The sequence below is a fragment of the Anabrus simplex genome, chromosome 7 (assembly GCF_040414725.1).
Source record: "Anabrus simplex isolate iqAnaSimp1 chromosome 7, ASM4041472v1, whole genome shotgun sequence".
Lineage (NCBI taxonomy): Eukaryota > Metazoa > Arthropoda > Insecta > Orthoptera > Tettigoniidae > Anabrus > Anabrus simplex.
This window is the reverse complement of record NC_090271.1, coordinates 138,640,513-139,793,945: the sequence shown is the minus strand read 5'-3', so window position 1 is coordinate 139,793,945 and position 1,153,433 is coordinate 138,640,513. Positions and strand designations below refer to the sequence as shown.

The window sequence follows — 1,153,433 nt, the reverse complement described above, 5'->3', positions numbered from 1 at the left end:
TGGTACGGTGTGAGGACCAAATCAAAAGAAAGAACAAAATACTTCCAAACTTATTTTTATATATAGCTCATGAACTTTGCTATATATTTAAGTATATCCTTATATCTTCTTAAGCTGGCGATTTATCCATTGAGGGATGAAACATTCTTTTAATTTAGAATAGAAAAAAGTATTTCTTCTAAAAGATAATGCAGTATTATGGTATTGAATAACGGACTAAATTTTATTTGAGAATTATGTCAATACAGATGTTTAATAATGAAGTTCATTACATGGAAAACCGTGTGGTGGTGTTCTCAGTGTACCATGAAACATTAGAAGTGGGCTCTCTTTGCAGTCTCATTAGCAAGATATAGGAGATTTCAAGGCTTGTGCTAGTGATGGGCAGTCTGAGACGAGGTCTCGAGATTTCTCGAGACTAGCGCAGGCATTATTTCTCGCGAGAAATTTCGAGAAATCTCGAGAGCGTTGTCCCCACAATGTGCGGCGAGCAGCGTGTCGTAGGCCTGCAGGTAGTCGGAGCTGAATGTTGTTTGTTCCGAATATGCGAATAGCCCACGGGCCTTCTCATTTTCGTAAATACGTGTCAACAAGCGACTAGGGCGCTGGTTTATACCGAGGTCTATTTTGACGAAGTATAACATAATTATAAAGGATACGCATTCGGGCATTGTATGCACTGGTAGGTACACGAATGAGTGGTTTAAGTACAGAACCTGACGGCTACTGTAGGTACACGTAACTGGATACTAGAGGCGTGCATTATTCGAACTCGAGACGAGGCAAGACGCGCCTTGCTGCATATGCAACCACCATTACGCACGAGTGGAATCTGCAATCTAAATTGCTATAGAGTATTCGCGTCATAATTAGGTAGGTACTTCGATATATGACGGTGCAATGTGAACTGTGTCGAACTGTACGCGACAACTTGAAGACGATGTCCGAAACGCAACCTAAGTCGTGGATGTCGGTTATTTTTAAGAGATGTCACATGGCACAGCCCACTGTGTTGCTTATTCAAAAGAAGTAAAATATATCGGCAGAAATACTTCTGGGATGATCCGGCACTTACAAACGCATAATATCAATAAAGGCCGGGCGAGTTGGCCGTGCGCGTAGAGGCGCGCGGCTGTGAGCTTGCATCCGGGAGATAGTAGGTTGAATCCCACTATCGGCAGCCCTGAAGATGGTTTTCCATGGTTTCCCATTTTCACACCAGGCAAATGCTGGGGCTGTACCTTAAGGCCACGGCCGCTTCCTTCCAACTCCTAGGCCTTTCCTATCCCATCGTCGCCATAAGACCTATCTGTGTCGGTGCGACGTAAAGCCCCTAGCAAAAAAAAACAAATCAATGAAGAGGAATCGTCACAGAACACCTCCGGCCCGGTCTGAATCACAAGAAACTACCCTGCCGACAACGATTGTGAGGCATCCAGGTAGGATTACATCCTAATAACTATTATTAACAAATTATAGGGGCTATTCACCTAAGATGTCCACCTGACATAACTCGTGAACAGTTTAAGATACCGGCATTCTGTATTCACTTTTGTTAATGGTCAGGAGCTCATAGTTCAACATGCAGTGCTTTCATAGGATTTTGACAAAATTTATCGTCACACACGTTTCCATGTGAGAACTGCTGATGATAATTATCAAGCTTACATTCGTAGTTACTGGGACGTCGCACAGCTCGCAGCACTCGAGAATCGGTCTCGAGAGCGTTGCCCATCACCCCTGTTACACGTTCCACTCCCGTGTAATGGGGGTTGCATATGTAGCAAAGCACATCTTCCCCGTCTCAGGTTCGAATAATGCACGCCCCTAGTATCCAAGTAGGTGTACATCCTATCTACAGTTATTCACGAAGTATGCATTGTTATTCACCTAAAGATGTCCACCCCAAATAAGTCGTGAACAGTTTAAGATACTGACATTCTGTTTCCACTTTAGTTAATGGTATTAAGGGGTTCATAGTTGAACATGCAGTACTTTTCCAGGCGTTTGACAAAATGTATTGGCTCACACGTTTTCATAAGAGAACGTTATTTCACGCAATAACTGCCAATGATGTACTGTCAAGTTTACAGTCGTACTTACTGGTACGTCGCACAGCTTGCGCTACAGGAGGATCGGTCTCGGGATTCTCGCGAGAGCGTTGCCCATCACTAGCTTGTGCATGTTTCTTCATCTCTGGTCTAGAACAAGAAATATACATGCAACCAGGTCGCTGCTTAGTATGAACCCTGGAGACTACCTATTTCTGTATTTTCCCTAATAATTATTTAATTATCTGATTTTCCCGGCCACTAAATACCACGCAACTTGAGAAATAATGTTCTGCAAGATACACCATAATAAAAACATGCAGCACAATCACATACAGTAGGGGAGGGTGGTCAACAATGAGACAAAAAATACATTTCAGTTTCTACAAATTACGTATTGCGAAAAAAATATGGTGTTACACTAGGAAAACATGAGCCCATATTTATTCTAGAAAGTAAACCCTTGAAAATACATTGTTCTTTCTTCTTATGAGAACAACATCCTTTTTCCTAAACCATGACATTTGTCTCATTGTACCCCACGTATGGTACACAGTGAGACACCTGCATGTACACAATGAGACAAATATATAAACATCGTTCACACGTACTTTAAGTTTACGTATTATCCTCATTACATTAAATTCTGAAGAGAGTGATATATTTAAAATATTTTATGTTGTAAGAGAGCGATATATCTTATGTTGTAGGATAAGGAAAATAAACATTAAGTAAATTGTTGAAAAGTAGATGTTTCCTTGTATATTTTTTAACAAATAGGCTACAACTCTGAAACATTATAAAAAAACAGCATAATTTAGTGGTAACGAACCACACTATATTCATAGTTATGCAAAAAAGGAAAAAGTATAGACCTAATCACTGAATATTCAAGAGTCTCAAATCAATTTCAAACGAAATAAATGCTTGCTGCCTCTTTGTAGTTCCAGCAACGAAGGGCTTGGGCAAAATCATCTTGATGTCATTTGACGAAACAGATGCCACATCAGGGTTATGAGGATACACAAATTTCGTCCCTACACTCTTTTGACATTTTCTCAAGAAGCTCACCTCATAATCACCTTCATCTTTTGGTGCAGTCACCTCTCCAATGTAAAATACACTCTTCTTACTAGGAAACTCAACGAGAACATAATCACCATGAGCTGGTTCTCGGTCAAGTTCCTCAAATGCTGTAGGATCTAATGAAAGAAGATCGCCAATATCAAGATCATCATCTGTGTCATATAAATGAAGTTGTATCAACGTTTATCTCATCTTCATCACTTGTAGAGCCAAAATAAATTTTTCTCTTAGTTTTTTGTTTTTTCTCTTTTAATGCCTCACATGTTTTCTTCGCTTTCTGTGACCTCTCAGCTAGAGCAAGTTTCTCCGGTGTATCAGTCGCAATAATGCTTTTGTATTTTCTGCGTCCCTTCCGTTGATTTGTTCTTGCTTTAGCCCTTGGATAACCTAAGGCATTGCTAGGACTCAGTAAAAATCCATTTTCCGTCTTCTCAGAAGCTGGTGATTCGTTAAAAGACTCTTCTGCTGTCACAGCACTAGTTTCAGGAGTTGAAGATGCTGCTGTTTCTTGAGAAGGACTTCCAAGGTTAGCGTCGGGTCGATCCATGGCCGAATTCATTAGAAAGTCTTGTTCTGTGAAAACAAGTCTATTCAGTGGGAATATGCCTGTCTTTCGAAAACCAGAGAGGATGTTAGCAGGTGTCATGGCATTTTCGTGAGCAAATTTGACAAAGGAGGCTATCTCATAGATGGTGACAGGACATCCTGGATGGTGAAGCATCCATGAATCCATTGCTGAATTAATTTGTGCTTTGAAAGGATAATACACAGACACATCTAACGGCTGCATACGGTGGCTGCAATGAGGCGGGAGTGTAACTACGGTAACACCGTTATCTTTTGCAATATCAAGGGCTCGGAGAGAAAGGTGGCTTTCATGATTGTCCATGATGAGAACTGTTGGATCATCCTTACTAGAACGGGAATGCTGTACGAAATGCATCATTACACTCGCGAAGAGTTCTGCTGTCATCCAACCCGATGGGGTGGTAAGACCTAAGGTGCCTGGCACTCCACCATTAACCATATGTTGCTTGAAGTTCTTCCTGGGAAACACCATAACAGGAGGAATTGAATTTCCTGCTGCATTCACCGTGCAGCATACAGTGACAAGTGTTCCACGTTCCCCACTGACAATCTTCCCTACTTGCTTAGATCCCTTTTCTGCAATGACTTTTTTCGGCTGATGGACAGTTGTAACAGCCGTTTCATCCAAATTGTAGGTTCTGCTTCTATCAGCAACATTTGGAGAACGCCTCAGGGCCTCTTCATAATTGTCAAAAAATATGTTGACCCTGTGTGGATTGAATGCAGTGGCTCTGGATATACTGCAGCTCTCGGGCTGTCTGATGCTGACATTCGGATTTCTTTTTAGGAATCCACATAACCAATCCACTCCAGCTCTCTGTCTTTCAGTCCAAGTTGTAGGAACGGTAATTGAGTTTGTAGTTGCCATTTCATATGCTATCTTGCGTAAATCTCTAGTGGATTTTCCGTAACACATCCTTGAACAGGTAATGATATAATCAGCTAATTCTTTTTCCTGCTCTGTTGTGAAAATTTTCCTTACGTCATACTTAGGTGTCATAGATCTGTGAGCAAATGAACCTGCAATCTTTCTTTCTGCAGCCACGTATCTATATAATGTTTGGAAACTAATTTTGTGAAGTGAGCCAGCTTCACGCAAGGATAGTTTATCTATTAATACTGCATTTACTGCGGCTCGCATGTCTTCGTCTTTAAATAGTCCCCTGTCTGTTTTCCTTGTCGATTTCCTTGGCATGATGAACCTAAAATTTAAAAACAATGCGTGTAAGGAGGGTGTGTGTGTGTGCACCTACAACAGCACAAGTCCTAAATAAACCAAAGACAAACAGAGAAAATTCGCATAGAAGTGTTCCATTCTGTAACATTTCATAACCTATATGGGATTTATTAAAAAACTGTACGCACACTACTCACACAAATCTTATACTCATTACTCTTCAAGAATTAATGGACTACAATTAATTGTATTCGAACCACAGCGTAAAATGCATGACCTAATATCGTGTATTTATGGTACACAATGAGACATCTCAAATGTGATTAATGGAGCTGTGTCTCATTGTGTACCAGCAGACATCTCTACAATATTTCTCTTACAGAACAACTATTTTGACAATAACTAATAATCTAAATATACTCACAGTAAGAGAGAAGCATACAGTTTCAGACACAACAGCAACAAAACAATTTCGTGAAGTTACTGCACACGAAGACCACAACTGCATAACAAAATCACAACTTTTGCGCCATAAAAACACACATGCAAGGAATACTCAATAACCAGTGGAGCCAACCTTATAATTTATGCAGTACAGAATTATAGTTGTTTGTACATCTTCCACAAGAAAGCAGCACCCGCTAACCTAAATATGGCACTGGCCAGAGGACTTGTCTCATTGTGTACACTGTCTCATTGTTGACCACCCTCCCCTAAATCATGGCTTAAACATCAATAAAATACACCATTATAAAAATGGCTTAACTGACTTTCAAACAGTTTGACTTAATGCAAAACTTGGTCCAAACTAACTAAAGAAGGACAACTAACAAGGTGTTGTCTACTGATCTTGCTGTATTTTTGATACTGATATGTATCAGATATTTTTATTTGCAGAGAAGCAACTTAAAGAGTGAAATCAAACCACCTTCCCAGACAACAATGCCCAACAAGTAGTGTATATTTTCATATATTTATGCAATTTTACATAGAAACTGTTAGATTTGAATGATATAAACATTAATATATTATGATTCATGAGAAAAATTTACCTATGGTTCTCAAATTTGTAGCCAAAAGCTATGTTCATAACATGTAAGCGGGCCAAGAAATTCATTTAGTTCACCAAATTTTCAAAAGAATGTTGTACAGAATGTCAAAGCTTAGTTTACATGATTTTGCATCTTCTTTGACAACCATATTGTGGGAGTATTTAATCCATTTAATCCCTTATTGATCTGATATTACAAAATTGTACAGAAGTGAATCTTTTTACAAATAAAAACTCACTTCACAACAACATTTTGTAATTCAAAACATTTAAGACTACACAGCTAATGTACACCACAGTACTTATTTATGTCTTGCTGATAAATTCTGACCCCACCAGCAATTTAATCATCACTGGATATCACAATGTATATTGTACTACTAGACATACAAGGTTAATGCAGGATAATTTCATCTTGAATATGCTAATATCACAATAAAACAGCAACAACAGAAAACATTTTCCATGGGAGATGCATTGATAACAGTGGTTCCTCTGTCTAGTAAAAATATAATTTATTTCTGTTCAGGTGAAAAAATGCAGTAAAATGTTATTTAAAAAATATTTCTACCTACAAGAAATAGAAGGAAAAATACAGCATTACAGCTAACTTAAGGTGGCACAAACAACCACAGATCAGGTTGCACCTGTTGGAATATTTATGCTCCTACCATCAGAATCTGTTATTCAATTGTCATGAAAATTTACACATACAGATAATTAAGCTACGAGTCAGCTGATGGAAAAGCTATGGGAATGTGAAAGAGGAATGGTGATGACACTATTTAGAAAAGGCATACACGATAGCTTCCCCACAGCAAAGGTATGGAAAGTCATGAAGCAGAAAGGATTTTGGAAACAAATGATTGAATACATGCAAGCAAAATTCAATAACTTTTGCAGTAATGCCCAGACCTTTGTGGGTAGGACAGAATGAGTCTGGAATGTAAATGGACTAAGACAGAAGTATGCAATTGCTGTTCATAATGGTATGCTGCGAGGACCGAATGGAAAGGAAGAACAAAGTCAACCAGACTTGTTCAGCAGGTATATTGGTAATCTAAATAAATAAAATGACCCTGTGTTCGTACATTCATTATTTTGGTGAAATTTTCTGATAGTTATCTGTTTCAGGTGTAATAATGACCCTCTACATAATTTTTATCTTTTGTGTCCGAGTTCTTATAACTGAAAAACTACTGGATATACAGGGTCTCTCATATAAACTAAGACCATCGAAGCGGCGTTTTTACTCTCCGATCCATAAGATACAAATGGGAGGCACACGCATAGTTCTTGACCCTGCAAGCAGCCTGCACGTGTTCGATTTGGCAAGCATCAGTCGCCAGTCTGAATCTCAGCTGTTAACATGGCGAGACAGTCATCATTACACCGTATTTTCGTATGTAAAAGTTCTGGTTTCATCTTGATGGTCGTGTGAAAAATCATAACTCTCGCTACTGGTATGCAGAAAATCCTAATGATGTTTATGAAGTCCCTCATTATGATGAGAAGATTGGTGTTTGTGTGCTGTTAGGGCAAGATGAATAATTGAGTCTATTTCTTTCAAGACGGCAGTAAATGCAGAGATGTATCAAGATTACATTTTGAGACCATTTTTCCATCAGTTAATGGAAGAAGAAAAAAAGCATGGGTGGTTTCAACAAGATTCAGCCCTTGCTCACAGAACAGAAGATTCCCTTCTTACAATCTTGGAAGTGTTTGTAGACAGCGATCAGTGCTGGCCTATTTCCCCCTCGTTCTCCAGATCTAAGAATGTGTGATTTTTACTTGTGGGGTAAACTGAAAGAAAAAGTATTGAACAAATCCTCACACATTGGAACTGAAAGAAAACATTACGAATGAAATTAGAAATATGGCAGAACTCACTCGTGTCAGCCAGAATGGGGTTACCAGATACGATGTCTGTATAGCTCAGGAAGGAAGACACATTCAGCATCTTTTATAAGGTAAGATTTCATATAAAATTGTATGCACACTTAAAGTAGAGTGGCCGCACGACATAAGTTCGGCTGAGGCAGCTGCCGTAGCGCAGCGTACAAACACCGTGCGTTCGGTCTTAGTTTATATGAGAGACCCTGTATTTCAATCAAACTTCATATTTAGTATCCCCCAACCAAAAGTAGGTTTTAGGGTCCATAACATTTCATTAGCTTGCTGGGTCAACAAATTTAAGGAATGTAAGTTAACTGTGAGCAAGAAGAAAACAGTAGCAATGGAACTGAGTAGAACACCCAGCAGATGTGACCTCAAACTTCATGAAGAGAGAACTGAATGTGTAGAAAGCTTCAGCTCTCTGGAAGTACTGTATTGAACCAGGGGAGTGCTAAATTGGAAATCCAGAACAGAGTGACAAAAGGTTCCACGTTCTTCTATCAGGTACGAAATCTAGTGTGGGATAAAGCAGTTCCTGTAAAAGCCAAATAAACAATGTTCAAATCTTACCTCCTGTCAATCATGACATATAGGTTGGAGACCTGTATGTTATTGAAAAGAAACATTAGCAAAATGCAAGCATGTGAAATGAAATTTTTATGATCTGCTATGCAAAAAACAAGAAGAGACAGAATCAGAAATGAGTGCATTAGAAATGACATGCAAGTGACCTGTACGATGGAAGAAAGACTATGCATTGCACGGTTGAAATGGTTTGGGCATGTGCAAAGGATGGAAGAGACTAGAACCCCCAGACAATACTTAGAAATGGCACTACCTTTGAGACCTGTTGGACGTCCCAGAAGAAGGTGGCTGGACCAAATAACTGCAAACCTTATTGAGAAAGGAACAACACTGCAGGATGTGAAAGGAGAGGAACTCTATAATGACAGGAACCGATGGAGGCATATTGTCCACTAAAGTCCTACCCGGCTCGCTGGAAGGATACCCAGATGATTATGAACATTTCCAAATCCCTTTACTGACTGGGGGTTTATACAAAGACTCTCCCACACAATATATATGACCAACATTAATGGAAATCTACTAACTTTAATGGAAATCTATTTCTGAAATATTTTTCTCATGTACACTTTTTCGATAGGAGGATTATTGCAAGAAACATGTATCACATTAAACCCTTATTATAAATCTTTTTAGTGAAAAGTTCCACCTTTACAATACAAAAGTTAGTTTATTCATTTCAAAATAACACTTATTAAAATAGGACATGCTTCATCCATATTTGAGATATCATCAGCTAATCAGCGAAAGACAATTTTTTTTTCTTTTTCTATTTGCTTTACGTCGCACCGACACGTATGTCTTATGGCAACGATGGGGTAGGAAATAGTGTTGGCTACTGAATGCATGATTCGAAGCAGTGTATCGATTCATTCAAGTGTCCGAGTGAATCGATTCACAGGAACGGCGAGCTCACGGCACACGATTCAGCTTACTCCCAGTGGACAGTGCTGAGTGGCGCACTCACTGGACGTTGACGGGGAGCCGAGCTTCCGCTGCAGCGAGACAGTGAATCATGGCACATCGAAAGAATCGTGAACGAACGCGGCTCAGTGAGACACATGATACACACGGCTCCTTATCGGCTCGCTGGACACGCGGAGAGCCGAGCTTCCGCTGCAGCGAGACAGTGAATCATGGCACACCGAAAGAATCGTGAACGAGCCGGCTCAGTGAGACACAAGATACACACGGCTCCTTATCGGCTCACTGCAGCGAGACATACAGTGAGCCATGCTACACTGAAAGAATCGTATGCTATAATGGATTCTCGAGCTCAGCTCATTTGAAAATAATACCCATTTGCATTCACTGTCCTCTTCTTACAGGGAGGTTTAAATAATAGATGGATTTATTTGCAGTGTTGAAAAGGTAGTCACAACATAATTCTGAAGTAGCTAGTAAGTATGTAGGCTATTAGGTTATACTATTTATTAGTTTAATGAATCTTAGTATTATAACTTAGTTGACAATTGACAATTAAACTCTACTCTAGCCTGCCCTATGACTATGATTCATGCTCATGACCACTCAAAAGTACCTCTTTTATATTGGGAAGAACGGCTCAGTATTCTCTCAGTTCATATGTCACATCGTTGCACAAGACTTCAATCATATGTGGACAGACGCAATAACAGTATGTTGAATCAGAAAACCAGCGGGCTACTGTACATCTCGGGTAGCCTATACAAAATATGACGATTTAAAAAAATCCTCAGCTGATAGAAAAATACATATTTTCAAAAATGACTGAGCGAGTTGTCGTGCGGTGAATATCGCGTGGCTATGCGCTTGCATTCGGGGGATGGTGGGTTCGAATCCCACCGTCGGCAGCCGTTAAGATGGTTTTCCGTAGTTTCCCCATTTTCACACCAGGAAATGCTGGGACTGTACCTTAATTCAGGCCATGGCTACTACCTACCTAATCCTAACCTTTCCCGCCTTGCGTCGCCGGAAACCTTCGATGTATTAGAGTAACTAGCATTTTTTCTAAGAAAGGAGTTCATAGTATGAAGACCAGATGGCAGTTGCGAGCACCGAATGCTGTTGCTGCTCTCTTACCAGCACATACTACACAGATGCAGTAGGAGCGGTGACCAATGAGCCGTGATTCGGATCACTGTATCGATTCAGTAACGTGAACGGAATCAAATGAATCGATTCAGTAAAATGAATTGAATGTCCCATCACTAGTAGGAAAGGCCTGGGAATTTGAAGAAAACGGCCGTGGCCTTAACTAAGGTACAGCCCTGGCATTTGCCTGGTGTGAAAATGGGAAATCACGGAAAATCATCTTCAGGGCTGCCGACAGTGGGGCTCGAACCCACTATCTCCCGATTACTGGATACTGGCCGCACTTAAGCGACTGCAGCTATCGAGCTCGGAGAAAGACAAAATGATTGGAACAATTATAATATAAAGCAAAAAAATTACTCTTGAAATGTAAAGGTGCAACTTGTCACTAAAGATTTATAACATTTATAGGAGGATTAATAACGGAGCTATCATTAACGAAATGTTTTATAATCAAAGTCCTAGGGGACATTGCCCAAAAGCGGTTGCACATAGCAGACTTCTTAAATATATAAAATTGTAATGCCCGTGTGTCTGTACATTGATTATTTTAGCAAAATTTTCTGATAGGATTTCAGGTATAATAATGTCCATCTACATACTTTTTAGCTTTGGTGTCTGTTTATCCCAGTTCTTCTTACTGAAAAACTAGTGGACGTATTTCAACCAAACTTGGATAAGTTTTAGGGTCAATATTATTTCAAAATCCCTGAATGGACTAGGGGTTTATAGGAAGATTGAAACAGTGATTTTACTCTCCCACAAAATACACTTGGAAATCTACCTGCCTTAATGGCAATCATTTTCTAAAACTTTTTTCCCATGTACACCTTTTCGATAGGACAATTTAATAAGGAGGATATCATTAATGGACTATTTTACAGTCTAAATTCCAGTGAACTTAGTCCAAAAGCAGATGCACCTACAGCAGTTTTCTTGTAACTGGAAAACTACTGCAAATACTTTACCCAAACTTATATTTAGTACCCCCCTAACCATAGGTAGGTTTTAGGGTTCATACCATTTCAAAATCCCCAAACTGACAGGTGGTTTATACAAAGACGAAAACACTGGTTCTATCCACCCACAAATTCTACATGAACAACCTTAATAAAAATCTAGTTCTAAATTTTTTTTTCTCATGTACACTTTTTTCCATAGGAGGATTAATAAGGGAACTTTTTTTTTGCTAGTTGCTTTTTTGTCGCACCGACATAAATAGGTCTTATGGCGATGATGGGATAGGAAGGGCCTAGGAGCTGGAAGGAAGCGGCCAAGGCCTTCATTAAGGTACAGCCCCAGCATTTGCCTGGTGTGAAAATGGGAAACCACAGAAAACCATCTTCAGGGCTACCAACAGTGGGATTCGAACCCATCGTCTCCCAGATGCAAGCTTACAGCCATGTGCCCCTGACCGCATGGCCAACTCGCCTGGTGGAACTATCATTAACGGAATGTTTTACAGTCTAAGGTTAGGGGATATAGCCCAAAAGTCATTGCACATAAAGCAGATTTCTTATCTATATAAATAAAATCGTAATGACCATGTGTCTGTACAATGATTATTTTGGCAAAATATTCTTATATTTACCAATTTCAGGTGTAATAATTACCAAAATTTCCTGATAAAATTATCTCATACGTTATACTGATCATCTAAAGGATTCTTCCCTTTCGTGTCAGCCCTTCTGGTTATTTATCTGTGTGTGTTCCTAAAACTGGAAAACTGCTGGACATATTTCAGCCAAACTATGTATTTGGAATCTACTCATTCAGGATTGTTTCATCAGATGCATATTAAGAACTGACACTTGGAGTTAGGGTTTATAGGAAGATTATTCCCAAATATATTCGTTAAATTTAAGTCTATCAAAAGACTATATAACAAGCACTTAAGAATATGGTATGTTATTTCCGTTGGTTTATGCTGTATACGTATTTATTGTATGACTGATAATGGAGATGCTTACGAAAAATTTGACTTTTAGTCCGTCATGAGGAACACTTTCTGCAAGTCACGTCAAGGTGGGTTAATGTGAAAAACTAAAGAGCCATTTTACTCTTTTCGACATAACAGATAAGGGAGGTATCATCAAGTATGAGTTTCACGAGTCCTCAGTCACAGCACCACGCTAGTGGTCAGAGAAACAACAATATGTACCTGAGAAGCAGGGAGAATTTCAATCAACTTCGGTCCAAGAAGTGTACTGTACAATAAATTCTAAAATCATCCTCATTCTGTCTCAGATTTGTTCAGTTTTATTGCACTTCGCGTTACTTCCACGTGCTTTCGGAGAAAAAACAGTTTAACATGCCAAATTAAACGTGTGAATAGGGGCATGTAACTTTGCATAAATTCATGAAGGAAACATGTAATCCATTGCAAATTCCCGTACAAAGAACAGGTACAAATTACTGCTAGTTATGGAATAAGAGTAAACGTGGAGAAAATCAAGAGTATGGAGTTGACTGGAGAAGAAAGAGAAGGAAATACGGTAAAAATTGGAGGACAAGATCTTGAAATTGTGGAAAATGTCAAGAACTTGGGAAGCAAACTGATGCAGGATTGGACATAAGGAACAGTAAAATGGATACAACAGGAAAATGCATTTTAGCAAAAGCGAGAGAACTTTATCTGGAAGAAGGCAGAACCAAGGAAGGGCTTTATGTCGCACCAACACAGAAATGTCTTATGGCGACGAAGGGACAGCAAAAGGTCTATGACTGGGAAGGAAGCGGCTGTGGCTTTAAGGTACAGCCCCAGCATTTGGAAGGGTAAAGAGGTGTTGTATAAGATGTATTATTGCCCCACACTAACATATGCAGCAGAGAACTGGATACTGACAAACAGACACCAGAATAAAATCCAGGCCTGAAATTATTAAGCTGACAGGAAGACAAGAGAGGAGAGAAAATAAAGGATGATAGGAAAAAAAATCAGAGTGGAACAACTTTCCAACGAAACTGAGATAGTTCTGACATGTAAAGAGAGAAGGGGAGGATATTAAAGTGGAGAATGGAGGCCAAGAATAAAGGAAGGAGACCAAGATATAAACTCAAGAATACGGCTCCTGGGCATGACCAAGAACAGCATAATTAAGAAGAAAGCTGAAATGGAATGCAGTTGAGGGCAGCATTGATGGTTAGATAGAGGAAGAGGGAAAGGTGCCAATAATATCTGGACCCAGCTGGAGAAGGGAAACTGAGATTTGTATTATTACTACTATGCACACACAGAGTGTACACATTACAACCCTATAAAATATTCTTGGTCCAGTGTTTCAAGTTTCTCTTCAATTCTTTTGGCAAAAAATGTCATGATCAAGAAAGATATCTGAAACAATTCAAAGTCATTATTTTTCTTTCAATGAAGAATACAATTACACTGCCAACCAAAAAAAAAAAAGAAATGTAATACTTTCATGTTTTTAAATACACTGGCAGAAAATTAAATCCTTAACACGAAGAAGACAATTTAGAGGAATGCAATTTAGGCTAAGCAATTGCCTAGGTAATATATTTGATTAAAGTTTCCAGGTCACAAATTAAAGTATGCACGAAAAGAAGTGACATGGTGGTATATTAATAACCAGGGTCAGATTTTTAGGAGTTAAAAATCACAAAATTATTTTTTTTGTTTTAAAAATACTTTTCATATTTGTTGTCACATATTTCATTATAATTCAGTTTATGTAAATATAAACAATAAGCAGTACTCACAAATGCAATTTATGCTATGCCTCACTGATTGGAGAAGAATTACAATACACAAGATTCATCCTTAAGTAGTCCATCACAAATAACCGATGATTATCGCGAAATTCTGACTTACTAGAGCAAAAATGCATGCTCCACATCAAAAAATGTCAGTCTGGCAAATTTATAGCAGGGCACATCGCTCACATTCGCATTGCTTCTTGATGGCCATCTAACACATCTGAAATTTTGCACATAGTTTGAAACCCACTATAGTTTTCATTGATTATGAGAAAGCTTTTGATAGAGTGCAACATGAAAAATTGATAGAGATTCTCCAACGAAAACATCTCGATGGAAAAGACATACACATCATACAGAATCTCTACTGGGGCCAACAAGCAACAGTCAAAATCAACCAAACCAAAACATCAGATGTGAAAATCAGGAGAGGGGTACGCCAAGGTTGTATTCTCTCGCCGCTTCTTTTTAATATGTATTCTGACATCATTTTTAAAGAAGCTTTGCATGATGTTGAACTGGGGGTGAAAGTAAATGGTGTTTTGATCAATAATATTAGATATGCAGATGACACTCTGATTCTGTGCAACACTATAGAAGGCCTTCAAGAACTCCTGAACAGAATCCATGTCAGAGGTTTACAGTATGGTCTCAATATAAATGTAGATAAAACTAAGTTAATGGTATTTAGCAGAAATAGTAATGCAAATGTCACCTTGTCATTAAACAACCGTAAAATAGAACAAGTCCACCAGTTCAAGTACCTCGGCAGCATAATAACAGAGAGTATGGATCCAGATAAGGAAATCAGATGCAGAATTGAGAACGCTAGAGCTGCATTTCGCAGGATGAGCTCTTTGTTCTGTAATAATCATCTAAATCTGAAGCTCAGACAGAGATTAATGAAGTGCTACATCTGGTCAGTACTGTTATATGGAGCAGAAACATGGACCTTAAAAGCCGCAAGTATCAAACGACTTGCCGCCTTTGAAATGTGGTTGCACAGAAGAATGCTTAGAATACCCTGGACAGATATGATAACAAACGATGAAGTCCTAAGGAGAGCTAGGACAAAGCAAGAACTAATAACTATAAAAGTTCGCAAAACAGCTTATCTAGGCCACATATTAAGAGCAAACAAATATGGCCTCATAAAACTCATTCTCCAAGGTAAAATAGAGGGCAAACGGCGAGTTGGTAGACCAGAGATAACATGGTTACACAACATCAAGCAGTGGACCGGTATTGAGACAACTGAGAGACTCTTCCGACTAGCAGAAGAAAGAAAAATTTTCTCCAGAGTAATCGCCGATGTCTGGGCAACCGGATATGGCACTTGAAGAAGAAGAAGAAGAAGATAGTTTTCAAACACACACCTGAATTTATTTTTTAACATTTGTGCTGTAGATCCACTAAGACTTAAGTTTTCTTTCAGCATCACGAACATGTTTAACTGTTTCTGACAGAAGGATCCCTCTCTTTTCAAGTTTGTAAATTGTGCTGTTATGGAAACACAAGTTAGCAGATATATATGCCATGTCATTTTTTTTAACACTATCACACTTAACATTTCCTGAAGGATTCCAATTGAAGTATCATCATCTTTGTCCAGTACATTAACTACCGAGGCAAAACCATCAACATTTTCTGCAAAATACTGGACTGCAGTGAGCCAGTACCCCACCGCATTACTACTGGGATGGGTGGCAGTGGTATGTTGGGATTTTTAGTCTTCTTTAATACATAAATTCTTCTCGGCAACTTAATGAAAGTTTTTTTTTTCCAATTAGAAATCAATTTATCTACATTAGGATATACTGCTCTAATTTCTTCACAATGTCTGCATAAACCGTGCATAATGCATGTAACATGGATCATTTCAGGATAACTAAAGACCTGCTGCTGCCTTCATATATGCTGCAGCATCTGTCAAGAACAGGTAAAACATAGTCAAACTTCACACCATCTGGCCACAAAATTTGCATGCCTTCATTAAATAATCTTGCAACTGTCAAGGTTTGCAGTGGTCATTTCTTGGATTGTTAGCAGAAAACATTTCTTCAAAATCACTATATGGTTTTTTTTAATACCCCAACAATGACATTCAACATTCCTGCCAGTAAAGTCTGAAGTTTCGTCTAACGCAACTCAGATTTTCTAATTTTCACACACTGAATGAATTTGTTGCAGAGTTTGTTCGTAACACTTTGGAAGATACTTTATCAACGTCGACTCTTCAAGAGTGATAAGTTTTGAATATTTGGAGAGAAACTTCCTTAACATTGGATTATTTACCTTAGAAAGAAGCTGACACAAATGCTCTAAAAAAATCTTCACAAACTGAAAATGTATCAGGTGGTGCAGACGAACCTGCAACTGCAACACTAATTAGAGGTTGTCTCATCAGGCGCGAAACTGCAGCGATATGTTTCTTGCCCTCCAGGTGTAATGTAACTTGAGATTGTTGTTCAGCCTTTGTTTTTCCACATGGTTAGCAGAACAAGACATCCATCTGAGCTAAAATTATCCTTAAATTCTGCAACATATTACAGCAGACGATAATTTATTGCTTTTACTTTAGGAAGTGTAGTATTGCCTTGCACTTCAAAGCACCAGAAATGAACTGTATGTGAGTGATACTGATCTGGTCTCATGCAGTTGGGAGGAAGGTCAAACACATGGTGCAATATGGCTATGGACAAGGAAACCTGGCTTCTACAGTGAGTGTGACTAATAAGATAAACACAAAGCTGCAAGCTGATATGCAGAAATAGAACAGTATACACTCTGCATTTAGGGCAGCGGATGTTTACATTAAGATTAGATAGCTCACGGGTTCTTCCCCATTCAAGTAGCACAAAACAGAAATGCAATAAAGTGAAAAATCTAGCATATGGATTAAAAAATGTAAATATGTGCTAATACCTGAAAAACATACATTTTAGAAAAAAGTTTAAAATATGTATTTACATTTAAAATATTTATTTATCTAAAAATCTGAGCCCTATTAATAACCACTGTAGTCACCACATTTTGAATGCAAACACGGAAATGTGTATGCATTGTGTCGTATAGGTGCCGTATTATTTTGTGGGATGGAGTTCCACACCTGTTGCACTTGGTCAGTCAAATCAGCTACGGTTAGTGCTGGATTTGTCATCCCATACAGTGTTGCCAACTTATATTTTCAATATCCGCTAAATACTACTTAAAATCTGCTAAAATTCCGCCAAGAAATCCGGTATCAAATAATGAGTAATAAAAGTAAATTTATGCACTCACCTGATCTGTGAGTTTCACTGGGATTAACCCCCTGCGTGCAAGCCAGCGCACTAAAACTTGTAGGTGTTTTAGTGCTGGATGCAAACTAGGTGAATCCCTACCTCAAGGGCCACACACAGAACAGGCCAGTTCAAACGGTCTTCCTTCATAGCATAACTATAAATCCTACTTTCTCACAGTTTCATTATCTGTCGTCATTCGTCAACTACACTTTAGAAGTTTATGATACCATGATCTCATAACATCAAATCCAAATAATATGTTTTCCTCATGCGACTGCTAGCTCCTGACAAGAAAAATGCGGAATAGCTCGGAGACAGACTGGAGTACAAATTAACAAAGAACGTAAAATGGATAAAACACAAAAATTCCGCTATAATAAATCTAGAATTCCGCCAAAAATTCTGCTGTTTATGAGTTTCATTTCCGTATTGATAGATATTACTTTACAAAAACAATATAAATATGTCGCCACCTTATCAATACAAAATTTATTCACATTCAGCTAGTAAATATGGTCAAGACTGGTTTCGATCCCTAGCGGGTCATCTTCAGTTGACATGCATGAAAGATATATTTTACAAAAACATCACATATAATGATTAAAACTTAAATTAAGTCCAACTGATCATAAATGTTGGTATGTATGTCTTGGTACATTTGAGCTATTGTATGTGTCCATCCTAAGTTTCCCAGCATACAGTGTCAAGATAAGTAGTTAACTAATATACATCATCCATGAAATTACATGCTATTTTTCATGTTATCACTATCTAATTTGGGTTGTATAATGTGGAATGAGATATACATACATTTGTGTAAATTAATAGTAGTAAGTTCAGTAATATACATTAAAAATTGGTTCTTAAATTACATTAATTGATTATTGATCAGTCATATGAAAATGTAGAATTATTGATTTGGACACTTGTGATTAAGATATTAGTATGCAATACCTTGTTGGCATATATCTTAAATACTAAAGTATCAGTATCAGTAAGTAAAGTATCAGTTTAAAATATATGCCAACAAGGTATTGCATACTAATATCTTAATCACAAGTGTCCAAACCAATAATTCTACATTTTCATATGACTGATCAATAATCAATTAATGTAATTTAAGAACCAATTTTTAATGTATATTACTGAACTTACTACTATTAATTTACACAAATGTATGTATATCTCATTCCACATTGTACAACCCAAATTAGATAGTGATAACATGAAAAATAGCATGTAATTTCATGGATGATATATATTAGTTAACTACTTATCTTGACACTGTATGCTGGGAAACTTAGGATTGACACATACAATAGCTCAAATGTACCAAGACATACATACCAACATTTTGATCAGTTGGACTTAATTTAAGTTTTAATCATTATATGTGATGTTTTTGTAAAATATATCTTTTATGCATGTCAACTGAAGATGACCCCCTAGGGGTCGAAACTGGTCTTGACCATATTTACTAACTGAATGTGAATAAATTTTGTATTGATAAGGTGGTGACTTATATTTATATTGTTTTTGTAAAAAAAAAAAAATCCGCTGTCTGCTAAATGAATATTTCTCCGCCGACAGTCTTCTAATTCCGCCAAATCCGCTAAGTTGGCAACACTGATCCCATAATGTCCCATACATCCTAAATGGGCAAAAGGGAGCACGTTGCGTGACAGCAGTGGTATGAGGGTGAGCGTTGTCCTGTATGAAAACACCTCCCTGAATACTGCAAACGAATGGCAACACAACCGGTTCAATCACCAGTCTGAGAACAAATCTGCTGTCAAGGTTCTTGGGATAACAACAAGAGTGCTCCTGCTTTAAAAGGAAATCGCTCCCCAGACCATAACTCTTGGTGTGGGTCTAGTGTGTCAACGCCGCAGACAGCTTGGTTCCAAGCGCTCACCTGGCCTCACCCTTACCAAACAATTACCATCAATGGCACCTAAACAGAAACGGCTCTCATCTGAGAATACAACAGATCTCCACTCTGTTCTCCAATGAGCCCAAGCTCGACATCTCTGAAGTACTTGCCCCTGTGGGTGGGGGCAGTAGAATAACACCTACATTATCTCCTGCCTGTCGTAAGGGGAGACTAAAAGGGGCCCCAGGGACTTCACACCACGATGCTATTAGAGTACTCGAGGGTTAGGGAGTCTTTCTTTGGCCAATATCTTCATTTTTCAAAGTATTGGATCCCTTCCATTTTTTATCTGATTAGTGTTATGTAGAGGATGGTTGCCTAGTGGTACGTCCTTAAAACAATCCCCACTACCACCACCACATTGCAGTAATTCAGAATTAGTGGCATGAACGCTACAGGATGTCTGGCTCAAAGCTGTCCCTCACGTAATTGATTTGTTACAGTTCGCTACGTCACTCTGGTGCCAACTGAAGATCTAATGGCTGATGCAGTAAGATCCACCACAGCCATCTAGCAAATACAGTCTTCCCTCTCCATAGAGGATCATGTGCGGCTGGAGGCCAGTCTTCTTCAGACAATGTCTTACTGTGACCATTGTTGCCAATACCAATGCTCTGTGGATACAGCCCTGCAAAGTCTTTCTGCAATATTGTGGAGAGAACATCCACTATCTCGTAGCCCTATTACACAACCTCATTCAAACTCTGTAAGCTGCTTATACTGCCTTCTTCATCTCCTTAAAGGCATGTTTGATTCATTCTCACCACACAATGTCAACACAGGACAAAGACTAACACTCCTAAGTGCACAGCGCATATATTCAGCAAACTTGCTTTGCAAGGTCATAGTGGTGCTACTAGCACCACTCTTCGTTAACTAGCATGAAAATTTAAACAGGAGTCATCTTTCAGATGAGCAAACATGCCTCCTGAATTTTATTTATCTAGCGTAACTTCTTCTTGGTGTTGGGATTCTATTTTCCACCAGAGTAATATGAATTTAACGAACCCAGAATTAAGTTACAAAATACAATAAATCATCAACATCATCATCCACCACTACTTTTCTTACACCCTGATAGGGTCATGGGTGCAAACTGTGTTATACAAGTGCTCTTGGCTTTATTTTACAGCCAGATGCCCTTCCTAATACCAACTGTATGTAGAGGGATGAATTCCAGTGATGGTTAGTCTCGGTGGGCCGATGACCTTCAATGTTAGGCCCCTTAAAACGACAAGCATCATCATCATCATCATCATGGCTAGTCTGAGATGGGGTCTCGAGATTTCCCGAGAATAGCACAAACACCTGTTTCTCACGAGAAATGTCAAGAGATCTCAAGAGCGTTGTCCCCACATTGTGCAGTGAGCAGCGTGTTGTAGGCCTACAGGTAGACAGAGCTGAATGTTGTTTGTGCTGAGTATGCGAATAGCCAATCACGAGCCTTCTCCATTCTGTAAACACGTGTCAACAAACGACTATAGGTCATTCCATGTTAAGAAAACAGTACTGTTCTTATGGACCTACAAGGAGTGAAGACACCCACTCTTCCGACACCCATAATTCCTCGTGATTAAGGAATATTATAATGTATTTTATATTGTATTATGAAAGAAAGAAAAAGGATAAAACATTTTTTTTTGCCGTGAGTTATTTTCATAACTACTTAACATCCTCTTTCATAAATACATTCGCAGGGAGGAAGCACAATGGCAGGCACGGACATCTCTTTGTTGCCTTCCTTCATTTTCTTTCCGAGTTGCTCTGGGTACATGTAACTAGTAATCCATTGCGCTGTAAATCACCGGCAAATTATCACTGTCGAATAGAAGCCATCTATTTATTTATTTGTGTATGTGTGTTCTAATTTTCTCATACTGTACAGCAGTTGTTAATGAAGATTTTGATGCTGTGATATGCAATGATACATCAGGTGATTACACCGGCCACTGGCCCAGTCTGCATCACAAGAAGCTACTTTGTCTACAACAACTGCGAGGTATATAGGTAGGTGTACAACATTATTAACATGTCCACCTCAAATCACTTGTAAACTGTTTAAGATACTGACATTCTGGTTTCATTTTCGTTAATGGTATTAAGGGGCTCATAGTTGCTAGTTATTTTACGTCGCACCGACACAGATAGGTCTTACGGCGACGATGGGACAGGAAAGGGCTAGGAGTGGGAAGGAAGCGGCCGTGGCCTTTGCCTGGTGTGAAAATGGGAAACCACGGAAAACCATTTTCAGGGCTGCCGACAGTGGGGTTCGAACCTACTATCTCCCGAATACTGGATACTGGCCGCACTTAAGCGACTGCAGCTATCGAGCTCGGTGGCTCATAGTTGAACATGCAGTATTTTTCCAGGCTTTTGACAAAATTTATCAGCACACACATTTCCATATGAGAATATTATTTCACATAATAACTGCTGATGATATACTATCACGCTTACACTCTTAGTTATAATACCAATATAATGGTCCGTTATTGGACATTATAAATCTTCCAGCTAACTCATTCTTGGTTGCCTGCGCCTCGCCCTCGTGTGCTAAGTTAGGCTCGTCAGTTGGGACTTAGCACACCACCCAAGACGCAAGGCTAGTGCATACCGTGGAGGCCACTTCATAGGCTATTTGAAGCCACCAGCAATGCCAATGCACTATGAGAGCTATGTCTCATTTCCAAAAATAGATGCCTGCCTGGCCATCAAATGATGTAGATGTTGATTCCCATAGGGAACCTAAACACTCTTAGTTACCGAGACATCGCACAGATCGCAACAGAAGAATCTGTCTCAAGCGAGAGCACTGCCCTTCATTAATGTATTCAGTATTGCTTGTTCCTGTACGACTGGTAGTGTGGTGTGTTGTGTGTATATGGACAAACACAATTACCCAGTCCCAAAGTCTGAGGAGTTAGCCAAGGGTGGTTGAAATGCCTCACCCAGCCACGAATCAAAACCCATACTTTCTAAACTGAAGGCATCAATGCTCACCATTTTGGCCAAGGAGCCAGACATAAATTAAAATCAATTTAAAAATTAAGTTATATTGGACATAATTGTAAAATACATTTCAGAAACTTAATTTTTCTAAGTGTTATGTCTGGGTTCTTTTTTTTGGCCGACAGTGTACTATTGTGAATCAGATTACTGAGTAAGAACCTTATACATAATCCAATAATTCCTAATCAACTAATGCACTAGTTTTCTACATTAATGTATCTTCTGTTAAAAGTTGATGGCTTAGGGATTCACTGATGTATAATGTAAAGATGTTTTCTTTCAGAATTTTAACCACTGTCTGTTGTAAAGTGAGATTAATTATCTAATGATGATGCTTGTTTAAAGGGGCTTAACATCTAGGTCAACAGCCCCATTAATTATATAAATACATATAAAATTTCATTACAAGTGAAAAAGTGTTTCCAGTGATAGAAGTGTTATGTTGGAACAGGTCAATGTGATACGTAGGTCAATTAGTGCCACCTTAATATCACAAGAAACTGATGGTTTCAACTTATATATTTTTAACATATGGCATTTTACCATATTACACATACTGTATTTTGAAACATTATCTCAAAATATTTGTACAAAAAAATCACTTTCATTTGGTTTCACAACTTAAGGTAAAGAATGAGTTAACAAATAACCTCCCCTAATGGTTTGCTGAAAAAAAAATTCAAAAACACGCAAACAATCTTGATCTACCTGTGTGAATTTTTAATTTAATACTTACAATTTTATTAAGGTAGTTCACTCTCGTAAATCTATTGAGAAGAGTGGCAAATATACATTATTTAAATGAAAATTATGTAAGTAGTACACAAGAGAAGTAACATTTGCTGCCATCTCTTGGTAAAATTGTATGGGTGCATGCACTGAATGAAGTTTATATTCATGACTGCTTAGTGAGTGAGTTTTAACAGGAGCAATGCAAACAGCATTCAAAATAGCGCTCAAATGAAATGTCACTCCAAGCTCGATGTCATAGGAACTTTTCAGTGGACAAAAAGTTGAAATTGTACGTACATTCTTCCCTGAAATAATGTAACACATAGTGCAACTACAATGTCACATCCAACCCAGATGAAGGTGTCAGCAGCTTTTTTGCCATTTCACTTCTTTGACAAATGATGATCTGAATAAGCATTTAGGGCAATAAAAGCTCTGCAACAATAAACAGGTGAGAGATTTCTATCGTGAGAGAATTAAATATTCAGTTTCACAATCTAACAGGTATTTGCAGAAATTAAATGACTGAGGAAAATTAGCACCAGGGATCTGCTTCCTTTTGTATTACAATGTATATTAAAATAAAATTTTCTTGATCTACAGTAATCGGACACAATTTACTTTTCTGAATCACCGTTGTAATATATTTACATTGATTTCACTGAAATCTACAACAGCTTCTATGTGACATTGCATAATAGTACAACATGCACTAATTAGAAGATTGATTTTACCCCATAAACATGTCTTTTTTCAAAAATCAAAACCAATTTTTTAAAAATGTATCTTTCTTAATTTAAACATACTGAAAATTCTGCAAAATGTTAAGACAAATATGCCAATACCTTTCCCTGTAAGCAAACTGTTTTCTCAAACATGAAAAACCAATAAGGTAAGTGAAATTATTTCATTAACATGAGGAAACTGAGGATGGAATAAATGAGTACTACAGAGTAATAAGGAATTTTCCACAAAAAATATACAAAGGGGTAACAGTCATCTGTATTTTCTTTTGCATATTGAAGCATCACTGTTCCAGTGAATTAAGCGACATAAACAAAACTTAGTGTCATTTCATTAACAATATCTTAGCCAATTATTTCATGTAAAGTTCCTAAAATATATGTCATCACATGTTTCTTTTAAAAAACGTGCTTAAAGAGTTTCTAAAGATGAGACACTTGATGGTGGATACCAATTACCAGCTTATGTAACAACAACAAAAACAGAAGGCAAACAGAAGATAATATATTGTGTAGAAAATTGGAACCCCAGGTCCAGACTTCTGGGAGCACAGAGATGTAAGTATTTTGTACTTTAATATATTTCAGACCATCACATCAGCAAAATTTAGTCTCAGTATCTTAGATACTGCAGTCCTTTTCCAATTTTTGTTACTACAATGAAGGGTGCATCTTTTACGTGAGAAAAAAATGTGCAACCAAAATATACACATACAGATAGCAGACAGCATTCTGCAACTTGTAATATTATTAGTGTAACAAAATATTACTAATATTTTATTGCTATTAACATACGGATACCTCATTCCTGACTATTGCAGACATTCTAACAAATACTGGTTATTAGTTGTGAAGTGTATTTTGTGCACGTTAAAAGGAAACAATTGTAATTTACAGTTTTCATGCACTGTTAATAAATTGAATCTGAACACGACTACTCCAATTTTCATTTCCTCTCATCGCCAATAAATACGATACACACACTAAAAATATTGCATACTGTCATTCCCTTTACATTCATGCTATGGAAATAATTGCTATCCTTCACAGAAAGTGTGCAGCTGTTAATTCCTGTTCACTAGTTTTATTGCATACTGCAGCCCATCCAGTTTTAAGATTTTAAATATTAAGACAATGTCTGTAGAAAATGAAATGTGTCCACTAAGCAGAGTTTTCTTTTTCTGAAATTTTATGGGGACAATTAGGGTGTGTCCATTATGAGAATAAATATGATAATTTAATATTAAGTAAATTGCACAACCTAACTTAGTTATACCATTACCTCACATAAGTGCATACTGTCAGGAGCATGGCAATAAAATTAACTTTATATCATCAAAAATTTAGTCCATAAAACATAAAAACATTTAGAAATAGACCAAAAATTTCAACAATGTATTCACGTCATGACAGTTAATAATAATATGCAATGAATGAGATTCATTCTAAGACAGCCGCATGTACATTGTCTTGGCAGTAACATCTAGGAATGTTTTCAGTGACATGCAGGCAAACTAGAATACATTTACACAATTAGTTATAACAAGCCTTCAATTTGATGTTCTAGACTAAGGAATATATTACTAGCTGGTAATTATTTGAGGGGAGCAAACAAAAGGACACACAATGTACATAGCTGTACTACTATGTAACAGGTCAGCATACATTTCCTTCTGACATTTGGGAGTCTTTGTACCAGTCACTGATTTCTTTATGTAATTCTGCAATGAAAAAAAATATTTTCAGTGGCTCAAGACTCTGTACTTAACCCATCAGATGTCTCATCTTAAGAGTTCCTTACAGAAAAACGTGCCTTTCACGCAACACATTCAGATCAACTCACTGTAAAAATTCAAGTATTGCTATTAAAGCTAACTTCAGGCCAAATGCATCCACAAACAAATGCAGGTATTACGTTGAGAGCAGCAGTAAAAATAAAAAATTCATTAACAGGAAAGCAAAATATCTCTGTACCAAATTTTGAATGTGTTCTAAAATTCTTAAAATAAACTGCTCCCTCTTATATTTAGAATATATATATATTACATTATCATTAACCTCAAACTTTTGCTGCATTTGATTTAAGAAGTACATTTCCCTGTAAATTCTTCATCAAAGACATTTATGTCTAGCATCACACATTTTTCCAGTAGTCAACAACTCTCACAGAGAAAACAAGCTCAGCAGTATTTTGGTTGCAATAACTTATATTTACAAATAATTTGCTTGTTAGCAAGATTTCTCTAGTGAATATAAAAAATTGGACAGATTTGTTCATACATTAACACTGATTGTATTGTGAGGGTTTCATTGCACTATCATATACGATGCAACGTTAAGTCACAACCAGCATAATAATCTATCACAAAATGGCAAAACATAGTGTATTACATTTGTATACTGTAAGTAGGTCAGTCACCCCATCATTACGCCCAGTCCAAAGTGTAAGGCAGTTTCTGAGCCCCAGAATGAGATGATCATTAAAGCCTTTCTCTACCAAGCAAGAGTAAAATACATTTTAAAACAAATCCAAGATGATAACAGTATAAAATTATCTTTGGATACAGCCTCTAAACAACTTTATATATACTGTACAAATAAGCAGGCAAAGTAGAAAAGGTTATTCATGCAAAATGCAGAAATTTGTCAACAACCACAATTCAAAACAAACTTCACAATCCACTAATGTCTTTTCCTTTCATGGCAATATCAAACAAAATATTTAAATAAATTAGAAAAAATCTGAATTGATCTTTGCAAATAACTAGGGCTCCTCTCATGAGTCACTTTACATCAATACAAAATCCAGGTAGTACGAAATGTGTATAAAAAAGCTTAAGATTGTACGTGTAACTTGTTTTATGTCTATGAATTAGACAATTACAAGGTGCATCATTTCAGGATTCTCTCTCTGCTCCTTTCAGCTTCTCCAAGGCCCACAAGCACCAATAAGAAATGTAAAAATATGCCCAGTAAGAAAAATCTCTAAGTTCACACTAAGGATTTGTTTCGTTTCAAGTTTCACCCTTTGGTCCCTGAAGGTAAAAAAAATAAAGCCCTACTGCCTCCCCCTCAATTCCTGCATTGCACACTTGGTAACATTAAATATAACTATGATATAGTTACACTCAATCCTCAGTCGACTAGAAGACTAACATTATCATACTCTTACTAAAAAAATATTAGGAAGGGGTTACCAGTATAGTGAACTGTTGTAAATCGTTGTTCTTAGGCAATAAATATTCAGGGAGGAAAGGGTCACAGTCTTTCTCCATGTTCACATTCAAAAATAGATCCTACATTTCAACACGATTCTACTACCGGTAACATTCTTTGTTTGAAATGCAAGTTACATGCAAACGACATGCTGAATGTTGCAACATGTGATGTGCCAAAAATTCTCCTGAAACCATGGTGTTCATCTCACGTACGCTTCTGTGCCCACTTGAAATCGTCAGCTCGGGGCTTGCAACCAGTTAGAAGTTCTATCAACCACTCCAAAGCTTGCCAGAAACAAATCTTTTCTAGAGGCCAATTCAACCACCCAGTTGTGATGCAGAAATAGGTCTCATGTGGGGCGACATGGTGGATACGGTGATGTCGACGGGGCAAAATAATGTGGTATTCCTGGAGAAATACCACCCACGAAGGCAACCCAAAATAGGTGTGGGACCACTTATGAATCTGAAATAACAAAGATTAATAAGTACATAAATTACAGTTAACTAGTTAATGCTACTAGTACTACTACTACTACTACAGAAGATTATTTACTGGGGACAGAGTAGGTGGTGGTGGTGGTGATTATTGTTTTAAGAGGAAGTACAACTAGGCAACCATCCTCTATATAACACTAATCAGAAAGAAAAAATGGAAGGGGTCCGATACTTCGAAAAATGAAGATATCAACCAAAGGAAGACAAGGGCCACGAAGGGCGTGAAAATGAAAGACTCCCTAGCCCTCGCAAACCTAATAGCGTCGGGGTCGGAAAAGAACAAGGGTTGACCAAGGGAGGTCGGACAGGATAGATAAAAGTGAGGAGCCTGGCACAAGTAAGTGGAAGCAATGCCAGGACTCAGCTAAGAGCCCCGTGGTCGCCAACCCACGCTCCAAAGTTCAGAGCCCCTGAGGCCCCTTTTAGTCGCCTCTTAAGACAGGCAGGGAATACCGTGGGTGTTATTCTACCGCCCCCACCCACAGGGGGAGGGGACAGAGTATAAATACAATGTAAATATTCTTACATAGAAAGCAATTAGTGTCTTATGAGAGACTTTATTTAGCTATCAAATATCACTGTTAGTTTATAATCACAAGCTCATTCCTCTTCTGCCAGTATAATACAGAGATTCTGCAATGCTAAGAGAACTTGCTGGATTGTAAAGGCATACCAGTGCTTTCCTTCAGATTTCCATTAAATGCTAGGAACAGCTAAGCTAGTTCCTGAACACAGTGAGTGGTATGAAAAACAAAGTTTATACTTATGAATATGAACTCTTAGGAGTACGTTATCTCTCCAACTATTACCATAGGCCTACGTTCTCAATTTCTTAAGAATAACTAGTTAATACCTGAGCAAACTGCCACGTCGAACATTGGAAACTGAGTAGATGCTCATGTAGTGAACAATCATATTGTTTATATTTCATTACACGCAATAAACCTCAACGTCAACAAGACATGACGTCTGGAGAAGACGCAGCCCACTCAGAGGGACTGAAGAGCAGGGAACTCCAAAAGGAATAAGAATGATAGGTCTGAACATGTGATTTCTTCCATGTTGACACTTTATTACATAAGCTCCGTTCTACCCAGTCAAATAAGGTCCATCATAATTAATTTAAAAGGAGTTTCCATAGTCAACCCTACATAAACAGCCCAAATTCACAAATTGAATGCAACAATTTTTCATAATGCTGTCAAGATGCTAACAAGATGACTTAATCTAACGTGGTGTATTGAGTCTAACGTGGTGTATCATTATATTTTGTGTTGTGCGTGATTGAACCTGATGGTATTGTTTTAAATTCACAACATACTGAAGATATTTTATGTGTTATAGTTTACACACTATTTGATATTCAAGATGGCGACTACTGTGTGTGAGTCTGTGATATCCGTAGTAGATAATGGTGTAAGATGCAGTGAAAAATGTGGCAAATGCAGAAGAGTAGTTAAAAATGGGATTCTGTGTCGTAAGTGTGATGAATGGTACCATTTTCGTTGTGCAAATATTGTAAATAGGACTGATATTGAAGAAAGTGAGTGGCTGTGTCCCGAGTGTAAACAAACTGATAGTGAGGCAAAACAACAAGAAAGAGAGACTTACAAAACTATAATTAAGATTTTAGGAGTGCTACAAAAGGACTTATGCGCTCTGAAACATGAAAATGAAAGCTTAAAGGACAGAATAAAGAAACTGGAAGATAAAGACATTGGAGAAGAAAGATCGCCGTGGACGGAAGTGACGCGTGGCCATTTTAGGCCTAATGTTAAACATATGGGAGAAACTACGTACAACTTAAATTCGGGAAAAAACTCTTTGCAGTGCCAAAATAGATTTCAGTTATTGCAGCAAGTTCCAGAAGACACACCAAGTTTTCCAAATAATTTTAAATCCAGTGGAGGTAAGCCACAGAAGAAGAAAACCAACCGAAAGTCAAGATCGCCAAAGATTCATCTCTACGCAGACAGTCAAGGGCGGGGTATGGCAGAAGGCATCAAGGATGAGCTGCAGAATCCAGAGACTGAGGTTTTAGGACTAATAAAACCAGGTGCCAAAACTGAAGACGTCCTTTCAAGTTGTGATCCTGTGTTAGAGAAGGACAATTATGTGGTGATGGTGAGTGGTACAAATGACATTGCTGCAAATGAAGGTGAGGAATTAATTACGACTCTCAGAGGTAAGATTTCCAAACTACCTGACTCAAAAGTAATTGTAGTAAATGTGCCACCCAGGTATGACCTTTTAGAGGACTCATGTGTGAACAAAGCGGTACATGATGTAAATATAAAAATCAAGAGATTAAGTAAGAGTTTTAGAAATGTCTATGTAGTAGATAGTTTAGGTCTTGGCAGGCAAATGTTTACTAGACATGGTTACATCTAAATGGTAATGGAAAAGCAACTCTCTGTAGACAAATTGCTACAATTATCAACAGAGATTTGCAAACTAATCTGTACTTAAGAAAACCCATACCACTAAACTGGCACATACAGGGAAACTTGCCAGAAAACCCAGACCCTTAAATCAAGATTTATGTACAAGGATCTGGGTTCCAGGGAAGTTCTCAACTCATGAGTCAAACGTTACGCAATTGCAACAGTCAAGTTTTAGGGAGGAAGGAGGTCTGAGATTGCTCTTGGTAAACTGTCAGAGTGTAGTAAATAAACAATTAAAATTCGGTACATTGATGGAATCTTATGAGACGGATGTGGTGATAGGAGTGGAATCGTGGTTGAGAGAAGGGGTGGGTAATACAGAAGTATTTCCATAAGGGTATACAGTCTATCGTAGAGACCGAGGAGATAAAAAGGGAGGAGGGGTATTTATTCTGGTGACGGAAACTTATTGTTCGCATGAATGGTTTACTGATGAAAGGGATGAAATATTAGGGATAAAATTAGTTTGTGATAATATGAAGGAGGTGGGAATTATAGGAACATATAGGCCTGGAAGAGAGGAAAGAGACATGGAAATATTTGAGAAAATAATAGATTATACTCATAAAAACAATAATGATACGGTAATAATTGGTGGAGATCTAAACTTGCCTGAAGTTGAATGGAATGGAGCTGCAAGTGAAGCTCATGAACAGAAACTGGCAAATAAGTTAATTTGGGAGGGAGGATTTACACAAGTAGTACAAAAACCAACTCGTCTCAATAACTTGCTAGATGTATTCTTGGTTAAACCATGGGAAATTGTTGATAAAACTGAGGTAATTGAAGGAATAGGTGACCATAAGGCTGTAATAATGGATGTAGGACTTGTACCAAAAATGCTTAATAAGAGGGTCACAAAAGACAAGAAATTATACAGAAAAACTAAAGTTGATGAATTTGGGACTTACCTTAAATCACAATTCAGTTGTTGGATAAGTGAAGGGAATAATGTGGATACACTTTGGGCTAAATTTAAAGGAATCATTTGGGAAGGAGAGAAGAGATTTGTACCTATTAAGAAGGGTAAAATGACCTCAGACCCTGTTTATTACACAAGGGAAATAAGAAAATTAAAAAGAAAATGTAGAATAGTAAACAGGAAAATCAAAAAAGGTAGGGAGAATAGAGAAACTAGAAAACAGCTAATGAGGGAACTGAATAGAGTGAAAAAGGAAGCAAAAGAGAATTATATGAACGGCATTCTTCAAGAGGGTAATGACCACAAAGAGAAATGGAAAAAGCTGTATTCATATATTAGGAATCAAAAAGGAAAAGGAATCCAAATTCCTACAATGGTGGGAGAAGGGGGTGAACACTATTTAACAGATACTGAGAAAGCAAACCTCTTTAGTAGGGAATTCCGAGATTCAGTAGAAGATTGTCAGGACTTGGAAACTGTAACAGAAGATAGATAGGGAGAGACACAGAGGGAAACAAGAAGCTTCTCATTCACAAATGAAGATATTTTCAGAGAAATCCAACTGCTTCAGCAAGGAAAAGCAGCAGGAAGTGATCAAATTACTGGGGAGGTACTAAAGACAATGGGGTGGTATATAGTGCCTTATTTAAAATTTCTCTTTGACTATGTCATAAATAATAGTGTGATACCAAAGGAATGGAAGGAATCTATAATAATACCAATTTATAAAGGAAAGGGTGATAAAAGGAAACCAGAGAACTACAGACCAATCAGCCTGACCAGTATAGTTTGTAAAATACTGGAGAGTTTAATATCAAAGTACATCAGAGGGATATGTGATGATAAAAATTGGTTCATGAGGAGCCAGTATGGATTTAGAAAGAAATTTTCTTGCGAGGCACAACTGGTGGGATTTCAGCAGGACATATCAGATCAGTTAGATTCAGGAGGCCAGTTAGATTGCATAGCCATAGATCTTTCCAAAGCCTTTGATAGAGTGGAACATGGAATATTATTAAAGAAATTGGAGGGAATAGGATTGGACGTAAGGGTTATACGTTGGATAAGAACATTTCTAAATTCAAGGGTTCAGAAAGTCAAAGTAGGAAATAATATATCACAGGAAGAGAAAGTCTGGAAGGGAATTGCACAGGGTAGTATAATCGGTCCGTTACTTTTCTTAATATACGCAAATGATTTAGGGAACAATATAACATCAAAAATAAGATTGTATGCAGATGACATAATTGTTTATAGGGAAATAAATAACATTGAGGATTGTTCAGAATTACAAAGGGACCTTGACAGTATCCAAGAATGGGTTGAAGAAAATAATATGAAGATTAATGGAGGCAAATCAACTGTTACAACATTTACAAACAGGAGCTTTAAAACTGAATTTGAATATATTTTGGATGAGGTAGTTATCCCAAAAGATGGCAAATGCAAATACTTAGGTGTGAGATTTGAAAGTAATTTGCACTGGAAGGGTCATGTTGATGACATTGTTGGGAAAGCATACAGATCGTTACATGTCATAATGAGACTACTTAAAGGATGCAACAAAGAATTAAAAGAAAAAAGTTACTTAAGTATGGTTCGTCCATTATTGGAATATGCAAACAGTGTTTGGGATCCTCACCAAGAATACCTAATAAAAGAACTAGATGGTGTGCAGAGGAAAGCAGCAAGGTTTGTAACGGGATTTCAGGAGAAAGAGTAGTGTATCAGAAATGTTAAAGGAACTTGGGTGGGAAACTTTAAGTAAGAGAAGGGAGAAAACTAGACTTATAGGATTATATAGAGCCTATACAGGAGAAGAAGCATGGGGAGATATCCGTGAGAGGCTTCGGTTGGAAAATAATTATATTGGTAGAACTGACCACAAGTACAAAATTAGAAGGAATTTTAGCAGAAGCGATTGGGGTAAATTTTCTTTCATTGGGAAGGGCGTGAAGGAGTGGAACAGTTTCCCAGGGGTAGTGTTTGATCCTTTTCCAAAATCTGTACAGATATTCAAGAAGAGAATAAACAACAGAGATAATAAATTAAATGTTAGAGGGCATTCGACCAGTGCAGGATATTGTAAATAATAAATGTGTGTGATTAAATTAATTCCATCCCCTGGTCTAAGGAGTTTGGACAGCCCAAGTAGGGGACTGCCTGTAGGGGTGAAGTACAGTGGGGACTTCGAGGGCCCTGGGACCGCTACGGTAGCTGTGAAGGCCCTTCAGGAACTCTGAAAAGTGGTGGCAAAAGGGGCTCTGGTTAAGACGCAGCAGGTCGTTATGCTACTTAGGTTCCAGAATGGGTAAAATATAAATATGTAAATAAATTCAGTGTTAACTTTAATCTTATACCAGTTGTATAGTATTATTAGAAGTAATTTCACATACCGTACTGTATATGAGTTGACTATGTTTGCAAGATATTATAAGTAGAATTTTGTAAACAATATAAATTTATTAAGGATGATGTGTGTGTTTAATAGAAAAAATTATTAGCATAAATTGTATAATATTGTATTCTAGGAAAATTTTCTGCGTCTCCTGTTAATTTAAAATTTAGTGCTTGACAATAATGTATTTTAGTGTACCATTTGCCACCGAGGTAGACACCTCATTTGCAAATAAAGAGATTTTGATTTGATTTTTTGATTTAATCATGTTATATGTATATTAGAACAGTGTGACTTAACATCCATGTTATACATTTTTTGAAGACTTAATTTTTAACACATTTCATGTACCATCATTTTTAGCTTTCCAGTAGCATTTAAAGATGTCTTGTCAAACTTTCTAACTAGCCAGCTGAATATGGTCTAAAAATACTGAAACATATACTCGTGAAAAATAATGCTTTTTAAAATTGTAATTATAGTGTAAAGGTTTAAACATTGTATTGTAAGTTGGGCACAACATAATTTTCTCATAAGAGAGAATTTTGAGATGTTTATATTTCAACATAGGATCAACTGCTGAGTTTGATTTATATCTGCACCCAAATTTTTATTTTGATTGGCATATTGGAAAATATGCCGTCAGTAATGATCATGAACATTTAATGGGAAAATTCTGTGCCATAAAATTTCTTCGCTCCACATTAAGGAATTATTTTCATATTCTGCCTACAATGGTAGCCACATTGTCAAAGGAAATGATCTGTTTTACATCATAAATGTACAAAGGATATTTTTAAAATTAAGGACTGGTTGTCCATGTTGTAACCAAGGTTGAAGTTTACAGAACACAACTTTATTTGCTTCACTTTATAATATTTACACAAATAACTGAAATTTATTTTGAAGCAAAAAGGAATATTGAATCTTGAGAAAAGTCTGTCTTTATACAATATGTACAGGTTTGCAGTCTTTATATACACTTCTATCTTGAAAAGATAGTCTTTGTGAATTGACACGTTGATAGTCGAGAACTATCTGGCACACTAACATAAATGTTTATGAGAGTCCTTGTTTGTTGAAGTGCCTGAATTCCTAAAAAGCAAGTTCAATTGATTGAAGAAATTCCACCTAGCGAAACTAAGGGAGCTTGCATAACTTTAGGGAATGAAAATGGCTTGTAAAAGAATTACGGGACATAGGCAGCGGAAACAGGTAAGGGAGCGGTGACCAGAGGTGAAACCTCGTACTGCCAGAAATTCAGTCCACCTGGTCGAAGCACATTTTCAAGAGGAGTAGCCTCCGTGCTCGACGTAGGGTGTATTCTGGAGCTGGACACCGGGGCAAGTGGGCAAGTGAGCAGACAGGGAGCTCCTATTTATAGTACACTCGATGGTCAGGCACGCGCACTGAGGGCTGCGCGTCGAAGCTAGCAGAATGATACACAGGCGCGCGTGCAGCTGGCTGACGGAGCGAGAAGGGAGCGCCGGACATACAACAGTCCACATCTTTTAAAATCCTTTATGTTCATTCTTTCACGCATGAGCACTGGCTTCCCGCATCCATTCCACACCAACACGTGCTTCTTGCTTCGTAGTGCGCAATAGAACTCTAGATGATCAAGCACCCTGTGTGAGAGATATGTCAGTTATCCAGTTCTTGACAGCAACCAGGCCTGGGTTGCACGATTTCTTCAGAGTTGCAAAATTCTCCGACAGCAACTCGCTGCCACCAGCAGAGATTCATCACCAAATCCGTGAAGTATACGAGTGATGGAAAAGTCCGTAAGGGGGTGAAGTTATTACGTCAAGAGAGCGTTCATGGTGATCCACGCTCTGGTTGGCCTTTTCTGATCAGCGAAGATACTGTGTGGATCCAACTGGTGTCCAGTTGGTCATTTTTGTTCTGGACTTAACTCCTTGATATATACTGAAAATGACATAAGTTGAAAGTGTATTTCAAGGTACATATGCATCACAGGGTAGGAAGCACAATAGAAACTCTTATCTGGAATTTAGTTATTTGGATTCTCAATTATTTGGACATGAAGAACCCTTTTTTAAGATCAAGGACACCAAAATTATCAGTTTTATCCTATTTTTTTTAGATGCATACAGCATATAAGATGTTTTATATATGTCAATGTGTTTTATTTTTAATTTGTCTTTGTACTATGTTAATTCTACCTTTTGGACACAAACTGAAATATTTTATACTTTCAAATGCATTTTATTTTTGATCTTAATGTCTTTGTAATGCCTTTGCAGGCAGGATGTAGTGTTTACAGTGAACTATGTCTTCTGGTAAGGGCTAGAATAAATTTGTTACTTTCACTGACGTGTCTTAGTCACATCCTTGGCGTTGACAACATGAAAGTGACTGAGGTATGAGCGATTCTAATAATACCATTCCTTAAGCAGTCAGTCCCTGTTATGAATGGTGTGAAAATGTTGTTCATAGGGTCAGTTGGTGCACGCATTTCAGAGGGCTTGGCAGACTGATATGCAATAGCAACTTCTGGCTCAGTGAGGAAAGCAACAAGAAACTACCACACTCATGTCCCTAATATGCCTCTTCAGTGACACCTATGTTCTCTAGGACAGCTGTTGGTGAAGCTGTAGAGGATCAAACCAGCCTTCGGGCTGAATACCCAGCATACACATACATGCATGTTTTTCTACTCTTACCTTTGATGTTAGCTGAAGGTGGTCCATACAAGGATCAAAACATGTTCTAATATATGATCAAACTGACCATTATTATAACTGAATAGTTGTACAGTATTGAATAGGTGGACATGTATTCAAACAAAGTTTCCTTGTGAAAATTTCTTGATCTTAAAATTGTAATTCAATATAGAACAAAAATAAAATTAATGTTGTAATGAAGAGCCCTTAGCGATTTCCTAAAAAACCATGCCAGATCACAAGCTTTGGGGCTTCATAATTAATCATAAATGTTTTACATATTGTACTGTATGTTTTATTACTCTCCATGTGGGTATCTTAAAGGTTTAATTCATTATTGTTCATAAATGTTTCATTTGAATGAGATCAATTCATATGAGATGTGGTGCTGGAGAAGAATGCTTCAGATTCCTTGGACAGCATTTCGAACCAACAAATCCATCCTCAAGGAGCTGAACATCAGTACCAGGTTATCGGCAAAATGTCAACAGAGGATTCTCCAATTCTTTGGTCATATTGTGCGTCGTGTAGAAGGAAGCCTTGAAAAGCACATAATCTGGGGAAACATGCCTGGAAAGAGGGAGCGTGGGCGAGCACCTATACGCTGGACAGATGGCATAAAACATGCAACAAAGACCTCGTTCATACAATTTTCCCGTACAGCGGAAGACCGTGGAGGATGGAAATAGATACAAAGAAATATCTTCAGAGATCACGATCCTCAGGATTGAGGGACTGATATAGACAGACAAATGTTTCATATACCTATACTACTGTACCTATTGTATGTTTATTTTATTACATGAACATTTTGAATATGATTATTCAGATTTTTCTTATCTGGACGAATCCTACTACCAATTAGTCCTGATCATCTAGTTTCTACTGTACTTACAAGCATTAAACATATTTTAATTAGAATAATGTTATTGATTACATCCCACTAAACTACTTTTTAAAGTTTTCGGAGACACTGATGTGCTGGAATTTTGTCCCACAGGAGTTCCTTTATGTGTCAGTAAATCTACCAACTCCATGCTGAAGTATTTGAGTACCTTCAAATACAACCGGACTGAGCCAGGATCGAACCTGTCAAATTGGGGTCTGAAGGCCAGTATACACCTAGAGATTAAGCTAGATTATGTCGTGTAAACAATAAAACTGTTATAAGAAACTGACAAGTATTTGAAGGTGGGAATCTCCTTATAACTTAACCTTAGTTAAAATTGTGAAACGCGAGCAATAAAGAAGACTACTGAAACAAAGCCATGAACATCCTAATCGTGATGAAGGAGAAAACAAAGGTGTAGCAGAAATATTACTAGTAGTGTGTGCAACAACAGTGATGCAATGGATCAGGACGACGTAGGGGTACTGTCAAAAACAGACAGTAGTGTCCAAACTGATTGTCCAATTCTATTGTATCATTAAAATAATCATCAGTACAACTGAAGAATACAGAGTAAGCTTCAGCTTCCTGCAGGACCTACCTCCAGGCTTCCCTATCCTTGGCAACTGTCCACCTGCATTTCACTCCCAACTGCTTCACAACCTCCAAGACTCCCATCAATGCAATGGAGTTTAGGTCTTCCACATTCTGTTTTCCCTTCAGGATTGTACATATTTCATAATTCTCTCCATTATTTCCTTAGTTTTCAGTCTCTGCAAAATGCCCTATTAACTAATTTTAAACCGATGTCACAATATCAGAATATTACGTTGCTGATCAACATCATCATTCATTCCCCTTTTCCAGCTGACACCAGGTGGGTGCAAATATGGGTTCCTCTCCACTTTGCCCTGTCTCCACCATTTCTCATCAAACAGTGTTCCAGTCCAGGTTCCACTGTCCTATGCTATTCTTCACACTATCCATCTATCGTAATATTGGTCTCCCTCGTCCTCTATTCCCCGTCTTCTGTCTTTCCAGTGCGTGTCTTAGAAGTCTTTCTTCTTTTATTCTCTTGATATGTGAAAACCACCTCAAACTGTTCTGTTCCAGTTTGTCATTTAGTTTTTGCACATTTAGCTCTTTTCATATGTCTTCATATCTCACTATCCCTCCTTGTCTTCTGTAGCATAGTCCTCAGGAATTTCGTTTCAGCTGTCTGTATTCTACTCTCTTCTTTGAGCCATTGTCTAGGTTTCTGCTGTATGTCATTATAGACATTACTTATTTAGCCTTCACTGGTAAATCCTTATTCCATATTAATCTCCACACCTGGTGGTAAAAGGCACTCCCCAGTTGCATCCTCCTACTAATTTCCATATCTGGCCTTCCATTTTCTGTCAGTTCACTTCCCAAATATTTGAAGTGTTCTATTTCCAGTTCCTTGTCTCCAATTTTGATAGCTCATTTACTTTCTTTACTTCCTCTACTTATCACCATTATCTTGCTCTTCTCCGCGTTGATCTTCAATCCCCATTGTTTAATTCTTCTATTCAGTACATTCAGCTGTAGTACCGCCTAATATTCTCCCCAGAGCAATTCATCATCCACAAACATCATTACATTCATTCTTTTCCCTCTATAATCTTCCCTTTCTGCCTTTACAATGTCATCCATCACCATTATGAACAGTAAAAGTGACAAACTCCCTTGTTTGAGTCCATTGTCAATTCCAAACCATTCTGCTCTATCCACTGTTAACAGTTGCAGCGTAACAGTTTTGCTTTTATCATTGTTATTACTTTGTTGCTAATGTCCGTGTGTGTCAGGCTTTCCCAAAATGTTTAATTTGGGGATGCTGTCGAATGCCTTTTCTAAGTCTATAAAAGTCATTACTAAATCCTTCCATATTCCCAGCTCTTTTCCATCATCTGTCTCATAATGAAAATTGGTTCTACTGTTTATCTTCCACTTCTGAATCTCAATTGTTCCTGTTGTAACTGACTTTCCAACTTTTCTCTAATTCTTCTTTCCACTATTTTGGCAACATGGAAGAGGATGGTGATTCATTAGTAGTTACTACATATCTTATCGCCTTTGTTTAAAAATATTATAACCCCCTTTTCCCAACCCTTGGGCACTTTTTTCCTCTCTCTCCATACACACTTTAATATTCTGTACGTCCACTGGAGTCCTGCTGGTCCTGCAGCCTTGATCATTTTTATGGCTACTTCATCTATTCCCATCTTTATCTTTTTAACTACCCACTCCACCTCTGTCATGTTTTTTATTACTACTATTCCTGCTGCTTGGATACCTTCTCCACATGTCTGGTTTCTCACATGTTCAACAGTTCACTGTCATTCTCTCTTCCGGTTTTGTCAGTTTTACTCCTTTATTCTCCACAAATCCTGTGTTCAATGTTTCATTGCTAGTTTCTTCTTTTTCTTATTTCCCCCCCCCCCCCCACAGTTTCAAATCTTCCTTTACTTCCTGGGTGAATGTTTCCCAACTTTTCTTCAGTTACTACATTTTTGAAAACTCTCTTCGCTTCCATGTATCTGGCTCTATTCTCTTCAGTCTTTGGTGTTTTCCATTCCTCCTAAGTTTTCTTCTTTTCCTTTACTTTATCTTTGACTGTCAGTACACCATGTTCTCTCTTTCTCTTACCTTTCCTGATGTTCTACCACTTGTTTTCTCTGCTCACTCTTAAAATTGTTTCATTCCTGTTCAACATGACTAATCTCTGTCCTTGGTATAATATTTTGTAATTCTTTCCTAAACTCTTCCTGAACCTCCTTTTCCTCTGATCTCCGGACTCTAATCTTTCTCTTTTTTATTGTAGTTTTGTGACCTTGCCTAATTTCAACTTTGCTATCAATGTTCTGTGGTCACCCCTAAGGTTTCTTCAGGCATAGTTGTAACATCACAAGATCTTTTCTTTTTTCACTAAAGTAAACTCGTGTCCTCATCCCGAGGTGGTGCAGCTCTTTTCAGACACATCCCCAACGGAGGTGAGCTGCATGTGCCATTTTAACCACCTACCAGCCCTCCTGCCAGTTTTAAATCTCTGGCAGTACCGGGAATTGAACCAGAGACCCGGAGGATGGCAGATAACACTAACCGTTATGCTACAGAGGGGGACCTTTCTTCCACTCAGATGCAATCAAAGTTTTTGTTCTTCTGGCTACTTCTTCTTGAACCATGTGTTTCCTGTTATTAGTTGGTACCTCTGGCAGAAGTCCATTAATATATCAGTTTCTTGATTTTTATTGCCACTTTAGTATGATCCCAGTATCTCTTCTCTTCCCAGTCTCTCTCTCTCTCTCTCTTCCCACTTGTGCATTCAGATCTCCCATTATAATTACTTCCTTGTCTTCTATGTATTTCCACTTCTTCAAGGAATTGTTCTATATTCTCTTTGTTTCCAGTTTGTGAAGCATATTCTTAGAGCAGATCTCGTGTTCCTGCCTCAAATTGCTTCCTTGCTATGATAATTTTGTTATTGAATTTCACCTCCTCCACATATTCCAGGACATTCTTTCTAATGATCATTCCTACCCCATTTACTGCATCCTGTCCTCCACTGTAACAGCCTATACCTTTTCTTCAGTTTTCTTTCCCCTCTACCTCTTCACTTTGTTTCACTACGACCAAGGATGGCTATGCCCTTCTCTTCCAGGAAGTACACCAGCTCTTCGGTCTTGTCCATCAGGGTTAGGATGCAGACTGTCCCAATTTGGATATATTGTAGTACTGGTCGCCTACTTGTCACACAGCTACCAGTACTTGAAGAACTGCTGTTATTACGATGGGTTTCCCACTCCCAAAGCCATTTTTGAGCTGCTGCCAGCAGGTGATGAGGCCGCTCTTAACATGGAGTACAAATGCCTTCAGTAGCCACCCCTAACCTGAGGACGTGGTGCTTGACGAGTTCCAGTTTCTTTTACTACACTGAGGGGACCAGCTAAGTGAACTCATGCACCCAAAGCCAGTGGTCCTCTTAGGAGGTAGAGTTATTTCTCACCACCAGACACTTGGCGCAGAGTCACTGGCTGTACGGTGTATTCTATTACCATAGTGGACTGGACCGGCCTGAGGGGCCTTTTGCTACTAAATTTTTTTTCTTTTCTTTTTTAATTGTCCCACAGCAAAAATTTGGTTCTTTGTAGATTTTCCAACCTGGCATCCACATGGACAGTTAGCTATATTATTTTCTGTGTACTGTAACAGTCTGAAGTATAAAATTAAAAAAATATTTTATATGCTGCTGCAAGTAATGTAATGCCCCTGTAGTTTTTGCATTACATCAGATCTACCTTTTTATGTAACAGGCAGATTAGTCTAGTTTTCCATTCATCAGGAATTTTCTCTTTATTGCAAATTAAGCCAAAAAACTGTTTCAGAAGGTTGGCCTGTATGTTTATCAATTCCAGGAGACTTATTATTGATAAGTTCTTTAATCACCTTTTTTCTTTTTACTTTCTTGTATTGGTAGCACTTCGTTCTTGGAATCTGAAAATATGATCATATCCATTCTCATTGAAATTTCCATTCGTAAGGGAGCTGAAATGTTCATTCCATCATCTTTTTAGAATATTGGCCTTTGTAGTTGAAATATTACGGTCTATATCTTTACAGATAGAAGTTCTTAGTTTGAAAAATTTTGCTCCATTAGTAACAGATATGCTCTGATTTCTAAGTCTGCTCTGTTCTATCTCCTTGAGTAATTCATTCTCATGCTGTCTTTTCATCATGTGCAGTTCTTTTCTGTTCTCCTTTTGTTCTTGTATTCTTCCACTGACTTCCTTCTACAGTTCCCCTGAAACACACTGTATGCTGATAAGCAAATTTTCCTCCCGAGGGGTTGCTGTTTTACACTTTTTCTCAAACCATTCTTTAATTTCTCTTATCTTTGACTCCTACAGGGCACCCAACTGCAGTGATAACAGATAATTTAATTGTGCCTCACAGTACACTAATCCTCTCTGTCATCAATTAGCTCTTAGCTTCTTCCTAGTTCATCTGACTTTTCCTTGTACTGTGATGATATTTCAGGCGTGTTTAGGGATTCTACGATTGACCCCTATTCATCCTCCGTGTTCTTTCTTGATGTATGATATTCTTGCACGACTTCTAGTTGCAACACAGAAGTCATCGAAGCCAATATTTGCCCCTCTAATGTATACATCCAATAATATTGATTTATGTCTCATATCCATCAGGATAGGGTCAATCTGGCAATGCCCGTCAATGAAGCAAGAAGACAAAATTTACAACAAAAATGGTCTTATGACACTTTGGCAATTGATGACAGAGTGCGTGCGTGCTTGCTTGCTTTCATTCATTCATTCATTATTTACCATAAACCTTTACAGTATCTATGGAAGGCCAGGGGAAAAGGACAAGCCCCCCTACACGTAGTGCCCCCTGACGTTGCTTAGGAATACGGGCCTCCGCTTTATCACTCATGTCATTTATGTTCGCTCTCCCATCCCCACCCTCCAACTTTTACTTCAAAACTTTCCTCCGCCTTCTTCTCGCCCCCTCCTTTTCAGCATATGGAAGTTCCTGGCCCGCTACCTCTTCCATAAAATGATCCAAGAGAGAGGGGCAGGAGTACTTTCCACTTTAAGATTTTTAGTCGAAGTTAATGGTTGAAAGTTTGAAACTGATGATCGAAGAAAATATACATGCAATAACGTTACAACGCAGTTGAAACATAATAGTACACAGCCTAGCATTTTGCTTAAGTCTAGCCGAAAAGAAGAGAAAAGGTGAACAGAGATGCATTTGTTGTTCATATTACAGGATTTTATTTTTTATTTAAATTCATTTATTGAAAAATACAAGGCAATTACAATTTATTTTTACACATAGTTTCCAGCTTTGAAAATGCATTCATCCCAGCGTAAGGGCAGAATTTTGATGCCCTCATTGTAAAAAGAACAGGGTCGTGTCACCACCCAGTTGCGCATGAAGTCTTCTACACTCTCGTCATCTTCAGATTGTTGCCTTCCTAGAGCTTCTTTAAGCGGTTCGAACAAATGGAAATGCATCACCTTCTTCCGCAAACCTTGCTGTAAGCCTCTGACAGACCTCCAAACGTCTCAACTTCAGATTTTCGGTCAAAAGGCGAGGCACCCACCTGGAACCACTTTACGGAACTGTAGGTTGTTTGCAATGATTGCTTGACAGCTAACATAACCGATTCAGACTTGGTCTACAATTTCCGATACTCTTGCCCGTCGATCGTCGTCAATGTCTTTAATCGCACAAATGTTTTCGTCTGTAATGCTGGTCTGAGGACGGCGATCGCGTTGATTTTCCACATGTTCTCATCCATCCTTGAACTTTTATTGCCAGGCAAACACATGTGTCCTTGACAGTGTTTCATCACCGAACTGTGCAGCCAATCTCTGGCAAATTTCCGCCGCTGTAACTCCTTCACGAGCAAGACATTTTATAATTATGTGTTGCTCAGTGGAGGGGTGCACCTGTTGCTCCGACATCATGAGCGTTACTGACAAAATGGCGGGAAAATATAACAACACGCTCTCCCCACTCCTAACAGTCTCACCTAAGCATAGCAGGAGCGCAGGGCCAGTCCTACCAACTGTTGATCTTCAGGAACAAAAATCCCATTTATGTTTGATCGACCTTCGTATTTATTTCATTTGTACAGGTCAGGACCCCGTTCGTTGAAACTGAAAACTTTTCTCTTAAAATTAGGTACACACAACATTATTGTGATGTACTGGAAAAAATAAACTTTCCCCTTACTAATGAAACGTTTTTGAAAAAGAAAAAAATAGTCAATTTATTACAAATCTGAGTGTTTTTTCAGGATAAGTTTAAAGAGAAGCTGGTCGAAATGTCCCGTCACGTGCCTCAAGTGCAAAAATTCATGCGAGAATATTCTTGAAGATATTATCGAGGAACTGAATGCTGATGGAACTAACTACTGACTGAGAACACTGATCAAGGTGATGAGAACACTTTGGAGAAATCATGTGACTCTGAAGATTCAGCTTGTAGAGACCCCACCTCCCCCAAAAAACGCTAGGTTAGTCTTCTACTTTTTTTTTTTCGCCTATATCAAACAAACCAATTAACTGCTCAAACTAAATTTGCCAGGGTTGGTCGAAAAGTAAATATTTTCCAAAAATAATTAAACTAATTTGAGCTTTTTACAGAAGATTTGGCAACTATGTGATCATTAAAACAGATAGTTTTATCAACTGATTAATGGATCAATCAATCTGTTTTGAGACAGGACTTTAAACAAATTACATCTTTGTCATGCATGAAATTAATATTCAGCTTGACTGGCAAATAATCAAATTGACATAGATGAACCTGGGTCCTCTGCTGCAGTCAAGCGGAGAAGAATAATTTAAACTTATCCCAGAAAACAGATTCGGATTTTTAATAATTTTACAATTTTTTCCTTCAAAAACCTTTCATTAGTATGGGAAAGTTTATTTTTTCCAATTCATCACGTAATGTTGTATGTTCCCCTAATTTTAAGAGAAGAAGTTTTCAATTTCCATAAAAATAGGGGTCCCGACCTGTACAAATGAAATGTATTTTTTAATTCAAACATATTCACTGTGTAACTTTGGTTTTTAGAGATTATTTCCACCTTCCATACTGTTTAATAGCTATTCTATAATTACATAAACTTTGTTTAATGTCTAATTAGTACATGTTTAGTCTCAAATTTGTGAGACATCTTCAGCTAAAAAAGTGAGCATGCAAAAACTGACACAAACAATGACAACATTAGGGAAGTTAAAATTGTTTAAAATGAGTTCAATACTGGTAAAATGTTTGATGACACTTAAAAGAACATGGCAACATTTTTATCTTTGGAGAATAACATGCACTGGTGAAAAGTTTGGCTGTATATTGCTTTCCTTTCTTCCTCTTCTGGGAACAAGTTATCTTTAACACTGTGTTGTGATTTGATGATTTGTAATTGATTGGATGTTTTTATGTAAAATTGGTGTTTATTTAAGTTCTTTCTTATGGGGCTTAGTTTCTGGACAGCAGGGGAAACTTCTCTATACCATAGTTGAAGTTTTGTAGGAACACAGTGTTCTTTTGATAATGATGGGTTGTGAGGAGTCTGAAATGAGAAGAGAAGAAAAAGATGGTTGTAGAAATTAAGAAAATCTTGTTGTGGTGTTGGAAATAGTGGAGAATGTCAAATTACTCACCTCCCCACTGGTCCCGTTGGGCTTGCTACACATGTGCTGTCTACTGACTGAATCATTATCATCATCATCATCATCATCATCGAACCCCTCCAACGTGCCAGGTACGATGGTGTTGAACAAGCCTTCGCCATCACTGTCTGTTGAGAAATGCCTTCTCTTTCACCACTGATTCCCAGTTCCCTCCTCTTCTCTCCACACATCGTCTCTCAATTGGTGTAGCCATCTCTTCCTAGGTCTTCCTACTACTGGTCTTCCACCTTCAACCATTCTTTCTAGGCATGCATGTGGTGTTCTTGTGCCAGGCATTCGCTTTACATGTCCAAACCATGTTAGTCTCTAAGTCCTTAGCTTCTCTTGTATAGTGTCCACTTCCAGTTCCATTCTGATGTCATCATTCCTTAAATGGTCCTTGCATGATGAATGTTCATGTAAATTTGATGTTTGGGTTTAAATTATTAATTTGTTTCAGGAAGTTGGTAGTATTATTGATTTGATCATTTTTTTTAGGTATACTGTATTGTTAAATGAGAAATAGTTATTAAGAGTGAAGTCTAGAATGGTCATGAATTCCTCTATTTCTTGAACACTCAGTTCCTTATTCTGCATTAAGTTTTTCTTGATTAAATTGAGTGTTTCTTTAACTGGAATTTTAGAACACACATTGGTAACATCGAACAAATTTTAGGGAAAAGAAGAATTGAGTTACGATGTTAAGAAGAAACGCCCGGAACTCTATAAAAACCACAAGTCTAATACATCCCATTTTCCTATTCAAGTAATTAAAAACTTAAAACAAAAAATTAAAGACAATCTTATAATCACCAATGCAGACAAAGGAAATGTCTCGGTCATGTTGCAAAAAGATAGAAGAAACAATCATTATTTTCAGACAACACTTTCATTAAAGTCAAAAAAGACTTCACCAACTCCATACAAAAGAAACTCAAACGATCAGCTGTTCGACACGAACATTCAGTCAGCAGACATGCGTAGCAAGCCCAACGGGACCAGTGGGGAGGTGAGTAATTTGACACTTTCCAACATTCCTAAGACCACAATAAGGTTTTCTTTATTTCTACAACCATCCTTTTCTTCTCTTCTCATTTCATTTCGGACTCCTCACAACAAATCATTATTAAAAGATAACGTTACTACAAAACTTCAACTATGATAAAGAGGAATTTCCTCCCATCCAATCAGAAACTAAGCCACAAAAGAACTTAAATAAACAGCACCAATTTTACATAAGCATACAATCAATTGCAAATCTTCATCAAATCACAACACAGTTTTTAAGAACTTGTTCCCAGAAGAGGAAGAAAGGAAGACAACACACAGTCAAACTTTTCACCACTGCAAGTTATCTTCCAAAGACTGAAATGCTACCATGCTCTTTTAAGAGTCAAACATTTTACCAGTGTTGAACTCATTTTGAACAGTTTTAATTCACCTAATGTTTTCATTGCTTGTGTCAGTTTTTGCATGGACACTTTTTAGCTGAAGATATGTCACAAACTGAGACAAAACATGTATTAATTAGACGTTAAGCTAAGTCTAAAATAGACATTAAGCCAAGTTTGTGTAATTATAGAATAGCTGTTAAAAAGTATTGGAAGGTGGAAATTCTCTAAAAACCAAAGTTGCGATTGACGGGCAAGAGTATCGGAAATTGTAGACCAAGTCTGAATCGGTTATGTTAGCTGTCAAGCAATCATTGCAAACAACCTACAGTTCCGTAAAGTGGTTCCAGGTGGGTGCCTCGCCTTTTGACCGAAAATCTGAAGTTGGGACGTTTGGAGGTCTGTCAGAGGCTTACAGCAAGGTTTGCGGAAGAAGGTGATGCATTTCCATTTGTTCGAACCGCTTAAAGAAGCTCTAGGAAGGCAACAATCTGAAGATGACGAGAGTGTAGAAGACTTCATGCGCAACTGGGTGGTGACACGACCCTGTTCTTTTTACAATGAGGGCATCAAAATTCTGCCCTTACGCTGGGACGAATGCATTTTTTAAGCTGGAAACTATGTGTAAAAATAAATTGTAATTGCCTTGTATTTTTCAATAAATGAATTTAAATAAAAAATAAAATCCTGTAATATGAACAACAAATGCATCTCTGTTCACCTTTTCTCTTCTTTTCGGCTAGACTTAAGCAAAATGCTAGGCTGTGTACTATTATGTTTCAACTGTGTATATTTTCTTCGATCATCAGTTTCAAACTTTCAACCATTAACTTCGACTAAAAAGCTTAAAGTGGAAAGTACTCCTGCCCCTCTCTCTTGTATCATTTTATGGAAGAGGTAGCGGGCCAGGAACTTCCATATGCTGAAAAGGAGGGGGCGAGAAGAAGGCGGAGGAAAGTTTTGAAGTAAAAGTTGGAGGGTGGGGATGGGAGAGCGAACATAAATGACATGAGTGATAAAGCGGAGGCCCGTATCCCTAAGCAACGTCAGGGGGCACTACGTGTAGGGGGGCTTGTCCTATTCCCCTGGCCTTCCATAGATACTGTAAAGGTTTATGGTAAATAAATAATGAATGAATGAATGAAAGCAAGCAAGCATGCACGCACTCTGTCATCAATTGGCGAAGTGTCATAAGACCATTTTTGTTGTAAATTTTGTCTTCTTGCTTCATTGACGGGCATTGCCAGATTGACCCTATCCTGATGGATATGAGACATAAATCAATATTATTGGATTACATGCACCTGGCTGCATGAATTGTGTTCAGTGTATAATAACTTGTGTACTGATTGTGGATGAGAGAGAGTAAGGAAAAACATACCCTAAAAGGAGTGAGGGATAAATCTTGAAAGTTGAAATAATTGATTCATTAATGACCAAGAAATAATAAGACAAGTGAATGTAAATAAGATAAATGAATGTATTAAACCTGTAATCATAGTTTACTTCTTAATTTCTTCCCTCCTTAGCATATCAAGTACATAACACCATCTCACCCGGACACTACGGGAGAGATGGCGCAGGTGACACTTTCAAATAAACGATCTCTTTCTGTAATCTACTTACACTAAGACCATTTCCTTCAAAATGCAGTGAGGAGAGATAAAAGGAATGGCGTCTAGCATAAAAATAAGCTAATCGAAATATTGGTGAAGACTTGCTGCACGATCATTACAAAATGTGCACCATCTCTCCCCGACTTACTCTATGTAAAATGTTTCTACCTAATCGATACCTTTCTTTTTATTCAGCCTTTGGCTACTTATAAAAACATTAATAATATCAGGACGTTTCAACCGCTTTGCTATCATCAGCTGCTTACATAAAAGCCATAAAAGCTTAGATAAAAACATCATACAACAATCACATAGTTGACCCGTAATTACGGGAAGTAAAGGAAGTAAATTGGACATGGGTAAGTTCAAAATTTCTCAATTAATATCCACTATTCTAAACAGCTTCCTTAGGCAACACATCCCCAAGCGATTTTAACTAATAGACGCATATTTCTTTCTGCTGGTTACAGATCGTACAACAAGCTATCTGACCTGACGAGTTTATGAATACAAAAATTGTTTATTTCAACCAAGAGCAGACACACCCTTTCCACTTAAAAAAGGATAAGCAAGAGAATCACGCTTCATAGTACAGTACAAAGTGACATGGAAGAAACAAGAAGTCAAGTAAAGAAGAAACAGACTCTAGCAAAAAAAACTTTTCTTCAGGATCATAATACCAACATTTTTTTTAGTTTTAATTTTAAACAAGTGATTTTTATTAAACCTTCAGGACTTAAAATGATACCAAAGACATTTTAGATCACAGATAGTTTTTTTAATTTATTTTAAGTTTAACGTCCTAGTAACAACCGCCCCCCTTTGCACACTACCTCCCCCCCACCAACCCATACGTCCCTTACTAACACCAGTTTTTTAATGTCAACTGTGTGATTGTTGCATGCTGTTTTTATCTAAGCTTTTATGTAAGCAGCTGATGATGATCGCAAAGCGATCGAAACATGTCCTGATATTATTAATGTTTTCATAAGTAGCCAAAGGCTGAATAAAAAGAAAGGTATCAATTAGGTGGAAACATTTTTCATATATTGATCAGATTACATTATCGATAAGGCAATGAAGTGGATAGTTTGTAATACTTTGTTCAACATGCGATATGGCTGAAACTGACCTTTAAACAGGTCGAAATTAATCCCATTAAATGTTTATTTAATAAACACTATTTAATTTGTATTGAAAAGGTGGAATAACTCACTTATTATTTTATTTAGTTTAATCAAAGTTCAATACGGACCCATAAAATGAAATTAATTTCTCTAGTCTGTGGGTGTCGAAGTGACTGGAGAACTGGCTATGCCAATAGTCCTGCACAATGTCCTGAATAGAAAATGCTGTACCCTCGTGCTTTTAGTGTCCATGATGCTAATAAGATTTATGTGCAGTGGCTCACAATCTTAGAGTAAAATTTATTTTGTTAAAGGATTCGTGTATAGTGATTTACTGTACAGTTTAGTATACAGTATTTTAGATTAATTATCTAGGTAATAAAAATAATATAAAGCAGTTAATATGTTAGTAAAAAGATCGAAAGCAAAAGCAGCACATATTGAAGCAAGAAATTTGATAGTTAATATTATAAAGAGATGATGAAAAAGCTGCAAAGAAGTTTCCTCAGTATGGCAATAATAAACCAGATGACAGCTGCAAAGTATTGTAATGGGTCTACAAAAACAATTCAGCACATCATAAAGGAGAATGCTAATTGTGCAGAACGCAAAATATTGTCAACTCCACGGAAAGAACGGAACCAACTGTCCTAACCATAATGTTGACAGATTATTTTGTTAGAGTAATTTCAGCTATACAATTGACTATTGGATTCATTTCTATTACATAGTTGAAGAAATAAAACAATATTATTTGGCAAAAGACTGTGGTATGAAAGACACATTACTTTCTTTCATCATTGACCTTTTCCGGTCCAACATCGAAAGTGACGTCGATATCGTGGTTTATTGTAACTGGTCCAACATCAAGGTAACCTCGACATTATGTTTAGTTCTATTTAAGAAGTTATTTACTGAAGTTATTTGACCTGATTGAGGTCGATCGATATCTCTGAAGTTTCTAGAGCAAATCTTTGTGCATAAAGGAAGCCGTTCTGTTATCTCCATGGGAATAATACGAGATATATGTAGCCGTGTATCATCGTTATCCGTGGCCTGTCAGCTGTGTTTTGTTTACATTGAGTAATGTGCACACGTGTTTTACTAGGCGTGTTTATCTGTGAATGTGAATTGTCTCAGTTGAATTTGTGATATAAAAGCGCCAAATATGAATGAAGGAGAAATATGTATGCACGTTTATTTAGACAGCAGTGATGATGATTATTTATTTGAATTAGACGGAGAGTTTAGAGAACTGTCAAGTGAAGATGAAGCATTGCAAGTGAAACTTCAGCGACTGGACCTGTGAGTAAAAATTCACGGAATGATCCCGGACCATCATGTGCTGTTTTGGAAGATTCAGAAGAGGTTCCAGTGACTGCTACAAAAGCAAGAAGACGCACGAAGGTAATGGACCGGGATGGAGGAGGGGATATGGCACACGGGAATGACGACGCTTCTCAGGTCAGTGTTGATCATTTGAGTAACAATAATGCTGAAAATACTTCTGCACATACAAATGGGAATGCAAACAACAATAGTGTTTACTGGAATGTAACATTTCATGATGTTGAACCTCCTAGGCTAAGTTATTCATCAGGTTAGGAAACTAGAGGACCGTAGGTTCCTCCTAGGTCCATCACCCCACTTCAGTGGATTTTATTTTTCACTCCTGCACTGATGACTTTTGTGTAAACCTGTAAGATACTTACTGGACTCATGTTTATGTAATACAATATCATAATAATATTATAATTATAGTTACTAATATAAGTTCTGGGATTACTCTGACTAGGTAAAAATGTGCAAAATTAATTTGGACCAGACTGTTGGAACATGTGAGAGAAAATTGGACTGCAAAGGGTTAATCAAGAAGATGAAAGCAGTGAAGACGAAATTTATAAATGTGACAATAATACAAGTGACTGACTCCAAAAATATGGAAATCTTCACGTCTTTTGTCCCTTTGTACAGTAAGCCAAGCAATATTTTGAACATTACAGAGTAGCATAAACCTTTCTTTCCCTGCCCATCTACTCGCTGTGACTTCTCCTGGCACGAGGATAACACTTACTCAAAACTTAATACACACTCAAGTGTGCAAAATAACACAGCGGGATGTTAGTAAATAATACAGTACAATTAAAAATTCATAGATAATGTGAATAGCTCACAGTGCAAGATACACTCTAGTTATGGGCACAGTCCCAGTGGTGAAATAACAGCTGCTTCGGTTTCGTAAACTCTTGGTGTTGCAATTATTTGTCACACGTTTACCCAAGGCCAACTATTGTATCCTACAGTGCCCTTCTTTAATTATTGTTCTTGTGATCAATGCCAACTTTACTTTTATCACAACATCTGATTTAAAAGCTTGTTTTCCTTACGCCTATTTAAATTATTAGTGAATATTGTTGAGAGTATATGATGTGCTTTACAAACGTTAGTCTGTGTAGAGTAGGTCAGTCCATGTAAAGGGTAATATTTCAATACCCAGTGTTCTCCCTAGGACCTTTTTAATGGGCGCACCGCCCTGCCGTTTTTACAGATCGCCTGGCTAACATAACCTAGACATACAGTTTGCTATTTCACACGATATTATTACATACTGTATTTGAGTCGTTGAGTGCTCCAAATTACAATGTGAATGCCGTAAAACTGTTTATGTAATCATCTTCAGTATTGTCAGCAAAATTGCATCAATTACACCCGAGTTTAAATGTTTAGCTTGACTATCGCGTAGTGTCATGCGCGAGCAGTGTATGGATTAGCGTGGAATCGCATACGTGCACTATTCCGCACGACATTACAAACCCAAATGGCACTTCACAGCGACCGAGTGATAAGCCGCGGAGTTATATGATTGTGAACGAGCAGTAAAGCACTAGTTCAAATACTCTATGTTTTGTTCATGATAATAACATTAAAATAGTAAATTTTGTGGTTGATGTTTACCTGTCTGATATTACTGTTAATGCCCTGAGGGGTATAAATTGAGATTGTATCATTCATTTTTTGATTAGAATTCCCCGCCCGGCTACTCATTCCTGCCACCCGGCTGATGAAAATGTCTGACACACACACACACACACACACACACACACACACACACACACACACACACACACACACACACACTGAATACCATTTCACTGTAAGCAATAATGCTCCTGACACTTCAGGCACACAACTTCCGCAATGATTAAAAAAACTGAATAAGCAGCAAATATAAAAATTGTCCAACAACCTAACGATTTGTGAGAACAGTTTACAGAAAATTGTATTAATACCATTAGATGAGAGCAAATTAAGATACTTTCGAACCAGTATAATACTCTGATGGGCATAAGTGTTGAAATATTTCAGAACAAAGGCAATTTTGAATTCTCTTTCATCCTGGACAGTGTTGTTTAACATGAATACATTGAACAATGACTATCATAAAGAAGTGATGTTGCCTTTGAAGGAGGCAATTTGAAATAAGAGAAATGAAGTGTGGGCAAATATTCTGGGTTGCTTATTGGTAACATCCAGTGGTCCTTATTCAAGAGCTTTTGGCAAAGAATAATGTAATTAATAAACCTTAGCCCCTTCCTGATTTCACCTGACCTGGCCTCTGTGGATTTCACTCTTCTAAGTCCAAAGCAATCTTGAAAGGATGTAATTTCCAGTAGATAGAAGAAAGTAAAGAATATCTGCTAGAGGAACACCAAGCCATTCTAAAAAGATGTTTAATCAGTATATAACACATCCAATCTCTAAACAAACTTTCTATATTCAGTTTCTTAATTCTCTCTTTTCTGACGTTTAACCTGACAAAATGGGATCTGCTGATTTTGTTATTTAACAAAAATAAAATACTGTCTACCAAGGTTAAGGAAATTAAAGTACCTGATTGGTCATTGCTACAAAAATGGCCAGTAGAAATAAATAGCATGTCCAGGAGAACTTCCTCTGAACCTCTTCCTCGGTGAGCGTAAGGAAATCCCAAGTCATCAGTCCCAAGAAAGGGATGGTCAACATGAAATTGTCTCCATTGGTTTCAATGAAGTCATGGCGTGTGATAGATGTAGGATCAATATGATGTTCTCGAAATGGTCGAAGGAAGTTCTGTAAGCACAAGAGAAACCTGTTCATACCTTATGAAATAATAAGAAAATCAAGAATGAAATTAGAAAGAGAAAGTTTAAGTGAGATATCTGACTATTTCTTGGTCACAGGAATGGAGTCCGTGTCATAAAAAACTACAAGTCCAATATTTCTTTACAGCTGCTCTAGTCGACCGAGAAAAAACCGTGCAATTTCTAAAGCCACAAATCAAATCCCTTAAAGAACAATAAATTATGATTTTACATCAAAATGTGAAGCATAGTCATATGAAGACTAACAATTCTAAAAGAGCACTTGTTTTGTGATGTTAGCCTCAGTTTTGTATGAGAACAATTTAGAATTTGTGGAGATAAGCCTTTTAAGATTTCCTAGTAGATAACATTGTTTTCTTCCTGATGCATGTACATAAGATCAGGGTGACATTTTTTCAAGATTCTTTCGGCCACCTGCCTGTTAGCTTGTTCCTTTTACTTTACGCAATATTTAAACCGCTTCTGTGCATTCCCTAAAACAGCACCACCACCGAAATTATTCATGTAAATTATATACTGTAAAAAATATTTTTATTGTAATAACATAAATGACATCTAAAACATTGTGTCCTGGAGTGGGAATGAAGTGGACTCAGGAAAGGAAAGCAACCTACAGCACAAAGATGACGGAATACTGGGCTAAGAAGAAAGCTCACCTGTTAGGAACCACGTGGTCCAAGGGGCCTCAATGAAATAAGAATGGAGGTGAATAAATAATTCACTTTAATAAGGATTGTGTGATTGATCTCTTCCAAAAAATTGCCACTGCTTGGCTCCCTTCTGTTGTAGATTAACAAGTCACACCTCAACCTTCTTTGGTAAATGCTCTATACAATGGTGAAAACCACAAAATCTACTCAATGGTCACAGAGGGCCACCCACCAAGGATTTTTATATGTATAGATTAAAAATAATATTGTTGCCATTGATTCTTTCATGGCCCGTACTTATAGACATGATATAGGTTTTTGGGCTTATGCCGTGTCAAGAAAATAAGGTGAAATTCTTTACGTTTCGCAGAGAACTTTGCTCTGTGTCTTCAGAAGAAAATCTCGACTGTCCACGAGAAAGGCTTCTCAAACAATGAGGTTTGAATTGAGACATTATAATATAAGTGGAAGAGGTATGTTCATTCGTCACCAGATGGCTCCCCGGACACAGTACAGCGCTAGCGTTCGAAACGGAAGCTGACGGGACCATGAGAATCGGTGTGAGAGGGTCACATAACATAACAGGTGAATGCTGACATTGACAAAAGTCCGGAATGAAACATATGGCGATGAGGAACGTATGAATTTGGAAAACACCGAAACGAAATAACAATAGTGAACGGACAGGGAAGGGAACTACCTATGCAAATCCTTAATGGCTGGCAACCACATAGTATTTAATTGATAGCCAGTGTCCCTGTTGAAATTGTTAGGATTTCTACATATTTCCACAGCTTCCTGTATAATCTTATGACAAGCTAAGCTGGTGGCTTCAGTCTTTGCCTCTTGCATAATCGATACAATAAGCAAGCAGTTGGAAAAGCCACGAGTTTGTATCATCTTGTATTCTGGCTGATGCACCTACCAAAATCGGAATGCTTTGTTGAAGCTGGCCAAGAAAACTGGGGTCGCAATTTTCCAGAAATTCCTAGAAAAGGGTTACACCCAAATGGCATGTGACCCAATCCATAGCAAGAGTAAAGAACTGTTAAATCACAGCCAATATTCATCAATGTTGAAAGAAGCACGAGGAAAACCCCAACCATACAATGCAAGTTTATCTCTACTCATTCTTCACCAATTATGGTGTAAAAGATTTAAGACTCCATTTCTCCCGGACGAAAAGCTTATGACCCAACTGTTATGGACCATAGAGTTATTAAATACGACAGGAGTCATTTTCTACAAATTGGATTTTAAGGATGATTTTGTGCAGGTATCCAGGAGACCGAGACCAGTAAGTAAACAATAGGTACCGAAACTTTACGAAGAGCGCTTGAAGATCAAGAATACAAAATGGGATCATCTTCAGCAACTCAAAAATGTAATTCCTCAAGACTATCTCTCCTATTATGACAACACTTCACACTCATAAGAAAGAATATAGGCTATTAATTGTGTATAATGATCATAGTTAATGACTCATTTCATTGATCCGATTTGGGCACTATTAAAAAATCAAGGATGTTGGACTTTTGTTTTTTTAAGGTTATATTTTAAATTTAAAGGTAAATTTGTCATCAAAATTGGAATAAAAATAATTTTAAAAACTGGGTTTTCAATTTTATTATAGAATCCAATAACTCATCTTCTGAATATTTAACTGATCCAATACCACGTAACTTTTTTTCTATTTGTTTTACGTCACACCGACACAGATATGTCTTATGGCGATGATGGGATAAGAAAGGCCTAGGAGTTGGAAGGAAGCGGCCGTGGCCTTAATTAAGGTACTGCCCCGGCATTTGCCTGGTGTGAAAATGGGAAACGACGGAAAACCATCTTCAGGGCTGCCGACAGTGGGGTTGGAACCCACTATCTCCCGATTACTGGATACTGGCCACACTTAAGCGACTGCAGCTATCGAGCTCGATGTACCACGTAACTGACGCTACGGATTTGAAAAATAAAAATTAATTTAAGAGCAATATCTGAGTATTCAGTGATGCATTTACATCATAATATTAAAAAACTTAATTCTTCTGTATTTTGAAAAAAAAAAAAGTATTTTTCTCTCCTGTAAACTTTGAGTATAGTCAGTTACGCGGTGTTAATTCTTACAGGATGATATGCATGCAATTAATAGTAAAATAGAAATGCATATAATAGAAGTGAAATTTTATTTTTAATTGATACAGATTAAAGCACAACAGAAAAACAATTGATGCAAAATCATAACAAAAAGAAAATACACAAAATTAACTTTTACCATGTTCGGGAATCAGAGACACTGTTGAAGGAAATCTTAGAACATACTTGAACATTCTGTTCTCGTATCGCTCACAATTAAATTTTATTTACTGAAATATTTTAGCATTTTACAAAGGTGAAAAATGAGAGTATCCTCCTAATTCAATACAATAAATATTCCGTCATTAGACGGAGTAAACAAATTCTTTCACCTTTGTAAAGTGAAAACCGTCAAATGGAATGATTCAATATCTTGTAATGTTTTAGCATCATCGCAAATACAGTACAGAGCTTCCTGGGCACTCTGGGTATGAGCTTAGCCAGCAGCATTTGCAGGCAGTCTAAAGGGTGCACTAACTCCTCTGTTTAAGTTTCCAGAAGAAGATTAAATGACTGAAATGAAGTTTTATTTGTAAAATCGGTTTTGCTTTTACATTGCATTTTAGTGTAAATGTTGCATTTTGATTAAATATGGCATTTTACTGCATTTTCAAAACTCATCAGAAAGTGGTTTACAATTTATGAAAAATTAAAATACAAAAGTAAAAGTCTTTATAAGCATTTTGCATAATATCGCTATTGAAAAGATCACTCCTAAAACTGTCCATATAAAGATAGTAAAGTTATGATTCTCTGACATCCACACATGCATCAGTATTCAATACAAACTGTTACAACAGCTAGCACTGCATTTCACAGGGAATTTAAGGTCAATGAAATTTGCAGACACTTTCTTTTTTAATTTTAAAGGGTTAGGACATTGTGGTCAACAACTGTGTGTTTACAATAAAAGTGAATTCTCATAACATGTGTTCCTATTGCAATTTTGACAGGCTTCATTCGTGCATACCTGTTGGCAATTTGCATACTGATATCTGCAACACTTGTGGTCTTGTGATCAGCATCCCGACTTCCAGACGGGCCGCTCATTTTTCCCTTTACTTTTGTTCCTCTTTATTTCTATGTAAAATTGAGATGCCTGCATGGAAGTCACCACCACTGCACCAGTGGTGCTCTAGATACTCGTACCCAAACTGTCAAGAGGTATGAGGTCTGTTAAATTTAAATGGCTATCTTCTTCTTTCCTAGCGTTTAGTCCTGAATTGGTACATGGGCCAATGGCACAAACCCTCAATCTGTTATATGTTTATTTTTTACGTAGATCGACCTCGTGAACTTTGAATGAAACCTGTGACCCCATAGCTCCAGCCTCTCCTCGTTAGCTTTAAATTAGCTTAATAATAATAATAATAATAATAATAATAATAATAATAATAATAATAATAATAATAATAATAATAATAATGTCCCACTAACTACTTCTATGGTTTTTGGAGAAGCCTAAATGCCAGAATTTTGCCCCACAGGAGTCCTTTTACGTGCCAGTAACTCTACCGACATGAGGTTGACGTATCTGAGCACCTTCAAATACCACCGGACTGAGCCAGGATCGAACCTGCCAAGTTGGGGTCAGAAGTCCAACGCCTCAACCGCCTGAGCCACTCAGCCCGGCTGTACAAATATATATATATAACATAACACTTTCTTTTAAGCCCAAAATTTAAAGAATTACCCTATTATATCATAATTGACCATATCAATCAATAAACAAACATTGGTGGTATATTAGGAAAATGATTACATAAAATTTTAATATTTAGATGATGTTGAATGAGAATTACTTCCTAAATAAATTTAAGATCTTCAAGTTTTATCATTTTTTTCCTTTTCTTCCTAAATGCTAGTTTATACAACAGGTTCTCATTTGTAATTATTTCATTCAAACTTGATTCAAAGTGATTTTTTGAGATATATATATTTCTAAACTTCCTAAGACATTCATGAATTTTCCCAAATGTATTAATCCCATGTCATTATAAATGTCTGTAAATTTATGATTCTGTGTCGGTGTGACGTAAAGCAACTTGTTTAAAAAAAGAAGTCAGGAAAGAGGAAAAATATCACTGGATCAAATAATTAATGCCAACCAATCAAGTTTTTATGAAGAGTTATGATCTGGACGAACCCTCTCAGTGAATAGAAGCAAGCACATCTTTGGTGCAGTTGGATTTGTAGTAGCAATCACAGCATGGATTGTGATGGATGGTATGCTGCTACCCCATTTGTACATCAGTATCTGAGCCTACTGACCATTTTCCTGCAAGTATGACTATCAATTTACCAAACATCAAGGTGCTTGCAAGCAAATCTGCTAATATGATTAAGAGGGGTTGAAAGGTTTCTTACAACAAGTAATGTGGCCAGATATACAGGCACAAATTGAAGTTCTTTTGTTCAACTCCTGGGTAGCCAATAGAGATAACTATACAGCTCTACATTTCCCGAAAGGATTGAATTCATCAAGAAGTTAATTTCTGTGAAGTGTATAGGCACTACACAGCCTGCCAACATTTTGTTCCTTTATCCATACAAAAATGTTTTGAAATTGTATCTGTGATAAACGGACATTAACATATGGCACAGAGACCACTTCTTATGCCTTTACCAGTAATTGTTAATGTATTTCCAGTTCTTGGCAGCAAGATTCTCTGAATTTTTTCTTTTCAATGCGGCTACACCAAAGACTTTTCTGGTGTATTTCAAACACCCTTGGAGTACTGTTTCGAAGGAAGATTAACAGAAGTGTGTTTCGGTGAGAAATGTAATCAACCAGCTTACATCAAATGTGCATACTGCAAGACACATGCATGAATGGACCAGGCTTTTATTACCGACTTGCACGTTTGTCTTTGATCGTCTACTCAGGTCAGTAAATACGTCATCAAGTTGATGTCATTACTGTTCATTGCAAATAATCCCTTCATTTCATAATAATTTATAGGACGTCTCCATAATCATAGTATTTTCACTGTCACTGTGATCACATATCTTTAGATCATTCCATGTTAAGAAAACAGTATTGCTCTTATGGACCTATGAGCGAACACAACCCTTTTAGACGCCCGTAATTACTTGTGATTAAGGAATATAATAATGTATTTTATATCGTATTACGAAAGAAGGCCGAGGCTTTATTAAAATAATTAACATTTCTATTTCATAAATAGATTTGCTGGGAGGTAGCAAAATGGCAGGAACAGCCATCGCTTTGTTGTCTTTTTCTTCTGTGTCACTCTGGTACATGCAATTTGTAATCCATTACTCTGAATTGCTGGCAGCTTATCACTGTTGTAGAGAAGCTATGCGTTACGTATGTTTTTTTTGTCTTTATATCAGAGCATGTATGTCTTGTGTTGAGTGAGTGTTATGTGATTAATTAGCCTAAATGTGCAATTTCATTCTTTAAAATTAATATAGTGATGACCAAAATATGGCTTCTGATTGAGTTTAACGATTGAGTTTCCTGAATTTTATTTTTAATATAGTGATATTTACTTCATGGATGAGGCTGAGTTAGAAACAAAAGTAAACTGTTCTTAATGTAAGTAATTATCTTCTCGAAAGAAACCAGATAAAGGTCTCAGCTGGGTGATTAAAAAAACTACTGAAGCAACAAAAATTTCTGAAAGAACTGTCCATAAAGTGCGATCAGCAGCCACTACAGGACCTTTGGCTTCTCCGGCTAAAACACAGAACGTGAAGCACCATGGACAGACAGCAGAACAGTCAACTTGAATTATTTTTTTTTCCCCCCCGCAGTGGTGTAAGGCGTAAAGTGCACGAGTTTTTCCTTAAAAACCAACCTCCAACCATCGAGCAGCAAATGCTACTGCCTGTGAATAATGATAAAGACCTTCCTGATTCCACAATAACAACCTTGTATCAATTGTTTGTTGAAAGGCATGGGTTTCAAGTATAAAAAGAAAGCAAATTCAGCTTGTATGACGGAGAGGACATAACATCTTGGCATCATAAGTATCTGACTACAATTAAGAAATACCGAGATGAGGTAAAGAACATTTTGCACTTATGAATCGTGAATTAAAACAAAGCAAACTGTTGGGAAAGAGCGGGGAAAGTAAGATCATTTCAACTCCACGGGATGCTTTTCTGTTAGGACTCTCATGTGGTCTGAAGTCGCCTACAGGCCATTGTCTACAGTTCGCCTTAGTGCACCCTGGTAAAAAGCATGGGTTCGTGCCACGGGCAAAGTACATGTTTCAGTGGAGGAAGAATACTGCAGATACTCATGACGAGATGGACAGTGATTTATGAGGAATATTTTACGAGCATGTCAGCTACTGAGCAAGTCACCAAAATGTACCATTGTTCTTGACACCCCCCCCCCATGATAGCCTACGAAGGCATAGAAGGAGAACTGGCGGTAATGGCTTTGAGAACGTGGTCGTGTGTATGATGAGAGCATGCTGAAAACAGACTTGATGGTCCTTGTAAACAGTGTGTGAAGGAAATACGATCACAACAGAATCAATGTACTGGCAAGAGAAAGTGGAGTCATGGTTCTTTGTTTATCACCATACCATTGCGAGCTGATCACTATTAAACTTGTTTGGACATAAGTGAAGCACTATGTTGTTATGAACACCACTACTTTCAAAATAAAGGAGATGGAAACATTAACAAGGTTTCTTATGTGTATTTGCTGAAAACTGGGAAAACTATGTGAAACATGTGAAAGATATTGAAGCGAACATGTGAAAATCTGATTTAATCCAGGATGAAATGGAGCCCTTTATCACTGCTGTCGGCAGTGAATGTTAGATTCCTGCAGCGGTGAGGAAGTAACATTCAATGAACACCAAAAAAGTGGTTGCCTAATGAGATATTTTGTTTTGGTTGTATCCTGCATAGTATTTGGGCATGTGCATTCTAATATTCTTGTTATGTACAGCGATAAGTCATGGCATGACTTGTACTGATACAGAAATTTGCTATGAAGTTTATCTGGATTTTTTTTTTTTTTTTTTGCTGTTAATTTGCAGCTTAGTTTCTTCCTTCGTTTATCATGAACTTAGATACTGAGTTTCACAAACTTATGTGTTACAGTTTTCCAGTTATGCAGTGAAAACCAAAATTAGCCCCCTCTAAACACCATGTTGTAACAGCAACTTCTGGCTCTGTGAGGGAAGCAACGGGAAACTACCTCACTCCTCATTTTCCTAGTATGCCTCTTCAGTGTTGCCTAGGCCATATATGACAGCTGTTGGCAGTGCTGTTAAGGATCAAACCTGCCTTCGGGCTGAATACTCAACATACATACATACATACATACAAACACCATGTCCCCTTGAGTAAATGGAAATAATTTGCACCTTATTTTTTTCCCCATTTTATCTTGAACTTAAAAACTAAGTTTCATAAATTTTAGTGCCACCAGTTTCTATTACGAAGTGAACATAAAAATGAGTCCCCTATAAACCCCCATCCTCTAGAGTTCATAAATATAATTTTCAGCTTAGTTTCTTCTACCTTTTATCATCATCATCATCATCATCATCATCATCATCATCATCATCATCATCATCATCATCATCATCATAATTTCCCAACTCCAGTTTCCCGGGGGTGGTGTACATGCGCTCGCCATCTCCTTCTGTCTTCATACATCTTCTGTTCCAGGACATCCTCCCATTTGTGTCCTCTCCTCCACATCTGATCTTACAGTCTCTATCCAGCATTTTCTTGGTCTTCCCTGAAGTCTTCTTCCTATGAGATTAAGGTCAAAATATTTTCCTGCCTAACAGTGTTGTCTTTTGAGATGGTGCTTCTAAGGTACTTGAAGTGGGAAGCTGATTCAATTTTCACTCCTTCCAGAAATATGTTTGAGCTTGTTCCTTCCCTGTTGATGGTCATTTCCACTGTCTTTGTTTTGCTCATCCTCAGTCCAAAATTTTTGAATCTAGTGTTCCATTTATTAAGTTTCTTCTGAACTTCAGCTTCTGTCTCTCCCCATTAAAGCACATCATCAGCAAATACCAGAGCGTCTGGTTCACTATCCCATTTTCTTGATAGATTTTATGACCTTTTCCATTACTATTACGAACAGGAGTGGTGATAGGGCACTTCCTTGTTGGACACCTTTTATCATGAACTTAAATACCGAGTTTCACCTATGTATGTGCTGCCATTTTCCCGTTGTGCTGTGAAAACCAAAATAAGCCACTTCTACCTCCCCCTCCTCCAATTTCCTACAGTTCATAAATATAAATTTTCAGCTTAACTACTTCTACCTTTTATCTTGAATTTAAATACTGAGTTTCACCAATGTATGTGCCACCATTTTCCTGTTGTGCTGTGAAAACCAAAACAAGTCCCTATCTAAACCCTCAGTTCCCTTGAGTTCATAAAAATAATTTTCAGCTTAGTTTCTTTACCCCCCTCTTATACTGAACTTAAATACCGAGTTTCACACATTTTGATGTGGCAAACCTGTTGTCATAAGAGCAATACACGTTTTTAACATGGAATGATCTGTAATTGTAAGAGACTATAGCAGTTAAAACTGATATGGTGTATATAAGTATTCTGTTTCACTATTAACATGTTCGATGCCACTATTTTCTAAAATATTTTTCTCGGGAGCTGTTTTGGCCGTATCAGTCAATCCTAACAGATGGCTCAAAGAAGTGATCCAAAAAATGTCCATCGAGTTAAAAAAGTAAATATTATGCATTAAAAACAATATTTATTTATTGACGCTTTAAAGCGTCAGTGGTTCTTCAGGCCGTGTTTCGGATGTGAGTGCCATCTGACGCTTTAAAGCGTCAAGCAATACTTTTCATTTGTACTAATTATTTGTATAACAATGCACAGCGTGATGGATCGGAGAGCACATTATTGTAAATTAACATGTGTTTGTCCCAAATTGTGATGAAATCCAGTTTTATTGTTAAACAAATTGTTAAACAAATAATAGAAACACAAACATGCTAATTAATTATGTCCATATAATGTTTACAAATGCCACAAGTGCTGAGAGCTTTGATTGTATATCTATTTGTGACAGATGACACTGCACCGTAGAAGGTATCCTGGTTGACCTGGACATGTTGGGCATTCACAAATTATGTCTGTTCATCTTCCTTCTTAAGTACGGAGTGTACATTCGAGGGTTCAGAAAGTCAAAGTAGGAAATAATGTATCACAGGAAGAGAAAGTTTGGAAGGGAATTGCACTGGGTAGTATAATTGGTCCATTACTTTTCTTAATATGTATACGCAAATGATTTAGGGAACAATATAACATCAAAAATAAGATTGTATGCAGATGACAATTGTTAGGGAAATAAATAACACAGGATTGTTCAGATTACAAAGGAACTTGACAGTATCCAACAATGGGTTGAAAAGAATAATATGAAGATTAATCGAGGCAAATCAACTGTTACATCATTTACAAACAGGAGCTTTAAAACTGAATTTAAATATACTTTGGATGAGGTTATTATCCCAGAAGATGGCAAGTGCAAATACTTAGGTGTGAGATTTGAAAGTAATTTGCAGTGGAAGGGTCATGTTGATGACATTGTTAGGAAATCATACAGATCGTTACATGTCATAATGAGGCTACTTAAAGGATGCAACAAAGAATTAAAAGAGCGGTACTTAAGTATGGTTCGTCCGTTATTGGAATATGCAAACAGTGTTTGGGATCCTCGCCAACAATACCTAATTAAAGAAACAGATGACGTGCAGAGGAAAGCAGCAAGATTTGTAACAGGGGATTTCAGGAGAAAAAGTAATGTATCAGAAATGTTAGAGAAACTTGGGTGGGAAACTAGGTAACAGAAGAGAGAAAACTAGACTTACAGGATTATGTAGAGCCTATACAGGAGAGGAAGCATGGGGAGAAATCCGTGAGAGGCTTCAACTGGAAAATAATTATATCGGCAGGTCTGACCACAAGTATAAAATTAGAAGGTATTTTAGCAGAAGTGACTGGGGTAAATTATCATTCATTGGGAAGGGTGTGAAGGAATGGAACAGTTTACCAGGGGGAGTGTTTGATCCTTTTCCAAAATCTGTACAGATATTCAAGAAGAGAAAAAACAGCAATAGAGGAAAGAAATGAAATGTTAGAGAGTATTTAACCAGTGCAGGTCATTGTAAATAAAAAAATTTTGTGACTAAATTCATTCCATCCACTGGTCTATGGAGACTGAACAGCCAAAGTAGGGGACTGCCTGTAGGGATGAAGTACAGTGGGAATTTTGAGGGCCCTGGGACCGCTACGGTAGCTGTGAAGGATGAGTTGATTATGTTCGTAAGTACAGGAGATATAAGTAGAATTTTGTAAACAATATAAATTTATTAAGAATGAGCTGTATGTTTAATAGAAAAAATTGTTAGTGTAAATTGTATATTACTGTATTCTAGGAAAATGTCTTCTTCCTTTGTTAATTTAAAATTTAGGGTTTGATAACACTGTATTTTAGTGTATGATTTGCCACCGAGGTAGACACCTCATTTGCAAATAAAGTGATTTTGATTTGATTTTACATCTCTTCGTCATAATCTGTTTCTTCCCTGGTGTTGGTTTGTGCTTTAAGAGAACGTGCTGCTGTGGCACATCACGTGATGGGCGTTCTTTTTACTCACTGAAGGTAACAGTGCTTGATGACGTTCAGTCTGAAATCAGAAAGTGGCATAGTGCCACCAGAGTATTTATTGAACAAGTAATGTAAAATCAGTAGAATCATTTCAACAAAGTGTATGAAAAGTTTCTTAGGCCAACAAACTGTTTTCCTTTGGGATGGATAACAGGATAGCATCTGAACTTGTTTATCCACTCCTGGCATGAATTTGTTGTAACTAAAAACTGGCAAAGGCTTTTTTACCATTTCTTTCAGTCTGTTTTCCAGTTCAATAAGTCTATTCTCATACTCTGTTGAGTTGTAACTTACATCTCTGTCTTTCCACTTGCCTTCATAACTCCATTAGCATATCTAGCAACTGTCCCCCCTTTTTTCAGTTTTGCAACTCTCACTTCCTTAGGCGAGTTTCTTAGCCAAATCAAAATTGTTGTAGTTGTCCATAAAAATGTGGTGACCAACATTTAATTTATCTGCTAATAAAAGGATAACTACCTTCTGTGCATAACCTTTACCACCACACTCATTTAAAGAACCAATATATATCACAACTTTCTGGGTGAATCCTTTCGGTGTTGTCAACGTGTAAAATTTCACTCCATATTTATGCCACTTGTTCTGCATGTATTGACGAAATGACAAATGACCTTGCCAAAGAACCATGCTTTCATCCAGTGATAGTTCACAATCTGGATAGTACACTTCTGACATCCTTTTGTTGAAATATGTGATCACTGGTCTTATTTTGTACAAGCAGTCACTTCGTTTCAGTTCTTCACCACGATTTCTTGAAAAATGAAGGGCACGCAATATCAGAAAAATCCTATTGTGACTCATACTCACTGAAATGCCTTTATTATGGAATAAAGCATTTTTCTTCCAATAATCCTGCAACCTATTCATTTTCACGTTACACATGTGGAGAAACACACCAAAAATAGCAGCAGCACTTCGTAAGTTATGTCTTTCTACTGACAGATTTGCGATTTGTCTTTAGTTTACGTACCCAGAAATATTTGTATGGCACTGTAATTAGTTTAGTCTACAACTTCTTGGAGAAATAATCTTCCAATAAAATAGGCTGGTTATCGTCCAGGCAAATAAGAAGGCTTTCCTTCTTAGTAAATGGGAAACAAGTCATTCCTATTGGATCACCTACCCAATTAATTCCCTCTTTATTTGTGGATGTTGATTGCACATTTTCATGAACACTGTCGTCTTCATTCAGCGCACTGTTGTCACTTTCACTCTCAGAATTCTTCCACTCATTGTCCTCACTACGTGACAATATATCATCAGATTTGCTGTCAGAATCCTCTGTCATATTTTAATCAAATCTTCATTAGTAAAAAATTGTCTCCCATACTTCTTAGGATGAGACGGACCAGGATCTGACCTGCTCTTCTCCATTTTGAAGCAATACCAATTGTCACCTAACTGCTCAACAATGGAACCGCATGTGGCAAATTGTTCTAAAGGTAACCTTCCTGCAGTGCCGGCATAACCACAAGCAACAATCGTCAAGCCGGCGCATTTCTATGTAGCGTTAGAAACATAGGACTGTGGACACTTTAAAGCAGCAGTTGCATTGCTGCATGTATCACCTTGATGCTTTGAAGTATTCGTGGCAGTGAACGTGTTAACTGCACTAACATATCATGACCTCCCTTATAAGTTATAACAACATACAGTACTGTATATCAGTTTTCTGTAAATATGCATCAAGAATGAACTATTACCCTACAATATACCACAAATGCACAGCTTACAAACATAACTGTATTAAAAAAAGATAGAGAAACAAATAGGAACACACAATAGACTAGAGACAATGATAGGTTGGTGTGGGAAAGGAGAATATCAAAACAAGGAGACCAAGGACAACCAAGAAAACACAAAAAAGACACTCCATATCTTCACAAATGGCTGCCTTTTCATGGATGGACACACTCAGCAACACTGATAGTTGTTATACACCTATTCTACTCAGCCCCTGATGAGCTTCATCAGGAAGGAGGGCGTCAATATTTCATTCAGGAGTCATTCTGACAGATCTTCAGTCTTGATGTGGAAGGAGTGTAGGATAAGAAGAAATCCAGATAAACACATGAAACATGGTAATAATACGTAATAATAAATAATATTGATATTATGTCTCATTAACTACCTGTTTTTACTGTTTTCGGAGACGCCGAGGTACCGGGATTTAATATTTTATGTGCTAGTAAATCTACCAACACGAGGCCAACGTATTTAAGCACATTTAAATACCACCGGACTGGGCCAGAATCAAACCTGCCAAGTTGGGGTTAAAAGGCCAGCACCTCAATCGTCAGCCACGTAGCCCGGCGAAAGAGGAAGAACAAAAGATAAAGATGAATACAGGTGTTAAATAACATAGGTCAAAAAACACAGGGAGCCCCATGGGTCAATGCAAGTTCATAACTATAACTACTTATAATTTCAGTAATATATAAATACTATCCTCTTCCTTAATTGCACCTTATGGCAACATTTCTTGTGCTCCCATAAACAGATTCTCGTCAATAGTGTGCTTATAGTCAGAAGTAATCCTGAAAATGGTTTTAAAATTTCCACAGTGTTTGATGCATTAAATCACCATTCATTCCCCTAAAAAAATTAGTCCTGAAGAGACACGTTCTTTGAACAATAAATAAAATATAGAAATTATTTATAATATTTAATTCATGTAACAAACACAGTATTATAGACTGAACAGAGGGGGCTTCTCTCCTTACATTAACTGCAAAACAAAAACATACTGCATTCATATTGGCTATATTATCATACCATGATACATAGTACTATGTTTTTGTTTGCCAGCTTCCAGTTCAACTGATGCCTGTTTCAGGCACTTGTATTGTCAGGTAGCTCTGACACTTACCATACCCTTCATAATCTTTGTTGAAGCCCCCTGAAGATGTTATGATACAAGACTGTTTACTGTAGTTCTCTGGTGAAGCCTGCAGCACATCCTGTATTCCAGAGGAGCATGGCAATCTGCAAACCAAAAAAGGGATTTGCCCAAATATCTTCAGCAGAGGACTTCTTGTCATGCTTCCAATGAACAGCCTGTATCTTTGAAAGCACCTGTGTTTGTCCAACTATGATGTCATTCTCACAAAATTTATTTCAAGGCAGTTGAGAGTGAAGAGCAACAATTTACATGCACTGCCCAGTTTCACATGCCATTAAAAATTGCCTCGACACACGATTCCAATTCCTACCTTGATCATTTCCAGTGTTGCCAACTTATATTTTCAAGATCCGCTAAATACTACTAAAAATCCGCTAAAATTCCTCCACGAAATCCGATCTCAAATAATGGTAATGGGCAATAATAATAATAATAATAATAATAATAATAATAATAATAATAATAATAATAATAATAATAATAATCTGAGGAAAATTCTCGGCCCCCGAAAAACAGAAGATGGATATAGACTGAAGTGACGCAAAGTGACAGAAGAGCTTTCCAACATTGCAGCAGACATCCGCAAAAGACATCTGAAATGTTAAGGGCATGCCCGCAGGCTGCCGGCAAGTAGATCGACAAACAAGATTCTCACCTACATAGAACATCCAAAAATATTCCATGGGTACTGGAAGTGAAGAAGGATCTGCAAAAAGCCCAGATGAACTCAAATAACACCGCAGACAAACCTCTATAAGAAAAAAATTAATGGATGGAAAGTGCAACCAGAGAATGAAGTGAAAAAGAAGACTGGGCAAAGTGGACAGAAGAATAAAAAGGATCCACGGAAAAAGGATGAGAGCTGTTTGGCAACTCAGAAAACAGAATCGTTAGAGCCATGCGTTGGGTCCATACGCACATAATAATAATAATAATAATAATAATAATAATAATAATAATAATAATAATAATAATAATAAACCAAACCCCATGGCACTACAGCCCTTGAAGGGCCTTGGCCTAACAAGCGACCGCTGCTCAGCCCGAAGGCCTGCAGATTACGAGGTGTCGTGTGGTCAGCATGACGAATCCTCTCGGCCGTTATTCTTGGTTTCCTAGACCGGGGCCGCTATCTCACCGTCAAATAGCTCCCCAATTCTAATCACGTAGGCTGAGTGGACCTCGAACCAGCCCTTAGGTCCAGGTAAAAATCCCTGACCTGGCCAGGAATCAAACCCAGGGCCTCCGGGTAAGAGGCAGGCACGCTACCCCCACACCACAGGGCCGGCGAATAATAATAATAATAATAATAATAATAATAATAATAATAATAATAATAATAATAATAATAATAATAATAATAGTCTGTACTCACCTGATCTGTGAGTTCCACTGGGATTAACCCCTGCCTGCGAGCCGGCGCGCTAGAACTTTTAGGCGTTTTAGTGCTGGGTGCTAACTAGGTGAATCCCCTACCTCAAGGGACACACACGGAACAGGCCAGTTCATTAAACGGTCTTCCTTCATAGCATAAATATAAATGCTACTCCCTCACAGTTTCATTATCTGTCGTAATTCGTCAACTAAGAGATAAGTAACCTTTCCCCACACATTTTAAATTTATGATACCGTGATCTCATAACATCAAATCCGAATAACATGTTTTCCTCGTGTGACTGCTAGCTCCTGACAAGAAATATGGAATAGCTCAGAGACAGACTGGAGTATAATTTTTTTTTAAAGTAAAATGGATAAAATGCTAAATTCCGCTATAATAAATCTAGAAATCCTCCAAAAAATCCGCTGTCCGCTAAATGGTATATTTCTCCGCCGACAGTCTTCTAATTCCGCCAAATTTAGCAGAAAATCCGCCAAGTTGGCAACACTGATCCCTTCGAACTGTCACCTTTGAAAAGAAGCCACTAGCATTCTGTTAAAACTCTAGTGCCCAAGCAAGTCACTACATGCAATCACCATAAAATAATCTGTCAAAAAAATTATATCAGCAACATTGGTCCAGGAAATTAAATAGATATACAGTATTAAGAAAATGACAAATATTAAGAAAATAATCAAATATCACAAAGTCATATACAACTTATATGAAACACATCACAATTATCTTAGCTAGTGACATTTCAGAAGAATATAGACTTCATGCAAGTATTGTAAAAATTCAAATACACACACAGTCAGATGTAAAGTAACTACAACCATTGCAAACATTATCATTACTGATTAAGACTGAAGTCAAGAACTATCTTTAAAACTACCAGAATATGAAGGTGAACAATTGCACGATCTAGCAAAGATCGAAGATTCAGGACAACTGCAGTTAGACATCTTAGAAACATCTGATAAGTATTCTTACTTGAAAATTGAGATGTGTGTATGGCTGTTGCAATATTAGCTCAATACTTCACATGAGATTTCTTCTCACACCACTAGCATTTAATACAGCAAATTGAACAACTGGACCAGCAAGCAATTTCTTCAAAACGTAATAGTTCATCCTACGGTACTCCATGTAAAAAGTAAATTTAAACTGATTTTCACATTCCCCAATTTCTTACTTTCTTTTTTTTTACCTTTATAAAGCTATTGTCCTAATACCTTTCTAACAATTGCTAGGATTTTGCTTTTCTGTCAGCTCTGCAGGCTTACCATCAGATTTTCCGAGAAATAAAAAAAAATTTTTTTGGGTACACAACTTGGAATAGCCCTACATGTTCCTACTAGTTCTTTCTATGCCTACAAAGCAGATGGTGCTTGCTCACTACCCATAAACTCAATAGCTTCATGTTTTGTGACTAGATTTTCTAATTACCAAAGACATTCCACTGCATTTAAACCCATACAGGAGATGACTTTTCAGACAATCATTTTTTCTATTCTATGTGATCAAAAATCATGACTCATTAAGGCATCAGATGGAAGGAAAAGAAAAGGAAATTAATCCGAATTCCTGAGAAAGTCCTAAATTAAAATAAATTACACATTTATACCAATTTTTGTGTGTGTATAATGTTTACAGATTTTCAGTGACCCTGGGATAGGAAAGGGCTAGGAATGAAATGGTAGCCTACTAGTCATAGCCTTTTACATACGGTATACCACTGGTGTGTGAGAAATATAAGTGAAGTACTGGCAATTCTGAAGCTTCTGGATTAGGCCAGCACCAATTTCAGACAGAATAGTCCCTCCAACAGAGTACAGCAGACAAGTATCTTAAAGAAATATTTATTCCTGAACCTTCAAAGAGTTTTAATAATAGCTATACATTTCATCTGCATGCCCAACCCTTGTCTCAGTTTTCATGGGGTCGGGTATGAAGCGAGATGGATCTTCGTAGCACGATTTTACAACCGGATGCCCTTCCTGACGTCAACCTCAGAGAGTTAATGAGATGAAATTAATGATTTGAAATATGATAGTAGGAAGGGAGAGGGTGAAACCGAGTGCCAGCACATATCCTGCTCCTGTCAAATAGCACCAAGGAGTCTGCTCCAGGCTTAATGTCTCCATCCGATGGACAAATCAACAGAGTCATATGCCCTCACTCCTTATGAACACTGAAGAGGTTTGAAATTTAATCCAGGCTTCTGGCATGCAATCTAGTGATTAGAAATTGTATACCACCACCTCTCCTACTCTTCTGGCAAACATTCTGATTGTGAAACTTTTTGACCAACAGGACTTAAACCAGCTAATCACAGTGTAAGAACATACAGACTCGAAGCCTCAACAATCATGGCCACCACGCAGGCTAACAGTACAAATCTTTTAAATAATGTACATGTTTGCTACTATAACAGTTGGTTCTTTCAACAAGTCTCAAGACTCCTTGTGACACACATTCATGGTGATTTCACTGTTTCAATCTGAGAACTAACAGAATCTCAACTTCTTAAAAGAGAATTGAGAAATGACCGGCACATTTTCCTTACTGGAGGAAATTTCTGCATGGCTTTACTTGAACCTACACTGATGTCTATCCTCTTGTGCTAGCTTTGACAACATTCATCATGTAGTATAAGGGAAACAGGTTGAAACTGAGTCCATCTTCAGTATCGTCATTATCTTCTGGGTGCTTCAATTTTTTTGTCAGGCAGTGTAGGTAACAGATTGTTATGTTTCATATATGGCGGGTGGGTGTGTAAAGTGTGTGAAGTCAAGGAATGGTGTGAACTGAGTTAATAGTGGCATCGAAGAAAGGAGTTAGAGCTGCTTGCGCGTGTATAGTGCGTTATGTCATATTGTGGAAGGGCTACGAAGCTATCAAGTTGTGTATTATGCGTTAAATTGACTTCAGCCAGACTTCGTGTGTGCAAAGTGCATTATGTAAATTGGTAGTGACTAGGCATATTTTATTCATGCTGTTCGTGAAATTGTCCAAAAATAAAGAATGACTTCTTACACTATGCACCACTCATTATCACCAAAAGAGTACTGTTCTAAATTCCCGCCAACCGGATGGTCACACAGTCCACTGTCAATCGTTATTTCCCAGCTGTTCTGCTTGTTGGCTAGTCACAGGCCTTGTTGCGGTACTATTGCTTTGCCCACAGAAGCTCAATCTCAGTGTGCATTATGTGAGCTTAATTAAAGAGCATTATGACTTCCCGAATGGAAAATATTTTTATTAGCATTAAAACAAAGCAAGGATCAATCTACCGAAAACAATGGAGAATCCGGAAAGTAAAATTGCTTCAATTGTCATTCTTATTACTTAAGCCAGAATTATTACAAGTTGTGTTATCAGAGAATGCTCTCATCAGTTAGGTTACCGATTCATGATCAGTTCTGATGAATCAATTCTGTCTTGGAACTAAAGACGAGAAGCACAAAATTTTAAAACTTTTGAAAATTATAATTGGGGAATAGATGTAGTGATTCTTATAGCATGCTGTAAAACTGATGGTAATGTAGTTCTCTCTAATTCATAGATTCAATTTATGCACCTTCTATTCCTAAAGAACTTTAGTACATTTTGAACTTCGACAATTCCCAGGAGGACCTAGACTTCAGTATTATTGACTTCTCGTTTGATTCATCTTGTTTTGATGTTATTGAAGGTACACTCAAGAACAAGGAAGGTGGGAGTCGTTCTTTTTTAAATCCTTCACAGAGTTAACCTACTACTGAGAGGAAAGTCAGTGACGTTGCATTAATTGAAAAACTCCACACAGTTGAAGTGTCAGTGCACGAACATGATTTTGAAGAAACTGGATCTGTCCGTAACACAAGCGGAAAAGTGTCAGTGGGCGAAACAGAAACAGTTGCATCTCAGCGATGTGTACGATGGCTTTGCAAGATTCTGAAACTCTGCAGACCATTTATCATAAATTCCTAGTCCCTGGCCACACCCATATGGAACGTGATTGTGATCACAGTATGACACAAAAAAAGAAGAGGTTAACTGGAAACATTGCTCACCCTCACAACTGGGCCCAACTGATTAAGCAGTCCACCAAGTATAAGACTTATCGTAAAAGAAATGAACTGGGAAGAATTTTTGGATTTGTCAGCGCTTTTGCAAGGTACTCTCCAATACAGGAAAGTAAACAAAAACTGAGGTCATCTCAACTGGAGGGAAGTGAAATGGTTGCATTCTGATAAAAGTGACAAGGGCACCATTCATTATCAAACAAAACTTGATGCCAGTGAATTTGAAGAGGTCTTTTTTGAGGTGGGGTTAAGCATGCCACCTAAACCCATCTGCAGCTTACAATGGTCCAGTTCCCCTCTCTGACAAAAAAAAGATTTAATGGATCTCCAATTTATCTCACCAGTTTTCCACAACTTCTACAAGGAGATTCCCTCAGCAAGCACAGCAACGGGTAGATTTGCACCCCAACACCCTCAATGATAGTACAATTTACGAACTTCATCATATAGGTCCATAGTGATACAGTTTAAAATAAGAAACATTTTTTTTTTTTTTTTTTTTTTTGCTAGGGGCTTTACGTCGCACCGACACAGATAGGTCTTATGGCGACGATGGGATAGGAAAGGCCTAGGAGTTGGAAGGAAGCAGCCGTGGCCTTAATTAAGGTACAGCCCCAGAGAAACAATGTTAGGTTCAATGGTCCACCCAATCAATACATCTCACTTTACAAGTGAAAACTATTTTATATAAAAACATATTAAACATATCCTGGAACATGTTTTGTCTCATTTGAGACTTCATCAGCGATAACTTCTCATAGCAGATTACAAAGCTCATTGTTGCTGTCTAGTAATTGGAAAAAAAAAAAAGAAAAAAAAAGGAAGAACCCATGTCCTTTAAAAACTATTTGAGAATACACTAAAGATAAAATACACGCATTATTTATAAAAAATTGTCCTCACTTCTTGCAAAACATTTTTTATCTTCATTGTTAAAATTTGAAACACTTCTTGAAACATGACATGCCAGCCATAACGTCTCATAACAGAATACAATGCTCATTGTTGCTGTCTAGTAATTTAAAAATGGAAGAACCCATGTCCTTTGTGAACTGTTGAGAATAACTAAAGACAAATATACACATTATTTACAATAAAATAGTTCACACTTCTTGCAAAAATTCTTTCTTCAATGTTAAATTTTGAATGATCTTTCTTGAACATATTACCTGCAGTGTAGGTAGCTGGTAGTTTCAGTGTGCTGACTGAGGGAGATTGAAATTCTGGCCTCGGAATAGGAATGGGACCAAATCCACATCGGAATATTTAAAAGCTTTAATTCATATGGAAATTTCTTTCTAAAAATAAGCTATATCTGGTAGAAGGAATTTGAAGCTTTTGAGATCAGCACTGCATGACCACCATATTGATTTGTTATTTGCTTTACGTCGCATCGACACGGATAGGTCTTATGGCAACAATGAGGGAGGAAGGGGCTAGGAGTGGGAAGGAAGCGGCCGTGGCCTTAAGGTAGAGCCCCAGCATTTGCCTGGTGTGAAAATGGGAAACCACAGAAAACCATCTTCAGGGCAGCCGACAGTGGGGTTCGAACCCACGATCTCCCGAATACTGGATACTGGCTGCACTTAAGCGACTGCAGCTATCGAGCTCGGTACCATATTTATGGCTTAATTCTTATGAATATTCTTTTTTTTTTTTTTTTTTTTTAAGGCAAGGTGTGGAAAGAAAGAGACATAAAAATTAATAGGTTTAAAACCCTTGGAAATTTAAGAAATGAGTTTCTTTTACGAATGCGTGATGTAAAAAGCGTACCATCACATTTAGTGAAACTCCCTATAGCTGGTTCACAACTGAACCTTGCTCTGACTTGTTTCTCGTCACGCTACTGCATGTGTTATAATTATGTTTCCTCTCGCCTGGCAGAACTTGGCTAGGGACCGTAGAGGGGGGGGGGGGGAGCAGTGCTATTATAGGGGAAGGGGAAATAGCTCTGCCTATAGGTGGAGCGGGAGGGTGGGATAATTGTTTTAAAGTAGGTGTCTTCCAATTATTAATTTTTTGTGATGATAAAAGCGACGGTATCTGTTCAGATAATAGATTTTTTGTTCCCTTGTATGTCATTCAAATTTTTGTTTGCATTAATACTCTGGGTCAGAATTATATAAATATTCTCGTAATTGCTCAACAGTTCATCAGGTTCCCTTTGCTCACATTTTTTTAAATGGTCAAGTCTCTATGTCAGTATATTGGTGACCAGTATCTCCCATATGTACACTCATAGTAGAATACTTGTGTTTGTTGGCACTGACGTGTCGAAATATCTAGTCTGAAAACTCCTACCTGTTTGCACCAAGTACGTGACAAAACATTGATCGCACTTATGTTTATAGATTCCTGAATTTAAGAAATTGTCTTATTGTAATTTACACTGCTGTGGTTATAAAATATATGACCATTATTGTTCTTTGTTGAAAATGAGACTTGACAGTCGTGTTTCTTAAATAATTTTGTGATTTGAAAAATCCCCGGGTTTGTAAATGTTAAGTCGCATACTTGAACTCTTGCGATTCTCTTTTTACTTATAATTTTACTAATGGTATTAACACTGAACCCATTCATAATGGCTATCTTCTGTATGTACCGTAATTCTCTTTCTGCATGAGATAAAGGTAAACTGACTGCTCCATAAACCATATTTGAAAAAAGCAGCCCTCTTACGACCATTAAAAATTATTCTTTATATCCTGGGAGTCACGCATTCGTGACAAACTCATTTCTTAAATTTCCGAGGGTGAAAAATGTTGTATGGCTTTTAGTGCCAGGATATCCCAGGACGGGTTCGGCTATTAAACCCATTAATTTTTATCTCTCTTTCGTTCCAGACCTTGTCTTAAAAAAAAAAAAAAAGAATATTCATAAGCATTAAGCCATCAATATGGTGGTCATGCAGCAATGATCTTTGCCATACGACAGGCTATCTCAGAAGCTTCAGATTCCTTCTACCAGATATAGCTTTTTTTTTTGAAAGAAATTTCCATACGAATTAAAGCTTTTAAATATTCTGACGTGAAATTGGTCCCATTCCTATTCCGAGGCCAGAATTTCAATCTCCCTCAGTCAGCACACTGAAACTACCAGCTGCCTACACTGCATGTAATATTTTCAAGAAAGATCATTCAAAATTTAACATTGAAGAAAGATTTTTTGCAAGAAGTGTGAACTATTTTATTGTAAACACTGTGTATATTTGTCTTTAGTTATTCTCAACAGTTCACAAGGGACATGGGTTCTTCCATTTTTAAATTACTAGATAGCAACAATGAGTACTGTATTCTGTTACGAGACGTTATGACTGGCATGTCATGTTTCAAGAAGTGTTTCAAATTTTAACAATGAAGATAAACTATTTTTTTTTGCAAGAAGTGAGGACAATTTTTTTGTAAATAATGTGTATATGTATCTTTAGTGTATTCTCAAATAGTTTTTAAAGGACATGGGTTCTTCCCTACAATTACTAGACAGCAACAATGAGATTTGTAATCTACTACGAGAAGTTATGGCCGATGAAATCTCAAATTAGCCAAAACATGTTCCAGGATATGTTTAATGTTAAATAGTTTTCACTTATAAAGTGAGGTGTATTGATTGGGTGGACCATTGAACCGAACACTGTTTCTTATTTTTACGCTCAATGATGGCAATGAACAACACAATGTCGTGTGAACATAATGTTTCTTTCAACAAAATGTGATATTTTGTGAGAAGAACTATCACTCACGAACATAATACAGGTAGGTTATGTAAATAATATCTATATTAATACTGGATGTGATATTGTTCATTGATAATAAAGCTAATTTATATCCACAGTACCGTGCAGCATTGTATTATATTGCTAAATGTGGGTGTGCAAAGTGTGTTAAGTCATAATTTATTCGACAACTCGCGTTGTTTGGCTCCCTATTACGTAAATTTACATGGAATATATTATGAAGAGTTACTCCATTGTTGTGAACAGTATTAGGTTCCTGAAGATATAATTCAAATTACTTATATTCCATGTTCAATTCAATTTTGGGTTTCGAATTGAACTTTTAAAAAATGATTTTCTCAAAACTTGCAAACTGTTACCAAGCACTTTACACATGCACTCGTCATATGTATGTGAAAGATCCCCTTAAGTTATGAAACTTAACTAACCATGCTTGTGAGCCAGCATTATGGAAACAAATAACCAAAACTATTTGTAACCTGATCATTCTTACTGAAATAAATACAATAGTTAATTCCAAAGACACATAATAGAAGTTGAATAATAAATTTGTAGGTTGACATTTAATAAAATTAAATACTGAATTGCCTGGGATAGTTCTCAATGGTGAGCATGAAGAACATCGTATTAAGTCACCAGACTGGAATACCGACGTAATATTTAAGTAGTAGTTTTCCTAATTGCTTTTTGTGACATCACAAGCACACAATCGAAATCCTACTTTTGGGAATTTAAGTCTTCTGAAAAGAGAATTCATCAATGAAATAAGTTTTTGACATATACATACAGTGCAACCAAACCCTGGAACAGGTGTTTCTACAACCAGTGAAGAAAACCATTATGATGAAATAAACAAGAAAACAAGGTATGTCAAACCTACGTAATTGAGAAGAGACTGAATGTTGATGGATTGTTCCGAGAAATTAGCAACATGTTTATTAGAAACTACTCCAGAGAAAGATATTTGCTTAACTCCAGACCTGGTCATAAACAGGCATGAAACTAACTGGAATCTATAAAAGAAAGAGACCTTCGACTAGAAAACTATATGCGACACAAGTTGTCAAGAACACACAGGCACGGTGACATTAAAGTTCAGATCTGTAACAGATCAAATCAAGATGTTTTTCTTAGTGGAAGTGAAAATCTATTCACCAAATACACTGACTGACAGAGCAAATGCAACACCAAGAAGGAGTGGTTCGAAAGGGATGAAAGTTGGGGAAAAAACAGAGACGGCACGGACGAATAATTGATGTTTATTTCAAACCGATATGCAGGTTACACAATGCGCACGGCATTGACTCAGTAGGATATAGGACCACCGCGAGCGGCGATGCACGCAGAAACACGTCAAGGTACAGAGTCAATAAGAGTGCGGATGGTGTCCTGAGGGATGGTTCTCCATTCTCTGTCAACCATTTGCCACAGTTGGTCGTCCGTATGAGGCTGGGGCAGAGTTTGCAAACGGCGTCCAATGAGATCCCACACGTGTTCGAATGGTGAGAGATCCGGAGAGTACGCTGGCCACGGAAGCATCTGTACACCTCGTAGAGCCTGTTGGGAGATGCGAGCAGTGTGTGGGCGGGCATTATCCTGCTGAAACAGAGCAATGGGCAGCCCCTGAAGGTACGGGAGTGCCACCGGCCGCAGCACATGCGGCACGTAGCGGTGGGCATTTAACGTGCCTTGAATACGCACTAGAGGTGACGTGGAATCATACGCAATAGCGCCCCAAACCATGATGCCGCGTTGTCTAGCGGTAGGGCGCTCCACAGTTACTGCCGGATTTGACCTTTCTCCACGCCGACGCCACACTCGTCTGCGGTGACTATCACTGACAGAACAGAAGCGTGACTCATCGGAGAACACGACGTTCCGCCATTCCCTCATCCAAGTCGCTCTAGCCCGGCACCATGCCAGGCGTGCACGTCTATGCTGTGGAGTCAATGGTAGTCTTCTGAGCGGACGCCGGGAGTGCAGGCCTCCTTCAACCAATCGACGGGAAATTGTTCTGGTCGATATTGGAACAGCCAGGGTGTCTTGCACATGCTGAAGAATGGCGGTTGACGTGGCATGCGGGGCTGCCACCGCTTGGCGGCGGATGCGCCGATCCTCGCGTGCTGACGTCACTCGGGCTGCGCCTGGACCCCTCGCACGTGCCACATGTCCCTGCGCCAACCATCTTTGCCACAGGCGCTGCACCGTGGACACATCCCTATGGGTATCGGCTGCAATTTGACGAAGCGACCAACCTGCCCTTCTCAGCCCGATCGCCATACCCCTCGTAAAGTCGTCTGTCTGCTGGAAATGCCTCCGTTGACGGCGGCCTGGCATTCTTAGCTATACACGTGTCCTGTGGCACACGACAACACGTTCTACAATGACTGTCGGCTGAGAAATCACGGTACGAAGTGGGCCATTCGCCAACGCCGTGTCCCATTTATCGTTCGCTACGTGCGCAGCACAGCGGCGCATTTCACATCATGAGCATACCTCAGTGACGTCAGTCTACCCTGCAATTGGCATAAAGTTCTGACCACTCCTTCTTGGTGTTGCATTTGCTCTGTCAGTCAGTGTATATAATGTACAAAGAAATGATACAGGAAAACACTGATCCACCATAGTTTAGAATATGCTTCAAGTTGCTTTCACAACTTACTGACTGGAGAGCCTACTTCAAACTACAGTATTCTAGGCATTAATTCACCAAGGGGTTAATATGGTCCCAATCCTTGGCAGAATCAGCACTGGATGCATGTTCCCTGTCAGACAGGCTTAGAGCTAGCATATACAGAAATTGATATTTTAAAATAGTTTTCATGATAGTTTAAGCAAAACCAGGTCTGAATTGCTGTGTATTGCAATCTGGTTAGCAGATTTGATGACTCAGTTAGGGACCCTTTATTTTTACAATTCTTGTAAGGTAGATGCAATGTAGGCGTTTTTCAATGTCAACTGCATGATTTGTGAGCATTCTACAATCGCAACCTATCATGTATTTAGTCATTTTACATCCCTCCTCCCCTTATGATGTCTTTTTACAAGGCATCACCAAAGAGGCATACTAATTTCTTTTCTCTGTTTTACTAGCTTTTGATAGGATATTTCTGATTTTTTTGGGACTGATGTAATAGCCATGCTCAATGTCTTTTCTCCACTGTTTCATCACATTCTCTGTTCCACCATTGGTGTTTTTTACGTGGTTCAATTGGAGCCAGGTCTTCTGCAATTTGTTTAAGGTTGTGTACTAAGTCTTCAAGTTTATCTGTGATTTTTATTTTTTCAGTTGCTTTCTGGTAATTTTTGTTGTTGATTAGCTGGGTAGGATCTAATTTTCTTTTAGCTTCTCTGAGGAGAGTGTTTAATTTTAATTTTAACGACGTAGTGATCTGAACCTGTGTCTATTCCTCGGAGGACTGACGTTATAGATCTCTTTGTGGTAGTCTTTGTCCATGCAGATGTGATCCAGTTGCCATTCTCCTTTATTGTAGTCAGGGTGTTTCCATGTTTTTGAATTTTTGAGTTTTTGAGGTTTCCTCTTAAAACATGTAGATTTTTAGATTAAATTATGGTTTCTACACAGATCAACTAGTCTCTCTCTCCATTTTTTATTTGTTTTCTTGTGTGCTGGCCATTTTCCGATGATGTCACTGGTATTTTCTTTCTCTGCCTAGCTGAGCGTTTAAGTCACCTATTAATAATTTTACATGGTGTTTGGGTCCTAAAATTCTTCTGTTTCCTCATGGTCTTTTGAGGAGTTGTTTTCATCATTAGTGGGAGCATGGGCATTTATTATAGTATAGATTTTATTAGATGCCTTTAAGGTGAGCGTTGAGAGTCGTGGAGACTGATTTGAATTCTTGAACTGAGTTTATTATTTTAAGGGTGGCCAAAAATCCTGTTCCAAATTGTGGGACATTCTTCATCACTCTCTTCCCGGGCATTATCGAAGAGTCTAGGTCACGATCTAATGATTATATCTCTTATGGTCTTGTTATTTATTACCTATGTCTAGTCATGATCAAATGATTAAGTCTCTTATAGTCTTCCTTTTGTATTATCAAAGTGAATACTGTAAAAACTAGTCACAATCTAATGATCAAATTTTTTTATGATCTCCTTATGTTTTTAAAATTCTATTTTCATGTTTAAAAACATAAGTATCGCAAAACCCTGGTGTCGATATTTGTGAGTCTCTCTTACTGTAATAATTTTTCTTTCTTTTAGTGCTGTTACAAATACATCTTGCATTTTAACTGTTGTTATGAACTCTCCTGACTGTCCTAACTTTCCGCATTTTTTTCCCCCCTTGTTTACTTCGTACTTACCACGCGATATCTTCTGGAATTGGTCCAGCAAAGCTCTGCATTAACTCTGCTAACTTGTTGAGGTTCGATCTTTAATTATATACCGTTTATTGTTCCCATTTTTGCCTTCGATAAGTGCCACACGATACTTTATTCTTTTCTTGTAAGAACTTTCTTTGTGGCCTTTACTGCATACGTCTTTTGGCCCAGTCACCTATCTTTTATTCAACAGTTAGTCAGATCCGTATTTAATTTAGCATACATTTACCAGAATCCATATTGTTAACTATATCAACCATTGTCAACGTATATTGCTCACCATAACTACTACATCCTGTTATCCTTTGCACCCCCACGTTAGAAATGGTAGCAGATTATTTTCTTCTCACTATTTCATATTGCTATCTGATTGTCTATGCACTGTAGCCAATCATCTCTATTTCTTCTTGAATACATCTCTTTTTTCCTTCCTTTCTTTCCTTTTTATGATGGCATGTTTTTCTGATAATTTTCCGTTGGGGGAAGATTCTGCCTCATTACCAGCTCCATCCTACCGTAATTTCTCTCTGCCTAACCCTCCCGTTGGTGACGTAATTTCCTTCTCTAGTTCTCCGCTTTCATCAACACACCTTCCTGTTTCTATTCCTACATCTGAATTATTGACCGAAGATAGGGATCTGCGCTCAGATGGCCTTCATTTAAACTGCAGTGGTATGTATAAGTTAGGAAATTTGTTTGGAAGGGTAATAGAGAGGTACATTCAGGGAAACCGGATGGCCTAGGGAGTGGTGATAAGGGAACAGGGAACTGGAAATCAAGTAGGGATGACATAAAATTGTTAGTGTTGAACTGTAGAAGTATTGTAAGGAAAGGAATAGAATTAAGTAATTTAATAGATATATATTTACCAGATATTGTAATAGGAGTTGAGAAATGATAATGGATGCAGAAATTTTCTCATGGCACTGGAGTGTGTATCGTAGAGATAGGATAGGAAGGGTGGGAGGGGGAGTGTTCATTCTGGTGAAAGAAGAATTTGTAAGCTACGGAAAAGTTAAAGATGAGATACATGAAATTCTAGGTGTAAGGCTCATTTCTAAAGATAATAGGCAACTTGATATATTTGGAGTGTACAGATCGGGAAAGGTTAGCACTGACGCGGATTCGGAATTATTTGATAGGATAGTCAGCTATGTGGGAAACGACATGGAAAGAAATGTGATTGTAGTGGGAGATCTGAATTTGCCAGATGTCAATTGGGAAGGAAATGCGAACAACAGGAAGCATGACCAACAAATGGCAAATAAGTTAATATGGGAAGGACAGCTGATTCAGAAAGTGATGGAACCAACCAGAGGGAAAAATATCCTGGATGTCGTGCTGATAAAACCAGATGAGCTCTATACGGAAACTGAAGTAATAGATGGTATTAGTGATCATGAAGCTGTTTTTGTGGTAGTTAAAAATAAATGTGATAGAAAGGAAGGTCTTAAAAGTAGGACTGTTAGGCAGTACCATATGGCTGATAAAGCAGGCATGAGGCAGTTTCTAAAAAGTAATTATGATCGGTGGAAAACGGTAAATAAAAATGTAAACAGACTCTGGGATGGGTTTAAAGAAATTGTTGAGGAATGCGAAAACAGGTTTGTACCATTAAGGGTGGTAAGGAATGGTAAAGACCCACCTTATTATAATAGAGAAATAAAGAGACTAAGGAGGTGCAGACTGGAAAGAAAGAGAGTTAGAAATGGCTGTGGAAGTAAGGAGAAATTGAAGGAACTTACTAGAAAATTGAATCTAGCAAAGAAGGCAGCTAAGGATAACATGATGGCAAGCATAATTGGCAGTCATACGAATTTTAGTGAAAAATGGAAGGGTATGTATAGGTATTTTAAGGCAGAAACAGGTTCCAAGAAGGACATTCCAGGAATAATTAATGAACAAGGGGAGTGTGTATGTGGGTGTCACCGGTCGGTGGGACGGAGAATTGGAAATACAGTGTATTTAGAAATATAAATTTTAAAGTTTTTGTGTAACTGAAATATGTTTGTATTTTTTTTTTAAATATGGAAACATCACAATAATATGGAACTGTATAAACATTGCAACATGCGAAAGTGTTTTGAAGTGATTTTTTTTTTAAAATGTAGTTTTTATGTAATCTGATGTAAAATTTGTAAGGTGATTTATTTTGGAGCATCCTGTACCTGTACCACACGTGTGGTTTCCTATGATGAAATTTTGGTGTTGTAATCGTAATGTTCCAGAACTTGTGCAATTGCTAACGATGTTAAAATGACCATATATGGACACGAGAGTTCCTATTGGCAAAAAGCTCCAGGAATCTAGGGTAAGTTTGATCTTATTGGTTGATTGTAATCGGGCCATATCCGGTCTTCTTGCCGGCTTTGGAAAAATGATGCGTGAGCTCGGCGTCATTTTCCATCCGACCGCCCTCGCGAGCGTTCGCTCACGAGGGCTACCCTCGGGAACTCCTGCCTTTCCGAAGTAAGTGTTATTTCAGTGTTTTTGCAATGTTATTCTCAATGTTTTCCGGTTTCGTTTCATTTAGTTTAATTCCTTTTGAGTTTCATTATTTCTTCGCTTAATGTCATCTTAAAAGTTTAATTTGATGAGTCCGAGTTTACCCTAGGTTCCAATTGCCGTAGTTTCTATTCTTTCATCCATTAAATACTTTCGGTTTAAACTATACCTTTAATGTAGCATCACCTTCTTTGTTAAATCAAATTGTATGTTAAGTTACTTAAGTATGTCTTGTTTCCGTGTCGTGGAACTGTATTCTGTAAAACTTTGTCATTTTTAATATAGTTGAGCTAGAGGGTGTTTGTTATAAGTCTTTTCTCCCCCATAACGTCATACGTTTCCATGGACCTCAGTAGGGCTTCCCAGCACGTTCCACATCCTGTCTTAGTTGTCATTTTTAGGCCTGTAAGTGTTCCCTGTATTTGGTTTATATGAATTCTCCGCCACTGCGTCATATTTCTACCTCCTTATTCAGATTATTAAGTATTATCTTATTTACTACTGGTATTATTTTCCTATCTTATTATTATTTATGTACGCGCTCGAAGTCCCGTACTTTCTATTATTATTCTTATTTTATCATTATTTTTTTTCTATGTTATATTATTATTTATGTGTAACTGTAGTTGTCCCGAAATCGCGGTTACAGTGGGGATCTTCAAAAGGCAGAAGTATTCAGTCAGCAGTACGTAAAGATTGTTGGTTACAAGGAAAATGTCGAGATAGAGGAGGAGACTAAGGCCAAAGAAGTAATAAAATTTACATATGATAACAATGACATTTACAATAAGATACAAAAGTTGAAAACTAGAAATGCAGCTGGAATTGATCAGATTTCTGGGGATATACTAAAGACAATGGGTTGGGATGTAGTACCATATCTGAAGTACTTATTTGATTATTGTTTGGTTGGAGGAGCTATACCAGATGAATGGAGAGTTGCTATAGTAGCCCCTGTGTATAAAGGAAAGGGTGATAGACATAAAGCTGAAAATTACAGGCCAGTAAGTTTGACATGCATTGTATGTAAGCTTTGGGAAGGCATTCTTTCTGATTATATTAGACATGTTTGCGAAATTAATAACTGGTTCGATAGAAGGCAATTCGGTTTTAGGAAAGGTTATTCCACTGAAGCTCAACTTGTAGGATTCCAGCAAGATATAGCAGATATCTTGGATTCTGGAGGTCAAATGGACTGTATCGCGATTGACCTGTCTAAAGCATTTGATAGGGTGGATCATGGGAGACTGCAATTGGACTAGACAAAAGAGTGACTGAATGGGTTGCTATATTTCTAGAAAATAGATCTCAGAGAATTAGGGTAGGTGAAGCTTTATCTGACCCTGTAATAATTAAGAGGGGAATTCCTCAAGGCAGTATTATCGGACCTTTATGTTTTCTTATATATATATAAATGATATGAGTAAAGGAGTGGAATCGGAGATAAGGCTTTTTGCGGATGATGTTATTCTCTATAGAGTGATAAATAAGTTACAAGATTGTGAGCAACTGCAGCGTGACCTCGAAAATGTTGGGAGATGGACAGCAGGCAATGGTATGATGATAAACGGGGTTAAAAGTCAGGTTGTGAGTTTCACAAATAGGAAAAGTCCTCTCAGTTTTAATTACTGCGTTGATGGGGTGAAAGTTCCCTTTGGGGATCATTGTAAGTATCTAGGTGTTAACCCATATATGCCCGCAACTTTTGTTTTTGAATGAAGTGCTCATTTTCACATTTGTTGCTTCTTTTAGTAATATTAGGTTAATGTCAACACTGATTTTTTTGTTTCTATTAGCGTTACTGTCTGATTGGCCATGGGTCGAAAACGACCCTGTGGGCATATAAACTACCTTTTCCTAAATTGTTGCCATAACATATCTTACAGTTATTTACTAATACAGACAACCATTATTGTGTGAAATGTTATTGTTTTGTTTATTACAATTATACACAAATATTATTACACAGATAATTATGAGTTCAAGTACAATGGTGAATTACAACACATTCACAAAAATATTGCAGCACTAGAAAGTTACAAGCACTGTGTGCATCTTACACTGAAGTCTCAGTCTTCATGAAAAGCTATGCATGAAACTTTAAGGAACATTTATCATGCAACGCGACATTGTATCTCTTGCATGCTTTCATGGTTTTACTTTTGCACGAAACACATCTTTTACGTTTCTGACCTACAATAATCATATGACCATCACTTTTGCGTGCAATTTCTGGGACATTCTTTATGACATTCCTTGATCGGGTAGATGGGCCAGGTTGTGTTCGCGCAACTCCATATTTCAGAAGAAGCGTTTTAGCTAGTTCCCTACGAAATGATAAAAGATCATTGGCTCTTCCAAGGGTACGAGCTAGAAGGTAGGCATTGTTCACATAAACATCTAGCAGCCGAAATACAATCTGTGTGTACCATTTCTTTCCCCTAATTCCAACCCAGTACAAAACAACATTGCTATCCATTTGATCCACTCCGCGCATATAACCATTGTACTGATGAAAACCGAATGTCTGAGGAATGGCAATTCCTTTCTTCTGTGCTGAAGAGTACCTTTGCGTGGGTCGAATAGGATGAACTCCGTACTCACTTGACAGGAGAGTAACAATGTTGTTATCATGCCACCTAATTGCATTGATACCGTGTTTCTTGTTTATCATGGTGTCAAATGCTCCTCTAGGCTCCTTGCCCATAACATCAATTCCCTTTAGTGGACAGTGTCCTGTACGGTACTTTCTAACAGTTCCTGTTGCCTTTACACCTTTTGTCTGAAGCAATGACCTTCATCAGCGGGAGGTTGCATAGCCACATCAATAGTTGAAACCTTTTGTTTGGAAGATAACCTTTCAAGCTCTTCTAAAATCTCAAAAGTTATAAGACTATTTGGGAAACTGGGAAACATGAGAAGAAGAACTCTTAAGTTTTAGTACCGAGTCGGTAATAGATTCCCGTGATAATTCCCTCTCCCCAAATATAAAAATGTTGCAATAATAACGGAAAGAAACTAAGCTATATCTTATCATTGAGCAATAATGCAATTATGATCATATTTGATGAAATGCATGAAAGGTTCCTTATATGCCCACAGGGTCGAAAACGACCCATACCAAATATCTCGTTTTATTACATGACCATATAGAAAAATTTAAAAACTTGTGACATGTAGTCGTAAACTATATTCTTTACTCTAAGGAACAGCACAAGAACCAAGCTAAAATAATAAACAGCAAAATTGTCAACTTACATTTTCTGCTTCACTGTATCAATACTATGCTGAAGGATGTAACAGAGCAATCTGTTTGCAGTTGCAAGGCAAACAATACAGCTTCAAATCAACAATCACACATTCACAATAATAGCCAACATGCTGACAAATACATAATCATGATTTTAAGTCGAAAACGAATGCATGGGGATAAATAAATGATGGCAAATGACTATTGTGGGTCGTTTTCGACCCTGTGGGCATATATGGGTTAATATAAGGAAAGATCTTCATTGGGGTAATCACATAAATATGATTGTAAATAAAGGGTACAGATCTCTGCACATGGTTATGAGGGTGTTTAGGGGTTGTAGTAAGGTTGTAAAGGAGAGGGCATATAAGTCTCTGGTAAGACCCCAACTAGAGTATGGTTCCAGTGTATGGGACCCTCACCAGGATTACCTGAGTCAAGAACTGGAGAAAATCCAAAGAAAAGCAGCTCGATTTGTTCTGGGTGATTTCCGACAAAAGAGTAGCGTTACAAAAATGTTGCAATGTTTGGGTTGGGAAGAATTGAGAGAAAGAAGAAGAGCTGCTCGACTAAGTGGTATGTTCCGAGCTGTCAGCGGAGAGTTGGCGTGGAATGACATTAATAGACGAATAAGTTTGAATGGCGTTTATAAAAGTAGGAAAGATCACAATATGAAGATAAAGTTGGAATTTAAGAGGACAAACTGGGGCAAATATTCATTTATAGGAAGGGGAGTTAGGGATTGGAATAACTTACCAAGGGAGGTGTTCAATAAATTTCCAATTTCTTTGAAATCATTTAAGAAAAGACTAGGAAAGCAACAGATAGGGAATCTGCCACCTGGGCGACTGCCCTAAATGCAGATCAGTATTGATTGATTGATTGATTGATTGATTGATTGACCTTCTTCGCCTTTTCGACAGTATCCAATGCCAAGTAACTATTCTCTATTCTATGCCTCCGTCTCCACATGTTCATTCTTCTCCTTCCATACCTCAACTTACTTCAAAGTTAAAATTGAAATAATTGATAAAGAGATTCAACCTATTCAATACAAAAGAATAAGAAATGTAGTGAATTACATTCCCATTTAATAATTGGTAGAAATGGTACCGGTTTCGACCCTAGTCCAGGTCATCATCAGCCGATTAAGACGAAAAACAACGCATAGGATCAGTAGAAGAGGCGATGTAAAAATGAAATGGGGGTAGACACTGTAAAACTTAGAAGTAAAATGCAAATCACTCAAAAGAAAACAGTGCTGTGCTACAGCTCAGAGAACCGTAAAAAACTTCACCGCCCATATTGACCTTAAAAGGAAATCAAAGTTTTATTGTTCTCCTGTTAACAGACTTTCAATACGGAAAAATTGAGGATAGTCTCTTGCAACACACTGACGTTACCAATACCACTCCAGTGCGTTCCTCCCCATATTTTCTAAGCCCTCCCAGAATGAAGGTTTTATACCAATTAGTCAACAAAATGCTCAAAGATTACACCCGATGGATGATCTAGATTTTTGATTATAGAAAATTGGACACACTGATATTATATGATGCCTACCATATGCCCAAATTACAATATGCTTTCCAGCACTTTTCCGGTTCTCAATATTTCACCATTTTTGATCTTAACTCTGCTCATAACCAAATTCCTTTAGATGAGATTAGTTCTAGTTACACTGCTTTCATTACTCCTAATGGCTTATACCAGTTCAAAAAGGTTTCCTTTGGTTTCAATCTTGGCTCACAAATCATGCAACGTTTTGCTGATTCTTTGTTTTCCGATATTAAGTACAAGTATTTATTTCCCTTTATTGACGATATCCTTATTTATTCTCCAGACTTTCACACCCATTTATTGCACTTCGTGAAGTTCTTACCTGTCTTCGTGCTGTTGGCTTGACTTAAGCCTTCTAAGGTCCTTATTGCCCAATCATCTATTAAGTTTCTTGGACATACCTCGAGTTCTCAGGGTGTCACTGTTGATCCCGATAGAGTTTCCGCTATTTATAACACAGCTCCTCCAAAAAACTTAAAACAACTACGTTCCTTTCTTGGTATGGTTGGTTTCTATGCGAAGTACATTCCAAAATTTTCCCTAATTCCGAACCTTTAAATCTTCTAAAAAGGAAAGGCATCAAATTTCGCAGGGCTCCTTCCCAACAAGCTGTGTTTGATATGTTGAAATCTAAATTATCTCAGGCTCCTCTTTTGCAAATTCCCAACTTTAATTTGACCTTTGAACTCTACTGACACCTATGACGTAGCTATCGGCGCCGTATTACAAACTTATAATTGTCACACATTACCTATTGCTTATTTCAGTCGTCTTCTATCTCCGGTTGAACGTAAATATTCTATCTATGAAAAATAAGGCTCCGCTCTTATTCTTTCTATTGAGCATTTTGCTGACTATCTTGATCACCGCAAATTCATAGTAAGTACAGATCATCAAGCTCTTTCCTGGTTGCTTAATAACGCCCCAAAACAGGTCGCACTGGCCGTTGGTTGCTTCGCTGATCCCACTTCAAATTCCCTCTAAAGTTTATATCCGGTTATCACAATTCTGTTGCTGACGCCTTATCTCGTCTCTTTGAAGACCATCAATCTCATGATTCCAAAATAAATCTACTTCCTATTAATTCCATTACTTCTATTTCTTCCCTTACAAATTTTCCCCTCTCTTTTCAGTCATGTTTGCAACACCAAAACTTGACCCATATTGCCAACAATTTACTCATGATCTTTCTTCCCCTGATTACTCTGGTCCTTTTCACTTAGAGAATCAACTTCTTGTCTTTAAACCTACCCCCACGGCTACCCCTCGTCTCGTCCTTCCGTCTGTTTTACACTCTGTGATATTTTAGTATTTTCACGGTTCCCCCGTCGGGGGACATTCTGGCATAGCCAAGACTTGCGCACATCTCGTTTCTCAATTTTTTTGGCCCCAAATGTGCAAAGATGTTTTTCCTTGGGTATGCTTACATGATTTATGTCAGAAACATAAGCCCCTTAATCATCAACCCTATGGCACTTATGTTGCTTCTCCTGCTGAAAAATTTTATATTGATATTGTTGGCCCACTTGTTAAATCCTCTAAATCAAATTCATATACTTTTACGTTGCTTGATGGCTTCTCTAAATTTCTCATTGTTTGCCCCTTACAAAATATTTCCTCACAGATCATTAATTTGCTATTCAACCAAATTTTTCTGATTACTGGTCTTCCAAAGGTACTCGTTTTTGATAACGCAACTATTTTCACTTCTAATGTCTTTTACAGTTTTTGTTTTTCTCATGGCATTAAAAAGATCCACAAGCCAATACTGTTGAACGCTAACACCGTAATTTAACCCTCGGTTGGTCGCGCCTCATTTCTTAACACCGCTGGTCGCAGGTGAGCAGAGCGCTCACCAGAAATGTAATATGATTTTCGAGGCTTTCATTGTTATTATTTTTGGTGTTATTGTTTTAATTTTGATACTTGTTTATTCTTTAATTATTTTTTGTTGATAGGTTAATTTAAGTACAATATTCATTTAAACAGAAAACACATAGTTATTGCAAACACCATGGGAAAGTACTTAATGCTACACATGCCATTTATAAATAAATTTTTCTTACTATTCTACATGTGAAATATTTTACATATTTTACAACATATAAATAGGAATCTAACACTGCACAATGGATAACTACAAATTATAATAAAAATTATTGTTATGAAATGCATAATGAACATTCCAATAATTATCAAATTAACCTTATTATGTCACTGATAAATGCTGGTTTTTTTTCGACCATGCATGCTATGTTGTAGACTTGGGGTACATTTAGTCACTGTCTTCCATGCCTATCTCGACACTCCCAGGGCACCTCTGACAAATACAGACAGTTTGTTGACCACATATTGGGAGCTGACATTTACCGCATCTCGTCATTGTTTTTCAATTCTTCTTCTTCGGGCAGTAGGCACATTTCGCTCTAGCTTGGTCTGGTTGTGGCAGAGTTGTCAGCTCTTCTTGTGGTAGCCCAAGGTTTTGTTGCATTCCCATTCAAAGATCTGAATGAATGCCACTAGTAGAAGCTCTCCTTGCTGTGTGATTCTTGGTCAGATCTAAAGCCAATGTTTTCAAGAACTTTCTTCGCGTCATTTCTTCATTCGTGTTGCTTCGGAAAATGATCTGGGCGTTGATTCCTTCTATATCCAGTAATGTGAAAAATATACGAAGAGGCCATCGATAGCATACCCTTGCTATGGTGTACAGAGTTCTCAGCTTGTCTACTATGTCCACCCCTCCCTTGGGAATGTTGTAAAACGTAATGACTGTAGGCTTCCTCAAGTCACCAGAAGATTAATCGATCTCGTCAGAATCGTGCATACTTGATATTATTATCACGTTCCTGTATTTTCGTGGCACGTAGGATACTAACAACGCATCCTCACCGAATGCAAAGAGACTAGAGTTCACTTCCCTTTGCCTAGTGTTCAAATTTCTGGTGGGATTGCAGTCTTGTTCTTTCTGATGGTAGCGACAACAGTAAGATCGTCATTTCTCACTAGCTCATTCACCAGCTCCACTGAAGAGAACCAGTTGTCCATCGTTATATTACGCTCAGCGTTTTTTATGGGTTCTGTCAATCTTTTCACAATGGCACTTGTCTTATCGGTAACAAATGGCCCATCCAGTTGAACTCCAGGGTAGATCTCCCTATTTGAGGTGTAAAACATCCGTGAATCCACCATGGCGAAAATCCTGAGACCATACTTTGCTGGCTTCTTTCTCGTATACTGCCTGAAACTGCAGCGCCCTCGAAAAGACTCAAGCATCTCGTCAACTCTGATGTACTCTCCTAGGGAATAGCAAACTTTACAGCGCTGTACAAAGCCCTCAAATATTTCTCACATCACTGCCAATTTATTGACGGATTTCCTTTCATTTCTCGTCTGAGCATCATCAAATCGGAGACATCCCAAAAGTAAGTAAAATCTCCAGTATGACATCACCAGACGAAATATTTCTGGAGCTGTCCCATCCATCGCCCATAAATCTTCATTTTGATGAGAGGACTTCATCACACCAGATAGGTAAAGTAGGTAATCCTATAAGAGCCCTGATTTCATCAATGTTGGTATCCACAGCATCCCTCTCCCGAGCATAATTAGCTCTCTTAATGCGTAAGCGAACATTCGTATGAAACAATTTTCTCCAACACACTGTCTGGGAAGTAGAGAGCCCACGATTCACGTACTGTCTTCGCATTCTGTGCAACACGTGTGACACCTGGTGGATGAATTAAGATGTTTCCTTTCTTCCTACGTTTGTTGGGGCGAGGGGGATGAATATTCCATAGAGTAATGTTGTCACGACCAATATACTGAGGAGCAGGCTGGACTGGCTGACCAGGAACGGCTTCGTCCCCAGGGAGATGCGCTGTCGTGATCGCTGTTGGCGGGTTGCTCTGTATCCGAGTACTCAGAATCTTCATTATTGTCTTCAGCTAAGAGAACTGCTTGATCATCCGACACCTCTAATAACCAATTACAAAGCATGGACAAAATTGACAACGAATTCGAAAACATTCTCTTTTGGGCCAGATATGTCGACGATGTCTTTGTAATCATGAATGAGAAATCAATTAACGCACCCACCACCCTCTTAAGACTCAACAATATTGATCCTCATATCAAATTCACACTAGAATCCGAATCAAATCAAAAAATCAACTTTCTAGATTTAACCATCACTAGAAACTCAGATTCTTTCAGTTATAAAATTTTCAGAAAACCCACTCAAACAGCCTCCACCATTCGCCAAGATTCAGTGCACCCCCAATCCCACAAACGAGCCACATACAACAGCCTAGTTCACCGAGCCTTCAGCATACCTATGTCCAATAAAGATCTAAAAAACGAACTCAACACAATCCGCGGAATCGCAAAATTCAACGGCTTCAGCAATCATTTTATAGAAAGGATAATCAATAAACACAAACATCGCCCAAAAACTACCCTCAAAAAAGAAATAACCAAACCTCTAACATTTTCCACCTTCACGTTCAACAATGATATCTACAAGTTAACCAACATCTTTAAGAAACAAGGCGTTAAAATAGCCTTCAAAACCAACAATAAGAACATGAACGTTTTATACAATACTTCACACATCAACAAGACCAGCAGTTTTTTAAAATCAGGAGTTTATAGGATCAAATGTACCACCCGTAAAAAAACCTACATCGGGCAAACCGGGAGAAACTTCATTATCAGATACCACGAGCACACTAACGCAATAAAATACAACAGGTTTTCAGCCATCGGCCAACACATGCAAGATTATAACCATAATTTCACCAATATTGAACAAGATATGGACATCCTCGTATTAGCAAACAAGGGCCCTTTACTCAACATAATGGAAAATTACTACATACACCTAGACCAATACTTTAATGCCAGTCACAATTTCAATGAAATCTCAGAGAAACCCAACATACTCTTCGATCTATTTATCACTTTCCTCAGAAACAATAATGCAGCCAACCTAAACTCAATCCTAAATTTAATAAAAGGTACTTTTCCAAGACAATTACACTTTCTCCCGCACCCTTCAGCCCCACCTTAAGCCCTCTTCCTAAGCCATATATAATTTTATATATGTCATTTCAATACAAGAACTTACTGATTTCCATGATTATAATTTTTACAACACCCCATTTATACTTTATTCTTTGTTAAAAACCTCTTAGTATGTATATTCCTTGTATTATTAACTATTACCATAATAACAACTCATTTCACTTGTTATTCTTTAAAATAACATTTTCTTAGGATTTCGCCAAAAGTGATCTTTGCTCCAATACGGCTGATGATGACCCCTAGATGGGTCGAAACTAGTACCGTGTAATTTATAATTTTGTGAATATATTTTAGTATTGAAAAGGTGGAAACGTTTACGTTGTTATTATTATTACTTATATATTATTGTAGGCTGATATCATAAAAATAATGTGGAAGTTGGAAAAATGCAACGCCAATGGTCACGGGTGAGCGACTCGCTCACTTATAATGCACTGTGGTCATTAACAGTGCCTGGCTGCTAATGAAAGTCGAACCACACCCTGCAACATTGTTGGACTTACTCAGAACATTCTAAAAGTCAGCTACTCAGTGATTAAGATGTATAGTGCTACTTAGCTTCGCACGGCACATCTTTAAAAACGAAAGTGAGCGCCGCGCTCACCCCGCGACCATGGGAGGGTTAAAATCCTGTTTTTCTATTTTCCATTCCCATGATCATAAATCATGGGACACTGAACTGCTATATTTTGTTTTAGCCCTAAATGTTACTGTCAACAGCTGACTTCTTGTACTCCTGCTAAGCTATTTTTAGGTAGAGAACTACCCACGCCTCTTTCGTTAAGATGGAATTTATCCTCTTTGTTGGCTACTCCCCTTCACCTTCTTAGTCAGTCCCAATTGCAACATGCCTTTCAAAACCTGCTTCATGCTAGGGATCTTCATAAAAAAGTTTGTAATTCTTGGGCTCGAACCCCAACCTTTAAACTTTTTGATCTTGTGTTACTTAAAAACCACCCTATTAATTCTACACCACAGAATCTCTCTACCAAACTTTCTTCTCGTTGGCTTGGCCTTTTCGAAATTCTTTCGTTTTCTTCTCCCACTACTGCCCAATTGCAATCAATAGAGTCTCCCAATGGTATCAAAAAGGCCCATTTTTTTTTTGCAATAAAAAATTGTCTACCAAGTCTTTGGCGGTGGTAAGAAAAGGTGATCAGTCTGATTTTTAGTTCTATTCTTTATTTTTTCCATTCATTTTTCTTCTGACGTTTGTCCAGGTATAAGCATTTTTTTGTTATGCAAGATTCTTTTCTTTCTCTTTTGCTCACCCAGTCCTGCTCCCTCCACTCGAATCGCCTCCTGTCTGACTCTCCCAATGACTAGTACTTTCCCCTTAAGGGATTTGTTTTCTTTCCTTTTCATGGGAAAATACTAATTGTTAATATTATACTTTATTCCTATATATATCTTAGTTTGAATACTGTAATAATTTAGCAAGGCCACTTCTATCTTTCTGTTAATTGACTTTGTATACGATCCTGATCCTTCGTTCCTCCCACTTCCCCTTGTCCCTCCCCTCTCCTTCCTTTTCTTTATATCCTATCTCACTTTTTCTGTCCCTCCTCTTTTTCTTTTCTCCTTGCTGCTCATGTTTATTCATTTTGTTCCCGTTTTGGGTGTTATCCGCGGCATCCATCTGCGAGTTCCTGAGATGGCGCCTCTCCAGGATATCGTTGGACTTTCGTCGCATCTCTGTCACCCATCCTTCGGATTTCTCTGGGTGGTAGGAGTATGTTACGTGCTCCCTAATAATATCTACTACGTCGGTGTTCTATCTTACCTTCTGCCTACTTCGCCGGCCTGCTACTGTGTTTATTGCAACTTCTGATTCATCCTGCACCGTCCACTCCGTCTGCTTACCCGGCTGACTAGCGACAGTACTGCTGCTCCTGCTTCTTGGTCTCCCTTCTATCACGTCACGCTTACGTTATGCTCTGTTCTCGTATGTTCTCGGCTTTGCTACTCTCGCCTGTAAACGTCGCCGCTGCCTTGTAACCTGTAGTCGGGCATTGTGTGTTAAGTTGTGTGGAGGGAGCAGAAATTGTTTTCACAGACGGCTGGTCCGTTGCGATCTATGATTTTAAACTTCGTCATTGTCATGCTGAGTGAGCAAAGTTCATTATGCTGTTCTTGATACTTTGACTTAAATTTCCTTTATTTTGCCTTTTAGGCTTCATCTGTTATGTGGACCTAAGCCCTTTTGTAGGGCACTTCTCTCTGCATAATATTATGAGCTTCCTTCTTCTGGACTTGCATACTTATGCCGCAAAGACTCTTAGCTTGGGCGAAAGTTTGAGGGCTAATCAAATGGAAGACTGCCAGATACGGAACTGTTTAATACGACTTATGTGCGTGTGTTGGAATAACCTTTAAAATTGAAGTGCCTGATTTTCGCCCTCTCTCACCCTTGCCAATTCTCTACGCTTTCTTTTTTTTTTTTTTCATGTCTTTATTAAAACTTCTTCCCGTTCTCATTCATTTCCTTTCCTATCCCTCTAATCTCTTGTGATAATTCTCGTAACTTTAATCTTGTAAAAGTGGCCTTTGCATTTCATTCCCGTGATTACTAGTGTTTGACTAGCATCCATATTTTTTTTAAGGTGTTAAATTGTTATCTTTGACCACTTTCTTTGGGTCGATTAAATCTTGTATTACCGAAGAATCTAACTCACGATCTAATGCTTATATCTCTTGTAGTCTTGTTGTTTATTATCTATGTCTAGTCATGATCAAATTATGGTCTTCCTTATCTATTATCAAAGTGAATACTGTAAAAACTCTAGTCACAATCTAATGATCAAATTTTTTGATGATCTTATGAATTTAAAATTCTATTTTCATGTTTAAAAACAAAAGTATCGCAAAACCCTGATGTTGATTTTTGAGCCTCATTTACTGTGATAATTTTTCATTCTCTTAACGCTGTTACTAATACATCTTGCATTTTAACTCTGTTATGAACTTTCCTGACTGTCCTAACTCTCCCCATTTTTCCCTTGTTTACTTTGTACTTACCATGCGATACCTTCTGGAATTGGCCCAGCAAAGCTCTGCGTTAACTCTAACTTGTTGAGGTATGATCTTTAATTATATGTCTTATTGTTCCCGTTTTTGCCCTGGATAAGTACCACACGATACTTTATTCTTATCTTGTAAGAACTTGCTTTGTGGCCTTTACTGCGTACATCTTTTGGCCCAGTTGTCTATCTTTTATTCAACGGCTAGTCAGCTCCATATTGAATTCAGCATACATTTACCATTATCCATATTGTTAACTATATCAACCATTGTCAAAGTACAATGCCCCACCATACCTACCACATCCTGTTATCCTTTACACCCCCACGTTACAGCAACTGTTCAGGCTCTGGTCCATTTTCTTCTTACCATCGTAGGTTATTTCAGTCAACACAGTGTTACAACAGTCAAATATAGGTAGTATCAGAGAGTGAATTAGTTGTACTTTCAGTCGAACAGAGAATACATTACAGAACAGTTTATATGGGTATAGCTGGGCTGAGTGGCTCAGACAGTTGAGGTACTGGCCTTCTGACCCCAACTTAGCAGGTTCAGTCCTGGCTTAGTCCAGTGGTATTTGAAGGTGCTCAAATACGCCAGCCTTGTGTCGGTAGATTTACTGGCACGTAAAAGAACTCCTGAGGAACCAAATCCGGCACCTCGGCATCTCCGAATACAAGTTCTGCCTGGTTCTTTAAACCAGTCTTTGAATTTTCATACTTCTTAATTTTTTTGCTTAGATGTACAAGATCTTTTACTCCAGTTTTTGACCATAAGGGATCACCACCAAATAAAACACATGGAAAGCAGAACAGAGCATTGATACTGTTACAGCCACAAATCCATTTATTTCTCTGATGTACTGGGTGGTCCACCAGCCCCTTGCGATCCAGTTTTAAGTATCCTTTCACATTTACTACAATTCTGAAGGTCATTGGTCCCTCTCCCTAAACCAGGGGTAATATAACGAGATGTGTGTTTATGGGCTAGAAGACTGCAGGAATCGTGAGTGCCGCTATTAATTCATTATGGGTACCTCGAATGACCCGTAAAACGAGTACAGATATGCAGAATAGTACTTTAAAACAGGAGGTGGACGCACAAACCGGGAGCACGGTACTGCATAGGCTGGGAAGTGGGTGCTGTAGGTCAAGTGTCGCAGTACCTCACATGGCAAACGGGTTGGGAGATATGTGATAGTGGACAGTGCTCAAGGTAGGATGTTCGAATCCCACATAAGATTTTTTTTTAACAGCCAGTTGCCTGGGATGTGGTAAGGTTGCATACTTGATAGCTTCCAAGGACTGATTTGTTTATTTGACCCTGTAAAAGACCGTATATATCGTTGCACTGGGTATGGTGCTGGGTTGGACGAGGATGAGGAGATGGTGGTCCGTGACCAGTTAGCTATGTCGTACATGTTCCAAGCTTCGCAGACCACAGGTAGGGCAAAGTATGGCCCATTGGAACAACATGCAATGGCAGGTAAGTATATAGCTGCATGAAATCCCCTCCTTCGAAGCAATTCACAACACAAAGTTTATTCACTGCGTCGAGATATATTCCAGGGACGAGTATGTGGATATGTTACTTATCTATGGACAAACTAGACAGAATGCATACCAGGCACAATGCCTGTACCAAGAACACTATCCGGTTAGGTGACAACTGACGGGCATGCCATTTCGAAGCGTGGAAAGACGCATGCGGGATACTGCATCCCTGGGAAGGACACAGCCTGCTAGAGATCATCCCATGACGTCTACTGACAATGAAGAGGTCATGTTTGACGCTATCTTGTGTAACCCTCACACTAGCACACGGGCCATTGCACAGGAGACTAACATCAGCCGAGCGTCGGTTATGCGGATACTGCATACCCACCGGTTTCACCCGTACCATCTGCACTTACACCAGGAGCTCCATGGTCATGATTTCGATGCCCGGGTGGCGTTCTGTCAATGGATCCTACAGCATGTGGACACTGATCCTGCTTTTCTAGTGACTCTCTTATTTACGAACGAAGCACGATTACACAACAATGGAACCGTTAATCGCCATAATATGCATTACTGGAGTGTGGATAATCCCCATTGGGTGCGACAGACAGCTTTTCAGGTAGAGTGTGGCGTAAATGTATGGTGCGGAATCATGGGTGATCACCTCTTCGGACCCCATTTCTTTGAGGGCCATCTGACCAGCCAATGCTATCTGTGGTTTCTCCAAGATGAACTACCACTGTTTTTGGAACAAGTGCCATTCCTTGACCACTGCAGGATGTGGTTTCAACATGACGGAGCTCCACTGGACACGGCGGTGGTCGTCCGGAACCATTTCCATGCGATATATCCTGATATATGGATAGGAAGTGGAGGACCTCTTCCCTGGCTCGCCAGATCTTACGCCCTTGGATTTTTTCTGTGGGGCCATGTAAAACAACTGGTGTATGCACAGGAGCCGGCCAGTCCTTGTCACCTTAGACAGTTCATCACCGAGGCACGCCGATCCGTTTCGCCAGAAATGTTACAACTGGCCAGACTGTCCTTACAACATCACACGCAGCTCTGTATCAACTAATGAGGTCGTCAGATCGAGCAGGTGTTGCGTTAAACGACGTGAATAACTGAAATCCTGTCACATGTTTCCTAGCCTCTATCAACACTGCTCCATACCAACGGCCCTTTTCAGGGCCAAATAAATCAGTGTGAAAATTACCGGTATTAAGTATACAACCTTGCTACATCCCAGGCAAATAGCTAAAAAAAAAAAAAAAAATAGTTGCATGGAACTTCTATCCCTCAAGCACTGTCAACTATCACACATCCTACCGCGCGCTAGCCATGTGAGCTACTGCGGCACTTGACCTACGGCTCCCACTTCCCAGCCTCTACTGGCCACAGATCATCTCCACATCCTCATCCAACCCAGCACCATACCCAATGCAACGATACATACAGTTTTTTTACAGGGTCAAATAAACAAACCAGTCTTTGGAAGCTATCAAGTATGCAACCTTACCACAACCCAGGCAACTGGCTGTTAAAAATAATCTTATGTAGGATTTGAACCTCCTACCTTGAGCAATGTCCACTAACACATCTCACCGCCCGCTTGCCATGTGAGCTACTGCGACACTTGGCCTTGGCGCCCACTTCCCAGCCTATACAGTACCGTGTTCCTGGTCTGTGCGTCCACCTCCTGTTTTAAAGTATATGTTTTGTGTATCTGTACTTGTTTTACGGGTTCATTCAAGGTACCCATAATGAATTAATAGAGGCGCTCACGAGTCCTATCTTCTAGCCCGTAAACACACATCTTGTTATATTATCCCGGTTTAGGGACCAATTTCTTTCAGAATTTTAGTAAATGTGAAGGGATGCATAAAACTGGATTGCAAGGGGCTGGTGGACCACCCAGTATATCTTTATTAAAATGCCTCGTGTACATTTTGCCTCGGCTGGAAACTGACACTTCTGTTCTTAAATCCGGAAGGGGTCTCCCTTGTTGTTTAATTAGTAGTCTCTGCAGTGCACTTGCACAAAACTAACTTTGGTATAAATCTGCACTCACACGCTTTCTTAACAAAACTGCTCTGGAAACTGGCTGAGAAATTACGATCTGCAACATCTAATACACACAAATAGGCCGGCTGTGCTGCAAGGGATGCAGTTCATATAGAACTTTATGGGTGACTCATAACTACAACTTTCCTCAAGAAATGGCTGAAAGTGTGCCCCCATGCTTTCTGCTCACTGAGCTGGCATTCACATTTCCGAACAAGGTTGCCAGATCGCCAGTAACTGAATGGGCTTAATAACACAGCATGAAGGATAGGATAACTTATCACTATATATTATAGCTTTAATTATGGTGGTTTTGCAGCTCTGCAGATCATATTATGAAGCTGCACCTGGGCAAAAGTCAATAATATGATCAGGGACAGCATATAGAAAAGGTATACAGATCATGTCTTTTCTGATGTTAATATCAACTCTTTGGAGCTAGAAATGTACCTCTGCTGAAACAGATATTGTTGAAACCATTTAGAAAAAGGTTATGTAAACAATTTTTATGGAAATTGCCATCTGGGCGACAGCCCTAACTGCAGATCGTTGATTGACTGACGACTGAACTGAACATAGGTAATTCATTGATACTTTACTAAATGTAAAGGACCTCATTCTCAAATGTCATTGCACACTGAAATTTAAATTAAGAATAATGCGTAAATGCAGTAGTTACTCCCCAATAAGTATAATTTTCTTTCTTTTAGGAAGTCCAATATATTTCCTGTCCCAACAAAGAAATCTTACTTACCTTTCCTATGATGGGAAGTTCCACCGAGCCCCATGTATCTGCTCCCCAATGAACAATGCCAGATCCTAGGTCAGCAGTGATGATACCGCATAATGCTGCCACAACAATAGTGTTCAAGTTCTCCATATGAAAGTGAAGAACAATGAAATAAAAGTTTACTACCATGAGGGTAATACAAATTCCCACACAGATACATTCTTGTGTTCTTTTCCCTGTAAACAAACAAATCGACAATAAGCAAAAGTAGCTTTTAAGAACACACAAGCAACAATGCATATATACTGGAAGGGTACGTTTATGCCGCAGCTTCACTGCTGGCACATGGATGCTTGCCTTAGCACCTTGCTGCTGGCAATAGCCAGGCTGCTCACCATGGAGCTTTTATCTTGCACCAGTCCCGCGCGCACGCTGCTGGCAGCTCACATTTGTAGTCGAAATTTCAAAACAGCAGAACTGAGAGTTAAGGCTGTTTGTATTTTGCATAATTTGATTATATAGATATAGAGGGGCTGAACACAGACTACGAAGATGTACTTCAAAGAGCTACCTCGTCAAGGAGAAACACAGCTCCAGCTGAAGCTTTTGAAGTGCAGAATAAATTCAGAGATTTTCTTAATGAGTGAGTCACAGTTCTGTTGGCGAGTGTATCTTACAATAATTTGGTGTACTGAATGTGTAATAAAAAGTATAAAATGCCTCGCCTGGATTTTTCAGTGCATTTCTACAGCGGGAGTTGATTGAAGAATGAAGTTACAAATGCTTCATTTCGTAATTTAATAGTACTTTAGAATAATGTAAAATAAGGGGTTATGGAATATCTCATTTTGACTTTAGTCAAGTCTCCTAGACAAAATGTATTTATAGTTTGAAAAAATAACTGTCGGACTTTCCATGAAAACCTAGGTACTTCATATAAATCACCTGCTTGTAATGACAAGAGGTCCTCTAAATAGTAAGAATAAGAGAAAGTTGACGTAACCGTTCCGCATTCTTTTGCCACTTCATTCCATAGTTTGATGATTATGCTTGTTTAAAGCGGGCTAACATCTAGGTCATCGGCCCCTGACGATACGAGAAGAAACTAAATGGATTAAAAGTTATAATTAACCCACTGACTAGGATTAGAAAAATGATAATGATGAGGAAAATTATAATGATTTTAAAATAATCAGTGGATCTAATTCGCAATGCCTTATTTTCCTCTAAAATTAAAATGAGTAAAATGTAATAAAATTGAAGAAGGCACTGACATAGAAGGAAAATAATATATTTAATTCAAATTAAAAATACACAAAGATAAACACATAGTCAATAGAATAAAATAGTAGTTAACAATAAAAAAATAAAAACAAATAGAAACTTCACTTTTAAACACTATAATAAAACAGGCCACTATCCCTCATAAGACGGAGAATGAGTCTACTGGCCACTCGTCATCTCGTCACTCCTTTGATATCATATGAACCTCTTACTATGGTCCGCATGCCGCTGGTTCCAAATCGCATTGCATTCGAAGAGAGGTTCAGATAGCAAGTGAGCAAGTGATCACTGAACATGTGTATAGGGTGCGAAGAGAGGAAGAGTCGGGGAGCAGGTGACCTTGAAAGAACCAATCACAGCCCAAGTTACAGGACAGCTGGCAATGTGCCAGGCTCAAAAATCAAACGTGCTTGAGACCATGGATGTGGCGAGGATAGCAGCCAGCAGCGCAGCTATGAGCCGGGCTCCAGGCTAAAAAGCACCGACTGAGATCCATTGGTTCGTTTCATCATCGCCTAACATCGAGCAGCGAGGCTTGGCGATGTGTCAGCAGCGAAGCTGCAGCTTAAACATACCCTTAGTCACAATCATACAACAATTTTTCTTGGACAAATGTAATGCATAACATTCACTTAAAAAGTTAAGTGTGCGTTTTGGATATTCATCGGTATAACAAATACTCCATTTAGCTGAGAGGAAGAAATTCCTATAATGTGCGAGATCATAATGTCTACAACAGTTAAGGTAATCTTCATGCAAAGCTTGGGGGACATAAATGCAAAATAAAAAACAGAAGAATGATGAAGATGGCAAAGAGAGCAGAACATGAAGATGTTTTTAAACTATTATGTGAGAATTTCAAAAGAGCGATGCCAAACCCAGATAAACTTTGCATGTGAAACTGTACTATTAATCTAAACAATTATGTTATTGTTTTTTGTCCCACTAACTACTTCTGAAGGTTTTTGGAGACGCAAAGATGCGGCAATTTTTTCATGCAGAAGTTCTTTTATATACCAGTAAATCTACAAATACGAGGCTGATGTATTTCAGCACCTACAAATACCACCGGACTGAGCCAGGATTGAACCTGCCAAATTGGGGTCAGAAGGCCAGCGCCTCAACCATCAGAGCCACTGAGCCCGGCGGTACTAGAAAGCAGAAGTCGTGTTTTTGTGAAACAGTTATCGTTCACTAGCTATTAGTTTGAGAGAGAGAGAGAGAGAGAGAGAGAGAGAGAGAGAGAGAGAGAGAGAGAGAGTAGTATGCCAGATTGTCTAGAGGTCTGAATATATCATAAGCAGCATTTCAGCATTAACTTCTGCTTCAAACTGGGGAAAACTTTATGAAGAGACTCTCAGTGGTGAAGAAGAAATTCTCCAGCAGGTTGGTTTGAATGTGAAAATGATGCTGATGGTCTACTTTGACTTCAAGTGTTGTCCACTATGAATTCTTACCTGAAGGTAAACTGTTTTTTTTTTTTTTTTTTTTTTTTTTTTGCTAGGGGCTTTACGTCGCACCGACACAGATAGGTCTTATGGCGACGATGGGATAGGAAAGGTCTAGGATTTGGAAGGAAGCGGCCGTGGCCTTAATTAAGGTACAGCCCCAGCATTTGCCTGGTGTGAAAATGGGAAACCACGGAAACCCATCTTCAGGGCTGCCGATAGTGGGATTCGAACCTACTATCTCCCGGATGCAAGCTCACAGCCGCGCGCCTCTACGCGCATGGCCAACTCGCCCGGTAAGGTAAACTGTGAACCACTGGTTATTACCCAAAAATTTTGAGACGTTTGAAGAAAATTTGTCAGGAGAAAAAAAAAAAAAAACAGGCTTGTGGAGATACAATTCCTGGTGCCTTCAGCATTATAACATGCCAATTCATGCACTGCTGTTGATTAATGAATTTCTAACGAATACAAAAAGACAATTTCACTTCCTCATACACCCTACTCATCCAACCAAGCCTCAGCAGATGTTTTTCAATTCCCCAACTGAAATTCGCCCTAAACGTATAATAATATAAGTCAATTGAAGAGATGAAACTGAAATCATAGGCAGAACTCAGTTCAGTCCCCAAACTGCCCATCACAACAGCATTGAGAGAACTGTTAAGCGGAGCAGCAAAAAATATTGGAAAGGATACTAAAATAAAGAATTCTGGAGGAGAAACACTAATTGTGTTTATGGACCTTGAAAAGGCACATGATAATGTTCCTAGATCAACTATTTGGAATAGCCTTAAAAACTTGGTGTACCGGAGTACCTTATTAGAAAGATCCAAATGCTATATACTGTCCCCTTCAAATTTGGCCTACAATAAGCATTTATTGTATTTGTGTGAGTGAGATTTTATTTCATTAGCGCGAGTGATATTCTTCAGCCCTGCATAACGGGGACAGCTCCCACAGTTCAAAAACGGGTCTCATCGGCAGAGGAGAAATGTATTGATTTTTCTCTACGGAGCGATCAGCTGGCCACGTGACACACTGAAGGAACTGGCCAAGGTCACCTCGACACGCAGCCTGCACATATGAAATCTCAAGCCGAAGTACTTTCTGGAAATGAACGCTAGACATTGACCAATTATGGACAATTATAGTGCCACACCCCTTTCCCTGGATATGCATAAAAACCCGTGTTTCCGGAAGAAACTCTCTCTGCTGCTCTGCAACTCTGCTGTTCATCTCTCTGCCACGCCGTTCTGCTGCGAACTTAGACGTGCTGCGAACTTTGACGTGATATCTGCTGTCTACTTCAAGATGGTTCTTTCTTAAAGCAATTATCTGACAGTAAAACCAGCCACCCCTCGTTTATAGTTAGATCAACGAGCTTGGCAGATTTTCTTCACCACAAGTTACGTATTTTTTCCATCATTAATTTCATCGCGTGTGTGTGTGGAGCATATTTTAAAACTGTTTGTTAGTTTCAGCCTCTACTCCACTCTACTCTACTCTTGGAACGAGTGTCTCAAGTTGCAGTTATATTGTGAAGAGGAAGCCTGCCACAACTTTATTTGGAATACCAGTGCTACGATGACCTGCTAAAATGTAGGCGATTTTCGTCATGGGGAGATAGCGACCCCAGGCAGATAACTGACCACATGTTCCAGACCATCGGCGAAGATCCAGTTCCATCATTCATTTAAGTACACTTTAATAATGTTTCTCTGTTCATCTTTGTAGAAATAATGCTTTCTTATTCATTAGTGGTAATATTTCTTCTAGTCTTGCAGTGGATTTGAATATTTTCACTCTTCTTTCATATGGGAGATGGTAGTTTTGTCATTTGTGTGTGGATGATTATTGACCTCTATTAGTTTAGCTAGAACATGTGTGTGTCTTCTACGATTATTCTAGCTGTCCCATTTGATAGCGTAGTGTGTTTAAAAATCATTGTCCTCACCGATAATTAACAATTTAATTTTTGGAAGACGTGTGGGACAGATTAACGGCATGTTGTGTTACGCCGGATTTCTGTGTAAGTTTCTTCATGTGTAATTTTAGGCGTGTTAGTGTCATCTGATATATTGTCGAAATCCAGTTTCCGCGAATTTTAGATCTCGCACATATAATAATAATAATAATAATAACAATAATAATAACAATAACAATAATAATAATAATAATAATAATAATAATAATAATAATAATAATAATAATAATAATGGATTTTCATCTCGGGTCATGAGTTTAAATATTGCTTGATCTTGTGTCATGATGTTAATGTGCGTGCTCGATTAGGATAAATATGGGCCTGGAACATGGCAGATTCTCGTCGGATCATTTATTATATTTTGTGACTTGATGGATTATTTACTGTGTGTTTATGACTTGTGAATCCATTTATTGAGTCTTATTTTTTGAGAATTTTTCTTCAAGTGGAGCATGTGTTAATTAATAGACGTGGAGTTGAGTAATAGTAATGTCGTGACTTATGAACCATGAAGGCGAATGCTTATATTTGACCTGTTCTATGTGCATTTCTGTAATCGACAAATTTCTTCAGACATCAACCGCCGATATTATCATGATCAACGTTGTTAAATTCATCTTCTTTAATTAAGTGATTATCTTGACTTCATCACATTCCTGAGGGACGTAAAAAAATATTTCTTTGCCCGATACTGTCAGAGAGATTTTAAATATTAGAACTAAAAATCAAAAATTAATATTCAAAGGATAGAATTCGTTGTAAATAGTGTAAATAATTCTCGTGTGCCTTAGTGTGAATGCTGTGTGTGTGATTAATGTTATTTCGATGCATTGTAATATTTCTTTGACCATGATTTTGACCAGACCACGTGTTCGTCACGTTGTGACCTGATAGCGTCGTTTATGTTGGCATAACTTTTTGAAATTCAGATCTTTAGTGGATTTTATTTGGTATTTAAGTAAAGTGAGATTCAAAGTGTCACACAATAATGAATAAGGAAGGATCATTTCCGTGGACTTGGTTCACTATTTAATTTTGCAAGACTTACGATGTTAATTTTTTTTTTTTTTTTTTTTTTTTTTTTTAAGTGTCAGATACCAAAGAGTGACTTTACGTTTGTCAGACGAAATATTAGAGGAAGATTAAGAGGAATAATTATTGTACAGGCACTGTAGTGCAAAATTTAAGTCTAACGGAGACATTTGAGTAATATTTTTGATAAGAATTTGGTTGAATTTTTTAATTTTATTGAGATAGCACGTTTATTCAGCATATTAGAGAAAGAAAGATTTAGTTGAGATAAATATTTGAATAAGTAAATCAAATAATTCAATGTTCAAGATAAATAGGAATCTGACAATTTTCACTTTCTTTTAATTTGTAAAGAATTACATCATTATTGAGAGGAGGTCCTCCGACAAAGATTTTGTTATTATTTCATTAAGCCAGAAGTAGGCTAATTAAGTCCTGTATACTTACAGAAACGTTGTCAGCCGAGAATAATGGAGATTATATGCAGTTAAGAGGAACTGGCAGAGAAGGAAAATTTAATTTCTTATCAAGATTATTAATTAAATTTTTTTTTGTTATAAGTGCTAGTTATAATAAATGTCAGAACCTGTTGTTTTATATCCTTGTGTTATTGTCGCTAGTCCTTGTCTCTTTCCCTGCCTTCGAAAATGAGTAAAGCCAGACAATGAACGGTCCACCCTTGGGACTCTCGTTCTCCGGCTGAGCTATGCCCTGTAAGAAAGGGGCAATACTAATTGCAAAAGCTGTGTCTGTATTGCAGCTGGTCACTCTGAATGGTTCTATACAACCAAGGGAGTACAACAGGGAAGTGCCTTATCACCTCTTCTATCCATAGCAGTTATGGATACCATTTTAAAGGAACTAAAAGGAAAAGGTAATATATTCAGGCTCTGGTGTTTGCAGACGATGTGGCAATATGGGATGAAATGGAGGAGAGTGTGCAAAATAATCTGAATGCATGGTGTAAGAAGTTTGATGATTATGGAATGCAATTGAACCCATCAAAAACAGTAGCAATGAAAATCAGCAGATATAATACAGAATGCAACACAGAACTACAGGGCCACCAAGTTGAAGTAGTACACCAATTCAGATATTTAGGGAGTGTAATGGCGAGTAATAACAGAGCTGAGATAGAAATAACAGAGTAACCAAAGGCTCTAACTTTTACAGTATCGTTAGACACCTACTATGGGATGAGAAGGTCCCATAAAAAATAAAAATAAAATGATCCTGAACAAGTCATATTTCATTCTCATCCTTACATATTCTCTGGAAACTTGCAATTGTAGTAGGATTCAAGCCTGTGAAACGAAATTTCTTAGAACTGCCATCCAAAAGACAAGACTTGATCATGTGAAAAATTATGAGATCCATCTAACCTAGGTCTAAATGAATCTTACTTCGTCTAGGCTTAAATGGTTTGGGCATGTTAAACAAATGAATAAAACAAGGTTACCATGTGCTTATTTGGAAAAGATTATCTGTCATGGATAATAAAACCTCTTTGAATAGGCAACTTTATAAGACACTCGTTTTCCAACACCCTACCTGGCTCGCTGGAAGGGCAAACTGATGACTACAAGAAAGAATGAAAAGAAAGGTGGAAAAACATTTACATGAGAAATATGGCTTTCGAAATGGAAGATCATCAATAATAATAATAATAGTAAGTCGTATGGTCCTTGGATCAATCATCAGCTTTATCCCTATCACGAATAGGTTATCCACTCTTTCAGTTAAATGTGCTAATAAAGCATACACCTTGGTAAATGCTCACGCTCCACTCAATGCTGACAATAAGTACAATCCAGAAACTGACATTTTCTGGTACAAATTAGATGATTTCTCCAAAATTCCAAAGGCTCACAATACAATTCTCTTGGGTGATTTCAATGCCCAAATTGGCAAAGAACGGAAATATCAGAACACAGTTGGTGATTACCCAGCACATCTGAGCATGAACAAAAATGGAGAGCATTTAACTGAACTCTGTGGGAGAAATAAACTACTGAAATCCAAGTTTTTAAACACCTTCCACGGAAGCAGGAGACCTGGATATCTCCATACCCATTACTCGGAGAATTCCAACTTGATCATGTCGCCATCTCTGCAGAGTCCTCCCAAGAAATTCAGAATGTCAAAGTCCTGCGAGGTGTTAACTTCAATTCTGACCATTACCTCTCCAAAGTAAAGATAAAGTTCATCCCGAAAAAACACATGGAAAAACTGGCCTCAACGAATCCTTCAATTTGACACAAAGAAACTGAAAGTACTTTAAACCATATTCTTAGAACAACTCTCCTCCCTTTCATCACCAGATCCCGAACAATTGGAATGTTCTCTTGTTGATACGGCTCTTAAAATCGAACCTCAAACTAGGAAATCCAGACACCCTTGGTGGAAGTCGCAATGCGATGTAACCCTCAATGACAGACAGCAAGCCTGGCTACTTTAGAAATCGTGTAAGACACAGCAGACACATCAGAAGTTCCTCAAAACCCGCAAGAATATTGCCCGAATCATTAGGAACACCAATATAAATGGTCCGTTATTGGACATTATAAATTTTCCAGCTATCTCATTCCTTGTTGCCAGCGTTTCACCCCAGTGATTGCAGAATACTGGAAATTACTGGACGACAATATGCTACACCCCTCCTACAAACTATCCAACAGATTTGGAGGACGACTCAGATACCATCCAAACGGCTCACAGCCCTTATTCATCCCCTTCATAAAAAGGGTGATAAATAGGATGTAAAACAATTACCGCAGCATCTCTCTTCCTCCTGTTACTTATAAAATCCTCTCCAAAGCCTTACTCACTAGAGCCGAAGAACTTAACTCATAAATGGGTGAATACCAAGCTGGCTTCTGAAAATCCAGATCCTGCACAGAACAGATCCAGAATCTAGAAATGACTATCGTCTACCTGAAACTCAAAGCCAGACTATTTGTGATCACTTTTGTAGATTTCCAGAAGGCATATGACTCGACTGACCGCACCAGCCCTTTTCCAAGTACTCCAAGAATTTGGCCTAGACAACAAGACCTGACAGATCATTCAAAACACACTCATTGGTACGTCTACAAAAGTGAAATTCTGATCTGAGATTTCTGAAGCCTTTCAAATCCAAACAGGAGTTCGGCACGGAGATTGGCTATCACCACTACTTTTCAACTGTGCTCTTGACAGGGTCATCCGGGAATTGAGACATTCTCCAATCTAAAGGAATTCCTAATGGAGTTCAAATACGCCGAACACTTAATGGTATCAATATTGACTGCCTTGCTTTTGCAGATTACCTCGCTCTCCTTATTTCCTCTCCTGAACTAGCTCCTCAACAAATCAATTACCTGCATAAATGTGCAGTTAAGATTGGCCTCAAAATCTTCTATACCAAAACCCACTTCATTTCTAACATCATACATGCTCCACCACATATGACTACCCACAGCAGAATCTTGAAAGTGGAAAGATTCAGGTACCTTTGTGAATGGGTTAAATCCAATAATTGATAAGTTCATCATCTTAACACGTGTCAACAAGTTTGAAACAGCCTTCCGACTAACTCAAAACATATATAACAAAAAGTCCATCTCTCGAAATGCAAAAATTTGACATTATCAAACCATAATTAGACCTGAAGCATTATAAGCAGCAGAATGTTTAACATTTCAAATGAATAGCTGCTTGAAAACCCAGCAATTAAGGAAAGGAGGATTATCCGAAAAATTCTTGGTCCCAATCTCAAAGGTGGTGTTTACAGACTTTGGAGCAACTTAGAAATATACAACCACACTGAAAAGATATCAAGCGTAATCCGGAAAAAAAAAAGGATAACATTTTACGCTCACCTCTTCAGATTGTCAGTTGAAACAATTTGTTAATGTTTGTTATCCTTCTTCATAAATCTCAAAATGATCCCTCTATGGTTGGTGGAGATCGATAAAGATCTTTTAAAATAGGAAATTTTAGAAAGAGGCATTCAACTGCAAGCACCATTGAAACACAAACTTAGACAGGTTCACCAAGAAGAAGTCCCAACTGAATTGAAGCATGTCCATTCTGATGCAAGGAAGAAAGCACACTCCAAAAGAATGAAAACCTGGTGGGCCTGCAAGAAGACAAACTGTTGAGTTCTTGCGGTCCTTAGCGGCCCCTAAATATGTATAATAATAATAATAATAATAATAATAATAATAATAATAATAATAATAATAATAATAATAATAATAATATCCCAATAACTACTTTTATGGTTTTTGGAGACACCGACTTGCCAGAATTCAGTCCCACAGGAATACTTTAATCTACCAACATGAGGCTGACGTATTTGAGCCCCTTCAAATACCACCAGGCTGAGCCAGGATCAAACCAAGATCAACATTAGACCCCATCTTCAGTATGAGGCAATTAATAAAAAATGTTAAAAAACCATTGGGAATTCAGAAGAGATATTGTGATGATATTCCCTGATTTAGAAAAGGCTTACAATAGTGTTGGAAAGAACATTTCACCACTCTTCCCAATCCGAGTTCAAATGCAGCTGAAGACTATTTCGATGATGTGCCTCTATATTCCCAACAACCATGGTTGGCTCTCCCAACAACATTCAAGGAATTCAATGCTGTTCTCAGTAAACTGAAACCTGGCAAGGCTCCTGGCTCAGATAAGGAACTGATACAATGCGGAAGCCTACTTAAGCTTACCCTCTTAATATGGGAAACCTGCAAAATACTTGGTGACCTTAAAAATGCCACTATCATTACTTTTCAAAAAAAAACGTGACCATGGTGTTTGTGGCAACTATTGGGGTATATCATTGCTATCTGTAGCAGGTAAAATTTTTGCTAGAATTTTGCTCAATCACCTGCAGATTATTTCTGTAAGGATCCTACCCGAGTCGCAGTGCGGTTTCCGAATGTCCAGAGGCACAACAGACATGATCTTTTGTGCAAGGCAAATCCAGAAAAAATGCAGAGACCAACAGACTCCATTATATCTAGTGTTCTATGACCTGGAAAAAGCTTTCGACTCAGTCCCAAGACCAGCTATGTGGACAGTACTGAAACACTTTGGCTGTCCACAGCCTTCTGTAGATCTGGTCAAGGCTCTTAATGATAACACGCCTGGGAAAATCATTCATCAAAATCTTATCTCTGATTCATTTCCAATCACTCGTGGATTGAAACAAGGATGTGTGCTTGCTCCAACTCTTCACTCTTTATCTAGCTGCCATGCTATATGGAACATCTACAGACAACCAAGGTGTAAAGGTCATATATCGCTTCGATGGGGGACTGTTCAATCTGGCTAGGCTTCGCTCCCAAAAGCTTACTAAGATTTCCTCCATTGCAGAACTGCAATATGCAGATGACACTGCTGCACCTGCTCTCACACCTGAGGAGCTACAACAGTCAGTCAGTTGTTTTAAGAGTGCTTGCGATTGTTTTGGTCTTCGTTTTTCTATAAGGCCAACTGTTTAGCCATTACTTTAGTTACTTCGCCATGGACCACAGCCAAAACACAAGAATCATTTGAGATACGAGGAAAATGCATACGATGTTTCTTGTAGAAAATTTAATTTTAAGGCCTCACTATGCACTTCAATTTTCAAGAGAGCCAACCGTTTACCCATTATTTTAGTTGATGTAAGGTAAAATTGCCAAAATTTAGGACAAACCCCTGTAGACGGTGAAATATACCAAAATCAGAAGTATCTCTTATGTGACCACTAAATTTCAGCACAATCGGTCCAGGAAAAAACAGACAGACACCATCTCATTGTTATTAAATGTATATAATATAATTCTCCAGTCCACTTTAATCCAGATAACTGGAAGTCTATGTACTTTTTAAGTATTCTTCCATATAGTCCAAACAACCCAACACTGCATGAAGGCTGGGGAGGTATCTTCCACTGCTCAACGATTTCTTCCATCCACGAACTGCTGAACATAAAAGTATCATTCCAGCTTAAGTATCCATGTCCACACTTCCTTTCCTTCTTGAGAGTTGTGAGCCTCCTCACAGTGCTGAACTTCTGCAGTTTGATCTTGTCAAACTGCTCTCTGTGAGTCTATGTAAGCCATGCAGAGGTCTCAGTCTTGAATATCAAAGCACAGGAATGGTCATGGTGGGGATATGGGAAAATGAAAGATCTAGGCTTTGCAAACCTAACACTGTTAGGATCAGAAAAGAATATGAATTTAGCAAAGAAGTATAGAGAAGAAAAGCGGAAGCTGCCTGGCACAAGCAAAGTGATGTCTCCGAGTCAACTTGGGTCCTGTAGTCAAGAGTTCAAATTCAAATTGTGAGCAAATGGAAGAGAGGGGCTGGAAGTATACAAGAATATTATACCAGGTAAAAATACAGTTAACACAGTATGGGATACACATATACTGTATTCCTTTAACATCAGCTTATCAATCATTCCACACACCACCTCAGGAGTGATACAATGGTTTTGGGAAGTAGGCCTAATCACAGGATCAATCTCACTGACCAATAGTTCAATCAAATTATCTTAAGCTATATACTACTACTACTACTACTACTACTACTACTAAGATAATTCACAAGTAGTTATAAGAAATCGTTGTCTTAATCTGGAATAGGATTGGGATAATGTAGCTGTTTGGCAAGGTATAAGGTGCAAAATATTTTGTTTCTTCCTTTCTTTTTATTTTTCCAAACGAACAGAATTCTATAAATTGTTCATTTTCTGAGTCTCATTTCTATTATTAGGGTTAAGCTATAACATTTCAGAAACTATGCTATGCAAACCAAATTTGTGGATAAGGACCTTCCAGTCAGAATGCCAGGAACTTAGTACAGTAGAACCCCACTTAACCAAAATGCTCTGGCAAAATTGTATTTTAATATTTTGTTTTTACCCTCTTGTTCTTAGCCGTCGATATTAGTAATTATCTTGCTATATGTGCTGAGAGCTACTAGGCAAACCCTATTTTTATATCATGACTTATACCAGAATGCACGTGTAGCATAAAACAAAACAGTTTCTTACCATTCAGTTTGTTCCATGACACTTTTTTTTCTTCTTGAACAAGCAGGGATATTATTATTACTGCATTATTATTATTATTATTATGATTACTAAATTATTTGTCATGAAGATCATGTAGACTGTGGTTAACGTTGCTTCAGTTTCAGGAGTTACATCTTGTTTACTGCTCGGACTATACTGCAGCTTCTGTTAGGAAACTAGTAAGTCCAGCGACCCTTCTCCAATCATATTTTTCTTTCACTCAAAGTCGTTCCACTGGCCTTGCGGTTTTATACTGTAGATCCAATGCTTTTCTTACCCCATTGCAAAGAAATTGTTTCATTATTTCAGATTGCTTTGCGCTTTGTTGAACAAACCAATGAATCTACACCAGCTGATGTATTGTTGATTGAACGGTGGTGCGATATAGCTGCACGACAGTTCTGCACCAAAAAAATTCAGAAGAAAATTACCGATTTTATACAATGAGTGACTTTATGTAAACATGTTAATGTTAATATACAGTAGGCGCATTTGCTTAACAGAGTTTATGCATTTTTATTTCAACATTTAACTTCCGAAAATATTTCCCATGTGTCATCCGAAAAAATGCATCAACCGAAGTGGCTCCGCCCCCTTTATTTTGGAGAAATGGGGTGCTACTGTACTTTATTTTTCTTACTCGTGCAAATTATCTCAGAACTGTCACAGTTTGTTACCTGTGGGATTACCAGGATTAAATCACTACTAATACTACTATTATTATTATTATTATTATTATTATTATTATTATTATTATTATTATTATTATTATTTATTTCAGGATTTGTTGGGTTGTTCTATTACTAGTGATGCTATTCATTCACTAAAATAATGCTTGTTATAATTAGCAAGCAGAGTTCCAAAGGTATAAAATTCCCCTCTACTTAATTTTACCGCATGTAATGATGTAGATTCTCACGGATTTTTAGGCAATATTCCCTATCCAAGCAAGACTCAAGTATGCCCATTCCATCTGCATAATATGGAGGCAAGAAGAGTGCTTGACATCCAGTGGAGAGCTAAGAGACTGCAGCATTGCCGAATGCCCAAACATTTAGGGGTAACACTCAACTGCACTTTGTCTTAAGAAGAGCACTGTTTGAAATACAAAAGGTAAAGTCTGTGCAAGAAACATCAAACAAAATCTTGGGGAGCAAAACCAGCAATACTGCAAACATCAGCTCTAAGACTCTGCACACCACTGGCAGAGTACTCAGCTCCTGCCTGGGAAGGATAAGCTTGCACAAACCCCACACATATTGTCATAAATGACTTGACTTACTTGACTTAATTCCTGTTGTTCCTCGTGGAGCATAGGGTATCAAAGAATCTCCATCTGGTCCTGTTGACAGCCACCCTCTTTACCTCACTCCAGGTCTTGCCTTCTTCCATCGCTTCCATGTGAACAGATCTTCGCCACGTTTGCTTGGGTCTCCCTCTCTGCCTTTTAACCAGCAGGTTCCAGTCCAGCACCTCTCTCTCAACTGCTTCACTCCTCTTCCTCAGTGTATGCCCAATCCATCTCCATTTCCGCTGCTTTATCTGTAAGGTCATCTCATTCTCTCCCGTCCTACTCCTGAGTTCATGGTTGGAGATTACTTCCAATCAGTATATTTTAAGAATCCTTCGCAAACAGTGGTTAACAAAGGTCTGCAACTTCGATGTAATTACTTCAGTCACTTTCCAAGTCTCAGACCTATACAATAGAACAGACTTGACATTATTTCGGACGATGCGGAGTTTGGTCCTGATATTCTCTTGTTCTTCCACACCAGACAGTGCCGAACAAAGGCACCATTTGCTTTTTGAATGCACTGCGATACATGCTGTGCAACTCCATCTTTGGCAACTACACTGCCCAAGTAAGTGAAGCTATCCACATCCTCGATAGATTCACCATTGAAGACAAATCGGTCTGACTTGTTGGTGTTAATCCTTAGGGCCTTTGTCTTCTTTGAGTTGATCATTAGTCCAACCTTTTTCCCTTCCTCTACCAAATCTTCAAGCTGTGCTTACATTTCCCCATGTGCCTCAGACAGGAGAGACAAATTGTCAGCAAATTCCAGATCTTCAAGTCTATGGACTAATCCCCATTAGATACCATGTTTCACATTTTGAGTCATGTTCCGCATTACCGCGTCAATCACAGCCAAGAACATAGTTGGCAACAGGTGGACTTATAATATTGTAATAATATTTGAGACATAAGGATACACCCTTCACAAACTCCTGAACGTACAGATATAGGCTCAGATATACGGCCCCCAAGAATGACTCTGTATGTATAATCACCGTAAGTTTCCTGAATGGGATCAACAATTTGTGCTAGCACTCCATAAAGCTTCATTTCCTTCCACATGGCTTTTCTGTTGATTGAGCCAAAAGCTTTCTCAAAGTCAATGAACACTGCGTAGAGGCGAGATGACCATTTGGCACACTGCTCCAGAATTATCCTCAAGGTGTTTATTTGGTCGATGCACGAGCGATTCAGACGAAAGCCTGCCTGTTCCCGTAGGAGCTGTAAGCTAACATACTCTAATTATGTTCAGCAGAATCCTGGTGAAGATTTTGCTAGGGATTGAGAGAAGTGTAATGCCCCTCCAATTGTTACAATTAGACGTATCCCACTTTTTGGCAACTTCAACAACAACCCACATTTTCAGTCTGCTGGCATTTCTCCAGTAACCTATACCTTCTTGAATAGAGGCTGCAATCTATTGGCAGTGGTGTCCATATCAATCTTCATGACTTCTGATTGAATGTTGTCAACTCCTGCTGCCTTACCAATATGCAACTCTCTCAATGCCTTCTTGATTTCTTCTATTGTTGGAATGCAGGTTTTAATCCTCGAGTCAGACTGAATCTCTTCTTCTGCTTCTTCCCCCCACATCTGACTGATCTTCTATGGAGAAGTTTAGAACTGCAGAAAAATGTTCCTACCATAATTTCAGTTGATCCTCAGGGTTAGTTAAGAGGGTTCCATCTATGTTCCTGACTGGACAGTTTTTCTGCATCTGCTTCCTTGCCAGAATTCTGATTATGGTATAGAGTTCTTTGAGATTTCCCTTGTTGGCTGCCTTTTCTGCCTGTTGAGACAGATCATCTGTCCAGTTCCTTTGATCCCTCCTCACACTCCTCTTTACTTCCCTATCCTTTGCATCATATTTTGATTTCAGTTCTGCCTTTCTTGCTTGTCTTACATGCATTCATTGACTACATCTCTCTCCTCTCTCTAATGATTTCCCCATGTCTGTTCGGTCATCCAGTCTTTTTCCTCCTATCCTTAAAACGCAGGATATTTCCACTTACTTCCGTAAAGGCAGATTTAATCTTCACCCACTTTCCCTGAACAGTTTCATCCTCCACTTCAGTGAGTGCTTGAAATTGATTCTTTAGTTCTATCCTGAAGACGTCCTTCACCTTACTGTCATCCTTTAGCTTCCCAACATCATACCACGTCCTTATCTGTTCTGTCCTCTTTTTCTGTGAATGGACCTTCGTCCTAAAGGTAGCCACAACAAGATTATCACTACCGACGTCTGTACATCTTATTCCTCACATCCAATAGTGAACGCCTCCACCTAAGTCCAAACGCCACATGATCTATCCAATTGTCCTATGATCTGGTGATACCCAGGTCACTTTATGGCAATCTTTAAGTGGAAATACAATACCGCCAATAACCAGATCATGGCTGGAACAGAAGTTCACAAAGAGCTGTCCATTCTCATTTCGTTCTCCTAGGCCATGCCTTCCCATGATGTGCTCAAGTCCTTCATTATCCTGGCCCACTTTTGCATTAAAATCTCCAACTATAATAATATCCTTCCTCTTCTGTTTCTTAATCGTGCTATTTAGATGCATATAAAATGCCTCTGTCTTCTTCCTTTGCTATCTCAGTGGGTGCATACACTATCATAACATTTCTTATATTGGTCTTGAAATTTGCCACAATTATCCTTGCCAACACTGGATATCACTTCATAAGGCTCCTCTTAGCCTCCTTGTCCATCAATATACCCACACTTTCACAACTCACTCCATTACCCTCAGGTCTTCCAGAATATATAAATGTAGCTCCAACATGGGTGGTCAATTCCCCTAACTCACCTCACTTAATCCCAAGATGTTCAGACCATAACTCTTCATACATGCCACTGCCTGTCGTAGTCTTCTACTTTCCCACAGAGTTCTCACATTCCAAAATCCAATTTTTGTTACCTCTTTCATGCCAAAAGTCGTCATCTTTGGATCAACCGTTTTCTCTTTGTTGCTGTTTCTGTAATGGTTTAATTTAAGGTTGTGCGAGTTATTGGCCCACAGCACCCGAGCCTGGTGGTGGGGCTCCCACCTGAAGCCTCCAGACATGCTGTTTTCTGTTGGGGTTGTTTCCCTTAGCCTTTGAAGATCCCTCTTCACCACAAGGCAGTGGTCTCCCAAGCTTCATTTAAGCCAAGAGGGAGGGTTGCCTCCTCCGCCAACTTTGCCGTACCAAAGGTCTCCTTCTCCGGCTCAGCTGCCATTAAGGACTTCACCAGAGCCCTGTTAGCCGTTACTTTTGAGGGTTACTGTAAGACCTTCACAGCTACCGCAGAGATCCTGGGGCACACAAGGTCCCCACTGTAGTTCGCCCTTACAGGCTATCCCCTACTTCATACCTTTGCCCGACCCCCACAATGTGGACGAGGGGTTGGACTTTAGGGGGACGCTACAAATGGAAATGCCCACATTATCACAGGATGCCTTAACTGACAACTATTCAGAAACTCTTATCCACTTATTGGAATTGCACCTGTTGGCATACAAAGGAAAGGGATGACTTATGCTGAACAAAAGAAGCACATGGAAGATCCACATCACCCTCTACACGACCACCATCCTCCAGAAAGAGGTTCACTAGAACTGTAAATGACCTACCTCTCTCACCCGAAGAGAACTGAAGCTCTCTATTGATCCCAAGAAACTAACCAATTTAATAGGTGGAGGGATGAACTGAATATCCTAGGCATGGAAACTAAGAAAGAGCTAGCTCCTGGAGATCACCCTTACAACATGTGGAGAACCCTAACCAGACTTACAACTGACTTTTACAGGTGCAAGACAAACCTTCAGAAGTGGGGACTCCTTCCAGCAGGAAGTGGTACTCAGTGTGAATGTGGGGGCATCTAGAATCAAGCACATCTTCTGGTCTGCGGGAGACTCCGTAAACACTGCACAAATCAGCATCTCTTGGAAGCAAATGAAAAGGCTATTTCAATTGCTGCATTTTGGAAATACTGCATTTTTCCTGGACATGAAAAATAAAAAGGCAATATTTAAAATCTACCACCACCTCCTGAAATTTTTGAAGATTTAGAATCACTAACATTTGACTTTTTACCCTGTATATCTTCCTGGACAAAAAGTGACTAGTTAATCAATTACCATACCACATTGTCTGTCGTCCTCTTTCTAGAATCTCTACTAACTTAAGTACGTAGAAAGGCCAGCAATGAGCATTTCATCTGAAAATATTATTTGTACTAAGTTACAAAATAATTTAAAATTTGCTGTTATGCTCTCAGTAGAAGTATGTTAATTTCATTAATTTAAAATACGAGTTCACACACAAAAATGTCACCCTTCAGAGATGTTTCCTTAAAAATTAAAAAAAAATTAAAATCTAATCCCTTGATTGACAGTTCTCTGAAAGTTGGAAGAAGTGTCGTCATGCAGGTTGGTACTCTGAGATAAATAATATGACTGCTACACACGAGTGCTTCGGGATAAAAGTAATGTGTGCTCCCAATTTTTTCCACGGTAAGAATATTCGATGCGAGTGACAAAATTAAGGATTAGAGTGAAAAGCCATTTTTGGTGTAGTAATAGTTGTTCTAATGGGGCAAATCATCAGGAGTATCTGTCTTCCTTAACAATAATTACAGGAGAAAGATGAAGATTTCTCACCCTGCAATGAACTAAGGCACGGTATGAAATTATTGGTAGCCTGAACAGGTTATAAATCTCATTTTTGGTCCGTACTGAAAATTTATAGTTCAAAAACAAAGGCGATCTTTAATCCACCTATTCAATACATTAATTTCCACTTATAGTGGTTACATAAACATACTATCAGTTAAATGGGACATGTTTCGCCCTCAATTCAGGGCATCTTCAGCCTAAAAACAATCTTCAAGAGTACACCTTATATTAATATCGAAGCTAAAAGTTTAGCCAGTTACTAAATTTTTTTTTTTGCTAGTTGCTTTACGTCTCACCGACACAGATAGGTCTTATGGCGACGATGGGACAGGAAAGGACTAGGAGTGGGAAGGAAGCGGCCGTGGCCTTAATTAAGGTACAGCCCCAGCATTTGCCTGGTGTGAAAATGGGAAACCACGGAAAACCATTTTCAGGGCTGCCGACAGTGGGGTTCGAACATACTATCTCCCGAATACTGGATACTGGCCGCACTTAAGCGACTGCAGCTATCGAGCTCGGTAGACTAAAATTCAGTATATAAAAATGTGAGAAATGATACATTATACAAACATGTTGATGGAAACACTTAATGATTAAACCATTAAAATATTTTGTCCGAGACTAAAACTTATTCTGTTACAAAATTTATAATTAAAACTGTTCATTAAAAAAATTTTTAGTGGAAAAACAGTGTGAGAATGATATAATGCCAACAACACGAGGGCGTGTAAAACAAGCACTAAAATGAATGTCGAAAAAACATCTTCAAGACCACTGATGAAATCATGAGCATAATGTGAAACTGAAGCATCAGTTGAATTATTGCAGAAGGGGCCTTTAGCACCGGTAGGCAATAAAATTGACTGAGACCCTGTCAGGAAGTGTCAGTAGATATTGGAAAATGTTCTCTGTACGAGAAGGAAAGGAAAGATTAAGATGTTGTACGCAAGGCGAGAATTCTGTTTACGATGTTAGGAACAGATGAAGACTTACGTGTTTGTTGGAAGCTGTTACTTGCTATCTACTGTTGCGTTGGTAGCCGCCTGTGGAGAATTATCTAATTGAGCGTACCTGTTCGCTACACAGCTAAGGAGTTTGAGCCTCCATGGACGTTAACATACTCTTGCTATTTACTTAATATGGACTCCATGAAAGTATAGTACAGTAGTCGTGGTGAGGTTTTGATGATGTTGTAGCAGATTATGATTATTTTGTAAGAATAAATCAGCAACCTATGACATTTCAGTGTTCTTATGAAGTAAAACATTACGTAATGGTGCCGAAACCCGTTTATGGAACGATCAGCGGCAAGAAAGACGCGGACGGACAACAGTAAGCAGCATCACGCAACATCGCCGTATCAACAAGAAACCAGCTAACGCAAGTAAGATCTCTACTTACATTCAATTTCTGAAGCAACGGATATACATTTGAAGGAATATACGTAATTATGTACATTACGAACAGACTCACTTGAAGTGTTACGAAACATCAGTGTACGTTTTGAAGTGCGTCGCAAAAACAGTGAATATTACAAGTGTGTAAAGCCTCTGTTGACAGGATCAGCACTATACGAAACCAACGCTTAAGATTTAACCGTCGTAAAAACATAATACGGAAACCCGGACCGTTTACGAAAGCAGTGTAACTTCAGGTTGCAGTAAAATACCAATTACATTACAGATATAGGTTAAATACAGGAATATGGTTATGTCCATGTACGTAGTGCGTGTTATTTTTGTTAACGGTATTCGTGCATAATTCAGTTCAGTGAAACATGGAAAATACGAATATTAACGCACCTACTGCTCAGTTTAGAGTTTCAAATACAAACATTTTACAGACTGAAAGACACATTCGAACAGCAACCAGATCGTCGGGAACTAGACTTATTCAAAGACTACGAACAGCGATCGAAGATGGATATGACATCAAAATGGAAATATTAGCGCAAAGATTACACGAAATACTACTAGATTTGATCGAAATTCAGAAATGGATACAGGCGTTGCAGGAAGACAATGCGAACGAACGGGATGCAGAAGAGTGTGAAAACCGTCAAATAGAAGGCCGAAAACTAATTGTAATAGCAAAGAAGAAGATCACAGAAATTAGGTTTCCCCAGCAGCAATCAAACGCAAAGAATGAAACAACTATTCTTCAGTCTGCAATCGTGAGACCACGCTTACCTAAGCTTGAAATTAAACCTTTCATGGGCACCTTTTCAGACTGGCCAAGATTTTATCAGCAATTTGAATCAGCAATTCATAATAATTCGGCAATTACGCCAGTTGACAAACATCTGTATCTATGGAACTTGGTAGAAGGAGAAGCCAGACATCTCATCAGTGGGCTGAAAATGTCAGAGGAAAATTACAAGATCGCACTTCAGAAGCTGAAGGAACGCTTCGACAACATTAAATTACAGCAACAAGAACATATCGATTTCTTCCGTATCTTGAGAAAATTCAGATCCAACTACTACCGAGTTGAGAAGCATATATAACAGTTGCCAGATGAATATTGCAGCTCTTAAAGGACTTGGGTTTGATGCCTGCATGCTTGGTTCCTTTTTATCTGCAGATATTTTACGCACCTTTCCAGATGAAACAAAATTCGCCTGGTACACTATGCAGGGCGATGATGGTAACTTCGATGCCGTGATGAATTTCCTGGACAAATGGGTACTCAGCAAAGAAAAATCAGAGAAGTTGAACGAGTTGAGTGACAGTTTAGGAGAGCAGTTCTCTACAACAATGAATCTACACACCAGTCAATACAAGAAAGAAATAAAAAAGAGTAAGCATACTGAACAGCAAAATAATCCACCTAAACTAACGTACAGCGATGAAATAAAAACAAACCCAATCGCATGCGCTTTTTGCGATAGAAGAGGCCACTGGAGTAACGAATGCCATAAAATAGTCTCAGTTGCAGCCAGATCAGAAAAATTAAAGAAAGATGGACGTTGCTTCATCTGTTTAGGCAAAAACCACAAAATGAAAGACTGTAGAAAGAAAGATCAGAAATGTCGAGTTTGTAATGACACAGGGCATCATAAATCCATTCGCAAGTCACCCTTGAATACAATAACGGCAGTAACCACAGAGGAGTCACTTACGAAAGAAACAACTGTTACAGCTGTCCATACTGCAGAGACAAGGAATACACAATTGCACGAGATGTTTTTGAACACAGCATTAGTGTGGATTTCTGATCGCAACGGCAATCAGCATACGACAAAAATACTACTTGATGCCGGAAGTGAACGCAGTTATATCGTCAAAGATCTGACAGATAAACTAAACTTGGAAAACATTCGAAAAGAGTCCTTAATTATTTCAACGCTTGAACATCACAGTAAAGCAACAATACGCAACCGAGTACGATTTCAACTTACAGGAGCAGCCACGGGAACTGCAATCAAGATAGAAGCTTCAGAAGCTACACATACTTTTCAAGCTCTGAGACCAGTCCCAATAGATATTAGGCAACAATTCAGCAGTTTAAAATTTGCAGATGCGGATGAAATATCGAAAAACATCTCTATTCGAATATTAGTTGGCGCTAATTACCATGAACGTATCTTCCAAGATGACATCATCTGCTTATCAGACTCACTCACCATTCACAGAAGTATTTTTGGTTGGATTCTATTTGGAAGTCGCACTGGGATTTCGATAAGAGAAACAACTTCATACTTCATTCACTCAGAAACAGACAACCTATTGAGGAAATTCTGGGAGCTAGAGAGCATCGGAATCAGGGATGACGAAACTCGCAAATTCACAGCCAAGGAACAGAAGATCTTGACAACAACCAATGAACAATTTGCGATAACTGGAAGATGGTGCACAGTATTCCTACCTTGGAAAAAGGATGAACCTAATCTACATGACAACAGGAATATTGCGTTAAAGCGTTTCGATAGTTTGAAGAAGCGATTTGCAAGAGATAAGAAATACGAAGAGCGCTATGTACAAGCAATGCAGAAACACATTGAGAACGAACAAGTTGAATTATGTAGTGAGGAATCACAAAGGGGCAAAACATTCTTCATGCCACATCATGCAGTAATTTGAGATGATCATGAAACAACCAAAGTGAGGGTCGTATTCGACACTTCTTTACATGAGAAAGGTGAGTTGTCTTTGTTGAACAGCAACTTAGAATCTGGCCCCAATCTGAATCCAGATTCAACAGCAACCTTACTTCGGTTACGAACGTTCAACAAATACATTGCAGCAGACGGGAATCAGAGCTTTTTACAGTTGATTCTGAATGAGAAAGACAGAGATTCCACTCGTTTTTTCTGGTTTAAAATGATTCGTTCAGAAGAAGGGTGGCTGAGAACCAACGAGACCACAATATACCGTTTCTGTCGACTTCCATTTGGGCTGACATGCAACCCGTATCTGCTGGCAGCAACTTTAAGACAACTAGCAACGGTAATGAAAGACATATTCAAACGCATTACGAATTTTAGAAGACAACGTGTATGTTGACGATCTAGCAGCAGGCGGAGACACAAATGAAGAATTGATAGACATTTATACAGAGATGAAAAATTGTTTCAACGAGATCGGCATTCCACTTTCCAAATGGTTATCAAACTCAATAACAATGAACCAGATGTGGCGAGAAACGAAAGAAGTGGTCCGCCAAAATACATCTATTTTAGGCATTCCAACCGATACAGATACAGATGAATTCTACTTCTCGTTCGAGAATACCGTAAGTACAGCAGCACTCATGCCCAGTACTAAAAGAGTTGTCCTGAAGACTGCAGCAAGAATTTATGATCCATTAGGCCTCCTATCACCAGCAACAATTACAGGAAAGATTATTTTCCAAGAAACTTGGCTGAGAAACCTCGACTGGGATGAGCTTTTGCCACATGATTTAGTTCAGATGTGGAACCACTGGCTAGAAGGTTTAAAAAGCCTACACACAGTTAAAATTCCATGATGGATAGGATCTTGGATCAAGCAAGACCAGACCAGAGAATTGCACATTTTCAGTGATGCCAGCGAACGAATATATGGCGCAGCAGTTTACATCAAGACGACCATAAACGAAGATATCAGGATCGAATTAATCACAGCCAAAAATCGACTTGCACCAGTTCAGAAAATATCCTTACCACGACTAGAACTCATGGGAGCTATCATAGCAGTTCGTCTTTCGGAGTATGTCAAACGTGAACTACACTTGGAATTGCACCACGTCCAATTTTGGACCGATTCAACCATTGTATTACACTGGATAAGAGGAAACGCATCGGAATGGAAGGTGTTCGTCTTGAACAGAATACATGAAATTCATCGAAGGTCACACCCAACACAGTGGCGTCATTGCCCCAGCAAGGAAAACCCTGCAGATCATATAACAAGAGGGCTAACAGCAAATCAACTGTGTGAAAGTAACACATGGTGGCATGGTCCAGACTGGCTTGTAAAACCAGAAGACTATTGGCCGAAATCAGTTGAAATATCAAAAACAGAACTTGATAAAACAGGAATAGAACGAAAGAAAACAGTTTCCCATGCTACCGCAGCTAAACAGACAGAAGCAGTTTTCGATATTACAAGATATAGTAGATTAACCAAAGTTCTCAGGATCACAGCATGGATTTGGCGATTTACACGAAATACACGCTATCAAGAAAAAACGTTAGGCCCACTCCAATTAGACGAAATCCAAACTGCAAAGCTGTTTTGGATTAAACATTCACAGAGAGAATCGTTCTCAGAAGAAATAGAAGCACTACAGAAAAGGTCAGAACTACCCAAGCAGTCCAAAATTAGAAAGTTTTCTCCCTTCATCAAACGTGGCATCCTAAGAGTTCGTGAACGTTTACAATTTGCCAGTTTAGATAAAAACGAGCAACATCCCATTATTTTAAATGGTGACCACCATTTCACAAAACTGTTAGTAGAAGAAGAATATAAAACCCAATTTCATGTAGGAACTCTAATTTTGTTGGGTATTTTAAGGACAGACTTTTGGATACTTCGAGGACGACAGATCATCAAGAAAATCATTAGACAGTGCTTACCGTGCAAAAAACCGAAAGCAAAGGCAGCTTCGGAAGTTGAACCCCTTCTTCCGGCAGAACGCGTAACTCCTAGCAAACCATTTGAGACCACTGGTGTGGACTTCGCAGGTCCGTTATATTCCAAGAATGGAGGCATATTACGGAAAACATACATTGCATTGTTCACATGCGCTGTCACACGTGCTGTACACTTGGAGCTTGTGACATATGAGTACGGAGAAATTATTTCATGCCTTACAGCGATTTATTAGACGAACAGGTTTATGTCGAACAATTTGGTCCAATAACGCACGAACATTTAAGAAAGCTGAAAGAGAATTTAGCACATTATGGAAAAATCTGAAAACAGAAGACATTGTGCATTTTTTGAATGGTAAAAATATTCATTGGCAATATATAGTCGAATGCGCTGCTTGGTGGGGAGAATTCTGGGAGAGAATGGTACAGACAGTGAAAAGCTGTTTGAAGAAAGCCTTAGGAAGCAGGCGGTTCGATGATGAAGAAATTTACATAGTTCTCGTCGGAATTGAAGCAACAATCAACAGTAGACCCTTGACGTATGTGGAAAACAATCCTCAGCATCGTGCGCTAAGACCAGCACATTTTCTTATTGGTGATAACACAACAAGGCTACCAGACAGAAAGACCAATATTGAGGATAGTAACAAAACAAAAGAAATGAATCAGATGTGGATAGAAAAACAGTCTGCACTGAACACATTTTGGAAGCAGTGGAGGAACGAGTATCTATTGGACCTAAATTGTTTCCATGAAGTTTAGCAACGGAACCAGAATCATCCACTTCTTCAACATGGAGATCTGGCGCTATTAAGCGACGATAAACTACCAAGGCAAATTTGGAAGCTAGCTAGAATCTCCAAACTCATCAAAGGAGAGATGGGAAGATCAGGTCCTGTGAGCTGACTGACAAAGAGGGAAGTGTGTTTCGAAGACCCATTTAAATGTTACATCCATTGGAGTTGAGCAACGGTGATACGGCTCAAGGTGGGGAGTGTGGAGAATTATCTAACTGACCGTACCTGTCCGCTACACAGCTAAGGAGTATGAGCCTCCATGGACATTAACATACTCTTGCTATCTACTAATATGGACTCCATGAAAGTATAGTATAGTAGTCATGGTGAGGTTTTGATAATGTAGCAGATTATGATTATTTTGTAAGAATAAATCTGCAACCTATGACATTTCAGTGTTCTTATGAAGTAAAACATTACACCGCCCTTCGTTGGCTCTGAGTCTCGTGTTACAACTGTGCTGCAGAGGCGGCAGCGAACTCTGAGGGTAAGGAATAGGGGAGCGTGGAAGGGAGGAGAGGATGGGTGGAGTCAGCTGTGATGAGGCTGACAAAGGGGCGGAGTTATCTGTTTTGCTGGAAGTAGGCTTAATATCCGTAGGTATGGGTGGAGCACTAGAGTATGTAGAATTAAATTATTAGGTATCCTAAATTTATTTGAACTAACTGTCTTTATTAATTTCAGCGTTAATTCATGCAACATGCTTTTGCTGTCCGTGATGTCATTAAGATTCTGTTCCTTATTATATGTCTGGTCTAAATAGATATATAAACTTTCTAATTCATTCAACATTCTACCTTTTTCTGTGTTTCTAATTATCGCTAGGTCTTTCTCTATGGATTCGAATCGGTGACCAGTTTACCTCATTTTCTATGTTTTTCCGCGTTAACATGTTCCATGTATCTTGTCGTAAAACTTCTGCCAGTCTGTCCAACATATGAAAAATTACACTGTGTACACTTGAGTCTGTATACTCCTCATCCCAAATAACGATTTCTGTCATGATGAACTTTTTTATAATTAAAGAATATGGATTGGTTAGTACTAGTAGTTCCAAAAGATATATTAAAATTATGTCTTTAATACATTAGTAATCTGGTGTATAGCTGGATTATTAAAAGTAAATGTAGCATACTCAGTTTTGTTTTTGTTTTTTTCTGGCATCAGATTCATGGATAACTTGTACTGAATATGTTCCCGAATATTTCAACAAAAAAAACTGTTAAAAAAAAAAAATTGTATGGCCTCAGCTACCGTGTGCAGACATTTCGATTTGTCTGCTCGTCAATTTCGACGTTCCGTTCTACTCTAGGCCCACTAGATGGCAGACAGAGTAATCCGGATCTCTCTTGGGCGTCTATGGCTGAGATTTAATGAATTTAGTCGGGTAAACACCAAATGTGTCACCAGAGATCTTTTAAATGCCAACATCGTACGACATGGAGTATCGAATGGACTTTTTTTCCGCCCTTCAAAAATCCGACTACCTCTGCCGGGTTTGAACCCGCTATCTTGGGATCCGGAGGCCGACACTCTACCACGGATCCGAAAAAAACTTAATATTATTCATGACAACATTTGTAAACACAGTAATCTTAGTAAAATGGAAGTAGAAGAATTCACTAGATTATTAAATTTCGTATTAGACAATAATTACTTCTCATTTAACAATAAAATTCATAAACAGAATGGATTAGCAATGGGTGACCCAATATCGGGCATCCTTGCCGACATATTCATGGATTCAATCGAACACAATGAAATATTAGCAAAAATGAAAGGAATTGATTTATGGTTGAGATATGTAGATGATACATTCGTAATTATAAACAAAGATGTCACTAATAGTCAAGAAATCTTGAACAAGTTAAATGAAATCGAACCCTAATTTGAAATTCACAAAAGAGGACGAAGTTGATAACTCATTGAATTTTCTAGATGTAACTGTTACACTTAAGGATAACACTTTTGATTTCCAAATATTTAGAAAACCGATACAATTATCTACAACTATAAACAATTTTTCATTACACCTGAATTCACATGAACAAGCATCTTTTCACAGTAATTTACAGAGCACTTAGAATCCCTCTATCTCCCAAAAATTTGAAGAAAGAATTGAATTATATTAGGCACCTGGCTAAACAGAATGGTTTCAAAATAGAAATGATCAATAAATTGATCAATAAAATTAAGATCAAGTTATCCATGAATCTGATGCCAGAAAAAAAAAAAAAAAAAAAAAAATGAGTATGCTACATTTACTTTTAATAATCCAGCTATACACCAAATTATTAACGTATTCAAGAAACATAATTTTAATATAGCTTCTAGAACTACTAATACTAACCAATCCATATTCTTTAATCATAAAAAAGTTAATCATGACAGAAATCGTTATTTGGGATCAGGAGTATACAGACTCAAATGTACACAGTGTAATTTTTCATATGTTGGACAGACTGGCAAAGGTTTTATGACAAGAAACATGGAACATATTAACATGAAAAAACACAGAAAATACTCAGCGATGAGCTTGCATACAAGGGAAACTGGTCACCGATTCAAATCCATAGAGAAAGACCTAGCGATAATTAGAAACATAGAAAAGGGTAGAATGTTGAACGAATTAGAAAGTTTATATATCTATTTAGACTAGACATATAATAAGGAACAGAATCTTAATGACATCATGGACAGAAAAAGCATGTTACATGAATTAACACCGAAATTAATAAAGACAGTTAGTTCAAAAAATTTAGGATACCTAATAGATTTAATTCTACATACTCTAGTGCTCCACCCATACCTACAGATATTAGGCCTACTTCCAGCAAAACAGATAACTCTGCCCCTTTGTCAGCCTCATCACAGCTGACTCCACCCATCCTCTCCTCCCTTCCACGCTCCCCTATTCCTTCCCCTCCGAGTTCGCTGCCGCCTCTGCAGCACAGTTATAACACGAGACTCAGAGCCAACAGAAGGGCGGCTACCTACGTAACAGTAGATAGCAAATAACAGCTTTCAGCAAACATGCAAGTCCTCATCTGTTCCTAACATCGTAAACAGAATTCTCGCCTTGCGTACAACATCTTAATCTTTCCTTTCCTTCTCTTACAGAGAACATTTTCCAATATCTACTGACACTTCCTGACAGGGTCTCAGTCAATTTTATTGCCTACCGGTGCTAAAGGCCCCTTCTGCAATAATTCAACTGATGCTTCAGTTTCACATTATGCTCATGATTTCATCAGTGGCCTTGAAGATGTTTTTATGACATTCATTTTAGTGCTTGTTTTACACGCCCTCGTGTTTTGGCATTATATCATTCTCACACTGTTTTTCCACTAAAAATTTTTTTTAATGAAGAGTTTTAATTAGAAAATTTGTAACAGAATAAGTTTTAGTCTCTGACAAAATATTTCTATGGTTTAATCATTAAGTGTTTCCATCAACATGTTTGTATAATGTATCATTTCTCACATTTTTATATACTGAATTTTAGTAACTGGCTAAACTTTTAGCTTCGATATTAATATAAGGTGTACTCTTGAAGATTGTTTTTAGGCTGAAGATTCCCTGAATTGAGGGCGAAACATGTCCCATTTAACTGGTAGTACGTTTATGTAACCACTATACGTGGAAATTAATGTATTGAATAGGTGGATTAAAGATCGCCTTTATTGTTTTTGAGCGTGAACAGGTGTTCGTAATCCCGGGAAGAAGTTTGCTTTACATTATAGGCGGAGAATCGTGCATTGGCACTGCCAGTGGCTCCAAGTAGCCTACACAGTGACCTCCACGGTATGCACTAGCCAAGCGTCTTGGTAGGTATGCTATTTTCCAACTGAAGAGCCCAACTTAGCACACTGGGGCAAAACGCTGGCAACCAGGGATGAGTCAGCTGGAAAATTTATAATGTCCAATAACAGACCGACTATATTGGTATTATAAATTTACTCATTCGGAACAAATATTTCAGGTTCCCTATGGGAATCAACATCTTTATCATGATTCAATCAGGTCTAAACAAACAAAACAATTTTGAATTATCCATGAATACATGAATATGCATTTAGTATTGGGTGTTCACGTGCTCCTGAGAGCCCACTGCCACTGAAACAAACATGTCCTTGATCCTATGCTTGCTGCCAATGAACTTACAAGGCGATCCGCCACTTGTCGCTATGCTGCCGGTTACGCAATGTAGGGGAGTGGAGGGGAGCATGTCAATGACCGGAACTATTTCTTTCGCTCTCTCTTTCTCTCCTTTTTCCTCATACGACTGTACGCTAATTTGTACATCACATTTTCTTCATTCAGCAGTTCATTTAAATTATTCTCATTATTGCTTCTCTGGTCTACATATATACATATTTTCTCTAGAGCGTCCATTAATTTTCCTTTCATAGTTGTGTGCAGGACTTCCATATCTTTACCTATTTTCGTAAAATCATGACTGTACTCCTCCATGTGTTCACCTGTTGCTGAGAACTTTTTGTGTCTTACTGCATTCACATGGTCCTTGTATCTCATCTCCAAACTCCTACCTGATTGTCCTATATATTTCTTTCCACAACTTTGGCACTTGATGCAATATACTCTCAATTTGTTGAACCTACTGAACCTATTAACCTTATGTGAATTGAATAAAATTCTCTTATTATTGTCTGTATTAAATGCAATGTCAATGCCCTTTTTGTTAAAAATCATTCCATACGAGTGTCTGTTGTGGAGTGTTTTTACTGCCACATTCTTCCTTTCTTTCTCTAAAGTTGATTGTGTTTATTTACTAACTTGCTCTTTATTTTGTCTACATATTTCTTTGAATATCCATTTCTATTGTATCCATTTCTTTTTTGAAAGTTTGTCCTTTTATTGGAAATTTAAGGGCCCTACTGATCATACTGTAAAATGTTGCCTTCTGCTGCCTTGGATGGTTGGAGTCCTTCCTAATAATAGTACTAGCAGCCGTTTCTGTTCTAAAAACCTCATACTCTAATTCCCTACTATTTGTCATTATTTTGATGTCTAAATAGTTCAGCGATCCTCTTTCCTCTGACTCCATTGTAAATTTTATATCTCTCTATTTCATTCACCCTTCTTAATACTTCTACCAGACCTATTTCTTGTTCATCTATAATAATGAAAACGTCATCCTCACCTCGCCCATTTGATTAATCCTGTAATTTTCTCATTTTATTTAATTCCAAATAGTCCATGTAAATACTCGCCAGAGTACCCGATGCTGGGGAACCCATAGCCAACCCCTTCTCCTGTTTGTATATTTTGTTATTAAATCCGAAATAATTGTTCTCTAATGTGTATGCTAACAACTTGATAAATGCTTCAATCTCCATTTTACTTAACAGGCTATGTTCTGTTAAATTCCTTCTAACAATATTCATAGTTTTAGAGTTGAGTTGCTGGAGTACATCTTTAATATCAAGACTACGAATGATGTAAGCTAATGGGAATGGGAAGCGTTTGCTGGACTTCTGTGCGGGTATGGATTTAATAATGTTATATTGGCTTTACATCCCACTAACTACTCTTACAGTTTTCGGAGACACCAAGGTGCCGGAATTTAATCCCGCAGGAGATCTTTTATGTGCCAGTAAATCTACCAACATGAGCCTGAAGTATCTGGGCACCTTCAAATACCACCGGACTGAGCCAGGATCAAACCTGGCAAATTGGAGTCAGAAGGCCAGCACCTCAACTGTCTGAGCCACTCAGCCCAGCAGGGTATGGATTTAGCAGTTACAAATATATTCTTCAAGTATAAGGCTATTCACCGCTACAAATGGGAGGCTAGGGGTACCAGATCCACAATAGACTATGTTAACCGATTTCAAATTAAAGAAGCCTGTTAGGAATGTATGGGTTTTTCGGGAATTTTTCGATGATACAGACCACTTATCTGATCTGTAGTAAACTAAGTATCTCTGGGCCTAGGATAGATACAGTGAAATCTGTCTGCAAACAGAATAAGGGTAGAAAATCTACAGGACGGGGAAATTAGAAGTACATAGATATGATTAGCGATAAGTTTCGAAAAGTGGACAGTATGCGGGTTCAGGATATAGAAAGAGAATGGGTGGCATACAGCGATGCTGTAGTAGAAACAGCAAGGGAATGCCTAGAAACAACTGTGTGTAAAGATGGTAAAAAGCGAACATCTTGGTGAAATGATGAGAGAGCAGCTTGTAAACGTAAAAAGAAGGCTTATCAGAAATGGCTCCAAACAACGGCTGATGCAGACAGGGAATTGAATGTGGATGAAAGTAACAGAGCCAAACAAATAGTTGTTGAATCCAAAAAGAAGTTATGGAAAGCTGAAAAGGCTAGGTCAAGCAGCAGGTAAACCTTTCTGGATAGTAATAATGGATCTTAGGAAGGGAGGGAAAAAAGTAATGAACAGTGGGTTTTTTTGTTTTTGCTAGTTGTTTTTACGTCGCACCGACATAGATAGGTCTTACGGCGACGATGGGACAGGAAAGGGCTAGGAGTGGGATGGAAGCGGCCGTGGCCTTAATTAAGGTACAGCCCCTGGCATTTGCCTGGTGTGAAAATGGGAAACCACAGAAAACCATTTTCAGGTCTGCCGACAGTGCGAGCTCGGTTTTGGGGTAATTCAGGTGAACTCATAATAGATCCTAGGGAATCACTGGACATGTGGAGGAAATATTTTGAAAATCTCAATGTAAAAGGAAATCTTCCTGGTGGTGTAGCGAACAACTGAGCTCATGGGGAGGCGGAAAATGATGGTGAAATTACGCTTGAGGAAGTGGAAATGATGGTAAATAAACTCCATTGTCATAAAGCAGCAGGAATAGATGAAATTAGACCTGAAATGGGGAAGTATAGTGGGAAGGCAGGGATGAAATAGCTTCACAGAGAAATAAGATTAGCATGGAGTGTTGGTAAGGTACCTTCAGATTGGACAAAAGCAGTAATTGCACCTATCTATAAGCAAGGGAACAGGAATGATTGCAACAACTATAGAGGTATCTCACTGATTAGTATACCAGGCAAAGTATTCACTGGCATCTTGGAAGGGAGAGCGAGATCAGTCGTTGAGAGAAAGTTGGATGAAAACCAGTGTGGTTTCAGACCAGAGAGGCTGTCAGGATCAGATTTTCAGTATGCGCCAGGTAATTGAAAACTGCTACAAGAGGAATAGTCAGTTGTGTTTATGTTTCATAGATGTAGAGAAAACATATGACAGGGTACCGAGGGAAAAGATGTTCGCTATACTGGGGGACTATGGAATTAAAGGTAGATTATTAAAATCGATTTAAGGCATTTATGTTGACAATTGGGCTTCAGTGAGAATTGATGATAGAATGAGTTCTTGGTTCAGGGTACTTACAGGGGTTAGACAAGGCTGTAATCCTTCACCGTTACTGTTTGTAGTTTACATGGATCATCTGCTGAAAGGAATAAAGTGGCACGGAGGGATTCAGTTAGGTGGAAATGTATTAAGCAGTTTGGCCTATACTGATGACTTGGTCTTAATAGCAGATTATGCCGAAAGAATGCAGTCTAATATCTAACGACTAAATTGATGACAGTAGGTAAGAAATTCAACAGAATTGAATGTCAGATTGGCGACACAAAGCTGGAACTAGTAGGTCATTTTGAAGTATTTAGGCTGTGATTTCTCCCAGGATGGTGATATAGTATGCAAGATTGAACCAAGGTGTAGTCAAGCTAATGCAACGAGCTCGCAGGTGCGATCAACAGTGTTCTGTAAGACTGAAGTCAGCTCCCGGATGAAACTACCTTTACATCGGTCTGTTTTCAGACCAACTTTGCTTTAGGGGAGCGAAAGCTGGGTAGACTCAGGTTATCTTATTCATAAACTAGAAGTAAGAGACATGAAAGTAGCAAGAATAATTTCTGGTACAAACAGGTGGGAACAATGGCAGGAGGGTACTCGTAATGAGGAGATAAAGGCTGTTAAGAATGTTTTTTTTTTTTTTTTGCTAGTGGTTTTACGTCGCACCGACACAGATAGGTCTTATGCGACGATAGGAGAGGAAAGGGTTAGGAGTTGGAAGGAAGCGGCCGTGACCTTAAGGTACAGCCCCAGCATTTGCCTGGTGTGAAAATGGGAAGCCACGGAAAACGCAAGCTCACAGCCGCGCGCTCCTAACCACACGGCCAACTCGCCCGGTAAGTTAGGAATGAAAAGTTATGAAACTGTATGCATAAACTGGCTTCGGTGATGGGGTCATGTGAGGCGGATGGAGGAGGATAGGTTACTTTGGAGAATAATGGACTCTTATGGAGGGTAAGAGAAGTAGAGGGAGACCAAGACAACGATGGTTAGACTCTGTTTCTAACGGTTTAAAGAGGTATAGAACTAAATGAGGCCACAGCTCTTGTTGCAAATAGAGGATTGTGGTGACGTTTAGTAAATTCAGCAGTAATATTTTTTTAAATTCCTTGGTTTCTGGTGAAGATAAAAAACTGAAATTTTGTGATTAATACAGTTAGGTTAAAGTGCACAACAAAAAGGGTAAAATACAGCTGTGTTACTTTTTTGGATTAAAAAATATATACATAAAAAAACATTCTCATGTGACACCCAGAACTGTAGAATGTCCTAATGACCCTGCCTAGAGCGAGTATGGTAAGTGTGCTTATTTAATATAAAACTTATTTATAGCAGCAAAATCTCAAACTTCCTTTAGCTTATCCCAAATATTTTAGGGGTCCCGGGAACCACCAAAGTTCATTTTACTTTTGGCTAAGACAGCAGCTAAGCCACTGAACTTCTTTCAGTAATGAAGCAAAAATAATACATCAACAGAAGAAAAAATGGCAACAGTTTAATTCAGAAAAATTGAATGACACCAGGTGTTGTGTTGTGGTGATTCACAAGTAAGCTAAAGGGGTTGAAGACAGAAAATACAGAAGTAAACTGGAGAGGAGTAGTAACGAACTTCATTTCAAGCAGTTGGTCATCACCTACATCTCACTAACAGCTTCAGAGATTTTTCTATGCTGAAAAAAAAAAAAAAAAAAAAAAAAAAAAAAAATGCAAAGCAACAGTCAACTACAAGCTCGTACGAAGGACTGTAACTAGGCAATTCTTGAAAACAGTTGCCACATTATTCCAAACCTTACAAGAACACTTTCCAACAGACTCTGTAACATCTCTGTACGGTTCTAAATGTGTTACAAGTGCTTTGTGCATGAATTTATTACAAAAGAATTCAACTCATCCAACTAAGTATGTTTAACTTAAAGTTTTCCAGTCTGTCAAAACTAATTTAGGATTGGTTAATTACATAATTAACAAATGAATCGTCTTTTTCAGGTATAATCTGTTAAAAGTTTTCTTCCTTCAGGTATTTTCTAAATTTTGTTTAATCGTACATTACGAGTAGTATAGACAGACTGAAGAACCAAATCATTACAGATTAACTAAGCCAAAACTGAAAAGAAACAGCTTCTGCTATAACAAACAACTAAGTAGGTTTGTGTCAACTTCTGTACAAGAAAAATTAATGTGTGCTTGTTCCAACTAATAATCGTAAAAGTCACGAATAACTTTTTTTTTTTTTTTTTTTTTAAACAAGTTGCTTTACGTGGCACAAACACAGATAGGTCTTATGGCGACGATGGGAGAGGAAAGGGCTAAGAGTGGGAAGGAAGCAGCCGTGGCCTTAAGGTACAGCCCCAGCATTTGCCTGGTGTGAAAATGAGAAACCACGGAAAACCATCTTCATGGCTGCCGACCGTGGGGCTCAAGCCCACCATCTCCCGAATACTGGATACTGGCCGCACTTAAGCTACTGGAGCTATCGAGCTCGGTCAATAATAACTTTATACTACGTCCTAGCCACCTTGCTCATTAACTCGTCTATTTGTGTAGTCCTATTGCTATGATTGGTTTGAACTGCTTGGGTTGGAGCAGAGAGATTTCAATGCAACTTCAGTGAATGATCAACGAACATATCCTAAATATAATGGAAATAATCATTTTGCCATAAAATCAACACTAGTAACTTAGGCCTATTAAAATGTATTCTTAAAAAATAGCTGGGTGGCTAGAAACAGCTATGACTTTGTAATATGCCCATTTCATTTCACCGTAGGTCCGACTCGTTGGCTGCATGGTCAGCGTACTGGCCTTCGGTTCAGAGGGTCCCGGGTTCGATTCCCGGCCGGGTTGGGGATTTTAACCTTAATTGGTTAATTCCAATGGCCCGGGGGCTGGGTGTTTGTGCTGTCCCCAACATTCCTGCAACTTACACACCACACATAACACTATCCTCCACCACAATAACACGCAGTTACCTACACATGGCAGAAGCCGCCCACCCTCATCGGACGGTCTGCCTTACAAGGGCTGCACTCGGCTAGAAATAGCCACATGAAATTATTATTATATTTCACCATAGAAACCTTATTGATAGTTCTATTTTAAAGTTACATAAAACAATTTACACTGAAAATGAAATTCTGACAATACAAACAGAATTCCATGCTCTATAAACCCATTATACTACATCAGGTCCAACTGAAACAGTCACACGGATAGTTCCATTAACTTACGCACAGTGATCATAGGTATTAAGTGCTGAAAAATTGATCAGTATCATTCAACACTGTTTTACATACTGAAAGACTGGGTAATAACCTTCAGGTCAGTAATATACTAACATGATGTTCATAATGTGGTAAGCAGTGAACACTATTCAACACGTACAAAATATCAGTTTAAAATGCTTTAAAGCATGAATCGCTATTCATTAGATGCAAGTCATTAATGCTGCTGCTTCTCAATCCAATGGCAATGTCTTTAAATTCCAAGAAAGCACACGCTCATTAAGAACTTGCTTAACCTACTGGGGATCGTTTTAGAAAGTATATCCTATGAGAAAGAAATAAGCACATCAGTAAAACAGTTGGGTCCAGTGTTCTTCAGATGACAAAGTAATATTAACATAAGGACTTTTACAACAGGAAGGACAAGGAGGGTCTCACTAAAAATGACAATCTGTAACATAGGGGCAGGCATTTAAATAAAATTCATGTACCTAGCTACTGGTTACTTGAAGGTGTATAAAAGCATTAATTAAATTAGTCAACAGCATGAAATAAGACTTGATTTACTGTCGACCTGGTATTTCAGATAAATCATAGTTATTGAATATTTTAAACAGTAACAGGCCTAACAAAAAAAGTATCAAAACATTCAAACATTTTCTGGCTCACGGTAGACCTACACTGCTCAGAAATGATCTTAGGTTCCTTAACTATACAACAGTGCCTGACAAATTATTAAGAATTTAGAGATAAAACTCGAGGTATTATTGCAATTGTTCGGTAACTGCACACATTCACTACAACTGAACATATCGTCTACTGATCATTATGTCATGTAGTAATGATTTAAATCACAGAAGTCTGAGCAACTACATTTAACTTCAAGAACTGTCATACCAAACCGAAGAGAATAATCCTCTGATATTATGAAGTTATTCTCTTACGGATAAATGTATTAATGTAAGGAATAAAATAAAATCTAGTTCAACAGTACAATAATCCTACTAACAGAAAACGAACTAAACAACGACCAGTCATAATGGGCGGGCTAACATCCTTAACCGGCAACAAAAGTGGGCGTGTTATCACTATGACGGAAACCCCAAATGTGAAATAATCAACTATATATAATGTCTTAAAAACTCCTAAATAATACACGAGATAAATGGTTAACTTATTCTACAAACAAGCAAGTCTATAATACACCGTTGAAATAAAATATAACGAAGAAATTAGATATTCAATCCACTACCTCTCACCTGTACTATATAGATTGGCAAGTTCCTGAGCCCCTTTGTGATGCGGCCCCCATCTAGGCTTTATTTTTTCTTCGTGTGTCACAGCAGAATTAGCGTTGGGGTCATCTTCTAACATAGAATTTTCAAATATTTGTTGTTCAGTCTTAACAGGCGCTAAGAAATTTGTCGCCATACTACTTCGAATCACTGCCCTAGTCAAACCATTACCCGTGCATTCCAATTCGCACTTATCCTTTCTGTTGTGAAACAATGGGGCTTGCATATTTGCGAAACGTTAAACATAAACAGACGGAGGTACACAACACAAAATTTATCCAAAACACGACTGCCTAGACTGTGTCCATCCATAAAATAACGCTAAATCTTTGACAGCCATAGCCCCAACACACGACGAGCAGATAAGCAGGGAGCATCGAAGCAAATGTGCGCTGTCGACTGTCGACTCAACCTGCTGTCGACCGTCTTCGATTTGAAAAGAATTTGGCGCACGCCAACACCATCGCCCTCTACTATGACTGCGCTAGTACGCCTTCCCAATGTGAGCGATATCACGGCCGACGGCGATATGGACCTAGTTCCCATTTTTACCGCTGAGCGTTGCATCGCTGGCATTGAAACACGTTTTTTTCATTACAGCACACGTATAATAGATATATTTTTTAAATTTATGTTTAAATATATCGCCAGTCACTCGATAAGCATATTTAAATCACACCTTAATAAAGAAATGCAGTGAAAAGCGTGTCCCTCCGAAGTGGACAAATCCGAGCAATATAATGTTAACGGTACCGTAGTAAATACTAGCCTATAGAAAATAAATAATTTCACATATCGGTACGGTACCGGTACCTCTCTATTTTGGAGCTACTTACACGTTCTCGCGTTCAGATATTTATGTCTTTCAAAGATCTATGTTGTTGATGTGTCTTTGTTATTTAGGAATTCAAGAATGGCGCACTTGCAAATAACTTCACTCAATAACTGTTAATGTCTGATTTCAGGACAACTGAAGTGAAGAGAATTCTATAACACAGGCACTAAATAGTCACACTAGGTTTTTCATGCACACATGGTTGTGCTTTCAATACACAATGAATAACTTTCAAAATTCCCGACAGTAAATCAGGTGGGTACTACAGCTTGCTGTTTTCATCTCCTTTACTAATTAAGTCCATTAGCCCTGATGACCATCTTCGTCTTGTCAAAAGAATTACACTTGGTTTACAGGAATGTTTTCCGAACAACAAAACCTCGTATATACGACAGATAATTCATAGAGACGAAGCACAGAGCAGAAAGAGAGAACTGTGGAATTTAAAATCGTGCCTCAGACTCATAATGAGAAATAGTTATTTTACAATATATTTCATCATTAGCTACCGTGGGCAAAGAAGTAACTTACCAGGGACTTGTGCATATCCTCGAGGATACGCGTGATATGATCTTGTAAATATGCTGCATTTCGCTGACCTTGGGGCGTGTTTGGAAGATTCACTCAAGCATTTCCGATCACAGAAGTACCATACTCCACCTCCAAGTTACTGCCTGCAGGAATAGCCAGATTTTCAACTTCAAAAAGTGGCTGAGATTGAGGATGAAAGCTCTATCTACGCAGATGACATCGCATTGGTCGCCCAACACCAACGCTTCGATGAGTCTGAGTCGATGCTTACATTAGACTTAAAGATTCTAGACTGTTACATTCGTCAGAAAAACCTTACACCAAACCCTCAGAAAACTGTTGTGTCTACTTCCCACTTGCGGAATATAAATGCTGGGTACAAACCAACCATACCATCCAGAGGAGAGAATCTACAGTATTGTAGTAACCCAAAATACCCTGGACAGGTCCTTGACCTACAAACACACCTCTGTAATATGTCAGCCAAGATCACGACCAGGAATAACATCCTTCAAAAGCTGGCGGGTACATCCTGGGGTACTAATGCTCAAATCCTGAGATCCACTGCTCTTGCACTTTCTTATTCTGTCGCTGAATATTGCTGCTCAACCCTGCTTATCAGTGCTCATACTGCACTAATAGACACCCAGCTGAACCAAGCAATGCGTATCATCACAGGGTGCATCCGACCAACTCACATTGGCTTCCCACCCTAAGCCACATACCACCATCCCTAAGAAGATCACAGTCACTACTTAACATATGGAAGGAAATAGAAAACAATCCTCAGCTACCTATTCATTCTGACATAGCAGCTTCTCCAGCTAATCGACTGAAACGCAGACACCCTTCTTGGCGTACTGCAATGAACCTACAGCATGTATGTTGGGTATTCAGCCCGAAGGCTGGTTTGATCCTCCACAGTTCCACTGAAAGCTATCAATAGATAGCCTAGGCGTCACTAAGGAGGTGTCACCTTTAATGTATCGGGCGCCTGGAAAGAACAATGGCAACAGCAATCCTTGTTACCAGAACCCCTGCAAGTGCCCAGATGGATTTTTCCTTCCCAGACGGCAGTGGAGGACGCTAAACTGAATTAGGACCGGCCAAGGTAGATGCGGAGCCACTCTATTCACATGGGGATGGAAGACATCACCGCAATGTGACTGCGGAGAAGAGGAGCAGACAGTTGAGTCTCTATAGAGGACTTAGACTGTGTCTCAAGTGAAGCTCTTTTCTGGTTCTCAAATTTTGATATGGAACTTTAGTTATGAACTTGAGATGCTTGTTGTACATATTGTATACAATATTATATTCATCATACGGTAAATAAATAATAAATTATGTTGATGGCATAGCGACGTATGCATAAGTTTATACCGGTAAATCTAAGTTTACTCACGTTCATAAAAACCAGAACACCTTGAAAGGCTAGAGATAGGTAGTTCGTATTCTAAGGACCTGGGCATTAGTATATTCTGAATAAATGATTGGCATTTGAATCATGTCGACCCTCCGGTTCAAGGTCCACATCGATATCTCGGCTAACCACCAACGACTGGTAAAATGTGCCTTCGGCTCTCGTTGTCGCTATAAACCGAAGGTAATGGATCAGTTTGACTTGAGTAGAGGTGCAGGGTGCCTCGCAGACGTATGCGAGAAATGTACCGCCAAATGAGTGAGTTTGAAATAGGGCGCATTATTGGCATACTGTACATCCCTCCGGGAAATTGCTGCTCGTATGGGACGAAGTGTGTCAGAATTGCAAAGAGTGTGTGCAGAGTGGTTCACAGAAGACCGTAGAACACGACGAGGTGTGTCTGATCGCACTACCTAGACCAAGCCCCGAGAAGATCGATAACTCATCCGAATGCCATTACAGGACAGATCTGCGTCCTCCTCGGCTCTGGCGCGACAGTGGAACAGTGTAACAAATCGTACACTATCAGGAGTGAGAGTCCGTCGCCGTTTATTACGGTCTTGGTTACCGGCGCGTCGTCCACTTCTCCGCCTACCTTTGACTAATGTGCTTAAACATGCTAGACTGCAATGGTGTATGGAACAGGAATGGCAGCAAATAGTGTTTTCGGACGAATCCAGGTTCTGTTTGTTTGAAAATGATGGTCGCATTTTGGTCCGCCGCATACAGAGGGAGAGGCATCACACTGACTGCATTCGCACAAGATATACAGCGCCAACTCAAGGCCTTATGGCGTGGGGTGCTATTGGGTACAACCACAAATCACAGTTGGTACGTGTCCAGGACACTGTGACCAGTTGGAACTATGTGGATGACATCCTGCGACCCGTAGCCATACCTTTTTTGCCCGACACCCCAGACGCCATATTTCAGCAGGACAATGCGCGACCACATGTTGCTGCAAGATCACGTGCCTTCTTGTTGTCACAGGATGTCAGACTGTTGCCCTGGCCCGCCCTATCACCGGACTTGTCGCCAATCGAAAATGTGTGGGATATGGTGAAACGACGGGTGCGGCGCTGTGACCCCATGCCGACCACCAAAGATGAAGTATGGAACCAGGTGAAAGCAGCATGGATGGCTATACCCCAGGACGCCATTCACGCCTTATATGCGTCGATGCCATCGCGAATGGAACAAGTTATGAGTGCCCATGGAGGACCCAGTGCCTACTAGGCAACAGGACACATGCTGAACCTAGGTGACTGAAATGCTAATCGTAAGTTAGATAAAGATTTGGAAGAAGAAAAAAAATCGTGACTTTTCAGCTGTAAACGAGCTGGCCAAACTTCTCACAGTAGAAAACTCGGTCTTTGCTAGTAGTGTCCCTGATTTGTGTACAGTGCTGCAACTTTATCTCACTTAACCGGCCAAAGCAGCATCCACCGAGAGACCGTTCAGCAAACTAAAACTTATAAAAGCATACCTGCGCAGTAGTTAAGTTCATTGGCCTTACTTTCTCTATTGAAGGTTACGAAACCAGCAGTATTAATGTGGAAAGTGTGGTTAACGAGTTTCTGTCATCGAAACAACGACGCTTCGAAAAATTATGATGGATGGATTCTGGTGGGTTTCAATTCATTATAATATCTCTAGTATGTAAGGATGCGGTGATTAATGTAGGAAAAATCATTCTAGCAGAATGAGAGGAATGTGAGAAGATGGATGGGGGTGGGGGGAGGAATCCTATTATGTTTTGGGTGGACCCGTCCTTTCTTAGTAACACCACTGTAAACAAGGGCATATGCAACTAGTGAGTTGTCCCCTCATGCACCAACGGGTGGTGACCACGAGTCCTTAGCTGAGCCTGGCATTATTGCCACTTGCTTGTACCCTGCTTCTTTCATATCTGCACTCTGACCTCCGTTATTCAACTCTTGTTCTCTTTCGATCCCAGTCTTATAAAATTTGTGAAGTAATTTGCAAGCCCTTCCCTTTCTTTCACTGATACTGTCATTCATCTGCTCTTAAATCCTTTATGGAGAGGAGCTCGTTAGTTATCGCGTAATGTTTCACCTTAAAAGCTGCCTCTGTGGATCAGTGGTAGAGTGACGGCCTCCGGATCCCAAGATAGTGGGTTCAAACCCGGCAGAGGTAGTCGGATTTTTGATAGGCGGGAAAAAGTCCATTCGACACTCCATGTCGTACGATGTCGGCATGTAAAAGATCTCTGGTGACACATTTGGTGTTTACCCGACAAAATGAATTAAATCTCAGCCATAGACGCCCAAGAGAGTTTCGGTTTACTCGGTCTGCCATCTAGTGGGCTTAGAGTAAAACGGAACGTCGAAATTGGCGAGCAGACAGCCAGATGGCGTCAAAATGTCTGCACACGGTAGCTGAGGCCATACGATTATTATTATTATTATTATTATTATTATTATTATTATTATTATTATTATTATTATTATTATTATTATTATTATTATTATTACCCTTAAAACAATGCTAACCAGTGGTGACGATTGGGAATTAGAAGCGGGAGGAATGTGGCACACAAATTTATAGACAACAAAAAGTGCCGGGGGTTCTGGAGGGATATTGGGAGTAGGGGGACCGGTACACAACAAAACTGACCAAAAAGAAAAGGCTACAAAATGTTAAGATTTTGATGCTCTCTGAGCGAATCGAAAGGGAGTAAAAGTTGACAGCTCACCAACTTATCTGCGGTATGGTAATACAAGTTTTTTTTTTCTTTTCCTTTTGATTCAATATTATACAATAACACTTTCAGCAAATGAACGATTACATTATGTGTTAAAATAAAATAGAAGCACCGGGCGAGTTGGCCATGCAGTTAGGCTCGCGCAGCTGTGAGATTGAATCCGGTAGACAGTGGGTTCGAACCCCACTGTCGGCAGTCTTGAAGATGGTTTTTCGTGGTTTCCCATTTCCACACCAGGCAAATGCTGGGGCCGTACCGTAACTAAGGCTACGGCCGGTTCCTTCCCATGCGTAAGCCTTTCCTATCCCATCGTAGCCGTAAGACCCATCTGTGTCGGTGCGACGTAAAGCCAATTGAAAAAAAAAAATATAGAAGCACGGCGTTATTAGTATTTGTCTGCACACTAACAAAGTGCTATAACATACACTATAGATAGAACTGCACAGACACACATTGGCTGAGTTCGACTGCCAGACTAAGGAATGCGCGCGGCAAGCGGGTAAATCATACCTCAAGGTCTATGACCTTGGCAAAAATATACCCCCGCTGCTCTTCTTCCCAGCACGTGCTACAACACTGCTGCGCGAGTGTACTTGTGGCGCTGTGCTCGAATCAGTTAGCCACGACGAATATTTTGTGCGTATTTTCCCTAAGGAAATAATTGTGTGATACGACAACGGAGTTTGTATATTTTTCATCATTCTTATCATTCTTAATTTAAGGAGGTTAAAATGGAATATTTTTTCCACAAAGTGTGTGTGTGTGTGTGTGTGTGTGTGTGTGTGTGTGTGTGTGTGTGTGTGTGTGTGTGTGTGTGTGTGTGTGTGTGCGGGGAGGTAATCGCTCACCGCTCCGCTCTCTATAACCCTCGTCCGGCGATGTTGTCACTCTATTCCACCGTATTTATCTTGTTGCGGGAACGTGTAGGTGCGCTTGACAACAGTGATCTTCTTTAAGTTTGTTTTCTACTAGTGTAATTCTGACCGTGAAAAGTTCCAGACAACAGACAGTAATAAGGTTCAGGATATAGAAAGAGAATGGTTGGCACACAGCGATGCTGCAGAAGAAATATCAAGGGATTGCCTAGGAATAACTGTGTGTAAAGATGGCAGCTTGTAAACGTAAAGGGAAGGCCTGTCAGAAATGGCCTCAAACAAGGAATGATGCGGACAGGGAACTGTACGTAGAGGAAAGAAACAAAAGTTTGTTTAAAAATGCAATTTTAATCCAAGAAGAAGTCATGGGAAGATTTTGGTCATAACCTGGAAAGTCTAGGTTAATCCCCTGGAAAACCTCTCTAGACAGTAGAAAATAGTCTTCGAAAGGGAGAGAAAAATGATATGAATAGTGTTCTGCGTAAATAAGGTGAACTCATAGTAGATCCTAGGGAAGAACAGGACAGGTGAAAGTAATATTTTGAAAATTTTCTTAACGTAAAAGGAAATAATTTTGTTGATGTCGCGAACAACCAAGCTTATGGGGAGGAAGACAATGATGTCAGTGGAACTACGCTTGAGGAAATAAAAATGATGAGTATGATGTGAACATTAGCCTTTCCAACACTAAAGTGATGTCAGTAGGGAAGAAACCTAAGAAAACCGAATGTCACTTTGGGAATACACAACTGGAACAGGTAGACCATTTCAAGTATCTAGGAATGTCTTCTCCCAAGATGGTAGTATAGTGAGATTGAATCAAGATCAGCAAAGCTAATGCAGCGAGTTTTCAGTTGTGATCAAGTCATGTCCCGGACAAAACTATCTTTACACTGATCTGTTTTCAGAACAGTTTTGCTTTATATCATGAAAACTGGGTGGACTCAGGATATCTTATTCATAAGTTAGAAGTAACAGAAACGAAAGTGGTAAGAATGATGGTTGGTTCAAACAGGTGGGAACAATGGTAGGAGGGCACTCTGAATGAGGATATAGGAATGAACTCCATGGATTAAGCTGTCCACATAAACCGGCTTCGGAGGTGGGGTCTTGTGAGGCGAATGGAAGAGGATAGGTTACCAAGGGGAATAATGGACTCTGTCATGGAGGATAAGAGAAGTAGGCAGAGACCAAGACGAAGATGGTTAGACTCAGTTTATAATGATTTAAAGATAAGAAGTGTAGAACTAAATGAGGTCACAGAGCTAGTTATAATTATAGGATTTTGGAGTCGTTTAGTAAATTCATAGAGGCTTGTAGAGTAAATGCCGAAAGGCATAACAGACAACAGTCTATGTGAAGATGTATGTATCGAGCAAGTTGGTCGTGCGGTTAGAGGCACGCAGCTGTGAACTTGCATTCGGGAGATAGTTTGTTCGAACCTCACCGTCGGCAGCCCTAAACATGGTTTTCTGAGGTTTCCCATGTTCACACCAGGCAAATGCTGGAGCTGTTCCTTAACTGGGGCCACGGCCACTTTCTTCCCACTCCTAGCCCTTTCCTACCCCATCGTCGCCTTATGACCTATCTATGTCAATGTGACGTACAGCAACTTGTAAAAGAATGTACCGGTATGTACGATTGACTATGAATGACATTTAATAAATGAAATTTCGTTTCAACACATCCATAAAATGAATTACTGAGTAAGTTGGCCACACGGTTTAAGCCATTAGCTGTGGGTTTGCATTCGGGAAATGTTGGGTTCGACCCCTACCGTCCGTAGTTTTCTGAAGATGGTTTTCCGTAGTTTCCCATTTCCTCAGCAGGCAAATGCTGGGCCTGCAGGCCAACCCTAAATTAAGGCCTCGGTCGCTTCCTTCCCAGTCCTAGTCGCTTCCTATCCCATCGTCCCCATAAAACCTGTCTGTATCGGTGGGACGTATAACAAACAGCATAATAATAATAATAATAATAATAATAATAATAATAATAATAATAATAATAATAATAATAATAATAATAATACTCCGAAAACCGTTAAAGTTAAAGGAAAGTAAAGCCAATAACATTAAGAAGAAGAAAAAGAAGAATTCTACGGCTTTTCCCAGAGCTCTGGGGTTGGGGATGCAAACTGCGGTGCACATTTGGATTTGGTCCTGTTTTAAGGCCGGATGCTCTTACTGCTCTTCCTATGTGGACGGATATAATCACTATAATGGGTTTATGTGATGTTTGGCACTGTGGTGTGTTGTCTGAATGTTAAAAGGAGAGTGTTGGGACTGACACAAACACCCAGTCCCCGAACCAGAAGAATTAATCAGAAGTGATTTACATCTCCGACCCGACAGGGAATCGACCGCGGGGCCATCGGAACCGAAGGACAGTACGCTGACTATTCAGCCAAGGAGTCGGATAATAATAATAATAATAATAATAATAATAATAATAATAATAATATATATATATATATATATATATACACTGACTGACAGAGCAAATGCAACACCAAGAAGGAGTGGTCAGAACTTTATGCCAATTGCAGGGTAGACTTACGTCACTGAGGTATGCTCATGATGTGAAATGCGCCGCTGTGCTGCGCACGCAGCGAACGATAAATGGGACACGGCGTTGGCGAATGGCCCACTTCGTACCGTGATTTCTCAGCCGACAGTCATTGTAGAACGTGTTGTCGTGTGCCACAGGACACGTGTATAGCTAATAATGTCAGGCCGCCGTCAACGGAGGCATTTCCAGCAGACAGACGACTTTACGAGGGGTATGGTGATCGGGCTGAGAAGGGCAGGTTGGTCGCTTCGTCAAATCGCAGCCGATACCCATAGGGATGTGTCCACGGTGCAGCGCCTGTGGCGAAGATGGTTGGCGCAGGGACATGTGGCACGTGCGAGGGGTCCAGGCGCAGCCCGAGTGACGTCAGCACGCGAGGATCGGCGCATCCGCCGCCAAGCGGTGGCAGCCCCGCACGCCACGTCAACCGCCATTCTTCAGCATGTGCAAGACACCCTGGCTGTTCCAATATCGACCAGAACAATTTCCCGTCGATTGCTTGAAGGAGGCCTGCACTCCCGGCGTCCGCTCAGAAGACTACCATTGACTCCACAGCATAGACGTGCACGCCTGGCATGGTGCCGGGCTAGAGCGACTTGGATGAGGGAATGGCGGAACGTCGTGTTCTCCGATGAGTCACGCTTCTGTTCTGTCAGTGATAGTCACCGCAGACGAGTGTGGCGTCGGCGTGGAGAAAGGTCAAATCCGGCAGTAACTGTGGAGCGCCCTACCGCTAGACAACGCGGCATCATGGTTTGGGGCGCTATTGCGTATGATTCCACGTCACCTCTAGTGCGTATTCAAGGTACGTTAAATGCCCACCGCTACGTGCAGCATGTGCTGCGGCCGGTGGCACTCCCGTACCTTCAGGGGCTTCCCAATGCTCTGTTTCAGCAGGATAATGCCCGCCCACACACTGCTCGCATCTCCCAACAGGCTCTACGAGGTGTACAGATGCTTCTGTGGCCAGCGTACTCTCCGGATCTCTCACCAATCGAACACGTGTGGGATCTCATTGGACGCCGTTTGCAAACTCTGCCCCAGCCTCGTACGGACGACCAACTGTGGCAAATGGTTGACAGAGAATGGAGAACCATCCCTCAGGACACCATCCGCACTCTTATTGACTCTGTACCTCGACGTGTTTCTGCGTGCATCGCCGCTCGCGGTGGTCCTACATCCTACTGAGTCGATGCCATGCGCATTGTGTAACCTGCATATCGGTTTGAAATAAACATCAGTTATTCGTCCGTGCCGTCTCTGTTTTTTCCCCAACTTTCATCCCTTTCGAACTACTCCGTCTTGGTGTTGCATTTGCTCTGTCAGTCAGTGTATATATATTTTGCAAGTTGCTTTACGTCGCACCGACACAGACAGGTCTTATGGCGACGATGGGACAGGAAGGAGCTAGGAGTGGGAAGGAAGCGGCCGTGACCTTAATTAGGTACAGTCCCAGCATTTGCCTGGTGTGAAAATGGGAAACCACGGAAAACCATCTTCAGAGCTGCCGACAGTGGGGCTCGAACCCACTATCTCCCGAATACTGGATACTGGCCGCAATTAAGCGACTGCAGCTATCGAGCTCGGTAATAATAATAATAATAATAATAATAATAATAATAATAATAATAATAATAATAATAATCTCTCAGAATGATCTGCTTTTACTTTATAAGCGACGCTCCCTAAAAACCAGCTTTGATATGGCTGTCTTACGTCGATGAAAGTTGACTGGAATAATACGAATTCTATCGAATTCTGCCGATTAGAACAGCGTGTTGTAAAGTGATGGGAAGATTCCTACATGGTACCGTATGCTTTATGATATTTGAAATTATCCTGAAAAATGCTTCTTCTTCTGCTGCTTCTTTCTGGGTTGCACCCAATTACCTGGGTAGCCACTACATTTTGATTAAGCCCAGTTCTCCGGTAGGATGCCTTTCCTGACGGTGGCAAATGTTAATTTATAATAGAGGAATTAGGGATTGCAATGAGTTATCAAATGAGAGCCCTAAATGCAGTTGATTGATTGATTGATTGATTGATTGATTGATTGATTGATTGATTGATTGATTGATTGATTGATTGATTGATTGATTGATTGATTGATTGATTGATTGATTGATTGATTGAAGCCGATTTGGAACACTATATTTACTATTGTGTGTCTCTAGTAATAGGTAGTGTGATGTGTTGTGTGTATCTGAAGCGGTGTGTACTGAGACCACAAGTCAGAAGAAGTAATCAGACGCGGCTAAAATCCTCCATCTGTCCGGAAATCAAACCTGGGTCCCTCTCAACCGAAGGCTTCCATGTTATTTGTGTTCCTGTAAATACACATATCTTCATATTCATACACACAATACATCACACTTCTGCGAACCATCACAGAAACATGCAATAGTGGATATATCCTTTCACATAACGTTGGCATCTGAGAAGGCATCCGGCCGTAAAACAAGACCAAACCCACAATGTTTTAAAAAATTTACACAAGAGGAACTTCTTTCGCAATTGGATTTACGTCGCATCGACTCAGGCAGGTCTGCTGGCGACGATGGGGTAGGATAGGGCTACGACAGGGAAGGAAGCGACGGTGGCCTTGAGGAAGGTATACCGCCCAAGATTTGCCTGTTGTGAAAATGGGAATCCACGGAAAAACATCTTATGGACTGCCGACAGTGGAATTTGAATCCATTGACTTCCGAGTGCAAGCTCACGGCTACGTGATCCGAACCGCGTAGCCAACTCACTCGATAAACAAGGAACATTTTATCATTTCCTCCCTCACGTTCTTCTCAATAAATTGGGTTTCAGCCGTTGGGATAGGCTAAAGCAAAATCTACATTTAGATTGGTTGTGACTATTTCAAGGTCACAAATAAAGCGTACAGTACTTGTGTTTCTGCAACCCCCGCCATCATTGTTATTAAGATCCACATCCTCGTTAACAAAGCACGCTACAGAATAGGCGTCCTCGATGTTATCTTTGTCAACTAGTCGTGTCATCAGTAGAGATGCTAATTGTCGGGATGTAGGCCAACAGTAATTTGTTTTATTTAAAGGCACTCGAAAAAGAGTTCCTCGAATGATTGTATTACTGAATGAGTGATAGAAAGAAAATTAAATAAATAATTAATTAATAAATTAATCTCCTTTTCCAATAAAGGATGATTCTTTTTTAGAATTTGCTTTACGTCGCACCGACACAGATAGGTCTTATGGCATTGATGGGATAGGAAAGGCCTAGGAGTGGGAAGGAAGTGCCGAAGCCTTAATTAAGGTACAGTCCCAGCATTTACCTGGTGTGAAAAGGGGAATCCACGGAAAACCATCTTCAGGGCTGCAGACAGTGAGGTTCGAACCCACTATCTCCCGGATGCAAGCTCACAGCTGCGCGCTCCTAATAGGACGGCCAACTCACCCGGTATCATGGGTGGCTAGCAAATGTGGAGAGAATATTCGTTTACGAGTATTATAAACATGTGACATTGCCGCGGAGGGGAGGCTTGTGTGTGTCATATCATAATGAAGCAGATAGCCGAGCCGCAGGCGCAAACATATCGAATGGGTATCTGTCGAGAGACCAGACTAACGAATAGTTCGTCGAAAAGGAGAGAGAGAGAGAGAGAGGGGGGGGGGGCAGGCTTTCTGAAGTTGCAAAGGCATCAGTCTAGTTATTGACTGATAGGGCCTTGGAATAATATAACATGACTTGGCTGTGTAGATACTATTACAGGACTGAAAGCAACGGAAAACTACAGCCGTAACTAACTCCTGAGGACATGCAGCTCAAACTTTATGAATGATGTACTGATGATGGCTTCCTCCCAGGTAAAATATTCCAGAGGTAAAATAGTCCCCCATTCGGATCTCCGGTTGGGGACTACACGAAGAGGGCGCTATCACCAGGAAGATGGACACAGACATATTGCGAGTCGGAGAGTGGAATGTTAGAAGTTTGCATCGTTATGGTAGGTTAGAGAATCTGAGAAGAGAGATGGATAGACTAACGTTAGAGGTTAGACGTAGTTGGTAGAAGTGAAGTAAGTTGCAGGAAGAGCAGGATTTTTGGTCAGGCGACTACAGAATATTATCAACACAAAATCAAACGGGGGATATGCAGGAGTTGGTTTAATAATGAATAAGAAAATTGAGCAGTCGGTACGTAAACTACTACGACCAGCATAGAGAAAGGATTATTGTCAAGATAGACACCAAGCCAATGTCCACTACAACAGTGCAGCGGATGATGATGAAATCAAAAGAATTATGAAGAGATAGAAGATTTAATACAATATGTAAGAGGTGACGAGTATTTAATTGCGATGAGAGACTGGAATGCAGTGGTAGGCCAAGAAGGAGAAGGTAATAGGAGGGACTGGGACAAAGGAATTAAAGTCGGCCGGTTGAATTCTGCACCGGTCATAATTTAGTCCTTGCTAGTACTTGGTTGAAACACTACAAACGACGACTCTATACGCGGACAAGACCTGAAGACACTGGAAGGTATCAAATAGACTTCATTATGATTAGGCAGAGATTCAGAAACCAGTTGTATTGCAAAACTTTCCCAGGAGCAGACGTGGACTCTGGCCACAACTTGTTGGTCATGAAATGCCATCTGAAACTGAAGAAAGGAAGGAATGCAAAGAGATGGTATCTAGATAAATTGAAAGAAGAGAGTGTGGGGGACTGTTTTAAGGACGTGTTACACAAGGACTAAATGAAAAGGCTGTAGGAAGCACAATAGAGTTAGAATAGACAGTCGTAAAGAATTAGATCAATAGGGCTGATGAAGAAAGGTTAGGAAGAAAGGAAAGACCAACTAAGAATCAATGGATAACTATAACTCAGGAGATACTAGAAGTGATTGACGAACGACGAAAGTACAATAAGCAAAAAATGAAGAGGGTAGAAAAGAATATACCGTAGGCGGTTAAATAATGAAGTGGATAGACAGTACAGGACAGCTATGGAAGAATGGCTGAAAGAGAAGTGCAATGATATTGAAGGTCGTATGGTCCTAGGAAAGGTAGATGCTGCATACTGGATAATCAAGGGAACCTCTGGAGAAAGGAAAACTAGGTGTATAAATATTAAGAGCTCAGATGGAAAGCCACTTCTTGGGAAAGAACAAAGATGGCAGGAACATATCAAACAGTTGAGTGAAATGCCAACCCAAAACTGTTATGTATGTGGAGTTACACCTAAAACCATGAACGATATTCAGTCAAGATCAAAAAGAGTTAATGTCAGCCATTTTGCATTTGGTCTTTCACCCCTGCATGCATACATTAGATCTTTTTGAATGCCTTCTGTATATTGCCGATTGACTTGATGTAAAAGCATGGCAGATTAGAAAACCCGAAGACAAGGTCAAAGTTGCTATGAGGAAGCAGCAGATAGTAGCACGATTTCATTATGAAATGGGTCCAAGCGTTGATCAGCCTTGATGTGGAGGAATAGGGAATTCCAATGACGGGAATACTGCTCGAAGATTATTTCGTGACTCAGTCAAATCAACTAGAATTACCGGAATCATTGAAGAAATAATCAAGAGATTTGCTGTGATTCTGCATGCCATATCAATTGGACTTCCTGTTGATATTGATAAATTTGATAACTTTACTGCAAAACACGACACGTCTGTATCTTGAGTTATATCCGTGGTATTTCCTTCCATCTACCGTGCACAAAATCCTTATACATGAAGGAAATATAATCGAATCCGCTATCCTGCCATTAGATATGCTGAGTGAAAAAGCGCGGGAGGCAAGACATAAGCACATTAGGCGATACAGGGAGGGCCATGCAAGAAAGTCATCTCGAGAATACAACATTCAAGATGTGTTTAACAGGCTTTTGTTAAGTTCTGACCCGGCAATAACAAGTGCTTCTTCTTTCTTGCATAAGAAGAACGAGCCTTGCCATTTGAAGTGCGGCAGTTGCTACGGGAACCGACAATTTTCGGCGGAACTCAAAACCTTGCGTGTTGCGGACGAAGAGGATGAGGATTAGGACAATGAGAGTGCCGATGATGACGACGAGGATGATTTCTAGGAGCAGCGAGTAAAGATAAAGACGTATTGTGTTACTATAAAACAGACTATTTTCGAATCAAAGGAGTAATTATTATATATATAGTGCATATAATGAAAATGAAATTGCGTATGGCTTTTAGTGCCGGGAGTGCCCAAGGACAAGTTCGGCTCACCAGATGCAGGTCTTTTGATTTGACGCCCGTAGGCGACCCGCGCGTCGTGATGAGGATGAAATGATGATGAAGACGACACATACAGCCAGCCCCCGTGCCAGCGAAATTAACCAATTATGGTTAAAATTCCCGACCCTGCCGGGAATCGAACCCGGGACCCCTCTGGCCAAAGATCAGCACGCTAACCATTTAGCCATGGAGCCGGACAGTGCATATAATATAAGCCTAGTATATAACAGTGCCAGTACATGTCTAACAATAAATGTCAAACGTAAAGCATTCCAGATAAAAACTACTTTTGTCCAGCTAGATTTATGATTCCTGGCCCACTGTGCGGTGTTTCTCTGTATTCGGGAGACGCGTGGGTTCGGAACCCACTATCGGCTGTCCTCAATCAATCAATCAATCAATCAATCAATCAATCAATCAATCAATCAATCAATCAATCAATCAATCAATCAATCAATCAATCAATCAATCAATCAATCAATCAATACTGATCTGCTGTTAGGGCAGTCGCCCAGGTGGCAGATTTTCGCGTAAAGACGCGTTAGGGTGGTTCGCAACCTACCTCACAGTGCATGGACTCGTCCATCTATAGCTCTGAGCATGCGCTGTGTTGCGAAGTATAGCGTCATCTGTGACAGATCGGTTGAACTTCTAGTTGCCATGAAAGTCAAAAGTTCGTCAGAAGGAAACGGTGATTCTGGTGTACGACTGTGATGGCGTTATCTTAACGCATACCACACCCTAAGGACAGACCGTGAATGCGCAGATTATTGTTTATTTTTGGAACATCACCTGCGACAAGCGTTGCGCAAGGAGAGAAAACACTTTCTGTAGACGTCTCCCATCATTTTGCAGGTGACACACTCGATGGGGCTTGGAATTGCTTAATCATCCCCCATACTACCCAGACTTAAGCCACTGTCATTTAAGTACCAAAGATGAAGGAACCACTGTTCCTTAAGTTCTACAGGCAATGGGCCGCTCCATTCGCACAATCCAGAGAACAATCGCTGCTACAAGAGCACTACGACCCAGTGAATAGCTACGGGACTGAGTCACGTAGCTGTCAGTCTGTATTCGGAACATAGTGGGTTCGAACACCACTGGCAGCAACACTGAACATGGCCTTGCGCGGTTTCCCATTTTTACATTAGGCGAATGCTGGGACTGTACTCCTCTTTCCCACAACTTGTAAAAGAAAATTTCTGGCTCCGGTAAACTTATATTTAGAAACAAAAAGAGCCCTGACTATAATAATGATATGACCAGACACGTAAAACAGCGAACTTGCCTTTCTTTTGTAAATATCGGGTGATTAATAACGAATCATATCTCGTCTCATTAAATGTATAGTTCTCGTAATTTCCTCAATAACGACCAGCCCATATTTCCTATCTCACAATCGCAGAAAATTTGAGTTAGACTGACCTTATACCGCTAGAAAAAACCAACATATCTGTCTTATCTATGGGGGATGTTCCATTAGTTATCAGACAGAGAATGAGGTCTCAGCTAGAAGAAATGCAGTTCATTCCGATAATCGAGCAGTTCGCGTTCTTATAGGAAGTTTCGAAATATATGGCTCGGTGAGAGAGGCCCTCATGATTTGCCGTCAAGATCGCCGGACTTCATTCGCATGGGTTATTTTTATGAGAGTATCTGAAAGACTGTGTATACGCTTTAGATCCGAATATGGATCAGTGTATCAGAGGAGTATGCCGTTCTATTGAAGGCTATCGCGGATAGCTAGGGTATATAGTAAGGAGATCGTTTTGAAGACGTGTCGGGGCATGTTTAGATAACAGCTTTTGAATATTTGATTTGGAAAATGGAATGTCTAGTGAAACACTAAAAGGTAAATTCAAGAGCTCTCTCTACACAGCAGTAGCAATTGTTTAGTTAGTATAGTGGCGTCATTATACCCATACCCTTCCACATCTACGTCATAAGAATGAACTCTGAGGATTCTGGTGATTAAATAAACTTCTTGCAATTAAATGTCTTCTAGTTTCCAGCAGAAACTAACTAATTCAGTTCATATTATCAAAACGAGCTTAGTAAAATTTAAATGCGTAGGCTGCACTTCGTTTAACGTTTTTAAATTTTGTTTGTCTCATTGTCAGTAGGGCAGTTGACTGGAGAGAGAAACAACGTGTATATTAAGTTTCTGCAGGGTGAAGTGTCAGTAACCCGCAAAAAACGTCTTTAAAAACTATTATTAATTTATTTGTTCTTCTTCCTCTCAATCTGTTTACCCTCCAGGACTCAGAGAGGGATCCCACCTCTACCGCCCCAAGGGCAGTGTCCTGGATCTTCAGACTCTAGATCGGGGGATAAAATTGGGGAGGATGATCAGTACCTCGCCCAGGCGGCCTCACCTGCTATATTGAACAGGGGCCTTGGTGGGGGATGGGATGTTTGGATGGGAGAGACAAGGATGAGGGAAGGAAGCGGCCGTGGCCTTAAGTTAGGTACCATCCCGGCATTTGCCCGGAGGAGAAGTGGGAAACCACGGAAAACCACTTCCAGGATGGCTGAGGTGGGAATCAAACCCACCTCTACTCAGTTGACCTCCCGAGGCTGAGTGGACCCCGTTCCAGTCCTCGTACCACATTTCAAATTTCGTGGCAGAGCCGGGAATCGAACCCGGGCCTCCGCGGGTGGCAGCTAATCACACTAACCACTACACCACAGAGGCGGACAATTTATTTGTTGACTAACCTTATTCTATTGTATATTTTCATCGGCAAGCGTCTGATACACGCTGCCATAGGGTACAGTAGCCTGGAAGAGTGAGACGAAGTTGCTTACCGCTAAACTACACATGAATACGCGGAACGTTTGCAAAGGGGGCTACGTCTTCTCATAATTTTCATCACTTCAGAAACCAAACTGAACAAAACCAAACCAAACCCCATGGCGCAACAGCCCCGAAGGGCCATGGTCTACCAAGCGACCGCTGCTCAGCCCGAAGGCCTGCAGATACAAGGTGTCGAGTGGTCGTCACGACGAATCCTCTCGGCCGTTATTCTTGGCTTTCCAGATCGGGGCCACCATCTCGCCGTCAGATAGCTCCTAAATTGTAATCATGTAGGCTGAGTGGACCTCGCACAGTCCTCAGATCCAGGTAAAATTATCTGACCTGGGCAGGAATCGAACACGGCACCTCCGCGTAAGATGCAGACACGCTACTCCTACACCATGGTGCCGGCTTCAACACTTCATTGCAACAGTAAAATTAACGATGAGTGATTCAAAATGAATTATAAATCATTCAATGAGTTCATTTAATCTGTAACAAATAAAGCCTAATGTTCCGTTTAATAAAATGTTATCGGTTTGCAATAATACGCAACCTTCCAACATTCCGTGTTATTTTTTGATGGATGCAGTATTTTCAGGGGCGTAGCCAGGCAGGTGTTACTGGGAGTTAGGATCCCCCCCCCCCCTCCATTGAATTTTTACTGAAAGAAACTAACAATAAACTAAACAAATATTCAGAGACATAATTGTAAAACAACAGATCTATTGAAAACATTTTCTAAGAAGCGTCGAATATTGGATTTTATATTATAAACTCAACATACATATATCTGTAAAACTGTTGACCTTGATGGCATTGTTCTTATTCTGTATTTTATTGTAAGATTTTGTAGTGTACTGCAAGAAATACCTGCAGAAAGAATTTATAAAGGGGTAAAAATAATGTATATATAATGAAACCTTCTGTACATAACATACATTTCTACTGTGTGAATGTTCAGTAAGCGTGGGAGGACGGACGAGTGTTTACATGATCCCGAGTGAGAATGTACGTGGGTATGAGTAAGCCGGCCTAGCTGAAGTATATGTGGGAATTCTATTGTATGTGTGTGTTTATGTGTCGAATCACTTGAATGCTGAACAGATCTTGTGGACATTATGTAAATATATGTTTATGTAAATACGGTAACTGTATTGTACCCGTGTGGGAAGGGCCATCTCACCATGATTTGATACAATTGATATGAATTGATAGGATATTGGATTAATGAGGTACGTACTGGGTAGCTGGCGCTTGCTTGTGAAATATCACCACACACCTGCAAGAATATTCAGACAGACTTGGAGCCAGGGAGATCAAACGTACAATAGCAGTGGATATTCCCGTGGCGCAAAGCCTGGCTAATTAAAATTATCTCGGCGGAAAGTACATGAGATGTCCGCTCCCTTTCTTACAATAGTGGAAAGGGAAGAGCGTTAACAAAGACGCTAATTGTCACCAGGAAGAGAAGACTGTCATTCCTCCACAAAGCGAGTTCGAACAACAACAAATTCTTGGAAATGTTGAAACAAACTTCCCATGACTTACGGGCATATAGTCGTCAGGCTGGCAACGGGAACATTTAAAAGACCCGCTTTAGTTTTTGGCCAATGACAAAATTCTGGAACTTTCCCAGGTGTGCCAGCTTTGAATCAGTAAATATGAAATCCGGCTATCTTTCCAATTAATAATAAACAAAATGTTAAAACCACAGAATTCCATATGTGGGAAATTTAGAAGAACGTCCCCATGATGATTGACAATAAATTTGATAAATTAAGGTATCCATTTCTAGGAATTGACCCCAGCTGGTCTGCTATTGGCCAGAGCTACACCACGCCATATTGACGCTCAAAAATGCGCGAAACGTACAGGACGGAAATCCATTGATATCTTATTAATCTATGATCAAATTTGGATAATATTACGGCGTGTGAGAGCATTCGGACCGTTCTGTGGTAAAATTTAGAACAAACATGTCGGCTTCCAAACACCGATTTAAGAAACCACCCTCCTCCCTCTCTCGGGGTTGAACTTTGATGAACCGGAAGAAGAGGACAAGCAAGTAGGCCTATAAATGAGACTGACTTGAGCGACTAGACACACATCAGGTGGACAGAGTTGAAGGTCGAACCTCTGCCACTCCGAGCACATTTATCCGCGCCGTACTTAAGCTGGTTATAATACAATCAAATACGATCAGTCATTTTGGTGATATAAACAGCGATCAGTTCAGTTTAACTTTACGAGGATTCTCTTTAAAAAGTAATAATATTGTATACTAGTAGAAATGACCATACTGAACTTCGACATTATAAACAGGTTAATAATAATAATAATAATAATAATAATAATAATAATAATAATAATAATAATAATAATAATAATCGTCATCATCATAATAATAGTAATATTTAACACCGGTCATAGTAATTGTAATGTTGTTTTGACGGTCATAATAATAAGAAGAAGAATAAGATTTTTTTGCTAGGGGCTTTACGTCGCGCCGACACAGATAGGTCTTATGGCGACGATGGGATAGGAAAGGCCTAGGAGTTGGAAGGAAGCGGCCGTGGCCTTAATTAAGGTACAGCCCCAGCATTTGCCTGGTGTGAAAATGGGAAACCACGGAAAACCATTTTCAGGGCTGCCGATAGTGGGATTCGAACCTACTATCTCCCGGATGCAAGCTCACAGCCGCGCGCCTCTACGCGCACGGCCAACTCGCCCGGTAAGAATAAGAATAATAAGAATATTTAAAGATTGGTGCCAGTAATCATGACCATTATATTGATACGTCGACGATCATAAGCAAATAATCAACCAGCTTCAAACACAAGCTGCAAGGGCGGGCCTCCAAATTTCCTTTGAGAAAACGAAATTCATTACAAACATCAAACGGGCGCGAAGTGAGGTAGAAGGGACTCACGGAAAAGTCAAGCGGGTTGAAAAATTTAGGTATTTTGGTGAATGGATAGAACCTAACATGTCCGAAAAAGAAGCCTTTGCATCCCGCATGAATAAAATTGAAATGGCTTACCATCTGACCAAAAATGTCTGTAACAAAAGATCTATATCTCTGAATGCAAAACTCAAACTCTATTGCACTGTCATCCTGCCAGAGGCTCTATATGCAGCGGAATGTCTCGCCATGAACCAAAAAGGCATGATGGAGAAATTGGAGGCTAAGGAAAGGAAGATTTTGAGGAAAATCATAAGTCCATTCAAAGACAATGGCGAGTTTAGGAGACGGCACAACCTCGAGCTGTACTCGCATGTGGAGAAAATAACCGACGTGATGCGGAAAAGGGGTAGTTTTATGGACATATGGCCCGAATGAAGTCAACACGGTTAACCAACTGCATTTTCCCTTTCCTCCAAGAGAAAAAGGCAAAGGGGGCATGGTTCAGTGAAGTACAGGAAGATCTGAAAGAGATTGGGATCTCATTTGAAGATATCCAGGAGCGTGACCGACTTAAGGAAAAACTTCAAGAACATTAGAGTTTCCAACCAAAGCCGAAGATGAAAACTGGAAAGGCATGGACAAAAGAGCGAGAGGAACAACACCGTCTACGAATGAAAGAATACCGGTACTAGACCAACATTAAAGCTCAAAGGAAACAGTTGAAATGACGTGGTCCTTAGTTGGCCGAAACGAAATAATAATAATAATAATAATAATAATAATAATAATAATAATAATAATAATAATAATAATAATAATAATAATAATCTGAATAGCAACGTAATTCACTTGTATCAGTGACCTTATAACGACAAGTCAGACATGCGCACACCACACACGCACCTTCAGTATGTTCTACCAGTATTTTGTAACTATAACCTCCTCCCCCCACCCCTACACACACACTGCCGCCGCCACCGGTTAATCGTGGCTACGCTACTGAGTATTTTGTCACCTGCCCCCTGCTTCAGCAAAATGTAGCTTCCACGGAAGTCTTAGTCGCATTTATTGCTGTTATAGTATGGAAGTTGCTGAGGTATGAGTGGGTGCTGATGAATTATTCAGAGACCGAGTGGTGTGTTTGTACTCGTATGTTACGAAAGGTGCTACTCATACGCTAGTGGTGCTGCAATAGCACTCCCTGAAATTTTTCCAGTTATCTTTGTATACTTCTCTCTTCCGACCGTAATTTCCATTATTTCTGTAATGCGTGTAGAACAGATCCATTTCAATTCCTTCCAGCGTTCCCAGTAACAATGAAAACTGAGAAACAGGAATGCTTACCAGTAATGGTACAATTGTATTTTTTTTAAGATACATTATTATTTTGAAATAACATTGCGGTATTGATACAACGGAAATATAATGTCGAAATATAAAAGGTAAGTTAACTAATAACACTGCTTAGAAAGGTGCACCACTGAAATATTTCCATTACTGCGGATAGGGCAAATTTTGAAGAAGATATGCCAGAGTTGCATACAAGCACAAATTTGTTCAGAATTAGACCAGTTTCAATTCGTAAAGAAGAGCTCGGATAAGACGCTATTTGGAAGATTAAAAGGATTAAATTCGGTTGATTTTGGTTCATTACAGCATTTTAAAACAATTAGATAGGAGAAGGCGAGATTTGATAAATATACTATACAAGAAAAGATGCGTGTTTAAAAGGAGAAACCAACTAAACCTGTAACTCATTTTTTAAATAAAATGTTGATAAGGCGAGTTTTGGAGATGCCTGCCTAGCATACCCTTTTACGCAGTTTAATAAAATCGTAGTCAGAGAATTTAACTTTCGCCTTACACTGACACAGGGCGTGGTCCTTTATTCCAACAAACGCGATGACCTATTTAAGTTAAAATACATATTCAAAGAGGAAATGTTAGCATTCAAGTCTACTGAACTCAATTCAACGTACGGTTATTAATAATGTAGTTTCCTGTTAGACCTTCGGACATCAAGATCAATATTCCTACATTCACCGACAGTGTAAAAGGTTCGTGTATGGTCCGTTGTTTAACTGTAAACAGAAAGCCACAGGGTCCCTAGCTGATTCCACTTAACTTTTAGCAGGCTGGTGACGTTCATCTTTCCTATCAGATGTCCGCTGGTCAACTCTTGTTACCATCCTATCCTGATGGTATTAGGTTTGCGACGTTTAGGCAGTCTTTCTTTAGCCGAGCTGAATAGCTATGCCCAGGTTGGCAGGTCTGATCCCGTCTCAGTCCATTGGTATTTGAAGGTGCTCACATGCGAGAGTTTCGTGTCGGTAGACTTGCTGACACGTAAAATAACTCATGTGGGACAACACTGCGGTACCTCGGCGTGTCCCAAAACCGTAGAAGTAGTTAGTCAGTGGTAGTATTGGCCTCCGAATTCCAGGTTCGCGGATTCAAACCCGGCAGAGGTAGTTCGGTTTTAAAGGGCGGAAAACAGTCCATTCGACACTTCATGTCGTACGATGTCGGCATGTAAACGATCTCTGGTGACACATTTGGTTTTTACCCTATACCACCACTGAAGAATGCACCCGGTGCATATCGTAATTTGTAAATGAAACGATGTAAAATTCTGTTATAATTGCAAAAGACCTAAGTTAGTAATAAAGCACACAACCAGAGAAAAATTCCTACCACCTCCTTCACCATGCCAAATCACCCTAGCCCATCCTCCTACTCCTACTCCATTAAACCCACAACCCCGCCGAATCTCCTGGCCAGAGAGAAGGCGTTACCTTCTAGGTGGCCCGCCCCTCCCCCTCAGGGAGGGAACGAAAACTTTTCATGCTGATGGTGTTTACCTGACAAAATCAAAAGCACTTATCCATAGACGACCAGGAGAGATTCGGTTTACTCTGCCGTCTAGCAGGCCAGAACATCGAAATATTCGAGCAAGCAGCCAGATGGCGTCAAATTGAAATGCTTGCACATGGTAGCTGAGGCCATATTATTATTATTATTATTATTATTATTATTATTATTATTATTATTATTATTATTATTATTATTATTATTATTATTATTATTATGCTTCGTTTCGGCCGGCTGTGGACCACCGTTTGCAACCTGAGCTTCAATTCTTTCCCAGTATTCCTGAATTCGCTTTCTGTGAGCCTCCTTTCTTTCATCAGTCCACTTCTTGCCTCTTGTCATCTTCGGCCTTGATTGGAATCGTTGGTACGCTCGAAATTTCTTCTGGAGAGGAACACGTTCCTCGATGACTGCATGTGTGGTGATCCCTATTTCTTGAAGGGCTTTTTCAACTTTGGTGAACCAGGGTCCCATGGTTTTCTTAAAAAGTAGGGAAAGATCGAGTTGGTTAATCTCTGCGAGCTCAAACGTGTTATGTGGCCATAAAAATGAATCCTTCGTTTCCGAACGGTGTCCGTTATCCTTTCCACGCAGAAGTACAGTTCATCGTTATGCCGTCCACTGTACTCACCATTTTCTCTGATTGGTCCTAGAATCTTTCACGAGATTTTCTTTTTTTCCCTTCTAACTTTTCAATTAGGGCCGGGCTGAGTGGTTTACATACGTTTAAGGTGCTGGCCTTCTGACCCCACTTTGGCAAATTCGATCCTGTCTCATTTCGGTGGTAGTTGACGGTGCCTCGTGTCGATAGATTCACTGGCATGTAAAAAGAACTGTCCGCCTCTGTGGTGTAGTGGTTAGCGTGATTAGCTGCCACCCCCGGAGGCCCGGGTTCGATTCCCGGCTCTGCCACGAAATTTGAAAAGTGGTACGAGGGCTGGAACGGGGTCCACTCAGCCTCGGGAGGTCAACTGAGTAGAGGTGGGTTCGATTCCCACCTCAGCCATCCTGGAAGTGGTTTTCCGTGGTTTCCCACTTCTCCTCCAGGCGAATGCCGGGATGGTACCTAACTTCAGGCCACGGCCGCTTCCTTCCCTCTTCCTTGCCTATCCCTTCCAATCTTCCCATCCCTCCACAAGGCCCCTGTTCAGCATAGCAGGTGAGGCCGCCTGGGCAAGGTACTGGCCATACTCCCCAGTTGTATCCCCCGACCAAGAGTCTGAAGTTCCAGGACACTGCCCTTGAGGCGGTAGAGGTGGGATCCCTCGCTAAGTCCGAGGGAAAAACCGAACCTGGAGGGTAAACAGATGATGATGATGATGTAAAAAGAACTGCGGAACAAAATTCCGGCACCTCGGCGTCTCCCAAAACCATGAAAGTATTGGGACGTAGATTAAATAACATTATTAATTCACTTTTCAATATGTAAACCTTTCCTGTTCAATACAAGGCATACTGCTGCATACAGGGCCTCTGGACGAATGCCTGAACAGTAATGCCTAAGCTTAGTGTTGATGGAAACTGAGCTTTGGCTGTAGATATATCTAGTTAGCTGGTATGCCGCTTCTATCTTATTGATCCTAGATGTGAATGTTACTTTCTCAGAGTTGTTAGCTAATATTCACTCGCCTCGTAGTACAAATTTTCTGCTCGTTTGATTTTACCCTGACCGAGCTCGATAGCTGCAGTCGCTTAAGTGCGGCCAGTATCCAGTATTCGGGAGATAGTAGGTTCGAACCCCACTGTCGGCAGCCCTGAAAATAGTTTCCCGTGGTTTCCCGTGGTTTCCCATTTTCACACCAGGCAAATGCTGGGGCTGTACCTTAATTAAGGCCACGGTCGCTTCCGCCCCACTCCTGGCCCTTTCCTCTCCCATCGTCGCCATAAGACATATCTGTGTCGGTGCGACGTAAAGCAACTTGCCAAAGAAAGAAAAAAAAAGATTTTATCCTGTTCACCATTCATTCTCTAGGTGCTGACTTGATATTGGTTATAAACTCCTTTTTTTTCTTCAAAGTAGATCTGCAGGTCAGCCTTTGCTGCTTAGGTTTTAAGTTGGTTGATTTGTTTTGCAGCGGTATCAGAGAATATCGCAAGATCATCTGCAAAAGCGTCCGACTCGTTGGCTGAATTGTCAGCGTACTGGCCTTCGGTTCAGAGGGTCCCAGGTACGATTCCCGGCCGGGTCGGTGATTTTAACCTTCATTGGTTAATTCCAATGACCCGGGAGCTGGGTATTTGTGCTGTCCGCAAGGTCCCTGCAACTCACACACCACACATAACACTATCCTCCACCACAATAACACGCAGTTACCTACACATGGCAGATGCCGCCCACCCTCATCGGAGGGTCTACCTTACAAGCGCTGCACTCAGCTAGAAATAAACACACGAAATTATTATTAATGAAGTGCTGCCACCTTTGAAATTTTTGCCCTGACAATGTTTTATCGCAGCAAATGCTCGATATGATGACCGTTTTGGTTTATGCACAAACGGACCCGTTGTCCAATAGAACGTCTTGCGTGCTGAAGCATTCCAGGTGTAATTGCTCGGTAGGCGTCCGTGATGAGTTGCCGAAGCTGGTCAGGGTTTTCCGGCGATTGAGTATAAACGACGTTCTTCAAATGTCCCACAAGAAGAAGTCTAACGGCGTTAAAACCGGTGATCTGGCGGGCCAAGAAACAGGGCCTCCTCGTCCTGTTCTTTTCCCTGGAAGTTCCTCGTTCAGATGGTTACGAACGTGCGAAGTCGAATGTGATGGAGCTCATTCCTGTTGCAACCACATCGTCAAACGATCGTGCAAGGGCACATTCTCCAGTAGCAGTGGGAATTCCTGACGCAGAAAGTGCAGGTAGCGTGGGCCCGTCCAATGACCCTCAAGGAAATAAGGTCTAATCAGGTGATTCCCCAAGATTCCACACCAAACATTCACTCCTCATCGTACTTGATGGGCCACCTGTCGCACCCAGTGGGGATTGTCCGGACTCCAATAGTGCATGTTGTGGCAATTGACGTTCCCATTATTGTGGAAGCGCGATTCGTCCGCGAACAAGATATGTGATACGAATGCTGCATGAATGCCCAGCCTGTCTAATAGCCACCGACAGAACTCCATTCGAGCTTCGAAATCTCGCCCGTGGAGCTCTTGGTGTAGCTCAAGATGGTATGGGTGAAATTTATGTTCATGCAGTATTCGCCAGACGGACGGCTGGTTGGTGTTCACCTGTCGTGCAATCCCTTTGTACTGACGCGTGTATTATTACGAGCTGCCTCCAGAATGACCTCTTCTGTTTCGCCCGATTTAACGGGCCTATCGCGGACTGGTGGCTGGTTGGGAATCACGACTGTTGTCCTTAGGCGTCTTTCAGCATGGCGGAATGTCGTAGCAGCCGGGTGTCGCCTGTCGTGATACCGTTCCTGGTACATACGTAGTGCCTCGCAAGCGTTTTGTCTTGCTTCCCCATAAATGAGGAGCATATCAACATATTCCTCTGTGGAAAACATGCCGAATGGCAGCAGAGATTACAGTACATTCAAGCCCTAACCAGCAGAGTATGCGCAGGGCACAAGATGAATAACAGCGTCATTCAACTGTTTGAATGTGGCGAACGTGGGCCTGTGTTTACGTATACAAACAAAATACCGATGCAAAAATATTCAAACGATGCAGGATTCGAACCGCCGCTGTCACATTCCGTCGATTGCTAGGCGAACGCCTAATCACATCTGCTACGCTACACTGCTCGAAACACGCTGGTAGTACGACGAGAGCAGAGTGCATACGTCAACCGGTTCGGTGTTGAAGACATTAATTACTTCACTATAATAATTATAATTTCGTGTGGCTATGTCTAGCCGAGTGCAGCCCTTGTAAGGCAGACCCTCCGATGAGGGTGGGCGGCATCGGCCGTGGGTAGGTAACTGCGTGTTATTGTGGTGGAGGTTAGTGTTGTGTGTAGTGTGTGAGTTGCAGGGATGTTGGGGACAGCACAAACACCCAGCCCCCGGGCCATTGGAATTAACCAATGAAGGTTAAAATCCCCGACCCGGCCGGGAATCGAACCAGGGACCTTCTGAACCGAAGGCCAGTACGCTGACCATTCAGCCAACGAGTCGGACAATTACTTCACTGTTACCGGTACCTAGTTTTATACATTGATTCCCCTCTTCGTTCCACCCGGTCACGAGGCACGACACATTAACATAGTTACATGGTAAAAGGACGTTCCTACATGTTTCCAAAGCGTCATTATTTGCAAACGGATGATATAACATTTCGCTAGGGTTCAGAATCGCGTGCAAAATGTGCTCACTGAACTTTAGTACCATACAGTACGCCTGCAGGGGAATAGAGTAGTATAAGTTACGGGTTCGGCAGCCACCGCCACCACGGGTCCCACCATAAAAGCCTCCACAGCCACCGCCACCGCCACCGCCACCGCAGGTCCCTCCGCAGAGGCCTCCACCGCATTGCTATGCTGGCTAACAGCGAGCCTAACCTCACATCCGCCATCTTGGAGGGGCTTAACCTAACTTTTAACGTGTAAGAGAGCTAGCCTAACCTCATGGAGGGGCCTAACCTCAGTTTTACAGCCGGATGCCCTTCCTTGCGCCTAAGAAGGGGAGCCCAACCACACATCCGCTATCCTGGAGGGGCTTAACCTTACTTTTTACGGACAAGACAGCAAGCCTAGCCTCATAGAGGAGCCTAACCTCATTTTTACGGACGGATGCCCTTCCCGACGCCATCTTGAGTAGTAGGGCAATGGGTATTCTCGAGACGTTATTTTGAGTAGTAGGGCAATGGAGATTAGCATAAGAGAGAACACCTAACCTTGCACCGCCATCTTGCATCGCAAACCTCAGTGCTACCATATTTAGCTACTACCTTTGAAATGTGGTGGCGGGGAATTTGAAACATTTCTATGTGCTATTGTTTGGAAACAAACCCACGTGCTTTTTGACAGCTGACAAGCTGACAGCGGCCATCTTTAATCAACAGAGCACCGTGCTGCTATTTTTACGGCTACTAGCTTTAGCATGTGGTAGCGGGCAATTTGAAAAATTCCGTTAGCTATCATCATTAAACGGTAAAACTTTAGTGCATTCGCGAACCTAACCCCTCATCTACCATCATGAAGGGGGCTATCCTTAGTTTACGCCAAGATGACCTTCCCGACGCTAATTATACAAGATAGCGCTTAGAGGCTACTACACAAGATGGCGGCCGCTGCTATGGCCTCCCCCTCCCCCTCCTCCTCCTCCTCGTCCTCCTCCTCCTCTGTCAATGCATAGTTCTATCGAACATGCATCGCGAAAGCAAGAGTGTGCACGTGTTGCAGCGATTACGTCATCATAGTTGTGCATGTTTAGACTTGATCGTTGACTGAAAGCTTTAGTCTTCGAGATACAGTGATAGAGAGTAGAGCGCAAATATGACGAGAGCATTAATAGTTGATGTACAGGGCTTTAAAGTAAACGGCAACTAATTTGTATTTAAAGAGGTGGCTGTGTTAGATTGCAGTGTGTTGTGGGCACCAAAACTTGTTAGTTTAGTATTTAGCCCACCTTTCGCTTACTGTTTGCAAACAGATGAAGATAAAAAGCAGACTCAATGGATTGAAAAAAATTAGGTTTGCAGTGGGAGGAAAAAGGAATACCTTATCGTTTTCTATCTTTAATGATGAACGCACATATTTCAGGAGCAGATCTTGTTTTTTTAAGGGTTGTGAAAAGAAGGAATGGTTGCGTAAGTATCTACCATCATCGTGTGAAATTATCGACATGCATGAATTAGGGTGTCCATCGTTTAAAACTCTTCCGAAGGAGCATAGTGAAGAAACCAGTAAACAGTCTTTACCTCATGTGTGTATGCTCTATGATTGGTTGTGTTGCAGTGCATGCCGGGAGGTGAACAACATATGTAAACTGCAGTGTCGAAGTAACGTTAGTGTAAAAGAAACATTTGTAGAGTAAATACATCATGTCATTTCTAACAGATACTAAGTGTAACGCAGTTGAAAAGGCAATCGTAAAGTTTTATGTATGCAAAAAGAAACTAAACACTTTTACTGAAGAAGAGTTAAATGCATTACCAAAGGCATTTTTGGTTAATGTAGCTGCGAATGCTGTAAAGAAGATTTGGGATAAGGTGCCTCGTGAGCGGACTCAAGATGTTGTTTTGTCAGAGCTTCAAACGTGTAGTTTACATCATAAACACGTGAGTTTAGGTAGGAGACCTTCTGTAAGACAGTGTCGTACATGTCAACTGATTAAACTCTATCACGGACAAAAAACTAACGAGTTGTCTTCGCTTATAAACACTTATCATGGCTGCGAAGAGAGTAATCAAGAAAAAGGTGAAGAAACGTGCTTGGAGAAAAGTGAGGAAGCATACTGGGCATGGGCTCATCAATAAAGTGATTGATCTTCTTCCCTTCGAGCTTCATCTTCCCTGCGGCCCTAGAACACGACTTGACGTTCGCCTGGCACATGATGTTCCTGGTATTAATATATTAGATGCTACTTGCAAAGAGCATGACCTTGTTTATTGACAAAACAATCCTAAACTAAGACGCGTAGCTGATAAAAATTTGCTTCGTAAAGCTATGCTGCGTGTGTTATTACCTAGTGCTTTAGTTGCTGAGAAGATAGCAGCACTTGTTTTTGTTGGTACAATAAAAGGAAAACTGAGTGGCAAAGACAGTAAAATAAAGAAAGGATAAAACAGATAAAAATGTACATATATTCTAAAATAAATATGAATTGTCAAATCATATTACAGATGTTTCTTTAATATTAATCGTACAGCATGTCCTAGTAACAATGTTAACTTAGAAGAAAGGAGAGGTAGAGGATCGAGAATTAAAAAAACACACAAGATTTAAAGTATATACTTTTTATTAATCCATGAATCAAAGCTGTTATTAAAACCAAGCCATTTAACAGACAGTTTATTCCCACGACGTCGAATAACACGTTCAACCAAATAGTGATCAGGTTATTTTGTTTTTTGCAGTTCTTCGATGTAGAATCCTCCTTCAATAGGCTGTCTCTGAGATCGCGAAGTAAATACGTAACTGGATTAGTAAGCTTAACACCCCTGATTTGAAAAATTTCAGTGCTCCAGTTTGGTGTGTATTCTTTTGCAAAGACAGACTTGTGTTTGCTGATGCAAACAAAATCACCTTCTTTAAAGTGATGGCGACGTGGATCAGCTGTTTTAATTACAAGACGAATAGCATCTAGGCTAGGTGTATTCCTTGTAACAAGACGTGGCTTTGTTCCGATAGTGCGATGAGGTGTATCGTTGTAGGTAGGTACAAGACTAGGTAGCAGATCAATCCAACGATATGAACCTTGTGCTGTAAATTCTCGCCATATCATTGTTTTCAGCGTACGATTAAAGCGTTCTACAATATTTGCCTTGAGATTGCTGAACGTAGAGTAGTGCTGAATGCCAAGTAACTTCAGGTAAGAAGAAAAATCCCTGTTGTAAAACTCATTACATTGATCAGTTTGAAGAAGCCTTGGGCAGCGTTTCGATTCTTCAACAATATGTTTAAATGCTTATTTGACTTGAGCTGCTGTCTTAGAACGTACAGGCTGTGCAAAAGCAAACTTCGAGTACACATCGATAACAGTAAGTAGATACTTATACCCCTTATTACTAAAGACATATGGAATCTTTTCTACTGAGTCTGCTTGCCAGAGATCATTTTTTCCTCTTGTAATAACGTGTCTGCGATAGTAGGTGTGACGTGTTGGTTTATGTAACTCATGTGCGATGTTTACCTTTACAGGTGAGATCTTCTCTTGACGGGTCATTACAAAATAATACCGGCATGTCGTATTTCTTTCTCTATTTCTAGAATTTCTGATTCGTGACCTGTGTGACCAACATCTTGAGATGCTCTTAAAAGTTGTAATCGTTGAACGAGTAAGTTTGGGTCATTCCAGTATCTTACGTTCACATACGGCAACAAAGGCTTGTAGATAACAGCAATATCACGTGCAGTCGGAAACAGCTAGAAATAAACTCATGATACTTGTAACTCTTATTTGCATTTACAGCTTCTGTTCTCTTGTAATTACATCATGTTGCGTCAGTAGCAAAAGTATTGTTTTATATTTTTAAGATCATCTTGTAAAATTGTATCGTTTAGGGGTATTCGTGAGAAAAGAAGTTCTAAGCGTCTTTTCGTAGGTTTATAGGTAACACCTTTTACAATAAGTTTGTTGCTATTAATCTTACATTTGAATTTCCTATCCAGAAACAGTCGTCGAATACCGTACGTAGTGTCAGTTTGTCCTGTAAAAAGTTTTTCTATATAAGGCGCAAAGAGAGATCCATAGGTATCTTGAATAAAAGTTCTAAACTGATTACGATTCTCTGGCGTGATCATAACCTCAGACAAAGATGGTAGATTTTGCGTCGATGTGGTAGGTGTTTCAGCAATAACATCTGTAGTTAAAAACTCAACACGCTTAGATGGTGAAGTATCGTTACGATTGTCTTCCTTATCCTCCTCTTCTTGATCTACATCTTGCTTCTCTTCTTCCTCGTCTTGCTTCTTTTGTTTATGCGTCTCTTCTTCTTCTTCTTCTTCTTCTTCTTCTTCATGCTTCCCTTTAACATATGATGTGTGCGTAGAAGCAAAACTTGAAGTAGACTGCGGCAATGAAGTTGAATTAAAAATTTATTTGAGTGGTGTACTTAGTTGCGTTTTAAAAAATAAATCCGTATCTGCTTGAATACGTTTAAGCTCTTTAAATTTCCGTCGAATATTGTTTCGAGCTTGGATGATATGTTTTGTAATATCCTTGCTAGATGTTAACATGATGATGGTTTTTGATCAAGTAGTTACTGTAACTCTGTGTTAATACATTAAAATGATCGAAACCCATGCGATATCATCCATGCTGAACATCACTTTCTTTATCAATAACTAAAAAGCTGTAACGATGTGATGACCAACATGTAGCACACATACGTTTAAAGTTATTAAATGTCATATCAGTGTTAACATGATCGTCATACACATGTCGCATGTTGCGCTCATCTTGCCGAAAAAGTACAATAACATTTGCGTTGTCGTGTATCAACTGCTTAGGTACAAGATAATAGGTTTGGCATAGATGTAATCAACATATTTATGTCGTCCCATAGTAAAGAATGCATGAATAACGTTTTGCTGTTCTGTTGCGACATCGTCAAAGATCATAAGAGAATTAGGAAACACATCGTCCGGTGATGGTACTAGCTCATGCGAATTAAATTCAAAATATGTTATTCCATCTTTAACTAGATCGTGCATTACAGTTTGTAGAATAGTATATAGCGGTTGATAGAGTGACTTTGCGAAAACGTAAATATTCTCGAAGCGTATGCCATTTAAAGAAGTAATGAGTGTAAGTAATAGATTTGTTTTCCCGCATCCGACGGGCCTGATATAGGACATCGAACATAAAGAAACAACGTTCCATGACGTTTACTTGTAGTTGTACTAGAACTAGGTAAGAGATGTGGCACAATGTAGCTAACAGGTAGTGTGTCTTGCTGCTTTATAATCTTCATGATAACTGAATCATAAAATAGGTAATAGTAATATATATATTAAACGAAACAAGAGGTAACGGTTAGTTTATGATTTGCTCTTGACGAGTAAAGTCGTGCACAGAATGGTGAAACAACGATATCCAAAAACATAAAGAAGAAAGAAAAACTGTCGGATGGAAAGATGTTATAAAGGATGCCTCGTGTAGCTATTACTAAGGCACTACGCGCAGAAAGAGCGAGAATTTCTCCAAACTGCAGAGCAATGTTTAGTAAACGTGCACGAATTATTCCTGTACCAAAACGAGGAGTATTTCTTCCTGCGCTGTTTGCTGGCCTAGCAGCTTTACGGTCACTGTTGGGCGGTGCTAGTGCTGTAGCAAGTACTGTTAAGGCTGTAGAAGAAGCGAAACAACAGTTGAAAGAAAGTGAACGTCGTAACAAGACGATGGAGGCAATTGCATTACGAGGCAAATGTGTACACATGAACCCAGCACCATATAAAACGGGCTTGGCATCTACATTTCTCCAAAAAACGTCTACTGAATGCACTGCCACATCGAGCTCTGACGCATGAAGAAGTTTTTACGTTTGCTACACAATTAGGAATTCGTTTATTTTCGAGGTGTGTATATGCGCGATCAACTACCAGCGCGCTCACGTGAACGTGAAAGTGCCGTGATTAACTTGGACAACAGTCGCGGACCTGGGACTCATTGCGTTGCTTATGTGAAACGTAAATCTAAAGTATGGTATTTCGATAGCTATGGTGACTTACCACCTCCCTTTGAGCTTATAAGTTATTTTGGAAGCAGTGCAGACATTGTTTATAACAAGAACCGTGTGCAAAAGTTGAATACACGCATGTGCAGACGATTATGTCTTATTTTCTTATATAAAACCCAGACAGTAGATAAAGAGCATTAGTGTGCACGTGATGAGTAACAGAGAAAGAACGTTTGCTGTACGTGGAGAAGGACCTGAAACAACCGTCTATTTTAATCCACCGATCGAACTTGGCTATCAGCCACATAGTCTTGGACTAGTATCGTTTGAAAGCTACAATAAAATCTATAGTGTACGTGATAGTGTAAACAAGTTCTATTACGATGAGTATGTGCTAACGCTACCTTCAGGCAGTTATTCAGTAAACGATATTCATGAATATATTGAAAGTACGTTAATTGATCAGTTTGGAGAAGATAGTTTTAGTAATCATAATTACAAGTTCTCAATCACTGTAAGCAACATTACACATAAATGTGTTATTGAATCATCATTTAAGATTGACTTCAAATCACAACCTGATTCGACTGGACCATTGCTTGGATTTTCATCAAGGGAGCTCCTACCGAACGTACGTTACGAATCTGATCAACCTATAACCCTCTTCGATGATTATCATGTGAACATGACTTGTAATATTATTACAGACTTGAATAGTAATCTACAACCTTCGCCCGTCCTCCACGACTTTATTATTACAGAGGAACGTGGATATACTATTCGTGAGAAACCAGTAGTAGTTCTTTATCATCCTGTGTCTGTAAAACACATTAGTAACATTACACTTAGGCTTGTAAATATACATAATCAGCTTATTCATTTGGATTGGCACGCGTACGTAGCTTACAAACTTCATCTCAAACCAGTATGAAAATCATCTAAAACACGGTGTACATTCCGAAGACATACTACATGTGTGCGAAGACTCATCGAATTAACAGTTAACCATAAGCAGATACTCCAAGATTTAGGTTATACGCTACTACAACAGAATGGAGGAAATGCTAGACATTACGAATACAGTAGAAACTCGTGAAGGTGTAGTACGAAGTGAGCCTCATTCCTATCAACCTTTTACGTTTGGATTAAATAACAATGATGAAATTCATTTTATTATTAATCAGTAAGATGTATAATCCTTACCACATGAAAGCTACCTCTATAATGAATGACGACTAGATAAGTCGGATGGAAGTGGACCAAGCACATCACTAAATAACCATGTTCTAGCTTTTCTCTTTTCTGAAGAGCGATATGAAGTAAATAATGTTGAAATAGATAGAACGAAGAATGTTGGTATTACAAGTGCAATGGAACTCTACCCTTCTTTCTGTGATGAAGAAATTTATCTTTTGCGGATGGCGGAATGGTGTCCAAAAGCTACTAACAACTGGATGATTAATGAGGATGGAACTTTTACGGGTATGTTATCACTACAACATATTTTTAGCTTCGCAGAAGACTTTACACGTGTTATAATCAACGCAAAACAAGAGCTTATTCTGATCCGTGATCGAAGTGATTACAATTCTCTTAAAGCAGCAGAAACACCAGTGGAATCGAAAATTACACTTCATCGTTTATTGTGGAGGATTCCACATGTAACCTTATCTGATCGTGAAAAACTTCGATTGCTCAAGATTGTAGAAAATGATACACCATTACCTATACGTTTTCGAAGATGGGAACTGCATGCATATCCTGTTTTACCACCTACAAACAAGCATGGCTGGGCTGTTAAAACATCACGTTTTACTGAGAAGCCCTTGTATATTATTTTTGGATTTCAAAAAATCGTAAATTCAATCACGGAAAAGATAGCTCACTGTTTAATCACTGTAAATTAAGACATGGTAGATTATATCTCAACGGAATTACGTATCCCTACGAAAACACAGACATTAAGAATAATAAATTTGGGATGCTCTATGATATGTTTTGTAAATTTCAATCATCATATTATCATAAAGAAGATCGTCCGCTATTTTCACCTCAAGAATTTAAAAATGATGCACCGATTGTAGTTATAGACTGCTCTTATCATGAAGAATCTATAAAAGAATCTCCTGTTGATATTCGTAAAGAATTTAAAACATCTGAAATAATTCCTGCTAACACAGCAGCCTATTGTCTTATTATTCATATGAGTGATGTTACTTACTATCCGCTAACGAATATTGTTACTAGACTATAAATAAATATAGCCCTTTATAGTCAACATTAGTGTGTGCTTCGATACCGTACGCTATGGAACAGAAATATTACAACATGCAAAACTATAAATGTGCATGCTGTTTGCATGCTCATACGCAACATCTTATTTATCTCACACGAGTAAGTGAGGATATTAAGGTGTTCTATAAACATAGAACCTCGATGCCAAAACATCTTATTCAATACTTACCGCCAGGATTTTTATCTACGTATGCTGCCCCTCGCGTACATGATTTTTGGGACATCCTTCCTCTACAAAGTAAGATGTCAATCGATGTAGCTTTATGCAGAACCTGGCAGCGTCATTACAAGCATCGAGGGGAAAATGGTGATGATGATTGGGATGGACCAAATTCGAGGATTGAACACTACACAGTGTATGAATGAATTTTTTCCAGTAGCTCATGATGATGATTCAGAAAAGGAATAACAACAAGGTAAGAATTGCATTATCTTTTTTGTAAAGCATAACATACTTAGTATAATATATTTCTAAATGTTTTGTTTAATTTGAATGTTGCAGGAGGTATTTCAGAAGCATGCTACCTCTTCGTAAAACGTTGTTAAGAAGCATACCAACCTTGTCAGCAGCAAAACGAACACTGTTGTAGTACATTGTAAATAAATATTTTATTGCATTCAAAATGTTGTACTTATTGCATTCCTTTGCCTCCTTACACCTACTCACTCTTGAGAAAACGATCAAGTCTAAACATGCACAACTATGATGACTTCATCGCTGCAGCACGTGCTCACTCTAGCTTTCACGATGCATGTTTAAACTTGTTCGATAGAGAGATATGCCTTAACAGAAGAGAAGGCCATTAACAGCCTATGTATAGCCGCCATCTTGTGTAGTAGCCTCTGAGCTAGCTTTCTTCATAACAGCAGCCACCATCTTGCGCAGTAGCCTCTGTGCAATCACCCATAGCTAGCATCTCTAACAGGATATTGGTTTAAAAAACTAAGATAATAGTATGTTTTAAGGGCAGCTCGCTAAGTATGTTGAGAAGGGCAGCTTGCTATAAGATCGTAAGAACGGCAGCTTGCTTGCTTGCGGCGTGGCTAAGTCCCGCGCTATAATGTTTTACTTCCGTCAAGATAGTAGTAGTAAGCCATGTGCATGTATTTAAAGATGGCGACTAACTGCTGTCAAAAATCACGTAGAAATTGCCCGCCACGACATTTCGAAGGTAGTAGTTAAAGATGGCAGCGCGGTTAAAGATGGCCGCTTGTCAAAAAAGCACGTAAACATTACCGCCACCACATTTCGAAGGTAGTAGCTAAAGATGGTAGCACGATGCTCTGTTGATTAAAGATGGCCGCTGTCAGCTGTCAAAAAGCATGTGGGTTTGTTTCCAACCAAGAGCATGTGGAATTTTTCAAATTGCCTGCCACCACATTTCAAAGGTAGTAGATAAAGATGGCAGCACTGAGGTTAGCGATGCAAGATGGCGGATGACAGCTGTCAAAAAAGCACATGGAATTTGTCTGCCACCACGTGATTAAGGTAGTAGCCGTAAAGATAGCAGCACGATGCTCTGTTAATTAAAGATGGCGGATGTCAGATGTCAAAAGAAGCACGTGGATTTTTTTCAAATTGCCCGCAGTGCCGTAAATATAGCAGTACGGTGCTCTGTTGATTAAATATGGCGGATTACAGCTGTCAAAACGCATGTGGAATTTTTCAAATTGCCGCCACCACGTGCCTAAGTTAGCAACTATCAGGTTTAGCCCCGTCAAGATAGCGGCACTGAGGTTAGCGATGCAAGATGGCGGGTGAAATCTGTCAGGCTGTCAAAAAAGCACGTGGATTTGTTTACAAACAAGAGCAAGTGGCTTGTGGTGGAGCCCTCACCCGAGAGCCGGAGGGGGAGTTGGTGGTGGAGCTCTCTGCCGTGGGGCCTGCGGTGGTGGTGGCTATGGAAGCCTCTGTAGTTAGCCCGAGGTGGAGGTGGCTGCAGAATCCCTGACTTATACTACTGAATAGCATCCATATAACCATGCGCACATTAGTTGGGCTGCAGCAAACGATATTGTAAGGGGCTGCTTTAATACACTGTATACACGCTCATAACAGGAACTGCGAGTCTGCCTCACGTATTGTTCTCCGTTTGGCTGCTAGTGCGACTCGCACGGTGCCTATAGTGTATTGTGTGTAAGTGAAGAGCCTGGCACAAGACAATGGAAGCAAGGACTCAGCTAAGGGCCGCGTGGTCGCCAATCTACGCTCCCAAGTTAAGAGCCCCTCGGCTCCTTTTAGTCACTTCTTTCGACAGGCAGAGGATACCGTGAGTGTTATTCTACGCCCCTCCCCACAGGGGGTATTCAGCCAAGTGGCCGGGCATTATTATTATTATTATTATTATTATTATTATTATTATTATTATTATTATTATTATTATTATTATTATTATTATTATTATTATTATTATTACGGAGTTTCCATCGTTCACAGTGGAATATGAAGAGCCTGGGTTGAATGGCTGGACTAGGGATTACTTAGAGCAACTTTTAGTATAACAAATTTGTAAATTGTATTGCTTCCCTTTATTAAAATTGACAGATGGAACATCTAATAGAATGACAGGGAACAATTGTAAGGTTAATAACGAGCTCGTCAGCTCTAACAATATCTTGGACTTAGAAGTCCTAAATCAGGTACAAGAACTTGAGATAAATACCTAGTCGTTACATCACATAGAGAGGAGCATTATTGCTCCTGACAGGTACAATATTTTGAATGAGCAAGATTTGCTCCGAGCAGGTACACCTCACCGGCGTCTGAGAAGTACAAGAGTATAGCCCCTAAGACGTGATCAGTTTCTTTTGACACACTAAAATTACACAAGGCAACCTATCGGGTGACCCCACTTTAAAGTGTTCATACACAGTTGCCCATGGTGGGGCTATCCATTGCTCAACAATCATATAAGACACCGTTCCCAAAGGGAACTCAAACGAATAAACAGTTACCCTATGAATACAGAATAAACAGGTGCATAATTGCCCATACTGATGGCCTAAAGAGTAAAAAGAAAAGGTTGGATAACCGGCCATTAACAAAAGGCAAGGAGGCAAAACACATGCACTCCTCATAGAAATGTCTGGAAACCTATGTGGGCTTAAAGGACCAATGATAAAGAGGGTAATCCCACACTATAAAAAGGCGACTGAAAGAGGAACATTTAAATCCGAGACAAGATTTTCCAAATTTAGAGGTTGAAAACTTTAGTCACCCAATTGAAAGGTTGAATGGGAGACGACAGAGGGTCACCACTCTCGTTCCCTTACATTACCTATTTCCTAGTAGCGAATAGAATTAGAGTCCTCAGACTTCGCCAAAAATTTAAACCAACAGATTACAAAATTACATGAAAAGAAAACGGCTGAAAGCTTATCCTCAAACTATCCGAAGGCGCTATCACATGTTGAGGTAAATTCTGCCATTACCTTGTAATGCTAGATCTTCTTCAAGCAGGCCGCGCCCCTGCCTCCCTAGGCCTCCGTCAAGTCGCACTCCCCAATATCGTTTATTTATTTCTTAGTTACTGAGTACAACATATGACATGTAGCCTTTATCCCAAAGTTTCATAAACTAAACATCATATTTTCTTCTTTCTTAATCTGTTTACCCTCCAGGGTTGGCTTTTCCCTCGGACTCAGCGAGGGATCCCAGCTCTACAGCCTCAAGGGCAGTGTCCTGCAGCTTCAGTGAGTCGGGGGATACGACTGGGGAGGATGACCAGTACCTCGCCCAGGCGGCCTCACCTGCTATGTTGAACAGGGGCCTTGTGGGGGATGGGAAGATTGGAAGGGATAGACAAGGAAGAGGGAAGGAAGCAGCCATGAACTTAAGTAAGGTACCATCCCGGCATTTGCCTGGAGGAGAAGTGGAAAACCACGGAAAACCACTTCCAGGATATCTGAGGTGGGAATCGAACCCACCTCTACTCAGTTGACCTCCCGAGGCTGAGTGGACCCGTTCCAGCCCTCGTACCACTTTTCAAATTTCGTGGCAGAGCCGGGAAGCAAACCCGGGCTTCCGGGGGTGGCAGCTAATCACACTAACCACTACACCACAGAGGCGGACATCATATTTTACCGTAAAAAAATGCCCAGCGCATCCATCTTGCTACGTCAGTTTTTGAAGTAACAAGTCAGTATTTAGTTGGTTCTCCGACGTTTTGTACATTTTCTGACATCCTTAAGGTAACATCCAGATTCCAAATGAGTCTTAGATTGCACTTTTATGCAAATGTTGCCCTGAAGAAAGATTTGTACGTGCTACAGTTGCTAAAATTGCAACTTATGAAGCCGTTTTATTTAATGATGGTAACAACAGAGGGAGAATCAAGAGAATGAGCTTCAAGACTGGTGAATTCATTCAAGATTTCTTGAAGAAAATCGATATACAACGCCTTTACGCAGCTGAAAAGTCTATTGAAGGTCTGATAAAGGACACAAGAAAGAAGAGAAGAAGCGAGGATAATGAGTACACTGAGTACAGGTCTGGAGCCTTCAGATGTAAGAAAATGTTACATTCTGCAATGTAAGAATAGTGTATGTTCTACTTAAAAGTAATTTTTCAACTTTTGTGTACTTTTCTCTCAGAAACTGTACACACTAGGACAGTGAATATTTCGCACCCAAGTGTCCTTATGTATAGTTATCAAAGAAAAAAATAGCTCATGGTTTTTTATGCTCTTCACATTTAATATTTTATTAGACTTAATTTAAATTTTTATCAAAATACAATTCACCCCCCCCCCCCGCTCCTTTTTAGATACAAACCCTGTAATTGCCAACCACAAACATTATATCTGTAAGTTCAGTTGTCTCTGAGAAAAGTGTACCTTCGAAGAACTTTAACGATAACATGTACTCATGAATTTGTTTTAAGTGACTGTACATAAAATTTTATCACAAGAGCGAATGGAAAAATTACTTTTGTCATTTATTACACTAATATCTAGAAAAAAAAAAATATTTGCACGAAGGGTACTTCAAAATGGCAATAGGCGGACTGAGTGGCTCAGACGGTTGAGAGGCTGGCCTTTTGACCCCAATTTGATACGTTCGATCCTGGTTCAGTCCGATGGTATTGAAGGTGCTCAAATACGTCAGCCTCGTGTCGGTAGATTTATTATTATTATTATTATTATTATTATTATTATTATTATTATCATTATTATTATTATTATTATTATTATTATTATCATCATCATCATCATCATCTGTTTACCCTCCAGGTTCGGTTTTTCCCTCGTGCTTAGCGAGGGATCCCACCTCTACCGCCTCAAGGGCAGTGTCCTGGAGCTTCAGACTCTTGGTCGGGGGACTCAACTGGGGAGTATGACCATTACCTCGCCCAGGCGGCCTCACCTGCTATGCTGAACAGGGGCCTTGTGTAGGGATGGAAAGATTGGAAGGGATATGCAAGGAAGAGGGAAGGAAGCGGCCGTGGCCTTAAGTTAGGTACCATCCCGGCATTCGCCTAGAGGAGAAGTGGGAAACCACGGAAAACCACTTCCAGGATGGCTGAGGTGGGAATCGAACCCACCTCTACTCAGTTGACCTCCCGAGGCTGAGTGGACCCCGTTCCAGCCTTCGTACCACTTTTCAAATTTCGTGACAGAGCCGGGAATCGAACCCGGGCCTCCGGGGATGGCAGCTAATCACGCTAACCACTACACCACAGAGGCGGACTATTATTATTATTATTATTATTATTATTATTATTATTATTATTATTATTATTATTATTCACGTGACAATGTTTAAATATTGATAAAGATTAAACTTGTAAATTTATTACAAAATTTGATGACTAGTTTATGAGAAAAAGGAATATTTATGAATCACAGGAAATAAAAAATAAGAATGTAAGCCTCTGCTAATACAGTGCTTGAGACTCTGAAATATATAAGGCACTAATAATGTTATTGTTTGTACGTCCCACTAACTACTTTTTGACGGTTTTCGGAAACGCCGAGGTGCCGGAATTTTGTTTCGCATGATTCTCTTACGTGTCAGTAAATCTACCTTCACGAGATTTGTGAGCACCTTCAAATACCACCAGACTGAGACAGGATCGAAACTGCCAAGTTGGGGTCAGAAGGCCAGCCATTCAACCGTCTGAGCCACTCATCCCGCCAAATATTAACCAAGTGTGGTCCTCTTGTAACATTCACTGTAAAAAATGTGAGTTATCTAGAAAAGTGTTTATTTGTAGTTCACTTATTCTAATGCGTGGGTTTCATAAACGTCTTCCCTTAAAAATATTCTCGAAGCAGACATAGACCTGGAAATAATACTTATTACACTCTGCACTTTAATGGTTTCAGGACGTAAGGTGTGAATGTGGACACTAAAAGTGGTCTTCGTGTCAGCTGCGCAGATTTTTCTGAAGTAACAAACTTCATTCAGAGATATCGAGCGAGTGGCTGCTCGGTTTGAATCACGTAGCTGTCAACTTGCATTCGTGAGATAGTGGGTTCGAACCCCACTGTCAGCAGCCCTGGAGATAGTTTTCCGTATTTTCTCATTTTAACACCAAGCAAATGGGGCTGTACTTTAATTAAGTCACGGCCGATTATTTCCCACTCCCAGCTCTTTCTTATCCTATCGTTACCATAACACCTACCTATGTCAGCGCGACGTCAAGCAAATTATTAAAAAAATTATCCGGACGCCCCGGGTTTGATTCCCGGGCAGGACTGGGGTGTATAACCTGGATCAAAAAGCTGGTTCGAAATCCACTCAGCCTACGTTATTGCAATTGAGGAGGCCCCGGGTTTGATTCCCGGGCAGGACTGGGATATATAACCTGGATCTGAAGGCTGGTTCGATATCCACTCAGCCTATGTTATTGCAATTGAGGAGCTGTCTGACGATGAGATAACGGCCCCGGACTAGAAAACTAAGAATAAGGACCGAAAGAACTCGTCGTGCCCACCACACTACCCTTCGTAATCTGCAGGTCTTCGGGCTGAGCAGCGGTCACTTGGTAAGCCATGGCCCTTCGGGGCTGATTCATAGTGTTTGCAGAATGGTGCATTCCTCTCACGCAGGGCTGGTGGCCATTATGGAGTGGTTTGTTTCCTATTGATCGCTCCCCGTATCAAAGTTGTATCGTGGATGTCGAACCTCTGTCTGAGACTCTGTGCCCAGGATAACTTTCTCCACGAACGTCCTCATTTCCCTTCTGTCTTGCATTCTAGGATTACTTGTATCAGGCTGTGTTTGTCATTTCAAAAAATATGGCCAAAATAGGCTGCTTTTCTGTGTTTTGCGAGTATTAAGATTTCCTGGCATCCGTTGCTGACGTGGTCTACCTATGGGATTTTCAGCATTCTGCGACACGTCCACATTTCAACAGCTTGCAGACAGTTCACTGACGAAGCCTTTAGTGTCCACAGAGTAAAGCAGCGCTGGCGATACACAACACTTCATGACAAGTCAACGAGTTTCGAATCGGAAATCATGGTTGCACACAAAATGTCTTAGTTTCAGCAACACACTTCTTGTAATGCTATTCTGTTTTAGATTTCTTTATCCAGATCATATTCTTGTGTTAGCCAGGATGCTAGGTACTTTAAATGTCACATCCTTTCATTGGTGTTTCCGTGCTGGGTGACGACAATGTCGGTCATTTCCGTTTGCTGACTTCCATGGATTTTGTTTCCTGACGCTCATATTTTTAAGAGAAAGCTCCTTACTTCCTTCTATGGTGCTGTTCATAAGAAGTTAAAGATCTTCTGAATTGTAATGCAATGAATAAACTAACCAACAAATTAAATTGTTTACAAAAATACCCCTGGGTGATAAAAATTGGCTAAATATAAAAGAAGGCGTAGAACAAAAATGAAAAGGTTTAAGCTAAGAGGTTCTAAACTGATTCATTCCCTCCTAAATTGCCCCGTTCGTGTTTCCATTCTCCTCCAACAAATTTTGAGCGCAGTAAAGCTTCTTCGTTACAATAAAATATGCCTGAGCTGGGCATAGGCTATATATGCACTATCAACACAAACATAGATCAGTGGAAGAAAATAGGTACACTTCCCTTGCCCAATACAAAGTAGGCTTACGTATTCAAATGATTTATTAATGATGTCTTCTATAAATCTCTTCAAGGATTCGATTTAGTAATTAATGTCCAACATTTCTGACGTGACTATACTATGAAAGCGGCAGCCTACATTAAGGGTCAATCGATTTCCGTGTCCAAAGGTATTTCTTCTTTTGAGACACAGAGGCTTGTATGTCTTACTTGAGTTATCAATACAAATTTCCATGACAATTCGACATACATCATTTGTAGATTGTAAAACGCGTACCGCTCACTGTTCGACACTTACACAAGTGTGCATCATTACCTAAAGCGGAGTAGATATTCTCATAAAACATTTTCAACAGTCAGTGTCTAGCTCTTTGGCTGAATGGTCAGCGTCAAGCCTTCGGTTCAGAGGGTCCCGGGTTCGATTATCGGCAACGTCGGGGATTTGAATTGCGTAGGTATAGTTAATTCCTCCATCTCAGGGACGGGATGTTTGTTCCAATATACTCCTTTTCATACACTCACAACCATTACATTACGAACCACTACAGAAAACACGCTATAATGAATACATCCCTCCACTTTTTGCTGGCGTCAGGAAAACATCCAGCCGTAGAACTGGTAATTACATGTTGAAATAAGGCTAGGCAAGAGAAGAGGAGGAAGGTTAAGGAGAAGAAGAAGAAGAAAGAAAGAAAGAAAGAAAGAAAGAAAGAAAGAAAGAAAGAAAGAACTTCAATCGCAACATATTTTAAAAGACTCCAAGTTATCGGAATTTTGTCCCGCAGGAGCTTTTTAACGTCCAGGGAAGCATCGACACCTAGTTATTGCATTCGTACGCTCTTTAATGCTGGGATTCTCAACCATTGTTTTTACGATTTCGAGGACTACCACACACATGTTATATTATGCGAGAACCATGAAATACAACAACTTCAGTAAATAAATAAATAAATAAATAAATAAATAAATAAATAAATAAATAAATAAATAAATAAATAAATATTTAAAAAAAACATTCACGAGATTAACGTGATCCTTGAGTATGAGTATTACTAAGGATTTCAGTCATGTTCAGAGAGAAGTTCACACCAGGCAAATGCTGGGGCTGTACCTTAATTAAGGCCACGGCCGCTTCCTTCCCACTCCTAGTCTTTTCCTGTCCCATCATCGCCATAAGACCTATCTGTGTCGGTGCGACGTAAAGCAACTAGCAGAGAGAAGTCGTTTGTAGATAAACTTAACCCTTTAAGCTCGTATGTTGGTAGTGTTCCGACATCGCGATTTTCTGTTGTGCTCAGGGCCGAATTTAACTGCTGCAACGCCTCTGGGCCTAAAACATTTTGCGCCCCCTCCCTTAAACTTGATAAGACAAAGTTGAAAACACTATTATAAATAAACTAATGCAGTAGAATGCCTCCAAGGTAAAATGTTCTTAAGGCTAAAACAATTTGTTCATTAGAATATGATTGCTCTGACCTAGAAGCCTACCCACGCTGATTTTAGGAAGTTCCCCGTAAAATTTAACAAGTGAATACGCACAGAGACATTTGGAAAATCTGCATATTAAGTGTTTGTATAAGAATGTAAAGTCATTTATTCCAGCTTAAAAAATAGCCATACATGTCTATAAAAATAAATACGAGTAGAGGTATGAGACCAGCAAAACAAATTCGGGTGCTAGGGGGTTAAACATTCCTATAGACGTGAATCAGTTAATAGTAATCGTGCTTTGTTCTTTAGGAACTTCCTAAGCGACAAATGTGGACGTCGCTAAATGCCAAAATATTATAATAGATGGGTGGTAGATCATTATTCCGATTTGTACAACAAAGTTTGAAATTAGAAAGGACCTCAGGAGCGATCGTGCTTGGGAGCACTCTTGTTTGCATGACGATAGCTTAAAAATTTGCAGACCACCAGGCTGAGAATGCCTGCTCTGTTGACACGTAAATTCGGTCGAAAACCGAAGCACGCATCCTATTTCAAAAGTAAGGTACCTGTTTATAACATGCAAACTCGTCCGCCAAGTGAATGTCATTCACTACCTAACCTTTCTTGTGACCGGATGAATAGCAACATCCCCCTGTGGGTGGGGGTGGTAGAACAACACCCACGATATCCCCTGCCTGTCGTAAGATGCGACTAAAAGGGGCCCCAGGGCTCTATACATTGGAGCGTGGGATGGCGACCACGGGGCCCTTAGCTGAGTCCTAGCATTGCTTCCACTTATGCCAAGGTCTTCATTTTCATATATGCTATCCGACCTGCCTTGGCCAACTCTTGTTCATTTCCGACCCCGACTGTATTGGAGCATTCGAGGCATAGGGAGTCTTTCATTTTTACGCCAGTAGTTACTTTTGGACAGTTCTGAAGCAATCTCCACCTCCGGCCCCCTGGACGAGGCCTCCACCTCAGTGACTGTGCTGACTAAGAGTACATGCTTAACCTTACATGACCTCACTAGAGCGGTTGGTTAAGAGTGCGCTCGTAACCTTCAGGACCTTAACGCTGGCTACATGTCCAGGTTTAACTTTACAGACCTCGGGCTCTACCCTAGGTTTAAGGGCCTAAAGACCCAAGTTCGATGCCAAAATGTGAAAGCTTACCCTAACAGGAAACGTGATTATGGCAAAGAGGGTAAGCTTAACCTAACAAGCATGACGTGTCTAGAGTTAACCTCGCAGACCCCGGGTTCGACCCCAGGCCGAAGGGCGTTAACCTTACAGACCTACGTTCGATGCCGAGGCTAACCGCATATCAGTGTAGGCTTAACCTTATATGATGTTAAAGGACGTTAACCGTAGAGACCCTAGTTCGAAGCAAGTGTCCAAGCTTAACCTTACAGTTCACGGCTTCAACCCTAGACCTAAGGGCGTTAACCTTGCCGATCTAAGTTCGATGCCGAGGCTTAAGCTCACGTTGACCAGGCGTTAACCTAACTGGTTGCTCTTCCTTACACCAGCTAGGGCATAACATTACACCATAGCTAATTGTATAGGCTTAGGCTGACACTGACCAGGCGTTAACCTAACCGGTTTCCCTTCCTTACACCAGCTCGGACGTAACATTACACCCTATGTAATAGTACAGGCTTAAGCTCACGCTGACCAGGCGTTAACCTAACTTAACTTCCCAGGACTTCGAGCTGAACCTGGAAAAAGACGGCGGCTATAAGGCTTAATACGTATGCTTTATTCATAGGGACGTAACATTGGAAATGCAACTTAAGGGAGCTTGGAGCTGAACTTGGAACAAGATGGTGGCTATATGGCTCAATACGTATGTTATATTCTTGGATATACACACAGCTAAAGCTCTATTTTTTAATTCGAAACACCTAACGTTTGAACTGTGGGAAATTCCCCCCCCCCCCCGACTAGGATCCGAACCTGGAGCTTACTTGGACTGAGAACTAAAGAGCTTAAGTGTATAAGAGAAAAAATCCGTGGCAAGCTTTTTCTTTCCCCTCCCTGACTGTTAGTACGGAGTGAGATTGCTGCTAAATTCAAGTCATGACAGGAAATGCATTTCAGCAAAAAATTGACTGCATGAGCAAGATGATTATTCTAAGAAGTACTTGCTGAGACATGTAATAACAAGTTCATTGTTTTAGGATTTAGCTTAGTATGCACATATCAGCAAAAATTTACCGCACGCGCAAGTTGATTAGACTTGGAAGTATTTGCTGAGACATGAAATACCAAGTTCATTGTTTTCGCATTTAGACTAGCATGCATATATCAGCAAAGAGATGACTGCACGAGCAAGTTGACTAGCCTTGGAAGTAACTTATTTGCTGAGACAGGGAATACAAAGTTCATTGTTTCCACAAGTTCGCGACTTAGGTACAATCACGCACCCTAATAATAATTTAGAGAACCCAACATATCTTCGTACTGAATACTCAATATATACATGCACAATAAGAAAAATCATGTGGTGCCGGAATTTAGCTCCGCAGGATTTCGCGTATTACCAAAATTCTCCAATAAAGAATAAAATCCCCGACCAACACTTCAAGGTTCATAGCCGGGCTAACTTCAGCCCTAACGTTACGCTGACCACGCGTTAACCTAACTTAACCTCCCAGGACTTAGAACTGAACTTGGAACTAGATAGCAGCTATAAGGCTTAATGCGTATGCTTCTCGACTCCAAGTTCGATACCCCGGGCTAACTGCCAGCATAACGTTATGCTGACCACGAGTTAACGTAACTTAACCTTCAAGGACTTGGAGTGGAACTTGGAACAAAATAGCGGCTATACATCTTAATACGTATGCTTTTTGATTTCAGGTTCGATACCCGGGCCAACTGCAGGCTTAACGTTACGCTGACCACGCGTTACCTCTCAGGTCTTGGAGCTGAACTCTGGAACATGATGGCGGCTATAAGGCTTAATAGTATGCTTTTAGACTTTAAGTTCGTTACTTTCAGATCGAACTCATGAGCTGTTGACAGAAGTATTTTATGCTGCACGTTTCTTGTCGTCGTATGTCGTGGCACGTACTATTGTACTTTTTATTTTGTATGCTGGTCTCTATGTGTGTGCGTGAGTGTAGTGTGATTACCGGGCCTATGCTACTTTTCAGTATCTGGCTATTATTTATTATTATCATTGTTCCCATTTTGTCTTACTTTAATGTCTAGCCTTCCTAACCGAAACATCTGTTTGTTTTGGATTTTAACCTCATTTTTACGCCTTTCTGCCGCCTGTTCATTTATTTGTTGTTACTTTTTTGCTAAGGGCTTTACGTCGCACCGACACAGATAGGTCTTATGGCGACGATGGGATAGCAAAGGCCTAGGAATGGGAAGGAAGCGGCCGTGGCGTTAATTAAGGTACAGCTCCAGCATTTGCCTGGTGTGAAAATGGGAAACCACGGAAAACCATCTTCAGGGCTGCCGACAGTGGGATTCGAACTCACTATCTCCCGGATGCAAGCTCACAGCCGCGCGCCTCTACCCGCACGGCCAACTCGCCCAGTTTTCTTGTTACTATGGCAACCCTTTTCTTTATTCTTGTGTGTTCCATTACCGTTCCTTTCAGTTGGCCTTGATTTCGCTGGCATCTCGATTTTAATTGGGGATTTAATCTCCGTGGGGACAGTTATATAAAAAGGATGAGTGATGCACCTCGGGACGATTATTTTTCCATTTCGAGAGGGAAATACTTTGGAATCTGATCTTAAGCGCTGTGGTCACTGTGTGTTGAGGGGAATATTTTACCACAAAACACATTCCTCTACCGTGCTTTCTAGTAGTATATTAAAGAAATATGAGAATTTGTAACACTCCCTTTGGATGGATCGTTGTTGAACATCATGCATATGAGTAACTGACTTCCCATATCCTTATTTATTTGTTCTTTTATGCCAGTCTTGGACTGATTTCTTTCCTATTTGTGATAATAAATGTTTCATTTAAATTAAACCTAGACCAGCGTTATTTTGTTATTAGTTTTGGGACGTGCCTCTTTCACTCTGTTTATAAGTCTAAGTTACCCGGATTCAGCTCCTGGCGATTTTCTTAGCCAGTTTCGACCGATTCAATGAAAATATTGTAGTGGTAAGAAAATTTGTTGATGGTAAGCAGAGCGTGGTTGGTCTAAATGTTTCAACAAAAGGTTGAATTTTGGTGAAGCAGAGCTGAATTCGTTCGTAACCCAGAATTCTCTCCCGTTGTATCTGCGCGTCGTCATCTGAAATTCACATACTTCCAACTGATATCGTCTCTCTGTTGGTATTTTGTTACGTCCTGGACGTAACCTTCGTGCCCTTACTTTTAGTTTCCTTTATTGTTTTGTCATACTTCCCTTGTGTTGACACGCATATTTTAACTGTGAATTATGGAGAATGAAAGTGGAACTGTACCCAATACTCCTCCGAGTGTTGAATCACGTAAGAATAATGATATGTCAAACGATTGTAGTTCCCCTCAATCCAGTATAAATCGCAGTGATGCTGATATTAGAGTTAACTATGATTGCAATTAACTCATCCCCGATTCGGTTAATAAGGCAATGGACCAGATTTCCCGTCCGGTTGCGGCAAAGTCGTCCCATTTAAATCCTACTCTAGACGCTGTACGCAAGTGGAACTTGAAATTCTCTGGCGAGGGAAAAGGTCTTACAATAATCGAGTTCTTGGAAAAAATAGAAGACATCGCGGCGTGTACCTCGATGTCTTTAGATCTGTCTGTTCCTGTTATTCCTGGTATGCTAGAAGGTTGGCCAGAAAGTGCTTTCGGTTAAGTAAATATAAGATTCGGTGTCGGTCTGATTTTGCCAAGGAACTGAAAGTAAGACTCGGTTTATCCGACATGGATTTCATTCTCAAACAGGAAATACTTAGGACGACTCAAGGTCGAGAAGAGTCCATTGATGAATATACCACTGGTATATTAACCTTGTTCAATCACCTCGGTATCAGGGTACATGAGTCCGAAATTTTCGACACATTCTACAGGAATCTAGCTCCTCAGTATAAATTATGTATAAAAAGGTCTGAAGTGTAGATGGCAGTATCAGTCTTGGCCATGAATTTGAGTCGACGTTGCAGTTAAACAATTCGTACCAGCCTCCACCTCCTCCTAGTGACTGTTCCTTTCACGATACCGCTTGCTACGTTGCTCCTAAAGCTATCTCTTTCGCTAGATCACCCACCCGTGACCGGTATCCTAGATGATCTGTAGATTATTTAGAATCGCTCCGTTCCTCTGATCGCGTAGCCAGTACGCTTCTAAGTCAAGATGTGTCTCGTCGTAGGGTGGTGAATTCTGTTAAGTGTTGAAATTGCGGAAAAGAGGGACACGTTTCTAGAAACTGTATGTCTAAATCTTCCGTAAAGTGTTGTCAGTGTGGACTGATAGCTGTGAATCGTACCATCTGCCCGAGGTGCAACGGTAATCAGGTAAACTAGTTTCGGAACAACGTAATGGCCCGTCGTTGGTGCCAGGTTGTAATTCAAACCGCAAAATTTTCGAACTCCGTTCGCCTTCACCCTCGGCCAAGGTTTCTTGTGGTTCGCGCGTCATGTATGCACTTTTAGACACCGGGTCTTGTAGTTCCTTCGTCGACCAGTCTTTTGTCGAGGGGATGGTGTTGAAAGACCTCCGTAATTATAGTTGTCCCGAAGCTTATGTGTCCGCGGATGGTTTTCGTGTACTTCCGGTAACATATTACGGAGCTCATTTAAAGGTTCCCAATTTCTCTTGTAATTGGAACTTTAATGTCGTCCGAGGTTCAAACGTTTCACTCATCTTAGTCTCTGATTTCATGCTAGCCAGCGGGTTGTCTATCGATTTCATTAGTCGATCCTTCGCTTTCCGTTTGAGATCCAATGAAAGTTTCCCTTTTGAAAATCCTTCCGGAAACAAACTCTTATGCGTTCTATCCCCTTGTAATCCCCTTGTCAATCAATGTGATCTGTCTGAAAGTCAGACTCTCGTACTGGACAGTCTTCTTGAAGTATTTCCTGATGTACTTACCGCAAAACTAGAGTACGCAAAAGAGATCTCTTATTGCATCGAATTGAAAAATCACACGCCTGTCAGACATCCTCCCGTCAGTTGTTATCCTTCCAAACTCACCACCATGTGGAAATGTGTCAATGAATTGTTAGAGAATTGTTAATCACCTTTTAACAGCCACGATTTTCTAATTCCCAAGAAAGACGGTCAAGCTCGTCTTGTGATAGATTATAGAACTCTAAGTCGCAATATTGTATTCGACAGCTTCCCTCTTCCCACTACTGAGTGCTCCCTTCAGTCGTTTGGGAAGGCTAAATTTTATTCCGTTTTCGACTACATTTCGGCATACTTTCAAATACCCCTTGATCATAGTTGCCGGTAATTCACTGCTTTTGCTACCCCTTTTGGCCTATATCAGTTTAATAAAGTGCTCATGGGTATTTCCATTGGTGGTCAGGAACTGAGCCGCATATTCGACTCAGTCTTTGGAGATCTAAAGCGTACGTCTTTGTTTTCATACCTAGACATCGTCGTATTGTTTTCTGACAACTTTGAAGAACACGTAGCCCATCTTCGTGAGTTCCTCACTAAAGAAACATGGTTTCACAATCAACCCTGAGAAAGTATCAACTTCTTAGGGCATATCATCGCCAGTGCTGGTATCTCGGTAAATCCAGAGAGAGTGAAGAGTGTTCGCGAGTTTCCCAGACCTAAGAATCTCCGTGGTGTCCGCAGGTGTCTTGGCATGGTTGGGTTTTACAGCAGATTAATCCCCAATATTTCTAATATTTCAGCTCCTTTGAACTCTTTAAAGAAGAACACTCGTTTTTGTTGGAGTGATGCTCAAGAACATGCCTTTTGCAAATTTAAAATCCTCTTTGCCAAGCTCCCGTACTACACAGTCCTGATTTCAACCGTGATTTCGTTCTTCAGTGCAATGCTAGCGACATTTCTGTCTCAGCTGTGATAAACCAGAGATTGGAGAACGTTGCCTTGGCTCCTACTGCGTATTTTAGCAAGATGTTGCACGGATCAGAAATTAATTATTCCACTCATAAGAAGGAATGTTTGGCCGTTGTCCTCGGCGTTGAGAAATCCCATTATTACCTCGAACACTGCCATTTCTGGGTACACACCGACAATCAAGCGCTGTCCTGGATGAACGCAAATGTGAAAAGGTTTGAGAGAACGGCTCGTTGGATTCTTCGTCTGTCTTCTTATAAATTTACCGTCGTGCATGTGAGGGGCAAAGACAAAGTTGTGGCTGACTGTCTGTCGCGCATATTTGAGGGTGTGGAGAAACCCGACTATAGTTCTGAATGTAGTCCTGGGTGTAGTTTTCCCGTCAACGTTCTTCAGAGATATCCTTTGAATTTTTCTGATTTAGGGGTACTTCAAAACAACGACCGTGAATGTGCCGAGATAATCGACGGAGTTGCTGAAAATGATCAAAAATGGGCATCCTTCGAGATAAAAAAAAGGTCTCTTGTGTCACAAGTGTCCCCGGAATAAGTCTTCTAAGGTCTTTGTTCCCCGCGACTTGAGGGCTATGATCTTAAATTGCTACCATGATTCATGTCTAGGTGCACATCGTGGGCAACTGAAAACCAACCACAAGATTGCTCGAAACTTGGCCAAACTTGAAAAGGGATATCTTCGAATACGTCAGGAGCTGTGACATTTGCCAAAAATGCAAACCTGCTCGAAACAGTCAAGTCGGTTTCCACTCCGCTGACATTGCGAAATCTCATGGGGAGAAATTGTTCATTGATATCTTCGGTCCTCTGTTAAAATCCAGAAACGGAAATATTGGCATTCTATCTGTCATTGACGGTTTTTCTAAGTTTGTTTGGCTGTTCCCTGTTCTTAAAATTAATTCCGCTGTCACCGTTAAATTCCTATCAAATCATATCTTTGCTATTTTCGGTCCTCCCAAGACTTTGGTGTCGGACAACTTCTCTGTTTTCACCTGTACCCACTTCCGGAACGTGTGCTTCTCATGGGTTATAAGACACCTTCGTCTTAGTCCACACCACCCTGAACCATCTCATATCGAGAGATTCCATCGTAACATTAAGCCATGTCTATCTGCCTTTCACCATAACAATCAAACACGTTGGGATTCCTGCTTGTCTTTTTTCAGCTTAGTTTTCAACACCGCCGTCCATGAATCCTGCCATTTTACCCCTGCCGAGTCCGACTCGTTGGCTGAATGGTCAGCGTACTGGCCTTCGGTTCAGAGTGTCCCGGGTTCGATTCCCGGCCGGGTCGGGGATTTTAACCTTCATTGGTTAATTCAATTGCTCGGGAGCTGGGTGTTTGTGCTGTCCCCAACATCCCTGCAACTCACACACCACACATAACACTATCCTCCACCACAATAACACGCAGTTACTTACACATGGCAGATGCCGCCCACCCTCATCGGAGGGTCTGACATACAAGGGCTGCACCCGGCTAAAAATAGCCACACGAAATTATAAATTATTATACCCCTGCCGAACTATTTTTTGGGAAGAATTCCTGATGATCCGTTAATGTTGCAGTGGAATACATAGGTAGAATATCCGTCCGCTCCTTTTCGCCACATGACTGTCCACGATAAATGGAAAATTGCTTCTGAACATCTAATCAAGGCAAAAAAACAAGGTGGCTCAGAGATACTACAAGGTAAGGAAGCCTGTTCCTTTTCGACTGGGAGACCTTGTTTTGGTTAAAAGATTCCCCGTCAGTTCTGCTGTTGGCCACGTCAGAGGGAAACTGTGTCAAAAGTGGTCAGAACCAAAGAAGATCGCCGAATTTCTGGGACCGGTAACCGCCAGACTGGAAGACGTCGCTAACCAGGTTTCATCCAAGGCTCATGTTTCGCTATAATCATACTATCCGAGGAGCACGTGATGTTTGACTTTATTTCTTTCCTAATGTAGTATTTTCTTTTTCTTCCTATATTTATTAGAAAGTTTTAGAATAAACCTATGATAAGAGAACCGTACGCTCACACCTTTTCTGTTTCAGGTATGGAATCATTTCCCCTTCCTTCTAAGAATATGTATGACAAAATGGCCGAAAACTGGGTTTAAATGCAAATTGATTATTAAAAAAAAGAAAAAGGAATGAGCGAAACGAAGTTAGACCGTACCGGTACTCGACATATTCAAGTCTTCATGATTTTGATGGACCGCAACTGTATACAGTAATTGTCTGAAGATACCACTTTTCTTTGACGTGTTGTGTTGGCCTTAGTGAAAGAACGCTTGTACCAACATATTCCTTCAAAATTCGTTTATATTTGTGTAAACATGTGTGTAATTACCTCTATAAAATGTTAGCTGTAGTCACGCGCGCGCGTTTAGCTGTAAGCCTTTGTACTTGTAAAAAATGAGCCCCCCCCCCTTGATCGACAAGGGAGACTCATTTTGGATAGGAGGTGGGAATATTGATCCACACCTCGTAACCTGCTTATCTTGTTTTCATATTCTTCAGATACCGCATTCTATGCGATGTCTTATGTCTGCCTGTCATGGCACTTCGCATCACGTATGCCGGGCCCGATGTATAATTTATCCCTATTTAGACAGATGGCAGCTCATGCCATGAGGATCGCCAAAGCATTTCTTTTTTTTTTAAATCTCATCGGCATGTTGTGTGATCTTTGACAGTCTGACGTTGAAAAAGAATAATAAAATGGAGACGGTATTTTGTGATGTAGCCTTCGTCTCTTACAGAAGATATTATAAAAGTTTTAAAACGTTGTCTTATACGACTCTCAGAGTTTGGTTTCGGAACTATGACTACTTCTTCTCGAGGTAATGTTCGTTCCTAGCAAGACCGACTACAATATATCAGACCGTAATATCAAAACCAAGATGGTGGACGTCGTGGGCGCAGTAGCTGCCGACTGATGAAGGTTAGGGTAACACGCAATAACTTCATTTCGACGATAAACCAACACGATTTTCGGAGATGTCGGAATTTAGTGCCGCAAGAGTTGTTTTACCTGCCAGTAAATTTACCGACACGAGGCTGACGTTTTTGAGCACCTTCAAATACTACCGGACTGAGCCGGAATCAAACCCACCAAGTTGGGGTCAGAAGGCCAGAGCTTCAATCGTCTGAGCCACTCAGCCCGGCGTCACATTAAATTATTGTGTTGATACCACTGAAAGAGCTACGCAATATCTGGTTCAATCAGCCAGAAATTACGAAAAGATCACGTATATATTTTGCAAACGGTGGTAGGTAATTTAACATGATAAATGTAATATCATAGGGAAAATCACTGTTGCACCGATGAAAACGCTTCGCGAACAAGTACTCATCACATATAAACAACTAGAATCACACATGTTGTGCTAGAATAGATGGACAACCCCACAGCAAAAGAGAACAACAAGCTGATTATTTCGAAATTTCACTTTGTCAAATAACGTTTTCTCTTAGATTACACTTCGCTGGATAGATGGAAATACATTATAAAACTGTTAAAATGATATTTATAACATAATTTGGAATGTTTAAAAATAATTTAAGGTTCGAAATTCCTCAATTTATTCACTCTCATAAGAACTATGAAACATAACGTGTTGCCTTAGTTTCGAAGTGGTGGACAATTTCTAATGTTCAGCACTCGATGAAAATGAAGTACACCCGAAATGATTACGCCAACTCAATGAAAAGCCCCGATGATGTTAAGCCTTCCTTACTGGAAACTCTTAAATCGTATGTTGACATATGATATAGTAGCACTTTCAACCATGATGGTAAACTTAGAAATGAAGCATTCAAACACTAAAGATATAATAGGATTTTCCCCATTGAAGAACATGAGTAAAACAACTCTATTGACTCTAAACAATGATGTCTTTAAGCTACATGGACGAGCTACAATTTGGTGTAGACTGCTTGATAGCAGATATCCACAGCATGAATCGAAAGGTATTGGTACAATAAAACCCCTGAGTTACAAACAAAGCTAATCCTGCAAATCCCCGCTGTGGGTGGGGGCGGTAGAATAACACCCACGGTATTCCCTGCCTGTTTTAAGAGGCGACTAAAAGGGGACCCAGGGTCTCTGAACTTTGGAGCGTGGGTTGGCGACCACGGGGCCCTCAGCCGAGTCCTGGCATTGCTTCCACTTGTGCCAGGTTCCTCACTTTCATCTATCCTATCCGACCTCCCTTGGTCAACACTTGTTCTTTTCAGACCCCAACGGTATTACGTATGGATCCTAGGGAGTCTTTCATTTTCGTGCCCCTTGTCTTCCTTCGGCCGATACCTTCATTTTTCGAAGTGTCGGACCCCTTCCATTCTTTCTCTGTGATTACTGTTATATAAACTGATGGTTGCCTAGTTGTACTTCCTCTTAAAACAATAATCACCACCACCACCACCACCACCATCATCCCTGCAAGTCACTATTTCTTCTGTGTAACAGTGTACAGATTGCTCCCTCTGTCACACTATAAGTTTTGTTATACACCAAGATCTAGCCAAATGTTCCCGCAGGCAAGCACAGATTATTTGAAAATTGCATCTAAATCACACGACACTTTGAAGCACATAGACGCCATATCAATTATCACTATCTAAATGATTTTTTTAGAAGTATACGAATAGGTCCATCATTTAGAATTAGAAAAATAGTTTTCCCTAATCTCAGACTTAATGTCAGATGTCATATGCACACTACTGTTTTGTAGAAATATTCACGATGTATGTTCCTGATCCACTTCTCTCTTAATGTTTAATTCCTTAGCGAACTTAAGAATAGATGTATGAGAGGCATTGCCATAGTTCGATTTAAATCCGGTTCACAACACGATCAAAACAAACATATTCTCACATGACTGCATATAATTACAGATCTTAGTGACCACTGACCCATATAAATACATTCACACACTTATATTCTACATATAAACTAATACTTATCGTCAACTTACATGAAATTACTCCGACTGAATAAGAAAACAAAAACGAATAGGCTCACCATTATCGGTTGGAAAAAGATCTTCCCTAACCACAAATTTTGGTTACACACATAGCCTACGATAGTTTGGTCTTTGACTTCCACATTTTCCCGGTGAATATTCCTTATCCATTTCTCCTGTAGAGATCTATCTTCAGGGAATTTAAAAGCTTCAGCAACGGTATAATTAGAACGCAGCAGGAACGACCCATTTTGTGCTATGTTACAGCACGGCAATATAAACACTATTATACATTAAAAATACCATCAAATAAACTTCTAACAAAACACCATACTGATAAACCGTTATAGATTACTATTTTACCAAACATTTACTTTATACTTCAATAACTCGATTAAAATAACACTCTTTAACAGAATGTAAACACAGATATGAACCAACCACATGTCTCAAAAGTTCGCCCACGAAGTCGCCATTTTCCTCCCAATCGATAGTAACATTAAGGTCTGATATATTGTAGTCGGTCTTGGTTCCTAGAGATGGGCACTATCGACTGAAAACCGCTATCCACTAGTCGGGCGATAGTCCCTTCGAACTATCGACTAAATAGTCGAATGTTTTCAGTCGAACAAAAGTATTCATTACTTCCTGTCGAGAAGACTGAACAGTCGAATGAAAGTATTCATATAACGCAACTAGTAAGTCCATGAAAAACATTCGAATGTTTCCAGTCGAAACTCTCCGTATCAAAAGTGGGGAGTCGTGGTTTTACGAATTCGGCTCATTTTAACGCAATTTACCAATAATTAGAAATCACTTGTATAGACACGCATTAAAATCCGATTTACGCACTCGTTCGTACACGGGGCTAATAGATAGAAAGATGCCCTTAATACGAACCAACATCATACGAATGGCCTTTCTTGGTGCTAAATGGACAGTGAAACGTAGAAAGGCGACAATGAGGCTCTATTCCCGAACAATGTTAACAATAATAATATGTAAAACGCGTTGCTGTAGTACACAATCAAGATATACTGTAGATGAGAACAGCCAAACACAATACTACCGTATTTTCTAGATTATTATTATAGTTATTCAGATTATTATTATTATTATTATTATTATTATTATAATTATTATTATTATTATTAATATTATAGTTATACCATAGTGATACGCTATGGTTATACCTTATATACGAATAGGGCTTAACGTAATTAACGTAAACAAATATGCAACAAAATAAAGAGCATATAAACGACAAGAGAAAATCGCCATATATCATAGGTACATATGAAGTTAACATAATTATATATTACATATCCGAAGTGACCATAAACCGATAGTTCCATTCGCTTCCATGTCGCTGTGACTTGAGTGCGACTGAATTCAGTCGACTTGTTTTGTGCTGACTGGACAGTGAAACGTGGAGAGATGCGTGGCGGGAATGCGACTGAATTCAGACGACTTGTTTTTTAAAGTAGTCGACTGTTACGATAGTTTAAACTATCGACTAGTTCGATAGTGCCCATCTCTATTCGTTCCTATCATTCTCGGTTTGAGATGTTTGTTCCTACCATTCTACCAGGTGAATCGAGCACGCTTTTACCACCTCAGCCTAGTGATGGCAACACTTTTCAAAATATCGATATATCGGTTTTTCGATACATCGGTGTTAAAATATCGATGTCATTGAAATATCGGTCTTCAAAATATCGATATATCGCCGATATATCGCTCTTCAAAATATTGGTGCTATTATCCGTTATTGTAAGTCTAGTTTTACATTTTTACATTTAATACAATGATTAAAGGATTCACTAAGTTTAATACGTCTTGACACAGATCAGGAAACAAGCTTAAAACAATGACAAGTAACATGACTTTTTCACTACAATGACAGATTATAAAAACATTTTCAGCCGAAAGATGTTATGATACATAGGAAAACAGTATATACAAGTTGTTAGTAACGAGCTAATAACTTTCACTGAAAAAAACATATGAAAAAACTACAAACGTATAATTTGTGTAGGATGTACATCTGATGACGATCAGAGTTCTATAAAATAATAAAACATTCTCTTCCCAACTTCTTCCTCAGCAATGCATTTCCATTTGTTCGTGAAAATAAACATGATGATAATCTTAGGTCATTTTCCAATGCCTCTTCGGTAAGTAATTTAGAAAAAGCAGCTTGGATAACATTTTGCCATTTAATCGGTTTCCGTATTCTGCGATGGTGTTACCTGCTGGAACAGGTCGCTATAATGCTCAAGTATTGTCTGGCTAACGTGTAAAGCTGTGCATACTAGGGACGCACGATGAATGAGTTGTGATATTGTCATCGTATTTACCGAAGTGAATTGAGAAATGAAAATTCAATTTTTGTAACTGTAGCATGCAAATATTGAAAGGGCCTGAAAAAGAATCAAATCGTAGCCAAAAGTATTAAATTAGACATAAATATCGATTTATTGGGCACAAAATATCGATATCGACAATATATCGGACCTCAAAATATCGATGTCGATATATCGATATTTCTATCTCAAAATATCGATATTTCCGATATATCGATATTCGTTTGCCATCTCTACCTCAGCCAAGCAGCCCCTTGAATTTCTTACCTACTGACTTGTCTTCGAAAGGCTAATTTTCATACCATACTCATTGCACCTATTTTCAAGTTGCAAGATATTAGACTGCAGGCTTTAAGCACAATCTGCCATTAAGACCAAGTCGTCAGCATAGGTCAGGCTGCTTTCTACATTTCCCCCTAACTGAATCCCTCCCTGCCGCTGTATATCTTTCAGCACATGATCCATGTAAACTACGAACAACAAAGGTGAAATATTACAGCCTCGTCTAACCCCAGTAAGTACCCTGAAACAAGAACTCATTCTACCATCAATTATCACTGCAGCCCAATTGTCAATATGCATGCCTTTGATTGATTTTAATAATCAACACTTAATTCCATAGTCCCCCAATATGGTGAATACCTTTCCCTCGGCACCCTGTCAATGCTTTCTCCAGATCTACGAAACATAAACACAACTGTCTGAAACCACACTGGTTTTCATCCAACTCCCTCTCAACCACTGATCGAACCCTCCCTTCCAAGAAGTCAGTGAATACTTTGCCTGGTATACTAATCAATAAGGCACCTCGATAGTTGTTGTCATCGTTCCTCTTCCCTAGCTTATAGATAGGTGCAATTACTGCTTTTGTTCAATCTGAAGGCATCTTACCAACACTCCTTGCTAACCTTACTACTCCATGAAGCCATTTCATCCCTGCCTTCCCACTGTACGTCACCATTTCAGGTCTAATTTAATCTATTCCTGATGCTTTATGACAATGGGGTTTATTTATCATCCTTTCCACTTCCTCAAGCGTAATTTCACCAACATCACTTTCCTCCTTCCCATGAGCTCGGTTCGCGGCACCACCAGGAATATTTCCTTTAACCTTGAGAAGATTTTCAAAATAATCCCTCCACCTGTCCAGTTTTTCTCTGGGATCTGTTATGAGTTCACATGAATTAACCAAAACACTGTTCATTTCCTGTTTCCCTCCCGTACTAAGATTCTTTATTACTGTCTAGAAAGATTTCCCTACTGCTTGACCTAGCCTTTCCAAGTTATTACCAAAATCATCCTAAGACTTCTTTTTGAATTCAACAGCTACCGGTATTAGTTTCGCTCTGTTTCTTGGTGGAATGATGAATTGAGAGCAGTATGTAAACTAAAAAGAAGACTTATCACAAATGGCTTCAAACAAGGGCTGATGCAGATAGGGAATTGTACGTAGATAAAAGAAACAGCCACTCAGCTGTTGTCCATGGTCCACGAACTAGGACGTGACTACAGTAGCCCACACCGTGACATTGCTCCATGGCTAAATGGTTAGCGTGCTGGCCTTTGGTCACAGGGGTCCCGGGTTCGATTCCCGGCAGGGTCGTGAATTTTAACCATCATTGGTTAATTTCACTGGCACTGGGGCTGGGTGTATGTGTCTTCATCATCATGTCATCCTCATCACGACGCGCAGGTCACCTACGGGTGTCAAATCGAAAGACCTGCACCTGGTGAGCCGAACATGTCCTCGGACACTCCCGGCACTAAAAGCCATACGCCATTTCATTTTACCGTGACATTTCAGAGAAATTTAAAGAACATGAGAGAACACCTCTTAAGATGGTTTGTTCACCTTCAACGACTACCAGAGCAATATGTGGCTCATAGAGAAGACAGATAGGTATCTCGGACATATTCTGAGTCATGACCCTCCTTGTGCTCAGACGGCTAGGAATATACAATCCTCCGTGGTCCCTAGCCCGTTAGGGGAGAAATCCTCACTCGGACTATAGATGGCCAGTGATGGGAGGACCACAAGAAAAATGTAATTGGGCTGTAAATACAGTTAACTGTAATGAAGTAATCTTCTTTTATTAGTGGCTTTACATCGCACTGACACTGATAGGTCTTATAGCGACGATGGGATAAGAAAGGCCTAGGAGTTAGAAGGAAGCGGCCGTGGCCTTAATTTAGGTACAGGCCAGCATTTGCCTGGTGTGAAAATGGGCTGTCGGCAGTGGGATTCGAACCCACTATCTCCCGGATGCAAGCTCACAGCCGCGCGCCTCTAACCGCACGGCCAGCTCGCCCGGTCAACAAGTAATCAGTAAAGTTATAATTACAAGTACAATTACTTTACAGAACACCGAGCGAGTAGGTCGTGCAGCTAGGGCGCGCAGCTGCGAGCTTGCATTCGGGAAGTAGTGGGTTTGAACCCCACAGTTGGCAGCTCTGAGATGGTTTTCCGTGGTTTTCCATTTCCATACCAGGCTGTACCTTAATGATGGTCACGACCGCTTCCTTACCTCTCCTAGCCCTTTCCTAACCCATCGTTGCCATGGTACCTGTCTGTATCCGTGTGACGTAAAACAAACTATATTGTACAAATTTTACAGAATACCAGACTTAAGGAAATCACTGACTCTTATTTTTGCAGGGGGCTGGAATAATACGACGTTTGCTACGAACAAATAATACTTCAGTTTTGTTGTGTGTTTTATTTTAGTTTAGAGACATTAAGTGTCTATCATCACTAGGTAGGACTAAACATGATACCTTGGAGCTTTCGAAATTATATTTTCCCACTATTATTATTTTACAGTAGTTAGTGACTTTTAGCGTTTCGAATAACTTGCCATATACTTTGCAAATAAATTAATTTGTTCTTACGCTTTTCATCGCTAAGCCTCGACGTCTTTGGAGGAAAGTACATCTTTGCATTTACTCTAAAGACGCTCTAAAGGAGCACTTAAAAGAATGCAGTTCTTTAATTTTACGAATATCGCTGGTATAATATGATGTCTTTGGAACTACTGAAGATGTAAGAAATTACCTCATCCAGAACTGGTGAAGTTACTTGTTCTGCTGCACTAGAATTGAAAAACAATTCTTCATCATCGTTTTTTTTTTTTTTTTTTCGCTTCTGCTTCCGTGCGATGTATATGAATTATTAGAATATAACGATTACAAGAATGTACCGGTTACAATTTTAATTGAAGAAGTAATTTTCTTTCTTTCTTAATCTGTTAACCCTCCAGGGTCGGTTATCCCTTCGGATTCACCGAGGGATTCCACCTCTACCAACTCAAGGGCAGTGTCCTGAAGCGCAAGACATTGGGTCGGGGATACAACTGGGGAGAATAACCAGTACCTCACCCAGGCGGCCTTACCTGCTATGCTGAACAGGGGCCTTGTGAAGGGATGGGAAGATTGGAAAGGACAAACAAGGAAGAGGGAAGGAAGCGGCCGTGGCCTTTAGGTGCCATCCCGGCATTTGCCTGGAGAAGTGGAAAACCACTTCGAGGATGACTGAGGTGGGAATCGAACCCACCTCTACTCAGTTGACTCCCCGAGGCTGAGTGAACCTCGTTCCAGCCCTCGTACCACTTTTCAAATTTCGTGGTAGAGCCGGAAATCGAACCCGGTCCTCCGGGCGTGGCAGCTAATCACACTAACCACTACACCACAGAGGCGGACAAGAAGTATCTTACGAGTAAAAATTACATTTGTAAAAAACGACTACAAGTAAAAATTACTAAAAATGTAATAGTCACAAGTAATTTGATTACTTTTACTCAATTCCAACTATGTAGATGTCCGGCCCCATGGCTAAATGGTTTGCGTGTTGGCCTTGGTCACAGGGGTCCCGGGTTCGATTCCCGGCAGATTCGGGAATTTTAACCATCATTGGTTAATTTTGCTGGCACGGGGGCTGGGTCTATGTGTTGTCTTCATCATAATTTCGGTCCGAATCGTTGGCTGAATGGTCAGCGTACTGGCCTTCGGTTCAGAGGGTCCCGGGTTCGATTCCCGGCCACGTCAGGGATTTTAACCTTCATTGGTTAATTCCAATGGCTCGGGGGCTGGGTGTTTGTACTGTCCCCAACATCCCTGCAACTCACACACCACACATAACACTATCCTCCACCACAATAACACACAGTTACCTACACATGGCAGATGCCGCCCACCCTCATCGGAGGGTCTGCCTTACAAGGGCTGCACTCGGCTAGAAATAGCCACACGAAATTATATATCATCATTTCATCCTCATCACGACACGCAGGTCGCCTACGGGAGTCAAATCGAAAGACCTGCATTTGGAGAACCGAACATGTCCTCGGACACTCCCGGCACTAAAAGCCATACGCCATTTCAACTCTGTAGACCCATGACCTTTGTGCCCTAAGAACATTATGCATAAATTGACAATTTAATTAGAAGTTCGATTCTTGATAGCATGGATTTGACACGTGACGAGGGGGTGATTACCTTCGGTCCTACGCTCTGGGATACGTGACGTCAGCCGCACGTGTCAACGGCGGAAGAATCTTAAGTCAGTTTTGCGAAGTATTTCAAAGCGCGTGTATATGGCGTGACCCAAGCCAAGTCAAAAAAATATAGTGCCTATCAAAGGATGTCATTTATCCCACAAATCGAACACGTATAAATTTTAAATGTCCATGAACACTACCGCCAGAAATGTAGCGAGTATGTAGTCACCTTCAAAACTCGTGTAATTACAGTTTAATTAAGTCAGAAAATTTATAACTTAGAAATTTTCTTGGCGACAAAGGGAGATGCCCGAAGAGAGGGGGTAACTGCTATAAATATGAAGGGACGCCATGACGAAGTCTCCTTCTCCGGCATTTATGGTACAAAGCGGACGAAAAAAGTGTTGAGCTGCTCTGTGAAATCAAACAACAAAGTAGACTAAGTTCAGCCGCAGATTTTAGCCATTGTGGCTGGGGTCTTGACTCCATGTGGAGATAGTTTCTTGAGTGGAAATAATTGTACCAGATAGGACGGTCAAAGTACTAAATAAATTCTCCTATGATCAAGTAATTCGTGTGCGGAAGTAATTACAATCCATCGTGTGCGATCAAAAAAAAGTGAAGGGCATTTCTTTTTGTATATGCTTTATTCCAGGAAACCTGAAGAAATATCATAATGATCTGTAAAGCCATGAATGTAAAAATGGCTAAATAAAAATGCCAGGGTCGCAGGTGAGCCCTATGACGAACACTGGTGTGACTACATGAGGTAGGTGACTTTCCATCTTACTACCTATTATATCTTGTTTCATGATCTCTAAAAATGTATTTGAATGGGGATATACGACGCAGTGGTCACCCCTATTAAGTTTTGTAAATGTGAGAATACGGCTAAAAGAGTCATTTGTTTTATTTTTCACTTGGATAAAATTTTGAAGTCTTGCGAGTGCCGTATAATGTTGTAAAAGGTTATTGAATAGGGTTTCGAAGTGATATCACGTCCAATGTAGATCGCCATTTTCGTGTGTGTGTGTACTGCCTATATTTTGTGATGTCAAATTAAGATGTTCATTCGACGTAAAAATTTTCTGTCTGTAATTTTGACGTAAATAATTTAGAAATCCATGGTTACTCATTTTCAATCGAGTGGAAGCGCGCTGTCGGGTGAGAATCTAGGGTGATGAATTTGGTTACGGAGAGAAACGTTTTTCTAGGCCCATTTTAAACTGTGTTTGACTGACAATAAAAAGATCGAGTAGAATGTTTCAGTCATTTTTTGTGAAAATTAAGTGATTAAAAATACGATATCATGTTATGCGAAGCTGTTCATTATTAATGCATTTGCGTATTAGACGTCATGAATTCTAGTAAGAATTTGATTCCAGTTCTTTGTCGATGGTAGTTGCGAGTAGGGAACAGAGGTTAGTTGTCGTGTGAGTCGAAATGAGATTTGTGAATCAGGTTAGAGTCCTGTCATTGAAGTCGCGACAGGGAAGCCCGAGGAATATTTTATAATGTTGGGAATGGAAAGAAATATATAGAAATCCATAGCGGTATTAATTTGCGACGCGTATATTTATTGTGGGTATCTTGAAGCATAATCTGTGCATTTGGTTGATTAGAATATCGTATTTGTTTAATTATATCGGCAGAGTTTAAAAGGGAGCATTTTGAGAAGCCAGTCAAGTAGAACAAACCAGGTGTTACATGTTACTGCCAAGCGAACTTGGGGACGAGAGGCCTCAGCTGAGAGGGTTTCACCGTAAGATAACGGGACACACGTGGAATTGAGATTGTATTTCTCGGCCGGGGAGAACGTTAATGTTGGATTTAGTTGAAATTTTCATCCGGTAATAACCTGAGTGTTGTGGAATACTGTGAATTTGTTTAATTGGGGACGTAATGAACATTTGAAACCACGAACTTAGAGTATAAAGAGTACTAATAACCAAATTCAGGGTTGTCCAAAATATAGAGCGATGATCGTGATAATTGTTTGTCTGAAGGGGTGCGCAAACGTTTTAAAAATGTTATGACAAGATATGGCATCGTACAGTAATTATATGGCGAGTTGCTTTTGGTTTGTACGTAGATTATTAGGATACCCAAGTGTTAATAATGGCTAGGATTAGATTAGATTTAAAGTGTGAGATCATGAGACAAGATATATAACTGGACATGAATTATGTAACAATTCTTTTCCAGCCAGATAAACATCACATGATTGAATTTACATCACAGCTGCGTAGGAATTTGTGAAGAAACCAGAGTCCGCGGAGATAGAAATTGTTGTTCTTTAAGATTTCATTAAATCACTTAAATTTATTTAATTATTAAATTAAGTGAAACCGCATTTTGGAATAACTTTAATCAAGCGAATAACTTGGAGATGCGTTATGGAAATCTTTGTTTGTTTTCTGGGGAACATTTAAATGGTAAAGTAACGATTAAGGGGACAGATCCGAAGGAAATGGATTTTACCACCACAAAGTTTGTGAGCATTGCTATTGTTGTAATTATTTAACTTTGATTGATTGAGCAGTGAATGTGCTGGGGATAGTAAAGTGGAAACGTTGGTCATCAACCGATGTAACTTAATTATGTTTAGCCTTCAGCTTAGAAACTTGGATGGTCAAGGGGTCATCAACCTCAATGACTTAGATTAGGGCCATATGCCACTGTAGCATCACTTTCCTTACGGTCATCATCCACAATGACTTTAAAGTAACTTAGAAGTTTAGATGTCGGTCCATGACATAGACGCAGGTCACATCGATTCAATTAAGGGTCCATGTTGTATAACCACTGTGTGGCACACACCGATTGGACTACCTTAATTATACCCAGAGTCCAGAGTTCGTGTTACGAGGGCTGGGCCATAACGAATCACTATGATGGTACATGTGGTCTCATATGGAAGCTGAATTTAAGGATTTCCAGACTTTCTTTTCTTTAATAAAAAATGAGACAATGGTTTCTAATAAGAATGCCCATCAGGCAGACACGTCAAAGGCTCACCAGTGTTCTAACCTTATATGTAATATAATGATTGTGGTGTCCAGTGGACACGTGTAATTTCAGTAATACCGTTGACATATCAGAATGCTTCAGAATTTCCTGAATAAAATTAGAATCTTTTAAACAGACCTTTCATTCAAAGTAGATAGATTAGAATTACTGAGCCCTACCTTTACCTCAGCAAGTGACGAAGAGCCCGATACGACCCAAGAGACAGATCTCATGAACTTTGCTGATAGGTAAGGAAGGTAGGTATCCATAAATATGGACCTAAAGGGTTCAATATTAAGCTTATGTACCGAGGACAGTGTTAACACTTTGACCCCTGTGACCAAAGGCCAGCACGCCAACCATTTAGCCTTGGAGCCGGACATCTACAGAGTAGGAAATAATTGAGTAAAAGTAATCAAATTACGTGTGACTATTACATTTTTTAGTATTTTTTACTTGTAGTCGTTGTTTTTTACAAATGTAATTTTTACTCGTAAGTTACTTCTTGTCCGCCTCTATGGTGTAGTGGTTAGTGTGAGTTCTGCGGGAATCAATAAGAGACCATCATCTTACTTGGATCGATTTGCCTAGTTGTATTGTACTTCCGTTAAAACGACAATTACCAATCATCCATCGGAATCGATTTACCTCTGCGAATGAAAATTTAACGCTTAAGTGGCCGACAGGTGAGCTGATGAGCCGGAAAACGACTAGAAATTACTAACATTCCAATAAAACGTTGATCGACTTCACTGAAGCAATAATCTGACTCCGTGGCGTAATGGTCATTATTCGGGTCTTCGGAATGCATGATTTTGGTTTCAATACCTGGCCGTGTTTCCTGCTTTCCTTTGGGTCTTTTCCAGTTCTCGTATCATGTATTCCGGAGGTGGGCCGCACACACTGGAACCATGTCCGCGACGATGGGATAGGAAAAGGCAAGGAGTGGGAAGGAAGCGGCCGCGGCCTTAATTAAGGTACATCCCCAGCATTTGCCTGGTGTGAAATTGGGAAACCACAGAAAACCAACTTTGGGGCTGACGAAAGTGGGATTCGAACCCACTATCTCCCGAATACTGTATTTTGGCCGCAGTGTGACGTAAAGCAACTTAAAAAAACTTTTAAAAGCTCCGTTCAAACCTATTCTTCTACTGAAATGGAAATGGCGTATGGCTTTTACTGCCGGGAGTGTCCGAGGACAAGTTCGGCTCGCCAGATGCAGGTCTTTTGATTTGCACCCGTAGGTGACCTGCGCGTCGTGATGAGGATGAAATGATGATGAAGACGACACATACACCCAGCCCCCGTGCCGGCGAAATTAACCAATGATGGTTAAAATTTCCGACCCTGCCGGGAATCGAACCCGGGACTTCTGTGATCAAAGGCCAGCACGCTAACCATTCTACTAATGACATTCCATGCCATCTCTACATTGACAGCTCGAAACACACCACACAGTCGAGCATCTCGTCTTCTTACTCCCTGGCCGTGTAGCGCTAATTCCTGTAGGTGTTTGTTCTGTTCCTGATGTTGCCATGACAGTTTTTTTCAAATGCAGGATATTTTTTTAGATAATGCAGGACTTTCGATTAAAGAATTGCAGGACCATCATTTAGGCTAATATTTAAAATTTGACTTGATTTATTTTAGATATGCAGTCATAAAATTATAGCATTTGATGATGACACAGTGTATGAAATACTAATGTTGCCGGAACTTTCTTGTCTACAAAAGAACATATAGGGGAAAACCAAATTAGTGCTGTGTGATTCAGCACTGGGCGTGTTCATTAAAATTGTTTTACGCTATTGACATGCCTTCCAACATCACCACCAACATCATGTCCAACTGCCACAAAACTATGCCGCGCTTTGCCTCGCTATCATTGCGTCTAGTGGACTGTATCGCTATTGACCTATCCAAGGCTTTTGATAAAGTAGGTCGTGGGAGATTACTAAGGAAAATAAGGGTATTGGACGAGTCAAAAGAGTGGTTGAATGAGTGGCTGAAGTTCTAGAAAATAAAATTCAGAGAATTAGATTAAGTGACGTGTTATCTGATCCTGTAATAATTAAGAAGGGAGTCCCACAGCGCAGTATTACTGGACCTTTATGTTTTCTGGTACATATATGAGTAAAGGACTGGAATTACAGATAAGTCTACTTGCGGATTATGATATCATGAATAGAACAGTAAATAAGTTGCAGGATTGTGAGCGACTGCAGAGGGACCTAGACAGTAACGGGATATGTACAGCGGACAATGATATGGTGGTAAACGGTTTGATAAGTCAAGTTGTAAAGAGGAAAACTCCTCTCAGTTTTAATTACTGTGTTGATGGTGTGATAGTACCTCATGGCGAACTCTGCAAGTACCTACAATTTCCCTGAACAAATCGAGCTGCTTTCCTTTGGATCCTTTCCAGTTCTTGTATCAAGTATTCCGGTTGTAGACCCCATACACTGGAACCATGTCCGGTTCTATGGCTAAATGATTTTCATTGGAATAATCATATTAACTCTTTACATAGTTATGAGAGTATTTAGTGATTGTAGTAAGGATGTAAACGAGAGGGCGCATAAGTGTCCGGTAAGGCCCGAATTAGAGCATGGTTCCAGTGAAACGAAATGGCGTATGGCTTTCAGTGCCGGGAGTGTCAGAGGACAAGTTCCGCTCGCCAGATGCAAGTCTTTTGATTGACGCCCGTTGGTGACCTGCGCGTCGTGATGAGGATGAAATGATGATGAAAACGACACATACACCCATCCACTGTGCCAAAGGATAACCAATTATGGTTAAGATGCCCGACCCTGCTGGAAATCGAACCCGGGGCCCCTGTGACCAAAGGCCAGCACGCTAACCATTTAGCCATGGAGACGGACATAGTTCCAGTGTATGGGGCTCACACCCGGAATACTTGATACGAGAACTGGTAAAGATCCAAAGGAAAGCAGCTCGATTTGTTCAGGGACATTTCCGACAAAGAAGGAGCGTTACGAAAATGTTGCAAACTTTGGGCTGGGAAGACTTGGGAGTCAGGAGACGAGCTGCTCGACTATGTGGTGTGTTTCGAGCTGTCAGTGGAAAGATGGCATGGAATGACATTAGTAGAAGAATAAGTTTGAAAGGAGCTTTCAAAAGTAGGAAAGATGAAAGTATGAAGATAAATTTGGAATTCAAGAGGAAAAATTGGGGTAAATATTCATTTATAGGACGAGGAGTAAATGGTTGGAATAATTTATCGAGGAAAATGCTCGCTAAATTTCCACGTTCTTTGAAAATATGTAAGAATAAAATTAGGTAAACAATTGATAGGTAATCTGCTACGTGGGTGACAGTCCTAAATGCAGCTCATTGATGATTGAAGACGACTAGTAGGTTTCTAACTACTAGGACTAATTCCTGTATATGTCCTGTTCCTGACGTTGCCTTGGCAAATGTTTCAAATGTAGGTTATTCTTTTAGATAATGTTAGACTTTCGATTAAGAAACGCAGGGTAAAACATTTAGGCTATTATTTAAAATTAAATTGATTCATTTTATATACACATTCACAGAATTGTAGGATTTGGTGATGACACAGTGTATGAAATGCTAATGTTGCCGGAACTTTCTTGTCTATGGAAGAATATTTAGGGACATCACCAAATCAGCGTTGTGTGATTCAGTCCTGGACGGGTTTATTAAAATTGTCGCTATTGACATATCCTCCAAGATCACCAACAACTTCATATCCAACTGCCAGAAAACTACGACGTGCTTTGCCTCGCTATCATTACGTCTAACTGTAAGACACGGATACTTTTGCCTCAGTTGTCAGAAAATATCTGTTTTCTTTTCCGAGTTTCATATTCACCATTTATATAAGGGGCGATCAAAACGTTTCCATTCGATGGCCGTCCAGTCCTGAATCGGGATGCCTGGTGCACATCTTCGTCCGACAGGAAGCGTCCACCCTTCAAGGCCTTTTTGTGGGGACCGAAGGCGTGATAATCGCATGGAGAGATCCGTAATGGATGAGGCTGGCCTCGCAGATCGACCGGCGTTTTGTAGCAAAACGCGACCCGCACGGAACTTGGTGCACCATTCCAAAACGGTGATTTTCGACAGACATGCTGCCCCATACACGGTCTTCATTCTCCGATGTTTGTCCTTCGGCAGCCAAGAACAGAATAGCAGCACGTTGGTCCTGTTTGGACGCATTTGGTAATAACGTCGCCATAGCTCACGTGGGCGCATTTAACGCACGCACCTCGGCACGACACGACTGCCACACTCACCCCTTTGCCTATATGTCCGTGCTTATTTACCCGCATCGGAGTCGCGCTACGTTGCATGTTCGCTGCAGCATCGCCCTCAAACGGAAACGTTTTGATCACGCCTTATACCTTATTACCTTATATGAATATATTACGAGATATTTGAAATGTAGGTGGTAACACAAAACAGTACCGTGCATGGAACGAACATAGGTGCAAATCAGCGAGGGATGTGAATCATAAACCAAGAAGTCGAGATGACGATTAATCCCTGAGCTGGAAATGACACACAGTTGGGCGAAGCGTCGCATATCACGACCCGTTTAATAATGCTTTTATTTTAAATGTTTTTAACGTTTTATCTTCAGAACGCACCGTAAACATGAGTATTACCGACTATTTAATGCCAGACATTTTAAAAGAAGTTTAAATTCCAAGTCACCTTGATAAATAATATTAAATACTGCAAATATACTTTACTATTTAAGCCTATAAAATCTATACTCACAAAAATTCACATGTAAAACATATAAAAAGTAAACAATTAAGCAAGAATAAAACTTTTTAAATCTATTATTAAACAATGGATCAAATAATAATGCTACTAATATTAACATAACATCACATAATGTTTGAAAACATTACCATGAGTTCGAATTATAGAAACCAACACAGATAATCCTAAAGCCCCTTCACAAACAGAAAATGTTTAGAAAACCATACTAAAATATAATTCATAATCAAAAAAATTCAAATATAAATAAAGTAACCCAAATAAACTCAATACAATAAATTCTAAACTCAACAATATAGACAGTAAATGTTTACGCTTGGAACAAAAAGTTCACACTTCTATTAAAAATACTAGAATCAAGACAACTCAACTTATACTTATTACCATTGTTTTAGTAGTTTAATAAAAAAATTGGTCTTGTAAACAAATATTAAGATATATCTTCTAAAACTCAGAGGAGAGAAAACTCTTCTCACTAATCCCCAAAATTAATATTTTAGATTAAACTACCCTCTGAATCATAAATTTAAGAATCCTTGTTTTTAATCTTCTTAATAGCCTAATTTTTATACAAGCTAATCACCCTCTTGCTATAACCCTTTTTATCATTGTACAAACATGCATTATCTCTATAACCGTTGGGTTAATATCCTCCTCCTTCTGATTTTCCTACATCCTATTTTTGATTTTCTTAGGGGGAATACTAGTCCTTTTTATTTACATTACTAGTTTGGCTTCTAATGAACTATGCGGACAAATGATAAAACATAGGATATATCCGACAAGTGCTGGACGAATGTCAACCATAGACATTTGTGCAACTCTCGCACCACACACTATGCATCTCTCCATTAGGCCTACATTCATAAGCGGTTTAGTTTCCACGCCGGTTTAGTTTCTTATCTGAGGGTTTGCCTTACTATTGCTACACTAGGCTGTTATAGGGGATGATGATGATGATGATGATGATTTCTGTTCCTCCCTGGCCCAGAAAGATTTCATTTTCTCTCTGTGTGCCAGCTTCCTCTTCTCTGTCCACTCCAGTCTGGTGGTCCCTGTGTTCTTCTTGATGGCGGTGGACAATGGGAAAACACTCTGCATAGTAATCTGTCGTAATTGGGATCGGCCCAGTATGGTGTTTGGTGAAATTTTTAATTTTTCAAGGTCCGATTTTACTACGGGAATCCATTTGTTCTTGGAGGCTTTTCCTCTACCTGTTGTATTGAAGGGCTTGTCGGGGAACCTGTAAGCGTCCATACGAGTCAAGTGGCCGTAGAAGGCTAGTCGCCTTTTCCTCATGGAATTATTATTATTATTATTATTATTATTATTATTATTGTTATCATCAACAACAAAATTGAAGCAGTGTTTACTCATGCTGACGAAAGAATTAACAGGTTGAAACGGGAGATTAACTGAAGTCATCATCCAAAACACCATACATTACCAAAAATGTATTTACATTTTTTTATTTCCTTAATCATTCTATGGCCTGTTTGCGGTCAAGGTTGAGTTGTAGACCTACCTACAGTTATTCCATTCCTGGTATTTTACGTGATAGTGCGACTGTCAACTCACTTGAAGCCAGGAACGGTTGAGTGAGTCAGACATTATTATTTTGGCCGCACCTAGAAGATACTGGAACTTCATCACCAGGTAAATAAAAGCAAGCTCGTTTCGAAGACAGATTGTTGTGGTTGTGTAGGGTTCAATGTTTATAGTCATTTGGAATTCGTGAGCTGAGAGTTCTGCGTGTGAAGCGATCACGTGAGTTATTTGTGCGAGTTATCGATCTTATCTGGAGTCGAACCAAATGTACAGTCGTCGTGCCTTGTGATACCCAACGGACATGCTTTCGAACCTATCTACGTGGAGCTGTTGCAACCTAATTCAGTCTATAGTCTAGAGCTGGTCCGAGTAATAGAAACGTACTTGCCTCCATCTAGTGAACCGACTGTGGTGCGTGTGCAGCGAAGTGAAAGTGAAAGGCGAAACCTTTCAGTCGAAATTTCGGAAGATCGCCCGTTCCAGGCAAAGACTACCAGCCGAAGACCCGCTGAAAGGACAAGAGACTTTTCTAAATACCTAGTAATTGAAGACTTCCTCGGAATAAGGATATAACAGACAGATCAGTAATTTTTCAGAAGAGAGGAAAATTATTTTTGGGGTTTATTTCATTGTATACACTAATTGAACCAACTGCACATGTAATTGTAAATATGAATTCATCTATTCAAACTTAAGATTTTACTGTTATAACTCAAGGTTTAAAAAATAACGTATGAATTGGAAGTGATCTGCAAGTATGTCTCACATGTGTATATAACAGAAGAGAAATCCTGTACATGCAACTGGAACACAAATTATAGCAAATAATATTAGTGTAATAATAAAAATAATAACAATAAAAATGTCTACAAATATTTCAAAATATAGATGTGATTTTGTTTACGGCCTTTATTTAAAGGATCTACGAAGGGCGTACTATAATGTTTTACACTTTATTTTTTCTACCCAAATGAAGAACATTACAGATCAGTTATTACGTCCACCTTCTCAACATAATCTCCTTGTAACTGTACAGTATGCACTTTTGCCATCGATATGTCAGTCTCTCCAGACCCTCCTGAAACCATTACTTCGGAGTGCTGCGTAGCCATGCCTTGACAGCTGTGTCCAGTTCTGCAAAATCAACAAAACGGTTTCTTCTTGTTCCCGAACAGGTGATAATCACTAGGTGCCAAGTCGGGAGAATATGGTGGGTGTGGAAGCACCGTGAATCCCATTTGATCAATGGCAGCGGTGGTCTCTCGGCTAGTGTGGGGCCGGACATTGTCATATTGCAGAAGTACACCTGTAGCCCATTTTTCTAGCCGCTTAGTTTGGATGGCACGACGTAAGCGCTTAAGGGGAGATGTAGGCCAAAATTTGAAAAAAATCGAAATTTTTTCTGTACTAATTTAAAAAAGCACAGTTTAAATAACATACTACGAAAATTTCATTTACGAATTCCACGGGAAAGTGCGTTAAAATATTTTCCAAATATTTGTACGTGCCATGCCCACATATCTGCATGCACGAAGCGAGTATGATCCTATTTTAAACTCATTCGTCGGTCGTAACAGGAATGCAAAGATGGTCCAGGCATTTCCGGTACTTTAAGCCCACATTTAGATTTTTAGCACATCCAGATCTCCTTCAGAAGTGCACACATGGAAAAATGCACAATCCAAATGAGAGTTACAATAGCCACATTTTGAAACATTGTCATAAGACAGTATTTTTATCCTCAAATATCGTGAAGATTGCTGCCTGTGATGCTTGTTTAGTGTTTAATAGTGGAAATGCAGGCAGAATCAGGACAATTCAGAGGCTAGGAATCAAATCTGGGGTATTCAACTCTCAGAATACTCAGGGAAAATTGATGAAATGGCACTTGCCAAAGCTGACAGGGCAGTGCAAAATTTGCAAAAGACGGTTAGGCAGAGGAAGTAGATGAAGAGGAAGCAGCAGCAGCAGGAGGAGGAAGAGTAAAACTATGGATATGGCCACCATTAAGGAGCAGAGGTAAGAAAATCGTGATTTAAAGCATAAGAGAAACTTCATCGCAGTTTTCTGGCAGTTTACATTTTTGTACAATCATAGCACATTATCTCTGGAACTATTAAACCTATATCATTCAAAATCAGTAGTATGTTTCACAATACTATAATACAAAATTTTGTGGAGTAGCTTTTTATATTTGAGGTATTCTGACATTTATCACCGGATATGTAGGTAAATTTGGAGGATTTCTTAAATAAAAAATTAAAATTCACATAGAAAAAAAGTTAAGAACATAATTACATTTTTCTTCCACAGAACTTATTATCACTGGTCAAAGAGGTCAGCATAAAATTTTAATCACTATTGAAATGGCCAATAATGGAAAAGGTGCATATAGTATTTGTAAGTGATTGAGAAATTTATTTTCTGTGGAGGTCTTATTTTTTAGTAAAATTCAATAAAATGAACTACACATGTGCACAATTTTGTTATACACATTGGTGCAAAATTTCAATATTATAAATTAGGACTTTGTCTTAAACCATGCGTTCTGCCGCACGTCTCCCCTTAAGGGTTGCCACATATGCCGAACTGTTAATCGGGCCCCAAATTCCAGCCAGTCAATGAGGATGATGCCCTTTGTGTCCCAGAACACTGTCGCCATTCGCTTGCCAACTGATGGCACTGCTCTACATTTCTTTGGCGGTGGACTGCCCCTATGCTTCCATTGCATCGATTGTTGTTTCGTTTGTGGCTCATGGTAATGGTGCCATGTCTCATCACCAGTCACAAGTCTAGCCATAAAGTCGGCTGGATGGCGTTTGCAAAAGTTTTCTGTACACGTTCACACGCCTCTGCTGTTCGTCTGCAGACAAGAGTCTAGGCACCCACGTGGATGACACTTTCCCCAACTGTAAGTGGCCGTGCACGATGTTTTGGCTAATTCCCGTAGCTGCCTCCATTTCCGTAAATGTAATGCATTTGTTTCCGTGGATTGCCTGTTCGACCCGGGCAATGTTGGCTGGTGTTGACGTACCCACTTGGCCCACAGATGTATGATAAAATTATAACGTGGCGGGTCACTTTAATATTAAAATAAATAAATGATATGTCATTGTTTCTCCATAAACAGTATCCCAAGGGCGCCAGTCTTCAAGCTTAAGGCTTGAAAACAAAAGTTGAAAATTAATAATAATAATAATAATAATAAATAAAAATACGTAATGAGACTCAAAAACTCCCAGGGGTGAGGTGAACGGAACACAAATCATTAAGTACACTAACTTGGAATTTAAGGATCATTAATAATCATTTCATAAAATACAAATTAAAACAGCTATTTATTAAGATGAAAAACGTGACGTAACGGCGTTTAAACGAAATCTGAACTTACGGAAGCAAAAGAAAAATTGAATGAGATTAATTTTTAAAATGAACTGTTGCGCGAAGACTTGCAGTAACTTATGCCTTTAGCTCACCAATTGTAGACTGTTGTCTTGAAGCTGAAGATGGGTGGATCTCTCGTGCCGGCTGCTTCATCTGTTGTTGGATTCCAGTCCTACTTCCTGTCTTTAACACATCCTACTGTACTCCTTACATAAAGTCGTAATGAGTCCTAATTTTAAATGCAAAACCACCAAGGGTTATGTTCATGGAGAGAATACACTCGTATTCTTCCGTATTACGGAACAGTAGTGTAGCAAAATTCATAATAAAAGCTCTCCTCCCCTAACCAGTCAAAACTGGTCTCCCGTTGACTACCTCTCGTCATTGAGATAACAAGTCCCAATGAGAGTAACTTTTGAGTAGAATATACTCAGATGCGAAGTGAACTAAGTTAAAATCTTCTCCGACGTGCAGACGTAGAATCGTAGTAAGAGTCTCTTCCAAGAGTGAGAATCAGAATGTCCAATAAGAATGTGAATGTGAATCTGAATGTGAATAAGAATGCTAATGTCCTCTCCAGCTCTTGTCGGTGGTATATATCGGTTCAAAAGTCTCCTTCCATCAGCCATATCACATGGTCCAGTAAGATTCGAGGTCTCATCCCTTCTCCGATGTATTGCTGTGAATCCATCACGTTGCTTCATTACGTTCATTCACATAGGCTGAACTTTCCCGCTGAAATAAAGCGTCCCGAAGCGGAGTTTGAAAAGTGGGTTGTTAATAATGTATCAACTGTCTCTTCATGAGGTGGAGAGGGTAATATCTCTCGTAACCTCTATGACGTACTTTTCCTGGAACTGGGCTGAAATTAGCCTGCTGACACTGGTCACCTCATAACGGCTATTGGAAAATTTACTGCAAGTTATAAATATGCATGATGTTGAAATACTTTACCCAATAATTTGTTCGTTCAGAATACGTTATAGCCGCGATACAAAGAAATGAAATGATGATTGAAATGGATGATAAAAACCCTATATATATATATATACATTAATTTAAACATGACCTATCAGTGATTAAATATACACATCTTATCAATTAATTACATAGTTCAATAATTAAAAACATGCAGTGATGTCTCAAACATCACATTCGCCCCTCTGAGCCTGAAACAAGTAGTATTTTCGTTGAGGGCTCACACTTACACTTTGCCACTTACGTTTCACTTGTTTTCAAAACAACTGCACATTCATTCATTACTGTATACAACATAACACTATTTTACAAAATTACAACTTGATGATTCCACCTACAACTTAATAACAAATAATATATAACACTTCAAAATTTCCATTAAAACACAATATTACAACTTAGCGAGTTTCTGATGTCTCACTTTCTCAAATGTTCGTCATCTCTTGCTGATTTCATGTATCCAGTGTATGCAACACTTGACAATTCAATTTATATCTGTACAAAATTTACGCAATCAAAATATATCGTATTACTCTATCAAGTGTTTAATACGTTCTTGCTGTATGACTATCACTTCACACACGCCCACATTCACGTGGTTTTAGCCTAGGGTAAAATTATTGCAAATCTTTATGATGACTTCATATATTCTACGGGGAATTTACAAATATTAAACTGCAATATTAATGATCCTCGTTATATTAGATCCAATTACCAGATAACCCATACATGGCATTACAAAAAGTGAACAGACGTAACCTTGGTAATGAACTCGTGTCAATCGAATACACACACATCCTGTAGCAAGCAAAACAAAACTTGGGAAACTCCAATTTCCAGAGAGCGGTCAACTCCACGCTGCGACAGGTGTATATTATATAAGAGATAAGCGTGGCCTGGCTCACTGACCTATATTCCAGCACTATGGAAAATCCACTGGACTCGTAATATATTTACGTAAACTTCTGATGTTGTACGTACCCATTAAAATGCAATCGCCGTCAGATAATTTATAAGCACAAGGTCCTAGTTTCTTATGTATACGATAAGGTCATTGATATAAAAGGAAAAACTTTTTTGTGACTTTATCTTCGCTGTTAGATAACATGGGAACTCTCAAAAGAACAAGGTCACCTACCTCAAATTCATCCAGTACCTTCCGTTTTTGCTGCTTCTTTCGTAGGTTGCCAGCTTTTACTAGGTTTTCTCTGGCCAATCTAACATAAAATTCAGCATTACGCTGCGGCACCTCAGTAATACCCAATACTCTCACCAGTTCATTTTTTATTTCAGATTTACTATCCTCTATCTTACTTAACATTAACTGCATCATTTCAAGTAACTGATTATTATTACTCTCAATGTTAGGACTAACCTCCGCCTCGCCCCCATCGTACTCTCGTCTGAATCTAACGTAACTTCGTCATTCCTACTCTTATTTCCTTCGCTATCTTCGCTCCTAATATCAGTTTCCTCCTCTACACATTTATCTACCTCTTCCTTAGAATTACTTAAAGTACTACCCTTCAGCACGTGTCCACTACGCAGCGTCATGTCTTTCTCCTCTTGCTCAGCCATGTTACCCCCAAAATCAAACACATAAGAAAAATATACTGTGGATACACAACAGATACCCCCAAACTACTGAATTTATCCTTCTATACCAGTACTTAATGATTTACGAGCCCCAATATGTGACGTACCCACTTGGCCCACAGATGTATGATAAAATTATAACGTGGCGGGTCACTTTAATATTAAAATAAATAAATAATATGTCATTGTTTCTCCATAAACAGTATCCCAAGGGCGCCAGTCTTCAAGCTTAAGCTTGAAAACAAAAGTTGAAAATTAATAATAATAATAATAATAATAATAAATAAAAATACGTAATGAGACTCAAAAACTCCCAGGGGTGAGGTGAACGGAACACAAACCATTAAGTACACTAACTTGGAATTTAAGGATCATTAATAATCATTTCATAAAATACAAATTAAAACAGCTATTTATTAAGATGAAAAACGTGACGTAACGGCGTTTTAACGAAATCTGAACTTACGGAAGCAAAAGAAAAATTGAATGAGATTAATTTAAAAAATGAACTGTTGCGCGAAGACTTGCAGTAACTTATGCTTTTAGCTCACTAATTGTAGACTGTTGTCTTGAAGCTGAAGATGGGTGGATCTCTCGTGCCGGCTGCTTCATTTGTTGTTGGATTCCAGTCCTACTTCCTGTCTTTAACACATCCTACTGTACTCCTTACATAAAGTCGTAATGAGTCCTAATTTCAAATGCAAAACCACCATGGGTTATGTTCATGGAGAGAATACACTCGTATTCTTCCGTATTACGGAACAGTAGCGTAGCTAAATTCATAATAAAAGCTCTCCTCCCCTAACTAGTCAAAACCGGTCTCCCGTTGACTACCTCTCGTCATTGAGATAACAAGTCCCAATGAGAGTAACTTTTGAGTAGAATATACTCAGATGCGAAGTGAGCTAAGTTAAAATCTTCTCCGACGTGCAGACGTAGAATCGTAGTAAGAGTCTCTTCCAAGAGTGAGAATCAGAATGTCCAATAAGAATGTGAATGTGAATCTGAATGTGAATAAGAATGCTAATGTCCTCTCCAACTCTTGTCGGTGGTATATATCGGTTCAAAAGTCTCCTTCCATCAGCCATATCACATGGTCCAGTAAGATTCAAGGTCTCATCCCTTCTCCGATGTATTGCTGTGAATCCATCACGTTGCTTCATTACGTTCATTCACATAGGCTGAACTTTCCCGCTGAAATAAAGCGTCCCGAAGCGGAGTTTGAAAAGTGGGTTGTTAATAATGTATCAACTGTCTCTTCATGAGGTGGAGAGGGTAATATCTCTCGTAACCTCTATGACGTACTTTTCCTGGAACTGGGCTGAAATTAGCCTGCTGACACTGGTCACCTCATAACGGCTATTGGAAAATTTACTGCAAGTTATAAATATGCATGATGTTGAAATACTTTACCCAATAATTTGATCGTTCAGAATACGTTATAGCCGCGATACAAAGAAATGAAATGATGATTGAAATGGATGATAAAAACCCTATATATATTAATTTAAACATGATCTATCAGTGATTAAATATACACATCTTATCAATTAATTACATAGTTCAATAATTAAAAACATGCAGTGATGTCTCAAACATCACAACATTCCTTCCAGAACTGGTTCCCTTGTCTACCGATGTGCTCCCTGTTTTCCTACATTCCACCTAGTTGTAAATTATTTTCCGTGACGGCGCATGTTCTCCACAGACTGCCACCAACCGCCGATGAATTTCTGCAGTGGCCACGCCTTCTTTTCCTAGGAACCAAGTCGTATAGCGCTGTCCCTGACGGTTGCTTTCCATGTTGTCTGCTCCTACGCTGACAGTGTTGTTATGAAATGGCTATGACGAGTGCGTTCGTTGGCCCCTGTGCGTGTGCTGCTACCAAACGGTGGAACACGACACTAGTTGCACGTCACCACCTTGAAAAGAGAAATGTGAACCATACCCGGACGTACAAAAAACAAAGTGTAAAACAATATAGTACGTCCCTCGTATTACACTTGGTAATGAACCAACACAAGCACTGCCCACCATCTTGACGTAATGTTCCATCCTTACACCACGAAGGGCAAAGTTCTGCTGGCTGTAAATCAGTTTGAAGTTCAAATGTAAGACATAGGATGACACCATTGCACAGAGGCGTGATGATACACCCTTTTTCGACTGAAATCACACTGTTTAAAAATGTGTTGATTACATCTTTATTCCGGGGAGGTCTTCAATTAGTGAAGTGTTGTCATTCATTGTCAAATATAATTGTGTGTGTGTACTGACTGGGTCATGCAAGATTCAGTTAGTTCAATAAACCAGTCAGCGTTTCATTCCTAACACTATCGTAATGTAGCGGTGCTGTTAGGTACCAATGGAGAGACAAATGCGAAAGTGACTTTTGACTACATAATAGAGTACAGTACAGTGCATGACGTGGGAATAAAAGTTCATTCATTTCCATGTCAATATAAATGATAGATCGGTAGGTCTACATCAGCCATGGCCGACAAAATATAAAAAGGAAATGTGTCTTTTTATGAGAAAAAGTGATATCATAAGTAATCATAAGTAAGGTTTGAACTGTGTATGTTTAAGAAGTGGTGCACACTGTACTAGGTACCATGTTTTAAATTGTAAACAGCGATCAGAATCACTGGTGAAATTTTGCAACGAAGACTAATGATTTATATGGTAATTCTTTGCACATTGTGCACGTTAAATAAAATTATAAAATAATGATATCATAAGTAAACTGGTATTGTGTGTCTTATTGTGTATTTACTTTGGTGACTATTTATTAGTTGCGTTTGCATACCTTGTATTGAATTAAGTACTCTTTAAATAAATATTCCAGCTAAATTAGTATCGGAGTGAAAAAAGAGAAAGGTCCATTGTTTTCTCCCGAGTTGTGAACGTATGTTCAAAATTTACATTGAAGTAAACATTTTGCAAGAAATTTTTCACGTGCAAAACTTTGTAAACCACAAACAATTAACTTTTTTGAGTTATCTATACACTAGGCTGATTGTTGTGACCGCGAGTTTAATAATAACAATAATTGTATCGGGAGGTACACCTCTACGCCGCACATTTAAATCTTGCGCCAATAAAACCTCCTCTACAGGAGAAGCACTGAACTTGAAACTAGACCTACTTAAACTTTTACTCAGAAGATGTCACCCCCTTAATTTTATGATTGTGAAGTTTCCAGTACTGTATGCAATTCTACGTGTTTCGTTTACCATTTATCAAGAAGTTTGGACTTTCTGCAACAGATGTCACTACAAAAACTATGATCATGCACAATGGTGCGAACAGAAATAACTTTATTTGAAGAAATTTTGTATTCATAAGTTTGTTCTTTACTAAATTATGTTCATTCATTTTTGGGTTGACAATATTGATCTTTTCTTTCCGTCAGTTATGAATTCAGCCAATCCCTAATTTCTGTAATTAATTTTCGGCCTATCACAAGCTTCTTCTTCGATTTGGTGTGTAACTTTACGCTAGCCAATAAAAGTAAGAGGGTATCAATCAATCAATCAATCAATACTGATCTGCATTTAGGGCAGTCGCCCAGGTGGCAGATTCCCTATCTGTTGCTTTCCTAGCCTTTTCCGAAATGATTTCAAAGAAATTGGAAATTTATTGAACATCTCCCTTGGTAAGTTATTCCAATCCCTAACTCCCCTTCCTATAAATGAATATTTGCCCCAGTTTGTCCTCTTGAATTCCAACTTTATCTTCATATCGTGATCTTTCCTACTTTTATAAACGCCATTCAAACCTATTCGTCTACTAATGTCATTCCACGCCATCTCTCCGCTGACAGCTCGGAACATACCACTTAGTCTAGAAGCTCTTCTTCTTTCTCTCAATTCTTCCCAACCCAAACATTGCAACATTTTTGTAACGCTACTCTTTTGTCGGAAATCACCCAGAACAAATCGAGCTGCTTTTCTTTGGATTTTTTCCAGTTCTTGAATCAGGTAATCCTGGTGAGGGTCCCATACACTGGAACCATACTCTAGTTGGGGTCTTACCAGAGACTTATATGCACTCTCCTTTACATCCTTACTACAACCCCTAAACACCCTCATAACCATGTGTAGAGATCGGTACCCTTTATTTACAATCCCATTTATGTGATTACCCCAGTGAAGATCTTTCCTTATATTAACACCTAGATACTTACAATGATCCCCAAAAGGAACTTTCACCCCATCAACGCAGTAATTAAAACTGAGAGGACTTTTCCTATTTGTGAAACTCACAACCTGACTTTTAGCCCCGTTTATCAACATACCATTGCCTGCTGTCCATCTCACAACATTTTCGAGGTCACATTGCAGTTGCTCACAATCTTGTAACTTATTTATCACTCTATAGAGAATAACATCATCCGCAAAAAGCCTTACCTCCGATTCCACTCCTTTACTCATATCATTTATATATATAAGAAAACATAAAGGTCCGATAACACTGCCCTGAGGAACTCCCCTCTCAACTATTACAGGGTCAGACAAAGCTTCACCTACTCTAACTCTCTGAGATCTATTTTCTAGAAATATAGCAACCCATTCAGTCACTCTTTTGTCTAGTCCAATTGCACTCATTTTTGCCAGTAGTCTCCCATGATCCACCCTATCAAATGCTTTAGACAAGTCAATCGCGATACAGTCCATTTGACCTCCAGAATCCAAGATATCTGCTATATCTTGCTGGAATCCTACAAGTTGAGCTTCAGTGGAATAACCTTTCCTAAAACCGAATTGCCTTCTATCGAACCAGTTATTCATTTCACAAACATGTCTAATATAATCAGAAAGAATGCCTTCCCAAAGCTTACATACAATGCATGTCAAACTTACTGGCCTGTAATTTTCAGCTTTATGTCTATCACCCTTTCCTTTATACACAGGGGCTACTATAGCAACTCTCCATTCATCTGGTATAGCTCCTTCGACCAAACAATAATCAAATAAGTACTTCAGATATGGTACTACATTCCAACCCATTGTCTTTAGTATATCCCCAGAAATCTTATCAATTCCAGCCGCTTTTCTAGTTTTCAACTTTTGTATCTTATTGTAAATGTCATTGTTATCATATGTAAATTTTATTACTTCTTTGGCCTTAGTCTCTTCCTCTATCTCGACATTATCCTTGTAACCAACAATCTTTACATAATAAATTTACATTGTGTACAAAATTCTACTTATAATATCTCCTGTACTACTTACAAATATAGTCAACTGATATACAGTATGTGGAATTACTTCAAATGATACTGTATAACTGGTATAAGATTAAAATTTACATTGCATTTATTTACCTTTTCTTTTCATGAAAGGTCTCGAACTTTCCCCGAGGGTTTATAAACTGCGGATTTTCACGGCTCTTGCCCACTTGATCAAATGTGAAGCAGGAGGCGGGAGGTGCCTCTTTCATCAGGCAGCAGTTCTTCAGCAAGGTAATGGCCGTTTAACATCCTTATTTCTTGCAAGCTCCGCAGTTTAACCCGAGGGATAGGTCCGAAACTGCAATATGTGACCTTCTTCTCTAAAATGTAAGTTCTGCCGGTTAATGTGAAAATTTCATAAAATCTGCAACTGTAATTCGGGGATAGAGAGTGATTTACCCTCTCGATCTCCCCTTCATATTGGTTTGAGGTGACTACGTTTTGTAACTGGTTTTCTTCCTTTCTATAATGTCTTAAATTATTCTTATACGAGTCACCTCCATAGTTTGGGAATAGCCCCTGTTTCATTGGCCTAGTGCCTTTTAGGTTTTAAGAATGCATATTTAGGAGTGCAAGTACACGCCTCCATTCCACTTGGTGTTTCGGGCTATTTACTTAACCTGTTCGTTTTCTGCTAAGGCCCAGTAGGTTGGGTACGAGATACCCCCGTTTCATTTGTGTAAGTTGTGCCCTGATGGCAAGTAATTGTAAAGTCTGATATTGCCTTGAAAAAGTGAGAGCGTGTCAGTTCTTTTCAAGTGTTGTAAAAGTGCCTCTGGGAGGCTTGATGTTAAAAACTGGGAGCAAGTGCTCCAGGTATTGAAGGGTGTTCTCCCCTTACATAAATGGTGACCTTTGTAATTTTGAGCGTGTAGCTCAGGAATTGTGTAGTAGGGCTTGAAGCCTAAGACCTGTCTATACCACCAATCTTGTCTTTACTAGACCTGTTTTTTGCTACTGGTACCTGTTACTTTGTTATTTGTTAATTTTGAAAAAGAAAAGAAAATATAACCCTTGTTGAAATTTTAAATTAACTTTGACTTTGTAGTTAGACCCATTCATCCCGGCACCTTCTTTCACCTCTGCGTTCCATAGATACCCCGGAATAATAATAATAATAATAATAATAATAATAATAATAATAATAATAATAATAATAATAATAATAATAATAATAATAATAATAATAATAATTGCTTTACGTCCCACCAACTAGTTTTACGGTTTTCGGAGACGCCGAAGTGCTGGAATTTTGTCCCAGAGGATTTCTTTTACGTGCCAGTAAATCTACCGACACGAGGCTGACGTATTTTAGCACCTTCAAATACCGCCGGACTGAGCCAGGATCGAATCTACCAAGCTGGGGTCAGAAGCCCAGCGCCTCAACCTCTGGGTCACTCAGTCCGGCACCGCAATTTTGAGAGGATGGCTGAACCGATTGACAACGCAAAACATTCTAACGAAAGCCCTTGGCCTGTAGATTTGCAGAGTGTCTTTAAAGCATAAACATTTCCTTCGGTATACTTTTTAAATTATTAAAAAATGCAGCATTCTGATTGGCCAAAGCGCTCGTCAGTACTTGAAGGCCACCTGCTAGTCCCCTGACGGCCATGTGCTTGTCTGGAATTCTAATGTGCGCACACGCATGCGCCCTCTGGTATGACGTCTCCTCGCTATGGTCTACATAACTGAGCGGTCAGTCGTGGACTCGTGGTTTATCGACAGTGTTTCACGTACAGTTTTTGGGTTCGCTTACCTGACTGGTGACAGTCGCAATGGCAGCTAGAATCGTGTACATAATATTTCTTTATTTATTTTTTCGCAATTTGCTTTACGTCGCGCCGGCACAGATAGGTCTTATAGCGATTATTGGATAGGCCTAGGAGTGGGAAGGAGGCGGCCATGACCTTAATTAAGGGACATCTCCAGCATTTGCCTGGTGTGAAAATGGGAAACCACGGAAAATTATATTCAGAGCTGCCGACAGTGGGGTTCGTACTCACTATCTCCCGGATGCGAGCTCACAGCTACGCGCCCCTAACCGCACGGCCAACTCGCCCGGTATATCATATCTACAGTGTAGCGCAACGTGTATATACATACAATTATCACAAACTTTTATTATTTGGAAGGATCAACTACTTCCCAGGCAATCTGGGCTGCCAAAAGGGCAGAGTTCCACGCGAAACGAAATCATCTAAAACTTTAAATTAAACACAACAATAACTCTAAAGCTACACAATATTTCGTAAAAACCAAGCGCGTGGCTGCACGGTTGGTCACGTAGCTGTCAGCTGGTATTCGGGAGAGAGTTGGTTCGGGCCCCACTGTCAGCAGCTCTGAAGGTGATTTTCTGTGGTTTCCCATTTTCACACCAGGCAAATGCTGGGGGCTGTACCTTAATCAAGGCCACTGCTAGCCGCTTTCTATCCCATCGTCGCCATAGACCTGTCTGTGTCGGTGTGACATAAAACAAATTGGAAAACAAACAAAAAGTTCATAAAATATAATTTATCGTCACAATAAAGACATCTACAAAAATTAACTGCACACATAATTAAAAGGTAATACAAATCCTAAAACCAAATGTTCATCAAGTACCTAGGCAGCACATGGAGCAATTTTATATTAAGACACGTTATCTGACCTTTCTATAACGAATGTTGCGTTAAAATCGTTCCCCTTGTATTGCATGTAAACCAGTTACAGCAGTATTGCTGTTCAAAATGACTTCCGATTATCTCTTCGGATAGTTGTGAATTAATGATATACGAAGAGAGAAAAATTTTGTTTCAGTTCACAGAAGGAGGCTAAACAATCTCAATAACGTTTTACAGACAACCCTTGAGAAATGTCCTAGATTAGATAGCAAGTCTCTTTCGTCACTATTCAACGATGGTGACCTGACCTTGACATTTACCTCAGACCACTCCCTTCATTGCTAGCACCTCAAATCGCTCATATCGACTCATCGCTCATGCACCGCTTGAGAGCAGTGTCAGAGGTCAGCTTTATGACGGAAAGGGACTTGATGTAACAAATGAAAATTATCTTTACTAACATCATTTTTCTTCGTGATCGGATTTTCGGATATTATTCCTGATTATATCGTCTGTCGTAGACAAGATCATGGATAAATATAAGCCGCCGATATGGAGCCAAAACTCTCACATCTGTGTCCATAACATGTGCCGACAATGCTGAAAATAAAGATAGAGTCACGATGTTGCTAAACATCGAGACTACCGAGCTCGATAGCTGCAGTCGCTTAAGTGCGGCCAGTATCCAGTAATCGGGAGATAGTAGGTTCAAGCCCCACTGTCGGCAGCTCTGAAGATGGTTTTCCGTGATTTCCCATTTTCACACCAGGCAAATGCTGGAGATGTCCCTTAATTAAGGTCACGGCCGCTTGCTTCCACTTCCTTGGCCTTACCTATCCCATCGTCGCCATAAGATATCTGTGTCGCTGCGACGTAAAGCAAATAGCAAAAAAAGAAAAAAAAATGAGACTCGTTTGACTACCGTCAAATACATTGTAACTTCTCTTTCATATGTACCAGCACAGCCGTTGGTTCACAATTTATCTATCAACTTCTAAAATTTGTTAAATGAATTAAATTCTAACACATCATCGTTTGTCAAACCCTTGTCCCGTTTCCCTACGGGGTCGAGTATGAGGTGAAATGAATCTGTCGTGGCGGGTTTTTATGATCGGGTGCCCTTCCTGACGTCAATCTCATCAGAGGAGTTAATGAGATGAAATGAATGAGGTGATATATGATATTAGGAAGGGAGAGGGTGAAACTCGGTGCCGGCACATAGCCTACTCCTGTCGAAAAGCTCCAAGGGGTTTACTCAAGGATTAAAGTACACATCAGACGAACGAATCACCGTCAATAGCGTATATGCCTTCGCTCAATATAAGTACCGCCATCGTCAATATAATTAACAAATGAATATAAGTTCTTCTTTTTCTTCTTCTCCTTCTTCTTCTTCTTCTTCTCCTTTGTCTGTTTACCCTCCAGGGTCGGTTTTTCCCTCGGACTCTGCGAGGGATCCCACCTCTACCGCCTCAAGGGCAGTGTCCTGGAGCTTCAGGCTATGGGTCGGGGGATACAACTGGGGAGAATGATCAGTACCTCACCCAGGTGGCCTCACTTGCTATGCTGAACAGGGGCCTTGCGGGGGATGGGAAGATTGGAAGAGATAGACAAGGAAGAGGGAAGAAAACGGCCATGGCCTTAAGTTAGGTACCATCCCAGCATTTGCCTGGAGAAGTGGGGAAACCATGGAAAACCACTTCCAGGATGACTGAGGTGGGATTAGAACCCACCTCTACTCAGTTGACCTCCCGAGGCTGAGTGGACCTCGTTGCAGCCCTCTTACCACTTTTCAAAGTTCGTAGCAGAGCCGGGAATCGAACCCGGTCTCCGGGGGTGGCAGCTAATCACGCTAACCACTACACCACAGAGGCGGACATTAATATAAGCTGCCAATTAATATGGTACTACGAAAATAAACATGCCCACTAGGGAATCAATTGGTAATAATAATAATAATAATAATAATAATAATAATAATAATAATAATAATAAGCAGAAGAAGGTTAAGAAGAAGAAGAAATGGCTGTCCAAAAAGGAGTGAGGTAGGGCTGCCGTTTGTCTCCTCCTTTGCAGTTTTCGTAGGGAACTATCAGTAGTACACGTCATTGACGAGATAATCACTTAACATGTGCACGATGATAATTTGTCTACCCCTTATGTCGTTCCCCAGATTCTGAAGCACATACGTGGACATGTCTCTCCCTGTCCGCGGCTTGTCGTGACGTACTCTCTTCCTTGCTCTCTGTGGCCCCTACCAGTTTCATGTTTTGCATTTTTGCTGATCTTAAATTGATCTCTTCCTTCTGGTGAAAAAGGGCACCTAGTATCGGGTTAATTTTTTAAAAAATACCGACACGTGTACAAAGTGTTTTAAACATTGCCGGAACGATCTCCATAGCAACTCTCTTTATAGTCTAAAGAGATAGTTACGAACTCTTGAACTTTAAACTTTCACATGGCTCCCACTAATATTTCCCTTATCTATCATTGTATTGAAAAAAAAAATCAATCAATCCAAAACAAAATTAATGGAACGCAGTCGGATGAACTCAGTTGATGCAGGAAATTAGAAAATAGTCTTAAGATAAACATTGTTACTTACGTAATACGATAACGAACGATGGCAGAAGTAAGGTGGGCATAAAATGCAGACTAGTACAAGCAAGGAAGGCCTGTCTTAAGAATGTATCTCACTTCAAACGTGGATACACATACGTGTATTAGACAGAGGCGTTGTCAAGGAGGGGTTGCTGCAGGAATTTTTACACAAGAAAGTAAACAGAAACTGCCAATAAACAAGTGAAAGTCGAGTCAAGGGGTTGACTCTTTCGAACATTCACAAAGACATAACTGAAGGGCTCGGTAAAATATAGTAATAAGCCACCATTTTGTTGTTTTTGAGATGTTCATGCCATCGTATTCTTTAAATTTCCCTCTTTAATATCACACTAAAAAGTTTCTTGCATTTATAAAAGATGGCAACATATGAGAGGTGGAAGTTCTTTACTTTGCCATCTAGTGACAATTTCAGAACTAACACAGTCATAAACCACACCAAAATGGCGTCGAATTCAAGAGTGAATGAAGATTTATCTCCTGTTCAGAGGACGTTTGAGAATAATGAAACTGAAAGTGAAGAGTCAGATCCTTTTGATACAGATGGTGATGATTCTTGGCACCCATCAAGCAGCAGTTCCAGCTCTAATGAGAACTTGGTAAGAGTATAGACATATTTTATCATGGATAACCTCTAGTTTGTGGCTTGTGACTGTATTTTACTCATTCTACTTACTTTACAAATAACTCGCGTCTTATGGAAATGCATGAACTATAGCGTTAGATTTGATAACCATAGAATAATTATTTAGTAGAACTATTAATATTAACAATAATATTTACATAGGATATCATGTGAAAGCAATTAGCAGTTAAATATCTATTGGTGTGGCTTATAACTTTGTTCATCTGAAATTGTCTGAATTTGTAACTCCTAATTTTACAGCTTGAAGTTAGTAGAATGCCTTAAGAATCGCCAAGAAAACAAAACGCATCAAGGAAAAGGTGGCGTAATAGTAACCAACGGAAAGTGGTGAAGGCCAAACAAAGACGTAATACTGGTCGTCAATATGTGTCCATTAGAACAAATAAAACCGTTGATGTAGCTTCAATGGGACTTCCTTGCAGCTGTTCCGATAGATGCTTCACTAAACTTGCTGGAGAGGAAGAGAATATTTTTCACTTTTTCTGGGACTTTCTGAGCCATTCGGAGCTGTCTGCAGACGAGTTAGCACAAAAGACACTTCGATATGAATTACACCTTAGAAGGGCAGAGAGTGGGCAAAATATGATTTCATCTTTAACAGCTTTAGCTAAAGAGAATCCCCAAGAATATCATGTGATAGCAATGGGCATGCAGCAAACATTGCCCACCCCTAAGCTGACAGCAGGACCAGAATTTTATAAGCGTAAACTGTGGACGTACAGCTATGGAATATATGACTGTGGGGTTACACGTTTCTGTGCAGTGAAAACGAAGGAGGAAGAGGATCGGATCTGATGAAGTTGGTAGCTGCTTGATAAAGTATCTAGAAATAGCCAAATCACATGCTAAGGAACTCCTTATAATAACTGATAACTGCAAGGCAAAGAATTGGGCTCTAATTGCTTTGGAAAGATCTCTTGTGGCAACCAAGAGGTTTGAAATTGTGCAGCATTCCTATCCTGTGGTGGGTCACACTAGACTCCCTTGTGATCGCGATTTTGGTCGCATTGAACTATTTGCTAGAAACAGACGTCGAATAGTATATACCCCAGATGAATGGGTGGATGTTGTGAAGTCAGCAAGTCCAAAAATACTTCATTGTGACAAAAATGAAAAGAGATGACTTCAAAACTTTAGATGATCTCAATTCATTGCTATTAATACCCACTAAATTCGCAACTGGAGATTCAGTTCACTTCAGTGAAGCTACACAATTTCAATTGAATTTCAAGGACCCTTTTCAGCTAGGTGTTAAACACTGCTATACTACATTAGGGCCAGTTCAGTATGCAAACATTCGCACCAAGAAGAAAGGAAGACTTGTGGAACATGATCCATTTCAGCTCAGAGTGAAACACAGAAATCATCTCCCTGTCAACCCGAAGAAATTGACTGATTATATGTTTCTCATGCGTCGAATCAAAAGACCTGCATCTGGCGAGCCGAACTTGTCCTTGGGCACTCTCGGCACGAAAAGCGATACGCCATTTCATTTTCATTTCATGTCTCTCATGACATTCATTCCTGTAGCCAATGAACACTTCTTCTTGTCCCTCACAGGAAATACTGTGGAAGAATTCCCTTGAGATACACATTGCTTTTCTTAAAGTACGTGTATTCATTCTCAAATATTGTGCTTTCTTAAATTAAGTATGTTCATTCTCAAATATTGTGTCTTTATAATTTAGGCTTATTCATTCTCTAATATTGTGCTTTTCTTGATAAATAAAAATGTATTCGTCCTCAAGTATTTAAATTTATTTCCGGGAAATAAAGTCATAAGCCCATGTTAGTTACCTCATTCATTAAAAATGCTCTTAAATCATATACTAGGGCAAAGTGTTGTTTCACTGTCTCCCACATGTTTTATAACACATACAAGTGTTCATTGATACAAGGAAAGTTATTACAAATGTAGTGAATGATTTACAGATTTGAGCTGAACTTTAATTTGCCATTTACTCAGAACTAAGTTATTGTGGCTTATGACTATATTCCACCTACCCCTTCAATTGTAAAACCAACACGTTTCTTGAGTCTATTTTCTAAAAAAAACTTCGAAAGTTCGATTTTATATTATAATCTGAATATACCATTTGCCGTAAAACTATTCGCGTTGATCGTATTGTTTTTTTCTGTATTTTAATGTAAGATTTTGTAGAGCACTGCAATCTGAATATCAACATAATTTGCTTGTATCATTATCCTTATAATGACAAGTCTTGCATGCGCGCACCGCACACGCATAAGTGCCTTCATTGAATTCTATCATAATTTTGCGACTATTGGTCGATCCTGGCTACGCTACTGATATTAGAATTGAAAAAGAATTGTGTAGAGCATGGCATTGTACGGAAGCGAAACATGGACAATAACATGGGTAGAAATAAAGAGAATAAAGGCTTTTGAAATGTGGTGTTACAGAGAAACACTGTAAGTGAGATGGGTCGATCAGATCGCAAGAATACAGATATACTGATCCGAGTTTGTCAGTGGAATACTTCAGCGAAATTTGACCAAAAGGAGAGATGGATTGATAGAACAAATCTTGAGACACTCAGGACTTGTTTTAGTTTCTTTCTCAGCGAAGTGTAGGGTTGGGGGGTAAAATCTGTACAGGATGTCCTGGGTAAGGTCCAGGGAGCTTTCTTTTCAAGCAATTTCACCGGAGGACCTCGATATACAGGGTGTTTCCAAACAGGAGAGAAGTAATTGGGGCGGGGTGGGTGGGTGGGGGGGGGGGCTGAATGGTACTCCCAAAAAACAACACACAAATCCACTTTCTCCCAATGTATTGGGGTCGGCACTTGATAGATTTTAAGCTCAGTTTCACGGCCTGCTGACGTCAACCCTATTCACTATTTCGTGTTTCTCTGGTGATTGGGTTGGGTGGTGTGTTGTGTCGTATGTAGATGAAGAGACGTGTATTAAGAAGAACGTTAACACCCATTCGTCGAGAGAGATGAATTAACTATACGCACTTTAAACCATCGATCTGAGGGAAAACTAAACCCGCGACCATCTTAACCGAAGGCCAGTATGCTGACCATTCAGCCACGAAGTTGGACTACCATTCGGTGATTCACTGTTATTTTCAATGCCTGTGTTTCATTCAGGGTTGGTGTAAAAAAAAATAATCCTTCAGGTCCTGCAAAACAGAGCAGTTAGTTAAGTGTAACTTTAGAGCCTACATTATTTTTAAGGATCTTGCATCCTCAAAATTGACCATATTATGCAGTACAATGCTATCCCCTTCATTTGAAAGTGCTACAGAGGTAGAACCTACATCAGTTTTAATTAACCAGTAATGCTGATGCTCATAGCTACAATGCCTCCAATGGAATATACAGTACTTTCAGCTCGAATTGCCATTCAAATACGGATTTAATAACTTTTCAAATTATATAATGAATAAAAATGTGCCGCAATTCCTCCACAGACATTCTGACACCTCATTCAAAGTGTCCCCAGCAGAGTTAAAGCCGTCATACAGGCGAAGGGTGGACTCACTCCATTTTAATGTCCAATAACAGGGAACGTGACATCAGTAAAGTCTAAGTACACTTTTAGATAGGTGAACTCAAATAAAACACCCATAGGAATAAAGGAGGTTGTGATAAGAAAGTATTTGTTAAATAACGAGTTGTTAAATTACGAAATTAACTTAGTTCTATACATTGATTTGCTTTGTTCTCATATTGTCACCAATAATGATTTTCATTTTTAATATTGTAATTATGTAAACCGATGTCACTTACGTATCACATGTATATTTTTCTCTTCATTGAGCATTAAATGCTAGTGGGAGTCCATCTTCAGAAGAAGTAATTAATACCTTAAAAACACTAGGCAGCTGTTCATTCCCGATTAAGTAACCATTCCAACACTAAAAAATGCGACCTGTTTCCTTCTGAACCAGCACACTTTAGAAGTATCATCTCAGAATATTTCCTTTCCGAGTGGTGAGGATGGTTTTCCGTGGTTTCTCATTTTCACACCAGGCAAATGCCGGGGCTGTACCTTAATTAAGGAGACTCATGCTTCTTTCTCACTCCTAGCCCTTCCCTGTCCCATCGTCGTCATAAGACCTATCTGTGTCGGTGCGACGTAAAGCAAATAGCAAATAGAAGAAACTGAGAGGTATTTACTTCTTGATGAAACTTTCAACCTTAAAGCCTGAAGGAAACGGTGCAGTTTTATTATGTTGCAGAAATATTGTGCTTTTTTAATTACTGATTTAAAATTCAAATAAATATGAGTGAAAAGAAGAAACATACGGATGAATCAAGGAGTCACGTATGCATCGTAACGAAAAAATACTGACTGTTTTATTGAATTACCGCAACTTAATCGAGGATGACCCACTCAGCACATGAATATGCATGCATCAGAATCGACATTGAATGATAACACTTCATTCACTAATTACTGGCAGCTACAAAAGTCTATTATTCTCACAGTGGGTCTTCGGCTGACAGCCATCAGGAACGGCAATTCTACGTAATACTGATTGACAGGTTTCAACTTCAACTTTCACTTCAATTCGCACGCAACACAGTCATTTAATACCCCTAGTTCCATGCTGTTTGATTTGAACATACGCCCATTGGCTATCACAACATAAAAATGTAAACCTGGCTCGACTCCAGACAAGACAGATAACTCGCACAATCAACTCGCGTGATCGCTCCACACTGTAGTCTCAGCTCGCGACTCGTAATTGACTACTCAACACACAGCAGTCAACAAGACAACAACGCAACAGCTACTCTTCAAGACGAGCATCCATAAATACTACCTGATCAAAAGTATCCGGACAACCCTATATATTGCGAAATTGAACTCTACATGTCACGAGATGCGGACCCGTCAGTATAAAAGGAGGCAGGAGTATTGCGTTGTCAGTAGAGAAGCGGAAACAGCAGAATTGGTCAATTGAGAGAGCTCATTGACTTCGAACGTGGCCTAGTCATTGATTGTCACCTGAGTAGCCTAACAAATCCATCAGGGACATTTCAACCCTTCTAAAGCTGCCCAAGTCGACTGCTGGTGATGTCATTGGGAAGTGGAAACGCGAAGGAATAACCATAAGAAAACTTAATATTGCAGAAGGATATGAATACATTTTAAAACCATTGCGTACTCCATACAGTAGAGGACCAGTTCGGAGACTATGATTGTGCTTATCAGCAAGACAATACAACCTGTCGTAAAGCTGCATCAGTGAGGCAATATTTTGTGAACAATAACATTCCTGAAATGGACTGGCCTGCTCAGAGTTCCTACCTGAACCCTGGTATGAGAACGTCGACTTCACTCCAGACCCCAGCGTCCAACACCACCTTCTCTGGTTTCGGCTCTTGAAGAAGAATGGGCCGTAATTCCTCCACAGACATTCTGACACCTCATTCAAAGTGTCCCCAGCAGAGATAAAGTCATCATACCGGCGAAGAGTGGACCCACTCCATATTAATGTTCAATAATAGGGAACATGAGATGGATAAAGTGCAATTTCAGATGGGTAACCGAATACTTTTGATCAGGTAGTGCATATTAGGTGATGAAGTTCTAGTATGTTCAAGGTACGGCCAGATTATGAGTGTTCTAGAGTTGCCTTCCAGAAAAATCACGGAGACACCAAACGAATGGTGTGTGGCCTCCGAAGAGACTTGGTGCAGGTCTTTCGAGTTGACACCTACAGGCGACCTGCGTGTCTGTGAGGATGGGGCCCTGTCTATGATGAATTCTAATGATGAAGACGCTAAACCATCGGAATTAACCCATGAAAGTTAAAATCCCTGACCCGACCGGGAATCGAACCCGGGACCCCGTGGACCAAAGACCAGCACGCTAACCATTTAGCCATAGAGCTGGACACAACAATACTTAGTTTACATCTGCTCATTAATTTAATTTATTGTGGCTATTTCTAGGCGAGTGCAGCCCTTGTAACGCAGACCTTCCGATGAGTGTGGGTGGCATCAGCCATGTGTAAGTAACTGCGTGTTACTGTGGTGGAGGGTAGTGTTATGTGCGGTGTGTGAGTTGCAGGGATGTTGGGAACAGCACAAACAAAGAGCCCCCGGGCCACTGGAATTAACCAATGAAGGTGAAAATCTCCGACCCGGCCGGGAATCGAACTCGGGGCCCTCTGAACCGAAGGCCAGTACGCTGACCATTCAGCCAACGAGTCGGACAATTTGCTCATTAACACTTGTTGGTTAGCTCTTAATTTAATTACATTTTCCGGTAGGACTGATGATATCTAATTATGTAGAAGGCAGAGACCACCTACATCGGACTTACTCGTTCATGTATGCAGATGAACTGACAAGAGAGCCTTCAAACATACGGGTTACGGATTATTTTCTATGCATACACTGTGATACGTGAATGTCTCCCCTCGAATACGAATGTCCAAAGCCATTGGGCTACATACCAGGCCCTTCTCGAAAAAATCGGCTTTGTTAAACTTTAAGTGCCTTAGATCAACTAAATGTTAACAAGTGACAAGCGAGCACGTAGCTCAGTGGGTAGCGACGGAATCTACGCATAGAGGGACCGCCGGTTCAAGTCCAGTTGCGTGCAGGGGATTCCTTTCTGTCCTTAGGTTTCGTCGTCACGCACATTTTGTCTGGTGTTTCGGAAGATATTTTCAATTTTGCTTTTGATAAGTGTATAGGTTGAGTCAGCCCAAACAAGGAATATTCATGAGGCACGTCATGCAACATCCAGTGTCAACGAAACACGGCTCTTTGGTTCTCACTAAAAATGAAATGTTGTTTAAAGTGTAATACTATGTGCCCAATCGATAGAGCGGCCTCCGATTAGTCTAATGCGATATTCTGTTTAAGGATATTTATTGACGGTGAGAGTACGAGAGAAATAGTCAGCATTTCCAGTAACGACTGAGGGAGACTGCTGCAGGGGCGTAACATTAGGGCCTGAAATGCAAGCGAGCCCGGGCCTTTAAGGGGCCCCACAAACTCCTCGGGAAAACATTACAAATAAAGTATATAATAATGGGCTAATGTCTCTCTGCACAGGAATGGTCAGGGCGGTTTTGTAGAATTAATGGAAATAGGTTGTTGTTTTACAATTTCTATGTTCACGCCAGGCAATTAATTACGGCCACGGCCACTCCCTTCCCACTCCTAGGCCTTTCCTATCTCGGCGTGTAAACCGCGACACGTTCTTCAGAAGAGACCAGCACCAATTCATTTAGAAATAATTGCAATAATGAAAATGATTACTACAGTATCATATTAGTGTTAGAAAATGGCACTTTCTTATTGTATGGTGCACTTGCGAGAGTATTATGTATACGGTACATTATGCACAACATTTAACTGTTGTCAAACCGGGCGAGCTGGCCGTGCGATTAGGGGCGCGCAGCTGTGAGCTTGCATCCGGGAGATAGTGGCTTCGCACCCCACTGTCGGCAGCGCCGAAGGTTTTCCGTTGTTTCCCATTTTCACAACAGTCAAATGCTAGGGCTGTACCTTAATATTAAGGCCACGGCCGCTTCCTTCCCATCGTCCTTCCCATGTCGGTGCGACGTAAAGCAAATTGCAAGACTCTTGTCACACATTTATTCGACAATAATATATATTTATTTATGTATGTGTCCGGCTCCATGGCTAAATGGTTAGCGTGCTGGCCTTTGGCCACAGGGGTCCCGGGTTCGATTCCCGGCAGGGTCGGGAATTTTAACCTTAATTGGTTAATTTCGCTGGCACGGGGGCTGGGTGTATGTGTAGTCTTCATCATCATTTCATCCTCATCACGACGCGCAGGTCGCCTACGGGGGTTAAATCTAAAGACCTACATCTGGCGAGCCGAACTTGTCCTCGGACACTCCCGGCACTAAAAGCCATACGCCACTTCACTTCATTTATGTATGTATTTATTTATTTAATTAATTAATTATTTATTTGCCAGCCGCGCGGTGTAGGGGTGGCGCACCTGTCTGTTACACGGAGGCCCCGAGTTTGATTCCCAGGCAGGTCAGAGATTTTTACCTGGATCTGAGGCTAATTTGAGGTTCACTCAGCCTACGCGATTACAGTCAAGGAGCTGTCTGACGGTGAGATAGCGATCCCGGTCTAGGAAGCCATTAATAACGGCCAAGAGAATCCGTCGTGCCGACCACATGGCACCTCATAATCTGTATGACCTCGGGCTGAGCAGCGGTCGCTTGGTAGACCATGGCCCTTCGGGGCTATTGCGTCGTGGGGGAGTATTTATTTATTTATTTATTTATTTATTTATTTATTTATTTATTTATTTATTTATTTATTTATTTATTTATTTATTTATTTATTTATTTATTTTTAAACCAAAACAGCGAGAAGCCGAACTACAGAGTTCCGCAATGTACTGTAGTATCACAATGCAAACATAAAAAAAGAAAGTGAAAGAACAATGAGGAAAAGTCATCTAATGATGTCCGGCTCCATGACTAAATGGTTAGCGTGCTGGCCTTTGGTCACAGGGGTCCCGGGTTCGATTCCAGGCAGAGTCGGGAATTTTAACCATCATTGGTTAATTTCGCTGGCACGGGGGCTGGGTGTATTTGTCGTCTTCATCATCATTTCATCCTCATCATGACATGCAGGTCGCCTACGGGAGTCAAATCAAAAGACCTGCACCTGCGAGCCGAACTTGTCCTCGGACACTCCCAGCACTAAAAGCCATACGCCATTTCATTTCATTTCATTTCATCTAATGATAAAAGTAGCGGAAGAAAATTACAAACTAAGAAAATAACTGTAGAGACACAACGATTAACAATAAAACATATCCGCATCTGTGGTGTAGTGGTTAGTGTGATTAGCTGCCACCCCCGGAGGCCCGGGTTCGATTCCGGTTCTGCCACGAACTTTGAAAAGTGGTACGAGGGCTGGAACGGGGTCTACTCTGCCTCGGGAGGTCAACTGAGTAGAGGTGGGTTCAATTCCCACCTCAGCCATCCTCGAATTGGTTTTCCGTGGTTTCCCACTTCTCCTCCAGGCAAATGCCGGGATGGTACCTAATTTAAGCCCACGGCCGCTTCCTTCCCTCTTCCTTGTATATCCCTTCCTATCTTCCCATCCCCCCACAAGGCCCCTGTTCAGTATAGCAGGTGCGGCCGCCTGGGCAAGGTACTGGTCCTCCTCCCCAGTTATATCCCCCGATGCAGAGTCTGAAGCTCCAGGGCACTACCCTTGAGGCGGTAGAGGTGGAATCCCTCGCTGAGTCCGAGGGAGGGTAAACAGATGAAGAAGAAAAATAACAATAAAACATAAAGGCAAAAGAAAAGAACGAAGAAAATTATTGAAAGTAAAACAAAGAGAAGTACTTATAGCTAGGTACAGTAAGATAAATACAGATATGACACATCAGTAACGGTATAGTACAGAAAATTATGTACAATAGACGGGACAGCAATGAAAATAGAAAAAAGGAATATGAAGGAAATGAGCTAGGTTAAGTAAAAATTGATTACAGGAGGCATACGAAGGAAAAACGTCGAAGTTCCTGGAATGAGGATAAATAAAGTTCTTTGAAGAAGAGTGAGGCGGGGATACGGAATATGAAGGGGTGGATTTATCCTGGTTTTGCGAGTTGGGACATGTAGGGAAAAGAAGGATGCAGTCAATGTGATTCAGATTAGTGGGTGAAGAGGTAGACCAAGTAGGAGACGCGAATTAAATAAAATTGGTAGGCTCTGAGGACGTGGATATCGGTGATGTCACAAAACCCATACAACAAACCGAGAAGTGACATTGCTCGTGAGGTTATCTTTTGTACTCGTATCTTCTTCTTTTCCTACCGCGGGTGCAAACTGCGTCGCACATGTGGATTTAGCCCTGTTTTACGGCCGAATGCCGTTCCTGATGCCAACCCTATATGGAGGGATGTAATCACTATTTCGTGTTTCTGTGGTGGTTGGTAGTATGGTATGTTGTCTGAATATGAAGAGGAGAGTCCCCGGGCCAGAAGAATTAATCAAAAGACATTAAAATCCCCGATCGACCGGGAATCGAACCCGAGACCCTCTGAACCAAAGACCAGTACGCTGACCATTTAGCCAACGAGTCGGACATCTTTTGTACTCGTATATGGGGGAAAATAACAATTTACTCTCAAGCAACACTCCTAAGTCATTTTGTTCTGTTAGAGTTCGGGACGGGTTACCGAGGAAGAAGAATTTACTAAGAGTAGGGGATTTACGAAGCGAGATCGAAATAGAGGAACAGTTGGCAGGATTAGGTGTAGTAACAAGCAGTCAACTCAGTTTCAAACGAACTCTTTTTTTTTTTTTTTTGCTAGGGGCTTTACGTCGCACCGACTCAGATAGGTCTTATGGCGACGATGGGATGGGAAAGGCCTAGGAGTTGGAAGGAAGCGGCCGTGGCCTTAATTAAGGTACAGCCCCAGCATTTGCCTGGTGTGAAAATGGGAAACCACGGAAAACCATCTTCAGGGCTGCCGATAGTGGGATTCGAACCTACTATCGCCCGGATGCAAGCTCACAGCCGCGCGCCTCTACGCGCACGGCCAACTCGCCCGGTCAAACGAACTCACTTAGCGTGGAGTTCATAATAGGCTTATCTGTTGTGCGGTTTCATATTTTTCACACTTTATTTGAACAGTTTTTTATTTAATTTTGTTCACATTTTTATGTGTTTTAATCGAATAAATTATTATAACTGAGACTTCGGTATCGGCCACAGAGCGTCGTTCTGTAGTTACTGAAAAATGAAACCAATTAAAGTTAAGTACGAACATCTAAGTGGTACATGGTTGGCATTTGAGCAACTTAGCCGTTAAGCCACGGAGTCAGTAAAGAGAACCTGGATATTCCCTTTGTTCATATAACTTGGCAATATATTGCATTATTTCTGTCTGCTGTAATTACATTTATATTAAGTTATTCATAGGTTTAGCATTTTATTTTAGGGGGCCCGCGTTTTTATTTTGGCAGGTGGGCCCATTTATTTGTTACGGCCCTGGGCTGCAGTGTGGAGACAGCGCGATCAGACAAGTCAAGCGAGGATTACGCAAGTAGGACGTGTACCAGTAGATGGTTAAACATGTCACATAGCATTGCGCATTACTTTAGAAAGAGTCGAAAATGCATCCATACCGCATGCACTATGCACCAAGAGTTTTCGGAGGAGACAAGGCTAATCGGCTAGGCTTTTTTGAATGGCGATTGATCCAATCCTACTTTTTAAACATTTTAAAAGCAATTTGTTGTCCGCCTCTGTAGTGTTCGTGGTTATTGTGATTAGCTGCCACCCCCGGAGGCCGGGGTTCGATTGCCGGCTCTGCCACGAAATTTGAAAAAAGGTACGAGGGCTGGAACGGGGTCCACTCAGCCTCGGGAGGTCAACTGAGTACAGGTGGGTTCGATTCCCACCTCAGCCATCCTGGAAGTGGTTTTCCGTAATTTCCCACTTCTCCTCTAGGCAAATGCCGGGACGGTACCTAACTTAAGGCAACGGCCGTTTTCTTCCCTCTTCCTTGTCTATCCCTTCCAATCCCCCCCCCCCCCCGCCCCGCAAGGCTCCTCTTCAGCATAGCAGGTGAGGCCGCCTACTGGTTATCCTCCCCAGTTGTATCCCCGACCCAGAGTCTGAAACTACAGGACACTGCTCTTGAGGCGGTAGAGGTGGGATCCCTCGCTGAGTCCGAGGGTAAAACCGGCCCTGGACAGTAAACAGATGAAGAATAAGAATACGAAGAAGAAAAAAATCACTTTGTTTACGGACGAGTCAACGTTTTACAGAACAGGCATGCCGAATGGTTAACGCCAGCACTACTGGGCCTCCGTCAAGCCCCACTGGCTGCGTGAGCCAGACAATCAACACCGATGGACCGTGAATTGCCGGCGTAGTCTCATTAGAAAGCGTGTTATCGGTCCTCATTTCTTTGAAGACAGACTAAACGGAAAACGCACCACTGAATTCATTTGACTGATCTACCCATTCTGCTTGAGGATATCGACTTAAGAACGAGGCGAATGCTGAGGATGCAACAGGATGCTGTACCCTACCATTGCACAGTAACTGCGCGCCAAGCAGCGAAAGATCTCCTTCCTAGCAAAACAATGGACTTTTGTTCTAACTGTTCTTGACTTTTCCTTTTACGTGACAATAAGGGATTATGGTCTACACAGTACCATGGGAAACGCATGGGGAAATGAGGCAGGCTTTCTCTGTAGGTTAAGACATGCCTCAGCTAACATGTATTCTAAGAAAGGGGTGTTTTTTTTCGAACGCCTAATGAACTAACAAACACGGTTTAACGTCCCACTAACTACTTTAACTACTTAAACGGCTTTTGAAGATGCTTATATGCCGGAATTTTGTCTCGCAGGAGTTTTTTACGTACCAGTAAATCTACTGACACGAGGCTGACATATTTTAACAGCTTCAAATGCCATTGAACTGAGCCGGGATCGAATTCGCCAACTTGAGCACAAAAGACCAGTGCTCTACCGTCTGTGCAACTCGCGAGGGGAACCCGCCAAGTGTAACAATCCGATTTCCCAGAAACTTCGCTCAGTGAAGGAGGGGCTAAAATAAGCGAAAATACATACTATTTCGGCTTATCCGTAGACACTCAACCGTTTCCGAGAAAATGACGGTCGAAGTTTCCGACGTGCTTTACGAGCCTTTTAGAGCGTAAAAAGTTAAACGTCGTCGCCATAAGACCTATCTGTGTCGGTGCGACGTAAAAAAAAAAAAGAAAGTTAAACTGTCCCGGTGGCGCAGCCGCTATCGCTGACGATTTTTTGTTGTTTCATTTATCTACTTATGTCCATTGACGATCACTACACAAATGTTTCTTATCAAGTTAGTGGATACAAGGGCGTTATGCTGATTGCAAAATTACAACTGGGTTTCACAATACATGTTATGTATTTAGGATGGTACTTTTCAGGGATGCACGCCTCCGTAGTATAGATGTTAGAGTGATTAGCTACCATCCCTGGAGGCCCGAGTTCGATTCCCGGCTCTGCCACGAAATTTGAAAAGTGGAACGAGGGCTGAAACGGGGTGCACTCAGCCTCGAGAAGTCAACAGAGTAGAGGGGGGTTCGATTCTCTCCTTAGGTATCCTCGAGTCCGCCTCTGTGGTGTAGTGGTTAGCGTGATTAGCTGCCACCGCCGGAGGTCCGGGTTCGATTCCCGCTCTGCCACAAAATTTGAAAAGTGGTACGAGGGCTGGAACGGGGTCCACTCAGCCTCGGGAGGTCAACTGAGTAGAGGGGGGTTCGATTCTCTCCTTAGGTATCCTCGAGTCCGCCTCTGTGGTGTAGTGGTTAGCGTGATTAGCTGCCACCGCCAGAGGTCCGGGTTCGATTCCCTCTCTGCCACGAAATTTGAAAAGTGGTACGAGGGCTGGAACGGGGTCCACTCTGCCTCGGGAGGTCAACTGAGTAGACGTGGGTTCGATTCCCACCTCAGCCATCCTGGAAGTGGTTTTCCGTGGTTTCCCACTTCTCCTCCAGGCAAATACCGGGATGGTACCTAACTTAAGGCCACGGCCGCTTCCTTCCCTCTTCCTTGCCTGTCCCACCTAATCGCCCCATCCCTCCACAAGGCCCCTGTTCAGTATAGCAGGTGAGGCCGCCTGATCGAGGTACTGGTCATTCTCCCCAGTTGTATCCCCCGACCCAAGGTCTGAAACTCCAGGACACTGCCCTTGAGGCGGTAGAGGTGGGATCCCTCGCTTAGTCCGAGGGAAAAACCGAACCTGGAGGATAAACAGATTAAGAAGAAGCAGAAGAAGAAGAAGAAGGTATCCTCGTAGTGCTTTTCTGTTTCCCCATTTCTCCTCCAGGCAAATGTCAGGGTGGTATCTAACTTAAGGTCACGGCCGATTCCTTCCCTCTTCCTTGTCTAACCCTTCCAATCTTCCCATTCCCCTACAAGGGCCCTGTTCAGCATAGCAGGTGAGGCCGCCCGGGCGAGCTACTTGTCCTTCTCTCCAGTCCCATTCCCCCGACCCAAAGTCTCACGCTCCAGGATACTTCCCATGAGGGGCTAGAGGTGGGAACCCTCGCTGAGTCCGAGGGAAAAACCAACCCTGGAGCGTAAACGGATTAAGAAAGAAAGTAAGAAAGAAAGAAAGAAAGAAAGAAAGAAAGAAAGAAAGAAAGAAAGAAAGAAAGAAAGAACGAAAGAAAGAAATAAACATTAGAAACATAGAAATTTGGCACACCACGAGCATCGCGCAAAGGCAGGATTGCCACAGTTACATTTCTGGGTGGGAATGTCCCTCCGGAAAGCCTCCGTGGCTCAGACGGCAGCGCGTCGGCCTCTCACCGCTGGATACCGTGGTTCAAATCCTGGTCACTCCATGTGAGATTTGTGCTGGACAAAGCGGAGGCGGGGCAGGTTTTTCTCCGGGTACTCCGGTTTTCCCTGTCATCTTTCATTCCAGCAACACTCTCCATTCTCATTTCATAGCATCTCTCACTCATTAATATAAATCACTTTGGGAGTGGCGACCCCATCGTAATAACAGCCTATATATACGATTCATTCATCACATCCCTGACCCGGTCAAAGACTGGAAAACAGGTTGTAGGTTTTCATTTTCATTTTCATTCTCAATGTCCCTCGGGAAGGAAACGTCGTTAACATTGCAGAATATTTCTCGTGTTGGCAATAAGTTCGCGACAAACGACGCATAGCGGATTATTTATCGGCAAACTGGCGTTTCAATTGATTATGAATCAATGCGTGGATTTTTATTGCATTCAGTCTAATCGTGATAGTCCTTTGCCGTGCAATGAGTGTAGAACAATTGATGTTTTAAAATTAATTTACGTCCACCGCTGTAGTGTAGTGGTTAGCGTGATTAGTTGCCAGCCCTGGAGGTTCGGGTTCGATTCCCGGCTCTGCCACGAACTTTTGAAAAGTGGTACGAGGGCTGGAACGGGGTGCACTCAGCTTCGGAAGGTCAACTGAGTATACGGGGTTCGATTCCACCTCAGCCATCCTGGAAGTGGTTTTCCGTGGTTTCTCACTTCTCCAGGCAAATGCCGGGATGGTACCTAACTTAAGGCCAAGGACACTTCCTTCCCTCTTCCTTGTCTATCCCTTCAGATCATTCCATTCCCCACAAGACCCCTGTTCAACATAGCAGGTGAGGTCACCTGGGCGAGGTACTGGTTCTCCTTCCCAGTACTATCCCCGACCCAAAGTCTCACGCTCCGGGACACTGCCCTTGAGGTGGTAGAGGTCGGATCCCTCGCTGAGTCCGAGGGAAAAACCAACCCCCGAGGGTAAACGAATTAAGAAAGAAGAAAATTAATTTACCAGACAGATTAATAGACGGAAAAGGACAACGATATTTCAAAATACATTGAACAAAGTCATTCGTGTAGTAATCATCAATTGACAAAAGTAAATAAATGAAAAAATCAATTCATCGGAATTTGAACACGGGTTGCAAAAGTGTGCCATTGCGGCACCGCGTCGATTTTTATTTCTTTAATTTTAAAAACGCTATTTGTTCGGGGCGTCGACCTATAGAGATCTTTTGCCCCTACTGCACCATATGATATGAACCTGCGTGTAATTGGAATTGCGGAAGTGTAGAGTGTTGAATGTGAGGAAAGGAATATTAAGGATGACGCAAACACCCAGTCCCAAGGCCAGTGATATTAATCATTTACAATTAAAAACCCCTGACCCGGCCGAGAATCGAACCCGGGGCCGCCGGGTGACAGGCGAACGCGTTGCCCCCTACACCGCAGGGCCAGACACCGCGTCGATTCCACTACCTACGCGCTGAGAGGCACGCGAAGCAAGTCGGAAACTTCATTTTTTCGGAAACAGTCGAGTGTCTATGGATAAGCCGAAACATGTGTTCGCTTATTTCGACCTCTGTTTCTTCATCATCATCATCATCATCTGTTTACCCTCCAGGTTCGGTTGTTCCCTCGGACTGAGCGAGGGATCCCACCTCTACCGCCTCAAGGGCAGTGTCCTGGAGCTTCAGACTCTTGGTCGGGGGATACAACTGGGGAGTATGACCAGTACCTCGCCCAGGCGGCCTCACCTGCTATGCTGAACAGGGGCCTTGTGGAGGGATGGGAAGATTGGAAGGGATAGGCAAGGAAGCGGGAAGGAAGCGGCCGTGACCTTAAGTTAGGTACCATCCCGGCATTCGCCTGGAGGAGAAGTGGGAAACCACGGAAAACCACTTCCAGGATGGCTGAGGTGGGAATCGAACCCACCTCTACTCAGTTGACCTCCCGAGGCTGAGTGGACCCCGTTCCAGCCCTCGTACCACTTTTCAAATTTCGTGGCAGAGCCGGGAATCGAACCCGGACCTCCGGGGGTGGCAGCTAATCACGCTAACCACTACACCACAGAGGCGGCGACCTCTGTTTCACTGGGCGAATTTCTGGCAAATCGGGTTGTTACACTTGGCGAGTTCCTCACATCAGTCTGACGTCAAACACACTACAACACAACACAAGCAGGTAGTGCCATGGACTTCGATACAATCTGTATTGATGACGTAAATTTGTTACAGCGAATGTGCTTAGATAATGATCTTTTCTTCAATTTGCTTTACGTCGCACCGACACAGATAGGTTTTACAGCGATGATGGGATAGGAAAAGGCTACGAGTAGGAAGGAAGCGACCGTGGCCTTAATTAAGGTACAGCCCCAGCATTTTCCTGGTGTGAAAATGGGAAACCACGGAAAACTCTCTTCAGGACTGACGACAGTGCGGTTCGAACCCACTATCTCCCGATTGCAAGTTTATAGCTACATGAGGTAATGATTAAGTATTTGTTAATTGTTTTGTTTTGTTTGAGACTTAGAGTGTAAATGTTTTGTTTTGTCACTCATTAAATACCGTAAATGATTTCAATTAAAGGTTCTTTCCCCATTTTCCCATTCCTGCCTCATGACTATCCAAAGTAAACAGTTGTTGCGCCTGCGAAAACCGCTATGAGATAATACTTTTGGAGAAATACTGACCCGCAGCACGTATATAATGAAGAACGAGAAGTCCTTGACAAAATTCGCACAATTAGATCTTTCTTAATCTGCTTACCCTCCAGGGTTGGCTTTCCCTCGGACTCAGCGAGGGATCCCACATCTACTGCCTCAAGGGTAGTGTCCTGAAGCGTGAGACATTGGGTCGGGGGATACAACTGAGGAAAAGGACCAGCACCTCGCCCAGGCGGCCTCACCTGCTATGTTGTACAGGGGCCTTGCGGGGGGATGGGAAGATTGGAAGGAATAGACAAGGAAGAGGGAAGGAAGCGGCCGTGGCCGTAAGTTAGGTACCATCCCAACATTTGCCTGGAGGAGAAGTAGGAAACCAAGGAAAACCACTTCCAGATGGCTGAGGTGGGAATCGAACCCACCTTCACTCAGTTGACCTCCCTAGGCTGAGTGGACCCCGTTCCAGCACTCGTACCACTTTTCAAATTTCGTGGCAGAGCCGGAAATCGAACCCGGGCCTCCGGGGGTGGCAGCTAACTACTACACCACAGAGGCGGACTGACAAAACCTTACCAGGCAAAGTTCTAAGCTAAAATATTTCTCATAGTGGTTTTGGCAGGCGCAACGACGAAATATGGTAGGTGTTATTGTGTTACTGATAAGGAAACTAAAACATGAAGCCGTCTGTGCAAACATCTGACTGCTATTCCGTGTAGCTACGAGGTTTCCTCGTATCAGTGTTGGATTCAGTCGAAAACAACAACAGGCACACCGAATGAGCCAAACCAACTTGCCTTCCCCCATCTCCCGCAGTTCCACGTATCGCTACATTTCCTTGCTACGTCATCCTTGCCTGATTTGCCTGGGCCTTATTTCATAAACCTCAACAGGTGCGAAAAATCTGATAATTATATCACATTTGACAAAATTGTCAATATGTAATGACAATTTTCTATTTCATAAAAGTTACACATGTTTCTTTCGTGGCAGGAAAAATATTGTAACTTCTAGAGCATAAAGAACTTGTTTCCTAAACGCGACAATTTTATGTCAGATCTAAAATTTACTGCATTACCATGTAGATGGCTCTGAAGAGCGATATCGATCATTGAATGCGATGCACAAATGATCGACTGTTACTACGAAACGGTAAAATCCAAGCCTGAAAATTATCTACTTTCTATTCCTACTGCCAACGGCTGTAGCCGTGTTGAAACACCGCATCCCGTGAGGTCTCTGAAGCTAAGCAACATTGGGCGTGGTCAAGATTTGGATAGGTTGCTACGCGCTGTTGGTGGGGGGGTAAGGGAATGGAGGAGCGGAAAAGAACTGGCCACCCTACCGCACGTAAACTCCGGCTCAGGCACACCTCTGCGGAGGCTCGGACCTGCCTTCGAGCAGAATACACCCTATTCCTACTCACACAGGCAGAATGACAAGTAATTTTGATATGATTACAATATCAAACGACCAATGCAGAAGAAACAAAGTTTGCTCTTAAGTTGTGAATGAAAAACTTTTTTGTTTTTGACTCCAAATGTTGTCCTATAGAATATATAATGTATTCAGCTGATGTCTTGCTAATACGACATTTATCTTTGACAACAAAGTCACTGAAATTGAAGGTTAGGTTAATCCGTTGTCTAAAAATCCGTCATTGCCTCGTTTCAGTTTCTTCATTACTTCACTGCTGCCGTTACTAGAGTTCATTATCCTAAAGAGATTATAAATTAGAAAATATTCAGAAATAAAATCTCAAGTTACACATTACAGGGTACATATTGAAACGGGAATGTCACCGCGACATTCACTATCAAAGTATTTCTAACGCATCTCGTAAGAACACCTGTACAATAAGTTTGAAAAGACGGCTGTGCGCGCGGGTGATGGATGTAGCAGCTAGGCACGCAACCCGCTGCTGCAGGAGAGCCAGCCGAGGACAGATGACGTAGCCATCGAACATTCCATTCCTTCCATCTCATTATCTCCAATACCGAATGTGATATAAAAATTCTGATCACATAATCGTGTAGCCCCTAATAACAAAGGGTAGTATGCCAAATTTTATCAAAATCGGCGGTGGATAGCCGAGTAATTGAAGGTACGAGATTGTCGAATTTGAAACCACACTGCCCGGTCTACGGATATAAAAGGAGCTCGTTGAATTAGCATAAGTCCATATCAGTGTGTATTCCCAGCTGCCACTGTGTGCGGGTCAGCTGTGGAGATATCTCGAGGCCGTTACTCTATCCGACAGACTGCCGACGATAGTTGTGTTAAAAAGTACAAGTGTTCGTGTCTAAAATTCTGAGCGTCGGAGGTGAAAACTTTGGACTATATTTTTGTGTGAGATCGGAGGTGATAGACTATCTCGAGTCGTCAATAGTTAATAGACTTGTGTATTGAACTGGAAAACTCGAGTCATTAACATTCTTTCTTCAAGCGAATAATCGTGAATTGTTATTGACTTGCATCAACTGTAACATAATAGTAACAGTATTTATTCCGTAAAAACCGTGCTTTAATTCATTTTCGTAAGACTGTGCCTTAGTAACAGTATTTATTTCGTAAAAACTTTACGTTAATTTATTTCACAAGACTGTGCCTCAGTGTCAGAATTTACTCCGTAAAACTCTGCTTTAATTTATTTCACAAGACTGTGCCTCAATGACAGAATTTGTTTCGCAAAAACTGTGCTTTCATTTATTTTCGTAAAACTGTGCGCTAGTGTCAGAAAAGATTCAAGATTTTGTGAACTGTGATGCTCTATTTGAGTTACGTCGACAAGTGTATCGAACGACCATTGCTTCATTTTTTGAACTTTGTTAATCCTCTTTTTTATTACAAACTGTGATACTGTGTTAATTTGAGTTACGTCGACAAGTGCATCGAATTACTATGATATTATTTACGTTGAACTTCGTTAATGTCTTTCTTTCATGGTGAATTGTGGAGTTTGTAGACTCTACGAACTGTGTTGTGTAATAATAGTGTAGTGCGGTAGAGAAGTGTCGTATCAGATCTCAATGACATTCTGTGCAATGCCTATACACTTCTTTAATCCCTTCATGGGATCTCAGTGGAATTCAATTCTAAATTAAATATTCCACGTTGCACGCAAACATTCATCAGGTGTCAGACTCTCGGGTTCGATCCCGATCCTCACCGGTACTTCAAGATCCGTCAACCGCCGGAAGATAACGTGGTGCCAGGGTGCTGAAAGGTGATCCATGGTGAGGGGGAAGGAGTCCGACGACGCCGGACATCGCCGACGCCGAGGGACAGCGTCTCTTCCAACCACTGCTTCGACTTTCTAAAATCCATCCTTCACGTCTGTAAAAGGTGATATATTTTTGTCTAACTTGAATAAACAAGAAGTGTAATTTAAAAGGAAGTTATTCAAATACCCTTCTCTCTGTAGTTCCTTGCATGGACCGTACACGCCCTGGCGTCAACCCATACTCTCCACTGAAGTTAATGCACGGGCGTTCCGTTTACAATATGAAAGATTACCTGTCAGTTCCACAGTGACAATTCTATAAATGTGTAACCTATATCTGTTTCATAATATTATTTGTAGTCTACAATATGAAAAACTTGTCAGCATTTTTACCTGCAGTTCGAACGGTTTATGAAACAGACATTTGTAAAATTGTCGTAAAATCTACAAACTTGTCATGACAATTTCGTAAACTTGTAAAAATTGTCAATATTTAAAACTGTCTGACAATTTCCTGTCACGTGTTACCTGTAAGTTGTAACTTTTATGAAAAAGGTCCCTTGTCGCGCTGTGCTGTCTCCACACTGCTGTCATACAGCAGCATCACTCACGCTACTAGAAATACTACTTCTCTCTTTGTACTGTCATCGTCAATAAATACCCTTGAACAGAACATCACACTAGACTAATCTGAGACCGCTCTATCGGCTGGCCACATAAAATTACATTTTAAACAACATTTCGTTTATAGTGGGAACCAAACTGACGTTTTTCCTTGACGCTAAGTGTGGCATTACGTACCTAATGAGTACTGTATTCCTTGCTTGGGCTGACACCACCTAACATTATAAAAGCGAAATTGAAATAACTTCCAAAAAACTAGAGAAAAATCGTCTGACGGCACTTGGTGTATCATACGATACCACTCGTTGATAAAACTCTTATTAAAGTAAAAAAAAACCGTCGGGGATATATTAATATGTAGCCTATTTGGTAGCATTGAGACCCGCCTCTGTGGTGTAGTGGTTAGTGTGATTAGCTGCCACCAGTGGAGGCCGGGTTCGATTCCCGGCTCCGCCACGCAATTTGAAAAGAGGTACGAGGGCTGGAACGGGATCCACTCAGCTTCGGGTGGTCACTGAGTAGAGGGGGTTCCAGTCCCACCTCAGCCATCCATGAAGTGGTTTTCCGTGGTTTCCCACTTCTCCTCCAGTCAAATGCTGAGATGGTACCTAACTTAAGGCCACGGCCACTTCCTTCCCTCTTTCGCTCTTCCTTGCCTATCCTTTCCAATCTTCCCATCCTGCAAAAGGCCCCTGTTCAGCTTAGAAGGTGAGGTCACCTGGGCTAGGTACTGGTCCTTCTCCCTAGTTTTAAACCCCGACCCAAGGTATCTGGCTCCGGGACACTGCTCTTGAGGCGGTAGAGTTGGGATTGTTCGCTGAGTCCGAGGGAAAATCCATCGCTGGAGGGCAAGCAGATTAAAAAAGAAAGAAAGAAAGAAAGAAAGAAAGAAAAAGGATTGTGACCAGGACTTGAGAAAACCATCGTGTTAAACGGGAAAACGTGGTAACCGATAACGTGCTAGCAAGATTTCACTGTATACGGACTGTACCTATGCCAGAAATAATGCTATATTTTATTTCAACTCAGCCCTGGCCAAACAGCGTTCCTCGGATGCGAGCGTTTCGGTCGCGCTCGTGCTTGGCGCGTCGAGCGCAGATGTGGCGCGGTTTCGAGGGGTGAGTAGGAGGGAATAATAACAACCTGGCCGCGCGACAGCAGCACAATCGCCTGCTAGTTTGTTAGCTGGTCAGTTTATATGAGGTTTCAAGACTTCCAAAGGCTCAAAACTGACTTTGATTTATCAAATCCTTCTCGTTTCTGGTTGAGAATGTGCCCCATTACATCCAGCTTGAGCTGATAGATCTGATATGATAGACTCAGTTCAAGGACATATTTCTGCAATCCCAAAATGAGCATGACTTTTATAAACTATTTCCTCAACAGCAGCAGCATCGATTGTACAGGAAAACTGCTCAAATATTTTCGATGTTCAGTTCCTTTTCTGTTTGTGAGTGCTTCATTTTTACCTGCTCTATTCCATGTTCCAAACATAGAATACATTGTGCAGTTCAATCATAAATAACCTAGGACACGTCCCATTTCAGGTCACAGTATACTTTGTTTTACTGAAAAGAGTGAATGTATATACCTTTATGTAAATTGATATTATAAAGTGCATAATTTTATTTATATCATATTATATGTACGACTAGGAAGGCTGTAAACGTGGTCCTTGCTTCATTAGTCCGAATACACCACAAACCTACCTTCTACCTACTCCCACCCACCGCGACTGCGAGCAGACATCCGTCCCTCTCGCACACATTCACCGAAAATCGCAGTGGTGGGAGATGGTGTGCCTGCCAGACGTGGTTGTGCTCTGGGGCGCAAGTCTTGGCCTCCATTGTTTGAACTTCTCTAATCTATACATCGTTGTTGCGCCTAGAGAAACAGCTATTTTGCAATATTTCAGTTTAGAACCCTGACCAGAAAAGTTATGTCATCCAAGGATCAATATTGCAAGAACCATATCAACGAATTTTTGTTCTAGGCGATATATGTGCTGCGGGTCAGTCTGTGCCGCCAACTTTGTCACATAACGTTATATCGAGGCGCAATGATATCTGGTTCGCCTCTGTGGTACAGTGGTTAATGTGATTAACTGCTACCTCCGGAGGCCCGGGTACCATTCCCGGCTGCCAAGAAATTTGAAACATGGTAGGACGACTGGAAAGGGGTCTACTCAGCCTCGGGAGGTCAACTGAGTAGAGGGGTTTCGATTTTCACCTCAGCCATCCTCGAAGTGGTTTTCCGTGGTTTCCCACTTCTCCTCCGAGCAAATGCCGGGATGGTAATTAAATTATGGCCACAAACGCTTCATTCCCTCTTCCTTGTCTATCCCTTCCAACCTTCCCATCCCCCATAAGGCCCCTGTTCAGCATAGCAGGTGAGGCCGCCTGGGCGAGGTACTGGTCCTCCTTCCCAATTTTAACCCCGACCGAAAGTATCACGCTCCAGGACACTGCCCTTGAGGCGGTACAGTTGGGATCCTTTGTTGAGTCCGAGGAAAAAGCCAACCCTCGAGGGTAAACGGATTAAGAAAGAAAGACAGAAAGAAAGAACGACGATATCTAAGTTTCAAAATAACAAACCAAAATTTGTTGTACCTGGACCAATATCACAATTTCGGAAATATTTGCTTCATTCCGGTATTTTAAAAATTAAAGGCATAGTAATAAGCTACAAAACATTTGTATAAATCGGACTAAAGTTACAGAAAATACGAATTTCAGTAAAGTCTCCCCTTATTCGTGACAGGATTGGCATCGTAGTGTTCACATGGAGATTCATACTGCAGTCCAGGAAAATCATGACGTCACTCAGTATAATATATATAATGAGAGACAAACACGCGAGTTGCTGAGTCATTGTGAGAAACACCCACACTTTGTGGTGAGAAAGTCTCTGGACTGCACTATCCTTCAGCCTAGTACACATGCTCCAGGCGACATATCCATCCATTACAAACATTCACCCTGCTATTATTCGCTGATAGAGTGAAAATATTGCCAATCACACGCCCTGGTCGTGTTTTTATTGTTTTATGGCTGTCAAGTATAACACCTCTTACATTAAAATATATAATTCAACTCAATTATTACTTTCATGTGTACGAATATACTACCATCGCCTTAGCCCACTTGTGGCCATGATATTTTTTGCTAGCGGCTTTACATCGCACCAAAACAGGTAGGTCTTATGGCGACGATGAGATAGGAAAGGCCTAGGAGTTGGAAGGAAGCGGCCGTGGCCTTAAGGCACAGCCCCGGCATTTTCCTGTGTGAAAATGGGAAACCACGGAAAACCATCTTCAGGGCTGCCGATAGTGGGATTTCAACCCATGTGGCCATGATCGTTAAGGCGTCAAGTCTATATGATCTGACACCATTGTTAGCTGGTTCGAGTCCCGTTTGTCGAATTTACCATCAGAATGTTGGTGGTATACAAATTCTAAACAATAGATTGCGCGCCAAAAGCCTGGATTCGATTCCAAACTCTCTGTAGTGTTCATATAGAATGAGGGCAAATTACGCTGTTGATCGTGATTGCTCCATCGGATGGGGACGAAAAGCTCTGAGCATATCCCTTGGTGATATTCGACAGAAGTAGGCTACGTGCCAGCACCGGATTTCATCCTCTCCCTGGCTCATTATAATAATCACCATCATCATCATCATCATCATTATCATCCCACAACAACATGGGCGTCAAATAGAAAGATCCTGCACCAGGCGAGTTGAACATGTCTTCGGACACTCCCGGCACTAAAAGCCATACGATAAATAAATACTTAATAAATCATCCCCATACTTGCGGATGTGAAAGTTTCTGAAGTAGGTAGGGCTAACGATAAATAATCTGTAAATTTGTGGAATAATGTGAGGCTAACATATTCACAATTGTTCAATTATAACTTAGATCTAGCAAAAAAGTAAAGTACAATGCATAAAAATGGAAGTTTCACTTTTTGTAGCTGCAGCTGCTGCAAGATCGAGATGCAACCACATTATTTACCCGGAGTGACTCCTTCCGAAACGAATCTATTAATGATGAACTGTTTTTATCATAATCTCCCGTACGTAAAGAGCAGTGAGCGCGGAAACGAGAAAAGTGAGGTTGGTAAAGGTCGTAGTGAATATTGTTTTAGGCCTATAGGGAAGTGCAAATAGATGAGATAACCATACCTTCATCGGAAGAGAAAGAGTAATAGACACGACCCTTCGAAGGTATCGACAAAAGAAAGGGAAGGGTTACAAAGGGCGTGAAAATAAAAAAATACGCCGTGGGCCTCGCAAACAAAACACTGTCGGGGTCGGAAGAGAACAAATGTTGATCAAGGGAAGTCGGATAAGATAGACGAAAGTGAGGAGTCAGGCACAAGTACGTGAAAGCAATGACAGGACTCATTAAGAATACCGTGATCGCCAACCCATGCTCCCAAGTTGAGAGTAATTGACGTCCCTTTTAGTCGCCTTTTAGGACAGGCAGAGGATACCCGAGATAGCCAACCTACACTCTCAAATCGAGAGTCCCTCAGAATTCTTTTAGATGGTTCTTACGACAAACGATACAGAGGATCAGTGGATGTATGTTCCCGTCGACAACAGATAATACTCGTAATAATAATAATAATAATAATAATAATAATAATAATAATAATATGGCCTCAGCTACTAAACTGCAGAACTTCTGAAGTGATGCCATTTATTCGCACAACCTACCAATTTCAAAACTGAGATTATGCTGTTGTCTATACTGCTAATAATAAGAGATGGCTTGTGACATTTCGTAGAGGGAGGTCCGTTTACTGCCTGCCGAGGCGGGATAAAGGGAGTGGCTGTGTGGTTGCCATGGAAACGAGGGTGGGGCGACTGCGGTTGCCATGGAGATAAAACTTCAGGGAGGCTCGTCTTGCTGGGAGTTGCCAAACCTCTCACTTCACTTGTGAGCTAGATCTTGTTGCAAGCATTTCAGTGTGAGTGGCCGTTAGTAAGTTTCTAATTGTATTTTAAATACTATGTACGTACGTACGCACGTGCAATCATTGTATTTATATTTTGAGTACGATGAATACTCCTCGAGGGAGAGGGAGGCCCAGGACTCGTCCACCTCGTGAAAAAAATACCGCCAGCCATGGTGTGACAATTCATCACCAAGGAAGAGAAATGATATGCGCTGCAAGAGAATTCTTTGAAGAGGAGGCTACGAGTTTATCGGAAAGGAATGTTCCCTTAATTCCATTCCAGAGCAAAATTTGTTCTATTTGCGACCAGTTCCATTACAGTGGAAAACAAGAATGTGAAGAAAGACCAGTTCTTGTCTCATTTGCGATCACTGTAAAATTTTCAGCAGCTGTCAGGGTTTCCCAACTTTAACGCAGCAAGGGGACTGCTAATTAAGGCGTAGCTTTATATAATGGATACTCTTACAGAAATTTACGGAAAAGTGAGGATGTTTGGTGACAAGGGTTTGTTTTACCGCTGGATTTACGTCGCAGCGACACAGATAGGTCTTACGGCGACAATGGGATAGGAAAGGCCTTGGAGTGGGAAGGAAACGACCCTGGCTTGTTGTGTTTGTTGTGAAAATAGGAAACCACGGAAATCCATCTACAGGGCTACCGACAATGGGATTCGAACCCACTATTTTCCGAACGCAATATATTCTCTTCGCGCTATCATTATAGAATCGTCATTTTTTCAACTTATTGTAATCTAAACATTTTCTTAACATTAAGTTCTGGAATCTTGTACATCTAATCGAAGCGTACAGACAAAAATTATAATTTTATTTATATAGATGAAAGTAGACCGAGTGGCCGCGCGTTTTAACGCTCTGTGGCTATGGAGCCAAGCTCTGCATTCGGGAAACGCGTGGGTTCGAATCCCACCGTCGGCTCTTCTCAGAATAGTTTTCTGTGGGTTAATATCTTCACTTCCAGGCAAATGCCGGTACAGTTCCTATCCATAGGCACCCCTAACCCAATTTTATTCACCATAACACATTTCGTCTTCATTAGCCAGGAAGGGCATCCGGCAGTAGAAACATACTGTGTAAATTAATTAGGAAACCACGGAAAACCATCTTCAGGGCTGCCGACAGTGGGGTTCGAACCCACTATCTCCCGAATACTGAATACTGGCCGCACTTAAGCGACTGCAGCTATCCAGCTCGGTAAATAAAAGGTTTATTTGAGTCCTGTTTATTCCCTGTCAATCCCGACATAAACGCATCAGTCTCAAACGGTAAATATAAGTAATTTAATGACTTTCAACATACGATTCGTAAGATTCCCAGTTTCGCCAGTTACTTGAGGGATGTGTTCCTGTACTAATCCTTCAGTAAGGATTTTCCTCACAGCAACCTGACTGTTTGTATGTCACTGATAAGAACCTGATTGTATAAGAGTGATCGCAAATGGGACGACACCGCCTGGCCAGGCAGTCTACAACAGATCACAGTGGTCAGAATGACGGAGAGAACAAGTGAGCCGGAAGCGAGGGGTAAGAGCATGTACAGAAAGGAATGCTGGAATGTGGCAACATCGTGAAATGCCACGTGCAGTGCTCCTCCCTCCAACCTTACCTGTCAGACGCCATCTCTTCTTATTAGCAGTATAGTAACGAAAGCGGAATTATACTGGACAGTTCCTATGAATTGATTTAATTTTGTCGGGTGCCAGTGAGTGCGCCTCCAGAGATATTTAATATGCCAACAACAATGACATGGAGTGCCGATATTTTCGACTGTCCCTCAAAAGTCGACTACTTCAGTCGGGATCAAATACGCGAACATGGAGTCATGAGTCGGGCACTCTACCACTGATCCACTGGTCTTATTTTGACCTTAATGACCTTAATTTGTATTAGATTTCTTTGTTATGGATTTTTTAATCAATTTCAGTAAATACAAAGAACGCAATAATAAGAAAATGAATAATTATAAAAGTCATGACAAATAGTTACGCCCAACCAACCAAAACCCAATGGCACTACAGCACTTGAAGGGCCTTGGCCTACCAAGCGACCGCTGCTCAGCCCGAAGGTCTGCAGATTACGAGGTGTCGTGTGGTCAGCACGACGAATTCTCTCAGCCGTTATTCTTGGCTTTCTAGACAGGGGCCGCTATCTCACCGTCAGATAGCTCCTCAATTCTAATCACGTAGGCTGAGTGGACCTCGGACCAGCCCTCAAGTCCTGGTCAAAATCCCTGACCTGGCCGGGAATCGAACCCGGGGCCTCCGGGTAAGAGGCAGGCACGCTAACCTTACACCACGGGACCGGCTCATATAGTTACAGGTATGCAAATGCCCACTTCTGTGTTTGCAAACCTAGTAAATAATAAATGTAACCCATGTTCATGGCCACACAATAATACTAGTAGGAGTCTCCTAAAATGGCTTCCTAGTTTCACATCTTTCCCATATGTGCCTTCATGAGATCTTATCCGGCTCCATGACTAAATAGTTAGCGTGCTGGCCTTTGATCACAGGCGTCCCGGGTTCGATTCCCTGCTGGGTCGGAAATTTTAACCATCATTGGTTAATTTCCCTGGCATGGGGGCTGGGTGTATGTGTTCTCTTCATCATCATTTCGTCATCATCACGACGCGCAGGTTGTCTACGGGCGTCAAATCAGATGACCTGCACCTGGTGTACCGAACCTGTCCTGGGATCTCCCAGCACTAAAATCCATACACCATTTCATTGTTCATGGGATCCTTATTGGTTTGTTGGTTAAACAGCCCAAATATCCTCGTCATGACATATCCCTCATGAATGAGGATGGTAGAATAACACCCACGGTATACCCTGTCTGTCATAAAAGGCGACTAAGAGGGGCTCCATTGGCTCTGAACTCGCGAGTGTGGGTTGGCGACCATTAAGCCCTTAGCTGAGTCCTGGCATTGCTTCCACTTACTTGTGTCAGGCTTCTTACTTTCATCCATCCTATCCGATCTCCCTTCGTCAACTCCTGATCTTTTCCGACCCCGACGGTATTAGAGTTTTCGAGATCTAGTGTGTCTTTCATTTTCACGCCCTTCGTGACCCTTGTCTTTCTTTGTCCGATATCTTCATTTTTCGAAGAGTCAAATCCCTTCAATTTTGCTCTTGATTAGTGTTGTACAGAGAATTTTTTTTTTTTTGCTAGTTGTTTTACGTCGCACCGACACAGATAGGTCTTACGGCGACGATGGGACAGGAAAGGGCTAGGAGTGGGAAGGAAGCAGCCGTGGCCTTAATTAAGGTACAGCCCCAGCACGGAAAACCATTTTCAGGGCTGCCGACAGTGGGGTTCGAACCTACTATCTCCCGAATACTGGATACTGGCCGCACTTAAGCGACTGCAGCTATCGAGCTCGGTGTACAGAGAATGGTTGCTTAATTGTACTTCCTCTTAAAACAATAAGCACCACCACCTCATCACTCGTCATGACAAGCACGGCAGAGCTCAGTTTGCAGCGGCACGAACCAGTTCGAATAAAGCATGACCTTCCTCTCGAACATAGAGATCTGTTATTTCTGGTTAAGACTCGTCTGTTGTTCTGAAATGTTTCCAGGCACAACGATCGTTAACAGTTCTCTTCATCGCCACTCAGCTTTGTGGGGCCCTTTTCTCTAATGTTTGTTTTGTGATATATATATATTTTTTCTGTGTTCCTGTCCTAAGAAAATATTAACCCTCCTCGCGTGAAATTAGCTGCACGAGGATTGCTGAACAACTTACGAACCGCCGGTTTTCTTAGTTACCACTCGTGTGGATCTCGGTCAATAGGACGACGACGCGTTTTTGCATCGTATGATATAAGTCACGACAACGACCACCAGGGTCGCTGTGTTTGATGATCTTCCTCCATTTTTCTCTGTCCAGTGAAATGTCGTATGGCTTTTAGTGCCGGGATATCCCAGGACGGGTTCGGCTCGCCATATACAGGTCTTTCTATTTGACACCCGTAGGTGACCTGCGCGTCGTGATGAGGATGAAATGATGATGAAGACAACACATACACCCAGCCCCCATGCCATTGGAATTAACCAATTAAGGTTAAAATCCCCGACCCGGCCGGGAATCGAACCCGGGACCCTCTGAACCGAAGGCCAGTACGCTGACCGTTCAGCCAACGTGTCGGACTCGCTGTGCAGTGCCCACTGCTCACGCAAGTTCTCGTCCTTCAGGTCTTCAGAGATTGGTTCCCTCGACCTTCTTCTGGGTTTCCCTCTCTTCCGTTTGTCCTCGATCTCCTTCACCACCCCTTACGCCACATACACCTCTTCTATTTTTACATCACATGGTCAAACCAAACACTGCAATCTTGCTTCTTGAATTTTTCCTCCCCTGTGGGTTAGAATATAACCACAGGGTCCCCTGCCCAGGGCTGTAGTCGAGAGTATACGCCGTATGCCCTCTGCTTAACTCTACTCTCTAGAGTAGTATGCCTTCTGATTTCTTGCGTATACCTTCTACTTTCGCCTCTTTTCTTTCTAATTTCGCCATTCTGTCAGTGACTTTTAACTCTCCAGTTACGTATTAGCCTATTAAATATGGTTAAAAACGGAATAAGCACTAACTACGACGATATCATTCGGTTACGCATTATTAACACATTGCTAGATGTGTCGTAAATGAAAAACGAACATGAAAACCTACGACCTGTTTTTCCGTCAGTGACCGGGTTAGGGATGGAATGAATGAGGCCCCCTTCTTGCGGCGAGGACACGAATTGTGCCGGCTGCCGAGGGCTGTCGCACTCCTCTGGGGCAATGATTTATGACTGACAAATAATAATATATTTAATGCAGCCAGATAGCCATAACAGAGAATATAGATTACATTGATGGGTTACATATTTGCATAATCACTTATAGACATTGTTCTTCTTGTACAGAATTCAGTGTGGTACTGTTCACACGTTTTTCCACATAGTTTGCACTCACAGTCTATACTTGGGTCATGGAAGTGTTTTGATTTGCAGAGTAGGTGATGGAAACCGTGAACTGCTAATCTTGTAATGACATGTCTTAATTCAAAATTAGCTTTTGTCCACGAGCGATCTGAAATGAAATGATTATTTTTGCTATTGGCTTTACGTCGCACCGACACAGATATGTCTTATGGCGACGATGGGACAGGAAAGAGCTAGGACTGGGAAGGAAGTGGCCTCAGCATTTGCCTAGTGTGAAAATGGGAAACCACGGAAGACCCTCTTCAGGGCTGCCGACAGTGGGGTTCGAACCCACTATCTCCCGAATACTGGATACTGACCGCACTTAAGCGACTGCAGCTATCGAGCTCGGTGAAATGAAATGATATTGGAGAGTGTTGCTGGAATGAAAGATGACAGGGAAAACCGAAGTACCCGGAGAAAAACCTGTCCCGCCTCCGCTTTGTCAAGCACAAATTCCACATGGATTCACCGGGATTTGAACCACGGAACCCAGCGGTGAGAGGCCGACGCGCTGCCGCCTGAGCCATGAAGGCACAAGATCGTAAATGATTATTTTAAATAACCTAAAACCTGAAATGTCCATATACAGAGTGTCTGAAAATAAGTTACGGAAAAGTTATGGGCATAATAAATCCAATAATATAAGAGAGGATCTGACATCAATTTTTTCAACTGTTTGGTTAATCGCGAGGGATAATTGATTCATATCTCTTATGTCCGGTCCGCCTCTGTGGTGTAGTGGTTAGTGTGATTAGCTGCCACCCCCAGAGGTCCGGGTTCGATTCCCGGCTCTGCCACGAAATTTGAAAAGTGGTACGAGGGCTGGAACGGGGTCCACTCAGCCTCGGGAGGTCAACTGAGTAGAGGGGGGTTCGATTCCCTCCTCAGCCATCCTGGAAGTGGTTTTCCGTGGTTTCCCACTTCTCCTCCAGGCAAATGCTGGGATGGTACCTAACTCAAGGCCACGACCGCTTCCTTCGCTCTTCCTTGTCTATCCCTTCCAAACTTCCCATCCCCCACATGGCCCCTGTTCAGCATAGCAGGTGAGGCCGCCTGGGCGAGTTACTGGTCATCCTCCCCAGTTGTATCCCCGACCCAGAGTCTGAAGCTCCAACACTGCCCTTGAGGCGGTAGAGGTGGGATCCCTCGCTGAGTCCGAGGGAAAAACCGAACCTGGAGGGTAAACAGATTACGAACGAACGAACGAACGAACGATCTCTTATGTCCTGCGACGAAGTGCACTGAATTCGTACACAACGTTAGCGGTGAAGAGTGTTAATATTAGCATTCAAAATTCCCAAGGAAAATGCATGGGGGTACACAGAAATGATCAGAATCCCTACTAGCGAACGGAGTACAGACATGAGGGCGTGACTGAGAAACGCGCGGTATCTGCTGTTTACATGTGCTGTGCCGTTGGCAACCATACAGTGGTGTGCATTGCGTGATTCAACACATGTAGGGGAGGTGAGTGGACAAGCGAGGCATGGGGGAAGTAGAACTTTAAAGCATCATTTCCTGTAAGTTTACGCGTTTGTGCCCTGTGCCGCGTGAAACGCAGTACAAAAATGAAATTAAAAATTATTAATCTTCACAGTACGTACGATACTCAAACAATGAACAGCAATCAATTATCACTCAACATAGCTCCTCAATGACCTAAGGTCACTGAAGTCGAGCTGCAAAGGTCCAGCCTGTTACGTCAGGGAATCTAAATAACGTAAAAAAAAGTATTAAGCATTAACAATGGTGTATATTTCTGATTAACACATATCAAAACACAGTAATAACGTACGGACCTATTTTAGACTTAATTTTATTAGCCGATATCACTGTCCTACTTTTACCTTTAAATACCTGTCAATACCATAGAACGTGCTTACATTGTTTACTTGTATTACACAACTTATGTTACGTGGGTATGTCATTTCAGTAATTATTTTGTAGTGTGGAGCACTTTGACATGCACGAAATGGACTGTGTTTACCGGTATGCTTCATAAAACAAATGCACTGTGATCACCCCGAACCGGGAGGATATTACTACTAGGATTTCATTTTTCTACGCCAGTCGGTTCAGGACACCTTAGCGCATGATAATTAGAATACAAACGCTACATTATCCGGGCATGCTGCTCTGTGATAAGCCGCTATTACAAGCAAGGTTGCATGTGGGCGAGCAACATGTCAGTACACTATACGTTAGCGCATCGCCCAAGGTTATCGAGCAAGACAGCTTGGCAGGCTACACGCTGCATAGGCTGACACAGAAGTTGCTCACCACTGAACTTACATTTCTTTGTCGATTTTCCGGTGAGCTTTCATTAGAAGGAAATTTGCAAGAGATCAATTTTTTGTTTCCGAACACTGTGCCCTCTTACAATTTCCGTAACTTATTTTCAGACAACCTGTATAAGAATAATTTGTAGTAACGGTAAGTTAAGTTTAAATCACTCTGTTTAGTTTCAGGACAATGACATTGTAAATGTAAGCAATGAGCTAGCCGTCCGTCTCTCCAACAGAATTTCTCTTCATTTGGCAAAACGATTACGAAGTTCATCAGACTAAGATTTGATCAAAGATTGTTTTTAAAGTGAGGGCGGAAGAATTTTGTCCAAATCGGATCAAATAATTTGAATCAGTAAAACTATCAAGATGAACTGTGAATCGACGAATTCAAGATCTTAGCGAGGAAGTACGGATTGTTACTGCCAGCCCGCAGGTCACTGCCAGCGCACTGGCAAGTAGCTACTCGGGGGTTCTAGCGAGCCAAGTCTGCACATGCCTGTGTTAAACCTTGCCCGCGCTAGAAATATCTATGCAATCGGACGTCTCTTCCCCTCAGTCGGCTTGTACTTCCCCACGTTGCTGACTCAGGACGCGTTTTGGTCTGCAAGTAATGGTTGAAACATACAGCTATATAGGTTGTGGCAAAAGGAATGACACAGTAATTTGTTAGTGTGTGTTTGTTTTTGTGTACATTTGTATGAATACGGTTGCTTGAGAAGATGCTACTTTAATCGAAGCTTAGTTTTCTTTGTTTAAGTTTTCTTACAGAAGCGATATGGAAGCGGCATAGTATTGAGCATTATCCTGCTTCATAATTGTCCATAGGAGAGTTGAGTATGACACACTCCTACTTCATACTTTTTACTTTATGCCAACCTTTGAAGTAACAACTTAATTATTTATTTTCCTAATATACGGTGATTACAAATCATGGTGTTTCGCACATTTTATGCAAACGCCGTGTTGAACGTATTTAATTATGCACGTCCTTATGAAAGAATATGTACATGTATTGCACGGAGCACCGTAGTTATGAACGTGTAATGTAAACCGCTCCAGGCTTGCGCTGTCTGACAACGTCCTGGGCTAGCGCTCGTAACAGCTCTTTCTCGTGCACACAGAACTGTCGTTAGCTCGTGACATTGGCATGCCCGTTATAGACCTAAGGGCTACTTTACACGATGGCACTAGGTTTCGCAACTAAATTTCGCAACTGGCTTTTATTTGAATGTGCATGCGTGAATTGCAGTTGCGATACTATATAACGAAACTAACAACTTCCGGCTACTTCCAATCTTTCTTGAAACTAAACTGGTAATTTTGAAATGATTCATGTTTTGATCCGTTACTTTGTTTGTAAAATGAAGCGCGGCTGTTAGTAAATAGTGAAATACCTCGACTTGGACGCCGTCCATACGTGTTTACGGGATTTTATCGATTTTTAAAAAATAAAGTCGAATGCACTACTGGTGTTGAATCTATTCCGAAAGGTAGTAATAGGGATGGACTGTTGGTGAACTCAAAAACAAATCCATTCTCTTAGCAATATTTACACGAATGAATTCACAATCAGGAAGATGGAGAATAGTGAGGAGTCTAGTAGTGACACCGAATAAATTTATAAGTCAAGAATTCTCTAGTTTAACATTGCTGATTCCCTTCTGATGAAAATAGTTGGCAAAATAAGTTATTTAAATCGATTACACATGATTTATTAAAGTTTACAAAATATTACATTAAGACAGATATTTTCTTTCAGGTTCTTAAATTTTCTACAATTATATTTTTCAGTAAAGTTGAAGGACATCTCAAATGCCGTCTTCTATTTATCTATTCGATATTCCATATTTGTCGGTTTCTTTTCTCAGCCTTTAGTCACTAAAAACATCTCTGCCACGGCTGTAGTTGCTGCAAGAAGGCGAGCATCGATGATAATTAGATAATACTGAAGTCAAATGCAGAAGATATAACGAAACTACAGTATACACTAGTATCACCATGTGAACAACCATCAATGCCATTACTTCTTCTTCTTCCTCTTCTGCAAATGGGTCACTTACGACCACGCGGAATCAACATTTGTTGAGCTTTCCTCCTTGCCTATGTTACTGGCGGCTGACTTCCAACTCAGAAGTGGAACTCTGGAGTTTAACTGACTGACATGATGTCAACTTCAAAACTTCAAATAAATCAACATGGACAGTGCAAATACTTTCATGAAATATGTTTCATAAAATTAATTGCGAAACCTAGTGTCGTCGTGTAAACTAGTCTTAAGGAAACTAGCTAAAACCTCGATTACACTGGGAGAGTTTACTAGTTACTCGCTTGAAAATGTATTCAATATCTGGCTAGCAACCTCGTCCTGTGTAATATACCTTATCTTGTGAAATCGCTGCGTGTTTTCAGTGGTTGCAAAATGTGGATGGTAGTAGCTCGTGCGGGATTTATTGTTGTTGTCTTTGTATTTCGAAAGGAGTTGGAAGAAAGGAAAAAGAAGAAATCTAGAACAATGCAGGTAAAGAAATAAGTAAGAAGATAAGGAAAATATGGTGCACCCGACATTTTCTTGAAAGATCGAAAGGAATATTTTGAGATCAGACGGAGTCGAGTTTGATGCTTTATTGCAGATAATTCATGTAATGGCCAGAAAAGTACAATGTAAACAGTAATCCTGAAAGCCAAAAAATAGCAAGGACGAGTTCAAAGCATTTTTTTTTTACAAGTTGCTTTACGTCTTATGGCGACGATGGGATAGGAGTATAAAGGAAGCGGCCGTGGCCTTAATTAATGTACAGTCCCAGCATTTTCCTGGTGTGAAAATGGGAAACCACAGAAAGCCATTTTCAGGACTGGCTACAGTGGGGTTTGAGGTTATATCTCAAAACTCAGGAGTCTCAAAACTCACGGGTTAAAATTAGTATCAAAACTCACGACGACAAACTAGTAGCTAAATTAACATTCTAATGAGCCTCAAAATTCACGACTCCGGACATCAGGTGCCTGGGATGACCGTAGGACGGAAGAGGTGCGCGGCGACTCATACTGCCCTTCAACCGATGTTTGTCCACCCACTTTTAGGATAGGATATTCCATTTATTGTTAATAGGAATTATCACCCTACTACAAACCAAATTCTCCAAGTATGACACTGATCTGCCGGCCCCGTGGTGTAGGGGTAGCGTGCCTGCCTGCCTCTTACCCGGGTTCGATTCCCGGCCAGGATAGGGATTTTCGCCTGGACCTGAGGGCTGGTTCGAGGACCACTCAGCCTACGTGATTAGAATTGAGGAGCTACTTGACGGTGAGATAGCGGCCTCCTGTCTCGAAAGCCAAGAATAACGGCCACACGACACCTCGCAATCTGCAGGCCTTCGGGCTGAGCAGCGGTCGCTTGGTAGGCCAAGGCCCTTCAAGGGCTGTAGTGCCATGGGGGGGGGGGGGAGGGGGTTATGACACTTATCTTTACTTAGTTATTCTGCTTGTGCTTGGTGTCATCGAGCAGTGCACAACATGGATTTCATTACGTCGCAAAAGGGTGAACTAAATTTAGTGTACAACAGTTATAGGTTTTATAAGCAGCGAGAAAACAAGACGGGCGAAACAGTACGTTCTTTTCATAAAAAAACTGTCATCCGCGTATGACAGTAAAATTATAACTGCAAGTGATAATAGCATTTTAAGTGAAACAGCCCACCAGTGTGTACCTGATGTCCCTGGGTTTCTCAACCTCCTGTCGCGTATATTTTGTGCGAGGCTACACGACAGGCCCGCCTCTTGGTTAGAAAGGGGACAATAATTACAAGAGCGCACGCAGCTCGGCTGGCGCTAACAATGGACCTTTTCGCACACTTCCGATTACATTTTCAAATATCTACAGCCGTTGTATGGATAGGGTGGGCATTTATCCATTCAAAGGACAACTGGCCCGGCTCGTGAGTTTTGAGACTGACCCAGGTAAAGAAACCTACTCTTACTTATCCCCTGTCCGACTCCATGGCTAAATGGTTAGCGTACTGGCCTTTAGTCACAGGGGCCCGGGTTCGATTCCCGGCAGGGTCAGGAATTTTAACCTTAATTGGTTAATTTCCCTGGCACGGGGGCTGGGTGTATGTGCCGTCTTCATCATCATTTCATACTCATCACGACGCGCAGGTCGCCTACGGGTGTCAAATCACAACACCTGCATCTGGCAAGCAAAACTTGTCCTCGGATACTCCCGGCACTGAAAGTCATACGCCATTTTATTTATTTTTCACTAATCCCCTTCTTGGAATTCGTGAATTTTGATACTTGTGAGTTTTGATGATGCTTGTTGTTTAAAGGGGCCTAACATCGAAGGTCATCGGCCCTCTTGTGAGTTTTATGACTCGTGAGTTCTGAGACGATATGGGGTTCGAACCCACTATCTCCCGAATGCAAGCTCACAACTGCGCACCTCGTTCGGTATAGCTACTCAAAGCAAGTGCCCACGAGAACACAAGGGAAACTTCAGTTTCTCCACGATAGCATATAGAGTTTAAGGGTTATATCTATAATAATTGGGAAACTCAAAGAAAAAGAAAACGTGATTTGCTGGCAACGTCTCAAGTACAATTTTTCCAGTCTCCGCCCTGAGGGTAAGGGCGGTAGAATAACACCCACTGTATCCCCTGCCTGTCGTAAGAGGTGACTAAAAGGGACCCCAGGGGCTCATAACTTGGAAGCGTGGGGGTGGCGAACACGAGGCCCTTAGCTGAGTCCTGGCATTGCTTCCTCTAACTTGTGCCAGGCACCTTACGTTCATCTATCCTATCCAACCTCCCTTGGTCAACTCTTGATCTTTTCCGACCCTGACGGTATTAGAGCATTCTAGGCCTAAGGGATCTTTCATTTTCACGCCCTTCGTGGCCCTTGTATTTCTTTGGCCGCTACCTTCATTTTTCGAAATGTCGGATCCCTTCCATTTTTTTCTCTATGATAAGCGTTATATAGAGGGTAGTTACCTAGTTGTACTTCCTATTAAAACAATAATCACCACCACCACTTTATCCAGTCACAATATGTTGAAATAATAATATTATTTGCTTTAGTTCCACTAACTACTTTAACGGTTTTCGGAGACGCCGAGGTGCCGGAATTTAGTCCCGCAGGAGTTCTTCCACGTGCTAGTAAATGTATCGACAAGAGGCTGACGTATTTCAGCACCTTCAGACACCACCGGACTGAGTCAGGATCGAACCTGCCAAGTTGGGGTCAGGAGGCCAGCGCCTCAACCGTCTGAGCCACTCAGCACGACACGGCATGTTGTAAACCAGTTTAGTAGTCACTCAGTTGCTCGTTTTGTTTCGTATGAGAAATAAGCTTTAAAAAGCTAACATTTGGTTGTTCTGAACCACTGGATTTACCAAATTTAAAAGACGATCACGAGTACCTTTCATCATTCGATAATAGGTTTTAAAAATTGTATCATTTCCGAGGTATTGTAATGCAAAAAACAAAAACATGGTACTACAGCCTTTTGAAGGGTCTTGACCTACCAAGCGTCCGCTGCTCAACCCGAAGGCCTGCAGATTACGAGGTGTCGTGTGGTCAGCACGACGATTCCTCTCGGCCGTTATTCTTGGCTTTCGAGACCGGTGCCGCTATCTCGCTTTCAGATAGCTCCTCAATTCTAATCACGTAGGCTGAGTGGACCTCGAACCAGCCCTCAGGTCCAGGTAAAAATCCCTGACCTGGGCGGGAATCGAACCCGGGGCCTCCGGGTAAGAGGCAGGCACGCTATCCCTTCACCACGGGGCCGGCATTGCAATGCATGCCACTGATTATTGTATTGAAAGGATGAACTCTGAAACGTCTGTTTTCTTTGCCTTCTTTGTCAGACGACGACATATTGAAGATAAGGTTATACTGTTTAAACAGCTTGTAAGTTCGTGACTAAACGCAGCCATAGTAACACTACGGTATTTAGCAGCTGGTGATTCATTCAAGTCTCTAGAACACTTGCTCAAGTTCCTGAATGCACATGTTAAATATTTTCTTCTTCTTCGTCTTAATGTGTTTACCCTCCAGGGTCGGTTTTTCCCTCGGACTCAGCGAGGGATCCCATCTCTACCGCCTCAAGGGCAGTGTCCTGGAGCTTCAAACTCTGGGTATGGGGATACAACTGGGGAGGATGACCAGTACCTCACCCAGGCGGCATCGGCCTTGCGGCGGGATGGGAAGATTGGAAGGGATGGACAAGGAAGAAGGAAGGAAGCGGCCGTGGCCTTAAGTTAGGTACCATCCCGGCATTTGCCTGGAGGAGAAGTGGAAAACCACGGAAAACCACTTCCAGGATGGCTGAGGTGGGAATCGAACCCACCTCTACTCAGTTGACTTCCCGAGGCAGTGTGGACCCCGTTCCAGCCCTCGTACCACTTTTCAAATTTCCTGGCTTGTTATATATTTATTTAGCGTATTGCTTTTAGTGCCAAGACTGTCGGATGGCACGTTCCGCTCGCCAGCCCCGTAACTGCTTTACCCGGTACATCCCATGGGGTGAGCTTCTGTACGTACACCGCTGTGTTCTAACTGTACGGTCTAGAATGGGAAAGGAAGTGACCGTGGCCTTCCTGAATGTACAATTATTTAATATGTGAGCATTAAGTGTTCTTGGTGAGTTTACTAGCTGTTTGTAATCGACACACTCTGCGTCAGCAGCAACGTGCTGTTAGCATACGGTGCAACGTTCCTGTACTGCAATTTACATACAGTCATGGGAAAAAGTACACGTACACCTTAAACGTTAAGCAATATCGTCGTTTGTAATTGACGCATTGTCCACAGGCCGCTAGAAATGTCATCACTTTCCTGTATTTCGGTATTTCACGAAACATGACTATGAATACGTACCGGAAATAACAATAGTACTTTGGAAATGTTTGTTTTAACAAGCATGTCATCCAATAATTTCGAAATATAGGCGCATAAAAAGTATTCGTACTGTGTAAAATCTTCAGATCAAAAACCTTGATGACATCACTTGCAACACAGGTAACCAGTAAAGGTCACGTCTTTTACCAAGTCAGTTGAGCTTCAATCGTTGTAAACAACAAGTGATACAGTCTATCAGTAAGATGGGCCGAAAAATGAAAGAAACAACAGAAGAAGGGAGAATGATTATAATTCTGGCTCATAATTCCTGTAAATCTCTCTCGGAAATATCTGAATTTGTGAAGAGACCAAGATCTACAATTCAGGGAATTATTGACAGGTATGGTGAGAGAAAATCTTTCAAAAATGCACGTAGATGTAGACGTCCATGCACACTAGACGAACAAACTAAAAGACTAAACTTCAGGAAACTTAAGAAAAATCCTAGAATCACTGCTGCAAAACTGAGGTCTGAACTAGGAAATGATTTAAAACTTCATATCTGTGCTTCCATAATTCAAAAGGTTTTATATACGAATGACTATCATTGTAGAAATGCCAAGCGAAAATCTTTAATTACCCTAGCAAACAGGAAAAAAAGACTACAATATGCTACAGACTACAAACATGCTTCTCTAGAATTATGGTATCCAGTTATATTTACAGATGAAAGAATAATTCACTACTTTTCAAGAACATTGTAAAAAGGGGCGGAGGAAAAAGAACACAGAACTCGAAGAAAAAATCTGCTTCCTTCAGTGAAGCATGGTGGAGGTTGTTTAATGGTTTGGGGGTGCATGAGCTCAGCTGAAGTAGGTTCCTTAGAATTCATAGATGGAAAGGTGGACCGTAAATATTATATTGAAGTTTTGAAGAAGCATCTAGTATCTAGTGCCGAAAAAATGGGATTTCTGGGTCATTATGTAGTCATGCAGGATAATGATCCTAACCACACGGCCCTGGATACACGACTGTGGATTTTATAAAACACGCCCACAAATATGATAACACCCACCCCACCCCCCAATCCCCGAATCTGAATCCGATTGAAGATGTGCGAGGTTATCGTAAAGAGAGACTGGGCACAAGAAATATTTCATCAAAGCCAGCTTTGAAAATGGCTCTCTTGGAAGAATGGGGTAAGATTGACCCCCACCTTCACCCCCAAGCTAGTTCATTCAATGCCTAGGCCATTGAAAATCAAAAGAATTGCCAACAAATACTAAATATGCACTAAAATCAGTCGGGAATGAAAGTAAAACCGGACTGTACGAATACTTTTTATGAGTATGAAATCAAGACATTTTCATTTATTTATGTATTAATGGCAGGGACGTCCATCAATTGTATGTTTTATGGTGTATATGTCTTTACATAGTGTACAGAAAGCTAACCTATTTATGGTATACAACGTACATGGCAATAAGTGTACTAAATAAAGTATTTTTTGTTTCAGTATTAAGTGTACGAATACTTTTTTCTATGACTGTACATATACACATCTTCATTATAGGCTGTTATGCCATTCAACGTTCACTCCACTAGCCCCTGTGAATTTGTTAAACGCCGCCACAACCCTCTATTTGTAACTAGTTCTGCGGTCTCGTTTAGTTCTATACCACTTATCTTTAAATGATTAGAAACTGACTCTAACCATCATTATTAGCTCAATTTTTTGTCAGTCTGACCGTCTCAAACTGAAATGAACGGCTTCCTCGCAAATTATTATGAACGCTTGCCGAAATTATCTTGCAAATTGCAGCACGATTCCTGAGGACTCGATTCCCTCAATAACCTGCGCAGAACTTTCTCAGCTAGTTCTGTGGAAACCGAGCTCGATAGCTGCAGTCGCTTAAGTGCGGCCAGTATCCAGTAATCGGGAGATAGTGTGTTCGAACCCCACTGTCGGCAGGCCTGAAGATGGTTTTCCGTGGTTTCCCATTTTCACACCAGGCAAATGCTGGGGCTGTACCTTAATTAAGGCCACGGCCGCTTTCTTCCCATTCCTAGGCCTTTCTATCCCATCGTCGCCATAAGAGCTATATATGTGTCGGTTCGACGTAAAGCAAATAGCAAAAAAAAAAAAAAAAAAAAAAAGTTCTGTATAATGTGAACGTGGAATCAGTTACAGGAATTTGATTGTATCTCCAACCAGGACACGGCATTTGATTTCACACATCATTTCTCTTGCGTTTTGAAACTTTATGAGACATTTTTAAGAGACTGGTATCCTCAAATGCCATTTGTAACATCTTGGTAAACCGAGTGAGTTGGCCGTGCTGTTAGGGGCGCGCAGCTGTGACCTCACATTCCGGAGATAGTGGGTTCGAAAAAACTGTCGGCAGCCCGGAAGATGGTTTTCCGTGGTTTCCCGTTTTCTCACCAGGAAAATGTACCTTAATTAAGGCCACGACAGCTTCCTTACCACACTTAGCCCTTTCCTGTTCCATCATCGACATAAGACCTATTTGTGTCGGTGCGACGTAAAACCAACTGTAAAACAACATCTTGGTAAGGATACATTGTTCAGCAGAAGACTCAATAGCCGGGGTAGCAAGTGAGAACAAGAACTGCAAGTGATGTGAGGACAAGCGGAGAGCGAAAAACTGAACTCTAAACTCATTGTGACCGGGCAAGTTGGCCGTGCGGTCCGGGGCACACAGCTGTGAGCTTGCATCCGGGAGATAGTGGGTTCGAATCCCACTGTCGGCAGCCCTGAATATGGTTTTTTCGTGGTTTCCCATTTTCACACCAGGCTGTACCGTAAATAAGGCCACGGCCGCTTCCTTCCCACTCCTACGCCTTTCCTATCCCGTCGTCGCCATAAGACCTATCTGTGTAGGTGCGACGTAAAGCCCTAGCAAAAAAAAAAACTCATTGGGACAGATTAAACTTGAAATTCATAAGAATAAGAAACAAATTAAAATAAGTAGGTAATGAATTAGAGTAGGTCGGACCCCATTCGTCTTCATTTTCTCATCCATACGCTTCTATACTACACAGACTGTGTAATATATAAATTAAGAGTTTTGTATGTACATTACTCTGAATTTTTAAAAATTGATGTTTCTGTGCCGGTCATGTACATATTTGTAGTAAGAAGGAAATGCATTTATAATTTTCTGTCATCTCAGTCTGTCGTACAGTATGTATGTATGTATGCATGTATGTATGCATGTATGTAGGCCTACACTGACTTAGCAAATGTCATGGGATAGTCACCTAATAGCGTGTGGGGCCTCCTCTGGCCCTGCGAACTCCAGTGAGACGCCGTGGAAGTGAGTCGACAAGTCCCTGGTAGTCCTCTGGACGCAGCTGACACCAAATCGTTTGCAGAGCGGCCGCCAATGCTGGTCTGTTCATGGGTGCACAATCCATGGCACGGAGCCTGCGTTCCAGGACATCCCAGATATGCTCGATAGGGTTCATATCGGGGCTCCTGGGTGGCCATGGCAGTCGTTGGACCTCCACTGCATGTTCCTGGAACCATTCCCGGCCGACGTGGGGGCGATGTGGCGGCGCGTTATCATCTTCAAACACCGCAGAACCGTCTGGGCGCTGGAAGGCCAAAAATGGGTGGAGATCGTCTCCGAGCTGCTCAACGTACCGCGTACCATTCAACGTTTCTTCCAGAACAACTAGGGGGCCCATTCCATACCAGGAAAATGCACCCCAGACCATAACACAGACATCAGCGCCCTGGACCACACCTTCGAGGCAGGCGTGATCCATCTCTTCATGTGGTCTGCGCCATACACGGTGCCTCCCATCGGCATGGTGCAGTTGAAATCGTGATTCGTCCGACCATATCACGTTACGCCATTGTTCTAGTGTCCATCCCTGGTGACTGGCGACAAATGCGCGTCTTTGTGTCCGATGACGTTGGGTTGACAGTGGCACCCGTGTGCGGCGCCGGCTCCCATACCCCATAGAACCCATGTTCCTACGGATTGTCCACTGGGAGACGTGTCTAGCACGGCCTGCGTTGAACTGAGCCGTGATTTGTTGCACAGTTGCCCGTCTGTCACTATTGACAATCCGTCTCAGATGTCGCCGGTCACGGTCATCGAGGGTGGCTGGACGGCCGGTCGTTCATCTGTTGTGGACAGTGACACCCGCATTCAAAAATTCACGATACACCCTGGACACGGTTGATCGTGTGAAGCCGAATTCCTGCACCACTTCCGAAATCGCACTTCCCATCCATCGGGCACCGACCACCATATCCGTTCGAACGGTGTCAGCTCACGACGACGTTCCATGTTACACCTGTCACATGCACAGCGACTGCTCACAAGGTCTCCTATACAACTGCCGCTGGCACAGGGGGCGTGTGGTGCGCAGACAACACACCTGCGCATCAGTGTTTCGCTATCCCATGACATTTGCTCAGTCAGTGTATGTATGTATGTATGTATGTATGTATGTATGTATGTATGTATGTATGTATGTATGTATTATGACCGTCCAATGGCAAGTGAGTCAGCTGTTGAGCCATTGAAGGTCATGCTAAAGGAATGGTTAACAGGAATTACTCGGAAATACATCCAGCTGGGTCAAATATCTAGAATAACTCGCCCATTCAGACAAGAAATGGGATGGATATAAGATGAGGAATGAAATTCCTAAGCTCAAAACCCCGTGGTCACCGCACGCTTACAGTCACGAAATATTATCTTATAGGTGAGCAGAGAGTAGCAAAATAATTTCACATTCTCAACAGTATTAAGAAGTAAGTCGACTATATGATATTCAGGTCCAGCGGTGTCATGAAGGAGGCCATGAATTGATGCCATATGTGACAGGATCAAGGCGGCGCTGAAGAGGTTAGGTCGATTACATACGTCATAAAGACAATGGTGAAGTGTTCCTTTGTACATCTTTCCAGTCAGATGGGATCACGTTATCTTGGAATTCGCATTCGAACTGTCATAAACAGATGGAAGAGAGGTTACAAGTCAGTGAGTTGAGCCTAACGTATGGAATGCAGACCGATATTATTAGTATAACAATGGTAATGAACTTTTGTTATGAGTAATGTATGGCAGATAAAAACGGAGATTGAAGGTTGAACTGACAGTAATTAGCACGTCTTTAAAGGGAACGTCTACGTTCGCAGAACCTAAAAGAAATATTAGAGAACGTGATATATAAAATAATATTACTGTGTCGAATAGCGATCTGAAGTTTTAATACTGAACAAGGGAAGTTTCGGAAATAACTGTGAGATAGTGTAAAACGCCTGTGTCACTGTGTTAATTTTGTTTTCCTAAGTTTCAGGTCCATGGACTCAAAAATGTATGAAGATTTTCACAATGATGTAATGATGGAAATGATTATGAGGGCTTAAACATTCCGATATCCTGACAGGCCCGGGAGATAATGCCGAAGTGAGGGCCAAAACTATGACCAATGGAGCAAAGGACTGAGAGCGGTATCACCTAATCTTCACTGATAAGTACCAAGATTTCGTTTTCTTTACCCTATTTTCTTGTAGTTGCATAGCTGTAGAGTAGAATGTATTTTTCCTTTCATAATGAAGTGACGTAAATTTAAACAACTTGAGTGACCTAATGCGACTATCATTTAGTGCCCGGTTACTTGTGATTACGGTTATGTCCGAGGTGGTAATATTAAGATCATCTATTACACGCAAGATTTAGCTTGTAAATACGTGCCTTACCGCGAGTTACTCGGAATCTTCTTCACGTTTACGGTGAATGGAGGAATGCGGTGTCTTCATTAGTGAACCATACTTGTGTTGCACGAATACTTCGTGAGGTGACTTTATTTTAATATTTATTTGTAGAAGGTCTTCTGCATGATAATACAATACGTGTTTATTGCGTAGTGGCGAATGTTTCGTGAAATTAGTGTTGCGTTGATTGCGATTTGGTAATGATAAAAGAGATTCTTCGGGAATGCTTGTGAATTCTCTTGGGTAAGTAATGTGTGAATATGTATGATGTGCTTGAACATGGTGAATAATAAGGACAGGGTCGTCCATAAAGTGTTTTATGATGAATTAATATTGTTATGGGAAGTGTCTCGTTGGAAAATAGATAATGGGAGTGTGATAAATAATTGTTTGAGAGTTAGAGATGGATTTAAGCGCTCGTCATCCAATTAAGAACCCAGAATAGGCAAGCATTTGTGTCGTTGTTATTTTGGTGATGTAAGATGTCCGAAGGTCGAGCGTAGGGATTGTTATATGATCATCGAAACACTGTTTCGCGACGGGATACGATGCAGATACCAGTTAATTTGAGGAAATGGTCACTAATTAGACGTTTTCAACATTTAATAAGCATATGTGTGAAGTAGAAGGTCGTATTTATCGAATTGTTGTCACCTGGTAGTAGATTGTAGTCTTGCGTAGTTGCTTATAGTCTGTTTCCCGTAGATAGTGTGCCTTCAAGATTTTCTTTCAGGAGGGCAGTGCCGGTGGAAGCAGTTACTGTTAATCATTCTTTTGGATTATTTATGATTTGTAGCGGCTAGATATTGTGTTCTATTTAGGTGGCTGATACGGATTCCTGGGACATGCTGTTGTTGAGTTATATCGATATGAGATCCAATTATTATGTGGGTTTTCCTACACTGTGTGCACTTTATGGATGTTGATATTGAAACTGGTCACCATTAGAGAACTCAAGTTGGTTAGCAATTAGGTAATTTCTGAGATAATGGATAAAATGTAGGGTACTTTAAAATGAAATCTTGGATAAGTGAAGATAAAAGCAAGTGTAGTTTATAAAAAAAAAAAAAATTTGAATAAAATTTTATTCGATCCTATTATTCATTGCGGGCGGACAATTAATGATAAATAATGATGATTTGCCTTCAGCAAGTTCCATATTCGTTTCCATCAAGTTAGTATTTTCAATCAAGGTTTGAATAATGATGTTTTTAAGTATTTAGCCAACAGAGATTTTCGTTCGTCTATCTAGCTATTATCCAATCATCATACAATGTATTATTATTGTACTGAGTTAAGTTTTGATTTCATTAAATTGGAAAAAGGTCCTTCCAAGAAACTAATATTCGTTTCCTTATTTAAATGAGATATATTTAGCCTTGCGAAGTTTAGTGGATACTATTATTACCATAATCATGAACGTCTTGCGTCAAATGCTAGTCCAACTGCATAAACAGTTGTTGGATGTCCATGCCCTGGGTGGGGAATTATGCGTCACGACTGACTTTAGCTGAGGCATATCACAAGAACCTACGAACCTTCGATATCCCCGGGCAATGGACGGGTGTATTCTGGCGCCCATACGTGAAGCCAAATTAAGAGAAGGTTTTCTTGACAACCAACAGCAGAATTCGAAATAGAGGATGACTGAGTAATTCAATGCTCATACGTGCAGGCAAGAGCACACTTATTGTCCACCGTGGGAGATTTATGTTATGCAGAGTTTGGACGGGGGTAATGGATATGATTAATACTTACATTTATTACAGAGCTACGCAAAATATTAAAAGGCAGGAGACGTTTCGAGCAAGGCATAATTATAGGTTGGTAGATTGGAAGGATAATCTGTAGGCAAACTCTGTTGGCTAAGAGTTATTAATTTACTTAAACTGAAGTGTCCGCAATTAACTCACTTGCATTTATCGTATTATTGGTCGTTCACTTTGGCATTGATTCCGGGTCTGGAAGGATTTAAGCATTCAAATAGTTGAAGTATATTCACGTAGGATTAGGTGTTAGTGTTAGGTAACTTGAGTGATAGGGAACTTAGAGACTGTTAGTACTATATTTAACTTGCGACAACACTTTTTAAAAATGGCATCGTTGGCCCAAGTAAAAGCGTTGTTGGAAGAGTTGGCAGGAAAGATGACAAAGATGCAAGAGACACAGGAAGCCACGACAAAGGAAAATCAATCAATGCAAGAAAGTATTAAAAAGATTCATGATGCCCAGGAAGCTATAACAAAAGAGATCCATGATGCACAAGAAACTTCGACTAGAGAGATTCATGAAGCACAAGAAAGGATAAAAGAAGTCACCATAAAGGAAATTCATGACGCACGGGAAGCTTCAAGAAGAGAAATTCAGGAGAGCCATGAGCTTATTCAAAACAGATTATTGGAGACACAAAGTAGGCTCAGAGTGGAAATGCAGGAAGGAATTAAGAATGAGATTCAAGGTAATTTGCGTGAGATCACCGAGGTGGTCCAACAGAATTTCAGGACCATGCAGGAAGAGGTGACGTCACTAGGAGACGACATGAAGAACTTGAGAGAGGAAGTCGCTATGGCAATTAATGAAAATAAGAAGGATATTCAGGAAAAATTCACTGAGTTGAAAGCTGAATTAAGACTGAATGTCAGTGACCTTCAAACCCAGGTTGATCGAGAAATAAAAGAACTTAAAGAGGAAGTAGTCACGGTGCAAGGAAGGATGACAGAGAAAAGTGCCAGCTGGGAAGAGAAATTCAAGAAGATTACGGAAGAAATGGAAAATGCTAACCAAACGGTGCTTAATGATGTAACATTGGCAAGGGAACAGATCAATAATAAATTTGACTTGATCATGAAAGAATCAGACGAAAATAAAACCTTAATAGATCAACAAATTAAGAAGCTGAGTGATAATCTTAATACGATCCAGAAGGACATGCAATGTCTGAAGATTGAAAATGAGGCAACGAAGAAGTTGGTATCATCTTTCACAGATCGACAGGTATCGATGGAGACTGGGAAGAATACAGAATCAGAATGTCAGTCCGAAATGCCAGCATTCAATATTGAAACCAGCGAAAGTGGCATTACTCATGTAGGAAACGGTATGCAAATAATTAATGTTATCCGCACACATGAAGATAGGCCTAAGAAATTCTCAGGCAATATCGGATCAGGAATGACACCCCGTGGATTTGTGCGTGAGATGGATGAATACTTTCGTGAAGCCAAAATACCGATGGAGAGACGACTTAAGACTGTAGAGCGACATTTGGAAGGAACACCGTTGGTGTGGTTCAAAGCGTTCCGCTATATATTTGAAGATTATGACGGATTCAAGCAGGCGTTCTTGGAAAAATTTTGGAATATTGATACGCAACAAAATATCCGGCTAGAATTGTACTCAAAGAAGTATTCACTGGGTGGACCGAGTCGCTTCTCAGACTACTTTACAATGCAATTCCATCGCCTTAAAGAACTGGACTCACCACCAACAGAGTTAGAGATGGTCAGGGCGATAGTAAAGCAATTCCCTCCAGACGTTCAACGATTATTGACAGCGGCGAATGTACAGTCTGCAGTACATGCTGAGTCTGTTCTAAGACAGCTTGATAGCACGTCATCGCAAACCGGTAACCGAATGATAAGGCATGCTGATCCGGTTGTTAATGTTGCGACACCGGTAGAATCAGAAGAAGCAGGGAGAGATAATAATTCATACCGCCATGCCCAAGAAAGAAGGCAAGCGAGGTACAAAAATCTCAAGGAGGACCGGCAATATCAGAGATGGGCACCACCCCAGAATGGGAATAGGAGATACCCACGATATCGAAGGAACTCAAGATGGGTCAACCATAGAAGCAGATGGCCATATCAAAGAAATAGAGATAATGAGGACATGAGACAGCGAGATGGAAGTCAAGAAGAAGAGATAAACCACGAGAAGAAGAAATACATTGAAGAGCTAAAGAAACAACAAGAAAAGAAGCAATGGGAAAATGCAATCCAGAGTCAGGATATTAATGCTGATTGCATAGGTGCAACGAGTTTGGAATATCAGCAGCAGCTAAAGAAAAACAGAACAAATGCAAAACTCAATCCTGGAGCGATACCATTTGATGACGGCAATAAAGAGAGGAACGGTGTGAAAAAAAAAACTTCGTTCTGGGATCAACAGAGAACGATGTAGTTAAAATAAGACATAATTATAAGGGAGATGATTGGAGTATAGCTACCATAGAGTCATGGGCATTTGAACCCGAAGAACTGCTGGAGGATAATCAGCCCAAAACGATAGATTTAAAAAGAGGACTTCCGATAATTACAGTAACGGTATTTGGTATTCACGTGTCATCATTATTGGATACAGGGGCAAGTATCAGCATAATCTCGAAAATACTGTTCTTAGGATTGCAGGACAGACTTAAGATTCCTGTAATTCCAGTTTCAGGTGTAAAAATCAGAGGAATTATCCCAGATAAAATCACTAAATGCAAGATACAAACCTATTTGCCTATTGAGATCGGGGAAATAGTGTTTGAACACCCATTTGTGGTCATGGACAGAATTCAATACAACTTAATTATCGGCTCAGATTTCATACGTGAAAATGGCATTATCATTGACCTGAATAAGGAGGAAATCAGACTAAGAAGGAACGATGAAGAACAGTCACACGTCGCAGCAAAAGTAGAAAATAAGAGGATGAGCGAACTTCAGAAAACCATAAGTGTTTCGGCGGAGGAAATACTACACTTGACAGAGAAAGTCATGGAGAAGCACGAGTTCGAGGACATGTCACAAAACGATGTGATCGACAAGGGAATTGGAGGTAGCGTTGAGCAAAAGAGAATGGTTATAAACTTGATAATGAAATATGGCAATGCTTTCAAAACCCAACCAGGAGCGATTAAAAATTTTGAATACAAATTATTGGTAAAGGATTGGAGACCGTTCAAGGCCAAACCATATCCAGTACCAGACAAATTTATGCCTGAGGCCATGAAGGCAATCCAAGAGATGGTTGACAATGGTATAATTTCGAAATCCCATTCTCCTTATACTAGCCCCCTGGTAATCGTAAAAAAAAGTAATGGATCCATCCGGGTGTGTTTGGACGCGAGGGTATTAAACTCGAGAATAATACCTGAATATGATAAGGCCCCTATAATTAAGGAGATTATCAGAAAATTTAAAGGGATGAGGTACTTCACAATACTGGATTTAACATCGTCATATTTTCATATAGTGTTGGAAGGTAAATCCAAGCTGTTGACTGGATTCCTCTTTAATAACCAAACCTATATATTTGAAAGGCTTCCCTTTGGCACTCGCAACTCAGGAGCCGCATTAATCCGAGCATTGGATCGAAATTTATGGCCAGAAGTCAAGGAGTCTGTCACCATTTATGTTGACGACATTGTGCTAGCAACGGTCACGTTTGAAGATCACATGACCAAGTTAGAACGATTATTGGCTAATTTAGAGGAAGCAGGGTTCAAAATTAACAGATCTAAATCAAAATTCTGCCAGCCAGAAATTCTTTTCGTTGGGCATATAATTGATGGAACGGGGATCAAACCGAATCCTCTTAAAATCCAGGCCATATGTGAATTTCCCAGACCGAGAAGGATAAAGCATATCCGGCAATTTTTAGGAATGACGGGATTCTTCTCTAATCACTGCCCAGATTATACTGAAACAGTAGCACCTCTACAAGAGCTCCTGAAGACTAACAATCGATGGCACTGGACTGAACGTCATGATCGAGCTTTCAGGAAAACAAAGGAATTGATGGCGAATAATGTTAAGTTGGGCTATCCAAATTTTGATTTAAAATTTATTATACAGTCAGATGCTTCGTTAATAGGAGTTGGAGCTGTATTATATCAGGAATATGACGACGTAGAGAAGAGAAAGACTTACTTGGCATTTATAAGTCGGAAGTTACGCGGTCATGAAACGAAATATACGACGACGGAGCTAGAGATGTTAGCGATCGTGTATGCGCTCCAGCAGTGGAGGAAAATGATTTATGGGTACCCTATAGTGGTCCGAACTGATCACAAGGCTCTGACATTTGTATTAAAATCATCTTTGACAAGCGAGAGAGTGTCAAGGTGGGCCCTCTACGCACAGCAATTTGATCTTCAAATCGAGTTCTGTGCCGGTAAGTCAAATATCTTGGCAGACAGTTTGAGTCGAAATCCGGTGGAGGACATACCAGAGGTTAACATGGTGGAAATGACCAAAGAAGACGAAGAATGTCTTGAGGATTTGAAATGTCTATCAAAGTTGCAACTTAATGATTCGTCCTTAAAACCCATAATAGAAGAGTGTCGAAGAAGAACTACCGATGATGGTCATGGAAACCAGGAAGCAAATATGCTAACGGCCAACTATGTTTATGACAATAACCTCCTATATAAATTTGTGGATAAGGAAAAGGAAAGGTTACGAGTTGTAGTTCCACGCAGTTTAAGGTGTAAACTGGTCTGGTACATACATCGAATGATCGGCCATGGAGGAGTAGACAAGCTGATAGCAACTATAGGAGAAACATTTACCTGGGTTGGATTTCGAAGAACAATAAGGAAAGTTATCAGAACTTGTGATACGTGCCAGCGTGTAAAGTATAATTCCACTTCACTGTACCAGCAACCGATCTCTGTAATACCAGAAAAGCCCCGTGACATATTTGCGATGGATCTATACGGAGGATTACCAGTTAGCAAACGCGGGAATCGTTTCATTCTAGTTGTCCTTGATATCATGTCCAAGTTCGTGTCGTTGCAACCTATCAGGAAAGCAAATTCCAAAGCCATCATTAGGAGTTTGGAGAGGTATGTCATACCTCAGATGGGCAAGCCGAACTGTGTCTTAACCGACCACGGAACTCAATTTACGTCAGTAGAATTTTCAGAGGCCTTAAAAAGAATGGGAATAGAGCACAAGTTCAGTTCCATACGTCATCCAGAATCAAATGCGGCTGAGAGGATAATGCGAGAGCTGTCGAAATATTGCAGAGTATTTTGTTCTGAACGTCACTGGACATGGGCCACATTCTTACCGACGATCACTGAATGCTTAAACAACACATGGCATGAATCGATCGACAATATCCCTAGCGTTGTCCACCTGAATAAGTATCCTAATCGTCCTTGGAACGAGGTTATAAGTAAGCCTACAGAAGACCTACCTAACGAGGAGGAGATCATTCAGCAAGCCCGACTGCGCATGGAAAAACAGGCGGAAAAAAGGCTCAAGAAATTACGGCACAGAAGATTTCGGAAACCACTAGAAATTGGAACTTTCGTGTTAGTGAAGAAACCGGCCACGTCAAACCCTGCTGCTAAATTTTATTCAAAATTCGCTCATCTGTTTATTGGGCCATTCAAAATCATCGAGGTTTTGGATAATAATTCATACAAAATTCAGAGCTTAGATTCTGGAAATGTTTCCATATTTAATGCCTCAAACTTGAGAAAATATTATTTTCCGATCACTGTTGAAGAAGAAGTAAACGTTATTTTTGAAGATAGTAAAACAGAGGATGAATTTAACGAATATACATCTACGGAGGAATAGGGTCAAGCCCGTTGGATATGTTACGAGGAATATCAAAGACTAAGAGGGACGATAGAACGTGTAACAGGACGTGTTGTAACGAAGAACAACTATTCAATTAATATGAATTGCGAGTTTTCCGGACATATTATATTGATTCCTCAAATGGAATATGACATTGAGAACGAATTATAATTTTGGTACACATGAGGAGAAATTTCCTACTGACGTCCGAAATTTCTTTCAAGTAAGGGGGGAAATATGACCGTCCAATGGCAAGTGAGTCAGCTGTTGAGCCATTGAAGGTCATGCTAAAGGAATGGTTAACAGGAATTACTCGGAAATACATCCAGCTGGGTCAAATATCTAGAATAACTCGCCCATTCAGACAAGAAATGGGATGGATATAAGATGAGGAATGAAATTCCTAAGCTCAAAACCCCGTGGTCACCGCACGCTTACAGTCACGAAATATTATCTTATAGGTGAGCAGAGAGTAGCAAAATAATTTCACATTCTCAACAGTATTAAGAAGTAAGTCGACTATATGATATTCAGGTCCAGCGGTGTCATGAAGGAGGCCATGAATTGATGCCATATGTGACAGGATCAAGGCGGCGCTGAAGAGGTTAGGTCGATTACATACGTCATAAAGACAATGGTGAAGTGTTCCTTTGTACATCTTTCCAGTCAGATGGGATCACGTTATCTTGGAATTCGCATTCGAACTGTCATAAACAGATGGAAGAGAGGTTACAAGTCAGTGAGTTGAGCCTAACGTATGGAATGCAGACCGATATTATTAGTATAACAATGGTAATGAACTTTTGTTATGAGTAATGTATGGCAGATAAAAACGGAGATTGAAGGTTGAACTGACAGTAATTAGCACGTCTTTAAAGGGAACGTCTACGTTCGCAGAACCTAAAAGAAATATTAGAGAACGTGATATATAAAATAATATTACTGTGTCGAATAGCGATCTGAAGTTTTAATACTGAACAAGGGAAGTTTCGGAAATAACTGTGAGATAGTGTAAAACGCCTGTGTCACTGTGTTAATTTTGTTTTCCTAAGTTTCAGGTCCATGGACTCAAAAATGTATGAAGATTTTCACAATGATGTAATGATGGAAATGATTATGAGGGCTTAAACATTCCGATATCCTGACAGGCCCGGGAGATAATGCCGAAGTGAGGGCCAAAACTATGACCAATGGAGCAAAGGACTGAGAGCGGTATCACCTAATCTTCACTGATAAGTACCAAGATTTCGTTTTCTTTACCCTATTTTCTTGTAGTTGCATAGCTGTAGAGTAGAATGTATTTTTCCTTTCATAATGAAGTGACGTAAATTTAAACAACTTGAGTGACCTAATGCGACTATCATTTAGTGCCCGGTTACTTGTGATTACGGTTATGTCCGAGGTGGTAATATTAAGATCATCTATTACACGCAAGATTTAGCTTGTAAATACGTGCCTTACCGCGAGTTACTCGGAATCTTCTTCACGTTTACGGTGAATGGAGGAATGCGGTGTCTTCATTAGTGAACCATACTTGTGTTGCACGAATACTTCGTGAGGTGACTTTATTTTAATATTTATTTGTAGAAGGTCTTCTGCATGATAATACAATACGTGTTTATTGCGTAGTGGCGAATGTTTCGTGAAATTAGTGTTGCGTTGATTGCGATTTGGTAATGATAAAAGAGATTCTTCGGGAATGCTTGTGAATTCTCTTGGGTAAGTAATGTGTGAATATGTATGATGTGCTTGAACATGGTGAATAATAAGGACAGGGTCGTCCATAAAGTGTTTTATGATGAATTAATATTGTTATGGGAAGTGTCTCGTTGGAAAATAGATAATGGGAGTGTGATAAATAATTGTTTGAGAGTTAGAGATGGATTTAAGCGCTCGTCATCCAATTAAGAACCCAGAATAGGCAAGCATTTGTGTCGTTGTTATTTTGGTGATGTAAGATGTCCGAAGGTCGAGCGTAGGGATTGTTATATGATCATCGAAACACTGTTTCGCGACGGGATACGATGCAGATACCAGTTAATTTGAGGAAATGGTCACTAATTAGACGTTTTCAACATTTAATAAGCATATGTGTGAAGTAGAAGGTCGTATTTATCGAATTGTTGTCACCTGGTAGTAGATTGTAGTCTTGCGTAGTTGCTTATAGTCTGTTTCCCGTAGATAGTGTGCCTTCAAGATTTTCTTTCAGGAGGGCAGTGCCGGTGGAAGCAGTTACTGTTAATCATTCTTTTGGATTATTTATGATTTGTAGCGGCTAGATATTGTGTTCTATTTAGGTGGCTGATACGGATTCCTGGGACATGCTGTTGTTGAGTTATATCGATATGAGATCCAATTATTATGTGGGTTTTCCTACACTGTGTGCACTTTATGGATGTTGATATTGAAACTGGTCACCATTAGAGAACTCAAGTTGGTTAGCAATTAGGTAATTTCTGAGATAATGGATAAAATGTAGGGTACTTTAAAATGAAATCTTGGATAAGTGAAGATAAAAGCAAGTGTAGTTTATAAAAAAAAAAAAAATTTGAATAAAATTTTATTCGATCCTATTATTCATTGCGGGCGGACAATTAATGATAAATAATGATGATTTGCCTTCAGCAAGTTCCATATTCGTTTCCATCAAGTTAGTATTTTCAATCAAGGTTTGAATAATGATGTTTTTAAGTATTTAGCCAACAGAGATTTTCGTTCGTCTATCTAGCTATTATCCAATCATCATACAATGTATTATTATTGTACTGAGTTAAGTTTTGATTTCATTAAATTGGAAAAAGGTCCTTCCAAGAAACTAATATTCGTTTCCTTATTTAAATGAGATATATTTAGCCTTGCGAAGTTTAGTGGATACTATTATTACCATAATCATGAACGTCTTGCGTCAAATGCTAGTCCAACTGCATAAACAGTTGTTGGATGTCCATGCCCTGGGTGGGGAATTATGCGTCACGACTGACTTTAGCTGAGGCATATCACAAGAACCTACGAACCTTCGATATCCCCGGGCAATGGACGGGTGTAGTATGTATGTATGTATGTATGTATGTATGTATGTATGTATGTACACGCATCATGAGAAGATGGCTGAACAGAATTTAATGAAAATCGGTATGTAAGCCCAAAGTCGGGGAATAAGACACTACACTTTAGGCTGTAAATATTTTTATTCACGCTGAGTAAAATGATAGTTTAGGAGATGGCCTGAAATTTAGTCTCAAATATCTACGTTATTAGTGGTCTTATTGATAAATACTGCTTAACAAAAGTTATTTAGAATACATTTTCGATCATTTATGTCCTGTATAGTTTTACCACAGTCTAATATATACAGTCACGAATCGCTAATAAGAGGAAGGTTCATCCACTTGACAGCTGGAGCTACACTAGCACCTCTAACGGCGAGGTAGAGGCAACTTGCTAGCAGACAACAGGGAACCAATTACCACTACAGTCTAAAATGGTCATAACTTCTGAACCATTCATGCAAATAATGTCCTGACAAGGATATTGTAATCCTTATGAAATAGTGGAGGAGGTCAAACAATTTATTTCGATGAGGAGTTAGAGGATAATATCGAAATATTTATTTAATCTTAAGTAGTTATGCTTTTTTCACCGCGGACTGTAACAAAAAATCGCTTCTAGAGGGCAACCGGTTCGAAATAGGTATATACCATGGTAGAGCGCTGGCCTTTTTAGCCCAACGTGGCAGGTTCAATGTCGGTCGGTCAGTCACTTGCTTTCTTGGCTTACGCTGCGTAAACCATCAACTATAGACCCAAAGTGTAAGCGTACGAACTGTAGAGCATAGAAACCTCTACAAAACAAAGTCCGCGATGGTATATACCTATTTCGAACCGGTTGCCCTCTAGAAGCGATTTTATGTTATAGCCCACGGTAAAGAAAAATAACTCCTAAGATTAAATAAATATTTCGATATTATCCTCGAATACCTCATCGAAACAAATTGTTTGACCTCCTCCACTATTTCTTAAGGATTACAATAACCTTGTCAGGACATTACTTGCATGAATGGTTCAGAAGTTATGACCATTTTAGACTGTAGTTGTAATTCGTTCCCTGTTGCCTGCTGGCAAGTTGCCTCTACCTCGCCGCTTGGAGCGCTGTAGCCGCCTCGGATGAAAAATATCATCAGAGCTTCGCGACTGTATATGTTAGACTGTGGTTTTACTGTACCGACTGTGATAACAGAATTCATGAATTCAGACTTTTTGTTTAGTCCGTATCAACGCCGAGCATCGCTAACATGGAGGATGGTTCAATTGTGTTAACTGGCATTGGTGATGGTTTTTGTCGTGATTGTCTTAAGGTGAAAGACCACGTATTTACCAGTCCATACTGACAAGGAAAATTGTGAAGATAATTATCAAAATGGGAAAGAATAGTAAAGGATCGATCGCTTAAAGAATAAGACAAGAAGGAGCCATGAAAGGAGGAAGACAGGCTTCCTTGGCATTACAGTAGATGCTCTAATATCACAGAGTAAGAAAAAAACTAAATGTGAAAGACTCCAATATCTTTTTTTTTTTTTTTTTTTTTTTTTTTTTTTTTTTTTTTTTTGCTAGGGGTTTTACGTCGCACCGACACAGATAGGTCTTATGGCGACGATGGGATAGGAAAGGCCTAGGAGTTGGAAGGAAGCGGCCGTGGCCTTAATTAAGGTACAGCCCCAGCATTTGCCTGGTGTGAAAATGGGAAACCACGGAAAACCATCTTCAGGGCTGCCGATAGTGGGATTCGAACCTACTATCTCCCGGATGCAAGCTCACAGCCGCGCGCCTCTACGCGCACGGCCAACTCGCCCGGTACTCCAATATCGAAAGCCATAAAACTGATCAACAATAACATTACATTGACTACTGTTTGTTGTGACGTGCTTTGTCCCTTCTGCTGCCACTATCTCCGATAGATGGAATAGGGATGTATAGAACTAGCACCGATAGAGCGCACTGCTGTTATACTGGGTAAGCGCAATGCGCTCTTCATTTGTCTCCTCTTTTATTTATTGCTGAATTAGTTTAGATTTATCAACAAAAAAAAAATGTGGTGTGGGAGAAGTGTTGGTATAGGCGAAGATGGTTTGGTAATGAGATGGTTTAATTTATTGCTGAAACTTTTGGAGTTGGAGAGATGATTGTATTAAGTGCGGGTTGGTAAATGTAGTGTATGATGGATTGAAGGGCAATTGCGGAATGTTGGTTGTTATGGTTTGGACAGAGAGTAAGTTAGAGGACAATGAAGATGACGTATGTGCTGAATCCACAAGGACACGGAATGAGTGGTGGTTGCGATAGCAAATGTAATGCTGAGCATGGCTTGGGTTTTAAAATGAGATCAAGCATGGCTAAATAATGGTCAAGTTGCAACATGAGAGGTAGTAATGCATTGAAATAAAAGTGGTATTTAAGGTAAGTGTGGAGGGAGACCAGTGTTGAAATTTGATTGTAAGTTATTATGATTTTCTGCTGGGTTAGGATTGTGTTATTTATTGTTGTGAACGTGGAGGACTTTTGTTTGTGTTATGGCTGGTTAGAATGTAAGTGCTGACTGTCGATGTTTTGGTATTGATCGGGAGTAGGTCAGGGAAAAGGAATGTGACGAAAGTTGCTGTAGGCATAAGAACAAGTGATGAGTTTGCTGGATCCTCGAGCCGAGGACTGCTACAGAATTGTTATCATTTTTGTTATTATTTATTCCTATTATCTCTATTATCATTATTTTATTTTTATGTATTATATTATTATTATCATTATTTTATTATTATTTTTATTATTATTATTATTTTTTTTATTATAATTATTAATATTGTGTCTTATTGCTTTGTGAACATGTAATGGGGCGGAAAGCCTGTTTGTTCATAAATAAATACTAAATACATTTGTCTCCTCTGTACTCATGCTGCTAAATATCCACGAATTTAAGTTGCTTAAATTGTTATTTTTGTGACTATACCAAGCTGTTGCAGTGTTCCTCTTTGAAAAAAAATCAGGGAAGCCCATTCTTTTTCGTTTCACCAGTTTCCACAAAATAAAGAAATGAGGACGAGATGGTTACATGCTATTAGAAGGAAAAATTTCGGTGAGAAGAATCTGACCGAAAATATTAAAGTGTGTTCCCATTATTTTAAACCCGGTGATTTCACGAAAACTTTGTTGGGTAAGTGCGATTTACGAAGGGAAATAATTCCTATTTTCAACCCATAAACTGATTAGGCATTTCGATAACCAGCGAATTTATGCGTTTGTATTTAAAGGTGAGAGAGCAAGATTAAAACCGGGCGCTGTTCCATCGCTTTTTCCGTGGATCACGAACACAACAAAAACAAGGAAGAGGCCATATACCAGAAAATTGCCGGATTACCACGATAAGCCTAAACTATCGGAATATGCAGAAATGACCTCCTTTGAAGTACGGGAAGAAATCGTGAATATACCCGAAGAAGTGAATGTTACATTTGTGACTCCCATTTTCAAAGACATCAGCAATCAAAAACTATTACAGGTAATTTGTTTTTTTGAGCAAACAATGTTAATCGTGATGCCATATTGCTTTATACAGGGTTTGTAGACGTCCAATATTGTACGCTGGCGTTTGCTGTTCTGGGAGAAAACAGATACAATTTACTGATATTCCCTCTTGAACCCAGACTTTGTTTTTTCTTGACAGTTATGAAGCTAAGGACCAACAAATCTGACAAGGAACCAGACCTTAACTTCGGAATCCATAAAAATACTGTTGGGAGAATACTTAATGTTTGGATTAATTTCATGTACTGCCAATTTAAAGAGTTGCTTTTAGACAGAAATACCCCTCGACTAGAGTTAAAACTGGTGCAACTGAGATTACACATAGCAAAACTTGTTCCAAGGGCATACATTCCACTTTCATAGGGATAACTGGCCTCAACCGTTTGGTAGAGGGATGCTGAAAAGTTTATACATTTTGGCTGCATGTTTCTGAACACTGAATAATACCAGTCTTGGGGAAGTGTTCTAATGCGTAGCTTACAGCAGCAATATGCTTACAACATGCCTTGGGGCCTGCTCCAGCAAAACGTTCACATTCCCCTCCTATAATGTCACCAGGTAATCCTAAAATAAGCTTCACATTATAGGTCTTATGTTTTGTGTACTCGGATTTCACAGCACTGCATTGTAGAATTTCACCCGAGTGAAATTAACCTTTTATAAACAAAACACTTTTCACTGAAAAGTCTGTATCTAGCATAACACAATGATTTGTAGTTGGAAACAGGTGCTCCATCTATTTCCGATTTTCTAAATACGAAGTAATCCATCAGGTGCAAATTTGTGATAGTGATCTTCACCTTATGGCTGATGGCCAAATATTCAAAGGAACCGGCACTGGGAAACTCAAGAATATTCACATACCTTTGGTGGTGGACAAAGGCTGTATCTTCAGTTTCATGTAAGCCATCAACCTAAAAAGAATACATGAATCGAAGTCTATAAGCAAGGGGAGCAAGTGCGTGTTTAAATATATATTTATGATTTAAGTCTTGTGGAGGTACATTTATATCTTTATCAATGTACAATACTCAAGTAATTGTAATCTTCAGGAAAAGGCATGCTGAATCCTATTCATTATTTGGATAATAAAGCGTGTTATAATTTTCTAATTACCGCTGTACTAATTCTTCCTTCCTCTCGCTAGTTTTAGCGTTTCTGGTCCGTAGCTCATTTTGCAGCTGTTTAAGGCTTAAACGCTGAAAATCATCCGTAATATTCTAGGGGATATACCTATACAATTAATTAATATAGTCTTGGAGTAAAATTAGAGAAGATACAATCAGCTTTAGCTCAGAAAACTCGGTCACATTCTATACATTACTCGCAGCCAACGAGCACAGAATAACATAGAGATGGCAATGTGCGTCTGAGTTGAAGTCAATGGACATAAGCGGCCGCCATGTTGTTTGTACCAAAACATTGGAGACCAGTTAGTGTAAGTAAGTGAACAGTGCGCCACATGTGAAGTAAATAAAGGAAGTTTGTGTTATGATTTTAAAATGCCGACTTGTGTAGCGTATGGATGTGCAAACAGAGCTTCAAAGAAAATACCAGGGATAACTTTTCACAGGTAAGCAATATGTTTTTGCGAATATTCAGTGCCGAATTGTTTTCCCCTTGCACATGCAGTATAGGTTAAGAAGCCCCTTTATCATTTACAGTTTTCCTAAAGATAATGAACGACGGAAGAAATGGATAAGAGCTATACGAAGGGAAAATTGGTACCCCACACCTTTCAGTACCATATGTTCAGCTCACTTTACTGAACGTGATTTTGATCGTACTTCATGGGAATGGACTGTGACATCTATGTTTGCTGCTTTCCCAAAGTACCTACAAATACAATCAAAGGTTAGTTTCTCTTCATTTTAGCCTCTGATGTGAGAAATATGTCGAAATACATATTTTTTAGTGTAAGCCTACTATTTCTTAAATTTATTTTACAGGAGAGGAGGGTCCATAAAATCATAAAGACTGTGGAAATGCCTTCATTAGATTCCTCTACAGCAGTCCAGGAAGTACCTGTTGTGGAAAAATCTATATGTAATAAAAGTGCAGAAACATGTTTTAGTGCTCAAATAGATCACATGAAAACCAAAGAAATTGCGAAAACCAAAGAAATTGCGTACAGAAAGAATGGCAGGAGGGTACTCGGAATGAGGAGATAAAGGCTAATTTAGGAATGAACTCGATGGATGAAGCTGTACGTATAAACCGGCTTCGGTGGTGGGGGCATGTGAGGCGAATGGAGGAGGATAGGTTACCTAGGAGATTAATGGACTCTGGTATGGAGGGTAAGAGAAGTAGAGGGAGACCAAGACGACGATAGTTAGACTCAGTTTGGATTTAAAGATAAGAGATATAGAACTAAATGAGGCCACAGCACTAGTTGCAAATAGAGGATTGTGACGACATTTAGTAAATTCACAGAGGCTTGCAGACTGAACGCTGAAAGGCATAAGTCTATAATGATTATGTATGTATACATTACAAAATAATCCTTGAGATGAATTAATTAATTTCATCAAGTGTACTAATGTAAAAATATTTCTCTATTTTTTATATGATTTACTTGGCTCAACAATTCTATAATAATTAGGCCTATTTACCTCATACTTACTGGTCTTCCAGGATATCTTTATTATTGACCGTGTACTATTTCATTTATAGGCCTACAGACTGTGTATATTTTTATTGTGTATGATATTTTGTGTGGATGTGTACTGTATATGGTATCTATATAAATATTCATGGTCCATAATCTGTCTTATTCTTTCTCTAAAATAGGTCTTTATGAAACTGTTCCATTATTTTTAGCTGCACCTTGCAAATCGGCAATTCGTTTGGGCTAAATACGATCTGATATAATAACAGGCTATTTGAGCTCATATTTCCGAATTTTAAACTACCGGTATTGCGATTAAAACAGTGTTCTGGACTGCCCCGTGCTTATCATTATGACTAAGGCACTTTTCTATTGCGTTACATACGTTCACCAATGAAATAATTTTACAGAAACCTTTTAAAATGACAGATTCTGATAGGAATTAACGTGACTCGGATAGGAATTAACTAGCACTGCTGGTAATGCCAACATGGCGATGCGCGCAAAACTCGGCTTCAGCGAGCCAATTCATTGCGGTAGGCATTGCCATCTCTATGTTATTCTGTGCTCGGTGCTCGCAGCTGACTGGGGGAAACATAGGACGATCGCCTTGCGCTTACCCAGTAGTACACGAGCGCTATCTGGCGCGAACTTTCTCTGCCTACATCCCAACGAGCTAGAATAACATAGAGAGGCGGAAGCGCTGCCTGGGTGAACCTAATAGAACGAACGTCCGCCATGTTTCCTGTTGTCACACAAGCAAGGGGGCATGGCCTTCAAATGACGAAAAGTGTAGAAAATGCGCAATTTAGAATCGCTGGGGGAGAATTGAAGTCCGTTGCCGAAAGCTTGAAGCATGAAAGCGAATACCGCCACTTCATCATATTGCGGCACGAGGCCAACATCACGATCAGTTGATTGTAGGGTAGTTCGAAATCATCGCACAGTGACATACGAATAGGCCTCGAAATCGGAACAAGAGCGTTACCCTGCTTGGCTGTTGTGGTTAAGCGTAAATTAGAATAAAAACGATGGACATAAATATTTATGACAGGAAACCTTAAAATCATAGGGACCTATAATAGGTTACAACCTCATTCTGTTAATATTTTAAAAATTATTGCATTCTCATGAGTACTGTGTTCCTTTCTTAATCTGTTTACCCTCCCGGGTTGGTTTTTCCCACGGACTCAGCGACGGATCCCACCTCTACCACCTCAAGGACAGTGTTCTGGAGCGTGGGTCGGGGGATACAACTGTGAGGGAGGGCTGCACCTGCTATGCTGAACAGGGGCCTTATGGGGGGGAGAAGGAAGCGGCCGTGGCCTTAAGTTAGGTACCTGGAGGAGAAGTGGGAAACCACGGAAAATCACTTCGAGGATGGCTGAGGTGGGAGTCGAACCCACTTCTATTCAGTTGACCTCCCCAGGCTGATAGAATCCCGTTACAGCCCTCGTGCCCCTTTTCAAATTTCGTGGCGGAGCTGGGAATCGAACCCGGGCTTCCAGGGGTGGCAGCTGCTCACGCTAACCAGTGCACCACAGAGGCGGCCCATGAATATTTTACTACAATAATCGTTTAGTGTAATTATTTATTATAATATAGTGGAGATATCATGTTTCTCCCATTACCATATCATACTGGGATTACTAGCTTGAAAGTTGTCCATTATGAAGTGTGGCGTAGTTTTAAAAACCAAGGCAACAGGCATCTACAATAAAGGCTGTATACATTTCAAAAATAGCAGTAAAATGCTGTATTTATCATACTTGGTGTACGTTTGAACGAAATAAGTGATTTTTTGTGGTTACGTTTTCTTGGTGGTGGGCGTTCCATTTCCTTTATTTGTAAATGTGAATGAAAATTAAATAGGGCTGGAAATGTACAGAGCATAAGCAACTGAATTGAGTGGGATACCATTTATCTCTTTTCGCCCTCACAACGTATTGTTCAGTTGTTGAGTGGGATACCATTTATCTCTTTTCGCCCTCACAACGTATTGTTCAGTTAATTCCTTGTTCTTTAAACGAAATCTGAAATAAAATTCGACAAATAATTACCGCGGCTATCCGTACTTTCGCTAAGTAAACAATAAAATGGATTTAATTACAAACAGAAATTACAAAAAGGAATCTCGGCTATAATTCAGTAATACTTACTTAAAGTACGATATATCCTTGGTTTTATTACTCCGATTAGTACAACCATACGCTGAGCTTACGGCTGGCATTCTTGAAAGCGAGAATCTATCTTTTCACTTCTTAAAACTTAGGGAATTGGCATGCACGATCTCCCTGTCACCTCAACATATGCTCTCGCGCCAATTCTCTTTGTTTTGACAACCGTTAACATGGCTGCTCCTTATCAACTTGCTTCAAGCAGGGAGCGCTGATGTCAGGTATACAGCCCCTCTATGTTATTCTAGCTCGTTGCTACATCCCTATTGCTGCTGTGTCCCGAGCAGAACAACCTGCTTGAATATTGACGAGAAGTAGCTGGGCTGTTAGATAATTTCCCTTTTTTAGCATGGCATTCTTCTGGTTCATACTTATTCTGATAACCACTGGTACGGTGACACACTGGCTCATCATAGTATTCCATCTATTCAATTCCTGCTCTGAGGCGCTGATACGAATGAGGAGTGTGTACACTTTTTTCATGGAAAACGGCAGAGCAGTGTTCAGCGTTGTCTGTGGCTGGGTCATTCCAGCTCTGGGAGTTGGCACTGTTAGACCACCAGCGTAGTACTCTTCGTGAAAAGTGAAACGGTGCCGTTTTCCATCTGATCGAGAATTGTATACGACAGCATTGCTTTCAACCGCGACATTCCACTCGGTTAATATTCTATTCTGACAAAAATACGGACGTCATTGTAATGACCTCTGTCGATTTCAGTCATGGTCTCGCCCACTCTATGGAGCAACGTCGCAGAGATAGATAGTTGCCATCCTTTAACTAGACACAAATTGGAATAAAATCAAGTCCCAGCTACTCGTATTTCAAAACAATGATGAATCACTGTAGACTTACATCACTGTGAACATTGTCTTGTAAGCTTGAACTTAAAATTTAAGAGGCAACAACAAAACAAATACATACAACGTCATTAAATACGTCTTTATTTACAACATAATGACCTTATGACGATGACATTTTTTGTAATTTCCTTTTATTTTACACGTTTCCAAGAAGTATTTCCTAGTTAATGTTTCTGAATACGTTCAGACTGTCGCAGGGAACAAAAGTTTTTATCATGCTATTTCATGAAGCAATACACGATTCATCCTGTTACTCTCAGTTATCACACACAATGTTTTCAAACCACATAAATGTGTTTCTCGTAAGACATCTTTATACATTGTTGTTAAATCTGATCCTATAAGTTTTCTAACCATAATAAGTTTTAATACCTATTTGAAATGGCCAAAGCCAGGAGAAACTAATATGCTGTTTTATTCCCGGCAAACCCAGACAATCGTCCACCTTTACCGTCTACCGATCCTTTTACACGAATGTCATCAAAATGAAGATTCACAACATTTTCGCTCTCAGAAAGTTGAACAACATGCTTAAAGAAATAAGAAATATATATTCCGCTTCTTGAAGAAGTAGGTACTTCAAAAGAAGTCGATGATTTGTTCAAATATGGAGGGCGTGTAAATAATAAAATATTACTTAAGACATCATAGCACTTCGCACTTCTGCATTAATTAAATAACTTAAAATTCTTGACAAACCAACTTCGGTTTATCATACATATGGGACCAAACTTGATCATGCAAATTTAACTTCTTTAGGAAACCACCAATACAATTCTCGGAGTCTTCTAATAATAATTATATTTTTGTTTAGAAGCATCAATTTGGGATACAAAAGAGCGTCTTTTATTCATATCATCCGGGAAATCGCTATCACAATAATCTACAATAATCCCGTGGCACCACCGAGAGGGAGAACCACCGTATTCGGCGTATGGCTGTGGCGCAGTGGACTGCGTCTGCATCAGCAATTCGAGCGGCAGTTGACACCACCGTGACACAACGAACTGTTCGAAATCGGTTACTTGAAGGTCACCTCCGAGCCAGACGCTCTGCGGCGTGCATTCCACTTACCCCAAACCACCGCCGTCTGCGACTTCAGTGGTGTCAAGTGAGAGCTCAATGGAGGATGGAGTGGAGGTCCATTGTGTTTTCCGATGAAAGTCGTTTCTGCATTGAAGCCATTGATGGCTGTGTGTTGGTTAGAAGGAGGCCAGGTGAGCGCCTGCATTCCACCTGTCCCCGGCCTTGACACACTGGACTTGCACTAGGAGTTGTGGGTTGGGGAGTAATTTCTTATGAAAGCAGGAACACTCTCGCGGTTATTCCACGCACCCTGACTGCAGATTTGTACGTCCGTCTGGTGATTCGACCTGTAGTGCTGCCATTCATGAACAGCATTCCCAGGGGTGTCTTCCAACAGGATGATGCACGCCCTCATGCCGCTGTTGTAACTCAACGCGCTCTACAGAGTGTCGACATGTTGCCTTGACCTGCTCCATCCCCGATCTGTCCCCAATCGAGCACGTATGGGACATCATTGGACGACAACTTCAGCGTCATCCACAACCGGCATTAACCGTCCCTGTATTGACCGACCAAGTGTAACAGGCATGGAACTCCATCCCACAAGCCGACATCCGGCACCTGTACGTAACATTGCATGCACGTTTTGCAAGCCTTCTTTCAACAGTCAGGCGATTACACCGGTTATTAATGGATCAGCATGGCACATTTGCGATGGCTTTTCTCGCATTGATATTAACCTGTAGTCTTGTACCTTTAATCAATTAAACATGTTACCTCGAAAAATACATTGCCAAAATTTTCGTATTCTACATTCCTTATTTCATGGTGTTTGGATATTTTTTCCGCCAGTGTATTATCAAGTTAGAAATTTTATCTCGTAAAATCGTCAGTCGGTAGGCAGTCACAGTTCACATGCATTTACACGTTTAATTCACTGTTTCTTCTATTTCTCGCAAAATGGGTGATCGTGTTTATGGATATTTTTCAATAAAGCTCAAGATACTGTCTTTAAAATGCTTTATACACACCGCCGATCTGTTCGTTGAAATCAGTCTGTGCGTGGAACCGAATGAATCCATTTATTACGAAGATGAGAATCGTTAGGCAGTCCTTCTAATTTTACTAGCATATCGCAGTTGCTTACGTACCCTATCACTGCACATCTATCTGGCATGATTATAAAATGTTCACATTAACACAGACACCATAATAAAGTGGGCTATTGCATTCCCTATTGCGTGTTCTTGTGGTGATAGGAAATTGTTGAGTGAAGGAAAAAGGGTATAGGCCTATATAAAAGCAAACACAAACACCCAGGCCCCAAGCTAGGGAAATTAACCAGAGGCGGCTAAAATCCATGGTCCGGCTGAGAACCGAACCCGAAGCCGAAGGCCGTACATCGACAATTCCGTCAAGGGGCCGGACCAGCGAGAATATAATTAATGTGCCAGAGTTCTCGAAAATATACAATTGTTTGGGGCATCTATCCGATAGAGACATCTACCTGTTGTCTCAGCAAAGGAGACACCCAATGTATCGTATCTCGAATAGAGCTGTGCTTCTCGGTGGAGGAGTAAGATTAAAGGATCTGCACGTTGAAGACATTCTTATCATGCTGTCGGCTGATAAAGATAATACCACTGCTGTTATGTGTACAAGTGTTAAGTTACTTAGATGTCTTTTATAGTTCTAGAAGAGTCTTACGGCAAATACCACATAATCCTACTAGTCATATTGAAAGACACACTGCCAAACTTTGGTTAATATCACAATTAGACTCTGACGTTATAAAGGAGTTGTTTGTCTCCTTAAGGATTCTAGACATCCCCAAATGAACGGTATTCCAAAATTTGCAAACAATTATACATCCATAAAACCTATAGGGGCCGCAATGTTAGCAATAGATTACTGAATAGGAATGCAAACTGTCCACAATTTTTCAGAAAAGAAACTTCGTAGAGGCTCCAGTGTATAATATCTCCTAACAATGCAAGATGGCTTTTGTATTTCGAGAATGCAAGCTGATCATTTACAAATATAAACATATTTTAAAGTTACTTACTAAGTATGCCTCTGTGGTGTATTGGTTAGTGTGATTATCAGCCATCCCCGCAGGACCGGGTTCGATTCCCAGCTCTGCCACGAAATTTGAAAAGTGGTACAAGGGCTTGAACGGGGTCCACTTAGCCTCGGGAGATCAACTGAGTATAGGGGGTTCGATTCCCACCTCATCCATCCTCGAAGTGCTTTTCCGTGGTTTCCCACCTCTCCTCCAAGCAAATGCCGGGATGGTACCTAACTTAAGGCCATGGCCGCTTCCTTCCCTCTTCCTTGTCTACCACCTCCAGTCTTCCCATCCCCCTACAAGACCCCTGTTCAGCATAGCAGGTGAGGCCACCTGGGCGAGGTACTGGTCCTTTTCCCCAGTTGTATCCTCCGACCCAAAGTCTCAAGCTCCAGAACACTGCCCTTGAGGCGGTAGAGATGGGATCCCTCGTTGAGTCCGATGGAAAAACGAACCCTGGAGCGTAAACAGATTAAGAAAGAAAGAAAGAAAGAAAGAAAGAAAGAAAGAAAGAAAGAAAGTATTTTAAAATGCAAGCAAGCTTGTAGTATTACGTGACTGTTGATATCGTGATCAACTGGCCTGCAAATCAACTGCAAATTTACGTGGAATCTAAGCCAAATTTCAAAAAAAAGAAAACCCGCCTGCATTGGTCGGGATTCGCAAGGTGTTCCTCTTGATGAGAAATTTCTCGACCCCCATCTATCAGTATACTAAAATAAAACTGTAAAATGAAATGGCGTATGGCTTTTAAGTGCCAAGAGTGTCCGAGGACAAGTTCGGCTCGCCAGATGCAGGTCTTTTGATTTGACTCCCTTTGGCGACACATACACCCAGCCCCCGTGCCAGTGAAATTAACCAATTATGGTTAAAATTCCCGACCCTGCCGGGAATCGAACCCGGGACCAAAGGCTAGCATGCTAACCATTTAGCCATGGAGTCGACAATGAAACTGTAAGTGGGAGCGTTGTTTGTCTGTGGGTTCGTTTCACCGTAATTCGGAAACGTCAGGAGATACTCAATAACATTTGAGGAACGTTTAGGCGTATACTTACCTGAAATAATTGGTTATACCGGGTGTTTCAAAAGGTTGCACTGAAGCTTAATTAGCCCATAGAGGGTTTGAAGCACAGCTACTTTCGAACAGGAATGTATACTGCAGTTTATCATGAAACCTTGTCGCCCACTACATTCCGTTTTTTGTAAACAGCATTTAGTGTCCAGTTTCTGACTTCATTATGTGCACAAACTACTGCATCCCTTCATTGCTCGCCAGTTCTGAACTGATTAGGAATGTAGAACGTTTTGAAAAATAAGCGCTTTAGTTGGAAAACAACAACAGTCGGTACTCGCCTAATGTTTCAGCTTCTTTTCCCACGAGGATTCATAGGGGTGAAGTTCTGTTGTCATTTTTTCTTCTCCAGGAGTTGTGGGCATCTGATCGTCTTACATACGATGGCCAAGTTTTCACATATTACAGTGGATCAAACTGCTGGAGTATGGGCCCCTTAACATAATACTTTTTTTACAATCTGTTTACGTCGCACTGACACAGATATGTCTTACGGCAACGATGTGACAGGAAAGGGCTAGGAGTAGGAAGGCAGCGGTCGTGGTCTGAATTAAATTGTATGGCCAGCGTTTGCCTGGTGTGAAAATGGGAAACCACGGAAAACCATTTTCAGGGAATGCCGACAGTGGGGTTCGAACCTCCTATCTCCCGAATACTGGATACTGGCCGCACTTAAGCGACTGCAGCTATCGAGCTCGGTGTGTACTTGATCTGAGTGACTCAGACGGCTAAGGCGCTGGCCTTCTGATCCCAAGTTGGTAGATTCGATCCTGGCTCAGTCCGGTGGTATTTGAAGGTGCTCAAATACGTCAGTCTCGTGTCGGTAGATTTACTGGCACGTAAAGCAACTACTGCAGGACTAAATTTCGGCATTTCGACGTTTCCGAAACCCATAAAAAATGTAGTTAGTGGGACGTAAAGCCAATAACATTATTATTTCGGGTGTACTTCCCATTCATTGGGTAGTGAATTTAAGAAATTGTCCACCACTTCAAAACTAAGGCAACAAGTTATGTTTCACAGTTCTCATGAGAGCGAATAAATCGAGGAATTTCGCACCGTAATTTATTTTGAAACATTCAGAATGATGTTAGAAATATCATGTTAACAGTTTTATCATGTATTTTCATCTATCCAGCGAAGTGAAAACTAAGAGAAAACGTTACTTGACGAATTGAAATGTCTAAATAATCAGCTTGTTGGTCTCTTTTCTAGTAGAATATATATGATTCTAGTTGATTATATGTGGTGCGTACGTGTTGGCGAACCGTTTTCATACGTGTAAAAGTGATTTTCCCTACCATGTTACATTTATCATATTAAATTACCGCCGTTTGTATAATATGTACGTGATATTTTCGTGTTAGCTAATACCAGCAATCCGGCTACTTCGGCCGCCATGTTTTTTTAATATTACGGTCTGAGGATTGGAGTCAGTCTTGATTGAAGTTTGGCCTCGTTTTGTTCTGGGACCTGTTTCATAAAATTAACTAATATTATTACCTAATAATATTAGAACTCATAACAATAATTATTAGTTAACCAAATTCTGTTTCATAAAGATATGCACAAGACTAATAACATATCTTCACTCATAATATTAGTTCATTTGTCAGTTGATACAAATGGAGGTCATAATCGATCTGTTGCATATGTTCTTGGTTTGTGTTTGTTCCTAGCAATAGGCTAGTACTTGACTACAACCGGCTATTAATCCATATGTTCGATATGTTCGCTTGATGTTTTCGTTGTTGTGACTTTGACATATATGAGAATAGATAGTTGCCTGCTGCCATTTCTTGATGGATACAGTACTTTTGTATCCATCTCTTGGCACAGGCCAGAATAAAGTGTAGCATTCACCAAAGTCCCAGTCTCATCCATGGCTGTGACAATATGGAAGCTGCTGGGGTATGGGTGGTGCTAAGTAATGACATTCAGAGCACGGCTAGTGCATCTGAGTGTTATGAAAGGTGTTGCTCATAGGGTCAGTCGTGCTGCAATAGCACTTTCTGACCCAGTGAGGAAAGCAATGGCAAACTACCTCACTCCTCGGCTTGCCTAGTACGCCTCATTTTGGTGCTGCCATTGGTTTTTGCGGTTTCCTTATAACCGCATAACCTTTGGTGGTGCTATTTGAGGATCCAACCAGCCTTGGGCTGATGACCTAACAGACAGACAGAGAATAGATAAAAGAAGTGATAATAATGTGAGAGAAGAAAGTTTCTTTGCGGAAAGTGATTGAGTTAAAGCGTCAATTATTCGCACACTATAACCCTCCTTGCTCTTTTTAATTTTGTATTTTATGTGCTCTCAAAAATCTCTGTTGAGATGGACTAGCAAGATTCTTGGTTTACTACCCACCATGGGCGCCCATATGACAGTTTGGAGGTGGGGGGGGGGGCTAGATCTGGGATATGTAGTATTTTTTTAAATTTTGGAAGGTGAATGGCGGTAGAATAACACCACGGTATCCCCTGCCTGTTGGTGGGGGGCGGTACTACTACTTCTAGGTAATACCGACTTTTAAACCATTTTCTTGAAAGAAAAACACCTGACTACATTAGATTTTTGTATTTCCCAGAGAGCTAAGGGGGGGGGGGCGGCCCCCTTGCCCCTGGGCATGGGCGCCCTTGCTACCCACTGTGGGTGGGGGCGGTAAAATAACATCCACGGTATCCTCTGTCGAAAGGGGGCTCTCAACTTGGGAGCGTGGGTTGGCAACCACGGGGCCCTGAGCTGAGTCCGGGCATTGTTTCCACGTGTGGTAGGCTCCTCACTTTCATCTATCCTATCCGATTTCTCTTGTTCCATGCTTGTTCTTGCCCGACCCTGACGGCAATAGGTTGTGACGCCTAGAGTCTTTCATTTTCACGCCCTTCGTGGCCCTTGTTTTTGTTTGGCCGATACCTTCATTTTTCGAAGTGTCGAATCCCTTCTTTTTTTCTATATATTAGTGATTAGTATTATACCGAATGGTACATCAGCCCCTATTCACTCAGTTTTATGCAACCCGCAGATTATAGCCTTAAAAACATTGACCTTGGCTACTCACAGCGATGTCTGATCTTACTACGCTTTCTTTAATCCGTTTATTCGAGTCAACGAAATCAGCGTTAACGATAAAAAAAAACCGAATGATTGTACAGAATCGTGAAAATTCTGTATCACAGAAACGTCATGTACAGAGAATATGATGGCGAATGGCTAGAGGTAGTGTTGATATAACGTTGGCAAGCGACAGCTCGTAATGGCCGAGCATGCTTGAAGTTAGAGGAGGAAAGCGGTGCTCGTTAGTCGGAGGTTCGAGTCTTACACCGGACAATTTTTTATTTCGTTGTTAAATGTTCGTGTGGGTCGCGTTGTTGAAGACAAATCTAATTGGTGATCAGTTCTCATATTGCAGGTACTCTGTTATGTTACATTTCTAAGTAGCTCTTAAAAGAGCTATTTGCAGTAAAATAAGCTATTACCAACAGAGGTGCACCGGCCTTGTGCATGGCCATTCGATTAATGACGGAAATGTTCAAAATGCTAGTTGCTTTACGTCGCACCGACACAGATAGGTCTTATGGCGACGATAGGACAGGAAAGGCCTAGGAATGGGAAGGAAGCGACCGTGGCACTAATTAAGGTACAGCCCCAGCATTTGCCTGATGTGAAAATGGGAAACCACGGAAAACCATCTTCAGGGCTGCCGACAGTGGGGTTCGAACCTACTATCTCCCGAATACTGGATACTGGCCGCACTTAAGCGACTGCAGCTATCGAGCTCGGTAAATGTTCAAAATGACCACCTCCTTCGTTACTGAATATCTGAGTACGGTAGAGGTGAGTAATTCTTGCTTGCTGCAGCATAAGTGATGGAACCTGACTGCACTTTGCTGTAAAGATGACCATGTGTTGTTTCATGTGCTCTACGTATGAAGTCCAGTCGTTCTTCGAGTCGAACGTACGCAGTTGTTAGGTTGAATTGGTGTGTCATAATGCTGACAGTAATTGCTATGCACTTCGTTCGTTGTAGCCGTTTGCCACATAAAAGTCGCAAGTCATTATTCCTTTCTGATGTATGCTTTCTTTCTAAAGGTGAAAAGTGACTTTTGAGACTTAAGGAAGTTAAACCTTAACTACGAATGCCTTAAGAGTATAAAAATGAAAAGCTCGTTGCTAGATTCGAACTCTGAATCCATCGGAAAAATCACATAGTGGCGGAGATTAGTACCATGTAGCCCCCCCTGGCAACAAATAGTAGGTCTCACATCTCTGTACTAATGGAATAATGTTCGCTAACGCTTCGAAACTGATCTTGCATGTTACAAGTTCTGAACTCAAATATGCAGACAGATTTACTTTGCTGCAAACACCACAGCGTGCTATAGAATCATGTTTCTCTTAAGCCCAGATAGTTACAACCATTCCCTACGAGTAGAATATACCTATTTCTTTCTTTCTTAATCTGTTTACCCTTCAAGGTTGGTTTTTCCCTCGGACTCAGCGAGGGATCCCACCTCTACTGCCTCAAGGGCAGTGTCCTGGAGCTTCAGACTTTGGGCCGGAGGATACAACTGGGGAGGATGACCAGTACCTCGCCCAGGCGTCCTCACCTGCTATGCTGAACAGGGGACTTGCGGGGGGATGGGAAGATTGGAAGAGATGGACAAGGAAGAGGAAAGGAAGCGTCCGTGGCCTTTAGTTAGGTACCATCCCGGCATTTGCCTGGAGGAGAAGTGGGAAACCACAGAAAACCGCTTCCAGGATGGCTGAGGTGGGAATCGAACCCACCTCTACTCAGTTGACCTCCCGAGGCTCAGTGCACCCCATTCCAGCCCTCGTACAACTTTTAAAATTTAATGGCAAAGCCGGGAATCGAACCCGGGCTTCTGGGGGTGACAGCTAATCATACTAACCACTACACCGGAGAGGCGGACATACATACCTATTACTTTGTTAAATGAGTCCAGCATTATGTTTCAAATGGTATTCACAATTGATTTGTCCGTAGTCGGTGTTTGCGAGGCTATAACTGTTATGTCTGTTTATTATAACATCCTGAGAAGAATATCTAAGACTTAAGAAAAGTCAAGTCTTCGTAAAGGATTCCTAGAAGAGTACGAAATTAAAATTTAAAAAAGGCATGGCTCAATAAGGTTTCGAACCCTCACTGCCCCCTGCAGCTTATCCACGTACATCTAAGATTTTTTATTTATTTATTTATTTATTTATTTATTTATTTATTTTCATTTGCCTAATTCCACGCATCTACATCTTGCTGGAACGTCTTGCTCTAACAACTCTGTATTCACGAGAGTGAAAGTTCTCGCTTCGTAAAGTTACAGGTGTATTACAGTCTTATAGTCCAGTTTTATAACTTTATTGAACACTGGAACGGTAGTGATTACATGGCGTAAGCTATCACATCTACTGTACAGCAATTGCGTGCCACAGATTATAAAATACTGTAAAAAACGCGTTTCTATCAATTTCGATGTGATGAGACTATACAAAATGGCGGTGAATTGACATGTCTATAATTGGTCCTAACCTATCATGTTTTTTATGATAGCGTGATCACCGTTTTCTGTCAAAAAAATGGCCTCTTGAACCAATCAGGTGCGTAATTCTCTACCGACCGCTAAAGGAGTGCCGATGGTTTGAGAGTACAGTAACATTTCGTAAAAATGACTGGAGTATTGGACTCCGTTCTACATAAAATGGTACAGTGTTTTGAGATGGGCCTCACTGCCTCTTGTACCGATTTTGTATTGTGCGGGGAACTCTGTATCGGACTAACTGCACATAAAACTGCTGTAAGATTTTGCGCAAGATAGGACTAAGAGCCATTTAATTCCTAGCTGGTTGCATATGTTTGGGGAAAAATAGGGGCAGCTGTACCACCCGGTTGCCTAGTTGTACTTCCTCTTAAAACAATGACCATCACCACCGCCATCTTGGTTTACTGGTGGTATAAGCCAAGATTTGAAAGTATAGCTGGAGTCTCCGAGCAAAACTGCACTAGGGAAACACACTGATACTGTGTATGACTCCCAACACGTGGAGTGCAATGTGAAGCTGCTGTTTTGAGGTTATGATTCATTCCTTGCAGTGGAACATTCTATTACCAATTCTATCAAGCAAATCTCAAAAGTTCTGTAATTTAACTTAAATCTCTCATTGTATTCGTATGTTTGTTACATACCAGGACAGGCTGATTTTGACCTAACATTTATCGAACGGTGAATACCTATACTCCTTCCTCTTCACTGTTTGAATCATGGATAATTGTTTCTTTGGAAGTATTAGTCACCAGCAGTACCTAATTTTTCGACACTGGGATTCAGATCAGAGTCCTGCAGAGAGGCCCACCGCGCAGCACTTAAAACGCACGGGCTCCGGCAGCCCAGCCCGTGCAATGTTGTTCCTTCTGACGCAGCCGCTTACTGGCCCATAGCTCGGCTCCATGGCTAAACGGTTAGCGTGCTGGCCTTTGGCCATAGTGCTCCCGGGTTCGATTCCCGGCAGTGTAGGGAATTTTAACCATAATTGGTTAATTTCGCTGGTACGGGGGCTGGATGTATGTGTCGTCTTCATCATAATTTCATCCTCATCACGACGCGCAGGTTGCCTACAGGTGTCAAATCAAAAGACCTGCACCTGGAGAGCCGAACATGTCCTCGGACACTCCCGACACTAAAGCCATACGCCATTTCATTTCACCATCATTTCATTCCCATCACGACGCGTAGGTCGCCTACGGGAGTGAAATCAAAAGTCTGGCGAGCCGAACATGTCCTCGGATTCTACCGGCACAAAAGCCATATGTCATTTCATTTCATTTACTGGCCCATAGCACTGGTCTCATACAGCCCACCGCAGTCCACCACACTGGGCGGACTCAGCAGAATAACCTTGATTACTTCCCCTCAATAACGCGTGCGGCGTGTACAATGAAATATTCACTTCACGCTTCTATTCGGATCACTCAATATACGAATTCCCGTACGCTAATAACGTATTCCAAAGTAGGCTAATCGTATTTTGAAATAAAACGACAGAAATCTCTCCTGCACGTAATAATAATAATAATAATAATAATAATAATAATAATAATAACAATAATAATAATATTAATAATAATCCGCCTCTGTGGTGTAGTGGTTAGTGTGATTAGCTGCCACCCCCGGAGGTCCGGGTTCGATTCACGGCTCTGCCACGAAATTTGAAAAGTGGTACGAGGGCTGGAACGGGGTCCACTCAGCCTCGGGAGGTCAGATGAGTAGAGGTGGGTTCGATTCCCACCTCAGCCATCCTGGAAGTAGTTTTCCGTGGTTTCCCACTTCTCCTCCAGGCGAATGCCGGGATGGTACCTAACTAAAGGCCACGGCCGCTTCCTTCCCTCTTCCTTGCCTATCCCTTCCAATCTTCCCATCCCTCCACAAGGCCCCTGTTCAGCATAGCAGGTGAGGCCGCCTGGGCGAGGTACTGGTCAGTCTCCCGAGTTGTATCCCCGACCAAGAGTCTGAAGCTCTAGGACACTGCCCTTGAGGCGGTAGAGGTGGGATCCCTCACTGAGTCCGAGGGAAAAGCCGAACCTAGAGGGTAAACAGATGATGATGATGATGATGATGATGATGATGATAATAATAATAATAATAATAATAATAATAATAATAATAATAATAATAATAATAATAATAATAATAATTGTTCCGGGGTTACCCGTGGAACAGAAAGAGGTTAAAGAAGGTGCCGGGGTGAATGGGTCTAACTACAATGACAAGAATTGAATTAAAACTTTAACAAAGGTTATATTTCTTTTAGGACTTCAAACTTAACAATTTTTCATAACAATGAAAGAACAGGTACAATGACAAATTTTACACAAGGGAAGGAAAATCCAAAATTTAGTGATTTTAACAAGTCCTGGCCTTCACGCCCCTCGCCTTACAATTCCTGAGCTCCTAGCTCAAATTTACAAATTTATTCAAGGGCAGAAATCCCCTAATTCATGGAGCAGTTGCTCCCAAAATCGAATATCTAAGCCTTCCAGAGGCACTCTTTACAATTACAAAATTTGGAAAAGAGCTAACAGGCTCTCAATTTCTTACTGCCTACTCAAGGCAACATTACATTAATCTCGGGTCTCTCAAACCACCCATTACAAATGGAACTTTATTTTTACAGGGGTATTAAATAACCAACCTACTGGGCCTTCGTGGAATAAGAAACACAGGTTAAATTAATGGCCCGAACACAAAATGAATGGAGGCGAATACTTGCACTCCTTGATATGCTAGTTGCTTTACGTCGCACCGACACAGATAGGTCTTATGGCGACGATGGGACAGGAAAGGGCTAGGAGTGGGAAGGAAGCGGCCGTGGCCTTAATTAAGGTACAGCCCCAGCATTTGCCTGGTGTGAAAATGGGAAACCATTTTCAGGGCTGCCGACAGTGGGGTTCGAACCTACTATCTCCCGAATACTGGATACTGGCCGCACTAAAGCGACTGCAGCTATCGAGCTCGGTACTCCTGGATATGAACACTAAACAAAACCTAAGGGGCCCCAGGCCGGTGAAACAGGGACTATTCCCAAACTACTGAGGTGACTCGTATAGAAATTACGTGAACATATTACAGGCAAAAACCGTTACAAAACGAAGTCACCCCAAACCAAGATGAAGGGGAGCTCGAGAGGGTAATACACTCTCTATCCACGATTTACAGTTAAAGATTTAATGAAGGTTTTACATTAGCCGGAAGAAAGTTACATTTTAGAAAAGCTGGTTACATAACTATAGAGTCGGACCTTTCCCGCGGGTTAAACTGCGGAGGTAGCAAGAAAGAAAGAAGTTATGTGGCCATTACCTTGTAGATGTTCTGTTGACCGATGAAAGAGGCCGACCTCCTCCCGCTTTGACACACACACTCAGTGAGATGACAATCAATTGGCCAAGAAACGAGAAAAGCCGCAGTTTATAAACCCTCAGGGAAGGTTCGATATCATTCAAGAATAAACTAGCCACACCCTCTCAATTTTATTGGTAGATTTCAAAAGTAACACTCAGAATCGAACAAGAAGCCTGTGATAGGTGGAAAATTAATTACAGTAATTAGGGATTGGCTAGATTCAAAACTGGCGGAAAGAAAAGGAAATATTGCCAACCCAAAAATAAATTAACATCAATCAGTTACAAAAACCTAGAAATACAAAACTTCTTTGAATTATAACTTCTTACACCTCGCACCAGGGTGCATGATCATAGTTTTTATAGTGTCATCTATGAGAGAATGTCCAAACTTCTTGATGAATGGCAAACAAAACAAGGATAAATTCACTCAGTTTAGGCAACTGCACAATAACAAAATTACATCATATTTCTGTAGTGATATCTTCAGAGTAAAGTTCTAAGTTGGTGTAGTTTCAGTTTCACTGTTTTACCAATAGAGGGGAATCGTTTAGGCGCTGCATTTGAATGCGCGGCGTTGGGTTGTACCTCCCGGTACAATAATAATAATAATAATAATAATAATAATAATAATAATAATAATAATAATAATAATAATAATAATAATAATAATAAAGAAGAGGAAGAATAATAATTACAAAACAAAAACAGAAACTTTGTTATAGACTAATATTCAACTGATATTGATATCAAGCTAACTGAAAATGAATCTAAATAACACGAAGCATATTTATAGGACTTCATTCGCGTTTACCTCAAAATAAAATACAAAGCAGTGGCGGCTCGTGACAACATTTTCAGGGGGTTCACAATAACATTTTTGTTCATGTCGTAAATCAGTAACATAGTAAATCAGTAAAAAAAAAAGTAACATAGGTACATAAATCATTTCACTAAAAGCTCCTTGTATGGTTCCTTTTTCACAAATAATATGGTTGAACCCCTGTAACCGAGGATAGATTTTACACTAGCGTAATCTCTTAGTGTAGAACACAAGTAAAAAATCCATAATAACTTTACTGCACTGCAAAAATTGAAGGTTGCGAACACATGGTTTTTAAATAGTACGAAGTTCACCTGGGTGTTAGTGTAGAACAGAACCAAACCCCATGGCCTACCAAGCGACCGCTGGTCAGCCCGGTGGTCTGAAAATTATGAGGTGTCGTGTGGTCATCACGACGAATCCTCTCGCCCGCTCAATTGTAATCACGTGGGTTGAGTGGACCTCGAACAAGCCCTCATATCCAGGTAAAATATCCCTGGCCTGGCCGGGAATCGAACCCGGGGAATGCGAGTAAGATGCAAACGCGCTACTCCTACACCGCGGGGCCGGCTATGTTGGTGTAGAACAAAAGTAAAATTCATAATAACTTTACTGCACTGCGAACATTGAAGGATGCGAGCACTATTCTTGGTTTTTAAATAGCACGAAGTTCGCCTGGATATGACGAGAAACAGAAATAATGTGTACCGCATTTACCGGTCGATTTTTTAAAATAATTGTTTCCGAATTGACCCCAATAGTCTCCACATTATCTCGGTTAATCAGGGTTCTACCGTATCACGTGTTAATTATTCTCATCTTGGAAATTATAGACAACATTAGCACAGAGAATTCAATATTCACGTTTTTGTGTGCATGAGAATTTTCATGTTTATTAATTTTTACTCAAATGAGCAAGGTCTTTGCACCCAGCTGAATTCCATACACTTCTCCCTTTGTTGAACAATCAGCAGGGCAAACAAAAAAGCGCATTCCTAGATCTACATCCACAGAGCCACATGCGTGTTTCGTATACTTCTCTCTTAAACTTACGCCTATACTCGCGTTTGTCAGTTTTTGTAAGTTTTTCGATAATCAGATCTGGTCTGTACGGTCCAAGCGTTTTAATTTATAACGTATCCTGATAGGTTAATATTTCGCTGTTTGAAATTACATGAACTGAATTCAGTTTCTCTTGCATAAAGAATACCATGGTTACAAACCATACAAACAGAGAACCAAACACAACACAACAGATTTTCCAATCATAAGGTAAAGCAAACTTCTTCCCGTGATTACGAACACCTGTTCACAAAGAGCCAGAAAATGCCTGTTCAGAATCACTAGCGAAATCTGCCGGTAATGTAAATGCAATAGCAGTTCCTGGGAGGCTGTGGCTAACCGTAATAGGGGAGGTGGCGCGCCCTTGTGGTCAACTGTAATACTGCCACTGGTTTGAGAGTGGCTCTAGACGGCAAGGCACGTACCTTACCGTGCTCCTCGCTAATGGGAATATCAGTGCATAAAGCATGACGTCATCTGATTTGCGCATGCGTGTAGTCTTCAGCACAATAGCGCATTATCCAGTGTGCTCGCTGCACTGTCAGTCAAAACGAACAACTGTCGGTGTAACGGAGCTTCGATATAAATCGAATGCTTTCGATCGATTGTTGAAATCAGGTCGAAAGAAAGGAAAGTTTTAAATCATTCATGAATGCGTAAAGATGTATTAAAACTGGGTGTTCACATGCTCATGTGCTCCTGAGAGCCCACCGTCACTGATACAAACTGAAATGACGTGCAGTATGCCAACAACAAAAACAAACCTGAACATAGCTTTTACTGTGAATGAAAAGAAGACATCAACATTGTCTGGGTGTAGAAAAGACCGTCGTGCGTTGAGAATTAAGCCCGCTGAACTGAAATTTCTTTCTGGAGCTGAACTTGATGCTTGCATACATAATACTTTTTTAGCAATCTGGTGAAAATTTGGATAGTTTTTTCCACTTGTTCTCCAATTTTCTTCTCTATTTTCTTCCATTCCACAAGTTTACTTTAAATATCTTTCCAGCTCATCTGTTGGAATAGGAGCATCATGAACGTCAGCCCACGGAGCAAACTTCATTACTTTGGCAGGTTGTGGCATAGTCGTGGAGTCTGATTACACGAGAACATTAGCATGTTCGTCATTCATGCACACCTCGCTCATCATAAGTTTTTTTTATATAATCAGAAAAAGACAAAATCTGTCCGACTCCTTTCTCCTTCTTCTCCTACTTCTCCTTCTTCTTAATTCTCAATCCTAAGATTGGTTGGCAGCAATTCGTCTTCTCCAACCTTCTCCGTAATCCGCTAATCTCTTCATTTCCACATTTAAGCCTGTTCCTACTTCATCTCTGATCTGTCTTGAATATTGCAGTCTAGATCTTCCTCTTCCTCTTTTACCTTGAATTATTCCTTCCATGACATTAACTATGTAACCATTGTGCCTATAGAGATGGCCAATTAATTGGTCTCTTCTCTTTCTTATTGTTGCTAAAATCTTTCTTCACCTATTCGTCGAAGAACTTCTTCATTGGTGACTTTTGCTGTCCATGAGATCTTTTCCATCTTCCTCAAGCACCACATCTGAAGTGCTTCCAGACGTTTCTTATCACATGAACTAATAGTCCACGTTTCTGAACCATACAAGGCCACACTCCAGACATAGCACTTAATAAATCTCTTCTTAGTCTCCACATTTAAATTCCTTGATGTAATTCCTTTAATCTATACCAATATAAAAAGAGAGTGCGAATTTTTTTAGTTTGTGTATATCTAGAGGGTAATCACAGAAACTACTGGAACGATTCTAAGAATCATTTTACTAATGTAAATATACATTATCCCTAAGGGATATGGGCTATATTTTATTTTCAAATCAATTCGAGGTGGGGGCGACGGGGGAGATATAAAAATATAGGCTAACTAGCAGTTACCAGTGGCTTCGCTCGCGTGGATTTCGTAATTTGATAAAAGTAATCATTCTTCGGAATTGTACTAAGGCATGATCTGAAAATCCCTAAAGTATAAAAACTCACCGAAAAACTGAGTTTCATTTACCCTAGAAACACTTTGTAAACAATGTTTGTTGTGTTACCTTTCCGGGGTAAGACGACCATGCGACATGTGAGAATCAGTCTTCTATCAAGTCGAAAAGAAAGTAAATACATATTCCTTTTTTTAAAGGAGATTACAAATAGCTATTTCCACATCTGTAACATCTTCACTTTTTGAGATATAAGTATCCCCATAAAAAGAATTCAACCCATTTATCAGTCCTTCCCCACCCACACCCTCATCTAAGTGGACTTTCCAAAAACAAAAATTACATGTTTCTTTATTTTTTAAAGGAGATTTTTAAGACCAATATCCACGTCTGTAACATATTCAGTTATTGAAATATAAGTTCCTCATAAAAAAGCATTCAACTCTTTTTTCACCCGTTAAGTGCCTTTTCCGAAAATAAATAGGTACACGTTCCTGTACTTTTAAAGGACTTTCCAAATACCAAGTTTTTTTGCCTGCAACATGTTAAATATTTGACGTATACTGTAGATATACCGGTACTCATTTCAATTCTTTTCAGCCCTTTATGTGGATTTTCCAAAACATATATACGTGTTTCATTATCTCTAAAGGAGATTCCAAATACCAGTTTACATGTCTGTACGTATTTAACACCTTCAGTTCTTAAGATCTACGTAACCTCATAAAAATAATTCAACTTCTTCTTCACTTCTTTCCACCCTCCCCTCCCCCGAGGGGACTTTCCGAAGACAAAAAAAATATGTTTTTCTTTATATTTAAAGGAAATTCAAAATATCAACTTTCACGTCTGTAACAGCTTCAGTTTTAAGATATAAGTATCTTCATTAACATAATTCAACTCCTGCTTTACTTATTTTCAACCCCCTTAAGTCGATTTTCCGAAAACAACAGAATGCGCGTTTCTTTACTTTAAAAATCGATTCCTAACACAAATGTTCATGCCTGTAACAACTGCAGTTTTTGAGATATAAGTATCCTCATAAAAATAATTCCACTCCTTTTTCACCCCACGCCCGCCCGTTAAGTTGATTCCTCTCCCCTCCAAAAATGCATGTTTCTTTAGTTTTGAATGAGATTCCAAATACAAATTTTTCACGACTGTAACTTTCAGTTTTTGAGCTATAAGTTTCTCCATAAAAGTACTTCAATATTTTCACTTCCTTTCACTCTCGTCCTTAAGTGAATTTTTCGAAAAAAATTACGTGTTTCTTTATTTATAAAGGAGCTTCTAAATACCAATTATCACGACTGTAACATCTTCAGTTTTGAGGTACATGTAACCTCATAAAAGGAAGTAAACTCCTTTTTCACCCCCCGCCACCAAGCATATTTCCCCGAAAAGTGCAAGTTTATGTTTTTTTAAAAGGAGATTCCAAATACCAATTTTGAAGTTTGTAACATCTTTAGTTTTTCAGATATAAGTATTCTCAAACAAATAATTCAACTATTTTTACAATTCTTTCACCCCCTCCCCCTTAAGTGAATTTTCCGGAAACAAAAGAATACATGTTTCTATCTTTTCAAAGGAGATTCCAAATACCAATTTTCACGTCTGCAAATGCCTTTGCTGGCGAGATGTAGTGTTTACAGTGCACTATGTCTTCTGGTATGGGCTATATCAATTTTTTTACTTTCATTGACCTGTCTCAGTCTCATCCTTGGCTTTGACAGTATGAAAGTGACTGAGGTATGAGAGATGCTAGTAATATCATTCCTTATGCAGCCAGTCCCTGTTATGAATAGTGTGAAAATGTCGCTCATAGGGTCGGTTGGTGCATGCATTTCAGTGGGCTTGGCAGACTGATATGTAATAGCAGCGGCTGGCTCGGCGAGGAAAGCAACGGGAAACTACCTCACTCCTCATTTCCCTAGTACGCCTCTTCAGTGACGCCTAGGCTATTTATGGTAGCTGTTGTCGGAGCTGCAGAGGATCAAACCTGCCTTCTGAGTACCCAACATACATACGTCTGCAACATCTTTAGTTTTTGACATATAAGTATCCGCATTCAAAGAATTCAACTAATTTTTCAACTCTTTCATCCCCCCTCCCCCCCCCCCTCAAGTAGATTTTCCGAAACCTAAAAATATGTATTTCTCTACTTTTACAGGAGATTACAAATACCAATTGTTAAGTACCGTATGTAATAAGTTACGTGTCTGAGATAATTTGCAGATATAGTCTTTTTTAAAATTCACCCCGCTTGTCACTCCTGTTCACCCCCTATTTATTGGATTTCCCAAAAACATAAAAGCACGTGTTTCTTTATTTTCAAAGGAGATTCAAAATACCAATTTTCATGCCTGTAACATCTCCATTTTTTGAGATATAAGCATCCTCATAAAAGGTATTCAACCCCTTTTCCCCTTTTTCACCTCCTTTAGGGGTATTTTCCGAAAACTGTAGTGATTATTTGGACTTGGAAGACTGTGGGGAATTTTATATGTTCATGCGTTAATTTTGTATATCCATGCGTTCATTTATTTATTTGTTTTTGTGTCTCCTGTGTGTGGGAATATGTGGAAATGTTTGGTTAAGAAACCGCTTCAAAAATTATTTTATTATTTTTCCGGTTAGATCATTTGGCATCAGTTTCGAAATTTCTCGATGCTACTCGAGGTACTTTATCAGCATAAATTGCTGAGTCCTTATTGGACATAATAAAATTATTTGTGATTGGCGGACGAAGGAAAACAACGGACGCTCATTGGTCATTTCTCTATGTCACCATTTCTGGTAGAGGAGCTCTTGGCGAGAGCCGAGCTCTTTTAAGCCGTCTTGTAATTTTGACCGCTGAAGGAAGAGGTTGCCTTCACCAGGTGACGGGTCTTCTTGGTCCCTCCAACAGGTAAGCACTTAGCTTTTTCATCTTTCTGGTAATTATCTTCAAATGCAGTGTTCCGTTTTATTTCCTTTTGCCGGAGCTTACCCGTTTTTCCTTCAGTCCCCAATTTTTTCTTAATATGACTTACCCTTTACGGCAAGTCACGTAATATTTGGTAAGAGACAGTTCCCATTTGTTTTGTTTTCGTAAATTGTGTGTTGCAACGACTTTCGATGTAATTGTAAATTGTAATTTTCCCCCTTTGGGGCTGTCTCATAGTTCTGCGTCATCTCAGAGTATTCACATTTAGGACGGGCACCCTTTCTCAGAAGTGTTTTTGATGGAGCGGCCTCCTAAAGGTGCTCTGCACTAGAATAATAATTGTAAATGTTGTGTTTTCCTTTCTTCCGTGTATATTCCTTCTGACTGTATCATGTTACTTAAATTTTATTCTTTCCGACAGTATTATGTGTCTTAAATATAGCGCCATGAAATTTGAACATTCTGTGAGGTGTTCCTTCCTAAAGTTATATAATGTAGCATAACTGAATTCGAACCTTCTGGGTAAATTTGTAATTATTGTTTGAATTATTTCCCGTTTTAAAAGTGTAATTTGTTTTACCACATTTGCGTGTTAATTCCATTTAAATTATTTATTCAAATTGAATCACCATTGATTTCGCTTCTTCAGCATTACCAATACCTTTCACCGTCTGGATATGGTCCCTCCCTTTTCCACTAATCCTTCCTTAGCCGTCATCTTGTTTAACCTGACCGTTTCTGTTTGTTGTTTTCTTGTGATAACGTGCGTGTGTCTTAATATATTTAACTTTAAGTCTGCCATTATTATTACCTTTTTTATTATCATTTACCTTTCTTCTAATTTGTGTTTGTGTGTAACAACGAGGTTACATATTGTGCTGTTAGATGCTTGTCACTCCTGTTCACCCCCTATTTATTGGATTTTCCAAAAACACAAAAACACATGTTTCTTTATTTTTCAAAGGAGATTCAAATACCAATTTTCATGCCTGTAACATCTCTAGTTTTTGAGATATATACATCCTCATAAAAGGTATTCAACCCCTTTTCCCCTTTTTCACCCCCCCCCCTTAGTGGTATTTTCCGAACACAAAAAAAATACGTATTACTTTATTTTTAAAGGAGATTCCAAATACCAGTTTTACGTCTGTAAACTTTTTCGTTTTTGAGATATAGATATCCTCATTTAAAATATTCATCCCCCTTTTCACCCCCTTAGCGACAGAATATCCAAAAATCCTCCTTTAGTGAGCACCTGCACCCTAAAATAAATGTATTCCCAAAATTTCATTTCTTTAAGTCCAGTAGTTTTGGCTCGGCGATGATGAGTCAGTCAGTCAGTCAGTCAGTCGGTCGGTCAGTCAGTCAGTCAGTCAGTCAGTCAGTCAGTCAGTCAGTCAGTCAGTCAGTCAGTCAGTCAGTCAGTCAGTCAGTCAGTCAGGACGTTATTTTATATATATAGGCCTACAGGCGAAATATCGAAATTGTCGTGCAAGGACGAGACCAAGCTCATTTTAAGCCCCTTGACGCAAAGAACAAAACTTGGTAAGCTGGCCCGAAAACCATGTTTTAAGTCCCTAAAACTAACCGTTATGGAGATATTGGCACCACACTACCCCTCCTCTTGGAATCGGATAAAGAAATGAAGTGCTGTAACCATAGCAACGTCAGCTCCAGGATTCTACAGCAGCGAGATTATGCGTGTACGTTTCGGCATTGGTACGCATAATCCTGAGCACACTGGCCCAGGGTGAGCCTAGGGGGCCGGACCCCCTACCAAAATGTTTCCTGAAATTAGAGTGAGGAACAGCCGTTGTTTTACGTAAAATAGGAACAACTTACGCCGAAATGTTAAATTAACGCAGCGTCAAAGAATCTGCTAGCAAGGCTCATATTTGTACTGCTTGAATGAAAGGAAAACATTTAGGATTGTAATGCGCAGGGATATTTCCCTGTAGAGGCCTCAGTATTGGGAATATAACCGTGGAACGTGACAACCTAGATACCGGGGGCCACGGCCAGAAACAGTTGCAAGCTTAACAACATCGTGTCAGCTTTTGCACATCGGTTCCAGGAAACAACAATGTCGTAGGGATCCTGGGGTTGTACCGTGGTTGAGAGATGTACTGTGTTAAAGTTCCAGCGTTGGGAAGATTGTGACAGAATTGTGAGCTGCACGTTAGTTTCTCACTTTGTGCCATATAAGTAACTTTTTTGAAGATGGACCGTTTTTTTCATAAAGAAGCCAAAACTATATGCATTCTTTGTAAGTTGTGAAAACGTTATTTTTTAAATTCTAACAAAATCAAGATAGATCGCGAATGCGTGCCTAAGTTCTATAGGTATGCCTATATATTTTGTCAAATGCCCGGGGACTTATTGAAACCTCAAATGGCCAGTGGCGGTGGGACTTTAGGGGCACAGGGACACGTGCCCTGTCAAGTTTTTGCACTCAGAATTTCAATAAATAATTTATAATTTAGTTGGGCTACAGTCGAACAACAGAATTATTTCTACAAATATTATCACGACAAAATGTTATATTCTTAACTAGATTACGGATTTTGGTAGGTATTTAAACCCACCATGTCTTTAAGCACGAAGAGAGGATACCTTTTGTATTTAAAGAGACAAGCTGTTGCTGTCAGCGCGAATATGACTGCAGGAGCCTTGGCGAGGCGAGTGGCAGGCGAACCGTGGAGCTCTGGGCACTATACCGTCTTGTGCCCAAACGACGCGCCTGCGCATTAGAACACAGTATTTGAAAATGGTGAACGTCCATTGCAGCCGTGGGCTTGTGTGGGTGAGCGGGCGACGGGGAGGGCTTCTGGTTGGGCACTCACATCGTTGAGGCCTTCTGCAGCGCATGCGCATAGAGCAAATAACAGATCACGAGAAGTATCCACTCTTTACAAACATCAGTGTGGCCAATTCACCAATTCTGTAACTAAAGTAAATCTAATCATATTTTAGTATTGTTTATTTTAAAAATGCGTTCATATCGCTCCTGCAGGGATTTAGTTGTTTTCAGATTTTGAATTATTAAAATAAGTAATCTTACATGAGTTTACCGTGTTTCTGTATCTGATATGTTATATCGGATAACCAAGTGACCAATAATTAGCAACAGTAACATTTTGTTCCTGCACTTACACGCGTTCTCTTTTGCTTGAGGTGCTACTGATAAGTTAGTTACAATAACACTGGGTGTGACGTGAATTCTCTTCAGTGTTATATTTTGTGTATTTGTGTGCTTGTTTATTTCAAAATGAATAAAGTCAGTGAGTTAATTGGAAAGCAATTACATTTTGAGACCAGAGTTCATGGCAAGAGTTTAGGACCACCGCGACCTGATATGATTATTGTGTAGCAGACGGAAGGAAAAAACTGGAATTTCAACAGAAAATTTAATAGTGGTATGTATGCTAAAGCGAAATGGTTATGTGGATGCGAAGAGAGAAATTCATTTTTTTGCTTTCCTTGCATTCTATTCGGTGGTGACGATGCGTGGAGCACAACAGGTGTCAAAGATTTAAAGCATTTGAACGAAAAATTGAAGAAAAAAAAACACAGTGAATCGATAAAACATTTAAACAACGAAATGGATCTCGCACTTCTAGGTGAGCTGGACACAAGGATGCAACTCGATAGTGGGTACAGACTTTCACTTCGTAAACAGCATGAACTGGTCGACAAAAATAGATATGTTTTATCTCGTCTGATTGACTGTGTGAAATTCTACGGTGTATTTGAACTTGCGCTCCGCGGCCATGATGAATCAACCGATTCAAACAATCCTGGAATATTTCGCGGTTTAGTTGACTTTGTAGCTAGCTTGGATATCGCAATGAAAGAACATTTAGAATCTACAACAGTTTTTAAGGGTACGTCGAAGACGATACAGAACGATATACTAGATGCTATGCTCGAAGTATGTCATACTTTTATAATGAAAGAAATTAGTGCTGCTAATTACTTAGCCATCCAAGCAGATGAAACAACCGACAATGCAACGAAAATGCTGGCAGTGCTTATATTTCGCTATCATATAAATGGCGAAATACATGAGCGGTTTGGGGGTTTCTTTCTGGCATCCAGTCATACAAATGCTTACAATATAGTGATTATTTTAATCCGCCTATTCAATACAAATTGGTTTTGTGTTGCTAGTTCATAATACTACAACACGAATTTACAGGGACATGTTTCGCTTTATTTACAAGCATCTTCAGCCTACATAATTGTCTCAAGGTTAAGACCTGTCATAATTGGATTGTTTTTACACATTTTTTGCTTGAGTATAAATCCATGTTTAGTAATAATATGTAAAAAAAACATAGGAATTGTGTACACATTAAAAGTATGACAATATGAATTACAATGTTGAATTGAAGTAACCCTTAATACTAAAATACATTGACGTCCAAAACATAGCAAGTACAATTTAAAAATTTGGTTAAAATTGTTTTCACAATTACAATGTTGAATTGGAGTAACCCTTAATTCTAAAATACATTGACGTCCAAAACATAGTAACTACAATTTAAAAATTTGGCTAAAATTGTTTTCACAATGCTGTGGTTGATTGAATCAACTGGAATATGGCTTTAAATTTGAGTCATAAATATAAACTGAAGGTTAAAATATAGGAGCCATTTTTTCTAAAATCCATTGATTTCTGGAACACAGTAACTTTGCGATATTGAGAATTTGGTTAATAATTGTGATCTCCGATGCAATTATTTAAAACAACTATGATTTGACTCCATGTGTAATTTGAGTCGAAATGATATTCTAAAAATTAAAATCTTGGAATCGTTGGAGACCAGCTTCTAGAATTTCCAAAGCTTGCTGCAGTTTGGTGATTTGATCAGTGAAAGTATTAGAATAATTAGTTCTTGTTTATTGCGACTTGAATATCCATTGGTAGCAGATTGTATTAATGTAGTTGTAGTTAAAAGGGGGGAGAGGGGGCTTCTATCCAAATCTTGAGTAGCTGTTTATGTTTCTTTCGAGGTAATAGAATGAGTGAAACTTCCCTTTGACTGCTGCTACAAAGTCTTGTGGTCTTTCTTACATTACTGTGACTAATGTCTGTTGTGGTTCTACTCCTTTTGGGGTTTCTTTCTGGCATCCAGTCATACAAATGCTTACAATATAGTGATTATTTTAATGTCCCTGTAAATTTGTGTTGTAGTGTTATGAACTAGCAACACAAAACCAATTTGTATTGAATAGGTGGATTAAAATAATCACTATATTGTAAGCATTTATAGCAAATTTCAATACGGGTCTAATCATGAGATTAGTTACATGTAATCCAGTCATACAGCTGAAGGTATAAGCTCTGTGATTTTTAGTGAACTAAGTAAGTTGGGTATTGACAAAACCCCTGAAAAACTAATTTGTCAAACATTTGATGGGGCTAGTGTAATGAGCGGTGCGCAGACTGGTGTACAAGCACGCATAAAGGAAGTATATAATGAAGCTAATTTTGTTAATTGTTATGCTCATGTAGGAAATTTGATTATGCAGAAAGCCACATCCGATATAAAAGAAGTGAAGATGTTTTTCAGTGATGTTAAGGGAATTTCCTCCTTTTTCAGTCGCTCTAGTAAACGCACCGAACTACTAGATACAGTTGTAATGCGCCGTTTGCCGAAAGCAAATCCAACGCGTTGGAACTTTCAGACCCGCATTTTTAATACCGTGTTTGAAAACAGAGACGTCCTGATTGAATGCTTCCAAACAATATGCAAAATAGAGACAGATCAAAATACTGTAGGACAAGTTTCTGGATTTATCAGATTACTGAAAGACGCTGACTTCATATATTGGCTGAATTTATTTCATAGAGTGATGCCTCATGTTGATACACTGTTCTCCCAAATTCAGATGCGTAATATTGACACTGATTGGTATCTGAATTCCTAGCGAACTTTGTTCGTAACATCAGAAGCATTCGCTCTGATTTAGAGGAAACTGATGACTACGAACCTCCAGTTCCTCCTAAGCGGCAGCGAACGTTCCAGCAACGAAAACGAATCGCTGCTTTGGAAACATGCGATACTATTTTACTACATGCAGAAGAAAGATTTAGTTTCACAGGCCATTTAGCAGCTGCCAACCTTTTTCGGGTATCAAGTTTTGGAGAATTTTGTACTCGCTTTCCGTAAAAAGATTTCGCGTCAACCGTGAACACGTACCCGAAAGTGAACAAAGCCAGGCTCAGGACTGAACTTGAAGTGTTATATTCCAGGGTAGACGTACGTGCGACAGATGGTGCTGCGGCGCTTTTGCAACTTTTCCTGCGCAACAATATGCAAGACACGTTCAATGAATGCGTTAGGTTACTGAGCATCATTGTTACAATCCCGATGTAGACAGTGGAAAGTGAAATGTCTTTCTCTACTCTAAATCGAATAAAGACCTTCTTGAGGAATACGATGAGCCAAGACAGACTAACGGCCCTGGCGATGCTTTCAATTGAAAGTAAAATGGTACGTTCGATTCCCGACTTCAACCAGTGAGTTATCGAAGTATTTGCTCAAGCAAAGGATCGAAGAATGGACTTCATCTATAAATAAGAAGTTTAGTGTATTCATTATTATTTGACTTGTAGGGGAACAGGTTATAAATGAAATGTGGATCAGCTTATCCCTGGCCATTTAGCTCAGTGAAATAACACTTGACCGGAAATGGAGAGGTCACGGGTTCGTGTCCCGCTTCCTTTGACCCCACTTTTTACTGTCTTTTTCCTTGGTGTTAATATCTAACGGGCACCAACTGTAAACAGGATAAGCTGATCTACAAGTCAGTTATTAGTGTATTTATTCACATGCGAATTAGTGTTGTACTTTGCAACCGATACCTTAAGTTTCTACTTGACTGTCCATATTATTTTATAAGTTGTGCCCCGCCGGATAATTTGGCTACCTTAATTAAGGCCACGGCCGCTTCCTTCCCATTCCTAGGCCTTTCCTGTCCCATCGTCGCCATAAGACCTATCTGTGTCGGTGCGACGTAAAGCAACTAGCAAATAAAGTGGGAAACCACGGAAAACCATCTATAGAGCTGCCGACAGTGGGGTTCGAACCCACTGTCTCCTGAATGCAAGACCACAGCTGTGCGCCACTACTCGCACGGCCAACTCACCCAGTGGATATGAAAAGAAAGTCGGTCCTACCGAGTGCGGGGACGGATCTTCAGTAGATATTGATGGTTTTGATTGTTACCATGTTATACACAACAATCGAAATCATAGCTTCTATACTCTTAACATAAACCGGCTGCACTATTGAAACTGTTCGTAAAATTGATAATATCGTTCTTCGTTTGTGAGGAAGTAGAATCTTCATTTAATTTGTTTTCTTAAAAAAGGAACCACTTCGGTACTACGCCCCGTGAAGGTGACTGACTACCTTTGAGGTCGTAGATATTTCGATTACGAGAGACTTAAGGCCAACTATACTGCACCCACAAATAAGGCTGTATCTTCCTCATTCCATGCCTTTCTTAACTCAGTCACTGCCGGAAATCGAATGCTGGATGCCTTAAGTCACATTCTAAAATAAGGAGACCTAAAAGCAAACAGCCGGCCCCGCGGTGTAGGGGTAAGCGTGCCTGCCTCTTACCGGAGGCCCTGGGTCCAGGCCAAGTCAGGGATTTTTATCTGGATCCGAGGGCTGGTTCGAGGTATACTCAGCCCACGTGCTTATAATTGAGGAGCTATGAGATGGCGGCCCCGGTTTAGAAAGCCAAAAATATCGATGGAGAGGATTCGTGGTGCTGACCACACGACACCTCGTAATCTGCAGGCCTTCGGGCTGAACAGCGGTCGCTTGGTAGGCGATGGCCCGTCGGGACTGTTACGCCATGGAGTTTGACTTGAAAAATTAAATAGAGACGGAAGTGACATCCCTGCAAGGCTCTTTAGCTTCCAGCTAGTTCTTCCGTCCGGTCTCGTGCATTTAGGACAGTTGGAAAAAGTACGCCTTAATAAATGCTCCTCATAAAACCTTTGTAAAATACTAACTGCATCTATTTATAACAATAAATAATCACAAACGCCTCTTTTTCATGTGGTGCAGTTGGTTGAGTCGATAATCACAAACGCCACTTTTTCATGTGGTGTAGTTGGTTGAGTTGCTGTCCTGAGTCTGACTTCGCAGGTTCAAATCCCGGCTTCGGTCGGTGGCCCTTTAAACGGTGTTGAAATGGCAATAGTTCCATGTCGTTGGTTTTTGACATATTAATAAAAATCTTCAGTGTAATACGAATATTAGCTTATCACATGACCATTATTACAATAAAATTACCATATTTATTCTAAACCAGAATGTTGCATCTTTACTCAAACTGTTTATTCTTGCATTCATTTCACTTGTTGGCCTACTCGGAATATATGAAATGCTGCAGTTATGTTGGGATGGGAATAACAGAGGTTGCCGGGGAGGTGAAATGTTGTCCAAGGAGTCCAGACGCCCCAGGAGTTTTAACGAATGTACTTGTATTAAGCATTTTATATACACTTAAGAAAATGGAAATTGCAACACCATGAAGGCATTGGTCGTTTGTGTTGATTTTCAAGATATGGAACGATGCCATGTAGGTATGTAAACGATCAATTTTCAGACCCATTGGATTGTTGTTACAGGCCTCACCACGTGATTGGTCGCGGAAGAATCAACTCCAGTATATGTACTCTGGTGTAGCGTAGTTGACTTGCAGTCTATGCAGTGAGGTGTTCCCCGTCAAACATTCGAAGACAGAGAAGAGGACGCTATCAACAACTGTCGCCGTTTGAGAGGGTTCCGATAATTGGGCTGAGTGAGGCTGGATCATCGCTAAGGACTGTCGCTGCATGTGTTGGCCGACAGGCATCTACGGTACAACGTGTATGGCAGCAGTGGTCAAATGAAGGTACCCACACTCGTAGACCTGGCACAGGCCCAGCGCGACAGACAACTGTGAGAGAGGATCGCCGCATCATTCGGATGGCCCGGATGGAACCCCATGCAACAGCAGCGCAAATTCGAGCAGCTGTGGCACCCCACGTTACACAACAAACAGTTGGCAATCGCCTGCGTGCAGCTGGCTTACGAGGCCGTGTCCCTGAAGAAGGTGTTCCATTGACCCCACAACAGCGACGTGTTAAGGCTGGCCTGGTGTCGAGAAAGATCGACGTGGGTCGACGAATGGCGTAGGGTCGTCTTTAGTGATGAATCGCGCTTCTGTCTTGCCCGCAGTGATCGCCGGAATCGTGTGCGCCGACGTACCGGGGAGAGGGGCCGCCCAGATCTTATTGTCGAGAGGCACACAGGGCCAACACCACGCATTATGGTCTGGGGAGCTATTGGCTTTAATGTGAAATCACAATTAGTGCTTGTTGATGGCACTATGACTGCTCGACAGTACGTTAATAGGGTACTCAATCCAGTGGTTATCCCTATGATGGCGAACATTGCTAATGGGATGTTTCAGCAGGGCAATGCCCGGGTTCACACTGCAAGCTTCTCCAGAGAAGCTCTCCACGACATCACAACCTTAGAATAGCCAGCCAGATCCCCGGACCTCAGTCCTATTGAGCATGTGTGGGACATAATGGGTCGACAACCGGCCAACCGTCCTCAGCCAGCCACAACTCTGGAACAACTGGCCCGTGCAGTGCAGCAAGCATGGCCCACAATTCCTCAGGAAGCGATCTAGGGCCTTATTGACTCCATGCCTCGACGAATTCATCAATGTATTGCAGCTCGTGTTGGGCACATCCTATATTGATTGTTGTCCAAATTTGCGGTCAGAGGGACCTGAAAGTGTAATCATCGAATCACAACCGGGGATACTCATTTCATTTTTAGGAATTCTTTACCACCTAAACTCTAGTAGTTTGTACACCTATCAAAATAAAATTCTGGATGAAGAACTACCTTAATGCCCACCCCCACCGAACTGAAATCCTGGCTACGCTACTGCCTGAGCATATCTACAGTATATCTCAAAAACACAACATGTTACAGACGTGAAATAGTATTTACAATCTCTTTTAAAAATAAAGAAACATGTATTTTTTCGGAAAAAACACTTAAGGGGGGTAAAAGGGACTGAAAAGGAGGTTGAATCATTTTTATTAGGGTGCTGATATCTCAAAAACTAAAAATTGTACAGACGTAAAAATTGGTTTTTGGAGTCACCTTCAAAAATAAAGAAATACGCACGATTTTGTTTTCGGAAAATCCACTGAAGGTGGATGAAAGGATTGAAACATTAGTTGAATTTTTTGTATGAGGATACTTATATCTAAACTAACTAAAAAACTAAAGATGTTGCAGACGTGAAAATGGGTATTTGAAATCTCCTTTAAAAATAAAAAACACGCGTTTTTGGGGTGAAATCAACTTGGGGGGGGGGGTTAATAGGAGTTGAATTCTTTTCATGAGGATACAAATGTCTCAAAAACTGAAGATGTTACAGACGTGATAATTGGTATTTCGAGGCTCCTTCATAAATAAAAACATATTTTTTGTTTCCGGAAAACCACTTGAGGGACTGAAAAGAATTGAAAAAGCAGGTGAATTTTTAAAATAAGTACCGGAATATCTACAGTGTATTTCAAAATATTACATGTTACAGACATGAAACTTGGTACTTGGAAAGTTCTTTAAAAATAAAGAAACATTTTTTTGTTTTGTTTTCGGAAAATCCACCTAAATGGGGTTGGGGGAAGGGCTGATAAAGGTGTTGAATTCTTTTTATGGGGATACTTATACCTCAAAACCTGAAGATGTTACATATGTGGAAATAGGTATTTGGAATCTCCTTTAAAAATAAAGAAACTTTTTTTTACTTGAGAAAAGACGTGTACATTTCTATGTCACATGGTCATCTTAGCCCCAAAAGGCAATACCATAAACGTGGTTTACAAAGAGTTTCTGGGGTGAATGAAACTAAATTTTTCAGTGAGGTTTTACACTTTAGGGATTTTCAGACAATGTCTTAGTACAGTACCTACCGATGAACGATTACTTTTATCAAATTACTAAGTCCACGCGAGAGAAGCCGCGGGTAATTGCTAATGGGTACATAAAGTTCACCGCAGATCGTACAGCGCACAAAATTAACGTCTTTCCCATCACCGTCAACTACAGGCTTGAATACCAACCAAATACGACTTTTAAGTTCAGGATCCGGTTCAGAAGTGCTGTATTGTGCGGTTTCTAGTTCGTTTGTTTCTTCTTTTTTTTACTTAACGTTTTTTGGCACTGTTTCTTTTCTTTTGGAACTACAGTCCACATTCGTTTCCGATAGCAGGATAGACGGGGAAGTCAAACTGAAAATCAGAGCAAACTTGATCGTCTCCACTCGACCGTAATGCAACGCACTCCGCTGACACGCAGTACACTGTACCCTACACTAGTGATGGGCAGTCTGAGACGAGGTCTCGAGATTTCTCGAGACTAGCGCAGGCATTATTTCTCGCGAGAAATTTCGAGAAATCTCGAGAGCGTTGTCCCCACAATGTGCCGCGAGCAGCGTGTCGTAGGCCTGCAGGTAGTCGGAGCTGAATGTTGTTTGTTCCGAATATGCGAATAGCCAACCACGGGCCTTCTCATTTTCGTAAATACGTGTCAACAAGCGACTAGGGCGTTCATTTATACCGAGGTTTATTTTGACGAAGTATAACAAAATAAAGGATACGCATTCGGGCATTGTATGCACTGGTAGGTACACGGATGAGTGGTGTAAGTACAGAACCTGACGGCTACTGTACGTACACGTAACTGGATACTAGAGGCGTGCATTATTCGAACTCGAGACGAGGCAAGATGCGCCTTGCTGCATATGCAACCACCATTACGCATGAGTGGAATGTGCAATCTAAATTGCTATAGAGTATTCGCGTCATAATTAGGTAGGTACTTCGATATATGACGGTGCAATGTGAACTGTGTCGAATTGTACGCGACAACTTGAAGACTATGTCCGAAACGCAACGTAAGTCGTGGATGTCGGTTATTTTTAAGAGATGTCACATAGCACAGCGAACTGTGTTGCCTATCCAAAAGAAGTAAAATACATCGGCAGAAATACTTCGTGGATGATCCGGCACTTACAAACGCAATGAAGAGGAATCGTCACAGAACACCTCCGGCCCGGTCTGAATCACAAGAAACTACCCTGCCGACAACGATTGTGAGGCATCTAGGTAGGATTACATCCTAATAACAATTATTAACAAACTATACGGGTTATTCAGCTAAGAAGTCCACCTGACATAACTCGTGAACAGTTTAAGATACTGGTATTCTGTATTCACTTTCGTTAATGGTAAGGAGCTCATAGTTCAACATGCAGTGCTTTCATAGCATTTTGACCAAATTTATCGTCACACATGTTTCCATGTGAGAACTGCTGATGATAACTATCAAGCTTACACTCGTAGTTACTGGGACGTCGCACAGCTCGCAGCACACGAGAATCGGTCTCGAGAGCGTTGCCCATCACCCCTGTTTACACGTTCCACTCATGTGTAATGGGGGTTGCGTATGTAGCAAAGCACAGCTTCCCCGTCTCAGGTTCGAACAATGCACGCCTCTAGTATCCAAGTAGGTCTACATCCTATCTACAGTTATTCAGAAATTATGCATTGTTATTCACCTAAGATGTCCACCCCAAATAAGTCGTGAACAGTTTAAGATACTGACATTCTGTCTCCACTTTAGTTAATGGTATTAAGGGGTTCATAGTTGAACATGCAGTACTTTTCCAGGCTTTTGACAAAATGTATTGGCTCACACGTTTTCATAAGAGAACGTTATTTCACGCAATAACTGCCAATGCTATACTATCAAGTTTACAGTCGTAGTTACTGGTACGTCGCACAGCTTGCGCTACAGGAGGATCGGTCTCGGGATTCTCGCGAGAGTCTCGAGATCTGCAACGTCAGTCTCGAGAGTCTCGAGCGAGAGCGTTGCCCATCACTACCCTGCATATTGAAGTAGTCAGCCCATAGAACTACCACAGCGCTGCCCTTGGCTCACCGCGTACGAATGACATAGCGCTGCCCAGACCGGACCATGCGATAACGTCACGGGCTTCGTATATTCGAGCCTTTCAAAGCCCATTGTAGTCTATTGCCGAAGCAGTCATGGGCTGGGCCGCCTGTGCAGGACCCTGTTTCAGATACTGCTTTAAAATGTCCAAAGACACCACCCTATCCATTATTGCAAGAAGTATGTAGAAGTTGCTTACACCAGTCTCTGAAATACACCCCATATCAAGATAGATCCACCCCCATGTTTAACTACCTATAGGCTGAAGGTTTTTACTGTGGATTTCCTAGATCTTCTTCCTCCACACCCGGCGCTTTGCGGACATATCAAATAAGCTGAATTTACATTCATCCGTTAATAACACACGTTTCCAGAATGAAAGAGGCTTGCTAACATATTATTTTGCAAACTCCAACCTCCTCCGTCTGTTTACCTTACTTGTTCAGGGTCTTTTTTTTTTTTTTTTGTTTTGTTTATACGACCTTTTAAACCAGCTCTGTGTCGACGGCTGCGGCTCTCTTCACACTGTGTGAGTTTTCTACGGCGTCCTGTTCTGGTTTAATTTATAATAGTTGAAGTGGTTTTGAACCTTTGATCGTGGTATTCCTGTTTCCTCAGCAATTTGCCGTTGCTTATATGTTCTTTATGGAGTTCAACAATTCGCACCCGTTTAAAGAGTGTCTTCCCTTGTCTTACCCTTTCTAACTCTCAGCGTGATGTTTACGTACTGCACCGTCAGCATCTACTGCTCGCAAGAACCCTGACGCATGTATTACTACACGTTATGATGTTAGAACTCATACTTTTGCGTTACCGTTTATTACGCAACGTTTGTACCTAATGGATTAATAACAGAAACGGATGTACCGGTACACATAATATATTACGATACCATTATATTCCTCCCCTGAGAACCACTCATTAGGGTAATCACATAAATATGATTGTAAATAAAGGGCACATATCTCTCCACATGGTTATGGGTATTTAGGGGTTGTAGTAAGGATTAAAGAAGAGGGCATATAAGACTCTGGTAAGACCCCAACTAGAGTATGGTTCCAGTGTATGGGATCTTCGCCAGGATTACTTGATTCAAGAACTGAAAAAAAAAACAAAAAACAAAGAAAAGCAGCTCGATTTGCTCTGGGTGATTTGCGACAAAAGAGTAGCGTTACAAAAATGTTGCAAGGTCTGGATTGGGAAGACTTGGGAGAAAGGAGACGAGCTGCTCGACTAAGTGGTATGTTCCGAGCTGTCAGTAGACGAACACGTTTGAGTGGCGTCTTTAAAAGTAAGAAAGATCACAATATGAAGATAAAGTTGGAATTCAGGAGGAAAAATTGGGGCAAATATTCACTTATAGGAAGGGGAGTTAGGGACTGGAATAACTTACCAAGGGCGATATTCAATAAATTTCCAATTTCTTTGCAATAATTTAAGAAAAGGCTAGGACAACAACAGATAGGAAATCTGCCACCTGTGCGACTGCCCTAAATGCAGATTAGTAGTGATTGATTGACTGATTGATTGATTGATTGATTGATTGATTGATTGATTGATTGATTGATTGATTGATTGATTGATTGATTGATTGATTGATTGATTGATTGATGTGACCTCGCGCCCCAATGGAGCAGATAGCCGAGCCGCAGGTGCAACAATATCGGATGGGTATCTGTTGAGAGACCAGACTAACGAATGGTTCATCGAAATGTGAGCCTTTCGGAAGTTGCAAGGGCGGCAGCCTAGATGATTGACTGATATGGCCTTGTAATAATACTTAACATGGCTTAGCTGTGTTGATACTGCCACACGACTGAAAGCAACGGGAAACTATAGCCTTAACTAACTCCCGAGGACATGCAGCTCAATCTGTATGAACGATGTACGGATGATGCCTTCCTCTCGTGTAAAATATTCCGGAGGTAAAATAGTCCTCCATTCGGATATCCGGGTGGGAACTACACGAGACGGGGCGATTATCAGGAAGATGGATACTGACATTCTGCGAGTTGGAGCGTGGAATGTTAGAAGTTTGAATCGTTGTGGTAGGTTAGAAAATCTGAAAAGGGAGATGGATAGACTAAAGTTAGATGTAGTTGGTATAAATGAAATACATTGGCAGGAAGAACAGAATTTTTGGTCAGGCGACTACATAATTTTCAACACAAAATCAAACCGGGGAAATGCAGGAGTTGGTTTATTGATGAATAAGAAAATAGGGCATCGGGTAAGCTACTACGACCAGCATAATGAAAGAATTATTGTCGTCAAGATAGACACCAAACCAATGCCCACTACAATAGTGCAGGTCTATATGCCTACTAGTTCAGCGGATGATAAGGAAGTCGAAAGAATATATGAAGAAATAGAAGATTTAATACAACATGTAAAATATGACGAGAATTTAATTGTGATGGGAGACTGGAATGCAGTGGTAGGCCAAGGAAAAGGAGGTAATACAGTAGGAGAATTATGATTGGGACAAAGGAACGAAAGAGGAAGTCGGCTGGTGGAATTCTGCACTGATCATAATTTGGTCCTTGCTAATACTTGGTTCAAACACTACTAACGATGGCTGTATATGTGGACGAGACCCGGAGACACTGGAAGGTATCAAATAGACTTCATTATGATTAGGCACAGATTCAGAAACTAGGCGCTGGATTGCAAAACTTTCCCACGAGCAGACATGGACTCTGAAAACAACTTGTTTGTTGGTCATGAAATGCCATCTGAAGTTGAATAAATTGAAGAAAGGAAGGAATGCAAGGAGATGTGATCTAGACAAGTTGAAAGAAAAGAGAGTGAGGGATTGTTTCAAGGAACATGTTGCACAAGGACTAAATGATTTTTGCTATTTGCTTTACGTCGCACCGACACAGATATGTCTTACGACGACGATGGGATAGGAAAGGCCTGGGAAGTGGAAGGAAGCGGCCGTGGCCTTAATTAAGGTACAGCCCCAGCATTTGCCTGGTGTGAAAATGGGAAACTACGGAAAACCATCTTCAGGGCTGCCGACAGTTGGGCTCGAACCCACTATCTCCCGATTACTGGATACTGGCCGCACTTAAGCGACTGGAGCTATCGAGCTCGGTGGACTAAATGAAAAGACTGAAGGAAACATAATAGATTAAAAGTGGATAGTCATGAAAAATTAGGTCAGTAGGGCTGTTGAAGAAATATTAGGAAGGAAGAAAATATCAACTAAGAATCAGTGGATAACTCAGGAGATAATAGACCTGATTGATGAACGACGAAAATACAAGAATGCTAGAAATGAAGAAGGCATAAAAGAATAAGGGCTATTAAAGAATGAAGTGGATAGAAAGTGCAAGGTAGCTAACAAAGAATGGCTGATGGAGAAGTGCAAAATTGTTGAAGGTTTTATGGTCCTAGCAAAGGTAGATGCTGCATACATGAAAATCGACGAAACTTTTGGAGAAAGGAAATCTATGTGTATGAATATTAAGAGCTCATATGGAAAGCCACTTCTAGGGAAAGAAGACAAAGCAGAAAGATGGCAGGAACATATTCAACATTTGTACCAAGGTAGAAACGTAGATGATTTGGTTCTAGAACAAGAAGAGGCTGTTGATGCTGATGAAATGGGAGATCCAATTTTGAGGCCAGAGCTTGACAAGAGATATGAGGGATCTAAATAGGAACAAGGCACCTGGAATTGATGACATTCCCTCTGAATTACTGACTGCCTTAGGAGAAACTAGCATGGCAAGGCTATTACATCTAGTGTGTAAGATGTATGAGACAGGAGAAGTGCTATCCGATTTTCGGCAGAATGTTGTTATACCCATTCCCAAGAAAACTGGTGCTGACAAGTATGAAAACTACCACACCATTAGTTTAGTATCTCATGCCTGCAAAATTTCAACACGTATTATTTACAGAAGAATGGAAAGACAAGTGGAAGCTTAGTTGCGAGAAGATCAATTTGGGTTCAGAAAAATTGAGAAGGACAAGCCCACATACATGGCGTTTGTAGATCTAGAAAAGGCATTCGATGATGTGGATTGGACTAAACTATTTTAGATTCTGAAGGTGATTGGGATCAGATACCGAGAACGAAGAATTATCTACAATCTGTATAAATATCAGTCTTCTGATGATAAGAATAGAGGGCTTTGAGAAAGAAGCAGTATCCAGAAAGGAGTGAGGCAAGCCTGGCAGTCTGTCCCCCTCCTTTTCAATGTTTACACAGAACAGGCAGTAAAGGGAATCACAATCCAAGGAGAGGAAATCAAAACCTCGGGATTTGCCGATGATATTGTTATTTTATATGAGACTGCAGAAGATCTCGAGAAGTTGCTGAATGGTATGGGCGAAGTCTTGGGACCGAGCTCGATAGCTCCAGTCGCTTAAGTGCGGCCAGTATCCAGTATTCGGGAGATAGTAGGTTCGAACCCCACTGTCGGCAGCCCTGAAAATGGTTTTCCGTGGTTTCCCATTTTCACACCAGGCAAATGCTGGGGCTGTACCTTAATTAAGGCCACGGCGGCTTCCTTCCCACTCTTAGCCCTTCCCTGTCCCATCGTCGCCAAAAGACATATCTGTGTCGGTGCGACGTAAAGCAACTAGCAGTTCTGTTCAGAAGTCTTGGGTAAGGAGTACAAGATGAAAATTAATAAACAGGTAATATTAGATTAGGAAACGAAGTCTTAAAGCAGCAGATGAATATGGTTACTTGGGTAGTAAAATAACGAATGCAGACCAGTACACGCAAGGAAGAGCTTTCTTAAGAAAAGAAATTTGCTCACTTCAAACATTGATATAGGAATTAGAAAGATGTTTCTGAAGACTTTCATCTAGAACATGGCATTGTATGGAAGTGAAGCATGGACAATAACCAGCTCAGAATGAAAGAGAATAGAAGCTTTTGAAATGTGGTGTTACAGAAGAATACCAGTGGCGGCTCGTAACAACATTTTCAAGGTGTTCACAACAAAATGTTTCTTCAAATATACCAAAGTAGAATGCAAATCAGTCCAAAATAACTTACTTAATTCAGTTGTGTTGTAACCAAGGTTGAATTTTACAAACACAACTTTTATTTGCTTCACTTTATGATTTTTACACAAATAACAGAAATTTATTTTGAAGCAAAAAGGAATATTGAATCTTGAGAAAAGTTTGTCTTTATACAATATGTACAGGTTTACAGTCTTTATATACACTTCTATCTTGAAAAGATAGTCTTTGTGAATTGACACGTTGATAGTCGAGAACTATCTGGCACACTAACATAAATGTCTTTGAGAGTCCTTGTTTGTTGAAGTGCCTGAATTCCTAAAAAGCAAGTTCAATTGATTGAAGAAATTCCACCTAGCGAAACTAAGGGAGCTTGCGTAAATTAGGGAATGAAAATGGCTTGTAAAAGAATTACGGAACATAGGCAGCGGAAACAGGTAAGGGAGCGGTGACCGGAGGTGAAACCTCGTACTGCCAGAAATTCAGTCCACCTGGTCGAAGCACATTTTCAAGAGGAGTAGCCTCCGTGCTCGACGTAGGGTGTATTCTGGAGCTGGACACCGGGGCAAGTGGGCAAGTGAGCAGGCAGGGAGCTCCTATTTATAGTACACTCGATGGTCAGGCACGCGCACTGAGGGCTGCGCGTCGAAGCTAGCAGAATGATATACAGGCGCGCGTGCAGCTGGCTGGCGGAGCGAGAAAGGAGCGCCGGACATACAACACCCTCCCCTCCTAAATACGCCGGTACGGCGTGAAACGGCGGCGGCGCTGGCGGCGACTGCGATGCTGGGGCGGAGCTGCTGATGTTTCTGTTGTATTGTCCGGAGCTGGAACTGGGCGGAGTGGCGCTGTCTCGTCCTGAAAGGAACCCATTGTTATTAAATGATCTAAAGCTCGTTCAGCAATAGATTTATCTGGGTTAGCAATAGCATCAATAGCTGGACAGGGGCGGTAGCGCAGACGTATCTGATCTTGATGGCGGCAGATACGTTTCTCCGTAGTCTGTATCTCGTATAGACGATGACCCAAAGATCTGCAGATGACTCCAGGTATCCAGAGTGGGTTGGATTTGAATGTCCTGGTGTAGACCTTGTCGTTGAGGGAGAACTTCGTTGGTGAGGTCTTATGCTGGGTCGGAAGAGGCTGTAACAGAGAAAGTAAAGTTCTGTGAGGTCGTCCATGGAGCTTCTGTGCAGGAGTGATATTATCAGCGCCTGGTAGGGTTCTGTAGTTGTTTAAGAGTTGGAGCAAGGCTTGGTCTTTAGTTAAGCCTGAAGAGACAGCTTTCTTCATACTTCTTTTAAATGTTTGTACGAAGCGTTCAGCTTCACCATTAGATTGAGGGTGAAAAGGTGGTGCTAGGATATGACGAATGCCATTATGTGTACAAAAGTTCTGAAAAGCAGTAGCTGTAAATTGAGGTCCGTTGTCCGAAATGAGTACTTGCGGTAAACCTTCTGTAGTAAAGATTTTCTGGAGAGCACGAATGGTAGCTTCGGTGGTAGTAGTCGAATGCATATCCACGACATATGGAAAGTTTGATAGTGAATCGATGACTATTAACCACATGGAATTGAGGAAAGGACCTGCGAAATCGATGTGAACTCGTTCCCATGGAGTAGTAGCAGGAGGCCATGAAGCAAGATCAGAAGACGGGGCGTTCTGATTCGTTTGACAGTGCTCACAATGACGTATTAGCTTTTCGATGGCGGCATCAATACCGGGCCAGTAGCAGTGTTGACGGGCGAGTTGCTTTGTTCTGGAGATACCCCAATGGCTTTGGTGTAATAATTCGAGAACTTGTTTCTGTAGGCTAAGTGGGATAACCACTCGGAAGATGGTGCCTGCTTCTAGTAATACAACTCCGGCACGAGTCGTGAGACGATGCTGCATACGATGATAAGGTGCCAGGTGGGCAGGAAGTGTGCTCTGAAGAGGCCAACCGTTGCGGATGTAAGTACGTACAGTAGCAAGTGTACTGTCCTTATCCGTAGCTTTAGCTATGCAGGTAGCATCAATAGGAAAACTGGATACAGTATCTTCAAGTTCTATGTCCAACTGAAGACATGCAGATTCTTGAGAATCGAAGGCAGTATCAGGACCAACGGGTAAGCGGGAGAGGGCATCAGCATTACAATGCTGGGATGTGGCTCGATATACAATCTGATGGGAATAATCAGAAAGGAACGTGGACCATCTTTGAAGCTTTCTGAGGGAATTCTCTGGGATCTTATTACCAGGATGGAATAAGTGTACGAGAGGCTTATGATCGGTAATGATCAGGAAATGGTTGCCATAGAGATATTCATTGAAACGGCGAATACCAAAGATGATGGCTAAAGCTTCTTTCTCTATCTGTGAGTATCGACGTTGATGGTCATTAAGTGTTTTCGAAGCGAAGGCGATGGGGCGTTCTTGTCCATGACGATCCTTCTGGGAGAGAACGGCACCGACACCATAGTCTGAAGCGTCAGTAGCTAGCGTGATGATCTTGTCGGGCTGAAAATGAGTGAGTTGTATAGCTTGAATTAAGGCGTTGTTGATTGTTTTCCATGCCTGGTGGCATTGCGGAGTCCACTGAAATTTAACACCTTTTTTACGTAGAGCGTTTAATGGAGCTGCCACTGTAGCGAAGCGTGGAATGAACTTATTATAATAGTTCGCTTTGCCTATGAAGGACTGAAGCTGCTTGAGGTTTTGAGGTGCTGGCATGTTTACTATCGCTGAGACATTCTGTGAACTAGGACGAATTCCATTCTTATCAAGGATATGTCCTAGGTAGTGAACTTGAGGCTGAAAGAAGGTACATTTAGCGAGATTCGCTCGTAGGCCATTGTCTTTCAATTTCTGGAGAAGGAGGCGTATATTGGTTAGATGGTCCTGATGATCTTTTCCAGTAACAATAATATCATCCAGGTAGTTAGCACAACCGGGAATGGAGGCGGTGAGTTGAGCCAAATAGCGCTGAAAAATAGCCGCTGAGGATGAAACACCGAATGGGAGCCGCTGGAGCTGGAGCAGTCCGAGAGGAGTGTTGAGTGTGAGACATTTCTTAGATTCTTCGTCTAAAAGTAGCTGGAGATATGCTTCTTTAAGATCAACTCGAGAGAAGAATTGTCCACCAGAGAGACGACGGAATAAGTCTTCTGGACGTGGAATAGGAAAGATATCTGTGTCGAGTTGTGCGTTGACTGTAGATCGAAAATCGCCACAAAGTCGAACATTACCATCAGGTTTCTTGATTACCACTAGTGGAGTAGCCCATTGACTAGAAGTAACTGGTACAACAATTCCAGTTTGTATCCATCTTTCTAATTCTTTCGTGACCTGGTCTTGAAGTGCTAGGGGTACTGGGCGTGATTTGAGGAAGCGAGGCTTAGCTCCGGATTTCAGCTGTATGTGAGCTGTATAGTCTTTTGCTGTTCCGAGCTGAGAGTCGAAGACTTCAGGAAACTGCGCTAGGAGAGCGGTAACGTCAGAAGTAGGATGCAATGTAGATACGACATTAATGTTGTCATGTATCTGGAAACCAAATAAGTTAAATAGATCCATGCCCATAATGTTTGATGCAGTGTAGTTGTTAACTACGAGAAGAGGAATGGCCTTCTGAATTCCTTTATAACTAGCTTGAAGCTTGATTTGACCTTTGATGTCAATTTTCTTCTTGTTAAATGTCACGAGCTGGATGTCAGCTGGAGAGCATGAAGGTGAACCTAAGTCGTGGTAGGTAGTCAGGTTAATAATAGAGACAGGTGATCCAGTGTCTAATTGAAAATCGACAGATCGATCAGAGAATGAGAGAGGAATGATGATTTTGTGAGAATCCTTTGTGGGAAGAATAAGATTGATTTGATCAACTTCCATGTCTTGGCGGGGCTGTATATGCTTCCGGCGTGCTGCAGTAGTCTTAGCAGGGCGGAGCGAACTTTGACAGACAGTCTTAATATGTCCAAGTTTATTACATCGTTCACAAGTAGCTTTGAAAAAACGACAGTCACGACGTTCATGATGCTTGAAACAGCCTCGGCAGGAAGGCAGGAGTTTCGAGGTGCTTTTAGCATTGGGCTTCCGTGTAGCATTACGAGAGGGAACCTGGCGAGAATGCTTGGTGGAGAGCGCCTTATCCGTACGGTTCACTGTAGCAGAGGACTTGCGGGCCTGAGGCGAGACTTGTGCAACTTCGTGTGGAGAAGCTATGGCTGCGGCAGTCTTGGTAGTAAGCTCATAAACCGTAGCAATACGCTGGACGTCTTCTAAAGAAGGGTTACTCTGCTTGACAGCGTCAAAACGTATTTTGTCTTCAGGAGTATGTAATATTATCATGTCCCGAATGAGAGAATCAGTGTAGGATGAACCACAACCGTCCTTGGAGCAGATGAACTGGCAGGGTTTAGCTAGACCACGCAATTCAGTTATCCATTCAGTATGTGTCTGATGGGGTTGCTTTCTGCTCTGAAAAAATTTATAGCGAGCAGCCACTATGTGAGGAGCTTTGGCATAGTGTTCCGTGAGACGGGCCAAGAGCTGCGTGAAGGGTACCTCAGATAAGTGTTCTTCCGGACTTAATTTACGTAGTAATTCACACGTAGCATTGCCAACCGAACTAAGAAATAGTGCGCGGCGGCGTTGATCATCTGTGACAGAATGGCAGATGAAATGCTGTTGTAAACGGGCTAAATAAACTGACCATTCTTCCGTAGCCGGGTCAAAAGCAGAGAACGGAGGAATAGCTGATGGCTGTGTAGAGACAGAAATAGCTTGAATAGCCTGAAGTAATGCTGCCTGTTGTTGTTGCATAAACTGTTGTTGTTGCTGCTGTAAGGCTTGGAAGACCGTAGCGAGTTGTTCCGCAGTAGCCATGGCGAGATGCGTGCAAGAATGAGTAAGGTAAGCTGTGTGTCAGAACTGGTTGGAGTGTCGTTGTTGTTTAGCACGTCGCCGTAGAGTTGACAACTGGGCCTGTTGAATTGTATTGTCGTGCTTACCTCGTTGCTATAGAGTTGGCGATTGGGGTCGATGACGTGTAGGTTGTTGCTTTTTTACCTCGTCGCCATAGAGTTGGCAACTGGGGTCGAAGAATTGTAGGTTGTTGCGTTTTTACCTCGTCGCCATAGAGTTGGCAACTGGGGTCGAAGAATTGTAGGTTGGTGCGTTTTTACCTCGTCGCCATAGAGTTGTGTTGTAACCAAGGTTGAATTTTACAAACACAACTTTTATTTGCTTCACTTTATGATTTTTACACAAATAACAGAAATTTATTTTGAAGCAAAAAGGAATATTGAATCTTGAGAAAAGTTTGTCTTTATACAATATGTACAGGTTTACAGTCTTTATATACACTTCTATCTTGAAAAGATAGTCTTTGTGAATTGACACGTTGATAGTCGAGAACTATCTGGCACACTAACATAAATGTCTTTGAGAGTCCTTGTTTGTTGAAGTGCCTGAATTCCTAAAAAGCAAGTTCAATTGATTGAAGAAATTCCACCTAGCGAAACTAAGGGAGCTTGCGTAAATTAGGGAATGAAAATGGCTTGTAAAAGAATTACGGAACATAGGCAGCGGAAACAGGTAAGGGAGCGGTGACCGGAGGTGAAACCTCGTACTGCCAGAAATTCAGTCCACCTGGTCGAAGCACATTTTCAAGAGGAGTAGCCTCCGTGCTCGACGTAGGGTGTATTCTGGAGCTGGACACCGGGGCAAGTGGGCAAGTGAGCAGGCAGGGAGCTCCTATTTATAGTACACTCGATGGTCAGGCACGCGCACTGAGGGCTGCGCGTCGAAGCTAGCAGAATGATATACAGGCGCGCGTGCAGCTGGCTGGCGGAGCGAGAAAGGAGCGCCGGACATACAACAATTTCACTAAAAGTTTCTTGTATGGTTGCTTCTCCACTCATAATTTGGTAGAACCCCTATAACTGTTGGTTTCTCATGGGTGACGAACGTGCGTAAGACCGGCTCCTCAGTTTCAGTGAATTAGAAGGTGCTATTCTAAAGGGAGCTATATAACAAGTGGTACACGAGTGTGTGATACAGTGTTGAATCAAACCAGCGAGTATCAGTCATTGTAACAATAAGTTCACCAATATTAAGTAGTGATTTCTCAGGCAATATGGGCCGTAGCAAGCGCAACACAAGTGACCCGAGCAGTAGTGCCAACCGCAGCAGTGCCAACCCTGTTGAAGGGGCAGTCACCAGGATACTAAACGAAACCATCAGCTCTGGTAAGTTCCTTGAAAAGATAGTAGCCGCCATATCGGAGCGTGTGACAGAACTCGTCATAAAGGAATTAGAAAAATCTCTCCAGTTCAATTCTGAAATTGTGGCAGAATTGAACGCAGAACTCGAGAGCAGGGATAAAGAAATCCGCGAGATGAGGGAAGACTTTGCTGCAAGATGTGACTCACTGGAACAACACGGTAGAAGAGCTAACGTTAGAATTTTGGGGGTACAGAAAAGTGTAAGTGAAAATACGGACGAACTTGCGATAAATGTTTTTAGGGAGATAGGTGTGAATGTGAATTTGCAAGACATTGATAGGAGTCACCGAGTCGGACCTAAATCTCCAGGGAAACCTCGGCCAATCATTGTCAAATTCACATCATATCGAACAAGGCAGGAAGTGTTTCGCAATAAGCGAAAATTGAAAGGTACCCCAGTAACTATTCGCGAGGATCTAACCACCACCAGGTTGTCAATTCTTAAGGCAGCTATTCTCCGCTTTAATCAGAGCAATTGTTGGACGTCGAGTGGAGACATCATTATTAAGAAACCAGATGGCAGTAAAATTAGAATTAACCGGCTGAGTGACATTCCTAAGGACAGTGACAGCAGTTAAATGTAACAATTCACTGAACTGAGTGCACCGAACTGAGTGTTTATATTCCTAGATTAGTCCATATTTATTTCTCTCAAGATCGTTAAATTTTATCTTAGAATAGGTTAGTGAATTATCATTTATTTTCGTTTAGCTCAGTTAAAATTTCCTTTTTGCAACTATTTATCCATATATTTTACTAAATAATTGCTTTTACTTTCTTATTTCCTTATGATTAATTTAATAACTTTCAATTTTAAATACTTTTAATTTTTATTTTATTAATTTAGACACAACACCCTTAATTTAGTCGCGCTTTAAAATAATAGGTACCGAGCTCGATAGCTGCAGTCGCTTAAGTGCGGCCAGTGTCCAGTAATCGGGAGATAGTGGGTTCGAGCCCCATTGTCGGCAGCCCTGAAGATGGTTTTCCGTGGTTTCCCATTTTCACACCAGGCAAATGCCGGGGCTGTACCTTAATTAAGGCCACGGCCGCTTCCTTCCACTTCCTAGGCCTTTCCTCTCCCATCGTCGCCATAAGACCTATTTGTGTCGGTGCGACGTAAAGCAAAATAGCAAAATAATAATAATAATAATAATAATAATAATAATAATAATAATAATAATAATAATAATAGGTAATTCTAGGCACAGTAGATTATATTCCTGCACCTCACTACTTCAATTAACGTTAAATTCCTATAGCTCTTTGTGTTTATCTGTACATTTTGTTAACTTTCATCGTTCCAAGTTGGCAAGAATTACAAGTGACAAAACAAATTCCTCTGACGTCAGTAGTAGATTTCAACAGCCACCGCATGTCGCCTCAGATCAGCTACCCTCTCCCGTCCTTCCGCCGTCCCCACTCCCCTCACCATCTAGCGCAAACCTTGACCAAAGTACCGCTAGCATCCTCAAGAATTTTGTCTCACAACACCCCAGAGCCTTACACGTCTGTCATATAAACGCGCAAAGTATATTAGCAGCCAACCGAATGGACGAGATTGTAGAAATATTCACTCCACCTGTTTTCCATGTTCTGCTAGTGTCTGAGTCATGGTTAACAGATAATAGCCATTCTTCTTTGTGTCATCTTGAAGGCTACTCGCTTCTGAGAAATAACCGCACTCACAAACGGGGTGGAGGGGTATGTGGCTATTTCCTAACTAGCCTCAAACCTAAGCTGGTCGCTCATTCACCAGGCAGGTATGAGAGAAAACCAGAATACATGCTCGTAGAAATAACAACGAACGGGATTAAAGCGCTTGTAGGAGTAGTTTACAAACATCCGAATACAGGTCACTTAGAGGATTTTGAAGCTGACTTAACTAAATTACTGCCGGACTACCCTCACACAATAATTGTGGGAGATTTCAATACGGATTTAACTGACGCAACTTCTTCCGAATCCACACGACTCAAAACATTTTTTCAAGCCTATAACATGGAAATCTTACCTCTATCTCCGTCTCACCATACATCTCATTCGCACACACTATTAGATCTTATAGTTACCAGCAACTCAGACAGAGTTCTCAATGTTGGTCAAACCTCCGTACCTGGTATATCTGCACATGACGCAATATACATCTCGTATAACATCCGGCCACCGAAACCCTCCCAGAAATTTATCACCTATCGACCATTGAAAAATATAAATAAAGATAGACTCTTAGAGGACGCAGGCAAAATACCCTGGCATGACATAACGAACTATAACAATCTAGATGACAAAGTTGACTTCTTTAATAGCAAAGTAACGGAACTATTTGACAAGCATGCCCCAAAGCGGCGAGCGAGAATATCGAAAGGCCCCTCCCCGTGGTTAGACAACTTATGAAACAAAGAGACTGCGCTCACAGACAGTACAAAAATGACCCTACCGTACAAAACTTGGACGAATATAGGAAGTTACGAAATAAGACAACACAACAAATACGAAATGCTAAACTGCGACACGCTTACAGTTTAATTACACCTGACGGTAGAACAGCTACGACATTTTGTAAATCTATTAATAAGCTTGGACTTACGAAGAACAAGACTAGAGAAGAAATTACAGTACCTTTCGAGACTCTTAACGAGTACTTTACTGCTAACTGCTCCGTAGTACGACATGACGACAAACAGAGACTTATGAATTATTATGGTACACACCCTACTCCTGACAGAGAGAAATTCTATTTCAGTCACGTGACGCCCCTCTAAGTCAGAAAAGCAGTCCTCAGAATAAGCACGAAAGCAAAAGGAATTGATGACATTGGGACTGATATGGTCAAACTAATTCTTGATTGTATATTACCAACCTTAACTCATATAATCAATTTCTCTCTTTTATACTCCACATATCCAACTCTCTGGAAGAAGGCTATTGTGCTACCTCTTCCGAAAAGTCAAACGCCTTCGAACGAGGGAGACTATCGTCCAATATGTATTTTATCAGCTTTATCAAAAATCTTAGAATATGTAGTCCATACACAAATGTCTGAGTACCTTCGAACGCACAATCTCCTTAATCCTCTCCAGTCCGGTTTCCGACAAGGACATAGTACAACTACAGCCTTACTTAAAGTGACTGAGGATGTTAGACAAGCAATAGACAGAGGACGATTCACAGTTCTGGTACTACTAGATTATAGTAAAGCTTTCGACAGCGTAGACATTGACATTTTATTTGTAAAGATGAGGGCTCTACATTTTTCTCAGAGTACGATTGCTTGGATGCATTCTTATCTTCACGGACGTCAACAATGTGTGAAAGGTAATAATGGAATCGTTTCCTCGTGGCGCCACGTGAAGAGAGGAGTCCCTCAAGGCTCTGTACTTGGTCCTCTTCTTTTCGCACTCTTTGTGAATGACATATCATCCAATTTAAGACACTGCAAATACCATATGTACGTTGACGATTTTCAACTCTACACCGACTCTACAGCACGAAACCTCCAGGAAAATATCGACTCCGGCTCCGTGGCTAAATGGTTAGCGTGCTGGCCTTTGGTCACAGAGGTCCCGGGTTCGATTCCCGGCAGGGTCGGGAATTTTAACCATCATTGGTTAATTTCACTGGCACTGGGGCTGGGTGTATGTGTCGTCTTCATCATCATTTCATCCTCATCACGACGCGCGGGTCAACTACGGATGTCAAATCGAAAGACCTGCACCTGGCGAGCCGAACATGTCCTCGGACACTCCCGGCACTAAAAGCCATACGCCATTTCATTTTTTCATCGACTTACTAAATATGGACTTACAATCTGTTAGTGATTGGTCTGCTACGCACGGCCTGAAATTGAACCCTACAAAGTCGCAAGTAATCCTTCTTGGCCATCAAAGTCAAATAACCAGTATAACTAAACGTCCGTTGCCAAGAGTAATCCTGCAGGATGTTCCAATTCATTTTGTAACACAAGTGAAGAATCTCGGTGTTATCACGTACGAACGCATGACTTGGTCTGCACATGTCTTACATATCTGTCAAAAAGTTTACTCAGCTTTGCATTCTTTATATAAATATAAACATATATTCCCAATAAAGCTTAAAAAGAAATTAATTGAAGCCCTTGTAATGCCACATTTTGACTATTGTGATGTTGTTTTCAATGACGTCAGGCCGCAATTTTCCATAAGGCTACAGCGCGCTCAAAATGCACGTGTGAGATATATATGCAATTTAAGAAAATTTGACCACGTGTCACCATCTTTCCTAAAATTAGAGTGGTCGCGACTCCATGTTCGTCGTAACCATCATACTTTGTCTCTCCTCCATCGAGTTCTTACTACATCTTCCCCATCTTACCTTTCTTCACGTTTCCATTACTTCTCGAATGTTCATGACAGACATACAAGGGCTCAAACATCCAACCTGCTCATCATCCCTCACCATCGAACTGCCGCATATAACAGCTCCTTCTCAGTGTCTGCCGCACGAGAATGGAATCGTTTACCGGACGACGTCAGAGGAATACCAACTACAGTGTCATTTAAAAGAGCGTTAAGAGGTATAACAGGATGCGAGTGACCTGTGAATTTCTGGCCTTTCAGTGATCGTGCTACTACATTATTATTATTATTATTATTATTATTATAATTATTATTATTGCTGTTGTATGTATGCCTTACTGGTGGAATTTTATTTCAGTTGTATTTTGATTGTGTTTTAATTGTGTCTTCTAGTATTAATTACTGTAGTATTACTTATGACTTTAAATTATACTAATTGGTTTAGTGTAAGAGAAGGCCCAATGGCCTTAACTACGCCAATAAAGACATTTATCTATCTATCTATCTATCTATCTATAACCGAGGATGCATTTTTCCGAGACTTATCAGTGAGTGTACAACAAAACTACGACTGCCGGGCTGAGTAGCTCCGACGGATTTCTGACTCCAAGTTGGCAGATTCAATACTTAGCTCGGTAAAAGTGAAATTCACAGCAACTTTGCTACAATGCTGTATTGTAGCGGATATTAAAAGATGCGAACAATATTCTTGGATTTACATAGCACGAAGTCCACCTAAGTATGACAACAAGCATAAACAAAGTGCATGCAATTACTACATTTACCAGTATTCAAAGCAAATATTTGCCCGTGGTTACGAACCCTGTTGAGAATTACCTACTAGCGAAATCTTCCGGCATTGTAATGCAAATATAACTTCTGGGAACTGTGGCCAACAGTAACAGGTAAGGTGGCGGACCCTTGTGGTCAACTTTAATACTTTCACTTGTTTGAGGGTAGTTGTAGGCTGAAAGGCACATACTTTACCGTTGCCTCTGTGGATCAGTGGTAGATTGTCGGCCTCTGGATCCCAAGATAGCGGGTTCAAACCCGGCAGAGGTAGTCGGATTTTTGAAGGGCGGAAACAAAGCCCATTCGACACACCATGTCGTACGATGTCGGCATGTAAAAGATCTCTGGTGACACATTTGGTGCTTACCCTACAAAATTCATTAAAAATCTCAGCCACAAACGCCCAAGAGAGATCCAGTTTACTCTGTCTGCCATCTAGTGGGCCTAGAGTAAAACGAAACGTCGAAATTGACGAGCAGACAGCCAGACGGCGTCAAATTGAAATGTCTGCACACGGTAGCTGAGGCCATACGATAATAATAAGCCTCGCTTATGGAGATATCTGTGGATAAACCATGACGTCATCTCCATGCGCATGCATATAATCTTCAGGCTCGTAGCAAAATCTCCAGTGTGCTCCCTGCATTGTCAGTCGAAACGAACAGCTGTCAGTGTAACGGAGCTTCGATATACGTCGAATACTTTCGATCGATTGATGAAATCAGGTAGAGACAAAGGAAACAATTTTGAATCATCCATGAATGCGTGAATATGCATTTGAACTGGGTGTTCACGTGCTGATGTGCTCCTGAGAGCTCACCGCCACTGAATAATACTGAAGGTGGGGAGATGGATAGATCGAATCACGAATGAAGAGATACTAAATCGAATTGGTGAGAGGAGATCGATTTGGCTAAATTTAAAGAGAAAAAGAGATATAATGATAGGACACATCTTAAGACACCCAGGACTGGTTCAGTTGGTGTTTGAAGGAAGTGTAGGCGGTAGGAACGGTACGGGTAGACTAAGGTATGAATATGACAAGCAGATTAGAGCAGATGTAGAATGCAATAGTTACGTAGAAACGAAAATGTTAGCACAGGATAGGGTGGCATGGAGAGTTGCATCAAACCAGTCTATGGACCGATGACTCAAACAACCCACCTTAATGTTACTTTGCTAGATACTGTCTTCGGAGCTTCGTGAAGGCATTTGGATGCCCTTTTACCAAAGTTTTCAACGTACCAGCAGGTGGACGGATACTTTTGCGACTACCCTACCTGTATAAATCTAGCACTTCGAAGACTCTCCATAAGAAAAATGAGATTAATTGTGAAGAAAAGTCAGGTCACAGTTCACTATGACATAAATAAGTTTGAGTATGAAGGGTCAGTGAAGAGCGTACAAAGAAAACCCAAACAAAAGAGCTAAGTCCACAAGAAGAACGAATATCGTAATTTTAGGCGAGCGAAATCCAACCGCGCATAAATGCTCCTAAGCTGCGGGTAGAACTGGAAGTTACTACTGGGAAGAAAGTGTGCACTGAGACGCTCCGCCGTGTATTACACAGACATGGCACAATGGCCGAGTACTAAGGGAGAATAACTGTGCTGCAAGATTGCTCTTCGCAAACGAACACTTGTATAAGGGCCAGGAGTTTTGGACCAATGTTATCAGGTCCAATAAAACTAAAATCAACCTTTTTGGATCGACGGTGCCCATAAGATATGGAGGAAGGCAATACGGACAACGATGTGGCCAATAAAGTTCTTACAGTGAAATATGGAGGTGGCTCAATTATGTTTTGGAGGTGTATGTCAACTAAAGGTGTAGATAATATTCTATTTATTGAAGGCACGATGGACAAAGTAGTGTATAACGACATACTTAAGATCAATGTTAATGTAGTACTGAAAAATTGAGAATGCTACCAAACTGCATGTGTCAACATAACGGTCCGAAACATACCGCTACTCTAAACAAAGAGTGGTTAATTTGAAACGTTCCAAAATAATTGAAAACGCCTCCCCAGTCTGCTGACCTCAACCCTATTGAATATTTATGGGCAGTTTTGAAATCTGAGATCCACAGTAGAAATGTTTCATTCAAAGCATAGTTAAAAAGAGTGGTTTAATATCAGCCGTGAAAAGTGTGAGAGACTTGAAAATTCCATGCAGCGTAGGTATCAAGCTGTCATTAAAGCCAAGGTTTACTCCAAAAAGCATTAGGACTGATGCTATAGTACACTTTATTTGTATGTTTATTTAAAGTAGTGGCATCCGTATGCATAACAATGTGACATAGAAAAGAACAACTTTTGTTATATTGCGTATTATACTTTGTAGAAAATTACCGACAGCGTCTGTTCCCCATATTAGGGCGGCTGAATCACAACTTACCAACATGTCTGGCAAGCACCTTCCATAAACTATGATTTCAAATTTTCAAACGAAACTACCCCAGGTGAGTGGAATGAAAGACTCAAAATCTCACACTGATAATACATCAGTCTGCCTGAAGGATTCTGGGGGAGCCACAAATTCGAGAAGAACGACTAAAAACGTCAGAATAGCCACATACAACATAAGAACTACGAGACTAGCTGAAGACCTGGAAAGACTAGAACAAGAACTGCATGACATAAAATGGGATATTCTGGGTATTTGTGAGGCTCGTCTTCAAGGAGAAAAGGCTGAGACCCTTCCATCAGGTCATGTCACATTACGTAATAACGGGGATGCTTCTACACATGGGGTTGCTATTCCAATTTTTGCATGACATTGTAAAGAATGTAGGAACCGGTACCTGAAATATTAAAAAGAAATTGCAATGAAATTAAATTAATTTGGCTGTCAAAAACATACTGTACCGGTAGTTCATTTTACATGATAGTGTACATATGAATAAGAAAGTGACATTCTGTATGTATGTATGTATACCCTTAGTCCCGATTCCGATTTAAGACTAAATTGTATAAAATTTTGGCCTAAAGCTTGTGTGCTAGTTTTCATGTTTTCTGTTCGGCCTCTCCTGGTCAGTTTTTATTATTTTCTGAAGCTGGCAGTGGCAGCTCGTGGATATCAGCAGTGGGGGGCGCGCCTTAGTTTCATAATTCCATAATATATCTCAAGTTCTTCAAACCATGTTATCAAGATACACACTTCGAACACTATACGGTGCAATGCATATGCAATTATTATTATTATTATTATTATTATTATTATTAACAACATTTTCCTGGTCTTGTCCACGATCGAATTATGTTTACGAATAGTTTCACTGTAGTGATCACTCAAACAAGACACGACATTGACTTTACCAAGCATTTCAGGGTCCATGGTACTACTGATATTACCCCTGTGGTGATCCATTTATATCCTTTCCTAGAACGGGAGAATAGCAGGCAAGGAATGCAGAAAAGGTTTCTGAGATATCACTTCCACATATCCGCGCGTTCTTGTTATATACGTCAGGAGAATTAATTTGTCTTTGAAAAGCCCTATTTTCATTTTCCTTGGTCTCCGGTTTTTTCAACGAGAAGTCTGGTGTCGGCCTACCACACTCCTTCAGTTCGACTTTCTTTTCGATAGAAAGAGAAGAAAACGTTAGTTCTTTAATATGTTCGACAGTAATCATACTATACGAAGTGCAAACATAACACTACGCCTACATATAAATCACAACCTTTCTCCTAATTTCACCTTAACACGGTCACTTCACGAGATCATTCATCAACACAAAGCTAAACATCACGCTCTCCAGTGAGTATAGCCAATATGAGTCAAGTGCGAGGAGACAGTAGTTAAAGTCGTTACTCGTTTCGTTAATTAATAATCCTAAAAATTACAAGACTAATTTAAATATATACCGGCACATTTAACTCAGGTAAGTGCCTCAGTAAAATAGTTCCTAGTTTTAGGAGAGAAATGGCACAAACTGACCCCTGTTAAATAGAAATCAAATCAGCAATGTTTCGGGTAGGTTGGCTGCAACGATAGGCCGCGGCAGAAACGCGCCGGAATCTCCGTTAGAACAGCACATCTCTACTGTGCCTCTGATTGGCTCCCTCAAGGCCAGTCGAGCGAGACTCGGAGTATTTGGTCCGCTATGAGAGAGCGCCCTCCTGCGCAGGGCCAGCAGCGCATCGGGCCGCAGTATAGTACAACTCGCGCCCTAGATAATAATAGTAAAATATTTCCCTTGTTAACATTTAAGATTAACATTCCCTAATTTAACGGAACCCCGTGGAGGGCGCGCGCCTTAGCGCCTCCCAAACGAGCCGCCACTGGAAGCTGTTGATATCAGGGTTTACAAGGCCGAAGGAATCTCTTATTTTCCATCCTTTCATGGCCTTTCTCACGCACTACCTTCTGCCCACATTCTTCGTGCCATCAGAATCATTTCTAATTCTTCTCTCTCAGTAATGGGATGGATGTCAGTACGGTATTGCTGGCCGAGAGATCTTGCATTAGTCAGAAAAGCTAAGATTTTATTCTCTTAGGTATCGCAAATGACAAAATGGTTTTGTTTTCAAAATTGTCGTAGTTGAGACAATGTGAATTCTTTTTCCTTATTGATGGGCATGTCTGTGAACTATTCATGTCCTGACCTAAAAGACGACAGACCTACCTACTGACCTCAGTTAGATATTTAAACACGTACTTTACTGCCACGAATTATGAATTATTACTACCGTATGTTAAGTTAGTACAGTAGTTAGGGATGCTATGTTATAAAATTCAAAGAGAACTCATTTCTGTTGTGTCCAACAGAGAACTTACTAAAATCAATATCACATGTCTTAGTCATCGTACAGCACAACACACTAACTGAACGAGGTCAACGAACGTGCTCGTCACGCATACGGGAAACACGTCTGCATTGTGCGTGATCTATTGAAAGAAAGAAAGAAAGAAAGAAAGAAAGAAAGAAAGAAAGAAAGAAAGAAAGAAAGAAAGAAACTATTGCTCTGAACTCCTGCCCCACCCACACTCATTTTTGCGGACCTATCTGCAATTACCAATCAATTTTATAGAGGTGAAAACGGTTAAGTTCTACTGTTTCTAACGGGTTGTGTTGGGCTTCCTATTGTTCGTGTTGAGAGACCGAATGTCCATACAGTCATTCGACATTTTCAGGTCTTGCCATGTAGTCGATACACACGTTAGTATATTAATACCGAAGCCCTTGTAATAGAACAAGACAGGACAGGACAGGACAGGACAGGACAGTGCTATGTTATAGCACCAGTGTTTGTGCTGTAATAAAATGGAAGGCTGATGGTGCTGCCATCTAGCAGATGTGGAGTGATGAAAATTTCTGAAGGTTTTCTATAATGGTACAGGATTTACAGGCGTTAATTTCAAAATATTTCATTGTAAGGGACTCAGGGATATGGCAGAAGGGGATCCGACACTATTACATATTTTAACAGGTCTAGGCAGAGCGTGCTTGTTTCTCACCCCGAAGCCCCGGGTTCAATTCAAACAAAATCAATCAGTCACTACTGATCTGCATTTAGGGCAGTCGCCCAGGTGGCAGATTCCCTATCTGTCATTTTCCTAGCCTTTTCTTAAATGATTGCAAAGAAATTGGAAATTTATTGAACATCTCCCTTGGTAAGTTATTCCAATCCCTAACTCACCTTCCTATAAACAAATATTTGCCCCAATTTGTCCTCTTGAATTCCAACTTTATTTTCATATTGTGATCTTTCCTACTTTTAATGACACCAGTCAAACTTATTCATCAATTGATGTCATTCCACGCCATCTCTCCACATCTCACCACTGACAGCTCAGAACGTACCAATAATGGACCCACTATATTGGTATTATAAATTTACTCATTCGAAACAAATATTTCAGCTTCCCTATGGGAATCAATTTTATCACGTACCACTCAGTCAAGCAGCTCGTCTCCTTTCCCCCAAGTCTTCCCAACTCAAAATTTGCAACATTTTTGTAACGTTACTCTTTTGTCGGAAATCACCCAGAACAAATCGAGCTGCTTTTCTTTGGATTTTTTCCAGTTCTTGAATCAAGTAATCCTGGTGAGGGTCCCACACACTAGAACCATACTCTAGTTGGGGTCTTACCAGAGACTTATATGCCCTCTCCTTTACATCCTTACAACCCCTAAATACCCTCAATCATGTGCAGAGATCTGTACCCTATATTTACAATCATATTTATGTGAGTATTAACAATCAGCTACTTACAATGAACCCCAAAAGGAACTTTCACCCCATCAACAATTAGTAATTAAAACTGAGAGGACTTTTCCTATTTGTGAAACTCACAACCTAACTTTTAACCCCATACCATGCCTGATGTCCATCTCACACCATTATCGAGGTCATTTTGCAGTTGCATAGTCTTGTAACTTACTTATTAGGCCTACTCTGTACAGAATAACATCATCTGCAAAAAGCCTTATCTCTGATTCCATTTCTTTACACATATCATTGATATATATAAGAAAACATAAAGGTCCAATAATATTGCCTTGAGGAATTCCCCTCTTAATTATTACAGGGACAAATAAACCTTCGCCTACTCTAATTCTCCGAGTTCTATTTTCTAGAAATATAGCCACCCATTCAGTCACTCTTTTGTCAAGTCCAATTGCACTCATTTTGGCCATTAGTCTCCCATGATCTATCCTATCAAATGCCTTAGATAGGTCAATTTGACCTTTCGAATTCAGGATATCTGCTATATCTTGCTGGAATCCTACAAGTTGAGCTTCAGTGGAATAACCTTTCCTAAAACCAAACTGCCTTCCATCAAACCAGTTGTTTATTTCGCAAACATGTCTAATATATAATCAGAAAGAATGCTTTCCCAAAGCTTACATGCAATGCATGTCAAACTGACTGGCCTGTAATTTTTAGCATATGTCTATCACCCTTTCCTTTATACACAGGGGCTACTATAGCAACTCTCCATTCATTTGGTATAGATCCTTCATTCAAACAATACTCAAATAAGTACTTCAGATATGGTACTATATCCCAACCCATTGTCTTTAGCATATCCCCCAAAACCATATCAATTCCAGTTGCTTTTCTTGTTTTCAACTTTTGTATCCTTCTACTGTAAATGTCATTGTTGTCATAGGTAAATTTTAATACTTATTTAGTATTAGTCACCTCCTCTATCTGGACATTATCCTTGTAACCAACAATCTTTACATACTGCTGACTGAATACTTCTGCCTTTTGAAGATCCTCACATACACACTACCCTTGTTCACTTATGATTCCTGGAATGTCCTTCTTGGAACCTGTTTCTGCCTTAAAGTACCTATAGATACTCTTCCATTTTTCACTAAAATCTGCACGACTGCCAATTATTATGCTTGCCATCATGTTATCTTTAGCTGACTTCTTTGCTAGATTCATTTTCCTAGTAAGCTCCTTCAATTTCTCCTTACTTCCACAGCCATTTCTAACTCTATTTCTTTCCAATCTGCACCTCCTTCTTAGTCTCTTTACTTCCCTGATACAATATAGTGGATCTTTAACATTCCTTCATCATCATCATCATTTCCCAACTCCAGTTTCCCGGGTGTGGTGTACAAGCACTCGCCATCTCCTTCTGTCTTCGTACAACTTCTGATCCAGTACATCCTCCCATTTGTATCCTCTCCCCTCCACATCTGATCTTACAGTCTCTATCCAACGTTTTCTTGGTCTTCCCTGTGGTCTTCTTCCTACGAGATTAAGGTCGAAATATTTTCTGGCAGGTCTTTCCCTGTTCATTCCCATTATGTGCCCATACCACTGAAGTCTGCGTTTCTTTATGACACTGATAATAGGAACCTCAATACCAGCTACTTTCCTATTCACTTCATTTCTGATCTTGTCCTTTCTGGTTGTTTGGTTCATGGTTCTAATGAATCTCATTTCAGTTGCTTGGATTCTACTGAAGTCTTTGTTTAGTAGGGTACATGTCTCTAAACCGTACGTGAGGATTGGTACGAAGTAAGTGTGGTACATGATTGTTTTCGCTTTCTGTGGTATTTTGCAGTCCCAGAGGAGATTTCTGACTTGACTGTAGAAGTTCGATGCTTTCTGTGTCTTGCTGAGTATTTCCTGCCTAACATTCCTTACCACCGTTAAAGGTACAACGCTATTTTCAAATTCCTCAACAATTGCTTTAAACCCATCCCAGGGTCTGTTTACATGTTTGTTTACTGTTTTCCACCCATCATAGTTACTTTTTTTTAAACTCCTTCATGCCTGTTTTATCAGACATACAGTAGGCCTACTGCCTAACAGTCCTAATTTTAATACCTTCCTTTTTTTCACATTTATGTTTAACTACCACAAAAAGAGCTTCGTGATCACTAACACCATCTATTACTTCAGTTTCTCTAGAGAGCTCATCTGGTTTTACCAGCACCACATCTAGAATATTCTTCCCTCTAGTTGTTTCTATCACTTTCTGAATCAGATGCCCTTCCCATATTAACTTATTTGTCATTTGTTGGTCATGCTTCCTGTTTTTTGCATTAATTTCCCAATTGACATTTGGTAAATTGAGGTCACCCGCTACTATCATGTTCCTTTCCATATTGTTTCCACATAGCTGATTATCTTATCAAAATATTCTGAATCAGCGTCAGCGCTACCCTTTCCTGGTCTGTACACTCCAAAGACATCAAGTTGCCTCTTACTTTTAGAGATAAGCCTTACACCTAGAATTTCATATTTGTCATCTTTAACTTTTTCATGGCTTACAAATTCTTCTTTCACAAGAATGAATACTTCCCTTCCCACCATTCCTATCTTATCTCTACGATACACACTCCAGTTGTGTGAGAAAATTTCTGTAGCCATTATATCATTTCTCAACCATGATTCAATTCCTATTGCAATATCTGGTAGGTATATATCCATTAAATTACTTAATTCTATTCCTATTTTTTTTTTTTTTTACAATACTTCTACAGTTCAGCACTAACATTTTAATGTCATCCCTATTTGATTTCCATATCCCTGTACCCTTATCACCTCTCGCTAGACCACCCCGTTTCCCTGCATGTACCTCCCTACAACCCTTCTAAACAAATTTCCTAACTTATATGTACCACTGCAGTTTAAGTGAAGGCCATCTGAGCACAGATCCTTATCTCCCACCCACCCATCCATTAGGATCCAGAAATCTCACTCCCAGTTCCTCACATACCCACTCCATAGTCTCATTTAAATCCCCAATCACCTTCCAGTCAGTATCCCTCCTACACAGCATTCCAATGATAATCTCCGCTTCCTTAAACTTCACCCGTGCTGCATTTACCAGATCCCACATATCCCCAACTATGTTGGTACTTATACCTGCTTGTCTTACATTGTTAGTACCAACGTGAAACACTACCACCTTCTCCTTTCCCTCCTCCTCTTCTACTTTCCTCAACATCTGCCTTAATCTAATTCTTGGATAACACTCTACCCTTGTTCCCTTTCCTCCACACACTTTCACCACATGTCTAACAATGGAATCCCCCATGAACAGAGCCTCAACCCTACCCACTTCATTTGATCCCCTCCCCACCGGGTCAGTCCTATCTTTCCTGACAGCTGCAGTAGCTATTTCCTCCTCCCTTTTCTCCATCTCATGACCCTGTTTTACCTGTCTTTTCCTATCCACTACTCCACATTTCTCTTTCCTACCTTTTCTCTTCCTCCTACTTCCACACTTCTCAACAGTTCCCTGTTCCTCATCTTCCCTCGGTTGTTCTACCTGCAGCGACTCGTACCGATTTCTCACAGACACCTGTCCTGAATTCTGATCCTGAATGGAGCCCTTAGCTTGCAATCTCCTTCACCTTAAAACATTAGACCACCTGTCTTCTACAATCCCCCCCCCCCCCCTTTTCTTCCCATCCCTCTTTTACACTTACTTTATCCTGTGCATTGTTTGAGGGAGGCCTACTTTCCTTCATGTCCTCTGAGAGAATCCTAATTATCTCCCTCAAACTCTCCAACTCCTCCCCCATACTCCTTAATGTCTGGTCACACCCACAGTTCCTATACTTGCACTCCTTAGCCATTCTTTAATGAATAATGAAAAGAAAAGGAAAAATAATATACCTTATTCTGTGCAAAATAAAAACGAAAGGAAAGAAATATTGTCTAGGATAATTCACAAAGATCACACAACAATAAGTTAATTAATATAGGCTACTACTACACTATAATACTACTTAGTTGTACGAGTATTTTCTTTCCTACAACACCCTAACAGGATGAAAATTGCTGTTAATTACTGAAAACAGAAAATAATACACAAGAATTACATAACTGCGGTTAAGTCTACCCTAATTACTACAACAGAATTCTAGTAAGAGAGTTACTACAGATACCACAGATACAACGCAAATATTTCACAGTAATAGAATAAGCACACTAATTTCTAATAAGATACTATAATACATTACAATAATTTTAAACTATGTTCACTGGGCGAGTTGGCTGTGCGGTTCGGGGCGTGTAGCTGTGAGCTCGCACCTCGGGAGACAGTGGGTTTAAATCCCACTGTCAGCAGCCCTGAAAAGGGTTTTCTGTGGTTTCCCATTTTCACACCAGGCAAATGCTAGGGCTGTACCTTAATTAAGGGCACATCCGCTTCCTTCCCATTCCTGTCCCATTGTCGTCATAAGACCTATCTGTGTCGGTGCGACATAAAGCAAATAGAAAAGAAAAAAACTCGTTCATATGTATCCTAATTACAACAGGTTATTACTAAGCACAAACAGAAATGGAAATTCGCAAGACTACTCAAAATAATAGAATAAGCGCTCTTAATTTTTAATAAGTTACTGCAATACACTACAATTATTTTTAAACTACATTCAGATGTATCCTAATTACAATAGGTTATTACTAAGCACAAATAGAAATGAAAATTCCCATTAGGCCTGAAGTTAGAAATTCATAAGGACTACTCAAGGATTACCAACAAAGTTAAACGCGTAGACAGATTAATATTAGTACTACTAATATTAGTATTATTCCCAGCTAGGTCAGCGATTTTTACATGGGCACGAGGGTTGGTTTGAGGTCCACTCAGCCTACACGACTATTATTGAGGTGATGGCGACTACGATCTAGAAAGCCAAGAATAACGGCTGAGAGGATTCATCGCACTGACCATGCATCACCTCATAATCTGCAGCTTGAGAAGAGTTACTCATAAGCAATGAAAAAGTGCTTTCTCACAGAGGTACGTTGTCCCAAACATAGCCAAATATTTGAGAGATACACACTGGAGTATTTGAAACCTGGTATCTTTTGCTCCCAAGAAACTATAAATGTCTCCTTTTCGAAAAAATACTTCAGCACTAATGAGGACTAAAGACCAATCAATTCAAGTTTTGCATAACAACCATATCATTCTCTTGATAACCTGATTTTTTCTGATGAAGTCCACAGTGAATTGAAGGGCTTAGATACCATGTTAGACGTTTTCCCATTTTGGAAGGAAAACAGCTATCAGGTTCATTAGAAGTATCTCGACTGCCTAGCTGAAGAATTTTAGGACATTCAGACTGCACTTGACCAGGACTTGGGAGTGTGTATGCAAGTTACAAGATATGTTGCAGCTCATTGCTACTTGCTATAGAAAGGAATCTTCCTAATTCTAATCAAAATGAAAATGTAATTTCTTTCATTTCACATAATTTTTTTGGTTCATATTGAACAAGAACCTCAGGAGCTTTTGTATTTGCAAGCACTTTTTCATTCACATGATGAGGCACCAAATGTCATTTAGGTATATAGGCACTAGGTTCAGAATGCCCGTTCTAAGGTCTTCTCACAATCAGCTGTCAACCTTGTCTCATAAACTAGAGCCAAGCAATCAGTGTAGTCGAAAATCTATTTGTGTTAAGGATACTTAGTACAACCAACACATTAAGGCTGAAGACAATAAGTGTTAGACACTGTCTTGTAATAAGCCATCATTCAACATCCAGTAACTATTTGTTCCATCAATAAAAACTTGAAAGATAAAACTGGATAATCTGTCAAGCAGGCTGCATACTCTGGTACATGGCATCACTTGCAGAAATGTTAGCATCAGTCAACCTGGCAATGTTATACACCACACCAAGCCTACAACACCAGTTTTGTGTTGATTAGCTTCCTCTATAGATTAGTGGCAGAGTGCCAGCCTCCAGATCACAGGTCAAAACCAGCAGAGGTAGGTAGATTTTTTAAGGGCAGAATGAAATCCGTTTGGTATTACATGTTATACAATGTCAATATGTAAGAGATATCTGGTGACACATTTGGAGTTTTGACTGACAAAATTAATTTTTAAAAGAAATCAGTCATAGGTCTCCCATTAGAGCTCCAGATTATCTGCCACCTGGTAGAGTGAAATGGAAATCTAAAATTAACGTGCAGGCAGCCTACATTACACAAATCAAAATGTCTGCAACAACATAGCTGAAACCATAATTATTAATTTTTTTTGCTAGGGGCTTTACGTCGCACCGACACAGATAGGTCTTATGGCGACGATAGGATAGGAAAGGCCTAGGAGTTGGAAGGAAACGGCTGTGGCCTTAATTAAGGTACAGCCCCAGCATTTGCCTGGTGTGAAAATGGGAAACCACGGAAAACCATCTTCAGGGCTGCCGATAGTGGGATTCGAACCTACTATCTCCCGGATGCAAGCTCACAGCCGCGCGCCTCTACGCGCACGGCCAACTCGCCCGGTAATATTATTATTAGTGCAGCATTATACCTAGTTTCAAAACAACAATTTTGGCTGGCTTAAAGGGTGTTTGGAGAGCTCTGTATTGACGCGAGGACAGCCAAGGGTCTGGATTCTGAAGACCAGCGACCGCGTGGTCAACTGAATGCAACTGTGGATGTTTCGCATCAAGGACATGGCAGTATGTGAATGTCACCCCAGAAGATGCCTTGGATTGGTCTAAATGGAGACAAGCGGACCCTGCCACTCTGCGAGAATAACACTAGGAAGATGAAAGGGTGTCTGGACATAAGTAGATTCAAGGATATTGTTAAAAGTTTGACCAATCACTGTTAAACTTTGGATATGGGTATGTCTGATAAACTCAAAAGTAGATTCCATGACGAACAGCAGGCTTCCTCTCCTTGACGTTTCTTAAGCTTCTAATTTCCCCATAAAAGTGGTCCAGAAAAAGAACATAGTTTTAAGTTCCCTTTTCTCCATCAGCTGGGTTTCTAGTGCTATTTTGAAATACATTGCTATATGAGGTAACATTGTTTGTGTGATTTTGGAGTTTCTCAGTGCAGAAAAGGAGGTATAATCATATAATCGATTAAAGACTTTAATAATGGATCTCTAACCAAAAGGAGCATTCTGGGAGCAGGCTGGACGGTAAGCACAGTGGTGACATAAGCCATCCCAATGAGCACGGTGGTTGCTACGTAGGTTACACAGCAACTCTGAAAATGGCAGCTAATGGAACTTATGTTAGGTATACCTGGTCAGTGGTGGATTGACGGATATTTATGCTTATCCATAAATACCAATATAAAAGGAATTACAAAATCTAATCATGTATTTACAATAAAAACTACAATAATATTTGTTTTATGTCCCATTAACTGTGTGCTTAGTTTTTGGAGATACCAAGGTGCTGGAATTTTGTCCCAATGAAGTTCATGTGCCAGTAAATCTACTGACACAAGGCTGGCATATCTGAACTTTAAATACCACTAGACTAAGCCGAGATATAACATGTCAACTTGAGCTCAGAAAACCACCACTACACTGTCCGAGCCACTCAATCCAGTATGATACAAATTATAATTTTGTATTTTAAATTACAGTCAACTCTCAACTAAATAGACTCTATTAGGGGCTAAAAATCACAAATCTTAGTAATATTACTAAAAAGAGACTGTATTTATATACTTTAATAGGAACAATTTTGTAAACACATAATTTTACAGTGAATGAAAAACAGCATCAGGGTTTCTTGATATTATTGATTAAAAAAACCTGCCAAAAATGATTGTAATAAACAGTCACCTCTGATTTTGTTAAGGCACCTATGAATGCGATAATGTTGTCCATATGCTCCCTAATGCCTGACTACTGAAAATTTCGGACCAGCTGGAACTGCTTTGTTGTCATTGTTAGCTTTCTGATCACCCTGTATAATATCTTCAGCAATATTCTTCTTGCTCAGAATTTAGTAGTATAGGTCACTTGCGTCAATGTCTAGCTACTGTTCAATGTCATTCTCAAGGACATTATCACCAGCCTACTTCAAAGTTTCATGAAAGTCGTGGGTTTCTAAACCTCTAAAACCATATTCCAATTCATTTTTGTTCAATAACTCTGTCCAATCATTAGCTTTATGTTATCATTTTCTTCCATGTAGCCGCTAAATTAAAGATGCTGCATGCAAACTGCTACTTGCATGAAATATAATGAATATTAGCTAACATATCCTAAGTTCCATATTATTTACACTACCTATTGCTACTGATAGTTATCCAACATATTATTTTATTCAATCAATTTCATGACCTGCATTAAATTGTGTCAAATTATAGCAGTTAAATTTAAAGTTTGTAGAATCAGAAGATTATTGTAACTGCATTTTCCAGATTTTATGCCTTCATGATTATTGTGTTATCAATTATCATTAGCTAAAGGACAAAGGAGAACTAAAATAATATAGAGGAATTAAATTTAATCATGGAGAGGGAAGACTACTCTTTCAAGGGGATATATAAAATGATATACAGTCCCTAATGGAGAGGATTAAGGTATGAAAGAAACAGAAGGGCATGACTGGAAAAGGTGACAATCTATATATTTTCAGCTCAAGCAAAGATTTCTGCAAATGAATCCATACATTTCTTTTTCATGCTTTAAATAGAATCAGTTTCATACATCAAAATAAGAAACAAAGAATTGCTAAAATGAAGGAAAATGGAAACCTATTATGAAAATAAATTAAATTGTTTGGTACTCCATTATGTTTCTATTTTCCTTCGGATTCCTTTACAATATAACGTAACCAGAAGAAAATAAAAATGTACTGTACAAAATATCTTCATGGAAATCTGAATGTGATTCTATAAAATAAGGTGACCTCCCTTCTGCAAGTGAAATAAGAATGTTCCTCCCCAAAATGGGGACAAACTTATTGTAAGAGAGACATCAAACAGCAGAATATTCGAATTTTAAGGCACAAACTAAGAATAAATATTGAAGTGCATTTCCCTCAGATTATATAGTAATTCGAGTGGTATAATGTGTGTGCTTATAAACTAGACGGTATCACAAATGCAGTTAATCTATGAATACACCCAACAATATTACAACTGATGTTAGAATAATAACTGCAGATCTCTACTGCCACACAAGAATACGACACATTGCTGTAAATATCACACTTGAGTTTTTTTTTTTTCTAATTTAATGTTTCTCTTACAACACAAGCTAGTTCATTACTATACATTTTCAGGAGTATCTTAATATATGTCATGTTCTGATAACTGAACAAGTAATATACAATAACAAACAGGACATTGTACAATAAAAAAGAAAATATATACACAATCTATACATAATATATATTTAAAACAAATTCAGATAGATACGAGATTCAAGCCTGTGCAAATATTGAGGAAATATCAGTTATTCTTACTCCCTTATTAAGCAGTAAGTTGTATTCCAGTAATAAGCCATTATTCTCAGTTCAACACAAAGCATTATTTCTGAGGTAGTTCAACTCTCACATAACAATACTTAAAGAACAAATACATGACAAATGTTGCCAAGAGAATAAACAGTGTGGCTGTATTGAATTCACTTGAAAAACATCTATATTAAAAGCATATTACAACTGTAACATATCACTGTTCTGTTATGAATAGTTACTAATCTTCAGAATTATTTTCCTTCACATGAGCCATGTAAATTACAAAATACACCAAGCATGTCCCCATGCATTACTTACTTCTCATACCATTGCTATATACTATATTGGTCGACAGAACAACATTTTATGAAGCACAAAGATTTCATTATATGACAATTAAGAGATGAATGAGCACACAAGACTCAACTATATGGCTATCAGCTTCATAAAAACTCTATTTGTTAAAGAAATGAAGAAGTCATAAAATCCATAGGAAGAATGTAGCAATTAGGCAAAATAACAGAGCCATCCTCGTACACATGTGTTATTCCAAAAAACAGACTAGTATAACTTCTCATGATGACTATTCTGAATATGGCAATACTGAAGCTACAATACTGCTATTCATAAAATAGTATTTACTACATCATACAGCTATGTTTTTATCAGTTCACACGCACTTCATGCACACAAAACAAATTAAAGTAAGTATATTTCAAGTAAATATTCATGTGGCTTGTGATAGTAAATAATGTATTAACACCCAACGTCCCTGCTATTGAGTTAGTCACTACAATCAAAGGGTGAAGTAGACATTAGATGCGTATTTTGTATTGCCAATGATCCAGTTACATTTACTTATTTATTCTGTTGTAATTCTTTGAGGAGTAGAATTCCCTTTTCTCTTATCTTTTTTGTAACACTGTGACCAGTTCCAACCACTTTCAGTCCACTCTGTTTCCTATGGTGAAAGTACAGTAAAGCACGATCAGTTCAATACATGCACATGAAATGTTCACCAGAAAAATGGATGAAGAACTCTGAACTGATATCAAATGTGAGTGGAATATAACAGCATAGAAGGATGCATTTTAAATCTTTAAATCTTAAAAAATAAAAACACTGACAAATTAAGATAGAAGATAGGCGATAGGTAGATATAAAAAAAAAAACACTACTCTTTGGTCATAGCTTGAAAGTTCTCAAATATTGACTCATTTTGAACAGTATTGCCAAAAGAACTGTTTATACAAGTATCATACATTTAAAATATTCATGGAACTATTATGTTTGGAAATAAAACTTCAAAAGATGAATACATTTTAAAATATGTACTATTTTCTTTTATCCTAAAAATAACTCCAAAAATATAACAGAGCTACTAATGCACTAAATTTTATAAAACATCTTCTAGATTTTCACATAAAATTTGCATTTAAGTCTCCTAAAATTTTCAAAAATAATAGAATGTGTGTGCAAAAAAAGTTTGAAAAAGTAACTTCTTTGGTTCATAAAAATAACATCCATAACAATTTATAACATTCAAATTTGAATACTGACTCATTTTGGACAGTATTACCAAAATAACTGTTTATACAAATATCATGTGTTTAAAATGTTCATGGAACTATTATGTTCGGAAATAAAAAAAAAATAATGGAAATGTGTGTTTCCAACCCGTTCCATTCCTCTGCAGGGTTGGGTATGTCTTTGTAGCGAGTTGTTACGACAATGTCCCCTTCCTGATGTCAACCTCCTCAGACATGTTAAGGAGATGAAATGAACATGATACATGTTAGTAGGAAGGGAAAGGGTGAAACTTGGTGCCGGCCCATAGCCTACCCCAGTCAAATAGCATCAAGGCCCCTGCTCAAGGTTTCATGTATCCATTCGAAGACACCATCAACAGAGTCATATCCCAAGAGTAAGTATAAAAATGTTTAACCACAATATACTACAATACAGTAAATTGTATTCATGAAATAATGAATTATTTTTTTTGGGTCTTAAAATAGGACAAGCACTTCTTGGGCATTTTTCACCATCCTGATCCCTGAAACGAGAACTACGTTGTTCAATGTTGTACACATGTTGTTTCTACTGGAACATTAGGTGTACATCTCAAAATGGCTTGCTTTACTTGGCCAATGGTAATTCTAGAAAGAATTATGCACTACTATGGATCCATAAAAGAAACAACTGAAATATCGTATTCACAAGAAGGGAAAGTTTAGAACTTACGAAAATCCAAGTTAGAAGGGAGGAAAAATGCAAGTGATTTTTCACCAATTTATGTCAATATATCACTGATAAGTCTAAAAATGATAAACTTCTGATAACTAATCAAGTTAAATACTTTTCTTCATAAAGAAGATGCCTACAGTATAATTGGAGAAATCAAATTCATGACTGTTTAAAGGCATAAGTAACATAGCAAATACCATTCTGGACTCATCTTGAAATTCCCCATTTTCTTCTTTAATGAATAATGAATTGAATTCCAATGACAATGGATCAGAAAATATCTTCACTAACATATCCATGAAAGCATCACTTCAAAAATGAGCATAAATTCAAAACAAATATACAATATTTAAAAATAAATTATTTGCTTATCAAATTCTGCTGTTTGTGTTCCCATGGTAGCATCACCTTAAAAATGGATATTCTGTACATTCAAAATAAATATACAATATTTTAAAACAAATTATTACCTATCTGAATTCTGCCAAAGATGAAATTTAAAATTAGCTACAAAATAGGTTCTATAAGCATTTTACTTGTCTTGACTCTATGAACTTCAAAACTTAATCATAAACTGAAAGACAATTTTAAAAAATTCATGAGAGGTATAGTACATATCCCAGTGAGGTATAGTATAGTACATCTCCCAATATGTGGAAGTTATGGGCTGATTCTTTATTGTTGACGGAAGAAAAAAAAAAGTGTAAAAATCTTAGAATTGAAGCTTCCATGGTCTTTTGTACTACTATTACATTCTTCGTCTGGGTTGGATTGTTCTATGTACATTATGTTCCAAGTTGCCAGGGTAACGTGGACACTAGCGGAGAAGTTTATTCCGGATGTGGAACCTACGACAGCATTCCAAAATATACAATTGAGCAACTCTGATAGGGAAGCACAAAAGAGCAAAAATTACTCCATGATGGTCACCAACCTTCTGTGAGGAGAAAGTATCACAAGATAAAGTAGTACCGGTTGCCAGCATTTAAAAAAAATTACAGCAGCACTAACCAAACAGTGCTCCATGAAGAGACTGGAGAGCAAATTTTAAAATTGTGTATTTTAAGCAACTATGAACTGTGTGTTGTTATCGTTGTGTATAGATTATTGAGCTTCTGAAATTGTATTACTACTATGCTCTGATGGTTACTGATAGGTAGCTAGCTTCGTGCATTCTTGACCTTCTGCAGGTTGGATATCAGACAATGCTGCAAGACAATAGTCATTCAATACCTTTTGATGCAAACTTTCATTCATCAGATTGAAGTAACAATGGCTATAAAAGGCTAGTCAGCATTTATTGCAGCCATCTTATTGGCCTGTTAACACTGAAGTGCAATCTTGATGGTCTCTCACTGGTAAAAGAATTTAGAGAAAAACTAAATGTAGACATACCTGGGGATATCGGAGAGTTTCGAGTCCACCTACTATGTTTGCTTCATAGCCTCAACAGTTATTTCCCCTGAAAGTACTTCATGAAAAAAAATGTTGAAGGTTGTAAACCCATTCTGTACTGTATCAGAAAAGCCAGCCTATCTGACAACAGAGTAATATCAATGGTTTGGCATCAGATTCTATGACAAAAGATAATGTTTAAACTGAATTTTCAGTGTCAATTAAAAGATTAATTTTAATAAATAATGTTATTTGCTTTACATCCCACTAACTACTTTTACAGTTTTCAGAGAAGCCGAGGTGCTGGAATTTAGTCCCGCAGGAGTTCTTTTATGTGCCAGTAAATCTACCGACATGAGGCTGACGTATTTGAGTACCTTCAAAGATTAGTAACACCAATACATATCCAACCAGAGTGATATTTTCTCTTTGCTTATGCCATTTTACGGTCACCGGACTGAGCCAGGATCGAACCTGCCAAGTTGGAAAGATGAATTTTAAGGATTGCCAGATAAAGCTAAAATCCTCTTCCCGCCATTTGTCACAACCTACTTGTGTGAATCAGGATTCTTCTGCTTATGCAAGTATTAAAATAAAATTCATATCCCAGCTAAACGCAGAACCGGATATTTGGTTGCAGCTGTCCAAAATTCAACCGGATATACAGTAGCTATGTTAAGTAAATTAAAACAATAACATCAACAATCATTGAATGGCCTCAACTACTGCATAGCAGACTTTCTGAAATGGTACCATCTAGGTAGCCTGCTTATAAATTTTGACTTTACAATTGTAGTGCTGCCTTGCAACAAAAGCAGAATTCTACTGGATGGATACCTAAGGCTGAATTCATTAAATTTTGTCAGTTGAAACCTAGTGAACCAATATATATATATAAAACATGCCAACAAGGATATGGAATGCAAGATTTTTGACTGCTCTTCAAAAATAAGTTTACCTCAGTCGGGATCAAACCCACAAACTTAGGAACATGAGGCTGATACTCTACCACTGATCCTCCGAGGTAGGTAAGAGTATGGTCTTAAATGTGGTATGTAAAAATTGTGCTCTGTGATGAAAAGTGCTCCATAATCTAAAAAGTTTGGGAATCACTGCAATACAGTATTCTTCATCTAGGTGACTAGTGCACCCCACTTTATGCGAGGTAATCATGGGGTACATAGTCCTATTAAATGCTAAGTACTGCCTTAGATAAAATGTGAGTTGAAACAATTGTTTTATCTAAGCATATATGCTCAATTCTACATCTCATCACGATTATAAATAAGTGTATCTACGCCTCGCAGTGATACGAAGAATATCAAAGGACTTCTTCTCCTGTACTACAACAACATTATGCACACAAGCCCAATTCCACATCTCATCAAGACTGTGAATTTCGATTTGTATCTACGTTCTTGAATATGAAAAGAATATTGAATTTTCATGACTGCATTGTAATCAAAACCAACTTTCAACCTATTAGGTCATGTTACGTACATTCAGTACATGTTGAAGAGATGTTAAGTACAGAACAAAAATGGCCAATCAGACACCAGTGGGATCCGAACCCACAGAGTAACCAACGCAAAATCGGGAGGTTGGTTTAATCAAAGTTCAATACGCACCCATAAAATGAAATTCATTTCTCTAGATGTAAAAACTTGCAACGAAGATTCATCTTACTTCATACCCGACCCCGCAGAGAAATGGTACAAGGCTTGGACACACACTGTAGCTATCTGATTATGAAAGGAGCAACCCAGAAAATGACAGTCATCTTTGGACTAGATAACCTAACTTATCTACATGTGCTTTCAGCAATTAAAGGAACATTATGTACGTAATTTATTACAAGGATAAAGAGCTGACAAGAAATGTACATGAATATGAACAAACTGTAGTCACTGACTAACATCAGTCTCTTCTACACTTTCTATGAAGCAAACTCACTTTTGAAAATATTACAGAATATAGCCATACACTGATTCAGTGAGGTGAATTTCTTGTCAAAGAAGTAGCTCAACAGCTTCATCGTGTAAAATACCTGATTCTTAATGTTAAATATTAATATAACATATAAAAATCAGGGCACATTAAACCTTCATGATTTGCCTTTCTAAACAATTTTAAAATGAGTAGTTTTCTATCATACTGAAACAGGCAGCATTATTTTATGCAACATTTTCCAATTAATGCTCATAAATACGTTAAGTTTCTTCATCTGTTGAGAGTTTTTCCCAATAAAATGTGACAATTTCTAGCAGTTAAAGGAACAATCTTCAGAGAGATTAATTAAGGCATTACACATTTGGTACTACAATAATATCTGAACAATCACTACCAATAACACACATAGAATCACAAATCTGCTAACATTCAATTTCTTTCTCTTTTAAATTTCTATCCTGTTCCAATCACCACACAAAAATAGAAGTTCTTCATTACTGAACATTAAAGTAAAGGAAAACCCTCTTCAAATCGCTTACCTCCTTAACTTACCAAATATTTTCTAAATATTAAAGATTCACCTGAACTATTTACACAATAGAATTTGATACACAATGGGTCCTTAAGGTTCTATGTTCCTGAAAGTTCTGATGATACAAATAAAAAGCTCAGATTTTAGTCTTATAATTAACATTAGCATTTTGGACTGTTTTTGGAGTAATTAAATATTAATTGACTGGATGTCAAATAATATATTTATTGGAACAATATGTTTAAGTTCAACCCCCTTAACAAATGGAAGCTCTAAGATGCCTTATAAAGGAAAAGGAGTAACAATAAAAAATAATATCAGATCTATTACAAAATTTTAACCTGTACAAATTAAAAGATACTGAAGTATACACTCCTGTTTTGTTATCACCACTCGTAACTATAAATAAATTAATTTTATCATAATGAGAAATATTCAAGTGAATTCAATACAGGATGAAATTATCTTGATATACAAGCTATTCTGGAAATAGCAAACGATATAGAAACAAATTTCTCACAGCAAAAGACAGTCAGTCATTCACACCACAGAAATGATTGTCACATCTTGACATCAATGGTGTTCTGAAATTGAAATGTAATACAGCTCATCAATTCAGGTATCATAAGTAGTACTACATGGCAAATGCACTTCCCAATAGAAGCACAGGGCTATAAGTAAGAGGAAGAAAAATGTGGAAGACAACACAATCTTCATTATTTGCATATTTCACAGTGGAATATTATACAAGTTCAGTAAGGAATATCTACAGAAGAGGGCTTGTTTTGTACGCATATTTTGCACAAAATAAGTACTATACACAAATCAGTCGCAAGAAAATTTTATCAAATGCCAACCATTTTTCTGCAATTTATCAAGTACCATGAAGGCAAACGGTAACAAATCTGCAATTCAAGTGAATAATACTCATCTAACATGCTTATACAGTTCTGATCGGCTAGAACTAACACAAATCAAGTTTGTTATATTGCTACACAAATCTGATTGGGAGATACGGTTCACCGAATAAGACAAGTGACACACAGACGAGAAGGTCCGATACAGTCATCATGACAGAAAGCGCCACATTTCTTGCACACTATCATTGCTTTGAGGTTACAAGCGCACTGAGAAGAGTCACTCCTTGCTACTGACACATGATTATTGTGTGTTTGTCTTGTTGGACCTGTTCTGGCCCCACCTTGCACTACCACCTGAGGAATGGGATAAGTCTGCTCCATCAATGCAATGTTTTCACCATTACCACCAACAATGGTATAACCTTGTAGAGTTCCATCAGAGCCCATGTCTGTGCATGCAACACCCCCATTTTCACCAGGCCTGTCTCTTCGAGTGACTGCCTGTGTCCCTGGGTTTGGACCCTGAACTGCAAAGTGCTCACCATATCCACTAGTGATGTACTCTATACCAGGCTGATGGACTGAACGCTCAACATCAACGCTTGCTGGGCGCCCTCGACCAGTCCCCGGACCAGCATTTAACATCGGTCTACTCCCTCCACTGATCTGATTGTTACAGTTATTAGTATTGTTGTTGGCAGGGGGTGCACTAGAAGCTCGAGGAGGTGCTCCTTTCCTGCTGTTCAACACAACCTGCATGGAATCGGGCTGGTCCCCAACTCCTGTACGTTGTACCAAGATGTATTGCCCAACATGGCCCATTTGAGATCCTGGATTTTCCACAACCTGCAAACACTACAAATACAAAATATATTTCTTCATGTGATTATGGCAAGTGCAGTCAGATTCATAATATAAAACCTACTTCATTACATTTATCATACATACAAACATGCAATTCATTGTAAGTCTACACTGGATGAGATTCTTAGACCCAACCTGCTTCGATCTGAACTGCACCTGAGCTTGATCCAAGCCTGCGGATAGGTTTTAGTTTATAACCTGCCCTGACCCATTTGTCTGAAATTTTATATACAACATGTTTTCTAGGAAAAAATAAAAAAAAGTAATTGGAAAATATGGTTATTATTATTATTATTATTATTGTTATTATTATTATTATTATTATTGTTACTGTAATTCATTATTTCCACTTATCCAGCTCCTGCTGGGTTGGGGTATTTATGGCACTTCATTTTCCTCTCCTACCATTCTTCTTCCATCATTTTGTCCCAGTCCAGGTTTCTTCTTCTTGCACTCCTCTTTATTGAATTAATCCACCTTGTTCTAGGTCTCCCCCTCGCTCTCTTCCACTCTAACTTCATCTCCATGCTCTGTTTTGGTATTCTTTCTTCCTCTTCCATCCTCTTTACATGTCCAAACCATCTTAGTTTACTCCTATCAATTCTCTCATTTAGGTTTTCCATTCTGACTTCTGTTCTCACCTCTTTGTTTCTCAATCTGACTTTCCTATCATATTTCTTACATATTTCATTTCACTGGCTTGAATTCTACTCTCCTCCCTACTTGTCACTGTCGAGTTCCCAGCTGCATAGATCAATGTCGGTGCATAATACATTTTGTACATTATCGCTTTACACTTCCTTGGTACTTCCTTATTCCAGACAAGGTTTCTTACACTCTGGTAGAATGCATTGCCCTGTTACTCTCTCCTGCTAATCTCCATGTCCAGCCTTGTATTCTGCATTAAATCACTCCCTAGGTATTTGAAACTGTCAACAATTTCAAGGCTTTGACCACCAATTTTCACAATGCCTATCCCTTGTCTTTCTCCTCTTGATATCACCATGGTCTTGCTGTTCTCTGCGCTGATTTTCATACCATACTTTTCAATGTTCTTGTTCAGTGCATCAATTTGTTCTTGTTCTTCTATGCTGTTTCTCAGACCTCAATATCGTCTGCAAGCAGTACTAACTTCATCTCCATATTCTCACTATGCAGTTCCCATATATTATTATTATTCATCATTTTCATTTCCTGTTTCCAGCTTCCCAGGTCGGGCTCTGAATCAAGCACCTCCATCAGCCTGTCTCTCCACCACTCTTCTCCTTTTTTAAGTACATCTGGTTTTCCTCCCCTCTTCTCTATGCACTCCCACACTGAATCTGTCCCCCTTTTTTGGGGTCTTCCTCGTGGTCTCTTTCCTGTTAACTTCTCTGAAAAATCTATTTTTTTTTTTGAAAAAGCTTTCTTTGGCACTCTCTCTTCTCCCATTCTCATCATATGCCTATACCACGTTAACTTTGTGGTTTCTATCCTGTCTTGAAGTTTCAAGATTCCTGTCCTTTTCCTTATCTCTTCATTTCTAATTCTATCCTTACTGGTCTTGCCCTCGATACCTCTTAGGAATTTCATCTCCGCTACCTGTATTCTACTCTTCTCTCGTTTTGTTGTAGTCCACGATCCAGCTGCATAGGTTAGTATGGGTTCATAATAGGTTGAATATAATACTTTCTTACATTTCTTTGGGACATCTTGGTTCCACAAAATACCCCTTAAACTCTGGTAGAAGCTGTTTTCTTGTTGTATTCTTTTTCCAATTTCCTCGGTAATCTTTCCATCTTCTGTGATCACACATATTATTATTATTATTATTATTATTATTGAAGTTAATTATAATTCATGGATTGAATAATGACATAAATTACTCTGTTTTTCCCTTTATCAAGCTGAAGTCCAACAAGCATTTGCCAATTTAAGCCCAAACCCATGCAGACATCACACACACATACTGCACACTATGGACCTGAGTATTAGGGATATTTTGTACAGACAGAACGTTATACCAGCGATTTAATATGGGATTTAAAGATCAAATTAACTGTATAGTAAAAGGGGTCATCAAAACTCAGCAGGTGAAGTTCTTCTATTGATATAAACCTTTCTTTTTTGCTTTTGTTCAGCAGACCAGAGAGCACCAGAGGTAACTGCTCATTTATTTGTAAAACCAGTCTATCATCAGCTGACTGGCAGACACCCTTATTACAAGTTATAAATTTCATTTTGGTCTGTGGTGAATATATAGTATGTATAATTACATTTTAGTAAATACAAATTCCACCTTTCCACCACAATAATATTATTTTCATTATTTGTTCTACATTAAGTTATATATTAACACAGAACACGTTTCATCCTGTTTTAGAAAATCCTGAGACGTGTTTTTCTGTTATAGATTAAAACTGAAACAAAGAACAAAAGGACCCATAAAACACCACATAATCAACAACACAAATTAAAATGTCTTGTCCATGACAAGGAGAGTAGTAAACATTCCAATAGGTGTTGTGAATCTTATCTTCTAGTTATGTATGACATATATTGTTTGTTAGAACTCTATTTATACATCACACCTGTGCTCTTGTTTTGAAATCTTCAATGGTCTAGTACATTAAAAATCTTCTTTTGACCAGAATTGTAACATAAATAAGCACTATCAAAACAAGGAAAACATATGTAGTCTACTTGTTATGAGGTGGAAAAGGAATTTTTTATTGTTGGACAAAAATAGACAATTTTTTACTTGATGAAAATGAAATAAATCCGTAAAAAATCTTTTACAGCCAAATCCCACAACTTCCCACATCTGACACACTCGCAGCCACCTACTGTGCTAACAGTTGCTCTCCGTCAGGCCTAGTTCCGTGCCAAACATGGTTTTTATATTGTGTTTGCGGGGGACCTTCACAAAACAGATCAGATGTAAGGCTTTTCAGGCGTTTGCTCTATTAACCAGCGTTTTGTCTTAGGTCTGACACTAGACTCATCAGAGTGGGATGTGTCAGACCCTACCCACTGACACTGGGATGTATGGCATATGAAACAGTGTCAATGTCATACATCCCAGTGTCAGTGGGTAGGGTCTGACACTTCCCACTCTGATGAGTCTAGTGTAAGACCTCAGACGAAACCCTTACATCTCTGTTTTTTGACATGCTCTATTGGTGGAAAAATATCTAATTCCCTCCATGAGAACTTAGAATTTCCATTCGGACCTTCACAATTCGATCTGTGGTGTTCTGAATGTAAGGCAAGTAGGCAGTTCCCTTCACTTCTTCCTTCTGTGAGCTTTGCTTGGACATTTCTCTGGGATGCAGGGCTTTATGAACCTGCAAATCGCTGTAACCATTACCCTTGAACGTGACTCTGAGCGTGTCCATCTCCACCTGGATATTTGATGGCTCACAAATTCGTCTCGCCCTCTTGGCAAGTCACAACTAAGTAATTTTTTTTTTCCCACCTTGTCGATACATTAATTGCTTAAGGCAACTTATTGGTTAAAAGTGGTACATGTTTCGTAAATTACTAACATCTTCAGCCACACAACACTGTTTAGATGAAAAAATTCATATACTGAAAAAGTATCAATGCTTGAATGTGTCATGAGAATGCCTTGTTTTTATGCTGGATGGTGGTGAGAATCTGCATGAAGATAGAGATTTGTGTGGGTAGGCTTACGATAGACAGTATGTCCTAAGGAGCCGTCCGGTTTCTTTCTTATTAGAACATATCTCCATAGTGAATTCAATTGAAGGATGTTGCTGATTCAGGTGGTTTAGAAATAGATGAAGTTTCTCAGGACCTTCTCTTCAGACCACAAAAACATCATCGTCTCGGTTTTCCAAATTCGTACGTTCCTCATTGCCAGATGTTTCATTCCAGGCTTGTGTCAATGTCATACACCTGTCAATGTCACATGTTACGTACACAAGTTATGCGACCCTCTTAGAACGATTCCGATGGTTCCGCCAGCTTCCGCTTTGAACGCAAGTGACGTCCGGTGAGCCATCTGGTGATGAATGAACGTACAATTTCCACTTCTATTATAATGTCTAAATTTCAAAAAATCATTGTTTAAGGTCAAGATTTTCTTCTGATGACACAGAGCACAGTTCTCTGCGAAACTTAATGAATATCACCTTATTTTCTTGACACAGCATAAGCCCAAAAGCCTATACAGTATCATGTCTATAAGTACGGGCCGTGAAAGCATCAATGGCAACAATGTATAACTTAATGTAGAATAAATAATCAAAAGATTATTACTGTGGTGGAAAGGAGGATTTTTTTATTTACTAAGCTGCTATTATACAGACACCCTTATTCCATGTTATAAGCACACTGGCCCAAATATTAAATATAACAGCTGACTGCAAGCAAGTGCATGATAAAACTTTTCAAGTAATAACTTATTAAACAATATCCTACTTCAGTTGTAAGATATGTGTATAAGCAGCACCAAGCGAAAATTAATGTGCCTCTGAGAACAACGAAGTGCGTGTGCAAGTGAAATAGTGTAACCTGGATAATACATGATATTACTGAAAAGAAATATTTTGTGTGTTTAAACAACAATGCAGAGACATGGTTCTAAAATTATTAAATTACGTACTATAATAATATTTTTGAGTGCAACTAAGAAAATGTATATATCTCGAAAAATATGACAATACATCATGTTATCTTGCGCTTTGTGCAGCACGACTATAAAAGCAGTGTCTAGTATAGCCCAGTTTGATCAGTAAGTTCTAGTGTACAACATAAATACTGTGGTGATTGACAGTACATATTTTTCAGCACATAGAGCCATCTTGTAAATTTATTTGTAAAAAATTTCAGGGCAATCATTGAGTTTTGACATTGCCCAGAACTTAAAAAAGGATGTTTATAAGAAGATGAGAGATACTCTATCCAACTTTGCGCAAAGTTTCTGAGATGAAGTGGATTTCTATTGATGGGATCCAACCTATCTTCAAGAAGACTGCCTAAACCCCAAGCAACGTCCGGAGCAAGAACTCGAAAGATGTATACATCCGATCTTGTAAATCTGTGGGTAACAAGGCTTAGCATACTTTCTACCAGATTAGAAATATAGCTAGAATCTTAAGATATTTTCTCTGATGTGGTATTTGCATTGATTCCAGCAAGTTAGCTGAAGTATAAGAAAGTGTATTCAACATGCATATTTCCAAGCATTTTGTCGATTTAAAAGTCAAGGACTTAATAATGATAATAACATACATACATACATACATCATCATTATAGACCGTTATGCCTTTCAGCATTTAGTCTGCAAAACTCTGTGAATTTACTAAACGTTGCTACAATCCACTATTTGCAACTAGTGCTGTGGTCTCATTTACTTCTATACCTCTTATCTTTAAATCGTTAGAAATTGAGTCTAACCATCGTCGTCTTGGTTTTCCTCTACTTCTCTTACCCTCCAAAACAGAGTCCATTATTCTCCTACGTAACCTATCTTTCTCCACTCACCTTACGACCCCACCACCGAAGTCAGTTTATGTGAACAGCTTCGTTCATCGAGTTCATTCCTAACTTATAATTTATCTCCTCATTCTGAGTACCCTCCTGCTATTGTTCCCACCTGTTTGTACCAGCAATAATTCTCGCTACTTTCATATCTGTTATTTCTAAATATAAGATATCCTGAGTCTACCCAGCTGTCACTCCCGTAAAGCAAAGTTGGTCTGAAAACAGACCGATGTAAAGATAGTTTAGTCCAGGAGCTGACTTCCTTCTTACAGAATACTGATGGTCGCAACTGCAACCTTACTGCATTAGTTTTACGACACCTTGATTCAATCTCGCTTACTATACTACCATCCTGGGAAAACACACATCCTAAATACTTGAAATTATCTACCTGTTCCAGCTTTGTATCACCAATCTGACATTCAATTCTCTTGGATTTCTTACCTACTGACATCAATTTAGTCTTTGAAAGGCTAATTTTCATACCATACTCATTGCACCTACTTTCAAGTTCCAAGATATTAAACCACAGGCATTCAGCACAATCTGCAATTAAGACCAAGCTGTCAGCATAGACCAGACTGCTTACTACCTTTCCACCTAAATGAATCCCTCCCCGCCACTTTATACCTTTCAGCAGCTGATCCATGTAAACTACGAACAACAAAGGTGAAAGATTACAGCCTTGTCTAAACCCTGTAAATACCCTGAACCAAGAAATCATTCCACCATCAATTCTTACTGCAGCCTAATTGTCAACATAAATGCCTTTAATTGATTGTAATAATCTACCCTTAATACCATAGTCCCCCAGTATGGCAAACATATTTTCCCTCGGTACTCTGTCATATGCTTTCTCTAGATCTACGAAACATAAACATAACCAACCGTCTATTCCTCTCGCAGCATTTTTCAATTACCTGGCGCATACCGAAAATCATATCCTGACAGCCCCTCTGTGGTCTGAAACCACACTGGTTTTCATCCAACTTCTTCTCAACCACTGATTGCACCTTCCCTTCCAAGATGCCAGCAAATACTTTGCCTGGTATACTAATCAATGACATACCTCGATAGTTGTTGCAAACCTTCCTGTTCCCTTGCTTATAGATAGGGGCATTTAGTGCTTTTGTCCAATCTGAAGGTACCTTACCAATACTCAGTGCTAATGTTATTATTCTATGAAGCCATTTCATCCCTGCCTTCCTACTATACTTCACAATTTCAGGTCTAATTTCATCTATTCCTGCTGCTTTATGACAATGGAGTGTATTTACCATCCTTTCCACTTCCTTAAGCGTAATTTCACCAACATCATTTTACTCCTCCCCATGAGCTCAGTTGTTCATGACACCACCAGGGAGATTTCCTATTACGTTGAAAAGATTTTCAAAATATTTCAGAGATTCTCTGGGATCTATTATGAGTTCACTTGAATTACTCAAAACACTGTTCATTTCCTTCCTCCCTCCCTTCCTTCCTAAGATCCTTTATTACTGTCCAGAAAGGTTTCCCTGCAGCTTTCCCTAGCCTTTCCAGGTTATCACCAAAATCTTCCCAGGACAACTATTTGTTTACTTCTGTTTCTTTCAAAACTTGACAATTTCATCCTCATACATACAATTCCCCCTGCATCAGCGTTTATAAGCTGCTCTAACTTCATCATTCCACCAAGATGTTCACTTTTCCCCATCTTTACAAACAGTTGTTCCTAGGCATTCCCTTGCTGTTTCTACTATAGCATCATCGCATGCCACCCATTCTCTTTCTATATTCTGAAGCTGTTTACTGTCCACTGTTCGAAACTTCTCACTAATCATATCCAGGCACTTCTGTCTAATTTCCTCGTCCTGGAGATTTTTTTACCCTTATTTGTTTGCAGACAGATTTCATTTTCTTATCCTAGGCCTAGAGATACTTAGTTCACTACAGAGGATATAACGGTCTGTATCATCCAAAAATCCCTGGAAAATCCTAACAGATTTCCTGAATTTGAATCGGTTAAGATGTAGTCTATTATGGATATGGTACCCCTACCCTCTCATGTGTAGCCTTATGCTTGAAGAAAGTATTCGTAACTGCTAAACCCATACTAGCGCAGAAGTCCAGCAAATGCTTCCCGTTCCTATTAGCTTCCATATCTCCCCCACATTTACCAATCACCCTTCCGAATCCTTCAGTTCGATTTCCAACCCTCACATTGAAATCGCCCATTAGCACTATCCTATCCTTGCTGTTGACCCTGACTACGATGTCACTCAATGCTTCAAAACACTTGACAATTTCATCCTCATCTGCCCCTCACATGGTGAATACAGGGAGACAATTCTCGTCCTGATTCCTCCAACTGCCAAATCTACCAACATCATTCACTCATTTATGTGCCTAACAGAAACTATGTCACGTGCAAAGGAATTCCTGATGAACAGCCCTACCCCACACTCTGCCCTTCCCTTTTTAACACCCATCAAGTACACTTTATAACCTCCTATCTTTTCCTCGTTATCTCCCCTTACCTGAATATCATTTACTCCTAGCACAACCAGATGCATCCTCACTGCTGACTCGGGCAGTTCTACTTTCTTTCTTCCATAAGCCCTATTAATATTAATAGCTCCTCGTCAAATTCCATTTAGTTCGCCAAGTTGTTTCCAAGGAGTCCCTCGCATGTCAAATGGGAGTGGGACTCAGTTACTCCCATAGGTCCAAGGCTTGCTTAAAATGTTCTGAGCTCAGTAAATTCTGTGAAGCAGGATGCTACCCTACTAAGCCATAGTCCAAGTGAGGATCTCTCCTCTAATGAGTTAGGGAACACTGGTGGATTGTATAGTCCTAGCCGCCTGAGCACAAAAGGGCCATGACTCAAAATTATGTCCAAGATGCCCACTCCCATTCCGTAGAAACTGGTATCCCAACTCTCAGGACCACTTACTAGGCCACTCAGCCGTTGCTCATGGTTCACGAACTAGGATGTACAGTAACCCACACCATTAACCATGGGAAAATTACAATACAAATAATAAAGTAAATGTTTTTAAATTCCCAGAAAATAACATTCTGAAGAACCGGTGTTTATGTGCCATAGACTATATTCGCAGGCGAGATTTTATTCCAATACATTTTCAAATGTACAAATACATTAAAAATAGGGTACTTGACAGATGGGTGAGGAAAGCCCTATCAATGTTGTATTTATTGCCATAGTCCCTAACAAATGTGAGAGCTGTAGCAGGTATTTCTTCTGTAGGCTTTCCGTGAAGCAGGTTAAAACATTTATAACATTCTGTGACCTGGGATGTGTACTATATACCCTCCTAGATAATAAATCTAACATTTCTTACAAGGGAACTGACCATACTGCGATAACAAAATCGACAATGAAATTTCGCAGAGACCATGAGGAGACCCATAAAACAGCGATGTTCAAAAATTTAGCTGCCATTTCGAACTGGTAGGTTTTGATATCTTTATAGAAAATCTGTGTGACAATGGAGCTTACTGGAAAACCCTTGATTCTTGCTAGCCTACTCGGCACACAGGAGAGAGAGAGAATGAATGAATGAATGAATGAATGAATGAACTGCCAGACTGCCATGCACCAAGGTCACTTTATTGTTACAGAACAAATATGAAATATAAATGAGATGCATTAATCTCATGATAAAAACAAATATTTTTAGTTCCATGCACAACGAATATGCACTTTGAGGCCACATTGTTCTTCAGTTTTCTTTACTTGTATGAAGACAATATTTCACAGGCACTTTGAACTCGGGAGGTCTCACTGTTGTACGAATATTTAACCACAAATATTTAATTATGTCGTTGAACCATGAGGAAGAAAACTGAAAATGAATGAAGGATTGCATTTTCAGTATGCTGTCTCTCTGAAAGTCTTCACAAGTCGGCACTATGTCTGTTAAGCGGTGATACAAGGCCTTCCACTGCCGGAAGAAAAACTTCTCCAGGGGTTGTACTTTCCCTGTAGCGCCGGGAGGAATCTGGATAATTTCTATACTGTTGCCTGGAGGAATGTCTTCCACACAGCTCTTAACACTGTAAGTAGTCCAGAAATCTAGCAGTAACAAACACTTCTCTTCTGCAAATGGGAAGGATTCTTTAAACCAATACTTCAATTCATTTTTCCCCATTTTTCCTGATTTTGTAACTCTTACAATTATATTTCTGGCATGAAACATTTCTTTGGAAACTCTCAGACCGAAAGTCCCAGTTGCCTCCTGCAATACAATGAATAATTTCGGGAAAAGAGTACCGGCCATATTAATTTTAGGCATAATTGTGTATAAATGGGTGAGTGCACTAACTGATTGAGCAACTGTTTCTGTATGTTTCTCACCAACAAATGGCAAAGAGTCCTTTTCACTTTCATTTCGCACATGAAACCACTCTGATCAGTATTGTATATTGAAGAAGGGGTGTAGTCTAAAAATCGCTCTATAGCTGCTTCCACAAATTTCTTTAAGACTTTATCTTTTTCGTCATCTTCTTGCAGATACATACCGGATACCAATTTCATCATTTTTCTACTTTTTATTCTGTATTTTGTCTGAAAACGATTCAACCAACTAGCTCATGCGCTGAAATTAGTTCGCCCCATTGAAATCCCTCTTGAAATTTTCAAGACCCACAGTCACAGGTCTTCATCGCATAGATTCCGCTTCAGTCTTCTTGCTTCTGTAAAGCAAGACAATTTTGTATGCATCAATTTCCTGTGTTCAATGGGGCTTACTGATGTAGATTCTAATTGGTTCTTCCACCTGTACAGTTATCATTGTGACGTCACCTTACGACAACTTTTGCGAACAGTGGTTAATGAAAGTCGTTTCTTATCCCCCTTATTTAACCATAGATTTACAGCTTTTCTTTTGTATGCAAGATCTACAGTTTGTTTCACTTTCTTCTGTGGACTGGAAGCATAGCTTGAACTAGTAGATTTGCTAGGTGACTGCCGTGTCTCTTCACTGGATTGACAGGAATCAGACTTGGGGCTCAAAATTGGATCCGTAACACATATTGTTCCTGGCAATGGTGTGCTGCCTTCTCTTTCAGATAATGCAGATGATGTGTTGCTGCTTCCACTATCACTTTCACTGTCACTATTTCTCTCCAGACACGACTCCGAGACGAAGCTGGTACCCACGGGATGATTTTCAATTAGTTTGATCACATGTCAACCCATCTGCCTTTCTTCCGAAGCTATTTCACGGGAAGAGGAGAAACCTTTTTTCACGGAAATAACGTAAAGCATACTCGAGAACATTAGTCGGATTCATGACTGTTCTTTCAAAGGAACCTGTGTCAACTGGCTAGCGCATAAAGCTCCAAGGTAATCCGGTCGCTTCAGCTGGTCACCAGGGCTGTCCATGTCGAGCTATACGCTAATGTGTGCAATTCTATTAGACATTTCCGTATCGATTTCAAGACCTTATGGATCGAAATGGCAGCTGAATTTTTGTACATTGCTTTCTTACGGACCTGTCATCCTCTCTACCAAATTTAATTGTTGATTTCGATATGTCAGTAGGGACAGTTCCCTTGCTAGCAAGACTGTGGCTGTATTTCTTCATTTAAGAAAGGTTCAGTGCCCTATTGAATCTTTATAGTGCATCTCTGCAGGTGCAAAAGTACTGAATACGTCTATTAGGTAGTTTAATTCCCTAGTGAAAGTTTGTCAGTTCATTGTCATCAAATCCCTCTGAGTTTATCTAAGAAACTTTATACCATACATCATCAACAAACACCAAGGTGTTTCGTTTATTGTCTAATTCCTTGAAGATTTTATAATATGACCCATTACTATAACGAACAAGAGCGATAAGGCACTTCCTTGCTAGACTCCTCTCGCTATCTCAAACCATTAATTCCACTGGCTATCTGGACACAGCTGAAACTATTCTGGTAAAGAATCTTTGTCAATCATGAATTTTATTCTGAGGTTCACTGTTGTAGGCATTTCCAATGTCCAAAAAAGCAAATACAAGGTTCCTTCCATGTTCCCAATAATTTTCTGTCTCAGCATTCTCACTGCAAAAATGAGATGCAACGAGCTTTTCTGAAGCCATATTGCTGTTCTTCCAATAAAGGTTCAACTATCTTCATTAGTTTCTTTTTTATGATCTTTTCTAACAGCTTCAGAGTATGTAGCAGAAGAGTGATGTCCTGTAGTTTCTAAATTTCCTTCTAAAACAGCAGGATGATGAGTACTTTTGTTCAATCTTCTGGAATCTTATGCTTAGTAGACCAATTTATGGCAAAATGCCTTTTTTTCCTAGAAAAGATCCAAGTGTTCACAAAAAAAATTGGTGATCTACGTAGCATTATGGGAAGGTTTTGTTTTTGCCCCTATGTTTTTTTTCCACTTTGCTTCTTATTTTGTACCATTCTGCCTTTCTTTGTAGGTAATTAAAACTTTCTTCTTTTGTTGTTACCCTTTTTCTTTTTTTGTAGTGGAGTGCTTCACAGGCAGAAATAAGAAGCGATTTGTTCCAATGTAGCTGTACTGCCTCTCAACAATGCTTAGAAATGTTTAGACAGTCAGAAGTCTTATCGGCTCACTGCTGTAGTACGCCATCGATTCCAGCACTTGAGCAAGACAACTATCAAGAATCCCTTCCAAAAGAGGAAGACCTACAAGTTTAAGTCAGGAAAATAGGCCTCTATCGCAAACTAAGTTTTCATACAGAATGCAGCCTTACAACATTATTGGAACTTCCAGTAGCATCCTGTTTGACTCAACAAGGAATAGGCTCTCCTTTCACACAGTGTGCACACTGATAATACAAAAATGGTGTCATATTTCCCTATCGGAAAATCAAATTACCATAAAAGTGTCTTATGTGCCTCTCGGTAATTGCCATCCATCAATGGTTGCCAATTTCAGACGACTGCCAGGCATAGTCTGCAAGGTTGCTACGTAACATTGTCTGAGCATCCATCCATACTTTACATCACAGCCTGCACGGTTGCTATGTTACATTTCGGTCACATATTTTGTTACATAAACTATTTCGTTACATACATTTTTTGGATGAACCTCCCTCCCCAATTCTAAGACATATTTATGTCAAAATATTGAGGAGAAATTTTGGTAAATGTCTTGTAGGCAGACAAACTCATAAATGTAACTATTCCATGGACAAGTGAGCAATTACGTATGGAACAGAACAAATTTGTAAAAGAGTTCGGAAGTCATACTTTTTTTATAACTGAAAAACTTTGTGTGAAAATCTGTAAACCACAAGAAGTATTATTTTATGACAGAGCGCTGGAACAGCCAAACATGTTTTGTGCTTTAGCAGAATTAAAGAAATGTGTAGTCTACCGACGCTTTTTTTTTTCAAATAAGCAGTTGGTTTTTCAATAGAGGCAAGGATCCCTTTATGACAACTGAAATTGGAGAAATAACAACAAAGATTGTAACTGTCCAGGCTTGTAACTCTCCAGCCAGACTAATTTTATATACTATTACGCAATATCATTTGATATCAAGTTTATCCGCCATCGGTAATTATTCGTAATAACATATTTATTCTACGTCAATCATTTGTAAACAAGAAATCATATTATATAATTATAACATCATTTATTATTTAAATTATTATATTAGGTAGAATTGGAATTCATTATGTACTGTAAATATGGTCAATATGTTGAGACATAGTTGTTGTCATTTCATCTCATATTTGTGTATACGGAAAAGGTTATTCTTATAGCGGGGGAAAAATACATGAGTCATTGGGTTAAACTCATGAGCCAAGGCAGTAAACAGCGACCCGCGCGCGAGACTTGCATACCAGCAGTCTACATCATTGCCACGCCTAGTGGACTCATCAAGAAAGAAGAGAAGGGGAGATGATAATGCAATCTACGAATCAGATGCTTCGTTATAAAGAGAATTGATATTGAGCTATTATCAAGAGTGGGGAGAGCCTGGTGATATATTATGTAGCGCGGAGCAACCCTCGAGATACAATACGGAGTTATGGACTCACGGAGTCTCGGATACTCAGTTACATCGCTACTTCTACTGTGAACATCTACTTTGAACGACGTTATTGATTTTGAGACAGTGTGTGGTCTCTCCAAGACATAGTTATTTTTGTACAGTGTGTTGTCGCTTCAACACTTAACTTAGCTGCGGTAATGTTATCGGATCTACGTGAGACGAAACAAGCTTACGACTTGTGTTATATTCAGTAAATCTTCTGGACGAAGAACTATGTTTAGTTCAAGTCCATGGAATTTGGTAGAAGTCTGCGCCGTATAGATAGTATAGCTCAGTTGGATTGAGATTTCTACTAACATGGAAAAATTCATATCTCTGAATTTTCTCCTCATACGATCAACGCTGATCAGTTTTTACAAATATAGGGCCAATGTCTAATTTAAAGACTAGGCAATTACGGAGTGCTAGTCCAGATAGCCTATACCACATCAGAGAAGGAAGGATGTCCATGGAGCCAATTCTACATCGAGAAGAAGAGAACGAGTAACCACGGAAACCAGATGACTTCAACGGAAACTGCAATTGGTGAGCTTCAATTAGATAAAGCAAGCAATTAGTAATTTCAGTAACGTAAATTCTAAATCCCTCCACACTTTAAGGAACTTTTCCGATTCATCTCATTTTTTTGTATAATAAATTCATTTGTATTTTATATTGCGTTAATTTTCTTTATCAAACAATACTTAATGGTTAATTATTTAAAATCCTACCCCTGTGATTTACGTATAAGTCTCTATGCTAGTAAATATAAATTTTGCTTTACAGTTTTGTTTGAAACTGTAACGCTGGCGCCCATACATCACAGAGAAATGAGAAACCATGGAATGTTAATTGTTTCTATTTGCGTGGCAATTTGCGGGCAAGCCACATATAGTTTATTTGATATTCATATGTCCCAAGGTATTAACTTTTGTCTCCTCTAGTGAGGAGCTTAGGGTAGAACAGTTACATTTGTTGCACCAACGTGGAGCTCAAAAACCATTAAGTATTCGTGGAAAGAAAGCAGTAAATTAGAGTCTGTGTTTGTGGGGGGTTAAGTGAGTGTCCGTATAATTTATATGTGTGATTTTGGGGGAATCATGGCTGCACAAGGTGAAAAGGACATGAAATTATGTAGCGGAAACTTAGTAAAGGGAGGCGAGACGCTGAATTCTAGGAATGATGTAGATGAAAGCATTGAAGTAGATAAAACGGTAGAGAGTGGTGGGAACATGGAAAATAGCACAGAATCTGATGTAGCTAGGATGGAGGGCGAGAAAGAAGGTAATACGAATAGTGAAATGAATATTCAACAACTGTTTGTGATAATGCAAGGTATATTAGAGCAAACGAAAGGGATAGATGAAATCAGGAAGGAAACGAAAGGGATAGATGAAATCAGGAAGGAAACGAAAGGGATAGATGAAATCAGGAAGGAAGTAGAGAGAACGCAGACAGAGATTAAAGAAAATAGAAAGGAGATAGAACAGACAAAAACCGAAATTAGCAGAGAAATAGAAGAGACGAAAACCGAAATTAGCAGAGAAGTGAATGCTAGGATGGATGCTTTAAATCATAGATTAGATGAAGCACTAGAGCAGCAGAAACTTTTTGAGAATCAGTTAGCAGAACAGGGGGTGAGATGTAGCCAACATGAGAAAGTGGTAGAAAGAAAGTTAACTGAACACAGAAGCGAAGTCTTGGAGTTGGTAGAGAAAGAAAATTGTAAAGTTAGGAGCGAAGTAGACCAGCAGATCACAGGAGAAGTTACTAAAGGTAGAGAACAAGTACAACAACAATACGATGATCTGTATGGTAAGGTAGAGATTAATGCCAAAATATGTAATGAAAAGTTTAAGAAAGCGGAGGAATATGCGGTTGAAATTAAAGCCACCAAGGAAAGACAGGAACACATTGGGAATGACGTGAAAAGAATAAATGAACGTATTGATAGGTCAGAGGCACAAATACGTAAAGAAATCAGAGAAAAGCAAGGTAATATAGGAAGTCAGTGCCAATGGTACAAATTTCATATATGAAACAGAACTACCTAAATTTAATGGGAGGCAGACAAACCCTTTAGATTTTTTAAACACTGTTACGAAACGGTTTGAAAAGCGAATAGAAGAACGAATCATTGAATGGGAAGAAGCGTTAGAAATAATTGGTAAAGCTTTTTTTGGGGAAACAAAATCATGGTTTGCAGTGTATAAGAGCAGCATGACCAGTATGGTAGAATTCCAGAAATATTTCACGGAGAAATTTTGGAGTGAAGCTATACAAAGCAGGGAAAGAGAACGCATTGTCTTTGGGAAATTTAGGCCACATGAAGGAGTTTCTATGACTGAATATTTTTTGGCCCACGTTATGATTTGTAAAAATGTAGATGGGATGTCAGCGGAGAGAGATATTGTTAAGTTATTACTCAGACATTTTCCCAACAAAATCCGCGAAGCTAGCTGTGTGCAACAGATAGAGTCTATTCAGGGAATGGAAAGATTGCTAGCAAGTTTCGATGCGTTAGGAAATAGTAATAGTACACGAGAGCACACAAACTATCAAACACCACCCAGAAGACAAGAACACAATCACCGTGGTCAGTTTCAACCGAGACAACAACCTAATCAGTCACACCAGCAAAATAGGAATGTTCAGAGGGAATGTAATGTTGAGGAAGGCACTAGCCAAAATCAGGATACAAGGAGACAAAGTAATTTAAACTGATAGTAGACGGTAATGAGAGATCAGATTATCAGTCTTCAGTACATGTTGCGAGAAATTGTGTAATGACGCACATGAATTATGATCTCGATGTTAGAGATGAGTTATTAAGGGAGGTGGAAGTGGATCAAGTCGTAGTTGCTAGTAAAAGTGATAACCCCGTCGTTACGATCGTTATATGGAGGGCGCAGTATCAGGCTTTATTGGATTCAGGCAGTCAAAGATCATGTGTAAGTTTGAAGTGGTATGAGGACTGAAAAAAGGAGAATATTGAGATTGAGGAAATGCCTATGAAATCTACATATATCGTCACTGCTGTCGGTAAACGATCCAAGCAAATATGTAAACAAGCTGCAATACCTATTTGTATTAACGGGAAGTCGAAAATTCAGATCTGTCTTGTTATTCCGAACCTTATATTTGATGTTATCTTGGGATCTGACTGGCTAAGTTTATACTCAGCTCGGTTAGATTACAATGAGGCGATAGTATATTTAAGGTGGGATAATGAGGATGTTAAAGTCACGTGGGATGCCGAAGTTCAGACGAAAGTGGAGGTTTGTAACATGTGGTGTGTTAATGAGGTTTCAAAAGATGAAGAAGAGAGAGCGGATTTTAAGTTGTGTGAAGTGTGGTTAGAGGAGAACCACGATGAGGCTTTGAGAGAAGCGGTAGATAGTAGCAATTTGGAAGAAGGTCAGAGGGACCAATTGTTGTATGTGCTGAGAAAACACAAGGAAATATTTTCATTGAAATCTGGTAAAACACATGTGTATTAACACACATTTTCAGTGCTGGATCAAAGTATATTCGCTGGACCGAGATATCTGATACCACATAAGTATGCTAAAGCAGTAGACAATGAAATAGAAGCCATGTTAGAGGATGGTATTATTGAAGTTTCGAGTAGTCAGTGTGTCAATCTTTTATTGATCGTGAGAAAAGCGACAGAGTTGTAGTAAGATTATTAGTGACAAGTATGTTCAGGAATTAGGTATGCCTAGGAGATTATTATCGGATAGCGGATCTCAATTTACATCGAAGTAGTGGAAGGCTGTGATGACAGAGTTAGGTATCACACATGTTTTTTCCTCAATTAGGAACCCACAAGGGAATATGTGTGAACGCACAATGAAGGAATTAGGTAGGATGTTTAGATCTTTAGTTCATGACAAGCACACTGCGTGGGTTGGTTCTTTAGCGTTGATTGTGAAATGGTTTAACATGGTTCAGCATGATAGTACGAAATTCACTCCATTAGAGGTTCATTTTGGCAGCAATCCTAGGAATGAGCTGACAAAAGTACTAGGTATTACACAGGAACCTCAGCGGGACTCTCAGATATATGCCAGATTAGCGAGAGAGAATTTGATTAAAGTGGCTGAGAAGCGTAGCAAACAGCAGAAATGTCAGGTGTTAGACGAATTTCAGGTAGGAGATTCTGTTCTGTTATGTGTTCCCATGCTCTCGTCCAGTGAAGAGAAGGTGACGAAGAAATTCTTTTTGTTGTATCAGGGTCCATTCCAGATTCATTGTCGGGTTGGTCCTTGTGCATACAGATTGAAAGATGGTAATCGTGTCATGTTGGGCACTTATAATATTCGTTCTCTGAGACGATATATTTCTGCGAATTAAGTGTAATGTCTCCCAGGTGTTGTTTTGATAACATTAAATGTACTTGAGTTAGAAAACGTGAATTCATGTATAGGTTGTGAACCTAAACCTGACACTATTGTAGAAGCCATGAGTAACTTGGGATTTTTTTTGAAACTGCAGAAGGAAATTAATGCAATAATTTTCTAAGTAGTAATATTTTTTGCAATGAAAACAAGAAATTGCTTGTGGCCATCTAAGAGAGGTAAGCCACGTGTGATTACGTGTGTGTGTGGTGTATATATTATGATAACCTGGAACTGCCGAACACTTTGATGGTGAAGTGCAAAGATAGAGTTATTTACCTGTTGTTATGTTGTAAATATTATGAGTGTTGCTGACAAACTTTCGGAAGAAAATCGGCAGGAATTATGTAATATGGTATCATTGAAGAAAATCGGCAGGAATTATGTAATATGGTATCATTGAAACAGACACTCTACAGTGAGATACAAGTTTTGATTATGTATGTTTTTTAGTAAGTGTTTGTAAGATGTAATATTGTATATATCAGCCGTATTGGTGTAGTGTGTTATTTTCATATATGTTGTATCTGTAAATAACAGGAGGGCGTATGTAACCGTTCAGGCTTCTCCAGCCAGACTAATTTTATATACTATCATTTTACGCGATATCATTTGATATCAAGTTTATCCGCCATCGGCAATTATTCGTAATAACATATTTATTCTACGTCAATCATTTGTAAACAAGGAATCATATTATATAATTATAACATCATTTATTATTTAAATTATTATATTAGGTAGGATTGGAATTCATTATGTACTGTAAATATGGTCAATATGTTGAGACATAGTTGTTATTTCATCTCATATTGTGTAAACGGAAAAGGTTATTCTTATAGCAGGGGAAAATTACATGAGTCATTGGGTTAAACTCATAAGCCATGGCAGTAAACAGCGACCCGCGCGCGAGGCTTGCATACCAGCAGACTACATCATCGCCACGCCTAGTGGACTCGTCAAGAAAGAAGAGAAGGGGAGATGATAATGCGATCTACGAATCAGATGCTTCGTTATAAAGAGAATTGATATTGAGCTATTATCAAGAGTGGGGAGAGCCCGGTGATATATTATGTAGCGCGGAGCAATCCTCGAGATACGGAGTTATGAACTCACGGAGTCTCGGATACTCAGTTACATCGCTACTTCTACTGTGAACATCTACTTTGAACGACGTTATTGATTTTGAGACAGTGTGTGGTCTCTCCGAGACATAGTTATTTTTGTACAGTGTGTTGTCGCTTCAACATTTTACTCAGCTGCGGTAATGTTATCGGATCTACGTGAGACGAAACAAGCTTATGACTTGTGTTATATTCAGTAAATCTTCTGGACGAAGAACTATGTTTAGTTCAAGTCCATGGAATTTGGTAGAAGTCTGTACCGTATAAATAGTATAGCTCAGTTGGATTGAGATTTCTACTAACATGGAAAAATTCATATCTCTGAATTTTCGCCTCATACGAACAACGCTGATCAGTTTTTACAAGTATAGGGCCAATGTCTAATTTAAAGACTAGGCAATTACGGAGTGCTAGTCCAGATAGCCCGTACCACATCAGAGAAGGATGTCCATGGAGCCAATTCTACATCGAGAAGAAGAGAACGAGTAACCACGGAAACCAGATGACTTCAACGGAAACTGCAATTGGTGAGCTTCAATTAGATAAAGCAAGCAATTAGTAATTTCAGTAACGTAAATTCTAAATCCCTCCACACTTTAAGGAACTTTTCCGATTCATCTCATTTTTTTTGTATAATAAATTCATTTGTATTTTATATTGCGTTAATTTTCTTTCTCAAACGATACTTAATGGTTAATTATTTAAAATCCTACCCCTGTTATTTAAGTATAAGTCTCTATGCTACTAAATAAAAATTTTGCTTTACAGTTTTGTTTGAAACTGTAACGCTGGCGCCCATACATCACATAGAGAAATGGGAAACCATGGAATGTTAATTGTTTCTATTTACGTGGCAATTTGCGGGCAAGCCACATATAATTTTCTGATATTCATATGTCCTAAGGTATTAACTTTCGTCTCCTCTAGTGAGGAGCTTAGGGTAGAACAGTTACAACATTCCAAATTCGAGGTAATCCACACTTAGGAAAATGTATGAATGATTGTTATGAAGACATGATAAATACATTCAAAATGGGGTTAGGGAAAAGAAAATCAGAATTTTCATTGATGAGACAAAAGATGAAGGCATATAGCAAACAATCTTCAGAACCTTGGACTTTACATATGGTTCAAGAGAACATATGTTCAAGAGAAGCCTTTGTCTCCCATATGAAGTTATCAGACTGTGCCTCTTAAACAGGCTTCTGATAAGTTCACCTGCATACACCCCAGCGTCAGTGGGTAGGGTCTGACACATCCCACTCTGAAGAGTCTAGTGTCAGACCTAAGACGAAGCGCTGGTTAATAGAGCAAATGCCTGAAAACCCATACATCTAATTTTTTATCTGATTTTTGATATGCTCTATTGGTGGAAAAATATTTCCCTCCATGGGAGCTTAGAATTTCCACTAGCCATGAATATGCCAATCATGATGGTCACTTTCTTCCGTCAGACAGCTCAACTATAAACTGGTATAAATATATAAAAAACCTCCAGCAATGTGCCATATACAGTAATTAGTATTGCAAATGTTGCCATTGATGCTTTCACGGCCCGTGCTTATAGACATGTTATAGGCTCTTGGGCTTATGCCGTATCAAGAAAATAAGATGAAATTCTTTGCGTTTCACCGACAACTTTGCTCTGCTTCTTCAGAAGAAAATTTTGACTGTCCAAGAGAAAGGCTTCTCAAACAACGAGGTTTGAATGCAGACATTAGAAGTAAAGTGGTACGTTCATTCATCACCAGATAGCTCACTGGACGCAGTACAGCGCTAGCGTTCAAAGCGGAAGTTGACTGAACTATCAGAATCAGTCTGAGAGTGTCACATAACATAACAGGTATACACACATGTGAAAGTATAACATTGACACAAGCCTGGAATGAAACATCTGGCGATGAGGAACGTACAAATTTGAAAAACACTGAAACAAAATAACAATAGTGAACGTATAAGGGAAGGGAACTACCTACGTAAATCCTTAATGGCTGGCACCCATGTATTAATTGATAGCCAGTGTCCCTGTTGAAAATGTTAGGATTTCTATGTATTTCCACAGCTTCCCATACAATCCTGGAAATTTAGTGTCTAGTGTGGGTAAGAGCTCGAGCATCTTGGAACACGACATCGTGACCAGACGACAGAGCATGCTCAGCTATTGCCGATTTGTCTGGCTGGTTGAAACTAATATTTTGTTCATGTTCCTTGATACAAGTACCAATGGACCGGCATGTTTGGCCAATGTATACCTTAGCGCAAGTACATGGAATTTCGTATACCCCAGGATGTAAAAGTGGGAACAATTTGTCCTTGATTTTACCTAGACTGCGGGTAATTTTAGTGACTGTGCCAAACATGGTTTTTATATTGTATTTGCAGAGGACATTGGCAATTTGATCTGTGGTGTTGTGAATGTAAGGCAGGTAGGCAGTTCCCTTCACTTCTTTCTTCTGTGAGCTTTGCTTGGTCGTTTCTTGGGATGCAGGGCTCTATGAATCTGCAAATCCCTGTAACCATTACCCTTGAACGTGACTCTGAGTGTGTCCATCTCCACCTGGATATTTGATGGTTCACAAATTCGTCTCGCCCTCTTGGTGAGTGATATACTAACAATTTGTTGGTTGTTTTGATCCACCTTTACAATACAAAACAACCAACAAATTGTTAGTATATCATGGCATAGTTCAATACAGGTCTAATAATGAGATTAGTTACTCTTGGTGAGTGTCGTGAGAATGCCTTGCTTTTGTACTGGATGGTGGTGAGAATATGCATGAAGATAGCGATTTGTGGGGGTGGGCTTACGACAGACAGTATGCTCTAAGGAGCTGTCCAGTTTCTTTCTTACTAGAACATCCAAGAAAGGAAGGCGCATCCACCCGATTCCATCTCCATAGTTAATTGAAGGATGTTGCTGATTTAAGTGGTTTAGAAAAAAATGTTCTCAGGACCTTCTGTCCAAACCACAAATGTATCATCAATAGTGTAATGGTTATAGTGTCCGCCATGCCAACTTGCTACGGGCCCACCTCGTCACCGTATTCGGCCCACCCCCTTACTTCAGCCGCGCCAATCACGTGCAGCACTTTAGTGCTAGGCCAGCCACTCTCGCCTCCGCCCGGGGTCCCGCAGCAGAGGACTACGGAAACAACTGGAAGATTAATCTGGAGTCTTCTATTTCGAGAGGTTCCTGCATCCGTCAAACATCCGGACTATTCCAGAAGGGCTGGCGCAGGTATATAAGAGCAGTTACTTGCCTGCAGCGAGTCAGTGAGAGTTAGACGGAGTTAGTGAGTAAGAGTGGGTGAGAGCGAGATTGAGTTCGCTGGAGCGCAGTCAGCGATGGTCTGGGAGAGTGCAGCCTGATGGATTATCTGCCTGTTGGAGCAGAGGTCTCGTTCCTGTTTCCCTGATGTCGTGTGCGTGTGTCCCTTGAGGCTGGCTGTTGGAGGAGAACCTGGAGTGTTCTGGAGCAGCGTGAAAGGAACACTGGGTGCCGACGTGTGCAGACTGCGAACAGGGTTCGATGGATGGAGTGAACAGCGGATATATCCCGACTGGCGAGACTGACGTGTAGGCTGTGGACCGTGACAGCGCTAACGAGTGCGTACTGTAAATATCAATGACTGTGTGTGTGTGTCATTGTAGATAGGACATGAGAAACTAAGAGAGAGAGAGCGAGAACAGTGTAAGTGTGTAACCGTGTACTTGTGTAACTTGTAATCTCGGCTATCGTCTGTGTGTGTGTGTGTAAATGTGCAATTGTAGTGCTTAGCTAATAAATCTTAGAAATAGGTTGCTACCAGGTTCTGTACTCATTTATTTACTTATTTACCCCGCCAACACGCTACAATAGGTTTGATGGGCACTGAAGCAATAGCCTCCTCCTCCTCCTCCTCCTGAAGACGCAGAGCAAAGTTCTCTGTGAAACGTAAAGAATTTCAACTTAGTTTCTTGACATGGCATAAAGCCCAAAAGCCTATACCATGTTTCACTAGCATCAATCCTATCTAAACAAAACCACTAAGGACCGAGGAAAGAAAATGTTCACTTTTCGAATGTCGATTCATTATGTTCTCAAGGAAGTGCACAGTTTCTTTCCGCAAGTCCATCGTTTGATCTTGATACCAAGATTATTTTCCTTAAAGTTCCACTCCATGTGCAGAAATTCTAATGATATTGGGAATGTGGATTACTGCTGTCTGCAATGAGATAGTGAGCCAAGTCATCAATTCATTTTCTAAAGATGATGTTTCTATTTGTTTCAGAGTAGCGGAAATTCAATATGACTGCCTTCATTGCTAGCTATTGATTGCACAAATTTACGTGAGTTATTACCAGACTATCTTTGGTTATATCTTTCAAGAATGTGTAAGAGGTAGTTAATCCATGCAGTTGCAGGCAAGCTGCAGTGACTAATAAATGCATTAGAGTAATGTGTGCCAATCCAGACCTAGTAAAAATAAAGTGTACTTTTACAAACTGAAATCCAATGTCTAATGCAAATAAACAGTAATAATGGAAGTTTACAAATTTAAAAAAATCTTTTTTTTAAGGTGAAGGTTGTCTCTTCACTCTGCCTTAGTACCATGTATGACCTCCTCTGGCATTGTTCAGGTCTCTGACATACTGTGGAATGCTTGCGATTAGTACATTGACGTCATCTTGAGGAAGAAGGTCCCATTCCATCTGGGCAACTCTAATGAGGTCAGAGAGTGTCTGTGGAGATTGTGAGCGATCAAAATCAGCTGTTTTCAACCTGTCCTATGCTCAACACAGTTCATGTCTGATGAATTAGTTGGCCAATTCATATGGTTGATAGCTGCCTCTCTCATGAAGTTCTTCACTGAAGCAGTGATTGTTGACAAAAATGAATTCAGTACCACATTCATTCCTATAAAAGGTCAAAGAATTTCACTGGACAGATAATGTTTCTTGAATTGGTATCAAAGGTGTACAACGGCCATTCGTAATCCCAGCCTGAAATGTTTACTACCACCTCCAAATCTATGCACCTCTTAAATTCTTCCACTGTGTCCTTTATGTCTCCACATGCTTCGTTGCCTTTGATCTGGCTCCAATTAAGATCTCCTCTCAACAGGATGATGACTCTCTAGTGGAACATGTCGAATCAGTCACGATAGCTTTAATTGGGCACTATGCAGCCAACTGCGTACAGTTTGTGCAGATACACAGACCGTGGTTACTCTCAAAAATTCATCTCGTAATTGTTGGTCTCATCCGCCCTGTCACTCTCAGTTGACCTTCTCTTGGTCTGTCAGTCACATAACAGGTCTCCCAGTAAATTTTTCATTTTTTTGACACCACACTTTGGGTAACTCCTACGATGTGTGACACTGCTGCTTGTCAATGTACACCCTGAATCAATGCCACAATTCTGGCTTCGTCAAACTGGGAAATACACATTGCACATGAAACTTAAACACTATCTAGAGCTCGTACTGCACTATATACAATTTTAAGGACTGGGAAATACCTATCAAAGTCAAGATGACCACTGACTTTCATAAAATTCATGGCATCAAAACCATAGGTACAGAAATCAATACAATATAGCCACTTAAAAAAGAAAGAAAAAAGAAAAAGAAAGCAAGCAAAGAACGCTTGGATTAGGACAACGAACACTCATTTGAACAGATAACTTTATTGTTCAGATGGCACTGAGTAACAGTCACGCTTAACGTTAGCTCCTTGGTTTTAATGAATCTGCAGGTGTAATAGAAAGAAGTGAGTGGTAAAATATTAGCAGACAGGTTCCTTTAAGTGCATTATTTAATAGTGTTAACTAAGTTTTAAAGTATAATTCCATGTGCTAAGTAACTGATTATTTAATCAGCATGGGATGAAGCAAGCAGACCAGCAAATGCAGTGAGTGCAGTAGTGCCAACAGCTTTGAGGAGGCAGTACTAAAGGTACTGACGGACCCTACAAACTCCGGTAAGTTCCTAGAAAGAATTATTGAGACCATATCTGAGCAGCTGACTCAACTTGTGACGAAAGAACTGGAAAATTCATTGCAGTTCAACCCAGGTATTATAGAGGAGCTTAACACCAGATGAGACAGGCAGGAAAAGGAAATATAATCCTTTAAAAATGATCTTAATGTAAAATGCGAAGCCCTAGAACAGGGATGCCGAACCTATGCCACGCGTGTCACTAGGTGACACGCGAACACGATTTTGGTGTCACGCCACATGAACATAATAATATTTTATATATACGTCTTGTACTACAGACAATGCATATCTTATAGTGTTTGTAAGAAATAAATATCGAAAATCTAAATCCTAGTTCCATTCAGACGTGCAAAATGGCAACACGGCTACATTGATAGGTCTGAAAGTCAAGTGAGATAGTGTCGTTTTCTGGTGGTTTTGTATACGGACATCCTAAACACGTTTTCAGTGCCGAAAAGAACAGAAACTTAACAAAGGTGGTGACCGTATGTTTCAAGAACTCTGGCCAAGGGAATTCGGCCTGTTAAAGAGATGTGTTGCCTGTGTTCGAAAACAATAATTGTATCCCCCACATTTTATGTAAAGCGCAATTTCGAGACTGGTCATTCATATGTTTGTTGCATTTCAAATGAAGAAAGAAGAGAGTTCGTTTCACAAAATATCGAACATTACACAAAACAAACTAGTTCTTTTGTATCATCTTTCCGGCCAAGGAATAATATCAGTGCGGCTGTTTCTATCTGTCTCACTGCATAGTACAGCATGCATGGGAAACCGATTTCTGATGGTGAGTTGTTGAAAGAAAGTTTCTTATTGACGTTCGACACATTATTTGAAAACTTCCCTTACAAACAACTAATACTTAACAGAAATAAAGGAATGTCAGCTAGCTGAACTGCTGTCAAAGATAGAAAAATAAAAATGAGTGAAGAAGTTTTGGAGCAGTTGAAAGCTAATTTGGTTAACTCCCACATGTATGCAGTATGTTTTGATGAAATCATGAATGTGACCTTACAAACAAGGATAGCCGTTTTTTTTTTTTTTTAAATAGATATCCTCATGGAAATGTGATGAGGGAGAAATTAGTTTAATTGTGAACGTACAAACTACAACCTGGAATGGAGAAAGTGAAGTCCATTCGCAATATTAGTAATTTTGATTTTTATATCTGATAATTTTTTTTTTTTACAATTTTTTTTTTACGTCACATCAACACAGATACGTCTTGTGGCGACGATGGGACCGGCTTACGAGTGGGAAGGAAACCGCCGTGGCCATAATTGAGATACAGCCCCACGGAACATGCAATCAAATGTATTTACAAGATATATGTATAATAAATAAATAAATAAATAAATAAATAAATGAATCATTGAATGAATGAATGAATAAATAAATAAATAAAATAAATAAATAAATAAATAAATAAATAAATAAATAAATAAATAAATAAATAAATAAATAAATAAATAAATAAATAAATAAATAACATATTATGAAACATAATCGGGAATTTATAAAGGAAGTCGCCGGGGGAGGGGGGTTTGTAGGTTGTAGACATCCCTTAGTGGAAAACAAGTGGCACAGTCAACAGATGAGAATAATAAACCAGACTTAAAATGGCACACTAGTTGGAAAAGGTTCGCCATTCCTGCCCTAGAACAATACAGCCGAAGGAACTGTGTCAGAAATTTTTGGTATTAGTGAGACAGCGTAAGAAAATAATGATCAACTGGCAGTTAGTGTTTTCAGGGACATTGGCGTAGGTTTCGAAGATGTTCTTTACGAATCGGTTAGTGAAAATAATAGTTCGTGAATCAAATATATATGATGAGCTTGTTACCAATTTGTTCCAGGATGCGAGATTGGAAACCAGTCACGAAGGACGAAATAAATGTTGTGATTGCACTTTTGTATGCTAATGGATATAATACAAAAGCCTACACTACAAAACTATTTTTCTAAAAGCTCTATTTTGTCTATGCCAATTTTGGGGTCTGTCATTTCAATGGATAGATTTGAATCATTTAGTAATTTTATGCATTTCAACAACGAGGCAGTTGATACATATCAGGGACCTTCCAAACTTTTTAAAAATAAGTTTCAGACTTTGTACTTAACAGAACAGAACATCGCAGTTGACAAGTCACTAATCCTAGTTTAAAAACTTCATAATATATCTGTATTGAACCGAGAATACAATAGGAACATTGACACAATCTCTTTTGTACATTGAACTTCGTCCATGCGAATGTGAACCCAGAACATCAAGTTACTATCAGGACTAAGCAGTGATTTAAAGAATGGTGTTATTTTTGTTAATTTTAAACTAGTGTTATAAGAAGTGGTTTCAGATCACACTTAATCATTTAAATCTTAATTCAATCATTCACATGATTTTATATTTTCATGTGTACTGTCCATCTTTCTGGCATTTTTTGTTGATGTAGTTCCTTCCAATCCTCCAATGTCTGTTTTTTTTAAGTTTTTTGGGGGGCTGAAGATTACGCGGAATAAGTGTTGAAACCGGTCCCAGTTAATAATTAAATGTTGTAATTAATAATAATTTTGTGTGGCTATTTCTAGCCGAGTACAGCCCTTCTAAGGCAGACCCTCTGATGAGGGTGGGCAGCATCTGCCATGTGTAGGTAACAGTGTTATTGTGGTGGAGGATAGTGTTGTGTGTGGTGTGCGAGTTGCAGGGATGCTGGAGACAGCACAAACACCCAGCCCCCGGGCCATTGGAATTAACCAATTAACGTTAAAATCCCCGACCCGGCCAGGAATCGAACCTGGGACCCTCTGAACCGAACGCCAGTACGCCGACCATTCAGCCAATGAGTCGGACAATGTTGTAATTAATATTATAGCATTGTTTTGTATTGAATAAGTGGAGCCATTATTTTGTTCCTATTTCACAAATTATATGAAAAAAAAAGAAGAAAAAAAAAAAGAAATGGTGTACAGCTTTTAGTGCCGGGAGTGTCCAAGTACAAGTTTGGCTCGCCAGATGCAGGTCTTTGAACTGACTCCCGTAGACGACCTGCGCGTCATGATAAGGATGAAATGATTATGAAGATGCCACATACACCCAGCCCCTGTGCCAGCATAATTAACCAATTATGGTTAAAATTCCCGAACATGCCAGGAATCGAATCCGGGACCTCTGTGACCAAAGGGCAGCACGCTTACCATTTAGCCATGAAGCCGGACACTAATCCTATGGCGGGGTAAGTTGTCTTAAGCAATATATACACCTCTAAAATCTGCAAAATTTGTCATAAAATCATACGAATTATGCGAGTTATCTTTGATCATTTATAATATACGCAGGCAAAGACACCGTATTTGAAACAACACATACATCAACAGATACAACAAAAACTGTTACTGTTTTATCGCTTGTGGAATCACTTCTCAAAAAAGGATACACACTGTGGATGGATAATTTTTCAGGCTGAGCAGCGGTCACTTGGTAGACCATGGCCTTTCAGGCTTCTTGTGCCATGGGGTTTGGTTTGGATATGAAATAACATAATTGGATGAGTAGAAGTTAAATGATCATTTCTGTGTGATGTGGATTTAGGCTGTTTTGACTTGTAAGTTAAAATCATTGAAAGCTTACTGTGCAGGAACTTCGCACGTCAACAGAAAGGACATCCCGAAAGATGTGATCAACACGAAACTAAACAAAAGGGAACTTATATCTTGGCATTCCAACCAGGTTTCTGTCCTAAAATGGCACGATAAGAAAGATGTCACAATGATTTCTACATTCCATTGGGTAGAAGCCATCACAAAGAAAACAAAGTGTGATCATGAAAAAAAAAAAAAAAAAAAACCAACCCTGTTTCTGTTGCCGACTATAATGATCACATTTGAAATTTAGAGTGGATGTCGTCCAGGCACTGCTTGTGGAACATTCAGGTTTATTTGAAAGAAAGTGCCTGGACGTCATTCTTCAGACAAAAATGTGCTCAATCTAACTGAAAGGCATTTCCCTGAGAGAATCCCACCAACTGAGGGAAAGAGTAGGCCAACCAAATGATGTGTCGTGTGCTACAAAAAGAAAATTTGGAGAGAGACAGTGTTTTGATGCCTAGAATGCAAAGTAGGTCTCTGCGTTAAGGGATGTTTCACGACATTCCACACTAAACTACTATTAAAAGGTAAGATAGTATCATATTTTCTAAAAGAATGTAGTTTTCTAAACATGCACGTGAAAGTATTGATGAAATCTATATATAGTACCAAAGTTATGTTGCTTTGAAAAGCCTTGCACGAATCTGAGAAAGTTTAAATGCCACACTCAGAACCCACCACGTTGAGGAGTTAAGTTACTCTGATCTTTTGCCTCATCTATTAATTGAAACATTTATCTCATGTGATCCGTATGCTATTCCATTATCGAAAATGTGGTTGAAGCAATCTCTTCCTAGTTCATTGCTAATTTAAATGGATGTTCACTTGAAAGATGTGACAGGGAAAATATGGGGAAGGTGTATATATAAGTAATGATTTAAAGTATAAAATAGTTTACCGAACACGGAAGATCTACTCTGCAAAACCCGAGTTCATGTTTGTTGAAAGTGAAGTGTCTGGTATGAGATTCCTTTGGGTATGGTGTACATAACCCCACGAATTGGTCACACTGCAGATCTAGAGGATGTATTGGTGGATCGAGCCCCCAGATATGAACATATTTTAGTACTAGGAGATGTTAACCCAAACATTCTAAAATGCACCAATGAGACCACACAAATGACCAACATTTTTACATCTTGCAAATGACAATACTGCCCTTAGGACTGATGTATCACACCAATACTTCTCACAGTTTATTTGATTTGATAATAACAAACAATTCCGACAAGATCATAGCACATGGGCAACTTACCTGTTCCTGGAATTTCCCATCGTGATGCTCACTGCATATGTTGTACATTCACTCAAAATCCGCAAATATAAACAAAAAACAGTCACTTTCAGAGATTTTTAAAACATTAAGATGGATCCCTTCATTGAAGGTGCTCTTTCTATGCCACAGCACACTGCTCAGCATCTGAATGATGTTGATAAAGCTTTTCACTTTAGTTACCTTTCATTTTCACTGTACAACAGACACGCCCCACAGAAAACAGCACGACACACTCGTCCAGCAGCTCCTTGGCTAGACCAATAGAGTCGTGAACAGATGACAAATAGAGATAAGGCCTATAAAATCTACCATAAAGATAGTTCCAGTGTAATCCTTCCTTCGCACTACTTGCATTTTGGACAAAAAGGACCCTGGCTCACAAGATCTCTTTGGGCCAAACTAATGAACCTTTTCACTCTGGCCAAGCAAGAGTGGAGGTGTGGCCTTGAGGACAGCTGCTTGGGGCAGCTGGACCTTGCCCACTGCAAGGGATATTTTCCACCCTCCGCTTTCTCGCTTATATTCGTTCACGTAGTTAAGGTCCGACAGGTTGTCTGTTGTTCTAATTTATAGTTCAGTTAAATACCACTGTGTATATTTTACCTGTTTTCATACATGCAACGCTTCCGATTCTCCTTTTAGGTCAGTGGGTTTGGATACAACACTGGCAGAGTAAAATCTTTCCTTCTTCAAAGTATGTAATTTCTCCTACATTATGAAATACAGAACCAGAATGCTTTGAAGTTACCTACAGAGGAGCTACCATGTTGGCAGTGAACAGAAACTACGCAGCATGTGACGAGAAGGTCACTCGAACCATTACCTTTTAAATGATTGCCTTTAACACCTGGTGATCCTACTAGTAACTACAGACTCACATGGCAACCCATAAATATCTCGAAGGTTAACTTCGCCAACAATCTACAATAGTAAAGCACAGAAAAGCTGAACAACACACGACTGCTACAGAAGTCAATAGGCCGTGTGTCATCGCTCCCACCCAACTGCTGAAGTAGTCCACCAGCTACCCAGCAAGGCTCTCCATGACTGCTACAGCAGTCCACTAAAGTGAAAAGATTATTATAATAATGGGAGGCATAATACGTTGTGGTTATGTTGCTGGGATTCCGAGTACCACAAAGCGAGTCAGAACCTATCAATTTTTTATGTTCTCTGTTTTTAAAATACATATATTAATATGAATTTGAATGTTTGAAAATTTGTTTTTTAAATATAATCTTTCATCTAATAAACTATGTATATAGGAAATATTTAGCACTTAAAATTACGAGATTTTGAATTTTGATTGGTTTTATTTTCTATGCGGGGTAAAACCAATCTGGCATATATTATGCCTGAACAATAGTTGTCTCTCTGTTTCCTAATCCAATCAGTAGTTGTGTTAATCCTAACATTCCCCTTTGGCCCCAATTAATAAACTTTGGAATTTTTCATTTGTATACATCTTTTCTAAGAGAATGTTTTCTCTCTTCTCTTTTATTCAGAATGACATTGCCTACTTAAGTTTAAAGAACTGATCACAAACTTTACTAGGAAAAAAAAAAAAAAAAAAATAAAAAAAAAAAAAAAACTCTCTACAAGCTGCACTCTTCTTCAAATAGTGAATTTATACCATCCCTAGGTGCCATTCATCATTGTGTAAGGAACATATTTCTTGAAGGCCACCCAAATGCTTTACCTTCCTGCTTTTACATCTTGGACTGCATTTTCGAGGTATACTTGAATGTACCTTTTCCTTCCTCCTGCCTTTATAACGTTGCATCATGATCAGCTTTACCCCTTAAAATGTTTACTTCTCTCGAAAAAGATTACTTACAAATATGTATCATATATATTATTTCAGTAGTATAGATCACTTTTGCTGAACTCGCAAGTAACCAATCATGACAAATGAGCATTCAAAAGAAAGAGAATAGATGTTAGCAATGATGAATTGCACTCCCATTTGATAAATATTGATAATTTCTTCAAAAAATGAGTTTAAAAACATTGTACGAAGTGTACGATTTGCAAATACTGTTGCTGTAGGAAAATAAGCGCCATCATCGCTGTCCACTTCACATTTTGGCCGCTGGGACACCTGTTTTATGTCATTATACTATGCTGTAATTATTGGTTAAGAAAAGTATTACAGTAAAACCAAAAATTACTTCTGGAATATTCGTCAGTATAATAATGCACTTGCATTTGCTTCCATTCAAGTGGATACCATAAATGTTAAAAAATAAAAAATTACATTAAGCGGTAAGTAAGACTGTCTAATATTGTACTGATTTGTGTATTCCTTAGTCCACCAGTAGTTCACTACTGGGCTACTCCAACACATATTTTATGAACATGCAAGATTTCTCGCACAGGTCCCCTAGTTATTTTATAATATAGTAATGATAGTCCTACTCGTGTACTGTACTAAGATCAAGATAACCACCAAATCACACTCGCTAATAGCACACACCCTGTTTCTTTCCCACCTCAGTCATTCAACTGGAATTGTTATCCCAATAATAATGCTTCTGTTAGCTTTGAATGGGACACTGGGGCTGCTTGTTCTTCCAGTATTGCTGGCCCAAGAGTGCATGCCACAAATGTATCAATGAGAGCTTTCACAAATTTGTGTTGCTCGGAAATGCAGAAAATTTTTAAATGTGCAACGATCAGTTTTACTAGAAGACCCTGCTGCTCTGCAGCATTCATTATAAATAGGTCAGATGACATGTCTTGATTTACATTAGTCCTGGTACTTTTTTTTAACGTTTACTTTTTACAATTTTATTTAGAATTTCAGTTACGTCGTACCAACACAGACAGGACTTATGGCAACGATGGGATAGGAAAGGGCTAGGAGTGGGAAGGAAGCAACCATGGCCTTAATTAAGGTACAGCCCCAGCATTTGGCTGGTGTGAAAATGGAAAACCATGGAAAAGCATCTTCAGGGCTGCCAACAGTGGGATTCGAACCCACTATCTCGTGAATGCAAGTTGATAGCTACATGACCCCAGCCATGCAGCCACTTGCTCTGTTTAATGTTTACTTTTAGGATTTGTACTATCTCTTAAATATGTGTCAAGTGACTTTTGTAGAATTTTTTACCATGATGTTGACTGATATTTACAAACTATTTTGTAGTTTTAGAGTTATTGTTGTGTGTTTAATTAAAAGTTAAAGTTATTTTAATGTTAACATTGATACTTTCAAGCCCCGTATCAAAACAAGGTGAAACTATCTATGTTCTGCAGAGAACTTTGCTCCGCGTCTTGAGAAGAAAATCTCGACTGTTCACGAGGAAGGCTTCTACGATATCGAGAGTTTGAATTTAAGAATGCTTAACCGTTGGAGCTGTAGTGGTATGCTCATTCGTCACCAGGTGGCTTGCTGTATGCTGGCACAGCACTCTAAGTGGGAGCTGACGAATATTAAGCTCCAATTAAGATGTTCTATCACACCTTGTGTGTGTGCGCGTGCACGCGCGCATGTGTAAAATAACAGAGAGGACATCAGACAAATCAGGGACAAATGTGGCAGAATAAATAATTAGAAACTAATGAAATAAATAAAATGCACCAAAAGACACCAGGATAGAATAGAACAGAGCTGAAGAATGGAAAGAAGTATGTGGATAAAACCAGAGGATGATAATATGATGTGAGATGGTGTGGAAAGGGGGCATAACCGTTGTACACATGTTACAAAAGTATGACACTTAACAAATAACAGATAGCTTGGAATGAACCATCTGGTGATGACGAACGTATGAATTTGGAAAACATCAAAACGGAATAACAATATAGGAAGGATGGGGACGAGAACTACCTACGTAAATCCTTGATGGCTGGCAACCACGTATTACTTAATTGATAGCCAGTGTCCCTATTGAAATTGTTAGGATTTTTACATATTTTCACAGCTTCCCGTATAATCCTAGAACTGTAGTGTTTAGTGTGGGTAAGAGCTCAAACATCTGTTCCCTGAGGACATTGCTATTTCACCACTGCATGACTTCAAGCTCTTTCTTGTGGAGTGGGAAGTTCTACGAACAGACAGATGGGGTGGGTATGGGAAGTTCACTCTTGCCGGTAGTGGCTAATTTCTTTATGGATCATTTTGAGGAGGTTATTACTTTGGTGCCAGTCAAACCTATGATTTGGTGGAGGTATGTTGACACATCTGTGGTATGGACAGAAGGTCCTGAGAAACGTCATGTATTTTTAAACCACTTAAATCAGCAACATCCTTCAATTAAATTCACTATGGGGATGGAGTCGGACAGATGCCTTCCTTTCTTGGATGGTGGTGGTGATTGTTTTAAGAGGAAGTACAACTATGCTCCTTAGGACATACCATCTATCATAAGTCTACCCACACAAATCACTATCTCCATGCAGATTCTCACCACCATTCAGCACAAAAAGGGCATTCTCATGACATTCAACACAAGAGCGAAATAAATTTGTGAGCCATCAAATATCCAGGAGGAGATGGACACACACAGTCACGTTCAAGGGTAATGGTTACAACGATGTACAGATTCATAGAGCCCTACATACCAGAGGGACAACTAAGCAAAGCTCACAGAAAGAAGTGAAGGGAACTGCCTATCTAACTTACATTCATAATATCACAGACCAAAGTGCCAAGGTCCTCCGCAAGCACAACATAAAAACAGTATTTGGCACCATCACTAATACTGCTTACAATTTAGGTAAAAGCAAGGGCAAATTGTCCCCGCTATCACACCCTGGGGTGTACAAAATGTCTTGTATTTGCGACAAGGTATACATTGGCCAAAACATGCCGGTTCATTGGGACTTGCATCAAAAACACCAAAGAAATATCCATGCCAACCAGGCAGACAAGTCAGCAATAGCTGAGTACACCCTTCTTACAAAATTGTACAAAAACTATTTTTCATTCTCCTAGTCAATACTATATACAGTAGAACCTCGATAATTCGAAATCGGTTAATTCAAAATCCCGCCTAATTCGAAGAAGGTCTCATTCCCCGAAATGTAAGATACAGTTTTGCGTGTTATTTAAATTGTTTAATTCGAAATGCGGATAATTCGTAATTCAAAGTACAATGTCGGCCCCATTACCAAAATTCAGACTTTTAATTCGAAACTGCCTTTACATTTTAAAACAATAGTACCGGTATGTTATAGAGTAATTTCAACTCAAAATTTATCCGCGTCATAATAGAACGCGTGTTCAGGAACGTGGAGGGGTACCATAGCTTTCCGCATTTACACTCACTTCGGTGGGTCTACAGTGCACTTCATGATCACCAAGTTGAATGAATTCGGAATTCTTTTGTATTTAACCTTTTAAGGAATGCCGTAATATCACGCAACAGGCAGTGTGTGGAAAAACAGGATCCGCGAACACTGGCGATGCCGACAGTTGACGAAAAAACGTGGCTCATATAATAAATTCATAGGCACCAAACAATATTGTCATTGCCGATGATACTGCATAACTGCATTGCTTTATTTTAATGCAAACCCAAACGGTCTTATGGTTTTAAAGGAGAAAGTGCCAGCCGGAGAATCGTACAAGAGTGGGGGATGGGGCTCATTGTAGTGCGTTGCAATGCATGTGGAAGCGAGAAACTTTATCCCCTCGTCATAGGGAAGTTCGATAAGCCACAATGTTTTAAGGGCGTCTTGCACTTTCCATGCCAGTACAAAGCATCTAAAAATGCAAACAGTACAGAAATCCAAAAAATAATGCATTTGCACAGGGGAACCAGCATAATTTATCCTCGTCTTTGAATTGTGTGATTTTTTCTTTCGTTGCGTGAGGTTATGTTTGTCAGTGATTTATCCAAGTGCATTATTTGAACATTGTAAATGCACCTTGTTGGATACATGTCGGAAATAGTTTCTTTCCCATGGCATTTGAAAGGTTTAAACCGTGAATCGAGGTGATTGCATGTATTAATGAGTCTTAGAATACTTTACAACGCGGCAAGTGTTTACATTTCTGAAGTACGAGAGAAGTGCCATAGCGGAAAATCGTACAAGGATAGTCATAGGAAACTTCGATTTTAAGGGCATCGGGTACTTTCTGTGTAAATACAAGGCATCTAAAATGCATACAGTATAGTAATCCAATGAATAAAGCACTTGCACATGGGAGCCAGCATAGATTTCTTCTCGTCTTTGAATCATGCTTTTTTTTTCTTCCTTTCTTTCGTTGCGTGAGGTTATGTTTGCCAGTGAAATATTCAAGTGCATTATTTGAATACTGTAAAAGCACCTTTTTGTTACATTTTGGAAATAGTTCTTTTTTCGTGGCATTTGAAAGGTATAAACTGTGAATCAAGGTTAACTGCACGCAGTAACGGGCCTTAGAATATTTTGTAACGTAGCAAGGGTTGGTACTTCTGGATTGCGAATTGGCAGTTAATTCGAAATAACGTAATTCGAATCCAATTTTTTGAGTCCCAACAACTTTGAATTAACGAGGTTTTACTGTGTATATATATATATATATATATATATATAGTTTTTAAACGCCCAATTAAGACAAAAATTCACACATAAATAAACATGTTTCAACCCGGCATTGGGTCATCCTCAGTAAGACGTGTATAATGTATTAAAAGCATAGGAGACACACAAAATGAAATGTTATTTAAAAAGTTTTTCTTTAAACATGATGAAAGTTAAAAAATTGTGAAATGTTGATCATTAAAAACAGTCTTGAATTGGAAATCTTTCTGTTTCAGTGCTCTTTGTTGTCCTTTGGTGTGGATCGACTGCTATCTGTATACTGCTGGCTTAGTTTTTGTGTTCCGACTAGGCTGATGTACATAAGCATTACTGAAGTTTAACCGTCTGATTTTAGTCTGTAAAATGAATAATACAAATTGAATTAAGGTTGAAAAGTGGTGACTAACAGGAACAACATTTAGATTAAGTTATGAACAAAAATTAACTTACGTTACGTGGCCCATTTGTACCACCCGTGTTCTCTGATTGTGTAGTCCAGTTCTTGACTGATTTGCTCCCGCAGTCGAGACACAGGACATGTTGCTGCAAGGAAGTGGAGTGGGGAAATGGGGTAGGGTTGGCGGGAGAATGGGAGTATGCGGAATAATGGGGGTGGTGACTGAAACCAAGTGTAATAACTGTGAGTTCTTATGTTCCTGTTTTTTTACTACAATTGGAATAAAAGTTTCCCATATTACATTCTTTTTTAAAAATTTGTCTCATTTAAGTTGAAGGCTGGGTTCCTATACTGATCCATACTGATGTAAAAATTCTCTAAAATGTTGAGTAGTGGACCTTTTAGTTCACGTTGTAGAATTTTTAGATCTTGATCTATTGCAGTATAATTGTGATTATAGTCTTTGTGAAGGTTACTCATGGCAGAGAAACAATTATATTTTAAAGCGTTGTGATATTCTGTATATCTTATGAAGAAATTCCTACCAATTGTCCAACATAACTTGACCTGCATCCCTGACATTCCAGTTTATATACCCCAGAGTTTGTGTATTTATTGTTAGTATTTACAGTGTGAAAGTCAAATAATATTCTTTCATTAATGTTGCTGGTTTCGAAAGCAATTTTTAGGTTCTGTTTTCTTAGGACGTTGGTGATTATGTGTACATTATTATTACTAAATGTGAATGTAGCATATTTTTCTTTAGTTTTTGATTCTTTCGTTAAACTAGTTGTGGGCTTGTTAGTATGTTTATTGATTAGCTTATATATAAATGTTGTGCTGAATCCGTTGTTCAAAGCTATTTTGTGGATGATCTTGATTTATTTTTTCAAATTTTTGTTCGAGAGCGTGATTTTTAAAACTCTTCATAAGATATACAGAACATTGCAACACTTTAAAATATAATCGTTTATCTGCCATGAGTAACCATCACAAAGACTACAATCACAATTATACAACAATAGATCAAGATCTAAAAATTCTACAACGTGAACTAAAAGGTCCACTACTCAACATTTTAGAGAATTTTTACATCAATATGGATCAATATAAGAACCCAGCCCTCAACTTAAATGAGACAAATGAAAAAAGAACATAATATGGGAAACTTTTATTGCGATCATTTGTAGTAAACAACAGGAACATAAGAACTCACAATTATTACACTCTGTTTCAGTCACCGGCCCCATTATTTCGCATACTCCCATACACCATTTCCCCACTCCACTTTCTTGCAGCTACATGTCTTGCGTCTACTCCACAATCAGAGAAAACGGATGATACAAGCGGGCCACGTAACATAAGTTCATTATTGTTCTTCATAACTTAATCTAAATGTTGTTCCTGTTAGTCACTACTTTTCAATCTTAATTCGATTTGTATTAACCATTTTACAGACTAAAATCAGACAGTTAAACTTCGGTAATGCTTATGTTCATCAGCCCAGTCGGAACACAAAACTAAGCCAGCAGTATACAGATAGCAGTTGATCCACACCAAAGGACAACAAAAAGCATTGAAACAGAAAGACTTCCAGTTCAAGACTGTTTTTAGCAATCATCATTTCACAATTTTTTGACTTTCATCATGTTTTCAAAAAAATTTTAAATAACATTTCATTTTGTGTCTCTCCTATGTTTTTAATACATCATACTAGTCTTACTGAGGATGACCCAATGCCAGGTCGAAACATGTCTAGATGACAAGATGAAAGTGGAGGATGTTCTTGTCAGAATCAATCAGCACGATACCAAACTTCTAATGCACGAGTGCTGAATGCCACTTCAATCGACACAACAGGAAGGGCAGTCATTTTGGCCCTTGGTGAAAGAAACTTTATGTGTGAACTTTAGTCTTAATTGGACATAACAAAAAAAGAAAAAAAAGAAAACAAAAATTACAGTATTGACTAGGAGGATTAAAATAGCTTTTGTACAATTTTGTAAGAAGTTCAACCGCCAATACAGATTCAACAATGAAATTCATAGTCTGTAATGAGCAAATCCTATCATCGGGTCATGATGTCATGTTCCAAGATGTTCAAGCTCTTATCCCACTAAACACTACAGGTCTAGGATTATACGGGAAGCTGTGGAAGTTACAAGTAATGACATTTTTTTTTCTGTATTGAAAGAACATTAATTTATAATAGTATAAGAAATTAATTTTTACTCAACCTATTCAATACAGTACAAGATGTTAACATATTAGTTAAACATCGTTAAAAATCGTTGAGACATGTTTCACCCCTTCTGTGGGGCATCATCAGTCATATCAAATACCTCAAAATTCTACCAGACATCTGGTTGGAAATTATAAAAATATGTCACCTGAGTGAAAACATTAAAAAACATTTACAAAATCTTATCATTAACAAAATATCAAAATTAATTTAAAAATGTTACACTAGTGAACATGTTGGTGAATTTTCACTCAAAACAAGGCCGTCCTATGTACAGTATTGACAATAATGGTAGTTAAAGTCTTATTTGGTGCTAAGTCCGAAGACAGTTTAAAATTTATGTACAAATGTTGAGAATGAATGCAGAATACATATAATTGCAATTTACTGTACGTGTATTTTACATTGTAAGATAATGTGGAAAAAACATTCCAAATTTGTATTAATTTCCATGGGAAAAATTTTTTTTTTACTCGGACCTCAATATTACGGTCCTGGTGCAGTCTAATTAGAAATGGCTTCAAGAAGTGAAATTTTGTATGTGATTTATGATCAGTCCATGTAAAAATGTTGCATTACGTCGTAATTCAACTTGGATGTTTATGTTGACTAATTATATTTTAGACTCAAACAAAATAGTTCATCGAAGTATCCATGGGCTAATCACCTCCGTTGGGCACTCTCTATGAAGATGGAGTGCCTAGTGCATGTAAACAACAGTTGATATTTGATTCAAAACGAACCATATTGAAAACAGTAAAAATAAAGGCTTGAATGAGGGCTGTTGAAATGTCGTTAAATCTTCCCTATTGACTAGTGTTTTTAAGTTTCTCCGTGTGTTTATGTTGTTGAAGTATGGGGTTTTAGTTTTATTGGTTGAATGGGCGACAGAATGGACCAAAAATACAATAGTAATAAAAACTTAAATGATCCAATAGACAACCGAAGCCCTCTTTATGAACAATTAATAATTTCGTTCAACAAGTTAAATCTGAAAGACAAAAGATTAGTTGACGTCCTCAAAACAACCTCTTCAAGCACACCCACTAAGCCGTTCAATTTATCACGCCCCTGTTCTCCCTCCAATACACACAACTCCTTCCCATGCGCCAATCACAGGCCCACAGCCCCGCCTTCTCAGGCCCACTCCCCTCCATCAAGACGTCACACGCACAATACGAGGAGCAAGACGTTAGTGACAGCCAGTGCTTCAAAAACCTCTTAACAATAAGGTAACAGCCCAACAACACTTAAGGTAAGTTTTTAACTTCACAGTCTCAATTCTCCAACGCATTCATTCTTTCTCTTTTTTCCGTCATTTCACTCAACTAATTAAGGACTTATCCTTCCTTTCAGATTTTCACATACGTAAGACAGCTCAACATTAATTATATCGGACAATGTTTTGACTGTCAGCCATTCAACCAATAAAACTGAAACCCCATACTTCAACAAAATAAACACATGGAGAAACTTAAAAACAGTAGTCAATAGGGAAGATTTAACGACATTTCAACCGCCCTCATTCAAGCCATTATTTTTACTGTTTTCAACATGGTTCGTTTTGAATCAAATATCAACTGTTGTTTACATGCACTAGGCACTCCGTCTCCATAGAGTGCCCAACGGAGGTGATTAGCCCATGGATACTTCAACAAACTATTTTGTGTCTAAAATATAATTGAATCGGTCATTGTTAGAAGGCACTAAGTCAATTCTTGTCAAAATTGAGATTTCCATGGAAACGTATAGTATGAATGTAGACGCATCTAGCTATGTTAAAAGGAACTAAGTCTGCCCGTCCAGTATGCTGTAAAACTACTAGCTGAATTTAACGTTCAGTGTTAAAGAGAACTAAGTCATTGACTTAGTTCCATTTAACAGTGAAGCAGATTATGTTGGCAGCAAGCAGTGTTGTTCTTCTGTCACAGAAGAATGCGGAAGTGTGTTGTACAAGCTTGTTTGCCCAACGTAATAATGGAAGGAATAAAGAAAGGCAAGAAACGTTGCATAAATACTGGTAATTACCATAGAAATACGGTTAAGAAGGCAAGAGTGAAAGGTTCGGAATATGTTGCAGCTACAGGAAAAATAATGCCAGCCAGGAAAACTGGAGAAGATTGCCGGTAAGTAGTAAGGTGAAGCTTAATTTTACTGATAGGTTATGAGCAGGGAAAGCATCATATTATAATATCAAGATACTAGGTGTGGTGGAAATTTTAGTCTCCAATATTAATTTTCCTCGTTCGCGTATTGTTACAGGTGCCGAAAGAGATGTTTCCTCCGTATCAAGGGTGTAACCAAATCAATATTCTTACAGCATTTCATGACCTTGAGACTAAAAACGAACAAGATCTTCATTTGCAGCGTCTAATAGAAGCAAAACAGGTGAAACATCGCAGACCACGCAAAGTAGATGTCAATGGGAAAGCAAATGAAAGGCAAGCTGCATTCAAATATCATGTGCTTGTTGGAAGTGAGAAAACTGAGGTATGTAGGCGAGCATTCTTGAGTCTTCATGCGGTGTCACAAAAGAGAATATACCTAATTAACAGTCTGCTGCTTAGAGGGGAAACACCAAGGAGTAGGCGTGGGTTCCAACCAAGTACCCATAAAACACCATTGGAAGTGGAGCAACTCATACACAATCACATTGAAGCATTTCCGGTAAAATCAACTCACTATTCTGGTTCTGAGATAAAATATTTGGATGCTAGGTTAGATGTGAAGCAGATGTACCATCTTTTCAGAGAGAAACATCCAAACTTGAACGTGAAATATAAATTCTACCTGAAATATTATAATGAAAACTTCGCTCTCCGCTTTGGAAGGCCACAGATAGACGTATGTAGTACATGTGAAGAGCTACAGGTAAAAATGAAATCTCCACACTTGGTTGAGAATGTTAAGCGCGCAGCCGCCTCCGAGTTAGCCATTCATAAACGTCGAAGTGCCAAGTTTTATAGAGCTTTAAAGAAAACACAGGAAGCTTGCAAAATGAACGCTCATATTGGTGGGCTTGTTTTTGATTTCATGCAGAACTTACCGCTCCCGCATCTTCCAGTGCAGGAGATTTTCTATCTGCGTCAGCTATGGGTTTATTGCTTCTGTGTGCATGATTTGAAATCTGAAACCAGTTTCCTCCTGTTATACCACGAAGGCATTGCAAACAAAGGTGCGAATGAGGTTTATTCTTTTCTAATGCACTACATTAATGCTTACTTGACTCCAGAAATCACGGAACTTCATCTTTACTCAGACGGTTGCGTAGCTCAAAATAAGAACAACGCTGCCATTCGCATGTGCCTGAGTTTAACACAGTCTGGGAGATTTAAGGATATAATTCACCGGTATCCTGTGAGAGGCCATTCCTTCCTCCCTTGTGATAGGAATTTTGGAATCTTTGGAAGAAAAATCAAGAAGACTGATAGGATATATACCCCACAAGAATACTGTTGTCTGCTGGCAAACAGTAAATCAAATGTACTTGTGCACATGGTGGAATCGTCTGAAATCCTAAATTTCAGTGCCTGGTGGCCTTCCTTCTACAAGAAAACCTGCATCGCTAATGGAGCTCAAACTGCTCCTCGTTGTGAAAAGGTCACCTTGGCCCCCATGTCATTCAAGGAATTCAGGTATTCAGTTGAGAAACCAGGTGTTATAGAAGCATATCCATTCATTGACGGACTTGTTAAATACACATTTCCCGTTGCGAAGCCTCACGTATATGATACCTTCAGCATGAATATTCCTCAGGCTTATGTTTTGGAGAAAGTCCCCATTAACAAGAAAAAGATTGTGGATATCCAAAAAGTGTACAAGTATGTTGAAGTTGATGAGGAAGCCGTTTCGTTTTATAAGGACATATTGGTGAGGCCAACAACGGAATACGATAATGATAAATAAAGTGTTTAACACATATCACAGCGTCATCATCAGAAGGTTATTAGGCAATTACCTACCTAAGCATTACAAACTGTAACTTCCTTTCTGCACGTTTTGGTTCTATTTGCCCACTACTGTATTACTAGCATTGAAAATATAGTAATATGCTATAATGGTAAAAATAAATCTGTATATTTGTCATAAAAGTGAACTAACTACTGTTTAAAGATCTGATTCATTGTTAAAGGGAACTAAGTCATAAATTTCTTTTTCTATTTTCTCACTTTTTAAAAGGATAAATCTGTTCAAATAGACCTCTCTAGAACAGCATTATTGCAGGCGATGATACTTACACGTGACAGCAACTATGCTTTACAAATAAGTGAGAGAAACAGTTTTTGTCAATTATCTCAATTCTTACAAAAATGACTTAGTGCCTTCTAACAATGACCGATTCAATTAGTCAACATACACATCCAAGTTGAATTACGAAGTAAAGCAACATTTTTACATGGACTGATCATAAATCACATACAAAATTTCACTTCTTGAAGCCATTTCTGATTAGACTGCACCAGGACCGTAATATTGAGGTCCGAGTAAAAAAAAAAAAATTCCCATGGAAATTAATACAAATTTGGAATGTTTTTTCCACATTATCTTACAATGTAAAATACACGTACAGTAAATTGCAATTATATGTATTCTGCATTCATTCTCAACATTTGTACATAAATTTTAAACTGTCTTCGAACTTAGCACCAAATAAGACTTTAACTACCATTATTGTCAATACTGTACATAGGACGGCCTTGTTTTGAGTGAAAATTCACCAAAGTGTTCACTAGTGTAACATTTTTAAATTAATTTTGATATTTTGTTAATGATAAGATCTTTTAAATGTTTTTTAATGTATTCACTCAGGTAACATATTTTTATAATTTCCAACCAGACATCTGGTAGAATTTTGAGGTATTTGATATGACTGATGATGCCCCACAGAAGGGGCGAAACATGTCTCAACGATTTTTAACGATGTTTCACTAATATGTTAACATCTTGTACTGTACTGAATAGGTTAAATTTCTTATTATTATAAATTAAGCTGTGAAAGTACGTAAAAATCCTAACAATTTCAACAGGGACACTGGCTATAAATTAAGTGATCGTGGTTGCCAGCCATTAAGGATTTAGGTAAGTACGTAAGTGGATCAAAAGGTTAGTTGCACTAACGCGCCGCAGCAGCGCGCTGTGTGTCGCAAATGTGGGCACAGCGGAGAAAGGGACAGACACTGCCCACACGTCTGTTAGGCAGGTCGCTGTGGTGTCTCGTCTAGTATTGTGTGAATAGCGGCCAAATGCAATGGCACGTCAACTGGACGTTCACTCCAAATATGAGGTGCGTGCGGTAATCCGATTCCTATAGGCCAAAAGGAAGAATTGCACGGGCATTCATCGTGAAATTAGTGCTGTGTATGGGGAGCGGGCCATTTCCCCGCAAGGTATCGTAAAGTGGTGCCAGCAATTCGAAGTCGGACGCACGGATATCACAGACAACCATCGCGAAGGCAGGCCCGCAACGTCCAGGACCCGTGCAAAAGTCAACAGTGTGACTGTAATCATTAGACAGAACTGGCGCATTAAACTTAGAGAAATCGAGACGCAGGTGAACATGTCGTATGGCAGTGTGTTCGCCATTGTTCATGAGGACCTTGAATATCGTAAGCTGTGTCAAAGACGGGTCCCACATCTTCTCGCCGATGAGCACAAGGGACAACGTTTCCAACTCTCCCTGGCATTTTTGCAACGCTATGCCGCAGACGGCAACGGGCTTCTGCGGCAAATCGTCACAGGCGACGAAATGTGGGTCCACCACTTCACCCCTGAAACGAAGAGAACATCAATGGAATGGGCGCACCCCTCATCATCATAATGAAAGAAGGCCAAGGTTCAACCTTCAGCTGGTAAGGTTATGGTGACAGTGTTCTTTTGACATGGAGGGTTTGCTGCACGTGGAATTCATGCCGAAAGGAACGACGATCAACGCGGCGTCGTATTGTCAAACGTTGCACAGGTTGCGTAAAGCGATTAAAGAGAAGTGCCGGGGGAAATTGAGCACTGGTGTGATTTTGTTGCACGACAACGCAACACCTCACAAGGTCCACCAAACGAGAGAACTGCTGCGCGTTTCAAGTGGGAGGTCTGGCAACATCCACCCTACAGTCCCGACCTAGCGCCATGTGACTTTCATCTGTTCTGTAAGCTCAGAACGGAGCTCGGTGGTAGATGTTTCCAGACCGATGAGGAGGTGACTGCTGTCTCCGAGTGGTTCAGAATGCTGGAGGAAATTTCTATGCATCCGGCATCGACAAGTTGGTTGTGCGTTCGCAGAAATGTTTGGAGCCTCTTGGAAACTATGTGGAAAAGTGACGTTACAGTGTATGTCGTTATAGTCATGTTGCTGTTGTATAGGTGGTGTAATAAATGGCCATAACTGGGAAGTGCAACTTATTTTTTGATCTGCCCTCGTAGTTCTCTTCTCTGTCCTTTCTATATTGTTATTTCATGTTGGTCTTTTCTAAATTTGTAGGTTCGTCATCACCAGATGATTCATTTCAAGCTGTGTGTTGTGTGTTGAATGTAATACTTTCATAACATCATAACGTGTGTACAACGGTTATGCCCCCCCTCCTCTCCCACACAGTCGAACATCATTATAATCCTCTGGTCTTCTCCACATACTTTCTTTACATTTCTCACCTCTGTTCTCTTCTATCCTGGTTTCTTTCGTTGCATTTTATTTCATTTTATTAGTTTCTATTTATTTCTTCAACCACATTCATCCCTGATTCGTCTGATATCCTCTCTGTTACTTCTCATGCACACAGGGTGTGATAGAACATCTTAACCCAGCTAAATGTTTGTCAGCTCTGCTTGGAGTGCTGTGCCAGCATACACTGAGCCACCTGACAACGAATGAGAGTACCACTACAGCTCGAGGGGTAAAGCATTCTTAAATTCAAACTCTGATTAATACAGATGGAAAACTCAAGGAGGAGGACGTGACTGAATTGTCATCTGCTCTGATAGCACAAATGAAGCCGCTGTCGGATGTCTGCCAGGCTTCCTTGAGTCACCAAGGCTGGAAAGTGGAGCTATGGTACTGTTCTGTGCAAACCCAGAAACAAAAAGTTGGCTTGAACAGACAGTATCAAACAGTAACCCATGGAAAGGGGAGACCCTAGAGGTGGCGGACGCAAAAAAAAGTGCTGAACACGACGAAGGTCATCACCAAGTTCCCACCTCCTTTTGACAAGCTGAAAGTGGAGGATGTTCTTGCCTGAAATAATCAGCACAATACCAAACTTCTAACGCAAGCATGGAGAGTGCTGAATGCCACTTCAATCGACAAAACAGGAAGAACAGTCGTTTTGGCCCTTGCTGAAAGAGATTTTAAAGAGCTAAGAAAAGAAAAAAGCCTTAAGGCTAAGCTCGGACTTGGGCAGATCAAGTTTCAGGTCATCAAGGGAAAAACGAAACCCAATGTCGATAAAGATGGTGCTGAAGGTCCTTCAGGCCAATCTTAAGCATAAAAAAGCAGCTGTGGCCAATTTCACCAGGAAGTTCATGTCCAGGGCTATTGATGTGGCCCATATTCAAGAGCCTTGGGTAGTCAAGGACAGAGTAGCAGGACTGGTGGAATCTGGAGGTAAGCTGATGTACGATACATCAGAAATACCCAGAACATGTCTTTTTGTGAACAGGAAACTAAAATGTCTTATGTTGCAGGAACACTGTTCACGGGACTTAACCGTGGCCAAGATTAAACTTAGAAATTGGAAGGGACTCAGAGAAATAACCATAGGCACTGCGTACCTCCCATATGACTCAACTAATCTGCCCCATCAGAAGAAGATGAGAACCTTCTTTGCAACGCAAAGAGGAAAGGCGAACACCTAGTCCTTGGAGCAGATGCAAATTCACACCACACGGCATGGAGCAGAATGATACTAAACCTAGGAAACAAGCCTACATATATAATTAAAAATCGTACAGAGGTAATAGACATTACACTAAGCAATACGCATATTGCAAACTTTATTAAAGACTAGAAGGTGCTGGAGGAACCATCACTGGCAGACAACCAGCACATCCAATTTGCAATAGATGTGAGACTATGTGGGATTGAGATGTACAGAGATCCAAAAAGAACTAACGGGGTAGATACAGAGAAGTTCTAGGGAAGGCTGTACAAAAAATTCCAACTAATGTGAGAGGACAGAAAGAATTGGATGAGGCAGTGGAACTATTAGAAGAGGCCATTATAGACTCAATCCATGACAACTGTCCTCTCAAAGAAAAGAAAAACACCAAAAAAGTAAGATGGTGGAACAACAAACTAGCCAAAATGAAAAAAGAGGTTAGGATGTTGTATAGAATATCATCTAGAAATGATATGTGGGACGTATATCATAGGAAACTCGCTGAGTATAACCTACTGTAGAGATACGGAAAGCAAAAAGAAAATCTTGGAGACTGTTCTGTGAGAAAGTGTAATCACACACTGAAACAGCAAGGCTCCAGAAGGTTCTGAAAGCAACCCACGTAAATCAAGTGGGGACACTGGAGAAACCAGATGGGTCATTTACTCAGGTGGGGAAGGACACGCTGGAGATACTAATGGCGTGTCACTTTCCTGAGGCTGAAGAGATGAGAGAAGAAGAAGCGGTTGGAACAGACACCAGAGCTCGAAGAGCAGACTGGAACTGTGGCAACAAAATAATAAAACATAACCACATAAAATGAGCAATCGACACATTTTATCCTATCAAGGCTCTGGGGCCAGATGAGATACTTCCAATACTCCTACAGGAAGGACGGGAGATACTCGTCAATGCCCTGACGGACCTCTTCAGAGCTACCTAGCTTTAGGGTACATGCAGAAATCATGGTCTGAAGCTAAAGCAGTATTCATATCTAAGCCTGTAAGGGCAAATTATGCCCAAGCCAAAGCATACAGACCATTATGTTTAACCAACTTAATGCTGAAAGCAATGGAGAAAATTTTGGATAAATATATCAGAAGAACGGTGCAACTGAACTCAACGTTGCATGAAAATCAGTTTGCATATAGACCAGGCAGATCCACTGAAGTAGCACTCCACCAGTTGGTTTGTAAACTAGAGGAAAGCCCAGAATATAAAGAAATTGTACTGGCAGCATTTCTAGATATACAGTAGAAGGAGACTTCAGCAACACAACTTATGACTCTATGATCAGAACACTGGAAAAAGAGCAAGGTGAGTAAAACTGGCGTCAAATGGATTAAATCCATGTTAGACGGAAGGAAGCTAAAAGCAACCCTGTTTGAAGAAACACTGACGGTTAGGGCCACCCGAGACTGTGCTCAGGGAGGAGTTCTTTCTCCTTTGCTGTGGAATCTCGTGGTGAACAAAATCACAGCCATGCTCAACAAACAGGGTTTTTATACACAAGGATATGCAGATAACCTAGTGATTGTGGTATGAGGTAAGGTAATGAGTGTTATCCAGGACCTCATGCAAAGATCACTTAACCCCTCAGCGTTGCAGCCATTTAAAGAGCATCCTACCCCGCGGCCGGATGAGATTTCAACTACGCGCGACTGAAATACATTGATTCACTTCAAGCGTTACTACAAGTATAAGAGTAGCCCGATATTCACGAAATTTGGAATTCCGTATGATAGAACAATGTACATGCAGATAATTATGTAATTGTTTCACATTTCCTTAGTAATTTAGTTTCATGTGATAGAGTTCGAAGCACTCTTTGAGACAGAGACTCAAGTCACACTCCTGGCAGCAGTACACCAACGTCTTCTTTTCGCCGTGTTTTGAACATACGATGCAACGTCTCTGAGGTTTGGATTTCTTACTCTTGGGTGCTAATTTCCTAATAAAATGTATTTCCTGTAACCTTGGAAACTGTATTATCTCATGCGCGCCAGCCTTGAATATTTCGTTCCCCGCCTGAGAGAGCGTATTTTGTAAACAAACCTTCCATCAGCTGAACCCGATAAGATAACTGCTCAATGTTTGTCCCTGTGACTTGTCTGAATATTATTAGAGATTTCAGGAATCAGAATTCACTGTTGTAAACTTCCTTTTGACCTGTATAATTATCCATAGCCTCCCACACGAAATTTCCAAGTATTGGTTCCTCCTTATCGTCACTCTCATCATTTACCACTGCATCCGCTACAGCCACGTCATCTATTTCATTATCACTGCTGGTAATACTGTCACTACTACTTCCGACTAAGATTTCATCTGAATTATACAAAACTTCAAGCACGTTACTGTCAGTCAAATCACGCTTGGAGCTAGCCATTGAGAGCAGCACATCACACCGACTGATGAAGCTGCAGCGAGACCGAAAAGAGCAGGATGAAACTGAATGAGGGGAATAACATTTATGACGAAAAAACCCATTCTATACATATTTCAGATAAAAGGTCGAGACATTGTCTTTCAAACGAGATATATATACCATGAAAAACTGGTTCTCGTATCGTATGACAGAAAGCAGCACTAACTCATGCCTACACAGTGCGCTCGTGGAGAGTTACGAAAATATTACAAGCTGAAAAATAAAAACAAATATAATAAATAAACCGCACTCTTAATGTAAAATTAGAGCAAAGAACATCACGCGAATAGACAAACTTCTCAGAATATCACTTCTTTATTTTATTCTGTAGGAAAGAATGAAGCAAACAGACTTAAAAAAAAAAAAAAAGCAGAGATCAGTGTTCAGACTTACTCGACAAATACTTATCCTTGCAAAAACAACTTCATTTTAACGATTTTCAATTCTTATTTTCAACACTGATAAACCCGAAAATGTCTTCTTGGAAACAAAACAATTTGCATATCCATAACTCGAAAACTCTTCACGCTATAGACGTAAATGCGAAACCATGTATGGGTCTATACCACGTATAGAGGTCGGCGGCTACGGAAGAAAAGAGGGTCTATACGACGTATAGAGGTCGGCGCTGAGGGGTGTTGGGAAGAACAACTATCAGTCAACCTGAACAAGATAACTCTGGTCCCTTTTACAAGAAGGAGAAAATCAGAGGGAAAGAGATTACTGAAGCTCTTTGGGCAAGAAATATATATGGAAGAACAGGCACTGCACCTAGGGTGTAGTGTTAGATAAAAATGTAACCTGGAATCCACATATAGAAAGGACCATAACCCGGGCCAAGAACTTGCTGTATGCATGTAAGAGAGCCGTTGGGAATACATGGGGCCTAAAACCATCAATGGTAATGTGGATATACACAACGATCATTAGACCGTTGATGGGCTATGCTGCAATCATCTGGTGGCAGATGTAAGTCAAGGAAAAGTCAGCAGTAGATTAAATAGCCTACACAGAATGGCATGCATAGCCATAACTGGAGCGATGAGAACTACGCCGACAGAAGCCTTGAATGCTTTACTAGACCTCCCATCACTATGCAATTTCATCAAAGGACAGGCTAGAATGAATTCATATAGATTGGCACAATCAAAGTGCTGGAATGCACGAAGACATAATCTAGGACACTGTAAAATTAACAGAGTAATAACAGAAGAAGTTCTACACGTGCCTTCTGATTATATGATACCAAAGTACAGACGTGCACATTAATGGTGTCCCGACATAAACAATCAACACTGCCCCACTCTAGTACTGAAAAGGAGGGGAGAGAGTGAAGGGGTACTGCTGAAGGCCACTCCAGTACAAAACAAGAGGAAAGGGAGTGAAGGGATAGTGCCGAAGGCACAATGACCCACCTTCTCGCTTAACGCATTGATGCAAGTAGACAGTCCGCTACAAGACTTTGTTATGATTGAAATGGGCACAGTGGCGGATGTACTGAAGTACAGCATTTACTCTGATAATAACAGTATCAAGAGGTAAACGAGGTTTTTAACCGAAAAGTATTTTATACTAGATAGGAATATTTTGTAGTTGCGTTATATCGGGTCGTAATTTGAAAATACCTTTTTACTGGTTCGTAACTTTGTTCTGGCTTTTACTGAAGTTATATTATCATCATTTACCACCTCGGATATAGAATTACGATAAATTCTATAAACAGAAAATTAATATGCTAAAATAAGATATTGAAGTATAACTGTGTAAACATTTCTTTATAAAAATAACTGAAGATACATTTTACTTCTTGAACAATAAGAAAATACATCAAAAAATAATTTAATAACATTCAAATTCAATTTCTATAAAATAAGTCGTGTCTTTACAACAAAAATGCTATTGTTGCAACATCTCAACATAATTAATTGTTATAAAATTAACACATTTTTACAGAAATATCTTATAAAAAATTTGAACGTATCGCATCTTCCTCGAAAATATATAAATAAAATAAACGTACGGTAAAATAATAAATATAATGCACTGTCTATAGATACATAATTTAAAGAAAAGAAAAATGTTAATTAACTCAAAACTGTGAAATGGGTATTAAATAACTAAAGAGTGGTGTCAAATACTGACTTTACAACAAGTGTAAGTGACAGATTCCTCCTCCCTCCCAGAATCAATAATCTGTCCATGCCCCGTCTCTGTTTATCACTTGCTCTAGCCGCTTGGGAGTGGAATCTATTATATGTTGGAAAAAATGTGGTTCATTCCTTAGATTCACCCAAACTCGATGGCAGTGCATTAACATAGCCGCTCTAGACCTCTCCTGACCTGGAACCCACATGTGTTTACCATTCGTGCCAAAACATGTTCTTTATATTTAAGTCAGCCGACTTGGGAGGCCAGTCAGTCAAGCACGTGAACGTCAGAATGCTGTTTGAAGAAAGCTTCGGTTACATCTGCAGTGTGAACAGAGCAGTTATCTAGCACAAACCTGATAACGGGAACTTCTTCTATCGGGTAAATAGCTCGAACACTAGGAAGAACGGCACCTTTTAAAATATCTACATATTTACAAGCAGTCATATGTGGAGTGACCTCTATCAACTCTCCTGGACCAGCACCACTTAACCACCCCAATACGTCACATGTGATGCAACCTAACTGATTAGTTACCTGGAAAAAGGGCTTCCAACTGGACGCCAGCACTTCAGCTGTTTACCTGGTTTGGAGCAAAATTCCTTTTCATCGAACCAAATTGTAATTCCCCATTCCTGTCGTGGAGTAACACTTTATTGTAGTGCAAAGACTACGCGAAGTTCTCTGTGGATAAGAAGAAGTCGCCCCTTTTTTCGCAGCTCGGCGATTGTAAATACCTGTCGTGTGGAGTCGGCGACTCATGGTAGTCCGGCTTACTGGCAATTCCAATGCGGCAATCGCATTATTGATAGTTGCAAACGGAGAATTGTCCATAGTTTGAAAGATATCGGCATCCTGTTCTGGAGTAGTTCTTCTGTGAGCCTTGTTATGTGTCCTATGATCTACCAATCCTTCTTCACCTCGTTCTTGCCATATTTCTACCCATCTCCAAACTGTCTTAAGACTGCATGATATTGCTTGAGCTATTGCTTGGGGACCATGTGAGCCTCACACATGCTGATAACACGGCCTCGATTCACCTGTGATAAGATAGGAGCCATCTTACAATGTTACAGTATAACGAAATGTAGGCCAGAATACACACACTGTATTCAGCACTACCTGTTCACTCCCTTCTCCTCCTTTTCAGTACCGGAGTGGCCTTCAACACTATCCCTACACTCTCTCCCCTCCTTTTCAATACTGGAGTGGGGCAGAGTTGATTGTTTATGTTGGGGCACCATTAAAATGTGCGTGCGTGTACAACTTTGAAAAACAATTTGAGACCACATAAAAAAAAAAGAAGACTGGGATATCTATTTGCTTTATGTCGCACCGACACAGATATGTCTTATGGCGACGATGGGATAGGAAAGGCCTAGGAATTGGAAGGAAGCGGCCGTGGCCTTAATTAAGGTACAGTCCCGGCATTTGCCTGGTGTGAAAATGGGAAACCACGGAAAACCATCTTCAGGGCTGCCGACAGTGGGGCTCGAACCCACTATCTCCCGATTACTGGATACTGGCCGCACTTAAGCGACTGTAGCTATCGAGCTCGGTGACTGGGATATCAGCAAGTGGAATACTGATAGAGAAGATAAAGTGTGGTGAACTGATGGCTCAAAGACTGTGGATGGCCCAGGAGGAGGGATCAATGGGGGAAGACCTGAGAGATCAATCCAGATGAGCCTGGGCAGACACATTACAGTCTTTCAAGCTGAAGTGATCATTTTTACGGACAGCCAAGTGGCCATTAAGGCACTAGAGGCAGTCCGGATAATATCCAGAATTGTCTGGTATTACCACTCACTTCTCCTGAAGCTCTCAAAGTACAACACTGTCAAAACAATATGGGTACCAGAGCATGCAGGTATAGAAGGAAATGAAAAGGCACATAAACTGGCCAGGAAAGGGGCAGAAACACCTTTGTAGGCCTAGAACCTGTATGCGGGATTTCCTATGGAAAATAGAAAAATGGGTACAAAAAAACAAATGGAAAACTGGAAAAATACTCCCAGATGCAGGCTTGCAAAGGAACTGATAAAAGGACCAAACAAGAAGCTTACTAAAGAACTGCTGAAAATATAAGATGGGTAGTAGGACTATTGACAGGACACTGCCATCTGAAAAAACACCTACACAATTGGAGTAATAAGAGAGAATATATGTAGGAAATGCAATGAAGCAGAGGAATCAGCTGAACACATACTTTTCAAATGTGAGGCGCTGGTTAGAATCAGACTCTCCATTCTAAGACTGCCGGGTGAAGAGAGAGAGAAAATCCAAGAAGACCCAATAAGAACAACCTGCAGCTTTGTGAAGGGAGAAGTCTATCTAGGTGGGATGAAGGAAAAACATGGTAGCAGAGATCTTAGAGGTCGACACTAATTAGGAACTAATATTTAGAGGCCCCATGAAGAAAAGAAGAAGAATATAGAAGTCTTTCTTGTGAACAGTCGAGATGTTCTTCTGAAGACGCAGAGCAAAGTTCTCTGCGAAATGTAAAGAGATTCACCTTGTTTTCTTTGTTATTTTAGTTATTTTGTTTTGCAGGGAGATTTGTCCTTGTTGCAGCCCATCTTCTCTGGCAAGTAATTGATCCCCTCAAATAAATAATTAAAAATAGGTGTAACTGTATGTATTTACATGTTGCCCTATAGATATGTACACGATTCCAACTGTCTTTGAGACTGTCACCAATCAGCCTGGCAAACCCAAAAGCTATGGATACAACACCAATTTTGGACATTTACTTTGTCACCCCTTTTCATGGGTGAACTAATGAGAATACAATGTGAGTACATTAAGAACCATCTCTTGTCTGTCACACAAATTATGAACCTTTGAATTATCAGATGGAACCATTTCGCATGTCGGCTTTCAGTCCAAACGGCGGCATACGGAACTGTTCCGTAAGTCAACGCCAGTGGGTTAATGGGAGCTGTGCGAGTACGACTTAGTTCCTACAGTAAAGATTTACAGGTGGCCTGCTCAAACAAGAAGATTAAATGTCAAGGATTTCCACTGTTCTTCATTACAGGTGTACCAGAACTTAATCATACGTGATTCACTAGAATGGAAATGAAACTGCCTAATTTTGAGCAAGTGAATGCTCTTCCTACCTACTGATTCCTTACAAATCAGGAAGTTACTTGAGGGCTCCTTACTGTTCACAAAATCTTTCTGCTCCATTTCATTCATATGAAAGGGCCCATTCCATCTAAATTCTTCAACTAAGGTCATATAATCTTCTACCATGAACAGTTATTTTGACTTACATTTGGAGGTTTCAATGGTACAGAAGAAGTCTGCTATAGCAAGTACAGAATATAGCAAGAACCCCGTTGTAATGACAGCTTTTTTATGTCCCTCGAAAATTCTTATATTAAACCGTGCAATATCTTTCAGTTACAATGAGAACCCTTTCAATGATTTACCCGCTATTGCGAGTGATTTAACATGCGTTGTTTTTTCCATTATCAATATTTATACACTCCAGCATTTATTCTGAATATGTATTGATTTTTTTACTATGTGGACTAGCGAGCTCTATAACTGTTATGTTCTTCAGTCAGTCAAAAGTAATTCATGACTAAATAAAATTTAGAAATTACCTGAAAACATTTAACAAGAGATTATAAAAATAAAAACATAAAAAAAATTTAAAAAACCCGTAAAAATAGAATAAAATGTTTTGTTCTTGAAACATCATCAGAATTATGAACTGGTTATAAGAACAATAAAACCATTTATGTTAAAACCTGTGTCCACTGTTATAATAATTGTTGAAGTATTCTAACTTACATTAATGAAGTATTGCTCATGTGGTTCTTCTCTCCTAACCAGTCCACCTAGGAGAGGGATGTTGTGCAAGAAGCATATTTTTGTAATAAGTGATGTTAAATATCAGAAAGGCTACTGCCACAAATTTATAGTGAAAAGGTTTATTGTTGCTCTTCTGGGGCTTGAAATACAGTAAAAGTCTGTTATAGTAAGTACGGCTAGTGAGAACTCCATTGCAATGACAGCTTTTTCTGTCCCTTGAAAATTCCTGTACTATACTGTGTATTATCCTTCTGTTACAGTGAAAACCCTATCACTGATGCATCCATTATTACAAGTGATTAAGCGTGTTCTTTTTTCCGTTATCAATATTTATGCACTCCAAGGATTATATTGAATGCAATCGACCACCTTCGGTATAGTTTTCATGCTATGTGCACTACAAGCTCTCTCGTCAACGTTTCAACTTGAAGGCAAAGTCGGAGTCGATTAGCAATACTACATTAAAAAAAGCAAAATGAAAGAGAATGTTTCTGTAATAAATGCGGAAATAAATGAATGCTTAATTTTAATGCTATGTACTGAAATTAAGTATGAATGTGATACACCTCAAAATACGGTGCAGAGTGGATGACTGATTTCGGAGGTTAGTTTATTCAGTAAAACCTCGTCAGGACATATTTGCAGGGGACGAGGAAAGAAAATGTGTTAAGCGAGAAAATGCACTATTGGATACACAAATAAAAACTATCCAAACACTTGATATGTCTTTTTCAGACAAGTGTGCAGTTTACGTCATGTGTGTACAGGTACAGTGAATGATATAGGGTATCTACAGTTTCTAAAGATTATTAAAAGGCATGGAAAAGATATTGTTTTCAGGTTACACTCTTCGAGCCTGAATTATTTTAAGGCTAACCTCGCCAATGTGTGAGAGAATGAATTTGACTGTGATCTTGAAATAAGTTACATAGTGTGGTGGTCTTTAAGAATAAGACAATACTTCAAACGACCCGAAACTCGAAGGTGCGAATTTCAACATTCGCGCCACCATTAAAAGATGCAGATGCCTGTCCACTTCCTGGATTTTGTCTTCATTATTAAGTGATTTATTGACTTTTTTTTTTTTTAGTATCCATAACTGAGCTACCACAAGGCAAAATGCACCATGCTAGTCAATTTGACACTATTATTTTCCTAATCCGTAGCTTGTCTGTCACTGTATCACTCAACATTAAATTTTAACTTCCAAACGGAATGTGAAATACAAGCACAATTAGGCTTACTGGGTTATTTAGCAATATCAATGAAATCTGGAGAACAAAATTGAATTTTCCTGGGGCTACAGGCTTGCTCCTCAAAAGTGTAATTTACTCTCTAAAGTTCAGAAATGCAAGGCCACTTCCCTTTTTTGCACTACATTTTCCGACCTGTCTCCTGTGGCGAGGACTCTAATCTGCGTTGGAAATCATGTTGCTTTAACAAGGATGACAAAGAACATTTTTCCGGGCTGGGAAAAATATGATTGTACTAAGCGGTAATAGTGAAAATTTGTGACGCGGTAAGTGAGGTATTTTTAAATGGATTTAATACAACATGAATCGGGACTTCAAATTTACGATGTATTAGTCATAAAATAGTCATAATGAGCAACGCACTAATGAGGTTTCACTGCACTTTCACGCATCTGGTTAAATTTCAGAAAGGCTATTCCCAAGTAAATTTATAGCAAAAAGGCTATCATTACTGTACTGGCGCTTGAAATATCTTTTCATCACACATATAAATATAATGTTTGCCTCAAAAGCCACTGGAGTGATACTACACAAATTTTTTCAAAATTAAATATACGCCATTGTAAACGAAACTGACTTTCAATCTATTAGGTCGTGTTACGTACTAATAGGTTGAAAGTCACCGAGCTCGACAGCTGCAGTCGCTTAAGTGCGGCCAGTATCCAGTATTCAGGAGATAGTAGGTTCGAACCCCACTGTCGGCAGCCCTGAAAATGGTTTTCCGTGGTTTCCCATTTTCACACCAGGCAAATGCTGGGGCTGTACCTTAATTAAGGCCACGGCCGCTTTCTTCTCACTCCTAGCCCTTCCCTGTCCCATCGTCGCCACAAGACCTATCTGTGTCGGTGCGACGTAAAGCAACTAGCAAAAAAAATTAGGTTGAAAGTCTGTTTTGATTAAATATACGCATTCACGTTGTCCCAGAATTTAAAAAATAACCAGTAAGCCATAGTGTAGAAATCTGCAAAAACGTAAGTTTTGGTAAACTGATTGCCATTGCATACCAACTTTAATGTGTGTGCAGTTCTTCCCAACTTTTACAAAAAATCGGATATAACGACAATCCACAATATTGAGCAAATTTTTTGCCATTATGAATTCCTGCTATAAAGGACATCTACTGGATATTTTTACGGCATATACATCTTTCAGTAAGAAAACAAACTAACCTCAGAAGCCTCTGGAGTGATACTAGAATTTTTTAAAATGAAATTGAACATTAACATTCACAATAGTACCACAGTTAGAAAGTTACTAATAAGTAAGCCATAGTAAAGAAAATGTCTGCAAAAACTAAGTTTTGAATAAACTGATTACAGTTTCATGTCAATTTTAATGGGCTTATTTTGGTATCTTTTCTGACTTTTACAAAAATCTTATATAACAACAACCTGCTATAGCCAGTAAATTTTTGCTATTAAGAATTCTTGCTATAAGAGACCTCTGCTGTACTAAAATCTTTTTCCTAAGGCAAATACAAATGTGTCTACCACGATACCATGCATATTATATAACTCAAAGAAAGTGAAAGATTGATCATGAGAACTTGGACCACTATGGTACCTCCTCTAGCAGTTAGGTTATTTTGGTTGATAGTTTGTGATCTTGTAACACACAACAGGAAGACGTGGAGAAAGCCCAGTTGAAGAGGTAATACCTGAGGCAGAAATGAATGTTAAAACTGCATAACTCAGTTTTGATGATTAGTCGATTTATCTCCCCTAGGGTTCTCAGCCCAACGATTGTGAGACTATTCAGTTACATACTTTTCAGATACAGTATCTGAATCTTAACAATTTTTATCAATGGGCTGCTTGAGAAACACTGGAGATTTTTCAGAACACCATAACAGCTATGATTGCTCATTAAATAGTCAGGAAAACAAACTGGCAACTGTACACAATGATGGACTATGACAGATCACAAAATTCTTCCCTGGTTCAATGGGAAAAGCAAGTAAAAGAAAACTGGAAATAAAGTACGCAGCATTCAGTCAAATATTACTTTATAGGACTACAGACAACGTAAAATATGTTGCTAAAAGAAAGTCCATCCATCATGAACATGTTTACATATGTTCAACTGTTCAATATGCACAAAGCATACACATTTCACCCGCAAGGTTAAGAAAGCAATCAATGTTACTACAGAACATACTACAGTACGTAAAATATCTGATGAGGACTGGAAGCTATGCTCATCACTACCCAATAAATTACGAAAATATACAAAAGAGGATTGACAAGAATACCAGTCATTCAGAGATTAACATATCAGTTTAACCTTGAGTCATTAACTTTGATGGTTCACAGCCCATTCTAACAATAACATTAGGCAAATTGTAATCTCATCTCCCACACACTTGGAATTAGCATATGCAAGAAATTTAGGTGATGGAGAGTTAAAAACCAGCCTGCAGCACATTGCAACCATTCCCTTAAGGATAGTGTTCGGCAAATAATGTACATGTTTAAATTTCTCTACTTTATGAATGAGAACAGTCACTAATGTGGACATACCGTCCTTAAATGTATGATGATGATTATAATACTACACCATTACAAGAAGTATTCTACTAATTACAGTAATCACTATTCTTTCATCTTTACTATTTGCAATAGTGATGGATGAATCCATGTGAGTAGCAAAAACAACATATGGAAGTACAAGAATGGGCACAATGCTATTTGCTGATATTGTGATTTAGGGAAAAGGATGGGTCAGAGATTTAATAATGGCAAGATGGAGGAAATTGGAAGACTGAAGGGAGAGGAATGAGAATCAGAATGGAAAGGAGTAAGACAATGGTGATAACAAGAAGAGAGAGGGTAAAGGAGCAAAAATAAAATCTGACAAAGATCTTGAAATAGTGATGAATTTCAAGTACTTTGGAAGTGAATTAATAGACAATTCAAGACTGGATATGAAAATCAACACAAGAATATGACTCAGAATTTTTTTATAACAGAGTAATGAATGCTTAATAAATAATGTTCAACAGCCGAGACCTGACCAACAATGAACGAGGACATTTCTATTACACACTTTTACCTGATACTGTAAGTATACTATGTTTTTTAGGCAGCCTCTAAATTGAGGAAGTGTTACTATGTAAAGTATATACGAGAAGTATATTATAGAGCACAAGAAGGAGAGTGAGGTATGAAGAAATGGAAATAAAGAAAGGTGGTAAAGTTATACAATGGAGAAAGATAGATTAAGATAGCTGGGACATAATGTATAAATTAAGAAATAATGCTATGGAGTTCAAATTAAACGAAAGGAAGTCTGAAGAAGGCCCAGATTGCATGGGATGGACTTTATTAAAAACAGTATAAGACGACAGGAACTGGACTGGAGCAAGTAAGGGACAAGGAGTAGTGAAGGAAAAGTGGACTAAAAGAGAAAGGAACTATATTTGTCCTAACCCTGCTCCAAAAGGGCATAGGATGACGATTACTATTCTCTCCAAAGGACCATCGAGGAAATAGACCTACCTCTGGAATAGGTGGTGCCTGAGACTGTGGTAAGACTGCCATTGTAACAGGAATACCCTGCGATGACGTGAAGACATGGTGGCGGACCACAACAGGTGGTGATTGCTGCCGCTGAAGGAAGGCACCTCCTCGTGAGCTGCTCACTTTACCTTGGCCAGTCATACCCATTCCTTTGACAACACCATTATTACCTGGCATTGCAGGTAGAGGTGGAGTGAATGGCTTCGAAGCCTGACCACCTCCATTACGTGAAGATGTGACTACGCTATACTGAGTAGCAGCTCGTGAGGCAGAGGATCCTTCTGCCTTTTTTGATACTCCAGAAGTTGCTGCAAGCAATGCAGGTGGTGGTTTCAGCTGACATCGCAACTGGTCTCTATTTGGACTATTTTGTATAACAGCTTGACAAATTTGGTAACTCCGTTCCAAATTTACTTCTCCTGGGGGAGGCTTATTTGAGGTACCGCGGGAACTTCTACCACTAGACCCACCAGAGCTTACCTGAAAACAATGACAATGCATAATTCTTCAATAAGTTCTTCATATACACAACAATTCAGTGTTGGCTTTTAAAATAAAATTGCAGCATTTTTCCAACAATGCTCAAGTCTACAAAATGTCATAACAATTCAGTACTATGACTAACCTCATTTAATGAAGAGAGCAATATATGCAATAAACAAACTGACCAAGACAGTTAATGATTCAAGCAACTGATATCAGAAATGATAAAATAATAAGCTTTTTTAAAATATTTCCACAAACTTATAATGAAGTCTTGCTAACCTTCACCTTGCGGTATTGTCATATGCAACTACCATCTTGCACTTCAGCAGCTGAAGATCATGAAATACTTTTCTCAGGTCAATAAAGATCAAAACAGATTCTCAGAATTAACTATTGATAAACCTATTTGTATATTCCAGTTTTAAATTAGTCAGGGAAACACTTGATGTTAACGTACAGCTTAATTCCAGGTATGCACCCTTTAGCTTTCGCTGGATGCAGGGGAACTCACAACTATATGTTGAAAATGATCTGAATTCATCTATTTAAAGGCAATGTTCTTGTACATACTTTGTATTTAGGCTTCTCCTATGATTAGCTGAAATCTCAGGTACTCACCCATTCTTACTCCAGGGAAATAACATTTGAATATATGGTTTACTGTACTATGAATATGACAACACAACATCTCATAACAGATGAAAGAAAACTGTGTTAACCTGGGATGAATCTCGGTTCGACTTCACTTTGCTTTGTGTCTTGGGCACTTGTGTTGGTAGTGCACGAACAGGAGTGTTGCTGCTCAATGCCAAGTACGGCACAGCACTTGAACTGGCAATAGTAGCTGTCTTCAACACGTTACTAGATGGAACACTCACACACCCACCTAGCTGGCTCACATGGTGGTTCATCAAGTTGGGAGTCGATACTGCAGAAGGCAAACACACAATTGTAGTTGGAGGAATCACTGTAGCAACATTCGTCTTTGATACAGTGGCAGGAGCAGAAGACGCCAGAGTGTTATTTAGAGATCCACCAACAGTGCTTGTCACGAGACTATCGGTGCTTGTAACAACCTCTGGTGTGAGGGTCACTAAAACAGAAAGAGTACACATTTTAGAACTCCACAAACATAAAGCTGGGAAAAAATTTAAAAAAGAAAAAGAAAAGTAAAGTGAAGAGGTATCCAATATTAGCCCAAACTAGCAGTTCTTGCAGCTCTCTACACGTTGACATCTGGATTGAATTACACTTTAACTTTTTTTTTTACAAGTTGGTTTACATCGCACTGGCACAGATAGGTCTTATGGCGACGATGGGATAGGAAAGGGGTAAGAGTCTGAAGGAAGCGGCCGGGCCTTAATTAAGGTACAGACCCAGCATTTGCCTGGTGTGAAAATGGGAAACAATAGAAAAACCACCTTCAGGGCTGCCGACAGTGAGGTTCGAACCCACTATCTCCCGAATACTGGATACTGGCTGCACTTAAAGCGACTGCAGCTATCAAGCTCAGTATTATTATTTTTCCATACACTGTTGATACAATTCAGGGATGATGAATGGAAAGAGCATGGCTCAATTTACACCAAGATGCCTCCATCCCACTATTGATAACAATAGCAAACTGATCTATAATAACTTATCCTTGATCACCCTTTCTGTCAAATTCATTTCATCACTCGGCTTCTACATCACTTAACATATCTAAGGATATAGCCAGGAAACATTAGTTATTCCAGAACCTGTTCTTCTAACAAATTAGGCAGAGTATTCTCTTTCAACGGTCCCAGACATACATTTTCTTTAGCATGGTCCACAGTTTCTTTCATTGCAATCTGCCTTAAACATACCTCACAGAGTGAAAAAGTATAAAAACTGATGGACTTAACCCACTAATGAATACAATTAATGATTTTCACCCTAAACCACTCAGCTGTACCATAAAAGCACCCTGGGCCACATGCTCAAAGTGCTCCTTTAACACACAAAAGTACAATTTTCTGGCAAGCCATTAGAGTTAAGAAGAAAATGCATACAAATATTTGTATATAATATTTGATTCTAAATCCTGCATGTATGCTCCTTTTATGATAAGACTAACAATTTACTCATTATTTTGGATTTTAACATATAGAGCATGCATCAAAACATAAAAAACATATTTTTGTAGAAATCTGCTACATAATTATAAATAGCCTATCCTATAATAATCTGAAGGGAAAGAAAGCCTTCTAATGATGAACGAATTACTGAAATTGGTCGAATGGTTTCAGGGATTAACCTCCCCATCAACCACAACATCGAATAGCGATCATAGCTGGTGAACTGAAAAGATTTGACAGTGATAAAGCTGTTCTCAATGAAACTAGATGAGCAGGAGAAGGTCAGCTCAAAGTGCAAGATGGAGGATACATTTTCTGTAAAATGTACAAAAGAAACCACATATTCATCAAGTAGAATCAGAAGAAAGAAAAAATGTTCATTTCACTGACAAAATTATTTCCAGAATAGGTAAAAGATGCTTCAACTTTAACATTAGATGATGATCAAAAAAGAAGACTTCTACCACCAACTTGGAGACTTATCAAATATACCTAGCTTGGATATAATTATCCTTTTATGATACTTAAATGCACAGGTTGGCAGAGACTCTCAACTCTAGGCAGGATCCATATTGGCAAACAAGCTATGAGGAAGAATATTTGTAATGGAATCCTCTTACTTACAGAGCACAAATTTATAACTACAAATACATTCTTTCATTGTGTGAACAAGTTCAAAATTTCGTGACAATACCCTAGGACAAAATACTGGCATCTAAGAATTACAGAGTACTGAGAGCCAGAGATCCGTGTGATGTACAGATTCTTGAAAACAATGGAAGCAAAACAAATGGATAAAACACAAACTGAATACTGAATGTCTTAAAGATGAAACTAAATCAAATTTCAGATTCACCTGAATGAAACTCTATTATCTGAATATCCAGACAACACTGAACAGCAGGGTTAGTAAAATCAGCAGTTCGCTCAGCCTGTGAGGAGTATGTAGCATTTGTCAGGGAAACGGGGCGGTCTAGGGAACAGTGCTGAGAGTGTAGGGAGCTAGAAGTCAAGTAAGGATGACAAAGTTGCTAATATTCAACTATAGAAGAAGCTACCTAGCTACGATTGCCGAGGTGGCTGTGCGTGGGTCTGTGCTTCTTGTAAGGAACCATTTATATTCCAAAACATAAAACTATACTCCATTGTTGGAATTGCCCCACTCAAGATCCGGAGGGCCACTGCTGCAGGCGCTGAGAGAACAAAGCAGCAGAATGACCATCAACATCAACTCCATGGTCACCAAGCAGCAAGATCTCGCCTCAGATCCTGCAAGAGCTTCCTTGCTAGGACCCTGCCGCTGGAGGGGACAACAGAAACAATTCGCCCACAGACGTGTCACCAAAGGAAGAACTAGCTCCTGGCGCCGACCTACCTTACCCTGTATGGAGGTCCCTCAACCGCTTAAGAGTGGGCGTCCCTTGGTGCAAGACTGACCTGAAGAAATGGGGCATCCTTCCCGTGAACACAGACACCTTGTGTGAATGTGGTGCTGAAAAGACCCAAGCCACCTATTTATCTGTCCCTTCCTGGACAACCCATGCATATCACAAGATTTTTTAGAAGGAACAACAAGACCATTGCAGCTGCAGTTTTTTGGAAATGCTGACTGGACACGGAAATGAAATGAATGAACATAAAAATCGTACAATACTGTGTTATAGCAAACCCACTGAGGGTCAGTTTCCTAAATAATGAATTGTATATATACTGTAAAGATGGGAATAGAATTAAGTAATTTAATAAATACAGTGAAACCTCTTATTTCACTCCTTTGTTTACATTGCCTGCTTCCTACAAGTCAGTGCTTGCTCCCTACCCACTCCTTTGTTACATGGCCTTCCTGCTTTCTCCAGCAAGTCAATGCTTCTACATCAGACATTAGAGGCGAGTCTCATAAATAATTTTTCTTTTTTTAAATTTCTTTTCTGTATATTTATTCACCTAATTCTGGCTATCATTTCCAGATTTACTTCTTTGCTAGAGGTCCTAAGTGAACTTAAAGACATCACATCAGGACAAGAAGATCATAACCATATATTTTGTTAAGTTATTATAATTTATTTCTTATAACTGTGAAGTGTAGCCAGTGGCGTATACTGAGGGCTACCAAGGCTATCAGTGAGGCCCAAACCTCAACTGAGGATGATGAAAGTCTAAAGCACATTATAATGTAAGCATCTGACACATTGCTCCTATTACCAAACTTGAAAGCAGTGAGAAAAAACGTTGCACATATTTCTGAGAGCAAGGCATCAGAGACCGATATCGCAGCTCAGACTCTCGTCCCTCTCCCTTAGTTGTGAACCTCTCCCCTCTACTCGCTCCGCGCGGCTTGCTGTTGTATATCGGTTAAGAGCGGCAACTGGGAGTACAGGTGTGCTAGGCTTCAGTCCGTCAGATCGCCACTGCTAACTATCAACAATGTGTTACTCATCGTATATACTTCCTCACCTCATACTTCTGACTTAATCTTGTACATAACAGAGTGCTGGTATTTCATTTCTGTTTACTTCTACATCCTTGTAGGAAGACAATACAGGGCTCCTGTTATAGGAGTAATATAGTTTTCTTTTATAGGTAGATTTGCTAAAATGGAATGCAATCTTTCAGGTTCTCTTTTGTTGGTTAGAATCGAACTCGTGATCATGGGTCGGACACAACTACTGATTTCCCGAGGAAGCTAATTAACCAGTGAAGATGGGTACGACCACTGTAAAATTCAACATTTGTATTTAATAATAATAATAGTAATAATAATAATAATAATAATAATAATAATAATAATAATAATAATAATAGCAACAACAACAACAACAACAGCAACAACAATAATAATAATAATAATAATGCATGGCAACTGCATAGGCTTGATGGTGTCCTAACAAGGATAAAATGAATGGCGAAGACGTCCAACACCCAGTCCCCAAGCCAGGGGAATTAACAGTGTGAGGGGGTTGATTCTGAAAATTAATCCGGGGTCATCAGACCAAAGGCAAGCATTCTATTCATTTAGCCCCAAAACCGGACTTTAATTTGCTAAATCATAGGCTACCATCTCCACTGATCAGGGGTTGAGCATTGGCAGTAGCAGAGACCAGGGCAGTAGATTGTGAAGCAACCTTCACAACACAACATGCTTCTCCGTTGGCTATTGGCTGCAGCTCGAAACGCTGAAGGCTTGACGTTCACTAAACCAACCATCGAAACCTAAGTCTAGCGGTAGCCCACGTCTTGATCCCAGCATACGCCACTGTGTGTAGCGAATATTTGTCAAGTGATATGGTATGCTGCATCTGGATTAGGAACATAATCATGTTAAACTGACTAGTGTGGGGCTTTCTCTTGTGATAGCCTAGTTGTGGATACAGACAAAGTCGTGAAATTCCTTACTAATGAACATAAAATTAAAGTGGACTGGTGTCAGCATCTTTAAGTGCGCAGAGGTCGCGAATGTTGAACTCGCACCTTCGAATTTCGTCTCGATCGCTTGAGTTGGTTGAAGTTTTGTCGACTTCAAAATGGTGGCCAAAGCCATTCCTCCCGGTCATGCATGGCTGAGTGTAACCTCCAGTTAACTGAGTAACAGTATGACTAGAAAATAATGCTTAACCACCAGTGGCGTAGCGTAAACTTTTGAACTGGGGAGGCCGAAGTTTATAACAACAGTTAAACTAAGGAACAAATCAAAAAGCTGTAGTGCATTACAAATATGAACGATATTGACATATCCTCACACAGTCTTGTACATCAGCTCCATCCGATCCATATTTTCTTCTTTTCAGCAAAAATGTCTATGATATGTTCAAGAAATGAGGGCTCTGATGTAAGCTCATCTAACACTGTTTTCCAATAGCGAAAAAATATAAACACAACAAGAGACTATTGCTCATAGAATTTCTAATGTATGTTTTAATTCTTTCCAGCGTGCTTATGCTGTGTTCACTGCTTGCTGTAGTAGTTGGAATAGTCAGTACTAAGCATAGTAGTTTAGTTACTTCCTGATAGATAAAGTCAAGACCGTTCATAACAAATTACTTTAATAGATCTTTTGGAACTAAATGCTTTGGTCTGCATATATAATGTGAAGTTCATTTAGTAATTGATTAACATTAAAGAATGCATACTGTTTTACCAAAGTATCTAATTTGCTCTGGGGGAATGTTTCAGTGTAATCTTGAAACTTATTTTCTTGTACTAACTCAATGAAATTTACATGAGTTTGTTTCTCTACAGGGTTGGGTATGAGGCGACATGAATCTGTTGTGGCGGGTTTTTATGACTAGATGCCCTTCCCAACGTCAACCTCATCAGAGGAGTTAATGAGATGAAATGAATGACGTGATATATGACAGTAGAAAGGGAGAGGGTGAAACCCGGTGCCAGCATATAGCCTACTCCTGTCGAATAGCATCAAGGGGTCTGCTCAAGGATTAACATCTCCATCCGACGGACGAATCACCATCAACAGCATCATGAGCACTGCGGAGAGGTCTGGAATTAAATTCAGGCTTTTGGCAATCTAGTTATTAGAAATTGTATACCACCACCTCCCCCTACCCTGCCGGCCAACATTCTGATGGTGAAAATGTTTTCGACCAACGGGACTCGAACCGGCTAACCACGGTGTCAGACCGTTTAGACTTCAATGCCTTAATGATCATGGCCACCAGGCAAGATCTTCAAATCTACTTTTCATTTGAGCTGTTAATTAATCTATTTCAAAAATCAGCACTCTCAAAGTGTCCTTTTTCTTAGTATCATACATTATGTTTTCTTGAATGCATTTATCAGTGAAATATTCATTTCTTAAGTTTTCTATATTTTTGACGACCGCCTCTATCTCATTATGGAAGGTTATAATACTTACTGTCTATGACTGTAACAGTTTAAAGATGATCTGTGTAAATGAAACAAGCTTCCTATACACAGAGCATATATACAGAAGTCGGGTCATCCGTAGGTCTTTTGAGACCAATGGCACAGTTTAGAGTCATCGTCCCATTTGCTATTTTCACTAAAAATAATTTAATCAAAAATACAGTACAATGCTTTGAAATGTTTCATAATGGTGAAAACTGCCCTCGATTGAAAATTCTATCTGATATTGCAAGCTTATGGAAGAAAGAAAGCCCTTCGGACTGAGACTGAGCTCTGCAAGGCAGCATTATTGGACCTTTATGTTTTGTTATGTTTATAAATAATATGAGTAAAGAAATGGAATCAAAGATAAGGCTTTCTTTGCAAATGACGTTACACTGTATAGAGTAATAAAAAAGTGACAGCAAAAAGACCCCAACAATATTGTGACTTGGACAGCAGACAATTGCATGATAGTAAAAGAATGTAAATAAGTGTCCTCAACCAGACGTGGTGCAGCTCTTTACAGGCACACTCCCAATGGAGGTAAGCTGTATGTACCTTTTTAACCACAAACCAGCCATCTTGCCAATCTTAACTGTTGGTAGTACCAAGAATTGAACTGGGGTCCCTGAGGATGGAAACTAATAGTTCTAAACGTTAGGTACATACTGTGAGTACTCTGGAGTTAATACAGTGAAATGCGTTTCTCATTAACACGTTTTCCCGCTTAGCACATCGTAAATTCAAAGTCCCAATTCTCTTCGTATCCATATCACTTATTGCATCACAAATTTTTGCTATCACTGCTTAGTATGATCACATTTTTTCTAGACCTAAAAATGTTACTGTATTTGTCATCCTTGTGAAAGAAACGTCATTTCCAACTTGGGTAAGGGCCGTCGCCACAGCTACGTGATTACACGGAAAGGCCTTCCTGAACTTCTAAGGATAAGCTGCTCAGGAATGTTCAGTTTTACTTGCCGGTTAGCAGTGAATTTGCTGAATAGCAGAGTGAGCCTGTTTGTTCTTGTATTTTGCATTCCATTCAGAAGGTTATGTATTTTGTGTTGAGTGGTACAGTGAAGTGTGGTTAATATTTGTCGCAGGATACAATAGCCTATATCTTGATGAGGAACAAAACTGTGTGAAATTGACTAGCGTGGTGCATATTTGTCTTGTGATAGCCCAGTTATGGATATGGAAAATATTGTGACATTCCTTAATAATAAAGGCAAAATTAAAATCTGTCAAAGCAGACTGACATAAGCGTGCAGAGGTCACAAATGTTGAAACTCGCACCTTCCAGTTTCGACTCGATCACTAAGGTTGGTCGAAGATTTGTTCTATTCAAAATAATGGCCAAAATTTCCTCGCAGTTGCACATGGTTGAATGTAACCTCCAATTCAGTGTCTATGTGTGTGACCAGAAAATAATGTTAAATAAACCACTGCTCCGAAATAACAGGCTTCTACTAACATTTGTTTTAAAGAAGAGTGTGATCTGCAATAATACTTTGATAGTTTTGTTGGCCCCTGTGTACATGTTTTCATATTTGCTGTCTGGTGTTTTTCATACCTTTCAGTGTACTTGTTATTTTACAATCACCACCAGAAAAAGGTTTTCACATTTATTCTTGCATGTTCTTCACACCTTTTAATATTTACCTCTTATCTTTAGAAATGGTAGATAGGCCTATAGTTTTCACTGTACCCGTGGACACAAGACGTAAAATGCCCTCATATCGGAAAAAATCATATCTAGTGTTTCCATATCCCTGTTGGATAGCTTTTATTTGTATATTCGTTAGTACATTTTCTCGCTTAACGCGTTCTTCTTCCTTTGTCCCCTGCAGAAACATATTAACGAGGTTTCAGTGTATAAGGAAAGATCTTCACTGGTATAATCATATTATTGGGATTGTAAATAAAGGTTACAGACCTCTTCATATGGAGCACATGGAGTATTTAGGGGTAGTAGTAAGGATGTGATGTTTTGAACATCACATCATGCATATAAAATTATCAAACTGTGGAATTAATTGGAAAGATGCATCTATATAATTTATTGTAGGCCATTCTAAATTATTATGCTTATATACAGGGTTTTTAGCCATCTATTTCACATTATCATCTCATTTCTTTGTATCACGGCAATAATGGAATATGAATGAGTTAAGTCTTGAGTAAGGTATTACAACATCACCCGTATTAATAGCTTGCAGTAAATTTCCAGTATCCCAAGGTCAGGCGACCGGACACACTATGCTAATTTTAGCCCTTTACCAGGAAAAGGACATCATCAAGATTGCAGAATTACACCGTCCTCTCCACATTCTGAAGAGACAGAACTTGTTAATTCTACTTTTCGAACTTTGCTACATGAAGCTTATGAAGCGCGTGAACTTTCAACCTATGGGAATGAAACAAGATGAAGGATATACAGCGATGAAAAGAAGGGATAGAACATCATATCTTACTGGACCATGTAATATGGTGGATGGAGGGAGATTTTTGAGCCTATATACATCAACGACAAGAGCTCGAGAGCACCTTAATAGCTGAAGAGCTTAAGGTCTTAACGTCGGAAGGTCTTAACATCTTAATACAAGAACACTGAAACATCTTAACGTCTCAGCTACCGAACATCTTAGCATCTGATGGGCATGATGATAGAGGAAGAAGGTCTTTCTCATCGTTCTTATGATACGAGAGAAGACAGGGCAGATAACAAGAGGAGATTTTCCGTTTAGTTTACACGTTCACTTCACATCCGAGTAGAGCACTACCCGAAGTTACTCTCATTGAGAACTGGCTATCTCAACGACAAAAGATAAAGTTAGCAAGAGACCGGTTTTTGACTTGTCTGGAATAGGAGATAATTTAGTTATATATTTAGTTATGTTACATTTCTGTAATACGGAAGAATACAAGTGTATTCTCTCCATGAACGCAATCCAGGCTGGTTTTGATATTGAAATTAGGGCTCATTACCCCATTATGTAATTAGTATTATAGGAAGTGTTAAGGTCAGGAAAGTCATTGTCCAATTAGCAGGCAATGCACAAATCAGAAATAGAGATAGACAACTGTGGAGGTTGTTGATTCACAACCCAATCCGGAAGATTGGAAAGGGGAAGTGAAGAAGATGAGGAAGAAGAAGAAGCAAGCAAGCAAGCAATGGTTCCAGTATGGGACCCTTACCAGGATTGATTCGAGAATCCAGAGGAAAGCAGTACGATTTGTTCTGGGCAAATTCCGACAAAAAAGGAGTGTTACAAAAAAAATCTGCAAAATTTGGCCTGGAAAGACTTAGGAGTAAGGAGACAAGCTGCTTGGCTACGCGATATGTTCCGAGCTGTCAGTGGAGAGATGGCATGGAATGACATTATTAGATGAATAACATAGAACAGAGTTTTTTTAAATAGAAAACATAGTAATATGAAGGTATAGTTGGAATTCAAGATGTCAATTTGGGACAACTATTAATTTATAGCAAGAGGAATTTATTAATGATTGGAATAATTGACCAGAGATGTTAGATAAATTTCCAACTTCTTCGAAATTATTTATGAAAAGACTACATAAGTAAATGGTAAGAATCATCCACCTGGACAACAGCCCTAAATACAGACCAGTGGTGATTGACTGACTTGATGAGGAAGCATCAGGACTGCTTTGACTAAAATGAAAGAGGAATTGGGCAAACTGTCAAACACACAGCCAACCAATGCAAAATCGTGAAAAGCTGTGGAACTACAGATGCTATTCATGCTGCTCTCTTACTTATCAAAAATAAAGTGAGAAGAAAAAGCACCTACACCTCACTTTCCTTGACCTGGAGGAAGCCTTTGACCTAGTGCCAACATGAGTTGATTTGGGTTGCCCTTCGCAAGCAAGGAGTACCTGAAGAGCTAATAGAACAGGTTAAACTGCTCTACCATGATCCAAAGAGTCTGATGCATTCAGCTGCTGGATTAATGGATGATTTTCCAGTTTCCATTAAAGCCCACCATGAATCTGCTCTTTCCTCTTCATCACAGAAATGAATACTGCATCAAGAGATCTCAAGAAAATTATACACTTTGGACTATACTTCAGACTAACAATGTACTGTTTGCCTCTGAAGATAAGGATAACCATCAAATCCAAGTGTAGGCATAGACTAACCACCTTTCAAAAGTAGGCCTATGACTCAACATAAAGAAAACAGAATATCTAACCAAAATCTACCTACCAATTATAAGGACATGGAAGTACCTTGATTCAACAATTGCTGCTGATCTAACTTTCACTGCTGTCTGTCACCGACAGGATGATTCCAAACTGGCTAAAATAAAAAGTATATAATTCTGTAGTCTGCCCAGTTGCCCTGTTCAAAAGAAATGAAATAAAAAACTTGCCATTATCAAAACAAAGATGCTCAGATAGACATCTGGCCTGACATTGCACGATCATGTCATAAGTAACAAAGTTCACATGCGATATAGAGTGGCACAATTCACTGAAAAGGTGAGGAAAAAGCCATCTACAAGCATACTTAGAGTTGAAGGAAAAATAGTGGCAATGAATAGTTTTGCTTAGCAAATAGACTGGAATTAACAGGTCGTATGACCAAGCCAACAATGGCTTGATACACTGGAGAAATAAAATCCAGACACACAATTGTCTGAAGCGGAGACAGCCAGCCAAAACAGCAGACCCAGCCAGCATGCAGGAGAAGTGTTTAAGGATGAGGAGGGAGGAGCAGAAGAAGACAAAGGAATTTAAAGCTTTTTAGACCAAAACGTAAAAACATACAACTGGCAAAATGATCCCAAATTGGCTAAAAGATGAATAAAAAATAACAATATGAAGGACAACGCTACTTCTTATGTTTTATGAACAATTTACTCAGGTAAGGGAACCTCGATTAATTAACGTTGCTTCATTGAAGTTAGTTTGTTTGGGCAATGTTTGGTGATTTAATTAATATGTAACTACAGTAAAATCTCATTAATTCGAAGTCGTTGGGATGCAAAAATCAGACTTCGAATTACATGATTTTGAATTAACCTTCAACTCGTAATTCAGAAATGCCAACCCTTGCCACGTCACAAAATATTATAAGACCCATTACTGCATGCAAATAAACTTTGTTCACAGTTTAAACCTTTCAAATGCCATGAAAAAAATAAAAACACTACAGTTTGTCCAAAACATATCCTACAAGGTGCATTTACACTATTCAAATAATGCACTTCAATAACTCAATGGCAAACATAACCATACACAATTAAAGGGTGGGGTGGGGGGGAAGCATGATTTAAACATGAGGAGAAATCTATGCTGGGTCCCCTGTGCAAGTGCTTTACTCATTGGATTACTGTACTGTATGCATTTTAGATGCCTTGTAGGAGGATGAGTCAATAAATAAGTCGCAAAAATGAACTGAGGCAAAAATAATCAGAGTAAATTTCTGACATTTATTTCACTTTTCCACACATTCACCCTGTACATTCAGGTACTTATCCCATCTCTTTGCAAGTCCTTGAAAGCCAGCAGCAAAAAAGTCCTTTGGTTGCTGTTGCAGCCAACGTGTAACCTCATACATTACGGCATCATCTGTATCAAAATGACGGCCACCCAAATGATCTTTTAGGTGCCCAAACATATGAAAATAAATCGTCACACGCCGGTCATTACGGATGAGTTGATCCACACGCTCCCCATCTCTGATGCTTTTCCTTCCATGGTTTAACTTCTGGATACAATTAAACACAGCTTTCCATGAGAAACAGTTTCACCATAGACGGGATGCATTTCGTGATGCACTTCTTTTGTGGACAGTCCTTTAGCCCACAAAAAACGCACAACTGCATGCTGTTCTTCTCATGTACAGTCATGCAACACACGTGCCATTGTGCACTAACAGCGTCCACAGAGTGCCTGCGAGATGTCGTACGACAAGCATACATATGCTGCCATCTGCTGGCAAAACTTGCGCACGTAATTTCAAATGGTATAAGGCACACACGTTTGCGACTTATTTATTGATTCACCCTCGTACTTGCACAGAAAGTACCCGATGCCTTTAAGCATCGTGGGTTATCGAACTCTCCTATGACGAGTGGAGGAAGTCTCTCGCTATCCTTGGATGATTTCCCACCATGGCACGTCTCTCGTAATTCAGAAATGCCAACCCTTTCTGCATCATAAAGTATTCTAAGACCCACTAATGCATGCAATCGCCTTGATTCACAGTTTAAACCTTTCAAATGCCATGGCAAAAAGCTATTTTCAAAATGTATCCAACAAGGTGCATTTACAGTATTCAAATAATGCACTTGGATAAATCACTGGCAAACATAACCTCACCCAAAAAAAGCACGATTCAAAGACAAGGACAAATTATGCTAGGTCCCCTGTGCGAGTGCTTTATTGTTTGGATTACTATATTGTTTGCAGTTTTAGATGCCTTGTACTTGCACGGAAAGTGCTTGACGCCCTTAAAACATCATGGTTTTTCGAACTTTCCTACGACGAGGGAAGGAAGTTTCTCGCTTCTGTCTGCAGTGCAACACAGTACAGTGAAACCATCCTTGTACGATTTTCTGGCCTGTCACTTCTCTCTTTTAAAACCATAAGTCTGTTTTGGCTTGTCATTAAGAAAAAAAGAAAAAACAATTTTCATCAGCATTGCCAGTGTTCAGTGTTCGTGGATTATTCTTCTTTTCCTCCCCACATTGCCTGCTACGTGATATTGGGGAGTTCCTTAAAACGATGAATACAAAAGAATTAAGATTTCACTCAAACTTGGCAAATAAGAAGCACAATGTAGATACACGGAAGTGAATGAAAGTATGGAAAGCTATTCCTGCACATTCCGGAAGACACATTCCATCATGATGCAGAGAAATTTTGAATTTAAATTACTCCATAAAATACTATATTTAAAAAAAAAAATAAAGGCAGTTTTGAATTACGAATTATCCATATTTCGAATTAAACAATTTAAACAACATGCAAAACTGTACCTGATATTTCTGGGAATGAGAGCTTCTTTGAATTAGGCAGGATTTTGAATTAATCGATTTTGAATTATCGAGGTTCTACTGTAGTTAAGTTGGCAGCAGCGATAAGCCATAAAAAAAAAAAAGAGAGAATGGGATGGAGATATATATATATATTTTTTTAGTGACTAACCTTAGAGATTCCAAGTATACAAGTGGAAACTAGCCGTAGTCAAAAGCACCCACATCAGACCCAATAGTGTCAAGATATCTATTGGAAGATTTCGTCATGCAGTACACAAACTGTGCTCTCTTCCTATAACCGATCAACATGTGTTCTGCAGTGCTTATTATTTTGTGTTTTCTCTTTTTTTTAAAGGTACATTCTAGTTTATGACATTAAAATTTTATTGGTGTATTTTGACTGGTTTAGTGACTTCAGTATTGTGTGTCCCGTTACCTCAACTCAGGCGATTGTACATTGTTTTAAAACTAGCGATTTAGAGGTGGGCATCATGTTCAATACTTGTTCCTTCGTGCCAGCATTTATGTTATGTTATTCATCAGTAGGCTCACATGTTCTCTCTCGTGTCACAGAGCACTAAATCGTCTCTGCTGATGGTCAGTATCTGCCCAAGCAGCACATTATCTCTTACGAACCGTTAGGTATTCCTCGTATAAAATTGAAACTCTTATGCCTTGGATGCATTACTTTACTCGTAACTGCCTCGTAACTCAGCTTTTAAACATGCCTGTGTCCAAACGCTTAGAAAACATGAATAAATCATCTAGTTGCGACCTCATAACACCTCCTCCTACTTCATCATCATCATCATCATCACACGTAAATATAGATGACCTTATCATTAGTCGCTGGGATCCTTGGCCATGCAGAGGCAAACACAGCTGATGACGAGCATGTAACACGCTATGGTGACAGTGTGGTACTGCCCAAACAGAAAACATAGCCCTAGTGTTCACAAGCAACACACCGCATACACCTGACTTAATTCCCAACACGATGACTACCAAACTAAATGTAGTCACGCTGACGCTGACTGCTGCTCTCTCCCTATGGAACATGGTAAGACTCTTCTAGCATGGCTGCAGAATCCAGCAACTGACAGAACAAACCGTTATGCCCATGAAAGTATCATATGTTATTCCCGTAGTCACATATACCCTTCCTTTTTATTGATTAAGAGACCTTAATAAACTACAGGTTTGTAAAATGAAAGTTCTTAGAAGTGCCCAGGAAGAAAAAACAGCAATATCATGTAATGAATGAGATTATTAGATAGTCATTAGCTCAAGACTTCAATGGTTCAGACATATAAAGAGAATACCAGACACTCAAACATTATTTGCATACATGGTATGAACAGTACGTGGAAGGAGACCCATTGGATGACCAAGGAAGCAATAGCAGGACCAAATGACATTAGATATGGAGAGCAGAGGAGGGGGACAGATAACTGATTATACTTTATGGTTTATGGGACTTACTGGGACCAAAAACGCTGGTGAGTGCTTGTTCGTATCACCCTACCTGGAAAGCTAGAAGGGCTAAATCATTATTCTAGTTTAAAATTTAAACTAATTAAAAATCAGCACCTTTCATTTAACACATTGAGTTCTTGCTCACTTTCACATATTTTAATCCTCTGGACTGCCCATTTTTCACCAATTTCTGATTTTAAAATTAAATACTAGTTTTGAACTTAAAGATAATTTTTTATTTCAATGTATTTGAGTTTATACTTTCTACTTCATATCTGTGAAAACTTTAATACAATTGATAGATCCCTTACCAAGGAAATAGCGGATCGATATTAGTGGTTTTTCATTTTGTTAAAAAGTTCAATGTATAACCTTAATTAATAAAATATGGCTGATATTGTGTTTATTTGGCTTTGAGGCCATTCACAATTGTTTGTACAAGAGATAAATCTACGTAATAATTAGTACATAAATATTGTGTGTGATCTGGTACGTCTGTTCAGTTGGTATAAATCACTGTTCAGTCTATGTTCGCGCGTGGCTGCTGTTACGTGCACACTACTGTTGAGTTGACACAGCTCAGACATGATTTGAAAGGAAGAATATGTGTAAAGCTGTAGTTTGCTGCCACCAATGTTTTTTCGAAAACTATATGAACCAAATCTTCCAAAGTAGTGCCAATCAATGCACATAAAATGCTTGTTCTGTAGTAACAACGATGAAAACCTGAGAACATATGCCTCAATGTGTTAATATTCAGATTTTTCAGATCGTTTTGTAATTCATAAAATATTACAAATTTTTATTCATTTTATTAATTATGTACAATAGACTCAAAATATGCCTGACCCAGTTTTCTAAATGGACCATCATTATATCCTGCCATGTTATTTCTTAGTGCAAAATCAAACTTGACCTTTCTATAAAACATTTATGCAAAGAAGAAATTGATTTTTAATAGTTATATTAAAATATTTTATGAAAGTAAGTTGGTATCAGAACCATATATTTTGAATTTCTGGCAATTGCATCATGACGACATTGTAACGCTGCACAGCCTTGAACTCTGCCTGTGGCACGGCACTTAGTCATACGATGAGTCAATTGTGTAATGTAGGAGGGGGCTGATACAAAACGGTTTAAACGTGGAAATACAATAAAATCTTGTAAAGAAGTTTCTGCTGGGGAGTCCAGCTCCATGGCTAAATGGTTAGCGTGCTGGCCTTTGGTCACAGGGGTCCCGGGTTCGATTCCCGGCAGGGTCGAGAATTTTAACCATTGGTTAATTTTGCTGGCACGGGGGCTGGGTGTGTGTGTCGTTTTCATCATCATTTCATCCTCACGACACGCAGGTCGCCTACGGGTGTCAAATCAAAAGACCTGCACCTGGCGAGCCAAACAAGTCCTCGGACTCTCCCGGCACTAAAGGCCATATGCCATTTCATTTTTGCTGGGGACAAGGAAAAAGAACGTGTTAAGCGAAAAAACGTACTACTAAATATACAAATAAAAACTATCAAACAGGGATATGGTAACACTAGATACTATTTTTTCCGACATGAGGGCATTTTACATCGTGTATCCGCGGGTACAGTGAAAACTATATCCACCCTTTCTGAAGATGAAGGAAAAGTATTAGAAGGTGTGAAAAACCTGAGAGAACAAATATGAAAACCTTTTCTGCTGGTGCTTATAAAATAACAGTGCACTGAAAGGTGTGAAAAACACCAGACAACAAATGAAAAAAAATGCATGGAGGTTGAATAAAAATACAGTATTATTGCAGAGCACACTCTTTCTGAAACAAATGTTAGTAAATGTCTTATTTTGGAGCAGTGGGTTATTTAACATTATTTTCAGGTCACACTCTTGAACAATGAATTGGAGGTTACTCTCAACCCTGTGTGATTGCGAAAAATTACTTTGGCCGCCATTTTGAATCTGAAAAACTTCGACCAACTTGAGTATTCGAGTAGAAATTCGAAGGTACGAGTTTTAACATTTGCGATCTCTGCTGCTTAAAGATATAGACACCGGTCCACTTTCTGACAGATTTTAATTTTGTCTTCATTAATGAGGAATTTCTTGACTCTTTCCATATCCGCAACTAGGCTAACACAAGACAAATATGCATCACACTAGTCAACTTCACACGATTATGTTCCTAAACCAGACATAGGCTATCACACAACAAATATTCGCTTCACTCCACTCAACATTCCTGAGGCTAACGGCTTGCTCCACGAAGGCGCAACTTATCCTGTGAAGTTCATGAATTCAAAGCCTTTTCCCGTAATCATGCATCTGTGGGGACGGCTCTTATCCAAGTTGGAAATCATGTTTCTTTCAAGGCGGATGACAACATTTTCAGGGCTAGGAAATATGTGATCATACTAAGCAGTAAATGCAAAAATTTGTGATGTGATAAGCGAGGTAGGATCAGGAGTTCAAATTTACGACATGCTAAGCAGGAAAACATATTAATCAGGAATGCACTAACAAGGTTTCACAATTTTTTACACAAATAATGCAAAGATTTAAATAATTATTTTGTGTGATGATTTAAAGATGTTAGATGTTCCTTCTTATGCCTTTAAACCATTCCAACCTAACCTACATTGGTTAGAAAAATTTGTTATTTACCCTCCCAAATTTATGTTTAAAATTAGGGGGAAAAAACGTACGTGTGTGTGTGTTTTTTATTTTTTTATTTTTTATACAAGAATAAATATTGTATTTAAGGAACTTACCTTCTAGCTCCAGTTTAACAGCTTGACTGGTGGAGAATTCGGGGTACTGTGGCTGAGTAGATTTATTGGCACCAGATGGATCATCCTCGGCAACAGCTGCAACACTGCTAGCATCCATGTTCATAGCATATGGCCAGTCAAGAGCAAGGGCATCTGCTGTGGCTACAGGGAATGTACCCTCCTCCAGACGCACCTCTAACTCTTCCTGCATAGGTATCACTTCCACTTCATCTGTAGGTGTCCTTCCATCGTCCATAACAGTCAAGGCAATAGGTACTGCCATGGGGACAGCATCCATGGCAACAGGAACCTCCTCTAGTACTTTCTCTGTACTTGAGTCAACCACATCCCAGCAATAAGAATCATCCCCACCTGCCACTGCAGCAGCAAAAAGTGCTGCCTGCACCTCTTCAGCATCCTCCTCTTCTTCCTCCTCTTCCTCTTCATCATCATCTTCCTCTTCTTCTTCTTCCTCCTCTACATCTTCATCCTCTTCTTCTTCTTCCTCCTCATCTTCTGGCTTTCCATCTTCCATTTCCAGAGGTAAATCACCTTGAGAAACAGTTTCAGGTAAAGTTTTGAGATCATCGTTGACAATATTGTCTGAAGTCTCTTGAGTTACTGTTGTATCACTTTCCAGAACAAAATCAGAATGATTTTCGGTTGCATGATCAACTTTACTCTCAAGAACATCAGATTCATAGGATATCTGATCTATTTCTTTTGTTATTTGCACTTCCCCTTCGCCAGCTTGTGTAACAGAATTCACTGTCTCACATTCAACATTAATATTTACAGTATCAATTCCCATTTCACTTTCATTCATTTCTTTCTGGATAGTTTCAGACTCAGGTTCTTCCACATCATTTACTTCACTCTCTTGATCACATCTTGTTTCTATTTCCTCTATATTCTCAGTCTCCATTTCCTCTTCTACTTTTGCCTCCTTCACATCAACATTCTCAGCCCCCACAAAATCCCCTTCCTTTTCTGTCACCTCCTCCTCCCTTCCCACTATGTCTTTCTCTCCATCCTGTGTGTCCTGTTTCCTATCCACGGTGTCCTCTCTTTCCACTACATTCTTCTCCATCTCCACATTTTCTTCCCTTATATGCACATCATTGTCTGTTAACACTACATGCTCTGATACACTTCTCGAGTTTCTTTCCTCAGTCTTATCTGCTGCTCCTAGCACTTCTTCCTTGCTTTCAGTTTTGTCTTCTGCTACTCCATGGTCTACCTGTCCCACAACCACCTCATCTTCATCAACATCCATTTTACATTCTGTAACACTGCACTGTACATCATTGGGAACATTAACTTTGATATCACTACTGTCGCACTTCGAATTACTGTCATCAGTCCCAACAGGGCTGTTCAGTTTATCAGATCTACTATCTAAAACATTGTGCTGTGGCTCTACCGATGATCCCAGCTTGTCAGTCTCAGTCTCAATATTGTCTAGTACGACTCCATCTTCAACTTCTTCCCCTGCAACTATAAGAACACTTTATTTCAGAAGCTCACAGTGTAAAAGCATAAAATTTATGGACTATCATCTGATTTTACTCGCTCCTCTTCAGAGGAACTTTTACTTATCCCAAGTATCCACTACCAGGGGATTAAGCTTGGATGTTACTATTTTATTAAATTTTACATAACTCTTTACAATGTGTTTGTAAGTATTAGGCTACTACTACTTTATTATAATAGACAATTTATTATTAATTGCCCTAAAAGTGCTAAAAACGCACAAATAGTATAGGCTTTTTTTTTTTAGACTCCTAAGTTATGCTTAACAATGGTTTATGGAACTATGAGCCTGGCAGAGTACATGAATGTGCTATACCACTGTTGATAACAATGTTTGTGTGTTGCTTTTGACCAAGTAGGCTCTCAACAAAAATGATTCTACATTAAAAATCTGAATAAAAGATAAACAAATCTCACTTTTTAGAGCAGAATTGTCTTCAACACCTCCAGGCCTCAGCTTCTTAACATCTTCCTCTACCCTAAGGGTATCTTGCATGGGCCTCTTACCGCCACTAGCTACACTATTCTCAACAGACTCCGAAAGGGCAGTTCCTTTTTCAAGGTTGAAAACTTCCTCCCGATAACTTGCAACAGCTCTAGTCACAGCTCCAACAGTCCGAAGTCGTCGAGAGAATGAAGGAACAGGTTTGCTATGCCTCCTACCGACAGACCTTGACGGTCTCAATTTGATTGTCGTCTTGAGTGATGGGCGGGTTGGACTTGGCAACAAAAGAGGTGTAGTGTCAGGAGCAGGCTCTGGTTTCTCACCCCAGATAGGTTCAAAATGCTTCAACTGTAAAAAAGAACAGAGATTTTTTCAGTTTTATTGATAAATATGGGGTAATAATAATAATAATAATAATAATAATAATAATAATAATAATAATAATAATAATAATAATGATGATGATGATGATGATGTAACCTCGCTTAAAAACTCAATAACTTAACGAACTTTGAAATGACCTCAAAAATGAAAACATAAGTTCAACAGACATCCCAGAAAGAGACATCTTTAGGCACAAACTAGACAATTAGGAAGCAACATCAGAGCAACCACAACAAAAACAGTACCGACCAAAGTCGTCGGCAGAATGTAAACATGGATGTTGATGAACATGAGGTGGTTGTGGGACAGGTAGACCATGGACTAGCAGAAGACAAAACTGAAAGCAAGGAAAAAGTGCTAGGAGCAGCAGATAAGACTGAGGAAACAAACTCGAGAAGTGTATCAGAGCATGTAGTGTTGACAGACAATGATGTGCATGTAAGGGAAGAAAATGTGGAGATGGAGAAAGAATGAAAACTTATTGGAAAAACAAGAAGAACCCACAGAGGAATTGAGTTATTTGATGATGTTTGTTGTTTAAAAGGGCCTAACAGCTAGGTCATCGGCCCCTAATAGTACGAGATGAAATGAAAAGATATGATAAATAAAATGTTAAAATATATCCACTGACTAGAATTTAAAACAAATGCTGATAAAAAATGATTATGAAATTAAAATAATCAGTGGATCTAATTTGCAATTCCCTATTTTCTGTTAAAATTATACAAAATACAGATTACAATGGGATAAGGCATTACCTTGAAGTACAGAGATATATAACCTGTGACAATAAAGTTTGGTGAATGAAGTCAGAACGGTCGATCCAGCAACACTGACGACACGCAACGCTGCACCTGCGTAGCAGCAGGTTTTGACCACCTGCTCCCAACGTTGTTAAGTTGAGCATTGTATGTGTGCCGTGTAAGGCCTGTTTGACACAGTGCATGTTTAGTGCATTGGTTCTGAACTGCGAACAGGAACGTGAACGACCAAACGATCAATGTACAGTTTTGTTTTAAGCTTGGAAGACACCGAAAGAAACACATGCAATGCTGGTACGTATTCATGAAGACCAAGTACTGTCCTTGAAGTGTGTGTACGAGTGGTTCGCCCATTTCGAGGAGGCCGGGAAAGTGTTTCTGACAACCCCCGTAGTGGAAGACCGGCGACCGCCATTAGTGACGAAAACGTTGAGAAGGTGAGGACATTACTCATGAATGATCGACGATTAACTGTGCGCATGATAGCGGATGAACTGCAAATTAACCGTGTATCCGAGCGACAAATCGTTACCCAGAAGTCAGGGAAGAGGAAAACGTGTTCTCGTCTTGTGCCACATCACTTGATTGACGATCAGAAGCAGGCACGTTTAGAGGCTTCACAGGATTTTGTCGAAACGGCGGATGGAACACCAAATTTCTTGAACTGTGTTGTCACCGAGGATGGAACCTGGTGTCTAAGGTACGACCCTGAAATGAAACGGAAAAGTATGGAATGGCGTTCTCCGGGATCGCCTCGTCGGAAAAAGGTCAGAGCCGAAAAGTCATGCATCAAAACGATGCTCATCACCTTTTTCGATAGTCAAGGCATTATCCACAAGGAATTTCTACCTGAGCTAACGATGTTGAATGCAGCACGGCACATTGAAATTTTGACTCGTTTCATGAAATGTCTACGCAGGGTATGACCCCAGTACGCACAACAAGGTTCATGGTTTTTTGTCCATGACAACACTCGCCCATACACAGCCAATATCGTCAAACAGTTCATGGCACAAAAAGGGGTGGTGCAACTTGGAACATCTCCCATACTCGCCAGATCTCAATCCTCCAGACTTCTTCCTGTTCTCAAGACTCAAACTCGCTTTGAAAGGAAAGAGACTTGACGATATTCCTGACATCCAACGAAACGTGATGAGGCTTTTGAACACCATCTCAAAGGAAGCCTTCTTGTTAAGTTTCCAGGACATGTATCGCCGATCTCAGCAGTGCATAGTTATGGGAGGGGACTATTTAGAAGGACAGTAAGGTCACTGTCGTGCATTGTTCATCTATTCTGATAGTACAGGACTATTCACCAGACTTTGTCACAGGTTGTATATCATTCAAGTCAAAATAACATTAAAATACATAAACACGAACTAAAATAGAGTCAATAGGATAAAAGAGTAATTAACAAAAATAAACTAATAGAAAATACATTTACACACAATAAAAAAAGGACACTAATCCTCATAACATGGGTGACGAGGTCTGCTGACTGCTCGTCATCTCGTAGGATGGGAGTTTTAGACTTTGGCACAGATCGGCCAGGTACACGCACGCCGTAAGGATGTGAACAACGGATAGATAACCGCCTTAAGTACAAACAGGCGGGTGTTCACCCTTCAGTAGGTAGGAGTAAGTTACTATGCCATGACCGATCTGAAGATGACATAATACCACTGCTTCTCTCCAAGAAGCCCAAAGCGAAGTCTTCCATACCTTCGTAGTTCCTTTTATCGCTCTCAGCTTATTCGGGAGAGGGGTGGCCTGCCACTCCATCTTCCAATGGGACAGCCAAATGTCTCTGCTGAGAGCAAATATCACTGGTTGGTACCGTGTAAGGCAATGGGCGTAATGTAACAGCCTCCTTTGGCAGCCTTATCACCTAACACGTATCCCCTCTACACCTATGTGGCTTCAGAGGCACATAAACGTAATTCTGGTGCCAGCATCCGAACACCCGGCCAGCAGGTCCTGGATCTGCTGCACCACAGGGTGCCAAGGGAAACATGTATTTATAGATTGTAGTGCCCTCAAGGAGTCTGTACACAGCAGAAATTGCCGGCGCTTGTCGGACAGTGTGTACTCCAGAGCTTCATAGATAGCATAGAGCTCTGCCGAGTACACACTATAAATTTCCGGTAGAGGAAAATGAAACCTGTTATTGCCAACAACAAATGCACAGCCTACACCCCCTTCTACCCTCAAACCATCCATGAAAACAACGACCAAATCGGGGTACCGGCCAACAACGGACAGGAAGAGTCTCCAATAATCGGAGGGGTCTGTGTTCTCCTTCGGGCCGGTGTGCAAATCTAGAATGATTTCAGGTCATCATATTATCCAAGGAGGTACCCTACTTGGACATCTGACATGGCAAGGAAGCGAAGGTACATCAAATTATCTGTGGCCGCTGTCCAAGCGTGTTCCAACCAGCTGCATTGCTCAATGCTAAGTAGCATACAGCCGACGGTTTCCATTGTGGAATACGCAAGGATAGCTTGGGTGAAGTGGCATCTGTTGCAAAATTGCAGCATAGGACAGAAGCATCTACTGGCGCCTCAGGTGTAAAGGCAGCACATCAGATTCAGCAAGCAGGCTAGCAATGGGGCTGGTATGCAAAGCTCCCATTGCCAACCTAACTTTGCTGTAGTGAATGCTATTCAGTTTGGCTAGGACGCATTGCCTTGCTGATCCATATGCTGCACTGCCTAGTCTAATCTGGATAAAATACGTGCCCTACAAAATCTTAGGAGCACTGTGCGGTCTGCCCCCCATCTCGTGCTGCTAAGAAACTTGAAGATATTAAGCTTTTTAGCGCATTTCGCTTTTAACTGTCGCACATGTGGCTCCCACAGTAATTTGCTATCGAAATGGAGCCCAAGAAATTGGAAAGTGTCAACTACGGGAAGAGCGATATTCCCTAAATAACACTCAGGATGGGAGTGCAAAAGTGCACAACAGAGGCCTTTGCGGTTGAAAACTGAAAGCCATGTTCTAAGGCAGTCTGTTCCACTCTCCTAACTGCTTGCTGTAAGTGTCGCTCGGCGACGGTCATATTCTGAGAGCTATAATGCAGCAAAAAATCGTCTACATATAGTTTCTGTATTACTACTGAACCAGTAGCAGTGACAATACCGTTTATAGCAATCACGAACAGAGTGACACTGAGAACCGATCCCTGTGGGACTCGATTTTCCTGAATGTGGTATTGCGAATATACCCTCCCTATTCGGACACTGAATACATGGAGGTACAAAAAACTCTCAATAAATACCGGGAAGTTACCTCGGAAATTCCACTGATGCAGGACTGATAAGATGCCGTATCGCCATGTGGTGTCATAGACCTTTTCTAAGTCAAAGAAAACAGCTACCAAATGCTGTTTGCAGAGAAAAGCGTCCTGGATAGAACTCTCCCGGCGTACCAAGTTGTCAGTACTCGAGCGAGTGGCTCGAAAACCACATTGGTACTTGGACAGAAGTCTCCTGTTCTCCAAGCACCACACAAGTCGACGATTCACCATCCTCTCAAACAGCTTACACAGAAAATTAGTTAGGCAAATAGGTTTGTAACTTCTTGCATATTTAGGATTTTTATCAAGGCTCTAGGACAGAAGTTACTGTACTGTGACGGAAACTTGCCCTCTATCCAGATTCAGTTGAACACTCCAAGGAGATAGATAAGACTATCCTCACTCAGGTGTTTCAACATCTGGTGAAATAGCGTATGGCTTTTAGTGCCGGGAGTGTCCGAGGACACGTTCGGCTCGCCAGATGCAGGTATTTTTGATTTGACACCCGTAGGCGACCTGTGCATCAGATGAGGATGAATGATGATGAAGACGACACATACACCCAGCCTCCGTGCCAGCGAAATTAACCAATGATGGTTAAAATTCCTGACCCTGCCGGGAATCGAACCCGGGACCCCTTGACCAAAGGCCAGCACACTAACCATTTACCCATGGAGCCGGACAAGATCTGGTTATGGACATTATCTGGTCTGGGAGACGTGTCCCTACAAAGTGCCAAAGCACTGCAGAGTTCCCACTCCGTAAAGGAGCACGTTATAGTCCTCTGTAGCTTGAGTGGCAAAACTCAGATGATGATGTTCTGCTTCCTGCTTCAGAGGTAAGAAATCACGACGGTAATTCCCGAAACCAGATACATCCACCGAATGGCTTGCAAGATGGTTAGCAATCGAGGGTGCATCAGTCACGATGCGGCCTGCAATGGAATATCCCAGTACTGAGGATGGTCTTTGTACTCCGGAAACACGTCGAAGTTTAGTCCACACTTGAGATGGCCGTGTATGTGACGTCATAGATGACACCGACCTTTCCCAGGAAGTTTTTATTACTCTAACGAATAATAACTCGCGCCTTAGCGCAGAGTTTTTTTTTTTAATGTTACCAAGTTGGCCAGAGTAGGCTGCCTATTGTACAGTTTACGAGTGTGACATTGTTCTCTTATAGCTGCTGCAATTTCTTTATTACACCAAGGAATGAGTTTTTGTCAAGGAGTTCCTGAAAAGAATGGAATGAACTCCTCAACAGCAGCAAGAATAACTTGTGTTATACCATCGCCTACACTTCGATTACCTGCATCATTAAAGACAGCTAATGATGTAAACTTTGGCCAATCGTTTAAGAATCCATCGGGGAGAAACCTCAATGGATTTCTGTTTCATCAAAGTAAGAATAATAAGGAAATGGTATTACTGTCACGGAGATCATCAAGTGTATTCCACTGAATCAGGGGAACGAGCGCTCGGCTGCAGAGACTAACGTCAATGCGCAAGCGCTATACGCCGTGCTGAAATGCGTTGCTTCCCCTGTATTCAAAATGCATAAATCCAGCTCTTGTTAAATCTCTCCAACTCGCTTTCTCTGGGGCACGGTATTGTAGAGCCCCATAAAGGATTGTGGGCATTAAAGTTACCCAAGAGGAGAAATGGAGGTGGGAGCTGATCTATAAGATTAATTACATTATTGACGTTATGCGGCTGACCTGGTGGAAAATACACATTACACACCATTGCCATGACAGGCAACGGTACTTTTTTTTTTTTTTTTTTTTTTTTTGCTAGGGGCTTTATGTCGCACCGACACAGATAGGTCTTATGGCGACGATGGGATAGGAAAGGCCTAGGAGTTGGAAGGAAGCGGCCGTGGCCTTAATTAAGGTACAGCCCCAGCATTTGCCTGGTGTGAAAATGGGAAACCACGGAAAACCATCTTCAGGGCTGCCGATAGTGGGATTCGAACCTACTATCTCCCAGATGCAAGCTCACAGCCGCGCGCCTCTACGCGCACGGCCAACTCGCCCGGTAACGGTACTTTTACTGCAACTGCTTCCAGTGGGGTTCTTAGGGGAACCTCTTCACTGTAGGTGTCAGAGTAAACAAAAATACAAACTCCACCGGAAGTCCGGTGGGAATAATGTCGTTCTGTTGAGTATAGTCGAAAAAATTTATCAAGACCATATGATGACCTGGTCTGAGATTGGTTTCTTGAATACAGACTATACTCGCCGCAAACTGACTATTTACCTGGCGCAGCTCACTAAGATGCCTGTCATAACCATTAAAATTCCACTGCAACACAGCCATAGTATGGACTTCTGAGCTTTTGGTTAGAAGCAGCGAGATGCTACTTAACCCCGCAGCGCCGACCTCTATACGTGGTATAGACCCTCTTTTCTTCCGTAGCCGCCGACCTCTATATGTGGTATAGACCCATACATGGTTTCGCATTCACGGCTATAGCGTGAAGAGTTTCGGTGTTACGGATATGCAAAGTGCTTTGTTTCCGAGAAGACATTTTCTGGTTTATCAGTGCTGTAAAAAAGAATTGAAAATTGTTAAAATGTAGTTGATTTTACAAGGATAAATATTTGTCAAGCAAGTCTGATCACTAATCTCTGCTTTTTTAAAAGTCTGTTTGATTCATTCTATCCCACGTAATAAAATAAAGAAATGATGATCTGAGAAGTTTTTCCTTTTCGCGTGATGTTCTTTGCTCTATTTGTGCATTGAGAATGCGAACTATTTATTATGTTTGTCTTTATTTCTCGGCTTGTAATATTTTCGTAACTCTCCACGAGCGCTCCGTGTAGACATGAGTTAGTGCTGCTGTCGTATGATACGAGAGCCAGTTGTTCATGGTATATATCTCGTTTGAAAGACGATGTTTCGACCTTTTATCTCAAATACGTACAGAGTTGGTTTATTTCGTCATAAATGTTATTCCCCCTCATTCAGTTTCGTCCTGCTGCTTTCGGTCTCACTGCAGCTTCATGAGTCCGTGTGACGCGCCGCACTCAGCCGTGGTTTGACTGACAGTAACGTGCTTGAAATATTGTATAATTCAGATGAGAGTTTAGTCGGAAGTAATAGTGACAGTACTAGCAGCAATGATAATGAAATAGATGATGTGGCTGTAGCGGATGCAGTGGTAAATGATGAGAGTGACGATGAGGAGGATCTAGTACTTGGAAATTTCGTGTGGGAGGCTATTGATAATTATACAGGTCAAAGGGACATTTCCAACAGTGAGTTCGGATTCCTAAATTCTCTAATAATATTCAGGTAAGTCACAGGGACAAACATTGAGCAGTTATCTTATCGGGTTTAGCTGATGGAAGGTTTGTTTACGAAATACGATCGCACGAGCGGGCAACGAAATATTCAAGGCCGGCTCTCATCAGATAATACAGTTCCAAGGTCGCACGAAACACATTTTATCAGGAAATTAGCACCCAAGAGTGAAAAACCAATCCTCAGAGACGTTGTATCGCGTGTTCAAAACACGGCGAAAAGAAGACATCGGTGTTCTGCTGCCAGGAGTGTGACTTGGGTCTCTGTCTCGAAGAGTGCTTCGACCTCTGTCATACGAAATTAAATTATTAAGGAAATGTGAAACAATTATGTAATTATAAATGTACATCGTTCTATCATAATGAATTCCACATTTCGTGAATATCGGGCTACTCTTATACTCGTAGTAACGCTTTAAGTGAATCAATGTATTTCAGTCGCGCGTAGTTGAAATCTCATCCGGCCGCGGGGTAAGAAGCTATTTAAATGGCTGCGACGCTGAGGGGTTAACCTACACTCACATCCCCATCTGAAGATGGAGATAAATGCTCCATGCGCATCACCTCATCACCAGACGAGGTGATGCACGCCTTGAACTTCGACATTACGTCATGGAGTGGAGTGGAGGTGAAGTTTCTTCTTACGAGGGGAGACGCAGGTTTTCCAAGAGGGTGGAGGGCGTGAGACCCCATTCACAGGAGAAGTGGAAGAATGCCTTGTAAGGGCATTCTCCTTTCCCACCATCGATTCTCGTTTAGGCCGGCTTAGATTCCCAGCCCTGGTCGACGATTCTGCCTCCGCCGGCTTAGGCGCGGCTTTCGCCGACTTCTTGAGGGAAGGAGACGACATCATCTTCCCCTGTTGTGTCGGCATAGGTTTCTTAGCCAGCACAGACTTGTCTGTGGTCAAAGGCTGGGATCAACCCAGCTTTGAGCTTTTTCTCTTTGCAGTGTTGTTCACACGAGCAACTGCCGCGTTGGAAGCAGTGATCTTCTGGGAAGGTGTTTCAGTAGTGAATGAAGAACCTGGGAGGGATTGTGCTATCATGCTGAAGTCTAGTGTCTTAGCCAGGGCATTCAGAGAATTGAACTTACGGCACGCTTCCTGGTAGGAAAGTTCATCCAGGGCCTTGATCTCCTGGATCTTCTTCTCACTTAGGTATACCGGACAGTTCTGATCTCGAGAAGAATGAAGACCAGGACAATTGGTGCACCTATAAGGAGTTGTGCACTGTTCCGTGTCATGAACTTCTCTTCCACACGTACCACACTTAGACGGATTTGAACGAGATACCATGTGTCCGAATCTATGGCACTGATAGCACTGCATAGGAGCAGAATGTACGGCCTCACGTCGCAATGATAGGTTGTAACCTTCACTTTCACTGGCAACACTGACAATTTGAAGGAGAGTATGAACGCACCCGTGGCAACGTCTTCACCGTTAACTTTGCACGTGATGTGCTGAACGTGTGTCACGCCACGGTGCTTCATGTCTTCCATCAATTCATCGTCAGTGTCCAGACCGAGATCACGGTGGAAGATAACACCACAAACAAGATACAAGGTTTTGTGCTCTTCCACTTTGACGGAGATTTTGCCAAAGTGGTTGCACTTAAACAACTGATCTGCATGGAGCACAGTGCTCATCTTAAGAACCAAACCACCATTGAGGATTTTCTTAAGATCCTCAAGTTCGCCGTATACACCTTCAATGTGTCGACTGAAAAGGATCGATTTAATCAGCAACAATATGAACAACAATAATCTATAGATAAACCAAAGCACACTGGCCAGTGGACACAAACCATATTACTGTTTGGACACCCCCTAGGGGGTGCCGGTTGCGGTGCCAGTACCGGTGCGCTATGCCGCGCTTCTCACCTGGCCTGTTGTAGAAAATAAGTATAAAAGGAATAAAAATATGTAAAAGTTGATAATAGTAATAATAATAATAATAATAATAAAAATGGTGAAAGTTATTACTGTTAAGTGGGTGCGGTTGTGTGGGAGTATGGTGAAACTCAACGTTATTCGTTGTGTGCCATGGCTGGATGTTAAATAAAATATCTAAATTTGCCTTTGAGCCAGCGGCAAGGGCAAGTTTGGGTGGTCACCCATCCATACTTTGACCACGACCGGTGTTGCTTTGGTTTACCGGGCCTTGCCGCTGGATTGTTCGCTGGAATGTGTTTATATTCCCATGTATCCGCTGTTTTTGATACTTGTAAATTTAGAAAATACAGCATGTGGTATTGCAGCTTTTAGTTATTTCCGCCTCGGCTACCGGTGTTTCCAGTGCTTCGTTAATTGTGGTGGTTCTGATTTATTGTGGATGTATGACTTGGTTGAGGATTTTGCTGTTGTTAGGTTTAGCTGGCTGTTGGGAAGACTAGGTCGTTGCTTAGGAAGTGAGACGTGGTTTCTTGTTTCTTACACTGTGCTTGGCTGGGCGGTTCTGGGGTACTTGGGTTCGAGGGTCCTGGTATGGGTTGTGCTTGTGTGAGGTGGGTCTGGAGTAGGTTCAGTAATGACTGTAATAGTGTATTTGTGTCTGTGGTAGGCAGGTTGGATGAGGTAGTGACTGGTCTTGGGTTCGGTTGCGGGGGCTGTAGAGGTGGTAGACTGAGTAGTGGTGTTGGTTTTGCTTGTAAGTGTCATGACTGTTTGTAGTGTGCTTTAATTGCTTTTTTGATGAAAGGGCAGCCAGGAAACGAAGCGGCATGACTGCCTTGGCAGTTGGCACACTTCGCCTGGTCCCGTGGTACCTTACAATCTGTGTGGCGGTGACCACCACCACACCTATTGCAGCGGGTATCTGCAGTGCATGTAGCTGCTACGTGATTTAATTTTAAGCAATTAAAGCACTGTGTGATGAGGGATGTGTGTGTGAGTGCCTGGGTTCGGTTCTGTGAGTGTGTTTTAGGGGCAGGTTTTTTACGCCTGCTCACTGTCTGTGCGTGAGAGTCGGTGGTAGTTGGTGGCTGGTTGGTTTGTGAGTAGGTGGACTTGGCAGGTGGTGGTGGGAGTGGAGGTGGTGGTGGAGGGGGGAGTGGGTTGGTTTGTGCTTCTGTTGATTCGGTGGGTGGCGGTGGATTGGTTTGAGTTTCGGTGGTTCTGGATGATGGTGGAGGGTTGATTTTGGTAGGTGCTGGCTCGGAAGATGGTGGCTGGTTTGTGGTGCTGTTTAGCGGATTGATTACAATTGGATAGGGTATTCCGGAACTTGAAAGGCGGTTTAGGATGGTCAAAGAATGATCTCATAGAAGTTGACATTGACCCACTGACAACAATGACTACATACTGTACAGACAAAACGAACACCCGTAGGTCTGCACTCAAGAATTATTTTTAACTAGCTCTGTGGCCTCATTTAGTTCTATACCTCCTATCCTTAAATCATTAGAAACTGAGTCTAACCATCATCTTTGTCTCCCTCTACTTCTCTTACCCTCAACGATCAAGTCAATTATTCTACCAATCCTCCTCCAATCACCTCACATGACCCCACCACCGAAGTCTATTTCACCCATTGAGTTCATTCCTAACATAGTCTTCATCTCCTCATTATGAGTACCCTCCTGTCATTGTTCCCACCTGTTTGTACCAGTAATCACTCTCACTACTTTCATGTCTATTACTTTTAAAATATCCCAAGTCTACCCAGCTATCACTCCCATACAGCAAAGTCAGTATGAAAACAGCCAGCCAGCGATCTTGCAGTTGCAAGAATTCAGGGTTGGAAATTAATCCAAACAAGTGTTGGTTATTTTCCCTTTCCAAAAGAGATTCAAGTACTGAACCTGATTTTAATAAGTGTGCTCCAGACATTTGGGTTATTTCAGAATCTGATTGAACTATTCTTCGATCTCCATTTAAACTGAAGGTTGTTGAAAAATATCCTGTGCAAACATTTCTAGCAACAGAGGAACTTTAGGATGGTATATCTCCTCTTAGATCTCGCAACACCTATTTTTTTTATTTTTTATTTTTTACTTAAGAACTGTCCCACAATCCTTAAACTAACATTTTATGAGAACTATGTCCCTATGGTTGTTCCCACTGCTTCTTAATCAAGCAGACAATATGCCTGAAGACCCTTTAGAATCTGTCCTTAAGAGGTGTAATGAAGAAAACTGAAGCCTTCTCCTAGCGTAATGGCCAGGGCGCTGGCTTTGTAAAATCAGGTGAAGTCCCTATAAAATTGGGTTTTTTAAAACATCAAAAGACTTTGACATGTTGGGTGTTAATTTTTAAGTGTTAATGTGTCATTTTCAAATTTTCTTAGTTTCCTTTTGGATTATATTTTCTTGACTTACAAGCAGGAGATGATTTTGAAAGAGAATAATTCCTTCATTTATACTAAGCTGTATATTTTGACTTATATCTTTTTACCATATATTTAGCAGTTATTTGACCTACATTTCAAACTTTGACTACGGCTTTAAGCCATCAACTGTCTTTTATAGTCACATGACGCCTTCATTTTTAAATGTACCTCTTATGAATCTACCAGTTTTTATGTATCAATTGTTTGTATTATATATTCTCATTGAACTGATTTCATATGCCTTCCACTATGTATTAGACATCTATTAATGACTACGGCTTTAAGCCGTACAATCTTACGACGTCCTAATTAACAAAGAACTACATATGTGTTTATCATTTTATTAGATCTATAGTTATTTCATTGAACATTTTTTATTTACTACCTTTGAATCCACTAGTTTCTAGTATCATTTGAATGTAATGTATATTCTCATAGAACTGATATTTTATGCCTTCCACTATGTATTAGACATCTATTAATGACTACGGCTTCAAGCCACCTTCTTTTACTATAGTACAATCAAACAAGTCCTATTCAACAAAGAACTACATATGTTTTTATCAATATATTAGATTTTTAGTTACTTCATGAACATGTTTATAACTAACGTAAATTTTACCTCTCTTATAATCATCAAACACATTTTTGAATATCTTTAACCAGATGCCTGGTAAAATAATAAGGTTTTTGATAATGACTGAAGATGCCTCACAGTGAGAGGCGAAACATGTCTCATCTGAATAATGTTTTAAAGTAAATGCCAACTTCTTGTAATGTATTGAATAGGTGGAAATAAACAAAGGATATTATCCTATATACAGTTTAAGTACTACGGTGTCGATCCAACAGTTCAAAGTTCCACAGCTAGAATAACCAGGCCGCAGACAACCGCGAACACTCCTGTGTCATGATTCCGTTTAAGTGTGCACACTGTTCATTCCAATCACTACCTCAGAGTAGGGATCGAATAGATGTAATACTATGATGATCCAGTGTGTTACGTACCAGTAGCATCAGAAAATTTATGAACCAGATGAATGGCATGCTAAAGAAGAGAGATTTAACTCCCCAACTACTTCCCGCCAATACTCAGGCAGGCTGTTATGCTTGATACACAGCAGTAATTCCATCTATCGGAGATAAACGGCAGCAGAATACACAAAGCACATCACAACAAACAATGGTCAATGTAATGTTATTGTTGATCAACTGTTGACCTTTCTATATTGCAGGCCTTCACATTTAGTTTTCTTCCGACTCTGTGATATTAGAGCATCTAATGTAAAGTGAGTCGTCCTTTCATTCATGACACCATTTTGTGTTATTATTCAACCAATCATTCCTTCGTCACTTTTTTCTCATTCTTATAATCATTTTCACAATTTAATCACCATCAACACCAATATTATTATAGTCTGTACGGTAAAACTGAACAAGACATAAATAATACGAAATTGTATTCTCTGTAACTTTTGTTATGCAGTACTTTTCCTTATGACCAATAGGATAGGTAAATAAAAATTAAATTTTTGGTACATTCCCCTAAAACTACCATTTTGAAGAGGGCGAAAAAAATTATTTATAGCGTAGACAGCAGTTCCTTATTCTCAGACTTTAGATACCGATTTTCACTAAATTCTCTTCAGCCATTTTCTCGTGATGCGCATACATGCAGATAGATATTACGAAAAATTAAAACGTGCATTTCCCCTTGTTACTGTGGTCACGACCGGTATAGAAATATCATTCTTGTTTAAATTCTGAACAATGTACAGACAAAACACCTGTTTTATTTATATTGAGAAATTAAAATTAGCCAGAATTGTCTCCAAATGGCTCCTAAAATCTCTAGAAAAGTCACTAGTCATTATCACCGAAATGTTTTCATTAACACGTTCAGTACCTGCTTCTGAGCGGGACACTTGAATGCCTGGACCAGTCATTTTCATGCCCAGCCCTCTTGACGTGCATCACTTAATACAATTTACAATTACTCCTAAACTATAAATGTTAGAAAAATGATACTTCGTGCTTACCTCTAGTAAATATTTAGGGTGTGATATCTGGTGTCACAGGTTTCAAAATACGTCTAATTTTATACAGCCTATCTGTATTTTCGGCATAATGATTACTGTCAACGAAGTGAAGAAATGAAAGAATATGAAGGAAGTGTATTCGGAACATTGTATTAGAAAATATCGGAGTATGAAAAACAGGGTATTCGGCCCAGTACATTTTTATATCAGGATTTTGGACTAATCGGTTTCCACAATTGCATGATCGAATTCTTTGTGAAAGGCCGGGGCACCGCACTTATCACTTGACTCACATATAGATTGGTCTGCTCACACACACACCTCACATAACTCAAAATATCCTGCTTATTTTTTTTTTTTTGAACGTTTATACCTGAATTCTCTGTAAATGGTGGAACGGGTGAACAATAACTAGGATGATATGTATCAGGCACTTCACTCTTCTCTATAGGCCTATAGGATTCGGGAATCAGAATTTCCTCGTCACTCTATTCCAGGAATAAGTTCATCACCAGAGTAATAATTGTGAACAATATCTAATAATTAATCTTCCGTAAGAAACTTTGTTTTATAAGCCATTATACTACACTCGGTAAGAACGACACGCACTGCATAGGAATCTCAAGTAGCGTCTTGACGCGCAAGGAAGTGCTGAGATATTCCCGCTAAAACAGCTAAGATAAACATGAGCCCACTCAACGCGAGGGTTATCTCAAAAAGGTCAACCAACTTCCTGATACAACCAGTAACGCTGACTAAGGTGTAAGAATTCATAGATGACGAATATAAACAGCATTGCTTCGCGCGGAACATTTAACATCTTACGCCGTCCATGGCCCACTGCATAGGAGCAAGCTTAAACGTCTTATGCCGCAATGAGTTAAATTATTACTAAAAAGACTCCATATCTACCAACTAGTCTCAAGAATCGACTAATGTGTATTGTGAACGAATACGAACATAGCATGCGAGAACAAGAGACTGACAATCGATTACCCCTCGCGATATACAGGTATCAATAAACATCGCACATTCGTGCACATTTCTTGCATTAATAAACGTCAATATTTCGTTTGAAAACAGCCAATGAGCGAAGGACTTCCAGTCACTGGCGTAAAAAAGCTGAAATGGTGGTATTTGAAAACAAATGTTTGAAATTCACCAAGAAATAAGCTAAAATCGGGAGGCTTAGAGATACATAGTTCACTACAGGTCAAATAGTGTCTGCATTATCAAAAAATCCCCAGAAAACCCATACATTTCTAACAGACTTCCTGAATTCAAAGTTGATTAAGATATAGTCTATTATGGATCTGGTACCCCTAGCCTCCCATGTGTAGCGGTGAATAGCCTTATGCTTGAAGAATGTATTCGTAACTGCTAAACCCATACCAGTACAGAAGCCCAGCAAATGCTTTCCATTCCCATCAGCTTCCATATCTTCCCCACATTTACCAATCACTAGGGCCTGGATTCATATGCACTAAAAACTCCAAAAGTATGCATGCACATAAGCACTAAAAATGTTGAAAATAAGCACGAAAATATGCACGAAAAATAAAACAAAATACACTTACCAAATACATTATTTAATTTCAGTTCAGTGTTAAGTTGGTAAACATGTTTCATTCCTTGCAAATGATGCAAGGCAGTAGGTTAACTACAGTTTTTTCAATGTTTTCAGGGATCAATGACTTTCTGTTGTCGGAGAGAATTAATTTATACGCTGAAAATTGTTCTATGTCAACGGATGTAACTGGGCAATACTTGTACACTGGCAATGACTGCTAGGAATATTCTTCTGGCAAAGACTGCCTGATTCCACTTACGTAGTTGCTTAGGGATTGAATCTTCTTCAGTCCTGTGTTTGAGTCGAACACCACACTGAGTTTCCTTTTAACTTTTTCTACAGTTTCACCAGACACCATTTAAAGAACTAACGGGTGTTTCGAATCAACTGAAGGGATTCGTGTAGGGGTGAACTGCGAGTTTCTAGGCCCTTAATCGCCTTTGAAAGTGACGAATCATGGACATGGACGAAACTGATATATTTAAATACAGTTTCAGATTCAAATGCGCATTTTGTTTCACGTACACACGCAGTATGACTATTATCAATACTTTTAACTACACCTTTCACTTGATTAAAGTTCTCCTGGAAGAACGATATTGCGGTTAACCAAGTTCCCCATCTTGTTAGAACAGGTTCTGGTGGAGGAGAAACCTGAGGCAGATGAGTTTTGTACAACTGTACACGAGCTGGTGCTTTTAGGAACAGATTTCTTCCCACTTGAAAGTACTTCGTTGACAGATGGAAAGAGAGTACGTATCTTTTCTGCAATACAATGCCATCCATGGACCAAATATGTGATGTTGATGCGATTTGGAAAAAGTACTCTAAGAGACTTACCAGCTTTCATCACATATGAAGCTGCATCTGTGACCAAAAAGGAACACTTTGTAACAATCACTCTCCGATTCACTAGGCCACAGAAGTCACAGGGAATCTTTAACAAATCTTACAACTGTAGTGTGGTAGAATTTTTCTAGCACTATGCACGAAAGTAAGTGAGGTTTGCCAGGTTCTTCTGGAGATAATTTATCCACAATGAAGTTCACAATGTATCGACCACACGAATCGGTTGTTTTATCTACTGATATCCAGGCACAGTTCTCTTCTATATCAGATCGTATCGAATCTACGACAGAAGCGTGCACTGAAAGTAAATAGTTCTTCCTAAGGGTAGATTAATCTGGTATCCTTTGATTAGCACTATACTTTACAAGAAATGAGCATAGTTATGGATTATTCAACCTTTATACAAAAGTTTTACAAATATCAGCAGAAAATATACTAACTTCACGCTGTGTTTCCACGTCGGTTAAAAGTAGTGTTGTGTATTCTTACTCTGTTCTTTTGATCTGAGATGTGAAGTTGTTTTCGAATGATGTTCAGTGTTAAATATTTTATCGCATTTTACACTCTTTCATAGTCTATCTACACTCTTGTCGCACACTTGGCAGTACACTACATCACCCTCACTTGCATAGTCACTATTGCCTGATATCCACAGTTTAATTAAAAAAGACCTAGAGCTCTTATCTTTAGGCATTTTAATTTCACAAAAAACACTGCAATAGACAAAGAGCAAGTTAACAAATGAAAACACACTTGTTTAAGCAAACCTTGGAAGGCTACTGGTGTGTAAGGAGGAAGGAATGTCAGAAAGAAGGAAATAGTTGCTGTGGAAAGGATCATTATCTGTATATCTGCAGGTATTGCGACACTGAAAGCATTTTCTTTGATCATGGAAGGCTTCTCGTATTGCCAAGGGATGTACAACATATTGAATTCATCAGATTTTCATTTTGTTCAGAAATCTTAGATAATCGATCACACACAAGAGAAAAATATATCTGTATATGCACTAACGTTCAAATCAACTCTCACATTGAAATCATCCATTAGCACTGTCCTATCCTTGCTGTTGACCCTGATTATGATATCACTCAATGCTTCAGAAAACTGCTCAACTTTATCCTTATCTGCACCCTCACATGGTGAATACACTGAGACAATTCTCGTCCTAATTCCTTCAATTGCCAAATCCACTCACATCATTCGCTCATTTATTTGCCTAACAGAAACTACATTGCGTGCAATGGTATCCTACCCCACAATCTGCCCTTCCCTTTTTAACACCCATCAAGTACACTTTATAATATCCTATTATCTCTTCCTCGTTATCTCCCCTTACCCGAATATCACTTACTCCTAACACATCCAGATGCATCCCCTTTGCTGACTCAGCCAGTTCTACTTTCTTTCTTCCATAAGCCCCATTAATATCAACAGCTCCCCATCGAATACCATTTCATTTGCCAAGTTGATTCCAAGGAGTCCTTTGCCTGTCAAATGGGAGTGGGACTCCGTTACTCCCATAGGTCTGAAGCTTTCTTAAAATGTTCTAACAATGAGCTCAGTAAATTCATGAAGCAGGATGCTGCCCTACTTATATATAGTCCAAGTGAGGATATCTCCTCTAACGGGTTAGGGACCACCGGTCGATTGTACAGTATGTCGCACACAATGGCACCACTCACAGGTAACAGCAACCTATGGTGTTTCGCATATATTTTTTTACAATTGGCTTTACGTCACACCGACACAGATAGGTCTTATGGCGACGATGGGATAGGAAAGACCTAGGAGTGGTAAGGAAGCGGCCGTGGCCTTAACTAAGGTACAGCCCCAGCATTTGCCTGGTGTGAAAATGGGAAACCACGGAAAACCATCTTCAGTGCTGCCGACAGTGGGATTCGAACCCACTATCTCCCGGATGCAAGGTTACAGCCGCACGCCTCTGACCACATGGCCAACTCGCCCGGTCAGTGCGTTCTTCCAAGTTATTAAGGAAGATGGCCTTTTTCTCTTTTGAGCATCGTACTTGTGCAGCATACACTTGGATCACATTGTACTTTTTCCCTCCTAAGTTCACAGATAACTTAATTATCCTTTCACTAACAAACTCAATTTCACTACAAGCATCTATGTCTTTATGTATTAAAAATCCTACTCCATTCTCAGACTCTACTTCATTTCCAGACCAGTAGAGACTATAGTCCAATTTGATATTCATTTTCCCAGTTTTCTTCCACTTTGTTTCACTCAGGCCCATGATCAGAAGTTTCCTTCTATCCATGAGGTTGACCAGCTCTTCAGTTTTGTTTGTCAATGTCAGGATATTTAATGTTCCCACTCTGATACTTTGTCTTCATTTGGTTTGGGTAGCTGGTGTAACATCGGGCTGTAAACCGTCATTCGAACCAAAATGATGTCGTCGTGAATTCCTACATCCAAGGCTCGTATTATTCTTGAACACAACTTTTTCAGTAATCCCTCTGTTGACCTGCTGAGCCTAACACGGACAGAGATTTTTTTTTCTTTTTTTTTTTTTCAGGGTTTTCTCCCTTAGCCTTTGGTGTCCAGTCACCTCAACCTACAAGGCAGCAGGTTGTACTCATATTAATCCCTGAATATAGGTCTGCCTCTTCTGCCATCTCCACTGTACCAAAGTCCACCTTCTCTGCTGTAGAAGTTGTTGAGGTCTTCACTCGTAACCCTGAGCTGGGACCCTTACCAGATGTTGATCACCGGGTCAGTGTGCTCTGGGACTCACATAGGCAGGGACGCCAATCCCTGAGTAGGACTGCCTCCGAAAAAATTTATATTCTATGAAATCAAAAGCTAGAAGTGATGGTATCTCTGTAACTTTCTTACACAACATTATTGGTGCTGTTTTACCAATCATTACCCACATTTTTAACTACTGCCTTAATAATGCAACCTTTCCTTCTCTACGGAAACAAGCCAATGTTATCCCTGTGCCTAAGAAATCTGACCCCTTCCAACCATCCGACTACAGACTAATTTCTATTTTACTTGAAATTGCTAAAGCACTTGAGTGTCTGGTTCATGAGCAGGTGTTTGAATACATGAACAACCATTCTCTCCTAGACCCATTGTAATCTGGCTTCAAGAATGGACACAGCCCAGTAACAGCCCTGCTTAAAGTGACCGAGGACATACGACACGCAATGGACCGAGTGACAATACTTACTCTCCAAGATTTCAATAGCGCATTTGACACTATAAACATCCAGGCTCTCTTAAACAAGATGAAATCTTACGACTTCGATCAGTGAACTATTAATTTATTTTCATCGTATCTCAAAAATCACGCCCAATGGATTATAACCCTTGATAAAAACTCTCACTGGCTAACCAAGAAGGCAGGCACCCTGCACGGCAGTATTTTAGGCCCTTTGCTCTTAGTTTGTACAGAAACAACATTTCATCTATTTTAAAGAATTGTAGCTACCATCTTCATGGGGACGACTTACAAATATAATATCACTGTAAGGCTTCTGATTTGCCTTAAGCCATAACAGGCACCAATGCTGACCTTCAGCCACTTAATGCTTACTCCTTGAAAAATTCCCTCCCTAACCCCTCCAAGACTCAAGCACTCATTACTAGCTCTCAATAATTGTTGACCACACTACGATACGAAACTATTCCTCCAGTTACACTGAATGGCCGAGTTATTCCATTCAGCCAAACTGTGAGAAATCGTGGAGTGACAATGAACGACACTTGAAATTGGTCTGAATATATTAAGTGTGTTTGTAAAAAAAATTTTTGATACTTCATTATCTTAAAAGAAACAGCAATATTTTGTCATGCAATGTGAGAGCCAAACTCATACAATCACTAGTGCTTCCCATCCTTGATGATGATGATGATGATGCTTGTTGTTTAAAGGAGCCTAATATCTAGGTCATCGGCCCTGCTTCCCATCCTTGACTACTGTGACATCAATCTTGTAGATGCAACAAAAGAGCAAACTTTGAAACTTCAGCGAGTGCTTAATTGTTGCCTCAGATTTATTTACTATATGGGCTATGATACACGTCACTCCATACTATCACACAATTTCATGGCTGAAACCTGATAAACAACGAACGTATCACATACTGATACAGATATACAGACTGCTCACTGAAGGCAGGTCATTATATATTTCATCCCAACTTAAGTATTTGTCCTCTTTTCAAAGGAGGAATACCCGCTCTGGTTCCTCCCTTTATATTCCTGTTCACCGATCCTCTATGTACAAGATGGCATAGGGAAATGGGAAATTTTGAGCGTTGGTGTTGTCAACCTTGTAGTGCGGCAGGTTTATAGAATCGATGCGTAGTTATGAACGCATTGCTGTTTAGTAGTCACGCAGCATTGGAGTGGTGCAAAACGTGCTGTCGCTGTGACGGTGTATTACAAGCAGGGTGACAGTGATTCTGCTGCACAACAGTTATTTTGATAGCATTACCAGCTCGGACATCATGGATGTGTGCCATCTGCTCATGCGATTACAACATGGGTGCGTAATTTTAAAGAAACTTATTCAACCTTGAAACTGAAGCCTCCAGGAGGCATTCAAATGGTACGTACACCTGAAAACATTGCAACTGTTCGACTTTCCATCGAGAGGAGTCCTTGCCGTCCTTGCAACTATCCATGAACGATACAGAAGATGGAACAAGCAGGTTACACAAAATTTCCCTGCTTTTTGTGTCAATGCGATAGTAGAAGTAGAGATAAACAATAGACAACGAAAGAGTGGCTTACGAAGGAAAGTTCAACTCCTGGAGAGAAAAATTTAATTCGTGCTCGTTTGGTTGATCCTGAAAAAAATACTACTTTCCCGTTTGCATATCAGACTTGGGATCATTAAGCAATTTGTAAAAGGACTGGACAAAATGGCATCTGGTTGGAGTATTTAAACTAAAGATTTCCACTCTTGTCGGAAGCTAAGATAAAAGAGAGAGTATTCGATGGACCGCAGATTAGGCTCCTTATGAAGGACACTGCATTTTTGGGCCCTATGAATGATGCTGAATGTCAGGCATGGTGTGCTTTCAGAGAAGTAATCTATAAATTTTTGGGAAACGTAAAAGACGTCAACTATAAGACAACTGTGAAAAATATGTTGTAACTATTTCAAGCTCTTGGCTGCAACATGAGTTTAAAACTCCATTTCTTGAATATACATTTGGACTATTTCCCTGATAATTTGGAAGCCCTAAGTGATGATGACGAAAACATTGGAGAAGTTTGCACGCTTGTGTATGAGGATAAAAGGTGTTCTAGTGATGAACTCGCTGAACTATCTGGTCTTGCACGGAGCTCGGTGCGATACAATGCAGCTGAAGATTTGCAAATGACACGAATCAAGGCAAAACTCATCCCCTACCTGTTGACTCCTCATCAAAAGGTGGCTCATGTCACTGCTTGCCATGAAATTTTGAGCGCTGGCCTTTCTCCCCTTACTCTACAACGTGACGTAAATATTGTAGATGATGTATGCCTTGCAACATACGATATTGTTTCTGTACTGTATTGAAGCTTAATCTTTTTGTTTTTCCAGAATCCTGGAATGCAATTATCTCCTTTGCCTTTTCAAAAGATATATTCACACTTCCTCCTCTTTGGTGGGCTTGGGAGATAAGCAGACGACTTGGCTTCCATTACTTCTTATCAACTCTTCTTCACGGTCAGGTTCTGGATCATCCATCATTTTTTCACATTCAGACAAATCTTTTCCTGCGTATTCATATTCTTCAATACAATCTATTGTATTTTTACGATGTATATTACCACCATTGGCTGCCACTGTTTCATCTGTTACATTGATTATAAATGCAGCTACATTTCTCTCCTTTACTGTAATTTCTATTGATCATCTTGTGTGTTTGTAACGACTAACAATCATGCTCACTATATTTGCAGGATTCACTATCACTCGATTATGCTGACAGTGAGAGTAACATGACTCGCTAAGAAATTCGTAACACCACAAATGAACGGATTAACTGACGAGGTTGATGCAACACAGACGGGGGTCACTATTATACTGGTTTCCTTGCTCTTATGCGTCATGTCTGTCTGGCTCCCCTAGATGTCGCATCAGACACTTTGTCAGGCGAACTTCGGTGCGGCGTGTCAACCATAGCACACACTACAAATAACTACATTAGCTAGAGAAAAAATTTATACAATGACTAAAGTGACTAAAGTCACGATATCATGTTAGGTATGGTCAACTGTGAGCGGAATATTGAATCTTCGTAGCTTACAGTGTTATTAGCGATGGCACTTAGTTTATACATTTTTGTAATCAGCACCTCAAACTTGCCGTATAATCCCGAATACCACCCGCACTTTTCCCCCCAAAATATTGGTTCTAAATCTTGGGTGCGTGTCGTATTCAAGCTGTTCATTCTCGTAAATATTTACTACATTTACATGGAGTATTGAAAGAGATTTGATTACGGTTACCGTACTCAATATACCACATGTAAATGGGCATTCAGGTCTTATTGTGTCTTAGTTGCGTTCTAGAAAACAAAATAGATTTTTTTCCCAATACAGTTACAGGGCATGTAAACGTGAAATGTAAGGTTAACGAAATACACTAAATCAAAGAATATGGGTAAATATGCGGTAAATATGAAAGCCACTGCTGTGGATGCTCGATAGTCATTTGTTTCACAAGTGTTTCTGGCATGCTGGGTGCGTGAATAGCTGATCTTGCGGGATAACATACTTTGAGTCTACCTCACTCACATTCGAGTTCCGTATCTGTCCCGTGAAAGTGCTGTTTCGATAGTAAGCGATGGATTCAAAACGGCGTATGCGGACATTTACTGTGCGTGAGAAACTTAAAAGTTGTAAGCAAAGCTGAAATATATGGAAATCGTGCCATTGGCAGAAAGTACGATATTGATGAATCGTGTATTCGTGATTGGTAGAAAAAGAAGGAAAAACTTCTAAACAGTATCGGCGATCACAGAGCGTTCCGCGGGCAGAGTGCAGTGTTTTCGGAAATTGAAGAACGACTCCACAAATTTGTGATAGAAAAACGTGAGTTACGATATGGTGTGTCAATTGTAAGCACTAGAGATCTCGAAACAACACAAAACACAGGGTTTTACTGCAAGTCGCGGATTGATTAGAAACTTATCGGTGAAAGGGATTGTGCATTCAGAGTCGTACGTCTATTTCACAACATCTCCCTGGGGCGTATGAAGAAAAATTAATGGCCTTTCAGTGTCACATTATTCATTTGAGGAAGCAAAATTCTTATTTGCTCTCGCAAATTGGGAATGCTGACCAGACACCTGTCTATTTTGAAATGCCATTGGAAAATACAGTGGATACGAAGGGTTCTAAAAGTGTAACCATCAGAACAGGTGGTAATGAAAAGCAACGATGCACAGAAATGTTATGCGTATTAGCAGATGGAACCAAACTCCCTCCATATGTGGTTCTGAAAAGCAAAACACTTCCGAAAGGAAACTAGCCGTCCGGTGTTATTGTTAGAACACGTGAGTCCGGCTGGATGGCCAGTGCGTTAGTTGAGGACTGGGTGAAGTGCGTTTGCCAACGTCGCCTGGGAGTTTTGATACAAAAACGAAACATACTTGTGTTGGACAGTTACTGAGGACATACAACTGACGCCGTAAAAGATATGATGAGGAAAGGAAAAACCGATCTTGCGATAATTCCCGGAGGACTCGCTTCTATTCTACAGCCGTTGGATGTGTGCGTGAACTGGCCTTTCAAAACTGCAATGAAACAGTTGTACACCGAATGGATGTCTGATGGTGATCACACCTTAACACCAACCAGACGAGTGAAGAGGCCTGAGCTGGGACTAATATGAAACTGGATCAAGACCGCATGGACGTGCATTTCCAACGATCTAGTGTCCAAAAGCTTTAAGAAATGTGGAATTTCAAATTCAGTGGACGGTAGTGAGGATGACTATTTGTGGAAAGATGCATTCCTACGGTGAAACTTCAGATGACGACGGTGAATTGTGAATGATCTGAGTATTGGACCGATTTGATTTGATTTATGATTTTTGTGATGATTTCATTCATTGTAAGCTGTTTGAATTTATATTTGTGGTATATTTGAAGAAAATTAAATAGGTATGTAAGTTATTTGATTTTTGATTTTTTTCCGTATTTTGCCATCTCAAATTTAGGGTGCGGGTCTTATTCGGTGGCGGGTGGTATTAGAGATTATATGGTATTCATACAAACCACAATTCAACTGCCATTGCGATCGCAACTTGCATAAACTCCCTTGTTAGTATTGTTGATGTTGGGTGATTTGCAGTTTAAACCAGTTTTGTTAAAGAACTATAGTTCATTAACTGATATGGTCAACATTACATGGTGTCAGGTGTTTTAAGAGTGATATTGTCTGGCCTATTCAATCAAACTGAAAATACCACTACTCATCAAATGGATGCTACCAGTTGTTATGAAGTCTTACCACCTGTGATATTTAACTTTAATGAGCCATCAGATTGGTCTCTATGGATTAGAAGGTTTGAATGTTTTATAGTTTTGTCCGGATTCATACGCACTAAAAACTCCAAAAGTATGCATGCACATAAGCACTAAAAACAAGGAGGAACAAGTGAGTATGCTATTATAATGTTTGGGAGACAAGGGTGAAGATCTGTTAAGTCCATCGATTTGAATGAGGCGGATACTGGCAAATATGACAAAGTCAAGGCAAAGTTTGAAAAGTTTCTTGGATTTAACACAAATATTGTGTATCTAAGAGCTAAATATCTCAAAAGAAGACAGATGGAGAGCAGACCTACAGATTCTTTCATTAATGATCTTTATAGGTTAGCTAACCAATGTCAGTTTGAAAATTTGAGTGACAGTTTAATTAGAGATCTGATCGTTATAGGTGTCTTGGATCAGGCTCTTTTGGAAAAACTACAAATGATAGCAATTTGGATCTTAATAAGGCTGTACAATTGACAAGACAGGCTGATAGCTTGAAGCAACAACAGCAAGTTGTTATTGGTAAGGAAGGTTCTGCTGATGCTGCTGCTGGTATAATTCACTCCAGAACTTCCATCACGACAACCCCCGTCTAACATTCCAGGCTGAAATGCGTGTCCTAACTGTGGATATAACAGCAGTCACAAGTTGCCCTGCTGGTAGTGCTGTATGTCATTGTTGTGGAAGAGGAGGCCATTTTATAACGTGTTATAAGCAAATAAACAAGCCAGTTTTTGGGATACAAAATAGCCAGCCTCAAAAGAAAGAGAATAATTATCTTGGTGAACTGACAGTACTGGAATTGAACTCCCAGTCTTGGAAGACACCCCTAAAAATTGCTGAAATGAAGTAATGTTAAAGCTAGATAATTGCGCTGATGTCACTGTTATAGGTACTTATTTATCTAATAAACTTTGCCTTAAGTTAGTGAAAACTGATAGGAACTTATACAGTGTCACTAAATTGTCTTTAATTGTGAAAGGAGTGACCAGTGTCTTAATTAGGAATAAGGATAGGCAGACCTTAGAAAATGTATATGTAGTTCAGAATCAAGCCTGTCCTCTATGAGGCAGATAGGCAATGTCGAAATTAAACCTAGTCAACATAAATATAGATGAAGTGGGACTTGATGTCATTAGAAGATTCCCTGGCGTGTTTAATAACAAACTGGGCACAATGTAAGGAATGGAGCATACAATCAGGCTGAGTAGTAAAGCTAAACCATTTGCTATAGCTGCACCCAATAGCGTGGTAATACCCTTGGCACAGGCCAGAGTAAAGTGTAGCTTCCACCGAAGTTCCAGTCTCATCCATGGCTGTGACAATATGGAAGCTGCTGGGGTATGGGTGGTGCTGAGTAATGACATTCAGAGCACGACTAGTGCATTTGAGTGTTATGAAAGGTGTTGCTCATAGGGTCAGTCGTGCTGCAATAGCACTTTCTGACCCAGTGAGGAAAGCAATGGCAAACTACCTCACTCCTCGTCTTGCCTAGTACGCCTCATTTTGGTGCTGCCATTGGTTTTTGCGGTTTCCTTATAACCGCATAACCTTTGGTGGTGCTATTTGAGGATCCAACCAGCCTCTCGGCTGATGACCTAATAGATATAGACCCTTAAGAGATAGAGTTAAAGCAGAGCTGGACAAGATGATTAAGAAGGGAATAATCGAGCCAGTAGAGGAATCTACACTTTGGTGTGCCCCTATGGTTGTGATGCCACACAAAGACAGTAGGGTTCGGATATGTGTGGACTGCACACAGCGAAACAATTATGTCCAATGGGAAATGTGGCACCAACCCTCAGTTGATGAGTCTCTTGGTATATTAGGGTGGAATTTTTTTTTTACAAGACTAGACATGTCTAAGGGCTTCTGGCAGATCCCTTTGTACCCCAATAGCTATAAGCTCTCAACATTTATAACACCGTTCAGCAGATTTTGTTTTAATATGGTCCCCAAGGGGATTACAGCTGGTTCAGAAGTTTTTCAAAAGTACAGTTCGATGAAGATCGTTAGTTACCTGTATGCTATGCGTAAAGATCCCTGACTACCACAGGGCAAAGATACATCCATGTTGCAAAAGAGGCTTTGGCCTTGACGTGGGCGTGAAGGAGATTTGAGGCTCATTTATTAGGTGCATCCTTTGAATTAAACATGAAGCACAAGCCGCTGATAGTTATTGGGAAGCAAACCACTAAGTGGCATTCCTGCATGATACAGAGATTCAGAATGCGTCTGTTGAATTTTGGTTACGTTGTTAAATATATACCGGCAAATTAATTGGTGTTCCTTGGACGTGGGACACCTTTCAGAAGGTGAAGACGATTATGAACAAATGTTTGTAGATAGCACTGTCCAAGCGTTGCCGTGCTCTCACTCCTAACTTCAAGAAATAAAACGAGCACAAGAAGACGCCGAATGCAAAAAAGTTGTCAGAATGATTCTACATGATAAACGGGAAAAATCCTCAGTGTTCTGGAAACGTAGATCAGAGCTAAACACTGTGAAAGGCTTGCTAATGAAAGGCATGCGGATTTTCATACCATGAACTTCACAGGAGATGTTGGAAAAGTTACACTGTGGACATCAGGGACTGGTTAAATGCCAATGACGGGCCAAGAAGTTGATATGGTAGCTGGGATGCTCAAAAGATATAGAGCGTATTGCAGTCAACTGCAGAGTATGTTTGGAAAAGACGCAGGAGCCCCATGCCAAACTCCTAACGAATGGAGAATTGCTATTAACATCTGTGGCAGCAAATCTCAGCGGAGTTATTGAAACCCAATGACAGATGGTACCGAGTTCATTCAAGATTACTACTCCCGTTTCCTGGAGCTGGTGTACGAAGACTGTTTGACATCGCAAGCGGTTATAGCCTGACTGAAAAATATGTTTGCGCATCATGGGATGCCTCTAGTTCTCCGTTCAGATGGAGACACCTAATTTGTGTCTGAGAAGTTCAAAAGATTCGCTGTACAATATGAGTTTACATGTAAGCCCCAGATACCCTCCTGCAAAAAGAGGTGCTGAGAAAGCGGTCGATATAGCGAACAGGATTCTTTGGAAATGCAGTGACATCAACCTGGGATTTCTCAAATATAGGATCACTCCATTAGAATTGGGTCTTTCACGTGCTGAGCTGCTGAATGGTAGAAAGCTGTGATCAACTTTACCATCGGTAATGACTTTCCAACAGGTATCTTGGCAAAAATTTAACCAATTTCGAAAGAACAACTTTAAAATAAAACTGCAGAACAAACAATATTTTGATCAAAGGAATGGGGCGTGAACAACTATTTTCCAGAGACTACCTATAGAGCGTTCCAAACTTAAATTGCAGTACAGCGTAGATGGAGCGCGCTGTTGCGAAATCGACTCGTGAAGATCACGCTCGAGTGTGACTCAAACAGTGCGTCACAGTTCCACATTTTTCGTTTGTAATTTTGTCATTTAAGTTCATTCATTCATAAATTGATATTTGTAGCACGGTAAAATAAATACAACATACCTTAATCACTGTTGTTGCTCTCAGATAATGGACGTACACCTTCTATCATTACTGCAAGGCCTGATGTTCCCGCTTTGGATGAACTGGGTTCGGGAGATGAACTTGAGGATGATCCGGACGATGAAGAAAGTCTTATTAAAAACTGTTCATCGTCGACATCGTCCTGTAATTCGTCTGCTTTCCACAAATCTCCTTCATTTTTCTTTACTTCGTTCACGTAATTTGCCCAATTGTCCACTGTAATGTTCTTATATGCAGCGGTTATTAAATTTTCCATATCATTTTTCTTGAATGATACGTTATTATACCGTATGTAGTTTTTCACCTGGGACCACACCATCTCAATAGGGTTTAACTCGCAGTGATAAGGCGGGAGACGTAGAACCTGCCGACCTGCCACTTTTGCCATTTCATCTATTCTCTGCTTATCATACAGAGCCCTATGCTGAGAAGCGATGTGCAACAATTCTCGCTTGAGCATCCCGTCCTCAAAAGATATTTGCTTTTTACGTAACCACTGTACGATGTCATCTTTTCGCCAAGAAGTCACTGGCAATGATCGAATCCGTGAATGATAAGCGGCATTATCCAGCACGATCACGGCACCTTCGGGAGTGTTCGGCAACAGTTGTTCCGAAAACCACTTCTCGTAAATTTCACCAGTCACTTCCTCGTGGGCGTCCGCCGTGTTTTTATGGCATAAAAATGTTAGTTCAGCATTTGGAACAAAACCATATTCTTTACCCGCGTGGATTAAGGCGAATCGCGGTCCTCGGCTTTTCGGTGGCCTAAGTCCCGAACTCACCCCTTCAATGGCGGCCTGCCGTGCACTTTTCACTGTCGTATCCTTCCATTCTTTTGTCACTGTCTGCCCAATATTTACCCACGATTCATCTGTGTAAATTATAGCTTTATTTTGCGCCCTCAAACGTTTTATCTCCCTGAGATATCTGTGCCTCCAATTAATGATTTCATAGGTTTCAATGAATGCTGCTTTATTACCCCGTCTTAAATAGCGGAAGCCTATATCATGCAAGAAGCGATACAACGTAGTTTTGGAAAATCGTGGCAAAGAATCTTCTCCAATTACCAGACTCAAAATCACGTTCAATGTCGGTGGTATGTTAGCAAATAAAAGAGAGTGAACCACCCGACGCACTCCACTTTGCACAATTTCATCATATTTAATTTTCCTTGCATTTTTCTGCCATCCTTCTCTTTTTTGCTTTTTTTTTGCGGGAGTTCGCAAAGGACCATGTGTGTTCCTTCCTTATAGCAGAGATTGTTCTTTCGGAACAACCTGTAGCTTTAGCTGTTTCACTGACTGCACTAGTCACATTCATAGTCTTTAAGAAATAATCCAGGACACCCATTTCCCCTGAGTTTACCTACGGAACGTTTCTTTTTAATTTGACGATCCATTGTACATCCTTCTGCACTTTTTCTTCGAACTAAGAACCCGCCGCATGAGCACAAGCACGAACTCACAACTCAACAGACTACACAAACACAACAAACACAATCCACTTGTCCTCAAGAACTATACATTTATCACTGATCTTGACTTAATCAATCTTATAATACTGATTAAATGAACACCACTGCACACGGCTGTCAGTATATTTAAAAGCTCAATGTTTGGGAGATCATTACTGGCCAGCCAGCTGAGTCACTCGTGAAACGTAAACAAACGAGACGTTCTCCCTGTCATAAATTAAGAGATAACGAGGTAAGGATTTGAGGTATGATTTGAAAATAACTTCCTATCCGAAGACCGTTTGATTCGCTTTAACCACGCCATGATCCTTCTGCACTTTTTCTTCGAACTAAGATCCCCACGCACGAACACGAACTCCCGAACCACACAAACGAAATACACTTGCCCTCAAGAATTGTACATATGCCACTGATATGTATTTAATCACTATTATACACACTACTGACAAAATGAGCACTGCACTGCATGCGACTGTCTGGAAATGTTAAAAGCGCATGTTTGGGAGATCACTACCGGTACTTCAGCCAGCCAGCCGAGTCAGGCGCGAAACCAAAATTCAAGAAGACATTCTTCCTGTCACAAATTAAGAACTAAGCAAGATGAGAACTTCGGGATTGTTTTAAAAATAACTTCCATATCTGAAGTTCATTTGCCTCGCTTTGACTCCTCATGCAAATTCAATAGGAAAGACGCTGGCCAGCGACTGACTTTTTCGTGTCTGCACATAAAAATCCCTGAACACGACTGAAAATAAACGCATATACTGCATTTTGTTATCATTTAAATTTAAAAATAAACCTATCTACATCGAGCTGAAATGTTTCTTTACAAGCAGTGAAAAAATTAGGAAAATCGTGAATATAAAATAGGAGTTATGACATGATAAGTTCTATGCAATGAAGATTTTGCATTTGGCGCAACTTTCCATTATATTACCATTTTCACACTAAATTATTTTTTTACATTTTTTTTTGTTAACGGCATCAAATGCACCTCAAAATTCTGTACATAACACGATATTCACCCATTTTAACCGATAACATTCTAATTTACGGATATTTGGCAAACCTGCTGCATTAGAGTAGTACAGCGCTACCCGCAAAACGTGGGAGAAGGAAAAAGAGACGGAATTATCCCATTACTGCTGTACTGCAATTTAAGGTTGGAACGCTCTATAGTGATTATACGGATTAAGTCATCGCTTTTCATCGTTATATCATTCAGCAAGGAAAATTGCATAACTACTTGCTTTCTCAGATAGGCTACACAGATCAAACTCCGATCCATTTCGACACCCTACTATTCATGAAAAAGTGCTTCTAGTGTTGTAATGCGCTCAAGTGTCACTGAGAAAATGAGATGTACAGTCGTGCTGGGCGTAACTGCTGATGGTAGGAAGCTTGCTGCATGCATAATATTTAAACGGAAGACTCTACCAAAGGCAAAGTTTCCAAGCAGTATTTATGTTCGAGTACATGAGAAAGGTTGGATGATGGCAGACATGGTTCAGAACTGGCTAAAAACCGTATGGGGTCACCGTCCCTTAAGACGGATCTCACACTCATCCCTAGAGGACTAATATCAATCCTCCAACCTCTTGATGTGTCCATTAATAAGCCATTTAAGGATCACATGAAAAGGCTTTATTCAGAATGGATGGCTTTTGCTACACGTACATTCACTCCAACTGATAGAATACAGAGACCATCTCTATATGTGAATGGATTCTCACTGCTTGGACTCTTATCAACAATGAAACTGTTGTGAAAAGTTTCTTAAAAAATGGGATCTCGAATGCTCTCGATGGTAGTGAAGATGAAGACAACGAGTTGATAACGCCAGCAACAGGGAAGATGATGGCACAGACGATGGTTCAGATGAAAGCAGTAATTAGGATTACTATAATTTTAACATTATAGCTTCTAAATTGACTTTTTGGTTGATTTTAGTTCTAACTACTATTAATAACAATTTATATCGGTTGAGCATAATGATTTTAAAATTGAGCGTGATCTCGAAAGCTAGTTGCCACTTGTATTGTGTACATTCACCACAAGGTTAAGCCATCTTGTTCGATGTGTGTGGTATTTAGTACAGTTTGCAATCTTGTACATTTTCATCAGTAATTTGTGCTTTTTAAATTCTTACTTCTAGTCCTTCATCTTTCTACGATAGCATAGTTCACAGCGTAATACAATCAAGTATAGTTTTTTTATAGGTTTAATAGTTCATTGTAGCTATAGTTTTATTTATATTTGTGTGTTGGTTACTGCATCTAGTTCGTCTGTGTATACCATGCTTCAGTTTATTTCAGGAAAAACTCGTGACAAGAAAGTGTCTGATATCAGTGGATTATTTCCTTCGTAGACCGTAACTTCCTGTCCCATCCTTTAGCTGTAAGTATTTTGTTATTTCCTCACTCTCTTTTATTCTTGTACACTCATTTTAGTGTCAGATGTTCTTAAAGTGTATATTTTGTGTATTTATTGTCCCGCATGATTCATTACCTTTTCTGAGATCAGTATTACATTTTACACGGGCCATGCGTCGCAGTCGTATTGCATCAGCTGAGCACTGGCAACATAGGTACAACGATTCTCACGTGTTTTCTGAACTATCATATACAACAGACAGTGACTAATGACTGGCCATTAAGTTCCTTTTGATTAACCTAACCTAACCTCATGGCAATATACAGCCCTGAAGGGCCTTGGCCTACCAAGCGACCGCTGCTCAGCCCGAAGGCCTGCAGATTATGAGGTGTTGTGTGATCAGCAAAACGAATCCTCTCGGCCGTTATTCTTGGCTTTCTAGACTGGGGTCACCATCTCACCATTAGACAGCTCCTCAATTATAATCACGTAGGCTGAGTGGACCTCGAACCAGCCCTCAGATCCAGGTAAAAATCCCTAACCTGGCCGGGAATCAAACCCGGGGCCTCTGGCTAAGAGGCAGGCACACTACCCCTGCACTACTGGGCCAGCTTCTTTTTCATTATTTTGTGTTAATATTGCTTAATATGGTAAATAAAACTGATTGATTATATTTACAATACAGTATAATGTAGGTCTAAAAGTCATGTGTTCACGATTTACTGTCTTTTAAAATTTATAAATACTGCCTTCCAACAGAAATAGCCAGTAAAACTTAGAATACATTCATAAGTTTGTTAAAGAATAGTGTAGAATGTTTACATGTACAATTTTAGAGCTCTTTATAGCCTAGAAGTCATGTGTTCACAGCACAAAATTTTAGGCTATCACATATTGCACCCCCCTTACACTTTTTGGCTGTAAAAGTGAAGAAAAAAAAAAAAGAGAGGTCTAATACGCGAGTAAATACGGCGTTTGTTCTCTCCTGTTTTTCACACGTTAGTAGTGTGTACTCTCCTCTCGTCTTCAGAAATGATAAGACACAGTTTTCACTGCACATACACAATGTAATATGCACAAATTCGGTTGACTGAAGAACCTAATAGTTTTAAATTGAGTCAAAACTGAAAATAAATGGCTTCAAATATCACAGAACATGCTCACATCAAGAAATAAAGCACAGAGGAACCTCGATTCTCCTTTTTTGGAAGGACTACGGAAAAAACTTACAACATGGGAAAACGGAAAATCAGGAACGAATGATCCATCAACATTATTATTTATAAATTTCATTTTCCGTATTGACAGACTCAAAGTATAGATAAGAAATGTGTTTTTCCACCATTCAATACACAATTTATTTTAATAGATTAAGCTAGTACCGGTTTCGGCTCTTTAACGGCCATCATCAGCTAGTACATGTTTTGTTTTAGCCATTAGACAATACACAAGTTGTTATTGTATTAGGCATCCGGATGTCTAATGGGGGATGGAATAATAGCATATAATTAAAATATCAGTGGTCAGGTTAAAAAGTTATAAATAGAGCATGAGTATGTAAAACATATTAAAAACACACAGGTCACAATATATAACATTTAGAAGGTTTCAACACATTAAAATTGTACGTATAGGTAGACACTTGTTAAAATTTTCAATTTATGTTATATGGATTCCATTCTTCTGTCCTCTGTGCAGATCCTTCTAAGTAATGTTGATTTTAGTTGTGTAGGGTAATCTTCGAGGACATTTTGAAACTAGTGTACGTCTTATTGATGTGGGCCTTTGTCATGATGAAATTTCGTTATGTTATATATCCCAACTTGTGATATACTATGGCAAGTTTCAATACAGCAAACAGCAGGTCTCGAGCATGTATTTAGAAGTAGTCGGTGGTAACACTTCTCTCGTCTATGTTTGTTCTTGTAGTCTGTAAAGATAAAGTGATATAAGTATGCCGGTAGTGTATGCATGAAGGAATGCCTAGTGTGTGTATGGAAAGAGTACTTACTATAGTTGTTGTGGAAGTCTTGTGCTGATGTGTTTGAAGGCTTGTTGTGTTCTACTGCGAGTGAGTCTGGGGCTCATATTAGCTGTGGAGGGGAATGTAGGTGGAGGGGAAGAAGGAGTGGCCGTTGGAGAAGTAGGGGCGGGGTCAGGCTTGTGATTCGTTGGTTTGTTAGAGCGTGTGTTTACTATTTTTGAGATAATCATTCTTTAATATCGGAATGGCTTTGTCAAAAATAATGCTGGTTTTTTCATTAATATCATTAATGTTATGATTGGGGTTGGCGTATTGGTCTAAAGAAATGTAGAAATCATAACATTAATGATATTAATGAAAAAACCAGCATTATTTTTGACAAAGCCATTCCGATATTAAAGAATGATTATCTCAAAATAGTAAACACACGCTCTAACAAACCAACGAATCACAAGCCTGACCCCGCCCCTACTTCTCCAACGGCCACTCCTTCTTCCCCTCCACCTACATTCCCCTCCACAGCTAATATGAGCCCCAGACTCACTCGCAGTAGAACACAACAAGCCTTCAAACACATCAGCACAAGACTTCCACAACAACTATAGTAAGTACTCTTTCCATACACACACTAGGCATTCCTTCATGCATACACTACCGGCATACTTATATCACTTTATCTTTACAGACTACAAGAACAAACATAGACGAGAGAAGTGTTACCACCGACTACTTCTAAATACATGCTCGAGACCTGCTGTTTGCTGTATTGAAACTTGCCATAGTATATCACAAGTTGGGATATATAACATAACGAAATTTCATCATGACAAAGGCCCACATCAATAAGACGTACACTAGTTTCAAAATGTCCTCGAAGATTACCCTACACAACTAAAATCAACATTACTTAGAAGGATCTGCACAGAGGACAGAAGAATGGAATCCATATAACATAAATTGAAAATTTTAACAAGTGTCTACCTATACGTACAATTTTAATGTGTTGAAACCTTTTAAATGTTATATATTGTGACCTGTGTGTTTTTAATATGTTTTACATACTCATGCTCTATTTATAACTTTTTAACCTGACCACTGATATTTTAATTATATGCTATTATTCCATCCCCCATTAGACATCCGGATGCCTAATACAATAACAACTTGTGTATTGTCTAATGGCTAAAACAAAACATGTACTAGCTGATGATGGCCGTTAAAGAGCCGAAACCGGTACTAGCTTAATCTATTAAAATAAATTGTGTATTGAATGGTGGAAAAACACATTTCTTATCTATACTTTGAGTCTGTCAATACGGAAAATGAAATTTATAAATAATAATACGGAAGCCAACCAGGCAAAACGTAATGCATTTAAATATCAGAACCTGAAAATTAAACTAATGAACACAACCAAAAGCATTGCCTTTTTGAAGGAATGCCTTTCAAACAACTTAACACCGAAATTTCTCCAGAAATACAATAATAAACACAGACGAACCGCTCAGACACGCAAAACACAAAACAGGACTAATGAAATTTGGTTAAAAGAAGAAATAAAATTCCTATATCGGAAGAAACAACACCTTAATAATGAACTTTACTCAACACACCTGAAAGCATCCCATGAACTCCCACACAGCTATTGGAATTACTTTCAACGAATTTCCAGAGAAAAAATAGAAGACTTAGCCATAAAGAAACAAAACACACTAAACAAAAAACTGGAAACACTGAAACAACAACAAAGTAAACCAAAGCCACTAACCATAATCCAAAACAAAGATCTCTCTCTTCCTAACAAGAATTCCCAACATAAATTCCATCCGCCTATAAAAAATCTTACGCAAACCGTATTTGACGACGTAGAAACGGATATATTGAACAGGGGACCCAAACACAACTGGGGTAATGCATCATCCTACCAGAATATTATAACTACCATTACCGAAACAGAACTTGCTTTACAAAAGATCCCATATGACATACGAGACGAAGCAAGACACGAAATCAGTAGAAAGATCCCGCAATACATCAATAGCGTCCACAATAATAACCCAAACATGAATACCACCAATAGATCGAACTTAAACAAACTTAAAAATAAAATAAAACAGAACAATCTACTAGTAACGAAGGCCGACAAAGGCAACACGACGGTCATTATGGATAAAAATGAATACATAACAAAGACTAAAAAATGTTTCCAAGACAATACTTTTTCTATTAAACGCTGAGATCCAACCAATAACATACAAAGGAATTTAAAAATTTTACTTAAAAACACACATTTTCTTCTCACCGAAACTGAATCTGCTAAACTCATAACAATGAACCCCCAATTACCGACCGCGAAAGCCTACCCAAAAATACATAAAGAAGACGTACCTATGAGACCTATTATAAACTATAGAGCCAGTCCAACCTACAAATTATCGCAATTCATCCAAAAATTTTTAAAAAAGCACTATACATTTTTAGCAAACAAAACAATACTAAACTCAATAGATTTTTGCAACAGAACCAAAGAGCTAAAGATCGAACAACACCATACTCTTGCTTCATTTGACATAATAAATATGTACCCTAACATTCCTGTTAAACAAACAATCAAAATAATAGAATCTAACCTAAAAAACAATAGCAACTTGAGCACCTTAGAAATAAACGAATTCATAAACTTACTTGAATTCGCCATAACAATAACTATTTCAGATTTCACGATACCATTTATCAGCAACAAGGCCTACCTATGGGGTCTCCTGCCTCCGGAATATTAGCAGAAATATACATAGATAACCTAGAATACACGTCAATCAAAGAAATAGAGAATATACATTTTTGGTGCAGATTTGTTGACGATGTCTTCGTAGTTTTAGATAATAGATCCACTGACGCACAAACTATACTAGATAAGCTTAACACTCTAGATCCCCAAATTAAATTCACCAAAGAAACCGAAAATAACCGTGCACTAAATTACCTAGACTTAACAATAACCAGACACGACAACCACTTATCTTACAAGATCTACAGGAAACCCACACACACCTCAAATACCATAAAAAATGACTCCATTCATCCCAATACACATAAAAGAGCAGCCTACTATAGTATGATTTATAGAGCCTTTAACATCCCAATGACAACAGAAGACCAAAATAATGAATTGAAGTTAATCCACGACATAGCTAAACACAACGGATACAGCAAAGAAATGGTCAACAAAATCATTCACAAAATAAAATCACAACCTAAAACTAAATTAGCAAAAACAGCCAAACCCAAAAAAGACTATGCTCTATTTACCTTCAACAACACCCACATATATACTATAACTAATATTTTCAAGAAGCACAACATAAAAACAGTATTCAAAACCACACACAATAGTACCAACATTATACATAACACTAAAACAGTCAATAATAACAATAAATACAACCAATCAGGTGTCTACCGTATCAAATGTAACAACTGTGACATAAGTTACATAGGACGTACAGGCAGAAACTTCACCATCCGCTACAATGAACATATAAATGCAGTAAAACATAACCATTTCTCATCAATAGGCCAACATGTAGAAGAATCCAAGCATAGTTTCACAAACATCAATAACGACATGACGATACTAAATATAAACTCCAAGGGCCCCCTGCTCAACATAACCGAAGATTTCTACATTTCTTTAGACCAATACGCCAACCCCAATCATAACATTAATGATATTAATGAAAAAACCAGCATTATTTTTGACAAAGCCATTCCGATATTAAAGAATGATTATCTCAAAATAGTAAACACACGCTCTAACAAACCAACGAATCACAAGCCTGACCCCGCCCCTACTTCTCCAACGGCCACTCCTTCTTCCCCTCCACCTACATTCCCCTCCACAGCTAATATGAGCCCCACTCACTCGCAGTAGAACACAACAAGCCTTCAAACACATCAGCACAAGACTTCCACAACAACTATAGTAAGTACTCTTTCCATACACACACTAGGCATTCCTTCATGCATACACTACCGGCATACTTATATCACTTTATCTTTACAGACTACAAGAACAAACATAGACGAGAGAAGTGTTACCACCGACTACTTCTAAATACATGCTCGAGACCTGCTGTTTGCTGTATTGAAACTTGCCATAGTATATCACAAGTTGGGATATATAACATATCGAAATTTCATCATGACAAAGGCCCACATCAATAAGACGTACACTAGTTTCAAAATGTCCTCGAAGATTACCCTACACAACTAAAATCAACATTACTTAGAAGGATCTGCACAGAGGACAGAAGAATGGAATCCATATAACATAAATTGAAAATTTTAACAAGTGTCTACCTATACGTACAATTTTAATGTGTTGAAACCTTTTAAATGTTATATATTGTGACCTGTGTGTTTTTAATATGTTTTACATACTCATGCTCTATTTATAACTTTTTAACCTGACCACTGATATTTTAATTATATGCTATTATTCCATCCCCCATTAGACATCCGGATGCCTAATACAATAACAACTTGTGTATTGTCTAATGGCTAAAACAAAACATGTACTAGCTGATGATGGCCGTTAAAGAGCCGAAACCGGTACTAGCTTAATCTATTAAAATAAATTGTGTATTGAATGGTGGAAAAACACATTTCTTATCTATACTTTGATCCATCAACAATTTGGTTTAACGTCACAAAAATTAAATATGTACAATTATAATCTCACAAACACTCCAACACCAAACCGAACTACAGCCCCAAGGTGCCTTCGCCTACCAAGCAACTGCTGCTCAGTCCAAAGGCCTGCAGATTATGAGATAACGCGTGGTCAGTGTGACGAATCCTCTCAGCCGTTATTCCTGGCTCTCTAGACTGGGATCGCCATCTCACCATTAGATAGCTCCTCAATTAAAGGTAATCGTAGAGTGAGTGGACCTGGAACCAGCCCTCATATACAGGTAAAATGCCTGACTTGGCCAGGAATCGAACCCGGGAGCTCCGAGTGAGAGGCAGGCAAGTTAGACTGTGGGGTCGGCTTAGAACATTAATTTCCGGTACGATAGTTAAAAATCTCGAAACTTTACATTCAGTTTTACCGGGAAAACTTTGTCACTTGCCCGTGAAAACTGCTTTCAGTTCAGCAAGTCCGATCAGCCAAACTCTTCGAAAAATCTAATAATAACGCCAAGCCAAACAACCAAAAGTATTTTGCAATTCTCTAATGTAATAAAATAAAGAACATTGAATACAAAAGCGCCCATCAGGATGGCGAAATTCCTTTTTTAAATCTCCCACTGTAATCTGGTCACCAGTATACTGTTCGCAGTCAGTTTCTGGAAATCTTGTACCGTGTAAATCAGGGCTACATTGACTTTATGCTGAACTCGAGAATATGGTTTTGAATGTAACTATTGATTGTCAGAAGTTCTGAGGCGTTATCATGCAAAATACACTAATAATGTTATATAATTTGGACAATCAACTGTCTAGGCGACATACGTTTAAATTGTGTGTATTATCGGCACTAGTAATCTTTTGTGAATTATGCATTCTGCTATTGAACTTTCCACTCGGGGCCAGGTGCCTGTATACTGAGCGGTAATATTACCATTATCTATTTGAGACTTGAATTCAACACTATTTGAAGAACTGGATGACTAAACTTTGTATCTGGTGGACTCTGATAATTTTAGTGCATGAGCGCTCAGAACAGTTAGCCTACTGGTCATCTACTCAGTCTATATGTGGCGATTGTGACTTTTCGTCACATAGTTATTCTGTATGTAAGGGTATAATCGTATTGTGGACAGCTACACGTACTCCTACGCCATCTGTGAGCGTACTTAGCTACTGCAGTGTGTGTTTTGACGGTGCCCACCAGGGCGTGTACCGGGGCTAGACTGTGTCGCTTCTAGCGGCGGATTGTGAAGTGCGCCTGTCTACGCTTGAAATCTCCATTGATTGATCTGAATTTGTTTGTCCCTTGTATTACAGTATTTCTATTTTCCTGTGCATTTGTGAAAGTTTTTCTGTGCTTTGTCTTGGATGCATGTGCGGTTTCTATCTTAAATTATATATATTAATTTTTTTTTTATCGCTAACGTTGCCGTGTTTGTGCGTGGATTTGTGTTTACTTTGTGTTGGGTATTTCATCTTATTATTCCTGCATCCTTTCGTGTGTTTGAAAGCAGACGTTGTCTTGAAGCAATGGCTTATGTTACCACTGCTAACACAATGCGTTCACCGTCTGGGATAGGGTGATGCCCTAAAAACCACCCCACCTGGGGAATGGTGTTCCTTTAACCTTTTATTTATTGTATAATACGAGTAGTTCTTTTAGTGTAAATATGTAATATGTAGGTTTTAACTTTGGTTTCTCACGGGTAAGTGCAGTAGTAATTCGAAACATGAGTGAGTTATCTAGGCATGAATGCTATTCCTGTAAGTATGCCTTATGAATTATTTGTGTTAATATTATTTTATTGGTGTGTAGCATGAAGATTCCATTTGTATTTTAATTTGAATGTGAATTGTATAGAAGTTTTCCGGTGTGGTGTCTTGCTTCAAGTTGAGCATTGTGTGTTATGCTGAAGGCCAGCGTCATGTGTAGATAAACGTCGATATTCTCCGTTGATTGATCTAAATTTGTTTGTCCCTTGTATTATTTCTATTTTCCTGTGCATTTGTGAAAGTTTTTCTGTGCTTTGTCTTGGATGCATGTGCGGTTTCTATCTTAAATTATATATATTTTTTTTAATCGCTAACGTTGCCGTGTTTGTGCGTGGATTTGTGTTTACTTTGTGTTGGGTATTTCATCTTATTATTCCTGCATCCTTTCGTGTGTTTCGGCCTTCTTTTGACCGTGTTTCGAGTTAACGCTGCACTTACTCTAGTATCTACCTTTTAAAATTTTATTATTTTTTAAATTATTATTATTATTATTATTATTATTATTATTATTATTATTATCATCATCATCATCGTAAGTGTTAAATTTTAATTCCTCTTGGGGTATATATAATTTGGGTCGGATGGATTTATTTTCATTGCTATTGCGGGCATTTAATGAGATCCTTGTTCTAATTATTTTAGTAAACCTGCATTCATGTTAACTGTAGGTCAACAATGCCATTGTAACGTTGTTCATTTAATCGAGGGTCGTGGACAGCCCTAGTGCGAGAGATATGGGGCCTGGTTCTTACCTTAGTTTCCATTGTTAATTATCTCTTGGTGCTTGGCAGTTATGTAACCACATCATTATTGTGGATTGTCTCGGCCACAATAACAGCATCTTATGTGTTGCTTCATGAATACTATAATGAATCGTTTTCTTCTGAAACCGTGTTAATTTTTTTGGTCTCGGTGATGTGATGTGACCTGGCTCATTCCTTTTAAATATGTTTCCGGTGTTTTAATTGATTGCCCTTGCTTACTATGGCTTTGTGATTTTAATTTATTATTAATTTGGGCTAATATTTCTAATTCTGGGCGAACCTGTGGTGACATCATGGTCGGTATTTGGGTACCGTTTGTTTTATGTGATATCACATAGGACCTTCGATTATGTGGGTTTTTTTGGGATCTATCCTCCACTGGGACCTGTCAAAAGGCCCTTGATTTGCCATCCAATCTGTTCTTGCTTTCATTTAAATTTTATATTTTATTTAACATATCTGTAGTCTAATTATTTGTTATGTTATGAGAAGGGTGGTGCACCAGAACTTTTATTTTTCGTTAAAATGGTACCATTTACTATAAGAATATGTTATTTACAACTTAAATTATTTATTTACTAAAAATTAATTATGCTACTTATTCTTCTGTTCCTTGCAAATTTTTCTTCAGTATTCAGTATTTACCAAACATTGATTTTTCAAATCTAATTTTAATGTATCTATTATTTACCTAATAATAATATTTTTATTTCTATTTTTGAAAATGTTGGTGTCGTTTTTTGTGAATTCCTTCGCAATTCCTAGGGATCCCCACGTCTACTTTTTTTATAGGTAGGTTCCAGTACTTTTCCTCGCTTCCTTGCTTCCTTGTATATTTGATGTGTTATTATCTGATTTATTCCGATTTATTTGCTCTTTTTTAAAAATTGTCTTGTGTGCACATTTCCCTATGACGTTCTCTTCCGAACGTCATTCATCATCATTGTTAGGGGGCGTTGCAGTTCTCAAATGCATTATATTAAATTCTACCTGTCACTAACCGAAATCAAATTTGAAAGAAAAAATATCATCAAAACTTCAGAAATTATGGTTATTCATGACCTTGAGCTCAGCTGAAAAGCGCGTTCACTGTACAAGTCAGTATGAGTGGGAAATGATACAAACTTTTAAAATGTAACGTGTGCAAATAAAACGACTGCAGTTGTAAAATTCCCCATCTTATATTAAGACCAAAACAGCAACAGGAAATCCAAAACATCCCATGGCTTTATGTATGTAAGGTGCAACATCTGTTCTGGTCTCGATAACATAATCGTATACGATAATATTAAATACAGTAAAACCTCGTTAAAACATTTCTGCAGGGGACAACAAAAAATGAACATGTTAAGCGAGAAAACGTACTACTGAATATACAAATAAAAACTATCCAACAGGGATATGGAAACACTAGATACCGATTTTTTCCGACATGAGGGCATTTTACGTCGTGTATCCACGGGTACACTGATTACTATGTCATTTCTAAAGATGAGAGGAAAGTATTTAAAGGTGTAAAAAACACGACAAAAGAAATATGAAAATCTTTTCTGCTTGGGCTTATAAAATAACAAGTGCAATGAAAAGTGTGAAAACCACCAAACAACAAATATAAAAACATATGCACGGGAACCATTAAAAATAACCAAGTATTATTGCAGATCACACTCAAAAACAAATGTTAGTAGAAGCCTTTTATTTCGGAGCAGTGTGTTATTAAACATTATTATCTTTGACAGTGAGATGGAGGTTACACTCGGCTATGTGCAACTGGCAGGAATTACTTTGGCCACCATTCTGAATCGAACAAATCTTCAACCAACTCAAGTGATTGAGTCAAAACTCGAAGGTGCGAGTTTAACATTCACAACCTCTGCATGCTTAAAGATGCGGATGCCAGTCCACTTTCTGAAGGATTTTCATTTTGGCTTCATTAGTAAAGAAATTCAGGACTTTCTCCATATCCATAACTAGGCTATCACAGGACAAATATGCATCACGCTAGTCAATTTCACACGATTATGTTACTAATCCAGATATAGGCTACCATATTACGCGACAAAACTTCACCGTACCACTCAACACAAAATAAATTTCCAACTCCTGAAATGGAATGCAAAATAGAAGCACAAATAGGCTCACTTTTTCTGTAATCACACAGCTGTGTAAACGGCTCTTACCCGAGTTGTAAATTTAGTTTCTTTCACACGGGATAATACATATTTTCAGGGCTACGAAAAATGTGATTGTACTCGTAGCAAGTGGTAATAGCAAAAATTTGTGATGCGATAGGTATGTTTACATGTTTCTAATCCAGATACAGGCTAGCGTACAATGCAGCAAATATTCGCTACACTTCACTGTACTACTCAACACAAAATGAATTCACTTCTGAATGGAATGCGAAATACAAGCACAAATAGACTAACCGGCAAGCAAAACTGAACATTCCTGAGTCCAATGGCTTGCTTCCCGAACGTACAACTTATCCTGTCAAGTTCAAAAATTTAAGGCCTTTTTCCGTAATCACGCAACTGTGGCGACGGATCATACCCAAGTTGGAAATCATGTTTTTTTCACAAGGGATGACAAACAACAATTTCAGGGCCAGGGAAAATGTGATCGTACTAAGCGGTAATAGTGAAGATTCGTGACACAATAGGTGAGGTATTTTTATATAGATTTAATACGATGAGAATCGGGACTTCGAATTTACAACGTGCTAAGCGGGAAAAAGTGGTAATGAGGATCGCACTAGCAAGGTTTCACTGCACTAAATTTGTGTTAAACAGGAGCAGTGTTGATTCGCAGTAATTACCAGTGCCCTAAGGGATGTGCCGAAAACCTGTTCAGCGATAGAATCGAAAAAGTAAAAACATCTAACCCTGCACATAATGTAGACGTTTTAAAAGTACGAACCTTTAACGAAAATCGTCTGTCCTCAAGAGCTGTCGAAATACGCACTGTCTCCTTCCAATTATTGTGGCCACTCTCTGCTTTATGATTTCCAAGGAATCTCTGAACAATACCATCCAAATGCAATCCTAAGATAGTCCCTTATGCAAGTTCACTACCGATCGCTTTTCCTGTACAGTACTTGCTCTAATTATCGCAATGACGGGACATTAACTCAAAGATCCATAAGTATGCCATAGCTGTTCTTTCGTGAGATAGTTTCTTGAAAAATCCTTGATCAAGGATTTTTTTAAATCACAAGTTGCTTTACGTCACACTGACATGGGTAGGTCTTATGGCGACGATGGGATAGAGAAGCCGAATGCAAGCTTACAGCTGGCACACCTAACTGTGCGGCCAACTTGCTCGGTGATACGAGGGTTTAGCATTGAAGGGACCGAAATTTCTGGACGATTAATCTGGGAAATCATTTTTTTAAATTTTCTTTTTGCTAGTTGCTTTACGTCGCACCGACACAGACAGGTCTTATGGCGATGATGGGCCAAGGAAGGACTAGGAGTGGGAAGGAAGCGGCCATGGCCTTGATTAAGGTACAGCCCCAACATTTGCCTGGTGTGAAAATGGGAAACCACGGAAAACCATCTTCAGGGCTGCCGACAGTGGGGTTCGAATCTACTATTTCCCGAATACTGGATACTGGCCGCACTTAAGTGACTGCAGCTATCGAGCTCAGTGGAAATTATTTCTTCAAGGAACGGATAATGCAGGATTTTTACGTGATTTAATTAGGATGCTCACGGGACCATGAAATTTGAACGAATAATCCTGTAAAACGTAGTTTCCGGGAATGTATAATCAAGGTTCTACTGTATAAAGTGGTTCCACATTTCTGTTGGGTAGTTTTTAATATAATTCAATAGTATGTCTCCTCATTCTTCAACATATCGCCTTTCTTCTTTTTATTTTTTAAAATTTTTATTTTTATGTACAACTTGCTGTACATTGCACCAACACAGATAGGTCTTATGCCAACGATGAGATAGGAGACGGCAAGGAGTGGAAAGGAAGTGGTTTTGGCTCCAGCATTTGGCTGGTGTGAAAATGGGAAATCACGGAAAATCATTTTCAGGGCTGCCGACAGTGGGGTTCGAACCCACTATTTCCCAAATGCAAGCTCACACCTGCACGCCCCTAACTGCAAGGCCAACTTGCTCGATACACATTCTCTTTCCTTGTCTCCTACAGTAACATCTAAACATGGTTTAACTGTAGCTACTGTATTTTGTATTAAAATTTCAGATATTTAGACAGTTTCACAGTTCAATCTAAATACACAATTTGAATATAAAAAGACAACCTGATCAGAATAACGAAGATGTAAGGTAAGAGTGAATAAGTTGCATGCGTCATTTAGTAGTTTAGATGTAGAACTTGGGGCAAGAAACTAAAAGGTTAAGACGAACGGCAAGATCAAGTAAGAATCAATGGATAACTCCGTTGGTAGTACTGCGCATTGTTCATTGAATTACCTCCACAGTAATTACATCTCTTGTACGTAATATACAGCTTGTACTTAGTCTCTTTGTAATGGTTGTTGTATGTATGCATTTTCAAAGACAGCCAACGAATAGTACGGATAATTTTCCACCAGCTACAAAACAACAACTGCAATACTTGAATCTTCTTCCCCTAAGTCAACTTATACATACCTTCCAAGGGTCCAAACGACTTAGTTCCTTTTCAGCTTCAGCCTTCAGCTTTTGCTGGTTTTCCGGTGTGAACTCTCCTTCCGCAAGTCGTTCACGCCATTCCAGACAAGCACGGGCAAAGAATTCATTGTTCAGACCCGATGTGTTCAACCTATTACAAGGAATATTGAAATATTACAGCTCATACAAATTTTATACAAGGAAATTAATAATTTACACACAACTTTCTCTCAATAACTTACGAGCCTAAACTCAACAGCTGAAATAAATTATGTAAAAAAATGTAATACAAATGCTAAGTGATAATCTTTTTCATCCAGCAGGTTTGCATAATTAAACAGTCAATACAAATGTGGTATGGAGGAGGCATCAGAGACAAGCATTAAATAAACAAAATATACTGCTCAATGTACACCATATTAATCACACTTGGGCGACTGGAGTGGGACATTGATGATGATGATGATGATGATGATGATGATGATGACACCATATTATATATATCCAAATAATTTATCATAATCAGAGTACAGCCCATTTTCAACAAGTACAATAGTCTTATGTGCAGTTACAATGTTAATTACAATAATGATGATGATGATGATGATTATAAAGATAATAGGCTTGTTTGCTTGGTGTTTAAAGGGGCCTAACATCTACTTCATCGGCTACCTTGAAGAACACCACCTCCAGAAGTCCAATTCAGGGGTGAGCTCACTAAGCGTTTTCCCATCCAGACAGGAGTAAGACAGGGAGATGGCCTCTCTTGCATCCTCTTCAACTGTGTACTAGAGAAGATCATCAGGGAATGGACTGTCACAATGTCATCAGAAGCAGAATTGAAGCTTGGGTACAAAGAAAACAACCACAGTGTACCCTGTCTAGCCTTTGCTGATGATCTCACCCTACTGCCCAACAGCATGGAGGAGGCTACTCACCAACTACAAAGGCTCTACAGTATTACAGCAAAAACCAGTTTGAGGCTCAATGTACAGAAGATGGAGTTTATCACTAATATAAAGCAGACTCCTCCTACAATCCCACTAGGAAACAACACCAAAAGTAAAGTTCCTGCAGTCAAGTACTTAGGAAAATGGATCTCAGCAAGCGAGAGCAAAACTATGGCCATGGACACCAGGTACACCAAATTAGAGAGGGCCTATCATTCCTGTAAAAGCATCTACACTTCCAAGTACCTCTCCGAGAACAGAAAGCTAAAGCACTACAACTCAGTAGTAAGACCCTCTGTACTCTACACCTCTGAGTGCCTCTTGATGAATCGAAAGGGCCCACTCGGGAAACTAGAACTTAAGAGAAGAACATCTTGAGGGGGATACTAGGACCCACAAGAGAGGAGGATGACACCTACAGGATCAGGCACGAGTTCTACAAACATCAGGAAGACAGTCACGTGTATAAGGATAAGGCGATTGACCTTCTACAGGCACATGACCCACCTGCAACCCTGTAGGCTCACCAATAGAATTCCCACAGTGAAAAGTAGTGGGAAAGGCTTCCAAGACCAAGTGGATCACCTCAGTAAAATCAGACCTAGAGGAACTGCAGATCCCATTAGAGACCACAGAGAACCATTCTCAGTACCGACAGGCCATCCTACAGGGAGTCTTCGGGGACCACCAGACCTAAGTGGATGGATGGGAGGAAGCAGGCACACAGCCAGAAAATGAGAGCGTACTGGGCCAAGAAAAAGCGGAAGACCCTAGCTAAGAGTTAAGACAGCCCCATGGTTCCCAGTAAAAAAAAAATATTAAGAAGAAGAAGCAGAAGAAGAAAACATTTTGTTATTTTTCACACAGTGAAAATTAGGTAGCAGAACCAAATAATTACACCAAAATACCAAAATATACATTTTGGTTGAAAAACTGATGAATCTGAAATATTCATGAAATTTGTTTTAGCATCAACTTCATAGTTGTCAATGTATCCAAGCCATCATCAGTTTCCTCGTCATCTGCATATTTGATACAAGTGAAAGCCGTGGGTTCTTTGCAGATATAGGGGCTGTCCGGCTGAGGTGGTAAAGGTGTGCTCGGTTCACCCAAATGGATATCTGTTCCAACATCAGTCACGAAATAAAAAATTTAAGAAACAAGATTTCCAATTATGGAAGTGCACATGATGGAAAACCACCATCTTCAGGACTGCCGACAGTGGGATTCAAACCTACCGTCTCCCGAATGCAAGCTCATAGCTATGCAACCCTAACCGCATGGCTAATTCCCTTGGTAGAGATAATTTCTTAGGGATTTTCAACATTATAGTAAACGCAACGTGCTGGTTTACTCGGCTTGTCTGTTTATGTACGGCTTCACTGGTCCATAGAATTGTTTTCCACAAGTCAGGATCAGCTTCATATTGAACCGATTTACATAAATCCAAACCATGGTCTGAATCATCATCATGTAGCGCTTGCTAACGCTCTGGTCAATATGGTCACGGTTTCAGAACATGGAACAGGTGAAACGATTAATTCGTAGTTCAAGATATCACTTTTCATCTGACTTCTGTGGTCTAATGACAACTATGAGGCTCAAGAAGAAGAATTCCTTCTGTTCAAACAGTTTATGGTCATATGCTGCGTGATATGTCTGTAACATTCCCTATTTCCTGAAATAGTTAGTTCCAATTTCTTAACGCTTGATATGGCTACAATCCAACGTAATAAAATAATGACAATCCAACATCAGAAAACAAATTAAACACAAACAACATGGTTGCCAATTGCCATCACTGGTCTCTAAAAGTTATAAAAACCTGTATACGTGTTTATGCATGAATTAGTATGACAATTGTGAACAGAATTTTGAGAAAAGCAACTTTTACCTCACACTGAACAATCTATATAAAAATCAAACTGCAATGATAAGAGAAGACAGATATGAAAGAGAAGCAACTAGCCAGAGAGGAGTGAGGCAGTGTTTCAGTTCATCTAAGTTCTCTTTAATGTTCATACATAACAAGCAGAATAGGAAGTAAATAAAAAATGTGAAAAATGAGTTACAGTTCTAGGAAAAGAGATCAAAACTCTGAGATTTGCTGATTTGCTGATGATATTATTTTACCTGAGTCTACAGAGGATCGCGAGAAACCACTGAATGGTATGTGTGCGGTCTTGGAGGAGGAGAATGAGATGAAAATAAATCTAAATGGAAAGAAATGGAACCCAGTCAAATGGAATTGGGTGATTCATAAAAGATCTGACTAGGAACGTACAAACATGCATACATACATAGATACATACAGGGTCTCTCTTATAAACCCACACCGAGCGCATGGTGTTTGTACTCTGCGCTACAGCAGCTGCCTCAGCCCAATTAAAGTCACATGCAGCTGCCCTGCTTTAAGCGTGTATACAATCTTATATGAAATCGTACCTTATAAATAGAGACGGGAATTTGCTTATTTGCCTATTTTATTTCCGTGTTCAGAAACGTAGGCTTTTGAGATATAAATCCGTTTTAAGGTCTTTTTAGCTATATTTCGTTGGTTTTATTGAGCCTATAAATGCCTATTTCAGGGTTTTGTGCCTTTTTGGAGTATAATTGCTTATTTGATGCCTTTTCACTGTATTTTAAAACAGCCGATTTTCTTCCAGTGCATTATATTGTAGCTAGTGTGCTCGACAGAATTATCTTCTCTTTTCTCAATATCCGTTTACCCCATGAACAAAAATCGGAATTCTCAGAAGTCACCAGAAATAGTTCTAGGGAAATTTCCATCAGGAGAGACAAGGAACAATTTGACCTCGAAGCCTTCAACCCTCCAACCTCCTAAGACATATGCGAGAACCAGTCAACGGCAAACTATGTTGCACACCTCATATGCCCTGTACCTCCCTTTTGATGCAAACTGTTTTACGCGTACGCTTTATGTTCAGAACCTGTTGTGATTTATTGTGAAGTGGGAGAAGAAGTGCGTTTGTGGCAATGCCCAAAGAAATATCGTCAAAGTCCTACTGGCTGAAGCAGTGGAACACAGGCGATCCCAATTTCACTACTACGGATCTGTCAAGCTTGCTGTAAGGAGATACGTTCGTTTGTTCCTTTTATCTTCTTTGTGATTGAGAAGTATGATCACATTTCATTGTAGCATATGTAGGCCTATTAATTTATGTACTGTGGCAAGTTGTTTTGTTACAATGCTGTATTAGTCATGAACTTTTTAATAATTTATATTGCTAAAATGTAAATAATCATTAAATTACTGAATGAGGAGTTAAAACGCCGGTGGTCCCTTGTCACAGAATGGATGAAAATGAAATCGATATTTTGAACTGTGATTCATTTCCTCTGAAAATAGAGATATACAACTGAACTGCAATTTTTTAAACTCCTTTAAAAAAAAAAATAATGAATTCTATTACACTTCCGCTAAGCCTTCGCGAAACACAGGTTGCAGATCCAATGTAGCCCAACTAGGACGATGCCACAGGATGTTCTACAAGGTTGCCAAGACTATCTTTACAAGACCAGGCCAGCAGAAAGACCGTTGTTCTCGATTGGTGAGGTCCGGTTAGTAACCGTTGTGCTTGGGGGTGGGGGTGAGGGGTGGGGAGGGGGAAGCAAAGAGAGTCTGAGGGGCGCAAGCTTCCAGGTTAACAAGCCTCCAGCATCTCCTGTAGAGTCTTGCTAAATTGTGACAAAAATAAGGTTATGGGCGTATGTCACAACAATTTCAAATTACGCGGTTTTTAATTTTCAACGAGGGTGGCGGCCTTGTGGGCACACATGATGCAGGATCTATTGCAGGCAACAGAAAATAATCTTCATGACAGCTGACCCGGCTGACCAAAGCCACCGAATAGAAACAAATAAAATGTTCACGAATCTGAGATTTATAGTGCCTGTTTTTATTCTTCTATATAACTAAGAATACCGCTAGGGCCAACTTTGTTGGTTCTTGGCAAGCAATTCCCTAGTTCCTACTTTAAAGTGTTGTACTTCTAGAAACATCATCTCTAATAGTCTTCTTTTTTTTTTTTTTTATGAAACAAATGCATGATATATACTAAGTGTCACCGGTTGGTGGGACGGAGAACTGAAACTGCAGTGTGTTTGGAAATGTAAATTTTAATTTTTTTTATTTGTCTGAAGGATTTAATTTTTTTTTTTTTTTTGCAACTCTGGACTCTACTGGAATTGTGTGTAACCGCAAGAATTATTGAACTGTATGAACGTTTTAACATGTAAAAGTGTTTTGAAGTGATTTTTTTTAAATGTAGTTTTTATGTAATCTGTTGTAAAATTTGTAAGGTGATTTATTTTGGAGCATCCTGTACCTGTACCACACGTGCGGTTTCCTATGATGAAATTTTGGTGTTGTAATCGTAATGTTCCAGAACTTGTGCAATTGCTAACGATGTTAAAATTACCATATATGGTAACGAGATTTCCTATTGGCAAAAAGGTCCAGGAATCTAGGGTAAGTTTGATCTTATTGGTTGATTGTAATCGGGCCATTTCCGGCCTTGTGGCCGGCTTCGAAAAATGATGCGTGTGCTCGGCGTCTTTTCCATCCGACCGCCCAAGCGAGCGTTCGCGCTCGAGGGCTGCTGCCCTCGGGAATTCCTGCCTTTCCGAAGTAAGTGTTGTTTCAGTGTTTTTGCTATGTTATTCTCAATGTTTTCCGGTTTCATTTCATTTAGTTTAATTCCTTTTGTGTTTCATTACTTCTTCGCTTAATGTCATCTTAAAAGTTTAATTTGGTGAGTCCGAGTTTACCCTAGGTTCCAATTGCCGTAGTTTTAATACTTTCATCCATTAAATACTTTCGCTTTAAACTATACCTTTAATGTAGCATCACCTTCATTGTTAAATCAACTTTTATGTTAAGTTACTTAAGTATGTCTTGTTTCCGTGTCGTGGAATTGTATTTTGTAAAACTTTCTTGTCATTTTTAATATAGTTGAGCTAGAGGGTGTTTCTTGTAAGTTTCTTTTCTCCCCCATAACGTCATACGTTCCCATGGACCTCTATAAGGGCTTCCCGCAGCTTCCACATCCTGTCTTAGTTGTCATTTTTAGGCCTGTAAGTGTTCCCTGTATTTGGTTTACATGAATTCTCCGCCACTGCGTCATATTTCTACCTCCTTATTTATATTATTAAGTATTATCTTATTCACTACAAGTATTATTATCTTAATTATTATGTTATTTACTATTTCTATTATTATTTTTATTTATGTACACGCTCGAAATCCGCGGTTACACTAAGCATTATTGCCAATAAGCCCAGCTGCTTAAATTTAAGGTATAGGGACAATGTCATTTATGTTAGTTTTATTATTTTTCAGATCAAATCTGAGAAAAATACCACATAGATCAACTTAGAAATACTGCAATGCATCTGATATAAGTACAAAAATATGTATCAATGCAGCCTTTCTATCAATCCACTTTGGGCAGCGACCAACAACCATTTTCTTCAGACCTATGCTCTGCATAAACCAGAGGATCTTCAAAATTCAACAAGCTGCCGGGAGCAATCACCAAGTTGGAGTAGAGTGGCATGCCCCTGGTGGAGACATTTAGGATTGTGGAAGAAGTCAGAGGAAGTTCTGACCAAACCTCTGGGAAGGCAGCTGCTGTCAGCGAAATAAAACCAGATGAAGTGAATTCATTGAAGTTTTGTCCAATCACTCCATGTGATGTTGAGATATCTTTCAGTACAAAAACATTATGCATGAGAGGAGAACAAGATTGTTACCGGAAAACATTGAAACGTTGCTTGTAAATTCCTTTTATAGTACTTGAGTTATTAAAATTAATTTTTTCATGCCTATTTTGTTGCCTATTTTACACATTAGTGCCTATTTAAATGCCTATTTTGGTTAATTTAAGAGCCTACAGTATATGCATGCCTATTTTAACTGTTTTTAGTGCCTATAATTCTCATCTCTACTTATAAAAGATGCCGGAAGTGTCATCCTTCACAATGAGGGACTTCATAAACACCATTAGGATTTTCTGCACACCAATAGCGAGAGTTATGACTGTTCACAGGACCATTAAGATGAAAGCAGGCCTCATCAGAAAAGAACACAAGCTGTGGTAACTAATAAATCTCAATCACAATTGATGCCAATACGGGACAAAAATGAGATTTATAAGTTGCAAGTTAGTCAGGCAAAAAAAAAAAAGATCGAAAACCTTTTTGAACTTAAAAATTAAAGTGTCAAAAACAGTGTTTAAATCAAAAGTTTACTCCTAAATTTTAAAGTTCAGTACAGAAAAAACTTTGTGCAACAAAATGGCATAAAGCCACCCAAGAAAAAACTAATATTTTGTGGATCAAAAATTATTATACAGAAAAAAGTCTTCACTAAACTCTGAATTATACAATGCTCATCTAGAAGCATCCTCTTTTATGGCCCCTCTTGAATGGGAATCTTTTTTGAAACATGTCAACACCAAAAATTAAAAATCTTAGATAAACAACAAGAAATTTTGAACAAAAATTTTGCCATCTTTCATAAAACCAAAGAAGTAAAAATCAGCCAAAAGAATGCCCTATTAATATTAAGCCTAACCATACTTTCCACCCTCCAATTAAAAATTTAACTTATGTTGTTTTTGAGGATATGGGAACACAGCTTATTAGTAAAGGATCGAAACATAATTGGTCTAGTTTATATCCCCAGAAACAACATATAACCACAATTGCTGAAGTGGAACAAGTAATAGCTCAACTCCCGGTAAATAAACCAACTGAGATTAAATATGGAGATAAAAAGAAACTTCCAGAACTATTTAAAGATCAGGCAGTTAATATGCCCGATTTTCCTTCTAAAGACCTCAAAAGTTTTAAACAAAAAATAAATGACAACAATCTTATAATTAGAAAGGCCAATAAAGGTAATGTGTCAGTCATCATGTACAAGAAAGAAGACCTACAAAGAAGAAAACGAAACGTTCTTTTCAAGTAAAATCTTTACTAAAATTAAAAAAGACCCTACCAACTCTTTCCAAAGAAAACTGAAACAATTACTTAAGAACATTAATTTCACCCTTAATGATAATGACATTTCTGGTTTAATTAATGTGAGCCCAAGACTACCTTTAAAAAGAGCTTTACCAAAACAGACAAACCTGATACATCCACAGTCCCACTTATAAAACCTCAAAATGTATCCACAGTTTCTTAAAAAAGCACTACACCTTTCAAAGTGGCACTACAATTAGAAATGCAATTGAATTTTCCAAAAATACCAAGAACATAAAATTGAAACCATCTTACACCTTGAATTCATTTGACGTTACCAATATGTACTCCAGCATCCCAACAAAAGAGACCCTTGACATAATCAAGAACAACTTAAGGACACACAAAAAACCTAGTAACAACAAAATTGAAGAATTCATGCTACTTTTGGAATTCATCCTCAACAACATTATTATTTTTCTCTGAATGGCACAGTGTACCAACAAAAAGGTCTCCCAATGGGAGCCGCGGAATCGGGCATCTCAGCTGAAATTTACATGGATTATTTAGAGAAACACAAAATTCTAAACAATGAAAAAGATATTATTGTCTAGCTAAGGTTTGTTGATGACATTTTTGTAACTGTGGATGAACAAATCAATAGTAGTGGCAATTCAATAGAAGGAATCAATAGCTTAGACCCTTTTATAAAATTTACATTAGAAACTGAGAATAATAATAATAAACTAAATTTTCTGGACTTAACTATATGAAGAAAAGAAGGAAACCTATCCTTTTCATTTTCACAAAGCCAACTCAAATCATAAAAACTATACGGAAAGAATCACATCATCCTGAAGCACATAAAATAAGTTCTTTCCTAAGCATGTTGTATAGAGCCTATAATATCCCCTTGTCTAAGAACTATTTTCAGAAAGAAATTAGACTTATTTACAAAATAGCGATAAGTAACGGTTATACGAAAACTACATTGATAGATTAATAAACAAAATAAAAAGTAAACCTCAAACACAGATATAAAGAGAATATAAAAAGAACTTTGCCAACTTCACCTATAATAATGGAAATATTTATCAAATCACTAACATCTTCAAGAAACTTAGTTTCAATACAGCCTTTCATACTAATAATAATGACGAAGTCTAATATTTAATCACCATAGTGTTGCGAGTAATAGTAGATTTTTAAATTCGGGGATATATAAACTCAAGTGTGTAGACTGTGCCATTTCTCACGTTGGGCAAACAGGACGAAATTTCCTAGTGAGATACCAAAAACATGTAAAGGCCATACAATACGAGATATTTGGCCATGAGCTTACACATGACCGAATATAATCATAGTTTTACTACAATAGAAAGAGGCTTAACCATTTTGCGAACTTTAAATAAGGCTAAATTGATGAACACTTTAGAAAACATTTATATTGAGATTGGTCAAAAACAAAGCCCTAGTCAGAATATATGATGATGCTTGTTGTTTAAAGGGGCCTAACATCGAAGGTCATCGGCCCAGTCAGAATATAAATGAAATAACTGACAATATAAATATGCTGTTAGAAGAGGCCTCTTATCTAGATTTAGGTAGGGAGGCCATCAAAAAAGATCCGGACAAACATCCCGCATGTCTCCCTCCTGTCGGCTTCACTCTCCAAGACATTTCCCCTACTTTCTCTTCTGTCTCCCCTCTTTCAACATACTTTTAAGGATCTCAAATTGCTTCAATGTATTTTGATTGCCTGTGTCATTTTTGTATACAGTTTTTTGGCAGAAGTTGTCTAGTACGTGAGATGAAACATGTCCTAAAATAGACTTTAAGCCAAGTGTTAGTTCTATGTAAGTAGAGAATAATAATTAAAAAAGTATCGAAAGGTGGAAGCTACTTTAAATCAAAGTTGTTTCAAGAATGTATAAAATTAAATATTTCTTTGTCAGCTAACTTTTGTGAGGTTGAGTGTACGTACAAACATGACTACCATGACACGAAATATTAGATGTAGTTCATGGCCCAACAGCTGTATTTATAAATTTACATCACAATCACTTATTCAACGAAGTAAACATTTGAAAAAGTAGATTCCATTATTAAACTATTAAAACTATAATACCAATAACATGAACTTAACAACTAAAACTAAAACTTGAAGTAGTCTGTAATGGTTTTTTAGTGTCCAATGATTTTTGAAGGCAAAGTCCACATTCCTGTTTGCTGCTCAACATAATCCAGACTCACAACTGTCAGAAACCAGTAGAGACATTATTCACCAGATTACCCGAGATTATGAAAATGTTTCCGGAGTTTTTTTTTTTTTTTTGCACATCATGTCACCGTATGGAAATGAAACATGGACAATATAGAACACAAATAACAGAAACACTGAAATGAAGTGTCACAGAAGAATGTTCAAGGTGAGATGGATAGATTGGATCACAAATCAAGAGATACTGAATAAAATTAGTGGCAAGAAAATTATTTGATAAAATTTGACCAGATATACTGATGGAAAATATCTTCAAACACCCAGGACTTGTACAGTTATTTATTAACACATTGGAGATGGCCATATTGAAATGTGCTACCCTCCAGAAATCGCAGGGTTTTTAATGGTTTTTGAAATTTTTTCAATATTATGGCAGACCATGGAATTTTTAGAGATCACGCTATCTTCTACAGAAAAGTGAGTTTTAACTATCATAATAATGCAGCAATTTTTAAATATAAATTTATGAAGATAACAAGTTTTACAAACGAAAAATCTGACGCAATTACGGATGCCAATTCACTTAATAATTTGAAAGCCGTCTAACATTGTGGACACATCTACTGAAACACACTAATACAGATTCTAACCTAATTGGTCAATTGGCAGCAGTATCCTTGTTTACAACCAGTAATTTGATTTCCCACTGTTCGTTGTTTGACGACGCGGTTGCATCGAGTTGCTACAGGTTGTCATCTGTATACGGGAAACACCCACATTCTTACGAAGCGGTATAAAACAGTATTGCAGAACCCACTTCAGTAAGCGGTATAAAACTACGTTAGACTTCACACCAATTTGAAATTAGTTCATTATCTACATTTACTTGCCTCAATCGCCAAAATCAACATGTGAGTAACTGTTATTCTCATCCTCATTTTCAGAACTCGTGTCTTCCATAAGAACGTTCATTATGGATTTTTTGTTGAAATTTTGTACACTTGAATTAGGCATGCTAAATATTCACAAGAATTACACAAACAAGCCTGCCTCTCGAACACAGACTCTTCCTGTCCTCATGTACCGTACGTACTTTCCCGCCCATTTCACAGCTGAGACTCAACGAAGACGCAGCCCCAGGGTCTGTAGGAACGTCGCTGTGTTATTAATGCCTTGAAAGAAGAGCTCCCGACTCATGTTCATAACTAGTGCATCTTATGCCTATAGAAGCATTCAACTTTATCCTAGTGAAGTCACAGCTCGCTGAAATGGCCGCTAGTATTTTTTAGCGACAGTGAAAACGTGCCCGTAGATTCTCCATGCTCCGTCAGCAGCAATGGAATCGCGCACCCGTAGTTTCTACGAGCGGCGTCTCCAATGTGTTAAGGGTAACTGTAGGGGGATGCCAAGGTATAAATATAACAAATTAGAGTAGATCTAGAATGAAGCAGTTATACGGAAATGAGGTGGTTAGCACAGGACAGGGTGCTATGAAGAGCTCCATCAAACCAGTCTATCAACTGATGACGACAAAGTGTTCTTTAGATATTGTTTTTTATTTGATAAGTTACCAGTTCATCCTATCCTCAAAGTCATGTTTACAGGAGTAGGTGAGGTAGGCCTAGAATCATCTTCGGATCTCAGTTCACCAAATGGTTGCAGGAATATGATGGTTGCCCCTTTTTTCTTCAGCTAGAGCTTCTGTTCCGCCTGCTCGGAGATGAAATTGCTTTGTGAGCTACTATCTAATACTACATATAAACTATGAAATATTCCATTTGAGCCCTTGATTTTAATGAAGACTGTGCTCAGAAGTACTTAATTTTTGGAGCACTTCTGTGTCCTGTGCTGTGAGTGCGAGTTTTGTGCCATAGTATTGTTTACTTGCCTTGGGTTCGATGTTGCCAATTCTCATCTTCTTGTTAGAACAACATGTATTGGTATTTCTTGCATACTTTACATGCTGTTTTGGAACTGCACACCTTTCACATGTGTGATAAAAGATAGTTGGTGCTGTTTGCTATCCTTGATCAACTTTAATTATTATTCAGCAGAGCTTAATTATTGCAAGATATTAGAATCATTCCGTACTGATGGTTTTCACTTTAGAAAAAGGAAAAATTAATTTTTTCCCTTTGTAAAGCAGAGCTTAATTTGAGGAAATCAGGACATCTGCACAGTCTGGGCTCTTCCGAACAGATTTTAACATTTCTCTACTGTCAAAATGTACAACTGTTGTTGTTATATCATCTATGGTCTTGGTTTGGTGCGATTGTCAGACTAGCGGCAAGTGGTTGGGTAGAAGGGCAGAGTCTCTGACAGCATTTTTCCAAGAAGTAAATCACTGTGAATTCTATTGTCGAAATGAACCTATTCCTTTTCAAACTCCAATGTTTTCTTTACTCTAGTTTCGCTCCAATTTCCTTTGTAAAGCTAGTCAAGAGAGTAAGAGTTCATTAAGAAGTATATCTATAATACTAGATTGGGTATTCAGGTGATTGAGGGCATCTCCAGGATGGACCAGAAATCACACATGAAAAAATGGAATAAAACAGAAATGAATGTTCTACCATACACCGGCGGAAAAAAAAAAAAAATCCAAACACCAAGAAGGGGTTGTGCTAGATTAACGATCGTTGGTAGGCGTGTTTATACATCTGAAAAATTACGCTGATTCAAATTTCCCGCAAATCGCATTAGTGTGGCGCTAGTAGAAGTCCCATGATGTTGCACATCAGGTTGCTTTAAATACGGGCTGTACTGTGCGAGAGCGTTAGTTACCTGTGAGGCTGGACAGAGTGACTGTGAATGGGTCAAGAATACCTTTACGACGACGAAGAGGCCAGTATCAACAGCTTACTGCGGTTGAACGCGGCCGTATAATAGAGCTAAGTGAAGGGGGGATTTTCTATCCGCGCTATTGCAGAACAACTTGGCAGGAATGTCTCCACTGTACATGCGTGCTGGCAGCGGTGGTCACAAGAAGGTACACTCGCAAGAAAAGCGGACTCCGGACGTCACCGTGGCACCACCGAGGGGGAGGACCGCCGTATTCGGCATATGTCTGAAGCAGCAATTTGAGCGGAAGTTGGCACCACAGTGACACAACAAAGTGTTCAAAATCGGTTATTTGAAGGACAGTTCCGAGCTAGATGCCCTGCGGAGTGCATTCCACTTACCCCAAACCACCACCGTCCGTGACTTCAGTGGTGTCAAGCGAGAGCTCATTGGAGGATGGAGTGGAGGTTCATTGTATTTTCCGATGAAAGCCGATTCTGCCTTGGTGTGTTGGTTAGGAGGAGGCCAGGTGAGCGCCTGAGAAATCTGGTCTGGGGAGCAATTTCCTATGACAGCAGGAGTACTCTCGTGGTTATCCCACGCACGCTGACTGCAGATTCTGGTGATTCGACCTGTTGTGCTGCCATTCATGACGAGTATTCCCAGAGGTATTCTCCAACAGGATAATGCACGCCCCCAGGCCTCTGCTGTAACCCAATGTGCTCTACAGAGTGTTGACATGTTGTCTTGGCCTGCTCAATCCCCTGATCTGTCCCCAATCAAGCACATATGGGAAAGCATTGGACGACAACTCCAGTGTCATCCCCAACCGGCATTAACCATCCCTATATTGACCGACCAGGTGCAATGGCCATGGAACTCCATCCCACAAACTGACAACATCTGGCACCTGTACGACACAATGCATGCACGTTTGCTTGCCTGCATTCAACAGTAAGGCGATTACACTATTTATTAATAGACCAGAATGGCACATTTGCAATGGCTTTTCTCGCAGATATTAACCTGCAGTCTTGTACCTTCAATCAATTAAATACGTTACCTCAACAAATATATTGCCAAAATTTCCATGTTCTACAATCCTTATTTCATGGTATTTGGAATTTATTTTCCCTGCTAGTGTATTTCAGACTCTCTCAGTATGCTGACCATCATCCTTGGAGCAGAGTTGGATTTGCAGCCATGTGCATCTGCTTGCCCGGTGCAGCATTTTGGGAGTGATCATTTTCAGGGTATGGATAATCTCTTCTTTCAGTCCTTCAACGGAAGACATACGAGTTGGAGAAATCTTTCCCTTTTAAGAAGGACCACAGCCAATTGTCACAAGTTGTTATGTCCGGGCTTCTGAGCGGCCTTGTAAGAGACCTTCCATGTCTAATCCATAACGGAAACTGGTTGATCAACCAGTGTCAAACAGGAGTCCGGTAGTGTCCAGGGGCATCATCCTGGTGCAAAACTTCATCGTTCAGCAGGCCAACTTTGTCGAGTCCAGGTAACAGCCAGTGAGATCAACATCTCGTGGTACGATTCCCTTGTCCTGGATCCATCGAAGAAATAGGGCCCATTGATAAGGCACTGGTGTAACATGCTCCCTTTAAATGCAAGAAAAAATTGTTCTGTACCTGCTTTACACGCTCGTACCATTGCCATCTTTGCCTTCCTGCTACATACTGAGCATGTTGAGCTTCCATCGGCTTCTCTCACCCTGCGACTAGTGACGTCATCAAACTTTCTTGAAGCGGCTCCATGCTTCCACTATTCGAGGACATTCCATCTGTCCTCCTATTAATATGTCATCCATTTCCCTCAAAAATCAGTCCGGCTTAGATAGCAGTGTGGAGGGCTTTCAGCAAGACGTGAATGTTTGAGCACATGCCTTTTTAAATTCTGTCCACCTGGAATTCTTCTTCATGTGACGCTGGGTGAGCCAAGTGTTATGTTTGTTTGAGCATTGAACTTAGGGTGTTAATCTCCCGTTTTGCCCTTCAGGCTTTAACTTGAACTTTTTATCCATTTCCTTATCTTGTATTAAGTTTTCTGTTCAATTATGAGAACTTAATCTTTTATTGTTCAAAAACTTTTCTGGTGGAAGACATATTGGACAAATGTGGACAATGACTTTAACTCTATTTCACTATAGCAAATCTTAATTAATGAACTGTGCTTCATCGCTTCCTTTTCGCTTCATTTGAATAAAACACTGATGCAGAATTCGATCCCCCTCTTCCGCCTTCCCCTCTTCCTTTTCCCGACTTTCTGTGTTAGAGCATTTTTTTTTTTTTAGATACGCCATAGTACTGATCAAAAGATCAAGAAAAGAGAAAACACGTTATAGAAAACAACTATTGTGGGGCTAAACAACTAAAAGAAAATAAGAAAGAATAATAAGAAATATTATGGTATGAACTTAAGAAAAAATAAAAATAAGAAATTTAGAGACCAGAATTAATAATAAGGATTTAAATTAAAGAAAGGTGTTCTGCTACCACTTGTTACATAAATTAGCAATACTATGTAATTTAGTAAGTAAAGTAAAGTTCGGAAGATCATCTGAGATTGCATTTTCCAACACGCATGTCTAAGATCCATGATCCCCCCTCTGGGTCCCCAGCATTTTCCTTACACTCTGCTGTTGGCACTGGATGGCCATTTTGAATGACGGAGCATGGCATGCTCATGGATCTTAGACATGCGTGTTGTAAAATGCAATCTCAGATGATCTTCCGAACTTTACTTTACTTACTAAATTACATAGTATTGCTAATTTATGTAACAAGTGGTAGCAGAACACCTTTCCTTAATTTAAATCCTTATTATTAATTCTGGTCTCTAAATTTCTTATTTTTATTTTTTCTTAAGTTCATACCATAATATTTCTTCTTATTATTCTTTCTTATTTTCTTTTAGTTGTTTAGCCCCACAATAGTTGTTTTCTATAACGTGTTTTCTCTTTTCTTGATCTTTTGATCAGTACTATGGCTTGTCTTTCAGATAATTTTCCAGTGTCAACTGGAACCAATTCTTCTTCTCTACCTCCATATCATATTTCTTTCCCAAATGATTTAATATCCTTTGAAGATAATTTACTTATTTCTTTGGCAATTTTTAATTCTAATGGATCTGCATCTTGTCCTGATGCTTCTTCTCCCGTTTTGCAAAAACCTGATCCGGAAAAAAAGGGGAAGGCGGAGAAACACCGGTAACACCGGCCCACAACATAACATGAGAAGGGTGTTGCTTAATTTCTTCATAATAATATGACATTCACCTGTCATCATTATGGTGAGCCGCCAATGCTGGAAAAGCTGTAAGTAACTGTTAGTAGTGTATTCATTTCGTGATCACTTAATTCATTGATGCTGCCAGGCTGAAATGAACGGTAATCTTCATTCTTCATCCGACAACGCATGGAGGTTTTGGGAATGTCCCATCTCCGTCGACCACTTCCTTGTCGATTTTGCCGGTGAACGAAGCAATGACACATTTAAGCGTTCAGTGACTTCATTATCACTGTCATATTTCTTTGGTCTTCCACTGTGTGGTGTATCTAACAGAGACCCAGTAGTAAGGATCTTTCTTTCCAGTTTCCAAAGATTAGCCTCCACTGGGGCTTCTTTACTGAAGCGATTAAGAACTTTTCCCTAATTTTGTTTCATGTGATTGTTTCGTGTGCATGATGACGTATGATAGGTTGTGTGATTGTGGTTATTATTATTATTATTATTATTATTATTATTATTATTATTATTATTATTATTATTATTATTATTATTATTATCATTATTATTATTATTATAGTGTAATCTACATAATATTTAGCTGCTTACTGATGTACATAGATCACTTTCATGGCCATGCTTATATTTCCATTTACTTTATTACTATTGTGTTCTCTTTATGCACTGCTTATTTTTTCAGTTTATATCTTACTTTTCAATATGACTTTGTCTCTTTCTTTTTACCTTTACGCTCCGAATTTTATTCTATTTTATTTGTTGAACTCTGCTTTCTTTCTTCAGGATACCATAGTATATTTCTTTTATATATGTATTATCTGTAAATTAATTATGTGGTTAAGTGTAAGAGAGGGCCACGAGCCCTAACTTCGCCACTGCTAAAATAAATCAATAAATAAATAATCATGTCTCATCTGTTCGTTCCTTTTCATGCATCCATACACTGAAAAGATTACATTCTTCAGTTGTGAATCTGCTTGTATCTGCAACTATAACACAAATGTTTACAACAGTATCTATCACCTTGGCAGCAGTCGCCAGAACCACAAGGCTATTGTGAATCTTTTTTTAATTATAAACTATAGTGCCTACTTTTTCAAATAGTAAGCCAAGAATATGTAGCTACAGACAAATAATATTCATTAGTATATACATTTATGTTTCATTATCTTAATTTTAACTTTTCAATTTTTATTTTGATAATCATTAAGCTAATTTTTTTAAATATGTCATACTGTTAATGTAACATAGTATGTGAATTTGTAAACATGTAAGGCAGTTCCTTTTCTGTGATAAGTAAACATTTTGGAAGCATATTTATTTATTTACTTATTTGTGTCTTTATTAAGTGGCGAAGTTAGGGCTCTTGGCCCTCTCTTACACTTAACCACATACAGTTTTTTTTATTTTTACAGTGAAAAATGAAAACCTACAACCTGTTTTCCAGTCATTGACCGGGTCAGGGATGTAATGAATGAAACATATATATATAGGCTGTTATTACAATGGGGTCGCCACTCCCAAGATGATTTATTAACGAGTGATAAATGCTATGAAATGATAATGGATAGTGTTGCTGGAATGAAAGATGACAGGGAAAACCGGAGTACCCGGAGAAAAACCTGTCCCGCCTCCGCTTTGTCCAGCACAAATCTCACATGGAGTCACCGGGATTTGAACCACTGTATCCAGTGGTAAGAGTCCGACGCGCTGCCGCCTGAGCCACGGAGGCTACTATTTTTACAGTATTAATCTAAAATATCATTGTAATCAATTACTGTTATTACGATATGTAAGTCAGATAAGGAATTACAATAATACAATTAAGGTTACTACTGATGAAAAATTATAGGATAAATAGAGAGTGGAAAAAATATATCAACTTATAACCTAAAGAATATATCTACAACTAGCTTAAAGGAAAAATTCAAATATAAGCCTGAAATAAATTAACTGAATAATAGTATGTTACGATCTGCATGTACTAAAATCGATGTTACTATGTAGTCTATTTCTACGAACAGTCTATAGCCTTAAATGAGAGTAGTAAGAACGTAAATGGGATAGCCTAAGAACTTAAATCTAGTACGTCATTTTTGGTTTCATTCACAAGTTATAATGATTTTACTGAAACTCTGGTATTTCTTAAATGTAAGCCTGGTATTCTTCATATATACCACCTATAAGCAACTGGTACTAAAAGGGTTAAGGAAGAATTTTTTTCCACAGAATACTACAGCCCATGTACCAACGAGTTATTAAAGTACTGAAGCATAGGTACCACAACCTAGTTGTGTGCCATGCACTGCTATGCATGGAAGCAGGCAGACCCTTCTAAAAGCCATCTCTTCTGGACACACTGCATTTCACTGCCTCATCATGGGATTCAATGGAGCCTGTAATATTCACAAATTGCTTCAAGAAAGCAGGCTTCGGTGGTGGTATCACCAGCAGCATTGTTATGGAAGTCGATTATGAAGGGCAGGGTACTGGAAAGCCATACACGAGAGGATGGTGATAACCTATAGTTTCAATGACTTCAATGCAACTGATGGCATGGTGATCACTTGCAAGGAGCAGACCATCGATAAGATCTGCAAGGAAATTCAGGCAGGAGATGAGAATGGATGATGATGATGAAAAAGAAGAAGAATGATGAAAAAGAAGACTAATTTTCCAGGACCATCTTGCAGTGACACAAGTCTCTCTCTCAAACTGAGAAGGTTTATGGAAGGAGCAACGAAAGTGCCTCGGAACACACGGAAAGTAATGTGCGAAATGAAGAGGTTAATTCAGCAAGAAAGGAGTAAACGTCCAAAAACCAACCGTGGAGAATTTATTTTCAAAGTAGGAGCACAGACTACATAGTGGCTGTACATAATATATTTTATTTATTTACATTTTATGGCCTTCATTGGACCACTCTAGCCAACTATATTAGACATTAAATACATTTAAGATTTCAAAGTGATATATTTTTTTAAATAAATGCTATTTGTTCCGGGTGTCGACCTATAGAGATCTTTTGCCCCTACTTGCATCATATATGAACCTGCGTGCAATTGAAATTGCGGGAGTGTAGTGTTGAATTAGAGGAAAGGAACGTTAAGGACGACACAAACACCCAGTACCCAGGCCAGGGATATTAATCATTTACAATTAAAAACCCCTGACCGGCTGAGAATCGAACCCAGGGCCACCGGGTGACAGGCGGACATGTTGCCCCATACACCACGGGGCCGGACGGTACATTATTTTACTTATTGTATTAATATTTATTACACTGCCTCAGAACATTTCTTTATATTGTATTTTTATTTGACACTAAATTAAACGGGTAGTTATTTGATCTTATATCCGTTACGATGAAAAATAGGGTGCAACGGGTTACAATGGGTGTTACGTGAAAAGGACAAACATTCTGGCATGACTACATAGTTGATCCAAACTCTGTGAATTTAACAGTTGCATTTTTATTTAAAAAATATACATAAGTTGCTGAAATTATAACTATGTCAATGAACCAAACAGAATTCTCCAGGACCATCTTGCAGCGAGACAAGTGTCTATCTCGAACAACTGAATTTTTATAGTAAAATTATACCTTAACGTCACGGGTGTTACACAGTGCAATTGAGAATTACAAAATGTCACTTTTATTAAATATTTTTTTTCTAAAAAGTTAAGAATTATAATAATTATAATAACTACAAAAGGCATACTGAATACAAACTGAGAAATTAAAGTGCAAAAATTAGGAAAACATAACAATCAACCAATAGTAGCTAGGCTTAACTTCGATACAACTTATATTTTGGAGCATAATAGGTTTATTCATGGATTAATCACAAAAGGGTCCTTCTTCAGCTTGTCAAACTAAATTCGTATACAACTCTACATTGTCCTTTAACCTTCATAACAGGAGTAGGCAGTTTTCCAATCAGCTGATCGAATCTAACTTTACTTTCATCACTTTCATTTGGCTTGAATATTTTTTTCTCCACAAGATTTTAAGAAGAGGATTTGAACATCACTATTTTCATCTTCATCTAGTAGTCCATGGCAGATTCCAACGTAACTTTTTTTTTTCACTCCTAATTCCCACCATGACAAATAAACCAACACCAACGTCTTCTTTGCGTAAAGGGCCAACGATAGTGTCTGTTTCACCTTCCGAGTCCATGTAAATGTCTGAATACTTCAATGTCTTTGTTTCTTGAACATTACTTGTCAAGTAATCTTCTGAGCTGCTTGAACTACTATTTTTCCTCCATATTTGTGATGTATCATCACTTTCTTCATTGCTTAAATTATCTTCGCAAATGTTTACCTCAACCCTCTTGCACTCAGCGCTCCAATCTATCGGCGCGAGAGGTTATGATGAGAACACCCATGGCGCCAATACATCGGCTCTGTCCTATTTAGGGTTTTTTTTTCTAGTTGTTTTACGTCGCACCGACACAGATAGGTCTTCCAGCTAGCTCATTCTTGGTTGCCAGCGTTTCGCCCTCGTGTGCTAGGGTGGGCTCATCAGTTGGTACCTAGCACACCTACCAATACGCTGGCTAGTGCATACCGTGGAGGCCACTGCGTAGGCTAACTGGAGCCACCGGCAGTGCCAATGCACTAAGAGACTTTGTCTCATCACTAAAAATTGATGCCTGCTTGGCCATCAGATGATATAGATGTTGATTCCCATAGGGAATCTGAAATATTTGTCCTGAATGAGCAAATTTATAATACCAATATAAATGGTCCGTTATTGGACATTATAAATTTTCCAGCTAGCTCATTCTTGGTTGCCAGCGTTTCGCCCTCGTGTGCTAGGGTGGGCTCATCAGTTGGTACCTAGCACACCTACCAATACGCTGGCTAGTGCATACCGTGGAGGCCACTGCGTAGGCTAACTGGAGCCACCGGCAGTGCCAATGCACTAAGAGACTTTGTCTCATCACTAAAAATTGATGCCTGCTTGGCCATCAGATGATATAGATGTTGATTCCCATAGGGAATCTGAAATATTTGTCCTGAATGAGCAAATTTATAATACCAATATAAATGGTCCGTTATTGGACATTATAAATTTTCCAGCTAGCTCAAATATTTCAGATTCCCTATGGGAATCAACATCTATATCATCTGATGGCCAAGCAGGCATCAATTTTTAGTGATGAGACAAAGTCTCTTAGTGCATTGGCACTGCCGGTGGCTCCAGTTAGCCTACGCAGTGGCCTCCACGGTATGCACTAGCCAGCGTATTGGTAGGTGTGCTAGGTACCAACTGATGAGCCCACCCTAGCACACGAGGGCGAAACGCTGGCAACCAAGAATGAGCTAGCTGGAAAATTTATAATGTCCAATAACGGACCATTTATATTGGTATTATAAATTTGCTCATTCAGGACAAATATTTCAGATTCCCTATGGGAATCAACATCTATATCATCTGATGGCCAAGCAGGCATCAATTTTTAGTGATGAGACAAAGTCTCTTAGTGCATTGGCACTGCCGGTGGCTCCAGTTAGCCTACGCAGTGGCCTCCACGGTATGCACTAGCCAGCGTATTGGTAGGTGTGCTAGGTACCAACTGATGAGCCCACCCTAGCACACGAGGGCGAAACGCTGGCAACCAAGAATGAGCTAGCTGGAAAATTTATAATGTCCAATAACGGACCATTTATATTGGTATTATAAATTTGCTCATTCAGGACAAATATTTCAGATTCCCTATGGGAATCAACATCTATATCATCTGATGGCCAAGCAGGCATCAATTTTTAGTGATGAGACAAAGTCTCTTAGTGCATTGGCACTGCCGGTGGCTCCAGTTAGCCTACGCAGTGGCCTCCACGGTATGCACTAGCCAGCGTATTGGTAGGTGTGCTAGGTACCAACTGATGAGCCCACCCTAGCACACGAGGGCGAAACGCTGGCAACCAAGAATGAGCTAGCTGGAAAATTTATAATGTCCAATAACGGACCATTTATATTGGTATTATAAATTTGCTCATTCAGGACAAATATTTCAGATTCCCTATGGGAATCAACATCTATATCATCTGATGGCCAAGCAGGCATCAATTTTTAGTGATGAGACAAAGTCTCTTAGTGCATTGGCACTGCCGGTGGCTCCAGTTAGCCTACGCAGTGGCCTCCACGGTATGCACTAGCCAGCGTATTGGTAGGTGTGCTAGGTACCAACTGATGAGCCCACCCTAGCACACGAGGGCGAAACGCTGGCAACCAAGAATGAGCTAGCTGGAAAATTTATAATGTCCAATAACGGACCATTTATATTGGTATTATAAATTTGCTCATTCAGGACAAATATTTCAGATTCCCTATGGGAATCAACATCTATATCAACAGATAGGTCTTACGGCGACAATGGGACAGGAAAGGGCTAGGAGTGGGAAGGAAGTGGCCGTGGCCTTAATTAAGGTACAGCCCCAGCATTTGCCTAGTGTGAAAATGGGAAATCACAGAAAACCATTTTAAGGGCTGCCGACAGCGGGGTTCGAACCTACTATCTCCCGAATACTGGACAATGGCCCCACTTAAGCAACTGCAGCTATCGAGCTCAGTTTTAGGGATTTTGATCATTTGTGTGGCTGTTAAATGGTAACAGATGATCATGAGAGTAACTTAAAGTGCTGAATTTGAATTTTACTCAACAGATATATCCACCAATGCTACGAAATATTTTTATTTTCTACAAATGAAATCTGTTGACTGTGAATGTTTATGTTGTGGTTGCTCGAAGTTGTTATTGTGTGGATCTGTTTTTGGTTGGCTTATCAATACAGCAATTTGATCTTGTTATCACTTTAGAGTTTATTTTTGTTTGCCATATCGTGTGTTGACAAACTATAGTTATATTAATTATAAATCTTCTCATTACTCCGTTGATACACGTGCTTGCATCATCTTTTTCTCATAATGGCTGGGCTATGTTGAAGGCCGAATGATTCCGATATCCTTGAATTTCCAGATGTTTTAGACAGTAATAGTAATTTTTTGTTGAAGTGATTCCCATTATGTGGAAGTGATTTTACCCCTGAAGATTTTCATACAGTCACAGCTGCTTATTGTGCATCAGACCATGAAGAATCTGACTTCGATGAAAGTCATATGTACAGTAAATAACTTTGTCGTACTTCATGATCATGAGTGGATTGCAGCACACCCACATACGAATTTCAATTTATTCATAATTAAATGTTCTTTCTTTCAGGTTTAAGAGTACAGAAGAAAGTTTCAATAACGTCTGATCTTTCTGTCATTGAAAAACATTAATTTTCAAAAATTATTTCAATTTTTTTTAAAAATTTGAGTTTACCAATAATAATATGTCCAAAGTATATTAACTTATGACATGCTCATAGTTTCCTAAATTATTGTGATTTATTTTATTTTAATATGAGTTCAACTCATGCTGAGTGCAAGAGGGTTACCATTTCACTTTGAGAAGTTGCAGAGGCAAGGATGCTGTTGTGATCATAGCTCCTAAAATGATGGCATGCTCTTATGTTGGGAAATGCCTCTACATTCTCCCACACTCCTTTCAATGCTTTCTTTTTTTGTCGAGTCTCCTCCTTGTTCACGAAGAAGCACTTTATATTCTTCACGTGTTTCACAATAACATCATAGATGTCTCTTGAACCAGGAAATGATAGTGGGTTTTGGGCATGAGAAGGATCTCAGGTAGTGTACGGTGTTTTTGGAGCCGATACAGAGAAGGATAGAATCGCAGGGCGAATAATAGATGGTTATATCTTTTTCTATAAAATTTATTAATAATATCAAAAAGATAGATCACCCTGCAATTTTGTTGTAGAACTCAAATCTATCATCAATATTTGTCAAAATCAAAGATTTATATCGTGACCTTCTTGAAGTCAGTTTGAAAATAAATATCACTCCTTCATGGGACATTAATATCCTACAGTCTTTTTAAGTCTCGTGAGAACATACGATATCAATTTTGCACCTAGAGTCTTTCTAAGTTTTAAATCACACAAAAATTGAACACACACATTTATCATGAAAAAGTTGAGTAAAATATTTAAACTCTTGTGGAGTGTCTCTCAGTTTGGATTGTAAGAAATGATAACAAAACACTTGAAAACCCTAAAGTCTATCTAGGTAACGTGAATTTGAATAAATTATTAATTTTGAAATAAATCTGTCACAGAATGTGAACTTCTTTGATATGACGAGAAAATTATGGAATACTTTTCACACGAAGCACTGATAATATCACTGTATTGGATTAACTGTTTGGTAAAAGTCAGTCAGTTTGTAATTACTCACTCAGAACAGAAATATCTGCTTACAAATGTTGAAGTTGGAGACTTGGCGTCTGGAACGTACCACGGAGTGTGGAATAAGACTCGAACTCGGCGATGTTCGGTGAAGAGATCACGTCGACGTCCCTCGATGGGTACCATAGATGAAGGAATGATGTTCGATGTAGCAGTATGTAATATTTCGCCAAGGTTTTCGTCACTCTTGGAGGTGATATTAGCACATGGAAAGTTCAACTGGCACTGAGCAATTCAGTAATCACGGAAATTATTACCACTCACTGTCGTGATACACAGTTCTGTTTTAACTCTAATTTTACGATATTAAATTAATATTTACAGTCTTTGTGGCACAAAACACAGTTCATAATTGTTACTGATTATGTCTGAAATTATGATTGCGAAGTAGTAAGCACAGTTCAAACACTTGAAAACGTAATTTGCAATAGTTTTTATCACAGTCTCTGAACAATTGTTGTTGGCAGATTAAGGTGATTTTATGGTCGTGTTTATATAACACTAGTCTGAATTATTTAATATAACCATAAAAAGTTCTGAATGTTCTCTGAGTTTATTATAGTGTTGATCTAAAGATCGAGAAAGTTCACTGGGAAAAATAGCAAAGTCTTGTCCTGTTACGGAACAAATGTTAAGAAAATAAGGTTACACACAGTTCACTGTTATACTGTCTTAAAAGAATGTGTCCTAGAATGATTAAAATTGTCGTAAATTATGATTTCCGTTTTGCCACACACGATAATTTAAGATATCGTCAGAGTTCACAATTACACGAAATTAGTAAAGTGTACCAGTCCGTAAAATATCAGTAACTTGAATTCTCACTCCGAATTATGGTCTTATTCAGTCAATAATTTCACAAATGTTATATTATGGAAAAGTCTAGAATTTTACCGTCATCGCGGCGTGTTGGAACTTTACGTACGGTACTAGTTCAACGGCGTTCGACCATGGTCACAACCACGTCCTCGCGAATCGCGACGGAGCGTACTTTCTTCACTGACGAGACTGCACTGACAGACTGTACTTGCCACACAGGTCAGACTGCTTTCTCCCTGGCCTTGGCCCAGTGGCATATATATACACGCCAGGTGGGAGGCGCTATGAATCAGCTGACGGAGGGGTGTTCATTCTTCCCAAACTTTAAATCGTTATATTTCGAAAACTACTGGATGGATTGACTTGAAATTTGCAGGGCATTACTTCCATAATGTTAGCTATAATTTAGCGTTGGTCTCATTTTAATCGGTCAAGGCGTTAAAAAGTTAATGAAAAAAACGTCTAGAAATATCTGTAGGGGAAGTGAGCTGTCAACGGCGGTGACGTCACTTGACCTTGCTTGACTTGCTCGTGCAGTGTGGTAGGTACTAGAACATTCTTACACACAGCTGCTCACGTATCAGGATGGAATTGTATGCTGGAAATAAAGTTTTTAATTTATATGTGCCAGGACCTAGGCCTTCCTGGTACACTCTTGCCGTATCAATGCTAAACCTTCTTGACTTTTTTTTTTTTCTATTTGCTTTACGTCGCACCGACACAGATATGTCTTATGGCGACGATGGGATAGGAAATGCCTAGGAAGTGGAAGGAAGCGGCCATGACCTTAATTAAGGTACAGCCCCGGCATTTGCCTGGTGTGAAAATGGGAAACCACGGAAAACCATCTTCAGGGCTGCCGACAGTGGGGCTCAAACCCACTATCTCCCGATTACTGGATACTGGCCACACTTAAGCGGCTGTAGCTATCGAGCTCGGTAACCTTCTTGATTTAACGCCAACCCAAACACACCTGTTTAGAGTGCCACCAATTCCATCTACAACACCTTTCCCATTTGAACTTGCGAAGAAATTCCATTCTACACTAATTCCATTGTAGTCATGCTCCATTAAACAAATATTAGATAGATCATACCAGTTTTTGAACTGGCTGGCAGCACTGTTACTGAATCTGAAAAGGTGATTGACTGAGGGTGCAATCTGCTTGATTTCTGAAATGATGACATCAAGAAAAGCCCACACAGAGTACTTATTGTGTGACAGGTCATCACTGACGACATAAGCCTTAAAGACTATCACAAAGCTGAACACCACATGTAAAAAGTGTGATTTGACTATGACTCCAATGAGCTGATTGAATCTCATCCTGGGAAATCATAGCATAGTTTTCTGCAAAGTCTACCAAATGGTGAAGAATATACACATGTAGGTGATAGAGACTGCTGTGTTTACTTGTTTAGCATTGAACTGGCAACTAACTTTGCCCTCTTCAACAATGCACTGTCATACTGCTGCTCATAACACTTTCCTCTTAGACTTGATTTGACCACCAATCGTTTACTGAGATTTTCATCATTCAGAGATGATCGGAATTGTGTCCTCGTTTTTTTTCCTGGCTGAACAATATTTCACACTCAGCATTGCTGTGTGGAATAGTCAATATTGAGAGCATTACTTTTGCGATTCTATCATATTTGAAACACCCATCTGCACCTCGTATATTCCCTATAGCAGACCAAGAACAATCTACTCTTTCTTCTTGCACAACAGACAGTGATAAATCCTCCACTTGGAGAGCACAAAACTGGCACTGTAATGCATCCATTGCTTCTTGGTCATCTTCACCATCTTTCACTGGCAATATAACAGGAAACTTTGAAACAAAATACTTTATGGCACTGAAGGAAGAAGTCTGCAAAGAATTTATCTGAGCTACTTGAGCATTAACAAAAACATCACTATTCAAATTAAATTTATGAATAATATAATCACAAACTGCAATAAAATAGTTCCTGGCATGCAAATAAAAGTTTTCCTTCTCCTGAGGTGCCAGATTTTCTACAAGACAAGATGTTGAACAGCCAATTACTAACTCATCATCAGCTTTCTGATTCTCTCTCGTGTGATAGACCACTTCGAAAACTGTAGTATATTTTTTTATAACCACTGGCTTAACAAACCTACACAGAATGTCCTTCAACATATCCATCAGCATTGATCTTATGACATGAATGTGAGGTGGTTGCGACTGAAGAACTTTATTAGTTTTCTCAAATGTAGGGATGATAAATGCCAGAAATGAGCAAAATGCTTTATTAAAGTTTGAAGACAGAAAAAGAAATAGTCTCTCCTCTCGTGAAATACTGGCAGTGCAACTAGACTCCTTAATTTTCTTCACAGATGGAGATGAACTACTCTCTGCTTTCCTTTTTCCAGAAATAACAGAAGCTTGGTCTTGTACTCTACTGACACAAGGACCATGTTACATTTCTGTATCTTCATGTGCCTTTAGCTTGGGAATTTCGAAATACTTCAGAGATGTGTCTGTGCCATTGGACCGCTTTACCTCATCCTTAAAAAAACTCTGAAGTGGCTCCCACTCTGAAATCAATCTTTCCAAACATTTCCCCAAGGATAACCCGCGTGTACACACATGCTTTAATATTTTTCTAACATCAGTTTGGTACAAAGCTTGATACATTTTGAGATGATCTTTTAATAATAATGTTATTTGCTTTACGTCCCACTAACTACTTTTTTTTAAGGTCTTCGAAGACGCCAAGGTGCCGGAATTTAGTCCCGCAGGAGTTCTTTTAAGTGCCAGTATATCTACCGACACGGGGCTGTCGTATTTGAGCACCTTCAAATATCACCGGACTGAGCCAGGATCGAACCTGCCAAGTTGGGGTTAGAAGGCCACTCAGCCCGGCGAGATGATCTTTTCTCTTCGAGCTTTTGTCTAAATAAAAATAATAAATACCAATTAGCATCTCATCAATTTTGACACGAAGATGATCTTTTAATAATAATGTTATTTGCTTTACGTCCCACTAACTACTTTTTTTTTAAGGTCTTCGAAGACGCCAAGGTGCCGGAATTTAGTCCCGCAGGAGTTCTTTTAAGTGCCAGTATATCTACCGACACGGGGCTGTCGTATTTGAGCACCTTCAAATATCACCGGACTGAGCCAGGATCGAACCTGCCAAGTTGGGGTTAGAAGGCCACTCAGCCCGGCGAGATGATCTTTTCTCTTCGAGCTTTTGTCTAAATAAAAATAATAAATACCAATTAGCATCTCATCAATTTTGACACGAAGGTAGTCTGCACAATTCATGGTAGCCAAATTAATCAAATGACATGGGCATCCCATAATAATGTTTACGCACTGCTCTCTTAGTTTAGCAGCAACACCGTTTTTTCTTCCCATCATAACAGGAGCATTATCTGTGCTAAAAGCTATACAGTTTGCCATCAGAACGTCATATCTTTTCAGAACATCTAGGAGCAAATTAGCAATATTAATACCAGTAGAATTGCCTTCCAAATTTTCCATGGATAGCAAACGATTTTCAATCTTTTTCAATTCTTTGTTGAAAAACGAGACGACGATAGGATAGAACTTACTATATCATTGCTACCATCAGTTGAAATCGCAAAAGGTTCAGTCTTTAAAGGTTGAATCACCTTACTATCTGCATCACGGCCCATTTCATTAATTATGGCAAATGTTTTTGTTCTAGCACACGCATATTTCTTCGCAATGTCTGAATCTGGGAACATCTTTCTGAACAATGGCCCTGCGTGATCAGAACAAGACAATGCAAGGTTATGTTCAACAATGAACTCCGTGAACAAACATTCTGCTCGAGTGACTGCATCATCTTCCTTCCCACCTACAAAAAAACTTTTTGTTCCTCTCAAGACAGCTAGCACTATCTTTGTGTTTCTGTGTGACACTGTGAGCTACAATACCTGTTTTCCCTCCATGCGAGATATTAATATCACACCGACACACGGAACAAAATGTATAATAGTTTCCTTTATTAGACTGTAAAATGAATGGAAATTCAGTTTTATAGGTATCCCTGAACACTTGGAGATAACGTTTGTTATGTTTTGTAGTCATCATGTGAAGAGAAAATACCACATGGAGATAACGTTTGTTATGTTTTGTAGTCATCATGTGAAGAGAAAATACCACAAACTGTCACCGACACAACTCTCTGAAACACATTGAAGTAATTCAAATTATAAACTCTGATCAATACAAAAGCACTGAAATACACGAAACTACCACATACAAAACAGATCAATATGTCTCGTACATTATTAACACATGACTTTGACAGGGGGAAAAGCATAGAACCGCAAGAAAAAACACGTGGTCTAAAACTCAAACTAAACTACGCACAGAAACGACCGCGCGAACCACACAATAACAAACTCACTCTTTCGTCCCGATCAACGGAGTCCCTAGCGGTCGCTAGTGTGCATGTCCTTCCCTGACTCCTAGGACGACTGCCGTCCCGAATTCCCACCTGAACAGCACACACGCTGCTGTAGTGAGCGGGAAATACGATACACGAAGGCGACGGATGATCCACCCACCAAATAAAGCATCAAATACCGGTAAATATGCTTAAAAATGAGGTTGCGTAAATTACACAAGCACATAAGAATTCATCCTAGGGGAAGAGTACTGACCGTACTGGAGGTTATATTGGTCAAAAACAGGATATAAAAATAAATCGGAAAACTGGAAGATGAGTTAAAAATCGGAAAGTTTCCGGGTAAATCGGAAGGGTTGGCAGGTATGGCTATGTGTTTCAGACATATTTCGGGGCATAAGTTTTCAGTTATTATCCCTTTTAAGAAGTTTCCTGCTGAAGAAGTGTTTTCTTGAATGGTCCACTGACCATATGATTATATTCTTCGTCGTACGGAAATAGGATAAGAAATGGTAACCGACTCTATAAAACTTCATAACTATTCAACATCACATTCCATTTCATGCAAAAGTCTGACATACTCTTCATTCAATCTCTAAATTACATAGTGGTAGGATTTAATATCTACTTGACAGAAATTTGCAGGAGATCTTTACAAAATACATACATTACAAAAAACACCCCTCCACCTATTATACACATACCTGAGAGAGGAATCCGGCTGAGCAGTAATTCCAGCACGGTCTACGTCAGGCAAGAGCTGGACCAACTTATGTTGATAAAGTGGAGGCAAGCTAGAGAAAGTATGCTTGTTCAGCAGCGCACGGAGGTTAGTATTTACAAGAATAGAATCTGGAGTCTCCAAATCAATGCATCCTTCTTTAGTTTGTTCCAGTTGAGCAGCAGCAGATAATTTCTTGTTAGAGCGCTTCCTTGGCTTGATGCTGAAGCCTGGAATTGAGGCCAGCACCTCTCGCATGGTGGATGGTTTAGGAACAATATTGTTAGAAGATTCCTTGGCTGCAACAGAGAATGTCACAGAAGGTTACAGTGTGCAGAATATTAGAAGAAAATATGAAATAGTCCTCCATTGCAAAAGTGAGTACACCGCCAACAAAAACAAGCATAACACTCCAGAAATTTTTAATTTCTGAAAACATATTTTACAATATGTTCATTATAATTTAATTATATATTTATTATGATTTATTTCTGGCTCTTTGGCTGCATTATCAGCCCCGTTGGATATTCAGTGATGGAGGGATGGGAAAAGGCTGAAATTCGGAAGGTAGCGGCCGTTCCCTTAATAAAGGTTTAAAAATGGGAAACCATCTTCAGGGCTGCCAATGGTGGGATTCAAACCCACTATCTCCCAAATGAAAGCTCCCAGCTGCGCGCCTACTCACTCGGTTGTAAGATAACATTTCTACAAGAAACATGTATTTATTTGGCTTACCCTTTACTTGTAACATGGTCTAAATGTGCTTGCAAGGGTCCAATACACCGAACACCATGGAATTCAAGGAGAAAAATATGACATGTCATCAAAATCTGGGCCTTGAATCACCAATATGATCAGGAATTAAATAAATACAGAAACAGGTAAAGAGCATTAAGAAATAAGATACGGATACAGTTAAAAACGTAATAGGAAACGATACAATCTTAGCAAAGCCAAGAGGTGACTAGAAATTCATTATTATTAATGAAATAGTACAACATGGGCCCCGTGCACAAGGGTAAGTGTGAAGACCTTAACGGCAGTAAAGGCATAAAATGCAAGCTTCCATACGACTGAACTGGTGGAGCAAGCCACCCCTCCATCTGGGGATAGTACACAAGGAACACACTGCCTTGTGGGAAGCGGAGGGATCCTCGAAGGCTAATAGAGTAAACCGTGAAAGAAAATCATCCGATGTGTTAGGCTTAGCAGGCCAGCAGAAGAGAGTTATTTTATGTTGCTTTCAATCTAAAAACTTTGTGAAAGGGACATGGTTTCAAACACACAACAATCCTCGCCACAGCAGACAGGTCGGGGAACGTTGTGAAAAACTGGAAATGGCCTTGAATTAAATGAATAAACTTCATTGTTTGTCCATATTGAACCAAGATCACAACTTTTATTATGATTTGGGTCCACCTTATTCAATATTGCCTCAGGAAAGTTCAGTTTTGCTTGCCAGTATTCAGTGATATTGCTGAATAACTCAGTAAGCCTCTTTGAGTTTGTATTTTGGATTCCATTCAGAAGTTAAAAAGGAATTCTGTACTGAGTGACACAGTGAAAAGTAGCGAATATTTGTCACGTGATAACCTACCTATGGATTAGGAACATACTCTTGTGAAGTTGACTACCATGGTGCTTATTTGTCTTGTGGTAGCCATGTTATGGATACTGAAGAAGTTGTGTATTTGCTTACTAATGAAGACAAAATTAAAATCCAGGAAGTGGACAGGCATCTTTCAGCAGCGGTGCGTATGTTGAAACACGCACCTTCGAGTTTCAACTCAAGTTGATCGAAGCAAATCAAAGTGTTGTTACATTCAATCAAAGTCATTCTCTACCACACAGCAGAGTTTAACCTCCAAATAATTTTTAGTCAAAGAGTGTGACCAGAAAACAATGTTTAATAATTTAACCCACTGGTCCAAAATACAAGGCTTCAGCTAACATTTGTTTTGGAAATAATATGATCTGCAATAATACGTTGATACTTTTATGGGCCCCAGTGCAAATGCTTTCATATTTGTTGTCTGGTGTTTTACACACGTTTTAATACCCTGTTGTTCTTTAGTAAGCCCCAGAAGTTATTGTATATTTCTCTCGTATTTTTTCGTGCCTATATTTTTCACTGTACCCGTACATACACGGCGTAAAATGTATGCATTTATTACACGTGATTTATCTCATAATGTGACCATACTGAAATTAGAATAATAAAAGTTATATACAATTTTATTAGTAACCACCCATTCAATTCAATATACTCTTTACAATTAGGGTATAATCATTACACCATATTAATTATGGGACATGTTTCGCTCGACATCGCGAGCATCATCAGCCATTACTACTCAAATATTAGGTCAGGGCCCTGAGCCAGAATTGAACCTAAGACAGTCTTTTTGTATCTAAAATTTGCCATATTATAAAAAAAGAATGATCAATGATTGGTTACAATAAGTTGTAAAATAAAACACAAAGATATTTTAAGAATATTACAATATGTGTAGCAGGTTTAAAAAAATATTTTTAAAAATTAGCTTACAGCGTCATAAAATTACAAAGTGATTCTATGGTTGAGAAACCAGACATAAAGAGCACCAATCTCATACAATGGTTATAACATTATAAATACATAAGCGTATGAAGCGTGGATTAATTAAACTTATAACTGTTAAAATTCTTTAACGTGGAATAATAAATCGAGTGCCAGAGAAATGATAAGCTGAACCATAACACATCCATGTTGTACTAGTCAAATGACACTACTTAACCAACAGTAGTAGCTGAAAATAGTTATGCAATTTTAAGACACGACAAGATAATAAATTCAGCAGTAATTATATTATGTAAACTTGTATATCTTCTATGAAGATAGAATGGGGAGTTCATCGAAGCTTTAGGTGTGATATGGAAAGCAATCTGACACGTGTTGAAGTCTGAAATAAGAGGAGAAATGTGTAAGTGTTGTATCAAACAATAAAACAAGTGTGGAAAAAGACGAAACAAGCTTACCCCTGGACTAGTAGAAAGAGTCAACTATCGTTGGCTGTGTGAGGCAATCTGGCAAGTCACTTTTCTACTGTTTATTTACCGTATAATCTTGAATACCACCCGCACTGTTTTATCGAAAATATTGCTTCCAAAATTGGGTACGGGTCGTATTTAAAATTTTGGGAAATTTATCTTTCCGAATGCGCATAAATTGGGCACGCTCTCCGCTCTCAGTATACGTTACTTCCGTGCTTGGCGACAGTCTCACGCACGTTCTTGGAGTATCAACAAGAATTCCACAAAGCATTTGGAATCTTTTACTGCGAGTGAGAAACTGAAAGTAGTTCGGGAAGCCAAAATTATTGGAAATCGTGCCGCCGGTAGGAAATACGATATTGACGAGTCATGTATTCACGATTGGAGAAAGAAGAAAAATGTGCTATTAACATGTGGTGGTGATCGTAGAGCTCTTCGTGGACTGAGTGTACAGTTTCCAAAAATTGAAAAAGATCTTTAAATATGTGACAGAAAGGCGGGAATTGGGATATGTTGTGTCAACCGAAATATGTCAGCTAAAGGCATTAGAGATCGCAAAGGAACTTTCATCGGAAGGGTTTGAGGCAAACCGAGGATGGGTACGACAGTGTACCTCAATTTCACAGCATCTTCCTGGTGCCTACGATAAATAGTTATTGTCGTTTCAGCGTCACGTAATTCGGTTGCGGAAGGAAAATGCATATTTGCTTTCCCAAATTGGCAATGCAGATCACACGCCAGTCTACTTTGAAATGCCAGTGGACAGGACTGTGAATGTTAAGGGTGCGAAAAGTGTTACCATTAAAACAGGTGGTAATGAAAAACAACGGTGTATGGTAATGTTGTGTATTCTCGCCGACAGAACCAAATTGCCGCCGAACATTTTTCTCAAGCGAAAGACGCTTCCTGAAAATCTACCCGTTGGTGTTATCGTCAGATCTCAGAACTCCGGCTGGATGGACAATTCTCTTGTGGAAGACTGGGTAAAGTGTCACAATAAAGAAAGAAAAAAGATAAGATCTACCTTTTCAATACTATATATAACGTGAAAATTTCTACATTTCTGTTAAATCATCACGTTTATGAACTTTTGGTACTGGTTTCGACAAAATTATAAGTCATCATCAGCCTAGGACAAATACAGACAATAAAAAACATTGATCATGACTCTTATAGTAATATCACAATAGTAATTTAGGAAATATATGTGTTAAAACTAAAATAATATTTACATATATAAGCTGATAGTCATTAATATAATAGTGGTTGTTTTTTTATAAGGGTAAAGTGTGTCTGGCAATATCGCCCTGGTGCATTATTGGGACAAAAGAGCTTGCTTGTTCTCGACAGTTACTGCGGCCACACAACAGACGCAGTGAAGAAACATATCAAGGATGGGAAAACCGACCTAGCAGTCATTCCAGGCAGGATGACGTCTATGCTACACATTGAGACTCGGGCAAAATCCTCTCTGAGATAACTCAGAGCCAGTTTAATAGAATTCTTCCCAGAAATTTACCTGCCATTGACAAAAGCGATACAGAACGGTAGTTCACTATGATCGTCTTCCTTGAAGATAGTGATGATGGTAGTATTCTTCAAGTCGTCAAGTACTTCTTGAGTTTCCGAAATCAGGAGGACGAGTGTAAGAAGTCTAGTCTTCAAGGGTATACCTCGCTTGCTTGTTGTTTTAAGGGGCCTAACATCGAAGGTCATCGGCCCAGGGTATACCTCCATTTTGTATCAGTTCCAGAGAGATGTTATCAGGACTGGGAGCCTTTCTTGGTTTTAGTTGATTGACTGCTTTGGTGAAGTCTCTGTATGTGGGTGGAACTGCCATGCATGGTTGTTGGGACTGTTGAGGGACATTACGAAGAAAGTCCTCAGCAACATTGGAGACACTATTTAGAAGAGCAGAGAAATGTTCCTTCCAACGCTCTAATATTTGTCCATTATCAGTTAAAATGGCGGAGTTGTCAGCAATCTTCAATGACCCCAATGAAGATCGAATTGGAACATATTTCTCCTTTATGCCAGCATAGAAGGTTTGCAGGTCACGGGCATCAGATAGTCTTTGCAGGTCTTCAGTTTTTTGTTGCCACCAGTTATTCTTGATTTCCCTAATTTGTACTTGACATTTTCCTTTAAGTTTCAAGAAATATGATTTCCTCACATTGGAAGATGGATCATGAAGATAGGATAGATGGGCTTCCTGTTTGGCATTGATCAGACATTTAATTTCTTCATTATTTTCATCAAACCAGTCCTGTCTTTTTTTCCTCACAAAACTAATTGTTTTCTCAGCTGGCTCAGTGATGACCTTCTGAAGCATGGCCCATTCCTGATTTGTACTATCACTGCTGACTGGATGACTAGCCAGTGTGTTTGAGATTATTATTATTATTATTATTATTATTATTATTATTATAAAAAAGTTAACAAATTGATTATACAAGGATAACTTTTTTAACTAGAAAGGGAGGATATCAAACATTTTGATTGAATATAAATTCATAAGAAAATTGATGCAGTAAAAAATGCAAGAGAACTCGCAAGTCCAAGATTTTAGTTGTAGTGTCTTTTAAGGGAAATCTTGTCAACCACGTTCTCGAAAGAAGGAATATTACACTGATAAATATTAAGGAAAAAAATACTGAAATGCCACTAGACTGGCAAAAGTTTCTGAAAGTATCAGATTATAGAGAAGTTATGAAATTTGATTACTTAACTTTGACCACGAGTTTCTTCTTTGAAGAAACAGCATAAAACTGCTAACTATTAAAATACACAAGATCTTGAGCTATGCTGGCTAAGCTTGATGGTAAACGATCATGTTGAGTTCTGGAAGATCTTGCAGATGGGTTAAAATGGGTAATAAAAGATCCGTGCCAGACCGCGATCCGAAAAAGCGACTTGATCGATCAGCCATTGTTGAGTGTATGAGTAGTGGTTGAAAATCAGCTATTAGCGACGAAGGAGATGTTGGCTTTAGCAGTGTAGAGGTTACATGATGTAGCCTATTTGAAGGTCAGGTGAAAGTCCTGTTAAGTAATGAGGCTTCAAGGCACAGCCTTGACGAGTAGAGAGGTGAGACCAGCTGCTGCTTTCGTTGTGTGTGTTTTGTGCGAAGTGTGGAGGCGAGTGCTGGTCTGGAAGGTTGAGACACTGCTTATATACCAAACCCAGTAGGCAGGGCCATAGCAATAACAAAGATTACACAGATTAGACAGGAAAAATATAAAAATACAACATAAGTACAATTAAAATTTAATAAGTGTAATAAAAACACACTGGTTTTTGAAAGGAACATAGAATTAACTAGAAAACAGCTAAATACCGTATAATTTCGAATACCACTCGCCACCGAATAAGACCCACACCTTTCTTTTGAAAGAACAAAATTTAAATAAAAGTGAAGTCAAAATTATTTACAATCTTTACTAACACACATCAAATTATTAGAAAATACAAATAAAAGTAAACAAACATTTCCAGAATAATATCCAACAAATTCGTTCATCATCATCATCACCAGTACCAGCTTCGGAACTTTCATCACCATCACCTTCCCACAAAATGTTGTCATCGCTGCCATTCACAGCATTAGAAATGCTACATTTCCTGAAGTTCTTTCGTATGAGGTCTCCAGGGGTACAATTCCATGCTGTCAAAATCCACGAACACATCAGCTGAACTTCTGGGCGCTGAATGCGACCAGTTGGCATCAGTGTGTGATTATCAACTGCCATCCATTCTGTACTGAGCTGTTTCAAGGCTGCTTTAAATGGACGGTTCACGCAGACATGATCTTCTGTGCTATACAACTCCAGGGAAAATTCAGAGAGCAACAGCAGCCTCTATATTTAGTTTTCTATAATCTAGAAAAAGCCTTTGATTCAATACCAAGATCTGCTATGTGGAAAGTATTGAGACATTCTGGACGTTGTGAACGTTATGTGGAATTGGGTCAAGCTCTTCATGATGGCATGTCTGGACAGGTTCTTCATGGTAACTTAGTATCAGATTCGTTCCCAATCACTCATGGATTCAAACAAGGCTGTGTGCTTACTCCTACACTCTTAATTTTGCACTGAACATGGCTCCCAAGCTGCATGAATCATCTGCAAACAACTTAGGTATGGAGATTGACAGTAAATTTAGTTTTGATGGAGGCCTTCTCAATCTGGCAAGACTTCGCTCACAAAGACATACTCTGGTTACCCAGGTGACAGAACTACAGTATGTCGATGACACCGCATCTTCTGCTCTAACAACTGCAGAACTACAACAGTCAGTCGACTGCTTTAAAACTGCATGTGACCGCCTTGGTCTTGCCATTAATGCGAAAAAACAAAGGTATTTGCACAACCTGCCCCAGGATTAACTCTTCCTGAGTTCAGTATCTCCATCTTAGACAACACTGGAACAGGTTCGATCACTTTTCATATCTTGGAAGCATCTTGTCTAAACGGTGTACCTGCAAACAAAACGTTGATAGAAGAATTGGAGCTGCTCATGCAGCATTCAGACAGTTAATGCACACTCTTCATGAATAACGACCTAAAACTGCATACCAAACTCATGGTGTACAAAGCTGTTGTCATTTCCACGCTGCTGTATGGCTGTGAAACTTGGACACTATCGCCGTGATATCAAAAAACTTGAGCGCTTCCACCAACAGAAAATGCGATTCATCTTGAATATTAAGTGGGAGGAATATGTGACCAACACGACAGTTCTTGACAAAGCGCAGCTAAATAGCACTGAGGTAACAATCATTGCTCATCACCTGAGATGGTTAGGCCATGTTCACCGCATGGGTGATACCAGGCTTCCCCGCCAAGTTCTTTATGGTGAACTTTGCTCCGGCAGTAGACCTCATGAAGCCCCTCTTAAGCGTTTTAAGGACCAGCTGAAACACATCATGAAGACAACTGGTATAGATATACAGACATGGGAAGAATGTGCTGAGGACCGTTCACTGTGGCGTTACACTACAACCACCGCTGTCAACTTGTTTGAAAGAGAACGCCACAGACATCAAGAGGCCAAACGACAAGCAAGAAAACTCCATCAATTACAACCCCGCCCTCCTCCATCCATTCAGTGTGATTTGTGTGGGCATATGTTTTATGCCAGGATTGGTCTGTTTAGCCATCGCAAATATATCCATAAACTGAGTTGAAGTGGTCAATGTATGCAGGAAGAAGTTATATATACTCTGATAGAGTTACAGCCGACGATAATAATTGTTAAATTTCAAATTATTTACTGTACGAATTGGTGTTGGAATAGAGTATTTGAAACTGTTTGGTTTCTCTCTTCTATATTCACTACCTTCTATGTCTATGTTTAACCCATCTTCCAAACTCTTAATCCATCACCTGATATACCTTGCCACACCTACCCCTTCTCCTGAAAATTAATAGTCATATCCTCGAACTTAATCACATTTTCCCACCTTGTAACCTCACCCTCGTGGGAGAGAAGACTGAATGTGTTAATACGTTTAAATATCTGGGGAGTAAAAAATCAAATGATGGATGTGCCAAAAATGAAGTGTTGAACAGGGTACTAAATTGATCCAACTTCTTTCATCATGTACAGAACATATTATGGGATAAGGGAGTTCCTCTGAGGGCTACACAGATTGTAATAATAATAATAATAACTTAAATGTTTCCACCTTTTCAATACAATATATTCACAAGATTACAAAATTATACGGTACTAGTTTCGACCCATCTAGGGGTCATCATCAGCCGTATTGGAGCAAAGATCATTTGTGGCGAAATCCTAAGACAATATTATTTTAAAGAATAACAAGTGAAATGAGATGTTATGGTAATAGTTAATAATACAAGGAATATACATAATAAGAGGTTTTTAACAAAGAATAAAGTATAAATGGGGTGTTGTAAAAATTATAATCATGGAAATCAGTAAGTTCTTGTATTGAAATGAAATATGGCTTAGGAAGAGGGCTTAAGGTGGGGCTGAAGGGTGCGGGAGAAAGTGTAATTGTCTTGGAAAAGTACCTTTGATTAAATTTAGGATTGAGTTTAGGTTGGCTGCATTATTGTTTCTGAGGAAAGTGTTTAAAACTTGTCTCCTGCCCATCATGACATATAATCTGGAAAGTTGCAGCATACATAAAAGAGACGTCAACTGCAAGCTTGTGAAATGAAGTTCCTTAGATCAGCTGTATAGAAAACAAGAAAAAACAGAATGAAGAATGATCAAATACAAACAGACCTGCAGGTCAGCCTGAACATGGAAGAAAGGCTGAGTGCTGCAAGATTGAAGTGGCTAGTACAAGTTAAGAGGATGCAAGTGACTCAAATTCTAAGGCAGTATTTTGAGAAGATTGTTCCCGGACAAAGGCCAATTAGATGCCCCTGAGAGAGAAGCATACCAAATGGAGGCATATTGTTTTAAAACATCCTACCCAGCTCGTCGGAAGGAATTCATGGTGATTATTATACAAGATGTCATTCCTTCAGGTCAGCTTTACAAATGTACACATTAATCACAAGATTATGTGGTTTTTTGCTATGTACTTAATCTTTCGTCGTAAACTGCTATTCGTTTCCGAGAATACGCTTTTCTCCTGCAATTCTTCTTATAGTCTATTGGTACTGTGGAGATGTTGCTGATGACTGATCCAGCCAATCTCGGCATGAAACATGCAGCCACACAGACCACATCTAAGGTGGCTGGAGGATGCAGTTGGATCTGACGTAGTTTCCGCTTTTCAAGGGTTTCAACTTCTTGTCTGCGACGTGCCTGCTCAAACAGTGAGACACCTTCTGCAGTAGCTTTGTGCCAAAGAACATGGTTCTGTGCAATTGTTGCCCAGGTGTTAGCATTTATGTAGGTGCTATTCATAGTCTTCTTAAGCTGGTCTTGATAACATTTCAAAGGAGCACCTTGGGGACTTTGCCATAACCAATCTCACCGTAGACAAGTAGTTTCGCAGTCTGCTATCATTCATACTCTTTAAATAATAAATATCAGGCAAGATTTCTTTCCAAGAGTATGCACATTAAAAAGAATTGATCTTCATTTGAGACAGATGGAATTTCCAGCTCCACAAATTTTGCATTCCGCTAATTCATTTCAGCCTTTTTTGCTTGATGGATAATTGCTGCCAAGGGTATTGTTAAATTTACATTGCTGTTTTGGCATTTTGAATATATAAATAATAACTATAATGTAAGACTATTGTTTCTGAATCATGTGATGAAAAAGAAATTAGAGCAGTGCACATGCACAAAACGTCCAATACTAAACGAACGGAAACCAGAATGGGTAGAATGCTAAAATACACAAATGGAACTGAATTCCCATTTCAATCTATCGATTTAGGCTACTAGCTACTTCAGGGTGATGTTCCAGCTTTTAACTCTTTGAACATTGTGTTGATACTGATACCATCCATTGATTAGTAATTTAAGAAGGTAGCAAATAAAATTAGTTCAAAGTAGACACTCAAGATAGAAAAAGGTACAAGTTTCACAATTAAAAAATAAAATCTGCTCAGACTCCAAACAGAGGTCTAAGGAGGACAAGTCCGAACAAGACTGATAGTCGAAGCCCAAAACCATGTTATTACTAGTCTTCTCACCAGGGCTATTAAGCAATAGGTAAAGATGTAAGCAGAGAGAGAGATAATTTTATTTTATTTTTATTTTTTTGCTAGGGGCTTTACGTCGCACCGACACAGATAGGTCTTATGGCGACGATGGGATAGGAAAGGCCTAGGAGTTGGAAGGAAGCGGCCGTGGCCTTAAGGTACAGCCCCAGCATTTGCCTGGTGTGAAAATGGGAAACCACGGAAAAGCATCTTCAGGGCTGCCGATAGTGGGATTCGAACCTACTATCTCCCGGATGCAAGCTCACAGCCGCGCGCCTCTACGCTGCACCACTCCCGCGTCCAGGTGGGGATACACGAGTTCCAGACTAGCTCTTAATAACAATTCCATCTGCCAAATATTGCTGGGTTGTGAGTTCCGCGTGAGAAAGTACACCGATGGCCTACGGTAAATCCCAACCTACGTAGATGAACGTCTTCAACACGCTATTAGTCGGATACCGTACTTGTATGATACCGAATTTTATCGTAAAAATCAGATTATCATGGCTTGTCAAGAATTCCGTATATGTCATCATCATAATCGCAATCAGAATTAGTCATTATAAGCTTATATCTAGTACTTATTCTAAGTAGACATTGAAAGAATTTTAATGTTTTCACTACTCAGCTTTTATTAATAAATTGGTCTAAGTATGGTTTGAAATAAAGGTAGAGTATCTTGAAAAATTATTTATACAATGTGGCTGGTTTCCTACGCAATCAGCATCTCTAAGTGACGTAATTATATTGCATTGGAGAAAACAGGTTTAGAGAAACCTCTAACATAAAAAAGAAATGAAATCAGGCCTTATTTATCTATGTCTTAATCCTGGCCTGTCGAAGAATTGTATCATAATTAAGTAGTATTCAAGGAAATTAAATGAAAAGAAAATAAATAAATCATATAATCAAGTAAAATTATTCAACATAATTATAATAATCGGATGCATCCAAATGGTTTAAGTAAAACAAGCTATATTCCCTACTATATACAATGTTCAAATTGAGTTCAATTGAAAATGTGAAAACGCAAAGAAGGTGGCCAATAATTAATCAATTAATTAATTAATTAAGATCTGGAATCTTTCCATATTAAGCTGGGTTGCTCCTTAAAATTACCAAAATTCAATCGTCTGAACCTAAATTCACATGCAATTAAAGAAATGTATATCACTCGGCTGAATACTTCACATCAATGTCCACGCACAGTAGAAAAATCGTGTGAGAAAATAATGTCTGTCCATTAAGGATTTTATCTAGTTGAGGTTTCAAATTTTTGTATGTTTCATATTTCGTATCAACTGATCTCCATATAAACAAATCTAAGTCCACTTTAAGTCATAAGTAATCTCAAATTAATTCCATCGTAAGGCTTATATGGCTAAATCATTCAATTATTATTTAAATTCATGGTTGAAATTCAATTAAAGTGCGTATATGACTTAATATAGCATTACCAAGTGTATTTAATTAATCTTCCAACGAATAATACCATAGGTGGAAAAATTGACACATAGGAAGACTCTATCTTCATCTAAAATCCACATATGAAAGACTAAGTTACCAGTGATGTGTTAAACTGCTCTCATAAAATCAAAAGTTAAGTTGCCGTCTGTGAGAATACATGAAAACAATCATAGGTATGTCAGTGAAGGCCTAAATATTGACGTAAGTGGCCTCTCGGCTCTTCTGATGATCCTACTTACTCAATTAATTCTATACTGATGGCATTGAGATCGTATCCTAATCTGTATTATATATCTATTAGGGAATAAAATAGCGATCGGAAACAGTACGTTTCAATACATATACTTTAGCATGTGCAACCTACACATACTACCATCTCTCGAAGAATACTATGACCAACTTCCTAAATAACAATAACTATCACTATCAAAATATACTATCAACTCATATGCTTATTACATTCACCATTTAACACTTCAATTATCGCGTAGCATTCATAATCAAAGCACTCGTTTCATCAAATACGCAACATATGTGCCATAACCTACACATATATAAATCATTATCATTACTGTCATAGTATCAAAGAACAGCACATCGTAACCTTAAAACTGTGCCACTATATTTTATTGTAAACATTCCCTAAATACAATCTTTACGCTTGTTATTTTGTTAAAGCCATCACGCATGTATATATTAGCTTCCTCTTAATACTCTAACACTTCACTGACAACGAATTAAGAAAAATATCAATCACTTCTCCACTACCATATTGACAAACTTACGAACGGCATTCACTGGTATTTTACACCTATGTTTGGGATTTACGGTAACTTCAGATGAATACCTATTTCCTTGTACGTACACTTGTATATTAACTACGCACACACAATGTCATAATGCACATTATATATTAACCAAAAGAATAAAGGTTTCTACTTACGACACGACTCAAATGGGGACTTAACTTTGCTTATTGGGTAGTGATTTCCATCTCGCTGCTAATCGTCATGGGATGGTAGGCCTCGCTCCATGGTTCGGCTTAGGTAATCGGGTCCATCTCGTCCTCACAGCTGATTACCGCCCTCCTGGGTCATCAATCTTGTGAAGCGCCACCATAGTCGGAGTAGTCTCTGCCTCAGCTTCTTAGAACATCATAGTGGTCTTTATTGCGTTAAGGACAGAATAACACAAGGCATTAGTTGATTTATACATGCTGTAATCTGCTTAGTAATGCTAATGCGAAAAGTATTATGTATTTTGGTCCGTCTAATTTGCTTATAACAGCTCTAAATATCGTCTTATTTCAACTGCCTTGCTCGCCGAAAACGGTGTGAATTTTACGTGCTTTTAGAATTGCACTTTATTTTCCGTTTAATTCAGCTCTCTTTAAAGTTGTGCAGTATCGGGCAAATACAATGTTCCGAGCCCAACCGTGACGTAGTACAGATCCAACTTGACGTTTCCTAACAGCTGGTCTATAATCTCACATATATGTGTCAACCACAGCTGATGTTAAGCAGGTTATCGTAGATTTCATCTTCTCTTCAATAATTGATTAAAGAATCCGATAAGTAACTGGTTTCTTTACTCGACTCCGTCTTTTCTTTGATGCAGTGCTGGATTGAGATTTTTTCTAATGGAAGACTTTTTTTCAATAATCGATTTAAATAATCCGCTCTCGTCATTCTTTCGCACCGCCTTCTAAAAGTGGTTCTTTTCGTGATTGCCGGTTGAATTTATTGTCTCTTCAGCTCGTACCGCTGCTAATTGCTTTATTTTAATTCTTTAATGGCTGGAGCGCCATTTTTGTTCCTAATACTGCAACTATAGAACGGTGAAATGGCACAATGCGCACGGCCAACTCGTCCGGTAGAGATAAAAGGAGACAAATAAGTAAAGATAGGATAATAAAAAGTACTATACAGTACTTACCTTGGGCTTGAGATTTCACAATAATGCGGGGCAAGGGGGCTGAATTGCCAGCAGCAATGGTAGTGTTCTTGCGTCGCCGTTTAGCTTGCTGGCGCAGAGCATGCTTGATCACCTTCTTGCTATGAGAGTGAGAGATACGAGAGTTGATGTCCTTCAGAGAATCAAATGAGCAACCAGGCATTGTATCCATCCTCTTATGACCACGTGAATCCAATTTGACTACTCGCCGCCTGCCCACCTCACGCCTGCCATACACAGTGCGGGACTGTGCAGAATTTGCATCATGTGCTGCAATTAGAATGATCAAGGATTTAGGCAATGTATTCTAATTAATGTTTTGAAGTAAGTATGCTTTAAAAAATGTAAACTGTCAAGTCATATAAAGAGAGCGAACAAGAAAAGGAACACATAATAGTATAACACAATGGCAGGTCAGGATGGCAAGATGGAGCAACAGGAAGAGACAAGGAAAAACATGAAAACACGGAAAAACATGAAAACACATTCAGGTTGCATATAAAATTGGACAGTTTAATTAACAAATTAGAGTAGCATTGATAATATATTTCCTTTTATTAATATTTATTGTTAAACCTCTTACTCCCTTGTAAGGACATTATCACTCACAATAGGAAATTTTTGCTTATTAATTTTCAAACCATAGGCTGATCAAAAGTAAAATTAATTTGCAGGTTCTTGTATACAATAAAAACATTCAAGATCATTACTTAAAACATGACACGCAAACTACATGTGAAAAACATTGGTACCTTCATGGTACAGAACTTTCAACTGCAATGAGTATGTTTGTTGAAGCTCTCTCCATTATTTTCAAAATATGTCACTCCATTGTTCTAAGCATATGACAGACACAGATTTTCTATATTTAGGTATATGGATATACTGAATGTGCAACAAAAGAGTGTCAGTCAGCTAATTTTTATACCTCATCATTACTCCAAGCATATTGCTTAGGGTGACCATATGACCACTATAAAAATAAACTATCAACTATCAATAATATAATGATAGTAAAGACAGTTTTAGAGAAGTATAGGAGCCTGTCTAGAAGTAAGGTGTATGTGGCAGCAATAGATTTTGAAAAAGCGTTTGATAAGGTGAATAGAGAGGCTATATTGGAGAAATTGGATAGGTTGGGGGTTTCGGAAAAGATGATGAGGGCAGTGGAGGGAATATATAGGGTGGTCAGGTTTTGTGTAAAATTGGGAGACGATAGATTGAGCAGACCCTTAGGGGAGTCTAAGGTGGGTTTAAAGCAAGGGTGCAAATTATCGCCAATGTGTTGTTGTTTGAGTCATCAGTCCATAGACTGGTTTGATGCAGCCCTCAATGCCACCCTATCCTGTGCTAACCTTTTCATTTCTACATAACTATTGCATCCTACATCTGCTCTAATCTGCTTGTCATGTTCATACCTTGGTCTACCCCTACCGCTCTTACCACCTACACTTCCTTCAAAAACCAACTGAACAAGTCCTGGGTGTCTTAAGATGTGTCCTATCATTCTATCTCTTCTTCTCGTCAAATTTAGCCAAATCGATCTCCTCTCACCAATTCGATTCAGTATCTCTTCATTCGTGATTCGATCTATCCATCTCACCTTCAGCATTCTTCTGTAACACCACATTGCAAAAGCTTCTATTCTCTTTCTTTCTGAGCTAGTTATTGTCCATGTTTCACTTCCATACAATGCCACGCTCCACACGAGTCTTCAAAAACATCTTTCTAATTCCGATATCAATGTTTGAAGTGAGCAAATTTCTTTTCTTAAGAAAGCTCTTCCTTGCTTGTGCTAGTCTGCATTTTATGTCCTCCTTACTTCTGCCATCGTTAGTTATTTTACTACCCAAGTAACAATATTCATCTACTTCCTTTAAGACTTCATTTCCTAATGTAATATTTCCTGCATCACCTGCCTTCGTTCGACTGCACTCCATTACTTTTGTTTTGGACTTATTTATTTTCATCTTGTACTCCTTACCCAAGACTTCATCCATACCATTCAGCAACTTCGAGATCTTCTTCAGTCTCAGATAAAATAACAATATCATTGGCAAATCTCAAGGTTTTGATTTCCTCTCCTTGGACTGTGATTCCCTTTCCAAATTTCTCTTTGATTTCCTTTACTTATCGCCAATATTGTTTATTTTATTAACGATATCTTGGATGGGCATGGGGATAGCAATTGGACTGTGCCGGTAATTAATGGATTGGAGGTACCAGGATTGATTTTTGCTGATGATGTGATATTGATTACTCTAACTTCAGGGGAGATGCAGAGAGCTTTAAATGCAGTGTCGCTTTTCGCAAAGAAATGGGACTTGAGAATTAACGAGAATAAATCTAAAATGCTAGTAGCCCAGGTAAACAAAGGAAGAGGGGAGGACGGGAAATGGGCCCTGCAGGGAGAAAAGTTGGAACAAGTAAGGAAGTTGGAATATTTACGAGTCATTATTAACAGTAAAGGAACTTGGAATGATCAGATTAGTAGGGCGAAAAGCAGAGGTTTGGCAGCCCTAGCCTCAGTCAAAAACTTGCTAGCTAAATATCTGGGTATCAGTTATAAAACCTTGAGGTTAGTGTTAGGATCAGTGATTTTCGGTAGGGCATTGTATGGTGCGGAAGTATGGGGGTTGGATGAGAAAAGAGGTGAATTAAGACGAATTATTAGTAATTTTGGTAAGATAGTGATGGGGCTGCCGCTGTGCACAGGTAATGCAGAGGCAGAATTAATGTGTGGGGAGGATTTGGAATCTGAGTGTGTGAAAAGAATAGTTAGATATTGGACGAATTTTAAAAGACAGGAAGTGGGGGGGGGGGTATTACAGGCCGCGTATGAACAACAGCGGAACAGTATGTATAAGGGAGGTTGGCTAGAAAAAATTAAGGGATATTTGGAGATGATAGGTTTGGGGTACATGTGGGAAGAGGTGTACAGGCTGAAAGTAGAGTAAGAAGTTTTCTTAGTGTGTTTTTAATAAAGTAGAAGAAGTAACGGGGTTAAATATTAGATACGTAGAGAGGTTAAACAGGAGAGGGTTGATATGGTGGATAATGGGGCTTCATAAAAATAAGGGATGGTTGAAAGGCAGAGATAAGTCAGTATGTATACTTTGTGGGGCAGAGAACAACGATTTTCACTTATTAAGTAATTGTGAAGAAACAAGTAAGATCAGAAGTAGTCTATTGGGTGCCAAACATCAGAAAATGTTAGGAATATATGAAAATGAAATGGCGTATGGCCTTTAGTACCGGGAGTGTCCGAAGACAAGTTCGGCTTGCCAGGTGCAGGTCTTTCTATTCGACACCCGTAGGTGACCTGCGCGTCGTGATGAGGATGAAATGATGATGAAGACAGCACATACACCCAGCCCCCGTGCCAGTGGAATTAACCAATTAAGGTTAAAATCTCCGACCCAGCCGGGAATCGAACCCGGGACCCTCTGAACCGAAGGCCAGTACGCCGACCGTTCAGCCAACGAGTCAGCCAACGAATAGGTGACGGGTGGAGTATTATAAGGTGGATTATTAAAGAATGGGAAGATGGAGAACTGAACAGGTACTTATGTGCGGTTAAAAATGCATGTGTGAGAAAAATGGAAGGAGATTCATAGGGAGATGGTGGTGAATATAGCTTGGAGGGATAAGGGGTATGTGTTTGGAATGGGGACGGGTGTTTATGATGTTTATGGGGGTCTTGTATAACAGTATCCAGTGGTTTGAGTTTGTTAGGTAATTTCAGCAGTAAGTGAAGTGCTGGTAATGTGTACATAGTGAAGGATGTAGAATTCGAGCCTGGAGGTGAAGTGGGACCGAGTGACAGCGATGCGCATTCAGATTGCGAAGTAATTGAGTAAGTAAATAATATGGTATGCCTGCAATGTAGAGGCCGTACCGATTGCGAGATTGCAAGTCAGTATGCGATTGTTGTCATTTGGTGCACTTTAAATCCAGGATAAGTAGGTTAAGGAACAAGGATTGTGAAGTAAGCAACTGTGCATACAAGGACTGGAGCGGAATCTGTTGTAACGTAATATCAGCGTGTTTTTTTCTCTTTCTTTCTTTTTTTTTCTTCTTCTTTTTCAGAACTATCTGTTGTGACGGTCATATGGTGAATGCAAGGTCAGGGTAAGGCTAGATTAGTTGTTTTGTAGGTAGATTCTTGTTTATTATTATTATTATTATTATTATTATTATTATTATTATTATTATTATTATTATTATATTTAATAGGATTATTGCTTTGTGAACATGTATCTGGGCTGGAAGCCTATTTTGTTCATTAATAAATACTGAATACTGAACTATCAACTATCAACCATTTCAATACAATATATCAAGTAAATGATTTTACCTAAGTCTCGGGACTAGTTTCAGCCACTTAGTAGGGTGTCTACGGGGTCTCCAAAGTGGTGCTTAAGGATGAAGAAAGAAAGACTGCTGCTGAGAGAGGAATTTAAAAAGATTATAAAAGAAAATTATTTTTATCCAAGGCATGATTACTAAAGATTAGGAATTAAAAAGTCAAATAAAATGTTTGATTCCTCTGAAATTTTATTTAGATTGAAGTTAGGATTGAAAAACTGTTCCAGATGGGTAAAACAATTTTATCTCCTTCTCCCCTCTCTCCCCACTCCCCTTAACCATCCCTTCTTTACCCCCTTCCCTCCTCTCCCTAGCTACTCCTTTGTTTACATGGCCTGCCTGCTTCCTCCAGCAAGTAGGTGTTTGTTCTACATCAGATATTAGAGGTGAGTCTAGTAAATGCTATGGTTTTACATGGCTATGGTTCTTTCCTGGATCAGCTATGGTAATGAGACATATGGTTCAGCTGTCAACCAGAGATTCCCGTACTAGGCCAATTTCCAGCCTACTTGCTGAAGTGGGAGTTCGCCTTTTTGAAAAATACAGCAACAGATCTCTTACTCCTCATGTACACTGCCAACATTCGTAAAATTCTGCAACATCCAAGCTATCCATGTCTGTTTGATCCCCAGTACCATCGGAGGTGTGAAAAGTGGCTGAATGCCACGTGACCGGTTGGGATTTGAATTGATAGCTAGTACCGTGATTTGGATGTGGCTATTGGTGGTTGCCTTGAATGTACCCCTAGCGAGGTACCTCTGTGCCCATTTCTGTGACTGGATACACAGCTAGATTTACTCTGTGGACCTAAGGTGAACATAGATGCTTCTGTTCCAGGATTTTGTTAATATTTGGATGCGCGACTTTTCTTCACGGACGGTTCAAAGATAGGAGAGAATGTTGGATACTCATTCATTTCCGATGATGTCAGCACCAAGATCTTCCTTCCTACTATATGCTGCAGAAATCTGCTATCTAGCGCCGAGGCACGAATGAGATTACTTCCTTATGCTTCTCGCAACACCCGTTGATGCAATAGTTTCATGACCTTCTAGCTGGGTTTTGCGATACTGGCACCCGAATCACCTTCACGTGGCTTCCAAGCCATGATGGGAAGGCAGAAAACAATCTAGCAGATCAAACTGCAAAAGAAGCTATACTTTTACCACGTACCTAGACCTATGAATGTACCTCCTTCTTCTGCTTTTTTCTTATTCTTCTTCCTCCAATATCATCCTCAATCTGGTCCTCTCATCTCTTTCTTGGTCTGCATCTTTCTGTCACATTTCTGCTCTAAACTTATTTGTGGAATTCTGTCTGCTTTCATTCTTTTGACATGCCCAAACCACCTAGGGCGAGGCTTCCTTATCTGGTCTCAGAGTTTTTCAACATCCAGCTTCCGTCTGAACTTTTCATTCTTGACTTTTCCCATTCTTGTTTTAATTTTCATACTTCTGAGGAACTTCTTTCCAATGCCTGTATTCCACTCTCCTCCTTTGTGGTTACTGCCCACGAATATGTGACACAGGTCAATATTGGCACGTAGTAAGACTGTAGAGGGTTTTCTTGCACGTAAATGGAACATCATCTTTCCATACCAAATCACTTACCCTTTTGTAGAATCCTAGCTTGCTGTATTCTTCGACTTCTTATGAATCTATCTGCTGGGGACATATATCTTTGACATCCTGAGAATCTGAATGGCTAGCTATCTGAACTTTCAACAAACTGAGAGAAATTAAAAGACATCTGTTGTTTGGCAGTCCTCTTCCTGTCCTTAAGAGAGAAGTAGTTGTTTTGTGCAGACTGAGGATAGGTTATGGAAGATCTATGCAATCTTATCTGCTAAAGAGGGAAGTCCTCCCAGTGTGTTCAGGTGGTGCCGAATTCATGATATAGATGTTGATTCCCACAGGGAATCTGAATATTTGTCCCGAATGAGTAAATTTATAATACCAATATAAATGGTTCATTATTGGACATTATAAATTTTACAGCTAACTCATTCCTGGTTGCCAGCGTGTCGTATCATCTGATGGCCAAGCAGGCATCAATTTTTGGTAGTGAGACAAGGTCTCTCATAGTGCATTGGCACTGCCGGTGGCTTCAAGTAGCCTACGCAGTGGCCTCCACGGTATGCACTAGCCATGCGTCTTGGTAGATGTGCTAGGTACCAATTGACGAGCCCAACCTAGCACATGAGGGCGAAACGCTAGCAACCAGGAATGAGTTAGCTGGAAAATTTATAATGTCCAATAACGGACCATTTATACTGGTATTATAAATTTACTCATTCGGGACAAATATTCAGATTCCCTATGGGAATCACCATCTATATCATCAGATGGCCAAGCAGGCATCAATTTTTAGTAGTGAGACAAGGTCTCTCATAGTGCATTGGCACTGCCGGTGGCTTTAAGTAGCCTACGCAGTGGCCTCCACGGTATGCACTAGTCATGCATCTTGGTAGGTGTGCTAGGTACCAACTGACGAGCCCAACCTAGCACACGAGGGCGAAATGCTGGCAACCAGGAATGAGTTAGCTGGAAAATTTATAATGTTCAATAACGGACCATTTATATTGGTATTAGAAATTTCTCCAGTCAAAGTTAATCCTAGTTCAGCACGAGTTGATCTCAGTTTATAGAACAAAAAATCCAAGTTTAGCGTGAAAATGAGATCAATTTCGTCTCTGATCCAAGATCAAATGGTTTATGCAACTGGCCCTAAATCTTTTCCTATAAGCATTTTTAGTATAGATCAAATCCTGGAGGAGATCCGGCATGGTGTCATTTTGGGTGCCTTGGCGGTACTGATCCTGCGGCCGGACTGCATTCGTACTCATTACCTGGCCAGGACCAGTTTCCATCGCGGTCCGCATATTTTGACGATGGTCCAGAACATTATTATTATTATTATTATTATTATTATTATTATTATTATTATTATTATTATTATTATTATACTGTGTCTTGGAATATATAATGAGGGAATGGTACAAGAAGAACCCAAAGAATATCCGAATTGCAAGACCCAAAGACAACATAAGTTTAAATTGCCTAGGTTTTGCCGAAGACCTTGCTCTTTGTCCAACAATATTCAGGAAACCAGACAACAAGTTATATCACTACAGGAAATAGCACAGAAGATTGGTCTTGGAATATCTTTTGAAAAGACAGTAATCATGTTTACTGACCCACCACTCATAAACAAAATTGCCGTAGGAAACCAAGAAATCAAAATTGTAGATAAATTTAAATATCTGGGAGAAATCAAAACATATAACTTCAATGAAAAGCCAGCATGGCATAACAGAATAAATAAACTGACCAGAGCACAATATGTCACCAAGAATACCTACAACAAAAAATGCCTGTCAATAGCAACAAAATTAAAACATTACAAAACAGTCATTCAACCAGAAATAACATACGCAAGCGAAACCATCTTCAAAACAACTAACACTGCACAAATAGACAAAATACTCAAGATAGAGAGAAGAATCATTAGAACATGCATCAACAAATCATACCAAAAAGATGGACACTGGAGAGTAGCGTCTAATGAAACAGTCTACAAGGAAATAGAACCAGTAATGAGGTCAATCAGGAAGAAACGCATTTCAATTTTTGGACATCTAATCAGGACACCAGAGAACAGGATAATCAGGAGAATAATAGAAAAATTATGGAATAGTAAGTGCAACATTAAGTGGATTACAGAAATCAAGGAAGATATGGATGAACTACAAATTACAGTGGAAGAACTAAGAAACAAAACCGACAAAATCAAGAAACTCGCAAACAAACCAGACTGCAAATCAGAATTAACAAACAGACAATAGGAAGGGTGATTTCCGACGAAGAAAGAAGGATAAGATCAGAGAGAATGAAGAAGTACTGGGCTGACAGGAAACTAAAAAACTGTTTGTATAAAATTGGCTAGAGTGGTCCAATGAAGGCCATAAAATGTAAATAAATAAATATTATTATTATTATTATTATTATTATTATTATTATTATTATTATTATTATTGTTCTGGACCCCGCAGCAAGATGCAAGACCATTACTTGGCGGTAAATTACATCTGCTGCCATTGTCATTGCTGACAATGTGACCAGCACCATTGTCGCGCGTAGGCAAGTGCGCAGGATTTCTGGCGATACGAATGATATACTTCCGTGTTGTTAAATTATTATAGAGATGAACAATTGCACGGTCAACACCATTCCTATCGTTTATTTCAGAAGTATTCAAATTTTTATTTATATGCCAGGAGAATCTACTGTAATCTAACTTCAAGTTCACCAAAGGAAAAGATGGCTCTTGAAAACGAATCCAGGAAAGATTAAAAATGATCGGTTTATGAACAGAATCAAGTACATTATGAACAGAAAAATCAATTGGTCTTAACTCCTTTTTCAGCCCACCACCATTGATTTCCCCACCCAAAAAGAAGGCATGTTTCTTTATGTTTATAGGAGATTCCAAATACCAATGTTCACGTCTGCTACCTTCAGTTTTGAGATATAAGTGTGTCTATTAGCAAAGGATCTTATAAATACCAATTATAATGACTGACTAACATCTTCAGTTTTTGAAATATGTGTCCTCATAAAAGGATTCAATTCTTTTTCACCCCTGTCCCCCAAGATGATTTTCCCCCAAAAATGTGTTTTTCTTTGTTTTTAAGAGAGATCCAAATACCAATTTTCATGTCTGTAACAACTTTAGTTTTCATTAGATGTAAGTATCCTCAAACAATTAATTCAATTAATTTTTCAATTCTTTCACCCCCCCTCATTGGATTTTCCAAAATCAAAGGAATACATGTCCCTTTACTTTTAAAGCAGATTCCAAAGACCAATTTTCACGTCTGCAACATCTTCAGTTTTTGAGATAACAGTATCCTAATAAAAAGAATTCAACCCCATTTTCGATCACTTTTACCCCCCCACCCAAGTGGTTTTTCCGAAAACAACAAAGACGTGTTTTTTATTTTTAATAGAGATAAAAAATACCATTTTTCACTTCTGTAACATTAAGTTTTATAGCTATACTGCTGTGATGCTCATTTTAAAATTTCACCCCCTTTTTAGTTTCCCTTAAGTGGAGTTTCCTAAAACAAATCACCTATGTGTCTTTACTTTTACAGAAGATTCCAAATACCAACTTTTACGTCTGTAACATTTTACGTTCCTGAGATATACTGTAGATGTAGTCTTTCTAAATATTCACCCCATTTGTCACTCCTGTTTAACCCCCATTAATTGGATTTTTCAAAAACAAAAAAACTACGTTTCTGTATTTTTTAAAGGAAACTCCAAATATCAATTTTTAGGTCTGTAATATCTTCAGTTTCTGAGAGATAAGTATCTTCATTAAAGGCATTCAACCCTTTTTCACCCCCTCCTAGTGGGATTTTCCAATAATAAAACAATGCATGTTCCTTTATTTTTAAAGGAGATTCTAAATACCAATTTTTACTTTTGTAAACTTTTAATGTTGTGAGATATAGATACACTCATTTTAAAAATTCACCCCCCTTTTCACCCCCTTAGCGACGGAATATCCAAAAATTCTCTCTTAGCGAGCACCTACATTGTAATATAAATGTATCCTCAAAATTGCATTTCTTTATGTCCAGTAGTTTTGGCTCGGCGATGATGAATCAGTCAGTCAGTCAGTCAGGACATGTTCTTTTATATATATATATATATAATATATACAGATGTTTTATTTACAACAGATGACAGAGCTAGCTCACGAAGTTACCAATGCCAGGTAACGCTGAATGGAATGAAGTCTCTCAGACATCTGCCTTTTTGAATTATGGGGTGGTGGGCTAATGATATAGATGATTCACAGCTATATCTTTTTTTGCATTAGTTTTTCCAATGTTGATTTCTTCAGTATATACAGTGTAATTCAGTGAGAGAGGCCACTTCAACATACAGGGACCAGATGGATTACCTTTAACAGCATTTTGCTTCTACACCTGTTACATTCTTTCTCTGTACAACAGGGGTGGAATGTTTGTAGTAGACACTGAGGCATGTGATTAAAGTGAAATTTATGATGAAAGTGATCTATAAAGTGTTAGAGTAACAATAAGGAAGGAGTATCTCAAATTAGTGGAGGTAAACTTTTTAAAAAATGGGTGTAGTGTACAATTGTTTAAAGATAACATGATTGGCCATCATAGGATTCTGACAATAACACATAAAATAATAGAAATGAATCGTGCATGGCTATTGCAATGTCCTCAGTCCAACATGAGACCTATTTCCAGCACGGGATGAACGAGCAGGAAGGTACTGTTTACTCTACAGTGGTTACAGTAGGCTGGAAATTGGCCTCATGCAATCTGTGTAAACAACATGCTGTCAACATAATAGAGAACTACTACTACTGCTACTTCCACTTTTCCCACATCTGTAGGGTCATGGGTGCAAACTATCTTTCACATATGGATTTGGCCCTGTTTTACAGCTGAATGCCCTTCCTAATGCCAACCTTATGTGGAGGGATGTAATCACTATTGGTTGGCAGTGTGTATGTTGCCTGAATATGAAAAGGAAAGTGTTGGGAGAAACACATACACCCAGTTCCCAAGCCTGAAGAATTAATCAGATGAGATTAAAATCTCTGACATGACCAGAAATCGAACGTGGTATCCTCTGAACCAAAGGCCTCAACGCTGACGATTCAGCCAAGGAGTCGGACTCAGGTCACCTTAGTGCATCAAACAATTTAAATTACAGATGTGTATGCTGCCACAGTTTTGCTGCTAAAGACAGCTTTATTATTTTTTTTTTTTTCTTCTTGAACCAATTTTTAATCTAAATACGATGTACCAATCTAGTTATGAATGAATGTGTTCACTAAATCATGACAGGTACCAGGAATTACAGAAATGTCATCGTTCACTTTAGATATCATTGAAAATTTTTATGTCAACAGACTTGCTTTGCGACTTCAATATATCAATATCTTGTCTTCATAAATTCTAATAATAATAAATAATAATGCTATTTGCTTTACGTCCCACTAGCTACTTTTATGGTCTTCGGAGACGCCTTCATAAATTCTAGTATAACCACCAAATGTCAAAGTGTTATCATGGAAGCTGAGAAGAAGCATCTGCCCGTAAAAACAACGCTGCTAATAAACGGTATGAGGCACAGTAAAAAGTTACAGCCTTTAAAGTTGAGAAGAACATTGGACTTAACAGTACTAGAAGATTCAGACAACAAAGCAATAATCGATACACTAAACAAAGGGACTCTAAATAAAGCTGCTTTAAAACTGGAGGAAATTCATAAGAAGGCAATACCTCCTACAGTAATTAACAATAGAAAAGCAAAACCATGGTTTACACATGCATGCTACAAAGCAAGAAAAACAGCTTTGTCAGCCCTGCACGCAGCAAAATTTCTGCGCACAAAAGAACGGCTGGAGTACTACGCTAATTTAAGAAGAGAATATAAAGCCATAGCTAAACAAGCCCGTCAGACGTTTTTCAAAAAGGAAGAAAAACGTTTAATTGAAGAGGCTACTCAGGACCCTTACAAAGCTTTGCGTCCTAAACAGCCAAAGTTTTCACGTAATATACCGATGGATGTTTGGGAAGCGCACCTTCGTGCAATTCTTCAGGAGAGGGACATGCGGCCAATCAATTTTCATGTCAACCCAACAGTTATCCCGAATGACTCAGAGAGATTTACGCTTAAAGAAATAGAAGAAACTGTTAAAAGCCTTAAAAAATGGGAAAGCATGTGGTCCAGATAACATTTATAATGAACATTTGAAAGGAATATTCCCAGTGTTGAAAGAATCCATCTGCCAGTTATTGAATGAATGTTTACAACAGGGTAGGATAACAGACAGCTGGGCTAAGTCCACAATAAAAATGATGTATAAGGGCAAAGGTGATACAGCAGACCCTAATTCGTACAGAGGAATTGCTCTGGAATGCACACTCTTAAAGACACTGACTCAGTTAGTATGTAAGCGCCTCACAATATTAATAGACGACAAGCTCTCAGATTCGCAGTTTGGCTTCAGAAGAAGAAGATCAACCATTCAAGCAATCGATTGTCTACAACAGTATATTAATGAAGCTCTCGCAATTCCAAAGGGAAAACTTCATGCAATCTTTATTGATTATTCTAAGGCTTTTGATACGATCAATAGAGTTATCGTATTAGAGAAGTTGGGAAACATCATCGGGCCTAGTTGTTATCTACTTCCAATCATCAAGAATCTCCTTACAGATAACTGGGTAGAGATTAGTGATGGCATCACCAAGTCATATCCGATACTTCAAACCACTGGCGTCCTGCAAGGCGACCCCCTAAGCCCATTGCTTTTCATTGCCGCCACAGCTGACATCGTACAAAGAACAGATTCAGAAAATGTCAATATTCTCATGTATGCAGATGACATGGTTCTGACGTCAACTTCTCAGTTAGATTTGCAGACTACTTTTAATAAAGTTACGAAATGGGCAGAAGAGAACCAGCTGAGGTTAAATGAAAATAAGACTGTCTCTCTGACCTTCAGAAAAGGAGGAAAACGGGGAACATTCTTAATCAATGACCAGCAACTAAAGTCAGTCACAAATTTTAAGTACCTAGGAGTCTCCTGGATGCAAGCTCACAGCCGCGCGTTCCTAACCTCGCGGCCATCTCGCCCAGTCACATATGTCTTAGGAGGTTGGAGCGGTTGAAGATTTATAGGTCAAATTGTTCCTTGTTTCTCCTGTTGGAGATTTCCCTAGAACTATTTCTGGTGACTTCTGAGAATTCCCACTTTTGTTTGTGGTGTAAAGTGATATTGAGAAAAGAGAAGGCAATTCTGTCGAACAGACAAGCTACAATATAATGCACTGGAAGAAAATCGTCTTTTAAAAAATACAGTCAAAAGGCATCAAACAGGCAATTATACTCCAAATAGGCACAAACCCCTGAAATAGGCATTAATACGCACAATAAATGCAACGAAATATAGCTAGAAAGACCCCAAAACTTATTTATATCTCAAAAGCCTACGTTTCTGAAGACAGGAATAAAATAGGCAAATAGGCAAATTCCCGTCTCTAGTTATGAGGTTCCATAACTGAGCTGTGAAAAATAAAATAAAAATACACTATAGGTTTGCGTCTGACGAAGGGGCGTGTCTCGGGCCAGGAATATCATAATAATCATGTGAGGGTTGGTATTTTGCATCTTGACCTAATTGAATTTCACGGAAAACATGACATTTTTGCTGTTGGGTATTGTTACAGCCGTCATCATTAGTACTGTCACTCAGACGGTCATTACCACTTTCAATGTTTACACTCGGACAATGAGCACGTGATTGAGTGTTTACAGAAAACTCGCCGCTATCACTCCAAATAACACTTTCACTTTCTCCTTCCTCACTTGTTGGAGGAGTGAATTCCTTATCTGAGTCTTCATCATCCCCTTCTTTACTAAAAATTATTAAGATACACAGCCACTTCGTCATCGTTAACAAAGTAACTTCTCCCGCTAGTCGCCATTTTACTCACATGGCATGGAAATCATACGTTGTAGATGAACGCGGACTTTAGAAATTCAATGCATGATAACGAATGAATTTACGCACTATCTAGCGACGTAGTTAAAATCTAATGACAATTCTCTATGGACTGGACACACAAAATGTTGCAATCTGACGGCCCAAGTTGTACAAACTCGTATAGAATTGTGCGCTATCCAAACGACGATATATCGTGGTTGGCACTTTACGCGTATATACAAAACAACGATATATCGTTGTCTGGCTCTCTACGGGTTAAAAGTTAATTAAGCTCCCATCCTTGTGTTTTCTTAAACTTCTAAATCTTAATGAGCTTTGGGCTTTTGTTGTTGTTAATGCCAGAGCCTCTTGCCCAGTTACTACTGCAGTGTTATTTTGTTAACTCATGGTGAAAAGAAAGAAAATACAGTTCTCTCAAACTGTAGCAGATTTTCTTATAATCCAATTTGTGCTTGTCCAGCCCTTCACCCCTCATGCTTCTCATCCCTCTGCGGTCCACTACAATACTTGCAACAGTTATAACTAGAGCTTTCAAGAATCTGGAGCCTATTGTTCCAAAGTCGAAAGGAAATGAAATTAGACTGGGAAGACAGGTGACTGACGTTAGCACTTTTTAAGAATCAGAACAAAAACAAGACAAAAACAAACTCTATGGTGCTACAGCCCAGATGACCCTGGCCTACCAAGTGGCTGCTGCTCTACCCGAAGGCTTGCAGATTATTAGATGACAGTGTCAGTACAATGAATCCTCTTCGCTGTTATTCTTGGCTTTCTGGATGGGGGATGCCATCTCACTGTCAGATAGCTTCTTAACTGTTCTCACGCAGGCTGAATGGACCTCAAACCAGCCTTCAGATAGACGAAAAATTCCCTGACCTGACCGAGAATTAAACCCGGGGCCTCCAGGTAAGAAGCAGATGTGTTATCCCTAGACTCCAGAGCCAGCCAAGACCCGGCCACCACTATTAATATTAATGGCATTCCAACGACAGCCCAGATCAGAAGAGGAGTGAGGCAAGGATGTACACAATCACCATACCTACTCAACTTGTCCATAGAAATAAGGGAATAAAAATACACAGTAAAAAAGTATATAAAATAAGATTTGCAGATGATATTGCAATAGAGACAGAATCAGAAAGGAATATGGATGCCACATTGAAGACGATGCCATACATATATTCTCAGTGGGGCCTCAGGGTAAATACCATCGAACAGAAAGATACTTGCGGTAACTCCAATGGTGCGAAGATGATAGCGAGAAATTGCAACACAACTCCATGTATCTGAATGTAAAATGAAAATGTAGAACAGACTATAAATACTATGAGGCTGAGAAACTCTTATTTCCAACAAGAGTATTGAACAGTTGCACCACCAGACTGTAACAAAGGCCTACTTACCTTAAAGATATCTATCATCATAACCGACCTTGAACACTTGAGTTTAGGGAAGAAAAGGCCTCCAGGCATTCATCTTCGCACACCTGAGATTCACAGGCAGACTGAAGTGGAAAAAGAAAAAAGCAATCAAACAGCAGAAAATTGAGAATTATGAAACAAAAGACCAAAGTTAACTACGAAGGAATTATTGAAATTAATCCTATCCAAATATAATTAATTCAAAGCCTTTCCATGATTTCAAAGAATGTAGATTCCACAGAATAACAGTAAGTAATAGAGTGAGAGGTTCATACAGTAGAGTCTCGTTAATCCGAACTAATTGGGACCGTAGTCTGTTCGGATTACGAAATTTTCTGATTAACCGGAAAATATTTTTTAATAATAATGTTATTGTATTTATGTCCAGCTAACTGCTTTTACGGTTTCCGGAGACGCCTAGGTGCCGGGATTTTCTCCCGCAGGAGTTCTTTTACGTGCCAGTAAATCTACTTACATGAGGCTGACGTATTTGAGCACCTTCAAATACCACAGGACTGAGGCAGGAGCGAACCTGCCAAGTTTGGGACAGAAGGCCAGCGCCTCAACTGTCTGAGGAAAATAGTTTCTACAATACAGTACATACTGTAATTTGAAATGTCCATTCTTTAGCAGTTACATTAATAATATACTGTATTAAATTACAGTAGGGTAGTTAAGAACCCGTAGAGGAGAAAACGACAATGAAAATGACATTAGCGAATGGATGGAAACTGACCGTCATCAATTACAAACAGACCAAGAAATTGTAGCTATGACGGAGAAAGAATCTGGAGTTCATGAAGAACACAGTGACGACGAAGAAGACCTCAATAAATAACTAGTGCCACATTCAGAAGCTGCAGCCGCCTTAGAACTTGCCGTACACCACGTCGAGAAACACTCCGCTGCTACGCTCACTGATGTGATGTTTATGAGACACTGGTTTAACACTGCATCTTCGAGTAGGTTCCAATCACTATGGCAAAAGAAACTAACAAACTTTGTAAAGATAAATGACCAGTGATTGATGGTTTATGATGTGTAATTATGTTTACAGTAAGTTATTCTAGTAAAATATGACTAATAAAATGCAAGTAAATCTTCATTCTATAATATGTTCTTTCATTTCAAAAAGGAGAATTTTTTTAAAATTTAATATTTTAGTTCGGATTAACGGAACTCTAGTGTAATTGCAAAAAAAGTTTGACTAGTCAAAGAGAAAGTGAAAACAAAATTTGTAAATAGTTGATCAAAAAGCAATTTACGAAATTGAAGTACCCAAATGAAAGAGAAAGCACAAAAACGAGCTTGCTCCAGAATTCTGCTCATCTCAACAAGAACAGAAATCAAGGAAGTCTTTCTTGGATGTCTCTCCTTTCGTACGGTATGCGACAAAACAAACAACATCGAAATTATTGTTTATCTGCACTCCGGGTTTCCCTAACAATTAAGCATTTATTTATTGTATATAGTTTGACATATTGTGAATTCAGTGTTATGTTCATTTCTGCAATTACTGTTCTCACAACAGAGGAGAACATGTTTATCATGGAACATAATTTCTGGTCATATGCAGTGGGGCATCAGAATAGGCCAAGTTTGCTTCACGTTAAAGAACAGTACAATGTTAGCTCTCATTGACAAGTTCTGTCATAAGGGATCAGTCAAATGTCAGTGAAAAGGGCAACAGGGCACCCAAGAACCACCACCACATGAACTCTCCAACAAGGGGTTATAGTCCCCAAGCGTAGTCAATGATGAACATCACTGAAACTCTGTTTTTTTCACGCCAGAAGCTAACTCCTCCAACAACAACGGACACTGCAAGATGGGGCAACAGCCCACATCGCAGGGAAGTCGCTTAACCTTCTGCAACACTTTATATTGCCTAATTTCTCACGGAACTCCATCCCTGCACCCTTACTGCTCAACGGATCTCATGGCACCAGATGCCTGGTGCATGGTTTAAAAACGGAATCGGCTTTCAAGACAGATGCTCCACCTACAAATATTCCTGAATTTAGAGACGATTTTTTTTTTCCCCCTTACAGCAACCTTTATTCATCAACATGTTCAATAATTATTCATGAGGTATATTTTTGGGCTTATGCCGTGTAATTAATTATAAAACACACTCAATGCGTTTCGAAAGGAACCTTGCCTTTCTTCATCAGGAGACAAAAGAGAATTGAAACGACGCATAACGAGTTGCTAGGAGAAAGCAACAAGGAACTTGAAATGGTGCCCTAAGATGTAAACAGGATGCCATTTTAGCCCCAGCTAGAGACAACGAATGGCAACAGTAAAGCATTACTCTCTAATGGTTCTGATAATAGGTAGCCATGATTCACTGAGGTTGTAGCCTGTATCACGCTTGAAATTATCTGGGTGTTTATGTATTTCAACCGTCTCCCTGATAATTCTTGGGCGATATTGCTTTATATGAGCAACAACATCCACTTCTTGGAACAAGACATCATGACCAGGTGTTACGGCATGATCAGCAACAGCTGATTCATCAGGTTGGTTGAGTCTGATACATCTCGTATGTTCTTTGATGTGAGTACATACCGTTCTCGAAGTCTGCCAATATAAACCTTGCCACAAGTACAGGGAACTCTGTAGATACCAGGTGTTGCAATTTAGGCAAACTATCCTCAGCTGGTCATAGGAGTTGCCTAATCTTAACTGATGTTCCAAAAACAGTTTGTACATGGTACCTACGTAAGATTTTAGCAATACGATCTGTCGTGTTACGTATGTAAGGTAGGTAAGCAGTTCCTTTTACATCTTTTTCCTTAACAGACGTCCGATTATGTGTCGATTTCAGAACCGTTGAGATCAAAGCTCTGCTGTAACCATTGCTCTCAAAGGTGGTTCTCAAGGTGTTAATTTCCTCTTTTAGAGCTGACACTTCACAAATCCCCCTGGCCCTGGTAGTCAGAGTTGTAAGGATACCATGTTTCTGGGCAGGGTGATGGTGAGAATCTGCATGGAGTTATTTATTGGTGTGTGTAGGCTTACGATAAACGCTGTGTCCTAAAGATCCATCCTCTTTCTTGGTGACGAGAACATCTAAGAATGGTATTTTGGCGTCAGATTCCATTTCCATGGTGAAACAAATGGAAGGGTGCTGGCGATTAAGGTGATCCAGAAAGTGACCAAGATTGTCTTTACCTTACGTCCATACGACGAACGTATCATCCAGATCTTCCGTTTGCAAGGTGCCAACGACAAAGCTTTCTCTTCAAACTTTTCCATGAAGAAATTAGCCACAACAGGAGAGAGAGGATTTCCCATGGCCACACCATCTGTCTGTTCATAATATTTCCCATTCCGTAGAAAGTAGCAGGAGGTCATGCAGTGGTAGAAAAGCCTTGCGATCTCTTCAGTGAAAATATCATTAATGAGAGACATAACACCATCAACAGGTACTTTCGTAAACAGAGACACCACGTCAAGACTCACCAAGATATATCATAGATAGAAAGAGAGATCCACTTGATCAATACTTATTTATTAAAAGTTTTTTAAAAAAATAGGACCGGTTTCGACTTCTCACAAAGTCATCTTCAGCTAACATACATTTACATTAGACTACACATATTCTCAATAGTAATACCTTGCCAAATTTTAAACAATTTTGTATTGAATGACATCAAGTAGTCATGTTTTTGAGTGGTTGTCCTGTTTGTATATTTAAGTTTGTTAGAAGACTAATATTAAAAGGGTAACTATTTTGAAACACATTAAAAGTTTACATTATAGGGTAAAACACATTGCTATGTACACTTGTACTCACCTTTCAAGTTATACAGATAAAACAAATTCTTAATATATTTTGTCAGGTGTAAAAAGGTAATATGCTTGAATACAGCTGTATAAGCTCTTATAATGTTGTGTTAGGCTTTTTACCTTGTCAAGTGAAAAAACATGAGTCGGAAGTTAGATTGACATACACATAATGAAACGTATTACATTCATAATAATAGTAAAATAGGTAACTTAAAAACTGTGTTGATTGACAAGTTATAAACCATTAGATTACATTAATTGCACACAAGGTGAAAGTACACTCCAAGATGCAAACGTCTATTGATGAATCAAATGAAGGTATATGTTGAGCTCATGTGAGGCATTTGTTTCATTGCGTATGCATGCTAAGTTCATATGGGGCATTTAGCATCATTATATAATGTTTACATTGAGTCCAAGCACTGTGTAGCTGGCATTTTTTTTATATTGTCAAAGTGTTCTGGTTTGAAGATGAGTGTGTGCTGTTGAAGTTATTAATCTTGAAACCGTAAAAAGCAGGATACACTGGTGTGTAAAGCAGTTGTTGTAGGTGGCCCTCTTCCAGTCTATGACATATGATAACTATCTGTAAGAGGTAAATTAAGTTAATTAGAAATTTGAAAGGCGTTCAAGAGAGAGAGAGAGAGAGAGAGAGAGAGAGAGAGAGAGAGAGTGTGTGTGTGTGCGTGCGTGCGTACGTAAAAGTTACTTACTGCTGTTGAATGGTTGGGAAGCGTACAGCTTAGCTGCTTGGCGTGTACTTCTGGTGCTGGTGTCCGTCGCCGCGAGGGGAGTGGAGGGGTAGGTAGGGAGAGTTGTTATGTGAGTAGGGGCGGAGTTAGGCGTGTACGTCACTTGCCATGTGGTTTGTGTGTGACGTTTGTTGACTGCTGTGAGATAGTAGTTTTTTACAATAGGGATAATTTTGTTAAATAAAATATTAGTTTTTTCAGTCATTTCGTTAATGTTGAAATTGGGGTTGGTATATTGGTCTATTGTTATGTAAAGTTCTTCTGTAATATTGAGTAAGGATCCTTTGGGGTTTGTATTTAATATTTTCATATCATTATCTATGTTGGTAAAATTATGTTTATAATCGACCATGTGCTGACCTATCGCCGAAAAATGATTATGCTTTATAGCATTGACGTGTTTGTTGTATCTGACAATAAAATTAATTAATGAAGATGTTATTGCCAACCAGGCAAAACGCAATGTGTATAGATACAGAAACATTAGAATCAAACTAATGAATGCCACCAAGAACATCGCATTTCTAAAAGAATGCCTTGCTAACCTTGCTAACAACTTAACTCCCAAATTTCTCTGTAAATACAACAATAAGCACAGATTCACTAATCAAACGCGCAACACATTGAGGAGATGGCCTAGGCCATCTTTGTTCTGTTTGAAAGGATCTGAGCTACAGGTCTGGCACTGCTGCTAGCACACTGTAGAGTGCATTAAAGTCATTGACATATCCCACAACGGGCGACTTTAACGCACTCTACAGTGTGCTAGCAGCAGTGCCAGACCTGTAGCTCAGATCCTTTCAAACAGAACAAAGATGGCCTAGGCCACCATAGCTCAATTGGTAGAGCAACCGACGCGAAATCGGGAGGTTGTGGGTTCGGATCCCACTGGTGTCCGGCTGGCCATTTTTGTTCTGTACTTAACATCTCTTCAACATGTACTACATGTACATAACACAACCTAATACGTTGAAAGTCTGTTTCGATTTCAATCTTCAGAAACAAGAATAATGTGTGGCATGGGATGGTACACATTTTGAACAAATACTAATGCAATTAAATAACATTTCAGTGCTGTTTGTTATGCCACATACAGAATATTAATAAGTATACATTACCCTTAGTTCTAATTCTGTTATATTAAATCTGGGCACTTGCCTGATTAAATTTATAGCTGGCATGCATGCATGCACACACATCCTATCTTCATTATAGTCTGATATACATTTCGGCGTTGTCTGCCAGCCTCTGTGAATTACTTTAAGTGCCTCAACAATCCTCCATTACTAACTTGGCCTTTAACTATTCATCTGAGTATCCTCCACCCACTGGTAGAAACTGCTGGTACCCACAATCATTTTCACTACTTTAAAGTCTGTTACTTATAACTTATGAATAAGGTATGCCTAGTCCACCCAGCTTTCACTCCCATGCAGCAAAGTCAGTCTGAAAACAGGACCAATGTAAAGACAGTTTTGTCCGATCACTCACTTCTTTCCACAGAATATCATTGTTCGAATGTGCAACCTCACTGCATTGGCTCTGCTGCACCAAGAATCAATTTCATCTAGTATGCTACCATCATGGCAGAATACACATTCTAAATACTTGAAATGGTCCGCTTATCCCAGTTTTGTCTTTTCTACCAGACATTCAATCCTTTTAGGTTTCTTCCCGGCTGAGGTCACTTGAGTTTGGAAATGCTAATTTTCATTTCATTCTACTGTACCTCTTTTTAAGCTCAAAATATTAGATTGCAGCCTTTCAACACAATTTATCTTTAAAACCAAGTTGCCACCATAGGCAAAATTGCTTACAAAATTTCTAGCTAACTAAATTCCTCCTACCATTTTATACTTTTCAAGACTAGCAATGGACAAACGGCAAGTGACGATACTGACACTCCTTGACTTGAGTAGTGTGTTCGACACGGTAAATATAGACATACTATTATACAAGCTACGCTCTCTGCATATCGACCTGATAGCCCTAAATTTTATTTAGTCGCACCTTATAAATCGTCACCAGTGCGCAGTGGTAAACAATCAAAGATCCCAATGGGCTGTAAAATCATCCAGTATTCCTCAAGGGTCTGTTCTAGGGCCCTTACTGTTCGTCTTGCATATTAATGACATATCTTCCACACTTCAGTATTACAACTACCACTTATATGCTGATGATCTGCAGATATACAAACACACCACTACAAACAATTTACATGAAACAGTTCAGCATATTAATTCGGATATTGAAAGGCTTACCGCCTATGCTAAAAACAACCAGTGAATCCTAAATCCTCGTAAAACACCAAGTATTATGATAGGAAACTAAATTATTACATGTAATAAGAAATATCAATCCTCCTCCAATCATAATCCATGACACTGCTGCACCGTACCTTAAAAATGTAACTAATCTTGGAATCTCCATCAATGAGAATATGACCTGGAATGAACACGTAACAAATGTATGTAGAAAGGTTCATGCAGCTCTACATCCCCTGAAAAGTCACAAGAATTCTCCTCAAAAACTTAAATTAAAATTAATCCAAGCACTACTATTCCCAATTTTAGACTACTGTGATACTGTACTAGTCAATCTAAACGCTGAACAATCTATGAGACTTCAGTGAGCACAAAACTCATGCATATGATATGCCTTCCAACTGTGACATGACGCTCATGTTACACCATATTTCAAAACATTGGGATGGCCACGCATAAATGAACGAATAAATTTTCACCTAATGACACTTGTTTACCAAATGCTCTCGACGAACATTCCTACTTACCTCTCATCTAATTTTCATTTCCTTTCCTCATTCCATGAAATTAGAACCTATTCTGGTTCTCTACTTGAAATTCCACTAAGTCAAACAAATTCCTACAATCATTCCTTTTTAGTTACTGCATCGAGACTCTGGAATACACTCCCAATTGACACTCGGCACCTTACTTCCTCTAATAAATTCAAATCTGCCATCCGAAAGTAGTAGTAGTAGTAGTAGTAGTAGTAGTAGTAGTAGTAGTGTCACACTAATTGCTGTACTGATATGTAGACCTAAATTAGTCTTAGAATTATCTATCCATAGTATTATACATTTTTAGAATTTCTATGTTTACATTCTTATATTTTGTTCTTTTGTTCTTTATAGTGGTTAAGTGTAATCAATCAATCAATCAATCAATCAATCAATAAATAAATAAATAATTAAATAAATAAATAAATAAATAAATAAATAAATAAATAAATAAATGATCCTTATAAACTATGAACAACAAGGATGAAAATTACAGCCTTGTCTAACACCTGTAACTAGTTTGAATCAAGAACTCATTCCACCATCAATTTTCACTGCAGCCTAATTGTCAACATAAATGCCTTTGATTGCCTCTAATAATCTACCCCTAATTCCATAATCCCTTAGTATGAATTTTTTTAAATCCCTTGGTACTCTTTATCACATGTCTTTTCTAGACCTAAAAAATATAAACATAACTGTATATTCCTCCAGGAACACTTCATTACCTGATGCATACTGAAAATCTGGTCCTGACAGCACCTCCACGATCTCAAATTAAAGTAGTCTCTCTGTAAGGACGTACCCTAAGGGTGCAACCTTACCCTTTCTCCCCTGTAATATAAAGGTATTGATTTATATAGTTACTTTTCTTGCTGTTGGGTCTTTTTCAGTGTCGGTAACCATATAGTTTAGGGACCCTACTTGCCGATACGACGTCTTACATTTAGCGTTAATCTGGCATGTTGGCAACGTTCAATCACTGTTCTAGCGTGAATTGCATGTTGCCACCGCATTGGTGTTAAAGTCACTAGTGATACATTTGCGAGAATATTTAAAGCACATTTTCTTTTTCTGTGGGATTGTAAATCTATTTGGCTAATACCAAGTAAGTAGATTTGTGGTGTGTTCGGATAATGCATTTAATAACTTAGTTTGTGTGAAATGATGAGCACATAATTTTATTAATTTTGTTCCTATTTCGTCCCATACTTATACGAACAGAATTCGTTTGGGATGTCTAAGAAGGAAAAAAATTTGCAAGAACTCCTCCGAAAAGGAAAGCAAGGTTACGTCCTTTACAAACATCAGGTCAAGAAATGCTTGTACATTGCAACGAGCAATTGAAACACGAAGATGACGAAGAAGGTATCAGTCGTAGTGATATGAAGCTAATGGCAAGAGTTTCATTATTAACTGGGGTAAGTGTTCATTTTTATCTTGTTTCTATGATAAGTTTCTGACATAATGACAATCAGTTGAAATGGAGCAGTATTTCATTCTGAACCTAACCAACCTAATCATGTAGGCCTATACCATGTCTTGTGTCGACTTCGATACGGTTTGTAGACTTAACCTTTGTGTATTCCTGTTGACTTATGGTATATGTGTATGTAATATATTTCTGTGTGTGTATTCTTACAGTGTAGTTCTGGTTTAGTCCGAAAAGTAATAGGAAATTTCAAGAAGGGGGTTGAATTTTCTACACCAGGTAAACGCCGGAAGCATGAACATCCAGTGACCAGCAAAGACAGTTTTTCTAAGGAAGCGATAGCAAGGTTTATGATAAATTACATAAAGGTAAGGTAACTTCACAAGGAATCTATTGCAACATTATTTATAGAAATTGGCACGCAGGTGAGATAACCTCCCAGAAATGTTTTGTGCATGTATTGACATACAGCTCTTTTGAGCCCCTTGTAACTCTCTTTTTTCTTCCCACAGGAGAAGTTGTAACTGTAAGAAAGGTTTTCGACCACATGAAAGCAAATTATGACACTTATTTGTACAAGGGCTCAGAAACATCATTAAGAAGAATTTTGAAGGCCATGGGATTTGTGTGGTGTAAAGGGGATCCCTATGCGTATGTTAGAGAAAATGAAGACATTTGTTTTAGGAGATCCTGTTTTCTGAGGGAATACAAGCATAATAAAGAAAGTGAGAAACCAAAACCTGTTGTTTTCTTGGATGAGACTTGGATTTTTATGAATGGTGAATATATATGATGTGGATGTTGATTCCCATAGGGAACCTAAAATATTTGTCCCGAATGAGTAAATTTATAATACCAATATAATGGTCCGTTATTGGACATTATAAATTTTCCAGCTAACTCATTCTTGGTTGCCTGCGTTTCGCCCTCGTGTGCTAAGTTAGGCTCGTCAGTTGGGACTTAGCACACCACCCAAGACGCAAGGCTAGTGCATACCGTGGAGGCCACTGAATGAGTTAGCTGGAAAATTTATAATGTCCAATAACGGACCATTATATTGGTATTATAAATTTACTCATTCGGGACAAATATTTTAGGTTCCCTATGGGAATCAACATCCACATCATTTGATGGCCAAGCAGGCATCAATTTTTGCAAATGAGACATAGCTCTCATAGTGCATTGGCACTGCTGGTGGCTTCAAGTAGCCTATGCAGTGGCCTCCACGGTATGCACTAGCCTTGCGTCTTGGGTGGTGTGCTAAGTCCCAACTGACGAGCCTAACTTAGCACACGAGGGCGAAACGCTGGCAACCAAGAATGAGTTAGCTGGAAAATTTATAATGTCCAATAACGGACCATTACATTGGTGAATATATATGCTATATATTATATTTTATATAAAACTCTTAGAATAATTTATCTTCATCAGGTGTCTTTGGTTTCAAATGTGCATTTCTCTTTCAGGGTCACCCACATACTCCTGGAATAAACCACACAAATCTGGACATGATGTTCAAGGAGTAATTCGTTGACCTGTGTCTGAGGGAGGAAGACTGGTTATTATTCATGCTGGAATGAAAGATGGCTTTGTACCTGGTATGTTACTTTATTTTACTTCATTTTATTATAGTGAGGTGATCTCTCTTTACATAGTTATGAGGGTATTTAGGGTTTGTAGTACAGATGTAAAGGGGGAGGGCACATAAGTCTCTGATAAGACCCCAACTTGAGTACATTTCCCGTGTATGAGACCCTCACTATGATTACTTGATTTGAGAACTGGAAAAGTTCAAAAGAAAGAAGCATGATTTGTTGTGGGTGATTTCTGACAAAAGAGTAGCGTTAATAAAATTTTGTCGAGTTTGGGCTGGGAAGACTTGGGTGAAAGGAGACGAGTTGCTGGACTAAGTGGTATGTTCCGAGCTGTCGGTGGAGAGGTGGTGTGGAATGACATTGGTAGACAAATACGTTTCAGTGGTATTTTAAAAGTAGGTAAGGTCACAGTACAATGATAAAGTTGAGGATGAAAAGTGGGGCAAATATTTAGGGTTTTTTTTTTTGTTTTTTTTGTTTTTTTTTTTTTTTTTTAAGAAGGGAGTTAGGGATTGGAGTAATTTACCAAGGGAGATGTTCAATAAATTTCCAAATTCTTTACAATTATTGAAGAAAAGACTAGGCCTATCCCTGAAACTACATCTTCCACTGGGCGACTGTCCTAAGTGCAGATCTGTGGTGACTGATTGATTGAAATTGACTGGCACGAGATCGTAAGTGGCATTATAACTTACCGCTCATTGGGTTCTGTACATGGTTTTTGATTTTGACTTCTCCACTGTTAAGGGATCTCTTGGTTATTAAAAAGACTTGCAGGTATTCACTTTAGGCCAATGATTAACCTTAGAGAGGTACTTCAATCAAAACTTCCCCAGTGTATTTTCATATAATGTTACTGGATATTTGATCAGTAAATTACTTGTATTGTAGGCCTATTTATTATATTTATTCTGCATTCGACAATCTCCACCTGAATCAGTGCTTGATACCTGACTGTTGAACACCTTCCAAGCTTCTTATTTCTTACTGCCTGACATAGGTTCAGTGTTCGCAGCAATTACATTTGTTCTAAGGTAGTGAAATGGGTGTTTATACTTATATCTTTAATGCAAGTGATCGTGGCCTTCTAATCCAGATATAGGCCTACTAATGGAAATACATTCATGAGAGATGTTAGGATAAAGTAGTGTAAGTAGTAATTCATTGACTTCATCATCAGTTGACTTTGCTACATAGTAGTTTGTTTCACTTAAAATCAGATATCTTTTTGTATCATTCAACAGAAATCACATTTGTTATCAGTAAATAGGCCTATCTTTGAAGAGGGGTGATCTCATATTTTTAGGGAATACTTTTTAGAAGAAATAACTTCATACTAAAACTTAAAATTCTTACAGGTGCTGATTTGATATTTGCTACAAACTTGAAGAGAAATCAAGATTATCATGGTGCTATGAACAGTAAGAAACTTCAGATGTGGGTGGAAACGCAATAATCGTAGGATTAAGAAATATAGGACCCTGTGTAATTGTAATGGATAATGCACCATATCACTGCAAGCTTGTTGAGCATCAACCAACAACAAAATGAAGGAAGGATCAATTAGTGGTAATTATACTTCATTGAATATTTCTTTCTACTGAATGATATTTAATGATTTTACAGAAATTAATTTTTATTTTTCCTTTAATTTACAGTCATGGTCAAGGCAGAATGGAGTTTCTCCACTAGAAAATGCTACAAAAGATGAGCTGCAAATGTTGTGTAATATGAATCGAAGTCACTTAAAGAGGTACAGAAGCACCTAAACTTAAGTTTAGATAATGTTGTTTACACTCATGTAGTTGACTTTCATGTATGCATAACAATATTTCTCTGTTTCTTTAAAACCAGGTACATTGTTGATGAGATGCTGCACAGTGAAGGCCATACTGTCTTACGACATCCTCCATACCACTCATTTTTCAATGCCATTGAATTTGTATGGTCTGTGGCAAAACAGTATTATAACAAAACAGTGGCTTCAAGACCTGGTCACAGATTGGACAGAGCTACAGCTGTGTGGAAAGAATCTCTTGATCAGGTAGGCCAAGTGGAAATGTTATTTATTGGATATAGGCAAGTTGTGATACTTCAATATATCCTATAGGTGACAGCAGAGATGTGGAGAAATGAAGTGAAACACACTGAGAAGAAGATTGTCAAGTTCTACAATAATGAGGTGAGAGGTCTTCCTGAAGTGGAGGAACTAGTCATTCATCATGGAAGCAGCGGATCAGAAGAAGAAGAAGAAGAAGAAGAAGAAGAAGAAGAGAAGCCGAGGAGTTAGCTGTACCATTGTAAGAGCCATTCCATGAGATTAAGAATGTTATAACTTTGCTGGGAAATAATAATATATAAGTAATAATAATAATAACGTAAATGTTTCCACCTTTTCAATACAATATATTCACAAAATTATACGGTACTAGTTTCGACCCATGTAGGGGTCATCATCAGCCGTATTGGAGCAAAGATCATTTGTGGCGAAATCCTAAGACAATATTATTTTAAAGAATAACAAGTGAAATGAGATGTTATGGTAATAGTTAATAATACAAGGAATATACATACTAAGAGGTTTTTAACAAAGAATAAAGTATAAATGGGGTGTTGTAAAAATTATAATCATGGAAATCAGTAAGTTCTTGTATTGAAATGAAATATGGCTTAGGAAGAGGGCTTAAGGTGGGGCTGAAGGGTGCGGGAGAAAGTGTAATTGTCTTGGAAAAGTACCTTTGATTAAATTTAGGATTGAGTTTAGGTTGGCTGCATTATTGTTTCTGAGGAAAGTGATAAATAGATCGAAGAGTATGTTGGGTTTCTCTGAGATTTCATTGAGATTGTGACTGGCATTAAAGTATTGGTCTAGGTGTATGTAGTAATTTTCCATTATGTTCAGTAAAGGGCCCTTGTTTGCTAATACGAGGATGTCCATGTCTTGTTCAATATTGGTGAAATTATGGTTATAATCTTGCATGTGTTGGCCGATGGCTGAAAACTTGTTGTATTTTATTGCGTTAGTGTGCTCGTGGTATCTGATAATGAAGTTTCTCCCGGTTTGCCCGATGTAGGTTTTTTTACAGGTGGTACATTTGATCCTATAAACTCCTGATTTTAAAAAACTGCTGGTCTTGTTGATGTGTGAAGTATTGTATAAAACATTCATGTTCTTATTGTTGGTTTTGAAGGCTATTTTAACGCCTTGTTTCTTAAAGATGTTGGTTAACTTGTAGATATCATTGTTGAACGTGAAGGTGGAAAATGTTAGAGGTTTGGTTATTTCTTTTTTGAGGGTAGTTTTTGGGCGATGTTTGTGTTTATTGATTATCCTTTCTATAAAATGATTGCTGAAGCCGTTGAATTTTGCGATTCCGCGGATTGTGTTGAGTTCGTTTTTTAGATCTTTATTGGACATAGGTATGCTGAAGGCTCGGTGAACTAGGCTGTTGTATGTGGCTCGTTTGTGGGACTGGGGGTGCACTGAATCTTGGCGAATGGTGGAGGCTGTTTGAGTGGGTTTTCTGAAAATACGGCTGATGATGACCCCTACATGGGTCGAAACTAGTACCGTATAATTTTGTAATTTTGTGAATATATTGTATTGAAAAGGTGGAAACATTTACGTTATTATTATTATTATTACTTATATATTATTCTCAGTTCAATACGGACCAAAAACATGAAATTCATAACCATCAATGGGAAATAATACATTTCTGATTGCCATGTCCTTTCAGATATAACGAAGTTACATTTGAAAATTGTGGGAATTGTGTATCTACGAGTTACAGGGCGGCATAGATGTGCAGGTGGGGATCAGTGTCCAATCGGAGTGAAATTATCTAGAACTGCTGTGGCGCAATGTGAGAAGAAGCGGGCGAGGGGGGGGGGGGGGGAGAGAGAGAGAGAGAGAGAGAGAGAGAGAGAGAGAGAGAGACAGCACTGTGACACCAATACACCATGTAAACATTGTACACCTGTTAAAATACGTATGCATTTCTTTTAAATCATAACATAGTAATCACCAAACTTGGTTATTAATTTATACCGTACTTCTTTTGTCTTACATTTATTTACACCATATATATTTGCACCTTACGTGAATGTAATTACCGGTTATAAATTCCTGGTGACGGGTCGACTTGAACCACCAGTCTCTTAAGTCCATAGTCTTTTTAGCATTGTCACTCAGCTAAAATGTCACTTGAGAGGTAATTGTAAAAAGTCTTACATATAGGCTGTACAGATTAATGACGGGATATTCGATTCATTTTATTCCGTTCACATTACTGAATCGATACAGTGAGCCGGGGTCATCGATCCTATTGCATCTGTGTAGTGTGAACTGATAATACAGCAGCAAGAACATTCAATGCTTGCTGCTGCCATCTGGTCATCATTCTATAAACTGCTTTCCTATGCGTCATCTTTCAGATTCAGTACTACACTTGCTTATTATATTACAGCACAAAACTTACTTAGTTAATAATAATAATAATAATAATAATTACTGACATAACTCCAATTTTATACACTATCTAATGGTTTTCCACAGTTCTCTGAAAGTCACAACTCACATATACTGTGTGTATATATATATATATATATATATATAGAGAGAGAGAGAGAGAGAGAGAGAGAGAGAGAATTACATACATACATACATACATACATACATAATCATTATAGACAGTTATGCCTTTCAGCGTTCAGTCTGCAAGCTTCTGTGAATTTACTAAACGTCACCACAATCCTTGATTTGCAACTAGTGTTGTGGCCTCATTTAGTTCTGTAACTCTTATCTTTAAATCGTTAGAAACCAAGTCTAACCATCGTCGTCTTGGTCTCCCTCTACTTCTCTTACCCTCCATAGCAGAGTCCATTATTCTCCTAGGTAACCTATCCTCCTACATTCGCCTCACATGACCCCACCACCGAAGCTGGTTTATGCGTACAGCTTCATCCATTGAGTTCATTCCTAAATTAGCCTTTATCTCCTCATTCCGAGTACCCTCCTGCCATTGTTCCCACCTGTTTGTAAAAGCAATCATTCTTGCTACTTTCATGTCTGTTACTTCTAACTTATGAATAAGATATCCTGAGTCCACCCAGCTTTCGCTCCCGTAAAGCAAAGTTGGTCTGAAAACAGACCGATATAAAGATAGTTTCGTCTGGGAGCTGACTTCCTTCTTACAGAATACTGCTGATCGCAACTGCGAGCTCACTGCATTAGCTTTACTACACCTTGATTCAATCTCACTATATTACCATCCTGGGAGAACACACAACCTACATACTTGAAATTATCAACCTGTTCTAGCTTTGTATCACCAATCAGACATATAATTCTGTTACAATTTATTAAAATTCGATCCACCTTATTCAATACCAAAAATGTTGTTAAGATGAAATTACAACATGTATATTTATTTTATCAGGACTAGTTTCAACGCTTTATATTGCGTCATCATCAGCTGATATACACTGGAAACATTGGCAAACATATATAAGTTTATCTACGTCACATACATTTTTAAAAACTATGATAAAGATTTAAAAACCATATTATAATTATTCTATTTCCAAGTCCATATTGTCCAAGACTTGCAATTATTAAACTTTGGATTGTTAAAATCTGATGCAATTTGGTTTAAATAATCATTAAAATTAAACAAAACTAATAATAAAATCACGATCTTCTTAAAAACATTCACTTGGTTTGACTTTTTTTTTTAAATGTTTTTGTAGAACCATATTAAAACCGTTCAATAAAGTCCTCAGGCTATTGCCATGTAATGAACATAATGTCGCAGAATAAGGTAAAACAATCTTCTTAAATGACGTTGGCACTGTTTGACACTTATAATAATAATAATTCTGTTGAATTTCTTACCTACTGACATCAATTTAGTCTTCGAGAGGCTAATTTTCATACCATACTCATTGCACCTATTTTCAAGTTCCAAGATATTAGACTGCAGGCTTTCAGCACAGTCTGCCATTAAGACCAAGTCGTCAGCATAGGCCAAACTGCTTACTACATTTCCACCTAACTGAATCCCTCCCTGTCATTTTATACCTTTCAGCAGATGATCCATATAAACTACGAACAACAAAGGTGAAAGATTACAGCCTTGTCTAACCCCTGTAAGTACCCAGAACCAAGAACTCATTCTACCATCAATTCTCACTGAAGCCCAATTGTCAACATAAATGCCTTTGATTGACTTTAATAATCTACCTTTAATTCCATAGTCCCCCAGTATAGTGAACATCTTTTCCCTCAGTACCCTGTCATATGCTCCCCCTGTGGGTGGGGGCGGTAAAATAACACCCACGGTATCCCCTGCCTGTCGTAAGAGGCGACTAAAAGAGGCCTCAAAGGCTCTGAACTTTGGAGCATGGGTTGGCGACCACGAGGCCCTCAGCTGAGTCCTGGCATTGCTTCCACTTACTTGTGCCAGGCTCCTCACTTTCATCTATCCTATCCGACCTCTCTTGGTCAATTCTTGTTCTCTTCCGACCCCGACGCTATTAGGTTTGCGAGGGCTAGGGAGTCTTTCATTTTCACGCCCTTCGTGGCCCTTGTCTTCTTTTGACCGATATCTTCATTTTTCGAAGTGTCGGAACCCTTCCATATTTTCCCTCTGATTAGTGTTATATAGAGGATGATTGCCCAGTTGTACTTCCTCTTAAAACAATAATCACCACCACCACCACCTGTCACGAGGCTTTCTCTAGATCTACGAAACAAACACAACTGCCTATTCCAGAGAATTAAATATAAATATACCTGTGTCCACAATAAGTAGCCCACATATTAAATATAAATCAAATAATTTGCCTTACGTCGCACTAACACAGATAGGTCTTATGGCGACAAAGAGAATAGAAGAGATAGGAAAGGGCTAGAAGTGGGAATGAAGCGGCCGTGGTCTTAATTAAGGTACAGCACAAGCATGTGTCTGGTGTGAAAATGGGAAACCACCGAAAACCATTTTAACGGCTGCCGACAGTAGGATTCGAACCCACCATTCCCCGAATGCAAGCTCATAGCCACGCGACCCTAAACGCACGGCCAACTAACTCGGTCATCTTTGAAAATGTCTTTTTCTATCAGCAGAGGCTTTTTTAAAATAGTCATATTTTGTATAGGCTACATGAGATGTACAGTAGCCCACTGGTTTTCTGATTAAACATCATTTATTTAAGCTATTGCATCAGTCTACTTACATACTCACTGTCCACGTACACCGGTAACCTTGTGATTCGATTATTGAAGTATTGTGCAATGATGCGACATACAAACTGAGAGAATACCGAGTGGTTCTTCCAAATATAAAACAGACAATTTCGAGTGGTCATGAGCATGACTCATAGTCATAGGCTACGCAAAATAATAATGTTATAAGCTTTATGTCCCACGAACAACTTTTATGGTTTTTTTGAGACGTTGAGGTGCTGGAATTTAGTCCTGCAGGAGCTCTGTTATGTGCTAGTAAATCTACTGACACGAGGCTGAGCACCTTCAAATACCATCGCACCGAGCTCGACCCTGCCAAGTTGGGTTCAGAAGGCCAGCGCCTCAACCGTCTGAGCCACTCAGCAGGTGTGGAGGCTAGAGAGCTGAGTTTAAGTAATTGTTGAAGGTCAACTAGTTATAAAAATACTGATTGATTAAACTAATACGGTAATTAGAATAACCTAATTGCCTACCTACTTACAAGCTAGGTACTTTGGAATTATGTTCTATCTTTTTAACACTGCAAATAAATCCATCTATTATTTAAAACTCCCTGTAAGAAGAGGACAGTGAATGCAAGTGGGTATTATTTTCAAATGAACTGAGCTCGAGAGTCCATTATAGCATACGATTTTTTCAGTGTACCATGACTCTGTATGTATTGCTTCAGAGGAAGTTCGGCTCCCCGCCAATGTCCAGTGTACCGATAATGAACCGTGTGTGTGTTGTGTCTCACTGATCCGTGACTGTGTACGATTCTTTTAGTGTGCCATGATTCACTGTGTCTCGTTGCAGCGGAAGCTCGGCTCCCCGCCAGTGTCCAGTGTGCCGATAAGGAGCCGTGTGTGTCGTGTGGCTCACTGAGCCGTGATTGTGCATGATTTGTGTGCTGTGAGCTTGCCGTTCCTGTGAATCGATTCACTCGGACACTTGAATTAATCGATGCACTGCTTCGAATCATGCACTCAGTAGCCAACACTAGTACAGGTACATGGTACATTACCATTAAGGCAGACAGCATTGCAAAGTAATTCGTCTTTACAATAATAATAATAATAATAATAATAATAATAATAATAATAATAATAATAATTGTATGGCCTCAGCTACCGTGTGCAGACATTTCAAGTTGACGCCATCTGGCTGTCTGCTTGTCAATTTTGACGTTCCGTTTTACTCTAGGCCCACTAGATGGCAAACCGAGTAAACCGAAACTCTCTTGGGCGTCTATGGCTGAGATTTAATTAATTTTGTCGGGTAAACACCAAATGTGTCACCAGAGATCTTTTACATGCCGACATCGTACGACATGGAGTGTCTAATGGACTTTCTTCCGCCCTTCAAAAATCCAACTACCTCTGCCGGGTTTGAACCCGCTATCTTGGGATCCAAAGGCCGTCACTCTACCGCTGATCCACAGAGGCAGCTGTCTTTACCATGAAATGCATCGTCGTCGTACATGACTGAATTACTATCAACATATCTTAGAGAAACTGTAATGTACATGAAACCGAAATTGAGTTTTATTTCCACGATACATTCCTCCTATAAAAAGGAGACCATGTAGATTATCCACCTTTATTTCAGTCACATAAATATTTTTAAAAAATTGCAAAATCACATTAGAGGACAAATACAATTTTTTAAGTAGAAATTGTCTGGAACATAGATTAGTGAGGTTGGACATCCTGCCCGTCATCATTCATGAGTCGCTGTTGAACATACTGTACTTGTCAAAACTAGTAGGTTTCTATTTTACACAATAATAGTGAAATGTTGATGAAGACTGTACCGGGCGGTACACCTCTGCGCCGCTAATTCAATCAATGCGCCAGTTGAAACTCCTCTACTGGAGGAAGCCTGAACTTTAACAACCATGTTAATTCTAAAGTTTCTCAGAAGATGTCGCTACTGTAAATTTTGAAGAGTTCTGAACTGTGTCTTTTTTGATTTATATTTGTTTTCTCTGTAGTGAGAAGTGTGAACATTCTCTTCTAGATGGCACTACTGAAGAACTACAATTGTGCACCCTGGTGCGAAGTGAAGGAACTGTTTTTTTGAGAAATTTTGTGTTCATAAGTTTGTTCTTTGTTAAATTTCTTTCAGTCATTTTTTGGGTTGGCAGTATAACCCTTCTCTTTCCGCTTGTTTTGAATTTAGCCAATCCCGAATTTCTCTAATTAATTTTTAACCAATAACGTATGTCTTCTCCGATATGGATATGTTGCTTGATCCTAGCCAATAAAGTTGAGGGGGGTGTGGGTTCTCATTCTTGAAAGGTCTCGAATGTTCCACGAGGGTATTTAAACTGCTGATTTTCTGGTCTCCGGGCCACTTCAGTAACATCTTTCCTAGTGTGATTATGTAGCAGGGGGCCTCTTCCTTCGGGCAGCAGTTCTTCCATAAGGTAACGGCCTTTTAATAACTTCATTTCTTGCTAGCTCAGCAGTTTAACCCTCGGGGCAGGTTCGAAACTTTTATCATGTAGCCTTCCTTTAAAATGTAAAAGATACTTGGTATAGGTCTTATAGCGACGAGATTCTGTCTCTTTAACTACAAATCGGGATAGAGAGTGCCTCACCCTCTCGAGATCCCTCTCATATGGTTTATGAGGTGACTACATTTCCATAACCGTTTTTCTTCGCTTCATAATGTAATAAATTTTCCTATCGTGTCACCTCCGTAGTATGGGATTAGCCCTTGCATAAGCGGCCTAAGAGCCAAATAGGTTTTAAAAAAGGTGTATTAGGAGTGCAAGTTTCGCCTCCACTCAAGTTGGTATTTTGGGCCATGTAATTGTCCTGTTTCTTTACTGTATAGGCCTCAGTAGGTTGGGTATTTTTACCCCTGTTCTTATGTGCCTGGAGGGCAGCTTAAAGGTGGAGTTTGGTGTGGCCTTTGAATAGGCATGAACTTTAAGAGCGGGTTGCTCTTTCTTAAATTTGGTTTCTGTGTGCCTCAAGCAGGCTTAACTGGTAATTGGGAGCTAGTGCTCCTTGGCATGATTGGGGTTTTCTGCCCCTTTGTTGAACCTTGTTCATAAGTAAAGTTGAGCTCATTGCTCAGGGATTGTGAATCTGGGGCTCAAAGCCCAAAATCCATTAATAAACTGTAATTGTACATCCTTAACTTGTTGATATGCTACTGAGTACCTGTTATTCTTGTTATTTCTTGATCTTGAAAAGAAAATATAACCTTTGTTAAAGTTTTAAATTAACTTTAATTTCGTAAGTTGAGACCTATTCATCCCAGCACCTTCTTTCACCTCTAACTACCACGGATAACTCCGTAACAAAGACGACATACACCCAGCCTCCGTGCCAGAGAAATTAACCAACGGTGGTTCCAATTCCCGACCCTGTCGGGAATCGAACCCGCACCCTGTGACCAAGGCCAGCACGCTAACCATTTAGCCATGGGGCCGGACAATAATAGTAAAAAACCACGTTCACTGCAGCTATTGTTGACTGGATATTTCTTCTCTTTAAAGAACAGTAAGTACCATGAATTAATATCCTGTTTTGTTGATTCCTGTAAACTTTGTATGTACGGTGTTGGTTCGCCAGTTCCTAGCATATCTACTGAATGAAAACTTTGTAGACCAATGGATTCAGTTTTATGTTTATTGCCTTCAGTCGTCACAACAGTGCTTTCAATGACAACAGTCGCTCAAGTACAAATCCTGTCGAACCTAACCTAACCCTGCGACAATCAGTGGATTTCGGTGGATCACAACCTAACCGGTCATTATAATTTGTTTTTGGTGGATCACAACCAAACCTGTCCCTATCAGTGGTTTTCGGAAGAATACAGTGGTTTTGTCACAAGCCAATACAGACTCTTGAATCAATGTGTGAAAATGGGAAAGTGCAGAAAACCTTCTTCGGGAATGCCAATCTCGAAGTCCATAGTCTTTGTAGCGTTGTCGCACAGCTGAAATGTCACTTTAGAGGTAATTATAAAAAGTCTCTACAGATATATAGTACATTGCCAATTCCATTTCGATAGCTATGAGACGCACACTGCATAGCGGTTTCGCTCTATAGATAAATCATATTATAGTGAAAAAAAATTTGTTTTAAAAAAACATCTATCCGGCATGAAGGTCCAGAAGGAAAATACTTTCATTGGAATTCTTATTTGTGTGTTCACCACCCTAGTAGGTTTAAATAAACCTTATAAAAGCTTCGTAAGACCCATTCTCGAATATGGATCTGCATGCTGGGATGCGTACAGGAAGGGTTTAATAAATTCCCTAGAGAAAGTTCAAAGAAGAGCGATGTGTTTCGTAACTGGGAACAGGAAGAATACCATTAATTGGGAAAGTCTTGAATCTAGAAGAACTAGAGCTCGCCTGTGTGGTCTTCATAAGAGCTATACGGGAAGGGCTGCTTGGAGTTGTATTAGGAATAGGTTGGAATCTCCCTCATACTTATCGAGAAATTATCATAAGCATAAAATTAGGGCCAGAAACCAGCATACGGATGTGGGCAAGTTTTCCTTCGTCAACAGGACCATAAGGAATTGGAATAAATTACCTGCAGCAGTCTTTGATAGATTCCCTTCTGGTATCAAGTCATTTAAGAAGACCATTCGTGTTTGTGTAAAGTGAAGAGTAAAAGTTGTAAATTACGGGCACCGAATTTGTGATTTTCTGCTTGGTTTTGATTGTGAAATGGGGAGGTTTTTCCTTGTGGTATTCTCTTTCCAGGGAATTGCTTGCTGTACTCATGTTTTCGTAATTGTTGTTGTTCTTTGTTAATTAACAATGTTTTTAACTTTATTTTATTATTACTTGTAACGTTAAGCTAGTAGTAAGCTCAATCTATAGTTTTGTAAGCCATAGTGTCAAGTATTGGAAATAATTAAATTGTGTATGAAACTGTACATGATGCTGGATTTAGAATGACTAGTAGTATTTCTTGTAATATATTTTTCCATGGAATTCCTTTTTGTACTTGAGTTGTTGTAGTTGTTGGGTAGTATGTTTTAACTTTATTATCACTTATAGTGTTAAGCTAGTAGTAAGTTCAATCTACAGTATTGTAATTTGTAGTGTTAAGTACTGGAAACACTTAAGTTGTGTGCGAATATGTATATAATGACACTGGATTTAGAAAGTTAAATTAGTAGTATTTCTTGCTTGTTGTAATGTTGTTGTAGGGTAATTATGGTTTAACTTCACTTTATTATCACTTATAATGTTAAGCTAGTAGTAAGGTCAACCTATAATATAGTAAGCACTGTAAATACTTAAGTTGTGTGTGAATTTGTATATGATGTTGCTCGATTTAGAATATTAAACTACCAGTAATTATTGTAATATTTTCCTTCCATATATCTGCTTCTTGTACTCTTGTTCTTTGCTTGTTTGTTTGTTTGTTGTTGTTGGGTTATTATGTTAACTTTACTTTATTATTACATTACTGTAAGTAACCGTTGCCACCGGGATATTTCTCAATTGCAATTTATTAATAATAATAATAGTAATAATAATAATAATAATAATAATAATAATAATAATAATAATAATAATAATAATAATGAGTGACAGGCGTTTAACGTAATTTGGAAGGAATGTTTTGCGTATGATAAATGAGTTCCAGGTTAACTACTGGGGGGCAAAGGCGGTCACGCGTAGATCTAACCACTCCACCCCACCAAGTTCCAACGTTATGGATAGTGGAAGCCTTCACCAACCACCCTTCCAATGGCTTTCATGGTTTTGTACGGAGATGACTTTGCTTTTTGCTTTTTAAATATTAGTATTCATGTTTATTATGTTTGTTTCTTCATACCCCTGCTTTGTAATTCAGTGACCATGGAATGGCTCTAAATTTTGTAAATTATATTTATATTTACTTGTATTTATTTCCTTTTTCCTTATTGCACACGTTTGTTGTTATTATTATTATTATTATTATTATTATTATTATTATTATTATTATTACTACTACATAACGCTTAACACGTAAATAAACTAATATTTAATACAGTAAATAATGCTTATCACTTTGGATTAATTTTTTTGTTGCATATTCTTTTTGCTATGACAACATGACTTCTTTATGATATAAATAAATATAAAATAAAAGTATTTCTTCCCAAACATATTTGTTATACGTGCACCAATCAGAGAACCAACTAGGGAAGTACCTTTTACTAAGGTGCATAATGTTTTTGCATACATGTATAATTGAAGAACTGAAGATCCATATACAGGTAAGTGGGTCGCCCATGTGGTAGGCCTATTAGCGTCATAGAAAACTGAGTGAACTGGCTGTGCAGTTTGATCACATTGCTGTGAGCCTGGTTTCAGGACATGGTGATGGATTCGAACCCCACAGTCGGCAGGTCTGAAGTTTTTCTTTTTTTTCGCCCGTCATTTTCATTTCAGGCTAGTGCTGTGTCTGTACGCTTATTTACATTTTAAACATTTTAAATCCTAGCCCTCTTTCCTATCCCATTCTTGCCTCACAACCTGTCTTCATGTGATTTAAGGCAATATACACTGACTGACAGAGCAAATGCAACACCAAGAAGGAGTGGTCAGAACTTTATGCCAATTGCAGGTTAGACTGACGTCACTGAGGTATGCTCATGATGTGAAATGCGCCGCTGTGCTGCGCACGTAGCGAACGATAAATGGGACACGGCGTTGGCGAATGGCCCACTTCGTACCGTGATTTCTCAGCCGACAGTCATTGTAGAACGTGTTGTCGTGTGCCACAGGACACGTGTATAGCTAAGAATGCCAGGCCGCCGTCAACGGAGGCATTTCCAGCAGACAGACGACTTTACGAGGGGTATGGTGATCAGGCTGAGATGGGCAGGTTGGTCGCTTCGTCAAATCGCAGCCGATACCCATAGGGATGTGTCCACGGTGCAGCGCCTGTGGCGAAGATGGTTGGCGCAGGGACATGTGGCACGTGCGAGGGGTCCAGGCACAGCCCGAGTGACGTCAGCACGCGAGGATCAGCGCATCCGCCGCCAAGCGGTGGCAGCCCTGCACGCCACGTCAACTGCCATTCTTCAGCATGTGCAAGACACCCTGGCTGTTCCAATATCGACCAGAACAATTTCCCGTCGATTGGTTGAAGGAGGCCTGCACTTCCGGCGTCCGCTCAGAAGACTACCATTGACTCCACAGCATAGACGTGCACGCCTGGCATGGTGCCGGGCTAGAGCGACTTGGATGAGGGAATGGCGGAACGTCGTGTTCTCCGATGAGTCACGCTTCTGTTCTGTCAGTGATAGTCACCGCAGACGAGTGTGGCGTCGGCGTGGAGAAAGGTCAAATCCGGCAGTAACTGTGGAGCGCCCTACCGCTAGACAACGCGGCATCATGGTTTGGGGCGCTATTGCGTATGATTCCACGTCACCTCTAGTGTGTATTCAAGGCACGTTAAATGCCCACCGCTACGTGCAGCATGTGCTGCGGCCGGTGGCACTCCCGTACCTTCAGGGGCTGCCCAATGCTCTGTTTCAGCAGGATAATGCCCGCCCACACACTGCTCGCATCTCCCAACAGGCTCTACGAGGTGTACAGATGCTTCCATGGCCAGCGTACTCTCCGGATCTCTCACCAATCTAACACGTGTGGGATCTCATTGGACGCCGTTTGCAAACTCTGCCCCAGCCTCGTACGGACGACCAACTGTGGCAAATGGTTGACAGAGAATGGAGAACCATCCCTCAGGACACCATCCGCACTCTTATTGACTCTGTACCTCGACGTGTTTCTGCGTGCATCGCCGCTCGCGGTGGTCCTACATCCTACTGAGTCGATGCCGTGCGCATTGTGTAACCTGCATATTGGTTTGAAATAAACATCAATTATTCGTCCCTGCCGTCTCTGTTTTTTCCCCAACTTTCATCCCTTTCGAACCACTCCTTCTTGGTGTTGCATTTGCTCTGTCAGTCAGTGTATAACCCTTTCAGACCGTGTACGCACAATTGTGCGGGTTCGTATTTTATTTATGTCTGAGCTTATTTGATGTTTTCTTGGCGCTAGACCGGACTGCAGTGCTTGTGCGGGACACGTATCATGTACTTCAGCTTTTTTTTATTTAGTACTTGACCACCAGGGGGAAGGAAGAAGAGTTTAAAAATACAGTCATTAGCAATATGGCGGGAAGCAGTAATGGCTAAAGTAAGTATTTATTTATTGCACTCATATTAATCTAGAAGCTTTACTGAATATCAGAATATAATCTATGAAGTGTGTAGATTGTGTAGCAAACGTAACTTGTGAATTTTCAACATCGTACGTAATACCATGAGGTTTTGAATGTTGATACGCACATATGTGCGGGCTAGGTTTACTTACAGCCAATGCATTCAAGAGTGCTGGGTGCTGTCGCAAAAAGGACCGAGAAAGAAAAACTCGTACTCTACATGAGAAATGTAATGTATAAGATTTTAACTGTTTAAAATCGTTCCACACTGTAAAATAAAACATTTGATCAAGTACATGTGCATATTAACATGTACTGAGATGAAATTTTTAATTTTTTTAATTTTTGCAATTAGTGAATAAAGTCCTGACACGCACAATTGTGTGGGTTCTGTTTTTCAGCCGATATTTCTTATTTTGTAAAATAAACTGTAAAAACATATATTTGAGAGCATTTTAGTAAGTTTTTGACGTTTTGACATCTCTAGATTTCATTCAGGTCTGACGACAAGCTGCTGCTGCCAAAAGGGCAGTAATATCAAAACTCCTCCTCAATGCAGAAAATGTAACGTTTACTTGTGTTTGAACGAAGATATAATTGTTTTAAATTATTCCACACTGTAAAATAGAACATTTGATCATGTACATATGTATATTCACGTGCACTGAGGTAATTTTTCTTTTTTGTAAGTAGTGAATTAAGTCCTGACATGCACAATTGTGCGGGTGCTTTTTTTCAGATGTTAATTTTTATTTTGTAGAATAAACTAAAAATATATGTATTTAAGAGCACTTTAGTCAGTTTTTGACGTAAAAACAAAAATTCACACCGCCAGTTTTCTTTCAGGTCTGAAAGGGATATGTAATAATCTGGTAATGTTGTTTGACTCATAGTACTCCTGTACATTGGTTTCCGTAATGTTGTAGGCTTGAGATACACCAACTTGTAAGCTGAAAATATGTTTTAAATGCCAAATGCCGAAAACCTTAAAAGTACTTAGTGGGATGTAAAACTGTTAGCATTATTATTAAAAGGAAGGACAGATATGTCTTATGTGGTAAGTCCTTGAACTTTCAGAAATCACAATGAATTATACAATCTATATTCCCTCCCCCCTTCCTTTAAGAATGCAGTTATAGTAAGGCGTACATCAGAATAAAGACAGGAAATGTTTAAAATTAATTTAAGCGAGTGAAGGAGAGAATGTATGACTAGCTCAGGTTGGCGGATTCGAGTTCAGCGGTATTTGAAAGTACTCAAATATGCCAGCCTCATGTCTAGATCTACCGGTATGTAAAGAACTCTTGCGGGACGAAATACTGGCACTTCGGCGTATATGAAAACGATAGAAGTAGACAGTAGAACTAATATTCAATTCTGCAGTGAGCTTGAAAGCTGTCCTAATTTCTGTTCACGTAGCTTGGCACATTAGTGTTCCTATATGGTGGGTTCGAGTCCGGCGGTATTTGAAAGTGTTCAAATATGCCAGTCTCATGTCTAGATCTACTGGTACATGAAATAACTCTTGCGGGACAAAATTTTAGCAGTAGAACTTATTACATTATTATTTTCAAATCCGCAGTGAACTTGAAAGCTGACCTAATTTCCGTTCAAGGAGCTTGGCACATTAGTATTCCTATATGTTTCCTGATAAGCTTGAAGATATAACCAGCCTGCAGGCTGAAAATATGCCCAATAATCTCTCTCCTTACTGGTTACCGGTATTGAAGAGAGAAGGAAATGTTCGCGCAAAAGAAAGGGAAGTCATTGGATGTCAGGAACTTTCAAAAATCACACTGCAAAGACTTATTAAATAAACTGCATCGTTTAACACGCCCATCTTTTCAAGAATATGGTTATAGTACGCCTACTGTATATCAAAAAGACAGATATATGTAACATGAATTTGGGTGAGAAAGTGTGTTTATTTCCTTAATTCCCCAATGAGCGTGTGGAAACTGACTTAATTATGAATATCTTGATTTATTTCATCTTAGCTTTTATCATTTACTAGGGTAGGGAAACATTCATTATCGGTGTTTACACTGAGGTTGGTTAGTTATGGTTATGTCTGGTGATATTAATATGTAACTAGGCAGGTTGGCAGCACTGATCAGCCATTACAAAAAAGAGAAAAGAAGAGCATCGGGCGGCGATATTTACTTTCTGGGGTATTGTCTTACGTGGCGATTACTATACACTGATTTAGCATACAACTCACTCTCCACCATTGATTGCATCCACCTTTCCTGGTATACTGATCAACAAAATACCTTGATAGTTGTTGCAATTCTCTCTGTTCCCTTTGTTATAGGAAAATGCAATTATTCATTTCATCCTATCAGAAGGTACCTTGCTGGCATTCCATGCAAATCCTATTACTCTAGGAAGCCAATTCATTCCTGCCTTCCAACTATATTTCATCATACCAGGTCTAATTTCGTCTATTCCTGCTGCTTTATGACACTGGAGTTTATTAATCAGCTTTCCACCTCAAACATAATTTTACCGCCATCATTCTTCTCCAAGACTTAAGCAGAAAGATTTTTTTTTTTTTTTACATTGAGGAGATGTTAAAAATATTCCTTCTGTATGTCCAGTGACTCCTTAGGATCCACAATGAGTTCACCTGATTTACCCAAAACACTATTTCTCTTTAATACAGTCCAGAATAGTTCTACCACTACCTGGCCAAGCCTTTCCAGGTTATTACCAAAATCTACTCGCGATTTCTTCTTGGATTCTACATCTATTTATTTCATTCTGTTTCATTCATCTTCATACAATTCCTTATTTACATCAGTTCTTGTTAGGAGCCACTTTTGATACGTTTGCAAGTTGCCCCGCTTTCTTTGTTCCACCAAGAAGTTCACTTTTCTGCATCAGTAGGCTTGGCAGACTGACATGTAAGAGCAACTTCTGGCCCAGTGAGGAAAGCAACGGGGAACTACTTCACCCCTCCTTTCCCTTGTACACCTCTTTGGTGATGCCGAGGCCATCTATGACATCTGATGGCAGAGCTATTGAGGATTCAACCAGCCTTTGGCTGAGTACTCTACATACATACATTTGTTCCCAATCATTTCCTTTCTGTTTCTACTATAGCACCCCTGTAAGCCACCCATTCCCCTTCTACCTCCTGAACTTTGTAAGTATTCCCTGGGACTTTACAAGATTTCAATTTCTCTATTATAGGAACACGGATACTTGGTTCACTACAGGTCAGTGGTCCGTATCATAAAAGAAATCCAAAATACCTGCAGTCCTAACACATTTCCTGAATTCAAAGTTAGTTATCATATATAATCTAATTATGGATGTGTTGCCCCTACCCTCCCATGTGTAGTGGTGAACAGCCTAATGCTTCAAGAAGGTATTCATAACTGCTAATCCCATACTAGCATAGAAGTCCAGTGAATGCCTCCCATTCCCTTCAGCTTCGTTATCACCTCCTCATATTCTTCAGTTCTACTTCAAATTCTTGCAATGAAATCACCCATTAGCAGTATATTATCCTTGCTGTTGACCTATCAACAATGTCACTCAGTGCTTCATAATACTTGTCAACTTCATCCTCAGTGGCTCTCTAATATGGCAAATACACTGAGATAATTCTTGTCTTAATTCCTCCAACTGCTAAATCTACACACGGCATTCATTCGTGAATGTGCCCAACAGAAGCTATGTTGCGCGGTAGGGGTTCCTGATGAATGGTATTACTCCACACACTGCCCGTCTCTTTTTCACACCTATTAAGGCAATATATCGGTGAAATTTGGTGAAAATTGTGAAAAAAATCCATTTTTAGTTTTTTACGTTCTCATAATGTTTATACCTTGTACTTTATTTTTGAGCTTTGTTTTATTTAAATATCAGCCATCTAAAGCCCTTAGTGGCCATTTAAACGACGCGGTGCAAGTGGGCGTTGCCGCCCATCGACACTATTCTCATGAATATCTTTCGTTTTTCGAAGATTTTGAATTGAGCGTGCGGGTTGAATGTAAGAAATTTTGTTGCTGAGAGTCTTTATGTTGGCTATTCTGATGGACTATCGATATATCGAGTGGAATTGGCGCTTATTTCAAGGATGGAGCTTGTCCATGTGTTGAATGTAAACAAAGAGTTGTGATCTCACGTTTTGTGTTTATCATTCGTGTTTTAGGCCTACTCTGCTTTTTTGTAATTTCTTAAATGTTACATTTGTAAAAGTGTATTATAAATGATCCATAAACAATAACAGTATCTACTTAGTGCAAGCAGCTTAGTTTTTGAGGTTGAGATTTGTGAGGTTTTGTAATTATCAGTGTACATAATGGGCAGAAGAATTGAGACTTGTCGTCGCCGGAAGAAACGACCTAGTAAAGTGTTGGATAAAGTGAAACAATAACATTTCTAACAGGAATAAGAATGTAAGTACTAGTTTACAAGATCAAGTAGGGGAAGTTAAAATCCCCACACCAAATATTGTGCCCGGGGAATGCATAATGTAATTTAGGCTAAGTATCCGAAGGAAGTGTTTATGTCAAATAAAGAACTGGAGATTGCTGTAACATCAGCAATTCCTGAATTCAACATGGGTTGTGAAGCAAGTGAGAAACTAAAAGCTAGTGTTAGGGACGTTAAAGTTAGCAGCTCAGGACAGAAAATTAATGTAATGAGGGACAAGTGTAGAATTGACCACAGTGGAGTGTCTGGGAGACAAGGGTTCAAAACAGCCCGAAGGAAACTAAAACTCTCTAAACTGCTAATGAGGCCAGGAAGAAGGCAGCAAAGGGTCGAACATATGGTGCTGGGGAGTTTTAAGTCAACTAGATTCAGGTACTGGACTACTGTTTATCTCTAAAATTTCAATCTCTTTTTCCTCAGAATTTATTTTCCAGCACTTTGCAAGATTCAAAATGCTCCTCATGCCACAGTTTTCAATCAATCTACTTGAAACTTTTAGGATAGTTTCAGATATAACATAATAACAAACTGATGTGCAAATTTTAAAATACATGCAATAGTTCAGTGGCAATCTATTTTTTTCTCATCATGATCAACATAAAATATATTTTAAAAGTTAAGCCTATGTGAAATAATTTGTTCCTTTCAGTGTAATTAAAATTTGTCAAAACCCACACATCACTTCTTTTATATTGGTCTTTTAAAACCAAGATTAAATTTTACGCCAGATCTGTTGAGCCTTTTGGCATGAGGAGCATTTTATAATTTCTCTTGGTCTGTCCGACGTAAGAAGAATTACAGCTGTTGCAAGTGAGAAATTTTAAGATAAGGTACTCAGAACACGTCAATGCCCTGAAATACAATAAATTTTCAGCTGTAGGACAGCATATGCATGACTATAAGCAAAAATTCACAGACATAAAACAAGATATGGAAATTCTCAAAATCATCACTAAAGGACCCCTCCTTAACATTAGCGAAAGCTGCTTCATACATTTAGATCAATATTTCAACCCAAATCATAATCTTAATGAAATTTCAGAAAAACCAAATATCCTTTTTGACCTTCTAATTCCCATTTTCAGCAATGTCAAACCAACAAGTCATAATTCAGTTTTTCATAATATTCACAGCACATTTCCTCAACAGCCATCCTTTTTCCCACATCCTTCAGCCCCACCTTAACCCCCACCCTCCCCCAACCCCCACTCCTTCTGACCTTCCCCTCCCCTCTCCTTCCTTTTCATTTGAATTTCACAACAGTTAGTCTGAAGCACACTCAACAATGGACCACACACCTCATGCTGTATTGAGAGGTAAGTCTCATATAACCTATGCCATCTAACTAACACATTCTCTCATTCAATTCATTAATTTAATTTTATCTAATTTATCAGGTTAACTTCATGGGCACCGCAATGAATCGCAAAAATTTTATACCAGACACAATCTATCTGTGTTAACCACATCTTCATGTGCTGTCCTGACAATGTCCAACAACATTTCAGCAAGATTTAACAAGCACCATGAGAGCATCTCATTTATTATTTTGATTGAAGATGAAACAACATCTAACAGTTCCCTGTCAGCTAGTGGTTATTTACAGCAGTGTCCAATGGATTACATACAGCTAAAACCACACATATAGATTTGATGACCAACTACAGGATCAACATTTACCAGTTCCTATTGAAATGATCAGCAGTATTAGAACTAACAGTTCTGTGTATATAAATTAATACTTAATACTTGAAATTATTCTCCATGATGAACATACTCAAGATGTTAGAATCTAGTTCATTTTCAAATTTATTCATATTCCATCCCAGTTTTTAATGTCACTTTGTATATATTTGTTTTCATTTGTTTTTATGTCAATTGTGTGCATGTACATTTGTTCAGTTATTAGGTGTTTTACATTAAGGCTGAAGATGGCCAGCCCAGGCCGAAACTAGTCCCTAATTAATGTAATTTAGAATATTACATATTATAATATTGAAAGGTGGACCATTACTACATTAATTTAATAATTACATTGTACTTGCAATTCAATACGGATCAGAACCATGAAGTTTATAACCTATGATATCTTGGAGAAGTAATAAAACACAACCTAAATGAAAAAAATCTCAATCCAAACAAGAACAAATAGATTAGCTAAAGCACAAAAATTAACATGGGATATCTACAAAAAGATATGTCTATCAATAAATGTAAAAATAAAATACCGTACTACAACACAGTTATAAAACCGGAAGCTACATATGCAGCAGAAACACTTTTTCACCTGAATAAACAATCAAAGACTGACAGACTTCAGAAAATTGAAAGGAGGATGGGAAGAACCTGCATCAACAAAAAATACCAGAAAGATGGACAGTGGCAGATAATACCTAACAAACTTGTTCACAAAGAGCTAGAACCCATTACAGATACTATGCTAAGAGGAGACTGGGATTCTTTGGACATATCATGAGGATGCAATATTCGAGACTTCTGAAACAACTAGTACAACACAATCTCATCTTAAAAAATACTACAACAGGATGTAAATGGATCAGAGAAGTAAGAAAGGATCTGAAGGAAATAGGCCTTACAACAGAAGACACCACAAATAAGATAAAACTGAATACAAAACTCAAGAATATAAACCTCCGCTTTACCCTTACATGAAACAAACCAACAACACGCATATTTTCAACTGAGGAAAGGGCACAAAGATCGGAGCGTCTGAAGAAGTACTGGGAGGACCGCACAAAGTCCGAACAATCCCTTCAAAGAGACCTGAACGATGGACTGACTAAAGTGATCCTATGCGGTCATAAAAGGAGAACAAGAAGATATAAACAATTTTAAAACCGCAAGTGCTAGCTGACGTGAAACGAACAACTTTTTTCAATACTAGATGCTCAAACAAGCATAAAGATAAAAGAACCATGCAAATATCTCCTAATACACAAAGATATAATTTTTTAAACCCTTAAAAATGCTCAGTCCAGAACATTTGTTAGGGATATTCAGGCCCAGACTAAAATGGGTTAAAACATTGAGTTTGGTGACTTTCTGTGAAATAGGACGCTACCTACTTACACATAGTCCCAGTGAGAATTTATCTTCTAGTGGTTTATGAATTCCCAATGGATTGTATAATCTTAGCCATCTGAGCACGAGGAGGGCCAAGACATGTCCAAGATGCCCAAACCTATTCCATAACAACTGGTATCCCAACTCGCCTATATATTTCTCTTTAATAAAACTTTCCTGTAGGCACAAAAATACTGCTCTATAAAACAGTTACACAATCAGAAATAACATACACAAATGAAACATTTTCAAAACAACTAACACTGGAGAAATAGACAGAATACTCAAGATTGAAAGAAGAATAAGTACATGCGTAAACCGAAACTACCAAGAAAAACGGACACTGCAGACTAACTCCCAATTAATCAGTCTACAAATAAATGAAACCAGTAATTAGAACAATCAGGAAGAAACACATCTTATGAGAAAAAAAATCAGAAGTGGTATAACTGGAATGCACCTCGTACATGCTTGACTATGTGGTATGTTCCGCGCTGCTAGTGGAGGGACTGTGTAGAATAACATTAGTAGACTAATAATAAGCTTGATTGGAGCTTTTAAAATTAGGAATGATCATAATATGAAGAAATTGTAATTCAAGAGGACAAATTGGGGCAAATATTCAATTATAATACTGAAATGAAATGGTGTATGGCTTTTAGTGCCTAGAGTGTCCGAGGAAAAGTTCGGCTCGCCAGATGCAGGTCTTCTGATTTGACACCTGTGCATCGTGATGAGGATGAAATGATGATGAAGACGACGCATACACCCAGCCCCCATGTCAGCGACATTAACCAATTATGGTTAAAATTCCCGACCCCGCCGGGAATCGAATCCGGGACCGCTATGGCCAAAGGCCAGCATGTTAACCATTCAGCCATGGAGCCGGACAATTATAATACTACGAGTAAGGGATAGGAATAAAGTATCAAGGGAAATGTTCAGTGAAATTTCAGAGTTCTTTGAAATCATTTAAGAAAAAGCTGGGTAAACTATTGATAGGGAATTTGCCACTTGGCGACAGCTCTAAATGCGAATAATTGATGACTGACTGATGGTGAAGAAACAGAAGTTCGGGATGATGAAGGTGACGATCGATGTACTACTTCCGTTTTATCATGACCCACAGAATGGAGTCGACTGGAACATAATGCTGGATTTGAAGAATTTGTGTTATTTGAGGAAGGTCTCTCCATATGTACTACACAAAGTGATAGTGAAATAATATCAAAAATAATTCCACAAGTTATATCCAATGATACTGACGCTGACCAAGTATTAGGCCTGAATAATGAAAGTATTCCCACCATGTGTGAGGTAATTAAAGCTCTAGAAATTACACAATGATTTCTATCATCACAAAAAACTAAGTGATGACAGCATTTCTGTAATTAATGCATATAACTGATTATTGTATTATTGTGTGGAAAAAGCAAAGAAAAATGTAATTTCTTACAAATTAGTGTAAAGCACTCTAAATACTGTAGTATGCATTTGTTTCATTTATGGCTTTCTCACACAGTAATAATATTGTAACAATACCAGTTTCAAATCCATAAGGTAATTCACTTTTACACTTTCTCATTTAACATTATTTTAGCAGTCTCTCTTTGGAAATGTATAGCTGAGGTTCATCTGTCTATTAAAAAAAAAATCTAAGAAAGATGTTCTTAATTTCTGTTACTGTTGAGAACTCTTCCAGCAATTTGGCAGGAAATAATGTAATCAGCTGAGAGAATTATTCAGTGTTAGACCTTAGACACTGATCAAGTAATAAAAAAGAGAATTGAGAAACTGTTGATTAGAATGAAAAATGGTCAGCCCTGTTCCACTGAAGACTGAAAATTGTCCTGAGAGGATGGGAGGAAATGTTGAATTACCTACAGTGAACTGGAGAGAGGGAGTAGGTATAAAAACTGATTCAAAACAAGGAATGTTTACATGCTAACTGAGGACTGCTCTCACAGAACATTTCAAGCTTTCTGTTACTTGTTTGATAAAGGAACGTAAAATTAAATATCTCTGACAAAAGCCTACGTACTACGATAAACTTTTACAGCGTCAATTTCAACCAAGGAAAAAATGTAAGAATTGTAAAAAAAAAAAAAAAAAATTTAAAAATTTAAAAAAAATTAAAAAACCATTTTAGTCACAAATTTGGTAATGTCAATTATTTATTTATTATTTATCATATGATGCTACAGTTGACAACTGACTATGTACACATTCTTGACAGTAAAATATAACAGATAAAAATAGACTACACACACCTTAAAATATATACACAGTTCAAAAAAATGTTTTTGAACGTATGTCATGCTGCACAAAACAATACCTCACACCCAGCTATATCACCAACTAAACCTTTATTCTTTACCGTTGAAGTATACAAAAGAACATTGATGGATTCGCGTCCATTTTCAGAACACAAAAGGAAATGTCCAAATAGGGGCGAAAACAAAGTGATAACAGTCCTCTAGGGTGGATTTTTATCACAGTTGGAGAGCTTCAGTATGGTGTATGTCCTCTACAAGCATTTATCACAGCTTGGCACCTACGTGGCATGCTCCGTTTAAGTCGACAGAGGTCACGTTGCGGTATCAGGTCCCATTCTTCCATGAGAGTCTGTTCGAGGTCCTGGAGAGTCCGTGGTGGAACAGGATGCCCACGAACACTTCTGTCAAGCCTATCCCACACATGCTCGATGGGATTAAGGTCGGGACTCACTGCTGGCCATTCCATCTCTTGAATGTACAGTTTTCGCAAGACAGCTCTGGTGATGCATGCTACATGAGCCCTGGCATTGTCATGCACGAATACGAATTCAGGGCCAACACCGTATGCAGCAACCAACACATGCTGTAGCAGTATCCACTCGATGTACCCCGCAGCGGTAAGATTACCACGGATGACGACATGATCCGTACGGTCATCAATATTGATGCCACAACATATCATCACAGAATCTTGTCCGAATCAGTCGCCTTCCTGCACAACATTTGGCATGTACTGCTCACCACAGCATCTCCATACACATCGACATCCATCACGCTGTGTCAGGGGAAACCTGGACTTGTCTGTGAACAACACCGGTCTCCATTAGCGAAGTTGCCAGTTGATATAGGTACGGTTAAACAGAAGGTGAGCTGCGTGATGTTGCTGAATTAAACGGGGCACTCAAACAGGACGTCTGGGTCATAAGGACACTTCTCTTAACCTGTTTCTTACCGTCTGGTCAGACACCATATCTCCAGTGACCCTCCTGAGATCTTGCTGCAGTTCTCTGGCAGTGCTGAACAACGCCGCAACGCACAGATAGTCAGATATTGGTCATCCTGTGGGGTTGTCATGCATCCACGACCTTGTCCAACCCTCCTTGTGAACTGGCCTGTCTCATTGTAACAATCCCACAAGTGGTGAATAACTGACAGAGACACATTGAGATCCACAGCAACACGACGAAAAGTCCATCCTTCCTGGATCAAAGTGACGGCCCTTGCGACTTGAACCTCGTTAAGATGTCTTGTGGAACGTGCTGGTTGACGTACAACGTGAACGCTAGAGGCTTTACGCCGCACCGACACAGATAGGTCTAATGGCGACGATGGGATAGGAAAGGCCTAGGAGTTGGAAGGAAGTGGCCGTGGCCTTAATTAAGGTACATCCCCAGCATTTGCCTGGTGTGAAAATGGGAAACCAAGGAAAACCATTTTCAGGGCTGCCAATAGTGGGATTCGAACCTACTATCTCCCGGATGCAAGCTCACAGCTGCTTGCCTCTACGCGCATGGCGCTCAAATGAACACTGTAGTCTGTGTACCTCACGACACACGGACGCACCGCTATTCACTTTGTTTTGAGGGATCACCCGACATTTTAATACATGGCTACGCCTACAGAAGGAGTATAACTTCGATTTGACATACCCTGAGTAGCTAAGGTCTCAACATATCCTGTACAACCATTGGAACCCCCATCTACCAAATTAACTTTCACATACCAGACGTTACAAAACATGTGCCCCTAATTTTTTTGAACTGTGTATTTACGAACATATACTATATGCGAACCTTTTCTTGAGCCCTGAGCTCCCTAGTGCTGAATCGGTAGACTTCGGTTATCTTCGACATCCATATTGGCAACCTTTGAAACACAAACTATGCATCTCTGTGCAACATCTGGCATACACTTTACGAACTGGTACTGATGTTGTTTACGCAGCAAAGCCAAACTATATAATTCATGCTAGGAACAAGATTCACATCGAGAAATGTTATATAATGTTAAATAATGTATGTGTGACAGAGTTGTTGGCGTAAGATAATAAATGTTTAGAAAATTCATATTGATCGATCATATTATTGATTCAATTCAGAATTCATTTCCATCCAGTTGGCAGTATAATCGGAACCGTCAGCGCTCCCTCCTTACCCCTCACCCCGTAAAAATCGGGCTCAAGAAGTTTGTGTATAGTACACAAACTCCACATTAAAGAAGTTAATGCAGAGGGCTTTCAGTCTCTTACAAAGAAATGTCCAGCTCTTCCAACCATTCCTGTTTCCATGTTTCATCAGGTTTAAAATGTGAATTGACTGACTAATTCCAGGCAGGTTTCCATTATTTAAGTCTTGTATGGCATTTTCATCTGTATCCTGATGTATTGGGAGGTACCTGTTCTTAAGTATCCTGGTCCCCATTCTAACAAGGGTGCTTCTCCGTCCGATGTGAGGAGGCTGAATGTCGCTCAGTAATGGTAACCAAATGAATAGAAGTGGAGTGCAATGTACCAGATATAATTCTCATTATGTGGTACATTTGGACATCAACCAGACTAGTGTGAGAGCTATTGAGCCATACGGAGGAGCGATATTCAGCTGGAAGAGCAATATTCAACTGGTGAATGTATTATCTTATAAATAAAGTTGTTCGTGTCTGTTTGTTTGTTCCACCATCACGCCGAAATAGCTGGATAGATCTCAACCAAACTTCATATTTAGAGTATACTCACCCCACAGAAGGTTTCGATATGCATATCATTTTAAAATCTTTGAAAAGACGGGGGTTTTATAGGAAAAATATAAAAATAATAGGCTAATACAGGCAAAATATCGAATTTGTTGTATAAGGACGAGACAAATCTCAATTTAATCCTCTTGATGCAAAGAACAAAACTCGGTAAGCCCTACGGGCCCGAAAACCATGTTTTAAGGCCCTAAAACCAACCGTTACGGAGATATTGGCACCACACTACCCCTGCTCTAGGAATCGAATAAAGAAATGATTAATTAATGTTATTTGTTTTACGTCCCACTAACTACTTCTTAAGGTCTTCGGAGACGCCGAGGTGCCGGAATTTAGTCCAGCAGGAGTTCTTTTACGTGCCAGTAAATCTACCGACACGGGGCTGTCGTATTTGAGCACCTTCAAATACCACCGGACTGAGCCAGGATCGAACGTGCCAAGTTGGGGTCAGAAGGCCAGCGCCTTAACCGTCTGAGCCACTCAGCCCGGCTAATAAAGAAATGAACTGCCGTAACCATAGCAACGTCAGCTCCAGGATTCTAGATGGGTTGAAACTAGTCCCATGTAATTTTAAAATATTGCGAATATATTTTGTATTGAATAGGTGGAAACCTTTACTGTGTTGTTACTCATATGTTATTCTCAGTTCAATACGGACCAACAACATGAAATTTATAACCCTTAATAAATGACACATCTCCTCCTAAACCACTGGAGCAATTTCAACCAAACTTGGTACACATATTACTATCGGGAGATGATCACTGTGGGGGGGGGGGTAAGCCATCCCTAGCGCCCGTAAGGGAATGGGTCAGGGTGGGGTAGTTATAATAATAATCGAGAATAGTGTCGAATTCATAGTTTTCGGGGTCACTGAGTTGAAAAGTAATACTCTAGAATTTTTTAAAGTCCAGCCCCCTTTTTGGTGGGAAGCAAGGGGGGGGGGGGGGGGGGGTGAGATATAGAAATAATTAAAAACAGTTTCGAATCCATAGATTTCAGGGTCTCTGAGATGAATAGTATTACTCCAGATTTTTTGCAAGTCCAAGTGGGGAGCGAAGTGGGTGAGATATAAAATTAATCGAAAAACTACATATAAAAATATTATCTTCTTCTTCTTAATATATATAAATTGATGTGTGTGTGTGTGTGTGTGTGTGTGTGTGTGTGTGTGTGTGTGTGTGTGTGTGTGTGTGTGTGTGTGTGTGTGTGTGTGTGTGTGTGTGTGTGTGTGTGTGTGTGTGTGTGTGTGTGTGTGTGTGTGTGTGTGTGTGTGTGTGTGTGTGTGTGTGTGTGTGTGTGTGTGTGTGTGTGTGTGTGTGTGTGTGTGTGTGTGTGTGTGTGTGTGTGTGTGTGTGTGTGTGTGTGTGTGTGTGTGTGTGTGTGTGTGTGTGTGTGTGTGTGTGTGTGTGTGTGTGTGTGTGTGTGTGTGTGTGTGTGTGTGTGTGTGTGTGTGTGTGTGTGTGTGTGTGTGTGTGTGTGTGTGTGTGTGTGTGTGTGTGTGTGTGTGTGTGTGTGTGTGTGTGTGTGTGTGTGTGTGTGTGTGTGTGTGTGTGTGTGTGTGTGTGTGTGTGTGTGTGTGTGTGTGTGTGTGTGTGTGTGTGTGTGTGTGTGTGTGTGTGTGTGTGTGTGTGTGTGTGTGTGTGTGTGTGTGTGTGTGTGTGTGTGTGTGTGTGTGTGTGTAAATGACACATCTCCTCCTAAACGACTGGAGCAATTTCACAAAACTTGGTACACTTATCAATTAGTATCAGGAGACAAACCGCGTGAGGGTAAGACACCCCTAGCACCCTTATGGGCAGGGGGCGAGGGGGGTGGTATAAAAATAATCTAGAATATTATCGAATCCATAGTTTTCGTGGTAGCTGAAATAATTAGTGACACTCCAAATTTTTTTAAATTCATGTTCAGCCCCCTTTGGGGTGTGGGTGAGGGGGAGTGAGATATAAAAATAATCTAAAACAGTGCCGAATCTACAGTTTTCTGGGTCACTGAGATGAATGGTGACAATCCAGATTTTATATCTCTTAGTGGTGGAGGGCAGGAGGGGGGCAGTCTCATTGACAGTTGAAATCCTGTACATCGTATCTATAGTGCGACGGCTAAATACATATAGTTATCACTTATTAATTTTTGACAGGATCAAATACTTCCCAGTCGATTCGAGCTTCCATAAGGACGAAGTTTTACTCAAAAATTAAATAATCTAAAACTTGAAATCAAATACATCTAAATAATTTTAAAACTACATAATAGATCATAACATATCAATCTGCAAGTCAAAAAGGAATTCTATAAAAAAACACATCACACATAAGTAACTGGTAATGCAAATCTTAAAGGTAAATATTCAGAAAATATCCGGGCAACGCCGGGTACTACAGCTAGTTGCTAGTAAAGTTGTTAGAAGTGTACACGTATCTGCGCCCCATTAAGTACCAGCTAGTACGCCATGCAAGTTGTTACTGCTTTTAAACTCAGCAGCCAACTTCTCAAGATGGCGCTGATATATTAATGACCTGCTTAAAGTTACACCCAGATATTTTTGGTTGGTATTACACTGTAGTATGTGATTTCTGATCTTCAACGTAGGTTGATAGTTTGCTATCCGTTGATTTAGGAGGAACGTAACTACCTCTTCATTAGTGGACTAGGTTTCAGGTGCCATATTTTTGAAATAATCAGCCATCTTGTAAAGGTCTTGGGATAAAAAGTCTTCTGCCTTGTTTAAGACTGTTCTTTGTATGGTGAAGTTGATATCATCCGCACAGATAAATTTGCGAAATATGGTTTCTGGGAGGTAGGGAGAGGATGAAACCTGGTATCAGCATATAGCCTACTCCTGTCAAATAACATCAACAGGTCTGCTCAAGGCTTAACATCCCCATTTGATGCACAAATCCCCATCAACAGCACCATATACCCTCACTCCACATGAACACTGCAGAAAGGTTTGGAATTGTATCCTGGCTTTTGGCATGCTATCTAGTGATTAAAAATTGTATACCACCACCTCTCCTAACCCACCGGCCAGCATTCTGATGCAATTTTCTTTTCCATCAACAGGACTCAAACCAGCTAATCATGGTGGCAGACCCTATAGAACTGATGCCTTAACAATCATGGCCACTAATCGGGCTCATTAACAAATATCGATTAGCAACCAAATCCATTGTATTTTCCTGTTCCCTTCCTTCTAAAGCCTTTTTATTCTTTATACCCTTTTTGTTTTGTGCCTTTCTTACTCAATAAATAGAAAACAATATTTTGCAACTAATTAAACAAACTCAACCTTACCCGGGCAAAAACCCATATATGGGTTACCTGTCCATATCCACGCAGGAGGAAACCCATATATGGGCTTGCACAATATTTCAAAATGTTACCAGCTCTCTGAGTTCAAACAGTTACATGAATAGTCAACAGACGACATAAGCTGCAATTGCAAACATTCTAAAAGTGGATGGTGGTGATACGATTATATTAGGCACATTTCTTTGCGAGTTATCAGCGGAGTTTGTGACCATGCATGATTCCACAATATTGTGATTCACATTTTCTGTTTCCCCCCAGCATTTTTGGTAAAATAGTTAAAAGAAAACTAATCACAAGTGCTGAGATAGTTAATGAAAGTGGCAGTGGTGTCAGAATTATCATTTAATGATGGTGAAGGTCAATCTCCTGAGATTTCTTCTGGCAGTGGTAGTGAATGCAAGAGCAGCACAAGTGACTGTACAGGTGTTAGTGCAGCACAAGTGACTGCCTGGAATGATGTAATTTTGATCCGGCCCATCAACTAGGATTCCAATATATAATATTGATTGGGGACTATATTACCATTACATTTTGATCAAGATACTGATCCCCTAGAATACATTTATATTTTCTTTGATGATGAGATTATTGAGATAATTACAAAGGAAACTTGTATCCACAGAAACACAGATAAGAAAGCAATACCCCGGACTAAAAGGGCAAGAATTGCATCATTGTCTCCTCCAATTATTTCAGACATAAAAGCATTCATTGGTGTGATGATTAAGATGGTGGTTGTTGTTCTTCCTCTCTTCTTTCTATTATTATTATTATTATTATTATTATTATTATTATTATTATTATTATTATTATTATTTCAGTGCAGTCTCTTTCATGTGGTATTTATTCAATGAACAATTATTTCGGTGATAATAAAGTTCAGAACTTTGCACAGTTTATTTTCGGGATTATTATTATTATTATTATGGTGTTGTCTTTTTTCTGGGGGGAAATTTATTTAGTGAACAATTATTATAATATTAACAAGATTCAGAACTGTATGTTGCTTATTTTTTAGGATTATCTTTTTTCTCTCTTGTATTTAGTCCATGAACTGTGATTACAGTAACCCCCTGTGGGTGGGGGCGGTAGAATAACACCCACGGTATCCCCTGCCTGTCGTAAGAGGCGACTAAAAGGGGCCTCAGGGGCTCTGAACTTTGGAGCGTGGGTTGGCGACCACGGGGCCCTTAGCTGAGTCCTGGCATTGCTTCCACTTACTTGTGACAGGCTCCTCACCTTCATCTATCCTATCCGACCTCCCTTGGTCAACACTTGTTCTTTTCCGACCCCGACGCTATTAGGTTTGCGAGGGCTAGGGAGTCTTTCATTTTCATGCCCTTCGCGGCCCTTGTCTTCCTTTGCCCGATACCTTCATTTTTCGAAGTGTCGGACCCCTTCCATTTTTTCTCCCTGATTAGTGTTACATAGAGGATGGTTGCCTAGTTGTACTTCCTCTTAAAACAATAATCACCACCACCACCTGTGATTACAGTAATAAAATTACAAAAACAATTTCACAAACCACATTATACTGGTAAAATAGTTCAGTGACATTTGTGCCGTTTTTGCGGTAACAAATTTTTGCAAAATAATAAAATTTGTTTCTGGAGAAGATCAGTGCTGAAATTCAGCAAAATCTGATATATATGTTGTTTTTGTACATGAACACATACTTTAGGTTAGTCTTGGGGCCTGTACTACGACAGCCAGATAAAAGTGCGGTATAAATTTATTTGGCAGTTTGGACATTTATGTGGAAGTTCGGTTGTAAACGCGTACTACGACTTTTGTTTATGTGCAATCTGGGAAAATATTCTAGAGTATAGCTATGCCGAAGTTGGAGAGGCTGTTAACGCTCTTATCTGGGACACTACTGTAAAGAATCAAGATGGCTACACATCAAGATGAATCTACATCTGCATGATGCTGTGCGAAATTAAGTTGTTACAAGGTAATGTATGTATATATTTTTAAAGTATGTCATGCTTCCTGTCCAGCTATCACAGAATTCTTAAACATTTCCCAAACTACCAAGTTGTTGCTACTGACTATATGAGTAGCACACAAGCTGTCAGCAGGAAGCTTCATGGGTAGCCGTGGTCGTTAGGGCGACATCGTTTGCTGCTATGCAGTTTTTTGTGGGTTCGTGTCCCAGTAGAATAACAATTTTTTTACCTTCTAAATGATAGTCGGTAGGGTACTAGAGGTGATAGTATTCATTTCCTAATCATTAACATGCGTGTCAAAAGCGTGGGCTCTGTTCCAAATCTATCCGCGACGCACATATGGAGTAAAGGTATACGATGTTGTTCATGGTGATTCTTCCATCGAACGAGGATTTTAAGGAGGTTATATTTCTTTTACTTCACAACAACTTGCTACAAAAGTATTTATGCTAAAGTGAGATAAATGCTTGCCAGTTACTATTCTCACATTGTACTGAAAAGGAAATAACTACTTATTCAATGAGCAAGCAATAAATTGAATTAATAACAAATTAATGATCGTACGCTGGATCAGTGGCATTAATCACGAATATAAACTTTACATTCGCCTTAACGCGCATCCTCGTAAATAGCATTAGACAAAGAAAGATACATAACCTGAATCTCAACTTTTGCGTCCAGGTTACATTTTCAGTCTTTTCATTTTCTATAACAGTTTCAGTTTTGTTATACAGTTAATTAATTTTAACATTTCTTCGTATGTGTATATTTCAGTCCTAATTCTGCTTTTGACCTGAACTTCCACATTATAACTTAATAAAAGTCTGATATTGGATTCTAGTAATACAATTCAAAAGGAATAGAGCTAAACAAACGAAAACACCAGGGAACACGAATACCACTGTGCTAAATTTCACTGTATTTTCAGTAACCTTATTACCAACCCAATAAAAATGTTACTACATCTTTCACATTACAATACCGTCGTTAAAATCCGTTGGTAGTACACAAGAAAATATTTAACTTCTAGTTTGCAAAACTCCAGCCTACGTATCTGGCCGTTTACCTGACAGTCTTAGTACAGGCCCTTAGCAGTATTTACATCAAATTATTTTTTTTCCTAAATTCACCCTTCGCCCTCAGCCATAAAACATCTCTGCCTGCAAAGAGTTAAGATAACAGCATCAAAATCTTGGTTCTACAGATCATTCATGAAGATAATACATAAAGTAACACCTACCTCTACACTTAACTTCATGAGCATCAGTGAGAGAATCGTCCTTATCATCCACATCCATCACCATAACTGAGCTGATTTACACATTCACTCTTAAGCAGTCATTGTTCCAGTACCTGCCTCTGTTCTGAGGAACAGCCTGTAAAATATAAAAAGGCATTTATTTCACCTAAAAATGTATACCAAGTTATTACTCATTTTATAACTGCAATGTTCTTCAGTCTGGCGACACAAATTTTGAGTAATAAATTTATAAACTATCTGCAAGAAAACATATGGTAACAGTATTATACCTGAAACAGAAACAACTTAATTAAAGTGTAATTTGATAGAATCTGATGATGCTCTTTTAAGAATGAAACACATTATTCTATTTTAATTAATAATAATATCTGATTAGTATACAGTGGTATTAATGGTATGAAAGTCACAATCTATTTTCACGCCTAGGTTGTCCATTTTAGTTGCCTCTTACGACATGCACAGGATACCATGGGCGTAGTCTTTGTCTGCATCCCCCACCCACAGTGGGTAATGCTTGTTGTTTAAAGGGGTCTACCATCTAGGTAATCGGCCCTTAATGGTATGAGATGAAACAAAATGTAATAATAATTAAAATTTAGCCACTGCCTAGATCTTAAAAAGTGGAGGTGGTGATGGTGATGAAAATGATTATGAAGTTAAAATAATCAAAATGTATTGAAGTGGAATAAGGTACTGCCTTTGAAATTAATCTATATTTATAGATGGTTATGGGGCTAATTTTGATTTGAAAAAGATTATTGCTTTATCAACTTTAAGACAGTTGGGTTTAATAATAATAATTTTGGCCATCCACCTCAAGACTTTGTTGATGTACTATGAATATTCTTATATATTTAGGCCCCTACCAATCATAAAACGGACGACAAGGTCTACTGACCGCTCGTCATTTCGTAGAATGAGGGAGACGTATCAGAAATGTTACAATACAGCGTAGATCGGCCAGGTCCGTGGACTCCATAAGGATATGTACTACGGTCAGAAGACAGCAGCAAGTAAACACGGGGCGGGGACTTCTCCTTTAAGGAGTGGGTTGCTATACCAAGGCTGATCCAAAGACAATATAACACCACTGCTTTCTCTCCGAGAGACCCGATAGGAAGTCCTCCATACCTTCGTAGTTCCTTTAATCGCTCTCCACTTATATGAAAGAGGGGTGGCCTGCCACTACATTTCCCAAAGGGACATCACCAAATGTCTCCAATGAGAATGAATATCACTGGCTGGAACCTTGTAAGGCAATGGGGACAATGAAACTTCCTCCTTGGCAGCCTGAGGGCATTTCAAGAAGCAAGTTTTTTAAGGAGAAGAATCAGAATACTTACACCATCAAAGACATACAGTCCAGCAACTTTAACTGAAGACCCGTGAAATATGTGAAACTAGTTGGCTTCCCCTCACACCTCAGGGTTGCATGTTACAAGATCCACTGTTATCTGTTCCCGGGATGGGTGTGTCTTCCACACCACTGCACAACACAAACCAATAGGAGTTAGTTTCATGCAGCGCTGCCAGATACTGCGCTAGGCGCATTCCGTAAGAAGCATTCACGGAGTAAAGTTCCAAAAGGCGAGCATTCAGGCTCGTCTGCTGTGCGCTCTTGCGTTAAGAATCGACAGTCTGGCAACACTGAACTGCTCTGGTGTGCACATGGTTAGCAAAGTCACTCTAGAATGATTTTGATGGTTAGTACTGCTGTCTCTCTCCGAAGTCTCAATACTCTCGCTCACATTTGGGCAGAGTCAGCGCTCACAGTGCCAGTAGTCCAGAGATTTACTTGTATTTATTTGCCAGGCTACACAATGCAGCTTTACCAATCTCTTGGTCCAAGTAAGGATTTGCTGGATTTACTTAAGTTTGTGTTGCCTGTTTTTCATCCCTTCTATCGGGTGCTCACTACTAGTACAACTGTCCCAAAAATGTACCCAGACATTTTCAGATGAGAAAACCACAGCTTTAGCTTTGGGTGTAAACTATATGATTACCTCACATTATCCTAAATTACTGTAAAATAAAGAGAGCTCTGCTTAAAAAAAAAACCAACTGTATGACACTGGCTTACACTGAGCTAGGTATATACCGTAACTATAACATTTCCTTATGGCTAACGGTTTAACACTGTACTAACACAATGAAGATTTTCGGAGATGCAAGGATAGGAAAGGGCTAGAATTGTAATGGTAGTAGACGTGACCTTAATTAAGGTATAGCCCCTGGCATTTACAAAATATTTTTGTCCCCTAAGTCACAGGTATTATTGATTCCGATCAATCAATATCCAGTTTCTTTTCAAATAACGTCAGCTGCCTTCTTTTAAATTTCTCTATAACTTAAAGAGTAAAGAGGAGTAACTGTTACAACAATACCAAGATTCACTGTATCACAATGACATAAGTATACTCATAATCAACTCCTTTTTTAAGTTACAGGTCTAATTTAATATTAAGTGTTCCGGGGTATCCCGTAGAACGCAGAGGTGAAAGAAGGTGACGGGGTGAATGGGTCTAACTACAATGTCAAGAATTGAATTTAAAACTTAAACTGAAGGTTATATTTTCAAAAACTTCAAACTTAACAACATTTTACAGGTATAAGTAGCAAACATTAAACAAGTCTAGGAAGGACAAGATTAACAGATCGTGGGCTTCAAGCACTCGCTTTACTTTTCCTGAGCTCTTAGCTCAAATTTACAAAAGAGCACAAATTTATACAAGGGCAGAAATCCCCTAATTCAAAGAACACTTGCTCCCAAAATTACAATATTAAGCCTCCCAGAGGCACCTTTTACAACACTTGAAAAAAGAGCTAACGTGCTCTCAGTTTCTCAAGCCTACTCAAGGCAAAACCAAAAAAATCTTACACTCTTTGGCCTTCCATGGCCCAACTTACAAATTGAAACAGGGCTATCTCATACCCAAACTACTGGGCCTTTCATGGAACAAGAATAACGGCTAAATAAATGTCCCAAACACAAAATGAATGGAGGCGAATACTTGCACTCCTAGATATGAACACTTAAAACCTAAAGAGCACTAGGCCGATGAAACAGGGGCTATTCCCAAACTATGGAGGTGACTCTTATAAGAATAAATTAAATATTACAGAAGGGAAGAAAACCAGTTACAAAACATAGTCACCTCAAACCAATATGAAGGAGACCTCGCGAGGGTACATCACTCTCTATCCCCGATTTACAGTGAAAGGTTTTATGAAGTTTTTACATTAGCTGGCAGAAAGTTATATTTTTAGGAAAACTAGGTTACACACTTAATGATTCGGACCTTTCCCTCAGGTTAAACTGCGGAGCTAGCAAAAAATAAAGATGTTATGTGGCCATTACCTTGTCGACGCACTGCTGCCTGACGAAAGAGGCCGGCCGCCTCCTGCTTTGACGCAGACACACTTAGTAAGATAACAATCAATTGGCCCAGAAACGAGAAAATCCGCAGTTTATAAACCCTCGGGGAAAGTTCGAGATCATTCAAGATTAAACTAGCCACACCCTCTCACGTTTATTGGTCAATTTAAAAGTTACACTCAAAATCGAAGAAGACTATGATTGGTAGAAAATTAATTACAGAAATTAGGGATTGGCTAGATTCAAAACTGGCAGAAATAAAAAGGAAATATTGCCAACCCAAAAATAAGTGAACATCAATCAGTAAAGAAACTTATGAATATAAAAATTCTTTGAATTATAAGTTCTTATACCTCGCACCAGGGTGCATGATCACAGGTTTTAGTAGTGACATCTGTTGAAGAATATCCAAACTTCTTGATGGATAGCAAACAAAACTAGTAGAAATACTGTCAGTTCAGAAAACTTCACAATAACAGAATTACATCATATTTTAGTGGTGACATCTTCTGAATAAATTTCTAAGTTGGTGTAGTTTCAGTTTCACTCTTTCACCAATAGAGGAGTTCATTTAGGTGCTAGATTTAAATGCGCGGCGTTGGGATGTACCTCCCAGTACATTAAGTACATAGAGTTGGTTATTATTTTCCTTTTTCCATCAACAAACAAGTACAAAATGTTTACTTTTTATAAATATAATCCTATTGTCATTGTACTTCCATTGTTTTGCAGTGTCCTAGAACGAAAACAAACAAAGCAAATATAGCAAAAATAATATACTACTACTTATAGTAAACATACCAATGCATGAAAACTTAGATGTTTAAAATATCATTTTCCAGCTCCAGTTTCCCGGGAGTTATGTACAAGCGCTGAACATTTCTTACTGTCAACGTATAGTTTCTATTCCTCTATGTCCTCCCACTTGAAATTTCTCTTGCTAACATCCAATTTCACTGTGTCCAACCATTAATTCCTTGGCCTCCTTACTGGGCTTTGTCTTTGTCTTTCCTGGTCTTTTGGTTCATTGTTCTGATGTTGAATGAATTTTACTATTAGCCTTGTTATGTAGGGTAAATGTTTTGAATCAATACATGAGAATTGGAATGAAGTAGGTAATTTTGCTTTCTGAAGTATTTTATCATCCCACATTAGATTTCTCACTTATAAATAAAAGTGAGAGGCTTTCTAAGCCCTATTATTTCTTGGTTTATTGTGTTATCTTCTGAAATGGTACTTCGAAGGTATTTGAAGTTAGAAACAGATTGTAACAGAGTTCCCTCGAGAAAAAGTGTTTGAATCTGTGCCTTTCCTGTTGATAATTCATTTCCAACAGTTAATGTTTTACTGATGTTTAGTCCATATTCTTTAAACTTGCCATTCCAAAGATGTAGTTTCTCCTGTACTTCCGCTTCATTTTCTCCCCATATCAGAATAACATCTGCAAATAATTATTAGTGTGTTAGACTTTGCAATATTCTTTGATGGAAATTATGATCCATCCATGACAATGATAAACAGGCATGGTGGCAATACACTTCCCTGCTTCTCTTTTAGTTTCAAACAAATCTGATCTTCCATCCTCTACTTGGACACAGCTACAACGTTTTTGATACAGCATTTTTACTTTATCAATCAGGAAGTTTGGCACACCTATACCTTCTATGCATTCCCAAATTATCTCCCTAAACACACTGTTGTAGGCCTTCTCAGCGTCCGTAAAAACCATAACTAAGTTCTTACCATATTCCCAGTGCTTCTCTCTTAGCATTTTGACAGTTAATATTATACTAGCGCTGCCTCTTTCTGAAGCTTTCGTACTCCTCCTCCAATAATGGTTCTACTATATTCCTGATTCCTCTTTCAATTATCTTCTACAAAAGTTTGAATGAGAATAGCGTGATGCCCCTTTAATTTCCACATTTTTTCCAGTTTGCCTTTTCATGCCAGGGATGTTCAGAGTTGGGAAGTGATTGAGTAAAAGTAATCAAATTACTTGTAACAATTACATTCATAGTCATTTTTACTTGTAATCGTTACATTTTACTAAATGTAATTTTTACTTGTAATTTACTTCTAGAAATAAAATTGTAATCATTAGTACATTGTAGTCATTGACATACATTGCACAGAAGCAGAAATGTGACTATGATGATGATGCTTGTTGTTTAAAGGGGCCTAACATCTAGGTCATCGGACCCAACAGAAATGTGAAAAAATAAATTATGATTAAGATAACTTTTTCATTTCTACTACAGCAGAACCGGTAGCTTTACCAATTCTGAATGAGGTACTTTCTTACCTCTCCAGTACTTTCAAAGACATTCCAATGATGTTCTTAAAATGAAACACAGGCATTCCTTCAAGTGCCCCCATAGGGTGCCTTTCCAATAAATGCAAAGATGTACGTACTACCTCCTCCTCCCCCCACCCCCCTCTTGTCAGCTACATGCAAATGTCAACATCCACGATTAACCTCAATGAAGAGAACGCAGCAAGACAGGCTTCCAACAGAAAAGCTATTCTTAAGATCACCAAGACCAATATGAGACGTGCAAATTGTGGACCCAATGTATGAAAAATAAACTAAGAAACATTCCGACGCTAAGACTGTGTGTGCCAGAATGTCTTACACATGACTAAGAAGAATGAAAAACAGAGAAGAAAAATTTATTTGGGCCAGTAATTCCCGTCTTTCAAAGATCATATAACGTTGACAGAATCACTGTAAAATATCTATTCTTTTGAGCTGGAGAAATGATTCCCAAAGGTTTTGTAAAGTGGAGGGAAACATACAATTTGGAAAAACGACTTCAAGATCAGATTGTAACAATATTATATAATCTTTCATCAGCAATCATCAGAAACTGTCTGTATGGATGCCACAGCACTTGAAATTTCACTAAGAACCTATGATTTGAAATTTATTACTAATACACATATATCACTTGCAAATTATTCTGTGTCTCATGGCAAACACATTTTCGTATCAAATTAAATTTACATTATGACCATATAACTAAATTTATAATCAAATTTAGGAAAAATTGCATCCCATGACTTCCAACCCTAGTAGCAGTATTAGCAAATGACATTTATCCAAATCTCACTTGGAAACCCTTTTAACCCACCATCCCGCCCCCATAAGTACATTTACCTTTATACCTATAATCTAATAAAGAGCTACACTTGCCACTGCTGATTGACAATCTCAATTATGAAAAAATATTACCTTTCTAATTCAACTTTCCACCACTAGCCCACATAGAGTGCACTGCTATCGCCCCCTAACCAGTCCAGACCAATGGTGTTTGCACAGGGGAAACTGGAGGCCTAAAGCTGCTTAGCGGCTCTATAACGTGGGGACTTATGCCACCTAACCCCCTTTACTTGTCCTCAAATCACTGGTCTAGCCTAGGCCTTACCCTAACCAATCCAGACCAATGGTCTTGTCCATGCCTACCCTAACCAATCCAGACCAATGTGGGCTTATCCAGGCCCTAAAATAACCTATCCAGACCAATGCTGTTTACAAAGGTACACAGGAAACTGTCTTGTTTTAGTTTGACTTCCATTCTTTCCTCTCCTCCTGGGGGCTTATGCCTCCTCATCTTAGTTCTTAACTAGAGAGGTTGGCAAACTTGACAACAGCCCTGGCCACATCCTCCGGGAGAAGTAAACAAAAGACAGTCACTCCGCACAGAGCAGAGACCCTAATATCGGAACGCACGGGCTGCAATTTTGAATAGGAGTAACAAGAATGGATAAGATAAGAAATGAAAAGGTTAGAGAACTAATGCAGGTGGAACCACTGCAGGACAGGATAGAGAAATCAAGGCTGAAGATGCTGTGGGACATGTGAAGAGAATGTCCAACAGGATGCACGAGATGGCAATGGAGACCAACAGGAAGACCAAGAAACAGACTGCTGAAAGAAATGGAAGGATTTTTTTTTATTTGCTAGTGATTTAACATCGCATTGCGTTACTGAAGGTCAACTGACCTGCCATTTATTGTTGTCCATCAAGACCTTATACTAGAAGTAGCTGATTGTGTGAGGATGTCCATCACTTCATTTCGTTGTAGTTTTTTTTTTAAATGTGTATGCAACAAATGTATGTAGTAGTCTTTGTGTGCATACTGTAGTGAAAAAACCAATTAATGTTTCATGTTGAATACTATAAACAACATGAAAGTATGTTGAAATTGAGTTCAAATAAGTAACTTTAGTTAGGCAACCAACTGACTCTACACTCATTTTTAATAGGGCTACTAGAAATAGACCAGCAACAGAGTCCATGCAAATTACCATAGCAATAAATAGTGTTAGTAAGCAAAAAAAAGTTGAACAATCTACATGTTTCAGATGTTAATCTAGCAGAAGAAATATTGTCAAATTGTGCAAGGAGTGATAAAAGTTTAAGAGGCACTGCATTTGAACATTCATACGGTACAAGTTCAATTAATCTTGAACTAGATATAGACTTAACCATCAATCAATTCCGACAGTCTGAAATAATGCATACCGGTATTGTATAATTCATTGGCACTTGATTTGAAATATGAATTGTCGGGCTGAGTGGCTCAGACGGTTGAGGCGCTGGCTCTCTGACCCCAAAATGGCAGGTTTGATCCTGGCTCAGTCCGGTGGTATTTGAAGGTGCTCAAATACATCAGCCTCGTGTCGGTAGATTTACTGGCATGTAAAAGAACTCCCGCAGGACTAAATTCCAGCACCTCAGCGTCTCCAAAAACCGTAAAAGAGTAGTTAGTGGGACGTAAAGCAAATAGCATTATTATATATGAATTTCCTGTGCAACGTAATAATGGGCATAATAGAAGATTTCAACTGTAAAGGATGAAGGAATTCCCTTGCCTAGCATATAATGTTCACTGAATTACGGCATACTGGTGATTCTGTGTATCATTTGGCACAATTGAGGTGGGGGGGGGGGGTGACCAACTGGTATAAAAATGCAAAGTGAACACAGTTCTATTAAACTAACTTTGGGATTGTGACATTTAAAAATGAAAGCAAGACTGCCTGTAAAAGTGAAGCATTGCCTAGGGGACCAGAACTTCCCTTATCAGCAGCCATCAGCTTCTTGTTACACCTTTCCCTCCTGTCCAAAAATTTCAGCCATCTCTGCTATACACATGCCTACATTCAACTGCTTGACCCACAAAGTTAGTTTAATTCTACTGTATTTTGTGAATATAAAAATCGAGAGAAGTAGAAACTCTCATTTGCTGAAATCAAAACCTGCATAGGGCAAGTAAAGATCTAGAGCTTGCTATATTTATCATAATTTCTATGACCATAAATTATGAGCAAGAATATGTCTAGTAAATCATGTAACACACTCATACCCTGGCTCTGCCTGTCCCCCCCAACATTTTTCTGGATCATACATGTTGAAAAGACTGAGAATCCATTCACAAGCATCACTTTTCACACCCAGTAGCTTTTAACACACCAAGATTGTAAACCATTCAATGCTATTCTATTATTAAAAACTTTAGAAGGGAGAAATGTGATAAATTCTTACAAATCAACTTGTCCTCAGTGATGGTGGTATTGACATGCAATACAAGGTGGATAAATGTTTTAAATCAACCCAAGACAGTTCCTAATATAGATTTTGGTCATCAATTGCCAAATGGTAGCCATACCAACGTTAGTGGTCAGAGTCCGAATAGTGATGACAATGATATCTTGAAAAAATATATTAGTCTGGTCCCAAAAGGCATCATTTGGGTATATTGTATCAAATGGGATTTTTCAGTCAAGAAAACTATCTGAAAACAAACCAAAAACCACAAATAATCCTAATTCATGGATTACAATAATAATAGCAGGAATAATAATTTTGTGTGAATAATGATAGCTTGATGCAGCCCTTGAAAGATAGGTCCTCTGACGACGGTGGGCAGCATTAGCTGTGTATAGGAAACTGCGTGTTAATGTGGTGGAGGATAGTGTTGTGTGTGGTGTACGAGTTGTAGGGACGTTGGGAACAACACGAACGCCCCATTCCCCAGCAAAGGAAATTAACCATTTAAGATTAAAATCCCCGAACTGGCCAGGATCGAGCTTGGGACCCTATAAACCAAAGACCACTAGGCTAATAATGCAGCCGAGGTGATAGATATCAATATCAATCAAATCAATAATCATTTTATTCTCTTAAATTCCAACTTTACCTCCATATTATGATCTTTCCTATTTTTAAAAGCTCCATTCAAGCTTTTTTGTCTGCTAATGTCATTCCATGCAATCTCACCTATAACAGCTCGAAACACACCACTTATTGGACATTTATAATGTCCATTAACGGACGAACTATATTGGTATTATAAATTTACTAATTCGGAACAAATATTTCAGGTTCCCTATGGGAATCTACATCTTTATCATCTGATGGCCTTGCAGGCATCAATTTTTGAAAATGAGACAAAGCCTCTCATAGTGCATTGGCACTGCCAGTGGCTCCAAGTAGTCTACACAGTGGCCTCCACGATATGCACTAACCATGCGTCTTGGGGGGGGGTGCTATTTACCAACTGATGAGCCCAACTTAGCACACTGAGGCGAAATGCTGGCAACCAGGAATAAATTAGTTGGAAAATTTATAATGTTCAATAACGGACCAACTATATTGGTATTATAAATTTACTCATTCGGAACAAATATTTCAGGTTCCCTATGGGAATCAACATCTTTATTGTCTGATGGCCAGGGGAGCATCAATTTTTGAAAATGAGACATCTCTCATTGTGCATTAGTACTGCCAGTGGCCTCCACGATATGCACTAGCCATGCGTCTTGGTGGGTGTACTAATTACCAACTGATGAGCCCAACTTAGCATAATGGGGCAAAACGCTGGCAACCAGGAATGAGTTAGCTAGAAAATTTATGTCCAATAACAAACCAACTATATTGGTATATAAATTTACTCATTCAGAACAAATATTTCAGGTTCCCTATGGGAATCAACATCTTTATCACACACCACTTAATCGAGCAGCTCATCCTCTTACTCCCAAGTCTTTTTTGTGGCACTACTGCTTTGGCAGAAATCATGCAGAACAAATCGTGCTGCTTTCCTTTTTATCTTTTCCAGTTGTCGTATCAAGTAATCCTGGTGTGGGTCCAGTACACTGGAACCATACTCTAATTGGGGTTTTATATGCCTTCTCCTTTACATCCTTACTATAACCCCTAAACACCCTCATAACTAAGTGAAGAGATCCGTAACCTTTGTTTACAACCTCGTTAATGTGATTACTCCAATGAAGATCTTTCCTTATATAAACACCGAAGGACTTAACAATGATTCCCATGAGGTACTTTCACCCTAACAACACAGTAATTAGAACTGAGAGGACATTTCTCCGTGATGAAACTTACAACCCAACTTTTCATCCTATTTACCAATCATACCACCATCAAGGTCTTTTTGCAGTCGCTTACAATCCCGTAAGTTAACTTGTTTACTACTATAAACAGTATAACATTACTTAATTTAATTTCCGGGTTGAACCGTGTTGTACTTGTCTGCACATCACGTACAGTTTGCCGACGTTTCGAATACATTGCAGTATTCTTTGTCAAGGCGACTGAAATACCCCTACTCGATCCGAGGTAATCAGTCTCCCAGGCAGAAATTACACTACTAGAGTGGCCCAGACCTTGGCCTTTTATATCCTAGCCTTTCTGGCTGATGTACGCCCTGGCTGTCTCGTGAGTATTCTGGAAAGTATGTGTCACAGCCAGGTAGTGGGGGCTTGCCCGCGCTGTTATGTAATGGGGTTGCGGCCCGTGTTTTTATGTTGTGGTCTGTATGTCTTAAACTATGAATGATAGGCATCCAAGAATTACTGATTTTATATCCTTCTTCTAAATTGATGTTGTTCGGATGTTTCTTAATTTCGATAGCCTCGCGGATTTTCCTTTCCAGATTCCAAGGGATAGCTGCTAGGATCTTGGTCTTGTCAAATGATATTCCGTGCCTAGTTTCGTAGGAATGCTTGGCTACTGCTGAAATATCTGTGTTTTGGTTCTTGGTGTGACGGATATGTTCTTTTAGGCGGGTGGAGATCAGACGTGTTGTCTCACCTACATAACAAGCTCCGCAGCTACATTCAATGTGATATACTCCAGGGACCTGTAATTCTATTGTCTTTTATTGGTGGTAGATAACGGGCTAGCTTCCGGTGAGGTTTATAGATAGTTTTTATGTTGTATTTGTCCAGTATCTTGCCGATCCTGTCTGTAGTGTTTTTAATGTATAGCAGTAACGCTGTTTTCGGGTGGGTCAGTTCTTCTTTCCCGTATAACATTACCTACAAAAAGTTGCTGCGATTACAGTTCTTTACTCATATCATTATAGACATGAATAAACATAAAGGTCATATAGTTCTGACTTGAGAGACCCCACTCTTAATCTAATTCCTGCTCTAATTCTCCGAGTTCTATTTTCTACAAATTTAGCTATCCATTCAACCATTCTTTTATCTAGTCCAATAGCTCTCATTTTCATGAGCAGTCTTCCAAAATCTACCCTATCAAAAGCCTTGGTTAGGTCAATAGCGATATAGTCAATCTGACCTGAATCTAAAATATCTGATAGCCTACATCTTTCAGCAGTCCTGTAAGATGAGCCTCATTGGAATAACCTTTCTGAAACCCGAAATGCCTCACAACAGATCAAGCAGTAATTTTGCAAATGCATCTAATATAATCAAAAAGAGCGCTTTCTCAGAGCTCACATGCAACACATGTCAAGCTGATTGGCCTATAATTATCTGCTTTATGTTTATCACACTTTCCTACATTCATTAGGGCCACTAAAGCATCTGTTTGTTCATTGGGTATAGCTCCTTGATGCAAACAGTAATATAAATATTTCAGATACAGCACTACATCCCATAATTTTAGAAACCACAGATTCAGAAAAGAGGTATTGTTTATTGTTTTCTTTTCTTATGATTTGATACATGCAGTTTTACAAAAGTGTAATATGAGATAGCATCATTTAAAAACAAGCAGTAGAAGGGCAAATAAAGAAGTGTCAGCAAAACATCATTAACCAGGATTTAACTGTTAAGTGATTAGAAATTGAATAAAGAATGAACGACGTGAAAGGAGTTTAAAGGCATTAATAATAAAGAAACTGCCTGTGCTTGGCTAAATTCTCAGAAAGAATGTCTTTGTGGTTTTCGCAACTGAAGTCAACATAGGTCATTATAATGACGTCAATAGGAATGAGTCGATTAAAAGGAATGTTATCACATAAAATATTCAATCACATGAAAAACCGCACATTTTCTCACTTTTAACAAACAGTACTACGGTGCCGATCTAACAGTCCAAAGTTCCAGTGCTGGAATGACCACGCCGCAAACACTCCTCTGCCATTATTCCGTTAAATGTGCACATTGCTCATTCCAATCAGAGGCTCAGAGTAGGGATTGAATAGCTGACTGATTGATTTTTGTCGTTTAAAGGGGCCTAACATCAAGGTCATCAGTCCCTAATGGTACAAAATGAGATGAAATGAAATGACGACTCTAAAGTCCAAAATCCTCCACTGACCAGAATTCAAAGCACGAGGACGAAGAATGAATGGATGGACGGATATGAATTTAAAACGATCAGTGAATCTGACCGACACTGCCTCACATGCACAGAAGCTGGCACAAAACAATAGTAATACTGACCAAGGGACTGCTTCTATACCACGATGCTGAATCGATTATGCTTATAGTCGAAACGGGTCCAAAATCCAGGTCATCAACCGCTCATAATGGTATTTTTCGCTACGAAAGTAGAACCATGCTATGTGTAATGTTACGGTACTAATCAAAAGTAGTGGAGACTCACGGTATTCCACACATTATTGTACTATTCACAGGTAATGTAATGCGCACATGTAACACGGACCTATGATGTTTCGCACATTGCGGCGCTATTTGCAGGCAATGCAAACCTATAAAGGCAACGCAAACCTATGCCGTTCCTCACTTAAGTGGACTAACCACAGGGACTCTTACTATCCCGTGGAATTCCTCGTTTGAGCCATCTTCAGTGAAATAAGGGGGGTTAAAGTTATTTACATAATACAATACATAATACGATAATTTTATTACTCCATCTAATGATGGAATTTTGTTATGTATTGAATAGAGGATACATTTAAAAAAATATGTATTTCCTTTGTAAAGTACGAGCAGGGTTGTTATATTTTGCGTTGATTATTTAAACATGTTAGCATTTAATTTATTCTTAAGACAAATATAAATATAAAAACCCAATCACGAACCACCGCACAAACCAATATCTCAGAATATTATGTTTCGTGCATAACCCGTGCTCTGGTCGCAGATGTTAAGAAGGAAGGGAGAAAGAAAGAAAAACAGAAGGAATTGGCAAATAAACTCAACAAAACTTTCAAGTAGCCGTAAATGATCACCATGAGCTATTTTAAATACAAATAGAAGGTCTCCCTAAATACTATGCTAGAATTCATATCAAAGTAAACCTATTCAAATATTACTTTTGTGCAGCTAATATCAGTGTCTCGCTCTCAGTAAAGAAAAGAAACGTAAAAGCACAAATTATGGACTGTGAAGATGACGATAATGATGATGATGATAATAATAATAATAATTTCAGAATGAGTAATAAGAAATTGACCAAAAGAATTCTGAACCTTGCCCTATCTATGAAAGTAAAAAACAACTGCCTGCTCAAAGTTGGAAAAGATCTTAAGGAAATAGGCATCACAGATGACACTGTGTTGGATCTAAGTTCAGAAAATAAATCGACAATCACCGCTTTAAACATCATCCAAGCACTACCACCAACAAAACCTGCCCAGAAAATCGCAAGAAAAGCCACAGCGAGAAGATGAAAGATTTTGGAAGAAGAAAAAGGCAACATCAGCTAAATAAATTCAATCATGCTCCTTAGTTGGGCATAACGAAATAATAACCCTTGCCTACGTTCTTCGTAACATATTCGTATGCGTTACATATCAGCCGTTGATTTTGCTTACTTGAAGTTTTAGTATCCTTTCTTTTCTTTGCAGAACTACTACTACTTTGTACTACTAGCACTATTTGTTCAAGTATCAGTGCTACTGATGCTCAGGTGAGGATCGTCTGTGTGCACTGGCAGATTTAATTCAGGATTTTATGGTGCATTAGTTTGCAAGTTTGATCCCCACGGCCTCCACATCATTACATGAAGCTAAGTGAAAAAGCAATACACTTCACAAATATTAATTAATGAAGCAAATATTACAAGACTTTCAAACAGCGAACAAAACAGTTGCGAATTGTCTAAGCTGGAAAAAGAGACCGACATCTATTTTAATAAGAGGTGCATTGGCAACAGAGCTGTAAGGATTTTTGTGGGAGAATGTGAAATTCAGTTTTAAAGCCCACAACAGTCATAAATCACCCCCTGCTGGGCAAGGAAATGGCCGAGAGATCAAACGTATGCCGAACTGTTTGAATGCCGATGGGTATGGGTTGCCTTTCTCAGTTATATTAAACTGTCAAAATGAAAATGAAAACCTACAACCTGTTTTCCAGTCTTTGACCAGGTCCGGGATGTAATGAATGAACCATATAGGCTATTATTACAATGGGGTCGCCACTCCCAAGGTGATATTAATGAGTGATAAATGCTATGAAATGATAATGGAGAGTGTTGCTGGAATGAAAGATGACAGGGAAAACTGGAGTACCCGGAGAAAAACCTGCCCCGCCTCTGCTTTGTCCAGCACAAATCTCACATGAAGTGACTGGGATTTGAACCACGGTATCCAGCAGTGAGAGACCGACGCGCTGCCGTCTGAGCCACGGAGGCTCAAAATTGTCAAAATATGCAAACTAATTAGAATACGGTGGTAAATTGATTATATGCTATACTATAAACTATGTACCCAACTGCTCTAGACTTTAAGAGATATTTTCTAGGCTGCCTTAGACACAATTCTGTCACTAACAAGCATGTATCAATTCTTATTTACTCCATCAATTTACTTCCCTAAATTCCCTAAATGTTGAAAAATTTTGCAATTCTTCTCAGGTGCATCCACTTTCTGTTCAATAAATTTACAATCATGTACAACTGAGTTTCATTATCAATTTTCCTCATCTATAAATGTTTCCTGTATTTCCCTTGTCTCTAAAGTCTTTTATAAGATGTGCAGGTCCCATTCCTTTAGAACACATTAAACATTTGATGATGATGTTTAAAGGGGCCTAACATCAAGGCCATTGGCCCCTAATGGTACGAAATGAAATGACAAACAAAAAGGTCAAAATCATCCACTGACCAAAATAAAAAATGTCATGAAGAATGAATGGACATGAACCCCAAAAAACAAAAAAACAAAAAAACCAGTGCATCCGACTCAAAAAAATACCATAAACAATAGCATTACTGACCAAGGGAACACTTATAAAGCACAATCCTGAATCAAGGATGCTTGATGTCTAAAGGGGTCCAAAATCCAGGTCAAAAGCTCCTCAGAATAGTACTTATCGCTAGTAAAGTAGAACCATGGTATTTGTCATGTTAGGGTACTAATCAAACTAGAAAAATATCCCCAGGGCGATCAGCACGGAGTGTTCCAATAATTACATTCCCTATATATCTACCTGCAGTGTCCGTCGTCTCATCAATAGATATCCATATCTTATTGCCTGCTACACCGTGTCGTATTCGGTTTAGTGTATCTTCATAGCAACGCGATAAAGTTTTTTCGCAGTGTTGATTCTGTAGGAACAGATTTTTTAGTGTATTTCTCCAGAAAATTCTTGAAATGGGCAATGCCCAGACCCACAGTGTTGCTCACATGGGTACAACTCACGAGTACTGGAAACCCACAGGAGAACCAAATAGTTGCTGCTACTAATTACAAACCTATTTCTTACCTAATATAGTGGTGCTACTCGCAAGTACAGGCAACCCATGGTGTTCCCCGCGTGATGGTACGAAGACTCACGGTGTTCCACACATGATGGTACTACTCATAAGTATTGTATGTCGTACAGGTAACGCAGGCCTATGGTGTTTCTCACACAATGGCGCCACTCATAGTCAACGCAAACCGATGATATTCCTCACCTAGGTGTACTAGTCACGGGTGCCAGTATTCCCGTGGTGTTTCTCACATAGTGGGTACTAATCACAGGCAACACAGACCCACGGTGTCGCTCATATAGTGGTACAACTCACAGGCAATGCCCAGACCCACAGTGTTGCTCACATGGGTACAACTCACGGGTACTGGAAACCCACAGGAGAACCAAATCGTTGCTGCTACTAATCACAAACCTATTTCTTACCTAATATAGTGGTGCTACTCGCAAGTACAGGCAACCCATGGTGTTCCCCGCGTGATGGTATGAATCAAAAATAGTTTCATGGTTCTAATTCAATCATCCCTTGGTTGCCCCTTTTAGTCGCCTCTCACGACAGGCAGGGGATACCGGGGCTGTATTTTTCGTCTGCGTCCCCCACCCACAGGGGGTAGAGAGAGAGATAAAAGAAGAGGAAAGAAGGGATCCATCACTTCAAAAAATGAACAGACGAAGAAAGGCAAGGGCCACGAAGGGCGTGAAAATGAAAGATTCCCTAGGCCTCAAATGCTGTAATACCGTTGGGGTCGGAAAGGAACAAGAGTTGACCAAGGGAGGTCGGACAGGATAGGCGAAAGTGAGGAGCCTGGCACAAATAAGTGGAAGCAATGCCAAGACTCAGCTAAGGGCCCCATGGTCGCCAATCCACACTCCCAAGTTGAGAGCCCCTTGGGCCCCTTGTAGTCGCCTCTTACGACAGGCAGGTGATACCGTGGGTGTATTCTACATGTGCGTCCCCCACTCGCAGGGGGTAGTGTGTTTGGTCCGCGAGAGGTATTTTACAGTATTTCCCTCAAGTCCGCCGGCAAGCCGGTTAGGAGCCCCCTATCCGCCACTTGGGACGTGCCACGTGGCAGTAAACATTTATCAGCATCCCTATTCTGTTTGTTTTATTTCTGTGTACACCCATTAGCCACCATATTATGTCCCTCATTTTCCTTTTGCTACATTATCTCATTCCTCATTCTTCCTCCTCCTCAGCGTTTGTTCCCCGGTGTGGCTGAGTCCGCTTTCTTGGCTTTATTCCTCCAATTGAGATGATCATATGCCTGGTCAGGGTGTACACCTACAATCCTCAAGTCGATATGAACGCTGTCTAACCAGCACTGCTTTGATCTTCCTGCTAATAGTCTTCACGCAACATCCATGGTCAAATTTCTTCGTGCGACAGATGTGTTATCTGCTCGAAGCACGTGTCCATACCATAATACCTGGCTTTCCCTTATCTTGTCTGATTGGTGCAATTACATATCTATTACTAGGCCTCGGATGTTTAAGACCTAAAAATAGCCCAAATAAGCAAGCAAATATGACCTCAAAAGTAACGAAATATGATGTAAAAATGACAGAATATGACCCGAAAATGATAATAATATATGGGCATTTTAAAATAAATTTTAAATCGGAACGATAATTCCTCTGATACATATTTGTTAACTAACTTCTTTATTCTTACTTTAATGTTAGTTTTCTGAATATACATGTGCAGCAATTATTCACAGTCTATTATCCTTGATTCACTTATCAAACTTTTGTGAACCAAGTTCGCTAAGATTATCAGATCACACAACATTGTAAAAGTCCATGTTTGCACCCTGCATTGGTGGTTTGAAATACGAGAAAACTAGAAATCAATCTATTTAAAAATATATTTTGGAACGTTTAAGCCCAGATATCATTAACATTATTCAAATGCGTTAAAGTTTAAACTGAGCACCAAGAAACGAATTAAATAGATGTCTTTCAGTACATTATGTAGGGTGTCAGTGCCTATAGTGCAAATCACATACCTTTTTCCATTCTTCTCCGCGGGCGGAATTGAAGTGTATGACGAGATTCATCTTCAAAGCATCAGGCGCGAAAGACCTCCGATTATCACTTAACACATTCTTGTAAGAGGAGAAGCTCCTTTCTTTTTTTTTTTCTTTTTTTTTTTTTTTTTTTGCTAGGGGCTTTACGTCGCACCGACACAGATAGGTCTTATGGCGACGATGGGATAGGAAAGGCCTAGGAGTTGGAAGGAAGCGGCCGTGGCCTTAATTAAGGTACAGCCCCAGCATTTGCCTGGTGTGAAAATGTGAAACCACGGAAAACCATCTTCAGGGCTGCCGATAGTGGGATTCGAACCTACTATCTCCCGGATGCAAGCTGGCTCCTTTCTACATCACGAGACATTATTAATGCATATTTAAATAATGTTAAATCACTGCTGTCGAGTATGCACTCATCTTGAAGTGTACTGGTACCTTCTCCTCTAAGAACATCATTTATCTTGCACACACGGTGAAAACCATCATTTCGGTGAAGCACATTTTGAAGTTTCCGTTTTATGCTGTCACCAACTATTCCTGTGATTGTTGTACTGAAAGTTCAACACTTCTCACAATGTCAATACTTGCATGAATTTCTAAGCCATCAGATTCTAAACGAGTAATTGCACTCGATATAATTCCAAAGTTCGACTTAATATATGCCAGACTATCTGACAAAGTGTTGGAAAACAATTCCTGGGCAATCTTGATAGAAGAGGCATCATCTTTGTTGAAGCTGTTAACAATGTTTTTATAGTGGAGTAGTTTACGCGATAATAAGCAGCAGCATCGAGCCACATCCCCCGCCTAGTAAGAACTGGTTGTGGAGGGAGTGGTGTCGAAGAAGCTAACTCCTTGAAAGTCGCAACCCGCAGTGGTACTTTCAAAAAAAAAATGTTGACGTTAGATATTAATTTATCGACTTCAGGAAAATGTCCACAAATTTCTTCTGCCACCCTATGCAGAGCATGCGCAAGGCAAGTGACTTGAATCATTCTTCGATAAAACAGCTCAAGGCCTTCAGCAGCTTTCACCATGTACAGAGCAGCATCGGTAACAAAGAGAAGAACGTTTTGCCGCTTAATTTCTTCCTTCCACAAAATTTTTAGTGCATTATCAAAAAGAATTGCAATCGTTGAATGATTTGCTCTCTCCAAAACTTCTGAGGTTAGTAGAAAAATATCCCCAGGGCGATCAGCACGGAGTGTTCCAATAATTACATTCCCTATATATCTACCTGCAGTGTCCGTCATCTCATCAATAGATATCCAAATCTTATTGCCAGCTACACTGTGTCGTATTCGATTTAGTGTATCTTCATAGCAACGCGATAAAGTTTTTTCGCAGTGTTGATTCTGTAGGAACAGATTTTTTAGTGTATTTCTCCAGAAAATTCTTGAAATGGGTATTGTTCACGTTGTTTAGAGGAATGTTTGCAGACACCATCATCTCACAAAGTTCCTTTGAAAAATCCGAACATCTGTCCATCGCTGAAGATGTAACAGCCTTATCAAATATCAATTGCTGCCTCTTCTTATTGACATGTTGTCGTTTGACATTGTTGCTGTGTTTTGCCGTGTTACAATGTTGTTGCACATTAAAACGTTTTTCAGCCACGACTTTCACTTCACACAACTTGCAAAATAGAACTGAACTGTCTGTACAGAAATATTCTTCTCCAAATTCCTTAACAAAGCTTCGTAACTTAACACTAGTAGAAGACTTTTCCTTAGGCATACTGGAATATTGCTGGGATACGATTTACTGTAAACTAACGCTTGTGTAAGTGAAAGGAGGTTGAGGTTCTAATATCTGAACAAAGACAAGTGAGCGATTACCAGAAGTAATTAGCTCACTGCTGGGAAAGGATTTTCCGGATTATTTCTGTCTCTACCTGGGAGACCGGGTTGCCAAGTACAGCGGGTTGGTTATTCGACTATTCGACTTTTATCAACAGCGTGATACTGAGAAGCAGTTTTGTAAACACTAGTTTGCATTCGGTAGGTTGAAGATGATTTCGCACACCTGCAGCTGTCGTCAAACCGTCGAAATATGACACTTCTACTAAAATAGCTCAAAATATGACCTTATGGCAAAAAATAGCCAAAATATGCATTTATATGACAAATGAAAATCACTTAATTGTGACGATAATCACCAGATTTGCACCGAAATCCAATCAGACAAGAAAATAGAGGCAAAGAAAAAAATATGACTTTTCCTAAACATCCGAGCCCTATCTATGACGGATGTAATCATTAGTGACATGATCGAGAGTGTCAGATGAAGCATTTTGGTTTCCAGACCAGCAAGTCGATCTTCTACTTCCTTTGTTGCAGGTCAACACACTGCACCATATAGTGCAACTAGACGAATGACAGTCCGATATATTGTACACTGACTGACAGAGCAAATGCAACACCAAGAAGGAGTGGTTCGAAAGGGATGAAAGTTGGGGAAAATACAGAGACGGCACGGACGAATAATTGATGTTTATTTCAAACCGATATGCAGGTTACACAATGCGCACGGCATCGACTCAGTAGGATGTAGGACCACCGCGAGCGGCGATGCACGCAGAAACACGTCGAGGTACAGAGTCAATAAGAGTGCGGATGGTGTCCTGAGGGATGGTTCTCCATTCTCTGTCAACCATTTGCCACAGTTGGTCGTCCGTACGAGGCTGGGGCAGAGTTTGCAAACGGCGTCCAATGAGATCCCACACGTGTTCGATTGGTGAGAGATCCGGAGAGTACGCTGGCCACGGAAGCATCTGTACACCTCGTAGAGCCTGTTGGGAGATGCAAGCAGTGTGTGGGCGGGCATTATCCTGCTGAAACAGAGCATTGGGGAGCCCCTGAAGGTACGGGAGTGCCACCGGCCGCAGCACATGCTGCACGTAGTGGTGGGCATTTAACGTGCCTTGAATACGCACTAGAGGTGACGTGGAATCATACGCAATAGCGCCCCAAACCATGATGCCGCGTTGTCTAGCGGTAGGGCGCTCCACAGTTACTGCCGGATTTGACCTTTCTCCACGCCGACGCCACACTCGTCTGCAGTGACTATCACTGACAGAACAGAAGCGTGACTCATCGGAGAACACGACGTTCCGCCATTCCCTCATCCAAGTCGCTCTAGCCTGGCACCATGCAAGGCGTGCACGTCTACGCTGTGGAGTCAATGGTAGTCTTCTGAGCGGACGCCGGAAGTGCAGGCCTCCTTCAACCAATCGACGGGAAATTGTTCTGGTCGATATTGGAACAGCCAGGGTGTCTTGCACATGCTGAAGAATGGCGGTTGACGTGGCGTGCGGGGCTACCACCGCTTGGCGGCGGATGCGCCGATCCTCGCGTGCTGACGTCACTCGGGCTGCGCCTGGACCCCTCGCACGTGCCACATGTCCCTGCGCCAACCATCTTCGCCACAGGCGCTGCACCGTGGACACATCCCTATGGGTATCGGCTGCGATTTGACGAAGCGACCAACCTGCCCTTCTCAGCCCGATCACCATACCCCTCGTAAAGTCGTCTGTCTGCTGGAAATGCCTCCGTTGATGGCGGCCTGGCATTCTTAGCTATACACGTGTCCTGTGGCACACGACAACACGTTCTACAATGACTGTCGGCTGAGAAATCACGGTACGAAGTGGGCCATTCGCCAACACCGTGTCCCATTTATCGTTCGCTACGTGCGCAGCACAGCGGCGCATTTCACATCATGAGCATACCTCAGTGACGTCAGTCTACCCTGCAATTGGCATAAAGTTCTGACCACTCCTTCTTGGTGTTGCATTTGCTCTGTCAGTCAGTGTATTTTTGACTTTAATCGCTCAGAAATTTTCTTTGCACAGAGCACACCAGTCATAGTCTGCCACTTCAGCCATGCATTACTGATGCACTTAGCTGTTTCAGTACTGAAGATATCGGCAGTGATGGATGAACCAAGATATTATTTTCTGTAAGGTCGACGCCGATGATTTGGATGGTATCCATAACATTTGGATCTGCCATCACGTACTCTGTCTTTTTAATATTAATACGTAGTCCGAACACTTCTTGGCGGGTTTTCCATGCTTGCATTTGTTCTCAAAGGTCAGTCTTGCTCACAGAGGCCAACAACACATCATCGGCATAGAAGAGAGTCCAAGGTGCAGGTTTATGCAGATTTTTTGCTAGGATGTCCATGATCACGATAAAAAGCAGGAGTGAAAGTGCTGATCCTGAAATCAGATCATGAGGCACACAATCATATGCTTTCCCCAGGTCAAGGATAGCTAGGTGTACATGGTTCGAATTCTCACGGAGCTTCCCAATGAGAGAGTAGAGTGAATTGTGACAGTTATCCCACAGCCTTTCATGAATCCGCACACTGGTTGGTGGTGATGTGAACAATATTCCAGATTCTTTTATCAATGACATGTTCAAAAACTTTCATCATGTGAGAATTAAATTGCATTCCGATCACACTGCAACCCCCGCCCCCGTGACCTTAGTTTTTTACACTGTGAAGCCATTTGTTGTTGCATTTCAGTATCCTTAACTGTCTGTCAACTCTCTCTCTCTCTCTCTCCCTTCTCTCTGTCTTTTTTTTTTTTTTTTTTTTTTATACACAAACCCTTTCCCAGTAGTATCCCATTCCTACCCTTTCCAGAATATTCTGTACCCCATCCATCTCCAGCACCCTTGATTCTGACTGATTCATTTGGGGTTGGAAGGCTATATTAATTACTTCACCACCTGATCCCAACTTCAGTCTTACTCAATACCTCAATACCTAATTATCATTTTAACAACATCTCCCTATCGACTTACATAATTCATTCACAATAAATGTATTGATCGGTGGAACATTTTTCTTGTCTATTACATTGAATCCAATCAATACGGAATATGAAACTATAAATAAATAATAATACAGACAGGTTTATGGCGACAATGGGACAGGAAAGGATTGGGAATGGGAAGGAAGCAGCCGTGGCCTTTATTAAGGTACAGCCCCTGATGTGAAAATGGGAAACAATGGAAAACCATCTTCAGGGCTGCCGACAGTGGGGTTTGAACCCACTATCTCCCTGATGCAAGCTCACAGCTGTGCGACCCTAACAGCACGGCCAACTCACCCAGTAAAACCATCTTCAAGCCTGCTGACAGCAAGGTTTGAACCCATTACCTCCCGAAAGCAACCTGACAGCTACGTCACCCACACCTCATACCCACCTCGCTTGGTGCACATCGTTCTTACTCCATAGTTTGTTGTACAACTGGGTAATCCCATAATTATTTTATCAAATTTAATTGAGATTACATCAAATGTGGAAACTTTTTCTTCAACTCCCCAGATCTCTGCTCCAAACAATACCCTAGATTTTAATAATGCATTAAATACATTTTTATACACCCTTTAATCAGTATTTGGCGTCTTTTTGTCCAACATGTTAATAGCTGACAATGCATTCATACCGTTTAATTTTGCTTTTATTCATTCTGACCATTTCCACTTATCATACCTACGTAATCTATTTTCTTAAGGACTTCTAATTTTGCCTTGCCCAGCCACCATTTATTATTCTTTGATCATTTATACCCTTTTTTTATATACCATTACCTTTGTTTTCTGTGCATTAATTTTTAAATTCCAATCCTTATAGTAAATTACCTCTCCATTTATACTATCCTGCATGCTGGCAGGATACCATCCACAAAAATGAGACCTAGAATATCCTGATTCTGAAGACTTGGGTAAACCTAGATGCAAAGCCTTTCAAGTGAAATATATAATTATGAACCGTAAAAGCAGTAGGCCCTATAGGAGACAACTCATATCACTGTTTCAGCCATACTTTGGATAATATTTCCTGAATTATTATATCCTCCTTAACTTTAACTGAGCATTTCTGAACGTATGTTTTCAACTGCTCTGATCATCAAACGAGACACCCCTAATCTTCCCATCTTGCCACAACAGCCCCTTCTATTCGCACAATAAAATGCTTCTTCCAAGTCAAGAGCAGTGATGTACGATTTCCCTCCTTTTTAAAAAATCCATTAACCATTGATATATTGTCAGCTGTTGTCATCCGTTCTCTGAAGCCTGACTGGACTCTCTCCAGGATCAAGCCCCCTTTGCCCACCTCATAATCCTTTTTGCCAGCACACCTGTAAATTTCTTTATTATCATACAAAAATTTCAATACTTCGCCAGCATTCGTCACCTCCTCTACTTGGACATTATCCTTACATTCAACTATTTTTACATACTGCTGACTGAATACTTCTGCCTTCTAAGTCCTCACATATACTCTTCCCTTCTTCATTAATGATTCCTGGTATGCCCTTCCTAGAATATGTTTCTGCCTTAAATGACCTACACATACCCTTCCATTTTTCCTTAAAATAAATATGGTGGCTGTTATGTTTGTGATCATGTTAACTTTAGCTGACTTTTTTGCTAAATTCAATTTCCTAGCAAAGTTCCTTTAACCTCTCCTTACTTCCATAAGCATTCTTAACTCTTCCCTTCTAACCTGTCTGGAAGGGAGGGGAGGTTGCAAGGCCAGGATATGGGTATGTTATACGGTTTACTAGAAATATTCAAAAGCAGAATATATGGTTATAGAATAAGTATGATAATTGTTAAACCATTTCAAGAATTTAAGTACTGTAGCTAAAAACTATAACAACAGTAGTCACTGACTGGAGAAGCTTTTTCCTTTATGCAGCTTATTTCATAACTGTAGTTTTAAAGTTGAATGTGTTTTACTTTTACTCAGCAGTATTTCTACATTTTTATGTAGGCTATTGAGCCCCAATACCTTGTCTCTTAGTGTTATGAAATGTTTCCTTATAAAAAGGAGTTGCAATACAACCATGTTCTTTAAATTCAAGTGTTAACTCCAATTTCTGTGATGAGAGCCAACTGTGCTAGTTATGACAATTCAATAGTTAGCTCTGTCACACCCTAAATACATCTGCTTTCTGCATTCACATGAAATATTTGTTCGAGATCTGACAGTTATCATCATCATCATCATCATCAGTTTTCCACTCCAGTTGCCCGGGTGTGTTTACGAGCACTCTCCACTTCTGTCTGTCCATGTACCACTCTTCTCTCAAGACGACATCCCAGCTGACACCTCTTGTTCCTATGTCCTCTTTCACTTGGTCCAGCCATCTCTTCCTAGGTCTTCCTACCGGTCGTTTTCCGGCCACAACTGTGTGTAGCCGTTGTTTTGCTGTCCTATCGTCCATTCGTTTAACATGGCCAAACCATTTCAAACGGGCCCTTGTCACTTTTTCATTCAGGGATGGGTACACATCAGCTTCTTCCCTTATTCTTTCATTCCTTACCCTGTCCCTTTTTGTCTTCTGTACCATAGTTCGCAGGAACTTCATTTCTGCGGCTTGTAGTTTGCTATCCACTTGTTGGGTTGTTGTGCAGGTTTCTAGGCCATATGTTATTATGGGGGCGAAGTATGATTGGAATAGAATCTGCTTTGATGTTAAGGGAATTTGTTCGTTCCAGAGGAGGTTCCGAACTTGATGGTAAAACTGAGCTGATTTTTGAATGCGGTTGTTAATCTCATGCTGTATTCTGTTATCACTTGAAATGATAAATGATGCACCAAAGATATCTATATTGGTCTACTGTTTCCAGCTGTGTACCTTCCAGCATTATTTTTCCTTTCTTCTTCTGCCTGTAGACAGACATAGTAACAGTTTTCGATTTATTTATTGTTAATCCGTGTATTTTCAAATGTTCATTCCAGGTGTTCAAACTCTCTTGGACTTCCTTCTCTGTATTTCCCCAAATTACTACATCATCTGCAAATGCACTGATGTCCATATTGTTCTTCTGCTTAATTTCTTTCATGACTTCATCCATGACAGTGACAAAAAGTAAGGGTAAAAGGGTACTGCCTTTTTGCACTCCTTTAGTGGTTTGGAACCAATCAGAATTACCGTTTCGTATCTGTACGCAACTGCAGCAGTCTTCATAAAGCATTTTAACTTTCTGGATAAGCCCTTTGGGTACATTTTTCTTTCTTAAGCATTCCCATATAGTCTTCCTTGGAACACTATCAAATGCTTTTTCGAGATCCAAAAACACTAGTGTTAAGTCTTTGCCCTTCTCCCAATGCTTTTCTAACAGTATTCTAAGTGCAAATATGAGATCGGTAGTTGATCGGTGTTCTCTGAATCCGTATTGTTCTTCCTGTAGTTGTGGTTCTATTATTTTCCTTAGCCTTTTTTCAAGTATTTTCTCAAATATTTTCAAACCATGAGACAATAAAGTGATCCCTCTATAATTGCTACATTTCTTCTGGCTTCCTTTTTTGAAGAGAGGTATTATTATTCCCTTTTTCCAATCATCTGGGACTTTCCTATCCTTCCATATTGCATTAATTACTCTATGAAGCCACTGTATTCCTATTGCACCAGTTGCTTTGATCATATCTGCACTGACTTCATCAAATCCTGTTGATCTTTATTTGGGCATACTATTAAGGGCCGCCTCTACTTCCTTCCATGTTGGCGGGCTCTCTTGGTCAGGCTCATCATTGCAGCTTAAATTGACCTGCGTGGTTACATCATTGGAGTCTTTCCCAGTACTGTTGTATAAATTATCAAAATAGGATTTCATGATCTTCCTTATTTGTGTCTCTTCCCTAACTATGTTACCATCTGGTTCCTCTATTGCAGTTATGTATTCATTGTCTCTTCTTATATTTTGTATTGTTCGGCAAAGTAGTTTAGAATTAGCTTTGCTGTCTTACTCTAGTTTATCTGTGAAATCAGTCCAAGCTTTCCGTTTTTCTTCGGCCATAATTTTCTTTACTTGTAGCTTCTGATCTCTGTATTTCTGCTGCAGTTTGTTTACTCTAGATTCATTCCTTTGATTTCCTTTTTGCATTTCTTTGTCTCTGGCTTTCCTGGTTTCATTTTTCGCTTTCACAGCAATCTTCATCCAATCGTTCCACCAAAGAGTTTATTTTGCCTTAATTTTGCTATTAGTTTTACCACAAACTTCTACTGCAGCTCCGACAATGCTTTCTTTGAATCTAGTCCACTCGATGTTGCCTTCTTGTAATGCATCTGATGGTAATTTATTGGTCACTTTTTTTGTGTATTCAACTTGTTTCTCTGCCTTCTTTAGCTCCCATGTCTTGATTTCTGGTTTCCTGCATTTCTGAGGTCTATAAATTTCAAAGGGCTTTATTGTTGCGAGGAGAAGTCGGTGGTCAATGTCCAGGCTTTCACAGTAACCATGTGAGATGTAATATATCAAAAAAAAGTCAGAATAAAACCTAGGAAAACTGTTATAACGTAAAATCCTATAACTTATTTACATCATATGGCCTAGTTCAAGTTTATACATAATAAGAAATAAAATATAACCCGAAAGAGTACGTGGGTTTCACTGTTCTCAATAAATACCAGTGGCATAGCGTAATAGCATGGACTGTGTAAACTGGATTTAAAACAGCAAGTTTGGAAACTTTTGTCTAGTCACATAGATAAATCTCACAATTAAATTGACTGAATTTGATTGAACTTCTTGTCCATCAAAGAATTATTATTATTATTATTATTATTATTATTATTATTATTATTATTATTATTTGCAGCCATTATTAGTATTACTTTATTGGATTTTGACAAAGCTTATGATTCAGTTAAGAGAAAACATGTATGGGAATGCCTACAGAAAAAGAATGTACCAAAATCATTAATTAACAAGATAAAAATGTTGTATCATGAGAATAAAAGCAGTGTACAAGTGAGGAGTGGTAACTCTGAAACATTTTATACAAAGAAAGGTCTCAAACAAGGAAGTGCACTGTCACCATTATTGTTCATTATCAGGGAATAGATTTATATGTAAATACATATCTCCTTACGACATACATACATACATACATACATACATACATTATCATTATACACTGTTATGCCTTTCAGCAGTCAGTCTGCAAGCCTCTGTGAATTTACTAAACATCGCCACAATACTCGATTTGCAACTAGTGTTGTGGTCTCATTTAGTTCTATACCTCTTATATTTAAATCGTTAGAAACTGAGTCCAACCATTGTTGCCTTGGTCTACCTCTACTTCTCTTACCCTCCATAGCAGTCCATTATTCTCCTAGGTAACCTATCCTCCTCCATTCGCCTCACATGACCCTACCACCGAAGCCGGTTTATGCGGACAGCTTCATCCATCGAGTTAATTCTTAAATTAGCCTTTATCTCCTCAATTCCAAGTACCCTCCTGCCATTGTTCCCACCTGTTTGTACCAGCAATCATTCTTGCTATTTTCATGTCTTATTTCTAACTCATGAATAAGATATCCTGAGTCCACCCAGCTTTCACTCCTGTAAAGCAAAGTTGGTCTGAAAACAGCCCGATGTAAAGATAGTTTCATCTGGGAGCTGACTTCCTTCTTACAGAATACTGTTGATCACAACTGCGAGCTAACTGCATTAGCTTCATGACACCTTGATTCAATCTCACTATAAGTATTACCATCCTGGGAGAACACACAAACTAAATACTTGAAATTATCGACCTGTTCTAGCTTTGTATCCCCAATCTGACATTCAATTCTTGCAACAGAAGTCCTCCAAGGTACCTAAAAGAGATGTCTGACGATTGGTTCGTAAAGTAAGCTTTAGAGATAAGTGGTCCAGTTATTTTTTGTAAATAGTGGTTTAATGTCGCACTAATGTATCAAAGGTTTTTGACGACAAGGACGGGTAATAGTAAGGACTTACAGTCCCAGCATTTGCCTGGTGGGAAAATGGGAAACTACAGAAAACAACATTCAGGGTTGCTGAAGGTGAGATTTGAACCCACCATCTCCCGAATGCAAGCTCAAAACTATTTGACCCTAATGACACAGACAACTTGCTCGGTATCGGTTCATTTCTTATACCTACTAGAACAATGATTGGGTTCAGTACTGCTTTGATATTTCCACTTCACAATTACATCGCTAACAGCGAACCTGGGTACATGTAATTCTTGTGAAATCTCTCTCATGAAATGTCCAAACTTCGGGGTCCTTGCAAATGTGCCCTGTTCAAACTCCCTCAATATTTAATGTTGTCCAGCCCCATGGATAATGATTAGCGTGTTGGCCTTTGGTCCAAGGGGTCCCGGATTAAATTCCCTGCCAGGTCGGGGACTTTAATCTTCATTTAGTTAATTCCTGTGTGTGTGTGTGTGTGCGCATGCGCGCGCGCGCGCGCATTGACTCATTCTGTCAAAAACTTGTCTATGATGTACCTACACTTATATACCCTAGCATGCATAACCAGACATCATACAGAGCATGTTCAGTGGGATGTTCGGAGACTTTTAGCTAGCCTACATAGTGTAGCACCAAACAATAATGAATGAAAGTTGTTAGAAAAAAATACAACTAAAGCATTTGCAGCAGGAAATTATATGGAGAGAAGAAGAGACTGAATATTAAGCAGTTTGTTGAGCAAATCAGAGAAGAACCTGGAGACTGGCTCAAGTGATGTTACATGGGAGGAGCAGAAATGAAAGCATTCCATTGCTTTACAGAAAATGTCTTGGAACAGCATGAGACACACTATGAAGATGCAGTATTATAACAATATTAACATCTATATCATGATGTTGCTAAAGGGTCATTAAAATGTATGCCATTTATGCTTGTTGGCCCACAACAGTGAACCTAGAAAGATGACCTGGCTGCCAAACTTCTGGACTGATAAAGTAAAGATGATCTTATATCAACAATACTTTAACTGTGCCCAAGTAGGGAAGTACATCATCATGGATTGGATCATAAAATCCATCAGAAAACATTAAAGAGCCCAATACTCTAATATTTGTAATGACGTTCTCATTTGGGGAGAAACTGGAGCAGAAGTACAGGAAAAACTAAATCTTTGGAGTGATAAGTATAAAGAATATGGATCAACCATCGTGAAACAAAAACTGTTGAAGTGACTACCAACAGGAAAGGCACAGATTCAAACATTTTTCTGGAGGGAACTCGGTTACAATGTTTCTAACTTCACATATCTTGGATGTAACATTTCAAACGATAACACAATAAACCAAGAAATACTTAATAGGACTCAGAAAGCTTCTTAATTTTATTTTCAAGTGAGAAATCTACTGTGGGAAGATAAAATACCCAAGAAAGCAAAACTGACCGTGTTTCATTCATACTTCATTCCAACTCTCACCTATGGACTTGAAACATGTACCCTACACAACAATGCTAATAGTAAAATCCGGACAACAGACATTAAATTCATGAGAACAATGAACCAAAAGATCACGAAAGACAAGACTAGAAATGAAGCAAACAGGAGAGAGGTTTGCATCAAGATACCTGTTAATGAGCTTTTAGGAAGATGCAGGCTATAATGGTTTGAACATGTAATGCGGATGGACAGAAGAACAGCAAAGAATCACTTTGCCACCGAAGTGAGAGGAAAGAGACCAATAGGGAGACTAAGGAATCGATGGATAGACAGTGAAATCAGAGGTCAGCAAGAGGAACATCACGTGGGAGGACAAAGCGTAACAAAAACTATATTCTGACAGGAAGAAGTGATGAGCGCTTGTACACCACACCCGAGAAATGGAGCTGGACATGATAATAATAATAATAATAATAATAATGATGATGATGATGATGATGATGAAGATGCTGCTTGAAATGGTGAGCTAAGAATTTGAGAATTCCAGGCCAATTCAGAAACGTGGTTGATACTAGTAACTCCTTTGTGAGGATAAGGAAAAGGAAGATCCCACACGAACTGCCAAAAATTGACGAAGAATTGAAGAAATATGTTGCCTCCTTCAGAGAAGGATAAAATAATGTACATTTAGCTTGCTATGATGTATGTATTCTGAGTTGTACTAAACACCAATGGCATAAATATAAAGTCAATAGGCGAGAAAAATAAGCATGGAATACGGGAAAGAGCAAATGGATTCTGCCTCTAAAATGAATAGCAAAACTTAATCTTTCAGATGTAAAATGGCCTGCAACAATATAGTAAACCGAGAAAAGGTGGATGAAAATAATAAATGGAAGAATACAGAAAGTTTACAAGACAATGCAAGGTTGTGTGAGAAATATTTGATGATGCTATACCAATTTAAAAATTACAGTTAACTTACGAGTGCAAAATCTCGTTGCACTGGATCACCAAGAGCCAAATGTCAGTCTATATGCTATAGCCTACCTCTGTGGTACAAACTTATTCCTCATTTTTGGTTGAACTTGGCATTAGCCCTCTGTCTTGTTTCGAAAGACTTTGTATGACCATTATTTTGTAACTTACTGATCCCTAAGCCACAAACATTCTACTTCTATCAACTTCTATTGTAGGTACTAAAGCTAGCTACCACGCACAAAATTCACTTAATGTTATCACCTTGGTTACATTTACAGTGAAGAGCCCACCTGGTGGCCATGATCGTTAAGGCTCTGAAGTCTAAACAGTCCGACACCGAGGTTAGCCGGTTCGAGTCCCGTTGGTCGAAAAATTTCACCATAAGAACGTTGGCCGCCAGGGTAGGGGAGGAGGTGGTATACAATTTCTAATCACTAGATTGCGTGCCAGAAGCCTGGATTAAATTCCAAAACTCTCTGCAGTGCTCATATGAAGTAAGGGCATATGACGCTGTTGATGGTGATTCATCCGTCGGATGTGGACGTTGAGCAGACCCTGTGGTGCTATTTGACAGGAGTAGGCAATGTGCCGGTACCCCTACTATCATATATCAAGTCATTCATTTCATCTCATTAACTCCTTTGATGAGACTGACGTCAGGAAGGGCATCCGGTCATAAAAACCCGCCACGACAGATTCATCTCATCTCATACCCAACCCCATAGGGAAACGGGACAAGGGGTGGACAAACGGTTACATTTACAGTGAAACTCAGGAATACTCTAAGCTAGCCATCACTCCACTGAGGTGTATGTGACTTGCTACCGATAAACAGATTGTACCACACACAGAGAATAGACCTATATCAAATTACACAGGGATATTACAAGGCTTTGGCAATCTGGAAAGTAGAATTATATATAAAACACAATACATTAGCAGTAAATGGGCACCACATGCTCTTAATTTGTTGACAATCAGCTTACGATGTTCTGCACAATCTTGAAAATCTAAACAAGGAAACTCCATGTCGTAGTTCGGTGGTGCCAGGTCGGTACGTAACAAAATATAACGTTGTTGACAAACCATCCAAATCGACAGCAGTCAGAGAAAATTCCATCAGATTATTCCAGGGTTTCAAAAGAACATAACCTAAACAAGAAATATATTACCAGCACTAAACTTCAGCATGAATCCTCAAATATCGTCGTATTATTCTAGCTCGTCACTAGATGAGCTTCGGGTACTAAATTCGTCCCTGAAGTGAACTTTACTTGTACCAAACGAGCTCACTGACACAAGAGTTCAATCCCCTTGACATATAGATCAAAACACAACGGATGCTCAGTAAATACGGGGCCATCCGGTACACTACGGAATACCAATCTTAATTTAAAAGATGCATTTCGATCAAATTCAGTCTATGTTACGAATAATTACAACACTACTGTCTAACCACTTTGTACGCATCTTCCTGCGTAGTTTTTAAATAACTGTGAGTTGTGACATGTTAGCATTCCATCCAGGGAGTCCCCTTCCATACACAATAGTAATAGAGCCAGGACATGAGGACCCACGAGCAATGACCCTACAATACTATATTTACATGCCCCTACTATCATAGTAATGTCAATTACATGCGTCAATCCCGCCAAACATATACAAATTAAGAGAAAATTAAATATGTATCTTACTTCTGGAGACCATCGTCACCTTCAGCCCATATTGGTTCTCTCCCGCCAATAATAACACCAAATTTTTAAGAACAATATTTAATGAAGTAAGTTCAATTTCAGAATAATAAGTCGGCTATTGGCAGTCACAATCTATTCTACAACGAATACTACCAACACAATAGACTCGTAGTCTACCATGTTTGCTCATTCCAATTATGCCACCTGACAGCGCTGTGAGCGACAATCGCGATAAGCCCGGCGCCCCTGTATTCATCACAAAAGGCAGTGCGATTTAAGTGTAGTTATACGCAATATACGTACAGTAAATTTTGACTCATCTTCGACCCCCACCTCCTTTTATTTACTGTTGCATTCCATATATTTAAAAATAATCTTTGAGTAATACCTTTCCGTTACGTGAATACAGTACGCCCAAAAAAGGTGTAATTCGGCACTAGACGATACACTATTATAGCCCGGCGATATTCAGTACGGTAACACTGAAAGAGAAATATATTTATATCGTCTATAAATCTAGATTATATTATTTTTGATAAATATTTGAAATGGTTAATGGTGTGGGTTGTTGTAGTCACGTCCTAGTTCGTGAATCATGGGCAACGACTGAGTGCCCTAAAGTAGTCCTAAAGGCATGATACCAGTTACTACGGTATGGGAATAAGCATCACGGACATATTCTGGAGGTGCTGTTCTGGATCATAGCCTTACATGTGCTCAGGCGGCTAGGGCTATAACAATCCACCGGGATCCCTAATCCGTTAGAGAGGAGATCCTCACTTGGACTATGTGTAAGTAGGGTAGCATCCTGCTTCATGAATTTACCGAGCTCAGAACATTTTAAGCTAGCCTTGGACCTCTGGGGGTAACGGAGTCCCAGTCCCCTTTGACAGGCGAGGAATTCCTTGGAAACAACTTGGCAACGAAATGGAATTCGATGGGGGAGCTATTAATATTCATGGGGCTTATGGAAGAAAGAAAGTAAAGCTGTGTGAGTCAGCAAAAAGGATACATCTGAATGTAATTCTTAAATAATTATGTATTTAGCTTTCCGCAGATTCATTGTCAATTTGTTACACTGATGCCAGTGTAAGAGAGTGAGTATGACCTGCTGCATTTTTCTAAAACTGTACCCTTACTTTTGCCCGTATAGAAGATATTAGTGTCATCAGCGTATAATGTGATATAGCCATTTAGATCGCATGAAGAAATATCATCTATATTAATGAGAAATAAAAAAGGACCTATTATGGAAAATTGTGGGACACAATGGGTTATATAACTGGCAGAGCTCGAGTAATTATTCAAGGTAACAAGTTGCTTTCGTCCTGTTCAGTAATTTCCGAACCATTTCAAAGCAAGCCCACGAATTCCAGCCTTTTCTAATTTTCTTAAAAGAATACTATGATCAACAGTACCAAAAGCTTTGGTAAGATCAATAAATACGCCTGCTGCAATGTTAAAAATTAAATAAATGAAAAAGAGGTTCAACCTATTCAATACATAAGAGAAAGAAATGTAGTGATTACATTCTTATTTAATAGTAACTATAAATGGGACCGGTTTCGACCCTAGTCCAGGTCATCGTCAGCCGTAAAAACATGTAAAACAATGCATATGAAAAAGAAGAAGAAAAAGATTAAGTGAACTCTGGATCGGTATAAGATGAAACATAAATTAACGATGGGGGTAGAAATTGTGAGTCATTTAAAAGAAAACAGTACGTAAAATTAAGAATGGTAGTAAGGCACACGCATTGATAGGTGAAGTCTCACAATGTTTATGAATATTGGAGAACGGTCAAATGGGTCAGTTTCCACACTCTGTCAGGCACAAAGTCACAACACTATCAAATAATATATGAAGATCATAAATAACTTGAAGTCGCAGACGAATAGATTTGTAGAAGCAAACCGCCAGCTCCCGGTGATCAGCGCGGCACATTCAAGGTCATGCGCTGCGGTCTCAAACGCCAAAGTAGGATGGAGAATATCCTGAAGGTCCAGTATTTGTCTCGGTTGCGGGAAGTTAAGTACGTATATATAGAAATATACAACGCAAATCAGTATAATTGAATGAGTACTTGTGCTCCTGCTAAGTTCTTGGAAAACAGTTGACTTGAAAGAACAATTGTAAAGAGAAAAATATAGTAAAAAGCGCAATATCGGAAAACAAATGAAAACTTATATGCACAGTGCGCTATTTTTTTTATTGAAAAAATTTTAGGTTATGATTGAAGTAGTCGAAGTTGGCGCAAGACAAGAGTTAAAATTTGAAAGAGGAGAACCGAAATAAAGGTCGATTGTTTTTTTCTTTTTTATAATAGAGAAGGTAGAATAAATTAACAGATGAAGAGTGATAGTGAAATAAGAGTAAGAATAAAAGAAATTGAAGTTAGATGGTATTGAGGAAGGATAAGATAGGGAAATGAAGGAGACGTAGTTTAGGGTGGGTTAGGAGGGTGGGTTATTGGAGGTAGAAAATGTGGGTGGGAACTTTGTAAGGCATGGAAAATAGAATTGGGGTTTTGGAATTTGGAATTTTTGAGAAGAAGAATTAGGAAGTCAAAAAGGATATTGGGTTTTTCAGAAATGTCGTTTAAATTGAAATTAGGGTTGAAGTACTGGTCAAGGTGGATAAAGCAATTTTCAGTAATGTTTAAGAGGGGGCCTTTGTTACTGATTTTAAGTATATTCATGTCATTGTCAATACTGGTGAAACTATGCTTGGAATCGTGTATGTGCTGTCCTATGGCAGAGAATCTGTTGTATTTAATGGCGTTGACATGTTCAGAGTACCTGATATTGAAGTTGCGGCTGGTTTGTCCGACGTAGGAGGAATTGCAGTTGTTGCATTTGAATCTGTATACACCAGATTTAGAAAAAGCATTAGACTTATTTAGAGATTTAGAGTTGTGTAAGATATCAAGTTTTCTATTCTTAGTTCTAAAAGAAATTTTCATATTATGTTTTTTAAAAATATTAGTTATTTTATAAGCATCCTGAGTGAAAGTGAAGGTGGAAAAAGCAGTTGATTTTATTGTGTCTTTAGATAAAGTGGTTTTTGGACGGTGTTTGAATTTGTTGATGATGCGGTTTATGAAGGAGTTGTTAAAGCCATTGAATTTAGCAATGTTGCAGATGGTGTTTAATTCATTATTTAAATCTTTTTTGGACATAGGGGTGTTGAAGGCACGAAAAATTAAGCTGTTATAAGTAGCACGTTTATGAGCTTGGGGGTGCGATGAATCGTGTCTTATTGTGGTTGCTGTTTGGGTTGGTTTTCTGAAAATTTTGTAAGATAAAGAAGAAGGATGTCTAGTAATAGTTAGGTCCAGAAAATTAAGAGTTTGGTTGTGTTCTGATTCGAGGGTGAATTTAATGTTAGCGTCTAAGTTGTTGAGATGAAGAAGTGTAGAGGCTGCGTTGGTTGATTCCTCATTTAATATTACTAATGTGTCATCGACATATCTCGCCCAAAAGAGGATGTTGGAGAAATCATTATTATTATTAATTCTTTTGTTCTCTAAGAAGTCGAGGTAAATTTCAGCAAGAATGCCAGAAGCTGGTGAGCCCATAGCCAAGCCATCTTGTTGATAAATGGTGTTGTCAAAGGTAAAATAATTATTGTTGAGAATTAATTTTAAAATAGACATGAAGTCTTAAATGCTGCAATGTTGTTGTTATCTACGGTGGATTGTAACGTAATGAGATCAACAGTAGCTACCTTGGTACTAGACCTCTCCCTGAACCCATATTGCCCCTCATAGAATAAATTCTTTTTGTTTAGAAAAGCCAAAAATCTCTTCTTCACAACTGTTTCCATAATATTGGAAACAATTGATAAAATCGAGATTGGCCTATAGTCGCTTGGATTTAGTATATTCCCTCCCTTAAACAAAGGGATCACTTTAGCTATCTTTAGTTTATTGGGTACCGGTATTATACCGGTAGTCACGAACTCAGTAATTATCCCTAGCAGTAATCCTATTATAGGGTCCTGTGCTTTTCTTAATAGTGAGGTAGTAATGTAATATATTCCGCAGCTGTTCATACTTTTAAGCTTAGATATGATGAACTTTACTTCTACTACATCTGTTGAGTACAGGTAAAGGGATTCAAGAACAGTAAATTCAAAGAAAGACACAGGAATACTTAGAGCTAGGTTTTTGGCAATATTTATTAAAAAAAGAGTTGAATGAGTCACGCAGAACCTGTTTGTCAGTTATTACTTTGCCTTAAATTTCAAGCATGCTACACGAGCCATTCGTTACTTTTTTTATTATGAATGTCTGTTTTGGATCGTTATTATGAGATTTGAATAGCTTTGAGTAGTAGTCATGTTTGAGTCTTCTTTTAAAATTAGATACTGTATTTCTACATCTGCAGTATTCTTGTCTCAGAAGCATGTTAATCTTGTGAGTAGGATGTTTGAGTTTCGCATGCAAGAAATCTCGTACCCTTATAAGGGTAAGAAGATCTTCAGTAACCCAAGGAATTTTCCTAGGCTTGTTTATTCCCGTTAATGTTGCATTATGTTTATTAGGACAGCTCGTATAATTGTCTTTTTGTTGTATTTGGTTAATGAATAAATAATACACTATATCTATGTGGCAAATGTTCGCATAATATGTATCTATATTGTGTATACCGGTGTTCATATAGGTATTGGTCGATTCATTCTCCTTACACATACTAGGTACTGCAGAAATACTTGAGTGAGGAGACAAGGGTGCCCATACCCGCGGGCAAGGTGGGGCCACGGCCAACCACAACCCCCCGCTAGCTCACAGGGAAAGGCAAAAATCTAGTCTAGTCAGGTGTTTTCCTTTCAAGAAAATGATTAACTTCAGTATTACGTAGAATAGGTAGCACCATTCCCCACCAACAGGCAGGGAACACCGTGAGTTATTCTACCACAGAATATAAGTCGCCATTTATTTTCCAAAATATTAAAAATACTACCTACATAACCCCAGGTCTACCCCCCCCCCACCGTACAAACTGCCATATGGGCGCTGATGTGAGTGTTGGGTGAGTGATTTGGTTTCGCCATAGCATGACAAAATATAAAATACTATGGTCACTTCGGTCATTATTAATACTTGATACTGTATAGCATAATTCAGAATTATTCGCTGAAATGTGATTAATTAAAGTGCCAGCAGAGTCACTTATTCGAGTAGGGTATGTTCTATTGCATTGAGTAAGATCATAGCAAGTTAGAAGATTGAGATACTTTCTATTTAAAGAAAGCACCAAGCTCAATAACAATACGAAATTTGATATAAACACAAGGGTCGTAACACCACAGTTACTTGAAAATTATATGAAATTTTATGAATGATCGCAATAGGCCTATAGACATGGTACGTTATTTGGAGTGAAAATTATACCTCTCTAGATATTGAGAACGAAGCCAAGAAACGCGAAAGAAAAATAATGATTTCAAAAGTAAGAAGGAAAATTAAACTCTTGGAAGAAAAGTTTCGAAAACTGAAGGAACAACTCAGTTTATCAGTCTATGTGGGGAAGATGACTGTTGAAATCTAAAAACTAACATTTTTAACCAAACAAGTTGAAGCTTTCGAGAAAGGAAATGTAAATAACGTGAAGATACAATACTAGGGTGTGTTTGGCTCTAAACGTGATATCCTTCCAATTACACACATTTTGCATTTACCTCCCCCCAAAAGACCTAAATCCTTGTTGGGTACTAAAAAGTACAGACAGCGATCACTTCATTAATAACAACTAGACTGATTGAGGAAGAGAAGTCAATATTTTCTGGAAATGAAAAAGAAGGGTCAGTCATTATTGAGGAATTGACGATTGGGAATAAATTGCAATATGATATAAACTAGGACATATTTCCCGCCATGAAGGATGTTGACGGAGATACACTGGACGGTGTACTCCATTCGAGGGCTTGTCGACGTTAAATTGAATAACGGCTTCAAACTATTTCACTTAGTAATCAGAGATCATCGGGGAAAAAGCTTTAGATGCCATGAATCAGTCGGTTGTAAGTTTTCGAAAGGTAACATTTATTTACAAGGTTAGTATTTCAATGTTTGAAACATTGTGTGGAGGAGGTCATACTTTGAGGTAACGAAATATCACTATTTCTTAGATATTACACCGGTTATGTAATAAATAATGTACAGTCGACCAAAAGCAACGAAGGGAGGTGGACGTGCGCAGCAGTTAGTGAGAGAGATGGGTGTCTCCCTGTCCCAATATCGAGCAGTTACTGGAGGATGGCAGAGATGCAGGAGTATGAAAATGGTACGAAGAACGAACGAAAAGAAAAGGCTTTCTGGAGAAGAGGATGGTTGTGGCATCGGTGGCAGTGTTTGTGACAATTTTACTCATTATTGGGGTCGTGGAACTGAGCTCAGGCCCCGGACAAGTGGAAATGTTGGTTGGGTGGAAATCGAGGCTATTAAAGAGGTTGTGTAGGAGGTGTGTCCAATAGACCAAGTAAATGAGCTAATGAAGGAGCATTCAACGGAAATTAAGGATATGAGGAGGTAAATGGAGGAGAAAATGGAGAGGCTGAGACTGAAGACGGAAAATAATGCTGAAAAAATAGTGTTTTATAGAAAGAAGGTGAAATGTGTGGAAGAGGAGCACGAGAAGGTGAAGGGAGAAGAGGCAATAAGCTGCCAGAAACGCAGGAGGAAAAATACCTTCATCCACGGTATACAGGAGGGAGTGAAGGAAAATATAGCGGATATAGTGTACAAGGTGGTGGATGTGATACAGAACAAAATGAAAATTAATTTTTGTGAAGTGGATATAAACTATGTGGGAAGACTGGGTAAAGTGGAAGGGACTAGACCAATAAAAGTAAAGTTATTATCCAACTTGATGGCTGATACTGAGGTAATTAAAGTTGGAAACCGACAAGGCGAGAAAGTGTGGTTGAGGAGAGACATGGGGATTGTCGGGAGTAGAATCATTAGAATCTCAAATAACCACCTAATGAGAATCAGGAACTAACGGTTGAGAACTTTCATTAGGGGGCAACACCTGGTGGTAGGGAATTGAAGATGGTTTAGAACGTGGTCTGTGAACTAGCTGCAGGGAATTGATAATATTCTTCAACAGGAAGGGTGTTTGTTTCAAACCAATGTGACAAATTTGCGGAGAGGTCGAATTGCGATTATCAAGCAGGCAGCGGCAGCACAAGCGTGTCCGAGGTACGTGAAGGCGCTAGTGAAGCAAACAGTGACCACCAGGCCCAGGTGGAAGGGGGAAACGATGAAGACAGGAGCGAAGTAGGCAAGGATGTGTATCGTGAAAGAAGAGAGGTGGAACTAAGGCTTGAGAACTTTCATTAGGGGGCAACACCTGGTGGTAGGGAATTGAAGATGGTTTAGAATGTAGTCTGCAAACTAGCTGCAGGGAATGGATAATATTCTTCTACAGGAAGGGTGTTTGTTTGAAACCAATGTGACAAATTTGCAGAGAGGTCGAATTGCGATTATCAAGCAGGCAGCGGCAGCACAACCCTGTCCTTGGTACGTGAAGGCTCTAGTGGAGAGAACAGTGACCACCAGACTCAATTGGAAGGGGGAAACGATGAAGACAGGAGCGAAGTCGGCAGGGATGTGTATCGTGAAAGAAGAGAGGTGGAACGAGGTGAAAAAATAAGTGAACTTCTGAGGAGGCGAAGATCTTTGGGTCTGAAAGACCTGTGGGGGTAGAATAAGAGAGGTCAAGTTGAGAAAGTGAATAAAGAGTGTTCAAAATGTGTAAAAACGGTGGTATGGTTTCGGGAAGAGAATGTGCGATAACAAGAAATAGGGAAAGTAACGTGAGTGAAGAGGATAAGAACAAGGAAGGAAGAGTATCGGTAGGGGAGAGAAAAGCATAACTAGAATGAAAAATAGGTTTTGTAAATATAGAAGGTTTGTTATGCAAGATGGGGAACGAAGTGATTAAATTAGTAGAGAGTTTTGATGTCGTAGCCCTGCTAGAGACGTGGCTAGGAAAGAAAGGTGTTTACATAGAGAAAGTTTGTGATGAAGAATAAAACCAAAAGAATGGAGAGGGTAAGGGGGAGGATCCCAGGAGTTATTGTGCTCTTGATAAAGGAAGTGATTAATGAGCGAATGGGAAACATCCAAAATGATATAGAGTAGGTGATCTGAATTAGATTTAATATAGGGGATTAAACTACCCAAAAAATTCGCACTACGCTAACGAAAATATTTTCCAGGATCTGTGGTAGTGGAAATAAGTAGAAACTGTAGGAACTTACTAGAAATTGAATCTAGCAAAGAAGTTAGCTAAGGATAACATGATGGCAAGCATAATTGGCAGTCATACAAATGTTAGTAAAAAATGGAAGGGTATGTATAGATACTTTCAGGCAGAAACAGGTCCCAAAAAGGACATTCCAGGGATCATTAATGAACAAGAGATTTGTGTATGTTAGGATCTTCAAAAAGCAGAAGTATTCAGTCAGCAGTATATCAATAATTTTTATTACAAGGATAATTTCCAGATAGAGGAGGTGACTAATGCTGAAGAACTATTAAAATTTAACTATGTTAACGACGACATTTACACTAAGATACAAAATTTTAAAACTAGAAAATCGGCTGGAATTGAGATTTCTGGGGATATACCAAAGACTATGGGCCGGATTAAAGTACCGTATCTGAAGTACTTATTTTATTATTGTTTGCATGAAGGAGCTATACCAAATGAATGAGGAGTTTCTATAGTAGCCCTTGTGTACAAGGAAAAGGGTGATAGACATAAGGCTGAAAATTACAGGACAGTCAGTTGGACATGCATTGCATGTAAGCTTTGGGAAAACATTCCTTCTGATCATATTAGACATGTTTGCGTAATTAATAGCTTGTTCGATAGAAGGCAGTTCGGTTTTAGGAAAGGTTATTCACTGAAGTTCAACTTGTAGGATTCCAGCAAGATATAGCAGATATCTTGGATTCAGGAGGTCAAATGGACTGTATCGTGATTGACCTGTCTAAGGTATTTGATAGTGTGGATCATGGGAGTCTACTCCCAAAAATGAGTGCAATTGGACTTGACGATGACTGAAAGAAGTGGAATCAGACATAAGGCGTCTTGTAGATGTTGTTATTCTTTATAGAGTAATGAATAAGTTACAAGACTGTGAGCAACTGCAAAATGACCTCGATAATGTTGTGAGATGGACAGCAGGCAACGGTATGATGATAAACGTGTATAAACGTTAGGTTGTGAGTTTCACATATAGGAAAAGTCCTCTCCGTTTAATTACTGCGTTGATGGGGTTAAAAGTTCCTTATAGGGATCACTGTAAGTACCTAGGTTTTAATAAAAGGAAGGATCTTCATGGGAGTATTCACATAAATGGGAATTTAAATAAAGGGTACACATCTCTGCACATGGTTATGGTTATGACGAATGTGTCGTCCACATATCTAGCCCACATGAGAATGAGATCAATCAAGAAAGTGGAATACACTCTTCAATCCTTGAAAAATATTGACCCATACATTAAATTCACACTAGAGTCAGAAACCAATAAAGCAATCAATTTTCTAGATATAACCATTATTAGAAATACATCTGGCCTGTCTTACAAAATATACAGGAAACCTACACAAACTGCTAACACTATACACAAAGATTCCATACATCCCATAATGCGCTCGGATGGCCTTCATTTAAACCGCAGTGGTACGTATAAGTTAGGAAATTTGTTTGGAAGGGTAATAGGGAGGTACATTCAGGGAAACGGGATGGCCTAGGGAGCGGTGATAAGGGAACAGGGAACTGGAAATCAAGTAGGGATGACATAAAATTGTTAGTGCTGAACTGTAGAAGTATTGTAAAGAAAGGAATAGAATTAAGTAATTTAATAGATATATATTTACCAGGTATTGTAATAGGAGTTGAATCATGGCTGAGAAATGATATAATGGATGCAGAAATTTTCTCACGGCACTGGAGTGTGTATCGTAGAGATAGGATAGGAAAGGTGGGAGGGGGAGTTTTCATTCTGGTGAAAGAAGAATTTGTAAGCTACGAAAAAGCTAAAGATGAGACACATGAAATTCTAGGTGTAAGGCTCATTTCTAAAGATACCGGTAATAGGCAACTTGATATATTTGGAGTGTACAGATCGGGAAAGGGTAGCACTGGTGCGGATTCGGAATTATTTGATAGGATAGTCAGCTATGTGGGAAACGACATGGAAAGAAATGTGATTGTAGCGGGAGATCTGAATTTGCCAGATGTAAATTGGGAAGGAAATGCGAACGACAGGAAGCATGACCAACAAATGGCAAATAAGTTAATATGGGAAGGACAGCTGATTCAGAAAGTGATGGAACCAACCAGAGGGAAAAATATCCTGGATGTGGTGCTGATAAAACCAGATGAGCTCTATAGGGAAACTGAAGTAATAGATGGTATTAGTGATCATGAAGCTGTTTTTGTTGTAGTTAAAAATAAATGCGATAGAAAGGAAGGTCTTAAAAGTAGGACTGTTAGGCAGTACCATATGGCTGATAAAGCAGGTATGAGGCAGTTTCTAAAAAGTAACTATGATCGGTGGAAAACGGTAAATAAAAATGTAAACAGACTCTGGGATGGGTTTAAAGAAATTGTTGAGGAATGCGAAAACAGGTTTGTACCTTTAAGGGTGGTAAGGAATGGTAAAGACCCACCTTATTATAATAGAGAAATAAAGAGACTAAGAAGGAGGTGCAGACTGGAAAGAAATAGAGTTAGAAATGGCTGTGGAAGTAAGGAGAAATTGAAGGAACTTACTAGAAAATTGAATCTTGCAAAGAAGGCAGCTAAGGATAACATGATGGCAAGCATAATTGGCAGTCATACAAATTTTAGTGAAAAATGGAAGGGTATGTATAGGTATTTTAAGGCAGAAACAGGTTCCAAGAAGGACATTCCAGGAATAATTAATGAACAAGGGGAGTGTGTATGTGAGGATCTTCAAAAGGCAGAAGTATTCAGTCAGCAGTATGTAAAGATTGTTGGTTACAAGGATAATGTCGAGATAGAGGAAGAGACTAAGGCCAAAGAAGTAATGAAATTTACATATGATAACAATGACATTTACAATAAGATACAAAAGTTGAAAACTAGAAAAGCAGCTGGAATTGATCAGATTTCTGGGGATATACTAAAGACAATGGGTTGGAATGTAGTACCATATCTGAAGTACTTATTTGATTATTGTTTGGTCGAAGGAGCTATACCAGATGAATGAAGAGTTGCTATAGTAGCCCCTGTGTATAAAGGTAAGGGTGATAGACATAAAGCTGAAAATTACAGGACAGTAAGTTTGACATGCATTGTATGTAAGCTTTGGGAAGGCATTCTTTCTGATTATATTAGACATGTTTGTGAAATTAATAACTGGTTCGATAGAAGGCAATTCGGTTTTAGGAAAGGTTATTCCACTGAAGCTCAACTTGTAGGATTCCAGCAAGATATAGCAGATATCCTGGATTCAGGAGGTCAAATGGACTGTATCGCGATTGACATGTCTAAAGCATTTGATAGGGTGGATCATGGGAGACTACTGGCAAAAATGAGTGCAATTGGACTAGACGAAAGAGTGACTGAATGGGTTGCTATATTTCTAGAAAATAGATCTCAGAGAGTTAGAGTAGGTGAAGTTTTGTCTGACCCTGTAATAGTTGAGAGGGGAGTTCCTCAGGGCAGTGTTATCGGACCTTTATGTTTTCTTATATATATAAATGATATGAGTAAAGGAGTGGAATCGGAGGTAAGGCTTTTTGCGGATGATGTTATTGTCTATAGAGTGATAAATAAGTTACAAGGTTGTGAGCAACTGCAACGTGACCTCGAAAATGTTGTGAGATGGACAGCATGCAATGGTATGTTGATAAACGGGGCTAAAAGTCAGGTTGTGAGTTTCACAAATAGGAAAAGTCCTCTCAGTTTTAATTACTGCGTTGATGGGGTGAAAGTTCCATTTGGGGATCATTGTAAGTATCTAGGTGTTGATATAAGGAAAGATCTTCACTGGGGTAATCACATAAATGGGATTGTAAATAAAGGGTACCGGTCTCTACACATGGTTATGAGGGTGTTTAGGGGTTGTAGTAAGAATGTAAAGGAGAGTGCATATAAGTCTCTGGTAAGACCCCAACTAGAGTATGGTTCCAGTGTATGGGACCCTCACCAGGATTACCTGATTCAAGAACTGGAAAAAATCCAAAGAAAAGCAGCTCGATTTGTTCTGGGTGATTTCCGACAAAAGAGTAGCGTTACAAAAATGTTGCAATGTTTGGGTTGGGAAGAATCGAGAGAAAGAAGAAGAGCTGCTCGACTAAGTGGTATGTTCCGAGCTGTCAGCGGAGAGATGGCGTGGAATGATATTAGTAGACGAATAGGTTTGAATGGCGTTTATAAAAGTAGGAAAGATCACGATATGAAGATAAAGTTGGAATTCAAGAGGACAAACTGGGGCAAATATTCATTTATGGGAAGGGGAGTTAGGGATTGGAATAACTTACCAAGGGAGATGTTCAATAAATTTCCAATTTCTTTGAAATCATTTCGGAAAAGGCTAGGAAAGCAACAGATAGGGAATCTGCCACCTGGGCGACTGCCCTAAATGCAGATCAGTATTGATTGATTGATTGATTGATTGATTGAGCATGGTATACCGAGCCCTCGCCATACCCATGGCAAAGAAAGATCTTATTAATGAACTTAATACCATAAGGGCAATTGCTAAGTTCAATGGGTACAACAGGCAGTTTATAGAACAAATAATAAACAAATATAAGTACCGGCCTAAAACCAAACGCATAAAAGAAAAAGAAAAAACTCATATCTCAACCACCTTCACTTATAATAATGACGTCCACAAAATCACCTACCTTTTCCGAAAAGAACGTAAGAATTTTATTCAAAACTAACAATAGAACCTCCGAAATTTTACACAATTCTGCATCAATCAATACCCCCAGTATCTACTCTAAATCTGGAATATATAGACTAAAATGCAATGAATGCAGCAGCTCCTACATAGGTCAAACAGGACGCAGTTTTATGATTAGATATTCGGAACACGTCAACGCGATGAGACACAATAAGTTCTCAGCCATGGGTGTACATATGCAGGACACTAATCACAAATTTACCGACATTGAACAAGATATGGAAGTTCTTCAAACAGTAAACAAGAGACCCACAATGAATATCATTGAAAGTTGTTACATCAACTGCGACCAATATTTTAACCCCAGTTATAATTTAAATGCGATTTACGAGAAACCCAATATCCTTTTTGATCTTTTAATCGATTGGCTTAAAAATACCAAAGTATCGAAAAACAGTTCGATTTTCCAAGTAATCCGGAATACACACTCCCGTCAATTACCCCCACTACCCCATCCATCCGCCCCGCCTTAGTTCCATTCCCCCGCAAGTGCTCCGCCTCCTGCCTTCCCTTCGCCTTCCCCTAGCCACCTTTACCGTTTCTCACACACTTCGTCCGGCTCCGTCTGTGTAACAACACGTTCACATGCTGCTCAAGGTGAGTCAATCATCATTTAACGATTCTAATGTTTCTAGTAACTTCCATACATTGCTTCCAACATCTAACTTAGCTATTCTCTCCTTCAGGTTCAAAATGAAGTGGGAATTCATCTCTAAATACATCACGATCTTACATGATCAAAGTAAACTTTCCTGGAACCACCTAATATCTAAAGGAACACATGTCATCCACATAGACAGCATACAACTGTAAAAATTCACTTATTCCGGATGCACACAGACTGAATTATGTAACGAACAGCCGGAATTTTAAGAATTTATATCACACCAATTGTATCATAATTTTATCGTATTTCATTTATCACCACATTAATTGTATGTTATTTTACAATGTGTTAAAATGTGTTCTAGATGTTTTAGGAATATATATCTTGTTTTAATTTGTACTCAAGGCTGATGATGGCGCATAGATGACGAAACTTGTACCATTTGACTATTTGACATGTGATTAAATCACAATAAAACGTCATTGTATTGAATAGGTGGACCTTGAAAGAATTTAATTTTGTTGTAATCCCACTTCAATACGGAACCAATGAAATTCATAACTATAAATGTTACAGAAATCTTTTAAAATAACAGACTCGGATAGGAATTAACTAGCACTGTTGGTAATGCCAACATGGCGATGCGAGCAAAACTCGGCTTCAGCGAGCCAATGCATTGCAGTGGGCATTGCCATCTCTATGTTATTCTGTGTTCGTTGATCGTACCTGATTTCTCTTGGTTAACACTTATTCTTTTCCAACTCGGACTGTATTATTTTTGCGAAGCCTAGAGTCTTTCATTTTTACGCCATTCGTGGCGTTTGTCTTTCTTTGGCCGATACCTTTATTTTTCGAAATGTTGGTCCTCTGCCATTTTTCCCTCTGATTAATGTTAATTCAGGATATTTGTCCGGTTTTCCTTCCTCGTAAAACGATAATCACCGCTACCACCTGTGCACAGAAATGCCAATGTAGGCTATATGTACAGTGTTGAACAGCATTCATTGAACTCGGTACGTTGTACTGAAAAAGTCAATGTATCGTACTAGTCGTTGGTCGATGTGGTCCCTGGTTCTATTCCTGGCTGGATTTGGGATTTTTAACCTTCATTGGTTAATTCCGATGTTTCGGGTACTGTGTGTGTGTGTGTGTGTGTGTGTGTGTGTGTGTGTGTGTGTGTGTGTGTGTGCCGTCTTGAGCTTTAGAATATATGATAGGGCACCATTCCTTTCCGGAAGCCAATAGCCATTTATTTATTTAATTTATTTCAGTGAATGGTGTTATTAAATACTTTACATCTAGCTCACACAAAGGTGTTTCTGCACAGTGTTCTTAAAAAGAATGTAACATTATTTACCTGCATCCCATTATTCCTAAACTTTCACCCTCACCCAAAATATGTGCTCTAGTTAAAAGCCTGTTATAAACAGTATATATTGGTGCAATCACGTTATCCGGACATGATTTTTTATTAAATTTGATTACCGTACATAATTTAGACAAGGATCGGAAGTTAAATGTGAATACACGTCTTTATCACGGTGAGTTTTTAAAATACACAGCTGGAATACTGCTGTTCAGAAACACGTCCCTTACCGCCATTACACTGCTGAAGACCGAACAGTTTTCCGCTAATAATATCGTAGAGAGATCGCAGCCGACCTCTCTTCACCGCTTCGTGCTCCGACCATCTTTAGAGTCCTCGTGTTTTCGAAACAGACTTTCAACGTATTAGGTCGTGTTACGTACATGTAGTACGTGTTGAAGAGATGTTAAGTACAGAACAAAAATGGCCAACCGGACACCAGTTTTATTTATTTATTTATTTATTTATTTATTTATTTATTTATTTATTTATTTATTTAATTATTTATTTATTTATTTATTTATTTATTTATTTATTTATTTATTTATTTGGGAAACCAAAAACAGCGAGAAGCCGAATTACAGAGTTCCGCAATGAAATACATATTTACAATACAGTAGCACAAGGCAAGCATAAAGAAAAGTGGAAGAATAATGACGAAAAACATCTAACGATAAAAATAGAGGAAAAAATTAAAAACTAACAAAATTAGAGACACAACATATAAAAACAAAAAATTAAGGCTAAAGAAACAACGAAAAAAATTGTTGAACGTAAAACGAAGAGAAGAACTTATAGCTAGGCACAGTAAGATAAATACAGATATAACACTTAAGTAATTGTATAGTACAGTAAAAAATAAATAAATATTATATTATGTACAAAAGAGAGGACAGCAATGAGAAGAGAAAAAAGGAATATGAACAAAATGAACTAGGTTAAGGAAGAATCGATTAAAGGAGGCATACGAAGAAAAAACGTGCAAGTTCCTGTCAGAAGATAAAGAGTTAAGGAGGGTTGGTATGCGGATAAATAAACTTCTTTGAACGAGAGAGAGGCAGGAATACGGAATATGAAGGGGCGGAGTAATCCTGGTTTTGCGAGTTGGAACATGTAAGGAAAAGAAGGATGCAGGTTCAGGAGAACGAAATAAACCGTTAACAGCGTTATATAGGAATCTAAGGTCGGCTACATTCCTGCGACTAGATAACGGGTGAAGGTTTAACTTGTCTAGTATCTGATTACTGCTCAAGTTTCGACAATCAGATACTCTGGCGCTAACAATGGCACAGAATAATGACTGCACGCGGTCAATATGATTCAGATTAGTGGGTGAAGAGGTAGACCAAATGGGAGACGCGAATTCAATAATCGGTAGGATGCAAGATACATAGTAGGCTCGGAGGCCGCGGATATCGGTGATGTCAGAAAATCTATACAACAAACCGAGAAGTGACTTTGCTCGAGCGGTTATCTTTTGTTTATGGGGGACAAATAACAATTTACTGTCAAACATCACACCTAAGTCATTTTGTTCTGTTAGAGTTGGGAACGGGTTACTGAGGAGGGAGTATTTACTGAGAATAGGGGATTTACGAAGCGTGATCGAAATAGAGGAACACTTGGCAGGATTAGGCTTAAGACGCCATGTGGAGCACCATTCAGAGAGTGAATTAAGCCCACTCTGTAAGGAGTTTACGTCAGATAAAGAATCGATTTGTTTGAATATTTTACAGTCATCTGCAAATAGTAGAATTTTACAAGAAACGGAGGATATAGAATTAATGAGATCGTCAATAAATAAGACAAAAAGAAGCGGACCCAGGACACTGCCCTGTGGGACGCCAGAATGTACCATAACAAGAGTCGAACTGAACCCATCAAGAACCACACGCTGAGTTCTGGTATTGAGGAAGCTCTGCAGGAGAGTTAGCAAGCGGCCATGGATATTAAAACGTTCTGAGAGTTTATAGGAAAGAAGTGCGTGGTCTACGGTATCAAAAGCCTTAGCAATATCAATGTAGCACACGTCCAGTTTAGGACCGGCGTTAAGAGCAGATGTTGTACGATGGAGAAGAACAGCCAGATTAGTTAGGCAGGAGCTACCAGGAAGAAAACCATGCTGCTGGGACGATATATAAGGAAGTGTGAAAGAAAGAAGGCGCTGGTGGATAATCTTTTAACAGATGAGTGACAGAGTGGGTAATATAGAAATCGGACGATAGTTTCTGACATCAGACCTCTTTCCACTTTTAAAAACCGGAGTGATGTTAGCGAATTTCCAGTCGTCAGGAAAGTAGCCGGCTAAGAAGCAACGGTTAAATATAACATCAATAGGATGGGCAAGAGTCGTAGCGGTATTCTTAAGGAAGGCAGGACTGAGACCATCCGGACCAGTAGGTTTATTTTCTGGCAGGGAGGAAAGTAACGAATAGACTTCTGACTCATAGGTGGAAAGATTACTGAGACTATGAGAAGGAACAGACTCAATAGACGGAAAGTCAGGGAACTGAACAGGTGCAACAAAATTATACGCAAAGTAATCGTTGAAAATTTCCGGTCTATTACTACCACTGGCTAAATTATCACCCCAAGTCACTGTGTCTGGCACACGCTTTGTATTTTTCCTGCTGTTTATCAGAGACCAGAATGTTTTGCTATTACTTCTCACTTCTAGGCAGGCAGAGTTTATGTAGTCCTGGTAATCCCGTTTTAGAAGCTGTTTATGGTGTTTGCGAAGGTCAGAAAACGTTTTATAGCTGGCTTCAGAAGGTGACCTTTTCCAGTCTTTCCAGGCTTTCGTTTTATTAATTTCTGCAATTTTGGTGTCACTTTTCTTCCAAGGTGGGCATCTGGCGGATGTTTTACGAGTGGGAACAAGGTCACGGATCACAGCACGAGTCCAGTCATAGAACAGGTCCACTGCTTCTTGCACTTCACCCACTTGCAGCAAGTGCCAGGGTATAAGAGAGAGGGTGTGATTGACAGCCTGCCAATCAACCTTTCGCCACAAGGGTACACAGTTCCTTGTAAAGGGTCGATGACATTTCGGGGGGCGGGGAGGGTCAACAGAGTATGTTGCCTCTACAGACTTGTGGTTCGATTTAAAAATATTTCGTCCCACAGAAATAACGGAAGGCTCCACGGAGCAGAGCAGGTAGTCAAGAAGACTATCCCCGCAGGTGTTCTCACGGACGTACTGTTGGAGGCCTAGGCCCGTAATATAATGGTCGAGATACCACTTGTCAAGGCTATTAGAAGGGACACCATGAGTAGGGGAATTCCAAGAAATAGAGAGGTTAAAGTCGCCTAATATAATTACATTAGGATTCAGATTAATGGCTCTCATTACAGAAGAGAGAAAATTTTCAGAATAATTGAGGGTTGATCGAGGTGGCCTGTAAAAACAAGCAAATAGATATTTGGAATGTTGGATCCGAACCCACAACCGACGCGAAATCGGGAGGTTCAACACGTACTACCTAATACGTTGAAAGTCTGTTTCGATTACAATGCGGTCGTGAAAATTCAATATTCCTCGTGTTTTCATTGTTATATTGGTAACATTGTCTAATCGGATGTGGGATGGAGTTTTCATTTTTCTCTTTGGTGCAGTGTACAGCGGTACAGTGTTTGAGGTTTCATTTTCGTTTATGTTGTGTCGTCTTCGTGCTGTATTTTGGTCGTAATTCACGTGGGAAAGATGAGTGTCGAAGAAGAAGTTATGAAAATACAAAAGAAGCTGAACAAGATGTCGTCTGGGGATGGAACCGTGCGTTTCATTATGTATTATACTATATATCATAAAAGCGTTTTAGCGGCAATTGCATTTGTGGTTGTAGAATTGTTATTGTTATCTTAACCTAGATGTAATCTTGGTATTAGTTTCAGAGGTCTCGTACCTAATAAGAGTCTGTTAGATACAGTTGGGGAGATACCAGTAGCTGTTTTAGAGTATATTTAATATTTTGTTGATGAGGAGGAACGTTTCTCTGTGTTGCCGAGGAAAATGTCACTATAGCAGAAAACTTCGAGATAGTTCATATTGACGTTTATCTGTTCCTTGCGTTTCTTATAATGTGAAGGAATATTGCTTCGTTCATTATTATTTGTTGCATTTAAAATAGTTTGTGAAAATACCATTCTTCTCCATAATAGTGTAGTACGCATTATTTTCTGTTATTTTCAGAAACTTCGAATTTGTTGTGTGTCTGTGGTTTAATTTTATTATCATTTCCATGGTGGTTTGTTTAAGTGTACTTTGTTGTTATTTTTCTTAATCTGGATTTCAGTGATTCAGTAAGTTTTTTACTTTGAAAGTGGGAGGGATTTTTTCTACATTTTTGGGTAGTCTTGGCAGATGTTATTGATAAGAAGGGTCATTTGAAGTTGTAGTTACCAGCTATCAAGGCAATCTCTAGTTTGGGAGTAGATAATGTCTTCGTAGAAACCCTGTCACAACCACCTACTATGCATCTCCTTTCTCTGTTCAGTATGCTGTATTTTTTTGTGGCTGCTCATGTTTCCAGTACGTAGTACACTAACCCATTGTTTGAATGAAACACTCGTTGATTATACAAGGCGCGGTAGAGATATACACTCCCTCGCAAGGATTATAACCTAATATGAGAGTTTGAGTGCTGCTATTCTTACCTAGGAATGATCCTGGAGGAGAGATGTGTGCATTAGGCCTGTCAGGGACCAACCCTCCCACCACTAGAAGTATATTTACTTTCATAACCTAAAGTGATGGTTCAGGCACCATTATCCATCGCTTCTGCCAAGGATCACGGGCATTGGCCGAGGTATTGAAGATTAAGATGTTATTCCCACTAATGAAGAGACAGAGATTTATTTACCAACCACTGTAGAAGAAAAAAAAAAGGGCTAAAGACGCCTGCGAGGTTTGAAAGTGTCTTGGCGACGGACGATAACTCTACTTCCTCAATTCCTCGTATATTCTCAGGCCTTACGGCAAGAAAAGAAAACGTCATTTAGTGGCTGTAACATATTTTTGCACATCAAGGCCCCTCTGGGGCCATACTCCCTTCGAGAGGCTTTTTCCTATCGTCACGGCGCATACTATCCACACGACAAGAATAAAAAAGTCAGCCATATCAAACCAACAACCAACAGTTGGCAGCAGTGCTATTCTACTTACCTCAGAGCTGCTAGTGGAAACCTAAGTATTAAACAAAGTACAGTCACCACATAATGGTGCCTCGTGTTAATAACATTGCGGGGCGGACTCAATAGAGTTATGCCAAAGGCTCTGAGGAGGCCTATTAGTGCATTTCAGACTGTCCAACCTGTCACTTTTGGTATAATTGCCACTGCCATTGGATCACTGGCCAGCAGCCTTTGAGTTGTAGCGGAACCCTTTCGTTTATCCCTTAACACCCTTGAAAGCTATTAATAGCACTTGTCTAGGCTTCTGGTAAATCATTATTGCTAAGCTGCCCTTGATTTCTCACCTCCACAGGAAGCTTCTAGATAAAGGTGCATTTTTAGAATATGGGCTCCACAATTAATACAGAAACAGTTACATAATGTTACAAATAAAACAGCATCTGTTTTATTACTCTAATTTATTTCAGGATGAGCCAATAAATGCACACATACATGTATACCCATGCAATTCTATTCAACCATGAACGTCCACACTGACTAATTGTTGTCTGTTTACAAGTCTCACACAGCAGGACTCCAGCTGGACAGTGTTTAGCTGAAGGAAGCTCTTATCCTATTTGAGAGGCCTTTCACTTGTGCTTCTCCAAGTCCAGTCAACCCATACAACAGCTGTGTGCAGACTGCCACGCTTGAACACAGTGGGCCGATTGCAGAAACGGCATTTAGACAATGTCTATGGTTAAACAATGCCTAAGTATGGCTGCCGCATTGCAGAGAAGTTATTTATCACTTAGACGCCGTCTAAAACCGATGTTCAACCAGTCATGTTTAAACACTGCCGAGAACACTGTTTAACCTCAAATGACAGGAGTGAATCACAATCAGAGGTTATGTACCGTGAAATATGTAATTTGTATTATCATGTTGAGACGATTCCGGAAAGAATGGTTAGTCCGACGGCCTCTCTGTGGGTCGCCCGCTGCAATTCGTTTGACATGCACGGGGAGATAATCATAAAATAAGGTTTCGCTTTACGAGAGACTTGTTTCTTGAGACTGACGAAGTGACAGTCCGGTAACTGTCAACTTGAATACAATTCTTGGCAATCGATATATTTTATTATATACAAGGGGTAATTTCCATGGAATTATAGGTCACTTCGACTACATACATACCACAGTTACGTGTCCCGATCGTCTGAGGGCTGTCACATACATCAACCGGGAGAGATTCATTTATATTTACTGCCAAGTAAACACCCATATTTGTGAAAACTAAAAACTAGGTTGTATGGGATTTACATATATATATATATATATATATAATCGCATAGGTTTTCGGCAACTATCAGATAGGAAAAGGCAAGTGGTGGTGGTGATTATTGTTTAAAGACGACTGGGGAAGAAGAGCCGTGGCCATAATAACAGCCCTAGTATTTGCCTGGTGTAAAAATAGGGAAACTACGGAAAACAATCTTCACGGCTGTCGATGATGCGTTTCGAACCTACGATCTCCAGAATGCAAGCTACATCTATATGGCCCGTACAACACACTCGGTTACACATTACTATTGCTTCATCTTCGCTTCGTCGAAGCTACCGTATTTATGAGTAGATTACACTCACTGTAACAACGCTATAATGAAAGCTACACTTCCCCGTACGGTGGCTTGTCGCTTGTGTCGATAATATTATGAGATTTAATTTGCACCGAAAGCGATACTCTTATCTGTGGGCAGGTCATGCTCAGCCATATTTGAGTAATGTGTAGGAAGACAAACAGCTGACTGACGTTCGGCGTGCTCACCGACGAATTTCATTGGTTGCGACAAGCAAAGAGTTGTATGAAAGATACTTCTGTCTCCATTTTCAAACCAAAATTGAAACTTTAAGGGATGTCTAATTAAACATCGACTGAACACTGTTTATGAAATGGAAGATCGTGAATGATTTAGACGTTGTTTAGGTAGACGATGTCTAAGGCTTAAAACTAGTCATCGTTTCTGCAATCGGCCCAGTGTTACTGGTTACACAACATACAATGATCGTTCCTTGCTTCCACTCCAGAGACTGTTCAGTAATTCACACAGTCACATGCAGTGAACAACTAAACAGCAACAGTTAACTTGGTAAACAACAGAATAGTATTTCTCACAAAATGACTTTTAACATTGTTCCAGTTAAACTCATGATAACCGGGCGAGTTGGTCGTGCGATTAGGAGCTTGCATCCAGGAGATAGTGGGTTCGAATCCCACTGTTGGCAGCCCTGAAGATGGTTTTCCGTGGTTTCTCATTTTCACACAAGACGGCTGTACCTTAATTAAGGCCACTCCCTTCCCATTCCCAGGCATTTCCTATTCCATCGCCGCCGTAAGACATATCTGTGTCACTGCAACGTAAAGCAAATAGCAAAGATAACAACTCACGATAGCTGCTTCAGTTGCCGTTTCCAGGGTGGTCTTCAGTCTACAGAAGTACATATATATACAGTACTCTCAGGTTGTACACAGTCTTCTGTTCCGTACACCTTCTTCAGCCCTGCTACTCACTGGACACTCTAATACAATATCTCCTCGTTCAGACCTTGGTGGGACATTAGCAACAGCTAACACCTCTAATTATTGTAGACAAATGAGGTAATCCACCTAATCAATACAATATAAAATTAGTACCGGTACTTCAATTAATTTTAATCTTAATCTTGGTATTAGTTTCGGCCTATTGATATTAGGCCATCATCAGTCATTAACACTTAAAAAAGTGATTGGCCATACATAACTACCAGGCGAGTTGGCCGTGCGGTTAGGTGCGCGCAGCTGTGAGCTCGCATCTGGGAGATAGTGGGTTCGAACCCCACTGTCGGCAGCCCTGAAGATAGTTTTTCGTGGTTTCCCATTTTCACACCAGGCAAATGCTGGGGTTGTACCTTAATTAAGGGCATGGCCGCTTCCTTCCCAATCCTTTCCTGTCCCATTGTCGCTATAAGACCTATCTGTCTCGGCGTGACGTAAAGCAACTATTCTCCGGACCACCTTTTGAGCAGACTAAAGCGGAAGTGACGTCATTGTCTCGTCACACTCGCCGTGGTTGCCAAATGACCCGGCGCGCGATTCAAAGTTGTACTCCACCACTATAATACAGCACAGCTCACGGATTGAACCTCGAATGAATTTAAAATAATTAATACATTAACGTATGCATGTTAGAATCCTATACAGTTTTTTAACGGCTTACAACTTTAAACAATTAATTTACTGAATTAGATTTTAAATGTGAAAACTTACAATCTGTTTTTCAGTCAATGGCCGGGTCAGGGATGGAATAAATGAAGCCCCATTTTGCGGCGAGGACAGGAATTGAGCCGGCTGCCGAAGCCTGTTTCACTCCTCTGGGGCAATGATTAATGACTGACAGATGAAATGAAATGATACTGGAGAGTGATGCTGTAATGAAAGATGACAGGGAAAACCGGGGGGCCCGGAGAAAAACCTGTCTCGCCTCCGTTTTGTCCAGCACAAATCTCACATGGAGTGACTGGGATTTGAACCACGGAACCCAGCGTTGAGAGGCCGACGCGCTGCCACCTGAGCCACGGAGGCTTTCACAATTTTAATGTACTAAGTACAATTTCACAGTACAATTTCAATAAATTAGCTATTACAAATATATTTTTATAAAAATATTATTTTTCTTCTTCTTAATCTGATTACCCTCCAGGGTTGGCTTTTCCCTTGGACTCAGCGAGGGATCTCACCTCTACCGCCTCAAGGACAGTGTTCTGGAGTTTCAGACTTTGGGTCGGAGATACAACTGGGCAGAATGACCAGTACCTCTCCTGCTATGCTGAACAGGGGCCTTGTGGAGAGATGGGAAGATTGGATGGGACAGACAAGGAAGAGGGAAGGAAGCGGCCGTGGTCTTAAGTGAGGTACCATCTCGGCATTTGCCTGGAGGAGAAGTGGGAAACCACGGAAAACCACTTCGAGGATGGCTGAGGTGGGAATCGAACCCACCTCTACTCAGTTGACCTCCCGAGGCTGGGTGGACCCCGTTACAGCCCTCGTACCATTTTTGAATTTCGTGGCAGAGCCGGGAATCGAACCCGGACCTCCGGGGGTGGCAGCTAATCACGCTAACCACTACACCACAGAGGCGGACTATAAAAGTATTATGTCATATTATTATTATTATTATTATTATTATTATTATTATTATTATCATCAATATACAGTATATATATATATATATATATATATATATATTGTAAGATGTTCCTGAGTCGCTGACTAATTTTACAAACATATAAAACTGCATTTTACTTGAAAATCTGAATATCTGCATTTAAAATGGAAATTATAAAAATTAACATTCCTTAAATAAAATACACACACGTCGGACCTTATACTCACACTTACTTGTTACCTGCTTACTTACACATACGTTATTTGAAGGGCGCCAGCTGTCACTCAGTACAGCAATAATAGAATGAGACTCTTGACTATCTCTAGGGTGTGGGGTAATAAGCTTACTTTTGACAACATACCATATAAGTTCTGGGAAAAGGAGATTGGCGTTCGGTTTCCCCATTAATTTTGAGGTTAAGATATTTTACTGTCAATGAAATGAAACTATGAATTCGTTTGATAGAACAATATATATTCTTTAAATAATATATCCAAAAAATAGTGAGTCTTGTTGCGATAAAACAGATGAGAATATGAAATTATGACATTGCAACTGAAAGAAACTAGGCATGAATTTGAATTCTTCTTGACCGGACATTTAACAATTTATACGAAATATTTCCCTCACTGATTCACTTGACTGTACCTTCAACACTTTGAGTGTAATTACGACGTAATCCATTGCTCTGGTGTTTACTGTAGATGTGTCACGCCTAACGCGGTGATACATCCTTGCGACTGCTTCTTCTCCATATCATCTGACTTCTTTGTAAGTCAATATGGTATGACCTCTTGGCAGGTCCAGGGTTGCCCTCTCTGACTCCTTGGTAAGCCTTGCGTCCGCGTCTTCCACTAAGTGACGGACCAACCATTTGGTCTCACTCTCTCAATGACCAATAATTAATGGCTCACTGAGTCTTCTCCATCTCTCGTTCACACTCGTTGGCTGACCACCTAAGGCCTCTTGATCTAGTAGACTACTTCACTGTACTGCATCCGTATAAGTAATGACTGACGCTACAATGTGCATCCACCTTATATAGACGTTGGTTGACACAACTACGTAATCTCCAGAAATAACAATGACATACTCCCACCTACGCGACAGATATTACACACAGTGGTGAAATAGCCCCGCGGCGACTAACTCCGTGCGCGCATTGCTAAATAAATACAATGACATAGCCATGGCGCGGCGATGACTTGGCAGAATCGCCACTAATATTGCACAATGCCCCAACGTCACATCTAATCTCTGATATATACAACAATTCTCACTGTACAGGTATTGAGTGTTATACTACACATACGTATATGTGTATACATCTAAGTGCAATCTTGCAAGCAACAGGCAATTGCAAAATTGAATAAAACGGATAATTACAATAATAGTACAATATCACAGATAACATAATAATAATACTGACATAATAATAATAATAATAATAATAATAATAATAATAAAATACAGATAAAATCATACAATAATAAAAATACAGATATCATCTTGTAACGGGATTTGAACCGTTACAATATATATATATATATATATATAATATTTTATTATTTATTATTCACTATTATTATCTAAATATATGGCCTGATTACTGATTGAAATGAGTTGCTACTCACGAGCGATTTATGAAAAAGGGAGGGAAGTGAGGATTATATATGGGCCTACTCGTACTGGAATTAACTTGGAACTGACTGATGAAGTTGGGGATCCAGGCAAAAACCTGTCCCACCTCCGCTTTGTCCAGTACAATTTCAATAAATTAGTTATTACATATATATTTTTATAAAAATATTATTACATATTATTATTATCATGCAGGAGGTTTCAGCGTTAGCTTACCTTGTGCCGCAGTAAGTAATCTGTGTCACTATCGAGTGGCTGCGCACCCAAGTCAGAATCAGAACCGGGGTCAGCACACAAGGTAAACTAATCCCATCGTCAATACTATTCGCTCGGAAATGCTTATAAACAGACAAAATCATATTTCTTTCGCTGGAAGTAAAAATCTTGCGTTTCTTCTTCAACTGATAACAGTCTGGTGAATTTTTGTTCGGATCCATCGCACAATAATATCCAATAATGAGTAAGAAGAAACCTACAAACGTACAAGAGACTACAAGAATTATGAATTAGCACACAATACGCACATGCACTGTTTTTGTAAAAGCGAAGCACACGTGTTCAGGACATCCACTGAGTGAGTAAGTATGGCAGCTCCGCATTGACTGCAACATTGCCAAAACTCGCTCTGAGTAGCGCACCCCTCTTGCCCCCTCACCTACCGTGTGACAACACCGAAGGCGCTGCCCCTGCCGCCCGCGCCATCCCCTGGTCTATACACTCACTTCCGCTTTAGTCTGCTCAAAAGGTGGTCCGGAGAATAGTAAAAAAAAACCCAATATAATAACTAAAATAGACAGCATAATACTTGATACTAATAATACTTGGTAAGTGTCTTTCCACGTTCCCTGGAGCTTTAGAGGCAAGCCCTTCTTTGTTACGGGGTTATGTAGCCATCCTAGGTCGTTCTCATGATTTCCGATGGTGTCCACTCATCAGTTGTTTGGTGCTTTCACTCGGTTGCTCTCTGTGCTCATACTCTTCCAGACAGCGGTGGGTGCATCCTCTTGTCTCCTTGTCAGATCCTGGCAGTACCCATCGGGCAGGGCTGGATGGTCCTCAGGTCGGCCGAACACTAAACCCACCGGAAAGCGTAGCTCTCTTGGTGGTCTTCTTCCATCTTCTTCTGACAGTTTTTTATCTCCTTTGTCATCCTCTCCCGGCTTTCTACTGTTCTCTTCTGCCATTCTTCCTTCTTATAGCCTTCTTCCTGCTTCTCCATCGTAATTTTCTCGCTTTCTTCTGTCTTCTTTTGACCGTCTTTCATCTCCTTTCAATGTTCTTCCATCTTCCTCATCAGCCGGGCTGAGTGGCTCAGACGGTTTAGGCACTGGCCTTCTGATCCCGAACTTGGCAGGTTCAATCCTTGCCCTGTCCACTGGTATTAAAAGGTGTTCAAATATATCAGTCTTGTGTTGGTAAATTTACTGATACGTAAGAGAACTCCTGCGCGGGACTAAATTTCGGCACCTCTACGTCTCCGAAAACCTAACAGTAGGTAGTGGGACATAAAGTGAATAACATGAATTATTGTTCAGTATATCGAAGAGCACATTTAACTGTACCTCAGTTTTCATGTGGCCTCTGGTCTCAACTGACATGCAGTAATTAACACAAGGTGAAAACTGGAAGATTTATGTGTGTGTGTATTCACTATACAGGGTGTGGTAGAAATACCTGGGTGAAATTCAGACGTAAATAATTCAGCAACACAACAAGCCAGTCACAATTTTGTTGTGCCGTTTAAAAGAGCAGTGTTTACCATTTATGTTACATACAGTAGATTGGAGCGAACTAAAGGTCGTATTGGCCACAGCTTTCAATCAGGTGTCTCTGTTGTGGTGTGCGCGGTCTTGGCCTTGGAGAACATGTGCATCGCCTCGTCTGGGCTAGTCAGTCAGCCAGTCAGTCGCTAGCATGGCGTGGAGTGGTGAACACAGAGGTTTCGTGATTGAGACTTATTTCAAAAATGCCAACTCTGTTACCACAACACAGTGTTTGTTTCGCAGACACTTTGGTTTGGGTCGAAATGAGAAAGTTCCGAGCAGGGACGCCATTCTGTTATGGGTGAACAGTTTTAGAAAAAGTGGTTCGACTGTGAAAACGAAGCCGCCTGGTAGGCCTCGTAGTGTCCCAACACCAGAGACCGTCCGTGCAGTGAGACACGCCGTTACGCAATCTTCTCAACTTTCTGTGTGTAGGCATTCACGTGCTGTGGGACTCTTGGATTACACCGTAAGGAGGATTAGGCTATATACACAGGCATGAAGTTCCATCCGTACAAAATGGTGGGTTTTCAGAAACTCGAACGTGATTGAGCCAACCACAGAGCATGTTGTGAGACTATCCTGGAAGCTGTAGCAGCTGATGCCAGTGTCCTGGCAAGTGATGGAGCACACTTTCATTTATCAGGCTACGTTAATAAACAAAATTTTCGGTACTGATCTGCAACCAATCCTCAACAGCTCCATAAGCGACCTCTCCACAGCGAGCGTGTTACTGTTTGGTGCGCTTTTGCTGATTTCGGAATTGTAGGCTATTACTTTTTTGAAGAGGAGGACAGAACTGTAACAGTAACATCGGATCGTTATATACAGCTGTTACGCAACTTCCTGCAGCTGACACTCACCGTCTTAGGGAATTCTGCTGTGCGGTTCCAACAAGATGGTGCCACTGAACACACAGCCATGGCATCGAAGGGTCTCCTCAGAGAAATGTTTCCAGGACATCTCATCTCCTTACGGGGTGACGTTCCATGGCAGCCCGTTCCCCTGACCTCGCCCCGTGCGATTTCTTTCTTTGGGGATATTTGAAGGGTTGCGTCTTCCGACGTAAGCCACGAACACTACATGACCTGAAAGCTGCCATCCGTGAAGAAATCGAAGCAATACCACAAGACATGCTCAAGTGAGTCATGTGGAACTTCAGGGAGAGGCTTCAGAGGTGCAGCGAACAGGGCAGTTGGCATTTGGATGACCTTATTTTCAAAACATAGTGTGTATGTGACGAAAATGGCAAACACTACTCTTTCCAACTGTGCAATAAATCTTTAAATGGCTTGTTGCATTGCAGAGATATTTACCTTTGAAATTCGTCAGGTGTTTCTGCCGCACCCTGTACAACGATGTTCTGGAATGCTCCCAATGGCAGCTGAAACCTGCAGTGTCTGGGCTGCTGATTCATGCCTATTACGATGATGTATTACACATGGTGCCTGTTCTAAGTTCTGACACCAGTTTTGTTACGAATAAAATAACCTCTGTTTTATTACTCTAATTTATTTCAGGATGATCCAATAAATGCATGCGCACACACACACATACACACACACACACACACACACACACACACACACACACACAATTCTATTCAACCATGATCAGCCACACTTACTAATTGTTGTCTGTTTAAAAGTCTCTCACAGCAGGAATCCAGCTGGACAGTCTTTACCTGAAGGAATCTCTAATCCTATTTGACAGGCCTTTCACTTGTGCTTCTCCAAGTTCAGTCACCTCATGCAGCGGTTGTGTGCTACTGGTTACATAACGCACGATTGTTCCTTGATTCGACACCAGAAACAGTTCAGTAATTCATATAGTCGCATGTGGTGAACAACTAAACGGTAACATTTAAAGCAATGGTAAACAGCAGAACGGTACTTCTCACAAAACGACTATTAACACTGCTCCAATTACACTCACAGTAGCTGTTCCAGTCGCTGGTTCCATGGCAGTCCGCATTCTACATCCCCCTGTGAGTGGGGGCGGTAGAATAACACCCACGGTATCCCCTGCCTGTTGTAAGTGGCGACTATAAAAGGGGCGCCGGGGACTTTCAACTTTGGGAGCATGGGTTGGCGACCATGGGGCCCTGAGCTGAACCCTGGCAGTGCTTCCTCTTATGCCAGGCTCCTCACTTTCATCTATACTATCCAACCTCCCTTGGTCTACTGTCTTTTCCGACCCGACAGTATTATGTATGGAGGCCTAGGGAGTGTCTCATTTTCATGCCCTTCGTTGCCCTTGACTTTCTTTGGCTAATACCTTCGTTTTTAAGTGTCGTTTCCCTTCCAATTTTTTATCACTCTGATTAGCAAGGCCCATATTTTAATGACCCAAAAATATTTATAAGTGACTGCAAATATCTCTTGGTCAACGTAAAAAGACCTAAAAATTAGAATGAAACAGACAATTTCATCATTAAAAAATGCAAACAGACTACGTCGTAGTATGTTGAAAGGATTTTAATAGGTACCTAATATAATTTAATTATTATTTGACAAATACGAATTATTTGCACACAAATACTTGTTATTATTTCAGTCTATTATTTGGCACTCCAAGTTCTGTGTTCTTTTCTTCAAGAAAAATAACACTTCATGGTATGTGGAACTTTAAGGCTATAAGGCTGCAACATCTGAAGAACAAAAAACGAGATAATTTTGCCGTAAGGTACCAGTACTCAAATTCTTGATCAGATTACAGGTAATAAGAAAAATGTGCACTTAAAATACATGAGAGGGTATACAGGTTTACCTCATTCTGCGTTACACTAGATGACAGGAAAAAGAACGATGATTGTCGACTAGCATGTTTGTGTACTTTGAAAAGCTCCTTTCACCGTCTACGGATGCTATTGGAGCATACTTGAAGTGCACTAAATCACTGGATGTAAGTTCTTCAATGCCAATAATACTGAAATCTTCACCCGCCAAAATCCGAGGGATGGAGCACAAAACATTAAAACCAGAGTTCTTGTCAAGAACATGTTTCAGTTAGTCTTGACACTGACACACCAGAATTGCCACAAATGCATTTAATTCGTCAGTGGCTGATCTGACTAAATTGATAATTTTTTCTAGAGCCATGCCTCTGCTGAAGACGTGTGATAATTGACGAGAAGGAACTGAAATTTGCTTTGATGCACGCTAGTTTTCCCTCCATTTCTGTATTCGAAAACAATTCTTGAGCCATCTGAATGGCCTTGGCATCTTGTACGTCGAAAGATTCTATTACATGCTTCACTGGGAGTGGTCACAATAGTAAATACAGGCGTCGATCCATGTACCCCACCGTGTGATGCGAGGCTGCGGTGGTAGTGGAATATTGGTGCTTGGCATCTGAAAAATCCGTGCATGATGGAACCTTAGCAAATATCTTCTTAGTTAGGGACACAAGCTTATCAACGTGGAAATTTGATCTGACTTCTTCGGCCACTCTGAAAAGCGTGAGGTAGGCAGGTTACATGTACCATTTTTTAGTAAAATGCTTTGATTGCATTGGCAGCTTTAACTATATAAGGCGCTGCATCAGTCACAAAGAGCAGATCATCATCATACCTTACAATCTCAGGCCATAGTATTCCCATCGATTTATTGATGAGGCGACGTATAGAATGGTTCACAGATTGCAAAACTTTGGTTGTGAGCAAAAATATTTTTCTAGTCCTGTCTACTTCTAACATACCCACGATTACATTGGCAATGTAACGGCCCTCTACATCACTGGTTTCATCAATTGAAATGAATATTTTGTTTCTGCAGGCTTCTTCTCTGATATTCCTTATTGTGTCGTCGTAGCATTGGGATATATAGTTCTTTCCCACATTAGACTCATCCGGAATTGCATGGCCCATAGAATTTTCCAAGAAATTTCTTGGTTTAATACTGTTCAATTTCCAGAGTGGAATGTTCGAAGAAACCAAAGCTTCAGACAAGTCTTTACGAAACATAGAAGTAGTACCGCCATCAGAGGATGACTGTGAGAGTAACAGTTGAGAAACTTTTCGTCTTATCTCCCATATGCAGTTATCAGACTGTGCCTCCTAAATAGGCAACTGATAAGTTCACCTGCATACACCCCAGCGTCAGTGTGTGGGGTCTGACACATCCCACTCTGACGAGTCTAGTGTTAGACCTAAGACGAAACGCTAGTTAATAGAGCAAATGCCGGAAAAACCCTACATCTAATTTTTTATCTGATTTTTAATAATAATGTTTTAATGCAGCCACTGGCCATAAAATAAGAATACAATCATATATATACATCCATACCTGCTTAGTTCGGGCGGAAATCACTATCATTACCAGGCTTTCACAAATTCACTAATTGAGCACTTTCTCTCGGAGCATTCCTGTATATGATATCGCCCGCAGAGTTGACCACAGAGCTTGCACACACACTGATCACTTGGGTCATGGAATTTCTTCTCTGAGCACAACTTAAAATGGAAACCATGGACCACCATTCTTGTAGCGATGTGGCGCAGCTGGTAATTTGTGCCCATCCACCTTCTGCCCATCATGGCTTCGGTAGTGTAGAAGGAATCCCAAATTTCCATTTTCTTGGCTTTCAGATCTTGTAGAAGCTTCTCGTATGCCGCATTAACTGGCAGTATCAGCTCGTTCCGAAGGTCCTCTATCAGGTACGTTTCCCTCGTTAGCTCATATACCAACCGCGATCGGGTTGACTTTGATACTCCCAGGACCCTTTTGAGGTAGCGAGCTTTGATTTTCTCCAGTTCCTCCAGTTGTTTATAAGTAAGGTACTCTCCTATGAGTTCGAGACCATATGTCAGCACCGGTATTACCTTTGCCTTAAATAGCTGCATAGCTGTCTCTACTGCAATAAGGGTAATATTCCCTATGTCGTTCATTGCTCTGATTGCAGCAACCATCCTGGATCTGATGTGTATTCGGAAGCAATGCCCACTTGTTTGCAGAGTTAGCCCTAGATATTTGAAATGATTTACTCTTCTTAGACGCGATCCTCTACACATTATTTGGTCAGCCTCCGCGAATTTACCGCCCTTCCTGAAAATCATAATTTCTGTTTTGTCCTCGTTTATCCAGATTTCATTTTCTTCTGCCCATTCCACGAGTAGGTCCATAGCTTGTTGCAGTTCATCGATGTTCTCTGAAGCGATCGCCATGTCATCCGCGTAGATATACATTTTCGCATTGGTACTTTCTTTTATCTTTACCCCTACATCGCATGTGAAGGCGTTAAACAAGATTGGACTCAGTGGATCTCCTTGGAGGACCCCTATTTTCTGTGGTATCCACTCTGATACGCCTATCCCATCGTCCATTTGCACATAATTTTCCGCTAGTATATTTGATATAAGCGTCGTCATATTAGATCTTCCGGTCAATTTCTCCAGCTTCTTGACTGGGATCTCCCTGTTCACTAAATCGAAAGCCTTCGAGTAGTCTACAAATATCACGTAGAGTTTTCCTCCTGGTGTTTCCAACGTAGATTTGATGTGTCCTAGCAGATTTTCCATAGCCATGATAGTGGACCTTCCTTTTCTGAACCCGAACTGTTCGTCGGGTAGCAATGGATCTATCATTCCCTCTATTCGCTTGGTCAGGACTCTTGTTAGCAATTTTAGGCCTGTGGACTCTAAGGCTACTCCTCTGTAGGAGTTAGGGTCGTCTGTGTCTCCTTTACCTTTGTATAAAGGCTTTATTGTGGATTTCTTCCATTGTGTTGGTATTCTGCCTAGTTCTAGACACTTATTAAGCAGTGCAGTCCATATAGATATAGTTTCTGTCACTGTCTTTTGAATATGCTCATTCCTAATACCATCTGTACCTGGAGCCCTGTTTTGCTTAGCTTTACTGATGGCCCAACTTACTTCTTCTGTTGTCAAAGGCTGGGGCTCGTGACAGACCTCTGACTGTCTGAACTGAGGCCTGGTTTCCTTCGAGCAGATGACCTTGCGCAGATGCTCCTCCCAAGTTTCCATCGGTATGTTTGGCTGGAATCTTCTCTCTTTGGGGCGTAGTGCTTTATATGGATCCCTCTTGGCTTCCTCTATAATTTTCTGTTTTTCTCTTTCGATGTTGTCACTTATTTTCTTTTTCAAGAGCTTTTTGTACACCGTTCTTTTGGCTCTATATTACTCGAGTACTTCCGTAATTTTTATATTCTTAGCCTTGTGGAGTGACTCTATTGTTTGTTTTCTTTGTAAGTAACACTCTTTGTCAAACCAGGGTTTTCCTTTCCCTTCAGATCGCGGTAATACCGCTGCCTTAAGGAGTCTTTCTAGGAAGAGAGCTGCTTCATCTAAATTTTCCTTCTCTATCAAGTTCTCGATATATCGTTTTTGAGTAGCCTCAGCCTTTATTTTCCCAATGTCAATTTTCTTGCCAAGTGTGTTGTCTTTCATTATTATACTTGAGATGATCTCTGTGCTTACCGGGATGTGTTTTCTCACGACGGCTTCTTCTGAGCAAACTGGTTTAGCCGGGCCAACTATCTTGAATCCCTTAGTAAAGATGAGATCTATAGTACTCCCTCCGTTTGGACAGACATACGTCCAGTCGGATTGTCGGTTTAGCAGCTGTAGGCCTTGTGATTGTAGGAACTCCACAACTTCTCCGGTTTTCCCTTTTTGCTTATCTATGGCACAGTTTAGATCGCCTGCTAATATAATTCTCTCATCTTTTTTTATCTTGTTCAAAGCTATGCCGAGACTGTCAACAATATCCATTGCGGAACATTCGGGGTTGAAATACGCTGCCAAAATTACTCCAATCTTAGTCCGTATTACGAGTATGTCATCTTCTCCCATTAGCTGTTTACAGTGGGAGAGATGGGGTTTAACCAATACTGAGACTCCTCCTGATGGTCTTCCTCTTCCTCCAGGCATTTTTGCTGTTACCTCGTAGTGGTAGAATCCTGGTATAATGATGCTATTATGTTCTATGATGAAGGTTTCTGTCAATATGCAGATATCGTACTTTACTATTGTGTTCTTCGTCAGTAGGTTCAGGGCACCTCTTAATCCTTCAACATTCCAGTTCATGATGTTAATAGCGTTGCTGCAAGCCTCTAAACTTCCAGGGTTGCCGAAAGGGCCGGCAGAACACGCTAGAAGGCCAGAAGGAACTTTTGTGAACTCTCTCAAGATCAATCATTGGAATCCCTATTTTGAATGCTCTTGAGCCGGGTTTCTCACTAACTATATCACAGTAAATTCTACCCTTCACTTCGTTTTCTCTTAGGTAGTCTACAATATCGGCCTCGGTAGTGTCTGGGTCTAGTCTTCCTATGTATAACCAGGCAATTCTCTCCGCCACTTTCAGTCTCGTAACTCCTTCTCTCGTACCTCGTACTGATTCCTTCCGTGAGTGTTCTTTGTGTTCAAGGGTTTCTTGTGTTGTTAATCCTCTGGTATCTTCTAAGTTCCTGCGATTCGTTTCTCTTTGTTGGTCTGCTTTCCTTTTATTTATTTTTCCATAAACGTTACTAGCACTTTCCTCCGGGTTGTAGTTTTCCTCCAGGTCAATTATGTCCCTTTTGTGGTCGTTTTCAATACGGTATTTTCTCTTGTATGCTATTTCGTGGGGATCCCTGTCTCCTTTGGCTTTTCCTTCCCCTTCTGAGGTAGTTTCCTTCTTTTCTTCCCTCTCTTTTTCCAAAGCTTTTTCGTGCTGTGGCTCTATTGCGGGTCCATCATTTGCCACACTTGCCTTACGTCCCATTTTTCCTCGTTGATGTGGGGTTATAGTATTTGTAATCATTGCTCAATGCGGGTTCGGTGGTCCGATATTCGAAGATGACCCTTCCCCTTGTTTTTCGGGAGGACTCGGCGCCTTACACTTAGTTACTGAAGATCTGCAAGTTTCGAATTCCTTCCGCAACGCATTGTGCATTTCTTCCCTTACTTGTTGCACTAAGCTATTCTTCACGGACTCTATTATAGTTTGAACACGTGTCGATAGTTTATCTAGTAGTTCCTCTTCCATATTGATTGCCTTTATTTTTGATTTGCATTTACTGCATAACCAAGTTAGCATGTAGTGTCTTCTTTTATTATATCAAATTCCCCTTTAGTCATTTCCGTGCAGCTGAAGTGCTGCCATCTGTTACAAATCTCGCATTCGACAGCTTCGCCTCCATCGGCGACTTGCTTTTTGCAGTTGTCGCACCGATCTGTTTCTGCTGGGGTTGTACACTTCTCTGACATGATGAAAGTCACCACTTCGTAACGATCCACCGACCGTGTAATTTGAAGCTATGTATAATATAAAGTTGGCACTACACGGTATGTGCGTAAAGGGACAACTGATCTGATTTTTGATATGCTCTATTGGTGGAAAAATATCTAGTTCCCTCCATGGGAACTTAGAATTTCCATTAGGCTATATTAACTCATAAGCTAACAGAATGAGAAGATCGCAATATAATTTTTGAAAGGATACTCCACTTTAATTAATCATTCATGCGAAATAAAATAATTATCATAATCATTTAACAAGACAACATGGTTGAAAATAATAAATATCATGCCGATTAACCTTTGTTGGTTTTCACTAAACACATCATAAACAGTCACCTGACTCTAATTTTCATAAAAATTCCATAATTAAATTCAACACAACATTTTCTGAGATATTGATCACAAAAAATAAAATATCTGCCAATTACGAAATTAATTCTATAAATGTTTTGTTCATTCATTTTTGTCACTTATTGGCCAAAGTTTGTCCTCCTACATTCTATCTGTCATATACATCATCTAGCTATCTATCAACCTAACGTACAACTTGAATATCCGAACGATCCAGTCTTCACAACATTGCATACCATAATGTAATCGTCTGCTAACCAGCCAAAGGGACCATATCATTTTAATGAATAAATCAATCATGCTAACAACAGCACACATCTGGAACCTTCTGATCTGTCGTACCTAAAAAATAAACGACGTCTAACTACTAACATTATTAATGTAAACGTTAATAATAGGATGTCCTCATGGCATCTGCTCTCCTCCAAAGATTTCCTGTAAATAAATACTCCTGCCTAAGAAGTTAATTACTACAAGCAAGTACTCACTGAATGCTAACGTACTGCACCGGGCGACATCATTACAACAACATAGCTCGTTATTTATTCATGTCATTTTATCGAAGATCCTCTCAGCAATTCATCCTTCAAATGCACACATCTTACCTTCTTCCCATCATGGATTAATATTGTGATGACTTGTCACACGCTCGACATTTATAATAGCCGCATTTGTATCACCATAATATTCTCGACGACCCTATCATTCACAATACCTTCCCTGATATTTTCATCATGCCTATACATTATCATCCTAAATACACCAGCACATGTATCTGAAGAATCTCATAACTACGCGCATGTAAAATCATCCATTATAATTGACAGCATAATTGCATTTCTCTCAATTAATACGCGACATAAATCATACTACAGAAGATCTCGACACTGACACATTAACTGCATAATTATTCACTAGCAGTTTCCCGCTGGCTCCACCCACAATGTACAAAGTATGGTGTTGTTCGTTACTGTCCTCACGGATGTATTTGCAAAGTTTCGAGTTAATGAAATAAAGCACATGATCTGCTGTGGTAATAGAATGTAATATTATGACAACAAAACACTTGAAAATATATCACACAAAGAAATTGAATTAAACGTTCCTTGGAACAACACTGCGCACCTAACTGTTAAAAAGTTCTTCTAAGATCTTCGTCATGCAGACACATGTATTCATAACTTTTCTCAGAATCTACCAATTTAAGTAGTTATTACCCCAAAAGAAAGCGCTTGATCCACTGTGTGGTTTTAGACCAAAACGAACTGTGTACCTCAATTAGAACAAAAGATATGATTGCTTCAATGAGAAAAAATGTTGAAGAAATGGGACGTCAAATTGAATGTGCAGTATTAACTTTCCTCAGAATCGACCCATTTGGATAGTTAAGAGCTGAAATGAAAGAGCTTAATCCACTGAGTGTTCTTAGACCAAAACGAACCCCGTACCTTAATTGGAACCAAAGATATGATTACACCAAAGAGACAAAAAATTGAAAAAATCAAATAATTTGAGGAAGACGGAAGTTAAGTGATTTGTAGTACCTGTTGACAAATCTGTGCACGAATACCTTTCAGTTAAAAAAAGAATGATGGAAATTGACCGGATAGAATGGCTGGACTGACTGACTTAAGTTTTCATAAATTTTTTTAATATATAGACTAGAATTACAAACGCAGCATCTGTTGTATACTAGGAACTTGGTATACAGTGACACAACATAAAGTTTATTGTTTCAGTGATTTGATACAATATATATAAGAAATAAAACTGAATTCTTCTTGAAACTTGTTTGAATGCACGCAATTAATGTTGAAATTAAATCTTAAATTGGATGTCTGTTGCATATGTACAATTATACAATACGAGAGTTCTATATGCACTTAGTTCTATCTTGAGGAGATAGTCTGTTTCACTAATAAATTGTCCTGATAGTCGAAAACTATCTTCTGTGAAATTACAAGCGTAACTTGTAGAGAGAGGCAGAATGCTGGTACTAGGTTTATACTTGCAAGGAACTTGCATTAATTTATTCAAATAGCAGAATGCTAAGGTGGACGTCGGAGCACTGGTGAGGACTAAAGGGAGTCGCAGAATGCTGTACTCGGGGCTCGACGTGGCTACGGGGATCAGGATAATGAGGCAACGTTCAGAGGTGAAACCTCACGGCCAGCAATTTGTCCACCTGTTCAAAACACGTTTTTAAGAGGAATGCCTCCATGTCTGACTTGCGGTGTGGTCTGGTCGTCGAACATTGGGGTAGTCCTGGAGAGGCTCGGAACGAAGCTCCTTATATATCGCTGGCTGACTTCATCGGTGAGCGTGCCAGGCGCAGTAAAGACACCTCGTAGCTGCTAGAAACTTCGGTGCTGGGGCGGGTTGCGGAGCTTGTAGGTGCAGACCTTGCGATGCGGAGAATACACACAACACCCTCCCCTCCTAATTACGCCGGTACGGTGCGAAGCGGCACTGGCGGTGGCAGCGATGCTGGGCTGGAGAGTCGGCCGGGTCAGTTGTGTTGTCCGGAGCCTGGGCTGGGCGAAGGAGCGTAGAATTGTCCTGAAAAGAACCCATGGTGATTAAATGGTCCAGAGCTCGTTCTGCAATAGATTTGTTAGGCAGGACAAGTGAATCAACAGAAGGAGATGGACGATAGCGGAGGCAGATCTGGTCTTGGTGGCGGCAGATGCGTTTCTGTGCGGTCTGGATGTCGTAGAGACGATGGCCCAAGGTACGGCAGATGATACCAGGTATCCAGGGAGGATTGGACTTGAAAGTCCGGACATAGACCTTGTCGTGAACGTTGAACTTAGGCTATGAGCGCTGCGGCTGGGCAGGAAGAGGCTGCAACAAAGAAAGCAAAGTGCGATGAGGGCGTCCATGAAGCTTGTGGGCTGGAGTGAGGTTGTCAGAACCAGGCATAGTCCTATATCGTCCTAGGAGTTGGAGTAATGCTTGATCTTTACTTAAACCTGAAGATACAGCTTTCTTCATGTTTTTCTTGAATGTTTGTACAAAACGTTCGGCTTCACCATTAGACTGGCGGTGCTAGAATATGCCAAATGCCATTATGTGTACAGAAGTTCTGGAAGTGAGTGGCAGTAAATTGAGGTCCATTATCTGAAATGAGCACTTGAGGTAAACCTTCAGTAGTGAAAATCTTCTGAAGTGCACGAATGGTAGCTTCTGTAGTAGTAGAATGCATTTCTACGACGTAAGGAAAGTTGGATAGAGAATCTATCACTATGAGCCACATAGAGTTGAGAAAAGGTCCAGCGAAGTCTATGTGTACTCGTTCCCATGGAGAAGCAGCAGGAGGCCATGGAGCTAGGTCAGATGACGGTGCGTTCTGATCTATCTGACAAGGGTCACAGTGGCGGATGAGGCGCTCAATGTCGGCGTCAATACCGGGCCAATAGCAGTGGTGACGGGCGAGTTGCTTGGTGCGTGATATTCCCCAATGACCTTCATGTAATAAGTCAAGAACTTGTCTGCGTAGACTAAGTGGGATAACCACTCGGAAGAGGGTGCCTGTTTCCAATAGTATTACTCCGGCTCGAGTCGTGAGACGATGATAAGGTGCAAGGCTGGTAGGAAGCTTGGTATGAAGAGGCCAACTGTTGCGGATATAAGTACGTACTGTAGCTAGTGTACTATCCTTATCAGTCGCTTTGGCAATGCAAGTAGCGTCAATGGGAAAACTGGAGACTGTGTCTTCAAGTTCTATGTCTAACTGAAGACATGCAGATTCTTGAGAATCGAAAGTAGTATCAGGACCTACAGGTAACCGAGAGAGACCATCAGCATTACAATGCTGGGATGTGCTACGATAGACAATCTGATAGGAGTAGTCAGACAGAAATATGGACCATCTTTGCATTTTCCTTAGAGAGTGTTCAGGGATCTTATTACCAGGGTGGAATAACTGAACAAGAGGCTTGTGATCAGTAATGCTGAGGAAATGGTTGCCATAGAGATACTCGTTGAAACGGCGAATACCAAATATAATAGTTAAAGCTTCTTTCTCCATTTGAGAGTAGTGACGTTGATGCTCGTTGAGTGTCTTCGAAGCGAAGGCTATAGGACGTTCTTGTCCGTGACGATCCTTCTGGGAGAGAACGGCACTGAGTCCATAATCAGACGTTTCCGTGGCGAGAGTGAGGAGCTTACCAGGCTGAAAATGTGTCAGCTTGACAGCATGGACAAGGGCCTTGTTGATAGTCTGCCAGAGAAGAACTGTCCACCGGCTAAACGGCGAAATAAGTCCTCAGGTTGTATTTTTGCCGGACGTATACTTCTGCACGATTTCCATTGATCGTTTCTTATTAATTTTCAATGGCTCCCTCATACTCGATCTAGAGACCATTGAAAGGTTATAATATGCTTATCCTGCTTAACATAGCAACGGGCGTACTAAGACTCAAAGACTTCCAATATAGCGTCAAGAAACATCACCAGCTGGTGTGAAACGTGTATACATTCTTTGTAGATTGTTTTAGAGGAGCGATTGTTGGTCTGGGAGGAATAAAAAAGTTAGCCAGTGGTTTGTAAAAAAAGAGCGATTGACGAGACCAGTAATAGTTTTGTAGTGAAAATGAAGTTGTTCATATATAAGTAAAAGTGTTCTCGTGTGATATATTTATAAAGTCGACAAACTTGACCATATTGGTCCTTATTGACTCTTAGTAATAATTATGTACAACGGGTGATTTTTGGTCTGTCCTGTCAATACATTAGTATTTGAATAATTTATACGTACATGTTTCGGGAGCCTTAACTCCCTTTATCAGCGTATTTACATCAAAATCTACCTTATCCAAGTCTTAAGATACAACATCTCATCACATTAACATTAAGAATTTTCCTGTTTAACCTCAACACTAGTCACTATGTGTACACCTTGCTGTTTTTTTGTATAATAATGCCTGTTCTACCCAAGACGTAAGACATGGAATATATATAGAAACACTCTTGAATTGTCCACTCATTCCTCCTATCCTTTACACTCTTACAACCTGTATCATCACCCTGAATGGATCCATTAGCTGAGTCAGCCACTGATAAAATGTACCTTGTCACTGCTTGTATTGTTGCTGCCACTAGGAACCTACCATATTAACGTCCAATTTGACATCCTTTGAAGTTAATACCCTTATAGGTTGCATTGATATGTTCGTCGTTGTATAAATATTAGAAATTTTAGCCATGTATATGCCATCAGGGCAGAAGACATTTGCTCGATTGTTGCAGGATCGGACATTTTGAATCAGAGCGGAACAAACCTCCCGTTATGTTTCTGTAAATGTTCCTTTAGTACTATAAAGAAGAATAAAGAAAGAAAAGCTATTTTTACCTAGTTAAAATGTATATTAAAATACTTTGTGATATAAAATATTAGGATTTATATATTGATAAAGCGGAGGAAACCTATCCGCTTGCCGGCCAGCCACTAACAGAAAGTAGGCCTATACTACCCATATAACCTGACCATTTAAGAGGAGAGGAGGGGGAGCAGTGGGGAGTGGGCCGGATAGTTATAATTGATGCTATCTATTATCCTTTTTCTTTCTCTTCACATATTGGTTAGCCAACTTAAATAACGGATTTTCTTCCTTAATGTGTTTATGCATCTTTAGTACCCAATACCACCAGAGGTACCAATACTGACCGAATGCCACACGGCCCGTTGGGTTTCAAATTGTTAGCTTGTGTCGTGGTTTGAATATCGATATCGGTGGTTGTCTTCAACAAATTTTCAGCGAGGTACCTCTGTGGTTAGTTCTGCGGCTGGGTATACGTCTAGATCTACTCCATGGACCCAAGTTGAAAACAGATTCCTCCGTTTTTCGGAGGTATTTCCAAGACTTCGTTCACCAATATCTAGCCGTAAAACATATCTTCACGGATGGTTCTAAAATCAGAGATCATGTTGGTTGCTGTTTCGTCACTGTTGATATGAGCACGAAGATCTCGCTTCCTAGTGTAGGATAGCGTGTATACTGCAAAGCTTTACGCAATCTTAGAGGCTCTGCATTTTGCACTGGGTGACGAAAGAAGCCACTTTCTTGTGTGTACCGACTCGTTAAGCTCTCTGCAGTCTGTTGAAGGCTTTTTCTTGCAACACCCACTGGTGCAGCAGATTCATGACCTTCTAGCCAGGTTAAGTGATGCTGGCACCAGTATCACTTTCGCACGGCTTCCAAGCCACGTTGGGATTGCGGGAAACAAACTTGCGGATGAAGCTGCGAAGGAAGCGGTACTTTTACCTCTAAGACCTGTCAATGTACGTGCTAAAGATATTTGTCCTCACCTACGTCGAACCATCTTGGCGCCCTGGGAATTGGAGTGGCTAGCTATCCGAACTCCCAACAAGCTGAGAGCAATTAAGAAGACTACTACCGTGTGGCGGTCCTCTTTGCGGCCTTCATGGAGAGGGGCCGTAGTAGTACTGTGTAAGTTGACGATAGGTCATTTACGACCTACCTACTCCTAACGAGGGAAGAACCTCCCCCCCACTGTGTTCTTTTGGTGCCGACTCCACCATGGCCCACATCCTCACAGAGTGCGCTGATTTCTCTGGATTAAGACGGAGCCTCGGTCTGCAGGAAACACTCAAACACATACTAGTCGATAACACGACTGCTGCTGATCGTCATCCGCTTTATGTGCGACAGTGGATTAGTCAAGCGTATATAAATTAAAAGTGTACTGTTACTCAGGGAACGCACGTTCCCTTTTGATTCGTTAGTAATTTTTCGGCCTAATTAAATTAGTTTTCGTTTTATTTTGTACTGCGTTTCCAAATTCTTTTCTTGAATAAATAATTTTGGTTTTATTTTAAATTGATTTTCCACTAATTTGTTCAGAGAGGATGATTACATCGTGGTACTTCCCCTTAAAACAAAAATCACCACCACCACTCAGTCATACTACGAGAATGAATGAAAAAGAAAAAAAACTATCTATGGGTTTTGCTGCGCCTATAGTTTGGCGGTAGCCCGGTAGCCTACAAACCATATAGATGACTGCTATATCTGCTTGACTTTACCAGTAAGGGCAGAATTGTCAATCAAGAAAAGAGGAATCGTAGTACGAAGGTCAATCAAATATAAACAGGTTTTTTTTCTTGAACATCAACTGTGTTGTAGGACTGGCATCGCGCTTCTGCTATGCTTAGGCGGAACCAATAGGAATGTGAAGAGTGTGCTGTTAGATATTTCCCACCGTTTCATCATTAACACTCACGATGTCGGAGCAACAGGTGCACCCCTCTACTGTGCAACGCATAATTATATAATTTCTTGCTCGTAAAGGAGTTACAGCGGCGGAAATTTGCCAGAGATTGACTGCACAATTCGGTCTTCAGACATTGTCAAGCACGCGTGTGTTTGCCTGGCATATACAGTTCAAGGACGAGAATATGTGGAAAATCAGCAACACAATCGCCGTCCTTGGACCAGCATTACGAATGAAAACATTAGTGTGGTTAGGATGACGATCGACTGGCGAGAGTATCAGAAATTGCAGAACAAGTACAAATTAGTTATGGGAGTGTCAAGCAATCATCACAAAGCACCTACAGTTCCGTAAAGGGTGTTCCAGGTGGGTCTCTTGCTTTTTGACCGAAAATCTGAAGTTGAGACATTTGAAAGTCTGTCAGAGGTTTACAGCAAGGTTTGCGGAAGAAGGTGATGAATTTTTGAGTCGGATCCTCACCTGCGACGAAGCATGGTTCCACCACTACACTCTCGAATTCAAGGAAGCCAGTAAGGAGTGGCGAAGGAAAGGGGAGGCAGCACCAGTGAAAGCCAAGGCCCGAGTGTCAGCTGGCAAAGTTCTTGCAACCTTTTATTTACGATCCGCGAGACATTTTGCTGATTTATTTTTTTGCATGAGCGACTGACAATCTATGCTGCTTACTACTGCAAGCTGTTGAACAAGGCAAGGGTTGCATATCACTGCAAAAGACGAGACCAACAGATTCGATAGGTCATCCTCTTCCACACACTGCGCGGCCCCATACTGCAAATCTGTCTCCAAGCTACAGGAAGTGCACTGGGCTATACTTGATCATCCTCCTTACAGCCTGGACGTATTGTCCTGCGATTTCCATTTGTTCGGACCACTTGAAGAAGCTCAAGGAGGGCAACGATTTGAAGATGACGAGAGTGTGGAAGACTTCTTGCGCAACTGGCTGGTGATATGACCCTGTTCTCTTTAGGATGAGGGCATGAAAAAGCTGCCCATACACTGGGACAAATAAATTTCCAAAGCAAGAAACTATGTGGAAAAATAAATTGTAATTGCCTTGTGTTCTTCAATGACCTTCATGTAATAAGTCAAGAACTTGTCTGCGTAGACTAAGTGGGATAACCACTCGGAAGAGGGTGCCTGTTTCCAATAGTATTACTCCGGCTCGAGTCGTGAGACGATGATAAGGTGCAAGGCTGGTAGGAAGCTTGGTATGAAGAGGCCAACTGTTGCGGATATAAGTACGTACTGTAGCTAGTGTACTATCCTTATCAGTCGCTTTGGCAATGCAAGTAGCGTCAATGGGAAAACTGGAGACTGTGTCTTCAAGTTCTATGTCTAACTGAAGACATGCAGATTCTTGAGAATCGAAAGTAGTATCAGGACCTACAGGTAACCGAGAGAGACCATCAGCATTACAATGCTGGGATGTGCTACGATAGACAATCTGATAGGAGTAGTCAGACAGAAATATGGACCATCTTTGCATTTTCCTTAGAGAGTGTTCAGGGATCTTATTACCAGGGTGGAATAACTGAACAAGAGGCTTGTGATCAGTAATGCTGAGGAAATGGTTGCCATAGAGATACTCGTTGAAACGGCGAATACCAAATATAATAGTTAAAGCTTCTTTCTCCATTTGAGAGTAGTGACGTTGATGCTCGTTGAGTGTCTTCGAAGCGAAGGCTATAGGACGTTCTTGTCCGTGACGATCCTTCTGGGAGAGAACGGCACTGAGTCCATAATCAGACGTTTCCGTGGCGAGAGTGAGGAGCTTACCAGGCTGAAAATGTGTCAGCTTGACAGCATGGACAAGGGCCTTGTTGATAGTCTGCCAGAGAAGAACTGTCCACCGGCTAAACGGCGAAATAAGTCCTCAGGTTGTATTTTTGCCGGACGTATACTTCTGCACGATTTCCATTGATCGTTTCTTATTAATTTTCAATGGCTCCCTCATACTCGATCTAGAGACCATTGAAAGGTTATAATATGCTTATCCTGCTTAACATAGCAACGGGCGTACTAAGACTCAAAGACTTCCAATATAGCGTCAAGAAACATCACCAGCTGGTGTGAAACGTGTATACATTCTTTGTAGATTGTTTTAGAGGAGCGATTGTTGGTCTGGGAGGAATAAAAAAGTTAGCCAGTGGTTTGTAAAAAAAGAGCGATTGACGAGACCAGTAATAGTTTTGTAGTGAAAATGAAGTTGTTCATATATAAGTAAAAGTGTTCTCGTGTGATATATTTATAAAGTCGACAAACTTGACCATATTGGTCCTTATTGACTCTTAGTAATAATTATGTACAACGGGTGATTTTTGGTCTGTCCTGTCAATACATTAGTATTTGAATAATTTATACGTACATGTTTCGGGAGCCTTAACTCCCTTTATCAGCGTATTTACATCAAAATCTACCTTATCCAAGTCTTAAGATACAACATCTCATCACATTAACATTAAGAATTTTCCTGTTTAACCTCAACACTAGTCACTATGTGTACACCTTGCTGTTTTTTTGTATAATAATGCCTGTTCTACCCAAGACGTAAGACATGGAATATATATAGAAACACTCTTGAATTGTCCACTCATTCCTCCTATCCTTTACACTCTTACAACCTGTATCATCACCCTGAATGGATCCATTAGCTGAGTCAGCCACTGATAAAATGTACCTTGTCACTGCTTGTATTGTTGCTGCCACTAGGAACCTACCATATTAACGTCCAATTTGACATCCTTTGAAGTTAATACCCTTATAGGTTGCATTGATATGTTCGTCGTTGTATAAATATTAGAAATTTTAGCCATGTATATGCCATCAGGGCAGAAGACATTTGCTCGATTGTTGCAGGATCGGACATTTTGAATCAGAGCGGAACAAACCTCCCGTTATGTTTCTGTAAATGTTCCTTTAGTACTATAAAGAAGAATAAAGAAAGAAAAGCTATTTTTACCTAGTTAAAATGTATATTAAAATACTTTGTGATATAAAATATTAGGATTTATATATTGATAAAGCGGAGGAAACCTATCCGCTTGCCGGCCAGCCACTAACAGAAAGTAGGCCTATACTACCCATATAACCTGACCATTTAAGAGGAGAGGAGGGGGAGCAGTGGGGAGTGGGCCGGATAGTTATAATTGATGCTATCTATTATCCTTTTTCTTTCTCTTCACATATTGGTTAGCCAACTTAAATAACGGATTTTCTTCCTTAATGTGTTTATGCATCTTTAGTACCCAATACCACCAGAGGTACCAATACTGACCGAATGCCACACGGCCCGTTGGGTTTCAAATTGTTAGCTTGTGTCGTGGTTTGAATATCGATATCGGTGGTTGTCTTCAACAAATTTTCAGCGAGGTACCTCTGTGGTTAGTTCTGCGGCTGGGTATACGTCTAGATCTACTCCATGGACCCAAGTTGAAAACAGATTCCTCCGTTTTTCGGAGGTATTTCCAAGACTTCGTTCACCAATATCTAGCCGTAAAACATATCTTCACGGATGGTTCTAAAATCAGAGATCATGTTGGTTGCTGTTTCGTCACTGTTGATATGAGCACGAAGATCTCGCTTCCTAGTGTAGGATAGCGTGTATACTGCAAAGCTTTACGCAATCTTAGAGGCTCTGCATTTTGCACTGGGTGACGAAAGAAGCCACTTTCTTGTGTGTACCGACTCGTTAAGCTCTCTGCAGTCTGTTGAAGGCTTTTTCTTGCAACACCCACTGGTGCAGCAGATTCATGACCTTCTAGCCAGGTTAAGTGATGCTGGCACCAGTATCACTTTCGCACGGCTTCCAAGCCACGTTGGGATTGCGGGAAACAAACTTGCGGATGAAGCTGCGAAGGAAGCGGTACTTTTACCTCTAAGACCTGTCAATGTACGTGCTAAAGATATTTGTCCTCACCTACGTCGAACCATCTTGGCGCCCTGGGAATTGGAGTGGCTAGCTATCCGAACTCCCAACAAGCTGAGAGCAATTAAGAAGACTACTACCGTGTGGCGGTCCTCTTTGCGGCCTTCATGGAGAGGGGCCGTAGTAGTACTGTGTAAGTTGACGATAGGTCATTTACGACCTACCTACTCCTAACGAGGGAAGAACCTCCCCCCCACTGTGTTCTTTTGGTGCCGACTCCACCATGGCCCACATCCTCACAGAGTGCGCTGATTTCTCTGGATTAAGACGGAGCCTCGGTCTGCAGGAAACACTCAAACACATACTAGTCGATAACACGACTGCTGCTGATCGTCATCCGCTTTATGTGCGACAGTGGATTAGTCAAGCGTATATAAATTAAAAGTGTACTGTTACTCAGGGAACGCACGTTCCCTTTTGATTCGTTAGTAATTTTTCGGCCTAATTAAATTAGTTTTCGTTTTATTTTGTACTGCGTTTCCAAATTCTTTTCTTGAATAAATAATTTTGGTTTTATTTTAAATTGATTTTCCACTAATTTGTTCAGAGAGGATGATTACATCGTGGTACTTCCCCTTAAAACAAAAATCACCACCACCACTCAGTCATACTACGAGAATGAATGAAAAAGAAAAAAAACTATCTATGGGTTTTGCTGCGCCTATAGTTTGGCGGTAGCCCGGTAGCCTACAAACCATATAGATGACTGCTATATCTGCTTGACTTTACCAGTAAGGGCAGAATTGTCAATCAAGAAAAGAGGAATCGTAGTACGAAGGTCAATCAAATATAAACAGGTTTTTTTTCTTGAACATCAACTGTGTTGTAGGACTGGCATCGCGCTTCTGCTATGCTTAGGCGGAACCAATAGGAATGTGAAGAGTGTGCTGTTAGATATTTCCCACCGTTTCATCATTAACACTCACGATGTCGGAGCAACAGGTGCACCCCTCTACTGTGCAACGCATAATTATATAATTTCTTGCTCGTAAAGGAGTTACAGCGGCGGAAATTTGCCAGAGATTGACTGCACAATTCGGTCTTCAGACATTGTCAAGCACGCGTGTGTTTGCCTGGCATATACAGTTCAAGGACGAGAATATGTGGAAAATCAGCAACACAATCGCCGTCCTTGGACCAGCATTACGAATGAAAACATTAGTGTGGTTAGGATGACGATCGACTGGCGAGAGTATCAGAAATTGCAGAACAAGTACAAATTAGTTATGGGAGTGTCAAGCAATCATCACAAAGCACCTACAGTTCCGTAAAGGGTGTTCCAGGTGGGTCTCTTGCTTTTTGACCGAAAATCTGAAGTTGAGACATTTGAAAGTCTGTCAGAGGTTTACAGCAAGGTTTGCGGAAGAAGGTGATGAATTTTTGAGTCGGATCCTCACCTGCGACGAAGCATGGTTCCACCACTACACTCTCGAATTCAAGGAAGCCAGTAAGGAGTGGCGAAGGAAAGGGGAGGCAGCACCAGTGAAAGCCAAGGCCCGAGTGTCAGCTGGCAAAGTTCTTGCAACCTTTTATTTACGATCCGCGAGACATTTTGCTGATTTATTTTTTTGCATGAGCGACTGACAATCTATGCTGCTTACTACTGCAAGCTGTTGAACAAGGCAAGGGTTGCATATCACTGCAAAAGACGAGACCAACAGATTCGATAGGTCATCCTCTTCCACACACTGCGCGGCCCCATACTGCAAATCTGTCTCCAAGCTACAGGAAGTGCACTGGGCTATACTTGATCATCCTCCTTACAGCCTGGACGTATTGTCCTGCGATTTCCATTTGTTCGGACCACTTGAAGAAGCTCAAGGAGGGCAACGATTTGAAGATGACGAGAGTGTGGAAGACTTCTTGCGCAACTGGCTGGTGATATGACCCTGTTCTCTTTAGGATGAGGGCATGAAAAAGCTGCCCATACACTGGGACAAATAAATTTCCAAAGCAAGAAACTATGTGGAAAAATAAATTGTAATTGCCTTGTGTTCTTCAATGACCTTCATGTAATAAGTCAAGAACTTGTCTGCGTAGACTAAGTGGGATAACCACTCGGAAGAGGGTGCCTGTTTCCAATAGTATTACTCCGGCTCGAGTCGTGAGACGATGATAAGGTGCAAGGCTGGTAGGAAGCTTGGTATGAAGAGGCCAACTGTTGCGGATATAAGTACGTACTGTAGCTAGTGTACTATCCTTATCAGTCGCTTTGGCAATGCAAGTAGCGTCAATGGGAAAACTGGAGACTGTGTCTTCAAGTTCTATGTCTAACTGAAGACATGCAGATTCTTGAGAATCGAAAGTAGTATCAGGACCTACAGGTAACCGAGAGAGACCATCAGCATTACAATGCTGGGATGTGCTACGATAGACAATCTGATAGGAGTAGTCAGACAGAAATATGGACCATCTTTGCATTTTCCTTAGAGAGTGTTCAGGGATCTTATTACCAGGGTGGAATAACTGAACAAGAGGCTTGTGATCAGTAATGCTGAGGAAATGGTTGCCATAGAGATACTCGTTGAAACGGCGAATACCAAATATAATAGTTAAAGCTTCTTTCTCCATTTGAGAGTAGTGACGTTGATGCTCGTTGAGTGTCTTCGAAGCGAAGGCTATAGGACGTTCTTGTCCGTGACGATCCTTCTGGGAGAGAACGGCACTGAGTCCATAATCAGACGTTTCCGTGGCGAGAGTGAGGAGCTTACCAGGCTGAAAATGTGTCAGCTTGACAGCATGGACAAGGGCCTTGTTGATAGTCTGCCAGAGAAGAACTGTCCACCGGCTAAACGGCGAAATAAGTCCTCAGGTTGTATTTTTGCCGGACGTATACTTCTGCACGATTTCCATTGATCGTTTCTTATTAATTTTCAATGGCTCCCTCATACTCGATCTAGAGACCATTGAAAGGTTATAATATGCTTATCCTGCTTAACATAGCAACGGGCGTACTAAGACTCAAAGACTTCCAATATAGCGTCAAGAAACATCACCAGCTGGTGTGAAACGTGTATACATTCTTTGTAGATTGTTTTAGAGGAGCGATTGTTGGTCTGGGAGGAATAAAAAAGTTAGCCAGTGGTTTGTAAAAAAAGAGCGATTGACGAGACCAGTAATAGTTTTGTAGTGAAAATGAAGTTGTTCATATATAAGTAAAAGTGTTCTCGTGTGATATATTTATAAAGTCGACAAACTTGACCATATTGGTCCTTATTGACTCTTAGTAATAATTATGTACAACGGGTGATTTTTGGTCTGTCCTGTCAATACATTAGTATTTGAATAATTTATACGTACATGTTTCGGGAGCCTTAACTCCCTTTATCAGCGTATTTACATCAAAATCTACCTTATCCAAGTCTTAAGATACAACATCTCATCACATTAACATTAAGAATTTTCCTGTTTAACCTCAACACTAGTCACTATGTGTACACCTTGCTGTTTTTTTGTATAATAATGCCTGTTCTACCCAAGACGTAAGACATGGAATATATATAGAAACACTCTTGAATTGTCCACTCATTCCTCCTATCCTTTACACTCTTACAACCTGTATCATCACCCTGAATGGATCCATTAGCTGAGTCAGCCACTGATAAAATGTACCTTGTCACTGCTTGTATTGTTGCTGCCACTAGGAACCTACCATATTAACGTCCAATTTGACATCCTTTGAAGTTAATACCCTTATAGGTTGCATTGATATGTTCGTCGTTGTATAAATATTAGAAATTTTAGCCATGTATATGCCATCAGGGCAGAAGACATTTGCTCGATTGTTGCAGGATCGGACATTTTGAATCAGAGCGGAACAAACCTCCCGTTATGTTTCTGTAAATGTTCCTTTAGTACTATAAAGAAGAATAAAGAAAGAAAAGCTATTTTTACCTAGTTAAAATGTATATTAAAATACTTTGTGATATAAAATATTAGGATTTATATATTGATAAAGCGGAGGAAACCTATCCGCTTGCCGGCCAGCCACTAACAGAAAGTAGGCCTATACTACCCATATAACCTGACCATTTAAGAGGAGAGGAGGGGGAGCAGTGGGGAGTGGGCCGGATAGTTATAATTGATGCTATCTATTATCCTTTTTCTTTCTCTTCACATATTGGTTAGCCAACTTAAATAACGGATTTTCTTCCTTAATGTGTTTATGCATCTTTAGTACCCAATACCACCAGAGGTACCAATACTGACCGAATGCCACACGGCCCGTTGGGTTTCAAATTGTTAGCTTGTGTCGTGGTTTGAATATCGATATCGGTGGTTGTCTTCAACAAATTTTCAGCGAGGTACCTCTGTGGTTAGTTCTGCGGCTGGGTATACGTCTAGATCTACTCCATGGACCCAAGTTGAAAACAGATTCCTCCGTTTTTCGGAGGTATTTCCAAGACTTCGTTCACCAATATCTAGCCGTAAAACATATCTTCACGGATGGTTCTAAAATCAGAGATCATGTTGGTTGCTGTTTCGTCACTGTTGATATGAGCACGAAGATCTCGCTTCCTAGTGTAGGATAGCGTGTATACTGCAAAGCTTTACGCAATCTTAGAGGCTCTGCATTTTGCACTGGGTGACGAAAGAAGCCACTTTCTTGTGTGTACCGACTCGTTAAGCTCTCTGCAGTCTGTTGAAGGCTTTTTCTTGCAACACCCACTGGTGCAGCAGATTCATGACCTTCTAGCCAGGTTAAGTGATGCTGGCACCAGTATCACTTTCGCACGGCTTCCAAGCCACGTTGGGATTGCGGGAAACAAACTTGCGGATGAAGCTGCGAAGGAAGCGGTACTTTTACCTCTAAGACCTGTCAATGTACGTGCTAAAGATATTTGTCCTCACCTACGTCGAACCATCTTGGCGCCCTGGGAATTGGAGTGGCTAGCTATCCGAACTCCCAACAAGCTGAGAGCAATTAAGAAGACTACTACCGTGTGGCGGTCCTCTTTGCGGCCTTCATGGAGAGGGGCCGTAGTAGTACTGTGTAAGTTGACGATAGGTCATTTACGACCTACCTACTCCTAACGAGGGAAGAACCTCCCCCCCACTGTGTTCTTTTGGTGCCGACTCCACCATGGCCCACATCCTCACAGAGTGCGCTGATTTCTCTGGATTAAGACGGAGCCTCGGTCTGCAGGAAACACTCAAACACATACTAGTCGATAACACGACTGCTGCTGATCGTCATCCGCTTTATGTGCGACAGTGGATTAGTCAAGCGTATATAAATTAAAAGTGTACTGTTACTCAGGGAACGCACGTTCCCTTTTGATTCGTTAGTAATTTTTCGGCCTAATTAAATTAGTTTTCGTTTTATTTTGTACTGCGTTTCCAAATTCTTTTCTTGAATAAATAATTTTGGTTTTATTTTAAATTGATTTTCCACTAATTTGTTCAGAGAGGATGATTACATCGTGGTACTTCCCCTTAAAACAAAAATCACCACCACCACTCAGTCATACTACGAGAATGAATGAAAAAGAAAAAAAACTATCTATGGGTTTTGCTGCGCCTATAGTTTGGCGGTAGCCCGGTAGCCTACAAACCATATAGATGACTGCTATATCTGCTTGACTTTACCAGTAAGGGCAGAATTGTCAATCAAGAAAAGAGGAATCGTAGTACGAAGGTCAATCAAATATAAACAGGTTTTTTTTCTTGAACATCAACTGTGTTGTAGGACTGGCATCGCGCTTCTGCTATGCTTAGGCGGAACCAATAGGAATGTGAAGAGTGTGCTGTTAGATATTTCCCACCGTTTCATCATTAACACTCACGATGTCGGAGCAACAGGTGCACCCCTCTACTGTGCAACGCATAATTATATAATTTCTTGCTCGTAAAGGAGTTACAGCGGCGGAAATTTGCCAGAGATTGACTGCACAATTCGGTCTTCAGACATTGTCAAGCACGCGTGTGTTTGCCTGGCATATACAGTTCAAGGACGAGAATATGTGGAAAATCAGCAACACAATCGCCGTCCTTGGACCAGCATTACGAATGAAAACATTAGTGTGGTTAGGATGACGATCGACTGGCGAGAGTATCAGAAATTGCAGAACAAGTACAAATTAGTTATGGGAGTGTCAAGCAATCATCACAAAGCACCTACAGTTCCGTAAAGGGTGTTCCAGGTGGGTCTCTTGCTTTTTGACCGAAAATCTGAAGTTGAGACATTTGAAAGTCTGTCAGAGGTTTACAGCAAGGTTTGCGGAAGAAGGTGATGAATTTTTGAGTCGGATCCTCACCTGCGACGAAGCATGGTTCCACCACTACACTCTCGAATTCAAGGAAGCCAGTAAGGAGTGGCGAAGGAAAGGGGAGGCAGCACCAGTGAAAGCCAAGGCCCGAGTGTCAGCTGGCAAAGTTCTTGCAACCTTTTATTTACGATCCGCGAGACATTTTGCTGATTTATTTTTTTGCATGAGCGACTGACAATCTATGCTGCTTACTACTGCAAGCTGTTGAACAAGGCAAGGGTTGCATATCACTGCAAAAGACGAGACCAACAGATTCGATAGGTCATCCTCTTCCACACACTGCGCGGCCCCATACTGCAAATCTGTCTCCAAGCTACAGGAAGTGCACTGGGCTATACTTGATCATCCTCCTTACAGCCTGGACGTATTGTCCTGCGATTTCCATTTGTTCGGACCACTTGAAGAAGCTCAAGGAGGGCAACGATTTGAAGATGACGAGAGTGTGGAAGACTTCTTGCGCAACTGGCTGGTGATATGACCCTGTTCTCTTTAGGATGAGGGCATGAAAAAGCTGCCCATACACTGGGACAAATAAATTTCCAAAGCAAGAAACTATGTGGAAAAATAAATTGTAATTGCCTTGTGTTCTTCAATAAATGAATATTTGATCCCCCCTTGTATATCCAAATCTTCAGTCTGCTATTCGACCTATTCCACATTCAGATAGTTTACCAGTTCCTATTCCACCTTAGAATTATCAGTCCATGTAGCTGTGAGCTTGCATCTGGGAGATAGTGGGTTTGAATCCCACTGTCGGCTGCCCTGAAGATGGTTTTCCACCTTAATTAAGGCCACAGCCGTTTCCTTTTCACTCCTAGGCCTTTCCTATCCCATCATCACCATAAGATCTATGTGTCTCGGTGCGACGTAAAGTAAATAGCAAAAAAAAAAAAAAAATAAAAATAATCAGATGGAAATAGTAAATGAAGACGGTGTAGAAGAAGAAAAGAACCCGACAAGCCTTACACATCCCTTGATCCTGATTTTGAGGGAAAAGATGATAAACCGCACAGACTTGTTTCGTTGGAATGCTTGGCTACAACTGAAATATCTGTTTTGGTGAACAGGACACGAAATAACATTTGACAGGGCTAAGATCTTAGCAGATATCCCTTGGAATCGGGAAAGGAAAATCCGTGAGGCTATAGAAATCAAGAAACATCCAAACAATATGAATTTAGAAGAAGGTTCTAAAATCAGCAATTCTTGGATGCCTATCATACATAGATTGAGACATACAGACCACAGCACAAACACGCAGGATGAACCTCTAATTACATAACAGCGTGGGCAAGTCCCACTACCTGGCTGAAACACATACTTTACAGAATTCTCATGAGACAGCCAGGGGGCTTATGTCAGCCAGAAATTGAAGGATATATAAGACAGAGGTCACTAATCAATCTCGTAGTGTGATTGCTGCCTGGGAGACTGATTACCTCGGATCGAGTAGGGGTATTTCAGTTGCCTTGACAAAGAATACTGCAATGTATTCGAAACATCGGCAAACTGTACGTAATGTACAGAAAAGAACAACACGGTTCAACCTGGAAATAGAAATAAATAATTCTACACACTGTGGAAGCTTCCCTTTTAAGATATGGAAAGGAATGTGATTGTAGCAGATCTCAGTTTACCAAATGTCAATTGGGAAGGTAATGCGAGCGACAGGAAGCATGACCGACAAATGGCAAATAAGTTAATATGGGAAGGGCATCTGACTCAGAAAGTGACGGAGGTAGAAGATTATTTTAAAACAAGTCCAGATTAACAGTTTCCAGTTCCCATTTATGAAATATGCTTAATGCAATACTTGATAATATGCTGTGTATGCAGGCAATAATAATACTGTAATAATAATAATAATAATAATATGCCAACCTGGACTCAATGTCAGGGTAGCCAGGGAATGCCTGTCACAAGCCAGAACAAAGGGTGAGTAATAGAGGAGTAACACCTCTTTAAAAATCCTTGCTCCTTGCTAGAGTTACGGTGATGTCTTCAACTGCAACTGTGGTGGAAATGGTAGCATTCAGTACAGCATAGATGGCGGAGGAGCTAGCTTAGTGCTCAGGACAAATTTAGTAAAAGGTGTCAGTTTTAATTAAACGGATAACGGTGTTTATCTTATACCATCTGTTCCCCGTGTTAGGGACAGTTATCAAAGGCGTCTGTCCCCATATTGGGAGGCTTATAATAATCTATCTGGAGATTCAATCACAGATGTAACATCAAAGAGGATTATACCTTTTTCCAATATAACTTCAACCTTAAGACATGAATTTAAACACCAACAGACATTGTAATACTCCCCTCCCTCACAAGAAATTGTGGTGCAATTGGGCCTACGGAGTCTGAAGAGCCCAAATCCTCATGTGGGGAAGAGTTGGAGCTTCCCAGAACTTCTCTCATTAGACCTAAGCAACTTTCCAGTTCACAACTGTACAAATAGAAACGGATAGACTCATAAGCTTTTGCAGACTATTTGCTCTTGAATTAAGGTCTGCAAGGACACTGAATATTAATACCGGTACTTTCATGAAAACTGGTAAATTGAAACAGCTGACAGATGTGCTGAACAGACGTAATATCCTTATGCTTGCTCTACAGGAAACAACTGTGGATATATCAATGAAGATGCTTTTGAGTCTGAGGGATAGATGATTTTCAAAGGAAAACCAGACAAAACAGTACAATACCTCGAACAGCTTTTGTGATTAAACAAAATCTAACAGAATCAATAACAGACTTTATGTCACCACCAGAATGAATATCAGTTCTCTCATTTTGATCAGGAAACAAAGGTTATGCTATCTTCAATGTACATGTTCCTCCAATGAAGATATAAGAAAAATCCAAAAGAAATTGAATAAGTTTGGGAAATGTTAGAACATTCATCATCCAATATACCTCATCATCAAGTTAAATTGCTAGTAGGAGACTTTAATGCACAGACTGGCAGAGAAAAGAAACATAGAGACATAGTGAGTGACTTTCCAGTTCACAACTGTACAAAGAAAAACGGATAGACTCATAAGCTTTTGCAGACTATTTACTCTTGAATTAATGTCAGCATTTTTTTAATTACTAAGAAGAAAGAAAACTTCATCGTCTCCAAATAGATGTTTAGGATCATATCAATTAGATAATGTGGCAATTATGAAACAGAACTTTCGAGAAATCATGAATGTTAAGAGTAAGAATAGGACTGAACATTGAAGAGATAAAAACAAAATTCAATTAAAAGGAATCCAAACTAAAACTTTCCCAAGTCCCTAAAATAAATACAAAAGTTTTATTAGACAAAAGGACCAAATTCATCAATAAACGCTGTTCAAAAAATATGAGCAAATGGGAAGAGATTAGAGGTGTTATGATAGAATCAGCAAAAGAATTGGGACACCCACCAAGAAAAGGGGGACACTAATGGTGGAATACAACATGCGACACAGCGATCGCACATAGATTCACAGCATGGAATTTGAGGAAAAAGGCAATGATTGGGTTAATTTTGTAGAGATCAGAAAACAAACCTCCAAAATCATTTGGATAGAGAAACATAATTATGATAAGAAGTGATTGGAAGAAATAGATGAAGGTTTTAAAAGTAACAATACTAGAGAATTCTCCAAAGTGCTTTGAGAGGAGAAGCAAGGTTACAAACCATTGAACCATGACTTCAAGGATTCGTCAGGGAGACTGGTTACTAATAGTGAAGACCGCCATGAGTTACTTACAAAATTCTTTGAGAAACTCCTTAATTGTGAAGAACCTTTGGAAAGACTACAGTTTACGTTGCCACAACAGAAGAGTCAGAACCAACAACTGTACAGCAGATAGAACAATATATTGACCATCTTCAAAATAATAAGGCACCTGGTGAAGATGGGATACTAACTGAAATGTTGAAACTCGGTGGTAAATTGGCAGCTGAAGCTTTACATTAAAGACACAGTAACTCATGAAAATAGATTTTTTTTCCCACCCACTAAGGTTAGGTTAAAGAAAGAATCCTACCTTCCAGTACTTATTAGTTTTTTACTGCTAGTCTATGTAATTATAAAACATATTCCAGCTTAAAATCTAGTTGCATTATTTAAAAAGTACATGTTTCTTTCCTAATGCAGAACATCTTCACGTAAAAAAAAAAGGTGGGGGGTGCAAAAATTAGCACAAACAAACTAAAAACGCTTTATGATGATGAGATAAAATGTTCTTTTTCATGTTGAGCCAAAACACTCAAGTCAGCGTTCAAGCTTGAGGTAAAATCCGTGTATAAGAGATCTTCTTTCCTGAAAATGCTGGAGGAATATGTGTTTTAAATGTCTTGAGGATAGACTTAAAATTTTAAAATGTAAAATTTAAAATACGATGACCGGGGAAACTCCTTAAGAATAACTGTAGTTGAGGTTAAGTTTTTGTTATAAAGTTTTGAGATGTTAAAGGGAGGCTGTAACAAATGAAAAGAAAATTTGTTTTAGGAAAAACCTTGTGAATATACGATGGTGGAGTGTCGAACGAACAATTAAAATGCTTACTTCCGGGCTGGTCCAGCTATGTTTACTTGTTGATTTTTGTTGTGTTTTTAATTCATCCAGTTAGATTTCATGTAGAAGAGTGGAATGGTGAAATTAGAACTTAAAAATCTCCATTAGCTTGTGAGATATGAAGATTCTAAGTTCTAGGTAGAGGACAGCTTGATATCACTGTTGCCTTATGACAGATATCGCACACCACTTCCATGTATCTGTGTTCCTCAGTGTCAGCACATTGTTTGGAGTGAATAATCATGTCCAGAAAATAAAGCCTTATCAATTTGAACAAAAGTGCATGTCGACTAGAAAATGAACCACCGGCATCTGTTATTTTGGAAATATAGGGAAACACCGAACAGTGTAAGTGCGGATATTGTGAAGCGATGCCCACTGTTGTGCCGGCCCCGTGGTGTTGGGGTAGCGTGCCTGCCTCTTACCCAGAGGCCCCGGGTTCGATTCCCGGCCAGGTCAGGGATTTTTACCTGGACCTGAGGGCTGGTTCGAGGTCCACTCAGCCTACGTGATTAGAATTGAGGAGCTATCTGACGGTGAGATAGCGGCCCCGGTCTAAAAAGCCAAGAATAACGGCCGAGAGTATTCGTCGTGCTGACCACACGACACCTCTTAATCTGCAGGCCTTCGGCTGAGCAGCGGTCGCTTAGTAGGCCAAGGCCCTTCAAGGGCTGTAGTGCCGTGGGGTTTGGTTTGATTTGGTTTTTGGATGCCCACTGTTGCTGAAAGTTTCCGTTGTAGAGAGAGTGAAACAAGAGATGAAATATGCAGAAGTGTGACATATTTGTCATAAGGATTTTTCTAGTATGTTAAACACTGCAAGTTGTCTTCATATGGATAAAACAAATATCCCCTGTGTGAGGGAAGTACTAGCTATGAAAACTAATGCTAACTGGCAGTCCATAGCCTTTCGCCAGTTTGTGTAATGAGTTAATTCATGGACTCCTTTAGGAAGAGAGAAGAAAAGAGTTATATAATCTTGTGTAGTGAAGGCAATCTGAGAACAATATCCCCAAGAAGGAGGTACATACGTAAGATTCCAGGCTGCTGAGGGGCAAGAACCGGAATACTTTGTGTTTTTATTTAAAACTAGCAGAAGTACCCGTTCTTTGTACGGTTTATCAGAAACTGGCTTTAGTTACTCATACTATCGGTGTGAGCGACTTCATTCGATATTTATATCACTGGTGTATTTACTTCAGTACCTAGTAATTATTTGTCATGTTAGGAATTATAGTGTTCTACTTTTCTTCATTGGGCATCTAAATATTAGTTCGTAATTGGCGTCGACCTCTAAGATCTTATGCTACCATGTTTTTCCTTCATTCCCACCTAGATATACCTGCTTCCTTCACAAAGCTGCAGGTTTAGTATAAGTATACTTCCGCTAGATAGGACCACAAATATAAATATTATTGAATGAATTTGTTTGATCCGACATTTCGTAACTATTACAAATGATCGAGGAAATACGCGATGCATAAAAGAAACTGCTATAATTATCGAGAATTATAATTCTCAGGGCTTGTCACTCATGTCGCACATCATATAATGAATCTGAGTATAAATGTTGAGAGTCTTTCAAGTCACGCGCGCACCATCCTGACAATTGTGTACAGTATAAAAGTAGGTTTCATGGTTACAATGATCGTAAAAGTGGACCAAAATATTGGCACTAATAACATCAGTGATCCTACTACTCCATGATTTGATAAACTATAGGTAACAGACTCCGCAAAATGCTGAAACCTAAGCCAGTACGTAAAAACGGAGGCCCGTCGGCAACCGCTGGTCGCTGTATTACGGATATCTCCGGGGCCATTATTTTTATACTTCACTCCCTTCCCATCCCCGCCCAAAGGAGTGCTATGAGCGTCTTACAAAACAGTTTATTTTTTCCAGATAGTAAGTCATATGTGTATCAGTTTTGGTTGGCAGCTATACCCAAACGTACATGCATAATCTAGCTGCTGTAGAATCCTGGAGCTGACGTTGCCATGGTTACGGCTTTTCGTTTCTTTATCCGATTCCTAGAGCAGGTGTAGTGTGGTTCCAAAATCTCCGTAACGGTTGGTTTTAGGGCGTTAAAACATGGTTTTGGGGCCCGAAGGGTTTACCGAGTTCTTTTCTTTGCGTCAAGGGGCTTAAAAGGAGCTTTGTTTCATCTTTGTACGACAAATTCGATTTCGCCTATATTAGCCTAGCCGGCCCCGTGGTGTAGGGGTAGCGTGCCTGCCTCTCACCCGGAGGCCCCGGGTTCGATTCCGGGCCAGGTCATGGTTTTTTACCTGGACCTGAGGGCTGGTTCGAAGTCCACTCAGCCTACGTGATTAGAATTGAGGAGCTATCTGACGGTGAGATAGCGGCCCCGGTCTAGAAAGCCAAAAATAATGGCCGAGAGGATTCGTCGTGCTGACCACACGACTCCTCGTAATCTGCAGGTCTTCGGGCTGAGCAGCGGTCGCTTGGTAGGCCAAGGCCGTTCGAGGGCTGTAGTGCCATGGGGTTTGGTTTGGTTTTCTATATTAGCCTATTATTTTAATATTTTTATATCTCCCCCGTTGCCCCCCTCGAATTGTTTTGAAAATAAAATACAGCCCATGTTACTCACTGGCAATGTAGCTTTCTATAGGTGAAGGAATTTTTAAAATTGGTTCAGTAGTTTTTGAGCCTATTCGTTACAAACAAACAAATTTTTCCTCTTTATAATATTAGTATAAATTAATTTGTAATATATAATATATATATATATATGATGCACACATTGTAGTAAGAACCGATTTCATTCCCCTCATATTTAGCACGGCCACAGAACGCTTTTCAACATATGTTTTCTATTTTGTCTAAGAGTTCAGCTTTATATGTAATCAGTAGTTCATTGTCCTGCTTTCTGAAATATGTAGAGCATACAAAACTATGTCGGGTTGATAAGAAATCAGCACGACTAATTGTTTAATGCTAAGCGCGATATCTTTCTGGAGATTTCTCTCGATTGGGGACTCTGTGAAAACTTACATCTTCTTCCTTCGATGTTTTTGAAGTCCTTGTGTTGTTGCAACCATACACAGCACACTTAGTTAATGTTTACTGTCTATACTATTATCATTAAGAGAATTTTTTTTGTATATTTGTTTGTAATGGATAAACTCAAAAACTACTGAACCGATTTTAAAAATTATTTCAGCTATAGAAAGCTACCTTACCATTGAGTAACATGGGCTGTATTTTATTTTCGAAACAGTTAGAGATCCCTACAAAAATTGAAATAATGTAACCCAAGGCATCAAAAATTTGCCTATAAAAATCATGTTCTAAGGGCCTAAAACCAACCGTTATTGAGATATTGGCATTACACCACCCTGCTATAGGAATCAGATGAAGAAAAGACCAGCCGTGACCATGGCAATGTCCGCTTAAGGATTCTACAGTAGAATACAGGTCAGCGGTTCGAAGTAGGCACGAGTGTAAATGTATTCTACACCAGTGAGAGATTCTGCTGCATATATGACTGTCTGAAAAAAAGCACTGTGGGGTGTAAGACACCGCTATGGGTTGAGGTGGGGAAGGGGTGGCATATAAAAATAATAGAATATTGTCCAGTCCATAGGTTTCGGTGTCGCGAGATGAACTGTAACACTCCGCATGTCGTTTATGTCCAAGTTCAGCCCCCAACGGCATAGGGGGTGAGAAGGGTTGAAAAATGGCTCCGATTGTGGATTTATATGCGTGCACCCCTCTGGGCGGGGCTGGAAAGGGGGTGAAGAATCAGTTGCCACAATAATGAAATCTACAAAAATTCGCTTCACACATAATTAACAGGTAATAAAATACCTAAAAGTAAACAATCAATAAATTGCCCGGGCAGCGCCGGGTAATATAACTAGTAGTTAAATATATTGAACCAACAGTTATACTGTCTGATTCTGCTGCACATTCTAATTGCACGCAGGAGGTGGCTCGCCAACAGTGACATCACTCGCTCAAGCGCTATGGCTGTTTTCCACTTATATCTCCTGAACAATATAAAATAATGCAATAGGGTTTTCAGTATGTTGATTAAAATCTTATCTTGCATCCAATGAGTTAAGAAAATCAAACTCCAAAATAATTTGTCTGGCCATTTAAGTTATCACAGATTGTTGGGAAAAAGGAACAATACCACATGATTGGAAACAGGCCATAATCCACCCCGTGCACAAGAAAGAGGATAAGACAGACAGACTCCAACAATTATAGTTGTATATCCTTACAGCCAGTAGCATACACACAATCTAGAACAACAAAACAAAACACACTATCAGTGAGTAGTACCAAGCTGGATTTCCAAAAGGTCAGTCTTGTCTAGAGCAGATGTTCAATCTTAAAACAATCTGTAGAATGAGAACATTATGTAAACTCAACACAGTTGTCTTCTTCTTGGTTCAAATGGGCCTTCTTTGGGCCACGCTTGTTCAACTGTTGGGGTTTGATCTTTGCCCAGTATTCTTGCATTTTCTGCTGGTGTAACTCCTTTCTCTCATCTGTCCAGGGGTACCTTTCTTCCGGGGTTTTTCCTGAAATCCATGGTCTCTTCTGTCTTGAATATTTGATATTCTTAGTTCTTCAGTGTCCTCAGTTTCTGTCAGCCAAGTGGTACGAATCTTCTTGTTCTGTCACAAGATGAACAGGCAATTGGTCAGTCTTTTGGGAGCTACTCTCCCTTTCCTAGCACAATCGGAGGGTCTTTCTATATATGTTCGTAGAGCTCAGAATTGTGCCATCTACGGAATAGACACAAATGGGAGGATGTACTGGAACAGAAGATATATGAAGACAGAAGGAGGTGGCGAGCGCTTGTACACCACACCCGGGAAACTGGAGTTGGGAAATGATGACGGAATTCCTCATCTTCCTTTACCAGACCTAAGTTCTCCCTGAGAATTCTCCTCTCTCTGACTTCCATATTCTCCATAAGACCTCTTCATTTCAATGAAAGATATTCTATGGCATACAGAGTTTCTGGTCGTATGACTGACGTGTAGTGCATCAGTTTCGGGTTGCATGACAGGCATTTCTTGTTGTAGGCCTAAGTGTTCTTTGTCAGTCGATAGGCCAGTTCCAACTTGTTGATGTTCTTTCTGATAAGTTGTCTCTTTCATTGATTTAAAGAAAGCTTGTGAATCTCTAGGTTGCTTGACTATCAGAATTAGGGATGGATAAAAATATTAGAAAACTGGTTGAACAAACACTCACAGTAACATCTTCAAGAGTTAAGTTTCTAAATGAACTTTCAGGCCCCTTCAGTATCAAAACTGGAGTTCAGCAAGACATTGGACTTTCACCACTTCTCTTTAATTTGGTATTAATCAAATTCATGAGGGAATGGGAAATTAGATTACATGGAAAAAAAAAAACATGGAAGGAATTCATTTGGGGAAGTAAAAGGAAGATATGAGGTGAAAGGAGTTGCCTTTGCTGATGATATAGCAGTAATTTGGGAAAACAAGTTACAAGTGCAAGTATTGATGGAAACTCTATGTGACATTAAAACTGGTCTTCATTTTCATATATAATAACTAAATGCAGTATATTAAACATAGACACAATGGAGAAAAGTACTTAACAACACAGAATGGACATATTCAAAGAGTTGATAAATTTAAATATCTGGGAGAATAGATCCAATCAAATGGACTTGATAACAAACCTGCAAAGAGAGATTTAAGAAGATGGCTGTGGCTTATAAACTCACTCAACACCGTTATATCTAATGGCTGATGTTGTTCCAGGCAAAAATCAGGCACTGCACAACTGTTATTAAATCAGAGGTATTATATGGATCAAAATGTTTAACATTGAACAAAAGAGGTGAACAAGAGGAACAAAAAAGGAAAGAAAGGAAAATACTTGGGAAAATTTTGGGACCTCAAAAGAATAAAAATATTTGGATGAAAAGAAAAACTGAATACCTGTTGCAATATAGTGAAAATTACAGATACAATTGAAAGACAAAGATTACAATGGTCAACTTCACAGAATGAACAACAGGCTAACTAAAGTTTTTGATTACATCTCCATATTAAAATACACCACCAGTTGGCTGGAAGGAATACAATGGGATCTACTGAGACAGAGGATCACAGATGATATAGATAACGGGGTGGCCTTCTAGCGACATATCAGTTCTGTGGATTTTTAGCTTTTGCAAATTCTATATTAAACTTGGATAGTGTTATCAGAGGATCAGAGGCAGGTAGAATTTATACCAAAGGCCAGCATGCCATGGATCCAGACAAAGGGAAGTTGAATTGAAATCATTGAACTTCAGGTCTTAACGAATATTTTATCCGTACATCATGAATGACTTGGGCATGTATAACTTACAGCTACTGTCCTGTTAAATGGTTTTAGTGTTATAGTGAGGGAGCTTATTAGATGTGGTATCTCAGTAGCCATCTGTGTAAACAATGTATTTCTACCTCTTAGTCCTATTTCTTAATACAGGGGTGAGATGAATTGATATATAATGTTTTTATGGCCAGGTACCCTTCCTGATACCAACCTCAGTTGGGAAACTAATGGCAATGAAATGAATGATAGCAAATGAAATTGAGTAAGTGGGTGGAAGAAATTGGCTGTGGCCTTTGAATAGGAATTGTCCCAGCATTTGTCTGGAAGTGAAAGTGGAAAACCTATGTGTGTAAATAATTTGTTAGCTAAATTGCACAGCATAAAAGAGGAATTAATATAGGGTAAATAACAATGGGTAATATTTAAAGAGGCTATCTACCTTTGACATGTGCTTCAATTTCAGTGAATGGAGCAATGCAATAATAGCTGAAGAAAGTTGAGTCTAACAGAAGTGGGCTAAACTTACTTCATCCTTTCATTAGTCACCTTCATAACAACTCTGAAGAACTTTATACAATGAATAACATTCACTCAGACAGGGAAGATTGTTTTCTGAGGAGCAGGTGTTTGCTGTTAGCAAAGAAGAGTGACAACTTACTTCAGATCAATCCATTTTAGCAATGAACTTTTTTTTTCAACATGATAATTATGTTGGTAGAGTTCTGTATGGGCAGAATGGACATAACAGTCTTATGAATTTGTGAAAATTAGTGCGGTTCCTTCAACTCAGAACAAAAGATTTCTTTACATTGACTTTCTTTATTATGATTTCCTAACCTTATTTACCATTGTTGTAAATAATTAAGAGTTGTTACAAACGTTCCTATTATAGGTCGCTTAACATTCTCTCCTTTTGAGAAATCCTGAATTTTAAAATACAGGACTTCCTCAGTCTTCTTGGAAAGTGGACCGAACTGCTGTGGAAGAGCTGATTCATCCTCAGTGTAACTGTGAAGAACTAAGTTATTTCGCTTATATAAGTGGTAAGCCACATGAGTGCTACCAATTCTGTCACTACACCGATGCCAGTTCACCACATCCCACCTCAGACCATTCATATTCTGAGAAGATGTACATTTTCAGATTCTTCAGAAATGTTTCATTTACCTCTTCCCCAAGCTTCAACAACATTTCTGATGTAACAGAAAGTTGAGTAGTGAGTGTGAAAGAAGGTTGCACCAGGTTCGAATCTTCTGGGGCATTTTCCTTCAGCTAGATAAAACATCTGCTTACTGCGATTTGTTGATGGATTCAGTACTTTTTCGTCTGTCTGTTCTCATGTTTCATTGTAATGATTTATTTTATAGCTCCAATCCTGACTTGATTTGTTATGAAGAATATAGCTCTGTATATGCCGCTTAACCATATCATAGCCTAGTATCATAGTCTTATTTCGGCTTGACCGACCTCGATAGCTGCATTCTCTTAAGTGCGGCCAGTATTCAGGAGATAGTGGGTTCGAACCCCACTGTCGGCAGCCCTGAAGATGGTTTTTCATGGTTTCCCATTTTCACATAAGGCAAATGCTGGGGCTGTACCTTAATTAAGGCCACGGCCGCTTCCTTCCCAGTCCTAACCCTTTACTGTCCCATCATCGCCATAAGACCTATCTGTGTCAGTGCGACGTAAAGCTAATAGCAAAAAATAAAAAAATAAAAAAATAATAATTCAGGTTGGGTACACTGCAATTATGGTGGTATGCATATTCTCGAAGACAAAAACATTGCTATCCAATCACAGACAAGTATGATCCTATCTTGTATCAGTTATTAAATAACAATTTTATTTAATATTTAATATTACATTTCTTCTTATGCTTGATGATGGATACACTTTCATATACTTTATTTTTCATCTTATTCTTCAATCAGCTCTTCTACTTCATAATCAGTGCACTTCACATAGCATATCTTCTCAATATCTACAATTCGTCATAAGAATAACTTTCCTCGACGTATTATTGCTTCTATTCGCACACATAATTTACATAGGAGCCATTTCTTCTCATATTTTCTTAGTCTTCATCCTGTCTAATAACGTTACTCTTCCACAACCAAGCTTAATAAAAAATACATCTTAATAATACCTCTTCAATACTTTTTGAACGGCATCTACATTAACCTTAATTATGATTTGGGGTCTGCACATATTCTCGTAACAGATTCATCTATGGCATAACATCCATTGGAAGACAGATTCATTTATACCTGGGTCACTTCCTACTCCAATATATATAGATTGGCACATAAGTTATTCGCGACAGCTTGGTGTATAAAATAAGTTAATTTTGACGATTACATTGGGCACCACAATTATATTTCACTTGCAGGTAATCTGTAGAATTATTTTCTATCAAATTATTATCTGGATTCCTCCGCCTTTTGGGATGGTTTGGTCTGCTTAGCTACTGCCTGCGAATCTCGTAGCTAGCAGCTGATTCTGATGTTGTTGTCTTTGATCTCGGTTGATCATCTTGGGCTGGATCGGGTAGTCCGTTCCCTCATCTTCTTAGTAGTATTCCATGGCATCAAGCTCGTTTATGCAAGGATAAAATGTAATTTGTATCAGACAATAAATGTGATGACTTTTTTTTTAACAACCTTCCAATTGATTAAATGTTAGCCCCTTTACAATTTGCTTGCTTTGGTCTCTGATTTTTTTAAAACAATTATTTCCTCAAATATTTCTCCAGTTTATTGAAAATGATATAGATTAATTTATTTTATGGGCTATTGTGAAGTTAATGCATAGTTAAGTTCTTTCTCTTCTTTGAGCAGGTTGATTGTATCTGCGTATAACGCTCTAGTCTTCTCCCAGTCTTAATTTGCAATTTACATTAAATTACACTTTCTCTCTTCTTATTTTTCACTGAATATAGTTCACTAGACATACTACTATTATTGATATCCTCTTGGCTCAAGTACGTATGTATGTTGGAATTGCTGATCAAGAAGTCATTCACTTTTTTTCTAGTGTTGTCTTGTTTCAATAATCCAGATCCCATTTATTTGTCTTTTACATGGCCATCACGATTCTATGTATCCTGCTATTATGTCAATCTGGACTTATGTAACATTATGAGCTAATTTATTCTGTTTAATGTTGCCGCCAGCAATCGCATTTACTCCGATCTCATTAGATTTCCACTTCAGCAATAGCATAATGGTACACTATTTTGCCCTACTGTTTGTGGGGTTTTGATCACACAGTTGCAACAATTTTCAAGCCTGTTTTCTGCAAAGAACGAATTACATCCATTATAAAAACTTCAAGTTTCTCAGTGGGCACAGTGTCTCTGCAGAAAAAGTAAGCAATGGGTTGCTTCCATTTTCTGAGGAGGCTTCTAATCCCACGAACCCGCTACGCCGGCTTAGCAGGGGGAGAGGTGATACTCCCACGTGGCGCGTCCCAGGTGGCAGATAGGGGAGTCCTAACCGACTTGCCGGCGGACTTGAGGGAAATAAAATACCTCTCGCAGACTAAACACACTACCCCTTGCGGGTGGGGGACGCACATGTAGATTACACACGCGGTATCCTCTGCCTGTCATAAGAGGTGGCTAAAAGGGGCGACCAAGGGATGCTGTTATTAGAACCATGAAACTACTATTGATTAGTACCATCACGCGGGGAACACCATGGGTCGCCTTTACTTACGAGTAGTACCACTATATTTGGTACACAATAGGTTTGTGATTAGTAGCAGCAGTGAGTGGTTCCCCTGTGGGTTTCCAGTACCCGTGATTAGTACCATTGTGAGAAACACCACGGGTCTGGGCGTTGCCTGTGAGTTGTACCGCTATATCAGCGACACCGTGGGTCTGCGTTGCCTGTGATTAGTACCCACTATGTGAGGAACACCACGGGGCCCGTGGGACCAGCACCCGTGCCTAGTACACCTAGGTGAGGAAACTCATCGGTTTGCGTTGGCTATGAGTGGCGCCATTGTGTGAGAAACACCATAAGCCTGCGTTCCCTGTACGAAGTACAATACTTGTGATTAGTACCATCTTGTGTGGAACACTGTGAGTCTTCGCTACTTTTGATTAGTACCCCAACATAACAAATACCATGGTTCTATTTTACTTGCGACATGTACCATTCTGTGGGGCCTTAGACGTGGATTTTGCACCCCTTTCAACATAAAGTATCCTCGATTCAGGATTCTGCTTTATGAGTGGTCCCTTGGTCAGTAATAAATTATATATGATCCTTTTTTGAGTTGAATCCCCAAATTTTTTTTGTTTGCTCGTTTTTGTTGTTGTTGTTTTTTGTTTTGTTTTCTTCATGTCCATCCATTCCTTCTTCATGACGATTTCTTTTTCTTTTGGTCAGTGGATGATTTTGAATTTTTTGTTGTCATTTCATTTCGTACCATTAGGGGCCAATGACTTCGATGTTAGGCCCCTTTAAACAACAAGCATCAGGCCTCTAATCTGAACAAGAAGTCCTGTCTGGCAAATCTGCCGGTGCATCCTAGATGTCCAAAGTCTTCATACTGAACAATTTGATCCAGGTCCACATGATAATAAAGTTCAGTGGATAAAGAAACATCATCATATATGAGGTAACAAGCTTTCTAAGCACTTCTCATAATTCTGACTCTTAATTAAATTGAGTATAAGTGTTTTGCTGCCGTACTACAGTTAAATGCAGGGTATTAATTTTCAAATGTCATTGTTAGAGGCACCTGTTTGTGGGGAAAATTGTTGCCTAATTTTGTCATTATTTTGATACCGTATATATTTTGCTGTTTTTATTTTATTTTGTCAATTATTTAATTTTATTTTTCCATATGTACATATGCTTTTGGTGAAAACACATATTACATATGTCAAAGTATGGATGTTTGGAAAAAGATTATCCTGCCACTTGAACAAGTATGGCATAGCCTACATATATAATTTACATATCAGTGTGAAAAAGACAGAGATGCCATGAGTTCTATATTACTGTAAGACATAGCTGTTCTCCTATCACCTTATATTACAATACACTCCCAAAATGCCCGTATGCTGATTTCAGGTAAAGAAGAATGGCAATCACATCAATATCTTCGCCTACTGTACATGAACTACGAAGGTTGGAACTTAAATAGTGGCAACTATTTATTTACAACAGATACAAAAGAGTTACATGTTAGCAACCTTTACTGTCCTTCAGTGTAGTCACCATTGTTGTGTATAACCCGTTGCCAGCAATGTGGAAGTTGTAGTATACCTTTAGCAGAGCCTGTTCTGTTGATGGTGCGAAAGGAGCCGTCTACTACCTGTCGAATCTCTGCAACAATTCTGAAGCGAATGCCATGAAGTGGTTCCTTCATCTTCAAAGTCAAATCAAAGTCACACGTCTTAGCAGCATCGTAACGCAACCATTTGTGAATTTTCGTCAAATCATGCGGAACCCATCGTGATGCGATTTTTCGCATGCCCAGGCGTTCCTTCAGGATGTGAAGCACAGTCGTACGCGCTAATCCGGTTTCTTGGGCGAGCTCACGAATTGTCTGGTTTCGATCACTGTCCAGTAACACGGCAAGAGGCTTAAACCCTAAAATATGCTGTGACCGTGTTACAAGCAAGAAAAGTGTAATGAGATATGAGTGTGAAAGTATTTGGTGGCTTTGCATTTCCCGGAGTGTTTTAGGGTGTTTTACACCATTAAAACTTAAACGAATTGTTCTTCTGGGTGCTGCACTTCATCACATCAAACAAGGGTATGGTTAAAATTCAGTATGCTGCGGATTACATGTATAAATCTTAGTATCATAAAACTGTATCTTATACATGAAAAAATGGTATACATGCGCTTGCTCAGTACATTATCAAAGGGTAACTGTTAATTATTCAGTGAGAAAAGATATACAGTACTCATAATGAAATTCATAACTTATGATGCTCATTACATTCACATTAGTATATCAATGGGTTAAGTTGGGATAGAAGACAATATACATAATTTTGTATTTTATTCTAAAATGTAACTCAAAATTGGAAGTGCTTTCAAAAGTTCTGTAGTATAAAAAAAGTGTATGTGTATATATATATATATTGTACCATTTCATTGCCCAGTTTGCATCATGAACGGCAGTTACATCGCTGACATTTGCCATGCATCGCGGTAGAATGACGAAAATGATATGATAAAAGAGTATATTACAAGGAAAATATGCCGACATAACGAATCAAATGAGCCGTGAAGTACAATTATGACGATCAGACCTAAAGAATCCATGCGGCCATGAGTAAAAAAAATTGTATTTTTATCCCAAGCTGAAAAGACATTCACTTAAAAAAAAAAAAAGGAGAAGTCAACATCGGAACGAAATATCACACAATATTCAATACAAGAAGAGAAGAGATTATAGTTGGAGAAGAGAATTGCTATTAATACAATTATGACTATATATGAAACGTAAAGAAAATTTCGCCAAATCTCAACTACGAATTGGAAATATTGGGCGTGAAAGAAGATCAAGGAAGGAAGGACAGATCACGTAGTAGAAGTCGCCAAGTCAAGCTTGAAACTGTTGATCAGAAGCCGTTATATAAAAATTAGAGATCGCCAGCTAGCAATTTTAAAGTTAACGATAAGCAGAAAACATTTCAATTACTGTATAAAATATTGTATCTTCAAAAATTATTTGCTAGGGAGATAGAGAATATACCCAAGAGTATTCAGTTCCTAATTGAAGTATGCATCTAATGCCGTCCTTCAATATGTTTATGCCGCATGTAATCATTGGAGATTCCATGGCAGAGTAAATCAAGAAAATGGGATCGCAATCTGGAGGTACCCTGATCAGCCGTACTGCACGCCCGAGGCCCAAGTCCAGAAACCAGTAATGACGTGCACTTGGAACGCGAGATGCTGGCCAAAGAAGTAGTTCCAGGATGAAATCCAACCCAGCGGGTTAGCGAAAGCAAGATAAGTGAAGTTCCATGTAGTTATTTTACGTAGTTAAATTATTAGATTTGAATGAATAATAGTGTGTGTCTAAGTTGAAATATTGTACAGCTAGGTCAATGTCGTGGTCTTCGAGATATAAACTCCATGGATAGTGTCTTTGAAAAATAATCCATATAATCATGTGGGAATACGGATCTAGGTAGTCTTTGATAACACAAATTTATACTCCATGTATAGGAATGTTTGTTTACTTGAAGAAAGCTTTGAAAATCAGTATTTTTAAACGTTGTGATGGAGATATATGTAATTCATAGTGAAAATCAACCATAATGCAATGTAGAAAGAAGTAAGACCGAGCTTGATAGCTGCAGTCGCTTAAGTGCGGCCAGTATCCAGTATTCGGGAGATAGTAGGTTCAAACCCCACTGTCGGCAGCCCTGAAAATGGTTTTCCGTGGTTTCCCATTTTCACACCAGGCAAATGCTGGGGCTGTACCTTAATTAAGGCCACGGCCGCTTCCTTCCCACTCCTAGCCCTTTCCTCTCCCATTGTCGCCATAAGACCTATCTGTGTCGGTGCGACGTAAAGCAACTAGCAATGAAAATGAAAGAAGTAAGATCGTACTCTAGGACATAGGAACATAACATAACGTTTAATCGTCACCAAACGTGAGTAACAAAGCCTGAGATTTTAATACACTGACTGACAGAGCAAATGCAACACCAAGAAGGAGTGGTCAGAACTTTATGACAATTGCAGGGTAGACTGACGTCACTGAGGTATGCTCATGATGTGAAATGCGCCGCTGTGCTGCGCACGTAGCGAACGATAAATGGGACACGGCGTTGGCGAATGGCCCACTTCGTACCGTGATTTCTCAGCCGACAGTCATTGTAGAACGTGTTGTCGTGTGCCACAGGACACGTGTATAGCTAAGAATGCCAGGCCGCCGTCAACGGAGGCATTTCCAGCAGACAGACGACTTTACGAGGGGTATGGTGATCGGGCTTAGAAGGGCAGGTTGGTCGCTTCGTCAAATCGCAGCCGATACCCATAGGGATGTGTCCACGGTGCAGCGCCTGTGGCGAAGATGGTTGGCGCAGGGACATGTGGCACGTGCGAGGGGTCCAGGCGCAGCCCGAGTGACGTCAGCACGCGAGGATCGGCGCATCCGCCGCCAAGCGGTGGCAGCCCCGCACGCCACGTCAACTGCCATTCTTCAGCATGTGCAAGACACCCTGGCTGTTCCAATATCGACCAGAACAATTTCCCGTTCCCGTCGATTGGTTGAAGGAGGCCTGCACTCCCGGCGTCCGCTCAGAAGACTACCATTGACTCCACAGCATAGACGTGCACGCCTGGCATGGTGCCGGGCTAGAGCGACTTGGATGAGGGAATGGCGGAATGTCGTGTTCTCCGATGAGTCACGCTTCTGTTCTGTCAGTGATAGTCACCGCAGACGAGTGTGGCGTCGGCGTGGAGAAAGGTCAAATCCGGCAGTAACTGTGGAGCGCCCTACCGCTAGACAACGCGGCATCATGGTTTGGGGCGCTATTGCGTATGATTCCACGTCACCTCTAGTGCGTATTCAAGGCACGTTAAATGCCCACCGCTACGTGCTGCGGCCGGTGGCACTCCCGTACCTTCAGGGGCTGCTCAATGCTCTGTTTCAGCAGGATAATGCCCGCCCACACACTGCTCGCATCTCCCAACAGGCTCTACGAGGTGTACAGATGCTTCCATGGCCAGCATACTCTCCGGATCTCTCACCAATCTAACACGTGTGGGATCTCATTGGACGCCGTTTGCAAACTCTGCCCCAGCCTCGTACGGACGACCAACTGTGGCAAATGGTTGACAGAGAATGGAGAACCATCCCTCAGGACACCATCCGCACTCTTATTGACTCTGTACCTCGACGTGTTTCTGCGTGCATCGCCGCTCGCGGTGGTCCTACATCCTACTGAGTCGATGCCGTGCGCATTGTGTAACCTGCATATCGGTTTGAAATAAACATCAATTATTCGTCCGTGCCGTCTCTGTTTTTTCCCCAACTTTCATCCCTTTCGAACCACTCCTTCTTGGTGTTGCATTTGCTCTGTCAGTCAGTGTACATGCCTTTATTACAGGAGATGTATAATTGTTTGTGTTATTTAATATCGTAATCCTATAACATGCTGTTACATTATGTTTAATGGAGTAGACTTACATTGTGCTACTCATAGAGCAACGAATAATTAAGTGAATGAAATTATTGATATGGTCAGTGTCATGATGATATTGTGGGCAAGAATACTGGTCGGATATATGGAAATATATGAAGTAGGAGGAATTATGTTAGGTATGGTGCGCATACGGCAAAATACGGGTTTATATGAGTAATTGGTGATATTTATGAAGCGTAATGCTGATGTTAGGTTAAAGTTTTTGTTCTTGCCATGTGAGATATACGGTAGCGTATCATGTCGGGTTAAATGGAATATGAATACGACTGTATGAGCTTATTGAACCTTCAGGTTTGTTATGGTGTACGATTATCGAAATTATATCCTAGAAGTAACGCATTTATGGTTGAAACTTAATATTTTCCTAGAGGATTTTTTTTTTTTTTTGCTAGTGGCTTTACGTCGCACCGACACAGATAGGTCTTATGGCGACGATGGGACAGGAAAGGCCTAGGAGTTGGAAGGAAGCGGCCGTGGCCTTAATTAAGGTACAGCCCCAGCATTTGCCTGGTGTGAAAATGGGAAACCACGGAAAACCATCTTCAGGGCTGCCGATAGTGAGATTCGAACCTACTATCTCCCGGATGCAAGCTCACAGCCGCGCGCCTCTACGCGCACAGCCAACTCGCCCGGTAGGGGAATTTTACATGTTAGGCTATCTCCAAGTTGATTTCCTGTCAAAGTCATGATTGGAAGTAGGAAACGTCTTCATAATTTAGATAACTACCGTCCGTAAATAGGTGACCTTCATAACAATTTTCTTCGAAATTTTTCGCGGATTGATGATTATTTTTGAATCAAGGTATATCAATACCATGAGAATGACTTGCTTGTTGACACACGAGTGCTACGTTAGGTTAATCCTACACATTTACAAGCAATATTATGAATATATAAGTTTACTTAGTAGACATAATACTTACCTTTAAGTTGATTTTCGTTGATATGTTAGTGAATGGCAAATTTAAGCCATGTTAAGTGGAACTCGCTCATGTTGCTTACGTTAAAAAAAAAACTTGAGAAAACCATAACCAAAGATATTTAACCGATATCTTGAGAAAATCAAGGACAGTTAACTGATATTTAAGTAATACTTTGAAGACATTTTAATAGTTTTTCAAGATGTTTCAAGGACTCTAAATGACATTTGAATGATATGAAATTGACATTCTTGATATTTAACTAGTATTTAAATAATTCTTTCATGACATTTTTATAATTCTTCAAGATGATCCATCAATTCTAAATGATATTTGAAAGATACTTAAATGATAAATAATAATATTTTTCAATGACAATGTAAATAATATTTAAAGAAATATCTACTATATTTTAATTAGGGATCGGAATTCAATGAATACGATTGAACATGTAAATAATTTTGTAACTTCATTCCAAGTGCAATCATTTTTTTTTTTTTCAATAAACTAGGTGATAAGGATTTTGATTGGAATTTCTTGTTATATATTTATTCACTTCATAATTTGAAGAGGTATTTGTAGGAATACATACATGTTGAACAGTGAATGAATCCAAGGTTATTCTTAGTTATTGACTACAGTTGAGCGGAGGTGGTTTGCGAATGAACTTAGAAAAGAAGATGTGCATTTTCCTTAGTTGAGTCCACGTTAAAAAAGGAAAAAGGAAAAAGGAAATATTTTTTCATCACAATCTTTATCCCTGATAGGTATCGTGTACCGGATTGATATATATGGCTGACATCAAAACGTGAAAAGTACGTGGTGTTTGATTGAATGAATAAAAGTAGGTGGAGGCGAAGGAGTACTTATGTCGGATGGGATGAAATATTTGAATGATGCGTCAAGTCTGAATATTTATATTATTATCAGGTTGCAGAGTTTGGGTGATGTACCCATGTCTCATTCCCATCTGCATGATGACTTGATGATTGTGGGGATTCAGTACATTTCTTTGACCGCCCAACGTAAGATAATGGATTATTGGCCGGAGTATTTGAGGTAGTTGTGAGTAAAGGCACGATACCAATAATGTACCCCTGAAAGGTGCAGTATGTATGTATGTATGTATGTATGTATGTGTTACTTGTTATTAGCTACTTCACCCAAATTTTTATACTATGTTAATGAGAAGCATCTTTTAAAGGGGCACAATAACATTTATTGTTAGTATTTTGAAGATAAATATAGGTTGAAGATATTTTAATCTCTCTTGTAAAACTTATTATATTGCTGCTTCTTGGTATGTTGAAGATAAAAGAATGATGTAATTGCGTATACCATTTCACTGCAATGTATAGAATGCAGAACTTGCTGGGTAGGAAATAAATAGACAAGTCTGTTGCTGATGTGATGGAATTTCAGTGGTCTTTTTTTCTCTTTCTTTCTAGGGGCAAGAACAGGCTTTAGATCTTTTAAAAGCTCTTCAGAAATTACCTGTAAATCTTGAAGTTCTTACAAAAACGAGAATTGGAATGGCTGTAAATGCCCTTCGTAAATCAAGCTCGGATGAAGAAGTTATAAGTTTGTCCAAGACATTAATAAAAAACTGGAAAAAATTCCTGTCAGGTAGGTTTCAGTTTTGTAATAACTCTACATACTCATTCTGGAATTGTTGATTTACTTTGCAAATTTGGAGCTAATAACCAAAGATTTTAATAGTCTCAAATTTAATTTGTTATAACAGATCCTTTTGCAATTCTTAATGAATTTAATAGTTTACATTTTGTAAAATGAAGCATCTATTCAATGCTGTTGTCTACAGTGTAGTGACTGTGAGAATGAACAATGGGTTGTGATGACTGTAGTTTCAGATTTTTATGATTAACAAGTTGCCTCATTGGTAACTCTCACATTTATTTTTACCACCTTATCTAAACTGAAAGTTGCATTGATAAACTGGTATAAGTAACTGTTAATTATTCAGTGAGAAAAGATGTACAGTCTATTATCAATTTATATATCAGGTGAACTAGCTGCTTATTATAATGTAGTTTATGAACTGTTCATAAACTACCAGAAAACATTGGTCTCTGTAGTTATGCAAATTGTGCAAAATTGATTTATTTGAATATCCTCTCCAGCAGGCACTTACTATTCAATGATAGGAATTCTGAATGCTCTCTTCTAATGGGCCCCCGTATGTGAAGGAAATGTTCTTACAACGGGCATTGTATCTTGTGACTATACTTAGAATATGGAATCAGCTGCAATCTTTGGCCAGCTTGCTGTGTTCTAGAGTAGCTCAGTGGGAAGGAATAGGGATGACTGAACCATATGTTTGATGGAACAGGTTCACGTCTGGGGCAGAACTTGTATTTCTTTATGTCCTCTATTTTGATGGTAATGAAGATATTGAAGGTGATTTAAGGGGCAAACATAGAGGTCATTAGCCCCCTTAATTTGAGTGACATTTTATCTTGCGTACACATTTTCAGTGTTTGAAGTTTTATTTGGTCTATACTTTAACAGGGTTGGACTACAATAGGGGGTGAAACAAGGGTATACGAACGATAGTTGATAAGGAAGCATGTTGTAGTGCGGCTTACCCAAACAGTCCCTCGACACGTGAATCATAAGATATTTTTTGACAACTGGTTCACTGGTGTCCCTTTGGAAGTATTCTTACACAAGGAAGGACTACGGTCACTAGGGACAGTTCGTTCCAGTCGTGTACCTTACTGTGTTATGACTAACGAGAAAGAAATGAAGAGGAAGGGATGAGGTAGCATGGTCAAAAAGTTGCAATAGTGGATGGTGTAGAACTGTCAGTAGTTTCATGGTTCGATAACAAAGTAGTGAACACTTTGTCAACATATGTCGGTTGCAAACCAGAAGGTGAAAAGAAAAGACTATTCAGAAAGGAAAATGAACACAGAATGATAACTTGTCCATGTTCCATGATAGTCTACAATGACTATGTGAGGGTTGTAGATCTTCTAGATTCCATGTTGGGATATTACAGGATTCAAATCAGGTCAACGAAGTGGTATCTGAAGATATTCTTTCACCTCATAGACTTAGTTTGTGTAAACAGCTGGTTGCTATGGAGAAGAAACAACTCATACTACATGCCCCTGGTTGATTTCAAGGTAACTGTTGCAAATGCCCTCTGTAGAGCAGGGAAAGCGGTATCAAGAAAACGAGGTAGGCCAAGCAACGAAGTCCAAAAACAGCAGCTGGATATTAAAAAGAAGAGGGGGCCTGCAACAGAACTCCCACAGCGCGATGTACGACAGGACGGAGTAAATCGCATACCAATTTGGCTGGAAAAACGTGGTCGTTGCAAGTACCCAGACTGCACAGGAAAATCTTTTGTAACTTGTCAGAAGTGCAATGCAGGATTGTGCTTAAACACGGACAGAAACTGCTTCATGAAGTTTCATGAGGACTAGCTAGGTTAGTGTCATGTTATAAGAACTAGCTGTATTTGTGTGCAAGTGTCATAAGAACTAGCTGTTATTGCATCATGGTTTGTGAGGACTTGTTAAATTTGTGTAATTTCTGCAACCTTTTGTCATTTTCATAGATTAAAACTAAACTTCCAAGTGTAGTATTTTTAATTGGATATGTATAACCCTCTCTGAATGTACCGGTATGCTATTTTCTGTTTCCAAGTTACCACTGATACCATCGAAGGATAATCGTTATTGCAGGCTGTCCTGTATATGGCACAAACTATAAACCAACAACAAAGATCTGCCACATGAAGTTCAGATTTTAAAAACTATTTTTCCATAGTCAGGACACTATATTTAAGCAGTCAGAATTTTTTCAGGAAGAAAAAAAGTCATGCAGTAAGGGGTTAAACATAAATATCTAATAAAACTGAAAGACTTAAAAGATGTGAGAAAAAAAAGTGACGTGATTTAAAATTTGAAATATGATGCACCATTGCCAAGTATCTTTAAAATTCCAATGAAAAAATAAAGGAATGACATCAAAAAGTAATGTGAAAATCTGTGCATAAATAAATTAGAGAGAAATAAACATCCTTGAAAATGAGTCTCAAGAAAATTAAAAGTTTCTTTTTTTTGTAAGTAACTACTTCATAACTCTCAGTATCATTCAGGTAAATTATTACTGAACTGCACTTCTATTTATTTAAATTTTTCTTAGGCAGTAATGAAATATTATTACCTTACTTGGAATTTGACAGGTAACCAATACCTACTAGTGAATAATGGATATTCAATGACCGGATTTTACCCCTAATAATTATTTACCAGGCATTTCTAGTAGAAAATTGAAGTGCACATGAACTAAATTCATAAAATAGCACGAGATACCACTCAACAGAAAAGGGAAATATTCTAGACCAAGCTTTAACTCTTTCCTGCGGGTTGCATAGTAAAGCGTACTGGAGTTGCACAATGTTTCCCGCGGCTTGTGTGGTAGAGCGTACTCGACTTTCAAACTGACTTCCTCTGTCATCTGTTTGCTAAACATATAACTTTTGGGACCAGAGAATTCCCTACGCTTCCTAGATACAACTGACATGCACGGAATGCTAAAATAAAGTGTTTTGTTATACGTTTTCGTAGATAGAACAGACAGCTGCCTGAATATAAACACATCGCAGCAACATGGCTGCACATAACCAGTTCAGTGAAGAGGATATTTGTTACAAAGTAAATTAATATGTTGACGAATGCAATGGTAGTGAGTTTGAAGTTGTAGGTATGATAATAAAAATGGTGCAGGAAGCAGTTGGGACAGAAGATGAACCTGAGGGAAATAGAAATATGGTATATTGCACAGGACAGGGAATGCTCATTCAGGTTCCGTCTCCTGTTAAACTATTAGGCCTACTTGGACAAAACATAATTATCAGTTTTAATCATCCATTTAATTCTGTTTCGGACTATGGTCCTCTACATAATTACATAGTGTTCCAGCTAACGTCAATTTATCTTCCATTCCCATTCAGTAAAAGAAATTTATAATTTGTATGTCCGAGAGCCAGTACAATTTGCTATCTAAGTATCCTTATCCGACGAATTCCGGAAATGAAATAAATTGGGGAATTCAGGGTGGAGACCTGCGTTATCTCCATTACCGAGAAAATAAGAGCCCAATCAGGTCGAGCAGTTCAGACTGACTTTAAGAACAAGCCTTTTAACATTAACTTGCACCATGTTGGATGCTTCTTGATGTATCGTTCCGAACTCAGGGGTGCCTGCATGTAATTAGGTGATCTCATTGTATCATTTTAGAGTAAGTATAGTGTATTTTCCCTTGTTGCAAAATTTGAAACTGATATCTTAAGTGGTGTTTACAGAATAAATTATTTAATGAAGGTACTCCACAACTATACATGACAAGCAAATTATTTCTCTTTAAGTTTCGCCAGACAGTGAGTCAAAGATAGTCCATGGGAAAGGGTTAAAATACTTCGAATGGAAGTAGACAGTAGAGAGAGAATGAAAAATCACAAGTTTGCGTCGTGCCTAAACATGGCATTTTCACCCCAAGAAAAAATGTAATATTACTTGGAAAATTACCACCACAAAAATAAGTAAGGAAGAAAACTTTGGAGATTACTAACTCAGCATCTCATACTAATATCACATCACACTACATTCATTTAAAAGTCATCACTACTCAAACAACGCAAGCCTAGCTCATCCCAAAGCGTCTGATCAACAGACTCTTTCCCCCACCAAAAAGAAAACCATTAGGTAATCAGTAAGGTAATCAAGATAATCTTATCTCGTTATCTTGTCAGAAAAATAGGGTAACTGTTGTGAGGATTATGTCATACATAACAGTGGCAAGAAGAGACACAAGGAAATGAGACTAGCAAAGAAACAAATAAAGAAAAACTCCAAAAAGATAAATATCACTTCAATATTCTACAGGAAGGAACTTAATTTCATCATATTTATAAGTTACAGTTAAACGTGAATAATGACCTGGTGTCCCCCAAGATTATCACCAAAGGTTTTAACGTGGAAACATGCTAATTCAATTATGTTATAAAAGTCTTACACTTTCTGGACATGTCTGTATATGAAAACAGTGTTTAAAATGTCCTTATTTATTATTCAAGGTAACACAGATGTACTACAGAAACCATGAGAGAAAATTAACACGTTCAAAATTTCAAATTATTATTATTATTATTATTATTATTATTATTATTATTATTATTATTATTATTATTATTATGCGGATGTTGATATACTATTGGGCCGATGACCTTCGATATTAGGCCCCTTAAAACAACAAGCATCATCATCATATTCATATTCTATTAGCACGACTGTAATTTCATAAGCGAAGCCGTGGTATTAGGAGATTCCAGTCACAAGAATAGCGATACAGATGCATAATCGTAGGAATATAAAATTCATAAGAGTGGCCAACATTTTGGCATTTTATAGCACGTCACACTTCAACACAGTCGGTCAGAATGAGTGAATTTTTAGTAGATAATTTGTAGCTCACTTACAGAATATGTCCATTATTATTATTATTATTATTATTATTATTATTATTATTATTATTATTACTTGGTTCGTTATGACCCCTGAGGATCACGAGTGACTTGTTCGGTACGTCTTCTTTCTTCCCAATACCTCTTCATTCTCTCACTCCTCTTCTTTCTCTCGGCTTCCGTGATTTGAATCTGGATCCTGGTGTCTGTCCATCTGTGACCTTCCACGAGATTTTTGTATTTGGACCTATCCTGTACTGTCATCAGTGGATATTTTTCCTTTATGCCAATAGTCTCCCAATCTTCTCTGACTTCCTTCATCCACTTATTTCCAGTTAAGCAGGTTGCATTCCATATCTTCTTCGTCAGCCGACTGTCATCCATCCTCATGAGATGTCCAACAAATCCTAACCTTCTCTTTCTTATCACACTCGAGATTGGTTCTATACTCGCATATAGTTCCTGCCTTGATCTGTGTACCCAGATTTTACCTTGCTTTTTGGTGCCCCATATATGTCTCAAGATTCTTCTTTCCTCCTTCTACAATTATATGCATGTTCTCTTGCCTAATGTCAGCGTTTCAGTTGCATATAATGCAGCATTCCTGATGGTTATCGTGTAGTGTCGCAGTTTGGCGTTCCTTGAGAGGTTCTTCTTTCCATATGTAGTCATGGCTGCATATCGTAGTTTCAGCAGCATTTGAGCTCTGTCTGTGGTACTTTTGTTGCTTTGTACTTTACCCGTGATGTTCTCACCTAGGTACCGGAAGCTGTCGACTCTCTCTACCACTTAGCCTTTTACATTCCAATCGGTCTGCGTATTCAGTACCTTCGTCTTCTTGTAGGATATTTAGACCAACCTTTGCTGTAGTCTCAGCTAGATTTGCTAGTGCCAACTTCGCGTCTTCTTCCTTCTCATGTAACAACACCATATCATCTGCGAAGGCAAGGCAATCCACTGTGACATTGTTTTTGATCTTATATCCAATCTGTACACCTTCTATTCCCGTGGTTCTATTCAGCTGTCTCCACTGCTTCACCACTTCATCCAACACTAGGTTAAATAATATGGCGACAGACCATCCCCATGTCGGACTCCTGTCTTAATTTCAAAGCTGTCTGACAACATACTCCGGTATCTTACTCTAGCGGTTGTAGTCTTCAGTGTTTCCCCCACCAATGCATGTGTTGTAGAATCCAATCCTCTGTCGCGTAGGATGTTCAGTAGTGTATTTCTGTCTATTGAGTCGTAGGCTTTTGCGAAATCTACAAATGTAACTATTGTGTCCTTTCCTTTCATGTTTCTGTGTTCTATGATTCTCTTGAGTCCAAAGATCTGTTCTACGCAGTTTCTTCCTTTCCGGAAACCACCCTGGTATTCTCCTATGGTCGATTCAAGCTGTGCTTCCACTCTGTTCAGCAATAATCTCGAGAATATCTTGTACCCAATGTTTAGCAGTGAGATACCTCTGTAGTTCTTATGTACTGGTATAATTATGGCTTCTTTCCAGTCGCTAGGTATCTTCTTATTTATCCAGATGTCCATTATTATTCTGTACATGCTTTCTTCCATTGCAGGACCACCCCATTTGATCTCCTCGGCGCATATACCATCATTACCTGCCGCTTTGTTGTTCTTGAGATCCTTGATTGCCTTCACAACATCTGATCTGGTGGGTGCTCGTCCTTGGTTGATGTCTCTGCTGTACTGTAGAGTCATACTCCCTGTGGGTGCTTCTGTTTCAGTAGATCTTGGAATTATCTTGCCATTTCCTCACATACGCCTGTTTCACCTATTTTCAACTCGCCATCTTGTCCATTACAAAGGGCACTAGGAAAGTTTCGCAATATGAGTAAACGCTTTAGACTTTTTCAAAATAATTTCAACCACACTGAGTACACTTCTCCATACGTCGAAACGAGTCACTGAACGAACTCTGCCACTTTTCTTCGGTTACATTTTCACACCCTTGGTCCCACGTTGCCAGAAGCTCCTCGTCGGATGCAATACGTCGCCCTTTCAACTTCATCTTGGAAAGAGTGCAAAGTCACATGGGGCAAGATCAGGACTGTATGGAGGGTGATCAAGCACAGTCAACCCTGATCTGGCAAGAAAATACATTGATACATTAACACGTCCTGGAGCATTGTCGTGATGCAAGAGCCAAGTGTTGAGCCATGACCTTGGACGGAGCTGCTTGACAGCCTGGATGACCTGAGGCAGACAATTCTCACTCAACCACTTTGCAGTAACTGTCCTTTGTGTTTCTAGCACAACCCGAGTCAGGATGCCCCATTTAGTGAAGAATGCTGCAATCGTTCTTTTCTTCACTGACCTTGACTTTCGCACAGTCACAGGAGTACCCTCACCTTCAAACAGCCACACTTTGTTCTGGGATTTTGTTGGGACATCGTAATAATAAAGCCAAGTTTCGTCACGTGTAACGATGCTATTGACGTTACGCGAAGACCCATTTTCAAACTGTTTTAGCATTTTTCGGCACCATTTCACTCGATGTGCCATTTGTTCCTCTGAAAGTGAATGGGGCACCCAAAGGGAACAAACCTTTCTAACATGGAGATGGTCGTGTAGAATTGAATGAATAGCTGGTGCAGGGATGTGGAGGGTCTGTTCTATCTGTCGATATGTCAACCGCCTCTCTTGCTACAACATTTTCTTTACATCTTCAGTGTTTTCCTCAGTCACTGATTCAGGCGGTCGCTAAGAATGAGGATCGTTTTCAACCCCAAAATTTCCCCTCTGGAACTCTTTGTACCAGCGGAAAATTGTTGTCGGATGTGGACAGTCTTTCCCTAGCACAGGAGTCATTTCCTCCAGGCAGTGGTCAACAGTTAATCCATGAGCAAAATTGTAGCGGATAATTGCGTGATATTCACCTTTAGACCACACTGACATCTTGCTTTCAATCCCTCTGCTTGGTAACAACTTGTGTTAAGGTCGCACCTTGCTGTCTTCTAGACCGGTTTTCACCCCTCTCATCATCCCTCACCACAACAGGGATGTCCAGCCAACTGTTTTTGCGTATTGCAAAACTTTCCTAGTGCCCTTTGTATTTATCCCTTTTTGTATTCCCCATAATATACACATATACTTACAACTTGAAACATAAACAGGGAACAATATGGTACTACATGAAATAGTTATCAACAACACTCGAATACATGTTTAGGTAAGGCAGAATTAGCACACTGCTAATTTTCTAACTACACAGTTCCTATAAAATTTGAGGCTTGAAGCCGATACAGGTTCTTGATTTATGGTGGAAACAGGTCGTTTCGCCTATCCATTGTACGGTAGGTAGGACAGAGTTTCTCACAACACCCAGCCATGTTGTGCAGCGGACAGCCAATGACTGCCCTGGTTCAAAGGCGAGCTGCAGGCGTGCAGCTAGTTGACGAGCGCGAAGCAATGCCCAGGGAATAATTAATGGTAGTAAGTTTACTCAGGAGAATAGCATTATGTATAATTTATTCAATGGAGTATGGTAATTATGGTAACTTCAACTTGAGAGTCTAAATACTCACGTATTGAATGTCACAGTAGGGAATGAATCATTCATACATGAATATTGTATCACCACAAAACATGACCTGGTTATTGCAAACACACTGTTCCATCACCACCCGCGCAGATTATCGACTTGGACTAGTCCCAACAAAAAGCATAAAATCCAGATCGACTTTGCACCGGTGAGGAGGAGATGGAGAACATCTGTCATGAGCACCAAGACCAGACTGGAGGCAGACTGAGGCTCAGATCACAAGCTTCTTATTGCTACCTGCGCACTTAAACTCCACGCCACCAAGAGGACAAAGCAGGCAACAAAGGTCTGTGTCTCAAACCCAGCAAAACTCCAACTACATCTCCAAAGTGGGGCAATACCTCACGCAACTGAAGACACAGAGTCGTGGTACCAGGTCAAAAGCTGGATCGAAGACACAGCTAAGAGATGTGAAACAATTCCAGTCACGAAGAGAAAGCACTGGATGACGAATTATACACTGACATTGGTTGAAGAAAGAATGCTCAGGTCTGATTGGGGAGCCCATAAAGACAACGAAGCTAGGTTTAGGGAGGTGAACTGAAGAATTAAGGCATGGTCCGAGGGAGACAAGAATACCCACCTCAGAAACATTTGTCAAGAATTGGAACACCATGCTGACAGACATGAATCCAGGGACCTCTACAGAAAAGTGAAGTACTTATCCAGGGAGTTCAAGGTGACAACCCAAGTCATCTTTGATGAAAATGGGGAAAAGAAAACAGACCTCAAAAGCATAGCCGAAGTGTGGAGGTGTTAGTGGGAGACACTTTGTAAGTATGATACAGCATGAGCCACAAGAAACAAAAATACCCCAGCAGAAGAGAGAGAGATCATGAGAGATTGAAGGTGGAAAAAGAAATAAAAACATCTTCAGTGGAACATGTCACCTGGAGTGGATGATATCACAGCAGAAACCCTCAAAGCAATGGGAGAAGCCGGAGTAGGCGTGCTGTTGGGCCTATGCAAGAAGGTGTGGGAGATGGGAAAGTGGCCAGACGAATGGTGCCAGTCAATCTTCATTCCCCTCTACAAGAGAAGGGTGCACCCACCGATTGCAGTAACTGTTGCACTGTGGCCTTGATACTGCATGCCAGCAAGGTCCTCATCCACATCATCAATGAGTGCTCAAGAATTTTCTGCTACCACAGATCGCAGAGGAACAGCTAGACTTCGTTGCAGGGAAGGGCACAAGAGAACAGATCTTGAATGTTTGTTCAGATTATCAAAAAAGCCAGGGAATTCAACATTGTGCTGTTTCTATGCTTCGTCGACTTCAAGAAAGCCTTTGACAAAGTGAGATGGGATGCACTCTGGGATACACTGTAGGACATGGAAACTCCAGAACACCTCATAAATCTAGTTGAGGCACTTTACGGTAACAACAGGTCCCATGTTCTCTTCAGCGATGCTCTCTTAGGACCATTCAAGACTGAGGCTGGCATCAGAGAAGGGTGCATCCTGTCGCTTCTGGTCTATAACTTCTTGGAGCACAGTATGAGGAAGGTGCTGGAAGACTGGGAATGAGGCTTTCAAGTAGGAGGAAAGATGATCAACAACTTGAGGTATGAAGACAATAATACCTTCATCGTAGCATCGAGTGCCAGGGATATGGAGATTATCAGTGGGGAGTGTGGAATGGAAATCAAACATTGGCAAGACAAAGGTCATGATCGTGGATCGCGCAGACAACTTGCTACACCTGAGACAAATAGGAGGCTTTAAGGTGATAAACAGATCAATTTATCTCAGTGCCCTATTAACGAGCAATAGGGCTGCTTGGATGAGATCAGAGACTCCTTGCAATGGCAAGCAGTATGTCAGCGAAGATGATGAATATCTGGAAAGACACAGACATAACTAATAACACCAGACTCAGGCTGATAAATGCTCTGTTTTCCCCCATCACCACATATGCAGCTGAAACCTGGACAATTCATAAAGCTGACAGTAACAAGATTAAAGCAGTTGAAATGTGTGTGTACCGCCGAGTTCTAAGAGTATCCTGGACAGAGGACTGGAGGACTGTCCTAGAAGAACTCAAGATCAAGGACAGGCTCATGAAGGAGATTAGCCAGGCCTATTTATGATACTTTGGCCACATATCAAGGAGGACTGGAGATATGGAAAAGCTGATCGTAGAGGGCAAAATGGGAGGAAGGACCTGAGGAAGAGCTTCAGCAAGGTTAATTGACCAAAAGAAGGAAGTGCTTGGAAGTTCTTTACATCTAGCGCAGGATAGAAAAGCATGGCAAAAACTATGCAACCGCACATGACATGGTACCACACCTTGTGAAAGGTACGTGGAAAGAGAGAGAGAGTGAATAGCGTAAGTTGGGTAATTCCAACCATGGGGCATTTCCATCCATCTTCCTTTTCACCCTTACAATGTGTATGAACAAATTAAGAAGGTATTATTTTGACCTTTGTATGCTGTACAAGAATACTAATTGAAGAAAATTGTTACACATTGTAAGGGTGAAAAGAGAGGTGGATGGAAATACCTTGCGTTCAAAATTACCCCAGCTGACCCTGCATACCATAGTGAATGACAGCGCAATTGTTGTAGAATGTTAATGCATCAGAGACCAGGATTTTTGATAGGAACACTACTTCATTTTTCACGTTTCCTAATATTAATTGACTGAAGTTCATTTGAGTTTTGGAATCATTCCTGTGGACCTCTTGGTTTTGATCCAGAGGAGGAGCGAGATTTACATTAATGCAGTATTGGTAGTACGGATGACTGACTGATGTTCACCTGTTCCACAGTTTCCCGTGAATAAAGGTGACTATAAAAGGGACCGGGGACTCTTAACTTGGGAGAGTGGGTTGGCGATCATGGTTCCCTGTGCTGAGTATGGCATTGCTACCACTTCCTTCACTTTTACTATCTGACCTTCTTTGGTCAACTCTTGTTCTTTTCTGATCCAGACTGTATTCAGTCCTAGGGAGTCTTCCATTTTCACGCCCTTCGTGGTCCTTCCCCTTTTACAACCGATACCATCATTTTTAGAAGTGTCGGACATTTTCAGTTTTTCGCCTCATATCAGAGGTAACAGAAGTTGGTTGCCCAGTTAAGAGTAATCAGCACCACCACCCCCTACCACAGATTCATTCTTCCGCTTCCACCCGCAGGGGTTAATATATAATAAATATGTAAGACATAATAAAAAATATCAATGGCCACAAGATATTTAAATATATAGTTCTTATAAATTCTTGCGTTTCTTTGGCCTTTGTTACCCCTGTTCCTTAATTACAGCTTCTCATTTTCAAAACCTTCATAAAACATGTATGTTGTTAAGATACCCTCCCCGTCCGGTGCTTTGACTGAATGGTCAGCGTACTCGCCCTCTTTTCATGGGGAGGGGTGTAAATCAAATATTATTATTATTATTATTATTAGACTGTTATTATTTCGTTTCACCCTCTTAGGGGTACGTTGAATCGATCATTTCTCTGTGTGTTGTTATTTTCATAGTTCCCAGTATTTCTTCATTCTTTCCAATGTTTGTTTCTTCTCTTTTCCGATATATTAGATTTGGCTTTTAATGTAGATTTGTCTGGGAACCATATATTATCTTCTTTAGTTATCACTTTTTTTAAGTTTTTCACATGATGTTTTTACGTCGCACCGACACAGATAGGTCTTATGGTGACGATGAGACAGGAAAGGGCTAGGACTGGGAAGGAAGCGGCTGTGGCCTTAATTAATGTATAGCTCCAGCATTTTCTTGGTGTGAAAGTAGGAAACTACGGAAAACCATCTTCAGGGCTGCCGACAGTTGGGTTCGAGCCCACTATCTCCCGAATACTGGATACTGGCCGCTCTTAAGCGACTGCAGCTATCGAGCTCGGTAGTTATCACTTTACCTCTTCGACCGAATAGTGAATTTTCTGTAGTTTTTCATTCTACTAGGTCTATTCAGTATCTTTAAACCAGTTCAATTTTGTTTTGCGGTTACGGAAGAAGTCAAAGATTTGTTTGGTTAATTTATAACAGTTTATTCTGAGGAGAAGATGATCGTAAAAAATTATCTTCGTTTTTCGCATAGTATCTGAGAGTTCTCAACTTTCTTGTAGTGTGTTTCATTCTTGATGTATATCATAGTATTATTATTATTATCATCATCGACTTATTTTGCATGATGTGGCTCAGGTTATGAAGCCTGCTGTTATACCATACATTATTCTACAGTGTACATTTACAGCATCGTTAATTCTATATCTAATTATAAATTTAAAGAATGGCTATGCAAATTCATACACGAAAAAACATTTTGACAGCTACTATAATAAGAGGTTAAATTATGTTCTAAATCTATTATCTGTAACACTTCTAAACAAATTCATTTCGGCTCGGTAAGTCTGTAGTTTACAGCTGGAAGGGAATTCCACTAAGTGAAAATCTGCGGAGTGTTACACGTCGGTTATAACAAATATGTCGGATCAACTGTACGTCGCTACAACACCGAGCGAGAAGGGGAAGTCGGCGTTCTCGCTCCCACGGCTCTGCTTTCTCACTCGCACAATTCTCCTCACCGGCTGTCTTCCTAGATGGCCTGATCTCTGTTCACCATTCTGGGACTAGTGCTAGAGCGAACCACTGTATCACCAAGGACTGACTAACTGAGCTGTCATAGATTTAACACATTACTGTACCTGACAACAGAGTATGGACGTAAACGAGCAGTAGTTCTTGGCTTGGCCGAGTGCAGTCATATTTTGAACACATTATAACATATCAGTGTTTTATTGGTTGTCGTTGTCGGCAGTTACTCATTTACGAGTTTACAGATTTCATGGCTAATAGCCCTTTTCAATTCACAGCAGTTTGTGTTTAAACTTCCGGTGACTGTACAGGCCAATTCTTGCGTAGAACATACGTCCACACATCGCACAGCTGAGGCACAGGGGAGATCTTGGATGGGTTTGGTGAAGTTTGCATTCCTGTCACTTAATATCTTCATATCTCCGGCGTTCTTGTTCGAAGGGTTGAACTGAGCCACAGACACTTTGCCGCAAAAGTAAACGGTCCTTGGCAAGTGATTCCCAGGTTTGTGTGTTTATTTCTGCCATCTTTAAGGTTTGTTTCCGTTGGTCTATGAAACGTCTTAGGGGGGGCCCCGTGGTTTTGAACTGGAGCCAGTTCAGTGGTAGAGCTGTTCACCAATTTTAAATTAACCTGTTCAACACAACCTGTTACTAGAATTAAAAAGCAACTTTCAAGGAAGATACTCAACACAACTGACAATCATAAAAACGTGAAGACTGATATACACACCGACTTTTTTAACATAAACAAGATCAAGTCACGTTGTGTTTTTACAAAGTGCCTCATTACAGACGTTTTAAGATTTTTAAATATGTTCAATTAGAAAATAAGTTTTTTAACATCACCATAGACACAAATTGTAATTTAAGTATCCTTTTTACACCCCACCTCATCAACCCCCCCTCCCCCCCCCCACATCTTCCAGCACCCTAAGTAATAGTTTTAAGTTCCCATGGGAAAATAGTTTAAGATTTTAATGTACTTACTATTCAAATGGTTTCATCAAAGCTATTCAGAGACAGCTGAATATGACCACTAAGTGGTCGAAACATGTCCTATATATGTCAATGTTTTTATAATTCTGCCAAAAGGCAAGAAATAAAGTATTGATTAGGTAGAATTTGAAATTAATTTGTTGATTGAACTCATCGATACGGTCATGAACTGGACAGTTTGCAATGGAAATATTGTATCGCGCGTGGTCAAAGAGATTGAATTAAACGTTTAACCAAATGTCTTCTGCGAAGAAATTAATGTATGAAGATGAACGCTTCATGTATGGGACGCATTGAGACGTTTTCAAAGTACAGTTTTGACATGTGGCTAATTCTCATGAAGGCTGTACTTGGGTTACGTAGCGGGGGCAAAGGTTAAGCCTGTACCGGTCACCGAGAATGCAGCTGCTATTATAGAATGGGAAGAACGTGACAGTGCAGCAATGACAGATATTATCCTGGCGATTCAACCCTAGGAAATGAAACAGGTAAATGATTGTGTCACTTCGCACAAATTGTGGCTAAAATTAGGGTCTATTTACCAACCAAAGGATCCCTCACAGAAGGCAACATTATTAAAGCAGATTGTGCTTCAAAGTATGAGTGAAGATGGGGTCACGCAATCATTTGCGGAGAATTTTTGATGCTGTGGACAAGCTGAATGGTATAGACGTGGAAGTTAACGATGATTTGTTATGCATATTACTTGTGTATACTTATCTATAGTACCTCGCTATATATGACATCAGAACTGAATTCCTGCACGTTTGTGATGGACCGCGATGCAGATGAACTGTAGCGCCTCAACAGTGGCTGCAAATTGCACATGTGTAAAAATCTGGGCTATTTTTCACTAGTAGAATATTATGTTTCTGATCATTTAAAATTATGAAGATACGTGCAAAAGGTGTTGTAGCAATGTCAGTGAGCATTGATGGTCGCGTTAAAAGATATAACCTGTGCGATACATTCTATTTGTACTAATCTACTGTCAGTTGGGAAGATCGTAGACAGGGGTCACTGCATAGTTTTTGACAAATCAGCCGCTCGAGTTACAGATTTGAACTATAGTACCTTATTCATTACAAGATACTGATGCAGGTACAGAGTACGTCAGGGCCTCTCAAAGTGCAGACTCCCACTCCTCGATTTGGAGCAATAGCGCTGTCTCTCTTATTCATCACATATAGGTGAGATTATCTTTATTATGTTAATGGGTCATATACCGAAAAACAGGGAGCTGAAGATACGCGAAAAGGTTCTATTATGGACCTTCAGATTCGATTGGCATATCTAAACATAACGGATCTATGTGAAGCAGTGAAGAATAAAAGGATAGAGGAAATCAAAGTCATTGAGCACTGAAGAGGATTTTGAATGTGAGATCCGTCTCTAAGGAAAAGGAAAGATGGCACGTACCCATTTTCCAAAAAAGTCCGATAGGAGAATAGGACCAGGGGAGCTGATTCACTCCGACCTTTGTGGCATTTGTGCATTATTTCTTCACATTCATCGACAGTGCAAATGGATGGTGCAAAGTGAAGTTTATGTCAGAAGAATGTTGTTAATAAGTTTCAAAACTTCAGAACACGTTTGAAAACACAGAAAGAGGCAAAGATAAAAATTTTACAATCTGATAGCGGTACAGAGTACGTCAGGGCCTCTCAAGGTGTGTGCACGGTGCAAAAGACAACTTCGCTTGGTTGACCAGGGTGCAGACCCCCATTCCTCGATTTGGAGCAATAGCGCTGTCTTTCTCTCTCCCCGCGCCTGTCTCGCTCGCTCCGCCTGTCTCCCTCTTCCTCACTTGCTCTTGCTCTGTAGTGCTCCAAATTTGAGCCGAGCTTAGCCGAGACGACACGCTGGTCTGAGCTGAGCCGAGTGGGACCGATGCACTTTGCACAGGACCTCTGCGCCTCAGTTTGCACACGTGAGATTTTGGGCATTTGAGAGGCCCTGGAGTATGCGAATTGCCCATTTGAAACACTGTTGTGAGCTCCGGGATCCTACAATTCCTAACGACTCTGCGTAATCTGGAACATAATGGAGTAGCGGAAAGGAAAAAACATACACTTGGCGAGATCACCAGATGTTTGTTAATGCAGTCCGGACATCCTCCCTCTTTCTCGGCAGAGACTGTTAACAACAGAAAAATACATTAATAACAGGTGCCCTCCTCATGAAGCCTGGACTGGAAAGTCTAGGAGTTATGTTTACAATAATGAGAGAAACAATCTCCTTCAGTTCCTTGTCAGGATGATTGCCATCGAAGTGCTGTTGTTGAAGAAATTCATTTGTGCACTGACTTGGGAAAAAATCATGATTGTATTTTTGCTATCTCCTTTCAAAAACTTGACATCACGTGAGGCTATAGGTTCCAAATCTTTTAAATTCGAAAAATTTGGACATGGAACCTAGACATGATCTTATCATATTCTTGAACAAGGGCTCTTGAACGTCATAGGCTTGGTAGAGCAATGCGGGACAGGACTGGCAGCCAGTACGTTGCAGTATTCTTCAGAGTGTCGTGACCTACCTGTCCTGCGAGATGTTCTAGTAGGTTGGTCACCGGCTGTTGATGTTGATGTGTTACCTGTCCTGCTGAGCGATTCTGTAGGGAGGTAAAATTGTAGGTGCGCCCTCTGTCCCGCAACTCCCGAAATAATAGATGAAAAATCATTGTCCTTTATTACTTAGGACAACTATGTACAGTATATACAAATATATTTACAGGTTCTGAGTATGTTGGTCTGACGAGAGCTTGCTTCATGAGCCTAGCCTACGGCTACGCGCTAAGCCCAAATTCTGCCCTGCGGCACTTATGCACAACTTCACTGTCACGACTGACTGCTCGAAGGAACCCGGTCATAAGAGTACGAATTACTGGTCGAGAGATAGCCCCACGCCATCTTGGCTTGGGTTATATCTGCTTTCCTTGAAGCAAAGGTCGGTCCCTTCCCACTACCTTAGGGGTTGGACCCATGGCTGTTACCTGGCTGATTGCCTTGTTAGGTGGCACCCTCAATTACTATTGTGAACTAATTGTCCCAGTAGGTGCTGCTCTCTGCGCACTACTGTCTCTGTCCTTCTCCTTGCACTTTTGTTTCCTTGTCTTTACTAGAGTACAACTGTACTGGCTTTGATCTCTTTGTCGGCGAGCCGCTTGCTCCAGTACCGAATATTAGACTCTGCTTGTCAATAAACAAACAAGCAAACATCCTCTGCTGTAAACATGTCATTGTAGGCGCGTTTCACAAGCTTTCTGCCTGACTAATGCTCTCCACTACTTGTACCTTCACTGAAAAGTTCCTTCTTCCTTCTAATTATTAAATCTTAATATAATTAACATACAAATGTTCTGACACTACAAGGTGTCCCATATTACTGGGTATTACTCTGATACTGATTTATTTCCCTTGATACTCTAAGATCGAATCTCGGCTGTGAATCCCGGCTGCCGTTCATCTGACAGCCCGCCGGCTCGAATCCTTGGGGAGGTCGGTACACGACAAGAGTACCAGAGATGATACGCATGTTGGTGTTAAGTTGTACATTGACTTTCTTCACGTGGCAACTGTTAAGCCATACTGAAGAGCAGTATTCAGCTGCAGAATACACGAGGCCAAGTGCAGTACGTCTTAATGTGTCCGCTGAAGCACCCCATGAAGTTCCACACAATTTAAACAGTATATTATTACGTGATCTCAACTTTCAGCTGCAGAATACACGAGGCCAAGTGCAGTACGTCGTAATGTGTCCGCTGAAGCACCCCATGAAGTTCCACACAATTTAAACAGAATATTATTATGTGATCTCAACTTAAATCCGAGGTTTTCAAGATGCTTTCTATAAGATAGGGTTCGGTCAAGCGTTACCCCGAGGTACTTTGGATTAGGCTTGTGCTTTAGCACTGAGCCATTGAAGCATACTTGGAGTTTAGTATTAGCCAACTAGTTGTGGAGATGGAAGCAAGCAGATTCTGTCTTATTCATGGTGGGTTGTAGTCTCCAGTTTCGGAAGTAAGAGCCAAGTGTATTCAGATCAGACGTCAGGATGGCCTCGGCATGGCTGAAATCTGCACTACACTCTCTCAGCCACTCAGTCTCGCATGTCGGGATAGTATCCGCTGTTCACTCAATCCGTTGAACCCCGTTCGCAGTCTGCACACGTCGGCACCCAGTGTTCCCTTCGCGCTGCACCAGGACACTCCAGGTTCTCCTCCAGCAGCCGGACTCAAGGGACACACACACACGACAGCAGGGAAACAGGAACGAGTCCTCGGCTCCAACAGTTCATTGCTCGTGCAGAAGTCTACCAAAAATTCTCCATTCTCATTCCTAGTACCTAGTCCATGTCATCCCATTACTTGTTCAAGTCCCAGATTTTCAGAACCCACTTTGGCATGGAAGTCTCCCATAACAATCACAATGTCTTTATCATTTATTGCCTGAATGATAGTCTGTAGTTCTGAATAAATTTTTGCCTCATCATCTGCTTTTGCTTCTTCTGTAGGTGCGTAGCATTGGACTATCGAAACATTCCTGATCTTCCCCTTGAATCTTGCAGTGATAATCCTTGGTGAGATGGGCTTCCAATCAATCAGACTGTTCTTTGATCTCTTGTTTATAAGAAATCCCATTCCTTCCTGATGTCGGTCATCTTCATTTGGCTTACCGGAGTAAAGGAATGTTTGTCCCCTCAAAGTTCTTAACTCTCCAAATGTATTCCACCTTACTTCTAACTCCTAAGATATCTAATCTGTACCTCTCTGCCTCGGTAGCAAGTTGTGTTAGTTTCCCAGTCTGATACAGTGTTCTGACGTTCCAAATTCCAATTTTCATGTCCTTTTTCAAGCCAAAGGTCGTCATCTTAGGATCCGTCCGGCTGCTTTTCTTGATTCCCTTAATAAGTTAGTTTTAAGCAACTGCAAGTTATTAGCGCACATTGTCCGACTCGTTGGCTGAACGGTCAGCGTACTGGCCTTCGGTTCAGAGGGTCCCGGGTTCGATTCCCGGCCGGGTCGGGGATTTTAACCTTAATTGGTTAATTCCAATGGCACGGGGGCTGGGTGTATGTGTTGTCTTCATCATCATTTCATCCTCATCACGACGCGCAGGTCACCTACGGGTGTCAAATAGAAAGACCTGCACCTGGCGAGCTGAACCCGTCCTGGGATATCCCGGCACTAAAAGCCATACGACATTTCATTTCAGCGCACATTCACAGAGTGACATGGTGGGGCTGCCACGTTTAAGCCTTGACACTTGTTCCCACCCCAGATGTTACGGGTGGAAAGGATGCCATTTACTGCATCCTTAATTGTGATATGGTTATTCGCCTTATATTTGGTCACCAGAGCCTCGTGTGTGGTAACAGGGAGCACCACGGGAAGGTGAGGTTGACTTCTGCAATTGGAGAAGCTATTTGTTGCGCATCCAACTGCCTTGCACCCCCTAGATACATGTAGTTACATAATATTAATACATACGAGTCAATGGCTGCTCCAAATTAAAATATAAATACTGTAAAATTGTTTATTTAAGTGATAAATCTTCATTATTGTCCGCATAAATGCATCTGTTACATCGGAGTTTAAACGTTTACTTGACCATCACGTAATGTGCGCAAGTGATGTTTGAATTAGCGTGGAATTAATTACGAGCTCAATTCCTTTTACAATTTGCTTTATGTTGCACCGACACAGATAGGTCTTATGGCGACGATGGGATAGGAAAGGGCTAGAAGTGGGAAGGAAACAGCCATGGCCTTAATTAAGGTACAGCCCCAGCATTTCCTTGCTGTGAAAATGGGAAACCACGGAAAACCATCTTCAGGGGGGCTGCCGACAGTGGGGTTTGAACAAGCTTGATTCCACATGACGTCACAAACTCAGCAACGGATGTTACATGATTATAAACGAGCAGTAGAACACTAGAAGTTCAAAATACTTTTCTTATGTCTTACTCATGAATATAACACTTAAAAAAAAAATTCAATTTTACATTAATGTTTACCTGTCTGATATTACTATTAATGCTCTGAGGGGGATGCAATGAGATTTTATCATATTCATTTTCTACGTTGTATTCCCCTCCCGGTTACTCATTCCTGCCTCCCAGCTGACAAAAATTTCTCGGGAGAACACTGACAATGTACGGCGGAATGTTATCTTGGGAATCCAGAAAACAACAGACAGTGGCATTGTCCTCTATGGAGGCTGAATATAATAATTATGGTCTTAAATGAGACTTCAAAAGAGGCAATGCACTTACAACAACTAGCAGGGGAGATAAGCATAAACAACATGTTCAGTGTTCAGCTATATAATGACAACATTGTAGCTCAGAAACTTGCTAGAAATCATGTTTTCCACTCTCGGACTTAGCACATTGATGTGCGACATAATTTTATTCGAGAGATTCTTTCATCTGGGGACATTCGTCTCGAATACTTGTCGACTGAGAAGATGCCTGCAGACATATTAACCAAGGGGTTACTAAAGGAGAAGCACTGGAAGTGTTTAAATGTCCGGGTGCCAGATGACAAATGTTGAAGCTGGTTCAGCCTTCGAGAGAGGGTGTTGAGAATATTTATACGTATTCACATAACTCTGGCTGAGCCATTATCTAGTAGCACTGCCATTCGTCCATTGTGACTTGTCATGACCGAGTTAGTTAGCCATGCGGTTAGGGGCGCACAGCTGTGAGCTTGCATTTAGGACATAGTGGGTTCGAACCCCACTGTTGGCAGCCCTGAAGATGTTTTTCCGTGGTTTCCCGTTTTCACACCAGGCCATTGTTTAATAATGGTATAGCTACTATTAGATTATCCATTTCAATTACCTAGTAAATAATCATGATTGTATTGTTGTGCTGTTTTTTAAGACCTGTAACTGTTGTTTTTAAATGCCTTTTATCTTGTTCATTTTAAGGATTGTCATTGTGTCTGAAAACCGTTATGTGAAATGTTTCAGCGTAGAACTTTGGCCGGTAAGGTTCTGTCATTTAAGGTTCAATATTGTGCAAATATTGTCAAAGAATTCTTGTTCTTCATAATATATGTGCTATGGGTCAGTGTTTCTCTCACACTATTATCACATAGTGGTTTTCGCAGCCACGACTACGATATAATGTATAAATTTATGATCTCTAATTTTATAGCACATATAACTGTCTTTTTTCTTGGCAAAAGGGAAAGATGTTGAACATCTGCTAAATCTAAGGGAACTATTATAGTTCTAAAATATTATTGTACTGATATCAGATTAGGATATGTTAATTGTCAGTAAATACGTGTTTTTTTTGTTTTTTTAAGGTTCCAATACCCCAAACAGTAAAGAAAGTGCTAGCAGTTCAAAGAAGCCGAAGGAGAAAGAAGAGAAACAGAAAGATCCAGAACCCAAAGAAAAGGAAAAAGATAAAAGAGTAACAACTTCATTCCCAGCTGCTTCCTCAAATACAACAGATGCTGTTCGCCTCAAATGTCGAGAATTGTTGTCAAATTCTATTCGAGGTGATGGTGGTAAGTAATTCTTAAACATTCAGTTTGTGTGAGGCTGTACTTCTGTGAATAAAGAGATAGATGTAGCCAAGTTTTTTTTTAAATATTCTGGAGATATATGCTACAGAGTGTAAGATAGAAAAGGTAACCTTTAGAATGCCAAATATGATCTAATCGTATTTCAGAAAAATGGCCAGAATTGCCAGATATGATCTAATCGTTTCGTCGGATTTCTTAACTTAGCGTTCTACTTAGAAGGCAGATGAGATTGTAACTGTGTCATGACCAACTAGATAGTTCAAGCTAACTTTTCTTGACCATATCGGTTGTTCCGAAGGCCATGGATATAAACCAATGAATACTCTTTGACTCTCTGCGCACATCAAATGTAAACAAACAATGGCATAAGTACCGAACGTGATGAAGAAATTCTGAGTTCTGGAATCTGTTGTAGAAAATGATAGCGAGCTCTCAGAATTGAATGGTAGTGAGTCCGATGTGTATCCAAGTGAAAATAGTGATACTGACGACAATAGTAAAAATCATACAGTGAATTTTGGCTGTCCTGCACAACATAATGACTCGAACGAAATACCTGACTGTAAATTTGATGAAATAAAAGAGTTATGCAGGTAATATTATTACTCATTCATTTACATATTGTGAACTTCCTGGGCCTAAACATTTTCCTCCTGAAAACTCGGAACCCGTGAACTATTTTGATTTTTAAAAATTTTTTTATACCGTTCGTCTGCTAACAACAATTGTTACCGGAACAAATAGGTATGCCAAGCAAATATTATAGTCTTGTGTAACTATTTCACCCTCTTCTAGACTCAGACAGTGGGAAGAGACAAATGTGGCTGAAATGAAAGCATTTAATTGTGTTATTTTGAACATGAGAATAATCAGGAAACCAAACATAAGTTGCTGTTGCATTCACCATGGTTTTCAGCAATGTTTCCTAGGAATTGGTTTCATCTACTGCGCAGGTTCTTTCGCTTGGTAGATAACAGCACATTATTCCCTCCTTATCATCCTGGCTATGACCCCGCAGGTAAATTTCAGATGTTGATAGACCATGCAAATTATGTTTCTTGGTATCACTGTACATCACACCAGCATTGATGATAGTCTTATAGGTAGCAAATCGCACTCAAGATTAATTCAATATCTGCCTAATAAGCATCACCATAGGTGGAGAGTGTAACTATGGATGTTTTGTGATTCAGTGTCCGGCTTTCTTTGTATACAAAGGAGCAAAGTCACCTTCTGAAAAAGAAGAGATAAAGAAAAATGGGTTAGGTTATTATGTTATGGTCAATCTCCTAAATTTTGGTCTTACTTACACAGAGGTTTTCATGTTTTTTGTGACAATTTTTATGTTTCAATTTCCGTAGCACAGTTTCTGTATTCAGCTAGAACATTTTTCACTGGAACCATTTGTAAAAACAGAAAATTTATTCCAAAGTAACTGCTCATAAAGTTTTCAGTAGGTCAGATTCAGTTTTTTAGGGATACATTTCTGTTCCTCTGTGGGTTCAAGGAGAAAATCTCAGAAAAAAAAGGTTCTTCTCAGCACACATTCTTTAGCATCTACTTGAGAAAAATCAACTAGAAACAAGAAAACTGTCAAAAAACCTGTTGTTTTTTAATATAACAAATACGTGGGTGGAATTGATTCAAATGATATGATGTTGTATGTATATCGGGATGAAAGGAAGACTTTGAAGTTATGGAAGAAAGTGGCTTTCAATGTGTTATGTAAGATGTATTGAATGCTTATATATTATATAAAGAAAATTGCCAGAAAACAAGAAACTCATGACCCGTCTGAAATTCAACATACATGTAATTGAGGCATTATCAAAAGAAGAAAAGTTGTAGGTAGCACAGGTGGAGGTGGCAATCAGCTTGGAGCCCCATTATTCCTTGGAGTTAAAACACTTCCAGGAATGAAGGAAATAATTTGTGTTGTGTGCTCCACCACAGGTAGAAAAAAGCATTTGCAAACTGCATGCGTTGGTAGCCAAAAGGGCCTACACCGTATGTGCGTAAGGGAACACTCGTGCTAAAACTGTTTGATGATCAAACCACTGTATTCAGCCTTTCAAGTTGCATTTGTAAATAAGATATATTTTTTCTCATATGCTGTCATGTCCATAATTTTTTGTAATTTTTTATAAATTTGTTAGTGATTGTCTACAATTAAATTAGAATCTAGCGGGTTCCACCTTTTCAATACAAAATACAATGTTGTTGGATGGTATTTACAACATTATTTATTACAGAACATGTTTCGGTGTTCAATTTTTGACACCATCATCAGCTGCTCAGAAAGTGCGAAAAAAGTTGGCAATCTAAACATTAAACAACATATTGTCATACATAACTCCTTAATATACATACATACAAACAATAGAATATTGCACTAGTTAAATCCTAAAACATCTACAGTAAATTATGCTATATTAAAACTCTAATATGTAACAAGAGAATTCTTGTAAGTCATAAATATAAAATTTCTCATCTGTTTGATGAGTTGTCTTCACATTCCTTAATGTCTGTGATTTTGTGCTATTGTACTATCGAATTCAAATGCGAACTCAAGCTTGAGGATTTAAAATTGTATGCAGTCCATTTGATGTTAAAATGTTCATTTCATGTATATAATAACCACTTAGATGGATTAAAAGCTCGTTACATACAATATGATTGTTAAAACTGGGCCGTCTTCTTAAATTTATTAAGTACAAAAACTTCGTATTTTTAATGCTGTATGCGTGGTTGGAACTGTAATTTCATTTGTCCTACAGTTGTTAGGCGGACATTTCTTCTCAGTTCAATAGAACTCTGCAATAATGAAACCCAATGTTAAGAGAAAAGCGGGAATATTGATAAAGAAAACTAATTGAATCTAACTGTTGATACGTCTGACTCACCTCTAAAGCTGTGTAATTCGCGTGACGGCTGCGGCGCGATGAGTGTGTCTGCTAGTATCTTGTGCTCTGTGATGAAGCGCAGAGAAGGAGAAATAGGGGCGGCAAAGGGCAAAGTTTCTAGAACGTCGAACTTTTTGGGAGAGAGTCTGGGGGGCGTTGTGGACGAAGACAGTAGTAAGCAAAGTTGTTATGTAGAGTTCGGAATATGCTTGAATTTTCTGGAATTTTTAACTTGTTAAGTAATAGAATCAAACAATCAAGACCAATACTATAACGCTAACCTGAATTTGAATGAAATCTCGGAAAAACCCAAGATTTTATTTGATTGTTTTAGGGAGGTTTTCCCTTTCAAAAATGTTTAAAACCATTTAATTATTAATAGAATAATGACTTTATTTCAAAGTATAATTATCAAATATTTCTCTAGTTATTTAAAAAAATAAAGACTGAAATTTCAGGTATGATACAATTTTTTGCAGTTTTTTATTTAATTTGTTGTTCTAATGACTGTGTTAGGCTATTTTCCCTGTCTCTTTAGTCACCTACTGAGCTATTCTTATGCCCACAGTGTGAATTTGTAAATAAAACGTGTTTAGTTATTATTCTCAGAATAATTAAACATGAGAAGACAACTTTAAAAATTTGAAAATTGAGGAATTTTTAAAAAGGTTTTCAGTTTCTTAAATGTTCAAAAGCACATGCTTATTGTAGAACAAAACTTCTGCTTAAAAAAAAAAAAAGGACAGGTAAATACATCAAGTACATCTCAAGTTGTTTAAAAAATAGACCCTGCATTATCTGGCAGAATAGCTTGGCAATTTATGTATGGGAATCTACAAGAGAGCCTGGCACTCTAAGGGTTACAATTTTTGACCTACAATTTAATGAAGGACAGAAGTAATACTTTTGTAGTTTTTAAGAATTGATATTATAGACGGATAAACCAGTGTCTGGAAGTTTTAACACGTTGAGTGCCGAGCCGATTGTAGCACACTATTCCACTGCTGCCAGGCATGTTTTTGAATAGTATTCCGCTGGTGCCAAAGCAATTGTACGCATTGTAGGCTGTTTAAATAATATTGGGATGTATTTATATGATGTACTAAGTAAATTTTATCTCACCATACCAAGGTCATGTGTGACGCCATGGCGTCACATCAATTTTTACGGAAGATAAAATATAGCGTGAGGCCATATGATGTCTCAGAATTTTTTGACATGGAATGTGCAGTACGAATTTCAAATACGGGAGATTTATTTGCTAATTCAAATTAATGCTGTATTTTTGAAAACCTAGTAAAATGCAAAACAACTACTTACGTTATATTATATATTGTTGTGAACAGTTTTCTGATAACTCGAAACAATGAAAATGAGTCTCGGCACGATTGGCAGGCAGTGACACTCGCATTGCAACATAAGCATTAGTCTTTAAAGAACAGTTAACCTTCAGTCACTCTTTGTTGTGAAATGATTCAAAGCACTTCAGACAAAGGAAAGGTGTGTCAGGACAGGTTGTGCAAACAGTTGACACCCTTTTCGCGGCAGAAGCAGCAGCCTTTCTACCCATGACCTTGCATAGTTGCTGATAGCAGCTTGGACACCGACCTCGAGCTTTCCTGCAATATTGAAAGGAAGAAATAAAAAAATAATTTTATAATTAGTATTGACATCCTTCAGAAAAGCTTTCCCCAAGGTAGTGGTTCTCTCTCTTAGGAGTGCGTCTAACAGGGTCGTTAGTTAGACAAAGTAGAGTGTTGACCACATTCCTTCGAAACTCCGCAAGAGACATTTTCCGATGTCCAGTAACCCGTGTCTTATTGTACAGAAGCAGTTCATTTACAACCGCAGTACCAAAAAGAATGTCATCTGCAACTTTTTGGTACCATCGGATGAATTTCCTCATTGCAGTGTGATACGAAGAAAATGTGTCTGCAATATCCATTTCTCCTTTCATTTTATTGTATGTTATTACCATTTTCGGTTTAACCACATCTTTGTGTTTCCTGTTCTTTTTGCCCGTAGCAATTACATCATTAGAACATTTGGTTGACATAATCAGCACCTCCCTCTGATCTCTCCACTTCATCACTGTCAATCCATTTCCATTCTCCATTGCAATGAGTTCTGCCTTTTTAAGCTTTGCATTTACAACATCCTTTGGTAAACCTTTTCGATATTTCCTAAGTGTGCCAATAAAATGTGTCTTACGATCCAGTAGCACCGCAGCTAACCCAATTGATGAGTAATAATTGTCGGTGCAGAGAAAGCGACCACTGTCCAGATACGGGTCAATAAGTTGCATTACAACTTGAGTAGCCATACTCAGTGTATTCTGAGCATTCAAGGTACCTTTACCAGCGTACACTTTAGTTTTGTAGGTGTAGCCCGTGTCGTAGCACAGCTTAAATTGTTTAACACAGTACCTGTGTGCCTTACCAGGCATAAATTGCCGGAATGATAAACGACCCCTCCACGGAATCATTGATTCATCAACTACGAGGTTTTCACCTGGAGTTTTGACACTCTTGAAGTTCATATGCATTATATCTAACAGTGGCTGAATCTTGTGCAACTTTCCAGCTGAAGCATCGTTGGGACAAAAGTACCAGAATCGAAGTAGTAACTGAAAACGATTTCTTGGCATTGCCTTACCAGCTACACTATTTCCATATACAGAAAACTGGCTCCAGTAATTTGATAATGAAGGCATTCTTACAAGACCCATCCACAATCTCAAACCTATAAAAACTTTCATTTCCTCCTTTGTAGTATCTACCCACTCCTTCAAACGACTAGACCGCTTAATATGCATAGACGCTAGTGTTTGATTTGCATTGATATTAGGTAAAACTCATATGGTGTGGCTGTAGAAGTATCAATTTGAAGATTTAGATGCTCCTGGCTTGTAAACAATATATTTCTGTGCCTCTACACAAGGACCCCAGACATCATTGTTCACATGATGGTCTGCACTATTTGCACAGGCACCGTCCCCACCTGTATCACTATCAGTATCGCCATCGTCTTCCGCATCGCTCCATTCATCCATCATGTTGTCACTGTCACTGCACTCATCATCACTAGCGTTATATTCACTGCCATCAACACATCTTCCTCTCCATCAGAATCCATCAGTAATTCACAAATATCCATTTCACTAATTCTCTTCTTCGCAAGTCGCTTACCATTTCTACTAAGATTATTAGCAATATCTTCCATTTTTAAAATATTTTTGCACAACTATACAAACTGAGTGATAATACGTACGAAAACTAGGAATAAACAATACCTGGCGCGCTTTCACCTGTGACAATGACCACTGGCCAGTCAGTGACTTCGGAAGAATACTGTGGCGCCACATGGTGGCACACAAGAAAAATACATAGCTGGAATAGACCCTGAAGTTTGCTCTTCACGTAGTACCAATTTTATGCGCATAGATGTCACAGCTGATTATCTATGGCGCATCGCCTGAAACTCATCCTGCAATTCACATGTCGACGCGCAATTTGCTGCGTTCTTCATCGACCCACGAGCCGAGTGATCCACCGTTCAGGTTTTTTTTTTTCATTTTTCGATCGTTCTCTCCACGGTGAGTGGAGGAGAAGCAATCATTTTCATGGGTTTCTCGTCACAGAGCTAAGAAGTGTTTCGAGCATGGGCGTGGCGTTCATTTAAAACCTTCCCGCCGGGCCGAGGCCGCGACGGGTACCCTCCACTGAGCGAGGAGGTAGGTACCCAATGCCGAACGTCTGCGTGGTGGGAGACGCGGACCGCGACACTCCCCCTGTCGGCGACGGCCGGGGCCGCCGCTTACACAGTACGAACAGGACTCGCCTGAGCTCGCAACAGCGGGCTCGGCAGGAGTCTCGCTCCTCGAAGGAGCCTCGCCGGAGGAGAGGACCGCGCGGGGCCGTCCGACTCCTCCTTCTCGAAATGTTTTTTGTTAAAAACAATTTCGGTAATGATCCTTCCGCAGGTTCACCTACGGAAACCTTGTTACGACTTTTACTTCCTCTAAATAATCAAGTTTGGTCATCTTTCCAGACACATCGGAAACTGCGCGAAGCAGATCCCGCGCACCGGTCCGAAGACCTCACTAAATCATTCAATCGGTAGTAGCGACGGGCGGTGTGTACAAAGGGCAGGGACGTAATCAACGCGAGCTTATGACTCGCGCTTACTGGGAATTCCTCGTTCATGGGGAACAATTGCAAGCCCCAATCCCTAGCACGAAGGAGGTTCAACGGGTTGCCCGGTCCTTTCGGACTAGGAGGACACGCTGACTCTACTGTGCCGCCATATGGCGTCACGCCAACTCTGATTTCAAGAACGGTGTGCCGCCATATGGCGTCATGCCATCTCAAATTTGAAGACCACCGTGACGCCATATGACAGCACGTGGCACCCAACGTGTTAATTATTTTCGAATCTGTGCATTTCTGTAATAAACATTAAATGGTCCTTAACAGTGTCACTAAGATATCTTTGCTGATAGGAATGTTACTGCCAAAGAAACATTTGTGATAAAGTGGTTATACATACTGTCCCCTGTCGTTCTAACAGAGTATTAGCTACAATCTCGCCTTGTAACTTGAGTAGCTTTAGCTCCTTGGTAATCTCCTGTATTTCTCCCTGTAATTCCTGTTTGTAGACTTCCGAGCTGGCTCTAACTTCACTTATTTCCTTGTCCATTGTTTTAAGACTCTGCTGGGTCTCCTCGATCGTCTCATAAAAGTATTCGAGTCGCTCCGAATTAGTGACTTGGGCTACCTTAATCTCGGCTATTACGCCCTTCTCCACCTGTTTTACCGTTTCATAGATTTCAGTGAACTTCCTGCTCCATGCGGTTTTAGTTGCAGACAAGTCCTCGGCATTGTCACTAATTTTCTCCTCAATGGTCCGAAAATTTCCCTTCACTTCCTCCTTGTATTGGTCTAGTCCATGCAGTATTCCTGTCTGTACTTTGGCTAGCCTTTCGCTAAACTCATTTGACATCGCTGACATGGAGCTATCGATTCCGGCCTGGATTTCCCCTTTCAAACTGGAAAATTTTTGCTTAACAGACACCAACTCACTCTGGACCGACGCTAATTTTCCGTTAAATAACTTAACGTCCATGTGCAGTTTCCCTAAGTTTTCATCTGTCCTAGCTTGAATTTCCTCCAGGGCACCCTTAAGATCTTGTTTGAGTTTGTCCTGTCCTGCATTCAGTTTTCCCGTTAGTGTAAGTTCTAACTGAGCATTATTTTCAGTTAATTTAAGCCCTAATTGAGCATTCACATTCTCATTAATTTCACGCTTTAACAATTCACTGTTCTCACTAATCTCACGCTTTAACAATTCATTGTTCTCACCTAACTCACGTTTTAACTCCTGTTTCAATAAACTACCGTTTTCATTTAGCTCAACTTTTAGCTCCTGTTTCAATACATTACTGTTTTCGTTTAACTCCTGTTTCAAGTCCGCAGTCACTACCTCTAGGAGCCTACGAAGGTCCTCCATAGTAACAGTACCCATTCTAATTTGAGACAACTAGCAGTTCAGACATTGGACGGACAAGGTTCGATGGTCTAATACCCGAGTTCAGATCGACAGTCACGTGTGGATTGAAGTCACAGTCATAAAAGAAGATTATTATCGTATAAATAATATCTTATAAATTAAGTCCAAACTATGTGGAAATCTGCCGCAAAAAGATAAATTTTGAAAATATCATCCAGATTTTGTTTATAATATAGCACCAAGGCCCTTCCTAACCTTTAACATGAGCGTAGTTCGCCACAAAAATTTGGGCTAATAAATGTCACAAAATAAACCTGAAAATTTTAATTTGCCACTGCATCTTGTTTGCATCCAAATTCTGGACTACAAGATCGAGTTCTTTTATTGGTACAGCCAATAAATCGGGCCTTAACACGTTGGCCGCCAAATCTATACCTGCACCCGTCATGCCAGGCTCAGCTCGGCCGGTGAGCGAAGATCTCCAGGGTGTAGATCGTTCGCTTATCGGCTGTGCGAAAATTTTAAAGTGCAGGGATAGATGATGAACTAGTGGCAAATGAGAGAAAGCTAAATAGGTTTTACACATTTATTATAACTACTGCTCGTCTCAAACTATACAATAATTTACAAAATCTAGGTATTTTGTTTATATGATTTGTCTTCTTTTATGTTGTAATCACATAGACACTTCATCGATAAACGGAACAGCAAATGCCTGAATCTGCAAATATAATATTTATATTTTTAGTTGAAAATTAATTAAATAATTAATAATAATTAATTTGAGATGATCTCTCCCATTGATAATTTAATAACTTGAAAATAAACTTCCTTCCTCCATGGACTTAACTTTAACCAAGTTTGAAAATGATCATTTTCACTCCTCTTTGAAAAATAAAAATTTTTCTCCCGTGAAATTATGGTTAAATCGTCTTCCTTGACTTTTAAATTAACTAATAAACTCTATTTTATAATTATTTAGTGGTTGATTTTCACATAATAGCTTGGAACTTGACCTCATGTCAATCTATGTTTATCCATTAATTGAAATAATTAATTCAGTAATTCTTACAATTTTAATTTTGTGAGTTCAATCCACTGACATGGCCTATACTTATTTATGTGTATTCGTTAGGTAAGATCCTATTCTTCCTTAAAAACGAATAAAATTCACTAAAGGTTTAAATTTTGTCAAATAATGAACCACTAAAGTTGGCGTAAAATAGGCCAAAAATTCCACGAAATAACGAAGAGCATCATCACAAATATGGATTGAAAAATTACATTAAGCAAAATACAGACAAATCACACACACTACACTCACACAAAGATACACGGAAATATTATATACATATTTACACGAACGCTAGCCCTTGATTATTTTCATGTTTAGTCAAAGTTAGGAAAAATATTCTCATGATGACACTATCGTGGCGACCTCCTCTCATCAACTTGAAATGTGATAGAGCAATGATTATCACTTTATTAAAGAACTCAGTTACACGACGATGTTCAGAGAAAATTTACGAACACAAAAATCATCCAAAATCATCGACAAAATTGCTTAAACACAGGCCAGAAATAACATTCCGCGCACGCGGTTCATGAGCTACGATATTTATTTTTACTTCTCCACCATAATTGTGGCTCTCGATTAATCTGCACTCACAACGAAGAAATTACGTCAAGTAACATATTCTCTTCTTAAATTGAACTCGCTAATGGATGCACAGCTCACCTGCTGGATTCAATAATATCCATCTACCAGTCAACTAATTATCACAGCACAGCAAATATATAAAAAATTGTATCGGTCAGATACTGCCATTTCCCAGGCCTAAATTAACATAAATGAGCGCACATCAACCATATTCAATAATAAATAATATTATGCTCATGACCTTAGGTATTCTTTTACGCGATAATCGAGTTAATTTATTTTTATTATTATTATTATCATCCCTGGCCGCGCAAGATCATACGTGCGGAAGCTACTGCACAATAATATTTCAGATGACTCTATTGCACTCAAAATTCAACCATACGTCGCATAATTAAGGAATGAGCTCTGACATAATAGAATCCACGAAATTACTGTCCCATTTGATCTCAATTCAAGTCTAAAAATATTCAAATAGTCCTAGTTTAACGTTGAGGTCATTTTACATTTATTTCTCCTGCCACAATGAACTCGGGACAGTTGAAACACTTCTCGATGACATTCACTCAAACAAACTAATAGGTTCAAAATACTCACACATCCTCAGACTACCTTCACCAAGAAAGAAGAGATGGAAAAATTCTAACTAATAGAAAATTTCTAAACAAATAAGTAGAGGCTATGTCTTTACAATTACATTTACAGATAGAGAGAAAGAATAACAATGTTTAAATATTACTTGGTGGTGACTGTCGGTTGTAGAACTCGGGCTGATGACCTAGTGCATTACCACATTACGCACCATCGATCCTGGTCACGCCCGTCTGGACTGCCTTACATTTTACTCGTACATTCTGGACATGCTGGCGCGCTGGAAATCACACCATTCACCTCGCAAGAAGACAGGCATCCTGACTTGAACTCGAACCAGCGATCTCTTCTGTGGAAGTTCTTGTGAAAGCTGAAACTGAAAAGTACGTCTGAGACAAGTCCAAAACACACACCGCTGTTTGATAAGATGGAAAAGAAACTTATCTTTTAAGATCTGTTGAATTGTAGGTGGAATCCGTAAATATCTGAACTGCCGTTGCAACAAGTTGTAGGCTCTGAATAAGACGAAGTTCCTCAGTAAGTGAAGTGCGTCTTCTCCCGTCCGTAGTTGAAGCTAGAGTAATTCTCCACACGTCGCGTTCAGAGGTAGAAATTTCCAAGTAAAGTTTCCTCAGGAAAATCCATAATTCACCGTCTTAAGACAGGGGTGCGTCTTTTCCTTATAAGCGATTGGTTAATTTATTAACTTCGCACCAAATTAATCGCTTGATTGGCTGCCATAGTCAGACGTCATGCACCTTCACTAATATCGATCGAGCACTTGACACACATTCTGCCTGGTCACGTGGCATTCACGGCTGATTTGAAGGTTATTTGGCTAGCTGTATCTGCGCTCTCCCCTCGTTCGCCCTTGGTTGGAATTCCCGGACACCTGGTGCTAAGCTCAGCCGACTCGATGTGTTAAAACTCCCTTCCTGGTTCACGAAATAATGTTCCAACACACAGTAGAAATAAATATTTTCCAATAAATAATTTTTACCACTTTTGAAGGGGACAATACACACATTATAGACTGTTATCCCTTTCAGCATTCAGTCTGCAGTCAGTATATTATGGGACTGCAGAATCCTCTATTTACAACTACCTTTGTGGCCTCGCTTATTTCCATACCCCATACCTGTAACACATTGGATTAATAATATTCCATTGGTGCCAAAGCAATTGTACATGATGTAGGTTGTTTGTACAATCTTGTATCTCTGTACACCACGGTCATGTGTGACGTCTTATGGTACGGTATTGCACCACTTTCCGTGAGATATAAAATGCAGCGTGATGTCATGAAGTGTTGCAGAATGTTTCTGTTGCATTTTTAAAGGGATGGAATGAACAACAGAAATTCTGAATATATTCTTCTACTGCTTCTCCCACATTCTGGTATGTCTTGGGTGCGGTTTGTTTTGCACTTGTTTACTTATTCCTCTTTTATAGCAAGATACTGAAACAGGAACCGCCCGTGATCGAACTGGAAATTGCACGGCGTGTTCATCAGTTTAAATTGTGTGCGTTGTGGCCTGTGATGCAACGCTTCCTGCTAGCGAGCTCGCTGCAGCTTGCTAAGGCACGACCACAATGTCACGGAACGTGTGCCCCACACGTCAGAGAGAATCATCTGGAAGCTTTTTATATTTCCACTTCCCGATGAGATATCAACAAACGGACAACAAGACCGTATAGTTGACGATAACAAATAGCTAGTGTTCAAGTTTCAAGTTGATAACCGTATTAATTGAGGAGATATTGAGATTTTAAAATATCAGGTAATATCAATGACGTTTACGCTCAGGGTCAAGCTCTGGTATATAATTCATATCCTAAAGGCAAGGCCTTGTCGCTGCAACCACATTTGTCTCTCCTTTGCTGAGCGTTTCAGGTCAACATATTTTTTCAAATTCAGCCTGTCCATCACGGAATCGTGATACTTCTTCCTCAGCCTTCCTCTTCCCTTCTTACCCAGAACTTTTCCTTCCAGCATAGTCGTGAGGAATGTGTTATGTGGAAATATGTGGCCAAGGAATTTGGTTTTCCTCTTTTCTACAGTGTTGATCAATTCCCTTGTTTCGTTTATTTCCTTGAGGACCCTATTGTTTGACTTTTTTCTCTGCCTAACTAATTTTCAGCATCCTCCTCCATATCTACATTTCCGTTGCTTCCAGGCGTTTTATATCCTGTTTCGTTAAGACCCATGTTTTGCAACCATACAACAAAACACTCCACACAAACATTTTGGCAAATTCTTTCCTAATTTTAATGTTAATGTTCCTGATTGTCAAAAGCTGTTTCTTGTTATTGAAGGCTTGTTTAGCTAGAGCAATCCTCCTCCTGATTTCTGTGCTGCACCTGTTGTCCTGAGTGATTATGCTTCCCAAGTAGCAAAATTGACATACTTGTTGTACATTTTCATCGCCTACCTTAATGTTTATTAGTATTTCCTCAGTTGATTTCTTGACAACTAATACTTTTGTTTTTGAGGTGTTAAGTTTCAATTTTGATTCTTGTAGTGTTGATGTTAAAACTCGGAGCATTTTACTTATTTCCCTCTCTGAATCTGCAATTAATGCATTGTCATCGGCAAACCTTATACAGTGGATTTGTTGTCTGTTGATTTTGATTCCTTTGGTTTTTTGCTTAAGTTTTGATATGGCCTCCTCAATGAACATGTTGAAGATAAATGGAGATAGCGCACAACCTTGTCTCACTCCCCTTCTAATGGATGCTGTCTTAACATTACCATTGATTTCTATTGTTGTGCTTTGGTTTTTGTATAGGAGTAAAATGAGTCTTCTGTCCCTCCAGTCCAGTCCTATATTCTTCATATTCCTAAAGAGTTGTTTCCAGTTTACTTTGTCAAAGGCTTTCTCTATATCCACAAATGCAATGTATGTTTTACTGTTAACACGCAGCCTTCTTTCTAGAATAATTCTTAATGCTAGAAGAGCTTCTCTTGTTCCCTTCCCTGTTGTAAAATAAAACTGATCTTGCGATGTATAATGTTCAATTTTCTTTTTAATACTGTTCTTAATTACGTTAAGCAGTATTTTGGATGCGTGCGATAGCAGTGTTAGTGTTCTATAGTTCGAACAGTCAGTAGCATTTCCTATCTTTGGTAAGGTAACTGTCCTACATTTAGTAAAGTCTCCAGGAATTTCACCACTGTAATAGCATCTTGCAATGATATTACACAGTTGTTGTTTCATTCTTTCTCCTATTCCCTCGAGAAGTTCTGCTGGTATGTCGTCCAGTCTGGTTGCTTTTTTGTCCTTTAATTGTTTTACTGCTAGGTCAAATTCTTCCCATGTGATTATTGGGCCTATATTGTCTTCTTCCACCATCTGTTCAGGTTCAAGATAGTCTGGAATTGCCATTACTTCTTCATCCCAGTACAGGTCTTCAAAATATTCCTTCCAGCGTTCTGCGATAGCTTCACTATCGATAAGTATTGCCCATTCTTATCCTTTATAACTGAACTTCTTGTTTTGGGTTTATATTGGAGTGATTTGATCATGTCATATGCTCTATCTGTTCTTCCTCCTGTTATATCATTCTCTATGGTCTGCATAATTTCCTTCATCTATACTTCTTTTGCCTCCCTACATTTTGTCACAATGAGATTCTTTGTTTTTCTGTACTTATCTTGGCTTAATCTTTATCTTTATCTTCCTATACTGGTTTCGTTTCTGAATGAGGTCTAATATCTCTTCAGTAATCCATGGTTTTCTTGGCTCTAGTCTTTTATTACCTAAAATTCTATGTGCCATCTCAGAGATTCCTTGTTTGATCATTTCCCAGTCCGTCTCACAATTATTATATTCCACGAGTGCATTTGTATCCTCTGCATATTTCAGTTTAATTTGTTTGTTTTGCAATCTGTTTAAATCCCATCTGACTTTCTTCCTTCTGATTATCTTTTTAAGTCTGAAATTGCATTTTGCCATCACAAGTGTGTGATCACTGTCCACTTCAGCGCCAGGATAGCTGTGGCTTGATTTGATTTGATTTCTTTCAGAGTCCGAAGTGAGACGAGTACTGATTTCAATAAAATCTCATGCAACGGGGGCTGATGAAATCCCTATTTTCTTTATTACTAACATTATGGATATAATATTGCCGGTTATTACTGACTTAGTTAATGCATGCCTCTCCCGTAGTTATTTTCCGACAAAGTGGAAAGATACACAAGTTGTCCCAGTTCCTAAAAGGTCGCCAGCTAATGTAGCATCCGACTTTCGTCCTGTATGCATTCTTTCAGCACTGTCTAAAGCTCTAGAAAAATTGATCTATAGCCAACTTGAACAATATCTGGAAAAATATTCTCTGCGTGACCCCTTCCAATCTGGTTTCAAGAAAGGACATAGCACAGGGACGGCACTGCTAAGAATTACAGACGACATTAGACGAGCTATAGATGAGCGGAAAGTGACTATACTTATTCTACTTGACTTCAGTAGTGCGTTTGACACAGTAAATATTGACATATTATTAGCGAAACTACAAGAGAGGGCCGTGAGCCTTAACTTAGTGAACTTAGCCACAAATGAAGGCATGAAATAAATAAATAAATAGCTTTAACTAATATGAAATCAATTTGGTATCTTTGCATGTCTCCGGGACTTTTCCAGGTATATTGTCTCCTAAAAGGCACTTCAAACATGGTGTTAGTTAATACCATATCATGCTGTTCGCAAAAATCTAGTAGCCTTTCACTTCGGCTGTTTCTCTTTCCCAGTCCAGATTTCCCTATTCCCATTCTGTCTGGTTTTGAGCCAACCACAGCATTAAAATCTCCCATAATCACAAGATTTTCCTTGTTATCAATTAGTTTTAGTAGCTCATCAAGACACTCGTACAGCTCTTCAACCTCATCTTCATTACTGTTCGATGTTGGAAAGTACACTTGTATAATGGTCATATCCCTAGGTTTTGCTTTGATCTTCACCATCAGTATTCTGTCATTTACACGATAGGTGTTCTCAATATTCTTTGCCCAGTTCTTCCCAAGAATTAGTCCCACACCGTATTGACCAGGTATTGTTCCTCTGCTATAGATGATCCTAAATGTATCACTAATGAAATCACCATTTCCTTGCCATCGTGTTTCACAAAGTCCTAAAATATCAATATTATTAACCTTCATCACTCGTTTTACCTCTTCTAACTTCCCAGGTGTCATTAGTGTTCTGACATTCCACGTTGCAATTCTCATCTGTTTTTTTGCAAGGATTTCACTGACTGACGACCTGGGAAGCCTTGCAAGTCTGTCTTCCCCTGCCGGATCTTGAGTTCCGATGCTCATGATCAGTAATCATTTGCTCAAGTAGAGACGATTGCATGGTTGAATTACGAGGGATAATAATGCAGTGGTTTCCCGTTGCCTTCTGCATCCCAATGCCGTTGACCAAAACAAGTCGGTTCATCCGCCTTTAGGGGCAATTTCTCACCCCATGGGCAATAAGGTGCCCGGAACCTCCACCTGCTCATCCAGCCTAAGAAGAGAGTGTTGGCAGTTGGCAGAGGGATCTCCTTATACCGGGAGACACTCGGTCCCATCATTCGTTATCCGCCTGTATGTAATAACATGGTCATTACATACATTTGTTGCCCCCTCTCTACCATGGGGAGGTGAATGCCTGGAATTCCCCATCATTGTAACTAGGACCATAGAGGCATTTCCTAGTTCCTCAGGGTCTTAAGAGAGGCTGGTATATAAGGCGAGCCTAAAATCTCAAAGGACATAGTGACCGACAACAGGGACCAGTGAAGGTCTGCTGCACGAGATTGTGCCGGCAATGGTGTGACTTAAACTTAGTACGTGAGTGCCAAGTTCCGAACTTCTCAGTACTGGTGAGGTACAGTCTAGGACTTTTAACTGTGACAGCGGTACAACTCTACATTCTCAAGTTTTCCATCCTTTCTAAAGGACTCATGTAAAGCATGCAAACACTTAAACATTTTTGTGTGGCTTACTTATAAACACAAGTGCCATACGTTGGACATTATTAATTTATGTCGTGTGCTATAGAACTGTCAAACATAAAACTTAATGAGACAAGATTACATGTTGAATTTCTGCAAGTAACCAACTACCGGTAGTTAGGACTTACAGTATTTACTGAAGTTACGTACCTATTAGTTCACGCAATGGAACATAGACTGTGAAATCGAATATTAATACTTCATGGTGTTAGATTAACAGTAGACTGTTTCTTAACTTTATGTAAGGGAACTTAGATTGAATCTCACAACATCATCACATATGAAGTAGAATGCACAGACTCTGCTTAAACTTTTCGAACTGCATTAAAACTTAGTCGGAATATAGTATATTCAGTGTATCGTGAAGGTTCGATCACCTTATTAAGTGGAACCTGGTTAGACTTGCTAATTAGGAACAGACAGTGCTATATCACTCGAAGTGGCGTGTGCAGTTTGACACCACATGCATCATCACTTCCGTCGATGATAGCTTTGGGGGATGCGTGGTGATGGTGTTCTAGTAATGGTGTTCCTGATTGCCGGTGGACATGGTGCTCTGGACCTGTGAGGACTCAGGCAAACAGAGCCAACACTTCAAAAAGGTGATATACATCTGTGTTATTAAAGAACAGTATGAACTGCGACTTATTTAATTTTCCAGTCTACAAGTCACTTTTAATCTTCCAAACAACTTTTTCTTATAGTGATTTTCAATATGACTTTTGAGTAATTTACAATTTATCAATTAACTTACAATTTTATAAAGCCAGTGTAGTACAAGAGAAGTCTGGTAGTCCGGCACGTTTGGGACCAGCCCAGTGCCGGATTACTGAAAATGCCGGACTATCGGGTGGTACCTCTTACTACGATATAGCTTAAGGCGTACAGCGAAAACAGCTGTAACACAGCGTTTTGCAGTAAAATGTTGATCAACAGAATCATTAGTTTAATAACTTGTGCCCAAAATTAGGGCAGCACCCAATTTTCATTCAACACATTCAGTTTACATACATCTACTGTATAATATTTTCGTGTAACTTTAAAAGATCTCTAATATCTTCTTCTTTTCGAGATCGTTTTCACTTGGCATAAAAGTTATTTCTGACAATATGTAAATCAATAAGTTCAGTGGGATTATAATTAGTATTACACTCAGCAAAAGTGATGAATTTATTTAGGGACTCTGCGGCTTCTGCCCAGCTGATTCTCTCCTCTTCTTTGGTTTCCTCATCTGAGTCACTCTCTTCAAGATTGTGTATAGGTTGAGGGTTTAATACACTTTGGATAATGTCCTCATCAGTTAGCTCCTGCTCGGTAGGTTCATTGTTATCCATTTGAATCCACTCCGCGAGTTCCTCTTCAGATACGTTATCCAAAGGATTGTTGTTGGTTACACTTCTTACAACATCCAAAACTTCAGGTACTGATTCGGGATGTTGTTCCTCCTCAACAGTCTGTGGTGTTGAATCAAATGTGGGATCCACAGTTCACCAAAGTTTTCCACAGCACCGTTGTAAAGTAACTTTTTTTACTTGAGCCCAGGACAGTGCGGCAGCATAGACGGCATCTTGTACATTAAACGTTTTTGAAATTCATTTACATCACACTCGGCGTTTAACAGGCTGCGAACAAAAGAACTCCTATAAAAACATTTAAAGTTCTGGATTACCCCTTGATTCATTGGCTGAATCAGTGATGTAACATTAGGCGGCAGAAGTGAGGCAAATATATTTCCAGAAACTAACTCAGCTCTGGTAGACCAAGGTTTTTGAAGCTTTCTTTGACTTGTGGCACGAAATGTTGAAAGAACCAGTCTTTGAACAGGGTGGAGGTAATCCATGCATTTGATTGAGCATTGTAATGAACAGGCAAGTTCGTAACATTTTTAAATGCCCCAGGTTTTCTAGATTTACCAATTACAAAAGGAGTTATTTGGTGGCTTCCAGACGCTTTAGCACATAGCAAAACTGTCAATCTGTGTTTGTTTTTTAAAAACCCTCTAGCCACCTTTTCACCTCCTGCAGCTAGAGTAGATGTTGGTAAGCACCGCCATAGTAGGCCTGTTTCATCAGCATTGTAAATCTGATCAGCTGTTAGATTATCAACTGCGATTATTTCTTCAAACTCGTCTTTGTATTTTTCTGCTGAACCTTGGTTTGCTGAACGTGTGTCTCCGGTTACATCAAGTCTTCGAATTCCATGCCGAAACTTAAAGTTTCTGAGCCAACCATCAGAAAAATTGCATTCACTTTCTGCAACACCTAAGTCTTGTCCAAATTTCTTTGGCTTTTCAATAACCATTGGCCCTGTTACCGGCTTTCCTTCGGAGCATACTGCAGTGAACCATTTGTACAATAAGCTATCTAATTGTTCCTGTTTTGGTTTTTTTAATGTTTGTCTGGAAGCCAATTTTTCAGTGGTTACCGATTGAGAAGCAAATTTCATTAGTTCATCTTTTTGTTTTTTTATGTTGTAAATGGTTGGCGAGCCAATATTAAATTCATTCAACAAAATATTTCTATTCTTACCTTTCTCCAGGTGTTTGATGATTTCTGGTTTCTGGTTGATGGTCAGAGTTACATGCTTACGTTTCTCTCTTGATTTGGAACTCGAAGGTTTCAGTTTCGAGAACATTGTCACTGCTTAAATACCAAGAAAACTTCCACAGGGTACTTTGATATGTATGTTCACTACACTACTGTATTACGGATCCTAGATTGCAAGGAAAAATACTGTAGTGAAAAGTGCTCTCAATCAAAACAATGAACTGAACCTTTGTGTGGTGACAGCCAACAATGCCGATTGTGTCTAACAGTAGCAGACATGTAGTGGTCACTTCTGGGTGATTTCGAACCGCGCCGTCCACTTTAACTGTCACAAGCGTTAAAAAAAAAATTCCTGGAATGTTGCCGGACCATCGGGCGTTCCGGACTGTTGGATGCCGGAGTAATGGAATTCTACTGTATTAAGTCTTACCAATGAACTTGTTAATGAGTGGGAACTTAAAGAACATTTGTAGCACAATTGAGAATTAGCCACTCCATAAAATGACTTTCCAGTGAATTAGTACTTTAATTTCATAATACGTCGATCAGTTAATTGTTTCAAGAGTGAACTTTAGTTAGTTTCAATAATTTTGAATTAGACCCTTCAAGAATAAACTTTACTTTTATATTCAGTCAAACTAATTATTTCAAGAAGAAACTTGGTTTATTTGTTATTTATTTCATCTGAATTGAGTGTTTAAAACTTCATGAATGAACTTTATTTTACTAAAATTAAACGTTTATCACTAGTGAAATTTAACATCGAAAATGAACTTTGTCTGCTTTTTAAACATCAAATTTTGATGCTAGTTTTTTTTTTTTTTTTTTTTTGCTATGGGCTTTACGTCGCACCGACACAGATAGGTCTTATGGCGACGATGGGATAGGAAAGGCCTAGGAGTTGGAAGGAAGCGTCCGTGGCCTGAATTAAGGTACAGCCCCAGCATTTGCCTGGTGTGAAAATGGGAAACCACGGAAAACCATCTTCAGGGCTGCCGACAGTGGGATTCGAACCTACTATCTCCCGGATGCAAGCTCACAGCCGCGCGCCTCTACACGCACGGCCAACTCGCCCGGTTTGATGCTAGTTCAATTTGACAATGATTTAATAAAACCACAGGGAATCCATTCACATTTGCTAACATTAATAAAGTTTGTGTGGCCCATATATATAGATTGTTTATTCCCTGTCTGTACACTCTCCTGATCGAAGACCGCACACGCCCTGCATACTTTCCATGCTCCATCACACACGTAATTTTGTGTGTGTATCAGTTACGAGTACCAAGGGAGGAAAGTATACATGGCAGCCAACGTGGTAGGCTCGAATGGAGAGTTCATTACCCACATAAAGTAATATGGGGTACTCTGACGTGTCGGGCAACATTGATTTCAAAATCCTTTTGCAGTCACTCAAGTTTACAATCTCTGTAGTAAGCAGTATGGAAAATATACTTACTGCTATCAAAGCCCTTAGGCTCAATATGAATCAACAACTTGCCGAAGCAAATGCTAATATGAATGCTACTTTTGAGAAGAAACTTACTGAGGCGAATGCCAACGTCACTTCTGAATCGGTTAATAGCATTGCCAAGGTGAATACCAAAATTGCCGGGGTAACTGATAATATAAATAAAACCCTTGAATCTAAATTTGCCGAGGTGAATACTAAATTTGCCAAAGCAAATACCAAAATTGAATCTAAATTTGCCGAGGCAGATAAACTACTTTCCAATTCAAGCGCTATCCTTGAGCGGCGGCTTACACAGGCTAGCGCACGCATAGAGAAAAGACTCAGTGACTCTAATGCTGAAATAGAAAGGAGGTTCACGGAAATTAATGCTCAATTCATCAATAACCTTGAGGCAGTCAAAGAAGACATTAGATTACAGGTGGTGAATACCATCAAGGGCAAACTGCAAGCTATTTTACCAACTTCAAACAAAATATCCCACTTACCTAAAAGCAGAATTCATGGAATCCCGTGGCAATCTTTCATTGACCCAAGCTAGGATTGCCTTAGTCCAGGAAACTTTTAAGAGATTCACTCAAAAACGATACAGGTAGAATTAATAACGAAGTTAGCCTCCTCAAAAGTAAACAAGGGGAATTTGATAAAACGCTTAACGACTCGGCTTGAAACTACCCATACACAAGTCATGTCTCTGTAAAGACGTAGCAGAGGTAAAAAGGGACCTTCAAGCAGAAGTTAAAGAAATGGAAACTACAATTACAGACGCAAGTAGATGCCCTCGACAATAAAGTCACACTATTAAAGCAAAGGAATATTCTATTTTCACCATCATCTTCGACGGGGTCATTTGTTGAAACCCCTGGTGTAACTACCATTATAAAAGTACAGGATGACAAACCCGCAAAATTTTCAGGAAAGGAGAAATATACTGCTAGAGAATTCCTGGTAAATGTTGAGGAATATTTCCTAGAAAATTGTGTTAGTCCTGATAGGCAGCTTTGCACAGTGTCAAAACTATTAGGACGCGCACTCTCTTGGTTCACAGCCTTTAAATTTAGCTTCAGAACTTACTAAAAATTTAAAGGGGCGCAGCTGAAGAGATTTTAGAATGCTGAAGTACAGCATTTGGTTAAAATGCAGTTATATTCGAAAAGGTATAACAGCTGTCAATATGTGAAGATATTCAGACTACTTCGTGGTCCAGCTTAAGAAAATGCAATTCCTGGATCCACCGTTACCTGAAAAGGAATTGATCCAGCTAATTACACTACAATTTCCACCTCATGTATAGGCGATCTTGGTTGCTGCCGATATTAAAGATTTAGAACAATTAGACCTCTATTGAGAAGACTTGATACTGCAAACATGCAGGCGACACCCAAGGTCAACAGGAGTAAAGATGTTACTGCCAACCCCATAGAAATTAAACCTCCAGATTGCCAAGAAAGAGAGCATTTAAAGGATAGGGAAGTTATGCAAACTACTCCCACTCGATACAGAGGATTTAGAAGACGTCCATATCGAGGAAATGCACCTTACCGACCAAGGCCTACATGGAGGAAAGAGAGATCGAGGATCGCATCGAGCAGAAATTGAGAAGAGGTGGCGAGATACCAAGGACTACATAAAGGAACAGAATCAATCTGACAGCTTACCTGGAATACCAGGAACACCCATGACAGAAAGAATTACCTGATCATGACACTAAAGTAACAGGTAAAAAAAAAAAAAAAAAAAAAAAACCTTTGATCTAGACCAAACGAGATTGCCTGAGAACCAAAATGAGGATATTAGGATGGAACCATTATGTGAAACCATAATTAACTATTGGTACACGGAAGACTCGGACAGAAGGCCATGATGGAAACCTTCCGAATCCAAGTGGGTGGCATTAGTGGTTTAACACGCTGAATTGCGCTTATTTATAGGCTGATTCTTGTACTGTGTGGCGTATTGAGGTGTATAGTGCCCCAGTTGATGTTATCAATCATACCTGTGCTCCCATTATAGAAAATTTTCACTAAATAAGTGAGCTGAATTTTTGCCAGGATGACAGCCATTTTGATTTTTATTGTTCAGCATTGATTTATATGTCCAGTAGCTTTAGGTTTATACAGAGGAGCTATAGATAAACCAATGCCATCTAGGCAGTAATTCTAACAAATTACTAAGGTAGCCGCTTGTTATCGTGTAAGTGTTCTGTGTCCATTAATCATTCAACGTCTGAATTGGGCTATGTTCTCAATATTGTTTGTTTCTTCTTCTTGCCGTCTTTTAACTCTCTTTAAATATCCTACTATGATACCTTCAATTCATTGTTTGCACTTACAAGACAAAATATTTTACACATCTCTACTTTCTGATATATTCTACAGTTTCATAGTAATAGTGTCTATAGGCCTAATAAATTATCATCATTGACAAATATAATCTGTAACTATATTATCGAGGTTATACATCCTGTACTATGGCTACAAATGACACCAATAAGAGTACCACTGATAACAAAACACAATGTCAATTTTGTGGGCAAATGTATAAAGGCCTTAAGATACATATAAGTAAATCACACCCAGAGCAATGCAGAGCTTGCTTGTTGAATCCATCTATGACCACACCTAGCCAGTCTAAGATTCCACCTTCAGATCCTATTCCTATTTCTAGTAAAAATGGTCAGTCAACGAAGGTGGAAATAACTTCTCATCAAAGAGAGCAAAAAATAAACCTTACCACGACAAACTGAGTAAATGGCTAGGTATTTTTCAGCATGAATTGAATGATGCTGAATTCAATTGACAAGTCACTAATTTTGTAAACTTCCTTGCCACAGCTACAGACCTGCCAGCTCCAAAGACTCCAGTTACTAGATATATTGAAGCTCGTAAATGTGGCACTTACAAAAATAACAACCGACAATATAAAACCTCCAGAAACCCACAGAGATTCTCTAAGAATGATCGTGAACGTCGGAAAGCTAAATTTGAGTATGAACTGACTCAATATGAATATTTTTACCAAAGAAGGAAAGCAATTAGAAAAATTTTAAGTGGCGAAAGAGCTAATAATTTGAAACTAGAGAAAGATAATGTTGAAGGATATTTTAGTAACAGATTTGAAGCTCCTAATGATTGCATGGGAGACTCCTATATTGATTATACGAATGATACCTTAGATGATACAATTTCAATATTTCAAGAGTTAGTTTTCTCTATTATCAAGAGCATAGCAATTGACACTAGCCCAGGTCCAGATGAGGTTTTACTGAAATCTGTTTATGATCCACTTGCTGCTAATATTTTAGCCCATATCATCAGAAGAATATTTGAAAGTGGGTTCATTCCTGAGGTTCTCAAGGCAGCGAGAACTATTCTTATACATAAAGGCGGTGATGAGAATGATTTATCCAAATGGAGACCAATTAGTATTTGCTCCATTATTCGGATCCTTGATAAAATTGTAAGGAATACATCCCTTTGAACCAGTTCCAAAGAGGTTTTGTCATGACCCCTGGCTCTTTCATTAACGTGAATATTGTTGATGACATTTTACGAACAGCTGGAATGAAAAAAATTTCAGGCTGCGTAGTAATCCTCAACATCAGCAAAGCGCGTTATAATTCTCATGTTATGTCCATATTGAAATGTACGTAAATGCAGAGTACTTTACAAGTGTTATTTAAAAAAAAAATATTGACCTATTCAATACAAAGAGATCATTTTTACGAATTAAATATTATTATAAAATGTCAAGGGACATGTTTTGCCCATATTAAGGGCATCATCAGTCTCAAACTCAAACTTGTATGGTGAAAGATCCTTATTGTTCTTACAAGTCGTAAAAAGAGGATATCAATATAAGTGTTAGTTTAAACATAAAAAATTATTAAAATGTCCTTCGTTAAAATCGTAGTAACAAGCTGCATGTCACAAGTTCACAAGATTATACTTTCCAGAGCGTTGAGTCAGTGTGCCCAAAAACCTGTCGAGAGTAGAGCAATAAACAGCTCAATCTTTATAATGAAATAGAAATGTGTTTCCTTGATAACTCCTGTTGGAGGATAAGAAAGAGTAAAGCTGATAGACTGTTAAAAGATGTTAAATTCATATGTTAAGATAAGACAACAGTATTCCTAAGTAGCTGTTCAGCTGTCTGTAGTCTTATTTAACTGGCTTGAGGGTGTGAAAGTCAAATGTGTTCTGATAAGATAACAGTCTTCTTTACGTAGTTGTAAGAGCAAGGAAAAGTATTCGGCTGTCTATAGTTGTATTTATCTTGCTTGAAGGAGCGAAAGTTGAAGATATATTGACGTTGATAGAGTTTTTTGGTGTGAAGTGTGTAACAAGAGGAGAGTGAATGCTTAGGAAAGGTATTTTTGAAGAGAATGTGGGTTTAAAAAAAAGAAAACATGGAGAATGTATAAAACATTTACCCTTTCGTCTGTAAAGATGTAAATCAGTTATGGAAAGGTTAGTTGAAGAAAAACGTTATGTGTATGTTCATTTATTTCTTTAACTATTATGGTGGTAATCAGTTGCTATGGTAGCATTGAATGACTGACAATTGTGCTTCTAGTATTTTATCAAAGTGAGATTGGCGGAGGAGGGTGTGGTGGAGGGGAGGGGCGTTAAGTTTATGTGGTGTTGGTTGCGAGAGATTTGCATGGTTGGACAGGGAGGGAGTAGTGTTGGGTTGCGGGAGAATTGCGGGGGCGGACATGAAGGGAGTCAAGTTAGTTAAAGTAGTGGAGGTTCTAGAAGATGTTAATTTAAGATTTTTAAGAATGTAGTTATGCTTTGGATTTGGAGTTTGCAATAATTTGGGTAAACTTTTGTATAATGGATTCTTGACTTCAATAAAATCATTGAGGTTTAGATTTTTGTTGTAGTATTGGTCCAAAAATATATAGATGGTTTCAAGTTCATTCATCAACTTTCCTTTGTCTACTTTTAATAATTGTGAGGTCTTGTTCTATCGTTGTGAATTGATGTCCTGTTTCTTTCATATGGGAGCTCATAGCTGAAAATTTATTGTGCTTAATGGCATTATAGTGTTCTAACTACCTAGTTTGAAAACTCTGGCCTGTTTGACCAATATAAGAGACGTTGCATTGCGTGCAGGCGAGCCTGTATATGCCTGAGCCTGAGTAAATGTTTTTGCTTGAATTGATTGTGTTGTGATTAAAAAATAAATTTTGGTTAGTGTTTGTTGTTCTAAAAGCTATTGGGGTCAGGACTTGGTAAAAGTTTGGATTGTTGTAGGTGAAGGTATGGAATTTGAATTTTTTGGGTTTGTTGTTGATTTGAATTTGACCTTATTTATTAAACGGTTAATATTTTCAGGTTTATATCCATTGATTTTTGCTAAATCCTTTATATAATTTTGTTCATTGTCAAGGTTCTCGGGTGTTAGAGGGATTTTTAAAGTTCTGTAAATTAAACTGTGAATAGTGGCCAATTTATGGGAGTTAGGATGTAAAGAAGTATTTTTGATTGTTAATGGGGTGTGAGTAGGTTTTCTGTAAATTTGAAAATCGAAGTTGCCATTAATATGAGTTACTGTGAGATCTAGGAAATTTAAGGATCCACTGACTTCATCTTCCTTGGTGAATTTAATATTGTGGTCTAGGTTGTTTAAATAATTTAAAATTTTGGTACTGTTATTGAGATCTTTATTGATAATTACAAATGTGTCATCTACATACCAAAGCCATAAGCTAAGGCCTTTTATTTTATTTATTTTATGATATTCTAAAGAATCCAAATAGATGTCAGCTAAGATGCCTGATAAGGGATCTCACATAGCTAGGCCATCTTGGTGGTAAATTTTACCATTAAAAGTGAAGTAGTTGTTTTTTAGCACAAAATTTAGGATGTTTATGAAGTCTTCTAATTCAGGTTTGCTGAGGTTGCTGTGTTTTGCGAGGTTGTCTTTGATAATTGTTCCGAGGTATTTGTGGAACAGCAGAGGTGAAAGAAGGTGCGGGCTGGAATAGGTCTCAACTACCAAAATAAAGTTAATTTAAAACTTTAACAAAGGTTATATTTTCTTTTCAAAATTAACAAATGACAAATAACAAAAGTGTAACAGGTACCAAGTAGCAAATCAACAAATTAAGAAATTATAGATTACAGTCGTTACAAGGTTTGGGGCTTCAAGCCCCGTTTTACATTCCTTGAGCCCTCAGCTCACAACCAAAGGGCAGCCCTTCATACCAAGGAGCAATTGCCCCTAATTAGAATGTCAAGCCTCCTAGAGGCACACAGAGATCAAATTTGGAAAGAGCAGTCCCGCTCTCAAGTTTACAAGCCTATCAAAGGCCACAACAAACTTCACTCCTAACTGCCTCCAAGGCACACATACAGTGAAACAGGGGTATCTTGTACCCAACCTACAGGGCCTTCACATGAAGAAAACAAAACTTTGGGTTAATGAAATGGCCCAAAAAACCAAATTGACTGGAGGTGTAGCTTGCACTCCTACATGAAACTTCTTAAAACCTAGGGGGCACTCGGCCAGTTATACAGGGGCTAATCCCATACTAGGGAGGTGACTCGTAGAAGAATAATTTATTACATTAAGAAAAGAAGAAAATCGGTTATGAAAACGCAGTCACCTCAAAACAACATGAGTGGGAGCTCGAGAGGGTTAAGCACTCTCTATCCCAAATTGCGGTTAATTTACATGAATATAGTAAGGTTTACATTGAAAAGGATTCGAACCTTCCCCCGGGGGTTAAAACTGCTGAGCTAGCAAGAAATAAAGTTCTTAAACGGCCATTACCATGTTGATGAACTGCTGCCCGAAGAAAGAGGCGCTTCCCGCCCCCTGCTACATAATCACACACTAAGCAAGTTGTCGATGGAGTGGCGACGAGCCATGAACCTCAGCAGTTTTATACGCTCGGGGAAAGTTGGAGACCTTTCGTGAATAAAACAGTCCCGCCCACTACCCTTTATTGGTCGGCTAAAGATTACATGTCAAAACTGAAGAAGAAATCTAGGATTGGTGGAAAATTAATTTAGAAAATTCAGGATTGGCTGAATTCAAAACTGGCGGAAACAGAGATCAATATTGCCAACCCAAAAAATGAAAGAAAGAAATTTAACAAAGAACAAACTTATGGATACAAAATTTCTTCAAAAACAGTTCGTTCACTTCGCACCAGGGTGCACAGTTATAGTTTTTTATGTAGTGACATCTAGAAGAGAATGTCCACACTTCTTGCTACAGAGCAAACAAACACACATCGAAATAGACACAGTTCAGAACATGTCAAAATTTACAGTAGTGACATCTTCCATGAAACCTTTGATTTAATACAGATTTTAAAGTTCAGAGTTTCTCCTGTAGGGGATACTTTTTAGGCGCACAATTTAAATTTGCGGGGTCGGGGTGTACCAACCGGTACAATAATATTTACAGTTTCCTTTGTTGGTACATTAGAATACATATTAGTAATGTCAAAAGAGCACATAATGTGGTTTGGTAGTAAGGTGAATGTTTTTTAAATTTCGCAGAAGTCTATTGAATTTTTTAAAGGGGATTTATTGTTAAACCTGTAATGCCTTTTCAGAAAATAGTGGATATATTTTGAGGTTTTATATGTTGGACTATTTCTACAGTTGATGATTGGGCGTATGGGTGTGTTTTTCTTATGTAATTTAGGCAATGCTCTGGCTGTGGGGATTTTAGGGTTCATAAGGATTAGTTTTTGTTGTTCTTCTTCATTGAGTAAACATATGGAATTCTTTAGTAGTGTTTTTAAATTTTGTTGGATTCTTATTGTGGGGTCTTTATTGACTATTGTGTAAGTCTCATTTGTGAAAAATTCTTCCGTTTTTTCAATATAATCTTTCTTATCTATTAGAACAGTAGTCCCTCCTTTATCAGCTTTAGTTACTATTATGTTATCTTTTATTTTGTTTTTTTACCTCTTTAATTAATTTTGAATGATTGAGAACAGCATTTGTATTTAAGCCTTCGATTAGTGTTGGAAGTTTCTTTTTTATGCCGTATCTAGTGTCATTTTGTAATTCCAGAAGGAGTTTTGAAATATTCATCTCGACTTCTGCTATGGTGGTGATAACATCGTTTTCTTTTTGTATAGTAGGCCAATTGTGTTTTAAACCTTTACCTAAAATTCCCATTTCTTTTTTCTGAGAAGCTTGTGTTCGTCAAATTAACTACGGCGGGAGAGTTGTTAAAAGAAGGAACCCTTTTCTTTAAGTGTATGGGTGCTTGTAGTTGATTTTCTTTTAAGTGAGCCAGTTTTTTTATGTAATGTGCACTGTTTCCTGCTTAGTATATCATTTAATTTATAATCAACCTGTAACTGAAATGAATTCCACTCTATAGGGTTCACATATTGCGACAGCGATAAGTGTAGTTTGTACACTTGTAAGTTTAAGAGTGACTTCTTCTTATAGAAAGATTTTATTTCGTCCTTCAGCCAGATTTCATTAGTTTTGTTTTGGGTTTTTAATAAGTTACGAGCTGATAAGTTTCTCCTTTGGACATGTCTCAAGAATCTTGGTACTAGTTTTAGTTTCAGACATTCTTTTAGGAAAGCTATGTCTTTACTTAAGCTGCTAATCTTAACCTTCAGGTTGAGATATTTGTTTAACATATATTAGGCCTGGTTGGCTTTTAGATTACACGTTATAATTCTCATGTTAGGTCCATATTGAAATGCACGTAAATACGAAGTATGTTACAAGTGGGGTTTTTTTTTTTTGATATCCACCCATTCAATACAAAGAGATCTTGTTTAAGAATTAAATATTACTATAAAATGTTAAGGGACATAATTCGCCCATGTTAAGGGCATCATCAGCCTCAAACTCAAACCTGTATGGTGAAAAATCAGGATCCTGATTGTTCTTACAAGTCGTAAATACAACTATAGACAGCTGAATACTTTTCCTTGCTCCTACAACTATGTAAAGAAGACTGTTATCTTTTCATGACACATTTGACTTTCACACCTTCAAGCCAGTTAAATAAGACTACAGACAACTGAACAGCTACTTAAAAAGGCTGTTGTCTTATCGTAACATATGAATTTAACATCTTTAACAGTCTGTCAGCTTTACTCTTTCTTATCCTCCAACAGGAGTTATCAAGGAAACACATTTCTATTTCATTATAAAGATTGAGCTGTTTATTGCTCTACCCTTAACAAGTTTTTGGGCACACTGACTCAACGCTCCGGAAAGTATAATCTTGTGAACTTGTGACATGCAGCTTGTTACTACTATTTTAACGAAGGACATTCTAATAATTTTTATGTTTAGACTAACACTTATATTGATATCCTCTTTTTACGACTTGTAAGAACAATCAGGATCCTGATTTTTCACCATACAGGTTTGAGTTTGAGGCTGATGATGCCCTTAATATAGGTGAAACATGTCCCTTAACATTTTATAATAATATTTAATTCTTAAAAAAGATAACTTTGTATTGAATAGGTGTATATTAAAAAAAAAAAAAAAAATAACACTTGTAACATACTTTTATCAGCAAAGCGTTCAATAGTATTGGACATAGTCACTTAAAGGCGACAATAGAGAACTCTATACTACCCAGATTCATTAAGAAGTTACTATTCAACCTTCTCACAGAAAACACAACACAAGTTCAAACTGCTCGTGGTCACACAGATAAGATAAACATCAAATGTGGAGTGATGCAAGGAGATCCCATTTCACCTTTCTTATTTAACTGAGGTATAAACCACATCCTTGTTGAACTCACAGACATCAAAATATCAGAAATGTATGGTTTTCAATTGAGTCCTAACACTGTATCTTTAACATCCCTATGATGCTTTGCTGATAATCTGGTAATCATTGCTAAAGACCAAGCAACAGCTTCAATCCTAGTCACTTCTCTTATAAATCTGCTTCAAGAAATAGGTTTGCATATAAATGCAGACAAATCAAATGCCATTATAAAAAATGGTAAACTTCATTCTGATGATATTGTGACAGTCTCTGGGAACATTAGAAGTATAAGTGATAGTGAAGAAATAAAATATTTAGGGGCTACTTTCAGACAGACTTTAGTCTTCAATGAAAATCAGGTACTTGAAAAATTGAAAGCGAACTTAGATCAGATTACCAGGACTTGCTTACTCCAACCGTATCAACAACTGACTGTAATAAATCAGTTTATTGGCCCTACACTGATAATACCCCTTCCAGACTGTTTCGGTTGAGAAAATTCCAAAATCAAGTCTGTTTAAAGCCGACAACATGATCAGAAGCGCACTTACAGAAATTCTACAACTTCCGAGTGACATGCCGACAAGTATGATCTATTACATGTAACCAATCTCATGATCTATTTGAGCCGCAAATATAAAGGGTTAACATTAATGCGTGCTACTTGGAAAGCGTACCTTCAACAGCTGAACATAAATCTTAAGCTAGAAGCTGTGAATGATTCGCACGTAAATGCTGTTCAAAATTTCACAGCAATAAAAACTCGCTGCCTATCTGAACTTCGACTCAATGAAGAGACATCATCGAAATATGTTAGACAACTGCGCGATATACCTAGAACACGCAAATTTGAAGCTTGGTGTGCACATCCACAGAAAGAAAGAGATGTTGAGTTATTTGCTCAAGTCCCTGCTGCTAATTCTTGGGTTACCAGAAGGGATGGTTTAACTTGTTCGGAATGGAGGGAGATGTTGAAGATGACCGCGATGGTGTCACCAGTACGTAATCTGCCGGGACGTTCTACCAGCACAGGCCACAGCAGACACTGCAGTGAGTATGAAACCTTACCATGTGTGCTGGGGAATTGCCCTCATGGAGAACTGCTTAGGATCAAACGCGATAACATCATCAAAACCTGATTGCTCATGCTCTTCGTCTCAAAGTCTTGATGAACGACTCCATGCCGCAATGGAATCACATAATCAAGATGATGCTGCGCTAGTCGAAGTTAGTCTTAATAGTCTAAAAAAAGAGGGTGGCCGGAGGGAAGAGGGACCCGTAGAGGACGGGTTAATGTCCATAATAGATGAGGTCACTGATTTTGATCAGGACTACATCGCCTCAATTACCCATGCGATTATTAACCAAGAATATCCTACAGACATAGCAGAATCGACAAATCTAATTTTCAAGTCTTACCCAGTGTGTTCGACATCAAACCATGAGAAATCCTTGATTTTGAATATCATTTAAATGTTATAAATCGTTTGCCATACAAACGCAAGGCTTACCCAATACCAGAAAGGTATTGTGAGGAAGAGAGGATGCTAATTCATCAGATGAAAGAAGATGGAACAATTAGCCTTGCATTACCCCATTCGTCAGCCCTTTAGCGATTGTAAGAAAAACCAACGGCAATTTGCGCCTTTGTCTAGATGTGCATGCACTGAATGACAGGTTGATTCTTGAACATGACCATCTTCCTTTATTATGAGACGTTATCAGGCGTTTCCATGGGAAAGGATATTTCACCTGTCTAGATATTACTTGGTTGCATTACCAAATTAGATTCGATAAGAAAAGCAGGTTGTACACTGGCTGCCTATTTGAGAATGTTACAAACGTCTTCATCCGCCTTCCATTTGGGATCAAGAACTCGGGAGTGGGGTTGATTAGGACTTGAGAAAATCAGCTGTCCGATGAGGTGAAAGCCACGACTGAGATCTATGTCGATGACATTTTAATCACGAGACATGGGAACAACACCAGGCAGGCGTTCGTAAAGCATTGCAGGAATTAATGGAGAAAAACTTCAAAATCAATGCCCAGAAGAGCCAGTTTTTTAAAACTGAAGTTTTTATTCTTGGTACATGTCATTACTGGTGAAGGTATTAAACCTAACCCTGCCAAAATTCGATGCATTTTAGACTTTCTTATCCCTAATCGAATCAAGCATGTTAGACAATTTTTGGGGCTTAGCCAGTTTTTTGCCCAGCATTGCACCAAGTACACGGAGACTGTATCTGCTCACCAATAACAGCTTAGGAAAAACAACAGATGGAAATTGGCCCAAGCATGCGAACAATCGGTCATTGCTACCAAGAACATGCTGAGATGTAACGTACAACTGGCTTATACTCATTATAGCTGGCCATTTTATATTGAATGTGATGGAAGCACCGTGGGAATAGGCGCAGCCCTATACAAAATTAATCCTGAAGAGCCATATAATAAATTATTCATTTCCTTCATGAGTTGGATGTTGAGGTCGCACAAGAAGTGTTACACAATCACAGAATTAGAAGCTCTTGCAATTGTGTATTCCCTCCAATACTGGAAAAAATTATATATGGCTACCACATTATGATATTCACAATCACAGAATTAGAAGCTCTTGCGATTGTGTATTCCCTCCAATACTGGAAAAAATTATATATGGCTATCACATTACGATATTCACGGGTCACAAGGCTTTAACATATTTTATGTCTTCAGATCTAACAAGCGAAAGGATAACTTGGTGGGCCTTATTTATCCAACAATTGTCCAGCTCCATGGCTAAATGGTTAGCATGCTGGCCTTTGGTTACAGCGGTCCTGGGTTCGATTCCCGGCAGGCTTGGGAATTTAAACCTTATTTGGTTAATTTTGCTGGCACGGGTGCTGGGTGTATGTGTTGTCTTCATCTTCATTTCATCCTCATCACGACGCACAGGTCGCTTACTGGCATCACATTAAGACCTGCATCTGGCGAGCTGAACTTGTCCTCGGACACTCCCGGCACTAAAAGCCGTACGCCGTTTCATTTTTTTCATCCAGCAATTTGAATTGATTGTTATCCATAGATCAGGACGCAAGAACTTGCTAGCAGATGCTCTCAGCAGGAGTCTCACCAAAACTATCGTGGCTAATCCCATCAAAATCCTCGGGGATGAGGAGTTCCTCCGGAAAATTCAATATCTGCCGCAGATGCAGAGGAGAGACGGCAAGAGCCAAGAATTAATTCGGTACGTCGAGGTTTCCATTCCGGCAGATAACGACCTTCCTTGTATCCAGCGAGTTGCCCAACTGTTATTGGCTTATTGTACAAGTGCATCGATTCTGCCAAATCTAAATGGCGAATCTATCCACCTCCCAGATTTAGATCAGATAGATACCCTTTGGCATGTCTGTTAGGTCATCAGCCCAGAGGCTGATTGGATCCTCAAATAGCACCACCAAAGGCTATGCAGTTATGGCATAACCATATTATTTCGGGGCATGCCCGGACAGATAAGGTGTTTAACTTAGTTGGAGAGAAGTTCACTTGGAAATATCTGAGGAGGGATGTGCGTGGAGTCATCAAGACCTGTGACTTATGCCAATGAACAAACTTAACAATTATTTGCTGAAAGAATTTCCCAGACCTTTGATACTGGAGAAGCCAAGGGAGATGATGGCTCTAGATCTAGATGGGCCCCTTCCAAACGCGACCCGAGGGAATAGGTACATTGTTGTGGTAATTGATGTATTCTCCAAATATACGATGCTTCTGCCCATCCAAAAAGCTAATGCTGGTAGTATTCTATGCAGAATTCGGAAGAACATCATCCTGGAAATGCGAAAACCGGAGTATATCATAACAGATCCAATACCCAGTTTACCTTGACGGAATTTCAGAATGCACATGAAGAACTAGATATTCGTTATATCATGAATTCTATCAGGCATCACGAAGCAAATCCTGCAGAAAGAGTTATGTGATAAATCGCAAAGTTCTGCAGAATCTACTGCAGTAATCAACATTGGAGATGGATCGAAGTATTGGCGATCATGCAGCAAATCGTGAATTCCACTACTCACGAATCGACTTGTGACATCCCATTACATTACATTACATCGGGGAGTGATTCCAAATTGACCATGGGATAGATTATTGCAAACACTGCCAGATGCGGATGTACGACAAGAAGTTAGAGAAACAAAAGCCCTCAATCGGCTTAGACATAAAGCTATACTCAGGGAGCGATGACAGAGAGGCAAGGAGTTCAGGCAACCACTACGTGAAAACAATCCTGTTCTGATCCGCAAACCTGCAGTATCTTATACCGAGCAAAGGATCTACGCCATGTTCTGCCCACTTTTTATTGGACCATTTCGCACTGCAGAAATCCTCTGGAATGGAACATATAGGATTGCTCGCTTGGACAACTCCGTCGAAGGCATATACAATGCTGCCAACTTAAAACTGTACTACAGGAAAGTGACATAAAGAAAATCCTCATTGAATTTTCTTTACCTCAATGGGGAGGGTCATGAAACCGGAACCGCCTGTGATCGAACTGGAGATTGCACGGTGTGTTTCATCAGTTTAAATTGTGCGCGTTATGGCCTGTGATGCAACGTTTGCTTGCTGCAGCTTGCTAAGGCATGACCATGACGTCACGGAACATGTGGACCACACGTCAGAAAGAATCATCTGGAAGCTTTTTATTTCTCTGCTTCCCGATGAGATATCAACAAAATGTGTCTCATTTACTGGTACAATACCCTACTCATGACAACCATTTATGGAAAGACGTATTCATTATTGCATGGTACTGTCGTGGTTGTTAGTATGATGTGTAGTTAAGTGTTTGTGAAAAAGGGAATGTTGCGACATACACGAACACGCCGCCTGAGAGTTGAACCATGCCTAGTGGCATGTTCATAAATGTGACGTTTTTCAAAAATGTAAATGGCTTCCTATGGCCTCAATTCGAATAACTTATGCATTTCTGATGAAGTACTAGAGAGGGCAGCACTGTCTGATATAAACATGGAAGATTGTTCCTTTTGCGAGACGAGGAGTATTATCTCTTTAAAGGGGATCTTTGCTTTATTTATGAGAGATTAATTAACATTGGAGCCCGCACAGAGCAGAGCTGCATTCCTATCTTATAAATGGATGTTTAATATATTAAAACCGAGCTCATGCTTACATGCATCTTAATACTTTGATTATTCATATTGGAGGTACATTAATTCTTGTTTCTTTGTAGTACTATTCACCCCATTGAATATAGCTGATTGATATGCGTCTTCTGCCCCATGCAGCACGAATGGGACGTGTGTCTGTTAGTGTGTTTGTGAGTATGCCATGTTAGTAACTGGGTCTCAAAATTTGGTTCTGTTTATCTGCACTGCTTCGTATGGTATTTCGCCATCATTTATGTGTATGCTCTCCGTGTCGACTGGAAGCTTCATTCTTGTCGTACAAGGCACGTGACATGATGGTTATGAGTACGGGATTCATCCGACCCCTTTGTATTGTTTGCGTCGTGCACACTGCTGTCTGGTGAATGCGAGACCTGTAGTTCGTGACCAGGTGAGTCACCCTTAATGAATTGGTGTTCTGCCTTATAAATTGGAGCTACCGATGTTATTGCCTGCCGTGCTGGCATGTGTGTGTGAACCTGGGTGCGCGTGTGTGAGTGAGGGGAGTGGAAAGACGATGTATCGGTCAGTTGTATTTTCGTTTGTGATTTTGTTTCTGTACCTTTTGTTTGTTCTTGGTACAGTATTGCTTATGCTGCCTTGATCTCTGTCTCGGGCGCTTGCTTGCCCATAAGGCAGCCATGATTGTTTACTTTTATTCAGTTGGGCTATGCGCTTGCCTGTGTTTTCTCCTTTTGATTTAATTCACTTCTTTGGTCCAGAGACGTTTCTCTGGCGTGTTATTATCTAACGTTTTGGTTTTACCTTTTTCCCCCTCCATTATGCATGGAGCTTTTTTATAATTTTTATGTGCATTGACTATTGTTGTTGTGTGGATAATGAGTGCAAAGAGGGATAGGCTGTGAATGAAGTAAATCTCGTAAAATCTCTGAACTTACCTGGCAGGAAAGATGGTTTCCAGTGCAAAAGACTTCATCTCAGGAGAAGAAAAGAAAGAAAAACCAAACTATAATAAAGCTGTTCTCATGATATAGGCTTTTTGGGCTTATGCCGTGTCAAGAAAATAAGGTAAAATTATTTACGTTTCGCAGAGAACTTTGCTATAAGTCTTCATTGTGAACAATCAAAATTTTCTTCTGAAGATGCGGAGCAAAATTCTTGGCAAAATGTAAGGAATTGCACCTTATTTTCTTGACACGGCATAAGCCCAAAAATCCTATATCATGTCTACAAATTACGGGTTGTATAAGCATCGGTGGTAACATGTAATAAAGTTATTACATTATAAGCTCTTCACTATCTAAAGAAACACACCATTATTATTAATATAATTTTGTGTGGCTATTTCTAGCCGAGTGCAGCCCTTGTAAGGCAGACCCTCCGATGAGGGTGGGCGGCATCTGCCGTGTGTAGGTAACTGCGTGGTATTGTGGTAGAGAATAGTATTGTGTGTGGTGTGTGAGTTGCAGGGATGTTGGGGACAGCACAAACACCCAGCCCCCGGGCCACTGGAATTAACCAATGAAGGTTAAAATCCCCAACCCGGCCGGGAATCGAATCCGGAACCCTCTGAACCGAAGGCCAGTACGCTGACCATTCAGCCAACAAGTCGGACACTATTATTATTTATTTACATTGACAATTCATTCTCACAACTTTGTCTTCTAGAAGGTAACCCTCTCTCTGGCACTAGGTAGCACCGACTTTGTTTCGGTGAGTTTTTTCTGATTGTAACAGATTGTTGAGTTGATATTAGCTGGAACATTACACTTTTGTCGATTGTTATTTCCCATCATTGCTGAAAGATGTAAGCCTCTATATTTCCTACAACCAGTGGTATTCAAACCCCCTGAAATCCAGTTGTTTTAACTTCATAACCTCCAAAGTACGAGTATACTGCGATAATACAGAAATAACAAATGATTGTTGCTGGATGCCATATAATATTCATCATCATCTTCTTCTTCTTCTTACGCAGCTTATTCTGCTTGCTCAGGGTCCCTGCATGCACTGAGGCATGAAAAAGTTGTGGCTGAGGATTTAAGATCGCTTGCCCTTCCTGACACCATGTGATTTTTAACTGAAAATCCCACCACAGCAACACCAGGAATCATACTACGGTCACTGGGATGACAGGCAAGCAGCTAAGTAACTTCATTTATATCGTGTCAGAAGCATACATAAGTTTAAAATTAAATACACTGACTGACAGAGCAAATGCAACACCAAGAAGGAGTAGTTCGAAAGGGATGAAAGTTGGGGAAAAAACAGAGACGGCACGGACGAATAATTGATGTTTATTTCAAACCGATATGCAGGTTACACAATGCGCACGGCATCGACTCAGTAGGATGTAGGACCACCGCGAGCGGCGATGCACGCAGAAACACGTCGAGGTACAGAGTCAATAAGAGTGCGGATGGTGTCCTGAGGGATGGTTCTCCATTCTCTGTCAACCATTTGCCACAGTTGGTCGTCCGTACGAGGCTGGGGCAGAGTTTGTAAACGGCGTCCAATGAGATCCCACACGTGTTCGATTGGTGAGAGATCCGGAGAGTACGCTGGCCACGGAAGCATCTGTACACCTTGTAGAGCCTGTTGGGAGATGCGAGCAGTGTGTGGGCGGGCATTATCCTGCTGAAACAGAGCGTTGGGCAGCCCCTGAAGGTACGGGAGTGCCACCAGCCGCAGCACATGCTGCACGTAGCGGTGGACATTTAACGTGCCTTGAATACGCACTAGAGGTGACGTGGAATCATACTCAATAGCGCCCCAAACCATGATGCCGCGTTGTCTAGCGGTAGGGCGCTGCACAGTTACTGCCGGATTTGACCTTTCTCCACGCCGACGCCACACTCGTCTGCGGTGACTATCACTGACAGAACAGAAGCGTGACTCAACGGAGAACACGACGTTCCGCCATTCCCTCATCCAAGTCGCTCTAGCCCGGCACCATGCCAGGCGTGCACGTCTATGCTGTGGAGTCAATGGTAGTCTTCTGAGCGGACGCCGGGAGTGCAGACCTCCTTCAACCAATCGACGGGAAATTGTTCTGGTCGATATTGAAACAGCCAGGGTGTCTTGCACATGCTGAAGAATGGCGGTTGACGTGGCGTGCTGGGCTGCCACCGCTTGGCGGCGGATGCGCCGATCCTCGCGTGCTGACGTCACTCGGGCTGCGCCTGGACCCCTCGCATGTGCCACATGTCCCTGCGCCAACCATCTTCGCCACAGGCGTTGCACCGTGGACACATCCCTATGGATATCGGCTGCGATTTGATGAAGCGACCAACCTGCCCTTCTCAGCCCGATAACCATACCCCTCGTAAAGTCGTCTGTCTGCTGGAAATGCCTCCGTTGACGGCGGCCTGGCATTCTTAGCTATACACATGTCCTGTGGCACACGACAACATGTTCTACAATGACTGTCGGCTGAGAAATCACTGTACGAAGTGGGCCATTCGCCAACGCCGTGTCCCATTTATCGTTCGCTACGTGCGCAGCACAGCGGCGCATTTCACATCATGAGCATACCTCAGTGACATCAGTCTACCCTGCAATTGGCATAAAGTTCTGACCACTCCTTCTTGGTGTTGCATTTGCTCTGTCAGTCAGTGTATAAGGAAAAAACATAAAACATAATATAAATACTTCAATGACGAAGAGCCACATTTAACTATGTGAGCCCAAAACCTTGCAACATTAAGTGCATTTCGCTTCGCTTTAACCAGGTCTTCTGTTGTGGAGCTGAATGGGCATGAACTACATTGCAGCAAGTGGGCTGTGGTCTGCTCTTCTCCACATACACACAAGGTGCTGTCCACTTCGAAACCCCATTTCTTCTGGCTTACCCTGCACCGCGTAACACCAGAGCGCAGTCTATTCAGTGCTCTCCAATTCACCCAATCTGTGACATGGCCAGGAGGGAGTTCCTCTTTTGGGGTCATCCATTGACTGTTCCTCGTATGTTGACTTCTGATGCGCCATTCTTGAATTCTTGCTTGCTGCGCTGTTCCTGCAAGTGTTTCGGTTATTCTCAAGAAGCTTTTCCTAGACTTAAGCCACTGGCGTGGTGGCTGATATCCAAATAAAGGGTGGGCTCCCGATGTCAACACCTTTCTCTTTTCTTTCTTGGCTACCACTTCACGACAGATATCGGGAGGTGCTATCCCTGCAAGGCAATACAATTTTACCAAAGGTGTAGGGCTCAAATATCCAGTAATAATGCAGCAGGTTTTGTTGCGTGCTACATCAACTGCTTTGGCATGGCAAGATTTGTACCACACCGGGCATGCATATTCAGCTGCAGAATAGCAGAGCGAAAGGGCAGATATCCTCACTGTGTCTGGTTGTGCTCCCCAAGATGTTCCATGTAGCTTCTGCACAATATTGTTTCTAGCAGCCACTTTCTGTTTGATGTTCAAACAATGTTTTCTGTAGTTTAAGGCACGATCCAGAGCAACTCCGAGGTACTTCGGGGTAGGATTGTGGTGTAATGCTATGCCTTGCCAAGTGACCTTCAGAGTTCAGGAAGCTTCTCAGTTGTTTAGATGAAAAACACAGGTTTGCGTCTTAGTTGGGTTTGGTGTTAGTTGATTCTTCTTGTAATAGCCAGCAAGAGTGTCTAGAGCTTTGGACAATGTTTGTTCAATCGCCTCGAAGTTATCCCCCTGAGAAGTGATGACACAATCATCAGCATAGATGAAACTATTCGTCCCGACAGGAAGAGGCTGATCATTTGTGTAAATATTGAAAAGCATTGGTGCCAACATGCTTCCCTGAGGTAGTCTGTTCTTCTGTATCCTCCACCTGCTTCTTTTTCCCTGGAACTCAACGAAGAAACTTGAAGTAGATTTCTAATGGCACAAGTCAGATGAAAGTCCTTTGTCATGCTGTATACCTTTCCTAGGAGAATTCGGTGATAACAGTGTCATATGATGCCAAGAGGTCTATAAATGCAGCTCCTGTGATTTTCCTGCTTTCAAAACCATCTTCTATGTGTTGACTTAATTTCAACACCTGCGATGTGCAGCTTTTCCCTCTCCTGAAACCAGCTTGCTGTGGAATCAGAAGTGGCTCGATTTTATCAGTCAACCTATTGAGGATTAGTCTCTCCAGAATCTTAAAAAGATGGCACAATAAGGAGATTGGTCTGTAGCTCCTAGGGTCATTTTTATCTTTGTCTGGTTTTAGAATGGCTATGACCCTTCCTCCATATTTTAGGTATCATGGAAGACTGAACGCAGTTGTTCATGAGTTCTACTAACCAGCACTTCGCAGTAGGACCAAAGTTCTTAATTTGTTCCATTCGAAGGTCATAGAGTCCTGCTGACTTCCCAATCTTACACTTACTGAGAGCTAATTCCAGTTCAGTTGATGTGAAATGCTTAGATAACTCATTGCTCTTGTCTGGTTGTCTGACTATTGGATACTTCTCTACTTTCATGGAAAGTTTTGGTTTTCCATTAAGCAAAAGTTGGTGTGCTATAAATAAAGCTAAGTCACTACACAACCTTGTTCCGCAATAATAACAATGATGTATTGTGTATATACGGTACCGTTGCTGGGCAAATGAAACTTCGTAACTCCTTCGGAGTGAAGTTTTCGGAAGAAGTCCAAAACCCTGGCATTCATTGCTTAACTGTCTTCTGTTCCCTTCTCAGGCAACGCGGCAAGCCTTCACAAGACAGATGGAGAATTGTGGTTTTTCTCATCAGTGGAATTACGAGTTTTTCATTGCATAGCAACAATATATATGAGTATAATTATTAATACAGCAATTACTATTATACACTGCTGCTGAAAAAAATTGAAGTGAATGAGTGGATTTCAAAATTTAAAAGTGCAATGTAGCATACGTAAGCTTTTTTACATACCTAGTCAGTGGGAGGTACAAACTGACACATATTTTAGAATGAATAGTTCGGAAGGGACTCTGTGTAGTGATAGTCAAAAAGACTAAATAAATAAAAAAATTATTGAAAATCAGCAGGCTCAATTCTTTTCTGAACTGCTCAATGAAAACGGTAAGAAGCTGCAATAAATATGCATACCCCTTGAGACAGCCCCGTATACCCCTTGTGGTACACATACCACACTTTGAGTACCACTGTTCTACGACTGCTGGTTTCCTGAGAAACCACCTAACTTTCTATTAATTTTAATTTTGTGATACTTTCTTCAATCTGGGAGTGAAGTTAAAATAAACAGGCAAGCAGTGTTGGCTGGTAACTTTAGCATCACTGCTGCTTGTCGCCAGTCGTTCACATGCTGAACGAAACGAGTATAGAGTATTGGTGCTGTGCAATATTTGGTTATAGTGCAATTTGCTCCTTTGTTCAACATTTGTTAATGTTGGCATGTTTTAGTTTCTTGTTCTTATGAATAGTTTTCCATTTACAGATTATCCAGATGGCTGTGCAACTCCTGAGGAGCTTGGAGAAGAACTAGAAGAAGCCATATATCTCGAGTTCCGCAACACAGACATGCGATATAAGAATAGAGTGCGTAGTCGTGTGGCAAATTTAAAAGATCCCAAAAATCCTGGATTGAGGATGAATTTCCTTGTTGGAGTTATATCTGCCACTCGATTGGCTGTTATGTCTGCTGAGGTAATAGTAATAATCTTGGCATAAGTTGTTACTGTGGAGAGTGTTTTTGTTGAATCATCTGATAGTTACATATTTAATTATATCAGGGTTCCCATGTGATTGAAAGATGCTACTTGCAGTTTGTAATTGTCACTTAAGGGTAAAGGCCAAATTTTTGCTTAGTACAGGTTCAGTGATCAACTTTGCTTTTACATAAGAACTAATGTAACTTATTGAGGACTTCCCTTTTTCTCTATTGTGCCGGGCTGAGTGGCTCAGACGGTTGAGACGCTGGCCTTCTGACCCGAACTTGGTAGGTTTGATCCTGGCTGAGTACGGTGGTGTTTGGAGGTGCTCAAATACATCAGTCTCGTGTCAGTAGGTTTACTGGCACGTAAAAGAACTCCTGCAGGACTAAATTCCGCCACCTATGCGTCTCCGAAAACTGTAAAAGTAGTTAGTGGGACGTAAAGCAAAATAACATTATTATTATTATTATTATTATTATTATTATTATTATTATTATTATTATTATTATTATTATTATTATTATTCTGTTGTATGTCATGCCTGTAGAAAAAGCTTAGTCTATGATTGCATCCAAGACCTGAGACTTGCTGTGATCTTGTCCTATTTGATCAAACTAATAATGGCATTTCTGTGATCAAACATGAGATATTTGTAGGATTGAGGTCAAGAAGTACTTTCACAGTTTTAATACTTTCCCCCCCCCCTTTCAGGAAATGGCTAGTGATGAAATGAAATCACTCCGAAACAAGTTCCTAAAAGAGGCTATCGATGATGCTCAACTGGCAACAGTACAAGGAACACAAACAGATTTGCTGAAATGTGGCAAGTGCAAAAAGAGGAACTGTACATACAACCAGGTAAGTTTGGAAATTTGTATACTCATAATGAATTAAGCCTCTGTTATTAGAAATACTTCTCAAATGTTGTTTGTCATCTACTGAAATACAGCCAAATAATTTGTGTAAGGTAATTAAATTAATGCATCAACTTGAAACTGTGCAACATTAATATTTATAGTAAAGCTGTTATATATCTTTGTTTTGAACTAGTTGCAAATGAAAAGAAATATTATAACTGTACAGCAGGATTACAGACTTCATTCAGAATTCATTATAATTATCATTAATTGACCTGATTCATTAGATTTTATATTCTGATTTTCATCATTTAGATTGTTGTACTAACTAGGTATCGCGCATCTAATTTCATCTAATCGTTTGATAAGAGAATTCTGTTTGTAATCATTATGAATGTAAATAAGTGAGATTTGTTGATTTGAAAACAGTCATATTTAAAGGGGGGATATACCCCAAAAAGCATGAATATATTAAAATTATTCCCTTGATCTAAGTTTTAATCATGACCCTTTCAAATTTTATGTGCATAACAAATATATACTACATTTAAAAATAAATGTTAAATCAAAATATTGCATAGGTTTATCAAAATTTTTGACAATTTTTAATTTTGTAATTTGAAAAAAAACATGTTCCTTTTTGTCTGTAACCCAGGGAGCAATTCCTTTGATTTTCATGTTGTTAACTTATGTCGCCTTTGATGTAAGATGTATATTTTTTAAATTATTAATTTCCTCAATTTTGGACTGTTTTTTCACTGTATTTTATAGTGGGTTATGAACCATATATCAGCTGGTAAGATTCTTTTTAAATCGATTTTAGAGGACATTCAAGGGGCCTGCGTTATAACGAAGCCCTGAAAATTTCATGCATTTGCATTGGGTAGTTTCTGAGAAAAAGGAACATAAAAGCTTGAAAATATAAATTATGGAAAAAAGCATTTGAAGTTGTCTCTTACTTCTAAAACGCAATAATCTTTCTACAGATGGTAGACAGCCTCAGTGTCCACCATATGCATATTCCTCGTCGTCTTCCTGGCTCTTCCTTTTAGATCTTCTGTCCTGTCTTGCTTTCTGTTGCAGTTTCTGTATGTTTGACTCTGTTTTCGCTATCCGCCTTTGATCAATGTCGTGCAAGATTTTTATTGTGTGTACTCCGGGCTCTAGTCCAGCCTTCTCCAACACCTGAATCCTACCGTGATTCCCTTCATTATACCAGAGTACGGCATCATACACAGCAATGTGGTTTTAGGACGTCTGATCCATACTAAATTATTGAAACTTTCATTAGTATTTTGCGTTTTGCCATATTTTGTGATACTAGAGCCATCTGGGTATAAGAAAGTGTACTTCACAACATAGAGAATGAAAGTTTGGAGTAAGATAGAACATGGAAATGGCTCAATAAGTGATAGGATTTTATGTATAGATTACATGAAGCGTTGAATCTTGTTTGACATAAAAGTGGAAGTACCTACGCACTGATACATTATTTATTTTCATTGGCTTCCAGTTCCTATATCATATTCAAATGTTCACACATTGAAGAAAACATAACAAGCGACATAAAACAAAAAACAAAACAAAAAACTTTTTAAAAATTTTGACCTCAACCGGCTACATCCCCCCTTAACTTAAAACTGAAGATAGAAGAAATGGCATAACACTGTGCAACCGAGGCTATGTTTAACCGATGTTGCCTTAGGGAAGAAAGTTTCTGTTGATACGGACAGTTTGTAACCGTTCATACGCGTGGGGAAGCTAGTAAGCCACATGACAAATTTTGTATCATGCGTGGCCATGTGGCTTCGAGCTTGCTTCTCTGTTCGCTAGCTACCGTGTATCTGTACAGAAGGGATGGCGATGTAGAAGGGAGATGCATGGACACGACGAGTTTATTTTATTACAAACCATTATTCTTGAGAATAAATTGACAACATTGTTTACTATGGACATCCACGTCCACAGGAGGCATTTTCTGGTTGCACGAAATTGTCGTCCAGCCTACCTTCTTTTATTTGATATTTTAGCAGCGTTTTACGGCATATTCTTCGATGTTTTTTAGCACTTCACGACATACCACGATTTTTATCCAACTTTCCAAGACGTCTCTTAAACTATACCGCCTTCAATTCTACTACATATTTCCATCCTTATTTTAAATATTGGCCTCAAACATGAGCATATACTATATCTTTTAACCGTCTTGTTCTTATCCTGTTGACGCCTTTTTTTTTTTTTTTTTTTTTTTTTTTTTTTTTTCTTTCATAATGTAATATATATTGTTCAAGCTTTTCATCAAAAATATCAATTTCAGTGTCAGACATGGATTGCTTTTTAAAAACAATGTGTGACAATTACTTTTAGACGAACATTTCTATTTTTCAAAGTGATTTTAGTACAAGTTCTATTTTATTCAATATTTTTGTACTGTAAACATTTTGCATCCACAGTATTAACACTTGTAAATATTCATCAATACGTTTTACGTAAGTTATTATGACTCCTTAGACCATGTGTGTTTTAAGATTGATTGAAGCTGATGATGCCCAATAAATAGTGGGCGAAACATGTACCCTTCAAATTTCTGGTAATTTCCATGTGTATTTAACCACACTATAGTGGAGTAAATTGTATTGAATAGGTGGTATTAAAATTACTCCTTGTATAAACTTTGTGATGAGTTTATTCTAGTCGATGTAAGGATGGTAGAGTCGTCTAATATGAGTGGTAATTTGTACTGATCTGGTGGAGAAGCAGCAGCATCTAATTGCGAGGTAGAACATCTGAATGCAAGTTTATTTCAGTATATTCACCAAAGGCTTGGTGCCGTATTCTGTAGATTCCCTTTTTCCCCCCACTTTTACAGTCAAAAAATGCAAAAGGGGTCCAATATGCGATAACGTCAAATTTTGTGCAGTGTGAACACATGACTGCTAGGCTATAAATTGTATATGTAAACATTCTGCACTATTCTTTAACAAACTTATGAATGTATTCTGAGTTTTACTGGCTATTTTCGTTCGAAAATTTATAAATTTAAGAAGACAATTAATGGTGAACATGACTTTTAGGCCTACATATATTTTAAATATAATCAATCACTTTTATTTACTGTATGAAGCAATGTTAGAACTTAATGGCCAGTCATTTGTCACCGTCAGTTGTATTTGATAGTTCGGGACACACGCGAGCATCGCCGCACCTACGCTACCAACGCTCAGCTGATGCAATACGACCACGGCGCCCAGCTCTCATAAAATGTAATACTGTACTTCAAAAACATAATTATTCATGAGGGAAAATAAATTTATACACTTACTAACAACATCCGGCACTAAAATGAGAATACAAAAATAAAAGAGAGTGAGGAAATAACAAATTACGGTACTTACAGTTAAGGGATGGCACAGGAGGTTATGGTGTACAAAGGAAACACTCCACTGATCTGAGACAAGTCACTTTCTTCCCACGTGTATTTCCCGGAATAAACGAGACATGGTACACACAGAAGAACTAGATACACTAACCAACACACAAATATCAATAAAACTACAGCTACAATAAACTATTAAACGCATAAAAAACTACACGTTATTGCACTAACTTATGTTCTGAACTACACTATCCTAGAGAGATGAAGACTAGAAGTAATATAACAATATAAAAAACACAAATTACTGATGAAAATGTTCAAGATCACAAACCGTATCGGTAGGCAAAAAGTCTATTTACAAGCTATAATGTTCAGGTTATAGCAATCCTAACCACTGCTTTCATCTGAACCATCATCTGTGTCATCATCTTCCCTGCTGCCGGCGTTACCATCCCACGTTACGTCTTCACTCCCATCGAGAGCATTTGAGATCCCGTTTTTTTTTTGTTGAAACTTTTCACAATAGTTTCGTTCTTGATAAGAGTCCACGCAGTGAGAACCCTTTCACATATGGTTTCTAGAGATGGTCTCTGTATTCTCCCAGTTGGTGTGAATGTATGTGTAGCAGAAGCCATCCATTCCGAATAAAGCCTTTTCATGTGACCCTTAAATGGCTTGTTAGTGGACACATCTAGAGGCTGGAGTATTGATGTTAGTCCTCCAGGGATGATTGCGAGATCCGTCTTTAGGGATTTCAGTTCATCCTTAATGGCATCTAACAAATGGCCCCTAAAGCTACCTAACACAATTAAGGCTTTCTGCTGCAGTAGTGCTCCAGAACGACGACTCCACACGATTTTCAGCCAGTCTTGAACCAGGTCTGCTGTCATCCAATCTTTCTCATGTACTCGAACATGAATACCGCTTGAAAATTTTCCCTTTGGTAGAGTCTTCCGTTTAAATGTTACGTATGGAGGAAGCTTCCTACCATCAGCAGTTACGCAAAGCATGACTGTGCATCTCATTTTCTCAGCACCACTTGTACGCATTACGACACTAGAAGCACCTTTTTCATGAATAGTAGTGTTTCGGGGCATGTCGAAATAGATCGGAGTTTGATCTGCGTTGCCAATCTGAGAAAGTAAGTAGTTGTTTAATTTCCTTTGCTGAATGATGTAACGATGAAAAGCGATGACTTTATCCATATAATCGTGAGGTAGTCCCTAGCAAATAGTTGTTCGTCTTCTCAAACTCAGACCATTTCTCCTCATGAAACGTGTAGCCCAACCCCTGCTGGCTTTGAACTGTTGCCGACTGAGATTCAATGTTCTTGCCACTTCCAGTGCTTTAAGCTGTAACATATCATGAGTTACAGCAAAACCATCATTTCTCAACGCTGTTATATATTCTAGCACTTTGGTATCGATCTTGGGATATTTAATACCAATATAAATGGTCCGTTATTGGACATTATAAATTTTCCAGCTAACTCATTCTTGGTTGCCAGAGTTTCGCCCTCGTGTGCTAGGGTGGGCTGATCAGTTGGTACCTAGCACACCTACCAATACGCTGGCTAGTGCATACCGTGGAGGCCACTGCGTAGGCTAACTGGAGCCACCGGCAGTGCCAATGCACTGAGAGACTTTGTCTCATTACCAAAAATTGATGCCTGCTTGGCCATCAGATGATATAGATGTTGATTCCCATAGGGAATCTGAAATATTTGTCCTGAATGAGTAAATTTATAATACCAATATAAATAGTCCGTTATTGGACATTATAAATTTTCTAGCTAACTCATTCTTGGTGCGTAGGCTAACTGGTGGCAACCAAGAATGAGTTAGCTGGAAAATTTATAATGTCCAATAACGGACCATTTATATTGGTATTATAAATTTACTCATTCAGGCTGATGGCCAAGCAGGCATCAATTTTTGGTAATGAGACAAAGTCTCTCAGTGCATTAGCACTGCCGGTGGCTCCAGTTAGCCTACGCAGTGGCTCCACGGTATGCACTAGCCAGCGTATTGGTAGGTGTGCTAGGTACCAACTGATGAGTCCACCCTAGCACACGAGGGCGAAACGCTGGCAACCAAGAATGAGTTAGCTGGAAAATTTATAATGTCCAATAACGGACCATTTATATTGGTATTATAAATTTACTCATTCAGGACAAATATTTCAGATTCCCTATGGGAATCAACATCTATATCAACTTGGGATATTTGCCCGTTTTGGTCCCACGAAACTTTTATTTGCTGCTTCCAGTTTCTCTTTTTGGTTGCACCAATATCTGATCATGTTTGGTTGCACATTAAATGTCCTGGCCGCTGACTTCACCCCTTGTTTTTCCACTAAATTAACAGCGTTTAATTTGAAAGCTGCGGTGAAATTACATTTCTTATGTTTCGTACTATTTACCTCCATAATTTGAAGCAAAACTCACTTAACAACAGGCAACTGAACTTGACACAGGTCACTATCAAAAGAAAGTTGTTAATAGTACGATTTCACACCGTTATTGTACAGATAGCACTACCTTCGTGATGTAAGCAAGCTGTACTGTTACTGTAGGCATCCGTACGTGCACACTTGTCTAGGCAATGAGGTGCAGCCATAATCGGCTGTACTCGGAACTGCTCGGGTAATCTCGGCATTTAGCCCGTCCCACCAAGCATTTCCGCGAGGTGCAGCCACCAGCACTCACAATGGCCAGTAGCATGATTACGAACAGCTGTTACTTTTTAGAATTAGGTACCCGTAATCAGTTTAATAGCCACCAAATCTCTTATGATAGTGTAATTCATATATTTCAGCTATTCCTATGTTGGTCTCGTTATTCTCTGGACACGAGTGAGAGAGTACATTCTATTTCACTTGATAGTTTACCTCGTGAGTCACTTGGAAATTTGAAATGCGCTGTTGTTATTAACTTAAATAAGAAATCGAACTCGGGGCCCCGAGGACGGCAGCTAATAGTGCTAAAGCTATGGAGACAGACATCTCTTAACTATAAGACAGACGTATCACACGACTTTGGTGTGGACTTGAATCGGGTGGGTTGGACGAACGAACCTTGAGCTCTCTCAGTGTAGAAAGCTGTGGTGAGTGGAGAGTTGCACTTCCGCCTCTCTTCCTGCACAGAGGCCAACCAGCCGACAATGGAACCAACAGTAACAAAGTTCGTCATATTGACATATACAAGGTTAAGAATTCAAAGCATATTTTCATAAATCCCTATTTGCGTCATAAGTACTGATTATATCAGCTTTTACAGGACATTTTAAGTCGCAATTCATTCACTGATGGACGATTGAGAGTCTACAGAGGAATACTCGCCACCGTATTTTCTGACATGTTGGCAATTTTCCAAGACACAGACACACGTACCGTGATAGTCTGTAGTTGGAAAGTCGAGAATAAAAAAAGTAGTAGGCCTATTTCTCCGTTTACGGTAATCCACCTACGAACTCGGACACAATATTCTGTGATGCTTGTACCGTACTGCTGTCGCAGATAAAGTTGTCAGCTCCGATTGTGCCGATCTGGCACAAGGCAGCTGAGGGCTCAAGAAAATGTGCGCAAACTTGTACACATATTTGTACGACGTCATCAGAGCTGCAGTATGGCTTGTAGTACGCGCTACGAAGTGGAATCGTTGTTGTTGGTCTCAGCCGAATTTCATTACGGGGTCTAATATGCGAGATTTTTTTTTTTTTCCATTCTCTTGGTCTAATAAGCGAGGGGGTCTAATACACAAGTAAATACGGTAACAGTTAACATTGCAAGTGATAAAAATCATTGTTATCCGTATTGAAGATACTGAATGTAGGATGCTAAAGGGCTTATTGTGTCACCTATTCAATACATATAAAATTTAAACATTTATGAATTTATTATTAATTCCATTTGAGATATGTTTCGCCCTTCATTGAGGGCATCATCAGTCAAAATACCTCCTCAAGGCAAAAATCAGGTACCTGATTAGTGATTAAATTATAAACATTAAGATACATTACAATGGGAAAATTAAGTAACCAAGAAAAACTTGTTCACAGGTGATACAGTTAAACAATATAAGTTTATAGACATAGTAGTCGCCACCAATGCGTAAAATCGCTGGGTATTTTGGCAGAGTCCAGCAGTGGTGTTCCGAAGAATAATTGACGCACTCATTGAAAATCGTAGGAAATTATAAAGTTTATACAAATATTTACATTAAAACAGTCAGGGGAGAAAGGGTATAGAGTATCTGGCGTCAATGTTCGTATCCCACTTGCCTTCTATAGCCAACCCCCACAGAGCAAATATCCCCTACTTGTGTTACTACTACTCTTGTGTACTCAGTTCTCACAAAATCATGCCACTGTTGGACCAGTTATGGAAATGTGGCATACTGTTAATTGTTGAAAAAGCGTTTTTACAAAATTTCAAGGAGTAAGTAGTGTACTTTACAAATGTAATATTACGAGGAGCAAGTATAACAATGAGTATGTGTTTTGAATGTCACTAGGATGTGTCCTGGTATAACGTCACTCAATCTAAAAGTTCAGTGTAGTGTCTGTAAAAGCTGTTGTCATAGTTCTTGTGTAAATGTAAAGGAGAGCGATAGAAAATCCAGCAATATGCGTTTCAAACAATGGGTTGGTTGCAAGTGTGACAGACGGAAAACCATTTGTTGGAAAATGGAGATAAACTATCTGTCAGCCTACCATATGAAGACATCATCTAGATGCTGACGAATTTAAGTAATGAAATTTCTGAACTGAGAATATGGTAAGCAAAGGGAAATTAACCTGGGGAAGTATCTGGATCTTGTTCATGAAAAACTAGACAAAAATGTGGAAACATTACACAAGCAAGCAGAAACTATTGCCCAACATAAATATGTACTTGAAGAGATGAAGGATGAAAACTAAAGACTGAAGAATGCAAATTCTGAACTGAAGGAGAGAATCACTGATATGGAACAGTGCTCCCAAATGAACATGGTAGAAATCTACGGAATACCATCCAAACCTGCTGAAGATGCAAGTCAAGTAGCTCAAAAAGTTGCTTGAACACTTACAGTTGAAAGAAGAAGATATCAAAGTTTGCCATAGACTTCCAACCCACGGTAACTCTGAAATTGCACCAATTGTAAAATTCATGAAACGCTGTTTTAAGGAGGAGGTGCTTAAACTACGAGGAGTTCAATGAAATCTCGGTATTATAGACTGAGTTTGCACATACAGCAACCCAGTGTGCATAAACAAGAGTCACACAGAGCATTGAACGATAAAGAGCAACCAACTGCCATCAAGTAGTAACGACTAAATACATTTACCTTCTCACACTGGTCATCGATCGAGAGGGATTGACTGCACGGAAACAGCTGATACTCCCGCCCAGTACAGTACAGTCTACAGACGTATCATAGTCACGAGTGGAAAAGAATGTGTTGTGAAAGCGATAATTTGGGTGAAGATATTATTCTAATGTATGAATATATTGGGAGAAAGGAAAGAACCAGACGATTGCAATGGACAAGGCAAATTTTCCTTAAATTTGAGAGTCTTGGAGAATTCCGCCACCGCGTGTGTCTTCCTTGTGGAATGAGAGAGAAAAATTCAGGAACTAGTCCCGCATGTCCATCAATACTTACGGAATTAGTGGGAAAAATGAAGTCGCTAATAGACATCAGGCAAACAAATTATGGGAAAAGTATAAGTTTTGAGAAAAGGCTGACAGTATCGTTCAATTCATTATTCACAATGATTTTTAAGTTGATGTTCACCTCTGAAACAACTATGTCCATGGCAAAATATATTGAATAAAAGATTAGTGGCAGGTATATTTCTTTGCATTCTACAGGTTGCTAATAAAGTATTGATAAAAAAAGGACTGAAAACAATGGATGCATTTATGTACATCAATTTGAATTCATAATTTGAAGGTACTACAATTATTAACAGTGGAAATATATTTATTTAGGCCTACAGGTTTCTGCATATTGGTGACTCATACATGTCTGCATCTTACAGATTTAGGATTGCTCACAATACAATTAGTGGATTTTCCTGCTTCGTGGCTAAATGGTTAGCATGCTGGTCTTTGGTCACAGGGGTCCCGGGTTCGATTCCCAGCAGGGTCGGGAATTTTAACCATCCTTGGTTAATTTCCCTAGCACGGGGGCTGGGTGTATGTCTTCTCTTTATCATTTCATCCTCATCACGACCCGCAGGCCGCTTACCGGCATCAAATCAAAAGACCTGCACCTGGCAAGTCAAACCCGTCCTGGGATCTCCCAGCAATATAAGCCATATGCCATTTCATTTCATCAGTGGATTTGTTCCTATTAATGTGATACCATTCTTAGAGCATTACAGCCAGAATTTTTGACTGCATCCGGGAGATAGTGGGTTCGAATCCCACTGTCGGCAGCCCTGAAGATGTTTTTCCGTGGTTTCCCATTTTCACACCAGGCAAATGCTGGGGCTGTACCTTAATTAAGGCCACACCCACGTCCTTCCAACTCCTAGGCCTTTCCTATCTCATCATCGCCATAAGACCTATCTGTGCCTTAAAGAAAATTGTAAAAAAAAATTAAATAAAAAACTGAAGAAATTGCTTAAAGCATATAAATATACAGGATCAATAAGTTGGAATAAATATTTAATTCAAATCCTGTCTCTCGTTTATGCTTTTTCCTAAATTCGTATGGTTATTTCCGGTTAGGAACATTAATTCTAGCTTTGCCAACGACATGCTGTCCCAGTATATTTATGGAGTTTTTGGCCCCTCTAAATACGTACTTTCGGACAATGCCTCCAACCTTTTGCGAGCCAAAGTTTTCCAGTTGTGCTTTTCCTGGGGCGTAGCCCACATTTTAACAAGCCCTCGTCACCTCCAGCCTTCCCATGTCGAGAGGTTCCACAGAAACCTGCTGTTCTGTTTAAGTGCCTACCACAGTGCCGACCAGTAGTGCTGGGACATTAACCTCTCTTATTTCTGCTTAGCCTTCAATAGTGCCATACACGAGTTGCGTGGACATACACCAGCAGAGCTGTTCCTCGGAAGAAGTGTTACTGATCCCTTCTATTTTAATTGGAAAATTGAATATCCTTCACAGCCCTCTAGGAACAAAGATGTAAAGGAGAAGTGGAAGGAAGTAACTGAACACCTAAAGAAAGCCCAAGGCTGTACGGAAAGAAAGTTCAATAAGTGAAGAAGTTCAATCAATACTGATCTGCATTTATGGCAGTCGCCCAGGTGGCAGATTCCCTATCTGTTGCTTTCCTAGCCTTTTCCGAAATGATTTTAAAGAAATTGGAAATTTATTGAACATCTCCCTTGGTAAGTTATTCCAATCCCTAACTCCCCTTCGTATAAATGAATATTTGCCCCAGTTTGTCCTCTTGAATTCCAACTTTATTTTCATATTGTGATCTTTCCTACTTTCATAAACGCCATTCAGACTTATTCGTCTACTAATGTCATTCCACGCCATCTCTCCGCTGACAGCTCGGAACATACCACTTAGTCGAGCAGCTCTTCTTTTGTAACGCTACTCTTTTGTCGGAAATCACTCAGAACAAATCGAGCTGCTTTTCTTTGGATTTTTTCCAGTTCTTGAATCAGGTAATCCTGGTGAGGGTCCCATACACTGGAACCACACTCTAGTTGGGGTCTTACCAGAGACTTATATGCCCTCTCCTTTACATCCTTACTACAACCCCTAAACACCCTCATAACCATGTGCAGAGATCGGTACCCTTTATTTACAATCCCATTTATGTGATTACCCCAATGAAGATCTTTCCTTATATTAACACCTAGATACTTACAATGATCCCCAAAAGGAACTTTCACCCCATCAACGCAGTAATTAAAACTGACAGGACTTTTCCTATTTGTGAAACTCACAACCTGACTTTTAACCCCGTTTATCAACATACCATTGCCTGCTGTTCATCTCACAACATTTTTGAGGTCACGTTGCAGTTGCTCACAATCTTGTAACTTATTTATCACTCAATAGAGAATAACATCATCCGCAAAAAGCCTTACCTCCGATTCCACTCCTTTACTCATATCATTTATATATCAGATGTAAGGCTTTTCAGGCGTTTGCTCTAGTAACCAGCGTTTCGTCTTAGGTCTGACACTAGACTCGTCAGAGTGGGATGTGTCAGACCCTACCCACTGACGCTGGGTGTATGCAGGTGAGCTTATCAGAAGCCTATATAAGAGGCATAGTCTGATAACTGCATACGGGAGATGAATCTCCACAATGGAATTATTGCCCACCTAGCAATTCCGAATAGAAAATTCTAAATTCCTATGGAGGGAATTAGATATTTTTCACCAATAGAGCATGTCAAAAACATATCAGATGTAAGGCTTTTCAGGCGTTTGCTCTAGTAACCAGCGTTTCGTCTTAGGTCTGACACTAGACTCGTCAGAGTGGGATGTAACGCTGGTTACTAGAGCAAACGCCTGAAAAGCCTTACATCTGATATGTTTTTGACATGCTCTATTGGTGAAAAATATCTAATTCCCTCCATAGGAATTCAGAATTTTCCATTCGGAATTGGTAGGCGGGCAATAATTCCATTGTGGAGATTTATCTCCCGTATGCAGTTATCAGACAGTGCCTCTTATATAGGCTTCTGATAAGCTCACCTGCATACACCCAGCGTCAGTGGGTAGGGTCTGACACATCCCACTCTGACGAGTCTAGTGTCAGACCTAAGACGAAACGCTGGTTACTAGAGCAAACGCCTGGAAAGCCTTACATCTGATATGTTTTTGACATGCTCTATTGGTGAAAAATAGCTTAATTCCCTCCATAGGAATTTAGAATTTTCTATCATTTATATATATAAGAAAACATAAAGGTCCGATAACACTGCCCTGAGGAACTCCCCTCTCAACTATTACAGGGTCAGACAAAACTTCACCTACTCTAACTCTCTGAGATCTATTTTCTAGAAATATAGCAACCCATTCAGTCACTCTTTTGTCTAGTCCAATTGCACTCATTTTTGCCAGTAGTCTCCCATGATCCACCCTATCAAATGCTTTAGACAGGTCAATCGCGATACAGTCCATTTGACCTCCAGAATCAAAGATATCTGCTATATCTTGCTGGAATCCTACAAGTTGAGCTTCAGTGGAATAACCTTTCCTAAAACCGAATTGCCTTCTATCGAACCAGTTATTAATTTCACAAACATGTCTAATATAATCAGAAAGAATGCCTTCCCAAAGCTTACATACAATGCATGTCAAACTTACTGGCCTGTAATTTTCAGCTTTATGTCTATCACCCTTTCCTTTATACACAGGGGCTACTATAACAACTCTCCATTCATCTAGTATAGCTCCTCCGACCAAACAATAATCAAATAAGTACTTCAGATATGGTACTATATCCCAACCCATTGTCTTTAGTATATCCCTAGAAATCTGATCAATTCCAGCCGCTTTTCTAGTTTTCAACTTTTGTATCTTATTGTAAATGTCATTGTTATCATATGTAAATTTTATTACTTCTTTGGCCTTAGTCTCCTCCTCTATCTCGACATTATCCTTGTAACCAACAATCTTTACATACTGCTGACTGAATACTTCTGCCTTTTGAAGATCATCACATACACACTCCCCTTGTTCATTAATTATTCCTGGAATGTCCTTCTTGGAACCTGTTTCTGCCTTAAAATACCTATACATACCCTTCCATTTTTCACTAAAATTTGTATGACTGCCAATTATGCTTGCCATCATGTTATCCCTAGCTGCCTTCTTTGCTAGATTCAATTTTCTAGTAAGTTCCTTCAATTTCTCCTTACTTCCACAGCCATTTCTAACTATATTTCTTTCCAGTCTGCACCTCCTTCTTAGTCTCTTTATTTCTCTATTATAATAAGGTGGGTATTTACCATTCCTTACCACCCTTAAAGGTACAAACCTGTTTTCGCATTCCTCAACAATTTCTTTAAACCCATCCCAGAGTCTGTTTACATTTTTATTTACCGTTTTCCACCGATCATAGTTACTTTTTAGAAACTGCCTCATGCCTGCTTTATCAGCCATATGGTACTGCCTAACAGTCCTACTTTTAAGACCTTCCTTTCTATCACATTTATTTTTAACTACCACAAAAACAGCTTCATGATCACTAGTACCATCTATTACTTCAGTTTCCCTATAGAACTCATCTGGTTTTATCAGCACCACATCCAGGATATTTTTCCCTCTGGTTGGTTCCATCACTTTCTGAATCAGCTGTCCTTCCCATATTAACTTATTTGCCATTTGTTGGTCATGCTTCCTGCCGTTCGCATTTCCTTCCCAATTTACATCTGGCAAATTCAGATCTCCCGCTTCAATCACATTTCTTTCCATGTCGTTTCCCACATAGCTGACTATCCTATCAAATAATTCCGAATCTGCGTCAGTGTACCCTTTCCCGATCTGTACACTCCAAATATATCAAGTTGCCTATTATCTTTAGAAATGAGCCTTACACCTAGAATTTCATGTGTCTCATCTTTAACTTTTTCATAGCTTACAAATTCTTCTTTCACCAGAATGAACACTCCCCCTCCCACCATTCCTATCCTATCTCTACGATACACACTCCAGTGCCGTGAGAAAATTTCTGCATCCATTATATCATTTCTCAGCCATGATTCAACTCCTATTACAATATCTGGTAAATATATATCTATTAAATTACTTAATTCTATTCCTTTCTTTACAATACTTCTACAGTTCAACACTAACAGTTTTATGTCATCCCTACTTGATTTTCAGTTCCCTGTTCCCTTATCACCGCTCCCTAGGCCATCCTGTTTCCCTGAATGTACCTCCCTATTACCTTTCCAAACAAATTTCCTAACTTATATGTACCACTGCGGTTTAAATGAAGGCCATCTGAGCGCAGATCTCTATCTCCTACCCACCCATTAGGATCTAGAAATTTCACTCCCAGTTTCCCACATACCCACTCCATAGTCTCATTTAAATCCCCAATCACCTTCCAGTCAGTATCCCTCCTACACAGTATTAGGGGACCTTGTCATGGTAAAAATTATTCCAGCCAGCTCAGCTGTTAACTACTTGATTGGGAAGCTGTGTCAACTGTCCCAAGCGGATCGTTTAATTCTTAGGACTGGTGACAGTAAGATTACAGGACATTACGACAAATCCACAAAAGATTTTGGAGGAAATGAATCAATTTCTTATATGTTGATGCTTTCGCAAGTGCCATTAGGCTGTTCATAACATGTATATTCGCCGCTCAACCAGCTGTTCTACTACGAAACACTATGTACCTGACTCTATTCTTAATATTATTTTTGGGATGAGATTTTAATACATTGAAAAATTTTAATTAATCCATACATCATATAACTAATGTTGTACACAATATTTGTAATCATTGGAAAATACTGTTGTAAATATTAACACTTCTTAATGATTTTGATCATTAATTGTAGAATCAACCTTTACATAATTTTTGACATTGTCAGCTTTTTATCCCTGTCACATGTGAAGTCAACAAAACAACTGCTTTATTAACGTTTTTATGACTTAATTTAGAATTAGCCTAACTTTCCACCACTTTGGAGAATTGATGACAATCGTCGTCATCATGATCATCATCATCATCATCTTCCTTCCTTCCAAGTATTTGGCCATGTGTCCCTTTATGGTCTTGCATTTTCCTTCCATCTCTTCATCGAGCGTCCTACAGGTCTTTATGCTCTGAGTTGGTATCGAAGAATCTCTTTTGGCAATCTGCCAGGTTCCATCCTTTGTATATGATGTTTCCAGTTTTCCTGATAACTGTAGATGTAGTCAGTTATCGGTTGTACTTTCAGTTCTTTTAGTACCTCTTCATTCCTTTTATGGTCCTGTTTTGTATACCCTGCTGTACGACACATGAATGTCATTTCTCGTGCTGTAATTCGAGACAAGTCTTGAGATCTTAACGTCCATGCCTCAGATCCATAGCAAAGTATTGGTTTAGCTAGCGTATTATAAAGACGCAATAGAGTATGTTTCTGAACAAGTGATGGTTTCATGATGTTGTTTATTATTCCTGTAGTTTTTGTGAATTTATTAATTTTTGCCGGTATATCTAATTTTGAATAATAATGTAAGAAATTTATTTAAACTTCAACCTATTCAATACAGTGGAAGATGTTAACGTATTAGTTAAACATCATTAAAATAGTTGAAACATGTTTCGCCCCTTATGTGGGGCATCATCAGTCATATCAATACCTCAAAGTTCTACCAGACGTCTGGTTGGAAAATTGTAAAACATGTTGCATGAGTGAATACATTAAAAAACTTTACAATATCATCTTCTTCTTCTTTTATCAATTTTGGCTAGCTGTGGACCACGTAAATAACTCCTCATGATTTAAAATTTGGCGCCAGTACTCCTTCATCCTCCTGCTTGCTGCTTCTTTTCTTTCAGCCGTCCATTGTTGTTTCTTCTTGGTCGCTGTTTCTGGCTCTAGGAAACGCGTAAATGTGTATAACTTTTTTCTGAAGGTGGTTCTATTGTGGATGTCTTGATGTGTGATGTTCATTTCTTGCAAATCCTTCTTCGTGTTAACAAACCATTTTTCATAAGAGCTGTCTTTCCTATTGGGCTTATTGAAGTGGTTAAAGATTTTCTTGGCAACTCTGTCATCAGGCATTCTTGAAATATGTCCAAAAAATTTAACTCTTCGCTTTCGAATGATATCTGAAATCCTACTGCATGTTTTATATGTTTCTTTATTACTGCGTAATCGATATGTCTCAGTACATTTCTTTGGACCGAGGAATTTTCTTAGAATCTTTCTTTCCTTCTTCTCAATTTCTTCAATGTCTTTCCTGGTTGTTAATCCCAGGCATTCTGAAGCATACAAGTACTCTGGTTGAATTACTGCCTGATAGTGGCATACTTTTGTCCTAATAGAGATCGCTTTCTTGTTGTATGTGTTTTTTTGGTAAGGTGGAATGCAAGCTCCATTTTTTTGGCTCTCTCGCAGTTTGCTTCTGTATTAAGCCCATTAGGTTGTATAATCTCACCAAGGTATTTGAATTTAACAACTTGATCTATCTTATCATTGTTTGTTGTTACTATGTATCTTGGGGCTTCTTTAATGTTGGTCATGAAATGTGTCTTTTCAAATGATATCTGCAGGCCAGTTTTCATTGCTACCTCTTTTAAAGTGTTAACTTGTATTATCGCCTATTCAGTATTTTCTGATAACAGTACAAGATTCGTCAGCAAATGCTAAGCAGTTGATAGTGATGTTCTCTTTCTTGTATCCTATCCTTATATTTGGTCTTTAATGCCTTTTTCTGCAAGTTCTTTTTCCCATTCTTTGATGACTTTATCCAGGACACAATTGAACAGCAGTGGGGATAGGCAATCTCCTTGCCTAACGCCTGTCTTGATTTCAAAGGGTTCAGATATCTCTCCCATAAAATTAACCTTTGAGTATGTTTGTTAAGGTCTCCTTTATTAGCTGTAATGTCTTGTTATCTGTACCCATTTCTCTAAGGATGTTAAACAATGTGCTCCTATCAACTGAATCATATGCTTTTCAAAAGTCAACAAAAACTGCTACATACTTCTTGCCCCTGGCAACTCTATCCTTCAGTATTGTCTTGAGGTTCCAAATTTGTTCCACACACGATCGTCCCTTCCGAAAGCCTCCCTGGTATTCGCCGATTTTGTGTTCAACTTGTTGTTCTAATTTTGATAGCAATGCCATAGATAGTATCCTGTATGTCTCTTGAAGGAGTGAGATGCCTCTGTAATTGCTGACATATGTTCTGTCCCTTTTCTTGTATAGTGGGTGTATTAAGGCTAATTTCCAATCATCAGGAATCTTACAAGTGTTCCAGATTTCTTGCATTAACCGGCATAGGTTCTTGATCATTTGGGGGCTCACATGTTTCCATAGTTCACTTGTTATTGAGCCTTCACCAGCTGCTTTGTTGTTCTTAAGCTTCTTGATTACATTTGTGATTTCTGTTTCATCTGGCGGTGTAGAGTCTAGGTTCTGTTGCGTATGTTCTGTGGCAAGCTTCTCCCCTGGAACTGGGCAGTTAAGTAGCTGTTTAAAGTATTCTGCTAACAGTTGGCAATTTTCTTCATTGTTTGTTGCAATGGTGCCATCCTCTTTCTTGAAACACAAGCTCAGTGGTTGGTATTTAGATAGACTCCTCTTAAATGCCTTGTAAAAGTCCCTCGTATTATTCTTTTGGAAGTTTTTTCTATTGCAGCCAGTTGTTCTTTCTCAAATTTTCTTTTTTCTCCTCTTATGATTTTTGCAGTTGATTTTCTTTGAAGCTGTTGTAATCATCCTCTTTCTTTGATGAGTACCACTTCTTCCATCTTTGTAGCCTGAGTGATATTGCCTGTTCACATCTTTCATTCCACCATGGATGTTTTCGTGATTTCTTGAGTAATGCTGTTTCTTTGGCTGCTCCTATCATGGTCTGCTGCATTTGCTTCCATTCAGTTGTTTCTATGTTCGTCAGTTCTTGGTACTTGTTGCTGTTCTGTTTCAGCTTTTGAGTGTCAAATCTTAATACTCTGTTGTTTGTGCATTTCTTCTTGCTGCTGGGAATAAACTTTATCTTGATGATTGTTAAATAGTAAACTGTTTCTACGTTGGCTCCTTTCTTAACTTTAACATTCATGATTTCTTTTTGACTTCTGTGGAAGATTGCAACGTGATCAATTTTATATTCTCCTAATAGTTTGTTTGGTGATGCCCACGTCGTTTGTTTCCTAGGAAGCTTCTTGAAATGAGTGGACATCAGTTTCAAATTAAAGTTCCTACAGAACTCTATAAGTCTTTGCCCATTTCTGTTGGTTCTTCTATGAGCTGGAAAATCCCCCACTATTCTCTTGTAGACTTTTTCTCGTCCTACCTGTGCGTTGAAATCCCCAAGTAGTATTTTCACATGATTATCAGGAATTTCTGATGTCACCAATTCTAATTCTTCCCAAAAGTCATCTACCTTTTGTGGGTTAGTTCGATTGTCGTCATTAATTGGCGCATGAGCATTAATGAGGGTGTATATTTTCTTTGTACACTGAATGGTTAGTAGTGAGAGCCTTCCATTTGGAGACTGGAAGTCTATAACCGAATTTAGAATCTTTTTATTGATTACAAATGCTGTTCCTAAGTGTGGCATATTCTTCATGATCCTTATGCCAACCTTGCCTTTCAGGATTCTATAGTTGCTTGATTCCATCGCGATGTCATCCGTGAATTTTGTTTCTTGAAGTGCCATGATCAGAAAATTTTGCTGGTCCATTACGTCTGTAAGTTGTTTAAGTTTTCCTGTTTTTAGGAGTGAATTTATGTTCAGCGTGCCAAAAAAGTGTTTCCATTTATGTCTTAATTTTGGTGTATTCAGTCTGGATGCGTGTGATGGCAATGGGTTTCCTAGATGCTCCGACTCATCTATGCATGGTGGTTTTGGCTCTTCAGAATCCGATCGCCCAAGTGCACTGCTTGTAGCAGTGGTGGATTTCCTCTTAAGGCTGCCACCTGGAGTAGTTTCCGTAAGAAATGTTTCCATCATGCGAGTTCATGGGAGTTGTTGGGGGAGCCGACCGGGGTCAGCTCAAGATACCACTAAAGTTGGAAGCCTTAGGGTTGCTCCTTTCCAGCAGATGTGTCTGGATTGTAGCTCAACTGTCGGAGATAGATTATTCTTCACCTTCAACACCATTGAGGTTATGTATTCTATTTCTGTGAAAGTTGTTAGTCGCCTTCTTCGTCTGTAACCCAGACAGGGGCCCTTACAGGGTGCTATCATCCGGAGCCAGATGAACCCTGGTTTTTTTACGAGGTGTTGCTCCTCCCCCTCCTCCTTCCTCATCACTTGCGAGATGAAGCCCCGGGCTTGGGACCGGCACTGTACTGCACTATACTGTACTGTACTGTACTATAATTGTTTTGTGTTCTGCATTCATTCTCAATATTTATACATAAATTTTAACTGTCTTCGAACTTCGACATCGCATAAGATTTTAGACTATCACTATTGTCATTTATTACACATACGACACCCATTGCTTAAGTGATAATTCACAAGCGTGTTCACCAGTGCAACATATTTTTAATCAATTTGATATTTTGTTAATAATAAGATAATGTAAAGTGTTTTAATGTATTCACTCATGCAACATGTTTTACAATTTTCCAACCAGACGTCTGGTAGAACTTTGAGGTATTGATATGACTGATGATGCCCCACATAAGGGGCGAAACATGTCTCAACTATTTTAATGATGTTTAACTAATACGTTACCATGTTGCACTGCATTGAATAGGTTGAAGTTTAAATAAATTTCTTACATTATTATTAAGATTCTTTCAATGCGGAGAAAAATGATTTTCATTACTTGTAATATCTAATTCTGATTCGTATGATAAATTGTACCCGAGATAATTGAACACATTTACTCTTTCCAATGTTGTACTATCTAAATATATTTTACTAGGAATTGGTTCTCTTCCCTTGAAGACGATTATTTTTGTCTTTTCTGTTGAAATAATCATATTAAAATCTGAGGAAACATTTTTTAAATTGAAAACTGATCTTTGTAGGTCATCTTCCGTTGTAGCCAGCAACGCAACATCATCAGCATATAATATGGCATCTAGGTGTTCGAGGCGTTTACTTATTGATATTGATCCATGGCGTCCTTGTTTCCAAGTTTCCACTATTGCATTCATATATATTATAAAAAGTAGAGGGGAGAGTCCGCAGCCTTGTCTTACACTGCCATTTATTGATTTCCACTTGGTCTAGTTCTTGTTCAATTTTACAGAAATGAGATTGGATTTGTAGATATTGTTAATAATCTGTTGAGAGACATTGTCTTGTTTTAGAATTCCAAGCAATTTGTTTCTGTTTACTTGATCAAATGCCTTAATGTCCACAAATGCAATGTGTGTTTCCAAATTGAATTCTCTGTGTTTTTCTATTAATATCTTCATAGTGAAATATGCATCAGTGCAGGAGTACCCTTTATGGAAACCTGGTTGTTCATTCCCCAATGTATCTTCATAATGTTGCTGCAACTTATTTTTAATGATATTTGCATATATTTTATAACCTGAGTTAACAATGCTAATTCCCCTGTAATTTTCATTTTTTTATGTCACCTTTTTTTTTTTTTTTTTTTTTTAGGAAGAGGGATAACTTGCCTTCTGCCAACTTTCTGGTGGATTGTCTCCATTCCAAATTTAGATTTTAAAAGCTGAGAAATCTTTGTTTATAAATAGATTACTTGAATATTTGAACAGTTCAGCATGTATTGCATCCTCTCTAGGTGCTTTACCATTCCTTAGTTTCTTCAAAGTTTGGTCTAGCTTTTCTGATGTTACAGATTCCAATGTATTGTTAGATACTGGCAAAGTTAATACTTCGTTATTTGAACTTGTCCAGAGTGTTTGAAAATAATTAAGCCAGTCATTTGGTGGTATTATTTCAAGTTTTATCTCTTCCTTAACTTGCCTGTTTAATTTCTTCAGAATTTATAAGTTTGTGGTTGTGGTCTTGTTAAGTCTGTTTCCAATGTTGATACAAACATTTTCCAACTTTCTTTATGTTTTCGTCTAACTTCTCGTTTAGCTACTGCTCTCTTATAATTGTATTTTGGTTTATCTTCTATTTTACCAGTTGAAGGAAATTTCTTGTATGCATCTCTTGTTTGTGATATGACTATTTTTATCTCTTCACCTCAGATTCTCAAGCAATTTTTTCTCTTCCATTTTCTTTTTATTCCTAAACTTTCAAAAACTGCGTGTTTCAAAGCTAAGCTAATATTTGACCATTCTTCCTCTACATTGGTACTCACTGGTTCTGCTTGAATTACATTATTAAGTCTATTTTGATACAGTCATTTTATGCTTGGATCCCTTAAAAGACCAATTTTATAAGTTGTTTCTTTTTGTTCCGTGCAGGGTTTATTTTTCTTCATCCATCTTGGCTTTATGCAGACTGGTGAAACTACTAGGAAATGATCTGTTTCTATTTCAGGACCTCGATATACTCTAACATCTAAAATTAATTGTGCTAGCTTTTGGTTGCAGATGACATAATCAATGATAGATCGCTGATTCCTAGCTGACCATGTGAACTTAGACTGTCTTTATATGGAAACGTGGTGTTCAATATTTTTAACTGATTGAAGAGAATAAAGTCAATAAGTCTTCTTCTGTTGCTACTGCAAGAATCCTCCCCATTTGTTCCTATATTTTTCTGAATTTTGGGATTTCCTACTCTGGCATTAAAATCCCCCAGTAAAAGTATCATATCTTGCTTATTAATTTTGTTAATTACTTTCTGTAAATTGTTATAGAAAGTATCATTATCTTTTAATCATCCCTCTACTGGGGCATAAACACCTATGACCGTTAGACAGCCTCTGGATAGCTTTAGCCTTATCGAAATAGAAAATGTAGTTATCTATTCTCGATCTTAGTCTTTTACGTATCATCATGACTCCCGCTTGATGTCTATCCTCTTGTTTGACTCCACTATAGAATTGTAAGTAATTAACTGTTTCTTTTGAGCCTTCTAGTTTATGGTTGATTTCAGTGAAGCAATTGAGGTGTCCTTTTTTGAGAGAATGTCTTCAAATTGATCATCTTTGTGTGCTAATCCCTGTACATTCCATGTAGCACACTTAAATATATTATTTTTCTTCCACTTATTATCCTTATCATTAACCTTTTCTTTGCCGTGTTCATCATCTTTCATATCCGTCCAGTTTCTTTTCCTTCTGCAAGATTTTGAAAGCAATCAAATGTCCTTCCGACGGGTTGCTAGCCTGAAGGAAATAAGACCATTGGTGGGGCTGCCAGCTCTCAGCTAATGAACTAGCTGAAATTACAGCATTTCCTCCATAATTGATGTAATAGTTATACCGCCGTCGACAGAGCCTCGTCTGTGGAAATAAGTTTGTTCATCCTGGGAAGGTAAGGTTGGCATTTGATCAGGAGAGCGTATGTATTCCACATGAAGTTAATGTTGGATGTTATACAGCACAATAACAAAAAGGTTAATATGCCAAGTTCATTATATAGATAAAAACATATAAAATGTATAGAATTTAATAATTTTAAAATATTCACTGTATAAGGAAATCTTCAAAGAATATAAATGACTTGTTTATAATACCCATAACAACTGTCACTAATCCTTCACAGCACCATAATTTTCATATTTTTCAAGAAAGTACTATAAAATTCAGGACACCAGTAAGTGTATATTTCAAAGATTACTTTTAAGTTTGATAACAACAGCAACAAATCTGTATCAATTCAGGAAAAAAAAAAAAAAAAACAGAATTATAATAGTACTGATACAGAGCTCCTCATGTACGTAATGATATAGTCATGGCCACCTACACCTACTGATGACCATTAATTACAATATTATTATAAACTATTAGATTTTAAGGGATAGTCTTATATATAACATCTGACTCAGGGCCCTGGCCTAACTTAGAGTATTTAATGGCCGAAGATGCTTGCCATGCGAAACATGTCCCATATCAAGCACTATGTAATAATTGCATCCTAATTATAAGGATTGTATTGTATTGAACAGGTGGATATTAGTAAACTATTTTGTAACTTTTTAATATACACAGTCCACACCGGTGAATAATCGCAAACAATCATAAAGATAAAATGCAGGCAGAGATAGCATACACAGTAGTAAAAATCGGTTTAATAGTATAGGCCAGTGGATTTTAACCAGAGCAAATAAAGACACGGTCAGAATTTGAACCCAGTTATCCTCAAGCTACTAAATGAAAGAAGATAAATTAAAACACAAAATGTATTAAAAGCAAAAAGAAATGGGTTAAAACAAGAAGCAATTAAAGTGAATAGGTCTCAAACCGTAAAGAAAATGCAGGGTTACTCACATCCAAACAGTTGGTGACGAAAGATGGTGGGTGAACACACATCCATGTAATTAATCTAAATTTACGTCCAAATACAATACCCTCTTAAATTAATTACAAGCCAGCGATGTACCAAATCACTTTAACTCATTAAACAGTTACGAAGACTGATGAATTCAGACACGACCCAAAAAGAACAGTTTGGATGAATTTATACTGATTTCACACAATTCCATGAAACACTCCCCAAAAGTGTGGCCCGCTAACAATAAAAACTCCACGGAATGTCAGTAAAACGTTCAAAGACAAAGAAAAAAGAGACATGATGTAAAAATAGGACCAAAGTTGGAGAGAAAAATGTGGTCTGTGCAGATTTTTTTTTTCTCTACATCGCACCAACACACATAGGTCTTATGGCGATGATGGGACGGGGAAGGGCTAGGAATGGGAAAGAAGCGGCCATGGCCGTAATTAAGGTACAGCCCCAGCATTTGCCTGGTGTGAAAATGGGAAACCACGGAAAACCATCTTCAGGGCTGCCGACAGTGGGGTTCGAACCTACTATCTTCCGAATACTGGACACTGGCCGCACTTAAGCAACTGCAGCTATCGAGAGATTGGAATGATAAAATGGAGGTCACAGAAAAATAAGGAAACTAAATAAACAAAAGACAAAAGACCAAGAGGGCGACCAAGACTCGGGTACAAGGACATGGTGAAGATTGACATCCAACAGTGAGGACATACTTTGGAAAGCATCGAAGAAGGAGAGACGTTCAGAGACCGCAACTGGTAGAGAAGCCTCGTTCGCCGACCCATCGCGAAAGATGGAACGACGTGGGATATGTATGTATGTAAATAAACTGAAGTTCCATGGCGTCCGGTATAAAGAAATAATGAGAATAAAGATATCCGGAGGTCGAGGAAAAAATAGGAAAATAGTTGAATTACAGCTAACAATTCTCCTCGGAGTGCGAAAAGGCATAATATGATTTACTATTCATACAAGTCCACTGACGACAGAGGCCACAAACATAAAGAAAGTATACCATAATGCGACTCATAAAAGGAGTTGAACTGTTCTCACAGATCATCATCAGTGTCCCACTCCAGTTGCCTGGGTGTGATTAACAAGTTTCCTCCACTCCTTTCTGTCCTTCCACTTTTCCTACTCCATTACTTCTGCCACATCCAATCGAGCTTCTCTAATGTTCTTCCAAATCTGATCCATCCACTCTTCTTCTCAGTTTTTCAACTGGTTTCTTTCCCTTAACTTCTCTTTCCACTTCCCTTCTTGCAACCTGTTCCTTTCCCATTCTTTTTACATTTCTGAACCATCTCAGTCTTGCTTTCTGTATCTTCTGTACTAACGGTTCTATATTTAGCTCTTCTCTGATTTTAATATTTTGAATTCTATCTTGTCGTGTCTTTTTTCCGATGTTCTTAAAAATTTAATTTCTACTGCTTGGATCTTACTATCTTGTCTCTTATTAGTTACCAGCGTTTCTAGTCCATATGTTACAATTGGTATGAAGTACTGTTTATACCGTTCTCTTGGGTACTTTGTCGTTCCTTAGAAGCTCTCTGACCTGATGATAAAATGTTGTATTTTACTTATTCTGGTATTAATTTCAGGGTTGCTTTCATTACTTTCATTAATAATGCTACCTAGATATGTAAACTGTTCTACATTCTCTAACCGTTCTCTGTCTGTGTTCCCTTGGTTTCTCTTTTTCTGTTTTCCATAGTGCATGACTACAGTTTCCTTTTTACTGATTACCATTCCAAACTCCTTCAGATTTTCTTTCCAAATGCCCAGTCTCCTTTGTACTTCCTTTTCTCCCTTTCCCCAAATCACCATATCTACCAAAGCATTCACTTCATCACTACCGATACTCTGTTTTACACGTTTTATGATTTCATCCATCAATATAATAAACAATAAGGGCGACAGTGCACTTCCTTGCTTGAGACTTTTATTTTGTATAAAATTTTTTAGAGTCACCGCTCCCCACTTGTTCACTGCTTTTACTCTCATGATACAACATTTTTATCTTGTTAATTATTGAGTTTGGTACATTCCTTTTAAGTAGGCATTCCCATACATAGCAAGAGCACAAGTTCTCATTCAATTATACTGATTTGCGTCGTATATTTTTCATATACGTACTTAACTTCCCGCAACCGAGACAAATATTGGACCTTCAAGACATTCTCCACTCTACTTTGGCGTTCGAGACCGCAGCGCATGACCTTGAATGTGCCGCGCTGATCACCGAGAACTGGCGGTTTGCTTCTACAAATCTATTCGTCTGCGACTTCAAGTTTATTTATAATCTTCATATATTATTTGATAGTGTTGTGACTTTGTGCCTGACAGAGTGTGAATCTGACCCATTTCTCCAATATTCATAAACATTGTGTGATTTCGCCTACTTGTTTTTACGGCTGATGATGACCTGGACTAAGGTCGTAATCGGTCCCATTTAAATAAGAATGTAATTACTACATTTCTTTATTTTATGTATTGAATTGGTTGAACTTCAATTATTTAATTTTTAATATTAGGTTGTTCAGCTAGTGGCTTTTTACCCCGATGGCCAAGGTAAGGTTTCATTCCCAGTGGATCAAAGGGTGGAAATTTCACCTGAAAAACCAGTCGGTTTGAGGAGGAAAAAACAGGGCCATTATGAAAATATTATGTAGAAGTATTTATATCCTTGAGATATCTTGCTCTTTGGTGTATGTTTCTCATATCCTAGCCTCTGGAAGTCACTTTTTTCATATTTGTGTTCGTGCAGCTTGACTGTTTTGTTTGTATTTTGTCTTGGGCAATTCCTTATTGTAAAATTTGAGATCATTTATATACATATTTTTTGCTTTAGAATAATTGATTGATTTCTGTTTTTTAGTGTAGTATTAAGTGAATGTTTTTAATTTTTTTTCTAGGTCCAGACTAGAAGTGCTGATGAACCTATGACAACATTTGTTATGTGCAATGAATGTGGTAACCGGTGGAAATTCTGCTAATTTTGTGGACTGGCCTCGTACGTTGGTGCTGTTTTTAGCTCTCCACATGTTAGTGTTAAGTATTAAATAGCAAAAGTATAAGTATTTTGTAAATTTCATTCTATTCACTAATTTTAATTCAAAGTCAAGAATCTCACTGACTTTTCTTCGTTATTTCTTGTTATGGATCAACATTTGCTCCTTTATAAGATTTGTTGTAGGCTACAATTGATTGGTGGTTAATGTTCACCTAATTCCTACTAATCACATAAGTCCTGATCTGCTAACATCCTTGACATTGTTTAGCCTACTGTAAATATTGGTTGTAAAGGTATAGAAATTGTTTAGCTATGAAAGAATTTGAGATATTAATCAGGTATGAAAAATCTTGGATGTTGTGTGCAGAATTTTGGAAGGTTTATAACCTATGTTTTATTACTTTTTATTTTTGTATGTTAGCATATTTCCATGCAGTATCAGAAGAGGTACAAGTATGAAAGGGAGGAAGCTAGGAGTAAAAGTTATTCAGAATTCAAGAGTTTTGTTCTGGGTAAAAAGAGAGAGAGACTGTGATTGTGTTTGTTTTGTTCTAATATCCAGGTCCTTGAATGATAAGGGTCCATTGACTGTAATGATGAGTGGTTTGTAACCTTATGCGCACCATCTTTGGTCAAGGAATTTATTATTAATCCTTGCCTCAGAGACTAAACTAAAAATACTTACCTAATCCCTGCTACCAGTCACACATCAACAAACAAGGGGAAGCGAGACAACCAAAAATTAATATAGGGTTAACATGTTCGCGGCTGATGATGACACATATACATCATGACTCCACTTTCACTCAGTGCCGATAATGACACGTGCGTCACACTCCGCGCCAAATATTAAAGCTCGTATTTCCACCAATATGTATGTAAACAAACAGACCTCTTATCTGTGCATTGTTAAGGTGTTATTAAACATATGCACCGTCCGGATATCAGATCAATTGTTAGTTATAATCTCTGTAGCCATTACAAGTCGGCATACATTTTTGCGATGTCAAGAGAAAACAATGAAGTTTCAGAACCTTCTCTCTTAGCGGGATAAACAGGCGATTTGTAATTAATGATGATAGTCTGCGGGCTCTCCTGAACGCTAGTGACAGTGATAGCATTGATAGTGACGACAGTGATGACAGTATAAAAAGTGACTGTAGCCTTCTGAGTGAGATTTTTAATCACGGATGTGTGTGTTGAGCATCTACTCCCAATTCTCACATTACAGAAGATGAGGAAGACGTAAGTAATATTTCATCTCAAAATCTCCCGCCAAATAACATGGGCAATATTTCAGGGATCATTTCTTGGAATTCAGATTCGTCCTCAATGAAACAAGTAAACTTTATTGGTCGGCCGAGAATGAAGGTTCCACTGCCAAGTGACGCAAAACCTATTGATTATTTTTGCTTGCTTGCAGATGACAACTTGCTGAATAACTTGTCACTGAATGTAATGTATTTGCTGAAGAGTTATGTTACTGTAAAGTCAAGGAGTATGGACTGGTACGATGTCACCGTGGATGAGTTCTGTGTATTTTTAGGACTTATGTTTCACATAGGTGTTGTGCAAGTGTCTCGTATTAGGGATTACTGGAAAACGCACAGGTTATTCAACATTCGGTGTTTTAGGTACTACATGAATAGAAATAGATTTCTACTTCTACTGAAGTGCCTCCATTTTGCGAGAAACCCAGCTGAGGGAGATCCAAAACCAACAGATTGTTTGTATAAAATATGACCAATGATTGAGTACTTCAGTGATAAAATGAAAGGTTTATGAGCCTAGTATGGAGCTGTGTATTCAGGAATCCATGATGATGTGGCGTGGTAGGCTGATGTTTTATCAGTACATAGAAAATAAGAGACATAAATATGGCATCAAGCTCTATATGCTCACGGAGCTGGATGGAATTGTTATAAATTTTACTGTCTACACCGCAATAACAGACGACTTAGATGGGAAAGGCCATGCTGCAAATGTAGTGCTCCATCTTATGCAAGGCTGGCTAAATTTAGGACATGCACTCTATATGGACAATTTCTATAATAGCTATTCTTTATCTGCTACTCTTCTCAGTAATGAGACACATTCTATTGGTCGCTCAGAGTTGGCAGGAAGGGAGCACCAGCCAGCGTAGTTGAGAACAAACTAAAAGTTGGCAAAGTTGTCTACTCTTATGTTAACGGCATAGCCATGGGAAAGTGGCGGGATAAGCGCGAGGTACAATTCATTTCCACAGAATATGAGCTTGACATGGTGGAGGTCAGCAACAAGAGAGGGGCCAAAAAATGAAGTCTAAAGCAATAGTGGAGTATAATAGACATATATCAGGCACAGATCGTCATGACCAAATGATTTCCTACTATCCTTTCACAAGAAAAACAACGAATTGGTATTGAAAACTAGGAATTTATGTGGTTGAAATGATATTATACAATTTCTACATGCGTTAAATGCTCTATGAATTAGACTGTAAAATGTTGCTCTTTTTTGAGAGTCCCGGTGCATAGAATCTTAACGAATGGTATGTCGTGACAGACAGGTTTAGGACCTCATAGGAGGTTGGTATGTTGGCTGGTTGGTTGATTGGAAAGTTCCCGAGCGGTTGGAACGAGTTGGTTAGCAAGCTTCAACTAGATGAGGAGAAGGATAAGAAGAAGATGCTGAGTTCCCTCGATGAAAATTTACTGAACTATGTACACTATGTACAGATAAAGTAAAGACACTTTAAGTGACTGAGTCTTGAGCTGAAGTCAACCAGACAAGTCTTAATACTTTGCTACTGAGTTGAAGAAGACTAATTATTATACTCGGTTGCATAATCGTCTCATCAACTGACAAGGATTTCCCTAGCAACTGCTCCGTCGAGTTTCTAACAGAAGGCCAAGGGTAAAATTTCCCAGGTTTATATAGGCACTTGGGCCCCACCCAATGTTCTCGAAGCCCTTCGAATGGTTCATCGAACGTCATCTTAGAACCTTCTGTGGTTCTAGCCATTCAAAGGCCTGTATATTCCGTAATTTTCCTCTGCGACTTAGCCTGCTCAGCAGCATTCTGTATCCTTATGACTCATGACCCTATGACCGTTACTGTAAGCCTTGTGACCTACTTCTTGCCCAAGATTCTGAAACTCATTCTTTCAACCATATTACAGTTTATGTGAATTACATATTGTAATTCCTTTACCATATTTATAAGTAACCATAATTACAAGTACTGAATCCCAGATCCTGTGCTGGTTAACTCCAATATGTCAGGCCACAGCAGTTTGTCCTACTTCCCTACGGGTCGATTCTCGGAGGAAACTGCCATCCTGAGTTCATGTCCCGGGGAGGACACAACACCTCCCTCCCCTAGGGAGAAATGAATGCAAGGCATCATTTTCATTCATTTCGCTACAACAATTTTGTAGTCAATCAGTAGCTGTACTCCTATTTTAGGAATACGCTGTGCTAAAGTCTCACCTCTAATCATCCTCATCCCAGACGTTTGTTCCACTAACTCTAACTCTGGCGACAAACCGGACACACTGGGGGCCCTTCCAGCCTGTCTGGGTCGCTGAAAGTGGACGGTTATGTCCTCATCTGATACCTTTGCGTTACTGTTTGCAGTAATTGCACTTTTATATATACAGAGATTGGGACAGCATTCCTTATAACCATCATTACATTTAGAAGTGTACCTACATCGTCTACAGCAATTACAACAGCAACACAATATTATAATCATTACTAGTAAGGCACTCCATGTTATTATTTGGTACATACTCATGTAGTGGTAAGCCTTTTTTGTGCCAAAATTCAGTCTCTTGTTGTTGCACTAACTTTTCCACTTCTTCGGCTTTGTGACTAGCCCACTTAAGATCATTGATACGACTTAATAAATTTCCTACAGTCACTATTTAATTCAGGGATCTGACCTCATTTCATATCACTATAACTGGCTTCACAATAGCCATATTCGAAGTCAACTTCAGGAATTACCGGTATATCCCTTTTCATTGTAGAGTTCACTGAACCCAAACCTTGTATTTTACTACTACAGTATATATAGTACACAAATCAATAAAACTTATCATGCCTATACCTTGTAAATTCACATCATTGGGGGAGTATTTGCATACACACGTTACCTTTGTCTCCTTAGGTTTATTTATTCGTATCAGAAGCAACACATCATATAAATTATTAGTTAAGAATGAGAAATAATTAGATAGTCCTAACTGGTAAAAAAAAAACAACACTAGAGGTACATTCAAAGTAACAATTATATCATATCGGACCAGAATTTGGTGAGATCTCGTCCATTTGGTGTGGCCTTTACTAAATTTGCATGGTGCAAATGAGAGGGCAGAAGTTTCAATTAAGGAGGTGCGCCATGGTTTGTTCTTCTCCGCAGGCACAGAGAGTTGACTCTTCAGATAAAAGCATCGTATCCTTAGATGATAAGTAAATATACTTATTATCATTTACAGGTATTCAGGTGAATTCAAAAATAGGCAGCACTTTCTTTTCACAATTTTCTGGTATGTGACTTATACCTGTCAATAGGCTAACTAAACAATTTCTTTGTGCTGTTTCATTTCTTATAGGAAAATTAATTTTACATAACCTGTGATTATTATCTACTTGTTTGCATTATTGTAGCTGTTCATCGCTTAACTCTGCATATGTTTGTTTCTCCTTGTCAAGTATTATGTATTCCTTTTCTTCCTGCAAGTATACAAAATGGTTAGGATTATCCTTTATTTTGGTAGGGATGGGAATACATTTATACAATGTATATTTAATTCCATATGTTAAAGGAATTCTTAATATATACACCAGTGTGTCTTTCGTCAGGTAAACACTTACTGGCGAGATTTGATATGTGAGATACCCATAACTCTCATTTCTATTGGCAGATCGTATCCCTTAAGAAAATCACTCTGTGGCCTTTTATAAGCCTTAACTATATCATCAGGATTGAGGATCTGTACTTGTACTATTCCTAGTCGCGCATTCATAATGTTGTCCAGTACTATCTGATGTTCATGCAATTGAAGTAAAAACCCTTGCAATTCAATCAAGTGTTTATTTAACGTTATTTGCAGGTCTGACTGTCGGAAGGCCTCTGAAATTTGCATACTTTCATGTTGCATGTGCTGTTTAAGCCGTTCAGAATTTTCACTTAATTTCATCTCATTCGCGGTGATGTCATACAGAGTGTTATTAATAGACTGAAGGGTAGATTTCACAATGATCATCTGTTCATCATCATCATCATCATCATCAATATCCTACTCCAGTCGCCCGGGTGTGATTAACAAGCCTCCTTCACTCCTTTCTGTCCTTCCACTTTTCCTGCTCCATTACTTCCACCATATCGAATCCAGCTTCTCTAATGTCCTTCCAAATCTGATCCATCCACCTTCTTCTCAGTCTACCAACTGGTCTCTTTCCCTTAACTTCTCTTTCAAATTCCCTTCTTGCTACCCGTTCCTTTCCCATTCTTTTTTCATGTCCGAACCATCTGTCCTGCTTTCTGTATGTTCTGTACTAACGGTTCTATATTTAGCTATTCTCTTATTTTAATACTTTGAATTTTATCTCTTCTTGTCTTTTTAACCGATGTTCTTAAAAAATTCATTTCTACTGCTTGGATCTTAACACATTGCTGTCCGGCCCATCTGACGTATAACTGGCCCCTGTGGCCGGAAGGTTTTGGCAGAGACATGGAGTTATTGCAGGGTATCATAATTTAATAATTTTAGGTTCATGCACAGTTATATCTGTCCACTTTAAAGTTTTTTTTGAGATTTTATATTTCGGTTCATTTTGGTAAGGATATCTGTTTGGTTCCTCCACCATATACGCCAACAAATCATTACAAATTAACAACCTGACATCACAACCTGTATTTTCAGGTTCACTCGGCGAAATTTTAACGCCAGGCGTCCATGAGAAAGACTCCAAAAACAGTATAATATCCTGTTAGGCCACTCACTGCCAGAAATAGGGAGAATATTATCAACAGTACTTACATCTAGACCATCTTTGCTATCCGAAGCATCAGGTCATTGCTCACATAGTGCAATAAACGTGTCATTCAATGCATCACTTCCACATAAATGCATGACACTAGCACTAGAATTATATTAGACAATTCATCTTCACTCTCCTCAAAATCACAGGAAACATATGACAAATTATCAGCATATAATTCATGTATAATATCACCAGGAGTCAGTCCGCTGTTTTTGTTTACCAGCGCTGCCATTTTTGTTTACTAGCATTGATGGATAAACGGAAGATATTCGAAGGCAAAAACAAATGCCACCGACGCACTAAAATGGGCAAAACCAGTACTAAAAGAAGCGTAGATTTTCTACCATTTAGGCACATCAACGATAATCTCCAAATAGTTCCTCAATAACCGTTAGATGGCATCAGAAGACAGACTTGCACAAACACGTATTCATACGTGATCGGTTGCATAGCACCGTGCTTGGAAAACACGTATTGATACGTGAGCGGACAGCATTGTGTTAATATCTTGTCTCTTATTAGTTACCAGCATTTCTAGTCCGTATGTTACAATTGGTATGAAATACTGTTTATATAATGTTAATTTCCTTCTCTTGGGTACTTTGTCATCCCATAAAAGCTCTCTGACTTGATGCTAAAATGTTGTATCTTTACTTAGTCTGTTATTACCATATTTACTCGCTTATTAGACCCCCTTTTTTCCGCACTTTTACAGCCAAAAATAATAAAGGGGGATCTAATATGCGATAACCTCAAAAATTTTTGCAGCGAACACATGACTTCTAGGTTATAAAGAGCTATAAATTGTACGTGTAAACATTCTATACTATTATTTAACAAACTTAGAATGTATTTAAGTTATACTGGCAATTTTCGTCGGAAGGCAGTATTTCTAAACATAAAAAGACAAAAAATGGTGAACACGACTTTTAAGCCTACGGTACATATAAAAGTCCATTTTAGTTACTCGTATCACGTCATTCGTTACATCTCATTAATTCCTCTGGTGAGCTTGACGTCAGGAAGGGCATACGACTGTAAAAACTCGCTATGAAGATTCGTCTCTCTTCATACTTGATCCCGTAGAAGAAAGGGATAAGGGTATCGTGTTATCATATAATTAAATATTGATACAAAAGAACTTAATGGCCAGTCATTTGTCTCTGTCAGTTCAGCAGTAGGCCTACCACACAGTAAACCTGATCACTGCTTTCATTTGCGCCGCCAACCTCCCTGCCTTGCCACCGGCGTGTCGGCATTCTAAGTGATGTCATCTTCACTGCTATCTCTCGTCAGTCGCGTCAGCCATGCTTCATTCTCTTTGAGCCATGCACTGCAATCAAGAGCACACGAGGTCCTGTCTTTTTGAACCTTTTAAAAATAATTTTGTTCCCGACTATAGAGTCTAAACAGTGTAAATCTATTCCCAGATGGTCCTGATATTCTCAGTTGGTGTATATGTAGCAGAAGCCACTCCTTCTTAATAAAGTCGTGCTGTAGAATGCATGCCAACCATCAGCTGATAATTAGCGTATGTTACGAATTGTACTTCCGAATGTAATATATAGTAACTGGAAACATTCCTTTGATAACTGCGGCTGTTGAACCACAGACGTTTATTTTTTTAAGTATATTTCATGCTTGTTCTTTACATTTATCAGATCAGGATTTGCTTAAACAGCTGTCCATGAGATAAGACAGACCACATTGTTTAGGTTAGGTATATTATCGCCCTGATAGTGCCAAAAGTTCGACAGAAAAAATAAACATAAATAACAGGAAAATACACTGCATTTATGGATACCTACAGGTGTGGCGGTAATGCATTTTATTATCATAATGTTTAATTTTGTACGACCGAGCTCGATAGCTGCAGTCGCTTAAGTGCGGCCAGTATCCAGTATTCGGGAGATAGTAGGTTCGAACCCCACTGTCGGCAGCCCTGAAAATGGTTTTCCGTGGTTTCCCATTTTCACACCAGGCAAATGCTGGGGCTGTACCTTAATTAAGGCCACGGCCGCTTCCTTCCCACTCCCAGCCCTTCCCTGTCCCATCGTCGCCATAAGACCTATCTGTGTCGGCGCGACGTAAAGCAACTAGCAAAAAAAAAAAAAAAAAAAAAAAAAAATGTACGTTCGTTGTCTCTTTTATTAACACATACCCTAGTATGTTTTGTTTGGCGTCTCCGAAAATTGTTTAAAGTACGTGGGGACATAAAATTATTATTATTATTATTATTATTATTATTATTTGTTAGGTACGTTGGCGAGTAAAACAATCGTTTTAATTGGATAGCTTTTACCACGTTTTAAACTTAGTTCTTTCCAAACATATACCTATATTGGCCCGAGTTACAAGATGTTAAACAACCACTGTGTATAAATAGCAACAACCGCGAATATTTCTCAACTAAATTAAACTCGTTTCCTCATCCCGAGGTGGTACAGCTCTTTTTAGACACACCCCCCGTGGAGGGGAGTTACATGTACCACTTTTACCTCATATCAACCTTCCTGCCATTCGTAAATCTCTGGCAGTACGGTGCCGGGAATCAAAGTCAGACCCCGGAAAACAGCAACTAATTGTGCTGACCATTACGCTGGCGGACATTATTAACTACAAAACACTGACATATAACATGATTGATGCATGCCTGCAGTGCGCGGGTTGGACATGAAGCTAGGCCTATTCATCTATTTATGCGATGTCATCAGAGCTGCAGTAGAGCTACGCTACAGAGGCGGACATTTTTCAACTACGAAACACAGATGTACCGCATGGATTCGACAAGTTTTTCATTGCGTAGGTCGTACGGACAAAACTATTCAAATGCTCATGTTTTTGTAAGTAATTAAAAGGTTATACGCATTATACGAAATTAAATTTGTGCGATGTCATCAGAGCTGCAATGAGACTTGTAGCCGCTTCAAAGCGGAATTGTCATCGTCCTCTGACGAATTACGTTGGGGGGTTTTATAGGCGAGATGTACTTTTTTTATTTTCTTCGTCTCGAAAAGCCAGGGGGGGTCTTGTACACGAGGGGGTCTAATACACGAGTAAATATGGTAATTTCAGGGTTGATTTCATTACTTCCATTAACAATGCTACCCAGATATGTAAACTGTTCTACATTCTCTAACTGTTCTGCGTCTATGTTCACTTGGCTTCTCTTTTTCTGTTTTCCACAGTGCATGACTACAGTTTTCTTTTTACTAATTACCATTCCAAACTACTTCCGATTTTCATTCCAAACGTCCAGTCTCCTTTTGTACTTCCTTTTCTCTCTTTCCCCAAATCACCACATCATCTGCAAGTACCAAAGCATTCACTTCATCACTACTGATACTCAGTTTTACACATTTTCACTTCCTTGCTTGAGACTCTTTTTTTTTTGTATAAAATGTTTCAGAGTCACCACTCCCCACTTGTACACTGCTTTTACTCTCATGATCCAACATTTTTATCTTGTTAATTAATGATTTTGGTACATTCCTTTTCAGTAGGCATTCCCATATATGTTTTCTCTTAACTGTATCGTAAGCTTTTTCGTTCGCACTGTAAATATCAAGTCTAATGTTGATCTATTCCATCTAAAGCCATATTGTTCTTCCTCTAACTGTGTTTCTATTATATCCCTCAGCCTTTTGTCTATGACTTGCTCCATTATTTTTAGTCCATGTGATAATAGGGTTATACTTCTATAATTTCACATTTCTTCCTATTTCCTTTTTTGAACAATGGTACAGGTCTTCCTTGTTGCCAATGTTCAGGTATCCTTTCATCCTTCCATATGGCATTGAGGGCTCGATGTAGCCACTGTAGTCAGATGCTTTGTGCTGCCTTAATCATGTCAGCATTGAATTAGTCTTTTCCACTTGCCTTACCTTTGCTCATTGCTTTCACTGCCCTTTCAAGTTCCAACCATGTTATCGGGTTCTCTTCTTTTTCTCCATCTATTATATCCATTTTCTTATCTCCTTCTTCATCCAAGCAGTCATCCTCATTATAAAGTTTTTCAAAATACTTTGGCCTCACCTTCTGAAGACCCTTTTCATCATGTACTATCGATCCATCTTCTCTATCTCTAATGCCTTGATTTTTTCTTGATTTATTCTTTTTGATTTTATTACTCTGTATACTAGTTTCTGATTTCCTCGACCATCTTGCTCAATTTTGTTGGTAAACTTTCCCCAACATTTCTCCTTTTCTTCCTTGATACTCCTATTTATTTGTAGTTTCACTCCTCGTTTCCCTAGTACACCTCTTCAGTGGTGCCTAATTTATCCTTGACAGCTGTTGGCGTAGCTGCAGAGAATCAAACCAGCCTTCAGGCCGAATACCCCATATACACATACTACATGTAACCTTTCTATCTTACTCTCATCCCTCTGATACGCTTTTTTATTTTCCTTATCCGTTTCTTTGTTTACCTTGTTCCTTTCTTTTATTTCTTTTTTATTTTGTCTGTCCACCACTGTGTCTCCTTTCCCTTAACTTTTGCTTTTGATTTTGATTTTCCGCATACGGTACCTCAATTGCTGCTTCCACAAATGTCAGTTGTCCCACTCTTCTTCCCCACTTCATATTTCCGTGTTGGGCAACTTCCTTTTTATACAATAATATACGCCGTTGCTTCTGTTTTATAGGTGGGCCGGCATAAGGTTGCACATGACACCTGCGCAAAATGAGGTCACACTGCAGTGGCGCACGAAGCAATGTTGCCGCCATAACAACAGCTGATTGTACGACACGTAAGATTTTAGAGACATGAGAGAAATGTTTTTAATGTCGTCGCGATGATACATGGTACAAGTGAAATCACCCGATGACAATCGCAGTTTCAGCACACCGATTAAGTTTACAGTAAAATATATCATCACACAAAATGATACAAGATAAATCTACTGCTTAGTTCTTATTATTGCGATGTTAGAAGATACGGAAGAAATCGGTAGACATCTCACTTTAAAAACGTTACAATAATATACACCGTTGCCAACACAAAAGTTTTTCAAGTAAAATCTATTTAAGTAATGAAAATTAAGAAACGTTATTCTTCTTATCTTATTCACATTGGTAGAGGCTCTATACCCTCCAGATCACTGCCATCACTACCGTCGCCTTCATTGTTGATGTTGTCGTCGTCGTCGTCGAGGCAGATCAACAACTCCTGATAGTCACTGATGATGCCATCTATTGCCATTGCCGAGTTAATTAATGTTGCGACATGGCTGACTTTCTTCCTCCATGAAGCTGCATCTACTCGAGCAATACCTTCTCGGAATAGTCTTTCCACTTCAATAATAGTGAAGGATTCGTTGTTTGTGTGTACGTAATGTTTCACTTCACTCCATACCAACTCAATATTGTTGAAGTGACAATGGTACGGCGGCAACCTAATAACTTCGTGTCATTGTTCCTTTGCTACCTCATCAACTACATACGTCGGTAAAACTGGTTTGTTTTGTTTCACCAGTGCATATAAGGCTAATTTAGTCATACCCATATGCGCTGGGATATTTCTTGCCTGCAGCCATTCCACTAACAGTTCTTTACCGGTGCTCGAAGTAGGGGTCTTGTCCATTATTACGGATTGGTAAGGTGCATTGTCCGTAACAATGACGGAAGGGCCTTTGAGCTGTTACAGGAGCTTCTTAAAACATTCTAAAAAGCGAACATGGTCCATACCTTCATGATAAACACTTTTTTTTTTTTTTTTTTTTTTTATTGGAATATTAGAAGACCAGCTTCCACAAAACCACTGGATGAATTTGCGTTCGCTATTATCAATCGGGTGCCCTTCCCACTCAGTTGATTACCGGAGCTTTTAGGACTGTCATCAGTTATCCACGTCTCATCCAACCATATTACCTGGTGGAGATCCTTACCAACAAGTTTATTTTAAAAAATACTCCTAGCCATCACGATGTGTGACTTCTGGAGCAGCAGTTTTCTTCCGTTCAGTTTTTTATATCTGAAACCTAATGCTCACGGTACCGATTTTAAGGAAGTTTTACCCCCGGAGAAAAGCTTTTCCTTTCTAAAAGAGACTAGTAATTTTGCTATGATAGGGTATTCCTTCCTGCTGTAATAATCGTACACGTGTGTTTGTATTGCATCAGCCTGGAAAGAATCAATTCCTGTTACAGGAGATGGCTTAAATCGTTTCTTTCCTGGAGTGCTAAGAAACAAGTCCCCACTGTCAGCCCCGTTTCTGCTACTTCTAGGTTTCCAGCCCCTTTTTCCTTCAGTTCCTGGAGGAGAACCCTTTTCTGAATAACAGAACGCTTTGAATGTTTGACTTGTATGTTCCACGACGTGATCTGCAGGAACAGAGGGATGACCATGCAAGCGTACAAATTCCCTCTCCCTCTCATAAAACTCGCAAGTTCTCCACACTAATTCACATGCCTGACTGTTAAGGGGCACTTCTCAGCGCCAAGAATTATCACTTTGTGTTAAATCATGTTGTCTTTCCATGACATTGCACTGCATTAGTTACAAAAAATTCAGTTATCTCACAAAAAACACCATTTTCATCAACCCGCGAATCACACCTGACCACTTGCTAGCAACGACAGACAAGTGCCAACACTTCAATACGGAAGTCAAGGTAGTTATAGATGGCAGCACTATACTAGCCATATTGCCAACAACCACCAAATGAAAATAGTTCACCTTTATTTTGCAGCTCTCTTAAACATTACATTTTTTTTTAAATGCTCATGTTTTTGTAATTAGAAGGTTATATGCATTATACGAAATTAAATACGAATGAATATGTATAAAATGTATAACTGTATCTGACATAAAAAGTAGTGGATTGGTCGTTCTGATTGACAGGTGATGTTCTTCACTTATTTCTTGTAGTATTGCCAACATGAACTACAACTGTCAAGTGCAACCTTGTAGCGGCCCACCTCTAATTCACTAAACTTGCTCTGGTAGAAATCTGCGTCCTCTTGGTCTGATGTGCGAAACCATGTTTTAGCTACGGTACCTAATACGTTTATTAATCCTCTTTTATTCTGCCTGCTTTCAGTGTCCGATATTTTTCCTTTTGTAATTTTCCTTATTATAACCCTTATCCCTTGCATATGTTGTAATTGTTTTTCTATTAATCTTACATCATGCTGGCAAGGTAAGTGCCTTTCCCTTTTCAATATCAGTGCACAATTTTTGCATCTTTTGCATGTTCTTACGAAATATAATATTCAACTCAGATAATTTATTTAATTGGACGTACGTGATCAGTTTCCATTCTGCTCCATACAATCGCACTTCGCCTTTACCTTCAAAGTATGTGCCTGGCCGTGTTGTCGTACTACGTTATCTGCAAGTCTTAAGGGCACTCTATATATGGCTGCTAATGTTATCAGCACCAAGGCTGTTGTCCCTAATTGCTTGCTGTACATGAGTCAACGTCTGGTAGTAAGCAAAGCAAAGTCACCTCCGTATAGGCCATGAAGGCCCTTGGAGGAGTGGAAGGTAAAGGCTTCCACCATTGTTAACCTCGGCACGTGATGGGGTAGAGTGGTTAGCTCTACGCCCGACCGCCTTTGTCCCCAAGAATTAACCTGGTACTCATTTTTTTTTTTTTTTTTGTGTAGGCTGAGTGAACCTCAGGGTCATATGCGCCTCCGGAAGTGGAAATCTCGTTTCTTAAATTTTACGACTTCCTGACGGGGATTCGAACCCACGTTCTTACGGGCGAACCGAGCATGCCTTCACCGCCCCAGGCAGCCCCTATCATCTGGTAGTGCTGGTCTGTAATTCAAATACAACCTCTCTTATCATCTGGCAGTGCTGACATAATATTGTCTTACGCTAATGTTAGATAAGTGTAGCACTTAGGTGTCAGCATGACGAGGTATTACTGCTTATCCCTCAGTGATTTTTTGAAGTATCTGTACTGGGCATTATTACATCAACTGCCCGCGCGGTGGTCCACGGTGCCGTGAGTCCTGTGTTTGATATACCTTCGCGTCACATAATTGGACTTTGAGTATGGCTGACTCTGTTCCAAGCTAGAGGTTATTCGCATTGATATGCCTTAGTAAATTCCAGAATTCCTTACCTAGACGTGACCTTAGTGATTGAGCGTTAGTCTCCAACCATAACGAGAATTTACAGTCTCGTAAACTGTGTTCTGTCAGAGTAATATACCGTATTTACCTGAATAATGCCCACACCCTTATTTTAGGAAGGCTCATTTTGAAAAAAATTAAATGAACTAAAATTCCTTCCATCGAAAGAAACGTAGGCATAAACAAACATTTCGTATCACTCCGCGAGGTCCACGTGGTCTTTACACAAATATGGACATGTAAATTTACAGATATAGCTGCTTTGCCTGTGATGATAAAAAATACATTATCACTGCTATGAAATATATTTTCCATGAAAATGAGCAAGTAGGCCTACTTACTTGATAGGTATTTCATTCATCTGAATTTGCAATAGGCTCGATTCCCTGTAGATGGGAAGATTCGTTGTCACTTACATCACTAGAATCCTCTCCTAAATTACTTACAAGTTCGTCACACTCCACATCTAAAACACTTCTCACACGTGGTCTCTTTTTACTGGACAGTAACACAACCGGTGGTGGATAATTCTTTTCGTGCAATGTAAACACTCTAAATAGATACATCGGCAAAATCTGATGTTAGTTTTGCGATACAGTAAAACCTCATTAATTCGAAGGCTTTGTAATACAGAAATCAGACTTCCAATTATGTGATTTCAAATTAACAGCCATCTTGTCATTCAGAAATGCCAACCCTCGTCAGTTTTTGCGGATAATAACTTCGGCAAATCTAATACCCGTAACGCCAAGCCAAACAACGTCCGACCACAACTAGTTTTTAATTCTCAAATCTAATAAAATAAAGCACATTAGACACCAAAGTGCCCAACATGATGGTGACATCTTTTTTTTTTAATCTTCTTTTGTAATTTGGTCACCGGTATACTGTTCGTACTCATTTCATGGAAATCTTTTTCCATGTAAATTAGGCCTACAGCTACTTTTAAAGGTTATGTTGAACTTGAGAATATGGTTTTGAATGTAAGTACCGATCCTCAAGTTCTCGAATGCATTTTATTCAATTCTGCCCATTACTAATCACAATCAAATTGGAAAGAGAAAAAACATCATTAACACTTCCGAAATTACAGTTATTCACGACCTTGACTCACCTGGAAAGTGCGCTCGCTGCCCAAGTCGCTGTGAAACGATACAAAGTTTTTTTAATGTAACGTGTGCAAAAAAAGAACTGCAGTTTTTATAACATTTTAACATTTGTTGTTATTTCACGGATCTGCTTTTTTGCATACTGCCTACTACGTGATATTGTGATATTCCTTAAAACGCTGAATACAAAAGAATTATGATTTCACTCTGTTTTCAACTATGAAACACACTATAGACACACCGAAGTGAGTGAAAGTGCGGAAAGCTACCCCTGCACGTTCCGGAAGACGCGTTCTATCGTGATGCTGAGAATTTTGAATTTAAATTACTCTGTAAAATACGGTACTATATTTTAAAAAATTTAGTCATTTTAGAATTAAAAGTCTGAATTGTTTTCCATTTAAATATGACGTGGGGACAGTTTTCTTCCATCTACGCTTGCAAAGCATAACTGTACACTCAGCATTGAAAACTAGGTGAGGCAGTAGCATGTTGGCAACCTTGACGCAAATAAAACCCGCACACCAATTTCATGCCTCAAATTTTTTTTTTTTTAATGTGCAGGGATTATTCGCGTAAATACGGTATCCCATGAACAGAGAATCCACTGGTCGCCTGCTACGTTGGTTGGATAAACCGTGGTGCTATTCTGCTCGTGTTTTATATGTTTCCAATCGTCCTCACCTTTACTACGTGTGACTGTGTTGTTTGTGTATTCCCCGGGCACCACACAGGGTTTTTCCCATGTCTTTTTTATCATTAGGACTAATCTGTTCCTCTTAGTTTTAAAGGGTATGACTGTACAGATCGGTTTTCTAACAATTCAGCTGCAACTGTAGTTTACTCTTAGCCTCTTGTCCTTCACACTGGCTGAGTTGTGTGTAATTCCACTAATTACAATGCCCATTTACAAAAATAATAAACTATGGGATTGTTTATATTCCTGTTAAATTCCAGTTAATTCCACACTTTCTATCTTTACTACATAGGTGAGCTTCGTGCTCAGTTCTGGACCTCGTGGGTCGAAGTTCGGCGAGTGATGACGTCTGGAGACACAGCCTCGCCACTGTGGTCCCTCTGACGAGTACAAAGGATTGTTCAATGTTTGACGTCCCGTACTAATTAGTCCTGGCCCTGCGTCTTTTTAGGTTGAAATCTCTTGACATCCTTAATTTAGCACATGGCCTGACAGGATATTTACACTATCCTATCAGCGGCCATCGAAAATTCACATTGCCGTTGGGGTAAGGGGATTGTGGCTTACCGTGGCCTAAAATAGAGCCATTAATTACTATCTGTAATCTGCTAGTGGACTCTTGTTTGTTTTCCCCGCTTATCTAACTGAAGCATGCAGTTCACACCATCTGCATTTGTGATCCTGAAAGGACCTTGATCCGGAGGAGATAACTTCAATATGCTACACCCTCATCTTAGAGCATCATTACGGAGTAATACTAAATCTCTTACCTTGAAGGAAACTTCATGCTGTGTTGTATCGTATCATTCTTTCTCTTTACTTTTCGCTAGGGTCTTCCTGGCTATCTCGTGACTCTCTTGGAGTCGTTGAGTCAATTCTTCTACCACATTTTGATATTTATTATAATTCTGTTTGGGCTTCTGAAGTACCCCTGGAATATTGGCTTTTCTTCTGAAAATCAATTCAAATGGCGTGTACCCGGTACTGGTATGTTTGGTGGTATTATATACAAACATAGCCATTGGGAGATACTTGTCCGAATCGTTCTGAGAGCTACACACATAATGTCTCAGAAATTCACCTAAAACTCTGTGTGACCTTTCTAGGCTTCCGTTTGACTGCAGTTTAAAGGCAGTGGTGCATGCCTTCTTAATTCGTAATGTCCGACATAATTTCTTAAACACATCCGCCATGAAATTTGCACCCTGATCTGTTAAGATCGTTCTGGGTATGCCAAAATTGTTAATTACATTATTGATCAGCGTTCTAGCTACAGTCTCTGTGCTCTGATCTGACATTACACTAACGACCCGGTACTTCGATAACGGGTCCTGACAGGTAAGTATATACTTATTTCTGGCTTCTGTTAAGTCCATAGGACCTACGATATCTAATGAAACCGTATCAAACACCATGGTAGGTTTGTCTGTGATTACCATTGGTGCCTTTACTTCAGGCCCGGTAATCTTGTTCCTTTGACAAGGACATGCACAAATGTAGTTCTCTATGTCTCTGTGCATACCATCCCATTGGATGTAGTCCTTGACTCTAGCACATGTTCTGGCAATGCCTTGGTGACCTCCGACAACAGAAGCATGTGATGCTTCAATTATCTCTAATTTTTCCTGTTCTGTTAGTTCTGACTTCTTGTAATTATTAACACATTGTTGTCCGGGCGCGCGCTACTCCATTCTTTCCTGTGGACCGGCAGCAGAAGCACACCTAGAAGTAGTATGAAATATAAATACATATAACTTTTAAATAACATGTAATAAAGTATAGAAACCTGGTGAGAGCACTTACCAGTGATTCTAGTACTTGATTTTAGTGTAGTATTGCGTGAAGCAACTGCACTTGTGCAAAGGAACTTGACAAGCCGAGCAGATGTACCTTGTGCCCTTGCGTTTCTTGTGTGGAACGCGTACTCTGCAGGGCTTCTGAGGGTACTTTTTCCTTCCACTATATTTATATTTTTCCATTTCCGGGATTTGGAGGAGGTTTTAAACCTCCCAGAATTTTGTTCATAATAGAGATTTGGTTGTTCCACAAGAAGCTGAAGCAAGTCATCGCCTAGGGAACGATCTACTACTTCCGGGATACTCGCGGAATTACTGGCCGTATAAGTGAGGCCTGTAAAACATATAAATGGTTCTAGGACTCCGTTTTCATCCTTATTTGTCCATCCATCAACCTCACTGTCACTACTATCACTGGCATTTTACTCATATTATTGTTGCCGTCAACAGACTCGCCTGAACTGAATGCGGCACTTTCACTTCCGCGCGTATATTTTGATGGTGATGGACACACATCTTCACAATTACTAATACTTACATTTTCGCATCAATAGGGACATCAGATAAACTATCACCGTGCAATTCTCCAAATATTTCATCATCGTTCAAGCTGTCTTTGCTACGGCACGCCATGCTGACACCTGACAATACACTCGGTCACATGGTACCGAGTGTTATGAAACCACACTTCGTGTGCTGAAAGCATAGTCAAGGAAAGAATATACCTATCTACATTCCGATCAACAAAGACTTTAGTTTGTAAACAACAAAAAATATTTCGATTAATAAATGTCGGAGAAGATAAAATCACACAAGAATGAAGCAATGTGAGAAAATGTTAATTTACGTAGCCGGTCTCCCGCGCACCAGTACGGAACTAAGTTAACGTAACCCGTCATTAATGTGTCAATAGCAGGCACTTCTCCTTCTTCCTCAGACTCTGTCTCCTCTGCCGAAGCATCCTCGGATTTAGAACTGAGTCCGTCTTCTGTCTATGTTCCCCGTTCGACTTTAAGTTAAGAGTCAGCTTCTTATTGTTACATCATTTCCCGTCATCTTCTGTGTCTGCCTCTTGGCTTTCAAAACTAACCACCCTTACCTCCTACTCAGGTACTACAGGTATCCAGCTAAGGGCATCCGCGTTACAGTTACGCTTGCCCTCTCTGTATGCGATACCAAAATCATACTCGGCTAGTTTAAGCCTAAATTTAAGACCCATTTTAACGGCTTATGGTCAGTCATTACAGTGAAATGGCATCCAAACAGGTACAGATGTAAATATTTCACACCGAATGCTATGGCCAATGCTTCCCGTTTGGTGGTACTGTAGTTTCTTTCGGCCTTATTGAGTGTTCTGCTGGCATAGGCTACAGGTAAGTCCTTGTCTAATGGACGTTGAGATAAAATAACACCTAGTGCTTCTCCACTTGTATCTGTGGTTAGAATGAATGGTTTATCAAAGTCCAGGTACTGCAAGACCGGTTTCTCCACGAGCTTCTGTTTATAACACTTGGAACGCATGTTCTTCTTTTTCCGTCCACACATAGGGTACATCCTTCTTGGGAGTTCGTATAATGGCTTCGCTATTTTTGCTATAATTAGGTATGAACCTACGATAATAGCCTGGTAGCCCTAAAAATCCTTTTATCTGCTTTGTGGTGGTTGGTTGAGGAAAATCCCTTACTGCTTGGGTTTTCCTTTCATCAGGCTGGACACCGTCGTTCATAACGATGTACCCTAAGAAGGTGACCTCCTTTCTCAAGAATTTGCACTTATCTGGTTCTAGTTTTAAGTTGGCTTCTCTTAGCCTTTGAAATACGTCTCGAAGCTTCTGATTATGGTCATCGATTTAGCTCCCATAGCAAATTACGTCATCCAGGTAAGACAGGCATTTTATACCTTCCAGACCTGTCAATACTGTTTTCATTAACCGTGTAAATGTTGGTTGGGGGTCCTTTACCCCATCAGCATTTGGATAAGTTCATAATGCCTACAAGTGCAGAGAATGCGGTCTTTTCTCTGTCTTCCGGTCTCGACACCTGATGGTAACCGTGGGCTAAATCTAACGTGGAAAAATACTTTGCCTATCCTAAAGTATCTATTTAGTGATTAATGGAAGCATGTATGCTGTACCGATGGTAATTCGGTTCAACTCGCGAAAATCCACAACAACCCTGTACTTCTGTTTCCCAAAGGTGTCCATTTTTTCAGGATTAAGAGGATTGGGGAAGACCAAGCACTGGTGGAATGTGTTATAATTTCATCTTCCAACATCTTATCAATCTGTTTTCCTATCTCCTCTTTTTGGGCTTCAGGTAGCCTAAATTGCCTTAAATGAATAGGCGGCTGGTCCGCTGGTGTCGGAATGGTGTGTTGCAGCACATCTGTATGTGTCAATTGATCACCTTCCTAATAAAATATATCTTGGTAGGCGGTATATCTCTTCGCGATCCTTAGCTGCTAAATGACTCAAACACAATTGCTCTCGCAGTCTTTGAACTCTAGATTTGGCAATTGGGGAATTGGTTTCCTTTTGCCACTATTATCATCATCTTTGGTGTGTACTCGTGTCCCGTTACATTCCCTGGATAAGGCGGCTCTCTCGACCTTCTTTACTAAGCTGTGATTCAGCCATCTCATTCATTACAACTTGCAGCTCCACTACTGGGCTTTGTAATCTCCAAGCCCTATCTGTTGTGTTCAACATGCTAACAAGAGCTGTGTAGTCCTTCGACTTGGTCAAACACTCGCCTAAGTAAACACCCGGTTTAACTTCTTGCCTCTCAATCAGGCCTTCGGTATTGTCCTTATCTACCTCGATAGGGCACTTTCTAAGCCTATTTCCAGTTGATCAGATGATTCTGGCTGCCAGATCGTCTCAAACAACCAACAAGACTAGTCACCTCTCTGTCAACACTAGGGTTTTCAACACGCGCTACATTGCAAATTCTCCCACATCTAAGGCTTTATTGAACACCCTATTTGTTGAATCTACGCTAGACAGCTCGCGACTACAATCTGTTACAAAGATTATTCTAGAAGGAGACACAACACTTCTATACTGGTGCTTCAAGCGCCTTTTGACCTTATTACGCAACCACTTGGAGTCAACAACTCTACTGTATTCTACGTACCTGATTCTCAGTCAACAACGCTCGAAGATTTATTTTTCGACATTTTTAATTAATCCACGCTTCATTAATGTCAATCTGTACAATCCAAATGTATGTCAGATCATTATGGCTGTCTCGTTCTACAAATAACTAACGTGTACTTTTAGATGAACACTAGTATTCATTCCATGTACATATAATACTATGACAAGTTCATTATTGAATTTTGTTTGCATTTAAGTATTGCTTTTTCCACAATGACTGTTTTATCATGTATTATTATACTTTAATGAGAAACCCAGTTCAGGGGCCCTGACTTAGCTTTAGATTAAGTATGGCTGAAGATGCTTACAAAGCCTAAGCGAAACATGTCCCAGTTTAACATGTATGTAGTATTTGTATCTTAGACTTAGAGATTTTAAAGTATTGGAATGGTGGTTTTTAAATAAATTTGTTTGAAACTTTTACATACAGCTGACATGTCAAAATCAGAGGCGAAGGTTAGAATTAAAAAATGTGAAGAGCTATGGAATTCTTTTGAAGTAAAATTGAGGAAACAGAGATATCTGATGAAATAGCTGCACTACAAGTTGAAGAGGAATGTGAGGGAGAGCGAGAGTTATTTGAATCTATTTCAGTGCAGTTACACAACTGCAAACGATAATAGATGAAGCAGAGGATGTTCAAAATAATTTGCTAGCTTAAATGAAGATGGCAGTAAACAACGCCATTCATCAACAGGAAGTTCCACAATATCATAACAGAAGAATACAGAAATTACCAGAAATTAAATTACCGGAGTTCAACGCCGAATTCACAAAATGGTTGTTTTTTAAGAACAGTTTTGAGTCAACCATTCATAATGATACTCAACTAACAAATATTAAAAAATATCAGTATCTGATCGGGCTTCTGCAGGGCGAGGCACGCAAAGTCATTCAAGGTTTTACCATTTCAGAAGAAAACTACATAAGTTCATGGAACTTGCTTGTAGATACATATGATAATCAATTGAATATAATCGAGACACATCAAGATGAACTTTTCAAGTTTCCTACAGTTTTTAAAGAGAACAAATCTGAATCACTCAGGCAATTACAGTTTCATATTCAAACTCACATGGCTTCATTAAAAGCAATGAAGCAACCAGTACAATATTGGAATACATTGGTTATTCATCTAGCAAAGAAGCAGCTGGATTTCATTGAGCAAAGAGACTGGCAGGAAAGGGTGAAAAGCAACACTCCAGAGAAGATGCCAATGTTGGATGATTTCTTGACATTTTTAACTGAATGTTCCCAATCATATATGCTCTTAAATCACAACAAAACCAAGGCAGTGAACACGAAAGCAAATCCGAAGGACAAACAACCTAGCAAGAAAGTTGTTATGACGACGACTCAGGCAAGCTGTAAACTGTGTGGCGGAAGTCACCCCAGTGTTACATGTGAAGAATTAATTATGCGATCAGTTGTAGACAGAAGAAAACTGCTCCGAGAAAAGGGGCAGTGTTATAACTGCTTGAAACCAGGACATATTGCAAAAAATTGCAGAGGATCAAAATGCAAGAAATGTGGACTTCTTCACAACACACTTTTTCATGCTGAGGAAGATGACAAACAGAAACAAAATGTTAAGAAAGTCAAGTGCCCAAAAACATGTGTGTCGAATCTCAGCATTCACCTGCTTCGCTCAATGTGAGCTTGGCGAAAGGAATAACATCGCAAATACTTTTGTCAACTGCTTTAATTGATGTGAAAGATGTTCACGGAAGAAGAATGACATGCCGAACCTTTTTGGATCCGGGATCTCAGTCGAATCTAATAAAAGAAGGTCTGTATAAGGAACTTGGTTTACTGAATGTCAAGACAAACACACAGATCATTGGAGTAGATTGTTCCAAAGTGGAAACAAAAAGGATTACCTCGCTTCAAGGAATGGCAGATTTGAGGTGGAAGCAGAATTTCTAGTTTTGCCAACTATAACAGGACGATTGCCACAGTTTGAGATCAAGGAGGTCAAAATTATTATTCCAAAGAATATTTGCTTGGCAGACCCCACATTCAACAAGCCTGGAGACATAGACATATTAATTGGTGCAGGACTTTATTGGAAAATAGTCATAGGTCCCCCCAAGAATGAAGCTGAAGGACAACCAGCTCTGCAAAACACCCGATTAGGCTGGATTATAGGCGGTGACATTTTTGAGAACAAACAGGGATCAACAACATGCATGAAAATTAGCAATCAACAATTATCAGATCAGATGGAAACATTTTGGAAACAAGAAGCAATCCCGGAGATTCAGCATTACACATCAGAAGAAAGAATATGTGAAAGACAGTTCAAGGACACCGTTTCGAGAGATACAACAGGTAGATTCATCGTAAGGCTCCCTGTCAAGCCGGATGTCATCCTCGGAGAATCAAGAAAACACGCACTAAACAGACTAGATTCATTAGTCAAGAGATTAAGCAGACACCCCGAACTCAAGACAGCTTATGCAGATTTCATGGATGAATGTGAAAAACTAGGGCATATGAGCTTGATTGAAACAAACCAAAATCAAGATGTACCAAATTCATTCTTCATACCCCATCAACCAGTGGTACGTCCTGATAGTTACACCACAAAGGTCAGAGTGGTATTTAATGCCTCGGCAAAAACATCACTCGGGACATCACTCAATGACAAGCTCATGACAGGACCTAATTTACCGCGAGATCTTGTTCACATTGTACTTAGATTTCGCAGCCATAAGTACATCATGACAGCAGATGTGTAAAAGATGTTTCGGCAAATCCTCATCCATCCTGAAGATCGAGCATTACAGCAGATTTTGTGGAAAGAGGAATCTTCAGCCCCTGTGAGGATTTATCGGTTGAATATGGTAACATATGGAACAGCATCAGCACCTTACCATACCATGAGATGCTTAAATGAATTGGCTACTCTTCATGAAAATGAATTTCCAGCAGCAGTAAAGGCTATTCGCGATGATTTTTTTATGGATGACTGGAGGAGACATTCTACAATAAGTGGAGGAGACATTCTACATTACGTGATTGGGCTACGGCGGCAAATACAAAATAAACTCAAGAGTGGTGGAATGCATTTGAGGAAATGGAGCAAAGAGATCTTGCAGGATTTGGAGAGCAAAAGTGACGAAGGGACTTTACTGGTTTTAGACAACGGTGAAGCTAATAAGACTCTTGGACTTCTCTGGTACTCAGCACAAGATTGCCTTCAGTTTCGAGTTGAGCTGGCAAAGCAGTCACCAAGATCCAAAAGAGAAATCGCCTCCAAAATCGCACAGATTTTTGATCCACTAGGACTCGCAGGTCCAGTACTGATAAAAGGGAAGTTGTTGATGCAACACTTATGGCTAGATGGATTTGAATGAGATCAGCCTTGTCCCCAGAGCACCTTCAGATTTGGAACGAGTACTATACGTCATTAGAAAGACTGAACAACATCAGAATTATGAGAAACATAAATCCTGGAAATTGCTCTGGCTCTTTTGATTTGTTTGGATTTAGTGATGCTTCAGAGAAGGCTTTTGGAGCCTGCATTTATGCAGTTTGTCAAACGCAAAGTGGTGTGTACATTTCCAATTTACTTTGTGCAAAGACGAAAGTAGCTCCTTTGAAAACCAATTCGTTGCCAAGACTCGAATTGGAGACAGCCCTTCTTCTTGCACAACTTGTCAAAACAACAGTGAGTGCTTTGAAAGAAAAAATTGGTCAGATCAGATTATGGAGTGACAGTACAATTGTTTTGGGTTGGATCAACACTGAGCCAAGGCTGCAGAAGACATTTGTGGCAAACAGGATTGCCAAAATTCAAAAAGCCTTTCTTTTGGTAAATCTGCCATGCGTACCTCCAGAACTGTAGGAAGGTAACAAAAGCACTTCAGACACCTCTTGACAATCTTTTTTGCTTCTCTTCTGCCACTGATAGGCCAATATTGTTGTCGAGTTGCATGTAGCAGTTGCTCTGGGGGATAATGCTTCCGATGACGATGTTAAATTTCCATGATCATTGATTTCCTTGAGTATAATTTTTACAACGCCCCATTTATACTTTATTCTTTGTTAAAAACCTCTTAGTATGTATATCCCTTGTATTATTAACTACTACCATAATAACATCTCATTTCACTTGTTATTCTTTAAAATAACATTTTCTTAGGATTTCGCCAAAATTGATCTTTGCTCCGATACGGCTGATGATGACCCCTAGATGGGTCGAAACTAGTACCGTGTAATTTATAATTTTGTGAATATATTTTAGTATTGAAAAGGTGGAAACGTTTACGTTGTTATTATTATTACTTATATATTACAAGAGTTACATAGCTGTATTTACATGCTTTAGTACCAAGGCAGTGCATTTAGAGTTAGTGTCCGAGTTAATGATCGAAGCTTTCTTAGCTGCACTTCAACGCGTTACGGCAAGAAGAGGTTTGTGCAAGCAGCTTTTCTCTGATAATGGGAAGAATTTCATTGGAGCGGCCAACGCACTACAGGATATCCAGTCCTTTTTGGAAAAGGGGTCAACGACCATTACCTCCTCACTTGCTCAGCAGCAGATACGGTGGAGTTTCATTCCTCTCCGGTCACCCCACTTTGGGGGATTGTGGGAATCAGCTGTAAAGATGATGAAAAGACATTTGCTGACTGAAACACAGGGACGCTTGCTAACTTTCGAAGAAACCTACACTATTCTTTGCGATATCCCCTTACTCCCTTGCCAAATGATCCAAATGATTTAGAAGTCCTAACACCAGCACATTTTCTTCTAAGTGACTCGATTATGCAACCTGTGCAAAGGGATTTGTTGAGAGAAGCCGATAACCGCTTGTCACGTTGGTAGAATTTGCAGAAAATTCAGCAGCGGTTGTGGCAGAGATGACAGCGAGAATACTTGCAGGAATTGCAGAAACGCGTCAAGTGGCATGATACCAATCGATGTATTGATGTTGATTCTTTGGTGCTGTTAATTGAGGACAACATCCCTCCCCTAGAGTGGCCCAGGGGTAGGATAGTTCAAGTTCACCCTGGACGAGATGGTGAGGTGAGGGTTGTCACCGTTCGGACGGCTGGTGAAACTTTCACTCGAAGCATCAAGAAAATATGCCCTCTTCCCATTGAAGGCGATGACAAGAACTGAATTAAAGATTTCCTGTGATATTTCTAACTTTGTGTTATTTTTCATCAAAGATATAATTTCAGTATTATTTTCTTTTAATCATAAAAATATGTATGTATGGAGTTTTGTATTAATGCATATGTTAAGAATATTTAAATATTTTTAGAAAAGGTATAAGATTACAATAGTTAGTTGAAAGAACTCCTTTCAAGGGGGGCAAAATGTTATGAAGATACTTTTAATTTTTGTAAATGTATTTCATTAATTGAAGTTGGCAATTTCCAAGCCTATTTCCGATTGGTCAGATGATTTTGTATTGTTGAAAATGGTTACGCATGCAACAGTCATGTCCGTCATCAGGTTGTAATGTCGCATAAGTAAGGCATATCAAATGCAATAAAGTATTGAAAGCACCAAGTTCCTTTACTTCAATGAAAAACAAACATCGGGATTCGAACTTCTCCCTTCGTAGATACTGTCTCTCCACTGATTCCTTTCAGCTGAAGAGTCTCCTTTCAATTTACAAAAATGTCCCTAGGTGCACACCTTTCTTTGAGAAGGGACATGTCACTACCTGTGTCAATTAAGAACGTAACAGGATCCTTTCTTCCGGCTAAATCAATCAGTAGCATACCCTCGTATTTGGATACGTCTGATATATTAGGACTTGCTACTATCAGGGTCTTCACAGTCGTCCCTAACTTGTGGCCTCTTGTTAGTTTAATGCGTCCCGTGACCTAAACCAACAGTCCTTACTCTCATGAGTCCATCGTTGACATATAACACACCGTAATTTGCGGCTGTGATGGCGTAAAAAGTTTTCTCTAGTCTCTGGTCCTTTCCTTCAGGAGTAGCTTGTACGTCTTGGTTATATTTTGCCTCACAAGTTTTCCCTACCTTCTGGTCCTTTCCCTTAGGACTAGTTCATACATCTTGGTTAGATTTTGCTGTACACTGCCATCGAAAATGGCCTGGCCTTCCACAGGCATAACAACACTTACATGTACTTCTATTATTCTTAACATTTTTGCCATTCCTTTGAGGGCATTCAGGCCTCTTATAACAAACTTCATTACACTCGTAACGTCGTATTGTGAGTTGAGACCGCCCATTTTGGTACTCCGTTTCCTGCGCACGCTGAGATCGTGCTTGCGGCAGTACCTTTGTGGACCTGACTATATTTACATTACTCTGTGCAGGTTTCTCATTGTCTTTTGATTTCTTCCTGCGCTCTCGCTCCCTATGGCCTAACTTTTTACAGTAAGTACACTGGACCCCGACTAACTGTCGAATTATCCTTCGCCCTTGGTCGATTGCATTCCCATACCTGCCAGCTTTCGAAAAGAGAAATCCGGAAGATCCTTAAGCAGAACATTTTTAACAACACACGCATGGACAATAGTCTTAAGACATAATGGAAAAAGAAAAGATGGCAAGGGGGGGATTATGAACAATACTAATACAAATCAAATACAGTAGAACCTCGATGCATCGTTACCGGAACTGTCGTTTTCCCGTATTCATCGTTGAATTTATTCGGTCCAAAAAATGTTTCAAATAAACCAATGTTAAATTTCCCCGCATCTATCGTTTCTTGAACTGTCGTTTTATCACGTGGATCGTCGAAAAATTATTTGTCCTCGGTCACAATTTTCCCGCATTAATCGATCGAACATAAGAAAAATATACGCATAATTTTTTTTTAATTTAGAGGGACTGCTCAATACTCTTAGCATATAATACCGGCAATCTGTTACGCGAGAATGTACGAGCGATTCGGAGTTGCTAGCCTCGAACAAGGATCTTGTAGGCTGGAGTGCTGTGCACAGGTTATTCACATGCAACCCCGCTACAAGCCTCCTGTTGCCAACGCTTTTCCTCAACCCACTAACCGACCCCTAGAAGTATTCTTATTTACGAGAATTAAAACGTAGACTGTGTAAAGCTCAAATTTGCCACCATTTTCTGTGTTGGTATAGGCTGGCTAGGGCTGTTAAACTCCGTTGAATATAAGAGAAAATCACACAGTGCGCCAAATACGTTCTAAATACTCACAGGGTGATTAATCGTGTCGTACCTTGTGGAGTGTGTGAGATGCTAGAGGACTATTGACCGCTTTGTTGCCCTCTGCCCAATAGTCCTGTAACTAGTTCCTATGTTGGCAGCTTCGCACAAGCCGCTGTGTTGTTGTTCGAGACACGCCGCGTTGAATTTCTAACCTCTGTAGCATTATCCGAGCTGAACTGCGGGAGCTGCGCTGCGCTGTGTTGGGTATCTAACCTATCGTTTGTAAAAGGTCTACGGAATCTTTTCTTAAATACAGGTTGTCGCCGTAATCTCCACGTTTATTTTTAATTTACAATAAGTGAACTGAACTTAAGGTTTTTAATTATTACAAAATGTGTAAAGAAAAGTGAAACAAAACAGCGTAAAAGTCACTCTTTTTATTTTTAACCTGTAGGCCTATATCATGGTTGCATAGTATGAGCTATATGGTTAGCACGTGTTGGCCTTTGGTTCAAGGAGTCTCAGTTGGGTCGAGGATTTTAACTTTCCTTGGTTAATTCCAACGGTTCAGGGGTTGTCTGTCTGCGGCATATTTTCATATGCACGTAGATCGCCTATCACGCAACAACTCGAAAGACCTGCACCCGGCTCCAGAGGCCACGTGCCATTATTGTTGTTCTTATAATATAAATAATAATAATAATATATTTACATAACGAAATATGTCCCAATAAAGTACCCGTATTTTATTATTTCGCTTTCCCCTATTTTTTATGTTGCTGCATTTATAGTTTTCCTGCATCCATTGTCAATTTCCCCCTGCCCCCTGAAAAACGATGCATCGAGGTTTTACTGTATATGTTATGATCAACCCTGAAATTAAATACACGAAGTTACATCTTGATGAGTGCTCATCTGTTTTCACTTTACACTGGGAACAATTTCCGTGATCGTATAAAAGGAGGAAATTAAGCAGAATATGCCTCGCGAAAAGACTGATATTATCGTTTCTTAGTAACTCATTATGAACACCACTAAAAATACTAAATCACTTAGAAATTCGTGACACAATTCCACGAGTTTCAGAACTACCGCCAATGTTACACACGCACAAAAACAAGGCCTTTCAGCTGCTACGCAGCACGACGCAGTTACTAAGGTTGTTTTATATAAATTCACAGCCTGCTACTTTTCACGGATTTCTTTTCTTCAAAATCACAGCCTGCTACTTGTTCGGGAACATCTCATTGAATGAAGTAGCAGTTGAGGTCGAACAGGTGACAAAAGCACATTGATAATCGATAATGTGAATATCGATACATTTATCGATGGAATTTCAAACACTGCATCTCGTATTACCAGCTACTATCGAAAGTCAAACAAGTCAGATTTGAACGCAGAAAGCAAAACCAAGCGAGGATGTTCAAAATCCATGCAATAACGTTGTTCATCCGTACAACTGTAAAACACACTCACAATCCGTACATTTTACTGAAAAACCGGAATACTTGGCTGGTATGCATTCCTTTGCAATGTGACCCTCCTGTTTGCAATTAAAACAGGTTATTAATACATTTCTGGTCTTGTACTGCTTGTTCCCTGACGCTTTCTGTCGCCTTATGTTCCCCTTCGTTGGTACCACCTTGTAACATTACTAAGGAACTTAAAATCTTTAGGAAAAATTTGTGTCACATAATTGCTTAAAGTTACGAAGAAATGTAGTTGATGCGCATCGCAACGCTGCCTGTTGGCGTAACTATTTACGAAAGCCTCATCCAGTTGGTGGCACTCCTGGTGGCCACTCCTCATTACTGCAACAATGTGGCAAGTTTGTTACAGACAAGCGACGAATGGTCTTTGTAGTCTTAACTATCATGGAGTCGGCGTCTGATGGAAATTGGTGTTCCTTCCAAAAAAGGATGTCAAAAGAAGAGAATTATGATCTGGGATAAGGATCGGAATTGGTTTCAGGGTTGAGAAACCCTTTTCATCGGCGCTCGGCACCAAAATTTCATTTTACAAATTTATTTTATTTAGGGCAAATTGTTTTATCTCACACCCATATAGTAGTGTCATTTCATTGTGCATTTTGCTGAAGTAAGTATGTATTAATTCCGGAACCTTAAACCTTATGGTTTAAAAATCCTCATTGGCAGTATTTAAATACAAATTTCATGTTTGGTTGATTCCTGTGTTTACCGGGCGAGTTGGCCGTGCGTGTAGAGGCGCGCGGCTGTGAGCTTGCATCCGGGAGATAGTAGGTTCGAATCCCACTATCGGCAGCCCTGAAAATGGTTTTCCGTGGTTTCCCATTTTCACACCAGGCAAATGCTGGGGCCGGCCGCTTCCTTCCAACTCCTAGGCCTTTCCCATCCCATCGTCGCCATAAGACCTATCTGTGTCGGTGCGACGTAAAACCCCTAGCAAAAAAAAAGATTCCTGTGTCGATTTTATTGGCAGGTAAATGATACCTGCAGTTCATAAGTTGTGCAATTTGGAATCCTTAATAACTACTAAAACTTAAATCATTCGCCTATGAACATCATTCCTAGTAAAATTTAGAAGGTGTAGTATTATTCTGTTTCTTGGTTAAAGTTTCTTCAAGGTCTATTGAAGATCTTTTAAATGTGAGGTTAGGCCTAAAAAATTATAAAAACATACCATCATATTCTTTTTCTAATGTAAACGAAACTTCAAAATTATTGTGCCCTTAAGCCTAGTTTTCTGTACACTATTTTTTGCTGTGCCTATTGTTATGTTTTGTTGCTGGGTTATGACATTTATTTGATGATTTGTTTTTGCCCCTCTCTGTCTTGTTTTGTAAAGAATGACAGACTTCAGATGTTACTGATTGGAAGAATAGTTAACTGATGACTATAAGATTTATTCTTCAAGCTTGTCATTTCATGGTGGAACACTAAGTCACCCTTATTCTAGTTCATTCCTTATTTATTACAATCTGATTGATTGATTGATTGATTGATTGATTGATTGATTGATTGATTGATTGATTGATTGATTGATTGATTGATTGATTGATTGATTGATTGATTGATTGATTGATTGATTGAATTTTTAAGGCTGTGATTTAATATTTGCCTGATATTAAATTCTGATCAAATCAGTCTCCGATAATTTTGGGGTTCCGGATGATATGTTCTAACCCAGTTGGGAGTAAGAAGAATTATTTTAAATTATTTTATTGGTTATCTGTAATCAGTATTTCTTCATAAGTTGTGCAATTTGGAATCCTTAATAACTACTAAAACTTAAATCATTCGCCTGTTAACATCATTCCTAGGTACCTCAAGTTAAGTTATTATTTTAATCAGCAGCTAATTTCAACTTACAGGTTATTATTCTAGTTATCAGCTACTTTTAAAATACTTTTTCTTCATTTTATTTCATATTGATCTGGAATTATGAATAGAATTATTAAATCTAATTAATTTTAAATGGTGTTGCTCATTTCATAAGGCATAGATAAAAGAGCTGAAAAATGTATTTAATATTAGTTCCTGGCCTTTGACAGTATACTGTCACAAAACAAATAATACTTAGCAAATATTTGCAATAGTATATTTTTGCAATTAAATTCATTTTACGCAATAACTATGCCAACCAGGCAAATAAAGCTAAGATCTATTTGAACTACAAGATTAAGTTATCAAAAATAGGCAAGGACATTGCTTTTTTGAAGAATGGTTTAAAAAATGAACTCGTGCCTAATTTCTTGAAGTTCAATCAAAACAAGAACAATACATCATTTTGGCACTGAAAAACCCTATTCAAATCTAATTTACTATGGAGTAGAAATGAAATTAAGTTCCTATGTATAGAATAAAAATTCTACTCAACACTCACTTATATGAAGCACATCTGTCTGCGACTCCTTTCAGAAATTTGCAATTGACAAAATAGCCAATATAATTACAGTGGAAGTCTGTAATAGTGAGAATTCATAACAGCGAAAAATTTATACCGGGTTGTCACTATACCCAATTTTTCATAAAGTCGGGGAAAACCGCATGCACATTAAAATCAGTACGAAATGGCGATCGGTTTGTTCAAAACTTGCGTTTTCGTAGATTATATCCACACTGCAACAGACACCAAGACACCAATCAAAACATATTTCTTAACCACAACAAGGTCAATTACAATAACATTTACTCAAGATCAGGTGTATATAGATTAACATGTTCACAGTGTGGATTTTCTTATGTTGGACAGACTGGGAAGAGCTTTTCTGCAAGATATATGGAACTCTATAATGCCTTTAAACACAACAAGTACTCGGCCATGAGCCAGCACGTGACTGAGACAGGACACCATTTCACAACTATAGAGAAGGGTCTTACTATTATTAAATGTATCAGTAAAGGAAAGTTAATGAACGAAATTGAAAATTTACATATCTTTTTGGATCAAACCTATAATAACAATCATAATTTAAATGAGGTCACAGAAAACAAAAATCCTTTATACGAATTAACGCCCAAATTAATACACATCGTGAATTCACACCAGAATAAAATCCCGTATCATTTTAAATTCTCTCACCCCAATGTTTCATCCACCAAACCAAATATCAGGTCTACCCACACTATCCCTGTTAACGCTCCTCTAGTAACGACACAAGTACTTAAAGATCAACGTAAGCCGTCCTCACCCCACCCCTCTTTTACCGCACAAGTATAACACCAGGAGTAGAAATGTTAGTCAGGCAGGAGATGCCGGAACAGTCAGTTCTACTTAGCACTACCTTGTCAAGTAAGTTATCTCTCAGTTGACATATCAACTACTGAAGTTTCTTATAATTACGCGTGCTTCAAAATACTAATTTTAACTTCTCTTTTATTTAATTACAGACAATATACCTCCCAAAAGCTATTAATCAATTCTATAAGTAAGAATATTCACACACAACTGTTCGTAACGTCAGGACACAGTTCAACAATTATGGACCAGCCTTGAACTTGGAGATTTACGACTCCGCTTTACGCTACAACAACAACAACAACAACAACAAAACCAACAACATACGATCGATTTTCAAATGTTAAAGCATTTAATTCTCAACACTCAACTTACTCAAATTATTCTCAATCTCTAGCTGTTGTTTATGACTATTGGACATTGTTTTCGTATCAAGTTCAGATACAGAATTCTTGGGATTATTATACCCAAAGAGGATTACAATCTTTATCACGACTGTTAATAGCCCAAGACTTACAAAGCCATGTTCTTCCTTAAAATATTCTTTTAGTTTTCATTTACATTTTTAAAATTTATTTCCCATGACTACAGACAATATTTATTCTCAATACTCTTAGTTTGTAACAGACATTTTTCTATATTATAATTGTAGCGTGTTAAGATGTTTTAAAGTGTAACTTATTATTTTCAGTGTATTCCTTGTATGATTGGTTAGTAATAGGCATTTTTCTACGTTATAATTGTAGCATGTTAACTTAAGATGATTTTAAAGTGTAACATATTTACAGTGTATTCCTTGTATGATTGGTTAATGACTTTTGACCTTAAGGTTACCTACAGGCTGATGATGCCCTTAACGAGGTGTGAAACTTGTTCCTAAGAAGTGTACATAGTATTATGTAAATTTCACCCATGTAGCCCGTGGCACGTATTGAACAGGTGGTACGATAGAATAAATTATTTTGTGATATCCACACTACAGTTTACTTGTTTGTTATTTTTTTTAATCTGATACTACGTGAAAGTGTATGTTTAATTTCATTCTGAAAAAATTGTGGTACCGGTATCACTCCAGAGGCCTCTGTGACAAATATTTCAGTTTTCTTCTTCAAACAGCGTGACCTAACCTATCCGTATATGGTCATGAAAACACATTTCGAGTGCAAATAGGGAAAAGATAACCTCCTCGCTACAAATTTACATGGGAATAGCCTTTCCGAAATGTAACTAGACGCAAGAAAACATAAACTAACCTCTGAAATCAATGATGCACTCTGCCAAACCTTGAGGTGTATCCCATTCTATGTTAATTGCAGTATTCAGCATTAAAATTAGCGAACGTTTACTTCAGCCGTTATTTCCAACGAGTGAAGATATGCGGTATTACTTTATCCTGGTAGACGTCATATTTCTGCATCTTAGAAGGAATTTCTGCCTGAAGGGCAGGCATGTCATGAGCTATGACAACAATATCATCTGCATATCTGATGTTGATGATTTTCCCGTTAATTTTGATCTCACCATAGTGGAAATTAGTGAATCACTTGGAGAGCGTCTCAGAGGAGAGATGTGTTCATTGCAAATGTTCCAGATTTCTTATTCAAACAGAGTCACCTAACCCAACTTAACCGCGTATGTATCATGTAAACACATCAAGCGCCAGTACGATACCCTACCGAAGATGATAGATCGCATTTTGTGGCAAATGTTCCAGTTTTCTTTTTTAAACAGTGTCACCTATAACCATACTATATGTGTCATGAAAACATATTCCACGCGCAAGGAGACAAATGATAACCTTCTCGCTATAAATTTACATGGAAATAGCCTTACCGAAATTCAATATATTCTTCTACTTCTTCTTCTTCTTCTTCTTAAGACGCCGTCTCCGAACGGAGGTTGGCAATCCACGTAACTAGCTCTGATCTTGACAGCGCAGAATGGAATGCCACTTCTGAAGTACAGCAGTGCCATCTTCAAAGGTCTTTCAGCCATGAATTTCTTCTTCTCCCAACAGATCTCTTCCCCTGTATCTTTCCTTCGATAATAAGCTGTAATAACTGATACCTATCACCTCACATGATATGTCCTAGGTATTGTATTTTCCTCTGTTTTATGGTGAGCAGTAGTTCTTTTTGCTTTTTCATCCGACGAAGGACCTCAACATTTGAGATTTTCATTACCCAGGATATCCGCAAGAGACGGCGATACAGGAACATTTCGAAGGCATCAATACGTTTTTCTATGATTGGATCCAGAGTCCAGCTTTCACATCCATATAGGGGAACAAAAAATATATAGCATCGGATCATAAGAATTCGTAATTGGAGACTGAGATCTGACCTCACAAAGAATTTCTTCATGGTAATGAATTGTTTCCTGGCCTTCTCAATTCTGGATATTATCTCCCGTTTGGAGTTACATTGGTCATCCAAGATGGTACCCAGATATTTGAGAGAAGACACTTGCTCATCTATTTTATCTTTTATTGTGAGATTTGTCTGAATTGTTTTAGAGAACACCATCAGTTTCATCTTTGAGGGGTTAATATATAATCCAAACTCTTCAGTGTGCTGAACTAAGAAGTTATATCATGCAATGAAGAGCAGGCATGTCATAAGCTATGACAACGGTATCATCTGCATATCTGATGTTGTTGATAATTTTCCTGTTAATTTTGATCCCACTGTAGTCTGCCAATATTTCTTTAAAGATTGCCTCCGAGTAAATGTTAAACAACAGAGGTGACAGTACACAACCCTGACAGACGCCCTTGCTGATCGAAGCAGTTTCTGAAGTTCCTTGATCAGTTTTGACATTTGCAAACTGATTTCAGTACAGGTTACTGATTATACGTATAAATGAAGTACCTGTTGATCTCAGAACCTCTATCAGCTTATTGTGCCTGACACAATCAAAAGCTTTCTTATAGTCTATAAAACATGCATAGACATCAAGAACATGCATAGACATCGACATTTATATCTCTGCACCTCTGTAACAACACACTTGATGAAAAGAGTGCCTCACGTGTACCAGCGCCATTTCGGAAACCGAACTGATTCTGATCCATGTGGGATTCACATTTTTTTTGTATATTCTAGTACTAGCTGATGTACCCGTGCTTCGCTATGAAATTCTACATTGTATACAAAATTCTAGGTTAGGTAGTGTACATGTTGTGAGCAAGATTGTCTTAAATTGTATAGCTCTTAACGTTACCCTAGAAATGCGACGGGAGGTCACCAAACATCTTTTCTCATATGAAGACTGAGGGAATTTTCACTGTAATGGTAGACCCAATTTCATACCATCAGTCACAATTAGGTTGGGATGTTTTCATTATAATGCCTTTTTAGATCCTCAGAAAGACTGTCTTAATGGTTTTCCAACTGAAATGAACATACAATGACGTCTATAGGAATGGCGCGATTAAAAGCAATGCTTTCATGTTACGAAATACTTGTTCAAATGAAACACCACACATTTTCTCACTTTTAACGAACAGGACTACGCTGCCTATATTGCTGAAATGTGGTGTTGGAAGTTATTGAGGGCTTGGTATTTATGATTATGTGTTATCATTAAGTTAGGAGGTGTTATATTGTTGAAATGTGGTGTTGGAGAAGTGGTGATATAAGATGGTGGATGGCAGAAGGTGTGTGTTATTGTCGAAGAAGTAGAGGTGGTATATGTTGAAATGTGGTGTTGGAGAAGTATGGAGAAGTGGTGGTTTATTATATGAGGTGGGCTGGTGCTATATTGCTGAAATGTGGTCTTGGAAAGGGCGGAGATGGATAAGTTATTGAGGGCTATTGCTAAAATGTGGTATTGGAGAAGTGGTGGTATAAGATGGTTGAAATGTGGTGATGGAGAAGTGATATGTAGAGTTATTGAGGGCTTGGTATTTATAATTGTGTGTTATGATTAAGTTATGATGTGTCATATTGCTGAAATGAGGTGTTGGAGAAGTGGTGGTATAAAATAGTTGAAGTTACTGAGGACTATTGTTGAAATGTGATGAGAAGTGGTGTTATTTTGTAAATTTTAGATTTTGTAAATTTTGATTTGGTGGTGTATTGTGGAAGGTATATGAGGTGAATCTGAAATGGAAATTGTGGGTAAGAGGTGGTATCTGAATCCGGGAGTTTGTATGTAGATGGTTTATTTATTGCTGAATTATTTTAGAGTTAGGAAGTGGTATTATTGTATTTGTGTTTGGTATTAGTAAGTTGATGTAATCGGATCATTGATCACTGAATTAGGGAGATTGAGAGGTGTTATATGAGGTAATGTGTTGGTATTAAATGGTAGTTGTATTGATGAATGTTTGGAGTTGTAGAGGTGATTTTATTATCTATTGAAATGAAATGAAATGTGGTGTGGGAGAAGTGTTGGTATATGAGTGTTTGGTTTTTGTAGGCGAAGATGGTTTGGTATTGAGATGGTTTTATTTATTGCTGAGATTTTTGGAGTTGGGAGGTGGTATTATTGCCTTTGTGTTTGGTATGAGTGCTGAAATTTTTGGAGTTGGAGAGGTGATTGTATTAAGTGGTGTCATTTTGTAAATTTTGGTTTGGTGGCGTGTGTTGTATTATTTTTCTATACCTTTTCAGTACAGTAGGTGGATTTTGTAAGAGTAAAAAAGGGGTTGGTAAATGTAGTGTATGGTGGATTGGAATGCAATTGCAAAATGTTGGTTGTTATGGTTTGGACAGAGAGTAAGCTAGAGAACAATGAAGATGACATGTGCTGAATGCACAAGGACATGTAATGAGTGATGGTTGCGATAGCAAATTTAATGCTGCGCGCGGCTTGGGTTTTAAATGAGATCAAGCATGAGTAAATAAGGATAAGTTGCAACATGAGCGGTATTAATGTCTTGAAAGAAAAGTGGTATTTAAGGTAAGTGTGGAGGGAGACCAGTGTTGAGATTTGATTGTATGATTTTTCTTTTCCCTTTCTGTGTAGGGTAGTATGGGACCAGCAATGAGGAATTGGGTCAAGAATGGTATTTTATATTTTTATGTGATAAGGCTAACGGTTCCTCGAGGGAATCAACCGTAGGCCAGTTGGTTTTTAAGTTATTATTTTCTTTTGTGTTATGATTATTTTATTTATTGTTGTGAACGTGGTGGCTTGGGTTGGTTTATTTTATTGTGAACATGTATTTGGGGCTGAACGCCTGTTATGTTCATGAATAAATACAATACATATTGAGTAAGTTGGGTAGCGTATGTTTTATGTGAATTGTAGGTGACCGGAGAAAACGTTGTCATTCAGTGTCATGGCTAGCACAGTATGTTGGTAATACAAAATGGCTTACTCTGTATGGTTGACATACAGGTTTACCTAACTGAAGTTGCGTTTAGAAATTTGCAACGCTGTTTTCATATATTGTGGTTGCAATTACTTATGGAATAAGTATATCTGCGGTGTTAATTTTGAAAAGCATCTTATTTGGCAGTTTGTGATACGACGTGCTCCCACCTCGGTTTCCAAGTGTTCCAGTGCTTTTTAGGGCTGTTTTGAGGAAGTGAGGTCTTTACGCTTTTGCTGGGCGAGGGGGCGGGGTCGCTTAGTTAAGGATCAGTTGTTTAGTTGGCATGGTGGGATATAGTGACTGGTTTGGGGCTGATAGTAACTTAGTGAGTAGGTTTATCAGGGCGTAGGGGTCTTGAATGGGTTGAGTGGTTTGTTCGTGGGTGAGAGGTCCGGGGTTCGAAGGGGGCGGGATGTTAAGGCTTAGTAATGGGGAAGGTATATTGTATGCTTGTAGGTGTGTCGCACGTCTGTAGTGGTTTCTAATTGCCTTCTTTAAGAACGGTCAACTAGGGAATGAGGCGGCGTGGCTGCCGTGGCAGTTCGTGCACCTCGGCTGGTCACGTGGCGCTGTGCAATCAGTGTGACGGGGAGGAAATATCCCATTCCGTTAAAATACGCTAGCGCTGTTGAAGAGCAGATTGACATTATGCTAGATTATAATATAATTGAACCATCATGTAGTCCTAATTTGAATCCACTTGTTATTATACCTAAGAAGGATAACACGGTAAGATTGTGCATTGATGGCAGATTAATGAATATGAGAATTGAAGCCGATCAGCAAAGGGCGGAGACGGTAGAGGAACTTATTCAACGTTTTGAAGGTAGAAAATGGTTTTCTACTTTTGATTTGTCGTCATCTTTCTGGCAGATTCCACATAGAGAAAGCGACCGTCCACTTACGGCGTTTGCATACAAGAATTGCTTGTATCAGTTCGCCAGGGTGCCTTTCGGGACCCGTACTTCATCTGCAGCATTAATTAGGGCCTTGAGTAAAGTATTAGGGAGAGATACGGATAGTTTTGTGACCATGTACATAGACGACATTGTTATAGCATCCCACACGTTTGAGGAACACATTAAACACTTACATATTGTTCTACATAAAATCAGGAAAGGGGGATTTACATTAAAACTGAGTAAATCGACATTGTGTTCACAACAGATTACATTTTTGGGACACACTGTATCTGAACAGGGGGTAAAACCGGAACAGACGAGATTAGACAAGATAAACAACACTCCTACTCCACGTAATGTTAAACAATTGAAATCTTTTCTGGGAATGTGTAATTACTTTCGACATTTTGTGGGTAAATATTCTGCGCTGTTAGAGCCGTTTCATGAGCTATTGAAAGGAGGTGCGAAGTGGAAGTGGAGGACAGAACATGATGAGGCTTTCCAGAAGTTGAAGGATGGATTTAATGAAGCAGTTATGTTGAGATATCCAGTACCAGATCGTGAATTTATTCTAATGACTGATAGTTCAGAGAAGGGAGTTGGTGGATGTTTATGTCAGAGAGATGATAACGGCAATTTAGGCATCGTTTCCTTGGCAAGTCGTGGGCTCAGTATGGCAGAAAAGAGATATACGATCACTGAGATTGAATTTCTTGCAATCATGTATTCATTAAGTAAGTTTAGAATGTATGTTTTAGGTAATAAATTCGAGATATGGACTGACCATCAGGCCTTGGTATTCTTAAATACTTACAAACTAACTAGTAATCGTATGACTCGTTGGATTTTAGCCATAAGTGAATATAATTTTAAGATACGTCATATTAAAGGGAAAGATAATGTTATGGCTGACTTTCTCAGCAGGTATCTCCCTAAGGAGGAAAATACTGTCTCTTTAGAGGTGAAAGAAGGTATTTCGATTTGTGTTGGCTCGATGACTGATAATACTGCAGAAAGAGATAGACTTCGTTATCTGTTGTCCGAGCAGGAAAGAGAAGAAGTGTTGGCGGGACTGTTGACCTCGGTTAGAGATAAGGAACCAGGTTCTGTTCTAGAGAACGGCAAACTTACGTATAAATTATGTAATGGTTTTCTCACTCGGAAATGTTATTCTGGGAAGTTCAAAGTATGTGTACCTAAAGCCCTGCAAGAGGATATGATTTGGTTTTATCATAAGGAGCTGGGTCATTTTGGAGCAAATAAGGTCTTATATGCTATTCAGGGTAACTTTGTGTGGAGGAATATGGGAAGGCACGTGAGGAAAATACTCGCTACGTGTGATCTCTGCCAACGCTCTAAGCACCCGACTAGGCTGTTATTGTTGACAGACCCGGGAAGCTTATTAGTGTTGATCTGTTTGGAACGTTAGTTAAATCCAGATATGGTTACCAATTTGTTTTTGTCTTGATTGATGCCTTCAGTACATATGTCAAGATGTACCCATTGAGGAAAGCTACAGGGAGGGGTTGTCTCAAACAGGTCGTGGACAGATATGTTCCTGAGTTCGGATGTCCCCTCACAATACTATCTGATCATGGCAGTCAGTTTATTTCGAAGATCTGGAATACCAAACTAAATGAACTGGGGATCAAAACTATATTTTCATCGGTACGTTGCCCGCAAAGCAATATGGTTGAAAGAACGATGCGTGAAATAGGACGTATATTTAGGGCATATGTGCATGACAAACACAACTCGTGGTTTTCACAGTTGAGTAATGTCGAACGTTGGTGTAACATCACGTTGCACGAGTCCACTGGATTTACGCCCTATGAAATTCATCACGGCAGGAAGCCTACTGATGAAATTGCGAGTATGTTAGGCTTGGACTCGGGAGAGGAGAAAACTAAGGATTTTTATATCCAGCTGGCTAGGGAGAATTTAAAGAAAGCAGGAGATAAACAAATTCGCCAGCAGAAGACTAAATTGGATGAATTTGAACTTGGTGTCAAGGTTTTACTCAGAGTGCCACTCCCGTTATCAGCAGAAGCTGGTCAATTTTCTAAGTTTTTCTTGTTATATCAGGGATACTTCACCGTAGTGAAAGGGATTGGAAATTGTGCTTATTCATTAGAAGACAAGGAAGGAAATATCGTAGGCACATACAATATAAGAAATCTTAAGAAATATATCATGTGAGTTTGTTGATTAATTTTCATTATTATGTTAATTCACCATGTTTTATGAAGCTGGCATTGCGAACAGGACTTCAGTGAAATTAGCGTGTGTTGTGATATTAAGTGAAGCACGGCAGCGCAATAAACTCCAGTGCTTGGAGACAGTGTATATAACGAAATGTCTTCGAGAATTACTTTTGGACACTAAATGAACGTTTGAAACGACAGAAGTGGGAAAGAAATGTAATCTGTATGTAAATAATACTGTATAATCAAAGTGAAAATGATAATTGATCAATGTTTTATATGTGTAACAACGAACATCCAGATGGATGATACTATGTACCCAATTTGTAAAGGGCATTTTTATACATGTATCTATGGTGTACTCGATTTCAGGTGATTATGTATATATTTCATGAATCAATCGATTCATTTAATCAATTATTTCATGAGGCAGGCGTTCTGTAACCGTACAACAGGGTTACAGATTCCATTCAGTATTTATTATTATTATTATTATTATTATTATTATTATTATTATTATTATTATTATTATTATTATTATTATTATTATTATCATCATCATTATTAACCCGATTCATTAGATTTTATATTCTGTTTCTCATCATTTAGACTGTAATAATTAGGTATCACGCGTATTATTGTATTTAATCATAGGTTAAGTGAATATGTTTGTAATTATGCTGTATATTAGTAAGTGAGATTTGTTGGTTTGATATAAAGAAGTAAGTATAAATAACCACCTAATCGATACTTTATTAATGCCTCAAGCAAAATTGAATAAAATTAAAACTTACAGGACATGTTTCGACCACTTAGTGGTCCTCTTCAGCTGTATAAATAAAGAACTGAAAAGAAAAACATTGACAATAAGCACAAATAAAAGTTCTTTGGAGACTCCTTTGATAAAAATGGTGGTCGTCAGAATAGGTCATCTTGCCTTTCGTTCTTGTTTGGAAAAGATGTTTATTCTGCGCTGTCTAGAGGGTCTGTCTTTGAGCGCGACCTGGTGAAGTAACGATGTGATACAGTTTGACAGTTCATGGAAAGCTCTGGAGAGAATAAACATCTTTTCCAAACAAGAACGAAAGGCAAGATGACCTATTCTGACGACCACCATTTTTATCAAAGGAGTCTCCAAAGAACTTTTATTTGTGCTTATTGTCAATGTTTTTCTTTTCAGTTCTTTATTTATACAGCTGAAGAGGACCACTAAGTGGTCGAAACATGTCCTGTAAGTTTTAATTTTATTCAATTTTGCTTGAGGCATTAATAAAGTATCGATTAGGTGGTTATTTATACTTACTTCTTGATTAAATATCGATACGGTCATGAAATGGACAACTTGTAATGGTTTGATATAGTCATTCTGTGGCTTGTAACTCTAGGCAGATATGTTGGCAGAGTATTTTGCAATCGAGGCTATGTTTAACTGAGAATGTTATGTGCAAGTAGGTTTTCCGGTGACTCATGCTGCATAGTCACTGTAATCCGCTTGGGTACGCTTATATGACACATGACTGATGACATCAGTGCGTGGGCACGTGATTGCGACCAAGTGTCAGTATTCGCCAGCTACTGTATGTTGAGCTGGAAGGGATGAACAGAGAGTAGGGAGATGAGTCGTCATCGCGAGGTTATAAAAGTTGATGCAACGGTAGTGAGAGGTATCATATCTATCAGATCATATGTATCAGTCAGATGTATCAAATGGAAGAAATGGTCTTAGAGTGATGGTCAGAGCTAAGAGTTGTGATTGAAGAAGTAATAATCGAGGAGGTCTACAAGTGGTGGTTGTATCCGAACAGAGACGGGTACTATGCTGATAAAGAAACATCATCTTCTTGTGAGGATGGACTTCACAAGATGTTTCAATAATATTTTCCAATTTCTTATAATATATTGAGTGGACGTAATTACATTGGAGCTCCCTACACGCGTACATGGTATGTAGGCCAACTCCTTGTTATATAAGAAGATAACAGCAGACAGCTCCCGACTTCAGCTCGTAGGTTTTCCCAGGAATTTCAAGTTCAACAGCGGTGTATGCAGACATCAGGTAATTAAAGCATCAGACATGTTATGCATTCATAACATGAAGAAGAATGTAATCAGCAGCGATATCACATCTCACTTCAAGTTCATGCCAATAGTTTTTTTTGTTTAGATTAAATTTTCTTTTTCATATTACCGCAAATCTCACTAGATATATTTTTTTTTTGTTAAATTAAAAGACGTCAATGCTTGTTCATTGTGACGTAAATTATAGTCATAAACTCAGTTTTATTTTAATTATAATAAGTGATTCCAGTTCCATGTACAATCCTCAATTGTGGAAATGCAACAGTAATTTAATATTGTCCTGATCCATATCCCTGTATATTGCCAAATATGTGAGTTTATCACCTCATGCCTTGAGATAATTGATATAAGAGGTATGCTCTACCAAATTTTGTTGTTTTTATTTAAAAAGCAACTGGCGCTCAAACAAATGTTATGTATATTGTGTGAAGGTGATGAAGGTATAAGAGTAGTGGTTGGAGTAGCCACAAGCTCCTGTAAGAGTTGAACGTGTGTTACGACAGGTTTGATGGCTGAGTATGTGCTTTTGCGGTGGAAAAACTGCGCATTTTGTCTTTGGTGTTTGTTTTGGTAGCGGTCAATTGGCATGCGGAATATGAAGGGGTCGTATCTGGAATCACAGGCGTTGGTTCGAATTTCAAGTGGTTGGTCGAAAGAAGGGTGGTTAGGTGGTTCGTGGACATGATTTGAGGTGGGAGTGTCGGTGTCTCGGCTACTCATCCACCGAGGTGGTCCCGACAGGGTGGGGGTGGGTGGTTCTTGGGGTTATCTAAACACTGGAACGGTCAAACTCTTGGTAGGTGCTCGCTCAGTGGGCACGGTCGAAGCAGGTTTAGTTTTACCGTGTCACAACGGGACAAGCTTCGAACCAGTGACCACACTGAGGGCCCTGACAAATTTGCTTTGCTTCTTGGGTGCCCGCTGGTTGGCAGGCTGTCTGCTTAGGTCTGGCTGTGTGACTGGCGGCGACCACAGAGAGTCCTGGTTGACAGTATCAAATTGGTTGGACCGCGCTGAAAACGGCTGGTATGGCTGCTGGGCATTGCCTTGCCTGCTGGTTGGCTGGCAGGCTGAGCGGGGGCTCGAGGAGTCTCTTGGCGGCGGCGAGCTGGCTGCTGGCGGGGTGCTGGCTCGCAGTGAGCCCGGTGCTTGGGTTCTGCCCTGTGATTATGTGTTGTGTGATGTGTTGTGTTGTATTCACCATGTGAGGGTGCAGATGAGGATTAAGTTGACAAGTTTTATGAAGCATTGAGTGACCGTGGTCAGGGTCATCAGCAAGGATAGAATAGTGCTAATGGGCGATTTCAATGCGAGAGTCGGGAATAGAACTGAAGGATATGAAAGGGTGATTGGTAAATGTGGGAAAGATATGGAAGCTAATGGGAATGGGAAGCGTTTGCTGGACTTCAGTGCTAGTATGGGTTTAGCTGTTACGAATACATTCTTCAAGCATAAGGCTATTCACCGCTACACATGGGAGGCTAGGGGTACCAGATCCGTAATAGACTATATCTTAACTGACTACAAGTTTCTTGCAGATTTTTCGGTGATACAGACCACTATCTGATCTGTAGTGAACTAAGTATGTCTATGCCTAGGGTAGAGAAAGTGAAATCTGTCTGCAAACGAATAAGGGAAGAAAATCTCCAGGGCGAGGAAATTAGACAGAAGTACATGGATATGATTAGTGAGAAGTTTCGAACAGTAGACAGTAAGCAGGCTCAGGATATAGAAAGTGGATGGGTGGCATACAGGGATGCTGTAGTAGAAACAGCAAGGGAATGCCTAGGAACAACTGTGTGTAAAGATGGGAAAAGGCGAACATCTTGGTGGAATGATGAAGTGAGAGCAGCCTGTAAACGTAAAAAGAAGGCTTATCAGAAACGGCTCCAAACAAGGGCCGAGGCAGACAGGGATTTGTACGTAGATGAAAGAAACAGAGCGAAACAAATAGTTGTTGAATCCAAAAAGAAGTCGTGGGAAGATTTTGGTAATAATCTGGAAAGGCTAGGTCAAGCAGCAGGGAAACCTTTCTGGACAGTAATAAAGAAAGGAAGAGAGGGAAAAAGGAAATGAACAGTGTTTGAGTAATTCAGGTGAACTCATAATAGATCCCAGGGAATCACTGGAGAGGTGGAGGGAATATTTTGAACATCTTCTCAATAATACCAATATAAATGGTCCGTTATTGGACCAACTGATGAGCCCAGCCTAGCACACGAGGGCGAAATGCTGGCAACCAGGAATGAGTTAGCTGGAAAATTATAATGTCCAATAACGGACCATTTATATTGGTATTATAAATTTACTCATTCAGGACAAATATTTCAGATTCCCTATGGGAATCAACATCTATATCAACTTGGGATATTTGCCCGTTTTGGTCCCACGAAACTTTTATTTGCTGCTTCCAGTTTCTCTTTTTGGTTGCACCAATATCTGATCAACATCTGTATTATCATCTTCTCAATGTAAAAGGAAATCATCCTGGTGGTGTTGCAAACAGCCAAGCTCATGGGGAGGAGGAAAATGATGTTGGTGAAATTATGCTTGAGGAAGTGGAAAGGATGGTAAATAAACTCCATTGTCATAAGGCAGCAGCAGTAGATGAAATTAGACCTGAAATGATGAAGTATATTAGGAAGGCAGGGATGAAATGACTTCATAGAGTAGTAAAATTAGCGTGAAGTGTTGGTAAGGTACCTTCAGATTGGACAAAAGCAGTAATTGCACCTATCTATAAGCAAGGGAACAGGAAGGATTGCAACAACTATCGAGGTATCTCATTGATTAGTATACCAGGCAAAGTATTCACTGGCATCTTGGAAGGGAGGGTGCAATCAGTCGTTGAGAGGAAGTTGGATGAAAACCAGTGTGGTTTCAGACCACAGAGAGGCTGTCAGGATCAGGTAATTGAAAAATGCTACGAGAGGAATAGGCAGTTGTGTTTATGTTTCGTACATTTAGAGAAAGCATATGACAGGGTACCAAGGGAAAAGATGTCCACTATACTGGGGGACTATGGAATTAAAGGTAGATTATTAAAAATCAATCAAAGGCATTTATGTTGACAATTGGGCTTCAGTGATAATTGATGGTAGAATGAGTTCTTGGTTCAGGGTACTTACAGGGGTTAGACAAGGCTGTAATCTTTCACCTTTGCTGCTTGTAGTTTACATGGATCATCTGCTGAAAGGTATAAAATGGCAGGGAGGGATTCAGTTAGGTGGAAATGTAGTAAGCAGTTTGGCCTATGCTGACGACTTTGTCTTAATGGCAGACTGTGCCGAAAGCCTGCAGTCTAATATCTTGGAACTTGAAAATAGGTGCAATGAGTATGGTATGAAAATTAGCCTCTCGAAGACTAAATTGATGTCAGTAGGTAAGAAATTCAACAGAATTGAATGTCAGATTGGTGATACAAAGTTAGAACAGGTCGATAATTTCAAGTATTTAGGTTGTGTGTTCTCCCAGGATGGTAATATAGTGAGAGAGATTGAATCAAGGTGTCGTGAAGCTAATGCAGTGAGCTTGCAGTTGCGATCAACAGTATTTTGTAAGAAGGATGTCGGCTCCCAGACGAAACTATCTTCACATTGGTCTGTCTTCAGACCAACTTTGCTTTACTGGAGCAAAAGCTGGGTGGACTCAGGATATCTTATTCATAAGTTAGAAGTAACAGACATGAAACTAGCAAGAATGATTGCTTATACAAACAGGTGGGAACAATGGCAGGAGGGTACTCAGAATGAGGAGATAAAGGAGGAGGGTACTCAGAATGAGGAGATAAAGGCTAATTTAGGAATGAACTCGATGGATGAAGCTGTACGCATAAACCGGTTTCGGTAGTGGGGTCATGCGAGGCGAATGGAGGAGGATAGGTTACCTAGGAGAATAATGGACTCTGCTATGGAGGGTAAGAGAAATAGAGGAAGACCAAGACGACAATGGTTAGACTCGGTTTCTAACAATTTAAAGATAAGAGGTATAGAACTAAATGAGGCCACAATACTAGTTGCAAATCTAGGATTGTGGCGACATTTAGTAAATTCACAGAGGCTTGCAGACTGAACACTGAAAGGCATAACAGTCTATAATGATAATGTGTGTATATGTATGTATGTATGTATGTATGTATATATGTATGTATGTATGTAGAATATTTATTTTACTATCTCGGTGCCGTTAATGATAGACCAGTGAAATTTGGCTCACAGTTTCAGTGTGCAATTGTCTGAAAAGTAGACTACAATCATGAACATAGCTCTTTATTTATGAAGCATAGGCCATAAAATATTCAACAAAATTTATGAAAATATTAATAACAATTTTAGAACTTTTTCCACAAAAGAACTATTTTACCAAATACCATGATTGTAGTAGTCTACTTTGTAGCTACATGCTGTGGGTAGCACATGTAAAAATATCATTCATATCACACGAGTAGTTTCTGAGTTTACCCTTCCGACAGCTTGGAGTGATTTTGCAGACTTAAAAAACATTGCAAGAAATAAACTGTCATAAAAATTAACAATGAACTTTAACCAATAACTAATAATATAAAAACAATCTACAATATTCATTCATTGCATATAATATTTTTTGTCCACCTAGAACAAGTGTATCTGGCCAAATTATGAAGGCAAATATAGTAATTTTCCACTATTTTACTATGGTCTTCAGAGACACGTGCCCTTAAAAAAAAAAAAAAAAAAAAAAAAAGTAATTAGTTTTTTAAAGGTGGAACCTTTAACTGTACCTTAAGAAGAGTAAGCTATTGCTTCTCCTTCATCGTGTCCCATTCCTCTCCCCTCCCCTCTTCTACTGCTGTCCCTTAAGAACAACAGCTCTCCTCTATTGTCTGCCAGTGTTCGGTCTAACGTCAACTCGACTTGACAGTGTGAATAGGACAGAGCCGACTCAGAGAGGCCGAAGCATGGGAAGTGAGTACCTAGTGTCAGCATTTTTTACTTGTCCTTTGTCTTCTACACACTCGTATAGGTTTCTTTTCTTTTCTTGATTCCAATGGTGACAGTGCAACTCACGAGTTTCAGAGCATTCAGCGGACTTCCCTGAGTTACTGCGTAGGCTAGTGCTGTGATTTTCAAATGTAAGTAGTAACCATGGAGCAATCATTGAGGAAAATTATTATTTATGAATGATTTAATGCTGTGAATGTTATATCCAAAAGTGATTAAAATATTACCCACCAAACAGCATGCTATTTCAAATGTTATCATAGGTGTTAAATAAGAGGTTTGACTTTTTTGTTTTTCCAAATAGTTTTACGTTGCACCGACACAGATAGGTTTTATGGCGATAAAGGGATAGGAAAGGGCTCAGATCAGGAAGAAAGTGATCATGGCCTTAATTAAGATACAGCCCCAGTATTTGCCTGTGTGAAAAATAGCTAATCCCTAAGGGTTACGACTAGAAAACAAATAAACCTAAGAATTTCATTTTTGTCCGTATTGAACTGAGAATGGATGATAGGAAAACTTATAATGGTCCACCTTTTCAAGATCTTGAGGTATTAGATATTCTAAACAAAGGTTCTTTCCTAGACGTCACTGAAAACCTCTATATTCATTTAGACCAATATTTCAATCCCAACCTAAACTTAAATGATATCTCAGAGAAACCAAAGATCCTATTCGACTTTCTCATTGAATTTTTCAAAAACATGAATATCCCGAAAAACAGATCCGTCTTTCAGATTATGCATAATACTTTGTCACGCGACACACTTTCACCACATCACCCTCCATACTTCCCCTCCTTCCACTCCTCCTCCCCTACCGCTCCTCCCCTCTCCCCTCCTAATCCAACAATGGCCGCCTCCCAGACCTAAACTATCCAACACGCTCTGTTCCTCTTCATCTCGCGCCATAGCTTTACCGCCTCATGTCCCGCAATAAACATCATAGAAACCTGCCCCCACCCTACACGTAACGCTGCAACAATACACCACAAATACTGGCACAGTCAACCTCCAAACTCTCAACAACGTATTCCTTAATACCTATTTTATATTCTTGTCGAGCTGAATACCGGACCTGTGAAGATTACAAGATTATTTTGTGCATCTACAGAATGGTGTGTTAATGAAGCTATGTAATATAGAGAGAAACTTTCAAAGGTGGTTAAATGAAGAAGTTATATATCATGTTCAAGATCATACTTCCACATCTCTGCACAGTATTTAAAATACAATTTACCGTTGGTCTTTATAGCTATTGTTGAGAGTGAAGGAGAATTTCCTGCTGTGTATGTTTATCAGGAACTCAAGGGAGACTTCATTAGTTAGTCGGAACATAGAAAAAATGATGAACTCTTCTCAGAAGAACTCTTAAGGTTTCACTTTACTTTTTCCTGCCTGCTGGCTCTTCAGAAATGTGTGCGTGTGTGTTTTGTATTCAGGAATCATTCAAGACGAATATTTTCGCACCACAAGATGTGTGGTTAAGGTTATTTTTAATATGTATAACTTTCCCTGTTTTTATCTCCTTGTAAGATGTGTATTGTTTAATTTCCTGTTGTGTATGTTTATCAGGAACTCAAGGGAGACTTCATTAGTTATTCGGAACATAGAAAGAATGATGAACTCTTCTCAGAAGAACTCTTAACGTTTCACCTTACTTTTTCCTGCCTGCTGGCTCTTTAGAAGTGTGTGCGCGTGCGTTTTGTATTCAGGAATCATTCCCGGCAAATATTTTCGCACTGCAAGTTGTGTGGTTAAGCTTATTTTTAATATGTATAACTTTTGCTTTCTCAACGATGCATGTGTTTCTACATTCGTCCCTGTTTTTATCTCCTCGTAAGATGTGTATTATTTAATGTAACACCTTGTGTAAAAAATTGGGTTATATGAAGGAGTTATATCATGTTCAAGATCATGCTTTCACGTCTCTGCACAATATTTAAAATGAAATTTTACCGTTGGTCTTTATAGCTATTGTTGAGAGTGAAGGAGAATTTCCTGTTGTGTATGTTTATCAGGAACTCAAGGGAGACTTCATTAGTTAGTCGGAACATAGAAAAAAATGATGAACTCTTCTCAGAAGAACTCTTAAGGTTTCACTTTACTTTGTCCTGCCTGCTGGCTCTTCAGAAATGTGTGCGCGTGTGTTTTATATTCAGGAATCATTCAAGAAGAACACTTTCGCACTGCAAGATGTGTGGTTAAGGTTATTTTTAATATGTATAACTTTTGCTTCCTCAACGATTCATTTGTTTCTATATTCGTCCCTGTTTTTATCTCCTCGTAAGATGTGTATTGTTTAATGTAACGCCTTGTGTAATATAAATGCCTACATGCTGGCCTATTTCCCACATTTTGGCTGATGATGACGCAAAACAGCGTTGAAACTAGTTCCAAGTGCAAATACATGTTATAAATAACTATAACATTTTTGTATTGAAAAGGTGGACCGTTTTAAGTTTTCCTATCATCTAGAAAACAAATAGTCATTCATCAAACATTCCATCCCTAAGGGGTTAAATAAGGTTAGCTCTGGAAACAAAATTATTCATCCCTCCAGAACAATTTGACGTACAGTACATGTTGTAATTCAAATATGATACACCGGTACTTCAAAATGTTTTAATAATAATAACAATATTAACAGTGTTATTGGATTTGTGTTCCAACAACTACTTTTATGGTTTTTGAAGACACTGAGATGCTGGAACTTTGTTCTGCGAGAGTTCTTTTATGTGCCAGTAGACCTGTCAACACGAGGCTGACGTATTTGAGCACCTTCAATGTCACCAGACTGAGCCAGGAAAGAACCTGTCAACTTGTGCTCAGAAAGCTAGTGCCTTAACCATGTGAGCCACTTAGCATAGCTTCAAAATGTTTCTCTTCTAAGAAGTTTAGATGGGGGTGTGACCTCGAAAAACAGATTATTCATTTTCCTGGAAACATTCCCTACACGAATGTTACATTTTACATGAAGGTTGGTCTTCCATGTCTAGCTGTTAAGACATATTTCCTCCAATATGGTTTGAAGTACGAAGTTAAAATTTCATAGGTTGGTCGCATCTTCACCCTAGATGTTAAATAACATAGGGTTTTAAAACATTCCAGTTGTATGGAGTTCAAATGAGTTTTAGAACCGAAAAGAAATAATCATTCCTCCAAAACCATTTGACGTATGAACTGCGGGTGTATTTTATAGGCTAGCTGACAGTAGAGTCTCCAAAATGTAAAACTTGGAAAGATAATTTTCAGTTTAAAACCACAGAAAAGGATTGAGATTTTGCTAGTACTGTACAAGAAAAAAATTGAAAAAGCATTTGAACCAATACATCTACATATATCTAATTTGGTAAAATATGTTTTTACTAGGCGAGTTTTGTGTGCGGTTAGGAGCGCACACCTGTGAGCTTGCATCCGAGAGATAGTGGGTTCGAACCCCACTGTTGGCAGCCCTGAAGATGGTTTTCCGTGGTTTCCCATTTTCACATCAGGCAAATGCTGGGGCTGTACCTTAATTACGGCCGCAGACGCTTCCTTTCCATTCCTAGGACTTTCCCATCCCATCATCGCCATAAGACCTATCTGTCGGTGCGACGTAAAACAAATAGCACAAAAAAATATGTGTTTATTTGTACTAAATGTGAAACCTAAATTTGGTAAAAACACAATCAAAACTGAAGAAGTTTCAAAATTCATATTTTTGACGAGAATAAATTCAGAAAGAGTGAAGTCTAGAATCGGTACAGAATTAATTAACAGACAATGTGAATTTAATGTTGTAATAAACAGGGACAAGGAACTTACAAGACCTTATTAATGTCTGTTTTAACACATTCACACCCACCATTTGAGCGGGAAATGGCTGACCCAGATATTCCAGCTGTTAATGGCACAGCAAACAACAACGAATTATTTTTGCCATAAGTTCTAAACTAAACAAGATATTGCCCCCATTATTGCCTGGCTAAGCCCAGCCAGTGAGCCTATCCCCGTTGTTTTACATTGCCTTTTCAACTGTTTTTTTTTTTTTTTTTTTTTTTTGTGGGGACTTGATCTTTTATTTTCTTTCTTTCTTACCTATGCATTATTTTTTGTGTTTTATTCGGCTGATGATGACCCGGATTGGGGTCGAAACCGGTACCGATTCCACTTATAATTAAATAGGAATGTAACACTACATTTCATATTTATTTGTATTGAATAGGTTGAACTACCTTATTTATTATTTCAATTTAATTATGAATTTTCATAGCGAGTTTTTTGACCAGATGCCCTTCCTGATGTCAGCCTCATCAGAGTAGTTTATGAGATGAAATGAATGGTGTGATAAGGAAGAAGGTGTAATCTACTCCCGGCGCATAGCCTACTTCTGTCAAATAGACACGTGATAGGTACCTGATATGCATACTAATCTACTGTTAGTCGGGAAGACTACAGAGAGTAGTCACTGCGTAATGTTTGACAAAACATCCACTCAGGTTACAGGTGTGAACTGTGGTACCTTATTCACCACACGTTTTTAAATTTAAAAAATTTGAATGTGAAACCTACTGCCTGAACCTATCGTCGAACATGGGAAAATTCGACCTCCGCGGCATAACGGCATATTCCTCGGATATGCAGTACAGTCCAAAAGTTTAAGAATTTGGATACTACAGGAATTTAAAGTAGATATCTTGTGTGATGTAAAGTTTTTGAAAGGAGATAGAAAAGAGCAAAAATACAATCACTATTTTTGCCCAAGAGCAACAAGAGCACTTCATGACAATCATCCCAACAGGGAGCAGAGCTGGGTTGATTCTTTCATCAATGTAAATGTAACTCCCTGATGCATAGAATGTATGGATAGCATCAAAGTTGATTTGGATAGTTCAGAAGATAAAGTTCTCAATTTGAACCAGAACCAGGAATACAACAATATTGACATGCTCCAGGCAGGCCAAAACTGATTCGTTTGGGAACACAAAGTAGACCTCAAAGGCTCTACCAGGAACGTGATAGGAGACAAATTGATTCGGTATGTTTGGCTGAGGTTTCAATTCAAATGGCATTTTCAGGTCTGGAGAAAAATGAATGAATGCTGGCAATGGTACATGAATTTGTCTCTGTTCTAAAAACCAAGACCTGGGATCATGTAGACAACAATTTGAAATCTTGTAGTCCTTGGGAATAAATACAGAGCAAATCTCGAGGTCGCAAGAAGGAAGTCTTAAGAGTCATGACCGGAGGGTTTTCCCAGAGACCGGGTATAGATAATACCAAAATGTTCACGTTGCTAGTAAACAATAAAACGCTTAATTATCAGCACGTTTCATCACTTAGTTTTGAGATATCTTCAGCTTAGAAGACAATAACGCATAAAATGACAAAAGACGTATTTAAAACACAGGTAGGATACGTTTAAATGTTTTAAATATTGTGTGCCATAGTTGAGATCATCTTTCTTCTTCCTTTTTTTTGTTCCCCAAATGAATGAATAATTTTATAAAACTCTGCATTGAGGGTGCGTGTAGTGTATGTTATTTTATAGAAAAAGGTGAAATAATAGCTGGGGAAACTCCTCTTGATGGCTAAATGTAATGCAATACTGATCTTAAGATCTTCAATCTTCCAGTGTTGTTTGATGTTATATGAGTCCACAAATAGAGAAAGAAGAAAGAAAGAAAGAAAAAAAGAAAGAAAGAAAGAAAGAAAGAAGAAATATAACTTAATGAAAGAATGTGCTAACAGTGGTGGAATTCTGAAAGGATGTTAAGTACCACTTCCCCACTGATCCCTTTCCAACGTGTCTTGATTCGCCTTGTTGGTGACTGCTAGCGTCAGGGAGCTGATCTGGTATAGGTACAGGAGGTGCGGCGAGAGTGGGAGGGGGAATGCTATAGTAGGGATAGCGTCCTATTGATTGGAGATTCATATCGTCAGTTACACATTTTTTTCTTTTTTGTGAAGTTATTGCCAAAATTTCTTCGTATAATATGTTTGTGCTGTCCGTAATTTCATTCATATTAAAATTGGGGTTTGATTTTTGATCTTTTTCAATAAAACTATTTCAAGAATCTTCACCTGGGTACCATATGTAAAATTGTTAAATCTTGATCTGTTGTTGTAAACATATGGTGAAAATTACTCACATGTGTAGCCTACTCTTTGCTGAATATCTATTTGTATTTTGCTGCATTGGTGTGTTTGAGGTAACTTGTTTTGAAGTTTCTTCCAGTTTGGCAGATATAAGTTGTTTTGCATTGCAAACATTGCAGCAAATTTTTGAATTCAAATATCTTGTTTTCTGTAATGCTATGATGATTGTATATTAATTTGCTTTTGGCGTTGTTTGTACAGAATGCTATTTTGTAGTTTTTTTTTTTAAATATTGTTGACTTAATAAATTTTGTTATTGGTGAAGGTGGCAAAATTCTTCGTGTTGTTAATCATTTCTTTTGTAAGTTGTGTTTGGGCTTTATTTTTTATTTTATCATTATTTTATTTGTTTAATTATTAGTGTATCCGTTGTTAGTGGCTATTTTATAAATAGTATTTAAATCTTTTCGGAGATCTTTCTGTGACATGGGGATATTATTATAATCTCGGTTAATCATGTTGTGGAAAGTAGCTCTTTTATGAATTCCTGGGTGATGTGAATCTTTTCATATGGTCTTAATAGTTTGAGTTGTTTTTCCTGTAATTTTTTTACAACAGGCAATTATTCTTTCTTTCTACTGTAGGATTTAAAAAATTAAGTTTTTGATTGTTTTCTCCTTCAAGTGTAAATGTTATGTACAGGTCCAAGTCATTCAGATGATCTAGAATTATGAAATAGTCATCGACATTTCTAAGGCATTCCACGATTCCTTTGATATTACACTGTATAACAAAAAAAATGACGCACCAGGAAGGAATTGTCTGATGTCGATAAAAATCGGTGGATGTGAGGAATAGACATTTAAAAAAAAAACAATCAAAAGTGCAGAACAGTCGAATGATTTATTGCACAGTTAGAGCATTACAAAGTGAGGACGTCAATAAGGTGTTGGTCCACCCCTGGCCTGGATGCAAGCTGTCACTTGGCGTGGCATAGACTGATAAAGGTCCCAAATAGTGTCCTGCAGAATTTTGTGCCAAATGGTCTCCAACTGTTGGGCTAAATCGGTGACATTCCGGGATGTTCGCAATCGCCTACCCATGACGTCCCAAATGTGCTCTATGGGAGAGAGATCAGGTGACCGAGCTGGCCAAGGAAGGATAGGGCAAGCTTGAAGACAGTTCATAGCAACATGTGCCGTGTGCGGCCGGGCATTATGCTGTTGGAAAGTAAGGCCTGGATGTCACTGAAGGAACGATAACACAACCGGCCGTAGAATGTCATCAACATACCGCTGTGCTGTCATTGTGCCAGGAATGACTACCAGAGGGGTCCAGCTATGAAAGGAGATGGCACCCCAGACCATCACCCCCAGTTGTGGGGCTGTGTGGCGTGCCATAGTCAAGGCAGGATCCCCATGCTGGCCTGGACATCTCCAAACATCTGGGGTTGTCGTCAGGGCACCGTTTGGAAACGGGGCTCGTCAGTAAAGACTATACGTCCCCAGTCAGCGCAGCTCCACATTGCTCGAGCGTGGCACCACTGTAATCTGGCTTGGCTGTGAACAGGTGTGAGTGGTAAGCGGCGTAACGGGCGGCGCGAGCGCAAATTCCTCTCGCTCAGGCATCTGTTGATGGTCATGGTGGACACGTGTGCGGGTCACACGCTGGATCGTTGATAACGACGACTCCGGTGCTGTGACAGCTGTTCTGACAATTGCTTTGTATGCCGATGCTGTTGTGGCCCTCGGTCGACCACTGCTGTCCTGACGCTGATGCCTGCCGGTGCTGATCCATGCTTGCCAGCATCGTCTGATCACCGCATCACTTCGACCCAAATTCCAGCGACAGCTCGATTCGACCAACCAGCTTGTTTCAATCCGATCGCACGGCCTCTTTCAAACTCTGACATCTGCTCGTAATGAGCACGAATCCTTCGGCATGGCATTCTTACAGCCGACGTTAAGATATCGCAGTTGAATGCAACAGCTACTTTGAGCATACGCTTCAGGATCGCGCCTTATATACACTGGATGCATGCGCAGTTCAGAATCGTGGGAGCTCCCACTATTCATTCATTGGACACGAAACTTTAATCATTTGCATGTTTGGTCCGAATGTCTTTGCATACGTAATTTCCTTAACAATCCAACAACGCCTTCCCGGGATGTCTTTTTTTTTTATAGAGGGTATTTAATGTTTTCCTTTCTCTAGATATGAATATATGTTTATGCCAAGATACTGGATGCAGTTGCTCCCATTGGGAAATATAATAATAATAATAATAATAATAATAATAATAATAATAATAATAATAATTTTTCTTTTATTTACTTTACTTGTTTGTGTTAGATTTTTCCTAACAAAATTAATTGTACCTCTGACTGGTATTTTTTAATACATTTTATGATTTCATGTGAATTAAAAGAATATGAAGGTTGTAGTTTTATGTTATTGGTGGCATTGCAGAATTCTGTAGAATTTTTGACTACTGTATTAATTTGGAAGGTATAATATTTGTTTAAAAAGTTATGAATAAATTATGATATATTTTTAATGTTGGACTGTTTTTTAAATTAATTACCAGCATTAGTCTAATGCGTATCCTTCTTTATGTAATTTAGGTTCAGATATTGCTGTTGGTATTCTAGAATTCATGGGTAGGGGCTTAGATATGTCACTGTCACATAGGATGAAACTTGTGTTTTTCAGCATTTGTTTGAGTTCTTTCTGGATTGTGTTAGTAGTGTCTTTATTAATTTCTATGAATGTACTATCTGAGAAATATTCGTTTTTGTGCATAATTACCATAATGTTACCTTCGTCTGCTTTAAAAAAAATTAAGTTTGTTAATTGTTCAGATGTACTTGTATTTGATTTTTGGTTTTTAAAAGAGTTTTGGGAGGTTTTTCTTAATGTCATATGTAATTTTGTCTTGTTTTTCTTTTGGTATTTTTGAAATGATTTTTTACTATTTCTGCAGTGGTGGTAGGTAACGTATTCTCCTTGTTTATATAGGCCTAACCACTTGTGTTTCGGACCTTTATTGAGTATTTGTAGCTCTCTTTCTTCAAAATTTAAGTTAGTTTTTCAAGGGGTAGGTGAAAGGTTTGCTCAGGTTTGTTGGTATTTTGGACTTGGTCATTTATAAGGTGTTTTTTTTTTTTTTTTTTCAGATCTAAGCTTTATTTAATTTATGTAATGCTTCTTATTTCTTGACTAGCATTTTTTGAAGTTTGAGTATATTTTTGGAACGAGTCCCATTCTAATGGGGCCAGCTGGAATGAGGCACTTAAGTACCTTGATTTAATAAAAAAATAAATTCTGTAAAAAAAAAAAATGTTTTTGGCTTTTATCCAGACAATAGTGTTTTGTTTTTTTCATGTGTTGCTTTGTGCCATTTTGAAATACAAGGTTTCTTTCGCACTGAAATAAGAAATTGGAAACAGTTCTTGATTTAAACAATGTTTTAGAAAATGTATATCTATGTCCTTTCCCCTTCTGCCACTGGGTCTGCCCCTCCTCCCTCTCCTTCCAGCCCTAAACCTCCACTTCATGAATGTTCAGTGTTTGTGTCTTGGACATAACACACATTCGGCAGTGCAGTTTGAAAGGGTGTCTCATACAACGCTACATATAATGAATTTGATTCCCTTTTAACGTGCTACGTAATTCTTTTGTTCTTCCTTTTCTTTCAGACATTTTCCATGTCCAACTTGATCCATATTCACAACAAATAACCAGCTTATCATCTGGACTTCTTTGATCTAATGTTTCCAGTTTTATGTTGTCCCCGTAGCCAAAGTGTTTTTTTTGTTTTTTTTGTTTTTTTAAGCACATTATATTTTAATTGTACATAAAATGAGGCAAAGTGTCTGTTAAATGCCAAACATCAGGTCATATTTGATGTAATCTCTCAACTGTGTTAGAATTTTTCTAGCCAATACAAAAAAAAAAAATTATTCCGTATATCTACATAACAGTTCATATGCTTGAATTTTGAAGTGTTTATTTTAAACGTGTGTGTGTTTTGTGTGCTTATCATATGACTTGTCAATTTTGGTTATAATGGCTGAACATGACCTTTAGCAGGTCGAAACTAGTCCCATGATGTTTTAATATTAATATAACTTATGCTAATTAACAATGTGTATTGAATAGGTGGATCTTTCCTTAATTTTATATTTATGGAATTGAAAATAGTCGTCTCGTGCATCCAGGATGAGCAGAAGCATGATCCCAATAGAGATTAGTTAGAAAGTGTAGCAGAAGTGTTCATACCTCATGGCTTTACACATCCAACAATAGTCCTGAGCACACAATATCTATATTTCACTGGAGACATGTACCAGGGAACCCGTTCTCTCTCTCCAACAGGCTGAGGATTGTCACTCCGAGTAACGGTACGAGGCCGTATATATATGAGTTGGAGAGAGGAGGGCAAAGGGGATGTTATGACACAACGCACACACATGCGAAGGACATGCTGGAAGATTGTAGGAGTGGCAACGATGACATCATCCAGCCATTGGCAAAGCAAAATCAGCTGGCAGTAATGCTGCAGTCACCGCAAAGTGCAGAAGCAAAGCTGGCTAGACAAAGTGAGCAGTTTTTTGACAAATAAAGGTGGAGGTGAGTAGAGTCCATTTCACTACGGAAAACATCTTCAGGGCTGCTGACGGGGGCTTGAACCCACTATCTCCCGTATGCAATCATACGACCAACTCGCTCAGTATGGAAATTTCTCAATCAGAGGCTGGTAGTCATGCTAGGACTGGCAAGACAAAGGCAAGAGACATGTGGCTATGTTAAAATAAACCACCGGGTGAAGACAAGGGAGAGTAAGAATTAGTCATTGACTAGTGTCTGTGGAGGAAGCCAATACTGAAAAAATGACTTGAACAGTGGCCTCGAAATTTAAGGAACACCCTGGATGAGCCTAGACGGATGCATAAAATTGATTGGCCAGTCATTTTGATATTTTAGCATCGTAGACTATAGTTTCACACCACCCAGTAAGAAAAAGCGTCACAAGTATGTGTTGAACCGATCATGAAGTGATAATAGGCGTTGAACAAGGATAAGCCTGTGGAGATTCATGTGTAAATAAAAAGGAAACACAGACAATAGTTCATGTCTAATATTATTGCAGAGTTTTTGAGTCCAGATTGATCTCAGATTTAGTGAGTCTAGTGTGATCGTTGATTGTGCAAGTGCAGTTGTAATTCAGACTTTGTAAATCCAATGCCCAGAAGTAATTAAGATTTTCAAGGACAGTCTTAATTTATATTTGTTCTGAACAATGTATTTCAGAGTGATATTCACAGTCTTTACTGGATTTGGTGTGTAAAGCATGCTCATTCACCATGGTCATAGAAATTTAAATCGGTGACTGCAGTTTAGTTATTAGTGAACGGAACTATATACTGTAAATAAAACATGTTCACTATCACACTTACCACATCAGTAAATGCTTCAACTTGATGATTATACGTGAACAATACCAAAATTAAATTATACATGATTTCATCAGCGAAGGAGAGTCATAATAATAAACGTTATGTTGCTGAGTATTAATATTGTAGCTGGCTGAGTGAGATACGTACTCTGTGTTGAAATAATAGTAGAATTAGCAATAATTGAAATCGAGCACTTTGTGTAAAACAATAGTAGAGGTGCTACTTATCCATTCAAGAAGAATAAAGGCTGGTGTTCCAGACTGTATAAGCTAACCAGCCATGGTTTTAACCAGTAACCCGAGGTTGATGAACCAAGGACCATTTATGACTTTGTCTGGATAACAGTGCCACAGAGAAAGAATGGTGCTGCCCAGTTCTCACTTCCATTTTCCAGGTGCAGTAGGATGAGTACTTTTGTTGTTTTAATGTAAAGCATGTTTAACCACCTGAGAGAAAATTATTAATAATCATATAACTGTAATTATATGCAACCTTGTAAATATGTAGATATAGCTGTCACTTTGCTTCCTTATTAAGATAAGTTCTAACATCTCATCTATTGTTAGAAGGGTGAACACTGAATTTTAACATAAATGCAGACGTGCCAACTCCCTCCCGATTTCTGTTTCTTCCACCTTCTCCCCTGATCTCCAAGACTTATCTCCCGATTTTGAGAGCAGATGTAGTATTCCTGTTGTTGTTTTTTTTTTTTTTTTTTAATCCCAGGTTTTTCCTCGTTCTTCAAGTTGGTGGAGAGTAGGCACTGGCAAGTTGGATGCAATCAGCTGGTGGTATTCTTAAATATGACAGAATCTCTAATGTAATGCTTTTTATTTCATCATTTCCACATAGAAATGCCGATTGAGAGACTATTTTTTAGCATATTTACAAGGACAAAAACTCAGTTGAGATCAAAGCTTTCCGAAAAAGAATTCTGGAAAAAATTAAACCCATTCAACATTTATGCTTTGAGCATAAATCTAGTTTAAAAATTTATGAAGAGACCTAAGACAGTTATAATGAAGAATTATGTGTTCTAAAGCTCAGATACATGCAGTATTTCAGTTTTTATTAAAGAAAAAATAATAAGAGAAATTATGTAATTGAGTAGTGTAATGTGTTATATATTCTTCAAAGTTATGTCATCAATAATATATTGAAAAATGCCTGGATATGCCGTTAAAAAAATCTCCTGATTTTTTGCTTTTGAAAGTTGGTATGTCTGTAAATGTTTTTCCACTTCTCAATATCATCATCATTTCATAATAGCTAAACTAAGAAGAAGAAGAAGAAGAAAAAGAATAAACATTTAAAAGTGTGGTATGACAGACTTTCTCTCAAGAACTAAACATATCATTTTTATGTTTAATTAATGGTATCTTTTTCAGGTATAATCTGTTTCTTAACACTAAAACGGCCTAACTTTCTTCATACCTATAAAGGCTGCAGGCAGTCATTTTGACCGCTGCCACGTACTGATATATATCCAGGATCTGGGAAACGTGAATGTTCAGTAATTTATTTTAAAACAATATAGTTAACAATTAGAAAGTACTGTGTAGAAAGCAATCCATTGTTTAATATTAATAATTGTTAATTTTCTTTCACTTCTAATAGGTAACAATGAAATATTTTGGCAGACTTTGTTTCTTTACAGACTTATTCAACCACTTGATTAGCAATTTATGCAATTACCTTACGCGAACATTTTCCGCAGACTACTTTGTTGCATGAAGAACATGTCGGATGTTTTTTTCTGTTTACAATGGGAGTTTGCTTAACATTGTCGTGAATTGCGACTGGCACATTGGACCTGAGACTGAGGCTCAGGCTGAACTGTAGGGAGTTCAATCAACAGGATCTTGTCTTCACAAAATCAGATCTTAGTTCTTGTAATACCTGAATAATATAATCATGTTGAGAGATTCACTGTCCCATAACTTCCTTGTAAGACTATCCATTAATTTATTGCTGCTAGATCAAGTACGTTGTAAAATACATATACAGGCCACCTTCAGCATCCAGCCCTAGTGGTATATTTACGCGCCATTGGATCAACTAAATCCATCCCATAGTTAGTTCCATTGTAAAATTCAGTGGTACTAGTGAGCTTCTTGCTACCTTCACTGACTTGAACACTCGTGTGTAGAGTGTTAAGCAGAAACATATTCTTATTCACTTTTTTCTTGATATACTGCGAAAGTAGTCTGATCTTCCTTCTGAAGTATGACAGTCTCGTACAGATTCATGCGTGATGCTTTGACTCCAGGATTCCCTTCCTCACTCGATTGATTGTTCCAACAGTACCAATTTTCTTCTCTTTCAGTCTCTCAGCCAACTTTACCGATGTAAAGAAGTTATCAGTGGTCACATTACGTCCTTTCATGAGGTATGGGTCCATAAGTTTCATTACAACCTTTTCAGGCAGTGATTCATTGGTAGATCGCATTTCGTCTTTCCCAAGATAAAGAATCCCATTGCACACATACTTTGAATTAACGTCTACCAGTAACCAGAATTTTATGCCAAATTTATCTGGCTTGTTGGCCATGTGCTGCGTGAACGTGCACCTAGCTTTGCTGGGAAAAAGTTGTTCATCAGCTGTGACATTCAGTCCTGGTTTTCCCACTATTCTCTATAATAGTCCAAATAGTTGTTCCATCCTTACTGCATACATGATCCCCTGGTGCAAACGGAGGCAGATTCATGCAGATTCATTCTCCCTACCTTGTCCCTTTCCTCTTGAAACAGGTTACCCACTGTTAAGAGACCATCCTCTGCTGTAAAATTGATCAGTGCTAGTTGAAGGAGTAACTGCGTCTGTTGCAGATACATAGTCCACTTTATACACATTTTCATTAACCGAATCACTATCACTATCTGACTTATTACCACACTGTTGAGGTATAAAATCCTCATAGTCACTCATTACATCTATTTCTGATAATGCATCGTCAACTGATTCGACTTCTCCAAGCTTGCAAGTAATCAGCTTCATTTTCCGTATCAAATTCTAATCGCAGAGAGTTACAATAATTGAAAATCTTCCACCTTTTTGATACTTTTTATTTTCTTTTTAGCAAATTATTAATTATAAACAGTATATGTTTCGTTCTCACTTGAGAACATCTTCAGCTGTTGCACTGCCTTCGTAATGTCCAGGCCGTACTGTACCTCTGATGACGTCACGCTTTGGGGGGGACTTGAAGGCGATACGCATACGCTCCGCTTGAATAACACACTCGTTTAAATTACTTAAAGAACTGTTAACACCTTATAAAACCAAAATCTATCCTCAAATATTTGTTAATTCTGACATACAATGCATAACGTTCTATTTCTCGCATATATACGTTCGTTTGCGTGAGTACAGCAAATGTACTTTGAGACATGTTCTTGCGATTTTAACCATTTTCTGGTCAACTGGAACATTCACATCATACACACTGACAGAAAACATACAGCCAATTACCATTACTATTCATTTATTACAAATATAAATTATTTCTGTACCGTACCTCACTGTTTCTATTCCATGAACATTGCAGCTTTCCTGGACCTCTTGCAGGAAGTTACACCAGTATGGAGTAGGTCTGCTCTCTTTGAAGCACTTTGTTGAACACACAAGTCGGTGTGAATTTTAAATAAGTTATATAAAAATATATTCACCCAAATATATATATAGGCCTACACTGTCCGGCCAGGTCTTCCAATTTTTTCCCGCAGTCACAAATGACTAGGGAATCTGCCAACTGCATTGTCTCCAAAGCCAAGGATTTTGTGACACACTTAGGATTGTCTGAATTTAGAAATACCATCTTATATGTATCTGACACTAACACATAAAATACTTTGTACACCTCAATTCCAAGTTCTATTGGCATGTCTGATGGATACTTTAAGCCCCCTCGATTTAGGAAATTCAGGTATCTTACTCTTAGAGATAATTCATAAATAAGATCTGAATCTGTCAGAAGATAACATTTACGTAAATCACACTGCTGTTTAATAATCATAAATTATTATTATTATTATTATTTTGCTATTTGCTTTTCGTCGCACCGACACAGATAGGTCTTACGGCGACAATGGGACAGGGGAAAATGGGAAATCACGGAAAACCATCTTCAGGGCTGCCGACAGTGGGGTTCGAACCCACTGTCTCCCGAATACTGGATACTGGCCGCACTTAAGCGACTGCAGCTATCGAGCTCGGTGATACTCATAAATATGACTTGCATGTTCAAATACACCGAATTCAGATAAGCCGTAGGTCTGATTACATAAAAATATAGGGCCTACCTAATGTTACCCATGTTTATGACATAATAAAAAAATTTAACTCACCATCTGGGACAGGAAAGGTCTAGGAATGGCAAGCGGCCGTGACCTTAATTAAGGTACAGCCCCAGCATTTGCCTGGCGTGAAAATGGGAAATCACGGAAAACCATCTTCAGGGCTGCCGACACTCTTATTTCTCTCAGGATGTGATTTTCAGGAAAGTGCTTGATACACAAAACTGTGTTGTGATTAACTGTTAAATTCTCCCTGGGAATAGCCTTCTTCCATAACTTAACTCGTTCTTCATCAGAAGGTAACACAAATACCGGAGTGTACTCTCCTTGTTTATAAATGGCTTTGCAGCCAGGCACACAGCAACTCTTAGGCATGGTGATATCCCTCACTGATCATCTTAATTCAAGTATATACAATTAGTGGTTAATAATAAAACACAGAATGTACTAACTCAATTATATTTACACTATAAATATCACTTCACACAAATAAACTACAAAATTAAAACACTGAAGAACGATCTTCTTAACCTATAGCTTCACATAAATACACGCTCACACTAAGTTTTCTTCACTAATTAACGACTTTCCACTTAATAATGCAGTCGATGACAACTCATTCTCACATATATCTGAGTGAACATGCGGGCACTGGTAAAAATTTCAATAAAACTGCGAAAATCTATGTTTAACTCTACTAACTCATGTGCTAAATTTCCCCCCTAACGATCAGCTGATTGCTTTCCCGCGCTCGTTACAGTACGGCCTGGACATCACGAAGGCAGTGGCTGTTGTTAAGCTTAGGTGAATCGCTAAATTTCTGAATACATTATTTTCAGGTACATTGTTCCTCTTAAAGACTATTTGAATATAAATTAAATTAAAATGATGTTAAAACAATGTGAGGGTTAATGGGTTGATGAAATGAGACAGGATGAATACATAGTTAGCCTGCTTAAAAACTATATCTATTCATTAGAATAGTTGTTAAAAGTTTCAACTCTGTTACACTAAAAATATCTATTTGTCTTCCAGTTAAAAGTTTTTTAAAAAAATGAATGGCTTCTTGACACTGTTCTTATTACTGCTGAATGCTCATTTCATTCACTCCTTCCAGGTAGGCTGTTATTTATTTTGAGCTTGCTTAATGTGCCCTAAATTGAGTCCAATGCGGAACTTTGAAGCTGATTGCCGGTCACTTTTTGAGAAGGGAGCTTCGTCTCAATTTCTTACTGTTGTTAGACTCCAATTCTACCGTGACCCTGGAGGGGGAACGTTTGAAGCTGCTTTACGTCTAGTATAATTATACTATAGTATAATTGGTTAGGATAACTGAAATATACACAGGAATAACAGGAGATAAGGTGAAGAAAGTCCTTCCAACTCGTTGGCTGAATGGTCAGAGTACTGGCCTTCAGTTCACAGGGTCGATTCCTGGCCGCGTTGGGGATTTTAATCGCTTCTGATTAATTCTTCTGGTTCGGGGACTGGGTGTAACTGGGTGTAACTAGTATAATTATACTAGGCGTAAAGCAGCTTCAAACGTTCCCCCTCCAGGGTCACGGTAGAATTGGAGTCTAACAACAGTAAGAAATTGAGATGAAGCTCCCTTCTCAAAAAGTGACCGGCAATCAGCTTCAAAGTTCCGCATTAGACTCAATTTAGGGCACATTAAGCAAGCTCAAAATAAATAACAGCCTACCTGGAAGGAGTGAATGAAATGAGCATTCAGCAGTAATAAGAACAGTGTCAAGAAGCCATTCATTTTTTTAAAAAACCTTTTAACTGGAAGACAAATAGATATTTTTAGTGTAACAGAGTTGAAACTTTTAACAACTATTCTAATGAATAGATATAGTTTTTAAGCAGGCTAACTATGTATTCATCCTGTCTCATTTCATCAACCCATTAACCCTCACATTGTTTTAACATCATTTTAATTTAATTTATATTCAAATAGTCTTTAAGAGGTCCACAGCTGGCCAAAATCGATAGAAGAAGTCTTTAAGAGGAACAATGTACCTGAAAATAATGTATTCAGAAACTTAGCGATTCACCTACGCTTTACAACAGCTGAAGATGTTTTCAAGTGAGAACGAAACATGTACTGTTTATAATCAATAATTTGCTAAAAAGCAAATAAAAAGTATCAAAAAGGTGGAAGATGGAACTCTCTGTGTTCTCCAAGCTTTTCAAGTTCTGCTAATAATCGAACAGTAGTAAGTTTTTGCCGCCGAGCCATTGTTTATTTATTTATTTATTTATTTATTTATTTATTTATTTATTTATTTATCACCTACAGTATGCACTGTACTACACAGGAGACTCGTCCATTCGCGACCACTGAAAAAGGCATACTATTTAGTTACAGCATGAGCTCCTATAGCGACACTTGTAAATATATCACAGTTAGCAAGCAGTGAACAGAACAGAGCTCCCTCTATCAAGGAGGTGAAGCGATCAATTGACCGCTTAGGCCTTCCTAAGTATAACGAACAATATCGGTGTCCCCTTATCATCTATTATTGATATAATTTTTTGTGTGAATGTGCATAACCTAAAAGATTAAAAGTCACAAAAAAAAAAAAAAAAGTGTGGAATTACCTTGACATTGGCTAACAGTCAAAATGACCATCCTGGCCTTTTTAGTGTTTATGGGTTGTTTTTCTTAGGTATTTTCTACATTTATTTTATCCTGTATTAGTTAGACAGACTGAAGAGCCTCACAGTTATATATTGTTGTGTCTGACAACTTGGATCAATTATTGAGACACCGAGAATCATTTTGAGTGCAAGCTTTATTGTGGAAGTTGATTTGTTGAAATTACAGAGCAGTATAAAAATTAACATTATTTTGAGAGCTGGAGAAATGGCATTGCACCTCAAGTAAGTGGTTGTAGTTTCCCTGATATTGTATCATTTATAGTAGAACTTTGAGCACCTCTTCTTCCATACCTATTCTTGATGTAAGACTATCATTTCAAAATTATAAGTTTTGTAACAAATACATAAAGATGAGTATCGTATGATCATATAATCATGCATGGGGTGACATAAATTTTGAGTTTCATTCTGGTCCGTATTGACAATTGATCACTATCAAAGGGTAGAGAAAGGTCCACCTATTCAATACCATTATTGTAATATAGTGTCCTATATAATTGGTACTAGCTTCGACCCTACATACATTGGATCATCTTCAGCCATGATTAATTGGAAACCTATGTTTACATACAACCAGTAATAAAGAATATAATTTAGGATGTCTTAATTTAAAATCTAAGTCTTGATGAAGTCTGAGTACTCATTTAAAACCAAACTGACACATCAAAACTGCTGCAGTTGGTGTTCAACCATGTCATCGTTCGTTTAGTAACCAAATGTTTTTGAGTCGATCAGGGAGTTGGTATTCCTTATCTGTATAGTCAAGCCATTTGATTTATAAATTATGTCTTGTTGAATAGTAACATGAGTAATGATTTATATGTAGCTTGAAGGGGAACATTCACAACTTGAATAAGTATTCCTTTTCATCAGATGTAGTGATCTGTTGTTTAAATTTGGTATGAGGTGAATGTCTGAAAATACAATATTTGAAGTGAATTATTGAGAAAAGAAGAGAAGCTAGAAGATCTAGATTAATATACAGCTATATGAGACACATCCCTATGTTCCTCATAAATTGTGTGCACTTGGTACGGACACCAACACCAGACTAACTGTTAAGCGGGAGCAGGAGTATAGCTTATGAAGGTAGGGGTTGGAAGAGGGATGTGTGAAGAGAGGCGGGTAGGTAGGGATGAGCTGATTGGTGGACTTAATGTGTCTTTTTTTCCATTTATATTTTGCATATATAGGAATAATTGTATCAAATAGGATATTAGTCCCATAAGGTTTTTCATTTATTTCATTGATGTGATGGTTAGGGTTAAAGTACTGTTCTATATGAATGTAACAGTTCTCCAATATGTTGAACACGGTACCTTTCTTATCCACTTTCAGTATGCTTAAATCTTGGTCAGTTGATGTAAAATTATTTTTAAGTCTTTCGTGTGTTGTGTCCTGGCAGAGAAACGATTTATCTTGAAGCATTGACATGTTCCATGTATCTTATTGAAAAAATATGTTCTGTTTGACTTATATACTTTCACAGCTATTGCATTGTGGTTTGTAGACACCTGATTGTGAAAATTTATTAGTTTGATTGACAGTACGTGTACCGGGCGAGTTGGCTGTGCGGTTAGGGGCACGCAGCTGTGAGCTTACATCCGGGAGGTAGTGGGTTTGAATCCCATTGTCGGCAGACCTGAATATGGTTTTCCATTTTCACACCAGGCAAATGCTGGGGCTGTATCTTAATTAAGGCCGTGGCCGCTTCCTTCCAGCTCCTAGCCTTTTCCTATCCCATCGTCGCCATAAGACCTATCTGTATCGGTGCGACGTAAAGCCACTCTTTAATGTCAAAATTTTCAGTTTAGGGTCCGTATTGAATCGAGTTTCACATAATAGCAAAAGGAAGCAATAAGATTCACCTATTCAATACTAAAAATTATGTGATAGATTCTACATATCTGTTAAATCATCACAATTCGTTTATTCAAATTTATGGTACCGATTTTGACAAAAATGTTTTTTATCATCAGCCTAGGAAAAAACTATACAAAGACATTAAAAATACATCGAAATATGACTCTTCTAATAAAACCGTATCAGTAATTTAAAAATTATTCATGTTAAGGCTAAAATTGTTTTGCAAATATTAGCTGATTGTCATTATTACATTGGTAGTCGTTTATATAGTTAGGTGTACACCATAACAGTTATAATTAAAAAGAAGGGCATGCTAAAAGATTTTTTTCTACTATATACTTTGTGGTAAAATATAATTATCAGTTTTTATCAGTCAAAAATAAGTAGGCATTATAGTCATATTTGATAGGCTAAAGAAACAACCAGATACTTAATCATAAATTGTTCCTCAAAATATGCAGTAGAAGTGTCTGGAACATTCAACTTGGACTTAACAGAAATTAAAATTTAAGTATAATTATATCCAATAAAAACAGAATGGACTGGTTTAAGTCTATAAATCACTGATAACTTGGTGTTAACAGAGTATTTTCAAAGTTCTTGTTTCAAACTATCAAGCAGAGCCTATCAAATATGACTACAATGCTTACTTTTTTTTTTAAATGAATCAAGCTGTTTAATGAATACAAATATTATACTTATTTACAAATCATAAAAACTGATAATTATATATATTTTATCACAAAATATATAGTACAAACAAATTTTCAGCATGTTATTCCTCTTTAATTATAATTGTTGTGGTGTACACCTTACTATATAAACAACTACCAAGGTAATAATGACTATCGGCTAATATTTGTAAAAACACTTTTAGTCTTAACATGAATAATTTTTTAATTACTGATACGGTATTATTAGAAGAGTCATATTTCAATGTACATTTTAACATCTTTGTATAGTTTTTTCCTAGGCTTATTTTTGTCGAAACCAGTACCATAAGTTTGAATAAACGAATTGTGATGATTTAACAGATATGTAGAATGTATCACATAATTTTTTTGTATTGAATAGGTGGATCTTATTGCTTCCTTTTGTAATTAGGTAAAGCCACTAGCAAAGAAAATGAAGTATGTGTATTAGAGAAATTGGAAAAATTGTTATTACTAGTTTTAAAAGCTATATGTTCGTTGTGTTTCTTGAAAATATTAGTAATTTGGTATATGAGGAGCATATTTCCAAAACGTCCTTTCTCCACATTTTGAGGAAATTGACTTACGGGTACATTGATAATGTCCATCTCTTTCTCCGTGGAATGGTGATGAGTTTTTAGGCAGAATGTCATTTTTATGAGCACAAAACACGGTTAAATATGAGCTATGTGTCCAAAGAGTCTCTTCTCCACAGCAATATAGCTGACTGGAGTACATCACAATTTACAAAATGTCTCTTCACCTCTATACTGCATAACAAGGACTGCCATTATTGTTTCAAAGCTGACTCTTATCCTCCAATACAACTAGATAGAAAGGCAATGAAAAACGAGCATTCTATGCAATTTCATTGCAAATATGGTGATAATTGTGTAGTGGTAACATTGTTGCATGACTATTAGATTTAGGAAAACAATTGAACTACAGGTTATGGTGTAATAATACATTCAATCCTTGTACTTCGTGTGCGTTTTTTGCCTAGTTATTGTGCTTTTACGCATATTGTGTGGTATATTTAATAAGTTTGGACATACTTTTTGTCAGGTGTTTACTGTTACATTTGTTTCCACGCAAAAAAATGGCAGAAAAACAGTCAAATGAAGATAGTGTTAAAAACAGTGTAGTGGTTCCTGCTCCCTTGAGAAAAGGGAGAAAACGTACTAGGAATGAGGAGGAGTGGAGGAAAAATATTAAGAAATGAAAACTTTATGCTGAGAAGAGACTACCACAGATGCCGAAGTGTACGCATGTCAGCAGTGTTTTGAAGTGTAAAGAGTTATCTATGCAGGATGTTCAAATGTATTTCCAAAACGTCTCTTATCCTTTTTAGATTTCCAAAATGTCCCTTCTCCAACACATTTGTATTAATGTCTAATTAACGGTATGGTATTAAATGCATTCTTTGATTGTGGAGAATTATGGAATGTATAACAATCAGCTATAAGAATGTTTGAAAGAGTCAAACTCAAAATTACATTTTCTATTCGTTTTTTCTCCGTTCTGTAAACTAGAAGCTGCTGGAGAAAGGACATTTTGGAAATATGCTCCTCATATGTTTACACTATTGAACATGAAGGAGGAATACGTTTTTTTGCCTATTGATTCTGTGGTTAAAGTAGAAACATGACGTCTTTTGGTTGTGTTGATATTATTGATAAATTGTGTTGTGCGTTACACCCGTTTGATTTTCGTATTGATCATATAACATTTAGTTCATTTTGAAAGTCCCTTTTGGATAAGGGGATGTTGAATATATATTTATATTCTCTCTCTCTCTCTCTCTCTCTCTCTCTCTCTCTCTCTCTCTCTGAGCTGGAATTTAATACTTCTGTGATGCCAGCAATCTCCCCAGTATTAAGGTCTTTTCTAATGAATTGTGTCTTCTCATGATGTGTCCAAAGTAGCTTAGTTTTTGTTTCAGGATTAGGCCATACCTTACTATAGTATGCCACTGTTTTATGGAATTGGGAATGGAAAGAATAATTTTTGATTGTACTAACCATTTGATTCGATTTTCTAAAGATACGATAAGATAGCTGTTTTGGGATCTCTAGTAATACTTGAATCTAAATAATTTAGATTCTGTTGGGATTCAGATTCCAGTGCAAAATTGATATGCAGATCTAGGGCGCTTAAACTGGATAGGGTATAGGCCACATTTCCAAGGTCTCGATTTAATTTGGCCAGAACATCACCCACATAGCGAGGCCAGTAGCAGATATTATTGAATACGGGTTTGTTTATTATCTTTGTGTATTCTAAATTACCTAAATAAATTTCTGCCAGTATCCCTGAGGCTGGCGCTCCCATGGTCAAACCATTCTGTTGGTAAATAACATTATTAAAACTGAAGTAGTTGTTATTTAGAACCCGTTTCAGAATGGACATAAATTTCTGAATTTCTTGCATGGATAATTTACTATACTCTCTTCAGTTATTGTATATTATATCTACGGTTTCTTTTATATGGATACTTGGATACATGTTTTTAATATCAAGAGAGTGGATTGTATGGTTAGGTTGAACTCAAAAATTTATAAGATTATCAACTTATTCTAATATCATCGAAACATACTTTCAACCTATTAGGTCATGTTTCGATGACAATGCGGTCATGAAAATTCAATATTCATTAATTCTAATGTGTTTTTAATGGACTTGTTGGTTAGGAACATGTAACTTTTCTTTAAAAACTGTTGTATGTACTGTGAGGTTTTATGTAAAGAGCTCGGTCTATAAATAATTATAGGTCTCATGGGTAGGTCAGCCTTATGGATCTTAGGTTGTGCTCTAGCTTTGGGGAGTCCTGGGTTCATATTGATTAGTTCAGGGGTTTCTTTGTCATTTAAGAGGAATGTTAGACTTTTAAGCAATTGTTTTAAGTACTTTTGAATTTTAGTTGTATGATCTTCTTTTATAATGGTAAAAGTTTTGTCGGGAAAAAAGTTGTTCGTTTTACTCATGAAGACGGTTACAGAGGACCTTTCTCTACCCTTCGATAGTGGCGTGACTTAGTAAATAATTAGGCTTTTTAAAATAAGTTTGAATACTGCATTTATACTGTAGTGTTTCACAAATAACACTTTGAATATATTGCATATTCTTCTGCAAATTATTGGCATGTTCAAACATTTTGTTGACCTAGTGGATCTTTATTTCATTTCTTATTTATATTGTATCTTTTCCTCTGACAGGTATATCACACTTCAGCAGGCTCTGGATATTATTGAATCAATTATATAGTAGATGATGTGGTGGAGGTCCAGAAATAAATATTCATTCTGACTAAATCTCTGGTGAGAAAGTTGGTGCGAGCTTGCTGACAAGCTTACTGACTTTCATCTTTCCAGTGGTGCCAAAGTTTCTTTTTTAGTACTATTACGAGTAACGAGCTTTAAAAGCTCAATTATAACATCCGTATTGACTTGAAATCAAGTAGAAAATATACACTCGGTACTCTCAAATATTCTATTTAAGGATCACTTGTTCGATACATGTTGTTACCTTGAACTAGTACATGTTTCGTCCCCTAGAGACATAATCCCCTACATACATACACCAGATACAAAAAATGAGATTGATAAAAATGTTGAGACACAAGCTAAGAAGCATGAGATATAACATTTAAACCTGGATGATAAATTGTGAACATTAAAATTCTAAAGTTCTAAGTCCTCTTGTAGTTGAACTGTTAGTTTTTCATTAAAAAAATAATATCTTTAGGTCCAGAAAATTTTTGATTCGGGACTTGAAGTCTGTTGATTACATTAAGGTACTAAGCGTGATGTGTTGTTTACATTAGTGGTGAGAATAACAATATTGTTATTAACCTTCTTCTGTGTTTAACATGTTGAATGCCCATACAAAATAGCTTCTTAAAATTATTGTTGGGAAAACACTCCATAAGACTTTTAATACCAGTTTAAAAGGTGAGATATTTCTTGATTTGAAATCCAAACGAAATGGATTGATAATAAAATGAGCTGTGAGTCCTTGATTCAAGAGTGACTGTAAGACAATGAGGAAAACAAGTGTAAGTTTCAGAGGTCCAAAAATACTGAACAAACTACACAGTGGATGAGATTAATGTACTTACTTCCTCTGTTGTTGGGCTCGGTGAAAAATGTGAACTCGCCAGTGTTCAGGTGTGGTATAATTGAGTTTGATCTGCGTCTGTTAGGGCATTGAAAGAGGGGAGGTGGGAGGGCATGTCATGGGCGGAGAAAACAAGATGGGAAGTCTCTGAGTGAGCACAGCACTATGATTGGTGTTCCTTTTTATGTTTAACCTTGATTAGTTCTTAGTTTTTATATGATAATTCATTTATGTTCCCTGCGAGATTATTCCTCTGGTCCAGATATATGAATTCTTCCTACACATTCAACAAATAATCTTTATTGAAATTTTTCATTTAAGTTTGTAAATACATGACTGAAATTTGTCATATAGTCGTTCGTGGCTGAATATCTATGATATTTCTATTGGCCAATGTACTGATGGTGATTTTTTTTTTCCCACCAACAGGACACTTAAGACCGTAAAGACTTGTCGCCTTAACGATCATGGGCTTCAGGCGGGCTCTTAAAATCACGGCAAACCTGGGAATCAAATATGGACCAATCAGGCTGGAAGCTTTTGTCCTAACCCATAGACCATGAGAATTGGTCTACAAAGTCAAGAATAGCAGCTGAGGGGGTTCATCACACTGACAATTCATCATCTTGTAATATTCAAGCTGTACAACTGTCGCTTGGTAGGGTAAACCCCATCAGGGCTGTAGCGCCATGGATTTTTGTTAGACCCTGAAGACAGTTCTGGATGTGTATTTGGAACAGTAAAGCATTGTGCTATGTTAAAATAACCTGTTAATCCTTGGAATCTTTCAATTTCATTATTTGGTTTGGTCATTGTTAAGTATTGTTTTGAAATATTTACATATCTTTGTTATAATAAATTTCTTTATTGTCAATTTCCATAAACATATCATCATTCTGAATGATTAATGAGAAGTAATATAATGAAAGCACCAGAAAACCTGATTCACTTGCGCTTAGGAATCTTGTACTTCCACTAAGAATGTCATCTGGAGCAAGTGGTGGAAAACCAATGTTGAACCTTCATGTTCTCTTGATATTTAAGTAGATAATGTTGAGATCCAGTCTGTTAGTTGATTATGTTACAGTAGCTGTTTTATGTCCCATTAACCAATTTTACTGTTTTTGAGGGAAGCCTGTTAGTATTACTCTAGATGTCACAAAACTGTCAGGGCATTGACAATTTAATAAAGTAGACAGGTTGCTGTGTCGTATGGAAAAGGAAATAGATTCATACTGTATGGGGGTTTCAGACATATTTTTTCTTTCCTTTTGGAGAAAAGTGAGCCCTGGGATCTGAAAGTATTTTCTCTCTCCCTTTAAATACGGGGCATGTATATAAATGAATATATTGTGCATTTACAAGCAAAAAATTGGTGTCAAATTTCTCTTTGGGAAAATCAATTTGTTATAAATATGTCTTTCAATAAATGAAACTTAAATTGATAACTATCAATTTATTAGCTTCGAACTAATCATTTTCGAGGAACATCCGTTTGGAATTTGGTATCGATAGGTGTAGGATTCAGTGCATTGAAAGGGAGGAAACTGGCTCACGGCTAACAGAACTTCCGCAAGTGAAGTGATCATTTCTCTAGGAAAATATGAGAGGAATTATCCACCTTTCAATACAAAATTCCCCTGAATACTGTCAGTATGGATCAAATATGAAGTTTCTTATTTACAATATCAGTTCTCTAGAGTATAATGAGTAAAATTATCTTGGTCATGGCCATCTAACAGTTCTTCACATCACACCCTGCATGGTTGCTAGGTAACATTGCATCACTCATTTTGTGACAAATTTTCAATGACCCCAAGCTACCTTCTATATATAATTTAAACATGTAAAACAATATTGTGAGAAAACCACAATTCTAATACACCAAAAAAAAGGTCTCCATCTCAGGATTACTAGAAAAATATTATTTATTTCATTAAGCCTCTTATTTGCGTAAAATAGTCACTTATTCTAATACGATTTTTAGGCCCTTGCAGTTAACTGTATTTGCCGGTAGATGACTCTATAAAAGTAGTCTTCATTGATCTTTCTATGCCAGCCCAATAAAGTACTCTGTGAAAGTTGTCTATACAGATCTTTCAATATCAAGTTTGAGCTTTTTTTTAGAAGCTCCAGGAGGCTACGGAAAACATTTGTTTGTTCAAATGTAGTATACATGATTAGAAGCAAAGGTGAGATTGCAATCTCTGCTGCATGGACAGGAATTGCAGCTTTGTTATTACCAGATGGTAAGACAATTCACAAAACTTTTGGTCTACCTGTTCCAATAACAGATACTGTAGTTCAAATTCATGTATAAATGGAACAGCTCAGAAACAGATGTTTTGCAAAAATCAGCTGTTATTATTATTATTATTATTATTATTATTATTATTATTATTATTATTATTATTATTATATATATACATTCGTTTAGCCCCTTAAGGAGCACGTGGAACCATTAAATAGCACTGGTATTCTTCATCTTCTTGTTCTTCTTATCTTCCAAAAACTTCCTCATCCTTTCACTATGGGCCTGCCGTCTTTCTTGTGTCCACGAGTTTTTGAGTTTCAAGCTTTTCTCAGATGGATTCTTGGGTGCAAATTTATGGCTGTTGATCTTTTGTCTGTATGTATTCCTTGTGGTTATTATTATTATTATTATTATTATTATTATTATTATTATTATTATTATTATTATTATTATTATTATTATTATTATTATTATTATTATTGATGCATCCTCAATGATTCATCCATCAGCAGTAAATTGCATTGATGCCTACTAAAGGACATAATAAGGTGTGAAAAATAAGTGGGTGGTAAGATTGTCATATTTGGGGGAGATTTTTGCAAATTTCATCCTGTGGTATCCAAAGGTGGAAGAGTTTAGGTAATTGAGGCATGTATCCAGAGTGCTCATATATGATCATAAATTCACTTGTAAACAAACATGTGTGCAAAGCCTTTCAAAAAGGAATTTGCAGCATGGATACTACAATTAGGAAATAGTGAAATTGAAAATGAAATAGGAAATGATACAATAAAGGTTCCCAATGACTTCATTGGCAAGTCACATTTTTCGGCAATTATATAGACTAATTCTTCAGAACAACTGTAAGTCCCTTCAGTGATGACTCTAACAGCATAAATGGAAACCTTCTTCAACTATTCCCAGGAAGTTTTAAGGAATACAACAGTACCGATACTCAGTTGTCAGATGATGATGCTGACACAAATTTCATATAAGCAACATACCCATAGAATACCTACACTCCATTATGCCATCTGGAATGCCTCCACATGTATTAAAATTGAAAGTTGGTTCAATTGTAATGCTTATAAGAAGTAAGCACATGTCCTTTAAGTTTAGTAAACGGAGTGCATCTAATAGAAATGTATGACAAAATTATAAAATTAGAAGTCATTTACATGTGCTTCCAAGAATCAGGTAACTTATCTGCCTAGGATTGATTTGGTATCTACTGACAGTAACCTGCCTTTCACATTTAAAAGGAAGTAGTTCCCATTACGTCTTGCTTTTGAAATGACCATTAACAAAGCAAAGGGCCGATGTTTTGACAAAATAGGTATTTACTTATCTTGGTGTGTTTTCATCCATTGTCAGTTACATGTGGCATTTAGTAAAGTTAAAGCTGTGAGGGATGTCAAAATTAAAATTAGAGCTGCACTATAAGAGGGTCAGTTCCCAGAAATTGAAGGGTATTTCACAAAAAAGATAGTTTACAATTAAATGCTAAAATCAGTCAATGAATAGGACAATCAAATACAAGCATTTATATTGAACTGTAGCCTACCTTATTAAAGTGATTAAAACATGACTGTTATAACCATGCACAAGAAGATTGATTGAGCAATTGCCAAGGTTCAAGAATTCCATATGTATAGCAACAACAGAAGTGTAAGTTTAAAGACAAATAAATGGGCTTCTGGAATTGAGTATATTTTTTGTTACTTTTCTCATGCTTCCTCTATCATCAGTTTCATTTTTAGTCTTTGTTAGCAGCTATTGCTGTGATGGGCCTTTAATAAGATATATTTGTCAACCCACTAAGTCAGAAATCTTACTTCTGAGAAAATCTCATATTTATCTTTAAAATTGTGCAGTGTATTTGATAGAATAATACTCTATAGCTGTATAAATATATTTTATCTGAATAAGCAAGAAAATGCAAATTAGAAAATTCAGCAAACAAAATGATTACAAAGCCACAATATTTTAACTGTGCTTGAAAAAATAAATTATCACCAGATTGTTCAGATCTTTTTTCTTCTCATTTCTTTGGGTTATCAAGACATTTTACCTAATAATTGCAGTAGATATGCAGAAGATGTGAGGAGGTCTTGCGACTATATTCAACAGATTCTGGTATTGTACACCTTTGCAGATTCCTTTTTGCTTTGCTAGTAGCTACTGTATGCCATATTATTATATACCAACAATTATCTAGAACTCTTATGCCATCTACAAATTCTTACCTCCATGTAGTTTTGATGAATTTATTACTTGCATAAAATTTACTTTCTTCCTGACTGCGCACTCGGATGCTTCTCAACTGAAATCAAATATACAAAAAGAATAGAGAAGTTTATGCAGATATTTAAACCTATACTGATCCATGCATTAATAATTCTGAACATTTATTTGTAAAATAAAGCTATGCTCTATTTGACCTATGGTGGAAAGTTAATCTTTTGTACTTGTAATTAAACCTATTCAGTAGAAGCTTTATTGCACTGATTATTCACTTAAATGATTGGTAAACGTCTGTTAGTTATGGCATTTATTACATATTTTTCACCTGACTGGTGGTGGTGGTCATTGTTTTGAGAGGATGCCCATGACCTCCAGTCACCTGACTGTGCTGTGTTTGTTAATGTAGTAAGGTATAGATGTAATAGCATCTTCAGATATTTCTAAATACAATATTATTATAGCCTCTTTGGTGAAGCATACAGTATTGCATGATTTGGTTAACCTTCCAACTACAAGCACCCAGTTTCTTTGTGGAATATTTATGTACATTAATTACCTTATACATTTCTGATGTGGTAAATTAATCCTATTAGTAGACAGTAAATGCTTTGGCTGCCTGTACTTCTTTAAGAATCTCATGTGAAATGAATTCAGTTATATTAATGTATATTTGATTGAAAATTGACACTTTATTTCCTTATGTTGCAGCATTTACGAAAAGATCCGTCATTAAAACATTATCTATCTTAAGGACTAGAAGAAAGAAACGTACAGACTCAACCAGACTGTATGCAGTGTTGCATACACCTAATTTGTCTTGTTTGAAGGTAAAGTGTGAGCTCTGTGACCCTTTGAGAAGATTGGCTTTGGGCGATCTCTGTTCTTTTTTCCTCTATGTATTTTTGCATTGATGTTAGTTATTGTCCCATATTGCTGATATAATATCAGTGCATTGGTAGCTGTATGTTTTCACTGAAACTGGAAGTGAACTTTGCAAGATGGGACACTAGTCCAGTCAGTGTGCAGTCAAAATTGAATAATTTATTTGAATGAATATAAAAGTGCAACTTGGAAAAGAAAACTAAATTCAGCCATGCGGCTGGATAAGAGAAACTTCAGTCTGTTCGGTGGAAATTAACTTACTGAAATGAAGTTGTGAAGATTGATCATAAAGGACTTGCAAAAGGGGGTTCCAAAGGTAAAGAAACAAAATTTTCCTCTCAGTTGTTATTCGCAACAACAACAACAACAAAAGAAATAAGAAACTCAGACTTTTTTCCTGTTGTGTAGTTTTAAATAAGAAGCAATATGTACAATAAGGGGTATATTTCTTTCCTTTTTATTGTCTTGGATTGAGGGAATCTATCTTCAAACACTCTGGAGATTGTTTAAGACCAGAAAATTAACCAGCTGATCACCAGATGTACTCATTCCTTTGTCAGTGTGTTTAATAAAATAAGGTGAGTGTTCTTTTCTGATTAAGTTACTGAAAAATTATTGAAAATCAAATAACAATGTACATAATGTTAAACTTCCTGATTAGTTGAAAATGCTATCCAAACAATTTGCTTAAATCTTATCTTGCCTATATGCCAGACAGATCAGTGTTCATCTTTTATGTTAGCATTTCCATTACTTTAGAAAAAAACGCTCTTCACTTCACTGATCACTCGTGTTGAATAAATACTGTGTTCCAGCAGTAGTCGCCTGTTGATGTTTCGGCTCTTGTACAGTAATTTCAAAAACAACTCTACTTGCAGGTAGGCATTTTATTCCTTGTGACATTTCATAATCTAGGGGGCTGTATTTCCATATTCTTTTGGAATCCTCCTCGTGTTTTTCAAGCTTACTTGCTGTACATTGTCATAGTTGAATGTAACTAGAATGAAATATCATATTCTGAATGTAGAGAAGAAAAGGTTAATGCAGTTATAAATAGTGTCTTCTTTTTTTTACGTTATTTTTATGAAGTTCTTTGACGTAACTATTTTCTAATGTTCTCAGTTCTTTTCATATTGACTCCATGCACCATTTTTGACTCTGTACAATATGCTCAAAGAGGGTTTGCCAGTCATAGTAATGTTGTAAAAAAAATTTTTAAATCGTAATCAAATGATGTTTGTGTTGAATTTAGGTCCTGTAATTTATTTTGAATGCCGTATTCAATTTTGAAGGACTGTTGTACCTGTGCATACAAATATTAAGAAAACTTGTATGATTCTTTCACAAAAAGTAATAAAGCTTTTATTAAGTTATATCTGGTGTTATCATTTTATTTTATTTTATGATAAAAGTTTCCATGGTTTTCATAAAACAAAATAATCATCATGAAATCTTAGTTGAATTAAGAACTGTAATTCTAGTTAACTTCATTATTTGTTCTTTCTGAAAACCTGGTTCATAAGGGGCTTTGTTTTTGAGCATGTTTATGGATTCCTTCAAAGCAGTAGAAACCACAGACTTCGTTGGAGGTCATTTGTTAGAACAGAGTAATATGATGTTCTGCAACTTTTACCAGTGGCCCTTAATTACAATGATATTTCTGTTTATGATACAGAGTAATGGAAATATACTGTAGATATTTGGTATCCTGCCATCCACATCTGCTGATCACTCAGACTCAGGATCAATGATCGTTCCTACCATGGTGTTTTGAAGAAATGGTGCTAATGTTGTTTGAGTCATCAGTCCATAGACTGGTTTGATGCAGCCATCCTTGCCACCCTATCCTGTGCTAACCTTTTCATTTCTACGTAACTATTACATCCTACATCTGCTCTAATCTACTTGTCATATTCATACCTTGGTCTACCCCTACCGTTCTTACCACCTACACTTCCTTCAAAAACCAACTGAACAAGTCCTGGGTGTCTTAAGATGTGTCCTATCATTCTATCTCTTCTTCTCGTCAAATTTAGCCAAATCGATCTCCTCTCGCCAATTCGATTCAGTATCTCTTCATTGGTGATTCGATCTATCCATCTCACCTTCAGCATTCTTCTGTAACACCACATTTCAAAAGCTTCTATTCTCTTTCTTTCTGAGCTAGTTATTGTCCATGTTTCACTTCCATACAATGCCACGCTCCACACGAAAGTCTTCAAAAACATCTTTCTAATTCCGATATCAATGTTTGAAGTGAGCAAATTTCTTTTCTTAAGAAAGCTCTTCCTTGCTTGTGCTAGTCTACAGTTTATGTCCTTCTTACTTCTGCCATCGTTAGTTATTTTACTACCTAAGTAACAATATTCATCTACTTCCTTTAAGACTTCATTTCCTAATCTAATATTTCCTGCATCACCTGCCTTCGTTCGACTGCACTCCATTACTTTTGTTTTGGACTTATTTATTTTCATCTTGTACTCCTTACCCAAGACTTCATCCATACCATTCAGCAACTTCTCGAGATCTTCTTCAGTCTCAGATAAAAAACAGTATCATCGGTAAATCTCAAGGTTTTGATTTCCTCTCCTTGGACTATGATTCCCTTTCCAAATTTCTCTTTGATTTCCTTTACTGCCTGTTCTATGTAAACATTGAAAAGGAGAGGGGACAAATTGCAGCCTTGCCTCACTCCTTTCTGGATTGCTGCTTCTTTTTCAAAGCCCTCGATTCTTATCACTGCAGACTGATTTTTATACAGATTGTAGATAATTCTTCGTTCTCGGTATCTGATCCCTACCGTCTTCAGAATCATAAATAGCTTGGTCCAATCAACATTATCGAATGCCTTTTCTAGATCTACGAATGCCATGTACGTGGGCTTGTCCTTCTTGATTCGATCCTCTAAGATCAGACGTAAAGTCAGGATTGCTTCACATGTTCCTACATTTCTTCTGAAGCCAAATTGATCTTCTCCCAAGTCAGCTTCAACTTGTTTTTCCATTCTTCTGTAAATAATACGTGTTAAAATTTTGCAGACATGAGATACTAAACTAATGGTGCGGTAGTTTTCACACCTGTCAGCACCGGCTTTCTTGGGAATAGGTATAACAACATTCTTCCGAAAATCGGATGGGACTTCTCCTGTCACATACATCTTACGCACTAAATGAAATAACCTTGCCATGCTGGTTTCTCCTAAGGCAGTCAGTAATTCAGAGGGAATGTCATCAATTCCAGGTGCCTTGTTCCTATTAAGGTCACTCACAGCTCTGTCAAACTCTGGCCTCAAAATTGGGTCTCCCATTTCATCAGCATTAACAGCCTCTTCATGTTCCAGAACCAAATTATCTACATCTTTACCTTGATACAACTGTTGGATATGCTCCTGCCATCTTTCTGCTTTGTCTTCTTTCCCTAGAAGTGGCTTTCCATTTGAGCTCTTAATATTCATCCACCTAGATTTCCTTTCTCCAAAGGTTTCCTTGATTTTCCTGTATGCTGCATCTACCTTTCCCAGAACCATACAGCCTTCAACATCCTTGCACTTCTCCTTCAGCCATTCTTCCTTAGCTACCTTGCACTTTCTATCCACTTGATTCTTTAATCGCCTGTATTCTTTTCTGCCCTCTTCATTTCTAGCATTCTTGTATTTTCGTCGTTCATCAATCAGGTCTAGTATCTCCTGAGTTATCCACTGATTCTTAGTTGATCTTTTCTTCCTTCCTAACATTTCTTCAGCAGCCCTACTGACTTCATTTTTCATGACTCTCCACTCTTCCTCTATAGTGTTTCCTTCAGCCTTTTCATTTAGTCCTTGTGCAACATGTTCCTTGAAGCGATCCCTCACACTCTTTTCTTTCAACTTGTCTAGATCCCATCTTTTTGCATTCTTTCCTTTCTTCAATTTCTTCAACTTCAGATGGCATTTCATGACCAACAAGTTGTGGTCAGAGTCGACGTCTGCTCCTGGGAAAGTTTTGCATTCCAACACCTGGTTTCTGAATCTCTGCCTAATCATAATGAAGTCTATTTGATACCTTCCAGTGTCTCCAGGTCTCGTCCACGTATACAGCCGTCGTTTGTGGTGTTTGAACCAAGTATTAGCAAGCGCTAAATTATGATCAGTGCTGAATTCAACCAGCCGACTTCCTCTTTCGTTCCTTTGTCCCAATCCAAATTCTCCTACTGTACTACCTTCTCTTCCTTGGCCTACCACTGCATTCCAGTCTCCCATCACAATTAGATTCTCGTCACCTTTTACATATTGTATTAAATCTTCTATCTCCTCATATATTCTTTCGATTTCTTCATCATCCGCTGAACTAGTAGGCATATAGACCTGCACTATTGTGGTGGGCATTGGTTTGGTGTCTATCTTGACGACAATAATTCTTTCACTATGTTGGTCGTAGTAGCTTACCCGCTGCCCTATTTTCTTATTCATTATTAAACCAACTCCTGCATTTCCCCTGTTTGATTTTGTGTTGATAATTCGGTAGTCGCCTGACCAAAAATCTTGTTCTTTCTGCCAACGTACTTCACTTATACCAACTACATCTAACTTTAGCCTATCCATCTCCCTTTTCAGATTCTCTAACCTACCACAACGATTCAAACTTCTAACATTCTACGCTCCGACTCGCAGAATGTCGGTATCCATCTTCCTGATGATCGCCCCCTCTCGTGTAGTCCCCACCCGGAGATCCGAATGGGGGACTAGTTTACCTCCGGAATATTTTACCCGGGAGGAAGCCATCATCAGTACATCATTCATACAGAGAGAGCTGCATGTCCTCGGGAGTTAGTTACGGCTGTAGTTTCCCATTGCTTTCAGCTGTGTAGCAGTATCAACACAGCTAAGCCATGTTGAGTATTATTACAAGGCCGTATCAGTCAATTATCTAGACTACTGCCCTTGCAACTACCGAAAGGCTGCTACCCCCCTTTCGATGAACCATTCATTAGTCTGGTCTCTCAACAGATACCCATCCGATATGGTTGCACTTGCGGCTCGGCTATCTGCATCATTGGGACACGCAAGCCTCCCCACCGCGGCAAGGTCACATGGTTCGCATGGTGCTAATATACAAGGTTATTCGTCTAAGATGTTCACCTCAAATAACTAGCAAACCGTTAAAGATGTCAATGTTCTCTTTCCACTTTCCTTAATGATATCAAGGGGCCCATAATCAAATTTTTACTACTTTATAGGTTGTCAGTATCTGTTGAGATAACTGTATTAACTTTTTTATTTTCATGGAACTACCCTATTTTCTACAATGATCCTTATCTTTAACGTACAACGATATGAAAGGTGTTAAATCATACAATTTATCGTAGCAAATTTCCAGGTACAATCGAGCGAATGCCGGCCAGAAGGAATTGATTATGGTCATTACAAAGTCAGCACTGTGATTATTTTGAAAATTGAACAAGTACTTGTCGTAAGTTATGAATTTCATTATGGTCTGCATTGACAATTGATCACTATCAAAGGGTAGAGAGGGGTCCACCTATTCAATACCATTAGCTTGTACAGCTTCAAAATGAAGTAAATATTTTACGATCTATAGCTAAATCAAACTGGTATAATGCAAAATTTATAAATAAAATCATCAACACGTCTAAAAGCCGTCAAATTTCTACTTTAACTAGAGATTCAATAGACAAAAAAGGGATTCCTCCTTCACATTCAATAATACTTTTTTGCTATTTGCTTTACGTCGTACCGACACAGGTAGGTCTTATGGCGATGATGGGACAGGAACGGCCTAGGAATGGGAAGGAAGCGGCCATGGCCTAAATTAAGGTACAGCCCCAGCATTTGCCTGGTGTGAAAATGGGAAACCATGGAAAGCAATCTTCAGGGCTGCCAACAGTGGGATTCGAACCCACTATCTCCCGGATGCGAGCTCACAGCTGCGCGCCCCTAACGGCACAGCCAACTCGCCCGGTATGTTCAATAATATAAATATATACCAAATCTATATATATATATAATAAGAGTTTTGTCTGAACATTGCTCAGAATTTGAAAATAATGGTATATCTGTATCGGTAATGTCCATAGTAACAAGAAAATGCACTTTTTTACTTTTCCGTAATTTCTGTCTGTCTGTCTGTCTGTGTGTCTGTCTGTATGTATGTATGTATGTATGTATGTATGTATGTACACGCATCACGAGAAAACGGTTGAGGAGAATTTAATGAAAATCGGTATGTGAAGTCGGGGGATGAGCCTCTACAATCTAGGCTATAAATCATTTTACTCACGCTGAGTGAAATGGTAGTTTAGGGGAAGGCCTAAAATTGAATTCTCAACTATTTATGTTATTAGTGGTCGTATTTTAAAGAAAATGGGTATGCGAAGTTGGGGAGTAAATTGCTACAATCTAGGCTATAAATCAAAGTATTCACGCTGAAAAAAATGGTAGTTTAGGGGAAGGCCTAAAATTTAATTCTCAAATATTGTTGTTATTAGTAGCCTATCTTGATGAAAATCGGTATGCAAAGTCAGGAAATAAGTCTCTATAGTTTAGGCTGTAAATTATTTTATTCACGCTGAGTAAAATGGTAATTTAGGGGAAGGCCTAAAATGTAATTCTCAAATATTTCTTATTAAAGGTGTAACCGATGAATGCTACATAACTAAGGTTATATAGTATTAAATTTCCTATTATTCATGTCTTATACATTGTTACCGTCCTGGCTATGATCACAAAGATATTCATGAATTTGGATTTTTGTTACTAAGTCCATATCAGCGCAGAGTAACGAGAAAATGGGTAAACAGTATTTAATGAAAATCGGTATGTAAAGTCGGAGAGTAAGAAACTACAGTTTACGGTATAAAATATTTTACAAATCACAGGGTCGAAAGAAAACTAAATGTGTAGGCCTACAATATAGAAAGCTCATAACATTGATCAACAATAACATTACATTGACCATTGTTTGTCGTGATGTGCTTTGTGTCTTCTGTTGCCCCTCATCTCCGGTAGATAGGATTACTGCTGCGTACAGAGTATGTTTTATTTGATTTACGTCGCACCGACATAGATAGGTTTTATGGTGACGATGGGATAGGAAAGGGCTAGGAGTGCCTTAGGCCTTAATTAAGGTACAGACCCAGCATTTGACTGGTGTGAAAGTATGAAACCACGGAATACCATCTTCAGCGCTGCCGACAATGGAGTTCGAATCCATTATCTCTCGGATACAAGCTCACAGCTGCGCACCGCGAACCACACGGTCAACTCGCCCAGTCGTACAGAGTGTAACAGCCTGCCTGAATATTGGTGGGAAGTAGCAGGGGAGTTAGATAACTTTAGCATGCCATTCCCCTGGTTTATACATTTTCTGATAGGCTATTACTGGTACGTAACACATTGGATCGTCATAGCATTCGGCCTATTCAATCCCTACTCTGAGGCACTGATTGGAGTGAACAGTGTGCATATTTAGCGGAATAATGACAGATGAGTGTTCATGGCAATCTGCGGCCTGGTCATCCCAGCTCTGGAACTTTGGACTATTATATTAGCACCGCAATCTAACCGCAGCACTGTTCGTTAAAAGTGATAAAATGTGCGGCTTTCCATTTGATCGAGTATTTTATATGATAGCATTGCTTTTAATCGCTACATTCATACTTACGTTTTTGTAATGACCTATGTTCTTGATTTATGAATTTCATTTTCCGTATTGACATTTACCAATCTTCATAAAAGGAAAGAAAAATTCCACCTAATCAAAACATTTATTTTCTTGTAAACTATTACAATCTAGGACCGGTTTCGACCCTTCATAGGTCATCCTCAGCTATATCAGAATCACATTTGCATTTCTATCTTATACCTCTGAAAGACCTTCATGATGTATTGTTTCATAATTTTTCAGTGAAAACTTATCTAAAAACTTACAAATTTCTAAGCGTTGTGTTAAAATTAAAAATTAAAATTACAAAACTTTGTCTATTATATACATGCCCTTGGGCTGACAGAATGCATCCTTGGGTTGATTAAGCACATATCTTAAGTATTGCTTATTCTGTTGAATCGAAACCCTTTTATACTTATGTACAATCGTGAATAGACTATCAGTAAAATTTGATAAATAAAGCTTGCGTGATAATTATAATAAAATATCATGTTACATCTTTATACCTTATTGCTGGAGTGATATTATTTTAGGCAAAATATAAATGTGTGTTGACCTCTATAAAATATTTTTACATAAACACACTAATGTACTTTAAAGTCTAACATACTTATTGCTTGGATCTTGCGTTGTTATGTGGTAAAATATTATAACAATTTGTCTTGTATAACATCCGATATTGATAATGTTTGAATATGCCGTGTATGGTTGGCTTTTAAACCTAATGATTAAATGTCAGTTCCTTCTTGCATAAAATTACAAGTTTCATATTATGTTGATTATGTATTGTATAAAACATAAATGTCTATTAAATTGAATGCTTATCATTTACTACAGAAGTTTTAAAGAACACTTGAATGTCTAGTAATATATTCAGTGTGTTTAGTGACACTGAAACGTGTTGGCCTTGATTCTTGCGTTATATTTCCATAATTTGCCTTTTCTTATATATGTCGAATGTTGAACTTTATAGGTTCCATTTGTATAACTGTGAAATGGATCAATATAAGCTTGATACGTGTTAAATTATGGAATATATGTATGATTCAGTTCTGGCCTAACTTCTGGAGTTTTCTCCCATCAAATGCCGTAAGACTGTGGTGGTTCCTTTCCCTTTTTTTTAAGGCTGGTAAAGTCTGTAAGCCAAAATAAATTAAGTGAGTTAGATTTCAAATAGAAGTGTAATATTGTGTGAATTTGTAAAGCCTGAATTAATTTACTTACTGCTGGATGTTTGAAATGCAAGTTTCTTGGCCGTTTGACGAGTAATGTACCTCGTACTGATGGTTCTAGTGTTGTCTGTTGTGAGAGGGGCGGAGGGATAAGGAGGGGAGGTTGTTATGTGTGTATGGGCGGAGTCACTGAGGTTCGCTGTCTGCGCCGTGGCTTGTGTATGACGTCGTCTGTTGACTATTTTGACGTAGTCGTTTTTTAAGATAGGAACGATTTTATTGAACAAAATATTAGTTTTTTCGGATAACTCATTTATGTTATAATTAGGATTTGCATACTGATCTAGTGTTATATATAATTCTTCACTTATATTAAGCAAAGGACCTTTAGGTTCTACATTTAATATTTTTAAATCGTTATTTATGTCCGTAAAATTGTGCTTATATTCATGCATATGTTGCCCTATTGCCGAGAAATGATTATGCCTAATTGCGTTTACGTGCTCATTATATCTAGTCGTGAAATTCCTGCCTGTACGCCCCACATAACTTAAACAGTTGTTACATTCCATTCGGTAGACTCCTGATTGAAGATAGTTGTTACTACTATTTACTGATTTGCTATTATATATGACATGCCTATTATTTTGTGTAGTCTTAAATGCTATTTTAATGTTATGCTTCCTCAGAACATTGGTTAGTGAATATACGCCCGTATTATTGAAAGTGAAAGTTGCGTAATTTTTTCTGGGTTGATCTATTTTCGTCAGAGTGGTGTTGGGTCGTGAACTTACGAATGATGGAATGTGTATAAGCACAATTTTACGGACATAAATAACGATTTAAAAATATTAAATGTAGAACCTAAAGGTCCTTTGCTTAATATAAGTGAAGAATTATATATAACACTAGATCAGTATGCAAATCCTAATTATAACATAAATGAGTTATCCGAAAAAACTAATATTTTGTTCAATAAAATCGTTCCTATCTTAGAAAACGACTACGTCAAAATAGTCAACAGACGACGTCATACACAAGCCACGGCGCAGACAGCGAACCTCAGTGACTCCGCCCATACACACGTAACAACCTCCCCTACTTATCCCTCCGCCCCTCTCACAACAGACAACACTAGAACCATCAGTACGAGGTACATTACTCGTCAAACGGCCAAGAAACTTGCATTTCAAACATCCAGCAGTAAGTAAATTAATTCAGGCTTTACAAATTCACACAATATTACACTTCTATTGAAATCTAACTCACTTAATTTATTTTGGCTTACAGACTTTACCAGCCTTAAAAAAAAAGGGAAAGGAACCACCACAGTCTTACGGCATTTGATGGGAGAAAACTCCAGAAGTTAGGCCAGAACTGAATCATACATATATTCCATAATTTAACACGTATCAAGCTTATATTGATCCATTTCACAGTTATACAAATGGAACCTATAAAGTTCAACATTCGACATATATAAGAAAAGGCAAATTATGGAAATATAACGCAAGAATCAAGGCCAACACGTTTCAGTGTCACTAAACACACTGAATATATTACTAGACATTCAAGTGTTCTTTAAAACTTCTGTAGTAAATGATAAGCATTCAATTTAATAGACATTTATGTTTTATACAATACATAATCAACATAATATGAAACTTGTAATTTTATGCAAGAAGGAACTGACTTAATCATTAGGTTTAAAAGCCAACCATACACGGCATATTCAAACATTATCAATATCGGATGTTATACAAGACAAATTGTTATAATATTTTACCACATAACAACGCAAGATCCAAGCAATAAGTATGTTAGACTTTAAAGTACATTAGTGTGTTTATGTAAAAAATATTTTATAGAGGTCAACACGCATTTATATTTTGCCTAAAATAATATCACTCCAGCAATAAGGTATAAAGATGTAACATGATATTTTATTATAATTATCACGCAAGCTTTATTTATCAAATTTTACTGATAGTCTATTCACGATTGTACATAAGTATAAAAGGGTTTCGATTCAACAGAATAAGCAATACTTAAGATATGTGCTTAATCAACCCGAGGATGCATTCTGTCAGCCCAAGGGCATGTATATAATAGACAAAGTTTTGTAATTTTAATTTTTAATTTTAACACAACGCTTAGAAATTTGTAAGTTTTTAGATAAGTTTTCACTGAAAAATTATGAAACAATACATCATGAAGGTCTTTCAGAGGTATAAGATAGAAATGCAAATGTGATTCTGATATAGCTGAGGATGACCTATGAAGGGTCGAAACCGGTCCTAGATTGTAATAGTTTACAAGAAAATAAATGTATTGATTAGGTGGAATTTTTCTTTCCTTTTATGAAGATGACCTATGTTGATTTAAGTTAGGAAAACCACAAAGTCAATCTTTCTGAGAATCCCGTAGCGAAGCACGGGTACATCAGCTAGTAACTAATATTTTCAAGAAACATAACCAAAAATAGCTTTTAAAACTATTAATAACAATTTTTCCAATGTCTTTAATGCTAATATTTTAATACTATCAATCAAACTAATACATTTTTTCAAACAAGTGTCACAAACTGCAATGCAATAGCCTGTGAAAGTACATATATAGATAAAACAGGACATAATTTTTCAATGAAATACACGGAACATGTCAATGTTTCAAGAGACAATCGTTTCTCTGCCATAGCACAACACATGACAGGCTTAAAATATAATTTTACATCAATTGACCAAGATTTAAGCATATTGAAAGTGGATAAGAGGGGCACCATGCTGAACATATTAGAGAACTGTGACATTCATTTAGAACAGTACTTTAACCCTAATAATGAAATAAATGAAAAACCTAATATTCTGTTTCATATAATCATTCCTATATATGCAAAATATAAACGGAAAAACAAACATGTTAAGGCCGCCAGCTTCCCTTCTTTTCTCAATAATTTACTTCAAATATTTTCTTTTCAGACATTCACTTCTAACCAAATTAAATAATAGATCACTACATCTGATTAAAAGGAATGCTTATTCAAGTTCTGAATGTTCCCCTTCAAGTTACATACAACCCATTACCCTCATTACTATTGAACAAAACATAATTTATAAATAAAGTGGCTCTTCTATACAGATGGGGAATGCCAACTCCCAGATCAAGGAATGTTTGGTTGCTGTAGGAGCGATGACATAGTTCGGCACCAACCGCAGCAGTTTTGATGTGATATTTAGATTTAATTTTGGATGTATTGTCGGACAATGTTTTAAATTTGGATTTTAAATTGAGACATACCAGATTGTTTTCTGTATTATTAGTTGTACAGCTATATAGGACACTATACAAGGCTAATGGTATTGAATAGGTGGACCCTTCTCTACCCTTTGATAGCGAGTACTTCTCAAGAAATTGGAATGCTCAAACATGCTTCATTTGCCATTTATAGGCTGTCCTTTACGAAAGAATCACAAACCAGTCAGCTAAAAGACATGCTTTGCATGATACATGAGCTGTTAACGTGATGTTTTGAATATTACAGCATTTACAAAATTATCAAACTGTGTAATTGATTGCAAAGATGTATGTATTTAATTGCGCCAATTGCCACATATGGACTGGACATTTTATGGAATAAATTGGGTCTGGCTGAGCTGAAGACAATTGAAGCAGTCAAGTCGCGCTTCCTGAAAGCTACACTGGGAATATCAAAATACAAAAAATCAAGGCTTGCATATGAGCTTGCAAAGGAAACCTTCTTCATCGAGGACCTCCGAATGAAGCGAGAGTTTCCATCCACAGATGCTTGGGAAAAATTAATGCAGGACAGAGTGAAGAAGAGGGAAGAAATCTGGCTCGATTTCTACTCAACGGAGGCGATGATGAATAGAACATGGGCAAAGACCAATCAAGACATGCGACATTTTGTTAACTCGATGGCCGTCCATGGGTACCACCAGTGGTTTAGTTGGACCGGAACGGGCCGGAACGCCGTTCCGGAAAATATTTTCCCGCTTTAGAATGACATAACATTTTTACATTCAGTAAGAAAATCTTATAATCTATACATATCGCTGTAACGTCATGGGTGTACTCTAGCGGACTAATATTGAACCTTGCGGTTTTATGTTCATAAGATAGGTCGCTTTTACACTCCTGGGCGGTTTTCTGGTCCTCTAAGGTTGGCTACACTGTTATTGGATTCGGAAAGCGGGAAGTGAGCACAATAACTTTCTTCCACTCCTTATGTTAGTGTGAATCAAAGTTTTAATTTATGTTTTGCTCAATGTGTTGCTGTGAAGGAGATATTATGGAATCTCTCTGCAGTTAATGAACATCAGTAGTCCCGTAGTGTCTTCCAAGTTTTCCAGTGGCTGTGAAAGTGAGTTGTGAGTGTGACCATGAGTTTACTGAAGTGGCTGGATTAAAAAAAACGTGCTGGGGATGAAGACGAAGAATCAAAGAATACTAAAAAGGTGTGTGATGGCTCAAGTAAAAACAAAACTGAATGGAGTTCCGAGAACATTAGTATCATTAAAGACGTAAGTATAAATACAGAACCTGCGTTAAATGTTGCTGAAACGTGTGATGCAGATTCAAGGGAGAATATGGGTTATGGTTCTACACCTTCTACCATCGACTGTGAAATTCAAGGACCCAGCTACCGAAAACAAGATTTTCCAGACTGTTAGAACTAGTCTCAGTGCAGTTATTTTTTTGTCAAAGAACAAGTGGTTATTTGTAGAAAATAAAATTTTAGGCTGCAATATATGTAAAGAGGACAGTAAATTAGGATTAGGAGTTTCTAAAGGGGCAGGAATTAAGCTAATGAAATTATGGATAGAATGCAACGTTCATCCCAACGGAAATAATATTAATCAACAACAAACAAGCCTTCGGAAAAAATATTTGAGCACAAACACTCAGAATCTCACAAAAAAGCTATGCTGCAGAAATCAGAATCTAATAAAAAGATGTTTGAAAGTTGCTTGGACACTATGTTAGTCAAACACCTAGAAACCACCGTTCGAGTATTTCGAACAGCATACTCAATTGCGAAAAGAAGTAGACCTTTCGTAGACCTAATATTATTGAACACATTTCACAGGAAATGAGATAAAATAGCAAAATCTATAACAGAAAATCAGAGAAGAATCAGTATTATGATTGATGAATCAATAACAGTATAAAATCTGTTTTAGTATTATGTTTGAGATGTGCTCTTTCAGATAATTCTGAAGTTGTTTCCTTTTTCTGGGACTTGATAGAACTTGAATCAACTACAACAGATGTTATTACTCTAGAGATAATGAAGAATCTGTCTTCATATGGGATGAATGAAAACTTTCTGGCAGAACATTTAGTTGGTCTAGCATGTGATGGGGCCTCTGTAATGTTAGGTAGAAGAAAGCACAGTTTTTAAAGTTATATCCAGATTTAGTAATCTGGCACTGTTAAACCTTCGCTTGTAATTGGTCGTTTCTGATACAAGAAATTAAGTTACAGGTGTTAACTATTTCCATTCTTTCTTTGACAAATTGTATTCTTTATACAGCATGTCTCCCAAAAATCAAAGGGAACTCAACATTTGTGCTGCTTCACTGGAACAAAGAGTTAAGAAGATTGGGAAAATATTTACAATAATATGGGTAGCATCAAGCCAGAGAACTGTAAAAGCTGTTTGGGAATAACTATAGTGCACTAGTAAAACATTTTAGTGAGGTCAAAAATGACCACCAGAGAGACTCCGACGAAAGGGCAAGGTTCCAAGGTCTAGAAAATATATTATCATGTGTAGAACTTCTATAAAATATTGCAGTTATGCATGATGCTCTTGTTGAGTTAGCTGATTTGTCATTAGAGTCGCAGAAAAGAGAGACAAGTCTGACAGAGGCTCAAAATGCAATCAAGCGTACTATAAAAGTGTGTGAATCTATGTGTAACTCATCTTCTGGAGGATATTAAAGCAGCAGAAAACAAAAAGTTTAGAAACTTAGGACTACATGATTCTAAAAAATGTTGTAAAAATTGACAGAAAGCAGTTTTTCAGAAGTCTTGTGAACAGTTTAAATAACGAGCTTATGGGAAATGTGTCGACATCATATCATCCTGTTTCCAGCTCTAGTCAGCAGAGGTATGAGAGAATGACAAAAGTTATCAGTGATTCAACTAATTGGCCCTCCACTTCTACTTTGGATATCTGCTATGGTGATGAGTGTGTTGGCAACCTTTGTGACTTTTTACACATGTCAGACAAGAGGAGGTTCATCAATGCTTTTAGAATGTATGTCGAGACCAAGGAAATTCCAGTTGAACTGATGCCTTTAATCAAGACTGTGCAAACCATTCCCATCTCTTCAGCAGAATCTGAAAGAGATTTCAGTACCATGAATGTGATCCACATCGAAAAGAGAAATAGGCTGCTGGTTGCAAGATCAAGTGGACTTACTTTCATAAGCAGCGTTGGACCTCCTGTGCATTTATTGAACCCACAACCATATGTCAAGTCATGGCTACGAAAGGGGAGACATTCAGCTGATGAAAGAACTTGTCGGAAACTTGAAACCGCTGATTTTGACACCCAATAAGACTCCATTTGGAAATTGCTGAATTAATAAGGTGAGTTCCTGTAAATATTTTGTTCCAACTAAATCACTGGGTACCACCATAAACTGTGCAACACCGAGTACTTCCATGACCCCGACGAAACCTGTGTTTGCAAGCTGTGCAATGAGCATTGCAGTCGATATCACGTAATCACATGCAAAAACCGGGGATTATCTATTGTGAACTTTTTTAATAGTGAGAAGTGACAGTAGATATGACAAACTTTGTTTATACAATGCACAATTTGTGTGCTGTATCTTTATTAATTATGATGATTAATAAAGTGTTTATTATTATTAAATTATTATGTTTATATAAAGGGTTTTTAATCATCCATTTCATATTATCATCTCATTTCATTGTATCATGGTAATAATGAACTAATTCGTGAGTAAGGTATTACAACATCACCCGTATTTATAGTTTGCAGTAAAATTCCCAGTAGCCGAGGTCAGGTGACCGGACACACCATGCTAATTTTAGCCCTTTACCAGGAAAAGGACGTCATCAAACTTGGAATATTGCTTACCCCACTCCATCTTCTGAAGAGACAGTTACAACTTGTTAACGCCCACTTTTAAAAGTTCGCTACATGACGATTTGATTGCCCGGGAAAGTTCAACCTATGAGATTGAATGTTGTGAAACATGATAATGGATATACAGCGATGGATGGGAGAAGGGATAGAAAATCAGATCTTACTGGACCATGTGATATGGTACATGGAGGGAGATTTTGGAACCTATATACATCCACGGCAAGAGCTGGAGAGCGTTTATGCTAATCTTATCTAACTCCCGATTCTGTCATTACATCAGCGGAGGGCTGTAAGTCTTTCTTTTACATCGGAGAAGGTCTTAACTGTTGAAGGTCTTAACGTAGTTCACTTCATATCTGAATAGAGCACCACTCAAAATTACTCTCATTGAGACCTGGTTATCTCAATGATGAAAGATAAAGTCAACGAGAGAGCGGTTTTAATTTGTCTAGAACATGTATGTAGTTACCTACAATTCTGTAATACAGAATAATACAAGTGTATTCTCTCCATGAACGTAAACCAAGATGGTTTTGATATTGTTTTAGGGCTATTTGCCACATTGTGTAATGAGTATCATAGGAAGTGTTAAAGCCAGGAAAGTCGTAGTCCAATTAGTGGGCTATGCACGAATCAGAAATAGGACTAGTACGAGAGATGGCGACACCAGTACAAGAGGTCCATTTAACATCAGCTGCTACATCGAACATGTTCAGTCTACAAATGGTGAGCTAATGGCATAAATTACTGCAAGTCTGTGTGTAACAGTTCATTTTCTTAAATTTTATTTCATTCCGTTTTTCTTTTGTTTTCGTAAGTTCAGTTTTTGTAAATACGCCGTCATGCTTATCACCCTAATAAACAGTCATTTTAATTGGTACTTTCTTAAAATCTTATTAATGATCCTTAATTTCCAAGTTAGAGTGTACTTAATGTTTAGAGTTCTGTCACCCCCACCTCTGGGAGTATTTAAAGTCTTATTATCTATGATTATTATTATTATTATTAATTATCAACTATCGTCTTCAAGCCATAAATTTGAAGGCTGGCGCCCATGGGATATTGTTTATGGAGAAGTAAATGAGCGAGTATTTATATTAAAATTAAGGTGACCCGCCATGTCGCATATAATACCAATATAAATGGTCCGTTGTGGGACATTATAAATTTTCCAGCTAACTCATTCCTGGTTGCCAGTGTTTTGCCCCAGTGTGTTAAGTTGGGCTCGTCAGTTGGTAAATAGTTCACCCACCAAGGCACGTGGCTAGTGCATACCGTGGAGACCATTGTGTAGGCTACTTGGAGCCACCAGCAGTGCCAATGCAAAGATTGATGCCTGGTATTATAAATTTACTCATTCGGGACAAATATTTCGGTTTCCCTATGGGAATCAACATCTGTATCATGTCACATCTGTGGGCAAGAGTGGGTACGTCACATATTGGCGCCGCAAGCGTGAAGCACGAAAACCATTAAGTACTTGAATAGAACGGCTGTAAAGAAGATAAAAATCAGTATAAAGAAATAAATGAACTGGATTAAAGCCACTATATGTATATTTATTAATAATAAAGCCAAGCTTTCAGCCAAATTGCATTGGCCTTCATCAGGGCATGTGAAGTTTTGCCTCCGACAGTGAGCAAAGAAATTATCTGAAGGAACATGGAAGTCATGCCCGTACTATCCACGGCCTACCCCCACTAACACTGGACTCAAGGATCGTGGCGCTGTGCTGTGGTGGTTGGGAGGGAAGTTACTGATGCACCGCCCTCTGTCGACAGTTTGAGTGCGTCCCGCTGTGCCATGGTGGTGTTATGCATGTATTTCTGCAGTACAAGTCTCCATGTATTTGATAACTTGAAGCCGTCTTCCCTGTTGATGTTATTTGGGCGCAGCTCTATCTCTATGGCTTCCCTCACAAGACGAGCATAGAAGTCTTTTACAGGCGCGATGACCTTCGCCTGGTCAAAGAGGATTAACTTATTTGCCAGTTTCTGTTCATGGGCTTCACTTGCAGCTCCATTCCATTCAACTTCCGGCAAGTTTAGATCTCCCCCAATTATTACCACATCATCATTACTATTGTTTTTATGAGTATAATCTATTAGTTTCTCAAATATTTCCATGTCTCTTTCCTCTCTTCTAGGCCTGTATGTTCCTATAATTCCCACCTCCTTCATATTACCACAAATTAATTTTATCCCTAATATTTCATCCCTTTCATCAATAAACCATTCATGTGAACAATAAGTTTCCTTCAACCGAATAAACACCCCCCTCCCTTTTTATCTTCTCGGTCTCTACGATAGACTGTGTACCCTTCTGGAAATACTTCTCTATAACCCACCCCTTCTCTCAACCACGATTCCACTCCTATCACCACATCAGTCTCATAAGATTCCATCAATGTACCGAATTTTAATTGTTTATGTACTACACTCTGACAGTTTACCAAGAGCAGTCTCAGACCCCCTTCCTCCCTAAAGCTTGACTGTTGCAATTGGGTAACTTGAAATTCCTTACTTTCCTGAGTTTCATGTTCTAGTTGGCTGAGCCAGCTTGAAGTACAGCTGGCTCTTTCTACTAGTTTTCCTGGTCAGTATGATAACTCAAGGGAGTAGCTTTTTTTATAGTACATATCCTAGGATTAATAAAATCTAGAACAATATTTGCTATATTTCGTTTACCTGAATTGTTTAGATGAATGCCGTGCTTTGTGTAACAGTGTCTCTCGTAACTGCTGCTATCAATTACCTGTGTATTACGAAAATTTTTACAAATTTTAATCATATCTGTATAAACTTTGTCCACTTCAATGTTCACACACGAGTCTCTAATCAAATCATGCCTGTGGAGCACGTTCACTACAAAGATGTTAGTGTGAGTCTGCTTACCTAGTGTACATTTAAGTTCAGAAATGACATTCGTAGCGTCGTTGTGAGCTACGTCGTTCTTCCCGCCGATGACCACTACTGCATCACGAGTTCCGAGATTTCTTGCCGCCTGCTCAGTGTTTTCCAATACCTTCTTCAATGGGGTCCCAGGATAGACGATAGCCGATGCTGCAATATCTTTATTGTTCATTTTCTCCGCAATTCCCCTCGCCTGGCTATCGCCAAATATAAGAATGTTCGACACTTTCGCCGGTGCACTGTGTGGGATTTTAGGTCGAACTTTGCCGCTAGGATTTTGTGCTATACGTTTGACTGCTTCCCGTACGGATACCTTGCGTATCGCTTACTTCCCTCAGGGCTGAAAATCTATTTTTGGTGTCATTTACAAAATTGTCCTTATTTAAGTGTACACTTTTCCTCCTAGAATCTGAAGCAACTTGACACCACGCGCTAGAATTCACAGAGCCACCTGTGTTCTGAGTGTTTACTGGTACCGGTACTTTCGATTCCAGTAAACGTACCTTCTCCTTTAAAATCTCATTCTCCGCTTTTAATGTTTGTAAATCCTGTTGCAATAAAGAGAGAATTACAAGTACATTATCATTACTTCCATCCTCTAAGGAATGAGACGCCAGCGATTCGTTGTCCGTTGTAGGCCTAGGTTTGTTACCGCTATACAAATTATCTCGCCACAGCTAACACAGGTCCAAGTATCTTCATTTTTTAGCAAAACCAGCACTACATATACACTCAAACTGGTACCAAATTAAACACTTTTCACACTGGATACCATTCTTCACTCGCTTCTTGTTTACACCACACTTATTCCCGATTATTTCGCAAGAGAACCGGGAGCTATCTTCACTTACATTCTTCGCTGACGCTATCTTGAAACCTTATTTGTGCTGACCAGTGAAAATCGCAGACAATTGAAGAGTTAATTCAGGGTTTTCAGATTTAAAAATTGTTTTCATCTGTTGATTTAAGAAGTAGCTTTTGGCAGATCCCTTTGAGAGTAGAGGATAGGCCTCTTACAGCATTTAGTCATTAAGTACAGCTTGTATCAATTTCAGTGCATTCCGTATGGGACCAACACGAGTTAAGTAGCTGTAATTAGAGCATTAAATATAGCATTAGGTAATGACGCAGGGGATTTCGCTACGGTTTATATTGACGATCTGGTCATATATTCTAAGACGTTCGAGGAGCACTTGAATCACTTATAAAAGGTTTTTATTAAGTTAGAGTGTGCTGGTTTCAGTTTGAAGTTAGACAAATGTGTTTTTGGTAGACAGGAGGTAACATTTTTGGGACACCGTCTATCTGTGATAGGAGTTGTCTGAGAGTACGATTGAGAAGATATTGAATAACAGTACACCTAGAAATATCAAGGAATTAAGGTCGTATATTGCGGTATGCCATTTTTAAGGTGCTTTGTACTAAGATTTGCAAACTTACTTGAGCCGTTTAGAGATCTGTTAAAAGCCGGAAGTAAGTGGAGATGGACAGAATGTCATCACAAAGCTTTCATTGATTCGAAAGAAGGTTTCAGGCAAGCGGTTGTTCTTAAGTGTCTGTGGCAAATAAGAAGTGAGTGTTACTCACGGAGATAGCATTATACTTGGGTCGTACAACATTAGAAGTCTGCGTAAGTATATTACGAGTCAGATGGATTTTCCGTAGATATGGGATGTGGGTCATTTGGCTAGGCTACTCTTGTCTTTTACATGTACCTGTCGTGGAGGAGTGTGACCACTCTAGAAGATGGATTTTCCCGAGATTTGTTTTGCTGTGAAGACGATGGAGGGGGGTGTGCGTACAATAGACACGAGTTCATTAACCAAGGTTACGTCTCTTTTCCTTATGCAATGCCATGTATGATGTAACGTAGAATTTGATTTCCTATAACAAGGATTATTAATATTGGTGGTTAAGAATTGTAGATTCCCCGTAGACAATATGAAGTCATCCTAAAGACTTCCAAAAATGTTACTCTAGACTAGAACCACGTGAATGTGTTAGGGTGTGTGAAGTGGGGGTTATACAGCAAGAACTTACAAACACTTGAAAGAGTAATACAGTATATTTTGTATGTGTTATTTTTGTGCAGGTGTAAATTCAATTCTCAAGTGTTGCAAGCACTGGATTCATGAAATCAGCAAGATATGATGAACATTTGGAAAAGTGAAACATCTAAAACTCGCTAAGTAATAATATTGTGTATTTTTAGGAAATTTTGAGTTTTAAAGTATCTGTTGTAATTAAGTGGTATGTGGAATCATCAAGATGATAAACAGTCAGTCGTAGAAGAGACTAAGATGTAATTTTGTAATATATTGTTTCATGTGTATAATGTTGTACAATAAGGGAATTTTGAGTTGCTTCACACACAAGTGTAGGCATAAGTGAAATGTAAGGGGCAAATGTGATGTTTTGAACATCACAGCATGTACAAAATTATCAAACTGTGTTATTAATTGGAAAGATGTATGTATTTAATTGATGGTAGGTCATTCTAAATTATTATGTTTATATATATGGTTTTTAGTCATCCATTTCATATTATCTCATTTCATTGTATCATGGCAATAACGAACTAATTCGTGAGTAAGGTATTACATCATCACCTGTATTTATAGCTTGCAGTAAAATTACCAGTAGCCGAGGTCAGGTGACCGGACACACCGTGCTAATTTTAGCGCTTTACCAGGAAAAGGACGTCATCAAGCTTGGAATATTGCTTACCCCACTCCATATTCTGAAGAGACAGTTACAACTTGTTAACGCCCACTTTTCAAAGTTCAACACATGACGATTTGATTGCCCGCGAAAGTTCAACCTATGTAAAACAAGATGATGTATATACAGCGATGGATAGGAGAAGGTATAGAAAATCAGATCTTGGTGGACCATATGATGCGGTACATGGAAGGAGATTTTGGAGCCTATATGGAGCGTGCACGGTACTAGTAACAGAGCGCTCTGGCGGAGTTCTGAGAATTAATACGGTGAGAGTGTGTTCCACTGAAGTGAAGACTTGCGTCATAGTTACGGCAAAAAGTATCGTTGCATCTTGTCGTCAAGATATGAAGTAGTGTTATGGAAGGTATAATACAATATGGGTTTGAGTACATACACTTCCAAAACAGTTGCAAGACAACAGTGAATAAATCCAGAAACTAATTGACAGTGGCCATGTGTTACAAGTTGAAGAAAGACGAACTGTTTCCAGCTGTACACTTACTGGCTTCATCATAAGACAGACGAGTGTTAGCAAAAGCCCATTCAAGTTTACAATGGAGGCAATTACGTTAGCTCTTTATTGTTAAACATACAGTATTATATTTTACATTTTAATTTTATGTGATTCAGTGAAGTCTAATACTTCGAATTTCTATTACAGCTTGACAACCAACGAAACTGTGTTGAATCAAACTGTAACTGTGTGGCTGGTGCCGGAGGGCACTGTAAACACGTATGTGCCATTATACAGTGCTGCAATTCTGATTCAGGATTTAGTAGACAAATTTGCCGCAAGAATGGCGGAAACCAAATTTGAAAACAGCTGGTATGTAATATTATCGCTGTTAATTATGTAATAAATTTAAGTGCTCACCATATGATTAATACAGTGTAGATTTTATATCTTCTAGGGTCCATAAAGTATGCGAAAGGGAAGAAGGCTGAAGATGTATTTCCCAAGAAGAGGGCGAGAACTGACAAGGGTGCTGTTATTACCATTGAGGAACTAGGAAAAACAGATCCAGATAATTTGCCTTGGACTGAAATGATTAGAGCGGAGCTGAAAACAGAGTCTGAATCCGTAGCTAAAAGTTTGTGTGAAGAGTTGTACAACAATAGCGTCAGTATTGGCATAAGAACAAATTTTAATAAACTCATGAATGAGTTGCTTCAACTTCAAGCCGGTTCCACAGTGTTCACTTCTGGGGAGTTTGTTTTAAGTGACGATTTTTATACTTCTCATGTTACGGTAACAGAAAAAAATACTTGATATAGCATTTAAAATTCAGTTTCCATGTGAAGGTGATAAATGGTTGAAGGTGCAGGCACTACACATTTCCACTTCAAGTTGAGCCCATCGGGCCTGTACGACGCGAAACCCTCATGAATTAGCAAAAAAAATATTGAGAGAACTCCCCTGTCTCATAGAATTTATGGCTAGGATACTGAGGGCTTTGCCCTGAAAGAATACTCGAATACTCCTCTTTAACAGGATTGAAATGTGTAACCTCGGGGTTAGTAATACACTGTAAACAACCCTGGCTTTGTGCTACACCGGACGGGTTGGTTCTAGGAAAGGATGGACATATTTCCAAGGTTCTAGAAATGAAGTGTCCGGTTTTGTGCAATGATAGACCAATAATTGAACCTCCTGACACTAAAAATGTTAAATACTTGCACAGAGACTCAGGTGGTAATTTGAGACTGAAAAAGCCATACCTATTACAGTCAGTGTCAGATACTGTTAAATTTTACAGGACTTACGGAGCTGGACTTTTATGTATATTCACCTCTGTGTTCTGTTATTGTTCCTGTGAAGTATGATTATTCCTTTCTTGAAACATCAATTCCATCGTCCGTCCGATTCCCATAGACGACCAGGAAATGTGTGAAATGTAATTCCTTTTCCATTCGTGTTTCTTTGACGGCACAAGTGTTGATGGATGGTCTGTTTCTTCTCACCACAGTCATATTCCGGTCAGCTGAAGGAGTTTGTGTGTGCTTCTGATGGGGTCGTACAATGGTTGGACAGTTTAGGTTTGAATTTGTGATCTGTTTTTGAGATTGGTTGATTGTTTGAAGTGTTATATTGTTTGTTATATTTTTAATGTTTAGCTATAAGCTGAATAAATAAAAAAGCACAACAGTTTCTATATGATTTAGGCATTTTGATACACTACTGCTACCACAATTTCACACCCACAATTACACAGCCTGGACTGACCGCTCAAGACAAGAGATCACCAAAACGTTACCGATTTCTTCTGCTAGAGGCGCTAAGACCGGCTGTGCACGCTCCCTATATACATCCACGACAAGAGCGTCTGTGCTAGTCTTATCTATCTGTCGATTCTATCATTACATCGGAGGAGGGTTGTATGTCTTTCTTTTACATCGGCAAACATCTTGACATCGGAGAAGGTCGTCACTGCTGAAGGTCTTAAAGTAGTTCACTTCGCATCTGAATAGAGCACTACTCAAAATTACTCTCATTGAGATCTGGTTATCTCAATGATGAAAGATAAAGTCAACGAGAGAGCGGTTTTGATTTGTCTAGAACATGTATGTAGTTCCCTACAATTCTGTAATACGGAAGAATACAAGTGTATTCTCTCCATGAACGTAACCCAAGGTGGTTTCGATATTGAAATTAGGGCTCATTGTGACATTATGTAATGAGTATCATAGGAAGTGTTAAAGTCAGAAAAGTCGTAGTCCAATTAGTGGGTTGTGCACGAATCAGAAATAGGACTGGTGCCTACAACGAGAGGTGGCGACAACGCCAGTACGAGAGGTGCATCAGACATCAGCTGCTACATCAAACGTGTCCAGATAACAGTCTACAAATGGTGAGCTAATGGCATAAATTACTGCAAGTCTCCGTGTAACAGTTCATTTTCTTAAATTTTATTTCATTCATTTTTTCTTTTGTTTCCATAAGTTCAGTTTTCGTAATTACGCCCTCATGCTTACCATTCTAATAAACAGTTATGCTAATTGGTACTTTCATAAAATCTTATTAATGATCCTTAATTTCCAAGTTAGAGTGTAGCTAATGTTTAGTATTCTGTCACCCCACCTCTGGGAGTATTTAATGTCTCGTTACCTATGATTATTATTAATTATAAACTATCGTCTTCAAGACATAAGTTTGAAACCTGGCGCCCGTGGGATATTGTTTATGGAGAAGTAAATGAGTGAGTATTTATTTGTATTAAAATTAAGGTGACCTGCCATGTCACATATTGTCATACATCTGTGGGCAAGGGTGGGTTCGTCACAACGTACAGAATTCCTTCACTTCCTTCTGATAGGCATTCACTCGATTGCGGCCATGCATTTGCTGTGATAAATTGTACGATTTAACGCCTTTCATATTGTCGTAGGTTAAAGGTAAAGGAATGTGAGACTACTTCTGAAGGACAACTTTATTTTGCAGGCTTGGCATAAAACCACACAGGACTGAGCAAGCTGGCTGCACGGTACAGACCACGTATCTGTTAGCTTGCATTCGTGAGCTGGCAGATTTGAATCATACCACCAGCTGCCGTGAAGATGGTTTTCCGTGGTTTCCTATTTTCAAACCCAGAAATTGCTGGAGCTGTACCTTACTTAAAGCCCGTAGTCACGTCCTTCCCACTCCTAACCCTTTATTATCCCAATGCACTGAAAACCTATGTGAGTTAAAATACTAGCAAACAGGAAAACCAACACAGGCCTAAAGAAAGAAAGGACATCCAGCTGTAAAACTGGGCCAATTCCATGTGTCACACAGATCGCAACTGCATCCCATTCAGGATGTGAGAAGAGCAGCAGAGGAAGAAGAAGAAGAAAAATGAATGTGTATGTCCATGTATGGTTCCTTTTCTCTATGGAGCCAGATATGAAGTGAGATGAATCTTCCTAGGGAGGTTTTAAGACCAGATGCCCTTTCTGTTGTCAACCTCATCAGAGGAATAAATGAGATGAAATAAATAGAGTGGTATATGATAGTAGGAAGGTTGAGGACAAAACTCGGTGCCAGCGCATAGTCTACGCCTGTCGAATAGCAACAAGGGGTCTGCTCAAGGCTTTATGTTCCCATCCAAAGGACGAATCACCAATAACAGCATCATATGAACGCTGTGGAGAGGTTTGGAATAGAATCCAGGCTTTTGGCACGCATCTAGTTATTAGAAATTGTATACCACCACCTCTCCTACCCTGCTGGCCAACATTTTGATGATGGTGAAATGTTTTCAACCAACAGGACTGCAACCGGCTAACCACGGTGTCAGACTATATAGACTTCACGCCTTAATAATCATAGCCATGAGATAAGCTAAGAAGAAGATGAAGCATGAATGAACAAAAATAAAGTAATTTAACGTTACACATTGTTTTAAAGTAACAGTGATGATTTAAGTGAAGGTACAAGTGGGCAACTACACCCCACCCACACATTAGTACTAATCGCAAGGGAAGAAGGAAAAGTTTCGACTCTTTGAAGAATGAACATAACAAAGAGGACGGCCTTGCAGAACATGAAAATGAAAGATTCCCTGGGCCTCTCAAACCTCGTACCGCCTGAGTTGTAAAAGAAAAAGAAATGGTTAAGGAAAGTCATTGTAAGAAACCCAATGCATATACTTTTCTTGTTTTCCTTCGGCAGTATTAAAGATGTTGAATCATAAGTTTTATCGTTGTGAGTTTATGGGTATTGCACCCTAACGGGCCTTGGCCCCGTCGATTAGCACTGGGAGCACTCTACACACAGGGTCTTAACAGGTTCTTCTTGTTGTGGGGCTATTTCAGAGAATCGCAGGACTTTGTGTGTGCCGCAGTTAGCTAATGCGTTCAGATGAATACGTGTCGCATCTGTGGTGGAAATCGGATTCGGAATCCTATCGGACGACCCAGTTTCTGAATATCAGCATTGAGGTTCTCAATACGTCGCTGTTCTGTTTGTATTATCTGTTTTATAATTTGTATCATACATGTAACGACCGTGACTTTGTTTTAGGTTAAAGTTACTCATACTTCAATATGACCTTGAGGTTTGAATTAAGTTTACAGGTACGGTTGTTTACATCTAGGTTATAATGAAAGGATGGAGATATTCTGGATTGGATACTGTTTGTTGTTTTAAGTGATCCTACCTAACTAATACGAAACCAAAGTGTGACCTTAATTTTAGATATTTGAAATCATTGATAATGACACTAAGACGGCTGACGTTATTCAATTAATTTACACCTATTTCAAAATAATGCAGTGATCTTGAGTTAATTAATCTTCATTTTCCAAGAGCTATTCGAAATTACGAACAAATGTTTACATTTAATCATTGATATAACTGAACCTTGAAATTAATAATTATTTTCGAGATCTCATTTTTAACCTGTTCTGTTTGCATGTATCACCTATCTGATCATACTCTTTGTTTACTTTCATTGTTATGGGTTCCCCTTTGCTGTTTTCATACTAGGTTTACATTACGAGAAGTTTAATTTTACTCTCGTCGAGCAAGTCCAGCTAATAATAATGCCTTTTTATGTGATACCTATCCTAACTAAAATCAACAATCATCACCATCCTAATTAACTTATGCTGTCCTGATGAAGCTCGTCTCGACGCAACAATAGCTACACGCCCATCCTCGCACATACCTTCGAGGATCGTGTTAACTCAATACTACTGCATAACAAAATAATAAGAAACAACACATGTAAGAACAAGAAATGTGTACACACAAATGTCAAGAAAACAGCACATGATATCTCCACTACTTAAACTTAACTACTATGTCCACGAAGTGAAACACCTAACCTAACCAATATCATGGCATGTGTCCTCGTAGTTATGTGCGTGACAAGCTTTCTACACGCCGCAAGCGTATCGCGATCATACCAACTGAGAATCCTAATAATCGAACGTAAATTCCGAATATGGCATCCGAAGTGTCGTGGTAATCGATTGAACAACCGTGGCTGACATCGCATCGCAATTAATAATCAACATCACCATTTAGCCTACATTTACATATGAACACTACAATCTTAGCATTTACTCATGTATGAATATTACAACTTTGACATTCACTTACACATGGGTATTACAGTCCCAGCATTAGCATGTACATGAACATCACAATTCCGTTTGCATTATCTAACTTCACAGTAACATAACACAGTTAAATAGCACGTTCCACGTAACGAATTTAGGATGAATTTTCACTATCACATCTCAGCATTACTGCAGGCCAAATAACATAATATCTTGTCGCACATTGTGCAACTACTATTACATCTTGACGAACTACTTCAGGACATGTACTGTATATACACTACTATCTACATTGAGGATACCAGTAAATAAAATAGAATGCAAATAATTCTGTATAAAATAAAATGCAAAAAAGACATTATTATTGAGAAGAATGGGAAATTACTGACTTGGATGGCCAGGATATTGGAAAGCACATGGCCTAGGTTATCCTTCCTCGTAACCACGCCATCATCTCAGCTGGACGTGCTTGTGTCTGTCTAGCTCTCCATACTCTCTTGTGTACTTGTATTTCCTGGATATCTTTCTGTCATTGTTATTTTACTTTCGTGCAGATCACACCTGAAAATGGCTAACATTAGATTATTCAATACACACACAATCACTATTGAACCAACAATGCATATACTTCCAATTATACGTAGATGTTTGCGAGATACCGACAATTTCTATTATGTATCGCGTTGCTTTCCTTGCAATGGCTTTGCCGTGTACGACTGTAAGTATTTCGTTGTTATTTCACACTATTTGCATTCATCTACTGCGTACATATCACCTAATAACTTCTTTTCACATTCAATTTACATTCACCAATAGTATGCTCATTTAGCAACAACTTTTCTTTAGCTTTCGTGTATCAGTTTCGCACTACCATTACATCGACACTAACAATGAACAATGACCAGGCTTTGTATTGTGCCTTTTCGTTTTTAAAACAAGACATGGAATAACAGAATTATTGTACACACTAGGTGAGGAAGCTTATCTTAAGTACCTACTTACATCTATCGATACCTAGGTGTCGCCACCGTCCTTATTAACAACTATCGATGTTTGACATTGCATAAAATTACTCTTGTATGTACGATCTTTGATTTCGTCTTGTTTTATACATTTTACATCTAACTTAATATTAACATTATTTACATATATTTACACGTCTTTCCGCTTAAAGATGAAACCAAAGTCTCTCTCTTCACGATCACATCTTCGCGTATTCAACGTATGTAGTTGAGTTCTCGCCTAGACTGCTCCGCCGCCATGTTTCTGGACCTCGTGTTCGCTGTTTTCACTCGCGCTGTGGTGCATGTTCCACATGCAAACGGCACATTGACCCCCGCGGCCACCGAATAAAAATTATGTGAGTAATTTTTATTCTTGTTCAGTATCTTCCTAATGTGTCGTTTTCATGTCCTTATGTCCGTTTTCCTTTGGTTTGTCGTATCAATCGTTGCGATATCCTGGCTAGACGTCACTTTCTTCTTTGGTCTCGCTGCTGTCCGACAAGTATGTATCAGGTTCTATCTTTGGCGTCTCCTCGCATGGTTCGCCAGTTCGGCTCCCCTCTTCCTTTTCGGTGTAGTATGGTTTGAGATTGCTTGCGTTGTACGTAGCCTCGTGGGGACCGTCCAAGCTTCTTATTCTGTAGGCATTGTTGTTGTATGCATTGGTAATGACGTGCGGGCCATCAACCAGTGGTGCAAATTTTGCGTAGAATCCGACGGCTGGGTTTGAGTTTTGGGTTTTCTCGCTAGCACCAGTTCCCATCTCGCAGTGGTGAGTGGAATTGACGATGTCGTACTCTCCTTGCTCGTCTCTCTGCTTGCTTTTTCAAGTTTTCGCTGACTTGACGTATGCGTTCCGTGGACGTTAGCTTGTCGTCGTGCGGGTAACACAGTATCTCGTCACATGGTCGACTTGGGTGTCTGTTGAAGTGTACCACGCTGTGAATGTTGCGTGTGGATTCGTGCACTGCATCGTTTACGCTCTTGAGCATTATGGGGATCACCTTCGCCCATTGCCAGTGATGTGGACTAGATGCGACAAAACTTCGCAATCTCTCGCATTAGTCGTTCAGCTGGATTTGCTTGTGGATGATTGAGTTGTATACGTGTCGTATCTCCATATCGTCTAAAGCTTTCTAGAAATCTGCGGCCGTGAACTGCGGACCGTGATCAGTTAGCAGGAATTTTGGTTTTCCTATGTTGGTGATGTGCCTCCCCAGGCCTCGGATGATGGATTTGGCTTTTTAGCTTTCCTTTGGTGGATTTCGGCAAAGGTCCGTACAGATCAACTGCTATTAGCTCTAGCGGTTCGTTTGGTAGTATTGGGATCGGCGTTTGTTCCATCGTGAACGGATTGTGTTTTGCTTTTTGGCACTTGTCGCAGGCCCTTAGGATCTTCCATATGTCTTTTTTCATTTTGTCCCATGTGAATGTCTCGCGCACTGTCGCATGCACCTTGTCCACTCCTGCATGTCCGATATGCCGATGTGTTAACCACACCACATCCTTGTGATATTCCTTCGGTAGTACTATCCTAGCTTTGGTGTGTTCTTGATCGATGTATCGACACAGGTATCTCTTCTCCATCGTATATCGATCTAGTACTTTGTTCTGCTTAGGATTCCGTTGACGCTCATCTCCCGAGCCTCGCTCCAGTTGATTGAAAATCTCCCCCAGGTAAGGATCTCTTCTTTGTGCTGTGCTCAACTCTTTGAGTTTATCCATGATGTCAGTGTCTTTAGGTTCGGTTTCGAGGCTGAAGATTTTCGCCTCCTCGTCACATGGATTTCGACTCAGTATGTCGGCTAGGATGTTCGACTTACCACTGCAGTGTTCGATGTTGATATTGAATTGTTGCACGAACAGGATCCATCGCGATATCCTCTCGCTGGATAGAGTAGACTTGAGCATGAATGTCAACGCCTTGGCGTCGGTTCGGATTACGATTTGGTATCTGTAGATGGTTTTGCACCACTGCTGTAGTGCTTGTACTACCGACAGCATTTCTAGCTCGGTGATGGTGTAGTTCACTTCGTGTGGTCGCAGTTTTCTGCTGTAGAATGACAGGTATTCTCTTTTACCATCCTCAGCGTCCTTCTCTTGATTTAGGATTGCTCCTATGCCAGTCAACGACGTATCCGTCTGGATTATGAAGTCCAGTTCGAAGTTTGGGTATCCCAGCTTGATCGAGTTGTTCAGCAGCTCCTTGACATCCGTGAAGGCTGCTTCGCATCCGTCGTCCCATTTCCATTTGTTGTTTTTTTAGCAGATCGTACAGCGGTGCCATGACTTTTGCGTATCCTGGACAGTGATCTGCGAAGAATCTGACATATGCCAATGAATTGGCGTACGTGCTTTATTTTGGTGGCCCTTGAAAAGTTGCTAATTGCTTGAACCTAGGTTGCATTCGGTCTCACTTCTTCGCCATCGATTACGTAACCAGCGAAGAGTATCTCCGATTGACAGAATCTGGACTTGCCGAGATAGGTTTTGAAGCCAGCTGTGGATAGGGGTTCTAACAACTTCTCCAGCTTGATTAGGTGTTCTTCAAAGCTGTCTGTGGCCAGTATGAGGTCGTCTACATAGCGAATACAGGATCCTTTCACCTCTGAAGTCACGTTTTCGTCTAAAGCTCTAATCAGTGCGGAACTGGCGGTCTTAATTCCGATGGGTAGTCGTTTGAATACGTACGTGTGGTTGTTAAACATGAAACCTGTGAGCAGTCTTGACTTGTACTCTAGCGTGATATGATGGTACGATGATGTGAAGTCCATGCTCGTGAAGTACCGGTTGGCTTGAAATGATCGAGTGATCTCCTTGATTTTCGGCACTTGGTCGTTCTCGGTCACTATCTTTCGTTGTTGCTCTTTCATCCAGGCATATCCTTAAGGATCCGTTGGGCTTCTTCACTACATCCAGTGGGTGTACGAACGGGTTTCTTTGATACTATCTTGTTCTCTTCCATCTCATCGATGATTTTGGCTACTTCGCCGAAGTATATGTTTGGGATCGGATAGGATTTCTTCTTAAATGGACACCAGTCAGTCACCTTCAACTTGTAGTTTGGTATTCGTCCTGGTTTTTTATCAAATACGCTGTGGTAATGACACAACAGTTCCCATAACTGTTCCTTCTCTTCTCGAGAGCATATCGTCTCCTCCACTTTTTCCATGCATTGTCTCTGGAGATATCGTCTTTCTTCTTCTCGTCTTCCATTTTCTCTCCTGGGTACCGTAGATTATTTCTTTTTCCCGCAGATTCTTTACTTTTTCTCTGTGCTATACATTTTGACGATTCGCTGAATTCTTTACTGCAACTGCATATCTCTGCGTGTTTATCATTATTGAACGGCGCGTTCACCATTTTCAATGTTATCTCCGCGCTCTCGTCTACACGGCGAAATCGAACTTCCTCTTTGCTCATATCAATGATATCTCCGTATATTCTCATGAAATCTGTCCCAAGATTAGGTTATGCTGTATGTTGTTCATTACCAAGAATATATGCGGGTAGTCGACGTCGTTTATTGTTATGTCGTGGTAGGTTTGAATCTTGCATACCATGCTACGATGTGGAATGATTCCTCTGACTTTGACGTTGGACACCGGGATGACTGGTATTTCTCCCTTCCTTTGTATCTCTTGGAATAGAGCTTTCGATATGACCGATACGGTCGCTCCTGTATCCAATAGACAACGTATCCGTAGGTCCACGACCTTGACCACGGTTATTGGTAGCCTGTGTATGACGTTGCTTTTTACTCTGGTGGCTTCTTCTAGTAGTTCCTCTGGATGCATTTCCCATGACTCGATGTTAGTGGTCATCCATTTGATCTCAACACCGTCCTACCATTCATTAGTCTCGTCTGTCGTTATTGCGTCGGAGTTTTTTTTCTTAGCCTCTCATTCGGCTCGTAAGCTGACGCTTTCGTGTTCAAACTCCTTTTCTCCTCTTGTTCGCGGCGGTATTCCTGGTATTCCAAGCTTTCTGCTCCTGTACATTTCGGATCTGCGTCCTGTTCTTGGATTGCGCATTCCCATTTGCTGCACTCTTCCGTGTTCCATCGCAGTTTTTCGACGTATTTGCGTCTGTCAAGCTCTCGGTCGGGCAAGTCTCTTCAGTTTCGGTAGGATTGCTCTCTCGCGTATCGCGCGTCTCTCAATTCACGTCTGTAGTATGGTCGACCTCTTTCACTCGGAAAGTATCTTGAGTTGTTTCTCTCGACCTGCTGTTCTTGAAAACGTACTCTCCTCCCTCGGTTGGAGTTGTACATCTTCCGGTCATTCCAGTTTTCGAATCTTTGTGACCTTCTTCCCCGCGTTTGATGCTCAACTCCTACTCCGGGAGTGGAGACTGGTCCGATTGTGTTTATCGCGTTCTTCGTTACTCTCGGATTGCAGGTATTGGTCTGTACCGACGTACTGTCTAGCTGCCTCAGTATTTCCTCGGCATGTACTGCTGTTTGCACGTTTGCTGCCGTTAGCAACCGTTGCACCTCGGCTGGAAACTGTTTTGGCACGTATTAGTTCGGATTCGGGAGGTGTTGTATTTAGTTCACACAGTTTGTGAAATTGATACGTGAATTATTCCGCGTATCGACTTGGGCCCGCACCTTAGTATCTCTTTGAGTACATTTCCAAGCGTAGATTTTGTTGCGTATCTAAGCTCGAAAATTTGGTTAGGAACGCCCTACTGAATTCCTCGTAGTCTGCGAACGTGTATCGGAACGCCTTGAACCAGATTAGGGGATGACCCTCGAGGTACTTCTCCACCGTTCTCAGCTGTCGTTCGGGTGTTATATTTGCCTCTATTAAGTAGTCCCCTACGTCGCGTAAGAATGATTTCGGTGTCAGGCCATTTCCCAGGTTGAATTTCCTGGGCCTGCCCTCGTGTGTTCTCACGATATGTATGATGGATTGGTTATTCGTCACGACCGTGTGATAGTCTCCCACGGTTTCCGTGTTTCGGGACTTGAACTTAGCCCTTTCGGATAATCCCTGGACATTTGTGCCTCTAGGTCCCGCGTTCCATTGGCTTCTACCATGAGGTTGGGTTTTGCTCTGTCTTCCGTCAATTTCAGGCTACGAACCTCTCCTTCCAGTTGCCTTATGTTTTCTGTTAAGTCTCCTCCCCGTTTGTTCACGTGCTCTCGGTATTCCTGCTGTTCGTGCGTTAGGATGATTAGCTTGTTTTCTAGGTGGTCTTTGTGTTCGTGAGCTCAAGTCTCGTCACTAAGGCCATTTACGTTATCTCGTCGGTCAAGCTCTGCATTGGTTTTTGCCGTTCATCCTGGTCTTGGTTCAGCTGTTCTTTCAACTGCGTGACTTCGCTTCTTATGCCGTCAATGTCTTGGTTAACCTTCCATTGCAGTTCAGTCATGCTCTGTACTATTTCGTTTTTGACGATCACGAGTCGGTTTTGCATTTCTTGCTGGTTGGCTACTATTGAGTCGTTCACTTCCGCTCTCAATGTCTTCATGTCCCCTTGCACGTGGGACAGATTCCGTCCAGTCGTGTTGACCATTTCGCTTATGGATCTGACCACTTCTTTAATTGTTTGCGCGGCTTCTTTTAGGTTCTCCTCTGACCTTTGCTGTGCGCTTGCCAGCTACTTTCGAAGCATTTCATGGGTTTCCATGTTTTCTCTTCGCACGGCTTCCAGGACTTCCATGTTTTCCTTATGTCTGTTTTCTTGTGCCTCGATCATCTCCTTGCGCATCTTCTGCTGAGCTTCTGCGTTTTCTTTTCGTGCGTTCTCCTGTGCCTCAACCATTTCCTTCCATGCGTATTCCTGCGCGTCGATCATCTCTTTTCGTGAGTTTTCCTGCGCATCGATCATCTTTTTTCTGCTCTCGTGAATCTCCTTACGCATCATCTCCTGGGCTTCTGCATTCTCCTTTCGTGCGTTCTCCTCTGCCTCGATCATCTCTTTCCTACTTTCGCTGATTTCCCCTCTAATAGAACTAATGTCCTTGGCTAACACCTCTCGCAACGTCTCGAAGAGTGCCTTCACATCTTTTATCGAACTCATCTCTGCTACTTCTATCTATCTCCACGAGTATATGCTCGATGTCTACCGATCCTACAAACAATGAGTTATCTATCATAAACAGTAAACAAATCCATCTGCGACAATTTAATGGTTACAAGGAGGATTGCTGAACCCGACGAAAATAAAATTAAAATTAAGTACTGTGTTCGTTTTGTGCTATTTACAACTGATCATCCCTAAACGTTTACAACATCACTGCCTTACGTTGTTCCCTACTCTACGCCTCTCCAGAATAATCTCCGGTAATTTTCGATAATGTGTTTACAAGGATTTGTAATGTTTACAATTCTGTCATTTTTATTTTTTTTAATTTCGCGACTGACTTTCGTTCCCTCGACGACTTTCCTTTCGTGTTCACCGTCATTTTTGTCTTTGTTGACATTTTATGCTAGGCGTTGCTATATACCTTCCTCGAACAAGCCATTACGTCTGCTTTCTCAAGCGTATGCTCACTGATCATGTCAGCTTGATGTTATTTGCGAACCGTTCTCTTTTCTTTTGGTAATCATGACCATCGCATTGGTTATCCGGTGTGCGATCTTTTTCCACAGTCGAGCCTACGATCTCTCTCAACAATTGAGCCTACACGTTGGTCGCCACGATGCACCGTAACTGGTCTTGGCCCCGTCGATTAGCCCTCCTGACCCGCCTTAAACTCCGCCTCCCTACCCCTCTCCTCTCCCCTTCCCCCTCCCCTTTCCACCCCTCGCACTCTACCTTCTTTACTCAGTCACACCCATCTCACTTGTCCACAACTCTTCTCACACTACACACACAGAACGCGGAACAAGGTGAGTCTCATATCCTATCATCCTTGGCCGCGACTCCATTTAGATTTCCATTTCACTAACTTAGTTTTTCTTTCCTTTCTTTTAAGATTCACCACCCTTGTTGAGCTGAGACTAATTTGAAGATCAACCTTATTCAATCGCTTTACATCAGGTGTCCCGGCCTTGACAAAATCTTTTTGTTGGTCTTGCCAACCTCATATAACATCGAACCTGGACCTATGTGTCTTAATTGAACAACAACAGAAGAGTGGACAATTTTACTACATTGTTTTTACTACATCGTTTTATTATCACATTCAGACTTTTATGTTCACAGCATCAGATCAATTTTATGCACAATACTCACCCATCAAACTACTACGCTTTTATGTGTCACATCACATCATCATAGTTTACTCATTTTCTTCTAGCCTTTAAGGAGAAAAGCAGTCCATCATTTGTATTCAGCCATGCAAGAGTTATTTATGCTATTTTTATTATATGTACTTTGCCTATTTGTGATTTTTGTAGCTGATGATGACGCAATTAGCGTCGAAACCGGTTCTAATAATATAATATATAATATGTTGTGAACATCTTATACAACACGTTGTGTATTGAAAAGGTTGAACCTTCCTTAATTCTAATTGTGAACTGGTGATCTGGCAAAACTGAGTGATTACTTCCACAAATGGAGACTTCAATCCAACCCAAACAAGACTGAGATTACTGCATTCCATCTAAATAATAAAGAAGCCCAAAGGAAGCTACATGTGACTTTTGACGAAATCGAAATCGAAGTACCCCATAACTACAATCCAATATATCTTGGAATCACTCTGGATCGGCCCTTGGCATTCAAACAACAGTGCATCAAGTTATCGAAAAAACTTGGATCAAGAGTGAATCTACTCCGCAAGATTGCCAGAAGCAGCTGGGTTGCGGACGCTAATACTCTACGTTCTGCTCCACTCGCTCTTATGTATTCTGCTGGTGAATATTGTGCCCCTGTATGGGAAAACAGCGCTCATACCACTAAGATTGATGTGCAACTCAATGAGACCATGAGGGTTATCACTGGTACTGTTAGATCTACTCTCATACAGTGGCTACCAGTCCTAGATAATATTGCTCCGCAAGATCTAAGGAGGAAAGCAGCTAAGGTAAGCTTGCTCAAGAAGATCACCTCTCATAAGAACTCTCCGTTGTATGATGCCCTGCAAGATCCACCAACAACACGTTTGAAATCACGCAAGCCACCGTGGGTTGATTTAGAAGGTATCAATTCTTTCAACATGACCTACAAGTGGAAACAACGTTGGAACGAACATCCACCCAACAATGCTCACCTGGTTGAAGATCCTACAAAGAAGGTAGAGGGATTCCAACTACCACGCCAAACCTGGTCGAAGCTGAACCGCATTAGAACGGGTCAAGGGAGGTGTGGTCACACCTTAAGGAAATGGGGTTTCCGTACATCTGATGCCTGTGACTGTGGAGTGGAGGACCAAACCATACAACACATTGTTCAAGAGTGCCCACTTTGTGCATTTGGCGGTAGTCTGAAGACTCTACACCAAGTGACACCATGTGCTCTGGAATGGTTGACAAATTTGGATATTTTTATTTGATTATTTGTAAACTTCTGTGTACTTGTACAACCATACAATATATATATAATACAATAGTAAATATTCTTTGAAAATAATTGTGTATCAAGTAGACCAACAACAATATGTTACCATTTTCACCACCCGACGATGGAGCAAAGTTTCTGAAATGCATTGTGAATGAATCATTAAATAAAACTTGTGACTGGTAACAGTTTATATTATTTCAAAATAACGTTTGACCTATTCCTGATCTCCCTGAGTAATCGCCTTCAAAGTAAGAAACTGACGTGGCTCCAGTTCCTCTCATTATTGTGGGTCATCCCTCTTTGATCCTGGCTTTATCAGATAGTGGGAACCTCGTTTGATATCCAAGCTGGAGTGAATGGTCTCATGGGAGATTTTGAAATTAACTAAAAGGGTCACTGAGGTTCTATCTTGTCAACTTAAGGATAGAACCTTTTACGGTCCAGCATATATAACATCTTTCAGAAAACAAGAATACAATTTTTGTCAATTCTTTACAGAAAATGAAGAGTTTACTGTAATAACATTAATGAGATTTATGGAACTTTTATGCTGGAATAAAAGAGCTGTACACACCTCTTTATTCCTCATTGGACGCACTGAAAGCCGCTGACAGTACTACCATTTTCACTGACAGACAGGACATCTTGAACTGCTGGAAGAAACACTTCAGCTTGCTCTTAACCCCGATGCAAGTGTAATGGACTAGTATAACTTGGAAACAATTCTCTAACCCATGGGTAAATGGAAATATCAAGCTCGGTTATTATTATTATTATTATTATTATTATTATTATTACTTGTGAGGTGTGGCTATGAAGTTGTTTACATCCATTAGTATTATTATAATTTACGTAGTTATGTATGGACTTTATTTTGTATAAATCGTGACCTTATCATTTGTGAGGTTATGTCATGAAACATCTGCTGTACGTATATTAATCCTTTGAGCAGTGAGTTTTTCAGTTGCTACTGACCCTCCCGTAGTGAGTTTTTATGTAATTTAAAAAGTGCGTAAAACTATTATAAATTTTGTACATCATTTCCATGAATACCCTTTCACTTCCAAACTCGTCCTCAGACTCTGCATTCGTCAATATATTTGATATCTCCTTTGTGTCAAGACTCCTTCCACGAATAGTAGATGTAATTTTCATGGGCTACATGTGAAGAAAGTAAACGAATATCATTGCTATGAAACAGTGAAAGCAACCAAGAAAAAATGAGAATAACTATATCCAAATTTCTTTTTGCCTCGCGCAATTTGCCTGTACAGATTGCCTTAAGTTGTACATCAGGTGCATGACAGATGGCAGTAGAAGCTTAGAAAAAGGAGAATAGCACTTGTTCAAAGCAAAAAATAAATAGAGAACAAAGTTCCACCGTGTGGCCGATAGATGCCAGCACACTTGGAGTTAATTTCAAAACCGAACGTCACTTTACGCCGGTACTGCTCTGATACAAAGTTAAAAACGTACAGGTACGTCCGTACTACACCTGGCCAGGTCAACAGATGACGTAAATATATGTCCGTACTGCTCAGTGGGTTAATATGAGTTTATTTGATGTAAGAACACACAATTAATAGTTTGTAATTTATTATTACCTGTATATATGATGTATAAATCAAATGCAATGTTGTGCAACACGGTAATAGTCCAGAACAACGTGCCTTTGACACTAGAGGGTTACAGAAAAATCCATTCATTGTAAATAGGTTATTGGAGACTCTCAAGACTACAAGAAAATATGTTATGTCATATTCTTCTAGAAGCCTGGTCAGGCAACGTATGTAAAGATGAAGTCTTGGGAGTTGAGTGGAGTTGTTTAACAAGACTTGTAGTGAAGTCGTTAGCCGAGCGTTTGAAGTCAAGTATGTGAACTTTGTTAGGTTGGTAGTTGGTTGACATGCAAGTGTTGCAATCATCTTCTTCGTAGCAGTGTTTTGTTCAAGAGGGCAGTTATTAGTTCATGTGTGTGTGCTTGTGTTTGTGTGTGTATAATTTGTAAATAAAACTGATAGCATTTTGTGTGTGCGTCTTTGTAGTAACAACAACCCATTAATGCCCAGAGAATATTTTTTGGTCCAAATTATTTAAAATTATTTAAAATTCTAATAAATAGTTATAAGGTCAGTTGTGATGTCGGAAATAGGGGCAAAATATTTTTAATTTGGTAATGTTGGAATTATGACCCACATGATATACCATGGGCATTAACAATATCAAAAAAGTCTAACAGTAATAAACCAGTAAATGATTAAAAATTACTCCACTAATATACATTTAGCGTCCGTGAAGGTATCAACGGACCCTGCTGTGAAATACGTTTATTCGGTACAGTAAGCAGCAAAACAAAGTTCAGGTTGGAGGCCAACATTTCACTGAAAATGAAATTTGACACCCTTCCCACAATATGCACAGTGCCGTTCGGTGCTCTGCCAAGCAGACAAGTGATCTATTCAATCATGTCTGATATCTCACTACGCTTTCTTCCTGTAGGTGTTATAGGTTTCTGCAGCCTCTCTTCAGACCCCACAAGCAGTGCAGTAACAAATCTCCAGGAGAATTCTAGCAGAGTAATATCATCATGGAATGGTCTATATAGTATTTGTAAAATGAAGATAGATGATTTGAGATAGAACCTGAAGAGTAGCCAATATCACTTCTTGGAGTATATCCTCATTCCATACAGGCCTCTCAATTTGTCCATTAGGTCTACAACTCCCATACCTGAGTTATAATATTCACAAGTGTTGTTAGTATGTACTCTGTTTTTCCTGCTCCTTCACACTCTGATATGCACACGTTCCCAAACCAACTACTTCAGGTATCCAAATGTTAGTTGATAAAATAACGAACATTGTCATTCCATCTTACCAAAGAAAGATTATTTGCTCCCCATCGATGCATTCTTCAGATCGCATAGTGGTGCTTTTCTAATTCAATCTGCCGCGATTGTACCAATGCATATGCTCTTTGCTTTTTTATAAATAAAATAAATGCTTACCAGAACAGGAAGTATTGTCAGGCGACAGGTACTGAGGAAATGAAACCGATACCTACACTTTACATTTACTGTGTGGTCCACTCCTCTTGCTTTTATTCATGTTGGCAAATTAGATAAGCTCACATACAGCAACAGCAAGTTATGATGTCATAAATGCCCAACGTATGATACATCATAAACCATTGGAAGACAGACAGTGGCTCCCTAGATATTTTAGAAAACTAGTATATTATCAAGAAAAGACATAATTTAAATTATAAGCTATCATTCTAAACAACCATTATATAATTAGTACTAAAAGTGAGAACACAATAGTTAAATGTTTTTGAGGAAACTTTCCTGGCAATTGTTGAACAAGTTTAAACAGGTCTGTTATAAGAGAGAGAGGGACTAAACAAATGGGAATCACATATAAGACAGCAGATAATCATATGTAACCAACCTGAAGCAAATAATCCTGTGGATTGGTTCTTAAAAGGGCCAATGTCATTTTTTTATCGAAATTGAGATATTTACTGATACGAACGCGTTTTATCCTGGCTTGCAACATGTTAAAAGGGTCAATGTCTCTGTGAAGTACTAAACGAACAGTTAACGTTTAATTAAATACGCCCTTGCCAATAATGTTAGATTACCAATAAAGATTAGAGACCTGGCAATTTTTAAAGAATACGATAGAAAAAATTAGTGTTTAATAAGGTGACTTCCACCAAGAAAGTATAAAATTATTTATAGTTGTTGAAAAAATAATTGGAAAACTATAAGCCAAACTTCAAATGCTCATAGCTCAAAAACAGGTTTTTTGACATTGGCCCTTTTAGAACCAAGCCACAGAATTGTCTCGCCTTACAACTGTCAAAAAGAAAGTAAATATTTTGTGAGTCATATGATATACCCTGGACATTAATGGGTACCGCAGTTTTCTGCTGCTGAACACTTCCTCCAAGGTGTGCCACAACATCCTCCACAACCTTGGATGGCAGTCCCACCTACTTTTCAGGAATTTAGAATGGCTCTTGATAATCTAGAACCAAGAAAGGCTCTTGGACAACATTCCGCATTAACTCATCCAAAGTGGAGGCTTATCTTTGAAAACCAGGCTTTACTCCCTGGTCCTTCTAATATGGGAATCTCGCAAGGTCCCTGCTGACATGAAGAATTCCACCATATTCAAAAAAGGTGATAGAAGCACCTGTGGCCATTACCGTGGCATTTCCCTATTCTCCATAGTTGGTACAATATTTGCTAGAATTCTGTTGAATCATTTCCAGTAGTCCCTGAGGAGGTACTTTCTGAATCCCAATACGGGTTTGTCCCTCAAGAGGCACTCCTGATATGATCTGTGCAAGACAACTTCAGGAAAAGTGCAGAGAACAACAAAACCTTTGCTTTTTGTGTTGTACAATCTGGGAAAGGCCTAGATAAGCAATATGGGTGGTTTTAAGGTGATTCGGCTGCCCATAACACATTTTTGGATTAATACAGACACTCCATGATAATATGTTTGGACAAATATTGTACCAAACTGAAATTTCAGAAGAATTCCCCATCACTAATGGGCTTAACCAAAGCTGTGTACTTGCAGCAACACTCTTTGCCCTGCACCAGGCAGCCATGCTCTATGAGACATCATCTGAGAACAACACAGGTGTGGAACTTATGTCTATGCTTGATAGATTCAATCAGGCCAGACTCCGATCAGACTTACTAGTCATACCCATGTAATTGAACTGCAATATGCAGATGATGATGCTTCTCAAGCGCATACACCTGACGAGCTGCAAATGTAAGTTAACTGTTTCACTAGGGCATATAAACGATTTGGCCTAATCATCAACATTTCTAAAACAAAGATACTTGCAGAGCCAGCTCCTGGAACTACCTTTCCAGATTTCAGTATTTCTGTCTCCAGAATGCCTGTAAAACAAATAGATCATGTCCTCTATCTAGGAAGTACCGTATTCTCTCTAGTAACTGTCCAACGGAAAAGGATGTGGTGAATAGAATACATGCTGGCCATATAGCTTTTGGACGTCTTGCACATCGGGTCTTTCTAAATAAAGATCTAGGAATCCATTTGTGGAGTATCTTGCAATCGTCATATCAACCCCGTTCTACGGATGTGAAACCTGGACTTTATATCGCCATGATCTGAAGAAACTAGAACACTTCCATTAACAGAAACTCAGATATATTAGGAACATCAAATGGGATGGCTATATTCCAAACACAACAGTTCTAGGGAGTGCATAGATGAACAGTATAGAGGCCACCATCGTTTGACATCAACTCAGATGGATTGCACATGTCCAGCGAATGAAAGATGACAGACTTCCTTAAAAAGTTCTGTATAGTGAAATCAGTACAGTTGAGAGACCCCATGGTGCCCCTCTGAATCGCTAAAAAGATCAAATGAAGAAAACCCTCAGGAGCACTGACATTGATCTAAGTACCTTGTATATCATTGGAGAAGACTGTACTCGCTGGCAAACAACTACCGCAGCTGCTGTTGCAGAATATCAGTGTGAAAATCGGGCAGAAAAACATCAGAGCCGTAAACAACGGCAGGCTCAACCACGACCTCCACCCTCTAAGGTCCAACCAATGTGGTCATATATTTCATACCATGATTGGTATGAATACTTGGATACGAGTATTAGCCGACAGTGATGATTAATGAGCCAATGGTTGCATTGGGAAGAGATCATAATCCTGAAGACTTCTAAATTCAACTTACAGGCCATGCTTCTGCATACCAAGTGTGTACATCCCTCTATTCGAGTTGTGTACTCTATAAGAGACATATAATATAATATGGGAACTATGGGAACCATCCAAGATACGATTCGAAAAATTTGCAGATCTAAAAGTCATAGGTATGGTAAGAAGAATGCAAACAGGATTCACAGAATATTGTGTTTCCTCTGTGGATGGAATGCTCAGGATAAGCAAAATCATTGTGGAATTAGGGAGAACGAATACCGACAAGAAATGCTCCACTGGTTTCTGTAGATGTTGAATAGAGTTTTTCTATATATGAGAATCTAGTGAGCTCAAAGCGCCAGCGACTCAAAAACATAGTAATATTATGTGTAATCCAATACTGTATACCAAGATTTTTTAAATTATTAGAACTTACAAGTGGGAAAAACAGTTCATGTAACTTGTTTAAACCTTAATAAAGTTATTTCCTCAACACCTTTGTGTATGTACTGTACACTAGAACCTCCGTTACCGTGCGGTTAGGGCTGCACAGCTGTGAGTTTGCACCCGGGAGATAGTGGGTTCGAACCCCACTGTCGGCAACCCTGGAAATGGTTTCCCGTGATTCCCATTTTCACACCAAGCTAATGCTGGGGCTGTTCCTTAATTAAGGCCACGGGTGCTTTCCACTCCTAGGCCTTTCCTATCCCATCGGCGCCATAAAACCTATCTGTGTCGGTGCAACACAAAAAACTCCGGTATCGAAACATCATCATCATCATCGTCAATGTACCACTCCAGTCGCCCGAGTGTGGTTAACAAGCCTCCTCCACTTCTTTCTGTCCTTCCACTTTTCCTGCTCCAATACTTCTGCCACATCGAATCCAGCTTCTCTAATGTCCTTCCAAATCTGATCCATCTACCTTCTTCTCGGTCTTCCAACTGGTCTCTTTCCCTTAACTTCTCTTTCCAATTCCCTTCGTGCTACTCGTTCCTTTCCCATTCTTTTTACATGTCTGAACCATCTCAGTCTTGTTTTCTGTACTAACGGTTCTATATTCAGCTCTTCTTTGATTTTAATATTTTGAACTCTATCTCTTCTTGTCTTTTTAACCGATGTTCTTAAAAATTTCATTTCTACTGATTGTAACTTACTATCTTGTCTCTTATTAGTTACCGGCGTTTCTAGTCCGTATGTTACAATTGGTATGAAATACTGTTTAACTTATATAATGTTAATTTCGTTCTCTTGGGTACTTTATCATTCCATAAAAGCTCTCTGACTTGATGATAAAATGTTGTACCTTTACTTAAGTCTGTTATAGGGATGGGCTTAGCGGTTATTTTTGATTAACGGCTATAACTGGAGCGGTTGCACAAAAATACTCGTTAACCTTAACGGTTAAAAATAACCTCTAGTGCCAAAATAAGTGGCTGAGACAGTGAGGTGCGGCCTTCTGACCCCAACTTGACAAGTTCGATCCTGGTTCAGTCCGGTGGTATTTGAATACGTCAGCCTCATGTCGGCAGATTTACTAGCACGTAAAAGAACTCCTGCGGGACTAATTTCCGACACTTCGTCTTCTCCGAAAACCGTTAAAGTAGTTAGGGGACGTAAAGTCAATAAAAGTATTATTATTATTATAACCTCTAGTACAAGAGGGGTACCTAATATTCGCTGCACAAAGGAATTATGGTGCCAGTCCTGTAGTCTCGGGGTAGCGTGCCGGCCTGGTCAGCGATTTTCAACTGCATCTGAGGGCTGCTTCGAGAGGTCCACGTGTTTATACACTTGAGAAGCTATCTGACGGTGATGACGGCCTCGGTCAAGAAAGCCGAGAATAACGACCGGGAGGATTCGTCTCGCTGACCACGCGTCATCTCATAATCTGCACACATGCGGGGTGAGGAGCAGTCGCTTAGTAGGCCAAATGCCCTACGAAACAGGAAGCATTAGGGAAGTATAGTATGTGTACCATCCGCAAGGTTGACGTAAGAGGCGTAAGTTCAGAGGCATAATTCCCTTTTAAGTAAATACCACTCTACCGCAGATAGGCCTACTTCACCCACGGAAAGATACATGAAGTCGATCAGTTTAAGAATGACGAAAAATTACCTCCAAATAACAGAAGGATACTCCTAAATGAATGTAAAATGCATGCTTAAATAACTTTAAAGAAAAGTCACGGCAAGTGTTTAACAGAAGCATGAACAAGGAACACAACAAAAATTTAATCCACCATCATTTAAGAATACTGTTAATTACAAGCCGAAATAACTTGCATAAGTTCTGATTACTGTGGTAGAAACTGGTAGCGAGTACGGCCGCACGGCTTTGCCCACTTCATAATTCCCTTAACTCTTAAACACGTCTACGAGTCAGTACTGATTACTTGAGGCAGCTACAGGTAGCGTGCAGGTCCGCGCAGTGCCCTCGATAACCGAGTATTGCCGAGCCGCTGTTATTGCAGTAAATGGATATTATAATACTAGTTAGTAAAAATACTTGTCACGGGAGGCAGTTACTGGTAACGACTTCGACCGCGCACTGGCCTCGTTAACCGAGTACACACGAGTATTGCCGAGCTGCTGTCATTTCATTAACGGGTTATTATAATACTAGTTAGTAAAAATACTGGTGACGGGAGGCAGTTACTGGTAACGACTTCGGCCGCGCACTGGCGTCGTTAACCGAGTACACACGAGTATTGCCGAGCCGCTGTTATTTTAGCAACTGAGTATCTCCCGTAAACGTTACAAGCCCCAAGCGCGTACTGGTAAAAGATCCTTGTTAAGTTATTTACCAGCCATAATTTTCCTGTCTGTAACGTCTGCAAGGTAGACGCAAGTAGGGTAAGTTCATTTATAGGAAGGGGAGTTAGGGATTGGAATAACTTACCAAGGGAGATGTTCAATAAATTTCCAATTTCTTTGAAATCATTTAGGAAAAGGCTAGGAAAGCAACAGATAGGGAATCTGCCAGGGGCCTATTCCACAAAAGTATGGTCTTGTACATTACAAGTAAATTCTCTAGTAACTAGTACAAATACCAGAGTTTCTGTTCCACAAAAGAGAAAAGAATTTTCTACAGTTGTACTTTACTACTGGGGCCTGTTCCACAAAAGTATGGTCTTGTACATTACAAGTAAATTCTCTAGTAACTTGTACAAATACCAGAGTTTCTGTTCCACAAAAGAATTTTCTACAGTTGTACTTTACTACTCCATACTTACAAATTACTAGTGAATTTTTATAGGCGTGTTCCACAAAAGTACTAGTACTTGTAACTTACTAGCAAATTGAGAAGAATTCTCTACCAGTGAAAGGACAATAATATATAAATGTACTAGTGCTATTTAAATACGCTTATTTTGGATACATTTTGATAAATATGTGGTCTAGCAGTAGTGATAGTGATGGTGATGGTGATGAAAATGAAAACTATCGTCTGTACAGGGAAAGAATAAACTTCCAGTTTAACACTGTATTTGAATACAGTGAACGTTTTAGGTTAAGCACAATATAGTGGAAGAACTTGTGATAGATATTGGCCATAGCTTAAAATATCCTACGAACAGAAATAAATCTCTCTCTGCTAAACAACATTTACTAACAACATTACATTGGCTAGGAAATGGTGGTCAGTACCATGGTACTGCAGATATGCTTGGGATGGCAAAATCTTCGGTCTGTGGTAGCTGCAATAAATGATATAAAATTTCCTCAAATTGTTTGTTGGCCTGAAAATACTGAAAAAAACATATTCCAAGAAGGACATTCCTGGAATCATTAATGAGCAGAATATCTCTTACATACGTCCAACTTTTCCCCTCAAAAGCTCCATGAGCTTTTCCCAAGTCAAATATTTCCATCCAACCATTTATTTTGTCTTGTTTTTTCAGACTCTCGCTGAATCCACCGAAACGAATATCTTTCCTACCTTCTATTTCCTTCAAAATGAATAACTTTGTTTCTCTTGACATCATTTTAACAATTCATGCAGAGTTTGCAATTTCGTAACAATTAAGTTTGGCGGCCGAATATCATTATTAGCGGCATCTGATTCCTAATGACAGACCAAGGTAGGTATGTTAGACTCTCGTAGAACATACGCGAGGATCGCGGAAGAACAGAATGGGTGATAATAACGGAGTAATTTCCTATCATCAAAGAAATAAACTGAAAAATAACATCGTAGCATTAAGAAATTCCCTGGAATATTAGTTCTTTCAATCTTTGCTGCATAAGTTACAGCAAAATACGATATTACGATAAATGAGGCAAGCATAACCTAATTCAACGAATGGAATGCGAAGATAAACAGCTGATTCATGCTATGACGTAGTATGTTCATTGATATGTCGTCACTTGTAAAACTTGTAACAATTCACTGGTAATATACAAGAGACTATCAGTCTTTTGTGGAACAGAAATGTACAACTCCATACATTACAAGAACCCACACTAGTAACTTGTAATGTACAAGACCATACTTTTGTGGAATAGGCCCCTGCATACTTACAAATTACCAGTGAATTTTTATAGGTATGTTCCACAAAAGTACTAGTACTTGTAACTTACTAGTGAATTGGGAAGTATTCTCTACCAGTGAAAGGACAATAATATATAAATGTACTAGTGCTATTTAAATATACTTATTTCATATACATTTTGATAAATATGTGGTCTAGCAGTAGTGATAGTGATGGTAATGAAAATGAAAACTACCGTTTGTATAGGGAAACAACAAACTTCCAGTTTAACACTATTTGAATACAAAGAGCGTTGAATACAATACAAGTGGAAGAACTTATGATGGATATTGGGCACAGGTTGAAACATCCTAATAACAGAAATAAATCTCTCTTTGCTAAGCAACAGTTAGACCTACTAACAACACTCCTTTGACTAGGAAATGGTGGTCAGTACCATGGCATTGTACATATGCATGGTATGGCAAAATCTTCGGTCTGTAGGTCAATACATTCTGTGGTAGCTGAAATAAGTTATATGAAATTTCCTCAAATTGTTCGTTGACCTGAAAATAGGCCTACTGAACAAACATGTTCCAAGAAGGACATTCCTGGAATCATTAATTCCAAGTAATTCCAATCATTAATCCAACTTTTCCCCTCAAAAGCTCCATGAGCTTTTCCAAATCAAATATTTCCATTCAACCCTTTATTTTGCCTTGCTTTTTCAGACTCTCGCTGAATGCACCGAAATGAATATCTTCCCTTCTTTCTATTTCCTTCAAAATGAATAGCTTCCTTTCCTTGACACCATTTTAACAATTCATGCAGAGTGTGCAATTTTGTAACAATTAAGTTTGGCGGCCGAATGTCGTTATTAGCGGCATCTGATTCCAAATGACAGACCAAGGTGGGTATGTCAGACTATCGTGGAACATTGCGAGAATCGTGGAAGAACAGAATGGGTGATAATAACGGAGTAATTTCCTATCATCAAAGAAATAAACTGAAAAATAACATTGTGGCATTGAGAACTTCACAGAAATATTAGAGTTCTTTGAATCTTTGCTACATAACTTAAAATACGATATTAAGATAAATGAGGCAAGCATAACCTAATTCAACGAATGGAATATGAAGATAAACAGTTGATTTATGCTATGACGTAGTATGTTGTCACTTGTAAAACTTGTAACAATTCACTAGTAATATACAAGAGACTATAAATCTTTTGTGGAACAGAAATGTACAACTCCATACATTACAAGAACCCACACTAGTAACTTGTAATGTACAAGACCATACTTTCGTGGAATAGGCCCCACTGGGCGACTGCCCTAAATGCAGATCAGTATTGATTGATTGATTGATTGATTGATTGATTGATTGATTGATTGATTGATTGATTGATTGATTGCAAGTAGGGTAAGTTAAGCTTCGTAATTCCTCTTACGTACTATTTTCTCCATTTCCATTGCACAACCGACATCCTTGGAGAAATACATAAAGTCGATCATTTTAAAAAAAGAACGAAACTATAAAAAAAAAAGGAATCCTGCTTAATAACAGAGAAAAGGCACAGATAAACAACTATTTAGAGAAAAGCTGAGGCAAGTGCTGAATAGGAACTTTATGTTTTAACAATACGGAAATTACAATAATTAAAAAATAAATAGAGTCCGCCTCTTTTGTGTAGTGATTAGTGTGATAAGCTGCCACCCCCGGAGGCCCGGGTTCGATTCCCGGCTCTGCCACAAAATTTGAAAATTGATACGAAGGCTGAGCGGGGTCCACTCAGCCTCGGGAGGTCAACTGAGTAGAGGTGGGTTCGATTCCCACCTCAGACATCCTGGAAGTGGTTTTCCTTGGTTTCCCACTTCTCCTCCAGGCAAATGCCGGGATGGTACCTAACTTAAAGCCATGGCCGCTTCCTTCCCTCTTCCTTGTCTATCCCTTCCACTCTTCCCATCCCCCCGCAAAGCCCCTGTTCAGCACAGCAGGTGAGGCCGCCTGGGCGAGGTACTGGTCACCCTCTCCAGTTGTATCCCTCGACCCAATGTCTCACGCTCCACGACACTGCCCTTGAGGCGGTAGAGGTGGGATCCCTCACTAAGTCCGAGGGAAAATCCAACCCTGGAGGGTAAACCGATTAAGGAGAAGAAGAAGAAAAAATACAATAGAATGTTACCCTAAATAATATAAGAGGCAAATGAATGCAAAATACAAGGCCGTGGCCTTAATTAAGGTACAGCCCCAGCATTTGTCTGGTGTGAAAATGGGAAACTACGGAAAACCATCTTCAAGGCTGCCGACAGTGAGGTTCGAACCCACTATCTTCCGGATGTTGCAAGCTCACAGCTGCGTGCCCCTAACGATACGGCCAGCTCGCCCGGTAGGGTCGGATATGAAGTGAGATGAAGCTTCGTAACAATTTTTACGGCCGGATGCCCTTCCCGACATCAAACTCATCAGAGGACTTAATGAAATATGGCGTATGGCTGTTAGTGCCGGGGTGACAAGATCAGGTCTTTTGAATTGACGCTCATATGCGCGTCACGAGGAGGATGAAATGATGATTAAGACGACACATACACCTAGTTCCCGTGCCAGTGGAATTAACCAGTTACGGCTAACTCGCCCGATAGGGTCGGGCATGCAGTGAGAGAAGCTTCATAGCAATGTTTTACGATCGGATGCCCTTCCTGGCGTCAAAATCATCAGAAAACTTAATGAGAGTTTCGATATCTACAGGTAATATCAGCAGATAATAATAATAATAATAATAATAATAATAATAATAATAATAATAATAATAATAATAATAATAATATACCGAGCGAAATCGCTACTTGGTTTAGGGCACGTAGTCGGCAGATTGAGAGTTCGAACCCCACTGTCGGCATTTCTGAAAATAGTGTTTCGCGTTTTCCCATTTTCACACTAAATAAATTAAGGCCACGGTCACGTCTTTCCCAGTCCTAGCCCTGCCCTATTCCATTGTCGCCGTAACCCCTGTCTGTGTCTGTGCGACGTAGAACAAGTCCACTAATAATAATAATAATTAATAATTAACAATAATATAATTCGATGTTCTAATCGTTCTTCAACTGTTATAGGTTTTTGAGAGACACCGGGATTGCGGTATTTCATCCTGAAAAGAGGTTCTTTCCTTCTTTAATTTACTGGCATGAGTATCTTAAATTGGATTCCGCAACGCTGAGCAAAGAGAGGCAGAGAGATACAAAACCTATAGAACACTTAGGCACTTGCCCCACTTTTACTTTGCCTGCGCATGAACACAAAATTGGTTTATTTAAAAAATACGTATCTCCACTGCTGGCACTCTATTTTTTAATTAATTGTTGGATGAATCCTTTCCACGTGCTTTTTTAATTTTGATATGGAAAACTTGTAAGAGCATTTCTTCCCGCACATAGAACATTTGGCGAACTCGCTATCTATTACCGGTACGGAAAAATATGACCACATAAAGCTCGTCTTTGCCCTCTTCATAACGTTGACGAAATAAATGCATGGTTACAACTCAATACTGGTCAGTAAATTCCGCGTTAAGAGTAAAATACTAGTTAATAGAGGCGGTTATTGCTGGGGAGCACGGCCACGCGCTGTCGGTGTTAACCGAGTATTACCGAGTTGCAGTTATTTCAGTAACTGGGTATCTCTTGTAACCGTTACAAGCACGTACTTGTTAAAAATACTCGTTACGTTATTTACCAGCCATCACTAGTCCGTTATATGTAAACTGTTCTACATTCTCTAACCATTCTCCATCTATGTTCACTTGGCTTCTCTTTTTCTCTTTTCCACAGTGCATGACTACAGTTTTCTTTTTACTAATTACCATTCCAAACTCCTTCAGATTTTCATTCCAAACGTCCAGTCTCCTTTGTACTTCCTTTTCTCCCTTTCCCCACTTTTAACAAAAATACTGTTTAACTGAAACAATCAGAATGTTTTAGTTAAATTAAAAAACAAATTAAAGAAACATTGTTTCTTATGTTATTCTGATGTTCTGCTAATGAAATGGTGGCATGACATAGCGTCTAGAAAATGATGGGAAAAAGAAAAACAAAAGAAAATGGAAGACTTTTTCAAAAAAAAAATGTAAGGCCTATTGTATATTTACAGTACATGCACTATCGAACATAGTTTTGTTTTGTAAATACAGCTGAGTGGTTCAGGTTTCCAGTATTAAAATACTTTGTTAACAATGTACTATATTTGTAGTTTCATCTAAACCTTAAAAAGAAGATACTTAACCTCTAAAAATGACATTCAATTATTATCCGAAATTTTGATTACTTGCAACTCCCTTTCTCCATTTTGTTTCCTTAACCACTGATGGATTTGCTAAAGACAAATTCAAATTAAATTTGAGAACAATCCAGATGTGGAAACGTTCGCAACTGATATTTCCACAACCCCGGTATAATCCAGGCACAATACATGTCACATGGCTGAAGTTGGGGTAATGCTAATGCCTTTCAGTTGTTCGAAAGCATGCAGCGTGCTTGGTCAGTCACCACAAGCCTGACGATTTTGTATTGTATGTCCTCTGGCCACATGTTCACATGAGTCAATGAGTGATTGCATTATTGTGCAGGCATTTGTCTTCTCGAGTTGGTACATAAAAAAAAAAAAAAGAATAGGTTCCACCCATCCACCAGATAATGCAAATATCAACGCATTCAAAATAAATCTTTGTAGCTCATCAGTAGCGTGTATCTTTTCAAGGAATGATATGAATGCAGGATTGTTTACCTTGCAGGCTGGAATTCCTAACTGGCTTAATGCCATCTCAAGATCCGCACTGAACTCTTGCAATGACCGCTGCTTTTCAAATACTGAAGGTGCTGAAGCATGAAATAGAAGGGAAAAGATGGCAAAATATAGTATCTCACAAAAAAGTGCAACAAATTGTGTTTATTTTGCTTCATTTCATGTTCCCAATGACCTATCTGTATGAAAATAGCTATATTTTTTGAAAGGTGCTGCATCTTAAAATCCTCTTGCTACTGGTACTGATTACTACTGGCAACCTATTTCAGACAGTTTGGGGCCATTTTGGTTGTTTGGTTGCTTGTTTTGGATGAAGTATGATTTGATTTAGCCAGATGGAGTGATTGTAGCATTGCTAATGCAAGAAACCTTTTGACAGTATGGAAACTGTTCTTAAGGCAATAAACTATCTAAAATATGGTGAAAATCAAGTGTGAATATACAACGGTACTTAGTATTCGGAGAAAATTTCAACAGATCCTCATGAAAAACTGTTAGGTGGTAGAGCAATACAGACTTCAGATTCAAAATCAGCACATGGTAACTAACTAAAATTTGAGATGAACATCTTAGCTGAATAACCCTGTATAACTTAATATAACACTGTAGTAGTTACAATACCATAAAATAGCCCGGGTTAAAACTTACCTTGCTGAAATGCCAGCCAAATTGGTTGTCATCTTTAACATTAACATTTCCTTTACCTTCCGTTTGTACTATAGACCGAGTGGTTGTCATCTTTAAAATTAACATTTCCTTTACCTTCCGTTTGTACTATAGACCGAGCGAGTTGGCCACATGGTTAGGGGCACATAGCTGTGAACTTGTATTTGGGAGATGGTGGGTTTCAATCCCACCATCGGTAGTCCTGAAGTTGATTTCCGTGGTTTCCCATTTTCACTCCAGGCAAATACTGGGGCTGTACCTCAATTAAAGTCATGGCCTCTACCTTCCCATTCCTAGCCCTATCCCTTTCCCTTCCCTGCATTGCTGAAAACCTTTGATGTGTTAGTGTGACATTAAACCACTAGCAAAAAATATATACCATATATTATAGCAAACCTGTTTACAGATCTTAGCCTACTGCTGGGAGCCATCTTGGTGGTCTGTGATAATATAATAATAAACACCATATGTGGGGAAGATTGGTCTCCGTTATAAGCCTGGGAAGGCAACCAGTCTAAGGGAGAAAACCCTAAATAAACCTACCGGAGCTCACAACCTCGGTAGTATCTCGATCAGGGGGTTTAACCTCTGGTCTCCTAAGAAAATTTTCAACTAAAGCATGGAGGACAAACTCACGGAAGTAACTACCCCAGGTGGTATCAAATCCACCTCCGCCTTTGGCGGTGTTAGTAGGCCTTCGGATTCTGGGGAGCCCACACCAACATGCTTTGAGGACGAGTCGGAGCGTCCTGGAACTACTAGCAATAAGATCCGATATAAGGAACATAACTATTTCGCCACATTGAACATCAACTCACTACTTAAGCTAGGCAAACTGAAGCATTTAACTGATACTTTGACTCACCACAAGATACTACTCACAGCAATACAGGAAACCAGGTATACAGATGAGAATGCCTTTGATTCGCAGGGGTACCGTATTTTTAAGGGAAAGGTAGGGCGCAGGAGAATGAAGAATGTGCCACACCTGGGGACTGGGTTCATTGTAAGCCATAAGATACTGGACTCGGTAATTGACTTCGACTCGCCCAATAGTCGAGTGTCCCTTCTAACCTTCCGGTGCACAAACAAGATATACACTGCAGTAAATGTTCACGCACCTATCAATGAGGACAATAAACGTAACCCTGAAAGTACCGACAAATTTTGGGAAGAACTAGAGGACATCATTAGCAAAGTCCCAGAGCGTCATACAATCATTCTACTCGGGGACTTCAACGCACAGTTAGGGAAAGAGCGCAAATTTAGAGACATTGTGGGAGAATACCCAGCTCACTTACGAACAAATAGAAATGGGGAGCGTCTAGTGGGACTCTGCAAAGCTTTCAACCTGGTAATGAAGTCAACGGCCTTTAAGAAACTACCAAGGAAACAGAAGACCTGGACGTCACCCAACAACCTCTTAGGGGAATTTCAGATAGATCATGTTGCCATTGCAAGGAAAGCCCATAGAGAGATCCAGAATGTAAGAGTGTTAAGAGGAGCGAATTTGGACTCCGACCACTACCTCTCCAAAATAAAGCTGAAATTTCTACCTAGGAACACTAAAAGAACCAAGTCAGTTAAACTTACTAAGTTTGATTTAGAAAAACTTGCAACTTGCAAACAGTTTACAGAGAAATTGGAAAGAATAGAATGCAGAGATTGGGATGAATTGAGGAAAAATCTAGTAAAAGTAGCAACAGAGACTGCGCCATTACTAAAACAGAAGAAGCATGCCTGGTGGACAGCTAGATGTGAAGAAGCGGTAATGCAGAGGCAGATGGCCTGGTTAAAGTGGAACTCACAGAAGACACAAGAAAACAGACAGAAGTTCATAGAGCAACGGAAGATAACTGCCAATATCATCAGACAAGTGAAACGGCAATTCACAAAAGACCAATTGACACAGTTGGATGATGACTTCAAGAAGAACAATACCAGAAACTTTTACAGAGGCTTTAAACGGAACGTTAGTCACTACAGTCCACCCAGTCTCCATTTCCGTGGACCAGATGGGAAGATAGCCTATAATGACACTGACAATTGCCACCTTCTCGCCAAGTACTTCGAGGATCTCCTTAATTGTGAATCACCTGATACCTTTTTTGTTTACCAAGACAACATCAAGCAACCAAACTCGCAACCACCATCCAAAGAAGAAGTAATACAAATCATCCAGTCTCTGAAAAACAACAAAGCATCCGGAGAAGATTCGATAGTAGCCGAACTATGGAAGCAGGCTGGAGACAAGACTGTAAGCAAGCTGACAGAAATTCTACAAAACATCTGGGAGACCGAAACATTACCTAGTGACTGGACCACTGCACTGATTCATCCCTTGCACAAGAAAGGAGACTTGACTGACATCAATAATTATCGAGGAATCTCATTGGTACCAGTCACATACAAAATTTTCTCTAAAGCCTTATTAAATAGAGCCGAACCTCAACTAGACCCACAATTAGGAGAGTACCAGGCAGGATTTAGAAAAGGACGCTCTTGTACAGAACAGATCCTCAATCTGCAATCAGTATTACATCAAGCAAAAATGGCCGGTAAGAAATACGTTGTCATTTTCGTCGACTTTACAAAGGCGTATGACTCGGTAGACAGACCTACTCTTATGAAGATTTTGCAGTAACTAGGACTTGATGAGAAGACCCATAACCTAATCAAACAGACTTTAAGCAACACCAGGTCACGAGTAAAGTTCAGAGGAGTCATATCAGAAAGTTTTGAAATTAAATCAGGAGTGAGACAGGGAGATGGTCTGTCCCCTCTCCTCTTTAACTGTGCCTTGGAGAAAGTAATAAGAGAGTGGCGAAAGGAGTTAGCTAGAATGGAGATTCCAAGTGGCATTTATTTGGGACATAAGCGCAATGAGCTCAATGTTGACTGTCTGGCGTATGCCGATGATCTGGCCCTGATATCTAATTCAATAGAAACTTCAGTGAAACAACTAAATGTTCTCAGACAACAAGCAGCAAAGGTTGGGCTACATGTGTCTCTCGAAAAAACACAATTCATCACGAACATCGGTGAATCTCCTTGTACGTTGCATCTGGAACAGGGAGAGATCAGGGAAACCAATAGGTTTAAGTACTTGGGAGAATGGTTGGAATCCAATCTCTCTGAAGGAACAGCTTTGTCAACTCGAGTTAACAGGCTTGAAATGGCCTACCAATTGACCAAGAATACGTATAATAAAAAGTGTCTCTCTCGTAATACTAAGATGAAGCACTACCAGACAGTCATCCGCCCTGAAGCCTTATATGCTTCAGAATGTCTAACATTCAACAGGAAGGGACTCATGGAAAAACTTGAAATCCAGGAAAGAAAGATAATGAGGAAGATACTGGGGCCAGTCAAGGAAGGGGACAGTTATAAAAGACGGCCTAACCAAGAGCTCTACAAGTACTGTGAAAGAATAACGAATGTAGCAAGGAAGAGACGCCTAGCATTCTATGGGCACGTCTACAGGATGCATCCTACCAGGTTGACCAACCGGATTCTCAGCTACTGGCAAAATAGGAAGACCAAGTCACCATGGTTGATGGAAGTGAATAAAGATCTACAGGAACTGGGAATAACAGAAGGAATCTTAAAGGATCGTACAGCACTCAGGAAGATGCTTAAACATAAGAAGTTCCAGGACAGATTATCAACAAAGAAGACTGGCGCCCTTTGGACAAAGGAGAGGAAGGAGCAACACAGCCTGAGGATGCGCAACTACTGGGCAAACATCAAAGCCCATTCCAAAATGCAATAGTTGAATGTCGTGGTCCTTAGCTGGCCTATACGAAACAAGAAGAAGAAGAAGCAAACCTGTTTTCCATTAGGTTAAGCCAAGTCACTTCAATGATCACCATTACCTTATTTTTGTTACCATAGTAAACCTGCTCTGGCCCGAGAGGGAATCAAGTTTGGAATACTTACGAAGTTAGAGAAATGCATAGCAAATCAATCATAGCAATAAGACTTCATCTCACATGCAATGATGGTAGAAGGTAAATTAGGCAGAGAGTGGGCGAGTTGGCCGTGCGCATAGAGGCGCGCGGCTGTGAGCTTGCATCCGGGAGATAGGGGGTTCGAATCCCACTGTCAGCAGCCCTGAAGATGGTTTTCCGTGGTTTCCCATTTTCACACCAGGCAAATGCTGGGGCTGTACCTTAATTAAGGCCACGGCCGCTTCCTTCCAACTCCTAGGCCATTCCTATCCCATCGTCGCCATAAGACCTATCTGTGTCGGTGTGACGTAAAGCCCCTAGTAAAAAAAAAAAAAAAAAAAAGGGCAGAAAGTAGCTGATTAATAAAATGACAGGCAAATTAAATATTTGGAGGACTTAGAATCCTCTTGCGTATGAACACCTAAAATGCTTGAGACCCATGTCGGTAGATTTCCTGGGCTGTTTTACAACCTCTTTCGGAGCAAATATTATTACTTTCTGTGCCAAGAATGACAAACAAAATTTCATGCCAAGTCAAGAAAATAATTGGCTTATTAATAAGCTAATGCTTTTGTAACAATTCAGAAACCTAGCAAGTTCGTCATCTTAGCAATCTCCAACTGTACTATCTTTCCATCTCAACAACAATAGGATTTACAGTAGAGATTAAAACCCCAGCATGACAGGTCTAAGAGCTTTTGCAACTGACCTGGCGTGTGCTATAGATCACTCCAAGTTAAGAAAACAGTAGTGCTGTTGTGGATCTACAAGGAGTGAACACTCCCCCCTCCCCCATTCCTCCTCCTCCTCGTAAGACACCCATAATCCCTTGTAATTAAGGAATATAATAATGTAATTTTTATTATGAAATAATGGGTATATTTTTTCCTGTGAGTTATTAAAATAACTACTTAACATTCTCTGTTTCATAAATACATTCACAGGCAGGAAGCACAATGGCAGAAACAGCCACCACTTTGTTGCCTTCCTTCATTTTCCTTCTGAGTTGCTCTGGTACATGTAACGAGTAACCTGTTATGCTGTGAATTGCTAACAGCTTATTACTGTTGAAGAGAAGTCATCTGTTTATTTGTGTGTATATTCTAATATTCTCGTACTGTAAAGCAGTTGTTATTCAAGATTTTGATGCTATTGTGTGCAGTGGTACATCACGGCATGGCTTATAGTGATACAGAAATTCACTATGATTTGTATCTGTACTTAGTTTTGTTATTTAACTGTTGTTTCTTAAACACATTTAATTTTTACCACTTTTTTATGACTTGTTTTCACAAGCGCATTTAATTTTTATAATTTTTTGTGGGGCGATACTACAGCACAGTAGTACCCGGCATTGCCGGGCAAATTTATTAAATGTAATTAATTGCATCCCCCCACCCCACACAAGCCTATAAAAATTATCTGTTTCCCAATTTCTCCCCCAGTTTGCCTTGAACTTCAATACTGAGGTTTTATATGTGCAGTAATTTACCCTTGTTGCTGTGAAATCCTAAATATAAGCCTCCTCTACAAACCCTGTACCCTAGATTTCATAAAAAAAATAATTTGCAGCTTAGATTTTCCCCCTTTTATCTTCAACTTAAATACAAATTTCATAAATTTATGCATAAACGTATTCCCATACTGCTATGAAAACCAAACTGAGCCCCTCTTAACCCACCCCGTCCCCTTGAGTTAATAAAACTAATTTGCAGGTTAGTTTCTTCCCCCTTTTATCTTGAAATTCAATAGAGTTTCACAAATTTTTGTGCTGCCGATTTCCCACTATGCTGTGAAAACCAAAATGAGACCCCTTTAATCCCTTAGTCCGCTTGGATTTCTAAAAATAATTTTCAGCTTAGTTTGTTCTTCCTTTTATCTTGAAATTAAACAACGAGTTTCACACATTTTTATGCTGCCATCTTCTCGCTATGTTGTGAAAACCAAAATGAGCCCCTCTAGAAACCCTGTCCCCCTTGAGTCCATAAAAATAATTTTCAGCTTAATTTCTTTCCGCTGTTATCTTGAACTTAGATTTCACAAATTTATGCACAAACGTTTTCCCATATTGCTTTGAAAACCAAAATAAGCCCCACTAAATCTGTAGTCCCCTTAAGTTAATAAAAATAATTTGCTGGTTAATTTCTTCCACCTTTTATTTTTAACTTAATTACAGAGTTTCACAAATTCATGTGTCACCGTTTTCCCGTATGTCTGGGAAAGCCAAAATGAGCCCCCGTACCCTTGAGTTCCTAAAAGTAATTTTCAGCTTAGTTTCTTCTTCCTTTTTCCTCAAAATTAAAGGCTGAGTTTCACCAAAATATGTGCCGCCATTTTCCCATGATGCTGTTTAGCATAACTGTTTGATGTGGCAACCTTGTTGTCACTAGAGCAGTACTGTTTTCTTAACATGGTATGACCTATAGGTATAAGAGCATTTTTTAAAACAGTAAATTCGTGGCAAAGAAAGTAGGTTGATCTTGAATTTGAGCTCCTGGCTTAGGCATTTTTTGAGCTGTAATGGCAGACATCTAAATTTAGTATAAGTATAGTGCATGTGGTGAAGCATTATCAGCATGAGGACTGCTCAAATTTTGATGTTTCCAAAATCCTTCGTTCTGGCAAAAAGAATAAGGAAAAGTATAAGTATTTTTTAAGTGTATGGGGAAAATAAAGAAGAAATACATGCCGAGGCATTTGGTTTTGTGTTTATGACAGTGCACTACACGTGAGTAGTACCTACCACAGATTACGCTGATAAATTGTTCATAGTTATACAATCAAACAGAGAAAACTCCAGAATTATTTGGCTGGCAAATGTTAACCAAGCAACAGTGATTTGCAACCCATCACCAAGTTACGGTGTACAAGAAGATTGCAAAATATTGTTACCAGTATTGTTAAATCTTCTGGTAATAGAAAGTAGGGTGTTGTCAAATTTTAGGAGTAAATGGTGATAGGAAATAAAACTAGTTTGCTACTAAGAAATTAGCTGGAATTATTATTTTAAGAACTGTGGGAAAGGAAATGACTACTAAAAAGTTAACAGATTGTCTTAACATTGTTTGAGGTGCTTTATTACAACAAAGAGACATGATCATTCTCTGCTCTTTTCTTAGATCCACAACTGAGATATAAATAAGCAGTTTTCAGAAATGAACACTGATATTGTTATGAAAACAGGATGCACTTCCCTCCTTCAAGTTATTGATGCAGTTAACGAATGTTAAACAATTTCCTCTTTAAATTAGGTTATAAATAAGATTTTTTCTTTTTGGCTTTTTGCAATGTCTAAAATTCTTATTATACAAACATACATAACAAAAGCATATTTTTTTTTTTTTTTACAGAGTGCATATATTTTACACTACAGACACAGGCTCAGATTCATGTCCAACCCAGTACTTGCCGCCATTTTCAGCTACAGTGACTCTGAAACAAGGAGAAAAATCATTGAACAAAATGAAAATAATACATATTTTATTCATATGAAGATTTTTTTTTTCTCTAGATTTGAAGACTGAATTTTTTAGGAAGATCTCAAATTCAATGGAGTCGTGAATTTGCCCACTTTTTATTTAGGTATTACTTGTGTGTACATTTTGAAAAAGTCTATTGGCATTCATTAAAATATTGAAGAATTGCATCACCATAAATATTCAACAATGTTAAAACTCACATTGATGTTTTTAACTTAAACCCTGTGAACTTCAAAATTCAGAGACTTGTTATACAACTCTTTCAGTTTCTCAGACATGGTCATTTAGAAACTACAAATATGCTCTCTAGTGTCACTTTTAGTGCATTATGATATTGTTCTCAATTGCCTTCAGTTTCTCAGGAAGTATTTTCAGGCTGTGTATATCTTTATTTTTTTAAATTAGCTTTCGTTTAAAGGTTCTGATATCGATCAGTCGCCATGCATCTGCACTAGCGCTGTTGCCCAGGTGGCAGATTTTGTGTCAGTTATTTAACTAGTTTTTTATTAAATGATTTCAAAGAAGTTGGAAATTTATCAAACATCTTCCTTGGTAAATTATTCCAATCCTTAATTCCTTTTCCTTTAAACAAATATTTGCCCCAATTTGCCCTATTAAATCTTCACATTTTGATCTTTCCTACATCTAAAGACTCCAGGAAAGCTTATTCGTTTACTAATGTCATTCCAAGCAATCTCTCTACTGACAGCTTGGAACATACCGCTTATGGTAATCAAGCAGCTTGTCTCTGTACTCCCCAAGTTTTTCCAGCCAGTTTGATATATTTTTGTAACGCTACTCTTTTATCGTAAATCATCCAGAACCAATTGTGCTGCTTTCCTTTGGATCTTTTCCAGTTCTCGATTTAAGTTCCTGGTGAGGATCTAATACACTAGAACCATGCTCAAATTAGGTTCTTATTAGGGTCTTAAATGCCCCAGTGAAGATCCTTCCTAACAATAACACCTAGGTACTTACAGTGATCCCTCTGGGGTACTTTCACCCCAACAACACAGTAATTAACACTGAAAGGACTTTCGCTCATGGTAAAACAACTTGACTTTTCACCCTCATTTACCATTATCCATCTCACAACATTGTCAAGGTCTTTTTCTGTAGACTCTCGCAGTCCTGTAATTTCTTCACTACTCTATACAATATAACATAATCCACAAAAAGCCTTATGTGATTTGAGTTCTTTGCTCGTATACATACATGAGAAAACATAAAGGTCTACTAACATTCCTTAGTGGAATCCCCCTTCTTAATCCTTACAGGATTGGATAATGCCTGTCCTACTTAAATTATCTGAGTTCAGTTTTCTAGAAATCTAGCCACCAATTCAGTCACACTCATTTTCTCAGTAATCTCCCATGATTTACCCTATCAAAAGCCTTAGATAGGTCAATAATAATACAATCCATGTAACCTCCTGAATCTAAAATATCTGTTATATCTTTCAAGTTGAACCTCAGTGGAATAACTTTTCCCAAAACCGAATTGCCTTCTATCAAACCAGTTAGTAATTTTGCAAACGTGTTCCATATAATTGGAAAGAATGCTTTCCCAGAGCTTACGTGCAACACATTTCAAGCTGACTGACCTGTAGTTTTCCGCTTCATGTTTATCACCCTTACCTTTATGTACTGGAGCTATTACAGCAATTCCCCATTCATTTGAGTAATAAAATAATTTAGATATGGTACCATATCACAACCCATTATTTTAGCATGTCCCCAGAGATCTTATCAATTCCAGCTGCTTTTCTAGTTTTCAGCATAGGTATCTTTTTGTAAATATCTTTCTATATCATTGGTAAATTTTAGTACTTCACCAGTATTATAGTCACCTCTACCTGGACATTATCCTCATATACAGCCATCTTTACATACTGCTGCTGACTAAATATTTCTGTCTTCTGCAAATCCTCACCTACATAGTTCTTGCAATTTCCTCATTAATGACTGCACACTTTTGAAGTCCATGTTGGACTCCATGTGAAGTCTGTCATTGACTAAGAAAGCCGTAAATCTGGTTATAGCTGGTGAGTGGTACTGCTTAACTTTGAGTTGCCGGTCGTTAATAAGGAATTTGCATAAACTACAGTATACACACCCCTTGTTCATTAATAATTCTTAGAATGTCCTTCCTATAATCAGTTTCTGCATTAAAATACCTACACATACCTTTCTATTTTTCACTAAAATTCGTATGATTGCCAGTTATGCTTGCCATCATGTTATCCTTTGAGTAATAAAATAATTCAGATATGGTACCATATCACAACCCATTATTTTAGCATGTCCCCAGAGATCTTATCAATTCCAGCTGCTTTTAGCTGAATTTGATTTCCTGGTAAGCTCCCTTAATTTCTTCTTACTTCCAAAACAATTCCTAACTCTGTTTCTTTCCAGTCTGCACCTCCTTGTTAATCACTTTATTTCTACATTATAATATAGGAGGTCCTTAACACGGCTTACCACCTTCAAAGGTACCTGTTTTCACACTCCTCAACAATTGTTTTAAACCCATCCCATAGGCTCTTTACATTTTTATGTACTATTTTCCATCAAACATACATACTTTTCTCAAACTCCCTCATACCTGTCTTATCAATCACATAGTACTGTCTAATATTTCTATTTTTACAGCCTTCCTTTCTATCACATTTGCTTTTAACTATGAGAAAAACAACTTTGTAATCACTTATACCATCGATCACTTGAGTTTTTCTATAGAGCTCATCTGGTTTTACTCACACCTTGTCTATAACATTCTTCTTCTAGTTGGTTCCTTCACTTTCCAATTTAGCAGTCCTTTCCATACTACCTTATTTATCATTTGGTGGTAATTCCTTTGCATTACCTTCACAGTTAACATTTTATAAATTGAGATCACCCACTACAATCATATTCCTTTCTGTGTTGCTGATTATCTTATCAAATAATTATATCATCATCACCCCTTCTAGGTTTGTAAATTGCAGAAACATCAAGTTGCCTTTTATCTTTGCAGAAGAGCCTTATGCCTAAAATCTCATGTTTCTCATCGTTAACGATTTCATAGCTTACAAAATTTTCTCACCAATATGATTACTCCCTCTCCTATCGAATCAATCGTGCCTGTGCGATAAACATTCCAGTTCCAGGAGAAAATTTCTCCATCCAAATTATTTCTCTTTTTCTTTCCTTATTTGTTTGTCGTGTCAGGCTCACTAAAATCCACCACATATAAAAGACAAATTTTACAACAAAACACAAATGAAAAAGAAAGAAAGAGAGGAAGCTTAAGGAAGTGGATCTGGGCATTTTAGACGACTCCGTACCTAGCACAGCACATGGAGATGATGATGCTGCATTCTTGTGTTGACTCCTTGAGGCTAGTCTTCAGAGGTGACTTTATTCCTTTGTTTACAATACTTCTTCACTTTAACACTTACAACTTTGTCATCCTTACCCAACTTCCAGCTCCCTTATCTTTATTTATATATCTCGCAAGACCGTACAGGAGTGAACAATCCTTTTCAGAAAAGAAAGCATGGTGGTCTTTCAGGTCCATGCCATGTGACATTAAACTGCTGGAAAATTTACATTTCTTTATTGGACAGCAGTGAAATTTAATTAGAACCTTTTAACATTGCTAAAAGTTATGGTGTACTTTGAGAAATTAGAGTTAGATCTGCACAAAACATCAGATTTTGAAACTTTTTATCTCGTTTCTCACAAGCATAAGGCCATGAGAATATAAATCAAAACATGTAAGAGTGTGCTTGATAAAATCAAAGTGACACTGAAGCATCGGTGATGTACATATTCATTTCTAATTCTATATATTTTAACACTATTGCTTCAAATGAAGTTTCAAGCAATCCACCAGTGAATATAAAGAAACTTAAAATGTCCATTTGGGAAGATGAAGATGTGTTTTAGAATGTAAAATAGTATTTTATCAGTACTCACTGGTGTACCAAGTTCTGTCTTCTGTCATATACAGAGTGTTGCAAAACTATTTGTACAAAGTGATACCGGTACTGGAGATAGAACATACCAAAATAAACAGATTTTGTACTAGCTGTCATACCAGTTGACAGATCTGTCATATAGGTGGTTCAGGTAAATGGAGAAAAACACATACATGTTGGATGAGAGAAATAGCCTTTCAGTCAACGACCGTTAGTATAGAATACAATACAATGGACTTATTTTGTCTGCCAAGATTAAGGCCATTAGGCCCTCTCTTGCATCTAACCAGAAAATACAGTATCTACATCTGCAAAATTGAAATAAATACACTTACATTTGAAACATCTTGCAACTACTAAACAATACAATATTATGATAAAAATAAAAAATAAAAATAGGAAAAAATAGAATGATGATGATGAAGATGATTATTTACACAATTATGACATGATTAGCTCATTTCTATTAACCTTGGTAATAACAGTGGGATTATATAAAGTCTATAATTTGAGGAAGGCTAAATCTACAATATTACCATAGCATTAGTTAGTAGGTAGTGGTGACAAAGTTGCCTAAAACTAGCAGGTGAGGCTCCTCTGACAGAAACGAGTAGTATATTCCATTGTTATGCCGAAGAAATAACAAATGAGTTTGCGTATCGAGTGGTGCAGTAGGTGGAATAGATAAGGGTGTATCAGATTTTGACCGTGTTCCGAAACTGTGATTGGATGAAAGGTGGTGAAATTGACTGTACAAGTAGGGAGGTGAGCATGAGGAGAGTATTCGATGAAGAAAGCATAAGGCATGAAGATTATGGCGCTGTTCGAGTTTTAGCCAACCCAGTTCATCGTAGGCACGTGTAACATGGTCAAAGTATAGCCATGATATAGGATTTTGGGGTTATGCCATGTCAAGAAAATAAGGTGAAATTCTTTACGTTTCGCAGAGAACTTTGCTCTGCATCTTCAAAAGAAAGTCTCAACTGTCCACAAGAAAGACTTCTCAAACACTGAGGTTTGAATTTAGACATTATAATAGAAATGGAAGTGTTACGTTCATTCGTCACCAGATGACTCGGGACTGATTACGCAAGTATTGTCTCTACTTTTTAAAAGTATTCCTTCATCATAGAAAATTGCCGCTTCTTGCCTTCGAGCAGTCTACGACAGTATCCTTTGTCGTCGTCTTGGTCAAATTGTTGCTCTTTTACCTTCGGAAAATGGTTAGAATTCTGGACTGTAGGGTGAGTGTGGAAAAATCTCCCAATGAAATTCCTGCAGCAAGTCCTGTGTCTTCCTGGCAGTTTGGAGTCCAGCATTTTTATGACCAATTCAACATGAGAGCATGCCTCTTTGATGGTTGTGAAAAGCCGGACAAAGTCGTCTTAGAGTAGCATAGTAGGTGTCAGCGTTTATAGCACTGTTTCCAGGCATGAATTCATTCATTTAAGACTCATTTAAGGTCCCAGAAAAAATATGACATGAATTTCTGTGATTGTGCATTTTGACTTTGCATGGCTTTTTTGATGAGTTTGAATGATACCACTCAAGTGACTGCTGTTTCCTTTCAGGAGTTTTGTACAAAACCCATGTTTCATCCCCTGTGACAATTTTCTCAATGAATTCATTGCCATACTGTTTATAATGCTCCAAGAATTCATTGCAGAACCCATTCATTCCTTTATTGTATGAATCACCCATGCATTTAACTCCTGAGCTCCTCCCCACCAGTATTCATACAGGCTGTTCCATTCAGTGAGGTAACTCCCTCCTCTTGATCATGCATCATGCAGACATCTGTTCACAGCCCGCTTTGGAACAGACAATACATACAAGTATCGGGACCAGTAACCTTTCTACTATGATTAAAATGTATGAGGTACAGAAGATCATGATCTACTATTCATTCTCTCTCTGTCAGAAAAGACTATTTGGTAAGATAACATAAAAACTGTAGATTGCAGGAAATATAAAATTTAAAAAATTATTGTTATTCATCATAGAATCAATTTGTACCATACATAAGATTTGAATTGTCATTTTCTACATCATTTTGTTATATAGCATTTATCAAAAGGACCAGTGTTAATGGAGATATTCAAAAATTAATTTTTAGACCTTCCCCAAACTGCTGTTTCACCCATGATAAAAAAAAATATTTATAGTTTGAATTGTAGTGCCTTATCCCCTGACCTTAAACACCAATTTTTGTTACATTTAGTTCAGCAGTTTTCTCATAATGAGCGTACATACATACAGACAGATAGACTTGATGAACATTTAAAATTTGTATTTTCTGTTTATTCTGGACATGACCAATACAGACATACCAGGGGCGTATTCTCCTTGACTGCAAGGCATTCATTGCATGCGTTATGATAACACAAAGAACTGTCTGATGTACGATTTTAGGTTGTTTCAAGTCAAATATTAACGATTTCATCTCTAAGAAGTTCAAAAGGTCCGCGTAACTGTACTAGTTCCATTGCTTGACCACGTGTGGTGCTGGTGTAGTCTCGCCATCTATTCCACTCTAGAAAGAAATAGACAGCAAATGGAGGAGTTAAGGATGTAAGGCATTCAATCTTAAAATTGCATTCGGTGGCAGACGTAGTTCTGAAACCCTCCGAATGATGTCGCTGCAATTGAAACTTGGTCAGAATTTGTCACCCCATACCCGTGCTACCCTCTGTCATCTGTTAGCAACTTGAAGAATGTTGGCATGTATAAGTTTACAGCGAAGGGGACCCACAGATTACACCCCCAGCGAGAACCCAACGTGATGAAACTGACCAGTGCCACTGGGGTGACTTACCTCCAGTGCTTGAGTTGTGGCTAACTAGTGAGTTAATTCATTGTGTGTTTTGCTGCTTAGTGAGTTCATTCTGTGCGTGCTGTTCCTGTGCTATTCGTCATTTTCGGTGTTTTATTATATTTTGCGCGCATGTGGTATTGACGATGGATGAGTCTAAAACGGATATAATTGTATATCAGTTTGAAAAGCCATTTACTGGCCGTTCGTTTGATGAAAAGATTCAAATAGTTAAAGCCGGGAGACCTCTACCTTCCCTCGCAAATTTAAAAACCGAAAACAAGAATTGTGTACGCACGTTCAATCCAGAAACTTACAGTAAAGCTGTTTGGCTCGAATTCACCTACATGTAATTAGGGTGAGTAGAATTTAAATTTTCTTAATAGATTGTGTTAACTGCATGGTTACAAGTTGCATGCCTCAATGGAGATTCCAGGATACGCCACTGAGACATACCCATTTTTAAACATTCTGACCAAAGTACTGCCAAAAAGATAAGGATGTGTGTTAGCTCAAATCATCTGTTGTGCTAGGGAATGTTTACGAAGTTGTTAGTGGAGTTAGTATAGAAAATGGAAATAGTTGTTTGTTCACAGAAGGTGTTCAAAGGTATGACCACCACTACAAATTCATGCATAACAACATTGAATTATGGATTGTCATACCCATTCAAAGACTCCCAGCATGCCATGAGCAGTTCCAATGACAACAGCAATTCTTAGGCCAGACTTCCTTCTGATTCAATTAGTATATCATTCACGAGATGTTCAGTATGCCCCTAGAGGAAGAATTCGAGGTATGCGAGATCATATGATCTCGGTAGCTAGGTGATGAGATACCCAGACCTTCCCACTGGTTCCCAAGCTTGGCTATCAGATGATCCCTTCTAGCATTAATGTTCACTGTATAATAACCGACTTGAACAGGCCGAAATGATAAACTATCTATAAATCTCCTCGTACCAACTGCTGTCTTCAGCAGACATACATTCCTGTACAAAATAGTTTTTCTTTGCTGTTCTCTGTCTCCTTTATCAGTTTATACAGATAGTTTTGCAACACCATGTACAGTATGGTACACTGGATATAATATCAGAAATTGATGTTCTCTTCCTGAGCCAAGTACTTTGGAATAGTAATGATTTTGTTAATGTGATAGTTAATACATTACCGGTATATGAGTTTGCTGATTGGCTTATTAGGTGCTTTCCAGACAGCTGTAATAGATGATTTGATAGTGGAATTGGTATGAGTAGCTGCAGTCTGAAAAGATAAAATAGATCATTAACTAATTTTAATTTTAAGTTTCTAGTTGCATATACATTTGTTTTGTATTTATACACTGTTATATTTTATATGCTTCAGTTTAGAGACAGAAACACACATATACAGGCATTTTAAAAAAACTGCCATTAAACATAAAACTGAAAGTATTACATATCAATACCAGTAAGGCAAGCAAGATACAAAATAACTACACTAAAATTCTAAACCGCACTTAAGTGTAACCTAATTACAAGAAGTTAACTACCAGGCGAGTTGGCCATGCGGTTAGGGTTGCGCAGCTGTGAGCTTGCATCTGGAAGATAGTGGGTTCGAACCCCACTGTCGGCAGCCCTGAAGATGGTTTTCTATGGTTTCCCATTTTCACACCAGGCAGATGCCAGGGCTGTACCTTAATTAAGGCCACAGCTGCTTCCTTCCCACTCTTAGGCCTTTTCTGTCCCTTTGTCGCCATAAGACCTATCTGTGTCGGTGCGACATAAAGCAAATTGCAAAGAAAGAAGTTAACTGAATAGAAAAATTCCTAAAACTAAATACGTACACAGATTATTATATTTGCTACTACATGTGACAGAAATTAAAACTGCCCTTAAATGCTGAAAAAGATGGAAAGTGCAAAGGAAGATTTCTAAATACTTGCTCAATAAAAATGAAATGGTGTATGGCTTTTAGTGCCGGGAGTGTCCAAGAACAAGTTCGGCTTGCCAGGTGCAGGTCTTTCGATTTGACGTCCGTAGGCGACCTGCGCATCGTGATGAGGATGAAATTATGATGAACACGACACATACACCCAGCCCCCGTGCCAGCAAAATTAACCAATGATGGTTAAAATTCCCGACCCTGCTGGGAATCAAACCCGGGACCCCTGTGACCAAAGGCCAGCATGCTAACCATTTAGCCATGGAGCCGGACACTTGCTCAATAAGGTATATTGAAACAATGCCGGAGACTTGAACTCTCAAATCTTTTGCCATTGATGTATGAGATTTGGTCTTGCCTTATCTGTTACCATTAACAAATTTGTTAGTTGTGGTACAGCGACTTTCATGAAGTTGTGGTTTGCACAACACTGCCTGTTCTGCCAATTGTTTTAGTGAGTATTCTGATAACACTCTGATATGTTGAGTGTGCCAGGAGGAGGCATAAATACCTGATATTGAAACTCCAAGTTACCTGTCTTGTCCAGAGACTACGCACAAGTTAGAAATGATAGCTTTTTCAGTACATTAAGTATAATTTTAAAGGCTTAAAGAAGGCTGTCAAAGCAAACAAACCTCAACCTCCAATAAAATGGTATTAGGAGACATCTTCCCCAAAATTATAAGAAAGAAGCTCTCGCCCTCATGAATGAAGTGAAAGCCGTCTCTGCTAAAGTCGTGAGTACCATCACATGAGAAGTTTGTACCAATTATATACTTGCTCATTTTCATCGTGGAAATCTCATTGCTTCATGGAAGAACTACTGCCATAACAAGTACAGTAGATTTCAAATCCAAAAGGAAATTGTCTATGAAAAAGTGTATGGAACTGAATGAATAATTTTCTTTGAAGAGCCCTGCCATGTATGAAAGACAGTAAGTAACAACAGTAATTATTAATGAGGGATGGCATATAGTCGATAGATAGATTGATAGATAGGAGAGTTGTATGTCTTGATGAAATACCTCAGTTGTTGTCTTAGCTTGCATAATAACTTACACAGCATTAGCAGAGAAGGAGCAACAGAGTTCATTATTAAACATGCAAAAAATGTGATGGTTCTTGTGAAATGCCTGGATTTTGGTATGGATATTGAGGTATTATCTGTTCACTAGCTTTATTAAGTGAGCTGGTTGCTACATTGTTTGATGATCACATTCTTTTACCCTTTAAAAAGGAAATCCCCACCACCAGTAGTAATTTTCTTAACTGCGAATCATTGGTAGTAAAGTGTAGTGGAACGTCATTACAATTACTTACAATGTCTTAAAAAGACAGAGTTGTGCAGTTTGCCACCAAGGAACTGAACTAGGCAAACTGTGAACACCTAATAGCAAATCAATTGTGTGCAGAAATCATTTCAAATCTGCATATTTCACTTATTGTCAAAATAATTTTTTCGTCTTGATCACCATTGCAAGTTCTTCAAATTATTCCTCAAAAACAAATCCATCCCTTCAAGAAAAGAGAAAGTATTATGAATAAAAGGCTGTAATACATTTGAGAAGAGAAATCCGAATTGGGTAAGTTAATAATGAATCAGTGAGCTATGAATGAACAGTGCATCAAGCATAAGCAGGTATTGGTAAGTAGAACAATTAAGAAACATTCTGAAAAAACAAAAATTTTTAAGCACTGTGCAAAACAAAGACCAACTGCAAGTTAAAGATCAAAAGTGTACACTATTTTCTGACCTAAAGGCAGGCAGGGTCATCATGACTAGAAATGTTCTGCCATCTGTTGGGTATATTCAGAAGCGGTAATATGCTGCGACATCTCAGTCAACTGAAGGCATCACGAGAGTTATCCTTCCATTCACTGCGAATATATGTGCAAGTGGGAAGAAAGGTGGTAGGAGGTCTGATTTACTCCAGTCAGTCTACAAGGCAGATGGCAGAATTTGTAATTTTATTTGAACCAGAGCCTTTAATTTCTGGTAAATGGGAAAGGTCAGCATCCTTCTGCTCGTAATTTATTGAATGTAATATTTTATGCACACTAATGGCTACCAAGATAAATTTATGGACCTGGGAGTATTTCATGTAAGTTCCAGAAATGTGCTATGCAATATTTGTTGTATATCAGTTCCAAAAGCAAAATATGAATAAAAATGGGTGGGCTACATCTACTCAGAGAATCAAAAATCATCGCCAGAGTTATTTTTTAAGCATCTGCACATTTGTAATTTGAAAAGAGCTGTGTTTATAGCTTAAACTATGCTCTGTTCTTCATTTCTATTGCACAAATAAGTAATTATAATTTTATAGTTATAAACTCACAGTTTTCATAACAAGACAAAATGTAATTCAAAGGAATAACATCTCAATTTTTATTTACTATCCTTTTGCAAATCAGCATAGTGTTAATATTAGCATAAATGTAAAGGAAAAGAAAATCCGATAAATGGTACTATGAAGGTAAGGAAACTTATAAAAGATGTTCTCATGTGTTATGCCAGATTAACCAGAAATGCGATTTGTTGAAACAGCTCAAGTCTTGCGCTTCCCCAAAGCAAGGTTTACGGCATGTTGTGTTTCAAACACTCACACAAAGAGTGTGTAGCATTATTCACTTCAACTCAACAGGGCACACAAGATTCTCAAGATTATGGCTTCCAGCCTTGAGACTCGCCAGCAAGATGAATTCCCATCCCTAGCTTCAACACTCGTTGAGACGCATCTTGACACATCTTCAGTACTGACGTGGGAAGCGCAGGATTAGAAGAAAGCCAGATGGGGGTGAGATAATATAAAGAGTAATATATGGTGAAAAAGAGCACAGAGCAAATACAGAAGGAGGAAAGGATCCCAACAGGTCAGTAAGTAATGGAAAGGAACAAGGAAGTGACAAGTTGGAACACAGAACCATAGTGTAGAAGATTGGTGAATAATGAATAATGGAGAAAGAATAGTCATTCATTTATTATATAATAATCCACAGCCTGTTTCCTGTAATTTGATTGGGTTGAATGAATGAAGCCTGCATCTAGCGGCGAGTATAGGAATTGTGCCAGCTGACGAAGCCTATCGCACTCCTATGGGGCAATGATTAATGCCAGAGAGATTAAATGCAATTTTATTGGAGAGTGTTGCTCAAATGAAAGATGACAGGAAAAACTGGAGTACCCAGAGAAAAACGTGTCCCACCTCCACGTTGTCCAGCACAAATCTCACATGGAATGACCGTAATTTGAACCATGAAACCCTACGGTGAGGGGCCTGCGCGCTTGGGCCACGGAGGCTATCGTTTGTTTATTACTTAAAAGAAACTGATTTTTTAAATGAAATAAAATATGTTCCTGTTGATAAATCCTTTACTATGGAAAAGAGAAAATTATTGCTACTTTGTTATGTATACACCTCAAAAAAAGAGTTTTGTATCAGATGTATTTTGGGTGCCCCTGACAGATGTCCTTTAAGACAGTAGTTTCATGACAGAAAGACATCAAGATGCAATGTAAAATGACCTGTTAGGTGTGCACGGAAGTACAACATGCAGTCTCAGGACAATCCAGAAGACTGCACAGTAATTTTAATCCTTGGACACAACATGCACAGAACACAGTAAACTGCTATCATGTGACACAGTATGTTCAAGATCATTCTTGTAGTTGTCACTGGTGATCAACAACAGAAGCTGATGACCACTACCACTACCTATGAATTTTGGATTGCAGGAACTGAGAAGACAGGGCTGATGGCAAATGTGTAGACTGTATGAACTCAGAGAATTTGAAATAATCTCCAGAGTTCCTTTGTGAGCATCTGCACATACACCTCAATACCATGACACCAGGTGCAGATAACACTTGAGCTGGAACCTGGCATTGTGGCGTCAGGTCTCCTTCTTCACTGATGAGTGCAGGATGTTTACAACACCTGATAATCATGGGGAGAGCGAAGTTGTGCCAGACTGATCATGTACACCATACCATGTTTCTAGCCGGAACCAGGATCGTTGTGTTTTGGCCTGGCATTATGTATGGACATCGGATACCATTCGTTGTCACTGAGGACACTATGACAAGTGTACAATGTCAGTATTGAATCCTCCAACCCATTGTTTGGCTATGTCGACAACATATCAGAGATAAATTTGTTCTGCAAGACAGTTCGCATCATAGTAAATCCGCCCCAATGGAGGCCCAGATCAATTCAGTAGTATTGTCTGTTGTCAATTGCCTTGGGCCAGCTGAAACAGGCAGTGTGAAGACAGGAACCCACATCTCAACCACCATGAGGGCAGCATACCAAGAATGATCAAAGCATGCCTCAATCAATGGGGCAGAATAACACAATGAGATGCAAATTATGATTTCCAGGTTTCATAGACGGATGCACATTTTTGTAGGCTATTCGCTGGCATGGGTTTCACTCTCCCCTTCCTACTATCATCCCCCTCGTGTGTGCTTCTACAATTGTAGGGGGCTAACCCTGGTTACCCTCTTCAATTGAAGATCCTCTTCGTGGTGAGGGGGACTAGTAGCTCCTTTCTTGCGATGCCGAATGGAGCCCCATTGGGTAACTGTTCAGTATACAAGGAGGAGGAAGCCAAAGCACCGCCCAACCCTAAGGTGTAATGCGACCCGTGCCGATGGGGTGCATGGCACATGTGAGATGTGTCTTGAATGGAGCCTTCGAGATACTTGGCGCCCTCTCGAAATAAGTAGCCTTACCCAGGTATGCGGGGCTCTGCCTGGGCGGACATATATTTCCCTAGCTACTCGTGGGACTTGAATGAATACGGTAGCCATCCATAAACTGGAGAGCTCTTCTGGGGCCTCCGAGAGAAACACTACAACAACAACCGAAGGGGACTCTTCGGAGATACCCTCGGATAGTTCATCTTCGACAGTTAGAGGGCTCACTCAAGAGGTGGGCAATCTACAGGTCCAGAAGAAGAAGAAGAAACAGCGCTCTGGCGCTGAGAAGAGGAGATATAAGAAGGCCTTAAAGGCCCGGGAGCAGGCCAAAGTGGGCTTAACTCCGGGAGCTGAGGGGCCTTCTAATACCACGACAGTAACAACTGTGGGGGGATCCAATGGGCACAAGAGGCGCGACCCTGAAAAGGGCTCTGCTTCTAGGGCACAGAGGACCCCACCCACAAAGATGCCAGCGGGGAAACGACTTCTGTCGGGGGCAACCCCAGAAGAAGATCTGCAGACCCGCAAAAAACCCAAGGTGGAATATGCCAGGATAGCTAAAGCTGGGATCAGGATGGCCATAGTACCTGTAGGATATCTGGACCAGCAGCTAACCGAGAAACAGGTGGAAGCTGTGGAAGAGGCTATCACCAATCTGATAGACGAGCTTCCGGAGTAGGGGCCCATTAAGCCTCAATTCCTGGATTGCTATCTGTCGAGAGGTGCGGCCGTCATCATAGCCGAGAACGATGAGACTGTAGCATGGCTTTCCAGTCTTGTTACAGGTATACAACCATAGGAAGGAGCCAGGCTCACAACTGTGGGCATGGATAAACTTCTTTCCTACAAGAGAGTCATGGTCTGGATACCAGGACAACCAAAGGACAATAATGTCCTTCTGGGAAGAAAGGCACGCCAGAACCATGGCTTAAATCCCACCAGCTGGAGGGTCTACGACCGCAAGGAGGAGAAGAGAGGTGTCCGACTTGTGGTTAGCATGGACTCCAGAGACGTGGAGAAAGTGGTGGGGAAGAAGATCTTCTGCGGAGTGCATGTGGCTACCTTCACCTTGGTGGAGGGCAAGCGTGACAAGCAGAGGACCAACCCCACCACAGAAAATACCGAGACTAACAGGGGCGAAGAGCAGGAGCCTGGACAGGAACCTGGGCCAGCCAAGCCTCAAGACTCATCGCGAGAGACGGAGCAGCACGTTCCGGAGACCGCATAAGGTAAAATATTGCATGAAGGTAAGAATGATTACTTTCATACAAGCAAATATACAACATTGTATAGCGGCCTCTAGGGTACTTATTAGAAGTATCCAGAAGGGCAGGTTTTCGGTCGCCCTGATACAAGAACCCTGGCTTAGACAGGGGCATATCATGGGACTAAAATGTGCAGGGTTCACTCTATTCAGTGGAATAGCAGAGGAGAAGCCTAGAGCATGTATACTAGTTAAAGATCACAATGCCTGGGCTATACCAGGCTTCATTACTAGAGACCTGGTAGCAGTCCTAGTGAGATATGAAGAGGGCGGACAGCCAAAAGACTTGGTTGTCTGCTCTGCATATTTCCCAGGAGACTCTGAAACTCCACCCCCGCCGGAGGAGTTCAAGAGACTGGTGATATACTGTAGGAAACAAGGATTAAACCTCATAGTAGGATGTGACGCCAATGCTCATCACAGCATTTGGGGAAGCAAATATACAAACCGAAGGGGGGAGCACCTCATAGAATTTCTATGTACAACTGATCTTGAGATCATGAATATTGGTGATACCCCTACCTTCATTAATAATAGGAGTGAGGGGATCATAGATTTTACCCTGGGTTCCATGGGAATCATACAGGAATTTAAAGACTGGAAGGTTTCTTTGGAGCCTTCCTTGTCAGACCATAGACACATTGTGTTTTATATAGAGGGCTCCCTTGAGATCCCGTCTTACAGAAACCCTAGACGAACTGATTGGACGTCTTTTAGGGAGGACGTGAGGAGGGGACTGGAAGGAGGACCCTCAAATATAATTAAAAACAAAGAGGAGCTGGAGCTCAGTGTGAGTTTTCTCACACGGACACTGGTTATCTCTTATGAATTTAATACAGGGAACTTCAGGATCAAGAAAGCCTAGATTCTTATAAAGAATCACAAACAAGGTACAAGTCAGAAGTCGAAAAGGCTTCTAGGAAATCTTGGAGACAGTTTTGTGAATCCATTGAAAGTCAACATGAAGTGGCAAGGCTTCATAAAATTTTAACCTAGGATAGAAGGGCAAGGCTGGGTTCACTGGAGTCGCCTTCGGGTGGACACACATCCACAGAGGGGGAGACCCTGAACTTACTGCTTGATACCCACTTTCCAGGTTCGATAGTCACGAATAGTGAGGTAGAATCGAGCGGATCCTTCAGACCCGATAAAAGTGGCTGGAAGGAAGCTGCAGAGATTGTTACCCCAAGAAGGGTTAAGTGGGCATTAGAATCCTTTGCCCCTTACAAAAGCCCAGGGGTGGATGGGATCTTCCCGGCACTTCTTCAGGAAGCGGGGGGGGTCCTTATACCATACCTGGTCAGAATCTTTAGAGCCTGTCTCACTATGGGGTACGTGTACTCCTTGTGGCGTCAGGCGAAGGTGGTGTATATACCTAAACCCGGAAGGTCTTCATATACTAGACCTAAGGATTATAGACCCATTAGTCTAATGTCTTTTCTACTTAAGACCTTGGAGAGACTGGTGGATAGACATATCAGGGAGAAAGTATTAAGGGACTTTCCCCTGCATTTTCATCAACATGCATATCAACCAGGGAAGTCGGTTGAGACGGCACTACACCAGCTAGTTTCTAGGCTAGAGAGTGCCTTGGATCAGCAACAACTTGCTATGGTTGTATTCCTAGATATAGAAGGGGCCTTTAACTATACATCTTTGGGCTCCATAGAACGTAGTCTAGAGAGAAGAGGAGTGAGCAGTATGCTCATAAAATGGATTATGGCCTCACTGCAGGGCCGTCAAGTTCTGTTTACCCTCAACGCTGTAATGCTGAGAGCTAATATAGACAGGGGGTGTCCACAGGGAGGAGTATTATCACCAACATTATGGTGTCTGGTAGTGGATGAACTACTTACCAGGTTAAATGTTGGAGGAATATACGCCCAAGGCTATACAGATGACATAAGCCTGATGGCGGTAGGAAATTTCCCCAGCACGGTTTCCGAGCTCGTACAGAGCTCTTTACGTAGGGTGGAAAGATGGTGCCACGAGACAGACTTGTCAGTTAATCCTGATAAGATGGGGCTCGTGGTATTTACCAGGAGGAGGAGGCTAGACGGACTGTCAGAGCCTTTCCTATTCGGGAAAAAATTAGCTAAGACAACCTCAGTTAAGTACCTAGGGGTAATCCTTGAGGCAAGACTGAGTTGGAAGAAACATATAGATCATAAGGTGGATAAGGCCCGCAAGATTATGTGGGCCTGTCATAGGGCCGTCGGTAAGACTTGGGGCCTAAGACCTAAGGTGGTCCAGTGGCTCTATATCTCTATTGTACGGCCCACGATCACCTATGCATCTTTAGTCTGGTGGCCAGGCTCGGAGAGTAAAACTGTGACCACCAGGTTAAACTGTGTCCAAAGACTTGCGTGTCTAGGAATAACAGGGGCACTGGATACTACACCATTATGTGCAATGGAGGCCATCCTAGGTTTTCCCCCCTTACATTTATATGTTAAGGTAATAACGGAAATGAGTGCCTATCGCCTCTGGTCACTCGGAGGATGGTCCTTCAAAAACCCGAATAGAGGTCATGCCTCTATTCTTACAAGGCTCCACCAGACTTGCCCTATGACAATGATGATCGGGGATCTGATGAAGCCTAGCTTTAATTTAAATGATAAATTTACAGTGGTGATACCCACAAGGGAGGAGTGGGCCGCGGATGCTGGGGCCCATCTTAAGTCTGTGGGCTGTACATGGTACACAGATGGCTCGCGGACGGAGACGGGCACAGGCGCTGGGGTCTGGGTGCCTAAGACAAGGCTATCCCTTCCTATGGGTAAATATGCTACTGTTTTCCAGGCTGAAGTATACGCAATACTAGCCTGTGCTGTAAATATATGGAATATGCCTGGACACAGAAGATGCATCACTATCTGCAGTGATAGCCAGGCAGCATTAAAAGCACTATGTGCAGTTAAAACAACATCAAAATTGGTATGGGAATGCCAAAGGATGTTAGATCAGCTGTGTGAATTTAGCTCAGTTACCCTATTATGGGTCCCTGGGCACACAGGTATCAGTGGAAATGAAGATGCTGACAAACTAGCGAAACAAGGCTCAAAAGGTTCTTTCACAGGACCAGAGCCCTTCCTGGGAGTTTCACTCCGAAGTGTGAGACTGGTAATATCCCAGAGGACAAACCAGTCTCACTTAGATGTTTGGAAGAGGTTAACTATAGCAAGGCAGGCACGTGAACTTATCAAAGGGCCTAGCCAAAGTTATAAAAAGGTCCTAATGAATTTGAATAGGACCAGAATGAGAATGGTAGTTGGACTGTTAACAGGCCACAATACCTTACAGAGACACCTACACATCATGAAAGTCACCCAGGATCCGATGTGTAGAAGATGCGGTAAGGAGGAGGAGACCTCCGCGCATGTGTTATGTCAGTGCGAGGCTCTTGCAAGCACCAGACATCGGTACCTTGGCTCACATTTTGTGAGCCTGGAAGACATCAGGAATGCCAATATCCGGACACTAGTATCCTTTATAGGAGCACTAGGGCTGGACTAGGCAAACCTGTTTAAGGGGCACAAAGGGTCTTCATAGACCTACGTGTGGAGCTCTGCGAAGACAGGGCTCACTCATTTCTTATCTATCTATCTATCCTACTATCATATATCTCGTCATTCATTTCATCTCATTAACTCCTCTGATTATGTTGTCGTCAAGAAGTTCATCCGGTCATAAAAACTCAGTACGAAGATTCATCTTGTTTTATACCCGACCCCGTAGAGAAATAGGACAAGGTTTGGACACATACATAGATGCATGCACTTTGCCAAATATGGTAATGAATTGTGTTTTCGTGTGTATTCTTCAAAGCAATCATGTTATTCATTATACAAAGTGTGTATGTTCCTCCCATACTTTCTAGTAGACTATAAGCAACCTAGTACCTCAGTAATCGAGATAGTGCAAAACATTTTTCTGAGGTATGTGCTATATGTGTAGAACTTTTGTTCAGGATTTGTTAATAAAGTTTGAGTGTTTAGCATTTTAAAGCATCTTACCGCAATGCCATTGCAGTTGACAAGTCCTACACCAGGTGCAGCCTCAAATTGACCAACAGGAGTTTTCCCATCTCTAGCCTGGATGAAGAATCCTTTGAAGTTCCCTCCTTCTATGGTGATAGGTACTTTTTGTCCTGCTTTAATCTGTTTTTCCTTTATTGTCAATTTGTATGGAAAGGTTGTTAGTGGTAATGGATCTGCTCCATGTTGGGGAACCATATCATCGCATGCTCCCTCTGGTGCTCCTGCAGAGTAAGAGTGTACTTCGATCCAATTAAGTGTGACTGTGAACAGTGTCAGAACAAGGACCAGCAGCTTCATCCTGAAATGATAGAAATTTAATCATTAAAGAATTTCTTCATTGCTAAAAGTTCCTGAAAACTGAGATACATTGGGAAATAAATACTAACAAAAATGAGCAATATGTACTGTGTTGTACACCAAACTCAAATAACTCAATTGTTTCCTTATTACCAAGAATTAGTTAATTTCAATCTGTTAAAAAATGAAATTATTTGTATGTATAATTTACCATTAATTTAATTTTTATTATTTAATATTAAGGCTCTTTTTTTAAACATAATTTTTATCCTGGTTTGAAATTTAAATCTATGTGTAGCTTTTGTAAACATGATGACACAATTGTTTATGGGTCATATAAATGCTGTTACTGCACATATCGCATTAACAATTATATTTAAGTAATTTTATAACTAATTTGTGTTTTAACTTAGCAATATTGTAGTAATTTATTTATATTTGTTGAAATTGTGTATAGAGGGCAGCACTTCACTTCCGGGACTTTGTTCTGGCACGAGTGACTGGCTAGAGAAGGGAGAAGCGCATCAGACATGCCGCGAGTAACATGTGGAGACAACAATCTCATAAAATATTTGCACAACAGTGCTAACATTTCAAGTGCAGCCAAACCATTGGCACAATAACAATTACGTCTTCAAGTGTAAAGAATATTTCTAGTGTTAATTTGTGTCAGTACATACCTCATGTGTAAATATATAATTGTATATGTACAAGAAGTACTTACAGTACTAGTGTGGTTTTTAGTTCACGTACATCTGAATAAATAAGTGACTTGTGTGCTCTTTATGTTTTACTTACTGTATTTTCTTAATAACATTTAAGTGGTCCTCCGAAAGTGTACTTTATTTTTTATATGTGGTTATCATACGCAACCACCAGAGGTAAGTTTAGATCGGAAACAAAACAACAGTTTCATCTCGGTCAAACAAATGCATATTTTTGGACATATTGTAAGTTTTAGCTGTTCTCCAAGTTCACATGTTTTGAGCTGATAATACCAAGTTATTTTGTTTGCTTCTAGTTATTTTGGATTTACTTTCCTTAGAAATATTTTGTGGTTAAATGAATTTTGAAGGCAATGGGTTTTGTGAACAGTAAGTTGTTAAAATAGAAGGGGGAGAAGAATGCTAGATATACGACCAGTTTGCTGCTGTCTTCTAAGCAAATTTTGGTCAGTATTTAATTGAATCAATTGGTAGAGAAAGGAACCATGTCCAGGCCATTTTTGTTTTTTTCACTTCGATATAAACTGGTCAAGGCACACCTTGCTACCATGTCTGCCTGCTTTTAATGCAGGGAACATGGGGAAGCTTCACTCCTCACTGAGGAGAAAGATGGCAAACTCCGATACTTCCCGGTATCGATTAATAATGTACCTCTGGTTGATAGGTGTGGGGTTATTCACGTACTTGTTTTATTAGTTATGCCCAAAATATTTCCTAAGTTCAGTCATATTGAACTTTTACAGAACACATTTGCGGTTTACAAACTATTTGATTAAATGATTGATTAGTAAATATCCTCTTAAAATAAACTAATAATAACATACTTGCATATGATTATTATATTTAAGCAACAAAGGCACTGAATTATTGCTTGAAAATGGCTAGCGAGTACAGAGAGGAGTTAAGTCTTTTGTTTTTTCAAAATCCTATTTTTAAAATGGTATTCTACAATACTTCATTCAAAGCTGTATTTGATGTGGGCGAAACAAAGAAGAGATGAAGGATATTCTGTCATGAAAATATTTACTTCCCTGAAAAATGAGGAAAAGTGACAGTTCCTTTCTCAACTGCTCAATTCATTTCCTTTTGTGCCATATTTTCAAGTTATGTTATATTTTGATAATTTTTAGGGCATACTGCTTGTATATTTCAAGAATTTTTAGGTCATAGAAATATGAGCCTTAATAATTACATCTTGGGCATGCCTGGTCACTGATCTATTGCTTTGCACCCCGGGTGAGGTTCAGCAAGGGCCCCACTCCTGTTTTAGAAAAAGACAATCGTAAGTGTTACCTTCAGCTACCATGTGCAAGCATTATGATTTTATGCCAGTTAGGCTGCCTGTGCATTGATGTTTTCATGATAGAATGTAAAGTAACATGAATAACTAATATGTAATGATATCATGGAACAGTAAATGGCTTGAACGTTTTTATATCGAGAGAATGACATACATCTTTTTCAGTAGCATTTTGCTTCTAAGGTGAAGTCAGTCATAGAGATTATTATAATATTACAAAATAGGTTTTAATTGAATTAAGTTCCTACAGTGTATTTTGATTAGGTAATGTATGTTTTAGTTCATTATGTTTTTAAACTAATGTCAACTGAAGTTTATGTTCATTATTAGCGTTGCGTCTTCAAAAATATTCGTTAGGAGACAGTTTTAATATAAATATTGCATTTTCAGAATGATATATAAGAGAGGCACATCATGGTGAATGCCCAACTTGCCATACCATTTTGACGGGCCTGCTTGGGCTTGGAACGAATGCGGCGTCTCGGAAAATGTACAGAGAGCTAGATCTAGTGATGGAATTTCAGAGAAGCAGACTCAAGTGGTGGTAGTGATTATTGTTTTAAGGGGAAGTACAACTAGGCAACCATCCCCTCATGGTTGAGACATGTAGAATTCATGGAGGATACCGATCCTGTAAAGAATCTGAAGTAGAATATGGAAAAGATGGCCGATTATTTTGGTGGAAGATCTACGTCATTTGGGGGTCCAAGGTTGGTGGAGGAAGGCATGGGAGAGAATGGAATGGATGGAAGTCATCAAGGAGGCCGAAGTCCTTCAGAATCTGTAGAGTCATGGGGTAAGTAAGCATGCCTGTGCAAAAATAATTTTTGTAAAATTGTCAAGGTTCCTCTTTTTTACCAGTAAGAAAAGTGGGTGCAACAACATTTTAAGATGTGGTGACCAACAAACATGTGATAAATCCTAAGGGATTTTCTAGCAGTGAATGGAGGTATTAACTCAGAATCATTGCTAAGGTATATCCAGGCCAGTCATTACCAAGAAGCTTCTAAAATGGAAACCACTGCTTTTTTTTTTTTGCCATATTGTAGTAAAACCTCCATGTCTTGGGTGCCCACAAATGTAGTGAAGCCTTAGTAATGCACGCACACCATCACTGCATTTGAACTATGATGACTATTGCCTTGAGGGATCATCGACAAAAAGTATACAAGGAAGTACGTAGACATAGGCTCAACGGATCTTCTTAGCAGATATGTTACAGTAGCCATTCCAACAGGGTTGACTTTTTGATTTATAATATTGGAGCTAGAGGCACTACAACAATAGCCAGATGTGCATTGTTCTGTAAGCTTTTTAGATTGGGTGACAAATGTATGAACTTGGTGGCTGTCAAGGGTTCATTTGCTCTTCAGGAGAACAATTTGTATAACTTACAGTATCATTGATATACGGGACAGCTGACCTTTATTGTCAGGTGGTGAAATGATGGCATTTAAGTTGCTCTACTTGATGCACAGTTGTTTTTAAAGAATATTAAACTATTTCATTTAAGAGTAGAGGATATGTGCATTATGAATTTTTGACATCTATGCTGGGTCAGTTGTGTGTGTCATTTCTAAAATATGCAGTTCCAGCTAAAGTTTTATATGGTTTTCAAATATTCATTTTCAATTTTATCATTGAGGATTTGTTAATTGATGTCTGTAAATTTCTAGAGTTGATAATATATTTAATTTTATCCCTTTTGGATGTGCATGTAAAATGGTGAGAGAATTTTGTGTACTTGATACTTCATGTCATGTAGATATGCAACAACTTCTGATTTTTCATGCTTATGTAGCCAAAGTGCTGCCAGGTTGTACTGAAATCTGATGTCAAATCCTCTTCCAGTTTGTCCAATGTAAAAACATTCCACAGTTTTTAAAGGTGATTTTATATACACCAGTCTGCTTGAATTTCTCTGGTGTATTGACTGAGTGTGGCAGAATCTGACCCAGGTTGTTTATAGTTGAGAAGCTGATGAGTATATTACCGTACGTTTCTTGAAGGCTGTGGTTGTTTGGTATGATACTTTTGCAGTGAATGGTATGTTGTGATACTGCACGTCTCGAATATAAAATTACCTGTAAAAACTGTGAATGTTTTTACATTGGACAAACTGGAAGAGGATTTGACATCAGATTTCAAGAATATCTGGCAGTGCTTTGGTTACATGAGCATAATAAATCAGCAGTTCATTCAATCTACATGATACAGGACATGAAGTATCAAATATACAACATTCTTTCACCATTTTATACACACACCCAATAAGAGATAAAATTAAATATTTTAGGAACTGTAGAAATTTATAGACATCAATTAATAGATCCTTAATAGATGCTCAATGATAAAATTGAAAATTAAGATTTAGTCTATTATTACTTAGCACTGTCATGAGGTATCATATCACTTTTCACCTATAGCCCATGTGAGACACAGTTAGGTAGCTTTAAGACATACCTTTTAATGTACAGTCAATCAAACACATATACCAGTGAGGCCTTTTTTGTACATGACAGATGGAATAATAATAATAATGTTATTTGCTTTACGTCCCACTAACTACTTTTACGGTTTTCGGAGACACCCCATCAACATACATGTGTACCAACCACTGTTTATTTTCCGTGGGCCCTCCCCATCCAGTTACCGTAGGCTGGAGTACTTCCGGTGTCAACCTCTAGGCATTACATACTTACAGTCTGGCAAGTATACTTGCCTTTGCAATACATATCACCAAGCTCGATAGCTGCAGTCGCTTAAATGCGGCCAGTATCTGGGCGGAGTCGTGAATTATCATCGTCATCCTCATCTGACTCATCATAGGTTTTTGTTGGGGAAAGAAGTATAGTTGTTCTCCTTGCCTTCTGTATTGTATGCCATTGACCAAATCATTGCTGGTTCATCCGCCTTTACGGGCAGTTTCTTACCCATCGTGGGAAGCCAAGAAACACATTTATGAAAACGTTCTTAAGTCTAACAAATTATGAAGAATCTAAACGAACAGCCCAAGATAGATTCTCATTTAGAGAAGACTCGTCGTAAGGACAAACCTGTAAGATTGGATTCATACTGATCATTATTGTTATAAACATTAATTGGTAAAAAGTTGTAAAATTATACTTTATGCTCTCGCCGTTTTCCCCTACGTAATTGAATTTTATACTGGCAATTATTTAAGATTCTATCACAATACATTATTAATATTATGAACAATAATTTGTCAGAAATGTGTCCTGCACTCGCAGGATGTTTTGTGTAGTTCATGTAGTTCACATCTGCGATTGTTTAAGATTAATCTGTCAGAATATGTTGTTATTACTATGCACAAAATACCTGGCGCGACATCCCGGACGGGCCCTGGCGTACCAAACGACCACTGCTCACCCCGAATGCCTGCATATTGCGAGGTAACGCATGGTCAGCACGACGAATCCTTTCGATCGTTATTCTCGGCTTTCTGGACTGGGGACGCTACCTCAACGTCAGGTATTCCTCAATTGTAATCACGAAAGCAGAGTGGACCTCGAACCAGTCCTCAGATCTAGGTAAAAATCCCTGACCTGCTCTGAATCGAACCCAGGGCCTCCGGGTAAGAGGCAGGCACGCTACACCTAGACTGCGCGGCCTGCTATTATGACGGACAATAAGTGTAAAATACCGTATTTATTGTATTCTGTTTTATGTCATAGTCATGTCATAACTGGTGATTATTTAAAAGTATACTGTCAGATGATTATTATCGCCAAAATGCTAAATTAATAATAACAATGTTGATTTTCTTTCTTAATCCGTTTACCCTCCAAGATTCGTTTTTCCTTCGGACTCAGCCAGGGATCCCTGGAGCGTGAGACTTTGTGTCGAGGGATACAGCTGGGAAGGAGGATTAGTACCTCACCCAGGCGGCCTCACCTGCTATGGGAAGACTGGAAGGTATAGACAAGGAAGAGGGAAGGAATCGGCCGTGGCCGTAAGTTAGGTACATCCCGGCAATTGCCTGAAGAGGTGGGGAACCACGGAAAACCACTTCGAGGATGGCTGAGGAATCGAACCCCCCTCTAGTCAGTTGACCTCCCGAGGGTGAGTGGACCCCGTTCCAGCCCTCGTATCACTTTTCAAAATTTTCGTGGCAGAGCCGGGAATTGAACCCGGGCCTCCAGGGGTGGCAGCTAATCACACTAACCACTACACCACAGAGGTAGACAATGATGATAATCCGAAACAATATTTTGTTGCTAATAATGTTCTCCTTGTATGTATCTTACCGAAAATAGTTGATAGATAGCGTTAGTGCATTAACGGAGTCGACACTGGAGTTCAGAGTGTCTGTTCCAGACTCTTGGCGACTCCGTTCGCAACCTATTCTGTTCATACCCATTCTTAGGTGGTTTCTCCTCATTTTTGATTGGGGCGTGACTGGGGATAGTAGTTAAAACGCTCCAGTGTTTTTTTTCAATTCTTTCCATTTTTTAAAAATGGAATTATTTTAAATGCTATTTGTTCGGGGCGTCGACCCATATGGATCTTTTGCCCCTACTGGCACCATATTGTAAGAACCTGCGTGTAATTGGAATGGCGGTAGTAGATTAAGGACGTCACAGACACCCAGTCCCCAGGCCAGGGACATTCATCATTACAATTAAAAAACCCTGACCCGGCCGGGAATCGAACCCGAGGCCGCCGGGTGACAGGCGGACGCGTTGCCTCCTACAACGCTGGACTAATTCTTTGCATACTGATCAGGTATAAGATGCATTGACAGAAATCGATATCGCTCTATATTTCCCTCTACTTCTGATACCGTATAAGCTATAGCTTTTGGCCTTGTGTGGCAGTTCACATCTGAATCCCGAGTAGTCCCAATCAACAGAATATGGTAAACATATATTATTTAAATATAAAAATCAAAGACGCTACTGTATTTGAAACTATGCATAGTATGAAATACCTTTTTACATTGCAAATAAGACGGTCCGGCTCCTTGGCAGAATGGGCAGTGCGAAGCCTTTCTGGGCTAGATTCCTAGCCGAATTGGGAATTTTAACCGCGTCTAGTTATTTCCTTTGAATCGGGGACTGGGTGTTAGTGGTTGTCCAATACACACCGCTCTAGTAACCACCACAAATCCAACTTAGGTTGGCATCAGGAAGGGCATTCCACCATAAAACTGGAACAAGACCTCATGTGGACACAAAATTTGCATCCGAGTGCACTCCGTTACTTTATAGATCATTATGCCTATTTCATTTAATACTATCGCACGTAAACACCTTTACGAGTCGTTTACCTCATACGGGATTTGGTCACGAACTTTTATTGACAAGTAACCAAAGTTCAGTTGAGGGAGAAAAATTTTCCAGTTCATACAGGATTAGAAACAAGGATTCTACATACACAACGAACATAATATGGAAAAACCAGTTAAATTTCAAAAATGAAAGACTATAATTTACTTCGCTAAAAAATGATGTCTTTCAAATGAAAGTAATATACAAAAGTTGTAGTCTTATAGCTATATCACCTGAAGACTGGGCATGCGGAAGTTTCTCCCGTATGTCCCTATACCGTGGAACAAGTTTGTGTCGACATCATTGATGCCCTACTCGAGTATCATAGGCTTAAGAGAATGACAACAGTGAACGATGACATGATTGGCTATTTATTTATTTATTTATTTATTTATTTATTTATTTATTTATTTATTTATTTATTTTAATAGAAGACGATTGATGTGAGAAAATCCGTGTTGGGGCTTAATTTATTTTTTAGAGATATCCAGTTCTTGAAAATAGAAAGTGATTCAGGTGTGCTTTTGCTGACTTAAAAAAATGATACGCAACGCATCAAATTCATAATTCGCTGAGGACTTGCGTGTGCTCGGACAATGGTTCTCGCACATCACAATAATGGTCGACCGGCCGTAGGCAATGCGCGTAGATCAAAAGTAGCTTGGGGGAGAGCTTTTAATGTATGACAATCCTAAATAGATGCAATCTGTTTTACCATTGAAATTTGTAGGTTTTTCGATTAAAATGTACTGGACATGACTAAGATTAGATAGAAATGTAAACCATATTTGAGAATCTCTCTAACTTAACCCACTTTTCATTCGTAGTGCCGCTTAGTGTGAGTAACAAGCAAAGCAAAAAGTGATCGCAATTTTGCAAATAAGACTCATTTAGATCTATAGATCATGTGTCGAGTACAAAGTATTATGGCATAAGAAACGCCAAGCCTTGCAGAGAACTGGTTACCCCGGAACATTTGGAGATGGTTACGTAATAGAGCGGAGGTTAATGAGTGAAAGTATGGCGGTAGACCCCGCGGATATAGGCCGTCCACCAACCTATTACGTCGGGAAATGAAACCTGAAATATTGTTAAGATATAGACATTTAACACCGAATTACAACCTCTGTCCAGGCTCAGTATCAATGAGAGTGCTACCCATGCATACATCACAATGAATCCTTTGACACTATTCTAATACAGATTCTTACTTTGCAGTCAACATACACTATTATCTCGAAAGGAAGTGTGCCTACCAATCCTTGAGCACAGTCTATGTATAACGGAGACGTTGCGAATACAAAGGATGAATTTTTTCTTTCTTTCTTTCTTTCTTTCTTTCTTTCTTTCTTTCTTTACCCTCCAGGGTTGGCTTTCCCTCGGACTCAGCGAGGGATCCCACCTCTACCGCCTCAAGGGCAGTGTCCTGTACTTTTGGGTCGGAGGCATACAACTGAGGAGGACCAGTACCTCGCCCAGGCGGCCTCACCTGCTATGCTGAGCAAGGGCCTTGTGGGGGGATAGGAAGATTGGAAGGGATAGGCAGGGAAGAAGGAAGGAAGCGGCCATGGCCTTAAGTTATGAACCATCCCGGCATTAGCACTGAAGAGAAGTGGGAAGCCGCGGAAAACCACTTCGAGGATGGCTGAGGTGGGAATCAAACCTCCTCAACTCAGTAAACCTCCCGAGGCTGAGTGGACCCCGTTCCAGTCCTCGTACCACATTTCAAATTTCGAGGCAGAGCCGGAAATCGAACCCGGCTCTCCAGGGGTGGCAGCTAATCACGCACTAACCACTACACCACAGAGGCGGACCACAGGATGAATTCAACAAATGCAAATTTTGAGGGGGCGAAACTTCTGAAATGATTTTATTCGGGCAAGCTTACTAATGAACGACTTACAAATATGTAATTTTTCAGATAAAAATATTTATTCAGAAAATATAGGCTTACAACTGCATAATTTTCCATTTGTACGGCTTCGTGGTTAACTGGTTAGTACTTTGGTCCACGGGACCCTGGATTTCATTCCTGTTCGGATCGGGGATTTTAAACTTCACTGTTTAATTTCTCTGGTTCGGCAATTAGGCGTGTGTGTCTTTTTCATTCATCCTCGGTAGGGTCCCGTACTAAAAGCGCAGATCGCCCATGGGAGTCAACTCGAAAGACCTATACCAGCCCTCTCCGGACGTCGTACGCCAATATCATATTTTCAGGTACCGGTATTCTCAATGACTGAATATCTCTAATAAAACAAATTAGGAAGCTACATCACAGGCTTTCTCTAATCAATCATCGTCTGTCACAAAATAAAAATCAAATTACACTAAAACCCCGTTCATACGCTCCTCAAGAGACAGTGGCCTAAACGTGTACAAAAGGGGGCAGCGCAATTTACGGGATTTTTTTTTTTTTTATGAGATGGGGAAAGTAATTTTGACACCAATTCATAGGAATGTTATTTTATTATTAAATGGCTGCAGTGAACATTCAAATGTCTCATATCTTATGGAAAAAGTACTTGATTGTTTTCCGTGTATGTGTAGCCTACTGCCATTATAAATTATAATATTTTCTATGCTGATAAGGGATCAACACTAATGATTTTTCGAAGCACATGTACTGTTCTGAGCACTTCGTTTCGTGTGGGGACAGCTTCCTCTGCAAATTCAATTTCCCCATCGTCTTCATCTTGGACAGAAGCGGTAGCATGGTGCGCAGTTATTTCGTCGAGATCGCAGGTTTCTAACGTCACTAGACCGTTGTCACTTGACACAAAATCCCCTAAGTCGACTTTTCCCAACCGGGTATTGGCGGGGAACACTTCTGAGGGTTAAATTCCATTCATGAAGAGGAAAGTACCGTCGAGGCGTTAAGCACATTAATTTCTTTGCGTACCGGGCGAGTTGGTCGTGCGCGTAGAGGCGCGCGGCTGTGAGCTTGCATCCGGGAGATAGTAGGTTCGAATCCCACTATCGGCAGCCCTGAAAATGGTTTTCCGTGGTTTCCCATTTTCACACCAGGCAAATGCTGGGGCTGTACCTTAATTAAGGCCACGGCCGCTTCCTTCCAACTCCTAGGCCTTTTCTATCCCATCGTCGCCATAAGACCTATCTGTGTCGGTGCGACGTAAAGCCCCTAGCAAAAAAAAAAAAAAAAAAAATCTTTGCGTAGATGATGACATTTCTTTCATGCGCTCGAGGTGCAGCAACTATTTATTCACTATGCTTTAAAACATTACAAATTTAACAATTATTACGGAATTGTTGCTTATTTCCGATCCGAAAAGGAGCTATAAGGGGAATTTGGAAGCGTTGGCAATATTATGTAGAATTGTGAATGAAACGTCCCCGGGGCCGAATAAAAAAGAGCGTAATGAACGGGACATTGTTGAAAGAGGAAGCGCATTAACGACGTTTTACTGTCGCTTATTCGTAGTCAATTCATTCGTTAGAGTTGTTCGTGTGGTACCTGCATTTGGGCGTCAATGACGTCTACAAAAAACTTGTTCCATGGTACTGGGACATGCGGAAATAACTAGTGTGCCCTTTAGCATTGCTGGAAGTATAGTAACTGGACATTCGTACAATTTTTGCAGATTATTTTTATTGCAGGACATGATTTTTCAGGGTTGTAATCTTTGGCCTGTCCTTTTTGAAGGTTTTTTTTTTTTTTTCTATTTACTTTACGTCACACCGACACAGATAGGTCTTATGGCGACGGTGGGACAAGAAAAGCCTAGGAATGGGGAGGAAACAGCCGTGGCTTTAATTAAGCATTTGCCTGGTGTGAAAATGGGAAGCCACGGAAAAACATATTCAGGGCTGCCGACAGTGGGGTTCAAACCCACTATTCCCGGATGCGAGCTCACAGCTGCGCGCCCCTAACCGCACGGCCAACTCGCCCGTTTTTTTAAGTTTGACTGGTGTCCTCAATCTATAGATTTAAAACACTAGGCTGATTTGTTTTAACCCTGAATTTCAGACAACGGATGAGTAGACTGACTGATGAAAGTACTTGGTGTGTGTCTAAAAAAAAAAAAGGGTGGCCGTATATTTTAAATTCTTAAAGAAGAATGTTATATTCTCATTGACTATGTTGCTCGCCGCTACAACAAGGCCACCTGGACCGTGAGAGTGCTGAAGTAGAGTTTGTTTTGCGAGAGTGGAGATGGAAGGGGCAAGCACACATGCGCAATCGAACGTTTTCGTGGTCAACAATAAGTCGGCTTCTTCGAGTCTACGTTGTAGCGAGTCCCTTGATCGAGAAGAAGTAATTCAGCGCAAATTTACTGTCTCTTTTGTAGCTTTCCCTATGTTTGTTAGATTGAAGTGATTTCTCAGCAATTTTAAATGGTTTTTCACTCCATGTCGTCTCTCTCTATATGTATTAGCTTGAGTGATTTCCGAGAAATTTTAATGTGTTTATTTCCCCCTGTCGTAATTTTAGCACAGGCTGTGAACTACTTCTATCCCGATAGTTAGCGAAGTGAATCGATCCTCCATGTCAACTTATTGTCATGGAAACCCGAAGGATTGTACCTTCAATTCTAGTTAATTACTGATGAGCCAATTTTCGACTTTGACATGGCCGACATGTCACTCATAGCAAACCAAGAACAACTTCCAAATATTAATGAAATCATTGATGTGCTCCAAGAGAACAGGACGAGTGTCAAGAACTCAATTTTTCATCGATGGTCCCGCCATTTTGTATCTCCGACAGGGCGAGGCCAGCAAGCCTTGTGAAGTCACTTGTCCGGAGCTTCGTAAGAGAGGGCCAGTACTCATTGATCAGACGCCGCTCCAATTGCCGTCATTGGCCGCTACGTCGCTGAGGTGTTTGGATCGGCATCGGACAAGGAGCAACCAGCGACGGTCTATGTGTGAGAGTTGGTGGATCGGCTCAGCGACATCCACGATTATGACCGACATCATCTGAGTGTAGCCAGCGACCAGATGAAAGCCCTCTACGACATACTGGCGAACTCCGCGCGTTTCCAGGAAGGCGATCGAGTTTGGCTGTACCGTCCGGTGCAGTCCAATGGGAAGTCACCAAATCTTCAGTCACAATGGGAAGTCACCAAATCTTCAGTCACAATGGGAAGGCCCATATACAATCGTCACCGGGATCGACGACGTCGTCTACAGGTTTCGGCGGCCTTTCCGAGGGAAGATGATGGTTGTTCATCTGGATCGCCTGGCGCCGTATCATAGAGCAGCTCGGGACGAGCAGCCTTGAGGAAGGGGCAGTGCAATGGTAATTGAGTCCGCCATTCCAATATGCGACTTTGGGCGGGCTTGTGACACCATCAATGTGGCCCGCCCACTTCCTTTTCAACTGCATCACTCATGGACAAGTCTAGTGCAAGGCCGGCCCCCTCTCCGTTCGCTCGTGGTGCCACGACGGTCAAATGGAAATTGCGAGACAATTAATCTGGAGCTTTCTACAACGCGAAATTTCTGGATTTATCCAGCTCCCGGACAATTCTGAAACGTTTGATCTACTTATATAAAGGCGGCAGAAGAACACGAAGCAGTTCAGTTTGAGCTCAGTCTGAGAGCGATACGGTTCAGTCCTCTGAGTGACAGTGCAGCAAGCACCGGAGTGCTGTCGTGTGTGAACTGACGGCGGATACGAATAGTTCAGCTGAGCGGCGAGGTAGAACAGCCGAGAGGACGACGTGGGACATCGGTAGAAGACTGCTGTACTCTGTGCGTGTGTGAATATTCGTGCGCTCGTGTGCGGCCGTAAATAGTGTACAGTGAATTAATAGGGAACTGCCACAGGGCACAAGTGATGGTGTATTGTGCGCGTGTACAGGAATTGTGTAACTTAACTGTTTAGCCTGTAAGTAGTAGTCTGTAGTGCTAGTGAGAGTGAAAAGAGAGAATAAGCGAGAGCGCTGTGTACTTGTGCAAGTGGTTATTATTAGAATTAATAAATCTTAGTGTAGAAGCTACCAGTCGAATATTTATTTATCTCCTACCGCGCCAACTCGTTAAATACTGATGCTTAATACAAAACTGCTTCAGTTTAGAGCTTCATGTAATATCAGCAGCGTGGTCAGGGATAGCTGCTGTTTTGCTACACAGCGGTCGAACAGTGCACAGTACATTTAAAATTCCTCTAAATGTAAATGCGAGTTCGGTGTCTCGATAAAAATTAAATCGCAGTATTAAATAGTGATTCATTAATGTGCGTGAAACGTCTTCTAAATTATATTGTGGGTAACGACATTCCTTTTGGTGGAAAAATTATTCTTGGGGAGATTTGACAGGTTTTGCCGATAGTGCAACAATCTTCTCGCCAAGCAATTATTCATAATTGTATTCAATACTCTTCTCTTTGGCCTTTCTTCAAAATACGCCGCTTACATAAAAATATGCCAGATAAACCAAAATAAATTGAATTTGCTGGCTTTTTCTTGAAGAAATTGGTCACGGCGACTACCCCTCTGTGGATAATGTGGGACCAATGGTATTGAATTACTAGACATAATGTTGGCACATGATAATTTCGTGACCGGGCGAGTTGGCCGTGCGCGTAGAGGCGCGCGGCTGTGAGCTTGCATCCGGGAGATAGTAGGTTCGAATCCCACTATCGGCAGCCCTGAAAATGGTTTTCCGTGGTTTCCCATTTTCATACCAGGCAAATGCCGGGGCTGTACCTTAATTAAGGCCACGGCCGCTTCCTTCCAACTCCTAGGCCTTTCCTATCCCATCGTCGCCATAAGACCTATCTGTGTCGGTGCGACGTAAAGCCCATAGCAAAAAAAAAAAAAAAAAAGATAATTTCGTGACTGAAATTTGTGGCAAAACATTCACTTCTGCTGAAGTTCTCGGCAGTTGTCATTCTTACACCAAAAAGAATTGAGCACAGTAATATGGTAGATATCGGAGGAAGTATCTAGACAGAAAAAATTAGGATAGGTGTAAGACAGGGCTGCTCTCTCTCACGTGCCTGTTTAATGTATTCATTGAAGAAGCCATAAGTAAGTTTACGGCAAATACCAAAGGAGTAGACGTAAATGGACACCACATCCAATGCATTCGATTTGCAGAGGACATAGCAATTGTAGCAGACTCCAAGAAAGAGTTGTCCAAGTTGCTGAATGTATTGTCATCGGCATTGTCACTAAACATTAATGTTGAGAAGACCAAGATGTTAGTTGTGAATAAACATATTGAACGAATTCACAACAATATTAAGCTTACTGACAAGACGTCCGACTCGTTGGCTGAATGGTCAGTGTACTGGCCTTCGGTTCAGAGGGTCCCGGGTTCGATTCCCGGCCGGGTCGGGGATTTTAACGTTAATTGGTTAATTCCAGTGGCCCGAGGGTTGGGTGTTTGTGCTGTCCCCAACATCCCTGCAACTCACACACCACACATAACACTATCCTCCACCACAATAACACGCAGTTACCTACACATGGCAGATGGCGCCCACCCTGATCGGAGGGTCTGTCTTACAAGGGCTGCACTCGGCTAGAAATAGCCACACGAAATTATTATTATTACTGACAAGACATCCTGAACGAATTCACAGCAATATCAAGCTTACTGACAAGGTAGTGGAAAAAGTCACCAGTTCCCCTTATCTAGGACGTCTGATCACCAATGACAACAGGCGCAGCAACGAGATCAAAAGGCGGATAGAGCTTGCCAAACAGGCGTTTAGTAATAAGAGAAATCTTTTAATTGTGCAAATTTATATTTTGGAATTAGGAAGAAATTTGTGATTTCTTTTGTATGGAGTGTGCTGTTGATGGTGATTCGTCGATCGGATGGAGATGTTAAATCTTCCGCAGACCCTTTGGTTTTATTCGTCAATAGTATGCTATGTAGGGGCACCGGTCTTCATCCTCTCCCTTCATATTATCGTTTACGACGTCATTCATTTCATCTAATTAAATACTCCGATAAGGTTGACGTCAGGAATGGCAACCGGTGTTAAAAATTCGCTATGAAGATTCATCTCACTTCATACCCAACCTCGAGGTGAAACGGGGCTTAAATCAATAATGAGCTAATAACCGGTAGTATTTAGTATTTATTTATTTTCCTCCAGGTCTTACAGTGTATTACCTAATCGATCTTCATAACGGAGAAAAATAACAAATCCAAACCCAAGCGAGTTTTGCGATTTAGAAACTACATAAACTAAACAATAACACAATCATATTAAACAAGGATTGTTCTCCTTGTTCTCGGAGAGAAGATATCAATATGAACACTTAATAAAAATACCTCACGCCATCAAGCTGGCAATGATAGAACCAAACAATGTAGAACGTAAGCATAATAGGAATAGTGGTTCCTCCAAGCAGTGATTACTGCAAGGTGGAACCTGGTGTTAACCAGATATTTGACGATTGCCAGGGATCGCAAAGTTGCTCAAGATAATGATAGAAGTTAAGAATAATAAGAATAGTGACTCCTTCAAGCAGCGATAACTGCTAGATGGAGGCTTTTGATTACCGGATAATTGGCGATTGCCAGAGGATCGTGAGGATGCACACGAATCAAAACGGCTCCCACCACGGGAGGCTAATGACCTGCCTCCTCTGACCTGATTGTGTCAGCAAGCCTAGAATTGCATACATGCCATACACACATACCATATTCACTTGAGACCTATCCCACTATACTAAGGCTTGCTGATTCAATCATAACATTTCGTCAGCCGCCGAGTATGTGCCCCAATTCCTCTTACATATCTACTAGCTGTCTTCGCAATTTATAATACTATTTACACTGCTCTACTTTACCATTTACATTCGTGTCCACTTGTAAGTCCACACAGCAGTCTTAATTTATAGATCCCCTCTCATCCTTAAGTATACTTTACCTCTTCCCCTGCTCGGGCATTTTTCTAGGATCGTCTTCACTGTCATTATATTATCTGACATACTTCTACCCTTCCTGAAACCACCCTGAAAGTTGACAGTACTGAATTCTCTTCTGTCCAGTTCCTCAGTCTATTTGCTAGTACCTCTGTGTAAACCTTAATGAGTGCAGTAAAGTTATCCCTCTATAAATATTCGGGAGATTCTTGTCACCTTTTCTTCTTATCCCTGTTTCCCACTCTCTAGGAAATTTGCCGCCGTCGAAAATCCTGTTAAATAATTTCACTGTTCCCTCTATCATTTGCCCATGTTTACATATTTCTTTCCGAAACAGATTATTGATGCCATTACTCCGCCCCCCCCCCCCCCCGACCTACCCTTAAGTTTACCTCTCACCTCAATTACTTCCTCTTTTGCAATTTCTTTATCAAGTTCTTATACCGTTACCTCTATATCTCTGCGTAAAACCGTTTCCTCCTTTCTATAACTCCATTTGTCCTTCCCTCCTAATAGTTCACGGAAGTAGCTCACCCACTGGTTGTAATCAATGTTCAGTTTATCAAACCTTTTCCTTCCCTTATTGGTTTATTCTACCCCATACTCTCTCGGGTTGATTCATCCTACACTCTCTATTTATTGACTCTGTTCCTTCATCCATAATTTCTTCCTCTCAACAATATTATGCTTGTATTCTTTTAGTGACTTCATGACTCTTTTCTTTAATTCCTCGCACTCCTTATTATACCACCCTTCCTCCCCTCTCACCTTACTCCTCTTGCCTCTGTCTATCTGAGCTACCCTTTTAATTGCGTATTCAATTAATTCTAACGCTCTGTCAATATTTTCTTCTCTCAAAGCAACTTCCCAGCCACATCTAATTACTTGTAGCTCGTTTTCTATAAGGGCAGAAAATTCCCTTTTATTTTATCTGTCCATTTATATTTTGATGTAACTTGTACCCTTCTCGATACTCCTCTTTATCTCTCCATCCCTTACCTTTCCCACACTTCCTTCTATTAATACCCAGACCGGTGCATGATGGGATTCAACCCAGTCTTCTACTTCTATCCTTCTGATTCACTCTAACATATCTTCCGAACTAATTACTAGATCAATAACGCTTCCTCCCTGAGCTGTAATGTACGCCAATTTCCCTTCCCTATCTCCCACCCACCAACCATTCAGAATAGAGAATTTTCGTGCTGCGCACAATTTTAGGAGTTTTGCTCCGTAAATATCACCTTCTTTATCTTCACTTCCTCTTCCTCCCCCAGTTTAATTTCATCCTCTTGCTGAACATTGGGCACTGCTAACCTATCCTAGCATTCCAGTCTCCAAATAGCAGCATTATATCTTCTTTAAATTTCGCATTAATGATGCCAGTTTCCAGTAATAAATCCTCAAAGAACTCATCATTCGCGTATAAGGAGACCTTGGGGTGACAGTATGTAAAAGCAAAGCATGCCTTCTTTACTCTCCCTTTCCCCTCCTCATGTTAAACCTAAGCCAGACCACTTCTTCCAGCTCGTTCTCAATATCTTCTATTAGTTCACTAATCTATTCCTTAATTAACATCACTATTCCCCCCGGCGTTCGCCCCTTATCGCGCTCTTTTTTCTTTGACTTATACTTGACCACAAACCCCCGCCCCCATCTCCTTTCCTACTTCTAACCACGTCTCTAAGCGTGCCACAATGTCAAAGCTTTCCAGTACTTTTTGACCTTACTATCTAATTTACTTAAAAAACCTTCAATATTTACAAATCCTATCTTCCAATCTAGTTATAGCTTGCCCTCTCTTCCTTCTCAATTCCTCCCTTATTCTTACTTCTCGTTACTATGTACCTCACTCCTTCTACCTCCATTTCCTCTTTTCTTGCCATTTTAGGGCGTTCTTTGCCCTCCTTGTCCTCTGTACCTTTATTTTTCATACCTCACAGATCTCTTAAACTCAGACTTCTCCCTTTCATCATAGCTTCTCTTCCTTTCATTTCTTACCTCGAACCTTCACCTTTGTTATACACGTGTCGACTGCACTCTGTACTTGCCGTTTCTTGAAAGTCACCCTCCACCACCACCTCCTGAATCTTCGTTTTGATCCCGCACTGCACTAGCCACTGACCCGCGTGTTCAGCTCGGCTCTTACCTCGTCTCGTCCCACCGCTCGATCTGCGTCCTGCCTTCCGTATTGCCTTGTCACCATGCCATCTTCCTCTTTTAGCTTCTCTTCCATTACTTGCAATTTCGTCACTGACCAAACTCGTACTCATCTGCCACTGGAAACCACCAGCTGTTGATGTCTGGCTCTCACTAAAAGTCTCTTTTAAACTTTCAAATTCTTACTCCCTTCTCTCCCATGTCTCTTTTAACCCAGATTTTTTCTCCTTGTAAATTACTCGCATTTCCTATCACTATGTCCGCCATCAAGGTACATAACAACTTTACCTTAATTGGCCTGTGTCCTCTCATTTTACCTACCCTTCAACTCCGCTGAAATTGATTTTCATTTTATTCTGAATAACGTCCGCTACTTTGTATATAATTTCCACTCTGTTTTCTCTCACTTCTTCCTGCATACCGTATACAAATATACTACTTCATACGTTCCTGACTGCTGGTTTCTGCTTCTTTCTTCAGTTTCAACTCCTCCTCTTCCAAATGTTTAACTTTCTCTCTTAGCATCACGATTTCTTTCTCATTACTTCTCACCTTGGTCATTGATTCTTCCGGTTTTTTTGTATCCATTTCCTCATATTTCCGAACTCCTTGCTTGGTCGTGTATCATCTCTTTGATCTGGTGAAATAGACAGGCTTATTTAACTACCTCCTTCACCAACTCCTAATCACCTGGACGTCATCCCAGCTGATGTTGCCACTAGCATTCGGGCCGGGGTTTAATTCAGCGCCTCCGATAACCAGTAGCACAGTTATCACTGCTGCCACAAAAACCGCCTTTCCCATCTTTCCCAGATCTTCCTTGCACTCCGTTCGTGTTCGTTTAGTAGTATACTTCTTCATTCTCCACTGCCACTCGCAATCGCCGCCCGGTATTGCTCAACTCTCACCATACTTTTCGGCACTCGCCACTCAGCACGTCCGCAGCTGTTGCTTGCTTAGGCTAGACTGATAACCGGTAGTACAAAAAGATGCGTTAGCGTCAAAAAATTAATAACTGAAGATAAAAGCCAGCTATTTCAATTTTCTGCGTATTTCTTGATTTCCATGGAATTAAGTGGTTTGCCTCCACATATTTTTACTCTAAAAATTGGAGCCATGGTTATGCTCCGTAGAAATCTGAACGTTTCACACGGGCCCGTAAACGAAACCAGATTAATTGTAATAAAAATGTACGAAAATTGTTTAGATTTGGAAATAATAAGTGGAGATAAATCCCTGGAGTTGATTTAACACCATCCGATGAAATACATTCCTTTTTAAGGGGTGCCAGTTTCCAATTCCCTTGATATTTTTGTCATGATCAATAAAGCTCAAGAGGGAAAACTGGAACCTCAGCCAGTTCTCAGCTAAGGCCAGTGATATGTTGCAATGTCAAGAGTGTGACCTTTTGACGCCCTTAAAGTTGCAATAGTGCCAATAAGTAGGGGTCTAATTGTACAAAATATCGTATATAAGGAAATCCTTCACTACATATTTACTTTATTGACCGACATGTCTTGATGTGTTTCAGGTAGTTTCAAATTATATATATTTGCTAACTTTATCAACCAATGATAAAGGTGTGAATGCACTCGAAAACCCATCGACGCTTACATAAACAAGATCTGTTGAGTTGGCAATTCGTTCTCGCCACCAATCACTCAAAACATTTGCTCGGTTTCTTCAAAGCGTACAATCAGAGGGAAAGAAGTGTGAATTCAATAAATTTTACTCACATTACTGTCCTCCATCTTACATAAGTTCAAATAATAACTAAGCATCAAGGTTGTGAACTGTTACCTGCTGTGGACCAAATTATGACACTAGAGTCGTTTTTCATGCTGACACGGTAGAAAGACGTTCGACCGTATGTATCCGACTGGGTTTGAATCTGCGTCTTTCATCAACTATTCATTCATTGGAGTATTAACATGGAGATAATGAGTTCAGAGGAGAAAAATGACAAGTTTATCCCCCTGCGTGGACGAAAGTAACAAATAAAGAGAAAGGCTGAAAACGACTGAACCTTGTTCTTAATACTATATGGGTCGGAATGAAAAGCATAAGTTCACCGAGTAATGTTGACACAATTTTTTTGAAGAGTAATATCAACAGACAGTCTGCATTACGAAGAACAACATTCTTCAACCAGTACGTCCATAGCCTTTACAAATAATATGCTAGAACCAGCGTATTTTGATCGTGCAAAGGAAGCGTGAAATAGGAGGCTACTGAATAAAATACATTGCAGTACACACACCTGCACCGACGCTATATGTATAAGGCGTCAAATGTGGCAAGGAAATAAAAATTACAGTCTGGCTGTAAACATGATTTACATGGCAGTATACAGAGATTTTCCCAGCCCTTCAATTGCTTTACATAAGAATGATTCAGCACAAAGTGGATAGTAACAGTGACATGTAGAAGAGACTTTACCTACAATTAATTAGTAAAAATTTGAACATTATGTTTCAGAGACATCGAGCGGCGAAATGTTGAACGCTGTCCTATCATTATACTTTTATATGTTTTCCAGCTTGCTAAGATGCTACTCCTTTGTATATCGAATTTAGAACCACCTAGGAGCTAGTACTCTAACTTTCAGAAGGTGAATGTGTTGTAAGGAATCGGAACACCTTGTCCTTCTCATAAGCTGTCACTATCTGCCACCAATCAGCAGCCAGTTCGCCGCAAATACCGTAAAATCATTCCGCAGTCGATTTCTAAGGTCTCACTGATTGTCGTCTGCTGGAGTACAGGCTTCTCTACGTCAGACGGCTGACCACTAGAGGCAAGGGCAAGGTAAATCAATACGCTCTATGTGACCTATCCGATAAACTCTGTTGGCTGGCGAAGATTCTTTTAGTGATCTTATCTCGTAAAGTTTAGGGTGCTCACTTTAACTCTGTTGGCTGACGGAGACTCTTCTAGTGATCGTATCACGTAAAGTTTAGGGTTGTCACTTTAGCCTTTAATATTTTATAATAAACGCTTTTCTCTAGTTCTCTAGTTAACTTCTTTTCTCAAAACAAATGTAGTGCCAATTTTGGCTATAGATACTTTCTCAATTTAAACTTTTCTAACATTTTCATTTGTAGCTTTCTTCCTCCCTCCTATACGTTTTTTAGCCCAATTAGATTTTGTTGAAATGTAATTTCTCGGCTCTTGTCAAAATCTAATTTTTCGGAGATCAACATTTATGTTTTCGACATGCACATTATTTTTGTGTTGTTGACCTTTTCAAAATCTAAATTACTATTTTGTACTTGGATTTAATGTATTAATGTCTGGATGTTTTATGAGGTCTACTTCTCTTTGCTTTCCGGGAATCGTTCCACCTTTCTGAAAGTCGAGTTTATTTATCTTTCTTACCTTGTTGAAAATGTAACGAGCTTAGTCGCTCTATTCGATCTTTACCTGAAGGTATCAAGGCCAACGTTGTTATTCTCAAATCAAAATCTCTTTATTTGCAAATGAGGTGTCTACCTCGGTGGCAAATGGTACACTAAAATACATTATTGTCAAGCACTAAATATTAAATTAACAAGAGAAGAAAATTTTTCCTATAATACAATATTATACAATATACGCTAACAATGTTTTCTATTAAACACACAGCTCATCCTTAATAAATTTATATTGTTTACAAAATTCTACTTATAATACCTCCTGTACTACTTACAAATATAGTCAACTGATATACAGTATGTGGAATTACTTCAAATGATACTATACAACTGGTATAACATTAATATTTACATTGCATTTATTTATTTACTATTTTTTTACCCGTTCAGGATCCTAAGTAGCATAACGACCTGCTGCGTCTTAACCAGAGCCCCTTTTGCCACCACTTTTCAGAGTTCCTGAAGGGCCTTCACAGCTACCGTAGCGGTCCCAGGGCCCTCGAAGTCCCCACTGTACTTCACCCCTACAGGCAGTCCCCTACTTTGGCTGTCCAACTCCTTAGACCAGGGGATGGAATTAATTTATTCACACACATTTTTTTATTTACAATAACCTGCACTGGTCGAATGCCCTCTAACACTTCATTTATTTTCTCTGTTGTTGTTTATTCTCTTCTTGAATATCTGTACAGATTTTGGAAAAGGATCAAACACTACCCCTGGTAAACTGTTCCACTCCTTCACACCCTTCCCAATGAATGAAAATTTACCCCAATCGCTTCTGCTAAAATTCCTTCTAATTTTATATTTGTGGTCAGTCCTGCCGATATAATTATTTTCCAACTGAAGCCTCTCACGGATATCTCCCCATGCTTCTTCTCCTGTATGGGCTCTATATAATCCTATAAGTCTAGTTTTCTCCCTTCTCTTACTTAAAGTTTCCCACCCAAGTTCCTTTAACATTTCTGATGCACTACTCTTTCTCCTGAAATCCCCTGTTACAAATCTTGCTGCTTTCCTCTGCACACTATCTATTTCTTTTATTAGGTATTCTTGGTGAGGATCCCAAACACTGTTTGCATATTCCAATAACGGACGAACCATACTCAAGTAACTTTTTTCTTTTAATTCTTTGTTGCATTCTTTAAGTAGCTTCATTATGACATGTAATGATCTGTATGCTTTCCCAACAATGTCATCAATATGACCCTTCCAGTGCAAATTACTTTCAAATCTCACACCTAAGTATTTGCACTTGCCATCTTTTGTGATAACTACCTCATCCAAAGTATATTCAAATTCAGTTTTAAAGCTCCTGTTTGTAAAAGTTGTAACAGTTGATTTGCCTCCATTAACCTTCATATTATTTTCTTCAACCCATTGTTGGATACTTTCAAGGTCCCTTTGTAATTCTGAACAATCCTCAATGTTGTTTATTTCCCTATAAACAATTATGTCATCTGCATACAATCTTATTTTTGATGTTATATTGTTCCCTAAATCATTTGCGTATATTAAGAAAAGTAACGGACCGATTATACTACCCTGTGCAATTCCCTTTCAAACTTTCTCTTCCTGAGATACATTATTTCCTACTTTGACTTTCTGAACCCTTGAATTTAGAAATGCTTTTATCCAACGTGTAACCCTTATGTCCAATCCTATTCCCTCCAATTTCTTTAATAATATTCCATGTTCCACTCTATCAAAGGCTTTGGATAGATCTATGGCTATGCAATCTAACTGGCCTCCTGAATCCAACTGATCTGATATGTCCTGCTGAAATCCCACCAGTTGTGCTTCACAAGAAAATTTCTTTCTAAATCCATACTGGCTCCTCATGAACCAATTTTTATCATCACATATCCCTCTGATGTACTTCGATATTAAACTCTCCAGAATTTTACAAACTATACTGGTCAGGCTGATTGGTCTGTAGTTCTCTGGTTTCCTTTTATCACCCTTTCCTTTATAAATTGGTATTATTATAGATTCCTTCCATTCCTTTGGTATTACACTATTATTTATGACATAGTCAAAGAGAAATTTTAAATAAGGCACTATGTACCACCCCATTGTCTTTAATACCTCCCCAGTAATTTGATCACTTCCTGCTGCTTTTCCTTGCTGAAGCAGTTGGATTTCTCTGAAAATATCTTCGTTTGTGAATGAGAAGCTTCTTGTTTCCCTCTCTCTCTCTCTCCCTCTCTATCTTCTGTTTCGGTTTCCAACTCTTGACAATCATCTACTGAATCTCTAAATTCCCTACTAAATAGGTTTGCTTTCTCAGTATCTGTTAAATAGTGTTCACCCCCTTCTCCCACCATTGTAGGAATTTGGATTCCTTTTCCTTTTTGATTCCTGATATATGAATACAGCTTTTTCCATTTCCCTTTGTGGTCTTTACCCTCTTGAAGTATGCCATTCATATAATTCTCTTTTGCTTCCTTTTTCACTCTATTCAGTGCCCTCATTAGCTGTTTTCTAGTTTCTCTACTCTCCCTACCCTCTTTGATTTTCCTGTTTACTATTCTACATTTTCTTTTTAATTTTCTTATTTCCCTTGTATAATAAACAGGGTCTGAGGTCATTTTACCCTTCTTAACAGGTACAAATCTCTTCTCTCCTTCCCAAATAATTCCTTTAAATTTAGCCCAAAGTGTATCCACTTTACTCCCTTCACTTATCCAACAACTGAATTGTGATTTAAGGTAAGTCCCAAATTCATCAACTTTAGTTTTTCTGTACAATTTCTTGTCTTGTGTAACCCTATTATTAAGCCTTTTTGGTACGAGTCCTACATCCATTATTACAGCCTTATGGTCTTCTATTCCTTCAATTACCTCAGTTTTATCAACAATTTCCCATGGTTTAACCAAGAATACATCTAGTAAGTTATTGAGACGAGTCGGTTCTTGTACTACTTGTGTAAATCCCCCCTCCCAAGTTAACTTATTTGCCAGTTTCTGTTCATGGGCTTCACTTGCAGCTCCTTTCCATTCAACTTCAGGCAAATTTAGATCTCCCCAATTATTACCATATCATTATTGTTTTTACGAGTATAATCTGTTATTTTCCTCTCTTCCAGGCCTGTATGTTCCTATAATTCCCACCTCCTTCATATTATCACGAACTAATTTTATCCCTAATATTTCATCCCTTTAATCGGCAAACCATTCATGTGAACAGTAAGTTTCCTTCACCAGAATAAACACCCCCCTCCCTTTTTATCTCCTCGGTCTCTACGATAGACTGTGTACCCTTCTGGAAATACTTCTCTATTACCCACCCCTTCTTTCAACCACGATTCCACTCCTATCACCACATCAGTCTCATAAGATTCCATCAATGTACCGAATTTTAATTGTTTATTTACTACACTTTGACAGTTTACCAAGAGCAATCTCAGACCCCCTTCCTTCCTAAAACTTGCCTGTTGCAATTGGGTAACTTGAAATTCCTTACTATCCTGAGTTTCTTTTTCTAGTTGACTGAGCCAGCTTGAAGTACAGCTGGCTCTTTCTACTAGTTTTCCTGGTCAGTATTATAACTCAAAGGAGTTGCCTGTTTTACAGTACATATCTTAAGATTAATAAAATCTAGAACAATATTTGCTATCTTTCGTTTACCTGAATTGTTTAGATGGAGGCCATGTTTTGTATAACAGTATCTCTCAAAACTGCTGCATTCAATAACCTGAGTATTCCGAAAATGTTTACAAATTTTAACAATATCTGTATTGACCTTGTCCACTTCAATGTTCACACACGAGTCCCTACTCAAATCATGCCTGTGGGGCACGTTCACTACAAAAACGTTAGTGTGGGTCAGCTTCCCTAGTGTATGTTTAAGTTGTGATCTTACATTCTTGGCGTCGTCGCGAGCTACGTCGTTCGTCCCACCGATGATAAGCACTGCATCGCCGCTCCTGAAGTTCCTAGTTGCTGCTTCTATGTTTTCCACAACACTGCTGATAGAAGCTCCTGGATATATTTCTCCGGTTGCTGCTATATTCTCGTCGTTAATCACTCCCGCAATTCCCCTTCCTTGGCTATCACCAAACACAGCTACCTTCGCTGATTTAGGCCTAACTGGGTCTTGAATCTGAATTCTAGGCCTAAATTTTAAACTCGGCACGGCAACGGATCGCGATGATTTGTTTTCACGCGCGCGATCACTTTCTTCCAGAATTAAATTATTTAGGGCAGAAAACCTATTTCTGATGTTTATTTCCGGAAATTCAGTTGTAGATTTCTTCTTAGCCGGCCATCCACGAACTACTTGACACCACGTGCTCGAGTTTGTTACTTGTACCGGTATATCACTCGAAGAATGGTCAGTCCCAAATTCTAGCGATCGCAGTCTTTCTTTTAATTCTTGATTTTCAACTTTAAGAGTCTCATTGTCCTTTTTTAGAATGTTTATAATTTCTAATGCACTTTTATATTCCTCATCGACTGATTTCGGTGCTTCGTCAACGCCGTCCCCAACAACAACATTGCGAACACACTGCTCACAAATTCAGTCAACATTTTCATTAGTTTTCAAATGTGGGGAGAAATTTTCCTTGGAGCCTTTTAATATTCTAGAGCGTAAAGCCTGTTAATTATTGTAAATGTTTACAACTGTTATCTGCTCTTTATTATTGTTATAAATAGATTTCTTGTTATAAAATATTTAAAAACAAAAGAGAAAGAAAAGTAAAACACAAAATTAAGACACAATACACGATTTTACACTGGCTTGATGCCTTTTCGGATATCTCCTTCATCCAGAGTTAAGGCTTTGCCACTTCTTTCCCATCCCCTGAATACCATATCAAGAGGTAGCAGAACATGTTTCAATAGACATAGGCGAACTCTAATTTGACCTATTGCTGTGTGCTCTCTGAAAATTTCATTGTTAATTTTATTTGTTTCTTTTCTAGTTCGCCATGTCGACTCCACAACATGTCTCCTGGCCTTCCTATTCCAGGAAAGAGGAGTTCCATTATGAGCTCCTCAGCAGACAAACAGTCGCTTTGCAGAATGAATGCTGATGTTTTCCTGCTAAAAGCAACCTTAAACCATCATGTCACCATCCCGGCGTTGGACGAAAAAGCAATGGGTGTGTCTGTGCAATTCGACATCAAATATCATTGAACTTGCTTCCGTTATCAGTTGTTTGGGAAGAAAGGACCCTTCCACAAATCAGTTAATAGTGGTTCATGCTAGAATAATGCACTCTGTTATTCGAATTCAGGATATATTTATTGTCTCTGAAATTCACTCCCGATCAGGGTAAAACGGCAGATTCTCTCTTGACGATAATTGATTCGTTATTCGCTTAGGTGAACACTTTATTGATCGGTCAAAGTGGCAGTATGGGTACTGATGTTCAAACGGATCTTTATGACCTCGATGATGATGGTAGTAATCACGAAGTATATTATTCGGAATACCATTTCCAACTTGGTCCAAATGTTCTAAACTTAGTCTCAACCTGTTGCTTCTGCTTCTGTTAACCCTGTTTTCGTTTAAGATTTTGGTAACCTATATCATCTCCTTAATTTGTTTCTAAAAGTAATTTCTACATTATCAGTCAATTCTCTGAATGATGTAATAGCATTCCTTCGTTTATTTGTAGAGTTTCGTGACTTTGCATTGGTATTTGAAGTCAGTCCATTGCAAACACTTCAGATCGTTTACTCTTATACACTGGGTTGCTGGTGGATAAGGTCGTTAAGACCATACCAGACAAGAGTTCGCTTGAGCATTTACATATTAACTTTTTTGCCTGTTTCATTTCATCTAGAGCGCTTTAATCTCTTGTGGAGGAATATTATTTTCGTGTATAGCGTCTTGATGAAAGTCTTGCCTATTTCATCCAAGGCATTAAATTCTGTGCAAGTGCTTGTGCTCATTTACACCGAAACCCAAACTGTTTCCACTGTTTTCAAGGGCATTTCTCCAGCATACGGTTCATACTTACATTTTGCTTCCAGGCCGCAAACCTCTGCTGAATTAAAGGCCATACCAGTATCCACTGAGAGTGTTAAATATGCGGACACTTTAAGAGTTGCTGTCAACGGCCGTAGCTGTGTTGACACACCGGATCCCGTGAGATCTCCGAAGTTAAGCAACATTGGGCGTGGTCAGGAGTTGGATGGGTTGCCACGCACTGTTGGTGGGGGGTAAGGGAATGGAGGAGCGGAAAGGAACTGCCCACCCTACCGCACGTAAACTCCGGCTCAGGAACACCTCTGCGGAGGTTCGGACCTGCCTTCGGGCAGAATAACCCTTACCTTACCTTAAGAGTTGCTCGCGTTCAACCAACTTCTAATTTCATATGTCACCCTCCGTCGCGTAAGACTTCTGTATTTAATCATCCTCGCAAATGTGTTAGTTGTGGGTCACCTGACAATCTTTAGAATAAAGAATAAGTGCCCCAATATGTAACCTTCCTCTAACCTAAGGAAAGGGGAACTTCTGCCGCTTCTGAATGTTAAATTGTGGTTCTCTTCCGCACACCAGGAAACATTTTAATAGCTCTAAAACCTTTTTAACAGCAGAGAGTATTATAATTCCAGACACCCATGGCTTCACCCTACGGCTGAGTCAGCTGGTTCTGTCGCAGCCGCGGATAAATGAATTGACTTTCCATCGGTGATGAATGATAGTGTTTTTCAAGGTCCGGAAGAATGTCCCAAAATTTCAGCTAATATTTTTCTGTCAGCCCTTTTTTTTTTCGCTGAAATTAATAAAAAGCCAATGAATATTGAATTTTCACGACCGCATTGTAATCGAAACCGACTTTCAACCTATTAGGTCGTGTTACGTACATTAAGTATTATCCGCACACTTTATCTTGGCGCATTTGTGTACGGGATTGAGGAGTAAGGAGGGAGCTGTCCCGCTATCGATAGTGCTGCCTGGTGCTGCCAACTGAATGAAAATAAAATCTGAATTGAATCGAGAATATGATCGATCGATATGAAATTTCTAAACCGTTATCATCTTAAGCCAATAACTATGTCACGTACACATTATATGGCATTATAAAACATTTCTCGATGCGAATCTTGTTCCTAGCATGAATTCTATACTTTGGCTTTGTTGTGTAAACAACAACAGTACTAGTACGTAAAGTGTACGCCAGATGTCGCACAACGGTGCTTAAGCGATTCATAGTTTGTGTTTCAAAGGTTGCCAGTATGAATCTCGAAGATCGCCGTGTTCGACCGATTCAGCACTAGAGTGTAAACAAGACCGACTACAATATATCAGACCTTAATGATACTATCGATTGGGATGAAAATGGCGACTTCGTGGGCGAGCTTTTGAGACATGTTGTTGGTTCATATCTGTGTTTACATTCTGTTAAAGAGTGTTATTTTGATCGAGTTATTGAAGTATAAAGTATATGTTTGGTAAAATAGTAATCTATAACGGTTTATCAGTATGGTGTTTTGTTAGAAGTTTATTTGATGGTATTTTTAATGTATAATAGTGTTTATATTGCCGTGCTGTAACATAGCACAAAATGGGTCGTTCCTGCTGCGTTCGTGGTTGTAGATCTAATTATACCGTTGCTGAAGCTTTTAAATTCCCTGAAGATAGATCTCTACAGGAGAAATGGATAAGGAATATTCACCCGGAAAATTTGGAAGTCAAAGACCAAACTATCGTAGGCTATGTGTGTACCCAAAATTTGTGGTTAGGGAAGATCTCTTTCCAACCGATAATGGTGAGCCTATTCGTTTTTGTTTTCTTATTCAGTCGGAGTAATTTCATGTAAGTTGACGATAAGTATTACTTTCTATGTAGAATATAAGTGTGTGAGTGTATTTATATGGGTCAGTGGTCACTAAGATCTGTAATTATACACAGTCATGTGAGAATATGTTTGTTTTGATCGTGTTGTGAACCGGATTTAAATCGAACTATGGCAATGCCTCTCATACATCTATTCTTAAGTTCGATAAGAAATGAAACATTAAGAGAGAAGTGGATCAGGAACATACATCGTGAATATTTCTACAAAACAGTAGTGTGCATATGTCATCTGACAGTAAGTCTGAGATTAGGGAAAACTATTTTTCTAATTCTAAATGGTGGACCTATTCGTATTCTTCTACAAAAAAAATCATTTAGATAGTGATAATTGATATGGTGTCTATGTGCTTCAAAGTATCGTGTGATTTAGATGCAATTGTATTTTGAAAGAATCTCTGCTTGCCTGCACGAACATTTGGCTAGATCTTGGTGTATAACAAAACTTATACTGTGACAGATGGAGCAATCTGTACACTGTTACACAGAAGAAATAGTGACTTGCAGGGATGGTGGTGGTGGTGATTATTGTTTTAAGAGGAAGTACAACTAGGCAACCATCCTCTATATAACACTAATCACAGAGAAAGAATGGAGGGGGTCCGACACTTCGAAAAATGAAGGTATCGGCCGAAGGAAGACAAGGGGGCACGAAGGGCATGAAAACGAAAGACTCCCTAGGAATCCATACGTAATACCGTTGGGGTCTGAAAAGAACAAGTGTTGACCAAGGGAGGTCGGATAGGATAGATGAAGGTGAGGAGCCTGGCACAAGTGGAAGCAATGCCAGGACTCAGCTGAGGGCCCCGTGGTCACCAACCCACGCTCCAAAGTTCAGAGCCCCTGGGGCCCCTTTTAGTCTCTTCTTACAACAGACAGGGGATACCGTGGGTGTTATTCTACCGCCCCCACCCACAGTGGGGACTTGCAGGGATTAGCTTTGTTTGTAACTCAAGGGTTTTATTGTACCAATACCTTCCGATTCATGCTGTGGATATCTGCTATCAAGCAGTCTACACCAAATTGTAACTCGTCCATGTAGGTTAAAGACATCATTGTTTAAGAGTCAATAGAGTTGTTTTACACATGTTCTTCAATGGGGAAAATCCTATTATATCTTTAGTGTTTGAACGCTTCATTTCTAAGTTTACCATCATTGTTGGAAATGCTACTATATCATATGTCAACATACGATTTAAGAGTTTCCAGTAAGGAAGGCTTAACATCACCGGGGCTGTTCATTGAGCTGGCGTAATCATTTCGGGTGTACTTCATTTTCATCGAGTGCTGAACATTAGAAATTGTCCACCACTTCGAAACTAAGGCAACACGTTATGTTTCATAGTTCTTATGAGAGTGAATAAATTGAGGAATTTCGAACCTTAAATTATTTTTAAACATTCCAAATGATGTTATAAATATCATTTTAACAGTTTTATAATGTATTTTCCATCTATCCAGCGAAGTGTAATCTAAGAGAAAACGTTATTTGACTAAGTGAAGTTTCGAAATAATCAGCTTGTTGTTTTCTTTTGATGTGGGGTTGTCCATCTATTCTAGCACAATATGTGTGATTCTAGATATTTATATGTGATGAGTACTTGTTCGCGAAGCGTTTTCATCGGTGCAACAGTGATTTTCCCTATGATGTTACATTTATCATGTTAAATTACCTACCACCGTTTGCAAAATATGTACGTGATCTTTTCGTAATTTCTGGCTGATTGAACCAGATATTGTGTAGCTCTTTCAGTGGTATCAACACAATAATTTAATGTGACGCCGGGCTGAGTGGCTCAGACGGTTGAAGCTCTGGCCTTCTACCCCTACTTGGCGGGTTTGATTCCGGCTCAGTTCGGTAGTATTTGAAGGTGCTCAAATACGTCAGCCTCGTGTCAGTAAATTTACTGGCAGGTATAACAACTCCCGCGGTACAAAATTCCGACATCTTCGAAAATCGTGAGTTGGTTTATCGTCCAAATGAAGTTATTGCGTGCTACCCTAACCTTCATCAGTCGGCAGCTACTGCGCCCACGACGTCCACCATCTTGGTTTTGATATTACGGTCTGATATATTGTAGTCGGTCTTGGTGTAAATGCACCAAGATAAAGTGTGCGGATAATACGTGCTGAAGAGATGTTAAGTACAGAACAAAAATGTCCAACCAGACACCAGTACTTGTATATTACAAAGCGACAATGGTTGTGAATTTTCTGATAAAATAATTTTAAAATTTAGCGGAAATGTGGTCCGGGATGAAGCTTGTTCATAGAATATCTCGACATTCTTAAAGTCAAGGTTCGGATGAGTGATTAAATCAAGACGTCCGTGACATTATATTAGTAGCTTAGATGAGTGACAATAATTCACAGAAGTCGTTAGAAGAGCTTCGATTTATTCAGAGAAAAGAACCGTATTCACCATTCTGCGATTAAGACAAGTCCGTACGAAGCTGTATTTGGATGGCCACAAAGAATCGACGTTGCAGATTCATCTATTATAAGTGATAGAAACTAGTGAAGAATTACAAGAACTACTTTCTGCCTCCAAAAAATGATAAGCAACAAAACCAGAATATAAAAGATGATGAACAGTTAAGCGAAGTTGAGAAAGAACAAAATGAAAATGTTCAAGAAGTCATAGAAGTATTAGAGAAAAGAGATAAGAAAATCATACAAGAATCGACAAACACATATGTTATTTTTGAGAAAGCTGAAAATTTAAATTGGAGAAAAGGAGGTCATTTTGTCGTTTAAAGCTACTGTATCATTCGTGTTTGTTTGGGTCAAGCTAGCAGTTTTGTATAATATGCCGACGTTGGCAAGTATGTCAATGCATTGTGAGGTCGTCGGAGCCTCCGCCATATTGGATCTGTAACGTGTATTTCGCATTGCGGCAACCAAAGCTTTGCCCTGGTGTTATGATACACCGAAGTATCGGAATTCTGCACTGAAAAAAGGGATGCTTCTACTCGGCAATCGATCTTCTGATTCAGTTGTACGGTTTCGACACTCAAGTGTTATTCGATCCAGTAACATACAATTTCCAAGTATTTCTAGCTGATGCCTCCTTTGTAAGCTCTGCAAATTTCACGCCCCCACCATTCCGTTGTTACAAATGTGGTTTTTTCTTCTTCTTAGAAACGGTTATTTGATAATGGTGTAGAATAAATGAGAGGATTTTAAACATCTCAATCGTACACTAAGAAAAACTAGGATGCGTGGCTGAAACAATAAAATGAAATACAGTACATATGAAAATAATAATACGCCAACAAAGTGTTAATATCAAACTACTGCTTCAAATCTAAAGGGCTGGCCTGAAGAGAAGTAAGTAAATGAATTAACATTTATCAGGTAACATGCTTCTCTTTTCTTCTGAATAAGTTGCCTGAGCCCATCTCTCATGCCCCGCCCCCAGGGTGTGCGTCCCTGAATATGGGAACCACGGGAGTAGAGGAAGCGAACTCGGACCAACTGCTGGCCCTGTGAGTCGGCGCGGTGGAATGTATGCACAGTATCCTCTGCCTGTCGTAACAGGCAACTAAACAGGATAACCTCACGGGCTCTTAACTTGGGAGCGTAGGTTGACGCCCTTGAGTCCCTTAGTTGAGCCTGGCATTGCTTCCACTTACTTAGCCAGGGCCCTCACTTTCATCTTTCCAATCCGATCTTCCTTGGTCAATTCATGTTCTCTTCCTTCAGTTTTAGGTTTGTGGGGTCTTTCACGTCCATGCCCTTCGTGGCCCTTCCCTTTCTTTTGCCGATACCTACATTCTTCGACGTATCGGACCTCTTCCATTTTCCATAGTCGTACTTTCTCTTAAAATAATCATCACCTGTAACCAATAGCTACTTTGTAGTCTTACAGGAACTCTCTAAAATGATAAATACTAGATCGGCAATGCAAGTTCTCTAGCAGTCTGTTTAGAGCATAATAGGTCAACAGTTGTTTATTAGCCACAGCATTGCAGTGGATGGCCTCAATAGCGTTCAGGGCCAAGCTCCTTGTGATCTGAACCCCAAGGCCGAAATTTTGTAACACTCACTCACTGAACTACACTTCTTTATCGTTCTTTTGAGACAGGTGTGGATACTCGCTAATGTGGCCATATGCAGAAGCATTCAGCCTACCTAAGCATTTTGAAATCCTCATACAACGTAATTGCCAAGAATAACTGAGGAGCTTGTACAGCTGTGGCATAAAGATCTAGTGTTCTTCATGGGCATGACAGGCACTCCTCTCTGAAGAGACTTACAGTAAAGGGGTCTATTATTCTGTACCGTACCTGAAGTGTTTGGTTAGCGTATGCTATCCTGTAATCCCTCTGTGTAGTAAAATAAATGTATGTCTGGACCTTGTAGTAGACTGCGACATGTGCATGGAACTTACTGGATAGCTTCTTGAAATCACCTAACAGTTACTATCAAACAGGGCCGCCTTCAGCAGTTAAATACACCTGAACTATGTTATCAGAAGGAAATTCAATAACGTGAGAAGTAATGAAGATATTTACTGAAAGTCTATCTACAAGTACAGTACCTAACTCAAAATGTTTCTTTGCGTACTTAACACATCTCGATGCGCACCATTAGTGGCGTGACTGTTGTTGAACCCGTATTCAATCTCTATTCTTAGGTTGCACAGCATTGCAGGCGTAACATTGTCGATAGCTGCGCGAATGCGACGGTGCAGATCAGGCAGATCACGTACGCCTACTGGTATTTGGTATACCGTACTTGATTCTCGGCAATCCGTCAGAATTAAAAAAAGCAAGCAGTGCAATGTCTGGGCTGCTAGGGGGGAATTCAATTGGATGAATACCTCTCCCAATCCAGCGTCTAGAAAACTCATGGTTCAAGACATCTCTCACAATTTCCTCATAATAGCATAGTGCGCCATCAAGTTGGAAGAACATACCACAAGGAAGTTGTGGCAAAGTATTTCATCCATTAAAGTAGCTTCGTGATGAAGAAAGGACGCAATGACCCTGCCCTTTGCCCTTCGTGTGGTGGCGCTGCATAGAAAGAAAATGTCTCCTTTGGAACGTACGTGAAAACATCGACAATTGATTGGGAACTGCTGCCACTCAACCACAGTTTAGAAAAACGTTTGAGTTACTCTACTTGCAGAAACAAACTTTCAGTAAAAATAAAGTTCCCAGAAGAAAACCATAAGTGGTACGTGCTTCCCCTAGTACACCGTCACTGCTTAGTTCCACATAGAAGGCTGGCAGTAATGTCTCAACGGCGCACTAGCCGCTAGCGCCTTGGAAAGGAGTAATAATAATGTTATTGGCTTTATGTCCCACTAACTACTTTGACGGTTTTTGGAGGCGCCGGGGTGTCGGAATTTAGTCCTGCAGGAATTCTTTTAAGTGGCAGTGAATCTACCGACACAAGACTGACGTATTTGAGCACCTTCAAATATCACTAGACTGAGCCAGGATCAAACCTGCCAAGTTGAAGTCAGAAGGCCAACGCTTCAACCGCCTGAGCCAATCAGCCCGGCGTCTTGGAAAGGAGTGGCAATCCAACTGCTTCACTGGGGCGAAACGCTGGTGAAAAGACCTCAATAGCTGAAATGATTAACTTTCAGTCGTCATTACGTTTCCAGTTATTACATTTCGATCTATTATACGGTTAAGTAGGAAACACTGACTGAATGGTCAGCCTTGAGGCCTTCGGTTCAGAGGGTCCTGTGTTCGATTCCCGGCCGGGTCGGGGATTTTAATCACGTGCGATTAATTCTTCTGGCTCTTAGACTGGGTGTTTGTGTCTGTCCCAACACTCTCTTCTTCATATTCAGACAACACATCACACTACCAACCACCACAGAAATACGTAATAGTGATTACATCCCTCCACATATGGTTGGTGTCAAGAAAGGCATCCGGCAGTAAAACGGGGCCAAATCCACATGTGCTACACAGTTCGCACCCGCAACCCTACAGGTGTGGGAAGCGTGGTAGAAAAATAACAAGAATATAACCAGACGTATAATAATAATAATAATAATAATAATAATAATAATAATAATAATAATAATAATAGTAATAATAATAATAATAATAATAATGTTATTGGCTTTATGTCCTACTAACTACTTTTTCAGTTTTCGGAGACGCCGAGGTGCCGGAATTTTGTCCCGAAGGAGTTCTTTTACGTGACAGTAGGCTAAATATACAGACACGAGGCTGACGTATTTGAGCACCTTCAAATACCACCAGGCTGAGCCAGGATTGAACCTGCCAAGTTGGTATCAGAAGGCCAGAGCCTCAATCGTCTGAGCCACTAAGCCCGGTAATAATAATAATAATAATAATAATAATAATAATAATAATAATAATAATAATAATAATAATAATAATACATTTCCAAACATACAAAACGAAGACATAATACGGTCATCAATTCAGAATACCTCTATGGATCGCAGACACTAATTTTGAACGGGAAAGCAGACACTGGAAAACACTGAGAAAATATACCGCAAAGACATAAGGAAAATTCTAGGCCCAAATCTCACATGTGAACAGTACAGACTCTGAAACAAATAGGAAATCAAACAATTCACAGACATTCAGTGTCATTAGAAAACGCAGACTGAAACTTTGTGGATTAACCCTGGCAGAGTCACAAAGCAAACAGTTGAATTCTATGAAAAACTAGAGTAAAGACGAAATAGGTACTGTGAAATGGTTTGGTGAAACCAAAACTACCTTAAATTGGCAGGAGCCGTACAAGAAGAAATCCAAAGCAGGAAGACTGAAAGATCCAAAATTTAAAATTGACCAAGAGGACAACTCGAAAAAATCGACCGGAATAACTTGGATGCTTAGCAAAAGATCGAAAAACGTACGGACACAAAGGAAGGTAATTAAACGCCTCTAAGTATTTCACGTAGTTCTAAATGGATGTATTCGCAACTACTGCTATTACTACGATTCTAACATGCCTTCACTTGCTAAGGAGTCAAAATGTTGTCCCGCATGGAGTTCTTTAACATGCTAATAGTCAACGACTCGGAATTGTCACATTTCAGCACCCTTAAAAGCTACCGACTTTAGTCGAGATCAAATCTGCTGTCTTTGAAACGGAAGGACTGCACTTGACTAACTTCAACACTAATGTTGTTTTTTGTTGTTGGAAGAGCAATCTTAATTCCGAAATATGTATCACAAAAAGAAAACATACATTGGCTCAAATAAGTATTGGTCTGTCGAGATATGCTACATATGAGGACGAGGAATCTAAGGGAATGTTGATAAAATTGACATATACTAGAATCCTTGATTATTTATCATCTTGTGTAACATGTACATTGTCAGAAAAACATAATTCTTCCAAGTCCATATAACTAAAAAAACATAACTTAAAACAATCATTTTCACTTGCCACCAAACAAGTATTGATCTGAATTAACACAACGCAGTTTCTTCATCTTTCGTGAACGTTTCAGTACTTGGTAGGTCCTCCTTTACTCTTTATAATCTCAGCTAACCTATTTGGCATCGATCGTACCAAGGTTTCCGTAGTTTTCTTTGGCATGTTATTCCATTCGGTGAGTAAGACTTTTTCAGGTCAATTTTGTTTGATGTTGCATGCTTTCTCACGTTTTTCTCCAAATAGTGCTACAAATTCTCGATGGGTTTGATGTCGAGAGATTGTGGTGGAGTTTCCATCCAATGCGGTGTATTATATAACAGCCATAGCTTCGTGTTCAGGGCTGTGTGTTTGAGGTCGTTATCTTGCGTAAATGTATACTTTGCAGAGAGTCACAATTTTTTGTGAACTTGATGGAAGATGTGTCTTGAGGATGTTAATGTATGCTTTGTGATCCATAGTCCCTTCAATAAAGGCTAATTCACCTACATTATTCGCACTCACACAACCCTACACCATCAGGGAATCACCTCCATGTTTCACAGTAGCTGTCAGGTTCTTCTCTTCAAGTTCAGAATTAGTCCTCCTCCACACAATCACTCGTCTGTCTGACCTGAAGAGGGTAAATTTACTCTCATCAGTAAAAACGACTGTCTTCCAATCCTTATAGCTGTCCTTTCTGTGCTCTTTAGCGTACGCAAGTCTCTTCGACCTGTTCTGCCCGCATATCCTCTTTCTCGTAGCACATTTCGGATGGTTTCAGATGGCACTTGGACTCCTACATCTTGTTGTAACGCAACTGCTATCTTCGGCGCACTTAGCTGAGGATTTTGGGCCACTTTACGCACAATTTGCCGTTTGTCTTGTACTGATAACTTTGAGGGACGGCCACTTCTCGGTCTATTTTCGATTGTCTTTGTTCTTTTGTACCTGTGCACAATATTTTAACAGTTGTAACAGCTCTTCTAATAATTTCACTTATGTCCTTGAAAGATTTACCTTTTTGAAATACAGTAGTTGCACTACAATCCTCCTTTCTTCCACGTTTGTTTCTTTCATCTCCGTTCCCATTGTTAGCTGAACACGGAAACAGTGCTGAATATTACATTCCAACGTGTCAGCACAGACACAATGAGCCAGAGTTGCGGCAGACAGCACGATGTTACGATGATATTGTGTACTAGACCAATACTTGTTTGGCATGTAATGACGCACGCCGTTGCATTATTGGTCTGTTTGCAAACAGCGTGAATCTTCTTGGCTCCATATTCAACCTATTGATGTACTTGACTGTCCTACATATCTACATACGTGTAATTCCATTATATGCACCATTATTTGTACCATACAGTTCCGATCATACCACGGCTATGGGCAGACCAATACTTTTTTGAGCCACTGTATTCTGTAAATATGCACTATGGAGACGTGGAATTTTGGTACAACTGCCAAGATTTGAGTATATTCTGTTCATAACTGTGAAATCACTGCAGTATATTCTCTGAAAGAACCTCACTGATCAAAGTCACTATTCTTAAGTATGGTACCGCATTTGTCGAGTCGTTGGAGTTGTGGTCTGCTGTCTAGAAGGCCTCAATGTCCAAATTTCCAGCTCTATTACAGATTTAAGACAGATTGAAGAATCGGTGACTAGTTTCCTTTAGCCTCGTAAGGATAACTGAGAAACTATCTAACCCGAGAATATACAAACATGAGTAGACTTGACGGTGGACTTGTAACTTGATAACCAGTTCCGGCCTCCCCCTGCAGAAAGTTAGCTATAAATTAGCAGCCCAAAGGTTGCCAGTTCGTACATTTTCCAGTAAGTTTTGTTTTTCTAGATGTTCTTAACGTTATAAGTTTTTTTTTAATGAAGGTGAAAATAGATTTTCAATACCTTTATTCCTTGTGTAATAGCTGGCAACATTTAGTGTGCGTAATATTTGTGTGTGTAGGGCAGTATTTGCTGTATATTAATTTAATGAGAACAAAATACACATGGCCCTCTTTTGAAGGACGTGAAGTGTTAAATATGGACCTGTTTTTCGCTTGTCCAGGTGACAGTTATGCAGATGACATTAGAGCACTTGTCCTCGATCTGTGGTGCGCGTACCCCTACGGGTACGCCTGAGACTTTTATTGGAGTACGTGAACAGCCTTCAAGGGAACATTTGAAGAAAAAGTAATATATGGAAAGAAACACGAACGAAGTTAACATACAACCTGTGATAATAAAGTTCGGTGAATGAAGTCAGAACGGTCGATCCGGCAACACTGGCGACACACAACGCTGCACCTGCGTAGCAGCAGGTTTTGACCACCTGCTCCCAACGTTGTTCAGTTGAGCATCGTGTGTGTGCCGTGCCGTGTAAGACCTGTTTGACATAGTGCGTGATTAGTACGTTGTTTCTGAACTGCGAACAGGAACATGAATGACTAAAAGATCAATGTACAGTTTTGTTTTAAGCTCGGCAAGACACCGAAAGAAACGCATGCGATGCTGGTACGTGTTTATAAAGATCAAGCACTGTCCTTAAAGTGTGTGTACGAGTGGTTCGCCCGTTTTCGAGGAGGTCGGGAAAGTGTTTCTGACAACCCCCGTAGCGGAAGATCGGCGACCGCCATCAGTGACAAAAACATTGAGAAGGTGAGGACATTAATCACGAACGATCGGAGATTAACTGTGCGCATGATAGCGGATGAACTGCAGATTATCCGAGAGTCCGTGCGTCAAATCGTTACCCAGAACAGTCAAACAGTTCATGGCAAAAAAGGGGGTGGCGCAACTTGAACATCCCCTATACTCGCCAGATCTCAATCCTCCAGACTTCTTCCTATTCCCACGACGCAAACTCGCTTTGAAAGGAAAGAGATTTGATGATATTCCTGACATCCAACGAAACGTGACGAGGCTTTTGAACACCATCCCAAAGGAAGCCTTCTTGCAAAGTTTCCAGGACATGTATCGCCGATCTCAGCAGTGCATAGTTATGGGAGGGGACTATTTCGAAGGACAGTAAGGCCACTGTCGTGCATTATTCATCTATGTTGATAGTACAGGACTATTCACCGAAATTTATTGTCACAGGTTGTATATATACTTTAAAAAGTCCTCATATCGCTGACGTGCCATCAAGTTTATGATCAGTTTTTCAATAGCTTACCTATACAAGAGCGGGTTTTCATCCGTGGCGTATCTAAACAATAAGTACGGTACCACATATCAGAAATCTGTGTTACGCCATGCAGGTAGACCCATCCCTCTGAAATTATGATGATTCATAATCTCTGAATTCCAGAATGAAGGTTAAAGTTATTCATTCTTAGTTATTGTTTTGGTGTTGAGGCTAACTTCTAACGTTTAGTGAACTTTTCACACATAGAGGGAATGCTGCGTTATTTTATTATCATTGCATAATACTGCACTTGAGGCATACACAAACTAATACACTTCTTGCGATTTGTTATAAAAATAGGATTTCACTTCATGAGCTTGTCTTATTTATACTGTGCATTTAAAAGAACGATTTTCAATTAATTAAAGCTGGTTTAATAATTAGGCAAATACCGTACTCATATTTTTTAAACCTACCATGACGGGTTTTTCGTTCGGGGTGGGGAGGTACATTGATATTTTAGTAATGAAGAAGTACAATCGTAAAGAAGTTTGAGAATCTCTGCATTAGAGGAAATGTATTTGGCTTCCCTATGTGCAGGTTGGTTTCCTTCTTTTACTTGTATAAAATCTTGCCTCCATTTATCTTACCGAAACGTCCATGTAATATGAGGGACAAGCGTGACTCGTAGGGGCCTGACACCAGTTTCCGGTTCATTGCCCGCCGAAGCCAACTTCCTCCACTCTGCTACCTCACTTTCACTCATTATTACGTGCATTGAGTCTGGCTAATGTTTTGTATCACGACAGGAAGCATCGTGCAATGCTCACTTAACATGTCATCCTGGCTATTTCGTCATGTAATTGATGTTAAAACTCTGGGCACCGTACTTTACTTCTGTGGCTCTGATCACAGTTATGTAGAATCACTGCTCCATTTACGGTTAGTGAAATGAACAGGAACACCCACAATCTCGGTATATTTGTAAATTAATCATGAAGCCTAAAGCCCAGGCTTATTAAAATATATTTTGATTCCAGCTACCTCCTATAACGCCAATGTACTGGCTTACAAATAGTTCGGAACCATTCATTTTTCATTTATGAAATGTTATATTCTTGTAACAATGGCTAGCCACGGGTTTAGGAACAAATTAGAAATTACGGAACCTTCTCATTCACTATTAACTAAGATCTAGTAGGAGTTTTTATTTTTAACTTCACTGTCAGACATTGCTACAAATTCCTTGATCTTGCCGACATGTACTAAGAAAAATGTGAGGTATTTCCCTGCTAGAATTGAAACAGATTAGTTCACAGTGTTATTTTTGCGTAGATATTTGACAATTGAACGTTCAGGGCAAAATAATGGTGATAATAATGTCATCTCGGTCATCTCCTCATTTCTGAGGATCGTGATACTCCATGACACTCTTCGTTGAAGACCTCCATCCTGATTGTTTGTTGTGCTTTCCTGCAAGCAGAACTAGCGACAGTCTTGATAACATCACGCTATCGTAAGATTTCTTCTCAGAAGTGGTCTTTCAGGAATCTGGTTGAAGATCATGTTTGTTTGTTTGTTTGTTTGTTTGTTTGTTTGTTTGTTTGTTTGTTTGTTTGTTTATTGGGTCATCAACCCGAAGGTCCGTTGTATGCTCAAATCAGTGGCGTAACGTTAAGGTCTGCAATGCAGGCGGGCCTGGGGATTAAAGTGCGGCCAGTATCCAGTATTCGGGAGATAGTAGGTTCGAACCCCACTGTCGGCAGCCCTGAAAATGGTTTTCCGTGGTTTCCCATTTTCACACCAGGCAAATGCTGGGGCTGTACCTTAATCAAGGCCACGGCCACTTCCTTCCCACTCCTAGCCCTTCCCTGTCCCATCGTCGCCATAAGACCTGTCTGTGTCGGCGCGACGTAAAGCAACTAGCAAAAAAAAAAAAAAAAAATAATAATAATAAAGGGTCCGTAGACCTCCCAAGAAAATAAAATAAATGAATAAATAAATTATCCGAATGCTACTCAACACGGGAAAGGTGACATCGTGATGTGTTTGTAAAATGGGCCGAAAAAGTTATTTTACAGTGCGTACGTGCAGTAATGTTGTTAGACCAACACCTCCTAGATAATATTATAAAATTATCTAGGAGATGTTGGTTAGACTAGCTGGTGTACCCGTGCTTTGCTAAGGAATTCTACATTTTATACAGAATTCTAGGTTAGGTAGTGTACACGTGTGAGCAAGATTGTATTAAATTGCACAGCACTTAACGTTACCCTAGAAACGCGACGGGGAACTCATCAAACGTCTTTTCTCATATGAAGACTGGGTTAGGGAACATGGGCGCCCGCAAGGGGGGGCAAGGGGGGGCACTTGCCCCCCCCCCTGGAATTCTAAAGATGTTGATGTTCAATTGTTTAATATCATACCAGATTATTTCATAAACTGAAATTACTGACAGTCATCTAGCATATGTTATAACTGGAAGTTTCTGTAAACAATTTAATGTTACTGACGTTATATTGGATTTTACATTCAAGAAAATTGTTAATGTGCCCCCCCCCCTGGAAAAGATCCTGCGGGCGCCCATGTTAGGGAATTTTCTTTGTAATGGTAGACGCGCTTGCCTACCATCAGTCACAATGAGGTTGGGGAGTTTTCATTATAATATACTGTATTATGGCAGACACTCACTCTCCACTACCTTTTTACATCCTCAGAAAGACTGTCTTAGTGGCTTTCCCAACTGAAATGAACATAGGTCATTACAATGGCGTCAGTAGGAATGGCGCGATTAAAAGCAATGATTTCACATGAAACACTCGATCAAATGAAAACCACACATTTTCTCACTTTTAACGAACCGTAGCCGACTACGCTGCCGATCTAACAGTCCAAAGTTCCAGAGCTGGAATGACCAAGCCACAGACAGCCTTGATCTGCGAACACTCTTCGTCTTTTTTTTTCAGCGGGGGGGGGGGGGGGGAGTCGAATAGTGGAGAGTCACAGGGCAAAAACTATGCCCTTTTACTAATCTGTTTCCTAGGAGTACCCGATGAGTCGGAAAATCTCTATTCACTACACTGACGGCGGAAAAATCTATCTGACTTGGAGGCAAATTATTCCTCCAAGCCAGAACAGAAACCCCCTCTTCACTGCGAATGTAGAATTTAATAAAAGTGAAGAGGAAGAAGCTTTTCTTAAGAAACTGCTCTTTCCAGGGTTGAATTTTGAGTTATTTAGTGAATTGCGGTGCTGTGATTTGGAATAGGCCTAAATTGCAATTCTAGACCAGGTCATTATTACTAAGTGAGCCGCCTTAAGCGTGCACACTGCTCACTCGAAACAGCTCGTCAGAGTAGGAGGGATCGAATAGCTGGAATACTAAGATGAAGCAGTGTGTTACGTACCAGCAATATCAGAAAATGTATGAACCCGAGGAATGAAACGCTAAAGAAGAAAGTTTTCTAACTCCCCAGCCATTTCCCGCCAATACTCAGTCAGTCTGTTATACTCGGTACGCAGCAGTAATATCATCTATCAGAGTTGAGTGGCAGCATAAGAGACAAAGAACATCGCAACAAACAATGGTCAATGTAATGTTATTGTTGCTCAATGTTATGCGCTTTCGATATTGTAGGCCTTCACATTTAATTTTCTTCCGACTCTGAAATAGTCTGATTATAGTCGGTACGGTAAAACTGAATAAAACACAAATGATCGGAAATTGTATTTTTCTATTTCTAATCACTAGATTGCGTGCCAAAAGCCTGGATTAAATTCCAAACCTCTCCGCAGTGCTCATATGGAGTGAGGGCATATGACGCTGTTGATGGTGATTCGTCCGTCGGATGGGGACGTTAAGCTTTGAGCAGACCCCTTGGTGCTATTCGACAGGAGTAGGCTATGTGCCGGCACCGGGTTTCACCCTCTCCCTACTATCATATATCACGTCATTCATTTCATCTCATTAACTCCTCTGATGAGGTTGACGTCAGGAAGGGCATCTGGTCATAAAAAACCCCCACGACAGATTCATCTCACCTCATACCCGACCCCGTAGGGAAACGGGACAAGGGTTGGACAAAGAACGATCGGAAATTGTATTTTCTATAACTTTTGTTATGTAGTAGTTTTCGATATGACTAATAACGTAGGTAGGCCATTTAAAAATGACATTGTAGGTCCCTTCCTCCAAACTACAATTTAATCCAGGGTGAATAAAATTGTTTATATCTTAGACTGTAGTTTCTTATTCCCTGACTCTACATACCGATTTTCATTAAATTCTGTTTACCCATTTTTTTCTCGTGACTCGGCACTGAAATGAAATGTCGTATGGCTTTTAGTGCCGGGATATCCCAGGACGGGTTCGGCTCGCCAAGTGCAGGTCTTTCTATTTGACTCCCGTAGGCGACCTGCGCGTCGTGATGAGGATGAAATGATGATGAAGACAACACATACACCCAGCCTCCGTGTCATAGGAATTAACCAATTAAGGTTAAAATCCCCGACCCGGCCGGGAATCGAACCCGGGACCCTCTGAACCGAAGGCCAGTACGCTGACCGTTCAGCCAACGAGTCGGACACTCGGCACTGATATGGACTTAGTAACAAAAATCCAAATTAAAAAATATCTCTGTGATCAAAGCCGATACGATAACAATGTATAAGACATAAATGGTCGGAAAAACAGTATAATACTATATAAAACTTGAGTTATGTAGTATTTATCGATATGACCACTATTAACAAATATTATTGTGAATTAAATTTTAGGCTTTCCCATAAACTACCATTTCACTCAGCACGAACACAATTAGTTACGCCTAGATTGCAGCGACTTATTCCCCGACTTTGCATACCGATTTTCATTAAGATAGGACTACTAATACCATAGATATTTGAGAATTACATTTTAGGCCTTCCCCTAAACTACTATTTTTCTCAGTGTGAATACAATTATTTATGGTCCAAATCATAGCGACTTATTCTCCGACTTTGCCTAGCGATTTTCATTAAGATACGACAACCAATAACATAAATATTTGAGAATTAAATTTTAGGTCTTCCCCTAAACTACCATTTCACTCATCGTGACTAAAATTATTTATAGCCTAGACTGTAGAGACTTATTCCCCACTTTGCATACCGATTTTCATTAAATTATATTCAGCCGTTTTCTTATGATGCGTATACATACATACATACAGACAGACAGACATAAATTACCGATTTTTTTAAAGTGCATTTCCTTGTTACTGTGGACACGACCGATGCAGAAATACCATCCTTTTGAAATTCTGAGCAATGTACAGACAAAACTCTTATTATATATAGATTGTTGTGTCTGCCTGAAAATTATTGTTATTGTGATGAGTCTAAGACAGCTATCTCTCGTAAAAATGTGTGCGCCAAGTTATTATTGAAGAAACTGTGAAAACTGCTACCAAAATATCAATAGACCGAATTATTCCTGTAGTTGTGTCTTCCGCAAAACGATAATTTTCGAAACTGAAACTTATATTATGACCCAAGACAGACTGTGGACTCGGCCTTCTCAGCATCGAATGTGTGCTCGTTGGATATCATTGAAATCGTCAATGTCTTTGCATCCCCGAAAGTACTCTGCATAGTTAAGATCTTTAGAATCAAATGTGAGTACAGTAAAGTTTTAAATATGTAAAAGACAAAAGATATAAACACACATGTATTCACGTTGTATTTCAATCCCTACAAGCTGCATCTGTGGATTAGTGGTAGAGTGTCGGCCTCCGGATTCCAAGATAGCGGGTTCGAATCGGGCAGAGGTGATCGGATTTTTGAAGGGCGGAAAAAAGTCCATTCGACACTCCAAGTCGTGCGATGTCGGCATGTAAAAGATCTCTGGTGTAAAAATTCATTAAAACTCAACCCTAGACGCCCAAGAGAGTTTCGGTTTACTTGGTCTGCCATCTACAGTAGTAGGCCTAGAGTATTTTTTATTTATTTATTTATCGTATGGCATATATATGAACAGTACAATAAATTACAGGTTTATATCTACATTATTTACATAGGTAATCGCCTGTGGCGTCGCCAGGAAGAATTCATTTGTTTCTCCATTGAAACGTCTCAGTGGGCATACTTGTGTGATGTGATTCACAGTTTGCCTCTCAGCACCACAGTCGCAGCAGGATGACGACTTTTTCTTCCATTTATACAGAAGATCTGCACACACACCATGGTTAGTCCGGATCCGGTTTAACTTGGACCATACTTTCCGCGGTTGTTCAAAGCCAGGTACCTGCTGTGTAATGCATGGTGTCAAATTGAAATGTCTCCACACGGTAGCTGAGGCCATACGATTATATTATTATTATTATTATTATTATTATTATTATTATTATTATTATTATTATTATTATTATTATTATTATTATTATTAATCTGTTTACCCTCCAGGGTTGGCTTTTCTCTCGGACTCAGTGAGGGATCCCACCTCCACCGCCTCAAGGGCAGTGTCCTGGAGCGTGAGACATTGGGTCGGGGGATACAACTGGGGAGAATGATCAGTACCCGACCCAGGCGGCCTCACCTGCTATGCTAAACAGGGGCCTTGGTGGGGATGGGAAGATTGGAAGGGATAGACAAGGAGGAGGGAAGGAAGCGACCGTGGCCTTAAGTTAGGTACCATCCCGGCATTTGCCTGGAGGAGAAGTGGGAAACCACGGAAAACCACTTCCAGGATGGCTGAGGTGGGAATCGAACCCACCTCTACTCAGTTGACCTCCCGAGGCTGAGTGGACCCTGTTCCAGCCCTCGTACCACTTTTCAAGTTCGTGGCAGAGCCGGGAATCGAACCCGGGCCTCTAGGGGTGGCAGCTAATCACACTAACCACTACACCACAAAAGCGGATACTATTATTATTATTATTATTATTATTATTATTATTATTATTATTATTATTATTATTATTATTATTCAATCCCTACAAAATATGTAACTTTCAAAATAAAATAAATTAATAAATGAATTCGTTTTATATATGTATTGAATGGATATAGATTGCATTAAAGTATCTGATGTAGTGAAATGTATGCGTGTTATTGATAGGTTTTATACAATTTCTTTGAGGGGGCCCCAGTTTTATTTCCTGCAGGCTGGCCCGTATCGTATTCGTTATGCCTGTGCACCACCGAAGGTTCAAAGCAATCTCCGTACAGGCCATGAAGGCCCTTGGTGGAGTGGAAGGTAAAGTTTCCATAGTCTCGGCACCAAGTGGGATAGAATGGTTATCCCTATGCCCACACTGAATCCCGGATGCACTGATGTATCCTTGCGACGGCGGGTTGATGCATTTATCAATTCTAACGGAGGGCACTTCGAACATTTCATGTGCTGTGCTGGTACGTTCTGTTCCTGTGTGTTTCCCATGGTTAATGTACTGTGTAGAGTTATAGAATTCTAACATTGAAATTAAGCATTTGGTTGTACTTCTGTCGCCATTCGGTAAAATTTCTAGGGATGGTCCACCTAGCGCCAAGAAGTAGTCCTCTTACTCGTATGTTGCTGACATTGCAAAGTCTCTGTGAGTAGGGTATTGATGGCAGGCGCATATATCTTTCTAATTTATCTATTATAAACTGACATGTCAAAAGTCATGGGATAAGAGTCTAGTATCGTGGAGGCGCTCCTCTAGTTCGGCCAAATGCAACAACTCGTCGCGGCATCGATTCCAGAAGTGAGAGAAACACCTGTGGAAAGATTCTGACCCAAACCGTTTGGATAGCTACCCAGAGCTTCCTACTTTGTAGGTACAAGGTCTTGGGTGTGAATGAATCTCACAACCACATCCCGCAAATGCTCGACAGGGTTCATATCAGGCGAACACGGTGGCTACAGCAGTCGTTTAAACTCTTCAGAATGCTCCTTGAACCAGTTCTGGACAACTTGGGCCCAGTGACATGGTGCGTTATCCTGTTGGAATATCTCATCGTTGTAGGGGTATGTGAAGTGCTAAAAGTGGTCACCAATAAATTCAACGTAGCAGTCACTGATCAACGACCTGTTAAGGTGGATCAGCGAATCTAGTCCATGCCACGTGAACATATCCCACACCATTTTGAAGCTACCACCAGCCTGTCTCGTGCCTTGTTGACGTTGGCAACTAGGATCCTTGGCTTCATGGGGCCTGCGCTGCTTTCGAACTCTACTGTCAGCTCGAAACAACTGGAACAGTGACTTATCGAATCAAGCTTCATGTCGCCGTCTTCCAGGATACAATTAACAACATCACGCGCCTATGTGCGTGGTGTTAACAAGAGCACTCTGGTAGGTCTTCTACTCCCATATCCCTCTGACGTTAAACCTTTCACAGGCTGTGAGAAGTATACTTGCCACCTAAGTATTTATTTTCCCGTGTCCATGGGGAGCTTTCTTACCACCTATATTGTGTTAACGGGAAGTTCTCTTCCCACATGTAATATTGCCTGAGCTGGTGTACAACCATATCATACAGCAAAGCCCCTCAACTGAGGAGGAGGAGGAGGAGGAGGAGTTTTGTGCAAGATGGCTGTTATGCTTTGCTCTTATGGGACTAGCTATGAGGAGGATTCCGCTACCTCCTCATTCAGGAGGAGTGGGTAAGATGGTTGGGATACATTAGTCTTGTGGGACTAATTCTGTGGTGATATGCTAGAGCTACCTCGGAGTCTCACAACTTGTAACCTAGGACTTAGTGGTCCTATGAGAATACTCGTCGCTTGCGCAGAGGGCGTAAGATGGCTACTAACCCGAGCTGGTATACGATATCATTTATACTCCACTGAAGTGTATGACAAGAGAACAAGACATATTTGCACTACCTGTGATATTTCATTATGTGTTGAAGCTTACGGAAGTTTCATGGGTAGTAAGACAGACATTTACATCTCATAGTAAAGTTTTTCAATGTGATAAAAGAATTATAATTTATCTTTTTTTGCTTTTGTAACAGAATATAATATATGTATGTGCATCATACCAATTTAATCTTTTAATTCTCATAAAAACTATCTTCCCAAACTTCAAGAGCGAGTCGTACTTCCTGGCTCTATCTCATCATAGCTGAATGTCTCGTCTGGCGTTCTTCAATGAGGAATAGATGACCTCAGAGGTGACATAAAGAGGACCCCATGTTTCATATTACTATACGCTGATGATTTAAAAATATTCGAGAACATAGTGAACTCCAGTGATTGTGATAGCATTCAGAATGATTTGGACTTGTGCTACGACTAGGTGGAAACTGAAAATTAATGTTGAAAATATGTTAAAATGTCGATCTACCTTAATAACACTGTACATTGGATACCATCAGTTCCTGAAAATTACAGTAGATTTGTCAATGCCATAAAAGCTAATACTAGGAAGTTCATTCCCCGGGGATATCGTAAGACGTATATACCAGGATGGTCAGAAGAATGTAATCAGCTCTACACCGAATATCAGAACTCTCCTAATAAAACGACAACTGATGAGTTGCTAAGGGCTCTAAATAAATCTAGGAGAGAGAAGTGTCACAGAACTACAGCAGAGATGGACTTCACGCACTCTATTCGTAAAGCCTGGAACCTCATAAGAAAACTTGGCAGTGACCCTACCATGAAACGCAGAAGTTGGCCAATGAACCCAAACACCATTGCCTCCAGACTGACACAAATCTCTAGAGCGAAGATGAATAAGGTACATGCAAGGAGTGTTAAGAACCAACTAAGAACGAGAAGATCACAGTTGACATCCCATCCGGAGTATTCTTGTGATTTCAGTACTGTTGAACTGGACAAGGCTCTATCCAATATAAAGATAATTAAAGCTGCTGGTCTGGATGAAATCTATCCTGAGTTTCTGAAGGCCATAGGGCCTGGTACAAAACACTGGCTAGTCAACTTCTTCAATGAAATTCTACGAACTGGTAAATTACCTAAGTTGTTAAAACAAGCCAAAGTAATTGCAGTCTTGAAACCAAGAAAGGAAGGAACTGATGCCTCACATTATCGACCAATTTCACTGCTTAATGTAGTCTACAAGATGCTCGAAAGAATGATACGTAACCGTATCCAGGAAGCAATAGAAGGAGTCATCCCAGTTGAACAAGGGGGTTTCAGAAAGAATCGTAGTTGTTATGATCAGGTGTTAACACTGACAACACAGATTGAAGCGGGATTCCAGAAAAGACTGAAGACAGCTGCAGCTTTTGTCGACCTTACATCAGCCTATGACACGGTCTGGTGAGAGGGACTGTTGCTCAAGTTTGTTCAAGTCATCCCTTGTCAGAAGCTAGCATGCTTACTAAACAACATGTTATCCAACCGTCGATTTGCTGTATTTCTGAACGGTGAAAGAAGCGGGTGGAGATCTCTAAATAATGGTTTAACCCAAGGTTCAGTATTATCTCCCATTCTATTCAATCTTTAGAACCATGACCTGCCAAGAACAACTTCAAAGAAGATACAGTTTGCAGACGATCTAGCTTTAATTTGGCACACTGTGAGGATGTACTTACAGAGAACCTAGCTACCATGTGTGACTATTTTCACAAATGGAGACTCCAGCCAAATCCTAGTAAAACGGAAGTAACAGCATTCCACTTGCATAACATGGAAGCTAATCGGAAGCTACATGTGGTTTTTAACGGAACAGAAGTCTTCCACAACTCCTTCCCAAAATATCTGGGTGGCACACTGGATCGATCCTTGTCGTTCAAACAGCATTGCTTGAATCTGTCAAAGAAGCTGAGTACAAGAGTAAAAAAATCTGCTGCATAAACTAGCGGGCAGCAACTGGGGTGCAGATGCAAACACTCTTCGCACTGCTTCACTTTCTCTAGCATACTCGGCTGGTGAGTACTGCGCTCCTGTGTGGGAAAACAGCGTACATTCCAGCAAGATTGACGTACAGCTCAATGAAACCATGAGAGTTGTTACTGGTACAGTGAGGTCCACTTCTACTCAGTGGCTGCCTGTTTTAGCAAACATTGCTCCTCCAGATCTGAGGAGAAAAGCAGCGAAAGTACAGTTGCTCAAGAAGATCTTTGCACACAAGAACTCACTATTGTTCAGTGCCTTACGAGATCCACCTATGATGAGGTTAAAATCCCGGAATCCACTCTGGACTGATCTACACTCCTATGAAAAATTCAGTGTAACAGCAGAACGGAGACAGCGATGGGAACAATGTCCACCCACCAACGTCTTTCTGATTAAGGACCCAACGAAGAAGGTGCCAGGTTTCGATCTTCCTCGACATGAGTGGTCAAAACTCAACCGTTTCAGAACATGCCACGGCGGGTGCCGATATATGATGAAAAAGTGGGGATATTGTGAAAGTGCTGCGTGTGAGTGTGGTGCTGAGAAGCAGACATTGCTTCGTGTTGTTGAGAGCTGTCCACTGTCAGCATTTAAGGATGGTTTACGGGCTCTGCATGAATTGACACCAAGTGTAGTGGACTGGTTGTCGAAGCTGGACATTCTAGTTTAATTCTATAATTTAATTTATATGTTCATTGTATATTTTTGCACATTATGCATGTAAATGCCACACGATAATATAATAATAATAATAATAAATAATAATAATAATAATGTGAGCTTACCTACAGGTATGAAATAAACGGCACTACACTGAAGGCTGTTACTCAGGTACACACTTTGCACTCTTGGAATATTTCATGATAGCAAACTAAATTTCTCTTTTCATACAGACCAAGTAAAAATCCGTGTCGTGAGGTCTCTTGGACTTTTGTTCAGATTTACTGAAATTCGTGACTTAAACGCTCTTAAATTATACTTCTGTACTTATGTTCTTCATATCATTGATTTTTCTCTCCTGTCTGGTCATCAAATGCCCGCACACATGCCATAAAATTTAACCACGTACTAATCTCATCCTTTGTGTACATTGTGAAAGCACGTAACCCCAACCTGATACAGTATAGTACCAACCAAATTCTGTCACAATATCTTGGACCTGAGTATACGTCTACATTACACAGATGTATGCTTTCTTCACAGAATGATTAATGGCAATTAAATGCACATAGACCGCTATTCCATATTCTCCGTGCGCGCCTAGCACTCCAGTAACGTTCTATATTCTATCGCCTTCCCACAACAGCAAATGCAAACAATTTTGTCATCAACATTCCCTATCATCTCTTCAAAACCAAACTGAAACGTATACTAAAGAAGTAAGCTCTCGATTCTCCGGCGACAACTTGGCCAGAATATTACTAGTGGAACGGACATCATGACATATGTTTTTACCCCTTGTTATTTATTTTAACTGTTACTTAATTTCTAAAGAACTTGTTAACATTGAGTCTCTTCTTTGTTAAATGTTGTTGTTTGTTTTCTTGCTGTTAATATTTTATATAGTTATACACTCAGTGTAAAATAATGTACTTCGTATCTGTATATGAAACCAGAAACCAAACCCCAAGGCACTTAACGCCCTGGAAAGGGCTGTGTGGTCAGCACGAGGCATCCTCCCGTCCGTTATTCTGGGCTTACGAGACCGGGGCTGCAATCTCACCGTCAGATAGCTCCTCAACTCTAATCACGTAGGCTGAGTGGACCTCGAATGAGCCCTCGGGTCGAGAGACAAATCCCTGACCTGGCCGGAAATCGAACCCGGGGCTTCCGGGCGAGAGGCAGGCACGCTACCCCTACACCACGGGGCCGACACCTGTGTATGACTACTACTAAATAAAATATAAAGTATATTTGAGTTTCCTATACTTTTTAATTTCTTTTAGCACCCTATGAACAAAATAAGCTATTATTTTAATGTGATTCAAAGTGGGCCGTGGGAGGAATACTTCCCACCAAATTATTGGGGTACTGAAAATATAGAGGTGTGTTTAACAAATTACTTTCACATTCCCAATGCAGAAAATAAAATTTTAAAAAACTTATTACATTGTACCAAACAATGGCCTGTGAAAGGGTAGAACACTGCACTGACCTGCTGGATGTGTATCTGGTACCACCTGAATTGAATGTGGATGTGATTTGAGCCACTGAAGCTTATTTGTTACCACGGATGCCGCTAATCGCGATCATTAAGCATCCGTGCACTGTTCACTGTGGATGGTAATGCCTCCATGCGGGATCGAGGAATGTTAAATGTACGCACAACTTCGAGAATGGAATGTTCCATCCATCGTGTCCAGTTCGAAAGATGATACATAATTAACGTCGCCTTGCCACGAACAGCACAGACTGTGTTTACACTCACTCTCGAGATGTCAGATGATACCTGATACAAGTCTGGGTACTTTCAAGACGACACGGTACGGTGGCGCCACCTTTAATTATTATTTTTAATTTTTTGTTTTTATTTGTAATTTGCTTAATGTCGCACCGACACAGATAGGTCTTATGGCGACGATGGGATAGGAAAAGGCTAGGAGTGGGAAGGAAACGACCGTGACCTTAATTAAGGTACAGGCAGCATTTGCCTTGTGTGAAAATGCAAAACCACGGGATGCCATCTTCAGGGCTGCCGACAGTGGAATTCGAACTTACTGCCTCCCGGATGCAAGCATATAGCTGAGCAACCGTAACCGCTGGACTAACTTGCTCGGTTCGTCTTTAAATATTGCTGTCCCACGAGTTTTGGCATGTCAGTGTACGTCGCCTGACTTATCGTAGGATCAATGATTTTTTCTTCGTTTAATGCAATTATATCGATACGACAGTTACTTCCATCTTCTGCTAAACAGTGGATTTCGTCATGTACCTCAAAGCGTAGAAGTTCTCGGATTCTCTTAACTCTTTGATCTGTCGTCATTACTGATCTGCAGCTCTGAGAAGCAATGATTATTGATGGCATTGTAATCTCTGACAGCGTTAACATGAGGATCGGTCGTTACTTCAAGTTTGCAATTGATGTTCAATTGTTGGACATACGCTTCGCACGTCGCACGAAGTCTAGACAGGCCTTTATGTGTATTGCTTGTGTACAATATAGCCTACTGTTAGATATGTCACTTGGTAGCTGAAGAATTTCTTTCACTGTAATCCTATTTATTTATTTATTTATTTATTTATTTATTTATTTATTTATTTATTTATTTATTTATTTATTTATTTATTTATTATGGTTTCTTTCAGCTGGCGAAGTTATTATTATTATTATTATTATTATTATTATTATTATTATTATTATTATTATTATTATTATTATTATTATTATTATTATCGTGGACACTCCGTCGTCAAAGTGTTAGTACTGTAGTTTTCTCCACCACTGTCCTGCATTTAAGACTATTTTTGATTTACTGGAATGTGGTGAATACTGGTGTCATTGGCTTATCACCAAGGCGGCCGATGCCCGGCCAGTGCACGTGAGATTTTTGAAATGAAGTCACTACAAGCTTCCTTTTTCAAAAAGACAGGACCGCAACAGATGTATGGGGCTATATTCTCAGCCCCTTACATGATGCAGCAACACAACAGTATTTTAACGTCTTAAGATCTCAATAATAATGTTATTGGTTTTTACGCCCCACTAACTACTTTTAAGGTTTTCGTAGACGCATAGATGCCGGAATTTAGTCTCGCAGGAGCTTTTACATGCCAGTAAATATACCGACACGGGTCTGACGGATTGGAGTACCTTCTCATACCACCGGACTAAACCAGGATCGAATCTGCCAAGTTGGGGTCAGAAGGCCAACGCCTCAATCGTCTGAGCCACTCAACCCGGCTTTTTTTTTCTTTTTCTTTTTTCCTCTTAAGAGATGTAGGAGTGCCGAATATACCTTCCCTTAAAGATAGGCTATTCTTAAACGCGCCAGTTCTGGATCTATCGCAGTTAAGAACAATTGAACGCCAACCGACTGTGCCAGGATTTGATTTCATAACTGTCTGCATAGAAGGCGAACTATCACCTGGTCGATCTGATTCGAGTCCCGAGGGAACTTCCGTTAAGGAAATGTCAATATCCTTGAAATATTGCTCCTAAGTAATCGTTATGTGATACCGGGGTAATGGGGCTAGTAACCTCTTAGCTTGGCACTAAAACTAACGGGCCAAGGACGAAAGAAGTGTTATCTTAGCGTGTACTTTTGTTTTGTTTTGTTTTGTAATAAGGTGTATTTTCGTGAGATGTGATTTAGTAGGTAGATGCTAGACAATGATTACGTATAGTTAACAAAGGTCCGGAAAGCTTGTGGCATTGCACGAAGGTCGTGTGAATGTAGCAGACCTTACCGTAACTCGCTTGGAACTTTCACATTCACCTGCTGTCCGTGCTTGGCTCACCTTGTTAGAAAATGTAAACCTTGTTTGCATCGTGTCATATTTTTTCTTCTTCTTCGTTAGTAACTACTAATTGCCTTGGGGCTAGGGCCATGGTACTGCTCTGGCCTTCAAAGGAAACGCGAGGTCACATGAGTTAGCAGTTTTCTCGAAGGATATAGGATACAATTCACATCTGGTCTTTAATTATGATGCTGCGTGTCCTACATCTTCACGCAAGTCCAACCACCAAGATGAGCGTTCATTCACTATCCACATGAAACTCATACCTCTTGAGAAATTAAACTAGTCAGTTTTCATTCTAATGAATGTAGGCCTACTGCATATTTTGTAGTAAAATAGAAAGACACATTTGTTCGGCTCCTTGGCAGAATGGCCAGTCATGGTCTTCGATTCAGAGGGTTCCGGATTTGATTCCCTGTCTGTTCAAGTATCTGGTTAATTTCTCTAACGCCAGGCCGAGTGGCTCAGACGGTTGAGGCAGGTTGGCAGGTTCGATCCTGGTTCAGTCCGGTGGCATTTGAAAGTGCTCAAATACGTCAGACTCGTGTCGGTAGATTTACTGGCATGTAAAAGGACTCCCGCGAGACTAAATTCCGGCACCTTGGCTTCTCGAAAACCGTAAAAGTAGTCTGTCTCAATACACGTCTCTTTCTATATACGCAACACACCAACCACCATAAAAATATGCAATAACGCGTACACCTACCCACATAGATTTGACTCCGGGCTAGGTAGCTCAGGCAGCAGAGCGCTGGCCTTCGGAGCTCAAGTTGGCGAGTTCGCTGGTATTTGAAGGTGTTCAAATACGTCAGCCTTGTGTCGGTAGATTGGGACGTAAAATAACTCCTGTAGGATAAAATTCCGGCTCCTCGGTGACTCCGAAAACCGTAAAACTAGTTAGTGGGACGTAAAATTATTATTATTATTATTATTATTATTATTATTATTATTATTATTATTATTATTATTATTATTATTAATCCCCGGTTTCAATTCCAGTCCGTGTCGGAGATCTTAACCTTAAATGGTTAATTCTCTTGGCTCGGGGACTGAGTATTTGTACTGCAACTCACACACCACACAAAAACTATCTTCCTCTGTGAGTGGGGGTGATAGAATAACACCCACGGTATCCACTGCCTGTCGTAAGATGCGACTAAAACGGACCCCTAGGGCTCTTAACTTAGGAGAATGGGTTGGTGACCACGGGGACCTTAGCTGAGTCCTGGCGTCGCTTCTACTTGTTCGACGCTCCTCACTTTAATGTATTCTATCGACCTCCTTTGGTCAACTCTTGTTCTTTTCCGACGCCGACGGTATTAGAGCATTTGAAGGCAAGGGAGACTTTCATTTTCACGCCCTTCGTAGCCCTTGTCTTTCTTTGGCCGACGTCTTCATTCCTTTCTTCAAGTTGCTTTACGTCAGACCGACACAGATAGGTCTTCTGGCGACGATTGAAAGGGCTACGAATGGGAAGGAATTGGCCGTGGCCTTAATAAGGTACAGCCCTGGTATTTACCTGGTGTGAATGGAAAATCACGAAAAACAATTTTTAGAGCTGCCGACTGTGGTGTTCGAACCCACTATCTCCCAAATGCAAGCTCACACTGCCCGCCGTTAACTGCAGAGCCAAATCACTCGGACCTTCATTTTTCGAATTGTCGGGCCCCTTCCATTTTTCTCTCTGATTAGTGTTAATAGGGGATGGATGCCTTGTTGTACTTCCTCTTAAAACACTAATCACCAACAGCACCAACACCACAATATCCTCCATTACAATAACACGCAGTTTCCTGTACACGGCAGATGCCGCCCACCTTCATCGGAGGGCCTTCCATACAAGGGCTGCAGCAGGCTATAGGCAATTATCACAAAACTAAACAGAAGGAAAAATGGAATTGGTCAGACCCCTCGAAGAATGAGAGTATCAGCAAAAGAACGGGCAGGACAAGAAGAGCGTGAAAGTGAAAGACGCCCTAAACTAATATCTTCGGGATCGGAAGAAAACAAAGAGTTGACCAAGGGCGCTCAGATATAAAGGTTGAAAGTAAGGAGCCTGACACAAATGTAAACAATGCCAGACTCAGCTAGGGGACCCGCGGTCCCCGCAGGACTTCTTTTACGTGCCAGTAAATCTACCGACACGAGACTGACGTATTTGAGCACCCTCAAATACCACCGGACCAAGGACCAAGGGGGATGTTTTCATTCCCCTCCCCGAAGGGGAGGGGCGGGCCACCTAGAAGGTTACGCCTTCTCTCTGGCCAGGAGATTTGGCGGGGTTTGGGGATTTGATGGGGTTTGTAGTTAAGAGGGAAGTAGCTTTTGGATTTGGAGATGTGAAGGAGTTTGGCCTCTTGGCTAAGTGTGCAGTATCTGCTCTTGTGCTTTTTATTAGGTAAGATACAATGGTGTTACATATTTACATTTAGAGATACATTGGTTATACATAGATACAATGGCGATTTTCATGTGGTTTACAATTTTGGTATTATACTAGGGGTTACAATTTTAGTATATGTGGTTTGGGATTAGGTTTGACTGTGGGTAAGGTGGGATGACCATGGTTGGGAGCATGTGTGAGGTTAGGAGGTGGAGAGTGGTGGTACAGTTGTGAAGAGACAGGATGAGGTAGTGGAGGAGATCCAGTGAGGGTATGGGCGGCTGGTAGGGGCTAGAGTGGGGGAGAGGTGGGAGAGCTTGATGATATGGTGGAATTTGTGTAGGGGGTGGCCGGGGGCGGGGATGCATAGTGCCTGATGGTTGGCGGGTGGATGGGGGTGGTGAAAAGGAGGGTTCCACTCGGTGATATTCTCCGTAGATTTGTGCTCCGTTGTTGATGAGTTGCTGTACATCTCGTTCTGATGGTAATTGCAGGCGGACCATATAGGTAGGGCCGTGGATATTTCGGATCCTTATGGCCTTCTTCACTGGGATGCCTGCAGTGCGGAGTTCCTGAATGATGGCTCTTGTAGGGATGTCCGGGTTGATGCCTCGCAGTACACAGCTGTGGATGGACATGGAAGATGGTGGCTGCTCGGTCGGCGTTGCTCGGTCGGTGTAGTACTCTTGTTCGGATGGTGTAACCTGGTCAGCGGTATAGTCCTGCAGAGTTATGTCGGACGTTGTTTGCTGTGGACTGGGGGGTTGGTAGATGGGAGGGGGGGGGGAGGGTCGAGGTCATGACCGGGAAGGAGTGGCAAGGTGTGCTGGTGGTGGTTATGGTTGTGGCAAGGGTGCTAGTAGTGGTTATGATGGTTGTGGTAGTGGTTGTGATAGGGAGGGAAAGTGGCATTGGTTTAGTCTTTATTGGAGGTTCGTGGAGGATGGGAATTAGTTCAGGTTTGGCTTGCAGTTGATCTATGATGTTCTGTGGCGGAGTTATTACTACGTAGTTGTAGTTCCGAAGGTTGACTCCCTGTAGTATTAGGCGGTGCACTTCTTGGTCGGTCCTGACTTGTAGTAGGAGGTGCTCTGAAGGTCTCTTCGTTCGGCCATCTATTACTCGAAAGGATTTTACAAATTGAGCATATTGTGATTTAAGTGTTTGCTGAATTTCAGTCTCTGGGATAGAGAGATCTACCCAGGGGAGGAGTACGTAGGGCATGGTATTGGGGAGGCGACTGCCAACTAGGCGTCTGCCTATTTGTGCTTTTTTGAGCTCGGCTGGGCTGCGATTAGAGATGTGGGCCACCCGGCCGAGAAAAAAAAGATTGGGATGAGTGATTTGCGCGTACCACCGGACTGATTCAGGATCGAACCTGCCAAGTTAGGGGTCAGAAGGCCAGAGCCTCAACCGTCTGAGCCACTAAGCCCTGCTGAGAGGAAAATGAAGAGGAACAACTTGTCACATATATTTGGTTAACTCAGTGCGGTGTGTCGCTATTTGTATTTGGGAGATTGAGATCAAATTCCATCGTCAGGTGTCTTAAAAAGACAGATTGTTCTGCACCCTCCCCCCCCCCCCCCCCCCGCTCCGTCCCTCTCACTTCAGTGTCGTGTAAAATGCTTGGATGATTACTTTCTCCTCGGCCAAAGACACTTCCTTGCTAGTTCTGTGTCTGATATATCGTACTTCCTTTCATAATGAGATATTTTTATCTGTTTTAATCCTAGGAGCGTAATAGTTAAGTTCCCTTCGCCATGATTTCTTACCAAGGCAAACGCAGTTCGAATTCCAGCTAATGTACGCGGGATTTGGAACATTAAAAGTACAGCCCTGTAGTTCAGATTCCATAAGAAAACTGGTGATCCCTTGCCTACGACATCAAGTCACGTAAAACTACGGATTTGTTTTGCTTCTATTTTACTCTTCTTCCTATTACCGTCAATTTGACCACCCCCCCCCCCCCCAAAAAAAAAAGAAGAATGATCCTTCGAAGAGAGATCGAAATCGAAACTGATGCGGAACAACGACAATGGGATTGTATGGAAACTGCATGCTTCTTGTTTGTTTTTTCCTTTTGTACATTTGTGTGTGTGGTGTGTGAGTTACAGGGAGTTGGCGACAGAACAATACCCAATCCCCGAGCCAGGGGGAATAACTATTTAAGGTTAAAATCTCCGAACTGGCCGGGAATCGAACCCGGAGCCCCCTGAAGCGAACTACGTTGACCGTTCAGCCAAGGAGCCGGAGAATTTGGTGTGGAAGAGTTGATAGGGAATGAAGATTTGAATTTCATACAGGGCATTTGCTGTTGTTCAATGTCTTGTGTGTGTAATAGCAAGAAACGAAATGGACAAGAGTGTTTCTTATTCATAAATGTATTTTGCCAGAAAGCAAACAAAAAGAGCATATTCCTACGAAAAGGTTAAAGCATGTATTTTATGCTGACGAATAGATCTTACTTGATGAATGAACACGTGATAGCGATAACTAGCGAAATAAACGTTCCGCCCATATAAAATTCTGTAACAAAACTTTGAAACAAATATAATTGACCTATTTCGATTAGCAAATGACAGTGGTCACTGTCGAAATACATTTTTCGCTCACATGAACAAATAGAAATTAGAAAAATAGAAGGGCCGATGACTAGAAGCCGCTCTCACGGATCCCAGCGCAGCGGTGAGAGGCCGACGCGTTGCCGCCTGTCTCGGAGGCTTCTCTGTTAAAATACGTACTCTTTTGAAAATCTATAGAAGGATGGCCTAACTCCTAGTTAGTGGATGTTCCTCACTCCGGACATCAAGGCAGGGAGGGATGGAAATTCCACGTTAAAAGGCTAGAAATTCCTATATTGGGAGAGGTGAGTATGTGTTTCCTTATTCTTTCTGAATGATTTTAACAATAAACACAAGTACACCTTCGAGTACAAGAAATGATCGGCCCCGATATATGAGTTCACGTTAGCTTACGACAGTACTTAAATTTTTTTTAAAAAAAATAATAAAATTGGTAGACTCCAGTAGAATAGTTCTGTCGAGCTTTAGGAAAGTCGTTCTTAATTGTATGTTTCTCACCTTGACCAAAAGACTTTCTTTTGTGGATCAGTTTTTGTGTACTAAGTGAACCATTTCTGTTACCTAGACTAGGACCGAGCGAGTTGCCTGTGCCGTTAGGGGCCCGCAGCTGAGAGCTTGCATTCGGGAGATAGTGGGTTCGAACATTACCGTCGGCAGACCTGAAGATGGTTTTACGTGGTTTCCCGTTTTCACACCAGGCAAATGCTGGGGCTGTACCTTGATTAAGGCCACGGCCGCTTCCTACCCACTCCTAGCCCTTTCCTGTCTCACCGTCGCCATAAGACCTATCTGTATCTGTGCGACATAAAACCAAGTGAAAAAAATATCAGGAAGTTTTGCTATACATATATCTACTTTCGAATCCTGACCCAAATAACAACACCATACTAAATTAACTTTTCCCTGGCCTTTCCACAAGAACAAGAACCTACTTCTTACTTTCGGTCTCTAGTTTCTTTCCCGAATAATTATAGTTTCGTTTAGTTGGATGCTTTCACGGCCTTGAATAAGAGATTTGATATTCTCACAGGTTCATATACGCTTTTCGCGTAACGTATTCTCTGTAGCGCAGTAACGTACGCAGCCTAATTTCGACAAGGAGTGAGGGTGCGAGGGATTTGTTTTTAAGACTGGTTATTCATACGAAGTTTACCAGTATTTTGCTTTCTACTACTACTACTACTACTACTACTACTGCTACTACTACTACTACTACTACTACTACTACTGCTACTACTACTACTACACTCTTTTGTTTTTGAAATGTTGAAGATTATTATTTCTTGGCCAGTGTATTAGTACTGATACTGTATTAATGCTAGGATATCCGTGGAACATTGTATTATTTGTTATAAATCTTAATAAGTAATACATCGATTATCCAGTTATGTGCTAGTTTTTTATAAATGCGTGTCTTCTACCTGACAGATTGAAACACTAGAAAATTATTTTAACTAAGATGACACTAGAAAAGAACAACTTCCATATTTTAAAAACCTAATGATTATTTAAACAGGATAAATTTTAGTGTTGGTGCCCCTCTCGTTAGAGCCACCCTTGAATAATAGTCATTTCGACATACAGTTTCTTCATCTGATGAATAATCTTATTCGACAGTCTCATGAAAGTCACTTTATGATTAGAACTCGAGTCTTTCCAGGATGTATAAACATAGTATCGTTGTTTAAAGTCTGTAGTAGAGTATTGTACACAAAACTTTCTCCTTACCTGAACAAGATGACCCTTCGCCTTTCAACAAAAGTGACTGATGAAATGTTAGCAAAGCGAATGTGTTCCTCTGGTTATAGTCTGTGCGTTGTCTCAGGTGGGGGTAGGAGAGAGGGGATAGCTAGGGTACGAGGTGAGGGGCGACATTAGACCAACCTTGTGCAAACCGGAACAGATTATTCCGATGCGAATGTTTGCAAATGTACGACATACAAGACATTGATGAAGATATGGAATTTGGAGAGGAGACTTCCACCCTGATAATTCTTCGACGACTCTAATCTTGGGTGTAAGTATCTCTGTGTGTGTGAGATACACCCAGAACCTAACAACTTATAATAATAATAATAATAATAATAATAATAATAATAATAATAATAATAATAATAATACAGCTCTTGTAAGGCAGAACTCCCGATGAGAGCGGGGGTATTTGTCGCAAATGGGAAAAACTGCGTAATATTAATTTCGTGTGGCTATTTCTAGCCGAGTGTAGCCCTTGAAAGGCAGACCCTCCGTTGAGGGTGGGAGGCATCTACCATGTGCAGGTAACTGCGTGTTATTGTGGTGGAGGATAGTGTTATGTATGGTGTGTGAATTGCAGGGATGAAGGTTAAAATTCCCGACCCCGCCGATAATCGAGCCCGGGACCCTCTGAACCGAAGGCCAGTACGCTGGCCATTCAGCCAACGAGTCGGACGGGAAACTGCGTGTGACTGTGGTAAACTATAGTGTTGTGTGCGGTGTATAAGTTGTAAGGATGTTGGGTCAGTCAAGGAAATTAATCATTTTAAGATTTTTATCCCTCAATCTGACTGGGAATCGAACCCATAGCCTGCCGAACTGAATAGCTCAGACGGTAAAGCGCTGGATTTCTGACTCCAAGTGACAGGTTTGGACCTGGCTCATTCCGGTGGTATTTGGAAGTGCTCAAATACGCCAGACTCGTGCCGGTAGGTTTACCGACAAGTAAAAGAACTCCCTCGAGACAAAATTCTGGCACTTCGGCGTCTCTGAAAACCATAATAGTAGTTGGTAGGACGTAAAACCATTAACATAAATCATATGAATCCAGAGCCCCGAGGACGGAAGGCTAAGACGATGAGCAGTCAGTCATAGAACTGACAACTTGGATAATTACTCTGTTGGAAGAAAACAAAAATGCTGAAGGAAAACTGAGCACGTCCGAATTTCAGTTTAATGCGATTGCATGCTTTTAGCACATATCTTTTGTCAACAAGGCCAAAAGGAGCGGCTCCCTGGCCTGTGACATAGGTTACATAAGCTTGACTGTGGAAGTGTATTACCACATCATTGTCCATAATATCCTTTCTTCATATTCTGTGGACACTATCTGATCCAAAAAGGCGATCAACGATATCCTTAAGAAATAAATCAGCTTAACGAAACTAGCTCTACAACGGTCTGTTTTCAGACCGATTTTACAGTACGGGAGTGAAAATTGGATGGACTCAGGATATTTCAGGCCTAGTTTTACACGGTGACATCAGCTTTCACAACTCACTTGATGAAACTGGTTTCATGAAAGTAATTACACAGGAAGCTAATGACATATAGAGACTAGTCTACTTAATGACGACTCTCTTATTTTTCTTCGGTACTATTTGTTAAAATGGTTTCTCAAGTTTTTGCAGCAGCTGGAGTAATCGCAGAAGAAGGAAAACACGAAACTGGACTAGATCTTGGATAATGAAAAGATTTCATTTAGGATGTCCTGCACCATTACTCATTTAACCAAGCCCTCGCCCATCGCGCGCCTCCCCATAATCAAAACACTGCACCTTTGAAAGGAATTAATTAGAGCTACTGTACAGTTTTTAAAAGTGCCCCTCTCACTCTCTCCATGTCCTATCTGCTCTGAAGTTCCCGAAAATTTACAGAAAATTTCAGATAAACATCTACGTTTATAAGAACTCCTGATTTCGAATGGCTTTGACAATATAAACAAATTGTTTCTAAAAGAGGTACAAAAATAAAGTATTTATCCTTATCGAAAATAAGTTTCATCTAGTATCGACACACACATGTTCCGAGACCTCTATACACCTTTCGGAGCCGGCTTTCTTAACGGGGTGGTAAATCATCATCTGATGATACTAACGTAGTAGTATGAGCTAGGAGGATTCTAAATCACTGGCGTCAGCATTTTTTTCTGCTTAGTCAGCACCCGAGGTCACTGACCCCATGAGGTCATGACCACGTGACAGTAACGTCACGACTACGTGGTCTTGTTTACAAACAATGCCACGTGCTCTGAACAGCTGTAAAGATGACGGCTGTCATCTTGACAGACACTAACCTGCCTTTTTTGAGCACGTGGACGCGCCTAACCTCACTGCTGCCATCTTAACAGGTCCTAACCTTGCTTTATTAACCACGTGGGGGTACGGAATTTTAACAAGTGAACGTGACTAACCTGACAGCTGTCATCTTAACAGGTCCTAACATCATGCACTTGTTTTGGCGCGGATTTTGAATTAGTGTGCATGGCTAATCTCACTGCTGTCATCTTGGCAGGTCCTAACCACGTGCACTTGTCGAACAAGTGAACGTCGCTAACCTCACTGCTGCCATCTTGACAGGTCCTAATCTCACTGCTGCCATATTAACTACGTGGGGCGCGGAATTTGAATAAGTGACAAGTGCCATCTTGACAGGTCCTAACCACATGCACTTGTTGAGCAAGTGAACGTCGCTAAACACACTGCTGCCATCTTGACAGGTCCGAACCTCATTGCTGCTATCTTAACCACGTGGGGCGCGGAATTTAGACAGCTGTCAAGATGACAGCTGCTATCTTGACACGTCCTAACCACATGCACTTGTTTTGGCGTGGAATTTTGAATGTGGCTAACCTCACTGATGTAATCTTGACAGGCCCTAACCATGTGCACTTGTTTTGATGCGGAATTTTGAAAAGGTGAACGATCCCTATAACCTCACTGCTATAATCTTGACGGAATTTAGCCATGTGCAGGCGCGGAATTTTTGAAAAAGGGAACGATCCTAACTTTACTGCTATTATCTTGACAGGACATAGCCAGGGGGGCCTAACCACAGAGCACTACAGTTTTAAGGCTAGCTCCTGACACCATCTTGGAGGGGTCCTAACCTCAGAGGATTATAGTTTTAAGACTAGCTGCCCTTCTCGACACTATATTAGAGAGGGTCCTAACCTCATAGGATTAAGGCTAGCTGTCTCGACATACCCCTTCCCCGACACCATCTTCCTCGTTCTCCTTATAACGTTACGGAGGCCAGCTCATTCCCTCCTCCTCCTCCTCCTCACAGTTATGGAGGTCAGCTCATTCTCTCCTCCTCCTCCTTACAGTTACGGAGGTCAGCTTAATCTTTCCTCCTCACAGTTACAGAGGTCAGCTCAATCCCTCTTCCTCCTCCTCCTCGCAGTTACGGAGGTCAGCTCAATCCCTCCTCCTCGTCCTCCTCACAGTTTTACCGTTTTCGGACAGATGCCCCTCCTAGGCTAGATGGCTCTTCTAACTACACCGTCGCCAAGGCTTTATGTTTCCATCCGACGCGTGACCTCCCCTGCTGAACCAGAAAAAACATGTTGAAAATCCTGTTACAGAAGACCAAAAATGCATTGTGCTGTGCGCCTATCATAGATTCGAACCCTGTTCTCTCACAGTTCATCGTCAGATTAAAAAATCTCTAATACATGGAATCTTACTGGATTAACGCATGAATTAAAATACCTTACTCCTTATTTCGTATGCTGTCTACACAGTTACCGTAAAAAGAATTTACATGTATGGAATCGAACATTGAAACTCTGATGTGTAAGATAACAACAGACTGTACATGTTAACAAACGCACTACTTCTTTAATGTTATACGCACACAACACTCTCTATCGTAAAACCGAACACACGCAAAAATACGGAATTGATTGCAGGACAAGCAAATGCTGTGAGGTAGCCCTTACACACATACATTTAATCATTACGCGCAAACACACACACGAGTTTTAATTCTCTGCACACGGAACGAAACTTAATTTTACATGGACGCAATCGTCTTTCTTTTCGGACCCCAGGGTGATATTGTTCATATCGCATTTGAATTGTCCTGTGATATTCGCGATTATTTTGCTGGTGTGTAGCTGCCGCTGCTCTATGAAACTCGGGATTATTTTTCTGGTATGTCGGTGCCGCTGCTCTATGAACCTTGGGGTTATTCTTCTGGTACGTGACTGCCGCTGCTCTATGAACCGTGAGATTATTCTTCTGGTACGTGTCCGCTGCTGCTCTATGGACTTCGGTATTTTTCTTTTGGTATTTACTTGCAGCAATGGTATATGCAATTTCATTTTTAGTATTTAATTTTAATACTTGCATGTGAAAAAGGACACCTTTTTCTATCGAATAGCATTGTGATGTTGGCATAAGGCTTTACGTCTCCATCCGACAAACAAAATAACTATGAACAGCATGCTCTCGCTGCGGATAGGATTTTTACACAAATACACACACAGAATAATATATACTTTGTTACGTTGAATGGTTTGAACGGCGCTGTCTTTCTTGTCGCAAAAAACTGGTTCAATTCTGTTTTCAGCTGTATGGGTAGAGGGAGAGAGGCACCAGAAATGTATTCATATATTGTCTGTTGTTTACTTACCTTGTTTATAAAATGATTTTGCCCTTTTAGTCACTACTTACGTCACGCAGGGGGATACAGCCAAAATCTCAAATCTGGCTATAAATTGAACATACTCACACAAAAGATTAATCTGTTACGCTGAATAGCTTGGACTGCTTGTTACTTTCCTAACTGTCTGACTTATTTACAAACATATAAAACTGCATTGAACTTGAAAAATATGAAATATCTGCATTTAGAATGGAAATTCTGAAAATTAACATTCATTAAATAAAATACACACTCGTCGGACCTTGTACTCACACTTACTTGTTACCTGCTTACTTACACATACGTTATTTGAAGGGTGCCAGCTGCCACTCAGTGCAGCAATAATAGAATGAGACTCTTGACTATCTCTAGGGTGTGGGGTAATAAGCTTACTTTTGACAACATACCATATAAGTTCTGGGAAGAGGAGATTGGCGTTCGGTTTCCCCATTAATTTTGAGGTTAAGATACGTTACTGTCAATGAAATGAAATGAAACTATGAATTCGTTTGATAGAACAATATATATTCTTTAAATAATATATCAAAAAATAGTGAGTCTTGTTGCGATAAAACAGATGAGAATATGAAATTATGACATTGCAACTGAAAGAAACTAGGCATGAATTTGAATTCTTCTTGACCGGACATTTAACAATTTATACGAAATATTTCCCTCACTGATTCACTTGACTGTACCTTCAACACTTTGAGTGTAATTACGACGTATTCCTTTGATCTGGTGTTTACTGTAGATGTGTCACGCCTAACTTGGTGATACATCCTTGTGACTGCTTCTTCTCCATATCATCTGACTTCTTTGTAAGTCAATATGGTATTACCTCTTGGCAGGTCCAGGGTTGCCCTCTCTGACTCCATGGTAAGCCCTTGCGTCCGTGTCTTCCACTAAGTGACGGACCAACTTTGGCCTCACTCTCTCAATGACCAATAATTAATGGCTCACTGAGTCTTCTCCATCTCTCGTTCACACTCATTGACTGACCGACTGACGCGTCTTCATCTAGTAGACTACTTCACTGTACTGCTTCCGTTTAAGTAATGACTGATGCTACAATATGCATCCACCTTATATAGACGTTGGTTGACACAGCTACGTAATCTTCAGAAATAACAATTACATACTCCCACAACGCAGCAAATATTACATACAATGGTGAAATCCCCCGGGGCGGCTGAGTCTCTGAGCGCATTGCTAAATAAATACGATGACGTAGCCATGGCGTGGCAATGACTTGGCAGAATCGCCACCAATCTTGCACAATGTACCAACGTCACATCCAATCTCTGATATATTCAACAATTCTCACTGTACAGGTATTGAGTGTTATTCTACACATACGTATATATGCATACATCTAAGTACAATCTTGCAAGCAACAGGCATTGCAAAATCGAATTGAATAAAACTGTTAATTACAATAATAGTAACAATATCACAGATAACATAATAATAATAATAATAATAATAATAATAATAATAATAATAATAATAATAATAAAATACAGATAAAATCATACAATAATAAAAATACAGATATCCTCTTGTAATGGGATTTGAACCGTTACATGCTACTCAGGCGGCACCGTTTTAGTCACCTCTCTGAACAGGTTTTTGATAATTAGAACACTGAATTTTATATTGTAACATTCGATCTTATAGATTTGAACGCTAGAGACTTTTAATTGTCTACTTTAATGTTGACATTACTTAGTGAATAAAACTAGTATTTACCTGGTGTAAAATAGGAAACCACGTAAATCTATTATCATGACTGACAACATAGGTGTTTGAAAGGTACAACCCAATATTTTGCTTGATAGTCTTAATTCATATTACCTCTTCTGCGATGCCTACACAATAAAACATAATTGAAATTTGATTTAACAATGTTGGTGTCTGTCCAATCAATCAATCAATCAATCAATCAATCAATCAATCAATCAATCAATCAATCAATCAATCAATCAATCAATCAATCAATCAATCAATCAATCAATCAATCAATCAATCAATCAATCAATCAATCAATCAATCAATCAATCAATCAATCAATCAATCAATCAATCAATCAATCAATCAATCAATCAATCAATCAATCAATCAATCAATCAATCAATCAATCAATCAATCAATCAATCAATCAATCAATCAATCAATCACTACTGATCTCCATTTAGGGCAGTCGCCCAGGTGGCAGATTCCCTATCTATTGTTTTCCTGAGCTGTTTCTTAAATGATTTCAAAGAAATTGTAAATTTATTGAACATCTCCCTTGGTAAGTTATTCCAATCCCTAACTCCCCTTCCTATAAACAAATATTTTCCCCAATTTATCCTCTTGAATTCCAACTTTATCTTTATATTGTGATCTTTCCTACTTTTAAAGACACCACTCAGACTTATTTGTCTACTAATGTCATTCCACGCCATCTCTCCACTGACAGCTTGGAACATACCGTTTAGTCCAGCAGCTCGCCTCCATTCTCCCAAGTCTTCCCAGCCCAAAATTTGCAACATTTTTCTAACGCTACTCTCTGTCGGAAATCACCCAGAACAAATCGAGCTCTTCCTGCCATTTCTTCGCCTGATACTTTCATTCCTTAGTGAGTCTCATCTTTCCCCTATGATTACCACAGAGTCCAATTTTAATCTTTCTGCTTTACGCTTAAAACAATAATGGCCATCACAAAAGTAAGTGTCTTTAGAAACTTCACCAATTTAGGTGGAAGAGATATAGTTTCTTTTGCATTTGGTTCTGCCAATTTATCTCCTTTTGTTCCCATGAACATTGGCAATTAAAATGATTTAGTGTATAGTTCCACGAAAACTTTGTGCTCTCCAAAATATAGCTAACATATGGCACTGAGCAGAGGTGGGGAAGTGGTGTGAAGGCCAAATACTGCATACGGTGGTACTGTACTACTGTCATAGCCAACCTTTCTCTCTGGAAAGTGGAAAATAAGACTCGCATACAGAAATACCAGTGTGTGCTAGCATAATATTCTATCACAGAACTCAACAGTAATATAGACTAAAATCTTGTAGGTAACTGCGTTGTTTGAGCACCGACCAGGTTTCTCCAAGCCCTTTTAACAGAGCTTTCATCCATTTATATATGATCAAATATTGGGTTGCTTTCAAATAGTACCAGAACAGCACGTTTAAAAACACAACCAGGCTATATCACCGTTCAGTGATCAGAGATATTGTAAAGCTGCATATCACCCTGTAATGGATATGGCTATTAATCTTGTGCAGTCATAAGTCATCTGACCTTTTTTCCTGACATCTGAATTAGAAACAAGTTTTAATCTAAGGAACATTACTTCCGATCTTTACAGCCATCGCTGAGAAGCAAGCGTTGTTAGCTTCAAGTTCATGTGCTAAAATATCATACAGGTACTCATAAGAATGTATTGGTAATTTCAATCCCAGACCAGCAAGCTTGTGGACAGCTGCAAAAAGAAAAGAGGGAAACAACTTCCTGTGACTGGTTACACTGGGAGGTGTGTACTGGTTGCTTTGGCAACTCCTGCGACAATTGTCAGGATGAGTTTGGTATCTAAATGGAATTATAGGTGCAAGCATTGCACAACCTGCCCAGGCCGTCATGGGAATGCAGCTCCAAACGGGTTTACTTTAAGTAAGAATGAAACAGACAACAATGAACTTAAAATTTGGAAGAGAAAGCAGAGTGGTTTAGCTCTTTGCACAATCTGTACATACATTGAAGTGGCTAAAAGCCCCGCAGCTAGCATCCTAAGTGGGTTTGAAAATGGCATTTTCAACCTTGTTTTATCAATAACAATAATCCAAATCTCTCCAGCGAATATGATTCTGCATCCAGAAACTGCTGAACAACGCACTGGCAATGCCTCCAGTAGACACAGATATTACTACACTGACTGACAGAGCAAATGCAACACCAAGAAGGAGTGGTCAGAACTTTATGCCAATTGCAGGGTAGACTGACGTCACTGAGGTATGCTCATGATGTGAAATGCGCCGCTGTGCTGCGCACGTAGCGAACGATAAATGGGACACGGCGTTGGCGAATGGCCCACTTCGTACCGTGATTTCTCAGCCGACAGTCATTGTAGAACGTGTTGTCGTGTGCCACAGGATACGTGTATAGCTAAGAATGCCAGGCCGCCGTCAACGGAGGCATTTCCAGCAGACAGACGACTTTACGAGGGGTATGGTGATCGGGCTGAGAAGGGCAGGTTGGTCGCTTCATCAAATCGCAGCCGATACCCATAGGGATGTGTCCACGGTGCAGCGCCTGTGGCGAAGATGGTTGGCGCAGGGACATGTGGCACGTGCGAGGGGTCCAGGCGCAGCCCGAGTGACGTCAGCACGCGAGGATCGGCGCATCCGCCGCCAAGCGGTGGCAGCTCCGCACGCCACGCCAACCGCCATTCTTCAGCATGTGCAAGACACCCTGGCTGTTCCAATATCGACCAGAACAATTTCCCGTCGATTGGTTGAAGGAGGCCTGCACTCCCGGCGTCCGCTCAGAAGACTACCATTGACTCCACAGCATAGACGTGCACGCCTGGCATGGTGCCGTGCTAGAGCGACTTGGATGAGGGAATGGCGGAACGTTGTGTTCTCCGATGAGTCACGTTTCTGTTCTGTCAGTGATAGTCACCGCAGACGAGTGTGGCGTCGGCGTGGAGAAAGGTCAAATCCGGCAGTAACTGTGGAGCGCCCTACCGCTAGACAACGCGGCATCATGGTTTGGGGCGCTATTGCGTATGATTCCACGTCACCTCTAGTGCGTATTCAAGGCACGTTAAATGCCCACCGCTACGTGCAGCATGTGCTGCGGCCGGTGGCACTCCCGTACCTTCAGGGGCTGCCCAATGCTCTGTTTCAGCAGGATAATGCCCGCCCACACACTGCTCGCATCTCCCAACAGGCTCTACGAGGTGTACAGATGCTTCCGTGGCCAGCGTACTCTCCGGATCTCTCACCAATCGAACACGTGTGGGATCTCATTGGACGCCGTTTGCAAACTCTGCCCCAGCCTCGTACGGACGACCAACTGTGGCAAATGGTTGACAGAGAATGGAGAACCATCCCTCAGGACACCATCCACACTCTTATTGACTCTGTACCTCGACGTGTTTCTGCGTGCATCGCCGCTCGCTGTGGTCCTATATCCTACTGAGTCGATGCCGTGCGCATTGTGTAACCTGCATATCGGTTTGAAATAAACATCAATTATTCGTCCGTGCCGTCTCTGTTTTTTCCCCAACTTTCATCCCTTTCGAACCACTCCTCCTTGGTGTTGCATTTGCTCTGTCAGTCAGTGTAACACGTATGTAGCGAGAGGTTTGAAAAAGAATTTTGGAAACAGCTTATAGTAATGACATACTGACAGATTACAGAGATTTCGTATTGGTAATGCTACAAGTCGACGTCACGTTTGGTTGCGCGCGGTGTAAAATAAACATATGGAATCACTAATTATTTTGCTTCGCAATAAGGGCATTGAACTTAATCATAGGTTATGATATATAGCAACTTTAAAATGTAGTTTTAAGAAACATAGTATGGCAGTTTTGACATGGTCATGTATATGGAGACGCGAAGAGTTAATATTGAGGCTACGATGTTAAGATATTATATGAATGTTGAAATAAGGTTACAATTGTGCTAACTTGAGGAAAAGTATGAGTTATATAGTGATATGAGGAGATTTATACGTACTACGTAGGGGCCATTGAGTGCCCGCAGTTTAAGATATGCCACGCCACATTCTTTAGACTCGTATACCTGAGATTGCCCACACCGCAGGATTGACCTAAGCCAAGGTATGAATAGAATTTACTATTGTAGAGTTATGCTTATGACGGGATCGTATGTCAACTTTAGATGTGCTGAAATGAATATCGGAATACTACGATACGTTTTATAGCTGTGTTTTGACCAAAATGCATTCACGACACCGATAAATATGATATTATGTTTCTGAATACAACGACATAGTACTTAGATTGTAACTGCGCGTAAGAATTAAATAGCTTGCATTGAAGTAGAATGTTATGGAATATAACGAAGGAAAGGGACATTGAGCCTAAAAGACATGTGTATGACAGCCAAAGGTTATATTCAAGTTAGTTAGATAGCTGAATAGATTAACATATACTCGGTTTGAACTTGCATTTTCTCAACGAACAACATCCAGGGAAATGTTAGAGTAGGAGCCAAATTTAACAGGCACTAGAAACAAATGCCTTAGTTCGTAAGTAGTGGTCCATGCACAACCTGAAAGAAGTAATAAAGCATGAGTTCGGATTTATTCATATGGATTTATGCATTCAAATTCACTCACACAGATTTACTCATATGGATTTACGCATCCAGATTTACTTATTCGAGTTTACTTATGTGGATTTACTTATTAGTGACTCGTCATTTACCGAGTATCAGCTACGATTTACTATTTAATATTCTCAACGTTCAATTCTAATATGATTGGTGATTAAATATAACTATGATATACAGTTCAGTCCTGAAATTTAAAGTTATAATTTGGTTTAATTTCAAGTTTGAGCTTATTAGTGGACTTTATATACACTTCAGCTTAACCGTGTGTTTTATTCAGACTTGTTTAATTAGTCTTAAAGCAAATGAGCTCTCGTAACAACCTAATTATGTTGGTGTTGTATCTATGACTTAACTTCAGAATGGACCTTAGATGTCCAGTGATCGATTGTAAATATGTACATACTCAATTTTGATTTCATGATGGAACTGATCTACACTGACTGACAGAGCAAATGCAACATCAAGAAGGAGTGGTCAGAACTTTATGCCAATTGCAGGGTAGACTGACGTCACTGAGGTATGCTCATGATGTGAAATGCGCCGCTGTGCTGCGCACGTAGCGAACGATAAATGGGCCACGGCGTTGGCGAATGGCCCACTTCGTACCGTGATTTCTCAGCCGACAGTCATTGTAGAACGTGTTGTCGTGTGCCACAGGACACGCGTATAGCTAAGAATGCCAGGCCGCCGTCAACGGAGGCATTTCCAGCAGACAGACGACTTTACGAGGGGTATGGTGATCGGGCTGAGAAGGGCAGGTTGGTCGCTTCGTCAAATCGCAGCCGATACCCATAGGGATGTGTCCACGGTGCAGCGCCTGTGGCGAAGATGGTTGGCGCAGGGACATGTGGCACGTGCGAGGGGTCCAGGCGCAGCCCGAGTGACGTCAGCACGCGAGGATCGGCGCATCCGCCGCCAAGCGGTGGCAGCCCCGCACGCCACGTCAACCGCCATTCTTCAGCATGTGCAAGACACCCTGGCTGTTCCAATATCAACCAGAACAATTTCCCGTCGATTGGTTGAAGGAGGCCTGCACTCCCGGCGTCCGCTCAGAAGACTACCATTGACTCCACAGCATAGACGTGCACGCCTGGCATGGTGCCGGGCTAGAGCGACTTGGATGAGGGAATGGCGGAACGTCGTGTTCTCCGATGAGTCACGCTTCTGTTCTGTCAGTGATAGTCACCGCAGACGAGTGTGGCGTCGGCGTGGAGAAAGGTCAAATCCGGCAGTAACTGTGGAGCGCCTTACCGCTAGACAACGCGGCATCATGGTTTGGGGCGCTATTGCGTATGATTCCACGTCATCTCTAGTGCGTATTCAAGGCACGTTAAATGCCCACCGCTACGTGCAGCATGAGCTGCGGCCGGTGGCACTCCCGTACCTTCAGGGGCTGCCCAATGCTCTGTTTCAGCAGGATAATGCCCGCCCACACACTGCTCGCATCTCCCAACAGGCTCTACGAGGTGTACAGATGCTTCCGTGGCCAGCGTACTCTCCGGATCTCTCACCAATCGAACACGTGTGGGATCTCATTGGACGCCGTTTGCAAACTCTGCCCCAGCCTCGTACGGACGACCAACTGTGGCAAATGGTTGACAGAGAATGGAGAACCATCCCTCAGGACACCATCCGCACTCTTATTGACTCTGTACCTCGACGTGTTTCTGCGTGCATCGCCGCTCGCGGTGGTCCTACATCCTACTGAGTCGATGCCGTGCGCATTGTGTAACCTGCATATCGGTTTGAAATAAACATCAATTATTCTTCCGTGCCGACTCTGTTTTTTCCCTAACTTTCATCCCTTTCGAACCACTCCTCCTTGGTGTTGCATTTGCTCTGTCAGTCAGTGTACATAGTTTAATACTAGATATTATTTCTCTTTCTACGAGCCAGCGCTGACTCACAATCCACACTTGTAAATACGCAATGACAAGTAATGCCATGGATTAAATTCCAATTTAATAGTCCAATATTTAGTCAATAAATATCTTGTTTTTATTTTTCTACAATTTAATGTGTCATGAATTTTTTCATTATAGCCTAGTTGGTTAGTTGCTTAGCTAAGTGAATTGTTGATTAATTAAGTACTCCATTTAGTCATGACCAGTTCTCACGTCGGTGAATACTTTGATATAAGAAATTGGTTGACGATTATTACTATTATGTCATGAGATTTTATAGGCGTCTCCCGTGCGTTGTTAATCTTTTCATACTCACGTAAAGCGTAACTTAAAGTAAGATTTCATGTCTTACTTGGCAACTGAAAACCCTGAGGTATCCACTGAGCGAACCCCATTTTATCTGGTTAGGCAGCCCAACTACGAGTTCGAAATGGAGGTATCGGGTAAAGAATGTAAGGTTCGTTACATTCAAAAGAACCGATCATATAAAACTACACGGATTTTTAACGAATAATGGAGCACTTCACACTAACACTATAGTCACACGACAAGACCGCTAACATCTACAGACGAAAAAACTAGGAAAACTGAACAACTAGCCACTGATAAACTTAAAGAAATAAACTAACATCTAACTTAATATTCTGAAAACAAACACATTAAGCAGCAACAATTAGCACAGCTAACACAGTACCATTCGGAATAACATCACAAAAGCGACTGAGAGCAAGCCAACCCACGTTGTGATAGCGTCCTAAAGTGTTGCAACTCTGATATCGTTGCCATAGCAACAGGCTATTTTCGAACAGCGTTGTCAACTTTTTCTCGCCGGTGGCGTTAAACGTCAGACTTCAACTCTCGTGGTCCCTTCTGTAGTAACAAACCCGCAAACCAGAGACTGGACCAAGGATATGTTATATATGCCGCGTTGTATAAATATAGAAAGTTTTTATTTCAATATATTAACATTTATATAACAAGCGTATTAAAAGTAATATATAAAGATTGCAGCTGGTATGTTTTGTGTAGAGTCTTTGATTTTAGAGTCCATGTGGCTCGTATTGCTAATTAAACGATTGTATAGATAACAGAATAATAAACAAAGTCTTAGCCTTGAACTAGTGGCATACTCAGTCACCGTCATTCGAGGACCATTCAGTCAGAGGCAGTCCAGTGCTGTTGTTAGAAGGCATCTGGGAGAGGCCCAACATTCTTCCACCCATTCGCCCCATGACCCTTAAAGGTCTAAGTGGAAGAGGGCGATAGGAGGCGGAAACTGCCCACTTGTCCACACTCTCAGCAAATGTTAGTTAGACACTATGACGCGCAGGTCGCCTACAGTGGTCAAATCTAAAGACCTGCACCTGGCGAGCCGAACTTGTCCTCGGACACTCCCGGCACTAAAAACCATACGCCATTTCATTTCAGTTAGACACTTCCAGAGCACTAGATGAGTCACAGCACTACCACCACTTTGCATTCACTCACTCATACTTACTTACAGTACACAATAATATACCGTATATATTAAATATAATATGTACTGTCCGGCTCCATGGGTAAGTGGTTAGCGTGCTGGCCTTTTGTCACAGGGGTCCCGGGTTCGATCTTGGCAGTGTGGGGAATGTAAGCAACATTGGTTAATTTCGCTGGCACGATGTCTGGGTGTTTATGCCGTTTTCATCATCATATCCTCCTCATCACGACGCGTAGGTCGCCTACGGCCGTCAAATCGAAAGACCTGCACCTGGCGAACTGAATATGTCCTCGGACATTCCCGGCACTAAACGCCATCCGCCATTTCATTTCATTTCATTTCATTTCAGAACATGTAGTAGCACTAGTGGTGTGTTACATCATTATTACACTTTCGCTAATATATTCGTGACATATTCCGATTCATTTTCGCTAAGACGGTCACTCAATTTCTCATCCATTCACCATGTCATAACTCATTCATCCATCACTCATGCCGCATACATTCCCATAATATAATACAATAATACACTGATACACTCAATAATTGTAACAAACAAGCACATCAGAGACAGACAGTTGCGCTTAGCGCTCGCACAGACACTAGTTGCGTCACAGCGCTCATTCTACACTCACTAGCACTGCATTACACTACACTGAACACACTACACACTACACACTACACTGCGACACAGCCGTCTAGATGTGACATGTTCCTCGTAGATATCATGTGACCACGTGATTGTGTCTGAGACATATAGATTGGACATCATCCGAGAATAACTCTTGGAGATGCCCTAACAGTGGAGCGTTTCCGCATTGGCACTGTCCCAGCAGTCGAGCGCGCCCAAGACGAAGGCCTTCAAGCTGACATTGTAGCCAGAGTCGCGCAGGATTCTCGTAGTCGGCTCATACTGTGTTAGCTTCAAGTTGCGAGCCTTCTGTAAGGATTCTTAACCATCCTCGAAGGGAATGGCAACGTCGACGATGGCTACATTCTTCTTGGTCCTGCCGATGACAACGAAGTCCGGCCGCAAAGTCCTGACGTTCTGGAGGATGTTCCTTGCTGCGTAGGTTCCAGTTAGATCAGTTAGATCGTCGAAAGGGACTTGTTGATTCTTTCGGCATTGGCCGGACCTGGCGGGCACTTCCTTGACGAGCCCGTCAATAACCGCGTCGTGACGTCTCGTAATCGTCGAGAGATGGGAGTGACAATGATTAAAGTCGTGGGCCATAGTCTCGCCATGCTGTCCACATCTATGGCACAGACGGTCGTTGGCTCCCGCGTCGAACCTCCGGCATCCGTTAGGAGGGAGCACTCCCAGGCGCGCGCGGTGTTAAACCGCCAGTCCGCGAACCTCTTATACCTTCCGGACTGAAGGAAGTGGGTGGAAGGCACTGTCCGGGACGAGGCCCGCATAACCTTGCCTTGATCAGGTTTGTGGAACAGCTTGTGCCTGTAGTGCTCCATCAGACAGTTCCGGAGTAGCCGTGACGTGCCATGGCACGATTCTCTGTCAGCGACGCAGATGTTGGATTCTGGGTGGGAAAGATGAAGTTCACTCCTCCGAAGTGTTTCTGCCCATCCCTGCATCCGGAGAGTCGCCGACCTCTCGTACGACTACAATATCCCTACATCCCCTGAATCAAAGTTAAAGGATTCTTCCATGGATCCAGAAAGGTAAGAGGCCATGTCCCTCGGTGTCGGACCATGCCGGATCCTCTTCTTAACAGCCGTCTGCAGCCCCTCCTGCGCAAGGGTAGCGATGGTGTGGTCAGGAGGCGTTAACAGCCGATAAACATGGTTAATGGTTGCTAGGTATGAACATCAGCTAAGGGTGGAAGTCCAGCGCCACCTTGGCGCATTGGCATGTACACTAGCTCCAGACTGGCGCGCTGGGGTACATTCAATGGGAGATTTGCACCTAACTTAATCTTCCTGTCAAGGTCCTTGAACAGGGTCTTCCTGACTCTGGATGTCCAAAACGTAAACTCGAGCTGCGGCGTGACGAATGTTCGCATAGCGTCGAGTTTCTTCGAGGGAGTCAGGAGGCTTGAAGAAATGGTATCGACGTCCTCTCCAGTTCGTTGAATGGCGTCGTTCGGCGTCAGGTCCACTTTCACAGCCGTTGGTACCCCAAGGTCCAGGTTGGGTTCCCCTTCCTTGAGGACAGTCATGGCACCCGGATGATGGTATATTCGCTAGTAAGAGTGGCCTTCTTCCTCAGGTCCAACGACGCGCATTTCGTCGGCTTGAATTGCAGGCCAAGCTAGGTCACTGCATTGCCCACATTCTCCAGCAGTTCCCTCCTCCGAAGCGTTTCTGCCCATCCTTGCATCCGACGAGTCGCCAACCTCGCGTAGGACTACAATGTCCCAACATCCCCTAAATCAATGTTACAAGAATTTCAGTGCGGTGAAAAGTTAGTAGCAGAGACATTTGGTGGCGCAACAGTGACTCGTGGTACATACATCTGGACTGGTTATGTGGTTGTGCAAAAATGAATGGACCCGGAAAGGTAAGAGACCATGTCCCTCGGTGTCGGACCACGCCGGATCCTCAGGAATCAAAGCTATGTCATCCACGAAGGCCAGGACGGAGAAAGTGTGAGCTCTAATGCAGTATTCCTCAGTGTACATTAGGGCTGCTGTGCTCACTAAGTACTCCATAACGATGTTAAAGAGTATTGGCTACAATGGTTATTATTTTTGGACTCCAGAGTTGAAGGAAAATGGGCTCCGTTTCTCCGACGTAGGTCTAATCCTTGTGGAACTGTCAGTGCAGAGGTCCTTAACAATGCTGAGAAGGTGTAGGCCTACTCCAATATCTTCAAGCGCTCGAAGGATGGTGCGATGAGGCACTGAGCCATAGGTGTTGGCTATGTTGAGCCAGCTGATGACCACTTCCTTCCCAGTACGTCTGGTGTCCACAATGATTTCTTGGAGCACAAAATAGTGCTCCAGGCAGCCTTCAGCAGGCATGAAGCCCTTCTATTGTGGTGAGATTATTTTCTACCACGGCAAATTTGCCTAATCGTGCAGCTAGGATGGCGCAGTAGATCTTGCCAACATTATTCGATAACGCAAAAGGTCTCCAATTGGAGAGATCGTTCTGGTCGCCCTTCTTGAAAACACGGTTCGACTCTCCTTCCAAGTCGCTGGTGCTCGCGCGTCTCTCCTGCAGATGTTGTAGACAGTGGCAAAGAGGACTCTGATTTCATCGACCCTCTTCCAATCGGCATAAGTGATGGAGTCCGGTCTAGGTGCGGTGTTAGATGCCTTCATCAATCTGGCGACGACTTCATCCGAAAGGATTTCGTCGACGCTTACGGAGTCCTTGATCTTCAGGAGAGTCCCTATCGAAGCTGGTTTGGAATCCCTACTGCAGCCATCCCTGGCCCGGTGCAATCCCATGAAGTACGCCTCCAGCTGTTCGTTTCAGTATATCTGTCTCATAGCTTTCCGATGGTTGGAACGGTGGAGCCGCCGAATTCTGGCGGCTTCTTACGGGTCAAACTGTGGCACCGCTCTACGTCGACGATGGAATTATCTGTCCCGATCAGCTTACTGGTTCACTTGAGGCCTCGGCACGTCCGCAGCGGCTCTAGATTTATCACGCATTCTACGGAAGGCCTCAATCAGATCACCGCAGGCCTCCTTGAAGTCTTCCCATTCCGTCGTATTCCTGAATTTCCCCAGCCACTCAATCTGAAACAGGCAAAGGTGTTGGCTGCCAGTTCCTTGAGAAGGGGTGTCAGGTTGGTGTTGAATTCCTGTGAGCTTGGAGTTGTAGCGGCAGCAAGGGGGCCACGTTCTTTACCGTCGAAGGTGCCAGTTTCACAACTGCTGATAGGCGTCACCGTCGTGGTTGTCGTTGTCGTCATGGTAGTGCATTCTTGGAGTTCACTCAGCGTAGTGTTGGAGATGGTGACCGGCGATCCAGCGAAAATGGTGGGCGGGTCCAATGGGGCCTGGGTCTCGAACACTTTCCTGGATGTAGCCGGTAGCAGGTTCAACGATGGGCTGGTCATCCGAGGAGTGGCGTTCGTGGGGGCACTGTCTGGCTCCTCCTCATACGGTGGGTTGCCTTGGGGCAGTAGCATAGCCAGGATTGGCCGATGGGGGGTGTAGTTACAAAATGATGGTAGAACACAATGCAGGTGCACGAATGTCTTATCATTATAAGGACACTGTTACAAGATTATTGCAGATCTCTTGGTTCTACAATTATGTCTATGAATTTTCATTTAGTTTATTGTCAGTTTCTGTTTATTTGCTTTCCGTAAACATTCCACAGGGTAGGTTCTAACCACCAGTAACTCCCGCTGGCTATGCTCCTACCTGGGGGTGACGGTAAGACAGAGGATGGGATTGTTGGGACAGGACGTTGTGGTATAATGGAATTTAGTGGAGTTAACACGACTCGACGCTGAGGAAAGGTAACAGGCGCTACGTGGAGCCTATTAGTGTCGCCGTAGATGGCGAGGCGACATTTAGCAGGAGCATCAACTGCTATAGGCTCATCTTAGTGTTTGCCCCCCCTCCCCAGCCTTCAATTGTTTGTTGGCCTTCTTGTTAGCAAACTTGACTGTAGATGTAGGAAACTGCAGGCCACAATGCTCGAACACCACTTCAAGTTGTCCTTGCTCTACGTGGAACTTCTTAACGTGTTTAATAAGGTCTTCTTACCGCTTGAAGCTCTTCCGTGGCGCATTGCAGGCTGGGTAGGGCCACCTCGCCGTGGTGTACCGCATGGTCTTGCCCGCACCCAAATTCGCACTCAAACACTCCTCCTTACACCCCTTGCCAATCTTCCAAACTTACTACCAATTCTACTTTTCTTCTTCTGTTTATTGGGCTTCGCATTTACGATTTACCCAGCCACTAGTCGTTGTAATATAAAATATATATCTATGAAGGAGCATAAAGGAAATGTGGAAAAATAATAATCAAAGTAATCGAAAATCAATTAGCCCAAGCCTATGAAAGAAGTTTAAAAATTTAAACATTAATGGGTAAATTACACAGGCAATATATATTCCGGATTTACAGAGAAGCGAAAGACATTAAATTCTAATGTCGGTATCAGACAAAAACAAACACAAAACTTCAGCAATACCAGGGGTAGAAGATAGAATCAAGCATGACAATTGAGTAGGCAGCGGGAATTTGTTTAGAAACGGATTTAAGATGCGCTTGCCGATCAAATCAAATAAGGGGCATTGGAAGATAAGATGATTAATTGTCCCGGCTTCATTTCCGCATTGACGTAAGTTCGACTCCACCACCTTAATTCTAAATAAATGAAACATGGTACACATATGGTTTAAGCGCATGCGAATAAGATTCATTATTTGATGGCGAGTATAATAAAGCATAGAAAACCAAGGTTTGATAGGAATATCTGGTAGTACTCTATTCAAATGGCTACTCCTATCCTTAGCAGACCTACACAAATCTGCTTGCCCACGGCCAACTCGAAATTCCGGCCTGCTACACATGACAGTTCCATAGTGATGACGTCAGTTTTTTAGTGCAGCGATATTTAGACACGAGTCTTGTTTACATGGTGGTTTCGTAGCACGTTGTTGTTATTTCAACGTTATTAGAGGTGTTCGTTCGTATTTAAAAGGCATAACTGTATGAAAACGCATCAGTAAAGTATGTATTTTCAGCAATAATATTTGTTAAATACTATATAATTCTAATTTGAGCAGCCTGATGTTAGGAAGTATTGCTAGGTTATGTGATAGGTTAAGTGTACCCACTGAGCTATTATGAATTGTCTAAAGTACTCTAAAGTTTATCATTTAATTATGATTATTACTATGATGTGTTAGTGTAGTGTATGCTCCTCTTTGCAAAATGGGCGAACGTGTAGAGTGCCTGGATGCAGGCCTACATCCAATTACCGTTCAAATAAGGAGGTGGCTATCTCAGCATTTGCGTTTCCTAGCTATAAGGAGAAGCGAGCAAAATGGATTTATGCTATACACCGATCTAATTTTGAACTCAGTAAATATGCCTGTGTCTGTATTAAACATTTTTCGAAAATCACATAATTCGAGTTGATGGTTCCGTTTTAACTGTGCCTAGAGTAAAGTCAAAACTAACTGACGATGCTGTGCCAACTATATTTCCTGGGCAGCCATCATATATGTCTCAACCAATACCTGCCAAAGGAAAATCGCCAGAAGAAGGAGACAAGATATCAAATTATGAGGACTTGTTGGGTAAGTTAACAACCCTAAATGTACTTGAATGTTCAAATGTCAAAAAAGTTTTGTTTTACAAACTTCAAACCAAATTCATACTTGCTAAAGCTGTGCAGAGAGGGGTTGAAACAGCCTACAGATTTTGTTTTTCAAATTGCTGTGGAGGGCTACACTTTGTTTCAGACCTTGATGTCTGATTTTGAAGATGCCTTTTTGAACACCGGATGTCACAGGGATGTTTTTACAAACTTTTTGAAAAAGAAAGTTGAAGAAACTGGCAATTACTGTGATAAGTCTATGTGTGGTATAGAGTTCATTAATATTGTGTCCAACATCTGCCACATTTTCGGAAACCTTTTTTGTAACAATTACTCAAAAATAATTAACAACAACACTGTGCGCACAAACATGCGTAAAATAATAACATTTTAGAGACAACAGTTCGCCTATTGAGCATCAAATGATTTGTTATGGAGGGCTACATGTTAATTCAGGCCTTAATATCTGATTCAAAGATGTATTTTTAAACAGTGGAAATCGTAGGGATTTTTCTTTCAATGATTTGATAATGGAAGTTGAAAAGGCTGGTAATTTCTGGTAATTTCTGTGACAAGTGTGGGTGTGAGCTGCAGAGTTAATGAGTGTTGTGTCGAAGATCTATCATATCATGGCAGATATTTTCCTAACTGTCATTCATAAATAATTGATAGCATTATGTGCTCAAATAAGTGTAATATAAGGGCATTTTACAGACAGCAACAGTTTGCCGAGTGACCATCATACTACTTTTCAAATTGTGGAAAACTACAGATTAACTCAGACCTTGATATCTCATTCAGTGGTTATTGTAGAGGATGATTGCGTAGTTGTACTTCCTCTTAAAACAATAATCACCACCACCACCATGAGTGGTTATTTTAGGGATGTTTCTTTCAATGTTTTATAATGAAAGTTGAAAATTCTGGTAATTTCTGTGACAAGTGTGGGTGTGTGCTGCAGAGTTAATGAGTGTTATGTCCAAGATCTATCATATCATGGCACATATTTTTGCTAACTGTCATTTATAAATAATTAAGGATACTATATGCTCAAATAAGTGTAATGTGTAATATAAGGGCATTTTAGAGAGAGCAACAGGTAGCGGAGTGACCATCATATTACTTTTCAAATTGTGGAAAGGTACGCGTTAACTCAGACCTTGATACCTCATTCAGTAGTAATTGTAGGGATGTTTCTTTCAATGTTTTTATAATGAAAGTTGAAAAACCTGGTAATTTCTGTGACAAGTGTGGGTGTGAGCTGCAGACTTAATGAGCGTTGTGTCCAACATCTATCATATCATAGCAAATATTTTCCTGTCATTCATAAATAATTAATTAATAACACTATGTGCTCAAATAAGTGTAATATAATGGCATTTTAGAAACAGCAACATTTTGCCTAGTGACCATTATACTACTTTTTAAATTGTGGAAAGCTACACATTAACTTATACCTTGACATCTGATTCAAAGATATATTTTTAGACAGTGGAAATTCTGGGGATGTTTCTTTCAATGCTTTCAATGTTTTGATAATGAAAGTTGAAAAACCCGTGACAAGTGTGGGTGTTGGCTGCTGAGTTAATGAGTGGTGTGACCAAGATCTGTCATATTTTGGAAAATACGTTTTTTTAACTTATTCATGTGCTCAGACAAGCATAAAAGAATTGCATTGTTTTGAGAGAAAACCATTCGCCTATTCACCGTCATCGTACAGTCCAGGTGAGTAGCCTTCAGTCGAACATTTTACAATATGTAATATATTACCTTGAGTACATATATTTGTGTATTCGTATGTATACCTACTTTTGATAGTGTTTCTTCGGTGTTTTGTTTTTATAGGCTTATTATTGTTGTCAGATTATGATAAAAAGTATCGTATCAGCAATATAGAAATTACACGCGACGACGGAGAGTGAGCACTATAAGCGTGACGTCACAACTGTTGGTAGCAGGCCTCTATATATCAAGATGGCCGTGGCTTCCCCCATCTGCCATATGTGCGGTTTGCAGTGATCCCAACAATCCATATACGGTAATGCCAAATTTGCTAAAGAGTCAGACCGACAGTTACCAGTGATATTCGAATGTCCAGGAAACCTAAATTAATGTTACCGTAGTACCGGATTATTGTATATCAAAACAGATCTTACGTATGTTCTGTATATACTAGTTCCGACTGACGTATGGTTTTTTTAAGCACGTAACGAACTAAGAGAATCCGTAGCAATATAAGCCAGTTTAATATGATAATATTTAATTATTCATAGAGCCTGTTTAATGACAAAGACTTCTGCCGTAAGGGAGGACGAAGTCGGTGGTAGTATAAATGACTAGAGATATTTAGATACGGTGCATAGACAGCCGCTCCCATTCCCACTGGACTGCGATGTTTGGATCCCTCTGTATTAAAACACTGGCGAAAGATAATGGACATATTGAAAATCGTAAGTTTTAAACAGGGGAAATTAAACCCTAGAAGCTGACGATTTATTTGAACCCATAAGGGGGGGAGAAGATTAAGAGGGGAATATAAAAATAGCACGAAAGGTATTTAAATAATTGGAATTAGAAATCGACTGAAAAATGTATGAACGTAAATCCGAAAATGTTATAAAAGCCCATAATAGCACAGCGTACCGTTGTTCAGGGGTATTTCGATTCCGATAATAACGTAACAAAAGACTTAATTTAGGTAGAATAAGGTGGGACGTAATTGAAAATAACTTCAGAATATATTTTGAAGCAATTTATGACATTATTTTGTGAAGAGTGCAAAGCTCACAATATAGTTTCAATAAATTGTGCCTGAATAGAATCCAGTTTGGTTAATGTTGTATTAGCCGCCATATCTAAAAACATGGACCCACGGTGTAATACCGATCGAATAATATTCCTATATAAAATTAGTATAGTAGTGAGATTTGAACCCCAAATTCTCCTCGTGAGCGAAGTAAATAAGGTTCTTTTGTAAAAATCTTGGCTTCTAAATCGCTTATGTGTCCTTTCCATAAAAGTTTCTTATCTATTAGGATTCCTAAATATTTTGCAAAAATTAACAAAGGAGAAGGAAGAAATATGGAACTGTATAGTTGGGCCCACGAGAGGAAGTCTGACGTTTAGCGCCACTGGCGAGGAAAACTTGACTAACGCTGCTCGAAAAGTGATAGTCATTAAACTTAAATATGTGACAATTATTGGTGCCTACTTCCAACCAGACGTCCAACCAGAAGTCATTATAGAATCGCTAAGTGAAGCTATAAACAAAATTAAGAATAGCGAGGCAGTGATCTTAGCATGAGATTTAAATTGTAGAATAGGTAAGCCATCTAGGAAAAGCAATCTAGTTATCTCTTACTTGCAGGAAGATGGTTTTAATTTAATCAATTCTAACACAAATCCAACATAGTTCTGTCACAATGGCAGCAGTACAATAGATCTGTTATTTCATAATAGCCTAATTCAAGTTCACTCGTGGAAAATAGAGGAGAGATGCTTAATAAGGAAACACCTTCCAGTAACAGCTACATTTAAAACAATACCCGGATACAAGTCTATAAAACAGAAACATCCGGAAAATTTCTCGCGGAAAATTGTAATAGAGAAGTTACCAGTTTTGGAAGAACAAAAGACACTTATGCAGAACATACTTCAGAAACCGTTAGATGAAGCAACTGAAGACATAGAAGAAAAACTCAAACAAGCTCTTATACCAATCACGAAAAGCACCAGGCGAGCTCAAAAGTGATTTGACCAAGAGTGCTACAAGGCTGAGGTAGACGGTCCATGAATGCCTACATAAAGCAAGAGAGAAATGTAACCCGGTTGACATGAATCTATATAGCCTACAGTAGAAAGGAGAAAGTACAAACAGCGTTTGAAAGAGAAGAAAAAGGCATTCATCGATAGTGAAGCAATGATAATTGCTGAAACAGCTCGCAAAAACCCGTTTCATTCGCAAACTGCCAGAAGACCTTAATTACCAAATGATATCCCAATGAAAAATAGTGTTCACTACACACTCTACTTCTGTCATTATCAGCGTAGATCTGGAAGTACCTATTACTGAGCATATTGCTAAGTAAGGCCGTAAGTTTACGACATGGGATCACACTCAAAAATTTTAGAAGGAGTCCTTCTCGCCAGACAGTATCATAGGCAGCTGATAGATCCAGAAATTTGAACAGATTGAACAGAGAAAACCGGCCGGTGGCTATGGAGATGAAAGAAAAGACGGATACACACATGGAGTTTCAATATTTCACGGAAGAGTAAGTAAAAGCAACCATAACACAACTGGTAAATCAAACGGCAGCAGGTCCTAACGCTATTCTAAATGAACATATAAAATGGTCTATGAAAGCGTTTTTTAGGAATATGGGTGACATTATTCAACACCTGTATGGAAAAAGGAAACATTCCCTATGAATGGAGAGAATCCAATATTAAAATTCTTTACAAAGGTAATGGAGATACGGGATCTCCAGATTGTTACAGAGGCATAGCGCTAGAGAATAACCTGTTAAAAATATTTACGGTACCAGTTAACTGAAAAGGAGATTGGAGGAAGAAATCAATGACAAGATTCTTGATCAACAATTTTGTTTCCGGAAAGGAAGATCAACACTACACGCTGTAGCAGATTTCTTGGATAACATAGATGAAACTCTACTACACCCTAAACAGAAATTCTATGCTGTCTTTGTTGACTATAACAAAGCATTTGACTTGATAAATAGGGAAATTCTAATGCACAAACTAGAGATTTTGGTAGGAAAAAATAACAAATTGGTGGCTATTATAAATAATATTCTGACCTCAAAAAGAATTATGATAGATGACGGGACAACTAGGTCAAAAAGCATCACTCAGACAAATGGAGTCTTACAAGGAGACCCATTAAGCCCACTACTCTTTTAATGAAATCACTTCAGATATTGTCACTAAAATAATACCTAAGAACTCCCCAGTAGTACTATACATGGTGCTGATGACATGGTTTTAGGATCCAGTAATAAAGAAGAATTACAGATAGTAATAGACAACCTGGAGGAATGGGCAAAGGAGAATCATTTTACTATTAACATTAACAAGACGGTACATATGATCTTTAGAAAGGGTGGCAGATTAGCCAAATCAGATAACATACTTCTCAGAAATGAGAAATTGGAAATTGTAAATCATTTCAAATATTTAGGAATACATCTGCAAACAACCAGAACGTCATTTAGAATACATACAAATGAAAGAGCAATAGCAGTTATTCGTAGTATTCAAGACATCACCAATCCAGAGTTCCTGGACATTAAAACAGCGTTATTCTTATTTCACGCAAAGATAGCACCGATCGTAACATACGGCATACATTTAATTTGGACACACCTTACATTCAGAGACCTCGAAACATTAGATCGTGTAAGAGAAATTTTCTTGAAAAGGACACTAGCCATTTCAATGTTTACTCCTACAAGATTAGTTTATAAACTTACAAAGGAATCTTTTTTCATCGAGGATCTTAAATTAAGATTGCATCTACCAACAACAAAAGCTTCAGAAAAACACCTAAATGATAGGAAAGAGAAAAGGGCAAATATCTGGGAGGAAATGTATTGCATCGACGCTATTTATTTATTTATTTATTTATTTATTTAATTAATTTATTTATTTATTTAATTTATTTATTTATTTATTTATTTATTTATTTATTTATTTATTTATTTATTTATTTATTTATTTATTTATTTATTTATTTATTTATCGTATGATGAATCTATGTACACACATGTATATAGTTCAGGGTAAATGTGCGTAGTCACAAGTCCGTACAATACTATAACTCTAGGTCTAGCATTTTGACCCAATCAACTGCTTCATCCGATGTGCGGTGAATGTCCATCAGCGTTCCTTTCAAAGCTCGAATTGGGCAGTCAGCAACAATGTGGTCGATTGACTGAGAAGATGCACCACAATCACAATCTGCAGACCTAGTCCAACCCCATTTGCACAACAGATAACCACATCTGCCTTGCCCAGTTCATATCCGATTGATGATTCTCCACTGTCGTCTTGGAAGATCAAATCCTTGTACTCATTTAGAAAGATTCTCAACCAGATGTTTGTTCACTACCGAAGACTGATCCCACTGGGCTTTCCACGAACTGTTAACATGAAAAGAGGTTCTTTCAAGATCCATTGCTGTACGCCAGGGTGCTTTCCTTGATTTCAGTCGTTGATGTTCAGTGTGCGTAATATCTTGATGGATGGGTAGTTGGGGGTTCTGCTGAATGTTCTTCCAAACCTTTAGGAGAGCTTCTGATCGTCTTAGGGCTGGAGGTGCAATATTGCTGAGAACAGGAAGCCATAGTGAGTTCGTGCTCCGAATGCAACCCGAGATTATGCGCATTGCCTGATTGAGTTGTACATCGATCTTCTTTGTGTGAACACTATTGATCCAAGAGGGGCAGCTGTATTCAGCAACAGAATATGATAAGGCTAATGCTGTTGACCTTAGAACATGAGTATTGGCTCCCCATGATGTACCAGCAAGTTTCTGAAGAATATTATTTCTAGTTTTTACTTTAGCAGCTACATTTGAAAGATGTTGCTTGAAAGTCAAAGTTCTATCAAGTGTTATTCCCAAGTATTTTGGTGTACTGCAGAACGGCAACACTTCACCTCGGAATCTGACTGTTGGTTTGTAATTAGACTGTCTGTTGCGTAAGTGGAATGTAGATATAACTGTTTTTTGAGGATTTAGGAGAAGGCACCATTTCTTGAAGTATACATCCAAGGCTTCCAGATCAGTGGCTAAAGTAGTTTCAGGATCATAAAAGTTGGAGCACTGAGTCACCAAACAAATGTCATCAGCATAAATGAATTTTCTTGATGATGTGTCTGGGAGGTCATATATGTACAGACTGAAAAGAAGGGGGAAAGGACTGATCCTTGAGGTAAACCATCGTTTAATTTAAACACTCTACTTCTGTCATTATCAGCGTAGATGTGGAAGTACCTATTACTGAGCATATTGCTAAGTAAGGCCGTAAGTTTACGACATGGGATCACACTCAAAAATTTTAGAAGGAGTCCTTCTCGCCAGACAGTATCATAGGCAGCTGATAGATCCAAAAAGACAGCCACGCTTACTGATTTCCTCTCATATCTATTTTCGATATACGTGGTGAGAGACAGTACTTGATCATTACAACTTCTTCCAGGTCTAAATCCTGCTTGCTCTATAGGAATGTAGCTGTTGACTGTTTCATAAATTCTCTTGTAGATCAGTCGCTCAAGGAGTTTATATGTAACACTTAGAAGTGCTATTGGACGGCAGCTTTCCACTTTAGATGGATCTTTATTTGGTTTCAGTATGGCTATTATCTTTGTTTTCTTCATCAGAGGTGATATGTTTCCAGTTTGCAGAACATTAGTGAAGAAGTTGGTTAACCATTTTATTGTGGCTGGTCCGCAATGAGCCAAAAATTCAGGATAAATTCCGTCAAATCCTGCAGCTTTTCCAAGTTTCATACATTTTATTGCGGCTTCAGTTTCCCCTTCTTTGAATGGAGTAGAGAATTCAGAAAACTGCGGCGCTGCCCATTTCTTGATGTTCAACTTTAATTTGATATCCTTTTTGGTTCGCTTGTCTTTTGTGTTTTTAGAAACTGATATTAGATGATTAGCAAAATCATTCAGATTGATGGCTGTTTTTGATCTCTTAGTTGCAGGGTTTGAAGAATCCAGTTTCCTAATTATAGACCAGGCCTTTCTGCTAGAATGGGTGTAATCTAGGGATTCCACTGTTTCATGCCAGATCCTTCTTCGACTCTCATCCAAGGATTGGAGGAGACCAGCTGCATTGTCGGAATTAGGATGTTCTTCATATTCTCGTAGTAATTCCTCACTCTCTGAACTCCATCCAGGGATATACTCCCTACGATATCCTCTAGGGATGCATCGTCTCGCTGCACCTTTTATAACCCCTACAAATCTGCTGTAGTTGTTGTATGTTGGTTTGATCCAAGAGAACAGGCCTGTGTTGACTATGTGGGAAACCGTTGAGAACTGTACGTCGAACTTGACTGTGTGAATTATGAAGCCGATTTGTGAAACAAAGGTCTGGGGTGTAGCCTCGAGACCAGCGAGCTGATTGAAAGGTAGGCAGGTCCTTAGCATCAAAAATCAGATTCAAATTTTCAGTTTACATCCAGTCCAATGATAAATAAGGAATGGGCACAAACCAACTACGGTCTTAGGCACACAGTGACTCGTTTTGCTGTGCATGGATTTCATCATCGTATATGTAAAATAAAGTCCTTTCATTCACCGGGTGAACACTGCTTTTGTGAATTTTGTGGTAAACAATGTGGGAGATATCACCTACAGGACTGCTCGAAACGAAGAAAATCTATAGCGAGATATAGTGAAGAAAATTAATTTGTATATGTATTTATTGGCCATTGGCTGCAATAAATCTATTATTATGAAATGGTCTCTTGCTATGGCAATGATAACAGAGATGCCACATTTACGAATGCTATCACCACATGGGTTGGCTTGCTCCCAGTCGCTTTTGTGATATTATTCGGAGTAGTACCGTACTGTGCTAGCTGTGTTAGTTGTTGCTGGCTTATGTAATAATTTAAGTGTTTGTTTCCTGAATATCATTTTCGTTGTTAGTTTATTTTTTGTAACTTAATGAGTGGCTAATTGTACAGTTCTATTCTCTATTTAACATGTGCATCACTTGAGGTTATTGTCAGTTTAGTGAATATGAAATCTCATATTTATGGGCAATGACGTGTTCTGTCTTAACCTCCTGAGGCTTGGTGTCCTTTTAAAAGTATACTGTTTAAGAATGGAATATCCCGAGGGAAAGTATTTAAAAATAAAAATAAATAAAAATTAGGCATATGTTTGTGTTTCAATTTTTTGGAAATTCGTTTACCTTGATGTCGTATGCTTCTCAATTCATTGTCTCCCACCAAGACACTGTTAGAGAAATACACAATTTTATGAGATTTTGGAAAAAGAGAAATGTTCTGGGCCTCAGGATGTCAAATGTCGGAATTATTAGCACGAGCTTAGGAACGGGTCAAAGTTTATTGAATTGCATTAGGCCAACATAGTTGATTAAATATTCAGCCTGTATGAAAGTGTGATATGCCGCAGATTGAGGCAACTTTGACAACGCAGCGTACTTCGTAGTTACTGCTTTCGCCGCTCAAATGTCAGACTTCAACTCTCGTGGGCCCAACTATAGTCTTTGAAATATATTTGACAGTATGGAACTTCATTGGAAGTTTTATAGATACTCTTTGTGGACATTACGTACTGTATTATCTCTGCTATTTCAAGTTGTGTTGTCAAAACTTTTTAAGGTTATCGTCAATCATCGTCAAATGATGCGAAATGATGTAAAGCTTATGAAGTTATCGAACTGCTGTTGAATACGAGACTATACTAGCTTGCACTAGGAGTTAACTTAAATTTGAAATTGGGCGTTTTTCAGAATCTGCGTCAAGGTTATATATGCTAAATATTACTCTTGTTTTAAAAGTATTGACGTGTGGACGCTGTCCGGCTCCTCAATAGTTTACTTCATTTCAGCACATTGAATAACCTCACTTATTAAATACTATGCCAGGTAGTGTAACGATGACAGATAGTGATGCATTGAGTGATGTGAACATTAAGAGCACTTACGATGAGTTGGCTCGTCAGGAAGTAAGTTCTGATCTTATATTACGAATATTATTGGCATGTATACTCCCTTGTGCTTCTACGTAAATATACATTTGATGTTCACTTTTAGGAAGAAGTTGAGAAACAGCTTGAAACTCTTCTTTCAAGACAGTGTCATTTAGAGGCAAAATTACGGAGTATAACGAAAGTTCTCCCCAATCTTCAGATTGTTCACTCGGATGCACGGCAATTGGCAGAAATGATCACGTTTACATCTCAATTGGCCGAGCATGTTAGTGCAAAAGTTCGTCAATTAGATGTAGCAAGGGTAAGATTCTAACTTTAGTTAATGTAAGAACTTACTATGTATAATTTTCGGAGTATTTTTATACTTTTACAGCTATTTATCTATTGCCTTTTAAGTTCTTATTTCTGTAAGATTATCAAGATGATTGGATGCCTATACAGTTTACCATATTACTGTTTGAAACCACGGTTATTCTGCTAGGGTTATGTTAACTGTTTCACCTTATTTGTGCTCTGTTTTCTTTCTGTCACTATCAAAATGCCATTATGTTGTGTAACATGGTCTATTGATATCTCCAACCCTAAAAACACCATGTTCTACTGAACTTTACATACCACAGTACTGTGTGTACTGTAAAACTTAAAAACAATTATTTGGTCTGTTTTGTATATACACAGTTCTCTTTCTCTTGAATGCTTGAAACATGGCTGTTTGATTTCTTAAATCCTCTAAAAGCTATTTAAAAAAAAAAAAAAATTGTATTTTAAAATTTATGTTCCAGTTGTGTAGGATTCATTGGTAGAAGCTGAACACCGTCCCAAGTGATAGCATGCCAGAGCATGGTTCACTAGGCATGGAGAATGAAGCTTTTATTGTTCTGAGGGACTACGTGACTTGCTTGGACAGTTCTGCCATTGTTCACATACGGTAAATGCCAGGGAGTGGGTGAGCATATTATTTGCATATCATGAAGAGAAAGAAGAGTATGACTGAGATCTAGCGAGTGATAAGACCATTCATCTAGATTGGTTAGACCATTGGTATAGACAAAACCTTTGCTTTGGACAAAACTTTAGTTCTGGATTGGTTAGACCAAAGGTGCAGACAGATCATAAGCTCCCAGGTTAGGCTGCGAAGTGGTGTATAGGCCTCTAGATTAAGCCCTTTTGACAGCTAAAAGTAGTATCTGTTTAGAACTCTAAGAATTTTCTTGGCTGCTGCGAATTTTTCCAAGTTATTAACTTTCTGTCAACATGTCTGGTCCTCGTGAAGTCCTCACTCCCGGGTACTTGCGGAAGGAGGAATTGATTTCAGAGTTACTCATTAGAAAGGTCCAGTCTGGAGGCATGGTTGTGGCAGATATAGCCAAACTTAAAGAGTCATTAGAACTGCCTATTTGTATCCCAGTTTTTGGGGAAAAAGAAATTGATGAGGCTCTATCCACTATCACTGACAATACCACCGAGCTAGCATCTGTAGTAAGTTTTTTTGAAGTAAGCGAACCATCTGCTAACCAGTTTACGAGAGTACAGGCTAGACTGTTCCATTTTTACAACAGGGCTATGGACCTGTTGTTTCTAAAATTGAAAGAGGGCCATGCTAAGGAGGCTAGCAATTTGGTTGAATATCTGTCAGATGTGTCTAATAGGGTTAGTCAATTTTTGACTAGGGCAGCTGGTCCCAAAACCAACCAACTCCCTTTGATAAACTTGCCTGCTGAGGAGGATTCTTGTAAAGCTGTAGAAAGTAGGAAATCTGTGGCAACTCAACAAACTTCGGCCCCATTGGAAAATGAGTCTGGTCATCCTAGACAAATTCCACCTTTCTTTTTGAACAATGCTGTGTTAGACACCTCTCAACCCTCTATGTCATCACCTATTATGTCACCTGGTTTCAGTAGTCTGACTCATCCGTTGGCCATGTTGCTGAAGGGCATTTCAAAATTTTCAGTAAACTCTGCTAATGAAGTAATCTCTTTTCTAAGGTTTTTGGTAGAATTTCAAGACCATGCGTTAGTGTTCTCCCTATCGCATTCTTAGATACTACAAATCATGTATCCATATTCCGTAGGCATCCTTTCGGACAAAATAGTTAAGGCCATAGCTGATAGGTCATCCATAGAAGACTTCCATGCCCACCTCCTGGCAAATTTCATTCCGGCTAGAGCAATGTCATCACAGATCCAAAAGTTCTATTTTAGAGTACAACGTCTGGATGAGAATCTTGCGGACTTCATCCAAGATATCAAGTTTTATACCCGGGTGTTCGCTCTGCATTTTTCCAAAGACCAAATAGTGCAAACTACTGTTGAAGGCATCTCTCCGCCTTATAGGTCTTACCTATGTTTTGCATCTCGTCCACAGACCTTTTCAGAGTTAGGGGCTATGGCTGTTTCAGCCGAAGGAGTAAGGTATGCCAATACCTTACGAATCGCTAAGGACCCCCCTCCGTCTTCTAATAGTTTTCGGCCTCCACCTCGCCGAACTTTCACCATCCACAAATGTTATGCGCTTGGTTCGACAGAACATCTGCGCAACAAATGACCACTGATAAAATCGAGTGGGACAAAGAATGGAGCAGGGTCATCTCAAGGTTGTTTCAAATGTGGCTCGTTTACTCACCTTGCCAAGAATTGCACTAATGTCAATAGCACCCCCTCCTGCTCAACTTCTGGTGCAACCTCTGCGAACTCCGATAATAGAAAGTGACTAGTGACATCGGCTGAGTCGGTATGTTCAACTTCCCGAGGATCAGCTCCTGTTGAACCCAGTAAAAGCTCTGGTAAGGGTAAAGATTCTTCTAATTTATCGTTTGAAGGCCCCAAAGAATGCCTCAGAATTGCGGCAGAGACCCCCGCATTTGTGCCATTCCTTAAAATTGAAGTGAACTGTGATCCTGTTACTGCTCTATTAGATTCAGGGAGTGTGATTTCCATTATTTCGGCTGAATGGTATTCTAAATTAAAAGCTGTTTGTTAGTTTCCTGACTATTGTTCGTCTTCTGTCAAATGCGTTTCGGCTAACTCTTCTCCATTATAAATTTTAGGTTTCATCTTTGCTAAAATTCGTATTTCTAAATTCACCTGGCGAATAAAATTGTTTGTGGCTAAGCACTTGTCTTGCCCTGTAATATTGGGGTCTGATTTCATGTCTTATACTGGTCTGGTGCTCGACATTCAGAGCAAGTCGTGCACCTTCAAATTTGCTAATAATTGTGAGATTCCTCTTTTAAAGTGTAATCTGTGTCATGTTCATCTGTTTCGTCTACCCAGGATGAGATGTTGTTAGATCTTAGACATCTACCTGAGGAACAGGCTGAATGTATTTGTAAATTGTGTCTGTCCTTCCCTGTAGTATTTTCTGATACTCTTGGTGTTACTGACCTTATCGAATACAAGATTGAGGTTATGGATTCGATTCCAGTTAGATTTCCGCCTTATAGACTGTCCCCACCTAAAATGAAGGCTCTTATGGAAATCATCGATCAAATGTTGAAGGATGGTATAATTTGACCTAAGTTGACGTATTCATCGCCCATTTTTCTTGTGCCAAAACCAAAAGGTGGCTTCAGGCCTGTGATTGATTACAGGGCTTTGAACCATAAGGTGGTGTTACAATCTGTGCCCCTTCCTGATCTTCACTCTTGTTTTTCATGGTTTCGGAAAGCCAAGTTCTTTACCATCCTGGATCTTAATCAAGCATACAACCACATACCTCAACTGAAGAATCGAAACATCTAACAGCTTTTGCCACGGATTGGAACTTGTATGTGTACAACCGTGTGCCTTTAGCACTCCCCACGGGGGCAGCTGTTCTTACTAGACTGCTAGATAGGGTCTTCTCGGACATCAAATTTGAATACCTGTACCACTACCTTGATGATGTCGTCATATTTTCTGAGACCTTTGAAGAACACCTAGATCATCTAAAGGAAGTGCTCAATCGCCTTCGTAATGCTGGGTTGACTGTCAAATTATCTAAGATAGCTTTTGCTAAACCATCCATGTCATTCTCAGGGCATATTGTGTCGCCTGATGGTGTTTCCATTGATCATTTGAGAACACAGGCCATCCATGATTTCAAACCTCCTAAGGACATCAAAGGCATTGCTAGGTTCATAGGCATGGTGAATTTCTTCAGAAAATTTATTCTTAACTTCGCTAACAGAGTGGCACCCTTGAACTTGCTACATAGGAAAGGTGTCAAATTTGAATCGGGGCCGTCTCAACAAGCCGCTTTTGAAAATCTGATATTAGCTCTTTGTAACGCCCCTGTATTAGCTATGTCAGATTTTTCGAAGAAATTCATTGTCCAAACCGACGCCTCGTCATCGGCGGTCGCTGCTGTCCTTTTTCAGGAAACGGAACTCAGAAGGCGACCCATCGCGTATGCTTCTAGGACATTATCGGCTCAAGAGGCCAAATATTCCATCTATGAACTTGAGGGTTTGGCAGTTTTGTTTGCACTAGAGAAGTTCCGCCTCTGTCTGGAACATGTCAAATTCGACCTAGAAACAGATATCCAAGCCTTAAGTTGGTTGTTAGCTAGGCCTCATCATACTGGTTGTATAGCCCGCTGAGCCATCAGGAGTTTTGCTTTCCAATTTGATGTGAGGCATATCAGAGGATCTGAAAATGTGTGGTGGATGGTCTAAGCCACATGTTTTCTCATGAAGTGGTGACGACCGAACTGGAAGATAGTTCTTCTCTTCCCACGCCCATACCTTCGGGCATTAATGCCATTCTAACTGATGCCCCTATGTTATTTCGGGATATTGAAAAATACCAATGTGAAGATCCGGTGCTGGCGCCGATAATGGAAACCCTTTCTTCTGGGGAACATGTTGTCCCTTATGTGTTGAGAAACGGGGTTTTGTGTTGCCCTTCGAGGCATGATCAAACGATGAAAGTAGTGGTTCCAGCTGTGCTTGTGCTGATGATCTTCAAGTAGTATCATGAGACCCCATTAGGGGGGCATTTAGCTATCTTCAAAACTCGGGAAAAGATCCGAGAGATGTTTATTTGGAAAGGTATGGACTGTGAAATTAGAGAAATGGTAAAGACTTGTAAATCTTGGTTGCTTAGTAAGTCCACCTTGTCCGCTAAGCTAGGGCTATTGTCATCAAGCATCTCGCCCCATGGAATGTCTCTATATATATTACGTCGGACCTTTCCCACAATCGAAGAGGAATGCCTAATTGTATTCTGGTGTGTGTAGATGGTTTCAATTTTCATGGTTGTTTCCGACTAAGCTGGCAACCGCTCAGTCTACTATTTCTTGTTTGAATACTATATTTGCTTCTTTTGGCCCCTGTCAGTATATAGTTTCTGATAATGCTAAGGCGTTCGTATCTAACTTATTCCGTAAATTTTGTTTTGACCTGTCTATCTCACACGTAACTACATCTGCTTATTACCCTCAACCATCTCTGGCTGAGCGGGTCAATTGTAATCTTAGATCTGCTTTAATTGCGTTTCATCATGAAGATCATTCTAGGTGGGTTACTTCCCTGCATTGGTTGGCCTTTGCTTTAAATTCGGCAGTTCACGAGTCCCATAAGTTCACTCCACCTTCCCTCATGTTTAAATTTGTTCTTAACATGCCGCTCTTGAATCTTTGGTCACTTAACGATATATTACCAGAGACAATAGATCCCGATAATATTAGGGATCTATGAAAGAAGGCTGAAAGCAACCTAAAGGCTTCCCATGAAAAGGTTAGGGAAAAATATGATCGTGGGCGGAGGCCCATCAATTTAAAAGTCGGAGATCAGGTCATGGTAAAAAATTTTGTTCCTGCGGGCAAGCTTGCCCCCAGATTCCATGGGCCGCGCTTTATTTTAGATTTTATAACACCGGTTACATTATTGGTCAGTAACCCAGCCACGGATAGGATATTTCAAGTTCACCTATCTCAGGTGAAACCTGTGTAAATTCAGGGTTGTTTTATATTCGCTTCTAAACATTGGCAGGAATAGAAGGTTAATGTTTCTTTTTAAGAAGTAGTGTACTACTTAAAATTTAGGTAATGTTAATGGTGTGGCTTTCTGCCCCTATTATAATAAGTATGTAGCATATCTATTGTTGTAAAACCTTCCCCTCTGAGAAATTTCCTGTTAGCCAGTACCTGGTGGTCATTACAAAGCCCCGTCTCCACAATCCTCGCATTGCTAACACACTCTATCCATCACGCCGCCCACCCCTCTGCCTCCAACAAATAAATTGAACTCGCATGCTCCAGCAAACATCTCTGTTGCCCAGATATTATTGTTTCAGTACCCCCTCGGCTGTGGCGCAACAACTAGCGAGCGGTACCAGAGTGGGGTATGGGCCCACTCTACTCTAGTGAAGACTCCTTGTGGACGGTGCGCTGGAGCTCCATCCTTCCGGCAAGGGCTGAGGTGCGGTAACCCTACCGCCAACCCATCTGGGGACTGCGCATGTACATGTAATCTGCGGCGACCATCACCACGACTACCTCTTTCATGGTAGCGGGATAGGTGTATCTGAGGGTACTTGGGGGGGGTCCGGGCAACCTCACCTGGGTATCGGCATCGGCGGCAGGTCTTGCCGTCAAACTCAGTCGACAATCTAAGAATTGTTTGATGGCTAAAGACTTCAAATATGGATCTCCAAAATAATTTGCTAAAAACTTTCTAGAAAAATTTTCTCTCCTATCAAATTTTCTATATTCATATCATCTTTAGTCAAATTTCTTCTGTGTTGCCCCAAGGAAGGTCCTTTGGGGGGGAAGGTCTGTACTGGGAGGTACACCTCAACTCCACTCATTCAAAAGAAGCGCCCTAATGAACTCTGTCTATCAAACAAAATCTGAAACTGCTACTGCATGAAGTTGGGACATTAATCAGAAGATGTCACTGCTGAATAATTGAGAAGTTTGTCATTTCTGAGTTTCGTAAACTGATTGGGTTTATTTTGTTTTGTTTTGATGTACATCGAGAAGTTTGGGCATTTCTCCATAGATGTCTCTACAAAAAACTGTGGTCATGCACTCTGGTGCAAGATGGAAGAATTAATGATTTAAAGAAGTTTTGTGTTCTTATGTTTCTCAACTAAATTAATGTTCATTTATTTATATATATATATATATATATATATTTCTAGGTTTGCAACACTTCTCTCTCATTCCACCAGTTTTTTAATCTGACCAATAACAATTTTTCTGTAATTATTTTTCAGCCTATCACAGGCTTCTTGTTGGTTTTTGGGTGTAACTTTTGAATTTACCAATAAAATTGAGAGGGTGTGTCCGGATTAGTCCAGAATCCTCTAGAACCGCCCCCTCGCGTATATAAGCTGCGGCTTTTCTGGCTACCTTGTCTTTTGATCGCCATATTTCTGAGAGTGTGTGTGTTAAGACAGGAGGCGGGGGCGCCTCATTCTTCGCCAGGCAGTCCACCAGCCAATGTAATGACCACCAATGTTATTTTTCTGTAGCTACCTCCGCAGACTTATACGAGGGGAAGGTTCAAATTTCTAATTATGTAACCTTCTGTTTTCTAAAATGTAAACCTTCTTTCGGCTAATGTAAAATTTCATAAAGTCTTTAACTGTACTATCTGCGCACTTTTTAGTGATAGATTTACACCCTAGTGCTGAAGTGGTAGACTTCGGTTATCTTCGAGATTCGTATTGGCAACCTTTGAAACACAAACTAAGAATTGCTTATCATCGCTGTGCGACATCTGGCGTACACTTTAAGTACTCGTACTGTTGTTGTTTACACAGCAAAGCCAAACTATAGAATTCATGCTAGGAACACGTTTCGCAACGGGAAATGTTATATAGTATTATATATTGTGTGTGTGACACAGTTGTTGGCATAAGATAATAAAGGTTTATAAAATTCATATCGATCGATCATATTATCGATTCAATTCAGATTTCATTTCCATTCAGTTAGCAGTATTAACGGAACCCTTCTTACTTCTCCAACGAGTACAAAAATCTATCACTAAAAAGTGCGCATACTATAAATCAGGGATAGAGAGTGAGTTCCCCTTCAACTTGGATTGAGATGACTACGATTTTGTAACTGTTTTTCTTTCCTGTAATGCATTAAATTAATATTCTTTCGAGTCACCTCAGTAGCTTGGGATCAGCCCTGTATAATCAATCCGAGAGCCCAGTTGGGATTTTATACTTCATTATCTAGGAGTGCAAGTGTACGCCTCCAATCATTTTTGTGTTCGGGCCAGTTATTAAACCTGTTTTTCTTTTCCACGAAGGCCCAGTAGTTTGGGTACTAGTTACCCCTGTGTACTAAATTGTAAAATATAAGTCAGGCCTAGAGAGGCCAGAAGTTTATAAGATTTTTGATGTAATGTTGCCTTGAATAGGCTGTAAGAAATTGGTTAAAATGGGGGAGCATGCAAGCTCTTTTCTGTGATTTCTAAGTTCTACTGTAATATTGAGGAGTGCCTCTGGAAGGCTGTAAATTTGTTGGAGCAAAGTGCTCTTGTTTTGGGGAGATTTCTCCTTGTCTATGTAAACTCTAATTGGAGGTATTGTAAAGCTTGAAGTCCGGGGCTTGAAGCCCAAACCTGTTAAATTGTCTAATATTGTTGGGTTTTCCAATTTTGGTATTTCGATTGCTATTTAGTACCTGAAAACATTAAGTTTGATATTCTAAAAGAAATATAACCTTTACTGTATTTAAAGTTTTAAATTACTTTTTGATATCGTAGTTAGACCCATTCAACACCGGCACCTTCTTTCACCTCTGCGTTCCACAGATACTCCGGAACAATGTCGATTGAGAATGTAGTAGGATAATGATCAGAGTCCAAGTCTAGTTCTTTGAAGACTTTGATTTTCATGATTACTGTTGTATTCATGCAGTAAATAAGGATGTGGTCCAGTTGATATTCACCTAACAAAGGGTTAGGTGAGATCCAAGTCTTAATTTTTTTTTTTCCTTGAAGAAAGTTGATTTAAAAAATAATTTTCTTGAAGAAAGTTGATTTAAAAAATAAATCATGACTTATGCATATCTCAGTAAGTCACATGCCATTCCTGTTAGTCTGTTTCTGACCAGACCCTTTATCAACCTAGTATCTATATTTCTTTTCTTTACCGATTTGGGCATTGAAATCCCCCATGAGTGCTTTAACAATCATGTATCAAACTTTTTGTAAAATATGATCTAAGTGGTTCAAAAATTGTTCTGCTTTATCAGGCTTTTCTTTGTTAGTAATATTAGTTGTTGCATGCCCATTAATTAGAGTATATATTGTATTTCCTGATTTTATAGTTAGGATAGAAAGACGCCCTGAGTAGGACTTAAATGTCACAACTGAGTCCAGTATTGATTTATCCACTATAAATTAATTTCCAAATTGTGGACAATTTGCCATAACTCTTTCATCCGATTTTCCTGTAAATATCCTGTAGTTTTCTGAATCTAAGGAACATTCATCTGTATATCGTGATTCTTGAAATCCAAAATTTTGTTTCACTTTCTAGATTTATTTAATATATTTTTCAACTTCCAGCTTTCGAAAGGGAATTGACATTAAATGTCATTAGCCACATTCGTAATTTGGGTTTAATTTTGTTCTTACGGGGAATTGAGGTACTCCGACATACCTCCTTGCACACTTCTGTGGTCTCCTCAGAATACGAATAGATCACATGCGGTTTTTCAACCGAGGGATTTGACCCCCTGAGGTAATTAACTTTAGAAGGTGCTTTCTTCATGTTGATTTACTTGGTTGAGTTCTTTACTGGGGTTTCAGTCGATATACACTCAGAGTTCCACTTCTAAGATCTTCTCCACTGTAGATGACATTGTGGACTTCACTCTTAACCCTGAGTATGGGCCTTCCATATTTATAGCCCCTGGAGAGAGGGTGTTCCAGTTTTTTCAAGCTCCCAGGAACTGGGCTGCCTGTTGTTCCGCAGGTTCCTATTCCGAGGTATTTGAACCAGCCCACATTTCTGTGAGCCCATTGTCCGCCACCTGGGGACGCACCCTCTAGAGGTTAACAGGCTCCCCCGAGGGCAGTACACTTTTAATGATTGAAAATTATTTACCGATTCATACATGTTTCAGGAACAATATGCATTCCTTTCATCAGTGAAATAGTTTCTTTAATAGATTTAGACAAATCAATACAGGATCAAATCAAATACCTATTATGGTTAAGTTTATTAACATAATCTAGTCCTCACTAATAGAGTGCTTGGTTCATACACCTAAAACGACAGCTGTATGCGTGGATGAGACCTGGAGACATTAGAAGGTATCAAGTAGACTTCATTGTGGTTAGGCAGAGATTCAGAAACCAGGTGTTGGATTGCAAGACTTTCCCAGGAGCAGACGTGGACTCTGACCACAAACTTGTTGGTCATGAAATGCCATCTGAAGTTGAAGAAAGGAAGAAATGCAAGGGGATGGGATTTAGACAAGTTGAAGCAAAAGAGTGTGAGGGATTGTTTCAAGGAGCATGTTGAACATGGACAAAGTGGAAAGGTTGAAGAAAACACAATAGAAGAAGAATGGACAGTTGTGAAAAATGAGGTTAGTAGGGCTGCTGAAGAAAGGTTAGGAAGAAAGGAAAGGTCAACAAAGAATCAGTGGATAAATCAGGAGATACTAGATCTGATTGATGAACAACAAAAGTACAAGAATGCAGAAAATGAGGAGGGCAGAAAAGAATAAGGGCAATTAAAGAATGAAGTAGATCAAAAGTGCAGGACAACTAAGAGAGAATTACTGCAAGAGAAGTGCAAGGATGGTGGAGGTTATATGGCCCTGGGAAAGGTAGATACTGCATACAGGAAAATAAAGGAAACCTTTGGAGAAAGAAAAACTGGATGTATGAATATTAAGAGCTAAGATGGAAAACCACTTCTAGGGAAAGAAGACAAGATAGAAAGATGGCAGGAACATATCCAACAGAAGGTAAAGAAGTAGGTGATATCGTTCTGGAACAAGAAGAGGCTGTTGATCTTGATGAAAGGGAGGCTGAATTTTGAAGTCAGAATTTGACAGAGCTTTGAGAGACCTAAATAGGAACAAGGCATCTGGAATGGATGACACCCTCGAAATTACTGACTGCCTTAGGAGAAATCAGCATGGAGAGGTTATTCCATTTAGTGTGTAAGATGTATGATACAGGAGAAGTGCCATCCGATTTTAGGTGGAATGTTGTTATGCCTATTACCAAGAAAGCAGCTGCTAACAAGTGTGAAAACTACGGCACCATTAGTTTAGTATCTCACACCTGCAGACTTTTAACACATAAATCATAAGTTATGAATTTCATTATGCTCCATATTGACAATTGATCACTATCAAAGGGTAGGAAGGGTCCACCTATTCAATACTATTAGTTTGTATATTGTTTTATAACACTGGGACTAGTTTTGACCCCATATATAGTGGAGCATCTTCAGCCATGTTCCAATTGTGTCATATTAGTGTTTATATCATTATTGGTTATGTGTGTGCTTATGTCTTCCAATTGGAGCATGGCTGAAGATGATCCAATATATATGGGGTCGAAACTAGTCCCAGTGTTATAAAACAATATACAAACTAATAGTATTGAATAGGTGGACCCTTCCTACCTTTTGATAGTGACATAAAAGAATGGAAAGACTAGTTGAAAGTGAGTTGGGAAAAGATTAGTTTGGCTTTGGTAGAAATGTAGGAACACTTCACGTCTGATCTTAGAGGACTGAATTGAGGTGGACAAGCCCACATACATGGCATTTGTAGATCTAGAAAAGACATACCAAACTATTTGAGATTCTGAAGGTGGTTGGGATCAGATACTGAGAAAAAAGAATTATCTACTGTTTGTTTGTCCAACCCTCATCCCGTTTCTCAAAGAATAATTATCTACTATCTGTAAAAAATTCAGTCTGTGGTGATAAGAACAATAAGCAATCCAGAAAGGAGTGAGGCAAGGTTGTAGTTTGTTTGTCCTGCCCCCATCTTTTCAGTGTTCATATTGAACAGGCAGTAAAAAAAATCAAAGGGGAGTTTGGAAAGTGAATCACAATCCAAGGAGAGGAAATCAAAACCCTGAGATTTGCCAATGATATTGTTATTTTATCTGAGTCTGCAGAAAATCTGGAGAAATTGCTGAATGGTTTGGACAGAGTGCAGTTGAACAGTCAGGTGATACAGGAAATATTATATTAGGAAATGAAGTAGATGAATATTGTTACTTCATTACTAAAATAACTACGGTAACAATGGCAGAAGTAATGAGGACATAAAATGCAGACCAGCACAAGCAAGGAAGAGCTTTCTTAAGAAATTTGCTCACTTCAAACATTGATACAGTATATGAAGGAGAGGTTTTTGAAGACTATTGTCTGGAGCATGGCATTGTATAGAAGTGAAACATTCTAGTTCAGAAAGAAAATAGATACTTTTGAAATGTGGTGTTACAGAAGAATGCTGAAGGTGAGATGGGTAGATCGAATCACGAATGAAGAGAGACTGGATTGAATTGGCGAGAGGAAATAGATTTGGCTAAATTTATTGAGAAAAAAAGGATAGAATGTTGGGACACGTCTTAAGATGCTCAGGACTTGTTCAGTTGATTTTTGAGGGAAGTGTAGGCTGTAGAAGCAGTAGGTGTAGACAAAGGTTTGATAATGACAAGTAGATTAGAGCGGATGTAGAATGTATTGGTATGCAGAAATGCTAAGATTAGCACAGGATAGGGTGGCATCAAACTAGTCTATGGACTGATGACTCAGACAACAATCCCATCATTGCCAGCTATCTGAGTTAGTGCGACATTAAACTACTAGCAAAAAACTAATTTCTGTTCCTTGTGTCAAAGCCATAAAAAATAATTTTGTTTGGTCAACTTTGATTCTTGATATTTTTCTAATACCCTTTCAAAATTTACTAAAATATAGGCTATATTTTAATGTAAGTTAAGAGTAGTGTAAATATAATATTTCTTGTAAATCAGATCAGCCATTATTCTATATTGAGGTAACAGCAAGCAAACAGATACAAACTTAGCATTGGCCCTAGTCATTATAGAATGGTGAGTAATGTTTAGAGAAGCTGGATGTAGAAGAACTGGGATTGATGAGGATAGAGCCTGTCTGTTGGACAATGGCAGTGTATGAAAATGTGGAGATTGTCCCATGTACTTTCGTGTTTTCATGTTTGTCCTTGTCTCCTCTTTCTCTTGCTTCCTCTTTCCACACTGACCTGCCACTGTGTTTATCCTGTTGTGTGTTCTTATTCTTGTTCCTATCTCTTTTTACATGACTTTATTCCTAGTTAAAGTAATCAGTAGACAGACTGCAATTTTATTTATATATAATATGCTCACTTCAATGAGATAACTTGACTCTGCAGATTTATTTCCACTATAATTTACAGTTTTTCAGTCAGCACATCAACAAAAATTCCCTGTGAAAACTTTCTGGAGGGGAATATGAAATACAGATTTAAGAAAAATGAAAATAACCACATTTTCAATGTGGTAAACTCATTGTAGAATCAAAGGAATACTGTACAGATGTGAAAAATATTTTGAAAATGAACTGCTCGTTGAAATAGGAAAGGTTTTGTTTTGCATTCAGAATTCACTGAAGGTGATGTACGAAGTTTGTTTGAAGGTTGCTGTATAATTTCATGTGGCTGTTGCTAGCCTGGTGCAGCTCTTATAAAGCAGAGTATGCCATGTATAGGAAACAACATGTTAGTGTGGTGGAGGTTAGTATTGTGTGTGGTGTACGAGTTGCAGGGATGTTGGGGTCAGCTCAAATACCCAGTCCCCGAGTTATTCATTTTGTGACCAATATAGCCTGTAGTCTAATGGAAGGTTTCATTTTTCAGATTTTTTCCATTTAGTTTCACTTATGCTCATGATGAGCATTTTCCACCTTTCCATTAGGCTATTTATTTATTTATTTATTTATTTATTTATTTATTTATTTATTTATTTATTTATTTATTTATTTATTTATTTATTTATTTATTTATTTACAAAGTCCTCTCTTACACTTAACCACATACATTTTTTTTTACTTTTACAGTATTCATTTAAAATATCATGGTAATCAATTACAATTTATGAGATGAGTAAGTCAATAAGGAATAACAGTAATACAGTTGAGATTACTATTGATAAAAATATTATGAGATAAATAGGGAGTGGATAATAACAGCAAGGTGTCAGATTAAAACCTAAAGAATATATCTAACTAGCTTAAAGGAAAACTTATTCTAGTATGAGGCAAAAAGAAATTAACAATATTAATATGTTAAAATCTGAGTATACTAAAAATGATGTTACTATGTTATCTATTTCTAGGAACAGTGCATAGTCTTAACAAGAAGAGTAAAAACGTAAATGGGATAGCCTAAGATACTTAAATCTAGTATGTAATTTTTAGTTTCATTCATACATCATTCACTCTTACATTTATTCGAGTCAACTGTATGTACTCTGGAGGAATTTACGGTAGGCTGTTTTAAACATCCTAGACGAGCAAGACTTTTTAATATCTTCCGGAATCGTATTCCATAGCCTCGAAGCAGAGACCAGGAATTAATGGCTGTAGATATTTGTTCGATGTGGTGGTATTTCAAGTAGTAATTCGGAACAAGTGTTAATTTCGTGGAATGAAGAAAGAAGCCTAAAATTGGACGATAAGATAAGTAGGATTGTTTATAGAAAGCATCTGATAGACGAGGGTCATTTGGTGGGTTTTTCTACGGTCGTTTAAATGCAATTATCTCAACTTTTTGTAGTATGGTGTTATATGAGCATCATGTCAGAGCTGGAAGGTATATCGAATGCAAGAGTTCTATATACATTGTAGTTTTGCTGCTTGTTTACAAGTTAGGTCAATCAGTATACTGTCACAGTAGTCAAAGATTGGAAATAGAAGTGTTTGTATGAGTTTTAATTGAAGGTCCAGTGAGAGAACATTTCTATAATGCTTTAAGGGATGAAGGGATGCATGTACCTTTCTGCACACATTAGTTATGCTATTCAGTCCTGTTAAAAGGTCTTGTTTTGGTTTTGGTAGATATTGTAACTTCAGGTAGTACGCTGTTATTCACATCTCTCCAATATCATAGCCTTGAATTCTTCATTCCAAGGCACAATTTTTTTCACTACGGGCCAGCTATGCCTAACATGGCTTTGCCATAGCCCAATTGGCTGTTGCTTTTCAGTGTTCCTGTTAGATCTTCACTGTCCTAACAGTCCTGGAGCACACAAAGTCTCCACCATACTTAATCTCAACAGGTAATTCCTTTCTTCCTGCCATTGTCCATCTCCCATGATGTGGATGAAAAGTTGGGCTACCAAGAGTGTGTTATTTCTGCTAATAATAATTGTGCTAGGCTGAGTGGCTCAGATGGTTGAGGCGCTGCCTTCTGACCCCAACTTGGCAGGTTCGATCCTGGCTCAGTCCGGTGGTATTTGAAGGTGTTCAAATACGTCGGCCTCATGACGGTAGATTTACTGGCACGTAAAAGAACTCCTGCTAGACTAAATTCTGGCCCCTTGGCATCTCCAAAAACCGTAAAAGTAGTTAGTAGGATGTAAAGCTAATAACATTATTATTAATAATTATCATCGCCATAGGACCTATCTATGTCAGTGCGACATAAAGCAACTTGAAAAAAAAAATCTGCTAATTCTTAATCCTGCTTCCTCAAACTCTGTGTCTTTTAGAGATCTAACATTGCTAAGAAAAGGGGGAGAGAATTACAAGAAAGGAAGAACACAGGGAACAGGCTAGTGCAGGGAGACTTACAGAAAGTAGAGCCGTGTTTGAAAGGGCTATATTTGAGTTGTTCTTTCTCAATGTAAGAAGTGTAATGTACAGAGGAAGCTGGACCATCTTCCTTTAAGCTTTGTCCTATTGGTGCGGGGTCCGCTATATTGATAAGTGAACGCCACTTTTTCCTATTGGCTGCATTTTCTGGCTGTATGTATAGGGTACTTGGAAGCTGGATACAATATATGATGTATAAATTGAGCTTGCGAGCTGTTTATTGTCATGTAGTATACATACATACATTTGTAAGTAGCTATTGCAGATTTTCCCTTATATAAATGATTACATTTTGTACAATATTTCAGAGCCGAGTGTCTGAATGTCAACAGAGGGTTCATGATCTCCTAGATCTCCAGTTGTGCAGCAATGGGGTTCAGACTGCTCTTCGCAACGAGGACTACGAGAAGGCTGCTGCTCATGTTCATCGTTTCCTAGCAATGGACCAGCATCTACTGAAGCAAACTGCTGACGATGTTGCTGAAGGTATAAAATGGTTCATGAGAATGGTCCATTATTGGAATGAAAAAATTTATTCATTCAGGACAAATATTTCAAGTTCCCTATAGGAATCAAAATATCATAAAAATGTTCTTTGAGAATTTTAAATTTTGAAGAATTGACTGCTTCTTGTTTCAGTAGGTCATGGACTAGACAGTTTCATTTAGAATTGTTCATATTCATCTCTTAACTTAAAAATTTGAGATAATTATCTTAGTTTTTAATTTCTGAGAAAAATTAAAATCTTCCCAATTATACAGGCATCCTTCATAGTATGCAGTAAATCTTCTAAAAGCCGTAAATATAAATATTTTGTGCACCTAGTCACTTAAGTAGCCACAATGTAGCATATAACCGAGCAAGCTGGCTATGCAGTTTAGGCCACATGGTGTGAGCTTACATTCAGGAGATGATGGGTTTGAACCCCACTTTGGGCAAGCCAAAAGATGGAGTTCCCTGGTTTCCCATTTTCACACCAGGCAAATTATGCACTGTACCATAAATATGGCCACTATCACTTCCTTCCCATTCCTAGTCCTTTCCAATACCGTCACCATAACACCTGTCTGTGTCAATGTGTCATAGAACAAATGGTAAGAAAAAAATTAAGCAAACAACTTTACTTTTCTTCTGGAATTCTCAGAAAAGTTTGTCACACTGCAAAGGGTAAGATGATGAGAAGGGAATCAAGATATATGTGTAATGTAGTAACATGGTTCTGTGTATTGTTCTTTGCTAAAGTATATCTTATGACACAAATATTTGGAAGTAATTTATGCAGAATTAAGACAGAATGTCATTTTTTGAAATGTTTTTCACTGCAGTGTCATTTTCATTGTACAGTATCTTGTTTTAATATCAGTAATTGCAGGTTTTTTTTAGCACAGTCACTGGAAAATTTTAATGGTAACTGTTCACACAAACTATTCACTGCTGAAAGCTTTTCACAAAAACATTTAATTTTAGAAAAACAAAAAGAAATATATATTTGGACTTTTAATATAGGTTGTATGTATGTCCAATCCTTGTCCCATTTTTATACGGGGTTAGGTATGAAGTGAGATGAATCTTCTTAGCGAGTTTAGACGACTGGATGCCTTTCCTGATGTCAACCTAATCAGAGGAGTTTGAAATGAAATGAATGATGTGATGTATGATAGTAGGAAGGGAGAGAGTGAAATCCCAGTGCTGGCACATAGCCTTCTCCTGTTGAATACCATCAAGGGGTCTGCTCAAGGCTTTATGTCCCTGTCCTATGGACAAATCACAATTCTTAAATATTTATTTTGTTATGAAGGAAGCCATATTTTCCAGTGTCAACAACAGCATCATATGCCCTCGCTCCATATGAACTCTGCAGATATCTTTGGAATTGAATTAGTTGGGTTACGCTTTTAATATCGATTCTGATAAAAATGTCTTGGCATTCTTTTGAAAAAAATAAGTTATAATTCTGTATAACCTGTGTTTATAATAAATTACAGGAATTTTTTTAAAAATGAAATTTTTGGGCTAACATTTATTTACAGCAGAATCTTAAGTGGTTAAAGACAGTATTTTACATCTTCACACAAAGTAAAATAGAGTGATTGGCTACGTATGCAGCTACCTTTTCTCCAGGAACTACCCAGGAACTCACTTGTTTGCCAAGTGAGCTTGGAGGTCATATGCCATTTCAGAAGTAGCAGTCTTGTTTGTATTTGTGATTTTCTCTCATGGGGAATCAAACTCATGCTGACAATACAAAGAAGAGAAAGGACACACATGAAAATACAAAACAAGGACAATCTCCACATCTCATCAGTTCCAGCTGCTCAATATCCACCTCTTCCCAGCCCCCCATGAATTTGCTTCTGCTTCCTAGTTTCATCAGAACTTCAGTCCTGATATGGGAAGTATAAGATAAGAATAAAGATGGATAAATGCAGGAAAATGGAAGAGAGAAAAATATAAAGGTGGTGAAAGACTTTAAACACAGTAAAAAACAAAAGGAGAAAAGGAATGCTTGTTTATTTCTTTCCATTAATTATATTGACCTGGTATGTAAGTTTTCTCCTTGGAGATGAGAAGAAATGGGTGTTATAGAACTGGGATCGATGAGGAGAGACGGCAGCATTTGAAGATGTGAAGATTGTGCTTGGCCTTTTGTGTTTTCTTTCTCTTTCTTCCTCTTCTCACGTTGACCTGTCTCGTGTTTTCTGTTTGTGTTCCTGTCGATCTTCCTATTTTGAGATGCATGTAATAATATTACATTGATTTTTAACCCATAACCCTCCATTTTTATCCCATTAAAATGAATCGGTTTCAATTTCAGATTGTACCAATGTTACGAATTCATTCTCCTTGCTGCAAGAAGCTGCAGCTCAGCTACGAACTGTTGTGACCGAAAAATTTGACGAGGCTGTGAGAGGAGAGGATTTGGCTTCTGTTGAAAGGTTTTTTAAGATATTTCCGTTACTGGGAATGCAAAATGAGGGCCTTGGAAAATTTTCTCTTTATCTGTGTTCTAAAGTAAGTATTATTTCATAGGTACATGGGCTACTTTAGTATTAGAATTAGTAATGTAATGTATAACCTTCAGTAATATCCTTTCTGTGTACCTTTCAGCTACAAGAAACAGCACAGAAGAATTTGAAGGTAGCTTTAGAAACGTCATCTTCAGATAAGCGAGCTAATGTTATCTATGCTGATACATTAACCTTATTGTTTGAGGGAATCGCAAGAGTTATTGAGATACATCAGCCCTTAATTGAGACATACTATGGTAAAAAGAAATCTTTATTATTACCTTACCCCTTTTAAAACGATTCCTATAAATTTTACCCCTTGGTTTTAAAATAGTGGCTGCTTTTAAAATATACTGACACCTTTGTTTAGTGCCTATCTTAACGTAAAGTAATATAAATGAGGCAGTGAGTTGGGAAAGGAAAATTACAAACCACAGATTGAATTTTAAAATATTCACAACATCAAATTAAGTTCAGCTTCATGTTAAATAATGATGAACAATTAAATCCAGACTTGCAGTAAGCTTGTTGCAGTACTTTAAAAAAATGAAAGTAAGAAAAAAAAAACCTGTTTTCCCTAGTTGAGTACTAGAATGCCTTCTTTACTGATGTCTATCCGGATAGTAATAAGATGTTTTCTTAAACAGAATTTTAATTGGTTGAAAGTTTTAACTACTGTTTCTCCTTGATAAATTGGCTTTCTCAAAGTTTTGTTGACTTTGTCTTTTTCCACCAGTACTGATTATTTTCTATGAACACTCAGGGTACGCCTGTCACCGGTTGGGAAATACCAATTTGGTTGAGGCATGTTAAAATTCTGTTTATAGATTATGTTGCTGTTTCGCTTGATAGCTGTACAAACTAAGATTTAGAAATAAGTCATTTTTATACAGATGTAATTTTCATAACTACTGTAGTAAACATCATGCTCAGTACTCTATGATGATCCTCTGTAATAGCTAACAACAGTTCAAACTATCTCACAAGCTGCACTGTAATACTGATTTTTAGGCCCTGGCAAGTTACTCACAGTTGTGACATACCTACAGAGGGAGTGTGATCGTCAGACCAAACGAATCCTGACAGAGTTCAACAAACATCGTCAGCTTGAGAAGAAGGTACAGCAAGTGAATGAGCTGATGAGAAGTAGTGGGACCAGTGTATACCCAAAGCTTGATCCCAAAGATCTGGACCTGCTGCTTGGAGAGCTAACCATCATGCATGCTCGTGCAGAACTTTACGTTCGATTCATCAGGCGACGGATAATGGTATCTATAATGTCTGCTTGATTGCTTTCATGATGAGAAGTGGACATTGACACCTAAGAGTGAAAACCTTACATGCCTGATTTAACTAATTTTACAGGAGAAACAAAACTCTTCTCATTAAATTTCAAAGTCTTTCTTAACAGGTTTATTAATAATAATGTTGCATAACATCCTACAAACATGTGCATATTGACAATTTAAAAAATGTTTACTTAATACACTTGTTACTGGACATACGAGTTGATCATGCTTTGGAATTAATTATTTTCACCATGTTGGTCCGTGTTGACTTATATTCAAATTTCTGTAAAAATATTTTCACCGCCTTGTCATTACTATATAGTAGGCCTATATATAGTGTGTGTATGTATGTATATATATATATAGTATATGTGATAGTGATATGATAGCAAACACTCGTAATCGAGTAGGTTTGTCTTCCAGGTCTTCCAGGATGTCTCTTCATCTATGTGTTCGGAGGTGACTATACAGTCCAATGCGGGAGTTACACAATTTGCCACAGTGATGACAGGTAGTCCCAGGTGGAGCAGTCATGTTATTTCTATGTCTCCTCAGCATTTCTTTTTCTTTCCTACGTTGCCTCTTGTCATTCGCTGTACGTTGGCGGTTTTCTTCAAAAGACAGTGTGCCGTAATGGACTAGTGATCTCCAGGATGAACGGTCAAGCGCTAAGCTCTCCCAGTTATCAACATCAGTGTTACATCTCTTCAAGTTAGCCTTGATTACATCTTTAAATCGCTTCCTCTGACCGCCTACACAGCGTTTACCTACTGATAGCTCAGAGTAAAACACTTGTTTGGGAATGCGATTATTGGGCATGCGAACTACGTGGCCTGTCCATCGTAGCTGGCGTCTTAAAACCGTCAATTCTATACTGGTGGTGTGTGCCTCTTCAAGAACGCTGATATTTGTGCGCTTGTCTTGCCAAGTTATTTGCAGTATTCTCCTCAAGCAACGTTGATGATACTGTTCCAGCTTCTTAAGGTGTCGACTGTAGTATGTCCAGGATTCAGATCCGTACAGTAAGGTTGGAACTACAACAGAATTGTACACAAGAATCTTTGTTGTGATATTGACATCGTGATTGTCAAAAACTCGAGATCTTAACTTAGCAAAGGATGCTCCTGCACGGTTAATTCTGTGTTGGATTTCTGAATCTATATTTGCGCTTGATGAGAGGGTGCTGCCAAGGTATGGGAAGGCGTTTACAACTTGAAGGCTCACTCCATCAATTGTGACATTGATATCTCTTTGACCTTCCCCAGGGGCTGGTTGGTATAGGATCTGTGTTTTGCTGGTATTCAGTTTCAGTCCGATCTTGTTGTACGCATCAGAGAAAGCATTCAGGATTCTCATAAGCTCTTCTTGTGTCTGAGCTACGACAGCATTATCATCAGCGTACTGTAACTCAACTAATGCTGCAGACGATGTCAGAGTTCCTGCCTTTAAACGGCTCAAATTAAAAAGTTTACCATCCATCCTGTAAGTTATATGAATTCCTGGAGGGGGATCATCTCTGACAAGTTCCATGACAGTGGCAACATACAAGGAAAACAAAGTGGGGGCTATCACACAGCCTTGCTTAACACCGGTATTGATATGGAATGGCTCTCCAATAGAGCCATTGCCAATGACAGCTGTCATCATATCAGTGTAGAGCAATTTCAAGATGGCAATAAATTTCTGCGGAAAGCCATATAGAGCTAAAATTTTCCACAAAGCTTCTCGGTTCACAGAGTCAAATGCCTTAGTAAGATCAATAAAGGCAATATAAAGAGGTCTATTTTGTTCTCTACATTTTTCCTGGAGTTGACGAGCTGTGAATATCATATCTGTGGTTCCTCTAGAAGGCCTGAAGCCACACTGACTCTCTGGAAGTATTTTCTCCACCAGGGGTACAATACGATTTGCCAAGATTCGAGCAATAAGCTTTCCCAGGCACGACAGTAAGGATATTCCCTGATAGTTACTGCAGTTTGTTCGATCCCCTTTCTTAAATATGGGAACTACCAGACTGTCTCTGAAATCAGGAGGCATTTCTTCTGTGCTCCAAATTTTGACAATCAGTTCATGTATGTGTCTTACTAGTTCCTCACCACCTTCTTTGAGAGCTTCCACTTGTATACCATCAGGACCAGAGGCTTTGTGACGCTTTGCTTGATTGACAGCATGCTTAACTTCATCTAATGTTGGTGGGGAGCCAAGTTCATCATTGATGGGAGCTTGTTTTAATATATCATACACCTGTTCATCAATAATCGAATCCTGGTTCAAGAGGTCTTCAAAATGCTCTTTCCACCTATTCATGATGGAGTGCTGATCTTTTAAAAGTATACTTTTATCGCTGGACCAAAGAGGATTCCTCCCAAAGGTGGTGGGACCATAAACTGCTTTTGTCGCTTGGAAGAACTGTCGTGAATCTTTATCTGCTAGATATTCCAACTCTTTTGCCTTTGCTGTCCACCATGCATTCTTGAGCTCACAGGTTTTTCTTTGGACATTTGCTTTGGCAATATTTACGGCTTGTTTCTTAGAGTGGGAGTTCATGTTCCTTCGCCATGCTTGCAAGGCTTTTCTCTTCTGTGAGATCAATGCTTCAATTTCTTCATCATTTTCATCAAACCAGTCCTGATGTTTTCTGGTCTTATATCCTACTGTTTCTTTGCAAGCATCTTGAATAGTGGTCTTCAGACTCTCCCAGTGTTGCGTTACATCAAGTTGATATTCCTTTGGCAAAGTCCGATGAAGGAGCTCTCTGTATTTTGAAGTAATTTCTGCATTGCCAAACTTCTCGGTGTCAAAAGTATGTCTGAAGCTCTTCCGTTGTTTCCTCCTCTGGGTGGACAGTGACAAATGCATCACTGATCTAATAAGTCGGTGATCTGTCCAACAGTCATCAGCTCCTGTCATTGCTTTGGTGATGAGAACATCGCGTAGATCTTGCTTGCGGACAATCACATAGTCAATGAGGTGCCAATGTTTCGATCTAGGATGCTGCCATGATGTTTTGAAGCGATCCCTTTGGCGAAAGATGGTGTTGGTGATTATCAATCCATACTCAGCACATTTTGAGAGGAGTCTAATACCATTGGAGTTTTCACTGCCAACTCCCTCCTTGCCAATGACACCATTCCATACTTTATGGTCCTTTCCCACTCTGGCATTAAAATCACCAAGCAAGATGATTTTATCTAGTCGATTGATGTTTGATAGGATGTCATCCAGATCTGAATAGAATGTTTCTTTGATGTCATCATCAGAGTCTAATGTGGGGGCATATGCGCAAATTACTGTGGCATGCTGGTCGCCATTTAATCGAAGTGTTAATGTCATGATGCGTTCATTATGTCCAGTTGGAAGTTCCTGCAGGTCTCTGAGAAGCTTATTCTTGATAGCAAAGCCTACTCCATGTGTTCGGTGTTCACTGGTAGGTTTACCCTTCCAGAAGAAAGTGTATCCTGCTCCGTTTTCATTCAACTGACCTTCTTCAGCAAGGCAGGTCTCCTGGAGTGCGGTTATGTCGATATTGTATCTTCGTAACTCTCTACCCACAAGGGCTGTTCTCCTTTCAGGTCTCTCATTTGAAGGGTCATCATTAAGCGTTCTTACATTCCATGTAGCAAAATATAATTTCTTTCTTGTTCGACCGCATTGAGGTGATACCATTGGACGCGGCTATCCAATCGGTACTAGAAGTGGCTGACTATGTTTAGGGCACCTTTTCTAGCCCCTTCCCCATGTGAGGTGAGCAGAGTGGACCCTAAATAGGACTGCTCAGTCGTAGATGCAGCAACTGAATTGCTCTACAGCCACAATCCTAAGCAAGACGACCGATCACACATCTACCGCCTACGTGCCAAGTTATCACTAGAGGCTTCCGGACATCACAATCCTGCCCCCGTCGCAACTTCCTGATCGCCGCAGGACTTTTGGAAGAGTCAATCTGTTGTTGGAAGGCTGCTGTGCGTGAGATTCCTTTAGAGTGAGAGTGTTGGTGCACTTCAACAAACGCACTGTACTTGATGACTTAAGAACTGTTTTCAATGGCAAGCCGATGCAAGACGATTGAAGGGTTCCTAGTCACTGCAGCCTTCGTCTGCCATTCCAGCCGAGGAGGGACTTCCTGTCCTTACGCCTGGTCCGCCGTTGAGGACTTTCTATGCCGTTGACCAAATATGGTTCATCCGCCTTTACGGGAAGTTTTCCACCCCAAGGGCAAGAGAGTGCCCTAAACTTGATGAATTTATGTGTCATTTCCTACACAAAGGCTTCATCAAACCTACTAAGGGAGAGCTCATCCGCCCGTAGCCGTTGGTTCTCCCCTAGTTTGCCAGGTTTGGTACTGGCCGCCTGACCCTCGGCCAGACAGTCGCAGGTAGTACCGTCTACTGTCACATACGGTAGCAGGGTGACCCTGACCTGACATGTGATAGTGATATATATATATATATATATATATATATATATGTTATATAGTATTGACAAGGTGGTGAAAATATTTTTACAGAAATTTTATCGTGCTTTCACGGTTAAAAGGTTTCCACTGTATTTCAGTACATTTTCAGAGACTCTAGTGTAAATCAGATTGCTTGAAAAGTAGTCATAATTTAATTTTTACTTGAAGATATTACTTAACTGCAAGAGTTAATTTGACAACTTGATCTTTAATTAGCTGTTTTATTTTATCAAATAAGCATTATTACATACAACCAGATATGAAATGCTTGATCATTCAGATTCACACTAAATTCTGCCTTTTCAGATGTACATGGTTCACTAAGTGGTTGCTAGATGGCAGAATAATTCAGTTTTTCTATTATTCGTCATTGATCATTTTATTAAAATTTTAACAGTTAATTTATTGAGAACCACCTATTCAAAATCTAAATGACATCATAGAAACAAAGAGCCCAGTCATGGAGCAAATTCCCAACTTGTCATCTCTTAAAATAGACATTAACAACTTTTCAAAAATCTTCAAATCCAGCATTAATACCCCTATATCAACAGCAGCCAATGTCCCATCGCCTAGCCACACTCCTCCCCTACGCGTACCAACAGCGATCTTAATGCCCCGCCCACCCCTCTCTACCCAACACACTCTCCGCCAACAATGACACACCCCTACAATACAAGGAGTAGAGATAAAGCGACGTGTCAGACCACCTCACACGAGCAATGCTGCTGGACATCTCTCCTAAAGTCTAAAGGGTAAGTGTCAAGAAGATTAATTCCACTAGTGTACAATTCCAGTATAGCACTAACACACCTTTCGGTCTATTTCACAGGTTTCAACACTTCACAAGCCGTTACACTTACACCTAAGAATCCAGTTGAACTCCTCTTCTCACTTACATGGATGATAACTTCATAAGGTTCACTACCTAGGCAATATACTGCATATTTGAGAGATGAAATAATTTGCTATTTAAATGAGACTTGATCACGCATCCTCTACTAGCTATCTTGCCATCTAACCAGCACTTCCCTTCGAATATTATTAATAATAGACTCTCGTTCATTGATAAAATATTTTATTGTATGCTGTAGAAGATTTTAGCAACCCACAAATCATTTTCAGCTGAAAATATTGTTCTACTGTATATACTGAAAAAAAAACTTTAAATATTGTGATTCCTTTTGACTTTAATTATCAACATTATGAGTGTTAATATATTTTTATTTATTTTATCTCCATTTGATGTGAACATAAATAAGACATCCCATTAGAACTTTAAAACCTGTTCAACCAATTCATTCTTTAAAATATCGAATAGGTGGTTCTCAATAAATTAATTGTAAAAATTTAAATATATTGAATTTCAATACGGTCAAAATGAAAATAGTCACTTGTATTTGACCATTTTGTAGTACAAAGTTTGGTTCAAATATCTCAATTTCAGAAAAAAATCTGTTATAAACAAAGTTTCCATTCTTAGGTGTCGATATGATTGCTTAATAAATATTTGTAATATTAAACTTATTTAAGTTGGGTTAGTGGTAGAGAGAAAGTTGTGTGAAAACAAGTGTGGTTTCACAGATCTGGAGAAGCCATATGATAGAGTACCAAGTGAAAAGATGTTGAATGCTCTGGGGGATTATGAGAAAAGGGGTAGGTTATTACAGGGAATCAAAGGCATTTATGTTGAGAATTGATGGTAGAATGAGTTCTTGGTTCAAAGCTGTTAGAGGGATAAGACAAGTTTGTAATACCTATGTTGTTCATTTACTGAAAGGTATAAAATGGCAGGGAGGGATTCAGTTGGGTAGATATATAGTAAGCAGTTTGGGCTATGCCGACGACTTGGTCTTAGTGGTAGACTGTGTTGAAAAATTGAAAAGAGGTGCAGTGCGTATGATATGAAAATTAGCCTTTTCAAGACTAAAGTGATATCAGGTAGAGAATACAAACTGGAACAGATAGATGATTTAAAATATTTTAGTTATGTATTCTCTCAGGATGGAAGTATGCTAAGTGGAAGTGAATCAAGATGCAACAAAGCTAATGAAGTGGTCAACATTATTCTGTAAGAAGTATGTTCTCAGATAAAACTGTCTATGCATCAGTCTGTTTTCAGACTGACTTTGCTGTACAGGAGTGAAAACTGGGTGGGCTCAGGATATCTTGTTCATAAATTAGAAGTAACAGACATGAAAGCGACCAGAATGATTACTGGTACTCACAGGTGGGAACAACAGCAGGAGAGTACTCGGAATTAGGAGATAAAGATTAAGTTACGAATAAACTTGATGGATGAAGACTTATGCAGAAAGCGGCTTCTGTGGTGGGGTCATGTAAGGTGAATGGGAGAGGATAGGTTACCTAGGAGAATAAAGACGTCGCCACAGAGGGTAAGAGAAGTAGAGTCAGACTAAGGCAATGAAGGTTAGACTTGGTTTTCAATGATTTCAATGATCCGACTTTGAAAGGGCATTTGTTAGTGGGGCAGAGTGTGTCTGTGGTGGAACATTGACGAGAGTAAAAGAAAAAGGAGACGTTGTGGTGGATGAGAAGGTCCGACTCATTAGCTGAATGGTCAGTGTTGTGAGGCCTTCGATTCAGAGGGTCCTGGGTTCGATTCCCGGTTGGGTCGGGAATTTTAATCGCGTGTGATTAATTCTTCTGGCCTGGGGACTGGCTGTTTGTTCCAACACTTTCCTCTTCATATTCAGACAACACACTACTATACCAATCACCACAGAAACTCATAATAGTAATTACATCCCTCCATATATGGTTGGCGTTATGAAGGGCATCCGGCCATAAAAACAGGGCTAAATCCACATTTGCTACACAGTTCGCACCGGCAACCCCACAGATGTGGAAAAAGTGGTGGAAGAAGAAGTGATGGACTGAGAAGGTAAGAGAAGCAGTGAAAGAAAAGAAGTGTAGTGTAGAGAGGAAGCTAGTTCTTCTTCTTTTAAACGTTATCCTATTGGTAGGCATCCACTATGGACTTTCCCCTGGAGCTCTGAACTTTGGAGCGTGGGTTGGCGACCACGGAGCCCTTAGCTGAGTCCTGGCATTGCTTCCACTTACTAGTGCCAGGTTCCTCACTTTCATCTATCCTATCCGACCTCTCTTGGTCAACTCTTGTTCTTTTCTGACCCTGACGGTATAACGCATGGAGGCCTAGGGAGTCTTTCGTTTTTACGCCCTTCGTGGCCCTTGTCTTCCTTTGGCCGATACCTTCATCTTTCAAAGTGTCGGACCCCTTCCATATTTTCTCTCTGATTAGTGTTTATATAGAGGATGGTTGCCCAGTTGTACTTCCTCTTAAAACAATAATCACCACCACCACCTCCACTATGGATTAATGAAAAAAATTGGCTGTAGGCTGTCACTGTTGTAATGGTTGCAGGGTTTTGAGGGTTTCGTAGACTTACTTATTAAATTGTTTTTGCTGTTTCAGTTAACCTCCAACTGAGCGTGTGAGACAACACAGCGCCATCTTATAACAGAGTATGTGTGTGTTGTCACATATTTAGCACAAATTTTGCCTTACATTGAAGTGCTATTTCATGAAAGCTATGTTTCAGATTTTCAAATTTGTTTTGCAACAGGTAGCCTCCTCTTTTATCTGTCAATTGAGATATTAAACTACTCTCGGCGGTATACACGTTCTACCCAAACACTAAAATCATCTTCCATGTATCCATTGTCAAGGAACATAAGTCTACGTTAAAAATCTTTATTAATGTTGTAGTCCCCTTAAAGTGAAATACTTCCTTTGAACATTTCTGTAGACTAGATGAACTTTAAACCTTCTTGAACCGAGCTCTATAGCTGCAGTCGTTTAAGTGAGTATTCGGGAGATAATGGGTTCGAACCCCACCAATCGGGAGCCCTGAAGATGGTTTTCCATGGTTTCTCATTTTCACACACAGCAAATGCTAGGGCTGTATCTTAAATAAAGCCACGGCTGCTTTCTTCCTGCTTCTAGCCCTTTCCTGTCCCATCGTCGCCAGAAGACCTATCTGCGTCAGTGCGACGTAAAGCAACTTTAAAAAAAAAACCTAAACAAAGCTTCTTGATGTTGTGGCAGAGACTGGATATGTCGTACCTTGAATGGAAAGTAAGAGGAGAATATATTTTCTCCCATAGTGATCAGAATGGAACATTGAGGTTGAGACTCCACACTTTACAACTTCTCTTACAGGAGACAAGGGTGTTGCATTCAACACTACATTGATGATTTTGATGAATATGGTACTGATTTTTTTCAGTTGGTTGAGCTGAACAGATGTCCCGTAGTTCGTAGGGTGGTTTGTTGTTGTTTGGGACATCATCAATAGACTGGTGTGATGGTAGCTTCCATGTCTCCCTGTCCTGTGCTAATTTCATCATTTCTACTTAACTACTGCATCCTACAGCTTTTCTAATATGTTTGGGGGCTGAAAGCACTCAGGGGTTCTCTATTGATATTCAGACACCACTTATATTCACTGGACTGAGACATAATTTACTTTGTTTTATTTTTTAATGAAATTGTTTTAGTATATTCTTTGTCTTAGGCAGCCTGCGAGTGGAGGAAGATTTTGAAAATTCAAAATAATGTCATCTATGTTCAGAAAATGCACACCTCTGATGCTTAACTACATTCAAGAGGAAGCATCTTAAGCTATAGGTTACTGGGAGCTACTTTCCATTTAGACGTATGAGGAGCAACTTTTCAAAACGCATAAAATGTCCTCAGGTTTGATATGAAATTGTATAGTTTCTAACAAGCCTTACATATTTCAATTAAAATACATTTCAAAACCTTCAAATAGTGCTCTGAAATGCAGTAAACACAACATATAGCGTTTTGTCCTCTAGCATGAATGGATCAAAATGTCTAAGTCTCATTATTTTTATTTTTTTATTTTATTTTTTTCTTGTTAAAACGATAGCAGCAATTGGAGGTTTAAATTTAAATATTCTACACTCTACATCATTAACAACATTTACCGAGCTCGATAGCTGCAGTCGCTTAAGTGCGTCCGGTATCCAGTATTTGGGAGATAGTCGTTTTGAACCCAACTGTTGGCAGCCCTGAACATGGTTTTCTGTGGTTTCCCATTTTCACACCAGGAAAATGCTGGGGCTGTATCTTAATTAAATCTTTCCCGTAAGTTGCATAGTAAAGCGTACTGGAGTCTCACATTCTCCCGCGGGTTGCGTGGTAAAGCGTACTCGACTTTCAAACCGACTTCCTCTGCCATCTGTCTACTAAACATACAACTTCTTGGAACCAGTGAATTCCCTACGCTTCCTAGATACAACTGGCATGCATGGAATCCTAAAATAAATTGTTCTTTTATATGTTTTCTTAGATGTTCTGCTGACTGAATGTAAACATATCGCAGCAACATGGCTCCACATAACCAGTTGAGTGAAGAGGATATTTGTTACAAATTAGATTAATATGTTGAGGAATGCAATGGTAGTGAATTTGAAGTCGTAGGTATGATAATAAAAATGGTGTGGGAAGCAGTTGGGACACAAGATGAATCTGAGGGAAATCGAAATACGGCACAGGAAATGTTCATTCAGGTACCGTCTCCTTTTAAAATATTAGGCCTACTTGTACAAAAAATAATTCTGAGTTTTAGTCCTCCAGTTAATTCTGTTTTGGACTATGGGCCTCTACGTAATTACATAATATTTAAACTAATGTCAATTTATTCTTCCAATCCCATTCAGTGAAAAATTGTTTATAATTTGTATGTCCGAGCGGAAGTATGATTTGCTATCTAAATATCTTCATCTGACGGATCCCGAAAATGAAATAAATTGGGGTATCCAGGGTGAATTCCTGCATTCTGTGCATTGCCAAGAAAATAAGAGCCCCATCAGGTCGAGCAATTCAGACAGACTTTAAGAACAAGCAATTTAATATTATGCACCATATTGGATTCTTCTTAATGTATCATTCCGAACGGGGAGGGGGTTTCTGCATGTAATTACGTGATCTCATTGTATCATTTTAGAATAACTAAAGTATATTATCCATTGTTACAAAATTTGAAAGCAATATCTTAAGTGATTTTTACAGAATAAATTATTTAGTGAAGGTACTCCACAACTATACCTGACAAGCAAATTAGGTTTCTCCGGACAGTGAGTCAAAGATAGTCCGTGGGAAAGGGTTAAGGCCACGTCCACTTCCTTACCACTCATAGCCCTTTCCTCTCCCATCGTCGCCATGAGACGTATCTGTGTCGGTGCAACGTAAACAACTTGTAAAAAAAATTAGTTTTTGGGACCATATTTTCATTACTACTATCAGAAGTACAGTACGAAGGTCGATCAAATATAAACATCAACAGTTGGTAGGACTGGCCCCACGCTTCTGCTATGCTTAGGCAGGAGCGTTAAGAGTGGGCAGAGTGTGCTGTTAGATATTTCCCGCCTCTTCGTCAGTAACGCTCATGATGTCAGAGCAACAGGTGCACCCTCCACTGTGCAACGCATAATTATAAAATTTCTTGCTCTCGAAGGAGTTACAGCGGTGGAAATTTGCCAGAGATTGACTGCATAGTTTGGTGATCAAAATTGTCAAAGGTGCATGTGTTTGCCTGGCATAAAATGTTCAAGGAAGGACGAGAACATGTGGAAAATCAACAACAGGATCGCCGTCCTCCGACCAGCATTACAGACGAAAACAGTCATGCGGTTAAAGACATTATTGACGACGATCGACGGGCGAGAGTATTAGAAATTGCAGAACAAGTCTGAGTCAGTTATGGGGGCTGTCGAGCAATCATCACAAACAACCTACAGTTCCGTAAAGTGTGTTCCAGATGCGTCCCTCGCCTTTTGACCGAAAATCTGAAGTTGAGACGTTTGGAGGTCTGTCAGAGGCTTACAGAAAGGTTTGCGGAAGAAGGTGATGCATTTTTTTGAGTTGGATTGTCACCTGCAACGAAACATGGGTCCACCACTACACTCTTGAATCCAAACAAGCCAGTAAGGACTGGCGGAGAAAAGGGGAGGCAGCACAAGTAAAAGCCAAGACTTGACTAGCAAGGTCCTTGCAGCTGTTTTTTTCGATCGGCAAGGCATTTTGCTGATTGATTTTTTGCATGAGCAACGCTCAGTCAATGCTGCTTACTACTGCGAGTTGTTGAACAAGGCGAGGGTTGCATATCGCCGCAAAAGATGAGACCAACCGATTCGACAGGTCATTCTACTGCAGCTCTGTCTCCAAGCTACACGATATGAACTAGACTACACTTGATCATCCTCCTTACAGCCCGGACTTATCGCCCTGCTATTTCCATTTGTTCGTACTGCTTAAAGAAGCTCTAGGAGAGCAACGATTTGAAGATGACGAGAGAGTGGAATACTTCGTGCGCAACTGGCTAGTGACACAGCCCTGTTCTTTTTACGATAAGGGCATAAAAAAACTGCCCATACGCTGGGACAAAGCAGGAAACTATGTGGAGAAATAAATTGTAATTGCCTTGTGTTTTTGAATAAATGGATTTAAATAAAAAATAAAATCCTGTTTCTATTTGATCCCCCCTCATATAAAGACATAATGACTTCACATTTGTGTTCTGTCAATGAGTAAATAGCATAATAGAGTGTGTAAGTGTGACATTTAGAGAGAAAAGGATTGTGGGACAAGAAAACGCATGAAGAGAAAATAGAAAAGGGAATTAGATTATGAAACCAGGTAAAACATAACAGACTGCATTTAGTCCACCATAACAGTTTTTACAGCATGGAGACTAACTATGCTTTTTACTGGTGAGAAATACATTTTGTGCCAACAGCTCAACTCAAGTAATTTTTGTAAACTAAAATCATAACAGAGGTTAATAATGTGACAGTAGTGAACACCTACAAACCTCTCTGTCTCATGACCATAATGTGTTCTTCCAACTAGGCTCGTCCCATAGTATATGCAACTAACAGTCATTATACTCAATGGGGGTATCCAACCAGTAATGGTCAAAATTTAACAATATGCAGCTCATATTCAATCCCAAAGATGGAAAGTAATCTTGATCAGAGTTTTGTCTCTAGTGACCATCTGGGATACAACTTACCTGCTTTCTGTAAGATGCTTACAAACTTTCCACTCAGCCAACATCATCCAGTTCTTCTGGAAGTAGATGTTCAGATACCTATTATTAGATCCATTCTGCTTTCATGATGGAACTTCGATAAAGTCAACTTTGAAAAGTGCTCAACTGATCTTGATGGTAACATACCGGTAGTTATATGATGGCTCCCACTATATGTCAACAATTACTTAAAATTTGCAAAAGTAATATTATCAATTACTAAAATGCATATTACTCAATGAGTTGTCTGCGTGGTTAGGGTTGTGTAGTGGTGAGCTTGCATTCGGGAGATGGCAGGTTTGAATCCCACCATCAACACCCCTGAAGATGGTTTTCTGTGTTTTACCATTTTCACCCCATGGCTGCTACTTCCCCAATCCTGGCTTATCCCATCCTTGCATTGCTGAAAACCTTTGCTGTGTTAATGATGTTAAACCGTTAGGGGAAAAAAAAAGGGGGGGGGGGGGCTTATTCCCAGATGCGTGAGGAAGGATTATATACCAGGGCGGAATGAAGCATGTAAACAACTTTATGATGACTTTCAGGAGAGTGGTGGAAATAAGTTGCTGATGACCTCCTGAACAACTTAGATGGAGTCAGGTGAAGAAGATGAACAGAAACTTTGGAGTCCATGAACTTTATACACTCCAGCAGATAAGCTTGGAGCTTTTGAAAAAGCTGGGGAGAGTTTTCCGTAATGGTAAAGCTCTGATTTTCGATGGTATATGTTCTGAACCACTAATGTACTCTGGTAAAAATGCAGTGAAATGGCTACTGCAGTTTTTCTCTAATATGCTCCTTACAGGGAAACTTCCACTGCTGGTCTGAGGAGCTCAGGCGGTAGAGCGCTGGCCTTCTGAGCTCAGTCTTGTGGCATTTGAAAGTGCTCAGATACGTCAGCCTCGTGTTGATAAATTTACAGAAAAGTAAAAGAAGTCCTGCGGAACAAAATGCTGGCACCTTGGCATCTCTGAAAACTGTATTGGTAGTTAGTGGGACATAAAACCAATAATAAGAAGACCTTAACTAATTTAATTAAATAAACTTCCACTGGAGTTCGAGTGGACCAAGATCCTTGCCATTCCTAAACCAGGCAAACCTGCAGACTGCTCTGAAAGTTACAGGTCAGTTGCTCTAACGAGTCATCATCATCATCTTTGTCCCACTCTAGTCGCCTGGATGTGGTTTACAAGCCTCCTCCACTCCTTTCTGTCCTTCCACTTTTCCTGCTCCATTACTTCCACCCTTCCAAATCTGACCCATCCACCTTCTTCTCGGTCTTCCAACTGGTCTCTTTCCCTTAACTTCTCTTTCCAATTCCCATCTTGCTACCCATTCATTTCCCATTCTTTTTATATGTCTGAACCATCTCAGTATTGCTTTCTGTATGTTCTGTACTAATGGTTCTATATTCAGCTCTTCTCTGATTTTAATATTTTGAACTCTTCTTGTCTTTTTAACCGATGTTCTTAAAAATTTCATTTCTACTGCTTGGATCTTACTATCTTGTCTCTTATTAGTTACCAGAGTTTCTAGTCTGTATGTTACAATATGTATGAAATACTGTTTATACCGTTCTCTTGGGTACTTTGTCATCCCATAGAAGCTCTCTGACTTGATGATAAAATGTTGTACCTTTACTTAGTCTGTTATTAATTTCAGGGTTGATTTCATTACTACTGGGCAAGTTAGCCGTGCGGTTAGGGGCGCGCGGCTGTGAGCTTGCATCCGGGAGATAGTGGGTTTGAATCCCACTGTCGGCAGCCCTGAAGATGGTTTTCTGTGGTTTCCCATTTTCACACCAGACAAATGCTGGGGCTGTACCTTAATTACAGCCACGGCCGCTTCCTTTCAACTCCTAGGCCTTTCCATCCCATCGTCGCCATAAGACCTATCTGTGTCGGTGCGACATAAAGCCACTAGCAAAAAAAAAAAAAAATGCATTACTTCCATTAATAATGCTACCCAGATATGTAAACTGTTCTACTTCTCTAACCGTTCTCCATCTATGTTCACTTGGTTTCACTTTTTCTCTTTTCCACAGTGCACGACTACAGTTTTCTTTTTACTAATGAGATGAGCCCTCAGATATTCAACAATCTTCCAGCTTAACAGGCAGGTTTTAGACCCTTTCAAAGTTGTGAGGACCAATTACTAGCACTAACAATGCATATTGAGGCTGGTTTTGAAAAATGGCCAAAGAGTGGAGCAATGCTTGTAGAGCTAACGGCTGCTTATGACACAGTTTTTTGCTATTTGCTTTATGTCGCGCCGACACAGATAGGTCTTATGGCGACGATGGGATAGGAAAGGCCTAGGAATGGGAAGGAAGCAGCCATGGCCTTAATTAAGGTACAGCCCCGGCATTTGCCTGGTGTGAAAATGGGAAACCATGGAAAACCATCTTCAGGGCTGCCTACGGCGGGGACGACACAGTTTGGCAAAATGTTATCATGTATAAGTCCTTCAAACTAACAGCATGTAAACTAATGACACAGTGATAAACACCATGATGTCAAATAGAATGATCCAGATAATAATGGATAATAAACTGCAAATTATAAGTTATCAGCAGTGGTTCCTCTGTAGGATCTGTACTTTCTCCATTACTGTTTAATTTATACATTGCAGACTAACGTATGACCACCTCTCAAAAGTTAGGCTTTGCTGATGTTCTAGCAATAGTTACTCAACATTCCACTTTGAAGGAGATAGAAGGAACTTTTAATGCAGACCTTGACATTTTATGCGAGGTATTTAAAACCTAGCATCAGTGAAACGTCCATTCTTTGCTCCTCAGCAGTGGAGTTGGTTTATTCTACAGCTTTTAATGCAAACCTTGACATTTTGTGCGAGGTATTTAAAACCTAGCATCAGTGAAACGTCCATTCTTTGCTCCTCAGCAGTGGGGTTAGTTTATTCTACAGCTGAGCTGCATGTCCGTGCGGAGTACGGCTGTAGTTTTCCATTGCTTCCAGCTGGGTACTGTATCAATATAACCATATTGTAATGCGTTGGTGGGGTAAATAAATGAATACAGAGACTGGTAACATTCTACTTCTGATAAGATAATCAGCTATGTGGGAAATGATAAGGAAAGGAACAAGATTGTAGCGAGTGATCTCAATTTACCAAATGTCAATTGGGAAGGTAATGCGAACGACAGGAAGCATGAACAACAAATGGCAAATAAGTTAATATAGGAAGGGCACTTGATTCAGAAAGTGATGGAACCAACTAGAGGAAAGAGTATTTTGGATGTGGTGCTGATAAAACCAGATGAGCTTTATAGAGAAACTGAAGTAATAGATGGTATTAGTGATCACGAAGCTGTTTTTGTCGTAGTTAAGAATAAATGTGAGAGAAAGGAAGGTATTAAAATTAAGACTATTAGGCAGTACCATATGGCTGATAAAACAGGCATGAGGGAGTTTTTAAAAAGTAACTATGATTGCTGGAAAATGGTAAATAAAAATGTAAACAGACTCTGGGATGGGTTTAAAGCAATTGTTGAGGAATGTGAAAGTAGGTTTGTACCTTTAAAGGTGGTAAGAAATAGTAAAGACCTACCTTATTATAATAGAGAAATAAAGAGACTAAGACGGAGGTGCAGACTGGAAAGAAATAGAGTTAGAAATGGCTGTGGAAGTAAGGAGAAATTGAAGGAACTTACTAGGAAATTGAATCTAGCAAAGAAGGCAGCTAAGGATAATATGATGGCAAGCATAATTGGCAGTCATACAAATTTTAGTGAAAATGGAAGGTTATGTATAGGTATTTTAAGGCAGAAACAGGTTCCAAGGAGGACATTCCAGGAATATGTAATGAACAAGGGGAGTGTGTATGTGAGGATCTTGAAAAGGCAGAATCAGGGGCATATTCTCCTTGAATGCAAGGCATTCATTGCATGCGTTATGATCGTCTGATGTACGATTTTAGGTTGTTTCAAGTCAAATATTAACGATTTCATCTCTCAGAAGTTCAAAAGGTCCGCGCAACTGTACTGGTTCCGTTGCTTGGCTATGTGTGGTGCTGGTGTAGTCTCGCCATCTACACCACTCTAGGAAGAAAGAGACAGCGAATGGAGGAGTTAAGGATGAAAGGCATTCAATCTTACAATTGCATTCGGTGGCAGACGTAGTTCTGAAACCCTCCGAACGATGTTGCTGCAATTGAAACATGGTCAGAATTTTTCACCCGTGCTACCCTCTGCCATCTGTCATCTGTCAGCAACTTGGAGAAAGTCGGCATCTTTACAGCGAACGGGACCCACAGATTACCCCCCCCAGCGAGAACCCAACGTGACGAAACTGACCAATGCCACTGGGGGACTTACCTCCAGTGCTTGAGTTGTGGCTAACTAGTGAGTTAATTCATTGTGTTTTCGGTGTTTTATTATATTTTGCGCACATGTGGTATTAACGATAGATGAGTCTAAAACGGATATAATTGTAAATCAGTTTGAAAAGCCATTTACTGGCCGTTCGTTTGATGAAAAGATTCAAATAGTTAAAGCCGGGAGACCTTCCCTCGTAAATTTCTTCTTTTTCTACTTCTTAACCTGTTTACCCTCCAGGGTTGGCTTTTCCCTCGGACTGAGCAAGGGATCCCTCCTCTACCGCCTCAAGGGCAGTGTACTGGAGCTCCCGACTCTGGATCGGGGGATACAACTGGGGAGGATGACCAGTACCTCGCTCATGCTGCCTCACCTGCTATGCTGAACAGGGGCCTTGGGGGGATGGGAAGATTGGAAGGGATAGACAAGGAAGAGGGAAGGAAGCAGCCGTGGCCTGAAGTTAGGTACCATCCCGGCATTTGCCTGGAGGAGAAGTGGGAAACCGAGGAAAACCACTTTGAGGATGGCTGAGGTGGGAATCGAACCCACCTCTACTCATTTGACCTCCCGAGGCTGAGTGGACCCCGTTCCAGCCCTCGTACCACTTTTCAAATTTCGTGGCAGAGCCGGGAATCGAACCCGGGTCTCCGGGGGTGGCAGCTAATCACACTAACCACTACACCACAGAGTAAATTTTAAAACAGGAAACAAGAATTGTGTACGCACGTTCAATCCAAAAACTTACAGTAAAACTGTTTGGCACGAGTTCACCTACATGTAATTAGGGTGAGTAGAATTGAAATTTACTTAATACATTGTGTTAACTGCATGGTTACTGGTTGCATGCCTCAGTGGAGATTCCAGGATACGCCACTGATCAGAAGTATTCAGTCAGCAGTATGTAAAGATTGCTGGTTACAAGGATAATGTGCACATAGGGGATGTGAGTAATACTAAAGATGTATTAAAATTTACCTATAACAATGACATTTACAGTAAGATACAAAAGTTGAAAAGTAGAAAAGCAGCTGAAATTGATACGATTTCTGGGTATATACTAAAGCCAATGGGTTGGGATTATTATTGTTTGGTTGAAGGGGCTATACCAGCCCCTGTGTATAAAGGAAAGGGCGTTAGACATAAAGCTGAAAATTACAAGCCAGTCAGTTTGACATGCATTGCATGTAAGCTTTGGGAAAGCATTCTTTCTGATTATATTAGACATGTTTGCAAAATTAATAACTGGTGTGACAAAAGGCAGTTTGGGTTTAGGAAAGGAAAGCTGAAGCTCAGCTTGTAGGATTTCAGCAAGATATAGCAGATATCCTGGATTCAGGAGGCCAAATGGACTGTATTGCGATTGACCTATCTAAGGCATTTGATAGGGTAGATCATGGAAGACTACTGGCAAAAATGAGTGCTGTTGAACTAGAAAAAAGAGTGACTGAATGGGTGCCTATATATCTAGAAAATAGAACTCAGAGAATTAGAGTAGGCGAAGCTTTATCTGACCCTGTAATAATTAAGAGGGGAATTCCTCAAGGCAGTATTATTGGACCTTTATGTTTTCTTATATATATCAGTGATATGTGTAAAGAAGTGGAATCAGAGATAAGGCTGTATGCAGATGATGTTATTTTGTACAGAGTAATAAATAAGTTAAAACATTGTGAACGGCTGCAGGGTGATCTCGATAGTGTTGTGAGATGGACGGTGGACAATGGTATGATGATAAACAGGGTTAAAAGTCAGGTTGTGAGTTTCACAAATAGGAGAAGTCTTCGCAGTTTTAATTACTGTGTTCATGGGGTGAAAGTTCTTTTTGGGGATCATTGTTAGTACCTAGATGTTAATATAAGAAAAGACCTTCATTGGGTTAATCACATAAATATGATTGTTAATAAAGGGTACAGATCTCTGCACATGGTTATGAGGGTGTTTAGGGGTTGTAGTAAGGTTGTAAAGGAGAGGGCATATAAGTCTCTGGTAAGACCCCAACTAGAGTATGGTTCCAATGTATGAGAGCCTCACTAGGATTACTTGATTCAAGAACTGGGGAAAAAAAAAGAGCAGCTTGATTTGTTCTGGGTGATTTCCGACAAAAGAGTAGCGTTACAAAAATGTTGCAAAGTTTGGGCTGGGAAGACTTGGGAGAAAGGAGACGAGCTGCTTGATTAAGTGGTATGTTCCGAACTGTCAGTGGAGAGATGGCGTGGGAGGACATCAGTAGACGAATAAGTTTGAGTGGTGTCTTTAAAAGTAGGAAAGATCACAATATGAAGATAAAGTTGGAATTCAAGAGGACAAATTGGGCCAAATATTCATTTATAGGAAGGGGAGTTAGGGATTGGAATAACTTACCAAGGACCGAGCTCAATAGCTGCAGTGGCTTAAGTGCGGCCAGTATCCAGTATTCGGGAGATAGTAGGTTCGAACCCCACTGTCGGCAGCCCTAAAAATGGTTTTCCGTGGTTTCCCATTTTCACACCAGGCAAATGCTGGGGCTGTACCTTATTTAAGGCCATGGCTGCTTCCTTCCCACTCCTAGCCCTCTCCTGTCCCATCGTCGCCATAAGACATATCTATGTCGGTGCGACGTAAAGCAACTAGCAAAAAAAAAAAAAAAAAAAAAAAAAACTTGCCAAGGCAAATGTTCAATAATTTTCCATTTTCGTTGCGATCTTTTAAGAAAAGGCTAGGTAAACAGCAGACAGGGAATCTGTCACCTGGGCGACCGCCCTAAATGCAGATCAGTAGTAATTGATTTATTATCTAGTTGCTTATTCTAACATATTAACAAACAGGCTTACCGAGAACACACTTATACTCATAGAACAGGACATACATTTACACAGTTCACACTCTCTCTCATATTTTCTCTACTGTTCCTTCACACTAATACACACAGGCTACGCAGTCTCACTCAGTCACTCAGCTACTTCGTTGCTGCTGTCACAGTCTACAGTTCACATCCTACACGTCAGTCCGCTGTCTACACACACACCGGTGAAATTCCGCTCACAGCCCCATGCCGAAATCCGATGTTCTCTTCCACGCTGTACCAGAAGATGCTACGTTCTCTTCCAGTAGCTGGTCCAAAAGACACACCCACGACAACAAGACATACAGAATGAGTCCTCATAATGTCCGTGGTTTGAAAGGGTGGACAGGCCCAATGGTGACGTATGTTGGCTCCACTCAACGCTGGCGGTTGACATGGTGTACATAGAGGCTGCCCATGTTCCAATATTAAATACAAACATAGGTGTTTTTACTTGTTTTCAGATATAAAATTTTTGATTGCTTCAACAACAGTTTTAGACAATAGCATTCAACATAGCTCAAAATCTAGAATGCTGTACTTGGTGAATGGCATTCCAATTGAATAAGTGGCAGGGTTTTAATATTAAATAATTTTTCTCAAGAAAGAAAATGTAGATATTTTATTTTAATGAGTGTGATTTATTTTAAGGTTTGATTATGGTATAAATTTAAGTATCCCTCTAGGGATTTTGACTTATTATTGCTGAAGAAGAGAATAGATCTATTTCTCGAAATATGTACGATGGTAGATGAATTAAATTAATAAGCAGTATTTACTAATTGTATAATCAATTGTATTGACAGGCAGACCTTTATTAGCCCTATTTCTCTCAGGTTGATGAATAAAAATGTACGAATGTAATCAGTCCGTTATAGATGTACTGTGTCATTTCAGAATGACCTGGAAGTGGGAGTACCAGATACCTCTATGCGCGATACTCTTGTCTCAGAGTTGGAAGCCACATTGCAGGGCAGTGAGCTGTGCCACCGAATGCAAGAGTTGCTTGGGAATTATCTTCTTTTAGAACGCTATTTCATGGAGGAAAGCGTGAAGAAAGCTGTGACTATGGACACTCTTGATGAAGGATCTCCTACATCTAGCATGGTTGATGACGTGTTCTTCATTGTCAGAAAATGCATTAGGTAAGGCGTTGTTGTATTTTGCCCCGAATTTGAACATGTATGTGTTTTCTAATTTTGAAGTATTATTCATGTACTAGATTTATTTGTGTAATGGATGCACCCGAATTTTCCCCTTAAAGTTTTGGAAAGTGAATTCCCCACTTAGTGGACTCTTAGTAATATTTAAAATCGTAAAATGGATAGATTGCAGTATACAATAAAACTAGTAAACAGAAATCGAAGGATGTGGACTCCACATGATACACTTGCTGCGAAGGTGTTAACTTCGTGCAGTCTCTATAGGGCATGTGCTCTGTTGTGCTGACCACATAGTGTACTTTCCATACAGGATGTGTGTAAAAGGTGTTAACTGTGTGCAGTATTTATTGGCAATGATGAGAAATCAAGGACAAAGTTGTCACGTTCAAATTAAAGTTATTGAATTGCAGTGCATAAAAACTAATGGAGATTGTTTCTTTTAAATGTGTACAAACACCCAATGGCTAATTGGTAGAAGACATGCAGTAGTTGGCAATGAGGAAGTCTTATGTAATAATAGTAGTATTTTGTTTTACCAAAAATCACTACTGTACATTATGCAGGTGATCCAGGTCTCACTCAGTTGTAATTTTGTCAGTGTGTTGCCAGAAGCCTGACTGGCCGATTTTCAAGCAGGAAAATATTGTGCCCCAATTATGGGACCTCGCAGAAAAAGAGAAGTACTCGTATGTAAACTGCAGCAGTCGCTCCTGAATATAAGAGGACGAAATTGGATGCCAGAAAAAGATGTGGTGAATGTGCTAAACTTTGTGTGGAGAACAGAACAAACCATGTTTGTGAGACATTTAACGTCCACACAGCATTGTTGACTCCTTTGTCCAGCTGGTCAAAGGTCTCAAATAATATTTAATTTTGGCTTTTCTATCAACTTCGTATGTAATCTTTTTCTGGTCCATCAAATCAACTCCCCATTTTCCTTTGTTATACTTTTGTACCATGACTGGGCAGGTTACATCGCATACACCAGATGATTTGGAGCACTGTCATTTGACTGATTCTTCCACCAAAATTATTAACGAAGTCCAAGGACAAAGATTCAAATATGTGAGTTTATTAAGACGAGAGTGTTTCTCTTGTGGCGAATATTATGTCAGCTTACGCAGATCCAATAGTTCAAATAATATTTTAATAAGTGCAGGTAATGCAACCAAAAATTTAATAATGTCATTTGCTTTACGCCCCACTAACTACTTTTACGGTTTTCGGAGACGCCGAGGTGCCGGAATTTCGTCCTGCAGTAGTTCTTTTACGTATTTGAGCACCTTCAAATACCACCGGACTGAGCCAGGATCGAACCTGCCACGTTGGGGTCAGAAGGCCAGCGTCTCAACAGTCTGAGCCAGTCAGCCCGGCCAACCAAAAATTTAGTGTGTACGGAAGCATTGTGACTTCATTGTAAATCTCCCTCCCTGCAGCAAGTGTGTCCGTATGTTCCAAGTTTCTTAAAACTACTGAACTCTTTTTGATATAATAACCAGCATTCATCAATTCTGTGAATGAGAACCAAAAACGAATTCCATGCACGTGAAGCTGCAAGTAAAAGGTAATGTACACATAACATATATATAAGGAAGTAAATGATGGAAAGCACCAACTTTCCATGTAAGCACATGTGAATTGAGTACACATAAAAGAAAGACATGGGTCCAAAATTTTTGGCTGCAGTCTTGTCAGTAGAGGATAGAATAAGAATATGTATTTGATCCATGCATGCTTACACGATAAGTTGGTGTTCTCCATCTGTTTCCTATACATATATATTTATTTTGCCCCTATTAGCTTTCTTACCTCAACATGTACAGGGTGGGAAAAATAAAACTGACCCGGAAAATATTTACTGTAAGACTGACACGGGACTGACCTTTCTAATGAAAAATTTTAATGGAATTAAACCATTAAAATAAAAAGTTAGCAACTTTAATTTGATCAACCATGACAGAAGATGCTGGAAATGGCTACTGTTGACATCCAAACTGTGAGACATGCATAGCAGCTCTGACTGAGGGATAACAGCAGTAGAGTTTCCAAGTTTCTGCTGTAGCTCTTCCAGTGTGTGAGAATTATTGGAGTGCACCTGACCCTTCAATTTTGTCCCACAGGTAAAAATCACAGGGAGAGAGATCAGACAATCGAGGTGGCCAGTTGATTGCATTGCCTCTGCTGATTGTCCTCTCCTCACCGAACATCTCGTGCACTCATGGCAAGGTTGTCAAGGCATTGTGCGCTGTTGTTCCATCTTGCTGAAAATATTTATATAGTCGTTCATCTTCTGTGAGTTGATCCACTTATGGATTAAACAGTGTCTGGACATACCGGGTAGCATTAACAGTTTGTTGAAATATTTATGTTACGATGCGGACACCAGACATTACGCACCATACACCAATCTTGAGATTATGCAATGGCTTTTCGGCGTACTGATGGAGATTTTCTGACGCATAATAGCACGTGTTCTGTAAGTTCACATACCCTGACAGGTTGAACCGGGCCTCATCAGAAGAAATGAAAAACTGAGGATCGAAAAGTCGTGACTCCATTTCTCTCAGAAACTACCGGCAGAATTAACACGCGAAGATTCATCTGGACATTTTAATGCATGCACAACAGTAAATTTGTAAGGATACATTGTACACAACCGAGCTCGATAGCTGCAGTCGCTTAAGTGCGGCCAGTAACCAGTATTCAGGAGATAGGTTCGAACCCTACTGCCGGCAGCCCTGAAAATGGTTTTCCGTGGTTTCCCATTTTCACACCAGGCAAATGCTGGGGCTGTACCTTAATTAAGGCCATGGCCGCTTCCTTCCCAGTCCTAGCCTTTTCCTGTCCCTTCGTCGCTAAAAGACCTATCTGTGTCAGTGCGACGTAAAGCAACTAACAAAAAAAAAAAAACACATTGTACACATGCAGGTCCTTTTCGATAGTGTTTCAGCTCAACCATCTCGTAATTCCCACTTGCACAGATAAACAGCGTTGAGATTTCATCGGACCTCATTCCAGGTTTTCCTCCGCTTGAGCAATTTTTTCGGGGGTTCAAACTTTTTTTGATAGTTACGGTTTTTATTCACAACAGAGCCCGTTTTGCACCATTTTGCCACTAAGTTTTGCATTGCAGACTTTGCTGGAGGTTTTGCCAAAATACTTCTAGCCTTACTCAAACAGTTCTGCATAGGTTTTTCACGGATCATGCTTTGCATAACGCTTGAAAATGAACACGTGCTGTTTTATAGCTACCACTATTTTGTGTTGCATTCAACATGTCAGAAAACATGTCTGTTCCTCTCACTCGCTCACTCTCTCACATGTAATGACACAGCAATGTACTCGCGACAGAGCATGTGAGAAATGCGTACGTGCAGACATATGACAGCAACCGATTGATGCATCAGAATCACGGTTGCCAGCACTTCCTGTGATGGGCAATTCTCCTGTTCATTAACAAGGGTCAGTTCTGCTTCATTCTTATAAATGTTTTCTGGGCAGTTTTATTTTGCCCACCTGGTATCCTGTAAACAAGTAACTTGCATACTTTTTCTTTTGTTAAACTTTTGTTTCCTGATTAGGCGTGCTGGATCAAGCTCAAGTGTGGATGGAGTTTGTGCTGTTTTGAACAATGCGTGTGGTCTCCTCGAGATGGATTATTGCGGGGTGCTCCGCCAGCAGTTAAGGCAAGGATACCCCTCTGGTTACTTGGACCTAACTCAAGCATATAATGTTCTACATTCTTCCATACAACAGGGTAGACTTCAGGCCTCAGATTCAGAGCAAGCTCGTCTGTTATTTCTTGTGAGTTTCTTTTTCATAAATATTTTCATTAATATCTTATATGTATGTCGCCTACAAAGTAAATATTTGTATGTTGATTAATTTAAGAGAGGTTGATTTGTTGATGTCATATGGCCTCTGGGGAGGCCTGATGTAGGCAGGTCTTTCTAGTTGACACGTATAGGTGACTTTCATGTTTGGGTAAGTGGTGATGGTGGTGCTGGTGGTGATGATGATTGATGATAGTGACCGCATAGGACTTCTTTAGTCAGCCCATTATCTCTCTTCAAAGGGACTATTTGGGCCCTGTGATCCTCCCAGTACTTCATGTGTTCTGATCTTCATGCCCTTTCTGGTGTTGAAAATATTTGTGTTGCAAGTTTCTCTCTTGTGAGTGTGAAGCAGATGTTATTGTCCTCGATTTTTAAAAGTATAATAATAATAATAATAATAATAATAATAATAATAATAATAATAATAATAATAGAGAATATCAGTACATTAATCAGCATCCATCCACCCATTGCCAGATTGGAATGTTTATGGCACCTTTCCATTTTTCTCTATACAAGCACCATTGTTCCCTCTTAACTATGTTCCAATACAGGTTTCTTCTAATTATACTATTCTTGATTGTTTTCAACTACCTTAGTCTGGTAGAATCCATTTTCCTATTGATCCTTTTACTGATCTCAATGTCCAGCCTTACATCCTGCAGTTTGCTTTTCATGTACTTGAAATTTTCCACAATGTCAACATTTTGTCCTTTTATTTTGATAATTCCTTTCTTATCTAGTCAGTACCGTTATCTTTTCCACACTGATTTTCATTCCTTAATTTTCAATAACCTCACTCAACATGTCAAATTGCCCTTGTACTTCCTCTCTGTTTGCACCTCACACCACAATATCATCTGCAAACAGCATTATGTTCAGCTCCCTGTCCCCGTATTTTAACTTTGCCTCCTTCACAATTTTGTCCATAACTAAAATCAATAATAACAAAGGTGATAGCACACTTCCTTGTCATAGTCCAGTTTCATTCCAAAACCACTCTGTCCTTCCCACATGGCCGGGCTGAGTGGCTCAGACGGTTAAGGCGCTGGCCTTCTAACCCCAACTTGGCAGGTTTGATCCTGGCTCAGTCCGGTGGTATTTGAAGGTGCTCAAATACGACAGCCCCGTGTCGGTAGATTTACTGGCACGTAAAAGAACTCCTGCGGGACTAAATTCCGGCACCTCGGCGTCTCTGAAGACCTTAAAAAAAGTAGTTAGTGGGACGTAAAGCAAATAACATTATTATTATACCTTCCCACATGTGTAGACTGCTGGAAGAATTGTACATTACAATAATGCTTGCACATATTCTATAATTTGTTTTCCAAATCCTTTTTGTTTCATTACTTTCCATACTTCTGTTCTGGGTACACTACTTTTAGCCTTTTCTAATCAAAGAATATCACCAGCATATCTTCTGTACCATCAACTACCTTATTCTGAAGATGTTGATTTTCGATTTCGAAAGCCATATTGCTTTTCTTATAATTGTCCTTATACCTTTCTTCCTCATTCTCTTTTCTAGTACCCTTTCACCCCCTGCGGGTGGGGGACGCGCATGTAGAATACACCCGCGGTATCCCTTACTTGTCATAAGAGGCGACTAAAAGGGGTAACCAAGGGATGATCAAATTAGAACCATGAGAGTAGGCCTACTTGTAATTATTACCATCAAACAGGGAACACCATGGGTCGCATTTACTTGCGCGTATTACCACAATGTTAGGTACGCAATAGGTTTATGATTAGTAGCGACAGTATGTGAATCAGGATGAGGGTCTTATAGTACCTGTGATTCGTACCCCTATATGAGCAACACCATGGTTCTGCCTTGCCTATGCTTAATTCCCACTATGTGAGGAATACCACGGGATAGTTCGGGTCCCTGTGGTTAGTCTACTTATGTGAGGAGCGCCATAGGTTTGCGTTGCCTGTAAATAGCGCCGCAATGTGCGAAACACCATAGGTCTGTGTTCCATGTGCGCATTACACTACCTGTGAATAGTACCATAATGTGTGGACTACCGTGAGTCTGCGCTCCTTTTGATTAGTACCGCCAAATGACAAATAGCTTGGTTCTACTTTCGTAGCAATAACTACCATTATGAGGGGCCGATGACCTGGATTTTGGACCCGTTTCAACTACAAGCATAATCGATTCAGCATCGTGCTGTAGAAACAGTTCCTTGGTCAGTAATACTATTGTTTTGTGCCAGCTTCTGTGCATGTGAGTCACTGTGGGTAGGTTTCACTGATCGTTTTAAATTCATATCCATCCATTCATTCTTCGTTCTCACGCTTTGAATTCTGATCAGTGGAGGATTTTGGACTTTCAATTTGTCATAACATTTCACCTCATTTCGTACCATTAGGGGCCGATGACCTTGATGTTAGGCCCCTTTGAACAACAAGCATCATCATCATCATCATCATCATCATCATCCTTTCAAATATTTTTGCTGCCTCAGATATGAGTGTGATTCCCCAATAATTATCACATATCTTCTTGTCCCCCTTCGTAAAGGTAGGTGTTATTACTCCTTTATTCTGGTCATTTGGTGCAGATTTTTCTTTCCAGATACATCTAAATAACCTATACAGCCATTGTAGACCAATGGATCCTGCTCCTTTTTCCCACTGTCTTTTGTTTGATAGCAGTATCCACCTCTTCCATTGTGGTTTCACTCTTGGACTCTGTCTCCTCACTCTCTACCTCTATCATCTCGTCTATACTCCTTCTCATATTCAGGAGTTCATCAAAGTAATCCTTCCACCTGTCTCATATCTCCTCTGGTTGTGTTCTTCTTTTCCCTTTCACCTGCTTTGTGTAGAGTTTTTACTCTCTTCCTTCTTACAAGTCCATATAGCATCCATTTACTGCTGTGCACATCTTCTTTGAACTCTGTCATGTAAATCCATCCCAGCATTTCTTCTTTTTTTCACTTACTGCTTTCTTGCACCTTTTCATTTCCTGATACTTTCTTCTGTTTTATCCTTATTCCATACTTGCCATGCATCTTATTTTGCACAGTTTCCTTTACCATCTCATTCCACTACGGGGTCTCTTTTTTTCTTTCACCTTCCATGTCATGCCTTCATCACAAACAGTGTCATTGCATGCAGCTAGTGATTGTTTACAAGACACTCCTTATTTCTACATATTAGATTATTTTAAATTCTATTTCACTTTTTAAGAAAACAGTAGGAATCCTATTACTGTATGCTGTAATTATATTACTTTATATCCAGTTTTTAATAAGTACTTTAATTAATACCTGATCAGTCCCCTTTTCTGGTCACCATAAGTGACAATTACTTCTCATGATATGCTATTTGAAAAATCAACATTACATTTGCCCCTAAGATGGAAAAAAGCACTAAACCTAAGTGTTTTGTTCTTTAAAAAATGTACAAAAATCATCTAAATAATTTATAGAATGCACTGTATTCTTATTGGAATTTAAGTTGAATTCAAAAAATATAACTTGTACATGTTCTGTAGTAACATATTCAAATTTAATTAATTGACATTCTTACTGTAATGTGTCCGGCTCTATGGCTAAATGGTTAGCGTGCTAGCCTTTGGTCACAGGGTTCCTGAGTTCGATTCCCGGCAGATTGCGAGTCATCTTAGAGCCACAGTTTGAAGAGGAACAGTATGGCTTCAGGCCTAACAGGTCCACAACAGACCTAATCTTCAGTGTCCTTGTGTTAATGGAAAAATATTGGGAAAAGGCAAAGGTCTGTTTATGGTTTTCCTTGACATTGAGAAGGCATATGACAGCATTGCAAGAGAGAAGACATGGGAATGCCTGAGAAAAAGGAATGTGCCAGAGGGACTGGTGAGGAAAGTTCAGATGCTATATGAGAACTGTACCAGCTGTGTGCAATTGGGTGATGGACATTCATCCTGGTTCAAGACCGAAAGTGGAGTCCAGCAAGTCCCCATTTTTGTTTGTCACCATCATGGATGACATAATGAAGAACATCAAGAAAACCTCTGGTGAACTAAATGCAATGGCCTTTGCTGATGATGTTATGATCTGGGGAGAAACTGAGGAACAAGTACAGTCGAGACTCAATGAATGGAAGGTTAAGTTCCAGGAGTTCAATCTCAAGATAAGCAAACTCAAAACAGTAATGATAGCAATAAACAGGGACGACCAGCGAACATCATGCTAGGAAACCATCCCCTAGAAAGTGTGGAAAGCTTTACATACCTCGGCAGTGTAATACTGTATCTCAAGATACACTAGCCGCAAAGGAGGTTGCAAATAGAGTGCAGAATAGCTCTCACTTTTACCAACAAGTACGAACACTCCTCTGGGATCCCAAAGTACCAACAAAATCAAAGCTGGTGATGTTCAATCAGTACTTCATACCAATCTTAACCTATGGTATTGAAACCTGCATCCTCACTAAGAAAGACTCATCAAGGTTGCAGGCATCCGAAATGAAGTTCCTTAGGTCCACAATTCAAAAGAACCAAACTGGACAAGTTGAGGAATGATGTGGTTAGGAAGGAAGCTGGGATTGTTACATCGTTGTTAGATCAGACCAGCATGTCCAGACTGAGGTGGTTTGGGCATGTAATGAGGATGGAGCCAACAAGGACAGCATATGTTAACTTGGAGTGACATGCGGCAGGGAAACGGACGGTGGGAAGACCAAGAACCCTCGGATGGACATCGTAAAGATGGGGAAAGACACTGGAGGACGTCATTAACAACATAACATATCCCAATAAGACAGAATGGAAGAGGCTCGCCAACAGTACCCGGGAAACTGGAACTATAAAATGATGATGATGGTTTTTTTTTTTTTTAAACTCTAATGTGACTCTCATTTTCTCCTCAGATGTTATTGGTAAATGCACATTGGTATGATTCCCACTAATATCCTCTCTACCAAGCTCGATAGCTGCAGTTGCTTAAGTGCGGCCAGTATCCAGTATTCAGGAGATAGTAGGTTCGAACCCCACTGTCGGCAGCCCTGAAAATGGTTTTCCGTGGTTTCCCATTTTCACACCAGGCAAATGCTGGGGCTGTACCTTAATTAAGGCCACGGCCGCTTCCTACCCACTCCTAGCCCTTCCCTGTCCCATCGTCGCCATAAGACCTATCTGTGTCGGTGCGACGTAAAGCAACTAGCAAAAAAAAAAAAAAAAAAAAAAAAAAAAAAAAAAAAAATCCTCTCTCATATTAATTTATAGTTCATCAAACAATGTAACTGACATGGAAAAATATGAAACCAGGAGATGATAAGAAATGAAATACAGTAGGTTGCGAACAGAGTCACAATACAAACATATTAACGTGGTGTAATTAGGAATGCATAAAAGTAGAATTGTTGAAATTTATTTGCAGAGGCATTGGTTTTCAGTCTATAAATCTTAATATACTGCCTCGATAGTTCGCCCTGTGGTGAAACAGAGTACTCTTCGAACAAATCTCTGATATTATTTGCATTTCCCCCTTGGACAGAATAATTTTGTATGTCATAAAGCCTGTTAGTGTGTCTTTAAAACTGTAACCATCTCTAACTTATAAATTGTAAAGAACACATGTCTTCATGACCTTTTCTGACAGTTGTACTATTGTACTGAAAATTTAGAGATCTGTGGAATATTCCCCATTTATTGGATAAAATTCTGAAGGTTCATTCTATGTAACACCTTGTCTTGGATAAGTGATAATTTATTTTATTTTTTCACTGTTAGAATTTTTTCTCCTTAGGGCAGCATTAATTACTGAGATAGCCAAAGACCTTCATCTCCTACTAACACATAGGGTAGTGGCATTTCATAACTTGCTAAGAATTGTCTATCTGGAATGTTCAGTGTATTTTGCAAAAGCTAGTAAAAGCATGGAGAAAAGTGTAATGAAAGAATAGTGGATCACTATCAGTAGGTTTAATTATCCAAACATATCAGCCATTGATTTCGCCTATGCAGTTGGAAAAATTGGTCAAATTCTCAAATCCTTTGGAAATATGTGGCCACTTTTCCCTAAATGGGAGTGTCATGCATTCTTCTTTTTAGTCCTAGCCAAACAGTATCGCAAACTTGTTCTACAATTTTCAAAAATGTTGATATTCTGTATGTGAAATGATCGTAGAAAGTACAGCCAGTCCCCAGGTACGTGAAAACATGTCATTTCAGGTAAAATTTTACAAAGGAGATGGAAAACCCTACGCGATTCCTTTTCAAGAGAAATCAACACCCAAAAGCGTGAAGGGAAATAGATTAACAAAATCAAACAGATAATATGTGTAATTGTACAAGAGTATGAACCCTCGATTCTTAGGTTAGGAAATTTTTGTCAATTTGTAATATAAAGAACTGAAAATCATGTGAGTTAGTTAAATTAAGATATAAGAACATAATATTATAAGAAGGATTTGTAGTTATGGAATATTAAACAAGGATATAATTATATTTTGTATAAATTTTAATTTGGGTAAGAATCTGTACATACGATATAGTGGAGTAGATTGCTCAAGATTGTGCAACATGGGGAAACAATGACCATATCGGGAAAGATGGCTGAATCATAGTCAGGAGTATTGATTAGGCTCTTAGCTCTTGTTTTACACTATAAAGACAGTTGAAGTCGTTCAAAAGTGTTGCTACAAGTGGCTTGAAAACCCGGGGTGCAGTTGAGAGATACAAGCTATGGATTGTCATGCATCAATGTAGAATGAACACGTAATAGCGGTAATTTTACGTATCGGCCGCTCGATAGCTAATATGAAGGTTCCGATTTTGAACAAGATTTTGTTGACTGGTACAGTGTCCCATTCCTCTTGATTCTTCTCCGAGATAGTGTACAGTGTGTGGTGGCTTATTTGTGCAATCTGGAGCTAATGTGGCGTTTTGCACAGAGCTGATTATTGCTAGTTGAAGTATTAAGCTAAGTGTTTATGGCTTAGCTCATTTGTTGGTTGATTCAGCAAGATTTATTTTACATTGTGAAGTAGCATTGATATTATAACCTAGTAGGGTGATATGACTTGATTTTTACCCCATACAGTAATTTTACTTGGTAATTTCATTCTATAGTGATAGTGTTTTGTTTTTCATGCAAATGAGTTTAAAAATGGGACTGTAATCTCATACATACGAAACTATCAATCAGAGGCTTGGCCTTCAGAAACTGTGTACATACATCTGTGAAATAGGATGGCGATTCCTGTATATTAATGACTTGGGAGTGTCGCTGTCAGACCAACCTTTGTAAAAAGTTCTTGGAAGCTGGGAGGATCCAAGATGTCAGTTTAAAGAGGATGATGGGGGGGGTTGTGTGTGTGTGTGTGTGCGTGTGTGCGTGCCTGCGTGCGCGAGAGAGGCGGGGTTAGCCTGGTCATCACACCTTGTCCTTACTAGATAGTAAATAAGGGAATACAATTGATATTATGCAGTGTTCATTGGAATATTACCCCTTGAGGTATATAATGAAAATGTTTAAATGTATATAACAACTGAATTTAGTTCATTTGAGTGTAAATTGCATATGTAGTTTGTCAGTTTTGGGAGACATGAGTTGTGTTAAGAGGTAACATTGTTTGATATCATCAGATGATAATTGTTGTTGTTCTGTTTGGTTTTTTATTTTTGAGTAAATTCATATACAGTAGTTAACTTAGAAGCAAATTTTTGTTTGATGGAGTGAAAACCTGGCATGCTACCCAGATTCATTTTCTGGGGTTAAGACTATTGTCAGGTAAGATAAGGAAACAAATTTGGATCCTGGTCAGCCTATGACCATTGCCTTGGGGGAAAGGGTTCTTTCATGCTCAACCTAGTATTATTTCTGTAAGTATTCTGCAGATGGTGCCCAGTATCACAAATTTTGTTATTTTTATGTTATTTACACTACATATGTTTATTTTGAGTAGTTTTCTTATGTACCATCGTGGCACAGAAAAACATTTCTTCCAGTTTGGATGAACAGATGAAAATACAGAAGAAAAAGATATTAAACAAAATGAGGTGGTGCCAAAAAAAATCTTGCTAGGACAAATTCGTAAGAACCAACTTACGGCAGAAATCGTCTATCAAGCAGGAAGCCAAAAAAGGATGATGTCACAGGTAGAAACATATGAAATAAAATTAATGGACAAAATTGCAAAACAGCTCAGCCCACCAAGTTATGGATAGAGCCCTGGACGGATGCGGATATCCGCGAAGTTAGTGTCTTAGTGGATGCAAACTGCATGATAGTGCCGATAATTTTGCTGATACTTTCTAAATAATGAAGTTTATTAATTTTCACTCAGGTATCCTCTTATGTTTGCTTGTGGTTAGGAGACCCTTGACATAGAAATGGGTGAATGGTGATATATAAAGAGTCTTGAGACCATAAAACTGTAAATGTGATGTAACGTAACTGGCTCCTGCCTGCAGTTAGTGGAAGGAAGGAACAAAGGTCAATACGTCGATAGTAGTCGCAAGAGAAAATCCCTCATAAACTTGTGATTGTGAGGGGTCTGATGCCAGGTATCAGCCCTATTGTATTATGTTAACAGATCTATCCGTTTCACTACCTTAGGTGTAACATACTGTAGTTAAATATTTATAACATCCGCGGATATCTATTCGCGGATGTGGATAACATTTTGTATATCTGCGCAGGACTCTAGTTATGGACCACTATCATCATCATCATTTCCCAACTCCAGTTTCCCGAGTGTGGTGTACAAGCGCTCGCCATCTCCTTCTGTCTTCATACATCTTCTGTTCCAGTACATCCTCCCATTTGTGTCCTCTCTCCTCCACATCTGATCATACAGTCTCTCCAGCGTTTTTTGGTCTTCCCTATGATCTTCTTCCTATGAGATTAAGGTCAAAATATTTTCTGGTAGGTCTTTCCTTGTTCATTCTCATTATGTGCCCATTCCACTGAAGTCTGCATTTCTTATAACACTGGTAATATTAACCTTGATACCAGCTACTTTCATATTCACTTCATTTCTGATCTTGTCCTTTCTGGTAGTTTGGTTCATGGTTCTAATGAATCTCATTTCAGTTGCTTGGATTCTTCTAAGGTCTTTATTTAGTAGAGTACATGTCTCTAAACCATACGTGAGGATTGGTACAAAGTAAGTGTGGTACAGGATTGTTTTTGGTTTTCGTGGTATTTTGCAGTCCCAGAGAAGATTTCTGACTTGACTGTAGAAGTTTGATGCTTTCTGTGTCCTGCTGAGTATTTCCTGCCTAATAGTGTTGTCTTTTGAGATTGTGCTTCCGAGGTAGTTGAAGTGGGAAGCTGATTCGATTTTTGCTCCTTCCAGAAATATATTTGAGCTTGTTCCTTCCCTGTTGATGGTCATTTCCACTGTCTTTGTTTTGCTCATCTTCAGTCCAAAATTTTTGAATGTATTGTTTCATTCATTAAGTTTCTTCTGAACTTCAGCTTCTGTCTCTCCCCATAAAAGCACATCATCAGCAAATACCAGAGTGTTTAGTTCACTGTCCATTTTCTTGATAGATTTTATGACCTTGTCCATTACTATTATGAACAGGAGTGGTGACAGGGCACTTCCTTGTTGGACACCTCTCTTTGTTTCAAACTATTTTGATTGTCCATTGCCTATCTGGACACAGCTGTAGCACTTCTGGTATAGCACTATAGAACGAGGAAACTGATGAAGATAATCTGTTTTTACTGTCTCTAATGAAAGACTTTAAGCAAATTGCAGAGGAACATAAATGGGATGCAAAATCCAAGCTTTTGATTGTGTTCAAAAAATGGCAAGTCATCACAAAGTGCTTACACTGCACCAGCAAGTATCAATGAAGAAATTGGGGCAACTGCTTCACAATTGCAACAGCAAAATCCATCCCAACCACAGTGTCATTGCCTGCAACTAGTGATTGTTCTTATGACAGTTCTTACTTCTACATGTCAGATTAGTACTCTTAAATACTATTAAAACAATAGGAATCTTATGTATTGTATGGTGTAATTATATGACTTATATTTAGTATTCAATCAATACTTCAGTTAATGCCAGATCAGTCCCCTTTCCTAATCACCATAAGTGACAATTACTTCTCGTGATATGGTATTTGAAAAATCAGCATTACATAATATGCCCCCAAGACGGAAAGAAGCACTTAACCTAATTGTTTTTTTCCTTACAAAACTTACAAAATCATCTAAATAAATTATAAAATGCACTGTACTCTTATTGAAATTTAAATTGAATTGGACGAATATAACTTGTACGTGTTTTGCAGTAAAATATTGTCAGTTAATGAATGGCATACCTACTGTAATGTGACACTCAGTTTCTCCTCAGATGTTATTGGTATGATTCCTGGTAATATCCTCTCTGGTGGTAAATTATAGTTCATCAGACAATGTAACTGACATGCAAAAATATTGAAAGGACTTGTCAGGATTCTCTCTCAAATATCTATAAACTGTAATAAATTGCCCCATTAAAAGACTGCTAAAACTTGATGTATGTACCCAGAAATGCCTGTTTCTACAGTGACAAAGTATATGGAACTGTATCATACAACAAAAAGTTGTTTCCCGAATCACATCCATTCTCGTACTGAAGGAGCAACACAGGCCAGCCACTAGCCAGGCATCAGTGAGGCTTTCGTATAAAAAGACATGCGCTGGTTGGTGGCGTGGTGTAGCGTGGTTTGTGTGAAACTGGCCTAAGTCTCATCATGCAGGCAACCTTCAGCTGACGGATGTGGGGCTGGCATGTCAGTATTATCAAAATGAAGTCCCAGAAACCTGTAGGTATCTATCACTTGTAGGGCACTGTTTTGTAAGAGGTGCTCCAGGTCACAAATCACAGGCCAACATCGTCAGAAGTGTTTAATTGGGTTTTCACTACTGAAAATTGAAAATAGTGTTGTAGGGTCTATCTGTCGACTCGGTTAATAGCTTACTGCAGCTGTCTCTTGGCAACCATCATCCATAGGTTGAAATGGTCTGCATGTGGCACTAGAATGACTGTGGGCCCAGCAGCAGCAGTTGCTGCTATGCCATTGATGGCGATTGCAAAACATGTGACTACAGATCCCTGTGGTACTCCATTTTCTTGAATGTAATGTTGAGAATATGCCATCCGTACTGACTCAGAAGTCTGAGCGGCATGAAATTCTTAACAAATGCCAGCAGATTTCTCTAGAATCCCCACTGGTGTGGGGTGGATATAATCCCATTCTGCCAGGTAGTATTGTAAACCTTTCTAAGGTCAAAGAACATAGTGATGAAGTGGTTCTTCCGAAGAAAGTCCTCCTGAATGGTGCTCTCCAGGCTGACTAAGTTTTCGGTGGCAGATCGATGAGAGCGGAAACTGCACTGGTAGTCAGTCAGGAGACCTTTCTCTTCCAAGACCCACACAAGTCGTCGGATCACCATCCTTTTGAATAGTTTACAGAGGCTATTTGTAAGGCATATTGGCATATAGCTATCCAGAAGCTTTGGACCTGCATGTGGCTTGGGATGGGTATCACAACTTCCTTATATTGGCCGTGCGGATAGGGGCACGCAGCTGTGAGCTTGCATCCAGGAGGTAGTAGGTTCGACCACTGTCGGCAGCCCTGAAGATGGTTTTCCGTGGTTTCCCATTTTCACCCCAGGCAAATGCTGGGGCTGTACCTTAATTAAGGCCATAGCCACTTCCTTCCCATTCCTAAGCCCCTCCTATCCCATCATCACCATAAGACCTACGTGTGTCAGTGCGACGTAAAAAAAGATCAACTCCCTTATGCCATTCAGATGGAAATTCTCCCTTCATATTCTATTGAATAGTCTGAAGATACCAGTGAGATATCGGTCACTCAAATGTTTGAGCATTTGATCATAGATTTTGTCCAGCCTAGGAGTCATGTCCCTGTACAGTACAAGTGCACTCCTTAATAGAAGCACCTGATAAAAATACAAAGCATTAGAGGAAAAGAGATCTAGTGAATCTTTGCCTTGTGCTTTGTTGGCAGAAAAGCTGGGTTATATTTTTCAGAGCTGGGCGTATGACAGAAGGAATCGTAACTATATCTCCATTAGAGAGATTCTGAATACTGTTGGTGAGTTACATACTCCAACGATACGGGACATTTTGTTGACATTTGTATGACTGACTATTTGCTGTATTTGAAGAGACATATTTTTCTCAAGTAACTTTCATACTCTATTGAATCCAAAAATTGGCTTTAGTACATAGGCTCTTAAAGGGAAAGGGAAAAGTTTCAAGAGGGTCTGAAGAAAGAAATTCCCAAAAATTACTTGAACAGTGTGGAAGAGGAATGGACATGTTTCAGAAATGGATTTAAAGTGTGCAGTAAAAACCTGTAAAAAAACTATCAGGGAGGAAAAAGGAAAAGGAGACTCCTTGGTGGAACAGCAGGGTAAAGGAAGCAGTTAAAGATAAACTAATGGCTTTAAGTGGATAGGCAGCAATAGTACAGAGAATTGGCAGAAATATAAAGAAGCCAAAAAGTTGTGAAGAATTGTATACAAAATAGGGAAGATACAAAATTTGTAAAAACTGAAACAGGGTAGATATTGATGCAAAGAGATGACATACTAAAAAGATGGGAGGAAGAATACTTCTAGGAATTGTTACATTTTAAATACAGTGAACTGGTAGATGAGAAGGAGCAAGAAGAAACAATGGGGAAAGAAGAACAAGAAAAGGAGATATCGATGTTGGAAATAGAGGAAGCCACACAGAAGATGAAGAGTGGTAAAGCAGCAGGAGTGGATGAGGTAACTACGGAAATGATAAAAGCAGCAGGACCAATAGGGCTACAGTGGCTATATAGATTATTTAGAATAATCTGGAGGAAGAAAGAGATCCCAGAAGAGTGGGGAAAGGGTTTAATTATCCCGATATTTAAAAAAGGTGATTAAAAAAGGAATGCAATAACTACAGAAGGATCACCCTTATTGCCCATGTAGCTAAGATATTGATGAGAGTATTTGAAGGAAGACTGAGGAGGAAGCTAGAAGGAGAAATGGAAGAACAGCTGTATGGTTTTAGGAAAGACAGATCAACGTTTAACCTGATCTGTACATTAAGACATATGATGGAGAAAAGGTGGGAGTTTGGGAAAGACATAGTGATGACATTTATTGACATTGAGAAGGCTTATGACAGTGTGCCCAGACAGCTGGTATAGGGACACATTAAGGAAAAAACAAGTTAACCGTGTGGAATTGCAAATGATAAACCCTAAGTACAGGGGTCGAAAAATACCGGGCGCCCAGTCGCCATGGCGCCTGAAAACTTTTACCTGGCGCCTGAATTTTCAAATTAGGTTTTGAAAATTTATTTTTTGAAATCCGGAGTTCCCTTACATGTACTTTCCCATTACTTTACAAAGTAACAAGTCATGTGGTGTTTCACATTTTTTTCCTGTAGCTCATATATTCTAATATGTGCAATAAACATTTTCTGTGCTTTTGGCAGAGTCTTGAATTCTGTAATTGTTCTTCGTACCTTGGAACTGGACGTTTCAGTTCTGCGCGGGAGCTGCCTAGCGGTCATGGGAGATATTGTTGTAACCCATCAAACAAGTATCCTTTCATGTGGACATATTGTAATACATCGAGTTCTATTACAGATGATCAGCTATCGGTAACCGAGTACAAAGATCAGACCAGGGTTGTGGAGAAATGCAGAGAACTACTACGTTAAATAATTCCACAAACACTACATTACTGCCATCCTTCCCGTGACTAGCCGTTCCTCAACTATTGCCGCCAAAGCAGTGCTGATAAATTCCCGTGGAATTCATTTTTTGCATTTAGAACATGCGGAATGACGTGTTTATCAATTCTTGTATTTTCACCGAACAATATTTATACTTGTAATTTAATTACAGTATTTTGGTATTGAACAGTTTGCACTTTATAAATACAGTTGTTTTTATTCCTGTGCGTTTATGGAAAATTGGCAACGTAGCAACAGACATCGAAGCCCGCAAACTCGAAAGCCATTTAACACTGGTGTATTTTACGTTTCTGTGCTATACTTCAGAAAATCGGCAAAATGAAATTTACAAAACCGCACAAATTGACTGATGTGAGTAACAAACAGTGTACTCTTTCAGATTTCTTCGTAAGTAGGGCCCGTAAATGTAACACAAAGTGATACAGAAGCGAGTGAATGTGAGGAAACACTTGATGGAAATGCCGACTGTAGAGTTCAGGACGACAATGACCAGCGTGAAATTTATGGTGTTCAAGACAATGATAGGTCAAACATCAAAAATACGTTGAAATTTCAATTTTCAGGCAAACGGAAATTTCAGCACTTTCAGCGAAGTGCGTAAAGAAAATGAATGCTAATATGTCACAGCATATGAATGCATTGTTCATGGCATCTTATCATATTGCAAAAAATAACAGTTCCTACACTGATTTTGAAGGTTTGGTTACATTGTTAAGCAAACTGAATGTTATTGATTCAGAGAAGTATGAGAATGATACACAATGCAGAGAATCGTAGCTTGAATGACTACCGTGGCTGTGCTATGAAGAAGGAATTGCAAAGTGTAAATTATGCAGTAACTTTCATAGTATTGCCAATAAACATTCTAAAGGTGTATCCGGATTTTCAGGACCATTTAAACTGGAAACGTTTAAAACATACGAAAAATCCTATCCTCACTCCAAGTGTCAGGAGGCTGAAAAAAATGGCGTAACAGCCCCAAAGGGCCTTGGCCTACTAAGTGATCGCTGCTCAGCCCGAAGGCCTGCAGATTATGAGGTGCCGTGCGGTCAGCACGACGAATCCTCTCGGCCGTTATCCTTGGCTTTCTTGACCGGGGCCGCCATCTCACTGTCAGATAGCTCCTCAATTGTAATCATGTAGGCTGAGTGGACCTCGAACTCGCCATCAGATCCAGGTCAAAATCCGTAACCTGGCCGGGAATCGAATCCGGAGCCTCCAGGTAAGAGGCAGGCATGCTACCACTACACCGCGGGGCCGGCAGGAGGCTGAAAGTTTCATGAAAAATCCCGAATGTGCACTTTTAGCGAGGTGCGTCAAGAAAATGAATGCTAATATGTTACAGCATATGAATGCATTGTTCATGGTATCTTATCATACTGCAAAAAAAAAAAAAAAACCGGACCCTACACTGATTTTGAAGGTTGTTTGTATTGTCAAGCAAGTTGAATGTTACTGGTGGGAAATCAAACAGGCACTTGTAGTGTAATTTTAAAAGACGCTGACCTTGAAGGTGACTGGTGATTATTTGGGTTAGTATCTCTTAAAATATAAATTTCCATTCTTATATGAACTGAGACTATACCACTTAAGGCCACATTTCAAAAATAATACGTAGCTTGATCCTAGTCTAACGTGTGGTGTTCATAATGTATATTTGCGAAAAATGTGCTGGCTCCTGATAAAAAGGGGCTGGCTACTGAATTATTTCTGTTTTCTTCTACCCCTGGCTATGTACAAAAATTGTGTTAGTAGTGTGAAGATAAAATGGTTCAAAGTTGAAACTGGTCTCTGTCAGGGAAGTGTACTATACCCCATACTATTCTTCATAGTCATGGATGAAATTCATAAGAACATTAAACATAGATTGGGAAGACAGGCAGCAAAAGCCATGTTGTTTGCAGATGATATAGTGATATGGGGTGAGGATGAAATGGAAGTACAAAAACAAGTAGATGTATGGAATTAAGAGATAGAAAACTTTGGGATGAAAGTAAACATAGAGAAAAGTAAAATAATAATCATGACAAGGGGAAGGAGCGAAAAGGAAAGACAAAACTGAATGGTAAAATTCTGGAAATGGTTAAAAGTTTCAAGTACTTGGAAAGTGTGATCACAGAAGATGGGAAGATTAACCGAGGAAATTGGAAAAAGAATGCAACAAGCAAACAGCTCCTACCAGAGTGTAAGGGGTATTTTGTGGAACCACGATGTCCCGAAGAAATGTAAGAAAGTATTATGTTCAACCTATTATGAACCTGTACTAACCTATGCAGCTGGATCATGGACTACAACAAAACGAGAGGAGAGTAGAATACAGGCAGCGAAGATGAAATTCATAAGATGTATCGAGGGCAAGACCATAAAGGATAGAATTAGATATGAAGAGATAAAGAAAAGGACAGGAATCTTGAAACTTCAAGACAGGATAGTGGTAAGGGCATATAATGAGAAGAGAGAGTGCCTAAAAAAAGCTTTGTCAGAGAAGTTAACAGGAAAGAGACCACAAGGAAGACCCCAAAAGAGGTGGACAGATTCTGTGTGGGAGTGCATAGAGAAGAGGGGAGGAAAACCAGAAGATATACTTAAAAAAGAAGAGTGGTGTAGAGACAAGCAGCGATGGAGGTCCTTGATTTACAACCCGACCCGGGAAGCTGGAAACGGGAAATGAAGATGATGATGATGATGATGATGATGACATAGGCTCTTAAATTAATATGTTTCGCCATTATAGGTTTCCAGTGGTAATGCTTACAATATAATTTGTATAGGGTGACCAGACATCCTCTTTTATGTGGATCTGTCTTCCTTTTTAGACCATTGTCTGGGGTCCGGGTGGATTATGGTCTGAATGGTCAGCGTACTGGCCTTCGGTTCAGAGGGTCCCGGGTTCGATTCCTTGGCGGGTCAGGGATTTTAACCTTAATTGGTTAATTCCATTGACTCGGGGGCCGGGTGTGTGTGGCGTATTCAGCATTAGAAATCATCCTAAGTAGAGCCCTCATCTTTACAGACATGCAGGTCGCCTAATAGGCTGTTTACGAGAAAGACCCGCACCAGGCCTCTCCGGAGGCCATACGCCATTAGTATTATATTATTTAGAAAACCCTAAATGTCCTTTTTCTAGTGAATCTGCTTATTTTGTGGTAATTTGTTTTACTACATTTTTACAAGTGTTCTTCATTATGCGATGGTATCATCGATATATAAAAATGTAATTATAGATATACAGAACATACAATTATTCTATGCATGCCTTGTATTGTGATAATAGATGCTATTTACCATTCTGTATATTGCATGCTTTTCTCTCAGCAATACCCAGTCAATGCAATACGTGACAGTCAACAGGAGATAACTGGGATTTGAAGGAGAAGAAGAAGAATAAGCCCTGAAGATGGTTTTCTCTGGTTACCCATTTTTACACCGGGCAGATGCTGGGGCTGTACATCAATTAAGGCCACGGCCGCTTCCTTCCACTTCCTAGGCCTTTCCTATCCCATCGTCACAATAAGACATATCTGTGTCGGTGCGACGTAAAGCAAATAGCAAAAAAAATACTTGGTACAAACACAACAAATAGCGGTTGTATACATGGACGAGACCTGAAGACATGGGAAGGTATCAAATAGACTTCATTATGATTAGGCAGAGATTCAGAAACCATGTGTTGGATTGCAAGACTTTCTCAGGAGCAGATGTGGTCTCTGACAAGAACTTGTTGGTCATGAAATGCCATCAGAAGTTGAAATTGAAGAATGGAATGCAAGGAGATGGGATCTACATAAGTTGAAAGAAAATAGTGTGAGGGATTGTTTCAAGGAAGATATTGCATACGGCCTAAATGAATAGACTGAATGAAACAATAGAGGAAGAATGGATAGTTATGAAGAATGAGGTTAGTAGGGCTGCTGAAGAAAGGTTAGGAAGAAAGGAAAGGTCAACTAAGAATTAGTGGATAACTCAGGAGATACTAGGCCTGATTGATGAACAATTGAAAGTACAAGAAGTAAAAACTGAGGAGAGCAGAAAACAATATAGGTGATTAAAGAAATGAAAGAAATTGCAGGACAGTGAAGGGAGAATGGCTGAAAGAGAAGTTCAAGGATGTTGAAGGTTGTATGGTCCTATTAAACATAGATGCTGCTTACAGGAAAATCAAGGAAACCATTGGAGTTATATGAATATTAAGAGCTCAGATGGAAAACCACTTCTAGAGAAAGACAAGGCAAAAAATGGCAGGAACATATCCATCAGTAGTATCAAGGTAAAGATATAGATGATATGATTCTGGAACAAGAGGCTATTGATGCTGATGAAATGGGAGACCCAGTTCTGAGATCAGAATTCGACAGAGCTTTGAGAGACCCAAATAATAAGGCAAATGGAATTGATGACATTCGCTCTGAATTACTGACTGCCTTAGGAGAAACCATCATGGCGAGGTTATTCCATTTAGTAAGATGTATGATACAGGAGAAGTGCCATCTGATTTTTGGCAAAATGTTGTTATACCTGCTCCCAAGAAATCCAATACTGACAAGTGTGAAAACACCATTTGTTTAGTATCTCACACCTGAAAAATGTTAACACGTATTATTTACAGAAGAGTGGAAAGACAAGTTGAAGCTGAGTTGGAAGAAGATCAGTTTGGCTTCAGAAGAAATGTAAGAACATGTTGCACCCGTTATACTAGACAACAGCCGAAGAACACTGAGATATCTCAGGGGTTGCTCAGTTTGAAAATAGGACGCCTAAGTAAAATAACCAAGGATGTGGCATGCATAGGAAAATAAATTGATATTGTGGCATGTAATAAAGAAAAAATACAGAGTAAAATTCATATGAGGCGTCTAGTATCAAAACCGGCCAAGTCACAAAATTTACGAAAATGAGTTAAGGTTATCAATTTGAAGTAGAAGTATAGCACTATCAGGTGAAACAAGAATATGCTTTAAAATCGTCCATGTCTTCATGTTATAGAGCACTGAATTCTCGGTCGTGCAACAGAATCGGCCAAGTCATGCAGCCAGTGAATTCAAAACCGGCCAAGTCAAGGAACTAGCGACAATCTTTATGATGCAGCATTATTGTCTGGAATCTTGTGTTGTTACATTAAGCAACAATGTGATAATATCAGTAGGCAAAATCGTTCCTTGTAATGTATATTCTTTGAAGTCATAATATTTTGTTTTTCATTCGTTTGCAACACTGATTTACGTATTCGCGGGCTTCTTACCGTCACTGGCGCCAAAGCAATCCTATTTCCGGTGTGCTCGTATTTTGTCATTATTGTGTGCTGTAACGTGGATATTGTTCCGAGTGGTGAACTGAAAGATTTACTTTCATACCTTGTGAAATTGTACAAAATTGCAACAAAAACGGCCAAGTCAAAATTTAAATTAACAAAAAAGATGGGTTAATTATGAGTTAGATTTCTCAAAACAGCGGAACTGAAATATTAAACCATTAAGGATATAACTGTGAAAGAAAATCTTTTCTGACTATCATTGCTTTGCCTCTACATGTTTTTCGTCCATATTGAAAAATATGCCTTGAGTGACTTGGCCGGTTTTGATACTAGACGCCTCATATATGGCATGGTTTATTAACATAAAAAGTATCAGATTGTCATCCTTTAATAACTATGATTGTGGAAATGATCGCTAATAAAAATGAAAATGCAGCTCTTGACGTACGAACAAAATAAGTCAAATGGGGTGGTATATAATTCTCTGCCCTATCTTGCCCTAACAAATCACAGCTACAGATTGTTTTTGATAATTTTGTCAAAGTAAATAGTTTTTATTTAACTACAGTAGAAGTCCGTTATAGCGAGAATTCACAACAGCGAAAAATTACTCGCTATAACGGATTATCGTTATATCCGATTTTTGTATAAAAGTCGGAAAAACCTTCATGCACTTCAAAATCGGTATGAAACGGCAATCAGTTTGTTTAAAACTTGCATTTCCGCAGATGATATCCACACTACGGCTTACTTGTTTATTATTTTTCGTAATCCGATACTACGTGAAAGTGTATGTTTAATTTCATCCTGAAAAAAATATAGTACCGTATTTCTCCGAATTCAAGATGAACCCCACTTTTTCCTTCAACAAATTTAAATCAGGCTCAAAAAGAAGTTCGTAAAATCATATGAATGTCTTGTTGTACAGTAGGCCTACGCATTTTTAGACTATTTTTAGACGCCGAACATTGACTTTTGTCACGCCGTATTTCTTTTTTTTTTTTTTTGTGCGGCTGCAGGATTATTCGTTATTTCCGCGGGTTTAAGGACCATTAACATTGGCATCATAATACCGAAGAGAACTCGTTGAAAATTTTCCGGCAATACCTATTCCATGCGTCTCTACAATACAACGATCCATCAGGAAATTATTCCTGCTATCTATAAAACTGTTACTTTTACGCAGCGTCAGATATAACCGGCTACCGCTACCCGCACGTCTCGTTTGTCGGGTTCGGCCAAATTCAGCGGCTTGCGATGTATAGGCCTAATCGCGAACGTTGAAAGTCACGGTATGGCCATTCCGTCCTTGCGTTTTTCGTACACATACCTCACAATTTAATCTTCGACTTCTTTAAAGCTTCCTTGTTGCGGACCACTGAATGCATTTTTTGTACAGTACGCATTTTTTAAGCTCTTTGTCTTCACGCTAACACCAAATATTGGCTTTAGTTAGGCCTATGCCGTATTTTCTTGTGGCGTACAATTATTCTACATTTCCGAGTGTTTAATAAACATTAACTTAAAATTGGCATAATATCGACTAGAACCCGTTGAAAACTTGCCGGCAATACCTTTTCCACGTATCTTTACAATACGACTATCCATCACGAAAATATTCCTGCTGTCTATAAACCTTGATTTTACTAAGCGTCAAGTACAATACAGGTAGACGCGTTATGACTCTGCCACTGAGTAGCCATGGTTTTTCTAAGAATTCGAAGGGTCGCATGTTTTGATGTCATTCTGCAGATTTGAGAAACACACAGGCACTGTACAACCGGTTGTCGCGGCTAGCGATGTGTAGTAAAGAGGCGGTCCTTTATTGTCAAAGAGTTCTGTGCGCGTGTGAAACGAAGCAGCGTGGTTACCGCGGTAGTTGCCAGTGGTTTCCATTAACTTACTGCTAGGCCGCGAATGCAACAACCCTTGAGTTTTCGCATGAGATTCTGAGAAAAAAAAAATGCCTTGGATTCAGAGAAATACGGCATCACTCCAGATATTTCTGTGGCAAACACCTCAGCTTTCTTATTCAAACAGCGTCACCTAATCTAACCGTATATGTAGCCTATCATGAAAACATTTTTGAATCGCATGTAGAGAAATAACCTACTCGCGAAAAATTTACATGTAAATAGCCGTAAGTAGACGCGAGAAGATATGAAATATCCTCTGAAATCAGTGATGTACTCTGCCATATCTTGAGGTGTATCGCATTCTTACTTAATTTCCGTATATAACATTAAAATTAAGATATTGTTTACTTCAGTCTTTATTTTTAACGAGTTAACAACTGCTATCGGCCGCATTTATTACGAAAACGTGTTATCCTCTTTCATTTCGAATTTTCTTTAGAGAACAGCAGTCGTTGGGTATTAATAATCAACTCCAACATCGCCTTTGAATGTCAACGAGAGAGTTCGCAAATGCACAAAGTGAGAAAACTATACCGTACCGAAGATCTTCGATCGCATTTTGTTGCCAACGTTTCACTTTTCTTATTCAAACAGCGTCACGTATCCTAACTTAACCATACTATACGTATGATGAAAACACGCTTCAAGCGCCAGTAGAGAAATTATACATTTCTCGCTATAAATTTTCATAATAGCCTTTCAGTAATTTAACCAGACACGACAAAACAAACTAACCTCTGAAATCAATTAAGCACTCTGCCATATCTCGAGGTGTATCCCTTTCTTATTTAATTGCAGTATTTAGCCTCAAAATTAAGCGGTCGTTTAGTCAGCCTTAATTTTTAACGAGTTAACAATCTCTATCGGACACGTTATTTACGCATTTATTACGAAAATATGTTCTCTTTCATTTCGAATTTTCTTTACGGAATAGCTGTCGACGGATATTACTAATCGACTCCGACATTGCCTTGGAATGTCGACGAGAGAAATCGCTAGTACACATAGCGCGGAAACGATGCCGAAGGTAATCGATCGCATACAATATCATCGCTGGGGTGCATAAATATCGGTAACGGAAAAAATCGCGCGCGCTTAATCGCTCGCAATAACGGATGCGCCAGTGATAGGGTTCTCGCTGTAACCGAAGGACGATACACAGTTTAATATAGGAATTTTGAAGGGACAGAAAAATGTCATCGCTATAACGGAGTTCCCGTTATATGCCGTAGTCGCTATAGCGGACTTCTACTGTAATTGAAAGATCTGGGACCTGACAATCCAATCTGTTGTTACATAATTTGATACCATAATTTCCCTTTAAACTTAATTGCCTCAACAAAATAACTATCTGTTCAGTTACCAGTCCCTTACTGGATTAGCAAAATTAAACAAATAAACTAAAGTCTGAAAGTATCATTTCAATCATTTTAAATGGTCTGCCTAACACAAAATATAACTCCTGAAATGTCGCATCATAATCTTGGATGCGAATATCAAAGAAAGTAACGCTGTCCACATAGCCCAATAACATCTGAGACGACAAAATACAAGATGAACTCAAACTACGATAACCATGACCATAATTCTATGATACACTATTATCTCAATGAAATTGAAATAATAAATAAGGTAGTTCAACCTATTCAATACAAATAAATACGAAATGTAGTGTTACATTCCCATTTAATTATAAGCGGAAGCGGTACCGGTTTTGACCCCAATCCGGGTCATCATCAGCCGAATAAAATGCAAAAAACAATGCATAGCTAAGAAAGAAATTAAAGATCAAGTCCCCACAAAAACAGTTGATGAGGCAAAATAAAACAACGGTGATAGGCACTGTAAAATTCAGAAGTAGAAGGTAAGTCACTTAAAAGAAGCAAAGCGCAATCTTCTGAACAGCAATATAGCACACGCAAAGTTCGGCATTGTCTCATAATGTTTACGAGAAGCGGAGAACAGTTAAATGAGCCAGCTTCCCTACACTGTCAGGTGCGAAGTCACAACACAATCCAACAAATGTGAAGATCCAAAATCGTGCAGAAGCCGAAGACGAGTAGCTCAACTGAAGTAAATTGCCAGCTCCCGAAGATCAGCGCGACATATTCAACGTCATGCACTCTGCTTTCAAACGCTGACTAAACTTGATGAAGATCCAATCCATCTACCGGTTTTCGTGTCTCAGTTTAATTATTGTTATACTGCATTTACCTTAACAAGTTCCGATTCAAAATTATGGAATAATTTTTCAAGACTTAATTTCAAAGATCACACACAATTATATTCCAACAGGTGCCTTTGCAATTATAATCCGCTTCAGTGCGACGACTGAACATCCAAGAAAATCTAATTTACGTGCTCAAAGCTTAATGATCTAGTATTTGCTTCGGTCGCAAAAATGTACATATAAATATATATATATATATAATGCAATTCAATATAATTGAAATATGTATCTAGGATCTTGTAGATTTTTTAGAACACTAATATCTACAAAATATATTACAATATCTACACATTTGGCAACACGGAAGATTATCCTAACGTCCGAATACCGTCGAATATTCCTATCATAGTTAAGCATACCCCAAGGTTTCTAATATTCAGGTAGATGACCCGGATGAAAGTCCTCGACGTTTGGGAAAGGTCTCGAATTTGGGAAAGATCTCGAAAATTGATCCAGAACTACTGTGAGTTAACACAAATATTGAAGTTATCAATTAAGGAGAACTCGGGATAAAACCAAATTAGACATAATTCATCGAAGACGTAGTCAAAATCAAATATACGCAGACTAATTATCCAAAAACACGCAAATATTTAACATATTACAATATCTGTCATTTGCATCAATAATCATCTTCTATAATCATGGCGTGGCTTTATTCTCAAAGACATAATATATCTATTATGTACTACAATTTAATCTCTCTCGAAGACGCAAAATTATCACGTTAATAATAGTGAAATCTACTATAATGATCCATATCACACGACGATACATTTGTGATCCGGCCTGGGATGTCACAAATTCATCACAATAGCCTCACGCAACAAGTCCTACGCGTATACAATTATCTTCGAATTTTCGAAGATCCAATCCATCTACCGGTTCTCGTGTCTCGATTTAATTATTGTTATACTGCATTTACCTTAACAAGTTCCAATTCAAAATTATGGAATAATTTTTCAAGACTTATAATTTCAAAGATCACACACAATTATATTCCAACAGATACCTTTGTAATTATAATCCGCTTCAGTGCGACGACTGAACATCCGAGAAAATCTAATTTACGTACTCGAAGATTCTGACATAATTCTACACCAGTCATGTCTGTAGTGCATTTATAAAGTGGAATCATGAGAATTATTACCAACTGTTTCGTCAAGCATAATTCAAAATCACATATACCATTCAATATTATATTAAGCCTATCTAACGGAAACAAGTACATGGGCGGTGTGAAAAGTTCTCGGAATCACTGCTAGATGTCAGTGCTAGAGCAACGAGGTTCCCGCGCAATAATCACACATCCTTTGTGAGTGAACACGTGGCGCGTCAGTGCTCTAGCTGCAGGAGTGTGGTGGTGACGACTCTTTGTTGTTGTTCCCGCGTAATGATTTGTGACAATGGAAAAAAACTGAGATTCAAGCAGTGATTAAATACTTTGTAAAGAAAGGTATGAAAGCAAAAGAAATTCATGCCAACTTTCAGAACACACTGGGGGACTCTGCTCCTTCATTTTCAACTGTTGCCAAGTGGACCAGCGAGTTTAAATTTGGTCAGGAGAGCTTGGGTGATGATCCACGTAGTGGACGGCCGAAAAGTGTTACGACCCCAGAATTTATAGCAAAAGTGCATAAAATGGTCATGGAGGATCGTCAACTGAAAGTGCGGGAGATTGCTGAAGCTGTGGGGATGTCTTCTGAATGGGTATATTATATTTTAACCGAAGAATTGGGTATGAAAAAATTATCCGCAAGATGGGTGCCGCTGCTCTTGACATTGGACAATAAACGCACCAGATTGGAAATGTCCGAACAAAGTCTGGCCCATTTTCAGTGCAACCAACAAGATTTTTTGCACTGGTTTGTGACTACAGATGAAACTTGGGTCCACTACTATACACCAGAGACAAAACAGCAGTCAAAGCAGTGAAAACATGGTGATTCACCACCACCAAAGAAAGCAAAAGCAGTGCGTTCGGCTGTATAGGTCATGGCCTCAGTTTTCTGGGATGCAAAAGGCCTTCTGCTGATAGATTATCTTCCTACCGGCCAAACAATTACTGGGCAATACTATGCAAACCTCCTAGACCAACTACAGGAAACGATACGCGAAACAAGACCTGGTTTGGCAAGGAAAAATGTCGTCTTTCATCAGGACAGTGCTCCGCCGCACACAAGTGTTATTGCCATGGCAAAACTTCATGAACTGAGGTACGAATTGTTGCCACATCCACCTTATTCACCTGATTTGGCACCATCAGACTTTCATCTATTCCCCAAGCTGAACATTTTCCTCGGTGGACAGAGATTTTCTACAAGGGAAGAACTGACAGCCGAATTAGACAGGTATTTTGCAGGCCTGGAGGAATCTCATTTTTGAGATGGGATCAAGACATTGGAACGTCGCTGGACCAAATGCATTAGTCTACAGGGAGACTATGTTGAAAAATAAAAGCATTTCCACTGAGGTAAGATACTTAATTCTAGTACATTCCGAGAACTTTTCAAACCACCTAGGTATGTGAAGATCATCTACTGATGCTACTATATGGCAAAGTACTACAACGACACAACTATACCAAAATGCAAGACCATTTACCAATTATGACTACATAACCATCCCACTACAGAACAGATATTTATTATACGATTGCGTCGACTTAGCTTTACAATGTCTGCATGATGCTGGACGGCTTGTCGTCCTCAATAGTACAAATATATGTGCCTTCCTCTCAACCCATCGCTGTCAGCTATGGTCTCATGGTTTACGCCTCCATCTCAGCACTCACACACACAGCGTTAGGTAACATCACCATGATGAAATTTGTAGCTGTCCTCTTCTTGGATTTCAAGCTGAAACTTGTACAATAATAATTAGTAAATTTGTCACACCACCAATTCCTGGAAATATTGTCCAAAGAATATGTACTGTAGGAAACTCGACTTATCTTGACGTCTGTTATATTATATGTGTTGACAAACAGAATAGCCCAAGTTCTACTTCTTCAGATCCCGCAAAAGGTATAACTGTCTGCTATCGAACCAAGTCCTTTGCCTGAACGGCATGTCGAAGAAGACTACCGTTCAGCGACTCACTGACCCAGTAACCTTCTTCCAACATCAGCTGGTGAGCGAGAGTCCTTGAAGCATTGTGCACGCGTGCTCAGACCGGAAACTTTCGTCAAATTCACAACTATGTTAATGGTATCCCATTTTTGTTTTACTCGCAAAATAATAATTAGAAATGTTGTTGTTATTATTATTATTATTATTATTATTATTATTATTATTATTATTATTATTATTATTATTATTATTATTATTATTGGAATATACATTGCTTTTCCAGTACGCTATTTAATAGTATCACTAGTCGTTTATTAAGTTGGACACAGCCGGTGACAGTCTTCAAATTTATTGTACGCTCGCGAGGCATGTTTCTATTTCTTTTTCTTTCTTTTTTCTTTCTTTCTTTCTTTCTTTCTTAAACAGGTTCATACCAAAACCACCGACACCAGTACGAAGTCTTATGGCTTAAATCAATCAATTAGAGTACCAAGTCCGCAGGTGAAATCAGTATGAATGCAAAGAGCACTAACTCCAAGATATGCCACTCGGTCTCACATATTCGAGCCATCTGGCCTATCGAAACTGTCACATTGTGAAGCAATCCTGACTTTACGTCTGATCTCAGAGGATCGAATTAAGAAGGACAAGCCCACATACATGGCATTTGTAGATCTAGAAAAGTCACCCGACCAAGCTAGTTGAGATTCTGAAGGTGATTGGGATCAGATACCAAGAACGAAGAATTATCTTCAATCTGTATAAAAATCTGTCTACGGTGATAAGAATCAAGGACTTTGGAAAAGAAGCAGCAATCAAGAAAGGAGTGAGGCAAGGCTACAGTTTTTTTCCCTGTTCTAATGTTTGTATAGAACAGGTGGTAAAGAAAATCAAAGAGGAGGAATTGGAAAGCGAATCACAATCCAAACAGAGGAAATAAAAACCCTGCAATTTCCCGATTATATTATTATTTTATCTGGGACTGCAGAAGATTGGAGAAATTGCTGAATGGTATAGACAGAGTCCTGTGGAATGAATACAAGATGAAAATAAATAAGTCCAAAACAAAAGTAAAGGCGAGCAGTTGAACAAAGTCAGGTGATGCAAGGAATATTAGATTGGGAAATTAAGTCTTAAAGGAAGTAGATAAATATTGTTACTTGGATAATAAAATAACTAATGATGGCAGAAGTAGGGAGAACATAAAATGCACACTAGCACAAACAAGGAAGACCTTTCTTAAGAAAAGAAATTTGCACACTTTGAACATTGATATAGGAAATAGAAAGATGTTTTTGAAGACTTTAATATGGAGCGTGGCATTGTATAGAAGTGAAATCTGGATGATAACTAGCTCAGAAAGAGAGAGAATAGATATTTTGAAATGTGGTGTTACAGAAGAATGCTGAAGGTTAGACAGATAGATCAAATCACAAATGAAGAGATACTGGCAGAGTCCTAGTGTACTCACTCCGCTTGCTGTACACGGAGGCTCGGTGATGGGTGATGTTTTTTTTATTTTTAGTTCATGGGATTGCCAATATGAGCGTCTTTGCGATCTGCCAGTGATCTGCGAATTGTCACCAACTGTTAAGGATATCCAACGAAATGTGACGATACGTTACAACTACTAAATGAACTTTTCTCTTGCCGTGCGGGCATTATGCGCCGCGGCGATAGTTACGAGCCTCTCGAAGAGAGTGTGGCCCCCTCCAGTGCCCTCCTCTCATGACAGAGCTTGACCTGGATTTGCAAAGATAGGTTACAGTTACTAAATGACATTACTAAGAGAACCTTTTGCGGTGTTTTTATTTTGCACCGGTTGGTAACGGAAGCAGCAAGTTAGAAATTCTGGGAATGACGACATGTCGGCGAATAGTTGTGCTCGTAGCTGGCCGGCTAATGGTCAGTGCTGCATGAAATATTTAATTAGGTTATAAAAGTAAATATACGTTGTTGAGTGGGTCCCTGACATTGGTAATGAACACATCTCTCTTCTAAAAGGATTTTAAGGTATTTCTTCACGAAGTAGTGTGTTATAAGCTGGAGTGGATACACTAGGAATGTACCAAGATACTGAATCTAATTGGTGAGAGGAGATTTGTTTGGCTAAGTTTGATGAAAGAAAGAGATAGAATGATAGGACACAGCTTAACGCACCCAGGACTTGTTTAGTTGGTTTTTGAGATAAGTTTAAGTGGTAAGAATGATTGATTTAGATCAAGGTATGAATATGACAAGCAGATTAGAGCAGATCTATACATAGATAGGAAAAGATTAGCACTTGATAGGGTGGTATGGAGGCTGCATCATACCAGTTTATGGACTGATGACTCAAACAACATCATACATTTTTATCTTGTTAATAAAGAGTTGTTACTTGCTCATGTATTTTTGTTATTGTAACAGTTTGCTTAAAGTTTTTATGCTTTGTTCATAAGCCAAATATTATTTACAGGCTTATTTAAACAATGCCGATGTAAGTATTGAATACATCGATACGCTGTGTCGCAGTCTGAGAGAGGAAATACCCAACGGATTGGCATCTATGTCTGCAAATGAGTGTGAAAAGTGGGAAAGTTGTTTGTCGGGTCTGAGTACAGTAACTGCAAGTTTACGAAGTGTCATAGATTATGGCATGCAGCAACTTAAAGCCAGTGCCATTAAACCACGCATCAATCCATGGGTTGATGCTTTCTTGTCTGTCAGCCATCAACTGACAGAGGTGAGTCTTATTTCTTTCCTCTGTTATTGAGTGAGAAAGTAATACCCTGTCCCAGAGAGAAACAAAGAGTTATCCAATCCATCATTTTTCAGGAGGAATTTGCATCATACGAAGCTGATGAACCATTTGTGCGGAACTTAATAATGAACTTGGATGGTTTACTAAGTTCATTCAAAGGCAGTTTGACTCCAAGCAATTATGATGCTCTTGTTAGAATGCTTACCGCTGAGGTTACCGCTCATATGGAGAAGGTCGTCTTCAAGTCCTCCTTTAATAGGGTAAGTTTCTTCATATTAAGTTCAGATTCTGGGGACCAGAGTGTGAAATATTATTTGTAATGCTGTTATATTATCTTAATTTAAGGATGAAAGCCATTCTTTTCAGTGTCAACTTAGTTAATATATTATCTTCAAATTGTTTCATTCTAATGGACACAAAATACGAATTTATGAAAACACTGTAACCTACCCAGGAAATAAACGATTATATTAATGACAGAATAACATGTTTTTTTCTACAAGAACATCCTCACATTCTGTCAAATCACTTTAAAATCATGTATATACAGGATTATTTTGCTAAGTTATCCACCTCAAATATCTTCTGATCCATTAAAGATAATATTCTGTTTTCAAATTGCTTTCCTGGTTGTGGACGGCACCCGTTTACCATATGGGAGTGATTTTTACGCGTGTTTATAGGCAGCTGCACGTATCCCATACTGTTCCCGTCCCTTGCTTGGGGATAGTAGTTTATCTGGTGTCCTCCAGAATGCAGCAGTTATTAGGAAGTTCAAATCTAAACGGTAAGAAGTGTAGTTTCTCCTTGCCATGACCTCTACTGAAGCACTTGATGTGTCGGGTGTTGAGCACTCCAAATCTGTTGCGCTGTCAGTTGTGGTACTGTACAAACATGTTCTCACACCAGATCAATGATATTGATGTCTTGGATATTTTATCGGGAGAACCGGGTTCAGAAATAATGGCGGTGATGAATACTCTGCTTACGAACCAGATAACATATCAGGTGATAACTTGGACAAGATTTTTATTTGTTAGGTCACTTTCGAGTGGAAGTTTTTTTAGCTGCATTATTTTACTCCAAATACAAATGATACTTCACCTCTCCAGAAACTTGGGCATGAAAAAAATACTTATAATTAATAACACATTCAATTACTATAAAAGGAATTTACAAGCAACGTTTGAATGTATACCGGTAACAATCCTGTTCTCCTGTCATGCATAATATTTTTGTACTGAGAAAAAAGATCTTTCAACATCACATGAAGTGATTGGACAAAACTTCAATGAAGTCACTTCATCTGGTCTTATTTCGCTGACAGCGGCTGCCTTCCCAGAGGTAGAAATTGCAATAATGCTTAGTATATATCATGCATTTGTTTCATAATAAGACTATTAGAGATGATGTTTCTAGAAGTACAAAACTTTAAAGTAGGAACAAGGGAATTCGTAATTTACATGGAAATATGTCCTCAAAGATTTTCAGTTGCAGTATCGTGTTGAGTTCACCGGGTGAAAAATATAATAAAAAAAGAAACGATACCGGAGTAGCATAGAAGAGAGATCCGTCCTTTATGCTTGCCAAGGACCCACCAAGCTGCCCCAAGCAATATTCTTACTTATATAGAAGAATGAAAATGGAGACACTATGAATCTCAGACTTGTGAACATTTTACAGTATTTGTTGCTATTCGCCGGCTTTGGTCAGCCAAGTCAACTGCCATGAAGACTATTTTCTGTTGCCTGCGATAGATCCTGCATCATGTGTGCCCACAAGGTCGCCACCCTCGTTCAAAATTAAATAAATAATGTTACTTGCTTTACGTCCCACGAAGTACTTTTACGGTTTTTGGAGACGCCGAGGTGTCGGAATTTAGTCCCGCAGGAGGTTTTCATGTGCCAGTAAATCTACCGACACGAGGCTGACGTATTTGAGCATCTTCAATTAGCACTGGAATGCTGATGATGATGATGATGCTTGTTGTTTTAAGGGGCCTAACATCGAAGGTCATCGGCCCCAGCACTGGAATGAGGCAGGATCGAACCTGCCAAGTTGGGGTCAGAAGGCCAGTGTCTCACCGTCTAAGCCACTCAGCCCGGCTGAAAATTAAAAATCGCATAATTTAAAATTGGCGTGGCATGCGCCCATAATCTTATTTTTGTCACAATTTAGCAAGACTGTAGAGGGGATGCTAGAGGCTTGTTGGCGACTTCGCGGTGCTAATCTGCTAGTGGCTTTACGTCGCACCGACAAAGATAGGTCTTATGGCGACGATTCGATAGGAAAGACCTAGGAGTTGTTGGAAGGAAGCGGCCTGGCCTTAAGTAAGGTACAGCCCCAGCATTTGCCTGGTGTGAAAATGGAAAACCACGGAAAACTATCTTCAGGGCTGCCGACAGTGGGATTCGAACCCACTGTCTCCCGGATGCAAGCTCACAGCCGCGCGCTCCTAACCGCACGGCCAACTCGCCCTGGGAGGTTACGCCCCTCAGACTCTCTTTGCTTTCCCCTTCCCCTGAAGCACAACGGTTACTAACCAGACCTCACCAATCCAGACCAACGGTTTCTTCGCTGGCCTGGTCTTGTAAAGATTATCTTGGTTACCTTGTAAAACACGCTATGGCATCGTCCTAGCCAGGCTACATTGGATCTGCAACCTGTGTTTCGCGGAGTCTTAGCGTGTAATACAATTAACGATTTTTTAAAGAGAGTTTAAAAAATCGTATTTCAGTTGTAAATCTCTATTTTCACAGGAAATGAATCACAGTTCAAAATATCGATTTAATTTTCATCCATTCTGTGACAAGAGACCACGGGAGTTCTAACTCCTCATTCAGTAATTTAATGATTATATACATTTTAGCAATATAAATCACTGAAAGTTCCTGACTAATACAGCATTGCAACAAAACAACTTGCCACAATACATACATTAATAGGCCTATAAATGCTAGAATGAAATGCAATCGTAGTTCTCAATCACAAAAAAGATAAAAGGAACTTACCTCCCTAGAGCAAGCTTGACAGACTTCCCTTCCATTCGTAGTGAAATTGGGATCCTCTGTGATCTACAGCTTCAGCCAGTAGGACTTCGACGATTTTTTTTAGGCATTTCCGCAAACACACTTCTTATTTTTCTTCTCTTCACAATAAATCACAACAGGTTCTGAACATAAAGCGTACGCGTACAACAGTTCGCATCGAAAGGGAAATACAGGGCATATGGGTTGTGCAACATACAGTTCTTCGAAGTTGACTGGTTCTCGCATATGTCTTAGGAGGTTGGAGGGGTTGAAGTCTTCAAGGTCAAATTGTTCCTTGTTTCTCCTTATGGAAATTTCCCTTAGAACTGTTTCTGGTGACTTCTGAGAATTCAAATTTTTCTTCGTGGGGTAAACAGGTATTGAGAAATGAGAAGATAATTTAAAATACAGTCAAAAGGCATCATATAGACAATTATATTCCAAATAGGCACAAACCCCTGAAATAGGTATTTATAGGCACAATAAAACCAACGAAATATAGCTAAAATTACCCTAAAATGGATTTATATCTCAAAAACCTACGTTTCTGAACACAGGAATAAAATAGGCAAATAGGCAAATTCCCATCTCTAGTAATAATGTATTAAAATTCAGGAAAAATATCCAGTTCACTGCCAGGGTCCATGTTAAAATATGGCAATGTTGAAAGTGTTAAGGAGCTCATAAAACACTGTCCATTTTGTCTCCATCGTATACATAATTACCGAGAAACCAGTAGCAAATTTGTTCTTTTTAAAAGGGACTATACTAAAAGTTCACCCAATAGAACTGCTAAAAATCGAGCAACAAGTTCAGTGATTTGCTAATGTTGTAAATCCGACTATTACTTTTGCAGATGCTGAGCAAGTGGCTGTGCAGTTTGGATTACGTAGGTATCACCTTGTATTCGAGAGATAGTGGGTTCGAACGCCACCTTCAGCAGCCCTGAGGATGGTTTTCCGTGGTTTCCCATTTTAACACTCAGGCAAATGCTGGCGCTGTACCTTAATTAAGGCTTGGTCGCTTCTTTCCCACTCTTAATCCTCTCCTATCCCATCATCGCCATAAGACCTTTCTGTGTCGGTGCGACGTATTGCAGATTGTAAATATTTTTTTTAAACTTTTGGAAATATTAAAGGGTGTCATGTGTAGGCTTTACACAGAAAGTGATGCACCACTCGTTATGATGATATAGATGTTGATTCCCATAGGGAATAGTGAATAACGGACCAACTAAATTGGTATTATATACTCGCTCTGGTGTCGAGTGCATGCTGCTTGACTCACCTTGTTGATAAAAACACATACCTCACCCTTATCTTGAGCAGACCTGGAGAAATAACTGTATGGTATACTGCATTTTAGAATTGTAAAGCTTTTTGTTTCATTGACATTGATTGGAAAGGGATGAGTTAACACAATGAAATTGTAATACTTCAAAATTCAATGAATGACACAGTTATTGGAAAGAATGGATGCAAAAATTAATGAAGACCATTATTGTTGGGTTCTTTGCTCAAAATGTGAGATTGAGGTACCTTAGCAACAGACTGGTTGAGTTGGGAATAAATTTCCATTGGTATACTAGCATACTCTCACTATTTAGACAAAAGGATTTGGGTATTTTTATTTTTATTTTTAGGAGATGTAATATACAAGGGATATTACTTACCAATAGTGACATATGCAGAAGAAACCTGCACAATGACTCAGAGAGATGAGAGTAGAGTACAGAGAGCTGAAATGAAATTCCTGAGGAGTATGGTACAGAAGATAAGGAGGGATAGAGTGAGACATGAAGACATGAAAAGAGCTAAATGTGCAAAAACGAAATGACAAACTGGAACAAAACAGTTTGAGGTGGTCTGGACATGTCGAGCGGATGAAAGAAGAAAGACTGCTAAAGGCAAGCTCTGGACATGGAAGAGAGGACGAGGGATGGACTCTATGAAGAACGGCATAGGACAACATAACCTGAACTGGAACACAGTATGGGATGAGGAGTGGTGGAGGGACAGGATGAAGTGGAGAGGAACCATGTTTGCCCCTACCCAGTGTCAGCTGGGTAAAGGGAATTGATGACGGGGAAGAGGAGAATTGTTTCACTCTCCAACCAGTTCTGTTGTGCAGGGAAATATACAGTCTCGCAAAAGGTGGTTGGATGCATGGTATTATTTAAGTCTCACCCAGGCACATCCACGCTTGTATTAAACTATCTCACTTGGTTTACATGTTCTTAAAAAACAACACATGTTCGAATAAACCGAGTGAGATGGTTACACACAAACGCAAATGTGATGAGAGAGAGAGAGACTATGCACTAGACAACTTTTTGAGCAACTGTACATTTCCCTGTGCAGTGGAAGTGGTTGAAAAGGGGGAGAATGAAACAATGCTCCTAAAATTAAAAAAACTTAAACCATTTTATGTAAACAGCATACTAGCATACCAATAGTAATTTATTCCCAACTCGACCCTGTCTTGCTAAGGTACATTGATATTTCATGTTGGCTTTAAGAAGGACCAAAGAGCCCAATAATAATGTTCTCTGTTAATTTTTCCATCCATTCTTCCCAACGACCATGTCATTAATTGGATTTTGAAGTTCATGATTTCATCTCATATATTGTGAACTTATGAGAACGACAATACAGTAAAGCCCTTGAAGTATTACAGTTTCATTGTGTTATCTCATCTCTTTCCCACTCAACGTCAGTCGTACAAAAGCTTTGTAACTCTGAAATACTGTACATCGTACTGTTGTTTCTCTGGGCCCACTCGAGGTAAGGGTGACTCTCTCTCTCTCTCTCTCTCTCTCTCTCTCTCTCTCTCTCTCTCTCTCTCTCTGTGTGTGTGTGTGTGTGTGTGTGTGTGTGTGTGTGTGTGTGTGTGTGTGTGTGTGTGTGTGTGTGTGTGTGTGTGTGTGTGACATCACAGCAAATGGCGCATTGCTTTCTCTTTCTGTGTAATGCCTACATATTGAACCATTGAATATCTCCAAAAGTAGTCAGATTTGCAAAATAAGCACATCACTGAACTTGTCACTCAATTTTTAGTTGTTCTATTGGTGAAATTTTATCATAGTCCCATTTTAAAGAAAAGAAGTTGTTACCGGTTTCTGGGTGATTATATACGTGATGGAGACAAATAGGACAGTATTTTATGAGCCCCTTAATACAATTTGAAAACTGTGTATATATCTAATGGATCAGAAGATATTTGAGGTGGACAACTTAGCTGAATAACACTGTATATGTGCCAGAGAGAATCTGGAAAAGGGAATGGATGAAGAGAAGAGAAGAGAAGAGAAGAGAAGAGAAGAGAAGAGAAGAGAACAGATGTGCAAAATTGTTTTTGTTGCATGAAATTATCAATGATTATGAATGGATAATACCATGAACAAGTGCCAAAAAAAAAAAAATCATTTGAATACTAAAATTCTGTTTAACCTCTTCAGTGGCACACCCAATAAATTCTTGGGCGCTGTGCTTTTGCCCACAACATGACTGCCCGAGAAAATCTCGATTGACTGCAGTGTTCATTTCACGAGTGTCCGAAATTTTCTTGGGTATTGTAATCTCTTTGGAAAATGTCTCAACAGAATGATAGGAGGGATTACTGCATTCATAAAGTCTTTGGTATAAAATATGCCTTATCTACTTTACATACAATCTCTGACTACTTACGAGGTAAAAGAAATGGCGAGTGAGAAACAGAAGATACGTTTGTCTGAACACAAAATAAGGGACAGCATCGAATATGAATCTCTAAATAATATTAGTATTTTTGATAGTAGTGACAATGATTTGAAAGATCGTTCAGATTATGACTTTGTTGGTATTTATAGTGGGAGTAAAGAAGATATTACGTCAGAAGTAATGGTGATGCTAAGAGATGCAGAACATATATTCATACACATACATACATACATACATACATACATTATAGACAATTATGCATTTCAGCGTTCAGTCTGCAAGCCTCTGTGAACTTACTAAACGTCACCACAATCCTTTATTTGCAACTAGTGCTGTGGCCACATTTAGTTCTATACTTATTATCTTTAAATCATTAGAAACTTACCATCCATATCAGAGTCCATTATTCTCCTAGGTAACCTATCCTCCATTCATCTCACATGTCCCCACCACTGAATCTGGTTTATGCATACAGCTTCTTCCATCGAGTTCATTCCTACCTTAACCTTTATCTTGTCGTTCTGAGCACCCTCCTGCCATTGTTCCCACCTGTTTGTACCAGCAAACATTCTCGCTAATTTCATGTCTGTTACTTCAAACTTATGAATAAGATATCCTGAGTCCACCGAACTTCGGCTCCTGTAAAGCAAAGTTGGTCTGAAAACAAACCGATGTAAAGATAGTTTCGTCCGGGAGCTGACTTCCTTCTTACAGAACACTGTTGATTGCAACTGCGAGCACACTGCGTTAGCTTTACTACACCTTGATTCAATCGCACCTGAGAGAACGCACAACCTAAATACTTGAAATTATCTACCTGTTCCAGCTTTGTATCACCAATCTGACATTCAGTTCTATTGAATTTCTTACCTACTGACATCAATTTAGTCTTCTAGAGGCTAATTTTAATACCATACTCACTGCACCTATTTTCAAGTTCCAAATTATTAGACTTCAGGCTTTCGGCACAATCTGCCATTAGCACAAAGTCGTCAGCATAGGCCAGACTGCTTACTACATTTCCACCTAACTAAATCCATCCCTGCCACTTTATACCTTTCAGCAGATGATCCATGTAAAAAAGCAAACAGCAAGGTGAAATATTACAGCCTTGTCTAACCCCTGTAAGTACCCTGAACCAAGTACTTATTCTACCATCAATTCTCACTGTAGCCCAGTTGTCAACATAAATGCCTTTGATTGATTTCAATAATCTACCCTTAATTCCATAGTTCCCCAATATGGCAAACATCTTTTCCCTCGGTACCCTGTATATGCTTTATCTACATCTACGAAACATAAACACAACTGTCTATTCCTCTCGTAACATTTTTCAATTACCTGGCGTATACTGAAAATCTGATCCTCGCAGCCTCTCTGTGGTCTGAAACCACACTGGTTTTCATCCAACTTCCTCTCAACCACTGATCGCACCCTCCCTTCCAAGATGCCAGTGAATACTTTGCCTGGTATACTAATCAATGAGATACCTTGATAATTGTTGTAATCCTTCCTGTTCCCTGGCTTATAGATAGGTGCAATTACTGCTTTTGTCCAATCTGAAGGTACCTTAGCAACACTTCATGCTAATTTTACTATTCTGTGAAGCCATTTCATCCCTGCCTTCCCAATATACTTCATTATTTCAGGTCTAATTTCATCTATTGCTGCTGCTTTATGACAATGGAGTTTATTTACCATCCTTTCCACTTCCTCAAGCATAATTTCACCAACATAATTTTCTTCGTCCCCACGAGCTTGGTTGTCCGTGACACCACTAAGAAGATTTCCTTTTACGTTTAGAAGATTTTCAAAGTATTCCCTCCACCTGTCAGGTGATTACCTGGGATCTATTATGAGTTCACCTGAATTACTCAAAACACTGTTCATTTCCTTTTTCCCTGCCTTCCTAAAATTCTTCATTACAGTCCAGAAATGTTTCCCTGCTGCTTGACCTAGTCTTTCCAGGTTATTACCAAAATCTTCTCATGACTTCTTTTTGGATTCAACAACTACTTGTTTCGCTCTGTTTATTTCATCTACGTACAATTTCCTGTCTGCATCAGCCCTTGTTTGGAGTCATTTCTGATGAGCCTTCTTTTTACGTTTACAAGTTGCTCTCACTTCATCATTCCGCCAAGATGTTCGCTTTTTCCCATCTTTACACACAGTCGTTCCTAGGCATTCCGTTGCTATTTCTATTACAACATCCCTGTATGCCACCCATTCTCTTTCTATACCCTTAACCTGCTTACTGTCCACTGTTTGAAACTTCTCACTAATCATCTCCATGTACTTCTGTCTAATTTCCTCGTCCTGGAGATTTTCTACCCGTATTCGTTTGCAGACAGATTTCACTTTCTATACCCTAGGCCTAGAGATACTTAGTTCACTACAGATCAGATAGTGATCTATATCATCGAAAAATCCCTGAAAAACCAATACATTCCTAACAGACTTCCTGAATTCAAGGTCGGTTAAGATATAGTCTCTTATGGATCTGATACCCCTAGCCTCCCATATGTAGTGGTGAACAGCCTTGGGCTTGAAGAATGTATTCATAACTGCTAAGACCATACTAGCACAGAATTCCAGCAAACGCTTCCCATTCCCATTAGCTTCCACATCTTCCCCACATTTACCAATCATCCTTTCGTATCCTGCAATTCTATTTCCAACTCTCACATTGAAATCACCCATTAGCACTATTCTGTCATTGCTGTTCACCCTGACCACGATGTCACTCGATGCTTCATAAAACTCGTCAACTTCATCCTCATCTGGACCCTCATATGGCGAATACACTGAGACAATTCTTGTCTTAATTCCTCCAACTGCCAAATCTACCCACATCATTCGTTCATTTACATGCCCAACAGAAACTGTATTATGTGCAATCATCATCATCATCATCATCATCATCATCATCATCATCATCATCATCATCAGTGTCCCACTCCAGTCGCCCGGGTGTGGTTAACAAACCTCCTCCACTCATTTCTGTCCTTCCACTTTTCCTGCTCCATTACTTCCGCCACATCAAATCCAACTTCTCTAATGTCCTTCCAAATCTGATTCATCCACCTTCTTCTCGGTCTTCCAACTGGTCTCTTTCCCTTAACTTCTTTTTCCAATTCCCTTCTTGCTACCCATTCCTTTCCCATTCTTTTTACATGTCCGAACCATCCCAGTCTTGCTTTCTGTATGTTCTGTACTAACGGTTCTATATTTAGCTCTTCTCTGATTTTTAATATTTTGAATTCTATCTCTTCTTGTCTTTTTAACCAATGTTCTTAAAAATTTTATTTCTACTGCTTGGATCTTACTATATTGTCTCTTGATAGTTACCAGCATTTCTAGTCCATATGTTATAATTGGTATGAAATACTGTTTATATAATGTTAATTTCGTTCTCTTGGGTACTTTGTCATCCCATACAAGCTCTTTGACTTGATGATAAAATATTGTACCTTTACTTAGTCTGTTATAAATTTCAGGATTGATTTCATTACTTCCATTAATAATGCTACCCAGGTATGTAAACTTTTCTACATTGTCTAACAGTTCTCAGTCTTTGTTCACTTGGCTTACTTTTTTCTCTTTTCCACAGTGCATGAGTACAGTTTTCTTTTTAAATGCAATAAAAACTTTTCAGTTTGGCAGACACACAGCAATTACAATATAAATTATAACACTATAAGCATACATGTAAAATACACACTAATATACAAAGAATGACATGTTTCGGTCTACAAGAACATCCTCAGATTCTATCAAATCACTTAAACCCCCTGTGGGTGGGGGACGCAGATGAAGAATACACCCACAGTATCCCCTGCCTGTCGTAAGAGGTGACTAAAAGGGACCCGAGGGGCTCTCAACTTCGGAGTGTGGATTGGCGACCACGGGGCCCTTAGCTGAGTCTTCGCATTGCTTCCACTTACTTGTGCCAGGCTCCTCACTTTAGTCTATCCTGTCCGACCTCCCTTGGTCAACTTTTTCTTTTCTGACCCCAACGGTATTAGAGCATTCGAGGCCTAGGGAGTTTTTTATTTTCACGCCCTTCGTGGCCCATGCCTTTCTTCGTCCGTTACTTCGTCTTTTGAAGTGACGGATCTCTTCTTTCTTCTTCTTTTCTCTCTCTCTCTCTCTTTACCCCCTGTGGGTGGGGGACACAGACGAATAATACACCCACGGTATCCCGTGCCTGTCGTGAGAGGCGACTAAAAGGGGCGACCAAGGGATGATTGAATTAGAACCATGAAACTACTTTTGATTCATACCATCACACGGGAAACACCATGGGTTGCCTGTACTTGCGCGTAGTACCACTATATTAGGTACGAAATAGGTTTGTGATTAGTAGCAGCAAAGAGGCTGGTTTGTGGGTTTCCAGTACCCATGCGTCATACCCACGTGAGCAACACCGCGGGTCTGGGCGTTGCCTGCGAGTTGTACAACTATATGAGCGACACTGTGGGTCTGCGGTGCCTGTGATTAGTACCCACTATGTGAGGAACACCACGGGAATACTGGCACCCGTGACTAGTACACCTAGGTGAGGAACCTCATCGGTTTGCGTTGGCTATGAGTGGCACCATTGTGTGAGAAACACCATAGGTCTGCGTTACCTGTACGAAGTACAATACTTGTGAGTAGTACCATCTTATGTGGAACACCGTGAGTCTTTGCTACTGTTTATTAGTACCCCAACATAACAACTTTACTTGCGACATGTACCATTCTGTGGGGCCTTAGACATGGATTTTGGACCCCTTTAGACATCAAGCATCCTCGATTCAGGATTATGCTTTATGAGTGGTCCCTTCGTCAGTAATAATATTATTTATGATCTTTTTTTGTGTCGGATCCACTGTTTTTTTGTTTGTTTTTTGTTTTTGTTTTTTTTGGGTTCATGTCCATCCATCCATTCTTCATGATATTTTCTTATTTTGGTCAGTGGATGATTTTGAATTTTTTGTTGCCATTTCATTTCATACCATTAGGGGCCGATGACCTCAATGTTAGGCCCCTTTAAACTACAAGCATCATCATCATCATCATCAAATCACTTAAAACATGCTTATATATGTACAGTATTGTTTACGTTTACACAACGTTCTCTAACAGTTCTCCGTCTATGCTCACTTGGCTTCTCTTTTTCTCTTTTCCACAGTGCGTGAGTACAGTTTTCTTTTACACAATGTGAACAATACTGTACGTATATAAGTATGTTTTAAGTGATTTGATAGAATCTGAGATTATTCTTGTAGAACGAAACATGTCATTCTTTTTATATTAGTGTGTATTTTACAGGTATGTTTATAGTGTTATAATTTATATTGTAATTGCTGTGTGTTTGACAGACTGAAAAGTTTTTATTGCATTTAACTAAGTCGACACTGGAAAATGGCTTCAATCTTAACAAAAAAAACAAACAAAAAACAGTTTTCATTTTTACTAATTACCATTCCAAACTCCAGATTTTCATTCCAAACGTCCAGTCTCCTTTGTACTTCCTTTTCTCCCTTTCCCCAAATCACCACATCATCTGCAAATACCAAAGCATTCACTTCATCACTACTGATTCTCTGTTTTACCCGTTTTATGATTTCATCCATCAATATAATAACCAATAATGGTGACAGTGCACTTCCTTGCTTGAGACCTTATTTTGTATAAAATGTTTCAGAGTCACCACTCCCCACATGTACACTGCTTTTTCTCTCATGATACTACATTTTTATCTTGTTAATTAATGATTTTGGTTCATTCCATTTCAGTAGGCATTCCCATACAGGTTTTCTCTTAACTGTATCATAAGTTTTTTCCAAATCCAAAAATACGAAGATGATTTCCTTATTCCTTTCCAGATGTTTTTCCATTATCATTCACACTGTAAATATCAAGTCTATTGTTGTTCTATTTGGTCTAAAGCCATATTGTTCTTCCTCTAACTGTGTTTCTATTATATCCCTCATTCTTTTGTCTATGACTTTCTCCATTACTTTTAGCCCATGTGATAATAGGGTTATACCTCTATAATTTTCACATTTCTTCTTATTTCCTTTTTTTGAACAATGGTACAATGCTTCCTTGTTGCCAATCTTCAGGTATCCTTTCATCCTTCCATATGGCATTGAGGGCTCGGTATAACCTCTGTAGTCCAATGCTCCCTGCTGCCTTAATCATATCAGCATTGAATTTGTCTTTTCCACTTGCTTTCACTGCCCTTTCAAGTTCCAACCATGTTATCAGGTTCTCTTCTTTTTTTTCCATCTATTATTTCCATTTTCTTATCTCCTCCTTCATCCAAGCAGTCATCCTCATTATAAAGTGTTACAAAATACTGTGGCATCACCTTCTGAAAACCCTTTTTGTCATGTTCTATCGATCCATCTCTCTCTAATGCCTTGATTTTTTCTTGATTTATTCTTTTTTGATTTTATTACTCTGTATAGTAGTTTGATTTCCTCAACTATCTTGCTCAATTTTGTTGGTAAACTCTCCCCAACATTTCTCATTTTCTTCCTTGATACTCCTCTTTACTTGTAGTTTCAATCTTTTGTATTCTACATGTAACCTTTTTAGTTCTCATTCCTTTGATACGTTTTTTGCTTTTCCTTATCCATTTCTTTCTTCACCTTGTTCCTTTCTTCTATTTCTTTTTTTTATTTTGTCTGTCCACCACCGTGTCTCCTTTCCCTTAACCTTTGCTTTTGTTTTTCTGCATACCTCAATTGCTGCTTCCTCAAATGTCTGTCTTAAATTGTCCCACCCTTCTTCTCCACTTCGTATTTCCATGTTAGGCAACTTCCTTTTCATACAATCTTGGAATGCCATTCTTTTATCCTCCTCCAATTCCCAAATCCTGATCTTTGATTTCTTCTTCAATACAATTTTAGGGATTTTTACTTGTTTTAATTCCACAATTATGATCACCCTCCATACTTTTGCTGGGGATTATCTTTGTATTCATGGCGTATCTTCCCCATGCTCGGTCTGTTGTTATAAAATTGATGAGTGTTCCATACTGTCCATCCCAACTATATCGGCTGATCTTATGGCTATTCCTCTTCATAAACCACATGTTCTTTATTATCAGGTTATTTCTAATACAAAAGTCCAACAGTTTCTCTCCATCTTCAGTTCTATTGCCATACCCATGTGGGCCCAGAACATTCTCATATCCCATTCTATCAGTTCCCACATGAGCATTCAGATCTCCCATTATCATGATCTCATCTCCAACAATATGTGTTTCCAGTTCATTGAGGAACTCTTTTCTTCCATGCTACATCCTGTCTGTGGAGCATGCACGTGCATTATTATAATTCTTTCATTTACATACTCAACTTCAGCTATTGGTTTAACATCCTGATTCACTACAAATCCCACTCCATTTCTTTTCTCTTGACTGTTACCCATCCAGTACAAGGTGTACCCCTTTCTTAGTTTCTTCATTTCTTTCCTTTTCCATTCTACTTCATTTAATCTCGGGATGTCCAGTTTTCGTCTCCATTAGGTCAATTAATTCATTTTCCTTCCCATTCATTGTTATAATATTTATTGTTCCAAATTGGGTTTTGTTCTCTGATCTAACACTTGCACAAACATCAGGATTACCATCATACTGTGCAATTGTAGCCAGAGACTTGTCAATTCTATTTCTTTTTTTAAACTTCCATCTGAGACTTGTATTATAGTTGAAAGCAAGTACAATTTTACTCGTCTGCTGGCCTGCTAAGCCTAATGCATCTGAGGATTTTCTTTTGGGGGTTTACTCCCTTAGCCTTTGAAGATCCCTCTTCTGCACAAGGCAGTGGTTTCCTCTTCTAATTTTCGAAGAGAGGATGGGTTGCCTCATCCACCATCTTCACCATTCTTAAGGTCTCCTTCTTTGCCTAAGATGCTTTTAAGGTCTTCACCCGTAACCCTGGGCATGGGTTCCACATTATACCCCATGAGACTGGGTCCCTGCTCTCCTTCACACCGGCCTACTGATGTGGAGGATACCCACCCCCGCAACGTGGATACGCCAGACAAGAATTACTCAAGTGAAGGATAGGGAAGATGACCCTATCTCCCTTGAGCTGTGTTAATGGTTGTGTATGATGCCACAACCAATGTGCAATAGTATTCCTGATAAACAGTCCTACCCCATACTCTGCCCTTCCCTTTTTAACACCCACCAAGAACACTTTATAATCTCCTATCTCTTCCTCATTATCTCCCCTTACCTGAATTTCACTTTCTCGTCGTACATCCAGGTGCATCCTCTTTGCTGACTCAGCCAGTTCTACTTTCTTTCTTCCATAAGCCCCATTAATATTGATAGCTCTCCATCGAATTCCATTTTGTTTCAGATCAGAAATTAGATGGATGGCTTTTCCGGCGTTTGCTCTATTAACCAGCGTTTCGTCTTAGGTCTGACACTAGACTCTTCAGAGTGGGATTGTTTCCAATGAGTCCCTCACTGAATGAGAGTGGGACTCCATTACTCCCATAGGTCCGAGGCTTTTTTAAAATGTTCTGAGCTTGGTAAATTCATGAAGCAGGATGTTACCCTACTTGCACATAGTCCAGGTGAGGATCTCTCCTCTAAGGGGTTAGGGAACACCGGTGGATTGTATAGTCCTAGCCGCCTGAGCACAAGGGGGGCCATGACTCAGAATATGTCCGAGATGCTTACTCCCATTCCGTAGCAACTGGTATGCAGACTCTCAGGACCACTTACCAGGCCACTCAGCCGTTGCCCATGGTTCACGAACTAGGACGTGACTACAGTTACCCACACACTAGAATTGAGTGTGATTGACTGTTGTGAACTATTTCTAATTGATGATGATGAAAGTCTGGTAATGATCTAAACCAATTCTTATGCTGAAATGTGCATTGAAAAAGTTGTAAATAAATCTCCACATGAAAGGGCACGGTTTTGGAAATAAACTTATTCTTGTGAAATTTGGCATTTTATTGCGTTGCATTCCTTAATAGGAATAATACCGGTACAAAAGCCAGAGATAAAAAGGTATTTGCCACAAGACAGTTTTCTCAAAACATGAATAAAAAACAAAAAGAAAAGTGTAAAAAAGCCTGTTGTAAGAGGAAGTGTATAAATAAATTGTGCAGTAAGTTTTTAATAAGCATTGAATGTTACATGAAAGTGACAGTCTCACTTCCCTTAATAACTTCCACTAATTCTTTACTTCTAATAAATATATAATTTCTCCTGAGAAACCTCACCTTTCTGGTGTAAGAATTCTGAGAAACTGCCACTGAAGGGGTTAAAGGGACCCCAGAGCACCTCTATGTGTGTAGCGAGTCCCAACAGATTCAGTAGGCAGTTGAGTTTTGAGCCCTCATTAACTGTTGCAGTTCAACTACAGGTCTTAATTTTGACCACAAATTGGGCTATCAATAGCCTTAATGTTTTTATTTTTGAACTCTGTAGCAATTATTGTAATTACTTCCTTGTTCACACCAAACTATTTGAATATCAAACAGAATAAATTATCAGATCACATTGTCTTAGATTTTCTGAATTAATTTCGCACTCACCATGTGTGAGAAATGATTTTTTGTGATCATCAGTGGAAATATGGTATAAGGGGCATTGCTCCCTCAAAGTTTGATGCTAAAAGAGGGCTATTAAGTAGGCAAAACTGTATTCTTGAATAAAAGAATGTACACCTATACATCTGCCTCCATAATTGAGGTCAGTGTTGTTTTAAAGATGAGGTCTTGAAACATATGGAAGGGAATAAATCTACTTCCAGTCAGTAAAATTTTGGGTTCTAGTCATGCAAAAAGCTTACTGCATGGAGTATTAGAGGAAGCAATATGACTCTCATATACTGTCGGTAAGGTAATTTATTTTTTTACTTAAAAATCTTCCCACAACATTTGCAGGTTGCCATGATGTTGAAGAGTACCAAACATATATAATTAATTATTATTTAACATTAGATATTGGTATCCAGCAATCTTGGTAAAATCATCCTGTGTTGACAGTGGCAGTCTGATAGAAATTAGTCTTTTTTTTTCACCTATGTAGCAGATACTGCAAATCCTAGACTCAAAGAACATATGCATCATACCAAGAACCAAGATATGGAAATTTCAGCTATATCCAAAATCTTGTTTTTAAGGCACACAGCCCTTTCGGTACTAAAAGTGGTTACACCGCTAACATGACACAAATACAAAATTGTTCAAAATCTGTTTTACATGGCATTTCAGTTTGCTGATGTTGTGCAACTTGTTTCATCCCACAAAATCTTTACAGACCTGTGTAATTTATCTCACAGTATATTACAAGAAGAGGGTGGCTGAGCTGCTATGAATTTCAATAGCATTGTCATGTTTACTTTCCATTCTAGTTTTCTTTTTTTCTTTTCAGTTAGGAGGACTAGTATTTGACAAGGAAGTGCGAGCTTTGGTAAGCTACCTTACCAGCTCTACTTCTTGGTCTATTCGTGACAAATTTTCTCGCCTCACTCAAATTGCAACCATACTCAATCTTGAGAAGGTGTCAGAAATAGCAGATTACTGGGGCAGCAATTCTGGTCCACTCACATGGAGATGGACACCTACAGAAATTCGACAAATTTTGTCTCTCAGGTAGGAGTTTCCTCTAGTAAGTTATTTTGGGTGCAAAGAAGTAATTCAGTAACTATTCATAGAAACAAAGATTAAAATAACCTTAGAAATATTTTATCAATTTTTTTCCTTTTGTTGCAGGAGTGACTTCCGCAGTGAAGATATCAAACGACTCAAGCTCTAAACATTGCCTCCTCAGATAACTGAAATGCAAAATTATTGTAAAAAAAATAAAAAAAAATAACATAAAAAAACATATAAGAAATATATATTTATAAGCTCTAAGTGTTAAACTGATTTCAGCCGCAAAGAGAGATTAGTTGGATTTTCAAGTGCTGTATATAGATAGGGACCTCTTATTTTTGCAAATGGGTTTTTCACAAATTGTAAGGTAGATGTATTATAAATGCATTTTAATGTCTGTTGCACGATTTGCAAATGTTTTGCAGTCATGACATATTTTAGTCATTTTACACTATTTTCACAAATTCATATAATTCACAATTTTTTGCAAATTTCTATGTGATTTGGACAATTTTGCAATGGAAACTGTGATATATTGCAGGATATGGACAGAAGCGGTGATTGGGAATTAGTAGTCGGGGAGGGGGCAAAAAATTGTACAGACAAGTACCCGGGGGATCTGGTGGGTGGGCAGGGAGTACGGGGGGGTGTTGTGCAGTGTATATACATCAAAACTGAAGGGGAAGAAAAGCTGCAAATTTGTGAGTTTTTTTAATGTTCTGTGAGCAAATTTCGATAGTCGACAGAGAGCTAAAGGTTGACAGTGTGGTAATAATAGTTTTTGAGATTTAGATTCAATACTACACAATAAAACTTTCACCAAATGAACAACATTACACATGTATTACAATTAAATAGAAGTGCAGCTTGATTATACAATTCAAAATCAGTATTTGACTACATATTAAGAAACTAACAGACTGCCAGGCGAATGTCCATGACCTTGGCTAAAATATATACACCTGCTACCCTTCCTCACAGCACATGCATAGTCTCCACTACTTGCTGTAGTGCTACACAAATTGGTTAGTTGTGATGAACGACATTTTGTGCGTATTTCAGCTAATAACTTTGTTAATAATTAAAGAAAATAAAGGAAAGAATTAGCTGATAAGACAACAGGGTTTGTACAAATTGCTTGGTTTTAATAATTCCTAGTTTCAGCCAACTAAAATGTAATAAATTGTAATCCACAAAGTGAGGGGGGGGGACTGCCCCCCCTTAATCGCAGCTTCTGGATATGGACCACCAATCGATCTCATTGTAATAATTGATATACAGTCAACTCTCGATAACTCGGACTAAAGTGAGTGGAGATCGGTCCGAGTTACGAAAAGCTGTGCCTAATGATTGAAAACTAATACCGTACATAATACAGCAGTAATATTATACTGAAGTTCAATGAAACAAAGTTATCAGTACATACCAGGTTCTGTAAAATGGAAACACAAATAACACAGCTAGGTATACTGGAGCTATAAAATTGATGCATTACAGTACTAGTTTTATGCACTAAGTATATTAATCAAGAGTCTGGTTCAGTAGGCGTGTTATAGGAGAGTGAAGATGATTAGTATGCCACCATGTTGATAGGTTTGAAAACTCTGCCGAGCTTCTTTTGTGAAAAGTTTTTATGTTGCCTGCAAACAATTATCTCGCGTGCAGCCCTAAAGTGTCTTTAGAATGGCTGTAGTTCAGCGTTTGAAATAGAGTCTATAACATCAATAAGTACGTCCAGAGCTTCATGAGCACAACAGTTTCAGCTTAGACAAGGGTTGTTCTTCTTCCTCCTCATCCCTCGTCCTTGGAAGTAGGAGACAGTAAATCATGAGCAGTCTCTTCTTCTGTCTGGATGTGGTAGCCTGGGTCTCTATCTTCTCTGTCTAACCACTCGTGAATGTCTTATTTAATTTAATTTCCGGGTTGAACCGTGTTGTTGGTTTCAGACCTGGAAGATCGACGATGGACCATATTTTCACCATGAGAATGACTCTGGAAAAGACATATGAATACAACGTTCGACTAGGGCATCTTTTTATAGATTTTAAACAAGCCTATGACAAAGTTAAGAGATCGACATTGTGGGAAACAATGAAGGAGTTTAAATTCCCACAGAAGTTAATAAAATTGACTAAGATGACCCTGGAGAACAGCAGAAGTCAGGTAAAAGTGCAGGGAAGTCTGTCAAGATCTTTCAGAACCGAAGAAGGCCTAAGGCAGGGAGACCCCTTATCACCAGTGTTATTTAATCTAGTGTTGGAGAAAGCTGTAAGATCAGTAACTACTAATTCGGGTGGTAATATTTACAATAGACTGATCCAAATTTTGGCTTATGTAGATGATGTGGTGATATCGGCTAGAAGTAACGAGGCACTTACAACTGCCTTGAGGGAGCTGAAAGATGCGGCTGGGTCCTTGGGCTTGGAGATAAGTGAGGCTAAATCTAAATATATGGTAACAGAGAGAAATGGAAGGAACACTGAAAAACTCCAAGTGGATGGTTACACCTTTGAAGCAGTAGATAGCTTCATATATCTTGGCTCAGTAATAACATCAGAAAATAAAGTTGAGACAGATATTGTAAATTGAATTAAGGCTGCCAACAGATCCTACAGAGCACTGAATCCCCTTCTGAGAAGTAAAAACTTAAGCAGGAAATTAAAACTGACTCTCTACAAAACAATAATTAAACCAGTGCTTATGTATGGGAGTGAGGCATGGGTATTGACTGAGGCCACAGAGAGGAGATTAAATGTGTGGGAATGGAAAGTACTGAGGAAGATATTTGGACCGGTGAAGGAGGGAGATTTATGGAGAATAAGAACAAATGAAGAAATAAGATTATTGTATAAGGAGCCGGACTTCGTGACATCAATCAAAATGAGAAGAATTGGATGGCTGGGGCATGTACAACGGATGGAGGAGGAAAGACTTCCAAGGAAAGCACTGACAGGACACCCTGGGGGCCGGAGAAGGAGAGGTCGGCCCCGGATGAGATGGCTGGAGGATGTGGAGGCTGATCTGAGGACCGTTGGAGTCAGGAGGTGGCGTAGGCGTGCTGAAGACCGGGACGACTGGAGAGCTGTGGTCAAGGAGGCCAAGGTCCTTAAAGGACCGTAGAGCCATGGAGTAAGTAAGTTGAACCGTGTTGTACTTGTCTGCACATCACGTACAGTTTGCCGACGTTTCAAATACGTTGCAGTATTCTTTGTCAAGGCGACTGAAATACCCCTACTTGATCCGAGGTAATCAGTCTCCCAGGCAGAAATTACACTACTAGAGTGGCCCTGATCTTGGCCTTTTATATCCTAGCCTTTCTGGCTGACGTAAGCCCTGGCTGTCTTGTGAGTATTCTGGAAAGTATGTGTCACAGCCAGGTAGTGGGGGCTTGCCCGCGCTGTTATGTAATGGGGTTGCGGCCCGTGTGTTTATGTTGTGGTCTGTATATCTTAAACTATGAATGATAGGCATCCAAGAATTACTGATTTTATATCCTTCTAAATTTATGTTGTTCGGATGTTTCTTGATTTCGATAGTCTCGCGGATTTTCCTTTCCAGATTCCAAGGGATAGCTGCTAGGATCTTGGTCTTGTCAAATGATATTCTGTGCCTAGTTTCGTAGGAATGCTTGGCTACCGCTGAAATATCTGTTTTGGTTCTTGGTGTGACGGATATGTTCTTTTAGGCGGGTGGAGATCAGACATTTTGTCTCATCTACATAACAAGCTCTGCAGCTACATTCAGTGTGATATACTCCAGGGGCCTGTAATTCTGTTGTGTCTTTTACTGGTGGTAGATAACGGGCTAGCTTCCGGTGAGGTTTATAGATAGTTTTTATGTTGTGTTTGTCCAGTATCTTGCCGATCCTGTCTGTAGTGTTTTTAATGTATGGCAGTATCACTGTTTTCGGGCGGGTCAGTTCTTCTTTCCCGTTGTTTTCTCCTGCGGCGGCCTTTTCTTTGTTCTCTTCTGATTTTTTAAGGACTTATCGGATGTTATTGAGCGAGTAGCCATTTTTCCTGAAGGTTCTCGTGAGGTGTTCTTTCTCTTCCTCGAGGTGATCTGCGTTAGATATCGCTATGGCCCTGTTCACCAGTGATGTTAGGACAGCCTGCTTTTGTGATGGGTGATGATGAGACGAGGCATGTAGGTACCTGTCTGTGTGAGTGGGTTTCCTGTATACTGCGTGACTCAGCATCCCATTGGAGTTGCGTATTACTAGCACATCCAGGAATGGTAGTTTTCCGTCTACTTCTATTTCCATGGTGAACTGAATATTTGTGTATGGAGTTGAGATGGTTGAGAAATAGCTGTAGGTTATTGTTCCCATGAGGCCAGATTACGAATGTGTCGTCCACAAAACGGAGAAAACATTTCGGTTTCAGGACAGATGTAGCTAAGGCTTTCTTTTCGAAGTGTTCCATATACATGTTTGCTATTATTGGAGAGAGTGGCGACCCCATCGCGGCCCCTTCTGTCTGTTCATAGAACTCCGCGTTGAAATAGAAATAAGTGGCGCTAAGGCATTCTTTAGCTAGTGTTGACAGGTCTTCTGGAAGTTTCTGGTCTAATAGCGGAAATACTTCTGTTAACGACACCTTGGTGAAAAATGGCGTGACGTCAAAACTTACTAATAAGTCCGTACTTTCAATTGATTCCTCCTTAAGGAGCGGGATGAAATGTCGGGAGTCCTTCACGTAGGTTTCAGTGTGTCCTGTATGTGGCTGAAGTAGTCCAGCTAGGTAACGGGCGATAGAATTACAGGCCCCTGGAGTATATCACATTGAATGTAACTGCGGAGCTTGTTATGTAGGTGAGACAAAACGTCTGATCTCCACCCGCCTAAAAGAACATATCCATCACACCAAAAAGAAGTCTTTTCCTGCAGTTGGCAAGCATAGAAGTTTTTACTTCATTCCAAACAGAAGCCCAGTTAAAAATTGTTGACTTGATGATGTAGGTGTGAATGTTCTGCAGTATTCTTTGCCCTTGCATGTCATCCTTCTTCGTCCTTCATCGTGCTTCAGGAACAAACAGTTTTGGAAACCAGTCCATTATGATTTCTTGGGTGAACCATGCATTTGTATAATGCACAGATAGAGTAGAGCACACAAGGTCAGTGAGATTTGCCAACTATAATTGATTTAAGGCGATGACTTCCACCTGCATTTGCATACAATAAGGTCAAAAGTTTTGCCTGGCTAAGCTATTGACTTGGTACAGTGCCCTCATGCTTATAAGCTTGCATGTTTTCAGGTGGAAAACGCCAAAACAGCCCAGTCTTGTCTCATTGCATAGTTAAGCGTGTGTCAATTCTTCTTCCTTGATAAGTGTGTCAAGTAGTGTTCTAAATGGTTCAACACTAGTTTTATCAGCACTTAGCACTTGACCAAACCCTTTCTTGTTTACAATACCATGCTGCCTGCACAAACGATAGAACCAGCCATCGCTAACTTAAAATATAATGTTCAATTTTAGTCTGCCATTTTTTTTTTTTTTTTTTTTTTTTTTTTTTTTTTTTTTTTAAACAGGGTCCAAGTTATTGAGCCTTTACTGTATTTCAATATCATATGTATTGGAAAGGAACAAGGAACTTATTTATTTTTGATATCGTGCTGTTCAAAATATCAAAATTGATTCCTTCGCTATCTAGCAATTTTATATACGCACATCATTTAAATCTTTTGGTGCTAGAGACTATATTGTATGTTCTGACTTGATCTGAAATTTTTAAACTGTCATTTATTTCAAAAATTAAGTTCCCAGAAGGGCACCATGATTTTATATCACCAATTGCAAATATTATATTCAAGCTATTAAGACCTTTCCAGACTGCCATTTATTTATTTATTTATTTATTTATTTATTTATTTATTTATTTATTTATTTATTTATTTATTTATTTATTTATTTATTTATTTATTTATTTATTTATTTATCATATGGCTTTTAGTACCAGGAATGTCTTAAAGACATGTTTGGCTCGCCTAGTGCAGGTTTTTCTATTTGACGCTCATAGGTAACCTGCAAGTATCGAGATGTGGGATAATGTTGAACAAAAATGTATTTATTAAGCTGAAAAGGACTTGAAATTTATACACCCTCACCCACTCTCACACATAAAGCGAATGACGAGATCAGCAATATTCTCATCATCGGCTAGTATGTGTTTGAGTTTATCCTGCAAGCCGAGGTTCTTAGGCCAGAGAGATCGGCGCACTCTGCGAGGATGTGGGCCACGGTGAATTCGGCAATACACTAACACAATGGGGTGTCTTCCCTCTTTAGGAGGTAAGCGTGCATAGATCTTCCATGACTTTTCTTCAGCCTACACAAAACTACGGCCTCTCTCCATGAAGGCCGGAAAGAGGACTTCCACACCGTATTTGTCTTCTTAATTGCTCTGAGCTTTCTGGCAGTTTGTGCGGCTGCCAAATTAGTTGCTTAGCGAAATGGAGAGTGAGGAATCTGCAGGTATCTGCCACTGGTAGGACACAGTTTCGCAAGCAGAGCTCTGGTTCAGAATGCACAAGCTGAAGTTGACAGAAGTGCACAACTGAGGTTTTCACTGCTGAGAATTGAATCAAAAACCATGTTGCAGGGCACACTCACTACCTGGCACTGGCCTTGGCGAGGGACTCAACACTACTAATTCCAACCCCTCCCATCCCAATAAATAAATAAATAAATAAATAAATAAATAAATAAATAAACAGCTAGGTATACTGGAACTATAAAATTGATACATTACAGTACTAGTTTTCTGCACTAAGTATATTATTGATGGTTATGAATTTAATCAAGAGTCTGGTTCAGTAGGCATATTATAGGAGAGTGAAGATGATTAGTATGCCACCATGTTGATAGGTTTGAAAACTCTGCCGAGCTTCTTTTGTGAAAAGTTTTTATGTTGCCTGCAAACAATTATCTCGCGTGCAGCCCTAAAGCGTCTTTAGAATGGCTGTAGTTCAGCGTTTGAAGTAGGGCCTATAACACCAATAATTACATCTAGAGCTTTATGAGCGCAACAGTTTCAGCTTAGACAAGGGTGGTTCTTCTTCCTCCTCATCCATACTCTCGTCCTTGGAAGTAGGAGACAGTAAATCATGAACAGTCTCTTCTTCTGTCTGGATGTGGAAGCCTGGGTCTCTATCTTCTCTGTCTAACCACTTGTGAATTAATCTGCATTTAGGGCAGTTGCCCAGGTGGCAAGATTCCCTGTCGTTTTCCTAGCCTTTTCTTGAATGATTTCAAAGAAATTGGAAATTTATTGAACATCTCCCTTGGTTAGTTATTCAAATTCCTAACTCATCTTTCTATAAATGAATATTTGCCCCAATTTGTCCTCTTGAATTACAACTTTATCATATTATGATCTTTCCTACTTTTAAGGCACCACTCAAACTTATCACTCTATTAAATCTATTCGTTAACATTCTAGCCTGGCTGGCATTTGGCTGGTTTTCGTACCCGTAGTGGTATTCGGTATTAAAAAGGCATTGATAACTTGGATGTTGCAGCATTTCATGAATTTTGGCAGCATACATGAGGAGCATCTGCTGCTGCATTCTTGGTGAAGATGGAACTTCTGATTTTTTAAAAATTTATTTATTTCAAAAGAGGCATCTGAGCCAAGGCTCATAATGGTGCAGTACAATTAATTACATTTGGCAACAAAGAGGAGATTTGAGAACATCAGCTTCTAGGACAAAAATATAATATACAGTACAATGAATAATAATAATAATAATAATAATAATAATAATAATAATAATAATAATAATAATAATAATGTATCATAGTGATAGAAATCAAATATGAACAGCAGTGATATAGTATACTAAATCAGTACTCTATAGGCTTGGCATTTTTACTTTTAGAAAATTAACAAGCTTGGTTTTAAAGATGGGTAATTTAACGGCTTCTCGAATATGCTCAGGAAGGCTATTGAAAAACTTTACAGAGAAATGCCATAAAGAATTAGTGCCATACTTAGTAGACTTTGATGATTTACAGTGAATTTTAGTAGATCCTCTTGTACTTTATGAATGTATATCAGAATTCAAGTTGCAAAATGTGTTCGAATGAGTTAGTCCATTTTTCAATTTATACAACATAATAGCTGAAGCTTTTTTACGAAGACCATCTAGTGACAGCGCATTACAGTACTGGTAGACCTGTATGGTTGGTGTTAAGGTGGGTAAGTTGAAGAATATTTTCAGTGCTCTTTTCTGTAAGATACTGATCTTTTCAAATTGTTCTTTACTGCAACATGCCCAGATATGATTAATGTAATTCAGGTGGCTTTCAATTAGTGCATGATAAATACTCTTCAACAGTCCACGAGAAACTTTGTATTTTAATCGGCTGAGTACACCAATAGCAGGAGTTATTCTATCTCACAGCATTGTGATGTGATTTTCCCGAGTTAGCGACTCATCTATGCTAAGTCCTAGAAATTTGGTTGATTGAACTTGAGGTATCACTTGGTCATAGAAACTTAAGTTGATGTCCAGAGGAAATGTACGTAATGGTTTGTGAAATATGATATAGTTAGTTTTATTATGATTAATTCTTAGTCGGTTGGTAGTAAGCCAGGTCTGAATTAACGTAAAGATATGTCATGTTGCATCTTTTCTTCAAGATTATATATACAATTCCCTGTGTAGAAAATATTTGTGTCATCAGCAAATAATGACAATTTGCCGAACAGCGGCAAGTTACCAATATCGTTGACAAATACAAGAAATAATATTGGTCCTAGAACAGAACCTTGAGGTTTACCAGTTGTTATAGTCTGCAACGTGCTTCCTGCTCCCATACAACTAACGAACTGTACCCTGTCTCTGAGATAATCTGTAAACCAGTTAAGTGCTAAACCTCTAACCCCTGCTGCATCCAACTTCAGTAGCAAAATGTTGTGGTCAACTGTGTCAAATGCTTTCTGAAGATCTATAAAGAGGCCTGATGCTACCATACATGAGTCTAAGGACTCCTGTAACTTAATAATAATGTCTTCCACAGCATTGTAGGTACTAGAGTTAGGCAAAAATCCATACTGATATGGATAAAAATAGTCATTACGTTGTACGTATTTTAATAGCCTATCTTTAACCACTATCTCTAGGATTTTTGATACAATGGGAAGGACTGATATAGGTCTGTAGTTATTAAGATCAAATTTATCAGACCCTTTATACACAGGTATGACCTTGGCAATTTTTAACTCACGTGGAACAATACCCTCACTTAACGATTTGTTGATTAACTTTGTAATGCATGGCATTAAATGCACAGCTAGACTCTTTAAGTAGGTTATTACTAATACTGTACACATCACTACTGCTGCTGTTTTTTAATTTTCTTATTATTTCTGCAACTTCAATGTCATTAGTAGGTTTCAAGAACAATGAATTACTTGGCCCATTTCCAATATTAGGTGATTTGTGGGTAGGAGTATTGGTAACTAACTTTTTTCCTATATTAATAAAATGGTTGTTAAATATTTTTGATATTTCAGCTGGACAAGTCACAACATTATCTTGAACTTTGAGTTTGAAATTCCTGTTTTTGTTAAAATTTGATGTTAAGATTTCATTGACGATTTTGCAAGGATTGTTTTTGGCATTACTTAATCTATTTATGAAATATGCGTTTTCCAACTGTCTTTTAAGTTTGGTTACCTGATTACATAATATTTTATAGTCATTTATCAATTGCTGTGATGCATAATCACAGCCCGTTTTTACTCTAAGTTGTTGCCTTTTTATTTTACCGTAAAGTTTATTCTTTTGGTCAATGAGGCTGGAAAGTGTCCCATTCATCCATGGGCAATATTGCCAACCTTTGAATGTCTTATTATTTGGTTTATAATTCTGATTTATAGGCCTACTGCTACTATTGGCTTCCTGCAGATAATTGTTAAGTTTATTAACTATCACCTTCACTGATGATCAGAGGATTGGTAGACATACAAGCATTCATGTTCTTCACATTACATGTTTTTGGTTTCAACTATGAATTTTCTGTTCTCACTTTCGGTAACAAATTGATATCGCAGACTATAATCATTAATTATATTATACAGTTTGCACCTAAGCATGATCTAACAGACTAGCTGTACTGTTAGTAATCCGGCAGAAATTTTCTCACGGCACTGGAGTGTGTATCGTAGAGATAGGATAGGAATGGTGGGAGGGGGAGTGTTCATTCTGGTGAAAGAAGAATTTGTAAACTACGAAAAAGTTAAAGATGAGACACATGAAATTCTAGGTGTAAGGCTCATTTCTAAAGATAATAGGCAACTTGATATATTTGGAGTGTACAGATCGGGAAAGGGTAGCACTGACGCGGATTCGGAATTATTTGATAGGATAGTCAGCTATGTGGGAAACGACATGGAAAGAAATGTGATTGTAGCGGGAAATCTGAATTTGCCAGATGTCAACTGGGAAGGAAATGCGAACGACAGGAAGCATGACCAACAAATGGCAAATAAGTTAATATGGGAAGGACAGCTGATTCAGAAAGTGATGGAACCAACAAATGGCAAATAAGTTAATATGGGAAGGACAGCTGATTCAGAAAGTGATGGAACCAACCACAGGGAAAAATATCCTGGATGTCGTGCTGATAAAACCAGATGAGCTCTATAGGGAAACTGAAGTAATAGATGGTATTAGTGATCATGAAGCTGTTTTTGTGGTAGTTAAAAATAAATGTGATAGAAAGGAAGGTCTTAAAAGTAGGACTGTTAGGCAGTACCATATGGCTGATAAAGCAGGCATGAGGCAGTTTCTAAAAAGTAATTATGATCGGTGGAAAACGGTAAATAAAAATGTAAACAGACTCTGGGATGGGTTTAAAGAAATTGTTGAGGAATGCGAAAACAGGTTTGTACCATTAAGGTTGGTAAGGAATGGTCAAGACCCACCTTATTATAATAGAGAAATAAAGAGACTAAGAAGGAGGTGCAGACTGGAAAGAAATAGAGTTAGAAATGGCTGTGGAAGTAAGGAGAAATTGAAGGAACTTACTAGAAAATTGAATCTAGCAAAGAAGGCAGCTAAGGATAACATGATGGCAAGCATAATTGGCAGTCATACGAATTTTAGTGAAAAATGGAAGGGTATGTATAGGTATTTTAAGGCAGAAACAGGTTACAAGAAGGACATTCCAGGAATAATTAATGAACAAGGGGAGTGTGTAAGTGAGGATCTTCAAAAGGCAGAAGTATTCAGTCAGCAGTATGTAAAGATTGTTGGTTACAAGGAAAATGTCGAGATAGAGGAGGAGACTAAGGCCAAAGAAGTAATAAAATTTACATATGATAACAATGACATTTACAATAAAATACAAAAGTTGAAAACTAGAAAAGCGGCTGGAATTGATCAGATTTCTGGGGATATACTAAAAGACAATGGGTTGGGATATAGTACCATATCTGAAGTACTTATTTGATTATTGTTTGGTCGGAGGACCTATACCAGATGAATGGAGACTTGCTATAGTAGCCCCTGTGTGTAAAGGAAAGGGTGATAGACATAAAGCTGAAAATTACAGGCCAGTAAGTTTGACATGCATTGTATGTAAGCTATGGGAAGGCATTCTTTCTGATTATATTAGACATGTTTGCGAAATTAATAACTGGTTCGATAGAAGGCAATTCGGTTTTAGGAAAGGTTATTCCACTGAAGCTCAACTTGTAGGATTCCAGCAAGATATAGCAGATATCTTGGATTCTGGAGGTCAAATGGACTGTATCGCGATTGACCTGTCTAAAGCATTTGATAGGGTGGATCATGGGAGACTACTGGCAAAAATGAGTGCAATTGGACTAGACAAAACAGTGACTGAATGGGTTGCTATATTTCTAGAAAATAGATCTTAGAGAATTAGGGTAGGTGAAGCTTTATCTGACCCTGTAA

The 1,153,433-nt window shown here is 39.5% G+C and overlaps 5 protein-coding genes and 1 non-coding gene across 12 annotated transcripts; 3 read left to right on the top strand and 3 right to left on the bottom strand.

Annotated features, from left to right (window-relative positions):
• Positions 1 to 23,735: 23,735 nt before the first annotated feature.
• On the bottom strand, positions 23,736 to 139,057 carry Kua (Plasmanylethanolamine desaturase Kua). Its single transcript, XM_067151346.2, has 4 exons — positions 138,544 to 139,057; positions 101,104 to 101,315; positions 53,238 to 53,456; positions 23,736 to 27,609 (listed from the first exon to the last, which is right to left on the bottom strand). Exons 1-4 carry the CDS (start codon positions 138,803 to 138,805, stop codon positions 27,349 to 27,351), a joined length of 954 nt encoding a protein of 317 aa, XP_067007447.2. The 5' UTR covers positions 138,806 to 139,057; the 3' UTR covers positions 23,736 to 27,348.
• A 220,126-nt stretch (positions 139,058 to 359,183) lies between these two features.
• Asx (Additional sex combs) lies at positions 359,184 to 633,034 on the bottom strand. Of its 4 annotated transcripts, none has more exons than XM_067151342.2 (10): positions 632,872 to 633,034; positions 599,644 to 599,779; positions 539,418 to 539,705; positions 525,330 to 525,645; positions 494,877 to 495,027; positions 448,585 to 448,960; positions 446,635 to 448,131; positions 429,150 to 429,523; positions 427,924 to 428,424; positions 359,184 to 367,824 (listed from the first exon to the last, which is right to left on the bottom strand). In XM_067151342.2, the coding sequence occupies exons 2-10, from the start codon at positions 599,705 to 599,707 to the stop codon at positions 367,129 to 367,131; spliced, it is 4,263 nt and encodes a 1,420-aa protein (XP_067007443.2). In that variant the 5' UTR covers positions 599,708 to 599,779; positions 632,872 to 633,034; the 3' UTR covers positions 359,184 to 367,128. The 4 variants fall into 4 exon arrangements, with proteins under 4 accessions (XP_067007443.2, XP_067007444.2, XP_067007445.2 ...); XM_067151343.2 differs by lacking the exon at positions 632,872 to 633,034 and adding an exon at positions 632,350 to 632,705; XM_067151344.2 differs by lacking the exon at positions 632,872 to 633,034 and adding an exon at positions 632,164 to 632,224.
• On the top strand, positions 560,163 to 560,239 carry TRNAS-CGA (transfer RNA serine (anticodon CGA)). Its single transcript has one exon. It is a non-coding gene; the product is annotated as a tRNA-Ser (tRNA).
• An 18,373-nt stretch (positions 633,035 to 651,407) lies between the features above and the next one.
• On the top strand, positions 651,408 to 880,205 carry TfIIS (RNA polymerase II elongation factor). 2 transcript variants are annotated; one of them, XM_067151341.2, is made up of 8 exons: positions 651,442 to 651,579; positions 701,883 to 702,068; positions 709,001 to 709,178; positions 730,478 to 730,684; positions 772,641 to 772,849; positions 773,569 to 773,715; positions 799,982 to 800,110; positions 878,657 to 880,205. In XM_067151341.2, exons 3-7 carry the CDS (start codon positions 709,085 to 709,087, stop codon positions 800,060 to 800,062), a joined length of 738 nt encoding a protein of 245 aa, XP_067007442.1. In that variant the 5' UTR covers positions 651,442 to 651,579; positions 701,883 to 702,068; positions 709,001 to 709,084; the 3' UTR covers positions 800,063 to 800,110; positions 878,657 to 880,205. The 2 variants fall into 2 exon arrangements, with proteins under 2 accessions (XP_067007441.1, XP_067007442.1); XM_067151340.2 differs by lacking the exon at positions 701,883 to 702,068 and having other exon boundaries at positions 651,408 to 651,579.
• Positions 880,206 to 938,600: 58,395 nt separating this feature from the next.
• On the bottom strand, positions 938,601 to 1,020,179 carry l(2)34Fc (lethal (2) 34Fc). Of its 2 annotated transcripts, none has more exons than XM_067150747.2 (4): positions 1,020,054 to 1,020,179; positions 957,707 to 958,028; positions 946,973 to 947,064; positions 938,601 to 938,982 (listed from the first exon to the last, which is right to left on the bottom strand). In XM_067150747.2, the coding sequence occupies exons 2-4, from the start codon at positions 958,025 to 958,027 to the stop codon at positions 938,913 to 938,915; spliced, it is 483 nt and encodes a 160-aa protein (XP_067006848.1). In that variant the 5' UTR covers position 958,028; positions 1,020,054 to 1,020,179; the 3' UTR covers positions 938,601 to 938,912. The 2 variants fall into 2 exon arrangements, with proteins under 2 accessions (XP_067006848.1, XP_067006849.1); XM_067150748.2 differs by lacking the exon at positions 1,020,054 to 1,020,179 and adding an exon at positions 1,011,058 to 1,011,335.
• Positions 1,020,180 to 1,050,062: 29,883 nt separating this feature from the next.
• Cog4 (conserved oligomeric Golgi complex subunit 4) lies at positions 1,050,063 to 1,142,722 on the top strand. Of its 2 annotated transcripts, XM_067151337.2 has the most exons (12): positions 1,050,063 to 1,050,445; positions 1,050,534 to 1,050,731; positions 1,066,536 to 1,066,713; positions 1,069,043 to 1,069,239; positions 1,069,336 to 1,069,492; positions 1,070,247 to 1,070,503; positions 1,091,137 to 1,091,384; positions 1,094,984 to 1,095,206; positions 1,123,869 to 1,124,135; positions 1,124,228 to 1,124,413; positions 1,141,283 to 1,141,503; positions 1,141,624 to 1,142,689. In XM_067151337.2, exons 1-12 carry the CDS (start codon positions 1,050,359 to 1,050,361, stop codon positions 1,141,664 to 1,141,666), a joined length of 2,262 nt encoding a protein of 753 aa, XP_067007438.2. In that variant the 5' UTR covers positions 1,050,063 to 1,050,358; the 3' UTR covers positions 1,141,667 to 1,142,689. The 2 variants fall into 2 exon arrangements, with proteins under 2 accessions (XP_067007438.2, XP_067007439.2); XM_067151338.2 differs by lacking the exons at positions 1,050,063 to 1,050,445; positions 1,050,534 to 1,050,731 and adding an exon at positions 1,056,423 to 1,056,830 and having other exon boundaries at positions 1,141,624 to 1,142,722.
• The last annotated feature ends 10,711 nt before the right edge of the window (positions 1,142,723 to 1,153,433 follow it).

Excerpts from the sequence above, each read along its gene's own strand:
- Kua (XM_067151346.2), bottom strand. The coding sequence starts at position 138,805 with ATGCAAGCCCCATTGTTTCACAACAGAAAGGATAAGTGCGAATTGGAA. Across the intron at positions 53,457-101,103 it reads AACTTCCCATCATAGGAAAG|AACTTCCTTCGACCATTTCG; the intron begins GTAAGTAAGATT and ends TTGTGCTTACAG. Across the intron at positions 27,610-53,237 it reads TTGTAGCAATGACCAATCAG|ATTCATAAGTGGTCCCACAC; the intron begins GTACTTTAATTT and ends TTGTTATTTCAG.
- Asx (XM_067151342.2), bottom strand. The coding sequence starts at position 599,707 with ATGGTGATGGATGTGGATGATAAGGACGATTCTCTCACTGATGCTCAT. Across the intron at positions 495,028-525,329 it reads CAGCCGGATTCCTCTCTCAG|GTTGAACACATCGGGTCTGA; the intron begins GTATGTGTATAA and ends TCCTTGTAATAG. Across the intron at positions 428,425-429,149 it reads CGAACCGAGATTCATCCCAG|GTAAGCTCTGGTGGGTCTAG; the intron begins GTTAACACAGTT and ends CATTGTTTTCAG.
- TfIIS (XM_067151340.2), top strand. The coding sequence starts at position 651,511 with ATGAGTGTCGAAGAAGAAGTTATGAAAATACAAAAGAAGCTGAACAAG. Across the intron at positions 651,580-709,000 it reads TGTCGTCTGGGGATGGAACC|GGGCAAGAACAGGCTTTAGA; the intron begins GTGCGTTTCATT and ends CTTTCTTTCTAG. Across the intron at positions 772,850-773,568 it reads TGGCTGTTATGTCTGCTGAG|GAAATGGCTAGTGATGAAAT; the intron begins GTAATAGTAATA and ends CCCCCCTTTCAG.
- Cog4 (XM_067151337.2), top strand. The coding sequence starts at position 1,050,359 with ATGCCAGGTAGTGTAACGATGACAGATAGTGATGCATTGAGTGATGTG. Across the intron at positions 1,070,504-1,091,136 it reads TCATCAGGCGACGGATAATG|AATGACCTGGAAGTGGGAGT; the intron begins GTATCTATAATG and ends GTGTCATTTCAG. Across the intron at positions 1,124,414-1,141,282 it reads TCAAGTCCTCCTTTAATAGG|TTAGGAGGACTAGTATTTGA; the intron begins GTAAGTTTCTTC and ends TTTTCTTTTCAG.